Here is a 1,089,157-nt window from a genome sequence, read left to right as displayed (position 1 = left end):
AAACTGAGACCTGCATGGATCAATACAGGAAAATATTTTGGTCCTGAAGTTCTCATATCCTTTGAGGACTAAGGTTTGATTCTGCTACCACAGGAAAACAGACAACAGAGAAGGACAAAGTCAGAAAAACCTTCAGACAAATAGATATTCAGTCCTGCTACAGGGCAGTAAAAAATGAGTTCCAGCTCCCACCAGGAATGTGTTAGAGATGTTATAAGCATCTTTCACACCAAATACTGCTGCTCTTTGCTCTGTAGGGTGAGAATGGGACCTCTGGGGATCTCATAAGAGGGGTGTGATTTCAAGTTCTCCATTTTCAGCTGCTTTTCTCCCTCACACTGGGACCTTGAAGAGGGGCAGAGATGCCAATGCAAACAGCTCTGCTGCCAGACCAAGAGAGGAGCTTTAGGCAAATACTGCAGTATGCAGAAGGCTCCCTGAGCTCACAGATATGGTTACAAAACACTCCACAGCATGTTCCAGCCTCAGACATTAATGTGGTATTTATTTTAAGCTGATTGGTGACAGTTCACTGGCTGTGGTTACACTTCAGCTCCGTGTCCATTTCCTCTGTAACAACTAAAAAACCCAAGATTAATCTTGACACGAAAGTAACTGCTCATTTCCCCCCCAGGGCTCTATAGGCTCTGCCTCAGAGCCAGGATTAACCCCATAGGATCTATTTGGGTGGGTGGGAGCCCCCTCTTGCCTGCAGCCTAGGACAGTGACAGTGGATGCTCCCCCCATAGGGTTTTGTATCACACAGATGTGGCACTTGGGGACATGGTTTGGGGATGGGCTTGGCAGTCCTGGGTCAGTGGCTGGACTTGATTATCCAGAGGCATGTGTATTTCTAATTTAGCTGCCTCTAGCACATCAGCTAGAAGAAATCTGACCATAGGTGTTAAAAATATGCAGTGATCCACTACAGGATCCAAACCCAGGATGCTTTGTGTGAGATCTAAATTACCCTAACTGTTACACTTGGGTAGCATTTTCCAAGTCTGCATCTCCTTACCATCATCTCCATTACTAATTTTATGTGCTGACCATCAGAGACATTTAAACTTAGACCAAAACACATTTTTGAAAGCAAACTCTCACATCAAAACTGGGGGGTTTTGATTTTATTTTGATTTTGGTTTTTTTTGTTTCTGTTTACAGCCCAGTAAATATACATGACTCCTAATTATCCCCCCACCTCTCCTAGAGTTTTCTTGCTTTTGCTTCTGGAGTTTTCATCACCTTTGCAGGTGGTGACCAATACTGGGTACATGGGCCTGAAAATGTGTGATTCTGAAATTCTGAAACTGACTCTAGGCTGGGTCAGCTGCAGGTCCTGCTTGTGGGGGTCCCTGCAGCACACCAGGTCCCTTTGAGTCACCAGCTCCTCCACAAATGTCCCTGTAACTTTCAGATAGAATTATTAAATATCTTGTGCAGAAAAGATTCTCAAGCTTTATTGATTAGCAGGAGTTTGATTGTGTTAATCTAAGCAATGTGTTTGCAAAGGAGTCACCCCAGTTCTTGAGTTCTGCCTGAAAACTGGCATGTCCCTTGTCTGTACTTGCAGTGGTTGTTGTGGCTCTTGTGGAGCAGACACCCCAGTTTGCTCTGATCACCCTTAGAGATCACCCGTCAGTTAATGCTGAATTCTGCACCTCTGGTTTGTTCCAGATGGGCTTTGCTGAAAGGTGGAAACCACAGAAGAACTGATCCTATCTCAGAAGCATTCTAAGGTTATTTTAAATGTATTTGCTAAGTTTTATATAGCCTAGACAGTACTGTGGGCCAGCTGGTTGATCTGGGAGCATTTCCAAGGCCACTGAGGGTTGGGGCATGCCTGAGGCCTACCCTCAGCCTGCAGCCCCCTGCTGCTGAGGGCACATGGGGGCTGCACCTTGCACTGGCCCTGGGGAACCTCTTCCACCTCTGCACGGATGGTGCAGACATCCCTGCTCACTCATGATCCAGCAGCATGCTGGATTTCTTTTTGGGGCAGGCTGGGGCAGCCCTGCAGGCCGTGTGGGCACGAGTGGCCTGTGCTACTGCTCATGTTCCTGCTGGCAGCAAACCCTGCACAACCTCAGTGGAAACAGCTCCAGAAGAAACTCCTGGAAGGTGGATCTGGCTCAGAGATTACCTTCAACACCACATCTGCTCATGAGAGGCAAAGTTGGGATTCACACTTTGTGGGCTCTTGTGCCTAGGATATGCTGTTTAACCTAAAAAACATGTTACAATGAGATTTGATGGCTCAGCAAGGCTTGGGGTCACTCCTCACAATATTTAATTAAAATATCACTGGTCTCTAGTCACTGTAATTATCGGAACATATTTTTCCAAGTCAGAGTGTGTCAACAAAATAAACATCACACTTGGAGTCTCCTTCCCAGTTGCTGCAGCTCACACTGATGGCAAGTGTTGCTGGAGTAAAAAAAAAATATTCAGGCATTTTTAGAGAGATTTCCTAACAGCCCTTTCAACAGATACGAAACTAGACATGTTGAAATAACGCTTGTCACTTACATGTTTGTTTGAAATATGATTCTCATTTAGAGTATCATTCATGATTTCATTCAAATGCCTGTGTTCCCTGAAGAAATACGAGACTGCTGTCCTATCCTCTCCAGCTCCCACGCCTACAACAACAGTATTTTATTCAAAGGGAGTATCTCTTTCAGACTCTAACAATGTGCTGCTTGGCTCTTCATCCTCTGTCTTCAGAGACATGATCCTCTTGAGCTGCCAATTTTTAGCCTGGTATATGCTTATAAATGCATCATTCTGAGTCTCTGAACACTGAAGTGTGTTGGGGCTTTTTGCACAATATTTTCCTTTCAGAGGATTTCATGGGAAACTGAGTGCATCTTATTTTAAAAAGAAAATCACTCCTTCAGCTCTGGACTCTACCCTGCTATTTGGCTATGGATAATATTTGTGTAGATTAGCGGGAACACATGCCTTCATTCTTAAGATATTATTTTGCAACCCCTTTTTATTAAAAAGGTGCTGGGGGGGGTTTTGTCGGGTGACTCCCTCGCGCCTTCGTGGCACAGGGCACAGCCTCTCCCCAGAGTGTCACCAGCCATTCCTGAGGGCAGAGCTGCTGCTGTGGGGCTGGTGAAACACCACCTCTGTCCCGCTTTATCATCCCTGGCTGCGGCTGCTCCGGAGCCAGGAGCCTGCAGCCTGCAGCCCTGTGTTTTAGGGCAGGATATAGGTGCCATAGGCTGTGGAACTCAGTTCGGGCCCCTCTGGCCCCAGGGCCGCTCCCAGCGCCCTGCACGGCGCCGGCAGAGCCCGAGCCCAGACCGGGCTGGCACACAGGTGTTAGTGGGGCCAGCTGGTGCTGCTGGGACCTAACACCCCTGGGTGCCCCTGAGCTGGTCCGGCTGAGCTTCTGTCGCACACGCGGAATTCCCTGTGCCAGGTGCCGCTGAAGCTCTCGAGGGCCGGCCGGGGTGTGAGGGAGACGCGCTGGGCCAGGCGAGCCCGCGCACCTCCCCGCCTCACAAACCCTGCCCCCGACAGCGTGATGAAGTCAACCTGCTCAAACAAGTTTTCAATCTTCCTTAAACCTCTAAATCGTTGCCACCAACCCTGGTCCTTTTAAGTCGTCTATTGCCACCTTCAGCCCCGCTGCTGTCAGTGGTGTGGCCCTGCGTTCCCTCAGCAGAGCTAATACCTTTCCTTGTAGGGCAGCAGCTCCTGCTCACGGCCAGGGCTTCTGTTCTCACCCAGGAACTCCTCGTGGCAGAGCTGGAGGAAGTGCCTCCAGCTGGTGCTTACATTCAAATGTTTGCACTAGCATGTTCCCACTAGGCTGCCTCAACAGCAAAATATTGAGTTCAGTGCACTCTCACTACTTGATGTTTTTATCGTTTAAGGCTTGAGACAACTTGTAAATGCTTAAAATAGCATGAAAATCCCTGTGCTGGCACAGGCTCCCAGCCTTATTGGAAGGCTGTCTGCTGTTCTCCTGGTGTGGAAGTTTCATATGTTCCAGAGAACAATTATGGAAGAGCAAAATCTTAAATAACCGAGGCTATGTGGCAGTTATCATTTAAAAGGAAATCCATAGCTTAAGGGTGATTAAAGCCTTAATCCATAGCTTAACAAGCCAATTTAAAAATCAGAGAATTGATGAGCAACCAGGTGTCCATTAATGAGTACCTTGGCTGCAGAGTGTTCCATTATAGGATCACCATCGATTTCCACAAGTTTTAGAGGTATTAAATGACACTCTTTTTTTTTGTATGAACTACAAATAGTTGCGCAATTTCCAGGTTCTGCGTGTTCCTGGAATGTAATATGTAATGTAAACTTTCCTGAGTGAAGGAAGAAGTGGTACAGGAGCAGCTGAGCGCTTGCTCCCGGCAGCTGTGGGAGCTTGTCCTGGGGCAGGGTGATGAGCCTTGGCAAAGTCTTCTCACACAGACAGGGTGAGCCCAGCTCTCATTTTATCAGGCCTGGGCCTGTTCAGGGCTCTATTTTTCCAGCAGTTGCTGCCCCAGGCTATGTGTTCCTTAGGGCACAGCTAAAGCAGGTCCCTGCTGGGAGCTCGTCCCTGTGCAGGCACCAAACTGGGAGGGTTGTGAGCGCAGCCCTCGGTACCTTGGTTCTCACTCCCTGACCCTGCAGGTCTCTCACCCTTGCCAAGAAGGCTGTGTTAGCTTGGGAGGCAAGGGGAATGATGGCCTGTGTGGGAGCACTGCCTGTGTCTGCCCTGCCAGGCCTCTGTGCAAGGTACCACAGCTCCCACAGCCTCTCTGCTGCTGCCTGCAGCCCCTCTGCTCTGGCACACAGGACAGCCCATTGTGCTTTTGGGAAGCAATGAATCCAAAGCAGGGCACATGGAGCAGTCAGGTGGGTGCAACCCCCCAGCCCTGTCCCACCACCAGAGTCTGCCCCAAGGATGGGAGGTGGCAGTACCTGTGAGGCAGTGTGGGGCTGGTCCCTCTCAAGGGACAGAGGACTTGCCCAAGAAAATGACTGCCAATGTACCTGTCTGCAGTCACACAGTGCTGCTTGTCCTTGCACAAATAACCCTAAAATCTTGGTTGAAAGCTCCTTCGGAGTAGGGAAGAAGTGACCTCCATGTTGCTATTTGCAACAGAGGAATGTGGCTGGAGCTGAGAGACATGGGCTGCTTTTACCACTGTAGGGTTGTCATTGGTGTTTTGGACAGCAGATAACAGGTTTGCTCTGTGCTCTGAGAGTGGACATTAACAGGGGATATCTGACCGAGTCACAGCCTCCCTCTGCCAGGGAAACCTCTCCCTTGGTCTCTCCCAGGAAATGACAGCTTTAGCTGCTACACTAGAGGGGAAGGAAATATCTCATATTGGCTGAAATGGCCAAATTCTGCATGTAAAGAAAAATCAGAAATGCCTTTTCCTCAAGACTTTCAGCATGTTCTGATGCCCAGCCCTGCCATGGCAGAAGCACAGGACACCCCTGGGCTTGCTCAAACAGCGTGCTCTGAGTGCTGCCAGAGGCCTTTGGCTCACTGATAAGCTGCTTATCTTCAAACCATCCATTTTTTATTTTACTCTGAATAAATACTCCTCTGTACTGGCTAATAAAGTTGTCTTTTTGGGCAAAAGAACGACTCGAGTTCAACCTTAGCTGTTAAGGTTGTTCTTTATCTTTTTTTAACAGTATGCACATGATCATACACTCCTTTAAATCTTCGTGAGAGAGAGTGGCAGTATCCAAACACATGGTTACCAGCTGCAGCCAGCAGTTAAAACATCACACCCACTGCCTCTTCAGGTGCAGATGAAATCCAGATGCCCAAACACTTGAGTTCTCCACAAGGGAAATGCTAAATTGTGTATAAAAACAGTTGTATCATGGCCTTTAATGCTATGGACATATTTAGATTATTTTTGCAGGAACCCTAATGACTAGTTGCTAGCTTTTTTTTTTTTTCCAAGTATGTTGTTTTACCATTCTGGATAATTAAAAATGCTAACATTACTGAAACGTATCTGCTGAGGGAGGATGTTTGCTTCATCTTGAAATGGCCTGATGTTTCGGGAAATGTTTCGGGCCTCACAGGAGTCCCAAGGCGGAGATGTGAGTGTGAGAAGCTTCTAGGAATGTGGAGCTCTTTGCTGCTTTTTCCTAGCACAGCTTTATTTTTAGCATGCCTCATTTTTAAGGCCCATGTCTGGGAAACAACAGGAGGTACTTTAACTCCTTTCTATGAACAGCCTGGCTGTTCATTCTTGATTTTTTTTTCCTTATGAAACAGATTTTCTTCTTTACAGCTGTGATAGCTCCGTGAAATAGTGGGTGATGGCCACAGACTCACTGGGCTCATCAAGTTAAAAGTGAAATGAAGCAGGACAAATTTGTGCTCTGAGAGGCACCAGACCTGAAGCTCATCCTGCGCTTGCTGTCCCCACATGGAAGGTGCCAGCTGTCCACAGCAGATGTGTGTGGGACAGGCAGTAGCACGTGCCCAATGCCCAGCCCTGCCCCAGCACAGGGGAGAGCACAGGCTCGAGAAAAGCTGCCGTGGAGAAGGCAGCTCAGCCATGGCCACTGTGCCTCTGATGGCTCCTTCCTGCCCTCTTCAAACTCACACGACCTTTTCTCATCAGCAGAAGGGTAACTACACTTCCCTGGGATCAGGCTCGCAGCAGAGCTCTGCAGGAGGTACAGAACACATTTCACCGCTTTTAGAATCCAAATGCTCTGGGTTTTGTCAGCATAACTACAGTGGGAGGTGACACTGAAGGGAATAAGCATTTAGTGCCCCAAAATGAACTGAAATGAGCATAATACTGTTACTTTGTTGTCTCAGTCCCAGCTTCTCATGGCACTTTTCCCTTCCCTTGAGCAGCAGCCATGTCCAAAGGCTGTGAGATGTCTCCACCTGCTCCCTGCAAGGAGCTTTGCTTTGCCCTTACAGGGTTCAGCTTGTGCCTGTGTCCCTCAATGAGGCTCACTGGGCACTGGGGTGGAAAACAGCCTCTTCCACACCCGTGTCTGCCATTGGTGTTCAGGTGGCCATTTATGTAATTTTTTCAAACCTAAATGCCTTTGTCATGTTAAGTCTCATCCTTACGTGGAAGTGCAATCCCCTGTGATGTATCCTGGATGTGGCCATGGATGTGTCACCCTGTGCAGGACAAGCTTCCTGCCTTGAGCATTTCTCAGGGAACAAGTTAAGGAGGAGTGGGGAATGGCTGTTTTCATGGCCTGGATACTCCTGCAGTGATAGCTGGGGATTGCATTTGTCCAAACCCCAAGAACTTTTTATAAGCATATCCTTAATGCTTTCTCCTCATCTTGATACTAACTTCAGGTGTTACAGAAAAAACTGGTCCTGCATGTCAGTTGTATCAAACGCATTATGTGTGGCTGAGAGCTATCAGGTGTGCTCTGCAGGTCTCTGAGGGGTCCTGGACTCTGAGGAGGGGATGCTCAGTGCTGCAGCTCACAGCTCAGAGCAGCCACTGTGCCTGTCAGTCTTGGGTTTCCTTCCTCTGGGGAACATTAACTCAGTTGTCCTACTCAGGATGCAGGCTTGCAGCATCAGAAACAAGATAAGGAATCAGCTTTAGGGACTCCCAGGCTGCTCTCAGGCCTCTCCTGGAGGCAGGATGTGCTTGGTGAAGAGCATCCATGCTGCTGTGGGGGTTGGTGATGTCCCAGCTGAGGAAGTGGGGAGTGTGTCAGGGACATGAGTGTGGCAGTGACAGCTGTGTGGCAGTGATGTGTGTGCTGGAGCAGCTTGGGAAGTGTCCCGTGTGCCGAACTTCCCTCAGAAAACACCACTGGGACTCATTCCTGTGAGATACCGACCCAAACCTGCTGCCAGCTCTAGAAGTGGTGGATATGTGACACGTAATACCAGCTGCCACCAGCAACCTGCCATTCGAGTCACCTCCCCATCAATTTCTTTTCCAGGACTGATTTTGCCAAGGAGCTTCACCAGGGCCGATCTAGGAGTCAGATATTTACTTTTTCTACATACACACTTCCACTGTAAAGATGTTTCATTCTCACATCCCAGATGGGGAGGAAACCTAAATTTAATTGGTTGCATGTGCTTGGAAGAACATACTTGTGTGGGCACTGTTTCCAGGCATGTAACTGAACAGGTAAAGTGGCAGAGGGTTTTTTATATCCCCGTTGCTGCTTAGAGAGTGGACAGCACAGGAAAGGAGTGCCTTTGGAGTTTCTTTGGAGAATGTTTAATCCAAGTACTTTTCAAACAGAATGGTCTCTGCACAAAACCATCACTCAGGTAAATCCCCTAATGCAGGAGAAATATCCTATTTTGCTTCTAGACCGAGCTGCTCCATTCCAGATGAATCAGAATTAAAATCCCAAACCCTGGCAAATGCAGTCTGTCCAATTAAGAGCTGTGTGCAGACAGTTGACGCAGGGGTTGGGAATGCAGAGGTGCAGAGCTCCCGGGATGTGCGTGGCCTCGCTCCTTATTTATCCTCTCTGTCGGAGGAACAGCTGTGTTTACAGGAGGTGGGAGCCAAGCCTGGCTGGGCTGTGCTTTGTGCTGGGACCCTGCTGGGGGCTGCTGCCCAGGCTCCTCTTCCTGCTCCTGCCACAGCCATGCTCAGCAGTTATCTGCAGGCTTCTCCTGGGCAGAAGCTTTTCCAGTCCAGCTTAAGAGGCAGGAGCTGAGAGAATGGATTAGCTTTGGTCCTGGCCCGTGGCTCCTGTGCGAGGGTTGGGGTGTGGTGAGGATGAGGATGGCAGCGTGGGGGAGGCCCCACCTCAGGAGATGCCTCAGCGACCACCCCGGGGGCTCCACCAGCTGGGCCTGGGACGGCTTCTGGAGAACAGCCAGGGAAAAACGCCTTGCAGGTCAGTCCAAGGGCAGCTGTAATCCCACACTGGTGTGATTCAAGCATCAGGGCTACGTCCTTGATCAAGGAAGGAAAATACCTTTACTTTTTTTGGCGCTCCTTTAATGCTGCTGCATTTTCTGTTGCACCACAGAGCTGCTTTTTCCCAGGCTGCATTTTCACTGGTGGGACCATGTGGGTGTTTTGAGCTGATGATTTGTATGTAGAGCTGGAAATACTCAGATTTATATAGAATTAAGTGTTATATTTTTTGTTTAGCTGAAGTTTTGTAGACACTTTATAACATGACTGTCAGTCAGCCATGCAGTGCCCAACAGCCACAGTGCTGAAAAATGACCTGAGTCACTTCTAAGCCTTCATTTTCGGTGCTTACAGAAACTTGTGAACTTGAACCTGCATAGTTTTTCAGGAAGCCTTTCTAGGGTGTCAGAAATAACCTTTCTCTGTGTCCATCCACCTTTCCCCAAGCCTTGCACCCCGAGCTCTCCAGCTTTGCATTAGCATGTGCAGAGGTGGGCAGAGCAGACCCTGGGGCTGTATGAGGATGGTGATGGGCAGGGGGGTGGCAGGTGTGGGGCTGTGCAGGGACCCCATGGTGAGCACTGGCACAGGGCCTGAGCTGTTCCTCCTCTCAGGCACACGGTGCCCAGCAGGGATCTGGCAGCATCCCAGGGCAGGAGTAATAACAGCTCTAGTTACTGAAAATGGCTTTCTAGATTCTTTTTCTTTCAAGCAGCTCAGTGGGCTGTGCATAGACCTTTCCTCCTGGGGCTTGTGTTCATCTCACGGAGACAGGAGGTTTTGTAGTAGCATTTTGATTCTGGCCAGATGGGTGTCCCTGTCCACATCCCTGAGAGAGAGTTCAAAATGAGTAAAGGTATTTCTCTTTTCCCTGAGCCCACTTGTTATAAGCAGACCTTTCAGAGGTGCCAAGGGGCTGGATTGTTATTGTAAACATCCCTGTTGTTCTGTCAAAGCAAGAGCCAAGTTACCCTTTGGGCTGAGGTTGTCTTTCAGTTCACAACTGGGATGGAGCAAACAGGCTGTCAGATTAACTGGGGACTTTCAGCGGGGGAACAGGACGTTGGGAATTGCTTTTGTGTACAAGATCTATGATTTTTGTGCCTCCAAGGTCCACAAACCACTTTGAAAATCCTAGATTTAATTTGAGTGTGCTGGTCATGCCTCTGGGCTTTTGTGCTGGGCTGAAGAGCAGCACCAAACCCAGTCACTGCTGCATCTGTGGAGCCGTCCCACCAGACCAGCACTACAATGCACTGGAAACAGCGGGGAAACACTGGAAACATTCATCACAGGATGTGTTAGTCAGGAGGAATATTAGGCATGTGTATTACTGAGGAGCTCAGTGACACCAGTTCTGCCAGGTGGATGTGTCTTTCTTCTGCAAAACAACAGCCAAAACTCAAATTGCAGCTCTTCGCTCCAAATGGTGTGAAGAAGGCTCAGCACCATCAGGGAGCCTTTTGAGCTGGGCTGTGAGAAAGAAGCGTGGACATATTTTTATAAGCAGATACCAGAGCTGGTGGTATCTGCCACCCTGCACCAGGTTCAGGAGCTGTAATACGTCTGCTTCTCAGTTTGCTCCAGATTCTGTGAGGTGACAGGACACCCAAATGCTGATGTGATTTGTGTGCACCAACTCCAGGAGACTTCCTGGAGGAGCTGGCAAAGGTTGGCTACTTTTTTGGTAACAACTGATGCCATTGCTCCTGGACTGCTGTCCTCAGCTCAAACACCACAATTCAGGAAAGAAATTGGTACAGTGGATAATGCTTCCACTGGAGACTGCATAATAGATCCAGTTGGTGGATCCCTGTGATTCCTTCTGGCCACATGGTGTCCAGCAATGACAGAGGGGAGCAGCAGGAGCCTGTAGGGCTTCTGCACTGGCTTGCCACTTGGGTGGGTGCTGAAACTCTCAGCACTTGAAGGAGCACCAGAAGGGCTTTAAAATTTACTAATTTTTTATTAAAGGAAATTTATCAAATGCTTATTAAAGGAAGGGCAAAATGGTGATGTTTTCCTGGTGCTCATTCTTCTTCTCTTTCCATCTCTGAGGCCATCCTTTGCCCTGGCCACCCCCCTCCGCCAGCTGCCCCGCTGCCTGCATGGCTTGTGCTCCCTCGCTGCAAGCTGCACACAAATGTACTGCTCCGGCTTTGTAAACAGGCTAAAAATACCGTGGTGCTGCTCCTCTGAGGGCCCGGGAGTTCAGAGAGGCTGGGAAGGAAGCCGGGGTCAGGCGGCCTCGGGGGAGCGGGCGTCACACGAGGCACAGAGGCACGGGATGCTTCCCTGGGGCTGCCTACAGGAGACAGCACAGCAGCCACAGCTGTCCTGCTGCCCTGCCCTGCTGGGCCAGCGCTGCCAGCTCTCCTCACAGTACTCCTCATGGTGTGCAAGTGTGTGGCACACGACTTGCAATGCTCCAGGGCTTTGTGCTCCTCTTTTGAAGAGGAATTTTTTTTTCTTTTCTACTCAATTTCCGTGCTAGGGATTGTGATGCGGGGACCAGTGTCCTGCAGAGCCCTGGCTTCTCCAGGCACTGCCACGCCGGTCAGCTGGGGTGACACCGTGTGCTGGGCCCCTGTGCTGAGGGTGCCCTGCGTGGGGCTTGTGTCTCCATATCCTCTGGGAAAGGAAGTCAGAAAAGCCTATTCCTCCACACATCCTATTTCAGAAGGCATCAAAAGCTGATTTCTCTTCTCACCACACCCATGTACCCCGTTAAGGGATGTGACTATTCTAACCACACCCTGGTCAGAGTGACCAGGACCTGAATCTGAATGTCCCCCTCCAGTGACACAGAAGCCAGTTCCAACCAGAAACATCATCAGTGGTAGGAAATTTCAGTTTGAGTCATATGTGTCATAAGCATTAACACCTGGAATATTTTTATATTTTGCTTCATTAATACTTAACCTTGTTAGGTGGTGTGAGGCACAGAGTGAACCAACAAAGAGCACCAGTGCCCTGTCAGGCATCCTCTGTGTGCTGAGAGTGCTGCAAATACAGACCAGGGCTCAGCACTGCTGTCAGTGACAGCTGTCTCTCTGCTGTTGTACCCTATCTGCTTTCTCCATCTCCATCTCTCCACTGCAATGCCAATGTAAGTGTCCCCTGTGCGAGCTGTGGCAGTGGGACCCAGGCCTGGGCTGCGGGAGCTGCCTGCTGCTGGGCAGTTCAGTCACAGACAAAGAGGGAATTCATCCAGAGCTGAATCAATGCATGTGATGGGCAATAAACACCTTACAGCCCAAACACACCACTGCCATCCTCTACTGCCCACAACCCAGGGGAGCTCCAAGCCACGCAGCAGTCGGGTGAGCGGGCATGAAATGCTGCTGCCTTCCATGCACCCCCTGCCTGGTGTGGCAGGGCCCAGGGACTGTTCACTGAGAGGAAAATTCAAACCATGGTCATCTGCCTCTTCTCCAGACAGAATGAATTCCATAGAGACTTTGTTTTAAAGAAAATAACCTTTGCTGCCCAAAAGAATTTCAGACTAAAAGACTTCTGGTGCAAAAGCGCTGGATTGAACATGTTTTTCCCATCGCCTCTGGCAGAACTGGAGCAGTGTCAGGGTGGTGTCCACACTGTAGCACTCAGCAGTGTGCTTTGCACTGAGCTCACCCTGCTGGGCCGTGCTCCAGTTCCTCGAGGATTTCTCATTGATGTAACTGTAGTGCTTCGAGTACCTCTGTGCACTCCATTCCTCTCCATCCTGCAACAGATTTAAACGGTGTGTACCCCGTATTGATCCTGCCAGTATTCCTTGGTGGGACCCATGCCACCCACACCTTTGGCACTGCCAGGCACAGTCCCTGTGTCAGGCTCAGCTGCAGATGCTGGTGAGAGATGGCAGTCGGAGAGGCTGCTGCTGAATTCCGAGGGGGAGAGAAAGGAAGCAGCGTGTCAGAGCCCTGCCGGGATGCGCAGAGCGGCTGGAAGGAGCTGTGACCGAGCTGCTCTTTCCCAGGGAGGATTCTCCACCCCGTCCTGGGTGGGATCTCAGCCGTCCTGCTTAAAGCCGAGCAGATGGGGTTGGAGTTCAGTTGCCCCGGGCAGGACTTGCTCGCTTGCAGGGACCCAGGAGTAACTTCTGCACAGGACAGTGACCCGCTGCAGTTTCCTCTCCCCATGGAAGGTAGGAGGAGGTTTGTTTTCTTTCCTTGGTTACTCTATTTCTTTGAGGTTTTTAAACCAGCAACCAAACTATAATGCAATTAGCCAGAAAACAAGGCATGAACTCGAGAGTGGTGTGGGTCTGACTGTTCTGGGATGTGCTGCTCCTATTTGGGCTCATTTATCAGAAAAATGAGCCCAAAGGAAAAAAAAAAAAAAAAAAAAAAAAGCCCATCAGAAAACAGAAAGTTTTTCTGTGATATATTTTGTTTATATTTAGAAGAAAAAATTTAGTTAGTAGGAATTTTTAGATCTAGCACTTGAGCATCTGCAAGTCCCATGGTGGGCGTTCAGTGGTGCAGTGCAGCTGTCCCTGGAGAGAGGCAGTGGCAGAATGTCCCTGCCTGGCAAAGGTTTGTCCTCTCGAGGGGAACAGCCACCCATCCTGCTGCCACCTCACTGGTTCCAGCCCTGCTGCTCCCCAGGGAGCACCAGGACCCTCAGTGCTCCCTCAGGAGTCTCATCCCTGCTGTCTGAGCTTTCCCATAGGGACCAAGTGGGGTGGCAGAGCTGGGAAAACAGCAGCAGCAAGGACACTCTCTGTGGGGACAGCATATCCTCCATGAGGCCTCCAGCATCAGAGGAGGTCACCCTGAGCAATAATTCATTTTTCCTGAAATGCAATAGCAAAATTTCTGTTTTCAATCTGTTTTCTGGGAGGAAAGGCGGAGAGAGGGGAGCTTTGGGGCAGGTGTCTGAGCCTGCAGCAATATGTGGCTGTCACCCAGCACGAGCAGGGGCTGAGAGGAACACTGCTGCTGCTCCAGGCCTCCATGCTCAGCTGTGCTCCCACATCTTTCCCATCTACCCCAGGGTGGTTCCTGTTTCAGCTGGCTCAACCCCTCAGTTCCTCTCTTGCCTCAATCCTGCTGTTCCCAGATCCCTCTGCCCAGCCTGAAGCTCCCCAACAGCAGGAACTGGTGCCCCATGCTGGATCAGTCCTGGCATTTCTCTGGCCATCAGCTGGGCCAGCCCCAGCTCCTGCCTTTGCTAAAGGCTTGCTTTGTAATGCCAAAAAAATCCTACAGCAACTCTGACAGCTCTGTAGGAGGGCATTAAGCGTCTGTGTGTCAGAAGGTGGCCTTTATTTTATTGCTTCATGTAAAACACTTTGTATTCTCTGGGCAGGAGAGGCAAGGGTTGCAGAATGTTTTCAGAAAGGGGATTAGTGCCTTCCCAACTAGTGCCTTCCCAAGGGTGCCATGTCCCTTCCCAACGGTGCTCTCCTGTCAGACAGTCCCTGGGGCCGTGGCTGCCCAGCCTCACCAGCAGCTCCGCTCTCACATGGACCTTGGAGGACTGTTTGCCAGGACCACAGCTGGGAATAGTACTGCATTTCTTGTCCTTTGCCTCTCTATAAAATAAATCAAGCTGAGTTTTCAACCCTCTGTTTGCTGATGCTCTCTAGCCAAGTTTCGAGTCAATTTATTTCTCATTGCCCTGCGTCACCCTGGCGATGTGCCGAGCACGAGAACTGGGGAGAAACACAATTAGTTTGCTGCATTTCAGGCTAGGGCTGAACATCCATCTGTTGATACACACAGGTCTCCCAGGCAGTAGTAGAGGTGTGCTTTTTAAGGTAGAAAATTACATATGCTTTGGAAATGAATAAATTGTTGACATAAGCTAAGAGTCATGAGACAGCAGTGGGTTGTGTTGCCAGGTATTCACTGTAAGAGCATTCTGCCCTGGAGTGCTGATTCAGTGACCACTGTGGGAAGTGAGGGGCGCTGGCTGGGGGTCAGGAAGGGCCGAGCCACAGAACCCTCCTTTGCCATGACTGCTGTGCCACGGGGGCTCTGGGCAAGGAGAAGCCACCATCCACCTGCTCTCTGTGGGCTCATTCCCCGGTGGCAGCTGCTGGCAGAGCCAGTAGGAACACCAGGCATGAAGCCCAGGTGGCTGCTGAGGTGGGCAGCAGGGCCAGCCAGGTCCCAGCAGTACCCAGGGGGGCTGTGCAGTGCTGAGGATGCTGCTGGGGGGCTGCAGAGGGTCAGCTGGGGTGCTGGGGTCAGCACTGTCACCCCCCTCTCCCCAGCATTTGCCCTGATTTCAGAGAGCTATTTAGAAACAGGGAGGTGTTTCTGGGAGTGTTTTTGTGTGGATTGCTGTTCTTCTTGGTATAAATTCTCTGTTTCAGCTTCTGAAGTTTACCATCTCCAGGGTTCACACTTCCAGGGTTAACATTATCTGACACCTGCCAAAAATCTGTCTTTCCAAAAATTCTGACACCTGCCAAAAACTGGTCCAGCAAGACTTGTGCAGCAGGGGGCTGAGCACACACACTGCCTGCTGTTCCCATCCCTCCTCCACCTCATCCTGCTTCCCTCAGTGCTCCTGGGAAAAGGCAGGACCTGGAACTGTTGGAAGGAATGCTTGTGTGGGAAGGGAACTTGGCTTCTCTGGCGAATAAATCATATAGAATCCGTTTTGTGTGTCGAACAAAGCTTTATGAAAGGCAGATACAAAGGAGAGGCCCTGCTGGTGGCTCGGGAGGTTTTACTGTGGTGCCTGACATCCTCTGGCACTGGAGCCTGGGCACCATTCACAGGTCTCAGCCTGCTTCAGAGACCTGAAGCACCTGAAGCAGGATTGGTGCTGCCCACCCTGCTTTCAGCTTCCCAGGGTTCTGACACCACAGACTTTGCTGCTGTTTCCATCGTCCTCCTGGAGCAGGGAGTTTGTGGGGCAGGACTGTGGTGGGTGCACAGAGGGTGCTTGTGTGAAGAGGCTGGTGCTCATGTGCTGCATAGCAGCTTCCCACTTTCCTGCCCAGTTCTGAACTCTCACACAGGAATGAGGATCTTCTTGAAATGTGACCTTTTTTCTCAGTTTTATTCCCCATATTTGGTATCTGTTTGTCCCTTCTTTCACAAAGCAGCCCAGTAATCAGATGACATCCCTGACTCATGCAGCCCAGACGTGCATGATGGGGCCCTTCTACTTGTTAGTAAAAGCCTGTTGATTTAATTTCTGTATCATTATTCAGCTAATATGGAATATGTCGCTGATGGTGGTGCATGAAATCAGAGCCTGAAAAAAAGGGTGGAATATTAAATAAACCTTGCTGAAGGATGGGGAGGAGGTGGAGGTGAATGTGCAGGAAGGGCATGGGGTTCCCTGTCTGCTGCTCCACCTCTCTGATCTTAGTGCCCCTGGCTTCTGGGGAATGTTGGCAAGGCCACCTGAGCTGGTCAAGTACCAGCACTGGTCACTGCTGGGGACACTGGTTGAAAGCCATGTCACATATGGCCCAAGCTGCACACTAAATACAGTCCCTGTCACCTGCACACCTCAGCCTGAGCCATGAGCTGCCATACACAGTCTCACACCTGCTCACACCTGCATGCAACACTCCCTGCTACACCTGAATACAGGTTTAGGTGCACAGAGGCACCTCAAGAGTGTGTAACAAAGCAAACCTGTCTGGGCTGGCTGTCCAGGAGCTGTGGAAAAGGCCTGTCAGACACAGCTTTCCCTGGGCTCTGGGGTAACTTGCCACTAGATGTCACAGTGTGCTTGGGTTTGCAGGAACCAGGAGTGCTGATTGTGCTGAGGACCCCCAGCCAACCCACTCTGGGCAGAGCAAAACTGCTCCCTGAAGTCCCTTTGTTGGACCAAAGCACACAAATAGCATCTTTCCGTCTGTTCTTGTCTTCTAGAGCACTTTGAAAACATTTCTAGCTTTCATGTGCCACTCAGCCAAATCTGAGAGACCAACAGGTGGCTAGAGAGGCTCACATGGTGCCAGCCCAAGGGGGTGACCTTGGTGGGACCCTGCCTTGGGAGGTATCCAGTGGCCCTGCTCCCACTGCAGCAAATGTCAAACTCTGATTAACCTCAGGTGATGCAGCAGGAGCTCCCTGTCTGTGTCCCAAAGCTCTTGCTCCAAGGGGGGACAAGTTTTGCCACTCCAGCAGTGCGAGGCACAGGAGGCCAGCACTCGTGCAGCTGCCTGGGGCTGACCTCTGCCTAAACCATCCCAGTGGATATTTATAGGCACACAGGAAGCCATGCTGGACCCTGCACTTCCTCTCCCATCCAAGCTGAATCTTTAATCAGCTCGGTAGCAGAGGGAGCATTAATTGTGGGTGTTTTTCCATTGAGCATTGTGCTGAGCAGAGGTGGAATATGCACATGGTCAGCTTTGGGCAGGCTGGTGATGGGACAGGCAAGTCATCTTCTGAACTTGTTACAGCTCTGTAAAAAACCTGGTATATTATTAAAAGACTAGGAGTATATGAGTGTGAAGCATTTGCTGAGTAACTAAAGCAATGACAGCATTTAAAGCCTCCTTTTTGAAGTGGTTTGTGTACAGACCCAGACCCAGACTGTGAGGCTGCCCCACCCATTGCACCCAGGCAGCTCTTGGCTGAAGTGCAGCTGTTGAGTTAATGATGGCATCACTCTGTGGCTTTCATTTGCCACCAAAATCAAGCACAGCTTTCCCAGCTGTGCTGGGAACACAAACGACACAGCCAGGGATGTACAGTGGGATGCTTTCCTTTTGTTCTCTCTGATCTTGAGACCAGGCTCTTCTTAGCCTGAGCAGGGATATTGTGCCCTGGTGCTGATGCTGGCCCAGCCTGTAGAGCAGCTCTCCTGCTGCTCCTTGGAGGGATGTTGGTGGACACAGACGTACAGTGAGTGGGGGAAGCAGGGCTGTGCTCTGTGTGTGCAGAGGGGAGCCCCTGCTGTACCCCTGAACCTGGAGAGATGTACATAGCAGCTCGTGACCTGGCTGTCACACACCGTGCTGCCCAGGCACCCAGCAGTGTCTGCTCCCTGCCAGACAAGATGGATGGGCTTTCACTGCAAGCCACTCGCTGCTATTCATTTTCACCACATGAATCTTCCTCACCAATAACACATTATTGCTTTCCTTTGTCTGGGATTGCCTTTCCACCCTTTCTTGGCACCAGTCCAGAATATCTACAAATCTTACTTAGCCACAGTTAGTGACTGTGCCTTAGTATCAGGAGTCTCCCAAAATACTCCATGTGCTGCTCTTTCCTCATTCCCATCCCCCTGCAGCAGCCCACACAGCAGAAGGTGCTTGAGCAGAGCCGGGAGAAGAAGGATTTGCTGTGCTGGGAGGCTGGAGCCCAGTTCCAGTTCTGGGGAAGTGGTGTAGCCTCACAGCATTCCATGAAAACATGGCTACAACCTGGCTCCTGCTCCAAGCAGCCAGTGCCAGGTGAGGCCTCCTTCCCAAGCCCCAAAAACACTCCAGAGTGCTCCTTTCTGTGGCATAGGAGGGTGGCACTACAGATTCACTGCTGTAGGATAGAGCTGGGGCTTGGAACAGCAACTCTTTGAGAAAAAAACCCAACATTAAAAAAATTAACATAAATCTAATTTTCTGCAGTTATCACCAATCTCAGATTAATTCTGCAGCATGACTTGACTGCTGCAAGGCCCCACACTAGTATGTTAAATATGTCCCACTGCATGTATTGAATGTGATTTCCAGGCACTGAGGGCTTCTGGAGGAGAGTGCAGATAAGGACGTGCTGGGAGGCAGCTGCCCAAGAGCTCTGCAGGAGCAATCTGTGGGCACAGACACATGCACGACCCCAAGTTTCTTTTCACTTGCTGGGTTTTTTCACTCTTTTTCTGTCCTGTCACCCTCAGGTGTGTCAGCTCTTGATTTGCACCAGCCAAAGAGCTGGATCTGGAGCCTGGCCACTAAACCTCTGCCAGGAGAGCCCAGGGCAGCGTGGCTGTGAGCCCAGCTCTGGGGAAGTGGGGCTCTCTAGCAGTGGGGCTGCAGGGTAGTTCCCTCTCTGTCCCACAGCCAGAGGGTTTGACAGAGGCTTTGGCACCACTTCTCTCCTTCCCTGGGGCTATGTGGATACTCCAGGAAATGAAGTGTTTTAGCTTCTTGACCTCCTGAAGGCAGAACCAATTTTTTCCCATTTATCCCACTGCCCTGTTGGCTGGGAATGCAGCACAGGCTCCTGCTGTGCTCCCCATGGTTGAGTGCAGTGCCCCAGAGCTGGGATGTGCTGGTGCCAGGGAACTCTGCTCTGTCAGCAGTAAGGAAAGCACCTCCTCACTGCTTCTACCCAGCTCAACATCAGTCATCTGCAGGGAGTTTGTCTGCCTAAACCCCAAGTGTGTCATATCTGTTGAGGGCAGCACTGCTCTCCCAAGGAGAGGAGCTGGAGCCTGGCAGTGGGCAGTGCCCTTGGGACCCCATCCCAGCACCCCAAAAGTGTCCGTGGGTCTGCAGTGGGGCTGGGCTGGATGCACCTGCTGCATCCAGCATCTCAACAACAAGGGAGCTCAGGCACAGACCTGAATCCTGGGGTGCAGAGTTTGTACAGCTCAGGGAAAGAGAGATTCCTCCCTGGGGCCTTTGTGGAAGCAATTGAGGCAGGGATTGGGATGGCTCTGCCCCTGGGGCTGCAATTTCCCAGGTGAGGTGCAGTGATGATGGATGTCCCACAGCCTGCAGGTCTCCAGGTGGGAAAACCCCTCAAGCCATTCTGTTCCCAAGGACAGTGCCCAGCAGAGGAGCTGCCTGGTATCTGCTGCCTGAAGCATCTGGCTCAACATCAAACCATTTGAACCAATGGGCATTTCCCTTTTGGGGGATGACCAGCTGACCAGAACCTGGGATCCATCTGCACACTCAGGCAAGGCAGTGATCTGGGCTGGGGGCTCAGAAAGCAGAGTGTGAACAAGGAAGATTTGCCTGGGATCCCAAGCCTGCTGAGCCTTTCAAGGCAACCCATGAGTGCACACAAGCAGAGCCCACGTGCACCCCAAGGTATGGGATCCACCCTCAGCTTGTCCTGGAGTCGCCACAGCAGCTGGCACAGGAGTGATCTGCTGCTGCCAGGAGCAGGGAGCACAAGATGTTCAGGGAGGAGAGGTCAGGTCTCTTCCTGTTTAGATGTTTTCAAAAAATGCTTGAACATTTTAGTGGAAAAATGACTGAGGGAACCATCCAAATTAGGAAACAGGAAATACTGTGCTAGCATAAATATAATTTTGACAGCTGAAATGAGAGGCAAGTGGTTGCCAGGTAGGGCTGGTAAAGATGCTGCTGGGCCAGCAGCTCGTGGGGAAGCTCAGAAGCCAAGGGGCAGGTTCTCAGTGGGACACAGCTACCCAGCAGTGTCATGCCAGGTGCCAGAGCTGAGTCACTGCGTGCCTCTCACCTCAGGGTCTCCCAACACAGTGCAAACAGTCAGCAAGAGGTGGCCTTCAAGTGGAGGACTCCTCATGTCTCCAGCAGTGGATATACTGAAAACCAAGGCACTAAAATCAGAATTTTTGTGGACTATGAATAGCAGGCTTCCCCGTGCCAGGTTACCTGTGTGATATTAGCTGCTCAAATCTAATGTCAGCCCTGCTCTTGGCCCTCTCTCCCCTCCAGCAAATCACTGAATGTCCCCAAGCCCCTTTCTAGCTCTATGTGAAGTTGATGTAATGCTGCTTCTAAGTCTTTGCAGTTACTCAATTACTCCTCCATCTGATTGCAAGTAATGTGCCCTCAGGGTTTTGGTTCAGTTTTGTCCATTGATTTGCTGTGTGACCTTGAGCACCACATTAAATATACTTTCAATATTCAAGAGAATTTTTCTCATTTATGATCATGCTATCCAAACTCCTCCTCTGCTCCCAGCTTTCCAAGCAGTGTCTACTTGTTATTTATTGCAAAATTTAAAGGATAGAAGCTAACCTAAAATACAAAAGAGATCTGGGGGCCTATGCTCCATTCAAATTCACCTCAAGCAAGTTTCAATGGAGCTTGAAGAGCCTAAGAAACGTAGATACCTCTGAAAATGTCACCCTAGCTGTACCTGCAGGCTCTGACATTCCACAGACACCGGAATTACTCAGGCGAGTTCCCCTTGCTGATCCAACCTGATGGCTGCAGAGCTGGCAGAGCATTAAATATGCACATATTTAATGTCTGCTGTGCTGGAGAGGGAGGACACCTCAAAGTGAAAGCTGCTGTGCATTCAAATGTATTCTTCAAAGCTGAGACAGGTCTTCTCAAGCTGGAGCTGAGCAGTTACAGCTACCCCTGGCTGCTGGGGCGCAGTTTGGAGGGGCTGTGGGGTGCTGCTTTCTTCCTTGTTCTGTGCAGGGCAGGGGTGGGCTATGGGATCGAGGAGTGGTGCCTGTTTGCAGAGAGGTCTGCTGGAAAAATGAGCAGCCAAAGGAGAAGTGTGGGCAGAGCTTATCCTGTCAGCAGGGTTGACCTTTGCCTCTGAGGGTACAAGGTTTTCAGAGTTTTCTCTTGGGCATGTTTGTATAAGGAACAACTGTGGTTTTCCCTTTACCTTTGCTGGAAGATGGCTGTGAAATAGCATGGTGAAGAAGCAAAACTGCTTTCTGAATATTTTAAGAACTTTTGCCTCAGTTTTCTGTGAATGTTGATTAAGAGTAAATGAGACTTGGACAAACAGCCAGTATGGATTTACCCTGGGACCATTCTGGGAATAAGCACACAAAAATAACCCTTTCCTAAAAATGTTCTTTACAGCCCCACCCTTCAGGAATGATCTTCCCTGCAATGACCCCAGCCTGGACAGCACTGGCAGACCAGAGCTGAACTTCAGCTCTGGTTCACACTCAGCAGTTCCTTTTTACAGTTCAAACAGAGGTGATTTGTTGAGGAAACACGTACCAGAGTGAGTGAGGACTGCAGAGTCTGTCTGCTTGTCACCCCAGCCCAGCCATGGACTGGGGACAGGAGGAGGCTGCAGTGACAACAGCAGCAGGATTTGCTCCACACCTGCTGTTCCTCTCTACCTGCAGTGCAAAGAAGTTAAACTGCAACACGAGTTGCAGGTAATGTCAGCACACCTGTACACAGGAGCTCTGCTGTGCAAGTCAGGTCTTGGAATCTGTAAAGTGCTTCATGCTCCTTGCCTTGTGAAACAACACTGAAATAGAGTGATGTGTAATTCCTACAAGTGCTCCAGCTTCTATGCACAAGCCTCAAACCACTGAAACAGTCACCCAACATCAGTGAAGATGAGGGCAGTGATAGACTTGAATGCTTTAAACAAGTAAAGCTAAAGACCTCAGCTGTGCTCTGATTATTTTCTTTGAATTTGCTTCCTTTCCACTGCTTTTTTTATACTGAGACATAAATAATCTTAAATTCCAGATCACCCATGGGTCCAAAATTTAGCTGTAACAGGGACTTCTGCCAACTTTTACAAAAGGATTTCGCTAACATGAAAGAAAATAACTCATACATAATAAACACTCCTCCTGACCCACGTTATCCTTTTGCATTTAAGGTCAACCATCTCCGAAAGGAGGGAAAAAAAAAAAAAAAAGATAAAGGAGATGCAGAGAGTCAGCTGCAAAAACAAACTAAACCCCTGCATGAAGGTCCTCCTATCAGGGCTGTTCACAGCTGCCACTACATTTTTTCCTTGGCCTGAATAATGTGGATACTGGGCTGGGGAGTGCTTTCCTTTACACTGGTGTAAATCTGGGCTGGAGCTCCAGCCCTGACCTGGCCATGCACACACTTTATCCCTGGCAGCCCTGCTCTTGAGTAAGGGGACCTGCTTCCTCAGAGGAGCTCGCCATCCTTTGATGCTCGCTGCTGTGTTGAATAAAGGGCTAAATTCCTCTTGTTTCTTGAAATAAACTTGCAAACCCCTTGATCTTCCTGAGCTGGATGAATATGTTTACAGATTGTTTGATTCCATTTGTCTTCCTGAGCGTGTGAGAGGGACAGCAATGTGGTTAAGGGAAGGGGAGCTGTGCTGTGTGAGCAGCCTCTTTTGCTGTCAGAGACAAGACACTGATGAATCCCATCTACTTTGAAGGATACAGCCATTCCCATCACTTTTTGGAGGAGGAAGGAAAGGAATTATTTACTGGAATCCCCTGTAATTTTGCTTTATATTAAGGTCATGAGGCAGCAGTATAAACTTTCTGTGTTTTGTCATCTATTCTCAAGACATTTTCCACTACACCTGTGCTTGTGGACTTCTAGAAAAATACCAGGAGGTAATCCTGTAGCAGCAGCTCTTTTCTGGTGTTAAACCATCTAAACACATCTCCTTTACACTTTGACTGCTGCCTGAAGTCAGGGGAGCCAGGAGAAACAAAGTTTATCGGAGGGCAAGAGTCAAAGCACAAGAAGGGGAGGTTACTGACATATGTAATTTAAACTGTTGAGCTTTATTTAAAGTCTGTAGAAGCTGGAAAAAAAAAGCTCTTTAAGACAGAAACCATCTTTTCTCCGAGGCCTGGGAGGCACTGGGAAGCCTCATGGGTGTCATCACCAGGTACTTGTAATAATGTCACTATTTCCAGAAGTCTTGGCACTAGCAGCACGGCAGGAGAGGAATTGTGAAGGGTAGCTGACTGAGGATAATGGATAGGAGGATGAAATTGAGAGGAAAAACTTAATTGGAATTAACTAGCTGAGAAAAGCCTCTTGATCTGTCAGACAGTGAAATTGCCTCCCAGGAGCAATGGTATAGTCTCAACCACGTGGGCATTTAAAGCCAGTCTAATGTCTATGATTCCCTGAGTTAACTGGAGTATCTCAATAATTAGAACTGACACAAAGATTTATCTTCTTTGATTGACTAGCTTTCATAGAGGCTCATCTCTTTGTGGTGCTGCACAGAGCTTTCAGGGCAGCTGTTTGCACTTAAACTGCCAGGAGCTGACAGTGTGTATCCATTTCAGCTCTTCAAATGTGTTCTTTGAAAAAACACTTAAATCGCTGGAATAGACAGTCCTAATCAGTCTGCAGGAAAATGGAGCATCCTTACCTGGGGCTCAGTGCTATCAATCTCCCTGTGCCAGTGCTCGGCCATCCTGCAGCAGCAGCAGAGCCATTTAGGTGCATTACTGCCAAACGCCCAATCAGCCTGAAAAATTGGGCTGATTTGGTGGAGGCAATAAAAGGGAAAGGTGTTTTGCCAAATGTATAAAAACAAATGGTTGGTATTTCAGCTGTTGCAGCAGAGTAGGATTAATCACACTAAGATGATGGAAATGATCTCCCACGCTCATTTTTCTTGATTTCAGAAAAGACAATGTGTGGCTGGCCTGAAGGGTGAGGTCCTGTAAGGGCTTTTGGATCTGGATTTGCCCATTCATTCACCTGCTCTCTGTCCCTGTGCACATCTCCTCTCTCTCTTTGCCTTCTGTAGGGTTGCACCTACAGAAAAGGGCACATCCAAGCTCTGGCCTTGGCTGGGTGCTGGGTTCCTGGTTTGTAAGTAGTGGCAGCGTGTTGGGAAGGGTGTTTGGAATCCTTTCACTTCTGTGCCACTGACAGACATAGGGATGGTGTCTCCTCTGCAAAAGGGATTCAGATCTTCCTGAGCTAGTCTTGTAGTATGCAAAATATCAGGTCAAGATGTTTTGCAGAAAGTGAGAAATTGCTTTTCTGCAGGGCACAACTTACAGGTGTTTATGTGTGCTGGCATCCTAATATTGACAGGAAAATGTGCTTTTTTCTTGGTCCTTCTAAAGCCTTTTACATAGGGAAGGCATACTTGACTTGTTGACTTGTTAACTTGTTAACTTGCCTTCTCCCACTCAGCAGAGCTCTTCAGAGGAGCACCTTCCCCTGTGCTTTGGTCCTCTCTGGAGTGTGCAGGTAGAACCTGGGGCACCAAAATACCTCTTTTCCTATGGAGAAGTACAGCACATTGGAAATCAGAATTTATGGAAATATTAACTCCCAAGCTGATTAGTGTGTGGATTTACAAACTAAGGATAACCACATCAGGCTGGACACGAGAGAGGAATAAGCTGTTGCTGCCAGAGATGAAACACACTTGGCCTGTTTGCTGGTGGCAGCAGCAGAGCCAGCTTCAGGTCACAGCTTGTGGCTGCCACTCCACGGCTGTGAGTAGAGGTCTGACTCAGCTGGCTCCTCAGTTTGGAGCCACAGCCTGTGCCACACACCAGCCTGCAGGCCAGCATTTCTGAGAGTTGCACAACCCCTGTCTGCAGGCGGAGAAGCCTGAGCAGCGCTGTTGGCTCTCTTGCAGGTCAAAGACACAGCTTCACTCTCCCTCCAGTGCCTGCCCCACTTGGAAAAATGGAGCTCTGTGCTCTGAGTTTCTCTAATGCTTTGCACTGACTGAAGTCCTGCTCTGCCATTAAACCTTCCAGGTCACTAAACCTTTTGGGTTCTCAGTGCTCATCTGGCTCCTCCACTGGCCACAGCCACCACTGCCTAAACAACCTAGTTAGGGCAATTAATGTACATTAAATTATATTTTCCCTGGAATGCTGTCAGGTATATGAGGATAATATTCTGATTTACTTTTTAAGGGTAACTGGCTATAAAATGGGTTTTCATCCTGTTGGAACATTGTTTTTCAAACTACTCTTTCTTCTGCTATGAAAAGTTTAGATTGAATATCTCTATGCAAAGCCAGGGAGAAAAGAAACTGAAAATTTTAAGTGAAAATTAAGGAGACAGTTGATAATAAATGGTTAATTAAAGGTTGGGGGAGGAAGGGAAAAGGAAAAGAAACTGAAACAGAAAATTTTAAGCAAAAATTAAGGAGACAGTTGATAGTAAATGGTTATTTAAAGACGGGGGAGAAAAAGAGGAGAAAAGGAAAAGAGTAAAAGTGCACTTACAGAAGTGGGCTTTGTGTAACACATGTAAAGCTAAAACTGATTGGTACCACTTATTACACTCTCCTATGAAGTTTCTTCATTCACTCTCTTCTTTTTAGACTCTCCTCAGAAGATCATCTGTTCTGCTGAGCTGGACTGTATTTGCATGTGAGCTCTGGGGTTATCAAACAAAATGCTTTTCTCAGAGAGCAAACCCCTGCCAGCCCAGAAGGGCCCCCCTGGAGCAGCTGGGGCTGGGCAGGGTGTGACACAGAGCCCTTGAGCTGACCCACACTGACCAAACCCAGCCCTGGTGGCCACCAGAGTGTGCTGGGGAGGCCCTGCTGCTCAGACATGCCATGGTCGCAGCAATGAGCATCCTCTCTCCCTGCTGACCTCTCTGCTTCTGCCCCGCCATTCCCAGGCTGGTTTCCCACACCTGTTCTCCTTCAAAAAGTCCTTGAAGAGCGCTGGCCTGAAACTGCCAGCTTGTCCTACAAGCCACAAATCCTGCTGCCTTCTCATGTTGTGCAAGAGTGCAAACAAATATTAGTTGTAAAATGATTCAGTCTTTATGAAACCCTGCTAGACTATTGGCTTTTAATAGCATCAGACCTGAATTACACGTCTGGACTAGACACAAGTGCAGAGCTTAATTTCCTTTAATTTGTTCCAGAGTAACTCACAGTTTAATTTAACTGAGCAGTTCCTTGTTCTCTTATTCTGGAATGATGGATTGTGAAATGCACTCCTTTAAATTAATCCAGACACTTGATTTTTGTCAGCAGAGTAATCTTTCTCAGCGGTATGCTAAGTATGCTTTTAAAAGTTATGGTGAATATGAATGATATGCACTTGGTTGATGATTTAAGTGTTTACACTTTCCAAACCTTGCAGAAAAAACAAATATGGCTTAGCTGCATTTTTCATAACCTTTCAGAAGTGATCATTCAAATAACATCAAAAGGACTTAAATGGATTTCTAAATTTGATGGTACATGTGAAGGCAACTCCCTTCTCATCAGAGAACCATGATTTTGAAATGGGGCTGAGCAAAGCTTAGACTATTTCTGATTGCAGGGCTTCCACAGATCATCCAGAAAGATTTCTATTTGAGCCATTAATGGTAAAATATTTCATGTGGGTGCTGTCACTGCTTACGCTGGCTTGATGTTGCAACAGAGCAGTGTCCTTTCCTTTTTTTTTCTTTTTTTTTTCCTTTTTGCTGTTTTTACTTCTTAAAGATGAAATGGGGCATTTGTAGAGAGGAGCAAAGAGGCTGTATGAATATTGTTTTTTTATACTGCCTCCTTCAGAAGAACCACAAAAAGTTATAGTGAAGTTGAGTAAGTGATATTGATGCAAACCAAGCCATCAGGTCCTGTCAGCCCAGGCACTCCCTCACTCTCCATTATCAGAGGTAGGGACTCTCTGAATGCCACAGTAGAAACTGCACAGCATTCCTGTGTCCAGCTGGAACCTGACAACAATAGTTATTCTTAAATGTGGGGAGACAAGGCAAAGCCTCCTGTCACAGAAATATGTGGCAGTGCTTTGTAGGCAAAGGGAAATGTCCCTAAACTTAGCAGCACATGAACTGCAGTGCACACCTACCCATTCATTCCCAGAGGGTTTGCACCTACAGAAAAGGGCACATCCAAGCTCTGGCCTTGGCTGGGACCTGGGTTCCTGGTTTGTAGGTAGTGGCAGTGTGTTGGGAAGGGTGTTTGGAATCCTTTCACTTCTCTGCCACTGACAGACATAGGGATGGTGTCTCCTCTGCAAAAGGGATTCAGATCTTCCTGAGCTAGCCTTGTAGTATGCAAAATATCAGGTCAAGATGTTTTGCAGAAAGTGAGAAATTGCTTTTCTGCAGGGCACAACTTACAGGTGTTTACGTGTGCTGGCATCCTAATATTGACAGGAAAATGTGCTTTTTTCTTGTCTGACTTAGTCACCACTGCTTAAAGAAGATGAAGATTTTCAATGTGCTTCATACTCCTTGCCAGCCCTCTCTCAAGACAACGCTGTAATTACCTGTCAGCTCTGTGTCCTCTAATAACCTACACAGCCAAGGCATCCAAAGAAAAATGGTTTGGCTTAATAAAGGGGTTGTGTTGTGCCTGGACACACGTAAGAATGGATGCAGCCTCCCATCACAGGTAGACTGGCACCAAGCTCTACCCCAGTCTTAGGCAATGTCTGACTGCTGCTGAAATCCAAAATGAGCTAAAGCACATCAATGTCTTTTGATGTGAAGTTCTTTATGAACAGGTTTTATTAGTTTGGGTGTTTCAATGTCAATATTTCTATTTTGAACATCTTAGCAGCAATCTTCAAATTCCAAATGTGTGAAATACTCTTCTTTTGAGTTTTGAAAGTCTGTTATAGCCAAGTGGTAAAATAACCAATGCAAAGGCTTTTGGGTCTTAAAACCAAGCTTTACTGGCCTTGCTCCTTTTTCAAAGCAGAAATTGATTATTAATTCCCTGGATAGTGGATGCCTTTGCACCCACTACCTGATAGTGGAGATCTTGTGGAGATGTTATGGAAGATAGAGCCATGTATCCTAAATTTGCATCGAATTAGAACTAAAACCCAACTGGCTTTTGTCTTCACACTGCTGTGTGACAGAAGCACTGGCTAAGTTAGTCTCGAGACTTGGGCTCACAGCCTTTGTCAGAGCCAGCAAAGCTTTGCTATCCAGATTGGGTACTGTAAGCTCCTCCAGGAGAGGATCTGCGAGCGGCTGAGAGACGTCACAGCGATGAAACGACTAAAAACCGGATACTGATGTCTTCAGCAGTGACTTTGGGCTCTTTGTTATCCCCTAAAATGAAATGCCAAGTAAACCATAACCGAGGCTGGGTGTCTGAGACAGTCACACTGTGCACACCCAGCCTGTCTCACGAGAGCCCTCTCGCCGGGGTGCTGAAAGCTCTGTGCCTCTTGCCAGGGGCTGTGCATGAGCTGGTGTGAGCTGCAGGCCACTCGACAGCTCAGCACTGCTGCAGGGCTCTGCTCAATGTGGGCCAGCCAGCTCGGGTACTCTTGACATTCCTGGATGTCTTCTAAACATGTAATGCTGATAGAAATGTTGTTTAAATATTTGTGAGTTATTTAAAAATAGTGCGTCAAATAAGCAGCCTGGTGACGCCCGACAGATCTCTGGCTCGGACGAGCGCCTCGGTGGAGAAGGAAGAGGTCAGCACGAGTTATGTACACAACTCAGGCTCTGATGAGAGACACGCTGCATCCATAAAACACAGAGCCTGCTGGAAAGCCCCCTGTGTGGAGGGTCCTGGGCAGGCAGCGCAGTGGTGCTCAGTGGCTGCTGTCATCTCCATGCTTTGGCCTCCAGCAGGTCCATGGCTGGGGCTGGAGGTGCTGCCCCACCTCGGCTTTGGCCGTGCCCTGGTTCCCAGGAGCTGGCTTGGGTGTGGAAGCAGAAATGCTTTCTGGGACCTGGAGGACAGGAAAACTGTGCCAGCATCCCTATCCCATTCTGAGCTGGTTAGGCTCTCTTGATAGTTCCCCTGCTTGATGCCCATCTGTATGTTTAGAGAACTCAATTTTAGGAGGGGGGGATGAATTTTCCATCCAAATGTGATTGAACTCTTTCAGTATTATCTTCTCAGTATTAGCAGGCAGAACATTTTAGGTCAGTACAGGTGGGTGTGGGGCAGAGGGGAAATTGATTCCTGTGATAGACAAGAGAGCTGGACATTATCTATTTATTATGTTAAATATTTATTTCCAGAGCTCTAATATATTTCAAAATATTTTACAAGCTGATTTTTTATGTCAACTCTACTCTCTTCTTTCAGTAAACAATTATCATGCAGAGAATAAAACAGGCTCCCAGGCATTGCTGAGATACATTGTAGTCTATTAAGGAAGCTCAGCCTACTATGGCATATGAATCTGCTTTTATGTTGCCTTTAAATAGATTTGACATCAATTCCAGGACTATTGTAAAAATGAGATACATGATTAAAGCAACACTGTCATCTTTCTAAGGTATTTCCACTTTTTAGAGTTGCTGCAAAGGAAATTATCTTTAAAGCACTCAGAATATTGACCTGTTTTTTAGTTCTTGTCACAGTCCATGGGATGTTTGCAAGGGGAGCTCCTCTGTAGTTCCCTGACCAGACAGCACATCTTGTACATTCAGAAAATAGATTTGTAAGTTGCTACTGCAATTTTACACTTTGCCTTACAAATACTGATCTGTAGTTTCCTTTTTTTTTTTTTTTTCCTCCTCATTGGTTGCTTTATTCTTGTTCCCTTTGACACATTCCCATTTAAAGTGCCAGAGTGAAATGCCAAAATGAGTCTCCGTTTCTCTGAGGTCCAGAGATGAGCTGTTCTGCTTTTCAGATGAAAATGCTACATATACTTGTGGAATCTATTGAGGCTATTTATCAAAATATTTTGGCTGCCATTCCTCCCAAATAACAATTGCATTTTCAGAAGTTTACCACTGGCCTAATAATAGTGATTCAAATGAAAAGCTTAAGCATCTGTCATGGAAATGAATACATATAAAAAAACACAGAAATAGAGCAGTGGTTGTTTTCTGGGATTGCCTCAAAGATTTCAAAGAATTATTTGCTGATGATAAATTTGAGTCAGGAAAAGAGCAAAGGGCATAAATTTTATCATAAAATCAGTCCATAATCTATAATGATTGATTTGGCTAAAATTCACCACCATTACTTTTTCCTTTTCTGTTATTGTCACATTCCTGGAAACAGATTGGTTAATTCTTGACAAATACCTTTGGAAATAGTTTCAAATTATGGGGGGATGCAAATGGGTCAAGGTCACTGTGGCATTAGTTGCTCACAGCAAACAGCAGAACCATAGGTGAGATCTACTGGTCCCCAGTTATTCATCTGGACAAAATTATGACTTCACAAATGTTTGAAAATATTGAAGCAAGGATGTGACCATGGCCAAACTGTGGAGAATTCAAGCCAGTATTTGTTAAATCTATTTAATCATTATTCTATCAAAACACAATTACCTTTCAGATTTTACTATTAATATTCAATTTCACCAACAAATTGCCAAATTTTTCAAAGTTTATACTTTCTAGTGCTTCTTAAATATGTGAGTCACCATACCTTGCTCTTTTATAATAAAACCCTCCATGTTTCTTTGCATCCCATTGCTCACACCAATGGCAATACCACACCACTGGTAATAACTCAGGACCATCAGTTCCCAAGCTCTGACATTCAGATGTCTTTATTTCTCTGGCATCTGTTTAACTCAAAAGCAAGGAATTCTTGAAAACACCCACAAGCAAACCTGTTCTCAGGGGATTTCCAGATCTGATTGCAGGCACAGATAAACTCAGGACAGTCTTTGCTCTGATATTTGCTCTGTTATAGCTGATATTGCCTGTTGCTCTTTCCTGAGCTGTTAACACATATTGCTAGAAACAGAAACTGTCTTTTCATGCACAAAATCAATCTGCTAAAATTAGGGGGTACTAGCTTTGGCTAATTGGCAAAAAAATTGACCTGTCCAGCTGCTTTGATTTGCTGCTGGAAGGAGCATCCACTGGGCCCTTGAAGAATCCTCTGTCCTTTAGTACAACTACTCTAGTTCAACAGCTGAGATACAATGAAGATAGGAAGAAAGGAAAGCACAAAGTAGTATTTTGCTTTTCTGGTCAGGCAAGAAACTGCTGTTTTTCAAGAAGCACAACTGAAAGAGGATGCAGAGTTTGGATACAGATCCCATTTCATTCAGTCTTGGTTCACAGCAGTGTCACAACAACGTCTGATCTGCAGAGGGAAGGGCTGAGCTGTCTGTCAGTCTCTGTGTCACATCACCTCCTTAGCCAGGGATGGTGGCACACTGTGGTCTCTTGAGGAATTGTCCTCTGTGACACTGTTTCCCTGCAAACCAAACTCAAACCCTGGTGAAATGGTGGGGCTGCATTAGGGGAGGGTTCCTGTTTGTGCCAAGGCACTTGGCTCACACTGCACTGGCTGGAGAAAGGAACAGCTCAGTGCAGATTTGTGAACAACTTCACACCTGCTCACCTGTCAGAGGGACACAGCAGCACAGAGGTGACTCCTGTTGGTTATTTTATGCAAAGAGTTTTATTTCTCAAGCGTCAAAGTGTTGTTTCTAGAACAGATCACCCATCCATGGCACTGGTAAGACACAGAGTGGGTAGTCTGGGTTTATTGATTTGAACAGCTGAAAATGTCCTGGTGAGTTTGTTCCCTTTGTGCTGCTGAACTGACAGTCACTGCGAGCAGGAATGAGCTCCCCCGGGGGTGCCTGGCCTGCAGAACCCCTTCAGAAGCCAGAGGACATCACTGACTGTAGATTGTGTCTCAGTGTTGAGACAGAGGTGAGCTGTTTCTGTGCCCAACTTCTCCCTCCATGTCCAATAACCATGTTGAACAGCCCAGGCCACCACAGCAGGCAGTGGGCAGAGTGCTGTGAAACAAGGCTTTGGGAATCAAAACCAGATAAAATCTGTGGCTTCTTATGTGGGAGCAGTTAAAGAAGATTCTTTTCTTTTCCATACCATTCCACACATATTAGGTAGAGGACCTTCATATATGTCATGATGTTCTGTCTGCTCCCATGTGCTTGTCTGGCTCTCCCACATCATGTAATGTCTTTGGCAATGACCACCACTGTCCAAGGCAGGACACTGTGTTCACTAATGCCTGGGACACATGCTGGTTAGGCAGGGACTTACTTAGATTTGTTCCTCACATGAAAACCCTCAAGAGTTTCCTTAAAAGGAACATTAGTCTCAAAAATTTACTCTGGAGAGTAGCAGATTGTAGCTGGACTGCTTTGCTTGAAAACACATATTTTCTGAAATGATGAATGAACATTTCTGAAAAGATGTTACTTTGATTAAAAAACCAAGCATTACTGACAGTGCCTCTGTGTGGTGCAGAGGTAAGAGTCATCTATTCCCAAATATCTCAGGTCCAAATATAAGCAGGTGCAATCTAAAAGCTTCCTCAGGACCATTTTAGCAGCTTATTCATTCCACTATGAAGGGCCTGCTCTTGCTGGAGCATAAATAAACCAAGCCCAAGTTCTGTTATGATTCTAGAAATGCATTTTAATAACAGAGATGACAAAACCTTTTTGAGACAATACTGGGAGTGGGAAATGTAAGAGATTACAAGCAACTTTTTTTTTTCTGCAACCTATGCAGAACTGGTTTTTAAGCTTCAGCAGTTAGATGTTGACTTTCACCTGAACTTTTGTTGCAGTATTTTTTCAGTCCAGTTATATTTATCCAAAGCATTGACTATATTTTGGAAGAAAGAAATGAAACGAAGCCTCCAAGGCTGTGTTATTGATCAAGCACTTTCTGTCCTTGGGAAGGTCTGGTGGTGAGCACAGATTTTGCTCTGTTCCTCAAGAACACTGGCCAAGGCTCTGCAGGTCAAAGCTTTCCTGTAGAGACTTCAGAAGTGTGGTGGCTCTGCCTTCAATGTCACCTTTGCTTTTAAGTGGCTCTTGAGATAGGAGAAGGAGTTAAGTGATTGAGAAAATCAAAGTGCTTACTGTGCTCGTTTTTCCTGGCTGGCAGGGGCTCAGAGCTGTGATTTTGCTCTGGGTACCCTGTTCCCTGCACTAGTTAAACTCCTCCATGCTCTGTTCCCTGAACATTGGACATAGATTTCCAGCTCATGCTCCCACTACATTTCTCCTGAGCTTTTTCATGTTGAACAGTCTCTGTGAATCTATGAAACAAGAAGTTACAGGTTTTGTTGCTACATTCTCTCACCCACATTTTATGGATGTCAATAGTTCTGAAAGAATTCTTCAATTTGTTTAGTCTAACCCTAAAAGTTCCTGTGAAAATCCCTGGAATTCATCATGATAGCATAGTGTTTTCCTCTCTAAAAAAATACTTAACTTTCAACAACAGAAGACAAAAGCTAAATTCCAGCTTGAGATTTGACCCGCTCTAATGAGAATTTTTACACAATTTTAATGGAAATTGGGGCATCAGAATTTCAAGGAGGGAAGAACAAATCAATTGGCACCTGCTGGCTGAGGCAACATTGTGTTGTTTTCCTGGAGCAAAAATTCCACGATATTTTCATTCATAACAACATGGAGCAGTTGTGATTATCATGGGAGCAGGTAAACAGCCATATAAAGGGACTGACTTCTCAGGGGTACAGGACATTTTACATCCTCATTTTTAAAAAGGGTTTGTCTTTGAATCTCAGTTCTGTTATCTGGTGTTAGAAGGGGAATTCTCCCTGGGTTTTATTCTGCAGGGATTTCCAGCAGAGGTAAGGGATGGTAGGGTATGGGTAATTCTCTACTATTTTGTGTTGTTGTGACCTTTTAATTGAAGGCTCAGTTTGGAAAGGAAGATATAAAAATCAGAATTAATGATGACCTGATCCCGTTAGGGACCAAAATCCACAGCAGCATTTTCTAGAGTTCAGCTCTGTGAAAGTAAACTTGGAAATGGGATAATGCTTTATCTGCTGCAGGTTTCACTGGAATGTCCTAGTGAAAGTAGCCAAAGTTCATTGGGAGGTGGTGAAAATATGAAAACCATTTGAAAGTTTTTAATAGTGTTTTAATATTTTGATGGAGAAGCCTGGAATATCAGGTCTAAATGGTTTTGAATGACTACAGAGGGACAAACCAAGAGAATGGGCTTCCTGTAATCCAAGAGCTTTTTGAATGACTTGGACCCAAACCATTTTATTTTGACTTTCAGGGAAAAAACCCCTGCTATTAATTTCAGGGGGCCACTGAATGTGCTTATTTTCTCATTCTTCTGTTCTCACACAGCTGCTTTCTGACAGGAAGACCAGAGTGGTAACAAGATGCTACTTCTATAGTATGATGGGTTTATGTTTTGACTTCACCTCAAGAGCACTTCAGCATATCCAAGAGTTTATATTTAACAATATTATTTTCCTCTTTTTAAAAAAGGTTAAAGACTTAATTCAGCTTACTCTTGTCACAGGAGAGGAAAAACAGTGACACAGTGCATGTTTCTGCTCGTACATCTTTTTCCCTGCAATACATGTATGTGCACTTTGTCTAACTTCTGTTGTGTCATAGATTATAAAGTTTCAGTCTTTGCCCCTGGAAAAATGCTTTTCAACTAATAAATTTCCTTCTCAGGAATTTTTGGTTTTGTTAGCCTATCTATATTTCTCCTTAATTTCATCTAATTATTTTTAAGTCCTTTTCTAGTGAGCTTATTAATTTTCTTCTTTCTAACTGACAGTTATTCCTCACCACCTTTAACATCCCCCTCTTTTAACTATCTCAATGTATTGCTTGTATTTTGTTCTGCATTTTTCCTCCCAATTGATCTAACTTGTTAATTAATCATCTGGCTTCTCTCTGAACAACTTGTTTCCATAGAAATGTCTTTCTTGATGCCTCCTAGTATAGTCACAGATGAAGTTAGGTTCCTTGATCTCCTATGTTAACTCAAGATCATCAGAGAAGAAAATAGAAAACAATTACTTTGGGATCTTACCAAGAGAAAGTTAGAAATGAAATGTCACACAGCTTTGATTCATTAAAAGTGTTGAGGGAGGTGGTAAAAGGGAGAAAGGGGAAGAAAGAAGTGAGGTGATCTCTTGTAAATGTATGGGAAATATTCTAGTGACAGGAATTAAAATATGCAGGGAGCTTGGCTTTAATGGGAAGTGACTCCATTGCTTGGCACAGTGACTGTCTGAAACAACTCTGGTGACTTGGGTGTTCTGCAGTGTTTTTCTTAAGCATGAGTGAGGGATTTAGCAGCCACAGGTTCATTTCTAAAAACATTTAATTTTGGTCATGCAGTACTTTGTGAAGTTGTTTAAAATGACCCACTCTAGGATTGTTTTCACTGCATTTGAGTGAGGTGGGATGTGACTGTTTTGGAGCTGCTATGGGCAGAATCCCTGCATGTGCTGCCTACAGGCAGGGGTTTGGCCAGAGCTTGGAAGGAAGCCTGTCACAAAAGTTCTGGAGAGCCTTCAGCAAGGGTTCAAGAAAACAGGGAACCAAGCAACAAAGACCATTTGGGGAAAATGACCCTGTTTTCCAGGCATCAGTCCCAAACAGTGGCATAAGCTTTGGGGCTCTGGTAATGTTATTATGTGGTCCTTGGTGAGCTGCAGAGCTGGGAACTGAAAAGCCCAAGTGAGCAGGAAACATTTTCTTGTCTTTCCCTCTGTCTTGGGAACCTCCACCAGTAGCCCCACAAGCCACCAGCCAGGCAGGGATGTGGAGGGTTTGACATGTGAAAATACCCAAATGGCCCTTCTGAAGCAGAGACATCCTTATTGCACACACCCTTTACTCCAGCATGTAAGCTTCCTGTGTGTGGGCTGGACCTCCTCTAGTGAGAGGCAGATGCCAGGATTCCCTGGGTTCATTGTCCTATAGGATACACAAAATGATCAAAATGCAGGAATGTCATTCCTTCCTGGAAAGCCTTCAGAAATTCTTCACTGAATGCTGTGTTGTACTGAGGGAGTTCACCCCTAAGATGTTACGTGGGTCTTTTCATGACTGGTAACCCACACAACACTAGGGAGCTTGATGGTAGTTTGTTTTTAAGAGAAAAAAAATGAGCATTTTGGGATTATGCACTGCCAGCTCATGGGAAATGCCCAAAGGAAAATGGGTGGGAAAGAGAAACTGCATGCTCTGGTTGGAGCATTTGTATGGGATGGGAGCAGTCTAGTGATGTTATCCCGAGATTTAAATGATACATTCTGTCTCCTTAATCCAAGCACATAGCTGCAAATTTAATCAGAGCAGGGTGTGTACTTTTTATATGGCTTTGGGTGGGTCTGGCAAAAAGCATTTTCTTAGGTAATCATAGCTAATGCCATATATCACACTACCCTAATTTCTTTTGTATTGTGTCACCTACTGCAAATATCAAACATCTTTTTCATTGTGCCATACAATTTATCCATTTAGGAAGCAATTGCACAAAAATAAATCATAGGTCTGTGCAAATTTTGCATTTGGTTGTTATACAGAAAGCTAGTGATAATGAAATACACCCATAAATTATAATTCCATTAGGGTATAATGTTCCTAAATGAGATTAGGAAAAAGAAGATTTCTTCATCTACACTAATTCTTATTTTATTAAAGAAATTTTACTTATCCACTTCATTCAAGTTCTTATTTCTCCTGCTGCATTTTAGGCTCCGCACTCTAAGAGCCTAAGCACTACAAGAATTTGTTCTACAGAAATTTAGAGCCTGGTCTGGCTTCCTGGAGTGTTTCACAGAGTCTGAATTATCTTTCAACCTCTGTTAATTAACACAGCATCCATCTGCCCTTATTGAAATGTAATGCCTGACAGTCCAGAAGATGTAAAATTATTAGAGATTTAATGTCAACTTCTTAAGAAATAATTATAAACTTTTGATATGTTTTTCTGAGACCAGCCTACATGCTACTCTGTACCTGTTGATGATTGTTCAGGCTGCAAAGACTGGTCATAGTTTTCTACTGGATTTTGTACTGGATCATTAAAAGCAGAAAGTCAAAGCTGCAGCAAATGCAAAGAAGTCCAGTCTGTGGCAGAGGTTGAAAAACATGCTAATATGATTTTAGCACCCAGATTGATCGCTCAGCTGTGTGTGAGCTTTTCAGACCACAAACCCTTTTTAGTCTAGACTAAGTCCATATACACAAAGTGAAAGCCCAGGTTCTGTCTGACCCATGAAAACCACTGTGGCTGGGAACCTCACTGTGAAATAACACTGCAAAACACCGTGAGCCTGGGTCACAGTAGCCTGGGTCAGCAGTGGGGATGAGAGGTCAGTTTTAGGGATGAATCCCAGCTCTGCTCTGTTCCTCCTGTGCTTTGGGGCACGGCATCTCCTTTTCGAGATGCAGCATCAGTCCATATTTTATTTTATTTTATTTTATTTTATTTTATTTTATTTTATTTTATTTTATTTTAGTGCAGGGTAGAGGTAGCACAGTTCTGTGTATTTGAAAAAAAAAAAAAAAAAAAAAAGTAGCTGATTTTGTAAAACTTTGAGGAATGACATTGGCAGAGCTTTAAAACATGGAGGTAAGCCAGCAAGGGAACAGGGGGGGGCGATTTGCCTTCTGACATGTGAGCGAGTGCGGGGCACTGGGATAGCGGCTCTGAACAGCCGGGGACACACGGGGACACACAGGGACACACAGGGACACACGGGGACACACGGGGACACAGGGACACAGGGACACAGGGACACAGGGACACCCGGCAGGGACACACAGGGACACAGGGACACAGGGACACAGGGACACACAGGGACACACAGGGACACACAGGGACACACAGGGACACAGAGGCACAGGGACACCCGGCAGGGACACACATGGACACAGGGACACCCGGCAGGGACACACAGGGACACACAGGGACACAGAGGCACAGGGACACCCGGCAGGGACACACAGGGACACAGGGACACCCGGCAGGGACGGGCAGGTACCTGGGACACCCCTCCTGCGGCACGGCCGGCGCTACCCGGGGACACGGAGCGGGGCTGGGCTGGGCTGGGCTGAGCTGGGCTGGGCTGGGCTGGGCTGGGCTGGGCTGGGCTGGGCTGGGCTGGGCTGGGCTGAGCCCGGCCCGGGAAGGGCGGTCCCAGCGGAGCGGAGCGGCTGCAGCGGCCGGCGGGGCGCGGTGCTGGGGCAGATGACATCCCCAGGTGAGGATCCAGCGGGTGCTGGGGCAGATGACATCCCCAGGTGAGGATCCAGTGAGTTCTGTGGCAGATGACATCCCCAGGTGAGGATCCAGTGAGTTCTGTGGCAGATGACATCCCCAGGTGAGGATCCAGTGTGTGCTGCTGTTTCCTACCACTGCTTGGTCAGTGTGACAGCAGCTCTCCAGCTGTCACCAATTGGGATCATACTCTTCCAGAAGCTGCTGCTTTTGCTGCCTTGTTGGATGCACTTGGAAAGTTCCAGGTAGATTGTCTGACTTTGTTGCATATCTTTCAATATCAGCATGCTCCATCAGGGTTGAGTGACCCAGTACTGTCCACTGCCCTGGGCTCAGCAGGCTCTCAGCCTTGGCAAGGCCAATAATCCAGCTTGCTTTTAGTTACAGCAGCTTCCTGGGCAGTCTCTGGTGGGTTAAATAGTTCCTTACATGTAGATTGAACCTGTATTATACACTGCAGTGTCATTGGCATTTTGTATAATTTAAAGAAAACTTAGTGCCGCGCAATGAGAGAGCACGGACAGCTCACTGGTTTTGGGGTTTGTTACTTCTGTGCTATAGGTTTATTGATACTGGCTCTAGAGGCAGCAAGCAGTGCCCTCCCTGCTACAATTCCTCCCAGGAATCTTGCATCAAGTGTTTCTCAATCATGTACAAGGGTCCTGTGAAAAAACATCCATAAGGAGCTCCTGCGTCAGAGAAATGTGGAATCTGTTCTCACTTTGCAGCCAGCAGGGCTGCAGCACAGTGAAGCAACATATCTGGGATTAGATTGCAGGGAGATAAATCCCCTCTCTCACCCACTTATTTGGATAAGGATTTTCCAGTGTGGATTGGAAATTAGAGAGTTATACTCTTATTTCTCCTAAAGTTGATGTGAATTAACTGGTACCTACTTTCCTTGAGCCCTTTGAAATTCCTGTAGAGCAAGCACTACCTTCTCTAACGTATTTGGAAGCAATTAAAAGATCAGCCAGCACTGACAAGCCAGTTAACGTGGTCTGCAAAGAAAATGCCTTTAAACTTGTCTGGGTCCCAGGAGCCAACAGGGGAGGCAAATGACAAGGACCCCCGAGTAAAGACCTTACTATCAGCTTGGGAGTCCTGGTAATCAGCTTGGGAGCTGATGCCAAGGAGCTGGATAAAGATGCAATTGAGGTTGCCACAAAGTTCTGGGATACATTGCAGTTCCCAGCTGTGATAACTGAAGAGTTGGCTGCAGTTCCAAAACACCAGCATGATAGTAAAGTAGGAATGAAAGGACAAATATCTTGGCCTTTTCATTTTCCAGACATTTATGTTCACTATCTGCATGGAGCCTAAATTATCCTGGCTGAATTCCAAGCTATAATCTCTTGTTTTCCCCCCCTCTTACTTAAGTGGGTTAGTAAAGTACAATTAAGCTTTGATATTTTGCACTGCACGAGGGAAAACAGAATAAACATTTCCACTTATTTATGATCTGTCTTAGCTCTTGGAGAGTTTGATGGTTTTACAAGTCCCTGACTGCTTGTCTTGGTCAGTGCAAACACCCTACTTTGAAAACATCACATTTGAGCCTTCAGCTCAAAGAGTAGACATCACGTTCCAACTCCCTTTTCAAGCAAAAGGATGTAATGTAAATAAAAACAGTTATAAAAAATCCTGTCACAGGTAAAATGCAGTTCTGAACATCATCCAGAGATCTGTTCTAGTGCAGCAAATGCATTTTTCACAGGTATGTGTAAAGTGAAATGCCTCATTAGCAGCTATAAGACACAGGGAAATTACACCAATTCTTACAGCCCTAGGAAGATGCACAAACCAGAAAGATGTGATGGGAAACTCATCACTTGATGTCCAAATGGAACCTGAAAAACCCCTTGTCTCTTCCACCACTGCCAGCACAGCCGGGAATGACAGGATCCAAGTCAGGGTGAAGGACCTGCCAGCTCACAGCCCACGGCTCCTGAGCTGTAGGAGGAATGTGTGGCAGAGTTTGATGTGTGGCTGCCAAGCATTCATGGGATCTGGAGAGAGTTCTGGAGAGGCTGGGGGGTGTCAGTCTGGGGTGGCAGTGACAGGAGGAGGCAGCAGCATTCCCCTGTGGGGCACAGCTGGCCCTGCTGGGGCACATCAGGCAGGTTCTGAGGTGGGCACTGGGCACTGCTTGTCTGTGGCTGTTGAGGAGCATTACTGCCATTTAGAGGAAAAATAAAAATGGTCTTCCTGTATAATGACAGAGGTTGGGAAAGAGCAGAATCCTTTGGATTTTTTCCTGTTTCATTACAGAGTGGTGCAATGTGCAAAGTGAGGAGTCAGTCCTACCCTCTGTTCTGTTCTCCTGTCTGCTGGGCATGTCGAGAGATCCTTTCTTTGCCACAAGCACTGCACTTGCATCCTACAGAGAAGGGGACAAGGAGGATCCTGCAGTAACTAATGCAGGAGTGCTGCAAGCAGCAAGAAAACCTCTCCTTGTCTTCCTGCTGTGGTTTTGGAAGGCATTCAGGCTAAAATCCCTTTAATTAAGGAAGTCCTGATCACCATGTGATTTCTACCTGTTGAAACTGGAAAACTATTTTGGAGGAGATAAAGTAATGTATTTGTTTTAAAAATCTGTTAAAAAATTTGCTTTGAAATAGACCTAAAATGAGACACCTCAATGAAAATCAATACATTTAGGTAAAGGTTTCACAGTAGGCTGAGCTCCCTGTTCTGAGCAGGCAGCTGCATGTTCCCACAACCCTCCCTGCATGGACCCAGCACTGCCCTTGTACTATCACTGGAACTTATTAGAACGTGTGGTAGCAAATTCAGAAAGCTAAAACTTCATAAATCTCATCTTGCCAAACAAAAGTGACTCATTTCCTGCCAGTTTGGCTGACAGGACCTGCTGGCATCAGCTCAGGGTGTTGGTGAGGAGGGGTAGGAACTCACAGTTGGGGAATGGAAGAGGTCTCCTGCTTTGGCAGCAACTGCAACATTGCATCCTGGCAGCAAGGTTCACTGTGCTGGTGCTTTGAAATAGAAATTGATATTCTCACATTTTATTTAGAATATTTTAAAATTTAAATACAGTTTGATGTTCTTCTTTAGCTGAAGTTTGTGATCACCTCACAGTGAGGGTGATACACAGCTGTCACTGATCTTGGTTGCTGCCTCTGCCTTGTTAGGGGAGTGCTGCTTCTTGTGAGGAAAACATCTCAGAGACAATGCCCAAATCTCAGCACAGATGTCTTTCCCTTATTGCAAACAATCTGGTTACCGCTGCTGTTCATTCTGATAGAGATTTAACTCCCACTGTAGCAGCTGTTTCCAAGTACCTGAGGTGTGTGTGTCTGCAGGACAGTGCTCAGGTGGGCACACACGGCTTTCCAGCCCAGGGGCTGCAGGAGAGGGGTCCCAGCCCAGCTGATGGAGCTGCTGGGGCTCCAGGGAGGAGGCTGCAGTGGGGAAAGGGCAGCAGCTGAGGAGGGCAGGCGTGCTGGGCTGCTGGCACAGGCAGGACTCTGAATGCTCTTTGCAGGGGGACTGGGCTGGGGCTGCAGCACAGAACGTACCTGTGGGACACCCTACGGCCAAAGGGTGGCACGGGCTGTGTTCTCTGTGTTGTTTCTCATAAACATCTGGTAGTAACCTACCACCCATAGCCCATGGGGAAATAGCTGGCTTGGCATGGAAAAGTTGCAGGCAGCCTCTAAACTTGGAATACCAAGCTTTGCAGGAGTTTTTTTTTTATTTTTTTCATCTGCTTAATTATGAAATCAGCTCAGGAGAGGGAGGTGGCACATTTGGGTTGCTCTGCTCTTTCAGTTGTGCAGATAGCACCCAAAAGATGTTAAAAAGTTGTCATGCTCTTGTCTAGACCAGGTTGCTCCAAGCCCTGTCCAGCCTGGCCTTGAACATTTCCAGGGATGGAGCAGCCACAGCTTCTCAGGGCAACCTGTGTCAGGGCCTCACCACCCTCACAGGGAAGAATTTATTCCTAATATCTAATCCTAACATGCCCTGTGATTGTGCAAAGGTATGTTAAAAGGCTTGAAGATGTACATCAGCAAGGAAAATTCTCCCAGCTCCTCTGTCCTTGTTCTGTGGAAGAGGCCACTTGTGTGACAATGCTGTTACATTTTCAGTCATATTCATTGAAAATACCCTCAATGGGTACAAAATATTTTTCTGCTTTATTTTTCTGTTCTTTCTTGCATCACTTTTCATGGTTTGGTTTGGTCTAAAAATGGAGTTGTTCTTTTAATGTGTTAGGAACTGGGGAAGCTTCAGCCTCTACAAAGTCCCTGTCTGAGCTCAGGATTGCTGTGCACAGGCTCTGGCTGAGTAGGCTGAGGAATGAGGAGAGCTAAAGTTTCTCAGCAGCTGAAATGGCTGTGTGAATCTTTTGGGTTTTTCTAGATGAAAATCACTTTGTCCTTGTGAAGACTTTTGGTATTAGACTGGTTATCCTCCCGGCTCTTCTCCACAAATAGCTTTTCCTTGCCTTTTTTCTCTATAAATACAGTGCTTGTTTTTTATTGTCTCCAGTAAACGCTGTGTTGTGGTAAAGATTATGATAAATTGTGGCACTAAGTATAGCAATAAATATAGGCATAGTGTATATAGGCTGTTGTAGAAGAAATTAGTTTCTGTTCTGCAGTGTGAAAAAAGAAAGAGATTCATGCATCTGTTTTGTGTAAAAATATCCTGGTCTTCCTGTGGTATCACTTTATTCTCAGATGGAAAAAGCCATACAGTTTTGTGCAGGGAAGCCTCTGTTAGAATGGCATTGCCCAATTTGATTAAGTGATAACAGAAACAATTTTAAGTGTAAAATAAAATCGTGGAAGTTGTGTGATTTTTTTCATTAGTGTCTGATTGCACTGATGACTTAAAATTGAGAAGTCTGAGCAAAGCAAGCAAAAAGCAGAAGTGAATTTGGACAGGTATGTATGTGAAGTGCCTTGAAATCCTAATCTGGGAGTGTATGTGTAAAGAAAATAGTTTTAAGGAATAGCTCTGTTCCTCTGGCCTATCATGCCACACTTTAAGGTGCTTTTAAAACACTTCTCTCTACTGAGCATGCTGGATTTTAAGGTAGCTCAGAAATGTTCCTTTAAAGAAGTCTTTGCCTTTAGGTTGGTGTCTGGTGTAACACAAGCAGGAGTGCAGGCAGACCTAGAGAAAGTGTTTGGGAATCCTCTTCCACTGACCCAGCCATTCCCAGTGCTGGCAGAGAGTAGAGCCTGAGGGCAATGTGCTCATGCTGACCTGCTTGTGTTTTTGAGGAGCCTGGTGTGTGATTCTGGGAGGTTCTGTTCTGCTCAGCTTCTGTGGGAACGCTGCAGAACTGGCCACAGCCTTTCCCAGTTGTCACAGTGAGCAGCATTTGACATCTGTGCTGCAGTGGCTGCCAAGCCGCGTAGGTAGTTGGCAAGGAAATAAATATTGATAGACCCTAGCAACAGGTACTCCTGAGAACTCTTGTTCTGGGAATGCTTAGGCCATGTCCAGTGTTATTAAAGTAGTGAGAGAATTTTAAGTTTATTTATAGGATTTGTTTGTGTTTTATCACCGTGTCTCAGCGCTGGAATGCACGCGCGGGCCTTGCCGTGTGAGGGCACAGATGTGTGTCCCACACCCTGCTCTGGTGGCTCATCTTGACTTGCAGCACATGCTCCACTGCCCCCAGCTCAGGGACAGCTGATTTACCCCCATGTGTCACATCCCAAATATGTGCTGTTATCTGTTCTCTCCTGTGCTTGCTTATCTCTCCTGTGGTGGAATGACTATTGCAGAGTTATGTGCCTGTAAGTGCATTGGATACAAGGATTTATTCCTTTTTAGCAATAACAATTCCTTTCTAATATTAATTATTTGATATTAATTAATATCAATTCCTTTTTATCCTAACAAAACAGTAACATACAAGATTCTCAGGGAGTGTGCCAGGTGAAATTAGCTTATCACTGACTCTGGTGAGCACTGTCCATGAACAGTTGTGTGTTCTCATTGCAGAAATTGAAGCCAGAGAAGCCTGCGACTGGCTGAGAGCTGCTGGATTTCCCCAGTATGCTCAGCTGTTTGAAGGTATGATCACAAAGACTTGCCAAGCAGCTGACACTGAATTCGAGTGGAATTGTTTACATAAATAATATATTTCAGAACCTGACACTTTTGATGGAAGCACTTCCAAATTCTTTTATATCTTCATGCAAACCTGTAGAAAAGCAGTGGCCTGGTGTGTTTTCTTGCAGGAGGGAGATCTCAGCAGGGACTCAGTAGAATTCTATAAAGGGACAAATCTTCCCTGGTTTTCTTTTCCTGTTGTTAGACTGTAACTCAGTCAAATTTCTGCTTTTGTTATTTTTAGTTGCTTATAATTTTTTCAGGCTCTTTTTCTTGGAGTGCTGGAAGTGATGTTTCCAGCCACTGATTGCAACCAAACCTCCTCTGAGGCTCTCCAGCCTGTGGTCTGAGTGAGATTGCTTTATTGGTGTTTTGAAAAAGAATGTTGGAAAAAGTCATCTTGCAATCATAAGTGTTCAGAAGAAATACTCAGCAGCAGCCATCCAGTCAAAAATTAAATTTCAGCATGTTTTCATGTTGATAAATTTACAAAGAGTGCCTATTTCTTAGGAGGAGGCATGGATTTGTTGATAATTTGTATAATTTTTCAGGCCACACTTCTGCATATACCTTAAATCTGTTCTTCTCTAAAATATGGTTTTTATTACAAACATTGAAAGTAACAAAAGCTAATCTATTTTAAAGAAAGATTTTATCAAAGAACTACAGTTAAAAGAACATTAAGAGCTCTCATTCCCACCTCCTCCAGTCACTGAAAAATTGAAATCAAGCCCATAGAGCTGGGTTTGAAAGCTATATTCTATGAAACCTGGAAATGCTTCCTGTCTGCCTACAGCAGATTTTATTCTATAAGCTGTTTGTTGGAAATGTGCATTGCCATGGTTCTGGAAAATGAATCTTCTGCATTACCTTGCTGTTTATGTAGTGTCCTGAGCTGGCTAGGAAAATTAAGCTTATAAAATAAGCTAAGAAAATTTGGACCTCAGTGGTTCCCTCGTGTGTGAGGCTGAATCTCAGGAGCTGAAACACTGAACTCTTCAGCTTCCAGCCCAGCATGATGTGTCAGGTTCCCCAGAGCTCAGAGAGTGCATCTCATGTGCTGCATTGCACCTCACCATGGCAGAGGCTCCTGTAAAACAATCCCAGCTTTATTCTGTAGAAGGTGCAGAGAACCAAAGCAAATCTAAAAGTTATTTTGCTTTTCATGTCTATGGCACTTGGTGACTGCAAGCTCCTGGAAATGCAGAAGGGCTTGTCCACCTGCAATAACAGCAGCAAGCAGATCCCTACATTTGTTCTCCACTTGCCCTAAGGAACTGATCCTCACTTGCTGGGAGGATGCTGGCATGAATGTACAGCTATAGAAATAGGAGTAGTTTCATTTTGCCTGCCATAAATAAATTGCAAAATTGGAAGTCTTTGCAATTACAACTCAGATTTCAGATTCAACTTCTTTGTTCACAGATATGCAGTTTCCCATTGATGTAAAAGCTGTGAGGAGAGATCATGAATTTTTAGATGGAGATGCGATTGAATCACTGTTCAGGTAAACATTAATCATGAATCATCTTTGAAACCCCCAGGCCCCGCAGTTATTTGTTGCTCATCTTTTCACACCTCAGTTTTTGTCAGAGACTAACGAAGTCACCGAATCTGTGACTGAAGGAAACCCTTTAAACACATAGTTTAGTGCCACTGAAGTTGGTTGTTTAGGAATTAAAAGGTAAAGTAAGCACATGTTTGCACTTCCTCTTCAGCCAAGTTCTCAGGGATGTTACACTGGGCATCAAATATCTCTTTTGTAATGTGAAATGGCTGCAGGCTGATTAAAAATAACCAGTTCCTTGCAAATGTGGCAGGCTGCTCTCTAGGATCATGTATAATGGAGTGCAGGAATTTCCTCCAACTTCTGTTCCAGCAGATAGAAAAAAATTATCTGCATGAGATCTGTTCAGTTTTCCTGAATATTTCTTGGGTGAGAAGCAAAGGTATTGATTTGAAGTTACTGCTTGGCCACAGCTGTTCAGAGCACACAAGTGAACCTGCACTGTCAGTGCCAAGTCAGAATTGTGGAATTTCCCCATGGAAGAGTGCCAGGACAGTGTGAGGCTTCTGCTTCAGCTGGTACTGCAGTTACTGAAGAATTCTCATTATGAGATTGTTCAGCAGAGTTTCTTTAGCAAAAATTACGATTTCTAACAATTAGAAAGTTCCTCTCCTGGTGAAGTGGTCTGGTCCTTTTCTGTCCTGTCAGGTCACCTGAGTTCCAGCTCTGCCTGTTCCAGAGCACCAGGATGAGTTGTTCACACACACATCTCTAAAGGACAGCAAATATTAAAGATTTTTGTGTATATTTTATTTCTTGGTATCACTTCTGTCCTGAGAGCTCCTTGGTGACTCCCAGTGTGCCCCTGTTTGACAGCTTGACGAGTTGTTTGACAACTAAGTGATTGACTAGTTTGGGACCTTATTGATTACACAGGCTTTAATTAAAATGATAGATAATACAGTCCTTTCAGGGATACAGGTTAACATCTTGATTTTTAAACTTCTTTTTTATCAAGAAGCCCACACAGAGTTTCATCTATTTTCAAAATCTTAAATCAATATATAGAGTTTTTCACAATCATTAAGGCTAATAATATGATTTTTAAAAATTAAATTATTAATTATGGTTGTCTTCTCTAGTTTTAAGATGGCAGAACTAGAAGTGTGAACATCATGGTGTTGTTATTGGTGCTGGTTTTGGGGACCAGTGTATGGGAGCCTCTAACAGAATGTCAGTCTTTGACAATAATGAAGACTCTGTGGTAGGAGATCACAACTAGTTTGGTGCATGTTTGTTTTCAAGAAATAAAATAGTTGAAATTTAAAACTCCTGTGTTTTTTCTCAAACCCTAGAAGGTTGAACACATTGAACAAGTATGCATCAATGAAAGTGGAAATAAGCCGTGATAGGAAACGGGTATGTCTGTAACATACAGTTCCTGTTCTGATTAAAGATGTGTTTAGCTGTTGTATCAAACACCTGGGTTTAAAAGTGCATGAAGGATTAGCAATTTCTGAACTTTCCTTTCTATTCTATTCCATCCCACAAAGCTCTGCTATTTGCATTTTATCTTGGGAAAACACAGGGGTGGAGATTGCAACTACATAATATTTGAAACTTTGCAAGGAATGTTAGGGGTGACTTTTGAAACACTTTTGAAATTTGATTTGACACATGTTACTGTCCAATAGTTGCCCTAAAGCCCCATCTCAACATGGCTATCATTGCTTTCCTGACCTTATTTAAGTGCTGAAAGTGACTAAACAAAGAAATTAAAAGGGCAATCCAAGTATTCAGCCAGTACAAGCTGGGTAGGTTTTAGTTTGTGCTCTGCTGCTGCAGCTAAATCAGAGCAGTGGCCACAGCTGGGCAGCACCAGGTCTGCAAAACCTCTGAGCCACCGTGGATTAACTACAGAACCAGCCAGAAAATAATGCCATCTTCTGGAAAAATATCTGGGTTTGGAGAGTTCTGCTCTGTCAGGGCAGAATGGGGCAAGAGAGCCACAGAGAAGAGACAGGAGGCTCCCATCTCTAACGTTTCAGAATGGGGACAATCCAGCAAAGGGGGCACCTGGGGCAGGTGGCAAGGGAGGCTGAGGGCTGCAAAAGGGTACCACAGATACTGATGCTGCTGCAGTTCCACAGCCAAACACTTCTTTGCCTGAAGATGTTTTGGTCACAGAAGTGTGAGAGTGTGTGATTTGTTTGACTTTAGGAAAGGCGGTGTAAACCTATTATGATTATCTTTCAAAACCCTTGGATTATACCACAAAACAGGATTTTTCACCCTTAGATCAAATCTGTCACCTTTTCCTGCGGTAAACTTCCCAGATTTGTCAGCATGCTTGGGCATCATTTGTCAGCATGTTTTTCAACTAACTAAGGGCAGATCTTCAGTGACTGAATGGTCACTGTGTTGGTCTTGGGGGTTTTGGAGGTTGGCAGAAAATTTAAGTCTCCTTTTTATGTTAAACTGGTTTTTGTAATTTAAAATTTGCCAAACTTTGCCCTTGAACTGGTTTTGTTTTTTTTTTCTCCTTCTAAGAGTGACGACTCTGAAGATGATGAGCCTTGTGCAATAAGTGACAGATGGGCCTATGAGAGGTGCAGTCAGCGGTGGTCTCGCATCGAGAGCCTGGCAGCTTTTCCAGCAGAGGAAGGTGCTGCTGCCTCCACCCCAGGCAGTCCAATACTGAAGATCACCCACAGTGAGGACAGTGTCTTTCTGGATCATGGTGAGAAGCACGATGTGTCCTCACTTCACAGCACCAGCAGTACCGACAGTGACATTGTTAACTCCCAAAAACCTTTTGAAGATGTGGAAACCAGCACGAGTTCCTCAAGATGTTCCTCAGTTAAGGTACCTTCACTGGACTCTGCTTTTAGTTGCTCTCCTCCTCCCAGTGAATTTTTAAGTATCAGCAGTGAGGAGAAGCTTTTGGATAAATCACCATCTAAAAAGAGGAAGAGCCTCCTGAAGAAAATGGAGAAGCTGCACTTAAGGAGCTGCAATTTAAGGAGTGGTCAGTCAAAGGCCAAACCCATAATAAGTGAACCTGTTCTTCTGGAAGGACTTAATGAAGAAAAGATGAAGATGCTGAACTGTGTAAATATTTCTGACCTCTCTGGCATCCGAACAAAGAACAATTCTTCCTTTTCTCCCCGGAGCTGCAATAGCAGCAATCAGTCTGTAAATAGCAGCACAGGGAACACTCCAAGTCCTGTTACAAAACCAGGCAGCCCCTGTGAAGGAAGGGGGACGTATGCAGAGCACATGGACTCCAGCAAGATGTTGCTGGGGAGTGATCTATCCCAGCAGAACCTTAAAAATGAGGTGACATTACAAAAGAACCAGATGTTTCAAATACCACAAGGCCATAAACCTGGCACTTTCCCCACAGTACTTACAGATAGCTCCCTGTCTCCAGCAGACAGCTCTTCTGTCAACTGGAGAACTGGGAGTTTCCATGGCTGCAGGAGGAGCCGGAGCAGAAGCGGCTCCAAGGATCCCAAAGCCCCCAGGAGTCCCCTGTCGGGCAGAGATCACAGGCTGAGTGTGTATGACAACATGCCCAACACTGACCTGGAGAGCCTGGAGGCAGCACAAGTCGGTGATGATGATGTTTTTTCAGAACTGAACAGTGTCATAGCAGATGTCAATGGTCTCAAAAAGTTGGTTGATCAGTGGACAGAGAAGCTCTCAGATGATGGGGATTCTGACTTTGCCAGTGATTTGACCTCTTTGTATCCACCCTCCCCAAAAGAAAGCTCTCTTGACACAGAGGGCTCAGAAGATAAGACAGCAGGGGAGGCTGAGGGAGAGAGCAGCTGTGGCCTGGGCAAGGAGATTGGTTCTGCAGACCTGTCATACATCACAGACTCTAAAAACACCAACAGGTCAGCCATCCTTGGGTTTGCCTTTGATTCTGTCCACTCAAAATACAATTGATTTGCCAGAGCAAAGTGTTCTGAAGTCTGTGCTAGGTAGCAGGGTCTGCACTAGGGCAGGTACCACTCCCCAGGTACCCATATCTGACCTCTGCTGTAAGCAGGACACTCATAATGTGCATGAGCACTCAGGCATGGGAATCAGGGAAACAGCTGGAATTGCCAGGGGCCCTCCTGGATGGGAAGTACCTTGTCTAAGTGCAGCTAAACGCAGCTCATTTAGAGTCTTGGCTGTTTCACAGATGCACAGGGATGGTGTAAATGGTCCTAAGCTTAACCAATATTTATCCTGTAGGCCCGGGAAGCAGCACTGGTCTGTGGAAGAGAGTGTGAACCTGGAAAGTCTTTCCCTTCAGACTGATGGCCAGTCAGCTGCCCAGCTGGCCCGCACACAAAAGCTGGCACTGTTGAGACTCACAGCTTTAATGGACAGATACTCCCCTTCCAGTAAGCAGGGCTGGAACTGGTAAGTTGTCTGGTATTAAAGCAGCCTGAGCTGGAAAGTGAGGACTTGATGTAAGCATTTGAATTTCCTTGTCTGCCTACATTGCACATGTTCAAGATGAAGAATTTCATGCTATTAAAGTGCCAGCAGCTTCATGGTTATTTCCATGGCTCCAGGGTTTCCTCTGCTGTGGGCTGTACTTTGGCCCCTCACTGCTGGTAGTGCTGTTACTGATTTTAAGGCACATCATAGTTTCTCTTTAAATTTGCCCAATTTCAGGTCTTTGTCAGAGGACCATCCCAGGGACTGTGGGACCTGAGGTGAGAGAGGGCTGGGCTGAGAATCCAGCCCTGAGTGTCTGAACTAAACCAGTGACAAATTCAGACACTCAGAGGACTTCCATACATCAATCAGCATTTTGTGATAGGGGGCTGGTACTTGAATATAGAAAGAATGAAAAAACCCTACAGTGCCATAAAGGGATGGAATGCATTTCCCATGAGGATGCTTTATTAAAGTTAATTTCAGCAATGAAATGAGGAAGTCATCCCTGTAATTGCCTTTGCTGATTTTCTCTCCCTCCTGATGCTGTGTGTACAGGTGTGTGGCAGAATTTGGGGCAGTGACAAGGTACAGCTCAGCCCTTTCTGATGAGTGTAAAGCAGCAGCTGGAATGTGCTGGACACCTAGTAAGCTGCAGCTATTGTTTTTCATTTCCAGGACCATACCAAAGTTCATAAAAAAACCAAAAGCCTCAGACTACAAGGACAAAAATGTGTTTGGGGTTCCTTTACTTCTGAATGTGCAGCGAACAAGCCACCCCCTGCCCAATGGCATCCTGCAAGCCCTGGAGTATCTGAGAAGCCACTTTCTTGACCAGGTATGAGCTCGAGGCAGCCCAGAGAAGCTCTGGGCCATGGACAGGTCTGCTCCAGGGAACCAGGCTCTCTCACATGCTGTTGTGAAGGACTTTCTTGCCCCTTAAGGCTCTGAATAGGCAGAAGGGTGTAGATCTGAGCAGGTGACCTGGGAGGAAATACCAGTGCTGATTCCCTCTGGGAATACCTGTAGCCCTGTACTGTGTTTTTATGCCTTCCCTCACTGAAACCCTCTGCACTCGTGTCTCTTGGTGCCTGCAGTCAGGCTGGCTTTGCCTGGGGAGGTGTCATGTCTCTGCTCCCCAAGGAGGCAAATCTGCCAGACAATGTCATTGTTCCTTCCCTCTGTTCTGTGGCTGCTGGTAGTGCCAGAGCTAATGTGAAAATTAATCTTGTTCCAGCTGAAATGCAGAGAGAAACCGTTACAGCAGTGCCTGTAACAAATTTTTCTGCAGCTCAGCTTTGTATTTATCCCCTAAGTGGAGCTGGCAGAGGAAGTGTGTGCTGTATATGGTATTTCCATAGCACAGCTGCAGAAATGAAGACCTTCTGACATGAAACATATTAGTTAAAGAGAGGGCTTCTCTTCCTCTGCTTTGCCATTGTCTCAGTGTATAATATCACACCAAAGTGCAAAAGTGTGTGAGTTCTGTGAAGTGACAATGCAAGTGTTTTTCATTTTGAGCTTATGGTATGCATCCAGTTCATATAAATAAATCAGAGTGTAAATACTGTCTCATTGGTACAGAGCAAAACTGTCACCAGGAGCTTTGGTGGGGTCAAGCTCATGGGAAACTCCTAAATCTCACTCAGCTGACAATCACATTACAAAGAAAGTCTAAATTTCCCTCAAAATGGCATCTGCCCTTTGCCAACCTGTGGAAGGATTAGATGTATCAGATGTATGAGGATCCACATAGCAGCCTTGTGGATCTCAAAGTTGGTTTGTGTAAGCCAGCACTTGATGTGTGTTCGTGTTTGATGGACACACACTGGTGAATTTAAAACTTAGAGTTGCCATGTGTAAACACAGCCTGCCCAAGAAAACAGACATAGATCAATGGTAGTGATTTTAAAATGCAAAATGAGTACTTTTGTATTAAAGAAAAGCCAAACAAACATGAAAATTGGTATGTCACAGCTGATTCTGTGGGCATCAGGCATGGTTTGCCTCAGAGAAATGTCTGTGTGGCTTCTAAAGATACAAAAGTATTTTGGTGTTCAATCCCACTGCTGTAGGATATCTGTTATTACAAGAAAGGTGAAGGATCACTTACTTGTCAAAATTTTGATTCCCAGTGACTCCTCTCTTTGTCTTTAATAATTTCTTTTACTCACAGGTTGGTCTGTTCCGAAAATCCGGTGTTAAATCCAGGATTCTGTCCTTAAGAGAAATGAATGAAACCAACCCAAACAATGTCTGTTACGAAGGGCAGTCGGCATTTGACGTGGCAGATATGGTGAAGCAGTATTTCCGAGACCTTCCCGAGCCTATATTTACCAGCAGGCTCTGTGAATCCTTCCTCCACATCTACCAATGTAGGTACCAAAAGCTGTCATTTTCCAGTGCCTTCCTTGGATATCTTAATATCCAGCTGTACCAGGCAGTGGCCAGACTAGGACTAGTGCCAAGTGCCTCTGTAGTCAGAGGGGACAAGTCAGGCAGGACATTTCTGGGAACATGAGCTCATTGTGCCTCTGGACTTGGGAGATTCCCATCTGCATCCTATGAACCAGCTAATTCTCTTCCCTGAAGGATGAGAGTAATGAAACGCTGCAGCAGCCCCCTTAAACTGTGCTTTTAAACAGTCATTTCCCTATGCAAAATGAAGAAATAACCTGGTCCCCTTGTTCATGCCATGGCATAGCTCCTTGAGCGAGAAGAGCTGATATATGGATGACATTTCTTTATTAAGGTGCCCAAAACTGAAGCAGCTGGGAAATGCCAGCAGCTTTCTGCCTGTGCTCACACTGTTACTGTCCTTGAGACTCAACCCAAAACCCAAGAAAACACAAAGCTGAAGTATTGCATTTCATACAGTTTAAATGGGTTCTATTTCTAGTGCTTTGCCCTCAAGGAATTCACTTTCCAAAAGCAGATGAACTGGGGAAGGAACTTGAAGTTTATGTTGTTGGGACAGACAAGTTTCTCCTGCTTTTGAGAAAAGGTTTTGAAAATCAAAGTGTGAGCTTTCTGAGAGGACTGGTTGTGCAGCCTAACCCATGTGGCTTTTATTGACATAAGTCAATGAGCAGCTGCTGTTCTGTGTACAGTATAAGTTCATGGAAGTTTTGTTGGGTTTTGTCACCTGTCAGGGTTTTAAAATTTTCTCTGAAAATGATTTAATTTTTTAAAGTAAGTTTTCTTCTTGCATTCACAAATTCTCCTTTGTAAGAAGATCTACAATTCCCATACCCAAAGGATGTATAACTGTTTTTCTCAAATTATTGTAATATGGCCACTGTCTACCTCCTGTCTCTTGTTTTGGGAAAGAAACAGCAAATGCCCAAATTCTATTTAGGGAAAGAAACAGCAAATGTCCAAATTCTGTTCACTCCCCTTGCCCATCTTCTGCCAGATGTGACTGGAGCAAGTGCACAGATTAAATTACTGTTTTGGAGATAAGAATTGTGCTGCTTTGACCAAGAAGTGTGTTTTGTGTGTTCTATGTATGTGCTTCTACCTGGAGGGAAGGAGAAGTGATCTTCTACCCTTTGCAGTGGTGTAAATTGGAGAAATCTTTGTGCTGGGAATGCGTGGCAGGATGAAGCAGACCCACCCTCCTGCTGGAGCTGTTTGGGCAGACAGTCTCAGTGGGGGTTAGTGTGAATTAAAATCTGTTGGCAAAACACTGGTCCCTGAATTATCTGAGAGCATCTGTTCTCTTTGTGCTTGAAGCTGAAAGGAAAAGACAGAGTAGAGCTACCTGCTCCAAAGTATCACTGCAGAGTAATATTTTTTGGGGAGACAGGCCCACATTTGGATTGTAACTCAGTTCAGGATATGTTCATTAACATGGTGTTCAAGATAAATTGCAAGTCAGGCAGCAGCATCCCTGGGTGTGAACGTGCACTTGACAGGCAGTAGGAGGAATGGTTCATGTTTGATGGGAAAATGGTCTTTCCTTGTCTCCTGTGAGCTTGGGACAAGGAAGTTGAACCTACAAGCTCAGTGCCCTGCTTGGGACCTGCTCATGGATGCTTCTGCAAGTCACAATGTGTGATTTTTGTCATGGTTCATGTTTTCAGACGTGCCAAAGGACCAGCAGTTTCAGGCTGTCCAGGCTGCTATTCTCCTTCTCCCAAAGGAAAACCGAGAAGCTTTGAAAATCCTCCTGTTCTTCCTGCGAGATGTGGTGGCTTTTGTTGAGGAGAACCAGATGACCCCAACCAACATCGCTGTCTGTCTTGCGCCTTCTTTGTTTCACCTCAACACCCTGAGGAGGGACAGTTCCTCCTCCTCCTCAACCAGGTACTGGCACCTTGGCACTGCTGCTGCCCACAGTGTTCCTGCTGGAGTGATGCTTTCTGTAGCTGGCCTAGGCTCAGTGTCTGATTTTGAGGGGGAGATAGACTGTGTGTGCCCTGGGGTTTGCCTTAAATCTGTTTGCTCGGGTGCAGCAGGAGCTGCCCGCAGTGCATGGAGCGACACGGCCGCTCGCTGCCCAGTGCTGAGGGCTGTGGTAAGGCCCCATTGCCATGCTCCTGACCAGTCTGTGTGTGTCCCCCACCGCTGCTGCACTCCCCTGGTTGCCCAGGAGCCCAGCATGTGGCCCACTGCTAGCATTAAGTGGTGCTGGCCATTGGAAATGTGCTCCTGCACTGGCAACCTGAGCCTGGGTACGGCCTTAAGGCCCTGCAGGTACCTGGCAGATTGAGGCAGCTATTGGCACTGGTTCTGCTGGGTGATAAGGGGATCATTCCTGCCAAATCGAGCCACAGGGATTCTGTAAATTTATCTAAATAAGTAAAAGTATCTGGGTTGCATAACATCCCCTGTTTGTACGTGCAGGGAGGAAGGTGCCCTTGGGCCAAAGTAGACAAATAATCTCTGAGAGCATTCATGCCTTATCTGGCCTCCTGAGGCAGGGCTGTTTGCTCTGCTCGTGCTCCTGGGCTGTGGACAGACGGATCAGGGCAGGGGAGCACAGCTGGCTGTGCAGGGAGCATCGTGCTCCCGACAGCGGAGCGAGCTGAACGCCTCACTTGGGGATCTACAGGCAAGGGCTGGTCCCAAAGCAGAAGCTGTCAGATGTGCTGTTGGCATCTTTCAGGCTCTGGATAGCACAGGGGAAGGGAAATAAAACACTAAGGATTTTCTTTTGAATGTCACAAAACATCAGGAAATGCCTCAGGCATCCCTGTGCAGAGCTGGCACACCATGGGGCCACTGCGAGGGTACTGGGGATGCGATGGAATGTCGGCAGCAGCAGGTCCTGCAGGATTGCTGTGCTGTTTGAGCTCCTAGGAGTTACACTCTGGGAGTTGTTCCTCTTTGCTTTACATTAACACTGCTCTGAAATGTTAGGACCAAAGATAGCAATGGAGTTTTCTCTTTGTTGTCAGTGTTTAGGAGCCAGGATGCTTTGAAGCTTTAGCTCTGCTGTAACTGTGCATTAATGCCTTGGTGCAGGGTTCCCACTTCAAAGGGTTCAAGCTGACAGGTCTGACTCTGAGGAGCAGCACTGAGGACTATTATCTTCCACCCAATTTTCAAGCCATTTGGCAGGAATGCACATAAATAAAAGTTTCAGAAGCCAGGACTGATGATGTAATTCCAGTAGCATGAATTAAAAGAGGGGACTGTTTTTTAAATGTGCTGGGTGTGGTTTGGACCAAAGAATTTAGAAGGTTCTACGTGGGCTTTGCAGGTAGCAAAGGAGCTTGATATTGAAGATTATACACAAATAAGCTTGGGGTCATTGTTGTTCTTGGCCAAGTGTGTAATGATGTGTTTGGGGAATAAATTCCTTGACTTGCCTTTCTTGGGTGTCCATTACTACTGGTCTGTAGTGCCCTGGACACCTTTGGGACGTGCTGGGGGGAATTGACCTTCAGTGGTCACATTGCATGAGCTCTCCATGTGCAGGTCCTGCAGTGCAGTGTGTTTTGTGTGTGGTTCCCAGCACTCTTCTCGCTCAGCCTTCCTCTCACCTTCCCCTCTCCTAGATCCAGTCAGAGGAAGTGCAGCTTGGGGAAGCCAGACCAGAGGGAGCTGAACGAGAACCTGGCAGCAACGCAGGGCTTGGCCCACATGATAATGGAGTGCAACAGGCTCTTCCAGGTACATCACTCATTGTCACCAGGCAAGAGCTCTGGGCATCCTGGGGGAAGGGGGGTGGTAAGCTCGGAGCAGCAGATGGGCAATGTCCCTGCCAGCCCAGCTGCTGCTCTGCACTGGTGGCAGGTGGGAGTCCTGCTGCTGCCAAAGAGAAAACGAGTGTCACTGCGAGCACTGTTCTATTCCCCACTCCATCCCAGTGTGATGGGGCTTGACTCCATGGGGACAGCTTAGAGAGCACCTGTGGGGCAGTGGCTGCCATGTGCCCAGGCTGGGAGGCCCTGGCCATCCCTGCTGGAGAATGGGTTGAAGTTTTGCTGCTGGGGCCTGGCCAGAGCAACAGCCATGCCTGTGCCTGGCCATTGACCCCAGTAATCTGAACCTGGACCTTGGCCCACAGACTGACTTCCCAGCTTGACCGCGGCCTTTGCCCATCAATATGGACTTGCCTAGTGATCCTTAGACTGTGGCTAACCCTGGTTGCTGTCCCTGGACCTGATCCTGACCTCCCTTGCTGGCTCACCTTCCTGGCTCTACCTCGGACCTCATCGCCATGGATGTGTCTGATGATCTTTGCTCCTGGCTGACCCTGGCTGCCACCTCTGGCCCAGCTCCAGCAGTGTGGGATGGGGCAGCTGCCCTGCCAGCCCTGTTGTCCCACTTGACACCCTCAGGGGTTCTGTCCACACTCCAACATTCAGCTCAGACCTTCTCATGCTCTGCTCCAACTCCTGGTCTGGGCAGGGGACACTGCCCCATGGCTCCCCTGCACTGACACATGGCCCTTCCCCAGGGCTCCCCCAGCACTGATTCCAGTGCCTGGCTTCTGAGTGACACCCCACCCCAGGACAGCTGGGTTCCCAGGGCTCTGATCCCTGCAGGGCACCAGTCTCCAGCCCAGACAGGGCTCTTTAGTGCCCCCTCCACCCCCAGCCCATCCCTGGGTCCCTGTTTCTCCAGCAGTGGCCTGAACCCCTCTGCCCAGCTCTGAGGTTCCTTGGGATGCCCTGACACTGCTGCCTACCCTGCACCCTCTGGTCAATCCTGGCAGCAGGGAGCTGGCCCTGTTCCTGGCTGCATGTTCCCATGGAATAGCCCCATGGGGCCCCTGAGCTACCCTTACACAGACAGTCCACACACCCCTGCTATGGCCATTGCTGACTCCAGCCCTGAGCTGTGGGGCTGCCCCTCTCCCTGGGGTGCTGGGGTCCTGCTGGTGTGACCCCACTGTGGCAGGGTAGGCATTTGGTGCTGAGACTCAGGGATTGCCTGGAGAGGGCTGTCCCCCTTCTGCTGAGGTCACAGCTCAGCGTGGCAGCCTCTGCCGTGCCCGTGCCTGGAGGAACACGTGGGTCTGCTGCTCTGGACCCAGACCTGGACTGGTCACTGTGGCCATCACTGGACTGCGGCTGACGCTGCTTCTGCCACTGAACCTGAGCGTGCAGGACCCGGCTCGTCACCACTGCCACCCCCAGCCTGCCCGGCGTGGCCCCAGGTAGGGCGGGATGGGGCCCTGGCTGGTGAGGCACTGCCCAGCCCTGCCTGGCTCTGCCTCAGCCCCAGGAGCAGGGAGAGCACGGCCATGGCACGGGTGTGGGTGCAGCTGGGGGACAGGGAGCAGCAGGTGATGTGACACAGCTGTCACCCTGCTGTCACTGCAGGCACCAGGCCCTGCTGGGGTTGTGGGCAGTGCTCAGCCTGTTGGACAGGTCTGCACTTGGTGAAGTGCCAGCTGGTGTCCAGCACACGAGGCACTGGACACTGTCCAGCTGTGAGAGCTGAGCCCTCCCCAGCTCTCTGGACATGTAACAACCTGATACAGATCTCTTATATCTATATATACAGATCTACATATATACAAATATGTATGTACATAAATATGTCAGTGAGCACCTGCATCAATGCAACATCTTGTCTCCAGTGGTAGCACAGCAGCATTTCTGTGCTTCTTTAGGACTCAGTAATTTTTAGGAGGCTCACAGCAGAGCCTCCAACAACCCCAAAGCAAAGGCAGGAGCTGTGGCTCCTTGTAGTTGCCCAAGATCGATATGCACTGCAGAGAGATTTGCAACTCCATAGGGATTCAAACACTGCTGCTGAGGGAGAAAGGCATTTCCCTTGTGTTTTCCTCAGAGGAAATGTAGTTTAACTGATCTGCTCCTCCCCTGGGCTTCCTGCTCCTCCAGGTAAAACTGCTGCCTGCCTCCCCACGCCATCACAGATGACATCAAAGACTGGGTGACCTGCTCATACCTGGCACCTAAGGTAAAGTGGATGGAGGGAGTATGGATCAGAATATCATTGGATTTGGGAGTGTGGGTGGCTGGAGGCTTTCTGGAGGTACCCTTGGGTGTTCTGAGTTCATGGGCTTTGGCTCCTGCGCCAAGAATTGCTCTGAGCTATGCTCACAGCCACTTGTGTGCCTCTGTATCTGCAGCTGCTGAAGCCACACTCCTTTTCTCTTCTTTTCCCTCTCCCTCTACTTTTTTTCCCTTACCACAACCCCACTCCAACAGACAGAGACAACTCCAGTTTGTTTAGTCCCTTTATTGTCATTCCACAGGGAACCACTACATCCTCTCCACAGGCTTAATCCCCAGGATGTCGAATCCTTTGGCCATGACGGTGGCAGTGGCTTCGCACAGCAGCAGCCTCCACATATTCACCTTCACAATCTGGCCTGGAAAACACAGACAGAGGAGCTGGAGTAGCTGCTCAGAACAACAGTGCCTTCCCCAGGGGAAGCCCCTCCGCCCAAAACCAGGCCCTGGACTGGCACATGGAACCCTTCCTGCTCCCCCCAAGCCAGGCAGACTGACCACCCCTCCTGTTTCCAGGGGCCTGACTGCTCCCAACTCTACTCAGCCTTCCTGCTCAGTGACAACACAGGCTCTGCCAGTCTCTGTCAGTCTTCCTACATGGACACAGAAGTGTGACAACAGCCTTTCCAACAAAGAGTAACACCCTGGAGCTGGCTGTAACACCAAAGGACGTCACACAGGAACACGCAGCACCCCATGGCCAACACTCACCAGTGTGCCTGTCCTTCTCAACACAGTAGCAGCTGTCGTAGAACTCAGTGAAGGTGGTGGCCAGCTCATACAGGTAGTCACAGAGTGTGTGCAATAACAAGTCCTCCAGGATCTTCTGCAGGATCTCAGGAAACCTCAGGATGCACTTGCCCAGCTTCCACTCCTTCTCATGGTCAAGGACAAGCACCTCCTCTCTGGCTGCCTTCCGCAGCATCTGCTCATCAATATTGGCCAGGCGAGCAATTGCCCTGGAATGGTGCAAAACAGAGTCTGCTTGTGAGGGTCCCACTGTCCAGCCTGCCCAGGCCCAGCCTGGCCACCTGTCTGGCTTGGCTCAGGGCTGATGGCCTCCCTTGCCTAGTCCTGGGTGACCAGACCAAAGAGGACATGGCAGAGGAACAGGGAGGAATGGGCTCCAGGCACCCGCATCAGCAAGGACATCTGACACTGCCAGGCAAACTGGTACCAGAAAAACCGGTGTGACAATAGCTGAACTGACCAGCTGCTGGAACAGAGATGCATCCTTTTCCAACCACCTAAATCCTCTGCTTACCAGCAACTCCCACAGTGTCCTCCCTGGGCTGTCTCACACAGAGGAGCCGTTTCAGGTGGCACTGGACACATTGTGTGCAATGACAAAATCTAGTCTGTGGTGCATACCAGTGTGGCTGGCTTCTCTTACCAAACACCCCCAACAGCACTGACATGACTGTCACCCCTTTGTGACACAGATGCAGAGAGCACCAGCTCCTGCAGCTCCTGCACCCCACGCACCTGATCCGTGTGAAGGCATAGAGCAGATAGGCAGCTGTGTTCCCCCGGTCATCCAGCATCTTGTCAAAGGAGAACACATAATCATTGAGTCTGTTGTGGGACAGATCTGCATATTTAATGCATCCAAAAGCCACTGATGTCTGGGCAGCTTTCAGCTCTTCTGGCGTCAGGACCTGGTGCAATTTCGAAACAGGCAACAGTCAAGAGGAAGAATGAGCACAACACACAGCCCTGGGCTCTCAGCAGGGCTCAGAAGGAAAGCCCAGGCTGCTGAGGGGATTTACCCACCTGGTGCTCAGTTCACACACACCTCTCTGCTTCAAGGCGCCAGACAACCCCACACCCACCCCCCACTTTTCCTGCAATCCACTGGCACCACAGCCCTGCTAGGGTTAGGGCTGACTCCCTCTTCTGACAGCCCACAGGACCTCTGTGCCCCACAACCTGCCAGGTGTGATGTGCTCTGCTCCTGCTTCCTACAAACTGCAAGTACAGGGAACAAATGCTGGTCCTCCTACTCTTACATTTTGCATTTTGGTCAATCCAAACACTTGCAAACCCCTCTCTGCTGGAGTGGTGGTAGCAGGGCAAAGCAGCACTTTGTACCTAACTCCAATGAGCCATTGAGACATTTTCAAGGTGGATTTCTTTTTTCTTGCTTCCTTGTGTTCCTGTTTGAAAAGGGGCTTTTCACTTTCACCCTAACTACACTTCCCAATTACACTGCCTCACACTGTGCTTGGACAGAGTTTGGTCCTTCTGTTACGTTCCATGACCCACACTGTCCAGTTCTCTGCAGGCCATCAAGAAGCAAGACTGACAGAAATCTCATTAAACATTGCAGATGGTAAGTCTGTGAACACATCTGGGAAGTTCTCAGGAAAGAATAGCAATATATCACAACTACCTTGTCTCGTTCCTTGTCCTTCAGCTTGTCCATGGCTCGCTTCAGCCCTTCCTCCAACAGGTCTATGAGACGCACCGTGTCCCCTGAACGAGTCTTGAACTTCTTCCTGAAAACACACAGCCAAAATCACCACCTGCACAAGAGGCAAAACACTTCCACCCTCTGCCTACTGCCCAGCAAGCTTAGCAAAAAAGCACATGGCAAATCCTTTTGTACTGAAGGAATTCAACAGTCAGAACTGTACAGCTGCAGACATTAAGCAGCAACAATACCAGTACTAGACCTCCCAATTTTTGTTTCATCTACCATGAAGGAGGTGGAAAGTAATGAAAATCATGGTCTTTACCAGTGCCATCTCCCAGTACCTACATCAGCTTCCACCAGCCAATCCAAGTGCCCCTTGCCAAATGCCAGGCAGCAGAAGCCAGGCTCGAGAGGGAATGTGACCACAGCAGCAGTGACTGTGTGGATCAAGGACAATGACACAGAACACAATGACACAGTTATGGGTAATAGCATAGGATGCAGTGCTTTCTTTTGTTTTTTTTTGGTGTGCCACATATGTACTTGTCAATGAATGAGAGCACAGACAGAAGAAAAAGTACACCCAGACACTTACTTGTCTTCTCCCAGCACGACTCCAAAGGCAGCATGGGCCACTCTGGTGACTTTGGGATCATACCAGCCAATCATCTGTCCAGCTGCAAACACTGTTTGGAAATGCACAGACTGCAAGGAAATAAACACCAGTGGTTCTTAATCCATTCCTCCAGGTGCAGTTTCTTCACAGCTTTATCCTATTCACAACAATGCTCTCACAGTAAGACTTAAAATGTTTCCAGCTTTACAGAAGCAGCAACAGGCAAATTCCCATCACTGCTCAGATAAGGAGTAAATATACCAATCACATTAAAGACCCTGTGGTGTTCTACCTGTGTTACTGCTGCATCCATCACTTCACACACTCTGTGCTGACCAGCACCTTCAGTTACAGCAGAGGATGCTGAACTCACCTGGCCACTATCAACAACGTAGATAAGGATGTCACCCTTCTCTTCACACAGCCTGTGCTTCAGAGCAGCCAAGTCTGATGTGTCATACGTGTAACCTCCGTCGGATTTCATGATTGTCAGTGGGACGGGGAAACCCGGGACGAACACCACCTTCCGACCATCATCTACCTGGACAAATCCTGCATAAGCAATGAAAAACATTCTGTGTTGAATCACAACAGGGAGGTTCTGGGCCAGCAGCAACACTTCCCTTCCCTGCTGCTACCAGGAAGAAAAGGCCACACACTCACATAATCAAAAATATGAAAAGACCTCCATGAGAACTCCCGTGCCAACACAAGTCCCATTCTGTACAGCACTTCCAGAATGACACACAAGGAAGCAGATCTGTATAAATGTGGCCTTACCAGGAAAGACCTAATTCAAAAACTCCCATCACTTGCATCCAGATCTGCCTGTAAAGCCACAAACCCATCACAAAATATGGCATTAAAGGCAACAGAAATGCTACAGAGGTGTGATGAGGACTCTGTACAGGGTCCTTCTGAGGTGAGACAGTCAGAATGCTTCACATGGTGAGGCTCAAGAACTGCAAAATCCAGACAGGAACACATAAAACCAGAGACTTTTTATGCTGTATTTGGCTTCTTGTCAGTTTCAAAGACAACATGATCCAAAAATCCCACTGTCTTCACAGAGATTTCTCAGACAAAGTTCCCACACAGTCACAACTCTAAGACTGGGAAGTCTGTCTTATATTGCTCCTTGACTGTTTAATCAGAATACAATAAATTCCAGTAGTACTCTGTGCTACTGCCTACAAATATCACAGACAAACTGCTTTTGATGTCAGCAAGAAAGATTCAGGCTTTCTGGAATGAGGAAAAGCCTCCTAGGAAATGTGGCTGAGAAAAAAAGCAAAGGTGGGGAAGATGCAACTTGAAAAGCATCAGCCTTAAGCTCTGCTGAATAGGATTGAGGTTACCATGCTCATCCTCACAGCTGCTTCTGACCTGAGACCAAAAGCCTTACCTTTATCTTCAAATTCTTTCACAATGTCTTTCATCATCTCATGGTAGAAGGATTCCCCTCTCTCTATGATTGTGATGTCCAAACAGTTGTAGATTTTCTGGAATTCTTGAGAGAAACAGAAGGAAAAACTTACATTAAAAGCACACAGTGGGAACCAGTGGCATGTTTACCAGTGGGTATAGCAAGGCCCAAAAAGCATTATCCATCTCTTGGGCAAGCCATCAGACTACAACTCAGGAGACAAAAGATTTAGCTGAAAGTCTCCACATAACACAACCCAGTACTTTGGTTGTACTGCCTTTTTGCTTTCAGCTTCTTTTAGCAGTGTGGCAGTGATTTTCAAGAGTAAACAGAAGGGTGTGCTCAAAGTGAGGAAAGCCACACTGTTCTACTGCTGAGACATGATTCCAGATGTGGCAAAGTCACCTCTGCGTGACACGTCACAGATGAGATTCCAGGCTTTAATGAAGTCGGGGTTTTTGCTCTGCAGCAGCACCACACATTGGTAGGCTCGCTTCTTAAACTCCTCCTCTGTGTCAAACCTCCGCTTGGATTCCTGCAGGGAAACGTGTGGAAAAGCACTGCTTTCTCCCCTGAAACAAACCAGCACTCCTGACAGGCTCTCCAAGTATGCTCACCTCAGGATAGAAAGGCCATGTGCTTACAAAGGCCTTTGACTGTGCCCCATACAGACAGCTCAATACCAGATACCACACTTCACCCCACCATGGCTGGTTATTGCAATAATAACAGTGACTTGATACTTTCGTTTCTCCAAAACTATGCTGCAATTTGTGAAGCTCCTCAATCTGCTTTTCAGATGCTGACATAAACATCACACTTATCTGCTACACATACCTTGTAAAAAGCTTGGAGATCCCCAATGGGAGGAGAAACAGTTAAGTAATCTGGAAATTTGTCCTGGAGGTGAGCAATGAGCATTCCAAACTGGGTACCCCAATCCCCTAAATGGTTCAACCTTGGAGCAATTAAAGAGAACAATAATAATCATCTCTTAAACATATACTTTAAGATACACACATTGAAAAAATATATATTCTAAAAGAAACACACATAATACCAGAAACTCAACCAAGGCAAGCTCCCCAGTTTCACTGCACTGAAGCTGCTGCTGACCTTGATGCCTAACCCTGCTACACTTGCTCAGCTTAGTATCTATAAAGGGTTATTTGCTGTGTGGTTATAAACTAAGCCAATACAGAGCAGAGGAGAGAGACAGGGACTGCACAAACAGCCCAGCAAGCCCACTACAGCCAGCCCTGGAGTCTCACCTCAGAACATCATAACCCGCGAACTCGAAGAGCCGGCACATGCTCTCCCCGATGATGGTAGAGCGCAGGTGGCCAACGTGCATCTCCTTTGCAATGTTGGGGGAGGAAAAATCCACCACCACCTTGGACACAGAACCAAAGGAACACATGAATAAAAGGCCATTACCACACCTCGTGTGTTTGATCTGGGTTTTGTTAGGGGGAACAGGGGGAACAAGAATCATCTCCGCTGACCCTCGGCAAGGAACATCAGAGTGAGCTTTGCTGCAGCCCAGCCGAGGGTCAGGGATCACTCCCAGACTGACCTGGGCACAACCCCCACCCCCAAGGAGCCCTGTCCCTCAGCCACCAGAGACCACAGCAAGTACAGGTGACCTACCCCATGGTCCCCAGTTCCTATGCCACATCCCACATACTCTGCTCTAACAACCTGCTGATGTGGACATCTGCTCAGCACATCCCTTCAGGGGGGATTTCAATGCTATCTGCAGTCCAGAACATTTCCCCTGTAGCAAGATGGCTGTGTGCTTACTGCTGTACCTTTTTCCTTTTGCCAATAGCTGGTGGTTGAACTCCATTGATCAATAAACTGCTCAGCTGCTTCGACACAAAATCCTTCCTCAAGTGGACATTGATAAAACCTTTGCAGGAAAAAACCAGCAATGAGTGCTGGGGCTGCAGAAGCGCCTTGAAACACTTTGTTTCCTTCCCCCTGGATTTCTGTTTTCATGCATCAAGCACAAGAGCACATGAAGTCAGCTTGACAAAACATTTTTCAGTCACAGGACAACAAAGCTGTCACTTGAAGACAATTTTTGTTCCCAGATTAGAAGAGTCTGTTCACACCACTATAGCTGTTACTGCAGGAGTCACATGCTGCAAGCTACAGCACTGACCTAACTCCTTTTTGTACACTGTCACTCAAAGATGAATTTACAGAAGCAATTTTTTGTGAGAAAATAAATAATCTGGTTTCCAGAATGCAAAACCAAATCCTGCTTTATCTTTTTTAAAAATTAATATCCTAAAACATATAGTTTCATCTGGGATGATTTATGCTCATGCTATGACATTGTTTTACTTCTCTTATTTCACAGAGGCAGTGAACAAGCCCCAGCCCTGGAAGGGGGCACAGCCATGGGATTTTTGTGTTTATGCTGAAGCTCTAAGGAGTACGAGCCCTTGTATTTTGTCCTGGGTCACAGGGACAAAACAAATGCAGTAATTAATAAACTCCATGCTACTCCAGCCTCTCAGTTCTCAGAGGACAAGGTCTCCTCTCCATGCAAGCAACAGTGAAAAGGGCTGTTGATTTTTGCTGTGATTCCATGACTGTGGTTTGATTCCCATCACCAGTATTGAAAGAGGAAAAGCTGTCCCCTTAAGGATCAGTGGAAAAATTGCTAATTAAAGGGCTCATGATCATACCTGCCAATTCTAATGCAGAAGCAGATTTTCTGCTGCTGCACAAGTCTGAGTGCTACTAAGCTTACCAAGACAGAAGAAGTTAATTCACTGTGAAACTGGAGTTTTAAACCACAAAACAGTAGTACTCAACTCTGCTTCCTCTCACTATATAACTGCCCTTTTTGCTTTAAGATATACAAAGTGTGTAAAATGAAATTATCTTACCAGGACCAGCAATTTCAACCTTCTCAATGCATTCATTGGCAGGGATATTTTTTGCTATTTTCTCTGCTATTTCTCGTGGGATCACCTTCTGTTCCCTAGTTTTGAGCAGTATCTGGAACACAACAAAGATCAAGTAAAATTCAATCCTCTGAAACATTCTGTAGAGCAAAAGAGAGAGCACAGATACTGAGGCACTGAAACATCCTCATGGTCCTTTAGCTTCATAATACAGAGATACACACAAAGAGAAACATCTCCAGCAAATTTTACAGATTAGATCATAAACCTAACTGGACCAAACATGTTTACCTCCTTCTCCTCAGAGCAGTCCCTATGTCAGAAGAAAGTCTCCCAGGCTATTTTTCAAAATCTGCTAAGTGGTTTGGCAAATTTCTATTTCTTTAAGCTAGTAAAAGGGACAAACCCTCTAAAAATCAACATAGCTGGCAAAGTCCTTCAGTGCTACACAATCCTGTTGATCAGTCTCATGGGTGTCCTCAGCTATGCCAGCATTCACATTTGAAGTTCTGAACTGTGCCTCCAGCAGATGCTGAGTGTGGTTTCAGAGCAGGTCTGTTTATTTATGATTAAACACAACCAAAGCAAACTGCCTTCAGCCCTGTCTTAGTCTCGAGCTTAATAAATAAATAAGTGAATAGATTAATAAGTGAATAAATAAATAAAATCCAACAACCCAAGCAAGCAAAGTTAATCCCAGCACTACCCAATTTTCTTCAAAGAGCATCAGAGAAACTGCTGTTAAAGTAGCTCTCATTTTCCCTGGAGACATGAGCAGCCCACTGTGAGAAACTCAAAGAACAACAGGACACATCAGATAGCATCAGAGTGGTTTGAGCTGGAACACACCTTTGAAGATCACCTAGTCCAAGCACACAACTTCCCTGTCCGTTCCCAAAGCATCTTCTCACAAAGCTTTCTGCAAATCTTACAAAAACACCCTTTAGGAGGATTCTGTAAGCTAGCTCAACCCATCCCTTGCAAAACGCTACATTCACACTTGTATAAAATTACCACAAGTATCTGTTTCTGAGCACATGATTTTCCAGCATTACTGTGATGTGTTTAAAACAATCCCACTGAGGCCACGAAGACGATGTACCTCTTTGACAACTCAGAATTTACGCTCACTGCTTGTAATTGCTAATTTGCAGTCTGCTCTAAAATGTATTTCTACTATAGTTACAGTCTTCTGTTTAACCTGTCATACACAGGATCCTTACAAAATGGAAAAGGCTTAAAAAGGGCATGAAAAGCAAACCTCAGTAGCTTTAGAGCTACTCAAAGTGCAAACTACAGGAAAAATAAATGCAAACCCAGATTATGGGCACATTACACCAGATTACAGGCATGTTATCTGAACCATTCCAGAAATGGTTACCAGACTCCTGTTACTCTCAGGAGCAAGCAGAGCTCCTGGCTGAAACCCCAAGCATTAATATGCTAATGAGCTCCCAGGAAAACAACAGGCATTTGTGAGGGTCCCTTCCACATCAGCGCACCGGCAGGGAAAGGCTGCTGCCTGGCACGTACCAGTGCTGCCCCAGTCAGGGCACTTCCCGCTCTGCTGGCAGTCCCAGTGACCCTGACCCGTGTCAGCTCTGCCCAGGGAAGACCTGCACCACAGCCAAGCCCCTAAAACAGGCTGACAGAAATTTCCCAACCTGCCGCTGTCATCCCCTGGCTCTGCCATGCTGACACACTGCCTGTGTGAGCACAGCCAAGCCTGCCCAGGGAACAAACTCCACAGCCAAGCCCAGCACTAGGAACCCTTATTCACCACCACAGCTGACAACCTGGAACTGAAAGCTGGCTGGAAGGAGACCGTTCAGACACCGAGTTATGTGAACCACGTCGGCACTGGGAAGCCTGGACTGCTCGAGAATCCCAACCGCGACTTAATTGGGGTAACGCGGCGGTCAGAGAAGTGGCAGCGCCCTGAATCCCGTGTCAGTGCAGTCACCCAGGGCTGCAGCACAGTCACAATATGCTAATGAGACTGAGGGGAGACACGGGATGTGGGAGGGCTGTTTCCTCCTGGCACTGCAGCCCAGAGCCTGCTGCCTGGCACGTATCGTATCCGTGCTGCCCCAGTCACGCTCCTTGTACCGGGACAGCCTGGGACAGCAGAGCTCCCTGAGGGGCAGTGCAAGTTCAGTGTCAAAACTACCAGTCTAAATGGTTAATAAAGGTGAATTGACAACAGGACATGAAAAAGGAGTTGTTTCTGTTTAGATTGCCAAATATAAGATCTGTAATTACGAAGTGTCTACTTAGTCACCCAAAGACATCACTGCGCTAAAAGGTTGGCCGCTTCAGCACATAAGCTAGCACACACTACCTTCTTTCTCCCACACCTCCTGGATTTACTTCAGCACAGTCCCAGCCCACTGAGCAGGCTGAGCAACTGCTGAAGTCTCTCTGATTCCATTTGGGTCCTCTTTAGTCAGACTCCCTGTACCCAGGGACTTAATAAGAGATTTAAACGAAGGACTGAGCCAGAGGACTGGGAAGGGTAGTGCCCAAGCAGCAATCCACACCTGCCGGGGCTCTCAGAAGGTGCTTCCTGAGCACGCCTAGGACTGGCAATGCCCAGTTTCTTCTGGCTGGAGCTCAGGGAGGGCAGTTTGGGGCGTAAGACACAGGGATCCAAACTCAACAGAGCACACAGAGCAGCACCTGGGCCCCTTTGCTTTGCCATGTGTGTCTGTGAGCAGGAGGAAGCCATAGCACCCATAGCAACGTGAGGTGTGAGCCAAGAAGGGAAACTGGAGATGCCCCTTTGTCACCTGCCCTGTCAGAAGGGGGTATGTACACACAAATGTGGGGATATTACACCTTCCTGGCTCTAGAGAAGAGCGGTTAGAGATATGCAGGTGTTTCTCAACATTTTGCAATTCTCCAGAATCATGATTTATTGTTTTGCTGTTTTCAGTTCCAAACATACAACTCACTAATTGGTAGTTAATTGCACATCATTAGTAAATCGATGCAGCACTTAAACCCTGATTTGATTTAGATCCCACGAACCGAGCAGTTTTTCTGTGTCACACACGTTAACTCTCTCATACCAGGCACCTCAACAGAGGTTTAAAGGCCAGCTCTGTAAAGGCCAATGCTTCCCTTAAAATGCATTAAATACTCACTCAATTCTCAGCCCAGGCACCTGCAGCAAGCCCAGAACAAGTCTCACATTGCAACTCTCACTGTGTTGTCTATTCCGTACCTTCCAACAGACAACATCCCCATTTTTGTTTCTTTGCTGAGATTGCTTACATCATTTACCTGTGATATGCCCATGGCACTGTTACACTGGTAGTCCCCAAATTTGGGCTGCTGACTTGGTGTCACCACCAGAGGAGGGTTTTCTAAGTCTGGGTAGGCAGCCTGAATGGCAGCTCCAAAGATCTCCTGGAGACAGCTGTTGATATTAACCATGCTTTTGGTTGATTTATTTCTTTCCTCTTGAAGGCTCTGAAAAAGAAAACCACCAAAATCCAGAAGGCTAAATTCACAACATCTGAGGAGCTGTTACATCCCACTTTTCTTCTTGGCTGCCTGGCAAAGCACAGCTGACAGATTTGGCTGACACCTCCAGGCACAGGAGCAACATATACAACATAAAAATCACATGATTCTCCTGCTGAACCTCCCAGCACAAACCTTCCCCTGACTGCATGGCTGCATTACTTCTCACACCTGTGCTGGTGAGCCTGGGATAGACCTCAGCTGGGCCAACTGGTCAAGGACTGCCCAAGACATGACCATGTGGGCTTATAAACCTACTGACTTTTTCCATAAAACAGGTTTCTTTTTAAGGAACCAAGAAATATCTGATGTACCATCAATTAAGGTGTCAGAATGCAGAGCAAGCATGCTGCCACATGTCAGAGCTGTAACAAACTCCCACCATTTATTTAGCTTGTCCTAATGAGAACAAAAACCACACGGTACAAAAGTAACTCTTTATTCCCTTACCTTCTTAAGGAAGTTTAACCGGTACTTGAGTTTTGCGTTTTCGTCTCGCAACCCTTCCAAACTTGGGGAGACTCCCAAGCACCCAAAGTTCTTCAGACGCTCAATTTCTGCAGTTAACAACTTGATCTCGTTTTCCTGAAAAGCAAATTGAGTTGTCACACAATAATTCCTGGAGAGGGGACAGGAGGTGAGGAGCTGCAAGATCTTGGGCACATTGCTAGTTTGCCTTGTAAAGGTAACAGCAGCTACATGTAAACTGAATAATTCCAAACAATTAATATTTGAAGACTGTTTCTACTAGTGTGAAAAACAAGGATTCTGAAACACTCCTTCAAAAAGGCAGTGAGAAAAGACTCACTAATACCAAGACAAGAAAGACAACAGGACATACTAATGAGAAATTCCCTAAATAAGCACTTTTCCCAGGTTTTTTAACAAAGATATCAAATGATTTGTCTCAAAAATCCCTAAAGCCTCCTTCAGCCTGTTTCACCATCTCACAGGCCAATTTCAGAGAAGGAAACCACGACCATTCACACAACCCCAGCAAGCTCAAACCCCACCTACAGACAGGAATGCCAGAAGTAGTGTGCTGCTCCACAGGGGCATTTCTGCAGGGTGTACTCACTTCCACCTGGCCACACAACCTTTCCCGCCCTGTCTAGGAAGGAAATGTATGTCTTCTCTCTTAAAACTGACACAAGGCATTCAGGAGCACTTGGGAATCTGTTCCAAACTTCCCAGTGTCCCACTAGACTCACAGCCCTGACTCAGACAAATTTGCCAGCATCAAAATGATTTGAAGCTGCTGCAAGGAGCAGGAATCTTCCTCACCTCACACTCTAAAGAAACCAAATAGCTGTAGTTTCATCTCTGTTGTCCATCTTTTGTCCTCCCCCATAACGGGCTGTGTGCCCTGAGCCACAAAGCTGGCTCTGACACAGAATCCTGGAGGCTACTGAAGGTTTGAGAGACTTGGTGCTGCTATGGAGGGAGGCAGAGAGCACTGCCTACCCTGTCACCCCCTTGGCTCCCCCATCCAGGCTCTCCTCTGCCAGCACTTCCACAGCAGGATGCAGCTCAGGCTATTATTGTAGGCCACCAAACCTTATAAAAAAGGGTTCATTTACTTTGTTGCTCTTGAAACAATCAGACTATTTAATTAGGGAAAAAAATGGGCCATTGAATTTCTTGGTCTTGTTTGTCCACCTGAACAACAGCTTCCAGGAATGCTGCTGTAACTAACTGCACATGCTCACAAACCTGAGGCAAAACCATTTTAAGATTGGCCTATTTGTGGGCCAAGCTGAAAATCAGTACTTTTGAGGTCATTCTTCAGTTGTGCTTCAATTTATGGCCCACTTCTGTTACAGCTTCAAGGTTTCCTCTGCTACAGAGAACACAATGCTGCTTCCTGCAGTTTTGGATGTGAAGAAACAGGACTTTGAGAAAAAACCCCAAAGCTCTATCAAATCCTCTGGTTTGGCATCTACACAACTAAAATCATTGAACAGCACAGCTGTACCTTATAAGCAACTCACTTCAAATAGTCCAATTTCAGCTTTTCTTTTCAAAACCCAAGGCAGGTGTCCCAAAAATCAGTTTTTCTCTCATTTACATACATAGACAAACCTTCCCCCATAAAAGCAACAGCAAATAGATTTCTTTATTTTCAACTTTCCTTCCTGGCCTGATTTGGTAGCATTTCACATAATTTATAGACCCATTTGTAAAATCTTCTGTACTTCAAATTAAAAAATAGAGATTTCACTGTGTTTTCACAGCTGTGTTTCTGTAAGTTTCAGTGACCATTATTGCTACAAACATCAGAGCAGTGACACACATAACACATCCCCCCAAGCCTAGAACATGCTTTAAAGGTAAGTGCAAAGGTATCTTCTACACCTAATATCACATAATCTGTAAATTGTGTCCACACAGTACTATCTTCCCTCTAGTGAAGTCACCAGCTTCAGGACAGGCCTCAAAGACCCCAGGAAGAGTTCTGCATCAAAGGCAAACATTCTCCAGAACCAGAAAATCACGTTCTCCTTTTGAAAATAAAATCCTTGCATGTCCAAGACAACAAGCAGCTCACAAGTATTCCTCCTGCACTAAGATTCCCCCAAAGCTACGACAATTGGAATATTTCGGGACCACTGACAAGCTTTACTGAAGAGGAATCTGAGCTGGATTTTCCTACATAATCACAAATACCTCTGGCCACTCAAGGAAAGGGAAGACTCACAGGAGATGAGATGGCCAGTAACCTACTGGAGCTTCTTTCCACAGTGTTACAATACAAGTGAGGACAATGAAAGAGGTTTATCCATGTGCATGGTCAGAAACCAGAACCACAGTGCCCAGGAATCACTGACCCCTGGATAGACATCTGGCCCTGAAAGCTCTTTTACGGGGTGACAATTAGCACCATAATCACTTGGATTTGGCCAGGAGTAAAAAACTCTAAAATACTGCCACAGTTCAGCAAGTCTTATCTACCTTTTTCCTATGGCTGCATTAAACCAGCAAATTCACAGCACTGGCACCTGGAGGCATTTGGGATGGCACCATTTCAGTTGTGACCAAGCTCAACGTGTCACTCCAGACTGACACATTTGTCTCTCCTGTTTAGTGCTCCCCTTCTTCAGAAAGTTCCAGCAGAAGTCCCTTATTGTTGTTATTCAGGTGAGAACTGAGCACAAAAGGTTTCACCATGGTGGCCTAGCTGCCTACCCCAGTGCTGCTGCTGCCATTTCAGTTTCTGTTTTATTGTGCTCACCAACAGCTTATACAGATGACAAAATGAAGTTTTCATTCAAAATGACCCAGCAGAAAAGCCTGAATTCAGCAATGCTTACACTGGGTTCCAGAATTGATGGGGCTGAGATATCAAAATCTGGGCTGGGACAGCCACACAGCCGAGTACAGTTTTCATCTGCAAACTGGCAATGTGGTCACCCCTGTTCAGGGAACAGCACTCACCACTCTCCTCTCTCTGGTGATCAGTGACAGGAGACAGGGAATTGAAATGAAGCTGTGTCAGGGGAAGTTCATACTGGTTCAGGAAGGTTCTTCACTGGGAGGGTGCTGGTACACTGAAACAGGCTCTCCTGGCTGTGGCACCAAACCTGACAGTGTTCAAGGAGCATTTGGAATATGCTCTTAACAATATGTTTTAGTTTTAGGTAGTTCTGTGAGGAGTGGGGAGGTGGACTTGATGTCCATGGGTCCCTTCCAACTTGAGGTATGCTATGACTCTGTGAACCCCACACCCATAACCATGTTGCTGAGCCTGCCTGGAAAAAAAGGTCTTCAGATGTTTACATCAGAAATGCCTCTTATCACAGCACCCTGTGAAAAAGTTAATTCTCTAGCAAAGATCTGTGAATGCTAGATGCTATTGAGAGCATATTATGAATGCTACATTCTTTCTAAAAAACAAACTACTCTACAAAACTACAGAGGAGCCTTCTAACAACTCCTCTCTCACAGTACCATCCAAGTGAGGAAGGGAGACAATGCCAGTACAACTCTGATCTAAAAGACTGAGAAAAGGAAGGAAGAAGCTGCTGTTCAGCCCTGGTTTATTCTACCTGCACTGTCTAGTACAACTTGTCAGTAAAGGGTCATACCTGATGACCATGTCATGAGCTGTGGGAATTACATGAGGCCATGCTGACATCTCCAAGGGCTCTTTGCTCAGCTGAGTACTAGAAATCTTCCCCTCACCTGTGAATACAAAAAAACTACAGCTTTTTCAATAGGACCAAAATAATCCTTACATTTTCCCTTAGCACGTAAGACTGTCTTCCAGGAACCCTACTTGAGCAGGTGGGCAACATGAAACTTGTACAGGCATCTGTCTCTGGGCCTTAATATGACAGAGCTTTTCCCCATCATGTTAAAAAGAAAAATAAAAAATCATAAAGGAGAGAAAATGGCCAGAGAGAGCACAGCAAAGGGAGCAGAACACCTCCTTTCCCTCCCCTCCTTGCCTCCTGCTGTTTTATCTCTACTCCTACTCTGCCAAGCCCTGCTGAGCTGGCTAAGCACACACTGCTTGCTCTTTATTGGGTTATTTTCCTGCAGCCTGGCTCCCCACAGGCTCCAGGGCATGCTGCAGCTGGAAACAGGGAGCATGTGGCTGGGAGTGACAGGCAGAGTGAGGCACAGTAATTCTGCATGGCCTCCTGCAGCCTCCAAGAGTTAGAGCTGAACACTATCCCTCCTGCTCTGCTTCCAGTGCCTGGAATCTGCTTATGGACTAAAGACCAAACAGCAGTGACAGCAAAGTGAGAGCCACTTTGCCAGAACACCTGAGGTGGCCTTCCTCTCCTAGCAACAAAGGAGAAAGGGAAAATCAAACTCAAGAAGGAGCTGCAGAGATTCAACCGCCAGATTTATTATCTCAGTGCCTGTTATATGCTGTGAGCAGAAATCACACCCTAAAGTTGCTCAAGAGCACACAAGTGTGGCAGGCAAAAACCCAAAGGGTCTGGAACCTCTCAGCTGGATGCTCCTGAGGCAATGGGCAAGGTATGAAGTGAAGAGGAGTCAAAGCTTTCCTGAAGCTGCCTCTGCACTCTACTGTCAATACTGGTCATTGCCTCAGACAGACCTGGAGGTTTTATTTTCTATTATTAGCGTCACTGAAAGGCAGAGGGTTGTCACCATCTTTTCCCAAACCTAAGCACCTTATGGCTGCAGTAAAGCTGTCCGAGGAGGCCAGGGTGCCAGCAGCACAGGAGACACATCTCTCCCTGGCTGCCCAGGGCTCCGGGGGCCCGGAGCCGGCGCTGCTGCCGCCCCTGGGCCCACCGGGTGATCCCCGCCCGGCCAGAGCACGGCACAGCACCGGGAACCGAGCGGCGTCACCAGGCCGTGTGGGGCCGGGTCCCGCTGACTCTTCGGGAAGCTGTTTCGGAACGCTCTCACAAGCTCGCCCTCACGCCCAGGTGTGAGACAAGGCAGCGCTGCAGCCCTGCCCTCAGTCCCGGGAGAGACGGGAGCAGCCCTGGAAGCGCTTTCAGCCCTGCCCGCTCTCCGCCTTCCCTTCCCAGACAGACCCCGCGGGGCCCAGCGACCCGCCCGGAGCACCGGGCACCGCGCGGGCTTCGGTACCGGGGCAGGCTCTCGGGGCTCGCCCGCCACCTGCGCCCCGCGGAGCCCGGGGCTGTCCCGGTCGGGGCTGTCCCGGTCCGTGCGGTGCGGTGCCCCGCCGTCCCGCCCCGCCCGGCCCCGCACCTGCCGCGCCAGCCTTGCCGCGGACTGCGCCACGCGCGCCTCCATCCTCGGGCGGCCGGAACCGGGAGCGGAGCCGCGGGAAGCGGAAGGCGGGCGGAGCGGCGCGGCCGCGGCTGCAGCGCCCCCAGGCGGCGGGGAGGACCCGGCGGGACCGGGAATGCTGCCCTCGGAACCGGGCCGGCCATGGACACCTGCGGCCTGAGGGGAACTGGGAAAGAGCACCCCCGCCCCCTCCCACAGCCCCTCATTCCGTGTCACCACCCCGCACTTGGAAACGTGTCCCGTCCCCAGGAGGCGTCCACAAAATGGACACGGGGAATGTTCAGACAGGGAGGAAAGCCAGCAAGTGACAGGAGCCGAGGGAACAGCTGGAGCTGGGCCAGGGGAGGTTTAGGCTGGATCTCAGGAAAAGGTTTTTCCCCCAGAGGGTGGTAGGACACTGCTCAGGCTCCCCAGGGAATGGGCACAGCCCTGAGGCTGCCAGAGCCCCTGGAGCACTTGGACACTGCTCCAGGGATGCCCAGGGTGGGATTGCTGGTGCAGGGACAGGGGCTGGACTGGATGATCCTTGTGTCCCCCTTCCAGCTCAGGACATTCCATGATTATATGAAATGTGTCAATTACAGCATCTCATGTGACAAGACATGAGAAAAACTATATGCTTCCCACTGGAGACACAAAAGGACCCCAGTTTAGGTGCCAGGGGATGAGAAGATCCACTCAAGACAAAAAGCAAGAAGACATATTTGTCCAGAAAGGTCACTTTATTGGAAAAACCTAAAATGGACTTTAAACCTGCAGCCCTCCTCCCACAGCAGTGGTTTCAATGGGCTCCCCACGTTACCTTAACAGACCCATTACAGACATGAGCTGCAGTACAATTGTTAAAAGTGCAAGTATTCTGAACTTCACACCTACTTTTATGACCTGGCAGGAAACACAAATGCTTCATAGCTCACAGAGAATTCGTTCACAGCACTTGGGAGTCCCAGCCGGCTCCCAGCATTCCCCACAGGGTACAAAATACATCACTCAGAGGAGAGTCCGATGCAGAACATCATAGAAGGTAGGGGTGAGGTTCCTTCAAATTTATTTTATTGCAGTAAAACCTCTAAAAGGTAGAGCTGTACAAAAAGTCTAAACAGCATTATTTAAGAATAACAGCACCTTACGCTGCATTTGTTCTTATTTAAAATTCTATTTCCCAAAAATACATTCCTAAATATACAAACTATACAATCTTGTCACTTTAATGCTGGTTTCTGTGATGATATAACTTTAACCTAAAAATCTTCAAAACATCCACATACTGACAAAAGCTCTAATATACAAATGCCTTGGTACCTTCATAATTCCACATAAATAACTTCAAAACCCAATCTGCATTTGTAGAATTGTCCAGAAAGAAAATACTTTATGATGATCACACATCATCTGCAGAGAGCGTTGGGATGTTTATTCTTGGCCGTGTGAAAAACGCCATTTTCTCTCTGCAAAAAGATGATCAGTTGTAAATGCAACAGAAATCCTGCCAGAAATGTCCATCATCCACGTGAGAATTTATCCCACCAGCTGTCCCCACCAGGAGCAGATGTACATCCTCTCACATCCTACACCTTTTATTTACTTATCAGACGTGAGTTAAACCCACAACACTGACATTACCAAAAGCTATTTCAGAAAGGCTCAGGGCTTTTTGCTTTCTGGGTCTGTTAGGGAAGCAAAGGGCTGCTTGTGTGTTAAAGAATTTGTTGCCAGGTGGAGAATGACTCGGAGAATGCTTGTTGCTTTGATCATGTGCAGTGCTGCAACTAATTTCCCTGAGTCAGACCTTTGATAGGAAAATACAGAAGTTCTTATTTAAGCAGAACAGTTAACTACTTCTGCAGAGATCAGTCTTCTTCATCAGCATCTCAGTCATCCACAGAAAATCAGGGTAGTAGTCAATTTTTCCTCCCCTTTACCTATAATTACCTGAATGACTGCACTTCCAGAGGCTCCTTTCGACTCTGTCCTCGCAGCCTGTGGACGTCCTTGGCAGCAGCTCTCATCATTTTATCGGCCTTGAGCTCACACTTGTGTTCTGGATTTTGCACCTAAATGAATAATGAAGAAGAGCTGTCTGTGTTTCCAGGAGGAATTATCTTATCCTAACTGATCTCCAAACACAGCAGTATTTCAGCTGCAGGTCTGAGGGGTTTGGAAACTGTTGACTCTGGAAGTCACAAGCCACAGAAGCTAAACTGAAGCTTGTCAACTAATCATTCTAAGGGAGAGAACTTTTTGTAAGGTGTCCTTCAAGCCTGTGGTAAGAATAATTGTTTCTGTCAGTGCTCTCTTTGTATCTTCTTGATAGATCTTTTCGGACAGAAGATCAGCACACACAAGAAGACAGCACTCCAAAGAGCACCTCACACCAACTCCCTCCTACACCTGGTGCCAGCATAGCTTGGTCTTTGCCTGGTGCCAGCAGAGGTGCTGAGAAATCCCAGAAGCTGAGAAGGAGCCCTGTGCATGGGAGAGGGTGTGATATAAAGTAAGGTAAAGTAAGTGCCAACCACCACACACCACACCTCCTGCAGATTGGGGGAACACACTTGGCAGAACAGATGGCATTTGTGACTTCTTGTATTTGCACCTCTGCTAGGGTAGCAAATCTCTCTGCTGGCAAATGCAAGGGCTCAGGACTAACAGCTTGATGGAGCCATATGTGGCAGACAAGACTGACTAACAAGTGCTCAAACTTCATTTACTGACTGTCCAAAGTCCCCTATTCCCAAAATTTCTCCATTTCTCCACCAAGTGGAACGGAAACCCCAAGGCAGGTATGACTCACTCGTTTCTCCACAAGCCTCAGCAGCAGTCGAAACCTCTCATCATCCTTCACCCACTGTGGCAACTCTTTTTCACCCTGACTTTGAGCTTGTTCCAGCTGTTCCTTCAGTTCCCTCAGCACTGAGATCTCCTGAACCAGCTGGTCGTGCCAGGTTTTTGAAGCCTGCAGGTCCAGCTCCAGGTCCAGTGAGGTGCGGATCAGGCGCTCTGTACTGAAGGACTTGATTGAAGGCTGGAAGAGAAGGGGTGTGTGAACACAATGAGGAGAACTGTCCCAACCACTCCACCCAGAAAGTGCCAACACATCATGAGACCCATCTTTCTAATGCTTCTCTTTGCACAAACCATTTCTATTGATCCTGCTTTCCAGTCTGTCTTGAGACAGATACCGCAAACTCAAGGAAGTCTTATCTATAAGTGTTTTGATTTCTCTGCTTCTGCTCAAGTTCTTCCTTGGCAGCTTCTCCAAATCAAACAAGTCTTGCTTGCACACCTTCCTACTAAGTTTAATGTCTCGTCTTCAGATGAATCCACAGTGCTGCAGAAAAACCTGTGATGGCTTTTTCCAGTATTGCCTTCTGCTAGTTTCAAAAACAAACTGTCCCAAGAAAACACATCTCCTTAGGAGCTCAGTGTTAATATCCTGGGGAATTTCAGTGATTGCCATCACAATGGGCACAGGGGTTTACTGTGTGCCATGGCATCACTACAAAAGGGTCACCTGAGCATCTGAGACATTGTTCTCCTCATCTTCTTTTCCAGCTCCTCAAATTTATTATAAATACTTAAGAAGCTCACAACAATAAACACAGCAAAACTGTTTGTGCTACTTCTCTGACAAGATGGAAAATACCAGGAACCATTTTCCTAAATTAATTGTTTTAGGTGAGTTCCACCTTAAACTTTCCTGTCATAATCTGATAATTTCAAAGAATCCTTGAGAGACTTCATGCAATGAAAGGTTGTGAATGAAAGCATGTGGCAACTGATTTATAATTCCTAACTTTTCCTTTAAAACAATTATCTGGTTTTTGCATGAGTCTGTGTTAGAGGAAAAAAAAGTGGTGATGTTCTTACCCGTTTCACTCTGACACTTCGTCTCTCCATCGCATTCCGAACGAAGGGGGGCTTTTTGGATAGTGTGGAACTGTCACTATCACTGCGATTCAGCTGAAAAGGAAGACGAAACCCACAAATTTTTCATGAAAGAAATACAAGCAGTGCATAAACACACTATCAGTGAGACCAGAGGTTGTTGTAAGCAGAACTATGAAGTTTTGTGAAAGGCAGACAGCTGTCACCCCAGTCTGAGTATACAGCACACACTGGCACAGCCAGATCCTGCCACAAGCCTTGAACTCTGTCCCTTTTTGGGAATAGGCTGTGAGCAAAGAGAGACACTAAGTTAGGCTATGATATGGGCTTCTGCCCCACTGCTCTTCTCCTATGCAAGTAACTAGGCTGGGCAAAACAGCCCAGAAAAATAAGCTGTAAGTAGTAGCAGTAGTAGTAGTAGTAATAATAATAACAATAATATTAATCTTTCCTAGCATATGTAAAACACTGGACCATTTTATTAGAGATTTCTGTTTTCTGTAATCTGTATTCTTCTATAACCTGTATTTTAAGCTAGTGGTGGAAGAGGCAAGTTTATATGAAAGCTCTCCCCCTGGGTTTAATCAGCTGAAAAGTTGCCATTTTACACACAGCCTGCCTTGTTTTGTGGTTGTCTGTAGACCCTTACAAACAGCTCAGCTCAAGCAGGGTTTAATTTCGATTCTCTTCTCATATCCCTTCTCAAAGCTGGGGAGGAGGGGAACAGGCACTGGGATCTGTATGCACTGGGACACAACACCTGTACCATTCAAGCACAGGCCACTGCTGCAGAATGAGTAAGGTTTGTCCCTCTGGAAGCACCTGCTTCTGAACCAGGGAGACCCTACACAGCCAATCTGGCTCAGCTGTATTCAGGGCTTGTCCACTTGGGACAGGTCATATGTGGTGAAAGACAGTGCTTGCTTGCTTGTTTGCCAATTTCACTTAAAATATGAGATATTTATAGTTTATTCTGACCTTCAATTCAGGAAATAATTGTGAACAAACATTTCAAAGCAGGGAAGTGACATCTGACCCAACACATGGCATGTTCAGTTACCTTCACACAAAGCACACTGATGAATTTCAGGCTTCCACAGTTATTTTGCTGATATTATCAGGTACTTACCTTTCCATTTTTATCAAGATTTTATGTTCACCTCATCTGAAGTCAGGTGGACGGAGCTAACTGAGTTAGCACAGAACACTTCAAGCAGCAGGAAACTGTTTAATATGCAGCTTATTCATCACTGTCTTACAGCAGCCCTTCCAGGTCAGTTTGGGCATCTCAACAAGCTGCATGTGCCACAAATATATGTGCACATATCTATCTGATAAATTTGTGCTTAATGCTGTTAGTTTCAAGGTAAGATACTGTCCAGGAGGTGAGGACAGAGCAACTTCTGAAGTCAGAGGGGGAGAGAAGAAAGCACTGTTGAGTTTCTGTGAGAAATTCAGACTGAAAACAAGCACTTGGAAGCTCATTTCCTCATTTCATAAGGTTTCATTTTCCTTACCCGACACACATACTGACTCTGTGGTCCTGGGGAAAATGTTTTTGAGCGGATGATGGTGCTACCCCTGACAAACTGAGTTTGGGGTGGATTTGCTGCTCTTTTGTCTTTTGGACGAACTACAGTCGAGGACTGTGCGAGGCTCTCTGTGTTGGTCTCTTTATCCACCTGAAAGACACACAGTGCAGTGTAAATGCCAGCTTTCCATGTGCCCAGGACACACCCCCAGGGCTGTGTGACAGCCACCTGTGCCACATCTGTACTTGCTGCATTCAAACCCAGACATTCTTTAGCCCTTCTCATGCAGTGTGTCCTGACACTTCACTCCTGGAGTTCTGCTGCATTAACTGGATTGCTCCCTAAGGGCTCTGCATCCACTGATTGCTGTACACCACAATTGATTCCAATGGGCTTTGGCTGTGGATCCACACATCACTGTGACTTGGCAATCCCACAGAGAGCAGGTATGATTTGAAAGACCATTATCTTACTTGTTGTGCATCTGCAGCAAAGATCCAAATCGATGTCCAGAGAGAGCTGTGTACAGCACACTCCTGTTTGACTACAGCTACATTCAAAATTAAACAAGGTAAAAACCACTGTCCCATTAATGGAAACAGTTTCCATATGCAGAAAAAAGAAGGCATGAAATGGTGCTGTACTAACTGTGGGACAAAATGGTCACACAGAATTATTTACAAAGACTTCAGGTAGATAAAAATTTAATCATCAATGATGAACTTCCAAATAACTGCTGTAGCTTTGCTCAGCTCAGCAACAACCCAGTCAGCTGAGCAATGGGAATCTTAAATCATCTTTCTGTTCAAAAGGCTCTTGACTGTACCTTCACTGCTATCTCTGTGTGCAGCTGGGAATTCAGACTTTCTTCTGTTTCCCACAGCGATTTTCCAACACAGAATTCTTCTTCCTCCTCTGCTTCATTTTCACTGATCTCATCCTGTTCTTCCAGGTCAGGAACCTCTTCATCTTGCCTGGAAGGAACAGCTTTGTCATTGAACAGGCCTGTTGTGGACAATACTTTGGTGCTGGAGCAGGAGGTACCACCTCCTGTAAGCTGCTGGACAGAAACATGTCCCCAAGGCAGCCCGGTATACCTGACAGGCCCTGCAGCCACTGACATTACACAAACACAGGCTTAGAAAGGAGAGAAGCTGCATCAGAAGACTACATTACATAAAGCCAAAAACTTCATCCTGATCTGGCTTCAAAAGAAGATGAGGGTTCAGCCATGTGGTCTGAGTTTAAGGCAAATGCATCTTGAGGGGAGCTCTCAGGATGCCATAAATCTTAGTTAAAATGTGTTACTGGACAAAATTCAAGCATTGTTTTAACACCCTTTTCAGCTCCCTTGACCTCACAGCAGACTTCTCCATCAATCCCATTGGTCAGGCTTGCTTTCTAGTTCAAATGTTGGAGTTCTTTAAGGAAATCTGAATCTGAACCATATAAAGAACAGCCACATTAAAATTCAAGCAAAGCCTTGAACCACAGAGTGGAGTTTTCAGGGCATCCATAGAAGACTGTACAAATAACAAAATTAGCATAGTGCTACTGACAATTTTCAACATTTATCGGCTTTGTGCTCATTCTCTTAAGCACAACCTCCAGAAGAGAAGAAACAGGATTTTTCACCAAAACAGGGAAAGAAGAATACTCCCACAGCTCAGTATCATCTGCTTTTAACTCTGCACCCAAATGCTCTGATAACTCCACATGGTGATGTGGATGATGGTGGGATGGCACATACCAGCTCTCTCCACTAGTTAAAGTGCTTCTGCTTTCCTCCAGTTTCTTCTCCACAGCTTCCAGTTCAACAGCTGTCTGCTCTAGGAGTGCTGAGACAGAGTCCTGAGGAGAGAATGAGGCTTCTTGTGAAGAAATGACTCTGAGAGGCTGCAGAGTGGCCAGCCTGTGTGGTGAGAGCAGCCCCCAGCCCCACTGCACACACACAGCTCAGTGCAGCCCTGTGGGCACAGCTGGCACAGCTCCCCCAGCATGTGCAGGTGTGCAGCTCCAGGCTGAGCACCTTCTGTGCTCTGCATGTGCAAACTCTATCTTGACTTGCCCAGCAAGTCCATGGCAGCACTGTGAACTGCCTGGTGGGCAGGAAGGCTGGAGCTCACACTTCACTTACACCATGCCACGTACCACATCCCCCAGCTTCCTGAGCAGCAGATTTCAGTAAGTGTTTAGCACAGGACAAGGACATGTCTGGAATCAACAAATTAGTTATTTTGCTGCATGTAACGACATGTTCAAGTTTTAAATATAAACACGCCAGCCTTCATTTCTCTATAGTAACAGTCACACAAACACTCTTGCTTGTCCTGTTTAAAAGGGATTTGTTCAATTTAAGCAGTTCTTACTGTTTTTTCAGTGCAGGGTACTTCAGAGTGGCTGTTTCCTTGTTTACTTTTCCTGTTTTGCTTCTGCTGATATTTGTAACTAAGGAGGTTATACCAACGGGTTGATTTCTCTCCGGATCTACATATTTCAGCAAGGCTAATTTGTGCTCCACCCTATTGAGAGCAAAAACACAGTTTTAGTGTAATACTAAAATGAACAGCTACCATACCAGTCAGAAGAAATCAGAGTGAAAATCCAGGACTGTTTGATTTTGGCAAATTCAACAAAAAGAAAAACTGTCTGTTTATTCCATTTCAACAACCACTAGCAATGCTTTATATTTAATTATTTTTAGCATTGTCAAGGGCTTCCTATCTAAGTAGCAAGTGTTTCACTCCAGCTCCACTGTACAAGAATCCAGAAGTACAAACAGTGCTACTGCAGCAGGGAGAAATTACAGCCAGAGCATCAAAGAGAAAGAGAAAGGAGAGGATGACTCCCTTTCAAGAAATTTGCAAGGCTGACACAAATGACTGCCCAAACCCAGATGTTTTAGCTTTGTATATCTCATTTCTCTTCATCTGCCTGGTCATTTTTTAATACATTACATTTAGTACACAACCTGATGTATCCAAAACCAAAGTAATTTGTTCTCAATTGCAATACCATAAATGTTTCCAAAAGGAAGAAAAGTAGTTAGAGTTTGACACCAAATCATGAAGGAGAAATATCTAGTGGTCTGAGGAGGCAGTTCTGTAACAAAACATTTATCTCATAATTGTTTTTCCTGATGAGAATTGTCATTGCAAAGAATGCTGTGGGAGAGAGACCACATAGCTAAAGATTATCAGGAAGGCTTCCACAGAAATTGCCATACCTCAAGAGTGTAACATCGTGTCTAATTAAAAAGAGGAAACAAACACAAAGTTATTAAAATAGAGCTGGATACTCACCAAACATTCTTCAAGGTGAGACTTATCTACAGTGCAAACATCGACTCTTAAAGTCTTCTGGCGTAAAGCGGGGTAGGAGATGGAAACCCAAAATACTTCATTGTACACGAGATTGTCTGAAGCTTCCACCGGCCTGGTGCGGAACAAGCAGCTCGTGCTCTCCGAGCAGGGCAGGACAGCCACACGAATGTTCCTGTGGGAACAGCACAGCACTCAGCACTGCCCTACAGGTGTGCAGCTCCCCACACAAATCCCTCAGTGCAATTCAACCGAAGCACTGTGGACACCGCTGTCCTTTCCTGTTCTTTGGAGCTGCAGTCAACTGAGAAAAAAGGAGCATCTCGTCCCAGCATCAGAGATGTGAAGTGGCACGAGCTGCCACAGACTTCATCCTTCTGAACCTCATAATCAGACATCATGGGATCCTGTTTCACATGGCTGTTTGCATCTGTGCAACCTGTCACACTGCTCACACCCTTATGTAGGTAGGAACAGCAAAAATGAATCCAGTTTTTGTCAGCTTATTCAGCACACAGCTGAATTTAAAGACCTTGTGCTTGGAATGAGTCTAGCAGTAGCCACACATTTCCCAGCCCTGTGCAGTGTCCAAGGAGTTCTGCAGCATGACAAACTCCCCCTCTTCACTCAATGCAGGTGCTCAAGACTGCTACAATTAAGAACATCACCAGCCAGTGCTAATTCCAGCAAGTCCTTCCCTATCAAATACAGACCTTTGAGGAAGAAACTGTACTTTATTTCAGTTCACAGGTTTATTAGTTCATAATAACTATCACCACACAAAGTATAGAAATGTTTCAGGAAGGGCAAATTTTTAAGAGTGTGAAAAATCATAAGGCAATCTCACTTTCATTCTTATTGGGATCCAACACAATTCTATCAAGTGTGTTTATTTCATGCACTTACACTTTTTGATCTTGTTGTAACAGCAGTGCTGGAACATTACTCAGCTGGATGACCAGTATTGCAAATTGTTTATTTTTTTCATCATATCTGAATCAGAAAGACACAGAAAAGCATTACTATTAGAGAAGTCTGCCTTGGAATCTGTGACTGAATATGCCACACAAACAATACCAAAAATTTACAAACAAGACAACACTATAAATGGGACCACGACTTGCCCATAATTTAAAACAAAACCAGTTCCCTTTTTCATCAAGTTTTGCTACCAGAACATCCAGAATATAGAACAATCCAGAACATCCAGTACTTCAGGATTCAGATACAATGGACTGTAGACTTGACCTTCCACACACTGCTTTTCCTGGGGTCTAGTTAAATTGCTGCATTGTAGCTACAATTTTTTGAGAGCTTTTAATGGCTGCAATACAGGAAAGTTACAAGTAAAAATATTTGAGAATTTGTCATGAGTAACCTTTTGCTTTGGAGGGCCATGACAAATGAGTTTTGAACTGCTTCTTTTCCTCAAATCCCACATGACTTCCAAAAAGTGGAGGATTTAAGGAGGATGCCTCTGTGCCTGCCCTCCTATACCTTTCCCACTACTGTGGGTCCCACATGAGGTCAAGGATTGAGACTGCCACTTATTCTCAGGAGTTTTCCCCACCCAAGCTGCACCCTTAAGGATTCTGCAATCCAGCCAAGGGCTTTCTCCAGCCCAGCACTGCCAGTGCTCCTGCTGCTGGTTTGCACTCTCATACCCCAGTATCACCAGTTGATTTCCACTGACGTGAAAGAGGACATCTGGGCCAAGAACCTCCCGGAATCAAGTGTAATTCTTAATTATACTAAAAAAGGGCATTAGTTAGTTAATACTATTAGGACAGGAGAATAAAACAGCATAGAAAACACAATCTTTTAAATCCCATTTATCATTCTTTCCACTGGAAGGCAAATCCAGTAAAATACATTGCACATACCTCATTGCAATTTGCACTTTGGCTGTTCCAACTGCTTCTGTATCGTCACTGTCAAACACCATCACTTCTGACACACATGGTCTGAAAGGAATCAACAACAATTAAGGATTTGGTTTGTCTTTTATTGAAGTGTTTGCATTTAGGTGATACAAGATCTTTTTCTTTCCATTCAGGTGTTGGGTATATGGATTTTGTAAAATTAGCAGCTTAAAGAAAGCCTTTTTAAGAAGTAAGTGCAATCAGCCTTAGAGGTATGTATTGCAGTGCTTATCAGCAGAAAGTCATATGTCTTCCCTCCTCACCGCCAAAAGAAAAAAAGCCACACAAAAGACTGCAAAAATAAAGCAGTGGGAGATTTTTAAAGGGTTCCCTTGATTGGCTTTTAGTAAAAATGGTTGATTGGCCAGCAAGAGAAATACAACTTAACAACTGCAATCCCGTCCTGCATTGTGACAGAAAAAATTCTCAACTTTTATTAGATTTAAGTAATTCCTTTGTTTCTTTAAGAAATCAAACTTTCTTAAGCACATTAAAAGTGACAGAGTACACTGACTAGCTTTGCTAGAAAGAGCTATTCTGCATCATTTCCCTCCCAATGTATTCCTCCTCCCAAGTTTTATGCATTGAAAGTCCCCAAAACTACATTCATTGTCTAGTTGATTCAAGAGGCTATGCTGTAGCACATAAAAACAGGATTAGCATTCTTCTCTTCTAAGTGTTTTCCATATTACTGCTTAGCACTCTCTTGCATTTTGTTACATTTCAGCTGCAGAGGGTGGCTCATCCCACCCTCACTACTTGGACAGGCACCAAAAAGACACTGTAGGCACCACAGGGGTTGGCAATCCAATAACCCAAACAACACCATCAAAAATGTGAGTGTGCATTGGATGCCTTCTGTGATTGTCCCACTCCCCTCTCCAGAGCTCCCTACCCCACTGAAGGGACACAGGGGCCCTGGGACTCCCAGCTGACTGCCTGAGCCCAGGAGCTCGAGTTTTTAGAACCATTCCACTCCCTTGTCAAAGTGAACTGTGCTGTAAACATAAAAATTACTCATTTATCTAGTGAATTAATGAAGATAACTAGTGAATGAGGGGAATCTGAGTGATTTTTCACCTCTACAGTTGTGTTTTGCAACTAACAACCCTATAATTCACCTCAGTGCTAATAAAACAGTAGGAAAACCCAGGTTAGATGCAGCCAAAGCATGTACCACTAAGATCAGTACCTTCCAGTGAACTTTTTGACAAAGCTCCCACAGACAATCCAGAAAGCCAGCAAGAGCAGTGGCTCCCAGCTGTGCCCTTAGTGGGAGAACTCTTGCAGGCACCACATCCTGCTCTTGCTCCAAGCACTTGGGAACTGCATCACTGCATGTGTACATCCATCAGGCAGTTCAAGGTGCTTCTGCTTTCTTCCTTAAACACCCTTAAGTCCCCTCACACTGACTGAGGGCTGTCACTGGCTGAGGAGGGGATTTTTCCACCTGCCAGATGGCTCTGCTCCCCCCACCAAGGCAGCAGCCACAGCTTACCAGCACCTTCACAAACGGGCCAGCTGTTCAAGCAGCTCTCTGTGAGATTCCTTTCAGCTGCTTCTATTATGGGAAGCATAGGTCATTTTGATAATCAAATTCAACCTCCTCAGTTTTTTCAGGAGTATTAAGAAACCCGAGATTGAGAAGTTTAGCCACTGAATTACAAAAAAAGCTCATAACCAGCAGTATTCCAGCTGACTTTTGTGCAAAGCTGAGTCATTGGCTTCGTTCTGGAGAGAGATCTGATGTCTACCTTTGTACAGATGCCTCGTACACCCCGCTATCTCCAGCAACAGATTCATCAGACACTGCAGCTGACACGCCTGCCACCTTCAGCGCCGTCCCTCCAGCTGTGTTTATACCTGTCAGAAAAGCAGAGGAAAACCAAAAGCAGCTGTTAATGAAAACAAACTGGCTAACCAGCAGCTTTTCTTCTTATCCTACCCCTGAATTGCATTTTTTTCCCCCAGCCAGGTATTGTTAAGCAACAGCACATTTCTGAAGACAGAGAGGATAGAGGCAGGGCAGGCTGAGTTGAAAGATGGCCTTGAAGTGAGGGAATGTGCCAAACTGCCCTGGAGAACAAAAAGTGCATGGAAAATGGGAATAGACTGTGTGGTGGAGTTGAGAGAGGGTTTCATTGCACAGTGAGTGCCCATTTATTCCCTGTGCCCTGCAGCAGTGTGAGGGCTGAGGTTACACACAGGCTGGGCCCAGTGTGTTACAGCTGCCTGCCCTGGCACCTCCCTGGGCATGGGTCCTTGCAGGAGATGCCAGAAGAGGCTTCCAAAGCCCTGGAAAGGCAGGGCAGTACCCTTGACTTGATGAGCAATGCTCAGAAGCAGCAGGACTTCCAAATTCTAGTGAACTTATAAATATGAACCAATAAACGAGCTCCTACTGCAAGGTACCCTTAGACAGGCAGCAATCATCCTGCTCCAGCCACCCAGAGAACAATGGCTGGGCAAGCACTGCTGACCAGGCTCTGGCCAGGTACAGATCATGTGGAGCTGTGTATCCCACCTGGAGAGCTAATACCAAGTTTAGCTTCAAGATGGGAACAGCAAATAAACCACCCCCTAAATCTGAAATGTTTGTCTACACAGGACAAAAGGCAGGTCCAGAAAGACCAGGTTAACTAGCTGAATGTGGAGAGAAAGAGATAGGATTTAAAAGAGAAGTCATATGCAGGAATACAGGGAAAAGGAGATAGGGAAGAGAAATCAAAGAAGGTGAAGCAAATTTTGTACAGAGGTGTTATCTCACATAAATTCCTTGTGCTTCAAAACAGGGAAAGATTCTCCCTGGAAACCTGCATATTCTGCATCTTTCCACTTGAACATTTCAGTGGAGAGGAGCTGCAGCCAAGAGTCTGGAGAACTCCATCTGCCAACGTGGCTAATGAGTGCTGGGCCATACCCAGCTCCTGGCTCTCATCCTCAGGGATGTGGGAGACCTGCTCCAAGAGTGAGGAGGTGCCAAAGTGTCACCCTGGGAGCAGCTGGAGCCCCACAGTAGCAGAGCATTACACTCTGTTCCAACGGGCTTTTGTTTTTCACAAGTGGTCCTTCTTTCCCATAGAGTTAGACAAGCACATGCCCTCAAACCAATATATGGTTTCCAAAGCATATTTTCTTTACTACAAAGCAAATTTGGGTTTTGGTTGGTTTTCTGGGGTTTGAGTTTGTTTTTTCAGATTTCTCTTGGTGTTGTTTTCTTCACAGTCTCACAAAGCCACTTAAAAGAATTAAACCCAGCTTTGAATAAACTGGAGGAAAAATGTGCAAGGGTTATGGAATACCATAAGGACTCGTAAACCAACAGTAGAGGGTGCTACAAGTAACCCCAATGCTTTGAGACACCTGTGCCATTTTGGGCCCATTTATCCACGCATTTTTTGACACTACCACCAAATGGCATTTCTCATCTTGGTACTCCCATGGAACCACTGGACAGAAATAGTATGTCCAAGACCTTTTCCCCACAGGCCAATCCACATGAATAGAAGTTATCACCTGCAACACAAGTATCAGTCATTAACTGAAACAAATGGATCCATTTAACACTCCATTCCCACTTTAATCCATCCTCCCTCCTGCCATGTGCCAGGGCCAGGCTCCTGCAGTGCTGTGGATCACAGGCCGTGCTAGAGGTTCATGGGAAGGGTCAAAACTTCTTTCCTCAATGCTCCTTCAATACCTCCTCGTCCATGGTTTTAACAGGAAAATAACTTCTTCCCCAGTGGCTGGCTTCCTGAATATGATTCTTGGAATTTTACACACCAAATACTGCTCTGGGAATCCTTTTACATCACAGTGGCTCACTGGGAAAGGCACTGCAGGTTGGCCTCCACACACCAAACCTCTCTTTCTCCCTCAGTTCCCAAAGCCATGGAGTCTTTCCAATCCAGAAAGCCTCATTCTTGACCACCTGCCCCGAGCACCTCAGGGCCAGAGGGGTGAATACAGAAAGTGCGTAACAGTGAAGCTGTTGTGAAGTAACTTCTCTACAGCAGAGTGCTACAGTGTAAAGGTGAATAAAACCAATGGCTCTGTGACAACAATTCCAGACACCCTTTTCCTTATTGGTTTTGCAAAAGACTTGAAAAGTTCAGCCCTTTCCTGCAGCTAATTAACACAAAATTCAGACTTTCAGTCTTTAGCCTTAAGTGTCTGAAGAGATACCACACTAATAAAAAAGTTCAGAACTGACTCAACTCTCCTCCATTTTTCCAAGCAGATGGATGCTATTGGTGTTGTTTCACCTTTTTGTTTTCACTCACATGAAGAATTTGAAGTTTGCTCTGCTCTTCCTGCTACTTGCCCTTCCATGGGCCTTGAAGAGCCATGTCATGCACCGTCCTCACATCCAACCATTTAATCAGAGAATGCTGGACTCTGCCAGGCTCCAGGTTTTGCTATTCATTTCTCCTAAATCACTCAGGAGTTTCTCAGGTGAGAAAGGCAGCTTTTATTTCAGTTTCAAAGCTAGTGGAGATTCTGCTCTACCAGAAGGCAGCAGCAAAGCTCTCAGATACACTGTTCAGCTCTGCTTCCAGGACATGTGAGTGTGCTTTGCCCAGGACTGACCACCCCAGAGCCAGTCCCATGCATTTTGGGTGTTACACTGAACCCCCCACCCCCAAAATGCCTGAGGAGTAGAATCTCATCTCGTTATTGCCCTGAAATAAACTACTTATGGTGATTATTTTGTCTGCTGACTGGCTAACAGCAGTAATCACTTAATCTGCTTAACACCTGAGCTTTCACTTTAACAGCCTTGGCAAATCTTGAAGAGCTAAAAAGGTTAAAACTAATCAGCACCCAGTTCTAATAATTAGTGTTTCCTACTCAAATGCATAATACCTCTTGCTTGTAGGAAAATGGTAGCTCAAAGGGGAAGATTTGCACTTGTGTTTTTTATTGTGTTTTAAATAGTGTCAGCCTTCTTAATGCAGAAGGTGGTGGTAATATGGTACTGGTTCCTTTTATTCGCATGGGCTGTTCCATAATCCCACGAAAAACAGAAACAATCTGTACTGCTGGTTCACAGAACTGTATCTTGCAACTTTATATTGCCTTTAAAGCTCTTCCTCACTGCAGCTACAAATCCAGTCCTTTCACTCACTGGATTTAACCCAACTGCAGTCACAAGAACTTCAGACAGGCCCTAGCACTGTGCCCTGGTTGTGCCAACTGCTTTCCATCCACTTCAGCCCCTCCATTCCAAAAAAAGGATGAACCCTTCCCACCCACCAACAAGCCATATGCATATATATGAGAACATCCACTATCTCTAATGTCTTACTTTATCATGCTTACAATCTAAACACGTTTTTGTTGCTAAGAGACCAAAACAGCAGAATTTGAGCACAGCCTTGACATGTCTGCTCAGCTGAAATTAATAAATTCATTGCCACTGATTTACTGGGAACCAGAGCAGGATCTTATGCATACCAAGGTGGTGGGGAAGGATTATTACTACTATAATTTGTTAACTGTTAAGCTATATGAATTTTCCAGCCCTCCTCAAAAGCTTGGTCAAAAAACTTTGCATCAATATGGCACTGTGTCTCCCAGACCCAAAACAATAGATGATATTCTGAATAGTTTAGTGTCAAACCAAACCAGGAATCCCACCACGACCATTTACATTTGCACATGAAATCCCTGTGATTTGTGTCCACATGCATCTGTCTACAGTAAAAACACACATAAATCAGTCTCCTGCAAGACTCATTATATCAGTATTTTTGTGTACAAATTAAAATACCAACCCTCCCTCCCAAACAAGACAGAAAACAGAGTTGAAAACATTTTTCAACATAAAGACAACAAGATGACAGCTTCTGAAACACTTGCTTCGCAATGCTTTATGAATGACATTAAATATAAATGCATGCAGTGCGTGAAAATCTTTTCCTACCATACCTTGACCTAGATGTTTATCTCCTGCTCGAGGCTCTTCCAGTCTACAGTTGCCACTCCCAGTGTTTAGGGTGAGTTCTGACAGATTTGCACTTATCTCTGCATCATCAAAATCCATATGGCTTGAAAAGACGTCACCAGTCAGAAGTGGGTCTATCACCAGCGGAGAGCAAGGTGGAGATGGAGAAGAGAGAGATGACCTTGGGGACAGTGATGTCATGGATTTGGGAGTACCAGACAAGGACCTCAGAGCCTGCATGCGACTGGTGGTATCTGCTTTTTGAGTTTTTGCTACTTCATCCTCGTGAATGGTGGTGATACAGCCTGATGGCCTAAACCCAGTGGCTCCTTCTAAGAGCAAGTCAAGCTTGTTTTGATATTCCGAGTCCAACTGCTCCAGCTGCTCCAGGTGCTCATAGTAGAGATCAGTGAAACTGGCTGAGGTGGACGAATCCTGGCTGGAGGTGGCAAGAGATCCTCTGCTAGATGCAAGAGAACCAGGGCTGCTGCTTGAGGAGAGGGAAAGCATGCTGGTGGAGAGACTGAAGGAAACAAGTCAGAAAACCATGACACTGTACCTTCTGATTTCTCATGAAAACACTGCAATGTCACCACATCTCTAAGCCCACAGGGTGTTGCTTTGTTAGCTCAGGCCACACGCATTAGTCCCCAGAGCAATCCAGAACCACAGTCTACACAGCAGAAATTGTGGGTCACTGCTTGGTCAAATAGTATCAACCATATTCATTTTTTCTACTCACCATATCAGACTCCTAAGAGCCCTTGTTTAGCCAAAACAACTCCAATGAACAGTTTCAAACCAATTGAAATTTGTGCCATCCCCCTCCTCCCGCATCTCTCTGGAAAGTATCTATGGCTCCTGTTAATCTTCAAAGCAGACTGCAAAAACCAGCAAGGCCCATGCAAGAAGATGAAGTTATTGCAATGAACTGTCTGACCATATGGAAATTTTCTTCTATTTGCCTCAATCTTGGACCTGCAGCCAAAAGGCAGTATCACAGCTGCCTGGATCTGGCCCTCAGAGATCACAGCAGCCAGCAGTCCAGAAAGCTGGCAGGATTTATCCATGTAAAAGACTGCTACATGGAATCCAGGGCCAAGAGAGCAAGGGAAAAAGTAGGGGCTGGGCTGTGAAATCAATTCACACGCTTTATTTATCCCTAGAGTTCTACATTCAGAACATAACTGACAACAAAATTAATTTCAAGCAGGTGCTGAATAGAAGTCTGTTCAGATAAGGAAGTCCAGACACCACAGCACAGTTTTCTGCTCATGAGACCCAGCAAGTATTCCAGTAGTGACTACAACATGTACCAATGTACAATCTCTAGAAATTCCACTTAAACCAACACTCCTGCTCTGCATATTGAAGACTTTGGTCATTATTGACCCTCACTTCAAATAGGGATTAGATATTGAAAAATTTCTGAATATACATAAGTGGCTTAAGTTGCCCTGCTGAAAAACTGTGAGATACTAATAAGCCTAATAATCCCTTATTTATTATTTATAGAGTAAAAGCTGGAAACTATGTTTGTATAATTATTTCCATGACCTTAGGAGAAACAGGCAAGTATGCTGTATTTAGTATAATTTTGGCAGAAAATGTCTTCTGACAGATGTGCTGTGCATCACATTTGTTCAAAAAAGCTTCTGATAGATGTTTTTGCATATTGGCAGTATATACACATCTGTTGAAGCCTAATGAATTTACAGCTTTTCAGTGTACTTCACTATTAAAAGGGAGAGGTTTAAAATTAATCTTTTCCCTGTCAAAAAACTGGGCTCAACTTCTTTTTGTACATGCCTTTGAATGCCAGACATTTTGCATTATGGGGTTAATAACAAACACTTATTCTTATGAAGGAGCATGCCAAGAATGCTGGGCACACAGTTAGGAAGAAATTAGTTTCACATGCTTCTTGGTCACCTCAAAAGATCCCTAATCAGCTAGGTGAAATGAAAATATGATGCATTTCCACTGCATAAAAGCCTCACAGATAGCTATTCTCCATGCTGGCTTATTTACACGTCAGTCTTGCACTATGATTTCTTTCCAGTCTTTTCGGTGTCATCTTCACAAAATGAAACAGAATCCAAGTGGAGCAGAAGCTACAAACAGAGTAAATTCAGTACACACTGGTAGGAAAAAACCTCAACCAAACAAAAACCCCACCAAACTTTCTTGTTATCAGAATGATAAAAATATAGTTTTAGCAAAATGATTTGACCTTAGTGCCTGCAGTCATGCATGCTGGATACACCAATCCTGTGTTCTCCCAAAAATACAGCCTGAACTAAAAGCCATTCTTCACACCATATGAACCACAACAGATTCAGGGATATCTCTATATATTGTCTACATTGCAAGCAACAGCACACTTGGAATTAGAGAAATATGATCATTCACACATTAATGTGTAGTTGCATTAGTAAGATTCACTCCATTTGCTGTCTGTTAAGCTGTTTTTAACATACTTTATTAATGTAATACTCCAGTAACTCAAACTTTAGTGAATAAGTCTCAGCTATCCCTCATCACCTAAATATTGCTGAAATAGAAGGGACTGTGCAAACTCCTGCTGTGAGACAGAGTTGTTCAGCCCATTGAAAAGCACCATAAACTGACCTATGATCCCAAGGCTTCTCCTTACACTGACTATACAGGGGCCTTAGGTCAGTACTGGGACTGAAAGGCCTTTTAGCCCTCAGCTGGGAGCTGGAACTGTTAGCAGAGGAAGTCAGTGGCACAATGTGCAGCAAAAGCAACCACAGCTTCTGGAAAGGGTCACCTACCTCTTCAGCTGGGAGTGCAGCATGGCAACCAACCGTGTGGTTTCCTCCAGCTCTCGGACAAGCTGATTTCTTTTGCTGTTCAACTTCAGCCTAAGAGAAGATCAAAAAAGAGACAAGCTAAAGTAGCATTTACTATTTGAAATAAGGAGTAAAGGAAAAATCTACTTTTTTTTTTTCTGTGAAATCCTACAAAAGTTGATAGGAATACATGGGACTGAATTTGGTCCAGATATGTAGGTGTTTACCAACTTCATAAACTCTTAAAATGCAGAACTCAGTCCTGAAAACATTCACAAGAGAAAATAATTACAGCTGGTAACATAAAAGCTAATGTTTCTAGGATCAGGCCTCAAAAGAACTGGGCAGATTTTACTCACTAAACACTACTGCATTCCTAATGTGCTAATAAAACTATAAATGTCCTAATTCCTTCCACTAAAGCCTATGGATGATTAAGGGTTACTTGATTTAGTTATTAACCATTGCATTACTGCTTTCCATTATTGGCTTTAGCAGCATCTCAGCTTTATTTCCCACCTCAACTGGCTTGAGACAAACACATTGCTCACACCCTAACTGAACAGGCCTCTGGACACAAAATCCTTCCCCATAAATGTGTTATGTCTTTGTCACTCTAGAATGTGACCATATTCCCAAAAATCCCAAATGAAGGTCTTTACCTTATGGCAAGACCAGAACCATTTGTCAAACCACAGATACCTCAAGCAGGTGAAAGTGTAATGGCCAAGACATTTACATTTTTTCCAGCATGATAAAACCACAAAAAGCCTATGTAAAAAATTGGTGTCATTTGGACACTGCATTGAAGAAGTGAAAACATGGAGCCAAAGAGAGAGTGGATGCAGTGTGCCTACTCCATTTCAAGAGACTGCAGCTACCAGAAACACTGCTGAGCCACCCTCATTAATACATCCAGACTGTAAAACACCTGTAGGCAATGCCTAATGCAGTATTCATCCCCACTGTACATTCCCCTGAGGTCTCCTCCTGCAACACAGGTAAAATTAGGGAAGAAAGTTGGCATTTTTTTCAGCTAGTTTAGATTCACAGGATATTCCCTGCAAGCCCCACAGCCCTGTCAAATACCAGATCCTACAGGAATCACATACAAGGATGCTCAGAACAAACAGCAAATTTAAGAAATTTAAAATTCCATCTGCTGACATTTACCAAGGCCCAGACTGCACAGCAACTGCAGTAGAAGCTGCTGTGAGGTGCTGGCTGCATACAGAAATGTTACACTACATTAACACTACACTGGGCTATTTTGAGCATTCTTTACATTCCCATAAAGGATTCATTGTAGGAACAGCAACCTTTCCCCACTAGCACAGTAAAACTTGCACATGGGCTGTTTGGGAGATGAGTTCAGAAGCTTTCTGAGTAGTGTCCTGGGAATGTGAGGGCACTGCTGTGGGCAGTCAGCCAGGGGATGCTGGTGCTTGCTCCCAGTTACCTCTTGCCCAAAAAGGCACTGCTCTGTTCCCACTAACCCACCTCTCAGTGAGAGCTTTGCTCTGAGTGTCTCTAGCAGCCTGAAGGTCCTCCTCCAGGCGCCTCCTCTCTGTCTCCAGTCTCTCCACCTCTCCTCGAGTCCATTTTCTGGGGCTAATAAATCGCATTTCTTTTAAGAGCTCCTCCTTCTCATTAATCAGTATCAGACGATCCCGCTCAGAGTCCAGCACGCCAGGCCAGGCCTCACTGTCAAGTTTAGCCAGTTGGATTTTCAGGTTTGCTATTCTGCAGGGGAAAAAAAAAATGCAATTATTCCCTGAGGAGTGCCTGATCTCCTGCTCCAGATACGCAGAGGTGCACCATGACCAACCACATCTTCCAGAGCCCTGAGGAAGGCTCTGAGCTCCAGGACAACCACCCTCGTGTGTCCCCCTTACCAGAATGGTGCCAAGTGACAGCACCACTGGGATGTGGACATGCAGAATGGGATTTTAACTCAGGTTTGTTCACAATGGAAAAAGAAGTTTCTAGCTAATATGCAGAGTGTCCACCAGTCAGGGAATAATACAACAAAAATTCTGGATGTCAGAAAAGGCAATCACATATACTACAGGTGTTTCATATGCATTACAGAGTGATCTCAGAGTAGTTTGTGTGGAGGATATCATGTGATAATTACCTACTCTTTAATCACTTTCGTGGAAGTAACTGTGTACTCCCCATATACAATTCAGATAAAGATTAGTGTTTAGTCAAAAGCTTAGAAATTCTTTTTTTGTCTTTACAATGAGGAAGTTAATCATATTTCCATGCTGCTACTGCAAGAACCCACCTGTTGATTCAACAGTAAGCATTCTGGACACATTAAGGAGCTACACTACTCCTGGTGCAACCTGCACTTGAGGATGTGAGGAGTTGGAGAGGCAATGTGATCCTACCAAAATCCAGAGCTGCTTACTTGCATCAGAATCAAAGCCTATTTTCATTAGAGATATCATTCCAGATTTCAGTTGAAAGCCTGTGTCACCAGTCCTCCAGCACCACTCCACATCAGCTCAGGGAGGAAGACAAGCAGACTAAAAGCAACAGCAATACGGATGTAGAATTTTCCAAGAGCTTTGACTGGCAGAGGAGGAGAGCAGAGCTTGTGGTAGGGAAGGAGGCTGCTCACTCCAAGTGGCTGCCTGTTCCAAATTTCCCAAATATCTGACCTGCTCAGTTAGGTCCACAAATGGTTAGCTCTGCAATGCAAAAGACAGAGAGAAGCAGGATACAGAACCAAGGGCAGTAATGTTGGTCCTCCCAAAGAAAGCTGCTTCCTTTGCACTCACTAACCTACAAGTCTTCAAGACTGACAGTCTGATCATGGTAGTTTGAAGAGAAACAATAGTACAGATAAATCTGAATTAGAATTACCAAGGATCTGTGTTTCTGAACTCACACAATCCAAAATATCAAGTAGGAAGCAGGGAATGGGAAGGCCAGAACTGTCTGGGATGAAAAAAAATTGAAAAACTTAGAAGGCAAACAAGTAGAAGAAAGTATTTTGCAAGATATTTTCAAAAAAAATTCACCTGACTGAACATCAGAGAGGCAAGGCAAGGCCCCTTCACGTGATGAACTCGGGTTAATCCCACACTCGGGTTTAGCAAATACATAAGAAATGGAAGTGACATGTAAAATGAACGTCCAATATGTTTCTGTCTTTGAAAAGGGCTTTGTGATCTGGTGACAGACTTACTGGACTTAAATCTGTTACAGCAAATAGTTGCAGGTACTGATCTGGATTCATCTCTCTAGAATTTGGTTTATGCTGCAGAAACACAGAGGATGGTGTGTGCTTCCTCCAGCAAACCAGCGCACAGGCAGGCACAGAGCAAATTCAGTGCCAACCAGCAAAATCAAAGTGTGTGGAGTAAGCAGTAAGATGCAGATCTGGGCAGCAGCAGCTAGAAGGCTCCTGAATGGCCTTGAAGAATAAAGCTTTGTCTTCCAGGCTCCAGAGGCCAAGAGGAACTCGAGGCCTGAGAGAGCCTGTGAAGGATTAGGCTCACACACACTGACCTGCCTCCAGCATCATCAACAGGAGACAGACATGAAATCACCTTTCTGAAGGGAAGCATCACTTTCTGTAAACCCATTTCCCACAGCAGGTTGCTCACTCTAACGAAGTTCCATAATTGATAGATATTCAGCTCAACTATTTTTAGGTAGTCTTAAGAGCTGTTTTGTTTTTGAGTGCCTGATTAAGTGCAATACTGTGTTCCAATGAAGAATTAACAGTGGCATTAATTCATAATCCAAGAATTCCTCTGTGCATTTTGAAGGGATATGAGTCTAAGAGGATTGGCTAGCATAAATCTGATCACTTTTGGCATACATTTGCATGGATATGGCTTTTCCATTGGAATTTGTTCTCTATGCATTTCCGAGTCTAAAAGGTTTGTTAAGCTAACCTCCAGTTTTACCTTAGGTACATGATCGTTATTTTCCCCCTTTTCAGTTAAAGGGAGTTTTATTATTCTATTTTTGCAATAAAACAGCACTATCACAAAAGAAACATGTTGCAGAAGGTCTGCACTGTGCTGAACACTCCAGCCCTTCAGCATTCACTGCCTGAGTCTGAACTCCATCACTGCTGATGATCCAGGCTGGGCTTGCAGTGCCGGCCTCAGGTCACACCACGTCTCTGAATGGCCACCAGAATGAACAAATACAGAACAAGAAGCTCAAGTTTTATTTAGTTGTTCTCTTTCTACCTAGAAAAGGTAGTTAGATGATTTATTCATCATCATAACAAGATTCTTTTTAGTTAATTAGGGAAAGTTAGCACCTTCTATTATTATGCAACATAGGCATAGCACATACAATTTTTAGTCTCTGGAGATTGTCCAGAGCACATGCATCTCCACAGGAGCATGCACTAAGATGTGTATCTACACCCAGTAATTAACAATCCTGTATCAGATAAGTTTCTGTTCTTGAGCAAAAAAAGCCACAAGCTAAGTGGGAGGTGTGGTTTAAAAACTGACCAGTGAAATTCCCACCGTCATTGTAATGTTGCTTAATGTGACATTAAAATATTTCATTTCAGGAGATTAAAAAAACGTATTTCTAAAATCCCTGAGTTACCACCAGTCACACAGAACCCAAGCTTGAATTTTAACTGCTGAAGAAATTAGAACAATGCAGGGTACAAGTTGTGCTACACAACTGAGTTACTGCTACATGTCTGAAGTTGTACAACAGAATTTAGTTGCATCTCTGATTGCATTTATGCTGCAGCAGCTATCTCCTTGCTGAGAGGTAGCAGTGACAGCCTTTTTGACATGATACTCATTCTCAGTTTTGAATATAATTAAGCGAAAGGTTTGTCACTGTAGCTGCCCTGTGTCTTTTTTTGGGTCCTATATTATCTGCTCTGGGGATCTGTTGTTTGCCTGAGCTGTGACAGGAGAGGATGCAGTGATGGGGAAGGGAACTGGGTCCTGGCAGTTCTGGTGTGGTGAAGTTCAGTCAGATACTCACCCACATCTGAGCTTTTAGTCTGGTCCATAGCAATGGTACAAACAGTGTCTGCCAGAGCCTGCTTTCTAAAGCACCAGCCCTTTACAGATCTAGTAGTTCTAAACTAATTAATATGGGACCATCTTGATTTCAAACCTTAACTTTTACCTCTCCAGATACTGCAGAGCTAATATAACACATGTATTTCCATCACTCGCTTTCTTCACAGTTTGTGCGTGGGCAAAGTACTTAGCCTTCTATTGTGTTTTTGGAACATTTTAATGCTGCTGTGGGGACAGGAAACACTTCTAACATCACAAGGAAGAATTTTCACAGGAACAGAAGGTTCCTTGTGAGTCACTATATCCATAGTATTGTTCCAGCTTTAAACCAGTCAAGGTATTTGTTTCTGCAGCTCCTACTAAATACTGTGCCAAAACCATGGTGCTCTGATAGCTGGAGATCTTTTCATTTTAGCATCAACTATTCATATCCATTTAGATCCATCTTTCTTCATGGTAATGTTTTTTAAGCTTTGAGAAAAACCTATAGATAACCTAGGACAAACATGGGGTATGAGCAGCAAGTATTCTTTAACTGCAAAGTGTGTTGTATGCCACTCATCATCACTTCAACTACTGTGCTGTCTTCATAAGGTTCTCTCTCTTTATAAAGAGCATATTAAATAAGTTTTCAGGCTTGTCACTATTCACTTGCCCCTCCTTGGAAAAGGTACAGGATAAAGGAGGAATATTCCTCTTCAATCTGAATGTGTTCTATATATTATAAAGTCAGTGTGAATTAAATTGAAGCCTTCAGCAAAGCTTAAAAGTAAAAGGCAATTTTACTACTGCCTAATTAACCACTGCATTTGAAGCAGTGGTATTTTTAAAGTTGCTTTTAAAAGTCACTGAATGATTTGAATGTCAAGGTAGTTTGGCAAATCTTGGACTGACAAAACAAACAGTTCTGGTAAAATTGCTCCACCTAAGAAAAGAAGTATAAATTTGTGCCAAAAGCAGTTGGACACGCAGTTCTGCCACAGATCAAATTTTATGCCACTGAGAAACACGGCCTATTGGCCATGCCAGTACACCAAAATGAGAGCATTATTAGTAACCTCAGCCTTAAGGCTCTTATTTCTAACCAGAGGCTGGAGAAAAAACCTTCTCTTTGCATATATCCCAAGCACAGATTGTACAAACACATCTGAACTTTGTTATTCTGGAGTTGCAAAGTCCCTCTAGAGCAGTTAGAAGTGAAGAAAGTCACCCCCAGCAATGGTTACATCACTGAACAAAGACTAGGCCAGCCAAAGTCTAAGTAATAATTCTTGGTGGTTTTTCATTTAACTACACAGTTGAGTCAGCTACTATCTATTAAAAAGTAAATCTTGAAAGCTTTTGCTTAAATTGGCCTGTTAAGTAGATAGAATTTTTTTTTAATCTATTCTTAATTCATCTGAGATCAGAGGGCAAAGGTGAAAACTTACATTCTTATGGATAAGCTCTGGAATTGCAGCCATTTGACCGTATTTTGATGTAAGGTGTTAACACAATATACATTTCTCCTTATCACACTTAGGCATGCAAGCATTCATTCATTTCAAATAAGGTAAGGAGATGCCTTGCAGTACAGTCTCCTTATTAGGAATGGGGAAACACTGGCAACAGGTACCAGAACCACTTATGTCCCCATAGGTGTGGCCAGACTGAATTCTTTATGTATTAGTCACACCTCAGTAATTTCTAGGATGGTTATTCATTTCTTGAAAGATAACACTGGCCCAAAAAGCCTATTGTCTCAAAAATTACCACATTTACATAGCAGCAATGCTGGGTTTCAGTCTGGAGGTACTTCTTCTAGTGAAACTTATCCTCAGAATGAGCTCTGTGACAACCAAAAAGGGCAATGGGCCAAAGAATTACCTTCTCTTTGCCTCTTCATACTGCAGCCGTAATCGCACCTTCTCGGCCAGCTGGTTACTGCTGCTGGCAATAAACTGAGACAGAAACATCAAATCAGCAACTTAGGAACCACTCCTCTTTTGATATTTCCTTGACACTGTTACAAGTGACACTAGATCTTGTCAGTCATTTTCTAGTTAAACCAATCACAGAACACAAACATGCTGCATTTAAATAAACTTTTAGTGATTTCTTCAAATACTTAACCCCAACAAGATTCAAAGGCCTTTTCTGGCCTAGAAAGAAGAGAAAATCCACCACATCTGTCTTGGGCTTCTATTTCTGTGAACACACAAATACCTTAGCAATCCTTCTTCTTAAATGCTCTTTTGCATCCTTAACTGCTGCATTGTATTTTGGTTTAAATGACATCTTGCTTTGGCTGTTAAAGACAAGGGACATCATATCATGCCCAAATCTGCAGATCTTCACTAACATGTGTGGCCCTGACTGAAAGTGGCTGCAAACCTTTAAGTAAAGGTTCCCAGGAGAGGCGCTGTGCTGTCGTGTGAGAAATAAGATGTACCCTCAGCACCGACTGAGTCCTTACCAAGGCTGGGACCAACCTGACACTTCTGATCTCCTTGCACGTGTGGGACTGAGGGTTTATGAGCACTACAACTTTGGTGGCATCAAAATATCTACACATAAGCTGCTGTTCTCACTTGTAACCCAGTGAAACACTTGTAGGGGAAGAGTCCTCACTGGAGCTTAGCCCATACAGACCTGCTGAATGTTTCTTGTCTCGTAACTTATCACTGCTATAAAGAGCTAAGGGAATATTTATATAACAAAAAGCTACACCTACAGGCCAAATCAAACTTCCTTCCCTTTTATTCCTACCTGGGTTGCTCTGATAGAGACAGTGTGGGGAAACATCAGGTTGCCCTTAGAGATACATTAACACTGCACACAAAAACAAAGTCACTGCAGTTTAAACCAGGAGAAGCTGTGATTTCACAGAAACTTGTCCATGCTTGGAAACTCATGGTGAGGTAGTTCTACACACAGCTCAGAGGAATGTCTCCATGTGCACAAGGCTTCCCACACATTACTCACATTTCCTGAAACATCTGTCTGGGAGCTGACATCCAGGTACTGTCGCGGTAGCAGAGGGCTGGAGCTTTCCACAGACACACCGCTGGCCCACAGGTCTGACTGGGATCCTCTGTCATTCACAAAGCTGTCTTTTAACCTGGCTAAGCTCTAAAACCACAAAAAATCATGAGGTGAGCTCACTTCTGCCCAAAGTACCTCAGCAGCTACATAACTTTAGCCTAAACCCATGACTCAGATCTGACCATGTTTGCTATGCCCACTCAGACTCGGCAAACTCGAGGTCAGGCATGGCTGGACTGTGTTTTATACTTCTCATTTACAGCATCTGAAGAACTGCAGAGGCTGCAGTCCAACCACAACACAAAACTAGTTTATGTTATTAAAAACCTCAATTATGTATCTGAAATACAAAACACTTAAATTACTTCTCAGATATTCAATCTTCTAGCAATGGTGACGTAAAATACTACAAAAGTTATATTGTTTCAATACCTGAATGAGGTCTTGTTTTTCCTTCTCCCCTGATGTGATGGCCTTCTTGAGAGCTTTCATTTCACTTAAAATGGCTTGTGCCTCATCAAGTTTGTAGCCACCTTGAGTATCAGACATTTTCATGTCAATTCTGTACAGAAATTTTAAAAAACCCAGTGAGCTAACATTTAATAACATCCAGTTAATTGAATCATCCTAGATCCATGCATCTTGACATGAATTTTTTTAAAAAACACACTCCAAAGTATAATAAGGACAACAGAAGGAATAAAGGACCCCACTCCCCACTGCCTAAGTTACTCCACTCAGCAGTACATTACACTTCAGAACTCTAATTTCAGCAGTATCATCTCTTTGACTCCTTAGGGAGGGCAAAGGTGCATACAAACCCCCCAAAACAGTATGTTAAGGCAGACTGATGCTAGCTGCCTTTTTCCTAACCTAGAGAGGATCAGTTTAGCCATCTATGAGAATCACCTAATTTTCAGTCATGATTTCAAGAACAGGCACAGACTCACATGCACAGATGTATTTGCTTGCACAACCTAATTACAAGTCACCTCATCCTTCCCTTTCCTCAAAGGAATTCTACCATGGTTGACCCTTATAATAAACATTTATTGAAAAGATGCCTGATGTCTAGTCACACAAAGGCAAGTACCTGAAACTTTGCCTCCCATTCCACCTCTAGTTTTTCCTCAGTGCCCTAAACTGAAGGCTCTTATAATGAAGACAATGGGCTGTAGTGATATTCATACTGAACAATACTGAGTAAAACGGAATATCTGTTAACTGATGGGACCTTGGTTCAAAAGCTTTTTGCCATGAAATCAGTTCTAATGTGGTAAATCCCATACAGGCACTGATTTGAGAAAACTCCCCCATGGCTGTGTACTGCTTGCAGCCTAAAGATATCAGCAGCATATTTCAGCTTATGTTATTTAGGCAGCTATTTATAAATGTAGTGGAGGATGCATTGCAAGCCAGAGATGTTCTGAAAAAAAATATCTTGAGAACACACTTACTTCTTCAGTGTTTGAAATCCATGCTCTTTGTACTGGAGTTCCTGCTTCATGTGAGCAACTTCTCTCTTGAGTTTATTAACCTGCAGCAAGGTGTCACATTTTTAGAATGGTATTTTGTATGAGTATTTAGGTACAGTGCTATCCATTCAACTCAAAACTTATTCAGTGTAGACAGTGCTCTAAACAAAGTTTCCAGGCAATTAGCTCATCTCAAGAGCAGCAAACAAACCTGACTGCCTTCTCATCAGGAGTTTATCACTGGCTAGGGTTTTACCCAATAGCTGCTATTACATCTCTTAACAAGGGGCTCAAGGGAAGTTCCAGCTGTGCAAGTGGAAAAATTGAGAAAAATTCACAAAAGACAGCAGTGAAACACATGTCAACTCTGCTCAGAAATGTTTAAAACCTTCCCAGTTATTAAAAAAACCTGCAAAGCATCAGGACAGGAGTTACCCTGCAACATCTGAAGCCACCCTGCAATCTCCCCAATGAAAAGGCCCCATTGCACGAGTGGTGCATCATCAGCAGCAGGATGCTAATCCATATTGTAAATCCACTGACCCTACAGCTTGCTGTTTTATATTCCTCCACAGAGGCCACACTGACCTACTTTCCTTCAGTCCTTTCTTCCTCCCAAACTGTGCTCTGCAAGAGAGCACACCCTCCCCTGCTGACAGCCTGCACTAAGCCCTGCACAAAACAGCTGCCAGTCCCTGGGGAGGACCTGCAGCTCTCCAGCACTGGAGGAGCCAGCAGGCAGCTCCACATCCCACAGCCATCCTGCACTGCCACTGCCAAGCCAGGCTAAAGTCTAAGGGGAATAAAACCACCTGTTTCAAATTCCTAATACTGCAACATTAGAAAATTCTCATCAATGACCTAAATGGCAACATTAGCTCTTCCAACTGCTTTGTCATCTCCTTTCAGTATTTGCCATGAGGCCTGGAAATATCTGAAACCATTACTCATGGCAAGCAAAGGTCCATTTTTACTACTCACCCTGGATTTTGTAGTAGCAATCTCTGCTTTGAGGATCTCGGGGTCATACTTGGAACTTGACGAGGAGCCAGAAAGCACTGGAACAAATACAACAGCCAGTTTAGCAGCTCTGCCTTCCTCCCTACACTTTTACCAGTCCCACCACCAATACATATCTCCCATCACTCCTACACACCCAGACCTCCACACTTTGCTGGTGTAGGTCTGTTACCCACTTTCCTCATCTCGCTGCTCAAAGACAGGGAAAGGCAATAGTGCAGTCAAGTACTCCACAAAAAGTACAGACTGAAGGGGCCAAAGCATGTCCTGCATCTCCAAAGTCTGGATTTGTTCCAGGTTAACACACTTAACTCAAACTCCCAAACACATTCACTCCATTCAAAAGTGTGGCTTCCTGCATTTCCAAAGGCATTTAACAGAACTGAAGGGACAGGCATTGCATGAAGGTTTACTTAATTATTTTTTTCAGACTTCCTCATTGAGCAAACAATCCACTGGATGTTTAGAAACAAAGAAAAGCAAAGAATGAGAAGAAACTGAAAAATGTGATGCAAGACTTTTCACAGCCTTGAGGACACGACCAACCATACAATGTGTCACACCAGATCAAATCAATGTCCCATTAAGAGTAGAACTCTCTTCTCAGCAGTGGTTAAACCCTTCTGCCTCAAAAGGTACTGTATCTCCCCAACGTGCAATGTTGTTAAAGGTGGCTGTAGGCAAGTGAGATATTTTGATCCTTGTAGCCATCAGTTTATGCCCTATAAAACATGGGAAAGAATTTCTAGTTATTTCTGTTTGGCTGTATTTTTCAAGGCAGATCCCATCTCACCCATGTAACTCATGTTCTCAGTGTACTGCTCTGGAACACCAATACTTGGGCAGAATGCTCCTAAGAAAAGAGCAAACCCAGTCCTTTAGAGGTGCGGGACAACACCCTTGTCAAACAAGAACCCTTCAGCTGACAGAAAACTACTTAAAAAATTTTAACACCAGGCACAGGATTAGCCAGTGGAATTCTCCACCATCGCACATAACTCATAAGAGGGAAACAGGGGGAGGTTCTTGGCTGGCAAGAACACAGAAAATCTGCAATACTGAGGATTATAACAAAAATTCTGGAATACATGCAGGAAATAAATCCTGTTCTGGACATTTTCCAGCACCTAAATAGTACCAGTAAGAAGGAAATACAGCATTCTATAAACATTTCTGCACCAAACCTTGAAGAGGCATTGGTATTGATGTGTGTGTGACACAGAATATGGAGCACAAACCACTGTTCTTCACACACAGAGAGGCAATCCACCAGTGGTGACTTGGAACATGGCATAAAATACAGATCCTGAGCTCCAAGAGACCATCACTCAACTGCCTGGGATACAAAACTGAAAAAGGGCCTGGAATACTATCCAAGATGCCTTGTTTCTGTACTTTAAACAGGGGAATCGAGGAAAGTATTATTTAACTTTTTCACACTGAGCCAACCACCGCATTTTTTAGCATTTGTTGAAGCCCATGCAGAAAATCTGCACATTGACTCCAGTTACTGAGCCACACATGGGAGTGTTTCATAACAACCAGCCTTTACCAAACAGGTGCTGGGCAGATACCATTTCTGAAACAAACTGATCGAAGAGTGACATGGCATAACATCCCAGTGCTGTATCTAAGGGCCAGCTTCATGCCTTTTACTGTCCTACTGGGTCCACAGCTGAGGAAGTCACTGGTTAAGAGCTCACTAAACTACTCACAGCTGGTCTGAGAGCCCAGTTTGTGCTCCCAAACATCGTGCAGCTGCCGATACTCTTGCTGGGCCAGTTCAAGCCTCTGCTGCTTCACTTGATAGATCTCCTTCTGGGCAGCAATGGCCTCCTGGGCCAGGACAAGGTAATCCTTCAGCATGTGCTCCTGCTCCCGGCGCCATTGCACCCGAGGGTCTTCTATCTGAGTAGTTTCTTGGAGAGAAAACAGAAGAAGGCAAGATCAACAGAATGCAGGTTTTTTCTGCTGTCTAGAAAAGCTCCATTGTTTATGACATTTTAAAATAGTCTCTTGCCCCATCCCTGTAATAAAAAAGTTGAATAAAGATATTTTCCTTTTTTCTAAGGAAGTGACTGTTGATCCACAATGAATTCCAATGAGTTCTGCCATGCTGAATAGAATAATTCACAACAAAACTGTCATATAACTCTCCAACTCCTCTGCTGCTGCAGCTGCCCTGGTTCTGGCTCTTAAAAACATCCACCCAAGAATATACAAGCACAGCCCTAAGATACTGACATTGACTGTTAGACTTATCCTTATAGCAACTGCTTTATAATATTACTAATAAAATACCTCTACTATTTCACTGATAAAAAAACTCTCAGAAAACATCATTGCCACATGACTGCATTATACTGCACCAACAAGATGAAAGCAATTACAACTCTGCCCGCCCTCTTTGGCTGCCAAGTGGCCTTTATTGCTGAGGAGAAAGAAAACCTGCTCACTCAGATTCCAGAGTAAAAATAAAGTCTGATTAAATCACAGATTTGTGAAAGCATCTTAAACGACATTATATGAACAGAATCTCAGAGAGGAGTAAACAACTCCTTTAGGGAAAACAGGCACAGCAGTAAATGACTGAAGAATATGAAGGACACGAAGAACTCCACTGAATTTAGGGTAACACAGTGAATGCAGCAGTTACAACACTTCCATCTGCGTTACCCCAACACAGCCAATGCATTGCTTTTCAGGTTTCTAATAATGAAAAAGACCTAAGGTCACAGATAGGCAGCTAGTCCTAACACTAATGAGGTAAATTTATTGTCAGTGTTTGTCTTTGTTTTGTGAAGAAGTGCCCAAAATATTTTTCATTTCTATTTCAAGGCTATTACATGTTCTTGTTTGGAGCAGGTTCCAATATTTAGTTGACCAAGTGCTCTGAACTGTCTAAACTAACATGCTTGAATAAGGATGCCTAGTTACCACATAATGAATAATTAATAGAAAGGACTTGCTTGAAACTATCAGTGGGAATCTAATCTGCATATCTTAAGAGCCTCTTTAAATATTTAGTAAAAGCTGCCAGAGTGGAAGGTATGAGCAGCTCTTAAGCGAGTCAGGCGTAAGACTAACACTGCTGTACAGAGGATGTGGGGAAGTTAGACAACATTCTTAGCAGCAGACCTAGAAATAAAGGGGTTTACCCAAGGGATGGACACTCAATCCTCTTCACAAGCTGTCCATGGTCATGCTGAGAAGAAAATTAATTGGCTACTCCAGCAGTAAGTAGTTTTTAACAATGTCTCAAGACCCAAAAGAATACATGGCACTTCAAATTATATGGCAAAACTTGGAGAAGCCACAAATTGCAATCAAAAAACCTCAGTAAATTCTGTAGAAGCATTTCAACAAAGAGTCCTTTACAGGTCCTGCAAGCAGAAGCAGTATTTCAGCTGATACAATATTAAAGCTAGGCCTGGACCTGAAAAACTGCCTCAAAATATTATGAGGGAAAAGCAGCTTCTTGTGGCAGCTGTAGGTGCTGGTGCCCTCATAGATAGCACCATGACCTCAGAGGGAGCAAAAGAAAGATCAGGAGGACACAGAATCTGTAAGACTCTGAAATCCCCATGCTCCTGCTTCGATTTGTGCCTCCAAATCCCATTTTCCAGATAACCATTACCCAGATGAAGTAACTGCCTTCTCTCCACAGCTGAACCAGAAGGGGAAAGTCTGCTGTTACCCAGGGAGCTGCCCCCACATTCCCAGCTATGCAGCTTCCTTGGACATGACTGCACAGCCACCTACAACTGTGACTTAGAGCTCTCTAATTTCCAGCACAAAAAGTATGTTGGCAAAGTACCTGTGGCTCTTAAAGTCTGATGCAGGACACTGGATCATAAGTTTACCTCAACGTAAGTCTTCAAGCCTGGCTATTTCCAGTTTTTCCTCAGACTAGCAGCCCATTTTTCCTATAATCCCAAGAAGGGTGGTGGAAGCTGCTGAAGGAAAATTCCTCTATTACAAGCAATGAGTAGGAAGACTGGAAAAGCCTCCAATCCTGAACACCTCTGTGAGGTGGTGAAGCACTGCCAGTGCTCCATACACAATCTGACCCAGGGAATGGATGGACAACACACTGAGGTACTGAAATGCTTTGTGTCCAGATTTATTCTAAATATTCACCTCAACCTTTTCAGTAATCAAAGCACTAACTGTAACTCCTTGATCGCAGCTTTGAGCTTTGGCTTTCAAACATGTAAAACCAATCAATGAAAATGTTGGCCAAGGGCTCTCACTGAGCCCCAGCTACTGAGAAATGCAAAATACATTCAAAAAGAACTATAAAAGAATGATAGAAATGCAGGCTGTTACATCATTTGTTGTCTTGTGAATTTCTAATTTAATGTTGAGCTTGTCATAAATAAATCTGCTTGCTTCATGGTGGAGGAATGTAGGCTTACAATGCTTGCATCAGCGTAATTCCTTCGTGCAAATCACATTCCAAAGTTCTCCCAGAGAGACACACTCAAGGCTATGCATTAATACTGTATTAGGAATATTCTGGGTACTCAATTCAATTTAATTGTATTTATCTTCCCTCAGAGAGGTGGTTACAATTGTTCTCCATCTTGCTTCTTTTAATAGCTGCTGGCTTTAGATTTAAGCCTATCCTTGGGCTCATTTCTGATAATTAGTCTCGAGTACTTGTGCAGTATGAGCAAGACCCAACATGGCTCCATCCCCTTTCCACCCTCAGCAGCTCCTTCCTGCCAGGGAATCTGCCAGCGACCTTGGAGAGGAAGAAGGTTTTGGACACCCTCCAGAGGATACTTCAACATAAACCACAAAGATGAGCAGCTTGATTAAGTTAAGCTAAATGGATGTGTTCTGCTCTATTGTGATCTGGATTAGAGCTGGGATAAGAAATACGCAATGAGTTTGTTCCTCTTCTTTTTTTGTTGAAATTGCCATTTAAATATTGTGGCCTCTGGCATCCCATAGAAGTGGAACTTTTAAAATGGCACTGTTATTAAGCAGGTGTCAGCACAGTTGGAAGGCTTCTCTGCATGTCCCTGCATCCCATGGTGCCTGTGAGTGGCACAGAGCAGGGGTAACTGCCCCAGAACTGCAACCAGACCTTGCATGTTCACCCTGCACCAATTCAAATGTATAAACAAAACCATGTTTGGTTTGTCCCAACTGCATTCAACCATTTAGGCTGGAAAAGGCCTTTAGGATCACTGAGTCCAACTACAAATTTAACAATGCTGGATTTTCTGCCAACTGAAACACTCCAGGGGTCCAACAGGCTTCCATGTCCCACAGCTTCAGGTCAAGGCTATTTTCCCATTCCTAGACAGTGAAATGAACACCACACCTGGTCTTACAGACCCCTAGTTGACCTAAATTTGTGCCTTGCAACTTGGCACCTTCTAAAGTAAAGTTTGTCCACTCCTCTCCCCTGCAGATCTCCTTTGTGTTATTCTGTAGATTTGCCTACCCTTTCTGACTTCAAACAGAAAGAAAAATCAACGTCCCCTACCTCACAGAAAAATACTTACAGTGAAGCAATTTAAATCACAGGATCTACATGAGTTCTAAATAAAAATATTTGTGTCACCTTTACAGCTGGAAATGATCTTTGTATGATCTTTGTATATTGCATAGAGGATCTTTGTATTGCAGGGGTCAGGCTTTTTGGGAACAGGCTTTTTTCATTCTGCATTTTTAATACCCAAGAGATGTTGCTAAAGCTTGGAGGGTGCAGTCTCAGGCCAGGTGAAATTGTGGCAGTTTTGAGAAAGAGAAGGGTGTGAAGATGAAGATACCTAAGGGGGGGAAAAAAACTCCACCAAGGAAAAAATTGCACCAGACCTCCACGTTTTTATTTTTAAAAAATCTTTCAATTTTGAAAAAAAAAAAAAAAAAAAAAAGTTCCAAGTTCTCAGTTGAAGTCCTAGAAGTAGGTTTAAAAAAAAAAAAACAAAACACAATTTCAAGGTACTTCAATGTACTTTTATCTTTTAAAGGTTTCTCTCTTAGCACAAATTGCAAGCTCCCCTAAAAGAGCCTGGCCATGGTTCTGCTGTGAATTTTTGGGCTGCAGCTGTTCTATAAAGAGAATCAAAGTCACTGATTTGTTTTGCTTCTTACTTTTTCAGTGGATTTGTTCTAGCATAACCCATTACAGTTATTCTAGTAATGTCTGTAATGATATATAAACCAGTGTATTTTCTTATAATTCAAATGAGCTTACAGAATTAACTCTTTTGGTCTACCAAGCAATCTAGCAAAGGGTGTGAGCAGTGGCTTAGTTTGAGGACACAGGATAAAGACACCACAAGCCTGCGCCCTGACCAGGACATCCCAAGCTTATTTGAGGGTTTTGTCTCCGGCAAGGGCAGTGTGAGCTCCTGCAGCCAAGGGAGCTCATGCTCATTCAGTTCACCCCTGCCAGGGGAATCAACACAAGACCTTTGTACTGTTTCTGATGGTCTTGCCACAGGGACAAATTCCAGGCTAAGAACAAACTCCAGATCAGTGCTACCAGTTGGACTCTTCAGTAGAACCAAATCTGACAGAGGTGTGCCCACAGTATCGGCTTGAACGTGGCTGCCAACTTGAAGACTGCAACCCAGAAGGTCTCAAATTCCTGCTTAGAGAGGGAAGTACTTTGTGTGATGGAGAAGGACAGGATTGATTTCACAAGCTGCAGATCTCATCTACTCTAAAACACACTGTTAGCAACTCTGTGGTTTTTTGTTCAGTATATTTTAATACAGACTTAAATCGCTCTGCAGAAACACAGCAGCATGTCACTTACTGGTGTTGTGGTCTATGTAATAGACTCCAACCTGAGGGTCATAAGCTTCTTCCCATCCTAAGGGCAGCTCATCACTGATGCAGTCAGCAAAGGTCAGTGGTTTAGTATACCTGAAATGCAAAATAATATTTAGCATGAATAAAAGAACACTCCCGCATGCCTGTTCCAAACAACTGACCAGAAAACAAATGCCACAAGGGCTTCAGTATCAAAAACAAAGAGACTTGAAAACTATTTTAAAGCTTTTGTTCTTATCGAATAATATACCACCAACTCTTCTATTTCTCCATCTGAAGTTAGAGCAGGATGAATTCATTCTGACAGATTTCCAGAGCCTTGCCCGGCTCAGCCAGTACTCGCTTGACAAAGGAACGTTAAGAACTTTGCCAGAAACAATTCCTGTCTCTCCAGTGAAAGAACAAGACTGTTTGCAGGCAAGTCCTGTACCAAAAATATGTAGACAAGAAGGAGCAAGATGAGAAATGCAATTTGCATAGCATGAATAAGTAAGACTGAACAATCAATAGCAAGTGCTGAGGACTGTGGGACCACTTGCCATGCAACTTCTCTCATTTGCATTGCAATATGCTCTGTTTCATTAATGACAAACAAGATTAGTTTCTCAGTATCAGAAAACATGTAACCCACTCTGTCTGAACAAGGAAGTATTTCCACAGCTCTGCTCTGATGAGTTTTTCTATTACAGACCACATCCAGCAACACTCTGAAGGCTTGTATGGCTAAACACAAAGCTTAGAGTACCCACTCCTTGAGTGACCCCAGAGATTTTAATCACCGAAACCATGTCCCTTTCCTCCCTTTGACTCAGAGTTAATGAGGTTCAGCTTGCACCACCAAAACTACAAACCAAACAGCACTGCAGGGAGGCACAAGCCAGGAGGAATTAATCTTGCAGGTGCCTCACATCCCCAGCTGCCAAAAGCACAGTATGCCAGAGGCCCAGAGATCCATCACACAACCCCAGTGCTCTGCGTGGTGTATGTGGAAGGGGGCTGAGTCTGACTTCCAAGAGAAGCCCTCGTGGCAGAGCACAGGACACAGGGGACAACACCACAGTCCCTCTAGGCAGGACACATCGAGAGCAAAGGGCTGAGCAAGCACCCACAGAGCTGTACCCAGCTCTGCCACATGCAAGCAGCACATTGCAGGGAGGCAAAGGGGGACACACAGCAGGGCTGCAACCCACTGCAGGACACTGAACAGCTTCTAGCAAGTCTTCCCTAGCAAAAGGTCACTGAGGAGGGCTGACAGAGTTTTACTAAGTTCTGAGCAGACGTCATCTGGAGGCACTGAGAACCAGCTGGTACTCCCATATTAACATCTTACAGTCACTATTTGTTAAGAGTCTTAGGAAAAAAGCCTTCAACCAGAAGAGATTCAACATAAAATCAACATTTAACAGCTAACGTAATTCCCCCTAAATATGACCTGTAAGTCTGGTATGCAGTAAGAATGGGGTGGGAACACTTTTGTAAAAGCCATGTAAGCCACTAACACCTCTAATTTAACTGCTGTTGCATTTCCCTCTCAATGCACTGCCTTTGCCGTATGAAGCAGAGTTTGAATCACTATTCACTCACAAAATTTCAATTTAAAGCTCTGCAGTGCAAAAGAACTCACAGCTTCACAACATAGAACTGTGAAACTTTCCCGATAAAGTTACACTGAAGGGTTTATTTTTACAGTTCTTAATTTAGACTGTGTACCAAAAGTGTGTTTGTATAGAAAATAGAGATTACCTGAAAATAAAATAGAATCTCAATGCTTGTGATTGCTATCCCTTATCCCTTGTTCTTCCCTGTGGATCAAACTGTTTCCTCAGCCTGAGTACCCAATATGTGCTGCTCTGAGTTGATCAAATCAAAGATGCACAAGGGTAAAAATGCAGAGCAAGGTCAGATACAAGCCACTCTCTGGAGATATCAGAGATGAAAGTGCTGTAGCAAACGTGCTGGCAATGTTAAGTTAAACACCAGGGTTAACACTTTCCCCCATCTCTGAAAGTGGCATCTGCTTTTATTTAACGACAGTGGTTCATGTGGAACAGCACAGGTAGGGAAGAGGGAGGGCATGGTGCTAAATGCTGAAGTAGATGGACCTGCTCCCATCCCTGAGAGGGGCACAGTCATGCTGGGATCACAGAACCATGAAATGTGCTGAGCTGGAGGGGACCCACAGGGATGACTGAGTCCAGCCCCTGTCCCTGCACAGACACCCCAACAATCCCACCCTGGGCATCCCTGGAGCAGTGTCCAAGTGCTCCAGGAGCTCTTGCAGCCTCAGGGCTGTGCCCATTCCCAGGACACCAGGGGAGCCTGGGCAGCGTCCTACCACCCTCTGGCTGAAAAAACCTTTTCCTCTAGCCAACCTAAACCTCCAGGCTCAGCCTCGTGCTGTTTCCTCAAGTCCTGCAAGTGGTCAGGTACAGATCAGTACCTGCCCCTCTGCTTCCCCTCACGAGGAAGTTGTGGACCACAAGTTCTCCCCCCCTCAGTCTCGCCTTCTCCAGGCTGAGCAAACCAAGTGCTCTCAGCCACTCCTCATAAGGCTTGCCCTCCAAACCTTCACCATCCTCCTGGCTGTCCTCTGGACACTCTCTAATGGTTTAATGTCTTTGTTTTTACTGTGGTGCCCACAACTGCCCCCAGGAATCAAGGTGGGGCTGCAAGGCCACAGGAAGTCCAAGGGGTCTTCTCCCCTGCATCATTTAGTTAGTGACACTCTAAACACCTCTGTGAATTGGCAGCATGACTGCCATTCTGACACTTCTGTAGAGAGCTTTGTAAGAAGAGATGCAATTCCATCCTGGGTTTGCAGTCCCTGGCATTGCACATCCAGCCCAGCAGAGTGATTAAGAGGAGCCATGCATCTCCCATGTCCCAGCTACAGTGCTCAACATTTTTGGTGAGTGATCCAAGCAAGAATCCCTCAACGTGGAGCACTAATTAAACCCATACTTAAAGTACATTAGCTGAGGGCGTGCTGCAGACATAAAACACACCTCAGTAAATTGTGTTACACACTGAGTGGTTTCTTGCAGAATTCTGCTCAAGAATCACACCTAACATTAATATTAAACCCTGTCTTGGTAAAAAACAAAAACCAGCGTGGAGCTGCACTATCAGCTCTAGGCCTTTGGAATACTTTCATCAGGGAATGGAACTGTAGTGCCAACTTTGGTGCTCCAAAGTGTAGCACCAAACTTAGAAAGCTTCTGTTCAGCTTTTGTCTAGTCCTATTTTGTTAGAAGCAGCTGAATTCCTTACAAAACTGCTCAGAAACTGTCAGACTCAATAGGAAGCCAGGACCAAGCAACTGAAGGATGCTTATTCCTATTTTCCATATGAAATGCAATGTATGAACTACATCCAGCCAGTTCTTTCAGTTAAGAGTTTTGGAAAAAGGAAGAAAAAAGCAAGGCAGGATCAGTCTGCTATAGCAATGACACAAGCCAACTGGAGACTTGCCAGTTACTAGGGCTCAGAAACAGACAATTATTTCACTTTTGGGACTGATATTTTCAGTGTATCTCACAAGGAGCACCCATCACCAAGCACAGACTAATGCCCTCCTTTCCTGGCTGCCCAAAGCTTCCAACTATCCCATTTGTACAGTGGAGAAATCTGTCATTCAACTAGCAAATAGAATAATAATTAGTTTTATAACTAAGAGTGTAATTCCACTTGTTATAGACAAAATAGCTATTTCCCCAAGTAACTGCAGCTTCATAACCATATCACTTTCTTTTCTAAGCTCCTCTCCCTAGCTGTTGTGGGAAAAATTGGCACAAATCAAAGTAGCAATGGTTCAATTAGATGAAAGACATGTAATATGTTGTGTAGCAAGACTTTGAATACAGCATAAAAAGAAAAAAGGTATTATTTCCTTGTTTTAAGATATGATTTTAGGGGTTGTTATGAAGACTAAAATAAACCAATTTTCCAGAAGGGATCCAGTGTTTCCTCGAGCATACTCACAATGACGGATTAAAGAGCAAAGGGAGAAGCTTCTTTCTCACAGCAGGAAATGATTTAGTTAGTGCATTACTGCTGCATAAAACAGGACTGTTCCTCTGCATGTGGGAAGTTAAAGCTAGGACACATCTGCAGGACCATTCCTTTGAAACATCTCCTTTTCAATTCACAAAGCTTCCTAGCTGCCTTGAAAAAAAAAATCTCATCAGCTCAGTCAAACCACATTATCACACAATAGGTGCTCCCTGTAGCTGGACTCAAAGCAGCAATGCACAAAAATGGAGCCCTCTCACCACTGTGCCTGTAACTGAGGAAGGAGAAACCTGCAAAATGGTTTGTGCATTCCTTACCCTCCTTCCTTAGGGAAACCTTCAGATGCATTCACCCAGCTTTCACATGAAAGCAATGCACTCAAAAGTTCAGAAAATCCTGATCTATGACTTCTGATCTCCAGTCACAAAGAGGGAACCAAGGAGCTAAACTTAAGGTCTGTACATATAGCACTTTTTCTGAAATCCAAACTGGCCTAGTTAAACACTTAAGATGATACTTTGGGACAAGAGTTTGTTTGTATCTTCCAGCTGTGCTCCCTTTGCTCTGACACCCAGCAGACATCAGTTAGACCTGAACTACTCCTCAAGTGCTTCACCTGCTTCTAAGCTGGAGGCTGAGCTTGGTGTAGGAGCTCTACAAGAGAAACTCTAGCCTGAGCTAGAGAAGATATTTGTAAATCACAGCCTATCTCTGGCCTTCTAGCTCACCCAGAACTAACCCATATATTCACCTCATAGGAACTCACCTGTTTCTCACATTCATACCTGTGACTGCCATTCCCCCATAGGTATGTTTAAAGTGGAGTCATTATTAGGAATAATCAGTATTTTGAAAAAGACATACCAACCTACACTTATCCATTTCCATGACATTTTCTTAGCTTCTAGTATGTAATTTTTACATTTCATTTCATTCAAGAAATTCAAATTTACTTGAACAAGTGCAATTCCTCATTAGGACACATGGAAAAGACGTATCCACAGCAACCACCACACACAGCAGGTCAAGGTTGCTGTTTCAGAAACTAATCCTGGTAACTGGGGTTGAAGAACAGCATCACCCAACTTCCTAATCTGAGGAGCATCTGACACTCTTCAGGCAGAGGCAGGACGGAAAAGTAAAGCCACTGCTCACCACAGCCACGGTGAACATTCCGAGACACTTCCATCTTTGCAAAAAGTTTGCCCACAGTAGTTCAACTATTTGTACAGCAAATAATGTCCAAATCCCACTCCTACAGCAGGAAATAGAAAGTTAGCTTCCTACCTCTATTTTCTAAGTCACATTATTTTAAAATGAGAAGGGTTTCTGTATTTCTTATTTTTGATCACCTTCAGTTTCTATCACAGATAAAACTGGAAGCCAATTCTATCATGTGCAAACAGTATAAAATGGAAACTTGCTCATCTTAGATTCAGAAAGCCTTTCTGTATTCTTGAACTCCACTGTTGTCAATCAAAAACCTCATTACATGGGAAACTGAAGGCAAATAATCCTTGTATAACCAGTTTTTGATTGACAGAAGGTTTGTTAAACATGGCTGTACAGAGGTTTCTGGCGGGAGCTGGAGATGGGTGACCTGCACCACTTGCAAATCTGGAGGTAATGCTACAATGGTAACAGAAATCAATGCTGAACTTCCTAAACCAGGAAATGTTATTTTTGTAATTACTGCATTTTGGTATCAATTGGGGGCCCAAAGCACTAGACCACGAGCAGCTGCTGGTGAGGCTCACAGCCATGAGGACGTAAGTGCACATAGGTGGATGTGCACTTAGCAAACACTGCCTGGGTCACCGAGAGGAGAAGGTTTATAAACCAGAGTGCAGTGCCAAGCTTCTCCACCGTGCATAAACCCACCTAATCCCTGTGCTTGCAGGGCTCCTCAGACCCCCTAACAAAGTAAAGCCATTTAAACAGGAGAGCCTTATTTTAATCAGTTCAGGATAGATCACATGGCCTTGTATGAAATCCTTCATGACTCTAGAGGCGAGAGGACAGGGGATTTCCTGCAGTTTGCTGTACCCACAGCAGCAGCTCACTGCACCAGGAACAGAGGCAGCACCGGGACCATCATGTCAGCTCCTCTTACAGCTCCAGCATGAGCCACCAAACCCTGACAAAAGCCCTACCAGCCCTGCTGAGCTCTCCCCTTCCCTCCTGCACTCACAGGTACACAACAGCAAGAGTGTGAGGCAGACAAGCCTCATGGGCAAGAAGTCAAGCCAGCTGACACAATTATGAGTTGTGGCAGATACTTTCACTCATACCATTTCTCTTACAAAACCAAATTGCCTTTCAACCCAGCATTTTGCAGGAGAAGCTTGGAGACAGATTTTATTTTCAATGGCTTCTATTTACTCTTTTGATTTTATTTTTTTTAACACAGCATTTCTTCATTTCTTGTTTGAATAAAACTCACTGCTCATTATGTGCCAGGATATGCTACACAGACCAGGACAGAGAATGAGCTAAAGGCATCTCAATTCCAGCTGTGACATCGGGGTTGCTGTGCACACAGAGTTTTGAGGAACTCAAACTTCCAGCAGAGCTGCTACTGGAACTCAGAAGGCTGCTGCAAGAATCACTGCCAGGAGGCTCCACACGATGACATACAAGCTTCTTTGTTTTTAATGAGGTCATCTCATTCTCAAGACAGACGATGATTATTTTTAAACTTCAGCACAGAAAAACGTATCACTTTGCTGTAGTCCTAGAAAATTTGTCTGCAATCTCCTCCTCACAAAAGCCTTTAAAAATAGACACCTACACATTTATTACTCAACTTGGTGATCCAGCCCTCGAACACACCAGGGCCACTTGTCACTATAGGAACTGTTTTCCCTGAGAGCTTCTTCTCTCACTGCCTTTGGAGGAGGACTGCCTTTGGAGGCTGCAGGTGTGGCAGTGAATGTTTTATATCTTGCTGGCAAAGCTTTTCTCAGCCCATCTCAACACACCTGTGGCAGGCTGAAAAGCTCCCTTGGATTCCCATTCCAAGAGCACTTTAGGGAACAAGAATGGGAACAGCTCATCCCCAACAGCCAGCAGCCTCAGCAGTGACACAGCAGGCAGCTCCAGGACAAGTGACACCTCAGTGGCACCAAAACCTCACCAACTGCAGGGGAGTTGAGGGGGAAGACCTCTACACCCAGAGGAGTAGAAAGGCCCAATTCAGGACCACCATTAGCAGAGGGGAACCATGAACACAAATGTCCTTGCCAGGTAACAAGGGGAAGCTTTTAAGAAGTGATCAGAGATTTGAGAATTCTCTTAATTATACTCAAAGGAATCTAACGAGATCAAATACAACATTTCAAGGTTTTGGAAGGCAGACATTGTGCCAAAACCCACACAAAGGTCCAGTCCCCCTAAACTTCTGGTTACCTCAAGAGCATGTCATTTCAGTGACTGCCAGTGTGTGGTCCTGGTCTTGCTGTGATAAAGGATAACTGGGAACAGAATTACACTCTTACAGTAAAATGGGGTCAGCTCTGAGGAAAAAAGCATATTAGAAGCTGTTAGTGTAAACTAAACAAATCTGCTTAAACTACAACATATATATTACCAAGAGAAATGGCTTAAAATAAACAACACATCTCCTCAAGCAACTCAAACTGCAGAGCTGTTTGCTTTTCAGAAGTGGTTGCCTTCACTGCCGTGGTTATTGAGCATCTTCTCAGCCTCCTGAAGACCTTTTTTACCTTGTACTTCCTCCTGGCCCCCAATGCTTGATGCATTGGGCCACCTCTAGGATAAGCAAGTCCAACATCTATCCTCAGAGCTTGTTTTCGAAGCTATCATAATTTTACACATTTTTACTGACTCTCAAGAACTCAGTGATATTTTCTGGCCAGGCCATGAGGTTAAGCTCTGTACCTCGTTAAGGTGATCTTGAGTTGTGTGTAATCTGCCAGTTAGACCCTCTACTGCTTTCACATGTGCAGGTAACATCTGAGTTCTTCTTTTATACAGAAATTAGTCAGATATTGCCCAAGTAGATTCTCCACAAAAGATCAGGAGACACCAAAGACACCTGAAAGTCAGGCACCAGCAGGTATTCTCAACACAAATGCCTTTATACATGTCTATTAGTCAAACAGATTCACAGAAGCATTAATCTATATAATACATGGTTTATGACTCCACCAGGAACCAAAAAGTATGTCTAGAATACCAGTACAGTCAGCTGCTTGCTTGTTCTATCCACTTCTGAAAAGGCCTGCATGTTTACAAGCTCTGCTTAGCACACACTGGCAGTCAGTTTTTCTCTGTATGTCATTTCAGGGCAGATCACTTACCTCTGGAAGAAAAGAACAACTAAGCTATTTGCAAGGAGAAGGCTATCAAAAACCACTTGCAGATTTTAGATCATTCCCAGGGATTAACAAACCGGTTCTGTGAGCAGGAGGTCAGTCATACCTTCTTAATCACTCAAATGCAAAAATTCCTGGGATAGTTCAAGGTTAAAAAGTCAGGAAATGGGAGATGAGGCTTCTCACAACATTAACTTGCCTGCCAGCCTCTATATCCTGCATGCTTTCCTGAACCAATTAAGCAGAAAAGATATAAAAGTGTAAGGTACAACTTGATGAGAACAGTACAACACTACTGAATTAAAAGCATGCAAGAATTGGAATTTAACCATGCAAGTAATTCAAACATCTTTAATTTTAAATAGCTGAAATTGCTTTTTAAGTTTGCTTTCAGTTCCTCTAGGATGAAAAGCAGCCTTGCTACAAGCACAGCCTGAGTAGATTAACTAAGTCAGCTTTCTCTTCACTTGGAAATTCAAGTGTTCTTTAATAAAGGCACTGGTCACATCAGAGTATGGGGTGAATTGCCTACCAAGCATCCAGAGTAGTCAGACTAGCTCCCTGACATATTTGGGAGATTATGAACTGGAAGGCTCTATCCCTGCTCTTACAGCCTGCATTCCTACTTCCCAGAAAGGCTGCCTAGTGTGGGTGGCAGCAGTTTATATTGGCAAGATGCCTCAAGATAAGGAGGTGTATAGGACAAACTCCCCCCACAGTACAGCTCCTAGAGCAGAGAACCAATGGCTACTGTCAGAAAAAGATAAATATTTGAGATCTCAGCATGGAAGCAAGTATTAAATAATTGCCCTACCTCAGCATTCAGAAACAAGTGCAGTGCAGTGAGCTGACCATCCAGTCAGGGATGATGGGGAAGAGATTTGGGGTTCACTCCACAACTGGGCTTCATCAGACACTGAATTTACACTTCATGTACAGTGATTACAAACCTAAATTCTTTCAGAAGAAAAGCTGCTGTACTTCTCAACAGCATGTTCTGTGAACAGCAAATGCCTCCTGCAACCTGCCTTCTGTCAGCTCCTGTGCCCTTTATTCACATGACATTTGAAATGGGAAATACAGCCCTAGGGTGGTGGCATCACTGGACTCATCTAATCTCCCCAGTGTAGAAAACAAGCACTGCTAGTATGAAAACCTATTAGGAAAGGACAAGGGAAGCACAGGAGTTTGTTTTACATGCACATGGTTTGCATGCTGCTCCCTGGTTTGCCTCATGCTAGCACTGGGCTAACTGCTCATCCATACAGTAGCTTTGGTAGGGCTGCCTGCTTGCTATTTTTGCATTATAAATGTTCTGACTGAGTTATAGAGCTATCTGATGGTCCCAATCCCCAACAGCAACATTAGCAGGCTCTCTGGTCTGCCCCCCTTGCAGAACACAGCCTAGGCAAGCAGCAGGGCATCACCAAAGCATCTTTTTTGCTCCTTGCCCTAAGTCAGATCAGCTGCAGCCACTCAGCTCTTGTGCAGTGCTTAGTTCTGACACCATTACTGCAGGCTCTGATCTGACATCAGCCCGCCACCTTGGACATCTGGCCAGATGGAACAGAACCTTGCCACACAGAGGAAGCTACCAAGCCACATGAACCCCCAAGGGGTCTCAGGGCACTCAGAGGGCTCCTCCACTGCCATCGTAAAGTCAGCAGCACCCAGTACGAACAGGAGTATTTCTGGCTGCCTGCAAGAATCAGAGAAGATGCCTGGTCAAGATGATGTCAGAGCAGTGGAGAACACAGGAGAAGAAAAATCCTTTTGCTTGCAAAGCAGCTGTGAATTCAAGATGCAGAATAGTCACCCGAGCATAAGCATAGCCCTGCAGATTGCAATCCATGCCACTTCTTCAAGAGTGGCAAACCAAAACTATTTCAACAGATTCAGACTTGTGAGTTAGCACTGAGGACAGCCTTTGGAAACGAAAGCATGGCAACTCACTTCTGATCCAAAAAGGAGAAAGCTCAGGTTGCACAGCCCTCAGCTCATAAATGCAGCACTGCTGAAGCACAGAAGCACTTGAAATTCTTTATGAGAATGAAGAATGAGTTTTACGATCTACTACTGTTGCTGTAAACGTTGAGGCAATGTGTTCTCGGATCCTGAAAAGCCATACCGTATAAAAATGAACAGAAATGTCAGAATAAGAACACATTTCCAGAACAACTTTGTGGAGAGTAAAGCTTTAGGAGATGTAGGGTTAGAAGGTGAGAGTATAAAATTAATAAGTTTGGTATCTTTTTCTTCCAAATTAACAAAGCCTTGATTTACCAGGTAGTTAAGCCACAAAAAAAACCAACATGCCAAACTGTGTTTATAGGCAGAACTGTACAAAGCACTAAACATAGCTCAGTACTTCACACATTGCAAGGGAGTCGATAAAAATCAACAACTATTGAAGGCTGTTCACGCATCTGAGGACAGCAAAAGTGAGATCTGCATCACCAAGTGAGTTTGATTGATTTACTCTCACAAACATCGTTTATTTTTAATGATCCACTATGAATATATTTTGCCAACAGATCAAATTTGTGTTAACGTGGAAGTTCTAATGCCACTTGCTCTCTTTCATTCCCCTTTCCCATCTATCTTGGGTAGTTTAAAGCCCACTTAACAGTCCTGCCAGCTCAGAAATGGCACAAGCCAGGTGAGGATTTGGTTTTTCAGTTATTCCTTAGTTCAAAACAGACAACATTTCTTTCCACTAAGCAGAGACTCAGCATACATATCATTTTATCACTGCTGCTCACACTTCATGCTTCAGGTATGTGTCAGAGACACACCTTACATAGTCTCATTATTAATATTTAGCTACTATTCTACTTTAGTTTATGACCAAGAGCACAGGAACCTCTTTCCTTCCAAAGGAACAATCAATCCTCCCTTTTCCAGTGTACCCTGGTGAAGCTGGCTAAACCCACAGATTGTGTCTTTTTGCTGTCTCTGTATTCCCACTTCTCCCATACATATGCAGCAGGTCTGTACTTCAGTCAAGCTCCTGGCTTGCCTAGCAGCAGAGACACCAGCGGCACTACCACCATCCTAGCTATTCCATGATAAAAAATGAAGGAGGTGAATCCCAACAAACAGGTTCCATTTCATCCCAGCTTTACAAGCCAGATAACCACAAAGAAAAAGGCCAGAGATGCCAGATTGATCTTAAGTATTGTGGCAAACAAAAGCTGAAGGCCTGGCACGAAGCTCAGAGCAATGCAGAAGCTGGCCAGCAAGGCCACCAGCTTTGACAGAAAAGGTGTGTTCACACCATCCCGTGCTTGGTTCAGAAGCAGGCTCTGGACATGCAGCACATTCTTTGTAATCTCACTAGATATAGCACATGCCAGCCCATACCAACCCTGACAACTCTGCCACTCAACATGACCACATCCTTTTTCCACAGGAGCATCCGAGGTGGTGGCATGACTACTCATGTCACTCCTCAGCAAGCTGCTTCAGCTCATTCAGCAGCGAAACAAGTCTTCATGAACTACAGCAACATGAGTGCCCCCATCAGCAGGGGCAAGTTCCACCTTCCTTGGGCTGAGGCTGCTCCATTCCACAGGACCTAAAAACAAATGTCCCAGCCCAAGGTCATTAGTGCACATCCAAATTCCTAGATCCTGTAAAACCGAAAAAAATCTGAACTTGTTAAGTGAGATATGGTTTTATGGAAATGTTCTAAGCTAAGTATTTACAAAGGAATTATTGAAGACATCAGTACATGCCTGAATTCCTCCAACTAAAAGACACAGTACACAAGGGTATATTCCTATAGCCATGGAAAAAGACAGGTTTTATTCTATCCTTGTCAAGAGGAAAAAAATCCCACCACAAACCAATGAATTTTAAGTATCTGCTTCCAAAGCTGCAGTGCAGCATCAGCAACAGAAGTGCCACAGTCAAGCTGTAACAATACTTAGATTTCTTCAGGAATGCAGCATTTTTCATTTTACAGCACATATTCATAGTAATAAGTGTTGATTACTTTTTTGCACTGCAAGGGTTGCTTTATCTGTACAATGTCACTTTCCTGGGACATGCTTCAGGATTAGAAGCACCCAAAAAAACATCTTAGAAAAGGATCGATTTCTAGGAGATGCAGTTATTTAACCTGAATTAGCATGTGACTATACATGTGCTAGCACAGGGGAGAGAGGGGAATTGTGTTGCATCCACAGCACAAAGATATCAGCAACTGAGCCATGCTAAGGGTTTTTGTGGCTGTAAAAAGCATCTCTCCCACCTCTCCCTACACAGCTTTTCCTTGCTCCTCTTCCCAGACCAGCAGCTCTGCACCCTCCAAGCCCTCCCACAAACTGCTCCTGTTCAGCAACAGAGCAGAACAGCAGCCAGACCGCTCTGACCAGGGCATTCCCAGCTGGGTTACGGGGACTCAGCTGTCGATGGTGTACAGGGACAGAGGAGCGTCAGGAAAAGAAGCAGCACTGGGGAAAACCACAACCCCGCTTGGTGGCTGAGAGGAGCTGCCTGGCTGCTCACCAGATTTCTGGGCACCAGACTCACAGATGAGTTCACCTGCCACAGAATCATAATTAAACCTGCTCCCCTCAAGTGGCCCATCTTCTCCAGCTGCCAGAGCTCGCCTTGCTTCTGCCTCCAGGCTCATTATTACTTAGAGATGCATAGAAAGAGTCACCTGCAGAAGCCGATCCCACACGCCTGAGCCCAGAGCAGCCCTCGGGGGGCCGGCCGGGCTGTGGGAAGGCCCGGAGCCGTAGCTGTCAGCTCGGCCGGCGGGGCTGTGGGAAGGCCCGGAGCCGTGGCTGTCAGCTCGGCCGGCCGGGCTGTGGGAAGGCCCGGAGCCGTGGCTGTCAGCTCGGCCGGCCGGGCTGTGGGAAGGGCCGGAGCCGTGGCTGTCAGCCCGGCCGGCCGGGCTGTGGGAAGGCCCGGAGCCGTGGCTGTCGGCCCGGCCAGTCGGGCGCTGTGCGCGGAGGAAGGCGCTCCCTCGCTGCACCTTTTCATCTCGATAAGGATTTTCAAGGTCGTGTTCTCTCCCCTACCGGCTCCTCCCCGGCCCCAGTGAAATGCCAGGCACGCAGCGCTGGTGCCCGGTGCTGCTCCCACCCTCGGGTGTCCCGGACACCGGCACAAGCTGCGGCATTCCCCTGGGCAGCGCAGGCCAGCCTTCCCCCGCCGGCCTCGCTCCGCTCCCGGGCCGGCAGCGCCTCTGTGCCCGTGCTGCAGGCCTGGGACAGCTCTGCAGGCAGCCTTGTGTGCCCCGCCATTAACACTCCTGAGTTCAATATTGCAAATAAAACCGCGTTCCAGTCTGGGCCAATGCCTAATCGAACTCACGGGCTGCAGTGGTAGCTCAGGCTGTGCACACTGAAGCACTTGGCTGCACCATCTGCTGAGCCTGTCTTCAAGGGCACTGCATAGGGACCGCCTTGGGGACAGCCCCTGTCTCCCCAGAGCAGCGGCCAAACCAGCCCAGCATCAGCAGCCAAGGGGAAAACGAGCTGCTGCCAGCCCAGGGCTCAGGGACGGGCTGAGGTGGTGGCACTGGGCCTGGGAAGCCCTTCTCCTCCGGGCACAGGGGATGCAGCCCCCTCTCCTGTGCCCAGCAGTCATCACTACACAGATACAAGCAGCTTAAGGACCTGCGTGCACTCCCTACACCACACAGGATTTTTTAGGGAGCTACTGGAGAATCATACATGCTGCCAGCTTACAAAGCCAGCTAATTATACAATCTGTTAAGCATGTATGCGCACACAACAGTGCTTTGAGTCATTAGAGGACGGGATTTATACTTCACTGCACGCATCTTGCTCTTTGTCAGTGCGTGCCTGGATACAGCCAAAACGAACACAAGTATCTGGAATGTCTGCAGCTCGCAGGCCAGCGCATCTGAATACAAAGCTGAGCCCTGCGAGGCTCAGACTGGCTGCTGTGACCCTCAGTTGCACACAGCGCTTCCCCAAAGATGGTTAAAATCCTTACTCCCTTTCTGATCACTGAGCATCTGGAAGCAGACTGCAGCAGGTTTAAGCAATATTCCGAAGCTGTAAGAGGGATGTTAGGGATGGCAGCAGTGCAGGTGATGGGTTGTGAGGACAAAGAGCTCGACATGGGAGCCCACAGTGGGGCTGTACTGGGTTTAATCCTGGCTGCAGGGTTGGAGCCATCGTGGTTCCTATGGCAGCAGCCGCTCCTCAAGGGCCCAGCCCAGGCCAGATGGAGATCCCTGTCCTAGGTGTTTGCCAGACAGAGAATGCTGCAGCACACCAGAGATGTCTGTTCCCTTCAGTCATCTCCAGTTCATTTCCTGGTGCCCAGTAATGATCTGCAAGGCAGCAGCTCTCCCCAGAGCACCCCAGGTGAAGTGACAGCAGCCCCAGGTCTGCGGCTCACACCAGGGCTCCCTTCCACACTGCACGTGGCCAAATCATCCTGGTGCTTTCTGTGCAAAAACTGAGAGCAATAGCTATGCTTTCCAAGGATTATAAGACATTTCTGGCAAGTCTTAAATTTCTGTTAAGGATTTCAGTTCAGCTTCCCAAATGTCTAAATCCCCAGTATAACATGCTGATGAACTCTAACTGGCTTCCTCCACATAGCATGGCTACATCCTATGGCCAGCCCTATCCTAAGCAATCACATACCTACAGCTTTATGCTATACTTTCAAAAGGATGTCTTTGGCACTGAATTTTCCATTTATACTATCTATGTATTGCCATATTGCCTATTATTTAATGTGAACTCCAAAATGGGATTTTAAGCATTTGGTGCATAACGCACAGAATATTATTTTGAGGCTTTGTAACAAGTCAAGCCAAACCACCTCCGTTTTCACATGTTTTTCTTCCCTGCAAGTTGAGGGAAGCAGCAGAAGGCACAAATCCATAAGAGCTTCAGCTTTGTCTTGGAAAATACAAGTTGGTCAAAATAACCTCTTAAAATCTAATAGAGGCCACACAAACCCAGCACAGTAGGAAATAACATTTATTTGTGTTGTGCCATATCATACCCCAGCCCCTGTTCATCTGTAACAACGTATTTTCTTTCTCTCAGTTTTCAGTAAAGGGGATATAGTCAGGAAAAGAAGATAGTGAGCTACATCTATGCTCTCCTCACAAAAATAAGTCCTCTTTGTACAGGAACCTAGCAAACAAGTTGCAGGATCTATAGGTGCTTAAAGGCACCAGACATTTAATTCCTGAGATTTTCTTGTGAGGCCTGGAATACCCCAGGTTGCTAGTACCTTCTCCTGAAATTCAGAAAGCAAGGTTCTGGAAAACAACCTACTTCAAAGCCAGTCTTTATGCATAATCCAAATTTTTTATAGCTCACATTGTTAGAAAGACATTCCTGTTCAGCTTACCTCAGTTGTGCTTTCCCTTCTTCCATCCAAATAAAAAAGGAAAAAACTCAGAGGTTTTTTTTCAGACAGTGTAAAGTAGTATTTCTTGCCAAGATCCCCCAGTAACACTTTTTCTCCATCACTATCAGATTTTGTAGCCTTTATATATGCCAAGGGATAAGAAGCAGCTGAATGAGTCAGTCTCCCTCAGTCAAAACCAGAATTTGTTGCAAGACATTTGAGGTAAAACTAACGCAGCTGGGGAGATGGAAAGTGTTATTTGAACACCCACTCCTCTGTGGGTACAGAAAACGAGGAATTCAGGAGTACAGCCTGCACACACCATGTGTGCTGCTCTCCAGGCAAACCACACCAGGCACTGTGCAAATCATCAGTTGCTTGATCTGGCCTCAGCTGAAGCTTGTTTATAGCTCACTGAAGCTGCTCGAATACAACCATCACTGTTGCTCAAGGCAATTACCTAAAATATCTCAGCTATTCATTTTCATCCTTATGTCAAAACTGTGTTTAATGGATCTGACACTGTGCCTTACAGTACCGTATACCTGCTATTAAGCAAGCCACTGTGAGAATTTACAGGTTTGGAATTTGCTGCTTAATTCACTACTGCTTCACCATCAGCACCTGAATAAAATGCAACTCCCATTCCAGTATTTTTTTTTCAGTGAACAGTTGCACTGTGTTACTCTATTTATTTCTACCCAAATGCTGATTTACACCACCAGTGCAGAATTCACAACCTGCATGTTAACTTACTCCCACCAACTCAGCTAAATAAATCATTATCTACAGTTCAGCTCACCTGCAAAGATCAAGCTGAAGTTCTCTGACAAACAACGTACTTCTGCTGCCCTTGTCTAGTAACTTTAATCTAATCTACAGACTGATCCAGAGAGCCAACTTGCTATCAAGTTCCAAAATCAGTGATGAATCTGCAGAACTATTAAAAACACAGATCTCATGGGCAGAGGAGAGAACACTCCTGCTTTCCACTAATAATGTCCTTTGTTCAATGTCCTTCTAATAATTGCCAAATCAATGGCATAAACAGATGCTTCTACTGTTCCAAAGCAGTGAAGACAAAGGGCGGTGATACTGCAGAAACCGCAGTGGTCAGGATGAATGAAATACAACATTGAAATTCTAGCAGCACTTCAGAGAAATTATTGAGTGTTTTGCTAGGCTCCCAAGCAACCACACACTGAGCAAGGCCAACAAGCAGGTAAAATGGTGCCTCCAGTTCTGCATGCAGAAGGTACAGGGAGGACATCCAGAAAGCAGCACATACCTTTTCAGGTGTCACCTTCACCATGTCGCAGCAGATGGAATTACAGCCCACGGCGCAGCACTGAGAAAGCATCAATCTGATATTTAAGCTGTCTGCTTTGAAAGACAAACTACAAGTGACACAGCTGCCTGGCTGAACCCACACTCACCACCCGTGGTGCCAGGCAAGCACAGCACAACTGCACTGACAGCAGCTCAGGAGTGAGCCGTGACTTCCAGGGGAACCACGCTTGGCAGGAAGGTCACTCCCACCTCAACTTGTCACTGCTGCCAGACAGTCCTTGGGCTGTTCCAGCTTACTGCAGCAGCAGAAACTGTGCTCAAAAAGAGAGGGAGCAGTTTTCTGCATGCCAGCAAAATCAGTGAGGAGTCAGATGGGCACCTGGGCTAAAGGAATGGCCACCACCCACAGCAGGATGGCTCAGTCATTCCTCAGCTTGCTCCAGCCCAGCCAGTGGGGCTTGTGCCAGGCCCAAAGCCAGAATCAACCTCTAGGGCAAAGACTTTTACTTCTTCCACCAGCAGAATTGCAAGTGGTTACAATACTGTAAGCAATGGTACACTGCAGCCCTCTGAGATTGATCCAGAGGCAATCACTTATAGTTACTAAAACAGGAGGGAATTAAATTCACCTCCCATCCAACCTCTACCTGTACAGCACTCTTTTAAAACATGGGATTTGTTAATAACTTTACCTCTTCTAGCTTTCCTCATCAACACATCATAAAAAATACTGGCATAAAACCAGCTCATACATCTGGTCACGGTAATCAGAAACACCACACCTCACACCAGCCATTCCCCTGTGTGCATCTGAACTGCTTGATGGGTGAAGTGCCCACCCTATAAAGCCAAGAACTCACCAGCTCAGGACTCAGCTTAAGGAGAACTGGGTTTGTTCAGCTCAATTTTGTGCTTCTTCTAGAACTACACCAATTCACATTCTTCAAGTACTCAGTGCTGCATCTTCACAGCCTTATACGACCAGCCACCAGCTTAGACATGCTGCTGCTCTGACACGGCAGATGATACAAATTCTCAGTGCTCATTGTAAAAGCAACAGCTTTTCACAGTTACCTGGAAACATTATTTCAAACCAGCAGAAGCACAGCTTTGTACAGCAGAGCCACCAGGCACAGAAGGGACAGTGTCTCTGCCACATGCCCCCTGATCACAGCACAAGACAGCAGCAGGGGATCCAGGGCTCTTCTCTGATCACCAAGGAGCAGAAACTACCTGTGACTGAATGAGAAAAACAAGTAAACAGGACTAAAAGGGCACTTTGCTACACCTGTGCCAGCCAGAAAAATGCATATATAGTCCTTAGTGAGTTGAGTGCACTGCTCTGTCTTCTTGTTCTGCTCAATCAAAGCATCCCACAGGTGAGCTGTTACAGAACGGGAGCAGGAAAACTAAATCAGACAACACAACTTTCAAAGAGGGAATAACTTCAGTGGTGAAGAACATGAGAACTCTGCTGGCTTCTCCCATCCAGCATCGATGTACTTTATATTCTCCCAACACAAAACTATGCAAAAAGGATAAAGAGCTCATAAAGCCACAAAAAGAAGCAATTCCAAAATAAGCCAAAAAAGGAGCAATTCCAAAATGAGCCATCAGGAACACCAAGAGAGTGCAATAAGAAATATTTTGTGATGGTCCTGATACAAGAATAAACCACAGCTTTCCCAAAGGGTATACAGGGAATTTACCTAGATGGAACTGACCAGGCTTAGCCCCAGTTTTAAGAACAGAAGAGCTCTGGTTCATTGGTGATTGCTCACAGCAACACAGGAACACCAGCCACCACAGAGCCCCAGTGCCACACGGCCACCGCTGCTGCACGAGCACAGCAGCTGGTGGCTGCACAGGGACACGGGGCTGCCACTTCCAGCTGGGACAGGACGTGAGGAAGGTGAGGGCAGGCACAGAGCTCAGAATCACACAAATCCCAGCCTCATCATGGCGGTGTCAGAGGCACAGGCTGAGCTCTGTTTTCTCGGCAGGATGCCTGGCACTCGCTGTCCCATTTCAGAGTATCACCCAGTGCGATGGCTGACGGGCAAGATGAGCCAGCTGCATCACCTCACCCTAGCCAGGAACGGGCACTGCCACTGAGCACTACGGGCTGCAACTCCAGCTGCAGGCAGCAGTAACTCCACAGCAGCATTTTCCCCTCTTCAAGATGTTAGAAAGGATGTACTTTGTCTACAATACTTCAAGACTTTTGAAAACCTAAATCATTGTATTCATATCCAGTATGAATCATATTCATAAATCAGTGTATTCATATCCATCTCTTAGTGAAGAGCTGAGGCTGCATCCTTTAAAGGCAATTCCCTTCCACTTGCACAAAGGTACTTATTTAAGATAGCTGCACTCTGAACTGTTACTAGTTCAACTCTTTCCTTACCTGTGGGATATGAAAGTTTAGATTAAGGTATTTGACATTAAAATCAGTTGAGAAAAACATCCTAACAAGTTCCTAAGCCTATTTGCTTTTCTTAGCATGATAGGCTTTACAATATTTCTTGCAATTCTCTGCTTCATGCTTTGTTCAAAACTTCCTGATTATACTAATAAAATAATGCCCAAAGCACACCAAAAAATCTTTTAATAGAGTCAAAATTGATGTATTGAATCTATTACACCACCCAGCCTTTCCCCTCCACTGGAAAAGCATTAGAGCCTTTGGACATCTCATTTCAACAAGAAGGTTATTTAGTTCTTGAGTTTGGAGTAAAGTATTTAATCGCCAAAGGATTTGCAAATTACACATGAATATGCATGTAGCACTTCTCACCATGACATAAATCCTATTGTATATTTATGAATGGATTGCTTTGCCTCCAGCTTCTACATGTATATAAACACAGGTTTTAATCTTCAATTCCTTCCTCCCTCCCTTCTTTTTAAGAAGTTGCTTAAACGAATTTGCATTTTTGGAATATATTACCTACAGTGTATTTCTTGCCTTGTTTTTTTTAAAAAAAACCAAAAAACAAAACTCCATGAACCTCCTTCTCCCATTAGGCAAAGTGCTTATTTATGAAAGGCTTTAAAGACCCTGTAAACGTGGTCATAAGGGAAATAAGCAACAGTTTCATATGGTTTGGGAGAGAAAAAGTTGAGGCAACAATCACTGGAGAAAGGAGTGCACCAGAGCTGGGACACAAAGGTATAAAATGACAGGTCAACAGCTTGCCTTTGACTGCAAAGCCACTAGCTGGGGGGGACTAAACCCTCCATAAATACACAGAGTGCAACATAAATAATAAAACTGTTGTTGTGAAATCCCTATTTCATACTGACATAACCTCATTATTCCCTACACCTCTGAACAGGCATCTAGGCTGGTCAAAAAGCAGCTGCACCAAAGCAGCATTCCAGCCTGCCTTCAACAAAAACAGGTAAGAGGCAGTACTATCATTCAGAGTTGTTGCCACACAGCTGTCCATCTATTCCAGACAAATAATTCAAACAATAAAGCCTTTAAAGAGAATTGTTAAAATTATTAAACTTTGCTTATTTCATTGCAAATCTGTTCTGTATTAAATCTGACTGTGAAGGAGCACTTACCAACATGCCACACTCCATCAGAAGCAAGTGCCACAAGCAAACTTCCAAGCAGAAGTTTATGGGTATGAATACCACTTGGGCTGCTCTTATTTTTGTTACTACACACATCAAAACCCCAACACTCAGGAGCTAACTGCACCAAATGCCACCTTCTCTCAAGGACCTGGTGCCACTTGGCTCTGGTCAGGAAACCGGAGCAGGCTCCAGGCCCATCTTGGTGCTGGGGTGGCAGCAGCAGCCACACAGACACGATGGGACACGGTCTGACACGAGACCAAATCCTCCCAGCCCCACACAGGGGGGTCCAAAGCAGGCTGTGAACTGCAGCGTGCTCAGCTGCAGTCATGTGCTCCTCCACTCACCCAGGGATCTTTTCCTGATGGGAAGGAAGAACCAGCACAGCACCTGACCCAAACCCCGCGGTGACCGCACGGGAAGGGAGCCCCAGCACAGCCAAGATACTGAAGATGCAACACAACTTGTCAGAGCTACCATCCAAAACTGCAGGAGCCTCCGTCTGGGAAGCACGTAGGAAAGAAACCAGGAAGCACTCTGGGGTATTAACAACAGACTACTGGACAAACAGAGAATAAAGATGAGAAAATTCAACACAGAACATTTGCTTTAGGGATAAGAGTGTCATTTACAAAAGATGTGTGAAAACAAGCCTGAGTGGAAGACTGTGTGACCAGTTCAGTTGCAAATTTGTCTTTGCAAACTAAGATTTTTATCCATGCAACCCTTTTGCAAATGACCACACCAGGCTCCTGCCATGCACCTCTCCCCTGCCATCCACCCAATCTTCTCCTGAAAAGGAATCTTAAAAAGGAAGTGAAGAGTACTGCCTAATGAATATAAGAGAAGCAACTGAGATGTGCTTTAAAAAAGTATTCACATTCAGGTTCTGCTTACATTAGCATCAGCCAGATGAAGGCAGATACTTTCTAAACTGAATTATTAGTAAGCCAGTTGTATGAGAAACTCACCATGGCTGCCACACAGCAGTCAATTAGTAATTAACAGATGACAGATGACAATGTATCTACCTTTACTCATTATTTAGACTCTATTGTTTAGAATTATAGACCACCTCAGCTGAGCTTTCATATCCAAATTTAAAAAGAAAAACAGAAAAGTTAAGAAGTCCAAGATATCTTACAGAACTTCAGTGCCACAGAAAAGCATGGGACATGGCAGAAGCCATGACATTTGAATCTGTATGTGGAGGGAAGTGAAATGAGACAGAATAAGACTCACTGAGGGCTGCAAAGAGATCTCTGCCAGACAAATCTGCCCAAGTCTAGAATACTGGAAAACTTTTTGAGAGCTAGTTGTTAAACAGCCTAAAGCCTTCTATGTATGTGGCAGTCCCATCAAGGTCATAACTTGTGTTAACTCTGATGATTAGACCTTGTGGTGTCACATAAGTGACATAAGGAAAGACAAATAGCAAACCTGGCTTACTGCCTTGCTGGCTGACAAGCTATTTAGGTTAGCTGGAAGTGGAGATGACTTCAAGGAATTTCACAAAAATCTAAACAAGTGAGTCAACTGACAGCTGAAATGGAGAGAGACCAGATGTTGAGAAATGTTGACTAATATACTGAATGGGAGAATTTAACCTCCTTATTCTCTGCAAGGTTAACACACCACTAATCAAATACGCCTGAGCATCACCACATCCATGGTCCAACAAAAAACCCTGTTCAAAGTGATGATTTCATTTCAAGTTTAAACCATGCCAAAACTCTACAATACCAAATGTTATTAATGCTAAGAATATTTATTTTTTAAAAAAACAATTCAATATGAAAAGCTCACTTGGAATTAGATACAGTAGAGGTCATCAGGATTTAGGCAAGTCTTACTATTTTTTTAAAAAATACCCAGCACCACCCAAGGCAGGCCACCAGCCTGAGGTACCTCAGAAGAATCTGGAAACCTCACAGAAACCTGGGTAAGTCACAGAGCCACATCACACGTGACAGCCAAATACTTTCCATTATCATCCCCACCCAAATCTCCTTTGAGATGATTTGGATAAGCAGCTCAAATACACACTCAATGTTTCAAACAGTCCAACAATGGAGCCAGTGTCCAGGATGAAGATGTCAGGAGATGATGACTCCTCTTCACTCAGGGGCCAGGTGCCGTGGTGTGACAGGTTCCTGCTGCCAAGACACGGTGCCAACCTGCCTGAGCCCTCTGGAGGATGTCCCATGGGGTTGATGGAGCTGATGGCCTGCAGGCTGCATGGCCAAGGGGACAACCTGGGCAGCTGTGCCACCAGCATGGCTTCTAGTGGCTGCAGAGCCCCAGCTGGTTCATGACATCCAAAGCTGTGTCTAGCAAAATAAACCACCCAGTTATCCACAGTACATTTTCACAGAGCTCTTCAGGAGTTACCTACATTTTCCTGTGCTGCTTGGAAGGTCCAGAAGGTAATTTTACCCACTGCTGTTCCTCTGCAGGCCATCCTCCCTGTGGGGTAGGGTTGTGAAGGATGAAATAGCAGAGAGCCCTCTCCTTGGCAGGGGACTGCCCTTGATCTGAGTACAAGGCTATTAAGGCAGTTGAAAGTCACATATGAGAAATCTGCAAGCTGTTGCAGGGTCATTTAAGCAATAGTTTCACTTACATTTCGGTTCAAAGTAGCTGTGTGACCACCTTACATCTCAACTCAACAGAGCAGATATGAATGACTGCCTCTTGCAAATCAATACTGTTTATTGCGTGCTTTAAATCAATAAAGCTTTCCTCCGTGGAGTACATTCTTCTAAAATAGTAATTAGGCATTTGAGAAGAACCAAACAGTTTCACTAAACAATACCATTAGTCCTGAAACATCAGTTTGACATCTCAGCCAGAAAGCACTTTGTCAGAACTAATTAATCCCTACAGCACCTCCATGAATTGAGAAAGCAATTCATCTGTTTTTTAAATGTGTTGGGTACTTATGCTGCAGAACATCATGGCTGGGGTGGAATCCGTAAGTATCAGCATAAACTGAGAACAAACCAAGCCAGGAGAACCCATCCAAGAGCATGAAAAAACCAGAGAACACTGACAGCTGTAGGATTTGGCTTCTTTGCATCTTCCTGTTACACACCAAACCTCCTGTGACTATCTGGAGAGTCTTCCAGATGCCACTTCACAGAATGAGTGGCAGTGAAAAGCAGTTATTTTTCTGCAGGGAGCAGTTTTGCCCACTGTTTGTTCAGCCAATTATCTATGCATGTAGCTTTAAAGGGAGGAGGGAACAGTAACCTTAGGCTCTGTGAACAAGAACTGAGCTTAAACTGCTCAAATAAAGCCAAGTCCTCATTACCACAAGCAAAGCACGTAACCTTACTAAACAGGTCTCTAAATGGCAAGCAGCCAGCATGAACAGGTCTCTCCAAGGAAGTGGTCAATCTGCATAGCTCTCCTACAGGTTGCAGGCAGCAGCATTAGTCTACACACCTCCTCCTAACTCTGCCAAGCTGCTGCCACCGCTCTTTATTGATTAATTATTCCAGCTAACACATGTCCTGCTGCTGCAGCACTCAAGGCCATCAGGTGCAGCCAGCCATGGCACAGGGAGACCAGCAAGGCTTTCCCAAGCCAGCTGTATGGTCTGTCCCTCTCTCTGAGAAAGGCTTGAAGGTGTCCCATACGACACAAGTGATTGCCAAGCCCAGCCCAGGACATTTCCCTCCTGTCAGACGTGAGCTCAGCAGTGTCCGTGACGCGTGCAGGAACGCGCTCTGGGGCGGTGATGCTGCTCGGAATGCTGAGCACAGAGCAAGGACAGCCTTGGCAGCCTGCAGCCACCTCCAGGAGCACACAACAGGAACCATTTCCTAACAGACTCCTCCAGCAACTGAGATTAGAGCCAGTTCCAAAAGCTGGAGTGGTGGGTCAGTGACAGGACCCCCCAAGCCACCTTGCAAACATCACTTCTTTACGTACAAGTGATTTCATTAAACTCCTTCGGGCAAATCTTCCCATGTTTCCCAGTACATTTTCTGGCACAATCTAGAGGTATTTAAATCACATTCAGACATGGAAAATTTTGCTGCAAACTCATCTTCCAAAAACCATGCTAGCTATGAAGCTGCCCTGTGAAGAATATCTTTAGGAGATGCTCTGCCTCATTGTTGGTTTCACATGGGCTCCAGCAAGAGAAAATCCATTCTTCCTGTAAAACTTGATCAGAAATCATGGGGCAGAGCTAAGCACCTGGGAACACCTCCTCAGCTGGGCTGGCAGAGAGCCTGACCAGAAACTGGGGACAGTTTCACAAGTGCACCCTCAGCAGCATTCCTGGGTTGCCAGCCCCACTCCCACTCCTCCAAGCCTCCCAGCTCAGCCCCAGCCGTGCCACCACGAGTTTCTGCACAAGCACACACAGCCTGGATCAACTGTTTCTGTAAATGAACCCAGACAGCAAAATGGCATTTCTCAGCCAGACCAGCTTCTGGACCTCACTCCCTGCAATGATACAGAATTTTACCCTGGCAGAAGCAGCAGCTTAAGGTGCCCCAAACACAACAGCACTAAGCACCTGCCCCAGATGCCCAACACTGCAGCTACCTCTCCCCTGTCATACCCACATCTTCTGGAATTTACTAGCCAACTTCCTGCCATTCCACTGGATGGAGATCAAGATAACTATGCTGATATGAAAATATATGACCTACATAGGGAATGGAATTGCTGAGTCCGTTGCCAAGTAAGTTCCCAGTCAGTGGCAAGTTCTAACTTCATATGCTGTCAGTTTTTGAAGCAAAATTAAAGGAGTGAACTTGTGAGCAAGATGACCTTGCCAGAGCAGAAGATGAAGCTCAACCTACATATTTCTAAACAATGTGATATACAGACATTTCTTCAAAAGCATTTCTGATCCTTTAAGACTCGGAATTCCCCAAGATGCATTAAAAAGCTGCTGAGCTGAACAAAGCCTCACATTTTTTTTTTAATGTTCCATAGGGAAGCAAGATAAAATAATGTTTTTTGTCATTCTAAAGTCACTGCCAGCATCCTCTGTCTCTACACACGTGTGCATAGCACACCTTTAGCAGTGATGCCCTTGTTAAAAAGCATCACACCTGTTGTGATGTGAAAATGTTGTGTTCAGTTCCCTCCCCAGTGTGAGGTGAGCTTACACTACTGAGGATGCACACTGGCTCTGAAGGCAGTCCCTGCAGTCTTCAAAACATTCAGGCTTGTCTGTGGAGCCCAGGGGAAAAAAAAAAAACAACACAGAACTCCCCCAAAATAATAAAACCTGATCTTTTATAACTGGTGTGATGCATTCCAGCTCCAACCCACTTTTCCAATCTAGAGGTGCATCCTGAGCTAACTCATCTTGGAAGACCCTTGATATTAAAAAATTAAAATAATTTCAAGTGTCACAATAATCTTACTTGCTATCCTTGTCTCCTCATGTATTAGCACCTACATAAAACTATTACCATGGAAAAAAGTGAGAACAGCACAAATCCTACACATTAGGACACCTGTTCCAAGAGGTGGCATTTGGATGACTTTGAAGACTGCATTTCTGTCACTCCCTTCTGTACTCGTGGAAAATGGTCATCAGCAGTTTCTATGGGCACACACTGAGCTGCCTGCTCCTTATAAAGCTGTCAGCTATTTTGGGGAATGCAAACAGGAGAAAGCAGCAGATTCACATATATGTGACAGGGTGCTTAGCTAGGTATCAGCAAAGAAAGGCAACACCAGGCATCAAACTAGCAGCGTTCAGCTGCATGACCTATGCTGTTGGCACTGATGAAAGAGCATTTCTCTCCCCTGGTTCTTCTATCTTGGAGAATCTTTCTCTCTTCTCCTTATGCTTACTGATTTTCATCTACAGAAGAGCACAACGCCTTTTGTTCCTGCTGCCTTTCATTGCCCTCCCTTCTTCCAGCCCTTTTATTTTGAAGGATTCTCACATTTAAGTTAGCTATAGCAGCTTTATTCCAGTCATTAAAGTTATTCTACATTAAGCAAGTAATCCTAGGAGAAGACAGTTATGTACAAATTTTCAGCACAACTCTCACATTTTTAAATCTTTAATAAAGGCAGTTTGTGGACCAAGTGTGCAGAGCAGACTGGGGACAAAAAACAAAGATCAGAATAATGCAGAGGAGACAATACTCTGCAGTGTTTCTCATAAAGCCTAGAAAGGCAATTCTCAAGATCAGCAAAGCTGAATCTTTCTGAGTCAATAGGTGGCCCTAACTATTTCAAACACACAAGATCTTACATGTGACACCCCATGCACTGGCCCTCAACCTTGGTAAATCTCTTCACTGCTTTGGAGGCTCATACTGGAAAAACCTTCATGTGGAGGAGGAAGGGAATTTAGGCAGAAAATGCAGAACCTGGGCTTTTACTTAATGAACATCCTTTACATCCCAACCCTTTACAGCAACAAGAGCCTTCAAGAAATGATGGGCCATCAACCAAGGTACTTCTGCCTCCCAAAATTGAAAACATCTGATGCTGTTTAGCAATTTCATCAAATTTAAGCTACAATTGCTCCTATTTTAATAGCTTTCATTCTCAACAGGAGTCTAGTGATAGAAGTGAAATGAGAAGTTCAGTCAGCTCCATCTAAAATAACCCAGAAAAACCTGCTTACACCACCAGGCCAGTAGGAGAGTACACCATAAATATTCAAGAGTGGGGCAGGCTATCAGGCATGGCCAAATTTTCAGTGCATCCTGAAGCTTCTGTATTGAAAGACAAAGAGTAGTTAAAATATTTATCCTCTTACGAGACAGTGTGAAGGAGAGTAGAAGTTCCCCTAAACCTGTTGTAAAGAGCCCAAGGACAGCACAGCACTGGAACAGAGATTCCCATCTCTAATCCTCACTTCTGATGAAAACTGAAATCTCACTCAGGGCACTCTTGCTCAAGTGCTGCTTGTGCTGATGCTTAAGAACAAGCAGCAGCTGGTGCTAAAGTTTTGAGACATCACTGGTATTTTCTGTCTGGCCACCAGTACAGCAGCTTCCAGAGCAATGCACCCTCTGTGTTAAGAAAGCAACTGAGACAGCTCTCTGACATAGTTTGCCAACTGGTATGGACTGGTGCAGATCTGAAAGGTTGTGCTTAGTTTTAAAGCCAGGAATGACAAATTTTCTCCTCCAGCTCAATAAGGTTTGATCTCCTGTCACACTTTATTCAATTCCTGAATTTTCTAATTTCCAACAGATCTACCAAAAAAGGCAGCTGTGTGAGCTTCCTCTTACAAAAAGGAAAACACAGTAGGGTTTTGGTTTTTCCCCCTCATCTGCTCAGAAGAATTGCCTTAGAGCTCTTTAACCTGAAACTCCTGTAATGCAAAGTGCCTTTTGCATTACATTGATTCTTGATTCTTTTCCATTACACCATACCACAGGGACAGCAACAGCTAAATCATAAAATTCTTCAGGTTATTTAATCTCAGGTGACTTCCCAAAATGCTCCAATACCCACAGGTTTCTCAGAACCACCCTGAGTCTTAAAAGGTACAAGGTAAAAGTGCTTTGACATGCAGCTGCTTCAACCAGAGCATCACTCAGGCCAGCTCCACAGGACAGTGAGAAGCCACTGGGTACCAGGGACCTCCTCCTGGCAAAGTCTAACAGCCCCTCTCACCAACAGCCCATCAGCAGGACTGGAGTCATGTGTTAAACAAGAACTGGAAAAGCACCAGCCCAGCTTCTGATTTCACAGCCCAAGGCCAGCTGAGGTCCCACCTTTCACCCCTGCCTCCCCTTCCCTGCTGCAGACCCCTGTGTGCCCACAGTCAGGTCTGCTTCCCTGGCAGCCAACCTCAGCAGGACTGCAAACCTGCTTATCACAAAGCAGTGGGATGGCCCATGCCCTGAAGCTAGATGGTACCCCTGCTCATGTTTATTTCCACTAAATTAAGCTAGAATGAAAGATTTAGGGAAGGTTTAAAAACCTGTTTCTATCTCTCACTACCAGTTGCCACTCACTGATTAGGTTTACAAAGGTCCCCACTGCCACTGGGTTCAGAGTGAGCCCTAAAATACACATCTTCCTCCACATTCCTCAAACTTGCATTTCTACAGCCATGTTACCCACTGTCTATTGCTTTTTCCTGGTTTACAGACAGAAAGTGTAAGCACGGCACACAGAGCAATGGAGCAAATTCACAAACCAATGTCTCAGCTGCAGCAATTTTAAATATGACTTGTAAAAGGCTAACCTTGCAAACATTTAAACTTTAAAATACAGTAATAAAGTTTAGTGCTCAGTGTGTAAATCCAAGTTCACTCCACTGTAGGAAGCAGGCATCTTCTCACCTGAGCTGATGAAAAATCCCCCATCAACTGGTTTTCACAGGGAGCGGTAATTACTTGGAAGACAAGATTCTTTCCCATATGGCAGAGGAGAATTTCAGCTGATAAAAAGTCACAGTCCACCAGACTGTGATGGGTAAGTGTTGTGTCACATAGTTGTTCTACTGTGGACCACCAGACTCCTCAAACCCTTGCAGATTTTCAGGGGCAGTGTCCAATGCAGGTTGTTTCCTTGGTAGCACTACTGGAAGATGACTCAGATGCAAAGCTCGTCAGGGCCACGTGTATTCAGGTGTATTTCTATGTGCACAACAAGTGCCATGTGATAGGAGTTATCAGAATGTGTTTGATTATTCTCCTCTAGCAGTGGTGAGCAGGTAATGATTCTGCGACAGCTCAGTACACATGGCTAAGTAAGGCACCCATTTAGTCATTTCTGTCATTCCTGAATCACTAACCAAGGACACACAGGAATTTTTATAAGCCTGCATTAGGCCTATTAGATTTCTCACTAGTCTTCATTCTCTGAACAAAATAAGGATGCCAGGAAAGCATTCCTAATTTAAGCTTCCGTTGACTTTTATGAAGGTTAAAGAAAAAAACACCTTAGAACAACTCTGTTACTGGCCCTTCTCAAGCACGTTCCTAAAACTGAACCCCAAGATGAGTTCCAAAGCCCTGCCTGGCAGCAGGTTACATTTGTGTACAGTACACACAAGGATTATTCCTGGAATGCAGAACACTCTTTAAAATCTTGTAAAACTGGACAATCATTCACTTCCATGCTTAACAAAAAACCCATCTAAATAAACGGAGCAAAGGCAAAGTCCTGACACCCCACCAAGAATGGAAGCCCCTTCAAGGAACTGATCGCTGGAGCAAGGGGAAGAAAGGAACAGAAATTCAGAAATTGCACTTTCTGCCCCACCAGAAGGAAAACACTCACTGTCAGATAGGGAAGTGTGTGAAATTTATCAACGACAAACCGCATAGTTCAGATTGTTGGAATTTCCAACTCGCTAGGACGGATTTTTGAGTTCCTGTTTCTGGGAACTGTAGCTAAAAAAGCATTAAAAGAGAAATTTAAAGACTTGTAATTTCAATGGTGATCCAGCAGCTGAGCTTCCTGCACGTCCAGGCTCCCGTGCTCTGGCTCACCATGACTGCCTCAAGCATGGAAGTACAACATGCTAGGACAGAGTGTCGCCTGGAAATGACCTCGGTCTTGAGCAGCACCCTGGTGTCTGTTTATCTTACTTTTCCAAGTGAGCGATGCAGGGAAAGAACTACTCAGGGCAAGCAGGAGCAAGGGGATAGGGCAGGGAAGAAGGCGGCAGAGGGGCGATCAGAGACACACCCTGAGGTCGGTGACCTCCGCGATGGCCAAGCTCGCTAAGGCCGCGCAGCTGCCCGCAGAGGTGGGCCACGGTGCCGGACAGGGCCCACCGACACCTCCCGGCCGCACTTTGTCCCTCCCGAGCACCGAGCCACCGCCGCTCCCCCGGCGCGCCCCGCAAGGGCCGCATGGCCGCGCCGATCGCAGCTGCGGCTCCGCAGCGCGGCTGGGGCCGGCCGAGGAGGGACCGGAACGGCAGCCACGCAACTCGCCCTGCATCCCTCCCCTCCCGTGCAGCGGGGCAGGCGGCAGTGCCCGGCCGGGCCCGCAGGGAACGCCGCCAGCGTCCCGCCGTGCCGCGGAGCCCGAGCGGAGCCCGGGGACGGCAGCAGCAGGGACCGGCCGCGCTCTGCGCGCACACCGCCCCCGCGGGGTCCCGCCCGCCGCCGCCCACCTGTCGCGGGGGTCCACCCAGCTGGTGGTGCGGCTGCCGTGGTCGATGTAATACACCTTCCCGTCGTAGTCCCGCGCCTCCTCCCAGCCCTCGGGCAGCGGCAGCTCCTTCCGCGGCATGGTCCGCACCGCCGGCCGCGCCGCCCCATGCACCGCCGCGCCGCGCTCCGGGGGCCGCGCCGGGGCTCCCCTCCCGCGGGCGGCGCGCAGCGCTGCGGGGGCCGCGCCGGCCCAGCCGCGCAGGGAGGCGCCGCCGCCGGGCAGCCTCACATGCCGGCCCCGCGGCGGGGGCGGGCCGGGGCGGGGCGGGAGGGCGGCGGCGAGCCCGCGGTCAGCGCTGGGCGCGGAGCCCCGGCCGCTCCGCCCGCTCACGCCTCCATTTCCTGCTCCGCCGGCGGCCGCACCGCGAGTCCCGCCGCGGCACCGCCCCCGCCGCGGCACCGCCCCTGGACACGCCCCCGACACACCCACACCCGGCCACGCCCCCGACACACCCACACCCGGCCACGCCCCCGACACACCCACACCGGCCACGCCCCCGACACACCCACACCCGGCCACGCCCCCGACACACCCACACCCGGCCACGCCCCCGACACACCCACACCCGGCCACGCCCCCGACACACCCACACCCGGCCACGCCCCCGACACACCCACATCGGCCACGCCCTCGGACACACCCACATCGGCCACGCCCTCGGACACACCCACATCGGCCACGCCCTCGGACACACCCACATCGGCCACGCCCTCGGACACACCCACGGGCGCGCCCCCGAGCGCCCCGGGGCGGCGGGGCCGGGCAGGGTCCGGCCTGGGGGCTCGGGGGCACCGGGGCAGGGCCGGGAGCAGCCGCCAGAAGCGCTGCCCTGCTCGGCCCCTCCGAGGGGAAGCGCCGAGGGCACAGCGCGGGTGTCAGGGAGCGGATCGGGGCTGCTCGGTGCCCGGAGCACACGGCCGCGGCGAGCCGGTGCTGGCATCGCACCGACGGGCGGCCCTGGGCTCCGAGGTGGCCCTGGGCTCGGAGGTGGCCCTGGGCTCGGAGGTGGCCCTGGGCTCGGAGGTGGCCCTGGGCTCGGAGGTGGCGCTGGGCTCCGAGGTGCCCTGGGCTCGGAGGTGGCGCTGGGCTCGGAGGTGGCGCTGGGCTCCGAGGTGCCCTGGGCTCGGAGGTGGCCCTGGGCTCCGAGGTGGCGCTGGGCTCGGAGGTGGCCCTGGGCTCCGAGGTGGCCCTGGGCTCCGAGGTGGCGCTGGGCTCGGAGGTGGCGCTGGGCTCGGAGGTGGCCCTGGCCCGGGTGCGGTGCCCTCGGGTGGCCCGGCCCAGCCGTGGTGGGCTCCCCGCAGGGGCTGGCGGGGAGCCGGGAGCCATCGGGGCAGCCCATGGCAGTGACAGGGGTGACTCGCTGTGGGCTCCAGGGGGAAGCTCGTGGCAGCCGGGACGTGGACACACTTCGGGGCGCGGGGAAGCCACAAGGGTTCTGCAAGCTCGGGAGGCAGAGGCAGGCGGCGGTGCGGCCACACGGCGCAGGGAGGGTGGCGGTGGCACAGCTGCCGTGCAGTGCCGGACCAGCTGTCAGGACGTGCCCTCCGCAGCTTCTCTCCCCACATCTCGCTCATCTCGGCCAGCCCGTGACACGATGATGTCCCCAGAGGAGCTGGTGGCACCCGTGGGGCGGCTGGCGAGCCCGGCCTGGCGTGGGGCAGCTCCTGGGAGGTGCCCGGGGAGCACCGGCCACCGCCGGATTCCTGCTGCCCAACACCGGGAAAAACAAGAAGTGCTGTAGAGCTTCGGCTATTGAAACAGCAGAATGGAGCAGGGATCCCTGCCAAGCAAAGGGCTGCAAAAGGAAACTGCAGGATGGGAAGAGGGGAGCCTCGAAGGGCTGGAGAGGAAAAGTAAAAGTGAAAAAAGACAATCAGAAATAACATCTCACTTTTGTGCCAGATTTTGTGGGATTTTTTTCTCTCGGGCTTTCTGACAGCCTGCTGGGGGTCAGGGCTGCTAATTCTCTGGAGGCCACAGCAGAATGTGGTAGCAGTTGGCTGATGAAGTGGTTGAGCAGGGAAGAAAATGAAGACAAGTAAAACTGAAAGTGAGGCATTTGGAAAATAGCCCGGTTTAACCCCATTCTACCTGAAGCCAGACTTGGTGCGGACTGCTAAATAAATTGCTCTTATGAGCAGCGCTATACACAAGGCTTTTAAATTAATAAAAAAATGAAGAATAAAGGAATTAACACCGTTTCTGTCCACAGCTCTAAGCAGGGCTTGTGTTTTTCCCGGCAGGGAGGACCGGGAGCGCTGGGAGCGCCGGGAGCCCTGGGCCAGCGCCAGCCGAGGGCAAAGCATTTCTGCGGGGCACTGGGCTACTCACTGTGCCTCTTATTTTCTCTTTTCTGCTTTTGATTTCGTGGCTAATAGTGTTTCTCTCTTTGTAGAACGCTCAGCAAATGCTCAGGACATTTCAAAAGGGGAAATGTGGCAATGGGAAGAAAATCAGCAGCAACCGGTGCTTTCAAATATTACAGTAGAAGAAGTAAACAGCAAAGTGATAACAAATTATTGTGTATTTTCACGGTCTTGTATTTGTGGTCTTATGTTTCAGCACAGAGATATTTCCAAAAGGCATATTTATTTTAAAGCTTTTTTTAAAAAAAATAAAATTCAGCGCATATGTAGAGCATATAGGAAAAGGCTGTATGTAAAGAAGCTGACCGAATACCCTTTGTTTTCCAGAAGTCATCAACTCCATTTACAAAGAAAGTAATTGTGTAATTTTTTAAATGTGATTGGTTTTGAAATAAATACCTCAGAAAATATTTGCAGGTAGTTCTGACTCAAGTAAAAAAATTTATTTGTCCACTCCTCTTTATTTATTAACTCAGAAAAAACTCAACCTGTCATTGAACCTTATGAATTTATAAATGTAATCAGGAATGTGCATATGGTAACTTACTCCCTTTTACCACTTACACTCACAACAAAAGAATTCGGTGTTATCAGAGTCTGTTTGAACTGTAAAACAATAAACAAACAGGCGATTGTTTTCACATGAGCAAAGGAGAGGAAGGTTTGTAGGCAAGCTCTTACCTATGTGTAAAGGAAGAACAGAGCAGGGAACAAAGTCTGCAGAAAACTAATTTTTTTTTGCCCTGGGGTCAACATCTCCTGCATGACCTCATGTGCTGCACCCCCCAGTCCCACCAGGGTCCACAGCAGGCTGGTTACAAGCTGCTCAGTAACAGGAGCTGCCTTTATCTGCTGGTGGGCTCTGTTTTACAGGAGCTGGTTGCTTGATACTCGGGTTTCTTTTTTTCCTAATACATTCAAAAGTCTCTAATTTTGTACTCGACACTTGAAGCTCTATTCTTAAGTGAGTGCAAATAACAAAAACTCAAAGGTGAAAAGTGGCTGAGGCACAGTATTGGTCTCTTAACCAACACCTTCAGATATCTGAACTGAAATAGGACCAAAAAATGGGTTTAAATTCAATTACCAGGAAACAACTACATTTAGCCAAAATACTACATTTTATTTAAAACCTCCAGTATTTTTCAATTTGAAACACAGTATCATTTCTGTGGAGAGCTCCCTTACCATTCTAGAAAGCCTCTTCCCTATCCTGCCCGCCCCCAAACTACACATCGATATCTTTCCATTTCCAAATGTAATTTTATTTTTTAGAACAGTCAAAACTGGGTTTGGAGCACTGGAATGTTTCATTGTGGAAGTAACCTGAATCCTTCCTGCTTTCAGAAGCTGTTTCCAGCCCAGCAGGAAGAGCAGAGGTTCCCAGGAGGCAGGGAAGAGCACACAACCTTCTGTACTTTCCAGTGCCAACATGAAAGGGATTTTCTGTAAACACTGGCAAAGCCACTTCATTGTTTTCTTTCAAATTACTCCTTAAAAGACCCATTGCTGGTGGCCTTAAATAAAATAAAAAAATTTAAAAATTTGAAAAATAATAACAAGAAGCATCTGACGTGCGCACAGCCATCCTGTTGCTCTGGCAGGTGTTGGCTGCACCATGCCCAGTGCCCCGCTGGTCCAGGCCCCTCTCTCTCCCTGTGTTCAGGGCCCAGGGAATGTGTGCACAGGGCTGTCCCACACAGTGCAGCGTGGCTGAGGAGGGATGTGAGGGATGGGCAGGCACAGCGTCCTGTGACAGTGTGACCATTAAAGAGGACCTGTGCAGCAGCTGGCTTTCCCAGTACACCAGGAAACCTGCTGGCTGGACTCCTGGATGCTTTGTCTTCTTCAAAGTGGGTCATAAGAGGTCCCTGACTAGTTTATTCATGAAACAAGATGCAATAGAAATCACAGATTCATTGAGGCTGGAAAGGACCCTTAAGGTGGCCAAGTCCCCAGTGGTGGGGCCACTACCCAGGACCCAGGGTGGGGTGCTGCAGTCTGGGACAGTCTCCAGCCACTCCTGGGTCAGGGGTCTACCAAGCCACGGGTCAAAATTTACAATTTTGCAAATGGTCAGGCTATCCCCTGCCAGGGGCAAGGCTGGCTCTAACAGGGCAGCATCCTTGCCAGCATCACTACCAGGGCAGGAAACCCTCTGTCAGCTGAGCTCAGCCTCGGGAGAGCGGGATCCATGGCAGGACACCTCTGACAGCTCCTGTGATTCCTGCCACAAACACGTCACTTGGCCACCAGCTTACTCTGTGCTGCCTTCCCGATCCTTGGCACTTTGTACACCTGCATCAAAGATCTTTATCTTTCAGCAAACAAGCCTGCAGCGAGGGAATAAATTCCTGACTGTGACCTTTGGGCCCTCAGATATTTTTTCACCTATGAACAAAACAGGTTTGGGTGGATTTTACCTCAAAATAACTCTTATCTCTGTTGCTTTATTAAAGCCCTTTGGTGCCCACTGGAAGCATTGCCATCATCCCTGGGCACTGCTGGGAAGTTCAGGTGTCTGTTCTCTCGGAGTGTGTGGCTATGCCTTGTCACTTGCTCTAGGAGCCGAGTGTGGCTGTGAATCTTCTCTCTTGCAATAATTGTTTAACCCATCTGGGAGACCCCCCGAGTGAAACCGGAGCTGCTCATGCCCTCCTGTCCCCTTCGGCCATCAGCAGCCCTTGGCAGCTGCCAGCCAGGTGTCACCAGGAGCCGCCCAGCCCTCCCGAGTGCCCGTGGGGCCGGCACTGAGCTCCTCAGCAGAGGCAGAGGAAGGTCTGTCCTCGGCTGCAGCCCTGGCCCTGCCACTGAGGAACGGGGCCAGACTCCCAGTTAGGAAAGTTTAAAAATACTGGTAAATAAATTTCCATCAACCTGCCCTGGAGATCACATCTGGCAGAAAACCCGATTAGTTTGGTATATATTGCTTGTTTCACTGGCTCGTTATTCACTCAGAAGTCAGGGAGAAGCCCTCCCAGCAGCGGGATTGTCCCGGTCACATCATCTCCCGAGGGATGCAGCTCCATCCTCCTGCCCGAGGATGAGCGCGCCGGGATTCCTGCCAGAGCCAGAGTGCCCTGCCACCCGGGAGGGTGTCCTGCGGGCCGGACAGGGGGACAGGGGGACAGGGGGACAGGACAGGGGGACAGGGGGACAGGGGGACAGAGGGACAGAGGGACAGGGGGACAGGGGGACAGGACAGGGGGACAGGGGGACAGGGGGACAGGGGGACAGGAGGACAGAGGGACAGGACAGGGGGACAGGGGGACAGGGGGACAGGAGGACAGAGGGACAGGACAGGGGGACAGGGGGACAGGGGGACAGAGGGACAGGGGGACAGGACAGTTGGACAGTGGGACAGGGGGACAGGGGGACAGGACAGGGGGACAGTGGGACAGGACAGGGGGACAGGACAGTGGGACAGTGGGGCCGGAGCTCACCCACACAGAGTGTGACAAGTGTCCTCTGCTGTGCACAGGAAGGGAATTCCTGCCCGTGTGCAGCTTGTGACAGAAGCGCTCCCAGGGCATTCCCTGACCCTGCTGGGGCACCCTGGGCTGCACAGACCCCAGCGCCACCGCGGGCTGTCCCCAGCGCCACCGCGGGCTGTCCCCAGCGCCACCGCGAGCTGTCCCCAGCGCCACCGCGGGCTGTCCCCAGCGCCACCGCGGGCTGTCCCCAGCGCCACCGCGGGCTGTCCCCAGGGCCACCGCGGGCTGTCCCCAGGGCCAGCTGGGCGCTGCATCCGCGGAGCTGCTCCCCGACCTGTGCCTGAGCCAGGGCAGCAGCGAAAGGGAAGATCCGTGGCTCTGCCAGCTCGGTTTGTGTTTCGAAGCTGCCAGATGGGATTTTGAGGCTCCTCTTGCACGGCGCTGGCCACAGGGACACTGGTGGCAGGTGGGATTTGTGCGGGAGCGGCTCGGGCCGCAGCAGCAGCAGCAGCAGCAGCAGGTGACACCGAGGGGACAGGGCCCGGGCGAGGGACAGCGGGCTGGGACAGCAGCCAGGTGCCTGGGCAGTCTGTCCTGCCGCCTGGGCAGTCTGTCCTGGTGCCTGGGCAGTCTGTCCTGCTGCCTGGGCGGTCTGTCCTGGTGCCTGGGCGGTCTGTCCTGGTGCCTGGGCGGTCTGTCCTGGTGCCTGGGCAGTCTGTCCTGGTGCCTGGGCAGTCTGTCCTGGTGCCTGGGCAGTCTGTCCTGGTGCCTGGGCAGTCTGTCCTGGTGCCTGGGCAGTCTGTCCTGGTGCCTGGGCAGTCTGTCCTGGTGCCTCGGCAGTCTGTCCTGCTGCCTGGGCAGTCTGTCCTGGTGCCTGGGCAGTCTGTCCTGGTGCCTGGGCAGTCTGTCCTGGTGCCTGGGCAGTCAGTCCTGGTGCCTGGGCAGTCTGTCCTGGTGCCTGGGCAGTCTGTCCTGCCGCCTGGGCAGTCTGTCCTGGTGCCTGGGCAGTCTGTCCTGCCGCCTGGGCAGTCTGTCCTGGTGCCTGGGCAGTCTGTCCTGCCGCCTGGGCAGTCTGTCCTGGTGCCTGGGCGGTCTGTCGGGGGCACGGCTGGGGCTGCCTGGGGCAGGGCACACGGTCCTGCCCTCCGTGGCTGCCGTGGGTGGCCGCGGAGCAGGGTCAGCCCAGGGAGCCACAAAAGGAACACGGACATCGCTGTGACTTGTGACACAGGGACAGCCGAGGGAGTGGCTGATGGCGCTGCCAGCCTGCTCCTGATGGCAAACGGGGGAGGTTTGAGGCAGAGCAGCTGGTAAACCAAAAGGTCTTCTGCCATCCAGGGGCACAGGATGGAGAAAGGGGCTGATGGGAGGGTCAGCAAAGGGAAGTGCAGGGTCCTGCACCCGGGCAGGAACAGCCCCAAGCACCAGTATGAGCTGGAGGCCGCCCACGTGTAAAGGAACTTTCCAGAAAAGGAGCTGGGGCCCACGAGTCGGTGCCGAGCCAGCAATGTGTGTCTGTGGCAGAGCAAGCCGGCAACCCCTCGGGCTGGATTTGCCAGGCTGGGAACAAGGGCTGAGGAGGAGATGCCTCCCCTCTGCCCAGCAGCAGTGAGGTGTGCTTGGGGTGCTGGGTCTGGCTCTGAGTGACCCTGGACGTGACAAACACACACCTGCAGGAGAGAATAAAGGGCAGTGAAGGGACAGGGACACCTGAAATAGGGGGAGGCTGAGGGAGCTGAGGCTGCTCAGCCCGGAGAGGAGGTGGCTCAGGGATGCTCTAATGGCTGTGTACAAGCATCTGAAGAGAGGAGCAATGACTCTCTTATTCTGGAGAGCCAGGATTGTCTCAGTGGTGCCCAGTGACAGGGCAGAGGAAAAAGCCACAGGAAGAAATACAGAGAGTTCTGGTGAAACATTAGAAATACTAATTTTGCTGTGGGGCTGACTGAGCACTGAACAGCTTGCTGCTGCCAACCTGGAGGATATTCATATCTCAGTTGGACATGCTCTTAAAGTGGCATTATCCTCTCCTGTCCTGGGACACTCTGGAAGCAAAGAAAGAGCTGGACTCCAGGCCCTGCAGCAGCCTCCACCCACACCAGTCCCTGCTTTTCAATAAGGGCCCTGTGATAAATGTGAAAACTCTCCTCTCATGTGCTTTGTCCCAAGGTTTTTAATAACCTGCCTTCCCCACCTGGACAGAGACCAAGGCATTGAGGTGGGCATGCTTTCTGAAAGATCACTCAGCCTTCAGAGGCAAGCAGGAATCTGGTTTTTCTGTCTACTGAGAACTTCTGACAGATGAAAAAGTCTGATTTATCAAGTAGAGCCTATGGAGTCAGTGACTGTTGCTGACAACTAAAAATGAGATAGTTGAATTACTGATTCATAGCACTAATATTTCTTAATATTTCACTTTCATTTATGTGATGGTTGCAGCTAGTGGAGTTTGAGGATAGAGAGGTATTTGACACAGTCACAAGTCCTGGTTTTAGCAGAATAGTCAGTGGTACAGCCTGGAGTCCTGCTGGCCGATTTTCCTTTTGTATGCAACCACCAAATTAGACTAAAGCCTGCCAAAAGCTGTCATCTAAAGATGAAAAACTTCTGTAAATACAATTTCTCCAATAGCAATGCTGCTGAGCTGCAGCAGCAGAGCACGGACAGCATTACAGAGCACTGCCTGCCACCTTCTGTACTCATGATGGCTTAACTGCCACTTCCATTGTAAATCCTATTTGTTAAGGATTTATAAATTGGCTGCATTCATTTGCTTGTCTGAAAGTTGGCACACAGCTCTCTCCCGTGGTGTTTTTACCACATTTTGCTTTATTACTTGCTTTTTTTGTCCCCCTCCTTGGCTCAGAAGTAGCCTGACTGTAACCATTAAATCCTCCTAAGATGCTACAGAAGTGTTTTCACAAACAAGGAAATGAGGAGAAGACTAACCTGTGACGTTAGATGTGTGTTTTGAAGAGCAACACCCCATTCCTGCTGCAGGAGGTGTGGGAAGCCTGGGCAGGGCTGAACTGGAGCACATGGATGGGTGCAGGGCATCTTCTGGGCACTGCCTCCTGCCCCTGGTGCACATGCAGCAGGTTAGAACAGGCTGCTGGGGCTGGAGGTGGAGAAGGCTGGGCAGCCTGAAGGGTGCTGGCAGGCAGACCCTAAACTGTGTGGGAGAGGCTGGCAGGGTCCCTGCCTTCCCTGCCAAGCTGTTTTCTTGCTGGGGATCTGGCTGTAAGCCTGGCTTGGGTACCTGAGCACATCACACAGGTGCCTCCAGCTCTGTATTTTTGCTTATTTCTGGTGATTGTTGTGGGGAGGCTGAGCTGACACAGTGAGCTGTCAGTCAGCTAAGATTAAAATTAGCAATTTAACCCCTGAGTGTGATGGGGCCCCCACTGTGAGGGTGCTGCAAAGCAGTCTGTGATGAATTTTGTGTGACCCAGTCTGAGCTGTTTTTTAAATGCTGCTTGCTCTTCCCAGCAGCTCAGGTAATCACCTGCCAGGCATTGCTGCTGTAGACACACACAGCTCATGGCCACAGCTCCAGCTGTGCCCAGCACTGCTGTGCTGGGTTAGGCAGAAGCAGAAGAGGCTTTATCAATACAGGCGAGCTGGTGCTTTGACACTGGCAATGATATTTGCCTTCCTAAAGCTCTTAGTCATGCTCAAACGTTGCATACAACTGTGCTCATTAGGGAGATGACAGATAGCCAGGGAGTGGGAGACAGAATTGTTCTGATAGTATTGACCTCCCTAAGCAGTTACAGCATGCAATGTGTGTCTGTGTATTGGTACAAGCAGCAGCAGAGCCTTCAGAGACAGACCCTGCCCAGGGAGCCACCTGCCCACGCTCCTTCACTGTTTTCTGTGGGCTGGAAGTGGCTCTCAGGCTCTGAGATCTTGCTGCTAACTCAGAGATGTGCAGAGTAAAACATCTTTCCAGCTGTGTCAACATCTGTACTGTGGTGGATGCTGTCTCTCTTCTGCAGCACAGCTCTTGGAACTTGGTGCCACAGAGGTGGAGAAGTGAATTTGGTTCCAGAGGAGTCACAGGTTTCAAATGCAGTGAGAACTGTTTAAACTAAGTAATCCTTGTAAATAAGGAACTTTTATGCTGCAGGCTATACTGGAAGAGGCTGGGAAGGAACTTTTATTGTTGGCAGAAAAGTTCAGAGGTAGCTCAGAGGCAGAGAGGTCCTGGTACCTCTTCATTACACCTGCCTTAATTTGTAAGGTAAAATCTCCCCTTTGAACTGAGTCACGCTTCAAAGGTCACCCGAATTTATGATGCCCTTCACCTGGGGTTCTCATGCAAGATCACCAGATGAACACAGGACAGTACAATTCAGTGACTGAAACTTTACCTTTGGAGCTTCTTAGGGCTGTACCTTCAAGGCTGTGTATTGAACACTTTCCTGCATTTGATCATTATTAAGTGCTTGAGAACTGTTGTGAATCTGTTGTCAAAGGGGTGAAACTTACAGAAATTACAGCACAGTTAATGCAAATTATTCAATGGCATTTAATCCTGATGTGGTTTTCTTGGACTCTTACACAGGAAATGACCAACAAACATGAAGAGCCTTGGTAGGCAGTGTCATGGTCATGTTCAGGTCAGGTGAGGGGTATCTGGCTCTTCTGTTCTCACAGCAATGGACTATGTGAAGATCAGGGACTTGGCTTACAGAGGCAGAATGGTGTTGGCACAGTCCTTTCTATCAGGAAATTTCTGAGAGGCTGCATTTCCCAAGGGATGGGAGGTGAAAACTGGAAGTGCCAGAGCCAGGCTCCCATGCAGGTTTCAGTCTATTTCTGTGCACTCTCAGAGCCCAGTGTGTGCTCTTGTGTGGCCCAGCTTCAGGAGGAATGTCTGTGTGTGCCTTAATCTGAGACACAACCCCTGGGGAAGGCTGACAGGGCACTGCTGGGGACTGGTGTGGGCAAGGCTGGCAAAAGCTGGCACCTCTGGGTGTCTCGTGGGCAGAACTGCCATCCTGTGGCCAAAGTGCCACGGGTGCCACCTCCAGAGGCAAAACACCCACGGTGGTGAGGAGCAGGGTGTGCTGAGACATGTGCTACACCCACAGACAGTCCACTCTTTGGGATAAGGCAGGAAACAAACCAGGCTTTTTTTTCCAAGCTGAAATGCAAAGATACAAATACTAAATTCCTTCAGTTACAGCAATCCAATAGAAAAAAAAAAAAAAAAAAAAAAGGAAATGTACTCTAATGCTGATTTTCCATCTGGTTTTGGCATCAAACAGATGCCTATTCTTGGATTCCTGCTCTCTCTGCAAACAACTCAGCTTGCATTCAAGTGAGTTGGGAGGGCAAACCCATATTCATGGTACTTGGGCTGGCCTGAGCTCGTGCTCTGTGCCTTCCCACAGCCAGGACTGCTTTTCAGGCCAGGTCCTCTGATGGGTGCCCTTGCTCTGACCTGTTGACAGAGCTATTGGGGACACAGACACAATGTCACTCTTAAAGCCACCACTTAACTACTGCCTCATAAGAAGAATCCAGTTCATGCCTCCTTGGCATGCTTTAGGTTAAACATCTATTCCATATAGAAAAGTGTAGCAAGGAAAAGATAGGAAAACCAAGAGCTTTGAGAGAAACAGGAGATACCAGTTTGAGGTGAGGAAAGGGAAGGTTGTGAAAAGGAAAAGGGAGAAACAAATGCTTCAAGAAATGGGAGACCCAGATGGGACCACAAGACAGCTGGCCATGGCCACACCAGTCCAGTTTCTCCCTCATTTGTTAAGTGAAAACTCTTTAGAATGAGCTCTATCAGGCAGCTGTTTTTTCCAGACATGAGAGAATTTATCTCTTTTGCCAGAATTACAGAAAACACATCAATTTTTCCAATCTCTTTGGTGCACCACACAAGGATCTCTAAGTCACTGGACACAGTGCAGGTCACTTGCCAAAAGGAGAGGCTGGGCAGTCCATGCAGATGGGGATGAGGCTGGGGGTCTGTATGGGAACACAGGGAAAGGGAAGTAGCAGAGCTGGAGGCAGAGGGGCAGAGTTGTAATGACCTTGGTCAGGCCCAGCACAACGATAAGCTGGGCCTGAGAGCTCAAGGGTATTGCTGGGGCTTTCCACAGGGGCTGTGCTGAGCTGCACACTGCCTTTGGAAACTTCAGCCAGCTCTGGATCAATGATCTCTGGTGAGAATTTAGCACCATCTCCCAAAACTCTGTTTAAGAACATCCTGATGCTGTATGTTAGTTGAAAAGGAGATGAGTAGGGAGTGCATCCCCTGAAATTTGTTACATTTCCTCTGATAGTCATTAATATTCAAAGGATGCTTCCCTTTTAGCTTAACTGAGTTCCCTTTTGAAGTAAGAGAATCTCCAGTTCTGAAGAGTTTCAGCTTTAGGAGAATGGCAACAGAATGAAGGACACTGGGGACTGTGCAACAGGGTTTCATTTCAACCCTCTCAAATGGCAGAAAAATTCCATCCCAAAAAATGAGCTAAGCAGCTTATCAGGACAGGGCCAGGTAATCCAGACAAACTGCAATAATGCAAAGTGTCTCCACTTTGTGATTTCATGTTTTATTCCCCCATTAAAAAAACCCTCTTCCTTAAGAGATTTCACTTGTAAAGAACAAAAAAATAATGTAACACCACTCCAAGTCCTTCAGCAAAGAAAACACCTGCAGTGATGGACAATCAGGACTTCATCTGAAAATGCAGCCAGACTTCCTCTTCAGAGGATGAGTAACAGGGCTGGGGGTGCCCATGGGGTGCACACACAGATGTAACTCTGGGTCAGAGCGGGGTGGCTCTCATTTGCACAGAAAAATTAGATGTGCTTTTGAGTGCTCCAGGTGTTGCACCACACAGGCACTGAACTGTTCGGCTTTAAAAATGCCCTAGAGTGAATTTATGCCCATAATCAACTTGAGCATCTCTGTTGCTATCATGAATCATTAAAAACCTCATTTGCAACCCCAAAAGCAAAACTGTTCTCAAAATTAAGTAGAGCTCCCCAGCTACATAGTTAAATGAGATAAAAGCGGCAGGGCTCTGGGTGATGGATGGATTCCTTTTATCATCACCAGGAGTGACTGTTTGCTTAGGAGAGGGTCTTTGATCTTACCCCCCGTTTTTAAATGTGGTAGAAATAAGCAATCTCCCAAAGAAGACAGATTTCATGGAGACTTCCTGGCTCACAGCACAGCCTTGCATGTTCCATTTAATATTGTGGTACCACATTTTCAAACTGTTTAGAGGTTACTTCAGCACAATTAAACTAATTCCAGAACTGAAACACAGCAGTTTGAGGGCTGCTAGTCATGAGGTGCAGAGAGGACATTTCTAAAGCATTTACCAATTTTCTCCTGTGTCCTAAACAGATTTTTGGGTGATGTGTGTGAAGGACTTTGCTTGCCCAGAGATCAAAGGACCTCAGCTCTCTGCAGGATCCATGGAACCACAGGAAGTCATTTCCACATACAAAATGCTGTGTGCATTAGAAGCAGCCAGACAAGAATTGCTTTTACAAGACTTTGCAATGGAAGACAACTAATTCACAGGAGTTTTAGAGACTTTATTTATGTATAAACAATTTAAACACTTTGCCATAAATTATCTTTGCCTGTCTCTAGTCTTTGCTTAGCAGCAAATTAAAATTAATATAAAAACTCAATGAACAATTCATACATGTATATTACAAAAAAGTTCTTGTACCAAAGTTCTTATTAGACTTTTTTTTCCTTTTTTTTTTTTTTTTAATTTTTTTTATTTTTTGTGGTGACCGTAATGTGATTGTCTCAGTTTCTCGACCAAACAAACACACTAATAATTTTTAAATCTGAAACAGTGATTGTGCCTTCTGGCTGATGTATGTACAGGGTGATCTGACGTGGTGCCCATTTGCAATAGTGTAACACAATGCCCACAGCTCTACTGGAACTGATACCAACAAACTACTGAATCTAAACAGACTACACCCTGTAACTGTGTTATACTGTCCACAATGGAAATCTTCAAAGACAAACAGAGTATGAAATTTATCTGTAGTGATTTATAGCCACCATTTTGAATGTAACTTTACACTCTGCCCTCTTTGAATAAGTTAAGCTTCAGGCCAGACAAGTGGAGGGTCAGAGTGCAAGTGTGGTTTTGTTACTTTTAAATATATTTTCCTTTCCTATTTCCAGTGTGCTCTCACTTGCATTTCGTTTGTCCTCCAGTTGCTACACACAAATCACCCCAAAGTCATGTTTTAAATGCATCTGTATTTTGCTTTAAATGAAAACCTCTTGGATATTTATCAAACAAGCAGTCTGAATCATCTGTGTTTCATCAGCTGGTTAGTGAAAGTGGCCCACTTGGATTTCTTAGTTTGCTCACGTGTGAATGGAGTGAGGTAATACAATACGAGGCCTTCTTTTTGTTTTTCTTTAGACCCAGAACAAGTGGGTAATATTTCAGGGGTACTTTTTAATTTGTACGGTTAAGAGTTTTCAGTCTGGCTTTAGTCCACTTCAGGATGTGGTTTTTAATCACTTGAACAGTAGCATTTAACTCAAAAAATATGAGCTTTTTTGCCACTTACTATCCCAGAGTAGCTCAGCCTAGTGCCCCCATTTAGGTCTTCATCTCCTTAGGAGAGGAGATAACAGTTACGACTACTGATTCATCCAGCAAAGGATGACAGCAGGTTAATTTGTTACCTCTTTCCCATTTCATTCTGTCTTAAAAACTGGATGTTGCTGCTACTGTCTGCTAGCTCTGGGTACTGCTCCACGGGCAGGACATAATATCCCTCGTAACCTTGAACCCTTCCCGTGTTGAGGAGCTGCTGCCTCTCTCCGTCTGTCCATACGCGGCTGCCCTCGCGTCCGTCCCGCGCCTTCTGCTGCTCCTTGGCCCAGGCCGCGGCCAGGGCTCGCTGCCGAGCCTGGTCTAACACCCTGGCCTTCTCCTCGTCCAGCGTGTCGGCGGTCAGCCCGTAGCGGATGTTGATCAGCAGGGTGGAATACTGAAACTCAACATTGGTAAACCTTCGAGTCCTGCCGCTGACGAGGAGCGTGGGCTGCGAGACGGTGACGTTGATGCCGCTGTCCAGGACCTTCCTGCCGCTGGTCATGGCCAGGGTGACCAGGTCGCTGTCGGCTGAGCCCACCTTCACAAAGTAGTGGGTGTCCTTGCCCTCGATGCTGTAGTGCATCTTCTCCAGGTAGTGAGCGCCATTCAGGACAGAGGCGATTTTCCTGCTGTCGTCTGTGGCTATGCTGGAAACGCCAGTGGTCACCCGGCCTTCCTTCACGGCAAACATGATTCCTTTCCCCACAATGGGAGTGCTTGTGGCAAACCAGTGGCCTGCTTTTTCTCTAATTTTGGCATGTAATCTTTTAGATATGACCTGTCCCTCCAGAGCCATGAAAGCCTGGTTGTGTCGTTCTGTCGTCTGCTGCACTCCTGTAATTAGCTGGGGAAAGCAAAACAAAACGAAAAAAAACACCAAAGAAGATGCAGATCTGAACATTCTCATTTTAGAGACCAATAATGATCTTTGCTTTGCTTTTTTAAAGGAAAGACATACAGAGAAAAACTCTACACTACAGAAAACCACTCTCAGTTATCCATCCATCCATCCATCCATCCATCCATCCATCCATCCATCCATATCTTGTTCAGAATCAGGTAAATACTCATTCAGCAAATTATTTTGCCGTTTGTAAGACCAAATAAAATACTTCTCATCACCCTCTGTAGCATATATGCACCACTTTGGCCAATCATAATGCCCACTAGAAGAATAAGAAAGGCCCAAGTCTAGTATGATTTTAATCAGAGCTGAAAACAAACTGAATCAGTGTATTAAAAGGTGGCATTTAACTTGTGGATACTTTTACCCAGAGATTTCAACCAGTGTACACAATTAAAATGCTTCTGATTATAAACTTTTTTGAAAAAAGGTGAAATTTGGACCCCAAAGCATCAAAGCAAGAGGGGTTTTAGACTCTCACATGACTTAGAAGCCTGAGAAGGTGGTATGTTTAGGTTTATATGGTTATTTCTATCTACCACAAAGATGAAGTAAGCCTAGCAAAGAGTAGGTTTGGAATTGGCCTAGTACTCTTCTGAAGTTTATTTAATGGGTTGGAATTTATTGTAAATTTAAACCCATACACTGTTGTCCATCCTTAACCTGACAAGTATGAATGCTGTAACTGAAGTTAAATGGAGTAGCAAATCAAAGCCTCTAACTAGAAAAATGACAAATCATGGTAAGAAAATCTCTTACAGAGTGAGAAGTAGAACCCTTTTTTACCAGCAAAACAAGTAGCTAAGTCTATTTAAACACATTATTAGGATGGTTTTACCAAAGGTACAACAGATGATAAATTACCCTGACAAAGTCTCCCTTTGTCATTGCTAATCAAGTTAATCGAGTTACAACTTGTTAATCAAGGAATAACTCAATAAAAGACAAACTAATGACACTGTAATTATGATAACAACGAAAGCTGGCAAGAAAAGCATATGTTCATTAGTATAAAATGTAGCTATACTCACTTCACTTTACACTGAATTAAGTGCTTGGCCTTCTGCTGTAACTACAGAAGAGCCAGTGATTCTAACCATAGAGTGGGGAAAATTTGTCCAAAAAAGTAATTTAATCTTTCTGCCTACCTGTCCATTTTCACACGCTTGACTCTCAGACAGTTCGTATGGTGGTGACACAAAGTACATTTTTGCTCTAGGGAAACCAGGAATGATGTTGCTTAGCTGAAATCCAAACATCACCAACCAGCTCTTGACATCTAAAAATCAAAAGAAAGCAGCTAAGTGAGAAACACATGTGTTTAACAAATAGAGGAAATAAAAAATATTAGGAAATCTGTCTTTGACATCCTTAATTTCAAGTAGCAACTGAAGTCACAATTAATATTATTGTGTGAAACTTTACAGAACTGTAACAATTCACCATGAACAGGCACAGGAAACCCTGCATTAAATTTACTCTAAATAATTCATCAGGGATATACCAGCTCTTTCATTCTTTACCATTAGAGCACACAAATTATCTAAACATTTTACACTATGCAGTACATGTTCCATCTTTGACTCCTTCTTATGTGGCTACTATATGTAACCTATAAACTGTATTGTATAATGATATTTTATTAGGTTAACACTCTAAAAACATCTGCAAAGTCCTTTGGGGAAAGACATGGCTTCTCTTCTATGTCCTACTTCTATCAGCTGTCATCAGGTCTCAGGAGGCTCCATTAAAAGCAGTGAGAAGCTACATTTGTAAATCAGATGTCTAAATTTAGGCACCAAGAATATCCTCTCCATCCCTCCAGGGAAGGTAGGAGCTGTGTAGGAGCGTTTCAGCTCAGCTCTGAGGTGAGCCTCAGCAAGTTCCAGATGCGGGTTCAACCACGAAAACTGTCCTCAGAACTAGCTGCAAAAGCTAAGTAACTGAGTTAAATAACAGTAATTCTCACTCAGCAGATATTAAGAACTAATGATGTATTTTGGTTATCCAAATGATAACTCTTTTAACAAAAAAGTGCCCATGACTCCATTTTACATTTCCTGTTTCCTGAATTCATGATAATTTTTGCTTAAAGCTGTGTCCTGTCTTTCCCAGTGGCCATCTCTCCTTGCTGGCCTATACTGGCTCTATTGGCACTTCTGTGAGCTGAGCTGTTGCAGAGCCTGATTACCCCAAAATTTTATTCTTAGCCATTCTGACTTTAAAATAAGTAGTAAAATACTGTCTCTACAAGGTATCTGCATCCATCTCCCATGACACAGTGCCTACTGTATTTTTACTGAACCTTTGGACAGCACAGGGTTACTGCTCCTTAAAAGGTTTCAATTTGATTTTATGGTAAAATGGTATTTCCTGAACAATTCACTTCAGCTGCACTAATTCCACAGAAACCAGAGGAGGACCTATATACAAAACAGTTACTATTATGCTGAGCTAATGTACTCTGCAGCACTGCACTTGCTACAGGAATTTGTTTTCAGCAAAACCTGTGAATAAAGCATTGTCAGGGGTTAATAGTAAAGAATGGAGGGGGGGAGGGTTTTTGGTGGGTTTCTTTTGTTCTCAGGGTTTTTTTATTTTTTGAACTATGACAACAAAGGTGCCACCATAATCCCTTCTTGTTGAAGATAATATGTTCAGTCCTAGAGCAACAAATATTTGCATCGCCAATTAAGTATTTTTACAGATTACAAGGTGTGTGTTGTCCCTAAACACAATTTATCTTATTAGATTTCATCCAGTGGATGGATAAATTAAACAAATACAATTTCAGAATGTAGCAAAACACAATATGATGATGTTGAAAATCAAAAACAAAGGGTGGTGGATGAAAACAGGACTTTTGCTGAATTTAGGACCATGAGGTAATTTTAGTCAACAGTATTTTAACACTATCAGATACAAATCACATTATCTGCTAATTGCAAAGTTGTTCCACTAGAACCTGTGGTGTGTTACACCTGCTATTAGGTTTCAATGTACTAATGAAACGTGCTATGATTTTCTTTGAAGGAAATGCACACTTTTCTTCAAATTCAAATTACTGCTAAAATTAAGATTGTTCTTTTTTAAAAATGGTATCACTACTCTAATTATTGTATACTGCATATTCAATTCTGAAAAAAAGCTTTTCCTGAAGACATATTAATTACCTTTCCTTTTAGAAACCACCAGCAGCTAGTTCAAGTACTGTGTGATGTTACAAAGTGAAAAATTATTCCTAATTAAGAAAGGGTTACAAGTTTTACCCAATTCTAACATATGTGATCAAAACTACTTTTGTTTCTTGGCTCTACACAATCCATAGCATTTATTAGTCTTTCAGGATGAAATAATCCTAAAAAACATTAAGGATTTAATTTTAAAGACTAAAGACTGTGTGCATATTAAAAGTTATATGTGAAAAAGAGGTCTAATTAAATCCATTCTTGGTGCTAATTCATAATGTGCCCATGGGCTCTGTCAGTAGTTAAGTTAATTTTGAAAGTAGCCCTGATAGAAAGAGATCTGAGCAGTTCTGGTTTGTGATTCTGAGCCAACCTGCCAGTGATTCCTATACGTGACTTCACTTTTTTTTGATACAGAATTAGAATGAACACTTCTTTACATAGTACTAGTTCAATAGGAAGAGCACTGTGGCTGTGCTGAAATTTTATATTCGGGCAAAGTTATATTTATTTTTTTCCCTCCATAATTCATCATGGCTTTTCACTTAGAGCCCTTCAGTCAGGGAAGAGCAGTACCAAAGAATCAGAAATATCCAGTTCTTCTCATAGCCAAAAGAGGAAAATGGCCCAAACTTGATATGAGGATTGAGCAAAGGGCTCGTAAGGAGAAGCTGGATTTCTTTTCCAAATCAGCTTCCAAGCTGTAGTGTTATGTATTATAAATGTGAAGAAGTCTCACCTGTTACATAATTCTTCAGATCCAGTTCATTGCTGAGAGGGTTGTTACTCTTGAACATGTACAGATTGAAAGGAGCGGGTTCTTGGCCGATATTTTTCCACATGGTGTAATCAGGAGATGTCCAGCGCCCAGCCAGGACATCGTAGTCCCTTTGGGTAAAATGCACGAGTTTGGTTAAAGGATCATACAGTCCTCCATGGAACCCAATGACCAGCTGGAAATCTGGGTTAGAGTCGTAATAGATCTCCCCGTAGGCTGTGTACTGGAGCTGCTTGATCATGAGGCCGTTGATGCTGAACACGGCTAATGGAGTGCCTGTGTTATCAGAGGCCACGTAATACTCTTCCCCACTGCTGCTCTCCATTGCAAAGAGGTGGCCTTGCAGATCGTAGTACAGAGAGGTAATTTCGGAGTTGGAATGATTGTAGACGTGAGTTACCCTTGTTGGATTGTGAAGATCGGCATAAAAATACTGTAGATGATGCCCCAGGTTGGTCTTGCAGGAAGCCCTTCGGCCCAGTCCATCGTAGCGGTACTGAACGCTCCAACCATTTGCTTTGTTGTAAGCTCTTGTCAGGAGCCCTTTGGAGTTGTACTCGAACACATCCGCACCCCGCTGCCACAGGAACCCGTCGTCATCGATCTTGTACGGGATGTCACCCAGGCGCGTGATCCTGTCCCTGAGGTCGTAGCGCAGCGGCATCAGTCGGACGCTGTTTCCAGGATTCAGCAGGTGGAGGTTCCCGTTCAGGTCGTAGCTGTAGCGCCAGGTGGGCCTGTCATTGACTGCCACGCTCTGCAGTTGCCCATCTCCATCATAGTCGTAGGTGTACTTGGTCGTGTTGGCGTAGGGACCGAGTTTGAGCTCTCTCTTGGTCACCCTTCCCATGCTGTCATACTGCACGGTCATCCAGTACATCAGGGACCGGAACATCTCGTACTGCACTTCCTTAATGCGCCCGTGGGTGTCAAAGTGCTTGCTCAGAGTCATAACTGCCGTGGTGATAATTTGGTTTATATCATAATAAATAACTCCAAATTTGCCAAAATGCTCTACTTTGCCAGAAATCTCATCGTAACGGTAAAGGTCAACTGGAAGAGGCGTCTCACTTATGATGGGCTTGATGCTCGCGATTCGGAAGCTGTTGTCATGATATGTATAATCAAACCTTGCATTGACCATTCCTTCTTCAGAGAACCTGTAGATTTGTTTGTCAACAAGAGGACCAATTTTCCGATAGCGAATCGTACAAGAAAACCCTCCGCTTTGCAAATTCACCATTTTTAGGACACCCGTAGTTTCATCGTACCCAAAAGTAACCGCTGTGCTGTCATAAACTATTTCAGACAGCTTGGATAGCTTTCCATACTTGTAGAAGACTTGTCGGCCGGTACCTAAAAACAATGTTTTCAGGATCCTCCCGTCATCGCTGTAATCAAAAATGACGGAGGCGTTGCTTTCGGGGGGGTTGTAGATATTTCTGATGTAGCCCACGGAGGTGTGAGTGGACATGCTGTGCCGAGCCACGCTGGGCATGGTGACGGCGTGCAGGCGGTCCGAGGAGTCATACTCGAAGATGTACTGCCGCTGACTCTGCAGCAGCAGCACCATCGACTGCAGGGGAAACAACAACAAACGGTTACCAGGTATCAGCTTGTGGCCTGAGAGAGGGAGCTGAAGAAAAGTTTACTGGAGTGGCACTAATGTTAAATGAGTACAAAGAGAATCAGATACATTAGTCAGGGGCACAGAGCTGCTCAGGAATATTGTCAGATTGCCAGATGAGGGGATCTGCTTGCTGGAAATCAATACACTGACACTCCAGAGAAAGTGTAGGTTAGCAACCTGTGAGCTGTCCTCCCTGCAGGAGGACTTTTTTTTTATTTTCCTTTTTTTTTCCTGGGGGATGCAGAGGCGTTAGATAAATGACTTGATTTATCTTTCTGCCAGCAGTTGTAATTCACAACTGTTACTGTGAAATATGTGAGAAGCTAAGCAGAGAACATCAGCTCTGGTTTACTTAGAAAAACAAGAAGGGAAAGGGAAAACAATATGCAGTTTTGCAGTATTTAAGGTGCTTTTACGACTGAAGTGTGCTAATCAGGCGAAGTAAAAATGCACTACCATACTTTCATTTAATAAGTAACAATTAGAGATGAATTACCTGTTTCTGCATGAACCTTTTGTCAGGTTTAGTCACGCATGTTTGGGCTTAATTAAGCACAATTCATCGTGTTAATTTATTGTCATTCTATGGCAGAAAAATAGCAAAAGACAGAAACCATGAACAAAATATTTCCCACTAAGAATTAGTCATACTCAGTTGACTAATTGAAAAAAAAAAGGAATTTTGAAACCAGTGATGGTTAACAGCTGGGATATATCAAACCTTAGCCGGTTTGCGTGTGTGATTTACATGTCACAAAGCCACGTGTCCCTGCAGCTGATGCCAGGAGGTGACACGACACCACCTACATTTTCCAGGTATGTGTAGCTCCACACTTTGCCATCGGCGAACATGCGCGACACGATCCTGCCCTGCTTATCGATGTCCGTCCTCTCGCTCATGGCCCCGCGCTGCAGCCCTGCCAGGCGCCCGTTGAGGAAGTAGGACACGTTGACAGCGGCCAGGCCGCTGCTGGGCAGCCACAGGAAGGGCCGGCCCAGCTGGTCGTAGATGATGCGCAGCGTGAATTTCCGGTGGTCGTCGTAGATCTTCTCCGTGCGGATGTTGCGGTCGTAGTCGATGGACAGCAGGTTCCTGCCGTGCACCTGGGGAGGGAAGGAGCTGCACTCAGTGCGTGGTGGGCACGCCGTCCCTCTGTGTTTACATGGGGAAATGGGATGTCCAACAGGGAAATCCTTTGTGACAAGTGTAGGGCTCCTGTTAACTGGCTTTTGCTTTCTACTTGGTAGTATATTCAAAGAATTTTGAGTCTTACTGGGGTATTTCCCATCTCACTGCAATATGAGAGGTGATGTCCTACAGTAAAAATCTTTCATTATGGTCAGAACAGACAGACATTCTGCACACCTAGGTCTTAAAGTGCAGAGAAACAAATAATTTTGCATGAAATATTTTTCTACTTATTTTATTTTTCTACTTCCTACTATTTTTCCTTTATTTTTGTACTTCCACCATCAATTTTTTTGCCTTTTTCCCCACAATGACTCTAAGAACTACAGAATAAATTTTTATGCCTTTATTGAGGTTTAGCCACTTGGCTTCTATAATTGCAGCACCCTGTTTAGAATTCCTTCATTTACTGTTTTCTTCATTTATTTTCCAAATATTCAGTAGATCCTTCACTTGGGATGGGCTTAAAAATCCTGATTGTACAGGCTGGGAAAGATGGACTTCTGGTGTTGAAAGCAAAGGTGCTAAATAATTAGGTTAAATATTTTTCTTCCCCCCCCCCATTTTTTTGTCATAATTTTATTTCAAAGTACAGCATGAAGTGTTTAAGTGCCAGATTGATTGATTTATTTACTTTAAATAAAAGAGCAAAACAGAGGCAAAGGAGGATAAGAATGCCAAATGGGGAGGCTTCTAGTGAGAGTGCTATAATGAGAGATACATAAATATATTTATTGGGGGGTAAGCTATAGAATTCAGGCTAATGCTGTAATCTGATAAAGCTTCTTAAGTAATTTAATTGTAGATGAATCATTAATAAAGTAGAAGTTTTTAAATTGGATATAATTTCAGAGCAATAACTACTTAAAAAGTATTTATCAGTTCCTGGGAATTTGTTCTTTAGCTTATATTTTACAGTGGCTTTGATAATGCAACATTTCCTCTTATGCAAAATTAAACTGTACATCAAACAATATGTAAATTAACCCTGAGCCTTTCTTGAGGACATAAAAGTTATTCTGAGATATTTTCACTGGCAGGGGTAAACCCAATTCCCACCCCAACCAACTCAGTAGAAATTCAGTTATACAGACACATTTAAAATTAATAATAGTTTTGTGTTTGCAAAGAAATAATTATTTCAAATTATTGCTCATTATCCTAATTTTTTCCATTAATGAAATTAATCTCTTTAACAGTTTGCATTTCCTCAGTGGGCAATTACTAGGGAAAAAAAAGCTCTTTTCTGTAGGTTTTCCCAAAGGTTATCCCAGCAACAACTTGCCCTGTGATTCAGAGGAAAGACAGAGTATTTTTCTTAAAACACCTTGGGGCAAAACAAGTCATATTCTGCTTTCCCATTGCAATGAAAATAAAGCCAGGGAAGCTAAGCTCAACATCAGTAGTTTCTCAACTGGTTACTCTTGTTCTGTAGGCTCAACCCTGATGGCAGAGACATAAAAAAACCCATTTTCATCAACAGAAGAGAGCTTTGACCTCTCAAAAACATTCAGCTGTAGAATTAAAGGATTAGTATATGACTGAAATAGCCCAATTTCTTAAGGGTGAGCAGAGTTTCTAAAAAGAAAAAAAAAAAAAGTCTTTCAGAAAGATTATGAACTGAATTTTAGCTTTGGGGGTTTTGTTTGTTTTGGTTTTTTGTAACTTCTGAAGCTTCATGAATCAGTCAGGATTTCTGGGTTTTGTTCCCTCCATTACAGTAACTTCAATAGTAATCTGCACAAGGGAAAGTCTGACTCCAGGTATCCTCTCCTTTCTCAAAAACACTGTAACAGTTATTTGGTTTTGTCATAGAAAACAAAATTAGTAGGGTTTTACAAATGATTACACACACAAGAGCTGTGCACACACACAAACATCACTTGGAGATGCACACAAGAACATCACCTGCTTGGATAACTCAGTACCTTCATTTGCATTTGTAAAATAGGTAAAACCAGAGACTGTAATTGCAGTATCATATTAATTCTATAAAAACCCAAACAGGCTGACTAATTCCCACCCTTCCTGGGAGCACTAAGAGCAGTCACAAGTATCTCGAGTGCAGATCACTCAACAAGCTCCTTCTCTTGTTCACTACCCACGTGCACATCTGGTTTTCCCTTGGCTGCTACTGAAATGGCCACAGGGACGAGCCCTTTGTGCCTTGGAAAGGTCTGGCCACAGAAATCACTTACATGATGCTGCACCAGAATAAAAACTCTTCAGACAGGAATCTTATCAGGACTTTATCTGAAACTACAGAGAGACACTGAACGTGTGGAGCATTAAACAGCAGCAGAAGTGAGTGGGGTAAGATAAAGGTGAAGTGCAGCTCCTTTCTCAGGTTCATTAAATGTGCCCAGGCAGATGTGCAGATTCCAACATGTGTGGCTAGGATGTGCCTAAAGCATGGATGGGCAGAGCCTGGGCTCTGAGCCCAGCTGTGTGAGGGCTCATACAGTTAGCCAATTCTTTGGGTTGGAAGGGACCTGTGAATCACCCAGAACAACCTCACCCAGTACAAGCCCTCTGCCCTGAGCAGGGACATCTTCAACTGGAACAGGCTGTGCAGAGCCCTGCCAGCCTCACCTCCAATGCTTCCAGGAATGGGGCATCTACCACTGTTCTGGGCAACCTGTGCCAGTGCACACCACCACATCACCATAAAAAACTTCTGTATAACTACTTAAATCTACCCTCTTTTGGATAAAGCTGCCACACTTTGTCCTGCCACAACAGAACCCTAAAAAAAAAGTCTGTCCCCATCTTTTTTATAAGTCCCCTTTCACTACTGAAGCACGGGGCGTGGGCTTCAGCAAGCATTCCTCAGAGCACTGCCAGGTGAAGTACTCAGAGGTGAACTGCAAAGAATGCCCACCCCTCCAGTCACACTGATTGTGAACTGGGGTTCCAGGAGGTGGCCCTGGTGCCCTGGCAGCTCTGCAGCAGTGCCCTGCTCTGTGTCACCATGTGCCACAGCTGCCCCTGCCACCTGCTCCCACAGCGTTCCAACACACTCGCTCTGCTTTGTTCACTAAACAATTTATAAAGATGAGTTAGAATGAGATGCAAATAAATTCTATGCTTTCTCCCTCATTTCCAAATTTCATTTTCAGTCCACTCAACCTGTGATAATCTCATAGTGATTTTCATTTAAAAGAGCTAAATGGATATGTGATTATTGTTACAGGAACTAACACCAGACAATTAAATGTTGAGGTGTTACTAGATAAAGCATTGTTTTGATTTGCATAACATGATGCAAGAAAACCTATCTCAAGCAAGGTTTCAGCACTAGATGTGTTTAACTTCAGCTAATTACCACAAGTGCCTCTATTAAATTTTTAGTATTGAGAGTTAGGATTACTGCAATTTCATTTCAGCATCCTATTTATTTTTATTTTGAACAACACCTAGTCAAAATGCAGAGCTGATCTATTTTCCACTTCCAATCAACTGCTGCAGGTCAACACATCAAAAATCAATTACACAGCCATGAAATTTAGTCATTAAGGATTAGCTGCTAATCTCATTCAATTTTTCTTTCTAACCTTCCCCCTCTCCCCAATATGTACATTCTGAGTGTTTGTGAGAATAAGGAAAGTCTTGTTAACTCAGCACAGGGAATTAGATGCTAAGCAATAGGAAAATATAAAAAAATAACATCCAAGTAATTTTTTAGTTGTGGAAATCACTACATAATTGCATACATATATTACATTTGCTATATGATCTTGAACACACTGAACTGTATCTTGTGTTCAGTGATGTTGAAAGAATTGCTATAAGAATGAGGACTTGATCAGTACTACATTTGTTTTCTGCCCAGTACCTCAAATCCCTTCCAAAACTGCACAAACTGAAGTAGTCCAATCAAAATATCAGTGAAAATCAGACCAGCAAAGCACAGAATGGAATTAATCCAGCTGCAGCAGATCTTTAATTTGGCAGGGGATGGATTACATGACCTGACTGTCTTCCTTATCCTGTGCTTACAATTCTGTAATTATGGCAATTATTTTCCAATCGTGCCATTTGGGAAAGGGAATAAACACAACATGCCTGTCTCAGTGAGTCTGTAGGGGGATTTTACCATGGCAGAATGCTGTAGCTGTGTTTGCTCCCCAGCACCAGCTGGGGTAAGTCTGTCCTGGCAGTTTTACAAGTGGTGAGTGCTCAGATTCCAACCCCCTTGAGAGGCAGAGTGTTTTGCAGCAACAGAGCAGTGAAGCTGGGGGAGGCTCTAGAATACATCTTTTGAGGAGTGGCTGAGGGAACTGGGGGTGTTTAATCTGCAGAAAAGTTGGTTTGGGGAGACCTAATTACTGTCTATAAGTCCCTGAAAGGAGTTAGCAGTTTGGGGGTTGGTGTTTTCTGTCACATCTCAAATGAAAGGATGAAAGGAAATCACCTGAAGCTGCAGCAGGGGAGGTTCAGATTAGATATTTAAAAAACTTTTTTCGCTGCAAGAGTGTTCATGCATAGGATAGGTTGCCCAGGAAGGTGGTGGACTCGCCATCTGTGTTCAGGATGTGTTCAGGAGGCTTTGGGATACGGCATCTGAGGATATGGTTTGGGGCAATTACGGTGGGGTTGGGGTAATGATTGGAATAAATGATCCTGAAGGTCTCTCACAACATCGATGATTCTGTGATTCTGTAATAGTCTAGGTATTTTCACCAATCTTTTTTGGAATACTTTTGGTAACAAAGCTCTATAGCTGATTGCAGCAGATGATCCCACACAGCCGAGCTCTCAAACACAATTGTCACACCAAAGATAATCCCAGAGTTGTACATTTTTAACAAGTAAAAGTAATGTTCTTCAAAATAAAAAAATAAATCTCTGTCCAAAGAGGAAAAGATGACTTTCATAACACAACAGGTTCTACTTACCCTGAGCTTTCTTCCAAACACCGTCACTTTGCCTTTAATCTGCTCCTTCCTCAGGCGCCATTCAATTGAGTTTAAACCATTCTCCATGGGTAGAGAAATATTACATCGTCCTATGGTGGGAGTCACAGTCCCAGCCAGGACATGAGGTTCGCTGTGAAAGCTAATGCTCATGCCATTGGCATACATCACTCTCAAAGTACCATTATTACAGAGCTGGTAGCTGTTCCTCACTTGATCTACAGCAATAATGAAAAGAAAATAATTTAGCTACTCCAGTCATAAAGAAAACATATAGCTTAATTTGATTGGTTTTTTATTGCACTCCTGTTGATGTTAAATGAAGTCAGCCTGCAATTACCATTTACGTGGTACTATGGTGGAAATTACAGATGTTACTGATTCATGTAAAGAACAGTAGTGTAACAGTGAGCCTGCAGAGAGATACTGTGTTTATTTCATTATGTTTTCCCTTCAGTCTTAATTGTGAATCAAAATGCACAGTGATATGTGTTGAACCACGTAATTTATTTCTGATATGAACAAAAACTCCTGAAAGCTGAACTGCTGGATAAACAATAAAGCATTAAACTCCAGGACAAAAAGAAAAAGAAGATGATTGCTGGACTCTTTGTAAGTAGGAAGAAGTAAGTGCCTCTTCTTTTTGATTCCCTCTGTTTAAAAACTGTCTCCAAGCAGAGGCTTTGTACAGAATTACAGCGTGGCTTTGAATCCTCAAGGTGTGAGGCTCCAGCAGTGCAAGCTGGCAGCCACAGTGGTTCCCTCTCCTGCCTCCCTGCCTCCCAGCAGAACCACACTGGCCTGATGTGCACACCTGGCCTGTGCTGGAGAAGAGCTACAGAAACAATCCCGTGTTTCTCTGGCCATGCAGTTCTCCAGCTGTTTGACACAGCCAAGTGCCCTCACTCCAGGATGGAGTGCCAGAGTGTGCAGCTGTCAGCAACACATCAGTATCTGCCTGATGGAAGGACAGCATCTATGTAATTAATCATCTGGTATAAGAGAAATTAAGTCTTTGTGACCAGACCTGTCACGGTATAATAGTCTATAAACGTTGACATTTATGTCAGGAGGAGACTGTTGTTTGATGATGATATTCTCATTCCAGTGACGTTATGTCTTAATTAAAAAGCCCCATCACTCACCAAAACCCTTTCAGTCTGTCTTTGAAAACTGACTTCACTCCATCAGATCCATTGCCTGGGTGGTGCTGGAATGTTCTACACAAACTCTGAACCTTTGTTGCTGCTGCCTCCCACTACACTCAGGCTGTAACACTGTTCTTGGAAGGGCCACTGCTGGCACCACACAATCCACTGCTCTGATTGTTCTACACTGTAATTAATGGCAGTGCATAAATTTAGAAGATTTCTTCTACTAGAAGGCTTCCTGAGCCTCTCCAGAAGGATCTCCCCCAGCAGCCACATCCAGCAGTCAGGTTGCACCTCTGTGGCACAGAAGTCAGAACCAATTTTGCAGGGAAGTACAGAGAAATGTGCAAGTGGGTGAAGTGTCCCTGACCCAGGAGGCAGTGGCAGGACTCACTTTCCCCAGCAGACAGTGACCATATGTACTTGACACAAAGCAGGACTGCAAAATGGCTCTTACCTGTCCTGAAGACCTGTCACTTTAGGAATAAGCTTTATGGGAGTTTTTCTTGCAAACCTGACACGGTTTCCCCCTGCTCATAAGTGTACTAATGGCACAAATGGTTAGCCAATTCTTTCTCAGGGTGTGTGTGTGGTTAGGAGGTGTGCTGAGAAGTGTGCTTTGGTACCTTGAACAACTGTATAGGAAGCCTCCACAGAGGAGAGATTTGTGATGACCGTGACATCGTCATCCCGATTAGAATTCTCAATGTCGATGGTAATAGACTTTTCCATTTCTCGATGAAGGCTAGTTACCACTCCAGTGGGACGTGTTACATTGGTCAGACGCCCTTCATGATCATAGCTAATAGAAAAGTTAGTGAGAGCAAAAAAGCATGAGGATATATGTTCATTTCAATACCCAATGTATTAATAATGCACCACATTTGTGCAAAAAACCCAGACTGAAACAGATTTTCAAGAACATCCTGGCCATATCTATTTCTCTGTTCTTGAAAGAATCTATAATGATGAAATAAAATTTTTTAGATACTGATCTCAGCTACATGGGTGCAAATCCAGGCTAGCATATTTTAAGTTATTAAATTAATTAAATTGTTATGACTATATGGAGTGATATTTGGCTCAAACAATTACAAGTAGTAAATTAGTCTGCATTTTAATGGTTGCATTTCACTCTAAGGAAATGGACTTTGATGGACACTGCAATAAACAATTGAATAAACTGTATAAACTGCTTTTGAATACTTAGTGGAAACTAAGTATGGTCTTGAGTGACATATCAAGGAATAAACTTGCCATAAAGTATTAAAAAACACAGCAGCTTGACAACATAATAATTTCATTTAGATCTTATCTGTGGTATTCAAGTGCATTTTGGGGTCAGTATTTTGGCTCATAAAGATGAAAGATGAAAAGCACAGGATAGAGGTTGGAGTTGCACAAAGGGCAGCAGTCAGCACTCAGAATAGACCTTAGAAAATGAGTTAAATGCTCCAGAGGCATAAAGATTAAAAAAAAAAAGAAAAAAAAAAAGAAAAAAAGGCTTTCCGTGATTTTATTGAGTTAAATTTCTTTAGAGGTATAAAGCCTGAGGAGGGGGGAAAGAAGGAATGCTGCTGGAAATCAAATCATACCCTTTCCCCCTTTCCTGCAGTATGCTCTAGCTGTGTGCATACGTTTGCTAAAGAAGCAATGCCTTGGATCTTAGGGGCGAGAAATGGGGACCTGAAACAAAATCAGCATTCCAGTGTGACACTCTGCTTGCCGCCATTCTCTGCTTGTGCAAGAGTCTCTCCTCCAGCCGCTACCAAAGCACACGGGCTTCTAGAGAGCAGAAAGGCAAGAAAAAATGTCCTGTGTAGATAAAGGGAAAAGTTTAGGTAGAGATTGAAACCAACTGGTCATCCTTGGAATGTAGAGATGCAGGGAGCAGGAAGCCTGGAAGAGAACTGGTAATCCATTGCCTGAGAGTAACAGAAGAGAAGAGCAGCAAGTTTAGTATCATGGAGCTAGCTCAGTTCATTGTAGGTTATGGTTGGCTGCAAAGATGAAAAAAATCAGAGCTTTCAACATGGCTTTACAATTAAAACACTCAGAAACCTCAGACTAGGCCACCTGTACTGAAATGTACAGCATATCTAAAAAATTAAGACACAGATTGGCTCCTCAGTTAAAACGAACAAAACATATGACTTTCAAATCCATTGCAAATGGTTGCACCCATTCAACTGAATATTTGTGAGGAAGGAAAAAAATCACCTGTGGAGCAACAAGCCTTACCAGAACCAGTGGAAGTATTAGGCAAAGAAGAAATCAATAAAACAAAGCATCATGCGACCTAAAAGGGACCAATAATACATTGTGTTCATTTAAGTAGTTCAGGATTAAAGAAAGATTAAGTAACATGATTTTTCTCAGTATAGTCACAAGCTTCTCTCCACAGATAGGTATATATTTATATATAGATATGTTATCATATTAGCAAGATACTGAAAAAAAATAATATGTTGAGATAATCTATGAAAGTGGGTTAAGTCTTTATAAAGGTCTTCACAAAAAAAAATAAATTGAAAAACACTCCAAAATAATAGCTAAAGGAAGAACTTGATCCAGCCAAGCATCTCTCTTGCAGGGGAAAGGTACAAAAAATGGACAATTTCAAAAAACTGAAGGTTAATAAGACCCCTAAAGAGTCTGTATGTGGTGTGTTTCATGATGAGCAGAGTGATGAAGAGAACACTTGGATGTCAAATCTTACAGCACAATGTTATTTAGTACAGACTAGAAAAAAACTATGAGTGTCTCAAGTGTGACTCTGCAGCACTCAGTGAACTTCCAGAAAAAATGGTTGGTGAAATTCCCCATCAGCAAATATATTTTAGGCAATGCAAATGAGACATTAATTTAAACTCTTCATTCACATTGCTGGGTTTTTAATTAACCTAGGAAAAATTCCTGGGGATTGCTGTGGGCTACTCACTGGAAATCTCTATTCAACGTGTAAGGGCAGTCTAAAAAGTAAATATGGATGTGAATGTACAGAGATTGAAGCAGAAAAATGAAAATATTCCAGTGCTATTTCAAGAAATGATTTTTTTACCCCTGCTATGGGGCAGGTTCCCCAGTGCTGGTCACAGCTTTGAGAGCAGCAACAGTAGAGATTAAAAGGGTTTATAAGCAAGTGATGGATACACTTTACAAAATACATAAAAAAAGTACTCTCCTTGTAAACCATTTAGACTACTAGTTAAATATATAAAAAAATTTACTACTTAAATTATATATACACACTGTGATACCAATATATAAAGAAGGCATTTCTACTTTTTCCATTGTATCAAAATAAAATCTTATTTTAAAAAATACCTTAAAGGTAAAAAATTTAAAATGAATATAACAGAAACCTTTTATGTACCACAAAATTTAGGTGAAATATTCCTGAGGCTTTTTTTTTTTAATTTATGTATTGCATGAGAGCAAGTGCTCAGTATAATACAGCACACGGACATTTATCTGAATAATAAGAGTAAACCATATATGAATTAAATGATTATGTACTTCTCTTCTTCATGTCATGAACCTGGGTCTAATGAATAAAAAACCAAAATTTACAATGCAAAAAAATTGACCTGGTGGCTTCTTCAAAAGTAGTCTCTACCCATAGGAGTCTGTGATACCCTGTCAGCCTGGATGAATCAGGTCTGATAAGAAAACATTTTCAAATGGGTACACCAAATTCCTGAGCTTTTGTTACTGACTTCAGTTAGAGTAAGGCTTCATCCCAAGTTTTTCTACTAATAAAATTAAAAGGGCAAACAACCTTTATCCCAGTATCTTAAAAACCAACAAACAGCAGCATCTCCCCACTGCTACCTCACCAACTCTTTGCTAACTGTGACCAAGCCCCCGCTGCCAGCAGTCAGAGGTTCCCCAGGACAGCTCTGGGTGACACCAAAGCTGGTGGCTGCCTCTGCCAGCCTGGTGGCTCTCAGCTGCCCATGGCCACACCTACAGCTCAGCCTCCACCCTGGGAAACAGCTGAGCACTTGGACACCTTCTCAGGTAGCTACAAGCATCTGTGCATCTCTTCAGCAGGCTTGTGACAGTGCCCTGAGGGCTGCTGTCCCTTGGCTGCTGCTGTGGCACCTCTGTTCTTTTGGCAATTTTTATGACCAGCATCCCATGCTCCTGCATGAGTCCTGCTCCTGACAGCTCGTGGGGGGAGCAGGGAGAACAGGGCCATATCCAGCACTGCAGAGAGGAGGAACAGCAGCTTCTGACTTAACACAGAGCTGGGCAAGGCACAGATCCACACACATTTACATACATCCCTGTTTTCTCTCCCTTTTAAAACTGATTCAAGAAAAAAACCTGCAGCATTCTCTCAGGATGCTCCCTAGACCAAGAGGAATACCACTGGGAACTGCTTCAAAGATCTGTGCTTCATGCCCAAGCCAAGCTTAAATTACCCCTTGTGAGCCTGCTGGTAGCTGTTCTATTATTGAAGAGCCTTGGCTGTTCCTACTGCAAATGAGCTGCATGCACGTGCACAGATGCTATCTATAGAATTCACATATGGAGTGTGCACACACACAAACCAGCTTGTGTCTCTGTGTATGCAGATGCACACCTAGATTAACTGTACAAATTTAATTCTGAGAGCATTTTCAGGGTAAAGTTTCAGATAGATGAGAGGAATATGCCCAATAAGATAACGCGGCACTTCCGCGTCTGCTTGATATAAATGCACTGACATAAATTTTTCATAAGAACTTTAGCTCATGTAGAACTTTACCACTTAAAAGACCTCTGTTCTTTTCCAGTTCTGCTGATTATGTCTGTATGAATGCATGAATGTAACTGCACAGAAAACTATTTTATTTGCCTTATAAACTCTCATTGGCTGAATACTTCTTTCATCTTCAATTGATATTAAGTTATAGCTACCAAAAAAAAATTGCAGAATGATGAATACAGAATTTTCTCTTAGAAGCTGTTTCAAAGAACAAACAGAAACCAGAACTGTGACTGTGGACTGTGATTGTTTAGGTTTGTATATTTGATTTAAATAATATCTTTATGGTTCTCTCATCTATGGGCTCAATGCTTATGAGAATGTATGTACAAATCTGGGTGAAATAAGTTATTTCTGCTGCCTCATCAGAGTTATTAATTATCTAAGACAGTACCTCAGGCTGTAATATTTAGATCTAAAAATGGTATTTAACTTCACTGACCTGAGGCAAAAGTTGTGCATCTCTTCTTATTTGATCTTGGAAAAAAATCTGCAGCACTATGTACACATTAAATGAAACTTTCAGCTGATCTCAGTAAGACATCAAATCCCCTACCTTCTGTATTTCCTTAGGAATCATAATAACCATGTTAACCTAGCACTTGGTGTGACTCTCAGATACCAGTTATATCAATTTTGCAACCGGTAACTTTCTTATGACATTTTTTTAATGAATTGACATTTGACAATGTTTTATGGATTTTCACACAGAGTTTTAAATTCCTTCGCTGTTTAGTTTTCTATAATTAATTTCTGGTGTTTTGGGAAATAACTAATTTATGTGACTACATCTTGCCCTACCTATTGAGGAAAAAAAAAAAGAACAAAAAACCTTCCTAGAAGGGCATCCCCATCTCATCAACAATAATATGAAATTTCATTCCGTCTAGTCCAGTGAGCTTTTTACTTGAGTTTATAATCATGAGGCTACACCTTTGTGCAGTCACGTAACTGAACTATTTGTGTGACTAATCTGTGGTAAAGAAATAATTTTTGCAAAATATTAAATCCAAACAAGCCCTTCCCCAGGTGAAGTGCCTGGCTGGAGGAGAGGAGTGAGTGGTTGGGCATGCAGGGCCCCACGAGAGGGCACTGCTTTCCTTCCAACGGGGACCAGCTGCAGCATCCCTGCTGTAGGGAAGGCATTCCGAGCACACTGAGCACAGCTCCTTCTATTCCTGCATTTCTTACGTTTTCTCTAAACAGAGAAAACAGGTGGCCAAGCTGAATGCATCAATAAACTAAGAGGTGTGTGCCATTGATAGTCTGCGACCTTGAAAATAAACCTGCTGTTTAAAAAGAAATAGCCTTATTCTTATTTTCTACTCACTGATTTGGGGAGTGATATTTTTTAATCATTAACTAATTCAGATAAAATATATGGCATTGGACTTGCCATGCTTAAACATATTTTTCAATATGTCATTTAGCTTCTCTTTTTAAAATTGTTTTGATCAAAAAATGGCAATAAGACTACTAAGAATAGGATAAATATTAATAAAAACTGGACTAGTTTTTCTAGATTTTTAGTATACTTTTGAACCTCATCTCTTCAGATGAATTTAATTTAAAGAGGAAGTTCTGTCTATTTAATCTATATGCTCATGAACACCAGTGTGCTTTTGGGTTATCTACAAATTATGGAAGTTACACCAGGGGTCTGACAGATAGCTGGGGATCTAATTTCCTCACTTGTCTCAGGAATGAACAATCATTGAAGTTAATCAACATTTTAACAACCATGAGTAATATATGAGGCTGAACAGAAAGGGAGATAATTTGAGTTCCAAAAGAAGCTGCAGCATGAGGGTTCTCAGAGAGAGGCAGCTCTGGGGGAGCTGCAGGAGGAGCGCTGGGCTGCTCTGGCTGTGGGCTGTGGGCAGCCCTGCTGACCATCAACAGCAGCTCAACTAAGCAGGGGTTCTGGCCATGGCACACGGTCCCTTGTGCTGGGAGGGGATGAGCTGCCCCAAACTCAACCCCCAGGCAGGGATTTAGGGGGATCAGCACCCGCCCAAAGGACCCAGCACAACTGACGCCATCACAAAGCCGCTTCACCATTTCCAGCATCGCCCTGCACTGAGATGCAATGGCCTTACTCAGTACCAGTGAAAAACCTACAACAAATTGCAGCTGGGTCAGTCTAGGGCCTACTCACTACCATTTGAAAAATAAACTTATGCTTAATATATCCAAAAACATTCTTACTCATAAAATGTTGTCCATCCTGTTTCATCACTCTTCGTTGCTAAGAGACCACTGTTTCCATTATATGTCATTAATCCGAGCTCCAGGGTCTGTGTTGAGACCAGCTTGAGTCCACCATTAGTGCCGACAGCCAGCGTGACAATCTGATTATCCGGCATCAGTAAATGGCGGGGCATCCCACTGGCATCCCGGCGCACCTTCAAGGAGTTGCCATTGTTGTCCATCACCTCCGTGACATCGTTATCGCTGCTATAGGTGAAATTGTACAAGTATTCCCCGGTAACGAGGCTCAGAGTGTACTGGTGAATCCCATCAGCATTGAAGACATACAGCTCCTGTTCTCCTGGAGATGCAGCTTCATATTGGTTAAAGGAATTAAGAATGGGCCTGTTTTTACTGACAGCCCTAATGCGGATATTTCCGAGATCAGCTATGTAGATGGTACCATCTGGGGCCACAGCTAAGGAAGATGGTGAATTTAAGATGGCATCAGTGGCATACCCATCATCCCCAGCATAGCAATTACAGTTGACATCATTTTTGCAATCACAGTCTGAAGCTGCCCCTGCAAGAAGGCATATTTCTCCATTGGTAGTTACCTGGCGTAGCCGATTAATTTTTTTTTCGTCTGTCTCACTGATGTAAAGAACTCCTGTGTGTGAGATGGCAATGGCACTGGCTGATTCAAGTGCAGAATGAATAGCCAGTTTGCTAAGAGAGTAGTCTATACCAGGAACCTGGCAGTGCATGGGGCGTCCAGCAATAATGCTAACTTGATGGTTTTCTGTGATCCGTAAAATAACATTGTTCTCTAGGACATAAAGGGAGTTGTCCATGGGATTGACAGCGAGATCAGTAGGCCACTCCAGCCGTACCTATGAGTTGCACAAATTATTACTGTAAAACTCGAAACTGAAAAGTACACTCCTAGTGTTTAAAATTCCACGTGTAACAACAGCAAATTAGTGAGGGGTTTATCAGCGCAAATCATGAAACCAAGTCATGAACGGCAACTATTTCAAACAATGATTTTGTTTTTCGGAAATATTAAAGCTACGTGCAGTTGTAACTTTGGCTAATTGTGTTTCTGTGCAAGAATGAATGCTACATTGTGGAAGCTCTAAAATAATTACAGAAAAACAGGCAATTAAGACAATAACTCCCATTATCTCAACCTTATTTCTCTATAGTTGCATAAATAAACTGTGTTAGCCACAGTAAAAAGGATGGTTCACCCATTTCAGTAACAAATCAAATACGTTATCGTCTTGTGCTGCATAATGTATTTCTTAAGTGGCCAGGCAGTCATCCAAAATAGATGCCCATCTCTTCTAAGGCAGAGAGGAAAATAAATGCAGTAAGAATCTACCTGGGTGACATCCATGCTGGAATCACAGCTGAGAGGTCGAACAGCGGTTAGGTCATTGGAACCCAGCAGTGTTGATATAATTCCATTCTGATCCACTTTTCTAATCATAGTGGCATCAACAAAATACATGAGTCCATACTTATCCACTGCAATTCCTGCAAATATAAAATCCAGGCATCAGCACAGCAGCGAGGCTCCTGGCTTCAAGGCAGGCTTTGTCTTGTTTACAAGATGGTGAAATTTGCTCACTTCCCCTGTTCCTTCCTCCCTCCTAACCTGAGCACAGGTCCTGGAACCCTCCAACAACTCACAGTTCTGCTAAAGAAATGGCATCAAGCAGGTTTATCCTTCAGGTCTTTAAAGAAAACCGCAGAAGTCCCCAAACATGCCAAAGACCCAGCAGAATGCATCAGATTATTTCTAGATTCAAACTCTCTGATATATTACATAAGCTCAATTAAAAATCATCTCCTGATTTTACTCAGAAATTTGAGGCATTGCTTTCTTCATCTGAAGAATCTAATGAGGAAGAAGAATTTTTTTAGACATCTTTTAAAATACCTTCAAATTTTTTTGAAAACTAGGAAGACATTTTTTCTGGTTTTTTTTTTTTTTTAATTCTTTGACCTGTTGCAGTAAAAATACAGAAAGAACATCTGGTGTTTCCAGATGAAGACACAGGGGTTGCCAGCCTAAAAAAAAAAGGGAAAGTTCAACTCCTGTCACACCGAGTCCTTAAGAGAGGAAAGACACAGAATGGAAGGGTGCTCCCTCGAAGGAACAGACAGATGCTGCTGCCCGTTGGGAAGGAGGGCAGCCTTTCACTCACTTGCCTTTCCTGCTTTGATTTAGTGCACTGCCTTGTCCATTTCTCACACTGAAAATAAAATATTGATCTAAAATTTCTGTCTTCAAATGGTTGCAGTGCTCATCCCACTGGGTAGTGAGAGAAGATATAGCTTCATCTTTTTAATTTCTATGTGTTAACTGAAACTACTTCCTATACAAAGAAAGTGGACTTTCTGTTTTTGTGTACCTTTATGATTGTCTAGGTATTTTCAGTTACTGAAAAAACCCAAATATGTTTGAAACACATGGCAATGCATCTGATGAATTCATCCTTACAATTAAGATGAAACAACAGGGAAGAAAAAAAACCTTTAAAAGAAACATATCCCCAAATCTCGATATCATCTTGAAAACTTTTTGTCAAAAAATTAAAAACTGGAACGGGCAAAAATCCTTTTTTTTTCTCTGATGCTGAAGAAAAAGGAGATACATGGAGGAAAAACTCAGAGAAAAGCCACAGCAAGCAATTTCTATCCCCAAAGACTGCATCTCAGACAGTAATCAGTTTCCCAGTTTACATGCTTGCTTCTTGGAGTGAGCGGTACGCTGCTAATTTGTGTTCTGTTCTCCTTTAGCAGCACTCAGTGCCGGGGTAATAAAGTTTGCTTTAACTAAACAAAGCACGAACACTTGCCAATCCACTGTAATTAAAGCCCAGAATAAAAATCACCGAGCAAGGAGTGATTTAATTGCCAGATAATTATTTCCACATCCAGCCTAGCTGCACGCAGTCATTTTCTCCAGCTTCTTTTCCTCCTTTACCTCGAGGGCTCATTAGGGTTGCGTCCACTGCCTTCCCTCCATCCCCACATCTGGCTTCGTCAAAGGGCAGGCACTGCTCTCCTGTCCCTGCCACCACTTCAGAGTTACCAGCAAGGTCCTTCGTGCCCGTGAGGGACTTGACTTTGTAAATCCGTCGGCTATTGGTGTCCGACACGTAGAGGGAGCCTGAAACAGGGTCCACGGCCAGATAGTATTTATGAGCGGGATTGTTGCTTTAGAGAAAAAGAAAGCATAAAACAGAAACAGCTGAGCAGTCTAGAAACTTCACAGGCTTTCAGAGCTTGGATACTCATCAGGCACAGAAAGATCTGGAAAGAAAGTCTGACACCTTCGTACAGAGGTGAGGTCTGAAGGACCATCACCTGAGGACCTGTCTTGATTAGGGCCTGGTCAGTGTTCAGAGGGATTGTAATTTTAAATCTCACTCATCCTTCTACTCTGAACCTTGCACAGCAGAGCCCAATAAGCCAGAGCTGCACAGCAGTCCTTCCTCTTGATCTCTTTAGCCCTTTAGATCTGCTTCAGGTCAATTCTCTTCGGCTTATCTGTTTCCCCCCTCCCCGCTACCTTGTTTAACTTCCTTTGGAAGCAAAAGTCATAGGAGTAAGATCAAAGAACCAGCTTCTGAGTTACTTAGATTCCGCCACAAGATTTGTGAGGTCTTGTATAAATAGGAGGCAGTGGCATAACAAATTTATTTCTAAAGCAAATTTGTTCTCATTCATTCTTATCAAGAATTCCATTTGCAGCAGATGAAGTTGGTTATATAACTAAAACCAGAGACCCCCAAGTGTCTGACTTTAACTCCAAACCTTCTGTTATTGAAAAACTGGTCCTCAGTTTGTGACTGGAATGGGAGCTCATATGGAAAGCTACTTCTCTTCTGAAATATATGTTTTTTGACAGCTTGTCACATTTTGGAACTACTTTAGCAAATCATCTGCAAATTGAGAAATGTCAATCTTCACAATATATATATACATTCACACACACAAAACTGCAGTGCAGAAATATTTTCAAAATCTTGCCTGGCTAGTTTTACTCAGTTTATTTGGATTTTAAGCATGATGTGAATTATCCAGCCTTTGGAGCCTATGGGTGAGCGTAAATAAGGTCAATGGTGGTTTCAAAGCAGAGAAGACAAATGAAGACAGGAAGGAAAAAAAATGAAGGTTACTTACCAGTAACCAGAGATATTTGCCTCCAAATATCCACACTCCTAGTTTCATGTGGCAAAAGTGCCCATCTCCAAGAGTGAGGATACACAGAGGTAAGTTATGATGGACATAAGCCATTTCTTGATCAGAATCGCTGAAACTATAATAAAGCCACTTTCAGCAGATGGATCCATCGGCACACCAAGATAACTGTGGTCATGTGGTCATGACCAGATTTGAAGGAATGAGGAGGCCCCAAAATATCACTTTCTACAGTTATTTTCCTCTATGCCAGTCTTTGACATGCCATGGGTTTAGTTCAGTAATGGTTTGTTCTAAGACTGTAGAAAGTAGGAAGGAGATTGGTTGCATCGCAATTCAGTAGGCAGAGGCAATACCATCTGCTGAAGTCTAGGAGTGTAGAAATTAGAGATGAAGAAATACAATAAACAAAAAAATACTTGGCAGGTTTATTTCATGCATGGATCTCAGAGTACTTTAAAAAGATGGGTGTAGCACCCATTTTACAGAGGAGGAAACTGAGGCACAGAGAGGTTAAGTGGTGTAGACAAAGTTATGCAGGGAAACTAGTGACATGCTTGAGATTAGAGCACAATCTCACTATCCCCCAAGTTCCTCTCCTTATCTTCAGCAGCAGACTGCACCTCTTCACTATGCCCTTATCACATTCCTTCTCATCCCTCCAAAATAATGCTCAATCTTCTTTGCAACATTGCAAAAGAGTACTTTCCACTTTGAAGATTCCTCCAGTCTCTCGGGTATCTGAGCCATACAAACACCTGCATGTTTGTCATTGCTTCAAAACTCTGCTCTGTTCTCCCACCGTGCTTTCCCCTTACCCTGAAGAACACACTCTGCTGTGGTGCTGGCATTGTGCTGGACTTGACAAATACACCCAAACTTAGCTCAAGGCTGCCCTGCAGCTGGTGCCTTTTGCATGGTCCTTCTGAAACAAGGCACATTCCCCAGCCTGGCCAAACGGGGACCTGAGGGGGGCACAGACAGGAGCTGGCCACAAAGAGCTGGGCACAGACAGGAGCTGGGCACAGACACTGCTGCTCACACCTGGAAGCCAGGGTCCTGCTGGACTCAGTGGTGAAAGCTGCTCACACAGTGAGCCCAGGTGCTGCCCAGGGCAGCAGCCACCCTGCAGGAATGGAAGGGTCTCTCTTGTTTTCACACATGATTTTGCCAGCATGAGCCCACCCCTGCCTCCCCTCTGCCCTTGGTCAGCCCTAGGTGTGCCCTGCTGCTGCCAGGATGGGATAAGACATGAGTCAGGGTAAAGAGCAATGGCAGAACATGGGATATTGCCCTCTCCTCTCTGCAGTCTTGGTGCATCCATGGAGTTTACCCTGCCTTTCTCCTCTGGAATCTCTCCAGGGCAGTTGTGCCAGGGAGTCAGTCACAAGCTTCATTCCAGATCAGAGAGCAGCTCACTGGAGCTGCAGGCCTGTTCCATACTCCTTCCCTCTTTCCTCAGCTAGGGAAGGGAACTGATAGTGGAAGACTCTAAGCAAATTTTTGAGGGAATTTGGCAGAAAATGACTGCTGGAAGGTAACATGCACTCACTGTGCTCCCAAAGAATCGATGAGACTATTACCTCAAACAGGGATTTGTTTTATAAGTGAGTACTCAATATTTCTCAAACTGGCATCTGAGCAATTAAAGACCTCTGCCTCTCTTTTCTCCTCACAGTTGCAATCTTTCACTTGAATTATAGGAGACCAAGGATTGTACCTTGTTTTAAAAGATTTTCCATGGCATTCAGTGCTGCTCAGAGGCCTCTGCCAATAATGTCTGTGCCTCCAGCCCCCTGAGTGAATGTGTGGTCACCACCACCTGCAGCCTCTCTCTGCTCTCTGAGGGAGGCTGGGGCCTGGCAGCAAGTGCAGCTCATTCTCCCTGTTCTTCTCACAGCTGCAGCAAATTCTTTTTAACAGCAGCTTTTCTTTAAGCTTAACCAAAAGAGATTTGTCCAGAGCAAATCTCTAAGCAGATGAAAAACGAACTAGGCTTAGTTGAAGCAAATGAGGGGCCTCCAGCATCACCAATAATCATTAGCAAATTGTGAATGAACTCCTCCAGATAAGAATAGTTAGGGGTGTTACTATACCAAAATATATTAAGGGGAAATGATCCTGTTTAGCCCAGACCATCTATTACATCACAGAAATGGAAAGTATGGTTTTAGAAGGGTAATGCACAGGACACTATGAAACAGTTTACAAGAGCTCTTCTTGTTCTTGCCCTTGATTTTCTCCAGGGTGAACATCCTCCCTGTCCCAGGTGTGGCGTGAAAGGAGGCACAAGTGTTTCCTATGCTGCAGCCATCCAGAAGGCCTAGTGCTCTCCTCCTAACATCCAGGAGGGTTATGCCTCCCTCCTGAATCTCACAGGGCTTCTAGTGGTTGCACACAGCCAGCCCCACAGGTTGGCCATTAAACGTGTTTGACAAAAGAAATATAAACTAAATTACGGCAAAGGACAGCGGGTTGACCAGAAATGAGTTTTTGACCTATATGCAGTCATTAGTGCTTTTGTGAACCTTTCTGGCATTTGTGAAAATGCTGTTGTAGTTTACCTTGACCATTTTGACCAATTATAGACAGCAGGGAGAGGTGTTTATCTAGAAGTTAGCTTGGGGTTCATTATACTTGCATTCTACTAGAAATTTCTAATTACTGTCAGAACTTATTGGCTGCTTTTTGACTGCATTTTGTAATTGCTAATGCTTATCATATTCATAACACACAATTAGCACATAAAAATGTTTCTATATATGGTACATGAAGAACATAACATTACACAAGAAGCACAACACAAAAAGCAAACACAATGAAGCAAACAAACCATATCAAATTATATGGGAAAGAGCTCATGTCTTACCTATGTTTAAACTCTTTATTTCTTTATAGAAAGGGAACAGAAGAAAAAAGAACAAACAGTTAGCTGAAGAATAGATGGTAAAGCAAACATAGTATTTGTTTTATTTTACAAAAGGACACAGGAGAAGATATCTCTTTTCAGCACTAGCCTTAGCTTAGTTTACAGATGAAGAGTGACTGGGAGGGATAGAGCTGCAAGCTAATTCCCTATAGGATACCCCTGCCCCCACCCCCCTCCCATCATATTTAGGAAACTTTCTGGACCACTGAAAGAATATTCACATGGAATTACGTGTAGCTTGGGGGCTAGGAGTGAGAGAAACTGGCAGTTCTCTGGATACAGAACTGGGCAGAAGGAAACACTGGTTTTGGATATTGTCTGCCAGTTGGAGGCAACCTCTTTAATCAAAATAGGTTTCCAACAGGCTATTTCTAGACAAATTTTTACTATGCAGTTTGTTTTTCTCTCCTCCCAGTCTCTAAAATAATTGCTTAAAGCAAGTTTGGATGCTTCTTGGTATCTGTTTAAGCCTATCAAAGCCAATGTCAGGGTAAAAAAGCCCCTTCCATGCGAGCAGTAAGGTACTGTACAATGGGAGATAAACAGCATTAACTGATCCACAGCTTACTGCCCAGCCACAAAGCCAAAGGAAAAGTGCTCTCTACTTCCCACAAGAAAATGAACACATTCTCCACTCACACAGCATTTCACTGTGTTGATGTAATTTCCATTTAGGAATATGCACTGAGCAGAGCAAAGAGGTTTGTGACTCCTGAGCTGCAGCTCTGCAGGCACAGCCCCCAACTTGCAGCCCCAGCATGAAGCCTCACATGCAATGCTGGGGTCCAGATTCCTGCTGGCCATTCCAACCAGGCACCTTCACAAAGGACAGTGCGAAAGAAATATGCACACTGGGATATTCTGACATATAAAGGCACTCAAGATTTATAGGGGCTTATGTGAAACCAAAATTACATCAGCTGTGAAATCTAAACGAAGTGATGTATTTGGTTTGTAATACTTGTGAACATACTGGTTGCAACATAATCCAAACTACTTGATATGAGCTGAAGACTCTGCTCTCATTCACACTTAAATGGCTCAAATCTTCAAACTCTTACCCATGTAACTCATGCAAATTTCAAGATGAGCAATGAATCACAATTACTGCTATAGATTATGTTTGCTGGAATGGACCTTAATTCCCTTTAGAGGAACGGGGGGTAAAAGACATCAAAATGTAATCCTAAAGTCTGTAAATCCTAAAAATCTGTATGTCAAGTCCTTTACAGCTGTCCAACAGCACTCACAAAGCATCAGCTTCATTGTTAATTGCTTCTAGCTATAACAGAAGCTAAAGAAACCGTGCTATGGAAAACAGACTTTCATAAAGGAGGAAGTGGACAACAGCAGATAAAAATCTGTCTTCTATTTCTCTACTGATGTCCTTCCCAATTTTCCCTCACACATGATGAAAACCCTAGTTCCTTCTCAATGTCTCTCGCAGAGACAGAAAACAAAGTACTCACACTAATACTGTTGTAATTTTATGGCAACATTTTCAAACATAAGGTGGGCTAAGAAACTGTCACTGGCTAATATTGGTGAGGTGCATAAAAATACATTCTAAGAAGTATCCTAATCTGAACATGTTTCTCTTCACCTATAAAGCTGTATTCCTGTTTACTAGAAAGTTAAAAACATCTGAACAACTTAGAAAAAAATAATTAGCATATTCTATATAATGCAGAATTATAGTGCATATTGATATAAATATTTATAGCAGGTCACACTTCCATGCCAGCTACCTTCTGTGGTTTAAACTGAGCTGCTAGCAGAAAGCACTGGATGATCCATGACTTTTTTTTTAAAAAAAAAATATAATGAGGCAGCCTGATGGTGTATGAGGTAGGTGTCAGAGAGTGATTTCAGAGTTGAATTGGCCTGAATCAGATCTCTTTTATTTTCTACAGAATCAGAATTCACAATAGTGACATCAACAGAATGACATGAATGGAAGAGAGGTGTAAAATAGAGGTAGGCCTCCTATTCTTTAACAGTCCAATCATTTTGCGCTTTTTCCCACTAATTAAAAAACTAAATGTGGAAGCAGAGGAATTGGTTATTGTCATATGATTAAAAAAAAGACTTGTGACCTAAATTCTCTCAATGTACTTTGCTGCTATATCCAATTCCCAGGAGCACCAATGCTGTGGCCTGAGAGGGCTCCAGGAGGGGCAGCAGACAGCCAGGACATGCTGTTTTTCCTCATTTTTCTGCAAATACTCAGTACTGCTGTAAGCATAAGGTCAAGTTACATGCGTTAGGGTTTGAAGCAATAACTCTTGCCTCTCCTAGAAGAATGAAAAAAGGAGATGGAACAGAAATGGGTGAAGTGGTACATTCTACACTCATGCCTTCCCTATTAAGGGATCGTATCTTAAGGTTGGAGGGGGGCACAGGACAGGGGGAAAGAGTTACAGTCTTAAAAAGAGTTCTGATGATGCAAAATGACTCTGTATGTCAACCTGAACTGCACTTGTCAACCTACAGAAATAGACTCACAAGCATGGAGAAGAAATGTGAAAGTGGATCTCAAAACCACTGGCAGGAGAACCTTCCTTCTGACCTCTCAAGACTTACACCTTTGCCTGTCACTGTGGCTCAGCACCTAAGGGCAGACTTTTCAAACAAAACTAAAAGATGCACTGAGGGAGGACTGAGTCAGCGATCACTAACGAGACAGAGATGGTTTATACTTTCTGTACAAGTTAATTTGTACTCTTAATTCCTTCACTTTAGTCACTGCTCTGGTAAGTTACAGACTTTGAACTATGCATTTCTGTGCCCCATTTCTCCACTGGAATTTAAATAGGTTGAAAGTGACAATGTTTTTCAAAATTATAAAAAGTAATGGTAAAGGCTGATTTGAGCACAGGCTCCAGAAGCGAAGCGCTGAGGTTAAGCCTTACCTCAGCTCCAGTATGCTCGTGACATTCCTGGAGGGGAAGATACGCCGAATATAGTTAAAATCCCCAACAAAGAGACTTCCATCAATACCCACTGCCAGTGCTACAGGGGCCAAAAGCTTATTTCCTTCTGCCAGACCATTGCAGCTCGGACAGGATATGCTTCTGCGGCGCCCGTTCCCCATAATGCTGGTTATCACAGCTGGCTGCTGAGTGAGAAACTGATTTTCTCCGTTGCCTTTGTGCAATATACCTAAGGACAGAGAGGAGAAGTGGTTATTACCACTATTCATTGCAGGGGACTTCAGGCTGTTTTCTTTTCAACAGCTGCTTTTAAGGACTGTACATTGAAATGACTCCAGCGTTTGGTTTTTCAATGGTGCAAAAGAACAGAAGGATTTTGCGGTAGTAAAAATAAAGGTGCAATGAAGATTCAGTGTTAAAACCCACACACATACACAACCACAGACCCAAACCTACACTCAGAGTCCTTTGGTATTCATTATGAAAGAAAATCCTGCCACACAGCTCTGGCCTGGGACTGTGGTTTAGATGGTTTCTGTGTGGGTGAAGAAGAGCTTTTTTCTATTTGTGTCTCACTCCAGATTCCTGTATCATGTTTTGTTTGGAATTCTGAGCCAACCTTACTGTTCTCTTTCCACCTCTCAGTCTTTCACACTTTTTTAATGGAAAATGAAAAATGAGAAATGGAGGCACCAGAGATGATGATAGCTCAGAAAATGAAAAGATAGGAGAAAGATGAAACTCCCAGAAGGGCTGCTAAGGATCAATGATAAAAGGCAAGAGGGAAGCTGGTGGTACAGATCTCTATTAGACTTCAAGAAAATACCTTCAAGATAGGATTTATCTTCAAAATATTTGTTCAAAGAGCAGACCCCTGCTCCAAGAAGGGAGTGGGTTTTCTGACAGTGTTACCATATTCTGTGTCATCAAAAACTGTGGAAATCTGGCTGGAAACTTTCAGCCTCATGTTCTTGCAGGAATGAAGTTGTATAACCCTAACATAACTGGCTCCCCACTGGTGCCAACACTCTCTATTGGCATGTACTATCCAAATGTGGATCCACTGCCCGGCACTGGAAGTGAGCTCAAATATCCTGATCTTGCCAATTCTGAACAATACTTTAGATTTATTAAGCAGAAATACACTTTGTTATTTGGTAGTGATCAGCAGGAAGGCTGCAAACAACACTTTGCAGAAAACATCAAAATGTATGCTGAGCATTCAGCTCCCCAAGAGTTGTTGGTAAAATACAAAGATCACCAAGATTCAGCTTAGGATATGGAAAGACAAAAAAAAGTGAGGAAAAAACAAACAGGTGACTAATAAGAAAGACAAAGGAGACTCAGGACCCGGTCACAGACTCGTACTCCTCGTAAGCTCCATCTCAGGTTAGGGGAAAAAGGAGGTCAAGCAAAAGAAACCAGGAACAGATGTGGTTAACATAAGAAAAACGGGGAAGAGAGAAAGATATTACAGGGGAATAAATGAAAAACAGAATAGAGGATAAAGATTAGGACTTTAAGAAATTCAGGCTTTGGAGAACAGTAAAAAATGTGTTGAAATTCTACAAAAATTTTCTGACAACTGAAATATGCCTCATACCATACTGAGCTAAAGATGAAACAAGATGAGAGAAATCTCATTTTTGGAAGTATAATGCAAATACAAAACTCCATATAGGACAGCAAATACATGGAATGAACTAACTCACCACTCTTGACATTAAGTACATGATGTTTATCCAGAGACCATCCTCCCAAGTTTGAAGGATCCAGTTCAAATCCTTGCAGCAGAGCTGTCCTCTTCTCCCATAAAATGAGACTGGGGCAAGTCTCATATTCAAAACCCACAGACACTGAAATAAAAGAAAATCAAATATACTTGCTGAACAAACACGGAATTAAGTGTCCAAAGAACATTCAAGTCATCGAGTATTCCAGTCCCCCAGCCCCCTCAAGAAGATGATTATGTCCCTCACTTTTATTCTAGAATATTATATTCAGATCTTTGACTAGACACAAATTTGAAACTTCATTCACATGTACTCTGCAGGGATCTGATCACTTCTATTTTAATAGTTCACACTGGGAAGTGATGGGTTTGCTGAGAGGAGAGTGAGAAATAAAAATTTTAAAATATAGTAAAATTATATTAAATAATTAAAAATATCAGATAGCAGGACAAGATGAATTCTTAATTTGCCAGATGTTCACAGCATTTATTTAGTGTATTCATCTTACATATCATGTACCAAAGGGCAGTGAAAACTTTGTGTGCATTTAAGCACAATTGTACTGTAAGCATTATACAGGAAAGCAATATACCATGCAATAACAAGAAAGAAAAGCTATAGCAAAGAAAAATTTGGAAATCATAGAAAATAATTAAGATTTAAAAATAAAATCTGATCTTTCCACACTGGCACAGATCTGATGCTCATTTTTAACCCTGTTGTATCAAAATTATTCAGACAGTCAATGAAAACTGAAAAATATTATGATGATCACTCTTCTTCCCACCCACTAGAACTAAGCTAACTAAAAATAGCTGTAGAACTACAAGACTGAACAGCATTAGAGGAACCACATTTTCATTTCAAATGTGTTATACCACAAGAGACTGCAATAAGGGCATGTGTGAAAACCCAAATGCACTGCTGACTGCCAGCCAGTCCAGCATGAGGATCATTTTATAACTAAAGAAAATCAAATTGTAATGATGGATTAGGTTTCACCTAAGTTCCCATGGCCAGTTTTTCCTATTGCCTGGTCTAAACCTTCTAAGTCAGGCACTGAGCAGGAAACCCAGGCATGTTGATGGAGTATGATCTTTAATGTGTAAAAGAACCATAATACAGAGATAAATTGTGTCAGGGAGACAAGAACTGTTCAATCTACATTTGCTTCTCCATAAGGAAGTTTGCAGTTTTCTTATTTAGAATTATAGGTGTTACTTGGGAAGTTTTGGAGCTTGTATATGCTGACTTACCTACAGCATCTGACAACCCATAAACCTTCTGACCATAGGCATCAGTTTTGTCCCAGATAAATGTATATGCCAAGTTGGGAGATGCCTGAAATGATTTTTGGAACAAATGCCCTTCTACTGCTACCATCAAATGAACTTTGATCAGATTCAGTGGCACAAGTGTCTGAGTCATGATGATCTTCAGTAAGGATTTGTATCCAGCAGTGCGGGAACTCAGGTAGCTGAGCTTTATACTAGAGCCAGGGATCTCAATTTCTTCATGAAGAACCTGGGTAGGAAAGAGATCAAACACTTTACATTAATGATTTTTTTAAAAAAATGTATCACCTTGTGTATTCTTATGAACTTATGTCTTTCTCTTACTGGGAGTGGATGTCCTCAAAGCAACACAGTTCAGCTGACATTTCTGACAAATAATTATTTGGTGTCTGTACACATCTTTTTAAGAGCCCACTGCTGGCAAAAGGGCAAATAAGTACATGAATTTTTACTGCAAGTTATTATACTGCAAGAGAAACATAAGAAATATCATAGGAACTCACAACTTCCACTAGCAGCATAAAGCCTAACTGAATATAGCAGTGAAAAACCAGCACCAATGGAGTTTGCCTTTGTCCTAAGTAAAAAACAAGGAAACAGTTTGCAGTCAGCACCATATGCCAAGCCTCTGCAAAATTCTCTTGAAACACCTAAACTGGCAACTGAAATACACAGATATACTTGATATGTTGTATGATAATGGGAGTGTGCAAGGTAATCAAAGACAAATGTGTCTGGGTGACATCAACCTGGGATATCTCCTGCTGCCCTCATTAGAAAACCTGATACCTGTCAGAATGAATGCAGCTCTGCAGAGATATTGGCTGTAGCAATTGCAGGGGACACATGGTGGCCCTGTGCTCAGGTCAGAACTGTCACCTGAGCACTGATTTCTGTGCCCTTTTCACTCACACTGTGCTTACCTGGGTTTCTGGAACAATGGGATTGCGGCTGGGAGCGTCACTAAAGAAAGTTGAAAGTGGTGATGAAATGATGACTGGGTCAGGACGGACAAACCCACTGAGATCACAGCTGGGAATGGAGTTCTCCTCTGTCTTCATCACAAGGGTGTCCATGGCATAGAAGCTGTTCCATGGCAGCCACACTGTCCTTTCCTGGCTCATAAATGGGGCCCGTTCAAAGTGCAGCGTCAGGGATGCTCCACCATTTGCAACCAAGTCAAACCTAGAAAAGTGTGGCCTTTAGAAGACAAGACTGAGTAATTCCAATAATAACATTCCTGGCTAATGAGACAGCTATAGAGGCATACCAGCAGTGATGGGTACTTATCTGGATTTGACTGGGATAGAGTTAATTTTCTTCCTAGTAGCTGGAGGAATGCTGAGTTCTGGATTCAGGATGAGAATAATGCTGATAACACAGGGATGCTTTTATTATTATAGCAGAGCAGTGCATACACAGAGTCAGGGCCTTCTCTCCTCCTCATCCCATCCCATCAGGGAGCAGAATGGGGGCTGGGAGGGGACACAGCTGGGACAGCTGACCCCAGATGAACCAAGGGATATCCCAGATCATACAGTGCCATTCTCATTATATAAACTAGGGGGGAAGCTGCTCAGAATCTGGCTGGGAATTAATTTATCTTTCTGCTATTTTCCTTTTCACTACAGTTTTTATAATTATTATTCCAGTAATTAAACTGTTTTTATCTCAATGCAAGACTTTTATTACTTTTACCCTTGTGATTCTCTCCCCACACCACCAGAGGTGGGGAGAGTGAGCAGACCATGATCATGTTTTAAATGTCATGGTTCCAATGATCAATAATGGGATGTGAACATCTGGCAACTAAATAGCTGAAAACCAGCAAAGACAAGCAAAGATTTGAAGTCACCTGGACAAAGCTCATTCCGATAATATTATAAATTCTGCATTAAGCAATTAAAAAATTACCCAACAAACAAACCACCATGTTTATTATTACAAGTCAGCTTTATATAGAAACAGCAGATAAACCAAGTGCTTCTGAGCTGGATACTGAATTAACCCCTCCCTAAAAGATCCTGTCCATCAAACATAGAATGGGACACATGGCAGTAAGAGAATAGGAATGAGAAGTGTTCTACAATTAAGAATTCCTGTCCCCAAGGTAAATGATCTATCATTTTTCAGAGAAATTTGGTGTTTACTCCCTACCCCCTACACAATCACAGCAGTAATGTGGAGCTGCACAGGCATTTGAAACCTGGTCTAAATGGGGAATGCTTCCAGGTTTTTCTGACAACAGAAACAGGTATCAGTTGTTCTGTGTAAATGCTGGCAATGTAACAAATTACTCAATGACGTCAATAATCTATGCAGATTTAAATATAGTTCAGCTCACCATTTACTGCAATTTTAAACTACTGAAATCAACATTATACTTTTATTATAACAGATTAATATTCTGGAAAATATGGAATTTAAATACTCCCTATAGTTCAGTTGACTCCTATTAATTATATCTATTCCATTGTTTTTATGCAAGATCAAGATAAAATGGCAAATGTTTACAATGCTTGTGTCAGATACTCTGTTTTAGTTACCATAGCCAGTAAACCAGATACTCCATGACACATTGACTTTTGTTTATCTGAATTTGTGTGCATTTCAAATAAGCTGATACAAGGGGGAGAAAAGCACTTTTTTGCACAGCAGGAAATTGTCTAAATATATTCAATTAGAATCTTTTGATTACATTCTACCCTGAAGAAACTCAAAAGAGAGTGTATCTTCAAAAGCAAAGAGAAGCAGAAGGGAAATTTTAACAAAATATACTATTCTATAATAACGCTTTCTTTTTTTCCTAGAAGTGTTACCCTGCTCTGCATTTTAAAATAAAATATTTCTTGTCTCAGCTGGATATTGCTGTAGCCCACAAATGTTTTCAAAGATAAGAGCAATTTATTTGAAAGGAGTCTGCCTGCTAACACGTCATTATCAGAAGTCAGCCTGTTCGTATTTACATGCAGTTAGTATTCAAAATGCCGTGTGAAAAATTACTTTTGTGTTTACTTAATAGCTCTTTGCCCTGGGAGGAAGGCAATGCCTGGTACCACATGGTTCCATTAGATCACACCATCTGTTAATCAGCAAAGACACTCCACAGCAAGCAGGGGCTCAGTGAAGCAGGGACACTCACGTGCCATCCTGACGAGTGATGGTGTAGCCGTACTTTGGATACTTGACAAACGACACGTTGACCCCAACTAGAGGAGTCCCATCTGTAGTCACCACTTGGCCTCTTATGAGAGACACAAGACTGAAAAAGAAAGAGAATTAAAGGTATTAAAGCCAATTACAAAAGCGAAGTTATGACGTTTGTAAGTGAGGTAGTGGAACACTTGTACCTCATTTACTCTAAACACAGTTTATTCCTTAGGTTTTTAGAATACTGAGGGACCACAAAACTGCCCAGCTCCCTCTATACACCTAAATCAAGAAAGTGCTTGTGTATGCAGTATACACAGAATGGCAGCCAGTGATTTTCCTGCCTTACAAGGGTTTTCCTCATTGTCTAAAGAGGCTTTGCAGAGCACAGAGCTCCCTCCCATCCAGCCAGGCTGAAGCTGTGCCCCTGCAGGCACACTGAAACTCCAAAACCTCCCTACAGGGTACAATACCAGGGTGCCTCACACACCTGACAAGCAGGGTGCAACTCCACATCTCTGTTCTATACAACCAATTCTTCACATCAATGTTCAAGCTCCCTCATCTTAGGGAATGGCTGATTGTACACTGCATTCCAGCCTGATTTGGAACCCTTGCTTGCGCTCTGCCAAGAAGAGGATTTGGTTTAAAGTCCAGCTTTACACACAGGAAAGACAAAGCATTTCTTTGGCCAGCAGGATAAGCAGCTTTGTTTAACCTAAGGGAGATGAAGATGAGCTATTCCTCTAAGAGGCACAGTCAGTTTTTTCTCTTTGGCAAGCGCTTTGCTGCTGCTAAGTGCACAGCAGGCACAAAGTGCTGCTGCTCCCAGCTGGAGAGGAGTTTCCAGCCCCTGGCTCCTTTCCCTTCCATCTTCCCTGTACCCTGAGAGCAGCAGATTGGGGAGGGGGGAAGCTCTTTGGTAAAAGGGCAATGGAAAAGGAAAAGCTCTTTGTAGATGGCTTCCATTGTTACACTGGAAAGGTGAAAACTGGAGAAGCTGAAAACAGGGAGAGAGCGAAGTCCTCTTAACCCATAATCTCAGAGACTGTAAAATTGCACTTTCTGTAGTCATGGGTGAAAACATTTATATATTCATCAGTCTGTGCTTCCAGCATGAGCCACCAACTCTGCTCTGCTGAGAGAGGGAATGAGGAGCCCCTTCCCAGCAGGACCAGGGCTGCTCCCGGAGCTCAGCAGGGGGCTGCTCCCGGAGCTCAGCAGGCTCCAGGCACAGCACCCTGAACCAGCAGTGTCCGGCCCCAGGCTGAGCTGGACAGGAGGATTAACCTGGGCTGAGCTTTGCTGGACACTGACAAATGGAGCTGGGCTCTGGGAGGGCCCTGGGCAGAGAACAGCTCCTCTCATCAGTCACACCATTGTGTGCTGGTCTTTTCTGCCCACTCTGAGATGTTCAGGGGCTGTGACACACATTTCCAACTGTATTGCCTATTTAACAACTATTTCCTCATAGTTATTATTCCAAACAGGGTGCAGTATTTTCCTCAATATTACAAAAAAAAAAATAATCTAATTAATAAAAACGAGCCATTTCTGTTACTTTTCTTTTAGGACTTTCAAGTGCTTCTTGACCCTTCAGGTCAATTTTTAATTTGCAAGATCAACATTTTGTAACAGAATATGGAATTTAATAGAAATTGAAACCTGTTGAGAAAAATCTGCTTGGGAACACACTGGACCAAGATAATTGTCTTGGAATTATTCATTTTACTTGATTTATTTTATGTGACAAACACACAGAAATAGTTGCAGGAAAAAAATCGCTCAAGCTTCTCCAGGGAAACTGTGTAGCAAGTACATTCAGAAAGAAATTGTCAGATGGCAGAAGAAAACTAATAATGCCCATGACTTAAGTTTTTCTACCTTCAATTTTAATATTTCAGGAAATAATTTGAATAAAAATATTTTGGTCAATAATATTCCTTTTTATTTCTAAAATTCTAAATAAGGAACACAATGGATATTAAAATAAGCTAAAATGTAGCTGTAATATGGATTTATAGGAAGTAATGTTTTGACTAATAGTCACACATACAATCACCTTTCTTTGGTAATTTTTAAAAGTGTAACAGACAAATTGAACTTATATGAGAATTGTACTTTTTTTTTACCAAGGAATTTAAATATGTAAAAACATGTAGCTTTTCTTTTCCCTGAAAACTTCATTTCATCTTCTGAAACTTCATTTCTGTTTCTTCACAGAAAAAAATCATTGAGATTTACCTGTCTTTGCAATCAATACATTTTGTTATTTATTGCTTTATCAGAGTAGGAAATAACTTTTTTTCTTACACTAAGACTGGAAAAAGCTAAGCAAACAGCTTACAAACACAGGAACTACTTTTTGAGACTATGGCAGCTTCAGTATATGGAAAAGTTGGGAGTTGAACTTTGTGGCACTTTTAAAAGACAAACCCATTAGTTCTAAAACTTACAATTTGACACTATACATTAAATTTGCCTAAAATTGATACCAAAAATAACAGCTGAGCCATAGAATTATCAGAAGTACCTTTGAAACTTAGAGGTGAAGGCCAATTTTATCAATTTAAACATCATTAACAGGTCATTTGCAAAGATATATTAAAATCTGCAGTGTAGCTCAGATAAATAAAACAGAATTAAGACTCCTACCTTGAGGAACATAGAATAAAGTTTAAAAAAATCTAAAGTTTCCAATAAGGTTTTTTTTTAAAGGGGCCTCAGGATTGAAGTGCTCAGCTCCTGTTTAGTTAAGAGCATGAATTCATAGAATCATAGAATGGGTTTGAAGGGACCTTAAAGATCACTTTGTTCCAACCCTCTGCCATGGGCAGGGTCATTTTCCAGTAGATCAGGCTGCTCCAATCCCTGCCCAACCTGGCTTTAAACACTTCCAGGATTAAAAAAGAAAAATCACCATAAATTTAGGTGAAAACAGAACAATTTTTTTTTCTATTTTTTTTGGACAACTCCATGTGTGTATGTATGGAGTATTTTATAGAATAGCAGAAAATCTATATTACATAGAGTAGGATCCAAGAGGGGTTTCCTGATGCAATATGGAAATGATTGTGTGCAGCACAGGGGTGGGTACAGTGGGGGCCTGCCAGGTGTATCCAGAAACATTATGATCCTCTTTCCACAGACAAATATTTAGGGACATGCTCTACATCACCCACTAAGCCTGTAATGAGATCCTGACTGAGAAAACAGTTTCCTTTAATGAAGTGCAATCTTTTGGGTGTTATCTCAAATGAAGCTCTTTCTTCAGTTTTAACTTTGGTGAAATGAACATAATTATTATACTCATCAATTTCTAGCATCTTGCCATGGAGACTTATTTATACAATATTGATAAATACTGATCTTCTTGTAAGCATACAATGGCATCAAATATCAATTAATGATGTGCTGGTTTTTAGTTTCATTGCAAATTTATAATTAATAATCTTAGGAAACAATCATAGAAAAAGAAAAGAAAACAAGAAGAAAAAGAAAACCTAGTCAGGTGGATCAATGCTATAAGTAAAATAGTTTTATGTAAGGAATACATAATAAAACTCCATAAATCAATGGATCTGTAAAATTATTTGAAATGCTATGAAATTTGTTGTAATGGCACTACATTAAAAATTAACTGGAAACTTGTTTGTTTTCCTTTCTCTAGACTGCAGTCTTCATAAAATATAAACCTCAGAAGCTCCTACTCAATTGAAGAAGCCGCCTTCTGGGCGTTGCCAGAATGTTAAAATGCTAATAAAACTCAGTGTTATAAAACAGAGATCACATCATAAACTGCACCAGCGTGGCCTCAGTGTGATCAATGCCTGAGATGAAGCACCTGAAAGCAGCAGTTCCCGTTAAAACACGAATAGAATCGCTGGCAGAAATTTTTCCATACAGCAGCCACACAGCGTCATTCCCAGCCACTACCTGCTGTGGAAGGGGTTGGTTTTCTCACCTGCTGTGGAAGGGGTTGGTTTTCTCACCTGCTGTGGAAGGGGTTGGTTTTCTCACCTGCTGTTGAAGGGGTTTTCTCCAGGGATGATGTGTGTGCTGTCCTTCCCCACGAGCAGCTTGATGCGATCGTAGAAGGATTTGACGGCAGGAGCGCCGGCGTGGCTCTGCTGGATGATGTCCAGCGGGTCCCGCGAGCCCCGGCACAGCAGGCTGTTCTGGCAGGTGGCCTGCAGGCAGCAGTCAGGGTCCAGGCAGTCCACCAGGCCATCTGAAAGGTAACAGGCACTGAGATCCAGCACAGAGCTGTGGAGCAACAACACCCACGGGAAGCTTAAGGCACTGGGAAGAACTGTTAAAGTTCACTCTTCATAGCATCCCTATGCTCTAAACCTGGCAATTCAGTCAATAGTGCCATGAGAATGATGCTTTTGAGCACGCTGCCTAAAAATCACTACAGTTAATGTGAACCATGTAGATGAGAATAAATCCCAAAAAATCTGTCAAGGACTGAAATTAGGCAAAAGGAAGTGGAAGCAAGAAAGGATTTTTCTTTAGGTTATCTGCTCGTTTGGCTGGTTTTTGTTGTTTTTTTGTTTTTGTTTTTTTTTTGTTTTTTTTTTTTTGTCTTGAGAATTATGCTGTTTGATTTCATTTTTTCTGTTTAAGGAGCTGAAAGGAGATGGGGATGACAAAGCTGTCATTATCTAAATAAAATACAAATTACACTGTAGCCATTTTGGCAACTCCCAGGGAAGGGCTGCTGGAACTCCCACCTCCCATGGGTGCCTGGCTCACAACTTGTGTGCGTGCTTGGATAAGGAAGGATCAGCCACAAAGTTGGTGGCTTCAGTCATCATATTACAGATTAGTTTGTCCATCAAGAATATTTCTCAAGATGTATTTTTAGGAAAAAACAGAATTTTAACACTAGATATTAAAAGGGAATCAAGGGGGAGATAAATTTGTATACTTAGATAAACAATAATATTAGCGCCTACAGTAATGATTCTATCATCATCATCTCTTCATTTAGTATCATTATTTAACTGAAATATGTTCTCTCAATGGAGTTCTACTATGATTTAGAAATTAATAACCATTTGCTTTAAAATATTATCATCTCTAACAATTCATCTACTCTGGCAAGAATCAGGAGTTCAATCTGTAATCTAGTTATGTCTGTAAAACTTCCCAAGGTGTAGGAATCTGATTTTCGAATACAAATATGGCCTGAGCATACAATGAAAATCATACACAGGAGAGAGCATTCCAGTATGGAAGCAGACAAAAGTACCTCAGGTTAAGATCATGACTTGTGCATTTTTAGGGTTTTCAAGTGCCCAACAGACCAACACAGTGATTACTGGAAAAGCAACAACCTATAGGAAAAAAAAAATCTAAAATGATAAAAACTTTCTTAGTTCACTATTAGCCTTGTATTTCCAACACATTCAGTGTGTGCCTGACCTGATTTAAAAACAAAATTGCCAAGGTATGCTGACAATGTTTCATTCAGGCCTCTAAGGAGATTTAAGTCAGACAAACTACCTTGTTGTGAGAGCTATATGTTGCTTTAAGGTCACTCGCCTATTCACATTAAGAGCTCCATTTGTCTTGAAACCCTCTCCAATGAGGCTGCAGGAACTTTCTGTTTTGCTACAGTTCATTTTCTCCCCACTCTATATAATCGTTCTGAGGACATCATTAGCTTCAGGGTATAACTCAAGGCAGTTTTTCTATTAAGCTCTGAGAATTTCTCAGCTTCTTTCCCAGTCTGTGAGACCTCTACAACTATGACCTGAGCTTTGCCCACTGTTCAGTCCCCTCAATTCTGTTACTCAGATGACCACCAGGCAAGGAAATCTTATCAACACACTAGAAATAACAGAGGCAAACCACAGGATATAAATTACTCCCTCTGACAAATTTACATTTACCTATTCAAGCTGCATCATATTTTGGCTATGCCTGTTATCAGAGGTGAGCACAAGTTCTGCCTGAAATGACCTCATCATGCAGCCGATTACAGGATGCTGTAGCCAAACACTTGTGGTGACACCATGAACTTGGAATGGGCATATCAATCCCTCAGGCTCCTGTCAGTCATATGAATCACATCTTTATGCTCACGAGCCCCCTTGGATATTGTCTGACATTGCAATCTTCAGTAAATTACCCTGCCACTGCCAATCTCACCGTTATCTCACAAACAATCAAGCAGGCAATCAAACTGCTCTGAATTGCCAGTTCAGGACCTGGGAGGCTGGAAACACCTCCATTCAACAGCAGGGAAAAACCTGCCTGTGATTCCTTCCATGTAAGAAGATTTTGCTGCAGTTCTGTGAAATCATATTCAGATGCTTTCAGATGCTTAAAACAATATTTAGAAAAGACAGGCATAGAGCATAACACAATTTACTTTTTAGAACATTATTACTTCTATGGCTATATTCCCCATTAGTAATTTATTCTAGATGGCAAGATTCAGGATTTAGAATATTTTTACCTTATGTGAACTAGCTGATCCAGCTTGTTGCAACAGCAGCAGCGAGGTCTGGGTCTGTTTAGCACACACAGCCAGGCCCTGGGCACTGCTGCTCAGTCTCAAAGGCTTAGACACCTCTGTGCTGCTCACATCCACAGCTGCTGCTCTTATTGACTTTGCTGCTCTGAAATCTCTGACTCCATGCGTGAAAGAGTAGTGGTTACTGTCAGAATATATCTGGTTTTAGCTTAGTCCTGATTTCCTATCTGGATGGTTATCACAGAATGGCTGAGATTGCCAAGGGCCCCTGGAGGTGATCAGGTATAGCCCCCTGCTCCAGCAAGGCTACCAGATGCTGCTTGCCCAGGCTGCCCACACAGCTTTTGGAATGTCTCCAAGGATGGAAACCCCACAGCCTCACTGGGCACCCTGCTCCAGCGCTCAGTTGCTGGACCAAGAAGAGTCTCCCAGCATACATTTGTGTCTGGGGTTGTTCCTCCTCAGGTGCAGGACCTTGAACTCTCAGCTCATTTCCCCAGCCATATTGTAGTTATATATGAAGTAAATTTTACAGAATAATTTATTTGCATTAGACTCAGCTGATTAAAACCAGAGTTAGAAAAAAAGTACCAGAAAATTCTGCTAATAGCATAAATTTTAATTAGAATTCAGTAGTTTGGGTTTTAATATATATTTCAGAGCTTGTCATCCCCCAAATTTCCTCAGGTATGCTGAATTATTTATATGGTCAATTCATTGACAAATCCTCACCACTCACCTCACCAAAATACTGCTGCTTTTCATGGCACACACAGCTGAGTTTCAGTGGGCAATGACCTCCCTGATACTCTGCATGCTAAAGGGAGGAGAGGGAGCTAAGATGGTGCTGAACTTCCTCCAACAATTTGAGACTAACACAAGTCCTGACTTGGCCTTAACTGAGATAAAGGAAATAGGAAATTTTGATCTGATTTAAACTGGCAGCACAGGATTAGCTCTCCATTGCTGTTTGTGGTTTTTCTGAATTTCCAAATCTTTTCAGAAATGAAAAAAATGACACAGTATCCCTCTTGAAGAGTTCACTTGGCTAATGGAAACACACATTTCTCAACTTTCTGTGAACTGTTCCACAAGCTTTTTGGCAGACTTCACTACACAGAACAGAGAAAACGTCAAAGAAATACTTGAAAGTTTATTAACCTACTCATGCATGTCATATTTATGACTACCTTATTATTGTCTTCCTCTTGATCATCATTAGAAGGACTAAAAAAGCTCTCAGGAGGAATAGAACATTACTGTTCCAATGTATTTAGAACTTTTCAGCATCAGTGTTCCAGCATCACTGAATATATTTCTCATTATGTCCTGGTTATGAGATTGCAGAACCAGAAAGGTGCTACATCTTTCTGCAGAAAGCTGATGCTTGAGCTACTGGAGTTTCTAAATTCCAATGAGTAAATGATCTGCAGTTTCCACACTTCTTCAAATACCTGCAGGTTGGGCTTCAGGTTCAATTCACAATGCACATCAGAATGAGTGAACTTTGACATCAACTTGCTGAGCCAATGCTTTCCATACCCAGCAAGGGACAAATCTGTTTCCAGCCCACAACTCCTGAGCCCATGCTCAGCAGAGGGCATCCTTACACTTCACTAGCTGCAGGAGCTGGGGGCTTTCAGAGCCTAATTCCTGGAAATTTTTCTTTTTCCAATAAACATTTCACACTGATGATTAAAATGGAGGTGGGGAGGGGGGGAACAGCAGCTACTACGAACCCTGAGGGCAAAAGGGTCTTTGATCACTCTAAGGGCAAATTAGTTAATTTATCATGAACCGATTTTAATTATGTGCAGTATTAATATACCCAAGGTGAAAGAATTAGAGATGCTCTATCAGATTATCAAAAGAGTAGGCCTTCTCTGCCAACACAGAAATATATTAATTGAGCTCTAAAACTGCATGCAAAACTGTTTCCACAGGCAGGCTATGCCACAGCCCAGTATATCCTATTACCAGGAAGTTTATCTAATATTTAACCCAAATTTTCACACTTTTGTAGCTTGATCTAATTACTGTTATCTATATTGGCATGTATCATTCAAAATAATTCCTCAGAAGTTCCTGGTGTTAAAAAGAAAGGAAATGTATCTTTTCCTGCTCCAGCCCTGTAAAGACTCCCTGTAAGCTATCAGGATATTCATTACAACATTGGCTTTTGTATCTAACTGTGAGCAAACAGAGAATTTTTGTAACCCAAACTACCCTTCAAGACAAGCTGGATTCTAAATCCCAAGTTGTGGTAAAGTAGAATGAACTTGGAGATTGGTTGTGCCTTTGAAGAGCCAAAACCCTCCCCAATGAGGTTTTAAAGTCCCCTGGAAGATGAGAGTGGTGAAGCACCAGCCCCACTTCCCTGGCCCGCTCCAGATCCCTGAGCTGCCCGGAGCTCTGGCAGGCAGGAAAAGCCTCATTCCTGAGAGCATCAGCTGCAGGAACCTGCTGCAGGTGCAGCCTGGGGGGCCCTCAGAACCTGCAGATAATTGATGCTCCAACTCCAAACCACTCCTTGCTCAGGGCCAGGCTGACCTGAAGGGCTGCAAGTTGAGAACAACCTTGAAAAACAATGTTTGCCCAGCTCCAGTGTCCATGGGCACCTACAGGGATCCTGGTGCCTTTTCCAGCCATGGAATTTGCAGGCTCTGAGCTTCTTGCTTTTGCTTCTCCCCAGTTGTGAGAGTGAGTTATTGCAGAACCTCATCCCGTGAGGGACAGGGACGGATAAGCTGGCTAATGTGTGTAAAGGCGATTAGAGGCTGACATGGAGCTGTAACACAATCACATACGAGCACACTCATTAGCTCTTGTCAAACTTTGAGTGTCTACTTTTGGTACAGATTTTATAGCCGAGCCCACGTGACTCATTCTGGCCCCCATCCACTACAGATTTCAGCTCCTGATTGCATTTAATGCTCCTCAGCTGACTATTGTACAGGCTCGGGGAAGGTATTTTCTGTGCCAAGAGTATTCTGGGTATTTATATTGAGAACTTCATAAAATCTTTTGTCTGTGCTGAATTAGAGACCCCCGCTGAGGCAATGCTTGTTGAGGCAAGCTAAATTACATGATTTGCTTTTGTGCTGTGAAATACTTGTATTATCTTAAATGTCACGAGCCTGATGCAGTATCAAGTCACAGGATTTGTAATTTTCTAAAAGCAATTTTTTTCTAAATGTTTATTGCAGGAAGACACTTCTCTTTTCTTTCTATTTGCCTTCTGTCTAATTTCAGAGATGAGTTTTCTAAGACAACTCAAATAAACAGCCTTTCAATCAGTCAAGTGCACTGTCCTGACAATGAACTTCACTAGAAATGCATTTTTCTTGTGAACTGAAGAGATTTCATACTGGAGCAGATAGTTGGCTTTCTCTAATTCATTATCTTTAATGTATTGTGCCAAACAGAATTACCACCAACTGTACTTCCTGGTGGGGTTAAAGATATAGAGTAACAAACTGAAGGGCAGAATTTGCCTTCTAAGAAATGCACATCTCTCTTTGGAAAGCAAAGTGGAAAAGAAATTAAAATGTATTTTTAAAAGAATGTACCACTTTGCATAACAAATAAGAAATTCCTCATTTCTATTTGGCTTAGTATTCTATACTGCTATGGGTTGCTTCCTTTCCTTCTACCAATTTTAGTCCAGATAATTACATTGTGAGGAGAAATGTGATCTGGGAAGTGATAGAAGCAGTGATGCATTTAAGGTTTTTTTTATTTTTTTTAACCTGCCTGCACCTGTCATTCCTACCCGGGTCAAATACAAAACAAACAAATTTAGCAAAATTTTGCTTATTTCCTGTTTTTCTTTCTCTAAGATGACATAATTTAACTATCTTGCCAATAAAAATTATAAAAATGAGTAAATATGAGCAGATGCAAAAGGTGGGAGAAGAGAGAAAGAAGGAAAAGAAAAGCCTAGAAAGAACAACCCCAGTGGGCAATACAGGCTCTTGCCAAGGCTGCCTCTGCAGAGGACAGGATTCTTAAATCTCTCTCTCAAATTATCCCCAGACACTCAGAACAAAGATTCCTCAGATGTGATGGATTGCAACTGCAGGCAACATTTAGTGAAACTATACTTCAGGAAAGACATCTGAATTTTGCTGTGCATCCCATTGTCTCATGCAGCTGGAGGTGCTGCAAAGTCTAAGGTGAAGTTTAGTTAAACATACATCATTTAAAGAGACTGTTTTGAGATACTAAAAACATTTTTATATTTAGGAACAAGCAAATTATTATAAAATAGTTACTGCAAAATGATGGGTATAAACAGCCACAGTAGTGATTTCCTTATGCAATATGCCAAAAGAAATAGGAATGTAAAAAGTAGCATATCCTCTCCCATTCCTCAAAATACCATCAGTAATGCCTTAATTTCCTGAAATAAAGCCATGGTGAATTAAATGGGTTATACGTGTCTATTAGGGGGATTATATATTGTAATCACAATTACAGGTCTTAAAATAAAGCTATTTCTAATCCCTCCAAAAGATGTTTAATAATGATTAGATTACTGAGGGACTGATTAAGGGAAGATATTAGCTTTAGAAGCAGCCACAGTGAGCAAATTATGTAATCCAAACATGGTTTGGAAAACAGAAGCACTTTCCCACTTAGAGAGATCTTAAAAGTGAGTCAATGCCAGAATTCCCTTACTTTTCAGTTAGGCTTTGTCCTTACAGAGAGAAAAAGTAAACAAAACCAAAAAGAAAAAAAACAAAACCAAACAAAAAAACCCAAAACAACCCCCAAAAAAACCAAACCCAAAAAACCAAACACAAAAACCACACACAAACAAAAAAATCCCACAGAAAACCCAAACCAAGACAACAACAACCCCCCCAAACCACCACCACCATCAAAAAACCAAAACCAACCAACCAAACAGAAAAACCAACAAAAACCCCCAAAAATATAAATAAGAGACTTTCAAGTTTTTTTTCAGCAGAGTACCCTATGCACCACAGTAACCCTAAACAGGTTCATAATAGATAATTATTAATAATCATAATGTGGCTTATCATAGAACCACAGGTTGGTTTGTATTGGAAGGAACCTTAAAGCTCATCCAGTTCCACCCCCTGCCATGGGACACCTTCCACTATCCCAGGTTGCTCCAAGCCCTTCAACCTGGCCTTGGGCACTTCCAGGATAAAGACCTAGTGAAGCCCAAATCTTGATTTGACATGTGATGGTAAGGACAAAAGCAGGTGAATTTCCCAGTGTTACCTCAGATCATTCACCCTGAACAGCCCTAAGAGGAGAAAGCAGTTTTGGAGACTCTCTCCTCTCTCTGCTGTGGAATCACATTTTATTTAAGCCAGTAATCCACACTGACATCTCATTTAAAATGAAGATTTGTAAGTCTAAAAGAGAGGGGGACTCATCTGCCTCTTCTAGGAATAAACCAACTAAAGGACATTAATCTGGAATGGGAAGAAAATATTAAGTATAATCTTTCATTTTTATATTTTTGAACTATGGTATGGAGTTTGCATTCTGGCAATAATAAGACAAAGCAGGACAAATGGGAAACCCTCTGGAGTCAGTGGCAATACTCTCCTTGACATCCATAAAATGAAGACTTGGCCCAAGGCCTTTGAATCTGATTGTGAAATACAATTGCAATAAGAATGGCTGAACAGGGAAAAATCTCCAAAATATGTTAAACTGCTGCCACAGAAGACAAGAAATGATAGCTCCCTTTCAGCGACATGCTGAACGAATTGTATTTTAACAACAGGCAGTGATGGACAGAAAAGAAGGAGGCTCAACTGACCAGAGAAGACCTCATTTAGGAAAAAAAAAAAGGATTTTTAGCTACCCTACTACCTTCCAAAAGAACAGCTTGTGTGTTCTGTACTACCCCAGAACCACTTGCTGCTGCTAACAGAGCAATGTTGGTAATGGAGCAGCAAATGAGTTCAACACTTTGCTGCAAATAAACTCAGCTGAGTTGCAAACTAAAAGAGTGACTGGGAGGAGAGGCAATTTCTTTAACTTCCAATAAACTTCCATTTTATGTGAAACTTGGGGTTCTGGTAACTAGCTGGATCTTTAATATTGATTCCCATAGTACACTTTTCCATTTTGTCTAATGAGAAAACTTAATTTTATCTCTCCCTTTATATACAGAGTCACAATTACATAAAGGTGCAGCTTGAAACACAGAACACACATCCCTTCCTGCCTCCCCATTCCTGAAAACTCCACTATATACACAGAGGTCGAGGACAGATTTATATCTGAGACATTAATCATTAAGTGATTAAATTAGTTTTTGAATTTTGTTGTAGTTCCTGTGAATTTGACAAATTGGTGGTCAGGACAATGCCTCTGTCCTCACAGTGCACATGGGACAGGACCTCATGACATCTCAGAGAAATGTGAACCCCAGAATATAATCGAGCAAACTGCAGCAGCACAAATCACCAATGCAGGAGAGAGACTGAGAGCGCTGCAGTGGCACAGCCTGAGGGAGCTGTGCAGGAAACAGCGTGGCTCAAAGCATCTCTGGATTCTCAGGAATGCCTGGAAAGCTTGTGGAGGAAGGAACAGCAGCTGAACAGGTGCTGAACAGCTCCTGAGCTCCCTTATACAAACATTCTATGGGAATTAATAAGGATGAGACTATTAAGAGCAGGAATGATCATTCAATTAAAGTGCTGAGCAAGGTGTCAGAAGATGAGATGAATTTCTGCATTTATAAAAAAAAAGCCCATGTGAAAACATGGGGGTCAAAGGGTCTTCTCAGGTTGTTTGGATCTTGGATCAAGCTTACATTTTCAAACTATTTACACTCACAAGAACCAGTGACCAGTATCCTCTGTAGTCTCTGGAAAAAATTACTTAAAATGCAAACACTGAGAACATCTGAAGAGTTCTCCCCTAAATCTTTCCAGCCTTCAGCTAGACTAATTTTTTCAGGTGCTTTACTATGGTAAGCCAAAATCCATGCAACTTGCATGATAATGGAATATACATTTCTGAAGTAATTATTAATTCATAATATTACATATCTGTTATATCGCAGTTCTCTCTGTATTCTTTGCCTCCTGTTTGCCTTCCTTGAATAAGTTTTATAATGCTACAATTTTTTTCATTAGGATGAGCAGCTAAATAGTGTCAATGGTCATTTTTTCCCCTGCCTGTCTGTTTTACAAGTGCAAAATAATGTCCTGAATAGATAAATAAACCTCTTTCTACCAGTTTTTCTAATAACATTTCCAACCTTTTTCCTTTCTTTGAGGAAATTCTAATAGTACACTTGTTTTCAAATTTCCCTTTTTAGTCTTCAAAGCGAGTAAAAACTGCAAACCTAAGCATTTAACTTTTTAGTTTCTTACACTGAATATTAACACAAGTTCAGTGGGTTTTGTTGTATACTTAAATGGCAATTAATGTACTCTGGCAGTTAGAGTCTGCTCTTCACAATTCAGTAACAGCTATAAAGCAAGTTCTACTTCTCTGAAACTGAATTAGCTTTAGAACTTCTAAAATACTTTAGTAAGCACTGAGCATGTGAAATCAAAGAACTAACAGAGGATTTACAAATTAAAACTAGTTGATATTTGGATGTAGTTCATATCATGTAACCAAAACCAAATACACCTGTTTCTCAGTTTGGGACTTACAGTTTCTAAACCCTGAAATCTTACATAAAACTAAAGCACTCAAGCTAGTGATAGTTTTATCCTTGATACAGCCCAATGTTGCTTTGCAGTTTTAGGAAATACATTCATAAAATATTTATTAATCAGTAAACAGCGGATGTTTTCTTTAGCTTAATTATTGGCCAAAGGAAAGGGAAGAAGTCTCACGGAAGAAAGCTGTGTCGGATGTTTGGTTTATAACAGAGAGCAGAAGCACATGAAAAAGAATTGATGCGACTTACTAAAGACATCATATTGAAAGGAATAAGAAAGTTCCTTTAAATGAAGGAGCAAATTAACATATCTTGTTTAGAAAGCACAACACCTCAGAACTGCTTTCAGGCCACTATGGTAGGCTCTACGAAACCAGAAAAATATCTTTGAAGGCAAACACAGGTCACATCCTGTATTTAACAGGGACTTGCCTGATAAAGGGCAGGGAAAATAAGAGCAGGGATATCAGCCCCTAACCCTACATGTCCATTGAGCACACCTCACCCAGCCTGCAGAGCCTGGCACAGTGTGACAGCAGGGAACAGCCTGGCAGGGATGTGGGACAGAAGGGACAGCCAGGGACAGCCCTCAGGGCTGTGGGACAGAAGGGACAGCCTGCAGGGATGTGGGACAGCCAGGGACAGCCTGCAGGGCTGTGGGACAGCCTGGGACAGCCCTCAGGGCTGTGGGACAGCCAGGGACAGCCCTCAGGGCTGTGGGACAGAAGGGACAGCCTGCAGGGATGTGGGACAGAAGGGACAGCCTGCAGGGCTGTGGGACAGCCAGGGGCAGCCGGCAGGGCTGTGGGACAGCCAGGGACAGCCCTCAGGGCTGTGGGACAGAAGGGACAGCCCTCAGGGCTGTGGGACAGAAGGGACAGCCGGCAGGGCTGTGGGACAGCCAGGGACAGCCCTCAGGGCTGTGGGACAGAAGGGACAGCCTGCAGGGATGTGGGACAGCCAGGGACAGCCCTCAGGGCTGTGGGACAGAAGGGACAGCCCTCAGGGCTGTGGGACAGAAGGGACAGCCTGCAGGGATGTGGGACAGAAGGGACAGCCGGCAGGGCTGTGGGACAGCCAGGGAGAGCCCTCAGGGCTGTGCACAGGAGAGCACGGCGCTGGCCACGGCATGGCCGGGACGAGGCCGGCACGGAGGCTCCATCAGCTGCTCCGAGGGGCACACGGGCACAGGGAGCCCCTCCTCTGTGGCCTCGGTGCTCCGGGAGCCCGCAGGAGGCCGCTCTGCTCGGCCGGGCCCTGCTCCCCAGGCGGGCTCGCCGGGACCGAGCCTCAGCCGGGCCCAGCGTGTCCCTCACGGCCACAGCTCCCTGTCCTTCCCTGGAGAGAGAAGGGACACGGGCAGCAGTGCCCACAGCTCCCTGTCCTTCCCTGGAGAGAGAAGGGACACGGGCAGCAGTGCCCACAGCTCCCTGTCCTTCCCTGGAGAGAGAAGGGACACGGGCAGCAGTGCCTGCCGCAGCCCTGGTGCAGGACAGTGACTCCGTCCTTTCGGGGCTGCGATCGAAAGCCTTTGCTCACCTCCCTCGTTATCCTTGTTGTCGGCACAGGCGGTTTCCATGGCCACGCTGCATCCCGGCCCCCTCCAGCCGCTCTGGCAGACGCACTGCCAGCTGTTCTGGCCCAGCGTGCACCTCCCGTTGCCATTGCACAGGTCCGGACAGCCATCTGCGAGGACAAACGGACAAGGTGAGCCCAGGGCACCCCCACCCCGCTGCGCTCAGGCCGGGTTACTGTGCAGACAAAAAGGTTTCGTCCTGCCGCTGGCAGGAACACTCGGTAAAGGAAGGGGACACCCTGGAGAAACGGGGCTCTAACTCAAGCCGAACGGAGGAGGAGCCCTACCTGCTGTAACACGTTTTAAGAACCCTATAAAGTTCCAGATCTTGAGCTGACAGAAATGACAGTCTGCTAACAGAAGATCTGCCTCTTATTTTTCCCACTGTATGTGTGTACACATGAGGGAGAACATCATCTTCCAAGCTCGTCAGTGCTCAGAGGACTTTTTGTTCTGAGTGTTGCATCATTCTCCAGAACGTGTCTAAACACAATGTTGAAATAAATACTTTTGAAAATATTTTCCCTCGCTGCTGGTAATTTTAGAATACCTACTTATTTAACACTAAGTTTACCTATATTTTGGTGTCACATCTTACACTTTCTGAAAAACATATCAGAAGAGATGCCCCCAAAGATGGATGTTTCTAATTGACTATGAATATGACATGACATTGTCATGAGCCAAAATTGACAAGAGCTAAATTAGGAACAAAAATATTAATTAGCTAAGCTGCTTATATGTTCTAACAAATGTCCATAGGTGATAAAAGTACCTCAGCTCCTTTATCCTGGAAGCAAATGCGTCTCAGGAGACACTACTGTATCTTACTGAATATTCATTGTGAAAAAAAGGTAAGAAAACCAAACTGCAGCCTTGGTATGTACAACCAAATCAATCAACCCCAAATCCACACAAGCCTGAGTATTTGTCTGTGGGTGACAGAACATTTGAGGCCTGCAGCCAACCTCTCACTGAGTAAGTCTGAGCAGGAGGAGATGGCTGTGTTGCTTGACAATAAGTGTGTGCTTTTATAAACCTGTTCAGAAAGCCACAGCTCCGAGCTCGTCTCTTCCTGCTCCTCCCAGCTGCCTTGGCTGCAGCCAGGTGAAGTCAGAGAGCAGTTTCTCTGACCCCAGACTCATTCTCACAATGCTGCAGGAGTTTCCCATACAACAAAGTGATATCCCTGGAACTCAAACAGCTGGTATCACCTTAGGTCAAAGACTATTTTGTTCATGTTACACAGAAAGCTGTTGGCAGACAGAAACAAGTCCTACAGGTTTTATTTCAATGCTGTTGTGTATTAAATAATAAAATGCCCCTTTCACTTAAATTTAGGGTTATTTTTCCACTACATAGCTTAAAAAAATCAGTTATTTTTGCAGCAAAGGGAATACATTTTCAAGACATTTAGTTTATCTCTTTCATTTGTTAGGCTGTTTGAACGACCAAAATGATAATCTTTGAGGGGAGGTATCATGGTGTAGGACAAATTATTTGTTTTAAATGAAAAACAAATAGTAATTGTAAATATACCCACGCGGTTGGTTTCATAGCGAGGCACTGACGAGAATTAAACCACTGAAGCCGTTTGCCTTGCAGCGTATGAGCAAGATGAAAACACGAACAGTAGGGAGCTAGCAAAATCCCTGTAAAGTTTTAAGTGCAGCTGGGGATTAATGGACATGACTTTGCGTTTAGAGAAGAGAGGGAAGGCAGCATCACTGCCACAGACATGGTGTTGCTAGGAAACACGATGCTACCTCCACAGAGCTTATTTAACTGCAGCCTTCTAAAGACAGACCTGGCGTTTGAATAGCATAAATATCAGAATGAAGGGAATGAACAGCACTACACTACAATAAGATCCAAGTGCTTGGACAATAATGTCTTCCTTAAAAGATCTATTAAGTTAATGATGAATAAGCTTTGAAACAGCTTTAAGTAATGGACAACTAATTAGGTATTTTGCATGGTTATGTCTCTGTACATGCCTATGTGCATATATGGGTTTCTGATTTTGTCTTTCTTCAAGCAAGTATCTATATAGATTTCTAGTTGGTTAGATCAACCAGAAAACAGCTCCATTATGATGCACTGATAACTTTTTTTTTCTAAAAAAGGCTTATATTTAGGAATTGCAGTGGCTATCTCTATTTAAATCTTCCTACCGATGGATGTGAGCACTGATTATTAGTGATGGACATCTTCTGCACACACAGGATTTCCACATATCTCATGGGCTTGGTGGCCATCAAGAGGTTTGGAGAGTGGACAAGGAGACAAAGTGCCTGCCTGAGGAGCCTTCAGAGCCTCAGCCAAGGTTCAGTGGCCCAGCTGGACAGATGGCCCTTGCTGGACAGGCTCACTGCAGGAAGCACACCCAGTGCTCGGTGCTTTGGCGGAGCCTGCCTTCATCCTGCAGCCACACTCAGCAGTGTGCTGCCTCCTGGCTGGCTGGGGAATTCTCCCAGAGCCAGGCAGCCACAGGCACACAGGGAAGGGCTATCAGCATCTCATCTCAAGAAGCAATCCAGCGTGGGATGGAGCTCTCAGTCACCGCACAGAAAAGGGCCCTTCGCGCTAAGCAGACAGGTTGCTATTCCTGGTGTGTAGAGAAATTCTCCTCATCTTTTCCATTACAGTATGCTTAATGGAAAATGTCAAGAAGCAAGGTTAAAAAAGAAGAAAGTGCTTGTTTAAAGTGCTAGATTGACAACCTATTTATTCACAGAACAGGCAGAGTACAGGCAACAGTAGTTTGAGTGTCTCACACTTTTCTAGCTGCTGCTAAAGGTGAAACACTAATGCAGACTCCCTCCTCTCTATCTCCAGCTTGCCTGTGGAATTGGAGCTGGGAGCTTTGCTACAGGTACATACGAATTCACAATTAAAACAGAAAGAAAGCTTTCAGAACATTTTCCAGTGTTCCATCAAGAATGTGTGATGAGCATATGAGAGATATTAGAGTCAGAATTGCTATGAAAGCAAAAACCATAATATGGACTGCGTCTGGTTCAAAAATGGAGGGTGCTGGATGTATTTACAGGAGAATACTCCCAGGTTTCATTGACAGTGAAATTATTCTGAGATTAAATTGTAAGGTGATTCATTAATTTTTGAGCTTGGCAAATTAATTTCCAGTATCTAGGCAGTATATCAAGAATTCTAATCCAATTTTGGATAAATTCTTCAGAGATTTCCTTTTTACTCTGATATTCCCAAACTTCAGGTATACAAGTAAACATGTCCAGTTTCCCACACATATATAGATTCTCCATTGCATAAACTGCTTAAAAATCTAAAACAAATGTTTTAAGTAAACTATAAGTAAAAGTAGACATTATGTTTTAAGTAAAACATACCTAACCAATTTGTGGTTTCAGTCAGAATCATCAGAACTCCCACTTATGGTGGGACAAATCTTTCTGCAAGAAAAGGAAGGAAAAGGGCAGCCAGGGGAAGAGAAGATAGAGAAACCTTGCTCTTTTTAAAGTTTCCAAACTCTGATGGAAGAGGTAACCTCTTAGTATAATTAAAAGAAAAAAGAGAATAGGAGAGATGAAGGGGAAAGAAAAAATCATAAGTGGTATCTCAGAGCTACTTAGAGAAAAGCATTATGCTTTTAGCCTCTGCTCAGTTTGTAGAAAAAAAAATAGAAAGAAAAGAATAGAAGTAAGTCAAGAGCTTGTGTCTTTTGAGTCCTTCTGATCCTGCGCTGTCAGCCATTTATTCTACAAACAGCATCTTCCAGCAGAGTGGGCTCCCAGCAGCTCTCCCCATGTAGTGCACATGCACAGCTACAGTCTGGAATATGATAGCTCATGTTTATCTTTCCACATGACCTCATTCCACACATCCTAATCCAAAGCCTTCTGGCAGTCACTGGAGCCTTTCCAGTGACTTCAGCTGAGGCTGGACCAGGTGGTCCTGTGGGTGAAGAAGCCCTGCAGTGAAGAGTATGTTGTACAGCACAGTGTTTCCTCACTCACAGGATGCCCAGGAGTTTCAAGGGGAACATTTAAATTACATTTCAATCCTCCTCTTCTCATTACAGCTGTTAACTACAGAACTGCAGCAAATAAAAGTAGTCTGGGAGATGATGGTACCTAAAGAATTTAGAGAAATGACATAAAAGCAGTAATGACAATAGCCTGTTTAATTTGGATTTTAGAGGATAATCACTGTTTTCATATTTCCTGTTCATTCCTTCAGTGAGCTGCTGGTATGCCTACAGCTATCTAGCAAATAATAAATGAGGTACATAGAATGAGGTACCTAGCAACACTGAAAATAAAATTATGCTTTTTATTTGCTATTGTTATTTTTTAATCCTTCTCTTCCAAAGCCTGCAGGGCTTAGTTAAAGCCAAAGAAAGGGCATACAAATAAAAATGACAGAGTGTTATGGTAGGCACATGCACAAGTCATTTTCTACAGAGAAATACTTCAATACTTCAACTGAAATAAACCCAACCCCCAAACACAGAATTGAACACATGTCAATGAAATAGAGTGTTGGTTGAGTGAGAGGTGAGGCCCCTGTGAGTGAGTTTGGACAGTTCCAGAACAAGCTGGAGCCATGCAGAGGCACCAGCCCAGGGCTCTGAAGCAGGGTGGTGACATTGATTGACAAATTGCTGAGAATGAAGCCAGGCTCTCAGTGCAGCACAAAGCCCAGTGTCACTGCTCACGGAGCACAGCACAGCTGCTGCTTTCCAGAGAGAGCTCACAGGGAGCAGGAGCTTCTCCCTGGCTCCCAAGTGTTTGTCACCAGCGTGCTCTGACTATCTGCCTTGCTGCTTCTTTTTTCCTTTTTATTTGTTAGACAAACCATTTTGTTTAAAACTACTCAACACCCTAAATATTTCTTTAAGCTATGCATCAAACAAAGAAGTAAAGAATAAATATCTACTTGCAGATGTGCTGTGCAAATGGATATATGCCTGAGTTAGGACTACAGACTGTCCCAGTTACTATTGTATTTATTGAACAGGCTGAAAAAAAAAAGAAGGCCAAAATATATGTTTAAAGAGCCCTGAAATCCTCCACTCCAATACCTCCTGTGCAGTCAAACAATTAGGAATTTTAAGCATGGGCCATACTGGGCCATGTACACTATAACAGAATCTCCCCCTAAATTCTATCTACCATCTATCTTTGCAATTCCAATCTTTTACACATAAGGGCAGGAACTGAGGTAACATCTAACTCTCCAAACAAAACAGAAAAATAGGAGAAGAAACAAGTGACTGTTAAGAAGAGAAGATCACACAAAAGGGAACTGCTGGCATGAGAAAGTAAGTCTCAAGCAAAGTCACCTGCATCTTTCTGAAGTAAAAGAACAAAAAAAGAAAAGATAGAGACACACACAAACAAAAAGAGGGTGAAGCTCATGTTGCAATATAGGTCACAAAAGTTTGAGATTGAAGAAAACCCCAGGGGGGCAAGAGCTTCATGCCAAGTTAACAAGGGATTGCTCCCAGAACATTCCATGTTATCCAAATTCATGTGAAGTGACTCAGGCAGAGGGGCTCCTGTGACTCGAGGGGGACACACTTGAGGTCTCCCTCTTGAGCACAGCCAGCAGAGTTCTCTGTCACCAGCTTTTGGTGTGGCTCCCCCTCCAAGCTGTGAATAGCTGGGCAGGGAAAAGAGGGGGACAGTTAATGCTATACTGTCCTGAGACCTGAGGAAACCAAATAGATTGATAATCAAAATGTCCATGAGTGCTCAGAATGTTGAGCATACACACAGAGCTTCAGGTGAGCCCAGAATCTGGGCTCCTTCTACATAGGAAAGAGTTTCCAGAAGGAGGGGAGACTGCCTTATGGGTAGGTCAGTCATCAGAAAGAGAAGCCTCTGCAGTGCTGAAGTCCAAAAGCTCTGTGACAGGCAGGCAGGTTTCTCTCTGCACCCCAAAATTGTTAATGTGAGCACAAAGATACCTCGCCTCCTGCACAGAACCCAACACCACACCCCATGGCTCTGCCAGGATCAGGGGATGAGTTTTGATTGAGCACCAGCAGCAGCAAAGAAGTTATGTGAAATACAAGTTAAGAAACTGCTGCAGCCTAAAAGATGCAGCGGAGCCACACAGTTCCTTCCAGAGGCCAAGCAGGTTATTTGCTGAAATTTTGAGCAGGAGCTAAAATTTGACCCCACCAGCACATTTGAATTACACAATGTATTCTTTTCAAACAAGACTCATATCCAACTCCTATTCATATACCCAATAAAAAGATATATAAAAGATGCAGTAAAATTTGTATTTAAGATAGCTGGGTCTTTCAAATTAATCTTACTGTAACAAAATCCATTTAGAATATAATTCCAGGTGAAATTGCATTCATAAAACTACTTCCACAACCATAATCTTCTATTGTATTAATGTTTCTGATATCACATACAAGCACTGGCATCATCCTTCATAATATGTAATATCCTTTCTGAGAAAGAAGCCTTCTCAAGCTGAATTTATCTCTAAAATAACGTCCATTTAAATAGTTTTGTGGCAGCGTAATGATAAAGTGACCTATCAGACAGGATGTGTAAATTCAGTCAATTGAAGGGCAACAAGCAAAACACTGACTTCATGTTTGAAAGAATATCTAACCTAATTACAATGTAATCTAGACTTAATGCAATTTATGATTTTTGTAGGAAGGCATTCTCAGTTCAGTCATTAGTTTCAAAATACTTTTTTCACTTCACAAATCCTCCAGATATTGCATAGAGGAGGAATGAATTACTCTCCTGCTTAGATGAGAACCTCCACAAACATAAAAATCATGCATTACACACTTTTTCTCCAAATACTAATTGCATTTATTTGGCTGTGACTCTAATATACAAAAAAATATAGAAAATCAAGGAGTTTAAGTCAATCAGAATGCCCAGTGAGCCAAGTTAGCATTTAGAGTGACCAAACAGAACTGCTCCCCTTCTGTCAGTGCTACTTAATAGTAGTTTTCATCAGTATTTGAAATTCAGTGTGAATTCAGTAATGTGAGGGGATTTGTGCACACACACATGAATACTCAAGCAGGGAGCCACAGTGAGAACATGCAGATGTTATAAACTGCTTGAGCAGCTCAATTCACTGCAGAAGATGCACAGCAAGGACACTGAGAGGCAACAGCCTGGAGGGAATCTGCCCTAAAATCTATGGGCTTGAGTCTGGTGTCTGACCTCAAAAGCACCCTACTTTGAAGGGGAAGTTGGACCAGCTGACCTGCTGACATCCCTTCTACACTGAATTATCTATGATCCCTCTGGTTTTAGAGCTTTATATTTCATAATTCTCAGGACAGGGAATCCCAGTTTTCTCAGGCATTATTAAAATAGAATTGGTTGCTATTCATTAGGTATTAATGCCTGCATAGAATTTATAATTTAGCAATTAACTTTCAGGTATGCAAATGCTGATCCCGTGTAAGTGCACAGGTTATCTCTAACAGAAGAATAAATATGAGCCTTAACAGAAGTAGGCAGTTTCCTCTATTACTGTGTGGCAGATTAGTACATTTTGTCCCTTAAATTTGGTACAGAACTTTGGAATCCCTTCAGGATGAAAAGCACTATTTAGACATGTGCATTATATTTTGCAGCTGATCTTCTTAAAGTATTAATCACATCGATTCCATTAAATGGCTGCACACTACATGGGTTGGGACTGCAGAGTTCCAACATTCCAATTGTCCAAAAGAAAAACCCAAAGAAAGTGCCTGAGTAAAAAGCAGAAGTTTTTATGAAGAATTGTGGAACAGTTTGGAATGAAAAATAGTAGCAATGCATTAAATGCTTCTTATATGCCTTCTGGCTTGCAGCAATCCTAAATCTTGATGATATTAAAATATGATTACAAGTGACCAAAAAGAATGGGTATTTGAATATTAAAATAAATATATCTCGCACGTTTGTTAAGGCTAGAATTTATGGAGTTTCAATATACACAAATATAAAGTACAAATTAATGCTCATGACCTAGGAGCAGTATTCCACCACATGGGCAATGCATACAAAACAAATGAAAATAGATAAGCAATGTATTCTGAGTTATGTGAGCATTTGTGTATGCTGAGTTATTTGGCAGATATAGGATAGAGGATGAATATTTCAGTACATAAAATATACTTTATAAACATCCCTTTAATTTTAAAGTGCAAGGCACTGTTCTGCATCTCTTGTCAATATGTAACTGCCTCACTAATATCATACAATTTTCCAATTTTTATATCTACCAACTGTACAAATAACTAATAAAAGCTACAGAAATAAAAATGTAGTGTCCACAAATGAACAGGTTTAAATCCTGCATGCATAAAATAGTTCCCTTTTTGTTCCTTTTTTTATCTGTCTATGTGATGAAGGAAGAAACTTTATAATCCTTCAGATATAGCCAGTTGCTTTGATATTTATGTACTAAGTAAATCTGTGGAAGTGATTTTGATCTACAAGGGAGATCATCTTCTCCATCTCACCCCCAAGAAAGCCAAGAGTATTTAATCTGCACTTGGAAGAAATTTGAAAGAGAAACGAGCTCTTTAAGCTCTGCTTGCTTTACATTAAACATATTTACTACCAGGCAACTGATGGCTCTGCTCCTCCCCTCGCCTCACTAGAAGTGTCCTTAATTCTCTGGAACCAATACTTAAGTCTTTCTGCTGCTGGGCAGAGCATTTATTTTCCATTTCTCTGTAGAAACCATCAGAAGCACCAATGACACTTTTAACTTGATTGCCTTGCATCTATATTTGACAGTTTTCAAGCCATCCTGGGGCAGGCAGGTTGTCACTTCTTACACTGGGACTGTTTTCCAGGAGCACTGAGGAAGAGAAACACAAGGTAAGGGGGTGGGAGATGCAGCCAAGAAATCTGGAGACCACTCTGCCTCAGCTGCAATAGGATTGTGTGACCAGGCCCATCAGTATATTGAATTAATAAACTTCATTCAGTGATTAATGTTAAGCAAAAAAAGTGTAGAGCTATGTATTGTCAGGGTATTTGCTTTAATTTAAAAAACCCAAGAAAACAAGGAAAAACAGAAACAAAGTTTGGTTAAAAGGAATTTCAAATTATTATTATTATTATTATTATTATTATTATTATTAATAATAATAATAATAATAATTATTATTATTTTATGACCCATGCAAGGGACATCTAAAAGGCAATTTGCTATGGTTTTGTGTAATTAACTCTTCCTTTGCAATATTGAAAATATGAGTTGCTCATAGTATCTCTAAATGTAACAGATGTCAAAGAAATTTTTCTTTTCTATCCAGGTTATGACTTAGAAAAGCTTCAGGGGAAAGGTATCAGAATATGAGACTGCCCTGAAGGCCAGCATTATTGATCCTCAGCATTCTAATAAAATCATAATTTAGGTTACCCCACTCTGCCTGTTTCCCATAATTTCAATGGGGGATGGTGCCACTGTCCATTGCTTAAAGCTCAACTGTCACCACATTAGAAACATATTAATTAGGAAATAAACTAATTTCCTTTAGCTAATGCCCACTTGTTCAGAGCTGTGACCCTGAGCAGTGTGCAGCCCTTTCCCACTGCTCACCCCAAGACATCCCTGCCTGCACTGGAGCTGCAGAGCTTTTCCAGCAGGTTCCACTCGAGTGCCACGAGCCTCTGACGAGGGGTAACACCTTGCAACACCACAATTTCCTCCAGGTTTGATGCAGTTTGACTCTGGAAGATCCCACAGATCACACTCAAGCAAAGAGAACTTGGGGACAGCTCTGGCTTTCACGATAAACACATATGTGGGAATATGCTTTATCAGGCACAGTGCATATCCAAGCTACTCTAATAACTGCTGTAAGCACTCAGGAAGTTCCTGCAAAAATCCTTTTTAACGGTGTCACTCACTGGAAAAGCTCTCCTGCAGTTTAGTGACACAGCCTTGCTCCTCAAGGTACAAATCTGTCAACACCAGACTTTTTTGTGGGCTCTCCAGCATGCTCACCTGCTTCTCTGAAGGAAACCACTTGCTAATTGGAATTATTTCCTAGGCTGGGGTGAAGTTACCTAATTCAAGTAAGGGATCAGTAGCAGTAGCACTGTGGAAGTTCATCTTTAATACACCTAAAATCTTTAGTCACAGGACAAAAATTCAGAAGTAATACTGATGAGAAGTGACATTTTCCTTTTGACTTCACTGTCATTCCTTCACTTTTGAGTGACATCCCTGCTCACATTTCATTACATTTTTATCTCAAGCACTAAATGACATAAAATAAATAATTAAGATCTGAGGACATATTCTGAAAATAATTTTATTAATTCTCCCATTTAGTATCAATAGGAATGCTCAGTTCAGAAATCAGAAACATTATATACATCTTGCTAGGAATTTTTAAAACTGCAGTGCTTAATCTCAGAAATTCTGACAGAAATCCTTTATAAGTAGGGGAAACTGTAACTATAAAAGTTGAATAAATAGATGAAGTCTTCAGTGGAAGGCACACATGTTAAATCCTCCCATTTCTGCTGAATAAATATTTCCCTTTACAAAGCATCTCATACTTTAAAATTTCCATGCAGTAAACATTTTAAATAGTTAAAAAAGATCTTAGGAATTTCATGGTAACTAGAAACACAAATACTGGTCAAAGATGACAGATTTTACTTAGCATATTCCTTGTGTATGGAAGATTGAAAGATTAAAAGGAATGGGGATATAATTAGATTGTAATAAGCATTGTCTTAATTGTATTTAAAAAAAACCAACTTTCATGTGGAATGGAAATATCAAAAATTTTAGGAGACATTTCAGTGTATCCAAAAAGTCTTCTGAGTGATATTTCATTGCAAATTAACCCTTTTGATTAAGTATATGAACTGTTATGTTAAAAGTTATGTTTGTAATTAAGGGTGGGTCTGAGCGATTTTAATTCAATTCTAATTCACCAAAGCAATAAAAATTGTTATGGAATATAGAATAAAAGATTCCAATGAAAAATCAGCCAACGTCCATTCAGCCTTCACAAACAGCGTGACCTTGACTTTGATACCCTGTTCTCTAAATATGGCAGGTTTTCTCCATTCTAAATCAATATTTCTGACTTTTTTTGGAGGAAAAAAAATGTTTCAAACATTCACAATGAACATATCTATGGACTGATTTCATGATAAAGAATCAATTAATAATGATCCAAGGGAGACAGTAACAAAAAAGCAGTTTTATCCTATTCCAAAGCCAATAAAAAGATGAATTGCATCTAAATTCTGTGTCACTCTACTCCCCTCACCCTGATTCAGCTATTAGCAACGCCACATGACAACAGTCTTAACCTTCATTTCAGAATCCTAACAAACTCTTATGCAGGGATTTTCTGTCTTAAATCTAAAACACCTTTTCAATTGTTTTTGAAACAAGAAAAGGCTTTTGCATTTAGGTTTGCTACTGCTTTTCATGCTATAAAATTACTCTTAAAAAAAAAAAGGATTAATCAAAATCTGAAAACATTTTAAAAAAATCATTCACTTTTCAACAACAAATAATGGTCCATGGCTTCCTGTTTACCACTATAACTTTATGATCCAAATGGATGGGATTCTACAATTTAAAAATAAAATACAGAAGGGGAAGTGAAACACCGTTTTTTTTATAGATGTACTTAACTCTGAGAACACTATTACCCATTGTAGGATTGAATGCTGTAAAGCTAATTCCTCTTAGTTTGAGAGGTAAGTCATTTGTAACCCAGTGCACACACACCTCTCCTTGCTTGATGAAATGGAAAGCAGTCAGATCAGTTTATATTCAAACTGTGCTGGCAGGTGGATGGCAACATGCTGCATTAGGGACTGAGTTCTACTCTCTGGAATTCCCAGTGCTTAAAACAAAAAGTCAGTTCTCTCATCTGTACTAATGTGCCTCTGTTTTTAGGAGAATCAGCATCTTCTGGGACATTTAAGGGTTTGTGCTTGTACATGCTGAATTTACAAAAATAGCTTCAGTGCTATTCTTGAGGAGCTCCTTCCACAAGAAACTCAGCAATGCCTTTTGATTCCCAACAATTGGAAAATCACAGTATCTGAAGCAGCACTACTTTCAAATCAATAAGCCACCATAATCCAGGCAAAAAATGCTATTCCTAAACAGATTTTTTTTGTTAATTTGTACTTTTGGATAATTGTCCTCTTTGTATTGCTTCTAACTTAAAATCACAACCTATCAACTTAGTAATATTTTTCACTACAAGCTGATTTAGTTTTTTAATTAAAAATAATGGTTTTAATCACAATTACACCATTATATTTACTTCTTAGATACCAAAGTTATTATCCCTACTAATTCTCTTCAGAACAGGGACTGCACCTTTAACCTTGTGGTTCTTTAGCTCAGTTATTCAATGCTATGAAGAACTGTTTGAAGGAAAATTAAAACATATATGGTCTAGATGAATTATGAATCTTATTTTTCAAACTCTTGACTAACTTTAGTCTTCCAACATCTACCTAAAAAAATACTCATCTGAAATTCTATAGACAGAGAAGAAATTCATCTTTATTTGGGTTCATGTAAAAACATACAGAAATATTAGAAGTGTTTATACTTTTTAAATATATAAACAATTAACTATTACCTCATGTAGTTCAATTTACCCTAATCAAGCCAGAATATTTAAAAAGAAATATCTAAACCTTTTCTCACAGCTATTTTGATGGTATCTTGTTTTACAGCATTTTAAAAGCATTTTTATCGATGCTGAGTTTGATCAAGCTGCTTTGCACTGGACTGTTAAAAACTGCGAGCAGAAACTAAAAATACAGTGGGATTAGGAAAAAAGCAATAAACCTAGATGGTTTTTTGTGAAAATGATGGCTCCCTAGTTCCAGAATGCAGGACACCCATGGCCTTGGAAGGGGCGTTGTGGAATAGAAGAAGTGCAAGTGAGAACTTGGGACTTTGCTTTGCAAACCACGTTTGAGAACCCAGGAACTGTTTGACACTTGAACATCTGGGACTCGTTGCCCAGCTTCCAAAACCCACAGAGCCACCACAAGAAAATCCATCCCAGATGTCAGACACCACTCATGGGCCACACAAATGGCTGATCACAGTAAGGCAGGACTAAAAATATTTTTAAGTGTAGTAGAGCGAGAGGGAAAAAGGCTTTACATGGATAAGCAGACAGCCATGTCTCCCCTGCCTAAATTTTCATTAAGGATAATGTTTTGATCCTTGCCACAGCAAAGCCTTCGTGAAAGCAAACTTGCTACTTTTCCATGAAAACTGCTAAACTGTTTAAGTGAGGTACTTTTTTGGAGTGAAATATTTAAGTGTGCAGTGCTCAGGGTCAGCTCTCAGAGATGAAAATCCTCAGGGAACAGCTGGGCCATGATAATCCTGTTAGTGAATGAAGAGGGGATGATGACAAACACAGCAACCTTAATATATCACATCCTGCTTTTCCTTTGGTTTTCAGCAGCATGGCTCTGAACTGCTGATTAATGAGACCCCAGAACTGCTTTGTCTCCATCTAGCTCAGCATGGATGTGTTTGGAAGACAACTGACAGCCTGAGATGGACAGCAATATGTCAATCAACACTACATCACTGAAAACACGGCAGTAGAAAGTGCTGGAAATTGTAGAAATCTACTCAGTTACAATTTCTTGGAAGCAATGAATCAGATAATAGTGACCTCAGGACCAATTATTTTCATTTTCAACATGAAGAGATGAACATGGACTAAAACATCATACCCAAATGCCTTTAAGAGTCCTCAAGTTTGTATTCAGCTCTTACATTTCAGTAAGCCAAATTATGTTTGTAATTTCTTTGGGCAAATGAGATATATCTTATGATGATTTCAGTTGGACAGCAAACTTTGCTTCTTTTTATATGTATAGAAAAGCTGTATGTAAAATGAAATAGGCTGAGGCTACACACAGGAATAATCTCCAGAAGCATCGTTACCCTACTGAGCGTTTCATAAGCAGGTCAGAACAGGGATGGAAAGAAAGAAGGAACAAGAGAAAAGAGCTGGATAACATAAATTTTGTAAAAACTTTCTTCAATAAGAATGGCTCATGATACCTCGTAACTTGTGCTCTGAACAAGTCCCCATATTCATTCCTTAAGATCTGTTAAAAAACTGTCTAAGTAAGGGTTTTTAGTGAAAGAAGGATGTATCAATATTCAGCATCAGTGTGAATTCATCCTCAGTGAGTAGTTACTGCACAAGAGAGAACTGACAGCTTAAAGAGAAGGTTTTCAATAGTTTCATTTTTCCCTGAAGCCCTAAATAGATCACACAGCAAAATCCTGAACTGACACCTCAGAGGTGCTACAGAGACCATTTTTTCCTTTTTATTTCTGACATTAATATTTTTAATACAACATTAAACTAAGAAAATATTGAGTAGAGAATTTCAAAAGCATCAAATATCTTAGGAAGACAAGTCTCTAACTTCTAATGCATCCTACTGTTAATTTGATACTAAATTGGCAAGAAGCTGCAATAAAAAACAAAAAACCCTTTACAAAGCTTTGCATCTGAAATATTATTCCACAGAGTTTGCAGCAGTCGGGCAAAACACATTTGCCTTTATTTGCATCTTCATGCATGAAAGATTATGTGAAACTGATACTGAAGATGCAAGGATGATACCTTAAGAATTTATAGGCAAGAATGCAAGTGATCAAGAAAAAAGAATATGAACAGCAAGTCTCCAAAGGATGGATGGTATTGTTCTCTTTTGTTTTTCTTTTTTAATAAGCATACTATATATATATATATGTACATACACATTATTTTCTCAAGATCCAGTTCTACCTTTCTATCTCTATACAATCCACACCACTGACCTTTCACAAGCATTCCTGTATCTTTGTTGTTTTGTTTCCAGCAACACCGTGTAATTCACTCACTTGCTGAAGCTCTGCTTGACACCACAGGGTACAAAATAATACAGAAAATATTATCTGCAGGAGAAGATTGGCTCTGGGAATACTGCTATGAACAGCATAATCGGCTCTGCCCTTTCAAAAGTTAGATCAGCTCCCTGATTGATTACCCTCCCTCCCTTTTTGTGGTCTTTTAAGAGTTCAAGAATTGGCCAGAAAATCAATATAACTCATGTAGAAGCTCCTCCAAAAGGAGAAAAAAGAAATGTGGTTTTAGTTTGGGAAACTATTCACCAGTATCTTCTGGGTGCACTTTTGAAGTACCAGACAAAATGCAGGAAGTTTAGCTGAAAACATGCTCATTAAATTTTTTGGGCTAGAAAGGAAAGAAATAAGGTCATGTTCCACAAATATCCTGTAAAAAGAGAAAGAATAAAGCTACTCAAGTGTTCTGACACTGAGCTGTGACATGTTTCAATCATTTACAGGAAGCCCTCAGCAAAGAATGCAAACAGGAAAGTTCTTCCTCATGAATAAGCTTGCCTTTCAGCCAAAAAAGATCCCCAGCTGCCCCCTGTAAATTCTGCAAACAAAAAGGAATTCTGTTTCCAAACTCCTTGAAAGGCAAACCACTCTCACTATACATAAAACTACACAGAATGCTTCCTTCCAAGTCTTCATGATCAGCTACCTTGCTTGGCTACAATAAAATTAAGTGGATGCCTATTGCAGTTCTGGATTCCTTCATGCTACAGAAATGATATAGAAAGTTTACTCATCCCTGATCCACAAAAGTAGCTGGGATATTTCAGTTTTCAGCATAGGAATTTGCAAAGTTACAAACCAGAACCAGAAATCCCAAGCAAGAGCCTCCTACCTAGTACAGAATCTGGGGACTCTACAGCCAAGAGATTTTATTCAGAAGTCTTGGAGGTGAAATAAAAGATGACAAAGATGAAGCAACCAACAAAGCACCTCAATAGCAAATGTAGCTAGGATAGATAAGAAGCTTCAGGTTTCCAGGAAGAAATTTATTTATCAGGTATTTACCAAGACCTCACTCCTTTACTGAAGCACAGAGATGTTTGACTAGGTGAGCATTTATTTATCTAAGTGATGAGTACATTTCCTTGGCTTTGATTATAAAATGTACCATGATGTAACATATGTTTCCAAAATTCCACCCTATAAGGAAGATTTCTACCTTTTGAGTCTTTCTGTGTTTGAATGATGGAAGTGGAAATGTGAATGATGTGCAGTGAGTGACAGAAATAATTGAGAATCTCTCAGGTTGCCTCACAAGACACCTGCTGCTCCTCTGCTTTGCTGAAGAGGCAGAGGAGGAACAACTCAAACTCCAGTGAATGCTTGGCACCATGTACCCAAAAGGCTCCATCAGGTGAAATTCCCTTCCAGGTGTAAAAACAGTGGGATAACTGTGTGATACAGGTGATGGACTGGAATCTGCACATTCAGGAACAGCCAACATCTCGAACATTTTTGGTCATGTCATCATATATATATTACCAACATATTTCTATATCAGCAGTAATGAAAAGTGGTCATGACCTAAATGTTCTATGCATTTTTCAAATAAAATGAAAAAAATGTGTTCCTCCCTCCTCAGAGAGTGCAATCTAAATTCCTGTCATCATTGTTAGAGGGTTTTTTATGCCTTGATAGGTTATAAACTGTTACAGATTAATTTTAAGTTAGAAATCCATTGGAGAAGTCTAACATATCTAGCTCCTTCTAAATTGCTCTTTGTCAGATACGATGACTTTCCACTGCCTCCTCCCACACACTTTCCATCTCTCCTGAAAATTGCCTCATCTTTGAATCATTACTGTTGTAATTACAAGTGAAATCAGTAGTCTAGGAAAAAAAAAAAAATCTTTGACACAAAGAGCATTATCATGGGACAAAAATATCTTGCTATATCCAAAGATAACACAATGCCACATTATAAATGTTTCTATTGATTATTGAGTCCATGCTAAGGTAAAGAATCTAATCTTTACACTTTACTTGAGGTATTCCACCCAGCTGATAGAAAATATGAACCTGTCTAAAAGATGGAAAGGTCATCCCACAGAACCTGGGGGGAAAAATATTTAGTAAACAATTTTTTATTAAAATCAGAGGTGGAATATGGTCCACATAGTGTTCACCTTTAAAGGGAGAGTATTTAAAGTATTTACCTAGTGATTGTGAGTTTGTTTGGATGTTTCAGAGTGGCTCAATACCCACATTGACAGCCCATTGTTCTGAAAATACAGAACACATAGATTTGTCTCCCTGGTTGGATAAATTATCAATTCTACTTCCAGCAGTGCCATTGGATTCTTAAAGGGAATGACAGTCCAACTCTTAAGGTAGGCCATTAAAAATAAAGTCATTAGAAGGACTGCTTCCTCTTAAGCTCATTTAAAAGGAGACTGGAAGAGAGCTCAGAGAGTTCAATGATTTCTGGTGAGCCTGCTGCCCCAGGACAGGATGAATCTCTGTTATCCCTGACAAGTGTTTTCTAAAGGGTCACTAAAAACTCCATTGATGAGGAATTCACAATTTGCTTGGACAACCTCCTTCTGTTTTTCATTTACTGGTAACATGTTTTTCCTAATACAAATATCTTGTACTGTAACTTAAACTTCTTAATTGTCCTGGACACAGAGTTCTTTCCTTTTCCTGTACATTTTTATGCATCTGAAAATATTGGGTTAGTTTCCACCACATAGGGGACTGAATCCTAGCTTTTTAAAAATCTTTTTCCTTTATTCAAGGAAAACAGAAGACAAGATACAGAGCTAATACAGATTTCCAAACTCCTTTACTAAGGAACTTTTGAAATTTTGGCAGTTTTAGTACAAAAGCCAAGGATTCAGTGGGGGGAAGTTGCTGATCCCCAACTCTGGAGTTAGATTTCAGAGAGCAGTACCAAGGCCAGAACAGTGTGAGGTTTATGGCTGGACTCAAACTCTCAAGATCTTAAGGGTCTTTTTTAAGCTGAATGAACCTAAGCAGAGCCTGAAGAGATGGACTCATCACCTGTTTATGTTTTGCCAGGCAGGTGGAGGTTCAGCTTTAATGCACCAGGGGCTCATTTGCATCAAAAAATAATAATAAAAAAAATTGTAAAATATAAGAACTGTCTGCAACAGGGTACCCATATTACCAAACAGCCTAGAGTGCATTCTTTTCCCACTTTCTGTCTGAAAAGGAGTGCTTAACCTGCATCTAATGGAGGACATGAGCAGACAAGAGCAAGGCTTGGGAGTACGACAGGCAGCCACAAAGAAAAAACCTCATACATCACCTTCTGGTCAGAGCTCACCTTAGAAGATCCATTTGCAGACATTTAAATTATACTTGTAAATATTTAGGATTAAATCCTGCTTTCACTTGTCTCCCACTGAGTTTTTACCAATAACTTCATAAGAGTCCATGCTCCAGGGATATGAATTACAGATGGAATTACACTTCTGAAATGGTATTTCTGACTGTTTCATAAGATCTCCATATATATCACACTGTCCTTGGAATACTATCTTAACAGTTTATATGCAGAACATCCTCTGCAAGCATTTAAAAACAACAGTTTTAAACATCCAGATATTATTTTCAGTGAAAGTAACAGATCTGTTTTATAACAGCATGCTTTAACAACATTCAGATGATTCAAGGAAAAGCTAAATCCTCCATCGTAAATTTCTGTCATGAAGTGGGTTCAAGATTAACAACTTCTATACCTTTCTTTCACTGTTATTAGTTTTCCAATATTTTTTTCATCTAGATTACCCTCTATTATTTAGTTATAACTTCCTCCATAATTGCAATCAATGAATAGTAATCACTTAATAAACATATCCTGACAGGTCTATTTTTGCACTGGGAAAAGATTAATTTTCCTTATCACCACTCCAGTAAGCAATTTCTTTTCTTACCTGAAGTAGCAAAGTGAACTGAAGTTCTGCTCTGCTTCAAACAGCAGCTGAGCAAGACCAGACACCCACTCCTTTCTCTTTTATATTATTTGGATGTAGATTTATCAAAATCTGTGTAACTTGGAACATGCATGCATTTGTATTTGCATTGATTCTTACACATAATTCTATTGCACACAAGGAAAATCTGATTTGCACAAACACTGTGCTAACACTGAGCTCACATTGCTGTTCTGGGAGGATTTTCTGAGTGCTTTTCTTAAACCAGGTAATGCAGAGAGGAAAAATGCAGTTCTAGTGAAACTTTTGAGCTTAGATACTCAACAATGAAATGACAAGGAGTGTGCATTCTGTCAAGCATCTATAAAAGCCTAATTTGATATTAAATAGAATAAAATATCCTGAATGAACTTGGATACCTGCAGGTTGCTATGATGATTTCTTTTCCACTGCCATGTAAATATAGCACAAAGAAACTGGTAAAGAAACACAAACAAAAGAAAATGGTTTGTATATAGAAATCTCCTTTTCTTTCTCACAGATCAATTTGTTCTAAGTGGACTTGGACTAAAGTCACTGGAATCAAAGCAAGTTTTTCTGCTGACTTCACTTCAGACTAGCTGCAGCAAAAATGGAAATTCAGAGTAAATAACCTCTCCTACAGGATTTGCATTTTCTGCCTTAGGACAAAAATCTCTTTAGGCAGACACACCTCAGTAACTCTGACATTAAATGGTGTGACAAACTTTCAGCTGAAAATGAAACCATAAAGGCAGTACTCTAAATGACAGTGAGTTTCTGTAAAATTTAAGTGCACTTTAGTTCTTCACAGCAACGTTTAAAACATCTTGAGCAACTCATCATTGTATCAAAGTATCAATTCACTCTGAGCACAGATTTTCCAGTGGCAACCTCTAGAAATTTTGTACCAATACTGACAAAAATCCCTTTTACCTTCCTTTTCCTCTGAACTCTGTGTTTCAGCTCCATGTAACACGAACCACTGGGATCACACTGAGTTGTCCCTCTGAACTCAATCCCATTCCAGGCATCAGCCTTTGTGCTTTTGTAAATGGCCTCAGGACACGACCATGTGAAAATTCCTACCAATACAGGCCTGTCACAAGAATATCTGTCTGCATGCAACAGACGACTTCTGACTGCACAAATTTCATCCGTGATAACTAGAAGGGCATACCTGAATTTTCTGCACTAGTCTCATCTTTGCCACAGGCAGGACCACATTAAGTTTCAAGAAAATCTGTGTAACACACACCAAATAATAAAAGCTTATGCATATTTTAATCACTTTAGAAGTATCACCCTTCCTCTGGAAAGAATTGATTATATACATCAATAATAAGGAAGATATCTAGTTCAAGGCTCTGGAAATTAGACTTAAGATCTCACTTCAGAGTTCACTAGTTCAGTTTGCAATTTTCAGGATACTTTTGAGATCTTGGTAAAAGGCATCTTTTTGTCTGCACAGTAATGAAGACTTTACATACACTAATTACTTCTAAACATTGGCACATTACTAAGAGATTATAAAGCAAAACAAATTTTGTGCGAAGCATCAACTTCTGAAATAAGCAATTATTACAGAATTTAATGAAAAAATTACATACTAGGCATTTTGTAAAGATCTGGGAAGAACTTTGAAAACAAAATGCCTGGATTAATCTAGCAGAGGTATGTTGATATGATGGAAGTCTGAAAGCAATTATGAAAAAACACTCTGCATCTCTGCTGGTCACAAAGTGTTCAGTCATAAAAGCTTTGATTTAAATCATATTAGCACAGTGTGGTGGAAGCATGCAGCACCACAACATCAAAGGAAATGCCCTGAAAATATGTATCAATTTTTCTTTTTTTTTTTTTTTAAATCTCTCCAATAGGAGTATACTTTTAGTTTCCAACTCATGTGTGTATTGGAAATGCTTTGTATATCCAAAGAGAAATCAGAGGGGAATGAAAAAGAAAAATAGCTTGAGGGATGCAAGAATCTCACCATACGTTTAAGTAAAGAAATAACAATTCACTTGTAATAGGACTGTCCCATTAGGGTCCCTGACTGCCATGAAAATCTCAAGTGACCTACTCTTTTCTTTCTTAAATTCACCACCTTGAGATAATGAAAACAACGTGGCTTTGGATTTGGGTTCACCAGATTTCTTCAAAGGCATACTTCACAGCTCTCCAAAAATTCTCTGGAGAAAAGCACACTTGCCTGAACCTCACAGTCTCAGTAGAGGGGATACTCCTGTTTCAGATAAATCTGCTTAGACTTCTCAGAAGGGATGTGATCACTGAGAATTTCCCATTTTTGATTATAGCTCAGAGAAAATAGTTTTCTTCTTTGTTTTGAGTAACTTTTCAAAACAATCCAAATAGACTGCCTGACTGCTTGTAGAGACAAAATAAAGAACTTCACTTAGGAACAATTAATTCCTCTTTAGAGTAAATTTTCAGGCATGGTAATTAAGAGGATAGAACATCATTGCTTTGTGTAAGGATGACCTTTTTGAACTTCCCAGTCTGACAGAGCCCAACTGGGACTGGACTGATATCATCCATAGTACCATGTATTGTATTTGTTGATATCACACATGGTACCATTTGTTACATCTTTACTTACTAACGTGGAATTAGTTGTTGTGTTGTTTTTGTTTTTGTTTTTTTTCTCCATAAACCAGTTTGTTACTGATTTGAAATGATTCCAAGGGCCTATCTGCATTTCCCCCAACAGAGTTTGAGTCAGGGTTAATATCTGAGAGCACCTGGGTCCTTAAGGGAACAGCCCATTACAGCCCACGACAGCAACTATGTCTCTACGATTTATGAAAAGAAAGCAATATGTGCCTGTTTCGGTGCCTGTCGTTTGCCTACCAATGGTGCAGTGCTCCCCATTCCAGCCCTCTCTGCATTCACACTTCCCATCTTTACAAGTCCCGTGCTCCGTGCAGCGGGGGTGGCACACGCGCTGGTCACAGCCCGCTCCTGTCCAGCCCTCCTCGCAGCGACAGGCCCCGCCGATGCACACGCCGTGGGTGCCACAGTCCACCGAGCACACTTCTAGGAGAGAGAACAGCAGTCACAGCCAGTTCTAGGAGAGAGAACAGCAGTCACAGCCAGCCTCGAGGGAAGGGGAGCGCTCAAAACACCTCTGCTCAAAACGGCAGCCTCTCAAAGGCTGGCCTCTCATGTTCCGATGAAAACCGGCGTTTAGATTTTGTTTAAAAGCAAGCTAAATTAAAAGTAGTTTTGATGGCTTAAGGTTTTAGGCTTTATATTTTTCAAATCCTGTATGCATTAGTACATAATTCTAAATTCCATATAAAGTGGAATGTCTACTGTCTACACATGTTGGTCAGACAAAACAATTCCTCTAGACCTGAAACTCAAGGACACCCTACAGCCTCAGGCCCTGAAGAGTATTATCAAAAGTGAATCTGGGGGGAGCAAACTGGGGGTAAATGACTTCATTACCTGAAGGTGTAATTGTAGAATTAACCCCTTATATGTAAATGAACCAAACTTAAAATTGTCTGAAAAACTCGTGCCCATCTTCCAGCTTGGGTGTAGCCCCTCAGAGGCTTCTGAGTGCCCAAGGTGTATCTATAGAAGCTCTTTAATAAATACAAACTTTATTCTCTTAACCTTGTCTAGCCTCTGCTCTAGGTAGCCACTCCAAGGCATCAGTTTCTGAAAGTCTGCTGATGTGCACTGGGCAGAGCTGCATCCTCCAGGCCGACACAAACGTGTCAGAGGTGCTGTCCCCAACAGCAGGGGAGGGGAGCAGGCGGCTCTGCTTCACTCCAACCTGCACCTCGCTGATCTTGACAGATATTGATCTGCTAAGAATTGAGACTGAAACTCACCTAAAACTCATTTGGCAGAGAATGGCAGCAATTCGTGGTCATTTAGAATGATGGGTAAAAGTCACTTTCAAAGGAGAGATTTTGGATTCCTATTACTAACATGGTCAGTTATCCGGTGTCTCACTCCAAATATTCTACTACTCTCTGCCAGCTGAAGTTGCAGATAAGCAGAAGGATCTTTTGCCCCATGCATCGCCAAAGAAAGTGGCAGCCAAACTCTCATTCTTGAATTTTTTTAGACTGCTTATTCATAAAGCAGAAAACACATCTTGATATTCATGTCACTGGTAGGGTATTCCAGCTGATTAATCTTTGGAAATAACTGAATAACTGTGAGAAATGTAAATATTGTTTTGAGAGACTTAGTTTTGACCTACGGGACCATCTCAAGGTTCAACTGGCAATGTAAAAGCAAAATTCCCTGTATATTTTTTCCCATAAATGATGGATGTTTTCATTTACAGCTGGGAAACAGAAGTACACTTATGTAACTTTTTCAGTCTAAAAGAGAATCAGTGTTAGAACAAAACACAAACTCCTAACTTGCACCCACCTCACAGCCCTAAATTAAGGATGCAATGAAAATATATATATAGACGTATATACACACTTCTTCCCAACAAAATTAAAAAAAGTTACAATCATGTAACATTTAAATTAAATTAAATGTGTACCAATTACACAATTAAACTGTAACAAAGTCAACTTTCCAAATTTTTCTTGCATTTCAAACTTGGTAGTAAAATATTAACAAAACATTAACAAGATATTATTTGCAAGGTGATGGCAAAATGAGGAAAAACTCTTTTTCTTACCAACGGAGCAGTCGGGGCCCATCCAGTTGGGGTCACAGCTGCAGAGCCCCGTGTCAGGCAGGTAGGAGCCGTGCCCGCTGCACTGGTCGGGGCACTGGGCTCTGGGCAGCTCGCAGTTCACTCCTCCCCAGCCTGGGCTGCACAGACATTCCCCGTTCACACACACCCCGTGGTTGGAGCACGTCGGGTCCAAGCAATCCACTGCGGGAGAGAACAAAAACCACGTACACAGGCGTCACTCCACGCAAGGGGATGCTTGGGAACCTGCTCTGAAAAGGCTGTACCGCGGGGAGAAACAAAGCAAATCGAGCTGGCTCTCCAACTCATATTAATACCTGGTGTGAGAATGGGAAAGTCAAGGAATTTGCATTTTACATTAAATAAATCAAACAGGGTTTGACTGTGCAGTGACAGTTTACTGCAGGAGTGCTGTGATGGAGAAGCATGAAGGCTTAAAAATAGCACTTAAATATCTATATATACTCAGAGTTCCACACATAAACCTGCAGACATTTCTTCTGAAATACACTGAAGCTCCAATGACCCATGAACTGCATTTCAATTACGAAATAAGTTTATAATTTGCAGTTTTAAAGGATTTTTTACTTGGAGTATCTTTATAAAAAACTGCTATTATTACTACTGAAATGTTAGAGCGTTGTTTGAACATTAGGGCAGCCACTTCAAGTACACAGAAGTCAAAATGTCAGTGGCTTTCAGCTTCATTTAGACTCCTAATCATTCAGGCACTTCTGAATGTTTGATCCATGCTCCATTAGCAGCTGAGCTGTGCAACTGAGAGCCCTGGTTCTAAACCAGCAGATTGTTTCTCTTAAAAAAGTAAAACCAGATAGAGATATGGATTTCAACCCAGAAACAACAAATGAAAATAGTTATGATGGAAAATGATGCAATGGCATCTCAGTTGCTATTTCAGTCCTATAAAGGAATGTTACAAGCTGTCTTTCAAATAAACTTTATCAGTAACATTATGAGTTTCCAAATTTTCATCTTATATCAAGAATCTGCATAACAATACTATGCTTTATTGCCAATATCCACATGGAGGCTTTACCAAGTGCCTTTTGCTGTGGAATTGAAGGCCAAGGTCAAATTCATGTCTTAAATAACTTGAATTCATCTCATGACTGGTATATATTAGCTCACAACAGCAGGACCAAGAATGATTTGCATTCTCTCTTGCTGCTCCAGGAAGATCTGAGTTTATAATGAAAGTGATTTATCTCTCATCTCTTCCAAACTGATCCTTCTAAATTAAGGCAGAGACATTTTCACTCCACCTGATGTGAACAATACTTGATCTTTCAAATCTCAACTTTTCTATAAAAACATAGAGCCTTGTCAAGCTATTTTATTTAGTTGCAGAACATTTAAAGCAAGTATATAGGCAGAGGATTGAGACAGGGATATTTAGAGATGCAATAAAATGAGTTACCAGAATACAGTAGTACAGAATTCAGAATACAGTAGTACAGGAATAAATTAATTGTAACATTTCTTACAAGATTTTCATTTTAATGATGACATTGGCTATAGTTTTGAGTTTGCTTTTTCTTTTTTTTTTAAGATTTAAAGCTGAGTTAATTGGACATGAAAAAATTATAATGCATTTTTGTATTTATAGGTAAACCAAGATTGGTTTGTGGTTCACCTCAAAGTTGATAAATTCATTAACTGTTTTAAATTATACAGAGTGCTTGTCCTGTATTGTTACTGCTTCTTTGTGATTAGACAAATTATAACTTGTCTGAAGTTTCTAATTCATCTTTTATACAATTTCTGTTGAACTCAACAGACACAGAGCTGTCATCAAACAGACTGATTGAATGAAGAGGTACAGTACACAAAAACTTAAGTCAATCTATTTTAAGGATGAAGGTTACTTCCCCCCTACATTTGCTCTATTCTAGTTTTCTTTAGAATATGTATTTTAACAGAAAATGTAGAAGGATAATACGTGTATAACATTGTTATAGGACAGCTAACTTTAGGAGATAATGATAAGTCATAATGTACTCTCCTTGTCAGGAATGTATCATCTTCCTTCTCAAATGAAAGCACTAATGAAAGGAATGTGGAGCATATGAAAAACACCACCTTCTGCTACACAAATTAACTGTCTTCCCTCTATCCCGAATTACAGTGCTCATGCAGCTTTGATTTATTTCTGCAGAATGAGCCTATCAATGCCTCTGAGCTCCCAATCTTCCTTGTTTTACAGGATAACACACTAAACACCTTTGTCCTTTGTTCTAGACAAATGTGCTTTACAGCTGTTTTGTTCTATCATCTGGGTAAGTAGTAGCTTTCAAAGTTTAAACTGAGGAGAGTTTTTCCTCTGAGCTCCAGTCTGGTTCTATTTTAATACATGCTCAGAGTTATCATCTCGGGCCAGATCCTCGCTGTTGAAATTAGCATAATGTGATTACCTGCAATAGAACTGCACTGACTTGTGTTGCAGAGGTTCTGGCCCTGAGGTGTAGCAGGGTTTACAATGGTATTTAATCAGGATTTATAAATGGACCGTCTTTGGTGTTTAAACAAAGGAGAATGAGCCTTAGCAAGTACCTCAGGCTCGGAACTCACAGCCCCCTGGCAGCTCAGATCATTAGAGCTCATTTAGTGTTGGGCCCTCTGTAGATTTGACAAAAAAAGGTACTGAAAGCAATTTATATCCTTAAGGACAAAAAAGGAGGTCAAGGAGTTTTCTGAACAATATGTACCATGAAGTCCCCAAAGAGCCATGAATTACACTTACAAAGTTAAATGTCATTGAAAAATGACTCGACCAGGAAAGTGACAAGAAAACCAGCCTTAACTTAACCTAATTTGGCAATTTCACTTGTGTCCCCCCAAAGCAGACTGAATGAAGCCTGACAAATACCCCACTTCATCTTCTGTGCAAATTTGTTAATAGAAAAACAGTGTTTATGCTGCAAAAATTGTGCATCAAAAATATTGATTTTGGTGTCACTTACATTTCAGGTAAATTGTTTGAACAATATAACCATGATGAATATCAGAAATAAAAAGCTATTGGGAAAAAAAAAATAAAAATTGCTGACCCACTTATTCTAATTCAATATCCTAGTTGGAAAATGGCAAATGAATCAACCTTTGCCATTTCTTTTGGAAGTTCAAATCAATAGAGGAGATTTCATATATTATATCTAAATACAGAAATATTATTTCTATCATTCTACCATTAAAAGTGTAAATTTTCTATTCATGCAAAAACTTTAACTAAGACTAGATGATTTATTAGAGAGACACCACTTCATGGTGTACCCTTTCTCTCATAACACTTGAATGAATGTGAGAAATATGTGCAAAAGAAATGGAATTTTAGAATAGAAACATGGTGGTTGATTTTTATTTATTTGCAAATTAATTCATTGACTTATTTATTGCCCAATCATATATGCAAAAGGTTGAAGTAACCTTTCTTGTCATGGTATTGGCCCCTTCCAAGTTTGCAATCGATACCTCCTGCCTTTGTAATACATTTATCTTTTTGGGAAGAGACGTTTCCTTCCCAGCACAGTGTTGATTAAATGATGTATGTCCTTTCATCTCACACAGCCATTCACCTCCCAAAAAGCTCTGTGGACTTGACTGGTTTTGTTGTGCTCCCAATTTTGGCTGGAGTTACCACAGCACCTTTGCAAACAAGGCCTGCATTGGCTTTTTCTAGAAACTTCTCTGGAGCTGCTGATGTGTTTGCTTCACCGTTCCAAACATTCACCTGAGGATAAAATGGATTAAGCACTACAGGAGCCCATTTGTCTTACAGGAGTTTGGGGATCCAAGGCAGATAGATCCATGGGGATCCATGGCCCAGACAGACCACAGCCATTCTAGAGAACTGAAAGCAGAGAGAGAATTCCATGCAAGTACAATCAAGGAAATTACAATCACAGTGAGGGAGGAATGGCTTGCAAGGTAAAATTTCCTGAATTAAATAAAACAAAGATCATTTTAGGCTATCTACCACAATCTCTCTCATAACACAAGCGTTTATACAACAACAGAAAATACGATGAAATGTATAAAACTCAATGAGACCAAGCAAACAATTGCAGTTAGTACCAGAAAGAGAGGTTCTGCATTCCTGGAGAATAGATTGGGTGCTGTAGAACATGTTAAAGACAGTCTTTTCCATCTATGATTTTGATGAGAATGATATTTAAAGCAAAGCATTTTGGATAATTTTTGAGTATCTCCTAGTATCATGCACTCAGGGTGAACTGAGAACTATCAGGTCTAAGAGAGGAAAAAAGGACAGTACAGCCTTTTCTGGATATAGTTTAAAATGTAATACATTAAAAACAATGCAAAACTTCTTGGCTTCAACTGAATTCTGGAGAAAAGCTCTAATAACAAGTGTTAGATTTAGTGGAAGAAGGTGACAGGAGTGAACTGAACAAACAATTGCCATGCCACCAGTGAAGATCCTTGGTTTGTTTTTTTTTTACTTTTGAACTTTTACCACAAGTTCACTCAGGCTAATGCAAGATCTTGTCCTAAAGGTGATAACTGAGGTCCTAAAAATAAAACCCATGGTTTGTTTATTCACAGTTTTCTTCCCTTTGTTTTCTGATGGGAGAGACAGTTGTAAGGGTAGGATAAAAATCGATATGCACAGTATCAATGCAGCTCTGCAACCCATTCAGAATAATCCAGAGAGACTCCTCAGTCCTAACAACATGACATCCCAGCCCTATCACTTTAGCACTCGAGCTGCTTCTCTCTTTGGAGGATTGATAAACTCTGGAGCGCAGTAATTAATAAAGAAAAGCATTCCAATTTACATTGTGCATTCTAACAGAAAACTCTGTGAATGCATCTAGTGTTGAGCTTAATCTATGAACATATTTTGCATGGGTTATTTTTAAAAATTTGTTCATTCTACATACTCAAGGAATTGGACACTTCCAACCTGAAAAGCTTTTCTGCATTTAAAGGACAGTTATTGGTGGTGTGTGCCATCCACCTTCCCTTAATCCCATATGATAGAAGCCAACAGGAGTAATTTGCCCCACATTAAGTCTGTAAGTAACATGGATATCCAAGTCTTTTGAATATTTTTCATCAGTTTCTGTCTTAATAGTGATTGATATGTGCTTTGTGTGAAGTTGAAGATGTACAATTTTGTCTACCTTTTTCCTCTGCATTTTCCCTCCTTTTTCCTCTGCATTTCACATCTAAATTGTTCAGTAAACACAATCCATAAGAAAAGACTTTTCTTAGCTCTTCACAAAGGAATTATTCAGGTTTACTTGTGGCAGACACTCTTAATACTGCAAAGCAATGTATACAGAAGGCCTGAATTCTGATACATCAGTAAAATTGTGTTAGACTACATTTTTACCCTCTTTTACCTGCTGCAGCAATTTTATGCTTGGATTTTTATTCTATTCTTTCCATTTTTCCTGACCAATAAATAACTCCCAGATCCAGAAAACAAACTAACAACAGAGAAAATAATTATCCTACCTTCCTCACAGTTTTCTCCTTTATAGCCCACAGAACAGACACAGTTCCCTTCGATGCAGGAACCATGACCTCCACATGAGGGGTCAATGCACTGGCTGATGGGCACATCACATTCTGGACCTTTCCAGCCACTGTAGCACAAGCAGGTGCCTTTGGAGTACTGACCATTGCCACTGCACAGAACCGGGCAGGCAGCTGGAAAATGGAATGAAAACAAAAACAACACACAGGGTCATGCATGTAGTTGTGTAAAAGTGCACTAAAAATCCACTATCAAACATTTATATAAAAATAAAAAAAAAATCTGAGATAATTCGTAGTGGTTCAGTTCTTCGTTTCCCAAACAAATAATTTGATTGTTACTTAATAAAGCACATATGTGTTGGGCATTCTGAGAATACAACTGCTATTCTTTGGAGAATGCTGATAATGTTTGGGATAATTAATGAGGTAACGTGGACAGATTTGAGTTTGACATTACTCTGCTTTGTTTCCTCTAGGTAACATCCAATTTTCAGATAGAACACAAAACATTCAGCCCCCACAATAGCTTTTTATATGGCATCTTTCTTCTACCATAACACTTCTTACAAGTAATGTCCCCAGTCTTTTTTAGACCCTTTGGTTTTCAGAGCAAGAATCTTGAGCACAAGAATGACACAAGCTTTCAGTGACTACAAATGCATCTTGCCACCACTATCCCTGCTAAAACTTGTTTCCCTGAATCCCAGTGACAGCTTTTGCCCTGTGTGTACTGGCGAGAAAGCACCATTAACCATCACCCCTCACCATTGCACTGTTCAAGGGAGTAATACGTTCTGAGCAAATATTCATTTATGCAAATGAAGAGAAGCCTAGGAATAATAAAAGTAGTCAGTAGGTCTTGGGTGCCAGGAATCAGATGTTGTACATATGCAGAGCAATGGAAAGAAACAAGTAGTTGATTAAAACCCAGGTGCATATAAATGTTTCACTAAGTCATCCTCACTCCTATGTGCTCATGTCGCCCTTGGCAACACGGCACTCTGTGAACTTCTGTGCCTGTCAAAGACTGGCTGTGTGGTCACTGGCCAGAGAAATAGCAAAAATAACAGAGAAATAACAGAAAATGGGAGTAATGAAGTGAGTCTTTGAGAAAAGCTCGGAGCACTTTTGTGCTCTACTCTCTGATGCAGTTTGATAAAGACAGAAAAGTATTTCCCTGTCTTTTCCCTTTTCAAAGTAATTAGAAATGAACACCCGGTTTTACAGTGCCAGAAATATACTCAAAAGCTACTATTAATCATTAAAAGGTCCTAATGTCTTCTTGGCTTCTATTATCCCTTTAACCCGAATGATCAAGAAGAACCCAAGTAATTGATTTCCTACAAAGAAATGTGCAATGGTCCAGTTATTCAACTTCTCCATTGTTCAGTCCTGCAATCCTTATTAATCTTAGCTGTCCAATTGATTTGCTGCAAAAACACATTTCAGAATAGATTTTTTATGCATTTTCTTATTTGATATCTGAAAAAAAGTTGATCAGAAAAAATGAAATTCAGATTTCTAACCTGAAATGTTAGCTAAAATTTAGAGTGCTGAGAATGATTTCAATTAAGACTAAAGATACATGGCTGCATGTCATATAATATGTATAATATTTTTTGGCCTATTTTTCTTCTACAGGAGAACAATATCAAAGTCAGTATGCTGAAGTTTGGGGTTTGTTACTGCTCCTATGTCTTAGATCCATATTATCCATCCTTTGGTAGCAAGAGGACTTCATTCTACTGCATTCCTGGTGTTCTCTCTTACTATAAGTTTTGTCCAGTTGCTTTCATATGCACTGCAAAATGAACAGAAATTTGAATAAAATACAATTTCCATCAGCAACATTTTCATTTCAGATGTGATATATGTTCTATATGTTCAGTATTTTCTGTCCTGCTCTCTCTGCACAGTGTAGAGGATTTTGGGCCAGTGATCAGAAGGCAGCCTGTCCAGAAGACCTGGAGTGATTGTGAGTGGCAAATTTCTTGGTGTCATCTTGCACACCCTGAAACATTGTACAGACCCTGGTCTTTTATTTGGAACTCACTTTAACACAAAAACTCTCTCTCTAGGAGAAGGCACACCTCAGCTCCTTTAGGTGGTGGTTAAGCCTTTTTGCAGTCCCTTTGGTCAAGTCCACCACAGAAGGAATTAAATATTGCTGGATGCAAATGTTTCTCTATGATCTCTACATGTTTCCATGCCACTGCTGAGACTCAGAGCTGTCATTACTGATGGTTTCTCAGTGTGGATTCCCCAGCTGCACTAGGACACTCTTGTGCTGCCCACCCAACTCCTAACCATGCTGTGATGAAGCTGCATGGAGGGAACAGGTCTCAGGAAGGCTAAATGGATCTGTGGGCATTAGGCAGTTTTCCTTGGACAAACCACACTCATTCAAGTCATAAGGACAAAAACTTCAAGCTGACTCACAAGATGGATACAAGTGAGGAACAGCTCTTCTGTTTTGTTGTTTTACAGATCAGCATGCTACTCAATCCTGAAAGGATTTCTGTTCTGTAAACCTCTCCTCTGGCATGAAACCTCAAATAAACACAATAACTCTATTTAAATAGCACACTCCATTGAAAGAGGGACTGAGCAGAAATAAACCATTCTTAAAATAAATAAAAAGAGAAAACCAAAACAACCAAGACACCCAAGGCACTTAACTGTGACCAGTCTAGACCTAGCTAGAGTGGTGTGGACCTGTAATTCTGTGCCAGACACCTGCTGTAAGATCACTTCTCTGCTTGCTTTGCCCCTAAGTCTCATTAAGCAATGGGTAACTGCAGTCCAGCTAAAGGTGATGTGCATCTGCAGTTTGGAACTTGTCTGTGGGCAAATCATTCTTAGCTCCTGCTTTTGACCTGGATTTGCAGGGTTCAACTTCTGGGATACCAGAGCCTGGCATGGCAGAAGAAAGGTTACTGGGTGGTGCTGGGTCTTGGGCTAAAATGCTCCCACAGCAGTTTTTTAGTGCTCCCTGACTCTGCTATGGTGCTTCAGGAATTTAAGAAAAGCTGAAAGCCATGTCACAGCTTTTCATTCCTCTCTTCATGTTTCTATCAGGTCACAGGTCTTGCTGTGGTTCATGGATCTGTTCAGTCCTTGTGAAGCTTGTCTGTAAATTGAACAGCAATCTGCCTGCAGGGGTTTGCCAGGGCGGTCACGATGCCAGTGACACCAGAACTGACTTTGGACAAACAAGAGAATCTGTCACTTAACCTTAGGGATGGAGTGGATATAGTTAAGACACTTGCAACTTAAAGCCACAATTGAATCTACAACCCTCTGCTAGAGTTATTTTGCAAACTATAGGAATATCGCTTTGAGAATAAGAAAAATGACAGAGATTCTGGGATGAATTTTAGCATTTCCAAGACTTCCATGCCACTAAGATTGCAGGAGAAACATGTAAGCAAGAATGCAAGAAGGTCCAGGTTATTATGAGAAGCTGGCTTGCCACTGCTGTAATAAGTAGTTCTTCATGACTGTTTTTGCTATGAGTTTATAGTCTGTCCTGTGTGAGGAAGAGAAACAATCAAGCTGCTCTTCTATAGAGAACAGGAACAGGTAGCCTAAAATGAATTCTGCTGTGCCTGTCTCCTAGATCATATTGCTGCAGGATGACACCCAAACAGTCCACCTTCATTTCACATCCTGACAGCTTCAGCTGATGTGCAAACTCCTCAAGAATATTCTGGATCTCTTGTTATCTAGGACTGCTTTTGTTCCCCATGTCAAGTGGACAGCCCCTGGTCCAGGACAGCACCGATTGCTCAGAATTTGTTGAAGCAATGTGAATAAAGGTTTATGTAATTTATGTAATTTATGTAATAAATTTATGTAATGGGACAACCAAGTTCTATCTCATTTCTGTTGAGAGCTCGATTGCATATCTCACAGCAGCACTGGCAAAAAGTGCACAGAGGTCTTCAGGAGTAGTTATGGCAACACTCAGGCAACTTAGGGTATATATCCTCTGAGTGAGGTCTGGGTAAGCACAACAGCTATTAACCCTAAACTTTCTTTGGTTTTGGGATTATGCCCTTTACTGGTATTTGAACAAAATAAGACTAAGCTTTTAACATGGGACACAGCTGATGAACTACACATCTCTGAGTCCTGCAGGCTGCACATATTTCAGAACATCAACCGAGCAGGAAAGACAAGCCAAACATCCATCCAAAAGTTCTCTCACTAAAGGATGTTTTGGAGTTATGTTCATATTCCCTGATGCATGAGGAAAGGTGATTTGGTAACAGCCTATCACACAGGGATGAGGAGAGGAGATGGCCAGGGATAATGCCCAAAGAGTCTGGCATCAAAAGCCACCATTCTGTCCAGAGACAAGCCATGGGTGTCCCAGCTGCAGTCTGTGTACACACTCCTCACATCCCCTTCCAGTGCTCACACACATCCTCACAGAGCAGCTCTTCTGGAGCATGGCAAGAAGCCAGCACAGGACATGTGAGGTGACAAGCTCTTGGAGGCTGTTGAAGAACTTGGATTAGTTACACAGCTGCTGGGTTGAGAGCCCTTCCCCTGCTACCTGCAGCTCCAAACAGGATGCGAAGGCAGAGCTCTGGCTTGGTTTCTCTTGCTGTAGAGCAAACATTACCCTGGTGCAGAGAAAGTCCACCAGGATTAAGGCTGTCAGTTCTCTACTGTAGAGTTTTTTCAGTTCTTCCTCATAAAACAGACTCATTGGCATATTTCTCTTCAAAGTTATTTCAGTCTCTGGGCACAAATACATGCAGACTGGAAAGGTTTTTGAGTTTGCATCTACAATGCTTGCCTGTCCTGGACCAGGTCAAAAGACATGTCCTTATATTATTCTTATTTTGCAAGCAGCTCAGCTTTACATTCAAATGTAAATTTTCAAACATGGCAGAGGAAGAATATAATTTTGGGTCCCATCTCATTTTTTAATATGTGTACCACAGAATTTTGTGGTGAGATGCCCATGACAAAACTGCAGGGGTGGTATTTGGGTAAGGGCCAAAATGGCTGTATCCATAATGATTGCAATCATTACCCAATCCTGCAAAGAAGCCACATTCTTCTTACCACAAGATGGTGTGCAAAAGAGATGAGCTTGGCTATCTGTTCGCCATGTAAATAGTGTGGAAAATCAGGACTGAGTGTTCAAATGTGAGCTTAAGACTGAACTAAAAGAAAATGGAAATCATCTAAGTGTCTGAGGTCTGCTGACTGTTCCATCAATTTTAACAAGATTAATTGACAAATTGAAACTCATGGAAGAATATTCTGTGATGGATCATAGAATTTCAACAAATTCATGGAATGAAAATCTGCAAAGGCTACTGAACACAAAGAGCCTTCATCTGTTGTAGAAAGTCCTAGCACATATATCTCTGCAAATAGAAGAATTTAATGGAGAAGCAACACAGACAAATAAAAATTTTATCCTCAGCCATCTGCAGTATGTCACCATCATAGCTGAAACCCTGGGTGAAATGGAGTTTTGGTCTCAGCCATTACAGCTTTACTTCCCTCTAAACAAATAAACACATTCTGGACAAAAAACATTCTGAAGAGACACTGTTTATACTCCTATGTAAGACACGTTCAGCCCTTGTTGAACTGTACGGAATTTTGCCACACCTAAGAAAAATATTTATTTTTATATGTAGGTGCTCCTGTTTAGGAGGAGGAAGTAATTTTCAGTCACAAAAAATCACTGAAGTCATTTGGGCAGTCTTGCTATGCTCTTTGGACATGGAATTGCACAAATTCCTTGTTATATAAAAGGGTGAAATCCACACTTGCCTATTGAAACTAAAGTAGGTTTTTTTCCACTGACCACCAGGAATTGAACTGAAGACAGATGTAGGTCAAACTTCTTAGCACTGAGCCCTACCAGCCACCCTTCTGGGTGCAGTTCCTCCAGTGGATAATTAATTCAGACTCTGTAATACCTCATGCTTGGACTTCCTTTTAGCAGAGATTAGGCTGCTACTGCCGGGAGATTATGCACGATTTTGCCAACATATAAAGAAGAAGGATTCCAGTTTTTGACAGTCTAATCTGAAGCCTATAAATGCACTCCAAGCCAGCTCCAAATTGGAGCAGAAAAAGAGGAAAGAGCCAAGACAAATGTTGTGTACAACCACCTGGTTCCTAACGTGATAGATGACAGCAGAGGCACACTCTACTGGCATTTTTCTTATTGTGGTCTTTATGTTGGTGATGCATATGCAGCATTTAGACTACACATATTAATTTCTCTACCATGGAAAAATTAGATTAATAATTAATCAGGTGAAGATGTGTTTTCCTGATGCATGAGTTGAATGCTACAACTGTCTACCAAAGCCCCCAATAATTTTAGATTCACTGCAAAAGCTACAATCAAGTTCCTGCTCTCCTAAAATGAAGTCATACCTATTTATGTATGAACAATCTTAATCTAAATGGCTTAACAACAACAAAATCACTATACTCAGAGGAATCTAAAGCATTTGCATTTTAGAAAATCAGCCCAGTTATTAAAAAAATTAATTGCTGTCAACCTTTTTCAAAATGTTGGCTCTAGACTTTACATTAATATTATAAACAAAAAAGTACTGAGACATCCCCTGTCATATTACACACCAAATATTTGCCCTTAATTATTGTATCCCTTGTTGCACCAAGTATTTGCCCACAGATATTTCTAAAAAATTAGAAGACATAGAAATCTAGTTGCAGCCTGAAAATACAATGGTTTTGTTTGACAACACTTCCCTTCATATTTTCTATTTAAATCTATTTCAATCTGTTGGCTGCACATTTCACTACTTGTCTGCAAACCTATTTGTTTTTACTGAAGTTCATTTGTGGATATGAAAATCTGAAGTAACTTCTAAGACCATGATTTACCTTGTTTCTCTTTTACTAGCTTATGGTAATTTTATACTACTTTCCTTGTGAGAAGCTGCTCCATCCCTAGAAAAATCAGACCCAAGAAGATCATTCTGGAATGGGAGACTGAATGAATCCAAGAGTGTTTGCTCTCACCTGCTTTTTGTGCCTCACAAACCTACTTTTTGCACAGCCAGGAATAATGGTGTTTGGCTAGTCTGGCAGCTCTTCAGAGATCAGTAAATTCACTAACTCCAATCAAGCTGAAACATTCTTAAGAACAATTAGATGTTAAGAACAAATGACAATTCTCTACAAAGTCTTTTTAGGTTGCTCTAAGAGCTCGTGTTCTTCCAAGCAGAAGTTATCTTCTAGAAATTCACCCAGAAGCAGGAGAATGAACAACTATGAAAAAACTGGCACTGACATGAGGTGGTTTAGTAGTTTCTTCATGAAATGCTTTGGCTAGAGAACACAGAGCTGATATAAATGGTTTAACACTAGTGCTGCTGTGCCCTGGCAGGCTCCAGCTCAGCACCCAGAGTGATTGTGTCTCCCAGCAGCCAAGCTCTGCTCTCCCCATTTCAGTTGCCCAAACCCAGCCCTACCAAGCTCCCAAACTCTGCACATTAGCAAGCGAGGAGGAAACCCACAGAAGAATTTCCAGAAGGACAAAAAACCCATCAGGTGTGTCAAATCTCTGACATTCAGAAACCATTTGGGGAAAGCAGCACACGCTGACTTAAGCACTAAAGTATGGATGCTTTAATTAATCCGGGGTGAATTTAATTGCTTTAGTTAAGTGGAAATCGGGTTAAAAATGATGCAGAGCATGCTGGGGTGTGTTAAAAACATGACATATGAGTTGGATGAATCGATAAATTAAAACTGCACAGATGTTTTAATTAAACCCAGGAAACTTAACAAAGATCACTAGAGACTTTTAAGCCTATGATTAATTCAATTCATTTAAAATACCTGTAGAGATATGGGGATGCCTCCATTTTGGGAGTTATAGAAGTTCTCAATCGATAAGTACTTAAGCTGTTCTACAAAAAAAATGGCATGATTTTTATAGAAGTGACTGGACAGCATTAACTGCACAATTAATATTTACATTCTTCCAAATGCAGCAAACTTTTGCTTTGGCCCAAATTTATCACAGCGGTCATGCTTCTTCTCATGCCTTCAGAGGGAGCCTATCCCTCAAAAAGAAAACACTTTATGTTCCCTCCTCTACCATTGTACAAAGTATCTATTTCCATTAGATAATTGCTTTGTTTAACAACTGTTACAAAAAATCTATGTAAGAAATACAAATGTGTCTTCCCATACTAGCACCAATTTCCAGAAACACCATTTCTTAAAATGATCTCTTTGAGGTTGCTCAGCTGGTACAAGTAAATTTTGCTGGATTATTTAACCCCTATAATATTTTCAGTAACAATAACAATGCAGTCCATAAGAATAAGTAAATCAAAACTAAGCCAATATCAAATGCCAGAGAACTATTTTCATATTGGATTGAGAGGACTGAAGCCCCATCACTGCTTTTGTGAAGATGAGCTTAGACAATCTCACTAAGCACCAACAAAGATCTTAGACAAAGATATTGGTGGAGGGAAAGACACCAGTGTTCTGTCTCACTGGAGAGGTGAGCTGCACATAAAAAAAAAAGAATTTCAAGTGGAATTAAACAAACTACAAATTGGAGATGGAGACAAAAGAGAACATTTGAGTGCACTGACACTTGATAGATCAGCTGGCTGTGCCAGGAATCAAATGTCTTGAGGGCTTTGTCCCGTCAGTACATTCTGGATTCAGCTCTTGGTCAGCCTGGTTGTTTCCTTCTCCACCGTGGCAGAAGCTTTGCCATTGTCACTGCCTGTGCTAAGGGAAGACTGCAGAACCCACACAGCACGTGAACATGATTTGCAACCAGTCCAGATAAAGTCCTCCCTCTCTGCTGCATTGGTAAGGAGCAGCACAGTTCAATCTCTTTTTCATGTGCATCAATGCATTCAAGGAAAGGAAAGTTCCCTTGCTCTGGTTCTGATTTACTGCAGAAGAATCAGACTGATTTGCCACTTATTATATGCCTTTGAAAAGGAAGGAAAAAATCCAAAGCAACCAAACCAACTCCTTTTTCTGTGAGTAACACAGAATCAGAGCTGTGAAATTCCTGTTTTGGATATAAGCAGTGAAGTAGATACAAGACCACGCAGAGAAACAAGTTTTACTTCCTACCAACAGATGGAAACCAACAGATGTTGAAATCAGCTACTGTCATAGACAAGCATGCAGATATTCATTCTTATGTTTTGATAACTTTATCACTAGGAAAACTGCGGAGGAAGGCAAAACTAAACTATCTCAGAGGTTTCAGTTGCTATCTCAGTGGAAAGAGTCAGCGAGGAATCAAAGAGATGATGCTTCAAGCTCACAAAAAGCAGCAGTAAGGACAAACACCAAATACCAGAATTCCAAACATAAGTGTTGTTATCCATAACAGAAAAGCACTAGCAGCACAAAGTCACTTATGCTTCTAGAAGAAGGAGCAAAAAAAAAAAAAAGTGAAATATTTCTTAAAATATTTTTGGTAAGTTTTACACCATTCCAAGTGAATGCTGTAAAAACTATTGCTCCTCTGGTAGTGGCTTAGCTCTGGCTGAACAGCAGTGCAGTTGATGCACCCACAGGCTGCAGCATTCAGGGTATTTAAAATGCAGGCTGCTTTGGTCTCCTTTTAGTTACTATTATTTGCCATGTTAAATTTACCAGAAAAGCTAAATCATAACATGTTTAACTGCACAGTTCCACATTAGCTGCAGATATTTAAACATTTTTCTACATTTGAATTAGAGATTTTTTTGTTTGTTTGAGAAAGTGAAGGGGGATGACAGTAACTGAATTTAATCTTACTGAAGTAAGGACTAAATATAGAAAAATATCTAAATTACAGTTTCAAATCCAGATATAGTGTAGGTGTGAAAAAAGTCGTGCATGCTGAAATCTGAAGCTATGATTCAGGGCTGTTTCTGTTATTCAGGGATGGCAAATGTCTAAGCATGTCTGACAACAGCTGTATTTCTAGAACGTGATTTAAAATACTACTTAATCATAGTCACTTCAATGACATTTACCATCATCACAAGAACTCCAAGATGATCCCAACACAACTGCCAAGATGAACCCTTAGAACTTAATGAAATAAACAAACACCACTACAATTCCAGGGAGACTAAGCAAAGTAAAACCAAAATTTAGATTGCAACACAATTAGATAAGCTAACCAATTAAGCACAAAAACAAATTACAAGACATTCAGCACAGCGAGCACAATTCAGCTCAGTAGAGCAGAGTGGGAGCAGAGAAATTCTTGGCCACCAGTGAAAGTATTATGAAGGAAAAAAGGTTTTTGGCTTGCCAGAACTAAGCTGCACAATGATTTTTGTCCTGCATGTATTTATATGGATGTCCACTTCCTTGCTGTATTCAGAACCTTTTCTGATATTCTGCTTATTGGAACTCCATTGAAACAGGAAATATTTGTGCAAATAGACATGTTTGTGCTGCACATGTATAAGAAGGGAAGAAAGAGAAGTAACTGATAATACAGCAGTTTTCAAAGGCAGCCATGAGAGATCAAATGAGTGCACCCAGTTTTTATCAAGTGGGAAAATATTACATAATGCTGTTGAAGAAAAATCCATTAATAAGATTTTACTGTGTTTCCATGTGCTTTCCATCTTGGACATAAGCAAAGCAAACTTTCTTATAATACTAAGCCAATAAAATTTGGTTCCAGCTCAGCTACAGTACTTACTGCCTGTGGTTCTCTTTGGTCTCTGAGTTTCTTCAGGTGGGGTAGGGAATGATCACATAAAAATACCTGAGTGTTTGCTGAAATCAGAGACTTATAATTCTTTACATGTCCACTTTTTACCTATTATGTTTTGTCCATCACTGGCATCAGTGACTTCAGTCAATTTCTTTCTTCTTCATTACTGAATTCCTCAGTATTCCCCAATTTTATTTTTCTTAATCCTTTTAGCTTTGTCTGAAATTTTCTCCTGCAGAATAAATCTGACTTCTTAGCTGCAGCACTATACTACAAGCTCTTTGGAAAAAGGAATCATACATAATTTCAAGTTCATAGGGTGCATTGTGAATTCAGAAACATTTGAAATGACAATGTAATTCACATGCACAAATTTGCCTGTATGTTTACTGGTGGTTTAATACAGAAAACATGCTAATAAATTACTACATGAGATGCAATTATTAGGTGTATTTAACAACATTAAATACATTTCTTTAAAAAAATTAAAGCATTTTTACTGCCCTGCAGAGGGCAAACCATAACAAAAAAAACCAAAGGATGTGCTTCTAAACAAAAGGAGAATCCCCACTTAAAATAATTCAAGACAAGACCTTTTGCAGATAAATTCTATATAACCCTAAATTCAATGCTGGAATCAGTAGAAGCCATAGAAACTTCAAGAACAATGCAATTTTTGCATATCGAAACCTATATTCTTGAAGTAGTTCTCTCAAGTATTCCCAATGCTACAAGCAGCTCCTGGCCTCTATCTCATCTTTGCAAATATTCTCTTACAAAGAATGAAGTGTATGAGCACCAGTTCCAGGCTGGTGCAGAAAAGGGAGCAACGTGAGTGCTGCTAATCCTCCTGTTCAATCCACACCAGAGATGGTGCATCATACCAGAGGGACAGGTACATATCCCTAAGCAGCAGTGAAATGTTATGATGTTAAATGTCTTGTGTTGTAACACAAATTTAACAAGGTATCCCTTGTAGAATTCCAGAGTCCAGAGCCTCCAGCCCCCTGTTCTTCCTTCTAATCTCCAAGAGCATCCATGAGGATTGATGAGGGAAGCTGCAGACCCGACACAACAGCTCCTTCTGCAGCCATGACCACTGACAACCTGCAAGAACTCAGCCTGTGACCCCTTCAGCCCTTGGCTCCTCTCTAAATTGCCAATTAGAAAAAGTTGCAGTGATGGATTTGCGTTGGCTCTTCTTGTGTACCTGACACTGGATCAAAGCTACTGTCTCATTTCATGCAGGCAAGCTAACAGCTGATAGACAGCCATGGCTGTCAGTCATCTTCAAAATAGGTTACATGTCTATTTATTTATTCTGTAATTAATTTTTGGCAGAGTTGATGGCACAAGCCCCTTTTTAGAGTGTAATGCAGTTCTGGAAAACTAAGAAAAAATAAGGCAGGCAGGCAATCACTGTCCTGTACATAAAAATCACTGGAAGGCAACTGAGGACATGACCAGTTTGCAAGAAAGGAAAATAGCCTGCTAATGAAATATGAGACTGGGAAAATGAGAAGAAAATTTATAACAAAGGCATTTTAAGGTACTGAGTCAGAGAGGTGGGAACTGCTGGAGGGGAACACTGCCAAAGACAGCCTTGTCTGTTCAAGAATCAAAATGATGCTTCCACCCACTGTGAGAGAAGATTTGAGTGACAAGCCAGGGCTGTGCTGCTGCTGCAGCACGCTCAGAAGTTGGCACACACACACACATAAACACACAAAACCCAAAAACAAACCCACCCAGAAAGAGATACAAAGAGAGAAGCTGAACATGCTGAATTCTGTCAACTGCAAGAAAGGATGTGAGATATGTGTGGGTGACAAGTCAGGAATGCAGCATTTCCAGAGAAAAGCACATTTTTTTTTTTCTTCCTTCAATAGAACAGTGTAAGTTTGAGATGATACACGCTATGATTATGAACATCTAAAATACTTACCAATAGTTATTTCTTCTTTGATTTACCTTATTTTCTCTATCTCACTTCTTCTCAGCCCTACCCTGCATTTTTGCTCTATCAAAGTGGAAAAGACCATCATTCTACCTTTCATTAAGGTTTATAGTCTGACTTGTTTCCTTGCCTCACATTCAGGCTTTGAGTTTTTAGACTTTTTACTGCATTGCATCTCTAGGTTGAATTCTGCCCTGGTTTCTAGTAAATAAAATCTAAATTAAATAAACACCTTTTTCTCTACATTGATAAATTGTCTTCTTCAGTCATGTTTATGTGCAACATTGCTTCAATCATCATATTGTTAATTTATTAATCTAACCTTCAGCTGTGTGGATCTTCTTTCTCAGTCTTGTTTCAGGTCTTTCATCTTATGGAACATAAGCTTTATGCTGTAACTTCATTTACAGATCTCTTTCACCACACCACTCCCTGCTTGAATTCTGACTTCAACCTTTCTAGGACGTAGGATAGGATGCCTTTGAAAGTCAAATTTTAGAACTTCCTTTTGTTTGAGCTATTTCCTCTGCTCAGTCTCCCCTCTGAAGGCTCCACTTGCCCTCCATTACCCAAAGGATGTTATCTGCCCCATCACCTCTCTTTAAAACTGCCTTTACCAGTGTTCCCCCAAGCTGACAACAGTCACACTGCTGGTGTATTTAAAACACTGCATTATTACCATTTTTTCCAGTATCTGAATATCTGTCAATTGGTACCCATTCATTCCCTTTAAACTTATACTGAGGTGGTAAATCCCTGGTGTCAGGTGCTGCTTTTATTTATTTGCTTTGCATGTAAGCTTTTAACCCAAACAGGTCACCCTTAACTTATATTATTGATCAGGACAGTATCTTAATAATGCCACAAACCTGGAATTTTTCTTACACTGCTGCTCCTCTCCGGCTCTTTGCTCTGCAAACCCATCTGGTGATGGCATCACCAGGTTTGATCCACCCTCCCTCCCTTGTCTGATCCATAACCTGTTAGAACACTTGCAGAGTCACTTGAATGGCTCAAGACCCACTCCCCAGTTTGGCTGTGCCCAAAGGAGGGCACAAAGTGCTCCCATCTCTTCTGTGAGGCCATGGCCATGTGCAGGACAGGCAGTGGAAAAACAGGATTCAATATCCCTCACCTTTTCCTTCAGAGTCCTTCTGTCTGTTTAACCTATTTCCAGTTCCTAAAATTTCCAGCCAAGTTATGATGACAAATAACATTTCCCTGACTCACACAGGGAGGAAATACACACTCCTATACATTACATCATTCATTCCTGTGGGCCATGAGCTCTACAGCAACGAACCAGGTACTGTGTTATTCTGCAGGATGCACTCTAAAATTTTGTGTTGTCCCCATAGCAATCACTCCCAGAACATTGTATGCAACTGGGAGCATTCTGGACATGGCACAAAGGGAGCAGTTTCAAGCAGTGTATTCAATTGATGAAAAAACATGACTTTATGCACCATTGTCCAAGCAAGGCTCTGAAAAGCCTCAGAGCAAGATGAGTCTCAATCAACCAAAATTAGATCACAACTGAAAAAATACAAGAGTTGCTACTTCTATCAATTATTCCTTACTTACCTAATAATTGACAACCTTTTACATTTTTTATACAGAGATTAATAGCCCACACACAACAAAGAAAATGGCAATGGTAGGAATTCTTACTGTGGTGCAAACAGCAAACCCATCAGAATAAATTTAAAGAGAGAGTGACTACACTTCACAGCTTTGTAACTATTTCAAACTAAATAGATGTTGCAAAAGAAATAAAAAGAAATTTAAAAAAACCTACCCTTCTTTTTATACTTATTAAAGTGGCGCCGTCCTTTGCCAGTAAGCCAAAAACAAACAGAATGAAAATAAAATAATGAAAAACCCACACAAGGAGAACAGGAAAAGAAATTGCGAATAACATAAATCTGAATAATTAGAGTTCTTAAAATCAGATTAAAAAGTCAACTGATCAAACATCGCACAAATTCCTGGTTTTAAAAAAGACAAAAGCCTTCATTTCATTTAGATTAAAATATTAAACATGTTTCTTATTACATTGCATAATCAGCTAGAAGTATCTGCTAAATGGCAACTCCATGGGAGTTGACATAAGCTACTTTCTCCATTTTTGTACTTCTTTCACAAATTGGACACCATCTCTTAGCAGGCCATGCTCATCATGTCAATGTAAAAATTCTAAGTGATGGTGCATTGTTCACCTCTAGCTAAAGATGCTTATGATGCAAATCCAAGTATTTTAAAATGCAAAATTAAAGGAGGCTCTGCTCACAGTTGCAAAACAGTATTTGACAGTGTCTTTGGAAGTGTTTTTGTTAAAGAAGTGGAAGAGTTGCATGCCCTTCAATGAGATGAAATGAAATTATAGCCAAGTCTGAGGCACTTCTAGGAACTCAACTCATTGTAACATGAACTCTGTTCCCAGGTGGTGAAAGGCAGGACATGATGAAGGATGCCTGCCTGCAAATTCACCACAGACCTTGAAAATCCAAACTATGATCAGACACAAACAGCAAGAATTCTGAGCAAGAAGGACTTCTTGCTATACTTCAGTGGTTATATCACAGAGGTTACAGAAAAATAGAGAAGAATAGAAAAAGGTGGCAACACACCAAAAAATAAGATAGTCATAGTTGCATGTCTGATTCTTTAATTGATCCTTGGCCAGAGCATCACTTTTCGCCAATAACTCCTACACATAATTGTGGAGAAGAGGTTACTCACAGTGCAGTTCAATTCACAGCAAATCTTCCACTGGCTTTAACTGTACACACTTGCTTTAACAGGACACATCTCCACATGGAATTATCCTTTGATTATCATATTTTCTTTTCCTTCGTATGCCATATCTTATCCACATGAGATCAAAATGTATCATTACCTTTTTTGTATGTCAGATGAAATTCTTTAATAAGGTTAAACTCCAAAGGGAATCTTGCCTAGGCAAGAATGGAGTAAATCTGCTGATACTGAATACCTGATAATAAGCTATTTTCATGGAATGAGAGTGAGAAATACCCCACACAGTGTTTGGCACAAGTGTTTGAGAGGGTGAAGTTTTTTCTGTTTCAATCAGGGTATGAAAGTGTGTTACAGCCTGTGGGTTGGGCCAAAAGTTCATCTCATTCCAGTAATTTTCACAGTATTTTCTTGAAGCTAATGGATCTGAACTCAAATCTGTGCTGTCTCTCACAGCTTTCCTTCCTTTTAGAACCATGTGGATGGAAGGGTGCACTGCCTGCAAATGGTTTGCAGAGACTCCTCTGATGTCCCACTGCCTCTGATGGCCTCAGGGTCAGCCCTGGAGCAGGGTATTTGTGGGATAAAGGATTGTGGTTCCTATCTATCAGACTTGGGGTTCACACAAAGGGAAGCTCTCTGACTGCTGTTACTGCATGGACCAAGTTCTAAAAGCCATCTGAGGAGCTTGTTCACATTTTCTCCACATTCCTCTATTTGAATCTCGCCTCAAGTTATTTTATGCTGGAGAAATGAGATATTGAAAGATGCATTGCTAGGGAAATAACTGAAAAAAAACCATTATCCTTCCATACTTGTGAGAGTTCAAATACAAATTTAACATTATGGTAGATGTACATTACACATGCATCCATACATGTAATATGATGTAAAAGATGTAAATCTCTATCTCATTTTACTATGCTTTACCCTGCATAGAATCCCAGTTTTGATTTCTGTGTTCTGAAACTGCTCTCACATTGAAGGGCATTCAAGTAAGTAGAAAAACCTGTGGCTGTGAGAACAGGCATGAAACAAATGAGGCAAAAAGCTCTTAGACCCAACTCTCAGGGTAAGGCTGTGCAGCTGCTCCCACACAGAAACACGAGTTCTGTCAACACACCCATGTTCTCATTTTGTGTAGTTTTTCAAGCTTCTTTATTCTTTAGAAATACCATGATGTCTGACAAGAAAACAGTGCAAGAGTTGAAGGAAGCTTCCATGAAGCCATTTCTGCTTTTGAGGGGATCGAGACAACACAGAAAGGACAAAGCAGGAAGCAGAGGGAATGCACTGAGGGGCAGAAGCCTGACAAATACAGCTTGACAAGCACCCTATAAAAAAGCTATTTATCTGTCACAGCCTGAACGAAGTATTTTCTAGCACTAACACAGCATACAGTGCTACACAGAGGTTCAGTAGACAATGAGGATTGCTCCACAACTCAAAATGCAAAAGAGTTGATATAATGGCCACGTATGTGTGAAGGGTGGCAGTGAAGCACACAGTCACTGCATGCACACTTTCACAGGTTAACACCACAGAGATGCACAGAGCTGTCAGTCTGTATTTATAGCTACATTATCACACCATTTACTTTGTGCAATATAGATATCTCCTCTCAAGATTTACCAGCTGTCTTAATTTCTCAGGTAATCAAACAACTATTTGAAGTATTCTGTCAAATGAGCAGGGCTAGCTCTGAAATATCAGCCTTAGCTTTCCAAGGCCCTTGGGGTCTCTATTTTTCTTTTCTTTTCTTTTCTTTTTTTTTTTTTTTTTTGTACTGGGGCAACTTCAAGAGCCAAATGTGGAGACAAACCCCTGAAATTACTCACTCCAGTACAACTATAGCAGCTACTCAAGGAGAATTTCATAGAAACACAAATATGCTGCAGCAGTGACAGGGGTGAGGCACAATGAACTCTCCTCATCAGGAGACATCCCCTGCATCAGGAGTCTAAGAAGAAATGAACAAACTTCTAAGGCCCTTTGAGTTATTTCAAACACCAGGATTTCCCCCTTGGAACACTAACAGCCTCTGGGAAATTGTGAGCACGATATTGTGCCTAAATCTCACACAAACTAAGAAGGAAGCAAACTGTAAAATGTTCTGAGTGTGCTCAGGAGCAGAGGGGAATACAACAAACCACTGAATTTAGACAACATATCTGCTACTGCCTGTACAATTTAACAGGTCCTCCTTTAGGTATCCTTTCCCTAAGACTGCCATCCAAAACTCTCAGGAAAACTTAACAAACACATCCTGCAAATCCATAGATGTCATTTAGATTTCTACTTAATCCTTGATAGCAAAGTATTTCCCAGTTTTAGTTGTTAAAATTTACAACTGACATTTCAGAAAATGTTTATTTTATCACGTCCTACCTATTTTTCTACTAAAGGCAAAGTTCCTTTGGTCAAAGAGTACTTTTATATGCAAGAAAGATGCTTTGTACTAGAAGTAAGGCTCGGGCAGGCCAGAATATGTACTCCATCAACGGAGACAATCAGTCTTTTCTTGCAGACCAGCTAATGATTATGAGAAAGCATTGATAATTCATCCACTTTTCCAGAAAATAAATATTTTCTGCCATTTCTGCCTACAGCCTTTGCCACAAAAAAAAAGCTGTAGCTATGCAAGCTCGTTGGAAATGTGGCAATACTTCCTCTTGATCATATTTAACTCGAGATCTAAGAATAAAAAATGCAAATTATTCTATTTGAATCTAGCTCGGACCCATGCTAGCTAGCAGGCTCTGGAGAACAACAGATCACAAACACACACTGTGGTTATTTGTAAATACAGGGAAAACATTACCTTTAGCACAATCTGCTCCATGAAATCCTGGAAAACAGTGGCAGACACCTGACACACACTCGCCATTCCCATGGCAGTGACGTGGGCAGTCTTGCACCGAGTCTGAAATTAAAGCATCACAGGCACATTAATTGGTTGGTTCCTATTTAGGCTAGAGATTTTTTTGTTTAGTTTTTCTGCATTTTAATTTGTTCTCAACACTTAGAAGCACAACTCCTAATGCTATTAACACCACAAGGTTCAGGTGAAGCAGCGAGTTTGTGACAGCATGAGTACATGTAGAGATCAGTGACACACTAAAGTCACATATAAAGTTCTGGGCTGTATTAGAACCTGAAGTCTACTGACAGTGCTCAAATCCACTCTTCCAAAAATAGTCAGGGGCTCTTAAAACCTCTAGAGCCATGTTTGAGTTTATACTGGGTAGCAAACACAATGCTCAGGAAAATCAACGCTCTCCCTTTTGCAATGAGACTTTGTTCTTGTTCAACCACTCCACCATGGGAAACTGATTATCCCAAGGACTGTGCCTTCCTTTCCTTCTACAGGCATTTGAAGCCTCCTTAATTATGCTGACAAAAATATCTGCTGAACATGACAAAGAGGAGCTCTTTTGCTCTGGCAAATCTACTCATTCCTTAAAAAAACTGAATGAAAAAGGTGCAGCTGGCTGTGCAAGAGGATGAAGAAGAGTTGTGTAAAAAACAGAGGACAAAGTTTAATATCAGAGTTTGAGTGACTGACTGAAATGTTGATGAGTTCAATAACATGAGAAGAGTAGACACATCAGCCTGATAACATTTCAGCTGTACCAAAATGCTTATTTTCCACTATTTCTGTTATCATTTCAATAAAGCAAACACTACTTTTCATTATAACAATCTAAAAATAAAATTCCATTTTTGAAATGAATTCTTAAAATTGTTTTAGTTTGAAAGCTGTTGGATTTCAGTGGAACATATTTTCAACAGTGAATGATTGGAATAAAAATATAATTGGAATATTACTCTTCACTATCACTCCCTGTTTTTGTGGGACTGGTGGTTCCAAACTAAATGATTCTGTCAGCCCAGGCACCAAACCAGGCACCAAACAGAAAAACAAATAATTTTGGAATAAAGGTTTGGAACTAGCAGAACTATAAAGAGTATTTTTATTTGTCAAATTAAACTGTAAAGAAGAAAAGGATTCAAGTAGAACTTTAAATCTAATTTCACAGTTTCAGGACACCAAATACAAAATGTTTAAAGCAAATTTTCAAAGAGATGTCATTAGCTTGGCTTCTTGAAATGATTCATGTAAACAATGAAAAGAAAAATTGAAATGCAATGCTCAAAGATATCAATTTGTCTCATGAAGAAGCTTGTTTATAGATTTATTCATTATTTTGCTTCATGGCACACAAAAGCCTTTTCTATGTATTCAAAATCGTGGTAAATTTAGTATTGTCTGTGAGTTAACATAATTTCTGTTATTCTTCCTCCTCTTCTGCACCAGAGAGATGTTCAGCTGCTGCAGAGCCTTTCATCATGAAGCATCTGATACAAGGTGTGTGTAGAACCAGATAAAACACTGTATTTTTCTCTAGATTTCATTTCAATTACTATCATTGCTCTATCAAGTAGCCTACCTGGCTATTACACCTTTGATGCTCTTGAAAGCTATAGCCCTGACCAGGCAACTCTTTAAAGGGCAGCTTATAATATCCTAAGGTTTTCTAAGCACAACAGGGGCATAACAAGATAGAAGGACAAATGTTCTTGTTTTTAGAGAAGTGGAAAAAGCCTTCTATGGGAAAACATGCAAAAAAAAAAATTTGTTTGTTTGTTTGTTTTTCAACATTTGTAGGAAAGTGTTTATTTCATCTGAATTCAGGGTAACAAACTATTATGTTTGCACTTAATGACAGTATTGATTTTCCACCTACACCCTTTGGGACTTAAGCCAACAAACTGAATGTTATACTAATGTAAAATGAAAAACATCTAAGCTGCATATGATTAATAAGGCAGGCCTAGAAAACACCTATGACTACATTTCATCAAATCTAAAACCTCATTTTTACTTTTTACATTTTCCCTGAACTAAGAGGAATTACATATTTATACAACATAGAGCTATTTAAGACTTCACCAGCCAGGACAGAATATCACATAGGATACCTCAGAATTTGTTATACCACTGTGAAAAGATACTCAGCAAAATTCATTAAGAGCTTCAAAGGTCAACAAATCTAATAAGGTTGGAGAATTTAGACTCAGTTTGATTTTCAACTGAATGTAATCCTATTCTAACAAAACTGCAGCTGGATGTTCTTCAGCCACGTTGAGGAGATGACTCACTATTAGATGAGTGGTAAGCTGTAAAACAACATACAGCTAATTAACTGCCTCAATTAATCTCTAGGGTGGCTGCAAACAATAATCTCATTTGCAGGTATCAGTTTCTTGAGCTGTCTTTCCACCAAGATTAAACAGCTCTCCTGTTGGATACTATTCCACCTGAGTGTAAAGAAGCTTCTTCAGAGAAGCAAATAAAAAATATCAAAATGACAGAGATAAGGGAGAGGGATATTAGCTGGGGAATGCTTCAAACCATGCTGAACTTTTCTGAGTCTTGTTTTCCAAAACTAAACTCAAGATCTATGGGAATGCTAAAATATTAAGAGAAAAATGAGTGATTTGAAGTCAGCACACCCCATTACTGACTCTTTGCCAGAGCAGTGTTGAGAAAAAAAATGCACAGCATAACGTAAGGGCAAACAGGCCAAATACTGAGGACTACAGGAAAATATTACAACTTTGGGTAAGGGAGGATATAAACAGAGAGGAAAAACGGCCAGCTTATGGAAATACCTACCCAAAATGACTGTACTGAAGGAGACCACCTCTTTGTCCTTGCCATCATTGTAGAAGGCCAGGTGCCACAAACCCACATCCAGGTACTGAACGAACACGGCCTCGTTCTGAACCAGGGTCTGGATGCTCCGCCGCTCCCGAGGAGACTCCACCACACTCCACTTCTCTTTGCCATCCAAACGTTCCATGAAATCATACTGCAGGGAGGAAAAAAAACCAAAAACAAGGGAAAAAAAAAAAGAGAACACAAACAAACAAAACCCCAAAGAAACAGACCTGAATACAGAATGTTTTGGCTCAAGATCTGACTCTCTGTTTTCTCCTCTACCTTGTTATAAAATGGTATTTCTGGGAGAAATGTGAAACTAACATTTACTAGCTGACCATGGAACATAAAGAGGTTCTGTGACTTTTATTCTTTCTTGAATAGTTCCCTAGAATTATGCATCTTCCTTCTGCATAGGGGATCATATAATGTACAAACTGAAAGGATGGGTTTTGAGAAAAAATTTGGGATCTATTATTTGACCCATGAATTGTAGGTTCTTACACAGCTTTCAGAGACCCAGGAGACCCACAGCCTTTTCAAAGCAATCACCTGTAAAAAATTCATCCTGCAACAGGAACTGACATCTGAGCTGTAACTCCAGACACATCAATGAATGGAAGCCCCCAGAATGTGAAACAGGAATAGAACTGACAGGAAATGTGTTTGTCTAATGTAACTCATCATCAGATAAAAATACACTGCACAAGCTTTACATCACAGAGTAAAAGTTGCTTACCTGAGGTTTTATGAGGAACAATCAGGGCAAGTGTGATACAAAAACCAGAGGGAGCATGGAAAGGAATAACACAAATAAAGGAATTGAACTTACATTAAGGAAAACAGAGAATTTCTGTTTGTATGGCTTCCAAATAAGGTAGAACATTGCATTAATCTTTGGAAAAGGGATCAAACAGAGCAAGTGATTATTTAGAGCATAAGAGCGATGGCACCATTAATGGCATGAAACTAAAAAAAGAAAGAAAGAAATTTAAGATGAATGTCAGATAAGCTTCCCATCTATTAAGCTCAGTAAATAGCCTCCCAATGGAGATGCCACAATTAAACAGGACTGGAAGAAATATTGGTTAGTCTACAACAGGGAATAACTCTGCATAACAAAGCAGCTGGGCTGGCTGTTCTAATAGGCTTTTTTTCTCTCTTTAATGTCTGTGATTCTGGAGCTCTCAAGCTCAACTGAGTAGATCTCATAGTCCCTATCTAAGGGAAGTCCTTAAGAAACACCAAAAACAATATATCTAATCTTTTGATAGCTGTATAACAAGTCCCCTATGAAAACACATCTTGTTTTAGACACATTTATCTGTGTAGGAGTAGATAGAGATAGATAGACATGTCTAAAGAAAGATGTATGTGTTCAATAAAATACAGTAATAGTATGTGCTTGCTTGCCAGTAGCTTCATTACATTTCCCTCTGTTATCTCTAACACTTCCAGGCTGTGTCCACAACAGCTACGAGGAAACATCCACCTTCCCTTGCTTTCAGTGTAAACAGACAATGGTAACCTTGCCTCCTAAAGGCAATAAACAGCCAGAGAAGGCTGTTCTGCACACTGCATTCCACTCATTAACTGTGAGCCCTAGTAAATTATTCACAATCTGTGATAAAATAATGAAGATTCTCCCTTCTAGTGGAAGAGACAGACAAATTTAGCACTCTAGTGCAATCACATCTATCCTAAACTGGGGTATAAAACCTCACCTTTCTAGCTGAAAACCTCTCATGTACCAGCATTATAAAGCCCTGGTATGCTCAGGCTTACAACAAAGGGAAATGTCTGGAAGATCTGTTGTCCTCCTGGTAAACATGTGGAACTGAGACCAACCTGCAGCCTTTCCACAAAGGAAATCCATGGCAGTGAAGATTTTGAGCCCAAATCTACTAATGTTAAGAGCTATCATCACAGTGAATGTGTTATCCACTCTATCTTTTATTCTATGCTTTCAAATGAGGGACAGGGTAAGAGAAGTGGAATAAAAAGTTCCACTCAATATCAGATTGCCATCCACTTGAGCCTTTTTCCACATATAATTTTTACAGGGAAAGGTAAATCAGATAAACTAGTAAAGTTCAGGCAAAGCATGCCAGGGATGTAGAGAATTGTGGCATGCCAGTAACTTTCAGCATATGTGAGGTACTAAACACACATATATCCATCTCTGAAATCAATGGCATTTGGAAAGATTGCTAAAGCCCATTGTCTAACAGTCAGAGGTTAAGGACAGACTCATCACCTCCTTGGGAAATGTTATTACTTGGGCAACATCTTGGGAAAAAGAAATTGTGCTCTTCGGAACAATTGTTCACAAAGGGTCAACTAAGGAAGCAGCAATAAAAGCTGACATTTCTCACTGGCAACATGCTGTTCGTCTCTGCTTGTGCTGGCAGGTTCCTCTGCCTCCCTCTGTTTGATGCTGATTCTACCTCATATAGTAGAGAAAGCTCAGCAGTTGGCCAGATCGAAGGGGAAGAGTTTTCAGCCTGAAACTGCTTGAAGTAGTTTTAGCTGCAGAATCTCTTTTCACGATGATGACCTAGTGAGAGCAGGTCCCTTGGCACAACGATTTTAACTTTGGTACAATTAAGACTGGTATTACCCCTCTTTAACTGAACTATGACAAATAATTTAATGCCCAGGCAAAAGCAAAATGATCAAATCTGGATAACTCTGCCAATGCTGAAGTACCGGTGCAAAGTGATACAAAAAACAAGAATATATTTTTATCCCTCTTTGGATTTCTCAGAATAGAGGGAGAAAAAATAAAAAATAGGAAGTTAATGTATCTGCTGGTGGTTCCCTGGGTGCATTAATCTTAATATGTCAGGAAGGACCAGATATATGTGCCCCAAAATAAAAAATCCCTGACTGAAGGGTCACCAGGATGACACTGTGAACTCATAAGCAGATAAGATTTCTTCACATGCTTGGCTGAATCATCATTTTGCTTTTCATGGCCTGGTTGATTTTCTGATTTTCCACCCTTGCATGATTAATTACTTTTACATAATGTTGTGCTGGAGGTATCACTCTTGCTTTAAAGCTGCTTATTGGCATACATGAATAGATTAGAAGACCCATCTAGGAAAAGGAGGCAAGTAATTTCATGATCATTAAAAAGCAACTGTGGAATTCTTAATCTAACACACACACACAACTGCTAAGGAAGAGGCCACTAAATCACATGAATTAGGGAATGGACATGTCAAACCAAATTAAATCTCTGAAGTAATTTGAAAGTTTCACTGACTTTTGGCTTTTTTTGTTTTCTTTTTTTATGATCCTTTATATTTCATGGCTTCATACTGAAAACCACATAAAAATGGCTGAAACAGCTCAGGAATAACATGCAGCAGAAATCCCAAATGACTATATCATCAGAGTTCAATTTTGCAGCAGGGAGTACTTACTATGATTAAAGCTCAATATAAGCAAGTGACTTGCCAGCCTACATCACTAAACAAATTCCAAATTCACTCTCTCGGTGAGTTTGTTTATTTTTACTACCCAGCATACTGAAATCCTACTGCTTGCTTTTATTTACAAACCTAAAATCTCATGCTAAGTTCTTTCTGGGCAATTTATTTTTTATAATTTCTCCGTACAGGGCTTTCTACCTTCTGATGCATTTTATTCACAGGCTAATAAAGACTTGATTTTTCTGGTAACCATGGGGAGTCAGAAAAATGGTTTGGGAACTTTACACCAATGGTTGTGACTCCACCACTGCCCAGAGCCACCCAGCCCAGCCACACACAGGGGATGGAAGCCACTTGTGACCACTGCGAAGCAGAGAGAGCTCGCAGGGCTCTCTTAATGCAGAGAGCCACCATAATCTTCAGGGATTTTCATGGATTTGAAACAATTTTCATGCCTCCACAATGTGCCTAGGAGTTTTTGCAATTAGGAATTGAAAGGAAAGATCTCTTAGAGATCTTTTCTCAATAAGGGATGCATATTCAACAGGAGAGGGGGAGCACGCTTGGCTTGGTGGTGAGCATCTGCCTTTATGCCAAAGCCCTGTAGGATCTAAGCAGCCAGGGAAACATATGGCAGGGAAACTTGTTTGCAAAGTGCTCTAAAATTAGTTCTTCATAAAATCCAGTTGGTAATTATTCATTAAAACACAGCCACAGAACATCTGACACCCGTGGTGGCAGCCAACCAACCGGTTTGTTCCCACTCTTGGATGTGCCACAAGCCAGCCAGTCCAGGCCAGCCCCGTGGCCATCAGGCAACTCTGAGGTGCTCACAGCTCCTAAAAGTGTTTGACCACCTGCTAAAAACCAAGGGAACACTGATGCTCCCCTGCTCTCCAAGTTGTTTTTATTCAAATAAAGCCGTTTCCTGTCCTGAATGAAAAGAGCTTTCATTTTGACATGAAAAATTTATTAAGTATAAACCACGCTGCTGGAGATGAAAACAATCCAGCTCCATGCACTGTCCTCTCCAGACGTTCCAGTGAAGTTCCTCTCAGGTTACCTCATTTCATGCATCATTTGGAACGTGCTACCAGCATGTAGCAACACCATAATTGCTGTAAGCTCTGCAGAGTCACTTCATGCATTATTTCACATTTACAGTTTGTTTTCTGTACATTATCAATTCTATTAACAGACTCTCTTCTGCTAAATTCCTATTGATCATTCAAGCCTGCACTGTGCATTTTGTTATTTCTGCATAGCACTACACAGGTTGGAGGGATTTTGTCCAAAAGCACTGCATTCCTGTTTCTACTCTGCTTGCCACTCAAAACTGCATTTTTTGCTTCTCCTCCAGAGCTTCGCTCCCCATGCTCACGGCACACAGGCTGCATCCAGACAAGTTTACAGCTACATCAGTTTGACTGACTAAACCAGGCATTTGGAATATTTGCTAAACAGTAATACTGAGAAGGTTAAATCTCAGCAGGGCTCTCAGACAGGAACTGCATCTTGTTGTCTCAGGTTAATCATGTACCTAATTTGCTGATTATTGACTTGTTCCCACAAAGGATTTTACTCGGCTTGACATGTGAGCACTGATCAGTGATGAACTGTCAAGCTGTTCACTGCTTTAGAGCTCATGTCCCTACCCTACAGAAACAAGGATTTTAAATTTCAATTTTAAAATATCGTCTGGTGTCAACTTCAGACTGTTTTCATTCATACAAAAGTATTGTGCTCCTTTCTGTCAGAACAAGGCTTCTTTTCACTAACTCAGGTCTGTAACAGCTTGCCTTTCTTATTCTAAAACAATTTCTCTTGGTAGCAGCTTGACTGAATTTTGATTGCTGGGTAAAAATGCCGTGGAATCTCCTGCTGTAGCACCCTATTAACAAGCACCAGGACCCTGCCTGATTGTGGGAAAGTTTATGCTGGTTTATATTGCAGATTCAGACCAGATCTATACTAGTTCATATAGAGCAGATTTCATAAACTCCACTTAGGAAGAGGTTTAGAACTGCTTCCTCTGAAGACTGGAAAACAAGTTCCCTGGGGAGGAATCCAGGTCAAGAAGAAACACAGATGATATTTCTCATTATTTAATTTACCAGAAAGGTCACAAAATTTCTATTCTATCCATGTGGAGTGAAAGAAAAAACCCTGCCTGATCACAGCCTTCTCAGATGAGAACATCATAATGAAACCTAGAACAAATACATCTGATCATACTGCAATATAAAGTTAATCCTGAATTTAAAAAAATGTATTTTGTACTACCAGGTACTTCCAACCGGATTTCTTGTAAAAGATACAGTCATATCTCTCTCTTTGTCATCTGCAAAAAATTAAAATTAACCTGTATTTATAGCAAACTTTGATGATTGCTTCAGAGCTTTGGTAGCCCTAAGTAATTTTCACTTCATGATTTATACTTTTGTTTGTTCTCCTCAACTAAATTGCCATTTTATTCTTGATAGAATAGGGAAAGGGAGCACTAAAATTCTGAATTAAATGAGACATGTGCAATGAATGATGCCATTACCTCACTGGAACAGCTGAAGATCCACAGACATAATTTCACCCTCAAGACAGCATATTGAATGAAGCCTTACGGACAAAATCAAAACATTCTTAAGAAAGGCTCCCACCCTGGAACATTTTCTCTGAAGATATATTTTTGTGTTGCCTGGATGGCTGGAAATGACTGAAAATCAGTCAACAGCCTTCTGCAATTTCCCATTTTTTAGTCTTTGTATCAAATTTCAGGACACCATATGCTAACATGGAAAACTGACCACATGTCCTCCCCTCCTTGGGCTGTGCACTGCTGATCCTGGTTTCTTACCAGTCAAACACACCCACTCAGTAACTCACAGAACACTGGAAAACAGCTTACCACAGTAAACTGATGAGTTTTTCACAGCCAAAGCTCCTTCTGCACAAATTCTTAGAAGCAGAGGTAATAAACCCATATCAACCTCCTCACTCCTTTACTCCTGAGTCTAATCAAAGGTTTTGGTCCTCAACTCATCCTTTTTGACTCATAGATAACTGGACAGTTCTATCCCAACTTGTGCCAAGATTATACCAGAGATTTAAAACCCCCTTTGAATGGCAGAGACATAATTACTTCTTTTATAAATGTATTGTTGAAGTATGTAACAACCTGAAATTGTTCAGATGAAGGTGGTTCAGTCAAATATCACAAATGAAGGAATTCAGGAAATCCCTCCATTTGAATTCTGTAAACTCCAAAATAAACCTAATGAAGATGACCTAGATTTTGCATTCTGACATTCAAAGCCAACAAACACATTGATAAAGTACCTGGGCATGTGATGGTGGAAGTCCTCTTCTTATATAAACACCAAAAAGAGCATCCTTCCCTAAGGATATGTTGAACTTCAGGAACTGTGGCTGGCTGATATGGATCTGAGACCTCCAAAAAACTCCGGGGGGCACCTCCTGGGTGACCCTGTGGCCAACTTCTGTTTCTCCACTATCTATGCTGCTATTCCTAGTGACCCATGGTCCTATAAAACAAAAGCAAATATAAATCAAATGAGATAACTGGCTTTAATACAGGTAGTTTTATTCATTCAAGATGAACATCTGTGGCAGTGACACCTCTTAAATCAAACTGTAACTTTTTTATTCTAATGCAATCTGCCTGCTGTTTCAATCAGCATGTAAGAATTTGGCCCTTATATTTGAAACAAAACCTGTGCAAACCTTTTCTTCTGTGGAGCATCAGCAATCTTCTCATCCCTCAAACACTTTAATTCTGTGATTGCTCCTCACTGATCAAACAGCAACAGCAGAGAGTCAATTAAGCACATGTGAATCCCCCTGTGCTCTTTTCAGTTGCATCTTCTACACAACCAGGGTATAAAAATTGCCAGAAAGGTGAACTGAAGGGTAACTTCAATCTAAATGAACTGATTACAAGTTTTTATTACCACTGTTTTCTTTACTAAAGTAGTCCAATAAACTTTAGGTCACAGACAAGAGAGTTGACAGAAGAAATGAAATGCCCACAAAAGGGTTTAGAGGACAATTTCTGTACTCTAACGTACTTCTTCTCCTTGAAACAGAGTTAGCACAGCTCAGTGCAGTGCCTTTTAAGTTCCCTCTGCCTGAAGCAGGGTCTATCTATGAGTCTTTTTCCCTTGTGCTGTGGTTAGTTAAAATCCATCATTTGATGGTTTTTCAGCATGCATTATTGAAGACAAGATACAAGACCTTTCTGGTTGAGTGCTCTGGCTTTCAGCCCATGAAATACTCAACCCTTAAAATATGGTGCAAATCCCTTCTGTTCTCAACTGAACAGGTTCTGAGGCTACACATATTTTAAACATGGAGTGCAGAACACGGAGTTAACAGTGTTTTTAAGCTACAATATGCAGCAACGTTTGATTCTGTGTTTGTATTCCCAAACAACATGGTGAGAAATCCATTTAAAAAGTCTTACAACAGGCACTATAACAAACCAGTAACCCACAGAAAATATCTGTTAGCATTCACAGAAATTTAAAGGTATCACTAATACCACTATTACCACAGACTGGATGGTAGTGATACCTCTGATACAACCTGACAGCATTTGTAAAAAGGTCAGTGTTTACTTCAGGGGGGGTTTTCTGCTGTGGTGGAATGCTGTTTTCAATAAATGGCAAGTTACTTTTGAAATATATTCCAGCACTGTATGAATGTAATGGGATGGCACAGAACAACATATAATTCCAGCAGGTAAGTACATAACAGCTTTTCTGTCTTGACTATCTTTAATTGAGAGAACTGCAAAAGCACGGTTTCAATTATAGATTCTAAATTATCTGTGTTAGCAGCACTTACACTTGTACATAATGAAACAGATACTATGTTGGCAGTGTTTTGAAATGGTAAAAGAATGCTCTGAATACCAACTGCTATACAGTTTCTGGCAACTTTTCATTTCCTATGTTAATGGGTCTACAATAACATCACAGCACTAACAAAGAAAGCAGAAGAAGCTGCAACAAGAGGCTGCAAAGAAAGGAAAAATGGCTGAGAGTGTCAAGCAATGTGCCCTTAGAGCCTCCAGAAGTGTGGAGAGCAACCAGATCAAAACACGTCCTGCTTCATGGGAACGACAGGAATTCATTTCTAGTGGATTACTGCAGCAGAGGATATCTCAAGGTTCCTATCTCAATGAAGGCAGGCATCATCTCACCAGAATTTAAATTAGTTCTTACCCACCCATACAGAGAGGAAAACCAGGGACAGAGAAGACACCAAAAATCACCCTTGGCATGTTATGCTGGAAGCACTGGCAGAGCTGGGAAATCAGCAAAAGACTGCAGGCACCTTCACCTCCTTTAAGAACATTCCATTTACTGCACAATTGCAACATATGGTAGTAAATGATGAATATTTTTTCAGTATTCTTAGAATAATTTTTTTTGGAAGAAGACTAAGCATTCTTTAATGAAGATCAACTGTATCTAAGATGCAAAAAGCTCCTTGACACACACTAAAGAACCTTGTTCTTCAGGAGCAATATATCCATAGCCAACCAGTCAAAGAAAAAATCATTTCCAGGAACTATTATTATTCAGTGTACCAATTGTCTGTAGCATGTGCATGATAAGACCACAGTAGTCTCTGCTGGTAGTTATAGTTTCACAGGCTATTAAAGCAACTCCAAAAGTGTCAATGGCTTTTTGCTAATTATGTATATATTCTCTAGAATTGTAACCTTGTAAATAAATTTAATTCTAATGGAGGATCAAGTTTTAGCATTTCTGGATAAATTTTGCCTCAGCTTCCTTTGGATATCCAGAGTTCTGCTCTGTATTTCTCTCTGGAAAAAGGCATTTTTCAGAACTCAAGGATCCTCAAATACATCAATTAAGCTAAAATAATAAAATTTCAGCCATCAGGCAAACCAGAGTTACATTCATACTATTTCAGCATGCAAAGGTGAAAAAATATATATTATTTTAGCTTAATTGATGCATTTGAGAATGTCACCCTTTCCCCAAAAATACTACTGGAAGACCACTCCTTTGTATTTCTCATCAAAATGTTGAAGTTATCATGGTGAAATAAAAATTGGTGAAAACTGCAGAGAAGACAATTGAATTTGTAGTTATTACTGAGCCTAGAGACATGATTCAGGTTCCTAACACTGAAATGATTCTGTTCACTTTGATGCTATCCTTGGAAGCATCTCCCCACAGATGCTCTGCTTTATTTTGTTCTACAACACAAATGACCTGGTTTCCAGTTCTCCAAACCATCCCTCCTGGAACATCTTAGGAAAATCTCCCCTAGAAGAGAATTGTGACAGGGGGCCACCACAGCAGGGGATTTTAAGAGCAGGTTAGATGATCACAAGTGATGGAGATCAGGTTATTTAACCTGAAGCAAAGAATGGGGCAGATGGGTGACTTTTCAGTCTGTATTTCTGTAGTGCAGCTCCATACCCAGCCTGTGTCACAGCTGCAAGGAACAGCTGCTGCCTCACCTCTGGCATGCTGAAAGGATCCCTTCCTTTTGCTTTTAAGAATTTAATTCATGATATCCTGTTTTTATGGAGCTACATTACAATGCTGTAATAACAAAATTTAGAAATGCTTGAAGTTAAACTAAAATCTAAGTTTTGCAAGCTTAGCTAACAACTTATAAAGTTTTAAATCCAACAAGATATCAATAAACTCTAGATTATGCATTATTGAATCATGCTCTCATAAATTCCTGTTGAGTTACCCTTGTTGGTATGAGGCACAAAACTAGAGACAGCATCCTTGTTCTGCTCCTTGCTCTGATACTGCCAGTGCACCATGATCTTGCTGCTCTCAGATGCCTACTTGTAAAACAGAATTATTAACAATGACAGAATTATTAACCATTCTCACCTTGAAGATGAGGAAGGCAGAGCAGTAAATATAAATATTACAGGAAGTGTATCAACACTGGCCTCTTCCCATTCCTTCCTCCCCAGGAAATAAATACAGAGTAGATACAAATGCAAAGTAGATATGGCCACTGAATCTGTCTTAGTTAATAGGCTAAAATTTATCTTTCTTCGACCTGAAAAGCAGACCATCATCCTAGCTTTGGTATCTGCAATGCATTTTTCTGCACTAACAGCTTCACTGGCAAACCCTGTCACTAGAGACTCAAACTTTTATTGTAGCTCCCTTCACTCCTCACCTCCTAATGCAGAGAATGTATCTTGCCACCTGACTCACTCCCCCTCAGCTATTTTTAGAAGCTTTTCCATGTGATGGACCACTGCAGATCACATTCAAAGAGCATCAACTACATTTAAGTGAAGTTACAGATGTGACAAACTGACAAATCTGTGAAGAAAGACTAACCCAAACTACTCATACTGCTGTGAACAAATGAATCCCAAGATCATTCTCTCTGTTGTGGGTGACTGTTGTAAAGTTCCATGTTTATCTCATAACCCCATAGATACTTGATTTTTTTTTTCCCCTGTCATTTTCTCTCTATAAACATCTACAAAAGAGTTTTAAAAGCATACTTCTTCATCTTACCCAGGGGAGCCATTTCAATCACTCAGTCAAACATATATTCATCAACTAAATAACACTTACTCATTTAAACTGCTGTTTTATTTACCCAGCTGAATTACTATTTTGGCATATACATTTGAAAAGACTGTTTTAGCATTCAAGAGTATTTGCCTTTGAAGCTATCAGACAGGCAATCCATGACAACAGCAATGCAAACTCCCCCTGCTAAGTTGTCAGCAGGTCTCATCTGTGAGCTGGAGGTCAGATTCAAGGTGGCAGTGGATGGGACATGCCCAGTCAGCCTTTAATTTAACTGATGTCAAGCAGTGTCAGCTATGCAGGCAGAGCTGTATTTACACTGAAACCAGATATACTTGATTATTTATAACTACAGTATCCTACACTGTAGCTAAAATTAAAAATAAAAATGAAATCTGGCTACCAGCAGTGTCACACTACAGACATCACATTTAAACAGCAATTAACTCCAGTCCTGTGACTGTGTGCCTCTATCATGGGGATGACTGCAAATTGCATCTTGATAGCACTCTTGAAAAATATCTAGCAGAATAACCATTCCAATGGATCAGAAATGAACTACCAAGATAAAGTGGACAACCTCAAATTAAATACAGGGAATGAATTCCACCAGGGTTGGTTAAATTTTCTTTAACTTCTTTTCCTATAATTCTATATTTCTTATAAATCACTGCTAAAAACATAGCTTACCTTTTTTTATCTAGCTTATTTTTCTGTTGTTCTTTTTATATAGCCAGGGATTTTCACAGATGACTTGGAATTCTAAAGAAATTTATGGTACAGCTGTGTAAAGGAAACCATTCAATATAAAAATAGACTGCACTGACTTTTTGCCAAAAAAGATCTTGTGAGAATTACTATGGTTCTTCAAAATAATTTAACTTTTTTCCTTAGGTAAATTTGCTACTTATATGACCAGACATATCTTATTGTTCCAGAAAGGCAAATAAAATAAAGTAGAAAATGTCTTTTCTATACAAATTTCTTCAGTGGAAAAATCAGTGCTATGCACTGTTACCATACTGACAACTCCCTATATGAACTTACACTTCAAATTATCTAATATCACCTAAGTGCCCTAGGACTCAGGTGAGAACAGATTATTTCTGGAATGTGTACAATAGATTGACTGCTACTGCAAAACAAATTCCCTCAGCTGCAATGAGCTAAAAAGCCAGGCAATGACAATTTGTCAGGAGGAGCTGCTGTGGCACATTTGAACTTCAGTTCTGCTGCGGATGCTGAGGTACCAATGAGCTCTGTTTTAGGAAGAGAGGAGGAAGGAAGCTTCTGACTGCATGAGCTTTCAGAAATCCAGGAAAACAGCTTCTGGTACAAAAACAAAACCTCAGGTTGTCTGGTCAGAAGCCTAAATTTCTATTGTGGCAAGAGGGAATAAAAAGAGGAAATCCCTTTGAAGAAGGGAATGTCTGTAAGAATGTCTGTAAGAGCCTGGCTCTGGGTCAGCTGCAGCCAGTCAGCGTGGCAGTGAAATGAAGTCTTTTGCTTTTAGTAAAATATGACAAATCTGATACACCTAAAAATTCAGGCACATCTTCACATTCATGTGGGCTTCACGAGAGTCATTGCTTTCAGTATCAAAAGCAAACTATAACTGAAATAAAATTAAGATCTGTTGGTTCATTGCATTTCACAAAGAGCAAATACATACTGGGATGGATTTCTAAATCAGGATAACAATCATCTCTGATGGCATATACCAAACTTCATCACCTGACTTTGAATAGAGCAACTCACACTATCACCATTAACAAACCCACAAATCTAAAATTCCTCTTCTGTTGAATTTAGCCAAATCCTTTGCTTTTCTGAGACAACCCTTGAGTCTGGGGTATTTTCAGAAGACCACATCTGCAAGCCTTCACAGCCTCCATCTTAACAGTTCTGCTTGCTAAGTTGTTAATTAAGACCTACATTACATTAGCCACATAACTACTTAATAAGATTAATCCACCTGGAAAACGATGGCTCGTCTTGATTAAACTGGATGAAGGTAGCAGAAGTGACATTTAAAACACATTGGCTGTTATTCCATTCTGATCGTCTGTCTGGCAGGAAACAGTGGAAAGCGAGAGATTCATGTTGTTTACATTGTTAATGAGGGATGAGTTTATCTCTTACAAGACAAGGAGCTGCCTGCAGCTGCTGCCGAGCCCTTCCAGCGTGCGCAGGGTCGCTTTCAGCGGGAGCGCGGCCGGGGGCAGCAGCGGTGCCTCAGGCAGAGTCAGGAGCTGCTCTCTTGGCATCTGAAGCCCAGCTCATCCTTCTGTCAGGATGGCACATCCTCCCCTTTCAGAATCTTGTTACTCCTTCAGCACTGCCCGTGAGCTGCATTGCTAATAAAATCTCGGAACTATTAGAAAACAAGTTGTGTGCGAACCGAAACGTGACTCGCAGCTGCAGCATCTGGCAGAGCTCTCAACATGGTTTGGAGAGAGCTGGAGACAACCTGTACAGCTCCACAATGACTGCTGAGCTCAGCTTCCCACACCCATCCAAGGCACATTGCTGCTACATCAGTACAAATCTGCTTTTCCTCTCTCTCATCTCCAGCGAGTGAGATGGTGCCAAATTTAACAGCTAATTAAACTTTCTTCCTTTCGTTATTGACATTATATTTGCAATACTGAATTTGATATCTGGAAACAAGCATTTTATATGACACTTCTAATATTTAATAACTCTAATATTTTTGAAAAAGCCTTTCTGAAATCCACACACACTGTGGTAGACTTTGTGAAGTACCTCAAAGTGAGCATTAACTTGGATCAGGTTGGTTCATCCAAAGACAAGCAAACCTTGGATTATGTGAGTAGCAAAATACAAATTCATATCAACTTTTTCCAAATAGTCAGTGCATTTATTGTACTTAAAGTGATCTTTCCACAACTGTCCACAATTATTTTTGGTGTCTTTTAAAATAGGAGGTTCTAGAATCAGAGATCACAATCTCTTCCTGTGTTTTTCAGCTCTCTAGAACATTACTATAGCAAATAATCAACATAAAAAATACTAAGTCAATATTTAATTACTAGAAAATTCGCTAAATCAAAGACAATATACCCTAAACAAAAAAGTTGATACTAAAGCATTCTTTATATGGGTTTTCAGCAGGGGTTAGTTTGGATATTTCCATATAAATTGAAGGAGATCTTAGGTGTCCTCTGAAATTATTAAAGTTGAATTTACAGCATTTTCTGTCAATTAGAAAGGAAACATAGTCATAGATTTTATGGAAATGTGTATCTAGCCCACCACATAATTTTAAATGTAGAAAACTTTTGGCATAGATTCACGGAATTCAGGCACAGATAAATCCCATAAGATCATCTATTTCACTTCTTTTTGAAGAAGCAATTATTCCCAAACATGCCTCTTTTCTTTTTCCCCCACTTTCCCCTTAATTTAGATTTATTACACCCAAATTCTAACATTATCCTTACACAACCTAAGACATACATAAGAGATAAATGGGCTTCACTCTCAGAAGGATTTTTTAATGTCATTACAATCTATCTCATCCCTGTAGAAATTCCAAGGCAGTATCAGGTTTTGGGGTTTTATACACTATGAAGGGATGCTGCCTTATGATCTCTATTAAGAAAGAAATTTTTGTCTCCTAATTTAAATCCCTAGTTGAACATAACTTTCACAGCATGGTGGACTTCACTTGCAGTTTTAAAGCAGCACTGAGGATTGTTCTGCCCATTGCTCTTGCCTCCTCCTTTCAGACATACCCACTATTAGTGAGATGTAGTGTGTAATTACAAAAAACCTGAAACTGTGTTATCTTAATAGTGAATTTTGTTTTCATTCAGATAGGAAAATGCAGTAATAAAGTAATTTACATTCCTCTTAAATTGCAGTTTTATTATTTCCTACCAGAATTTAGTCTCTTAATAAGGAACAGGCAGATCAAATTGAATACCTGCTTTTTTTTTTCTCTTTTTTTTTTTTTTTTTTTTTTTCTCCTTTCAAATTACTCTACTTTAAAATGCTTTGCTTGCTGAGTAGGCACAGCTTGTGTTTAAGTGGCCCTTCTCAGACTAGGGGTTAAAGGTTTCTTTGGGAGACCCTTGTTTTGAAAAGAATGGCTTCATCCTGAGTTGTGTCAATTATAGAAAGGTCACTCTCCACAGCCAGAGCCCTGAAATGGTTGTTGTGTTAAAAGCTGTCAGAGGCTTTCCTAAAAACTGCTGGGATAGCAATATTAACTTGGACATAATAAAAAGAAAGGTGAGGTAGAAAAACTTTTCTCCCTTCCCTGCTCTAAGAATTTGTCTTTTCGATATTCCTTGTGTTCATCCAAACTGTCATTCATTTTATTCCACTGTGGAAGATTACTTGCCTAAATATTGTTCTTCCTCCTTCCCCCACGTTATCAGCATTTCAGCAACCTTCTACAAAATGTCAGAAGAACAAGTAAACTTTTCCAGCATGCTCTGAGGAAAGCTAACTGCAGCAATTTAAGACACAACCAGCAGTTCTTTCTCCTTGTCTCCTCTACAGGAGGTTACCACTCCCAAAACAGCATCTCAGCCTCTTCAAATGTGCAAAGCTAATTAGAGTGGGGCTGGGATGAACTGCCAGAATTTGCACTGAAGTGCCCCAGGCTGATGAGCACATTCCAGTCCTGCTGCCCTATATTTGCACAGAGATTGCAACAAAAAGCTGCAGGGAGGGAATTGGGAAAGGTGTTAAAGCCCTGCAGTTGTCTGCTAAATGACCATAATTACCGACCTGAGCTCTTCAGGTTCCTGCCCAAAACCACAGGGTCTCTCACCTGTGCACAACCTGCAGGCAGTTCAGCAGCAATGCAAACATTCTGCACTTAGGGATGTGCTGTTCATGCACTTCGACCTACAGCCAGCCAGAGATGAAAGCCAAACCAATGAACACTTCTCTAACAAGGTTCAGGTTCTTGGCACCATCAGGATGTAGGATTTCAAGACAAGGAGGAAGTCAATACTGGACCCTCCGTAGAAAACATGGAGAAGCTGAGGTGCAGCAGCGTCACCATTTATTGAAAACAGAAGCAAATCCATGAAATGATCAAGCTCATAAAAGAACAACTCAGTTTCCTTTCCCAGCTCTATTTTAAGTGATTGTTTTCCCAATACAAGTATCCTGTGTCAGCATTTGCTTCTAACACTTGCTTTGGCAATTACCAAGCTTAACATGAGCCTGAGTGCAAGACAGTGCTCAGCCTCTGAGCAGAACTTTTCAGGTGACAAAAATCAAGTGCTCAGACTTCTCCTGTTACAGTCACGCCATCCACCATCCCAGCACACTAAAGTGTGGGAGGTGCTTTGTTTAACTGTAACATTCTGTTCTGCCTTCCCATAATTTTTGTAATAACCAGAGAAGACCTTACTGCGATGTAGCAAAGAAAACCCTTGAACCTCACCAGTAAAAAGCATTCAATTTAAATGATTAAAATAACTTTTGTGACATGTAACGTCTCTGTGTTTTTAACATGTACTCTCAGTTTAAGAAAGTATTTCTGGTTCTAGGTTTTACTTATTTTTTCTTTCCACTGCCATGTCTTTGTCATCTTCCTCAGTTTTTCTTTAAGAGAAAAAGAAACCATTTGTTGTCTAATTTCTCACATTAATATCACAGGACAGACTGTTTACCATGGGTCAAATTCTGCTGTCCTTGGTGTTTGCTATTAGAATTCATCTGAGAAAGAAGAACCAGGGATGTGGTCCTGGCTGCAAGCCAGTTCTCGACTTCTCTCAAGCACTAAACCAAGCTTTTCACAGAATCCCAGAGCGGGTCAGGTAGGATCACAGTGAGTCATGCTCACCCCCTGCTCCAGCAGGGTCATCCCAGAGCACAGGGAACAAGATTGTGTCCTGAAGGTTCTGGAATATCCCCAGTGAGGGAGATGGGGACAATATGATCCAGTGCTTGGTCACTGCACAGGAGTTCTGCCTCACGCTCAGGTGGAGCCTCCCGGGCACCAGCTCCTGCCTGTTGCCTCCTGTTGGAAGCACTGTGAAGAGCCTGCTCCATGCTCTGAGATATTTACACAAACAGTGAGGTCCCCTCTCCGTCACCTCTGGAAGCTGAACAGCCCCAGCTCCCTCAATCTCCTCTTTCTCTGAGATCTCTAAGCTATACCTGGAGAAAGAACACGTAGCCAATAAAGCCATGTCCATGGCAGCGCAGCTTCACAAGCGATAACGCACAGGAGATAACGCACGGGATGGAGCGCGAGCGCCCGAGCACGCGGCCAGCGCGCAGGGGAACGCTGAGAGCCACGGGGGAGAGCATGGGCGGCCTTCTGGGGCTGTGGGCAGCGTTTTGGGGCGGTTTTTAGGGGTCTGATGGCATTTTGGGGAGATTTGTGGGGGTTCGGTGATGTTTTGGGGTGATTTGCAGTGGTTCAGCAGTGTTTTGGGACGGTGTGGCAGTTTTGGGGCAGCTCACTAGTATTTAGGGCAGTTTGTACGGTTTCAGGGCTGTTTTGGGGTGATTTAGTGGTGTTTTGGGGTGTTTTGTGGTGGCTTGGCAGAGTTTGGGGGCGGTTTGGGGCGGTTCAGGTGGTGTTTAGGGTGTTGTGTAGTGGTACGGGTCATGTTTAGGGACGGTTTCTGGCTGTTCGGGTGGTGTTAAGGGTGGGTCCGGGTGATGTTTAGGGCGGTTCGTATGGTGTTCAGGGAGATTCGGGCGGTGTTTAGGGCGGTTCGGGGTGTTTCTGGTTGTTTGGGTGGTGTTTAGGGCGGTTCGGGCGGTGTTTAGGACGGTTCGGGGCGTTTCTGGTTGTTCGGGTGGTGTTTAGGGCGGTTCTGGCGGTGTTTAGGGCGGTTCGGGTGATGTTAAGGGCGGTTCGGGCGGTGTTTAGGGTCGGTTCGGGCGGTGTTTAGGGTGGTTCAGGGCGGTTCTGGCGGTTCGGGCGGTGTTTAGGGTGGTTCGGGTGATGTTTAGGGCGGTTCGGGGCGGTTCGGGCGGTGTTTGTTTAGGGCGGTTCGGGGCGGTTCGGGCGGTGTTTGTTTAGGGCGGTTCGGGGCGGTTCGGGCGGTGTTTGTTTAGGGCGGTTCGGGCGGTTCTGGAGGTTCGGGCGGTGTTTAGGGCAGTTCGGGCGGTGTTTAGGGCAGTTCGGGCGGTGTTTAGGGCGGTTCGGGCGGTGTTTAGGGCGGTTCGGGCGGTGTTTAGGGCGGTTCGGGCGGTGTTTAGGGCGGTTCGGGCGGTGTTTAGGGCGGTTCGGGGCGGTTCGGGCGGTGTTTAGGGGCGGTTCGGGCGGTGTTTAGGGCAGTTCGGGCGGTGTTTAGGGCAGTTCGGGCGGTGTTTAGGGTGGTTCGGGCGGTGTTTAGGGGCGGTTCGGGCGGTGTTTAGGGCGGTTCGGGGCGGTTCGGGCGGTGTTTAGGGGCGGTTCGGGCGGTGTTTAGGGCGGTTCGGGGCGGTTCGGGCGGTGTTTAGGGGCGGTTCGGGCGGTGTTTAGGGCGGTTCGGGGCGGTTCGGGCGGTGTTTGTTTAGGGGCGGTTCGGGCGGTGTTTAGGGCGGTTCGGGGCGGTTCGGGTGATGTTTAGGGCGGTTCGGGCGGTGTTTAGGGCGGTTCGGGCGGTGTTTAGGGCGGTTCGGGCGGTGTTTAGGGGCGGTTCGGGTGATGTTAAGGGCGGTTCGGGGCGGTTCTGGCGGTTCAGGCGGTGTTTAGGGCGGTTCGGGCGGTTCTGGCGGTTCGGCAGGGTCGCTCGGGGCGCGGCGCGGACCCACCTCTGCCGGCAGGCGGCGCGGGCGGGCCGTCCTCGCCGGGCGGGCGCAGCCCGTTGTTGAAGGTCGGAGCCTCGGCCGGCTGCAGCTGCCAGTTCAGCCCCAGGAGATGCATGGCTGCGGACACAGGGGACACAGACAGCGGTCAGCGCGGCTGCGGACACCCGAGCTACGCCCCAGAGCCACTCGGCTCGCAAGGATGGGGATGTGCTAAAAGAACCGGCACGAAACGCCCCGCACACCCCAGCCCATCCCCCCAAAATCCGAGTGAACAAAAGCGAGCCCCGGTGGCTCACACGCATCCATCGTGTGGCACTGAAATACAAAAGGCAAAATGCTCACAAGCCTGGGCAGAGCCGGCACCAAGCGACACTTTCCCGACTCACAAAGTGCGGGGGACGCATCGGGAAACAAAGCACTTGGTGCAAGTACCAGCTCCGAGTTTAAATTATAGGTGGTAATTTATATGTTGATTATAAAATTGGCTTTAGCCCTATGTAAAGTAGTGACTTGGTAATGCAATTGTTTTGTGTTAGTATAACTTACTTAAATCAATATATTAGAATAATAGACTCACAGAATGGTTTGGGCTGAAAGCAACCTGAAAGAGCATCCAGCTCCAATCTCCTGCCATGGGCAGGGACATCTTCCACTAGACCAGGTTGCTCCAAGCCTTGCCCAACCTCACCGTGAACACTTCCAGGGCTGGGCCATCCCCAGTTCATCTGGGCAACCTGTGCCAGGGCCTCGCCACTGTCAGAGGCATTAATTTCTTCCCCATACCCAAACTACCCCCACTCTCGGTGTGAAGCCATTACAGAGCCTCTATCTTCATTTCGGAGACTGAGCCTCCCTGACCAGCCCTGTGCTGTGCCAATCCTTTCACCTCCCCGTTTTTTGAGCCCACAGCCCCAAGCCCTGGCCAGCCCCGGGCAGGGAAGGTTGGCTTGCTCACAGCCACCTGTGGCTCCATCCCTGGGGCAGGGACCGGTCTGAGTGGCCACGTCAGAGGCTGTGCAGCCGCCCCTGGAACACGAGCTGAGCAGTGGGAGCGAGGCCAAGCACGCACAGCACAAGTGCCTGAGTTATAGGCACTGTGGCAGGGCTAATTGAATAAGTCCTGTGCATAATGCATGAGACTTGACAGGTCTGAATCATTCAGCCCGTGGATTTATGTGCATCTTCACCTTGTATAAACACAGCTACCTGCACACTCTCATCACATTATCCCCATGGCACTCTCAGTACAGAGCAGCCCACCAAGCCGCTTCTCTCCCTTTCTTTGCATCTTTCTGCTTACACAGGATGTATGTAAACCTCTACACCACTGAGAGCAGCGTTTCCAGTTATGTCAAAAGGTGTTTGAGAGGATTCACTGGTAATTTGTGAGCAGGAAAAAAAATTATGATTATGGGCACCCTTAGAATTGTTCTCTTCTGCAGTGTCAGATCCACATGAGATTATCAGATATTTTCCATCCAATTCAAAGTGTTTATAGTGGTGACAAATGGCCCAGCAATGGCCACACACTAAGTGTTCAAAGAGTAGATGCTGGGGTAGGAAAGGTAAAACACTTTTCACAGAAGCTGCCATTTAGTGCTGGAGCTCCCACTCAGACAATCTCAGAATGCAGGGAGTCAGTTTAGATGTGACTGATTCATATGTGCATTCCTATGCTCCAGGAAAACAAAAAGCATCTCCCACCCCCAGAATCCATCTACCCCAACCCCTGGAAATCTCTCAGCATGCAATTTATGCTGAGTTTAACCTCTGTATTTTTGACAAAAGCAGCAGGGGAGCAAGACATGTTTCCTAACACCATCTTCCCCTGGACATCCTATGGACAAAGCAGATGCCTAAGAATAGTAACTAAAATCAGGAGATATTTTCTGAGAAGAGGGCAGTTGCCAGATTTCACATTTATGCTGAATTTTCACATTTTGTTTCTTTTAGGTCAAAGTACCTCACAAAAATAAACCAAAAAAATGCCTTAAAGCCTCTGGTATGTAATATGAACTTAAAAAGGATGTTTTGCCAAGAAACTACTCAAAATTTATTTCTGCATGTACGTAGAAATGTTTAAGAATCCTTGGAAAATACACAACAAATTTATGTGGGATCAAATGATTTATTCAATTACAACTTACTTGTCTTGCCAAAACAAACATTTTAAAAAGCTTTTTTAGTCTAATCTCAGACAACCAATTTTTTTCTTTTATTTTTTTCAAAGTACAGCAAATGAAACTGAAAAGTCATTCCCAAAGCTCAAAGCTCACCAAACTGCAGCTTATCCAGACTGCCCCACTGAGCAGAGACAGCTGTGCTGGGGCTGGGACAGCAGAGGAGCAGCTCGGGGTGGGTTTGTGCTCTCAGCAATTCCCACACCCTGCACAGGCACCACATTCAGCTGCACCAGCCCCAAAAGCCAAAAGTGCATAAAGATTAAGTGAATTTCAAAGCCCTGCAATGCAAACAAGTCACAGAGGAGGATTAGACTTTTGTGTTTTAGACTCTCAGTATGTCTATTCAAAGTTGCCATTTTTTTAAATTTTATTTTATTGGGAGCATAACCATAAATGTAGGTCACTTGCAGAGATGAAAGCCTGCTGCTTCAAGTGTGAACCAGTCCTTACAACAGAGAGATAAAGAAATTCTAATAGTCTGTCCAAGAAAATTATAGTTGCTACCTTATAATTACCAGGTAAATTCAGACAAGGAATTATAAAAGATCTTATTAACATGGTATTAAAAAACCCCTGTGATCCATCTGCTTCCAAGCACACCATGGTTTCATTAATAACTGTGTTTTAATCATGGATGCACGTTAGGTAGGAGCAATTAGAGCTCCTTCCTAACGGGGCAGGGATTTGCATGTCTGCTCCATCCCTCCGGGAGACTGAGCATCTCCTGCACATCTCACACATCCATGAGGTGATCTACCAACTTCCACAAAGACAGCTGCAGTCACAAACACGGGGAACCTTCCCCTTCCACCGAGGATGAGAGGAGGAAAGTGTGTCACAGGGGCCAGAGGGGAAAGCTCTGTGTCTGCATCGCACCGAGCAGAGCCACCGGCAGCCGAGCAGGGGAGCAGGGAGATTCCTCCTCTCCCTGCTTCACAACGCTGAGAGATGGCAAATTTATATGATTAACCTTTCGTTCTGTTAATCAAACAAAATGCCTCCAGCAAAGGAATAAGTAGAAGCCCGTTTAATTAGAAATGTGGGGATACATGCAGAAGTTGAGTGCATATGTCTCGGAGGAGGAATTTGGGCTAGTCAATTTATGCCTGTTTGCTGATTTTTCTGCTTTTCTTTTCTAGTTTGGAACTGCCTTTGTTTTTTTTTTTCTGGGCAACAATTTGTGTATCCACAAATTATATTTTGCAGAGCACTTACAGGTATTATTTTTGCATGTTTGCTTTCCCCCACCCCTCAACATTTAAGCATATTTTCAAAGTTCTCTCTGATACTTGATTTTCAAACACCGAGCTTGTCAGAATTTATAGGGTTCATTTATCACTAATATATAGTAATTCAGCATATTTATATTCTCTAAACCATGAGAATTCAGAAACAATAAATTTTGAAGTAAAACTTTTGAGGTTTAGGTTAAAAATAATAATCAAACTCTCACTCCCACTCTAGCACCATTCACATACAGAAAGCAAAAGCACCTGGAAGCTAAACCTGCTTGCCCAGCAAGAACAAAAGCAGAGACCTGGTTCATCACTCCAGGTGGCAGAGCTGCCAAGGATCAGTCTAAGACTTACATAAGATAGAGGTTGCTAGAGTGAATCACATATTATTTTAAGAAGTCCCAAAAGGTACACAAATCCACAGGAAATTGATAAAATTTACATGCAAATTATCTTGAAATTCTCTAAACTCAGTAGTGTTCTTTCATTCCCGCATTCCTCTCTCATTGGTCTTCTCTCATTCTGGCCATGAACCCAGTGCCCACTCCAGCCAGAGTTTTGTCTGAAGGACAATGGTTTCCAAGCTCAGCTCTCTGTCTTTGTGCTCTTGTCACTCTTGACCTTGTACTTTCAAAGGGAGAGACCTCTGGTGTCTTTGTGAGCTGGAGACCTCCCTTAGAGCTCAGTGTCTGCCAATAGGCAGAGCAGAATGAGGACTTTCACTAATCCCTTTACTTGATGATATTCTTTCTTAAAGGGAGGAATATTCAGACTAATGATCCATCATTTCACCCATTCCTTCTGCATCTTTCCAGTCAGGGAACACTGCTTGCTCCTTGGAAAATTCAGTATTCCCTGAGCAGCTCAAAAAGATGGGAAGAGTATACAACTGAACAGAATTAAGAATGTTTCAATAGTTTAATTTCCAACTAGTCATGCTTATTAGCCCTTGAATTATCATCATTCCACAAGGAACCCATCAAACTATGACTTCACTTTGTAGGGATACATCCAGCGTTTGTCTGGAGCAGGGCAACATTTTTTCATATGAATAAGAAATCACTCCATTATATCCTGAACAACATGAACAAACACACACTAAAAGCACGTTTGCTGTTCGAAGGCCATTGTGTTATAGGAGCAGAAATGTTCAAAGTTTCCTTTCCATCCACTCATGAGGTGAACAATGATGCAAATCTTGTTATTTATTATGTAGTTTTCAGCAGCATCAAATTAATTTCCAAGCCAGGTCTAATGAATCACAGACATGATGAAACAAAAGGTACCTAATAAATCTTAAATAATGTTAATTTCATAGCCTCTATATTCAAAGACATAGCTGCACATCTATTTCTAATTTCATACGGTCTGAACGTTGTTTTAACACACAACAATGTTTGTAGGAAGCAAAAGATATTATTATTATTATTATTATTATTATTAGTGTTTTGCACTTCTAGGGGCATATAGATGGGCACCCAAACAACCTGAAAAGAATAAATGTATTTCCCAAAAATTAAAAAGCAATTAAACATTATTGCATGCTTACTTGTATTAAATCTTACTGAGCTGAGACTCATGGTCCTTTATTAATTACTATTTCTTGATTGTGCAGCAGAACTTGAGGAACACCAGAAATTGATCTTACCGATCTCAATTATTATTCATAAAATAACAGTTACTTAAAAGATTAGAAACACAGTCATTTAAAGTTTTATTATTCCTCTGGAGAAAGAGGTTCAAGTTCAACCCAAGTCACAAGTGAAACGAGTGCATTAGGCCTATTCCCCAGCGATTACTTGCCCCCATTACAGAATGAATGCACAATCCATCACAGCTGACAACCTCTCCTCAAGAGATGCCCGAGACAGGAATAGCAGGGGGCTGAAAGTCAGGAAAGAGCAATGGGGGAGCTGCATGGGAAAAACTTGCACAGTGCTGCAAGCACTCCACTCCATTCTAAGCACTGCTTTCAGAATCTGCTGAGTGCAGATTCTCGGTCGCTGTAACAAGGGAAGTAAGAAACCTTTCCCAGCTCCTCTCGTATCTGAAGAGGTTGAAAGACAGTTCACAAACACACAAATGATCAGAATTTGCTGAACTAAGTCTCAGTTGAGATCCATACTTTGCTAATGTGCCTTACAATTAGCAGGCACTGAACAGGGGACAGGGAGGCTTTGTCGGGTGGGCAGTGCTGCACGTGTCCCTTTATTAGAAGGTATGTCACCACTGGGGACAATCTGTAAAAGTCCTCTCCCACAAAAACTGGACTTGGCAATGCATATGCCAGACAAAGATTTCAATAAATCACAGATGATTTACAGAGGCTGGCACCACCCTCTGCTCAATAATTTTGTTGGCCAGCCTTCAGCCACATTTGCAGCAGGAGCAGTACAAGCGCTGCCAGGATGAAGCTGGGATGAGATAGGAGTCCTTGACAAGGGCTGAGGAAGGTGTGTCAAAGAAAGCTCACAATTATATTTGTGCCCTCTCATATTCTGCTATTGGCAGAAAGGGACAGGGTCTCCAGGACCTCTAACCTGCAATCCACCCATTAAACATATATGAAAGTGCTTGAAATATCATTATCAAAGAATATGAGTCTTGCTACTTAAAAGGAGCAGTCTTAAAATAAACGTGAGCAAGTAGCACCTTTCCTTACTAGAGAAACAATGACGTCTCTCCTAAAATTCAGAAGTGTCAGAACTTTCTATTCTTCCTTGAATACCTCGTGTGACTGTGACAAGGATGCCAGAGTTCTCCTGAGGGTATCCAAGAGATGTCACAAAAATTGATCACATTCCCACGCCTTTTTCTAAAACAAAACAAAAGCCACATGGCTTGCTGGGTGGACATCTGCCACTTTTGATATATTATCTACAGGAAAGTCTAAAGTACTATTTTAAAAAGTCCAAATTCTATCATAGAAAACAGGCCATGCAGGGAAAGGGGCACAGTCTGCTGCTGATAATGCATTATTCAAGAAGAGACCTGACCGAGAACTGCACAAGGACATGAAATAACTGAGCAGCTGGGCCAGAAATTGGCAGATGAAGTTCAAACCTGTAAAATAACGTATGCTGGAGAGGAGTAATTTTAACTCCACATGTAAAATAATGACTTCTGAGCTGACTAATATCAAACAGAAGGAACATTTTGGGCTAGATGATAATCTCGAGTAAGTCAAACACTGAATCATTATGGGAAGGGTAAACAAAGCAAGGAATATTGTTATGAATATAGAATGACCAGAGGCTGGAAAACAAGTAGGGCAAAGTACAAAGATGATTTGTCCTTCTTACAAGATAACCACTTTTGGGTGCTGGAGACAAATCAATGAGTAACTTGACCTGTATCTAACCCAACACAGCTGCTGCTACACACACACATTGCCAGCACTCCTGGGTGTATCCCCCACTCCCAGTGTTTCCTGAAGTGTTTGATACAAGGACCTGCAGCATGGCCCTGCCTGTCCACCAGGCCCTGCAATCTAGATGTTTAAAATGACTTGTCACAGGCAAACCCTGGGATTTTTGTGCCATAAAGCATTTCCTAGAAGCAGCATGATTTTAGGCAGAGAATGCAGTACATAAATGGCAATTGCTGACATGCCACAACTTTTGTGCAGGTGTCACAACCCAGTGCAGCTATTCATCACTACAATGGTAAATACTCTAATTAATAGCACAGCAGAGTCAGATATAATTATGAGAGAAGCATTTTCAAAATATTTTGTTGGAGATCTCAGGGACACAGCAGATAAGGATTTAACTTTTACAGGGTTGATAGCAGAGATCAAAGATCAGCTAAAAAAAATGCATCATTCTCTGGACTACCAGTACTTAGGGTATTTATGAACCTGTTTTTAATATTAATGATTTAGAATCCTACAGAGCTCATATAAAACATTTGGATGAATTCTTGATTATATTTCCTCTTCTACTTGTGACCATTCAATTGTTTGTAGGCAAGGTTAAAGTAGCATTTCAAAAATAGATCATTTGATGTAAATGTAATCCTTATTTTGTGGAATATATGCAAAACGTCCTGCTTATTGACTGTGACCATTGAAGCTCAACAACAAATAAATGGCTTACTTTCAAGGTCATTCATTCTCAGCAATTCATCTTAATCATCAGTATGCTCTTTGCTATGCACAACATTTTTGTAATAAATTTAAATTATAAGTTCATTTGGGAACTCCATATGAAGCATTATCAAAAGCCAAAACTTCAAGAGTATACAGATACCACTCTTTTCAATAAAACAATAGGCTCACCTGTATTACACCTAGAGAGCACAATAAAGAACCATTCTGCTGTCTTATTTATCCTGCCCATAACACTGAACAAGACCTTTCAATTCTCAGGGTCACCTTTTGCAGTTTACAGTGCTGAAAATGGAAAATTCCTCTAACTACAATGACGCTGCTGCATATTTTTATATCTTTTTTATATTTTTTTTCCCACTTTTCTATCAATTGAATTAATTGATACAATACAATAATATTGTTACCCACATACAAATTTCTATATGTTACCCAGCCACAGGTTTATACTCTTGTTAATTGTGCCTGACATCTGCAATAGTTTTAACCTTAAAAACAATAGCAACATTTTGTAACTTTTGAAAGAGACAGTATTTTCTGGCTTCAGGAGGAAAGCTGTGAGGAGTGTTTATAAAAAAGCAGTGTAAGGAATCTCAGGCTGGCATTCCCACTGGCCTCCTCGCTGCTGCAGAGAGACTCCAGCTCTGGGCTTCTCTCAGCCAGAGAGTTCCTATGAACAGACATGGGAAATGGGAATTCCAGCACCTCAGTTTCTGGGGCAGGAGCCGAGGGAAAGGAGGCAGACCCTGAGCTTTGGACAGTTCTTGCTGAGGAAGAGGGATGAGCTCAGCATCAGCCATGCTCCTTCTGCTCACCAGGGACACGCAGGAACCATTGCAAAACACAAAGGAATGGAGAGCTGACTTCACACTATCTTAAACATAAGAAACAATTCCTTAGGCATCATTTCACCCTCAGCATGTAAACTCTTTCAGACAATAAACTGTTTACAACAAGATGTTTGCTTTAAAGCATCCAGCCCAAGAAATGTTTTAGAGAAATACCATAAAGGATCTCTGAGTGAGTGTATTGTTGTCAGCAGCAGAAAAACTTCTGTTAGGAATTAATTGCTTTCTTTTGAATAAATGTTTTTAAAGATTGAAAAGGAGATGGAAGAGGGGCTATAAGATGCTTCATTGTCACTGTGTTCACACAGAAGAAATAGGGGCACCCAAAAAAAAGTTTGTCTTTTTTTTTTTTTTCAAATTGATCACCCCCCTCCAAGCTGACTGATTTATTTCCCTGTGTACGTCAATAAACTGAATGGAATGGATTTTCAAAGCACAGCATGAAAGATATACCCACAAATCCCATTAGGAGTAATGTGATTTGTGTGCTTATCTGCCATGCAATGCTTTGAAAGTTCATTCCTCTATTTCCATCTTCAGTTTTTCTACTTCCAAAAATAGTTGAAAAGCTTACACACACACTTGCAGCTCCTTTGGGGGTAGGCAGAAGTGAAGGATGTGAAGAGACAATTCCCAGGATAAAGCCAGGAACACGAGCTGTACCTTGGGTGGGTGTTTGTTCCCCAGTCCCCACCGTGATGGGATAGAAAGGATCCCTGGCTCAGGCCTCGACTTTGCTCCTCTCACTGCTCTTTACTGAAATGTTTTGATTTTGTGCCACTTTGAGCAATCTTTTTGTCACGAGAAGGGTAACAGCATTGCGTGCTGCCTTCAGAATCTGGAATCTCATGACAAAGACCTTAAAAGAGAAGCAGAATACAGTGCACTGCTCATTTATTCTCATGACAGGCCTTAGATTGTACAGAGCGTAGAGAACTGGCACACGATTAATCAGTTCCTGAGACTGGGTAACGTGAACTCACTTCTTATGGCAATTTCAAGAGTCAAGGCTGCAATCATTTTGGTCTTGCATCTGAACTAGATAACTGTTACTAATAAGAAAAGTGTATATATTTTTATTTACCCAATACAGCATCTTTCAGCCTGGAGGATCCCAGATCACATTATACAATATCCACTTTACCAGCCTTGCCAAAATACTGCCACTTTTGTAACAGGCTTAGAAGAGCAGAAAGGCATGCTCTTAACTCAATTTTGCTCTATTTTTGAGCAATTGTGAGCATTCAATGTTAATACAAAGCAAATTGAATCCAATTTTAATTTCACACCTAAAAGACACCATTATCATGAATAAAGTACCCAGCTTGTCTTTATTCTGTTTCCAAGAGGAGGAAGAACCTAGATGAGACTTGGAACTGGTGTTTCAAGGAATATAGACACAAATATGCTCTTGAAAATCGCTGAGGCCTGAACTTACAAGAATGAAAATAACTGCTTTACTTTTAATACTGATCATAAACCTAAGGGATATCATGTCAAACATTTATTCAACTACGTTCATCTTCTGAAACTGCAACTGCCCTAATTTCTACAAACATGTTGAACAAGATTTTCATAATCTCACTGTTCCAAAGCATTCAGACCTTGACTCAACCTCTGTTAGCCACACTGCTAAGAAAATAGTTTTTACCTTTATTACTCCTTTGCATACACTGAATGAAGTGAAACTGCATTATTATGAATGGCCAAATTTCTATCCACAGTACAAAAAAAGTGTAATTTCTAATCATAAAGTATATTCTTCCCTTAATAGAAATGATACAGAATAGCTTAATTTAATCACCTGATAAAATCACAATTTAAAACACTGCGTGAATGATAAAGTTTAAGGTTTTGCTCTCTACACAAAGTAATTATTGGACTTAAAAGTTCATTACAAAGAGGAAATAAATCCAAAGATGAAAAGCAAATATGATTTATTCTCCCAAAATCTCTAATTCATTTTCAACACTATAAGCTGTTTATTTCTTTTACAATGTGCTTCAAAAGGTGTATATATAAACCCAGCCTAAATCATATCTTGATACTGACATGAAGGTACAGATTGTATTTAGCATCTGTGTAGATTGAGACTTTCCATAAGCCTTGAAAGGCTGACATTATTAATGTATTGTGATTTAGATATCCTACTGAGCCAGAATAGAAACCTATGAAAATAAAACGTACAGATTTGATAAGTATCTTACATAGTCAATCAGTTACAGCCTTGTAAGTCATATTCCTTTGTGTGTGTTGTTTTTTAAGTGGTAATTTTGAAAGAAATAAGCATTTATCAACTTGGACTTTAGTTACATTTTAGAGATTTTTTTTCCATTGTCCTTACATGATTCCTGCTAATCATTTCCTATAATGGGTTTACTATAACTATTTCCAGTCTTTTACCTGTCTTATTCTGAAGTTTGCTCATGTTGCCTTCAAAGGGAAAACAAGTTTTATAGCAAAATTTTATAGCTTTCAGAGACTAAAAGCTTGCCCTCCTGCATCTGTGTCTCCTCCTCTAGAACTGTGGAGCTGGAAAGGGAACACAAACTGCAAGTGAGGACAGGATTTCTGTGTGATCACACCAATATGGAAGAGAAATATTTCACTGAGGAATCAGTGAAGGGTTTCATGGTGCCAGGATTTTAATTTCAGATCACTGCTTTATTCTGAAGTGCCAGTGTTGCAAGTTTTCAGACTGCAGCAATAGATATTTCACAAGGAATTCCTCTGTGTGCGTGTGTTCATATATCATTATGAGTTGCATCACCAAAACATCTGTCACATAATTTCATCAGCCAATACAGGAACAAGAGCTTGCTGGTGTAGCTCAAGTCCCAGGAGACACCATGGACACCATGACAGCACACCAGAGTCTAAGTCCAAGCACTCTGCACCATGAATAATTGAAAACATTTTTATTTAATTTGGACACCTACATCCTGATTAATCTAAGGAACATCTTGATATGCACTTAAAATTAATATTTATCTTAATTTTCTTTATCTCTTATGTCTCAAATTGCCTTTTAGAAGATGGGGTTTTAAGACTAACTCAATTTGATCTTCTTGGTACAACAAAACTAATCACTGCAGAGATTGCAGAAATCACTGCTACAGATGGAGCTGCTGTCCACAACAGAAAAATGATGCCAGTTTAATGTAGAGAGCATCTGATACCTGATCACTTTAATGAAGCTTTCTGTCTTGCATACGAAATGCTGCAGGAGCCTGTGCACTGTCTGAGGTCAGCAATGCAGAATGCTCCTCATCAGCCCATTCAGGGCTGGTTAAAATCAAATCCCATGGTAACCAAGGTCAAAATTGTCACTGACTTCAGTGGAGACAGCTTCACTTCAGAACTCCTCTATTTAAAATATTTGTGACTGCGAGATTCATAACAATGCCTGAAAAACCAGAGTTTTCTACAGGAAACAGCAACACAACCCATCAAAAACTCAATGGTTTAAACTTCAGGGTGAGTTGGACAGGAGCTGAAATGCATTAGTATATGCATCACTCTATACAACTAATTAAAGTATCATAGAATAAAATACAAGCTAGATGACACACCCTCAGAAACCTTTGCCTTCGATTACTTGCACTTTGCGAGGCACAAATGAGTTATGTTAAATGATTAATACAATCATAATATATGAAACAACTTTACTTAGTGATACCAATAAAATAACCGGGAATTATCCTTCAAAGAGAAGATAATTCACACTACAAGGGGCAAGAAATAATATATATTTATGATAGCTAGAACTACACACCAGTACTTCATTGCTAACACTCAAGTTCTACTTCTTCATGTCTGTTACACCCAGTTGGCTGGCAATCAAACCAGGATAATATATCTTTTTTTCTTTGATGGATGAAACAGTAAATACTATATTTTAAAGAAACCCCAAAACCTAAACTATATTGAAAATCTATCTAGCATTTCAGCTTCACTCTTCAGGATGAAATTTATTTTCCCTTTTTTTTTTTTCCTTTCAGGAATTTGCTTCAGCTTGAAAGCAGGTATCAAAGCAGCTCCTCAGCATCTTAAAAGAAAAATGACTAGGAGCTCCTCAGTGTCACTGTATCTGACAAATTTCTACAATGTATTTACCTTCTTCTTTCACAACACTACAAACATTAAGAACACAAAAAGTATCACAGCTGAGATTTTTTTTTTTTCCCCTCATCCATCCTGATTTGAAAAAGATGCATTTGATTTTGTGGTCTAATAAGGAAAATCTGCTTCTGAAACTGGCTGTCTGTACTAATTAGTGAATAATAAAATACACACAACTACTATTTTGCTAGGATATAAACCAAAATGAAAATAAAGATACTACCAAACCTATTAATAAATCTTTAAAAATCTCACCTTATAGGACAGATTTAATAAAACACAAACAAAACCAACACTGAGGTAACATCTACATAATTTTTCCCATTTAAATGTAATTTTAAAAATAATGTAATGACTGCATCCTTTTAAAAATAACAATGGCATTATATGATTGGCATATAAAGACTGAGTGACTGTAACTCAGGATTGCTATCAGTTCAAAAAACTATTTCAGAAATCTGTTCACATCCCATGGCTTTGCAGAGTTTACATGAACTGGACTTCTCACTTTGTTCTCAAGAACTACTTTAACATTTGCATTCATGTCCTCACAGGTAAGTTTTGAGCCCTGTGAAAAACAAGCTTCACATACTTTTATATAGAATTTAAAAGTTTAATAGAAAGACAATTAGGAGATAAAGTAAAATATACAGGTATATATAATATGGCCAGGTGTGTCTGTATTCAGCCAAGAGAGCACACCTCACTAACAAAGGATTGTCCCTTAAAAACAGAACCCTACTACATATCCATAAATTCTCATACATATTCATATTTTCTTCTTAAGTTTTTTGATGTTCCTTTGTTTAGTTTTTACCTTGCCCCCTTCCCAGTAGATCAGTCTTCTTGGTGCCACTGGATTTTATATCCTCTGATAACGGATGCAATAAATTCTTCTCTTGGAGGGCTTGGAGGACAAGATAATCTTAAGAATGCAGGAGGGTCTCTGACTGTCTTTTCAGTCTCTGAGTTACATAAACAAAAGTAGTTTGTGCTTTAATATCATGTTATAGCCTAACATATATATGTATTATACCACTAAGTTTCATCACTAACAGAAATAAAAGAAACTACATTAATACAACAAAGTTTTCTAACCTTATACATACACCATTCATTATAATATTTGTGAAAAGCCAATAATATAATATGCACTTATAACAGCCCAGATGCAGGATTACCAAATTTCCATGCCTGTCCTGTATGGTGGAATTTTACACAAAGGCAGCTCTTTTCTCCTGGAGGCCCCCAGGCCTTTGGGACGCTGCATTGTTCAGAGTGGGCTGCAGAAATGCCATGGAAAAGCAGGAAAAGCTGCTCTCCCAGCGTGCTGGCTGGAAGGCAGCACTGGCCAGTGCAGCAGGAATGGATGTGGAAGGATCAGCCACAGCTCGGAACAATGGCACTGACTGCACACTGCCACGGAGCTCTGAGCGCTCCGTGCTGCTGCACGCTTCCCAGACACACCTCTGAAGTTCTCTGAACCTCTGCTGAACCAATTTTGCATTTGAAATATTGTCAGAAGTTATCTTCGCCATTTTAGCAAGCTAGACACAACACACTCCCCGGCTCCTGGCAGGGAACAATAGAGGGACGGAGAGCGCAGTGGCTAAGCACTCTCATTGAAAAAACCAGGGGATGCTGCAGTAATTGTCCTGAGAGGCTAGAAAGGAAACAAGCCTCTATGCTGACAGCTTAGCTCAGCGTGAACTCTCATTTTTCACATGGAGCTAATTAAAAACTGAAATTAGTTAAATATGGAAATGACACTTGCAAGCACTTTAGCTGAATCCTGGCGAAATCCCTCTAGAGCGCTGAGACACTACCTGCTGCTTCAAAACTCCCCAACTGAATTTCACAGTTAAAAGGCTGAGCAAAGGGAAAGTTATTACAGAGATTTCCAATTCAAAATGTGTCTGTAAAATCCTAAATTAAATTTCATGGTAGCCCTTTCAATAACGAGGGACATACTGTGCAGCCCAATGGAATGGCACTCCAATAAGGTCCCTGTGTGTATTCTGTGATTATCTCACCTTTAGGCACTGTGCTGGTTGTGCCAGCACTGTGATGCTCACAAGGATAGCAGCATTACAATGCTACAAAGATAAGCCATGTACTGCTACTGAAGGAGTCATTTGGAAAGCGTGGATGCACGGCACATAAAGGAATTACTTCCACTGTCTAGCAGCAGAAATCTGAGAAAATCAGAACCCACCGACCAAAATGTTTTATGCCTAGGATTTTAATTTATGTGATGAATACATATGCAGAGAAGAGTCTACACTGCAATAAATTACATGGCCTATATATCTATATCTCCATACTTTACAGGCAGTGTAATAATAAAAAGCACTTCTGCATATTTAAATGGGCATAAAGAACCAAGGGACTGCATATGCATAAAAGGTATGATGACTGACATTAGCTTTTGACTGAAGCACCATGTGAATTCCATTTTAGTGCATGTGACTTGCCTAGTGTGCATAAAAGCAAGGGTATCTGCCCAAGGGCAAATATGATTTCTGAATGCAATTTAACGAAACCCGCCCACAGAACAGTTCATTTTGGAGCCAAACCAAGGCATTCAGGATAGCCAGTAGCTTTCAAAACAACTGGAGCTTTTTGGGTTTATTGTTTTTCCTACATTCCATCCCTTTACCCTTGAGGCAATCCCCTCCCTCTGGCCTGCTGCCACTATTGCACCAACAAATTTCTGTCTAGGAAAGCCAGCAAAAGATGCCACATAGCACGAAAGCCACTGTTACTCACTCCCAAGTCTTCTGGCAGGGGGTATTGCTGTACCCAGCCTGCCAAAACCTCTTCCCTGGCAGCTATCTGTATAATCTGTACATCACACCCAGGCTTTGCTAGTCCAGGGCCTTGAAACATCTCAGCTAACCCAGCTGGAGGGGATCTGCTGCAGCTGCACCATCAGACCCTCTTATTTTATTGAATTTTGAATATGCAGTTTCAAAGCAATTCAAATGAATTTGCCCAAGGCCTCAGATCAGTAAAACTACTGATACCACCTGCAGCAGGCTTCCTACATTTGAACCATTTAAAAACAGGTGACAGGATAGGAGCTTTCAGTGTAAGGACTGACTCTCATGAAAAGCCTGCTAAACAAACTTGGTTATGCCCCATTTTGGCAAGGAGGGAACTGTATGGCTTTCAGCCCAATTCTCACAATAGCACTGGGAATAATGGGAAGCTCCATTTAAAATTATTTTTTAAATCATGTATATTTTTTTCAGGTTAAAACAAAGTGATTTGATCACTGGGTTTCATTTATTTTTAAGCATCTATATGAGTGGAGATAAAAATCAGACTTTGATGAACATGAACTCATTAATAAGAGGGTATATTAGGAAACCCAGAAACAAACATCTAGCAGTTTGAAGCCTCTTAATGCCATCCAATTCTTCTTCCAGCAGAGGCAAAAGAGCAAATTCCCCATCCAGCAGTTTGCCACAGCCATGGACCATCTAAATATGCCTGATGGACAGGTACAAGATGGAAAACTTCTGGGAAAAATACCTGTCTGGGTAAGAAACCAGGAACCAGAGCCTCAGGCAGAGGAAGCAGAGCCTGACAGCCAAAGCCCTCCAGAAGCAAGAGCTCTGTGGAAGTGGTTGTGGTCCTGCTGTCCTTTCCTTGTCCTGTAGAAACAACCCTGCCTGGAGCAATGACAGAGCAGATAACCAGTGCCTGCTTCTCCTGCCCATGGCTTTTAATAGCACCCATGTTATTTATACAAGGAACTACTCTTCTTGGGGGTCAGTATTCTTAAAGAGATAAATTATTTTTGTCTCCTTCTCTTCATTCTGTTGTCCTACCTGAGAACATTCACAGGAACACACAGCTTGGTGAGGGAGCTGGAGACAGAAAAGGGGAATTTGGGGAAGGGCACTGTCAGATACAGACAGGCAGCTCACTCTGAATAGCAATCATAAGGCAGTGATTTGAGCCTTTAAAAAGATCCCTAAAGAATAAACTGTAAAGAACTGGCTGGAAAGAACAACATACATTCCAATCAACTTGTGATTGTACTTCAGCCGTGCAGTGAGCAGTCCCTCTCCCGAGACAGCATGTGAGCCACATCTGGGGAAGCACCACTGGCATGAGACCCCAGGAACACGAGGGGACATCCACACATGCAGCTGCTTTTGTCACTAAAGCTTCTGGGAAAATATTGACTCAAGAAGCAAATGAATAGTGGCTTAAAGGTGAGAAATTAAGACTGAGGATTTTCATCTTCAGGCCCTTAAATGTATGTAATCATTCTCTCATTCTTTTCCCTCTTGCATTCAGAAACATCCAATGAAGTTTAAAAACTTGAATCAAGGAGAAAATCTAAGCCTGCAGCCTCCCTTCAGGGAGAAAGAAGACAGGAGGGAGCAAAGGGGACTGACAGGCAGAAATACATTATTTATTCTTTCCAAGGCGGCTCAGTGGTGTGAGCCAGGGAATTCTGTGCTCCAGCCATCTCTGCCCTTGTAGGGACTATTTCAGTGCTTGGAAGATGCAGCATCCACAAACCCAGAAATGTCATCCTCATGACATAAACCAGTCTCCATGTGCAGAAAGCAGTGGAGAGAAGATTATTCCCAAAGATATGGCCAATAAAGGGCTACTGGTTCCAGAATATTGGCGAGCCAGGTACCCCCAGAGAGTTTACAAGCTGGTTCTTTGTGCCACAGGCGCAAACAAGACTTCTAAGATCAATCAGCCTCTCTCTGAACTGCTTTCCTGTACTGACTTTCTCTGTAAACAGAGTCTAACATCATCTTGTGAGAGGCAGAAAGAGTCATTTTCTCAAATACAGGGTTCTCTCTAGGAGCTACACAGGTTTTGCCCTATGAAGGGATTCTGAAATTCCAGACAGTCCAAGTCATTGCATGAATTCTTTGAATTGCAAAACTTTAGTCAAGGTCATTTGCAAATGCAAACCTTGAGTTAAATTATGTTTTAGCAGAAGATGACACAATTACAATAGAAAGAAAAACCCTGTTTTTATAACTCAACAGCTTTTCCCCTCGGTTATCAATTTTTAAATACAGGGCAAGGATAAAAAGTGTGCATTTGAGAAAATTCTGAACACATAAATGTTTCAGGTCTGTTCTGCTGCACAGAACAAGAAAACGCTTCCTTTAATAGCGTGATTTGATGTAATTTACCTTATGATTTTTCTTAAGGTACAGCAAATGGCATACAGAAAATGGCACATATTTAATTTTGAGAAACAGAGCCAAATTCATCCCTGCATCTTTTCCATGCCCCATTGGTTTAAGTCAATTATTTTCAATGTAGCTATATCAGTGTGGAAGAGGAATAATGCAATCATGAATCAAGTCCATACTATTTTTCATGACAATTCCACTTGAGCAAAGCCTCAGATATAACCTAGTGAACCACAGATCACAGTCATATTTTATAAAATTTATTCAACAAAATGTATTAAATAAACTCACCTTTCTGCCTGTATCTTAGCAACTTAGCAATCCTTACAATATGAGAATGCTGGAAACAAGCCTCTGAAGTCTACAAATGCAGACTTGACTTTTAAGAATAGGTGTGCCAGCATTGAGGGCCATAATTGCAAGAATAAATTTTGCTGAATGCTTCCATAATGCACATTTTCCTGTATCTGCACCCAGTCATTACGGGATTCCTTTATTAATGGCAGCATTTTCTAGGCTATTTGCTAGATCTGTCATGTAAATTCAATGGCAAGGATATTAAGGTTTCATTACAGGAGATACCAAAATAAAAGATACCTCAATAGCTGAAGTTTTCCATGGCCACCTGTCACATGTTCCATGGTTTCCAGTGATTTCACCAAAGGGAGTTGCAGGAAAGGACGTGCCCTGTGGCACTGCCTCCTCCCTTCACAGCACCAGCCTCCTGCTCTGGGAGCAGCCCTGCCCAGCACAGTCCTGCACACACACCACACTTCCATAGGAAACCATCCCACCTTCTGGACAACACAAGTGTGGATGTGGCACTTGGGGACCTGGTTTAGTGGGGACATGGCAGTGCTGGGCTTGGACCCAATGATTTTAGAGACCTCTTCCAACCTTAATGATCCTGTGATTGTGTGAGCCAGGAATGGTGCTGCACTGCAGGGTGGGGAAAGGAAACTTAAATCCCCATGGAAAAATGGGCAGGGGCTGTGAGGAAACCACAGGAGCTGGTCTGCAGCAGCCCTAGCCATGTGTTAGATAGATGGTGATCAATCTGGTTTACAGCAAGGCAGCTGCAGTTTTCCCAGGAGAGAGCCAAGCAGCAGCTCAGCTCTGCCCAGGAAGGCACAGCCACTGCCAGCTGTGGGACACCAGGAGAGCACAGAGCCACCAGGGCTGTGTCCAATTGATACTTGACTGAAGTAAGAAATCTGGGGTGAACCCCTGCAGCTGTAACTCAAGATTGCTCCCTTGCTGCTCAGCCCCTGCCTGGCAAGGCACTGGCACGGTGTGGGTTTGTCTGCACTGCCTGAAACCCTTTCAAAGGCTGCCAATTCCCCAGAAAAAAGGGAGGGTCAGGGGCCCTGCTGCTCCAGAAACGTAACCAAACCCCATAAAATAACCTTGGGAAGGAGCGCAAATGTTCAGCAAATGTAAATATCAATGCAGCAGATGTGCAAAGCACGATTTTAGCAATGGCTCCTGTTTAAATGTCCTCCTGTTGGGTTCATCAGAAACACTGACAAATGCCACAACCAAAAATCTGAACAGTTCTCAGCAGCCCCAGCAGCACTTCCCAGGTGCACTGGCACCCTGGAGACCGAGGTGGCAGAAAGTTATATGGTAAAGCATGAAACCCCCATTTTTCTAGAAGAATAATATGAATTTGCCATTGGTAAGAAGTTTTCTTGACACAAGCACTGTGAAGGAAAGTGTCTGTGGCAGAGGTGCAAACCCAATGTGCTGGGGAGGGCAGGGATGGCTGAATGTGGTCCTGCCCCCAGACCCTGGGATTGCTCAGGCACAGAAACCGGCTCTGCTTCATCACCCTCCTCTGCCAGCTCCCAGCTGCAAGCCACAGCGTGCTGCTTACCTCAGTTTGCCTTAAATTTTCCTTGTGGATGGCTGTACTACACTTTTGTGCAGGCTGATGATTTAGTGGTTGCATGCTGGTATCAGAGAGAGAAGCATTTTTCCCTTCAGCGCCCGCTTTGTAAATCAATCATTAAATTATGTGCTACTTCATTCACATTTTTGGGACTATATCTGCCATGAGACACCTGCTGTGGTGACAACTGACACAATATATGGAACCTGGGGAGAGGATGAGGAAAGAGACGAAGGAGGAGGGCTCTGACTATCTTTGCACATGCGACCTAGTGGCAGAAAGGCCCAGGCAGAGGCACACAGACGCTGAAGATTGAAGCTATTGAATTTTTCAGTAGCACAATACGCTGCATAACTCTGCTGTGGCACCAGAACGTGAGCACTTAAAGAGCAATCTTCAAAGCACTAGAATAAGACATATCCAGCTGTGTTTCCATTCATATGCATCAACAAGGAAACATGTAATTTTTACACTAATTCTGCAGAGAAATCAAATAATAAAAAGCTATCAAAAAACCTGAATAAAATTCTACAAACATTAGCGATCAAGAAAAAGAAATCTAGTTTTACTGACCGGTAATACACAAACACAAGTGATTTAAAGCACCTTTGCAACATCTCTCCAATTTAACCTGTATCAGGTTTGGAGGAAATCGCAATTGTATTATCAAGATCAAAATATTCACTGTCTTTGCCACAAAGCAACTATTAAAGTTTTTAAAAGCAATTTGGGAGTGTTGACAGAGTTGTCAATATCACACTTAAACAGGTACTGCTAACACTCACATCTCATTATATTTTATCTTTCTTTCTCGAGGCCTAATATTATTTTCTTTCCAGTAGTAATGTACAAATTGCTTTCCTTGGAATCAGAATGAAGATTCCTGCAGATTCTTAAATGAGAAATTGCTTATTTGCTAACAGCAACACAAACCCAAAGCACGACTACTCCTACACCTGACAGCACTGAAAGGAGGAGTGTGGAGCACCAGCATTAGAAGATGGATGAGTAAACCAAAGGTGGGAAAAATCAGATTACTGTTCAAGCAGAGTAATTTTGAAAGCTTTACTAGGGGTTTGGGATCCGTTGCTTCCAAAAGAAAACCAGAGAACTGAAATAACACTCTGTCCTTGTTCTGGGAAGTTCTTTTCATCAGCTTGTATGGAAAACAATAAAGCTTGTCTTCTTCCTTTCAGATCATACCATTGAAGTAAAATATTATTTTTACAGCTTCTAGATTTACATTAGATTGCACTTTAACTATTTTTACTTTTTTTAAGTTGACTGTTCTGCTAATAAAAGACACTGGCTGATGGCCCCAGAACCTGATATCTGCCATTTATTCTCAGAATAGGAACAGCACTGAAGGGTTCCTCAAGAGGTCCAGCTTCACTCCTACTCTGAAGACATTTCTCCTTTCTACTTATAAGGGATATATCTCAGCTAAAACAATAGTAAAACGTGACTTAACCCTGAGTGTGGGCCAGTGGTGTCACACCTGATATGCTGGCAGCAACAAGAACTCAGTGAAAGCCACGGGCTTTGTTCCCTCCAACAGAACCAGCTCAGAGCTGGGCAGTGCTGATTTCTGCTTCCCCTCTGCTCAGCTTCCAGAAAGAAAATGATGCACTAACAGCTGCACTTCCACAAGAAGCAGAGTTTGCCAGAAAATGGCCTGAAGAGCAACACCTTGCCCCCCCAGGACAGTAACTTGGGGTCCTGAAATAAAACTGGACAGGTAAAGCTGTGTTTGGAGAGCAAGTCCTGCATCCTGAGAGACCAGAGGAGGATTTTCATTGATTTGGTAACACCCAAGGCTACAGCCCTCTCTTTCCAGAGTTACCTGGGAAAATCATATGAGCTGAGAACAAGAGGTTAGACAGTGGGAAAAGAACTCTGACACACAGATCCCCAAACTTCTGCTGACACTCATCTTAAGTTTTAATAGAATACCAGAACTCAGAAAGTATATACTGATGTTCTTCAATAAAATAACTACAAAATGTTAATTATTCACAAGAAAAGGTGTTGAGATGTTAGCCAGAACAAATGATTTTGCCTACTATAAGAGAATACACCATGGAATGCTGCTCCAAATGTGCTGTGAACATGGAGGATTCTTTGGAAAGTGAATGTAGAGCAGCTCACGTTATCATTCCAGCATTTGGTGAAGTCTCTTCGTTACCCACACACACACACACACACAAAGATCTCTCTTCCTGAAATACCTGGAACAGGCATGAATTGCCTGTCATGCTTTGCTGTCTCAACAGGCATGAATTGTCTATCACACTTGACCACCTTGTGCTGGGATTTCTTTCTGAAACCCAGCGCTCTTCATTACATTTAGTTCTTATGATACTTTTAAATACCAGAATATAGAGGCTGATACTACTCAAAAGATGCACAAAACCAGCAGACCTAAGGTCCATTTTTTACAATAATGTAAAATATATGCATTACTGAAACTCAGTTTAGCCATCTGGAGTGCAGGAATAATAACATTTACTTTCCCCACAGTAAAATGCTTCTAAGCTAAATTAGCATTAACTATTATTCATCTCAGTTCTGCAAAACAGTGAATCATAACCTTTACTTCAAGTGTTATTTTTCAAAAAATGACTAAGTAATTTCATTGAGCAGAAAATAAAACTTTTGTCTTTCTTTTCAATTCCTCCAACTATCATTATTTACCAGATGCTAATTTAGCCTATTTACAGAAAAATCAAGTTATTTTTTGGCTCCTCTGTGCTAGAATTAATCAGAAGCAGCATGATACCATGTTTAATTTCAATCACAGCAGCTATCGCTTTACAAATAAATAAAACTTACAAAATTTTTTGCTGCTCTTAAATCAGATGCTATTTTTTTTTCTTTCTTAAGGAAAATAAAATTTACAATAGTGGCTTCTACACAAACTTTTGTTTAATTATGAGAGCACCACAGAATGTGGGCTTTTGCTCAATGGAATCAAATGAAACTGCATTTTCTTAAAAGGAGCAGCAATAGCTGGGTCATCAAGATGTCCAGACTGTTAGGAATTAAAACACCCATAAGGAAATACAATCTGGGGGGTAAAGGAAGAAAAAAAATATATATATATTAAAAGAAATCTATCAACCTTAAGGCAAGTGCTATGGAGCGGTACATGGAATTCCTTTTGTAAATCTGGGACTTGCTTATTTCAGTTTATGTTGGAAAAGCTGGTTATCAATTTTCTAGCTAGATTTTGCGAGAGGACAGCAGAATTCTCCCCATCTGTTAGTCCTTGGCTGGGACAGCAGTGCTATTTGTTTTCCTAGCATGGCATCCCAGCCCATACAACAGATTGATGGTGCCAGGGAGACACCGTGAAGCGGCGCCGGCTCCGCTGCCAAGGGCAGGCAGGAACGGATGGTCACATCCAGATGATCTTGCATTAAGGGATGAGGAAGTGAAAAATCTGCGCTGCCTCCTGCCTTCCCCCACCCCTGGCTCACGGGAGGCTGATCTGACCTTCAGCCAGGGAACAGAGAGCAAACTTCAAAGCTTCAGAGGTGTCCAAGAACAGCTCCAGCTCAAGTTTTACCCAGCCACGGGCTGGTTTTAAACCCATTCTGTCAAGGTGAGAGTCAGTGGGACAAACTGCTCTGTCCTAAATATCCTGTGCTTAAAGACCTTCCCTGGTGCCCTCTTTCACACCAGCCTGCACAGGGAAGGGTGGCTTTGTGCAGACCCAGCTGATCTGCACATCCCTTGGGAGAGCCTGGATTTAGTGTTCAGTGAGCCTCAAGCCACGCTTAAACTCATCCACTGCATGGAGCCTGCAGCAACAAAGGGTCTGTGGAACATTCCTCCTCGTAAAAGAGCGAATTTTATTATTCATTTCAAGTATTGGTGGCAATAAGCACAAGATTCCTCCAAAATACCGAATGCTTCAAGATGCTGTAAATTTCACAAAAGAAAATAAAACTCTTTCCAGTTACTGTCACAGCAACTTTTGTAAACTTCTCCCTGCTGCAGAAAAGTTTAGACAAACTATGATAAATTTTCCCCTTCCTGACTTTACTGATATGTGCATTTCTAACAAACTTTGGAACAATACACATGGACAGTTTTCAAGGATGGGCCTGTAAAACTCTGAAGAAATACGTGAAATAAGTGAGCTAAAAAGTAGGGGAAATATTGTCATAGCTTCTGTCAGCTCATTGTAATATTATTTATTTTTAGTACATCCCAAAGTGTTATCTGGATATGGCTTAAGAGCATCTAGTAGCACATAACAAAAAGCAGATGAAAGAAATCAGTAACATCTATAGAGAAATCAGTTCAATTTGTACATATCAATATACATAAACACAATAAGCAAGCTAGAGACATGTAAAATGTAATTCTGTCTACTACAAATTTGGCCTTTTCATAATCTGCAGCCCAAACTCTATTATGATCTTGCCATTTCAATCCAGACCTTTGACTTCCACAAAAAAGGCTTTAGGGGAAAAAACTGTTTATATTTAGAAAAAGCTTTGAAAGGTAAAACTACCACAGAATAACATTATCTTTATTTTAGCAGACTAGTCAGAGAGTTCAAACTGAAATGGCATTTCATGCTCAGCAATAATGTCTCTATTCCTAAATGGCACGTGGGGCATTTATAGTGCTGGAAAGCAGGGATTAATGATTGCAGGATTTCCAGTTCTCGAGATGATGAAGGGGATATTTTCATGGAGGTGACATGCACGGGTTTCAGAGGCTTCCCCCAGCCCAGAGCTGGCACTGATAAACCCCCTGACTTACTAAAGACTGAGTGCACATTGAGCACTGACAAAATCATACCTAACAAAGGATACCCCAGCAGAGGAGGCTGGGAAGAAGCCCCACAGTCCTACAGGCCCTGAAGGTGAGGAGGAAGCATCTAGGATTGGTGTTTTCCTTCAGCCAAGAGAGGACATGACTGGATTTAAATTTCCAGCCACAGGAAATAAAGATTCACTGTTACCTTCTGCACAATTGCAAACCTTCCCCTTTACCTACAGTACAGTGTGCCTGAGCACTGGAATTGAGACCAGCTGAAGAGTGAGAGTTGAAAAGAACCAAACTGCTTTAAAAATCATTCTCCTGCTCTCTGATGAGTAACTCATCAGAAGAGTTTCATGAGTAACATTACTAAGCAAAGTGAAAGACTGAATTTCTGCCACCTCCAAACCCCCAAATCTTAACATTTGGTGTTTGAGGCCTGTTTTGCCTTGCAAGAAATTATAAAAATCTTTTGTCTCTGAAAACAGAAAGATTTGGGATCACACAGTAAAACGGAATTTAAAAGAATTCACGAATTTTGGCTAACAACATTCACACACACACTTACTGGAGATCTGCTGCATTCAGTAATTTACCCACGTGTCAAACCCCTGAACACTGAACTAAGGAAACTGCTTTTTACAGCTATAAAAAATATTGACGATTCCAGAGTCACCACTATACTCAAGAAAAAGCAAGGTGTGCAGTACATGCAGCCATTACCTCTTCTGCTAACTGCTCTGGGATTGTCAGAGTATGCAAGTTGTAGCACTCAGCAGAAACTCCTAATGGAGAGCATTTAGAACAAAATCTGCTGAAAGTATGTAAAGGATAGCTTACAGCTGAAGAATGGAAATATGTTAAGAGAACTGGAATTCCTTAGCTTGGGGCCCTGAGCTTTGGTTTGGGCATTTCTATTAGCAAAAACAAAGATCTGTGCTCAGAATAAGGCAACAAGTAAGATGGATTTTAGGAAGGCAACCCAAGGCCTTGTGCTGCCCCATCCCTGGGAAATGATTCATCATCAGTGACCCACCCTGGCCCCAGGTCCCAGGCAAAGGCACCCACTGTGCAAACTGGAAATCCAAGCTGCCAGCAGCAGAGCTGCCAGAGCAGGATTTGCAGCACAATCCACAACCTGTAGTTCATCCTTTTCCCGTGACTCTGAGGCCCTGGACAGAGAGTTCCAGAATGGAACTAGGGCCTGCATGGATTGTTCTAGCAGGCTGCACCGACCTGAACCCCTAAGTGCACTGCACTGGGCACTACTCACCCCAGAACTCCACCACTCTGCTAACCCTAGCTGCTGAAAGGTCTCCTCCTCCAGACCTGAGCTGAAATGCAGGCTGCCATGCTGACAGCTTTGAAATGGTATCCAGGAATTCCAAATTCATTGAAAGAGTGAATTCTGTGCTAAATATTGGCTTCTCAAATCATGGGCAACACAGGAAGACTGTACATTCTGAAAGGCACACACAGCCAAAGCAAGGAAAACTGCCACTGCTACAGTACATGCTGTATATTTGGTACTCCAGGACTGCCAAAGCAGTGTTAAGCAAATTGCACTGTGTTTAAAAGCCTTTTTCTGTTTTAGCTGTTTACAGTTTTCTAATGGTAAATATGGGAAAAAATGATGAATGATTTATGAATTCTCACTGTAAAAAGTCAAGCAACATATTGAAACAATGCTTCATAGCATGGGGAAATGGAGTTAAGCAGACCACTTTCATGGTGATGTTTATAGAAAGGAAATGCATAGATTTTTGACAGGGAAAAAAAATCTAAAGATGAGGAGAACGGTGTTAAATGTTGTTAAACCTTTATTTGGCCTAAAGCAAAAAGATAAAACTCATTCTGCCAGAGATCTAAAAGAAAAAAATCTAAAGAGATGAAAACTACAGATTTTAACTTAAGTAATTCTCCTTTACAAATATTCTCAGACGAGATTGAGTGAAACCCTCCATTGAGCTACATCCTGAAAACAAAACTATTTCCAGCCTCTCTGTTAATATGACAGTGGGCAGTGCTGATCAAGTGACAGAAAAACAAGCGAGGAGTGGGATGCATCCTGCTGTTTTCCTGAGCATCTCTGAATCCCCTGCTCCCAGGGACAACAAGCCCTTTCCTTGCTGCAGGTCTAATGGATGGTGCTTGCCCACAGCAGCTCAGGCAATTGCCCTGACCCAGCTGTGCAAGGAAATAACGAGGCCCTGAACTGACTAAGGAGTGTCACAAGGACAGAATTAAAAATTGGCTAACGGAACACATCAGCAGCTGGAGGAGCAACCTCAGGTGGTGCTCAAGGAGAATGTATATTTTAATTTGTAGCCCATTTACTGCAATAGGACAGAAGTTTAAGGCATGCCATGGAGGACAAGATGGCAATCCAAGCAAAGACAGGGAAAACAACTTTTTTGTTTTTCTGAGAACAAATAGCTGTCTCTACCACCACATCATTGTTTTACTATTACCAGCTAATACAACAGCAGACTGAAAGTGCAGCTGCGGTCCACAGAATATTTGGCATTTCTGGCCCAAGCATAATCCCTCAAGTAATGAAAAACCTATTTCTATTTCTGCATCCTCGCTACTCTTCATACTGAAGAGGCTGCGTCTGTCTCCCATTTATTGAAGCTTATTCTTCATCTAGACAGCCAGAGCTGGTTTGTATTAGAAATTAGGTTTTAAATCACTATTTTTCTATTATTTGTTTTAGGATTTTCAGGAAGCCTCCAGAGGTGCAGAAAAATTCTTCTGGTTGGAAAAGACTAATGCTCTTCATGAACCAAGCACCAAATCTCTAAATGCTTCTATAAGAACTCTGATGTTTTTAAGGTTCAGATTCTGGCCATGAAGACAACATGGTAAGAGCTAAAATTACATTAAAATGTTTTTTAAAAAGGGTCAAACTCTCCCTGCAAGAGTAAGACTAATCAGATATCCGAGCTTTTCTTAATGAGCAGACTCCATTGTGGTCTTTCCTCTCTCATGTGGTTGGAGTTTTACATTTCAGTGATTAATGGTGTCTCATGATGTAAAAAGAGGATATATAGGAAGAAAGAAACAACAGGTAAAATAAATTTTTGGCTCAATAAATCATACAAGCCTAAATTGCACTTCCTTTCTCTTGCTGCTCCCTGCTACGTTGTGGCCAGTTTTAACAAGATTCTCTATTTTCAGCTCCCATCTCTGCACCACATTCTTACCAACATGCACAGTTGTCTCTTTGGAAAAGGCCTCGGATGCTAAAGGCACAGTAACCCATCCCCATGAGGAATGTGGGGCTTTGGTGTTGCATTTCCCAGCTCTGGAAATTGTTAGTGTGCCTGCTGTGAAACTGCTTCACTCTTTCAGTCTAAGGTTCTTCTGCATTTTCCGAAGACCAGCAAAGATGTCACAAGTTCATATCTACTCTTTTATTACCTTGGGATACTTGCTATGTACTCCTGACATTTTTCTAGCATTCATTAATTTTCTCAGCATATCAAGCACTATTTACCTCTCTTTTAAAGCCTTTAATAACTGAAAGCAGAAATCCTCTAGTGACAGTCCAGTCTGACAGAAGGAGTATCTTCCTTCTGCAAAAGAAAATATTACCCTTGCAACTCCAATTCCAACTGTCAGGAGCAAAACTTGAGTTTGCTGACAACCCACCTTCCTTGGATTGAACCAGCTCCCCTGGAATTACAGAGGGCTTTTGTGGCTTACATATTTAGGAGACAAAGCTGTAGCAAAAATTGAAAACACTAATTGTGAAAAAATAACCCCACTAACTGAAAAATGAAATCTCTTGACTATAGCAGGATGGCTTTGCATTTGCTGTGAGTACAGCTGCAGTTAAGCAAGTTCCTGTGAAGTTGGGATCCTGAGCAGCAGCAGTGGATGCCTGGCCTGCTGAAATCATCAGGGACTGCTCTGAGCAGCTCCTGCACCCCCAGCTCATTCTGACCCCTACATTAGAGATTTGCAGCTGCCTGAGCCTCACAGAATGTCAGGAAGCCTCTTGCAGGAGAAATAAGTGAATTGAAAGATACAGAACATACAAGAGAGAACTGCAGGAATAGTGCACTACACCCAAGTTTAAACAAAACATCTGTTAACATGCAGGGATGAGCAGCACATAGGGAATAGACTGTCTGACCTTTCCAAGAGTCTTGTCTACTCCAGGCTGGTTCCTGCAAGGCAAGTAAGGTGTTACAGACACACCTTTTCATCCAGCACGTGGAGAACACATCTTCTATTCTATGGCTTTTCTCAGAAAGTATTTAGTGAGAAAAATGTTGGAGGAAATCAGCTGATCAACCAACCAGCAAATTAAAATAAAGCTTGAAATTCAATTAACTGCATTACTGTTATGCATTATGTATAATAACTTTTAAAAATTAAATATGACACAGAGGGATAAATCTGGACACCCCAGAGAAGAAAACAAACTAAACCTAGAGCGTATTTACAGTTTTAGGTAAGGTTCTGTAAGATCAACATTAGAGAATGAAATTCCTTTTCCATTCAGGAACTGCATTAATACAAATGCCTGCCTGTTCTAGTAATTATTTAGTAATAGCCAAGATAAAGACATTAAGAGTGTTTCATAATCACACAGTAGGGTTCAATACTGATTGTCTCATTATCAAATCTGCTCAACATACAAGTCAAAACAGGATTTTTCCAACCAACTACATTCTTCATTTTGGCATTGTAATCCAAGCTTCTGATGTCAGAAGCAATTATGAGAAATGAAGAGAGAGTTTGCTGACTATGAAGTATACATGCACCAGTCCAAAAGGGAGCCTCTCCTTCCTATGCACATGGCTCTAATAAATAAAATAATCTTTGGCCTGCCTCTACCCATTTAAAGCAACCTATTGGAACCTACAGGTGATGAAGAAGATAAAGCCACACGTAATCTCTGTCCTTGGAGGTCTTCAAGAGCAGAGTAGACATAAGAGATGACCCATTTGGAGCAGAAGATTCATCCAGAGGTCCATTCCAACACAAATCATTCTATAACCTTGCAAACCCAAAACTGGAGCGCAAAATTTGTCCCAGGGGTCAGACAGGTTGTCAGGGAAGATGTCATTTTTCCTGTTTATAGCTACAAGGCTATCTTGTAAGGAATTAATAACAAGGCACAACATCACACAAATATGGTGTATTAGGTGTTCAAACTCTCTGACCTTGGCAAGGCAATGACTTTACTGCTGGACATACAGAATATATATGATGGCTGGGATCTGAGCAGTAACAGGAGGCACGTCAAAGTGTGATGCAACAAGACTACATAAAATTAAACCCTGAATAAGCAAAAGCTGAAATTAACCTGAAAACTGTATTTTAAACATCTTTTCAATCACTGAGATAAATTCATCCCACTTTATTATATAGTGAGTAAAGTAATATGTCATTTCCAATTTGTTCAACTTCTTTTGCTCCATAAGTTCCCTTCTCTGTTACCCTGTCTTATCATTTTCACAAATTGAATTCCAATTTTTTTATTTTGTCTTCCTTCAAGTTCCTTGAATAGTCCTTGGATATTCTCTTGTCTTTGTAGTACACTGAAGTATTTTTTATTTGTGTTTTTTTTCATGGCATTCATAATGCTGCTTTAAGAACTACATTAGCCACACTTACAAAATCCATGTCAAATCTTTCAATATTGCTCTGTGAACCCATAGAGCAATAATTCTATTCCTAAAGGCAAATATGTACTGTTATACTTAAAGAAATAAAATCCGTAAACACACTAAGTGCAACACAACACAGTGAGTCAACAGGGAAACACAGCAACAAATAATCAATGTAAGTGAATCTATGATCAACTGGTGATCTCAATCTAAATAACTGCTAAGAGAGCAATGTTTCCCTAGGAAGAAATGAGACATTTAACACTGATATTGAACATTGACTTTTTGGAGAGAATGACCACAGGTTTATTTGATAGGTATCTCTTACTTGGCATTATGTTAGCAAAATTTAATCTTCAATATCCCTTATGCTTACCCTGAAAAATGGCCTGATCTCAGTTTGTTGGGCTGGGTCATAAAGCATGTCTCACTAAAATATCTCAATGCTTTTTCATCATTTTTCCCCCTGAATTCCTGCAAGTCTCATTTTGCATCTACTTATCTCTGCTGTCTCTTTGCCCTGACAAGACTTCATGGCTGTGATTCTGGGATTTAATCCTAGACCACTAAAAAATTCATAATATTAGGTATTTGCACTGATGAAACTGAGAATAGGCTGTGACACATAGCCATCTTGAAATCCAGTATATTTTCTAGTTTCTGCATGGGAGGATGGCAAGGGCACGTGAAGTACAACCTGTACTTCACAGCTGAGAGAAAAAAGAGAAAACACCTCTGAGGAAGCCATTTCTGTAGCTATGACTATAAACCACCAAAGTTTCTGTTATATAACTAATGAGCGTACTAATAAATTATTAATTGTAAACAGCATCTCTCTCTAATATCTGGGTTGGCCATTTCTGTCCTGTCACACCACACTGCTCATTTCTGTGGCACTAACCTTGGCCAAACAGGTGTTTTGAGCTGTGCAGCCACAGCCAGGACAGCAAGCACTGGCCAGGCACTTGTGTTTCTTTACTCAAGTTCAAAGCAATATATTTTAACAGCTCCTGGGGAGCACTAGCAGCATGTGTGAAAAACATTTCCTCAGACCCATCCTAGATTGTGCCGTGTGATTTGCATTAACAACCCCAAACGTGCCCTGAAAACACACGAAAGAAAACATTCTGTGATCCTCTCTGTCTCCTGTCCCCTGCCAAGGTTCCAGAGAATGCTCAGCCTGGTAGCTGAGCAAGAAAGGATTTCAATTGCAAGAGCTAAGCACATGATAGCACTTTTGAGAGTTATGGGAACGTTGGTTTTGCTCTGGTTTCAAGTGCTGAGTGTCATGGTATGAAAATGTCCCACAGAGGAAGAACTGCCCAGGCTGTGAGACCCCACACTGAAATCCTCCTCTCCTCCCCAAGATCTCTGCTAGGTGAAACTGTAGTACATTGGCTTTTCCTGGAACAAATCTGCAGATCAAGATTTTGCTTTGGACTCAGGGAAAGCCCAGGAAAACTACACCCAAGTAATTCCATCTCAAAGTCCCCTTGTTCTTTGTGGCATTAGGCATGCAGTGCAGCTGGAGCAGCTCATCTCCAGGAGAGCTGTCTCGGTAAAATAATGAACCTCTCACACCTCTGGACTGTGGAATAGGGAAGGGACACTTGCTAGGCTAAAAAGCCACATCTGAATTTCCTGGGCACAGACACCAAAATTCACAGTACTAGCACCTAGTTTTTCACCTGGAATGAAGCCAGATGCTTTTTTCCTAAAAGTTCTCAGAGGTAATATCAGACAAGCTTATTGAGCTACTACCACACTTTTCTCACTCAGATTGACTGATAGCAGTCAATAAGAATCACTGAATGTGTGACATTTAAAATATGACAAGCATATTCTAAAATTTAATTATTGCCCCTAACTGACACCTATTTTCAATGCAAATTTAAGAACAGAACCTTCTGTCATCAGCTAATCTTGCAAGATGCAGTGTTCCCTCGGTTTACATTGATTTCAAGTGAATCTGATCGCAGTGATTGGCAGCCAGATGCCCTCTGCCTCTCAGAGGTTCCAGCTTTGCATCATTTTCCTTTTTCAGTCTTGCTTTCCTAAATGTCTAGCATACTTGAGTCCACTGAAGCCTGGACAAGACAAAGGCTGTGGTTTTCTGACTCCACAAGTAATAAACAAATGCAACATAAAAAAAAAAAAATCAAATGAAATGGAAGTTCCTGTTTGTAAAGTACAAGTCAGAGAGAGAAAAAAAAAATCATTGGGTACATAAGACAGGCACTTCAGCAGCCTGTTTTGATGAATCCTCATCTATGGAATCAGAGTCAAAAAGACAACTTGACTCAGGAGTGGAAGAGCCTACAAACAACAAATTTCATCCAAGCACTTACATTAGCAAAAACCTGACTTATTTGTTGGAAGAAAACAAGTTACTATCAACACCTGTAGGATGAAATTTTATGCAAACTGTACCATGTACAGATATTTGATGCAGAGTTAAGATGAGACTTCTGCTTCCAAGTCAGAAACCCTTACAGAGTTTTTGGTCTCACTCTCACACAAAGAAAGGAATATTTCTGTGGTACAACAAAAAAAAGCTACATAAATGAACCATTTATTTCCCTCAATTTTATGTTCTGTGGATAGCAATTTTTCAGGTTCTAATTTCAAATTTTAAAAGAAAGACATTTTCATTTGCTTAATTAACTGCTAGACACTTTGGCAGTTCACTCCTTTCTGTAGCACTGCAGTGGATATATAATTTCAAGTTTATGCAGAAACCTGAAATTATCTTAAACCTCATGTGTCTTTAAGATCAAATAACACTGAGGAATAAATGACTAATAATACTTTCATGTGCAACATAGGTACTAAAGTTGTGGTGCAAGCATGCTGTTGATGTCATTTTTCTTTAATATTTCTTGTATCTTCTTGCATATAATAGTAGATAAAAATAGCATCAATATCTAAAATTTTCAGTGTGAGTATCAAGATATTTTCAAGTGAAATATCCTTAAACTTATCACAGCTTTTAATTTCTACAGGAAATAACAGTTCAGGGTTTTTTTTCCCCACAGGAAAGTCTAAATATTTAAATTACCATATTTTTAATGTTCTGACATGTTGATGGTCAGATGTTCTTTGATGCTCGAAGATAGATTGGCAGAAATCAGAGCAGCATAGGGACTTACAAAAACATGGTATTTATGTTTGGCAGCAATTACTTTGTGAAAAATACAAGGTGACTCTTTTTACGCTCCTTCTTTCTTTTATATTTTTCTCCTCCAAGTTTGGCATGAATCAAAAGAGCTAAAAACTAATTTAACATGACAAATGCTTTCATCACTCCCTTAACCTCTGAAGTGAACACTCTGACAAAGACAATATGTGTGGTATATGCTTTCCTTTTGACACTTTATAAATGACTTTCTTGTAACTGGGTTTTACCACCAGCCCAGGATCTTCAGGATGTCCTCATTTGAATGGCTAGTTCTACTCTTCATATGTCACCCCTGGATAATAGGGAGAACTCCTGGGCTTTGTGAAATGGCACAAGTCTCAGAGAGGACTGTGGGACAATTTTATTTCCATCCTGCATGCTGGAATTTACCAAAGAAGTTGTGCAGTACTAGCAGCTAATACTCTGCATTTCATTCACATCTGGCTATTGAGGAAACAGGGAGAAGTGACAAACCTGGCTTTAAGTGTGCAGACAGCCTTGTGTATGCCATGTAATGGAAAAGTTAATTGAAGTGATTATTTTCCTATTCTCTACTATTAAAAATAATATAACAATCGGTCATAGAAGCATTTTAAAGCGCTCTTTCATACACACCATCTGCACTCTTTTCCTCTGTCTAGTCCTGTAACAATAAGACCAAAAGTCACCTGATTTATTTTCAACCTGGTGAATTTGATCTGGGCTCAAGTTTCTGCAGAAACCCTGCCAGTGTAAAGGAATTCAGACATAGACCAGAATGTCTAAGATGGGAAAATGTCTTGACACAGAACCAAGCCTATTCTGCACAAACAGGTGCCCTGTCAAGCTGGACCAGTGCAATGCACACCTGCAGATTTTTTCCCCAGACATCAGTCAGGGTGGTTTGCAGAGGAAGATTTAGAAAATTTCAGATAACAGTGGTACTGACTGGTCTATAAAAGAAGAGTCTATCTAAATAGCCAGACTTTGATGACATATTATGATATAAACCATCAATCTATATGTATCTTAAAAAAGAAAATAAAACCCAAAGTTACCTTCTAACAAGGCATATTGCCATTACTTTGACAAATGTTTAACTTAAAATCTCAGAAGTATCTTTATTTAACATCAATTATGTAGTGTGGCAAAAAGTTCCAAAGGTTATTTATGCACTATGAATTTATTTTTAAAGTGTTAAACATACTGCCTTTTCATTTCATTCATTGTATTTTAGATGTGTGTTGAAGGAAATGCAATAGGAATGCCTAATAATTTTTAATTTATTTTTTTTCTTTTCTATGAGATTTCTACGAGATTTTTTTTTGGCTTCTTTCTTTAAATCACCCTCATTATAATTTTTTTCATGCCAGCCATAATCTTTTGCAGTCTCACAGTCCCAGGGTTAAACCTGCAGACATCATGTTTTCAATGAACCACCCATATCAATTCTCCCATCTCTTTTATGATAGGACAATTCATTTAGAAATCCTGAAGAGTATGAGAACTTCAAAGTACTCTTTCAATATAATTTACTTCATATTTGCCATCACTGCCTTTTGCATTTGGTCCTGCAAGAATCTTGATCAGCATTGATACCATCACAGCCCAGACACCCTGACAAACCTCAGGAGCAGAACCATTTGCTGCAAATTTTGATGATTTTTTCAATAACTCTTACTTTTACCTAATGTAACCCCAGTGATGGAACCTCTGCTATGGTAGAGAGCAAGAAATTTTCTTTGTGGACATGTAAGGCTGAAATACAATAGCAGCACCTTCAAAGCCTTTCCCTTTTTCAAATCAGGAGATGATTTAGCACCTTAAGTCACACTGTTGGAGGACAGCAAGGGTTAGTTTATAGCTGATGGTCTTACACCTACTCTTTGTCATGTGCAATGAATTGTATGATTTTTTGCTGAGAGTGAGGGAATTAATTTAATAAATGGTCTACCTAAAGCACTGTGCTTTTACCTTTCTGTTGTTCTCAATGCATCTAAGGCTACACCACTGCTTTTTTTTTTTGTTTTTTTTCTCTTTCCTTCACTCTAAATTATGATCACAGTGGATCTATCAAATTTATTCATAGGATTAATTTCAGCTATTTTCTGGTTTTGACATATACTTATTCTTTCCTGTGTATGGCATGAAGCTTGTCAGGTAACTTCTCATTATTTAAACCTTGAGCTAACACTCTCTCCTAAACCCTGCTTTGTTGTGTTCACTACCAACTCTATTGTGCTCATCATTCTTTCAACAGGAAAGACCTCAAATCTTCTGTCAAAATGGATCAGTTATGTTGTTACTTGAAATGATAGATCATTCATCAATTATTGAGTCAATACATTGCCTTACATTCTCTCTTGTCTAATATATGAAAGTGCAAAAAGCAATAACCACGTTGCAAAGCTTTGCTTAAGATTACAGTAACCTAAATAGCAAGGAAAAAAACCCACATTTCATAATCCATCACTTCAAAGTTATGCACATGATTAAAATGTTCAGCTTGCAGTATATCATTTCCCATGTGCATAATCACTCTAACAGGGAGCTGCTGTATGATAACTGTCAACTTCAATGAATTATGTGCTTTCCAATCTTTTCATTTATATACCAAACTAAGCTTGTTATTCTTCTGAGGCTTTCTATGGGGGAAATACAGAAAGATGGTTAGATCTGTAGTACTCAGTGTGCTGGACTAAACAGACAGCAGGAATAGTCAGCCAGTTCTCTCCTACTACTGTATATATTAATCACATATGGAAGCTCATTAGTATGAAAAATGGGGTTTTCTTAGAAAAAGGGGCCTATCCTGAAGAGTCAGGTTATATAGGATCAAAAAAAAAGAGAAAATTCAGCACATCTTTATAGATCTTTTGAGTGCTATATGTGAGAATAGTTTCAGAGAGAAAATAAATCCCACAAAGAATAGGTCTGGAAAGTATTAACAGAAAATATTGTCCAGCTACCATAATTCTGCCATTTATTCAGAGAACCTAAAAGGTGTGAAGCACTTCACTGTCATCAGTGTCATATTGTTAAAGGCACAATTGTAAAAGGCACAAAATACACTGGTAGTTTGTGCAAACACCTAAAACAACCTCTACAACAGAGAATGAGAGGGGACCAGGGGAGGGGGAGGAAGTCAGAAATTAATTAAAATAATAAAATTAAGAAAGACAAAATCTTAGCAGCATGTTAAAAAACATCTCAAAAAACCACAGAAAGGTTTAGAACACAGTGTGGTCACTATCAACATACGAATCATGGGAAATAAACACAACATTCAGAGTTTCTATATTTTTCCTTACAAAATGCTAAGGATGAGTGGAACATGGAAAATGACTCCATGCAAAATGGAACCATCTAATGATTCAAATTTAACACCACCAGAATTTAGGCATACAGACCAATATAGACTGAGAACTAGTAATCAAAATGATTTTGGCTTTTTTATCTAAAGGCAGCATGTGATGGTACTATTTGAATTCAAATGCCACTAGCTTCTGTTACTTATGTGAATTCACCACCTATCACAATTTTTTATAAATACTTTTTAAACATATGGCACTACATCAAAAAGTCATTGAATCCCTCTGTTTGGACCATCTCTGAGATGTGCATATCTGACACCTAAAGTTAACACTGCACATTAAGAATCCTGAATCAATTTCTTGCTTCCACTGCTCTTACGACAGCAAACGTGACTTGAACATTTTATTTTTTCTCATTAATCACTATGAGGAATAATAACATTCTTTGCTCACTGAGAACACATTCAACATTTGTGAAACACATCCTTTCATCTGCTGAACTTTCATTTTCTGACACAGCCATGTGATTTGAGAGAGAAAACACAGCCTTACCTATGAAATATGCTAGCAAGATGGCAAGCAGGACTGCAGCAGCAATTGCAGATAAAGCAGCACATTTCCAGCTACAGTACTTGGAGGGTTTTTTCAGCTTGAATGCATTCCTGGAGAATGTATTTCTAGGTAACAGTCTGGGAGGTGGAGTATAAACCGTTCCTGAGGTCAATGGGTAACCAGGGGAAGAGCTACTGAACAGCGGAGTAGTTCCAGAAGATGTCTTAAACAAGAAATGCCTGAAAAACATAAAATGGAACAGAGTTGAAAATGGCAAGTCCTGTAGTTAAGACAGAACATCTCCTACTCCTATACCATTCCAGCTGCCACAACCTGCTAAATTCAACCAAAAAGAAAAAGGATTTTGTAGGAAGAAAGAGGGAAATGAAAATTCTCCCTTTTTTTGCTACCTGATCCTAACAACTGGCACTAAAATGCAGTGTCAGGATGTCTTTCTTAATCTTTTCTGTAATTAGATGCAGCTTGACCACATACTAGCTAAAACACCAGCATGACCCATGAAGTGTCTGGGAGTTCCCTGTGGAATCCACTCAAAAAATGTTCTAAGAAAACCACTCTGAGTCTCGTTTACACTCTTGGCAAAAGCTCCCAGCAAAACCACTAAGAACATACTGAGCAAAACCCATAGTCCTGTAGGAAAAGGTCTTGCCAGAATTAGAATTAACAATGATTTTGTGGTTTAACAGTACACAGGTTTGGTTTGAACAGCTAAGACAATTACCAACAGCACATGACTCAGCAGATAAAACCAGGATTTCAGCTGCCCATACATTTGTTAGGAAGAAAATAAGGGATAGAATACACTCTAATGAATCTCAGGAAATGCTGTCAACACATTCCAGACAGAGCAAATGGAGAAAGCAAACTGGAAGACTGGTTTCTTTACTTCTCAGAGTCAGGAAGAAATGACTACAAACATGTTCCCAGTAAACAATAAAAAGAGAAGCACAGGACAAAGGCTGTGCTCTTACAGAAAGTCACTGGGTTTAAGACAGAGAGCTCTGAAGACTTGCTCCATACCCTCTCCCTTCACAGCTCTGAAAAACAAGTGCTTCTTGGAATCAAACAGAACCAAGACACTCAGTAATCTCCAAAATCAAAATCACAGCCTAAAATAACCCAGGTCTTCCTTCCAATGTAAAATATGTTTAACATTTTTATTCAGATACAATCCAGTATGTCACTCTCAAACCACCTGTTAGAGCTTTAAAATCCATGTCACTCACTGACAATGAGAATTTGGAGGCTAAGTTGTGTTTCCCAAGTATTTCCAGCCCACCATCATGAATGTGCCTACTGTCAAGCATAGATTTTTGTATATCTACAGAATACCAGAAGTGATTTTGAAGGCATTTTTTAAACATTTGTTTTGAAATAAAGCCCAGAGCACAAGAGATTGTACAGAACTCACATGCAGGTAAAAGACAGTAAAAGGAAAGCTGTCTGGGCTCCCCAGATTTCTGATTAAACATTTCCATTTGAAGACAGCCTCTGAAAATCTGTTGGGTTTTTTTTAATGAATCAATCATAAACTCTATTAATCAATATGAAAAAACACTTTGACATTGCCTTTGTTATTGACTTTTAAACACCAAGTGGCCTTGTACATCCCTCTCAACAGTGACCAAAATCTACTTTGTTGTAGAAAATAGCTGAAGACAGTGGCAATATCCACTGTCATAACCTTTTCTTTGTGCTTTGGGAACCTCAGATGCACAATAAAACTCAGATTAATTCTAACCAGTTATTTAATATAAACACTGGGTTTTGTTTTTTTTTAACAAATAAAGCCACTCTTCTTTTTTTTTTTTTTATCAGTGAGGGACTGATAGTTAGAGATCAGAGTTAGAGGTTAGAATTGCTTTGTTTCTGCATATCATAGGTGATCTATGAGAAAAAGCAATAAAGGCAAATGCTGAGACTTCCTCTTTAAATTACAAGCCTCTTAAATTATGAAAAACATCTTTCAGCTAAAAGAAATCAAGAAATAATGAAAGTCTGTGGTCTTAAATGCTCAATTTTAAATATTTCTTTATTTTGCAACAGTTCAATTAAAGTAACTGATGGGAAAAGGATGTGATGGGGCTAGTTGTGTCACACGAGATCTATTGACCCTTCTGCTCCATCTGTCTGGGTAGAACCTGATTAATCTGCCAGCAGAAGCAGGTTTAGTCCTTTCTGGTTGCTCTCCAGTGTTGGGAGCACAAGATCATGTCCATGATTGGATCCAGGGATTGAAATGACACAGAGCATGAGGAACAAGGGAAAGCCAAAGGAAGACAGAGCCAGTGAGATAAAGGCAGGCAGGAAACTCCTGTCTCATCCAGAGTAATTCTGCATCTGCCTCAGCCCAGGACCCCTTCTCCTTCTGAATCCTCATGGCAGGAATGACCCTCTCAGCTTTGGACAGAAGGGTCTATAACAGGCAGTTCTTACCCTTTCCCTGCCCAAAAGCAGATCTTTCAGAACCAAACTGGAAATTACAGTCCTTGGAGCTGTCTTTATCTGAAATGCCTTTAAACCCAGGAATTTTATGTCCTCTTTAGCTGAGAAGGCAGCTACATCACCAACAGAAATTTTAATATAAAGCATTGTTAAAGTAAACTCAGATATATAATGAAACTCTGCTCCCATTAAAACTGAATTAATGAATATCTAGATATGCTTTAATAGAACATGTCAATCATATCCTGTTGCATGTGAGAAGACAAAAAAAAGTAGAACAAAAAAGCGGCTCCGCTGTGATCCACTTTGAGATACATAAAGTACATAAAGAAAACCAAAACATTTATCCATGCAAACAGGATCTCTATGATATTGTTAAAACTAATCAGAACTTGGTAGGAGCAAAAAAAGCTGACTGAAAAGGATATGTGAGAAGATGTCATTCTCAAAGCCAAAAAAAGAAAGGAAGAATGTCATTGGATAAAGCCTGAATTTTGTCACATTTTGGGCTACCCAAGCATTTCTAAAGCTGAAAGTTCATTGTCTCAATATGAGGACCCCTGACAAAGTAGCAGCTATCAGAAGACATCACACCACCTGAAAGCACACAAGTTCTGCCTTCAAAAGTCAAAAAAGACATTTAACTAAAGATGTGTTAAATATCCCCCAAGACACTTTGGAAAATTGACACTCCATTCCAAAGCTGGGGGCCAGATTAGCAGATATACCTTAAATCACAGCAAAGCACACCAGAAAAATTTGGAACATAATGGACAAAACACTTGGACCCCCAGAGTTTTAAATCTAGACTCAGCTACTAATGGAAATAAATTGACTTGTCTCAACTCTATCCCTAAACCCAATGATCTATAGCCATATTTTTATGTGAGATTTGACATGCTCTGGTACAACCAATTGTCTGTGGGCTGAAGCTGCACAGAGAGAACATGAGCATTTATCAACATTAATTACAGCCTCACAGTGGTAAGGCTGGGAGCACTGTACAATGCCTGCCTATGAAAAGAAATGATCTGATTTGTAGCAGTTCACTTAATTTCAAATACACTCCATATAAGAATTAAAAAATTGTATTCTCTGTTTTACCTGTTCACCTATCAAACATGATTAAGAAAAACACATTTTCTACGTCTCAATTAAGCATCAGCAATTTGAATTAGACTAGGACCAACTTCCTATTTTGAAAACATTGGGAAAAAATTTCCTAAGTCTCAGCCCAGTCTCCCTAATTCCTGTGGATCAATAAGACAATTCCATACTGAGAAATTCACAAAATATGGTTGCCAGCCTACGATGATTCTGTAATTTCAGCTCCTTGAAAAGCTGTGGAAGGAACAGAAGTTAACCCTGGCGCTCACTCCGTGCTCTCCTCTCCCACTCCCAGGCTCTGGATTCTGGATTCTCCCACTCTGCTTTCAGCTCTGCAGCTCTGTGGGGTCACAGCCGGCACCTCAGCGCTGCCACCACCCCAAAGGTGACATCTGTGAAAGCTGAGCTTGAGAGGGGACATTTAACCACTGTTCTGTGCACTAATGGCAAATGGAAAAAGCTATATTTTGCTTTCTTCATTAATTCAGAGCTCTTCCTAGCATGTGCTTTCCCACAGGTCAAAAGGACCTCTTGTGTTCAGGGAATAGTGGTCTGACTGAGACTGTATTAACTTCCATATTCTTTGAGAGAACAATCAGCTTTTCCCCCCCTCCCTTCTGGACAGATTGTCATGGCAGCACACTGCAAGAATGAGTGGAGAAAAAAAAAAATTGGCTTTGCGATGAAAAACTGTAATAGAAAGGAAGAAAAAGACATTTTCTAACATAAATTGCTTCTTTCCCTCCTCACACTGTCCTAAACTTATTCTGTATGAAAAAAAAAAAGGCATACAGAGAATTGTAATGCTTAAATTGTCTTTTTTATATTTTATAGGGTTTTTACTAGTAATTAATAAATAGAAAAGCTACATGCCAAGAGACTAGTAACAGCTCAATTTAGTTGTTCTAAGACCTAAAAATATCTTCAAGCTGTGGTAAAATTGCGTCTGTCTATAATTTTATTGGACATTTATTCTTAGCAGAAAACAATGGAATATAGAACATAATATGCTGGCTTTCATTGTGATAAAAAAAAAAAAAACCTGCTGCAGTTTTCAAAGTCTTCCAAAAAAGTAGCCATGAGTCATTTTATGTCAGTGGAAGCCTCAAAGTGGCTGCCAAATTCAGACAGTGAGTGAAGTTTTATGGAAGATTTCTAACTTCCAAACAAAAAGAAACCAAGTCTGAAGAAAATCATGAGCTGTTCTTATGCCTGTTATGAAAGAATGAACTCTGAGTGGTAGAGTTGTGCAAGCTTTGGTTACCTGTGTCTCAGTCTTTCCCCAAAAGAGATTTAATTGTACATTCCCTGAGGTTCCTGCAGAAAACATGGGACCACCAGCCATGTTCCCACAGCTGAGGGCTCTCTGATGTGGTAAAACTGCAGGGTAAAAGGTAAAAAAACCTGCAAGGTAAAACTTTCTACCCTTTTAGAGTGCCTAGAACTCTAAAGCCAGCAAGAAAGCTTAGCAAGTGCTATCTATATGTGTTTAAATTATCTCAATCATGTCAATTCTACAGACTAAACTCAGTAAGCAGATTTTTCAGTGGGAAGCTATTTCAAATCCAGATGTATACAAACCCACTGGCCATTTTACACACCTATGTGTTGTGTACCCCCACACCCACATGCCTGTGGAAACAGAGGGCAGTCCCCACGACACCATTTCAGTGATTTTCAGCCTGCTGCAGAAACTGATGCAGGAGCTAGGGACACCCTGTTAGGCATGGGGACAGTAATTCAGGGTGAACACATCAGTATCAACGCCACACTTGTGCCCACTGTCACCTCCTGATCCTTGCAGCAGCCCCCAGCACCCAGAGCAGCTCCAAGTCCAGCTCCTCAGCTCTTGAAAGCTGATGATTCCTTGAAGGCTGGGTTCTTCACATCCCCAGGCAAAGTGTTCTAAAGCCTGTGGAGTGTAAAGCAGTGTCACGGCGGCTGCTGTGAGCACCGGGCTGCCTTGTCACCGCACTGCCACCCTCTAACAAAGACACAGCTGGACATGTGAAGCTCAGTAATTGAACACTGCCTGACAGCCGGGCAGGGTGGTGTACAGAAAGGCAGGTGCCAACCTTTGGGCACCTTGATCTGTCATTTTATTAAATAAAACCAAGCAGGCATTGCTCACAAAGCCACAAAGGCAAAACACCTGCACTGCGTGACAGCGGCAGCGACGGCTCTGTGCTGGGCACCTCTCCACAGGACACCTGCTCTTCATCTGCAAGACTGAGATCCTCTTGGATACACTTCTATAACCTTCTCTCTCCCTAATCCACTGTAAGCTGACCCCTGGAGTGTCCTCTGGGGCTCTCACCACGTGCTCCCAGCTCTGGTTTGTCCCCATAGCACTGCCCTGTCTCAGGCTGCTCAGAGGCTGAGCTGTGACACTGCAGAGCTGTCAGAGGCTGGAGAAAGGTAAGGTGGAAAATATAGAGAGGGGAAGGACTGCTGAAATGGGGATCAAGAGCAGCTTGAGAGTTTGAGACAGAGAACAACTTGGAAAGGTATAAAATCTAGAAGGGGAACATGGAGATGGCAGCTCAGCAGCTCCAGGGAGCTCCAGGGGCCACCCATCACCTTCCTGACTGGTGGTCAAAAAGATTCCAGGTACTCTGCAAGAGGTGTGAGCCCAGTCACTCAGCCTGTCTGCTTGAATCCTAGCTCATTTTTGTGGGAGTTAGCCAGACAATAGCCAGCTTTGCCCTTTAAATTTATGAATCTCCTTCTTGCCACTACTGTTTATTTTCCAGGAATGCAGAAATCAAACTGCTGGTTAATGCCTAAAAAAGTAAAGAGTAACAGGCACAGCTACAGACACAAACACAAAAAAAATGGGGTCTTTGCACTTGCACTTACATGAAAGTGTAGCAGGATCAATCAGCAGATCCAGGAACATTTAAGCAGCTCTGAACTGACTCAACTACAAGAACTTTCTCTTCTTAGGCAGAAAACCTTGTGTCTTTTTTGCCACAGGGTTCTGAGCAGTTGTTGCATAGTGCCAAGTGATGAAGTGCAATAATGCCTCCATTTGTTATTCCAGTGGTGAAGATTATGATAACAGTGTTTTTGCATTTCAATGGGTGCATGCAGTTTTAACTTTCTACATCAATTAATGAACATAATTTCAAAACACTTCCATTTTAAAAGGCATACATGTAAGCTCTCCACTATCTCTTAATTCAACTACTCACTTAACAAGAAAAAAAGGAAAAGGAACTAACAGTGTTATTTCAAGTCTATAAGTCATAGAACAGAATAATAAAACTCAGAACTCGGAGAAATTTATCAGTCGACACGTAAACTTACGTAGAGGAACCAAAATCACAGAATTCTAGACTTTTTTAATAAACACCCTAAACGTGCCTGTCTCCTCCTCTGTCACTCATGCTGCCTGTTCACTCTGCACAACCCAGAAGTTAAAAATGCAAATGAACAAGATCATGAAAACATGCAATTATCTGCAATCAGTAAAAACTTCTTTGAGCTTATGTGTACGTGAGTGGGAGTACATCTAGATCGATTTTCTGAATCATCATTATGTACCCTGCTTTTGTAGTGTTTCCCTTCACCCTTTTCTCTCTCCTATTCATGCCTATATTTGTTATGAAAATGATACTCCAGTAGCCTGCTAAAAATGACCTTTCTACAGTGCTTTTGGAATTCCTCCAAGTACATGGCCCAAATGTATTTAAAGTCCTTGGGGATGATTTTGACTGTGATTTCCTTGACTCTTTTAAATGCTTTTGATTTTTAGACGGGTCCAGAATCTATCTATGCAGATTCCAATTATTTAGAAAGTCCCCACAACCTTTCTGCAACCTTCCCATGCAGGAGCAAGAGAATGAAGGAGTCAGTTCTTGCTTCAGACTCAGAGGAATAACCTGCTCTAGCACATGTACCTGTAGCTGCAAGTAAATGGTAAGAGAAAGCCACAAAAGACAAAGCAAAATTAGAGTGAGGACTCGTTTCACTGTTCCAAGTAGCTGTTTGCTATGCCCAATATATCCTAGGAATTTGCATTAACAAAAGGAAAGGAAATTTTGTTTCACTGCTCTGTTCCAGAACGTTTTGCATCATGTACAAAGATATCAAAATATTGAGACACCATTGAAAATAGGCAGACAATTGTAGAGAGCAGCTGTAGCTTGGAACTTCAACACGTTCAGAAACTTCAAGTTTACATATTCAGTTCAGGAGTTCTGCAGCTGATCTTGACACCCGAGCATGATGCAAAATGTGAACACGGTGATAACAACATTTCAGATAGTTAATTTCTTTCTTAAAAAAAATAATAATGTTGCTTTCCCCCACTGTTAAATCCCTCTCCTCATGTGCCCTATTCTTGTTTTTTTTGCCTGGACTGTGCACAGGCTCGGTGTACTGTGCTCATCTCTGCACTGAAATGAACTGGAGCACTGGGTGCAGATGTTTCCCAGCTGTGAAACCCCACGATTTTGAGTTCAAGCACTGCATGGTGCACACTGGGATACAGCTCACATTGCTGCTCCATCCTTTCATCTCTCACTGCTGTCCTCAGGCTCACCCAGAGTGACTGTGCTGGAATCAGACTGGCAAAGTAACAAATACAGCTTGAACCCCAGGAAAAGGCAAATATTTTGAAGAGTTCTTTCAAGGTCCATAGGAATTCTTTTCAGGTTAAATTTTCAGATTTCTCAATCTTTAAACTGCACTTTGCACAAATGACCTGAGATTTGGACATTGGACCATTGGTCTTGTACTACAGGTCACGAGATCTAAAGAAACATATTTCATAATCACCAGAAAGGTGGCCATCATCCTTTCTCCTGAAACACAGAAGAAACATGATTATGTTACAGGCTTCCTTGAAGCCTAGCATCACATCCTCGTGAGCAAGCACAAAGAAATTATAGACATAGATTATTAGACAAAATTATCTTTGCAACTGAAAGGTTTGGACTGGAAATATTTCAAATTATGAGACTAATTATGAGAACTGAAGAATAAGAGTAATTTCTATTTAATTCTAGCCTTTTTTTCCTCCTGAATTAAGTATTATTAGTTATAATGGTAACAATTAATTTTACATCAATAAAAAGTACCGAAAGTGGCATTAGTAAATCAGGCAATCTTAGTGAAACATCCATCCACGGAAGCTGCTCTGTTCTCCTCCCTCACCAGTCATCCCAGTGCCAGTGTGGGGTTTTCATCCCAGAGAATTCCTGCTGTGTGAGGAGCCATGGGAACCTCCCCTGCAAAGCCATTCCTTTCTCCCTGTGCCCTCAAAGCATTCCCAGCTTTAAAGCAGAGCTGCCTCTCTGGCTGTCAGGAAGGAGCGAGACCCACCCTGGGATGTTCAAGGGCAGTATTTTCATCACACATCCCCTTGGAAAGCAATGATTAAAGCAGCAATAAAGGAGCACCTCTCAACTGGAGAAGGTAGAAATCGGAACTTTGTTAGGAGGAGGAGGAGGAGATGCTTTGAAAGACACTGCAAGAGGACAATAAAAGTTAAAGAGCATTAAACAGCAGCTCCGAGCCTAAAGGTAAAGCAGCTAAATACTGCAGAAATGAACCATAAAAATAGCACCATAAAAATGCTACAGCCATGCATTACTGTGTCCTTACTTAGAGATATTTCAACCCTTCCATTACAGGCCCTTATTTCAAAGAAAACAGAACAATTATGTAGCTCTGTAGCTCCCAGCCTGGGAGGCTGATGCAGCCATAAAGCAGCAGCACAGCAGGGAAGGCACAGCCCCTGGTTGTCCGCCTTGAACCAGGAACAAGCACACCAAAATCAAGCACTCATCACTGGAAGTGTTCCAGGTCAGGCCACTCAGGGCTTTGAGCAACCTGACCTAGTGAAGGTATCCCTGACCATGATGACCTTTAAGCTCTTTCCAACTCAAACCCTTCTATGACTCAAAATAAATACAACTGGAACTCTACACAGGCATGTTGCAAACTCATAACTCCACCAGAAGCAATGAGCTGCTGCAATACAAATAAACACAATTACGTAACAAATACAGCACCACAAAGGATACACAAAGATTTGGGTAAAGTTGCCTGAAAAGGCCAAATGAAAACATGTGCAAACAGTAAAAGCTTCCTTTACATCACAAAGAAAATAAACCAAATGTGATTAACAACCCCCAATCAATATTGAAACAAGAGATAGAGAAAGGATATATTTGGAAAATGCAATGTCTCCAAACAGTCTGAATTTAGCCCAAACTGCCTAAGACAGCAAAGGAACAAAGGGAAGGTTAAAATATTCTAACCAGAAAAAAAAAAAAAAAAAAAAAGCAAAAAAAAAAGCAACATGCAGACGTGTATTGTATTATTCAATGATTTCAGAACTTGGTACTGTTAGATAAAGAGACATCTGGAATCTAAATTGTGATCTGAGTTTTGTAGTGCTAACACAAAGCATTCCCTTCAGACAGCTCAGGTGCCTCTTTTTGTTTCATAATCAGTAACGTGACCCCTTGCACATCATTTTTGTTGAGAGCAGAATCTACTGAAGGTAACTGAAAGAAGAAAACAAAGAGTTATGAAACCCTGTCTTGATACAGCAGGTGCTGTCAGTGCTGGCTTTGCCTCCTGAGCACTCCTCTAATGAGATTAATAAACATCTAAGAAGATAAAAAAAATTAAGAGTAGTGCACTGTGAAGAGGCAGCGTGAGAGGGGTCAATGTTTTGCAACAAGCTCAGGCTTTAACGTGAAGGCTGAAGTAAAAATTAACAAAAAGATGCTTTTTATTTTTTTTTTTGTGGCTATTGGTATGAATGTAGATGAAACACCGGTTTTAAAGTGAAAGAACTACAGGCTAATTCTGAAAGTCTCAATGATTTCACAAGCATCAATTTCAGTCATCTTCTGAGTTAATATTCTTGTGATGAAACTTGTCATCAAGTCCTGTCAGGTGTGTAATTTCAGAAAAGAACTAAAATCGATCCTGAAGCAGCTTTGGAATAGTCGTGGAACACAGCAATTCTGCCAGGACATTTTCTAATAGCTTAATGCTTGCCTGTGACAGACCTGTCTTCCAAAAAGCTCCAATTAATTGTCGGGCATCCTGCAAGCTCCAAAAATAACAGTATTCACAAAGTAACCTTTTGTCATTAACATGTCCATACACACTCCCAGAGGTTGCAGGAAAAGAAATAAGAGAAGAACCAAAGTCAGTAGTGGCACTCACAGTCATCTCTGGCTGGGAAAAGGTACAAAAGCAGACAGTAAAAAGCCCAGCCAGACAAATGCCCACTGCTGTGGCTCAGGGATGCCAGCATTATGGCAAAGAATCCTTTTGTGAGTATCCCACGGAATTCCCTCCAGGTTAAAGTGATTGGTGAATTGAGACAGTCTTGGGCCTTCAGAAATGACACATTTCAGGTATTGTTGTACCCAATTCCATACAGGAAGAGGCAGACCAGGCACACCAGAAGTAAAGGTAGGTACTAATCCTGAGCAATGAACCACACAGCAGAACCAATCTGGGCTGAACGGGACCAACACTCCTATTTCATAATTCTTAGCAATAAATAACAAATTCAAGATGCCCAAATTAAGTTCTATAAAATAGCTGGGTTTATTTTGTTTGTTTGTTTTTGTTTTGTGTTTGTTTTTTTTATTATTTTGTTGTTGTTGTTTTGGGGTTTTTTTTGCAAAGTTAGCTCCAAACCTTCAGTAGGCAAGAATTCATTTTGTTTTCCTTTTTGGCCATCTTGGCATTGTAAACCGAAATTTGCTTTCCAGTTCTTCGTGGCACCCATGTTCCCATTTTAGCAGAGCAGGACAAAGTGAGGGCAGCCCCCTGTGCACATCCCAGCCCAGCCCAGCCTCCCTGCCCTTTCCAGGCTCATTTGCTGGAACCCACCACTGATTAACAACAGCCTCGGTGGTGTCAGCTCCAGCCCAGCCACAGCAGCTCCTGCCAGAGCTCCAAACCAGACCTGCAGTCTTTAATCAAATACTGGAGGGGCAGGGCTGATGCTGCATGGGTGTGTAACGACCCCAGAGGTGGCTCCTCGGGGTGTAACCCAGCAAAGCCGCATTAAAGTCCTTGGGAGGCTGCAAACCAAACCAAACATCCCAGGAGCTGTGGCAAGCAAGCACTGAAACCCTGGCACGAGCCAGGGCTCCCAGCAGCCCAGCTCCTCCACCTGCTCGCTGTGTTTATCACTCTCTGGGCAAGCAACACCACCCTGCTATTCCAAGCGCTTTATTCAGCACCGCAACGGCTAATTTTAAATTCTGAGAGATCAGCTCTGCCAACTCTGCTATTTAAAGTGCAAGTTAAATATGTTTGACATTCCATACCCCAAATGACAACAAACCAGAATATTTAGACCAGCAGCATGTCAGCCATTTATTTATTTATTTATTTCTCTGTCAGGCCTAAGTGCTGCACCTTTTCATTTATATGCTGCTGTTTGCCCCACAGGCATCAAGCTGTTAACATGTACAGAAGAGATTAAAATGAACTTGCATGCTGGATGAGGTATAAATTAAAATTATAGTACTGTCAGTCATGAATCTCGGATTGTTTCTCAAAGTCTCCCAAAATGCATAATGTCAAGTGAGCCCTTGTTTGTTGCTTCAGGAAAGGCAAAATGTATAATTTTTCAGCAGCACAGTCAATATGAATTCTAAGTAAGTCGTCCTTGAGCCTGTGATATAAATATGCTGTACTAATCGCATGAGTTGTGTATGCAAGGAAGGTTCAAGTGAAAACAGGCTTTAAAATGGGATGTGAGCAGAGTTATTCACTGTGCACCTTCCGTGCAAAGCAGGTTTGGGCTGCTGGGTGTTCTGATGCCACTCAACCCACGTGCTGTGTCAGGAAAACCACCCCAACACAAAGGATGCCAAAGCCCATCTCCCAGCAAACCAAGGGTCATCTCAGTGCACTCGGGAGGAGCATCAGCAGCATCCCCCAGGGTGTCCATCCACACCACCCACCTGGTCTCCAGGGGGACGTTGCTGTTGAGCACCCAGCTGTCCTGGAGCTGCACGGACTCGGGGGTGGTGGCCAGGTCGTTGGGCGCCGGAGCGGGCGCGTGGATCTGGTTCCGGCGATTGGTGAGCGAGTTCCTGTTGAGGGAGTTGGCAGAGGAATGATGATGGGACAGGGAATGGTTGTGAGGAGGAGGGAGAGGTGGCCTCAGCGTTGACTGGCTGTGATGATTTGAAGGGCCTAAAACAGAAAAGAGAAACAAATCACAAATGTGTGTGGTGACACTGCTCTCCTCGGCATTTTCAAGGGGCCACTGCCTGGGAAAAGAGACTGTGCCTCTCGGACCTGTGGGCATCAAAGCATGGGCAAACCAGATCAGTGATAGTTTGAGATCAGCAACACAAAACAGTGCTTCCAGCCTGCACAGCTGGCATCTTGACAAAGACTGCATTTAAATTTTAAAATATTTCTTTCTGGACTCTCCCTGGAGAAAGTCTCCTCAGTGGAGCAGCCAGGACAGCAGCCTAGCTTGACCAGCCCCTACATCTACCAAGAGGAAATTTACCCACCCTGTTTCTATCAGGGACTTTGAGCAGATGAATTGTAATGGATTAAAAATAGCTTCTGAAAATATGGTCTTTAGGCCCCTATAAAACTTAATCAGAGAAATCAATCTTCTTTCATTCACTGTATTTTACCAATCAGCTTCAAATGAACAGGATTTGTGCCAGCACAAGAAGATTAAACTCCAAATATGAAAAGAGAGAAACAAGGCAGTGATGGTATCTTTCATGTTATTCCATGTGATCAGGATTTGGCCTGTATTTTTCTATTTAGCAATGCCACAAACACAGAGCAAGATCTGGAAATTATGCAATTCCTTCAATCTCTTTCGTTGAAAAACGACAGATGATATTTTTTAGTGATAAAGAAGGATATAAACTTTTCTCATTCTTTGAGTACTGACATGTTTGCATTGGTAATGAAAAATATTTTTTTTCTAATCGTTAAGGCAAATGGATTAAAATAACGGCACATGAATAGAAAATCTGATAAGCAGGTGTCATTCTAACATTGTCACTTTTCTAAAAATAAATGTAGACTGGTAAATAAGTTCATGTGCAATTCCACACATTGCAATAATTTATGTTTAATAAAAACAACAAAAGAGAATAAAGAAAACAAACACTATTATGAACTGTGTGCTTTAGACATTGTATCAAGTTGTTTTCTAGTGAACATTAATCAGTAATACTAGGGAAATGATAATTCTAATGATGCGTGTTTGTTTTTAGAAATGGAAGCAAATTCTATACTTAATGAATCAAATAATAAAAAGAAAACATCACAGAACATCATTTGCAGCAGGACTGATCTTTGTCATATGAAACAAAGAAGTCTGGAAAAGCTGCTGAACTGAGTAATTACTGTAAATTAATTAAGGCAAATATTTATAAAAAACCCCAAATAAACAAAAAAATCCAGGACACGAAATAACATCCTGAACCCAAACCCCAGAGCAGCAGGAGGAAATTCCAGTGGCATGGAGCCCTGAGCTGCAGCAGGGTCAGGGACATGGTTAGGGGTGACCTGCCAGGGCTGGGTTAAGGGACAGCCCTGAGGATCTAAAGGGCTTTTCCAACCTGACTCTGGTTCTGTGCAACAGCCCGGGGGCAGCTCTGTCCTGGCACTGCTCTGCAGACTGCCTGCCCCAGGGAGAGCAACACAACCAGGGAACAGAGGGACAACAGCAGGTTTGGAGAGAGCCTGCTCATTTTCTTCAGTTTGTGAGGGCTTGGGGAAGCACAGGCTGGTGAGGAACACACCCAGGTTTACTGGGACTCACACAAGGCAAGTACAGCTTGTCCTCTGACAAGAAACTTTAAGAAATGAATTATAATAAATTCTGCATCCTCCACACGTTGCCTCAAATCTACACAGTGGTTTCTTTATCTTTTTTGAATGTCTGTTGCCCGAACGTGCATCCTGTGGGAATGTCAACTGCTTTAAATACAAAGTCACCTTTCATGAACATATCCTAAACTTTAAGGCCATCATATATGCAGCTCTCCTCACTATCCTTGGCTATGTCTTATCTAAGCATAAAAGAGACTGTTTAGCCAATAAAGTTTGATGTTTAAAACCCCCATTTGGACCTCCAAGAACATCAAATCTCTAATCTATACCAGGTCCTGTGCCATTCCACAACAGCATGCAGAGAAAGACACAGCAGGAAGAAAATGTGTTTGGACAATATCCACATGCACAGAAGCTTAAGTGGAATTACTCTCCTAGTCAGTTCTGACTTTAAACAAAGCATGCTTGGATTTCAATAAGTGAATATTTATGAGTGATAAAATACAAATATGTGCCCTTGTGTTAATAGTTACTTCAAAAGATTCATGTGCTTCATGTTTTCTCAACTTAATTTAGATGCAGCTTTTCCTTCTCAAGGATAAGCATGAAAAAGTCATACCTACATAAACAAAACAGTTTTGCTCTGAGAGCCACAGTAGCACCAGGTAAATAAAGACTCTGAATCTTGTCACCACAATATCATGGAGGCTGCTCTTAAAAGTGAACCAAGTGCACATCAACAACAATGAACAGCATTTCTGTAAAATTAAGGAATCAAGGGCTGAAATCAAATTACCACAAATTAATTAATCTGCCTCAAAATTCAGTTCCCACACAGGTGTAAGATACTTTGCAAAATGAGCTGTGCAGAGGTAACTGAAGTGCACTGCAGTGCAAAAACTCTGAAATCTGGAGCAAGACAAATGTAGCATTTAATACAGAAAAATAAACAAACACCAATATTAACATCATATAGATATTATATAGCTCCTATTAGAATGTATAAAAGCTTATATATATAAAAAGTACTAACTAGGGAGTGTGCACACCCTTGTGTATATATGAGAGAGATAAAAGCTTAATATGCTGCTTCTTCATAAACCTGTTCAAATGAATCAAAAGCAGGAGCCGAGCACTATTGAACTTGCCAGGGATATAAAATTGGATTCATATCTGAACATCTGAGCACTTCTTTACGAGCATCTTTGCCTAGATTAGAACTTCACCAGCAAATGTGAGGCTCTGAAGTTGAGAGGAGTAAATCACTTGTCCCGTAAGAAAGGATCCCAAGGGATTGGCCTGGTGGATCCTACGGCACAAGATGCTCTGGCCCCCTGGAAATTGCCTTTGGTTTGGAATCTTAAACACAATGAGTGTCTCGATGGAGTACATCTGGCTTTTTACATCAGGAAATAGATTTTATTTTTGATATAGCAGTAGCCAGTGTTGGTCTGGGGGAGAATACTGAGGAAATTATGTCTTCTCTCAATTAGCAGCTGAATTAGTCATTTTACCAGGATACACCATACCAGCTCAAACATTTAGGATTTAAGGAAAAGTCATTTAAAACCATAGTGAAAATCAGAGACCTGGAAATCTGAAATACTGGTACCCTCCACACTTTGGATTTTTAAGGTTTTTTTTTTAAATTTCTCATTTAAATTCACAAACAGACAACATATCAAATTCCAATCAATTTTAGTACACATTGATTGTGGTGAGAATTTTCAAATAATCATGGCCTGGTGTCCACATAATCAACATGTGATTCTTCAAGAGATCTTACTGCAGTCAAGAATATCAGCAGCACTCGTTTCAAATTAGAAGCTGAGTTAGGGTAAATTGTGTTGTAATTAAGTAATTTGAGAGTACAAAGTCTGATGTGTGTAGCTTTGAAGCAATCATAAGTTATCCAATTGACTTATTTGGGTTTAATCAGAACCAAAATACTAAAAAGTAAAAAAAAAAAATTATTTTGCTCAGTTCATTCTTTTATCTGGTGAAACATTGAAACAAAGCAGGCTAGCCCAGAGCACATCCTTGAGGAGCTGTGCATGGTAACAGTGCTGCTGTGGCACAGCCTGGGGTCTGAGAGAGCCCCTGGATCTCCCAGAGCTACAGCTACATCAGTGATGGCTGAGTGCTCCTGAGCTCCCAAACATCACTGCTCCGCTTCCTTACAGCTCAAACCTTCCCTAAAATACAACAGAAAATTCAGATCTGCTCTAACATGGTCAAATGGTTTTTGGTAGCTCCTCCCAGGCTTTGGGGCACTCAACTCATGCACTAAATCCAAGCAACACAATGATCTGAGGAGAACAATTCCATCTCAGAGATGAAATACAAAGCAGAAAAGGCAGCATCCCTAATCTAAGCAGAACTATTGCTTCCCTGCATCCCAGTTCTTTGTCAATACTACTTCAAGTAAGTAATAGAGATTGTATCTTAGTTGTGCTGAATTATCCTCCGTGGCATTATTAAATGCTAAAAAGACATTTATACCTCCTCATCATTCCTTTTCACAAAAGAACTAAAAGAAGAAACCCAAACATGTATTATTTTTCTTAAACGAACAATGACACAACTATTTCCTTATGCTTTAAACAATGCAAATACTGAACAAAAAAAATCCCCAAAACTGAAGCTGATGAATTGAAAGCAAATAATAATAACTAAAAAGCCCACAGACAATCCTTGTCAGCCAGCATTAGAAACCTCATCTGCAGCACTCCTGGTTCTATATTCAAATCCCTCTGCCACACTGTTTTCTCAAGGAAACCACATCATCTGCCATCACAATGAGTAACGGGTGTTTCACAGAACCACAGGGCCACCTTCCAAGCTAAATTCATCTTCCAAGGCAGCTCACATTACTCTGAGTCAGGGAGAACAGAGAGCACTGAACGCCCAGGGATGTGACAGTGTCACAGGAGCTGCTGTCTCCAGCCCCAGCCTGGCAGGGTGGGACCAGGGCTCCTGCCCAGCAAGGCAGACTGGGCTTTATGCTGTCTCTGCTTCAGTTCTCCTGTTTGTTTGCTTAATTCTCTACTTTATTTTGTGCAAGGCTGTGACTAAATGGCATCTCAATGTTCTGAAAATGCTTTCAACACAAGCTGTAAAGAAGAAAGTTATCTCACTCCTAACCATGGATACCATTACCTCTCTCTTGTTTTAAACCCAAGACATTTGCCAGGTGTTCCTTCTTTTGTCTGCCTGGTTTTTTTTTTACACTCTTTGAGGCAAGAATAGGTTGAATGACTGGCTGTCATCCCAGACTGTACATTTCAAACTGGAAATTCAGTAAATGTGTGATATGAAACAGTAAGTCACTTATCAGTGTCTGCCAGTGCATTGCAGCCATGTCCCCAGCACGACATTACAGCAGAAAATTAAATGTTGCTCTGACAAAAAAATAAAACCAAACAAAAAACCCAAAACCAAATTAAACCAAGCAAACCAAAATAAAAATACCCCACTGCTTTCCCACAATATCCAGTCATACAAGCAAAGGCAAACCTGGACCCCTCACCAGGAGTCAAACCTAAGGGGTTACAGTCACATAACCACTTCTCTCAAGTGAGAGTCTCCTGCAAAAAGGTTAAAACTCACTGCCCTACAAAACAGGATTGTCTGAGACACCATGTACTAATTATATTTGTTGAAATACATCACTTAAATATTCATTATCACACTGCATGAGGTACACGGGCTGCATGAAATAATGTCTGGTCAGTGGCAAATCACTTCAATAATAATGCTTTATGCAGACTCAGTGTCCTGTGGTACTTAGATATGTATGTGTGTATGTTGCACATACATGAAGAAGTAGGCACACTGTTTCAAATTTTGCTTATTGTAAAAATGAGTGACAGAGAATCTGGAGTTTTCTTCTTTCTAACTGAAAAATAATCATCTCACATCCTTTTTAACCAATCTTTAAATTTAGTTTCCCAATACTGATATAAATATAAAACATGTTTCAGGGAGTTTAAGGATGTATTTATCTTCAGCTCAGGTGCATGAGCACTATCCACACTATTGTTTGAAGAAGGTACTGGTGTAAGAAGAACTAAAAAGAAAAATTTCTATTTCTAAGCAATGATGTTCATTATTACTGTCATCATTACCACGGAACATTTTAGTGCAAAAATGTAAATGTTGTTCTCTAGACTTGGCTCTGCAGAATGGGAAAGAGCTGGACCCTGTCTAAAGGATCACACAAATTCTTGCCTGAGCTCACACAATTTGAAGCACTGGGAATCACACCAAAGTGAAAATGAAGACACAGATTTTTCTGAACAACAGGCAGAAATTCCTGAACAGAAATATTTAGGCCAGCAGTGGAACCTGATGACATTTTCCTGATAGGATTATGGCCTGAAAAATTTTGCTTCTCTGGCTGGTCTACGGGGAACCCTGAAAATTGTCATGGTGACATAAGAATAACTGTGCCATAATTTCCAATGCATTGCGAGTCTTGAGTCAGGTGCAATAGAAAATCATCCCTGAAGCTGTTACAGCAGCACTCAGGATCTTGCATCACCCAGTCAGCTGGAACACATTTAGTTTCCAAGGGGCAAAAGAAATGCCAGTCATGGGTGGTTTAATGCAATGCACTACCTTGATTATTTCAAAAGCATCACAGAAAGAATTACATGTTGTCCAAAACACTCCTTTTGTTAAACCCAACCTCCTAAAAAATGTATACCAGAGAGAGTATCTCAAAATAAATCTCTAAAGTAATTATGTAAGAAAAAAGATCTAATAGGAAACTGAGGTTTTTAATCAGTCAGCCTCCCAGGTGCTGCAGATCTTTAAGAGAAGGAATGGTCAGGTCATTAGAATCAGCAGAGTAATGATCTGGAATCAGCAGAGTAATGATTTGGAATCAGCAGAGTAATGATTTGGAATCTTTCTGTTGTTTAAGGAGTCTGTAAGGCCAAGTTGCACCACTGAGAAGTTTGGCAGCTGAGGTACAAATGAAACTAAATATATTGAATAAGGCTTTCAGCATCACGTAATTTCTCTGTTTCTGAGGCAGTGTTATCATCTCTTCCCAGCAGCACTAACTTTTTTCAACATCTGAATTTTTTCCTTATTATTTCCTTATTCCATCTTATACTACTTAGGACAACCCATCATAATGCACAGTGAACACCAATCTAGATTTTTTTTTTCAGTTCAACAGCAGGGTCAACAAAAATATAATATTTTTCCTGTCTAAAAGGAAAAAAAAAAAAGTTCTATCTTACTAAAATGTTCTTCAATGGGTTTTCTGGGTTTGACCATTTTTTCCCCAAAAATACTTACAATATAATCTTTTTGGCCCTCAAAAAGCATGAACATAATAATTAAAACCAAACAGTTTTACTTTGAGTCTGAACCAACTGATAATCAAATGATGGAAATAAACACTGATATACAAGCATCATTAACATGAAGGCTCACTGACATATACCAGCAAACACAAGATTCCTGGAGGAGCTACCTGGGAGAATTAAATTTCATAGCTCCTGGGAAGCCAGTTATTTACTACCTGGACCATCTGTTTCCCAACATGTACCACAGGTAAAAATAATTTGTGTGTAATATATGTGGAAAAAAATAAGAGGAATGTTGCATAATTCTAGGGTAAAGAAAAGCAAATATAATACAATGTACATGTTGCACTGGATCAGGCTTTTCAATGGGTTATTTCTCTTTTTAAAAGCAGGCAAGATACAAGGAAGTACAAGACAGAAACAAGGATTTGTCTGCCTCCAGGGTACTGCAAGCTGCAATACTACATGACTGGCATTTCTTTCACAGGCAGTGAGATTTCATTTGAATTCTTTATTGGTTGTTATTAGACTAAGAAAGGAAAGTCAAAAAGCATTCAGATAAGAAGTCCTGTTTAAGTTTCCTGACTTTTCAAGGTACCAGAGACCTTACCTTCAGCTACTTCAAGTAGAAGATTGTTACTCAGGTGAAACCATGGGTTAACGAAGCAAATACAGATTATCATAAAGCGCTGTATGAAAGCCCTCACAGTTTATCACTCAGAACATGAGCCAACATTAACCCAGCAAATCTTAAACAATACTTTAAATAAAGTTTTTTTTGTGTGTGAAGGGAGAAAAAAAAAATAAAATACAACAAACAACTAAAACCCAACTGCAACCCCCCAGTCACACATGGTAAAACAGAAAAATGAACATGAGATGATTTCAGCTGTGAGAATGATGGGTCTCTCTCCCTGGGAACATCTCGAGGTACAATTCCTGATGTTCCTGTCTGCAGGGGCTGGTCCCAGAGGCTCAGCCCTCCCTGGCCCTGGCTGGCAGAGCTCAGCACCAGCCCCAGGGGCGGCTCTCGGGCACTGCCCAGGGATGAAGGGCTCAGTGCAGGGCACAGCAGCTGCAGCCCGGCCTGGGGAAGGTCAGGGCTGCTCTGGGAGCTGCTGGAACAGCCTCACAACAGCTCCATGCCAAACAGCCCTGCCTGCAGCTGGCTCCCAGTCTGCTTGGAGACGGAAAATTAACTGAGCAGCACCGGCGTGATGAGGCACCCTTGTGCTGGCCAGCAATTCTCTCGGTAGCACTGCAGCAAATACCTCTACTGAATTTACCACGGAAAAATCTCCTACAAGCTACAAACTCACTCTGCAGCACAGCAGAAATGAAACAGCCTATTGAAAACTTTGTCTGGGTGGAAAAGATCACGTGTTGACTTCTCTAAATAGCATTATTAAGATCTTGCATAGACTTCAAGGCATCAAACCTCCATGCAATTCTCTATTACGTGAGCTTGAGGAGACTCTCAGAACAAGGATATGGATCTTTTCTTTTCCACTGTTTTTTAAAAATAAAGACACACCTGTTTAACCAGACTCAGTGAAGCAGGGAGCACCATCACTGCTCCTCTCCTGGGGCAGTGCTGCTTGCCTGCCCTCCACCCTCTGCCCAGCCTGTCTCCCACAGCCCCATCCCACTGCAGCCGTGCCCTGGCTGCCACCTCAAATCTGCCCTGCTCCAGCATGGGGAAGGCAATCCAATTCCCAGCCTGAAGAGGCTGTGTAATCATCCTGGCAGATACCAACCACTGGAGTGTTCCCACATTACCAGAACAAACAGAAAGCAGGGAACTGAAATGCCTTTCAGCAATGCTGCTTGTTCCCAGTGTCAAGGGGAGAGGGAGCAGCACAACCCTACTCATCACCTGCACTGAATACATTTCTGAAAGCACAGCCTCACCCCAGCCACTCACACCAGCACCAGCTTTACAGGCATGCTTTATCTCAAGGCCATGGTTTTATTTTTCTGAGTCCAGCAAAGCAAAGTAAAAGCCACTCAGATAAAAAGCCACAGAAATATGGTATTAATTGAGAAAGGAGAGAACAGATTCCATCCTACTTAAGGTACAAAAAAGAACTATAGCAATTGCATTATATACTGCTTCTTCCTTCAGAATGTTGCTGCCACAGAACTGTGGTGATAAGTGGTGTTTAATACTGTGAAAAGAAAGTGAAAAAACCAACACCTCTCAAGTGCCATGTTGTATTGATAATCATGACAGTGGCAATACTACAGACAAATTAAAAAATACGAAAAGAGGATGACTACAATATTTTATTCAACTAAATACATAGGAGACTATAGAGTAGTTAAATATCAAGATTGGAATTCAGATAAAACTTCTTTCACTCTGCAAAAATTGCTAGCAGTTTTTTAAAATGATGTGAAACAATCAAAACCTGTGCCTGAAATCTCTGCTTTACCCTAAGTGTGGATTGTTGGAGTCCCTTGGTCAGAAAAGGTCCAGGGCAGGGAAAGCCATAATATGATAGATGAATTTCAGCAAACCCACAGACCAAGAAAAGTTTTTGACACTGAAGTTGGCTTATGAAATCATGGCAGAGGAGAAAAGATGAGCATTCTGCAATCTGTCAGACAATTTGACTTCTTTGAGACATGGGGCAAGGGAAGAGGCAGGAAAAAAGACACAACATAAATGTGTCCTAAGAGCTCTTACAGAAGCTTTTTCCACAGAGAAAAGGGAGATTTTGACAGTCATGTGTGATACATGTACAGGCCATGTGCAGATCAGCAAGGAATTGTCAGCAGGTGAGAGCAGAAGCTCATTGGCACCCTGGTCTGTGCCATACAATGTTTGGACAGTGTGGGGCAGTAAATTTGGGTCAGATTTAGTCTGACTCACCTGGATCAAGGCTCTCACCCTCCAGGGGCCCATTGTTGTTTCCACCTCTCATGAGCCCACTAGAAGAACCAGCCCATTTGCATTAATTTGTCAACATTTCTAATAGAGCAGCTATTAAACTGCAATTCTATATTTGAAAAATTCAGTAAGATTATTTTAATTTGATATCAAAACTAGGATACAGAATGACAGCACACAATCTTCCTGTTTTTAATTTAATATGCAAGAAAAATCTGTGTTAAGTCTTCCACAGAGATATTTAGTACATCAAGACTTTTCTTCATGGACTTTCTATGAACCACATTTTCAGAGGAACATTCAGGAACAGACGTGCTGTCAAGCTGAAGAAATTGCAAAGCAAAGGAAACATGTTTCCCCTACACATGTGCAGTGTTTAAAGTGAAAGTTATTTTTGTTATATTGTTACCAGTAAATTACAGATATTTGTAGTTTTAGGTAGTGGGATTCCTACTAGGTGTTTGTACATATAATGGAATGAAGGAAAATCAAATTACTCTAAAAAATAAAGTTATCTGATTAAATTATTGCTGTTGGGTAGCTGTGACTCTCCACAGCAATAACAGTTACGTTACAAATAATAATAATAATAATAATAATAAAATAATCTAAGATATTCATCCATTTTTAGTAATTTTCTTGTGTCTGTTATGTGTGAAAGATTTTAATTTACACTCATTTATCAACTCAGACAATGTCACTAATGGAGGAATTTATTCTGGTAACAAAAAAATCAGACTACACTTTCAGAAGGTTATCAGAAGGTAGGTACATGCACATGGCACCTGGATCAGGAATAATCATTTTTTAACACAATTCTTAAAATTAGGGTTTTCTTATACAGAGTTCTAAAGGAATATGATGCCCACATAGAAAAGATTTTATTTCAAATGAATGAATCTGAAAGAAATATTCACAAACATGGGAAGGCAGAGGAGACATTAAACTGGACAGCTACACATGGTAGAGAAAGGGACGTTAAACCAAATAATGTTGTACTCTGGCAACATTGACTATGGAGTTTTTATCTCTCAAAAGTGATTCAACGTCACATACACAGAAATGATCAATACCAACAACCACAAAGCAACAACAGTGATAACACTTAGTGTTCTCTACAGTATCTGCTGTGTGTTCTTCTCATGTGCTTCACAAACAAATAAGGAAAGGATGTTATCAGAATTTTATGTGACAAACTGAAACAGAGAGCAGAGAACTCATAGGGAATCGTGTGAACAAACCCTGGTCCACCAGTTTCACCCAGATCTTTTTCTTCTTCCAACAGGCCTTCCACATCTGACACATTTCTCCAGCCACAGCAAACTAAATCCCATGAAAATTAATTCCAGTGGGTGCTAACATAAAGTGTCCAATGGTTAACTATTGTTTCAGACAGGTTTGGTTTGGGTGTTTTATTGTTTTAAAGCAGAACATTTCAATAACACCTCTCAGTAAGCAGAAACAAATGAGCAAACTTCAACACTGGATGAAGATCCAGAAATGCAGTATTGCTCTACCAGACCTCTTACATCTGTTAAAAAACAACATAACCTCCAACCAAACCTCACACAGCTGATCAGAAATTTTTCTCATGATAAATAACACAAACCCTACCCATTGGGGTGGTTTAGATTTTTAAGCTAATGCCCAATTAGCATATCTTAAGAGAAATACAACAACAAAAACTACCCTCTACAGGGCATGCAAGCCAGTCATCCTTAAAGCTTGAAGACTGATCTATGCAGATTTTCTGCATCATAAAATAGTCTGGAATAAAACCCAAACTGCACATTAGTGTAGGATGCTGACAGACATCTTGATCCAGTTTCACTGTTTCAATTTAGCTGCATATTGTTTGACACCGCTCAGGGAAACATGACAAGCTGTGCCACGAATGGAAGGGAAGAGAACCAACTCTCTGTTGCTATACATTATATTTTTATTAACTGAGACTCCACAAAACTCTAAATTTATGAAATACTGAAGAAGAATTATTAAATTATTCATCAGTGATAAGACAATTAAGAAGCAAACTAAGGAGCAAGTGGAAGCTTGGTCCTGAGGGAGAACAGCTGGTCTTCTCATTAAAAGTATGTTTTGGCAGCAAAATACCCTCTGAACAGAGGGAACCTCCTGCTAAAGCAGCCTCAGAGTCAGATTTGGGAGCAAGTGACAAAGGCTGATGTGAAGAGCAAGGTGCTGCACTCTGGGCAGCAGCGCGTGGCCGGTGCAAGGCGCGCACCCTGCCCCTGGCAGAGAGAGAGGTGAGGCGACTTCATTGGACTCTGGAGCCACAACATGACGTGGAAGCTGCCTCAGCCACTTTGTGCTGATGCACCAGAATACAAAGAAATTAACTTAAAACTCAAGGATGCTATTTGTACCAAATGAGCCAACAGCTGAGCACAGAGTCCAGTGGTGAGGATGGTGTCGGGTCACCCTGAGCTCCTGCCTCAGATCCCTCGCTCACCAAACAGCAAAGCTGCAGACCAAAGGGACACTGGGCCAGTACATCCTGGGAATTTCCCCAGCAGGAGCAGGTCCTGTGCAGGATGTGCTGAACATGAGCACTGTCCATCTGCACACTGGGCAACAGCTACCCCTGGGCAGGAAGGGATGTTCCACCTCGGAGGCTGTGGTGGTGCAGGTGCTAAAAAAGGAACTGTATGATGTTAGAGATGTACAAAGTCATTCAGAGGTCGAGAAGGGAAGGAAAGGGAATGAGAAAGGGAAGAGAGAGACAGAACTTTGGTGCATTTTTTTTTTTATGAAGTTGAAGCAGCACACACAGGAAAGTAGACCCTGCTCCAATGGGCTGGAGCAGGCCCAGAGCTCTGAGGGGGTCTGGAAAACTCCTCATGAAATATCATTGCTCCTTTCCTTCTCATCCCTCTACTACTCATACCTACTATTTTTAGGATTGTGGGGTTTTTTTTCAGCTTGTGGTTTTCCTTATACTTTCATTTTGTGGTTTTTAATTCTTTCCCTGTCCTGCCATCAGTATTCAGGAGATTTTCTCCTTGGCTCCTCACCTCTTACAATCCATCCTCCAAGATCACCCACCTTAAACACTCAGTCAAACAAAAAAACACTGATAAACTAGCCCTCACCCACAGAAACATAAAGGACCTCCTATGATTTCACTGCTGAAATACACAGTGACTCGTATGATCTGTGTTCTTTAAAGATAGTATCCCTAAAATACATCTGCAGCAAAAAAATCCCCAAAACATTTCTGTAGCATCTGCTGAAATATGAAATCCCCTCCAGAGGTTTGAGAATTTTTTTTCAAATAACATCAGCTCTATAATTTTTTTTTGTGACATAGAAACAGAAAATCAGATGCTCCATCTTAATTTTGCACAAACTTATTTCTTAGTTATATAAAAAATTGGTTGGAGCTTTCCTCCCTTAATGCCATCCTCTTTCCTGTATTTCCCCACTTGTGTGTGAAGTATCTTTACAGCTGAAAGCAGAAAGACACAACAGGTTGTTTCCTAATCAAATAATTCTGCTTAAAATTATTACTCCAATTCTTCCAAAGACTTGAACATCTTGCATAACTGGCAGGAATTCTGACATCCCTGCACAACACCAAATTACTCTCAGCCTGCTTCAAAACCTGATTGATCACATAAAATATAACAATTCCCACTCCAATCTTTCTGTACCTATTTGTTCACTTAGGTTAGCTGGCAAAATAAGCATGTTAGCCTTTTCTCTGCTCCAGATATGTCATACCAAAGTGGGTTTTGCATAAAGAGAAATGGCATGCTACTATCTTTGTAACATTTTTAGAGCCTTGGTTATAAATACTTCAGATGATGCTCAGACAGAAACTCAAGTGATGCAGATTTCAGCTCTTCACATGAACAGCAGGGAGAGTTACAGATTCAGTTTGATTTGGAGCTACACTAATTTACCCCGGATGATCAACAAAAAGGAGAGCATAGCTAAAATAGAATTTCTGAAGTGCTGGGATTTATACATATCACATTAAAATGCATTAGGTACACAGAGGTGTCTGGACATTCACAGGTACTGAGCACACAGCTGCAGGACAACGCTGATGTACAAAAATAGGAACAAATGGTGAGCAGGTGAAGTAAATAATCCTGCATGGGGCTCTAGGTGGGGCCAGAGCGGGCTCCTGGGGCAGGGACAGCCCTGTCCTGGGACAGCCCTCTCAGCCCAGAGCCAGAGGAGTGGGGTGGCCAAGGCAGTGCAGGATCCACTGACTGCACCTTCCTCAGGTGACAGGGAGCTACAGAGGGACACAACCAGGAGAGCACACCAGGAGAGTGGGAAAAGAAGGAAATACAACAGTGCAGAGCTCCAAGACAGTTGCATTTGCTCTTAAGCAAGATTTGGAGTTTAAAAAAAAGAGGGGGAAACAGCCTGTGAAGGACAGGACAAGGGAAGTGCGTGGGCAGGAGGAATGCAATATTGAACAGAATAAACTCTGCATCCCACTTTAGGCAAACCAAGGGAGCAGTGTCACACAGAGCCAGCTCAAATATTGTAGATATATCTATATCTGTAATTACTTACAGATACAAATCCAGTCTGATTAGTGACACAGATGTGAGCAGTTTGTGTTTTGCAAACCTTCCCCTCAGTCCAGTGATAGCATCTTGTTTCTTAGTTCAGACACATTACTGCAAGCTCCTAAGACATATCCTTCTTAAACCCCAGAACTGTTGCAGAGGGTTTAGAAAACAGGGAGTCCACAGCTATGCACCTGTAAACCAGCAAATGAAAAAGATACTTCCATGGAGACATCCTTATTCTTTCACCACTACAGCTCTTGTAAAAGTAAATTATTTTTCTTTCTGTTAAGGGAAAAAAAAACCAAACCCACGATCTTAAGCCATGTTAAAGAAATTCTTTAAATTCTTCTACTTAACATTTTCTGTTTGGAGGGCCAGCCTCACCCAAAGGAGTTAAGGCTAATAAAGGAATTATTTTAACCCCAAATACTCCAAGATACTTCTTTTTTTAGTCAATCCTACTCAAAGAACCAATGAAAAGACAAAATTAGTATTTCTATATGTAATTCTATACTTGTAAAAACCCAGACTGTTATTTGCTAAGCCAACAAACTGAGCTGTCTATTTTTTATGCATTAACAATTAATATGGATTTCGCTTATAGACATCTGTAATGCTCTGGGCTCTATTTATGGTGTGATAATTGTCATTTTGAGACGCAGAACACCAAGATGATAGAAAGACATAGCTGAACTGTTCACTATCTAAGGGACAACACTGCAATTGTGCTCAAAATACTGCCCCAAGCAATGAAAAGTTTCATAAATCTTTTTTTTTTCTACCACTGTTGTCAGCTTCTATTTCTGCCTGTGGCTGAATGTGATTATAATCTGTTTCCAGCGTACAAGAAAACAAAGTGATCTAGAATATAATGAGTGGGGAACATTTTGGAGCCCTCCTGAGCTGCAGGATATTTCCAGCTGCTAGCAGAGCTGATAACGGACTTAATAGAGCTAATGATTTCTAATACCACTAACACAAGGCTATTTTCACAGTGGGTAAATAATGACTCTTTTGTTTTGGAAATAGTTAAGGAGTCATGTAGATGTTTGATAAGTACATGATACAGTATAAATGCAGCAATATTTGGGTAACTAATGGTGGATTACACCATGGCTAGAAGATAATATACTTTTGTATTTCCTTCTAAGAACTTAAAAGTTTATAACCCTGTTAAGACCAGTGTGACAGCAAGGAGATTTCACTGTAAACAATTACAAGTAATGTTTTAATCTAAACATAAAAAAGCATCCATTTGTTTCAGTGCGCTGCATCTTTGTTTTTATGTTGGTAATTAATATTACAAATCTTCACTAGAAATAAAATAAAAACTAATTGGGTAGTAAAATAAATTTTCTTGAGAATTCAAAGCAAAAACCGTATCAATGGGGCAAACTGTGAATATCACATATGCCTTCAGTGTTTTACTTGATCATGACTGCATGTTCCTAATGAGGATTAACAATATTTACTTGGTTTCCTCCTTTCCCAGTGTGCAATCTGTGCTCCCCATTCAAGGGCCTGTGCTCCCATCAAAGAGAATTCCACCCTGTAGGCTGCAAGATTCCTTGCAGGGCTTTTTTTGTATGGCATTGTAGAGAAAAGATTCCCTATGGCAGACTCACATTTCTTCTTCCCTCTTCTCTCCAGAAGTTACCTTCCCTCTCCTGTAGGAGATCTACATGTGGATCTCCTATTTTTCCTTTAAGACATTTCAACATTATTTCACATTAAGTTCATGACAGCTGTAAAAAGTGTTTGGGACTTCCATCCTACTCTCCATGCCCCACAGTTTTCCTGCTTTTTGAGCTTTCTCAGCTGTATCCAATCCCAAACAGGATTCCCTGGATGGGACTGTGTTTGCACATGTCTCTGTGTCACCCAAAATGGGTGGTGTCAATCAAGACAAACTTCTTAATGGGAACAAAAGAAGAATAACTCTGATGAAGGCAAAAATGTAAGGTTTAAATAAAATAATTCAAGCTAGGCAGAGCTTTTCAAGTCAAAATGAAAGAAATAAAAGGACTTACGGTGTGAACGGAGGGTAATAAATTGTGTAATGCAATAAAGCAATATCTCCCCATTATAAACTTTATAGATTTTAGGAAAGCAGATGATAACCCCCATTGTGATTCATTTTCCCATATCTTGAAATATTACAGGAAGCAGGCAAAAATAATTAAATTTACCTAACTGTATTTCAAGGTATGGCTTCACTGGTTAAAGAAAATGCAAACTTAAGCAAAGAGTGTGATACAGCTGCTGGTGTCAAACTGAGAATGCAATCGCTTCTCTGCTTTGTTACTGCCATTGCTTCATTATGAGAAGAAACTGGAGATTGGAACAACAAAAATATTTCATGGTCTAAGAGTTAATATCAGATTTTGTTTATGCTGGTGATACAGCAGTTCTAAATGACAGGTCAAACATGCAAGGAACAGCACGAGATGGTTCCACATCACAAATAAATCAGGTTAAATATTGTGAAAAATACATCAAGTAGGGACTCCAGATTCCAAATCAGGTTTTGTATCAGAAGGCCAAGAAACACAGGGTTTGTAAATTCATATATTTGGCAGGCATGAGCAAGTCAATGAATTTAATCATAAGGAAACAATACCATGATCAAGCAATGTGACAACTGCAATCACTAACTTCAATGACCTGTTCAAATGTTTCTTCTCCCTTAGCAGAGAGACAGAGAAAAAGGAAAGCCATCAGATTCTAAAACTTTCAGAAGACATTAGGTATCATATTAATTGAATGCCTAAACACTAATACTCAGAAATCCACCTTTTTTTTTTTTTTATAGTAGCAGAAATAAAGATAAATTCAAGAAACATCAAAAACTAAGCTAGAGCAGAGAACACAGCAGGTAGAGCACTGCCAATTTGAGAAGGATGTCAAAGGCCAACACAACGTAAGAACCAAGAATATTGAGCAAGTTTGAGAACAAGATGGCTAAGCTAATCAAAGATTTAGAATTAAGGATTGCTTAATTAAAAACCACCACAGAATCACAGGATAGAGCTATATTACATGCATTAGCACATAAAAAATGAAAAAGTAGGTATTTTGGAGATCAAGGAGCTCTGCTGTAATGATACATGAGTAGTAATGCCAAACAAAATTAGATTCAAACATGTAGATCAGGAATTTATAATAGGAATAGATAGCTGTTAAAGAAAAAGGTAAGAACCAGGCAATGAATTCAACATTTTTATATGGAAAATGTCTGAGGAATAGAAAAAGTCTAGTAGAGAATACTTAACAAAAGGTCTTGAAAACTGAGAAATATAAACAAATCTTGCTAAGTCTAAAAGCAACCAGATTTTCTTAAAAATACTTAAAATACAATGCACCAGGCAGTCCTTCAAAGGGAAGCAGAGCTGTGTAACAGGTGGTGGGACAGAAGATGAAATTCAGTGTTGACAAATGCAAAAGCAACTTAAAAGTCTTCTACTAAATGCTGATTACTGAAGTGAACACCAAGAAGAAAAAGGTGTGGAAGGACGAATTTTTGTGAGCAGACCAAGGAAAAAAGCATAATATAGTGAATATTCCAGGATAACATTCTAGATGTGTAACAATGGAGGGAAATAAAAATGCAGTGTACCTGCTATGCCATGACATGAAGTGCTGCATCCTGTTACAGAAGAGAAAGACAGCCAGGGACTCACAACATGCCCTGTGCAAACATCAGAAATGAGCCAAGCTGGGAAACACAGTTACTCACTCACACTGGCCAAAAGGTGATGTGTGTTATCCCACATCCATCCTGCCTCATTGCTGCCTAGCCTTGAGAAACAAGCAAAATGTCTATTTAACACAAGTGCTGTCTGTAAAGCCAGATCAGCACTGAGCCTGGGAGCCTGCCAGTGCTCTCCCTGCAGACAGAGCTGAGCTGGGAGCAGAGCAAACACAGAATATCCCAGGACCCTAACACACACCCTGCTGGGATCCAGGGACACAAATGGGTTCCCCAAAACTCTGGGAGCTCTGCATTTGCTATTGGGCCTCACAGAACACAATCCCAATATTTCTTTATTGACTATACCCCTGAAAAGTTTGCCCTCTGTCTCAGTGTATACTCAGATAAGAAATCTTATTCTGTTAGAAAACTAAGAATTGAAAAAACTCCAAGGTATGCAGACACATTTTTCTTTCTCAAGTCTCAGCTGAGTGAAGTCGGTGTTTCAGAATCAGTCAATAATCTCTCCAGTGAATTCTTCCACTGGTGTTTTAGCAAGACACACATACATATCTGACTAAGGCAGCAGGGAGCAGGCACCCACTGTAATGTCAGCATCAGATGACAAGCACAGAATTTGGCCATATTTTGATATACCTTGGACTAATAAAGAAAAGGAACCTGCCCAAAGGGTCAGGTAGCCAAAAGGTGGCTTGTGACAGACTCCCCAGACACAGTCAGTGGTTTCAGACCTGACAGTCAGGGTCACTGCTCCTGCTCAGGACAGGTATTCTTCCAGCAATCACAGCCCAGCATTTATTTCTCTTGGGAGATCACCTATGCTGCCAAAACACACAGAAACACACTTCTCTACTGGCACATACCCACAATTGTGTGGGAAATCCAAACACCAGGTTCCAACAACCTGTTGATCAAGCCCAATGTGCAATTTCCTAGATGTGAAGAGCTGATTCAAAAGGGCTGTGTGCACACGTACTGTGCAGGATCAGATTCCTGCCCGGATGCTTTCCAGCTGTCTGGAAACATTTCCTGGGAGCTGTGTCTGACAGCACCTCCCACTCCCATGGCCTTTCCCATGTGGGCACTATGGTCAAGCTGCAGTGCCCAGGGAGAGGGCAGAGGCCAGCTTGGGACACTCTGAGCTCTACAGGGAGTGCAGGTGACTCAATTTCCCTCTGGTTCACCCCGAAGGATCCCTAAGTTGTCCATGGGAATGAGGTATCTCCATAGGTCCTGTGTGCACCTTCTAAGCACAATTTATAGCTGGACATAAACTGCACTGAAAGAAGGTGCAGCTTCCTCTTCAATCCAGCTATTGTGCATTATATAAATTATTCTTTTCACTTGTGAGTCAAGCCAGTTATTGCTGAATGTTGCTCATATGAACTGTAGCATCATCAGAGCAAAATAATAACAAAGGCATCAATTAGGAACAGTCTAAGTACTGATATTTCTGTCATAAATGATGAACAATAATACATTGTCTTCAATTTTTTAACATTTTGTAACTTTTCAATGAAAGAGACAATACTCTTCTGTTCTCATTTCTTGCTAATTCACAAGGCTCCTACTAACCAGTTCACAATTAGAACACACTTGTTCCTCAGATATGATTTGTTTACACATCTGATTTTTTTAACTCCAAGCAATTACAAGCCCAGTGCACTGCTAACAAACATGCTGGTCAAGGAGACAGCGTAGTAAAAACAGAATAAAGCTTCTCAAGATCAAAAATTAGAGGTACATTGTTACAGGCATTGTTTATTCACATTTGAGAAGGCTAGAAGAGACAGGCATGCTGTCTGCCTGTTTTCATGAGAGATGTGGGAAAGAAGAAAGAATCTCATGATTTGTAAGAGCTAGAAATAGCTTATCATTTATTTGTGGTCCCTGAATTATGTGTCTGCTGTCAGGCCTGCACAGGCACACAGCTGGGCTGCCTTCGCTCCCACCCCGCAGAGCAGGACACCTCTGAAAAAGGACAATCTATTTCCTTCCTGATATTCTTTCTAAACATGTACTCCCACAACTGTATTTACTTTCTTGAAGTAAAACCAACAATAATGTTTACATGAGAAAAGAAAAAAAATAAGGGAAGGAGATGGAAGTGGGAAAGACTGCCACTGAGGCACAGTGCTGAAAGAAACACACAAAATGTATTTGCTTGCTTTGATGTTTCACACTGGTAGAGCTTCCAGACCTGAACAAAGCATGTGATTATTATCTTTGTTTGTCTTTATACACACACACACACACACACACATATATATATATATATACATAGCACTGCCGTCATCAGCAACTCAATAAAGAATTTAAACGCACACAGCACTTCCTTATGACATTTCTCCAATTACTCCTTCAAATTTTGACACAGGTTTCTTCCTTCCTAAACATATCCTTCTGTACTGTTTCCTCCCAAGCTGGTGACTGTCACCTTCTAATCAGTTGGCATTTATCCTGGGATATACAGGAATGCAAACAGCTTTTTCCTCCCACATCAAGCTCTTCTGCAAGGTGCAGCTTGTTTTCCTCCCGAGAAGGCAGAGTTTGTAACAAATGGTGAAGCTGTGGTGCATGGAGTTCACCCCAAGCAGGGCAGAAGGGTCAGGGGGCACTGGAGGGAGGACTGGAAGGATCCTCTGCATGGGGTCACAGGCACTGGTCTGTGGACAGCAACAGAGAGCAGGCAGGTGCCCCAGCTATCTCATTTCAATGTCCCTGCTCACCTCTGATTATTTTATCAGGTTCCCATTATCAGCCTCCACACCTGAACTGATCTATCGAGAAATGCAGAGCCTGTTTCCACGCCTGCTCTCTGCCAGCCTGTTCTGATTGCCCTCATTATTCCTCTTTCCAACGGAGAGATTCATTACTCCTCACCTAAAACTGACTCGCTCCAGCCCTTTGCTTATAGCTCCAGATCTGTCACCACATACAGATTATGCCACTATTTCTTCTCTCCTAAACTGTTTGACATCACAGCTTTTAAATGAAAAGGGGAAGGAATAGAGGGAAGGAACGGAAGGCAAAATGTTAAAATGATTATTAGAAAGCAAAGAATCCGCAGGAAGCGTAAGAGCTTCCTCAGGCCACTGGAAATTTAAACATTTCTTGTTTAATTCCCATTTATACCCAGAAGTTTTCAAGCCTGTCAACTGGGAAAATTAAAACAAAAACAACAAAAACCGTTGTTTACAAAGAGAGCACCTGTAGAGCAGCCCACGCTCTGCGGCTCTCCGGACTTCACTCGGCTCCCTGCTAAGAATAAGGAATAATGTTTTTAAACCATCATTAGCTTTCATTCTGTGACTTCCCTTCTGCTGCCACAGTATTCCTCTATGTAAATGGCATTTATTTATTCATAGGCACTGGCATACCATTACTTTTGTCAAAGCTGGTGTCTCACATAGCGCTGTCTCTGCTCTCTCATAAAGGAATGGAAAAGCAATTAATATTGTCTGGATTTTGGGGCGGGGGCAGCGCCGTGCCGAACACAATCTCCGTGGGCGGGAGCGCAGCCACCGCAGCTCTGGGCACGGGCAGATAAGGGAACTGACACAGATTAAAACAAATTGTTGATCCCTACCAGAGAGGAGCTAGGCAAACAATAGCAGTAAAAGCATAAATGTCAATTTGGAATGATAAAGGATACAATCTAAATGTAATACGAGAGGCCCCCAGACAAAAGGGAGAAATAGAAATTACGCATTACCCAAGTACCAGATGCAATAAACAAACAAATATGTAAACACACGCATGAATATGCATATATGAAAAAAATTCAGATCGCTGGATTGATGCCTGAAGTAGCTAGATTTTAAACCATTGTAAAAAAGTTTGACTGCTAGATTTGAAGGAAAAGAAAGATCTTATTTATACCACTGGTAATTTTATTTTAATTTTGAATAATCTGTAAGTGTCTCAACACTCAACACATGCTTTTCTCTACATTCTACATTTGCATATTAATGACACAACTGTCCATAAGACACAAACCAGTGCCAGGAGATACTTTCCTTTCTCACAAGAAGCTGGCTTTTTATCTGCTGAAAGAGCTGTCAAAAGGGTTCTCTAATTGCTTTCAGAATTTCCTCTGTCTTTTCCCTTCACGTTTTCTAGTCCCCTACAGCAGTTTGCCCGATGAACTATGAGGTTTTAAAGCTCATTTAAATAATCTTATGCTTATTCTAGCCCTGGTAAAAAACTCAAATAGTTTCATCCAAACTGTGACTTAATAACCAGTCACACTTTTAACAGATTTGTTAAAAGACCTGCCCAAGATTTACTTATCACAGTCTACCTGATACTGTTGATCAGCCAAATATTTATTTGGTTATGGGAAGAAGTTTAAATTTAACTTAATGAAGAAGGATCACAAACATGAAGGAAATTATCAAGAGCTACACATAGGAAGCAGTTTGTAAAGCACAGCACTGTACACAAAAAGATTTTCACAGTGCCACTAAACTGGGAGAAAACCCATTTAAGATTTTGACCTCTATCTGGGGCTGTCTCACCCACTTGTCAACAGCAATTTTTGATGTGAACAAAAACCATCACAAAACCAAATTAGCCAAAAAATGCTCATAACCAGACACCCAGGGCTCCACACAAACACCTTCACTGGTGTAGCTGCACATCAGCTGTGGCACAAGTGGTGCTGCATCACTCTGTGCATTTAAATAATGACCCATCCAGGTCAGCCTGGAGGTAGTGTCACGCTCCAGACTGCAATAATATATGACAACATATATTATATATTATATATAATATATGACAACAGTGGCCATCAGCACAAGTCCCTGCCAACTCAACTCTCTCCTCAGTTTAACATTTCAAACTCCTGCCATCAAACATTTAGAGATGAGAGAAAGTGGGGGAAAATGAGAATGCGCATTTTATTCCATCAAGTCTGAAATGCAATTCCTATTTGAAATACAGTCCCCAAACATTAGGAGAATAATTTTAGATTAATAAAATATGGCATTACTGCTGCTGTGTTTGAGTCCTTCAGGAGGCTCTCCATAACTAGGGGAAGTTACTGTTCAAAACTCTGTTATGAGGCAATTATACTGCCTGACATCTAACATCTTGCAAGGCAATCTCACTTTTGGGCATTAAGAATTAGCTGTGTAAATCTCATTTTATGAAAGACATAATATTTTCCTTTCAAGTATTCTTTGTAGAAACATGAACTGCCAAATCTCCCTTATAATCTAAGGTTTCCATTCACAACTATTCTTTATTTTAATAATGTCAACTTGGTTTTTATTTACAAACAAACAACACTGATTCTTTGTATTTTCAGTGTTTTAATTTTTGCTTCTATCCTAGAAATATATTAAAAGGAGATTTAAATATGCAATAGAGCTGTTTGAAATACTGCATCTGTTCATCATTATTCCAAGCAAAAATGTATATTTATTTTTTCAGTGTTCTATTATTTTCTGCATAGGGATTTTTTAATACTTGTCTTACTTTTAAAGATGTAAATAAAGATTAATTTCAGTGTAGCTGCTCCTCTGACATTTTTCTAAAGATAAATAAGACTGGCAAAATAATTTGAATGACAAAGGAATATATGAATTTACATGTCTACCATTTTTTGGTGCAATTTTCTAAAATCTGTACGTACACCCCATACACTAGAAATTCCACCATTTACTAATATTTTCTGTGTTGCCTACTTGAATATTGTGTTTTTCTTCCTTTTCTTTCCCTAATTACTTGGCCATCATTCTACAAAAACTGTCCTACTCTTGCTTTGGGAAGTGTCAGGCAAAGGGCTTTTCCTGGGAGAGAGGCAGGAGGAATGTTCTGCTTTGCCTGTGTTCAGGAGAAGAGAGGAATATTCTGTTTGAGCAGCACAGACAAGGCCTGTGGAGCTGCAGTGACCACTGGTGAAATGCTTCCTGCCATCCCTGTGTCCATGGGCACCACAGCTTCATTTCACTCCCCAAATTTCCCATTTCCAAGCCAGGATCCAAGTCAGGCTTTCCTCTCTCTGCAGTGGGGGCTCCTGCTCTAAACCCTGCCTATGACAGGCAATAAAACAAACCCACACACACATCACATTGTCCAAGGCACGTGAGAACAAATCCAACCACAATAATGAGAAGAGGCAGCAGCATCCCCCTGTCTGCTACAGGACTGGCGGTGGCATCACCAGCAAAGACCTGCAGCGGTGATGGAATCACCAGGAAAGCCTGGAAATGGTTAATATTGTGCTGCAGTCCTCCTTCAGCATCTCCTGCTGCAGGGAGAAGCGCCTGAACGTGTGGCATCCACAGGCTGAGGATCTGGGGCTGGCTGATGCTGTTATTTATTAGCCATGAAAGTAGGAAGGCAAGGACTGAGAGCTAAAAAAGATTGAGGCAGGATGAGGAGCTGGGAAATGGAAAGCTGTCAGTCAGGGGATAGACACAACGAGAGAACACATCAAAGCTCTGAGAGAAACAAGACAGAAAGCAAAAAAGAGATCTTTGGAGTTCCCACTAGAGGAAAGAAGGACTAAAAACTATTGAGAAAGGTGAGACAAAAACCAAAACAGAAAAAACCTGACACAGAGCCAAACAAATTAAAGGGTGGAAGTTGGTTTATAAGTATCACTAGGAAATGAGCAAGGGAAATGAGGATTAGGATTAGGCAGACAAGCAGAATGTGCACTGGATATCTAGGAGAGCTGGGAAATGGTGGGAGAGGTGCCCTGCTAGCCAGGCTGGCCAAAAAGCTGCTGGGGCTGGGGGGCAAAGCAGTGCTCCAGCTTCTGGCACAGTGCACCACAGAGGAAAAGCCTGGGCACACTCAGCCTTATTTCTGAAAATCAGAGGCTTCTCCAGGCTTGAGTCTGCAACTTAGGCTTCAGATCTTTTAAAGTTCTGTGTGGTTTATTTCCTTTGGCTGTTTTGTTGTAAAATAGAAAATTACTTTCAGTGAACAGAGTGACAGCTTCCGCTGGTGAGCAGGAGCTGTGGCCGCTACCAAACAACATACAGCTATTAATTTATTTGAGGGTTATTCTTATTATTTCTCATCACAATAACATTAAATGAGCTATGTACATACACTGATGGAAAACAGACTTCACAGTTTCTGTCAACAGTGCTGTATGTGTTACAAGTTTGAATTTTTATTTGAAATTTCCAGAGCTGCTTTGTTAGCTAGAGAGTTGATCTCAATTTTGTGTTGACACCAAAGCAGAGCAGATTAACTTGGAAATTATGCCCAAAGCTTGAAGTGCTGTTGGATCATTTGTCCTTATTGAATGAAGGCAGATTTCTGCATTATATTACACACTGCTAGTGGTGCCACCGTTTTAAATATTGTTGTTTTCATCACTCTTTGTCAGTTATCCTACATTCAGAGTACTTTTTAACTAAATAAATATTCGTGCATGGTGACTGTCAGCATTAGCAGAAAAGTCCTGAAAAGCCAGCTCATAAATGAAATTCTGATTTCAGCAAATTCATTCTTCTCAGGTTGCTACATTTCCAGAATAAATGATCATCTCTAATATCATTACCTGAACATAGCAAACCTGGATTGTAAAGGGTCTTGGCAGGGAATGATGATAGGCATCAGAGGCTTAATGTTTAATTACTGAACAGAGTTTTCTGGAGAGTTAAGAGCTAATATCATTCACTTGCTGCTGTTGGCTGTGTGGCAGAATATTGTGGTTGTTGCGATCTGTCAGGGAGAAGTGATTCATAAACTTTGCTGCCTGCTCCTCAAATGCACAGCTGGTGGGAATAAAAAATGGACAGCTATTTATGGCTGAAAATCCCAACAGGAAATGTCCTGAAAACCACATGAAAATAAGTAGAAAATCTTAATGAGAAGAGGACGGTGTGTTCCTATCCACTGCGAAGCACAGAACACAAATTAGTTACTGATATTGCCTTGGACCTGTATGTTTTAGGAGTTAAGGGAAATAAATAAACAAATTCTCATGATAATTAACAAAGGCATCCCCCCTGCTCAACGGAGTGAAGCAAGCTGGGTTTGGCTTCTTAATACTCTCTCAATGTTTCTCTGTGTTGGAAAGGGACAAAGGAAAGGGAAGATTGAAGAGGATTCAAATGCCTAATTTTTCTTTTGCTACAAACAGCAGGGACACATCATGAGCTCTAAAGGAACTGCACAACATCCCCAGTGACCCAGTGGGAAAGGTTTTATGGGGAATGGCAGGTGTAGGTGCCTGGCTCACACACCTAAAGTTGCTTTTTTCTTTACATCAGTCCGCTCTCTTTTGTTCCAAACCATCAAGAAAGCTGAAATATAGTGAGTTAAAGACCTGCCACCCACCCCAAATATCTTGAGAACAAAATTTTTCTCACTTAATCCAAAAATGCTCCAATAGAAATTGAAGGAATATTCAGAAGTGCTGTGAATGTTCCTACAGGCACAGCAGCTCCCTGGGCTGAGGCTCCCACCAAGTCCTTCCAAATAAAAACAATCTTTAAGCACCACAATTCAGAATGTTCACTTCCAGACACAATTTCAACAGGCAAGAAGGTGCATCTCACATCTAGATATGCTGAGCAGTAGTAAGAAAAAATATTTGTTGTGGTGGTGAGGCTCCTTTTCTATTAAAATCCTTCTCTATTTAAAAATAAAAATTCTGCACTTTTCAGTATTCACATGTTGCTTTGTATGCCTGAATAGTTGCATACATGTTTAAGAGTGAAGGCAAATAGAAGGAGCTTAAATGGAGATTAATTCATGAAAATCTAAAGCTTGATTTTAGATATTGAATACTCATTTAAATTTGTCTGACAGCGCTCTGTTCTCCACTCTCATCTGTTTCAATCTAGTTAATGAAATAATGTTTTATATAATAAATAACAGGGGAATTAAGCCAAGGAGTTAACAGTAAGCACTAAATAATGAATCAATGCTAGTCTGGCACATAGCTTAAAGTTGTTTGCAAAAGAAATACATCAGATTTGATCCTTAGAAGGAAGCAGAGCCCTGAGTTACTTGGGAAGGGTGACCTCTCCTATTCTTTACCTGCTGGCAGAAGGCCCTGTGATTCTGCCCTGGCTGCAGAAAGAACTGAAACCATTTACTGATAACTGGGAGAAGGAAGAATAATAGGAGGTCAGAAGAAAGAAAAAACAAAACCACTAGAGAAAGGCAAAAAGTTGAAGAGATGGAGCAAAGTAGAGAGTTCCTCATCAGAGAAAGGAGCAGCAAGAGGCACAGAGAGGCACGTGCCCCAGAGAGGTCAGCAAGGAGAATCAGTTTAGATATACATGAAAAGACAAGGCAGGAGCAGCACCTCAGCACAGCAGGGCATCCTCCAGAGGAGCCACTGACTGTGCATCCCAAGCAGAGCTAATTAGAACCTCATCTTTGCACAAATATCTTGAAGAGTGCAGCTTTCCAGCTGTTTTTGAGCAAGTCCAGAATGCTGCCAAAAGCAGCAGTTCAGCCCTCGTGCCCCAGCCCTTCCTGTGCTGTCAGCAGGTGCCACCAGCAGAGTGACCTGAGTGACACCAGCCCAACCAAACCTGATCCTGGGCTGGCTGAGCCTTGAGTGACACCAGCCCAACCAAACCTGATCCTGGGCTGGCTGAGCCCTGAGTGACACCAGCCCAACCAAACCTGATCCTGGGCTGGCTGAGCCCTGAGTGACACCAGCCCAACCAAACCTGACCCTGGGCTGGCTGAGCCCTGAGTGACACCAGCCCAACCAAACCTGATCCTGGGCTGGCTGAGCCCTGAGTGACACCAGCCCAACCAAACCTGACCCTGGGCTGGCTGAGCCCTGAGTGACACCAGCCCAACCAAACCTGATCCTGGGCTGGCTGAGCTGCCAGCAGGTGCTTTGAGCATCCAGGGACACAGAGCTTCTGGAGCTGGCACAAAGGGAGGGAGAGCAGCAGCAGCTGGAGCCAGGGGCAGGGAGGGCAGCTCAGTGTTGGGCTGATGGCAACCAGCAATGAAAATTAGACACCAAACTAAGACTGTCACAGCTTTTGAACATGAATGAACTCTTTCACAGCTGCCTGCAGCACTCTCTGAGGAATCACAAAGACTCTCTTCACCAAACATCATTTTTGGCCAAGCCTGTCCTGCATTTTGGCAGGTGACACACGCAGGCTGCACTTACAGGTATAACCCCATGAAGCTGTGCATCACTTTGATGAGAACGAGGTGCTTTATAAACATTAATGCATTTTAAGTCAGAGCTGTCAGTCTTCTGTGGAAGTGACATCAGTCAGCTCCTTTCTGGAAGGACAGGGTGGTTCAGCCGTGGCTGCTCACAACAATGAGCTCAGTTTGAGCTAAAGCAGGGCTGACTTGTGCTGCCAAATGAAGGCAATGTTTTGCCCATAAGTCTCAGCTCTGGTGAATAATCAAAAGAAAAAGCTCTCAATGCAGGCATCATTACTGAGACACTTGGAAAAGGGGGCCTTTTGGAAAAGCCTGGATCTGAGGCTTGCTGCTTGTCAGCACCACTGATTATCCCTGGTGCATCTCCACGCTGAGCCATCCCAGCCTCTGGGGCTGAGCAGGGTGGGGAGCAACTCCTGAATCTCAGCTGTATATTTCTGCATGCTGAGGCAAATAGTTTAAAGGTGATGGAAATAAAATAAAATAAAACAAAATGGGGTAATATCCAGTGAAATGAAGGGATAAAGTTATTCCAGCCCTACACATTCCAGGCCATGTTTGTCCTTTTAGAAAATGGAAGCTCTTCTGTAGCTCAGGTAGGCTTATTGCTGCCTTTTACTGTAAGTTACAAATTTTGACTAACTTGCTTTAAGCAAAATACTGAACAGTCTGCAATCTGCTCCATTAAAATTAATTTAATGGATATAAGTGAGAACACAGCACACTTCCTAATATTACCTCACTGAATTTTCCTGTGGGCTGGCCATCAGTTGTGAGTGTCACATCACACACTCCCACTTCCCACTCGGATCCTGCCCCCCTGCTTTGATGGCTCTGCAGTGCTCTTTCCCAGCTGGAAGAATTCTAGTCACACTTTCTAACCTCCTGAGCTCATATGGCTATTCAGAAATACCTGCAGACTTCCATGTCCACAGTTTAACAGAATTTTAAAAAAAACCCACCTCACCCTTGTAGAAAGGAAAATGATAGAAAATGGGGTTAGGCTGAGTAAATGAGTCAGTTTAACTTCTGAAAGAAAAAAAAAACCAGGTTTCTATTCTCCCTGCTTGCTTTCAGATGGCTGACTAGCATAATGCTCTCCACAGACATCATTTGGATTTCCACACCTTTTCCCAGTTTTAAACTTTCCATTACTTCCACAGAAACAAGCTCTGTTCAAGGCTTAAATTAAATAAGAATTGCTTTTGAGGGAAAAAAACCAAAACCCCAAGAACCTTTCTTACAAGTTTTCATAAGATCTTAAATGCTCTAGAAGCAATGTTAGAGCACTTGATGTTGATTGACACTGAAGAGATTAAAAGTCACTTGAGTTAAACTGAAAACAAAACTTTTTCATAAATTACACTTCCAAAAATTAGCATCAGATGCCAAGATACTAGAGAATATTGTAGGGAAAAATTATTTGCACTATCCAATCCAAAACTTTATCTCAGATATGACTTAATTTTCTTCTAATAAGAAATCTGTTACATATCTGCAATAACCATAAATAAAGATGATAAAAAGTAGCCTCAGTGATTAATAGTAATTTAAGAACAATCAACCAAAGTGTTTCTTAAAACAATATCCACTAAAAGTAATGGTGTTTCTCTGTATATTTCTCTTTGTATCTAGCTTATTCCCAAAGCAGTTTCAATCATTTTGAAACACAGCAAAACTAGAAAAACACTGAGTTTCTACTTGCAAAATGTTACCAAAAAACCACAGGAAAATCCCTGAGATGTTTCTCAGAGGAAATTTCATCTTGCAGAAAGCCAGCACTGCTTCTTATGGTTTGGATCTTCTCCCCTCCTATTTAGGCACAACAACGTTTCTACACAGGTGGTGTGATATATTGTTTTTCTTTACTTCAAAAAATAAATTCTAATTATATGAGTGAACATTCATCCTCTTTGTAAAAACATGTAGTTATTCTGTAGAGGAAACAGATAAGTGATATACTTTGTATCTTTCAGAACACGTTTTTGATGTGTAATCAATGTTTTGTTTAAAGTGCTTGGTAACAGCATTTTTATGAGTCTTTTGCAGGAAATTTCCTTAAACACAGTGAAATTTGAGCAGTGGAGCTGACTGTGTATAAGAAAAAAACAAATCTGACACACACCCCCACAGCCAACCCCCCCCTAAATCTTAGCCAGAGCTGTCTCCCAGGAAATTGTGACAGATTCTATGAGAAACCTGGGTCCCGTGCACATTAGAAATTCCTTCCTGCAGGGTTAGCAGGTGTGGGCTATGTCAAACAAATTTATTGCAGTCTGTGCTAATAACCAAAATTATAGAAAACCTAGATGAAAGTGCTCTGCATCCAGCTAATTTGAAGCTACCTTATGAGACAATAACAAGCTTCTAACAGTTTTCCCCTTTTTTAAAATACACTAATTATGCTTAATGTTCCCTGTCGCATTAGCTTTCATGGTAATTATATTTCAAAACTTTTGCAATTAGGGTACAGTTAATATTGTGGAATATTGCAATTATTTTTCATTGTGACACCTCTATTGAAAACTGGTGGCATAATGATCACATTGTTCAACTAAATCAGAACTGCAGAAATATGGCAAATGAACCAATTATAGATTATTATTTCTAATTACAGATAATGCCCTTTTCCTTGCTTTGTCCAGAACAATTTCCCAAATAACCAGACTCTTCCTAATTTAAAAAAAAAAAAAAGCCCAACAAGCTGATTTCTTCACCTTTATTTTTCTAACACACATTCTAGCATATATATATATGTCTGTAGTATGTAAATATATACTATACATTATATACTTTCAATGTGTGAGCATGGACAGATGTGGACAGACACATCAGCACATACAGAGATATTTTACAGTTGATACAGATTCAGTCAAATGCAGCTATAAATGTAAATATCACTAAGTGCTCACTCTGAGCAAGGATTTTACTCAGTGGTTGAACCTTGGAGGAAACTTCAAATGCATTACAAATTCACTCTGCACCGTTTCTAATTCAGCCCCACATTGCCCCAAAGAACATTTCCCTATTTCTGCTTGCCCTCCCTCTTTAATAAACTCAAGGGCTTTGTCTCTCTAGTCTTAGTCACATTTCCATCATTAAACCTAAATATCAACCTCCCCCCATTTACAGACTGGGTTCTGTTTATTGGTGCTGAATGAGATCAAGTCCTTGATAAATGACAACAGCAGAAATGCTCAAGAACTAATATATATATAATTGTGACAATTTGAGGTTCACTCTGTGGTTTTGAAGAGCTGCTTGTAATTAAACCAGTCTATAATTTGGTAGGACAGAACACTATTACATAAAAATACTTTCTGAGAAAACACAGCAGGGGAGTTGGAGAGATACTACTAAAAAAAAGCACCAGACAGGTAATGGAAGACATTCTGTTATTTTCAATACTTTAGCAATTCTGAGATTAATTATCATTTACCATTTATATTCTTCATATGGAATTTTAATCAAAGCTCTCTTAATTAAGTTTTCATTTAAATTACACTAAAGCAGTGATAAATAAATCAACTATCAAATCACTGACTTCAAACAGAGAAGACCTTTACCAAATTCCCTGTCTTGCCAAAACCTGCCATCTGTACATTTCCCAGCTACCAGACTAATGAATTTCAAGGTTATATTATCAAGTGTAAGACAGAATTTCTGGCCAACATCAGTGGAAATAAAGCGTGTATGAAATAATTTCAAATCATTTCTGTCGTGAAAAGGTCTGGGAACAACTTTACATGACTCCTTATTCCCTTCAATAAAGAGCAACATAAGACTTAAGTAAAACTCCTCCAAAGACGATTTCAGGCAGAAATCTGAAAATTGCAAATCTCAGCTTATTCAATACTGTGGAGTAAGGTTTTTTTAAAGAGCAATTGCCTGAACAATGAGCACATTTTCAAAATGAACTATAACTCTCTCTCCTCTGACCCTCTGAAACTCTAAAAGCTGATTTGAGTGATTAAATGACAGCTGCAAGTCATGAGAAATCTGGCACAGAATATAATTTTTAAGAGTGCCTCAAAGTCCTGCCATCACTAATGTCTGTCATCACCCACCTTTCCATCATTTCTTGGCTCGTATTAATTGATTTTTTTTTTTTTAGTTTTACGTGACTTATTTCTCTGGACATAGAATTTTCATGCAATTTTTGTTTCCTTTAGCTTCAGACACAATATCCACCATCTGCTGGGCACTGACAAAATACAGGACACATAAACTGTGCAGTGGAATGTGTTCCTCCCACTCTGGGTAAAATCATTTTTGTACCTGTATGGATGGGAAGGAGAACATGACCATGGGGATTATGTTTATGTATATTTCTATATGTACATGCTCTATATGAAAATCACCTATAGACTATACAGGTTTCCAGGATATTGATAGAGACAATAACCAAACACATCTAGCCATATAAATATCTATTTAATAATATCTGATGGAATATTACTGAAAACAAATGTTATAGTAGTCTTGAAATAGTTCAACAAAGGGGTTAAAAATAGTCTTTAGTGGTTTAAAAAAGGGATTGGCTTATTTACCTCATGAGAAAAAATGTGTTCAGATTAAAGAAATAAAGAGGTGTTTATTCTCATCCTAAACTATTGGCTATATATAAGACCAGTGCCCTAAAATTCATCATATTTGAAAATAAACTCAAATAAAGACTCCTCATAAAAAGATCAAAATCAACCACTTCAATAAAATAAATCTACAGATCAGCTTTTGTCTGTTTTGTTTTTCGTTTTGTATTTATTTTTTGTTTCTTTTTGTTTTTTTTTTTCTATGGTGTAATTCTTCCCCATTCTTTCAAAATTTTCCTATCACGTTACAGATAAAAGTTTTAAGAAAATGATCACTTTAAAAAATAATGACTTCAAGATTTAGAAGATTTAATAAACAAAACCAATCTTGATGTGCACCTGTTTATCTGCACATCATCTCTGCTGGACTCATTTGCTGGAGCAGTGAAAGATGCAAGCACAGGTGTTAATTGCCCTGCTCTTCCTAATGATCATCCTTTTCTATTGGACAACAATATTTGCTTTACTGACAGCTATCAAAATGTTCCACTAATATCTGCAGAGGATAAAAAAAGGTACATTTCATCATATGACATGCTAGGTGATGTCATATTTGATGTCCACACGAAATATGCCAGTAAATTTCACTTGGGAAATTCCATTTCTAAAAGGAAGGAACATGGATATTCCAAGTTCAATTAGAGATCCACTGCTGTTTTAATTTGTTTCATTACACAAAATGTTTTCCCTCATATATGTTGTGTTTATAAGTGGAGACACAAATTTTATTGTCAGAAACCTTTGTGATGGAGTTTTAATTATATGCAAATTCCTGTTTAATTGATTAGTACAGTAATGCCTATGTGAGGCATAACAATCCTCTATAATGACAGAGCAGAACTCTGTGTTGCTCAGGGCCACTGATATTTAAGTATTCCCAGGGAAAGTGCCATTGGCTTTTTTGGAACTCATCCAATATTCTAAAAAGGGACCTAATTTTGCTGTCATTAAAAACAACAGCATTATATTTATTTTTTGGTCTTATCTTTGAGAAAATGAAACTTTTTTTTTCCCCTGGTGATTTAATATTAATCCATATTGAATCTCTAATGTTTCATGAGAAGGATTCAACCAAGCTCAGTGGAAGTACAGAAACCTGAAATTTGTTTCTAAATTCAAAAACTTCTTCATAACACTGTCTCTGTCTTGACTAATATATAATGTTTGCAGTGGGCCAGTCAGTAAATCTGCTATTTCAAGCTTGCTTATCTATTCATTTTAAGGTCCTGTAATAAGCTTTTAACACTTTCAGCTGAAAAAAGTTGACACAAAAATTTCTTGAAAAAAAATCTCAAGGTTTGCATTAAGACAACACAAAAACTATCCATATCCTGATATTCATCACCTGTGAATATGAGTGGGTTTAATACCCTTATGTCACCTTGCTTAGCAGTGAGAATTCAGCTATGGAGAATCCTTTCACTGGTTTACATTTTGTAATTGTGAAACAGAGATTGCCACATGAAAAAGTGCCAAAAGTAGCACTAGGCACCGAGTTACAGCCTCAAACAAGATTTAAGAACAAATAAAAGCAGGCAAGCAGCTTCATTATGTGAATTTTGATGAATAGGGCGCAAACAAGAAATCATTAGAGAGCCTTTAACCATCATCTAATAATGCAGATTAATAAAAGCAGCTGGGAGAGCTGTAAGAAAATCAGTTCCCTTTCATTTCATGGAGCCTGCCAGAGCCCAGCCACAGCTCCTTCCCCATCTGAACAATTTACCCTGAACATTCTCCATCCCTGGGAGCTTCACTCAAGGGAATATTCAGCACCATTCACATATTGTTGTGATACTCTTAAATTAACCGTGTCTCATACCTTCAACAGGTCCCAAAGTGCAAATCAAAAGTGGAAGAAGGCATTAAATCTTATGAAAATATGAAGTGGGCAGTTTCTACAGGAGAGCTGCTCTCATGGCTGGGCTGCTGTGGGAAGCTCCCACTGCTCCCAGCCACTGATGCCCTGGAGTGGCCACCTGGAACAGAGGCTGGAGAGAGTTAAAAGAGTAAAGTGTGTGTTTATTAAAGGCCCTAACAGATACACCTTGGGCAGTGCAAAAGCCTGGCAGAGGCTACACCCAAGATGGACAATGGCTATGAGTTTCTCAGGCAGGTATCAGTGTGGTCTGTGTGCATATCAGAGGTTAATTGTCCAATTACACCTTCAGGTAATGAAGTCACATTCCCCCAGTTTGCTTCCACCCCAATTTACTTTTGTTTCACTTCTCAGGGCTGGGGCTGTGCTGGTGACCTTGGATCTCAGGCTGGAAGGATTGTTTTGCCTGAGCAGAATGTGCAGAGAGCTTGCTGGCACTGTGTGGAGTTCAGAGCTACCCACTAATGCAGCACAGGGGCTGAAAAACAGAAAAAATAAAACTTAAGGAAGCACCAGGACATTTGTTCTGCCCTGCAGTGAGAAAACAAAAGCTTAGGCCTGGAAAGAGGAGCATAAATCTAACAGTGGCTGAGACTGGTGACTAACAGGGAGATACTTAGAAAAACTAGAGGGAGAAGTTCTCCTTTTTATGTTTTCTTTACCTATTATTTTTCTGGTTTTGATAATGCTACATTGAAACTACAATGTGAAATAATACAATTTCAGTACAGTTTTCTCAAACATTTTAGGTACTTTCTCATAAAATCACCTGAGATTTTTTTTGTGGAAATAAGAAGTAAGTGAGCAGCAAAATTTTTACACAGATTTAAACCTAGCAGTCATATTTCTGTAGATCCTCTCAGTATAAGCCTATAATGACAGAGTTTTTTGTTACTCAAATGAACCTAACAGATCGGTTATTAAAAACCTGTTCAAAATCTAAGATTCTCAGAAGAAAGGGAAAGTATTTAAGGTGAATATTCAAATATCCCCCAAGAACCCAACACAAACTCCCAGGTATCCTACCCTTCTCCCCAAACCAAACAAACATCAAACCAGCCATCCAGATTTTGAATTTGTGCCTCTATATCCCTTAGGAATTTGGAAATTCAAATTGAATTTGCCTGTTCTATAAAGAAAATACCAGTCTATAATCCAATTGCTGTGAAGAAACCACTGGATGCAGAGGCTGTTGATCCAGCAGGATCCACCAGTAGTAATTTGCTCAAAGACATGTAAATGTTAAACATGAAGCAGTTGGCATCAGCTGAACCCAACAGGACTGCTGGGTGTTCCCAGAAGAGTCAGCTGCCCTGGGGGGCTCCTGCTCTCAATGAGCAATTGCTGCAGCTCCCCAGAATAAAACTGCCTTGATAAAGAGCTGAGAAACAGCACCAGTTGCTTTGTGACAGCAGGATATTAATGGAAATTGTTCCAAAAAAAGAAATTGAAACAAGAGTCTCCTAATGCATTTGCATTTCTGGCATGGTCTCAGAGGAACTGAGGAATCAAGGCTGTGGAATCCTTCCAGCTGTCAACAATAGAAACTAAAGAGAAGGAAAAAGATATTTAGAACTGGCCTGTAGTTGCAAAGAAAGTTTTGTGGCCATCTATGTACATCTGGATGACAACAGCTAATGATTTGTATCATCTCCAGGCAGCCACTGACAGAATGAGAGGACACAGCCTTAAGCCACACCAAGGGAAATTGAGGCTGGATGTCAGGAGAAAGGGTGATAAAATACTGGAATGTTCTGCCTGGGGAGGTGGTGGAGTCACCATCCCTGGATGTGTTTAAAAACAGACTGGATGTGGCACTGGGTGCCAGGGTTTCGTTGAGATGTTGGGGCATGGGTTGGACTCGATGGTCATGAAGGTCTCTTCCAGCTCAGTGATTCTGTGATTCTGTGATTCCTTTCTCCTGTAAGTCATTGGGAAGGATGGCTGTGCCACCTGGGAGATGGGCTGGCCTGCAGCTGCTGGCAAGGTGAGCTTCCAGCCAGTCTCCAGCCTTTTCCTTAGATCAGCTCTGTAAGGACAGTCCCTCACCAGCCTTTCTGCAGTACCAGAACCACCAGTTCCCAGCCTGTCCATGCACCTCACTCTCCACAACCTCTGAATCCCATCATGAGTTCAAGTCAGTCTCAAACTGGAAATTTAAGTATTGGAAATTCCTCAGTTACTTCAAAGGCACCCTGTTTTTCTCCTTGCCATCTTCTCCAGAAGTAGACAGCACTCACAAGTAAAACTGACTGACCTTAACATGTCCACTAAGTTAATGGATTTTAGAATAAAAGCTGTATTCTAACAGGTTTCTGCCTAGTGCCTGCTTCAGACCACAAGGAGACAACCCATTCACAAATATCTAACTAAATTTTGCTATATTTTCAGCTGAAAAAAGAATGAAGAGACAGAGTTGGAAAATGCAGAAACAATAAGGATTTAGTTTTTGAAATTCAGAACCATTTCATTTTTAACACTTTTAAGCAAAGATTTTCACCTTTCATTTTGACAATTTAAGTGTTTTCCTATTTTTTCACCCACATTGAAAGTAAAACAGAAAGGCTGAAACAGAGTGAGAGAAAAACTAACCCACATTCTCCTGTAGATTGAAGTGTCTCATATTGCTCTTCCTAACCAAATTTGCTGATTGGAAAAGTCCAAATTTCTTCTTTTATCCCTCCCAAGTCTTACCAACCACTGGCATTTTAATTTGTTTGGCCTCCATGTTACTCCTTCATGGTTTTGCAGCAAGTTTTTTCAGGTAAGCTGGAAATGCAGGTGCCAGGAGCTGATGAAACCTTCCTGGCAGGGTCACAAAGGTTTCATTTGCCCAGTCCCTGTTCTCAGCCTCAGCCCCAGAGAGAATCACTCAGAGCCATCTTCTGCCTCTTCAGCTCCAACTCCCCAAACTTCCTTCTCTCAACTTTTGTAAATTATTATAATTATTTTACTTTTTAAAACCATGTTTTCAGAAACCTGAAGCTCACAAGCTAAGAAAGATTTTACACCTTTCCATATTTGCTGGTCCCTATAATTGACAGGTTTCTGTCAAGTGAAACAATTATCCACCTGTTTGCAGGATAAAAGTATGAACAAACATGCTCAACACTGCTTTGTCAGGCAGAACATTTCACACCTCATTACTTAACTGAGGAGTTAGCCTGGTGTTCAGTGTACAGAATTCCTGCTGATTCCAGTAGAATAAGCTATTTGTATACCCCCAAATAATTACCATGTTGTATACATTACAGATTTAATTAATTCACTATACAATATTAAAGTCCAGATTTTTGAGTTCTTTCTGAATCATGAGAATCAAAGTTGAGAGTTTGCATTTAATTCCATACTAACAACTGTTCTCCAGATCTGAAGACCAAGAGGGACCTTTCAAAATAATAGGGTGAGAATTTTTTTATTAGGGAGTATTAAGACAATACTGAATTTTTCTGTTATTACAAATGGAGTTTTTGGGACATGGAAGTTCACAGCAAATCAATCCCTCTTTTTCAGATTTTGAGAGATCCAACAGCACAGTAAGAGTCACAACTTTTAGGGGTTTGGGGTATATAGGCTTCTATGCCCACACATTGTATTTTATCATTTATAAAAAGTCATTCTCATTTTCTACAGTATTCTAGTGTTTGCTCCTAAATTAGCAGAGCATCAGGTACAAGGAGTCATCCCAAAACAACCCAGTTTCCATACCAAGTTTCCAATTTTCCTTCCTTTTGATTTACTAGGTTGTTTTATTTCAGATCCAAACTATGCAAGATAAGCACCAGTTATCACTACAGTTGTAGGGATGCTGTTATGGCTCTGCTTGTAGGTGTGCATTCATTTATTTATTTCACAAATCATTACCCCTGACATGAATAAAAGGAGAGAAAAGCTCAGTTTCTGAAGATCCCACTGTTCCAGCCCCATGACACCCAGCACAAGTGCATTAGACAGAGAGGAGCCATTGTACGGGGGCGATGCGTGAGGCAGTGCCTTGGTGGGGCCAGGCAGGGATCCAAGGAGAGGGGAATGACAAATAGCATCCTACATGGATAGAAAAGGTCACTGCAATAAAAGCAACCTGGGGAACTGGGAGCAAGTGAAGCATTGCTACAGACTGGAAGAAAACACAAAATCCAAACAAATGGAACAGAGCAAGAGACAAAATCTCCGTCACCTGTGAATGTGACAGACTGAGCTGCGGAATCATTCTGGGAGATGCCAAAATGGAACAAGATTCCCTCTCTGCCTTGATGTCAATCGATCTGAAAATTAAGCATTTGCTCAGGCCAGTAATTAACTTCTACAAACATTCAAAGTCCTCAACTTTCTATGTAATGATCTGTCAGAAACATAAATTATGCATATTTGCAATGTAATAAAAAAGGCAATGCTTGGTTGATTTGCTTCCATGAGAAAAAAATAAACCCTCATCTGTAGTTTTAGTCTGCAATTGTTTCAAACACTGTGGGAATTACACAGGAGCTGGATCAGTTCAAGACTTGCAGTGGAGTTCCTGAGTCCTTGGAGCAGTGTCAGCTCCACACCAGGGCACACGCGGTGTGAGCAGCAGCAGCACCAGAGCACCACGCTCAGCTCTGACTGCTCAACATCTCAACATCTGCTTCTTCTCCCAGGAGAAATTTGTGTAACCCTGCACCAAAATAAAGCAGCTGCTTAGTGGAGGAACCACAGATTTTTATTACATTCCCACTGCAGCAGTGCCACAAGCTACCCACAAGGCAGCTGAAGTTGAGACTGTAAGAAAGACAAAATCCTGGCTTACAAAAGCATTCAGCAGCAGAAGATGCAGTGATGCAGGCACAGGAGTCCTCCTTACAATATATTCTTCTGCATTTGAAGAGCTGCATCAGGAAGTAACAGGAAAGGATATTTTGCTTGGCTGAGCTCTGTTTTCAGCAGAAGTTTCATCAATAAATCTGTATGTACAGACCCTTTCAGGGCACGTGCTCCCAGAGGGCAACAGGGCTGTGGCAGGGAAACACAAAGGGAAAAATACTCAGAGTAAAATGACAGAGTCCAAATCTCTTTCTGTTAATGCTGAAGGGACGTGGCAGACATGCATGGGAGAACTGCCAGGCAAAGAGTCAGGCATTAGTAGGGCAAGAAAAAAAATAATACTGAGAATAATTAGTAACCACTGATATGTTTCTCCAGTGATGCACTGAAGTTTCCCATCTCCTGCACTTTTAAAAATAAGACTGAGTATCTTCTGAAGGAAAAAAGCCCTAATTTTGATTGATTTCATCATGCTTTATATGAAGACAAACTCAGTTTCTAGGGATGTTAATGTGATAAATAGGTGACATATATTTACAGTTTGCCTGATAGGATGCTAATATTTATAATCATATTAGAAACAGGTATCAAAACTGTAAATCCATTAATGTAATTTTATAACTAGGAGTAATAATTAAGCACTAGATAAACACACAATTTATCATTTAAATAAACCAGAAGTGTATGGCATATCAAAATCAGAAAATCCATAAGACAAGATATTGACTCTTGGAAAGTGTCTCCTTGCTTTCAAGTGTTTGTAAAGGCACTTATTTGGATTTATAGGGAGAAAGAAGGAAGTTATTAAACTTTATGCTATTACAAAACCAACCAACCCACCCACAGAACCTTCTACATGCAAATATTGCAAAATATTTTGAAAAAATGATACCCTAAATTTTAGATTCTCTACTTTGTAGCACATGAAACACAATTTGCATTTGCTCAGCTCTTCACTTTCAGTCAGCTACCAAATTGTGTTGGTAGGCAGCTAAAAACATGAAATGTTTTCTAAATGTTGCCTTTCCACACAAACAGCAGCACTACCCACGATGGAAGTTGTCAGGACTGCACCACTGCCCATGAAAGGGAGATGCAGTTCGGAAGATTAAAAACTCTGTATCAAAACACAAAATTATTAGAAAGCCTGCAAAGTTCTTCCCACACAGCATGACTTACAGCACAGACAGTTAGCAAGAACAGTTTTAGCTTTTTCTACACACAAAAGAAAAACACACAAGCAGCATCTGGACTCAGCATACGAAAGGAAGGAAAAAAATAATAATTTTCTGCTTATAATTGCAGTATCCTCAGTGCCTTTCAGTTCTCAAGCAAGGTACCAAGTCTAGGCACTGATTTTCTTGGTGCAATGACACAGAGCAACAATACTGAGCCTTTAAGTTTGAAAGGCTTCAAAAGCCCAGATATTGGTGATCTCTAAGTATAGAATGCAGAATAAGCATTGGTAATAAGAAACTGGCCCAGCCATCAGGGGAGCTGCCAGAAAACATCAATACACAGGGAAAAGGAAACTTGGGAAGTCTGTGCTGCAGCTGCTTTGCTGGGAGGCTTTTATTGCTACAGGGGTTCCCATTTCAACACGTTTACAAACCTTCAAATTACAATTAAAAGCAGCTAAGAAGAAAAATCTCCCCAACTCTGAAAACCATGGTGAGCTTAAAAAACCTGTAAACAACAGAATTCAAGTCTGTTCTCAATTCTATAGCTTTTTGAAATTCATTATCATTTTTATTACCATAGAACCTTCTGTTTGAGATTTGATTGTTATTATGAATTCATAAATTAATAAACAGAATGTTTCTACAATATCTTAATATCTAGAATCACGTCTTCTGGCTGAAATTCAGACATCTGCAGGCATCAACAACACAGGGTACAGAGATTAGCAGCAGCAATAATATCAGTAATAGTTGCAGCAACATGGAGCTGATACTTTTTCTAAAGTACACCCTTTGGTTCCAGTGGGAAAACATTGTTCATGCTGTTCCCTCCATTTCTAACTCCAGTTCTAAGCTCTAAAATTAGACTCAGTGCTCAAGAGATGCAACAGAATGAGAATGTAACTGGTCATTAATGATTTGGAGAATTTAAGTATTAGAAACAAATTTGGAAAAAATGTATTTATTTAAAGGCCTTGCTGCTACATCCACACACTGCTTAAACAATATGTGTACAGAGACACTCTGGCTTACAACCTCAAAGCTAGGCCAGGCTCCACAGCAAAATCAACCACATAAATTATTTTAATTTGGAAACAGAAGTGAAAATGATCAATCTACCAGCTTTTTTCTGCATTGCTGTATAACAGCAGCAGAAGAAAGCTCCTTATGGCATTTCCTTGTGAATATATTGAGTAAGAAGCACCCCTTCTCAGGAGAATTGTGTACACAGCTGTAATTCAGGGCTGCCCTTTGGAGAAAGTTATAGGAAAGTAGAGGAAATAATTTAGAAACCTCAAACCTGGAACCTTAACTGATTTTAACTGCTGCTGCTTTAAGCATAACTTGACAAATTCTACAGCACAATATTCTGAAAGAGGTTCAGAAAGATGCTGCTGAAATCTTAATCACATACAGCAGTTAGGACAGGAAAGTGATGGCCTCCTTTAAAGGAGGATTTTCTTCAAAATTTTCTTTCTGATTTCTTTCTGATTACTGATCCCCCCTACCTGATCTCAGAAGTGATGCACAGAGATCAAACACAACAAAACCAAAAGTAAACAAACACAAGAAAACACAGCATGCAGCAGAGTAAAACAACACCCTCTTTCCTGGCCCCAGCTGCAATGCTGACACAGGGAGGAAGATTCCAGCTCCTTTCCTCATTACCTACTGAGCCAGCCAAATTTCTTTATTTAGACTCTGAAGTAAGCCCAAGACAATCATTCATAAGGATTAAAAAAAAAAAAAAAAAAAAAGAAAAAAAAAAGAAGCTATGGATTCTCAAATTTTGTGGCTGCCAATGTATTTTCTGTCCTGTAAGTTGATAGGTCCAGGAAATTGAGGTCTCCATTCAGTAGGGGGTGATGCTTAATCACCTGATGGGATGTAACTATTTCTTAAAGATGACAATACTTCTGCATTTTGGTTTGCATTATAGAGTAGAACTGGAAATACTTCTTTATTTGATGCCAGATTGTAAGAGGGCTATAAAACACACACTTCCAAGCACTCCCAGCAGAGGATCTGAAATAAGTCCTTCAGCAACAGTGCATTAATGAAAAATTCTGGCTTCTTTCAGAAAAGATTTTTACAAACTAGATCAAACTGCATGGAGGTGGTGGCAATTACACATTAATAATAATGAAATTCTATAGACAGGTAGTATCTGTGGAACACAGGATATCCATCTAGATATTTATACTGAATATAATGAATATTGATATTTTACATGATATTTCCACACAATAGGCTTATAAGCAGTCTTATTCTTTATTTCAACTCTAACTAACAGACAACATTAAAGAACAACAATTGTTTCCTTCAAGCCAACCTGTTTCTCTTCTCTCCTTGCTGACAAAAACTGCTTGTGAAAAAAATCAAATCAAACCCTGTCCTCTAAGCAGCATCCAAACCACTCTGTGGGCAGATATTGTTACATTGAGCAAGGGGTTTGTGCCATTGTTTCTGAGCCAAAAAGACACCTTAACACCAAAAAAATGGGTACTATCCCCCTTCAGCAAGTTCTTGGGAATCATGACAATATCTAAACCACAGCCTGGAATTTTCCCCCAAATCAAAATACTCCAGAGATCAATGTGCTTCTGCTTTCTCACAGCCAGAGTGGCTGAAGCTGATGAATGTGTCCAATTATGGATCCATTATGTGAAAACCTGATGTGTGAGTAGGTCTATCCTGTGTCTTTTACTCAGACTGACAAATGAACAAACAAATTGTTGTGAGTTCAAAATTTGGTTTAATAGCAATAAATCCACTCTAGTAAAGGCAAAGGTGCATAGAACGAAAACCCTTTTCTTTTTTTCACATTAGGTTGAAAACCAGCCTGTTTGTTATATTGTATTTTGACTGAAGCCATTAAAATGGCATTTCAACAAGCTGAGTCACCTTATATTAGCAGAAAAAAATAGATAAAACGCATACATGAAGAAGAAATAAACCTATTCCTACTGTAAGAAACCATCTCAGGAAATGGTATGGCAGGAACTGACCTTCTTTTAAAAGGAAAAAAACAAAATCCACTAACTTTTCACAGGTAAAAGGTCTCATTTCCTTCTACAATGTTTGTGTTTTTCAAAATACTATCAGCAGGTGCACCAGATTTCAAAAACCTCTTGTCCTTCATCACATATAATTGTGCTGCATATTATATTAAGAAATACAAGCAGAGGAATGTAAGTGATGGGAGTTCAATTAAAACCAGCATAATATCTTGTTGCATAGAAAATGATTCTGCAACTGAAACAGGTTCTAATGAGAGAAAAAAGGAATACATTTTCACATATTTTTAATTACATAGAACTACCTCAAACATGATTTTTAATAATATACTCCATTAGGTTAACATCATATTTAAAGAAAGTGCATTTTCTGATTTCATTTCAAGTCTGATTTTGAGCAATTATTGTGTCATTGTTCTGCAGTAGAAAGGTTGAATTCATTTACTGTGTGGTTATGCTAGTTATGATTGATGTCGCTTCTCCAAATGATAAACCAATCACCCCGATGATGTAATGTCATTTTAAGAGTGCTATAATCACATTTCTCTCAAACTGGGAGTTCTGATGAGTTCTAACAAAGATTTATTGTAGATTAAAGGCCTTCATAATATCAACAATAGGTTGCTCATTTGATAGAATATTTGATTAGGTAATTTTTTCAGGCAAATGATTTTTTCCATATATATTAAGCGTGGCTCTTGTGAAGGGCACAGGGCAGCACACATGGATGAGTGGCTCCTCATATCCAAAAAGGTTAATCTTAAACCTGTTGAGGAGCCACCCTGTAATTACAGAGCTTGAAGCAAGAGAAGTATCCAATCAGACAAACAAGAGGAAACTTCTATAGCGTAATTAGTAGAAGACATTGCCAAATATTTAATATGCAGCATGTGCTTTGAAGACTAGGATTGGAAAATTTAAAGAAGAAGCTAGAAAATGCTTGCAAAAATTTATGAAAGATTATCTTGGATCTAAGCCTTACATATAAGCATCTACAAATCTTCCTTTTTAACCCAAGCCCAAATTTAAGCAAAATATTTACATTTAATTACTGTCTCTCAAATGTCTATGTTGCTAAGTTTCCAAAGGAACTTAAAAAACAAAAACAAAAACCACAAAACCAAAACCACAACCAGAGCATGATTAACCTCTTCTTATCATGTAGATGGCAAAAGCCACTCTGAAAATCTTTCAAGGATAATGATAATCCACAAAAAGTAATAACTTTCTCCAATTTAATGTATAAGTCATAATCTGTTGTATTTTCTTATAAATTCTATAAAGAAACATTGTGATAACTAAAGAGAAAAAGTGACACCCCTAGGAAATGCTCATTAATTTCCAGAGGATGCATCAAGTCCAGAAGAACTCATGCTAGAGAACACTCTGCAGTGATCAAGCAATTTTGCATGTGTGTATGGGAAAAAATATAAAAAAAGGACATCTGTATCTTATACCCTGAAAATTAAAAGTCATTACATATTATATGGCTGTTTATTAAAGAAGCAAATGGGATATGTGGGGAAAAAAGTGTTAAAATGTAGCACGAACAAAGCAAAGCCAATCAGAGGATGCTGAAAATGTTCCTTGGGTCAGCTCACAGTAACAATTATCAAACACAAAGCTTTTAAGGATACAAAGAAACAGTGATTATGATTTAAAATGAAACATAAAGAGCTCTTCCATCAAATTTTCTGATGTTTTACTGCCACTTCCTTCATTTGGCTTTCTAAGAAAAGCCATGCTGGTTCCCTCAGTCCCAGCAGTGGCTGTAATTACCAAGTACTCAAGAATCCACCAGGTCTCCTTTTAGCTCTCATTCCCTGACCTTGATTTTCTTCTCCTTATTTCATTCCTCTCCCATTTACTTTTCCCACTCCCCTTTAAAATCTCATCAACTGCTTGATCCACCACTCCCTTTAGATGAATTCTCTCACTCTTTATTCCTTTCTTCAGCTGTGAACTTTCCCTGTTCCTGAGCTCTGAGACAAGCAAGCATTCCTCCCTGCACAGGTAAGGATCCATCACCAACCCAGGAACCAGAGCAGCTTTTTCCACGATATCCCTTTACATTTCTCTGCCTTAAGGGCCCCTGTCATTTTATTGCCCCCTTACTTGGACTCACAGGTGCTTTTGTGATTTTCCACAAGCTGATCTCGTTCTTAGCACCCTGCCATCACCTATTTTCCTACCCCATCATCTTCTCTGAGTATTTTAATGTCCTGTGAAAATTCATTGGGAAGCTCCAGCTTCTGCACACCGTCTTTCAGATAACTGCTCACCATGCAGGAACCTTCCCTCTTACCCCATGTTAGGTGAAATGCTTCCTTGAAAGCATTTGCTGACAAATTGTGCTGAGACCTTTTGAAAACACGAAGACTTCAATCAGCTGGATCACCCTTATTCAGAAATGGCTGAGCCCTGCAAAGGCCTGGAGTGTTTCTAAGGCATGAAACTACACTGACTCAAAGGTAAATCCCTTCCTGACCCCCTCCCCACTTCCACAGCCTCTGCAGAGTTGCCCATTACAGATTTTGAGACCTTCAGCTCCCAGATCACTCCCAATCTCTTGAAAGCCCCTCAAAAGTGCCATCGTATTTTCCATAACAATACACTCGAGGAGCAAGGAAGCACACTCAATTTCTGAATTATTATTTCTTTGTGCAATTACATTTTAACATTCCTGACCTGGGTTAAAGGATAATTCAGGATGGAAGGAGCCCCAGGAGGTGCCCAGTCCAGCACCCTGCCAAGCAAAGGCAGCTCTGAGGTCCGAGCAAGGAGCTCAGACTTTCAGCCAACGTGTTCTTGAAAAGCTCCAAGGACAGAGACTGGACAGGCTCCCAGGGACACCTCTTCTAACCAAAGCCTAGGGGAAAATTTATCCCTAATATCCACTTGGAATGTTGTGTCTCAAATTCAGCTCCCTGCTCACCCCCCAGCCCCCAGCCCCTGTTAAAGGGGGGTGTTCAGGTGTGCTGTGTGCACCCCACAGTCCCAACCTCACAACCCCCAGTGCTGCTCAGAGCTGCCTCCTCACAGCACAGACCAGAAACTGCACAGAAAACCTATTGTGTTCAGTTAAATAACATACAACATATCTATGTTAAAAAAAAAAAAAGGTGCTAGAGTAGCTTCTTTTGATTTTTTGGTATTTCTGATAAGGGATTGCATCTTCACTCCTCAGTTTGTGGCTGTCAAAATGAAAAGTGAGCACCTACTAATAAAAATTAAAATAAAAAAAATGAAAAGAGGAAAAAAAGAAGAAAGAAAACCCTAGGCACTACAGATTCCGTGACTGATAGAGCTGCAAATGTTTTAAAACAGTGGCCTGAAAGACAAGAATTAATTTGCTGAAAAATAGCAGATCTTAGTTAAATGTGACATTGTAAGTATAGAATCAGACAGATTCAGAAACAAGAACAGACACAGACTGGCAGAAGCCACATGCATTTTAAGATACAAAACCTCATCACCAAATGATATATTAGATTAGCCCATGCAGAACAAAGAACCATTGTGTGTACATTTCTCTCCTACCAGATGCAAGAAGGAGCAGGAAACTTACTTTGAAAAATAAATCCCTCTGATGACAAGAATTCAATAATATTTTTTACACAGATTCTACCATACTTCAAACTAAAAATCTCTCTATAGTAAAATGAAGGAAAACCATATATGATGAATTGTGTTTCCAGGAATTTTCCATTAAATAAACCAGTAAGATTTTCATTGCCCCATTTCCATAGATGCTCTCAATTTTCTGCTGATGCAAGAACACATTTGCACATTAAAAAAGAATGCATAAAACTGGCACAAACATGTCACAAACAAACTCCATATGTTTGCAATTTTCTTACCACTGCTGGAAGCCTGCTGTGGCCCTGAACACGCTCTCAGCAGATATGAATTAGGAGAGAACTCCTCATCAGGGTTGGTGTCCATGATTTGATGGGACGTGTTGCTGTCTAGCAATGGCATCTGGCAGCTAACTGGTGGAGGATTATGAGAACTGGGCAGCTGAGCAGATGGGAGAAGGCTAGACGAGGATGTAGGTGGAATGGGACGACCTGGGAAAGAGGACAGAGGGATCAAAGATCAGCCATGAATGTAATGAGAAACCCCCCAGCCAAGTAATTGCACTGTAACTGTCCATGGTTACACTCAATTACTGCCATGAACAGCCCCTCAATCTCCCCACTGGTACCAACCTGTCTCTTTCTATCACAGCTCTTGAAATTGCATCACATCTGTAAATCTCTTAAAATAATAGTACAGGGCTGATTGGTTTTTTAAAATTTTTTAACCAGGAAAATTGCTTTAGCACAGAAATCTCTCAGAAACATGAAACAACCATACAAGGGCTTTCTTCAAGCCAAGGTTCTTCCTGTAATGCTGTGGATCTTCCCAGATCCCAGTGAGAGATGTGAGGGGACAGCAGGACTGAAAGGCAATTATTCCACTTTAGAGATGGGCTAAAGCTGGAATCTGGGCTGGCAGCTCTCAGCTCTGCTGTCCTTCCTCTCCCATTGCTTTCTTCACCAGAGCTGTAGGAGCAGAATTTCCTGCTCAGCCAGGTTAATTCCAACCCTGAAGCCCAGTCCTTAATGGGTATGAAATATCTCAGCCCACAGCAACAATATGGTCTTGGTCACCTAAAGCAGTGATCAAGTCAACAACAAAAATGTTCATACTTATGTATCTTATTCTTTTGTGGACTCTCATAACTTTACATTAATCCATTCCATCAAATGCACACAGATGAAGACAGGTTTTTTTTTTAATTTTTTTTCTTTCTTTTTTCTTTTTTTTTTTTTTTTTGTTTGCTTTTTTTTTTTTTTTTTTTTTGGCATTGCAAGTTTATCTAGTGCATTGAAGAAACTCTTCATGAATAATTTAAATGTAAGAAAATATGACCTTTGTGATACTGCCAAAGTCTGTAAGGCAGAGATCTGCTACAAATGTTAAAACACAGTAAAACTACATCAAAATGGTGTATCTTTATTCCCATTATTCTTAAAGAAACAGTACCAGACAAAATACACACTGATTTTTCTCACTGGTTATACCTCCATTTCATTAAATGAAGGACCCCACACTTTATATGAATTACCCTAAGGTTTCTACCATTAGGTAAAAATACAGAATCACACGTGAAATTCCAAATGAGGGGGGGAAAAAAGCAGCAAAAAGAAAAGTTCCAGCTCCCACATATAAATTATATTTGGAATGCAGCAATCAGCCAAAGGCACATGTAGATACTGAAAATCATCAACTTTGCACTGCCTGGTACCAGTAAATAGCATGAAGTATTTTCTTCCCTTCAAAAACTTCTGAAATAAAATAAATATCATAACACAGGCAAGTGATGTTTATGATTATTTGTTATTACATCTTTAGCACTAGATAAATTGATAAGACTGAATGACCAAGTTATTATATGACAGAAATGGATTTAAGCCACTCCAGAGTAACTCCCATCTGCAATCTTTTATGCTACAGAAAATTCAATATGCATTGAGTATTTTCATTGTGGACTTCCATTTGTGAGGAAATAATTCTAATATTGATGATAGGAATAATTACTGTTATTATTCATGATTATGCTATTCTTATGAAATACTACCATGAATATCCTAAACATTCCAGGGAAGTGATTGAGCAAGACCAGCTTCTAATTATTTCTTTGCAATGTGTTGGAAAGAAGCAGAGAGGCTGAGGTTTGACACACCTCTGACAGGAACGTGACACTCGTGCCCACTGTGTGCATTTCATTTTCACATATTCTGGCTCTGCTTCAACGCTGTGAAGTTGAAAGAAGCAGCTTTATAAATTCTAAATCTGCATTGACTGCATGTATCATATGGAAATATGTTACTATACCATAAAACTGTTGGATGTGTGAGAGTATGAGAGGAAGGAAAAGATTTTTTTACTTTTGTGGAAACTACATATGGTATTTCAGGGCAATTTAGGTACATTTTTGCAGAATAAATCGAGAAATGAAAAAACTCCTCAAACCTTAAGAATTCTTTTGTCGGGAATGCTAATGACATTGTTACCATCATGAAATAATACAGCCCAAATCCCTGAAGAAAAGGCAAAATGTCTAATTACTACAGCTGTGTTTGTAATTGAGAGGAAACAATAGGTATGAAGCTGTTAAAATGTTAAAATGTTGCATCATTCTGGTGAGAAGTTGGCTCCTGAGGAAGGCTTGCCCACAATCACATGCTAATGGCAAAACAGAGACATCTATGAGCCACAGAACCTACTGCCAATCCATCCTCTGGTTAGACTGCCTAATAAACAACCAAATTTAATTCAAACTTTTCTTTTGGTTGGGACATTCTTGGGCTATCAAGTTGATTTTTTTGTATCTACTAAACATCAAACTCCCACTATAGCCTTACCCTCGTTGGGGGATTCTTTAAAAACATCTCTCTCTCCATTCCCAGCCCCTGAGAAACACACAGGTTCTCTCAAGACACCCAGCCTTTTGTAAAATTTGGTAGCAAATGAATAAAAAAATTACTGAACAGGAACAGAAATACATCATTAAGCTTTTTTTTGCCTTAAGAAAATAATCTAAGGGGTAACTATCTGCAGTACCACAGTCAGGTGGGCTTGTGAAAGTCCCAAAGAGTGGGAATGCAGTTAGGCTATAAAGAACATTTATTTGTTACTATACACTTGTAAGTAAGGAAAAAAGGGGTTTGATTCATACTTACATGAATATCTTGGTCAAATAAGTTCAATGTAACATTTAAAAGAACAGAATAAGCTTTGTAGGTTCTATAAACCTGAGCTCCTTGTCAGACCCATTCATGTGTCTACAGATATCTCAACAGACATATTTTGAAACTTGCCAGCTCTTTAAAATATTCTAAATTTCCCATTGCTTCTCAATGGGATTTGCAATACCCTAGTCTGTAAAAATACTGTGACATATGATAACATCATATTCTATTACACTGCTGTTTTCAAAAGTTAAATCATAACAGAAGTTCCTAAAATTTGTCTTCATATAGTAATACATTTAAGTTTTTCTGAATAAGTATTTATCTAGGTAAGCATTGACAGAATCCTATGTAATGGATATTTACAGTGACAGCAATAATGTAATTGTGTAACATAGTCAAAGAAACATAAACCAGATACAAATGCTAGAAAGGGAACCAGGCTTAAAGCTGATATATTACATTTTCAGTAGGGAATTATATCAGTTCTTTTCCCAATATCTGTTCATATGCACGTTCATACTGCACATACTCATGCATGACAAAGACTTGTACAGATACTGAATACAGCATTTGTAAGGCATTTTTCAAAAAAGCAAGCAGCCAAGAAGAAAATACAAATTTCCTCTCCTCCCACCCCTTTCTCTTGTCATTTATCTTATCTTCCTTTTTAGAGGGAAAGAAGAAATGTGGTTACTCTTCATTCAGATTTGGGCTTCCACACTACACAGCACCTCAGTCTGCAAGGGCCTTCTTTACCCTCTTATCACTTCCATTTTCCATTTTCCTTTTAAATCAGTCTCATGTTTCTTCACCAGCCCAGGAATTTTTATGAAACCATTCCTCAATTACTGCTACACTTTAAATCCTTAAGGCTTAAAATCTGCTGTAGAACCTACATTCAGAAATCAGGCCATGCTCACAGCTGGTAATGTCTCAAGCCCAGACAGGGAAGAAGAGTCCTGTTCATCTCAATCACAATAACACATCGGGAAAAAAGATACTGCAGTTGCTATGAGCCTGAAAGACCACACCATCCCCAGAAGGACAAAAAAAAAAATACAAAGGAAAAAAGACTGCCTGCAATCACTCCCAGCATGAATATATATAAACAGGAGACACAATCAAAGAAGAGATGCAAGCTGCTCATCCAGTTACTGAAGGATATTTGAGATGCACTTTTCATACTCTCTGTTCTTCCTCCTCCTTTAAAAGACCTATAGAGTTTTGTGGATAAATAAAGCCCATGTGTGTGTAAAACCCTGGCCTCTATATTACACCATGGTGCATGACAGGAAACAGGAAACCAAAAAATCTCCCTGGATAACAGTTTTGAGCAGTAATCATGGATATATGCATTCCAAAATGTGTGTGCATATATTCAGATACTTTTTTTTGTATACTGAAGTATATTTACCTGCACAACTCTAGATAGACATGCACAATATCCAGAAACATACATTATTTTAACAGGCCTAAAGATGAATCCAGACTCCTTAAACAGTAATTTTGCCATTAATTTGGACAGGAGGGAAGATCACAACCTGTGTGTTGCCATCTCACACTCTTAAGCTGCTTATTTCAGTAAGTCCTGTCATTAGAAAGCATCTGAGTCCCAGGGGTGGTAAATACTGATCTCAATGCTTATTGTAGCTGTAATGGAATTCTCAAACTTTTTCCATTAGCAGAATCTCTCTTCTAAGATTAGACATGTGTAGCAAACATCTGTGTAGAATGTTCAACCCCGTGCATTTTCATCATGAATGTCATATACCTAAGCAGCATATATTCACTGATAACTTCCATTTATGACAGAAAATCTTCCCATATGTACAGTCTTTTATAAGCAAGACCAGCTTTCAAAACTTTAAACAGCTGTTAATCTTCACAATCGAGGGGTTATGATGTAACTGTTCTATTCTTCTCTAAGGATACCTGCCAGTCAAGCAGCCAATAAACATAAATGACCTGTAATAGCTAAATTAGTCAAATATATATTGCTATCAATAAAACCCCTTTGTTCTACAGCTTTGGTCATAAGGACCAGGGCTCAGATAGAAAAGACACCCACAAGCCAAAGTCTCCCTGTGCAATCCTTGGCAGGTTAGATTGCAGAAAGAAGGGAAACTTTAAGATGACTGTTTTAAAAAACAGCTCTTGGGAAGATGTAGCAGCATTCAATTATTAATGCAGGAAGCTAAGGAAGCAAAGAGTGAAAGCAGGAGACTTGTTTCTCCATAACTGATGGCATCAGAAACACTGTGTAAAACACTTAATTGGCAATTAAGATTTTGACATTTACTGATTGAAGCTGCTGATGTTCATGTTGCACCAATACAAAGTATAGGACCCTGCGCAACGTGAACCCATAAAATTATGTTAGTGACTTACATGATGGACAGGATCATTGACTGCAGTTACTGCACTGCTCATTTATACCAAAATTATACACAGAAGGCTGTCTAGCAATGGAATTGGGGTGGTATTAACTAAAGGTGATAAAAGAGAAGGATGAGATCTTCGCTCCCTCCCATCAGGAAAGCTGGACAGAATCAGAACAAGGACCACAGGCAGGACCCTGGAACAGCTCACAGCCCTCCTCCACTTAACACATTCACACTGCGTTTTCAAGTCAGCCTAAACTGAAGCACCTACATTGTCAGCATTGCTAAATTCACTTTAAAGAGTGAGAAAAGCTGCTAAATGTGTCAGGAAACAATTAGATAAGTAAGATGCACGTTTTGCAGTGCAAAGCACTATAAATTAAGCAGGCAGATGATGCAGGTGAAACTTTCCTGAGGTACAACACATTCAGCAGACTCTCCCTTTCCTCTTCAGAAAAATTGCCTTCTGCAAGAGAAAAAAAAAATCTCCTCCTAATATGTATGCATGGCACTGCTCACCACTGGCCTGGGCACTCTCAAGCCGAGTTACATTTAATAAATTAAATACATATTATCCTAACTGGCACAGGGAACATAAATATTTCGTACTCAGTGAATTACTGCAGTTAACTGGCACGGGTGGGGAGCAGCACATGTGATTTTTGTAGCTAAACTGGCATTTGTGACTCCACTCACCAGAGCCCCAGCAGGCAGAGCTGTGCTCAGGGGAGCAAGTTCTTCCCCTGGGGCCGAGCATCCTGCTCTGCCAGCTCCGGGAGAGGCAGGACAGCCCCCAGGACAGCTGCAATGCTCAGCCAGATGTGCAGAACACTCCCTGAACCCCGACTGCAGACCATGCTTCAAGGCAGAGACACAAAACCAAAGCCACAAATGAAATATGTGAGAAAAAGAGGGAAAGGAATCTATCCGTGATCATTTTCTTCAGCACCAAGTTGTTTCCTCTTGCCTAAACTCTGCACTTCATCTCTAAGGCAAACAGGATTCAAAAGAGCAAAAGATGAAGATATAAATCAGGATTTGGATGACAGAGTTATCACTGAAGAAAGGTACTTCCAGCCCTCCTGAAGCTCCAATCTCCCAAAGCAAACAGGCACAAAACCAGCCAAGCTAAGGAAAAGATTTTCACAGAGTCTATTTCACAGAACTCAGAGGAAACGAGGTCTTTCTAAAAGCACAAACCTGTTTTCTGATGTGTTTAGGTATTTTTGTGCATCTCAGCAGATAGTAAGGGTCAGAAAGGATTCAGCTGATACCATCACATCATACCAGGGAAAGAGAGAATAGCTCTGAGACAATTAAAAGAGAGATTTAGACACAGTATGTCATCACCTGTGGTTTATACAGCAAATCAGTAAAGGCAATTCAGTACCACAGGTTTGTGTTTTCCCCATTTAACAAAATTAGAAACTTCCTGCATCTTGCTTAGTGTTCTCAACACTTGTTATGAAAAAAAATTAAGTTATATATTTTACAAAAAATGAAACAACAAACCATTAAAATATATTCATATTTAATATATTTCTTCTCCCTCTCCTTTGAAGTAAAACCACCTACTGCACAACCAGGGATACAGTCTGAGAACTGTAGGTAATATAAAAGAGAAGGATGAAGAACCACCAGCAAGTCCTGATCTCTGTTTTTTTTTATTACAGATCCATTCTAGAAGCTTGTTTAAGCTTTGTTATCTTCCTTAAACCATTTGACCTCTGTACATGATTAATATTTTCTGCACTACTGCGCATGTGTAATCTTTGAATATGGAAATCGCTGTACCAACGCAAGATATTATCATTGCAAAAACTCTGCAGGAGAATGAGACTAACTTGGAAATCAATCACTTCTGACTTCCAGTGTTAAAGTTAAATTAATTTTTCTAAGCAATCCATCTACAAAATGTATCAGTTTTATGAAATTTGGATATTAAAAATAAGGAGACAGTCATGACTTCAGAATTATCTAAACCAATTCAGTATGTAAAGGAATAATTTGCTACTGTCAAAAGCTAATGTCACTTAATTCTTGTCTTGTTAAATCATCTGATGTCCCTTTCTTTTTTAGTTAAACAAAGATAAATAATAAAAGCAATTTACAGCTAGAAGATGTTAGGGTTCTGCAGCTGTTCAATGTCTTCTGGGCAGATTAGATTCTGTAATGAGAAGTTACAAGCCTCATTTTACAAAAGCTGTTGCTGTCTCGGGAAAAACATCAGTGAATAAGATTAGAAAACCCTTTTCCTTCATGAACCTATTACACTTGCAAGCTGATTACTTGGCATATGTTTGATACCTTCATAGCTGGAAAACAGTAATTTGTTTCAATGATTTTTTCCCATCACTCATAAATTCAAAATGTCTCCTCTAATATTACCCTACCTCTGATTCAGACAGGAAAAACAGAGACAAATCCATGGGAGCAAAACTCACACCAAGCAGCATTAATTTAACTTCCCTAAAAAAAAGTTCTACTGAACTAACTATAACTAACATTAAATTGTAACAACTTATCAACTGCCTGCTCCTTGTGGGACAAAAATAACATTCTAAGATTAGGAACGTATTTAGAAGAAACTTATTGGAAGATCCACAACCATATGTGAATGAACTTTATGGTAACTTAACAATATGTGCAGCTTTTAAAAATTGGGAAGAAAGAAAATTCCCTGTTTATCAATCTTATCAGCTAAACATTCATTTCAGGGAATTCCACTAACAAAGGGGTAGTAATTAGCCCCTGGGTAGGTAATTAGCAGGCACCCTGTGAAATCTTCCCTCTCAGATCACTCTAGAAGTACTTGATTTGATCTTTATTTGGGGACACCAGGAATTCAGACTAAACTGGGCTACAAACCTGTTTCCACTATCCAAACACCTTCTGTTTACCTGCACCTTATTTTAGTGAAATTCTAAGCACTGTTAAACAACCACTCACACCATCTCCACTGCATATCCCCCTGAATGCTGCCTTTATGTCTATTAGAGAAATTTATTTCCAGGAACATTGCAACACTTAGCAATTCAAGTGCCTGGAGTCACTAATAGGTGGGATAAATAACACTGTCTTGAACAAACATGAGAAAACTCCAACCTGTAATTATTTAACAAACTCTGTGAGAGTGGTACATAGTTAGTACTAACTGGTGGGAGTTGGATAGTGATTCTGGGATTTGTGTTAACTCTTCACAGCCTGCTAAAAAAAAGCATCTCCATTTTCTGGAGGAAAAATGAGAAATGAAAACAAGGCTTCACATGACCCACATTATGTAAATGGCCAAATAATTTAAATATGCTTAAAATCTGTTCTATCATGCGCCAGTGCTATATTCTGGCTAATTCTGCTTCAGGCTATTAAAGTCTACTTTTCTTAGTTCCACCTACAGTTAAGATATGGTGCTGCTATTTGCTTTCTAAATGTGTGGTGAACACACTTCTGAATTAGTGCTATCCCACTGCTGGGACACACTCTAGAGGTGTTTGTATTTTGGTGCTGGCAGATAGGGAGGCGCAGTCAGAACAGCATCAGGACGATGGGAATTATTCTTCCATTATTCTTGATATTTAAATGACATAATCTTGAGATTTACATTTTCCTTGGTTTCATCTGGTTTCTTCTCTCAACATCCAGCTTTGCATTTCTTACACACCGATATTTACTTAGCGGGAGTTTTGGGTGCACAAGGAAAGCAAAAGTTTGACTTTTCAGTGCTCTCTGTCACTGGTGGGATTTTCCAAAGCACAAAAACATATCTTACTGTCTTACTGCACTTCAGGTAGCTATCCTTTTTTTCCTTAAACATTTAACAGGTGCTGCAGGTGTTTAAGACTGTTGTGATATTTTACACTGAATTTGTGTGTCCCTACAGAAGTTACCACATTCTCCTTCCAGACTGAACAACCATCCCAGCATTTAACAGCAATGCACAGGGAAACCTCCACGTCACTCAATGCAAACTCAATTTTTGCCCTCAGCACAGCCAGGGTTTCTGCAGTTTTCTGAAGTCCTGAAAAGCTTGTGAACAGGGAGAAGCTCCTGCAGCCACAGTGCATTCCTGACTGGAATACCAGGCTGCTGTCTTCATTCAGTGCAGGATAATCCTCTGTGCTCAGGTCTAGGAATACAGCCTGGACCCAAACTGCAGTTTAAAATCTAAGGGGAAGTGAAATACCATCACATATGATGAGCTAGGCCTAACTAACCCTTTAAAATCCCTGTACAGAAAAGTCTTCTGGTAGAGCTAGCTCCACCCTGAAGATGGTAAGGAATACACAAAGTACCCTAGCACAGGACTATGGACAGCCTCCCAAATCACTTACAAATAAGCAGATAAAATTTTGCTCTTACCTAGTATTGAATAAGGTTTGGAATATTTTCATCTTCATAAAATGATTTCTAGATCAGACTTTGGGAAGTAGACTCAAAGAAGCAGAATATAAACTACAGTTTGTAGGCCACACCTGAGTTGAACACTGGAATCTTCTCACTTTGCTTACATGAAAACTGAAAAATAGTTATTCTTAAGTGAGAGGGTTTATGTCAAATTTCTCGTTATGTGAAAAGATTTAGCCAAAATAAAACCTGAGTGGCAGACTGCAACACAACAGCGGTCAGACCATTAATTATTTTACCACTGCTGTGTATTGCCATAATTAATGGCACTCTGTGAGACCAATACAGGAAATTAAAATTTCCTTTTAATGAAAAGAAATTGCAGACATGAAAGGCCACTACATGAAAAATGGATCTTGATTCTGCAGTACTAAAATAACCTGTAACCTGATTAAAAGGCATTTGGAAGCACAAAACTAGATGTGCTAAAAAGGTAAGAAATCTTTTCATTATAGTTACAGTTAAAGTTGCCAGAATGAAGGAATAAAGATACATGTCCTTCCCCTGCAACAAATGGGCTCTGTTCCATGCTTTTTGGTAAAGCAAAAACCCCACTGAAAATCAAACAGGCTACAGAATAGCTTGAATGTACCATTCTGTATTTCAGCACAAGCTGTATCTTTAAAGTAATGACAGTTTCTCTCATCTTTTCAATCTTAAAGCATTTTAAAACTACAGCCCAGAAATACATGGACTGAGAGAAATTAAAGCAACTGAAGCTGAAATATGCTACTTAGGAATCCAAAGTTTGTTTACACCATTAGAAGGCACTCAAATATATATCCCCATAAATGACAAGGTCCCAGCAGCAAATTAACAGGAACAATTTTCCCATCTCAGGAGCTGTCAAGATGGGCTCTGTTAGCCAATTTATCTTATTCTAGCACATCTCTGGTGCTTGTCAATCAATATGTGAAACATTTGGTGTTGATTGCCATTTTTCTATCCACTTCCTTTTGCCTCTCGTACCAGGCAATTTACTGCAAGTCAATCAAGGTTGAAGCAGACCTTGTTTAAATAAAACACTGTTGAGTTCTTTTCACACCAACAATTTCAAAAACAGAATGAGCTGTAGCTCTTCACATTTACATTTATACTACTTTTTCTGTTTTTCCCAAATGCCATGCTCAAGCTATAAGTCATAACTAAACTCAGCCGAAGGCTTATGGAGAAATCAGTCAAGGAAGATGAACTGCATAGAACTGTATATGCTTTTGCTGTCAAAAATTCAGGCTATCAATGGAAACAGAGAACATTAAAAAATAGTTAAATAATCTGGGATTGTTTCTTTTTTACCCTTGCTTGAAGTCAGGTCTCCACATCAGAAAAACAACTTCTAGCTTGTCTGAATTTCTTAACTCTGGATAAATATTTCAAACAGTCATTTATGCTGGTATTTGAAGGTAAGAGGGAGCTCAACTACTGTTTTTATAGCTGCAAGTTACAAATAAATATATGAAGAAATTCTCCCAGCTTAGAACTTGGTTCCATGCTAAACACACCAACAGCTTCCCTCTCACACTGAGATGAAACAATCGCAGAACAATCCCAGGTCACATCACATCTAATTTTGGCACCACCTTGGCATCACCTGTAAGCAGTGAGGCAGAGAAATAGGGCAGAAAGAACATCCTTTGCACTGTATAATTTTATAGCTGTACAACTGAAACAATATGCACTCACAGTATGCAACACCTGACATTTTTACAGCTTTGAATTTGCTTCTGCACTATAGCTTGGTTTTACAAACAACACCCACAAAACCTTTGCACTGTTCTCTCTGCTGTTCCAGTTTTTAGGTTCACCATGGACTGCAGAATTAACCCCACAACAATTCACACCAGTGGCACACAGAACTACTGTCCTCTGAGTTAGAGCAGCCATTAAACACCCACTAGGTGCTAAACTACATTTGGGTGCTTTAATTACAGAGACCAGCATTGATTTATTAAGTTTAACACCATTATTTATTATATCCCATATGCTAAATCCAGCAATGTACAAGAGCACCAAAATGCATGTCAGACCAAGCCCTAAGGTCCCCAAAGTAATTTCTCTTTAAAAATAAAGAGAAAGTGACTATGTTGCTGTTATTAGTGGGATCATCCACTCCTGCCTTTAATTCTAAAAGATAGAAAAGTGCAAACTTCAAAGCCCAACAAGCTCAATCACATATACATATGTTAGCATGCATAGAATACATATTACTTTATAGATATTATATATATATATATATATATATATATGCATGTAAGAGAGTAAATACATCACTTCTTTATGTTATAAAATGAATGGCCATTGAAAGAGAAAAAAAATCTTCAATTTCTTCTCTGGTCAGCAACTTAAAAATTTGCAATATCTCCCAAAATTGCCTGTAATTAACATCTTGTAAAGAAGATCCCTGGTCATTTGCTTGTACTTTTGTATGAGACCTAATATATTCTTGATCTATAGCCCACAGAAGGAAATAGATAAAATACCTGAAACAGAGTTAGAGACTGAGTGAAAAATAAAACAAGTGTATTACAAGGCATATACAATCACCACTACCATCTTGAGCAACACAACACTATGCCAGAATAACTAATGCTACAACTCAAATGGGATGCATTTCACTGTCTTTTGAGTAAAGAATGCTCCATATCTCCATATTAATTATAAAATAATAAATGTTACACAGTATAGAGTACTAGGCTCTTGGGAAGAAAAAAATCTCTGCTGTTTATCCTCCCCAAGGGGCCCTTCCCAGGCAGGGCCCAATTTAAGGATCTTCCTTTACTCTGCTGCAAGTAACAGGTGAAAAACAAACAAACAAATATCCTCAAGTTCATTTAATATATGAGTTAGGGGTACATACTTATATGGGTGTTATATAAACACATACAAATATAGACATACAGACACAAGTATATGTGAATTGGGATATATATGGGGTCCTAACACTACCAAGAGCCAGTCTTTGAGTTATTTCCAGAAAAAATTCTCATTATTCATGAGAAGGTAGTTATATGATTTACTTGGCATTGATATTTAATGTCTAAAGCAGGCAAACAGAAAATACCAAAGCAAAGGAACAAAAAAACCCCAAACCCAACAAACCAGCAAGTTGGAGGTATTAAAAAGGAAGTTCAGCAAAGCAAAACAAGTTAGCCTGATTTATACCAATATGATGTAAAATCTGCTTCAGTAACAACAGCCAGGAGCCCAGAGTAAAAACTATCATAAAAGTAATATAACAATTCCAGATTCCCAGTTTTAATTGAGGGTGATTTTCCTGCTCTCTTCCAAAAGATGCCTCCTACACTAAAGCACGAAGAACCACAATTACATAACATTTATTTTAAAATTTTCAATGATAGGAGATCACTTACATATCACGAAATTTCCCTTTAATTCCACTGCACCTATCTAAAACATACCTAAGCTCTGGGTGTCTTTAAATCTAAATTTTGTCACAGGCCAAGGCATGCATGAGATTTTTACAGTTCTCTCAGCTACATGGATGCTACTCAGATAAAAAGCTCATGTCTGGAATTCAGGTTTACAGCTGGGCTTGGTCAAGTTAGAAAAGTTATTTATTTCCTTCAAAATAACTCAAACACAACAAACAACCCCCTACACACAGAAAGTGTTTCTCTTGGCTCACAGCAAAGCCTGTCTTTTCATCAGTAGGATTTTTCCCCAACAAGTTGTACCAATTTTCTGGTATGTGCTTTCTGACTTTGAATATAAAAGGCAATATGAGATGTTTCTGCCACAGAAGGAAGCAAAACGTGATGAGTGGAGTTATTTATTAACTGAATGCTCTGAATAAGCAGCTGGCTCAGGCCAGAGTAATTCACAGCCTGTCCCCTCCCTGCCCATCCCCTTGTCCTCTATCCTCCAAATCTTCCCAGACTTTCCACTGGGGCCCTACAAGGGCTGAACACGAGGTCTGATGGATTTTAGGGAATGTAGATGAAGTTAATAAGACAGAGAGGCTCAATATAGAGACAGTGTTCACTGCCAGAGGGTTTCAGAGTTAGTTATGATTCTCTCTGAAAAGGTGATCACATATCTCACTATCCTTGCCATTAGACAAAAGTCCAGGACTTTCATCTGTTCCTACCCTCTTTCCCCCCCCACCAGTACCAGATTGCTTAAAACCTTGATTTTAACAAGAACCTGCAATTTTAGCTGCTAAGAGAACTTCACTTTCCTGTCTCTTTAGAGCCCCAGGGACTAATTGAGAAGATTACCTGAAGGCTTGAGGTCTAAATGCTCAAGAAAGAAAAACCTGCTTAAAAAGATTTCTACAAAGAACGCTGACAGAAATAGGAACAACTCGATCTTCCTGTCAGTGCAGGTTTTTACAATCACAAATGAGAGCATGCTGTATGTTTTCATGTGTTGGGAACACCAGTAATAACACAGCAGGTTTCAATGATTTATTTTATTGCAGTACATAGAAGGGTGATAGATAAGGAGTTTGTTTTCACTACAAATCTCAGACCTGAAAAAAAGTCTTGATCTAAAACTGTTATGAACTAAGAAGAGGCCAAGTTTCTTTTGTCCTTGCTAACTTGCTGTGGCAAACAGATGAAATTTGTTAAGTGTGTAAGGCTAAAATTATGCTTCTCTCAGCTTCAGGGAGATCATATAAAAATGGGATAGAGGACTAAATGGAGTAGATGTGTAAGAAAGAGTCAAAGACAATTTTAAAAGATGCTGTTTTACCTACACTTAGTGAAATGAAAACTGGATAATCTGCCCTCCTCTTCTATCAGAAGTCATGACCCCATCAAAAACTGATGTACAAAACGGTTCCAGCAAGGTTGGTTAATAGAAATAATACATCACAATCCAGCCCATTTGGGGCTTTTGTTCTTAAACACTTCAGTAAATGGGTCTGTTTTTTAACTCCAACAGATAATTATGAAGTGCAATAAAAAATTCAAATTATGTTAATAGGCCAGAGAACAACGGCTGTTTCTGAAATCACTGGCAATTACTAGACATAATGGTTCTCAATTAAGCTGGAGGGTATTTTCAATCGTTCATAATTCACTATTTTAAAAGTATCATAAAAATACATAAATGTGAGTTGTTAATAAAACTTTCAGACCAACCATGTAGCTGTGTGTCACAGAAAGTAATACTTATTTTATTTTGATGGTGCTGTTTCCCTTGTGAATGATATGTGAGCTGTGAGTGAAGGGAAGGTAACTACATGGGATTTGTTTTTCTCAGTGCTCCTAAATGGAAAAGGAGTGATATTTCTTTCTTAAGCAACTTCAGTTTCCCTTAGGAATACACTCAGCAATCATACATGTCTTTACCAATCCTATTTTTAGATCCTGCTGCTCATTATAGAAACTTTAATGCAGTCATGGATGTGAACCAGAGGTATCACTGCTTGCCCACTTTCAGATTGCTATTTCACATATTTTTCAAGACAATAAAATGGACCAAAATGGAAAAACTAAGGCCTAAAATAAGAAATCTTGAGGACCATGAAATGGTAAATCCTAAGCATCATCTTTCAATTATTAGCTTGATTCACAATAGCTTTCTACCAAATCAAATAAAACAAATAAAAAATGAAGCCATTAAGGAAAGATCAATTGGTGATAATTACTATCCACACTTCACTAAAACTAGCACTTACTGATCCACCACATGTTTAACCTTGCATTAGGGAAATAGCACAGCTGCAAATTGCTAAGTTCTCATTGTAACTTTACTGGATATGATTAATGATCAGTTTTCTGGAGACATGCCTGAACTACCTGAGTAAATGTATTTGAACACACATGTGCATATGTTTCATTTATTTATTTCCAAATCAACAACACCTTAAAAACATTTTCTCTAATCCAGCCACTTTTACCTTCCTCCTGCCAAGAAGAAAAAAATTCTTTGATTTTTACACAAATACATTTGCACACATATTTCTGAGAAAGAGTAAATCATGTGAGAATAGTTCCTAACTGTAGAAATTCATGTTTTCACATTTAAACAGCAACTCAAAGATTGAAGCACGACACCATGATTCATCAGTGGAAGAGAGACATTCATCATCCCGACCTCAGGATCTGTTGAGAGTCTTTATTGCTTTGGCCTCATTAAAACAGTGCAAACCATGAGCTAACATAAATCTGTCTCTCTAAATATTCTCTCCCTTAATTTTTTAATAGCTCCACACAAAGGGAAAGGTTAAAACCAATTAAAAGAGATACAAATACTAGTAAAATTGTCCTAATGAACTGTTAGTTATTGGTTTTAGCCATTTCACTTAAAAAAAAAGTGACTTCAATTTCTCAATGAATTAGTAATTACACTCTTTATTGACCTGCCTTGATTTTCCTTTTGTTGTGTGTGTTGGATGTGGTGTGTTGGTATTTTTTAATCCCTTCATTTTTATTCTCTTTTCTCTTTCACTTCTTTCACTTTTAGTCTCAAACTTTCATCTAAAGTCAATCTCAAGTGTTACAGCTGGACAAAGATATCTACATAAGGACTATATTGTAATTCAAACTTCATTCCAAATGGGACAAAAATATTCTGAACTCATTCCTATGCAGAAAACACTTGTTTTTCTATCTCATTAAGATCATCATACAATATCAACAGATGCTTAAAAGCCTCTAGTGCTGAAGGAAATGTTGAGAAAATTGAAACAGAAGTACTTATGAATGATAATCTAATGATACTGCAAAGATTTTCCTTTTCTGTACTACATTTAGCAAAACACACATATCCCAACACTCCCTCCACCAAAAGCCAAAACCTGTCATTAAACAGCTACCATTTTTATGCTGGCACTGTCAACAGGAGTTCATAATTTCACTTCAGAAAAAGTAAAATAAAAAGAAAAAAGGCCAGGGTTGAAGTGTCCCTGAATTCCCCATGCCCTCAGTGGCTGCCATGCCCACAGAACAGGATATTACCATTACATTATAATCACAGTAAACAAGCATCTGGCTGTCATTTAAAATACAGCTTTTCTCTACTGGTAATAAGAAGCATTTTCTGCTTATTTCTGTTATCTGTAAATCTCTCTTGGCATTCCAGCTCTGCACTTAATGTGCTGTACATGCTCCACTTTATGCACAATGAACACTGCCATCAAATGTCAGCATGTCTTCTTGTTATCTTAAAGATAGGCAGGGATTCACTCAATGAAATATCTGGAGAGTAAGACACAGAAATAAGGAGATATTTACTTATTATACCACAAATATTTAACAGAAACACACACACATATACATATTTATTTTTTTTCTTTTCCACCAGGGAAATAATCATAGTCTTTTGCAAATAAAAACACAAACCACTATTATTCTTTGCTAGCTCTGTTAATTTAACTGCAGAATGGGAGCTGAAGTCAAGTTTAGATCAAGTTACTCATGCATCCATCTACCACATCTCTACAGGACATCAGCCCCAGGCTAATTGTACCTGCTCATTTTCAGGTACCACTGTTTGCTCCCTGCTACTCCAACAGGAGAAACCAGAAGCTGAGTATCAAGCAGCTACTCTATTATTTTCTTTTCAAACATCCAGTTCTTTTAGACTGCTGGAAAATTAATCTGCAAATGACCCTTAAAAAAAACCCACAAGCACGCTGCACAGGTGAGAAGCAGCAGCCTTGAAAAATTAAACCTGTGTAATAGATTTTCCTCCTTGATTTAATGGTGAAAATCACAAGAAACCCAGTTGACTGAATTCACTAGTTTGAAGTTAGTACAAGGAATGTCACAATTCTGCCATAGGTTTCAAACTTTAAAATGGACTAAGTGTTTCACATGCATCAGGAGTAGCAATATTTTGGTTAAATAAAAGAGTTTTTTTTTAAAGTCTTGACCTCTAATTGAGTGTCTGTATTTTCAATTTTTATTAAACTCTGTGTCTTATTCTCCCCTCATTTAGATGCTTGCAAAATAAATATAATTATATCCAACTTAAATAACTTTGGAACCTTGAGCTGCAGGTGCTGGTATGCTGTATCTATTACCATATTTTAAACCCTTTTAAGAAGATTGCATTAATTTCTATGATAATTTAGAGCCCATAATGCATTCCAAAATGTGAATAGATGTTAATCACCAAGGAATGATTTTCCTGTATACTAACGAAGTCATGCTGCAACCAGTAACTACTACTTTTAAAATTCAATATTGCCACTGAAAGACTTCATTAAGATTTGTTAAAGTAACTATACCCCTGATATGGGTTTAAAACCCACAAAAGTAATTAACAACTACATCAATAGCTATGGCCTTCCTAAATACAAAAATTATTAGCACAGAAAATGTTTATAGTATCCAGCTCATTCCTTGCCCAGTATTTATTAAAACTTAGCCATACATATTTAACTTCTGCCACCACCACAGACCAGGACAGCAGCCAGCTCAAAGGCAGCAGGCAGAAAAGAGATTTTGTGATTATTGTGTTTAATGGTACAGGGACATCGCTGAGGAAAAGCTGGCAGCTGTGACTGCAGAACTATTCTGATATTTGGGTTGGTAACATTCAGCCAGAGTTTGCCTCTCACCTAAATCAAAGCTGAGTTTGTTCCATCAGCCTCAACAACCTCTAACAGAGCAGTGTTCACACTGAAGTATCTACACAAACAGGCTGGCCACCTTTTCCTGGAACAAGCCCATCCACAGCTTTTCCCCAGCCTAAAAGTAACTAAGGAAGCCTTCCTGCATTAACCTGCTCATTCCTGTTGCGTCTGGACAGCAATTAAAACCAGGCTGCAGCACAGGTCAGACACTGCCTTGTCACTGTGAGCAAGGAGACCCAAGGAGAAGGAACCTCTGATGGATGGGGCTGTTCCATGGGAAGGGACCCTCAGTGCCCGGGGGACGTGGGGCTGCCAGAGTCACAGCCCTTGCTGAGGGCACTGTGCCACTGTCCCCTGCCCTGGGCACTGTGCCATTATCCCCAGCCTCAGGCACTGTGCCACTGTCCCCTGCCCCAGGCACTGTGCCACTGTCCCCTGCCCCGGGCACTGTGTCACTGTCCCCTGCCCTGGGCACTGTGTCACTGTCCCCTGCCCCAGGCACTGTGCCATTGTCCCCAGCCTCAGGCACTGTGCCACTGTCCCCAGCCTCAGGCACTGTGTCGCTGTCCCCGCCCCAGGCACTGTGTCACTGTCCCCTGCCCCGGGCACTGTGTCACTGTCCCCTGCCCCGGGCACTGTGTCACTGTCCCCATCCTCTGGCACTGTGCCACTGTCCCCTGCCCTGGGCACTGTGCCATTGTCCCCATCCTCAGGCACTGTGTCACTGTCCCCAGCCTCAGGCACTGTGTCGCTGTCCCCGCCCCAGGCACTGTGTCACTGTCCCCTGCCCCGGGCACTGTGTCACTGTCCCCAGCCTCAGGCACTGTGTCGCTGTCCCCGCCCCAGGCACTGTGCCATTGTCCCCAGGCACTGTGTCACTGTCCCCAGCCTCAGGCACTGTGTCACTGTCCCCTGCCCCAGGCACTGTGTCACTGTCCCCTGCCCCGGGCACTGTGTCGCTGTCCCCGCCCCAGGCACTGTGCCATTGTCCCCAGGCACTGTGTCACTGTCCCCAGCCTCAGGCACTGTGTCACTGTCCCCTTCCTCAGGCACTGTGTCATTCTCCCTGCCCCAGGCACTGTGTCACTGTCCCCAGGCACTGTGTCATTGTCCCTGGGCAGTGCCAGGCTTGCCCCCCTCCAGGAGGATGTTCCAGGCACCCCAAGGAGAGCAGGCACACCCAGGGTAACTCTCCCCTCTCTGTGTCTGCTCTGTCCCCACCGAGCAGAACAACAGAATCAAATCAACATTGCAAACCTTCCATGTGGTCAAAATTTTATACATTGACATCTTACAGAGGAAAATTGATGCTTTAACTTTTATTTCTGCCTGCAGACAACAAGCAGGTTCAGATGAGCAGCTGAAAGCCTTTGTGACATTGTGGTAACTCCAGCTGCTGCTGCCTCTGCCCACGATCACCCCCTTCAGTGAACTGAGTGCTGGGATTCAGCAGCGTGGGGAGGACTGCAGGCACTGCTTTCTCACAGAATAAGGATTTCCCCCAAAATCTCCTCTTCTTCAAATATTTTAAAACCAGCAATAACTTCATTCCATGCTCTAAGGTGGGCTTCAGTTTCTGGGGTCTCTGTGATGGTGTCAGAATAATCCCTGGAATACATGTGCTAGAAGAAAATCAGCTCCTATGTGAAATTTGTGTAAAAAAAAATTCAGAAAACTTTGGGGGGACTTCTACATCAACTTTTGTTATGATCACTTAAAAGATTTTGCACTCTTTCTGGCATCATGCTTGACACTGCTGAACACTCATATTCTTCTGCCTTCAACAGAAGTTCATTATGCCTTTCCAAAATGTGTCAAAAAGGAGCAGAGAAAATTTAAGACAGCTTAAAAGGTCCCAAATCCTCTGAAACCCAGAAATACAACATTAGCAATGCAGAACAAATTTGACTTTTGAGATACATTGAAGGATTTTGTAGAAGAATAATTTATTTACTCTTCTTTTACATTTAAACAGTTCACTTTACAAGATATATATCTAATTGAGAAATTAAGTATTTGGATCTTTAGTTTTTTTTAAAAACAACAATCTGGGATAATGTGATGGTTGTGTACTTTTGTAGCAGCAGTCAATGCCATTTGAGCAGTGACAGGATTTAAACTGCCACCAATACAAATTAAATCATTAGCTGCTAGATGTAGAAAAGTTCAGAATCGTGAATTTCAGTCTCAAGAGACAAGCAGAGAAAGAATTTATTCTCACACGTTTTATATAAATAATCACTTAAATCTGTACTTGTTAAGTACAAAATATGTGTTAGCATAACAAAGTATCTGGTTCATATAAATGTGATTCTTGCCTTCCTCACTGAAAGAGAAGAAACTATTAAAAAAAATTGTAAAACAAAGCCATGGCTTGAGGAATTGAATAGCTAAACAAGCAAAAGCAGTATATTTACTGAGAAGGAAATTAGAATGGCTACAGCATCTTATACCCACGAGTCAGGCAGAATTTTAGTAACTGGAGTTGAACAAGGTGAATGAGGACTGAAGCAAAGGACTCATCTGGAGAGCAGTCAGTGAAAGAAGGTGCAGGGAGTGCAGCTCCAAGTCCCTTGCAGTGGCTGCAGGGAATGTCAGGCCCCCATGGGCTCCCATCCCTGAGCTCCTGCTCCCTTTTCCCCATCGGGTACCAGCCCTTCCTCCTGCAGCTGGGGCCAGTCTGACCCTGAGGGGTCTGAGGGGGGCAGAAGGTGATGGAGCTCCAAAGGGATCCCCCTTTCCTGGCCCTCAGTCAGAAATGTTCCTTGGGGCAGGGCTGAAGGATGCAAAGGGGGAAAGGTTGTGTGGGGGAAAGACTTGCAGAGCACAGTGGGAAAGGTGAAAAGGACAAAACAAAAGTGTGGAGGTATAAAATCAGCCCAAATCCATGACTTTCTGCTATAGTAGACCCCAGACTTTCTAACAGCCGAGTCCTACAACACAACCTGCTCCTAAAGCAACTTAATAAAAAACTTGGCATTTCATTTACTGCAGCTCTACTGATTAGACTCAATATACAGAACTGAAATGAGGAGGAAAATCAGGCCTGCCCACATACTGGAAAACATACAGAGAAAACCAGCAGAAACCAATGTAGAGTACCCTCACTATAGGAAAAACACATGATACACTTGGTCAGGAATCTTTTCTTTATAAATTAATGCTTTACACAGCTGGAAAAAACAAAAGGGCACCAAGATTTATGGACATCCCTGGGAACTCTGAGATCTCCAAAAGACCAAGGGGTCACACTGAATTAATACCAGTTACAGCCACTGAGGAGAGGAGCAGGCAGGGCAGGAAACAGAAGTTATCTGTAATAACTCAGTACATGCTGAGACTCTTCTATTTTGGCTCAAATTCTTGGCCCTGATGTCAAGTGGCTACTTGGGTAGCTCAAAGAACAAGATAACCAACAAAATGCAAACTGAAATTATTAGAAGTATCAACAGTTGAATAATGATGATTTGCTTATTTTCTTTTTTAAATAGGAAATATAATATCAGTTACAATAAATTTATAAGGGCTTCACAACCAGACATTTAAAAAATGTTGAGTCTTTGACTAAAAGATATGCACTTCAGCCCTCAAAAAAATAATTGTAATACGTAGAGTTCATGACAACATTTTTAAAAAAATATTTTCCTTTAATTGCAAAGTTCAAAAGGAATTTTCTGTCATATAATTTTCACAAATTAAAATTTCACATATAATTCTCATAAAACACCTTAGCTAGCATTAGGAAGAATTTTCCTGTTTACAGCAGCACATTATAATATGTGTACTTTATAGATTTTTTTATGACTTATAATGAAGCATTTGCCCTTTGTGACTGTCAAAAATAAGACAATTACTGCAGCTACCAATTCAGCCTGTTGTGATGTACAGTTGTCTGGTATATCTCAGAAAACAAACTTTTTAAAAAATATTTTTAACTTGAACTGCCCAATGGATGCAATTAAAAAACACTACTTTGTAGACATCTGTAAAAATGTATTCCCAAATTCCAGGTATATAAAAATAAAGAAGATTTAGAAAAGTTGAAAGCCGAAGACCTGTTTAAAAATTAAAACCAGTGGTGATGCACAGAACACGCCAACCAAACACCTGATCAGCATTATTCTTTAGGACATCTCACTCCCTTTTTAGGGAACAGCTTTGAGCCAAGTTTCTTTCTCAAAGCAGCCATTTCCTAGACCCTCTTTCCCCATTTAAGCTGTACTACCTAAGAAACAACTCCAATATCCTTTTTCTCCCTTGAACAGCCATGCACATTTTGCCAGAAAGAGAAAAAGCCGCAATGCATTTGTGCTGATGCTAAATGTTAATAGATTTGCCTAAATGTCTGCTAATAGCACTGCTAGAATTAGCTAGACTAGTAGTGCATGCCTAATGTGTTGTTTTTGCTGTTGCTGCCTTAGCTGTTTTCCCCTTTTTTTTTTCCCCTCAGAAACAAAAATAAAGGCATTTTTAGTAACAGGTTTCTTTACATCTGCAGCCCGAACAGCAGCGGTGCCACCACCGAGCAGCTCTGACTTAGCATCACTGGGATTATAAATCCCAACATTCTACTGTTCCTTTCAATTAAACATGAAAAGTTGGATGTTTTTGTAAATTAAACATGAAGCCTTGACTTTGCCAGCCAAAATATGTCCTTCTATCACCTCTTCTAATTCCTCCAGGTCACTTCTTTTCTTAGCTTCACACAGTCAGAGGCTGATGCTCTTTTTATTGGCGTGTACTTTCAGAATGTTGTGGGAGAACAAGGCCTTTGAAAACATTTTCTACAGGCCAAAACGTTTAATAAATATGCATTACATTCCCAGAGCTCTAATTTGCTTAGAATCACAAAGCCATTTACTCATGTAAAAGATTTTCAAAATAAACAGTTCTAAGTGGCTTAATTGAACACTTGTATTCTTAAAACTAAATAATCTGTGAAAATCAGATAATACTGTACTATGAAAAAAATCTGATTTACCAACTTGTTTTTGCAGCCAGTGTACAAATGCACCATTTCATCCAAGTCTTCTACTGTTTCACAATATCATTTATGTAAAAATATCTTAGAATACACCCCCTTCCATTTTTATAAAGGACTGCTAATTTCCAATTGTCAGTAGACTGAGCCACTTTGAAATATTTTATTTTTATACTTCCTACTGTCTGTGGTGCAGAACAGATACCCGTTCCTTCTATTTCTGTTCAAAGTATGTTAAAAGGCTGTATTCTGACTTTAGGCTGCAGACAGAACATTTACTACTCATTCAAAACACACACTGGAGAGCAAAAAAAGCCAATAGTTCCTCCGGGTCCAAGAAACTTTCAGATCTTTAATTAGAAATTCTGATCCAGTCTAACTATGATATTATTAAGAAAAAAACTCAAACCCAAACGTACAAGTCTTTTAATCTACGCCAACGGAAACACACGACTGTAAAGGAAAAATAGGAATCAAGTCTGTGATTATATTACCTTTCGGAAAATTTGTTAGCATGTTATTAGCAAAATGTTTATTTGTTAATTATAGTTTTAATTAAGATACAACAATAAATTATCTTTGCCACATTTCTGCAGATATTTACCACCCCTGAGACTTAGATATCTCATTCTGTATCTGTAAAGCTGACTGAAGTAAATTAAAGTCATACCATGTGAGCGCTTTGCTCACACAAAATCCTCTGAAACCTGAAAAGGAGGAACGTGGTGTTCCTCCAGATGCCTCTGCAAAGCACCACTGAATAATTTAACCATTCCCATTCCTGTAAAGAATGTCTCAAACCTGATTTTCAAGAAGGAAATTGCTGATTTATCATTATTTTTATTATTTTAGAACTAACTGCTACACTGTTTGCATAATCTAGATTCTTGCTAATGCTGGTCAAAATTAAAGAGAGAGGGCATGACTGGGAAAAGCCTGTACATACCAGATCCATCTGCTGTCTGTCTTTGGTGTCACCTGTTTTCCTCAGCTTTCCTGGCTTTTTCAGTAACCTGGAATCCTCCTTTATAATAAGTTTCTGTTAGAGGATATCATGTGCAGCTTTCCTGCAAAATACAGCATGTTCTGCCATGCCAGTAAGGCATGTGAAAAATCTAGATGTAAGAAGATGCTTCCAAAACAAGCTGCAATGGCTTATCATGAGTTTATGGCACAACTTCTGATTTAAGTTTGGTAGCTCTGCTTTCATGACCTCTCACAGATAAACACCCCCAGGACAGGCTGCATGGAAACCTCTCTGTATCCCAGCTTTCCATCCCACTTCTTTTCCATGAGGGAGAAAGCTCAAAGTAATGCAGACTAAAAGATGAATATCTGAAAGGCAATTATTGGTTGGATGATGAAAGCTGTGAGTCAATCCAATGTCAGATTTACTAAACCTGTTTTCTGTGGGTGAAGGACACGATACAACATCACTCACAGAACCATGTTACAACAGTTGTTTTCTGTGTGTGTGCTGGGGGTTCATAACATTTGTAGTTTTCTCATTACCTAACAATTATCTGGGGTTTCATGGTCAAAGCATAACAAGGCCAATACATATCTGCCAGAAAACCTGCAAACAGAAACACATTCTATAAACAAGCCAACAATTACTCAGTTTCACACCAGTGATGAGGTCGCTGCTCTGCTGACACACACAGAACTCGCACCAAAAGCCTTAAAAACACCACGAAGGGATAGATGTGTGCAAAATGAAAAATAAGCTATTTAGGCTGGATTTAATTAGTATTTTCACACAATTATTAACAAGTTAATGCTAGATAGAGGTATTGATTTTGCCCTTTAGTTGCAGCTCTTGCAAATGCACAGGAATAAAGAAATTGTACAGTATTACTCAAAAGCATAAAGTGCATCCAACTGATGAGGTTTCATAGCTTTCCAACCAACTCTGCCCAGAAAAGAAAATTGTTCTTCTTTTCCCATTTAAAAAAGAAAACTGTTTTTCTTCTCTTCAGCTGAAGATTTCCAGCAGAATGGTACTTTAGTTTAAAAGGTACTGAGGCTGTTCCTGCCTTAAAAAGTCTTTTGAGTGCTGCTATTTCTGTATCCCTCTAATATGTATAGTTTGCTACTCTAGTTTTGTATAAGAAAGAAAAAAGACTAGGTCAAGGATGCAAAACCACCCCATGGCAGGACAAAGAGATCTGACCACTCCTATCCTTTTAGTGCTGTGTTGCTTATCAACTTCATCATTTATCCTAATAGTAGTTTGACACTAATATCACACTATTCCATAATAACATACTTTTACTTCATAAATATACACACACACACACACACACATACATGTGCTCAGACTAAAAAAAATAAATAAAAATAGCCAAACAATATTCTGGAAGAAATGTGACTTCCTACAACAATAGCAATTGAAAGCAAATAACTTTTTACATCAAATTTTCAAAGGATGCACATCATATCATTATTTCTGCAGCCATGTTATTTGATTTCATCACATAATAGAGCAAAAACTCACATTTAGAATGTCTTACACTCCAAAGGGGACTCTTAGCTGGCCAGATGTATTATTAAACATGTTCAAAGCTATAAACTAGGGGAAGACACAAGCCCAGCTGCACAATGCTTACATTGGGGAGGCAACATGGAGCACCAGATATTTCACTGGATCTGCTCTGAAGTTCTGCTGCCTTTTTGTGGCTCCTCCTTGTTTTTCCCAAATTAAGGAGTAGCACAAGAGGTAAGACTACTTGATTTTAATCTCATGTCTATTAACATAGTTAGCATGGCAGGGATTTGTTAGGAGCATAATAAAAAAGCATGTGAATTGATAATGGAAAGGCTCCCCCAGGAGGAAATTCCCTTTGTAAACACTAAATCTAATCCTTTCATTAGGAGAAATATTAATGACAGAATGTTAGTAGTGTCACAACTAGAAAAAACCATGAAAAATTGGTATTATTTTATTTCACCCTGTATTCTAGGAGAAGCAAACAGCTTTGGATTTTGATTAGATGATTTTAGTCATCGAAGTTCAACCTTTGACAGTGAGCTGTTTGAGAAGCCCTACTTTGTCAATTGAAGCCTGGATTACATAAGAGACATTTCTAGTAGAAAGACAGGAAGGAAACAGAAAGCAGACTTACCAATTTCTTCAAAGATACTGGCATAATGTCCTAAAAAATCTACAGGACATACTTTTCTCTCCAAGACTTTATTCTGCAATGTGATCATGAGAAATATGCACATATTTCACCCTGCTCACCTCCACAGAGGTGCTCACAGCCACAGCCAGTTTCTGTAGTGGTGCTGTCAGCACAGCTGTGTGGAAGTATAAAACACCTTCTGCACTTAGAAGGCATCACCTTGAGTTCTTCAGTTCCAATTCCATCAGCTCATGGAGCAGATGGTGATAGAAAAGTGAACTACAGCTGGCCATCACATATCATCCAGCCCTCCCTGTCCAACCTCTGCTCCTAACCCCTTCTTTGCCTTCCCTTTCCCCATCAATCAGCAAATGATTCTCCAAACTGAGACCCTTAAACCTGTGTGAAGCTGTTAAAGTATTCTGGGCACATGTAAAACCATTCTGAAATAAAGACAGCTTAAGCAAGGTACAGTCACCATTACCAAAAGCATCCCCATCCTAAAGCAGCTCAAACACAACCCAAAGTAAACCAAAAGCTTCAGTGGATTCAGTGGATTCAAGCAGCAGTAATATGGGGCATCTACAAATGCCCAGGCTTTGTATTATTTGGGACTTAACCTATAGAGCATAGTATAGCCCACCATCACAGTGTTTTTCACCTGCACCAGAGCCTCAGATCTTCCTTGACATTTAGCAGCCAGTCTCATCCTGGTCAGAGGGCAGAAGCACAGCCTCCTGTGTGCTTAGGGCATGAGCAAGGAATTTCAAGTCTGGATACGATGACACAAACTGGACCCAGTGCTGGACTTTGTCTTACAGCGCTTTACAGAGCTGCTCCTCCTTTCAGATGATTGATACTTGTTACCCTGTTTATCCCCTTACATCCTCCTACTCAATGAGTAAGTTCTATTCTCACTCTACTAGAATGCTTCTTGTTTTCTGCTCCAAACTTGTATTCCACTGACCCCGCTGTTCGCTGACACTGCAGAAGATTTGCACAGATAAATATAACATTTCTCCACCTCCCTCAAGGTGAAACCATGATAAAGAGTAGGAGAAACTCCTGGCTGTCACAGCCCCATCACGACCTGAAACTCAGAAGAGCCAGGTTCTGTATCTGTTTACAGAGAGGCTGATAAATATTTCTAAATGCTCTCACTGGAGCCCCCTGAGCTGATACAGAAATACTGCCACACCTCTTCTCAATCTCATTATTGATGTAGATGTACCTTTGTAATTCTGGCTTCATTTGTTGTGCTTACCCATGCCATTTCCTGTCTTCATGTTGTCAGCTTATGCTTCATTCTTTTAATAGAAAATAGTTTATGAGTGAACGCCTGGAGGAACGAATCCTGAATGATGTGTGCTTTTGCACTTGTCAATCTTCTCCAGTCTTTAGCTTGAGATCTTTTGATAATCTTTATATTTGAAATGCCGGCAGGCTGTAGTTTAGCACCATTTTAGTTTAGATGAACAATAGCGTTTAGAAAAGAGTGACAGAGAGGATTACTGGTTCCTGAGAGCTGCTGTCTGCCAGAGATCTGACCTGCATCCTACATCCACCGCTCACAGATGGAGAGGAACTTGTAAACATGGCACTTGGATAACGCAGAAATTCCCAACCTTCTCAAATCTGCATTTTATTTTGCTTCCAGGGATTTATTCTCTTTTTTTTGCATCTTTCTCAGTCTATGTCTCAGAATGTTTACTGCCTCCATAATGCAACCTCCCTCTACCAACTCAAAATTTAATCTCAAAATTCTCCTTACATATTTGGTGTCATATGCACTACAAGCTTCCAGCTCAAGTACAACTCTCTTGCTTTAATCATAATTTTGTACTTCTCAGTAGGAGCAGCACTGCTCCCCTAAACAGGTCACAGCTCAGGGTACACCTTGATAATAATATCCCAGTCGGTGTGAACCTGTGTGACTGAGATATATTAACCCATGCTAGCACCTTGCAGCCCCAGCAAGGCACAGACCAATTACTGGTATGTTTCTAGCTGGATATAGACCCATTTTATAAATATGGAGATTAATTTAATTTCTGAATTGACTGTTAATCATATGAAAGTTTACTGTTCTAGGCTTAAAATAAATCACTAGGATTTTCTTTTAGAACAAATAAAATCTTTGGAACTTACAGAAAGTAGCAAATGCTAAGCTAAATTAACCTGCTTCTCTCAAAACCCTGAAAACATAAACCCTTATGACAACCTTGAATCAATCCAACTCAAGAAATTTAATATTAAAGTGTTAGAACTAGTGTAATATTCATAAGAATGTTTCAAATGAGGAACACGACTCTGTGTTCTTTGTCAACACTGTAACTGCAGTTTATATTTTAAAAAAATGTTATTATTCTGCTTCACAGAAAGTAACTCACATTCTGGCAGAAAAGTGAATAGTCATTTCTTCCACTGGATCTTAATCATTTGCCACAATGGCTGTGTTTTTTTAAAAATAATTCTGTTCTTTAATTTGTCTTTTCACAACTGTTTACAAAACACAGCCATCAAAAGCAAAGAGATGGAGAATCAAATCAATCAACTTGGTGAAACCTTCAGCTATGAAAGTCAATTACAGATGTTCCTGGGAAGCTCTTGTAGTTTCTGTGTCTGATGTATCCAACAAGCCCACCAGGGCAGGGATCAGCCACTGAAAAGCTCTTAGTACAGGATGAAGGAAAAATACAAGGTCATGAGGTGAAAACAAGACACAGCTGAGGAACGTTCACAGGAGTTTGTATCTTAGCTACCTTCGTGAAGCAGAGATGATGAAAAAACAGCAAGACAAGATGGAAGCTGTGTGAACATCACACATTTCAGGAGTAATGGTTTAAAAACAAATAATAAATCAATATTCACACTGATTCCCATCCCTTAGCTCTTAAATGAGAAGTTGTAGTAGTTTCATGATTCACTCAGGCCTTGGTGAGGTGCTTCACAAGTACATCTTGTTGCCCTCTTTCCTCCAGGACTCTGTCCTCTGTCCTCTCCGCGTGTTTCTCCACACGAGGCGTGCAGCAGTGCTGCCCTTCACAACAGCCACCAGCACTGCACTGGATCAGCAAGTGAAGCACCACACTGTTCACACATCATTGCTCCAGGGAGGATGAAGATGCTCTTCTGCACCTCTTCTGCATGTGCCATCACTTGTAGGGTGACATGTACTCGAGGAAGTGGGAAATTTCCATTAGCATTCTGACATTTGGGAGGCCAGTTGTGTGAAGATGTAAGAAAAATAAGCAGCGAGGAAACAGCTGACTTCATGAACTGACATTCAGTATCCAAACTAAGCCAAAGTTCTAAATATAGAGTGACAAAGTGTTACAATAAATATTAATCCATTCTAATCCATTAGCCATTACTCCGAAAGGCTCCTAATTTTCACTTTTAGAACTGAAGAAAAGAATGCTTATCATGTCAGACATTATCAGACAGCTAACTGTTCTCATGCCTGAGAACACAGGTGGCAGAACCTCACAGAATCTGAATATGCCGAGTTTAAAGGACCCATCAGGAGCCCAGCTCCTGCTTTCCATACCCCAGGCTGTGCTGGAACACTCCACATGCATCACTCCATTAGTGATCCTTACATGTGGGCAGAAAATATTTTTACACTCCCAGACAAGCATCTTAATTTTGGACATCACAACCTCTTCATTGTACTCTATTAGAAAGAAATCAAACAAGAAAACAAAGGATTTAAACAGAAAAGTAAATGACCACTATCAGGCTTAATCTCTGTTACTTTCAAAACTTTATTTTTAATTGGGGGTGGGGGAAGGACCTATAATATTGCACCCCCAAACCCCAAAAAACCAACAAAACAAAAAGCAAAACAAAATATCAAGGCCAAGAAACAGAGTTCTTGGCAATTCAGGATGAGGTTTTTTTAAGTAATAAATTAACAAGGAAGTGTAGCTTTCAGTCATATTCAGCAAGTATATAAGCACTTATTAAACTTTTGGAATATTTATGATGTTTAAATAGTTCAGTGAATGAGGGCAATAGCAACACTGATCAAACTATGAAAAACTATAGATGATTTCAAAAATACATTTTATAAACACTGAGATGAAAACTTCTGTTGAGAATGGAACCAAGAAATTGATTTTTTATTGAGGATGGAGAGCAGCAGCTTCACAGCAAAAGTATTCTATGGAAAGCTGAAAAATTGGCCTATGAGTATAGATAAAGATCACAAAATTAGTTTTATCATTTTAACTTTTTGACCTACAGAGTTCATCATTAAATCATTTCTTTCTCTTTAAGTCATCAGAGAGTCAAGGCCTACCATATAATGATGATACCAACTAAACCAAAACTTACAGCAGGAACAACCCACTGAAATCTTTCACCTTGTTTCAGGTATGAAATAGAGTGCACAGGACAGAATATTTTTTGTCCAGCTGTCTTCTATCATTTCTGATATCACTTCAACAAGCCCTGGTTTTTTCTGCTCCTTTTCTAGGCACGGTCCATTTCAACAAGGCATCAGTTCTAATTTACTAGAACAAGATCAAAAGGCAATAACATCAAGGTAATCAGAATCATTTCATGTTCAGCCTGAGACTAAATAATTTCAAATTAACATGTTCATGCTAAAGGAATATCCATACATTTAAAAAAACAAAACAACAACTTTTGTTTTTTGTTTTCTGGGTTTTTTTTTAAACCCAACTACTACCAAAGTACTTTAAATTATCCTAGGGCATCAACAATTTGAGATTATCTGCTGGCTTCCAGCTATTACATAATGGGTAATTAGATGCTGAAAATTCCAGTGACTTAGAAAAATAGTCTACATGTTAATTGCTTTTATGAGTCCTTTAATGCAATCTGGGGACAGAAAGAATTTTGGACTGTCTCTGAATAATAACATTACTGGCAGCAAGCCTAATTTCTTTTCCTTTTTTTCCCCCTAGACATTTCTTAGAGGTTTTGGTAATTTCCTTCCCTCTCCCTGTACACTAGATATATGTACATTTTTACTACCACATTATTACATTTTCTATTTAATTGCAACCAATGGTCACTGACCATTCTCGATGCAGTGTCACAGCTACCACTAGATTGCTACACCCCCATGAAGAGAGACAACTGCATTTTCAATTAGTGAAATTTGTTTCTAGTATCTTGCTTCACACCCTTATTTTGTGAAATTATAATTGAAAAAAAACACATTTGCTTTCCTTTCTCCTTCCAAATCCTGCTGGTGATCTTTGGCATTTGACTTTCCCACAGACAGGGAACCATGAGCAATCTCATTTTGCTCTCGACAGGCTGACAGTGGTGAATTTTTTGGCAACAAAACTACTACTGCCACAACACAGGCTGCTAGAAGCTTGGCATGGAGTGTTGCCTATAAACACCTCAAGAAATGAGGTGAATGTCTAGTGCTGAACTGTCAAAAGCAGAATGTTTGTGTGATTTCGTTGAGAAAACATTGAGTGAATTTGGGAAAACAGAGAACAAAACAAAAAACCTGAAAAGACTGAACACCCCCTCCCCCCGAATATTCAAAATTAGTATGGAAATACAGTAACACAGGAACTTCCAGAACATCACATTGACATCATCCAGTGAAAACTTTTTCTTTCAGTCATTTATATGTATTAGCTAGAGAGTAACCCAGAAAGTTCACAAGTTTCCGTAAATTTCTGGTGTCCCTTCACCACATGCTGTAATAATGATGCCAGTCAATGGCAAGAGAGCAAGGTTCAAGAGACACAGGTTTCAGAGCAGATCAGCCTAAACACTCAAACTTGCCAGCACAAAACAGATGAAAAATTCTAATTAAAAAGGAATCATGTGTGATTACATTTACTGAGAAAGAGTGGGGTTTTTTAACCTGTTTTGCCACACTTTTGGGGGATGTAGCCTGTAGGCATGCAGCAAATGACACAATTTTTCTGAAAACTGCATGGGTCCCCTCTTTGAAAGCCCAGTGCAAATCTGAGCCTAGTTATAATGACCATACTTACCAAGTCTTCCTAAAGAATTGATTATCTTTAATCACAGAATTCTTGAAGAAAAGCTGTCATGGAGCAGTCTGTGCTACTGTGAACAATGGGCTTCTGGGCTGTTAAAGCCTTAACTCTCAGAGAAATCTATAAAACCAAACTGCTTCCAGAATGAGGTGGGTGGGAAATAGTACCTGGATTCTCTTCAGAGGAAGTTTAGAAGAGAACAGAAAAAACCCAACTGTTGATGCACAATTCCTGCCTCAAGTCTGGCAATGACAATTCAGTGTTACCAGTGTTTATTCCATCTTCAGTCCAAACGGTTTCTGTAAAGGACAGACTGACCTCTACCAAATTCTGTCATAATGGGCAGAATTACTGGCCTTGAGGCTGTGCACAAACCTGTGGAAATGAGAGTTTTGCTTGGGAAGTGCGAGGGCAGAGATTGACCAAAGAGCTCTCCTACACAGGAGGAGAGGCAGGAAGGCAGAACTGGCTGGCAGGAGGAAGGAGAACACTTTTGTCCCCAAGAACTCTGTAAACAGAGGAAGCACTCAGGAATCTGATTCGACATGATCAGGACTGCAGATGATACAGGCCCTTTGCTTTTTGCCTTTCAAATTCAATTTAGTCTCATTTTCTCAAGATTTCCTGCTCATGGTTCTACTATCACTTAGGTACACTTCTGATCTAGTAAAAATTCCTTGTTATCACAGAGCTAAGTAACAAAAAGAAAACCAGAAAGAACAGATTACCAACATGTGCAATTGTCCAAAGGAGGCAGACAGGTCTTTTTGCAAAAAACCTCTGGTATATGACCAGGTTATCAGAATTTAGAGTACAATAAATCACTGTGTTACACACACTAGTGGTGAGCTGCAATCAGCCTGTGTGCAAGTAAGTAAAAATCAGAACAAGATTTATAATTAAACTAATCAAAATCTTACAGGTGGTATAATAAGTGCTTCTGAATTTTCCATGTGGCATGCTGATTGTTAAATCTTGATAAGGGCTGCTCTACGTGATACAAGCACCCCATTGGGCTCCATCAAATAAAAGTCTACATCTTAGAAATCTCAATTCCTTACACAAATCAGACCACAGAGACTGATGTGCAGTGCTGAATGAATAGCTGACCTTTGGGGAAAGAACTTCAGGGTTTGAAGGATGCATTATGGTGAGCAGGGTCATTTGGAACTACAATAATCCATGTGCTTACCCTCCAGTGCTTAGGAACACCTTTTTCCTGAACATACAAAAATCCTACACCACAAAACAGTTTCCCACAATATTTTTTAAATTTCTTAAGCAATCAAACAAAAAAAACCCAAAAACAACCAAACTTTTATTTTTGTAGCTTTGTAACTGGATGTCACTACAGTCTCTGCTTACTCTAATAGGGTTAAACATGTATTCTATAAACTACTAACACAAACGAAATTGTTTGATATTGTTATGGTTTTAGCTCTGCAATTTTGACTTAATTTAGTGGAATTAAGATGTTCTATCTACTTTAATGTGTACCTGACCTCAGATTCTGACATGTCAATTACTTAGAAGATGTTACTGTCTTCTAAGAAAGACAGTGATTCAAACAAGTCACGATGCATTCTTCTGGCAAAAACAGAATTCAAAACACACAAAAATTAATCTTTCTATAAATACTCCTCGGGTATTTTTAATGACCTTAGATCTAAAAGCTACACTCCTCCTCTCACAGAATCACTGCTTTTGTTTTACCAAACAAGCCTGGGAAGGGAGTGAGAAGGAAGGCTGTGCCAGCTCTATTGCGGTCAAGTGGATGGAAGTCTGCTTGTGCTATCTGAATCACACATTGGCAGATGAAAAGACATGCCTTTTACCATCTGTAAATTTTAATGTACCAGATTTTGGCTGCCATGCAACCTAAAGCATTTACTTCACGGAGGTACACAGAAGGAAAAAAAGGACATAAGAAGTTTTTATCTAGATTTAAGTGACAGCACTAGATAAAATCAGTTTATGCTACAGTTTCACCATTTAAACTTAAGCACTGAAGTAAATTTCTCATCTATATAAAGAAGTTCTGATGAAAGACCCCAAACCCTGATTGTCTCTTGATATCTCCATAACTTCCTTTCTTCATTTTAGAGGAAAACAAGCATGTGGATTTTTATACAAAGGTTTGAAAATGCCATTTCACTAAAACTGAAGATACATACAAATGCCTGATCCTTTCAGGGCTTGTAGTCTCAAAAGACCATTGCAAATGCAAATAGCTATAGTTGTTACTGAGGAAACAGAAACAATGAGAAGAATAAGAATGGCAGTGATGGTGACAGAAATTATCTTCCCTGCAGCAGGAAGGCTGGAACCAGCTCTGTTTTGCAATAGTAAGCCATGTAACACTGAGGGTAACTTCAATCAGTTCTCTGAACCTCACAGTCAATTTTAAATAACCATGATTTATGCTTTGTCCAAAGTAGTGCACAGTGGTGCAGCAAAATACCTTTGTCATATGAATACATTTGCCCCATTGCTCCCCCCATCAGTCTTTGATCTCCTTCATATTAACCCCTTATTTCTCAAAACTCTGTACTGAATAAACTGATAATAAGCTTTCCCTACATCTGGTAATTACTGTTAGGAAAAATGATTGTTTGTATCCCTAAAGCCAGAAATGTGCAACAGAAGTTACAGTTTTGCATTGTTGCTTTTCTCTTGGCACTAGCACAAATGAGAAGAAGGTAGTTTAAAAATTAAGGATGAAACACCTTCCCCCACAGTTTGGGGGGGGGGAAAAAGTACACAAAAGGCAGATGTGAATAAGGCATGTTGTCTCTCCTACTGGTTTCATTTTGACAGTTCCTTTGCAATTTTTTCCTTGTTTTCACATGTTTAGCTTCAAGAGCCATAAACTTCTATGTGAAGAATTTACATTAAGTAGCATGAATAATGTCGAATTTATGCAAAATGTAAGAGAATTGCTACAGATTAGCTGTAATTTTGATCAGTTGTACTCTAAAATGGAGGAAAACCCTTTACAGATATGTGAAGCAAAATCCACTATTTCTGGAACAGAAGGAGGGAAAGCAACAAAGCCACAGAGGTACTGCACATATTGTAGAAAAGTCTTTAAGCAAATGTGAACTGGCAGAATGAAACTATCTGAATATAGGGAAGAAAGAGCAAAATGAGAAAGATCAGATGAAAATTGTGCTGTTCATCTAGCTAAGGTCACTTCTACACCTACTGAAAACAAGCGAGACATTCCAGGCTGCAAGGGGTTGTGTTCATTCTGATCTCTCACCATCTGATACTGAAAGTAGCACCAGAAATAGAGAACATCTTTTAAAAAATTCTAAAATTTTAAAAAAATTAAAAAAAAAAAAATTAAAAAATTTAAAAAATTCTATCACGGTACCAAACTAGAGATGTTGTGAGCACTGTGGCTGCTAAAGCACGTGAAACCCCATCCAGGAGCCAATCCCCACTGAGTGACAGGAACATTTCTGTTCCAAAAAGTGTTTTGGTGTTGGAATTTATCTTTACCCTGGTGAAAGTGAAAACACAGGTACAACCTCAGCCTTCAAAGCTGCAGCTCTCCTGGACCACCACTGACCACTTTCCCCACCCAGACCCGTTCCCTTTTGCTGTTACCAGAGACAGCGACAAAAAGGCAGAATTTTCACACGTGCACAGAGCACAGGAATGTGCACATGACTTCCACAAGTCAGAGATGAAAATATTTTCCAGGACACACACACACACAGGCAGTGTGCAGCACACAACTGACTCTGTTTGCAAACCCTCCCTGCTGGTGCCCATCAGACGAGTCCTCACAGACACCACACGTCCCCCGTGGTACGAATGGACTAAACATCTCAGCTCTGATTTCTATGATTTTCAATTAAACTTCCTTTTCTGCTGGAACATGGATCACCTGCTCCACCACGCATACTTCTGTATTATTAATTTGTTAGCTTGCTGGAATCACAGTTGAAAACCTTTCAGCCTTGGTTTGCGGCAATAAATTCAACTGACAGCTGAAATTTGGAACGCTCACTTAATATTGATTCTGAATGTAATAACAAGCGACATGACCTTTTGGAGGGTGTAAAATATGGCTGCCACAACATCTGTGCCACATTTCTTGCTGTGTAGTAATATGCTGTAACAGCACGGAGTTGGCACTAAAGTTAAGCTTTATTATCAAGCAGAACTCTCCATCTCTCTGGCTTCATTAAAAAAACCCCACAGAACTTTACTCCTCACCCCACTTCCAAAATGCTTCCCACATCCAGAACTCATGAATACGTCACTGTTTCTGAGACCTAATTCATCCTGCAGTAAGGAAAGAGATTTTGGATGGCTAAAAGAGACCCCCTGTGTCAAACACAGCAGCTCCAGCAGGCTGAGGATCAGCACATCTTCAGTCAGACAGGAATCTTACACCATCTCCATCAAACATCTATCGAGTTAGACTGCCTGTTATCTTCCTACCTAAAGGGAAACACCTTTACATCTTTCCTAAAAGAAAGAATGCAATAGGAACTATTTTTTGTGAGCTCTGACACTACAAATACCATTTTCATTTAGCATTACCCCAGGATACCTTGAACTAATTTTACTAGGATGGATACAAGTTGGTACCTTACAGTAATTTCCTTTGAAGTGCTGGTATCTTTAAAATATAGTCCATATAGGCATAATATAAATTTCTGTATTTTTTAAAATCCAATTTCAGTAACTTCAAATTATGCAAGAAGCCTAACCAAGTCTGAAAACCCAAATTCTACTACAAAAAACACACATCCCTCTTCAAGTATTATAAAGAATGCTTTAAATATCTGCTGAATTTTTTTTGGCTAGCATAACAAGTAAACTGAAACAATGAATTCCTTTATCCTTATGAACAAGACCTATTTTATCTCTTAATGAACATGAAATATAATGAAGCAGATATATACCATGACATTTTAATTTTGCATTTTGTGATTTTAGTTTCTACACTGCCAAACACTTGGAAACAGCTAAAATTTTACATGTCTTAAAACTCATTGTTCAAGAAAAATTAAAAACTTTCATATTGAATCTTAAGGTGCTCTAACAAATAGTTATGTGAAGATTTTTGCTTTTCAAAAATCTTAATAGACCCTCTACTGCATCCTTTTCTAGGACATGTACCTGTACTGGCCTTGGGGACTGGGGTAACCTGCCCCAACCACATTATCACACTTCACACTCTGAGATCCAGGAGAGCTCTTCTTTTACTAAAAATTTCATAGAAACTAACAAACAATGGAAATTTATAAAAATACACCATTCATACATACATTCCTTCAGATGTAATCCTGAGGTAAGGGGAACACATTGCCCAATATGTAAATTTCAAAAGGCATTAAACATCACTGTACACATGTACTGATGCATATGGATTCACACATATTACATTTAATAAATATATGTACATTTGATTATTAATGAAGGCAGATTGAATCATTAATGAGGACTAGATATTTACAGTTTGAATTTCATTTAAATCTATTCTATATATCTGCTAGCATAACAAAATGGCTATTTCCTGTCTGCCCTTCTACTGCTGCAATCCTAATTTCACTTAATTATAAGATCAGCACCTGAACCAATCAAGGTTGTGCTACAATAGGTGAAATTGAGTCTATAACAAAACATGAAGCCTGGGCAAGATGCAAGAGAATTACTAAAAAAATTCTTAAATTCTTTTATATGCAATGAAGTCTAGGACTTCTTTGAAGGAGTTGGAGAAGAAAATGGAATACTATAAAAGCTACAGCTGACATTTGAGTTCCCCTCAATCTCCTAATTATTACCATAAAGGCATAAATCCCAGGAAAGCAGTAAAAGTGCTACTGAAAAACCCAAAGTTGCCATGGATTTGGTCTACTCAACTTTCCATGTACACACAGAGTGTCCAAAACCTCCAGCAGTTTAATCCCTGCTGGGGCATGTTGCAAACCCACACATTGGACATGTTGCCTCGAGCAGCAGCATTTGTAAGTCCTCCTGATGGACCCATGGGATCAGAGACACATTTCCAGCTTTGGGAAGGGTTTTTCACTGCAGCTGTGAGAGACCTGAGAGCTGAACTGCCCAGCCAGGCCTGGGAGTTCTGAGAGAGACACCAAATTCTCTGGGGTTGGTGCCACATCCCCCCACCCCAGAGGGATGTCACTGCTGCCCCAGCCAGGCCTAAAGTTTTATTTTTTCTGTTTTTCAGCCCCTGTGCTGCATTAGTGGGTAGCTCTGAACTCCACACAGTGCCAGCAAGCTCTCTGCACATTCTGCTCAGGCAAAACAATCCTTCCAGCCTGAGATCCAAGGTCACCAGCACAGCCCCAGCCCTGAGAAGTGAAACAAAAGTAAATTGGGGGGGAAGCAAACTGGGGGAATGTGACTTCATTACCTGAAGCTGTAATTGGACAATTAACCTCTGATACGCACACAGACCAAACTGATACCTGCCTGAGAAACTCCTTGCCCATCTTGGGTGTAGCCTCTGCCATGCCCAAGGCCTTAAGATTAAAGCCTTTAATAAATAAATAAAGGTTAAAGCCTTTAATAAACACACACTTTTCTCTTTTAACTCTCTCTAGCCTCTCTATTCCAGGTCTCCACTCCAAGGCATCAGCACAGCCCCTGCTGCCCTCCCTCCCAGGCTGTGCACCCTTGGAGCAGCAGAAAAAGCAGAGCTAAACAAGCACCAATTGGATTACTCCTACAGCCTCAGCTGAGACAGAATTCAACAGTAATCTGATTATATGTATATTACCAGCCACTAAGAATCTTTTGGCAATAATTACCAAGCTTCCACACATAAAAAATGGGCATTTTATTTAGCACTGGGATAATCTATCAAGTGGTAAGCTTCAAAGGAACGTTGGGGTGGGAAAAAAAAAAAACCCACAAAAAAACCAAACCCTGAAGTAGGTTTATAAAGCAGAGATATTTAATTTTTATTGAACAGCAAAAAATTATTCCAGACTCTTAAATGCACTAAAAGACTTTCAAGTAAAATACAGTTTCTTCTCCCAGAGCTTAATTTCCAGTGATAAAACTTCTCCAAGTTCTAAAAAGCTCCACAGAAGCATTTGGAAATTCTGCCACTGTTTCTGATACACATTTCCAACCCAAGAACTATGGCTGGTTTGGGTGGAGGGAAGGAATGCAAACTAGCAGTGCCTGACACCTGCCTTAAAAATTCATAGCCAAGATTATATGACAATTACATTTATGCTTTATAATTGTAACTAAAATTTGTCAAGCAACTAAGTACGAGCTGTGTGTTTGTTTGTAGATAATACAAGGCTGAAAATGAAAAACTGAAGTAATAGAGTACAATGTTATACGTGCATATGTGCTCATGCACATCTGTAAAACTCCATTTTTACCATAGCTGTCAGTAAATATAATAACATAGCCCCGGGGGTACAAGCACACAACACAGACTGAAACAAATGTAAAGGAGGAGGAGCTGCAGGTGGAGGAGTCATACACAAGGTAAAACAAGAGGCACTTTGCACATTCCTGCTCTTAAGGAAGCGTGGTGTGACACCTTCCTCAGGTGTCTGTCTATAACTGTGCAGAGTTTGGGCAATAATCAGGAAGAAATTCAAGTAAATTCAGTAATCTGTGACATGACCATGATCAGAAGGATATGTATGACAGGAAAAAAGGGCCACAGATTTACGGATAATAAAGAGTGAGGACAAGAAAGGGAGGGAATTCCACTTGACTGCACAAAGTATCAGCTTGAAGAGATCCTGAAATGACTGAGTTTGGGATCCTGAGAAAGCCTGGGAAAGCAGCTGGCAAAGATTTGGGACTCCTGAGTGCAGGCTTTGGTGTAGACAGGGAATTGTTACACAGAATGTCCCTGGGCAGAGCCATGCAGTGATGCCCAGCAGCTGTGGCACACGGGAGGGGACAGCGAGGCAGGGATGGATGTGCAGTGTTGGGTGGAGATTGCCAAGACAGCTGGAAAACATATGGATATTGGGAGAAATCACTGCCAGGCACAACATGGGAAGGGAACAGCTGAGTGGCAGCCCTACTAAAGCCTACTTTCTTTAGTTCTATGAAATTCTTAGAGCTCTGTTCTGTGACCTGAGCCTTTGCAGCCAGTGCGAGCCCATAACTACAATCTGAGTCCCCAGTTTAAACACCTGAAAGACAAAGCAGCCCCAGACCACCATGAAAAACATTTCTTCAAAGAATTCCCAGCTAAAGTTCAGGACACAGACCATCAGATAAACTCAAGAATGATTATGTGTGTCTATGTTGTCTTCAAGCCTCAAAAGATTTCTTCAGAAGAACTCTCCTGCATTAGCCTGAGTGCTCTTTTGAGATGTACAGCTGTGGATACTGTGCCTCAGCACAGGACTTCTAGAAGTTCTACCAAGATACTATTCCTGTGGTCAAGATTTGCTTCAAAAAATCTTTACATGACAACCACAATTAATGCTGTTGTCCAAAAATATTTTAATTCTTCACTTTAAGAAATCCATTTCTAGGTTAGCAGTGCTTTGAAAATTGTTTGCAAATGTTAAATTTATTTACCATAAAAGCTAACTCAAAAGAAGATTACAAGCAGGCTTACTCTTTCTTATCCACTTTCCTGAGAATATCTGCAAAGTGAGATGAGTCTTGGGAATTTCCCAATTTAGGCTGTGCATCCAAAGAGCCTTCAAGTGACAGCAGTGAAAAATTAGCACCTCTGGTCTCCCAGTGCCCTCCATGGAGAAGCAAGGTGACAAGAAGACAACTGCTGCCAAAGGACAGAGAGAGCAATTAACTTGTGAGAGAATTCCAAACAGAATAGTGTGTTCACTTTTCTGTCTTAACTCGGATGTTTAGGATGAGTTTCAACTAATTCTACTGATCCAAGTAACTTAAAAACAGTTACCTAATCCTAACTAGTCCAGTAGTTACCTCTGCAGTTAATGGACAGAGATGCACACCAAAGCAGGGGCACTCCTCCCATGCCACCCCAAGATGAAGCATGCAGGATGGATCACTCTGGAAGTGCTTGTCTTGTTTTACTGATGATTAACTTTGATTAATAGCATAACATTTATATTAGTGCAAATTAAGACAAGATTAATTCTATCTTTATTTCCTTATTTTCAAGTAATAAGAATCTTAAGCCCTCAGGGCAGAGGTTCTTTGGAGCCTATAGAATGGCAGAACAAAGTAATTTGCCTTAGCATGTCACTTGTGCCACCTCCTTTAATCTCTAAAACATTAACATATGCCAGTCCTTATTACCCTGTTGGATCTGGTGCTATTTGCATCTACTGAGTCACGTATGTTCTGTTCTCTTAGTATGACTAACCCCCTTATTTGGTATTTTGCTTCAAGCTCCCACTCCTAGAAGGGGCTGATTATTTGAAAGCCTCAGTGTTACAATCCCCCAAACTCCACAAAAAGGCTTTATAAGAAAGGATGCGGGTGTAGCCTAAGGATGTAAAATTAAAAGGCCTCTAAAAATAATCCATTTATAGAAAATAAGCTCATTGATATTGTCAGACTTAGTCCATAACCTGCATTTCAAAATTCTTCTTATTTTTAGATCTGTTATTTAACTGTACATATATTTTAACCTTGTTGATGGAAAGAAATATGACAGCCACAGAATGATCTAGACAAAACACCAACATCTAATTTGCATGCTTACTAGCATTATACATTGAAACATGAGGGTTTCTTCTCCCCAGTAACCTCCCTGGCAGTGCCAGAGCATATTAGTGACTGCTCTAGGTATTTTTAGGCCATTCTTTCATTCCATTGTTTTCCTGTGTGGGGAAGCTTCTAACAGGCACAGTTCCACCCACTTGCCAAACTCTGCTGAGCACTGAAGGCATGTTGGCTGCTCACAAAGGCTGTTCTGCTACACCAGTAAACACAAACCCAGCTCCTTTCACCACCACCTTTGGAATTTGGGAATACACATGGCACCCCTCAAGTGCCAAGATGGTAATCTCAGGCTGTGGGTGAAATTCCTCTGCCAAAGCTTTATCATTCTATGCCTGTAGTAGATAAAGCTCGCTGTGGATGTTTACTGTGGAGCTGAAGAATTCATCTACATATCTATTTGCATGCACATTTCACTCAGTTGAGGAAAAAATAGCACAGCATTGGTAGACCTCTCCATTGACACACCGAGCATGAACATTTATCCAGCAATCATAAATATGTATTACTCCCTCCCAGTATGCAAGTGGAGACCAGAATAGCAAAGAGTAGTGAAACAGACCCTCAGAAACCACAGTTTCCAAGTATTTTCCAGGAATATGAAATCACTAAGAGCAAACACACACAGGACATACTCTGAAGCCTCTGTAACAATGCCTTTTTTTGTACAGGTGAAAACTCACACAGTCAAGTGGAAAAATATTCCAAGCAGCTTATTAATCACAAATACAGAACAAACGTATCAGTGCGACTGAAAATCACCAATGCTAATGCAGAAGGCATCTCTGATTAAAAAATGCTCAAAAATGATTACACAGACGAGTAAGCCTGATTTTTGGGATCATCATCTTTCTACATCTGACATGCAAATGTAACTATTCTGATAAATCAGAGTGGGAAGCAGCATCAAAATACAAAAAGTTGTCTTTCAGCTTAAATTGATTTGACCATTTTTTTAGTAAGGAATCTGTGATGGACTGTGTGGTTATCTGCTATCTACAGGTTACAAAGTGGAGATGCAAAACATAAAAGCCGTATTTTGCACAGAGGATCAAAATTTTTTCTTTTTAAATTGAAACTTCCTGGGACCAATTTTTTTTATAATCTTGGGAAAAGCAAAATTATATGCACAGTTCTGAAGAGAAAAAAGAATAGAGAGAGCCAACAGAGGAGTTACAGCTTGAAAGGACTCGAAAAAACCACAGAAGCCGTTTGCCATCACTTCAAAGGACACTGTATGTGAAGAATAGTAAATACCACCCCTTTCTTGCCCCTGTTTCTCTGCTGAGCCATAATTATGTCACATTCTGCAGGAGGGCAGTGGGCTGACTCACAGCACACATCTCCTGGCTGGGCAGTGCTGCTGGGGCTGCACTTGGCACCCAGGGGCTGGAACACAGCAATCTCATCAGCACATTCCAGAGTGCTCTGCTGACAGCTGGCCTACTGAAAAACACTTCCAGGTTGGCAAGGAGAAGAAAACATGGCCCATGCAGCACATGCAATCCTTCTCATCCCAGCAGATGAGCACAGAGGAAGCTGCCATGGCTGGGATGAAGGGGGAATGCAGGAGAGGGAAGAGCAGGAACACCACTGACACCTTATGCTGGTAGCTCTGAGCCTGCAGCATGCTGTTGCTGAAGGATGGGTGCTGCTCAGATAAATGTCTTCCCCTCTCAGTTTTAGGGAATGTTCTCCTGAATTGTCTTCCCAGATTTGAGATAAGGTAATTCCCCACAAAATTAAAGCTTTATTACAATGTTAAGCACTTCTTAGGGTGGTTATATATTTGAGCATAAGCAGATGCTCACATCTGCTCAAGGTAAGGAGACATGGATAAGTACATGGGGAAGAAAAGCTGGACTGCTGGGACCTGTTTCCATGAATCCCTGATGCTCCTGCATTGGCACTTTCTATTTTGACCTCTCAGGAATCAATTAGAAACAGTCACATTCAGAATGCAGCACTTCAATAGCTCTGCTGGCAGCAACGCTTTATTTGTTTGACATTTGCTGATCATCTGGTAACCTCAACACTGAAAATTCTAAATTGCAGAAAGACAAAACCAAGGAAGGAAAAAAAGCACATACCAGCACCATGAGGCTGGAGGAACAAAGCAGCCATTCCAGCACTCTGTTAAATAACTAGATACATAAACAAGAACAAGTGAAGGATCAAGCACTAGGGTTAAGTTGTGCTCACTGAATTTCTTTTTCTTTTTCTCATACCAAATGTCTTAAATGGTAATGTCTCCCACTAAAAAAAAGACAACCCCCCATGAAATCCTCAGTGCAAACAATATTTTTCTTTTTTTTTTTTAATTAGGCCCCTCTTCCTGCAACACTTAAGAGTAACTTATCAGGCTTTTAACACAATGCCATTAATAAAACATTGTCTGAAAATGAGGATTGAAATAATTAGAGCACCATGAAATCGCATCTTCAAATCCCATTAACGCTGACTCAGACCATCATTCAGAAAAGTTACAGAATGCTTCATGAAAATGACACTACTTTTAAACATTAAAGCATTCAAAACACTTTTCCATTTATTCCTTCTCTTCACTGGTGTTCAGTGTCCATTACCAGCATACATTATATATATACAGGTATATATATAAATATATATATATATATATATATATATTTACAGTATATATATATACAGGTGCATTTCTCTGCTGATGTATCAATATAGGAGTACCAGTTGTTTTTCTCAAAAATAAGAAACAAAAAGAAACCTAAAACCAACTGCTGAAAAAGTCCAGCCCCATACACTACCATTTATTTCTTAATATTACTCTAAGCATATTTGCACATTGTAACAAATATTAAGATTCCAATGAAAAATTTCACCACCCAGATAAAGAATTTGCAAGGATCTGGAGGTGTCACTGAAATTCTCTGGAAGCATCCCAAAAATGATCAAATCCTCTTCCTTTCTTTATGACACCAAAGAATAAAGACTTTTCTCTACCCAGAATTTTAAATGGTAAAAATTGCTTTAATTTTTGAACCCAACAGACAGAGTGGGAATCAAAGTATGGCTCAAAGGAACAGTCAGGTCCTCAGGCTAGCCCCAAGCACACTGAAGAACTACAGCTGGTGAATTTTTTTCCTCAATAAGTGCATTACTTAGAATTGTGCTTAGGTTCCATTTGGGAAAGACTATAAACCAAACTAAAATTATGCAGCTTAAAATTAAAAAAAAAAATATAATGTGTTTCCATGGAATGACAATTTCATCTATAAAATATAATCACCAAATCTTCTCCCCACCTTCTCTTATGTATCATTGCATGTTCTCTGCTCATAGGACAAAGTTTGGGCAGAATCATCCACTTCATGTTTTACATCCTCACGTGACATAAAAATGAAAAGTATTAATAATTGCTAGTGTTTTCCATTTAAGAAAACTTAAAACTAATCCCAAGAATATTAATCCAATTCTACTCCACAGTAAGGATACAAATAATTACTGCATTACACAGTAACTATGTGTGGTCCTGTTTCACCACCCTGCACTTCTCTTTGCTCAGGTGTTTGGAGATCTATGACTGTAACACTGGATAAAAATTCAGTATATCTTTACATTTGAGGCACCTTTTCTGTAGAAGGCACAGTTCCTCTGCAGCCCTTGCTGCACACAGTGATAGCAAGAACACCAAGGTACAAACATGGGAAGAGGGGCAGCCCAGATGAAGCCCAGAGACATCCTGGAGGAGACACCTGGAGTGGGAACGCTGACCTGGCACTCACCAGTCCCCAGGGATGCTCAGGGGAATGACAGAAGGAGCTTGGCAAGGAGGAGCTGACACAGCAGCCCCATAAACCATCCCAATCCCTGCTATTTTCCACACACACTGGTGTAGCAGGGATGGGATCAGGAATGTGGGTGTGCAGGGACCAGAGAACAGAACATCAGTGCTTGACAATGCACTGGTGACTTTACAAAGAATGTCAAACATTTTTACTAACATGGACCAGTAAGGCTGTCTCAAGAGAAGCACAGGGATAATTCACTTTTTCTATCTCCTTTGACAATGATGTGCAGCCCAGTAAGTTACAAATGTTTACAAGCATCTGAAGTTACACATGTTTACAAGCATCTGCTTAAAAGTTCTTTAAAAACCTCTGCAAGAAAAATTTTTTCCTCCATCTACTAATGAACTACTTTACAAGATTAAAAAAAATTCCACTGTCTCCTACTTGTATTTTCCCTATGTAATTAACTATAAATACAGCAAAACCAGTCCTGCTGCAGAACATGAAAAGTCAAATTATGATTACTGCTGGTGTAAATGTGGTTCAGTATTTGCATCTATTTGATGTCAGTGATGCTGCAATGCACAGTAATCAGAATTTTGGCCTAATCCTGGAGGAAAAAAAAAAAAAAAGAGATAAACAAAAAGGGATTTTTTTTCCTTTCTGTTTCTGCTGTCTCTGGATTCATAACAAGAAGATGCACTCAATTCCTGCAGTTTATTCACATAAGAAAAACACTGTCTTAATGATAGCAAAATAGTAATAAAACATCTCTCAAACTTGAAAAAGACATTTTTTTTCAGCTTTCAAGTCTATATAATTTTTGCTCATGCACTTTAAAATCACATGTACCTGAACCAAAGGAGTATTCAAAATGCCATATCTAATTTTTTGTTACAATAAACTTTTTCACTGCATTCTGACCATGTCACAAAAAACCCATCTACTGGTGGCAACTGTGACTGTATGAAATAACCATAATAAACATTAAAATTTTGAAATAAAAAATGCAATAAGGAAAGGAAACTATTTCATATGAATCTGAATTTTCAGTCACAGTTGGTTCTTTATTTAATACTGCCGATAAATTTGGACACTATTGATTCCATCATTTAGATTTTACAGCCTAAAAGAGGATAAAAATCATAACTGTTTGCATTCTTGGTGTATTTATAAAGGTCTCTATGGGAAACAGTGTATAAAAATATTGTAAGCACCCCCTATATTCTGTGTATTCATCAGTTTCATGTGATACTGTCCTGCAGGAAATTTGGTTTGGAGTTGACAGCGATATTTAAATCGCATTTCCCTCACCATGCTCTTAAGGCTATGTGCTGTACCAGCTGTGTCAAATTAAACATCCACAGCTGGAACCAACAATGGGAGAATCTTCAATAGCCCTGCTGGGCCAGAACGTGTTCTGGGGGCCAACAGTGGCTGCTCACATCAATAGTGCAGCAAACAGGGGGTATTGCTTGGCAGAACTGAGGGGAGGGGAGAGGAGAGACGGTAACTAAAATGGCAAAACCATTTTAGTTTACAGAGAATCAGTCCCTGTACCCCTCCCTGATGTCTGAGAGGACCCCAATAAAACACTGCCATACAGCCTCCCCTGCTGAAGCCACTAACTCATCGGCAGATAATATTTATTAAACATGTGTGAATTGCAAGATAGGATTTTTAATCAATTTTACATGCAGTGTACTAGAAAGTGCCCATTTGTACCTGTACTAGTGAGCTGCACAGCTTGACTCATGTTTTGCATAAAATATGGAATTTATTCCAACTCCAGAAAATTATCATACGGCGTGACTGACATAACTCATGGTCTTCTCTTAAAGAGAAAAAAAATCCTGTTAATACACCTCCACAAAATAAACAATATATGCTTCTACCCCTAGCCCTCCTTCCTCCCTGCAGACAGACTCAGCATGAGGTTCCTGAGGAATTAGTTGTAGAAGAACTCCCCTGCTGACAGCAAAATGCCAAATGCACGTCCTGCACATGTAATGTGTCTGACATTTCCACATCTCACCAGGTTCATGTTTCTGACAAGTGCTTAAAAATACATGTCTTTTTAAAAGTGTTTTTATTGCTACCTTCCTATCTCCACTTTATAATGTTTTAAAATGCTATTTTTCTCATGGAAACACCTCCACATTTGTCTTTTGATTTGAGTAGAAGTAATTGGTTTTTCAGGGTCAAATACCCTTTTGGAATCGATGGGTACATTTCAGTTGATGGATGGTATAAAAAGTGCAAATTTGATCTTCTTCAAACAAACAGAACTGTGAAAAACTGAGAAGACTCAACATGATTGACACATTTAACATGGGTAGCACTGAAAATATTTTAACACCCTACCTTCTTTAATGTTGTTATTCTTTGCAATAGGAGACCTTGGGAAAACCAGCAAAACTTTCAAATGTTAAAATATTTCTCCCCTACTTCTATTTTTTCCCCATGCCAGTATGAATTCCCAGTTGGGAATTTTAAAACCCAAAGGGGGATCTGGCACAGACACAGAACTGGTGCATCAGCTGCTGTAGTTGAGTCACCACAACAACTTTTCTTAAGAGCAGCAAACAGAATTTGCAGGAGTGCAGCACTAACACCTGCTGAACAGATTTTTTGTGCACACCTTCCAGAAGTCTTTGGGCATTACACACAATGGGCATTGTATTAATTTATCTCAGAACTTCTAAAGTGCTTCTGGAGAATAGGTCGGTGCTCAGCTTCAAAATGTGAATCACACAAAGGGATTTTATCTGAGTCATCCAGAGACACCCTTGTTCTGCACCTGGCTTCATGTAAAATAATTCTAATATGTATACAGACATCTATACACATTTACATATATGGTTTATATATGCTTTTGAATTCAAGTTTGAAGTAATATCTTCTCATTAAATATATATTTTTCACCCAATAGTTATGATATTGTCAATGACAGTCACTGATGTTATTGAAATTCTATAATTTTGCAGTGGGTTTCATTAATTACTATAATTTCTTTTAGTCATTCAATTGAATAAATAAAGAATCCTCAGAAACCTGCTGTACACATTAAAAGGGACAAAGCCCAGAAAACCGGAAGAATTTTCAACTTTGCTATAGAATACCTGCACGATTCACTAAGGACATTTTTTCCTTTCTGAACTGTCAGTCTTGTACTTTTTAACTTTGCCTGTCCCTGATCATGATAAAAATAGATTTCAAGGAAAATTAGGGGGTTTTGAACTTCCTTGGTATTCAGTCAGAGAGGTCACCCCTGTTTCAAAGGAAGACAGACCTTGTTGGATGCAGCACAGAACAGCGAGTTCTCTGTGAATTCCTGCTACCTGACCCAGCCACAACTACTCATTTTTCCTTCTAGCCCACAATAGACACTGACAGAGTTATAAGGAGGATGGCAAACACTGTCATCAAAATACTTCTCGCTTGAACTGAAATCACAATATTTCAAAATATTTCTCATGAATCAATAAAAGAAATGAAGTTTGTAATTCCACTTAACAGAAGATAACCCAGCTCAATGCCCTTGAAAGAAAAGCAAATGTGAGAAAGGACAGGGTCAGACTGGCCTCAGGTTCAAAACCAAGACAGCATCACATTGAAGACATGCTCTTCAAGAGGTGAATTCCTTTTTTCCCCTCTAAGGATCCGATGTTTGGTACCCTGTTCTGAAGTGCCCACCTTCCAGACTACCAGTCTGACTCACAGCTAGACTCAGCTTCTGATTGTTCCTGGATACAGATACCAGGACTTAGCCTTCATTGTGGATTTTTTTTATTCCTGCTTTCTATCCTGAGAAATACCTTCTGGATTAACCTGCTTTAGAAGTTTACCAAAAGTTTTAATTTTTAATAAAATTTTCGTAACTGACAGATTCCAGGCTCTCTGTCACTCCTGGCACTGTGAATACCCTAACACTGACAGGAGGTTAGTAAAGTTTATTTATCTGATCTGTCTCATCAATCTGTTTGTGTGCTGGAGACAGTGTAACCATGCCTTCAACTAATTCTGAAACTACCAAAATGATCAAATGTTCACCTCATAATACACAGGACATTCAAACACCATCACATGTGAACTGTATCACATAATTGCAGAAGATAAAAAGTGAAGTTATTTCAGAGACTTTTTCTGATAAATTTTGACTTCATTAGTCTGCTTCTGTGCTTACTGCATCCCAAAAAACATCTTACTGTCCTCTGTAAATACATAAACAGATAAATCAGTTTTATTTTTCCTAAATGGCCACAGTCTCAGGCCAGGTAGTAGATCCCACACTAGCACTGCACTGGTGCACAGGTGTCATTTCTGCCTTATTTTGCACGGTCCAGTCCTGCTGCATGATATTGGAACACTTGAATTATAGTATTACATCATGTATCCCAGCTACAGGAAAGACATTTTGCACATCACAGGACTCTCAGGAACTAAAGGAGTTAATTTCTCTTCCTCCATTCCCCTCTTTTCTTTTGAATATTAAAGGCATATATTTCTTATAATGTTTAGATATAACTGATTTGGTTTTAATTTTTAAGTTATATCGTTGATACCTTTAAATTATTATCTCATTTTGAGCAATATCTTTACATTACTGTAAATATTATACTTTATGGCTAACTGCATATTAAACTCCTTCATTTTGTTACAAAGTTCTCAAAGCCTAAAAAAATTTCTTAAACTCTTATCTAGCTAACAGATTGAATCGTGATTGTGGAACAGATTGAAATCTCCATAATGGGAGATCATGTTAAAATTCCTCCGTAAGTCTGCTACTCCTTAAATGAACTATTTAAGATGCAGGGGAATACAACCGTGGGGGAGCAGGAGAGAAAGGAGTGAACTGGAGAGTTCAGCAAAAGAAAGGAACACGGCACATAAGATACCCAGACTTGTTGACAAGGGAGCTGAAAAACACAGTGAAGGAAAAGCTGAGACTAATTTATTTGTTTTAACCAGAGGATGATAAAGAGCACCTGTCTGCTTGACTGAGGGATCAATGTGAAAAACACTACCTGGCTGAGAAATTCTAACATCAGACACAGCAAACCTGTCTTGCTGTGCCCCTAAAGTACCTAACAGCACCCACAGACTTGCTGAAGGGAAGGAGACAAAGCCAACACAGGAACTTCTTTTATATTTTCATTTTATTACTTCTCTTCCCCGTTTTATTCACTAAAATAAATAACCAAGTCACACAGAATTAATACCAGTGGAAATTCAGATGGCAAATGCTTTTTTTTGTGCTCCATGTTAAACATGCCACTTAAAGACTGCTCCAGGCAGATCTCTGGGCAGTGTGTGCACGCTGCAGGGATGTGCCTTCAGCCCACACATTCCAGCACACAGCTTACCAACAGCCCCAAGCCACTGGGACTGAAAAACACAGCCAGGAAAAACACCTGAGGTCCACCAAAAGAAAAGCCCAGGCATTCAGCTCCAAGAATCAGGAGCACCAAAGGCTTTGACAACCAACATGTTTGAAAAGAAAAACAAAATTGTGAGAGGAGCAGGAGAATCATTACACTCAATGCTCAGGACTTCTTCTGGATATTCTGTGAAACAGCCTTGAGTGCCCAAACTGCACAGAATGACAGCACCAAGCAAAGTGGAAAAAGCTTTCTGCAAACCAACCAACCAAAACTTTATTGTGCCTGAAACACTTAATCCTTGCTTTTTCCACACAGAGTGAGACTGTTGTATTATGTCTTTGTCCGAACTCCACCAGTGTGATAATGTGATGTTGCTCTAATTTAATCTCATTATTCTTTTGTTCTTCCCAAAGTGAAATGCCACTTCTCTTCTTCCCTTTGAGGCTTATCTCAAACAAATGTCTTTGTTCTTAATGAGGCCAATCCATATGTTTGCTCCTGCATATTGTGTTCAGTTAATGGGAAGATTTTTCTAACACCATAAAAACTCTTATTTGTCCCAGGCAGCTTTGTGTTCAGTAACTGCTGTAACTGTTACCTTTGACAAAATGTCCCACATCCAATATGTTCTGCTTCTGAATTGTCACCCCTCCCTTGAACTCAAGTTTATTTATGTCCCTTCAGCATATGTGTATCTCCTTTCCTCAATTTCTTACCTTATCATCATCTATGTTTAAAAACTAAATGTGAACACATTGATCAGGCAGCCTGCAGCAAAACACTACACATCAGTTGCTGCATTAAAACTATAATATAGGTTATTCATCAACAATTAAACTTCTAATTATTTGCTTTGCTAATTGCCAATAAATCAAAAGATAGTCATTAGGAGAAATCTCATTGTTTGCTTTTGCTGTTTTCTAGCTAGTAATCAATGAACAAGAATGTAATTATGTATACTAACTACTCAGGATTTTTTTTTTCAATAAAAGTCAGAGATATGTGTAAAAACAACATAAAAGCAACCAGATAGATTATTGTGAGTTTTGTATAATTATACATGCACACATGTAAAAACACAAAATTCACTGAAATTATTTGCTGATCTTCTGGTGTTTCATAGCTTAATGACTTCCTAGATTTAAATGCAGACCCCTGCAGCTCCAACAAAGTGCTCTGGCAGCGAGACAACACCATGGTCTCACCAAGCCTGTCTCCATCTCATGCCACTTGCAGCAGAAGGCACAGAACCGTGTGCCACAGAACGGCAGCCTCGCGCTCCCCGTGGCAGAACACGATTAATCCTGGAAAATATCTGGTGTTATCAGGCACCCCATGTGGATGCTGATGTTTGTTGCTGCTTTGCTTACAAAGGAATGCAGAGGAACCCTGGTGGTTTACATAATATTCCTGATTTTCCTTTTACGTCTATCTCCTGGCTCTGTAGGCAAAATATAAGAGAGAACACAGGGGCTCACAGGATTGATTCCAAACCCTTTGCTTACAGGATGTGTAACAGCTGGTTTGCTTTAGATTATGGTGAACATGGGCCTAACAATTTAAATTCAATTTTATCTTTTAAGCTTAAAAGCAGTGAGAAATTTCTCACGGCCACTGTTAATTCAGTTTTCTCTCAAGTCCTTTCACCATCAGACAAATATGAATTCTCTCAAACACTGTGGTCTAACCACTACTGCATTTATTTTGAGCAAGTTTTCAATTTCTCATGGTAACCTGCAACTGTGACAGGGTTTACTAAAACAACTTCCTTTTGTCAAGGGAATGAAATATGGAAAGAGTATACATGCTTCTTCATAAAGGGCTTAGCATCATTACTAAAACACCAACTTTTACCAAATTCCCTTGTTTCAGGCAGGTTTATAGAAGATGTACAATCAAATTTTATATTCCCAAGAAGTAAGAGCTCAGACTAGAAGCTGGAGAATTCTTACTACAGTTTGAAAACATACATCATACAACAATTAACCCCTCTCACAGCTTCCCTGCATGGGGCTGCAGAAGCCATCCAGTAACCATAGCTACTCGTTTCAATGGAAAGAAATTGCTATGAATAACAATGAAACCATAAAATATGTTCTGAAGAGCCAAAGCAAATCCTGAAAGCTAGGAAAACCTTCCTAATGCATGGGAAAAGAACATAGGCAAAACATTTTGGCTTGATTTCCCACAGACCTACTTATCTTTTCAGTAACACATCCCAAAAATACACATGGCCATCCATGTCAGATGGGACACCAACAGGAGGATTCACCAGCTGTGTATTGTTATTGTCTGAGAAATAACAAGAAATTAGCAATCTTGGCCATAATCCCCTTACATCAGGTATGTAAAGTAACATTTCTGACACAGAAGGTGAAGAGGATAAACAGTGTGTTAGTGTCTTGTGGAACACAGCACAGCACCGAGCTCTCCATTGCAAACACACACAGAACATTCCGAGGGTAAAATTTTGATCCGGAGCTGGCAGGCTGCCAGTTTGTAAAGCAATTATCACTGCTGACCTTCCCTCGCACCTTGCACGTGTATTAACATCAGCTGACTCCCCCAGTACAACGTGGGAGGGACGGGAGCATTTACAGCTTGTTAATTACTTACTTACAGGGTGAATTCTAGTATTTTTAATCCTGTTTATGTATGGAACTGCCATCACTTTCTGAGGCAGTGAACCTTTTGTTACAAATAGCAACAGGCTCCCTGACAGTGCTGCCTTCAGGACATGTGGATCTAGGAAAAACCAGCAGTTTATCCTCTGGCATCCTCACACAGTTCAATCTTTGACCAATACAAAAGTTGCAGTGCTGCTGTCTCATGTGCAGCACAGCACTCAGTGACCAGATGAGAGGCTTTGATGGATTCTAAAGATCAGTGCTGGGAAACACTCTAAATTTGGGGTTTATTTCAGAATGCTGGGTCTGTTGCTCTTTGCTACTCCCACTGCTGGAACAACCTGCAGCAAGCACAATGGACCAGGCAATGATCTGGGTTCTGAGGAGAAGTTCCAAAACTGGTATCTAAAAGCTCAGTAACAGAAGTGCCCACACTTAGGTCAAGATTATTAGGATTTCAGGAAACAAATTACAGGTCTCACACCAATTAATTATCTCCTTTCCATGTCACAGGGAGATGATTAATACAGACTTGTAGAACAATTAAGTTTGAAAGGGACCTCTTGAGGTCATCCAGTGCAGTGCTCTGACCTCAAAAACCAATCTTGAAGTTCCGTAAGGTTAACCCTTAACTCAGTTCATTCTTGAATAACCCACATTTTGCAACTTCTGATACTTATTTTTGGTGCCTCAAATAGGAGCAGAAAAAGGAAGACATGAGCTGAGAGCCCCCACCTTTTCTACTGATGACATAAGGAGTGTAAATTTTGCTGGCACAAGCACATGGGGTCCTCTAACATATGCAGAATTCAGCAATAATCGGTCTTCTACTCTTTGTACGTTACATTTCTATGTTCAGACAAATTGTGAATTGTGCTTTTATGTGAATAATAGAGATTATTTCTAAAATTTGTTATTTACCAAAATCTATCTGAAATGGCTGACAGCAAGGCACAATGTTCAAGTGACTCCAGCCTCAGAGCTTCAGGCATTGGAATAAACGTTTCTCTTTGTCAAATCTGGCGTGATCACGACTTACTTGTAAATCAGGAACACTGTTGCAAAGCTTGTTTACTGGATGATGAAATTACATCTTCCTGGTAACCCCAAGCATGTCATTTATGTATTTATCTCCATCAGAAGAAAGCCTTTAATGAACATAAAGGAAGTATCACCACTTATCACTAACAAGAAATCTGCTGCCAATCCTGACTCTCCCAATCTGTGTGTGACATGGAGGGGAAGGAAGGGAAATGTGAGCATATATGTACATGAGCATATATAAAAGCAATAGTTGCCATTTTCACATAATAAAATATCTTTGAAAAGTGTGACTTACAAATAAGGATCTGCCTTCTCCATTTATTATGTTTTTAGCAACTCTTGCATGTGAACTAATATTCTGTCTTCAATTTTCTATTGGTATCTAAATACAAATCTTGCATTTTTTTCAAAATGAACTGTTACATTTACAAGGAATTGTAAATTGTAATACTGACATTTCTTTGAGGTCAGATTTTTTTTCTTCAGAAAGAACTGAAGCAATAATAATTTGTCACATGACTTGACTGAAATATGTGCTGCTTACACCAACACAGATCAGCAGATGCACTGTGCCTGAAGTACTCCCTCCTGCTATTATTTGCCAGGTAAAATTTATAATACATCAAGATGAAAATTAAAAATGAGATTCAACAACCTCACCAAGCTATGGAACACCAGGGTTACAGATGTTAAAGTACAGACAAATTTGGAAGAATGATAATTACACTTCTACAAAACATATTAAAGTGTCAAAAGCCAACCCAAGCAACTTCATAGGAATATTGTAAATAGCAACATGCTAGGAAAAAAAATCTGCTGAGGATATTTGAAAGCTCAAAGTGTAGTACACAGTCAACAACATAACTGAGTGTATGAACACCTCAGTACAACATAGAAAATAAAATAAAAAATAATAATAACAAAACCCTAAAACCCACAAAAATTTCTGCCAAGAAAACCCCATATCCTGACCCAGCTGCAGGAATAAAACATCCTGGATTAATTTAACATCTGGCAGGCAGTTAAGACTCATGAGGATCAAATATCCTACGCTTCCAGGGCTTTTGGAGGGTCAAAAAACCAGCACAGACAGAGCTAATTTAGGCAGCACTATCCAGGAAGGGCCAATGCTGTCCTTAAGAGCATCCAGGAGAATTATCTGTGTGCTTTGCTTGTGCACTAAACTAAAATAACCATATATATGATATTCCCAGGGAAAAAAACCCAAACAACAAAAAACCCCAAACTAAACCAAACAACAACAAAAAAAACCCCCAAAAACCCCAACCCCTCAATACTCTTTCCATCAATATATAAACTGTTTTCCTTCAACATAGTTCTGTTCACTTTTGATTAGTTTTCAGCTCTAGAGTATTAATTGTTGAGTGCCTCAACTGGCTGATTAGAATCCAATACAAAGTGTATGCTGAACTCCTTTTCAACAAATTCTTCAGTTTTTTGAAGAAGGAATTACACTGAGAGAGCTGCTGGAGTACATTGAGCACCGAGTTTGTGTCTTGGGTATGTTTATCACAGGTTACTTGCACACTGTGGCTCTTGGCATGGTCACTCAGCAGAGCAGAACTTGTTCTGGAGAGATTCAGAGCCCTTTGCCTGCCCTTCCTCGGGCATTTGGGAGCCCTCAACATCTCCCCCTACACCAGCCTTTGATCAGATGAACCACACTGAGCAATGAAAAGCACTGCTAAGGCAGTGGATTTGCTGAGATGGGCATAAACAATTCATAAAGAACATGCACATCTCATATTTAACAACACAGGTTCACTAAAACCACAACTTAGCTCTTTTTCGATGGAATTTGTTTTGGCAGCTTTTTGGATACCACACTGATGCCAGCCAGCAAAGAATTCCCACAGAGTTTATTCCTATCCAACCTTCAACACAGCACCTGCTAAAGAGCCTAACTTATTTGAATTCTACATTTTAATAATAGTCATCAAAGAACTGAAAGAACACATCAGAAATGTTAAGAGCTTGGAAAAACTATCATTGTCAACTACCTTGCTCTCTTTGGGAAGCACATTCAGCATAATACACTTCAGAGTAGTTCTGGACATGTAACCTTTTCCCATCACAGAGGAAAAACTAAAAACTTTGTGTTTGCATCCTTCAGTGATGTAAAATCAACAGTTTAAACCCAATCTAATTTTACTGCCTCTTTAATTGCACCTTCTGGTGCCTCACGCCTGAGAAGTGATTTACGTTTAAGATTATAGGTTCAACCACTGCTTCAACAAATTAATGACTGAGAATTACCCCTGCACTGAACCTCAGCCAGGGTTTGCTGACACTCACAGCCTGAGAGGCACTGACTGCTCAGGACCAGCACCCAGCCCTGAGATCGCACTGGGGAGCTGGAAAATGCAAGGTGAAATAGAAAAAAAAATAACCCCCTGTTTTGATGGCTGGAGCTTATCAAGATGCAAAATAAATCAAATTGTTTAATTATTTTTAGCCAATATCCCTCAATATGAAATTCAACTTAATTACCTTATGTCTCTGACAGTAATAATTGCCACATACAAAATACAGAGGAAACGGAGACATGCAGTTACTATGGAGTAAAGAGAAAAGCTGACAGAGATCAGGTTCAAAAGTTGAAATCTTTCTGGGAATTCAGAAAGTTACATTCTGTACATTTTTCTATCAGAAATAACACAAGAATAGAACTCTTTGCATATATATCTGAAAAACAAAACTGAAATTCTGTTACACGTTGCCCTCCAATTAAAATAAGTGTTCCTCTGTCATTATTAAGTGAAACCACTTCAAGAGTAGTGCCTGTGCTCCTCTGCTCTAAACATGTAAGGAAAGGAGGGTTTCTCTCAGCACAAGCTCACACAGCACAGCTGAACACCAGCTTCAGGTTAGAAAGTAGCAAGAACTAAAGAAGAATTAAAGCAGGTATTTCTATATTGAGAACAATGAAGGAAAAGGAATTTCTAAATGCTAATTTGATTGTCATGTAAAACAATGGTCATAAGCATAAAAATGGACAGGGAACCAAATTTAGAACTTCATTTAAATTAATTAAAAGCTGAACAAGGAATTCAATCACATGCACATATTCAGCATGCAAAACCATGTTTTTCTGTATTAATTTGATGAGGAAAACAGAGCTAGAAAGATTGTGTAACAGCAGCAGCTGTTTTTATATAACATTTCTTGATTCATATGAAGCAGCTCAGGTGCTTAGATTTCTAGTGATTTCAAATATTGTCTACACAGATCTCTATAAGTATTTGTGTATCTGTGTACCCACACTAAGAGATATTTCTATCCTTCCCCCTTACTTCACATTTAACTTTGAGACAATTTGAATTCTTTTATCACCACAGATTTGGAAGGACAGTAGAGCACAGTAAAGGATGGCAAATATAATTTACATTTTTTCTAATTGTTAACATCTGCAGTGCTTTTCACATGATTACTGCTTCATTACCTAAGCAGCAGCATTGCATTAACCACTCTGAGAAGTACACAGCCCTGACACGACTTTGCTTCCTAAGGCTACATACTCTGAGTCACCTGAAATGGAATGCCAATAATGCACATCACACAAGTGACTCAGAAAATGAAGAAATCGATACAAAACACATCAGATCCTATCTATCTTCTTTATCTAAATCTATCCTTATCTATCTTACTCCTAAATCTGCCTAAATATCTCAATTCTACCTGGGCAGGATTTGCATCCTAGAGCCTTTATTGCATGCAGCAGCACTGCACAGCCATGGCACTGACAGCCTTGATTTCCTGCTTTAGCCTCAATTTCCTCCTGAACTCAAGGGACTGGTGGTACAAACCCTAACTTCAACCTGCAAAAACGCTGATATCAGCCTGTAAGACACGGAGCTCACATGTTTTTAACAAAATTTAAATCAGAAAATGTTCAGAAACCAAGCTAGAATGAAGTCAGATCCAAAAGGGAAGAATTAGGAGACAAGAGGTTTGACTGCAAGTGCAGTGCTGTTATTTTGCTATGCTGCCTGTGAGAATGAGGAGTGATGGTGACTAAAGGAAGAGATGCCTTTTATTACTCTGAAAACGTCAATTCCAGAGACTAAAGCAGGCACTTGCTCAATCTCAGCACGTGGCTGCTGAGCCTGTGCTGTGTCAGAAGCTGTCAGGGAGGCTGCACAAGCTGTTTTTACTGCTGAAAAAAGAACCAATAGATGTTCACCTAAATGCTGATCTCATCACAGGATAAACAAAGTCAAATTCAGAATCCAAACTCAGAGGCCACATCTCCAAACAATCCTAAGAATCACCAACTATCCTTTGAGTGGAAAGAGAAGGGAGGGCAGTAGTACAGTTTTGCCCCAAAAATGAATATTCTACAGTGCTCGAAGGCTGAAGATTTTTTAGGCTGGATAGGTAAGAGATGAAGGTTTTTGGTTTGTAATGAGAAACAAGGCACCTGATTTTTTCTGCCTCATTGCAGATCATTTACTTTTCTAAAATGCACTCAATTTCCTTTCCACATGCTATTTAATCATATCAAAATCATGCTTTATTTTAGGAAAGGATTATGTCAGTAATTTTCAGTAAGTCCTTTCAGGGCCCTCCTGGCATTAACACCAGTTAAATTCAATGAAAATTCAATATTTTCATTAATTGGGACCAGGTAGTTCAGGCCATGTGGGATTTGAGGCACAGTACTTCCCTACCCCAGACTTTACCTGAGAAAGCAAAGCTTTGATTCTAAATAAAAAAGGAACCAAGTACAATCAAGCAGGGGCAGATTCTGATCATAAGCACTACAGAAAACCCCATCTCTGAAGCACATTCATGCTGCTGGACCATCACTCAAAATCTAAACTATTATGCAAGATCAAATCCTAACTCTTAACAATGATGTTTAAAGACATAAATTTTGAAGAAGCATGAAAATCTTTTATCAGTTGTGTCTGTAAGTCTTAACAACAGGAGAAATGCTTTGAATTGGGTTGCAAACACTGAGCTCACTTATCCCAGTAAAGAAATGGATATCAAGACATGGCCTGTGTGAGTCAGCTTTTCCCCTCTGTTATTATCCCAAACAGATTTCAGATGCAATCAGAACATCCACCACACTTCTATCAAATTGCTTGGCCTTTCACTGACAACTTCTCAGTGCAGTTTTGCATTATCAAAGTAAAATTCTTTAATAAGCAGAAGGGTTTGCAGGTAACATGATCTAAAATCATGTACAGTCATCATTTCCTCATTGCTTCTCCATATTTAAAATACCTTGTAATATCACATGTAATCTGTCAGACTATTAAAGTTTTGCCACAGATACAAACCCAATTTGGAGTAAAGCACCTTCACTTCCAGTTCCTAATCTAAAGAAAAGAGTTTTTATAGAAAGCAGGCTATGGGTATTGATCAAAAAGCTCTGCTCTGACTTGCCACACATTTACCTTTAACACTGGATTTAGGTGAACCTAAACTATCAAAATATGGCATAAGCATAAAAAAGACGTATATAATTTATATTTTAAATCAGTCCTTTTTGTCTCCCTCCTTATTCAAGTTTCACAGCATACATATGGGTATGAATAAGCAAGGGATTTTTCACCCTTACTTCATGCACAGCAGCTTGAAAAATGTTTCCGATTACCATAAATGATAATACACGTACATAAGGCTGTCTTTCAAAGAGGTTTGATAATTCATAAATGAGATGTTTACACAGATGAGGTCAAGCCAAGAGGTTTGTAATATAAGTATTTAACGGATGTAAATCTGTTCATCACTGTTAAGGAACATGGGATGACTTCAAATATTCACTATTGAATTTACTTGGTACACATTTAAAGCAACTTGCATGAATTCTCATTCCAATTTTTAATTACTATGCAGTCTGTAAAGACAAAAAATCAAGAGTCAGATTGCTCTTTTTTTTCTTTTATCAGAACAATTAACATTAATGACATATTACTTCACAGGCACTTCTACACATTCATTATTAAAATAATAAATTGAATGAAGTTTGAACAAAAGTATAACAATACCTACAGGTACAGATGTTCAGCCTTATGTATATTTCTATCAATATTTCCTTAGCCAGTGTTCATCAGGAGCTAAAGCAAGGCTTAACAAAACAAAAAACAAAAAACAAAAAATCTCAGCAATTCCTTTAAAAAATATTTATAGCATGTTGTTATTTGTTTGTTTTTCCCAGCCATAATTTTCCTCTTGGACTGCATACAGCTTTACTTACATATTTAGTTTTTGTGGTTTTATGAAACCATAAAATGAGAACAAGGATTTCATACCATTAAACAGACCTTGGTGGCAGGAAGGAAAGACAATTAATTTTTTTTCACTTGAAACTTTTAGACAGAGTCAGAATTCACATCTCTTGCAGTCTATCCTGGCTTTTCACCCACCAGAGAACAACATAACCAAATGTGGGTTTTTTTTCTCCCTAGGGTTTCCATGGCTTTAATTTCTATCTCAATCTTTACATTCAATATTAAATATTAAAAATAAATATCCACCTATCCACATGGAGATGCAGACATTTAGTTTTCTGGATTTATTAAAATCTACTCACACTGATAACAGCGTAGGGACGTTCGATTTGGCACAGTAAACACAGGTTTAACAGCCTAATTGCTTGGATTTTTTCTGGATCATTATGCTAATGCCTCTGCAGCAAAGTGCTAAATAGGAATTCCCATCAGAAAGAATTCTCCTTGCTGACTGAGGAGGGAGAAGTGGGACATCCTGGGGTGATGGGAGAGATTCCTCTTCAGGGACACACAAAAGGGATTTTCACCCACAGGACTACCCTGCCCTGCCAAAGGGAAGAAAGCAGAGTCTGACACAAAGCAGCAGGAATTCCAACTTTGGGAATTCCCAAAATAAACCAGGGAGTCCCAGTGACACTGTGCCCTGCAGTGGGGCTTGGGAGGAGGATGGATTCCCAAGGATAAAGGAGGATGGAGCTCCACAGGATAAAGACAAACTCCACACAAGCAAACAACCCTGCATGGATGGACGGTTTTGTATTGTCCACAATTCAACTGGACCTTGAGATAAACCTGATTATTTTGTTCTCCAGGTCCCATTGTACATTATGCTCCCTTAAATATATTCTCCTATGTAGACAAATCTCACCCTGATCCCCCAGGACACCCAAACCTGCTCTGACTTCACATTCCCAGACTCACAGATGTGCTACAAAACCAGGCTTGCTTGGAGGACCACGAATGTCATAGTGGCAAAAATTTTGCTTTGGTAAAATCAAGGCCAAATGAGAAGTTTTCCATGATAAATATGTATTTTGAAAGAACAAGTATAATTTGAAAATTTTGATCAAACAATAAAACAAGTGAAAATAATAATAAAAAAAAAGGTATCAACAGTTTGTTTGTTAGCTCCTTGTGGCATTAATATTTTCTTCAGTTTCCTGGAAAAGTTTTGTTACTGTTTTCTCTGATCCTGTGTCCACATTTAATTACCAAAAATGCACCTCCACCACACAGCAGATGTGTCATTAACTATTTCTGAAAAAAGGTGAAATAAAATCACCCAGCATGAGAAGACTATGGAATAAGCCAACACTAGCAGATGGTGTTTATTTTGTCACCGCTTGTGTTAAAAATTGTCACCTATTTCATCAGTATCTTTAAGGTAGAAGCTTCATGCAAAAAGAGGAAAAGCTATTTTTGATAAGCTGTCACAGAACCTCTTATAATAAAATGTCTTCTGTTTGTAGCTTCCAGTTTTTAGGACAATGGTGCATTACACAGGAGATTGATTCGTATAAATCCCAGGTGATGGAGTCTTTTGCCAGCAGCTCAGCCTTTCATCACACAACCTCTTTTGTTTCTTCAGCAAATTTCAAATCCTTTATTTCAATACTGGTGCTGTTCAGACAAATTCTGGAACACTGCTCCTAGCAAAGGCACCTGGTAGAACTGTCAGCTTGTTTCCTTCTAGGACCCACTATGCAAGAGAGTTTTACTTCTCCCTCAGCATTTCCTACATTGTCGCTATTTTACTTTATCACACACTTTTGGCTCTGTGGTTTCCTTTCTCTGGCTGACAGTTTCTTAACAAAACAATTGCATGAAGAGTAATTGCATAACCCAAACTTTTTCTTAAAGAAATCACTGCTAAAATCCCATGATAAACCCAGGTCTTGGCAGTGTAGTTTTGAAAGAGCATCCTCTAGAATTTGTACCTAAAACTCCCCTGTTAGTGCACTGCAATATGGTTTGATGGACTCAGTCCTGTCAAGTCCTCTCCTGCACTCCTGTTCAGGTTGGCTTGCACACATTATACCAGGAGTACATATATATATATAAAATATATATATATACACACCAGTTACCCTTTTGCCTTTGCCATTTAATGAGGCCTCTCAGTGTCCTATTCACATCATACCTTAAGCAGCACACTTTTACTTTTCTTTATATATATATATACTCAACATCATACTTCTGCAATGCTTAAAAAGCATTAATTATTTTGATAAATCACTCAAATTTTGCTACATTGTTTTACAGCTCTGAAAAGAAACCAGGGCTGGTCTAGTTATTTTGTTTGTTGGATTTTGTTTTTAATTCTAAATTCTTATTTTGACATAGATTTGAGACTTTTTTTTGGGGGGTGGGGTGGGGTTGGGGTAGGTAGCTAGTTGCAATTTTTTAAATCTACTAAAAATTCTCCTTCCAGACAAGGAATACTCAGAAATGGTGAGGTTTAGGACTGCTCCAAATACTATTAAGACATTTTTATTTACTTTCCTTCCAGAGTCAGCACACGGATCTGACAACAATCCTTCTGAACCGCTGACCATTCTAACACCCATGTTCAGCACTTCACCTCCTTTTTTGTGGCTGCATCTTTGACCTTTGCAAAGCAAAGGCAGAGCAGATCAAGAAACCTATCAATTTATTACAGCCCTGCAAGCAATCCGTGCTCTAGATGAGCACAGATGACAACTGGGTACCTTTGAAATGCAAAGTCTGAGGGCTCTGCTTACACTGGTACAAAGAGTCCTCTTCTGGTGACACAACATGCACATTGCAAGCTTTGCAACACTATTTGGATGCATTCTCAGCCAGCTGAGGCTTTAAACCAAGGTTAGTGCCATCTGTCTGGTTTTGGCAGCATCCAGATTGATGTAAAAAATCCTATGGCACTGTTTAAAAGGAGCGGAGATAAAGCTTGTTTTTGGTCAAGTCCCTGGAATTATTAACATCAAAGATTTGGCTGATATGGCCAGGCAGAACATCTGGGTCAACAAGATCACTGCACCTTTCTCACCATATTTAGAGCATTCAACAAACTATGGCACTGCTCAGATCAGATTTACCATGTCCAAGAAATTAGACTCATAAAAGTTATAAAAGGTACAAAGATTTTCTGTTGTCTCAGTTCAATTATTTTCTTAAATGCATGTTAAATCAAGCCAGTAGCAAGCATTAATGCTATCAAGTATTTTTGTGATATAGTTATTAATACATTCTCACATTCTTCTTAATTTCTAGAGCCCTGAACAAACACAGTACCAGAAATTGAAAGCAATATATCATTAAAATTTGTTTGAATTGGGAAGAGTATCAGGTTGCAAGGAAAAAAAGTAAACCAAAGAGAAACAGTATTTTTTTTCTATAAGAGCCTCAAAGCTTCAAATGAGGAAAGACATTGTTCAGTTGGATGCAATTTGTTAGGAAAAAAAACATTCTGTGATCCTGGGAAATGCATGCAAGCATTATTCTTTGAGATTTAGTACAGCCTAAATAGCATAACCCACTCATTTCACCTGTGCCAAAATCCTCCTGCAACAGCAATAATCATGAATGCTTCAGAAATGCAAAGATATGTACAGGATCATTTCTGTTCTTTATTAATTCCATCATTATTACCAACCATACACAAACCACCTTGGTCAGGTTTTAGCACTGTACATCAGCACTGTGGAAACTGAATTACTCTACCAATAGCTCCGGCTGCCACTCTTGTAAGAAGCATGGAAACACAACAAACAGTCCTTATCTCCAGTTTGAAAACACACTGAACATCACAGGCTGCATTAACCAGGAAATGGTCACAGATGCTCAGTGCTTTCCAGAATCTGATTTAAGAAACTGTTTCAGCATTTGCCCAGACACTGGTTGAGAGTCAAAGAATAATGCCATTCACTAGTTTCTACCAAAAATCAGGCAATTAATGAAAGAAGTACATCAGAAAATGAGGGTGATGAGACCTAAACCTCGCTTTAGGTCCCACTTGAATAGAAGCAAGCAGAGTATTATTCCTGGTTAGGGCCTCATCTTGGAAGCATTTGCTTAAGTGCTTTAAAAAAATGCCCAAACAGAAAGTTATCTTTCATGTATGTACTAGGTCAGAGGTGCAGTGGAAGAAAAGAGCAGAATAACAAAATCCATCTCTCATCTCATTAGGCAATCAAATACAAGGTAAAATCTGCCAAGTCGAGGACAAAAGGCTTTATCAAAAACAGCCCTTGCTAATTTAGCAAGGGCACATGCTGACACTGTAGTGAGTGTACATATCCAGTGAATGAAAATAATTTTTGAATTCAAGAATTATCAAGAGGAAGATGTCACTGGATCGTTATTTTTGTACTAAAATTCCTTGAGATGTCTTTTGATTTATATTACTACAGCCTGGCTAAAAATGTTTTCATTTGCTAAAAAAGTGCTTTTCAGGCTTTTTTTTCTCCCAAACATCATCTTCCTCCCATAGGAGTTTTACTCTCAGGGGAGCAAAAGTGTGAATGTGTGTGGGGAGCAGTGGTGCTTCAAAAACCCCTGTCTAGCAATGCACAATTCCCTACAAACCCACAAAAACCAACAAACTCCCAGATTGTTTTGCACAGCCCCTAATATACAAAACTTCAGGGGCACATCAAGTGTGACTGTCTAAATCTCATACTTTTGATCTCATCAGATCAAAAAAATTCAAATCAAGACTGAAGATGAACAGAGTTATCACTGACTCTTACATTTATAAGTCTGATCGAAGAAACTCTCAAGAAACTTGTGTCTCCTGCAAACCTTTACCACTGGAATAGAACATGTGCAATTGCCTTTGTGAAAATGCAGCTGCAGCTACCATTTTCTTTTAAAGTTGTGCCTGTGAGTACCCAGATCTGGTGTCTCTTCCATGTCTTAGCTCTCCTCCTCTCATGGGATGAACTCCACACCATGAAACAAGATCAGCTCAGGGAAAGCAGCTCCTTCACTACCCAGCCAAGTCTTGCAGTGAAAAACCCCTAAATTAGTTCAATCCAACCAGGAAGGTAATACTCAACAATGAGATAGAAATGAGTAGTAGAAATCAGGTTTATTCAACAGAATATGAGTACCCAGGAAGAAAAAAAAACAACCAACCAAAATCCCACAAGACATAATAAGCAGAACACACACAGAACAAGATTAAGCACAACACACAAGTTCTAAACTAGGTTCTAAGTTTACAAGGAATACAGTTGAAGCAAAATAAAAACCTTACGTATTAGAGAGTTCTTTGTCTCAGCCAGCTGCTGCCAGCTTGTCTGTCTGTCTTTCAATTTCTCAGAAAGGTGTGTGTGAAAATCTAAATGAAATAAAACAAATAACATTTTAGAGATGGCTCTTCTTCTTTTCTCCCATTCCATTCACCTTTGGTGCAATACAGCCAATAGAATGTTTCACCACCTCCCACCCAAAGCATTCCTCAATAGCAAGTAAAATACATTACTCATTATTATCTAGAGATTCTTTTATCTTGTTATCAATGACATAAAAAAGCAGATTGAGTAGCAGTAGTTTGGTGCAATCTTGCTTTGCAGGCAGTCCACATACCCACTGTCAGCATCATTAACCACACAAAGGCCTGAGTGCATAAAAATCTCTCTAAAAATCTCTTTGGGAAGGACTTCACCCAAAGCCCAGCAGAGTTTCCATACAGGAGATGCTTAAGCTCATACCAACTTATTTTCAGTGTACTATTTATTACTCCTAATAAAAACATATCATTACATTCTTCTAAAAGATATTTTTGTTCCTTAAAAACCGACTCCTAAGATACATTTGAAAAAATGGACACTTTCAGCTATAATAAATAATTTCTTACAAGTTTATTGCAGCAGTATTGTGACTTTTCTATTGACTCTCAACATAATCAAGCTCATTCTACTTCATCTCAACTAGACAGGAACCAGGGAAACTCTGCTGTTTGAAGAAGATTTTTCTTTTTTGTCTCATAAAAAAGCTCCAGCTTTAGGAAAACAGATTTTAATACATACATGCAAAAAGCCCCTTTACTTTTGAATTTACTCTCTCTTAGACTAAATAAAAAAGAACGAAAGTAATCCTGGATTTTGAAAACATGACATAATCAGGGAGTACTCTTACATTTGAAAAGTTCAGAATCAATTGAAAATTATTACTGAATTTCATAATAACATCAGGAAACTTTTCAGATGTAGTAAACAGGAAACATAAAACCTATTTTTATTTGTTTACATGACTTTCCTTGCAAAAGCCAGCAAGACAAGAAGCCTAGTAATTAATGTATGGTCACTCTAATTATTGTTTTTCACTGTCTGTAAGTTTTCACTGGAAAATAATTTTACTTAGTGCATCTCACGTTCAAATCCTTCATAATATTTATGAGATATTAATTTAATCTTTCACCCAAGACTCAAAAAAATCAGCAGTGAAAATGTGTTCTGTAAACACAGCAATTTATTATATGCAAAGAAAAAAGGCAACAAACATTGACACAAATGAAAAAAGGGCTGACCAAGACAATAGAAAATAAACCACTTTGCATGCTAGGCAACAAATTAGCTGTTTGTTAGGAGCAAAAATACTTTGCTTCAAGTGGAATAATGTGAAAGAATGACAGCTCCTGAGTCTTACATCTCTGGCTTTGGGGGGAAAGGAATTGCAAGGGACAAGTTACAAACAATAAAAGCCAGGTAGAATTTACTGAACTGGCTCAATATCTCCCTGCCACACATGAGGTTAAATTTTGATAAGGTACAACTATAAGACATTTTTGGGTGCTTTGGCTCACATCTAATTAGTTGAGCTTTATTATGATAGTACAGACTTTTGATTTAAAAACAAGAAAGGAAAAAAAATAAAATTTCAGGGACACTTATCAAGAAAGATAATTCAAACAACAACATACAAATCAAGAAAAGAAATGTGAAGAGTAGAACATTTTGGATATCAATGTAAAAATGCTGGTAAAAAAAAAATACTGCAAATTTCTTCAGTATTATCAGCAATTTCTCCCTGAAACAAAATACTAGATGCTGATATTATTTTAATATTTTGAAAATGGGAGAAATTAAATATAACTAAACACACGCATATGCAGGAATATAGCAAAGAAGTAGTCATGGAATTGTTTTGCTAAGCTTTTTTCCCTTTTCTTTTTCTATGTGAAAATGAAACCAAACTCTTAAACACAGTGCAAGTCTTCTGCAGTACTCAGAGCTAAATTAAACCATTTTAGTAGTTTGCAATTATACTATTTCTGTTATATCCCATCCTATAATATGCAAAGTTTTGAAATCCTTAATGTCTATATTTCAGTTTTAACACAGACATAGAAAACGTTAGCTTTCATTTCTCTTTTGTGAGGAAACCCAGAATTAATCCATCAACAATTCATCTATTTTCATTTTACCACAGTACCCTTTAAGCTTGTGTATGTAACTGAATCTGCCATTTTCTCTTTCAGCTGTCTGTGGCCACCTTGGGATATTTGATCTTTATAAAGGACACAGATGAGGACAACAAACTGTTCACCCAAGGAAGCTGAACCATCCCTCTTTTTATAGGAAACACCTTGAACTAATGGCTAAAGCCCAAGGTGCCAAGCAGTGTTTCCCCAACAACTGAAAAAAAAAAAAAAGAAAAAAGAAAAAAGAAAAGAAATTTGTCAGCAATGCCCAAAGGAAAGAATATTTGAATGTTAAGACACTTTAAAATAGTGTCATCTGAAGGGAAGTCTCCGTGGGTATTACCTTCCTTTGACACTCACAGGGAGTTAAACCTAATTGCATTTAGGGTTATCTCTAGCAGCTACACTTGGAATCAACCATCCTCAGGAGGACTATTGTTCTAACTAATCTACTTATTAGGCTTTTATTCAGATTTAGTGCAGCCTTTGATAAAAAAAAAGCATCTCGAAGGGATAGTAATGGATTTTGCAATTATCAGACAGGAGAGAGCAGACTATGACCTACAATCTTTGGCCTTACCAAAATATAGGAAAAGAAAATCTTTTGTAAGTAAATCTTTAGAACTTTAAGTTAATTTTAGTCCCTATCAGACACCACAGTTATATCTGGAAAGGTAAAACCTGTGTGAATTTCCTGTGCTCTTCCTATGCATTTCCTTAAAATACAATCCTCCCACAGTAGCTGGCAGGGAGAAAGAAACCTGTTTTCTGTCCTTGCCTTTCAAAGGTGAGTGAGTAGCAGTTTTTGGTTTGCTGTCTCAAGCCCCGGTTTAAGCCAAAAGCCAGTGATGATACAGGTGATTTTAGATACCAGTGCAAATCCTGGCAGCACCTTTTGAAAACTGAGAAAACAGCCACTGCAATTCCTGACCCGCTCTCCCATGAGGAGTACACAGTTCAGAGCAGCTCCTTGCCTTCTGCATATTTTAAATATTTCTCTAAATTCCCTCCCAGCCCAACAGCCCCTTGGGGAACCTGCCCTGAGGAGATCCCTTCCCTGCCACAGCTGGGAGGCACCTCTGCACAGAGCAGCCAGAGGTTCTGCTCCTCAGGATCCCAGAGCAGAGCACACCTGGCCCCACAGGACAGGTCTTTGTCCCTGGAAAGAGCCTGTCCACCAAATATCCTCCTCTTCTCAGTCCTAGTCCCTCTTTTGGGCTGTCCTAAAACTGCTCACAGCCACCAGCAATCCAGGAACTATGGATGCTAGCTTTGGAACAGGCTGCAGGGAGCTGCAGAAACTGCAGGCCCGTGGCCTCTCAGTCCTGCCTGAGAAGCTAGCCTGAGAAATTCAAAGGAGGATTTCAAAACAATCCTCAGGGACACTAAACAGCCTTGCAGGTGCTGTTTTGCAGTCTTGTTTTCTCTTGCAGGAGAGGCCAGGGGGGTGATGAGTGCCCCTGACCAATGATGGTAATGTAGCACTTTGCTAACCAATAAGAATTTCCTTTCTGTACTTTCCACGTATCTGTCTATAAGACAAGCCTAGAGCAATAAACCAGAGAATTCTCATGTTGAAACTCCCTTGAGAGTTTTGTCATTCTTTATAGCCGTTCCCAATCGGAACGACAAGGAACAAGCATCACTCCTCTTCTTTCTCTCTTCCCTCATCTCCAGTTGTTTTCTTCTTTTAAAATTCTCCCCTTCGTAGTTTAAATAGATGCTTCCCAATCTTATTAGTTCACAGGTATTCTGGCATTTTGCTGTTTAGCATTTTCCAGTCAGCATCACAAGAAGTTTGGCAACCAACCATGTAAGATGTGCTCCACCCTTTAAGTGACAGCACCTTGTTTATGGTTGGGTTTTTTGGGAGTTTTTGTACATATGAAAACTTCCTTATGTTTTATAAGAGTTGCTTCCTCCACCCATAAGTCTTATGTCTCTCAGTCAACATTGATCTAGAAAATAACTGTGGAACATTAAATACGACCAGAGCCTAAATATCCTCCTAAAAGTCTGTTCTCATTTTTCCTCTTCTATTTATCAAAGTGGCATAACCCAATTTTCACTATTAGTATACAATAAAAAGCCATTTTATTTTTATAAAGTAGCACTTCAGGAACCTTGAAAATAAACCTTACAAATAAACAGCCTGAATTTCTCAAGCTACTTTCCCTCTCTATATTTACACAAAAACATCTGATAATAAACCCATGCTCCTTTCTTGTCACACCTGGCTGAGACCCGTCCCAAATATCTGATTTCCTCTTTACTGACCACTTTTTGTGAGCAAAAGTTTTTCCTCTGTTGGTTTCTCAGGATATTTTCACTGTCATTTTCTCAATGATTATTGCCGTTGTTATGATTAGTGAGGAGCAGGACAAACCCCGCAGCAACCGGCAGCAGACTCTCAGTACCAGACTTGTCCTGGTCTACAATGCTCTACTTTGCCCTCAAAAACCAGGTTTTTTCCCCCATCACATTCTACCCTAATACCTCAGACCATGCCTGGTGGGCAGATGTAACAAGTGCAGTACTCAATCTCTATGCACACATCCTCCAGTTAGAAAAAAAAATCAGTAATACAAAAGTCGTGCACAAAGGTATGGGAATAAGAACTGTTCTGCAACAAAAAGGCCATACAATTTTTCTTTTCCCATATTGTCTTGACAGAATTACTCTCTGCTGTATTACTCTATTATGTTCTATTGCACATTTTACATCCAATGTTTTGTTTGATCTTTTGTGAAAGTTGTGTTCGGTTTTCTCTCCTCCAAAGCGCATTCAACAACTCAATTAGGCTTAAAAAGCTTTACCTTCAGAGAGTACTGGCAGCTCTCAAGCACAATTATTCTCCATTGCAAAACACCCACAAGACATATTTAAGAGTATACTTCCACAAAATAATATGTTAACACACCACCCAGCATTCCTGCAGAATTGACAAACACCACAAAGGAAAATGCTCTAACGCGCTTCAAGGACAGCTGAAAGTATATTTTAGTTCAGTGAACTACACAGCAAATACACCATTTTTCCTTTCCTCAGCCTAAAGGTTAAAAAGTGGGAGTCAGAAGAAGTTTTAACTTGCATTGCAATTTAAAACTTCCTAAATGTTACCAGTGTACCAGGAGCTGGGTGTTCCAAGCACTATCCATGCCTTTTATAGAGAATAATGCAAGTATTTAGCTACACTAGAGACAACACAGAAAGTAAAATGAAAAATACTGATATTTTTTGTCTACATTTCCTATGGAGTACTAAAAGCATTGGGATGTCTTTCTACCATAAGAATCACAGGGACATGCAGAATTCAGATAGCGCTCAGTGTGCAGAGATGTGCCTATTTCTTTGTGTAGAAGTCTATTATATCTATGAAGTCAAAGTTAACTGAACCTAAATTCTTTAAGTCAAATGAAATTATTTCTATTAGTCTTATCTCCCAAAAGAATTAAATAAGTCCTATTAAGTGCAAATGATTATGTACACATAGGAGTGTCAATCAATTTCACAATATCACATCAAGATCGTGCCACTACGTATCTGGTAATTTTGTTAAATCTTCCCAAATTCCCCTGAACAGCCAAACCCTAACATCTAAAATATTTATAACTGCTTCTTAATTTAACATGGTTATTGACTCATACAAAAAGTAAAACTCTAATTGAAACTTCCCAACCTTTTTTCCTTCCGGTTTCACTTTGCCTTTTGAAGTAAAGGTCAACTCAACAACGATTGCTTCATGCAGTTAAGAATGCTTCAGTAGCCCCATACAGACCAATGACTCAGCTGTGATAATAATTATGGAGATATAAATCACAATTCTCATGGGAATAATTTATTAAAAATAAAGCAAAGCTTCAAGTAGCAACAGAAGGTTCTCTATGGTTGCTTTATCTTTTTTTAATACCTTTTCCATGCAAGCCTCTCACAAGTAACACTTTACTCTGTGCCAATGACTGTTTTTAGATAAAAAACTTAACACCTGGAAAGACCAGTAACTGTACTGTTAAAAACAAAATGAAATCTCTAAATCAGTTATCCTTACATAAATATAGTGACAAAATTCACACAAATAAAATTTACAACAGAAGCTGTCAGGTACAAAGTTTAAAATCTAGAGCAGACCACTGTACTAAAACCAGTCAACACTTCAATTAAGGCACCCATGGCTTTTTCTACTCACTTTTGGCACCCCACAAAACTGCATAAATAAGAACTTTATGGAGAAGACTAAAACCAGTTTATATCCTACAAGTATTTCCATAAAAATAATTTTTCTCCTTATTGTGGGATATTTGTTTTTTCAGTTTGAGAGTGTAAAGAAGGGATAAGTCAACCAGTAAAAGTTTTCTGACCATATTAATTTCCTACTTCTTTTGTAGAAGGTAAAAACTAGTAGGAAAAACTAAAGGTAGCTGCTCTTGATTTTTTCCAATGACCTGAATATTCCACAGACACTACAACATCCTGTCTGCCTCTAACACTGTAGCTCATTGCTCATTTAAAACCAAGGAAGCCCCTGAAAATACAAAGTGATTGAGATCAGTGTTCTAGCAATAGCAGTGCCTCACAAAACAAAACAAAGCTCTTGAAGTAATAACTTCAGCATCTGTCTTCCTCATTATTCATTTATGTTCCTCACTGTTAAGAATTATTGTTTGTTTTTAAATTGCTATGGCAAGTTAATTAATTGATGAGCCTCAACCACTTTTAAACCTACTTTTACTTACTGATCTCTCTTGTCTTTCTACAGCAAGTTCTACTAGTGAAAAAAAAAATCAAATTACAGTTTTCAAGTAATTTAGTTGGTAAGATCTTATTTGTCATCTGTGCCTGTAAACAATTTTGAAGAACTGACACATAACTAACAAGAAAAGCTTACTGCTACTCTGTGGTTTTTGCTGTGGAAAAAGATATGAAGAACAAGATTTCTATCTCAAACTTTACCAAATATCTGTTCAGCCTCTATAATGAGATCACCTATAGCTTTGAAACAAAACTATTCTCAGGACTCTTTGATAAAGAATGTAAGTACAACCTGTAGTGAATCATATCAAAGATATTTTATCACTTTTCTAGCCCAGGGAAAAGCATAAAACTAGAATAAATACATGAAAGTAATACTTGAGAATATCCTCTGTAACTCGAGGAGCTTCCCTCTCCAATTTCCTAAAAATTTTATTCAACAGCTCTGGTTGGATTTTTCTTCCATCAGTTCAAGTCTGAACCAGTGTAAATTTTAAGTATTTACAAAGTCCAGGGACAAGAAGTCCTGAATGTACATGAGGTGGATTTTTGCTCATTTTGTATTTGCCATTTGCTGATTTCATGCTGTAGTTTCCACACAGGTAAAAGGCAGTGAGCAATCATTCCTTTTTCCCATTTGTTATGTCAATCACTGCAGCAGAAGCTCCAGTCATGTCACCAGTTGTTTTTACACTAAAGAATATTGAAGTTCTGTTTCAGAAATAAACTATGCCATACTTTGGGTATATCTCAATGGCTTCTCCCATTTGCAGTTCACTCATATAATTCTTTAAATGAAAGAATGACAATTCAACATATTGTTCTATGTTTATGGACCTTCTGCACCTTTTTGCAGTGGCAGTGAAAATATTTTCTGGTTTCTTCTTTAAATAAACTTCCCACTGCTTCCTAGTTTTATTAGAAGAGGTTTTCTTGCATTATATATTGCATGGATACCCTTTCACAGGATTGTCCACTGCTGTAGTAACCTGAACTGAACCTGAGCCTTCCTGAATCTTAACAGACAGTTCAAAGCCCATCATAATTCCTCAATATTTATCCATTCCACCTACTGTTTACACCTACCATTCACATTGTGAGATTATTCAGGAAAATTTTCAACATCTTTGTCTTCCCTACACTGCTGTACAGAAATCAATCACTTCAGTACATTTCTGTTCCTCCAGCTCATTTTAAAAACCACCAAAATTAAGTTTGCACCATGACCAGAACAACAAAGTGCAGGAAGAGGTTGTAAAGCTTAGGAAAAACCTCACATAAATCCAGCTCTTTTCTGTAACAACATATGTTACCTCACACGTGATGGCAGCTGCTTCCCTCTGCACACAACACGGGCTGACAACAAACACACTCATCTGTTTCCTGATGGAATGGAGCCCTCAGTGCCCAGTTTGTACAGAAAAACTGCCCTGGACAAGACAAACACACCCAAACATATCACAGCTTCAAGCTGTGCAGGGTTACAGAGAAAGCATTACACTGCCTGACTCAAAAGGGATAGGAAATAAACATAGACAATCCTTTCTCTTGTACCAGAAGGATATTTATGATGTGAAAAACATTGCAATGTATTTTATCCAAGCTACAAATACTGAGTCATGTGCTGATTGACCTAGTTTCCTGTTAACTTTATTTTTAGTTACTTGCTCTTGATTTATGTTTTCATTAAAACCTGAGGGATGCATCTTTTGAAGTCTGCTGGAGAATGAATGGAATTGTGTGACTTTGCAGAGGATGCCGAGGCAATTTTTCCCAATGTTTTCTCTCTCTAAGTCACATGTCTAGTAGGAGCTCAACTGAAGAGCAAATAACTATCATTTGTTTACCTCTATCTTATCTTTCCTTCACAGGAATTTAAATGCAAATGAAAAATAGAACAAACACCAACAAATGCATCAAGTGGTAGTGCAGTTTAATGACTACAACCAACAGAGTCTGTGCCCTGCTCACTGCCACGGTACACACTCACTCACTGGCACTCACCTTTTCCTCTGTTTGGAACTGAATATACACACAAGTACTCACACACTCACTTACTGGCACTCACCTTTTCCTCTGTTTGGAACTGAATATGCACACAAGTACTCTGAAAATCATCCCAGTATTTATACACAAGTGATGTAATTAATTTTCAGAGTTTTGTGGAAGGACATATAACATTTTATATAGACTATTAGGGAGTTTACACTGATTTGAAATAAAGCAGAAAACCCACCTAAGAAAAGAGCCTTCTGAGTGCTTCCAATCATGGAGAAGATGCATTAAAATAATTTTCTTTTTTGGAAATTATGAGCTTAATTTGCAGTAAGTGGAAACTAATTTTCTCAGACCACAAATGTAAACTCCAGGAAATCAGGTTCACTGCTGCCAATTCTTTCTTCAGTATGAAAATGGACCATAAAACTTCAAAATTTATGTATGTACTCCAAAGGTTCACAGCAATCCATAGCTGATTTTCTTTTTTGCTTATTTTGCCCCTTGTCTACCACTGAATTAAATTACAGCATTAGATTTTGTGTAGTAAACGAGCACAAAATACTGCATAAGGACCTCGTTTCAGATGAAGGCTCAATTTCAGTAATGATCTTGATAATTATATTAGGACAGTCTAGGTTTCCCTACAGCTTTCTATTTTTCAAATTTAAAGAGAGTTATGTGTGTGATGACAGCTCTGTATGCTCACAAGACTATTCTTACTTTATCCTGTCTACTTTCACACTCTCCAGAAATTCACTTTTAAGCCGCAGTTTTCAAGTATTTTGTCAATCACAGTTTATCAAATGCATTCTGCTAAGGCAGCTGTCAGGACAAGATTCAGCAGTGACAAGCTGTCTCGGCTCCTGTTCATTCTATCCTTTTTATCTCTGAGGAGGAGAAATACTCTGGCTAGAAAAGGCTCTACCTGTTCCCTACACGGGCAGAGGAGTCGCTGTATTGACAGAGCCCTGATCAACACAACCAGCACTCCCAATAAATTCTCAGCAGCCCATTTATGCCGACTTTTTCCCTTATCATAAGTGCTGCTCTGAAAACACTACTGGCACTCTGCACACAGAGGTGATTGAGTAAAAAGACACAGTGTAGGCTGTCAATTTATCCTGAAATAGCTTCTAGTGGATAGATAAAAGCCATCTAAACCATAGCACAAGACAGTGCTATTACACAGAACCTCCAGACTTCCCACAAGATATTCCAGGAAAACACTGTCCTCTGTTACACACACACCAAAATTATGGCATCATACACAACTATTTGTGTACATACCGAAATACCAGTGCATACTGAACTGTTTGCTTATAAATCCTGGCAATTAAGAACTTCATGTAATCTCACTCTGTATAAATGGTGTTTCAGAAAGGCTAAAACTGGGATTATGCCAAACTTGCCTTTTAGCTTTAATTGTGTTGACTACATTACCTAAAGGAATCTTCACTTATAATGATAAATCATGACTGGGAAAACATGTATAAGTCAGATTTTCTCCTCCTCCACATACATTACCATGGAAATGCCAAAAGCTTAAGACAGTTCACAGACAGCTTATCTCCAAATATTTTAGTTGATCAAAATGATGCCATTTGATCCCATACAAGGTCTGTGGGATGAAGAATGGTGTCTGAAAAATAGTCAGCGTTCATCTACATAAAATGCTTCTGCTTTTGGGAACAGAATAAAGAAATTTCTGTCTACATTAAAGAGGAAGCAAGAAAAGGCCAATTAATGACTTGAACTTTAGAAGTGTTAAATAGTATTTGAAACAGGCTGACATTTGAAAATTTTCAATTGTTGTCCATTTTTAAAGTGTCCGTCATTGTCCATAAATGTCATATAGAGAAGAACAAAGCAATAAATGGGTCAGAGTAATCTCAAAAATAAGAGGGAAATCATTAGGACATGAACAGGAGCCATCAAAATGCCTTAGCACAGTGTCTCATTGCCAATCCCAGCAGGAGAGGTGAGAAGCAGAGCTGGAGGCAAGAGCAGGAGCACAGGAAGAAGTCAGAGATAAAAAATACAAATAACACAAGAATGACCTGAGGTGTAAACAGAAATCCAGGTCTCAAGTTTAGATGTTCCTACAAAAACTACCTCATGTTCACAGTAGTTTTCCACGGAGCAACAAACCACAAAACCTTCAGGAAAAGCTGGAGTAAGAGACTTGAAAAGACAGCCAAGGAGGTGAGAAAACAAACATAACTGGTTACAATTCTGTTAGACCTGGGAAAAAAAGCAGCTCAAAAGCTCCAAGGACCAAGAATCAGAGGACTATCCTGTAGAAATACATTCAGACTGTAATAGGTGCAGCTGAGCATTTTATTCCTCCAAGGTAAATAAACTGGACACATCACACAGCCTTTCAGATGAAGGATTAGATATTGTCCAAACACTAAGGCTCTGTTTAGGATGTGGGAGCAGAGGGGGCTGGCCCTGTCCAGAAGTCGTATTTCCTTTCCTTGCACTCCATGGCAGTGTCTGTACAAGCTCCTTCTCTCTGTGCAGGACACAAATCCTGAACAATCCCTGTTGAGTGCATTAGGGTGGAAGGAAACAGAATACTGCACGCAGCTTCTGCTTTGCCAGCTGATGTAAAAACATGACAAGAGATAAACTTAAGAACATAATAAGAATTTTCACATGCCAGTAGTTTTTTTTTTTTTAGACTTTCTTTTTTAGTACTAGCCATAGGACCAAGTTACATCAGTCAGAAAAAATAACTTTCTGCTTCCACTTTGTGTAATAATATCTGCCAAATAAGAGAAGAAGACACAAAGGGAGAGGGAGAGGAGTCAAGTGAAGGGTCACCAGAAATTTGTTTTCTCAAAGTGGACAGACTGTGCCTCAGCCCACCAGTGATCCCTGGGTCATTAACTTGGGACACTAAACATGCCACCAGTCACCCGTGGCCAAGAGCTGTATTCAGTCACCTGGGAGAAAAGGCACATTTTAGAAAATAGAATTTAAACCCAGATCTTTCCTAGACGTGATTATGTTTATCACTGAGAAAATCCATAGAGCTGCTGACCCTGTTCCAACACAGAGAAACACTGAGCTGTGAAACCAGCACTCTTCTGAAGGAGACAGCAAACAGAGCTTGGAATTATGACAAAGCAGAACCTCTGTGCTATAGAGGAAGCTGCAAATTCATTAGTTCACCTCAGGATGTAAGAATTTCACCAGGAATTTCACAAATGGGGTATCATGATCATACAAACCTTGATGAAGCAACCAAGGGCACTCTGACATCTCAGCTAGTCCCTCCCAGTTACTTGCTGGTCTTACTTATCACGAGCATCTGGAACTATTCAAATGCCCACATATCAAATCCTCTTTGTCAGTCATGACAAACCCTAGATATCACCTGGCACACAGAAGCCATCAGGCAAATCCCACCAATAGCAGTACTTCAGAAAGGGACAGCTACAAGGTGAAACATCACTTCTGGAAGGTCCAAGTGAGCAACGTCTCAGCTGAAGCAGCCCTTTCACGAACAAGCATCTCAAAGTTCATCTTTATGGCCTTTCTTTCATCATCTAGCACTGAGAAAACCCTTTTAAGTTGTTACTTACTGGTCAACATGTTCAACATGCATTAAAAACTCCCATATAGGTAGGATTTTCTTTACCTAAATTAGGCACTAAGACCATGACCAGATTCTCTACAGAGAAGCCAAACCTATTTCTCTGCAGTCAGGGGAGAGAAATAAACACTCCTGAGATGTGTTCAGAGGGAGGTCTTGCCCACCTAACTTTAATGAGTGAATTCATGACAGAATGGTCTTCCTCTAGAAAATATCTAAAAGCATCCACCGCTCTCTACTGACCTCAGGAGGAAAATCAAGCACTTCAGTTGCAAAATGGCTTCATTAAGCACAAGATGGGCACAGAATTGAGTGGATTAAAGCTGCGGGTTGGACCCTTTGCTCTTTTAATCTTCAGAACAGAGTGCAAAAACAACCTCCCTAAAAAAATAAGTTCTTGCATGACTGGGTAATATAAATTGATAAAGCAAGGAAAAATGTTAAATTTAAATGTCACTAAGCATGAGCAAACCTTGCTGTGTTAAGGTGTGAGTAGTGCAGCCCAGGCAGTAATTCACTCTGAGGAGAACTCGGGGTCTGTGATTGAGCTTCCATTACTTTTCACCTGATTCCTCTGGCATTGTTCCTGGATTTGGAATGTCCAGGCAGTCCATTCCTTGCACAGGTATTCAGATTCCATTACACATCACTGGCTTGAGGTAAGCAGATAGGGACAGAAAGTTTTAATTTGATACTCTAAAGACTTTAAATGGAGAACTATAATCATCTCAATATTGAAATAACTTCCACTGTAAATGTTACAACTTAGAGGATTTGCCAGATATCCCATCACAAAGAGAACATACTGAAAGAACACCTACAACAATTCCAGTAAATATAGTAATTAACAGAACATTCCTGCATTAGATACCTTATGTACAGATTCAATGCAGAATTATATATTACCATACCAGTTCTATTTATTTGACAACTAATTTAGACTCTCCAATCTTATCTCAAGGCAGGCACAGCAAGTTTTTTTAAAATAAATTTTGTTGACATAAATTGTGGGTTGTTTCAAAACATCTATGGTGTTCCATGAGCCTTCACCTAAAATTATGAGATCAATGCATCTAAGTGGGAAATTTAGGACAGTAAGTACATTGCATATAGCAAAAACAACATGCAAATATTGCCACAATTTCCCTTACATGAAATTAGGGTACAAAGGAAGATTATATCAACAGAACTATGATACATTGAATTAATTTACCTTCAAATATTAGAAGCAGTAAATTTTCTGCTTTTTTCCAGTTTTCTAAGAAATCTCTTAATACTAAATACACAATGTATCTGTACTAGTTAATGCACTTTTATACTACACTGTTCTTCACAGAACCTCATGATTAATAAACATTATGGATGCTATGTTTATTCAGTTTTAAATTTTAATTATCTTGGCTTTCATGGAAAGTAAATATCCCCATTGAATGTCAGTAAAACTGGTACAAGTGAAGAATGGTAAAGCAGCATTGTTATAAAAACTGTTCTTGTTTTCTTCTTGTTTGGTTCATCTAAGACAGCCAGATATAGAAACCCAAAGTGGTTAAAAGGAGTATTTAGGACTGGCTATTTAAAAGGACCTGCCAGAGCTGCTTAATCAAGATGGATAACATCTGTGCTACAGCAGAAACATTTCTCCCTTTTACAATCATCCTTATAAATTAACTAGCCTGAAGATTTTGGTGAACTGCAAGAACTAAAGATGATTTTGATGCTATTGTGAGTAAACTAATTTCTGGTTGTACTTTTCATCAGCAAAAAAACTCTATCTAAAGCCTCCTTGCCCCTTTCCACCCTCCCAATTCTCACTTTTGCTGCCTACCCACATAAACCAAAAGCTGCAAGAGAACTGTGTCCGTGGCTATGGCAGCACCATTTTCACTGAAGTGTCACTTCACTATTGCCAGAATAAATAAATTATTCTTCTACATTAGGTTGATTCATCTCTCACATCTCCACAGTGCTACTTTAGACTTGGGTTGTAGATCAAAATCAATTCATCTGTTGTCATATCATGAAACTTAGGTAAACATCTTTTTACATCCCATTTTCCTCAGTACTTCTCCTGTATAGACCCAAACCACTACAAAAACCAATCATTTGTGCTTTTTTCCTTTATGTTTGTGTCAGAACATAATGTTCTTCAATTAGATGCAGATATGAGCTCTGAGGACAGCAAAGTAAGGTCACACCAGTGGGAAATTACAAGTTACCAACCACCCCACTACCTTACAGCTCCACAGGAATTTTAGTGCTCCAGCCAGTTAATAACTTGCCTTGCTTTGCTTATTTTATAACCAGAGAATTTTCCCCCACTATTGAGAGCACCTTCTCTAATATCAATACTATCTAACCATTTATGCAATGTTCACTCTTCCATAGATCTAACATTTAATTGCTTTATAATGTCCCTGACCTCACTATTTTGGGGGACAGAAATGCAGCAAGAAAGGACAAACTGAGGTGATTGGGTAAATGAGTTTCATAAATCATTAACACCACGAAGAGCAAGGATTCGGTGCGTTACTTCAGCTTCATAGGATATAATTACATGTTTTGATTAGCAGATATATTTTCCCAGCCTCAGGTGTCAACAAGGGTTCAAGTGTATAACATGTATAAATGGGTGCTAATTTTACTAGTCATGAAAATGTGTTTTGCTAATTACATTTATATCCTCTTAGCCCATTTCCATTTGATATTGCTTCTCTGTAGTACCTGTTTATTTCCTTACAGTAACGTTTGAGCTCTTCCAAATGACACAATGATTCTAAAATTCACTAGGCATGGCAAGTTGTTTCCCCACTAAATACCTGTTGTGGCCTTGAAAGAGGAACAAGATTTACAGATGTGTATACAGCTTTGTGGCCATTTCTGTACTTCTGTGAACTGTATCCTGTTTAAGGTGTTATCATCTGGGATGAAAATCTTACAGTGAAAATGATGCTTTTCTTTCTTCCACTTGATTCTTGTTAGGTGTGCAAGAATTTCTGATTGTTGACACCAAAAAATAAGGGAGCAAGCCTGTTTTATGAGAGTGAAGCCCTTTATCCTTGCCCTGCACCTTCCTGACAGTCCTACATGCTTTGCTCACAGAAATGAGATCAGGATGAAAAACTGAAATAACCTCTTTTCACACAACTAGCCACAGAATGGTTGGGGCTGGAAGGGACTCACAGATCATCTACTTCCATGCCCTAATCGAAACCATGATGGAAAATGTTTATTCTTTTGGATAAAAATATGGGATAAAGCTATTAACCACAAGCTGCTGGATATTGGAATACCTAAATAAGGACATACTTCTACAATTCAGTTTGCAAAACAAGAAAAAGACCCAAAAGGTTTCCAAGTGTGACTCTAGCAGCACAAGGAAAGTAAGCACCAACAGAACCACAGTTTTACTGTCTATGCACCTTCATTGCATATTTAAAATTAGGGCTTGTCTTCCTTAAAAAGAATAGCCATGAAGCAACTTTTAAAATGACATTAACATTTTCAAGCTAATGATCTGTAATCCACACACATAATTAATTGACTGGCTAATAGGAAACCACAACTTACTAGAAATTACTTGATTTTAGCAAACAGCCAAAGACCTGACCAGCTCAGTCCTTTAGCTCACAGAGTGGCATCAGACAGAGTTACTGGCTTAGCTGGGGCAAAACTTTAGAGCACATAATAAAAAGAACAATTGAACAAAGGCAGAAAATGCCACTGTTTATAGCCACATGATAAAATGCTGGTATAATCTCCTCAGAGCCTTCTCTTGCCACTGACACTTCAAGACTTACACTAAATATTTCAAACACAATTAACTCAAAATAATAATTAAGGGAAAAATCACATGGAAATTACCAGCATATCCGTACATATTATGTTATTGCAGGAGAGTGCAGGTGTAGAGACTGGATTTATAAGCTTTGACATGGATTGATATACTTACATAATAATTACTAACAACTGACAGACCTGAAAAAAACACATTTAGAATTCAGTGTACAGATTTCAAAAAAGTCTAACCATGCCACCAATACCAAGAAGAGATTATTTACATTTCCCTTGTAAATATTCTGGAAGATTATGTATAGAATCAATACTACATCTTATTCTGATAGGATGTGATGACAACTTATGCTGATTCAGTATATACATATACATATACATACACATACATACATACATATATATATATATATATATGTTATATATATATATATGTTATATATATATATAACAAAAATACTGTCTCAAAGCCTGTCTGGAACTCAGCAAGTACACAGTGGCAATACATTTACAAAAAAAACCAAACTAAAGAAGGATTAAAAACTTCAAGTTGTAATAGGCACAATATGGCAGGTAACCTAGCCTTGCAACACCTCACTGAAGCTGAATGAAAACCTTATTACAAATGTAAGGTTTAAAAAAACAACAAGTAGACGTGGATAAAATACAACCTTAAAACTACTACGGTGTGGCTGGCACAGCAGACCAAGTGTGATTTCCTTTTTCACTCCTCTCCTTTGAATGAGTTAAGAGTTTCAGAATTACTCAGCTGGGTGGAAAAATGCAATTGAAGTAATGATATTTATGATGAGAGGCTTCTTTTCTTTTGTTGTACTCTAAAGGCTGCAGATAGCTTTGCCTTCCTTTTAATATTTCAAATTTGAAAAATGGGAGCAATAAGGGCATAAATTCAAAGATATTGTACGCACGTTCATTTTAATGGAGTCATCAGTACTATTTAGTTAATAATGCACAAAACCTGTTCTTTCATATGGCCTTGCTACAGGTTTTAAGCATAAGCAGCCTAATTTCAGAGAATAGGAATACTCACACAGGAAGGTAAGTGCACCTTTAAGTGTTTTAATCACAAGGGGATTAAATGCGCACGTTCGGCACTTGGCTAAAAAAAAAAAATTACAATTTTCTGCATTTTATTTCTTTCCATTAAAGTTCTTTTGCTATATATGAGAGCTTTTTAGCAAGTCCAAACAAAAGCACTGTGGAGGGTAAAGTATTTCATATATGTGAAGAATGTTTAAAAATTAGTTCTTCAAGGTTTTAATTGTATATACATCAAATCGAGGCAGCTGCCATAACAGAACAATTGCTACATTCATGCTGTGTGTTATGAACTCTAATTGTTAGAAACACTTTTCGTTTCAATCTTGACATCTATATTAATTTTTTCGTGATTTCTTTGTGGGTTTTTTTATGCTAATTCTGTTAATAACAGAATAAGATTATACATTGTACTTTTATTCCTGATCATTAGAAATGTAAAGCACAACATGAGTCAGAAACTGTAAGGAAGAGGAAAAATAAAAAAAAAACAACCTTAAGTATAAGGGAGAAAAAAAAAGAAGCAAAGCTGTGCTAAACCAGGATGAATTCTTAACAGAGATTTTGCTTTTATCTTCAAAAAGGCACTGTATTATAACTAGAGCTTACAATTAAAAATAAACTGTGTAACATTTTTTTTTAAAATTAACAAATAAAGAATATTTAGGCATTACAGGTATCTTCACATCAATAATATCAAAAGCTGAGCCTACAATTTTTGAGAAAATATTTGAGAAAACAATGAAAAAAACCCCCAATCTCTAACCAGTTTGTGATCATCTCAGAATAACTGGAGAGGATGAAGCATCCCAGAGGAACATGAAGCAATACCTGCCTTGCAAAGTGAGGAAAAAGGAAGGAAAAAGAAATTAATAGACCTGTCAGCTTAACTCTGATATCAAATGACATGGAACCAATTGCCAAACATGAGTTTTGTGAAGTTAAGAAATGAAGATAAGGAACAGTCAACATAAATTTGTAATGAGTGAATTAAGAACAAATTCAAATTTGTTTCTTTAGCTGAAAGGGATTTGGCACTCTAGGAAAGGAGTTCAGCATGGTGTATCAGATGAAGTGTTTTACAGCAATTTAATCTTCACCTGAAAAGACAATGGAAAGGTGCCTGGCTTGATGGAGGACAAACAAGTCACTCCTGAAAGCTACTGGAGAGGGTTTTTATCCCTTAGGACCATAATCTTGAGAGCTTTTTATCCTAAGAGACAGTGCTATGTAGTTTTATTTCGTAAGTTTTTAAGAACTGTCACTAAGTCTTTCAGAAATCACCAGTAAATCAACAAGTAAACGTCTGACCTAACTCAAAGGAGATAAAATTCAGCTGTATGTTTCAATCATTTAGACCACAAAGCTACACTACATTTAAAAAAGTACTCTATCAATACTAGATTATGATATAAATATTATTTATGACAGTTCTTACAGTGATTTCCAGCTGAAAAGCATAAAAGAGTGTTTCAGAAACTCGAGACTTGCTCGAGGAGCCATAGTCTTAATAAATACATGTGATAAGAAAGGAAGCAATCCCTGCTCTCCTGCACCTCAAACTTATTTTGAAGTGACAGGAAAACAGATGATGTGCCAGATTTGTAAACCTGTTTGCAAACAGACCAAGTGAAGAGGAATGAATCCTTCCAAAAGCCACAGACAGCATCATTCCAGGAATATCAGTTACAAATCTTCCTTCCACACCTGTAGCTACACTTGGAGAACAGTATTCAGGGGTTCTTAATTTGCATTATACTGTTTGTCACAAATTTAGGAAGTCCTTGGGATAGCCAAATAGTAACCTGGGCCTGGATGTGAAATCCCAGAAACTGAACTTCAGGTGTGGAAGGGAACAGAGACAATTCCAACATTTCACATGCACGACCTTCTCCGGTTTCTCAGAGAGCGAAAAAGGGACTGACTGAGAAGGGAAATAAATTCTTAATGTACAAATAAGAGATATAATGCATGTTATCCCAAGGCTCTAAACTGTCAGTGCTGTTTGCCATATATTCTACCTTGGCTCCTGGTTAACATCATCTGGACACAGAAAAAAACCCGTCAATCTCCATTTGCACTTAGCACTGTGCAAATAACGCTCTCCGCCTTCAGAACACGCACACACAGAATCAGGCACTCAATTATATTTATTTTTCACTAGAGAAGCCTAATTTGAGAGCTACTTTCAAAGTTTAAGACCTGACACTTCCTCTGAAAGATGAGAGCCCCATTTCTTACTGCGCTGAGAAGGCAGCAGCAGATGTAAAGCTCCTACTGTGCTCTACACCCAGTCTGCCCATTCCAAACTCACATAACTCCTGCTATAAAACATCCCAGCTGCTATTTATGTGCTTAATTCACAAATCAAAACTTTTCAAGTAAAATACAAAGACACCATTACCTTGCTAACCCTAAGCTCACCTTGGATGTACTATCAGGCTATTATTGGTTCATCTAGTTATTCAGACACAAGAAGACATAAAAAGCTAATTTCTAGGTTAGCACAGCATGCCTTTGGGTAGTGTTATAAAGCCTGAGAACTGAAATAAGCATCATAAAAATATATGGCCTGCCCTGCAGATGCTACTTTAGAAAATGAACTCAGTATCTAAAAATCAGTAAAAAAAACCCCCAAACCACAAAAACCAAACAGTATTTCAGCACACATGGAATTATGTCCCTATCACAGCTTTAATAGCCCTCTAATCTCAATTTTATTTTATAATTCATAATTATTTATAGTTCATAATTATATTTTAACGCTAAATTAGCAAATAAGTAATTCCTATTTTCTCACCATGAAAATAATTTCTGATTTTTGTCATGAATCATGCTTATTTGTAGGACTTGTCAGGTATACCATTATTTACAAACACCTTTGTACAATTTAGCACACCTAAAGTAAAAACAACCTCCCCCCAAAAATCCAAAACAAAACAAACCCAAAGCAATCAAACAAAAACCCACAAATCCTTCAAAACATAGAGACTCGATACATGGAACAACCACATGTGGTGCACACATTTGAAAAGCAAGGAGCCTCAAGCTGATTTTCTCCTCTTCATAGAGAAAGAAAAATTATCAAGGAGAGAAAGAAAAGGAGCAGCAATTTTACTGTGCCCTTGTGACACACCTGTATTTCACAGCAATGTTAAACACAACACAGAGCTGCCTGTGCTGCTGCTAGCGGCGCTCACACAGCGAGCGTGTGGCAGAACAACAAATATTCCCCACAATTAATTCAGTGTTACATGGGAGTTGTTGCTTAGATGTTGATGAAAACATTTAATTTAATAAAATTCAGCCTTTTCCTCTGTATTCCTGCTCCACATCCTATTGTCTGTAATTGCAGCACCTTCTCTCTCTCTCACACAGGGAAAGCTGCCAAGCAGCTCCCGCTGGAGCCAATGTCAGGGCTACTTTTCAGATTACTAGGGGGGAATATGTAAACTGCACTGTCAAGTATCTTATCCATAGGGATTAAGTGTCATTTCAGAATCCCCAGTCTCAGATGAGTCAATCTGAAGTCCTCTTGCTCCACTCTGGTCTCCCAGTGAAGTCATTCCTGCTGGCAGCAAGTCACCTTAGACTTGGCTCTTACCAAAGGCAAACTCAACCCTTATGTTTAAATTCTGTATCAAAAGATTTTAGTACCAAAGCTCCCCATTCATAACCAATGTATTGTCCAATTAATATTTAACTTGGCTACTGAGGTTTTCAATGGTACAGAAAAGCTGATTTTTTTAGATGGCTACACAGATGTTTGCAAACCAATAAAATACAACACATCTGCAAAAACTTCCATCCTTTTGTTAATGCTCATGTAGGGAGAGGCCTGTGCTGAACTCTCTTATTTATTATTCCTTACTTCTCCTTAGTGTATCAAATGTTGAACAAACCAAAGCCAAACAACCCTTTCAATTTCACATTTGAAACATCTGTCATTTCTTGAGATGTAAATCTGTGAAATTAAAAAACAAAAAAGAGGCATCTAGTCTGTGTTCTTTGGTCACAGTTTGCTCATCCAGACAGAAATGACTCCTTCAACTCCCTGCATACACTGACAAACAGGGATGGGTCTCCTGGGCCACAAGGACATGCAGCTGGCACAGGGACATGGCTGTTCCATCATTCCATTGCAGAGGAATGATGAGTAAAATATTTAAAAGCCACTATTCAAGCAAAATTTAATTTCACTTTGTCCAGAATATTCTCTTTTATTTCACAGGGAAAAAAAATCCCCAAAACCACCAAACCAGTAAAAAGTTCCACATTATCTCATTTAAATAAACAAAGTAAAACCCAAAGATACTGGCAAGTTAGCAGCAGTTCTGGAAGACAGACGGAGATAAATAAAAGACAAAACAAACATCAACAAAAGTGATGATTCCCAACTCAAGCTCCTCTACAGCTGTTCAGATGTGTACATACAGAAAATAAAATAACTGTAAGGTTGTTTTTCCTTCCTAGGGGAACTGCTGTCTTTTCCATCACTGCAAACACCACTTCAAGCAATTGTCATGTCTGAAGATCTCTTTGCCTCCTCTGGCTGTTTTTTTAACAAAATGCACTATAGAGGTTGAACTAGAATGGTATGGAGCAAAATTGTCACTCAGCTTGAAGTTTATTGAGAGAATTCTTTCATACTACACATTTTAAAACACAGGTAAATAAAGTATTCATTTCTATATCCCCTTGAAGCAATAGCTTACTGTTATCTGATCAGGGAGGTCAACCTGTACAAGGCAAAGCAATCATTAACAACTTCCTTAATTCATCATGTTCATAAAGTATAAACTTACACTGCTGAGAGAAATGGCAAAATAATACAGTGTGACTAAGGATAAGCATGCAAATGGTTTAGAGAATATTCTTGATGGTTGGAATGTCTCATGAATTTTCTCTCTGCCTGGTTTAATAGATCTTTATTGAATATTTTGAGCACAGCATGAAATTCTGAAGATATGCAAGCAGTATTTCTCACCAAAACCAGAAGAGGACTTGGACAGTGACAATGGCCATTGTATCACTACTTTCTGGCAGCCTCTACAAAAACATGAAATGAACTGGCAGGGTAAACAACCAGTGAATTTTCCAAACAAAACAATGAGACCTGCAAGAAAAGGACATTCTTTTCAAAGAAACAACAAAGTTATGTACAAATGTAAGTGTGTAAACTTTATGATTCTACTAGTATTTGTTCAAAATAGAGTATATTGAAAAAAGGGCTTGTACCCTACAACATATTGATTTTGAGCAGTGAACTCTGACACATTCAGTATTACCCTGTCTCCTTGCAATTTTAATATAAATAGGAAAGCCTGAAAAAGCAGACAACATATAGATTCAGAGTATGAAAGATCAGGTGAGCCTAAACTTCCATTTTTGACATTTGAATGAAGGCAGTCTCTCACTTTTTAGCACACTATTGGTGGTTATACCAGAGAGATAATTTAATGAAAATATTTATCCATATAAACCATGTGCAAATGGATGATCTTATTTGCATTCTATGATGAGTATGCAAATCCATCAAGCACATGCAAAGTGGATGAAGTATGCAAGCAACAATAACTACATATAAATAAAATAATCATTAATAAGACAAAGTGCAACTTCATTAACGCAAAGGATTGTAGGTGAAGATCCTTTCCACTGCAGTAGCAGAAAAGGTCTGCCATATAATATTTTATAGGGATATTTATAATATTTTATACTTTATGCTGTTTTTTGGCCTTGGTTGTATGTGGACTCTTAGTAAATCTGTAGACAAGGTTTGAACTTATTGTTATGGGTGTTTTTTGACAGATTTTATTAATTTGGGTTTTAAGGGTTCTGTTCCTATGTTTAATTTTGCCACTTGCCTGGGGCCTGTATGATGTATGAATGTCCCAGATAAGTCTTAGAACTTTGTTAATTTCTCTGATTACTGTCACAATAAAACGTGGTTTCTTATTTAATGATATACTCAAAGGAACTTCAAATCTTGGAATTATTGATTGAGCAAAGTTTTCACTACTTTTTTGGTTGTGTTGGTGTTACAGGGGTGAGTTTCAGGCTATTCACTGAAGGCGTCAACCAATATTAATATATATTTGCATTTTTCTGTGAGTGGTATTTCAGTGAAGATCTATTTGCTAATCATTTCCTGGGAGATTGCTCGTTTTTGTTACTTCTATAATTTTCTTGTTTGTGTCAGGGTTGTTTTTATAACAGGTTTTATATAAGTTTGCTATAGATTGTACAATATCAGTTATTTATTTCTTTATTACTACTTTTTTCAAATGTTTTAGAAGATTTTCTGTTCTTTAATGAGTATTTTTATGCTTTTGTTGAGCTATTTTTCACAGGAGCAAAGGAAGAATTATAAATTGTCTTGCTAAGGTAATAATTTATTCACTTTTTTTTTAATTTCAGTTTTAAGAAACTTAATTTGTGGGTTTTTTTGATAGTATTTTGGGGTGAATAGGTGAAGATCTCCCCCATTGCTGTAGCAGAAAATTTCTGAGTGTCCTCTATTTTGGGATCATTCCTTTATGAGCTTTACATGGCTTTGCCAGAGAAGGAGTTGTCACACCCCAAATCCCAGGTGCAGACTGACATCCTGCTCTGGTGCTGCACTACTGAATTTACCTCAAAAACCCTGAAATGCTCTATTGATCACACCCCTCTCCTATTAACTCCTGAGCCATAATGATGCTCTAATCTATAAACCTCAGGCCCTGCTGCACAGCACACAGAGCAATCATTAAGTTAGCCATTCCTCACAGATCCCTGCCATTGTATTCCAATCTGCGCCGGAATTCAGGGAAAATATTGTTAGGGGAGTTCACTGGAGAAGATCAGAGCTGGAAAACCCAGCTGTCACAGCTCATTATTGCCAACAGATTGCACCAGAGCCTGCCAGAATTTGCCTTACAAATTGTTCCATGCTGCCTTAACAGGAAAAACTCCAGAAGATGCCCACAGGTTGCAAACTCTGCCTCCCTTCCTAAGGCACTGGCGTCCCTGAAAACCTGAGGGATTGCTCAAGGGTCATGCTGAGGAGCCATGGAACTCTTGGGGATTTCATTCCTTACCCAATCTGGTATGATTTGGGAAGACAATGTAACAAATTGCCATTTTCCAGAAAACTTAAAAACAGCCTGGCTTTTCTGTCTGGTTTGGAGGAAGATCAAATTTGAAGAGCTGACTGAAAATCTGGATTTTGGATGTTCTCAGTTGTGTGCAAATTTCAATAATAAATAACAGAGGCAGTCTTTAGCAAGCTTGGTGAACTATGCATGGCCTACAGCCATCCATGCAAACACAGATACAACTGATTGTGCTTATTGAGCAGGAAAAAGAAGTGCATGGCAAAGCAGTAAAGCCATAATGATGGAAGGAAGGTTTATCTCCTCAAGTTTCTTCAATACAAAAGCACTGAAACCAGTATTTTCATGCATAGCAAGATATTATGTCTAGATAATCTTTCATTTAATTTCTCAGGTTAAAAGTAATCTTCAGTAACCAATTTTAACTGAAATTTGATTTTAATGGGACTTTTCTAGTAACACACACAGAAGGAGGATCAGAATGGAATTGCTGCCACACATCTGCAGATGTTACAACAGAGCCTGAATGAAATCCCAGTTTCCAAGAACAGAGTGTTACATTTTGAAGCACAACGCAATTACCCTTTTAAGGAAAAGTAGTCCATTCTTAATTTCATTGAAACAGTGAGAATAAACATACTAATACTTCCCAAAGCATAAAAAAATGTAAAGAAATGAAGCAACGAAGTGCCCAGGTAGCAGCTGAGACATTTCTTGATAATGCAGGAGGTGATCAGAGATCCCAAAGAAGAACACCCATGTTTCAAACCCATCTCCCTAACGTTTCAACTTGGTACCAAATGCTGCACTCAATCAAATGATCTAAAATGTAATGTAAATGTAGATGTAAATGTAAAGTGCTGGAGGAAGGACAAGAAAACTCCCAGTTTTTTAAGCAGTGTAAGAAGTAATACTTCTTTAATAATTTCTATTTAGCAGGAGAGAGGTTTACTCAAAACATCAAAAGATCTGTATACTGATTTTTGCATATAAAACTCTAACACACTAGAAAAGTCAGAAGTATCTCAGAAAGCCAAAGAAATACTCCTATTTCTACCACTGCAGATGAACTTTTCTCTTTACTGGTGAATCCAAGTTTAATCATCCCCTAAAAAAAAAAATAATAACTAAAATGTTTCCCACCCTAATACTTAAGTTCAACTGAAAAACCAAATGCAGCATTCCCTCAGGCCATCTTCTTTTCAGCATTTACAGGGTTTGGCAAAAGGCTTTGGTTTATACCTTGTTATTAATTAGAGTAGCACAACTGTGAGGGGAAACTGCTGAAAAAAAGACGGATCACAAAACGTCCACATGGGCAAAAACAAAGAGCAATTGATGGTTTTTAAGTTTTCTCAATTGCAACATTATTTTTTTCATTCTCTATCACATATTTTGCATTCTTTTTCAAGCTGAAACAAAAGACCTGAAATAAGAAATAGAAATTCTTCCACAGAAAACTGTGCTGAAAACAGTTATTGGCATTAATGAAAGTACTGATTCCCTCCAAAAAAAACCCAAAACAAATCAAATGTAAACACATTTGAACTTAAATGAGTCATTATTTCTGGAATAATTATCTGAAGGTTTTTAACATCTATTATCCACTTAATACTGACTAATCAGTGAGCAAAAAAGAGAACAATTTTGTTTCTAACAAGCTGTTAGGAATATCACTTTTACAATACAGCAGTCACACTAGAGTAACGCTATTTCTTTATGGGATAGTCCTACTCTCTTCAATAAAAATAAAATCAGCTTTTCTATATACAGACCACTATTTACAGTGGTTTCTTTTACTCTAAATGATGATCTTCCTGTAGGATTCCTCAGTTACACACATATACAACCCCTATGAAAGATGGGTGAAAGATGCACAAGTAGTTATGACTGAAAATATCAATCTATATCCAATTCTGCAATTACTTCTATTTCTGACTGAATTCCTATTGTATAGTTTCTTCACTAGCATTAGGAAAAAACAAAGCTGAACTCATCTGAATTAGGTATTTGAAGGAATTTTAACAGAATGCATTTTGATTCCCTGCTGCATTAATCATTCTATAGAACACATTCCTCCGGATACTCTTCAGGTAGCCTTGAGCACTCAAGAAACTTTCCAGTTATCCCTATGTAAAGTTTCTAACACTGCCTGTTTAATTGTAAATTACAATTTACAATTGTAAAGTACAGTGTAAATAAAGCCTTTTCTCCAAGTCCTGCTCAGATTTGCCATTTGCAAATTCCTGCTCGTCACGGCGGCGAGCCTCAGTCCATTACCGTGACAGGGAGCGCTCCTACTAACAACTGCTTTTTACTCCCCCTGACAAATGTGCTCTGTGCCAGGGCTGACGTTTGTGTAGTAATCAGGACTGATGGATTGGGACGCTGGTGCTGCCGAAAGTGCCCCCCATTTTAATGTGAGCGATTTGTCAAGCGTGCCGCTATCGCGCTGCTGTCAGGCGCGGCCAGCCAAGCACTCTGTCATCTTTCCACCCACCAAGGTCACTTTGGCAGCGACAGGAGAACTCCAGAACGGAATTTTCATCCTTGCTGGTAGCATGAATGGCCTGGTCTTCAAGGCATTTAGTTTATTTCAAGCAGTCTTTAAAAGTTCTTGCAAAATGTCCGTGTTACCAAAGGCTAAATTAAAAGATGGAAGTAAAAGCGTGTGGAAGCAGAAGTTGAGCAGCTGGCTGTCAGCACAAACTGGGAATTTCAGAGATGCAGGTTTACTGTAAACCCCTTCTTGTAAGGTTCTCACAAGACATACTTAATTTAAGAATTATTTAACATTCCAAGGATTTTTGTCACCAGAAAAATATATAGACAGAACAAAACTGAACAATGATTCAAAGATCAAAGTGACATATCTATGAGATATATCTGTGTATCATCATGAAATTTTGAATAAACTAGAACTTCCAAAAAAAAAACCATAAAGAAAATCAGGGAAAAGTAGGACCCTTACTCTCTACCATTTAAAATGTAGAAAATGAGTAACTTTTTTTGCACCAGTTGCATCTAAAAGCATATAAAGCATATTAAAAAACTTTTTTTTTTGTATAGGAGCCTTAGCAGGCTCCATTTTCTTTATTATTTTCCTTTTTTTTTCAGCAGCACTCAAAATATAATCACACCAGTTAGATTTAGACGCTTACACATTTTTTGAAAGTAAGTTCTCTATGTTCAGTCACTTACACAAATGCACAGTCTTCATTGAGTAAAAAATTTAAAGGAATTAGCTGAGGAGTTTAATGCACTGTGTGAAAGGAAGGTTATACCAAAGGCATTTGTGCAGTAACAAATAACAGCTTCCTGAATTACAGTCTGGTACAGACCAAGGCACAATGCAGTACGCAAGTCACTCTTTCCCTTAAAGAAACATGAGTTAGTCCATGAGGCAGAATACAAATCAGCACACGCACACTTGCTCACATCTCCTTCCTAGATCTTCAGTATCTGCTGCCAAAACCCAAAACCTGACAGAAAATACCGTTCAGATAAAAACCCCCTAAGATACACAGGGAGAAAGCAGCTGTAATAACTGGAAAAGAGAGAAATCAAACCACACTCATCTTCTGCCTACTACAAAACCCTGAGCGAGGTGGGCAGCCCTGCCCCGAGTTACTCTCACAGCTGCATCCACCCCAATCCTATTGGCAAATTCTTCTGTTTTCAAGGACTGCAAAGATGAAAGCCAGAATCTAATTTACAAATGTAGAAGCTACATGGCTTTTTTGCTGTGCATTTCCCCAGAGCTCCGTAAGAACTGACAACAGCTGAGAAAGCCTCCACTACTGCAAAGTCACATCCTAAACTGCAGAGAGCCCTGAGGTGTTTGACAAAGCCTTCACCCACTGTAAATGTACTGTCCCTGGCCTGAGTGGACATTCACTCTATGACTGGAAAATAAATACATGTCTACTGCGTTAGTCACTACAGAAAAACTGCCCTCTCCCTTTTTCTATAGCATATTATCACATCACATCATGAGATACTCAAGGATTAAGGAAAAGGGGTATTGGAAAGCCAGAAAACCATAAAAGGTTAAAGACATTTATATCTTTAGTTAAACCAATTTCTAACCTAAGGTAAACTGTGAACCCTTACATTTAAATTGGGCACCAAAACATTTCAGTTTACCTTTAGTCAGAAATTGGTCCAGCTCAAGAGTGTCTGTCTGATATAGAGCATGTTAAAAACCCACCAGGACTTTTGACCACTTTCTCCTAAAAGATCTGCTTTCCTTCTGACAATTTCTTAAACAAACATTTGGATCAGGTGGTGACCTCAACTTGCTGTCAAAATGTAAACATGAATTCTGTGCCAGAAGGCCTGGGCTTGGCTGCAAAACGTGGTTTTGCATGACTATATGCATAAAAATGAATAATGACTAAATAACTATACAATTAAGCTTGTGAAAAAAATCTATTCTAGGTCAAATTTATGTGAAGCTTTAGGAAACTGTGACAGCAGAGTGTAGGATTACAGTTAAGGGAAAAGACAGCTTCTTGTGAAGGAAAAACTTGTGTTGTTTCATATGTTGAAATCTTGAATACCTCCACATTATATAAAAGTTAAACTGCAATCGTTAGTGAAACTTCTGCTGTCATAAAAGTTTATACCAAAACATTCAGTGTATGACACTCCAAAAATTACCACTTCTACAGGTACAGTAGAAATGAACAAAAGAATAACAGAAAGATACCCCCAGCCCCTTCATTCCTTAGAAATTGGTATTGCCATGTAAAAGTCAAATAAACCTTTGTGAAGTTACAGTAACAGCAGACATTTCTAGAAATATTCATTTACACAGACAACACATGTAATAAAAATTCTACAAGTTTATCAATCACTGAAATAAAATTTTTGCCAATCTCAGTTTAATTTGTCCAGAGCTATCTTCACATGAAAAGAAGGGTATCATGACCAGTTCTCAAACATAAGCACTTGCACAGATTATGTTTGGACAATTGCACGTAAATATACACATACACATTACTAACACATAAATAAAAGCATATGGAAAAAACATACAGCTAAGAAACCTTTGGGGAAAGGAGGACTTTGGACACGGCCTTGATGGAAATATTATCACCCTACAAACAAAAATCATCATCATCAAAACAAACAAAATAAAAAGAGCAATTTCTAATCTGCTCTGACAGTGATATCAAGCAAACTCAGCACCCCTCAAATAGTAAATATTCATAGTCCCATTTTCATTAGTTCCTTGCCAACGCTGTTCCCTGTTATTTGAAAAACTTTGAGCTGAAAAGACCCAGATTTTTCCAAAAGAGTAAAGGAAGCATAAACCAAACCCCAAACTATTACATTATAACTTTGTGCAAGATGAAGATTTTAGATAAACTTGTATCACGGTGTCTTTTAGAAGGAACTAGAAAATTACTCAACAAAGAGTTATTAAGCATGCTAAATAATGGCAAAATGATAATTACACTGGAGATTTGTGTTAATAAATGAGATGTGAAGGGGTCTTTATTATCCACTCATGTGCATGTAGAATTTAATTAGTTATCACCTATAAATGTTAATGGCAGAGCTGCCAATCAATCAATCTCCTAAACTGGAACTGAAAAAACCCCAAAATATGTGAAGTGAATGCTGAGGAACACTTTGGATAGAAAACAGTTAACCCAACAGCAGTATGGAGAGAAGGAATTCCTCAGAGAGCCTAAAGAAAGATGTTTTCATCTCATTACATCTACCTTCGTAATTATAACAAACTCATCAGCCTCTAGATGAATACCACGTATAATCATTTTCCTGCATATTTTCCAAAGCAGGAAACTTAACAAGATATAAATGCTACAGACTAATTTAGGCTATTTGCAGTTCTCATCTCATCTTGAACTGAAATAAGAAGAAAAGTAGTACAGTTAAGCTAAAAATAACTAGATAGAGACTTGGGCTTGTTTATTTCCTGTAATCCTTGCTCAGAGCCAGGCAAGTAATAGATTTATCCTTTTTAAAGGAAGGTAAATTTAGAGCATAGTTAGACTATAGTTTTTAAATAATAAAAACCCAATGCAAATAAGTAAAAAAGCTGGTAAGCTTCTAATTTACCTAAACTGATGCTTCCATTAAAATATCTGAAAATACATAAACCCACCAGAAAACTGAAATCCCACCAAAAAAAAACAAACCCTGTAGAGATTACCCCATCAAAGATTAAATTTACATATGCTGATATGACAAAACAAACAAACCAGGGGATTACATTCAGTTGAACAAAATCAATCACATACAGAGTACAGCAATAAAAATCAGCAAAATCCTGACCCGCTCATGGAAGTGGAGCTCTGCCAGAAATACATTTCTTGGCAAGGCTCTGTGCCCACTAATTAGAGACTGAACCATTTGGGGAAAGTTACTGTGTGTCCTCAGGAATGGATACAGAGCTGTCCAAATCCACCTACCTCTTGAGCAGAGGAGCTGTGGTGTTGCACAGCTTGGCACAGACGGGCAGAGGCAGCAGCATCCACTGCGGATCGGGAGGCTCCGGGTGACCTGGGGGACCGGCCTGGGGTCTGTGCACAAGCACAACACCTGCTTTCCACTGCCCCCAAAATGCCACTATTGCTTTTTCATTAGCTGCCTGTGCTGGAGACTGGGCAAAGCTGCCAAAGCTCTACAGCAGCAACTGGAGAGCGCTGGAGGAACGAAGAGTCTGTCACATGGATACAGATAATTTTGAGGGCACATCCAAATAAGAGAAACAGTAAATATGCATGTGTACTTTGGACACCAAATACAGATTTCCTGTTTAATCCCAAATCTTTCAAATAAGTTTTCTTCACAATCTCACAGTATCAACATGGAACTGCACACTGATTCTGTTTTGCAAGAATCACATTTATACATTTCTGAAGTCACCAGGGCAGCTTCCTTCAGCAAGCCTGAAAATCTGGATTGATAAGGAAATTGGTTTTTAACATATAAAATGGACTGAAATCCTTTTAACACTAAATAATAATAATGGGTAGCTTTCAGGTGTGCCATGACCAAACTACACTGAAGGAGAATATAGCTTGCTTTTTTTACTTTGCAACTTAACAAACTTTAATATCAGGTATTATGGAAAAAGTATTTAAGAATGTCCCCTGCACCAAATCACAAGCAGTAGTAAGAGATAACAATGGGTAAAATCATATGGATGGAGTGAGTTACAAAGAATTGACACAATAATTTGTATCTCTGTAAAAACTATCAAAATTTAACACCAAAAAAAATGCTTCATTTAAAATGCTTATTTTCTTGCCAAAAGTATATTTTGGAAAAGTGTTAAGGCAATACACAACTTTACAAAAACAGCTATGGTGGCTGAAGGGCTAAATTTTGACTTGAAATAAAGGGTTGAAATTGTGGTAGTACAGAGATACAAGATTTTGCCCCCAGAGTATCGGCCTAACAGGTGTCTCAGCATCCCTCCTGTCTGCATGCTTCACACTGCCTCTGTGCACTGATTGGTGAGCTTGAAAGGGTCATTAAAGAGAAAGGGAAAAACAAAAAAAATGGAGGGAATATCAGAGCATCATAAACCAATCCCTAATGCTGAGTCAAGCTCTAGCCAGAGAGAAATGAAAACTGGGCCATGACGGAGAAATGATGGAGAGCCTGAAAAATTCACTGCCATCAGTAAAGTGTAAAACTGGCATTTAACAAAACAGCCTTCAAAGGAGGAGTCCAGGTTCCAAGCAAGAGCCTTAATGTGAAAATGTGGAAGGAATTGCTGCCCCCAGTTCCCAGTGCAGACGAGGGAGGAGGACACGAAGGGCAGCGCTGTTCCCGCGCAGGCACGGCCGCTGCTCGGGGCAGTCGCTCCAGATCCCAGCTCCATCCTCAACAATGAGGCACACTGGACATCCCTCCTGCCCCACTCCGACCCTCAGAGCCTTTTCAGTTGACTAATACTCTGTACTAATCAAGTAAAGCAGACTAATAACTTCCCTATTCAGACATAATTCATTATCCTTATTTACCCAAGCTGGCAAAATTTAGAGAGATCCTTCCTTCCAGCCTTTTTAATTACCAAAATTCTACTTGCTTTAAAATACCATAGTCTCCCTTGAGTATTCAGCAGAGCTGAAGATCACCATGGCAATAAGAAAATGGTGCCAATGTTATCTTGGCACTGACTGTCTACAGATCTCAGGAGACTTAGCACAGGAGAAAATTGAGCTCACGTAAAAGCAGGAACTCACTCTCTCTAATGATTTTAATATACCTTTTATTTTTGCTAATTTGATGTTAAAGACCTTGGAAAAAGCTCCCAAAACCTTAGAAGCATACAGTTTCCTAAAAAGACAAACAGTTCCTAATGTGTTTATTATTTCAAGGTGAAATCCACTTTATTCACACAAAAAAAGCAAGGTCCTACAGTTTGCTGGATGGGATGGGAAAATGTTGTCAGTGGACTGGAGCATGAAAAACAACCTCCATGAAAACAAAGTCTGAACAAAAAGACCCCCTTAGATCTTAGTTTCAGGCATGAGATGAAGATTTTTCCCTACAACCACAGCATGCCAAATTCTGCAGTTCTGCTGCACAGCACAATGCCTGTATTTGGTGTTTGTTGGCTTTTTCCCCATTTCTTTTCCCTCACCCTAAACTGTGTCACAGAGACAAGGGATGTATCTTTTATCAGGATCATATCTGTAAGCTAATACACAAAATATCACACAAAAACTGGTAGCAGAACAAATGTGCAGCAGTGACTTCAGCACTGCTCCCAACTTTAAAGCTGGACTTGGGGAAAAAGCCAGGGCAGCACGGGAGCATTTCCTGGAGGCAAAGTCCTACACAGCCAACAATGCCAACAGGTACCAGAGCACACCTCTGCTACAGAAAGAGCACCTTCCCTTCCAATTTACTGTAGTGCCAGTAGAGCTGCAGCTTTTCCTTTTTGTGCTATCAAACCAGCCACTGGTACATTCCATCTTTTGCAGTCAGCAAATGGGACAGTGGGAAAATAAGACTATATATCATCCCAATGCCCACACACACAACAGAACAAATTAATTCTCTACTAGTTGAAAGGTGCATTCAAAATTGCCATGAAGAATAAAAATGCAAACATCCAGGGAGGGATTTAACTCCATATAGTGCTGATCAGAATAATCACTCTGAATTAGCAGATTCAGACTGAAAAGGAATTGCCAATTCCCCCAGTACTCATTTTATAAACGTGGTTTCTAACTTCTATGTACTGCCTTCTCCACATACACACAGAGGGGATTTGTAAGTGGTTTAATACCAACTCATGCTGACAATTTTGTTAAGGAAGTAAAAGGAACATATTAGAACATTTCTTTACAATTATGTACTAGGAACAGTAGTATTTGTACTTAAGATTGAGGGAGTGAATAGAAGGATTGTAGTGGGGAAGCCAGCAGTGGCTCTTCCACTTTCTGATGGTCAGAACGTTGGTGTTGTGTAAAAGTCTATGTGATGTCTGGCTTTCACACAGTCAGAACCCTCTGGAATAGTCAAACCTTCTCTCTGAATGCAATACTTTGCTTCAGTCAGTGTCACTTTTGTCTCTCAAATGCCAGAGTTACCAGAATACAAATTCATTCACAAATTCAGCTCAGTGTTTTCATTAAAAAAGCAGAACTTCTGATGCAGAGAGGCTTATTGTTAATGTAGTTGAAAGGTTGTTTTTTTTTTTTTTCATCAGAAGGCAGAAAAGGAATAAATATTAAAACACTCTACATGTGCCACCACACAGAATTATTGATATCTGGAGAGCTCTAGTTTAATATACAGATATTGCAAACACATTGTACAAAACCTGCAGCTGAGCATGGGTTTGGAACACAATGCTGAGATTGCACAGAAAAAACTTCTGCTTTACAAAAAAGGATATTGCATTACACAACTGAGAATGAATTCAGAGTACCATGAATGATATAAAAATAATGAAAATTCCACTCTGAGGCCAGAAAGGCTCCCTGCTTACACAAGCTCATGAAAAAAATTAAGCAAGAAATCAAACAAGTTGCCCTTGGGATAATATGGCTGGTAAACAGCACTAAAGCTCCCATAAGGAGAAAAGGGATATCCTGTATAAAATCATTGGAGGTTGACAAGGAAAAACATAAACAGAGACTATTCTTTGCCAAAATATCTGAAAGACCCATTCCCACTGGGCAGTTAACACGAGCTCCTAAGGACTCCAATTTGCACATTTCTGTGAAAAAGATTGGTAGCTGGTCACCAGCACACAAAAAATCTCAAGAACTAATCACCATTTGTTATTTATACACAGAATTGTAGGTGGGCAGGTGATTTATCTGCCCTCGAAATATCCATTTCAAATAAACATCCCTGGGAAAAGATCTCTCAAACTTTTCAGACTGGACTTCTCAACTGATCAATGTGAAACTGCAGCTCCTGCTGCTCCAAACTGCGGGGGGTGGGAGGCAGGAGCAGGATGACACCTTTAGTCCTGGGCCTCCTGATGTTACCTTAGCAGACCTTATCAGGAAAGTAACAGAAATTTCTGCTGGTTTAAAGCTAGAAAAAAGATAATCCTGACTCAATTAGCTTATTGGCTTTTCCCCCATGTGGTATGCAGGATAAAAAAATTGAAAGCAAGAATTAATTTACAGGGGGTTCCTTACATAATAAGCTCAACCTTTCATGTTACCTGCCTTTGCAGAACAAGGCTCTATCCTTCCCATATTAGTTCTTGTAAAGAAGTTTATTTCCAATGTGACCAAGAGCAGAGCTGTGATCCAAACAACAGATCTTGCTCAGCTCACATGGCCATTGCAGACCAAATGACTCAGCCAAGTGCAGAAGAGCACAGTCCAGCTCCTGAAATGCACCTGGAGCCCATGCACTGCCCACAGCAGCCATGCATTTTGGGCCTCCATTCAAACCCATGCAGCTGAAAACACATCTGGAAAGACTCCTCATCTGCCACTGAAATAAAGAACTGTTTGGTAACAGAAGTATACAGAAAAATCACGTCGCCTGCAGAAAGGTCCTCCCAGCAATCAATTTTTTTTCAGGGGGTTTGAAAGGACTAGCCTACTTGTTTAGATTTCCTTTTGAGCCAGTTTAAAGTAGAATAAAATGTTACTGAGCCCAGAGAGAAACAAATTTGGATTCAAAAGAACAATTACTAATTAGATCAATGATCTTCCACAGTCAGGTACACTCTTTCATTACATTGCAGAAACTAGATTGCAACCTTTCACTTAAATTATTAGTCCAGGGTTTAACAACTGACCACTAAACCTGCATCAAATTTATTTCTTTCCTGACAAAGCAGTTCTTAACCTCTCTGTTTGGCTACTTCCACCTTTGCTGGGTGTTTTCCCATTTTTATTTTACAGATTGAAATTAAAATACTGCATGCTTTATTAGATTCTGCTCTCTTATTTGAGATGAGACACCATTGTTGTTTGCTAATTTAAAAAGCAGCTCTTTGGCACAAATATTTTATTTGCTTGTTGTTTCCCCTCTCCACCTCTCTGGCATATGTCAAATGTTTAAACAATATGATTTTGATGGCAGATTAATTTTGGTACGTACTGTACAAGATCAGCTTTCAGATGCAAAAAGCAAACTAAAATAAACTTAATTGTTTTAAAGTTTGGGTTTCTTTATATAGTTTTGGTTTAATCACAACATATTTAAAGCAAAATAAAACTTGTAGTTGAAAAACAACCCAAACCCCATAAATCCATGCCAGCATTTCCCAGTATACAATGCATTCTAAGTCTTTCAAAGCACAAGCACTTTAAAGGAATAGAAACAAAACATAACAGTGTAGGTTAGAAACAAAAGTTGCAATGAGAGGCCTTCTGTGAAAAAAAGCCTTCTACTAACTATGTTCCTAACAAGCTGTAGAACTACAAAACATAATTTAATATAAAATAAGGGTTTCAAATGAAAACTTGGTTGTTTAGGAAGCGAACCACACAAGCTGACTGCCCCACCTCAGTGATGACAGCGGTGCAGCATCCTGCTGGATACACAAACCAGCATTAACCAAATGGAGCAAGGCTGAAGGTGCCAGCACTGAGATAATTCACATTTCTACTGGATGATACATCCCTGAAAAAAATGAGGTTTTCAGATGGTCCTGGTTCACTTCAGCACACACTGTGCTTTGCTCTTTCACAAGGCAGTCAAACTCTCCTACTCCTCTGGTCAGGACACACATTGCCTCGTCCACACAAAAGTGTGAGCAGAAGTACTGCAACACTGCCCTTGGTTACAATTTTGTGATTAAAATGATTTTTTTTAGAGCACCTTTATTGTCAAACTATGTTTATTGATTCCCGTAATTTTTATACATCAGAGACTGCAAATTAATTAGGATTCATATCAGTATAGCTACTTTGTGATTTTTTGGTTTATGATGTTCTGAAAGGCTTCACCCTGTCAATTTAGAAATGGAAACAAAACCTTAATAAAAAAAATGCAATATATCCTGCCTCATGTTATCATTATCACCTAGGCCCTACTGATTAGAACAAAGATTCATTCTGAGATTTTGCAGAACAAAGCTGTTTTATAAAGTAAGCACATTCTTCTAGTAGAATCTTGTTTGTTCATAAGCAAGAAGAAAACCCTTAAAATATTTAGATACTATAGCTTTCTGTAAGTAGGCTATAATTAGATTATTAACTCAAGGAAGCAGATCATACCTTCCCACAGACTTGTTCAGCACTTAACAGAGCTAGACTGACCTACATGGACTCTACCCAATGCAGGGTCAAGAAAAGGGTGCTTTCAGGAGGGAAAATAGCTTTCTGACAAATCAGTTGACTTGGTTCCAGCTATAACACTGACCTACTTGCACAGCATACTGCAAGGCATTTAAATTTCACTGCCTGTAAAAGAGACCCTATCTATTCCACAGGAAAGAAACTGGGTTACTGGTCCCTGATTTTATAGTTTGAGAGAGCAGATTATCTATGTGCAACTCCCACAGCAGATGAATCCAGGCTCTCTCTTTCCAGCACACATGGAAAGGGGGAGGAATTGTGATGTTCCATTTTGGGAAGGAATGAATGCAGAAGGACCAGGAGGTAACCAGTTAATTCTACCCAAGACCCAGATCTGGCCAGACATGAGCAAGTGTGTGTGTGCAACAACTGCAAGGGGCCCACAAACTTAATGAGATAAGACTGCAAAGATGAATTGATCAGTTTTTATACAGCACTTGACCACAAATATGTCTCTCTTTTGCTTTCTTAGACTCTGTTGCCAAACAGGCAAAAGGCATAAATACAGGTGGTAGGACATAAAAAGCTTCTCACATGACCTTTACTCATCATGCTTCAAGCAGTAGTCACCCTACTTCTCTTGTGGAGTGGAGTAGTACACCACTCTCTTCTATCAGATTCTGCTCTAGCCTTTCTCACTGTTTGCACACAAGGTCCTGGTTATTCATAATAAAGCCAAGTGTCATAGTTATAGGCAACAATATTGTTGAACTAAATACAAACACTGGAAAACAAAGAAAAACTAGTTATGAAGTCTCCAACCCATATAAACATCTTCTAATTTCTTAAACAAATAAATAATATAAAGTAACTGTTCTGACTAGCTAATCCATAACCAATATAATCTATTGTAAACTAACTAATCCATTTTATCTCTATTTGAAAAGAAAATTATTAGCTAGAAGCATCTCATGAATCAAACTAACCCCAACTCAATAGGGTATGGACGTCAGTGTATCAGATGTTGTTTATCTGAAAGGTTACCCTGACAAGACCCTCCCAGCTGATCCTTCAGTATCTGTTTGAGATCTTCCCCTTTTTGATCCTGTTCTGAAATCAGAAGCAAGTTGCCTCTAGCATTTGGAATTTAGCTGTCAAATCAATCTCAATGGAACACCTGGGGGAAAAAAAAAAATCATACCTGGAGCAGAAAAAGTTACATATTGGGCTCGTGCTCAACTGAAGGCAGACAAATCCTCTGTACCTGACTTCTACTTTCTCTTAATAACTACTTATGCTCCACGTTCCTTTCTAGTGTAAACTTTAAAGAAATTATTCCTCTAGTAAGAATTACTATCATTGGAGGTAGCTTACACAGATCAAAATAAGCAACCATCATTTCATGTACAAAACTTTCACTCTTACTGCTTACAGCACTTTTTTTCTCTTTGTTTGCTTTACATTTTGGTTTACACTTTTCACACCAAATTTATGGGGAAAGGAATAAGGTTCATATTTTTGAGAACCACTCAGAATATTACGGCATTGGTGCAATTAAATAAATAAAAATATAATGATCTTGTCTGAAGAGGTTTTTCAACATACCTCTTGGCAATATATCCTGACAATAGCAATTGAAAACTCTCCTAGACCATAGCCTACTTGGCACTTATTTATCAACTTCTATTGTGTTTACAAAGTGGTGCTAATGAAAGAAATCTCAAGGGGTTTTGGTGGGTTTTTTGGGAATGGGGAACTAGCTCTGGTTGCAGACACTCTCCCAGCAGGAAGAAAAAGACTCCCATGGAATGATAAAGGACTCACTGTTACACTATTACAGGAGATGAATTGCATTAACCCCTGCCCTTTCCCATTGTACTTGCTGCCCACTGAAAACAACAACAGAATTACTAAAATCCCACACTCTCTAATGGGATGGTAATAGGATTCAGAGGCCATTAGGGTAAAGGCAATCCATATTTTACAGTTTAATAAGCTCTTGCTGAAGATGCTGGATCCCTCTTCAAAGCCAACAATTACTGATTTAGTATTAACAAATCCTCAACTGTCAAGACTGCAGAATGCATTCAAGACGAAGTCAACAGCTTATGGTGACAGACTTTAAAAATGTGTGTAGAAAAATGAAATCACTTAAATTGAAATAATTTGTAATTTTACAGTGATAGTGGTTATTACTGTCATTTCACATTTCTCTATATCCAGATCTCATGGTTACTCAAGTTTGCACATAATTCAGAGTTCTGTGGTGTTTGTTGTAGAAGCCAAGAACTTTTGTTCTGTTTCCTAAGCATACACCTCTTCTCACAAAGAAATAAAACACTCAACAAAGAACTATGGGACCAACTGAATAATGAAATCAAGTTCTCCACAATCACAGATAATTACATAGATGATTCTTTAATATTATGATTACCTACAACTGGATTGCCTACTAGGCTGTAGACTCAAAAGAATCCACCATTTTCTAATAGCATGCCTTGAAACATAGGGTGTACAATACAAACTAACTCTGCCTGCTGTTTATTATTCTTTAAAAACACTGGTTTATACATTTTTGAAAGGCAAATGTCCTTTTAAAGAAGAATCATCTTATCTCTATTTTTGCTGTATCCAGTCAGTCCCCATTCCCTTATGTAACTGACTGGGGATACAAAGATCAGTCCACTCCTTACATTTCCTGAAACCAAAAATACACCTCCATCATTAGTGCTGTTGGATCTAATCCCCACCTTTTCACCATTCTTTTGCTCACACTTCTTAAAGGGGGGAAAAAAATCCCAATGAAAACAGATGTTTTTTTAGAAATTAGAATTCTGAAGCTCAGTTTTTTCCCCACAAACATTAATACAGTTCTCTCAGGTAGGAGTCACTGCATCTAAAAATATGGACCATTGCTGTTATAATATAATTATTTTGTGCCTAATCACAAAAACAACAGGAAAGCAAAATAAAATATGTCATCATAAACCAACTAAACCCAAAGTCCTGCCATCATTTCAAATTGAGGAACCAGTTCTCCACCATCTACAGAGGTGATGTTTTCATATAATCAGATATTGCAACTTCACACACCAGAACCAGTCTGATCTTCAAAGTTTTATGTGATGTTTATGTGGAGAGCTATTAGACTTCATGAACATCAATGCATATTCACTATTTATCATGATGTATTAATAATGAATCCAAGTACATATTTTATTACCACCACAGTGTTATGTTAAAAACATAAATTTAATACAAACAGAGCTGGAAGTTTTCTTGTTTCTCCAAAAGTAGATACACTGAAGTTTGAGAACAACTTCCACAACTTCATTTTGTCCCATCTAATGCTTAAAGAAAGTCTTCAATACACTCAAAGAACAAACTCAAAACCCAATGAACAGTGGGAAAAGGAAACCAGAGCGACTTCTGCAATAATTGACTCTGTTTAGCTCACTATTAAAACAAGTTTTGTAAACTACTTGGAAAGATGCCTTCCAGAATATCTACGGAGATCACAGAGATTTTTGAAGCATAGCTTCCAGGCAAACTAACAAAAATAACCAGAAGGCAAGTAAAAAGGGAATTGACGATCTAACTAATTCCATGACAGGAATTTTCCTATCAATATTTTATAATGCAAAGCAGAACTACAACATGAGCAGAAGAAAGATGTCAAACACCACCCAAAAAGCCTCTTTAGGGACAGGAATGGAGAGCATATGAACCATTAATTTCTAAGGATCTTCACACACATACTCATATATATATATCTATAAATTTAATGTCTAACTCCACTTAAATCCAACCACATTGTTTAAAATACAACAATACATGTATGTCATTGTGACTCAGCCTGATTGTGACTCCTGATTCTGGAGTCAGGATTTCCTTCAAGCCTACATAAGGCAGTGCTGGAGAATGTCCACAGAAGGAAATAGAGTTGCAGAAGGTTCTGGAAAGTCAGTCATGTGAAGGAGCTGGGGGTGTTTATCCTGGAGAAAAGGAGGCTCAGGGGAACCTTCTGGCTCTGCACAATTCCCTGATAGGAGGGGACAGCCAGGTGGCAGTCAGGCATCGTTCCCTGGGCAAGGAGACAAGGAGAAACGGTCTCAAGCTGCAACAGGGGAGGTTTAGGTTGGACATCAAGAAGAATTTCTTCACAAAAAGGGTGGTCAGGCTTTGGAAGGGGCTGCCCAGGGAGGTGCTGCAGTCCTCATCCCTGGAGGTGTTCAGGAAACAACTGGGTGTGGCACTCGGTGCTCTGGGCTGCTTGACAGCATGGGGAGCAGTCATGGGTTGGACTGAACAATCTTAGAGGTCCCTTGCAGCCTAAATGATTATGTGATTGTGTGAAAACAGTTTTTAAAAAGAAAACAGAACCTTCAACCACAAGTGATCAGTCAACTCAGAAGATTTCATTTTAGAAGGTGGTGAATGAGGATGAAACAATTAATCTCTTAAGGCTGGCCATGGCTAACAGGGTAAACATGAAGAGAAAATACACTGCCCACACTGAAGCCCTGATTTGCTTTGCATTTGACACGTGCTATCTCAAAACAGCATTTTAAATTTTATTTCAGTCATTCTACAAGATCCTCTCAGAAAAGGTAGAAAAGGAGATGCACTATAATGAGCTATAATACAATAATCATGGTTTGGATCTCTGTCAAGTTTCTCAGAACGCAAATGAGCATTTATCAGGAATTTGCCCAAAACAAATAATTTACACTCATTTCCGCAACACGACAGACACGATTCTCCTCCATTCAGCTCTTTGTTAACTCTGATTAATTACTTCAGTTCCAAATTTCATTAGAAACATATTCATCTTTTCTAGGTTGCAACAAATGATATGCTGCATCTCAAAGTCTCATATTAGAAAACTGAACATCTGTCCATTCCTTACATTCTACTGACCTCTAGAGACTGCATGTATATATGTATAGCACATATACATTATTTATGTCCATCCACACATACCACAGCAATACTACAATAAGTTGACTTTAAGAGGAATCTGCATTCAGTATCTGATGTTACAGTTTTGGCTTTAAGCCCACACTGTTCTCAGAAACGTTTTCTTTCCTGCAGAAATCTTTTGCTATTTTTTCCCCCTCTTCTCTTTGTGTCCTTCCAACACAAACACACCACGCCTTATCCCCTTATGTACAGAATTAGGCTACAACTACGAACATCAATATAAATACTGAGATAAACCAGCTTTCATCTGGCATTCATATCTGCTGGGGAGGGAGTGCTACAGGTCAGGCAGACTGAGTTAGTGAAAAGTAGAGATTATTGTATGTGGGGAGAGGAGACCAGTCTCTCCCAGCTCTGTACAGCCCTTGTTCTTGCAGCAGATTCCTTGTCTCCATTCTGCTGCCAGCAGAAAAAAAAAACCTCCACAAAAGCTTGTGTTGGGTTGACATTTAGACCAAACAGAAAGGATTGAAGGAGCTGAATTTGTCAACTAAAATCTATTCAAAATAGACATTAATCCATTAACAAAGAGAAATGAGGAGCACAGAAGCACTATGTTCTTCCCTAACAATGTTAGAATAACTGACATCCTTAAGAGACATTACTTGGTGGTGCTGTGTGGTCAAGTACAACAAAATATATACAAAATTAACAGGTGACATTTCAAAGGCACATTCTCCAGCTGAAAATACTCAGTATTCAGTTCCATTAAAAAATTCCTGGAAAACATATATTGGGTTTTCTAACACTTCCAATGTTTTACGGAGAAGGTCCACATATGAGAAACTTTCATATGATTTTACTCCTGAAACCTCACAGAAAATGGTAAGTTTAGGAGATGATCTGAAAACAACGTCCTGCTTCAAAAAAGATTTCTCTAAAAAGCTTTTCTGCTTTTTAAAAGTAATTTATTTTTGAGGGCAGGGGCCCTCTAATGCAGTGTTTTACCATGCTATAATCATATTTCATAACAGAATACAAATTTTATTTGATTTGGAATCAGCTATGAACTACAGGTTGAATTTTATTAAGTCAATATAAGCTATAGATAGCAACTGAGCTCCGTATCTTCAGAAATTGCATGCATAGAGTAAGAACTGTGCTAGCTAAATATATTCTATACAATACAGCTAAAAGAACTTACATCCCTTGCTTTGAGTTACTGCATCATTAATGAGGAAAATATATACAACCATGTCCTCCTTTAGAAGATTTTTAAGATAACTTCATTGCCAAATCCTATTTCTAGTTTTTAAAATTACTTTTTTCACATTTTTATTTACCTATTTTAACAGTACTATCACAGTCTCTGGTATAGATGCAAGCCTCCCAAATAAATCATTAAATTAGTATTATCTGCAGTACATTTTCCTATGTACACATCCCAGCTTTATATTTCAATAACTTACTGCAGACTCCTAGATTCCTCCTCAGTTCCAAAAATGTGAGACTGAGTATTTTTAAATTTCTAATGGGCTTCAATTAAAATACACAGATTCAGATTTTTGTCATTTTTTCTACATAAATAAGCATCCAGAGACAAACCTAGAAATACACTCTTGCTGCTACTGAGAAATATGGCACTGAACTCAATTGTGGCCAGAATTATTGACCCTGTGCAGCTATTCTGAGCCTTCAGGACTGTTCTCCTAAATAAAATTCCAGTATACAAGTATGCTTGCTTTTCTCTTCATGACTTTGAGAACTGAGAAATACAAAGATAAAAGTTTATTCCTCAGGGCTATATTGTGTCATAAGCCTTTAAAGTGAATTTGCCAATGTTTTCAATAGGGAATTCTCTTTAGAAACTGGTGACATATTACAATCTTTTAAACTAAATTATGTACCATTTCATTGAATTGACAAGTCTGAGAGAGAGGAAGGTATGAGAACATAATTCTGGTGATGTTCTCACTGGAAACAGCAAAGCCTATTTTTCTGAATGACATGGAATTTTAAAAATGTGAAAGTGCTCATGAACTTTTGGCCATGGCCAACTGAGACACAACATTCAGTGGCCACGGCTAATGGCCTCTAAAACAGAACTACTAAGTTTGAAAACAAAATCCACATGCCCATTCAATAAATACATATAGAGTTACATTTCCTAAAATATGCTTAGGAAATGCTGATTTTACTTCCTCTGCATATCAAGTACTTGGACAGCTTTCTGGAGGTTAAGGAATTACCTTAGCATGTACACACAGTTGTGTGCATGCACAAATAAATTAAAGGAGGATTAATTAAGGAAATCTCTACTAGCAGTAGCAAACCTATATGAGGAAAAAAAAAACCCAAACCAAATAAACAAAAACAACAAAAAAAACCTCAACCAACCTCAATCTTGTCAGATTAAAGACATTTTGGCACACGCAAAAACCCATAAAAATACTAAATCTGAGCCACAATAAATCAATAGCCTACAATGCTAATTACATGAGAGATGACTGTAGAGATCTGGCACACATTTTCCTATCTCCATTGTTTTTCTCCAATTATAAGCAGAAGTTGAATTTTTCTTACACATTAAGTAGCAAACAAAATAAAGGCAAGCTCCTATATATTATAAAATTCAGTCAAACATAGTAATTTTAATTCTAAAAACTGAATTCTCTCAAAGGTCTTCAAATAATTCTTGTTTGTCTTTTTATATTTAAGGTACAAACCAGTTGCACACAGGGAGAGCACATTTTTAGCATGACTAGCCTAAGTTTTGCATGTTTATTATCCTGCTTTACGTGAAAAGCTAGGATTAAAGAAACACAACACACATTAGGGTTTTGAATTTGAAATCAGTTACGGTTGGTGATCATCTCCAAAAATAAATATTCCCACAGATAGAGGTCAGTGGTTGCCTGAAATTGCATCAGTTAGTGCCTGTATACTAAAATCCTCCTCTCCTTTGGGACTGCTTTATCATTTTATCAGATTAATTAAAACAGTAGTTTTAGCATAGAACATCACAGTTTTCTATTCACACATTTGCCATTAGGTGCTTACAATTTATTGATCTGAGACTCATCATAGGGCTTCTCTCAGAACTGAATCACATAAAAAGATGGTAACTCACAATTGTTAATAGATAAAAAAAAGTACACATAAAATACAAATTAAGAGGAATTTTTTGTCTTTTATGTGTTGATCTGGTAAGCTCTTGCTGTTCTCATAGGAAAGCAACTTCAGTGTACTAGAACTCTAATTTTGAGGTGCCATGCATTTATTTTCTTAATTTGTAATTAAAAATCTGTATTTTGTGTCTCTATTTAAAAAAACAAAAAAACAAACCCCTAACTTTTAGGGATATTCATTCAGCCCTTCCTCTAAGTAAACACAGCTCAAACAATGTCAATAACAGTGATAAAATTTGAAGAGGTAAGTAAAAACCTTAAAAAAATACATGGTTGTATCTACATGTGCCTCATTCCAGCACATGTGGCTCTTCAGGTTTTCAGATGGAATAGCACCTACAATAATGATGTAAAAATTATTAATCTCATAATATGGAACTACCAACAGCCTTGAAGTTTTCCTTTGGTTTTTGTAATCTCCCTGCATTTCTTTCTCTAGATGAAGTAATCTTAACTTTGCTCTCCAGCATCATCTACTGGAACATCAGTAAAATGCTGCTATTTCTATTAATCACCCATTTAACATCTAGTAGGGCAGAGTTAGGCAATGCCAAAAGCAGAGATAAATGCTCTGCAATTCAGATCCTGCATTCTGGGCTCAAGCACATCAAGGTGGCTCAGCTTCAACCTTCCACTTTTCTGCCATTTCATAAGGACTAAAGTCTTCATGACTAATTCCTACCAGAATTCATCTACCATTTAAATTCCTACCTTTTTATACTCAGATATGTTTCATTTAAATCACAAAATATCATTTAAAGTACCACATTACATCCAGGACTTCCATTTTTGTCAGAGAAGTTACTCCTAATTTCGGTTTGATCCAACATGAGCTGAAGCATAAAAAGAACTTGGAAGAACATATAGAAAGGTTTTGAAAGGTGAAAAAGAGCTGGAGTGGCAATTCCAATGCCCAAAAAAATAAACAAGTTCAGCAAAACCATAGTTAGAAAGTAAAAATATCCACAGCAAAACAGTGAAACATTTACAAGTTCTGACTTATAATCTTCAGGAAAAAAAAAAAAAAAAAAAATAATAATAAAAAAAAATTAAAAATCTGTCCTTTTGTATGAGGATGAAAGTGTACAGTTAACTAGCACTGCAGGAAGGGCTGGAAGTGCCCCTTCAGCCTCCCTGGGGCTCGGTCCCTCTCAGCTGGGGCGCCTGGTCCCTGCCCTTCTTGTCCGAGCATCCCCTGCGCACACGGCGCTGCCTGGAACGCCAGAGCTTCGGGGGGCTGCAGCAGGACCCAGCCTTTCGGGGAAACTCACACTGAGACCAAAGTCCTCAAGGAAACAGATTCATTTCACTCTGCAGGGAGCTCATCTGTAGGTCTGCACCACGAAATGCTGCCTATCAGACGGTGTTTGCAGCTTACCAAGTTAGCTTTTCCCAGCTCTGCTCAGAGCCAGCCAGCAAGTGCTCCACTTTACAAATAACTCTGATCACTACAACACTATTTGCTTTCTTCCAAAACCCTAATAATGGTCTGACTACCCTTGACTGCTTGTTCACTCTTCAGTGTGACAATAAAATTCAGAGTATCACGGATGCTCAGAATCCCTTCCTCCTATTTTGAGTCAGTTTGCTGATACAGAGAGCAACTGTAAAATGTAGGGAGAGAAAAAAAAGCACTAAATCCAGTGACAGACAGAAACAGGCGTCCCAATAGTTAAATATTCCAGTTGTGAACAAAAAAGACTCACTAAAATTATTTTTGCCTTTGGAATCCCTATAAAACCTTAATGTATTTTTATAGAGAATAAAAGGGCACGTTTCCCAAAATCAAAAACCCTCTAGGCTATAGAATTTTATATTATCACACGACTTTAAGTTCCTAGGCTTTGCCTGATAAATTAGCTCCTCTCAATAACTGTTAAACAGAAAGCCCTTTATTGTAATCCAAGTGCACTTGTGGACAGCACTTTCAGAGTTAACTCCATTTGACAACTGACATAAATCCATTATTCTAATTTGGTGATTGCTTTACTAAACACAGATGCATTTTATGAGTTTTAGTCACGTATTTCATTCAGGGTACTACTTAATCTCAATTTACAAAACATAAACATGAAATAGGTTTTACAGTATGTCTAAAATGATACAGCTATTCATCTGATAAAATGCCAGGCAAACATGCCATATTCACCTAGACCTAAATTCAATGCTAGATTTTACCTTACACAATAAATAGTAAATAAATATTTTTTTTTAATTGAGCTGTTGCAATCAAATTGCAGAATGCAAGCTCCCTGAGGGCTGTAAGACTCTAAAGCTTTCCTTACACTGAGATTTCAGCACTGAATTTAACCTTAAGCAAAGTCCAGCTTTCACAAAAGCTGGCTCTGTGATTTATTTTGATACACAGAGAAAACGGAGGAAGAAAACAAGCACTCATTGTGAATCCAGCATCCTCAGAACCCCATCTCTAATTCGATTTATAGCACAGACTTTACATCTTAAACAAAAGGAATCTGATCCAACCCCACTGCTGCCTCTTGCTGCAGTTGCCTGCCTCAGTTAGAGAAGGCTGAAAATCCACCGCTCCGACCAAGCACTCCATCAAACATTGGGATCCAGACTCTTCTTACCTGCCTCAGCTGAAGGCTTCCTTCCCTTGTTAGCAGTATGAAGCATCCTCCAGCCTTCCCAATCCTTAGCACCGGCCTCGAATTGCACAGCCAAGTCCCTTTTTCGCAAGAAAACGCTTATTGAAAGTGATTAGTTTTTGTTGTCCCTTTTAAGTCCGTCCTGCGGGAGAAAGCCGGGGAGCGATGTGACGCCACCTTTTAATCTTTTGCGAGAGTGAAAAGGCAGAAAAGGAGCGCTCGATCAAACTGAGCTTCACACATGACTAAAACTCGGCAGAGAGGCTGCGAGCTCTGGCTGAAGCACCACTAGGCGTGAGTGTAAGAACAGAGAAGAGGGGAGAGTCAATGAAATGTGACAACGTATGTGCATCAAAGACGGGGAAAAGGGAGAGAACAATGAGAGAGAGATCGCGACAGCAGCGAAGGAAGGAGGAAGAATGGGAATGGGAGGCAGAATAAGCCGGAGGAAAAGAGGAGAGTTTTCGCAGAATAAAGCCAAAGTGTCTGGCAGCTTCTGTTTTTATCTCAGTGAGCATGACATACTGCCTCTCTCATTTAGCAACACACTCTTGTCTCTTCCAGGTTTGAAAACTGAGATAATCACAGTGTGTGCCTGTTTGCGCCTGACTGGCACACTTGTGTGCACTATACCTGAGATGCCCCCCAACCATCTTCTGCAGATGCATTTATCTGCAATTAAGTTCATATATTCATTAGGAGAGACACCTCCCCCCACCCCCAACAAACAGGAGCTGCTGATTTCTGCATTAATTTACAATATAGTTTAACTGGCAGATGGAATTCTACTTATAACTACTAACAAACTGCCACTGGTAAACAAATGACTGAACAAATGTTTAATGTTGATAACTGAGTTATCATAGCAACAAAACATATTAGCGTTGATAAATCTGTTTTTAAGAAAGGGTATTACAGACACTTTATTTTATTTAGCCTGGAATTTCTAGATGAAGTTGCTCTAAGTGGTAGGAGAAGCAGAAACTTGACCCAGAACTAACATTTTTAAAGGAATGCATCAGAAATACGTTTGTATTTCCAATGTTTTTAAAAAGCAATTACAAGCTAAAACCCAAATTTAAAATTTCAAATCTAGTCTTGAATTCCTACCCATGTAGAAAAGAAGTCCTCATGGAAGTAGGGTTCATTTTTGTGTAAGATGGGGATGGCATGTGTGTGGATTGTTTGAGACTATGGTTGGTTGGAGGTTTTTTTTCCTAACTACAACAGGTAACATGATTTGCTTTGTTCATACCTTCTGCTTTTACATGGTCAAGGCAAATGGGCTTTTTGCCAGCTGGAAACTGGTCAGCTGGCCCAAAGCACACAAGGTCTGCAGAACTGACACTACCCCACAACCACACCTGGATTTACATGGAGCCAACATGCAACAGGAACAAACCTTAAAAAAGATATATTTTCTTTGCAGCAGCACCCTATTTGTGCTATTGGATCCTTCCACCTCAACTGCACTAGGGAAAAGACAATGTCAATAGTTTGAGATGCTGGAAATCTGAATCTGGCCCTGGACTGTGCAGAATCGTCTGAAGGTACTCAGGTAGCCTACAAGAATATTTCAACAGCTTTACATAACTTGGTATCCTCTTTTATAAGGGTTTTCCAGTTCCAGAAAGGAGGTTATAAAAATGAGTTCACAAATGGTTATCAGGGAATCTGGGGTCAGTTTCAACCCCAGGTAATTCTTCATCATTTCTATACCATAAAACTTGTAAGAACTGATATTTTTCTGTGAATGTTTGCCTCCAGAATCTCACTAAAAACCATCACAGTAAGCTCTGGTCAGGTGGAATCCAGTTTTCATATCTGTATAGCAACACTTGCAAAACAACCCTTTGTTTGCAAAGCAAAACAAGTTGCAACACAAACAAGTGCAAGATTGCAAACCCCAATCTATTGATAAATCTGTGATTGCTTCAGCATTTCACCTCTTATTTTTTGTCTCCTGGGGACTGGGAATCCACTGACTTAAATACAGATCCATTACAATCAGATTCTCACTAACCTTCTTAAGCAGCCTTCATCATGTGAATTTGAAGTTACCATAAGGACAAAAATATTAATGAGAGCACTGGGTTTTATATCTCTCTGTATGTGTATCAATGCACCACCAGCTGACCTGGCACAGGAGCAGTTTGTGTGAGGGATCAAGAATTCCTTCCTTCAGGTTCTGCTGCTGTAAGGAGCCCAGTGGATTCCTTATACAGTTTTAAGCCTTCTGTTTTATGGAAATTAACACCAAATTTCAGGAAATTTCAGGGGGACAGAAAGATGAGAAATAGAGAATTAGAGAAAACAGAGATGAGGAATAGACATCCATGAGTTTAGTTATTGCATTTTTTTTCCCAGAGTATTAGTAAATACTGTAAAGGAACTGCCTCACTACCTTTTGAAAAGAAAACAAGCAAAAGTAAGTGCCAAGTGCTGTTAGAAGCTCCTCTGGCAATGCAGTGAGTGCACAGGCCTGTGTACACTTAAAATGAGCAACAGGAACAATTAGGGGAGAGATCTTTCCTGTTTCCCGTTCATCTTTCTCACCCTTACTGGTAAATTGCTTTTCTCGTGCAAGTCTTGATAAGAAGTTTCCACGTCTCTTACAATGTACTAGATTGTATTCATGACAACTCTCAGGAAATGCAAACACACACATACTTCCAGAAGTATTTATTCATTCTCACAGGCCTATCTTCAAATTCACAATGGAATCAAATGGCAGCATTTGCATCCAAGGTCAACAAAACACTTGAAAACATGCATGCATCTTGTTTGTTTTCACGAAAGGCATAGGACTGTGTGGCTAAAAACAAACATGAGCTTATACATTGAAGAAAATAAATTGTTTTCTACAAGAACTGACCTTGTGTTGGAACTAAAGTGTTTGGACACTGAACTGCTTGACTCCTTACAGCTCCAGAGAGCAAGGCAAGTCATTCTCCTATGGAAGTCACTCTACAATCAGCCACACTTCCATAAGACAGGCGAGGCTTTGATGAACATGAATGAGAAAACTGTATTTTACTGCTGTTAAATGTTCTTCCACTTAAGCTTCCTCAAGCAGTACTCCAGGAGCACACCAGCACCACACCAGTGAACATTACAAAATAACCACACACAGAAACCTACTAGCAATGCCATTTTGTGCAGAGATAGAAATAGCTGATTTCCAGCCCTTTTCTTGCACTTTCTCCATTACAGAGAAAATAACTAAACCACAGCTTTCTCCTCAATCTTACATGAAGAAGCCAAGTTGAAGTTTAATCACAAAAAACCTCTTGGTACCATACTTGTCTACTCTGCTAGAAATCCGGATTGTTCTCCTGTGGGTTTTAGTCCACATGCAAACACATCCTCAGTGACCTCAGACTTCTGGAGCAACAGAACAGTTTTAGAACATTCAGCACTCTCTCTTGTTTCAGTGATGCTGAATCCAGCCCCATCCATCCCCTCCAAGCCTCTCAGGAAAACACAGGGTCTTCCAGGACATGGAGCATCAAGTGACAGAGGTAAAGTGAAAATGACAATGAAAGCACTCACACCTATCACAGGTGGTTACTGGCCAGAAACACTCATTGCCTTTGGAGTTGAAGGAAAAGCTCTGGTTATTCAGAAGGGCCAATGACCACTTTCTCTCAGCCATATCCTTCTGAATTTTACATCTAGCAAAGACTTCCTTTGTCAATTATCTAGTTGGGTGACACAAACACAAAATTATTTTTTCCAGCTGTTTGGTTTTGTTTCTTCTGTTTCAGACCTGAAGACAGACTGTCTCTGAGAGCATCTATTATTTTTTTTTTTTTTCCAGTTACATCTGTGGGTTTAATAAAACATACCACCTTCTTCTCCCAAAACCCTGTTTCAATAATACCTTTGGTTCTCTAACACCACAAGCACTATAAAATTATAAGGGCACAGTGTGGCCCTTCATCTCTTCCCAGGCTCCATTCCCTAGAATGGATCTGTTCCCTGCTCAGAGGGAATACAGGAGGAACACAAGGGCTAGAAGAGAGGCAGAGCATACATGAAAATCCCTTTTGTCTTATATTGCCTATTCTTAACTTCCCAGCACCCAATTTACAATGAGAAATGAAATTGGTGTGGTAAAAGAAGCATCAGGATCAGACATAATTTTACTGGTACAAGAGAGGCACAAAATAAAGACCTTACACAAGCCTAAGCTACAACATCCTGGCAGGGTGAAGAAAAACTGTGATGCTATTGCTGGTATGAATAATATAACCACTTAAACACTGCTTTTTGAGCATAACTGAATACATGTGATAGCATCATTATAAATTAAAACTGTTTATGACCTCCATTTGGTCCAAACAGTACAACCTTACTCACTACATGCATGGTTGAACAAATTGATCTACAACTGCCCGTGTTACATGATGGAAGGGATAGCCAAGTGTTCTGAAAAGGAAACAAAAAGAAAACCCCAGAAAAAGCAGCTTATAATGACTCATGCAGATTTCTTAATGGCTACTGAAAATAATCTTTGATTCCTATCATTGTCAACTCAGTAAGTGATAATAACTAATACCTAAGTTATTATTTTATTTACATAGTTAATTTCTAGTTTTCTCTATTCCATGAAAATAAGTGTTAATGTTTTGAAACCAATCATTTCATGAATGAATGGAAATCAGTACTTCTATAAATTCTGTTAAAGTACTATAATAGGAGATAATCAGTATGTTGTTGACTATTTGGGTACAAAATTTTTAAAGGACATGTAAATCCACCCCACCCTCATATTTATTTGTAAAACCACATACGCATTAAAACATTTCAAGAGTCAGACTTCCGTGGCACCAACTTGTTGTCTGCTTCATACATTTCCATTTAGAATCTTTTCTCCAATTACAGTCACATGCTAAGGCCTTTCAAGTCTCCTCAGTACCTCAAACAATTCCTGAAGTATCTCCCACAGAAGATTTACATTTTTTAAACCAGCAGTAAACCGATTACTTTCATCCGCGCCTAAACGGCAGCCAGTTCACGTGAACCTCCTGTGCCTCAATTAACATTAGGGATGGAAAGAATAATTTACCTACAAGGTTCAGATGTGCCTGATTTCTTCCTGCCACGGGCTGAGAGCTCCTCCACGCTCTGCAGGCACGTTCTGCTTGCAAAGACAAAGGCTGGCTTCCAGGAGAGCGCTGCGAGGCTCCTGAAGCATTTTCTTCACAACTAGGTAATTTAAGTTCTCTACATGAAATACAAATCTACGCTGAGACAACAGAGCTCACAGCTTCACTGTGCACAATTTATGTCAGAGTACAGGGCAACACACTTAGAAACTGAACAAAGCCTAGTTTTACTGCCCAGTCCCCTGAATTAATATGCAACATTCATGCCTTAAGTATACCCTTAGGCATTCTCTGAGCCACAGCTTTGAAGATGTGTTGGTTTCCTATGCACTAACTTGACCTATATTCAGGCTGACTTCTATTCTGAGATTATTTCTGCTGTGAATTCAGTTCCAGCCTCTATAGACACTGCTTTGCTACACCTATGATATAGATGGCAAAAAACAGAAGGATGTCAACAAATTAAAAGGCCACCGCTGTCATTGACTAATAACCAGGGTAATCAAAAAACTCGTCTTTTTTTGTGAGCTGATCTTGACACAAGCACATTTCCTTGATAATGTGGAAGCAGAGAACCAAATCTATAAACCTTTTAAAATTATTTGCTTCTATGTCAGGATCCAAAGACCTGCTGCCCTGTTGGAGCCAAGTTTTATCTGTGCCATGAGCCAAGGATGCCAAAAATCTGCAAGAGATGACCAAAACATGGAGGCAGGGAAATTATTAACTTTCTATTTTCAGAGTAAAGTTACAAGATAAAAGCAGAAAATTGTCTCTCTAATAAAGACCACCACAAAGGAAGTGAAAAACAGCAACAAAGGTGTTACTTTTTTAAAACTTGCTCCTGTTTACTTGTGTTCTGATCCACAATTTTTGTACCAGAACCCCATTTTTCCACTACATTTAGCACAGAGGTCTTACAGGATTAGGTCTACACCTTACTAATAACACCTGACAATTTATTAACTGCTTTGGGCTGTTTCATGTAATGCTCAAGAGGTATGATACAAGCATATACAAGATATGCTTGTATACCATAACAGAACCCCCAAAATTCCACTTATAAATCAAGATTTTCAAGCCCTCTGAGTTTACAGCTCAAAGACCTCTTGAGAACTTGGCAGACTTCACTCCTTCTCAGGTATCCCAGAGCTGTGATGAGCAGGAACACTGCAGGGATGCCATAACAACAGGGTACCAAACCCACAGCAGTCCTACTCACCACATGAGTCAAGAGCTTCTTTTATTAAACACTTTCTTGCTGCCTCTAGACTATGACTCAAGCCAATGAGTTGATAAGAAAAAGGTTCAGGAAAGTTTGGTTTACTCCCCATCTGTTTTGGTACAGCACATGGAGGAAAATTCCACCAAAAGGGTTGGCGTGGCATAAAAAGCACCCTTAATTTGGCATTTCCTCAGCTCTCATCAGACAGAGGATACTGGTTTTGGTGAACCTGTGATAAGAACCACAACAACTGCTCCTGCCTTTATCCCTGTCATAACACTAAGAAAGTGCACCCTGAAGCAAAAGGAAAAAAAAGATAAAATTGGTAAATGTGAAGTGCTGATTAGAATGTTGAGAACAGCAAGAGCTTGACATGATTGACTCTTAAGAACTTTAACTTATAGTATTTTAAGTAAACTGTTAAAAAGTGACAGAAATTTCAAAAAAACATATGCCTATTAAAAATGCTATAAAAAGTGAGTATGACATTACATTACAGATGATTAAAATGTAAAAAAAAATATATTTAAATGCACATTTTAGGTCTGGTTTTATGATAACTGTTTCACAGTTTTGAAATGCTACCAGACCAGATATAAATAGCAAGATATGGCTTTTTAGATCTATTCAGTCTCTTAAAATTATCAATAATAAGTAATATTCTGTATTTAAGAATGATCCCAATTTAATAATAACATTCTTCTTTTTTTCCCCTAGATGTTTTTTTTCTTTAGAATATACAGACTTTGATTCCATGGAAACTCAATTGAGACTGTGCCACATCTTTCATACAGCTGACTAAGAGCATGAGTGAACTATCTGGCTGTTACTTGAAATGTTCTTCAACTTTATGAAGACAGACTCATTAAAGCAAAATCCTTCCCACAAACAGTTTCCGACAAAGTGAAAAAGTAATTAACACAAAAAGAAGAGAGAACTATTTTTACTTTTACTATTTTTCACCCAGCCAGTTTAATACAGGCATTGTCATTTTTGACGTGCTCTCTCCTGTGACAAACACGAACGCAATTCAAAACTTTACTTATCAGCCAACGCTCTTTTACAATTACCTCATCCTTACTTATGAAATCTGGGATAAAATGGTACAATTTCAGGTACTGAATACCTAAAAAAACCCTCTGGAAGTTGCCAGGAATAGATATTAACTACGCTATACAACGTGATAGAGTCACCACATACACTTCCCAGAAAGTTCTCATCTTAATGCACACCAAAAGCACAACCATTAAGGGCAAGAATTTTGTAAAAAAATCCAAACCAAACAAAAAAACCCACAACAATCCCAAACACACAACAACAACAAACCCAAACAACAAAGCAGACAGACAACCTTATAGTGTTCAAATTGTCTAATAACCTTCATTTCCTCTTTCCCTGAGCCTCCTGTTTGTTTTTTTCCTCTCCATTTTTCTCCATTTAAAGTGTGCCTGTTGGACTCAATGGAGAAACACTTGGATCCCTGATGAAATTTTATATAACCTCATTCATTATAGATTTTTCTGCTGATTAAGGTTTCAAAGTAACTATAATAATATAAAGCAATACCATGCTGCTGCTGTTTTGGGGGTTTTTAGCATAAAGGAAATGAGTGAAGCCAGACAAAGCATAAATCATAAAGCATAATATCAGCATTCTGTTGTCCTTATCTCTACTGTTGCACCTAGTTTATGTTTCAACTAACAGGTTTGCTGTCAGCCAAATTCACAGACTATTAATTGTCATCAACCAATACATGTTCATGACAAAGAAACAAAATGTGTGAAGAAGCACATAGTACTGTGAATTTCATTTTCAAAATGATTCTCAGTGTGTTAAGAATTAGCAAAACCCATCAGAACATCATAAGTAATGTCTGACCCAACACCTAAGTAGTTCCAACACATCTGCTGTTCATCAGAATGGAAATATTTCTTTATGCTTATCAAGAGGTCCTTTAAAAACAATGAAAGGATGTTATTTAAATACTTTCAACACCCGCTGATGCTTAAAGACCACAAGATAAAACAAATGTTTACTATAAAGACAGCAGGAAGAAAGTTTAAGTCCTGGATAAGCCACCCAACACAAAAGACACAAGCATTTTTCTTACAGTTTTGAAATGACATCCATGGAACAACAGCAGAGAGCCTTGCATTTCTGGAGCCTCACACCACCCTCGTGTAAGTCTGGCTGTGGTGGTGACCCAGGTGTGTTTGGGCTGCACAGAGCAGCTCTGGGGAGCCCCAGGGTCCAGGGGTGGAGAGCAGGAAAGTGACAGTGCCTGTTCCCCAGCTCAGCTGACACAGAGAACACAACCACCGCTCTCCACTGCAGGGACACCTGGGCAGGGAAGGCACGGCCATCAGGAGGCTGCAGGCAGCCCCTGCCTCCCCTCAGACCTTGCCCAGCCACACAGCCATGGTACCTGTAGGTACACCTGTAGGTACACCTGTAGGTACACCTGCAGTACCACTTGCAGGGCTTCACCTCGTCTGAAGGTCTCATGGAAGAGCCAAACACCCACGTGCTCTGCTCTCCCATGCTCTGAGAAACCTTTTCTTACCGAGATGGCTGCTCAGAGGTACCCCAGTGACCCACCTCTGCCAGCAGGGTCAGCAGGGAGGCTGAGCCTGCCAAACCAGAGCTGTGCCACTCACTGACCCGGTAACACAGCTCCAAGGTTTGTTACGAACACCAGGTGCTGACTGAACAGTAAGGAGGATGCCACTGCTGGAGCTGCTGAGCGACCAGCACAGTGCACTGTCCCCAGAGGCATGGACATGAGCTCAGCACGCAGCTGGACAGCTGGCACCCACCCCGAGGGGTGGATGGGAGCTGGGGCTGTCACTCCGGGGACGTTTCTCTCTAATGCAGCACTTGCTGGGGCTCTTTGGAGCCTCTCTCCACACAAAGGTGTGCGGGACACAGGACCCAGTGCTCCCTCTCCTGCCGCCCGGCCCAGCCGCAGCCGGCTGCTGGCGAGAAAAGCGACGAGGAGACAGAAATTCCGAGTTTTGCTCTGCCTGTGGGTTTTTCCATATAATCACAGAGTTGTTTGGGTCGGAGGGGACCTTAAAGATCATCCGGTTTCAATCCCCCTCCTGTGGGCAGGCGCGCACCTCCCAATTGAGGAGGTTTTTTGTCGGTTCTTTTGGCCTGATGTTTTTTTGGGGAAAGGGAAGGAGCGTCGTTGCTGTATTTGCTTTTCCCCTGGAGCTTGCCCGAGCAGCCCGGTTCCCGAGGCCATGCCCCATCCCCTCCCGGCAGCGGGAGCCCGCGGGTCCCGGCACAGCCCGGCCGGGAAATGGCCCCGGGGGAGCGGGGGATGGCCCGGCACGGGGCTGCGGACGGGCCGGGACACACCGCGCTGAGCCGGACCGGGACGGGATGGCACAGATCCGGACGGGATGGGATGGGATGGGGGGGACGGGATGGGGGAGCCCAGATCCGGACGGGACGGGATGGGATGGGAGGGACGGGATGGGATGGGACAGATCCGGACGGGACGGGATGGGATGGGAGGGACGGGATGGGACAGCCCAGATCCGCGGGACGGGATGGGAGGGACGGGATGGGGGGGACGGGATGGGACAGCCCAGATCCGGACGGGATGGGATGGGGGGGACGGGATGGGATAGCCCAGATCCGCCCCACGGCATGGGAGGGACGGGATGGGAGGGACGGGAGATGCGCGGAATGGGAGATGCACGGGACGGAGATGCACGGGACGGGGATGCACAGGACGGGGATGCACAGGAGGGGGATGCACAGGAGGGGGATGCACAGGAGGGGGATGCACAGGACGGGAGATGTGCAGGACGGGAGATGTGCAGGACGGGAGATGTGCAGGACGGGGATGCACAGGACGGGAGATGTGCAGGACGGGGATGCACAGGACGGGGATGCACAGGAGGGGGATGCACAGGACGGGAGATGTGCAGGACGGGAGATGTGCAGGACGGGGATGCACAGGACGGGAGATGTGCAGGACGGGGATGCACAGGAGGGGGATGCACAGGACGGGGATGCACAGGACGGGGATGCACAGGACGGGGGTGCACAGGAGGGGGATCACAGGAGGGGGATGCACAGGAGGGGGATGCACAGGAGGGGATGCACAGGAGGGGGATCACAGGAGGGGGATGCACAGGAGGGGGATGCACAGGACGGGGATGCACAGGACTGGGATGCACAGTACGGGGATGCACAGGACGGGGATGCACAGGACGGGGATGCACAGGACGGGGATGCACAGGACGGAGATGAGCGGGCGCTGCCCCCGCACGGACGAAGCGCACCTGGGGCTCTCGGGTCGGTGCCTGCACGGGGGGCACGGCCAGGGAAGCAGAGATGCCCACCCTGGCCGGGGCAGGGGCACTGCAGGGCAGCCAGGGCAGCCCCGGTCCCGGCAGCCGCGGGCAGCAGCGGCCGGCCCCGAGCAGGGAAGGTCAGGGGACAGAGGAGCGGGCTGTGACACAAAGCAGAAGTGACAGCGGCTGAGCACAGGCACAGCTCCAGCCAGGGGAGAGCAGAGACCCTCGGATTGCGGTTGCGGCTGGGATGTGCAGTGAATACCTGAGCAGCCCGGCTGGGCTCGCCGATCAAAAAGAGATGCCAAAGGGCCAACACTAATGGCAAGTCTGTCTCGCCAGCCATCAGCGTGACAAGGCTGATGCCGTAGGTGCCTGGAGAAACAGATCTTGTATTTTCTGAGACCCAGGTATAAACTAGGGGCTTAGCTCATGCATAAAACCCAAAATGAGCACAGCTGATGGCTGCTAGTAATGTGAACAATTAAGGACTATAGTTTTCACTTTAGATTAACAATTTCAAACACAGCATCCCAGTGAATTTTTAGCTGCACCGCTGCTGAATGAAAAAACAAATAAAAACATCTTTTACATGAGTCTGAGCTGAACACTTTAAATTAAGTTATAATCAAAGAAAAACTTATTAAAATTTATTTGCCCCATTAGCAATTCAGGAAGACTGAAAACATCCGTGAGAAAGCACACAAAAAAGAGTAGGAAATTGAACAACAGAGGGAGACAGGGACATGCAGAATCAGTACATATTCCAAAGAACAATATGCAAACATGGAAATACTTTTGCTCTGGCTACAAAGACCAAACTCCAGATGTGAATGCTTCAGCCCAAAAGCAAATCACTTCCTTGGAATCTGAACTCAGCCAGTTCCTCTGTGGCCTCAAAGTACATCGAACTCATCTCCCCAGCTGCATCTTTCATACTTTGGCACACAAATTTCCCAGAACCCAAACGTGCCCTACTGTCCCTGGCACATTGCTGGGCCACAAAGGGCAGGAAGGAGTGAGCTTTGTACCAGGGCAAAGAGATATTCCCATAACATCTTCCTACCAAATTTATATTCCAGGTAGAAAAACAATAAAATAAAACAATAATATTAATAATAAAAAAAATACTAACAGAAAAACTCACAAGCCAAGAACTCTTCTTGGAAAAGGCAGAGATGAGAGCCCTGAGTGACCCTGCCCCTCTCAGTCTGCCTGCACAGGTGACAGATGCTGCCTCCTCCCATCCCCACGCTCACCAGGGGGAAGGGAGGTTGCATCTATTTTGGTTATTAAGTGGATAATGACTCCATATGCTGTCCTGCAGCCAAGCAACAAATAAAAATCATAATGTACAGGCCAAATAACTTCCTTGGAATCTAGACACATTACTGTGCATAATTCCCCTTAATGGTTATAAACAGACCAGAGCAATAGACAAAAATAACATTCTACACAGAAGCATGATTATAATCAGCTATGTATGACATTTCTGTGCCATTTGGGTTAACTTTCAATAGCATTCTAACAGAGCTTGTCATTTTTCAGGTAATATCTTGCTTCAGTAATTCTATTTCAAAGGAGAAAACAACACCTAGGGTTACAACTACTAATAGAGTTATATAGAAGCCATCCTGTATCCCCCAGAAATATTTTTTTTTTATTTGCAGTAGGAATCCCCGAAAAAACACAGGGCTAGTACTGACAACTTATTTCTTCTATGATGACTAAAAAATATAATGTGAACAATATTTTTTTATAAAACGATATTATTGTTCCTGTGAGTTGATGTTTTACAGCATGCAAAATCCATGGGTGAAACAGAGCCTTGGAGATCAAATCACCTCTCAGTTTGAGATTCATTGCTGGGTCTTGGGAAAGACAATTATCTTTGATGTGGTCAATTTTTTCAGTTTATATAATGGTGGTAATGATACCTCACAGGACTCATTTAAGGGTTTAATAACTAATACTTGCACAAAATTTTCAAGTTGCTAATTATGATTATTTAGCTAAGTGTTAACCTAATGCATATGTAAGAAAACCACATTAATGTATTCCCAAAGATGATTATGATCATAATTATTATTAATGCCACATGGACAAGTGCAGTTGTTCCTCACCCGCCCAGGTGAGGTTTGTGTGATACACCTGGCACCTGGCAGGAAAGGCAGGGCACCTCAGAAGTCATAACACATGGAAAATAGGCTAGAACAGGAAATGCTGGAAGGAAAATTTGCTCCCAAGCCCAAGTTTAGAGGCAATCTCAGTCATTGAGAGCTCACTGTGAGTGTCTGGCTCGGCTCTCAGGCAGGGCAGAGCTGGAGGTCCAGGGGAAAGCAGCAGCAGCAGCCCCAGCAGAGCTGCCCAAGGAAGTGGCTGCAGCAGTCCTGACACAGAGGAAGGAGAGAAAGCAGCAGGAGTCGTGGTGAGAATGGGAGGACACAGAGAGATCTGGGGAAAGAATGTCATTGCCAATCTTCTCAGCTAATGTTTCACCCAGAAAACACTGGGAACAACTGCACTTGGTGCAGTCCTCCTCAAAATAGAGCAAGTTTTATTCCAGCAAATATGAATACATTAGGGAAGAGAATAATTGAGAAGACTTTAGAAGGCTTCAGGAAAAGAAAAATCCTGTAAACAAGACTGAGCAACAAGTCTTTGAAAGAATCCTTTTGTTCCCGGCACAATGCTCCCAAAATCTGCTTCTTCAGAACAGAATTCATTTAAGAAAAAGAAAAAAGAAGAGAGAGATAAAGGAAAAGCCAAGAACGCATTTTAAGGCAAAAGCACTTAAAAACCATTTTCTTACTCTTCAGATTTTTTGTACCTAAGCCTGGAGGTTGATTGTCCACACTCTGTTACACTGGAGGTTCTCAGGCTCTGCTGCCTGCATGGCTTTTACTGGGCCAGCACAAACAGGGTCAGCAAAGCCCCTCCACTGCCTGGCCTGCCAGCTGGGAATGACATGGGAATTCCAAACTGGGAAAAGCCCCACACCACTCATTTCCCAGAGGAGGTTTTAGAAAAGCAAAAATTCCTCCTGCAGAGGAGGGAGGAATGGGCAGAGGAAGGCACTGAGTGAGGTTTCTGAGGAGGATGAGAGAAAAGCAGGATGACAGCAGCAGCCCAGGGTGGAGCAGGGACAGCTGGAGACTCGAGTGACCCTTCTCTCTCAGTGGAATGACTGGCATGGTGGGATATTTAGGATCAACTTCCATTGGTTAGATTAGGGCGTGTCAGATCAGAAGGAAGCTGCAGCATACTAAGGATTTCCCTAACAAACAAAAGGGACTGCTATTAGCATATCAAACAAAAGCACAGGTTTTATTTTATTAATCAGTATAGGAAAAACCAACTTGCTAATGCCTGCACTTCCTGCTCCTTGCAGTACAGCCCTGAGGCTGTAATGATTATATTGTCACCTTTACTAAAGATTATTGCCAATCTACCTCTGCCCAGAAAAGCCAAGGCTCACGCTTCAGATTGTCACAAATCAACTAAAAATATCAACACTTTCAAGTTCTTGTCTATTCAGAGTATCTCATGACTCGTAAATAATAGACAGAATAGCAACAATGAAGAGGAAAAACGAAGTTCTAGTTTCTAGACCACTCTAGACTTCTAGGCTCTAGAAGTCAAATATTAACTAACATTGGTACATTCTTCCTGTCTCTGAGCAAATCTGCCTCTCTGTCAATCCTTCCTTGAAATACTCAGCTGGGTACACACAAACTTGTGTGAGTCTCAAAGCTCTGAAATGCCTACAATTTCACAAACTCCCTCCAATGAGTAGAGAACAAAGCCCTGCAGGCAGAAGGGCTCTGACACAAGGCAGGAATTGCCTGTCCCTGCAGAGCTGGGGCAGGAGAACAGAGGGCAAAGGAGGAAACTCTCTGCAGGTGTGGGAGAACAGAGGGAATTGCTGCCTGGAGATGCTCCGTGGGTTGGATGGGGTTTTTTATTCCCATGTGCCAAAATCCTAAAAGGTTACTACCTCAACTGAAGTCCACAGGGCTCTAGCAGTGTACAATAGCTTACAATGTAATCTTTAAAATTTGCATTTTTCTCTGATATTAGAACCATTTATCTCACTGTAATCAAGTCTTTACTAGAGTAAACTTGTTTCTAAAATCCCCCAAAAACCCTAAAACAGTTTCTGCACCTGTAAGACACACAGCATTTTTGTCAAATAAAAAAAATAAAATAACTAGCTTTTAAAAATCTCCAATATTTATAATTAACATGGATGTATTTACACTGCAGTCAGTGGTAAGAAATACAACTCACTGTAAAGCGAACTACAATTAAACATATTCATGGCATTCAACATATTAAAATTAGATGACAAATCTAAGACAGAAGTGACATTTAAGTGAATGATTTCCATAGTCTATGCCCCCATATGTTCTCCACGTTCAAATGCTGCCTCTCTGAACACACCAGTGACACCAGAGGCCACAGGGTTCCTTCCAGGGGAATGGACAGTTTTGTGTTAATAACTAATGAAATACAGTGACTTATTGCAATATTTTTATACAATTCTCTTGCTGCCTCGAACCTAAATCCAAACTAAACCATGAATGAACAACACAAGATGCTCCCTGAAGGGCTGTAGTGGTGTGGGTGACACATTTCTCATCTCCCTAGGGGTGAGGGAGAACACATCCTCAGAACTTCCAATCTTACCCCCCTGCAAAGCTGCTGACTATTCCCAGAGCAAAATATCTCATATTCACACAAGCTTTACGTGCCGTGGGACCGAGAAAAGCAAAGCAAATTCCCATTTTTTCAAGCATACACAAATCAAAACCTGAGTAAAAGACATGTATACAAATAAATTCTGAAAAAAATACTTTAAACAGCTTTAACATTGGACTTCAAGTGTGTCTATCTCCCAGAAAATACTGATGCAACAGTCAGTTTAGGTTTCACTGACTTGGAGGTAGCAGACCCACTGACTTCAAAGAGGGCAGGATTTCATTGTGAATTAAATCTGTATCTCAGTGCTATTCTTGCAGGATAGGGCAGGGCACATGGCTACATGACTGAAAGGGGCACATAAAAGCAGCCCCAGAATGTCACCAGCACACACAAGCCATGGTTTGATGAATGAGAACCCTGTACAATGCAGCACTATATGTTGCATTAAAGGCTTTTTGGTTCTGGTCATTATTAGGACCTGTTATTACAGGTTTTTATTAAAATTATGCATAATTGTAATTGCTAATGCATTATTATATCCTCCTCTACGTGAGAAGTAATGAATAGCTTAAATTAAGGGAAGAAACAAACCTGTAGGTGAATGCAGGCTTGTTCCCACTGTGATTTATTGCAGGATGTACTCATCATCCTAAGGACTGCTCTAAGACAAAAAGGCAGGGCAGCATTTTCTAAGGTTTTTTTACCGAAATTAGTTTAATTTTTTTTATTTAAAACATAAATTACAAAACGATCCAATAGGTTAGGAAGCATAAAGTTCTACTTTTTTAATTTCAATTTTAAAAATTAATCACTTAAGCCTGTGCATCTTCCAGTAGTTCACAGGTAGTGCAGAGCTGGGGAAGCTGCAGCATAGGTGCAGCTTACTCAACCATATGCTGCTTTCCTTAAGTAACCCATTATAAAAAAATAAAAAAATAAAAAAAAAAATCTTGTGACAGATTGTTTTGACAGCTAAAAAACATTTAAATTTTTTGAATGCATTTGACTGAAAGGCAAAAATGCTAGATAGATGTTAATTTAACAGATGTCTAGTTTTGCATCATCAGCCTGAAACAGGCAATTTCTAGCAAGTCTCCTTGCTTCATCACAACATGAAATCCTATGAATTCCATACGGATATGCCTTTCACAAACTTCAAACGAGCCACGCTCATTGAAAGGGAAGTAAAATTGTTGTAAGAAGATGGAACCACCTGGTTGTACTTCTGATCAAGCAAGTAAACACATCCAGGGATAACCAAATCAATATATTGTCATTACACTGCAGTCTGGAGTAAGGGGCTTTATTTGGGGCTGGATGTTAAAAGCACTCATTTACATGAGAGAAATAAATAAAGTGGTCTCCTAAAACCCAAATAAATTCCTGCAAATCTAATTATCCTATGGATAAATATGAACCAAGGATATTTTATTTTGCTCTGCATGTCTTAAATACAAATCTTTGTATGCTGAGTGCACTGTCATCCTCCATATGTACTTTAATTCTGGTTCTGTATTGATTGTAAGAAGCTGAAATAACTATAGATTAACTAAAGCTGGTGCTGCTAGTACAGTCACCTACAATCTTAGAAAGCTTTGGGATTCTCTCACCACCAAAGCCATTTTGGTGCTTTCACGGTTTCAGTGGGTTACATGCAGAAGTTTTACACAGGGAGAATTTCTCCTCAAAACAGTCCCACACAGCTGGCTATATCCATTTGGGATCTCAAAAGCAGAAAAAAACTGTTCTGTAAATTTCTGTATTGAATTTGCACATAGTATTACTGTTCTCACTTTACAGAAAAGGAGATAGAAAATAAAGAGATTTAATTACATGTGAGATTGTGAACTCCTTGCAACCGATTTCAAAATGATCCTTACTGATGAGCTGGAAACTCTTGCTGAAATATAATGTGTGTTTGCTAATGCCACCTGGTCTCTAAATAATGAGGATCAGTGATATTTACCTGTTTAATAGGAATATTATGAGAAAAATCTAATTCATTTAAGGGTACTTAAAATCACACTCTCTGATTCATATGCTTATACAAATTGCATTTACCTGTTCAAGTTGTGATCTACATATCATGGCAAGCCAAGGCATTTCTGTGATTGGTTCCAGACTTAAAATCTGTGCTTTTGAAAAGGGCAAACATGCTTCTCCAGTGACAACATTCATCTGCTCCAGTTTTCTTATCATGTTTATCACCTTCAATAAGTAGACACCTGTTATTTCGTGATCCCAACTCAGTTTTAACTCTTTTTCAAAGAAGCATTTGGGTTGGATCAAAAGATCCAGTTTTTTCTTAATTTGGAATATATCCCATTTTTCTTTTTTCTTTCTTTCTTTATATTTTTTAGTAAGACATAACATTGCAACACATAATTTCCACAAGCTGAATAACCTTAATGACACCTCCATGAATTTTGGAAGACAAAATATTTTACTTTGAAGATTTATTTATTTATTTATTTTTTAACATACATAGAGTACAAAAGGTCTAAGGACATTCAGATTATTCAAAACCAACTGTCTCAAGAATCAAACTTAAAAATTTGATTTAAGGAATGATGAAATGCTTCCACAGGGTAATTTTTTTGTATCAGAGAAAGGTTAAACCCACAAGGTTAACATAATGTAAATATAATAAATACAATAAATAAAGAACCCCAAAGGAATGGTTTTGCTTTAACTGCCTTAACTATGTCACTACATCAAGCACAAAGCATTATTTTTAGTATATCTTTACAATAAGAGAAATATTAAATAAAATGAGACTTTTCCACAAGCAGTAAATCATTGTGGGATATCAAGAATGTGCTTATGATTCATATTTATGATCTGATGACTGTTGCTTTATAAATATATCTTTAATTTTTTGACCCTGCTAATTAGGCTGTGTGGAAATACTATCAACTGTTCGAGACAGATGTTAAGCACCTGCAGAATATTCCATAAATTGATGTTTACAAGCCTGATTCCACCTGCTTGACTTAACAGAAATCTTTCAAATACTGAAAAGCATTACTAATGAAGCTATTCTTTATCATTATATTTGTTTTTCCCAGTGTACCAATTCCAGAATTTTCACTATTTTCATTTTGCTTCTTATTCTGCTACATACAGTCCATACAGAGCAATAACTCTGGATAAATGGACACCTCATGCTGATATAAAAATATAAAATAAAAGGGTTTAAAATGAAATGAGACCCCCTTTCTCTGGACTGACACAAACTGAAAGATGGCACAAAGGAATGGATGCACTGAAGGCCTTTCTGGAGCTCCTTTGAAGAGAGGGTACCAGCAGTGCCTCAGTATCCCTGGTACCCATGGAGGGGCTGCTCCTGCATTTTCCTGGATGGTTCAGTTCCTTGGAAGGGGAGCAGGAACAAAGCCTGCAGGTGTTGAGTTATAAATTAGGACACTCAAATTGACAGAGGGATGATTAGCTCAGTCTTTGAGGAAAGAAGAGTCCTGCAGCATTCCTGCTATCAGCTGGTTCTTCTTTCATGTCTCAATGGAATTTTATCACAGACATTCTTCAAAAGTTACACAGCAAAATTCTTGTCCTGACAAAATCTGCCCTTCTCTGACAAAGGCGAGGAATTCAAAAGAAATAAAAGACTCCTCCCATGTTTAAAGAAACATAAGAAAAAACCCCACAACCTAACAAGAAAATTACTATTCAACAGAAAAAAAACCTTTCCTGCGTTGAATTTTTCCAGAATCTAATAAATTTCAACTAAATTGGTATAAAATAAATAAATAAAAACACTAAAAGCATTATGTATTCTGTTGTATAGCAATTCCTCACCAAACACAAACTTAAAACAATCTTACTCTAAAGTGAGATTTTTATTTTTTACCTAAACCCAGCAGAATATGCTTTAATATTTTAGTAAGACTCTCATGTCTGGTACAGATTATATGGTGTTGACAAGTGAACAGAGAAGCACACTGGGGTTTGGAAAAGAAGGTTGTATTCTCGAATTTGCTTCAAGTAATTTGCCTGCCTCTTCTTTAATGTTCTCATCTGTAACTGAGGCTGGTGGCAGCTCCTTTCCCAGGGAAACACTTTGCAATTCCCAGCTGCGTCTCAGGGCTGAGCATCATCACCGTGAACAGGGGTCAGAATCAGAAAAGTCACAATGTATGGAAAACTGCCATTAGGAAAACTATTTGAGCAGCATTCTGATGATAAAAAAAAAATGTGCTGATATGCCCCCTTAAGTTCCAAAGAACATCAGCAGACCATACCAGTGTAAATCAGTCTATTTCCAATGATGCTGTTAAGCCACGCATGGGAGCTTCTGTAAAACACACTCATTTTTCCATTTTCACAGATTCAGTGCACAGGAATAGCACCTCCTTCATTTTCCAGGGGTCTCTTTCAAAACTTTATTTTTTTTCTCCCCCCAACATTTCTATTAAATTCTCACACAGAGAGCACTGCTTGCCACACTTCTCTTTCATTCACAGGTTTAAAAATTTCAGCTGTACTCAGTAACCCAAGCTTAGGAATTCACAGTGGCTTTAAAAGAAGCTAAGACAGAAACCAACAAAAGGTAAAAAACCCTGAAATTAAGAGTCAACTGAGACTGAGTCTGAGGAATAAATACTTTGCTCAGCAATATGATGGGTAAGATTTTAAAAAGCTGACACTTGATCAAACAGTTGATAGTCACTTCAACCAACTGGTGGCTTTATCAATAAATTTGGGATATAGGTGTTAACCCCATGCAGATCTGGCTGCCTGAACAGGAGAAAAATTAAGTACATCCAGCCTTTATGCTGTTTATTTACATCTGTTTTCCATTTGGCTCCTTCAATAAAATAAACTATTCCATTTCTCTGATATTTAGGAAGCAGATTCTGGAGAGTATGACAATCTGATACTGTGCAAATATTGCATCATTAGGAGGAAACAGTCTGCTGAGGACAGTTGAAACTTCAGGACAAGCCATTTCCACTGAAATGGAAATCAATTTCGTGGAGATCACAGATGAATTGCTTTTCTCCATCTAAAAGCTACAGTCTGAACCCACATTATCTTTAAAATTAAACTGATAGTAAACAGCTATTGAAAAATGTTTATGAATATGAATTAGAACGCACCCAGTTTCGATAGACAGACATTTCATTTTCAGGAAGTTGAGCAAAAAGGGTTGTGCTATCAAATTTGGCAGAATCAAAAAAGACTAATTCTTCAGTCCTCCAGCATTTTCCAATATTTTGCTGCATATTTAAACAGTATCTAAACATTTAATCATTAATATTATTTTCATACATTTCCTACAGTCTGTCTACTTTCAAAATCAGGCTCCTGCTTGTATTATTTTAGAGTGAACTTAGAAGTGTTGCTAAAACCAGATGTGCAAAATTGTTGGTTTTATTTCCTCCTTCACATTTATAATTTTGATGCTGACAGAAGCACAATGCTCTGTACTGAACACCCTGATTCTAGCTAAGAGGTATTTATCTGCTCTCTGACAAAATAACTACTAAGGTAGATTCTGTTCATATAGAATTTATGTCTCTCATAAAAGAAAATGCAAAATAAAACCCACATAACTTAATAATTAATATTCATAACAAGAAACTTATCACCATGACACACTTGAATTATAAAATTTAAAAACGGTAGAATTCCGATTGCATTTTGATCAGTTCATCCTTGGCTGCGTCGTGTGCTCCACTCATTTGGGGTACATACAGTTATCTGTTTTGGAAAGAGGAACACTACAGATAGTCTTTCACCTGGAAAGCAGAACCAAATCGAGTTAATATTATATTCTGTTTGGTCTAGTGAATTTACCAGCAGCTGCAGAAGTTTCAAAATACCTAAATTTTAATTTTTTCTGGATCTTGCTTCACTCTTTATGAATGCATTCATTTTCCCACCCCCAATTATTGGAGCTTAATTTTGCTTTTTATTTTAATTCACGCAGTTCAGAGAAAAATAAAAGTTAAAGTTACTGTACCTCAACAAATGTACCTAAAGTGGCACTATTTTTGCATGCATGAAAGCTCAAAGCCTCAACAACTCCCATGAGCGATTACTCTTCTAACACTAATTAGATATTTGCTAATTAGTGTCTGATGTGTGAAATGAAAAACATTTTGAAGCTGAAATGGATAGGGTCTATAAAGATAGCAGCGCTATCCCAATTCCCTTTTTTCTGTTATCATATTTCATAAATATTAATAAGATCACATGATACTACCCCTTCTATAAAATTATCTTTCTGAAAGCAGTCTATTGTTTGGTATAATAGGGTTGTGTCAATATTTTGCATTAGCTGTAAAGCACTCAATGGAGGGAAGTGTTTTCTCTCAATGTTAAAGAGATGTCACATTTCATGCATCATCTTTATGCTGCTTTAACTGGGCCCTCTTTTTAACAGTTTATTTTTAATGCACTGAAACTAAGAATGCAAAACTTTATTGAGTAATCCTTTACGTTTCTGAATAATTTACTAAACATCTCATTTCAAATGTATCCCAAATAAAATACAAATGATGAAATAGCTTTTTTTCTTAAGCAGATACTGAGAACATCAAATTAGTGTCAGTGATGATCATTTCCAGGAAAGGTTTTGGAATGCTAGAATAGTTAAAATAGAAAAAATGTCTTGAAAAGTAACTTCTAAATTCATATTAGAGATGTTTGAACAATATCTGCCTGTGATCATGCACAGAAAATTGTTCCAAACTGCCAGGGAGAATTACCTGTGTCATTTAATGACACAAAACTGTTTATCTATCAGAATATTAAGATCTAAGAAAAAAATTCAAAGGGAAAAAAATCACTAAGATGAATAATTCCGGATGAGGAAGCCAATTCCAAACAGGAATAGTGAAGCACTGCTCACCTGTAAATACTGGCCACATCACACCTGGTGTCTAATCACAGGATTGACACTGAAATTTTAAACAGTATCTAAGCATGAATTGACAAAGGTGACATTGAAACAAAATAATGACGAGATTATCACTTTCCCCAGGCTGACATTTTGTGATTCTAATAACACCCATCAAGGTGATTAAAACGATAATAAAAGGCAAGTTCTGAGAAAAAGAATAAAACAGACACAGGCAAGATAATACATGACAAGTGAAGCTACAATTTTACATTTCACTTTTTTTCAATGAAATTTCTTCATTTCAGATTGAAGTTAGGCAGTTCATCAATCCCAAAGGTGCTTCTGAAATAGAAACCGCCTTTTCTACCAATACACTGCTTTTCATTTTCCATGTATTCAACAGAAGAATAAGCTCTTCAATATCTATTTATCCTGAGACAGTAATTTACACTTCACATTAGCTTGATACTTTTATCTAACTTCAGATAATTAAAGCATCACAATATGATTCACACTGATGTTCAGGGGCAAATTCTGATTTTCATTTGTTTGTTTGCTGATGTAAACATACCAACATCAGCCACAGCGGCTATACCTTCTACCTTTGATTACTGTTCCCTCCTTGACAAACATGATGGGTTAACTTCTAGCACATATTTGGCCTTTTAGAACCCTAAAGATCCCTGTGGTAACAGACTAAAGGGATCCAAAGCTCTGGTTAAAGCTGTATCCAAGTGGTGTGTGGACAGAAGGGACAGACAGTGGCTGCTTTCCTGGGGCTAGAGAGAGCAGCAAGCAGCAGCCAGGACAGATGTGCACATGACACAGCACATCCATATGTCAGTGGGGCTTTTTGCTACACCGAGGTTTCAGGGTTCCTATTACACACTCCCTTACACGTGGCAAACCTTCCCCAGCTTTGCCTCAGGAATCATTCTCCTTCCCAGTCCATGACAGAAGAAGTGACAGCAGCCACCAAAAGCAGCTCCACTGTAAAGAGCACTGAGTTCTGTCCTTGGATGATAAGTGCAGTCACTGCTCATGTAGAGTCAAGGCTTGTTTGGCTGGGCAACAAAGGGTTTGCACTCAGCTGCCAATTAACATGAGCTAAAATGCTTGTAAATAATTAAACTTTACATTTCTGAGTTCTGTACATATTAATCTATTCATGCTCTGCTGACACTGTGAAGTAAAAAAGAATCACAACATATTTGCTTCTTTGATCTGTAAAATAAATGACTGCTTAGAGTCAAATGTCTCACAAATACAGTATTTATGGTGCATCTACTAGGGGGAAAAAAAAATCAAGAAGGTTTAGGTTCTTGGATAAATGGATAAGTTATTAGGAACAAAAAGACTGTAATGGTTGCTCAACTTGAACAAGCTGCTGTGTTCAGGGATGTACAACTGCTACTGAGAACAGATATAATCCAGTTTTTCACTGCTTTGGATACACTGAATGTCTTTCCAACAAAATACAAAACCTGACTCTGGTTCAAACACATCACTTCTAAAACTGAAATGAATCACTGGGCTTTTTGAAACAGTACAAAATAACCAAAAATGTCCGTGCTAGCATATTTCTGATGAAAGTTTTGCCAGTACTTCCAGAGTTCAGTCAGCAGCCTCAGTGAGAAGTCGTGTCAAACACATGGTGCAGGCTGAGGTAAGCACAGGTTGCTATTTCTTGCAAAAATCATTATGGTCCTAAAAGAATTGATCCTATCTCCTCACTGAAATGTACCCACTGCATCATCAATGGAGCAGGAGCAGCTGCTGTCCTAAAGCTGTCCTTAAGAAACATTTTTACCAGAGATGATCAAGGGACAAACCAGAATTTCCTTCAATCTACTTTCACTTATGCAAAAATAGGAGAAGTCTTGGAAGGGCAGGAATGTATCTATTTTCAGAGAACATGTAGCTCAAGCAACAAACCCTGTGTTTTTTTAATAGGCAACTTCAAAGAAAACCTACATCATTCATGTGTGGCATACTAATAATCTGCACCTTTATATTCCTCTGTTTTACATCAGTCTTACAACCTGTTAAGGATATTTCATTACTATATTAAAAATATTTAATATTCAGTATCTAATTCTTTTAATTTCAACTGCTTTCTCAACACTCTTAAAGCACAAATGTAGTGTAGGGCTAATCAGCCTCACTGTACAGCTTAAAAAAAAATCCACTAATTAAAATGAATCTTTCATAAGAGTCCTTTCCTGAGCCATCATCTCTATGCTTAGGAAAAAGGCTTATCTGGTAACTCAGCAGCTCACCACTTTCTGTGCTATTGCTGCTGTTTCCTTGCAAAATACTGAGTTAACTGAATCTCTAGAAATGCAAACTTCTTATGCTTCACCTATTTAGTGGGGAAGTTGTTCCTGAAGAACACAGAGAAAATCAGAGAAGAAAAAAAATGCCTTTCTTAAAATAAAAACAAAATTTTAAAACAGTTTCTGTTATGACTAAACAGTTCTTCATTTAAATGTCTAGGGAAAGAGTAATAGCTTAAGTAAGATAATGAAACTCACTTTCTATGAAAATGAAATGGCATTATATTGTGTAATAAATGATTGTTTCTGCATTTTCTCTTTCACTAACTGAAATTTGACATTCATTGGGAAAGTTTAATTACTGAACTTTTTATCAAAATAAAAAATGGAGAAGAATTTGTCAGAAGACTGATTTTATACACCTGTCAAAGAATAACAGTAGGAATTAAAAGTATTTAATAGCCTGGATTCATGTAGCTACAGATCTTTCCACACCTTGGTGAAAAGCCTGAAAACCCAATTGCATTTGCCTGCTCTCCTAATGTTTCCTGGCACATGGAACCTGCTATTTTTTATCAAATGAATTTTAGTCTTTCACACAATTCCATTGTACCTTGGAACGGCTCAAGTTTCTACATTCTCTTTTTTTTTTTCAAATATTTCCAAGTGCATAAGCTTTTATTCCGAGAATGAAAGTCTTGCATGACTGAAACTTAATGAGCTGAACATTCTGCTTTAATGTTCCTCCTAATGGATCAAATGGAGGATGTGTTAAAAAACAAACAAGCAAAAAAAAAAAAAAAAAAAAAATCAGAAAGTTTGTGCTCAGGAAATTAAGCAAATACGTGTGCCCCCATTATGGTGCAGCTGTTTCTAAGTCTCACCTCACAGAGTTTAACTCTGTGGAGCTGTGAGTCTGTCCTATCCTGTCACATTCACATGAAGGTCAGTGGTAGGACAAAAAACCAAAATTATTTGAGTCACATACATTCACATCATGGAATTGCAGCATGACCTGGGCTGGAAGGGTCCTTAAAGCCCATCCCATTCCACCCCATGCACAGGCAGGGACACCTTCCTATCCCAGGCTGCTCCAAGCCCCATCCAGCCTGGCCCTGGACACTTCCAGGGATCCAGGGGCAGCCACAGCTTCTCTGGGCACCCTGTGCCAGGGCCTGACCCCCCTCACATAGAGGAATTCCTTTCTAAAATCTAATATAAATAAAAATGGTAAACTTTATAAATCCTCATGCTGCCAATAACAGCTCTCCAAGGTTTCAATTTTTCCTCTTAATAATTTACTTATTATATATACCTTTGTATTTTTTTAAAAATAACTGTTACCAAGTCCAATGGCTTAGGACTAAGAAAGAGAAGCTTGACTGGTCAAATTGAACTCCTAACCCAGCAGTAAAGTTCCCATGGAAATTAGTTGGATGCCAAAGATTGGCCCCTAAAGCAGCAGTACCAGTATGGCTCTAGATACTGCTACCACTGGTGCAAGGCAGTTCTGGCAGCACCAGGATTCTGAAATACTGTATTATATATGTATGTAATATAGCTGTATTGACAGACTGCTTCTCCTAACATGACTGATTTTCCTTTTGTAACTTCAATGTGACAGATTTTGAAAGAGTCACTCTGGTGATCAGTAGCGATTTTTCATGGTATTTTTACTATTTCAGACTTCCTTTTCCTTTACTATTTTTACATTTGGTGCACCCAAAGGATTAATGTCAGTCTCCATTCAGAAATTATTTGAGTTTAAGAAAACATATGCATTCACTTTCCATCTCATTCAAAAATCTCACACAGTTGAATCCCATGGAGCTGTGAGACTGTTCTGTCCTATCATGCTCAGGTGAAGCAGCATGAGCCCCTCACCAGTAGAAATAAGTGCACACAGGGAAGACAGAAGCAATGGACAATTCTGAGGGAAGCAGACAGCAGAACTCTTGCTGACCTATTTGGGTAGAAGAGGCTCTGTCAGTGTTGGTGGTGTAGCAGGCTCCCAACAACCTGTGCCTCTGGCCATGCCAGCCTTGTCCTGTCTCACTGGAACTTTGTTTTTAGCTCTGATGAAGATGTTGTTTCATAGCCAAGTCTTATTCTAAGTCTAATTTGTGTTACTGGTCTTCAGCTTTGTATAGTCACATGAAATAACCATACTTTTAAAAGAAGATGCAATGCTGAGTGGTCAGTCTGGGCAGAATTCCAGTTTCTGACCCTCCTGTGACGCTGCAGCCAGTGCTGGTCTGACTGCAGGGAGAGGGCACAGGGTGGGAAACACCAGCACTGAGAAGCTGCCACGGGTCCAGGCCTGGGAGGGGCAGAACAGTTTTTAAGGGTAAGGAAGGAAACAGTGCACAGTCTGTGACACACACGAGACTGCCCAGACAGAAAATGCAGATGTTGGAGCGCGTACACAGAGCTGCAGATCTCTGCAGAAGGAGCAAGGTGCAAGAACACATCAGAAACTTTGTGGGAGCCCCAAACCTTCCCGAGTGAGGAGGATGAAACCCCCCAACAGCAGCACTGTGCTTTTCCCAGGCAAAGAGAAAGATGACCCCTTGCCAGCAGTGCCATATCCCTCCTGCAACAGGAATGGCTCACCAAAGGCTTCCTCCAGGCTGAAATCCACAGCCCTCAGACTCAGGGGCAGTGGGAGTGCAGCAGAACGTGAGAAAGGAAGGGGTAGGTGCTCAGCAGTGTATGCAACAACTTCCAGTTTCTTACTTGTGTTACCTTTTTATTTATTGACACTTTTTTGTGTAATGGCTTTCTCCCCTCTCCCTTTCCTCCTCTTTCTGTAGCAGCTGTATGTGGCCTGACAGTAGTTTTTTGATTAGCCTGCTACGTTTCATTTACAATAAATTCTTGACTTTATGTATGGTAGTCTTTCTCTTTTGCTCATAACTAAGACTTGCTAACCTGGAGTTAACAGATCCCCTGTTCCCCAGTGAAACAGCGAGCTTTAACAAAAAACAATGATCCAAATCATCTCATGCTTCTGTAAGACAAGGAGATGAAAGCAGAATGTATTCTTTTAATTACTCATATTCAAAATCCATATAGATTTTGTTTTGAAAGGCTAACTGTGATTAAAGAACAGAAGGAAAACATATGTCTAAAGAAGCACAGTTAAAAAAATCCTTCAGTAAAGGCTTTCATTGCATAAATCCCCCTCCAACTTCAGGAGCTATTTAGCTGGATATTTGCGCACAACCAAGAAGAAAAAATGCCTGAGTCACTCCAAATGAGTGCGAGTTGGCAGGTCTGCAGAGCTCAGCACTGTCTCTCTTGCCAAGTGTCATGCTTCATACAGAAGACTCACGCATCAGGTGTCCATGTCACACTTTTATTTCACTCTGCATAAATCTCACACAGAGAAAGCTTGACAAGGTTTGTTTTATGCCAACACAGTACTCCATAAGCATTTCTCTGATAGGAACTGGAAAGACCAAGAGCTGGCTGCTGGATCAGCTTAGGTGAAGTTTTGATTCCTGCATCAGAAGTTATCCAGCAAACTGTTGTGCCAGCGACTGCTGGAGCCTGAGCACTCACCCAGGAGCGTGTGTGTGCCATCCTCAGAGCTTCCCCAGCCCCAGCAGTCACAGCCATGCTCTGCTGCACTGGCAAACCTAATAAACACTGACCTTGCTTATACTCCTGCTTTTGGGCTCTGGAGAGAACTTCTTTGTTTTTGTCAAATGAATGATATAATGAAACCTGTCATGTGGCAAACCACATTCAAACACATTTTAGTGTGTCATGTAACTAGCATTTTATGTTTTATTCTGTTTAGTGGTTTAAGTTCACTCTTTTATACAGCACTCACATGTTTTGTTTAATTCTGTCTATATTTTATTCTATTTTGTCACATCTGATTAAGCTCTATTTGAAACTCTTACTTTGCATTAGCACACTGGCTCTGTTCCTATCTGTTTTGAGCTACGTGGATAAATCATGTGCTTGGAGCAGTGCCTCAGTAATCAAATTGTCTGCTGAGAGTGCAGTTCCATGCTGTAATTTTTGCTAGTGCTGAACCCAGTGTAAACAGATCCTGCCCTCCTCCTCTCACACCCACTCATGCCTGCCCAGCCTGCCATCTCTGCCCTGCTCACACACAACTGCAAACACAGGGGCTGAGGAGCTGACAGGGGAACTGCTCCGGCCTGAAAAAAAACCCAAAATAAACAAACAAAACACCCCCAAACAAACCAAACAAAGAAACCCCCAAACCGTGTCATTTATCAACTGATGTGGAAACCCCACCTGTGCAATTTCACCTGCACAACTGCAGGACCTGTCACGGGAGGCAGGAGGGAGAAGAGGGGTGGGAGAGCTGAGCAGGGAGGTCTTGCACCAGCCTTGCTGGAATTGATCATCACACAGACCCTGCTGGCAGGAAAGGGAGGTGATGGGGTCCAACAAGCACCTTAGAAGGGAAAGGTCATGATCCTGTACCTTCCACAAAGAAAAGAATTTGCTCAAGATTTTTTCCTCTATAGAGACACAATTTTGAGCTCAGTTGCCTTTGTATACTTTATTCACTATGTATCAAGACATCCATCCTTTATTTTGCACTGTTTGAAGAAATAAAGGTGTACAGTCTGCGGGTTATGGAATCTTGGCACTACTCCCCAGCAATTTTGCGTTCTGTTGCCTTTTTTCCTCCTCTATGTATTGTCCATGAAAATTACCCATTTATTTTTAAAATATCTTTCTGATATATAAGCCATATAGGGAAGAAATCAATTCTAAAAATTACTGGAAGCTAACAACTCCATAGTCCTCTAAGAGAGGGGTCCTTCATTTATAAAATCCCTGCAGTGATTCAGACCAGAGCTACGCTGAAACCTGCTTTACAAGGTTCAGGAACCCTCTGCTAGAGGCACCTCCAGGTCTTTTCCTTTCATGTGATACTGGTTCTCCCTTTGCTTTTGCTGCCACCCTTGATCCTCCCAGTGCTCTGATGCCACACACAATTTGGCTGCTGGCTTACCAAGAACAGCTCCTCTACTGAAATGTACCCTTGTCGTGGTTTTAAACCAGTAACTAAAAAACTACTTATTTTTTTGTTGTGAGATATGGATTAAAACAAGAGCAAAACAGGCTTAAGACTTAAAGGAATAAAGACAGTTTATTAACAAACTACAAGAATGAGAATACCAGAATAAACTTTCAGAAAACCTCCTTATCTTCTACATCTTAACTATTTCTCTGTACACATGACAACATAGAGACAAATAACTTTAGGACTTTGGTGGTTAAAAACAGTCTTAATTCTTGCTACAGTCTTTCATCAGTCTTTGTAGAGAAACAGAAGTCTCTTTCTGTTAGCTTACGGAGTTTCTCACGAGAAAACTATTTTTCATCATAGTTTTCTATTTTTCTAATGCCAGCTGCCCGGAAATCTGTCATTAGATCTTCTCCTCCCATTTCACATCTCTAAGGTGTGTATGGGTCACAGAGTTTAGGAATCTTATTTTAAGGATAAGTTATTCAAAGGCAGAAGTCTTCTTCATTTGTCTCTGTGAGCCTTCCTGGAAAACAGTTTTCTCTTTGCCCTCAAAGCTTCAAAATCTTCACTCAACTCAATTCCAGCAACTCACAGTATCACAAGCACTCTCTCTGTCTCTCTTCTGCTCAAAAGTTACACTTTGAATATCTCACTCCTCTTAATACTCTTATCATGAATTAAAGGAGTCTTTTTATACTATTATTGTCCATCTCCATAGCTTTAACAGAAAGATATTTCAGCTGTAAAGCATCTCCTTATTCTCTCTTTCTTATTTAAACTTAACTCTTTTCTTCACTGTTTTTGGTGGTTCTGTGATGTCTCCTCTATGTTGATTGTCTCTCTCTCTCTGTCTTTCTGAGAAAAGGAGTAATCTGTATGTTTATCCAGGTAGTAAAAGAATTAAAAGCTTTAGGAAAACTGCAAGAGTTCATGGTGTTAAGTTTCAGTCTAGCAGCAAAAACTGAAAACCAAGCTCGGCTGGCCAGCGCTGCTTCTCTTCTCCCTCCCCCCCCCCTCCACCCCGCGGCCTTGTAGGCCTGGAGAGGGGGGGAGGAGGCCAAGACAGAGCCTGCTACCTTGTCCGAAGCCGGAAACCAAAGAGAGCAAGAGAATTCTGTCTGTACTTCTTAAGGGGGTGTTTACAAGTTGAATTCACTTTTTAATGGTCAGATCTGCTGTCAATTCTTGAAAATGACCGATAATTGGTCAGGAGGGAAAAACTCCCATCAGCCACCAGCAGCTTCAACTTCCTCTCCCTCCAAGCTGTCTTAAAGGTAAAGCTACCCCATGACATTCCACCCCTTCAACTTGTAAACACCTACTCAAAAATTATCAATTATATTCAATATACAACTTAAAAACTAATAAATTGACAGAAAAGAAGAAACAAATATTTACTACTTTCCACCCCTAGATTTTACTATCACTGCTATATAAACTTAAGACAATCATGCTTTGCTCTTACTTAATCTTTTATCTCACAGTAACACTATTAATATACTAGTTTAGATTTGCTAATTTTCGTTTTCCCGGCCAACGCACCAATTAAATGTCGTGGTTTTAAACCAGTAACTAAAAAACTACTTATTTTTTTGTTGTGAGATATGGATTAAAACAAGAGCAAAACAGGCTTAAGACTTAAAGGAATAAAGACAGTTTATTAACAAACTACAAGAATGAGAATACCAGAATAAACTTTCAGAAAACCTCCTTATCTTCTACATCTTAACTATTTCTCTGTACACATGACAACATAGAGACAAATAACTTTAGGACTTTGGTGGTTAAAAACAGTCTTAATTCTTGCTACAGTCTTTCATCAGTCTTTGTAGAGAAACAGAAGTCTCTTTCTGTTAGCTTACGGAGTTTCTCACGAGAAAACTATTTTTCATCATAGTTTTCTATTTTTCTAATGCCAGCTGCCCGGAAATCTGTCATTAGATCTTCTCCTCCCATTTCACATCTCTAAGGTGTGTATGGGTCACAGAGTTTAGGAATCTTATTTTAAGGATAAGTTATTCAAAGGCAGAAGTCTTCTTCATTTGTCTCTGTGAGCCTTCCTGGAAAACAGTTTTCTCTTTGCCCTCAAAGCTTCAAAATCTTCACTCAACTCAATTCCAGCAACTCACAGTATCACAAGCACTCTCTCTGTCTCTCTTCTGCTCAAAAGTTACACTTTGAATATCTCACTCCTCTTAATACTCTTATCATGAATTAAAGGAGTCTTTTTATACTATTATTGTCCATCTCCATAGCTTTAACAGAAAGATATTTCAGCTGTAAAGCATCTCCTTATTCTCTCTTTCTTATTTAAACTTAACTCTTTTCTTCACTGTTTTTGGTGGTTCTGTGATGTCTCCTCTATGTTGATTGTCTCTCTCTCTCTGTCTTTCTGAGAAAAGGAGTAATCTGTATGTTTATCCAGGTAGTAAAAGAATTAAAAGCTTTAGGAAAACTGCAAGAGTTCATGGTGTTAAGTTTCAGTCTAGCAGCAAAAACTGAAAACCAAGCTCGGCTGGCCAGCGCTGCTTCTCTTCTCCCTCCCCCCCCCCTCCACCCCGCGGCCTTGTAGGCCTGGAGAGGGGGGGAGGAGGCCAAGACAGAGCCTGCTACCTTGTCCGAAGCCGGAAACCAAAGAGAGCAAGAGAATTCTGTCTGTACTTCTTAAGGGGGTGTTTACAAGTTGAATTCACTTTTTAATGGTCAGATCTGCTGTCAATTCTTGAAAATGACCGATAATTGGTCAGGAGGGAAAAACTCCCATCAGCCACCAGCAGCTTCAACTTCCTCTCCCTCCAAGCTGTCTTAAAGGTAAAGCTACCCCATGACAACCCTGCGATTGTTTTGTTCAGAGAAGGAGGTTTCATCCTGGGCGCAGCAGTTTTCAAAAAGAACAATATATCAGGAAAAGGAAAATCACTACTCCTTATGGTGTTTTACAAAAAATTCCCTGGAAGAGTATATGGGATAAACAACTTATGAATAATGCCTTCTTAAGCACAGGATTCCTTGGAAACTTTGTTCTCCAGCAGGCAGGACGTTAAATCTGCCTGTAACACTTATCTCCTCCACCTGCACATTTATTTCCCTATCTTTTAAACTCATTCCTTTAGAATACTTTAGAAACCCTTGATTCTTGGAGCACCTGAGCCACTTTTCCCCTAAAAATGACATGGAATATCCCACACCTGAAACTTTACTAACCCAAACCAAGGTGAGATAATTTATTAAAGAGGAATACAACTTTCTACATTAAGTATGACAATACATTTTCCCCTGCTAGTGACCATTTCTTGACTTCACTGTCATCATCCATTCTATTCCACATGACAGTGGAAAGCTGGAAGAAGAATCACTGATACATTACTGCACTTCAGTTTACCATGTGTGGCAAAACGTTCTTAGATAACACCTCTATTTGTCTGTGACACAGCAGGGAGTAAATGAAAATGTTTATTCTGACCCCTCAGCAGAAAGAACTCCCTTAATCCACTCACTGATGAGATAACACTGTAGGATTACAATAATCAACTTGCAGTATGTCCTCTATTAGAGCACTAAAGATAGAGAATTTCATATCCACCGGGAAATGATTCTTCACTTATGTAACACTGACAGGCTTTTGCCCTTTGAGATCATATTTTTCACCCCATGCTGAGACCTCAAATGGCTTCTGTATCAAATGGCTAATATTAAGCTAAATACTACAATTCTAAAGGCCTGTAACTGCAGAAAAATTGTTTGCAATGCCCACTACTGATTTAAGAAATGCAATGATAAAGAGACAGATGTTAACAATATACTTAAGCTTCTAAGCATCCTCATAGGGGTAGAGTTACAATGTACTGCTTGTGAAGGGCTCTTATTTAAATGTAGATACAAATCTCAATCGCTTCCTGCCCTCAGAAATTTAAAACCTGTTGATACTGTAGGGAAAGAGATTGCTCCGTAGATTCCACCTCAGTTCCTCATGACCACTGCCTAATGTCATGCAGGAGTTCTCCATCTGCCACAGAATTACTGAGTTTCCTCAAAATTCAAATAACGAAACATGGGGAGGAAGGGAGGGAGGATGAGAAAACTCAGATAATTCATTCTAACCAGAATTTTTTCCATACACTTTTCTAAAGGAAATTTTAAGTGTCAAAAAATACATATCTTGTGCTCATTATTAAATGCTAAATGCCACAGTGTTTTGAGCTGCCTTGTGGCCATTGTAAAGAAAACAGGTGTTCTGATAGATTATAAAGTGTGAGTCAGAGGACGTGCAGAACAGAATTTTAATGAGGCTGCGAGCACACAAGTCTGACTAGCCTTTTGAACATGATGCTAAAACACTGAAAGTAGTCTTAAAAGAAACAAAAAGCAGGAACACAACTAAAAAAATGCTCATTAATGTACAGCAAGTGAATGTGGTGCAGAAAGTCATTAAGTCAGGTTTTGTAAGGCACCGGTGACCTCGAGGTCTGCGGGAGAGGAGCGGGAGGCTCCGGACAAGCCCTCAGAGGTGGGGTTGGCTGCTTCAAAGGGGCATTCATCATCCTCGCCTTCGGTCTGTCCGGCTCCTGCTGCTAAAACATGCAAATTTCTTAATGATGTGCTCGGCTGTGTGAAGGGCCACCCTGGCGTTCCAGTACCTACAGCAGAAAAATCTCCAGTGAGCACCCAGAGCAGCCCCAGTCCCCATCTCCTCCGGTGTGAGCAGCAGATGGCACACAGCTCTGTGTGGGCTTGTGACGAGTGCTCAGAGACCTTCCCAAAACACAGCTAAAAGCATCCTCAGCACGGCACACAGCCACCCAAATCACTCCCCTCATGGCATCGCACTGAGCCTCTCCAGCAGTCTTAAAAGATAATAAATAAAGACATTCTGTCGCTGCATTTGGGAATAAAGTCATTTTGAAAAAAATGAAAATAATTCTTGCGAGCCCCGTATCTCAGCCAAGTTTTCCCTGTCTGATAACAAAATTGCTGGCTTAAAACTAAATCTGGGCATCACTAAAAGGAGAACATCTGAGGGGCTGGGGGGAAGGAAAAGGAGTGAAAGTCGTCTCCCAAACTGACACCACATCAATTGCTCTTCAGTTTTCCTCACATGATTAAACCAAAGGAGAAGGTGAGGAAAAGAAATAACAAATCACCTCTGATAGCCAGTATAAATGAGCACTTGAACCTACACCCGGTTTTGAGACGTTTGTTTTGATATCTGTGAGCTTCAAGTTAAGCCTGAATGTAAATACAGGAGTGGATCTTCAGTGGGAGGACTGCATCAGATACAAACCAGTGCAAAAAATACAGAAAATATACAATTGCAAAACTGTGAAAAATATACAGAGAAATATTTTTGGGGAAAAAATACATTTGCTTTATGTGAATTAACTATTTCATTATAATTCCATTAGACTGTTAATGATTGCCCCACTTTATTTAAGGCTATTCTCTTTCTGTCAAGCACATGCTATCAGGAGCAGCACTGTGTTCTGCAGCTAGCTGGTCCATGCTTTGTGAAGCACACAAGTTGTTAAACGTATGCATTTTTCGCCTCCCACACACTTTTGGACATATGCTGTTTACTTTTTAAACTCCAAAAAGTGAGCATAGAAAATTACTTCTACGCAGAGGATTTCTTTAGCTCAGCCTTAGAAGCAACATCCACTTGGGTTTCTGGCATTGGGAGCTGATGAGAAATGACAGGGCATTAACAAAGGGAAGGAGCTACACCACTCCACAAGGGCTCCTTTAAAAATACCAGGTATAGGAATCAGAACAACAAACAGAGCATCAGTCTCCCTTCATAAAATCCATTGTAGAGCCAACAGGGAACATCTTCTGACAACACCAGATACAGGATTTCTAACACAGAATGAGGACCTACAGTCTTGAATAAGAATGCAGAACAGCCTGATCAACTGGGGTCTCTACTAATTTTCAGTAGAGAGGGACAAGGTTTTAATTATTTTCCTGAAGGAGAGAAGGTAAAATGGCCCAACAATGAGGGAATTCCAGAAACTATATGAAAAGGCCAGGTGGGAACTTCCAGGAGGTCTGAATAAGAGACATCCCTGGGAAAGGCAGACTGGCAGTGTTGCTGGCTTGGCTGGCTGGGGTCCTCAAGGGACCTAGGAAGCGTAGGAATCCAGAATGTGAGGTATGAAACCCAAAGTGTCTAAAGTTCCTTGAAAAATCTAGTCACACTATTTGTGGGGGAAACTGTGATCTTCTGATGCTCATGTGGACATGGAATACGTAAAAGAATGTGTGTGTGATATATTTGTATGTACGTGGGAATATACATCCTGTGAACATATAAATGAAAGCATCAGCTTCAACACAAAGTATTTCCTTGCAGGGGTAAACCTGGAGTGCACTTCTCAAGAGCAGAACTCATAAACATAGGACAGGTACCTACAAAATACCCCTAGGAGAACTTTAATCCGTTCATTAAGCCTTTAACCTTGATACTGTGTACTTCATACTATTGTCTGGTGCAGTTTTGTGGTTCTGTATTTTGTAATTCTGGATGGATTTACACATTTTCAGAACTATGTCAAATTAAATTTCTCCATATTTAGATAATCTTATAAAAAACTTTAGGGATGTTTCCTGTGCATTTTTACTCTTCTCCCTGCTACTAAAACTTTAAAAGTTAGATGGAACTTGGCAAAGCCTAATTAAGAAAATCAGGAAGTTCAAGAATTGTATTAAAAGAAGGGAACAAGCAATTGAAAGAAAAAAGTGTGTTGAAATTCCAGTTTGCATCCCTACAACCAGAGAAAGGATCTAAACTCCAATGTGTGCACCAACGCCTTAGTAAGTACAAATATAATGAAACCACCCTGACTTACAGTGAAGTACCAGCCCACACAGAAAACGCCTCTATTATTATAGCTTAAAGCATACATGTAGGTGGTGGGAAAGGTGACTAGAGTTTCATTTTCTTTGCCCATATACTCTGGTCTTTCTTTAGAAGAAAAAAAACCCACAGCCATAAGAAACTGGAAAAACCAGAGTACATCGGGATGAATACCTCTAAATTATTCCACACACCCACCTCTCCCAATCACAATCAAAATAATTAATGATGCAGAAAACCTGTGACCTGCACACACTTCCTGCACTAAAAGTATGATTTATATGACTTATTTGCAATGCTCATGAACAATAGAACACAGGCAGCGGGTACATCTGTATCACAAGCATTCAATCTATAACCTGCAGAGCACCTTTAGCTAATTATTTAGCGCTCCTGATTTCCTCTTTCAGTGAACTGAAGATCACTGGTGCCAAGGATATTCATTCAGCCATGAACACAAGATCATCTCCGAGCACTTTCAAAATTTTTCTCTTATTAAGCTTTTTAATGTATAATTAGGGATTTCTATACCAAGTGGATACTTGTCAGCTGTTTACAACCTAGTGCAAAACATATGTTCTAAAAAGATATTAAAGAATAGCTTGAATGGGTGTTTTGGTTCCTGTATGGATATTCCTGCAGATACTGGACATTTTCAAGGCATGTATTTATACACACTCAGCTGGAAAACATGAGCCATTAGAACTGTATCTTTCTTTGATGAAGCTTCAAAGATATCTTTCTAATATGGGCTCTATTTTCATTGGGATTTGTATTTCAATGTGTAAAAAAATGAATTTAAAAAACTGATATTTTACAAGCTTGCTTTGGTTGGATAAATGTCCCTGCTTCTAAACCTGTTTCACCTACCTGCCTGTTCTCTCCAAATCTCTATTAGTATAATCCAGCTGAAGTGTTAAGAACAGTTATTACTGTTTCAATTATCGACAGATGGCTTTCATGCATACTTTTTTCCAGTCTTGCAATCAAATGAAACCTGCTCTAACAACAACTTCTTCCAAGTTTCTGTTTTTCAGAGTCAAGGTGAAGTAAAGGAAAGGAAGCTCTTAATGGAAAATGTGTTGAATGGGTTCTTACTGACTTCGGCAAGAGAAGTTTCCAGGAGTGAAGCCTGGGCTCAGTGCATGTAAACACTGAAGTTTCTGTGTTAGTTCGCTCTAGGTACCATTTAAGTTACATTTTAAAATAGCTCTATTGTAAACGTTGCATATTTATCACTTGCCTACAGAGAGTAGGTAGGAGTTTGACAGTGTTGCCAAAGAAATGTCAGTAAATGAAAAACCAGTGCCTAAATTTTCAGTTGGAGAACAATGAAACTTCTAATTATTGCACATAAGTTACAGCCTTTGTGTAGTAAACACCAAATAATCAGGAGCTGAAAGTTAACCCTGTAGGTTTGGAAACAAAATTTTTTAAATATTTAAATTACAATAGTAGTGCAACGGCTCTTTAAAATGAAAATACATGACATTTAATAGTTTACACCCTACCAATTCCCCAGTTAAGTCCAGAATGCTCAGGTCTTCAAGGAAATAATCTTAATGTCTTCTATAGCACGTAAAAGACGAACCAGAGGAAAAAAGGACCATATACATTTTTCTTTTCTTTTTTCAAATTGATTGCTTGGCAATACTAGTGAATAAGCGTGTCTATAAATCAATTCCTTCAAAGACTCAATCCAAGCAACTAACTAACTAATGAGAAATGTTTAATTGTCTCAAGGGGATCTTTAGCTTTTCTTCCCTTGCTCACTGCAATAAAATGGAAAATGGCACAAACACACATCTTCTTTCCAAACACAAATTTATCAGATGCTGACCTTGTAAAAAAGCAGTGCGCCCCAGGCCAGAGAGATGAATTTACAATTGATATCAGAACTCTATTGTCTTTCCTTCAGCCACACAAAACAACTTTGTGCTGTGCCTCAGAGGTCCAGGTGGGAGCTGCACAGCTCAGCTGGGAAACAGGGACCCCATAAAGTCCCCCTGGACCAGAGAGAGCCCCAGCACAGCATCCCCTGGCCATGCAGGGCCTCTTGTCTGGCTTTCAGTGACTCGGGGAAAGAGGCAGAGGTAACAAATTGACATTGGTGGAAGAATGCCAACAGACTAGCAAGGCTACAAAGTTCCCTGTTCCAGTTACTACTGTACTAAATGGTCCACCAAAGTTTGCCCTTAAATAAAGGAAAACATACAACAAGATGCAAAAAACACCCCTTTCGTTTTGTGCACATATTACATTCACAAGAACAAATAGCATCCAGAGGATTTCCATATTTGAAGTGCAGCCAAAACGGTGCAGTAGGAAACAGCTGTAACACAGCCTGGTGGATGTATTCATTTTTGTTTTCTGAGCATCATTCCAGTGGCACAAATGATATTTCCCACATGCCCTCAGTCTGCAAAAATGATGATGAAGGCTTCATAAATTACTGATGCATTGCTTAGACATACTTTATAAAATTAATAAATTCTTCATGAAGCAATGGAATGATGGGAAAGCTTCCAATAGAGATGTATGTAGGTCTTCCTTGGGTAGCAGCTATTTACAAAAGGCGTTTTAGAATGGAGATTAAGATGAACCAGCTTCATGATTAGATAGAGCACTCACACAGCAACAAAATCAGAGCAACTTCATTATCTTCTAGCACTCTAAAGAAGAAGTGTGCACAAAAGACTAATAAAAGTTACATGGCAAGAATGTAAAGAAAGAGATTCAGCACTGTATTGGGTAGAGATGGGGCTTGGCTGGGAATGCTGGTGTACTGCAGCACAGACAGCTGGCTACAGCTAACACCAAGGAAAACCAGCCCTCTCTACCTTCTACCCTCTCTCCTGGAAAACTGTCAGTTGAGAGAGTAACTGACTTTACAGCACATTAATTAGTGCATTTTGTGTATTTAGTGACAATTTCAAGCTCTCAGTTGGGTTGCAGGAGCTCCACAAGACCTGTAAAGCCTATACTAATGTGCTCTACTTCCATTGAAGGGACAATTTCTTACCCCTGGAAAACTCAGAAAAGTAAGACAGGAGAACAAACTCAGAGAGATACATATGAAAAAAAATACTAAAATACTTTAAAATTTAAAGAAAGATGAGCTCTGCTTTCTCTCAGTGGAAGGCAGGAATTCAGAGGTTCATATTGTCTTTTTTTCTCCTAAATGTCAGATGTTTCCTGCTTCTTATTTTCACAGCTGAATATGCAGGACAAACCTAAACCTAAACCTGCTGCTCAGCTAATCCTGCATGGCTCATACACACAGTCTGAAAACAGAACAGCTCTTCTGCAGTGGGTTTAGCAACCAGACACAGGTCACACACCTTTCTTATGGCAAGGAGGCAGCTGCCAAGGTAATTCTATCCCAATGGCCACTGCCCATGTCAGGAAAGCTGCTGTCCCTCAGCGTTAGCACTGGGCAGTGCAGAGTGACCACTGCAGTCACACCCTCACTGGGGTCACACTGACCACTGCAGAGTGACCACTGCAGTCACACCCTCACTGGGGTCACACTGACCACTGCAGTCACACCCTCACTGGGGTCACACTGACCACTGCAGTCACACCCTCACTGGGGTCACACTGGGCACTGCAGTCACACCCTCACTGGGGTCACACTGACCACTGCAGTCACACCCTCACCTGGGGTCACACTGACCACTGCAGTCACACCCTCACCTGGGGTCACACTGACCACTGCAGTCACACCCTCACTGGGGTCACACTGACCACTGCAGTCACACCCTCACTGGGGTCACACTGGGCAGTGCAGTCACACCCTCACTGGGGTCACACTGACCACTGCAGTCACACCCTCACTGGGGTCACACTGACCACTGCAGTCACACCCTCACTGGGGTCACACTGACCACTGCAGTCACACCCTCACCTGGGGTCACACTGACCACTGCAGTCACACCCTCACTGGGGTCACACTGGGCAGTGCAGTCACACCCTCACTGGGGTCACACTGGGCAGTGCAGTCACACCCTCACTGGGGTCACACTGACCACTGCAGTCACACCCTCACTGGGGTCACACTGACCACTGCAGTCACACCCTCACCTGGGGTCACACTGACCACTGCAGTCACACCCTCACTGGGGTCACACTGGGCACTGCAGAGTGACCACTGCAGTCACACCCTCACTGGGGTCACACTGACCACTGCAGTCACACCCTCACTGGGGTCACACTGACCACTGCAGTCACACCCTCACTGGGGTCACACTGACCACTGCAGTCACACCCTCACTGGGGTCACACTGACCACTGCAGTCACACCCTCACTGGGGTCACACTGGGCACTGCAGAGTGACCACTGCAGTCACACCCTCACTGGGGTCACACTGACCACTGCAGTCACACTCTCACTGGGGTCACACTGACCACTGCAGTCACACCCTCACTGGGGCCACACTGACCACTGCAGTCACACCCTCACTGGGGTCACACTGGGCACTGCAGAGTGACCACTGCAGTCACACCCTCACTGGGGTCACACTGGGCACTGCAGAGTGACCACTGCAGTCACACCCTCACTGGGGTCACACTGACCACTGCAGTCACACCCTCACTGGGGTCACACTGGGCACTGCAGTCACACCCTCACTGGGGTCACACTGGGCACTGCAGTCACACCCTCACTGGGGTCACACTGACCACTGCAGTCACACCCTCACTGGGGTCACACTGGGCACTGCAGTCACACCCTCACCTGGACACACGCCCAGCACTCACAGGGATGGAGAATCCTTTGGGAGAGGGGGCCCACAGTGAGTGAGAAGGAGCCAGCACGGTGGCCCAGCGTGTGCTGACCCTGCAGCGTGCACAGGGCACTGCAGAGGCTCTGGGGAGATTTTGGATGTGATGTATGGCTCGGGGCCTGACCATGAAAGCATCTGGCAACCCTGACTGCCCTCCGTGGGGCTCAGCACGGAGGCTGAGGAATGCAAATGCTCTCAGGGTAAGGGCCTCTGTTGTTTGTCACAGTCCTTTTCTTTCCACTTGCTTACATTAGCGTCAGTCAGAAAAGCTTAAAACCCAGAGAGAACACGGTGCTTTGTTTCCAAAAGTATCATCGTGCACTTAGGGCCACGGCTCGTCCTGCAGCTGCCTCAGAGCCATGACAGGCTCCATTACTGCATTTAGCTGCAATTATTGCCATCACTCCTGCAATGCCATAAACAGGCCTGGCACTTAAAATATTCGTTTATTTGTCAGGTTTCTTGGATGTACAATTGCAATATTGAGCTGCTTACTGTTACTAGATGCTATAAATTCTGTTGTCATTTCTAGGAACCATTTCTTTTAAATACATATCCAAATGTATCTTAAAATAAACAAATCCATATAGAAGAATTTAGTTTATTAAAATATGCAGTGGGTAACAGAGACTGTTTAGAATACAAGGAAGATCATCTTTGTAAACCCGTCCATAAGCTTGGGATAAATGCATATTTTAAAAGACTACTTAAATGGATATACTTTACATTATGGGATTGAGGATTGAATCTATTGAGTAAACTGAGATAGTCATGATTAGAAGAAAAATAAATGAAGTTGCTTGAAAGTTTACAGACTGGAAAGAAGCAATAAAATGCAGCTTTTCATAAATGACTGTGCTAGTTTTGGCTGGTGTAGAGCTCATTTTCTGTTCTCATTTTCATGGGCTGTGTTTTGGGTTGTGCTGGAAATGGTTTGCTGACACAGGGATGTTTTCCTTACTGCTGAGCAGGGCTCACACAGAGTCAAGGCCCTTCCTGCTCCTCACCCACCCCAGCAATGAGGAGCCTGGGGGTGCCCATGGAGCTGGGAGGGGACACAGCTGGGACAGCTGACCCTGAGTGAGCACAGGGATAGCCCAGAGTGGAGGGAATCGTGCTCAGTGCATAAACCTTTCCCAAAGAAGGAAGTGGGGATGTTTGCAGTGATGGTGTTTGTTTTCCCAAGACACCATTGTGTTGTGGGGCTCTGCTGTCCTGGGGAAGTGATGAATTAATTCTTTGCCTGCCCATAGGAAGTGGTGAATGAATTCCCCGTTTTGCTTTGCTCCCATGCAGGTTTTGCCTTTGCCATGAAACTGTTTTCATCTCAAACCACAAGTTTTCTTTCTTTTACCCCTTCCATCCTCTCCCCCATCTCACTGGTGGGTAGAGAGCTGTGTGAGGTTCAGTTTTTAATTGGGATTAAACTATGACAGTCATTTTTGTGCTCAGTGTGGTGCTCGAAGGATTTGAGACAATGACAGAATTGAATTTCTAGCTGTCATTGCAGCCTGGCTGTTCATCAGCAGGCTCCCATGCTTGCCATGGGGCTCTCTTGCCCAGCTGTTAGAGTCCAGAGCTTGCTGGTGGCTGCATTTTGCTCTCACTGCTGTGCCTGGGAACGTTTTGATAACAGCAAAGGCCACACACCTGGGCTGGCAGGTGGCCAGGGCACCTCTGCTGTGCCTGTGCTGGCCAGGCTGGAGCTCCTCTGTGAACCCCTGTCCAAGGCATTGTGACCAGCTGGTGGATCCAGGAGGGAGCGGGGCACCCTGAAGTGCCTGTGGCCATAGCCAAGCCCAGACCAGAGCAGGTACAGCTCAGAGGATCCATGGCTGTGGAGCAGCAGGGCAACATCCCAAAGGACTCATTTTCTGTGTCACTTTGAGAAGATCATAGGCACTCATAAGAAAACATGTAGCAGAATTCCATGCAGACAGAAAAAATGGGACAGTACTTCATGAAGGCTTCAGTAGATCCCATCCCATGCAACACAGAATTCTTTTTTTTTCCTGCTGCAGAGTTCAATCCATTAGCTTGTTTTGGGTTAGAGACTAGAAAGCACAGCCAACAAGATCATCTTGAACTGTTTGACAGGGTTCTTTCCCTTCCAAGAGCCACAGATTGTGAGCATCTATCAAACCATCCTTTCTAATTTAATTGGGTTGTAGTTTACACTCACAACAAACAATAAAGTTAGAGTAATGAGTTTCAGTCACAGGACTCTAGCAAAGAGTTTAATTTATACACATAATTAAAGTTACCATCTTACTGTCCTTTCCTTGCTCTTGGTACTGTACTAGAAACTTTATCACCAGTGATTTTCTCAGAGTATCAGAAACTTCTTCAGACATGGGAGGCAATGTTTCCACCTGAAACCAGTATCAGGCTTCACTGCACCGAAATGAAGTGAGCAGGATGCAATCCCAACTTCTTTTACTTAACCCCATATTTTTTAAATATTTTGAAATATTTAAAATACCTTTTGAATATCACACCTTTTTAATATCATACCTTTTGAAAGGCTTCTAGCAATTCGCTATGTTTTAATAGCATTTTAATAGTATTAATAATTAAGTAGTGATTTTAAATGCAGTAAAACCCATGTACATCTTCTGATGGAATGATTAAACAGGTGCAGGCCCAAACTTCAGCAAATTTAACTCGGCATTCATTTTTTAAGTTCATTTAGAATCAAGAGCATGTATAGTGTTCAAAATGCTAATTAGCAATGTGAAAATAAAATCCTAAAATGGTTTCAAAGAGTAACTTTTGCACGATTTCTGAATTAACCTAAGCCAATCACTTCTTCATCCTAAGAATTAAACAAGAATTCAATTAGACAAAACCATTAAACCGGCAGCTTTAAGAGCAACTCTTCTTTCTGCATTTGAATATAAACACTTATCTTAATACCAAGCCAGACATCGTTAAAGTCCCTTGTATTCAAGAGAATCCTTGACTCTTGTTATAGGAAGCAATTTTGATATCAGGAAATCAGTTGCTTGATTATTTTTTGTTTATTTATTTATTTTTCAAACTAAATTAGTGTTTGCCAAAACACTTCAGAATAGAAAGCAGCCTTATTATGAAATTACAGCTGGTTGGTTCATACTTCCTACAATCCCCAGTTCATGCAGAATATCAGGTATTTTGATACATACTCCGAAGTAATCTGAGCAACCAGTACCAGAAGAACCTGGACACAGTATCCACATTTATTTCCATGGATCAGTATGAACTTTTCAAAATGAAACACTTGCAAAAACTACATTCAAATGAGGATTGAGAAACACTGACTGCCCCTATTATTCTGGGATCCCCTGAAGGAAAACCTTTTCAACACTCTCACAAAGCACTGCTTGTATTTCACACTTCCATGTGTATGAGAGCTGGACTGGAAAAATGGTAACTGAAATCTGCTGCTATGTGCAGGTGAGAGGAACTACAGGCACTGTTCTGCTTTGCACATCAATAAAAATACCAGATAAATAGGACATTAATGGTTGCTTCGACTGCTGTGCATGTTGATCACAGTATTTTCTTAGCACTAAGCAGTATTAGAAGCCAGTCACCAAATAAAGGAGTTTCCCTTGAAAGAAGAGGCACAGAACCACCTGCTGCCCCTCTTTTGCTAGGGGATACTCCCCTCAGAGAAACAGCCAGCATCTGTATGTACAGAAAATGAAATCAAAGGGCAGCACAACCACAACAGCTCTGTACTTGCCTGTGCCAGGACTGCTCATGGCCATCACAGCACTGCTGGAGTCACGGTGCTGCTGGGGAACAGCACAGGACACAAGAGAAGGAAGGGCAGGACACAGCACTGCTGACCATGCTCCTCTCTGATCTGCTCTGAGCAACAGCACAAATTTATGCAAGAGGGATAGAGCCATGAAAAGTCAAAGGAGGAAACCCTGGAAAGTAGCAGCAATAACAGGCCAAGGGAAGGCTAAAAGTTCATGAGGGCAGGAAAGGAGCAGCCAGAACTGACAATTAGCTGCAGGGCAGAGAAAGCCGTGTCAGAATCTCAGACTCCCCTTCAGTGATGGAAACTCCCTCTTCTGCCTGTGTTTCCAGCTGCTCCAAAGGGGCTTCCTCTTGCTGTATGAGAAAGGGAAGCAGGAATGAGTCACATTGGACTGGCAATTCCTCCTTCTAGGGAGAATCTTTGCACATTATCAGGTAATTAACACCAGGAGCTTATTTCTCTTCAGGTAAGGGAAAGCAGAACCTTGCAGGTGATGGTGCCCAGTGCTCTTCTCTTCCCTCTGCACCTGCAGCTCTGGAATGTGACCTCTGGTACCAATCACCAATTCCATAAAGGAAAGGAAAATAGCTCTGCTGCTCTTCTGGATATACAAGGCTTTGTTTTTCTCTCTTGTGTTGTTTTGCATTAGAGTATTTTGCTTTTTGTAATGCTACATTCTAGCATTGTTTCAGCAGGTTAATTATATTCTATTTTAATAAGCATCTTGGTTTAACCTCTGCTTGTATGATATTAAACTCTCAACCTCACCCCGGCATTCTTTTCCAACAGGGAAATACCAGACAACTTGTGGTGGTTATGAATTTTTCTTAACTTCTGTGATGGTTTTCCCAATACATCTTAATTTATTATTAACTACTAATGCAAGTGTTCTGAATTCAGTACCTGCAATGGTCTTGGTGATTGTACTCTATAACTCTGTAACTCTCAGTGATCATCCCAGCCCTCACAGAGGAAAATGACTGCTTCTCCTCTTCAACCTCACATTTTTGTACCAGATCAAGGGCTTTCCCCTGTGCAAACTACTGGTCAAATGACAGAGACATGCTCATGTTCAAAATATTCTCTTCAGTTGGTGATTTCTTAGGATTTTCTGCCCAGCCATTGTATCCCTACCAGCTACAGGGTTTTGGTTACTGGGGGAACCACAATCACCAAAGTGACCAAATCACACTCAGCCTCCTACTTTGGTACACGCTTGTGCTCCAATCCCCACAGTCGTGGTGAGAGATAAGGAAGTGAAATTCAGTTTAACAAAACAACCAAGGGAGAAATGAAACCCAAAAGCAATTCCTTCTGATCAAAAGCATGGACATGGAAAAAAACCCCAAAATCTCAATTTCAACCAGAGATTGTGCTTGGGGGTGTTTCTCAGATTTGTCTAACTTCAGGATTTCTACAGTCCTGTGCTGCATTGGAGCCTTTAGTCACTGCTGCTCACTGCCAGGCCAAAGAAATATTTTTTTCCTTCAGAACACACATGAGTTTTCATCCTATGGCTTTATGACATATCCAGGAAACATAACAAAAAGAAAAATCAATGTGTAGTATTTAGATTCTACATATCTAAGTAGCCATGATGAATTAATCACAGCAACAATGATCTGCAGGGAAAAAAGTCAAAAAAATACATTGAACTTTAAAATTTTATATTGAAGTAGAATAACTCCCTGAAGTTATAGAGTACAATTACCACAACACTATTTTGGCTGTGCACAGCCAGTTAAACAGGATTCATTTAGCAACTCCTAAATACCAGCAAAAGGCAAACATCTTCATGTATAGGCCACGCTCGCTCGTTCCTGAGCTCCAGAGTGTATTCAGAAATGATTTCTTCAATTAGCCAGACACAGCGTCTAACGAAGGACCTACTTCTCATTAAGGATTATTTAATCATGTGGAGATTGGAAGGCATTTTCTCCAGCTATTTTTGAGTTCCTGATTAATTAAGAAATGCTTAAAATGTTTTTCAAATGTATTTTCTCCCCATAATAATCCCAAAGAATTTTCCCGATCCCGATTAATTTCTCTACCACTATCAAGCATCAGAAACAACCAAAAGTTGTCAGAGATGTGCCACCAGACCTCCACCTACCATATTCACTGGTCTGAAGCCTGCAACAGGAAAAGGGGAAAAAATAAAAGTCCTTGAAAAATTGCAGAATAGAAAAGCAAGAGACAATACTGCTTCACAATTCCACCTGGCCTTATGACTGGTTTGGCTTTGCTTTTTAAAATCTATAAAACTCTAGTAGTATTGTACTTTATTAGCATTTTGCAACTGAAGTCAACATCTTGAAAAGCTACAACAGTAGCAGTATATTCAATTTTTACCTTATTATTACCTTGGTTCCCATCTATGAAAGTTTCTATTAGACTATGCAAGCAGATACTTTTTCAGTCATATGACCTGAAATCCATACAGAAATTCATTACACAAAAAAAGGTTTCCCATAAAATACTGTTTTTTTCTCTAGACAACTCAGACAATGAAGGAGAGATGAAATTTGTAGCATAAATACTAGAGTGAAATAAATAAAGCAGTAGCTGTCAACATATTAACAACAACTTAATCTCTTGAAAATGAGAAGCAGAAATGAAATCAGAAAGAATATTCCCGACAGTTACAGTTACAAGTGACACACACAAATCCTGTTTATTGTTCTCTTCCCATGTGAGCTGGTATCTTACATATCCCACTGCTTGGGAGTTGATTATGAAAGCAATGCTGGGGTCTAAGATTCTCTTACAAGAATTCCTCTGAATTCCCATAAGAAATGCAGAAATAGGTCACACCAGTTCTCATACTGCTCTGCCTCACTAATTTGGCAGAGTAACTTCTATTAGCAGCACACTAAACTTGTCTGTAATACATCACAAGCTGCTGACACTTTCATACATACAAATAATTGCTTGTAGAGAAAGAATTACTGCATCAGTACTAAGTTATGGAGTACTAAGTAATTCGTAAGAAGCTCATCTGAGAAGTCTACCACATGGCAGGGTTTCCCATTCATTTAAATAAACACAGCTGAAAGGAAAAGTCTCACACTCTAAGTGTTCCTCTTCCCTGTACTATTATTTCCATAAATCATCACGAATACTGAATGAGCTTTAGCAAATACAGAGACAGACAAACTGTATTCCTTTTGGTGAGATAAATCCTCCCTTCAACAGCCTCACGACCACGTTCCTTTCCTGCCTTATCTCCTACTCTATTCTGTGCCTGTTCAGAGCGATACTTTCTCTGCCAATCCTCAATATCCTTTGCCTTTCTGTTCTTCACTTTCTCCTTGCTTCCATCACCACTCCTGTTTGTCCATATTTCAGTTTTTTTCCTAGGTACAACCTGTAGGAACAGGGTAACTCATGAACAAATGCTAGAAGCCAGAGCTCCATTCCTGATGCTCCATTCCTGATGTATCTGTCATGCACACATCATCCCAGAGCTGGACACAAGACATTACAGTAAAATCACCAATATCAGTCATTTTCCCAGTTCCTATAACTAGACAGGAATGTCATTAACAACAGCACATTTTCTGTGACATTTTTGCCTGAGTCCTTTTTTTTTCCCCTGAACTGATAACAAGAATAGAAAACAAATTACATGGTCTATACACTTAAGTGATTTGTAATGGATTCATTTCACACCAAGACGTGGTAAGTAACACCATTCAGCACACCATGTCAGTATCACAGAGTTTGTGATTAAATGTGAACAATAACTGTGTAAAATGCAGGTAAGAGATCCCAGAAAACTGCCAGAGCTCTCCCAGAGCCCCTCAATGCCAGCCCACACCAGGCACCTCCCTGAAGGGCCAGAGTGGCAGAAGTTCAAGGGCATTTACTTTCAAAGGCATGGCTGTGAGAGGGGTAATCTTGATTCCTTCTGGGGAGGAAAGAATCCATCTTCAAAAGCATCTGGACTGGCCAGAGGGACTGGGAAAGCTTGTGGGATAGTTGCAACAGCTGTAATATACCAGTGTGCTCAGAATTAAGAAAACCCTGACAATCCAAAGAAACCTCACCAGCTGTTTGTGAGGGGGGATCTTACTCCATTTTGAAATGTGTTTCTTTGATTTCTCTTAGTAAAGGAAATGAAATTGTCTCAAATAGGAGGGTACAGGGTTAACTTCTGTGAAAATCTATTTTCTTTGCCTCTGAAACCTTTTGGAGCCTAAAGAGAGAGAAGACACTTCAGGATGCCAAGAGATTCCCCAGAACAGTCTTTACAGATGACCAAAATGCCCAGTGTTGCTAGTTTTGTATGATGTTATAGACTTTTAAAAGATAAAATTGAGACACATGACTAGGAACTGCAAAGCAGTATTATTCATTCAAAAAAGCCCTACAGCATGCCAGAAAAAGAAAAGTACACACCAAGGAAAGTATGTGCAAGTGCAACAAATATCTGAACTAAAGAAATACAGATTAGTAGAAAAGTAGAGGCCACCAATTCCACAGAAGAATTTTGTTCACCAAGATGAAAGAGAAGCACCTAGAAAAGGAAAAAAACTTCAAACTGAAGTTGGTAGAACAGGGAAGATCTCACCAGGTACACAACAATTAATTAACACAAGAGTACTGTAAAAGAAAGGAAATACTTCCAGTTGACTTGGGTTCTGATTTATTTTATTGTTGATACTTAATCCTCCTTTTTAGTTCCTTTTGCACTGACTGAGCTGAGATAAGAGGACTGCAGGACCACTCAGGTTAGCAGGGCCCTCCAGAGATAACCTCCCAGGAGCTGCTGCTGCTGGGGTCAGCACAGACCTGCCCAGGGCTCCACACGGTGCCTGCAGGGACTGAGATTTCCCCAGCCTCATTTGGGCAACATAGTCAACAAAATCCCAACCAAATCTAGAGAAAAAAAGTGGTATTAATGTTCACAGATTATGAAGAGCTTGAACAGAAGTTGTGAGGCATAAAAATGTATTTTCAATCTGGTTTATATAAAGCTACCTACATACAGCGAGTGAGTGTGCCAATGTTTGCGGCCTCGTGTCTCCTGCCTAAAAAGCTCCCTGAGAGAAGGAAAGCATTCTGCAGTCAGGATTTCTCAGTGGGAGGTTTTACTTTATTTAGAAGGAAAAAGTGAGCAAACGAAATTTTAGGGGGAAAAAAACTGCATAATTTCTAGTTTTCCCTTGTCTAAACTTCTTCATTCTCCATGATGATGCCTGATAGAAATGGTACATGCATGAAACTGATACCATTCCTTAAAATGGATCAGGATAACTCCCTCAGCATATTTCTGTGACAACCGTGCATAACCCTTGGCCCAAATAATATACAGTCCCAAATCAAAACCATAACACTGAAATCAAAGGACTTGGCTTGCTTGTGACCAGCCTCAGAAGTTAAGACAAACATTACAAAGATTTCATAGTTACTGTAACATTCAGAAGGAAGCAAAATAAATGTTTCAAGCATCTTAAATGTTGACACTTGAGAAACACATCGTATAGGTACACAAGACATGCTGTGCCTCTGTGAAAGGCTGGATGTGTTAGCTTAGATCTCTCCAACACTGCGCTGTTTGATTTCTCAGCCCTAAAACTGCACCAATTTTATGGTGGCTTTTGCCCTAGTATTTTGTAAAGCTGTGTATCCCAAAGGAAGACAAAGCACCCAGAGCACTCCTGACAGTAGTTGAATACTCAATCAAGATTTGAAATAGGAAATTTTTTAGGGACAGGATTGATACCCCAGCCCCCCATGTTAAAAAATAAACATTCCTTTTCAGAAGAAAGGAGAATAATGGCTACATAAATCTACATAATCTTCAAATCAACATGAAAAAACACAGCAAGATTCAGGTTGACAGATCACAGTCACTGCTATGTTGACTAGAAATTTTACCAGATGGTTACCTTTGATTTGTTTTCGAAAATGCACTGCTTGAGGAATCTAGCAATGTTTAATCCTGGTATTATGTGTGTTATTAAAATCCTAGCTGGTTCTACACTTGTGGATTACTAAGAATTTGAGAAGTGCAACCACACTGTAGAAGAAACTTCAGGAATTCTTCAGCAGACAAATCCCTACTTCTAAATATTATACAAAGTCCTGCTCAGGAAATTTTATCCCACTGAACCCTCTTTTATTAGAAACTTTATGATTATAAACGTCAGCACAGTTTAAACTGTTGGAATACTTTTCTCACAGAAATATATTAGCTATATTTTACTGTAGCATTCTGCATGGGCTCAGCTTCAAATCCTACTCATAACAGTTATATTAGCAATAACACAAATTACACATAATTGGATTTTTTCGACTGCTAGTCTCCCCCACTCCGCCAGCAGAGCCCATAGAAACCACTTCATTATAAAAACCTCTCTTTTTTTTTCCACTTTTGTTTTTTTTTCCTCTTATGAAATTCCAATAGAGAAAGGATGTTATATAGCACATTTACTATGTAGCAAATTAGGGAATCTATACCAATTGCTAGTAAGTCTAAAAAGAAATGGTGTAAATCCACTGTAATTGAGAATAAGTTATAAAAGAATGATGTACTGGCTATGTAATTACATTATTTCCCTTTGAATGGTGGTACTAACAAAAGGATACTGTAGATAATTAATGCATGAAATTCCTTTTAAGCATGATTTATGATAAAAAGTTTAAATTTCAGGTTTTCTGCATAGATTGAAACATAACATCTTTTCCCAAAGATATTACAATTTTTTCCTAAAAATATTTACTTTGAATAACTGCAATTATTTATCATGTACTATCTACTCCTCTATTTGTGAGTAAAGCTACACTATAAAATGCATATTGAAATGAGAAACTCAAAAATATAATATATTCTCTCCCACCCACCAGGAAAAAAAACAAAACCAAAAAAACCAAACCATGGCACGAGGTGCTTTAGGAGCATCAGCATTGTTAAAACTAAGGTAATTTGCTCCACTTGTATAAGCTGAGGGGTTTTTGCTCTGCTCCATTAACAGTATAATTACAAGTGGAAATCAAGCATTAACTTTGTGGATTCACAGCAAGAATCTGAGTCCATTATTTTTAAGGGGTGGGGTTTTTTTTGAAAGCTCCCTGTGATTTTTGACCCTTTGGACTGAAACTGATGCCTTTTCCTGGTCTGAAAAAATTGAGAGGCAGATATGGTTAAGGGATAAGGAGTTTTTATCTTGGTATTTACTAAGGACCTTTATGGTGCAGTGCTTGGCCAAGGTGGAACTCACTGCAATGCTCACACTCGATAGATCACCTGTGCAATTTACAAATTACAAATTACAAATTACAAATTACAAATTACAAATTACAAATTACAAATTACAAATTACAAATTACAAATGGACCTTACAAATTAGCATATCTAACAAGGATGCCCCAGTGTCTTATTCTCCCATTTGAGGAATTCCCCCCTGGATGGGCTGAATCTCTTTTTCCAGGATATGCTCTAGGGGATTTTGGTTTCCCAAGACAGTGTAGGGTTTTTCGGCCTCCTACTTCGAGGACTTTAGGATGTTTGGTCTCCTGGCCTAACAAAATATTAGGGTTATGTTATCAGAGTTTAGGAATTACAAGTATGCATGCTAAGAATACTGAGGACACATGAAAGTTATATAAAAGGAATAGAAAAGAAAAGGCAGAAAATCATCTTGGCATCAAAATGAGTGAGTGGGAGGGTTAATGTGCACCTGGAGCAGCTGCAGCAGCTTTGCTGAGAGCTTTGCAGTGCCCAGGGAACCACAGCAGCCACACCTGGAAAGGAGCCCAAACACCTGAACTGGCCAAAGGCTACCAGAATTCAATAAAAAAATAAAATCTTTAAAATAAAAGAATTTTAAATATCTTCCCAAAAAAAGCAGCTCAAGTTTTCAGCACAGAAAGGGATCCAATCTTTATCTACTTTTAGAATTTTGGGCATTCCCTTTGTGTTTCTGTGATGACAGACCTAGTGCAGCACCAAGGAGTTAAAGCAAACCCAAGGACAGCACATGAACATCTATGAGAAGTAAGAATTTAGAAAAGTTAAATAAAGAAAAAAAAAATCTACTGATTAATGCAGTATTGTAAAATGTACATATGTAGCTTCATACAAAATCAATGGGGCATTCATTACCTTGGCAATTTCCAAAGTTCATTTCATCTGGTTCCTTTGCCATTATTTACATTTAAGAAACCCACAGGAGTATTTGTAAGACAAGACAAATGCCACAAAAACACCCTCAAAATTCCTCTTTGAGAAGAAACTGCAGAAACTGGGAGAAAACACCTTAGTAAACATGTAGCATATTTAAAACATAATGTAAGATCTTTATGTTAAAGATACATGGGAAAGTTGCAAAATACACTAAATGAAAGCAAAATAACTGTGATTTTTTACCACAGCTACAGTTTCACTGAAACTAAATTCTGATATGTTTTTATAAATCAGGGTTGGTTTTGACATGCCAAATATAATAGATAATTTCTAAATTGTCATGGAAGCGAAAGAATATTTAATGTTTGTGCTAAAAAAGACAAGAGCTACAAGAATGAATCACTTGTTCACAAACAGGAGTTGCTAAATAGAACAGTCTGTGAGATATTTGATAAGAGATTCACACATGCCTGTTTGCCAGAGCCAAAAGAAACACTTGTTATAGTTTTTCTGTCTTCATTTGTATGTGTAATTTATGCAAGAGACAAGTAGGTAATAAATGATCCACAAACTTAATTTTAGCAGCAGAGCAGAGTGCTTTGTGGATCACCTGTGGGCGGTCTGCTGCTCTCACAGGCACTGCAGGCACCTTCCCTTGGGGAGCAGTGTCAGAGAGGAGCCCCTGAGCCCCAGCAGCTCAGAGGAGCAAACCCTCTGTGCCACCCTGCTCTCTCCACTGAAATGGAGAAAAAGGCTGGATACCACGAGAGCTGGGACACAGCTGGTGCCACATCCGTGCTAGGGAAGTGCCTGACTTCTCTTTTCATCACCTGCCACTTCAGAGAACTCTTTTCCTTTGCATCTTTAAGAAAGACTAGTCAAAGGTATGCTGATGAATACTATCACAATCAGAGTATGAGTGTTATAGAAAGTGAGAACTAAAGGAGAACTTTCAGTGAGTTGCTGGAATGATGCAGTTACCACTTCACCCCCGAGATCCTGATGCTGCGTGGGAACAACACCTGGTCCTGCTGCCCTCAGCAGGAGACTCTCAAATCCCAACTGCTGCCAAACATGCTTTCAGCACATCCCCATTTCCTGTGACTCTACCTACAGCAAGTCTCTAGAAATTATTTGCTACTTTTGCAGCTCTGATCATCAAGCAGATTTCCAGCTTTGTGGCTGTGTCTGAGTAAAACTGCTGCTCCAACAGGGTTCCTGCCATACCTGCCTCTTGTCATTCCTGAATAGTTCAAAAATGCCCAAACCCCACGAATTCTTTACAAAAGAATTTTACTGTAGCTGATGACTTGTATCATCAAAACAGTTTTCTTACATAGAATTTTTTCAAAATAAGGCAATACGTATTGTGAAATAAAAGAGAAAGTAAGTTCACTCAAAGAACGAGAGCAATTCAAAGCTGTTGCTTGCTTGTCACTTAGGAATGTGATTTTCAATGGTATGTACACTGAAGTACTTACAAAAATATATTTTTTTCCTGCCATTGTCCCCATACTCAGAAGCACACAGAGTTTCACTGACTGAAAAAATAAAAAAAACCAGCCCTCTCAGGGTGACTGATACCGTTTTTGTAGCTGTGCACATCTATTTCAATACTGCACTTTACATTAGTAGTTTCACAAACATTTTCTCTGCCTATAGCACTGATAGGTATCATCAAAGAGCTCCAGTGGATTAGCCTTACAAACCAGAACTTTCACCACAATAGGATGAAGGACTGGTACAGGAATTGAAATGGACCAACTCCACAGCTGGAACTGAGCAAAACAATTGCTTTGCAAAACCTCAGGTTTTACTGCTGGAGCTTAGACTTCATTCCCTGACTTCAGTTTACACAGGCAAAGGAGATGCATCACAATTAAAAATGTGGTTTAAATAATTTAAATAAATCCTCCATTTACCTTTGAATGCCCTGGTATTGCTGTTCTTGCCTGACTCTGGATTATGCATTTTTAAGGAAGCTTTCCTAGCACTTAACTTGAGTTAGGCATAAATAGAACTTATTTTACGAATAAAGTTTACTCTTGCCCCAACAGCCTGTCTGGTATTTCTTCGTCATGAATAGCAGCATTCAGGTAGGTGGGACATCTTCTGGGAATAAGGTCTGAAACCCTCAGCTTAATTTCTCAAGATTGCTGTATTCACTTGATGGCAATTGAATAAAAATAGTGCTCTGCAAACCTCACACAGCTGCCTGGAAACACACTGTTCCTGCAAGGCTGACAGATTTGGTTAATTGTGAGGAACTCCTTCACTCATAAAATGAAATGGTTTCATGTCAGTTCAACAAGTGTGTACCTGGGAACTACTATATGAATTACTCTTAATTTATCTGCAGTGCTGCCTGCATGCTTTATGAAAAGTATATGTATATATATAAACAGGGTAGAAATTAACTTGTGCCTAAGGCTACCACCAAATGTCAATTAAGCTGCCAGACTTTCAGGGGCTGGTATTCTGTCTCTCTGCCTGGGGGAAGATTTGTATTCAATTTATTGTTGAATAAGACAACCAGTTTGGCAGGGAAAGGAGATTAACAAATTACAGACTATTTTTTTAAAAGGTGAACATAACTTACTGAAAACAAATTTTAAGAAGCTTTCTTATTATTCTTGAAACTATTTTTCAATGTATAAAGCTGGAGAGGGAAAAAAAAACATTAACTGTCTGTAAGCAGGATCTAATACAAGCAATATAAGTTAAAAATGCATCCTTGTCTTTGTTTTATTCTTTCACTATTTTATTAACATATAAATATCATTGGGAGAAGCTGCTGCCATGCCCAGGCAGAGGATGTAAAAAATAATTGTGCTTCTAAACAAGGCAGTAATTCACTAGCTGTTAAAAATGCTTTGTTTTCTCTATTAAACAAACACATAAATTATCTCTGAGTCTGTCTCAGTCTTTACAAAGAAACACTTCTTACCATTTCAAGCTTAGGTCTGTCTCAATATTGCCATATCTTTAGAACAGCTCAAATAGTTAGGTACCAATTGATACCCCAGTTCTTCCCAGCCACAGCTATTCAAGCCCAAAGTCTTTAATTACATTAATATTCAGAGTGCTGATGTGGACAGAAAGGGTCTGAGGCTTGGGTTCACCCCACATAACACTCACTGGGGATTTCCTTATGTGGACTCTGTGGTTTGAAGGTTCTTCCCCACCCCTCAACCCTCAGAACTGCCAAAGTTTCCATGTCAATGGCAATGTAAAATTTCCAGCATTCCTCTGTGCCAGGTTCTCCACACATGGCTGCTTTTCCTCAAGTTGGGAGCTCCAAGTTAAAACAGCCAAATTTTGTCATTGACTGCTGAATCAAGACCCAGTTCATATACTATCATTACATGTATGATCCAATTCCTCTTCTAGAATGCAAACTCAAGACATTCTGAGGCAAAACATCCACATGCAGCCAAATCTTTGGAGGAAACCCACACTCAGTTAGGTGTTTCTTATCAATCTGTTATTGACAAATATGGCTGGGTATTGGAAAGGGAATGTTATCTCCACTGGGGTATCTTCCTGAACTTTCAGTTTCTTTTATCTTGTAATCTGAAGAAAATCCGTTTTTACAGAATTTATTTGTGATTGTAGGGCCAGTCTATATAGTCCCACCATACACTCTATAAACTACCACTACATACACATATATATATATATATATATACACATGTATGTATGTGCTGGTGTGTACACTCACTGTCTGACACACACTTATCTCCCAGACAATAATGTGATGAATCTGGATTGATCTCACGTTCAGGTACCAGAGCTGCTCACACAATATCCTGCACCAGACTGGCAAGCAGGGCAGTGGGGTAGGGGGACCCCTTTGCCCAAGCTGTGAGAGAGCTGAGCTGAGTTTCTCCTGCTCACTCCCCAGAAGAGCTCTGCATTCAACTCCCCCTGCAAGAACAGCACAGGGAGCAGGAAATGCCATCACTGCAGGCATCCTGCATCAGCTGTCACACATTCCCACCAAACCCCAAGCACACAGCAGTGCCTTTGCCACTCACTGCACTCCCACTTCCTGCATCTCCAGGAGCCACCAAAGGTCACCAACATGTTCACCATCAGCTCTCGCTGTTTGGAAACAAATATTGGCTAAAGGGTTCTTTGTTCCATCTGAATGATTTGCAGAAAGTTACCAGTTTACAAACACAGAACATCAGAAATCAAAAGGCCTGACAGAGCGCTGTGGCAAACAAGAAAATCCTCCCAGATGGAGCATCTATTCTCTCATTTTCTCTCCAGGAGCATTCTCTGCCACTTAGAGTCTTCCCACATTTAGTTGTACAGTAAAAATATCTTTTGGTATCTTTCCTCAACACATCATCTAGTAGAGCATGAAAAAGAATTGAAACAAAAGTGAAAAAATTACTAAAAAAATAAATAAATGTGCAGGACTACTGTATTTTTATTTTTTTTTTTAATATTTTGCCTACTTTGTCTATACTAATTTTTAGTCTCTTTTTCTACAGGGCCAGATGGGCTTTAACCTCTGCAGTGCTCAGGGCCTTCTTTCTGCTGGTCCACAGCTTATGCTGTCAAAGATTAATGCAATGTCAACAAGAAACTGAGCTGTCACATTAGCAAGTCTTCTGAATCACTATCACCTTAAAACATAGGGACAAACAGGGATGCCAGCAAAATAATCAAATTTCAAAGGGGAAAAGAAGAATCTATCAAGGCAACTGTACTTGCTATAAAAAATGCATTTTTGATTCTATTTTTGACTAGAATGCTAAATATTCTCAGGGCAGTTGTTTTTTGGGTGGTTTTTCTTTTTGCAATTATGTACAAGTAGACCGTTTAGCATGGCAGCTGTGCTCAAATCTCATTTATTGAATGGACATCATTAGAGCCAGCAGAGCTCAGGAAGGTTATTAGAGCCTCATCTGAACTATGAAAATGTCAAGTCAAGTGGGAATGGTGAACGGTGATATGAAACTTATTCCACTTATCTCATGTTAACAAGAAGAAACAATGCTGAGTTTTCAACAAAACAAAACCAAGAAAGAAAAACAGCAACACGAGATGCATTTGTGACCAGAGCTGTTGAGATACCCAGTTTTATATACTCCACACTTTTAACACCATTAAAACATGTTCCTCCTGCCATTAGTTGATTATTGCTTCTACCTCCAGTCACCAATCAGCTTTAGCATGCTGGAGGCTGCTGGTTACAGCACTGACAAGGAACAGATGTGACGTTTAATAAATCCAAGTGCTGGGTTCTGCATTTTGGCACAATAACCCCCTGCAGTATTGTAGGCTGGGGATGGTGTGGCTGGACAGTGCCCAGAAAGGGACCTGGGGGTGCTGGTGACAGCAGCTGAACATGAGCCAGCCCTGTGCCCTGGTGGCCAAGAATGCCAATGGCCCCTGGCCTGGATCAGGAATGGTGTGGCCAGAGGAGCAGGGAGGTCATTCTCCCCCTGTACTCAGCACTGGTGAGGCCACACCTTGAGTGCTGTGTCCAGTTCTGGCCCCTCAGTTTAGGAAGGACCTTGAGACTCTTGAGAGTGTCCAGAGGAGGCAACGAGGCTGGTGAGGGGCTGGGAACACAAACCCTGTGAGGAACGGCTGAGGGAGCTGGGGTTGTTTAGCCTGGAGAAAAGGAGACTCAGAGGTGACCTCATCACTCTCTACAACCTCCTGAAAGGTGGCTGTGGGCAGGTGGGGTCAGTCTCTTTCTCCAGGCAGCACTGACAGAACAGGCAACACAGTGTCAAGCTACACCAAGGGAAATATAGGTTGGATATCAGGAATAAGTTTTTTACAGAAAGGATGATAAAGTACTGGAGCTGTCTGCTGGGGGAGGTGGTGGAGTCACCATCCCTGGATGTGTTTAAAAAAAGACTGGATGTGGCACTCGGTGCCAGGGTTTCGTTGAGGTGTTGGGGCATGGGTTGGACTTGATGATCTTGAAAGTCTCTTCCAACCCAGTGATTCTGTGATTCTGTGATACAGGGGGGTGAAAAACAGCAAAAAGCCTCAGTGGAAACGGTGACTTAGAATTGCTCTCCTCCCACTACTAAAACTCATGTGTCACATCACTTACATCACTTCTTTTTTCATAAGCTTTTTTTTTTTTTTTTTCCCCTCAATTTATCTGATGAAGTCAGAGAGGTCTGAGAAGGTTTTAGAAAAAAACAAGTACATAATAATTCTACAAATTAAAAAAAAAACTTTCAAAATCCCTATTTTTCCTTGACACACCTGTATCATTTCAAGGAGAAGATGTCTTAGAGCTGTAAGATAAATATGTGACTAAGAAGATGCATTTCTTATAAAAATTTTGGAATAAAATGTTGCAAACCAAAGGAAATTAACTTCTTTTTTCTTTTTTTAGATATATCCTTCCTGATTTGTAGATTGAGCTTCTACAGGTGTAGCAAACACACAAACTGAGAGGTGTTACATGTGAAATACTTACTGTAAAACCCAAGGCAGAGCCTTCTGAACATGCCCTGCCTTCCAAAGGAGCTCACGTGCACAGCACACACGGGGTGTGCTGAGGTTAATGTGCACAAAAAAGAGCTCTCTCAAGCCCAGTAGAAAGTGTTGGCTATGATCTTTTTTCTTCTTTAGTGTACCTCGAAGTGTTATTTTTCTTTCACATTCTGTTCTACAAAAGATCTTTAGCACCTATTTTGGCAGAAAGCTTAAAATACCAGGGCAATCAGAAAAGAAGTGCAACAGTGACTTCACAGAAAATTGAAGCTGAGCAACAGAGAGGAAAAAGGATCTTCAGTGATCTGTGTAGAGCATCTGTTTGTTGTTTCCCTCAGACCTGTTTGCTATAAATTAACACCTAAATTTTGGACAGGGTTTTTTTTTTTTTTTTTTTAATTTTAAAAAGACCTGTTCATTTTTTCAGGACTACGTTTACCTGCAGTCCCATTAGTTATTGTCCAGATACATCAAAATCAGAGCAAACAAGACCTGAATCAGAAGACTTCATATTTGGTGAGAAAAAAAAATAAAAAAATCAAGCATTATTAAAAAATAGTAATTAACAAGTCACACTGCAGTCCTCCTCTACATTTCACAGGAAAAATGCTATGATAAAATAACATGACAATGACTTCAGGTAACATCTTCAGAAATTAATAGGCAAGAAAAGGTACATTATTTCAAAGGTTTCACTTCTTTATTTTCCTTATTGCTGCTGATTGAAGACCCTGTGACATTGATTTGTTCAGGAGAAGGATTCCAGTGTCGCTGTCTTTCAAGGAACTGAATAAACCTGTCTCTGCAGAGCAAATGTCCAACCATAAACCTGTGCATACTTATACATGTTTTGCAGTAAAGTCAGTTTACTGAACTTAAATTTGAAAATAAAAGTTTCTGGAGGCCTGATATGGCCATCAAAACACTGTAACATAAAACATCAGTACTGAGACTTTAAACTCAGGCCTAAATACAGCGACCCCAGAGCCAGTATAGCAGTTCAGAATAAATGGAATCAAAGCAGAAAGGGCACAGGCAGCACATGAGGGCAGAGGAAAAGCCAGAACGAACGAAGAAGGAATAGAACTTGTGCTCCAGCTCTCCCAAAGCCATGGCTGCAACAGTTCACAAGGTCTGGAATTTGAAAGGCTATGTTGCCTTATTAAGAAATGTTATCTTGATCTATAATTACATCTAGACTATATAAAATAAGCAATTAATTTTTATCAATACAGATTAATACAATTTCTGTATTTAAGATCCAAGGAACTGATCTCTGTGTTTGCAATCTTTGCTCATTTCATTTTGTGAGGCTGCCTGTTACTGGCTTATTAAAGTCTCATTATATCATCAAGCCCAAATGTCAATCCTGGTCCCTGTCCAGGCTCTTCTCTCTGGATTTAGTCATTTCCCACAGAAGTAATTTCCAATAGAAATGAGTCTGACACTTGCAACACTCCCAGCCTTCACGTGTTGAGCTAAAATGATGTAGCAAGACTCAGAACACGCAGTACTGTGGAGCAAATCTTTAGATCATCTGTCTGTATAGGAAATAATATATATGCAGGCATTTTCCATGGGGAGAGCTCCCAGCAGAGATGCCCAGTTCACCCAGCCTCCCCAATGCCAGAAGCAGCACATTTCCCAGCAGACTATCACACATTTATGGGACATGGGCAGAGGATCTGCTCCAGCTCAAGTCTCCAGCTTTGATGCCACCTAGAAGACAGAAGCAATCATTTGCTTTCAAGCCCAAGCTAAGGTTGTCTTATTTCATATTATTTTGCATATTCAAGAAAAGTCACCTCAGTAGCTATGACCAGGATCAGCTCATTCCTCCAACACAAAGCATTTTGGTTTTGTTCTGAAGGGATTACAGTGTGAAATTAGAATTAAAAGAGTAAAATAAGTAAGAATTGTCCTTTAGAACTTCAGAAATTATTGCAATAATGGCTTCATGTTGCAGTTAGGAGGAATATGGACGAGATCTCCAAGTAAATAATTAGATGCATCATTATAAGCCCAAGCAGCATTTAATCATTATCCCAAAATACACTGAATTAGGAATTTTAAAACTATTTTCCATATTAGAACAAGGTGACCTAATCTCCCAGGATCAGCTTCCAGGATTCTGTCGGATGCGTTGTCAGTATATTTCAAGTTCAGAAATTTGATTTTAAAAAGCAACAGATTTTTCAAAGATTATTCTCACGCTGGCTAAATATGATACCCATCTGTGAATTAAAATAAATACATGTAGGAAACTATCATAGGAAACTATTAAAATGTTCCTTAAAATCAAACATATGGTAAGTGTTTACTATGTCAGGCTCGAGCTGGGCCTCTCCAAAGCTGACCAATCTCATGGTTTGGGTTCTGATTTTTTTATTTTTTTTTCCATAATGTCAATTTGTTGAAAAGGTTTAACAAGATCATCACATGAATATGTGTAAGACCTGAAAGAACAGTTCAAATGCAGATCAGAAAAGTATGGTTTTCTTTTTATTTTTAGTTTAGAAAAATAAGCGCCATACTGATAATAGGTTGCCTATTGCAAGGAAAAAAATGATGTTTTAATGTTTTTTTGGAAGACCAGCCAAACTAAAGAGAAAGGCCCAGCTACTCAGCCTAGTCACTAATATTTTACTGTGTTATGATGTGAACCAATTCCAAACAACAGCACCAGCATAAAGTATCTTCCCTCTAAACAGACAGGCACCCACCTGGGAAAGGGCATTTTGTGTTGGGATGAGGAGCTTTAATAATTCTAAATATTAAAAAAATAGAAAGGTTTTAAAAATGAAAACCCTTTCATTCAAGCTTTAAAGAAGGGGAAAAATATTATGAGTAAACCATTTCAGCAGGTCAATAGAAGACACAAGGAACAGAAAAGGAAAGCAAGAAAAAATAGTTGACTAAAATGATAACAATTGAAAAATGCAATTTTTAAACTTAGAAGCCTTCTTGAACTTGGGCCAGAAACTCCAACCATCATTTCCCTTTCTTGGTTTATATATCTAATTATTAAATTTACTTCCATTTCAGTACAGTATTTAAGAACTCAAACCTGGACTGTTTGAGGACACCTGTTTCTCTTTGAAACACTGCTGGCAGACAGATTCTAGGGGACAGTTGATTTATTCCAGTTGTCAGGCTTAGAACGAGGGATCCAAACATGAGTTTTTCAGTTTCTCTATTAGTTTTTGCTGGTTTTACAGAAAGGACAAGAGCCTTATTAATAGTTCCAGCACACACGATGGGTGCAGGGCAGGCTCAGGCAGGCTGTGGAAGCCTTGCCCCTGCTGCAGGAGCAGAGGTGAGCACAGATCCACAGCTGGAGAGGGGCTCAGACTCAGAGCATGGGGACTGCTGCCATCTGGACACCTCAAAGGCTAAAACTCCCCTCCACTGGGCCACTCAAATTAGGGGTTTGTGTTCCTAAACCTTTCAGCCCACCTTGGAAAATTTATTAAAAAAAAAAAATCGAGTTGAAGCTCATCCAGTCCATTATTTTTAGGCCACTGCCTTTGGAGGCAGTAGATGACAATGGAATGGAAAATTCCTTTCCTTCTGCAGCTCCACAGGTGCACTTGCATCATGAAGGAGCTTCTGAATAAAGCAAACTGTACATATTAGTACTGCCTTCAAAACAGCTTATGAACTTTTCAGTCCATTGTGATCACAGTTCCCTGTATTAGAAGGAAGCCTATGCCCTTAAATCTTAACTCTGTGAACCCTTCCCTTTAAAGTACCCAACATGAGAACTTTTTCAGGAACAGGAAAGTCTGAGCTCTAATGAGATCCTCTCTGACAATTGCAGAATAAAACCTTCTATTATATATACTACAGAGATTGGAAACACATTTGCTATACCTCTCATTTTTCTTTATGATCCTCTCAGTCCCTTAACTAGAGTACAATGTCCCTGACTTGAATTTATATCACGCTTTTGAGGATGCAATAAGCAGCAGATTGCAGAACCTGATCGCTTAAGGAAAGATAACTTCATGGAGAGGCAGGCTGGTGTGAACTAAACTACACAAAGCAGGAGATTCATGCCTGCAATAATAAATACATACATATGGACAAAGCCACACTCCCCCATATTGTCTTTGAAAAGCCACCAAGCAACAAACCAAAAAATATAATAAAACAAAATAAAAGAACAAAAATAATTCTGTAGTATCCAGAGTAAAGCAGATTTTTCTGCCCTGCAGCAAATGACAGAAGGTTGCACTTACTCCAGGAGGTTGGATCCAGGTATCTGAGCCTCAGTGGGCAGGAGAGGGAGGGAAGGAGACAATGCACAACAACCTGACACAGTTCCTGGTAACCTGACTGTATAACCTCTGCTATCCTGCACAACAAATATAAGTGGGAGGTACAGGGAATAAAACATGCAGCTTCAACTCTGAAGGCCATCTGAGGAGATCAGCATAATGGGGTTCACCACTCAAGAGTCCTTTAAAGCTCCCATAAAGGCAGAAGTAAGATTTCCATTCCCAAATGAATGGGATATCAGCTGCTGTTATTTCAGAGCCAAGGAAATAGCTTTATTGATTTCAATTTTAAAGTTTAGAAACTGTGGCCTCCATAAACACACACATGCAGCTGAACAGAAGAGCTATCAAGATTGTAAGGCAGAGTGCAAGCTTCAAAGAATTCTCTTCATATATGCTGTCAATTGTGGCCAGAAATAAAGGCCAAACTTTAAAAACAAGACAGTGCCAATGTTATGGGGGGTGGTTGTTTGGTTTGGTGGGGGTTGTTGATTTTGTTGTTTTAGGGTTGTTTTTCCCTCCAGGAGGACTAGCTGCTAAAAGATTCTCAGCTATGTGTGCCATCCTTCCACTACTTCTCTTCCTGACAGTATCATGTCTATCTCTCTTTACACCAAACTATCTGCCCAAGCAACATGGAGCCTCAATAAAACTCAATTTCTTCTGAAAACAGAGCACAGGTAACTTTACTGGTATGTTATCAGATATCTCCCCATCTGTATTTGGATAGTGCCACCAATGTTTGAACTGAAGGTGAAGCACTCTTACCTCGTGCCAGAGGTGAGCTGAAGAGGCATTGCACTCTCACAGAGAGCCCCTGTGAGAGGAACCAGCACTTCAGCACCCTTGGCAGACTTGTTTGAGGCCCTTTAACTGAGGCCTTAAGTTTTATTTTTTCTGTTTTTCAGCCCCTGTGCTGCATTAGTGGGTAGCTCTGAACTCCACACAGTGTCAGCAAGCTCTCTGCACATTCTGCTCAGGCAAAACAATCCTTCCAGCCTGAGATCCAAGGTCACCAGCACAGCCCCAGCCCTGAGAAGTGAAACAAAAGTAAATTGGGGTGGAAGCAAACTGGGGGAATGTGACTTCATTACCTGAAGCTGTAATTGGACAATTAACCTCTGATATGCACACAGACCACACTGATACCTGCTTGAGAAACTCATAGCCATTGTCCATCTTGGGTGTAGCCTCTGCCAGGCTTTTGCACTGCCCAAGCTGTATCTGTTAGGGCCTTTAATAAACACACACTTTACTCTTTTAACTGTCTAGCCTCTCTGTTCCAGGTGGCCATTCTTGGCACCATAACCACGGCCAACACCAGCACTGTGCAGATGGACAGGCCACTGAAGGGCCCTGAACAAATTTACACACTGATATCTTACAGCCCAACACATTCTTGTGGACAGCAGATATCACTGCTGGTCCTGCTACCCTACAGCTCAGACAAGGGGCAAAAGGAAATAAAAAGACTAAACAATATCCCTGAATCACAAGAGCCACAAAAGACGGAACAGCACACAAGTCCTCCTCTTCTTCTTTGGTCATTATCATCCCTTGCAACAGCAGTGAGACAACACTGCCTTCTATCCTGCTGCACACAGCACCTCCAAAGGTTCTTTCCAGAAGAAACAATTCTGGTCTCATCACAATTTTTTGCTTTGCAATATCGGTAATACTCAGAAATCCTGGGAATATTCTCTGAAAGAACTGAGTCTTCAGTGTATCCACAGCACTGCATGCTCTACATGAGGATTTCCAGAATGGCAAGAGAATTCACTACTAGATTTTTAATTTTTAATTTTGTGGGGTCTTTTAGTATAACATGTCCTTCTAAGCTCATTGTTTACTTTCATCATATTCCACCCATGAGCTGATTACAAAAGCAGAATGTCACCAAGAAGTATATTCTCTTAAAATGCTCCTTTAGAAGATCACAGTAATTTTGGTTTGGTTTTTTTTAGTTCATTTTTTAATAATTATTCTCCCCCTGTTTTATTTTTTTTTTTTTTTGTAGGAAATCCATTTGATGAAAACACTTCATGTGTCATACCATATCTCCTAAAACTAAAATTTAATGACTGTATTAAATAGTGGCTACAGGCCAACAGGAAAACGGCTTGCATGGCAGTTTAATTGACAGAGCATCTGAAGTGTCCTTGAAAATTATTTAAAAGTTTATTACAGTCCTGGAGGTCAAGAATGAAAGGCTTCAAACAGCAGTTCCGTGGAGGTTCTTCTCTGACCCAGATGCTGGAGCTTTGATGTTCCTATTAATTCAAAAATTTAACTTAACACACAGACACCTTCAAAAACTCTTCCTCTTTTGAAAATTTGCAATCATTCATACACCATAGAGCTCAACAGTGTTTGAATCTCTGACTGGAACATAAATCTGTGATGAAGCATAATTACTTTAAACCAAATAACCTACATGATGCCATGAGCAATTGGAGAACACATTTAAAAGTCACTAATTTATTATGCAAGTTGTAAAGAAGTGAAATATGTTGAAAACAAGTACAAAGTGACACAAGTATTTTATATATTTATGAAATACCTCACAATATACTTACAGCACTCACAGTTTCTTTTTCTCATTAGTATTTTCACAGAAATGAAATTTGCATGATAGTATCTGCTAAATAATTAGTTATTGCTGTGCTTACCAATAAAGTTTGCAAAATTTACATCACTCATGAGGAAGGGAGAATGTTTTCTCTGCCTCCATCGGACAGCTTATGATACAGTTTATATATTAGAATTAGATTAGCATACAGATTTTGCATATAAAATAAAAAAGTCTTCATACTGAATGGGAAACCTAAATTTTAATTCTGCCAGAGGACAGTGAATACCTTAATGACTGTGCCACATATACAAAATTATCAGCATGGCAGGCTGACAAAAAAGAGGTTAACTGACAGATACAATAGCTTCACCTTAACCCAGATGTCAGGAAACTTGTCATTATTGATATTCAAAGCTGGAACAGAACAGTTAAGTGACTCACAGAAAGCTGAATAGGCAGGCATTTAAAATATCATGTGTGTAAGAATAAATTCATAGCTCACTTCACCTTAGAAAAAAATGAGGTATTTTCTGCTTTGTTTTTATTTCAGAACTTATTATTTTGTTAATTATCTTCTCTACATTGATTTGGATGATTCTACAACATCCACATGTGGTCTAAGATAAAGTGACCATTTTTTCCTTTGAGTTTTCTGCATTAAATCAACAGAATTATCCAAAAGTTTAAGAAAATTTGAGCTCAGAATACAGCCTAACTGATCTCAGTGTTATGCATGAATATACTCTCTAATTCAATCCAACATGAAGCACAGTTTAAATGTGTTGATGACAGTTGGTCAGAAAATGTACATGGTGAGAAACAAATCTGCATGCTTCGCTTGTTTGATTTTTAAGAATGCAGAGCATTTAACTCATGTTTAAATTATGACAAAATAGGATAAACGTTTCAGGGGAAATGAAGGAAAACAGACACAAACTGTGGCTTGAATTAATTTCTCCTGTTCCACACACATATCAGGTATTTTTAAAAGTACGTATGAACTGTCAAAATAAGACTCATCTTCTTATTACTTTCCCAACACGTATTTTTTGTATCTACCACAAAGCCCAGAAAGGTTCCTGATCATCGTCACATACGAGAACCACAGGGATCCCCATTCCAGAGGATCCTGCTCTGGATCACAGCACATGCTCCTATCCACACTGGTTCCCTTATTAAATTTAACTAGTCTGTCCATATTTCCAGCAAAAATAGAATTAGACATTACAGGGTTGTTTACTTTGAAAGAAATCAGCCTCTTGCTAATATCAGTGAAAGGAATGGGAATGGTGAAAGGATATCTAGCCTTAGCCTGGAAACTGCTATTGGCTGTCAACTCCACATACTGAAATTATGATATGAATTAGTATCTTCTAGACATGTTAGCAACATTTCTTCACTTTCCTTTGAACAGATTTATGAATCTGGTCTCTTCAGTGGAGGTGAATAATTTACAGTTCCCCACCCCTAACTTGATAATGAAAATGAGTCCAATTTGAACTTTTAGCTCTTTGACACTGGAGAATATATAATGCAGAATTAGACTGTAATATGAATGCAGCCTGGATCAAACTATTAATCATTTTGTGATCTTTGAAAAAAAAAAAAAAAAAAAACGACAAAAAACCCAACCAAAAAAAATTAAGAAAATTGGTCATTCAAATGAATCATTACATTTCAACAAATGTTAGCTTTTATACTCCCCATCTAAGAGAAATCCCTACTTTTACCAGAAGTGTTTCTCCAGAGTCATCTTTTTTTCTAAGAGTAGACTAGAGTTGTTTGCCAAAACAAATTTGCACTCTCAAACTTAAAATAAAAATGTCATTTTTAACACAGAAAGAAAAGTCTTAATCATTTATTTGAAAAAAAAACCAAAACAAACCATCAAAATTATTATTTACTTTTGTGTCCATTTTTGTAACTGCATTCACCTTTATTACAACAGCATTTAAAATGTTATAGAAGGACAACAGTGCAGTAACAGCAAACATATCATAGCTAACACTCAGGTAGCCAGATGACTTGACACATTGACTAAAATCACAAATTATGATGCTTTCATCCCTTGGTAAAGACATGGAATTATTTCTACTGGCAAGATCATGAAATTAGTCACAATCTTCTCTATAGTTCTTATCCCAGTAGAATTTGAATTCGTAACAAAAGGAAAAAAGGAGGTCAATGCACCAAGCTAGACAAAAAAGAAGGCACCTGAAAAGCCAATGAATATTCTATTTCAAGCATCCATCCTTGACAAGCAAGCTGCAATTAAGATAAGATTTACTTTTATGCATGAAGCCCTTCAGTTGGATCTCTGAGACTGCACACATCTTCCCCTGTTGTTAGAAGCTTCAGTTCAAAATGTTCAGCACAACAGTACATAAAACACTATCAGAAAGTACAATTTTTTCCTTCTGTCACCGAGCTGGTCTGATGCAAAGACAGAAGATGCTCTGAGCAGCAGCACACTGCCAGAATTCAAGACCAACTCCCAGCCTCCTTTCCCAACTCACTGCCAGCCTAAGGCAGCCTGGACAAAACTCTTCCCAGATCTCTGCCGCCCTCTCCAGTCTGAAACACAAGGGTTCATCAAAATGGATCCAAGTGATACTGCAGCAAGAAAGTTCAGTCATCTCTTTGGATGCTATTTAACCACCACATCACAGGGACCACTGTCACCCAGTGTATGGACATTTCTTTTTATGCAAATCCCAGCATTCCAGTGGAGCTACTTCCTCAGCCAGGGCCCCATCTTCTTGCTTCTAATCCTATGGAGAAACCAATGAATTTGTATTTTATCTGCCCAGAGAGCTTCCCTGGGTCATTGCAAGGAAAGAAAATCTCACAGCATGAGTTCAAATATGGACTTAAAAACACTAACTTCGAATATCCAATAGGTGGATGACAGTAACTCAACGTGGTGCCAAGATATAAACTGAGAAAAAGACAAATTTGGAGGAGATGGAAGACTAGAAACAGTTCATGTGCTGTACCACATAATAACTGGGTAGAAAATAAGGTTCTAAGCCATTATTTGTTCAACTTCTGTAACACAGGAGTGTGACTCAAGGAACCTCATGAGGCAGAGATAAACATCAAGGTAACATAACACTGGTACCACTGTCCAGCATTGTGCACATGACTGATCATTTATCTCTTGAAAAACTTTAATTTCCCTCTTGAAAAATATTACCAGGACTGGAAATCCCTTCCTCCTCCTCCTCCTCATTATCTGAATGCTGTGCCATCAGCTCAGTAACAGTAAACATTTATTCTTTATATTTAATAGGCCAGGAAGGAGAGCAATGAATTCCTCAAAGGGTTCACAGAAAACCAACCTAAGAACCACATAAATAATTAAGGGAAGTGAAATGAAAACCACCACCTAAAAATAAGAAGTTTGTGATGCCTGGCAAGTGGTAAGAGCAAATGATGTCCTTTTGGTATGATGTGAAACAATACCAAATGAATGTCTAAAATGAGCACCCCACTAAATCTCAGCCTTTTAAAGAGGATAAAACCAAGAACTCAAAGAACTAGATAATAACGTGTATGGTTTTAAATACATATTTTATTATTTGTGATCTGCACAGCCACTACTCCTATTGAAGGGATGTTCTTTTTGTTTTGCTATGGGGGCTTGTTCTGGTTTTGGATTGTTCTTTTCCCCGCAGTTTCAACTTTAGAAATGCTTTAGTCCATTGCTGCTGAAGTTGGGTAAGAGCAGGAGATAGTAATCAGATCAACATCTAGCACTCAGACTTTTAACAGCCTTAAAATGGTCAGAGATGCTGGATATTTTTACACAGACCCATTCTGTCTTGTATATTACAACTGAGAGACCATGAAGGAGAGAGACCATTTAGGTCATTACAGAAACATTTTCTTCTCACCTAACTGTCTCCAGAGCCTGAGTCCATTGATTTTCCCTGGGTCTTATCTTCCTCAGTCACTCCAGGGCTTTTGAAGATGTCATCATTAAGCAGTAATCTAATCTGTTGCTCATCAATTGCTACCAGCCCTGACTAGTGGAAGTCAGAACCAACCCACTTGCTAGCTTTAAAACAAATACTTTAAACCACACAGCAAAATTTTGATTTGCTATAAATAGTATTGACTGAAGACCACAAAAACACACACACTTTGGAGAGCTGATGGGTGTTGCTCAGTGAAGAGAAACAGATTAAAATAGAAAGGTGAACCCCATTAGTCATCCAGCCTGTGAACAACACACAAAGCTCCATTTTGCCATATTTTTTTTTTCCTTTAATAAACTACTATATTTAAGTATGAAGGTGGTTCAGGACAATTAAACTGCCATCTCAGACAGGCTAACCTGGCACAAAATCTTAGTCATGCAGCTAGATCTGATCTATTCTGATCTATTGCAGTGTGATGAACCATGTGTAGTATGACAGTGAGTAAAAACCCCTTACTATGCTGCTAGAAATACCAGCACCATGCTAGAGATAAGCATTTAAGCCACAAAAAGTGCTTAAAAAAAGGAGAGAAATCTAATTAAATGTATATTTCTCTATTTCTGTGTTTAGAGGAAAATTTGCAGGAGCTCAAATTCTTTTTTTGTGCATGTCATACATGATTGTTATTGCAAGATGTTCCCTACGCTTAAATATAACCAGAAGACAAAAATGACTAACAACTTCCTCCCAATATAATCAGTAAGACACAGAAATCAGGATAAGTCCCAAAATGCTTCAATACTCAATTCTAATTTTCATGCAATCAACTCCTTGCTCTCCCTTGGGTTATTTTACATTTGATTCTTCCAAGGCCAGCCCTGCCCCAGCTACGCCTCTCCTGTCATTATTGGGAAACTGGAGGTGTAAAGCACATACCAGTCATATGTTCATCAGGAATTTTGAAGGATTTTTTTTCCTGAAGAACGTTTTTTAGCCCTGTCCATGCTCTTGCATTTTATCAAATCATTTTATATTTTATATAAATGTCAATCTTAAAAACCAAAACCGCTATTTTTTTAGAAGTCGACTCGAATGTATCAGCAGGACAGAATTAACTGCAGTGATTATTCCTTGAATATCATGTTTAAGGTCATTCTATCCCCCCAAAAAGGCAGAAGGATACGACAACACAGCATAAATGTTGCAATTTCTTAGAGACCTCCACTTGCAAGATAAGCTTATACCCCTTATATTTGTGCAACATACTGCTGTCTTGTAGGTCAGTAGAAGGGGATAGGGAGGTAATTATCCTGCATCCTTCTCACACTTGGTAATAATTTCTTCCCTTTATCCCCTTCCTACACTTGTCAGCATATCTAGCAATAGACAAATGCTACTTCCTTGTGAATACACAAGATTATTCCTACCTATTTTACAAAAGCACAACAGCAATATTGTGAGGGACATTACGAGGAAAATTATTAGTTAGCTTAAAACCTCCAGTTTGGCCAGATTTCAGCTATGAAATGAATTAAGAGTGTCCATTTGACATTTATACATACAGCAGCTTTTGCACTGAGTCTGTCTCAGAAAATAGTGCATGTAGAATTACTCATTCAAATTTTCTTTTACAAGAAAGTTGTTTGATATGTATTTCAAGCTGATGAGACCCAAAACCAATTGCTAGTTGATTTTTGGAGCTTCATTTTAACTGTGTTAGCTCCTGTTTATTAAATTTAAGATATGTATTTTTTATTTTTAAACAGCACTTTGTAGTTCTTTTCCATTGCTGGCAATTAATTTGTTCAGTGAAGAAAAAAAGAATACTTTCATGTATTGCTATGTTTTTTAATTCTGTGCTGATGTGTGATTAAGTATTCTCTTTCACACAGAACAAAGAGACTTGTTTCTCTGTTATTTCCCTCTCTTGTTTTAGGGAGTACAGAAGAATCCATTTTATCTTAATTTGATATTTTTAGTAAAAATTAAACTGATGTTTTACTTTTTAAAGTAAAAGTAATTTTTCCCCCAAAGTTAAGATAAACTGAGAATTATGTGTTTTATGCAGAACTTTTTTGCCTGTGATAAATACTGTGAAAAGCAGGCTACTGCAGAAAGTTTAGACATAAGTTTGATATGAAGGTGTAAGCCTTAATTCCAAACACATTTCACATTCCACGAGGACCTCCACAACTCAGTTCACTTATATATTTTCACTCTGAACCTTTTGCAGAAGTCAAAATTATTACATGGAAAAAAAGAACCACATATTCAAATGACTTGTTTTATTTATTACATTTTATGTATCAGAAGAAGACAAAAGTTATTGGATCTAGTTTAAATTATCAAGGATGAACCAGAGTTCTCATCCTGATTCTCCATTTCAAGCTATGAAAATTCATATCAAATTGAAGTTACAGTACTTAACAATGATATATGTCAATTTAGAAAACAGAGACAATATGCTCAAGGAAGCAACCACCATGATTTGAATAAATAATTGTGATAACTAGAGAACAAGAAATCAAGACTGAAAAAATTTAAGTGTTGGGTTATGGTCTAGTCTTATCAAAAAAAGGAAGAAAGAAAAGAACAGCAATATTAAAGACAAGGCACACTGTTGCAAGGTTAATAAAATGGAAATCAGATATTAAAAAGATTATGTTATTTTTGGCAGCATTAGCATTTACAATAGACTGCATCCCCAAACCCATATTTATCCAGGCATTTATGACATTTTACTGCTGTTGTGGGAGAGAGGGAAGAAGTATTTTAAAAAACAAATACTTTCTGGCAGCAAGAACCATTTTATATGGAGTTAAGATGCATCCTAGCCAAGAAGTCTGGCTCAAGAATGTCAAGTAGTTATGTGAGATAGGTCATGTGTGGCAGGCAAATCTTCCCGGATGAGAAGACAAACCGTGCAGCAGCGATAACAGAGTGCATGTTGGAGTGGCAAAAAGGAGTGGCTCCTAGAAAATCCTGAAAAAGTCCTTTACAATGGTGGCAGTTAAACAGAAAGAACTCTGAGTGACTGACAAAATTACTGAGATGGAAGACAATCTAACTTTTTAAAGCAAATGTATATCACAATAATATATATATTTTTACATTATTAAGCATCAACATAGTTTATTTTATAAAGCAAGTGGTGTTGTAAAATGCTAATACAGGTAGACAAATAGATAATTACCTTTCCAATATATTTTTATTAATTTGCTTTAACTGTACAAAGCAAATAAGCTTTACCAACTACCAACTTATACATCAAGGCAAACCTTCTGCTCACAGCTACGTGCCTTCAGTTACATTGAGTGATTTCACTGGAAGAAAAGTACTAGATACTCTACAATTCCTACTTTGCTTAATCATTACAATAATAATTCAGCGTAGTGGCAATTGGAAACCTGACTATATTATTCTTCCATTTTATTAAGTTTTACAACTGAAAATCTATTATGCCTAAACAGCCTGTTTAAAAAAAAAAAAAAAGAAAAATAAAAATGGAAAGCCTTGCTTCCATTAAAAGTATGCTCAAATCCTTAGAAAACATCTCAAAGCGCTTAATAAAGTGATTAATTCTCTTGCCATTCCTGAGCCATTGGCTGTGTAATAGAGATGAGGAGAGCAGAGGTCCACAGGACAGAGCTGCACGCTGGAATGCCACCACGTCCCTCTCTGCTGGTGTCCAGGTGGCCCTGCACAGTCTCCTCCATGAAGTGCTTGGCACTGCCACAAAACACTTACTGCATCCTCAGTGTCCCGACGCCCACGGAGGCAGAAGCCAGCAAAAGCTGATGGTTCATGGCCCAGACCTTACTGTTCTGATTGGACATTTGTGGTTGGGTTCTTTTCCCCCTTGGACTGAAGATTGATGAGAGAGAGGCAGTTTCTCTTGTTCAAACTAGGTTGTTTATTCTTTTATCTACATTACATGCATACAAGGTGCAAGGAGCTACGTACACTAAGACAGAAAGGTGCAAAATGGCTAACAAAGAACTTCTTCAAGGTCTTTTATATGTCTATTTACCCAATTAACAAATGCCAAGTAAATCATTTTTCTTAGTAACCCAATGACCCAACACCTGTGTGCTGCACTGCAGCATTTTTTATTTAATCACCTACTACTACCCAAAAACCCCTAGAAGAAGATGAAGAAGAAGAAGGAAAAGAGACAACGCATTAATTATTTCATCTTGCCTCTTATTTCTTAAACCTTAAAGTTTAACTTTCTCACCCAGTGACTTAAGCAAACTCTCTAATTTACACACTTGCACTCTTAGTTTTTCCATTTAACTTTAACAGTTGTTTTCATGATGTTATATGAAATTGAGTGCTTTCCTGGATGTCAGGGCCAGGTATCAGAGATAAGGGCACACTCTCTGTGCCTGTGGCTCCACCACTCCCAAGAGCAGGCTCTCCCAGCAGCCGTCCCCGGTGCGCTGCGGTCAGCGGCTCCGCTCTGCTGGCCTGAGCCCGGCCAAGCCGCCAGGGCAGCGGGCAGGGCTGCACGGAGCGCCTCTGGCCACGGAACACCGACTGCCCCTCTTGCTCAGAGAGCATCGGCCACTGAGACACCTCCAGCAAGAGCAACGGACACTGCAGTTTCCTGCAGACACAAGGACTTGCCTCCCTCCCTCCCTCAGGTTGTGGAGGTGGCGAAGAGATGACACTGCTGGAGGTGGAAGTGATTTAACTGCTAAGTAATTATATGAAGAGGGGACTACGACCTTTATTTTGCTAACTGTCTATTAGAAGAACTTCTCTAATTTTGACTGGGACAAATTAGCAATTTCTAGATATAGTTCTTGACCTTGAGCACATAAACCTTGAAGGCAACTATCACACAGCAAATAATTAACTAAGTGATATATTACCAGATCATACTACAGCGTCCTTTTACAAGATGACATTCTACATATTCGAGCAGTGAATTCCTATTTTCCAAGCCTGAGTTCTGCACAGATAAAAGTGAACATTAATAAGGGAACAGAAACCAGAGGCTCAAGTATCTGAACCATGAAGAGAAGCATTTAAATTGTTTCAATCTTTTGTTTCTGGCACCATGCCGTCTACTCACATAAAGCTGTAATTGAAACCACTCCATGTGTGTAGTGGGTTCATTACTGGCTCTGACTGAACTGTCTCATGTGCTAACCATGGACTGATTTTTTGCATCCTTAGCGTCAAGGACTCTTCACCTATGTATTTGTTAGCACATATGGGTTCTTATTCCTTCTAGGAAATTAAAATTATCTAATATTTAAGAGCCACAAATTGATTTCCAAGTCCAGCTCCCATGGGATAGTGAATGGCATGTCGAAGCATCTGCAAAATAAATCACCTGGGAAGATACTATTTTCATAGAATTAAATTATAACAATCGTTTAAATAATTGATTTGTAATTATTTGCTATATGATAAATACTCAGTTTACTGGAAGTCTTTATTTGCTGAGTACCAGCTTTCCGCTGCTAAAAATATGAATGTATTTTAGAAGTACCTTGCCTAGAAATAATTAATATACCATTTTAATATTAAGTATAATTTTAATTACTTCTGGGGCAGAGACCATCTAAGTATCTCCTCTAATGTGCCCTGAAATGAAACCCATATACTTGATGCAACATATAAAATTAAAGCCTGATAATGACACTTTTATAGAGTTTAACACAATCAAATCTATTTCATTAAACTTTGTAACAGTTCTAAGACAATGAGGAAACTCATTCAGAAAACACAGGTGAAAATTCTGTGACTGTTCAAGGTACTCCTTGTCCTCTAAAGTAAGGCACTGCAAAATAAGCTGAGGCAACAGAAAAATACAAAGACACAAGTCTCTGCAGTGCAAGAGAGCTGTAAATTTTGACTGGAGAACAGCAAGAGGTTTTCAGAACAAGTATTATACTTTCAGGCTCTAATGTTACTTTTTTTCAGAAATATAAACAGCAAAAGTACTTCACACATTTGATGCATTTACTGCTACTCTAAAACACTGACACTTGTTTACTATCATATGACAAGTTCTGCTCTCTTTGGTAAGACTCTGTAATGCTTTCATAAAGAGTTCAAAACATGAGGATTAAGGAAAAACAGAAACATCAAAGGTCTGTCTTTACTCCCTCCCTAAAACATTTTCAATCTTCAGCATCAAATGATCATGCAAATCAACTACATTTATGGTCAATGCAAGAAGAAAAAAAACAAAAATCAAGCTCCCCTTTTTAGTTTTACTAAAGTAACAAAAGATATGCCAAGATGGGAGAGTAGGGGAGAGAGATGCAGAGGAAAAGAAGCATTCATAGATTGCTTCTATTCCATCCTGAGGTCAAGATTTCACCTTTCTTCTTTTGGCTGTTCCATCAGCCCATGAAACCATAAGCACTCACCTTCTAGATTTCAAGCTCTAATAATCCATGTCTGCCCTGGGAATTCATGAGGGGAAGTTAAGTTAAACACTTCATCTTTGACAGCAATACTATTAACCTGATTTTAATCTCAGTTGTATTTATTTGGGGGTTTGAAGCCGGGCTGTGTTGTCTGCGAAATTCCTTTATTTAGCTATAAAAGAAAGCTTGTGCAAGTCTTAAATAAAAATGTATTGTTCTTTGGCACTGTAGAGGAGTTGATCATATTCAGGCCTGTACATGTCTGACCAAGAACTCCTCTGATGAAGCAGCAGATCTAAGCAAAGCTGTTTTGCTATTTATAGGTACTAGAATTCTCATAACAAGTGAAGACAGGAATATTTTAAAACTAAGATGGTGGCTTTTCATAAAGTACCCATTTTATTTACACTAAATAAAAGCTAAGCTATAGCACAGGATTAGTGTAATATTTAAAAGATTCTGTGCAAACAGCCAGCAACTTGTAGACTTCCTCAGCATGATCCATTTCTTTCTGTAGCTTAGCAACATTTAGACTATAACAAACAAAAATTAATAGTGCCAACGCTAATTTCCATATGTGATGCTCGTCCAAGTTGACTGGAACCATTTGCAGTTTAACCTGCAGCGTGCCATACCTCACACACAAACAATAAATCACTGCAGCACAGCTCAGGGGGTGTGCTGGTGTGAGCAGCAGCTTCCCCGTGTCGCTGCTCGGTGTCAGTGGGAGCTGCTACTGCTGAAGCAGATGTTTCACGTTGATAAGCAGAGACTGGAAAAGAAATTTAGAAGCTACTTTTTCTTTTCTTTTTTTTTTTTTTTTTATTTTCTCTCCCACACTTGGCAATAACTGGTCTAGTATATTTGCCATGTGAAGCTCCTCTACTTAGAGTAACTTCCTCTTTTCCTAAATCCAAAAAATCATTAGTTGTGCTAAATCACAAACCTCCTCCTTTCAAGCTTCCTTCTCACTCCTCCAGTTGGGAGCTGTCTCTTGCTGTCAGATTTAACTTTTGGCTATCCTTTCTTAGGGAAAGACACAGCCTATGTCAATACTATTAATCAACACAGCTATAAAAATTCCCATAGAGGAGGAATCTACAATCTAAGGCATATGCTATATTATTGCTAAAACATCTGAATTACAAAATGCAAATTTCAGTACAATTCTATAAAATTGTCATTATATCCTGTGGTATCCACAGCATTTCTAAATTCAACCACAGCTTAAATCATCCAAACTGAAAATGAGCATTATGAGACAGAACTAAGGCAACTGAAACTTCACTATGACCCTAAGGAAAACAGGTAGGTGGGTACAAAAGCAGCCAAGAGGTACAGAATGATGGAATGAGCTTGGATATCCACACCACTTACATTCTCCTGGGTAGTGTAGTTCCAACACTTGCCTCCACTTTTCTCTGTCCATCTTTAGATTTGGGAATAAACTCCTTCTTGTAGGTTACATCCCTAACAACCTAAAGGACAAATTATTTTTTTCAGGTATTCTGAAGTTTTTCTCTCCTTCTCTGCAAGGCAAGGCCACATCAGCTCTGCACCCCAAATGTTTGAGCAATAAGGAACTTCAGGAACTGTGTATCCACCTGAATTTCCCTTAAAATATTAGTTTATAAATCAGGTAACAGTTTACAAATAGAGAACTACACTGGAAAGCAGAATGGAAAATGTGAGCACACCACTCCATCTCAAGGCAACCTAAGTTGCAATAAATAAAAAATGCATGGGAATCTAACAATGAGATAAATTATACTTTCCTCAGTGGTTAAAGTATTTGGAGTAGAAAAAATACTAAAAAAAAATCTATAAAACATAGTCTAGAATTTATTGTCCTTTAAAAGCCCTGTAATATTAGTTGAAATCACATCCCTACAAATTAAATATATATTAGGCTACGGAAATCAATGTAGTTAGAGAAAGTAAATCAAAGGCAGAATGAAGCTTACCGATTATAGTGAAAAGAGCTTGCTAAAAATATAAGGACTCCTAAATACTGTGAGGCTTTTCAAGATACTTGCTTATCATTAGGCTTCTAGTTTTGTGAAGTCAGAAGATATTTAATGTTTATTAAAATTTAGTTGCAGAGGACTGTTAATCTGTAGAAGTCTATTTTAAGAAGTACAGTTTATTTAATTAATTGAATTACTTGAATAAAAATGGCAGAAGTAAGAGGACATCAGGGACAAATTTTTAACTCTAGGCTAGACCCTAGGAAAAAAAATGACTACAAGCCATTACCTAATCACATAATCTACATTGCCAAAATCTTCACATGGAATGCAGGTAAATGGAAGCTGCTGTTTTAAATTTATGTCGTCTTCATCACTCTCACTTGCAGTGTGCAGCCTTTTGCCAGGCACTGGGCAGTGTAACATCTGCACAACTTAAAAAGCCTGAGGGTAAAGACATTCCTGCCAGCCTGTGCCTCCCCCTCCCACGAGGTTTGCCATAAGGGCTGGCAGGCAGCATCTCCTGCTCTTCCACCCTGGGCAAACCCAGCCTGTGTGAGCCCCCAGCCCAGGGCAGATCCCCCCCTGTGATGCTTCAGGGGCTGCCTGGAGGCAGGGATCAGCACCAGTTCAGCCTGCACTGGTCAGAGGGAGGGAGCTGAGTCCCAGGGCACAGAGGAGAAAAAAGGGGGACTGCTGGCTTTGCCCCATTTGAGAGATTTGGATTAAAAAAGGGAGAGCTTACACAGCAAAGAAGGGCTGCTTGGATAGATCCAAAGTGCTTTGGAGACATGGTTTTGGGGAGGTATTCCCCACTTAGGTTATGTAGGGAAGAGAGAAGACAATCTGGGATCATGCTAAGGGACAACAGAGAGAGACCTCCGACAGACATCTTTCTGGAAAAAAGACAAAATCACAAAAACAAATTTATTCAACCAAGTCACTGCACACAAACAATGAAATATGGAAGGAACGGGGTAAAATGCTCTGAAGCACCTACATGATTTGGCAATGTTCATTCTGGAAACAGATCAATTTTAGTGGGAGTCTGAAATTCCTGTCTGCATCTGATGGCATGTAAAAAATCTCACTTAAGTACTGTGAAAATTTTACCTTGACGTAAACCATTAAATCTGAACCAGAAGGTGAGCTTGATTTCCTATCTGCTGGTACAGTACATTTAAATATATGTATATACATAGTAAGTGTTCTAGATAAGCAACAGAAAGAACTTGCCTGGATTTCTTAATTCTTGGATGAAAAAATGTAGCATGATGAAGACACCCTAGTAACTGATAAAATCATTATTATTAGTAGTAGTATTCTAAGTGAGAAAATACAAAACCCAAACAGACCCCTAGCAATTACAAACCCCACAAACCTGGTGCTACCTATCACACCTGTGCCTTCAGGCATAAATTGGTATGTCACAGTAACTTTCTGTATTAAAAAAAACCCCTATCTTTCCATGTGGATGTAAAGTAATCATTTGAATACCATTACAAGTCTAAACTTGGTGATTTCTATATATACATAAAGCTTCTAATCTCTTTCCTTTTCACCCATTCAACCTCTGTGGTATTTGTGAGTGCTCAAATATTTAGTTTGTTTGAATTAACTAATGGCAGAGGGTTTTGTGAAGGTCATCATGCTGGTTTACACACATGGCTGATTAACACACATCCAGAGCTAAAAGCATCAGATATTAAATTTTGAGTTAAGCATCTTTTCTAGCAAGGATTGCAATCACCACCTGCAGCACTGCCTGCCTTCAACCTTGACACTGCCCTAAATGTCAGGCACCCCCAGCCAGCCATCAAACCCCTGTCCCCTCCTGAAGGTCACAGGCTCCACATGGTCCATGCTGGGCTCAGGCACTCAGCTCAGCATCCCCTGGCCCCCCAGCATCGTGCAGGGAGCTGGGCTCCACCTGCAGCCCTCCAGCACAGCCACACTCGCTCCTGACTCCTTCTCCTTGCAGGGAATGTGGCATCCTGTGAGGAAAGGAACCTGCCAAACACACTGATCTGACAGGTCCCACCGTTCTGCATCCACCATATGGCCCCATGTCCTGCCTCCAGAAAACAGGGTATGAGAAACACCCTCAGCATCCGTTCAAACCACAAATATTTCTAAAACTGCAGAGCAGATTTAACATCTGAAATGCTCCCTCCTGTCAGAAAAAGTCCATCAGTATTAACTATGTAACTCAGTAATGGCAGCTTCTGCCTTTTCCCCTGTAGCAAATTTGCTGAAGCTTGCTCCCACAGCACACTGCCAACATACAAGAGAGGAGAGAATGACAAGAAAAGAGAAAGAAGAAAGAAGAGCAAAAACTTAGCCAAAACTTGCTTGGCTTTGACACTTACAAGCGGAAGCAGCCATCTCCCATAACTACACTTGACTGCAACCCATCACAGAAGGAAAACACAACAGGCAAAGAAGCTGCAGCTGTTACTGGAAAAGATGTACGAAGAAATGCTGCCAAATTTATTTCCAAAAGTATCACAAACCTGAACATCCCAGGAACACTGAGTGTCTGCAATACGGCACTAAGTAAAGGAGATAAGAAATGCCATTCTGCATGTTTATCTGCCTGCATGAAAGAAAGGAAATGTAAATATTCATTCCCTCATAAAAATGAAAAAAAACCCTGCAAATTTTTATTAATGACTGTGAAGCCAAAGGGATAAGGAGCAGCTGACCCTGATTGGGAAGAGTGGCTCTCTTTAGGGTGCTGGAAGTTATGGTAATCTTTTATTTTAGAGCTCTTTACAACACATCATTTAGGTGTAAGGTATTACATGGAAAATAGAAAGGCAGAATCACATAAACATAGGCAAAAAAGCAACAAAAAATGCATAGGTATAAGATGTATAAGCTAATACTTTTTGAATTGCTGATACTTTAATTATATCTATTAAAATTATACAGCTAGGAGTTTCTCACAGCATGAGGTCACCAACATACTGTGGGCAGAAGCAGATACACTTTACACATATCTGAACATTTTTTAAAACCTTCCTGCATAACTGTACTAAAAAGTGGATGTTTCAAACCCTCTCTGTGATCACAACCAGAAGGGCAACCTTAACTTGCACATATTATCCAGAGCCAAGAGAATTTTGTTGAATAGACAGTCACACAGAATGACAGCACTTAAAGGTGTCAAACACTGCTGTTCACCAGAGCCCAGCACTAAAGCTGAACCTTTCAAGCATGACTTTAGCTCTGGGCTTTGTCAGCTGCCTCGTCCACCTTCTGAGCCAGCCCAGTGAGGGGATGTGGGTACCACTGACCACCTATCCATGCCCAGTCACCATTTCAGGGGAATTTCAGGGAAATTTTTTGTGGGAAAAAGGAACAAAACTTATGTCACAGTGCCCATTTAGGAGTTATTTTACCTGTACCACAAGCCTTAACCACCCTCCAATATGAAAAGTGTATCTTGGAGTCTGAACACCTGAAGAAAAAAAAAAATCCCATTATGCTGAATGCTCAAGGAATAAACAGCAACATTCATTCTGAGTCATTATTAACCTAACAGACCGTCAAATGCAAATACTCTTAACTGTGATTTAATTAATGTTTTAATAATTACAGCTTTTCTTAATAAATACTTCCATGCCTTCTACAGATGATTAGAAAAAGAAGAAAAAAAATTCAGTTCCATCGTAATTTAGCCAAAGCAGTGTTTGAAATGAGGCTGCATTTGCACAAGGAAAGCTTGAGGAAGCAGACACACCCCCTGTGAACCTGGATGGTTCCCCAGCCTCACCAAACCCCTCTGAGCTCTACCTCAATCTCATTTCTCATACACCTCACTAAGAGCAGCCCCATCACTGCTTTCCTTGCCTGGACCTCCCCAGGAGCTCTCCAGCTCCTGCAGGCTGTGCTGCCTGGCTCTGCAGAGGGGACCACATCTCTCCTTTTGGGCACTGCAGACATTACTGCTCCAGGAGATAGCAGTGCAAAGCCAAATTTCAAGTTTTCTAATTGCTACAACTTACCTGAGGCTGACAGGTGTGCACCTTTGGGGATGTATAACATATGTATACACCTTCTCTTTTCTCTCTTCATTCCCAGAGAGTGACTAAAAGTGGTCTGGAAATTCACTAAATAATCTGAGAATTAAAATAAAATTTATTTCTGATATTTCTGATGAATTAGTTGCACACAGACAGGTGATGCCAGCAACACAGGCCATACAGAGAGGGGAAAAAACCCCAGGAAGCAGCAGTGTCTGGAACATCCCACCTCTGCCACTCAGGAGGGCAGCACATGAACTGATGATAAATCAACTCCACAACATTCCAGTTTATGGAAGGCCAATAAAATCCTGAAATGTAAAACAGTTAATAGTCCTGAGAAAATTAAACTTTGCTTGGTCTCAAAGGACTTGGCTTTGAGAGCAGCAAATGATAGCATGGTAAATGTAAAAACATGGGATTGTTTTGAGTGAAGCAGCTTCCAGAAGAGGGAACCTTTGAAGAATTGCTCTCTCTGGTTGGAAGGCACAAGCCATGGGTTAAGAAGGGAACAGTATTTCACAAGGAATAAAGGAAAGTCATTGCAAACAGACTGGCTTTTCTCACTGAACCTATCTTATCCTAAACAAGACTTCTAAAATTAATTGAATCCAGTTACCCAGGTTTTCATATGAGGCGAAAAAAAAGCAAGAGGGAAGGAGTAAAAAAAAAGCTAGCAGATGTGTTGAAATGAAGTTGTAATATTTAATCAGTATTAAAACTGAGTTGGGAGCCAATCAATACCCAATAAATTCATTTTGGTGGAAAACTATTTAAATTACAGGCTATTAAAGGATTTCTCCCCTCTAGTGAATTGATGTCTCACTTCCATAGAGATCTTCTGCAGTGTTTTATTTAAAAATTCAATTAACCCTTTGATTAATGAAACAGTAATTTGTTGTACTGTTCTGACAGGCAAAGATGGTATGGACTTAACCAACATTTATTTTTAAATTGTGAAGAACTGTCCTTTTAATTTTATTTTGAGAGCCAATCACTTTTCCCCAGTTCTAGCAGAGCAGTGGTGCTGATGGGGTGACATTCACTTCAGCTGAAGTGAATTAATTCATTCAGGTGAATGAACACCCCTGAGATCTGGGTAAGTTCAGCCTCCCCAGCCCCAGCTCCAGAGCCCCAGCTCCCCATCCCTGCTTTGTGAACACAATCCCACGGACACACATCCCAGCTGGAATTCAGATTGCTCTTCTGATCCGGGCTATAAAAACAATTGCTGTTCTCCAAAAGACACTGATACAATTGGTGTTAGATCTACAGCAAAAGATAAAGTTTCATACAGTCATTGATCATTCCCATCTTTTAATTGCTTTTAATTGCTGCTAAAACCTTGTGAGCTTTGCTGAATTTTGCATTCAGTAGTGACTCCTTACCCTGTACCACTGCATTTTTGTTATGATAATTTAAAATTGACAACATTATTTTTCATGACAGAAACAGTTCATGATATTACATGAATATTAATAGTTCGATAATTATTTAAATTATTAAAATAATCTGAGTCACATTTTTTTTTTTTTCTTAAATTCTTAAGTTCCCAGCATAAGATGTTATTTCAAAATGCATGTAAGTTCCTTATCCTTCCTTTTACCACATCACAAAAATCAGAATCCCTGCATGTTGGGCTGTGAATGAACATTTTAAGACTTACCAGAATCAGAGAGAAGAATGTTTGTCACATATGAAAAGCAGCACCAATAATTATTCAATGAATTTAGAAATCAGCTCCAGCAGGGAAGTGTATGAGATTCCTGCTGATATTGGTCATCTGAGAAATAATGATTTATTGCTGTTCAGTGCATGCTCACTTACGTGGATACAATTTCCTGCTATGAAATCAAAACAAACTAAGAAGTCCAAACATTAGCATGGTTCCTTCAAGACACTGGGGAATAAATTGAATACTAATAAGTATGTTTACCACAGCTGATTTGGTCCATGTTCAAGAAGTGTAAAACATGTAAAACTCCCAATGTTGTCAAGTTAACTCTGTATTTTTTTTTTATTAATGTCTTAAGAGCTAAGTACTTCTCTAAACAAAATTAGAGGGAGATTCTGTAACATTCATTTTTTCAGAACATTCTTTATGTTTCTCTATTATTTATCTTAATTTCCATTCACAACTTGGCTCATTTGAACATAGCTATTTTTGATTTACAGCAAGGAATTCAGATTCTGCATGTGAAATTTTAAATTAACTCTGATGGTTTAACAGGAGGAAAAAAACCAAACAAAACAACAAATTTCAAATTTGGCCTTTCAATTTTTCCCTTGAACTAAAATACACACATTTGATGGCTGCATGTGAAATGGGAATTAGCATATACATGAAAAGCTGCCAGGTACCACAGTAACATAGAACTTAAGAATATGAAGCACTAGATCCCAGAGACTCATCATAAACAAAACTGGAGACTAGATCACTCAAAAGACAAGTGGAATGCCCCAAAAAAGTATTATTTAGTTCTTTTTTTAGTGAAGTACTAGAAAGCCTACCCAGCCATAGACTGAATTCCAGTCTATTGTGCATTACACACAGATCTTAATCGTTGGTAGGGTCAGAAACCTCTGAAATCAGCACCCTAAAATCCAAACACACCCCAAACCTCACAGTCATGAGAATTGAAAGATGCTTTCAAGATGCTCAGAGAACACTGAACCAGCTCAAGCTGAAGGAGTTCCTGTTGTGAGCAGGGGTTCTGTGAGCGAAGGGCAAAGCGCTGCCACCGATCCTGCAGCGGCTCCTCGGGGCTGCAGCCACAAGGGACGAGAGCAAACACAGAATTCCTGCTGCCTATTTCCACACAAGCAATGCTATCACCATATCTGGCTCCTTCAGCTGCTCCAAAGCATTTTATCAGTAACTCTAAGGCTCCTGTTTTAACTACAAAATGCACATTTGGAATCAATAAAACAAGTTTTCAAGAAAAACTAAAAGCAAAGAGAAACTGTGTTGTTTTCAGTCTGTAATGCTATTCCAACCTACAGTTGGTAGAATTAACAATTCTAAAACTCTACAGTAATGCCAGATGCCGCAGCCAGTTGTTGTTGACTATTTAAAAAAAAAAAAAAGTCATTTTGAACACATCCTGACAGTATGATGCTCTTACAACTCTTTTGTTTCTTAGACTTCCAGCTGGGAAATGATAACTGGAAGACATCTGTCCCTATATTCCAAAAATCTGTAAAGGACAAGCTTTTTATCAGACTGGTGACAGCTTTTTGTCAAAAATATAATTTCTCAGTTAATCAATTATCTATCCAATTAGATAGCTTTTTGAATAAATCCATCTTTTCAGAAAAGGGAGTGACAACTCCTCAGCCTCCTACTAATATCCTACAAATATCCTAATCAGCTTCCTACAGTCATCCATGCTCTGTGAAGCAAAAGCCTGATTGGGTCTCCTCGTAATTGTGAGCCTAACTTCATCTAATAGCTCTTGCTAAGTAATAAGCTTACCAGATATCACACGAAAATTATGGCACCAAGTTGAATGCATACTTTGTACTGCTCCTGAATGAATATGAATGCCTGTTTAACTTTACTTAGCTCTTGATCCTGATTCCATTCAGCTCACAGAAGAAAAACAGTCCTTGATATTAATGCAGCAGAATCAAGTCAGCAGGCACATAACCCACTCAATTTCTGCAGAATACTCAGTTAAGAGTATTTAACTCTAGTTAAATTAATGCCTATGCACTCCTAAGACTGGGCTCAAATATTTGGAATTCAAGAGCCAAATATTACACGCTGGAAGATGACTGCATTCTGATCCAGCTGTCCTACAGCTGCTGGCAGGTTTGAGTCAAGGTGACCAGATCATTCTGTCTCCGAGGTGCCGAGGCCCTTCCAGGGCACTCACCCTGCTGGAGGCTCAGACAGTCTGTCCAGTGCTGGGGGACACGTGGCAGGAGGAAAAAAGAACTTTCTGAAGAAGACAGTGACCTCCAGATGATCTCCAGCCCTTCCTCCCAACTAAAATGCTCCGTGGTTCCCTAACACAGACTGAAGCCCAGGACACCAACTGCCTTTTTAAAGCATAACTAAATAAAAGGATCTACATAGCTCCAGTATGAGCCCACAAATAGAACTGGCTGCTCAAAAGGACCTTTCAAAGATGGAATAGAACTGTGCCTCTTGAAATCTGATTTATTTATGCAGTTCCCCATAAAACATAATTGTCTGTGAAGTGCCAAGTGCCTAAAATTTTTACACTTCCACTTGAGAACAATCAGGCATGGACTTAATTCCACTCACAAGTGAATCCTGGGTTACCTACCTTTTCCCCTCCTCAGTTATGATTACACATGTACTTAAGAGAAACTCATAAATGAGGAATCTTTTGATCATTTTAGCTTTAAAATTCACCAGAGAAGTAGTTGTTGTTTTTTTCTTTCTCTATGTGACTCCCTTTAAAATCTTCCAGTGTTTTTTATTAAATAGAAATCTTGCCAAACATCACAGTCAGATGTTGGATATTTGTACTCCATCAGTAATTTCACTTTCACCGGTCAAACAGCAAAGTCAACCAATTGCTACTTTGTTCCACTTCCTCAAAACAGATGAAAAAAAAAATGCACTAGTAAGCACAAACCAGAAGCATTTGAATTTTAACTGGAACTAGTAAGGTCAAAATTATTTGTGCTTCCACAGCCAAGTGGAGTAACACAGGGGATGAAATGACATTGGGTGAGTATTCCAAGAGTTAATGGATACCAAGGGGAACACAAATAAATTTATGTTGATATTTTGATGGAAAATTTGAAAGAGATTAGGTTTATGGTATGCTCCTGAGGGAGCCCTGACCAAGATAAGGAGTATGAGCTAGGAGAATTCATTTCTGAGAATTAGGAGGGGAAAAAAACCCAAAAAACAGCCAGAGAAGTTTTGATGACTGGTATACAGAGACTTATACCTGGCTTGCAGTCCTTGGGGAAGAGTTAAAAAGAGTCCAAGAAATAATAGATTTTCAAGAAAAGAAGTGATATATTGAAAACAAGTGAATAGGAAATACAAAGGCAGTGGTGGAAATGAAAGCAGGATGATTCTGGTGAACCCAGAAATCCAGCAAATTGTAAATAAGACATTTAAACCAGCAGGAAGACAGATTCATTGAAGTCCTTGGGATCTAAATGTCATTGTTCTATTTTTAGATGCCTGGTATTTAACAGAAAATATGACCTGTAATAATTGATATTTAACTACTATATTCAATTTGTAAACATGATAAAAAGGAAACGACAAGATGAATGTTTTATAGCTGTTATGAAGCTTTGCAAGGACAGTGATGAAAATGAGAAGGGTTTAGTTTACCTCCTCTGAGATAGCATACTGTACACATCAGCCCCTCACTGTCTGTTCCACTAATTTGCATGAGCACTATAATTGACAGCTTGTTAACAGCTTATTAGGGCCTCAGAAACCCTGTAACAAACACCACACGAAAAACAAGAGTGGACAGAGGCTCGAGCCATAAGTGCTATTTTAATGATCCCAAGTGAAACCTGCAGATCAAGCAGTGTCTCTTGATTGCAGGAGGAATAATGATGACTGGGGTGGGGCTGGAAAATCAGCAGATCCAGGAGTGAGGATACACAAACAGCCCCACCAGGTCAGACAAATGGTCCACCCTGCCCAGTTCCTCATCTCCAGCCCCAGCAAGCACAGGGATAGCTCCCACACACTCTCCAGCCTCAAGCAACCTGCAGCTCTGGGACTGCCTAAGCCAGGAGTGGTGTTTCATGTCTAATAGCCAGCGATGGATTTTCTTTTGATACGAATCTCTCTAAACGCGTTTTGAACCTCTGTAAAGTTTGAGCACAATTAAATGGCTTAAAATACCTTGCTACTGCAAATCCTTCTGTAGATACTATCCTAGCACTCATTTCTGGGGGGTAAAATAAGCAAACCAATTAATATGTAAGCTGCAACTCTTATTTTTTTGAACTTCTAAACGTTCTGTAGTTACAACATGGCGTTACCGCAGCCCACGATGGAAAATGTCTATTAGCATGAATTGCAACATATCACATGAAAGACAATAACAGCATCATAACACATAGAGAAAGCTATTTGTATTTTCTGGTGAGGGAGTACAGAGCTACTGAATGTTGTCCTTACTTATCTTAGGATGAAAGCCTTATTATAAGCTCATTTCAGTTGAACAAATCTCTCTGGGCTCCCTGCTGAGCGAGGCATTTAAACTTTAAAGCTAAAGGCGTTCATTTTGCTTTGCTGACAGTGAAAACCTTCCTGCACAAGCTCCACAATGCACATGGAAGCTTTTAGATCGCTCGGTGGCAGAATGCATTAAGGCATTTAGCTGCTTACTGCGTTTCTCTGCAGTGCACGGACATCAAAGGCATTCATTTCCACGGGCAGCTGGAGTGGACTCTTCAGAGCAACTATCATCAGCTTTAAGTGCTCTTTACATTCCAAATACAGAACACGGTGACAAAATATCCCGGGCGATATTTTTTTTCAGAGCATCCTGAGCTGGCTGTTATTTCCGAGGAGTGTTCAGCACAGTGGTCCAGGCGCTGGAGAGCCGGGGCTCTTTGCTGGGTCGTGGCACCTGATATCCATCAGTGGGAGCAGGTGCCTGTCACAGCAGCACAGCTTCCCCATTTGCACTGCCCGTGCTCCAAACAGCTTCTTCTAGCAAGGCTCTTCTTTGTTTCCTTCTTAAACAAAATCATGGTTTGCTCTTTCCTAGATGGTGATCTCTGCCTACGAAAAGTTACTGCCGAACACAAATACTCTGTGTCTGACTACACACTACAAAAGGGACCAAGCGCTTCTGTGTGCACGCTCAGCAGCAAGATGTAAAAAGCTTATCTGCCTCTATATTGGGTGAATCAGTCAGGAGAACCAAAGTTTAATCAGCTCACCTGAGTGTAACATGACCCCCAAATCAAACACCCTAGCTGTAAAAATTCCCTGCCATAAAAAGCAGGGCAAATAAAAAATAAAATTATTTTCATCACGGGCCTCTCTTCAATTTTACTTAGCTTAAATTTTGGCTCCAGCCTTATGCTCACTAACACCCACAGAAACCAACAGCAGCCTGCAAGGGTAACTTTTGATCATCTATTCCCAGAAGCTGCTTCTATAGTAACACCAAGAAAAGTATTTTAAAATAATGATGCTGTAAATGTGGTAAAAAGAACAACGCAAAAGAAATACTACCTTGTCTGTCATACTGTGGTACGGGGGAAAGGGATTTTTTTAATTTTGTTTTGGTTTGTTTGTTGGCTGGTTAGGGTTTTTTTTCCAGAGCTTACCGTTGCAAATAAGCATGAGAGTGACTTAGTACTAATTGTTGTGAATACATAGATCAGGAAGATTAGGAAATGACTATGTGACTGCAGGGCTTATTACAGAGGCTGTATGCAGGTAACAGTACAGAGCTCACAAATGCAAAGAATAAAGCAGGAGACCAAGCCAAAATCTCACTGAAACATGAGCTGATCAATATCTGAAGAGTTAAATACAGTAATTATGGAAATATTACCTTACCAGACTGTGGGTTTAAATAGATCCATGATAAAGGTAAAGGCAAAACACAAAACAAAACCCCAGCAAACACCATTATCAGTATTAGGTTACAACTTCAAGGCAGATTCTATTCAGGTCAGTCCACAAAAATACAGAGAGCTAACAACACATTTTGTTACTTGAAACATGCCTTTATCTAGGTCTACAAAAATAAGTATTTAAGCTACTAACATTTAATTTTTGGAGTATTTGAGATATTTTACTTTGAAGTCAAGGGAGTATTTGCTTAAAATGAGGAACTGTAGAAATGGTTTTCTTACTTAACACCAGCATTAACAGCAGTATTTAACTCTTCATTAGTAGTAAGACTTCTACCAGTAAAATAACAAAACTGCTGCAGGTTCTTGTTACTGAAAACAGCAGTGAAGCCATTATTTTTCTGAATGTATTAATGCTACATGTTTTGCTTAGTGTATGAACTCTGAAAAATTAATATAACTCAAACACAAGATTATAAATTAATCTAATTTAATTTAAACAGAAGGAAACCAGAAGGAAACCAGAAGGAAGCATCCTTTTTTAAAGAGAAGGAAAAATCTATTCTTCATTAAAAACCAATAATAAAAGTGGGCTTCAACTGTGATGGAAAGGACTCAAACACTAAGAGAAACTTCCTAATGACAAAGAAAGCAAAGCAGAGGAAGGGAGGAGTGGAATTGATCAGATTATGTGTATAAACTGATATTGCACACTCATGGACCATGTAACCTTCAGAGGTCAGCCCCAGGCTGCAGCTAGGAAAATGTTTCTCTAATTAAAATTCAAAAGTGAAATTATTTTATGAAAATGAGAAATTTTATTTCCTCCCAAAGCTTAAAGCAACGTGTGCTAAGGAGAATCTGCCTGAGCAGACACAAGGGCAGAAGCAGCTCTGCTCTCAGGGCAGCAAACAGAGCAGTCTGAAGGATCATCTCCAGCAACAACACACCAGGAAGAGGTCACAGGAGGGATCAACACTTGTGTAGTGGCTTCCTGTAAGATTAAGAATTCCTCTTACATCTTATCATTTAACTACTAAAAACCTATTTCATATTTTCCTATTCTTTACAAAAGTTTGAACTGACATGCCCAATATTAAGAAAAATGACTTAACACTCCATAAAGTTCAACAAGAATTTTAGTTTGATGTTCAGCAAAGATTAGAGATCCATAGTACTACTGATACACCATTTATTAGGCTCACGAAAAAGAACGAGTTAACTGCACAATCTGCTCTCTTTTGTCTTAGTCCACTTGCTTTTATATTCAAGCTCTGCCTGTTACTACTTTGAAAATATATTTGTGTCATTTGCTTTAATGATTAAGAATATTGCAGAGAGAGCCAACTCACAATATGGTAAATATGAGAATGGCAAGATTTTAAATTTAAATTCCAAGTGTCCAGCAACTAAGCAGGGCAAGCTGAAAAGCCTGGGAATTGCTACAGCACTGGCCATGAGTCAACTCTTACATGTTGATTGCCTACTGTAACTACCAGTAATTTTTGATGGTGTTTGGCAATCTTTATTTTACTTACAAATACTTGCATAAAGGCAAAACAAGGCATTTTAAATAGCCTCAAATCAGTTGCAAGAATAAAACCCAGCTGTATTTACTGTCCTCCTAAAAAGGCCCTATTGCTGCTGTACCAAAATTTGTGGTGCTCCATAACTACTGAAATTGTGATACAAGATTGCATTCACTTTTACCTTACCCTAAGCAATACTATTTTCTACAACTGTAAAGGAACCACACTATTACATACTATGCACTATCATATTATAATCTATTTAAAAGAACTGGCACAGCTACAATAAAAATCATCTTTTTTTGAAGCTTGTTCTTTGTAAATTACCCAAATGCTAGCAGTTGAGGAGAGCCTTTGGTTTCTTTTCACATTGGCACTGTAAACCCCCTCTTGTTCGAGACACACATATCCCTCAACTTCTGTCAAAAGCAAGAAGAAATTTCCTAACCAAAACTGAAAAGTCCTTGGCTTTTCAAATGACTATAAATTGCATGGCTAAGTGCATATGGCCACAGGGCTGTCACAGTTACTTTTCCTGACAATTCATCATAGCATACTAATTCTGTAATATCATTACTGTGTCTCTTCTCACTGTACTGATCCAGCCAGTTAATTTAATCAACTAATAATAGATTCAGAAATGGATGCAAAGGGCCCTAGCACTTCAAATTATATTACTAGAGATGCACAGCAGTGAAAACAATGTATTCTATACTTGCCATTAAATATAACCCCAGTAAGTTATATTCTTTAAGTATGTTGGAGATTTTACTTTAAAAGGGAAAGAAAAAATATTTGTACAGATTTAGAAAAGGTTCTTTCAACAAGATTAAAAAAGCAGTTTATTTCACACTAAGCATAACTTAAAATTACATTCCATTAATTCGAAGAAAAATTATAACCAACATCTTAATCAATTATCATAATTACAGGTGAGTTTCAAGGTAAAAAAAAAAAACTGCAGGAAAGAAATACCCATCTGCAGTGGAAGCTAAAGGTGTGTGATTAACTGCAAAGTCAGCTATTCAAAAATGGACAATTAATTTTATTAAATTTTAATCTTCTCTGAAAATGTCAATGATGATTAAAACATTATTCTCCAATACCTCAGACCATTTTGCATGTCATGAAGACTAATACTTAAACTTTGCAGGATAAAAAAAAAAGAAAAAGTAACCCAAAATGTAAGCAAGACTAGGACGCAACTGCATCCAATTTGTCTTTTGAAACATTCACAATCAACACAGCACCATGAAAATGCTGTGAACGAGCAGCACAGACTCGGAGCTGCTGTCTGCTCACTTCAGCTGTGAAATGCACACACCCCAAAGGGCACATCCTGCCAGAGGCCACACACTGAACATGGGAGTAGCCAAACTTGGTACAACCAGTCCAAGACACACAAATGTGTGTGTGTGTTCACATCTGGAGCTGACAGACAGATCTGTATGTTTAAATAGCTGAAGTCCTTCAAGAGCAAGGTTTTTTTTGGTGTTCTGTTCTCACAGGCTGATGAGCAGCACTCTCTCACATGAGGCACCACGGGCAGAACTCACTGCAGCTCCTGGCTGTTCCTACTCACCTGAAGCTTCTGCCTGAGCTGCTTCAAGTCCCCTTTGCACTACCGAAGCATTAAAAAGGACAAGGATGCCACTCTGGATATAGTGCATGGTGAGGAAATCATGTTCAAAAGACCCAGTTTCAACCCCTACACAGAATTTTCTACTTCAGACTAAATCTAGAGGAAATGGCAATGTCAATTCAGTGTATGTTTTGGGGACCTTAGACTAAAGTCAATGAAACTCTTCACTTGCTGAGACAGTTTGTGTATTGAGGGCTAAAATATGGCAAAAGGTGTGTTTCCTGATGTAAATACATTTAATTTTGGCAAAACTCAGTGAGGAAGGGCAATAGAGATTTATAGACTTACTCTCTGGCCGTGATTCAGGAAGGCAAATGTTTAACATTCTAAAGGCAATTAGAGGCCTCCAAAATGCAATTAATCTTCTGTACCTGCCAAAGTACCCTCCCTGAAATGAGGGTGCCTGAATTCAGACTTACATTAAGTCCAGACTAAATACATATTTCTTAAAACACATTATGCAGAGTGTACCCTCCCTTTCAGGTGTCCAACGTCATTTGTTACTAAGAGCGATTCCAATTATGCCAGCCCAGTCTAAAAGCAAGGCATCTGCTTGAGTACCATAATTTAACAAAACAAATAATTTTCCTTTCATCAATATACAACAGCTTTGTTCATTACTGGGAAACGTTAGGTGGTGAAGTATTGAGTGCTATGCATTTTACGCTTAAATCAATGTACTGTCTTGCAGTTATGCCACCTAATGTGTTTTTAAGCCATGCGCTACAGAAATCAATGTGGTTCTTATTTGATATTCAGTGTTAAGTTCAGCCTCATAAATTTAGAATTGCACTCTGTTATTTTGATGGTTATGTATTAACCATGTCCTGCAAGTTTTATGATTTTATATTCAGCCGTGCAGTAAATCACACCAGTTATACACAAATGGCATGTGCTGAATTTACTTTTACTGTCCATTCTAAAAGAGAAAGTAAAAGATGATTCATTTGACCTATTGGGGAGGAAAAACACAGTGTATCAGATAAAATTCAGAAGGTGTATCAGTAGAAAAATTAGGCTCCATATAATTTAACTGAGTCTTTTCTGAGACAAACTGATTTGCAGCAGATAAATGTGTTTGATATACTTCATCTTACCAATATTTTACACAGAAATGAGCACACAACAGTTGATCATTCTCTGGAACACATCTAGCAGGTGCTATGATATTGTATAGAAATCTAATGCTACACTGGAATGATTTTATTTTTTTTTTAAAAATGGATATGGATATACAGAACAAAACTGAAGTCCTTTCCCAGCAGCTTCTAAAATGTTTTAATAATGGAAAAACATTTCTTAATTTGTTGGTTTTTTTAAGTGTACAATTTTTTTTTCTTGTATAAGACATCAGAAAACGAGTGTTCTGCAAGACATGCTTTTTTTTAAGAGGAAATTTTGTTTTTATTTCTATTTGCAATTTAATGTCTTGCCATGGGACAAACCACAGGTTCCTAGATCAGGTGGAAATATAAAGATAGTTTGCTCATTTCATTAAATACAGTGAGACAGTGCAATGCCCCAAATGATAGAGAAGACTACTGATGCACCAAAGTTCCTCTGCTGTCTTCCACTTTCTCAGGTCAAATCCTGAAACTAAAATCCTTTCATGTTCCAAAATCTGCTAAAGACTGGAACAACCATTTAAAATCACGGTGTTCAGCACTGTAATTTTAATTTTTTCTAAAGCCACCAGAGTATAAAAACTAAATCTTTAAGAGCCACAGGATGGATTGTGTGCTTCTCCTGACAGCAATTGAAATGACATAAAATAATGTGATAGTATCTACAGTGTAGTCTAGAAATAAAACAAGAAAGCTTTCCTTTAAAACTAGTGATGTGTACACTGGACATTCACATGGATTTCTGTCAGGTCAGACCTCAACAGTGCATTGCTAAATCAGAATAAAAACATGTTAATTTATGTCCACCCACTAGGCTGGAGTGCCCTGACTCTAGGGAAGGAGGAGCTGAGGTCTGCCCACAGTTTGTTTACCTTGTCTAAGCTTCTTGGAGCCAAGTCCTGCACTTTGCAAAGGAGGACATTCAGAACACCTCATTCCATGTATTCTCTTACCATTTTCTCTGCAGAAGGAAAGAAAAACACCTTGACTAGCAGCACAGCTGTCTTAGTGCCAGCAGCACAGCCCAGAGCAGCCCTGCCCCAGGCACTGCCCCTGTCCCTAGCACAGGGGGCCACTTCAGGGCCTGGACATCGCTCCACAATGTTCATTTATGGATTCAAGGTCATTAAAACTCGCTTCTACCACACACAGCAATACATTATATCCATCTTTTTTAAATCTTTGCTTCTCACTGGGAGAGCTCTGTGCTTTAAAATCTGCAATGCCTTTTTTTTTCCTCCTTCCTACCATGGGAAAAGATTTCCAGCAGCCATTAGCTACAGCCATTTTCACATCTCATTTTAACAAGCTATAAAAGCAGAACAACATGCCAATTACATGAAATAAATAAAATGAGTGGGTACAAGATGGCTAAGAAAACCTCTTGCACTGCATATATTTGCTAGAGAATGTATTAGGGTTTCACTAATGCATTTATAATCCTGCAGAACAGTCTGGCACATCTGCATCTTCAGTACAACAGAACGGCAAAGATGATAGAATCCTCTGAGAATTTCTATTTGAAATAATTTTAGATCTGTTTTATGTATACCAAGGAAGCTGCCAGTCAATCTGATCTTCAAACACGCTGAACTCCACAGAGGGAATTCTAGTAAACTGCAGAATGTTCACCTAAATGCATTTATTTCAACAACATGAAAACTAGTATCTGTGTTTGGCTAATAATATGTTGCACATTTGGAACTTTGTTAAATACCTTAATTGTGTAGCATAGACCAAGGCAGTTAATTTACACAAAAGGACACAGAGGTGAATTCTATGTCTACATCTTTGAACAAAATAAGTAAATTCACTGAACATATGGCTTATTAAATTTAATAGTTCCTCTCCAAGATGATTCTGATTGCCATGTTTTGAAAGATAGGATTTTTAAAAAAAATTTCTTTTGGATATTTGCCGTTAAGCAGATATGCCATCTGTCTCTCCAAATGAAAAGAAACTCAAGACTTTGATTACTATTTTCCTAACCAAGATTTAGGGTAATGTATTTCTAGTACACTGATTAACTAGATCTGACATCACATCTTGGACCTGTTTATTATTCTTTTTCAAAGAACTACTCACAGACGTGCCCAAATGTACTACATGATGTGTGATGAGAGAAGCATAAGGAAGCACCATCACCTCTCGCATCACTCTCAAGCTCTGTTGGTGACACCTTATTATTCAAATAGGCATCTTGTATTTTCACTCAGGTTTTAAGGACACAGATGTCTAAAGCATAAAATAACGCTCCAAACTGGACCTGGAATTTCTGTGAGAAAATGCTCACACTAAAAAAAAGAGAAAATGAAAAGGAAGCCACTTGCAAATTTCATTGTAAAAAATCTATTGCAAAGAGGATGCTTGACTGAGCAGGTCACACAAATTCTGTATATCAAGGGAAAAAGTCAAAGTCTGACAGTATGCCAAATTCTTGTAATTTGCATATTTTATACTTCAGATCCTCAGAAGCCCAGCTCATTTTTCCTGTCTAGTTATTTTCTAGGGAAATCTTTTTCACCAGTAGCCTTCAAGCCCACACAAGTAGTAACTCACCTGTGTCTGAACAAAAACGATTCTTTCATTCCCACTGATAAATGTACAGATTGTGCATCTACTTCCTAAGTCACTGAGTATCTGTTTCAAGCCCAGCATGAAGCGGGAGAGCAGCCAGGAGCAGCAATCAATGGACTAATGGTCCCTGCTCAGCCAGGGGAGCAGTGGGATAACTGTGCAGGAGCAGCACACGGGGCACTGCTGGCTCCCAGCTCAGCACCACTGCCCACTGACATCACAGGGAGCCTCAGCTGTGGCTCTGGGGCAGAATGGGCACTTTAGAACAGAGCTGAACAAAAATAAACCAGATATATGGTGATGGGCATGGCAGAAATCCACAAGTGGTAAAACTAAAAAAAAACAAAACAAAACAAAATCTAAAAAAAAACCCCAAAACACCAAACCAGGTTTCAGCACCCAATTCCTACACATATTACCAAAGTCCTATGATTTATTGTTAGAACACTTACCTACTGTACCAATCACAGTATTAATTAAAGCACTTCTGAATGAGAGCTGGATTTGTAACCCAATCCTTCCTAAGCCAGCCCTGGCTCCAAACCCAACCTGTGTGGCCCTGGCCACCATCCCTGTGCCTTTTCTGGGCACCACAGACAGAAATTTGTTATACAAAGGTTGTAAAGATTTAACAGAAATGCTTTTAAAAACTGTATTTTAAGTTATGTTTTGTGTCCTGGGACAGCCCAGCCAAAGCAGAAGCTGCTGCATCCCTCGGGCAGGCTGCCTGCTTTCTGCCAGAGGAGCTCTGGCTAACACCAGCACAATGTGCCAGCTGCACAGGAACACTTTTTCTCATTTAACTTTGCAAGAAGCACAAACAACAATAAGGCTGAAGCATTTTGTAACGCAGTTTAATTAAGTATGTAAATAATATATGACCCCATAGGGGCCAAAGCAGAGTTGTGATACAGTTGGACAAATGGGAAAATGTGTGAGAAGCAAAATCTGACAGGTAAGAGTTGCAAAAGAGGCAGCGAAGATGTCCAGAGAACGTGGCTGAAAGGAAGATGTGAGATCCATGCTTTTGGGGGAGGAGGAGAAGACAGGAGAACACTGAGGAGGAGTGAGGTCAAACAGGGAAGGCACAGCTCCCCACTGGCAGCAGGAGTGCTCAGAGCTCCTGAGACACCACCTTAGGTGTGATTCAAGCAGGTGTTGGGAGGGCAGTTCAGGCACTGCCTGTTACAGCCCCATGGGAGAGTACACCTGGGTGACCAATAATCCTTAGGTAACAAAATTACCATTTGAAAATTACAATCAAAATTACAATTACAAAAAGAATTTTTTTTAAAAATTACAATTTTTCTTCCAAATGTTTGATTCAGATTATGAAGCAGAACTCAAGCACTTGTTCAACAAACATGAATTTAGCTGTTTAAGCTAAGTTCATGTAAAATTAACTGTTTTAGCTGCTGCTAAAGGAAAAGGGCTCTGCTACTGGAAAGGCTCTGTATTAGCAGCTCAGTAACAGCAGCTAAAACACATTTACCTAATGGGGTGGAGCTTTTATAGAAGCTCCTGTACAAAATTATCACAATTCACTTACTGGACTTTATGCTTCAATTAGAAAAAGTCAATAGAAGGAGTCTATAAAAAATATTGCCTCTGACATTTTAATGCCCCAGACTTCTGAAACTCTTTAAAAGATGAGTCAGTATTTTCAGACCATCAGGACACAGCACAAACTACTTCAGGTTTGCAGCCATTTCCCAGACTGGTGAATGTTTTATTTGGCACAAATAAATGGAGTTGGGACCCCACTCTGGTACACTGAGCACTGCTAGAGCTGTGCAGGCTGATTCCAGGTTCCATCAGATACAACCATCAGATTTTTTGTAGCAATGCCATAAATTCACAGTTTCTATGCAGGCAAACCAGAACTTTCCTTCATTATTATTGATCAATCATAATAATGAAATTGTTCTCTAACTATTTCTCAAAATCCTTTTTGAAATACCATTAGTATTGTTTCATTAAAGCTTACATGGACTTGCAGAACCAAGATTTTAGTATCTAATTCTTGAAGAATTCCTTTGAATGTTGAGATTTACTAAACTTCATTACAACCTATCGTGTTTCCAACACAAGCATCATAACAGCTCACAGAGTTGTGGAATTTAGCCTTTCACAAATAAGTGAAATAGATCTTGAAAAATTAGATAGAGTGTAATAAAGATTATAAATTTAATTACTGTGTATCTTTGTTTTGGGGGTATAAGCACAGATTATCTATGAATCTGATGTCAGAATCTCCAGTACACTCTCCTTTCCTGCTGCTGGCTTTTATTGCCACTGATCTGTTAGAACAGGTTCCACTATGTTTATATTCTAATGCAAAAAACATTAACTAACCAAATGATAAATGCATTCACAACTGCATTTAAAGCATGAATGAATCATATACATACTCATGTATGAAATCTGAAACAGAAATTATCATAGTGTGAGGTGTTTTGGTCCAGCATTTCTTTTAGATACATATGTCTAGTTGCTCTGAAAATCTGTTGGGCTTTTATTAAATAGCATTTTTTTTCACAGTTATAGAGTCAAGTCTGTTAGAATTCCTGTCAGAAATACACAACTTTGGTTCATAGTGGTGTATGTATGTTAGCTGATTACTTTCAGCTTTAAGGATCATTTTGGGTTTGTGTTTTTAGGGGAATCAGAGGAAGGTAGAACCATTCCCCTGCTCAGCCTGCAGTGCCCAGGAGGGCCTGAGAGGCACCAAAGGTTCTGAGCAGCCCCTGCACCACTCCTGGGAACTTCATGTCACAGATTCCCTCTGCAAATACAATACAGTAGCTGATAAAATGAGCTTTTGGAGCTCATACCAATTTTCTCTTCAAGCTCACTCTGACACAGCTCAGCTTTCTAACAAGTGTGCATGTTACAGTTCTGTCTGTTGGTTTATAACCAGCTTCTGACAGTGTCTTCAGCTCTGTGTCTACATTAATTCCAAATTCACTGTCTTCCTTCTCTTCTCTCCCCTTGTGCAAGTTTGTACATCTTTATAATACCTTCTGATTAATTTATCACATAGTAAAGATTTTAAAAAATCATTATCCTTTTGATCTAAAAATCCTTATATTTCATCTTTAATATGTTCTTTTGAGAGGTTCTTTCTGGAGAACTTGCCACATATGTTCTACTCCTCTGAGACGTAACAACGAAACTCAAGAAATACTTCAAATCACATTTAAAATGGTTTGAAAAGATTTTGTTTGCAGGAAAAAAAAAACAACATTTCTTTCAAGCTGAGAAAAAAATGAAAGTATATTGCAGTACATATGGCACAAGAAGACTAACAAAAAGGAAATATATGAAACCAATATTTGAAAGAGTTATCACCGCAGAAGTGATCTGAAACATTTTTAACATTTCATTACTTCATGAACTAGACTCAGATAAGGGGGGAAAAAGTCAGGAAAAGAAAAATATTGATTTCTTCAGATATTTTTTCTAAGATTATCATTATTTCTGTAAGACGATCTGTTCCTCCATTTGTTTTAATCCATACAAAGAATTCATCAGATGTAGAGAAAGAGAATAACCCTCACTTTGCACATTAATACTGTAATATTCTGCTTTATAAAGAGTGCTTTTAAGCCATCACGTGTCAAACAAGACTAGGAGATTATCTGGAACCATATTAATGTCTTAAGCTCAAGGCACTATGTTACATTAGAAAAAATGTAGGAAAGTGGAATAAATTATCTTTCAGACAAAGACAGGAAAATGCCATAATATTTTTACCAGGATTGAAAATTATGGGGAAAAAAGATGGTGAAAAGTATCAATTAAAAAAAAAAAAAAAAAAAAAAGAGCTAGAAAAAAAGACTTTAATATAAAATATCAGGGAACTGACCAAAGCCAGAAGAAGCATAGTGATGCCTGCTCTACCTCCTTTACTCCTCACCAGGTAGAATTGTTTCTCTTCATGATGCTGACTTTGAAGTCCTCAGAATTCTGTTCAAATCCTCCCCCTCAGCTCCAGTCCTCAAGCTGAAGCACTGCAGTACTGGCTGTTCTGTTTTCTCAGGATCTTTAGCAAAACAGCTGGACTGATGATAATACAGAAAACACTGATTATTAAAGCCTGCCTGCTGTGCATATAGGTCAGTCTCCTAACATTTATCACCGGCCTCTTTCTCTTTTTTTCCTTAAAACACCCCAAAAATCCCACATAATTGTAATCACACTAGACTCTCTTCATCTGTCCTGCTACCTAGAAAAGTAAAATGTAATTAATTAATTCAAACCACACACACAAAAAGTGAAAACATATGAGAAATTCTGCTTTAAATTAATAGAAACCTTCATTTGGAAAAATTAGATGGCACTCTGTCACCCACAAGAGCTGATACTGGGCTCCATTATATACAGAGTGTCCTTATTCCTGTGAAAGGACATTTAGTCCACAAATAGAGAGTCTTCAGGGGACAGGACAGGGAGTCCTGATTGAGACAGAGGACATGCTTGGAGCATGATTCAATCCCAAAATTTAGGACTAAACTGAATATGCATACCCATCTTCAAATACTCTAAGGGAAGTCAAATTATAGGTTAAGAAATAAAGTATTTGAAAGAATTAAATCTGGCTAAGTATCACAACAGAAGTGGTCTTGAAATATGCAGTAATTATCCAGAAAATTAGAACTGGCAAATGAATATAGATGATTGAGACTCAAGGAGTCTTTGAGAAGCTGTCCAGGGATATATTGACGGGACTGGGCACATAAGGATTATTATTTCACTATTTAATACTGAAAATGTAGAGAACTCAGTGAAAGAAGAAAATGAACTGATTTACATACATTATTAGCTTCAGAAATACAGCTTGGAAAGTTTGCTGTACTAAAAGAGGCTTTAAAGTGAACACCAGCATTTCTATACAGATCAACTTTCCGAACTTTTTCTCTGAATTGCTCTGGGTTGCTTTAGAAGAGCTGCACACCCAGCAGACATGGTGAGCAGAGTTCCTACTTCCCTCACAGATGTGCTGTTCACTGGCTGCCCCAAATGTGGAACCTCCTTGGACTCTTTCCTTTACCCCTCTGGTCAGAGTCCAAACCTGGACCTAATCCTTCCCACCCCAAACTTTCTGTGCACTGAACAAAACTCCTCAGAAACAACTTTTTAACATGAGAGTCATTGATGGCCTGTTTCACTGAGGAAAAGAACTTTAAATAGGAAATAAAAAAAAAAAAGCACTACAAAAGACAAACTCCAGTCAGTTAAGCAATTACAGCCATTCCCTTGTTTTGTCCTTATCCACACTGTGGAATATAGCTTGAGGGCACAGCATTATGTGGGAGATATAAATAGCACACGCCTCCTTAAAATAATTCCCCTCTTAAAGAAAACTGGAAAGAAGAGTAACTTCACTGTAATTCATCTCATTTCAAGTTTACTAAATATAAGTGTTCTGTGGAAAACTGATAAACCTATTTATCTAGTGCCACTCAAGTTAAAGAACAAAATAAATTCCCCCAGGAATCACTATTACTCATTCTTACAACTCAGCATCTGAGGAAACAGAAGCTATATATTTTCACTCTTGAAAGCTAATTTGATGTTAGGAAAAGTCCCTTAACCATTTGTGTGAAAAAATCCAACTGCTGCCTTTCAATATTTCTGAATGACAGTCATGGCTCCGAGCAAACAAATGATGCTCACATATTGTGCCTTGCCTACAGGCATGTTGCTGTTCTGGAATGACATTATGCCTTTTTACAAGATGGTACCTCAGATTCAATAGGGCAAACATGGCAAGGAAGTTTTGGTTTCCATGGGCTCCTTGGACTTTCAGGCAAATACAATTTCACCCACTCAGTGATCATCTTCTCCCTATCAGCAACGTGCTACTGAAAAGCCTGAATGACTTGAACAGTCAGCAATTCCTGAGATATTTATAACTTCAGAAACCACAAAAGTCATCCTTCCTACTGAATAGCTGCTCAGCTGCAAGATCTGACCCGAAGAGATGCTGCTATTTGAGGGTCCTCAATAATACTAGCATGCTTCTTAATAAAATGAAGGCTAAAAAACTACCAAAGCATCTTCTTCCATCTCAGCCTATAGGGAATCAAGCTTGATATAGTTCATAGTTTTATTTCATTTACCTAGATTGATGCATTACATATTTGGGAACCCAAAGAAAATATCAAAGGACAGAAGGCATAAATATGAGCTCGTATTGCATCGAAATACAGTCTGATATGCTCTGGGGATGAATTGTACTTGTGATACATTCCAGCACTCAGATATGTTTCTTAAGAGTCCAGGTTGTGTAAATCTCTCTATCAGACCTGAGCACAGATGGACAATCACTGTATAAGCACAGACTAATGGACATATAGTACATGCAAGCCTCAGGATCTTAAATGTGCTCAAAATTAGGGCAGGTGCCTCCAGGAATACACTAGCAACTTATTTTGTAGTAGCTACCCCTTCTGGGACTTTATTCACAAATAAAACTGCCTCTTCCTCTGACACCTGTGCTGTTCTGCTGCACAGTACTAAGCATCCAGAAACTTGTGGTTATTTTCATGCTAAGAAATGAGTTTGTACACTACTACAGTGTAAGTGGTGCTGATGAAATGTAAGAAACCCAAATGGACACCAAGAAAACAGCCCCAGTTGGGACAGCACTGCATTGTTCCAACTACTCTTTCAATCTACACATAGCTCTTTTGCCAGTTTTCTCCATAAGGCCACTTTTCTTGTCATTTCTTTACACAACTGAAAGCAGTGGTACCATACAGAAGCAGTGCCTCTTCCAAAAGTCAGTAGGTTTAGCTCAAGAAAGCGGAAGATCACAGCAGTCACTCCCCCTGGTGACAAAAGGAACCACATAATGGGGTAAATTATTTGGGCTGGGAAAAACATTTAAAGCTACTTCTTCACATAAATCTGTTACATGGACAGGATTCCTACTGCAAGCTGAAAAATCAGGGAGTTAGCTTTAAGAACAATGATAACAAGCCTTTGAGAGCAGGTAACTTTAGGAAAAGACAAGTTCTTCAAGGTACTTCCATCTCCTCAGTATCATCACATCTTTCTTTTATGGGTTTAGCCTAATCTGATGTTCTTTAACCATGAGATAGACAAAATATAAATTGAAAAAATGATCCTCTGCATTTACCAGAGTTACTGTTTCTTGTTCACAGATGGTTAAGATTTCAGCATGGTCTCTGTGGTGCTACTAACAGCTTTTGAGGTGTTGAAGAACTTTGATGAGAGGTCTGTGAGCCAAAGACTAAACAGGCAAGTGGACAAACAGCTGCTCATGAGAAATCTCTCACTTGATTTGAGAGGCAGAACTTCAGCCTTCCTGAATCATTGCCAATCATCCCCTGAGCTTCTTACAGGAAGAGTGTAGAGAAGAGAGTCAGCGATTTCAAATGCTACAGAGAGGCTGAATAAATAGATAGAAGTACTTCCCTTATCACTGCCAAGGAAAGAGAGTGTCATAGAACTTGTAAAAGCTTAAATTAAGCAGAAAGTTGTCTTTAACCTGTGTGAAATACAAGGAAATTAAAAGTAAAGAAAAAAGTTATTTTTCAGGTTGCTTCTATAGTTTCTAACAGAAGCCATTTAATTCTGCCAGGAGCGTCTGTAAAAGTCACCAAAAAAAATATGGATAAAAACCACCCAAAAAAAGCCCCCAAACACCACCAAAAACAAAATCTGGCTTATTAATTAGATTTTCTCTCCTTTGAGCTAAGGAATGGAACTGAGGAAGCATCTTTTATAACTTGCTATTTGAGAACTAAGTGAAAAAAGTATTATAAAAGAGAGTGAAAAATGAATAATCTCTTTTGAAACTCATTAGTTAGGGGAAAATTCAGTTTTCAAAAAGCTCTGTTTATTCTAATATGCACACATGAAACCTTTGGCACTAACAGAGCTAAGGCACCATTTCCTATCCATTTTCCATCTGAAGAGGAATTCTATCCTACCTGAGCAGAACCCTTCAACATCACATTAGCAATCAATTCAAATCCGTTGCCTTCGACAAGCTGACAGATTCCTTGAAAAGAACAGCGTGCAGAGCGTAAACACAAGGAACATCCCAGGAAATATTTAGAGAATGTAATGACACTTCAACAGCCAGCTACACATCACTTTACTCATGTGACAGTAGGCACTCCCTGCACCACCTGAGATGATTGGCCAGGCTCAGGTTGAGCTTTATAAATGAAGTATTGACTAGAAAAAAAAGTGTGTTACCTTGGCATAATTATGCACTAATCGGTGAAGTATGCAAGTCTTTGTAATGAAGGGGATTATTAATAGTGGGATGACATACATGAGGAAAGGTGCCAGTCTCTGGTGTGACAAATTTAGAGGAAGCTTTTGGTAAAATTTCTCATTTTGGAAGGTGAGACAAAATAAATTCAGAGTACGGATTCCTGTGATCCGTGCTTCAGTTTCCAAGGGAAATGTAAAATATATAGGTTTTGTTTCACCTTAATAAATTTAGTTAAACACCGAGTACAGACAAACCAGCAAACCTTCCTGCAAAGGTTTTATCATTCATCAGCCACACACAATGCATTTAGCACCAAGCTGGATTGACTTTATCAGACACACATCTCTTTTATAGAAAAGAATAAAAAGGCATTATTCTAACTCAGTTATGGTTTGAACAAAGGCGCTGCTGCTTGCTTACCTGGGTGACCTATATCATCTAAGTTTTCTTTTATAAAACTAATAACTGACAAACTGAATAATGTGCTGTAATGGAGTTCCTGTTAAACATAGTTTAATCATTTCTCTCTACTAGATGGAAAGGCTCATGATTAAATAATAATTGAAAAATCTTGTGGTTATTTTGAGAGGTTTTTTAAAAGCTCTCCATGTTGTGACCTTCACACAGTGATGTAGATACAGCTGCAGGCAAAAGCTCTTTCCTTAGAATTCAGGAAAAAGGAAGATCCCAGCTAGCCTCAGCAGTTTATGAACCCAGCTGCTGCAGTATTTTCCTGATAGCCTTAATTAATCAGCCCATATTTCTGTTTTCCTCAGTTTCCTGGCTAAATGTCGGACTTCAATTCCTCAGTCTCAATTTCTGATTGCCTTAATCCATTCAATTATGAGGGTGGAATTCACATTATCCAAAAAAAAAACACACCAGGAAGAGAGAGAGACTACAAACAGGATACAGCTTCAGCAGTGTCTCGTACAGGATATGGACAAAAAGCCCAATGATGCTGTGCCAGAGCAGGGCACAGAATGTGGGACTGCAGTCACCTCAGAGACAATGGAAAATTATAAATGTCCTGAAGCCCTGACTGATATGAATGGGGGACAACATGTATGGACATTCATGGTGTAACACCTCACCCCACCATATACAAGAGGATTTTTTCGTTTGGTTTGGGATTTCTGTGGGCTTGTGTTGGATTTTCTGCTTGTTTGTTTTAGCATTCCATCCATTCCTCCTATAGTCATGAGTGCTAGAAACACCTGTATCTCTGAGAGGATGAAACCCAAGATCCTGGTACCATGTCTCAGGTCAGCACTGATCTGAATGGAAAATCTAACAGCTGCCCAAAGGCTGAATGTCAGCTACGAGCAACTGAATGTCAAGATGGCATTTGGGCTTACCCTTTTAGGCCACCAAAGCAGAGCTGTCTTGCCACATCTCCATCCTTAATCTCTGGAATATCACCAAGCACTCTGTACCAGATAGTATTTATTAAGCTCTTTCAATATATACCAGACAGTGTAGCAGTAATTCATCACATCATCCTGCCAACCTACACTACAGTCTTGCTGGGTTCTATTAAAATTGCAACAAATGTTTAAGCTTTTTAATACTGTCATTTCATATTCCTGTCTTACACAAGGTTTTAACTTTACCAGTACTACATATCCATTTTTTGTCCTTAACCCCATCATCTACACTCCCTCTGCACTGAATACATAAGCCATTTACCTGGACCAAATTGAGTTTATGTGTAGTTAAGTCTTTAAAAGTCATCCCTGCTAGTCAATTCCCTCATTAGGAAACTGCTTCCTATCAGAAGTGCCCTCAGGTTTTGAGAGCACATCAAAATTGGATCCACTTAAGCAACCGAGCTTTGATACTGAGCTTAATGACTTTCTAAATGTGTCATTTACAAAGTACTTTACAAGCCTTCCTGAAGAAGAGCTGAAGTCTGCCCATGCAGGAGCTAACCTCCCCAGCTCTCCTCCTTCAGGAGCCCCGGTGATGTATGACGTGTGCGATGCCATTTTCTGAGTCTATGACATTTCATTTAAATCCCATCATTTCCTTGGGACCATCTGGCCACTTTCTCTACAAACAGATCTCACAACAGTGTCAGCTCTTCCTCTCTCCTCTTTCAGATCGGTTCCTCCTGGTGTTCCCAAGCTACCTGGGTCGCTGTGGGAGAGAAACAGGCACAACATTCCCTGCAGAAACCAGCACTCCCCTATGACATACAGAGCAAGTCTGCATCTTCCCTGCTGCTCCTTGTACCCAAAATACCGATATTCTATCCCAAAATTATGAGGGCATATAATATTTCCCACACACACACAGTTGAAGATGCAGATCTGCTCCAACTGCATTACCACACTTTAAACATCCCCTTTTAACAAGGTGAAAGTGAGTATTTCTTGGTGGGGAAATTTAAGAAGTGAGCTTAATCTCCCACTTGTTTAAGCCAAACAGAATTCTGTGATCAACAACATAAAAAGGCTTCTACTTTCTACTCCCTTACAACTCAGAGACATTAGCATGGATACAACAAACCAAAATAGTCTCAAGAGTAGAGCCACAGTGTTGCTATAATCTTTCCTGCAAATTATGAAGTGTGAAATAGAAAGCTGAAAAAAAAAAAAAAAGGAAATATTGATAACAACATGTCAAAATTACAACAGTAAAAGTAAGAAAACAAACTCCTTGGCTGTCATCTGTCTGGTGCCTCTCTGAAGCTCCTTGGATGTAATAACAGCTTTTCTTTTCTATTGTACTTCTAAGTTTGTTATTTAACAACATCCCATGAAAAGATCAGATTATACTGCTCATAAAATTTTGAAATAATGATAAACTGTGAGGTCAGTTTGAATTATGGGGTGGGGTTATGTATTGATTTTAAGATTTACATATGCATTTGGGAAGTTATTATAGGAAATCACCACTGGAAACTTCATAGCAGGGAAAAAAAGAAAGAAAAATATAATTTATTTAATTTTTCATAAGATTCAACCAAAAGTTCAACAGAAATACAGGTTTTCATATTTTACTTTATAAATTTTCCAACTTTATTTTCTTTATTTATGGCACTCTTCTGCTTAGTAAGTAATATGCACACAAGGTATTGTTTGATATTCAACTTTTAATTACTTCAATAAAAAGCAACACTAAAGCAACATGGCAAAAAATAATAAAAGTCATTGTCTTATCACCAATGTGTCTAAAATAGCAGACACAGATGGATATTGAACCTGACACTATCAGTGCAGCTTCCTACAGCACCCTTCCACCTGACTGGAATTGTCACACCTGATGCTGGAGTCAGTGAAGAACGGAATATTTTCTCCAGGAAGAAAAGGTGAAGTGAAGAAAGGGAGACCCTGCCAGGACTCCACAGGTTCATTCCAAAAAAGCCCCAATTTCCCCCACCTCCCAAGCTGGGCTATCAACACAGAAATGGTTCTTAGGAGAAAATTATTTGCTTCTCATAGGCAGTATCTACAAAGAGCTGCCACAACCACAGTGTTTTGTGGTGCATTTCTTTAAAATGTGCCCAGATTACCACAGCACGACCTTGAACTCTCCCTTGTTCTGCTAAAGTTTGGGATTGCTTTATTCCTCCCCATTCATTCTTGTCTGGCTGTTCAGTTCAGAATTTCAGCTACTAAGATAAAAGCATGCCTTGATAATATTTTTTTTTTGGTCTGACATTATTTTAATAACATGGCTTCAGTCCTGGAAATTCTCTTCCTCCCTCAAGACACTCTTTTTTTTCCTTTTCTGAAACACAAACTTAAAACAGGAAAATCTCAAGTGTGTGCTATTATAATATCAGAATATAAATCTCATGATAAACATTTTATGTTATGTCCCATTCTACCAGTGACATTATCTGTCCATTATATACAATAAAGGTACCAGCAGAAAAAGTGTCAAGGGAACAATCTTCTACCAAAAAACAGAGTCACCAACACCATTTCTAAATTTTCTCTTTCACAACAGGAAAATTACCAGGATCTAGAGTCACAGTAAACTGAAAATTCTCCTTTTGGGTTCACTTTGAGCCAACGAGTTCATTCCAGCACTCAAACCAAGATCTGCCCTGAGTTTACATCCTACTTTTCTCCTTTCCTCTACCAAAAATTATCTTTTCTCTGTTATTGGTCAGCTTTTCACTCCCATGTACCTTATGTCACTTGAATTTCACTGCTTTCCTAACAGCCTGTAACTGGTCATTCAAGAAGAGTGAAGCCAGGAAAAGAGAAAATTGCAGATCTTTTGCAAAAAGATTCTGCACATAAATGCTCCTTAATTATGATCATTCTGTTTTCATGGATTTTTAAACTGAAAGTTACCTTATTTTACAGTGTTTTGTACTTTTCAGAAGAACATAACTTTCAGTTCAACATAAAAAAACCCAACAACACCCCCCCCAAAAAAGCCCAACAAAACAAAAAGAAACAAACAAAAAAACCAGAAGAAACCAATCCTGAAAGAGTTGTTGCTTCAAAGTCACTAACTAAACATGACCAGCCCCTACAGCCCCTAAGCTTTACTCTGGAAATAGAAATACTGTAGGCTTAGAAAAGCACATAGCAATTGATAAAAAAAAAAATCATTTTGAGAAATTTGCCATGATGTTTTGAAATAAATAGATACAATATTTAATCAAAGAAAAAATAAGCATTCGGGAATAGCACTGCATCCCCTATTTGAATCCCCACAGGTGATTCCCTCTCTGAAGCTGGCACATTACATCAGAGGTGATCTGTATTTCTAAATGGCCTTTTACATTTGTATGCATAAAAAAAAATTAATTTACTTCAATCTCACAACCCAGTACACCACGTTGAGTAACAATCTGATGACAGATTTATGTTACAGATTCAGAACTGATCTGTCTAAAGAAGATGGCCATATCTAGACAGCAGCAAAAACTACAATTTACAAGTAAGAATTTAGAGCCTAATCAGACTTCTGAAAATAGAAATGTTTTTAAAATATCAGTAAGGTATTTTGTTAGGAAGAATTTCTGTATACTAAGTAAAACATGGAACTTAATGAGTTTCCATTATTTCAATTTCTCTATAAGCAGTGCAAGCCTGCTAATATTTCAAGGTTCACAGCATTCTGGTTTATGAAAAAATTAAATCATACTAAATCTACAGGTGCAGAAAACGGTCACAAGCTTTGTGAATGGATTTGAATAGGAGCAATTTTTAGAAATTAAGCTTCCTCTGTGCTACTTGGAGATGACAAAATGACAAAATAGATTTATTGATACAAAGAAAATTGTGACAGGTATGGTTTGTTTATTTGGGTTTTTTTTAAGTTTAAATTGTGATAGCATCTCAATATTCTAAAAAATAATCATCTTTTAGAGTTGAACTATTCCTTCATAACACTTGAGCTGTATCAGGGAAAATGCTTTAACAGTACTCTCAATAAATTCAGAGCTGTAAGCATCATGAGCTCCCTCTAATATTGCTAGGCATAAATGGGTAAAGTCTCAAACCAAGTAACATCCTGCTTTATGCTGGTATCCTGCAAATGTGAAACCGTATCAGAGTACAAATTTCTCTTGAAATATAGATTCTTGTTACTTCCTCTCAAGATGAACACCTAGCAGGTTATTGATCTGCTTCTGAAGGACACAGTGTTTATTATGTAGGAAACCACTGCTGGGCACAAGTGTGAGAAATTAATGATGGTTTTGTAAGTGTCCACACTGTGGTGCTGAACCAGTGGGGCAACTGTCAATCTATATGATAATGTATCCCAAAACTTCATAAAATCAGTGATGTGAAGAAGCATTGATTTTTGAGCTAACCAGGATTTGTGAGAGAGCAAGGCTAAAAAGTTTACTCAACTTAGCACCTCTGTGTACACAACAGTTGCTTCGTACCACGATGTTTTTTTTTAAAACAACCAAACACAAAGAAACTCTTCTCACAGAAACCCAAAATGAATTCCACATGCTGGTTTATTACTTGCTTGCTGCTTGATCATGTTGTTCGTTCTCCTATTAATATCATTTTTCGAAACATGAAAAATGGATTCACTGCACTGTATTTCCAATTACATAATAATTCACTTATTATGGGGAGGAAAATGAAAAACAAGTGAACAGACTCATTCTTTTATCAGTCTGTGACAGTGTGTATAAAAGTGGCTTCTGAGATTATTTTTTCTTAGACAAAAGGTGTGACACACTGCTGCCACTGAAATGGAGACAACCACCTGCACAGAAGTGAATTCCTGCCACAGCACTGAAGCCAAATCATTCCATAATGCCAGAATTCTATTAGTCAGGGTTTTTTTTTTGAAATCATGCTCAGAAGCCTTAACAAAATTGTACTAAAATCAATGGAAGCTGTCATATATTCTGCGAATGGTATTATTAAAAGGAAAAATCAATTAGCCAGTCACTGATTCTTTTTAAAACATGGGCTTCCTTGTACAAACCATTATTAATAAATGCACATTCCCTCCTTAGTTCTGATGAAGAAATGTATTCTGTTATGCCTATGGAGAGGATATATTACTTGAAGATTCAATTTAAATCAACAAAAAAAGACTGCTGTTACAAACAAAATCAATTGCACTTTGCTGAACTTCTTTCTATCAACATATAAACTGTAATTTTGCTGTTTGCTTTGACAAGCACTTGCTTGTGTTTGCAGAGCCTGGCACACCCGCTTTGCTGAAACCAAGACAACTGTCAGTGAGCACAGGGAGGAGCCCAAAAGAAACACCTACAAAAATCCTCTCCTGAGAGGCAGCCAACAGTATCAAACAGCATTTTATCCCAATATGCCCAGCAGAGAGCTGGTGCCAGCTGCTGGAATGGTTGCTCTGAGGGTTGATGATGTTAGGGAGGCTCCTCTTCACCTCCTCAGAATGACAAGATCTGAACATCTTTGTTTCTATTTTAAATAAGCTTAGTTTGCACTTTTATCACCATATAGGATGGAGGACAAATTCATGCAAATCCTTTTTTACTATTTTCCCTCTTGAGTTCTGTTCAAACCAATGCGAGCCCAGAAAATTCCCCAGGTAAGAACTTCAGGGTGATGCATAAGAAGAGCCTGAATTTGGATATGTGCACCTGAGAGGACAGTGCTGAACACAGGACACTCAGACACTGCCAGGCTGTTTGGTCACAAGTGGTTGGTGCTGTACCCAAAGTCTCATTTCTGTGACTTCAAACTATGCTAAACACAAGTTGTCTGCCTCAACCTGGTGCAGAGATTTGCTTTCCAAAAGCCACCCAATAAAAAAGCAAAAGAATTGTTTTCACAACTTCAAAACCACGGAAAAAAATGCATAAAATTAAATCTGATTGTTATGAATTAGCATCATTGTTACAGCTACTAGCACATTGTGGATTATTAATATTACTTCATGCTGTGTAGAAAAATCACATATAAAAACTATTTCTCTTTGGAAATTTCTTTCTGCTTCTCATCATTAAGTTTAATTTAAGATTCTCGGAGCACAAACTTCTGTGACAGATTATGGCATGGAAAGTAAATTGCAAGATCAAACATAATATCGATCATATGATGCACATATAATAGTTTCCTGATAGTGATGCTAAAAAAACCCAAAACACGCTAAAAACCAGCTTTAATCAAACTGAGAAAGTGCAAACTTCACCTTTGAAAGCAGACTGGTACATTTTTAAGTATGCCCACGCTCTCACACGTGTAGGTTAGGAATATACTGAAGGAAAAGGCCTACCATTTTCCTCATCTGACTTATTCTCGTTGTCGGAGTCGGTGAGCGTGAGAGCCGAGTTCTCGCGGCTCGACAGGCCAGAACTTCTCCTGGATTTGATGCCTCTGCCCCAGAGCCTGATGGCATGCTCCGGGGACATCCCTCCCTCCGTGTCCGAGTCGGCATCCGAGCCCGTGCTCAGGGAGTAGCCCTGGTGCAGAATCCCTATGTCCGAGCAGTACCCGCTCCGGTGGGGAGAGGGCTCGCAGATCCCCAGCTCTGCGAGGGTGAAGTTTGTTCCTAGAAAAACAAGAAAAAAGAAATTAAAATTAAGTCATTTAAAAAGCTAGGGGATTTATTTTCAGCTTGCAAATATCAGTCCTTTTTTAGTTTTGCTCAGTTCTGCTGTATACCAATGAATTACTTAGAGAAATCTCTGGTGCACTGGTCTAGCAAGACTTAGCCTTGAAAATATCGACTGTATCTAAAATGGATGAAATATACAAAACAAAGGTAGGAAAGGTCTCTAAATTTCAGGCTACTCTTTTGGCCCCAAATAATTAATCACTTAGGTGTGTGATTAACATAAAACCCTCATGACAACTACTAATGACATGACCTGTTTTAGTGTGTATGTAACCTCATATTTGTAGGACAGAGCATGAGCTTTGAAGTTATGAAACTGATTACTCAAAAAGAGAATTTTTTTTTTAAATTGAGCTCATTTTCACATACACAAGTCTTTCACAGAGATAGTGAAAGAATGCAAATCCATCAGTGAGGTAACATGGAACTTTGTCACCAATTTAATATTTACATTTGGTACAACCAGTAATTTAATATCTGCTAAAGAAACTAAGACAGACATTACATTGAAACTATTTTCTTTTTCCCCCATATTCCAGAAGAAAGCATAAATCGATACAAAAATCAGGAGGTCATTTGGTTTAAAGGCAAAACTTCCTGAGACAATGTCAAAACACGTGACCTTTAGCAGTTAATAACGACTCAGTGGACAAAATCTTATACATTTTTAAAGCACACAGAGTCCCTCAGGGTTCTCAGAAAGTCCAGAGTTGCTGCCCGATTTCTGCTTATGTACTTGTTTCCTACAGTAATGAACAGGGCAGTAAAAATATAAAGGGAAATATTCACTGGTCTCTAAGGCTTTCAAAGATTTTGAAAAGCAAAGTAATTTGAGCTTCATTACACTGGGCTAAAAACAAAAACCAGACTCAAGTTGCTGGCAATATAACTGCCAATTATTTAACTAATTTCTTAATTCACAGGGAAACCACATCTGTGGTCTGTGTTTTTAAATCAGTAGTTTTATTTCATCCAAAATCTGTTTGTATTTTCTCCTCTTCCTCTAGATATTTGTCAGAATGAAGCTAAACAATGGAAGTTCACACACTTAATAAAACACACAAATAATCATCTTCTATTAATAAAGAAGGTAACTGGATTTTCTTTTTTTAAGTACTAGAACTTCTTTCTCAGATTAGCCAGGAAAGTTTATAGAGTTTTAAATCTATCTGACCCCTCCGTGTATCAGCTCTCCCCAGTCCCATATCTAACTGCCAAAGCACATTTTGGATAAGGGGTGTACACACACGTGTAAAGTGCAAAACTGGGGCCCAGTTTGAATTTATTCCTGAAGCTCATCAGTTAAAGGAAGGGATTAGATTTCTTCTGGAAGCCTGAGCTATGTCCTCAGCCAGCAGTGACCGGGCTCGTGTGTGGCTCTGTCACCCTGAGCTCCAAGAGCCTCGCAGCGAGAGCGTGGCCACGGTGAAGAATTCTCACCAGACAATTCCTTCTCAAGGAATGGAGCATTTCGTGGCTATGTGTGAAATGGATATAAAAAGGCTGACATTAAAAAAGCAGCCTTGCTTTCATCAACACCAAATTAATCCGAACCCTACTAGTTAGGAGCGTATTTTACCTGCCTTCTAATATTTAATGTAGTAATCAGAAATTCAGTGGTTTAGTCAAAATCAGGGGACTCAACAGTCCTAAAAATGAGCTTCTCAAGTGCACTTCAGTCTAGAGATTTTTTTGCCTTTTTTTCTTTTTTCTTTTTTCTTTTTGTAATTAGAGTTGTAGCATGAGAGATAAAGCTACTTTTAAAGAAAATGTAAACTTTAATCATGTGCAATTTCAGTAAAAGACATTTAACAAAAACAGTTTGATTGATTAGAGTTTTGCTTTAGCCATATTAGTAAACTAACCTTCTACTTACTAATAAAAAGGTCAAAATCAAACCAAAATGAATATAAAAAATGGACTGAACTGAATCATAGTAGCTCACTCCAGACAGGGTACGTGATGACATTAGACACATGTTAAAATTACTAAACTCATCATGAAAATGAAGTTTTTCAGATTTTTTTGTTTGCTGGTGACATGTCTACAAATACACACAAATTATGACTATATTAGCTTAATTAAGCTGTTGTACATACACACTAAAACATGTTGATGATATTTTGTGGATTTTAACAGCCCTTACAAGCCCAGATGATTTCACTTTGATTAGCATCCTGTTCTTACTTTGTCTGAGGAAAATGGTATAGGCACTGAAACACATTATTCACAAAATTCATTCACCCATTTGAGTTTTATTATCTGGGAACTTGGCATTTTCCAGTAACTGACCAAATTTTTAAAAATTGAGAAGTGGATCATATCAAGAGCACAAATGGAATCAGCCCCTGAACCTCTGGGAAAGGATTTTCTATGCTGCCTCTCAGAAATCCCTTTATAGTCTTATGACCTTATGGTAGACATGAAATATTCTAGAAATTTCCCTGTCTAGTAAAGACATGTTCTTTGCTGGTAGATTTTAAATTAGTTTTATATACTAACTTTTGGCATTTGCTTTTGCAAAATACTATTTGAGACTTTTCTGTAAGGCAGCATATAATGGCAGATTATATCGAATTGATTATATAGAATAACCTGTCCTTGGATAATATTTTTTTCACATTTACATATATACATATATAAAAGAGGTTTATCAGATATGCATTTTACATCCAAAAATACAGAAAGTTATCTCTATAATTCCTGATACCTTCATAGGCCTTAATTTACTGTAAAATCTGAGGAAAGAAATACAGTAATATTCTCTAGACCTTTTCTTATTCTGGACCATGTTCTCCTACATGCCTTGTTTTCCTAAAATGAAACTGCCCACATGTCCTGAATGACATATGAGCTGCTTCCACTAACATAGTTTTCTCTCATTTACTCAGCCATTATTGCACATTAAGGTGCTAATGCCATCAGTAGACCACCCTCGTATAGTCACAGAGAGGATAAATAAAATCTGGACACACAGAAATAATTTGTCCAGTAATTCACAGAATAAGCTGAGTTGGAAGGGGATCATCGAGTCCAGCTCCTGGCCCTGCACAGGACAGCCCAACCATCACACCCTGTGCCTCAAAGCATTATCCAAACACCTCTGTCAGGCTGGTGCTGCCACCTCTTCCCTGGGGACCCTGTTCCTGTGCTCAGCCATCCCCTGGGTGAAGAATTTTTTTTCTAATATCCAAGCTAAACTGCCCCTGACACAACTTCAGGCCATTCCCTCTGGTCCTGTCACTGGTCACCATAGAGAACAGATCAGTGTCTGCCTCTCCTCTTCCCCTGACAAGAAAGGGGACCTTCTGTACTCTGCTGTATGTGGAATGAGGTCTCTCCTCATTCTCCTCCAGTTGTGCAGACTGAGTGCCCTCAGCAGCTCCTCACATGGCTTCCCCTCAAAGCCCTTCCCCATCCTGGCTGTCCTCCTTTGGGCACCCCACTATTACTTTGCAGATGAAGTACAGTCTCACAAAAGATGAAAAAGTACCTGAGTCACTTCATACCCACCCAGCCCACCAGAATACCCCATGTGGAATCCTGATGACAAAGTTCAGCAAGAACAACTCAGCCCTCCTTGCTTCAGTGCCAGCACAAACTACAGCACTTATGGACTGGAAATTCAGAGGAAACACAGGCACAGCCTGGTCTGGGGTTAATGTTTAGTGTCTCCCTCAAGCAGTATCATCCTTACTAAGTGATATTGGGATCTCAGGCACAGCAAGACCTCACAGGGGTCAGTGAAGGCAGCAGGGCAGCAGTCCCACCGTGCCACTCACACTGCCCTGCTGTGGGTCCCCAGACAGAGCCAAACTGCACTGCCAGCACCAGCAGGCAGGCAAGGGTGCCTTCTAACAGCACCCACAACACCTGGGGCTTGCAGGGAGCTGAGAGCAGCTGAACTGCCCCTCCCTGAAATGTCACTCCCAAAGCAGCACTGAAATGTGCAGAGAATCCATTCTTGCACACTTCAAGGTTTTTTTCAGATTCTGTAGCATCTGCTACCTTGCTGGTGACACCAAGAGAAAAGAGATATATAAAATCACATCCTTATTGGTGGAAAAGAAAGAAACTTCTTTCTCTTGAAGAACACAGCACCCAAAACAGAAAGTCACAAGGTTTTTGCCTTTTCATGTGAAACAGAGCTTAGTGGTCTCCATCCTCAGTCCCTTCATCCCCTCCTGCAGAAACCACTGGATGATTTTCATTAAAGGAAGGCAGTTAAACCCAGCTGCTCCCTTAAGGTGTACATAATCCCTCATACAAAAACAGATCAGCAGTATTCTAGTTTAGCAGTGTAATATAATGTTATGTACTTGATCATCATTGCCCATAATCTACATGCTGTGAATAGTCTCTCAATAGAATAGATGTTTTCCTTTAAATGAGGACATTACTTCTATTATCTCTTTATGCACTTTCTTGTACAGAAATTTACTGTTTCAGTTATTTAGGATATAAACACTTACTAACAGTGTGTTGAATTCAATGATGTACTACTATACTCATTATCACTGCTAAGCCTAGAAAGCATCACCATTTTAGCAAGGGTCACTTTCACCTAACTCCTAGGCAGAGGTATCATTTGGGTGGTCACAAACTGCATAAATTGCCCTTCTGAAGATTAATCTAATCCAGCTGTTGATCACTACAAGATGCCTCAGAGGAAGACCTCTGAAACCAGTAATGCACAAATAAGATAAATGTGCCTTCAACACAACATCGAGTTCAAGACTGGGTTAAGTCTAAAATCAAAAGGATAAATATCACTCACAGTCTTTGCTACTACAGTCAATTACAGAAAGTAAGAATAACAAAAATATATCTAAGACATTCCATCCTTTCTTGAGTTTTTGTTCAGGGCTATAACGATTTTGCTGGCAAGAGAACCACAATTTAGGTCCAACTCTAGAAGAGGTCTCTCTTTTTAAAAATCTCTGATGCACACTTAATTTTGCTCAACTCTTTATAAATTCAGTCTGCTTTGGTCCCTTCTGCAGCAAACTGACTAGAAGCGGCAAACAGAAATGTTTGTGCACGTTGCCACGTGTGGTTTGAATGCAAAGTTCATTTCCTAGCTTCTCCCAACGACAGATGAATTCTTTAACAGTCTTTTATAATCTGCCTTGCTCCTTTCTGATGCTGAGATGCCCATGCTGGGCTGCTTTTGGCTGGGATGGAGTTGATTCTCTTCAATGCAGCTGGTGTGGGGCTGTGAGGGCCCAGCTATTGCTGAGCAGCTCTTACACTCAGGGCCTTTCCCACTCTATCCCCTCAGCTCTATTTATGGCATCACCTTATGGTAATCAACTTGATTTTGATGATATGCTGGCTAAGAGAAAAGTATACATTTTTGGCTTTCTCCTCAAGTGCTGATGTTGATTAAAGACAAAATCAGATTTGAGAAGACAGGAGGATGCAGCTAGACATCAAACTTGACTATTTATTATCTACCCCACACAGCCCACATTGAAATGCAACTCTTCAGGCTTTACTTTCTTAGCCAATCTGTCCAACTTTTCCAAGCTCTGAGGAATGGTAAGAGGAGAACAGCTTCATTTTTTATAAAGGCATGTGTTATTCCTACCGACTGTCCATTCTCAAACCTGAAGGAGACAGATGTATGCAATTCTGTAAGCAATTGCTCTGCTCTCCTCTGTGCTTCACCCTTCTGTGCTCTCCCTGGGGGCTCTCCTCCTTCTCCTCCTCCTCCTCCTCCTTGCTGATTAAGTGCCAGCAGAAAGAAAATTCCAGGCTGAGCCTCCCCTCTTATTCTCTGTCTGGCAGCAGAAGGCTGGGAAAGCCCTGCTCAGAGCTGACCTTGTGGGCAGGCAGCAGCTCTGGGCACACCTGAGAGCTTCCAGCACCTCTGCACACAGCCTCAGTAAATCTGCTGTATTTCAGCAGAGATGCACACACAGAGGGGAAACATTCCCAGACTTGGAATCTCCCATTCAAAGCATGGAGATGTTTAACCACCACAGAGATTTTCTCCAGCATCCATCTTAGAACCAGTCAGACATTCCCTGTCCAGTTTCTAAACAAGCCAACCCCAAGACACTAAAATTCAGTTCCTGTTACTTTTTCCTTTACAAGCAGCAGAGAAAGAACAGAATGTGAAGTCTCATGGCAAATCATGAAGTTCCTGTAAACTCCCCAGGTCTGGTCCAAAGGCTATCAAAGTAACAGTGGGTTTTGGAGGTGGTGGCTGGGTTTTTTGTTTGTTTATTTGTGTTTTCATAGTAGAATTTTATGAAAAAGCGTTAGAGTGCATATTTTCTATTTCCCAAAATGGATCAAACTGTGCAATAATTTTGTTAAATGCCTGTTTCCTTTTAAGAAATAGTGAATTTCTAATAAATCACAGAAACACACACACACTCAAAAAAAAAAAGAGTATCTGTGTACTTAAAGTGATAGCTTAAAGAAAACAGAAAGAATTATTTTCAATTTGCTTTTTTATGTTAAGCAACCTGCTCAACATCTGATACTCTCTCCTATCACACAAGCATAGTATTTTCCTATGAAGGAATAACAACTGCAGCACCATGGACAATGCAAACCTGGAAGAGTAATCAGTTTTAAAGAAAATATAAGGAAAGAATGAAGTGCAATCCCAATAGAGGAGATCTACCATTTAATATCTGTATTGACTGTACATGTTTGCAATGCACACTTAGGCTCATTTGGCACAAAGCAGTTCAATAATTACATCTTGGTCCCACAGAATTTAAAGTCAGTTTTCACCAGTAAAAAAATGTCATTTTCATTCTAGTCTAGCTCAGAAGATTTAGGTCTCCTGTTGTTAAGTAATTTCAATTATGTCAGAAAAGGACAGTGAGTTCTCCTTGCTTTCCAGTTGACTATATATACACACACACACGTATAAAGTACTTTTTTGATAAAATCACTGTATGGCTGTTTATCTTCACTGATGCACTAAACTGAGTTCAATTATTAAGAAAAAGCTCTACAAAAATCTCTAGTAAACAACCAGTGGATAAATGAGCTGTTGATACTTTGCTGAATTAATGAAAAGCCTTTTTCTTATTTTTATACTCTTAAATCAAGATTTAAAAAGTGACAAAAAAATAAACTGCTCTTCATGACTTGATAAATAAATTGTGCTCTCAAGAAACAGCAGAAGTCACTGGTAATAAGCTTTCATACTTCCATAACTGTTTAATTGGGAGCTCTCAAAAAACCTGAATCAGCTGTCAACATAGACAAAACCTTAATTGTTTCTCTATACCTTGCTTCACAAGCTAGGAACACGGATACTCTGTATTTTATGATGGTCCCCAAGCACATATAAAGATTTTTGAGCAGCAGCAGCTGTCAGCTCTTTAGTCACAAGGTGCTTCGTCACTGTAAATACCATGTCACTTAGAAATAATGGTAATGTAAATTTTAGCCTGTACAGTAGAATAAAAAGTTTAAATCATTATTTGGTTGAGAACTTGTGTTTATATTCTGGATGATGTTGCTCCTAACAGGTTTTAGAAATGATGGAGATGCCAGCCTTTAGCTCTGAATTTCTAATCTTACTAGGAGCACCATCAACAGACCAATATGAATGACTTTGAGGACTAAGAAAAGAATTCACTAAAATGTAGAGGTTCCCCAACAAATCAAACATTTTAAACTGAGAACCGCATCAACTGAAAAAGTAACACAAAAAATCCACATAAACTTCATGCCAGACTTGGATAATAATGAAATTAAAATCATTTCAGCATCTAATTTTGGAGTAAAAGATAAATATCTTATAATCAGGTATCAAGTGAAGCAGATTAAGCACTTTGAAAAGTTTACCTACAAACAACCCTACCAACAGGTAGGAAGTTTACCTACTAACAACAACATTTGCTTTTATTCACCTTCATTATATGAGAAGATCAGGAAACATATATATTTATTTCACAATTATAAACTGCTTTCAGCTTTTCACTTTTAATCCTAGCTAAATAATTAGTTATTTTCATCACCCAGTCAGTTGTGGTAATCTGAATGCATCAATTGGCACCAATCCAGATGACTGCAGATCCTGAACTTGGCTACAGATGAAATACACACTCTGAACACAGGATTTCTTTCATTCTATTGATGACTATTGTTTGCACACACAGTCCTGGGCAGACACACAGAGTGATCTGCCTTGCTGCACACCCAGCCTTTGCAGGGCTCCAGCAGCAGCACTGCAGAGCCACCAGCTCCACTGCTGGAGCTCACTGCTCATGCCAGGCATCTGAGGATCTGTGGAGGAGAAATTCCACCTCCTCCCATGCACCTCCTTTCCTTCCCTACCTTGTGGTGTTTTCCACACAGTCACTGCTATTTGATTTTGTTTTCCTGGTCCCTGTGTACCCAGGATTTCAGCCTGTTGCACTCAGGTGCTTGCAGGAACGGGCTGTTCCAAGGCGCTCCTCCTACCTCCACAACACCCCTCTGGTAATGTAAACTGCTTCTCTATTTCATCTACACTTCTCTCTGTTCCAGTGGTTTAGAATTTCAGTAGCAGTGTTTCAATTTAGACTATTTTTCCCTTCTTCAACAAACAGAGAAGATTTGTGTTAAGTGCCAATAAACAGGTTATAGATTCTGCTTATTCCAACTTTCTGCTGTTTGAAACTACATCTTTGTTCTATAAAACTCCACTGGAACAAGAGGGCCGGTTGTTGCACTTCTGTTGTCCCTTCCCTCTCACTTTTGTCTCAGATTTGAAGGACTGCCAGCACTGACTTTATTGGTTAATAATAGAGGGACATGCAAGTGTGCCAAAGAGTGAGTCAAGTCCCTACCATCACTTTGCATTAACTTTAACAGGTGGCAGTGTGTGATGCCCTGAAGAGAAATAATCAAGATATCTCAATTAGAACAACAATTTTGTCAAATAATCTTTTGTGTATGGGAAAATGTTAACCCTAGTTTTCACAAACTGACTTTAAAAAGAACTATTTTCCCCCTCTAGATCAAATATTCTACACAAGAACCAGCTGTAATGAAAAAAATACTGCACTTGTCTGTCACTTAGTTCTGCATCAAAAAAATTTCAGCCTACCCCCAAAATCTTTATGAGACATTATTTCTAAGAGATAATACAGTAAAAGAGTACAAAATCAGACCAAAATTCAGTCAGTTTGAAAGAGAGTTACTGTGCAGGCTGTGTTATCTGACTATTTTTAACACACACGTCATCTCAATTGCTAAGTGCCTTTACTTGCTTCATAAGTGCCTTGCAGATCAGGTGAAATGATAAATTCACATCTCACTGATAAAGGTCAAGTATGCCTAGGCATCATATGATTACATTATTTTTTTTTATTTATCATATCATCATTATTATTTTTGAGTTTGCACACTCCAATTCTAGAACTCTTTGGATTTAGCAAGAGAGAGATTAGATTGGATTATTCATTAATCCTCCCACTAGTTCACACTTTTCAGCCTACCAACATTTTGCAAAGAAGCATTATAGGCTAGTTCACTTAATTCCCTTTTGGTTAGATGGGATTCACAAGCAGTTCTGAACCTAAAATCTTTGGAAGGGAGTATGGAGTATGTGAGGACAGCAGCAGAGAATAGGGATGGGAAAAAAACCCTCTTCTCTCTGCTGCTTCCAGGATGAGAGCTCGTTCTGCTCGCAGACTCTCCAGCCATGAGGTGAATACTGACAGCAGCACAGCCTGCTGCTGGTGGATGTCTCTTGCCTGTGGCCTTGCAGTCACTGTCTTACGGGAAAAATTCCCTTCTTAATTACCGCTGTGATAGGGCACATGAGCTAAGCTGGCCGGTGGCTTCAGGTGGCTTAAGCCACTGTGACAGGCTCTGGATACTCAGATTTATCCATCACTTTCAGGCTGATAAACTCTGATTTGGCTGAGCATATTAAAGCTTGCCAGCACCTCTATTTAAATTTCAGATTTGTGGTTCTCAAAGGCATTTGCTTGTTCTGTTTTCTTTTTTGTTATCTCTTTAAAGACTTCAGAACAGAGAACAGGCATACATGTCACAAAACTACCCTTGGATCTTCTACAACTTACTTTTGTTATGGAAACTGAACACAGAATAAGTTTTATAGGGCTTTGGGGTCTCTTTTTGCACAGTTTTTTTTTTTTTTTTGTTTGTTTGTTTGTTTGTTCATTTTAGACTGGGAATTTGGTGAACAGTGTGCATGGATATAGAATCAATGAGAGAACTATTTCATCCTTGAACAGGAAAGACTAAGGAGAGAACCCTCCATCCAAAAAAAGCGAACAATTCAAAACTTTCCAAGGATTTCTGACCTGGAAAGTCACAGCAGAAATCTGTTGCTAGAATAATCAGAAGTGTACAGTACAGATTAGCTGTGGTTGACTAAATTATTTTAGGGATAACTTTAAGAATTCCAAAGCAGGAACCCACAAATCAAGTCATTCAAATTCAATTCTCTGTAGGGGGAAAAGTTACTTGTTTCGTTTAAAGAATTTTTGGTAAAAATCAAGCACTGAACTAGTGATATTCCTGTTGATCCTTTTAATATGATTATATGTAAGAATATGTTTGCAAATGAGCTTGGAAGTGAAGTTGTTTTCCAAATTCAATGCAGGATGACATGCCCAGAAAGCAGGGAGCCCAGGCTCACCCAGGTGAACACTGCCCTGCCCATGTCAGAACTGCCAGTGGGGTTTGCAGAACTGGGGTTGCAGTGGCTGTGCCTCCACCTCACATGGTTCCCTGGACTGGTGACACACAGCCAGAATTTGTAAAGCCTGACTTGAGAGGAATGGTAGCAGAAAATTTGTGAACAGGAAATTTGAACTACCACGAGGCATGTGGGCTCTTCAGACTGACCCACCGGAGCTAAAGGAAAAGGAGAGAAACATTCCATTTGGTTTCCATTTTACCTAAAATTATGGGGTTTCATTTTGACCTATTTGACAATATCTTCCTCTTCAGAGTCCAACTGCAGGCACAGCACACAGCAAATGGGTAATACTGTTCAAAATTCTTCCCCATTGAGGACTAATGCCACTGCTTTTTTTAATCAGCTTCTAACATTCCTGTTATCAGGAAATGCCCTTTTTAGAGGGGGAAAAGAAACCTACACCAGCCTGTTCTTATGAATGCCTCAAGCCTTCAAAATTAGCAGTGAGAATCCTGTGGATACTGTATACTCCCATCTTAAGAGCAGATGTGGCACTGTATAGTTTTGGTATTAAGTACTGTCAAGGTTTCTTTCAAGCAAAGAACTATTTATCTACTTAACACAGAACATAACCAACTTTTGTAAGTTTCATATATTACATTTATTTCAAAATGCTTGGCATTATTAATCCTTTTTATATTGCTAATATAAAGATTCTTCTTCAAAACCCCAGAAAGTTTATTTTTTTTCCTCTCTTTTTTGCATTGCATGCACTGATGAACTAGCCTGCTCAGCAAGCATTTAACAGATTAGACACTTGAACATGGTTTCAGGCAATGCTCTCTCATGTTTCTGCGTATTGCCTGATAAACACTTCAAAGTAAACCGCTCATAAATATGAAATGAAAAGCCAAGAAGTCGTTATGCACAGCTTTGAGATACAAATCTCTTTATTCCCCTCTGAAGTGGAATTTGATTGACATAATGAGTCATAGATCCTGTCCAGGGACACACTGCCTTATCCCCTTTTCTCAGGAGACAGGGAGTCTTTAAAGAAATCCACTTCAGAACTTTCTGATAGACAGCTCCAGGAAAGTTGAACACTACACAAATGTATTATTTTGTATTAATACCTACCTTAACAACTGTGACACGTGTCAAAGATTGACTCCAAAGCCCCAGCATCTAACCCTGTTAAAGGAGGCCAAATCCAAGATGTCCATTTTCTCTCATTATCATGAGCACAGTGACACAGGGCCACAGAGGAGAGTTCCCAGAGCCACAAGGGCTCGTGCTGAGCTGGCCCCTGTCCTGTGCTCATCCCCAGGGCCCCCCTGTGAGCGTGGGCAGCAGCAGCTCCATCCCCACCAGGCAGGAACAACTGGTTCTTCACCAGGAACAGGTGAGCCCTTGTGCCTTGGGCTGCTCCAGCTCAGAGCCTGGCACCTTCCTTTCTTTCCCTGTTGGCACCAGGAGCTGCAGCAGAACTGGCACAGCCCCTCCTGCCCAGCCCTGCCCTCCAGACACACCTGGGGCCAGAGCAGAGGGGCTGCCAGGGATGCTCCCACCCCAGGAGTCCCACGGTGCTGTGACCCTCATTAGAAGGCAGATTTATCAGGTGCAGACCCCCACAGTCATTCCCTACAGTTCCCAGGTCCGTGCTGAGAAGGAAATTAAGACTTTCATGTGAGAAGGAGCAGTTAAAACCATCTAGCCTGAACAACGTCTGAAATGCTAATTTGGATATTGCTGTTAATAAATGATACCCATATGAAAATGACAAAAGCTATGTAATTGTTGGTCATTGCTATTCCACAAAATGTCTATTCCAATAAAAGTCAAGCTTTAAGCCACCACAGGGAAACTGCTGATCAGTAGTGCCATAAACAAAATTATAGTGCAATAAATTGCTACCCTACAATGTTATATTCACAACCTGCATTTCTAGTATTTGTGAAGGTCTTTAGAAGGAATCCAGAAAATATCAGCCTAAATTAAGATGCAACTTCTGGCATTTGATTTGCTAGCCGTGCTGTATGCATTAAATTATCCATCGTTACTGGCTTTTGTCAGTCTCTAGTCCCTGTGCAATAATCATACACAAAGTATGCAAGATCCACCACTCACAACTTGGCTTTCTTTTGTTAGTGGTAGTGCTATTATTAGTGTTACACATAAGCCATTCACATGATTTATACAATACTACATACATCATTAAGATTTAAAAGGCAACAGTAAAAAATTAGCTTAATTTGTGGTGTTCAAAATGCACTCAATTTTTTTTTATTATTTTGCCAATAAAAATGAAAGGCTAATATCTAGAAAAAGCATCCAGTAAAACAATGAAATGGAGAAAAGACTAACTATTAAGAGGACTGAATTCATATTACATGTAAATAATGAAACATTAAAGTCTAATTTTGCAGCAAAAGGCTGGAAGGGAGATTTAGAAGCTTAAGAGGATGAAAAAAACACAATGTGGTATCACCCTCCATCTACAGAGAACATCACTGCCTCTTCTCAGTCCTCAGTCACTGAGATTACCCAGACATTGTTTTTCCCTCTGAAATGTTTCTTGTTCAAAACTTTTACTGTTATTGTTTGCAAACTGCAAACACATTTTGACCCTGCTATATTGTGAGCACTCTTCCTTCCCAGACACCTTAATGACCTGCACTGGCTTCTCTAATCATTGGGAAGCCATAAAGATTTACATCAAAATACAATACATGAATTGCAACAAATATTGAGCAAAATGGGAAAGAGCTTGAGAAACCCCAGAACTGAATCAAAGCTTATGACTATAAACATTTATATAAACTATAAAATGGCATTCTCCCATTTTGCAATTTTTGGTTATGGATTGCCCTACATAAATTACAAAGTTTTGCACAAATTGCAACTTGTTTGTAACTATTTTGAATATTTGTGGAGAACCATTGCCATACACAGAACTAGGGAATTATGGCCATGTACCTTGGCACATATCTGAAAAAACTGTGACACCCAAGTTTTCATTTTAACCCATGTACTATTCCAGTGTAGTGCTGATGGACTGCCAAATGAAAGGCAAATAAGGCATCTAAAATATTCTGAATTCCTCAGTCTTCACAAGATCTTCTGCAGCCCTCACAATTCCCACACAATCAATATTACACATACCAGTAAAATTACTTCAAAAATGAACTAGAGCCTAAAATAAATATCTTTTTTTTTATGATAACTATCTTAGAATAAAGCATGTTTCTATAAACTAATGTTATTTTAAGAGATTACACCACAGTTACTGAGCTTTCATTACAAGATGTGAAATGTTTGGATAGGGCTTCAGGCAGCATTAGGTATTCTGATGAGGTGAAGAAGCACAGCTGCCACTCACACCCGTGCCTCTGTCAGTCACTCGAGCACACTGAAACCAAGGTGTCTCTGGGAAAGGAGCTCCTCAGAGATCTGCAATTGCTGCTTGACCTGCAGCTGAAAATGAAAAGCAAGTGCTTTGCTCACTAGATCTATTAGCCCTTTGACTTCATTCATTCACTGACTAATGTAAATACATTGCTAAAGTGAGTCATTAATTCAGTTTCTTTGGCGAGCATGCTAAATTCTTGAAGCCTCTAGAACAACTACCCATGGAGGTTCCAAAACATAACTGGTTATCTATCATTTGTAGTTAGAAATTTGGCAAGGACCACTAAGTTGTTGTTTCTTTTTCCCACTTCAGCTTCCCTCCAAGAATAACCTTCTCTTGCTGCACCATAGCTTCATGTAACACAGACACTAAACCAGTCATCATCTCTATCAATTTTCATTCAGTCATCTTTGTGCTGGAAGTCTGTTCAACAAAACATCTTTCCATTTCTTTTCTGTGCTTCTCAGGTTTGCCATCAACACAAGAGCTGAATCAACAGCTTACTGTTCTCCTTAAGGAGCAAGGCTTCCCTTAAACACTGCAGGGGTCAGACAACCTCAAAGAGAGAAAAAAAACCCAGAATACTTTTGCACACACTGCTGAATTCTCCCCTCCATTGCTGGACAGAACCAACAGATTTTTTAAATTGTCTAGGATGTCAGTGTGTGACAAGGAGTCTGGAAAGCACTCTGACAAAAACAATGGGAATCTGACCCGACAGTCCATTGCTTTTACATGAAAAATGCCACCTTTTTTTCATCTGTATTTCTGATCAATTACATCTTGGCATCTCTGATCCAAGTATGGCACTGTGATGAAAACACTGTACAAAGCAAGTGACCAGACTAGAGCCAAAAGTTTCCCTCTAATCATGACAATTTTCTTCATTTGTAACCAGACAGAGAGTATATACAGCCAGTTTTGTAAATTAGGATTGTGTTAATCAAATAAGGACCCCGTAGCTGGACATAATGGGGTAAATGAACCCAAATTTTGGGAAGATCTATAAAGGCTTCCTTCCCTGCTTAATTTCTTGTTCTGAGAAAAGAAGGAATACCTTTACATGTATTATAATCAATTCTAACTTTGCATGCTGGAACAGTTGTAAGTGTAAGAGATAGGCCATATCTGCTGGTTCACTCATCTCAGCTGCCTTCAGCTGTGGTTCCAAACACCAAAAATATACACAGAATTGCCACTAAACCCCACAGAACTCTCCAAAATATGCAAAGGGGATTATTTCACTTTTGAAGGTGCTGGTAATGCTGATATTCTTTTTCAGTGCACACAGAACAGTTGCAGCTTAGTCCTAAAAAATGAGCAACAGCATTTTCAAATCATGCATATGCTTATATTTACAAACAAATTTTTCCAATTTATGCCAATTGCTAAAAATTATTAACTTAGCTAAAAATTTCTGATAAAAAGTCAAACATTCAACAATGTTGTAAGTCCAAGCTTATTTGAAAGCTGGCAGCCAAATGGAAGGATACATTTTTGAAGTAAAAATAAAATTTAAAAAAAGAGTAAAAAATAGGTAACTATATTTATTTTTTTGATTGCCATTTTCAACAGTGACACACATTTTCTAGCACCCTCAGCTCAGGAAACAATTAGTTGTGGACAGAATCTTCCTTGGAGGAGCTGCACTGCACAGCTGTCTGAGCAATGGCCAACAACAACCTGAGCTCCCCATCACTTGAAGGCTGCCTTCTGACAGCCTGCATTTCAGTGATGGAAAGCATGATCCTTCCTACACAGTATGCACTGCACTATGCATTTAGTCCTTGGAGAGCTTTCAGAATGAAAAGACCATAATTATTACTACCATCATTATTATTAATGAAAAATACACATGTAAAATTAGGTTTCGAACACAGTGTTTTATAGCCCCTATTTGTCTCTGTGGACACACGCCATAATGGCTTTAACAGACCTTTAACACTCACTGACTAATTAATCTTTACACTCAGGACCCAGCAGTGAGTTTTATTCAGTAAGGAGCAGAAAATAGCATCTGTGGATTGGGCTTGCAAGGTCCACTGCATGAATAAATTGACAGGCTACAGGAAGAGTTGGCATTAAACAGCTCCTCTCCTCCCCTCAGTACTCCTGGAAGAGCCTTCACCAGCCACTGAAGCTTCTCTTCACAAACTCCTCACATACCATTTATTTTTATTTCCTGAAGTGACTCTTTTCAACCTTACAGGGACTCAGTCTTCCAAATACGTTGACACTGATAGAAAAAAATATTACAGGGACTAGATATCACTTTAAAATAAAACTGCATTTCCTACACAGCCAAAGTATGCACCAGAAAATTCAGTTTGACTATGGAGAGCACAAACGAACCATACAAATTAATAGACCTCAGCAATTTGTCAGAAAAACCTTTAGGCTTCCATTTCCAACTCAGACAGGTTCTAAATATGAAAAACCACAGGGAAAATATTCTGCAAAAATAAAGCACAAAGAGAAAATACAGCACGCAATTTCTTAATAGAATAAATTCAATCTCTGCTCCTCTTAAAAGAATTTTGAAGGTATTGTAAAAGAATAAGCATGTGGGGATAAAGTTCCCTCAGCTCATTTGCATGATACAGTTATAGTCAATATAGCCTACCCAGAGTTCTGCCTCACTTTAGCTGCAAACACCAACTTCAGTTACAAAAAATAAAGTGTTATGTGTTTACTAGTCAAGCCTCAGTGGCAGAGATTTAATCGAGATGAAATTACCAAGTATTCTGATGATTTTTTTTTCCCAGTATAGGTAAATCCTGGTAACACTATGAAATTCCAGATCATGGTATCTGTTCCATTCTATGAAGCTAACTTCAAGAATAGTTTAATCCATTTATTCTATAGGTAAAATGACATTAGGAACCAAGCCCTGTGAGCTGCAGCACAGTAATGATAGCACAGCACTCATTTTGAGAGTCAAAAATAACCTCCCTAGGCTGTTGCTTTAGCCAGGGAGGTCACAGATCAGTTATGGTGTATTTCTTACAACAAAGCATTTATTTCTCTGTATGCCTGTAGAGATAATACTTGTCAGATTAGCTCTTTTCTTTGGAATTCCTCACCACTGCTTTAGTGAGGCTGTGTTTCCCAGCAGAGGGCTATTAATTAAAGTCCAGTAGGACTCAAATCTGAGCTTATTAACGGTTGGATGGACCCAAGTAAAAACACATCTGCTCCCACACCTCAGTCTCCTCTCTTTACTCCCCTTGTTCTTCCTCACTTGTTTAAGCACACTTTCAGTTTCCCACCATAAATTCCACGAAATCCTCCCTATCAATGAGCCATATTCTGCTCTCAAGAGAGTATCACCTCTAAGTGATTTCTCAAGCTTAAAAAAAGGACAGGGAGGTGAATCAACTAGGAACCAAAATCCTCATCTGCAAGCATTTGATGAGTTACAGCTTATGGTTTTATCTCCCCAAACATTTTCCCTGTATAAAAAAACGAAGGCTTCCAGTGTTCTGTGCATCAGTACATTTAAAAAAAAAGACTTTGGAATTTAATAGGATTTTATAGGGACTCAGCTTTGTGAATTACACATATAAGAAAAAACTAAAGTAATTTCTATTTGATTTGAATCCATTTACGTATGACAATATCTGCTATAGCCTGACAGGAACAGTCCAGCTGAAATTGCAAGGATGTGAAACTGGGAGTTGGCTCCCTTCCCACTCAACCTGCAATCTTCTCAAGCGGGGCAGGAAAGTTACAAAGCACTGTGTTAACCTTCCCTCCTGCTTTAGAATTAAAAGGAACCCTGGTATGAAAAAATATCCATTAGATTAATTTTTACTCAGCTTAACCATTTACTCAAAGGTCACATTTAGGCTGAGTTCTGAACCAGCAGCACGTTGTGCATCCGTTTTAAAGCAGCATGGTGTAGAAACACCATGTGAACACAGCTATGTCAGGACTGAAACAGCCCTTGCCCTGTGCATCAGAAAACTGTAAACACAAGGAAAACACAATTCCAGCATAAGAAATGCCAGAAAAAAAAGCAGATTCCAGTTTTTTGGTCCAGGTCAGCAGAAACATAAAAAATGAGCCACAATATAGCACTTATACCACATACCTTGAAGGGGGTGGTTCAAGACAGAAAAGGGAGGGAGGTCTGTATTAAACCATAAACTTGACTTCTGCACCCTCCTACCACAGCCTGACCTTTCCTGGGACACGATTTCCTGGCTGGGGAAGAACAAGCTAATGGCTGCTGTGAACCTACAACTGCATTATACACAGTCCCAAGTGTTGTAGGATTGCATCAGATGCACCTTGATTCCTTCATGTACAGGAACTGAAAAGAGGCAGCGATGCTTGGACATAAATTTGTTAACAGCACCTCCAAACTGAAAGAGTAACAAGGTTTTTTTTAGGCTAGAAGAGAAATTAATGGAAAACTACAATGCAATGGGTATGACAAAGAAGTTGGCTTAGACTTTTTGGTTTTGTTAGATATGTTCTGATTAGAAAAAACAATCATCAAATGTCACATAAAATGTGTCAGGACATGTACCCTTCATAGAGAACTGTCATTATGGTGATTACATACTGGACATTTAGTTACTCAGAATATATTTCATTGTAATTTGCAAACACCAAAACAAGTATTTGCCCCATCCTGTGACACCAAAGTCTGAAGCTGAACATCATTTGCAGCCATTCCTGTGACTGGGAGTGGGAGCCTGACTTCTGCTGGGACTTGTGCATGGAATCACTGCCTTGTAATGCCTGACAGCTGGGATCTTTATAAATCTGAATTATCTGTGTTTGTGTCTGGGTCAGAATTTACCTTCACAAACTCCAAAAAGTTAAAAAGTGAAGATTAAACTATATATACCTACACAAATACTGATTTTTAGGATTGTAATAGCTTTTACTTTGATGTAATGGCAAATTAATGTGAATTAATGCAGTTTAACTACTATTTCAAACTCATACTGTTGGGAAAGATGAAAGTTTGGCAAGAAAGTTTCACAGATATGAATGCTTGGCAGAAAGCTCTCTGAAAGTAGGACCTGAAAGCAGAATAGAAATGAAAGTAAGTTTTGATATAGAAGAATAATAGATGTCTAAATTAGGAATTGCTGAGCCAGCTGTTACTGGACAACTAAGAAAGCAAAGGTTAAGTTGAGCTGGAAGGAGGTTTTATGGCTAGAGCAAAGAATATGTTGACCACAAACAAAAAAGATATTTTTACCAAGCAGAAATAGGTCTTAGGAAAAAGCAGAAGATACCACAGGCGAACAAAAATGCCGATGTAGCAAGTAGAAAAAAGGTCTAAGAATTTTCCACTGCAAGAAAACAGAAAAACCAAAAAAACTTTAAGCTTAAACTTAACATACTAACTCATGTGGCTGGATAGTAGTGACCACAATGTGGTAATGATAGTAGTTATGATAGGCTGTAGGTAATAGTAAAGGGATGGTGTATGATGCTGATTGGTTGTTACGTATTAAGATGCTCAGCAAAGAATAATATTAATGTATTGTAACCAGAACTAAGGGGGTTTCAGGTTTGCCTATAAGCTGGAGCTGGCAGCTTTAGGCATGGCTCTGTTACAACCAATTAATGCTGTAAAATCACCCAGACGATAAACAGCATTTTGAAAAGCTGCCTGATGTCCCACATCTTTCTTCTCAGGTTCTTACACCATATGATTTTTTTTTCTCAGTGTCTTGATTTAGGTACACCTATACTTTAATTTTCTTGGTGGCACTGATAATTACAAGCACTGTCCCAGTGTAAAATATTTTGACTCTTACAAACTTTTTTTTTTTTTAAATTAATGGGAGTATGTATGAATGAGGTTGTTTAGTTTAACCGTGAACATTTCAAATTACCTGGATTTTAAAATACTTCTTGCATGCATTTTTTTTCTAAAGTTCCATGAATTCTCAAGACTTTATCCTGTGCTGCAAAGTTACCTGAGGATAACTCATATCTTCTTACATTCTCAATATAAATGGATGGATAAGGAAACTCCTCCACAGACAGAGCAGCTGGCCACCAAACACATAATCCATACATGCATATTTAGCCCATATTTAAACAAAATCATGCTTTGTGAATATACTGAAGAGAGAGAAGAGATTCCTACCATTATACTTTGTTACAGATCAGAAGAGAGAAGAAAAACTAACCAAAGGACAACAACAAACACTGTATTTTCACTTTATGTTTCAAATCAAGGTTGGATCCATAATTTTCTAAAAGGAATGTTTATTTTTGACTGGGAGATGTACCCTGAATTTCAGAAAACCAGAAATTCATCTTGTTGCAGTTTTTAAATGAATGCAATAAAAGATTTACAGTGCTTAGAAGGATATTATAATCTGAATAAACCCATCTAGACAACAGATACTTATTTTTTCTTGCTAAACACTATATAAAAATTGCTCATGGGACTGTAAATTATACTGGTACAAGCAATCAAGTTTTTATCAATAACAGTATTAGAAAGAATCAAGTGACCACAACAGCACACTCCAAACACAATTTTTTTCTTGTGCACTTGAACCATGAAGGAACTCATTGATTATTATGGAAATATTCCTCTGATGCAGGCCAGGAGTGGCTGACAATCTTGTGCTAGACCTTGCCATGGTGAACATGGTCTGTTTTCTTGCCTCCTGAAACAAGGAAATCCATGTGCTGCCAGGGGCTGCACTTCACCTGTGGCCTTTTCCCAATGGAAACTGATTTATAATGAGATTTCCAGCACCATGGGACACTCCACGTGTACCACTGTCATGAAGCCTGTGGTCAATTTGCAGAGAAACAGTTCAAGGAGCAATAAAAAATTCTGTCTCTGGAAAAGATCCTCCATAGTGAACCCTGGGTTTAGCCAACAAGGCAAATTCTCCAAACATGCTCAGTCAAATACTAATGCCACTTTCCTAGGAGTCACCATAGAGAGACAATAAACCCGTGTTCACAATGAAAGATGGTTATCACTGACTTTCTGATATGTTATTCACACTTATAGTTAGATGACTCACTCCTAAAAATTTGTGCAAATTCAGCTCATTTTTCCTGTTCTCCCCTTCTCCTGTTTATTTCACAACTCATACCTAAGGTGTGAGAGCCCTCACTGAGGCTCCACTACTGTCTCTCTTGATGCTACCTTTTCTATTTCATTGACTGTCTTTTGTTCTCCCCAATCCAGCAGTTTCAGACATCTTTATTAAATAAATTATATTAATAAAGCTGCATGAACAAGAGCAATTCCTATGTTAATAAAACCCAGCAAAAGCATGTTCTTGACTTCATTTTCGTATTTCTAAATTCTATTTTGTAACAGCGAATAAAGCACTCTAATCTTTATTTTTCTGAGTTATTTTTACAGTTTTTGTGATGGATAAAAGCAGTATGTATTTTTCAGAAACACCAGAAAATTAGATGAAAACAATACACATGGAATTAATTGAAGTGGAACTCTCCCTTTTGATTGATGGCTTGAAGTTTCACTAATCAGAGAAGTTTGCAAAATAATTTCTGATTAGTTCAGAATACATGCTACACAGACAACAGAAAGGGAAGGAAAAAACCAACAGTGGAAATATTAGCTAATATAAATAAAAATGGATTACTAATCTAAGTGCAAAGATTTTTTTTTCCCTTTTCAGCTCACAATGTTATTCATGCCCCTAAGCAACTCACTTAATCTTTTTTCTCATGCACTTTGTCTGTAAAATGGGAATGAACCAACATCATTTATCCCACTGGCATAATATGTGAGCTAGAATAAGACAAAAAAATAACAAAATCCAAACATCTCAATTATTTAAATAGGATTTGGTACATCAGAATGACATATATAATCTTAGCTTTTGTTCTCTTCAGGAAAAAACCCTATTAATTACCTAAAATCTATACATTTTTTTCATTCTTAAGCATTTCACCTCTGTCTTCTTCCATTTTATATCATTTTTAGCTACATAAAAGATGAAGTAAAGGCATTTCAAGTTGTTTTTCTTAGACTTTAAATCTTAGGTAACTTCTCATTTACCACCTTTCACCACAAATTAACATGCACATCAAGACAAGTTCATTATCATTTCGAGGCCTGTTAAATAGATGAAAAAAAGAATTGCATCTTAAAGTGCCCTGGATTATCTGGTATTCAGCACTGAATAATTTTATAGTTCATAATAATCAGTTTGCTTTTCTTCCTTTCTAATCAAAAAGCTCTGAAAGTAAAATTTATTTTCTCAGTAAATAAATGCTCATTGTCAGAACCTACAATAACATTTGCTTTCTGAAGGTAAGAACAATGTCTATATAAAGTAAATAGAAAATGCAATTATATATATAAAACTATGAGATGCATATGTATGACACTATCCAGAAGAATAAAATATTACATTCTTATGGAAGAAATAAAGCCAGGCTCAGCACATGCTCGTCCTGCTGATGTGAAATTTCACTTCCCATTATGAAAATAATATTTGCTTTAACACAGCCCCAACATAAGAGAACTGTAAAGTGAGAAGAGAATTCAAATCCATTCAAACAGACCTAAAATCATTGTAATAAAGTATTATTGATGTCATAACGAAAATGCTGAAAAATAAAGTGGCTGCTTTAGACTGAGACCTCAGATACACCATGGCAATTAATTATTTACTTGATTATTAGAAGGAAAAAGAATTAAAATAGACACTATGCCCTGCATCAGCACAGCATTTCAAGCTCCAGTCTCTTGGAGTTCAGTCACACACGACAAATACAGACTGGGGAAAAAAAGGAAATTTAGGTGGGGAAAGATGAAACCATAAGCACAATTTCAAATTCATCCAGGCTGTGCAAACCTTGCCCGGTGTGTTCAGGACAGCCTGAGTCAAGAGGAGCAGTGAATAAAGCACCTCTGCTTCCAATAAACTCAGGTACCTTGGTACCCCTTTTTTTCATATCTCAGTATTAATTTAGATAAAAGCTCGTTTCAAAAGTTCTGCTAATGCTTTCTCTTGCTGCTTCTGCCTAGTTAGCACCCTAAAACCCACACTGATATCTTTTTTCCTTTAGTCTCCTTCAGAATTTTTCCTGACCAGCCTTTTTCATCTTCTCTTTATCTTGGTAACTCTATTCCACATCAATCCTCATATCTGAAAATTTACAACACTGAAGATACTGTCATATATATTAAATTCACTAGATGTTATTTATTTTTCTGTGATTTTACAAGTCTTTATTTAGCAGTATCATTCTGCACAGGTTCAAAATCTTTAAGAAAGGACCACTGAGATAAAAAAAAAATCAGAAAAAATTATATAATTGAATAGTGAATATAGAGAAAAAAAACCAAAAAAACTCAGATGCATTCAAAATATTTTGCCAAGATTCTTGCACAGAATTCATTGAGAGAAAAAAAAAATTAGAAAATTTGACAGACACACTTTACCACCTGCATATCCAAAAATATCTATGGATTTCAGCAGAAATATAAAACTTCAAGCATAACAGTCTCCTTGACAGTAAGACAAGAAGCCACTTTCCACAAGTGCCCTCTCTCCCCTCATCTGCATTTCAGATTATGCCATATGTTAATTTACAACCTGGAGTCATAAGAAATTTAAGATAGTCCGTACGAAAATGTTTTTAAGTGGAACAGGAGGAAGTTAAATGATAAGAAATCACAGTTTGCCCTCTCATGCAACAGGGTCTACAGCATCCTTTAGCTGCTCACTCTGCTAAAAGATTTCCTTTGGTTCTTTCCTGGGGAGGTTTGTGGCTGCCAAAGACCAAGTGCAGAACCAAACCACAGAACTCTCTTTTTGGAGCTGCTGACTACAGAAAAATCCCTTTCAGTAAAAAGGCTGCAGAAAGGTAAAGACTGTGCAGAGATTTAGCCCAGCTTCACCTTCATCTCTGTCTTGAAAGCTGAAGTGATAAAGGCCTTTGAGAGCCATCATCTCTGTAAGACGTTCTCTTACAAGAACAAACAATAAATTACTTTAGTCATCCTCTTGCATATGAACAAGATGAATTTAAGCCAAACAATTTGGCTTTATTTTTTTTTTTTTCCCAGGAATATTGCAGAGCATTAAGTAAATTATTCTGCTGGACTAAATGTAGTAAACATATGAGGTACAATACATCTTGTTTTTAAAAAAGGTATATTTGCTATTCACTGATGCTACCAATAACTTTGAGTCTGTTTCCTTGCTAAGTAGTCTTATGACCTCCAGAGACATAGATTTTAATTCCTGTTTTGAAAACAGTACCATAAATGTGTCCAGGAGCTTAATTTATTTAATCGTTTGTGGAAATTTACTGTGCATTTCTGTAACAGCATTTTTTGATATGCGACCATAACTCCTCTCTTGCAGCACATTATTTCCATCACCTGAGGAGGATCTAAGGTAAATCTTTATCATTTTGAGCCATTTATTTGTTTGCAGATCCCTGGTGCAAACACAAGTAAACAAGCCTTTCCCATGCCTGACAAATATACTAAGAACTGCATTTTCTCTGCTATAGGAAATGGCCACTCCCTCTTTTTATTTCAATAAAATGCCCAGTTACCCAGAGAAGCTGTGGTTCTCTCCATGGAAATTTCCAAGGCCAGGCTTGATGGAGTCTGAGCAACCTGGATGGTGGGAGGTGTCCCTGCCCATGGCAGGGGGCTTGGAACAAGATGGTTTTGATGTCTCCTCCAACCCAAACCATTCTATGAAAAGGATTATCAACTTCACCTGCTCCAACTATAGCTTAAAAAATGAGGATTAAAAAAACATGATGCTGGAATAATTAAAATAATTAAAATTAAATTAAATTAGAATTCAAAACAATGATATAATAAGAAAAATCATAATTTTCAGGTAGAAATTGAATCTAAATTAAATCCTTTCTCCACTACTCCACAGGTGAGCAAATGGATACTTTAAATTCAATAACTGAATCAATACTATTAAACAATAAAACATTTGTATATTTGTATATGTTAAAACACAATGTTACATCTGTAATAAATTAATTCATAATTCTAGGTTTCTTTATTCTGTCAAGTCATTCTGTTTACTCCAAGTTCTTCCTTTGCCTTTTTATTTTACAGATCATGATCACATCTTAAAATGCCAAAGTTTCTGTTTTATAAATATCACATTTGTATGGTTAAGAGGATAAGTTGCCACACTTCTGAAATAGTTTTAAAGATATACTTTAATAAAGTGGATACTAAGATCCTCAGGAATGAAAGAGATACTGGAGAAAAAACCAGGTAAATTCTATTCCATTATGCTTTTGCAAGCTGTATACATGAGAAAGAGAGAGATCAACACAAATTCACTCTAAACCAATAATTTAGAGGAATTTTGTTGACAAGGACTGTTCTGCTCATGTAGTGATGGCCACAAAAAACACCACAGCAAACCCTGTGTGGGATAGATACACTGTAATATTGATATGCTGTTAAAAAAATGGAGGAAGAAGATGGATTTAAGAGACTGAAATGAAAATGATGGAGGAGTCTGTCATGCAATAACAGCTTATAAGAGTTACAAACCCAACATATAAACAATAAAAAGCAAAGCTGACATATTTGATAACCACAAAGACAGCTTATTCCAAATATACTCCCAATTACAGTCATTCTGCATTACACAAAACACAAAACAAGTTCAGGGAAGCACAGTATTGCACCATCATCTCAGTTTTTGTGTTGCCTGGGTGAACACCTTTGGGAAGAGAAGGAGATTTGTCCTCTCCCAGCAGTGCCACCCACTCCCCACTGCCGCGACACGGGAACATGGAACACGGCACAGCAGCTTCTTGTGCTCTGAGGAGCACTGTGCAAGCTCAAGGTTTTCTCTGAGGGAGAATCCTACAAATCCAGCTGAATCTCAGCTGTGTGGCATCTCTCAAAAGCGGGCAGCTGTGGGCAGTGGCCTCTTTCAAACAGACCTTGCCATGTTAGAGCAGCACCTGCTTTGCGCGGTGTGTGCAGCTGCCCCAGAACCGCCACGGCGCCGTAACAAAAGCGTCATTACGCTTTGCTAATAGGAAAAACAAGCACAAAGGTTCATTTTACTTCAGAAATGGTCAAGAAACGGGCAAACACGGATGAGAGATTGTTGCACTGAGTCAACAAGAGAGACTCACATAACTGAAGTACTGAAGACATCTAAACCCACAATCTGTTGTGTACACAGTGATTTCAGAGAGCAAATAACATTTCATTTTTCTGTGCTTTGTTCTGGTTGAATTGTCCACATTTGAGCAATCCTAAATACATGCAAAGGATTTTAGTCCATATATATATAACACTAGGTAATATATATTTCCAAGTCCATCAAACTTAATGTTCTTTCTTCTAATTAGACTTCTGCTGGATCTGTAGGCAGTCTTATAAACCACTTTAACCTTATTTTAATTTTTCATTATGAAATTGTAAGTATTCATTAACTTTGGAAGACATGGCATTACAGCTGTGATATATCATTCCTCATATTATTAACAGCCTACTTTATAACTTCAGTGCTTGAAGCACAGACTGGTAATAATGCCTTATGAGCTTTATTTTTGTAAGAATTTAGAACAAACTTAATGGAAGCACACACAGTTGCCCAGTCATACACAAAATTTTATTTGCTGTAATGACTTTAATATTAGTGTCAAAATATATTTGCAGCAAGTTTAGCAGACATGCTAGGTACTAAACCCTAACCCCCCAAGAGAAACTATGTGACTAATACTACTTTTTCTACCTCTCTAACTCTTTGGTAAAATTACTTAAGCAAGAATAAAGTCCAGGTTATCACTTTTTGTGTAGTAAGCTTTTAGCATATTGTAAATAATTTTAGTCAAAATTAATAATTTCCCCACAGAGACTAAGTACCATTTTTTTAGCTTTTTTTCAATATCATTCAAACACTTATCTCAGGGACAGAAAAACTTCAAAAGAAAATCAGATTCCTCTATGAAGTCAAATTAACTACCATCTATAAAAAATGTTTAAAAATATTATTATATTTATAATATTTAATATATCATAATAAACTGCCATCCTTAAAACACAGTACTCTACTGGAAGTAATTTTAAAATGTGAATATACAGTTCCAGGCAAGCTACCACAGAGTGGCCATTTGCTTGAAGGAATAACATTTATGCAATTTGTTCTACGTGATGGTCTTTTTCTTTTTTTCAGTTATCTAACATTTTGCTTCTGGTCTAAGTAGCAAAACCTAAAATACTGATAATTTTTACTTCACTATTTAAACAAACAGAGTTGATTAATGTATTTGAGAAGACAAAGTTGTACTGAACTGAGTCATCTGCAACTGAGTCTTTACCACTTCACATAATGAAATATGATTATGAATATCAATTTCATAATCAAAATTTCCACTTGTTTCCACAGACAGCAGACAACTTGCTCACTTCTAGGTAAAAAATGACCATGGGCTATTCTTTGGTTTTCACATGGAATAGTGCAAAAATACAGCTGATGTTAGGCAGCTGCTCAAATTTCCTTAGCATTAGGCATTTTGTTATATTCTACCAGTGCTGGTGGAACTGCAAATCAAAACCTCTCAGCTGCAGTGCTCGGTGCCATCCCCTTGTGCAACAAAATTTCTAAAGGTTTAGGTGAGCCATTAATACTTTGGGAAAAGAAGAAGAAACATGGCAAACTACCAAGATTCCAAACTTAAGAGGGGATAAACGAGGCAATAAGGAAAGAAGGAATATCAGACTGATGGATAGGTAGCTAAAAGATGACTAACAATACAAGGATTGGCAAGGCATACCTGGGCTCAGAACATGGACAGAAGGAGCAATGCTAGGACTAAAGCTGATAGTTTTATACTGGTAAATTCTTCCAAGCAAATTGGCTTTTTTAAGAATCTTGTGTGGCAATCAACAAAAGATCAAGACTCAACATTCAGAATTACACTGGACAAACTACACTGAAGAGACATTTCAGCACCGATGATCAAACTGTTCTCCTCTTGCAATCTTCTTCAAACACCTCCCTTACTTTGTGAAAGTAGTGATTGTCATAAGGAACACACTTGGCTGTCTTAAGGAAAACAGAGCCCAGCAGCAGCATCAAAAGCAATTGTAGCTACACATAAGCAAGAAAACAGGAACTGCCTTCACTGCTCTGTCAAGAACAGTTTTAAGTGTAAATTCAGTTTGTAACATCCAGGTTTTGACTAAAATTTAGGGAAAAAGTATAGGTTGTAACTACAATATTTTCCATAACATTTCTTTAGGTGAGTGTTTATTTCTCCATTTTCTGGACTTGCTCCAGAAATTCAGCTAAATTCAGCTAAAATGAGATTACTTTTCACTGCATTATGAAATAGACACTGCTTTTTTGAGCTTTTTGCATCCATTTTAACAAGGTTCTACCACACACACAAACATCTGAGCCCCACTCCACCTCCCATATTAGCAGCAGCATTCCTCAGAGAGGCTTTGCTCAAAACAGTTTTAAAAAGATATCCTTTCATTCTGAACTAAACAGGATGTAGAGATTGTCACCAGTGGAGGAGCAGGAATCACAAACAGCTATAACCCAACTATTCTAAGAAAATGTAAGCAAGTAATTACAAATAAAACTGCTTACATCCATGCAACTTGTTTGGCAACAGCAGCATAGCATAAGGAAAGCTGCTACAATTCATAACAGCATCTTGTAATAAAACAGCTTTATGTATCCCTCTCAAACTGTTTAGTGCTCAAATCTCATCAGATGGCTGAGTAAGCATTACACTTTGGGACAGTAAATCTCTGTTTCCAATATGGTCTACATTCACAGACATGTACTTTTGCATTCACTGTAGTCACTTCCAGCTAAGAACTCATATGGGGGGGAAAAAAAAAAAAAGGCAATATATAAATATATCTGCATGCTATTTTGTCTAATCAGCTATCTAGTCTCTGAAACCATTTTGGAATCTTAAAAGATCAGCACCTCAATAGGAACTGACTGCTACCACCAAAAGTTAATTTGAAGTTGGATTTACAAACATGAAGACAGTCAAAGAGCCACCTTTATACAAGACACTGTCTCTTCATCCTCTCTTTATCCACATCACTGAGGCATACAGGGCATTGCCATGGCATGTTTAGCTTCCATTAGAGACAAACTAAAAGGTAGGAAAGGGTTTAGAAACCACCACCGAGTCAAAATTCATGCAGAAGATGACATTACACAGGCAGATACTTGAAGAGCTCTATTTAGACTGACAGTTCACAGAACACACAACTGACTTAAGTGCAGCACCTAATTAAATCTGTACAGAAAAACACTGGCTACTATGGGTGTTCCAAAACACAGAAAAGAACATCACCAGACTAATGGCTAAAACTGAATCCAGCTTCCAAAACCCAGAAAAAGCTGGCATCTGCTTTTAACATGGAGACTGCATGCCCACAGTCACAACCCATCAGTGGAAATCATGGATTTTCGGTTTACTGATGTTTCCAGAACTACAGAATGTACTTAATTCATGGAAAGATTACTGGGATCAATGTAGAAATAATCTGATGAAAGTTAATGAGCAACCCAATAGCAGGCCAAGGAAGATAACTGCAGATCCTCTGACCTGGAACTCTGAATCCAGAGACAAATAATATAAAACAAAGAGAACAAATTCTGGGCCCTGCTTACCCAATTATACTTCCTTATCATTTTGTTTTTCTACTGATTTATAGGTTTTAAATGAAATGGTCATCTGCACTCGGACTCGACTCCAAAACCCCCAAGGTTCTGTAAGGAAGACAATGAGCTTTGGGTGCTGTTTTTATTTGTTTGAAACATTCCTTATGTTTTTCTTACTGTGTGACATGTGTGCATTTGGGTCCAGCCAAAATATTTTAAAAGCATCTATAAACCACATAATACGTTGGAGGTATTAGGAGAACGAACAGGGAGGACAGAGGAAATATAAACAGAGCAATCATCACCACGGATCAAGCAGTTGTTCACAGACTCTAGAATTTAGTCCCCAGTAGTAAGACATTTCAAAAGAACATGGGGGAAAAAAAATAAAGCAGAAAAGACAATTACAGAGTAAACAAAAACACACAAAAACCTGGTCCCAATGCATCTGAGCTGAAAACTGACTCATGCATTGGAGCAGTGAATACCCTCTGGTGCTTAACCTATCTTCCACACATTCCACTAAGATAAAAATATCTAATCCCTATTTTTCCTGAAGATGTAATCCTTAAAAACATGTGGCATTGGAGAGTTCAACAACATATATTCCAAAATAATTGCTGTTTAAGTATGTTAAATATTTGCTGAACTCCCTTTTATTTAAATAATTCTTTCTTCCTGTATTATGAGAAAAGAGGAAGAGAAGGAAAATGGCCCAATTGTTCTTTACCAGGAAACAAGCTTTAGAGCGCGTCCCAAGCTCACAGAAACAAAACAATATTCACTAAAGCAAATTCAGGACTACGTGTAAAAACTCATTTTCTGGAACTGCCTAGGATGCAAGGACAGAGATGCTTAATTCAAATCCAGATAAAATGTAAAAGCTTTTAAAATCTGGCATTTCAGTGTTAATAGGTGTATTAGAGAAGAATCTAAGTACCTCCATCAGTTTAACACTCAAAAGCAATCAGTCTCCTTTCCAGACACTTCTTGCTGAAAAACCAGATCTTAAAAATTATGAGTTGAACTGTAGATCCTTTGGGAGACAAGAAGAATTAGAAGGTGGAACAAATTTGCAAGATCTGTTCAATGTTAGCCATTTTCATTCTTAGAATTAATCAAAAATTATTTTAATTTAAAGTATCTTTTTTAATAAATAAAACTATTATTTCATCCCCATGGAGTGTATTATTTTTGTTTACAGTAGATTTTAATATGAAATAGAGCATCCACAGATGTGTGTAAACAAACTTCTTAGAAGAGTGTGTGCTCACATGTGTGTGAGAAAATGAAGAAGGGTTTATAGGATCAAAAATTATTATTTTCAGTATCCAAAGTCTTAAAAGTCTATTATTACATAGCAGAGTAAAGGGATGAGAGGGAAAAAACCACAAAGGAAAGGTTTTGTTCAACACTCAGCCAGACCCCAGCACTACAAGATGAGCAAACACAGCTTTGGCTGAAGCACAAGGTCTTTTTGCTTGATAGAAACCTGAAACTATAAAATACAGAAAGCATATTTCCTATTAATTTTGAAGCTCTTCTGAAAAGGTATTTGCATGAAAATGGTTACTAAGCCTATTTTAGGGTACACCTGAGGTTTCTAATTTTTTTCTTTTATTCAGTGTGTGCTTACTACATGGTGATAACATCTAGTTTTTTGTAAGATATCCTTTTATATGTGGTTTACACAATGTGCATGTACCTTTGCAAATGGTTTAAAAAAATAGAACCTAGTTTAACTTAATCATCAAGTAGTAAGGAGTCCAGTAGAGAAGCAGTAAAAATAGAAGTTCTTTTTGAAAGCTAAATAAAGGAGTAAAAAAGGGGAAAAAAAGGAGCATAAGTCTATATATACTTATATGTTTGCATCAGAAATTCCTGAATTCTGAGTCTCTAATTTAAACTGTAAACAAATGCTGATTTTTAATAATGAACAGTTGTGGGAAACTGCCAATAACAAAAAGTTATTCCCTGAGACAAAGTGCGTGTACAGAGAATTCTCATATTATGTCTAGCTGTTGTTTATTCTACAAATAGATATTAATATTAGAATAGTTCTGTGTTTGCCAGCACTGGTGTTATTAGTTATTACTGGAGTTCTCATCAGCACCACAGCTGCTCAACTGGTCCAGCAGGTGAGGAGAGATGAAGATGAATCTTTGTTCAGCAGGTCCAGCTCAGACTCTCAGTGGTCAGTCAGGAGCTCTGAGCACACAACCACAACCCTCACAAGGGATGAAGATAAAAAATGGTGAAATGCTAAGAAAATAGGAGGGATGGGGAACATACAGGAAGTGAAAAAGAAGAGATTATCACATTAAACTACCATTTGCAAACCAGGGAGTTTGCTGCTCAGAAAGAAAAAAAAATTAAAACAAAAAAGCACACAAAAACCTAAACCCCCAAACATTACAAACCAAAACAAAACCAAAACAAAAAAAAATTTCACAAAATATGGAGAGAAAACAATTCGTGCATATTTAAAAGAAAGTACCCTAAAGACTGAAAGTCAATCCCATGATGTCTGCCTGAAAATCCACTTCTAAATACATTTTCTTCTGGTTTTTATTGTGACTCAGATGTAATATACACAAAGTTTTGGTTTAATTCCTGTTTATCAGATCATCTTGCTATTACAGCTCAAAAGAGCACTTGACTGACACTAGAGTATAAATCAGAGGAGGAATGTTAGGTTTGGGCTCAACTTTCTTACCTTTTCTTTTCTTAAAAGCATACTGACAGAAGGGTGCTCTAAAGGTTTGTACTTTTATTTATTCCTAGTCTAGCAATGCTGCTACATTGCTCCATTATTAACAACTTCAACGTAGATGAAAGCACAGATGAAAAGTGCTTTCATGTTTTTAAATCACTTAAAGAACCTTATCATCTTTTATGATTTGGGGAGGGAAAGGGTAAGGGAGGGAGGTTTCAGCATCTTTCCTTTATTAAATAAGGTACACAGATTATAATGTTTTTTGTTTCTCAATAAGACCATGCTTTCTAGACAGGAGAAACGGAGGCAGTTGTTCCACCCTAATAAGTATTTTACACTGGGATTGTGTTTCCTTCAGGTCACCATTAAAAATAAGTAAGCCTTGATTCAGGAGAAGTGAAAGTTCCACATGTACTGGCTAGAAGAGAAAAGTTGCCTTGAGGCCTTTTCCCACACAATCCACTCTACATCTGATTCCATGTTGAGGAATCTGCCACCTTGCCTCTACCTCAAATTTCCTTTAATTATGTAACTTTACAGATGTAACAAAAACCAGCAGAATGCAGAATGCCACTCAAAAACCATGCATGACAAAGGAAAACCAAGAATGTCCTCTCACTCTAGACAGAATACAAGAAAAAAGTTTTATTTAATGTCTTTAATCCAAATCTATGTACCAAAACATTTCATTTTCAAAAGGTAAGAGGTCCTGGAGAGAAATATTAAAACTGTAATTGCCAAAACCCAGTTGGATTTGGACGGGATACATTAATTTTAACAGAAGAGTTGAGGATGACTCAGGTTTGATGACAAGATGATCAAAGATCTCATCTTGTTACTATTGGGAATATGAGCAGTGAGAGAAAGTCTGGTCAGCCCGAGCACCTGGAAGTGCAGCTGTGGCCTCTAAGCAGCAGCCCATCAGTCACTGTGAACAGTTAAAACATTCTTGCAAGTCTGAACAACCTCCACCCCTCTCAGGAAAACACTAAAACAACCCAGCAAGAACTATTTCAGACTTCTGAGCTCTGAATATAGTTTTTGTTATTAGCATTTCACTGACAAACCATGATAAACAAAACCAGAATGAGTTCAACTTTGTCTTAAAAGATTTTCCAAACCCAGTAATGTACAACAGGCAGCAGCTCAAAACAGCTGTGAGCAGTTCCAGTGCCATGGTCAAACCAAATATTTTACAGTAAGTCAAAAATATTTCACTTTTCTAATAGAAGAGACAAAATACTGAAGAAAATATCTGCAATTCCTTAAAAAAAAAAGTCTAGTTTTTTTCTAATAGAAGAACAAAAAAATCTTTAAAGACTATTTATTTTAAGCATGTTTATTTCCCACCGAATTTAATCCCATCATAACACCCAAAGTTAGAAGAAATTTAAATGTATAAATTCCTGGATGTCTGCAGCTGGAAACTGAATGCACAAGATGTAATGAATGTGATTTCCTACTATATGAACCACATTTTTATCCATCTAATGTTAATACAGAAAGTGAGAACATCTACCAAATCTTAATCTAGATCTGCCTGTCACATTATCTCAAATTTCATGTCAGTAAAACTGTTCAATCAGAAAGATGTCCAGCTTTCAAATGCAAAGAATCATCATACAGACCTATTTTTCTAAAAAAATTGCTTTCTAAACTTAACAAAAGCAGGAAAATAAGGAGTTGCTGCTCATTATCTTACAAAAAATTTACTTTGGCTCTCTAAAATAAGCACTGTTTATTAGACACAACAACAGACTAGTAAGGGAAAAAATAACAATAAAAAATATCTGAGTGATTCAATTCAGTCATCAACAGTTTGTACTCCCCTTTGTAAAGAGGGCAGAGAAGAACACATTAAGAGCAGGGATAGGATGAACAGTTGTCAAATCAGTAATCAAGAGAAAAAAAACAAGATTAAAAAAAAAAGAAAAAAGAAAAAGATTATGGAATGCTGAATAATGACCTGCAAACTAAAATGAGGCACTTGAGCTGAAGCATCAATCATCCTGATAGGGAAAAGTAATATTTAGATGACTCCTGTACAGTAAAGTAGAACAAACTGCAGTGAAAATGGCTCCAGCAGCTCAGACTTTCAAGGTGCACTTTGATTCTTTATCTTAGGTAAACACCTCTAAGCAATGAAAGACTCTCCAAGAACAGAGATTACTCCAGAAAACAGAACTGGGTGTTTGACAGACCAAGAACAATGCAAACACTCCTTCATGTCTGTAGACAAAAATGAGAGAAAAAAGGGATTAGAAGAGGGATCAATTATTGACACTAATTATTAGATAGTTTGATTTAAAGGTGAAGATGGACACTGACTGCTGTCAGAATGGCTCAAAGAAGATGTGGGACATGGTGTCAGGTGTAAGAAATGACATTCCACTGAAGGATTTCCACAGGTGTGAAAACTTCCCATTCCCCAAGCCACAGCATTAGAAATGTGTAGCAGAGAACTATCACACCCTGCTAACAAGCACATCTACAAACCAGCAGAGTTTCTGCATTTAAATTCTGGTACATTTAGATTATGTACTAGATGATTTACCTTCCATTGAGAGGGGCACAAAACCTATACATTTATCCATCAAACCTGCCTGGATCTTAGTTGGTATGAATCATATCTGTCTCCTCAACTGACAGTAAACCAGGGTTTTTAATTCATATACCATATCTAATGGTTGATTGAATGCCAATTTAACTTGGCTATTTGGATAAGTAAACCAGATGATTAAACACAGTTCCTATGAAGAAATGTTTACTAATGGTTTCAGCACAAGGTTTAGAAGTTCTTGAGGGAAGCAAATGCCCAAATGAGAAAAAACTCAGTCTGTACAGTAGGTTACAGGTTTTTCATGTAAAAATATTTACATTTTGAATTCATTAATCCATTGGACATAGCAATGACCACTTGATAAAATAAGAGATTAATTCCCCTAGCTTACAAGTTCATAGAGGCAGGTTATTTCAAATATTAGTTGCAGGCTGTAATGCTCAATTACAGACAATTACAAAAGAAATTAGATGTGTTTCCTCCTTTCAGTTTTTATGAGGTCAGGGTTCAGCAATATGGGTGAGCAGTGACAAAATGCAGTAGAGGAACCAGCACTCCCATTCTCACACTTCAGCAATGCAGCATTTAAGAACAGGAAAGGAATTCCAAGGCAACTGATGAACAATGAGTGTATGTTGGCCATGTGGGTTTTTACCATAACAGTGTTTTAGTTGTCTTTTCAGTACAGATTCTGTTAAAGAGAGACACATTTAGGTGAAAATGTTATCATTTCCAAAATTAACCTAGGTAATAGGATACCAAGTTAGCTCATTGGCTAAGCCCAAGATCTGTGCAAAAGATATCCTCTGGTTAAGGGTCATGGCATCTGTGCCCACCAGATGTTTTGATCAGTGAATCTTGGTTTGCCTCATTTACAAACTGTGGATTTCAAAAGTAAAAGAACTCTGAGAAAAAAACATTCTAATTTAGCACAAAGCAGTGGAAATAATGGGAAGATAATATCCATTTTCCTAGAGCTCTTTCATTAAAACTTCTTCTAGCACTGAGATGCTGTAACAAGGAACAGACTGTCCACCGAGGATTATGGTAAAAGAAACCATTTCTGACTTTAAACATACCTTGTCTGGGAAACTCATCCGACTCCCTGTGCACCAGGTCAGACACTCGATTCCCATAGTGCATCCTGGTGTCGTGATCATACGCCTTCAGTGTCTCACTGGAGCTGTAGGACTTCTGTGTGGGCACCCTGCAGTCCTCACTGTCCAGCGAGGAGCTCGTGTAGCGGCACTGCTTCCCACAGCGGCCCCGCGTCAGCGAGCGGTGCCTCCTGTCCTTTATGTCCATTGTTCTCAGCCAGGCACGCTGCTTCCACAAGAGCCTCTCTTCTATTTGGGGTCAGTCACTGTCACCTAACAACATGAAAGGATGACAAAAGAGTAAGTAATGCTGCCACTGCATTTTGTTTTATTCTACTTTCCCTGACTTGTCCTTGAAGAACAATGTGGCACGGATCGAGAAGAAAGGGAAGGCCCACATGATGCATCTTCTAAAAATTGAAATAATTGACCTGAATGGGTGGGGAGAAAAAAATTAAATGCTGTAAGATAATTGCATTCTATCTAAATTATCGTATCATTAAAGAGTTTAAAAAAAAGGATAAAACCACTGTCATCTTTTGATTTTTGAATGAACTCTGGTAACAACGCAGAACTGACAGAACAGAATTTGTTTCTGTTATGTAACAGAAGAAAAGTAGACTCAAACCAGCTTTAATTATTTCCATTCTTCCTGCAGGAGGGCTTCCAATTAAGACTGAAGCATGCAGGAGAGTTCCAAAGAGGAGATTATTTCTATTCAGCGTTAATGCATTACCGACCTTTGACGTGTTTGCCAGCAGCAGCAACTGATTTCCTTGTCCCTGGTTAACTTTAGTCCAAGGCCCTGCTCTGAAGGTGGACAAGGTCTGTCCAGAGGTCCATCCCACCTCTGACATTCCTGTGTGGCTGTGTCTGAGCACACTTTGGGGACTGGCTGCTCTGGTGCACCCCAGAATGGGACTGGATGAGCTCCTTCACCACCCCTCAAGATGACCAGTTTATCCAACTCAGCACTTGGAGCTCTTGAAAACTGTCTAAATCTCTTCTTGTTCAGTGGACCATAGAGTTTCTTACAGTGGGCTTAATTAGGCCACCCTTACTGTGGCATATAGACTTTAATATATGCATCATTAGCATACAAAAACTGCAAAATGAAAGCTACTGGAGAAAGGAAGAAATACAGTAAAAGCACAAACACCCTACCCACTGGGGTACTAATTATTTTCAGTTGGTATTAGTATGTATGTCTTTCTCTCATGGCATGCTATGCCCAGGTCTGTGCTAGTCCTGAGAAATCCTCATGACATTTTTTTTTTTTTTTTCTGGAAATTAAATCTTCCCACATAAAAAAATACTCAGATTTGCTAATAAGCAAAAATTGGAAAAAAACATCTTGCTCTTCTCTACATGGCTAAAGAGGTGAAGGACTGGTTTGGGTGAATTTAGCTGGGACAGTTGAAGAGCTTTTCCTTGCCCCTGTCCCCTCTCAGACCAGGTTCCCTCTGCCAAGCCCACCCAGCAGAATGTGCCCAGGCCAGAAGCTTAAACCAGCAAAGCATTTCAGCAGTGATTCCTTGTGCCACCTCTGCCACCAAAGGAACAAACTGCAACAGAAGATGCTAAGACATGCTGCAGAAGGCAGCCAAGCCTCTCATTGTGGGAGTTGTTTGCACCTGCAGAAGAGGTCACAGCACTGGCACAAGTATTGGCTAAATCATTGCCTTTTGAAACAGATTTTGGCTGAGAAAGAGAATAAATGTACTTGGCTGAGAAGCTGGTGACCTAGAGAAAAGGTTTCTTGCCTTCATTTAGATTTGACATTTAGCCTTGTTGTGGTTTTTGGGTTTTTGGTTTGTTTTTTTTTTCTTTCTTTATTTTAAAGAGGAAAGTTAGGTAACCACAAGAAACAGCTGCTTTAAGCCACCCACAGGTATTCTGCAATCTGTGAGGAATAAGAACTGTAAACATGCTTACTTTTTTTCTTCTTTTTCATTTATTTTTAACATTTCAGAGGGGAGAAAAAGTCACAAAACAACACATACAGAAAAGCCAAAACAAAAGCAGAGACATTTGGCACTTGAAACTGTCAAGGTTCGTTTTATAACTTCAGATTAAAGAGAAAGAAAGATTCAATACACATTCCTGTTTCTCAGCTCTCTGAACATATAGTGGCTGACTCCTCCATGTCTGAATTTTTTAGTTCATTTTTTTAGTCCTGTAATATTGATTAAACTGGAAAGCACATTAACTGTAAAGCATATCAACACTGGAGGCACAAACAGTTTCTTGAAGTTTCAGAAGATATATGATCATTTAGATTAACAATGCCTGGCTCTTTGATCCCATTTTAATACTCTCTCATCAAATTCAGATATCAATACATCACAATTATAAACACAGAAACAGACATTGACACTCCAGCATTGAGCAAAATCTGCCAGTTGCTCTCTGGGAGTCCTCATGCTGCTACTCAACACAAAAGCCTGTCATTCCATATGAATTCTATATTGTCTGTCAGTTCAGACAAACAAACAGCTTTTTGTTTTTATGACTGCTAAACTTAAAACTGTCTGGCCTGATTTCTATTGTTTCTGAAAGAACATTTAATTCCTTGTTACTGTAGTTAAAAGAAGGATTTACTGTGACTGAGATAAAACCTCTGAGTATTTCCAGGACATTAGCTTATTAAAGCATCTTCTCAGGCAGACAAGACTTTTTGAAATTGTTCCCTCAATAACCATTCTTTTGTAGAGTTTTGTGCAATTCCCCTACAAATACAAAAATAAAAGGAAATGGTAAGACAGAGTTCCACTGCTGACTGTGCCTGGAAATATTCCTCAGTCATTGGCACATGCAGAACGTGAGGCACAATGTCTGCACTAGAGAAACTCCAACTAGCTAACACAAGAAAATAAATGTAGAAATGTCCCAAGATCTTTACTTTGATCTTACCTAAGGAAAATCTTTTTACAAGAATCAGATATCAGAATAGTCTGGTGAATAACCTGGTTTTTATGATACCAGACTATTAAAAATTTCTTGAACTTTATTAATTTTAGTAGGTCTTTCAAATTCTAATGATAAAATAACATTTTAACTGGATTTTTTGTTCAATGTCATTTTCATATTTATTATTTTTAATTTTCATTTTCCTTATTTTTTTCATTATTTGAGGACAAATCCCAAGTATTTGAGACTAAATATATCTACCTGAACACAAAAAAAAGTTCTCAGAGATACTTCTCTCCTCCTCACCTGTGCTTTGGGGATTTCTTTGAACTTAAAGCAGCCAGGCAAAAACCAGTTCCAGAGCATCATGCTCAAGCATTCTCAAAAATTAGACATCACCATACATTGCTTAAAACCCAGTGAATTAAGTTGTGAAACATTCCTAGAAAATATGTTTCACTTTCTTTTTTTCATGCTTAAGATAAATAGATGAAATTCTGCTTGAATTCAGTGCTGAACACTTTTCCTGTTAGTGAAATCTTTATGTACTGTATTCCTGGAAAGGTGTGATAGCTTTGCTTAGAGAATAATGGTGAGATGCAATTTGAGTTCAGAACTCCTGATACTCTTTGACTTGCCTGTCTCAAGGGCACTCTCTGAATGGTTTATTTTGAGTAATTGACCTAAATTGTAACTGATTTAATAATTTCTTTTGTTTCAAAGGATTTAACTAATACAGCTCATTCTGACCCACTTACACTACACAGCAGTACAACCACTAACAAGTGAGTTCAACTGTTTTTCCCATCTAGTTTTGGTTTTATTATTTCAGAAACACAGGAGCTCTGCCTAGCTCTATGAGAAAGGTGTTTATTCAGAAAATATTTATTATTTATAGTGGCCTGCTAAAGGGCTGGTCTAGTTTCACAGGAATACAGTCTCAGCTGATCTGGACCTAGCATAGATCTAAAGCAATCAACAGCTCAGGCTGTATTTGCTGCTGATGTACACATGTGCCCCAAGTTACACATGTGTGATACACTTCTGACTCTCTATTCACCCAATATAAGATTTATTGTGGTTCTATAAAGCAGCTGTGTACCTGAACATGACTTAGGCAGTGGTAATGGGCAGCACGAGGGCATTCAACCACTGCACGTCCTACAGGGACAACAGACACAAGGGGCAAAAAAGAAGAGATAGGATAAAAGAAAAAAAAGCTGAGGAGAAATGAAAAATAGGCTTTTGTTTAGAGGGTTTAAAAAAATTAAATTTTTGTGTTAGCACAGCCAAATCAATAGGAGGCATGGAGGGAGGGCTCAAAATGAATTTTAACAGCTTAGCAAAGCTTATGCTAAAACTCTCTGTAAATTTAAAGTTGATTCATACATACATTTATCTAACTCAGGTCATGGGCTTGTTTGCTGCATTTTGTAATGATCCTGACATGATTACAGTGTACAAGGCCATTAGCACTGCCACTCACACCTCACAGAGCCCAGGAATCACTTGGAAGTTCAGGGAAAACAAAGAACTTCACATTTATATTGTGACCCCAAATCACCTGGCACAACCAAATCAAAACATTATAGTAGTGCAGACAGTGCTGGAAACAGCCTTTTTTCTTTTTGCCCCCTCTTTTTTTTTTTTTTAATTTAAAAGAAGTAGCACACCATGTACCAATATGTTCATTAAAAAAAAAAAAAAAAAAAAGGTCTCTTGAAAGCCTGGACTACTTTTCAGGAACAGCAATTGGAAATAAGCTTGTGATTCAGTGATTCAGAGATTCAAATGCTGTTCATTATTTTAAGGAAAGACTATTTGTGATATGAGAAAATGCAACAATTCAGCTTTGGTGCTGGACAAATTTCCAGGCAAAGCATTAAAATGGTTATTTGACTATTATATTTATTTCTGATTTTAATTTCAGTGAAAAAGAATATCTCTACTTCTGGATCCCCTCTGTCTATTAAAAAAAAAAAAAAAAAAAAGGCAATAAATAAAATGAAATTTTAACCAAAATACTACACCTAACTACACTACAATATGTGCACTTTGTTAGATGAAGTAATATTAATGACAAGTATGCTGGTTTGATTTGCCCCAAAAATCAAAGCATATTTGGACAGTCTGTTTGGTGTAGCCTCATTTTTCACTGATAAATTGCTCTTCTGAATGTTTTAATTCCTACTTTTTTTTTTTTCTCTGTCCAAATACTGAATTTCTGTTTTAGGGAGCCACTCTAAATGAAGTTGGAAATAAGATATATTTAGTATGACAAGCAGCTATGTCAGAATAGTAGTGATGAATGATTCAAGTTAAGTAATATAAGACGCAATGCTTATAGGCACTCTGTGTTCTGTTTTACTGCAGACAAAAGCTGGTTTATTTTTTTTCCTTTTAATAAATAAAAGCTTTAAGAAGTATTTTAAGGCTATGGGCAGTCAAAATGGTACACACAACAACAAAATCAAGCACTGAGCCAAATGTTTATCACATATATGTATTTTTATCTGTGTTTATCACGTGTTTTTATTTCTAGACTATCTTCAGAGATTTCTGTACTCCAGGACCTTCTTCTAAATCCCAGAACTGTTTAAATCTATTATGAAAATAGCATTCCATTAAATAAATAACATGCCAACCAGAACTGATGGAAAGCCCAGGAGCTAGGAGACAGTTTTTGAACAGCATCCCATCATTCACTGACTGCTATGGATTAACCCCTTCTTCTCCCCCGAATTTATTCCCCTTTCCACTGGGCAGAGAAGGTTGGTGGATGTGAGCCCAGCCTCCTCCCTGCCCCGAGGGGGCTCAGAACCACAGCTCTGAGGCCGAATGGAGGGCTTCTTTCTTGGAGGGCAGCTGAAAAAGCTGCTAGACAAATTCATGTACAAAATCATAAATGTCCTTAAATGTGGCTTCTAGTTTATGCACTAGAAGCCACATTTAAAATCACGGATTTGGGGAGCACCACGGATTTGGAAATCACACCAGTAAAATTTCACTCTCAGCAAAGCATCTGCAGCATTCCAGGTCTGAGGCAGAGCATGGCATGCACGAACCACCCAAGTCTTTGTGTTCAGCTGCTACAAACCAAGTGCTTTTCCCTCTCCAAGAGCATGAGAAATAGTAAACTTCACAAACAATATCTACTTAGTCATTCAATAAACCACAGAGTATATTTAGTTGATTTTTCTTGAAAATTATTTGAAATTCACTAAATATTGTTGGGATAGTACACAATTCAGTAGCTGATCATCAAGAGAGATCATCAACTATTCTGCTGATTCCCATCCCAGAAGCTGCAGCAGCCATGAGGAGATTGTGTCACAGTCACTCAGAGGTGAGGATTTTTCAGAGTAAGGCTTATAAACCCCCCAAAGTGGTACCAAGCAGAAATTTTCTAATTATTCAAAGAAGGCTGAAATCACATATTTTCTTCCTAAATACGCAGAGGCAAAACTGTGCAAAGTTTTCAAGTTTTTCCTATTGGAGAGTGCTCTTCCTTCTTTTCTGGGTGAGGCCTTAACTATCCACCATTCCAGAAAAAGGAAAAAAAGAGATTTTACCCAGGGATAACATATATCCACTACAGACTCAAAGCTGTTTACAGATATTTATTAGGCTTTTGAACAGCCATGGAAGTTAAATCTGTATTATTCTTATTCTACAGCAAAGGCAAAACACCATGAAGATAAGAGTCCCACCTGAGGTCAGAAAGTGAGTTTGCTGCACATTTGAAACCCCAAGTTCCAGTGCTTGGTTTCCTGCTCTCAGTATATTTATTATTTACATACTTCCACCACTCTACGCAGCCAGGTTTAAAAATTAATAAATAAATAAATAAATAAAATCAAGCCACTATAAAAACAACACAAAAAGCTAATGTTTCAATTAATATAATCACTTAAAATTAGTATAGCTGAACAAGTTCGCAAAAACAATTTAAAGATCAAATACAAACCGGCCACTTCAAAAGACTAAGTTTGCTAGAACTAATTGCCTAAAGAACACTGTTACTCTTCTACTGCCTAGGAAGAATAAACAATAATATTATCTACTGCTAAACTGCCATTAATGAAGAAAGGTAGACTAATTTATCATTGTATAATTAAGACGATGCCGTTAAGCATGCTTTAACGATTCTGTGTAATAGTTTCCTATCACTAGAGAATACTTTTGAAACAGAGAGTAATTGTCTAAATAATTTTTGATTAAGTCCTTGATCAAACTGATCCACATTTATAGAAGTGAGACAGATCTAAATGCCCATACAAGGAGTGACAACTTGCTTTATTTAATTGTCCATGGGTGATGCACTTTTTTCATTCTAATCCTAAGTAAAATGCTGTATTTAATTAACTTAATGGAATTTTCAATCTTACCAGCAATGGAGCCAAGACATCAAGCTGGTTGGAGTGTAAGTTGTGCTCCAATCATTCCCCCCTCTGTTTTGCTTTCACCAACACTTGGTCATTAGTTCATTTCATTATTCAGCAGCATTTTCCAGTGTACTGTCCTCTTGTCAGGCTTCTTTATCTTTTCATTTTCTCAAAAACCTTATTTATGCCCGGAGTTTCTGTTATGGATTTGAATACTGTCCATACCCACAAGCCTTTTCCTTCACACCCACGCTAATCCATCAGCTGTCTCTGGGAGCTCCTGGGCACAGTGCTTCCATATTAGACCCAAGGATTTTGATTTTAAATATATGACTGTGCTATCAAGTTGGAGAAATGTAATATCAAAGGACTTGTACTTCTCTTGCACCCAAACAGGTCCAATGCCAAGAATTTTAAGACTTTTCCTTCCTAATTATTTTTCACTTCCTTATGCTAAAACATTCTGTAATTCTACACCCATTGGCCTCCTTCACTCCTGCTGGCAGCAACAAAACCTGTACCACTGGGTACAAGATCAGCCAAGAGAGAAACACCAGAAATGTGCCTTTCATTCCTTGTTTACAGATGAATACACTGTGCAGGGGAACTCTGCCAGAATCTGAGATCAGCAAAGCTCCTGTGCACACCTCATCCTACTGTGAGATGATCATGTTGCTGAAGAAGTTTCTCAGCTATTTTCAAACCCCTACAAGACTATTCTTAAAACTCATGAAATGCAATCATGCAAGCAGCTCTGGGTTTAGGTACTTAACACTTCAGTCAAGAACACCACCTGCTTTTCACTCTACACTTACATCATTTTCTCTCATTCTGTCTAAGAAGCAGTCCCTTTCTTTAAAGCTTCCACAGAACCTCTCTTGCCTCAATTTGATACTAACAATTTTCATTATTAACAGGAGCCTTTAATACACTTTCTCCCTGCTAGCAGTGTCAATCTATAAAAATATTTTTTGCAGAAGGCTTTACTAGAGACCACACTTAAGGATATATAAACTTATATGGTAGGAAAAATCAACATTTTAAAATGTCTAACAGTATTTATTAGAATTTCAATAAAGCTATTCCAAATTACACATGTGAATAGCCCACTCAGTTAAACTCTAATACTCTATTAGAGAAAAAAAACAAAACAAAAAAAAATAGGAAAAAAGTGAGTGTGTTTCTATTTGTGTAAACTGGTAGTTCTTCACCTTTGTAAACACACAGATTTTATCAGAAATAACAGCTTCCTGAAGTGATTCTTTGTTTTAAAAGGTTCAAGGTAAGGGAAGAAAACATTAAAAGAAAAAAAGAAATAGGAATGAAAACAACAGAACATTGTGATAAGGCACACAAAATGGATGACATTACATCCCAACAGTCTTCATACAAGTATTTGCTGAAACATTTTAAATTCTAGATTGCCTCATCCAGCAGTGAAACTTTGCATAATGAAGTAAGAAAGCTACACTGGAAGATTCTCAGTTAACAAGCATTGTTCCATCTTTCAATGAAGGAAAATTAATTGCTTTATAGGAATTAATTAAACCTTACAGTGATGGATACAACGAACACAACCATGATAAAAAATGATCATCTGTAACTCAATGTGTCTGAAGTGAATTTCCAGAGTCCACATATCAAGGGGTCATCAGGGATGGAACTGAGACCTTGTCACCATGAAAGCTGGTCCATCCAAACCTGCAGTGCAAGGTTTACTCACATATTATCATAGCAGAAGAAGACACAGAGGGTTATCTTGACTAATGGAAATTTTTAAATAACCTCAGTTAAGAAAAATACACTTCTAGAAAATCAATTAATCCAAGATCACAAAAAGCAGCAAATACCTCCCAGTATTGTACAGTCACTGCACAGACATCACTACATCCTCTGTTCCATCTCAAATCATGAAGAAAAAGGCCCAAATCCCTCCGGGGGAAAATCTCTCTGGAGAAAAGGCCACATGCTTCAGCAGACATTATCTTCTGTTATCTACCTAATCATTCAGGACAGAACATGTACTCTAATATTCACTCTCACACTGTAACTTCCTCCTGCAGATTTCTTACACAGGACCATGGTTCTGCTTACTGTCCTCTAGCTGTGGGTGTCTCCATGGAAAGGCTGGCATTTGCTGGTGGATAAGGGGTTTCCTCCGTGTCACTGTGCCAGCAGTCACTGCTCATGGGGCTGAGTTGTCACAGAGAAACCCACCCTGGCTCCTCAGCCCCGTGTGAGATCCTCATCCAACACCCCACAGGGGGTGCCTGAAGGCAGCTGGGGACAGCAAGGGCTGAAGCTGCACCAGCCCAGAACAGGGGAGCTCACATGGGGATACCTCAGATAACCTACCATGTGAGAAATACAAACAACCATCTCCTATTCACCATCTGTGCCAGTTTCACCAAGCAAGAACAGTCAGAAAGGAGAAACAAGTTAAAAAACGCTCTCAAAAGTGCATGCAATCTCTGCAAAATCCATTTGGTCCTTTCTTGCCGTTGCCCTTTCACAGATTGAACAATAACCAAGCTGCAGTGTCTAATTTCTTCACGAGTCTGAGCTCCCTGCATTAAAGCCAGCCCCCACAATTTTGCCATCTGCTGCCTGGATTGCCGTGCATCCAGCACAGAGATCCCGACATTCTTCAATGCCATGGTCCAACTTCCCAGGCAAAAGCAGCAGCACTCTGTGACAAGGACAGAGATCAAACCTAAGGGAACTTGGCAAGAAGCATTTAAAGCAAATTCTGTTTCACCTACCACATTCAGTTGCATCATTGACTCTAGCAAAATAAAATTTATCACTTCATTGAAGACACTCGATTTAAACTAAGTATTTATTGAATCTGTACAGCCATACAGACATCCTGATCTCCATCCACAGTGTATGAAATTGATAGTGTTTTAAAATTGACTATTCTCCAAAGATATTGGACAGTTGCACAAGTTTATAGCTTTGTTTTTCAAAACAGAAAATTAACCAGGGGTCCAAAACTTAGTTGGTTCTTTTTCTAAGGATTAGATGTTAAGTACAGTGAACAAAATTAATAACACAGTTTAACAAAATTTACCTTGTGAAACCAGAATTCTCTATGGTCATAACCAACCAACAAGTTAAACACAAGCCTTAAAATGCTCTCTTTGTTCCAATTCTGTTTTACCTGCCAAGGTAAATGATTTCTTAGTACCATTATTTTTAGCAGTACTTTACAGATGGCAATAATACTGCACGGAGTTCTCCTCCCACAAAACAAGAAAGATGTTTGTGAATTGGAGCAAGTCCAGGGAAGGATGCCAGAGTCTCAAGGGACTGGAACATGGGATCTATGTGGAGAGATGAAGGAACTGGATTAGTTAATTGCAGAAATGGCCAGGGCTTTACTGGGAGCAACCAAAGGGGAGTGAGAAACCACCAGTGCAAACTGAGCTACAGGAAGTTCTGAACAGAAATGAAATGAGTAAAAATCCCTCTGGGGACAAATATGCACTGAAGAGGCTGCTGCAGGAGCTGGGGAATTTTGCTCATTTTCAAGACTCACAAAGCCCTTAGCAACCCAGTCTCACTTCAACACTAACACTTGGATTAGGTGAGCTCCAGAGGTTCTTTCCAGCCTCAGTGGTCTGTGACTATGATGTTCTTAATTTAGGAAAAGTTCCATAACCATTAAAAAGTAGGAAGAACCAAAAGATCTGTTTTTGAAGCAAGCCGGTAAAGTAAACACACAAGGCAAGCTTTGTAAGCTGGGCACGCAGGCTTAAAGTCAGAGGTTTTTAAAGTAAAAAGTCATCTAAGCTTGCAGGTTTAAAGCTGAATTCCAAGCTTGAAGAGCACAATAAGGCAGAGGCCGCACCCTGCACACACGTGCAGCCTGCAGAGGAGCAGACACCACTGCAGGGGGGTCCTGCTGCAGTCACACTGATGACACACCACTGTGGGGGGGGAATTTCAGGGAAAAATGAATGGGATTTGTTCCTTCTTCAGTTTCACAATACAGACCTTTGAGGGAATACAGTTCTAGAGGAAAGAAAATGCACAGGAACTAAAAGCACAATTTAACAAAAGTAAGAAGCACAAGCTCTATCACAATTCCCATGACACTAGTGCAAGCTCATACGTTTCCAAACATGTCATTTGACAATGTTGCCTTTGAAACAGTCCCTTAAAAATGTGAAAACAAACCCAAAAGAAAACAACTCTGCCATATGTTGTGATGACACTACCATAAATCTAAAGAAAACAACACATGAGAAGGAACTGCAACCTCTAACACTCATCTCTCCAGAAGTCAGAGCCACATTCCTGTGTCATGTAAATCAATACAAGGCCTATTCTCTTTTCACTGAAGATTTTGTCTTTTGTTTGGAGGCCCAGAAAGCATAGCATTCATCTGGGCCTATCCTATATGGCCAATGACCAACTTGAGATCTGTGTGTGATACACAAGCATATGGTACATTATTCTGTCTGGAAATCTAAAGATTATTGTAAAACATAATTAAAAAAAAAAAAAGAAATCAAAACTTAAATTGTTATAGAGATTTACCAACAAAATCCTTCCATTTCTATTTCCATTGCTGAGTATGACACAGAGAGTAGGTGTGAACCCACAACCCCACAAAAGTCAGTGGTGTTTTCTCTTCCTGTACAATCTCGTCTGCCAAATTTCAAAAGGCTCACTGATTTTAGCCAGCATGGGCTAAAATCAACTGGTGTCTTGTCTCAGCTGGGCTGGTGGGTGCAGGTGAGTTTCCTTTCTGCTGTATTTAAGTCAAAGCAGGGGTGTGGAGTACATGAGCTACCAGGCCTGGGACTAGTTGGCCAGCAGAATCTGAGAAGGAAGGAATGCTTTACTCGTATCCATTATATGAATTAGTGTTGGTAGCTGTTGAGATGTGCAGAGTCAATAAAGTGTCCTAATTAACCATCTTCTTTGTAACTTCCCCATTTGTGACCCAGGTAAGCTCCTGTCCATGCTGGGCTATCCAGAATTTCACACTGTGTTTCCAAGCTCATGAACTTACCCCCATCCCCATCTGGCTCTGGCAGCAGCCACAGCTGCACCTCAGTCCCCTGGACAAAGTGACATCCTACTGCACCTTCCACCAGAGATTTTACTAATGCTCCACCCTTTAAAGAGCTGCTTCTTTTCCCCAAGACCAGCACTGCAATCCCCTATTTTAATATAAAACTTCCTGATGCAGAGGAGAGCAAAGTGCAGCAGCCCTGCTGTTTAAAGCCTCCCCTGGTGCAATAGGTCATTCTCCCATACAGGCAGTGGGAAAGAGTCTCCTATATCTGTGCCTCTCAGAGCAGGAAGGAAACTGGAAATAAACACTATAAATGCTTTATTATCCTGAACTGAAATCAATAAACTATGAACAGCTGTAACCTAATTTACTAGCAAACAGAACTGAAAAGATATCTGACAAAGCTTTTCATATACATTAAGAGCCATCAGATTGTAATTTTAGGTCAATATCAAGACACACAATGACCTAGAGTAAAATGATCTATATACCATTACCTATTTACTCAGTTGCCCAAATTATCTCAGTAAATTCTAACTTGCATGAAAACTTTCATGAATTATTAAAATAAAAAATAAAAGGTAAAGGAGAGGAGAGAAAAGCAATCTCTTCCTTGATGCCACTGTCACTGATATGCACATGATGCTGTACAAAAGCCAGTTCTGCACAAACAGTGGTGGAGACTGTGACAAGCAGCTCCCAGAAAGATGCACCTGAGAGCTCAGTCCATAGCAGGGGGAGGTGGTGGTCCCTCATGCTTCCCAAAAAGTGTCTCCTGTCCAAAAAAAAGCAGCACTGATATGTGTGTATATGGGTGTTTGGCCAGTGGCATAGCCAAAGCCACTTGAAGTGACACCTCCAGCAATCCCATGGAGAGTCCATGTGGGACAGCAAGCCCTTGACAAGGCTCCTTCCTCTTTGTGCTAACACAGAATAACAGCTGATAATAATAAATAATAAAAGACACGCAGTGCAGTGCATTAGGCAGCAGGAGGGAACATCCCCTCCACCCGTAATTCCTACTCCTCCAGGAAAAAGCATTCCCTGAACCAGACAGCTTCCTACAGACAGGAGTTCTGTGCTTTGAGAAGCAGCTGGAATTTCAGCCAGAAAAAGAAAACAAGTATTTGTTCAATTAGAGTGAGGAAAAACACAACTGAACAACCAACACCAAACTGAGCCTGTGTTTAAACCACTAATATTGATTTCAATTCTAACACCATTAAAGATACATGATTCATTATTTTTTATTTCAGCTACCCTAAGAACAAAGGGTTTCCATTTACATCACTCAGCTGTCCAGTTTCATTCCCATTTCCTGAGAGGCAAGATAAAAATAAAAGACTAAAAAAATAAAAATCCCCAGACTGAGCAAGCACACTAAGAGTTAACTACTGGGAACAGAAATCAAGCTTCAGCAATTTAACAAGACTGTCCAGCTTCACAATTTTGATTGAAAAGTAAGTTTTAGTTAAGGTCTGTTACACATAAACAACTTACAAATTCCTTTGCTTGAACTTCTGCAGTTGGTATTCTTGTAAATAAATGAACATGCTATTTATTTAGTTTGGCATTAAGTCTCTTTTATCATTCTCATAAAAATATTGTCAAGGACAAAGCAGTTGCATGAACCCTTGTTCATGTAATATATATTTTTTGAATTATTTAGTTTTAATTTTCAACTTCTGGTCAACTTTCAGTTTCAATTTTCAATACTTTTTTTTTTAAGTAGCCTGATAGCATAGTCCTGAACTAAAATGATAATATTACAAAAAGACTAAAAGGAAAAGAAATAAATTTCTTAAGAATAGCTTACAGATTGAGTTTATCTCTGCAGTTTTGAACTGATGGTAACATTTATATATTAGAAGATCTGCAAAGGAGAGATTCTACAGCACACAGATCTCAATGTTTGGGGCAACTCATCAAGAGAAAGACCTGTAATAACCGTAATAAACTCAATTGCAACTGAATTTATGGAAGTGGAACACCCTTTAACTGAAAAGAGTGATTCTTAAACATAAAATAAACTAGTTATATCTCATTTCCTAGAAACATGTTCAGGGAAGTCTATATACTTCCATAATATCTTGAAGGAATCCTCAGTTTTACAGGTGGGCTGGCTTAAATTTTGAAAGCAACTTAGAAATTCTATCCTGAACAAGCAATGTTTTTCCTCTCTTTTGCACAGCTGAGAAATCATAGATATATGATTTAAGTCATTTATCCATTTGAATTTTTATTTTTTTTTTAATAGTCAGTATAAAAAACTTACATGAGGCTGCTGGAATATTTTCCAATAATCAAGGCTACAGAATTAGGAAATGTCCCATTTAGAAATTGAGTTTTGAGTGATAAGAAGGAAATACAAACTGGTCCATAGTGCCATGCCTCCATTTAGACTGCACTAATGTTAGTTTTGATACAGTGCAAGTGCATCACCAGACAGATGGTAAGATCAGGGTTTCAAATATATGTGACTTAAAAATTGTAATTCAACATGAAATTGTGACATATCAGTTAATTAGATTTTGTTTAATGAAGAATCAGGATGCTTTTAAAAGTTATTTCTTTCTATAGAGAGATTTGTTCATACTTCCTAAGAATTCCAGAAATTAGATAAATCTAAGGAAAAGTCTACTTATCTATGTAGAAGCAGGCTAATCCTCACTTTGCTAAATAGCATCATTTATCAGAGGGACCAAAAGCAGATTTCCTTATCATTCCCACGAGGAATTTAACTAGGAAAAGTGTCATATCATGAAAAACTCCTAAAATTTCTACTAAAACACACACACACATGAGATTACAAATGCTTTGCTCAGCCTCCGTGGTTAAAGCAAGCCATGAGAACCTGGTACAGTAAAAACAGACAAAATAAAAACAATGGGAAAGTATTTGGGGCAGCAGAGTTTTGCAGGAGATCAGGGTGTGTGTAACAAAACCAGCAACACAGGAGGTGCCCAAAACAGATTCAATGAGCAGCTAGGTACAAAATCTGTACTGCAGCAGGTAAAACAAAAAGATTTAAAATTAATGAAATAATTGATTATAGAAACCCACAACAAATAAAGACTGGAATATGATGTACACATTTCACAGCAGGGAACTGACAAGATCACAAGACTTTCTTTTTCCCTGTTAGTAATCAGAACTTCATTAACATTTGGGGGTTTCAGATACTTGAAATTCATGTATTTTTGTTAAATGAGCTTTGATAAGCTTCTTAATTTTAAGCGTTCCCCAAACCCATCTGCACTTCTAGAAACTGTTCTCCCTTTTTCTGTTGATTTCACAAAATTCTAGGTGCAGTTCATTTTCAATGATCTACAATTCTCCTTATAAATGAGTCCAGCATAGGGCACAGATTTTCAAAATTCATCTGTTCCTCATGTACATTTCCAAAATTACTGAAAATTTATGAGTTTCTACTGTGTGCATTTTTATCTACCTCTTTGAAGTAATCATTACTAGCCAGGAGAAGTCAACTGAAGAAATGGATTGATGAAAGAAAAATAACTAATACACTATCCCTGTACTTGCAATACTTTTCAATACCTGTAACTGCAATCCTGGATCCAAAATGTACTAAAATAGAGTAAATTGCATATCCAACGAGTAATGCTGACCAAAATGATGGATTTCTAAGTTTGCTGAACATGCCTTAAAAAGTGGAGTCTAAGGACTTTTCTTCTCTGGAAGGTAGGTTGTTTTTTTTTCCTATCAAAACCCAATTCCCTTTTGTCCCCAAATAAATAAGATTTTACACACAACTGAGTTTATCTGCCTCAAATCGATTAAAACATTAAAATCAATCTTAAAAATAAGGTATAGTTAACCAATCTGATTATTACTGCAAGTCTTGTAGGAACACAGATGTGCTGAATATGAATTTCACTGCTTGAGAGGTATTTTGGAAGGTGTTAGGCATTACCAGAATGCTTTCAGAACATGTGCAGACACTTAGTAAAAGTGTTCAGAAGCTTTACCCTGTTTGAAAAGAAGAGCTTTTTCACAGCATTAGTTTTATAGTAAGTATTTTTAGGCAAATTTCAAAGAATGTATAGTTCACACAATTTAAACTGAATTCACCTATAATTCGGTATTTGACAGAGCTAATGCTTAATTGTTTCTAAGGAGCCTGCAAACAAAAATATTTCTTCTTTTATTCCCCAAACATTTCACTGAAATTATATTTTGCTTTGTTTTCACACTGAGGATTGAATTTGACACTTTAATGGAGAAAAGCAGCTTGTGCTGGTTACTATGCTTCTAATTATTGTACTCACAATTTTCTTTGTTTTATATCAGAAAGAATTTAATGAGACTTACATTTTGAAATATAGCACTGCTGCTGCAGAAGAGGCTTTCTTCCAACAAATTCTAGTTCACCATCTGAGCAACTTCAAAGAGTTTTTGACCAGTGAATTCACCCCTGCAGCAAGTAGATTTGAATCCAGATGTGGACAAAATGAATGTTCTCCAAAGCCCACCATGGGCATGGCTGTTTATTGTTTCCCTCTCAAGTGTTTTAAATCTTACCTCCTCTGATATCAGATACCAGAAGCTATTTTCTGTTTAACAGTGCAAGGTTAACAAACACTTTTCAAATAATGTCATAATCTACTGTGTAGATCTTCAGAACCAGTTTTATCTTCTTCACACAAAGATAATGATGATTATCTCTGCTGCTCCCATAAATCTCTTCACCTCCAGTGAGTTGATGGAGATATGTTGATTTGCATCAGCTGGGGATTCTGCCAGTTTCTGCCCCAAGCAGTGGTAAAATCATGATTTTCAAAGCTCTTTCTGTGTGAAAACACAAAGCTGCATACCAGTAAAACTCTTGGTTTTGTCAAAAATTTGTTTGCATTAAAATTTAAATACACCATTAAAATTTCAGTCAACTCATCAGAGTAAACACTATGAATCAGTTGATTCTAAATTTCTGAGCAACGGTGAATAATAAAATCTCCGTGTCCCTGAACACGTATGCCACTGTCCCTCAATATCTGTGATTCCATGTTTTTTCATCCCCAATGTTCTTTTAAAAGACTTTTATGTGGGATTGTCAGCAATTCCAACTGCATACAGATGATGAAGTAGAAAAGAAAAATAAGATAGAAGATTTGGACCCAGAACTTGTAGTGCTTCATCACAAAACTTGAAATGAATTGCTTTAAGACACTTCCAAAGAGACAAGGACCAACACCCTGGCAAGTCAGTGAATATTTGCATGCAAACATCAGCTTAGTTTCGATTTGAATCCAAAGGTATTGCTCCTCATTTCCCCTTGCACATGACATACACTAACATTCAAATGAAAAGCACTGTTTTTTTCCATTATGAACATAAGAAAATGGGAGAATAAATTCTGCAGACAGGGCAGATAGAATGGGAAAACATACAGTAATTTATAATGGACTGATCAAACCGCATGTATCATGTTTTTATAACCTCCCATAGACCTCCAAAGGCAATTATAGCACAGGAGTTTTCAGAGTTACACCTGACTGAGAAGGAAAGATCTGTGTACATCAAATATTAAAAACAAAATCACTATAAATAACCTCTAACTGAAGCACAGCCCCAGTGACAACTAACATTCTTTTTTTCTTTTTCTCTCATTTCTGCCCCTTGACATTGCAGTGTGAAGACTGTAAAAGAAAAGATGGAATATATATCTATAGAATGACCTAAAATTTTCCAATTCTTCTGACATTGCCAGTGAGGGAAATGTACAGCCATGTATGTGGCCATTATCTTCACATTCCAGTTTCTTTACTGCATCAACAAATATAATTGACCAGAAAACAGAGGAGTGTTAACTACAATATGATCCTGCTACATAATTTGTAATAACATATTTGATTTTTTAATACAATAAAAGAAAGACTATTCCATATCTCTCATAAAATATTTGTAAATTACATCACAGATTAAGAGGTGGCCTTAACTATCTGAGCACCACTTGATACTTGTTTTATGTTAATAGACACTCTCTTGAGTAGCTGTGCTTGAATATGTTATAAAGAATAAAAGGAAACACCGTTTAGCAGTGTTTTTAAAACCGTGAGCAATTTCCATAATTTGTGACAGTTGGCAGATTTTGATAGTATCTCACATTGATTTTTATGTTTCCAGATGACAATCATTACACTATTATTTGCAGTTTTAGTAGTGGAACCTAACCTCCTAATTAGGATGAAAAACTGTTCCAGTTGCAACCCCAGTAAGTCACAACAAGTCAATAATTTTAATAAGAATTTATTTTAAAAACTCTACAAGGTTGTATTGGAAGCTATTCTGGCATGTCTATTGATTAACACTTGGTAATACATCCTATAAAGGACTCATTAAATACAAAATCAATCTAAATGCAATATTTTGGTATTTCTAAGATTTTTCTTTTTAATATTTTACTTACTATAAAGTGTGAGGAAATAGAACAAAGCACTAACAGATCATTCAGGTAAAGCAGCTTTTTGATTGGGGTCCTGGCTTCACACTGCACTTGAGAGAAATATGAAGGATTCTCTCTGTGCTATACTCAGACTAAAAGGATATATGACTGAGAGCTGGCATTTCCCTTATTTGTCAGCATCAAATGTCCTGCCAAATCTCACAAATTTCCAAACATAAAATATCTAGTTGCTACCATGTACAGAATCAGTCATGTCTTGATTACTGTGGCTCTCTTTATCATGATCCCACATGTAGTCTTCCTTTTAGGAATATTTATATCTGGGGCATGTGCACCAATGCCATGAAGAGATTTCTTTGTTTTCCAGTTTATGCTTGAATTTGAAAGAACAGTAACAATACTAAATGCAAAATTTGATTTTGAGAGCTGCTGAAATACTAACACTTATTAACATGGCGTCTACCTAGACAAACTGGGAAACCATTAATATTAACTATAATATAATTATATCTATTTAACAAAAAAGCTTTTACTAGTCCTGTTTCCATTTGTCTGAATTAAAAAGCTTTTTATGTTAATATCAGAGGTTTACCACGTAAGAACTGCCTTTTTTTAGCATAGACATTTATACTCCAATAACAAGGTTGGAAAGAAAAAAATGAATTGCAGTGAAAACCTGGGAGTGATGCTGCTGTAAGTCTGACACTGCTCAGAGTGTGAGCTGATGCTAGGTGGCAGTCCTGTGTAATTAAACACCAAACACTTCTCTGCATCTCATCCACATCTCAAACAACCAAGTCAAAATTTTGAATAATAATTTAAACAACAAATACTTTGCTTTTCCTCTTTACTTTCACCTCTCCAGAACTTTATTCCTTATACACAAAAGGTCTCAAAATTAAATTTCCTATTCATAAACCTGTGTTCTAGCACAGCAGCATTATGTGAAACAGCTCACAGAACAGGAGGCAGGCTGCAGTACTACACCCCATGCTCTGCTATTGCACAATTCCTAACTTCTGTGTAGGTTCTGACCTTGCTTTTCTCTGCATCTCAAAACAGAATTACCTCGTGTTTGAGGTATGTACTTCCAAAGTCTGTTTTAGTCTCCAGATGAATTTGACTGAAGAGCTCACTTTAATCATTTGCTCCCTTTAAATACCACTGCATTTAACAAGTCACATCTTCATCATGGAGTAGTTACAATCATTTGTAACTACCACGCATAAACAAAGGTTACAGCTATTTTCCTAGACAGAATTTTGGGAATGTGTCTTACTTTGTACAATGTTTATTTCTAGAAGGAGAACTTGTGTGGTTCTCACAGTCACTTGAACTACAATTCCAAAAGTTTTCCCAGGTAAGGCAAGTCAGCCTCCTGCAAAAGCATTGATGACACAGAGCTGGCAGGGAAAGTTTCAGCACAGTGATCACTAAATAAATAAAAGAACACACCATGCCAGTTACAGTCAACTTATTCCACAGGGAGAGCTACTTATATATTATACAATGTATGTAGATAATACTGTGATGTTTCTTTCACATTTAAACACACCCCCAAACAGGGAGGCAGAAGAGATCTTACTGTAATATTAATACAAGAACAACATATTTGTTTTTTACTGTGAAACAGACAATTAAGGACCCAAGACTCACTGATAATGTATGAGGAGGATTCAGATCTCTTTTTCCAGGTTTTACTAATGAAGCACAAAAATTTACTGTATTCATTACAGAGTACTGGCTGAGATGTAGAGTCCCAACTCAATAAAAAAGCAGAGCAGTTGAATAGGAGGCTTCACAATCACAGTACAGAGACTTGTACATGAAAGTAGGAACATGTGGCTGCTCCCTCACTATAATGAATAAACTTGTTCAAAACTTCTTGAGTCTGGTTGCAAACACATCTGATATCAGTGAAGGCCCTCAAAACCAGTTTTTGTATCTAACTGACCTTACCCTTCCTTTCTAGGAGGTTGATTTGATGCTCTAGGATGTGTATCACATGCACCTTCTTTCCAGATAGTAGAGACATAACATTTTAATATTTAAACATTCTATTTATTCTGGGAATTTCTAGTGCAGAATGGGGACACTATGGTGCCCAACTGTATCTAGAGAATTCTCAACAATGCCAGAGCCTGAGAGTTTCCAATACACACATTGGTTGCACCTAATTCTACAACACAGTGGGAAAAATCCAATTGTGTCACTGGAACACAGGAAGAACTACTTAAAACAATAATTTAATCTTCAGAAATGTTAAGTAATAGGATGGTTCTATTTTAGTGTATCATATCAGCTGTTGCATAGAAGAGTACTAATTTCTGAAACTGGTCCATCACTCAGTAACATGACTGCCTGGAATTCTTCTAAGGCATGTGAAGAAAGTCACTAGGAACAACAAAAAGAGGTTTGTACACAATCCACATCTGCTGTACAGCTGTGTCAGTCCTGCAGTCCTGGTGTTGTGCCACCCTGCTGAACGAAGGCTTGAGGAACTCAACTGCAGCTGGGAACATTTTTCTCAAAAAACTCATTTCCTCTCACTGCTCAAACAGTAATTGTGGCCCCCACAGCCCTGCAAAGACCAAGGCTCTGCATTTCAATCCAGCATCTCAATCCAAATCATCACAAACAGAACTCAGCTAAGAAACAACAGAGTTCCTAAATCCTATGGAAGGGATCCTATACAACACCACTTTCTTCCAACAACTCTTCTAGATCCTTCCTACTGAATCATAATTACTTATTTATTTTTTAGTAAAAGGTTAAAGCCTTCCTGGAAATGACAGCAAACCAATGCACTGTGGTTTTTTTTTCCACAATGCAACAGTTTATAATTGACTCCTTATGTAGTAATTGCTCTATTTTTAGAGATTATTTGCAAGACAAAAGTGATTGACATCACCTAGTATTAATGATAGAGGGTTTATTTCACATTTATGACCTAAAGCTTTTACATAAATTGTTTTTCCTTCCTAAGATGCTCATGTTCCACATGAGTCTAGGTAATATACATATGAAATTACTTGCCAGCCTTATCTTTTGTACATTACCTAATAAATATTACTATTCTTCCTAAATTATTTTTACAGACTTTTTGTAACTGCCTGAGAAAGACTCTTCCTCATCACTTAGTACAGCAACACGTAGTAGTTTTGATCTCAGCCTTTTGTTGGCAGTGCTGTTTCTCCTGTAAGTATTCCAGTACAGTACAAATTGCACACCCTTTAATTTTGATGGATGAAAGCTCTGATGTGCAATCAAGCAATAGCATTTGTATATGACAGAAAATAAGTAAGACAATTGGCAGAGAAATTAGGGATGGAGAGGAGATCTGAGAAGATCCTCCTATAAGTTCTGGCTCTCCAGTGGAAGATGAAAAATGCAGCAAGGAAGAAAACAGTAAAAAACCTTATAAAAGCATTATAGCCTTATATTCTCCAGCAAGATGGATTTGAACAACAGCAAAAGTAAAGTGACAACACTGATCAAAAAGTAGTTCAGATTGTAACTAACAATTACATTTACTTCTCATATAATTTCATTGAAGTAAAAATAAACAGTCATTGTATAAGAAAAAAAATATTCACAGAAGGCTTATAAAATTGCAGTGTAATTCATCTATTCATTAAAAGGACAAAAAAGACCATGGCCTTTGAATTATTGTGAACTTATATTTATTTTCCATGCTTTTGTTCTGGAACTGTAGTTTACTGGCATTTTCAATGCAACACAAAGCCACATATTGTAGAAATGATTGAAAATATTTTCTGTGCTTCATTCATTTGCTGAATTACCTTTTAAGATATGAGAGATGGAATTTGATTACACTTAATCCCTGGCAAGACCTTCTTCCTAGAGCCCAAACCTATAAATGAAAGAAAATTCTCTGCTTTTATACAACACAGTTGTTCTTCCACACGAATATGGCACTTATCTTACTAAATAAATTATCAAAATAGAAATCAAAGACAGGGATTTGTACTTGTGTGGCACTATCTTCTTAATGCCATCACAACCCAAAACTTTCCATTTTGGGAAGTTATTCTGGGATGCTACAGCATGGATTGATAAAATGAGTTGTACAAAACTTTACAACTTAATTCAAGGCTTAGCTTCATATTTTACAAGATACTTAGGAAGTACTAACACCTCTGTCACAGCAAACCTTTGACATTTATCAAGGACATAGCCCAAAGGTTAAAGAAAACATGCCTTTGCTCCTGACAAGAGTTTATGGAGTTTCAGCAGGGTTTTAGTGCTGAATTTTGCCTCCCCTGTGCATCCTGAGCCTTGGCTGGCACAGATGATGTCAGCACTGCTGCAAGAATGGTCATTTGAAATGAACTTTCTTGACACAGGACCCCTCTCTGCTGCCCCAGCCAAGGCCCTGGGAATGCAGAGAGGGTACAAAGAGATGGAAGCAGCTGGAAAACGCACAGCTGCTGCCTTCTCCTCCCCAAATGTGAGAATTGAACCCCCAGCATTGCAGAAGCAGCTGGAGCAGCTGTCCTTCCTCTTCCTGCTCCAGACAACACACAGAGAACTGGGAGCTGGAGGGACCCTGCAGATTCCCCCTGAGCTGGCACCTGCACCCCAGCCCATCCCCTTCCTGCCACGCCAGCCTCACGCCAGCTCTGCCACATGGACATTCAAGGCTTTGGCACAGAAACTTCTGACAGGGTCTGGTACAAATGTGTACCTTACACTGGGCTGTGTTTGTGGGACTTTCCTTGAAACCAACTTCCAAACACATCCACAAATTGGTTCTTATTTACACACAAACATAATGAATCCTAATGTACCAAAGAAACTCCTCATGATTTTTTATTTTGTGGTTTTAAACCAACTGTTAGTATCTTTCAAGACTACACCATAACATTAAAAACCTCTAGTTAGCTGAAATTTATCTTCAAAAAAATAAGAAATATGACTAGGTCTAAAGCAAAACATCTAAAGATGTTCTTTAAAAAATTAAATATACTTCATTACTCTAAGTCAGCTATTAATTCCATAAAATTAAAAGCAGACAAAAGAATTGTTAAATCAAGCTTGTGAGTATTGGAAAGCCATGGAGGAAAACCTTTGCCTTCATCTCTTTCTACACATTTTTTTTTCCTTTCCTTTTTTTTTTTTTTTTTCCTAGAGGCAATTTTCACCCATTACTCTGCATGGAACCAACATCCATTATATGAAGACAGTGTCTTAATCAAAATGACTTCTTATACAAGTCTATTTAATAAAAATTCATTGTTTTAATCTAGTAAGTGTAATATTAATGAAAACTAAATTATGTCTCTTTATTAGTCAGTCACTGATGCTTCTCTGCAGCTTATAAAACTAGTTCTCTTAAAGCTGAATATATTTTAAAGCATCATAAAAAACTCAGTGACATTTGCTAACAGAACAAAAACCAGTTAGGCCAATACCATGGACTGGCACCTACTGCAATGTGACTGATGTGCCACCACCACATTTTCTTATGCAAAAACGACTCTCACACAACTAGGAGGTTTAACAGATTTAACAATAGCTTAAGAGGTATAACAATAATATTACTGTTTAATAAAAATCCATATAACTTGGAGTGAGGAAGCAACTTGTAGTCCTATGTTGGAAGGATATGCTTTACCTGAAACAGCTTAAAAAAAAAGTTCTCTGCAGCATACACTCATCTTTTGAAAATTTAAGTTTTTAATAAATAAAGAGCTGGATGCTCGCAGTTGTTAAGAAAAGACTGGAAATGCAGTCCAGATTTTCCACAGATCAGTGGAAAACTTCACCTTCGATGACACCAATTGGAAAAAAAAAAATTAAAAATCTCTGTGAGACCTCTAAGCTTCTTCCCCCCTCATGCAGAATTCTTGTTCAGATGGACAGCAGCATGCAGTTGTAGAGACATTATTTCTTTAATCTCCCATCTGAACTCTGTTCTTCAGATGAAACCAATTTCTTGGATTTCTTCCAGAACACAATCCTACAGATCTCCTAAGGCTTCTCAGACTCTCAGCCCCACTACTTACAAATGCATTGAAGCAACAGACCAAACTCTAATTTGCACCTTTAAGAGCTTCCCCATTGGAAGCCTGTGTCCAGCAGCGTATCCAAGGAACTCAAAGCACATTTTTCCTCACAAATTTATTTATTCAAGCAATCAAAACCACAAGGGTCTGCCTTCATTCCCACCAATATAGCCCAGAATTCTTCTAAAGTTGCTGCCTCAGAAACACACCACACAGGCTTGTCCTCAGTCTGCCCACCCTCCTAACTAGACCACGCTCCCTATTTAGGGAAAAGTTGGTTGCTGCTTAACATTTATCTTTATCTCTTGCCCTCAACCTTTGTGTACAATGTGTGCATGGCACTGGGACACAGAGAAGAAAAGAAAAAACGCACTAATTAGTGATCTAGTCATGGCCCTGGATTGTCTCTTGAAACTATTTATCCTGAGACATTTTATCTCTGGACATTGTTTAATTCATTAAGAGGCTGAAAAATTAAAGCAATTTATTATAAAGCAAAGTCACACACAAAGAAACATGCTTGATAAAAATAGAAGTGTAGACCTCTCCCACATCTGTCAGAATAAGCAAAGCAAATAAAGACCAAAGTCATGAGACAAAAAGCAACATGTCTGAGACAAAGAGCACTGTGCACATCTCAGGCCTACAAAATCCACTAGCACTTCTTCTGTGTTGATGCTCCCCATCCATACCAGCAAATGCTTTACCTGCTCATGTAAACTGGAGGTGGCTGAAGTCCCTTTCAAACGTGCTTTTTTATTGAGTCTTCTCATCCCTGTCACCTTTCCCCAACAAGTCTCCTTATTGCCAAGGACAGCTGAACCTGGAGAGCTGGTGAGATCTTTTGGGAGATGATGCCACCCTACACCAATATCTGTCAGCAACCATCTAAATCTGCTGTCTCAGAAAAACACCACACAGCCTTGTTCTCAGCCTGCTCGTCCTCCTGAGCAGGCTATGCTCCCCATTTATGGAAAACTTGGTTGCTGCTTAACAAATTTTTGCACCTTTAAGAGCTTCCCCATTGGAATCATGTATCCAGCAATGTATTTAACTCAAAGAACATTTTTCCTAACAAATGTATTTATTCAAGCAATCAAAATCATAAAGGTCTGCCTCCATTCCTACCAATATCTCTCAGCAACCATCTAATGATGGTTTGGTTTGGTCTGGTTATGTCAGGGTATGAACAGCATTTTAACACATTTGTTTAGAAGTCTTTCCTTCCCTAACTGCTTTATTTTTTTTCAGTACCACCTCCAATTGTCCATTGCCTACAAAGCCTCCACTAGATTAGGGCATCACTCTCAAACTTCTTATGGTTAGTTTTAGATTTCCTAAATTTGCAAGAATCAAATGAAGCCACACTCTTCTGTTGGTATTGAATGCAACAGGGAGAGGCAATTTTGATTCCTTTCACTGGACTCCAAGGGAGAGGAAAGGAGAATTTACTTTCCCTCTGCAGGGAACTGCTGTGTTTAATGGCTGGCAGAAGTGTCTCAGACCCCCTCCCTCGCTGTGCTAAATTGTGGTAGATAGCTGTGGTGGAACTGTTGTCATCTAAGGACATAAGCAAGACAAGGAACAGTAAAGGCTATGATCAGCCCAAACTGCAAGTTTAATAAAACAAACAAACAAATACTACCCAACTTGGGCAAATAAACTGTGATTTTCAATGTCTTTCTCATTTCTCTTGCAACTAAGAAGCTGTCACTGAAATTTCAGCCCCGTGTCCAATAATGTTTAATGCTCTTTCACTTTCCACTACCAACTTATAAAAATGCATATTTTTTTTTCATACACAGGCTAAACCTTGACATTTATAAGCACTCAGAATCAGGATCTTCTCAAAATCCAATATGAAAAGCATTTGTGCCCCTCCAGACACATTGCTGGCAGTCAAATCTGTGGCTACTGACAGCAGTGCTCTGTGACAGTAATAACTACGGTGTATGACTACATACATTATTCACACTAAAGTAATATTATCAATTACAATCAGAATTCATGAAGCTCTACAAAATGGCAGGTCAAGACAATTTAAGTGTCATTTTACATCCTAATATTTACAAGCTAATGCTTCACAAAATGAGTGGGATATAGTCAGTAGAATCACATCCACTTCCTGTGGAGGCACCAGCTGAAAGCACTCCTAACTTTTATGTTAAGATAATAGTTGAAGGGTGTTGACAGTTTTAACCTACATCCTTTTATTCAGAAAGACTTCTAATCCTGAATCTTGGCTCTTTGTTTTAAATCAGGGATGTATTGATTAACTGTGAGACTGAACGTATCTCAGCGGTGGCTGAGTTGGGTATCCACGATGGAATTAGGACAGTTAAACACTGGAATCGATCCTCTCATTGTAAAGCCACAGCTGCTGTGGCAAGCAGTTTCTCTAAGCTATTAATTTTATTATTAGCACACCTGGAGACACTGTTTCCCTGAGGGAAAAGCAATTCAATTGTGTGTGCTGCAACAACTAGTGGCATATGATCAATGACACAGCTGGGACCATGGGCTTTCTCCTGGAGCTCAGGGTAGCTATGACAAAGTAGTTTGTAAAGCAGTGACAATACAAACTAATATTGCTTTGTTTTATGCATCTCATTGTAATCACATGCTTACAGTTCCCAATGTCCACCACTTTTAGGCCTTTTTGGAGTTGTTCACCAGCCTCAGTCCTCCAAAGGTCTTTCCCTGTGACATCTGGTATCAACTGACCACCAGCCTTTGCCTGACCTTCCATCCTTCCCCTGTGCCACCAAGGCAGCAATAACCTACACTTCTTTAAAAGGCAACAGCAACACTTGTTTAAGTAGAGGAGAAAGACTAATTACAACTTTCCACACGTTTGGTTTTATTTCATAAGCATGTTAATGAAAAGACACAAAGCCCCACAGGCCTGGCAGCAAAGCACCAGCTATAACTGACTTTCTAATCCCAAAATAACTGATACATCTCAAAAAATCTGATCCAGCAATACTTGAAACTTAGTCAATATTTAAATGTAAGTCAGTAGAAATTAGCAGGAAAGGAAGATAACACATGGTATTACACTCAGGTATTGCAGGCATATAAATGAAGCTCCAGCAGCTCCACACACCAAAAAAAAACCCCCAAATTCACACTGGAAGGACAAATCAACCAAACCCCTCATGAAAAGAAGACGAATGCTGCATCTGGTGGATATCATGATGCTCCAGTACCTTCTGCAAAACTTTCAGGAGCTTTGGATCCATACTCTGTTTCCTTCTTAAATGCCACAGCAGAGAAAACAAGTTTTGTGTTGTGAAACCTTGTAAGAGACAACACACCTGTTGTGAAGGCTTCATATTAACAGACATACTTAGCATTTGACACTTCCTAGAAATTTTATGTCAGTTGGCTTTAAAACCTTTGAATGTAGGGTTTTGCAACCCAGCCATGTTCAAGCCCTTCTTGGTCCATCCATTCACAGTCCACAAACATCTACTCTCCTACAGACTGGCTATCAAGAACACCACCACTCTATCCCGTGTAATTTCAATTTTCAATTTTTTATGAGAAAACACTGATTGTGAGTAAGATGAAAATTTCAGCTTTTAATGATGATTTAAATGTGTTTAAAATTAACCTATAATTTTTGCCACTTCTGCAGTAAAATCATTGTCAGCCTGCTGTACCCATGTCTAATATGTGCAATCAAGAAATGAAGAGACTTGGGATACACTACTTTGATGCTGACAAGCTATTTCACAGAATTTTTGAGCCATATTTCCCAAATCAGTCAAAGGATCTCAATGACTAACCATGGAAAAGAGGCATCTTAGTCAGCAGATGCTGTAACAGAACCAAGACATAACCTTTATTCTTCAGCTTCCACTATTTTTAAAAGTGAAATAAAGTAACACCTTTGTCAATCACTATGCAAACGTAAAAAATTGAGGGTAGGGTGGAGTGTGGGTGTTTGTGTTTAGAGGAACTTTCTAGTTAACTTTAGTTACTTGAACTTTGGGATCTCTGCCTCAAGGAGAATTTTTCTGCACAGAAAAGCTAAGAGATGCCTTCATTTCAGTAGATTTGAGGCTGCACAATGCTACAGCCAAAAAGAAATCTTTTACCAACAAGCTTGAGCAGCAGAGTCTACAGCCTACACAGATACTACCCCTCTATCTGGCCACTCAAACCAGGATTAAAGGCAGAACAGTTTTACAGCTGTGTTTCATGGGACTCACTTTTCCCCATGCCTAGGAAAAAATAGAAAAAAAATTAGAAAATTTCTCTTCTATTTTGCTTTCTAGCCACCACTTCTGCCAGCTTTGCCCCTACATGAATATCCCCAGGAAGGCTGGCCTCTGCTCTCACTTCTCCTCGTGACTTAGTCTTAGGTTTTCACACATTTGTTTAGTTATCCAATACCTACAGCAGGTATTGAATGTATGCTTTAATGTGTACAACTTATTGCCAAATTATTTTAGCAGTGGTGCCATCATGTGCACATTTAACTATTTCTTGAAATCTAAATCAGTTAATAGCCCTAATTTAGCTAGCAGGGCTATTAACTACTTTAAAGAATATGGCAAATTATTTACTGAACTCTGAATATTAAATTAATTAAAATTTAACAAATAAAAAAAATACATCTATTTGCACTGGAAATATCATTTCTAAATTGTAACATTATCATTTATTATCCACATATTATCTTACATGATGAAAAAATAGTGAATAGTTAGTGTATTGGGGAGTATTTTGACTTTAAACCCATCTTACCTTAAACATCTAACATATGTCCCTGCTTTTAGAGATGCTGGCCATTCCTATGTGAAAATCTGTCTAAAGCAGGATTTAATGCAGAAAATGAGGAAAGACAATATGATTTCAACTTGGAGCTAGTAGAATAGCTGGATTGCAGCATAAATAACATTGTTTTGCTCAACAAAGAAAATGCTGGATACAGTTTCAAATTTTAAATGAAAAAAAAATTATTTCTTCTTGCAGCAGAGAACTGGAAAACATATATCAGCAGGCAGTTATTAAAAACCAATCACATTATATATATATATATATAAAATACACGTGTGTGAGCGTGTATGTGTGTGTAAAAGGTCTAGTTTCTGAAGAAGTACCTGAAAAATATCTGTGAGCATTTTCATTTGCCTGGCTTAGACACCATGATTTAGATCAGTGGTAGCACAACAGTTCCTGGAGGCACAGAGCCAAACCTCCTCTGATAAATTTTATGCTTTTTGAGTTGCAGACTGAAGCCCAGCACAGTTGGTCATGGCTGTCATGAATGAACAGAAAGCTGAGCAAGACAAATTTTGGCTGCTTTAAGCATCACACAACTTCCTAAATCTTACACTATATTTTCTATTTTTCTTATCAAATAGGAAAAGGAATGACTAAGAAAATGTTTTTTTTTAAAACCAGTTAGAACAGGAGTAGTATTGAATCTACCAAGATATGGACATAATGTCCAACTTATCCTATGAGAGGGGAATACAGTTCTCCTCGAGATCTGTCACAATGAACTCCTAATGAGGCAGAGGTTCAGGGGTGTATCTGTCACCCCTCAAAAAAGTGAAATTCTCATTGTATTTAGTGAGAGCTGACTGCTGCCTTCCCTACTTATGTCTCTTTGGGATGTATGCCAAGTACCTAAGTGGCTGTACAATAAAATGCAGCAATTACTTCTCACTTGTTCTGGAGAACCAGCTCAGGACCTCTCATGACAAGCAGTGTTCACCCTTGCCAAGCAAAAAAGCAAATATTGACTTTTTTCCTTCCCGTGCTTCAAACCCCCAACCACTTCATTCTCCCCTGCTTTTTCAAACATTAAATTTAGCATTAAATTAAACAATTATAATTGTATATTTGAACACTTTCAAATCAACTTAAAAATTCATAAAATCCTCCACCCCATGTTTTTACAGCTCTCACAATATTGGCTTACTTTTCACCTGCTTTACCAAGACATTACATAAAAAGAGGTAGGGAGAACAATAATGTATTAAAGAAACTGTATGTTCTCTATAAGGTATGTTTGGAAAAGTATTTAAACATTAAAGAAATATTAAGAAGGAAATGCATGAAATTTTGTAAACATGTGAGGAACAACAGTTTAGATTCCTTGGAGTATTACAAAATGACTACTATTAACAACAGATGCTCATATATAATTTGTTACTTATCTATGTGTATGCTGCCTGGTTCTATAGCATATTCTCACTGGATTTCAAAGCAGACTCTAATGTAGCAGAAATATGTCTTTGAGGAAAAGACTTAGAGAAGTAATTTCTACTGAAATGTTCCAAGAGCTGCCTCAAGTATGCATAATTCAAAGGCAAAAACATCCTGAACTAAGAAGTACTTTGGACAGATGTAGAGAACAGGCAGCATATGAAAAATTAGGATGTTACTTAAAAAAAAAATTAAAAAAATCAAATAATCCCATATAACTTACTGAAAGGTACATTTAAACTAAGGAAAGTAAAATCTGGTGTAAATATGCTGCATCAAAAGCCTGATATTACTGTGTGATTGCTTGTATTCCATGAAGATATACAATAGTTTGTCCATAAATGACAAAAAAAAACCCCTAATGTAAGAACATGATTAGTAAGCCAGGACAGAGCAGGTGACCTGTGGAAACAGCCTGACTTACCCTGCAATAACCTGCTACAGGTGCCCATGTCTGAAGTGCAAGGAGATGCTCAATCACATAGGTTTGGTACATTTCTAAATGCTTGAAATGAGACAGCTCTCCCTTGTACCCATCAGGAACACAGTTACACCAATGTCGTGGTCCTGACTGCAGTGATTCTGCTCTTTCACTTAAACCTCAGTTTCATTACATGTTTCTGCTGCTTTTTCCTATAGATCCAACTTACCTGAGCTACAGAAAAAGGAAACTGAAATTGAGGTACCTTTATTCATTTTTGGCAATATATGACCAAACTGGTGCATAGTAAAGCTCTGACACTGTGGTTTCCACTTAAGGTTGTTGTAAATTTTTGTTTATATTACTCCATTAAGGTCTAACATACTCTGTCATGACAGTTTTCCTGTCACTGAAAAGCAGACAAGCACATGTGAGGATCCATTTAATAACTCAAAGCACTATTACATTTTAGTTAAGAACAAGAAGGAAACTACTAAACTGGCAGGGAATTTAGGCCAGATCTAATTTCACAAGTTGGAATTTGTCCAAGACACTGTATTTAACACCTTTACTCCTGTGAGCAGTGAGAGAATTCTTTAATGACAAGTGGCTAAGACCTTGGTTTTAGATCTCACCTGACAGAAAGGCTAATGAGATTTCAATTTTGCTCAGATTGACAGCAACTACTCCATAATATTTCCATGGATCCAATCCCTAATGGAACCAAATAGCAAAGCTGTGGAGAAATGATAATATGAACCCTTTTTTCCCTCCTCCAAATCTCAAAAGAGATTTGACTCAGGGTCAGGGCAAGCTTAAGTCTATGCATGCATCAGTTCTTTTATCTGATCTGTTTTGCAATCCTTGACAGGCAAACACATAAAGGCATCTCTCTGAAAGCCACCACATCAGAAAACCCAAAGCATTCTCTTAATATATCGTGACTCCACAATATTATTTACCCACATTTAAAGGATTATTATACTCCTGCATAAAAGAATAATTCATACACAACAGACTGGAATGTCTCAAAAGGATGTGCCTTGTTCTACCTATAAATAATCCAGATGGAAAAATCCCAATTTGAATTAACCAGATTGTTAATGAATGGAATGGAATAATTATTCAGAATGCTTCCCTGAAACACAAGTATGCCATTGATACAGTGATTACCACCTCTCCATTGATTAGAAAATCATTAATACTTTTGCATGGAATGAGTATTAATTAAAAATCAAGCATCAAACCCTAAATAGTTCCATGGGAACTATTAACCCTTTCTTAATACACAGCTGAAAGCAGTGTCAGCGGAGGAACTGTTCTACAGAAGTGCTTAACCTGTAGGACACAGTGTTGCCTCCAGTCTGCTTGAATTACTTGTCTTGGCCTATGCTCTTCACTTGGAAAGATTTTTTTAGGACAAAGAAGGTCAGAAGTACAGATTACTGGACTGGCACCAGTGCCTGCCCATTCACAAGTGGCATTGTTCACTGCAGCATCTCCCTTACAAACCTGGGAGGGGACAGTGTGGGAAACTGGAAATAGGATGGATGGAATTCCTGGTGTCACCTCCTTACTCCCAGCTACTGCCTTTCACAGAGCAACCCCAGGGCACGAGATGTGACTGCAGCACACGTACAACACAGCAAGTTCTGGAAGGGGAATAATTTCCAGCCATGGATTATCAGAACTACTTGTGTGTGGCTTTTCTCTATCAATATGAAAAACTAATGGCTTGGTGAAAGGTTCTAGGGGATCAGGAAAGTACTGCACATTACTGTGCATTACCAAATGCAGGCATAATAACACAGTACATTTTTTCCTAAAGCCTGAATTCCTGTATTTCAGCAACTGTACCATATTTTGACTATTCTGTACTTGTTTTAATGTGGTAGCATCAATTTAACAATTTTTGTTAAAATTATCACATAATGTGTTTTTATCCAAAGTTTCAATACAGTTTAGTAACTTTGAAAAGTGTTGGGGGTTCTCATTTATTTAGTTTTACTTTTCCAGCACAGTCCTTTTCTTACCCACAACCTGTTGATGAAACAGCAGCAACAACAGCAACTGTCCTGGTTGCAATTTGCCAATCCAAACATCTTATCCCCCTTTTTTTCCTCTCTGGAAACATTGCAGAGTAAGAGAAACAAACCTGAAAAGACACAACAGTCATCCATGGCTTATAAACACTGGTAAAAATGAGAACATTTTCAGGAACATTTCTCACCTAAGTACTCATACTTGACAGCTGCCTGTTTGAAGGCAGGTTTTGATGTTTCCTACCAACTGCCCTTTAAAAAAGTTCCAACTAATTAAATTAACAAGGAACTTATCTGTCAGCTACATGTTGCATTTTACGACAGTATCTCTCCAGTCCACCCGTCCAGGTCTGAGTTCATTCTCAGACTTTAATTAATTCTGCTAGAATTTATCAGACCTGCAATCTGGATCATAAACAAAAAGGAGAGCTTTATTAAGGTTTTCTTTTTCCTTTACTTAAACATAGAAATAAAATATTTTAATGTTATTATGTTCATACTATACAACAATATTATAATAATAGATACTACTGATTTAATGTGTCATTAGCATTAGAAGATCAAAAGTCTTAAAACAATGAAACACTTCTCTCAATTGCTTCAGAATTGCGTTAAAATTATTTAAGAAAATAGGGAATGCTGGTCTTATTTATCAATTACTTTGTAACACTGTATTTTCTAAGTTCTGTGCATTCCATTCATGTGGCATGTACATACCAGGGATTTTTATTTTTAATCTATTCATGGTCAAAATAATAGAATCAAATAGTGCTACCTGGTGGTTTTGCCCTCAAAATTGATCTTTTAACAACTCATTTAATCTAGAATTTTTTTTTTTCTAAAAATATATCTGTATCATATGAAACAAAAAGAACAGTGTGGTCCTAAGCCTGACTTCAGTGACAGCCAATCACCTGTTTGCAATTTATTGCTTCACTAGTAAATAGTAATCCATGTAGACAATGTGGTCAGAGGATCACTGCCCTACAATCAATGTACTGCACCACTTTCATTATGTCTATAACTGAATATCTGAAATTTTTGCATTTATTCCTGTTATTCATTGTAACAAATTTCAGGCAGAAGGTTCTAAGAAGGAGCCATGCTGAGGGAGTAGGAGGGGGTGAGACAGGGTTTCCTGACAGGTATTTGCTCTTACTCCTGACTGAAGTTTGCTTCCAAATTCTTCCTAATTCATTGCTGAGTTCCTCATCTGGATAAATCCTCTATGTGACAAGCAGTGTTAATCACAAGAGACAACTGAGATCACCTGAGTTTTATTTGAACTTTTGAATTTCCCAGCAGCCTTTGTAATTTTGGTTCCATAACATGAACAGAGAAAATCCATAACTTTTTTATAATACCAGTCACATATTTCTTGTTTGCACCTCACTGGAAATCACAAGTGGTAACATAACTGACTCCAGTTACAGAGCTGCAAAGTGAAGCCTAGCACTATGTTCAAGGGCCTTTGGTTCCAGGGACAGGCACCAGGGCTGGGCTGGAGACAACAAAATTCCACTACTGCAACATAAACAGATCAATCTCCCTATTTCATTTGGTTTTTTTTAATGGCCCAGCTCTGCCTCAGTCATCTGAAGATAACATGCAGTCCAGTAAGACACAGAGTCACAGGCTGATCTACAGCACTCAATGTTTTACTGGTAAATTTCAATTTATATCACGTTAATATATTTCTTTCTAAGTACAGGCCAACACTGGAAGCAAGAATCTGCACTGCAGTACTGAAAGCCCTCCAGCACTCTTCTGAAAGCCTGGGGTTAGAGCTAATGCTCTAAACAAGCTCTAGTGAAAAATGTTATCAACATCTTTGGCAACTGCTGCAGCAATGAAATCGAGACAGCAAAGAAGTTGCAGTAACACAAAAATATTTTAAGAAAAATATGTGATGGTCTTTGTTTAATTTTAGACAGTATTTTTTCACTCCTAGAGTATAAGTAACAAAATTATGACTATGTACTATATTGCAGAATATGAGGAGAAATGGGAATTTGAATTCTCTAGGAAAGCTGTCTGGTCAAAGTTAAAAATAGTTTTCCTTTTCTAAGTTATACTTTATATAAAGTTAAGTTGGCCCTATCACTTGCATTCAGAGATGTAGGGCTCAAAAAAAAAGCATTATTCCAATGCATGCAAATTTCCACTCTGGATTTTTTATCATGTATACACTAAAATGCCAACAATATGTCATACCTAAGAAACATCCTTTTATCCTATTTTAAAGCCAGTATTCAACTTAAATGCTAAGGCCTATCTCTTGATCTTGTTTCGTAACGGTTGCACTTGCTACAGGCTTAACACAAGTGTGGGAGCCGGTATGGAAAGGATCGATAAAGCAGAATTACCCTTTGTGATAGCGAATCTCTGCAGGACATTCCAGCTTAACTCTGTTGCCTGCACTTACACTTCACACTTTCCCACTGGGAGAATAGGCTAAAACACAGTGATGGACTTACAAGGCAAGGAGAGGTGTGTAAAAATCCCCCTCCTATTACTGCCCTATAGTTGCTACCTTGCTGTAAATATCATAAAACAAAACAACACAAAACAAATTTGTTAAATTACAAGGTTTGTTTATTCCCAAAATTTTCCCAAGCCCTGCTGAACACAGGCCTTTGCTTCATCACACAGTGCAGATGCAATAGGTTATAATTTTCAATTTAACAGCATCACATACACACACACACAAATAAAACGTAACAAAAAAAAAACCAAAAAAAAATTTAAAAAAAAAGGCAGCAGAAGCACACCATGAATATCACCAAATGAAAAATCTCTTTGGAACTACAGAGGCAGAAAACATGAAAGAATTTGTGTTTCAGCACAAACTGGGCTGTTGGAAATCACGTGCGGGTGATTTCAGCGCGGCCACTGGGCTGTGGCAATGACAAGTTCTCTGTGGGAGAATCTGACTTACAAGTAAAGAGGGTTCTTGCTGTCTGAAAAGAGATCTGAAGAGACAGGGGTATTTTGGGCACAAAGCAAAGTAAACAGCTTCAATTATAGGCAGTAGAATGGGAAAGTCACAGGCACTTAAGTGGGTCAGACATAAGATGAAGACTGGAACAAAGTCAGCAAAGAAGAAAAGAGGAGGATGTTAAAAACAGAAAGTTTTAAATACAGTTTAGAAGAAAAGTTTCAGAAATTAGGACAAGTGTTTTAAACTTGAGTCAGACATGAAGAGTCTGTCAGGTAGAGGATACAAAGGTGGAGATGACTTAGCTATCATAGTAGAAAGGGAACCTGCTTTTAAAACACCTAGAGATTGCTACATAATCACATTGCAAAGCATTAAAAAACATTGGTACAAAGCCTTACACCAGAGCCAAGAGGCGGTTGTGTAATGGTACTTTATCAAATGCGCTAAAAATATAAATAGTCACACACAGAAACAAAATCAGCTATTAAAATCTTGTGCCTTTTAAAATTTAAGCATCCTAGAACAGATTACAGCAAGCCACTCGTACAGTGTGTCCTTGAAAAGTGACACATAATGTGTATTTTATATTCTCACAGACTATTTAGAGTTTGAGATCAGAAACTTCTTTTGAGTTTCTCTAAAATGGTGCAAACTAATAAAGAATTAAAAGTGGAAGTGATGTAGGCATGAAACTGGAAGCAGAAGAGTTAAACAGGTGATAGCAGCAGGTGGAAAAAGTAAATGATTCATTTGGAGACTGAGACAGACAAATGCCAAAGCAGTTTACATAAAAAGAGGCACGGAAATAACACCAATTAACTCCAGAGGCCCTAAACTAACCAATTTGGTTGGAAAGATACCATGTAAATTTGCATCTCTGCTCTCACCACTTACAGGATCTGTCGTTTCCCCTTTGAATCTTCTTTTTTCCTCCCACATCCCCAAACCTGTAATCTGCATCTCGTCACCCTTCCCTTTTCCAGCTCTGCCCACTACCACACCTAAATCCTGTGAGGTTACATTTGAAGCTGGCTCTGAGGATGCAATAGGTTTCAGGTTTTTCACCTGCAACCAGTTCTTCTGTCCAGGCTAAAGAACAGACACATTCTTATCTCCAGACAGAAGAACAGATGGTGAGCTCTTCAAAGACTCAGGAGGCCAAGGGGCCTGGCTGCTCCTAAGCTTGGGCGATGTCTGAGCCCATCCCTGTCCCCCTGCCTGATCCAAACCCCGCAGGAGCCTGCCCTTGGCACAGCCAGGCTGTGAATCAGCCTGCAGGGCTTGGCTGGGAGAGCAGGAACTGCTCCAAGTCCCAGGTGTAGCAGCCAGGTACAAGCACAGAGCTGAATGGTTTCCCACTGCACTGAAGGCTTTCCCAAGCTCAGCTCTCCCCACTGTACCAGAGCTCCTGCCAACCACTCTATCATGCCATGAACAAAGCTTCCTGTAAGATAAAGAAACTAACACCTTGTTTGACACTCAACAATCCTGTAAGACATCTTCATTATCAGGTGTTTCTACCATCAGCATATTCAGAATTCAGTCTTACCAACATAATTTTTTTTTCTCGTTACTCAGCGCAATTGGTGAGTGAAGTAATGTGGAAAACTAAGTGCAACTACATGTAAAAATATTGCAAAATGGTAATGATATAATTATTGCATGGGGGTAATAAAGAATAAGCTCAGATGATTTCTTTCATGCTCATAGCCAGTATTTTTAATACATACATCACATTTACTCACTTTCAGGACAAAGACCCCCTTGCAACACGATGGGGAACAAAGTGGAAATTATTTTTCATGCCAACTCTTTGGCAAAGTGCTGTATAAAACAGCCACTGTCTTTCTTCTCTTCCTGGATTTAGCTCTGGGAAATGTATTTTGATATTGTACACATGAAACAGTTCCGTCCTTTTTAACCTGTCTTATATTTCTTATGTGTGCTTTCAGAGCTTTAGAGAATATTTTATCATTCACTCATATGCAGAACTCTTTATGAGGAAATTATTAAACAGCCCATCCAAGTCAGGGCAGGTGGCATGAGCAGCTTTCTTTGGATTTTCTTTGGGTTTTTTCTTTCTACTGCAAAACCACGTGTGTCACACAGTTTACATGTGGGATTGGGTGTCATGGTCTTGCTGAGGATGAACTGTGCTGCAGGTAAAGCTAAGCCAGTAAAATTCTATCCATCTTCTAAAGTGGAACCAATTAAAATAACAAAATTATCTAAAAACGTTTTGACATAAATAATTGTATACTAATGTTAGTTAGCAAGCAATTCAGAATTAATCTCAAGATCTCCTTATGCTAAACAATGCAGAATTTTGTATAAAACTATATATATTGCTGTATATGTACCAATATGCATGCAAATATATCTGTATGTAAAAGATATTTATAGAGAGATTTTTTTTTTAAATAAGGCAAATAAATTAGATAATTTGTACCTTTGCTTGAAAAAAGAGATTCTGATAAAGTAATCTTGTCAGTCCCTAATCACTGAAGGTTTAAATGAATAATTTCTCCTTTCCTAATAAGTCCAGATTGACTGATGAAATTTCAGCGAAAAGTGGTTAAAATTCATCTTAGCTTTTCCATGCAAAATTGGATTCCACTTTATCAGAAAACTTTCAAATGCAATACTACTCGTTGTTACATATACAGCCAGCAACTTATGTAGGGCACTATTTATCATTCAGACAACTTAAGTACAACACAAAAAATCACCTTGAGACAAATGAGAAATTCTCTCTTGGGAAACCCCAAACTGTATTAATATGATAAGAAGTAGAGCTTCACTTTTCCTTCATTAAGTCTAGAAGGCATTTCTTATACATGTAAGAAGTTAGGAAAAAAAATAAAAAATAACACTAAAAACCCCTCCAAGGTTCAGACATCTTTTTAGTCATATCAATCATTTTCAGTACAACCAACTTTTTTCATTGTTACAAAAGCATTAAAACCCAGATGGAAATGAGCTGAAAAATTCAATGCTCACAGGGATCCCAGTGCTTAGATAATCTAATCCATTTGGGAAACAAAAAGTTCATGTCAGGTATTTAGTAACCAAAGCAATTACCAGAAGCTGACTACTGAAATTGGGCTGAGTAATATTTCATCAGATTTCATCAATCCTACTAGAACAAAGAAAATTGTGGGGGATAACAACCTATTCAGTGTTAGTTGAGATAAATAAACTGAAGAAAAATAAAGCAATGATTGCAGTTATCTGTTATTGTTTCCTAAATACATTGCTCCATATATAATAAAGACAGTATTTCCAAACCACTGAAATGTGGGTAGCAGAGAGGCCATTTTGATTTCTGTATTTGCAGTTTTGTTATCTATGCTGTCCAAATCTTTATTTGCACTGAAATTCAGCCTGCACATCTTTCCCTCTTCACAATCTCCTCCTAAAAGCAGGAGTAAGGTCTCCCCCTGAATAAGCAAGAAGTGCAACACTGGGGGATTAATAATATTAAAACCATTAATGTGATGTGTGTAGGAAAGTGTCTGTTCCATATAACCAGGGAGGTCCAAAGCACATGAGCACCCACAGCACCTCCCGCGTGCTAGAAATGTTAAAAAAGTACTTTCACCGAAGATTCTTTAAGTTAGGATTTCTTTAAGTTAGGATTCTGGAAATAGTTAACATTCACAGAGAGAAATTGTCAAAAAATACATTTTTTTTTTAAAAAAAAACTTCCCTGAAAAAAAACACAGCCATCTTTTCAAGCAAACAGCATTAAGTTTAAATAAATTTCCACCTGTGAACATAAACCAGCATCCATGCAAATGTGTCTTATGCCTGCAGAATCTATCACACCAGGCATTTCAGTTTGATTAAATATTTTATGCTCATAGTTCAAAGTGGCTTTATATTTAGTTTAAAATAAAACCCCTCATCATCTTAAAAGATCATCAAGCAGGCCTTGAACGTGCAGACGTTATGCAAATGCTGGTTACAGATAGGGCTGTATGGGTGAGTACCAGGCACATCTGCTTTGGAAATTTACTGAGTCATACTTGAAAAACCAGAACAATTTCAACTCAAAAGAAAAAATTCTTTGGTATGCTAAGAGCCCAGCAGCAGAATGAGATTTTTCACAGGGAGCTGTGTGCTGAGGACCAGCACTGACTCATTTTGCTCCAGCTACCTCACATCTCTGCCTAATTAATGTGAATAGGAAATTCAGAGTCAGAAGGCTCTGCCACTGTTACCATGGCCCACCAACAAGCTGAGGATCTCAGATATCTCAACAAACCCCTGGGGCACCATTGCAGCTTTTCCTACCCAACTGATATTTAAGGTAATACATGGGAGAATCAAAGAGATTGCTTAGCAAATAGCGTGACTAGCTAGTTATCAAGATCCAGGAAGAAATGGTAAATAAAAGCAAATATTCTTGGAGAGGTATTAATTTGGAACAGATGCTGCTTATTGAACAGTTAGTGTCCTAGGTGTTGGAAGTACCTTAGAGAAATGCTAAAGAAAAATACAATGCAAAATCATAAAAGCCTCTCCTGAGAAAGAAATTAGGAACATGACTTTTACTGTTCAGTTTGTAAGACAAATTTGTATATGTTAACTGTGGTTGTGTTTAATAGAAAAACACTTTGTCCCTGAGATGCATCTATTTCACGGTGTTCCCAGTAATACCAGTTCTGTTCCTGCAATCACTAACATAGACAAAATAGTGGCATCCTGTGAAATCCTCTGCCTTTTGCACCTTTCCAAAGGATTCTGATTCTCAAAGATCTCACAAGGTTAACAACTCTCTAACATTTCATTTTTTTAAACCAGTTGTGAAATGCAGAATTTATTCTAAGGCAAATTAATTATATCACTGATCTGCACATGGGACAGTTTTGCAAAGAGTTTTTAGCATAGAACTGCCACACTTCAGCTCACTAACCCACCTTTCCACTAACCTTCAGGGCTAGTTTATGGGATATTTCAAAGGAGAAAGATAATCACCTTCAACATATCAAAAACCTTCTTATAGGCTAATTTTTAGCCCATGAGTCACAAGAAGAAAATACTGAAATATAGCAAATAATAAAAGGGGGAAATAATCAAGATATTCATGACTTGCTAACAAGCCTAGCAGGATGGACAGAAGTAATTTAACTCTGCCCTGCTGAGTCACTTGGGCTGTCCATCTATCCAGAATGAACCTAATTAGCTGGTATCAAAAATGCCACAGCTTGAGCAATGGCCAAAATATATGAGCAAAATAAAATCAATCAGCATGAGACACCTTCATTTCCATATACTAAATATTAAGTGCAGTAGTTTGCCCCAAATTAACTCACAGCTAATGAAAGCCTTATTTAACAGTATTTGTGTCAAAAACAGAATGGAAGAAAGATTATTTCCAAGTACCCAAGTTTATCCAACCATTTCATATTCTTCCAGAGCACACTGTATCACAGCGTATTTCAACTTGCATTTGTACCAGAACATTCAACCATGGAACACTTTATAGAAATAACATTAGTGGTCTGTCTTAAACAGATAAAAGTAGGGACAAAAATTCATTCTGACACTTTATTATGGTCTTCTATTGTTCTGCAACATACACACCCCCTGCCTCTACCAGACACAAAGCTTAGATGAAAATAGGAGTATCTGTCCAGCTTTCCCCAAAATGGTCCTGCTGCAGTGCATGTACACAAACAGCTACCACCTCAAGAGTTTTGATAGCTGCCTGTCTTGAAGCAGCTTATCTGGATTTAAAGATGAGATGCACAACTTTGCCTTTTCAGCTGTTATCAACCATCACTTTCACAAGAGCCAGTAAAAATAGAGCTCCATTTTAGTTCACATGTACATTCCCATTGATTAATGCATTCATTCTATCAACATGAGCACACGACATGCACTAAGAGGTTCTATTTAGCATGCATTTCATTTCACTCTCTTCTCCAGCTTTTACACAGGTTGTAGCTGACATTTCCACCCAGTCCACATGGCAGCATTTTGACCTTGCTTTTAGAGGCTCTTTAGCATAAAATAATCTTTGTGGTTAGAGCCTGCTACTTATGCTGAATTATGGGTACTTTACAGTAAGGAAATAAAACAGCATAGTCAAATGCTGACAGTACTCCAATGCTTTTCCCACAAGTCCTCTGAAGAACCAGCCAATTACCCTGCAATTGACACAAGTGACTGAAAAAAGCATCCTCATTTCTAGCAGTCGTAAATTCATTTGCAAGTAGCTCATCAAAATTAAATGTATACTTATTACAGACACAAAGACGTGCTTAAATCACATTAAAGGGATAATTTTATGATACTTGTAATTATTTAAAAAAAAAAAAGATTTTTCTATGCTGTATGTAGTAATCCTTTGCAAGCTTTAAACTTAAATCTGTTTCTTTACTAAAATGTTTCCTCGCAGTGTGTGTGAATACTGGTTTGCTATAATAGGATTGCTTGTGAGCATCAGGCTTCTGGCACTGATCTTTGTAGCAGAAAAGGGAACACAGCTCTGGGGGTGAAAAAATACACAGAAAGGACTGCATGGTGCTTTAGGAAAAAATTACAGAAAGGGAAGCTGATCAAAATTGTGACTAATCAGAGACGGTTGCATTCCTTTTGCAGTCCTGACAAATACTGAGAGCATTAAAGAGTTTTATCAAATAATAAATGATTAAGATCTGGTACTGGATATGAAACATTTCTAGCACATGATGTGAAAAGGAAGATAAAAGGTAAAGGAAATAATGGTAGCACTTATGACTGTTTCATTTAAGGTTTAACTTAGAAGTTTATTCACAAGGTTTGTCACTGGCTTATCTGAGTCTGCTACACACGTGTGTATTTATGGACACATTGACACACCTTTCTCGTCCTTTTCCCAGCAAATGTGAGAACTCTTTTATCGCTCTAGATAACAGTACAAATGAACAAAGACAGAAATTTGTGGCAGAAAACACCCTGCATAGAACCATTTCCATGAATCTTACTCCTCTAGTCGGTGTTATTACTTTACTTATGAGGATATTATATTTTTTTAATGACAGAGTGCACCTTACTGTCCAACAAATGAAACTGCATTAGGGACTGAAATATACTTTTAAAAGAAAGCATATAACTAACAATAAAGAAAACTATAAAATAAAGAATTAACATCTAAGCTACAATGCGAAATAGACTCCAATATCCTTCAAAGATAAGTTTATATTTAAAGCCAGTAAACAAACAACATAGTGAAGGATGACATTTGAATATTCTCCAACAGTCTCATAAGACACTTGCAATAATTTTATAAAACCTGGCTTTACTCTTCCTTAGTAGCAACAAACAGATCACAGGTATCAAAACTCTTAATTTCTAATCAAACAATAGCAAATTTCAAGCTTTACCAACCAAACCCAAACCCAACCCTGTGCCTGGGTTTTTTGCTTTTATAGCAGTAGCAGCTACTCAGAGCTTAGGATAATACTCAACTTCTAGTTCTCTTTCCAGTCCTCTTCCAGAGAGTGGACACCTCTTCCTGATTATGGCAACCTTTCATCACAATTGTCCTGAGCACCAATTCAGACTGCACTACATTCTAAGCCCTTAAAATGATCTTTATGTAATGCTTTCCAGAAGTGGTTAATTACACTGATCTGCTACAGGAAGCTGCTTCAAGGCTCCTCATTCAGAAATCTCTGTGTTTGAAAATCCAGATGTGAACTGTTCCAAGTGTCCCTTAGAGTAGGGAACAGAAGAAAATGCTGTCTTCACAGTTCTTGTTCCCAGGAGTGAGAAGGTTCTAGTCCTAATGCAGTAGGCTCAGTCTTGAACATTTTTCTGTCCTCCATGTTTAGATAAGCATGTATTTATTTTTGTATTTCTACGGTACAAGAAAAATAATGTGTTGATGTTTCATGGTTAAGTACAGAGTAATTGTAATCAAGCTCCCAAGCTGTGACATGGATAAAATAACTCCTGACTGTTGTGGTTTTCTATATATAAACCATCTGAATTTAATTCTGATCAATTCTTTCGTAATAAATGATGTCTGCCTCCTTTCCAAAACAAGACCTCTGGAAGAGGGAGAAGCAGCCACTGTTTCACATGAGGTGCCACTGGGGCCAGCGCAGAAAATTTTCTCCTGCACTAAAGTTTGTAAAATTATCACATTGAAGTAATGATTCTGCATTTGACTAAATATCTCTGCAACGGAGCCCCACAGACATTTGCTGCAAGGGCAGTGACTTTAACTGGAATAGGGGGAAGCACTCTGAGAAAAAAGTTGTAAATTATTGACTAATGCAGAGCTGTGGGGAATGAGAACAGGTGACACAGGATCCAAAGCCAGTGTGAGGTGGAAAACAACCCTGCATGTGTCCTGTGGGGGAAAAGCCACATCTCTGCTTTTACTCACCATTTCAATCCCAGAGGAATTCCAATACTACTTAGCAGTCCACCTTAATGAAAAGTGAAAAGATAAATACTGATTCTACAAATCTGGTCTAATTCCTCACCCAAAGACTGATTACTCAAGATCTGCACAGAAAAGGGTAAATTTAATCTTTCATTCAAGTTGTAGCAGCTAGATAAATTACAGAAGCCCACATAAAATTGACCTTCAACCACCACTTTCTGATAACACAGTTTCTCACCTTTTCTTTTATCAGATCTGTCTCAAAATTTCCTGCAGCAAGATTTCCCTATATTTAGAAACCAATCAGTGCCAGCAGCTGCAAGAATTGCCCTCCAAGCAATCAAGGGTGGGAAATATGTAAGTCAAAAATCCAGTGAGGCAGAAATTTCTGATGAGACTTGAAAGGAAGCTCTTAGGAAACCACATTCATCTAGAAATTGAGAGGCAAAACCTTGACTCCTTCAAAGCACGGCATTTTCAGGCACAGTTCTGAGGTTGGGAGTTTTCAGGCTAAATTTCAGAAAGACAGGACTGTCAAAAACTGCTAATCAGATAAAAAGAAATGCACAGTCACTATGATTGAAGAAACTCCAAACCCTTTTTTATTTTGAAGGCTCCAGAACACAAATTTTACCATGCACATGATGCAGAATGGGATGCTGCTGAAAGAAGATGAAGGATTTTTTTATCCAGCATGATTATATAATCTCATGCTTTTCCTCAGACTGAAACAGGGTACAACAGGAAACATTTCTCAAAAAACAGGTATGGTATTGCCACAGGAGTTCAGAATTACCTGATCTGTCTTAGGCAAAACTATTGGATTTCAGAACTGCACTCAGGCCAGAGGAAGGATTACCTCACAGCAGCCAAGCTAAAAGATTGAGTACATGCTATGGACACTTCCTTATCAGTACAAAGGCACAGATTTATCTTGTATTTTTCAGTGACAGCACAATATAAACTAAGGGCACGTCTATCTCTCCTCTCTCCGTGGCACTGAGCACTTCAGCTGCATCAGGAGCAAGGCACAACACACAGCCCCAAACAAGGACAACCTGCAGCTGCACTTGCACTAAGGAAGCCCTTAAGAAGTAGCAAATCTTTCTCAAGACAGATGCAATCATCATACTGTTAAAATGTATGCTCTGATTTATATAAATTATGATTCTCAGGGTCCTCTGGGTTAAACACAAGTAGAAGTGAAGGTAAAAGAAATCCTGTAATGTATTTCAGAAGAGAACTGTCTTTGAACTAGATGACTTAGAAAGTATGCTTCAAGACAGAGAGGTGTTATCAAAGATAAGAGTATGCTACAGTTCCACAAACTCCACCTGAAATGCTGTCTGACAAGACCGCTGCTCTGCTAAATAAGATATTGTTAACATTTTCACAAATTATTTCAATACGTGGCACAGTTATTAGTTGCAGCATATGGCCTACTCTTGCCTTTTTCAAATTTTATAATTTTTAATTTCTGATTTTTTATTTTTTTTTTCAAAACAGTACATTACACAACCATTTTATCTGCAAATAGATTTAGTTTATGAAAACCAGGCTAATCCTGGTTCTACAAAACATTTACTAACATGAACCTACACTTTCCTCTCATCTACTACCACTTCCAATCACTATTTTAACACTGGCAAACTGCATCTATGTTAGAATGAAATTTAAACAACCCTAAGAAGAACCAATCACTCACTGCTCATTCTCACTTGGAGAGCAAGAAATTATAACAGTTGCTTTCTACTGATTCCATGTTGCAACAAATCTAAATTTCTGCATTTCTGTTAGAAATGTATTTGCCAGTCAGAAACATCTGCTCAAAAATTAACAACAGCTTTTCAATAGAAACACCTGATGAGTCTGTTCACACCTTCTCTGATGCAAATTTCAGACTGTGGAGTAGAAACTCGAAATAGTTTAAATAGTGTTTCACCATAACAAAACAAAACAAAGGAGAACACACAGAAAGAAGGTATCATTTCAATTAAGGTCATAAATGTCAGAAGACCAAAAGTACACCAATCTGTAACTAAGCCTTAAAAAGTTTTCAATATCTCTCTAATATCACTCCTACAACCAAAAAGAAGGGAAATCTTCAGCTCATGAACAGTTCTCCCTGAGTTATTGTGGACAGTTGATATTTTTTTCTGTTTAATGAAAAAAGAAAAAGAAATCCTGATCATAGCTATCTATGTCTATGCAAAAGCACTTTATTTTTACAACTCTGCTGCTGTGATTATATTGCAGATTCTGTTTACCCCTAGCAATAAAAATGTGTCCCGTTAAGACATATGATAGCATTAAAGTAATGCAGTGATAAAGTTCTTCCAACTTCAGTAATGTCTTTCCATATGAAGCATAAGTCTGATTTCCTCTGATGTTCTGGAGATAAAACCTTGAAACTCGCTCAGTAACTTCAAAAATGCAGCTCAGTGTGGAATTGCACTTTTCTAGGAAAGAGCCAGAACATTCTGTGATTCTTCTTTTCTGACACATTAATTGTTCTTCCATACACAAGGAGAACAGAAGCAGCAGCATGCCATATTTATTCAATGAGAGTTGAGCCACAGGGGTGACGGTACATTCCTTCTCCAACATCAGCCAAATTATCTCAGTGCCCAACTTTAAGAGGGTGCAATAATACTCCATCATTTGAGAATGTTGGGAGGCTTATGAATCATTTTAACAGCATGAAGGCAGATTGAGATCATCTCCCTGTTATAGGAACCTGGAGACAAGCGGCAGCCCTGGTGAATCATTTTCATACGTCCTTACTCCTCACAATAACCTTAAAGAGACACCACCACACATCTCAATCTTCATTCAGCATGCACAGGAACTTTCCAGGACTGAAAAAGAGTTTATGTTGTGGATGCAATGATACCCACTATTTTTGTTACATGTACATATTTATATAATTATATAATTATATATTTATATATTTATATGTATTTATAAGGCTCCAAATTGGGTCATTGTGTCTACCAAGAAAACCCACACTCCCTGAAATCCATTTTGGGGGAAAAAAAAAAAAAAAATGTACATATAACCTTTGTAGTTATGGAGAATATATGACAGACACATAGTAACTTGAGCACATTTGATTTCAACACTCCAGAAAGAATGAAGAATATTCTGTTAAACATTTCCATGAAAGGTCATTTTTAACAGAATTAGGTACCTACACATGGAAATTCAGCATACAAACCTTCACATACATGCAGACATTTCTTCAATAAAATGAGAAAGCCTTAGACACAAAAGTGGTGAATGATGAAATAAAGGCGATAAATTAATTTTTAATGAGAAAACTCATGACCCTTGGAAAATCAGTGTATTTGAATACAAGATGTTGGCCTATGTTCCTCCCAGAAATTCAATACTTTGAATTAGTTTTATTTTTTCTTTTTTTAACTATTTTTTTATCAGAAAGAATGGATCAAACCCTCCCTTTTGAAGAAAAAACTACTTATCTAAAGCTGAGACCACTAAAATTCAGCTGAAATTTCATCTTTTCATTAGTAAAGTTTGAATGTTTTTAGGAAACTACCTCAATTTTACTTTCAGTTTGACTCAAAGTAAAACAGCCTGAAAATACAGCAACAGAAGGGCTGCCAATTTCCATTAGGTAAGCAATGCTTACTACTCCTTCCAAAGTCACAACAGGAAGTGTAACTGTGTTTCTAATTATGCCACAGAGATTTCTTGCATTAAGAAAAAATGAAATACAATGCATATCTCATTAAAGTACTTGGTGAAGGTAAGCAGGTCTATCCAAATGGCAGTTCAGGGAAGAGAAGTACCCTCACTTTTAAAATCTAATGTTTCCCCAGAGCATGAGCAATCCACAGTACCTTAACTTCTGCCCTCTTTGGGTTCACCCATGAAAGGAAGGAAGGTTGAAGAGAGAAAATGTGCTTTGAACACAGCACCTGCATGAGCAGTGTTTTGGAGAGCCCCCAGTCACTGGTGCTTTAAAAATGCTGCTCATTCTTGTTTGGCTGTGCCAAGCACAGCAGCCTGTGCCAGATTCCAGGGACTCCTGTCCAGTGCAGGTATTGGTGAAAGGCAGCTGGGGCAGGAACAGGAGCAAAGAGCTGCCCTCATTCTGCCCCAGCACAGCCCAGCCAGCACCTGGAGGGGCACAAAACTCGTGTGGCAGATCCTGAGCCGGGACACCAACACCTCACAGACGTGAGAATGGAGAGATGGTGTCACGGAGCGCATCGGGGAAAGGAGAACACAATCGTAAAGGAGGATTGGCAATTCAGACACTAAATCTCCAATGATGTCTTGATGCTTTGGTACAGGTTCATATTTTAAAAGTACAGAGTAATTCAGGCCATTCTGAAATCTACAGGCACATGATAAAAACTTATTTTTTCATCCAAGTGAGAGACCTGCCTCAATAAAGACACTGAGGCACAAGATATCCCCCAGTCCAGACCACAGGATGCCACCAATACACCGTGTTTGAACAAACTCCCATGACTTTGGCCCCTCTTGCCATGCAGCCATTCCCAGGCTGCAGGGCACAGACTCCTAAACTCTGTTTTATCACAGAAAACAGCAGGAGTGGCACTCAAAGTAATATTACAACAATACTCTGTTTGCTGGTAAGGGAGCTGGCAAACTGTCAGTCTCTCCAAAGTCTTCAGGATTGGAAGAGATGCAACAAAAAGTTCATTAATAAAAATATCCAGCAAAAGAACCTGTACAATCACTAACTTCAGACTCGAGCTAAACAGCAAGCAAAGCACCCTTCACTTTCTCTCAGGATAACAGAAATGCTCTTTGGTTCCCGAGTCATGAGGCAAAAGGAGCTTCAAAAGTCATGTTCAAACAACCTGAGACATTCAGAGCAACTGCCCCAGGTAAATTTTTAATGCTAGCAGGAGGCACTGCTGCCAGGGAAGAAGCGTGTGGCTGTGTGAGAGTGACTAGCACCGGGAGGGAGCAGGTGTGGGATTCTGTTCCTGGCCCACTGTAAAGGGATGTCAGTGTGCTCTCGGATTGTGACAGACAGTGGCATCAAAGGTTTGGCAGGATGTGCCGGAGGGCTTCTACTTGATCCTTCTTTTAAAGAAGTGCCAACAAGCTCTGAATCATGGAAGGAAGCAGGCCTCACAAAATACACATCCTTATCAGAATTCTTCTCCAATCTTGGAACAAATATAGTTGGGAGAGTTTCAGAAAAGGTAGGTTAATTTATGGAGTGACAAGCATTGGTGTAGTAGGGTACAAGAGGAAAACAGTCAGCTATTCAGTGAGCCAGATGGTCAATGAAGACTCTGTGCTTCCCTGGCCACGATATAATGTCTGGGTTTTGTGCCTACTGCTGAAAAACAGCAGAGCAGAATATCTGTTGTGCTTTCAGAGGTCAGAGGCAGGAATCTGGCACTCCTGAGTTCCTGGGAATCCATAGCCATGCACACCCAGCATTGGAAACTGGGAAATTAATGTGTTCCTGTAAAGTACAAGAATGTTTCCATGAGAAAAAATTAAAATAAATATTATTTCAAATGCAGGACTTCATGCCATTTTGTTTAGCAATTCCTACAGTCATTTTGCATTTGTAAATGGCACAAATACCTAATGAGAAGATGAGGGTGAATTCATTCTAGATACTGCTCAAATAGAGAAGCTATTTTATTTCATGTAGTCTTTACTCCCTTCTTGAACCTTTTTGGGCAAGTTCCTTTGTCTCAGCATGTTTCTAAAGTTTAGCAAGATATATGGATTGGCCAGTTTGTAAAATGTAACAGAAATAAAGAAGATTTGCTCACTTAACTCACAAACCGGTTTCTAATCATGGCAAGAGAGTCAGTTTTACGGATAGTTTTCAGGTTCAATGTCACCACGGCTTGATTCTTGCAGCATGAGGATTTGTTTGACTTCCTCAACAGAGATGTGTCAAAAACCAGATTCCCCTAATTAAAAAATCAGCAGCTGCTACTTGATTCAGGCCTGCTACCTAGATGCCCCTTTTCCTTTATTTAACCATTCCTTCCATTTGAACTTGGTGCCTTCTTTGTTGCAGAATTCCATTTATAAGAAGTCCGTAATGAGGATATATGAGCATATTCTAATTCAAATTCACCAAGTAGCAGAAAGAAGACAGAAGCCAATTCTGTATTAATCAGTGATGTCAGGACTTGCTACAGCAAATCAGCAATGGCAGAGGTGTTCCAAACAATGCATTCTTCTGATCTTGTTTCCATTAAGATACTCAGAGCTAGGAAATTTGAAATTGTTACTCCTTAGCTGCGAGGCAACAACCTAAGGACTACTTAAAAGCCAGCTGACCATGTCTGAGAATACATATATAAAAGCCTGAGGTTCATATGTCCACACATATGCATTATTTGTGTGATGAAATGGCTCTACAAATGAACCCAGTCATATCAAAGCAAAATCAAACACACAATTATAGTCACAAGATTTATTAAGTATGTCAATAATATGGTACTTAAACAAGAGTACAAACAATACATCCATTAATTCAGTTTATTATTAAGTTGGGTATCTACTAATAAAGTAAGGATTGATTATGTGGCTGGATTCAACAGCAGGTTCTGAACACTGCCCCTTGGACATGTCACACTTGGTGACATTTAACATCTAACTGCAAAAGGCTGAGCACAATCCACTGCATCCACGCCCAGAAGTGATGCTAAACTGGATAGAGGGGAAAATAGCAATCACAGGAGCAGCTACCCATTAGCACAGTGTCTGGGGAACAGAAGAGCACAGACTTCTTCAGGCACAATTTCCCTCCTTCCATTCTACTTGCACTGAGTGATTTCTGGCATTGCCCAAGACTTGGATCATAGGGTTGAAATGTCAAACTAAGAACTAGAATATAATTTACAGTGCAAAATGCATTTTAAAAAAAAGTTGAGAGCTGCCTTTATAGATGCAAATTCTTTGAGGTATATAGCTTCCTTTAAACCCTGCACTACAGACAAGCAAATCCTGCAGTGAATACGTAATGGATATTTACAGCCTTCATTCTCTGCCTGCTTAGCTGCACAAGAAGGCTTAGAAAAATTAAGAAAGTATTAATGCCATGAATCAAACCTCCAAAATACTTAACTTTAAGCCAAATCTAGACTATCTATTAAGATTATCTATTTAGATATTTATATATAATATAATATATTATATATATAATATATAATATATAATATATATAATGTATAATGTATAATATATATTATATATAATATAATATATATAATATATTATATTCTATATATATAATATATATCTAATATAATATATTAGATATTATATATCTATTAAGACTATCTATTTAAGATTATCTATTTTGTTGTAGCACATGAGGAATGAACTACTTCCAAACTGCAAAACAATGCATACAAAATGAATCCCTCTCAACACCATGGCAGGGACCATGTGTGCTACTGAAGAAATAATTATTTATAATAAAGGTGTAAGAGCATCACGAACAAAAGGAAAAAGTTTATTTTGGTTTTGCTAATTTACCTGCACTGTTTGTATTTTGGCCAATAAAGGACTCAGATGTGGGTGTCACAGTTCAAGGTTTTTCAGTGGTTATTATCAGCACAGGGAAAGGTAACACTTTGCCAAGAATGTCCTTTCTAAAGTTCTCACAAAATAAATGATTTCCTTTTGGTTCTTTTAACTATGACAGTAACTGCCTCCATTGAAGTGAGGCTGTATTTTTTCTCAATTTGTTTGCATTATTACTTTCCCATACAGCACCAGCCCACTGAAAATCATTGATCCATTCATTACAACCACAATTACTGCCAGTCTGGATATCAAACTCTATTCAGTATCTGAACAACAGTTAACTGATGAACAGAGCAGCCTCCTGCAGGAAGCAAACTTAAGACCATGTTCCAGGGTTTTGCAGAATACAGGCATCTCCACCAGGTTTGAAGAACTTTCTTGAATGTTTGGTTAAATTCTGGCTACAGCTAAACCAAAGCCCAGAGTATTTCATGGATCACTGAAATATGATAGCAAGAGATAAACTTCAAATTAAAGAACCATTTCTTTCATTTCTCATCTCTGTGCACTTGGCAACTGAAGGTGAAAACACATCCCCTGGAAAAGGGAAGTCACATGATGAACCTGCTAAGAGCCCTGATAAAAAGCTTAAAAATGTCATAGATTGTTTGTTTTAAAAAAAACCACAACCACACAAACACAGGAATCTGAGAAAGCACATAAATTACTTAAAGGCTATACCATAAAATTGTATATACACCAAATATATACATTCTATTTTGTATACACTATATATATATATTATATACAATATATTTGGTATACCAAATATACCAAAAAATACCATAAAATTGAGGGGGTTTTCAGCTGAACTGCATGTGCCCCTTGATAGAGTGACTTCATAATTTGATAATTTGTTCAATTCAGCTTGATTACAAGTCTGATTCTTTGACATTATCTACTTAGAAGGTACTGAACTAGTATTCAAATGATTGATATTAGAGCAGCAAATCACTTGACAGACAGACCCTGACCAAAAACATAATTAAATCATTATATAGATATGTATTGCTACAAAAACAACCCTAGGAGATATCATTAGTGGTCAAATGAGATGTCAGTGCTGAGTCACCTATATTAGTGATGGCCATTAATCAATGAGATACAAGAGCAACCTGCAACAGCTGCAGATTGCACCCATCCTTCTTATACAGAGAGCAACCACCCAGACAATCAAACTGCTCCTGAGGAAGGAAGGAGGACTAAAATACAAAGACTAAATTAGCCACCAGACTGAAACAAAGCATGTGAGTTAAAAAATACATACAATCGAAGGCAGATACTGACACTAAACGAGATCTTAAAAAGGAAAAAGCACAGGCGTAACAGACGCTGAAGAAATCCATTCCTCTCTCTCACTGTTCCACAGTCCAGCTGGAACAAGCCAACAGCTTAACAAAACAAACAAAAAAAAAACCCTAACTCAAAACCAAGAAGCTTTATCTCAGGTTTTTCTCATCTTCTATCTTCTGACATTTTATTTCAAATGCTAAAATTTCTATCAAAAAGTGTAGCTTTAACGAGCTAGTTACATTATAGCTGAATTCTCTTCTGTATGAGACAAATTACAGTATAGTTTGATTTCTTTGACACTTATGCACACTCATGAAGGCAACTTTTTGTTATTTTTATAATTTATTTTTTTTACAAGAAAATCTCTAAGAGAACCAGACCATTAAGCACAAATGGTACTTAAGACTTTTACAAACACAGATATTCCTAGGATAATAACATTAGACTCGATTCTTCTTCTCCAGTTATGAAAAATCAGGCATTTCCTTTGAGGGAAACTTAATAAATACTCCAACCACAAAGGAAACAAGAAAAAGGAGAAAAAAAAAAGTAAAATAAAGAGCTTGTAATCCAGGAAAGCAGGCTTCATTCCAGGGATCCTGTGGCTGAGTGAGCCTTTCTACCGTGGAATCATTCAAAAGACATACACTGCATGGATAGGATGGCGTTAAGTCTCACGATTTTTCAATTTATTTTTTTTTTTGCTGTTGGTACACACATTTCCAACAGCTTAGATTTGCTCTTGGTCTGCAGGACTCTTCAGGGAGGTTCTGAAGTGGCTGTGCCTGCCTGCACACTGCAGGATGCTGACCCAGGGCGATCGTGAGCTCAGCACTGCCGCATGTCTGGACTCTCTGCCACAGACAGGATGCCTTATGAGATCCAACCAAAGAACACCCAGATGAGGAAACAGAGAGAATCTGCACAAAATTCCAACCAATTTTCCACTTTCCATCAAGGTTGTAGCATGTCTGTCCTATAGACTGGCAGAATTCATCTGTCTTTAGGATTTTATCAGATGAAGAGGAAGCCAGTGTAAAATTTCTAAGTGAGGAGAGGAAGGCTGAGGCAGAAGCAAGGAAAACAGCATAAACCAAGAGCTTCACACATTAAGACCCAAGGACAAACATCCTTAAATAAACATCCCTTATCCTCTGCTCTTGAAAGTGCCCCAGCTACAAGGTTAAACAGAATGAATATTACATTTTCCTAACTGGAAATGTCATGGTCTTTTCAAGTCCATGTCAAATCTGCCTCCTTAACTAATCTGCCTGTAGTGTTTTTCCCATATTCAGAAAATTTTGTAATTTGTTGGGGTACATGTTTTGTATTTTCTTTTCTTCCTGTTCTTGCAGTCTTGCAAGATGTCTTTTTATTTACAGCCTGAATTTTCTCACCTCTAGTTCTAAAATTTCGTGTTCCAACAGGACGTTCTAAATGTAAAAACCAAACCAGTCTGTTTTTGCTATGCCACTTCTGTGCACCCCTCATTTTCACATGCTCTAAAAGCTCAACATGCCACAAAGGATGCAGACATGGGCCATGCTGATCTTTCACTGGGTCAAAGTGCTTTGCTGAGCAGGGACTGCAGCCCTGGCAGTGCTGCTGTGAGGGATGAGCTCAGAGATGATAAGTGCTGCTGTCCTTTACCAGGCCTGTCACAGATTAATTCACTTGATCTGATCTGATGGTTCCACAGGGTGCTAACAGGAGCTAAGTGCCACTGGCAATAGGAACTGATTGGTTCAGGAGATGTCATTATCTCTGAAAAAATGCATTGATAAAAGAAAATCATTTCAGACCAAGAGATGATGGAAGCAACTCATATATCACCATAATTTTTTCCTCATTCATGTAATTCCCAATAATGTGCATATTTGAGCATATCCCTCCTCACTTGAGTTGGTTCACTTTCATTAGAACATCCTCTTTTTCTCTTACAAGAGGATTTCTATTAAAGTTCACATATGATGCCTTGTTCTACAATTGCACTTACTGGGCTCAGTTAAAGAAGCAATAAAAAGCCCAAGTCCTCTTACACACAAATGTCTATATGAAATTCCCCAAAAATAGTAATAATTATAATAGTAATAATAATAATAGTAATAATTTGTAGTCCAAATTATTAAGTTCTGTGGCACACAAAGATCTTGAGTAACCTTGCCATCAGAGCATATTTTCATGATTATCAAATAATTTTTCAATATACTATTGATACATGCTGCTTTAATGGTATTTGTTCTTCCTACTATGAATTGTGCCTAACTACTTTATTTTTAGCATCCTCTGCATCCAGAATTGCCACTATTAAAATTGAGTGTGATCTGTATCACAGTGATGTTTCCTAATTGCATTAAGCCCCAGTGGAGCACCATATAAAAACCACTCAAAATCCTCATTTTTCCAAAGCAATAGTTACCAAAAAATGTAGTGTGATAACATGTTAAATACTCGATCTTAGAAAAACACAGTTTAGCTTTGGTTAATTTTAGAAACACACAAAACTTTCGTTTCAAGCAACTGGAATTTACATTGGGGTCAAAAAAATAAAAAATTTCTAACCACAAGAGATATAAGATCTTCCTAATTACAACTGCTGCTCTTTTTCTTTTTGCTATCTATGCACAAATTCTAATGTAGCACAGGCTCTTTGGTCTTAAAGTTATGCAATTGAATACATTTTTATAATAATAATTCAAATTATATTTGATTTTAACTCAAAATTTAAATTATTTAAATTATTTTCATTAAGAAATCCAGAAAATAAAAGCTTGGTACAGTAGGTTAATTTTGTGAACATTTTTAGAATGCATCTTCAATAGCTGTTAATAACTAACATGATCAATAAAAGGTTCTTAGAAACCCAAGCACAATGGTTATCACAATTATTACAAGCCAGAACCTTATTTCCCTATATTTAGAGGCTAGTGCACATCATCTGGTCCTTCAGTGAAATCTTTCTGATCTTTTCTCTTAGAATTCTGGGAATAAACTACATCTTTAATTACCCTGGAGAGCAGGCTACCAAATTACAAGCATATATTAGACAACAGGAAGAAGCAGTAACTTTTGCCTTCTTTTCTGTGGCATTTTGACAGTTCACCAACAATAATTTAAGCAAAAAGAAATAATCTGTGAATTCAGGCTATTGTTGTTTTTATGCTCTTTCACATACACAGTTCTAAGAACTTACCTAGAAGTAAGTTACCTAGAAGAGTAAATTACACTAACATTTTAAAAGCAGTAAACCTATTAATTAGTTGAAAATCCTATGTATCTGATGTGAGAAAAAACACACAAAAACCATACACAATAAAGAAAATCAGAACCCAGATGCTTAAGCTCACCATGAAGTTTAGGAATGACATAATGCTTTTATAGAGCTCATTTAAAATAATTAGGATGTAATAACAATGTAGGGCACATGCAGACTCTCTGCAAATACAGCATAATGCCATGTTTTCCTAGTTTCAGTAATTTCCCTCATTTTTCTCCATTGTACATGCTGGACACAATGCCTACAGTCTAAAAAACAACTAGAAAATTGTACCTTTAATCGTGTCCCATTGTTTCCCAGTCATTCCACACTGCATTTGTTTATCACAGCCACTCTCACACCAGACTCACAGCACTCTCACCTTTCTTCCATCTCCTTTCTACCTCATTAGAGGATATTTAACAATATCAACCATCAATTTCCTTGTCAGGTTTAAATTAGGATAGTTATTACCTGATCAATCAATTACTCATTCACGTCAATATCTATTTCACGTCTCTGCTGCTTTTAAGACTTCAAACTACCTTCCCTTCTATTGCACAAGGCAGATGTTATTCCACTGCTTCCCACTCCTGTGGCAATAGTTCAGACATGAAACCTCTTGGTTTGGATGAGCATCTGTCATTTGCAGACAGGAACTTAATTGCCCATACTAGAAGGAATTTTATTTTGAGTTGGAAATATTTCTTTTTGAACAAGGGATGCAAACTGAGATGTTGCACCTGAAATGGCTTCACTTGGACTCTCCCAACACAAACCAAACATCTTTTAAAAAAAATGGATCAGAACAGCAAGCATTAGTATATATTTATGTTCTTTGGTAGGTTTTGATAATAAAACATTTAGAAGATACAAGTCTTGCTTGCTCTAACAGATTGCTTTCTCAAGGATTTAACTGCAGGCTTGCATTGTACTGCTTCTGCAATCTCACATTTAAAAGAATACAACATGCAACATCTCAGTACATAAAATCAATGCAACTCCTTCAGAACAAATGTATTAAAAAAAGAAGTTAATGTACACATCAGTAAGTAATAATATCATATTAATATAAAACTCATATAGTAAGCAACCTAATGTGAGATAATTTCCATTCCTATATATTTAAGCTCATCTCTTCTGCTAATCCATTTATATTCTGGTCGTTTAAGTTTTCTTGTAAGCTCCCTGCCTTAATTTGAAGGCTGTGTTTTGGTCTTTCTGCACTTACACTGTTGAAAATTGCATGGAGACAACTGGTCCTTTTTCCAGGTGATATATTAAACTCCTCGATGAAGGCATGCATATCACTCCATTCAAAAAAGCATTCATAATGCTCACTTCAATAATTTGCCAAAACACATGTTTGCACAAAGCTATTTCATTCTGATAAATTGTACACATTGCTTTTTGAAGGCTCCTCAGACAGTTGCTTTTGTTGAACTTATCAATACAGCAATTCTCATTTAGAACTTAATTTAAAATTATGCTTCTTTTAATGTCAATGTTTCTTGCTGTATTTTTTTTTCCTGCGCAAAACTAATTAAATGAACGTTTTTTATGACTTTCTTTTCCAAATGATTCATCTTTCTAAGTTATGGATTAAGACTGCACTTACCCTTCCCAAGAAATGAATCTTCCCAGTGCTATCAAGAATAATTTTATTTTCAAAAATATTATACATTTTTTTCAACCTTTAAGCAAACATTTTTCATAAAGGATCTCGAAAAGAAGCAAACCAAAATATCTCAAAATTCTACTTCTAACGTTCTATCTTCAACATACACTACAAGGTTTATATTAAGAAAATAATCATAAAGTTTTACTCCAGTGTAGCCAGAGCTCCCATGACTGGCAGGGAAAGATTGAAAATGGAACTCTCGTGATTGTGATGTCTGTAATTCCTGGTTTTGGTGACTCTTTCCAAATCAGCAGTGACAATTAATGTTGAGAAACAAGGGAAGTCAGGGGGATTATGCAATCGCTCCCTGGGCCCCCTTCCTAAACAGTCAGTCACACAGAAGGGAAATTAAAAACCAGCCCTTTGAAAACATCAGCATGGAAGTACACTCCAGCATTGAAAAAAAACCAAACCCAAACCTGCAGCAACAGAAGCATGGCAGGCACACTGCAGAAAGACAGAAATTCTAAAGGTGTGTGATATCACTGTTTGATGGGACATAATTTCAATATCCACAATGGATACTAGGAGCCTACTCAGAGAGTAAACCAGAGCACCAAGCTTCATCACGTAGAGAACCACAGGTCTCTGACAAATTTTGTGACAATAAATGTCAGAGTCAAAGGAAAGATGAAAATTCCAAGTGCACACCCAAAACTACAGTTTAAGGCACTTTCCATGTTATGCAATAATTTCCTCACTCCTGAGGAGGAAAACAGGCTCGTTCCAAAAAAGCAGCTCATCTGTGTCAACAGTTCATGGCTGGAGAAGCTGCAAAGCCACCCCAGTGAAAAGCTCAGATTGACAGAGCTAGCTACCAGCTTTAGGGAACAGGCTGTGTCATAAAGCACAGAGAAACTGCACTGAAAACCAAACTGACAGAAATCACTCTGGCCCATCAATAAAAAATGCACTAAAAGCCCAACAGAAATAAGTACAGACTACCTTTGAATGCCAAAATCCTTGCAGGATACAAGTCTTTGAGGACAGGTCCTCAGCAAGTTACCTGCAGAGTTTTATACAAGTCCATCTAAAAATGTTATTAACCTTATAGCAATATAAACAAATTCAGTAATTTACTAATTTTTAGTGGCAAATAAGATCCTGGTTCACTTGGCAAGCAAGATTTCTAAGTCAGCTTATCCTCCCGTTAGCGAGGGGCGGCGTGACGAGGTTTGGTGCTGGTGATGATGGGTGGAGAGAGCAGGTGACACAAAGCAGGAGCCCAAGGCTGAACACCACCCTGCCCTCACTGCTTTTTTGTGCTCTGCAGCAGCCATGCTCAGGGCCAGCAGCTCTCAGTGCTGCTCCTCATGCAGCTGTTATCAGAGATCAACAGATGATATCGCTGGCTATCACTGAGAAATAGGCTGCTTCATTTCCTTCAAAGGACATAACCTACGTGTAAGGAACTGCTGCAAGAGGGAATCGAGTGACACTCCAAGCCTTGGGACAGCACATTAACACAGAATGACACAGGACCAGAAAAAATAAGAATAAAAATATTGGTTGCTATCACTTTAGCCAGCTGCTGTGAAACACTAACAGAGTGTGTATAAAGCTGCTTTAATATTTTTCATTTCAAGATTTTAGAAACATACTTTAAAAATTTATGCAGGACATTTTATTCCTGAAGTGCATCTATTTTTCTGTCTGTAATACCATGAATAAATCCAAATGAACAGGGACATTTCCTTTCTCTTTGTGAAACAACTAGAATGCTTAAATACAATGTTAATGCTGGAGAAAATTCCAGCATTTTCTATATACTTTGAACACTGCAATTGAAATAGCAGTCATTTTTGCTTTCCAATTATTAGGCTTCCTTTAAACTAATTAAACTCAAATATTGTTCATCTCTAATCAATTTCAATATAATGGGAAAGAATTTGATACTTTATTTCTTCATCCAAGGACAAATATGCAGCAGTCTTCAAGAGACTACCTCAGAGACTGCATATGGAATTATCTACAGTTACACTACAACCTCACCAAATTTTATCAGGTCCATACACATTTCCATTTAATTTTCCCCACTATTTATTTTAATTTTTAATGGAGATTCCACATAGTCATTTAAAGTGAGATATTGCTAGAAAATTTATTAAAAAGAAAGATGTGCAAACTACAAAAAAACCCACAATACCCAAACACATACATATATAATTTTTAAGCCCCCTGTGATGAAACCATGTATTGCTAATTTCTCAAGACAAGTTATTAATTCTGTGAGCAGTGGAAGTGGTGAAATTCAGTTGCTGATCAGAAATAAGGTGTTTGACTGTGTTTGTTTGATTGACTTTGGTGCCCTCCCAGCTGCATTCATCAATGGACACTTTCTAGAGCTGAGGCATTTTGAAATCTGCTCTCTCTTCTGACAGATAATATAAACATTTAAAAGCATCACAATTGCAACAAATACAAGCATTTAAAATTCTCTGCCATCTTCCAGGGAATTAGTTATCTCTGAGAACTCTTAGCCTTTCATCCAAGTCAGCAGATATAGTGAAAAAGTTCAAAGACTAGGCTAAGAGATGCAGAAAATACCCATTCATAAACCTTGCTACCTCACACACAGAAGCTAAAAATGCCTCAAAACCAACTTTGCAGTCCTAATCTCTGCCAGTACACCCCTGTCTCCCAAACTCACATAAAACTATGTTATTCAGAGTATTTAAACTGTGAACTATATTGGGGGGAAGTGTTACTGTAATTTAATCACTGGTGCACTAAGAAGCTGAAGCAAAAATAATGGATTGATGTTCAATAGCTACATTTTTAAAAATAACTACTTTTTTTAATTGGGATTTCATTAGTTGTGCTATCTACAATTATGTAATAAAATATTAAATGATACATAATTCAAAACCATAATTTAAAGCTCTATTACGTAGTTTCTTCTACAACAGCTATTAATTTTCTGACAGCTCCCATAAAGATTTACTGCTTTAAATCACATGAGGAAAGAGTGAGAAATCCTGATTTACACTAAAACATAGAAAAATGCAACAGCTTTGACATTTACCCAAGTACCCAAGTTATCCTCAGGTACTTGGGCTCATCTCTCATTTCAGTGATTAAGTTGTTCCAGGAAAAACAGCTCCTATATGTCACATATAGAGATTGGTCTGCTGCTCGCCCAGTGAGCTTTCTGTCAAATCCTCCTGATGTCCCGTGCTCATGTGGATTTTATAAATGTTTTATCATTCTGCTAACTTAGAAACATGGAGCTGAAGGGACAGGAATAATAATACCCTCCAAATTAATGCAATAATAATGCAATATTAATGTAATGCTGTGATATCTAATATCTCAACAATTATTACATTATTATTTCATTCAGGCAGTCATGCTCCATTCCAATGTTCTCTAAAGGAGCATCCTGGTTGGAAGGAGAAAGGAAGGAGGCAAACACATCCTGGAACACTGCATAATGTCCAGGTATTAGCAGTGGCCCAATTCACCCATTTCTATATAAACATGCATTGCATAGTTATAGAGCTCTTAATTCATTCTACATGAAATAACATTTTAAAAGTAATTTCTACTTGATTACATATGATAAAAATAAACACATTTCTATCTATGTTTCTTCCTGACAGATCTGGGAAAATATTTGTACTTAAGGTGAAGGAACCACACCTGAAATGTATTTCCCAGTTGTGGCACTGTCTGGTTTTGTTTCTATGAGATGCAAAATCTTAGCAATAAATTTCTGTTTAGCCAAACACATTCATTTTTAACAGATCCTAAATTCTTTAAATTTATAATTGCCTCCATTCATATGTCTACATGTATGTACATACATATAGCTGTCCTATCTAATGTCTACCTACAAATTAAATGTATTTTATCTATAGGTAATTAAAAAAAGATTGATATACACTGTCTGAAAAAATAAAAGACACAAGACACTATCTACAGATTCTGATAGACAGCAAATCAAAATAATTGAAGCAACCAAATGCACTTTGTGGAAGTGGCTTATTTCACTGTGTAGGCTAAACATATTTTGAGGAAGGATTACATTTTGTTTGGCAATTTATTTTATTGACAAAGCATATTTCATCAAATATTGCTTCACATTTTGTAGACAAATGCATGTTGTCAAATTTCCTATTTCCTCTGGTGGATGAAAAGCATTTTTCCACAGATTCTACACTTCTCTAGAGAGCACAATGAATTCCACACAACAGTAGGTCCTACAGAGGTGTTTATATCAAGTTTATTTAAAATAGTAATATTTTTAGGAGTATACCTGGAATATATAATGAAAAATTGTCTTCACTTTTGAAGGTCTGTCACCATAATTAATAACCATAACAGTAAAAGTAAAATAATGAATATCAGTACCAATTTTTGGGTTCTGTGATTCTAATGTATGCAGTATTTTTACTGAAAACTTAACCTTAATTTAGAGTAATTATGAAGTCTTAGAGTGGTTGTTGCCAAACATTTGAAGACAATTACTCTTCATTGTTTTCTGATACATTTTCTTTTATTCCAAGAGTACAGTGTCACCACACTCTATACAGTGTCATCAAAGAGCCTGCTCCAACTTAGTGACACAAGCAACCTAAGGCAATTAATTCAGACTGTTTGTAAAAACAGACTAAGAACAAACAAACTAACCAAAACAAACCTCTCCCAGCCCCTGACAGACCACACACAAACCACAGATGAAACAGTCCTGTCAAGAATATTGATTCAACAAATTACCTCCACTTATTTTTCATGCAGAAAAAAAATCCTCAGCAGATATTATGAATATTCAGTCCAGTTAAAGTGCATATTTAAGCCCTATATTCTCACATATAATTCAAAATACTGACTTTACGTGTAGGCTCATTAGCATTAAACTGAGAGGAATTAATTCTTTCATTATCAAAGAAGTATTCTTCATGACAAGTCTGTCTTTAAATTAACTTGTGGACAGACATGAAGAGCTGCAGAATTATCAGCTATTTTATCTTAAGGGATGATTCATCAGGAAGATTAAAAAGGCCCCCATTTGCTACGGGAGCATTTGAAGAGCTGTGTCCATGAAACTGTGTTGGCATTGAGAGCACTTTCTTTTTTAGCCAGTGTTATTTTTTTATCCCACTTTAATGATGAAAAAATTAGTCATTTTCTTCCAAATTCTCTTTTATGCAATAAGCAAATCTATGGACAGTAACACACAGCTTACACATGAAACAAACAAGGACAAAAGAAAATCTGCCATTTCTTCCAAAATGCCCTGTAGGAATGATCCACATTTATTAAAATAGAGCACCAATATGTAAGCAATGATTTTCCAAAATCCAGGAAACACCAAGACAATTGGTACCTTGGTCAGCTAAGGAGACACCAGGGAAGGGAAATTTCTGCTCTTATCACAAACCAGCTTTTCCACTCTGTAGTCACCAACTTTCAGGCACTGCTACAGAACAGGGCACCTTGAACAGAGCCACACTGATGACTATTATTTCTCCAAGCACCAAAGGGCATCCTCACCACCTTATCTGCAGATATCATGACAGAATTTGCACCATCTGCACCTGCTCCCCAAAAAAGGCCTCCTACTCCAAGAATTCAGCTAGGAGAGAGTCAGCAGTAAGCCAATAAACCAAAGGCTGGCATGGAATGCATGAATAAAGAGTTCATCTACCTGTTTGAATTTCACTTACACAAAATGACACTGGCAGTAAGATTTCATTTAGTTACTCTTATTTTATAGTGCCAATATTTGTTTCACCTGCAATAAACTGAGTAAACTCAACACTGAGTAGGAATAACACCTAACTAACTTTAGCAGTCAGGACCAGGCAAGGGCTGCCTCCAGACAAGCAGACACCCATTGCAGGCTGCCTCCCCACCAAGGTTTTGTTCTTTTCTAAGGCTCTTTCCTGCAACAAAAACTCCTGTAATTTTTGGAATGCTATTCATGGCCACAGCTGATGACAGCCTTCCCTTCTGAGGTCCTCCCACAAGACACCTTTAGTCCTCACCCATATACAGAAATTCCACTGGGGTGAACAGACCCCAGTGCCCATCTTCCCTGACACAGCCCTGCCCAAATCCCGCTGCTCTGCTTCCTGCAGCACTCTCATCCCTGAGGAGCTGTGCTAACCAGCCCCACCTCCAGCACACAGCAGATACAAACATTCTGAACTTACTGAGGAATCAGGGACGGTTTCATATTTGTAGTTTTGATTACTCTGCACATCTAACTGGAATGCAGATGGTTCTGTTACTGCTTTAGCAAAACCTGAGGGGGAGTATGGCCAGCTCCCTAGAACTCTCAGGGAAACAGCATTTGGGCAGCCTGCCTATCTGTCTGATGTGCCAGCCAGGTAAAAGGATTACAGCCAGGGTTTGCTGCTCACTGCTCCTCCCAGCTCATCAGCTCTGCCATGGAGGAAGTTCTCAGTGTTCTTGGCCCTCATACATGCTCCACATGGTTCTTTGGAAAAGCTTTTCAAAACCATTTTTGCCACTGACATGTGGCAAAAGGAGTCCCACTCAGAATTATTATTTTCAGGGTTGGAGGGAGACAAAGAAAAAGGAAAGCATCGGGGAGATGCTTTAACCAAATGTGGTTAAAGGTTGTGGAATAACATCAATCTTCTTCACCTTTTCCTTCTCTGAGTTTTGCTGGTTCTTGGAGTAAATTCATGTCAAAGGCTTTGTTTTCTTTTTCCTGCTGTGGATCTGCATGCTGCAGGAGAATGTGCTTGTAAAAAAAGAACAGCCAGTTTAGCACCAGTTGAGATTAAGGCTTCCCAATTTCACCCATCTGAACAATTGGTTTTCTCCCTCAACACTGCTACTAAATCTCCATGTGATGAACTAAATAGATTAACACTATAAGGAAAGAAGGTTCATTTTTTTGCACTGGTTTTCAGGCACATTTGTGGGTCCATACACATGCAGTTATCTTAAATGACAATCTCTCAGGACTAGGTGAGAAACAAAAGTCCTTCTCTCCAAACTGCAGAGGTAACAGCTTCTCTTGGCTTGACCAGTCCATGCCCTGATCCTGCAGTCATAACTCCTTTCTCTCTAAATCTCATCTACATGTACCAATTTCTTGTGAATCAGGAAGGCACTTGTTCCAATACAGATGAAGAACATGGATCAGTAAACCCTTCTGAAACCCAAGTAAAGCTTAAAATTGTACAATCAAAATCCAAAGAAAGGCAGTAATTTGAAAAAGAGCATCACTGTAAAACAAAGTCCATGTTTTAATTAATTATACCATTTCATATTGTAAGTTGACATGCAAAAATATATATTTGTAAGGCCATGCATATTTAGTTGTCTTAAAGGGAAACTCTTCACTGCCTTGCTTTGAATTCATAAATTCATAAAACATTTGGTGCACATTGATACTATGTATCTCCTCAATAAACCAGAAATATTCAAGCTCACTCTTGTCTTTATCACACAACTGCACTATAAGAGCAGATAGATTATAGCTCACCTAACCAGCACAGGTTAACTAGATAGCTATATTTCAATTAAAGAAAAAAGCCAATTATTGCATGTCTTTTTATCATCCTAAAACATCTTGGCAATAATTAATAGCTACCCAATTCATAGAAATTGCTTTCCTTATTTTTGAAGCAGCTACTTTCTTTGAATGTAATGACTAAGAGAAAAGAAACATCTGTTTCTGTTGCTAAGGCGATCGATAAAAAAAAAAAAGAGATAAGACAAATATTTAGAATTTTTTTTTAAAAAGAAAAATTCCTTCCACTTGGGTTTAACTACATAGCTTTATAGTCAGTGGCATAGCCAGCTATCACATAACAAAACACCAGTGTGTTTCTTTTTTTGCACTGTGACTGCTCAACTCCCAGATATTCTGCATATTTATTCAGGGACAACACAGCACAACAAATGAAGATTTGCCTAGACACAATCACCAGCATCTCTGTGTCTTGAGTAGCTGCAGATGCTCATCCTCAAAATTTGGTATCTGCATAATAAGCTGGATTTCTGCTAAAGTGAGGGAAACTTCAACTGTCCGTGAAATGTGCCACATGACAGTTATGACAAAGCTAATATTAAAAAATAAGAAGATGCAGTCTTGTAAAGCAAAAGAACAAAATATCTCTCTACCAGTAGCCAGATTGTTTTAATGCACATGTTCACAGGGCTGTAATTAACCTGGTGTTGTACAAGCACAGAGCAGATTGCCAGGGGGTATAAAAAGCTGGGTCAGTAAGGATCTGCATGAAGCAAAGCTGCTTCTGCTGTACATGCTCAAAAAGGTAAGTTTAGACCCATCTGCCAGTAAAATAGGTGGGCAGGTGCAAGGTAAAATCATAAAAATCCACTCACATTGAGTTTATAATTCTCAATTAATTTGATGAAATTTTTCCTTAGGTATATTTTTGTTTTCTATAATAGACCACATAAGACAATACAAATCACGCTGTTTTCCCATTTCAGGTGACTGTAAAGGTGCCAACATTGTGAGACATATTTATGTAAATGCAAACTTGTAGAAGGCCCAGTAGCACCAAGAAAATAACAGCTTAAAGACAATTAGCAAAGCACAACCTTCCCTGAGCACAGCTTCAAGTTCAAAGGCAGAATAACAGTGTAGAACAAAAACAATGTTATGGATCATCTTGGCTCCCAGACGTGCTGGGATGGCACAGGGCTGCAGTGCAGCACAGCCCTGTGGCTCTCCCAAGCCCTACTGCCAGTTCCCCTAGGGCATTGTTAGCACCCTCTGAGGCCTCCCTGATGTGCAAAAGTGATTTACTCCTGGCAGGTCCTGCTCCCTCTGTCTCTCCCTCCCTGCAGTCAGCACCAGCCATCTCCAGGATGACACCTGAGCCTTTCTTCAGGCTCACTGTCCCTGATTCACGGCCCAGCTTCAGCACCAAGCTCATGCAGCTGCCAGTACTGATGGGGTGCTGCTTCCCCAGACAACAGTGTCTGGAAACACTGAACATTTTGATTCTCACTGTGATGGTAGTTTAGCTTTTATCTACTTCTGTTTTCTTTCTACTGCATCTGATTTTTGAAGATCCTATCCAAGCAGATAGAGGTTGCTGACTAGAAGTTAACTTGTGATTTAGTTTAAGGCTGATTCACAATTGGACTGTATTTTGTAACTGTGTTTTTTATTTGTACCTGCTACTTCTAGAATCACAAACAGTGCAATAAAAAGCGAAGGGAAAACCTGAAAGAAAGCATCTATTTACCAATATGCCCTTCTCATGAAGATTTCTTTTTTTTCTTTTTTGTTAAATACACAAAAATAAGTTGTTCATGAAGGCAAATGCACCAGCTTTGTCTGGACTGAATGGAGCTGAAATGCAGCTTTATCCACTCATTCTTCATTTGTGTGCTCTATTCCACCAAAAACATTTATCAGACACCTACACAGTCACAGCACCTCAAACTCCAGTCACGAAGTAATTACAGGCAGAGGGTTTCTTCCAGGACAGATGCTGACTGAGAACCTTTCCCTTTTCACAAGGTAGCTCTGAAATAGTTCAGCCCAGGATTCATCATCAAACTGGAAGGGCTACATCATTCTCAAACACACAGAACTTCTTTTGAAACCCCACCAAGTTTTCAGGAAGACTTCCAAGACTCGAGCTGCCAGTGGTGAGTTTTCAGCACAGGCAGGAAGGGACAAAATAAATAAAACATAAGGGGCAGATTACTGCACAGCAGAGAGGAATTCACATTTTCCTTCACATCAGATACCCCTATTCAGTGCTAGTAGCAGGTTACACAGACATTTCACAGAGAGCAATCTGTCATGAGCTGTAACTGTTACCTTTGGGCTCTCCAAGGACAGCCCCAGAATGCACAGAATGGCATTTCTGGAGTTTCTAGGCAAGACCTGTCCCTTCAGTGGCACTTTAAGAAGCATTCAGATAGTTATCCTAACATTTCCCTCAAGCTGCCACTCCAGGCCAGCCTCAATATCTGCAGCATTTCCCCCCACCCTTTCACCCACAGTCCCTTATTCCCACAGAAGGCAATAGATGAGCTTTCTTCTTAAAACTATGACATATATTAAAACAAGTCCTTATTTAGAAAATTCAAAGGTCAAAGCTCAAATCTATTTTCCCCACAGAGCCTTTTTCACACAGAGGTTCATATCCCACTCAAGTTCATGAAAAATATATGAATTATACAATGTCCTTTTTCACACAAAATCTCATATCCCACTGAAGTATTTTAAGAATATATGAATTATACAATGTTGTGGCACAGAATGCAGATTATTATTAATAAAATTTGTACCTGACTCCAAGAGAATTCTCATAAAATAGAAAATATTATCAGCATCTATTTATCAAATCTCAACTTTGTATGCTACATAGTAGTCAGTCAAAAAAACCCAAAAACTAAACAACAGGATTACAAACATTCAGTTATCTTTTCCAGTACATTTTTATTTAACCTTTAGTGATCATTTGGTATTTTTATATAGTTAGTTTTCCTCACTACGTTCTTCTCAGTCTGAGCACTCATATCTAGAGTCCACTAAAATGTTTTAAGATACAGTCATTTATTTTTTTAATTATCCTAGACTTCCTGTTCTGCTTGAATTATTCCCATCTTCCATACATCTGCCATAGGTTTGAATTTATCCAGAGTAATATTCAATTTCTTCATTTGCTCATGCAGTGCTTGAGAAATGGCAGTGCTTCATCTCCTCATATCAAATCTTGTGTCTTAAAGAATGCTGCCAAATAAATTTCTCTCCCAACAAATACACTTGCAGTGCTAAGGCAAATGTGTGGGCATAGGTCCTGATAAATTTAAAACCACTCCTAAAAGTGGCCAGGGTCATTAATATCTTACTGAATTTAATAACAAAAACAAAAATGTAAAAAAAACCCTGGTACTTGATAATAAGGCATAATTTACAAAAGCATGGGAAACACCTTCATTTTACTTCTGTAATTACACTTTACAATGGCCTACTTTAATTTCATGTATGTCCCTTCTCCTTCATCAGGCTTAATTATTGCTGGTAATTCCAGGACAGAATCCATTTTTCTGTATTTATTTTAAAATAAAATTAATTTCTGATGCATTGTTTCATATTTGGGATACGCACTTCAGGTATGGGGTGGGGAATGGGAGGACAACACTGTAGCAATGCTGGTTTATTGGTCAGTTTGTAATTTAGAGTCATTTACTCTAAGTAAGTTTGATGCTAACACAGGATGGTAATCTGTCTTTGCTGCCAGAAGAGTTACTCATAGGAAAAAAAAATCAATGGCAGAAGTTGCACTGCTTTTGTGGCTCCATTTCTGAGTGCTAACATTTAACTTATTGAGCCCTGATTTTGAGTTTGCTGCCTAAGAAATAAAACAAACAAATACTTGAGGACACATTATTTGTTAACTTTTGTTCCCTTTCAAAATCATTGCAAACTAATAAACCCAACACGACAGAGGCATCCAAGTCTGACAGTGAAAAGAGAGTTTCTTCAGCAATTTGCTCAACTACTTTTGACTATTCATAACAAAGGGAGTTTACAGAAGGTTTTCAAACCACACAGAATACTCTTTTTTTTCAGAGTGGCAGCACTAAAAATGCCAAAAAATTTCCAGACTCGGAACTAAGAAGAGCTCGGAAGCTGGCAGTGATGAAGAGGCTGTTTTTTCCCAACTCCCTCAGAAGACACGAATTTCCTGTCAAGATACATAAAGCTAAGAAACTGAGTCCTCCCTTGAGGATAAGTCCAGAAGGGCTTTGTTCAAGAAGTTAAACTTATTTTTCCTCTAAGGTAGTTACTTTCTAAAGGCTTTGATCCACCATGATTCGATGATAGCAGCCTTTGTTGAAAAGAAAGCAAATTAAAACAAAAAAAAAGCAGCAAACCTAACAAATATGCTGAAATATTGATGTCACAGCCTCTGAAGAACAGAGAGGATGCTGGAGAAGGGCACAATGGAGGGAAATGAGTCTCGATGGCTGTTTGGGAACTGACAGTGAGTTTGTGACAGATGCATAAAGAACAAAAGGCAGAAACAGGCAGTGCTGAAGGGCTGGGCAGACCACACAAAAGGTTTGGGAATTGGAAGTTACCAGCACTTCCTCATCACACCGTGAAATCCACAGGAACACAGGTTTAGGAGTGAAAGAAAGAACAACTCAAAAATGCAAAGTTGACAACAAAACCTATAGTAGGCTGAAAACAATTGATGTCACCAGCACCTGGGACAGAACCCAGGGCAAATTCCCAACCCCAAACCTGCAGCTAAGGAAAAGTCCCATGACATGTAAAGACAGAACATCTCCCAAAACCCTAAAGCCCCAAAATGAAACCCCAGATCAGCTGATGTACCATGCTGTGTGTGATCTAGTGAGGCTCGTGTTCTTCCCCTGTCCTGGGGCTCTGTGAGAAGCCCTCTCTCAGCTGGAGGAACTGCTGGAGATCCTCTAAAGCAAATATTTCATTGCCCAGGAGGGAAAGCTCCGCTCCTCACAAACAGCACAGAGCTCTTTGTCCCAGACTGTGTCATGACTCAAATCAAACCCAGAGCAAACTCCCCCAGACACATGATGGAGAGCAACAAGAAAAGTTTTTCTTCAGTACCTGAAAATCCTTCCTGGCCTCAATATTTTCCAGAGCAATGAAAATAAGTAATGCACAGGATCTAACCCACCATTTTGAAAGTTTAAGCAGGCACATTCTCAACCCCAATTACTGCAGGAAATTATGAATTTGGTTTGATGTTCAGCTTTGCTACTGACTTACTGTCTGACCCTGGGAGATCACTTGGTGTTATTTCAAAAAACAGGCAGCATAAACAAACAAACCCAGACTACAGCAGGGGATTTTGAGATTGAGCTATCAGGTTTTTTGAAATTTTCACCGAGGACCTCATTCTGCAACCTTTCTCTGACAAACTGCTGTTGAGATTCAGAGCAAAAGTGAGAGATTCTGGACCAGTATATTTTATCACTTAATGTTTATTCTCCTGGAATTTGATGTGGGAAGTACTTGTCAATCAGTACTTTAACTACTTAAAGATGGGTTATGAAGATCCCTTAAATACAGGAACATATACACAGAGCATATACAAACAGCTTATACATAGACTAGATAGATACATTTATAATAGTAAAGACAGATTTCAGGAATCCCCTGATTTATATTTCTAACTATACAGAATGGGCAGAAAACTGGCATGAAACCTAGACTCATAATATAATAAATTTAAAAACCATCACAGTCCCACTAGATTTTCTTTCTCAGTATAAAGCATTCCTTATACTGAAGCATCTCATTTTTCTCATTTTAATTTTCTTACGCTACATAAAATTTGAAAATTTAAAGATCAGGCCCTTGGAGCAATTTACTTAAGTATGGAGCACAGATCTTAATCTTAATATTGAAAAAGTACAGTCCTGGAGTCAGAAATTAACCTTCCAGTAGAAAATAAGTAATGACAACCAATTGACCCATTGAGAACAATGCAGAAGAATGTGTTGATTTTTTTCAGTGTGAATTAAAGACTTTCCTCAGAATTTGGTGCTTGCCATACCTAAACCCCACTATTTTGCCATGCTTTTCAAGACGAGTGGAACAATTTAAAATGTTGTATTAAACAACTCCAAATGAGAGATTTATTTTACAAAAGGCTCAATCTGGAAGCAGCTTCCTATGAAATACTGCCACTGAATTAAATTACTCAAGTAAGAATTCTCAGGTGTCTCACTGGAAAGTATACTCAGTAAAATTAAAATCCATAAGAGAAGACAGATTTTTTCTTTTTTTAAACATAAGTTTGGTCTCATTTTGATTTTATTCTGGTGGGAATCTATCAACTGAAGGTTATGTTCCCTTTATTTTTCAGCTACTCCTAAGCAGGACAGCGCATTTCCACTGCTGGACACACTGGGATAAGTGTGGCAGTTTGTGTAATTACCTGAATTCCCAGAGCATGTGTACAAGAGTAATTAAATTGTAAGATGTCTTGTGAGCATTCTGACCAGCAGTTAGAGACACCTCAAAAAAACAGATAATGGGAAAGTTTCTTCTCTTCGTCTCTTCTCTGCATGGCATATATTGTCTATACACAGATAAAGAACTGTATGCAGCGTCATACAGACTAAATAGTTTTTGTTCAGAATATGAACAAAAGGCTCATTTGAGTGAAGAAAAAATTATTTTGATGCCAGGACAAATAAATTCCTAACACCCCTATTTGATCCTGAATTTGTCAGGATGAGCAATGCCTGCAAATGAACATGCAGGTAGACAGGAAAAAAGCATATTTCTTTTAGTGGGGCCTTCTGAAGTAATTCAGTTGGGCTGGAAAAGACTGAAGTAGGTTCTTTAAAGGAAAGTGCTGAGACAAATTGCTTTCCTCTACAAAAACACTTTCCTGCAGAGATCTTCCCAGGCACTTTTCAAGGATAGATGGAACCACTTTGGCCAACAATATAAACACATCTGTGAGCAAAACAGCACACAAAACTCAAGTTGTGAGTACTCACTGACCGGGAGGTCGGCAGTGCTCAGTCTCGCGGTCCTGGGGGGTCGTGTCTTTAGCTCATCAGGTGAGAGGGAATTCTTACTGTGGTGGGCAGTGAAAAACAGGATGGATCTGTCAGAAAGAAATAAGTATAAGTTATAGAAAAAAAAAAAAAAAAGAAAAAAGCCTGTAAAATCCTAACAGTAAGCAAAGGCTTTGATAGCGTTTTGGTATTTATCTCTCACAGTTTTTAACTGCCAAAAGGACCCCACAATCTAACCACACCAGATGTTAGAAATAAACCTTCTAGATTCTCTTTCCAAATGTCTCCTATTTTCCCTCCTCCCTGTCTCAAATGCAGATACTCAAGCACAGAGATTGCTTAGTAATTTAATTTTTACACTATTAAACTGGTAAATGAGAAGGGACCACATCTACCCTACTCAGTTCAAAAGAACAAAAAGACATGATGATGTTAAGCATTTCTCAAAACTTTAGCATCATGACACTTCTTCCACTGAGCATTTTTACTACAAAAAAGTTTAAATAAATATAGTCTTAGATGTCACCACTTCACAGACTGTTCATTGCTTTCTCTGTCAATGTATTATTTTCTTTCTCCGTATGCAATACCTTCTAATACTTGTTGATTCCCACCTTTTCTTCAGAATTTCTATTATCCACAGAAGTATTTTTGGAAAAAACAAGAATTACCTAATATGTCCATAGCCTCAGCAATTTCCACCTGGTCAATTAAATGATCCAGGCAGAGCCAACACCATATGTAAGATGACTTTGAAAGAAACATGTTTCACTTTGCATTATGAAACTGAACAATAAGAAATAATGATGAAGTGAATGGTTGTTCTGCCAAAGAAATTCAAATAGTTGATGGCAGCCCACACAAAAAAATACAAAACCCTCACAGGCTGGAGGGGGGAACAGACATGTTAACCATCAATATTATAGCCAAATATTTCATCATAAGTGTGTACAAAAGCCTATAAAGACAAGCTAATGCTTTTCACTCTTATGCATGAAACTTTCAAGGTACTTTCTTTTAACACTGCTTTATCCATGGCTTTCACTGAATTTAAATTAATGGTACTTATTTTTGGTTAAAAAAGAAGCTTGATGTACTAGCACTGCTTAACTGCTGAGGTTTATCTCCCTGGAAATGAATAGGCATAATTATGTTTCAGGCCAACAGCTTTCCATAAAGCATCAATTTTTAAAATAAGACAAAGAATTGGATACACATTGTACATTAGTATCATGTAAAATCTTTATGGCCAAAATCCTGGCATAAGATTTCCTAAGAATATGAATCAAGGTGAAAAAAAAACCCCAGTGCTTTTAATGAGCAAATGTGAAAGCTGAAATGCAGATAACCTCACTAATTAGGGTTTGGGATGCAGTCTTTACTTTCATAATCTCCTTATTTTCACTATTATGCTTACTTTCTTTTGTTCAATCCTATCAACCTATGCCTAAGTGAAAATTACACTTCTAATACCTACCTCCTGCTTTGGTAATTCTGTGCCATTTACAGTATTTGCTTATAGTTGTCAATTCTTTTACACCTTCTCTGTTTGTGTATCACTATTTCAGGAGCTGCTGGATATGGAACAGCAAGATCCATAAAAACAGTGTTGGGTTACACTGATAAGCTATCAAGAAAAATAATACATAATTTGTGAGATCTAAAATCTACCTCATAAGAAAACATCTTTAAACCTCAGCAAAGCCCATCTCACCCAGGCTTTTCAAACTGCTCACAGGGAGCTGCTGGCTGACAGGACACGTGTGCAGTTTGTGAGTATGGCTGAGAAGATTTTTGGCTGTGGAGCCCACAGTGCCCAGGCTCAGGGCTCTGCTGGGGCACAGTCCCTGCCCACAGCTCCAGCCCAGCCCCTGTCACCCTCCCTGGCCACCGTGCCAGCCCTCACTGTGCTGCTGGAGTCACTTCCAAGATCATGCAAAAATGACTTCAAAAATCAGACTAAAATAGAGAGCTTTTCAAAGTCACAGGAGATATAAAAGCACATAACACTGTAAAAAAAGTGCAGTAGAGCTACAATTCCATACTCATTTTTTCCTTTGGCCTTTTTACACGTGGAAGGTCCAAAGAAAGATGAAACTGTCTAGCTGTAACAGAATTAAAAAAATAAAAAAAACACAAAACACAATCAAGCCAAACAAATAAACATCATATATCCATGTAGTAAATTAACAAAAATCAAAACAGGTTTTATGTTTCATTACAGAATTCTCAGTAAAGCACTTGTTACCAAGACTAAAAATACAGTCTGACAAGTTCTAATATTTCTTTGCCTTGAAGTAGCTTTCTGTAAGAGAGCAGGGGAGAAGTGTGTGTAAACATCGACCACTATTTACAAACAAGCCAAACCGAGCAAGAAAAGAAGCAAAGCCAAAGGGAATGAAGTTGTTCCTTTCAGACATCTCTTAGAATAATACCGGATCCTTTAAAAATAATTTTGGCAGGTACTACACAACCAGCATAAAAATGGAGTGCACTGTTTCTCAGAAGAGAAGTCACAGTGGCCACACCACTGCAGCAGAGTTTGCCCATTTCCACAATGCCTCCACCTCAATGCCAATGAGGCACGATGAGCAATGCAACATGAGCATTGAAAACTCCAGGGCTGCTCATCTGCACCAGTGCCACCCTCCAGTCCCTGCTGCCATCCCAGCTATCCCAGAAGGGCTGGGAACCACAGCAGCAGGGCTCACAGCAGCAGCATGAGGAGGGTTAAATAAATGGAAGGCAGAGTTGCAAATTACTTGGAGTGCTACTGGAAGAGCTGATATAAAAACCCATAAATTTAGTACATGCTGCAAGACCTGGTCCTTTAGAGCAATCTGCCAGGACTGCTGAGATGCTATCTACGAGCAATCAGACACAAAAACTTTGAGAGAGGATTTGGCACACTTGATGCTGTTGCATGTCTTGCCCTTGGTAATGATTAATTAATGAGTCATGTTTCTTCGATGAAGGTTATAGATTACACACACAGTAATGATAGAAATGAAATATCACAGCTGCAAGCATCTAAAAGCCAGGGAACAGCAAAATCTACATAACACAGACAATTTGTCCTGGTTGGTACATACTCTATGTTGTGCTTTATTATTAGTGTTTTTAATTTTAATTTCTTTTTTATTTTTTAGTCAAGAGATCATTTAGCACAAGGTATTCAGAGCTTCACCGAATCAATTTCCTGTTCATTTTTGACACTGCTGGCCCCAGGCCAGGCAAACTCCCCACTCACCCTGCTGCTGCTCAGCACCAACCCCTCCGTGCTCACTGCTCCCCAGAGGACACTGCTCCACTTTAATTGGCTGAGATCTTGGCAGGAGAAGATGGAAGAAGCGTCTGTGAATACCACGTGCCCAATTTTCCTTGCATTTGGCATTACACAGCACTTTACATGCTGCAGGACAGGTCTGGGTACCTTCAGCTGTAAGCTCAGAGTGATCAGCACTTTTACATGTCTAGTAAATAAGGAACAAGTACACATTTACTGGCCATGCCAATGCAGAAATCTGGCCCCATGCAGGCAGCTGTGGGACACAGCAATGCCAGTTCCCCTCTCTCCTCAAGGCTGCAGCCACAGGAACACAGCAGCAGCAGTCACCAGTTTTGTGTTTGGGCTGGAGAGGCAGCACTGCTCCCAGCAGCAACTCACTCCTTACCTCAGCAACCAGCTGTGCAACACCTGGCTCCTCTGAGCCAGCACAGGAGCTCATGGGTTATTCAATGGCCCTGACTGGGCACCTCACCAAAACATTCCTGTTTCTTTTGTCTCCTCCTGCCACAGTTTTAGTCTGCATCAGTTGCCCACTCTGGCTCAGGGTATTACCACAGGAGGAGGCAGTGCCAGCGCCTGGGCAGGAGTGGGAACACACAGGAATGTCCTGAGCAGGTGCTGACAGCCGATGGCACAGCTGTAACGTAAGACAACACAAACCATTTGCATTATACTGTATCCCCCTCCTGAACAACCTGTGTCATGGACTTCACCTCAGCAGGAAAATCACCCAAACCAAATCCACAGCACTGATCTTACAAACATCACCCTACATGGCTTCACAAGACTGATTTGTTCTGAGACTGCACCTGATCAAAGCAGTGCACCAATGGTTCTGAAAAATAGATATCATCATGCAACTTCACCCAAAGGCCAGGACAAATTCAAATTAAAGATCAGTGGTTTGGCTATTAAGTACTTGACTTTTCTCACTGAACCACCCCCATACACCCCTCTTTTTCTTGGACAACTTGAATAATTGCCTTACAATGTAGCCACTGTTTCAAGACAGAGATACTTGCAGAGAGATGACTTGCAAGAAAAACTGGCACAGAGTATTCAAAACCCAAATCTAGTGCTTTTATTTCAACTCACTTTGTATGCACAGGTCATACTTCACATACAATGTGTAGCGTTATCAACCTCGTATAAACTAATGATTTATAAAATTCTGGCCATTCCAATAAATCAGGGAATATCTAGAATTTCTATTCAGTTGATATTTAACATAAATGCCAATTACTTAAAGTGATATTGATCATAACATAGCACCCTTGACAAATAGGAGTAAAACTTTCAAAATATGTTTTTTTGCAATTTGACATCAATACATATAATGGAAGTTGGGTTTATGTAAGCCAAACTGGAAAGAAAAAATACTTCTTCCCATTAGCCAGAAAAAGATACGAGAGTGGTAGATTAGTAAATGGAAATTGACTGAAGTCTGGATAGTGAAAACTAATAATAATAAAGCTTTTAACAGCCATGAAATCATAAACACAAGTTTTTTCAATATATTACTGATGTAGAACAACAAAAAAAAAAAAAAAAAGAAAACATTATAGATTTCTCCAGTATGTAAGTTTTGTACTTCATAACAGACATATTTCTGAATGTCTAGCTTAAAAACAGCATCAGTTTTTTCTAATGAATATTAGTAACAGTTGAAGACAACACTTCATATTTTCAAGAGAAATTCTGGATAAAATGAGCAAGAATAGGAATGATAGAAACAGAAAAAAAAAGATCATGGCAAACATCTAATAGCACTGCTTCCAAGAGGCAGAGAGCAGAAATCGCAGCTCAATCACAGCTGAATAAAAAACCCAATACACCACTGAAGTAACTTTGTAACATCTTCAGAGACACAGCAACCTTAATCCAAATAAAAAGAAAAGCAGTAAAAATGAAAAACATACCAGTGTGACATGTCTACTGAAATATGTATCCCTAGGACCAGGAGGAAAGACTGCAGAAGCTGAAGAGAAGTACCACGGGCATCCAAACGTGAAGAAGACGACCATGAAAGATGGCCAATGAAAGATGATACAATGGAGTAACAGTAGAAGTTGGTGTTTAACAAGCAGCAGCTGTAGGAAGAAGCCTTTGCACCAACAAATCAGGATAGCTGACACCAACAAAGCAAAATAGTGCTCACTGAAAAAATGCATCATTCACCAGCACTGCTGGGTGGTTCATCCATGGCCTACATCCAGTCACAAAGCAGAGATTTGGATAGATAACAACCCCAGATAACGAACTTCAAAGACTCTGTCCTGTTCAAGGGTATCAGGAGTTCCTAAAACTGCAAGAGAAAAAGGCACAAAATACTCCAGATGACAAATGACTAAAATATGATGTTGATGTGTGAAGTATTTTCCTGTGTATTTTAAAAATGTATTTATCTGAAAGGAAATCTGTTTTCTTGGGTTTTATTTCCTAGAACAGGTATAGTGTGTATTTAACACCTACAAATAATACCTCTTGTTTACTAACAAAACAAAGGACTGAAAAATCAAAGTAAACAGAAAACATCAATAATTTGGAGAGTAAAAAAAGAGGCAAACAATGAAGAATTCATTCATTTCTCAAGAGATAAAAAAAGGTGTTGGAAGGAGGAAGGAAAGTGCCTGAGTGAGATGCATGAAAGGCACCCTGGTATTGGGCAGGAGAGAGCACAGAACTTCCTGGGCTGTGCCCACCACAGCTGGTGACCCAGTAAGGCCTCAAGCCATACAAACAAGGAGAAAACCACTCTTTCTTGATACTGAGTTTTGGTTTAGATTTTCTTTGTAAGTAGCTCAGCTAACCAAAACATTAATCAATGTCTCGGCAGAGTAAAGACCACAGCATAAACCTCAGCAATTACTGAAAGCTGCAAAGTCTTTGTATCCATGCACACATCAACATCACAACTCAGAGCCTCCACTGAGTCCAGGGGATTCAAAGAAATGAACAAACAAAGAAACAAGCAGCCAAGAAGATAATAACCAGAAGAAATTAATCAGGAGCTCCACTTGTAAGCATGAAAATAAATATAACTGTATTTACCATTACTTTACACTGAGAGTTTCCAATTAAGAAGGATAAAATAAAAGAGAGAAAACAATAAAACTTACAGTGAAAATGCCAGAGTATCATGAACTTCCTGAACTACTGCAAAGCTTCAAAGATGGGCATCATGGTAACCAGAACCAAACAGCAAGAGACAGTCACTTAGGGTGAAAATGGAAACATCAGGAGAGGAGGAGAGGGAACAGACAAGGTGGATGATCTCATTAAGCCAAAGACAGCTCACCAGAGGATGAAAGGAACTGGGGCTACCAGAAAGTGAAGTGAGTATCAGCAGGGCAGGGAGAAGAGCTGTCTCCATCAGTCCTTTAGTGCTGCTGGGAGCAGCAGCTGGGCAACACCCGAGATGGATCTGCAGCCCTGAATCATAAAGCACCTGCAAATCAAGTCCTGGTCTTCCCTTCCTTACACTACACCAGACACTACGGTGGAAGCACCTGAGGCAGCTTCAAGCATTGGGAAGCATTCTTCAGGAGGGATAAAGGGAACTCTGCACCCATTCACAGCACCATCACCAGACACCACTGAAGTACAAGTGTAATTGGGGCTGGATATAAGCAAAGCTTAACATTCCACTAAATTAAGAACCATTCCAATACTATTTTATGAAAAATCAATAGTAATTGCAATTCTAACCACTGTCTGTGGATAAGCATTATTATTTACAGGCTTACTGAGATAAGCAGTATATTGTCTCTTTAAAAGGGATGAATAAAGTTACATCAGGAGAGTCTCTCTCTCATTCAGAGACACAACTGCGTTTACAGATAAATACACGTTCCTTTCTATATTCGAAGGGCAGCTAAGCCGAGTTGCTGCAGATATGTGCATTTGAAAGCATGGGTAAGATGCCTCTGGCTTTATGCAGTCTTGCACAGGAGTGTATTCTTCAAACTGTCCAGACCAGCACACCACCACCACCGTGGCTCAGCCCTTCACAAAGCCCTGGTGTGCTTGGATTAGATGAGAAGAGAAGCAGCAATACAGCAGCCACCACCTTCCCCTCCCCTGCCTGGGCACTTGGAGGAAGGATTCTGCCCCAGGGCAGCACCCAGGAGAGCTCTGGAAACAGCAAACAGCACAATGCACTGCATTTACTTCCCTTTGAGCACATCCCACCACTCACACCACAGAGAAAGACATAAGGCATGTTAGCCTGACCTTCCTGACTCTTTTCATACTAGAACCAGGAAACATAAACAGAACTAGCAGTCCTTTGGTTCAAAATTCCTTTTTTTTTTTCCGTTTTTCTCCCCCCTTAAAAGAGACAATACTTTACACAGCAAATGCACATTTGTTAGGGAATGCTGTGGAGACCACAGGTTTACAAGGATTTAAGCAATGGCAAGAAAGCTCCTCAGAGAGCCCCGCTGAGCCACCAAGCAGCCAAGGCCACGTCCAGCTCCAAAAGTCCCCAGACAAAAGGGCTGCAAGCCTGGGAAAGCCTAAGTGGCATTCCAATTATGAGTGCCTCTTGTCCTGTCCCCAGGCATCCACTTAGGGCCATCGATCTGAGCCAGTGCAGCCCACCTCATATTTCTTGTCCCTTCTGGCATCTCTCTAAATCTAGACAGAGACAGACAGGAATGATTTGGCTGATAAATAAAACCTCGTTTTGATAATGCCTTCTGCACTGGCAAATGAAGACAAGAAATATTTTCACCTTTCCCCAAGCTGTTAATCCAACCCCAGTACATTGTTGGTACATCAAGCACTATGTATTACCTAATTTATTTAGACTCACAAGACAGTGTGATTCAAAGACACAGAATTAAGCCACAGCACTGAAAATGAAGCATTACAAGATGTTAATCCCCTTCAGTAAACAGCAAATTAAAAAAAAGAAACAAAACCAAAAAACAAACATACAAACAAAAATCCCCACCAATAAAAGGCCCTGCAGTTTTTGCCCTTTCATGTTTTTTTGTGGATCCCCTTCAACTACAGGCTGCGGACATTCTGCAAACACCACACAATTTCAAGAACTGTTTCACTGTGAATGTATTCCATGCCTCATCCAGGACTGGCCACCCATTAACAAAAACAAGAGCTGCAAGAGCAGCACAGCCCCTTGGTGCTGATACATTGCTGCTGACGAGCATCAACTGCACTTTGCACTCCCTGTATTGTTAGGAAGTGTGGAAAACTAAAAGAAATTCTACATTCCTCTACATTTATCTATATTTGAAATATCTAAACATGGTCTGAAACTGCTTTTATTCCCTCTACTATAACTTATGTTCTAACATAACTACTGTAATGAAATTTTCCCATCTTTAAGTGTAGCTCTAATAAAACAGTGGCATAAGAACACACGGTTGGTTAATTCGTGACACAAAATAAAAGGCCAACTGCATGGCAAGCCAGAGCTGTCATTTGAAATTAGGGCATATGACAACCCTAATGTGATCTGAAATTCAGATTTCTATTAGGCCTCATTAGGCAATTTAGAGAAATTCTTACTTATTTTTATTGGGTCTTTTTATCTAATTACTTTTACAGAATGATGTGCATAAATACATAAAGCCTTTTGAAATCATAAAATATTTTAGTATTACGTTTTTCAAGTTCTATGCCCTCTCAGCTATGCAAGAGAAAAGGCAAGAGTCTTCACAGTTAACTAAAAATTAAACTCCCCTCAAAATTATGAGAAAAAAACCCTGACCTATATATTGGATAATCCTTCCAAAATGATCTCAAAGTAAGCAGTGCCCAATATTAAGAGAATTAAGGACCCCTTTGCCAGTTGTTTTTCAGCTAAGGGTTATTTATCATAAGACTAAAGTTAACATATTTTAATAAATTTTAGTTTAAAGATAGATTTACTTTGCCTACTGTTTACTGTTGTCCTCATCTCTTAAAATATCTGTCAACTCCTCAGCTTAGGGTCTTGATACAACACTGCAATAAAACATGCCATGTGTAAATGCTCATGGCTTATCAACAGTCCCTCAATTACCAAAATAATGATATTAATTCATTAATCCCTGAAGAGCCACATGCACCCTCTTTGCCAGCATACAACTACTGACTGTAGTTTGTCTGCAAAACGTTTATATTCAGTATGTTTATATAGTGACAAATATAGTTTTGCAATCTAAAACCAGTTTTAAATAGTTTTCATTTTAAAAAAATATTTCTCAAGATACTTTAGTTTGGTTGTTCTGTTTGTTTTTGGGTTTGTTTTGGTTTTTTTTGGCTGGTAAGTTTCTTAGTTTGTTTTTTTAATAAGCCTTTGGGAAAGTTACCCAAAGAGAAAATTTGATATTCACCAGGAGATTTGGTGTAATTCTTCTGCTCCCAGCCATCTCTATCACTCTGCACTGAGCAAACAGGACAATTTTAAAACCTGCAGGTGTTTTCATTAAACACATATTATAAAAAATACTGCATGTGTTTTCATTTCTGCAAAACTTTGAGTTTTTGACTTTCATTGAGAAAAGACTCAATACAGTAAACAAACTTAAAGGCCTCACTTAAGAGTATTGGTATTTGAATACTGGATAGAACCAAGTGAGCATAAATACACCCAGGTAGGATTTTTAAGTATTAAAAGCTAAGACAGTGAATCTATACATAGCCACTGAATAAAGCAGAGCTTAAAAGGACAGCGATTGCTCCTGGCTTTGCTAACTTAATAGCAGGCAAGAAATTGGAATGGTTTCCCCTTTACAATGAAAAATTTTAAATGCCCATACATACAAGGGAAGCTCAACTTTTAGGTAATAAACCCCTGGAAAATGTAATTAGGACCTAAATTTCAATATACAGAATTTGAAATAGCCTTTTGAAAAATACTTGATTTAGAAAAGAATACCACGAGTTGCACCTAGATGTTCAGAAATCCAAACAAATATTGCTGATGAGAAAAAAAAAAGATAAAATTACAAGACTTTATAACCAGAGTGGCTGACCATTTCTAACATGATAAAAAAAAAAAATTAAATAAATTTAAATAAGGCACCAACATGGTGTATGTTATGTAGTACTGGCTACCAAAATCTGCCAGCAGGAGGGTGGAGGGAGGGTGGATCTGGAGCTCGCTGGCAGGACAAGGAACAATGGGCACAGAGGCACCACCTAAATGCTGCTTTCCAGCACAGGTGTCCCAACACTGGACCTGGTCACTCAGAGGCTGTGGTGTCTCCAGCTGTGGACATACTCCAAACCCAGCTGGATGTGTCCTGAGCAACCTGCTCTGGTGGGCTCTGCTTGAGCAGGGAGCCAGATGAGAACTCCAGAGGGGATTCTGGAAGTACAAGCTTCCAGCTAAAATTTTCAGTGTTCATCTTCCACTTTTCTTTTTGCTACACCTAAATGCGATCATTTCACACTGTCCTCAAGTGCAGGAGCTACAAGATATTAAGTTGCATACATGCCCAGAAAAAATAATAAGGGGCTAAAATCTCCTTTCCTGGTGTGTGCTTGCTTTCTATCCAGTTAACAACATCACTGGTAGCCACTACACTTGATTTGCAAAACAAGACAGAACAACAGAAAAAGAGCAACAGTTTAACAAAACCAAAATTAGTCTCACAAAGACCAATCACCAGAACAAGGAATAGGGACTAAAGACACTTTTAATATCTGCTGGACCATTTCTATGAAATTTAACAGAGAGCAATCACTTTGAGGATATTAAATTCCCCTGAGTGCTGGGAAAATCTGTCAGGTAGTAAGAACAAGAGACTTGAATTATCCTCCCCCTGAGATATGTGAGACTATAACCTGACTACCTGAGCAGCTCCCACCCAGCACCCCAGGCACTGGGACAGGGCAGAAGGAACCTGAGGAAGGTACTGCAGGAGGGTTCACAGGATGGAGGGAAACAGGAACTGGTGTTACTGCAGGGCAAAAAGGATGAAGGGAAGATACCATGAAATGTGAGCAATGATAAACTAGTAAAGCCTTCTGGTGGGAGGCTTGCTGAGAGGATCAGGGATAAAGGAAAGAAACTTGCAGGCAGTGAAGCTTCATAAGTTCCACTAATCACAGAATAATTTGTTTTTAGGAAAGTATTTTGGTTTGTTTGTTGTTTCCCTTACAAGAATGAACAGGTGTCTTAATATACTCTGCATGTGGAGTAAGAGAGGAACAGCCAATACCAAAAGCGCTCTGTTCAGGCTCAATTTATAAATGGAGAAGTGATTCTGCATTCAACAGGAAGGATAAAAACGGTATCCTGCTGTTCACAGTGGGAGACAGAATTTAAATATCCTGTAATATAATTTGGTACATCACCACATGTCAGGCTTGACTATCCTCATTTACACCAGTAAGCTCTTACACAAGAAGAAATCCTTTCAACCCAAGGCAGTAACTTCCGATTTACACCGGGACAAATGAAAGAACGTGAGGTGCTTCTTATCATAATAAAATTTGTCATCTCCTGTTAAATGCATTAATGGCAGATATAATCATCTGTTAGTATTGTATTACTAGATAACAATATGGGCACTGGATTGGAAGGGGAAATAGATTGTGATTTGTGGTTAAGTAACTTACACCATCATCCAAAAAAACAGTTAGTCAGTTGTAGTGTTCTCCAATTTCAGCTGCTTTTTAATTAAAAGAATAAATCAAATCACAAGTAAAAAGAAATTAGAAGCTTCACACTGAGGAAAAAAGTTTTTCAAGGATGGTTTTAACTTCCACCATTATGTTTGGTTTCAGATGATACAAGGTCACAACAAAGGTGTCATTTCTTTCAGTAAAGTCACACCTTAAACTAAATGGGGAACATTTTTTCTCCTCTAGTTTCCAAATTCTTCCTCTATACAACAGTTAGGCCACAGACAGTTTGCAGAAGACAGTACCAACAAAGCACCAATCAGGACAGAAATACCCCTTGCCTAAACAGTTCTAATTAACATTTAAAAGAAAAAAGAAAAATCCCATTTCTAATCCAAACCAGCCAATTCCACAGGATTTGGCCGCCAGCTCTGAGCACATTCCCATTCCCAGGCTGAAGAGCCCTCTGCTGGCCCCACTCTCGCCTGGACACACATCCAGCTGCCTCTGCTCCCACACTCTGTCACTTCTGAAACTGGAAACTTTATTACAAGACACAACACAGACTCCTCCAAAGACACCCAGTTTAATGCTGAAAGTTCTTTTCCTTTAAACGTCTACAGAATCTGCATAAGGGAAAGTTATAAAGGGGGTTTAAGCTTTGCAGCAAGAACTGAAGGTCTGTTGGCTTGGCTCAGATGCTCTGATTCTGTGGGTGAGGGAGAGGCAGATGAATGAACAAGAGAAGGACCAAACAGGTGGGCTGATGCTAAAGAACACCAGGAGAGCAGGTAGCTACAACGATGAAGCAGAAGGTTAAATGTATAGGAACAGACTTCAGAGGAGATTCAGCAAGGAGGTCCAAGAAGAGAGAGTATGCAAAAATTCATCCATTAAATAAGGAAGACATTTTCACTTTGGCTAAATTAGATTTCAGCCCTGAACTTAACTAGGATGATGAAGTCCACACCATTTTTCTATGGTCAGGAGGTGGGTAGGTGATACTTTATTTTTTCCTTCTAAACCTTCTCCAAATCTACAGATGCCTATTATACTTGAGAGCTGCTTCCTTTGATTCCCTTAAGCTTTGCAGGAATCCAGTTCTTCAGAAGCTCAGCAGAAGACTGGTCTATCTTTAAGGAAGGAGGACAGCTTCAGCCAAAGAATATTAGTTATGTGAAGCAGCAATAACCTCCTCAGAGATACCTGACTGGACCTGAGGAAGAGCAAATTGCTCCCAAGCTGCTCCATCTTTTCCAGCTCTTACCTTGCCATTTAGATCCATCAAGAAAAAGACAACACAGAGGACTTTTTTTTTTTGCTTTCCATTAAAGATTACAAGCCAAAAATGGGGAGGAGGTTTAGGGTTGGGTGTCTCTCTAACAGAGATGAGCAACAGGACTAAGGAAGTAAGAAGAATCAGTAATAAAAAGCACAATTAAAACTTAAAATAGATCTCAGGCTGCCCCCATAAATCTTTCATTATTCCTACCATTAGCAGTTAGACTTCTGTAACAAAACAAATCCCATCCTTGAAAGGGCAGGTAGAGAAATCAGCTTTCGTGCTTGCTAACTGAAAGACCTGATAAAGGATACGAAGCATTAAGATGCATCCAGATCATTAAGTCGTTGTCTTCAAAGACTTTTCATCATTAGCCAGTTACTTTCCACAGAAATTTCTGAAAAATGTTAAAAAAACATTTTATTCTCTTCACATTAACATAAACTCCAACCACTGGAAAAAAACTAACTTCCTGTGTTGTGCTAAATCTAAATCTAAAGCATTTTGTAGATTTTTAGGGTCAATCTTCTGTCATCAATTAAAGGAACAATCAGGCTTAATAGATTTAGGCAAAATACAGTCACTAGCATTCCACCACATGCCAATAAGTGGCAAGGTTTCTGGAATAGAAAGTTATTTCACCATCTAATGCAACTGTATGATAAATCCAGTTTTTAAAACTGCAATCCATTTCATAAACATAAAGACAAAGGCAAGCTTATATCTACATTGCAAAATGACCTTGAAATAATTAAAGATTATTTTTTCTGCTTAATTTAGGCATGCTCATAACAAAAATACTCATTTCAGTTCTGCTTTTCTAGCAATAGGTGGCACTGTCAAATATCACTTGCATAAGCATGTCTTGTGCACCATATCATTCAATAGTCAAGTAGAACATCTGCAGGAGAATGTGGCTAATGTTATTTTCCTTTCTGCTTCCTCTAAACAGGACAGAGATTACATCTTGCAGTTGTTTCATTCCCTGTTTTAAACTGCTCAAAAACATTTTTAAAAACTCGAGAGAAATATGCTGTTAATGTTTTGAAGAGTATGCTGCTTTAGACAAGTGGCAAGCAAACAAACATGCCACATGCTCCAGCAATCTGTACGAGAATACTAATATTTACAAAAACTATACCAAAATGCAGTTTTAAATAGGGATTACCTCAGCACTTTCATCTCACTTTTTGTGACTTGTTAAAATCCTTCAATTTCCATATCTCCCCAGATTTGTAGATAATACTCATGGTTGGCAAATGGCACATCTCTTAGCTTGCAAAATAAGCAGCTGGCTACTCTGCCCCTTCAGCTTATTCACCACCTTTCCCTTTCTTCCAAACTCACCAGATTCATGCTGTCTGCAGCATTCCCTCTACGTGCTGATGTCTTTTCTTCTCCACTAGTGCTACACTGGCTCTGCAGCCCTGATTTGTCAGAGATGCTTAACTGCAACACCGAGCCAGAATCCTGAGCTCGCTATTTACCAGGCTGATCATGTACATAATATTGTTTTTGAGACTTGCCACTTCTCCAGTGTCATTTTTGAAGTCCCAACTCCAATATAACATGTTCCTCACCTAAGCTGTTTACATAAGGGATATGCTTCATAGGAAAGAAAAGTATACCAGACTAAATCTCTTTAGGAATTTAATTTCTTTTGTTTCAAAGTAAAATATGTTGGAAGCCCCAAAACAACAAGCAGTTGTCTCAAAGCAAAGAAGGAAATAAACATCAAAGCTGTTTGATTAAGTCTTTTGGTTATTATAACAAAAGCATTAAATAAGTATTAAAAGCACGACATGTCATTAGGCAACTTTCTACTCTTTGTGCACAGTGCAGCCACATCCCTGCTATTTCAGAGCACTTTCTGATGTGGAGCATGCCCAGACTCCACTGGCAGTGCACTGACAGGATGTGTTTCACCCTGGACTGCCCCCTGTCCCCAGCCATTCATCACCTCAGCTGCTGTCCCTGCACAGTGAGGACACCCTCAGCCTCCACCACTAACCCACTTCGCTGCAGGGTTTGTAGCTGACACACACTGCACGTGCCTTCTGCTTTGGAGCAACAGCCAGACACCTGCTAAACTTGTTTCCTTCCCCAACTGGTTGAAGGCAGAAAGTGAATATGTTTTTAAGCAAGGGGCAAGCAGCCCAAATGAAATAGCACCTCCCTTGCCATGCCAAACTCACTGTGATCTCAGAAACACTGACTCCAAGTTCTGCTACGCTGAAAAATTCCTTCTACCAAGAAATCCCCCAAATATATACAGTTCCAGCAATAGGAAAACATATCTGAAATTGCTAGAAAGTTTTTTCTCACCTTTTAAAAAGATCTCTGCTACTTGGTGATGCTCTAAGGGCTTCTCTTCTATAACTCAGAAATGGATTCTTTCAACTAGAGAATGATTTACAGCTGAGGTAGCCAAAAGCCAGCAATCAGCTCAGAACTACAGCAGATGTTTCCCCAGCTGAAGTCATTCAGTCTAATTCTCTTGCCCAGTGACAAGAAACAGGACATCTAGGACTCAGGAACTGTCATTTTAGGTTCTCAGTGAAAAGAAATTAGTGCTAGGAAAGTTATCAGGTGTGAAACTGTCACACGTTTAAATGAAATTATAGCTTTGAATGAAAAACTTACCCCCAAAAATGGCAGCACATTTTGTTTTAAAGGCTTCATTAGAAAAAGTCTGAAGAAACAGTTCTGTCAAGTTTAGTTGAACAAAGCAAACAGTCAAGACATCTCACTACCCGAGCAACAGAGTAGCAGCAGTAAAAAACTCAAAACCCCGGTATAGTATCTTGATGCACTGAGCAGAAATTGACAGTTGTAATTAAGATAAAATTACTAGCTGATATTAATTACATTAACTTATGTTTCACTGAGTTCTCAGTTACACTGCCTCTGTCATCACTAAATCCTACTAAGACATCCCACATCAGCATTCCAGCTTGTATTTTCACATGACTGTCCTGTGTAAATTCAATCTGTGTATTGTAGCATATTGGAAGCCATTCAGTTTGCCCTGGACCCAGACACACCTCCAGACAGTCTCATTTAGTGCCACAAGTAAACCCACCTCAGTGGAGGTGTATAAACACAGGAAATACATAGCAGAACTATCCAGCCTACAACCCTCTAAAGGCCTGACCTGAGCCAGCCTCAGGCTGCAGCTGGGTGGGACTGAGCTGCAGCCAGAACTGCGGTGCCACAGCAGCCGGACTGACCCACACAGAGAGAGGAGCTGGGCCTGAGCAGCACAGCCTGAGCAGCACAGCTGGAATGGCACAGCCTGAGCAGCACAGCCGGAACAGCACAGCCTGAGCTGCACAGCTGGAATGGCACAGCCTGAGCAGCACAGCTGGAATGGCACAGCTGGAATGGCACAGCCTGAGCAGCACAGCTAAAATGGGACAGCTGGAATGGCACAGCCGGAATGGCACAGCCTGAGCAGCACAGCTGGAATGGCACTGCCTGAGCAGCACAGCCTGAGCAGCACAGCCAGAACAGCACAGCCTGAGCCGCACAGCTGGAATGGCACAGCCTGAGCAGCACAGCCAGAACAGCACAGCCTGAGCAACACAGCTGGAATGGCACAGCCTGAGCAGCACAGCCAGAACAGCACAGCCTGAGCAACACAGCTGGAATGGCACAGCCTGAGCCGCACAGCTGGAATGGCACTGCCTGAGCAGCACAGCCAGAACAGCACAGCCTGAGCTGCACAGCTGGAATGGCACAGCCTGAGCAGCACAGCCGGAACAGCACAGCCTGAGCTGCACAGCTGGAATGGCACAGCCTGAGCAGCACAGCCGGAATGGCACAGCTGGAATGGCACAGCCTGAGCAGCACAGCTAAAATGGGACAGCTGGAATGGCACAGCCGGAATGGCACAGCCTGAGCAGCACAGCTGGAATGGCACAGCCTGAGTGGCACAACCTGAATGGCACAGCTGGAATGGCACAGCCTGAGTGGCACAACCTGAATGGCACAGCCAAAATGGCACAGCTGTATCTGCAGTGCCAGAACAGACAGACTCTGACCCACACCCAGAGAGAAGCTGGACCCAAGTGGCACAGCCCGAGCGGCACAGCCCAAGCGGCACAGCCGTGTCTGCAGTGACACCACCAGCCCCTGCTCCATTGCACACTGAACCCTCCAGCATGGGCACTTCACACAGAAACCCTCACAGCCAGCCCGGGCTTGATCAACTAATATTCCTAACTACTGATTGGCTTTCACTATAATTGGAAAAATCTAGTAGTTGTACATAAACAAATGCTTGTTTGACTTTCCTGGAGTCTCAGTCTCTCAGAAATGTCCCATCACTGTGCCACTCCCCTCCACGCTGCTCGCACAGACTCGGAACAGAAGGTGCCGTGACTCAAAGCTGAGAAATGATGCCTCACAGTCGTGTGCTCTTACTAGAAAGAACACGGTAAACTGAGATTGAAAAGGCAGATTTCTGCTGTGTGAGAGGAACTGTTACAGAGAAACCAACAGGTGTGCTCTGCAATAATTTTCAAATTGTCACCTTGATTTATATATTAGATGAGCACGTACAGCACTACTTGTCCTGAATGATTACATTTGTTTAGGTGTAAATCATCAAGGTTTAGATGCTAAGGGCAGCAAATGTTGCATTGATCATTGCAGCATAGCCAGCTAATCCAGATATCTCCTCAAAACCCCATAATCTAAAAAGACATACATTATCTTCATTGAGCAATTAAAATGAAATTTTATTTATGAAAGTTTGGGTTATTTTAATCTGCTTTAAAAAACAAGAGTAGACTACATAAGCATTAGTCTTTTAGAGGACTTTTGAAAATAAGCTACTAGTAAATCTTCCCTGCATGTGGAACAGTATTAAATTTCAGCTCTGCCTCTAGCATAATTAAGTACCCACCAACAGCATAATACCTTCATTAAATTAAGGTGTTTGGAGTGAAATGTAAATTTGTCTTCAGATATGAGGCTGATATTTCAACCCCTCCACAGCCTGAATATCATTATGGAGGACAGAGAGGGGGAAGCACAGAATAAGCAGAGTTACTGAGCACTCCTCTTCTCTGGGTACTGCATAACCAGTAAATAGAATAATTAAATGCCCATGTCTGTGCTATCTCCCACCAGGGGAGAAAAGAAAAAAAAAGAAAAATAAAACAAAAAACAATGACAACAACAACAAAAAAGCTAAGGGCATTTTTAACTGCTGCCTTACTAGAAACAATTACTGCTTCACTAAATCTTATGACATGCAGGTAAAAGTTATTTTTTTTCATCACCAACAGCCTTCCTCATGGGAAAAAATCACCAACAAACAAGCACGCAAACAAAAAGCAACAAAGTAAGAAAAGCTATTTCCAAAATAAAAAAGCAAGACAAAGACTCAATTATGCACCCACTCAAAATCTATAGCACTTGGGTCCCTGTTTGCAAGAGCATGGACTGGCTGCTGAGAGAGCCAACAACAACCCTGGCTGCACTTGGCCAACGGGAACTGTTCCTGTTCTCGGGAACCATCCCTGTCCTTGGGAACCATCCCTGTCCTTGGGAACCATTCCTGTCCTTGGGAACCATCCCTGTCCTTGGGAACCATCCCTGTCCTTGGGAACCATTCCTGCCCTTGGGAACCATCCCTCTTCTCGGGAACCATCCCTGTCCTTGGGAACCATCCCTGTCCTTGGGAACCATCCCTGTCCTTGGGAACCATTCCTGCCCTTGGGAACCATCCCTCTTCTCGGGAACCATCCCTGTCCTTGGGAACCATCCCTGTCCTTGGGAACCATCCCTGTCCTCGGGAACCATCCCTGTCCTTGGGAACCATTCCTGTCCTTGGGAACAATCCCTGTCCTTGGGAACCATCCCTGTCCTTGGGAACCATCCCTGTCTTTGGGAACCATCCCTGTCCTTGGGAACAATCCCTGTTCTCTCCTCACTCCAGCGCCCAGGGGGACCCTCAGGGGCTCTCTGAAGATGCTCATCTGTTCAAGGGGCCTTCAGAGAGCCTCATCTCTGCAGCCCTGCACACCCTGGGGCAGAGATGGACTGGCACAGGGCTGGATTGAGCCCTGGCTGATCATGGCCAGCATGTGCCAGTGTCCGAGGCAATGAATCCACTTCTGCACCAGGCCCTGAGCATGATGTTGTGTCCTGACCCAAAATGTCCAACTTTCTACGTGGAACACAAACTTGCTGACCTGAATATCTTGTGCTCACACTGGAGATCTGCTTGAATATCTGTAACTGCCTAAGTATGACGTGAAGCTACAGGAAACTCAAAATATACTGTGAGTGACCAAACAATTTCAGTTCATTTTTGGTCAGTCAAAACTAGCCTTAAAATTAAGCTGGTTTTATCTTGATCTACAGTTTAAATAAGTTAGTAAAGGTGATACTGACTCAGGTTTATGCTGAAATTTGCCCTGCTCGAGTTACATTTTAATAACAGGCAGAACATAGAAAATATCTGATACTCAACTTCAGGGTTTTTTTGAAGGCCAAGTACAGAAAAGAGGCACCAACAATCACATTTTAAACATATACTTGGGAGGGAAATAAAAAAAGGGCAGAGCTATGAACAATGTAAATTCTTAAATTTTTCCATTTTCAAGCATTTTACCTATTACTGTATTTGTAGAAATACAAGAACCTGAAATTATTTGTCAGTATTCCAGTTCTGCCAAAACATTAAGATTGAACAAAGTACTTCTGGAATACACATAATTCAGTATGTTAATACAACAAAAACACTGTCCTTTTAAATATTTCTGCATCTATGTATATTTCAGAGAAAACACTTTCATAGGGGCAGCAAAATATTACTGCTTGGGGATTTTTTTAAGGAAAACAAACAAGACAAAACCTAAGAGTATCATAGCAGTAAAAAAATTTAGCAATTTATCATGATTTCTCGATCACCCGCACACTTTCTTTGCTCAGGCTCTTCAGAATTGTAACTCAAGTATCAAATTCTCCTTTGGTTTTAAAGTCCAGAAAGGGACCTCAGGAATTTTCCAGGCTATTAAGAAAAAATTCATTAGAATTTACATTTAGAATTTTCTCCTACAGCACAACTGGATGTCTGAATATACAGATATGGGGTAATAAAACACTGACAGGGTTTCATATATTGTAGGAGCTTAGAAAGATAAAAATTATCTGTGAATCTACCTTATCTCTTCTGTTACTTGCAGTGTAAGTTAGAACACTATTAAGTGTCTTCTGCTTTGTCTATGTATCATATACAATGTTTGAAGCCTCAAAATCTGATTTATAGCAATCAGAATTCTAAAATACAGATTGTAATCTACTGCAATCTAGGAAGTATGTACATTAAAAACAAGCTTGTGTTATTAAGTGGGAATAATAATTACTTTTCTGTATTTATCTTCCAATGCTACCAACAGCCAAATGAGAAAAATAGCAAACATTCAAGCACTCATTTACAGACATTCTCTTTATAATGAGAACAACAATAAAAGCTATTAGATGGCACGTAGCTAAAGGGAAAAGCTTTTCCACAGGTCAAATATATCAGTATTAGTTTGTAATAATCAAAACAGAAAGATAATTCCTTTAAAATCCTTTAATTTTGATATCCACAGTTTTAATCCTCAAGTCATTGTTAAAGGCCACTTTAATGTTTGTGCTACACTGTTTAAATTCTGGTGTCAAGACTTTTTTTCCCAGTACTAAACCACTCATGCTTCACTTCTGTAATTTATGTCATTTTAGAAGCCCTTAATTTAATTAAAATCTTGTAAAACTAAAGAGGTTTGACTTCATTTTCTATATGCAAAGGAAGAGAAGCACATTACTTGGATATTTTGTTTGAACAGCTCATTTCAAAATTTATTATAGGTTGCTATCACACTGAGAAATAATAAAGATATATTTTTAATTACTTTTGCTCACAAGAACAGGCTAATACATATTCCATCAATATTATGATCCCCTTGGATGGAGAGAAGCTAAATGCTAACCCAAACAGATTTTAAAGCTATAATTACTTGGTAAACAAGGGAATCATACTAAATAATTATACATTGAGATCAAATTAAACCAAAAGAAGTTTTGAAGATGCTCTGTATTGTTGCTTTTCTCTTTTGCTGCTGTGTGCTGCCGTGTCCCCGAGCATGTCACTGTCCCCCAGAGTGTGACACCGAGCAGGAGTCAAAGGCACAGTGCCACCCCACACACCCCGTGTGCAGCAGCAAAACACTGATTTCGTGATGCACAGCCCAACTAGAAAGCAACAAACCAGGAGGTCACTGAGCCAAGGTCATGCAGGAAGATTATTTCTAATCTGCTTTAAAAATATTATTAGGGCTTTTTGTTAGGATGTCTGTAGAAAGGCTCTCTGGTTGGCTGAATGATAAACGCTGCTATCCTGTAACCAGATTTAAAAAAAAAAAAAAATCCAGCTCTTTTGCCCATTCAGGTATTTTAAAAAAAATCTTTTCATCTACAAGGACTGATGTTCTTCTCTGCCCATTTTTTTTTAATTTTAGTATTAGCAAAAGACCATTCTGGAACAGAACACCACATACACCACAGCTAAGTTTATCAGAACGGTCTTTTAGAGAAAGATACAGGCTGTAAAGACCAGTAATTTCCCTAGGACATTTTTGCTTTTCTCTCCTCACCATTTCTCCCCCCTCCCAAAGCACATCAATAGCTTTAGCTTTGTTAAATCTGCAGATATTACTGTTAAAGGTCTTGATACTCCTGTCTTCTGTTTCCCAGTGAAATCACCAGGTAACAAGGCAGTATTTATCACCTCACATCGGCAGCAATGTACCAGCTTTCCAGAAAAGCAAAACATCCATTTTTTTTCTGAGCTCACAAGAACATACATGAAAAAGGGCTGTGCTTTTCCTGATGCCAAACTTCCCAAGTTACTGAAAATCTTTTCTATCAGGTCTAGACTTCCACATAAGCAGCATTACCAGGAATTTGACCTGAGCAAAGTATGAGGACTCCAGGCTGTAATGTGAGGCAGTACAGGATATTACTCAAGCTCATCCAAATACTTTACCTGTAGTGTAGGAACTAGAAACGATGCTTTTTAAGTGCTACAAAATTATGCAACTGTAGAACGATGTTACAATTTTGTATTCTGTGGTGGAGTTTTAATCTTTAATTAGACTAGAGAATAGCAAAGATGAATCACACCTTATTAAAAAGTGTTTTTTTAAAAAATCAAACCTTGCCATTAAGCTCCTTTTGCATGCTTAGCACACAGAACATTTTGTACCAAAAAAAGTACAGCAGTAGACATTAGTTTAATCCATTAAGTAGCTCTAACTTGGTCTTTGTTAAAGAAATCTGTAATTCTGATTTTAAATGCGTTTGCTTATCCAGCCAAATGTCACCATCAGAACCCATCCCACAGTCTCTCACAGCCCCAGGAGCAAATCCTCACCCAGGCCTGACCCAGCCCATCACAGCACACGTGGCCAAGGCTCTTCTCCATCCATTCCGGTCACTGGCTGTATTTGAACATCATTCCTGCAGGATACAGCTGCATAAGCTCTCCTTGCACATCTCGGCTCTGCCTCCCTCTCCCTTTGACACACCTCCCACAGAACTCAGCACCTCTGAGCCCAAATTCAGCTGCTCATCAGGCAGCTTGATTGACCTCAAACCGATGGGCATTTGATCAAAACAAGGGATTTATAGCAACAACTATTACCAATACTACATTTTTTTCCAAATGCCCCTTCTTCCCATAATGTCAAAGCCTGGCAGTCTGAAGGGAGCTGACTTCTCCCAGCAGCTGGGATTACTTTATGTTCTAAATAGTAAAGCCTGACAATATGCAACTCACAACCAGGTACTGCTTCAAGGAAAAGCCAGATTAAAAACCCCCAGGTTTTTAAAGCTCACACTTACATGAACTACCTAAAGCTTTTGTTTAACCCTGAAATAAAGCTGTACCGAGAAATGAAATTCTTTTTCCTCTGAAAATCTCAGTTTGACCTCCTAACTGACAACAGAAGGGACAAATTGATCAAGCTGGTGAAGCACAGTTGAGTTAGACAAGGACAGGGAAAAGGGAAAAGCTATTTCCAGAATACTCCAAGGGGTCACAGTCCAAATACAATGCACTGTGTCGAGATCTGTAGGGATGTGTGCTGGATCTAGTGCAACAAACACCTTCACTGCGCAGCTGCAGCAAGGGCTTACACAGCCTTCTGAACCAAACTGTTCTAGTATTATACAGAATAAAATGGAGTGTTTAAATCTAGAAGAAACATAAAGATGAGATGGTGCACTACCGGACAGGTTCCAAATTAAAATTCATCTTGACATATGGTCAAAATGTTTCAGAAGAAAAGAACCCACGACATTGAAAAATGGGCAAGATTTTTCCTTTATGCAAAAATACTCAACTGCACACAAACAGATGAGAAACAAGTAATTCTGCAGTAAAAAAAAAAAGCTGTTGGCTGTGGCAGATCACAAGCTGCACATGAATCAACAATATCATGCTGTTCCTCGCTCTAGAAATATATACTATGTTTATATTTATATAGGGCTGTATAAACAAGAAAACAGACTGAAATAATCCTTCCAACTCTGCTCAGTCACAGTTCTGCATAGTTTGCAGCTTTGCACTTCAAGAACGAGGAAAGCCAGACAAGGTCCAGAAGAATGCCACAAAGATAATCTGACAAAACATGACCTACATAAAACCAGACTGAAAAAATCTCGATTGTTTAGTCTAAAGAGGAGTTGATGTGGTAGAAGAAAGGAATAGGATAAGATAAAACACTTTCAACTGCAGATAATGCAAAAGTAAAAAGAAAATGAAGAGGTTTATTCATATTCATGAAGCCAGCAACAGCATGCAAATTGCACAAACCAAAGAAAAGGTTGAGGTTATAAAATAACTTTTGAATAATACAGAATGATAGGTGGTATGGAGGTTTCATAAACTGACCATCACTTGAGGCCATTAAAAATGGCCAAATACCTGATGCCAATGCCATTAAGAGGAGACTGTAGCTCATCCTCTGGCAAGAAACGAACCAGAGTCCCTCTTGGAGTCACCTCCAGTCCTGTTTTTGTATGATGCTATCATTTCTGCTTGGCTGGAGTTGGCCATCTTATCTAACAGTGTATGACTGGTATAACTGCAACTATTACTTGATTTTGCTTGCATTCCTTGCCCTTAAAACCCTCCCCTCCAAGAGCAAGTGTCCAGCCATCAATGTCATTCAAGCACGCCCCAAGTTCCAGTAAACCGGTGGCATTCCTTATACAGAGAGAGGTTAATGGGTAAAGTCCAGTGCAAAACCCACTCATGTCACATCCTGAAACTCAGAGAATGGTGCAGGCTGGTAAAATGCTCTGTCATGCATTTTAGGATCAGCCCTGATTTTGTGGGATAGTCAAATGGCCATATTCAGCACGAGGATTTTATACCACCTCAAAGCATTGCTCAGGCATGTGTGTGGCAGGGGGTTGAAGTTTTATCACACATCTCTCAGTTATGAAGGGAATCATGCAAAGACTGAATCTTTCATAGTCTTAAAAAAAATTTCCAAAAATCTGAATATTATCCTTTTCCCCTTGACAAAAGCAATGACTTGCATTAAAATGATGAGGTTTTGGGTTTTGACAAGATTCACTGTTCAGAACGGCAAGCTGGAGCTCGTGCTGCAGCAGCACAGCTCTTCTCTGTGAGCTCATTTGCCTTCTTCATCTGGGGTCACCACGTGTGAAATAAAGAACTTCCTCTTTCCTCATACTCATGCTGTGTGCTTTATTTTCAGCTGTTCAGGTGTACTTGGCCTTCAAAACCCTACTTTGGGTGTGAATTTTACAAATTTTTCAGACTACAGTCCAAGCACCTCAATGCTGCTATGGTTGACACACACACTCCAAGCAAGATTTACTTCATGCTCTTTACTGGAATACCATAAAAAAACCTCTTCTCAAAGACATACTTCCCAGTGTCCTATTTCCAAGATTTTTCTTTTTGCCCTAACTCATAGAAGAGAACCAAGAATATTCTTCTGACCTTTGCCACCCAATCCTATGCCTTCTTTCTACCGTTGGTGCTTTGTTGTTATCAAATTCTTTGTCCCAAGTCCCCCCTTACCTTAAAGAAGAGCTCGAGTGTTTTCACAAGTCTGGGTTCATGTTAACAGGCCTCACATCATACGACTACCAAGTGAGTCAGCATAATAACCATATGTCTGAGCCTGAATCAAGATAAAAGATCTGTAGAGCCTTATTCAATGCGAGCAGAAAATTCCTACTTGGCTCTGCTCTTTCATGGCTGTATTACAATCTCACACTATGCAACTCCAATTTTCCTGAGGGAATGTAGTTCTTTTACTGTTCTTCTGAACATAATACTAATCTCATCATGCGTTTTCCCTGTCACTCCTATGGATTCCAATAGTTTTTTTGTGTGGTCTATAGAAAACAAAGCACATCTTATTACCGTGTACTTCATTTAAAGGCTATCAAGGTAATGACCTTGTAATATTCCACCTGTAGTTTTCAGCAGTAGGACACCTTCATTGCTGTCTTGCAATACATGAACACCTTTTTTTTTTTTTTTTTTTTTTTTTTGCTACAGCAGCTTAAATCATCACATTTAATGGAAATATACCAAAGATTAAAATTAATTCACAAGAAAAACAGAAAGCATCTCTCCCATCCTGACATTCCCTCCTGCTACAAACACCACTGCCACACGCAGGTGCTCTCTGGATAGCTGCTTTCTGACTAAACCTTCTTTTGGAAGGTGATTTGAAAGAACATTGCAATTTAACTTAAAAAGCAAATTAAAATTTTGTCATGACTGGGAAACAAAAAATCCAGGCCACACTTCAAAAAAGATCACAACAAAACAAAACATGCAGAAAGGTGAATAAAACAGCCTTGATAAAATAAATTTGCTTTATTCAATGACTACAAAAAAATTTCAAGTCAGAGATGAGATCAGTTCATCTTTATATCTAAAAATACTTTATAGAAAACTCTTTATAGTGGATGGAATGGTAACACAAGTGTTAGGAGTTTAAAGGCAGACAAGCCATAGGCACTTATACTCCCTGTAAAACTTCTAAAGAATATTTCCTTAACCTACATCCAAGCCTGAATCATTTCACTGACTATTGGAGAAAATGTAACCTCTTAGCAAGCGAAGCTGGCAGTTTCTTATTTCTGGCACACGAATGCCCCCCAGTTCTGAGCAGCACGAGGGACCATCAGCCTGAAGGACACCGAGGAAAGCTGCTGTGAGAAGAGGGAAAGCACACAGATTGTGCTCTGCACTCCTCAGCAGGCAGTTCTCATTTACAGACAGTGAGTGCTGCTGAGGCTGAGCCCCACCTGGGAGGGATTTGTCCTGTCCCCAATGCTGGGAAGGCTCCATGAAAGGGGCTGAGGCACAGAAAGCGGAAGGTAACGATAAAACACTGAGACAGCAGGGACTGTGCAGCGTGCCACCACAAAATGTGCTGGAAAAGAGTGGTAAGAACCTCCACATTTTCAGTACTGCCACAACAGAATTTCAGTCCCTGTGAAGACCCTTAAGAACGTGAGCACCACAACACAGCACTCTGTCACCCTACTTAAAAGTTCACAGGTGATTAGTATAAGCCTGACAACAGGTGTTCAGGTTTCAACTCTAAATCTGCTCTTAAAACATTTTGAAATAAATATTCCTACTTTCCATGTCTTGAAAGAAGTTTACTCTCTGTGCCAAAAATAAGTTTTATTCTTAGGCCAAAATGTCTTCTTATCGCAAGTCACAAAAATATATGAAAAACATATCTCATTCTGGGAAGACTTTAATTTGTATACACATTTTGCCTCAAACCTAAAAGGAAAAACAAACAACAACAACAACAAAAAAGCCCAGCATTCTAGACCAGCATGTTATTGTGCCAGAAAAAAAAATGACAATTTAATTTGTCTATATTTAGTATGTAGGCACATTTTAGTGGAGCCTAAAAATAAAGCTTCAACCTTAAATTAAAGGGACAAGTAATCTCCCATTAGATACAACAGCTTCTCAAGAGAAGTCTGTCAATTTTGTGAGTGAACATAGCACTTTTTCTAGCTCCAGTTCAAGGTCAAGGGGAAATTCTAGTTGATAGCCTGACCTCCTGCACATCAACATGCTGTGGGCGTTGCATTTGATGACTCCTGGTTTGAAGCCAAGAATCCATGTTAAGCAATGGCATAAACCCTACTCTAAATGTAAACATTCAGAGAGATGGATGAACCATTTCCTTTGGTACTTGATCCTAATGCTTACAGGTCAGTCCAGCACACTCCATTTCTCTGTCCACCCAGGCAAGGATGGTTTGGGCCCTTTCTTGCAGGTGGATAAAACTTCTGCTGATTTGTCATTCCTGAGTTCTGAAGTTTCTCATAAGTTCATTCCTTATTAGCATCACTTAAAATGCCTTTTTCTTCCTAGCTGTAAAGCTTAGCATCTGACTGAATCAGAATTATGACTGCATACAGGCAGGATCAGCACAGATAATTCTGTATTACTCCCTGCCCTCATTATTTACCGCTTTGGTAATCTTTGAGTCATTTGCAAATTTTACCACAGTTCCATGTACTCCAGATCAATGCTGAAACTGTTAAATGGTGTCAGGCACAGTGCTGATCCCTATGGAGCTGCACTCTATTATTATGACTAATTTTTTAGGTTTGTCAGTTGGCCAGTTCTTAATCCTTTTAACTTGTGCTTCACTGATACAGGGCAGTGCTATTTTTCAAACTGGAATGTCATGCAATGCAAAGAACTGTCTTTCTAAAAGGGCTGTTATAGCTACACCTTCACCTTTGTCAGCCAAACCTTTGAACTTCTTTAAATACTGAAATTAAGCTTCCTCATGATTCATTTCCTGTAAAGCTGCACATACTGAGAATTACATCCCTATTGCTTATTCCTTTGTAAATGAGTCTTTTAAAAGATTCACAGTATCCTTCCCAGCACCGATGTTCAACCTGCAGTTATTCCAAGTCTGTCTCCAGAGCAGATTTCTCTACAGAAACAGATATGGAGAGTCTTGGAATTAATTATGGGTCGAATATCTGATGTTACCATGTCCTTGACATTAACCATGTCCTTACCCCATGAACATGCCATGTCCTCTACAGAACTGAAATAGACACAGTAAGTAGAGTTCATGGTGTAAGTGCTGATGCATTAGCATACTTAATGATCTTTTTATTTTAAAATTCTTAGGATATTAACACACAGAAAAATGCATTTCAAATTTAAATCCACTGTAGAAAACCGGGGTTCTTTTCTGCTTCTGATCAAACTTTTTGGATTCTGCCTATAGGCAACTATAGGATTTTAACATCCTTAGTTATCTTTAGAGATAGTGGTTAACTCAGCAACAATTTCTGTAAGAGTCTGAATGTTCCTCATTTCTCTGACTTTCAGATGCTGAAAAACATTCAAATACTGCTTTTCAGTGCCATTCACACATTTCCTACCACTGTATTTCATTCTGTGCTGATGTGACAATCCTGGTGAAGAGAACACCAAAGTGAACACCTGAACCTCTGCCAAAGTCCAGAACTGATAGAAGGCATGGAGATGTTCAGACAGCTGCCATGGATCAAACAACTTGGCTGTAGGTACCCACTGTCCAAAGGGTTGTGCATCTGCCAAAACCTCAGCAACACATCTCAGGTGACATTCCACCTGAAAACAAGGACACAAACCCAGCCACCCCAGCCATTTAGCCCTGCTCTGTATCTCTGACCACACATGAAAACATTACCTGGCTATTGACATCCCCAGTCTACAAATCCAACTGCTCTGTGACACAGCCAAAGCTGCTGTTTTCCACCTCCACAGAGAACTGTAACATATCTCCAGCTCAGCAAAAGAACAGCATAAAGAATTTTATGTGAAAACATTATTAAGTATTAAAAGAAAAAATACCATGGAGCTATCCATATTTGATTATTTGATTGATTCTAATAGTTACAAACAAGTTTTCATTACCCAGTGCTGTAGATTTTTGAAACAAAGACCCCAAAACATGCCAACTCTCTTAGTGCTGCATTTCACTTCCCTCCCCTATAATCAATCCTAGTGTAGACTGCAACTCAACATGAGTGAAGGCAGCAGACTGAGCTGTGTGTAATTACTCATTTGATCTTATTAAGACACCAAATTCTAAAATTACATGGCTGAGGGCTGTGCATTGGTTCTCTGCTGTAGACATAGGTACTCAGCAAATTCAGCCTCAAAAGCTACCTACAGGTAGTAGTTCAAGTTCTCTGAGGCAGACATGTAATACTTAATAACAGAATTTCAGTGTGATAATAGAATTTTTATGCACAAGTTCAGTGCTTTTAACAAGGTTAATGTAGAGAACAACACAAAGCAAAACTCTAGAAATGTAAAATATCCAAATATAAAATTTATTTTTGATGTCATTAATGAGCACATTAATGTATAGGTATTAATTTGACAGGAAAGTATAGGTATTTATTTAACAGGAATATATAAAAGACATGTAAATTAAACCTATATTCTGTGGATATGCAAGAACTTGATTTTTCATTAGTGAATATCAGCAGCTCTACATAATCATTTATAATGAAAATTAAACAGCACAACCCATGTTCCAAGGCTGAAGCTCAGAGAAAAATATTCAGCATAACAGAAGTGCATGATACACTATCATAACAGAACTGGGCACACTGTGTTTACAGAAATAGTGAGATACGTAATTTAAATCCCAAAGAAATCTGGTTATCCATCTTAGCTCCTCAGGAAAAAAAGCTTCATTCTTAAAAAAGTCTGTTCATGTTACCACAACTTCCAGATAAGCATCACTATTAATCCTGTTATGCTCATTTATAATTTTTTTCTTTGCTACCTCACTAAGAGATGTCAATATTCTTCTACTATTTACATACAGGGCAGAATTACTAATCATAAATAATCTATTTACTTTTTAACCTTTCTTTTTGAGCTAACTTCAAAATATTTGTGTGAACAGAGTATTATATTACGCATAAAAGACAATATCCCAGGGTCACCTGAGAGATAGAAAACATTTTACTCCCCATCTGCAAAATGTGACTCTCCTCCCCAAGGGCCAGACAGCTCCCTCCATAAGGGGGAAAAAAAGAGCTTTGCAACACACTCTAAACTTTGGGCTCTCTTGATCAAAGGACTTTTAATGAAGTAAAACATGGGGAGAAGTAGGAGAGGTGAAGGTATTCAGCTGCCACCAGCTGGAAGTTCTATAAAGATTAAGCTCCAGGGCTGCAGAAACACACAAAGATGAAGCAATGACCTAGGCAAGAGCCTCAGTGGTAGCTTAGAGCTACTCCAACATCGAATTCTAGATCACCTCAAATGCAAGCCTTGGAAAAACACCCTCCAGTAGTTGTTGCCTGCAATGGAAAAATGACCAAGCAATAAAGAATTTATTTTTTTTTTAGTAAATTGAAAATCAGACTTTCTTGGCAATCACAACTACCTGATCATCCAGACAGAGCCCAAGAACTGATACCACTGCTCTGTCTGTGAGTAGATCTAAGAAAAACACCTTAATGAGGAGTCAGGATAGTGGGACCAGTGTCTGAATCATGTGGGAAGAAGTTAATCTTGACTTTAACTGTAATTAAGTATTTTAATTTTTTTTGCACAAAAGGAAAAAGAAAAAAATTCATAACAGTGTGAATGGAATTGAATATTAACTTCAAATTACGGGTTTTTTCCTTCATTTGGAGATCTCCCCATCCCTTTTAATCTCAAGAGGAAAACGACATTTGGAATCAAATAATAAAATACTTTAATTATGAAGAAATTATTGTCCACAGAAATAATATTAAAAATCCAATTCTTTCCTCAGAAAGCACTATCCAAACTAATTCAGGAAGACCTCTCAGTGGAGGAAAGAAGAGTGCAAATAAACCTGTGTTTTTAAAATAGCCCTAGAGGCACCTTCTGTTTCAGGGGTGAGAAATAACTTCCATGGGTCTTACTGCACTGTGCTAACCTAACAAGTTTATATATATAAATACATATATTTAGGGTTTTTTTTAATATAACTTTGTATATAATGTTGCAGTGCTGCTGAAGCAAAGAAAGGATTTGTTTAAAATAAATATCAAAAACTGAGTAAGGTGTAAAGTAAAAACAACATTAAAATACAAACCTATCATTTTAGTTATCAGAAAGGTTAACAGAACAAGACATCATCACCAACATTTAAATACAAATATGTAAATATCAGCTAACATGGATCACTACCAATATTTAGTGAGAGAATACCTAAATTGTCTCATATGACTCTATGCTATATATGCAGCCTTGGCAAAAACAAAGTCAGAGTTAAGGAGGAGTACCTTGCTGGAATTTAAATGCTTTGATCTGACAAGTAGGTCTGATTTCCAGAAACTGCAACAGGATTTGTGACCCATATAAGACTTCAGCTCTTTTTGTAACAAGAATAATATTCATTTCTCTGTTAATGAAAGAGCAGCACAGTACAATTGACAAGCATAAAATTTTTCAGGGAAGTATTACCGAGACTGCTGAAAGAAGGAAGGAACTGAGAAAAATAAAGCTTTTTGTATGATCCTAAACAAGTCCACTGTCGTAGAAAGATACAGCCAGTAAATGACTTCCTGTTCCAACTTCTCTCAGTTCTGTCCTTTCTTCATGGTGGACAGGCAGAGATTTGCAATGGAGATTTTTCTGGGACCAGGAATGCAGAAAATGACTTCATCAGCATTTGCTCGCAGTTTGCTGGTACCAACTTGAAGTTACTCAAATCCAGTATTGTTTGCTTTGGAGACACCACCACAGCACCCTCCTCAAAGAAATAACAGAAAGTAATCCTCAGGGAGCTCCATAGTGCCAAAGCACTGCCTCCCCAGCCCCTGGAGCTCCTACCACAGCAGCACAGGTAAGGTGACCCCAGCTCAGGATGCTGCAGCCCAGAGCAGCTGGCTCAGGGAAGGTGGCACAGCCCCATCCCCTCAAGCCTAAGAAAGTCAAGTGCCACTGACTGTCACATCTGTGGCACTGTTACACCTGAGCTCGCACTTCCACGGCACAGTTTTTTTTTGAGCATTTATTAATACTCCCAAGAGACAGATTTTAGATGACCAGAGGTGTATTCCTAACTTAACCACCAAGTCTGCCAGTCAAGCACCAAACAAAAAGTCCTTTTCATAGGAAACCCTCCAGCTCCCCAGAGCAAGTTCACTCTGCAGCCTTTGTAGTCACTGAGCAGTCTGGTTCTCCAAAGGGCAGGATCCTTAAAGATGGGCCTCCACCAGAACCCAGAACCCGTGCAGGATTCTCTCCTGTCCGAGTGCCCTTGCCAAGGGCTCGCCTTCCCTCCTGCCCAGCAGCCCCGAGCTGGGCACAGCAGGGATGAGGGAGAAATAAAATGGCTCAGGCAAGGCACACACCACGGACAGCACTGCAGCTTCAGCAGGTAAGCCCAGAGCATATGGATTTCAGGGGTAAATTGAGTATCTAGCTGTGATTTACACAGATCTCCCTGCTTTAATAAAGGAAAATAGTTACAGAATTGTTAAATTGAGTACAGAATTCTAGCCTGATTGAATGCTGAAAGCTTATTCTATAAAAATATCTTTAAAATACTAATGTACTCACACTTTTTACTTACTAATTCAGACATGTAAACAGAGAATTAAAAATTTGGGCATATACAAATTTGAAATTCTCTTTATAACACCATACACAGACCAGTAGGCAAAACACATTTGTCCCTATCTTTGACAGATACTCTAACAGATAATAGTTCATTTATTGAGCCAAATATTACTTCACATTGTAATAATAATGTACATTAACGCTATTCTTCATTTTATTTAACAATTTATGATGTGTAAGCCAGAAGAGCCTGGGATGACAATTTTAAAATTATTAAAAATAGAGGAGAGAATAAAGCAATGTCTTACTAGTTAATTTTATCTTCCCATTTTTGTTATGCATGGCAGATGATGGGTATATACTTCCTCACGTCACAAAATCCTGTTACAGGAATTTCTCCAGTAACCCATGATGTCTCTTCCTTAACATTTCTCATACTGCCTACCTAAAAGTCAAAGCAGGAAAAAAATAAAAATTGTGTTCTCCTTGTCCTGTAGAACTCCCATCCTGTTACACCGTTAGAGCTGAGACCAGTGGGCTGGGATGAGTGGTGCTCTCACTACCTAGGTGGAAAAGAGATGCTTTTCAGTGTCTGCGCTCATGACAGTTTTATTCTGGGCCAACAAATGGGCTTTTTGAAAGGCAAAATTAAGTTACAACACAGTGATAGACTGAAGAACAGACACTTTGTTCAAAACCATCATCTAATAGTATCTTTGTTTATCATAAATCAATGTAGGTGGTTGTGATAGAAGTGGCATAACAAGCACAAAAAGGACCCCAGGTGACCACATGGGAACATAAGTATGGCTAAAGCATATCTTCTGCAAGAAAGTTAATTAAAAAATAAGGTATTTTCACTTACATTGATAAATACAGACATACAGTTAAGTGAAAGGGAGGAAACCATAAAGTTATTTATCAGATCTTTGAGCTAAAGGATAATGTTTTTCTCCAAAATGTGACCTTAAGTTCCATCTAGAACTATCCTGAATATTTATCTATTTTGCAGAACATTTTTTTTCAAATGTATTTTTCTATATATTAACAGATTAATTTTGCAGTTTTCTAATGATGGGAATTGTGATAATTTCCATTTTCAACCAGCACCAAATAAACCTCTCACTGCTGTGTCTCTGTCTCCATAGCCTGGATAACCCAAAACTATTCACAGAAATTCTGTATTAAATTCTGTATTGTAGGAAAGCTGTATTAAATCCTTAGAGAAGAAGAATTTTAAACAATAGACACATATTTCCAAACAATGTATTTGAAATATTCTTTTTACTTCTATGTTCAGACCTCAGCTTAGAGCATTCTGTCTGTCTAGCAGGAAGAAAGATTATCACTATCACTTAAATCACAACTAGAAATAGTGTTCCAATTGTCCTGAGGTGTTATGTGATGTTATCAGCTCCTACAAGAGAAAGAAAATTCAGGGGTGGAGTTTGGCAAGCTTCAAAATAAAGGTTTCTCCACTTAAATCTTAGTATAAAGCTAACAGAGTTGATTCAGTGCTGATTAATGGAAACAATTGTGCTTCACCTCTCTGCTAAATCACAGTTAAAAGGCAGATGAGAAGATGCAGCTATGCTGATGTTTCAGAAGTAGAAGAATTTCTGTCCAATGTATACCTATCAAACATTTCATTTGAGTTTATCTACCAGATACAGGAAATACTTATGTGAAAGTGAACAAAAAATACACAGTAGGAAGAAAAGTAAATTGAAGGATAAAATGTTACACTTCTCTAACATATGATTGTGTATGACTCTCTTCCAGTAGTCTCACATCATTAACACAATCTATTTTTCATCAGAATATTAATTTTTATTATGAAAATCTTTATGTAACACTAATCTTTCTATTATGACCTGTGGGAATATGCTGAATAATACTTGAAATCTTCACATTTTTCTTCATTCAAGATGATGTCCAGGTTTGAACAAAATTAAATGACTAAAAAATTATGGGCATTATGCCATGGCCTTTTAACTCCCCCCACATAAACCAATAGCATACCTCACTCTCTGGAGCAGACTATGGCAGTATTGTAATCATTTCCCTGTTTTTCCAAGGTCCCAGCAGATGTGTTGCATCACAGAACAGGAAGGTGGTGGGAGCCCCAGCACCTGAGGGCGTGCTGCTTCTTAAATGCTGGAGAGCTGCTAAAAGACTCAAGAGGCAACAGAACTCCTGTACCAGAAACATCAGATGAAGAATCTCGAATCAGCCTAAAAATCTGCTAAATACTAGGAGCCATAGCAAGGGCAGATTTGCCACACTGTAATAGCCAAATCTTGCCGTGTCAGCACAATTCCTTCCACTCCCTTCAAATGAAACACAAAAGAATCAAAAAGGACATGGACAGATTACTTTCAGAGCTAGGGTGAAACCCATGGCACTGCTTAGGGACCTTATTAAAATTCAAGGGACAAAGAGCATGAATGTCCCTCCCAGTCCTTGATAAAACAGGGAGGAGGGGGCAAGATGATGTGCCCACACCTTCCCCTCTCAACACTGAGCATTACCTTGGTCTCTTCGAGTTTCCACTAACCCCACCTGCCACCTTTTGAGCAGTTTTTCAAGCAGTCTGATAAACACTGACTGTATTATAAATTAGCAAATCAATCTGGCCCTTAAAAGATGTGTATGTGCAAGGGTTAAAAGAATGTTAAGATTTTAAGTCATACTTTCCATTGACTAATCATTACTCAGCTTGAACTTCTGATGGTGAACTCCTTGACACTAATGAGCCTACATCTGCTCCTCTAACTCAAAATTGCTTTGCTCTATGAGATACTTTTATTAGCAGGCCAATGATCATAATGAATTTTTGACAACGGACAGCACAAATCAACTTAAGCAATTCTTCCATCAAGTTTAACTGTGTTGTGTTAGAGGAAGCAATTGATTGCTACTGTAAACCTGTGTCTCTCAGGCAAGCTGATTTCCTATCATACACTATGTAAGTAACCAAGAAGCAAACAAACCCCCACATGCTGTGTGAACAGCCAGATCTATCTGTTATCAAGTAAGCTGAAAAAACCTTGTGTTTCACTGGAAGTCACAAGGTCAAGTTAGAAAGCAGACTAATTAAATGAAACAAAACTATAAACACTAGAAGCAACTGTGAACTGCCTAATCTAAATGACCTGCAGACACAAAGATACTAATTGGTCCCAACTCAAATTTGCTCTATGTAAAAGTGCTTGAGGAAGTCCATGTGTTGGATTTTCCCCTGAAGTGCTGAAATGATCTGGCAGCTGTCTGTAGAGGATCTACTTCTTCTGTGTGCAGCTTTAACAGGAGCAAAAGCCACATTAACAAAACAGGGAGAGTGGAGCAAAGTATCATGTGCTTAAAGATGTTCAGTCAGGACTAGAGAAAGCTGGTGAACTTTATGACCACTGACAAAGCTCCAAAGCTAATATTTTCTTGCAGTTGTTGGGTTCCAGTGACCACAAATGAGGTTGTAACATGTTGTTCCTATCAGATTCAAGGTGGTTTTAACCACTGAAGTTTACAGATTGACTTCTTATGTTTTCTACACTTAGTGGCAAGTGGAGTAACACACAGGTGCAAGATAAAAACAAGCTGTATGTCTTGTTTTGTTTGAAATATGGTGTGCAGTATGCCCTAACTTCCAAGGAGAGAAAAAAAAAAAAAAAGCCTTTTTAAATCTCAATCTCAAAATAAAACTATATCCTGCCCCTCTTAATAATTCCAGACTCCTCTTTACACCCCACCTGTAATGCACAGGATGGTGATGACACTTCAGCTCCAGGGTACACACAAACTCAGAAGCAGAACACCAGGTGATATTTATGGGTCAGATATGTCAAAATGTCTTATGAAAAACTGTTTCATCCTGCTAATAATCTCTGTAAGCTCATAGATGTCACATCTTCTCTAAATTCAAACCACGATGCTGATCTGAATATTTATTTACATATACATACATATATACTGCATATTATATGTGCAGATGCTGAAAATTGTTTGCATAAAATGCAACTTGTAAACCTCCAAGACTCAAATACTGCTGATGTCTGACACTTGACAAGGTCTAAACCAGTAAGAATAAAGGATTTCAAAATTTATTTCAAGAGCATTTCACAAGATGCCTGAATTTTAAAAGTCTTGGTTACCAAATAGGCAGCTGACAGTTCTTTCTTGTGTAATGTATTTCAGAAATAACCTAACACGATCACAGTATCTCCAAACCTCACATCCTCATTAAGAAGTGAACAGGTGGGTTTCAGAGTACATGAAAGCATCATGCTCCTAGTAGAGGTAACCTTTTTTGTCCTCATTAGGATGAGTGATGACAGCAGTGAAAAAAAATGAAGCATTTTCTCTTTTCTTTTTCCTTCCTTTCCCCAGTATAGTAACAATAACCAGCAGAGAAGATTCTTTGCAGCAGATGAATAGATCTGCAGTGGTTTCACAGTTTAGTTTATTAGACAAGAACTATCCCAGGTATTTCTACCTTGTGTTTGACTTAGGATGACATAAAAAGAAAATGCTGCTTGCTATTGCAGCATTTGATCCAAGACTCTTCTTTCATCTTGTTCTTCTAACTTTGCATTTTGTCTTTCCTTCTGCTGTTCTTTCCAAAATCCTGCAGGATACAAATCAAACAGCATTCCACCAGAAGGGCAATGACTGCAAGATTAATAGAACACACCAACAGTCGTGTGGCAAAAGACAGCAGCTAAAAGTTAGGAGAGACCACCCATATGTAACATCAGCTGGACACTTCAAAGTGAAATTGTCCCAAAACCAGAAAAACACGGTAATTAAACCAAAACCCCCCAGAATTTATTGTACCTTTTCCATGATAACTCATGTTATCAGAAATAAATACATGGACACACACACAAATGCACCCTCCTAACCTCTCTGTCCTTCCACACTAATCACTGCACACAGCTTCACCAACACTCCCACCTTCCCACAGGAGGCCACTGTCAGCCCTGCTGGGTCATCCTGCTCTGTTAGAAACCAAGAATAGGAGCTAAAAGTCTGCACAAGAAAAAAAGGAAATAATTCCATACCTCTTTACAGGGTAGGAAAACAAAAGTCCTTCTGAATTTCACTTCAATTTATTTTCTGTTCTGATCAGTTCCCTGTACAAGTCCTGTGCCTGCCTGTGTGTTTCAGACAAATGGCAGGAGACAGAGGGTGTGCATGGACCTGGGCCTTTCATCACTCAGGAGCCATCCCTCCCTAGCCCAGGGGAGCAAATTCCAGGGTTCTCTACTTTGATCCAGCCAAGGGTGCAGCACTGGCAAGAAGGAGGAGGAGTAGAGAAGAGCTGATTCAGGTTCACAAATCTTCCAACTAAGAACAAAGAGGAACAGCCCGCTGCATTTTCATTCATCATTATTAAATTCAGTCTTCCCTCTACCAGTTTTTGCTGCAAGCAGCAGGCTGAAAGATCATGTAGGAATATGTATGTGGTGCTGCAAAGCTTGCAGAAATAAAGGATAGCCAGAATCAAAACAGATGAGCCCCAAAATCAGTGAAAGCCCAGCTTTGATAGCGTACAATTGCTCCTGATATATAAAGTTAAAATTTGTTTAGAAACACCTTTGATTCAAAGACTGACAAATACCACTGCACCTTGAAGAGCTCAAAAGGTATGATGAGAACAAGTGGTCTAAGACATGCCCAAAAACTGAGGCTGCAGGTACCACCATAGTAAAAGACAACCAACACAGTTCAATGTCTTGAAAAAAATGTGTCTGACATTAACTATGCTGCAGCATATTACAAGCAAGGAAAATAAAAATTAGTTCTTCAGTGCTGAAATATAGTTTAAATACTCTCATTAGACTTACTTTAGTTTTGAAAAACACAAGCTTTTTTTTCCATTTTAAATAAAAGGCTTCCATTTTGTTTACAAACAGCAGCAAAAAGAAATCTTTGCAAAGTAACAGCACAAAAAACAAAATAGGTACTAACATTAATTCCTACTAATACAGAATGCTAAGTAGGTTGCTTTAAATTAATTTAGAAGTATTAATTACATTCAGTCACAGGACCATAAAATTAAGCAGTCTAATGTATCAACACTTGAAAAATACACTTGAACATGCTTCCCTAGTGAGCAGTGGTCTAAGCTATCAGCTTCTGTAAAATTCATATACCAATATTTCCATCCACAGAGCTTCAATGACACCACTTAGTTACGAGTTCAGGGAGTTAACAGCTACAGCATTCCTGTCCTCAGTCTATGGGCAGTTCCAGAGTGTCTCCTTTAGCTCAGGATATTGATGAGTATTAGAATGAAACAACTGGCAAAGACAAGTTTCACAGTGCTTCTTCAGAAACATGTGGGAAGTTTTGCAATTTATTTTTTATGCTGCAGCTATGGCTTCAGAAAGTCATAGGGCTGAACTCCAATATTTCCTTGAGGGAAGCAGAGAGTGTGAAGAACAGAGAGAATAGGATATCTATTGCTGCCCTCACCTACAGGGAGGAGGCTTTGAAGACAGGGTGAAGACATGACAGTAGTTGTGCATCCTCACAGATTTTGAGTCCAAGTAAGAGAGGCCATTTCCTTGAACCACCGCATTTCTTGATCACCCACCTGCCTGGGGTGGCTACACAGCATAATATATGTTCAAGGGTGTGGTATGGCAGAAACATCACAGTGCTCTCCCTTCTGATGGAAGAGGTAAAAGTCTTTATAAAGAACTGCTGCTGAACTTATCTGCCATCCACTTTCACCTTTTTTCTGACTTTCATCTATTTTTGGCTGAGAATGTCAATTTTCTCTCCTAATAAATAAGAGCATTTCATGAGTTACACAGTTACCAGAATTCAGGGTTTAACTAAAAATACTTTGGGTTTGCAAAAGCCAGTCAGGCTGCTGGCAACCCTTCCTTTTATATTCATCACATTATACAAATTTCCAAACATTTAAGCCAAAGCTTGAAGTTCAAGGTTGCAACCCATCTTTAATCATCTATTAATATTACCAGAGAGCAGTTCTGGAATATTATGGTCATTTAATTATGAAAAATTACAAATTATAAGCATGGCCATATTTTACAAATAACACTGTGCTTTTACTTCAGCAAGCAGAATCAATGGTATACTGGTAAAACTTGGTTTGCTAAATCCACTGGAGTGGAGGTACTGGACAACTCCCTCTCAAACCAACTTTAGAGTTTCCCACCTGTCTAGTTCTCTACATTTGTCATGACAGACAAAGTTAAATTAAAATTTCTAAACCATCACCCTAGGGCAAAACTTGATAGAAAAGCATGGAACAATCCCCTTTAAAACCAGCATCAAAATATATCCTAACATTATAAAGAAAACACACTGTAATTTTTGTGTGCATTTACTCCCCTACTCCTTTTTAATAGATGCAATTTTCATGAAGTCTAATCACAAAGCACTACTCAAATGGGTGTCTCACTATTCTTTTTTTGAGAAGTCTAATTCAATGGATCACAGCAATGAAATCTTGTATTCATCAAGGCATGTGTTTAGGCACAGAGGTTAGATGTCACATGTGTGATTGATAATGTTTGTTTTGTGCTCTGCTTTTCAATAACTCTTCACTTTAAGCAGCATTTTGCTTCTAAACAGGAGTGGGTGTAAGGACACTCAGCATAATGGAATGGGCCAGGTTTAATTCCCTTAATCACTTGGTCAGGGCAACGGAATTAACTGTCCACATCTGTTCCCTCCGAGCACACATGCTTAGTTTTCCCTCTTATGCAATAAAGGAGTGTGGGGTCATGATGCCACATCTAGCCTGTCTTTTCCTCCAAATCTGAATCCACAGGGAAAACCAACAAGCTGACTATGGATCAACACAGCCTCATTTTAGACCACAAAATACTTGTGATATGGCAAAACCAACTCCATCTCGAGCTTCAGGAGTAACTTCTTATATGACATGCCACATATGGCCAAAGAAAAAAGCAGAGCTGTTATGCCAGTTGTAAATAGATGGGCAAAGAGAAAACCACATTAAAACCTCGATATAAAATGGTTTCTTAATGAAGATGCTCTTGACAGACCACTGAAAATGGAGTGTAACTGCACTCATGGTAAGGGTGATCTGTTCAAGACCATGTGATCTGATAAAGATGATGTTCAGCGTCCTTAGTCACACTGATAGAGAGCTCTGGAGAGCTGCTCAACAAAGGCCAGGGAGTCAAAAGAAAATTTGGAAAGGTGTGATTAAAAATGGCAATTAATTTAGACCTACTGTTTTGTGCTTCTGCCTTGCCTCTGAAACCCTGTGTTTCTGTACTCTGAAGTCGTGATGATGGAGGTCAATTGCTCCAAGCCCCTGGTGTTCACAGAATGGTCATTACCATGGTGCTCTGCTCAATCTGGAGCCACCTACACTCACCTCATTTTGACATTTATATCAACTATGCTTGTTTAAGGATGAAGACAGAGAAATCCAAAGTTCAGGGAAAAAAAACCAACAACAGATTTCATGCTGGGAAACAAACGCTGAATCACCAAAAGGGGACAGGAGGAGTCACCAACAGGCAGGTAAGTACAGGGAACACAACATGAGTAACAGGGAGCTTCTAGAAAGTGACAAAACCCATTAATTTACAGGAATAGCTGCACTGTTTGCTGGTATAAGAAATAAACTAGTTTTGGAGAGAAGGAAAACAACTTTCTCCTTTAAGGCCAAGGACAAACAGGAAAGGTAGAAAATGTTATGTTTTACCAAGAAGTTGTTCTCTGCAGCAGCTGTCATAAGAGATACTAGATGCAAAAGGAAAGACGACCAGGAAAATCTACAGGTCAGATGACAGCTGGAAGGTGGGGGAAAACTTCCTGAAATCATTTAATTAAAAACTGATTAAGAATCTTCTCATTTACACCCTTTGTAGCAACATTGCTGCTGTTTCATTTGGACACTGACTGCTTTCAGTCAGCATTTTGTCCCTTGCCTGACCTGAGCTAAGGGTGATTTGAAGATAGCAGGTTAAACACAAAATAATCCCCTCTCAAGGCCATGGCAGTCTGTGAAATGAGGCAGGAGGTAAGACACCTCTTAACTCTCCAGTACGTGATATTGTACAGGGTAAGGCAGGAAAGCAGAGGCTGACCGTGTGTGAGCAGGGGACCTGGGGGTGCTGGCATCCCAGGGGACAGGGGGCAGCCAGTGCTGCTGGAGAGAGCAGGAGGGAAGCACAGCAGCACTGGGGCATGAGCTGGGGGCACACCTGAGCCCCAGCATCCCTCGGGATTCTGTTTACATCATCCCTCATCCTCCTGGGCAACCGCTGCCAATTCCTGCACACGCACAACCCGGGACAGCGGCGCTTCAAACCCATCTGTGAACCTCTGATTTTATCACCACAGCAAATAATAAAGAACTGCAAATGAGGATGATAATATTGCTTGTTTTACATGCAGAAGGTCAGAGAGCACGAATTAGTCACTCTCCTGTGTAGGCCAGTGCTGGCTGGCTGGCGGGGAAGAAGAGCCTACAAAGGGCACAATTCCCTCTCTCTCAGTTAAGCAGAGCATGTGGTGCTGTGATTCTGCCTCATCTCGTCCCTGAGCCCACTAACAGCCAGGCAGCGTGTAGGAGAAAATAATCAACTACTGTCTGGAGATAAGCAACATTTTATTTCTCCTGGGAGCAAGTGGGGGAACCAGGATGCAACAGCTGTTTTCAGTCACACTATTTCTGCCTTGGACTTCTCCCACTACACACACTGCCTTACTACGGCTTGAAAGGAGTTGCCTATATTTATAAATACAGAGAGATAAATAGCTGTGTCTGAGTGTGTGTGTGCATCTGGTTGTAATGCAAAAGTAAGGAGAAAATATCCTTCCCACGCACATTAATGCAAATGCAAAGAGAAAATATCCTTCCTACAGACATTTATTTTAAACTGTGTGTGCTAGCATTTTTTTATTTTAGAAAACTGATTACTTCATCAATGGATTGTGTCCTCACTGCACTTAGCAGTTTGGAAAAAAAAAAAAAAAAAGAATTCAAATGTAACTCACAGGACAAACAAGTATTTATTTGAATTTTTAAACAGCTTGGAGATTTTTCTTCTCCATTTCCTACAATAATATAAAGCATGTTAAATGGAAAAACGTGTTACAAATGCAAATCCTCTGTAAGTGAAAGCGTATAGAAAAAGAATAAAGCTATTGAGCAAATGGCAAAACATTTTTTCTCCCAGCACAACTGGAAAGCAATGCTGCCAAACAGTAGACACACCTGCAAAACCAGATTTAGGGAATAACTTAAATCCTCTGACCTGTACATTTTTGCAAATTGATCTAGAATTAATCCAGTGAACATTTAAAGATGGTGCTAACAACAACATTTTTTTGTAACTGGAAGTTTTAGGAACACTTGCTATGATATCATGACGTGTACCTAAAAGAGAGATAGGTTTAATAGCATTCAGTCATCCTATAATTACACAGCCTGTATACAACAACCATTGAACGATACAGCTAAGCCAATTTAGGACAATATGCTCATCCACTAAGCTATTACAGCTTAGAATGACGTTCTTATCCACTTTAAAGTTCAACTTACCATTAACTGTTTAACACTAATAGAGTTCTGAATAAATAAAGTCAACAAATTAGAATGCTATAGGTTAATTGTAATTTATGTGGCTGTGTATAAAATCCTGCTTCCATAAAGACGAAGACGGCAAAGAAGATAGCTTTGTGTTCTCGTAATGTGGTTTGAATTCTTCTACTGCAAAACAGCTTCTTACCACTACCATCTTCACCCAAATAAAAAATGGTTAGATAAAAACTAACAATTAACAAAGAAGATTTTGTAGAAAAAAAAAATATTCTTAAATCACAGCAAAGGCATCTACATTGTAAGCTTTTCCACATATGTGTGTAGGCACATGCAAATACGTATATATATATATTTATATATATAGTAAAGGCAATGCACCTTCTCAAAGCTCCTGATTTATATGATTTCCAACTGCAATTTACTGTCTTCCTTTCCCTAGTCTGTGTTCTAGTTCTTTCTCTCAAGTTCCTACATTCAACTCCAATCTGTGAGGGAAAAGCTAAACAAAACAACCCACAACAAAACAAAATCAAAGCCAAATAATACAAAGGATTTTCATCTTTATCTATCTGCCTGCATCTCTTGGTTATATAATCACAACTGTAATCTCTGGTAAATGCAGACTCAATCAGACAGCACAATAATGCTGGGGAAGATGTCTCCAAGCTGTGAAATGTCATCGAATCTAAACAGACTGTTAAAGCTTCAGAGTGTTCCCATCAAATGACCAGATGGGGATGCAATCATTCAAATCTCCTGCAACAGAAAGTGCAGCGAGACCATGAAATGTTACCTTCTCCATCATCTGTCTCAAATACTGGGAAGGAAATACGAAAGAGAAGCTTCTTCTCATGTGTCTCAACAATTCTGCAGAAGAGACCATACCAAAAAATAGGTTCTTTGGTCAAATAATGAGCACTTGTCTGAGGCAGAGCTATTTGCCATGCATTTCGATATAACACCAGGTGTTTGACCGGCACTTGTGAAGCATTCTGAAGACTCCACATCAGACCGCTCATTTCTATTCAGCAGGGCAGGAATCAAAGCTGACTTAAAAATCCAATATAGCTATCGCAGCTTTTTTTTTTTTTTTTTTTTAGTATTATAAAATATAGTCTCTTTGAGAATATATTTTCTGTGAACTGTGAAAGAATGAAAGAAATCCATAGTACTTGCAGTCTGAATCACACACAGAATTCCTATTTCTTGTGCTTCTTGTTTCTGAACTGTATCACCTTTAACCAAGGTGATAAACCACACACTTTTTATTACCAAGCTCCCCAAAATGATGTATTTACTATGCAAATTTTAGATTATATACATGAGACTTTCAAGTGGCCAGGATAAAGGAATACCTTCTTTCCTTCAGATCTATCAAAAGAGTCAGCTGCAGGTGAGATGAAATTTTTAAGTTCATTCATGGCATTTGGTACCCTTACCACATCCTTTGTGAGAAATCATGGCTAAGGGGGAGCCTGCATTTTCAGCTGTGGGAAGGGGTCAGGGTACAACTATCTGGGCTTCAATATTCCACTTCCAAGCACACACAATAAATGAAAAGTCCGCTAACAGAGAACGTGGCAATGAGAATAGTAGAATAAATCTTGCTTCACCATTCCATACCGCTTGGACAAGCCCAGAATTCAAAGTGCCAGTAGACTGAGATCAAGTATGAAAGTTCATAAAATATGCAGGAAAGACCTGTGAAAACACACATGGGTTTAAAATGCTCACCCACAATAGCTCGTATATCTAATTTGGAGAGGCCCAGGCATATTCCTGTGTATCCAATCATCACATGTACTTTATCTTCACAGGCTGTGTATTCACCCCCAGACAGATAGATATGTCTGAGGGAGAAAGGCCATCATGTTTTCTCATGTTCTGGCAGCTTGTCACATTCATTTCACAGAAGGAAAACTCTGTTCTTAAGAATCGGCATCCACTCTTTTAGTTTTGTTTCTCACACTGGGTACCATGCCAATAAAACAATAAAACAGCATCACTGCTTCAAGTGAGAGGAGAAAACAACTGACCCTGATACCAAATCTAAGAATTCCTACCCTTCTGAATCAGCATAATCCATTCATTAGTACTTCTGCTTTAGTGATTAAATACATGAGGAGCAGCTGAAGGAGCTGTGGGAGCTCAGCCTAGAGAAGAGGAGGCTCAGGGAGAACCTTCTCATTTTGCTCCCAAGGAACCATCAGCAGGACACGGAGAAATGGCTTCAAGCTGTGCCAGAGGAAGTTCAGGTTGGACAATAGAAAGAATTTCTTCACTGAAAGGGTGGTCAGGCCTTGGAATGGGCTGCCCAGGGAGGCAGGGAAGTCCCTGTCCCAGGAGATGTTCAAGGAAAAACCAGATGTGGCACTCAGTGCTTTGGTCCGGTCGACAGGGTGGGGATCAGTCAAAGGTTGGACTCAATGACCTTGGAGGTCTCTTCCAACCTTGATGATTCTGTGATTCCCAACACAGACCCAGCAAGGGCTACATCCCCCTCTGCAGGATAGAAGCCATTTCTCTTATCAAGGGCATTAAAAAGGCAACAGAGACTAAACTGAAGGGAATCCTACTGTTGAACAGCACTGACCCACAAGCAGTGCTGCCAACACCCAGGCCTGGCTCATGCTGCAAAAGGTAAATATTAGATAACAAAACTATGTTATGCAATTGGTTTTGACATGCCTTGGTCATCAGGCAGCAGCCTGAACTGCTCAACAGACAAAACACGTTCTCTAGTTTTCTGCATCACAGACAAGAAAAATCACAGAGATTAGGGCCATAACCAATTCAGAGCCAGCAGGACCATTAACTCTGTGCCCTCTAACCTGCATTCCTGTCACTCTGCATAGCTGCAACAAGCAAACAAATTTGTAACCTTCAGTGCAGCAGCTAAACAATATATAAATTTCCTGCTTTACATCTCACCTCGGAAAGCTCCATAGGTGCCACACCAAACTTATTAAGGACACAACAGCTATTCCTTCTCAGAAAAGGAGTTGGTAACTTTATTACATTTTTCCCACAGCATAATCAAGGATTTAACAGTCACTGCGTAGAAATAATCGATATGCCGAAGATGTATGAGAAATCTCTTCAGATGGGTTTTGCCCCAAAAATGCATATTGTGAAAGTGTAACAGAGAAGCAAATTAAAGGGAGAAACGTTTTAGAAAATGAGCAACTAAATTAATAAAGCTTTATGAGGTTTTTTTCTAAATTCTCTAACATGGTAAAATGATTTAAGACTTGCAGACTGCATGTACTCATTTGCTTAGTTTTACTACAGCAAAATGAAACATATTGCTAAATGAAACATAATGAAGCACACAGTTATTTTTTCTGCAGTAGTTCTAACCTGATTTATTTTTAATTTGAAAAAAACTAATCTTAAAACAATATTTTGCACATGCAGTACAATCAAGTACTATACTGTACTTTATACTATATTGTGATTTTGTTTTGTATCTGGAAGTAAGGCATAACCCCCTTTTCCAATACATTGAATAAAAAAGATTTTTTTTTTCAAATTAACCATTAGAAGTTTCTTAGTATCTGATGAAGACTTAGAGCCTTTTTAAAATAAGAAAGCATCTGTATTCCTTTCCAGTTTTCAGATACCAATCTCAAACTAGGCAACAATATTTTAGTACTAAAAAGCTCAATAGACATGATAGGAGTTATTTAATTCAATAATAATCTTATAGCTAATACCTCCTCTTAACACAAATTTGTGACTCTCTCTTCCATCTTCACAGAATCAATAATCTGTCCCACACCTGCTTATTTCTGAAGGAAATCAAATGTATACATGCATAGCCTTCCAAAAGCCAAGCAAATTTATCTCAACACGAGAACAAAGCAACAGCCTACATGGTGTTGTGCTTCTCCAAAACACATTCTGAGAAGCAAGGGTTTTATGCAGGATTGCTGACCAAATCTTCACTTGAAATATACTTTTGTAGTATTACCTTCACTTTAAACTACTGATTCACAGGGAAAAAGGCAGTTTCATCATGAGTTTTCTAATGCAAACTTACTACAGAGATACCACTAGCTGATGATAAACAGATGAATGATTCACAAATGCTAATGAGGAAAAAATATTCTACAATAACACATTTGATTTTAGCCACAATTTAGAAATGCATTTCCATGATTGTTTACAAGACATGACACATTCCTTCCAATGTCCTTGTAAAAATCCTCTACCTGAACATGAAAAGCCTCATCCATTAATCCAAATCAACACTACCACTACCCCCTGCAGAATCCCACTGCTGTAACAGCTCACAATACTGCAAACAAAAAAACCCCTACCAACTAGGAAGGCCAAAAGTGTCTAAGAGGCAGGTATTGTTGCATCACTAAGTTGCTGATTTAGTTATCTCCATGAAGGCATGTAGTGGGAAACATTTGTCTTTCCACAGTGATCTATTCCCTTGCATCAGGCCATCGGGCTGTCCAGGATGGCTGTTCAGCCAGCAGGTAAAGCAGCACAATGAGCCTTCACAGCTCTGGCTGCACTGGCAGGTTCAAAAATGCCTCTCCCCTAACAAGTCTGAAAACCCAGCTGGACTTCAACATCATGCATCAAGCTAAGCAGCATTAATTCCCTTCTTCAAGAGTCTGACAGAATAGGTCTGGTTTCCCACAAAATCACTGAAATACCTTTAATGATCACAGCTCTGTCACCAGGGGTGAAAAACCCTTCCTAACAAAACCTGAAGAAATTATTACACATTCTGACAGATTTTTTTAAAAATAACAATTCAGTAGCCATTTGCTATCTGACCTTCATTAGAATTTCCTTCGTTATCATGTTGCAAAAATCTATTACATTACTGACTGAGGCAATTAGTCACTAGAAAGCCACTACCATGTACTCCAAACTGGGGAATCATCATTACCATTAATTTCAAAGGACAGCTTTAAAAGAGACAATATCCAATATTTTACTTGCTAATTCCACTGTAATTTATATTTGAAAAGTACGTGGGAAGGTTATGCCAGCCTGGATAATCGGTCATTTTTCCTGAGCCATTTTGTTTTCTAGGGAAAGCCTCAGCACTATCTAGGGCATCCGGGGATACCTCAGTGGAATTCAGAGTTCAAGGAGCCGTTCTGCAGCACTGATACAGTGGTAGTCACAGAGGGCACCTATTTCCACTTTTAGAAAGATCACTACAGATGCAATACAGGGAAACAAGGATAGAGGCAGGGCATTCCCTCACAAAGCTATTATAGCTCAAATCTTTCATCTTCATTTCATGTGCAGGGACTACCATGAAGACTTTGCTCCTATTATCCTGTCCTCACAGTGTCCCTGTATGATGTAAATCGTGATCTACTTGTCTGTGCTTTTGTTTCTCACATCAGGTCTGTCACCAAATAAGGACACTGTCATTGTCTTTACATGGCACTTAGTGAAGTCTCAGCAGCTGTTGGATGCTGTTCTTAGGATACATGATGCCAAATGAATTGCCTGGAATATACAGATTCTTATTAGTGCAAAATTTCAGCTATGTTGTTAGAAGGCTGCTGCAGCACAAACAGAACAGCTCAGTAAAACAGCTATCTTACAATCTTAGCTTCCTTTCATACAGTAAGGGCTTGCTTAGATAGGAAGCCTGAAAAGGAAAAAAACAGTGTAATGGAAACAACACAATATCCTACCTTGACATTGCAAGGATTTTTGTATCCAGGTACAAAATTTTTACTCTTCTCTAACTATCCATGTTTTCAGCTGTCCTAACTCAACATTCCAGCTCAGCCACATGAAAAATACTTTTGATTTCTAAGAAACATACCTTGAAAAAAGTTGGAATGTTCTTTGTAGAAATCTGATTAAATATACCTATTTCTATTATGAAGTGCAGTCCAGTACATTGCAGAAAAATACAGCTGGGAGAGATCCCCACTGCAAAGTTGTCTAATCTGTCCCCTTTGTGCAGGACAGTATCAATGGTAATGCTATCATCCCAGATGGATGGCTGGCTCCTCTGTACTGTAATATCAGTAATGGTGAGGATTTCACAGCCACTGCAGATATACTGTGCTTTACTATTGTTATCATTTAAAAGGGGATTTGGGGTTTATTTGTTTTCTCTAATTTTTAACCTCAGTCTCACATGGTGAAAGCTTCAAGAAAGTCCCTCGGAGAGCAGGGTTGTTCAAAGGGTACACAAACTGAAATACTGTGCCAACTGGAGTAAAGAACAAATGAACTTTCTGGGCTGGAATTCCTGCAAGAAAGTGGGAAAAGAAGAAGGATAAGAAGGTCTGAGGAGAAGTCCTGTGGAACTCTGTGGTGAACAGAACACAAAAGCTGTGAAATGGTAGCTGGGGGAATTGAGCAGCCTGGTTAAGCATTCCTGCTCTGGCTATGTTTCCATACAGGGATAATGTCTCTGCCATTGTAAGTCATGACACTCAGAAGAGAAGATAACTGTTCTGAAAATGAGTCTTAACTGTAACACACAGACACAAGAAAGAGGAGGGGGGAAAAGTCTGTCTCATGGTAAAAGAAGCTACTCTCTGCAATGAAACTGCAAATTCATCTTGCAAAGTCTTTGATAACTCACAGGCAACAGACTTAGGGACAGCTATAAATAAACCACTTAAGAAAAGCAGGCAGCTCCAAGATCTAACTTAGTTTTCCAAAAAACATGTTTCCCATTGAGACACCATATTCCACTGTGAGCCACTGTTTCCATTATTCAGGGGGATAATGGATTAAGTCAGAGGAGGAGACTGAAATACTCCTTGTCAGGTGTGTCCCAGGAGTTAAGAGAAGCTCAGCTCTTGTATTCCAGAATTTCAGCTTTTAGTCAACACAAGACTTCAGAGATGACGAGGACATGGGAAACAAGGTGACAATGGAATTTTTAATCCACCAGTTTTAATTTGGGGGAGGCACAGATGCTTCTGGCACCTGTATGGCACAGCCCTGGTCAGCCCAGAGGTACATCCAACCTTGCCCACCAAAGGATTTCAGCTTGGAGAATTTTACAGAGAAAGGCTAAACTGGTTAAATATTATTCAAACAAACCTGAGCCTTGGTAATTGAAAGAAGAATCTAGTTCCATAATGTGCTAAAAGCAATCAGTTCATGGGCCACCTTGCTGCCACATACTTCCAAAATAATACAGCCAGCTTAGTTTGTCTTTTTTTCAAAATACTCTTGTCCATGTTCAGACTAATCACAAAGAGAGAAGATAGCCTCTATAATAAAGCTATCTGAAATTAAAAATTGGATTAATTTTTTTCCCTCCTACACTACTAGAACATCATCCAACTTCTACCATCTTTCAAAACACTTTCTAATTGAAACATTCGCAATTAAAAACAAAACAAAAAAAAAATCACAATTGCAAAAGGTGTGTAATTAGCAAACACAAAGGCACATATCTTTCCACAGAACTGATACATTTCAGGCAGAAAATCCAGTTCCCAAATGCACCTCCTACGGTGGGGCTGGAAGGACAGTGCAGTTTGTGAGATGAACCGACCGGCAGAATTTTGTCGGCTGTTCAGAGACAACAGATGCAGACCCTTATCTGCAGGACTGCAATAGCCCTTTTTCTAAGTGGAGAATAAACTTATTTTTCAATGCATTAGCTTATCCTGCAGCACTGTTTCCTTAGTCAAGGAAGGATTGTTTTCCATAATACAAAAAGCTATTACAGATTTACTATGTGAGCAAACTGGGATGTTAAATAATTGCTAAGTAGAGAAGACGAATAAACAGCTCTATGGACCTCCAAGCAATCAAAGTGGGAATAAACATCAATTCCTAACATTCAGCATTTAGCTGTAATCTGCTGGTAATGGACACAAATAAGAGCTCATGCACAACAGAAGAAATAGCACCAAGCACACACATAAGATATTTAGTCTACTCCAAACTTTATACTTGTAAAACCTTCCCCAGCAACATCATGGCTGAGGGAAGCAGGGTAGGGAAGAGGGAGAAAGGAAGGTGGAAGGGAGAAAAAGTACCACCTAAAAGAGATTCCTTTTAGGGTCATGGCACAAATGACCACAATAAATGGCATAATGGCATAAATGACCTGACACAAAAAATAAGTAACCCAACCACCTGACACAGAAAGCATTATGTTAAAATGCACATGAATATGCTTACCACAATTTCTGACACAGACAGACACATTCATTAATAAATCTGGGGAATTACACTCCAAAATATTTATGAACTGACTGAACTAAGTCAGCTAACCCTTGGTTATGGAGCTTAGATCCTGGGGCTTTACATCCAGCTATGCCAGACTCAAGCGTAGAGTAGATAAGTGATATAAGAAGGAAGACAGCAAGACATTTTTCAAGCACATTTTTGCTAGTTTACTATCTGGACCCAGCACACCAGCCACAGTGCTTCCATCTGCCTTGCCTGCCAAGAACCTTTTCTGCAAACAAGGCAAGACACAGATGGAGTAGCACATAGCTGCTCTTGAACTACCATGAGAGCCCCTGGTTTCACTTCTGCTCACACTGCCTAAATGGAAAACAATCTCAAACTAAATATTGAGCACCTTTTCTTTAACCTCAGCAATTCTTTATGCAATGTGTGGTGCCAAGCCTCATTTGTTTTTCTTTTTCTTTAAAGGAAAAACACCTAGAAACAAGAAGCAAGCCTCCCTACCCAGCTAAAACTGGATGGATAAGCAAGGTTTGATCCCAAGTCACTGCAATCACTGCAAGGCATAAATTAACTTCAACTACCACAAGTTCAAGTTCATATATATGTTTCTGCTTAGTCTGAAATCTATCTAGCTATAAATGATAGGCTTTGCTGTGCCAATATTATGGTCTACTAAGTGCAAAACAGCATTTCATTAACAAAATTGAAGTGGCATCTAACCATCTTCTAAGTATCCTTCTTTCAAACATATCAATTAAACTAAACTGCAAATGGACAACAATAGCAAAAACGTGTTCTAGTAGAGGCTGCCCTAAGCAGGTGATCCTTTCTCATGCATGGTCATTTGAACAACAGCAGGGCAATAATGACTATTCTCAGGATCAGACCCTAATAGTCAAACATACCTAATTCAGGCTTAACTGTCATTTTATGAAAGTGTTTTAATATTGCAAATTTAAAGACTCACCTATTCTGTAATACACAGGATGAATTACTTGTTTTCATAAAAGCTGCTTAAATACTTTTTGAATATCAACCAGGTTTCATCTGATAAGGACTAACCCAGTCTGACTATACATCAGACTTCTAACATTTTGTTCTAGGGGCCAGGAAATTTTCAATAATCAGAGACTCTTTTGTATCCAGGACTAGATGGAAAACCTTTGGCAAATGGAGGCAGAACAAAGCAGCAATCATAGCAGCTTTACAAAGGCTCTAAACCCCACACTTCACAGTGTTTCTCTTCTGCAAGAGCACAGGAATGAGAAAGGCTGTCTCCTTTGCAAGGAACCACCAGGCAAGTAGGGAATGACCATCGATGTGGGGTCTATCAACAGAATCCAAATTCTGACTTTTCCTAAGAAGACTGCTGAGAGGAAGAGAATGACACAGATCTCTCTATCCCAGTATCCTTGTGTGGGAAAAAGTCATCTGGAAGCTGGCCTTAAGGTAACTGGGGTACAACTGTAAATCTTAATCTTGTAACACAAAATCTACAGAATTGACAATGTATAAACTCTAGTGTTCACAGTCAGTGAAGGTTATGGGGAGAGTGACAGGCATGGAGGTAATGCATAAGCTGCTCTGTAAAAGAGAAATCCATTAAGAGCTTATATTTTGGACTAAGAAACACAGAGGGAAGTGATCACTGCTCCTTTAAAGGAAAAAGAAAGGCAATTTAATTCTGGAGGTAGCTGATACAGAATGCCAGCTGAACTAGAGGAACTTACGGAGCCCCTGGGATTACTGGAGAGATGGAAGAAGAGTTGCAGTAAGGTAATTAGAGCTTCAGTAGAAGAATAAATACTCCACAGGCAATCCACAGGTTCTCCTCACCTCTCACCACTTCTTTTCTCCAGCAGTGACATCTGCTTGTGAAAGCCAAGGGAAAGGTCTCTCTCATTCAAGTCATTAGTTACTAATCCTTGCTGGAAACACAACAAGGGACACACTACCAGGAGGAGCTGCCAGCTCTTCCCTCCACTGCTCCAAGGCAAGCACAGGGCACAGGGTTTTGTAGGTGCTCACCCAGCAACAGCAATGCACTGATGGAGCCACAGGCCCTGAGTACACTTTGAGAGAGGAAAACACACCCCAGGGCAGCTGAGGCATTATTCAGGTTACTTTTTTCCCTCTATTTTTCTCCTTCTCCCCTTCTTCATGCCCCAGAAGGAAAGCAACTGCCTTTTATAGACAGACTGCTGAGGCAAGGGGTAGCACCTTGCTGGGGAATGATCTGAAGGAAGCAGGAGGAAGAGAGTGTTGACAGCAATCCATTGAGGATTCACTATCTCAGTTTTTTTTTTCCTGTGCAAGGCATTTTGGTTATACACATCATGATTTCAAAAAGACTGTCTCTCCTGTGCCCTGCAATGGTGAAACAAAGTACCATGATGATATTTCCACCTTTCAGAGGGCCTGTTTTATAAGGAATACCAATATAATTGTGACTTTGATAGCCTAGAAAAATGCTGCAGCAAATTGTGCCTCAGCACTGGTCCTGACCACTGCCATGATTCTGAAGTATGTTATGTGCAGCTCCACTCTCGTGTCATCTCTCAGCCTCAGGTATATTGCACAAAGGAAAGAAGGTGACAATGTTCTGGATTTCAGTCAGCATTCCTTAGCAGGTAGAAAAGCTGAAAGAAAAGACAGCTGCACAGCTTATTCTTTACTCCACAGCTGAGGCCATTGGTGTCAGCTAGGATTTGCACTGCAATACCACATACTTCAGAATTGGTTAATAAAGCTGTGACCTCAAAATTTAGCACTGCACTAAGAGACTTTTTCTCAGGCTGCTCTGTGCCTACAACAAGAAGCTGGAGAGACAGGGAAAAAGAGAAGAGTTAGGTTAGTCTCTGTGCAGGGAGAGAAGTAAAGTCAGCTGACTTCTCTGCAAAAACAAAAAAGGTTTTGTTCCTTTTGCAGCCAAGGCTATACACAAATCTTTATTACTATCCTTGCTTTTTAGATTATTAATAATCTACCTGACAGTCCACTTCTCATAAATCTTTCCCGAAAAGACTCAACTACCAAACATATACATTTATTTCAGGTGACTTAACAGAAATACTTTTATTTGTTTGGGTTTTTTTCTCAAGGATTTTCCACAGCCAGAGATCCAATAATAATGTCCAGAAGGACATTAAGGACATTAAGAACTGAACTTAGGAGTACACCTAACAGGATATTTTTCATCATCTTATAGACACCCACTCATCTCTAAACAGTAAACTTTCTTTAAAAACCTGTTCTGTATTGCCTCACTCTCAATAACAATTTACAGTTCCCTGCAACAATGCTTTTGTGTGTTCTTTAGCTGATATTTAGGCCACAGGTTCACAAAACAGAAGGAACTAATCAAAACCATTCACTATGGGAATTTTCTGTATCTTCATTGCTAGCTAGCCTTCCATGTGTCACATGTATGTTTACATAAACTCAGTCATGTTTTAGGTAACTGTATACATTACAGAAACACCATAAACAAGATTATTACAATTAAAATTGCTAATCTGCTTCCATGGTACTTCTGTGTTTACTCAAATCTGTAGTTAAATGTATCAAGTTTCAACTCATTCAACTTCTATAAAATAAGATCTTCCTAAAACTTTACCCCAGTTGGAAGGGGTCTGACAAAAAATCTTTTTTGTGAGACCCAATAATAATGTTTTTCATTTTAATGCTCAGTTAGATTTGCTGAAGTAGGAGAGAAAAGTATTTCCCTATCCTTTCAAGGATTAGTTTTGTGGATGCTCACATTTGTATGTTCTCATGGAAAACTAGTACACCAACCAGAGCTCGCTCTTCCAAAAACCATAGACAATGTGAAAATATTTTCTCTGTGTCTAAAGTATATGGAGAAAAGTCAGGAGAAATGCCCACCCCAGAAAACATTCCATAAGAGAAAGTCTGTGTTCCAGCCTATGCTCCTGTCACCTCCTGAAGGACCATGACTTTCTGGATGTCCCTGAGCACAGACCCAAAGCCAAATGCACCAAGAACCTGCACGTGCACATCCAACCCTGCAGCATCTAGACTTAGGAACTAGGATGAAAAGTATATATTTTTTTCCTTTTCCTTTTTTTTATTAATGGCTAATGCTCTAGTAATGGACAATTAGGTATCTACACAGTGACAGCAGAACTGTGTATCACTTGCTTTATTTGGTTCAGAAAATTCATTTAATGTGGCAAGCATGAAGTGTACAACACTTCTCCCTAGGGAATGTGTTTTTATATACTAGCATGGATTTAATATTTACTTTATTTCAATTGACTCATTTTTCCTCCAGAATCTGAATCAAACACAGTATTTCCTGAAACACTAACAAGTGAAGTGAATCTTATTTTGAAGACCAGAGAGCTGCTCTCTAGTGTCATTGTTATATTTCAATGTCTGGTATTCTGTCTTTTTAAATATCTTTTTTTTTTTTTTCTTGCCATTGTTGGAAAAGGTGCTTGCCATTGGTTTAGCATGTGGTACAATTTTGGGGCACACTATTATGATAATTTATTCTCCTTTTTTTTAGAGAGATTAGAAAAGTCACTAGGCAATTATACTCAGAAAAATTTGGAAAAATCTCTTATTTATATTTACTAGGACTTCCTGTATTTTGCTGTTTTACATCTAAACCCTACACTCCTACACAATGGCTACATAAAAGAATTTTTATAATTTCCACTTACATACAGTCATCCACACCTCTTAATACAAGAAAGTTTTCTACAACACAGCTAACAACACTGTACAGAGCCACTCAAAACCACAGCAGAACCAACACTCCTAACAATTGTTCAGGAAACTGACTTTCCTAAAAATTATCCCCAAAAAATAAAAATAAGTAAAAAAGAAGCAGCAACCCTGTTCAGAGTGAAGGAAACACACCTATAAGTTCCCAGGAGGCACTGGAGACAGGTTCTTCTTTTGTACATGTGCACATTGATGGAAAAAAACTTCTCTGGGTCTTTCAAGCTGTGGTTCAAAAACTTTACACTGGCTGCTATTCCTGTGCCCTGACACAGGCCAGGAAAAGCAGCAGAAGAGTTTTTATTGTGTCACTTTCACTGCTCTCCACAAACAGCACCTGAAACAAAGCTGCTCCCCCCAGACAGCACCTGAGATTAAACCTCTTCCAGCAGAGGTCCAGGCCTGGCCTCCAAGCTGCCTCTCCACATTCTTCATGTGCCATCTCCCACAAAGACTGTACCTAGAAGCTGTTTCTATCCTCCTCAAGTGTTCCACTGATATGCTCATTAAGGATTTTAGATAGCCTCTTTAGATAACCACCCCTCTGAATAAACCCTGGTGTTTTCCTTGCCTGTGTGGGTTGGGAAACAACATAAATCTGGAGAACTGAGACCAATTCAAAGCTTTATAGGCTGCTACTAAAGGCAAAGGCAGGGTGCCCTAAACTACTAAGAAAATCCTTCAAGAGCATTCACATATGTATTTTATACTATTTTAACACATATTTGTAGTCCTAAATAGTTACAGTTAATATTTTGCCTAAGTGTGCTTTGACTAAGAAGTCTCTTCAGAATAAAACTAGAATGAAGACCCTATTATCCAAAACCAAAAAGGGTGATGCTGTTCTTAATTTTGCCATATTGAGTTGCATAATAATTAAGAACAAAACCAACCAAAACAGCTCAAAGTAAAAAAAAGACAAAACTAAAAAATCACCAAAACCAAACCACCCAGCCTCAGTGAAACCTTATTTCCATTCATCAGAGAATAAAATGTATCTACTACAAAACCTGTTCTCGAGGGAAAGAAAAAGGCATGATTAAACATAAAAAGGCAACTTAATTTCAGTTGTTTCCCTAACTATTGCCCAGAATGAGTCTGAATACAGCCACTAGTGTAACGCAGTGTGTGCACCATGTATCCATTCACAACCTGCTCAGCTAAACACAGAAGTTTGTAATCCAGTGTTGTGCAGCTTGTCACTAAAAATCTTATAATTACATCCCTGTTTGGATGACTACTGGGTTATTATTGCTCAGCAATAAAGATGAAAGTAGACAATTTATTACTATTTGGCACTGAATGTCAGTCATTTCATCTAAAAAGAACCTATTTAAAAAAGAATAAAAAATGAATAATATCTAAGCTTAGCACGCTTCCTGCTTATCTGAAAAGTCTATCTGATTATATTGAGTTAGTCGGCAAGGTGGATTTAAAACAATGTATTTGGACTTCACCAGAATTACGGGATCCCAAAGCAGACCAACAGTTGTGAGACAAAACTGAGCTACCAGAGAACAGCCCAAAGTCTCTTCTCAGTGAGAGTGTGGATTAGGGGAGGCTGTACAGCAGGGAACACGCTCCACGCCGCTGCAGCCGCTCAGCTCAGCCACGCTCAGGGAGGAGAGGGACAAGTGGGGGCTCTTCGAGGCTGCAGACACAAGCAGGACACAGAGCTGGTCCTGTGGCTGGAGCGCTGTGACACAGCCAGAGTCATTTCATACAGCACTAAAAGCACTCTGTGCAGGAGCTGCTTTGGGCAGGAAGAAATTAGAGAGATGAGTCACCATCAGTTGGCATGAAGGCTCTGGGATGTGACACCTCCGGCCACAAAGTGGGGACCAGTTGTACTGAGTATCAGCAAAATCTTCTTTTCTGTTGTGGCACAGTAATTATTACATAAAACTGTGCATCCTGATAAGGATCTTCTGAATTTGTAAGTAAAGCATAGTTTAAAAATAAATAAATAAATAAAAAGCCTGGGAAAAAAACTTGCCATTTCCATTAAATATTAACCTTCTGAAAGAGCAAGTCAGGACTAAAACATCTCTTATCTTAATTAGTTTAGTAGAAATGAATTTAATTTATATTGTAAAGTTGTATTTTCTATTACAGATCCAGGGCAGGAAAGGGCAAACTTTTTAGAACTATCCATTTATATAAAAGAATATTATTGTTTAAAGGATCAGTCCAATAATTTTTTGGTCTTATCTTTAAGCATGGACTTCATTGGTGCTCCTATGTGCATCTTTTACCAAAAACATTAAGGACTGAGGGATTAAATTCACAGTAAACTGCAAACAAACACAAAACAGCTTTTCAAACATTGGTATATTGACTTGAGTAGTCTAATAGTGGCTGGAGCTTTGTCTCCATCTAATTTGACCTTCAGTTTAGTTTGACCTCTCAGGCAAGAAAGTCTAGACATTGACCTGGATTGAACTCAACATTTTTCCTTTTCTAGGTTGTTCTAAATAATTTTAAGCACACAATCAGCTAATACAGCTAACACCATGACTTTCTTTAACAGTAAAACTGTTCACAGGAAATTTTCTTTGACAGCAGAAACAAAAATGTCAGTATTTGACAGGAAAATGCCAAAAACATGTCCATGTATGAAAAGTTGATGTGTATATATATAAAAGAAATAAAACTGTTCTTTAAAAAGGCAAAGAAATGCAACTATTAGTCCCCTCAAATCAATAACCACTGGTAATCTCTGTGACCTAACAAGAGGAAAGCGCCTCTTCAATTCTTTCCTGCAGCTTGGACTTTTAGTGTGAAATATTAAAAGTGAAAATACAGTTCAGTTTAATCACAGGAAAACATTACTAGTGGTGTTCATGTGTTAATTCTCCCCATGCTACACAAGCAGTTGAAATCTAATGACACAGAAAGACCATTATTTTAATTATCCCTATAAAAAGTAAGCATGTAGAGGACTAAAATGTTATTGTTTCCTATGAGCACTGTCTTAGTATAAATGGTTTCTTTAAAAAGCAGAATAAAAATTCAAACATTATCTGGACCAAAACTTTTTCTTTAAAAAACGTGCATGTTAATAATTGGATTAAAAATTACTTCTTTCAGTTCTCAGGTGTTGCCAGGACAGTAAGAAACCACAGCTAGAAAAGTTTTTCTCTCAAAATGAATTAAAGCTCAGGCCTCACAGCTGGCTTTTTGAATATCATGCAATCTATATGGGTATTTTAATGTAAAACTAGTTTTTATTTATTACTCAGCAACTAGAAACCTCAGCGTGTGGGCCAAGCCAAATTAATCATCAGCCTGGTGACTGACTTGCCAAGGCACAGGAAAATGAGGCTCAAATACATTGTTTGGATATATTTTAAATCTTGACAAAGCAAGATATGTTCCTTATCATTAAGCTGTCATGCCCTTGTAAAAACTGATTTTACCTAGCACTTATATAAACCCCTTAGAAAAGTACCAATCATTATTCTGTACAGTGGTTCTGTACCAGCTGAATGACAAATACACATCTTAAAGAAAGAGCCACCTTTCTCAATTGCTCTGAAGTCTGAAAAACTTTTGAGTCTGTACAACTACTGTAAACTATTACACTTACCTAAAGTAACCATACTAACAGGTGATGCTACTCTTTCATTAACTCTGCCCTTAATACAGACTGTGGTTTAATTACAACAGATTTAAGCAGATTTTCCATAAAGCGCCCTGTGAGGATGTTGGATGGCTACAGAGACTTAATGACAGCTTTCATTCTGTATTGTTATAGCAAAGGTTTATATTGTTAAATTGCTAGAAGGCTGCTACTACTAGACTTTACTTCTCTAGGACACATGTATTTTGAATGTCTTTGATCTTACATAATCTTCTAACTACACAACTAAACCTTACAAACAAAGTCTCCTTTAATTCTGTGTTCCTGAATTTTAATTCTGTTATAATACCTGTTTCCTCCACATAATACAAGATTCAGTAAATTTAAACAAGTACAAGCCAAACATTATATATAAATATTTAAATATTTATGCACTCACATACACATACACACAGACAGTACTTGCCATTACATTCTGAGCATTTTAGAAGGACACAACGCTTAAGCACGAAGTAAAAAAAAAGCCATAAAAGCACATATTAAGACATCATTACTATTAAATATCCCGAAACTGCTACAAAGAAATGTTTACACGAGCAACCTAACAAGAAGTGCTGAAAAAGGAGTCTGGTTCAAAGGCAGAGAGTTAAGAGCTCAATTCGCACCCATTAGGCATCTTATTTCAATTTCAGTGTGGGTGTAGGCAGGAGACAAACCAGTCTCTTGTCCAAGTGGCACTCCAGGGCAGGTGTAGCAGGGACGCGCTCCGCTGTCAGCACCCGCTGCTACATTGTCTGAGCGCTGGATGTGAGACATGCCAGCAATCCCTGCCTCCACAGCCAGCAATTTATTATCCACAGCAATTCCCAAACAGCTCAATCGCAGAGCAACGCGTCAAACACCGAAGCGCTTCTGTGTTTATTACCTTCGCAAACAACAAAATATCACCGTCCCTCAGTGCTTCCCGCAAATCTGCAGCAATGATGCAAAGCAGCATTTCTTTTTAATTCCCTTTCGGAATACAAATGCCTGCCTTCTCCTATTGCTGCCTCTTCCTGACCGAGACGCACTGTGGACAATAGTTTCTGAATCAGCGATACCTTCCCACACTGTTGCCAAAACACTGAAGAAATAAATAATAACATTGCACTACAATCTCGGAAGAAAGGGGAGGAAATAAAGTAAACAAAAAAAAAATTAAACCAGCAGTTTAAAAAAAAAGAAAACAAAGACAACATTAAAACCCCGTGAAAATATAAGAAATACCGGTGGTTAAGGACGAGCACTAATGGGCAGAAAGGCGGCAGATATTGCAGAGGCACCGAGAATCCTCCTTCCCTGAACTCATGCAACTAATGACCTCTCCAAGTGCTGAATTGCGCGGCTCGGCACCGCCGGCTCTAACACACACACACACACACAGACACACACACACACAGACACAGAGACAGACAGACACACACATCCCAACTTGGCAACTCCGCGAAGGCGATTACAGCGGGGGATCCGAGCCGCGGGGCCCGAGCGCTGCGGCTGTGCCGGGCGCGGCGGAGCGGGGAGGAGAGCCCCGGGCATGTCGGCAAGTAAGAAGTGAGGAGCGTTTACCAGCAGCGGCGGCAGCAGCAGGTTGAGCAGCCCGAGCGCCTCTCACCGTCTCTGGGCGATAACTTCGCACCGGTGCGGATTCCTTCAGTGAGGAGGGGACACCCCTTCCTTCCCTGCCCTTCCCCGCCTTCGCTCTGTTCTCGCTGCGCGTCCCGTCCCTCCCGCCGCGAGCGGAGCGCCGGGAAGCGGCAGCACCGGGAAGCGGCAGCACCGGGAAGCGGCAGCTCGGGGAAGGAGCTCGGGGAAGGAGCTCCGGGAAGCAGCAGCGCCGCAGCCTCGCGCCGCCGCCGGGGAGCGCGGGAGCCGCGGCCGCGGGGGGAGCGCGCGCCGGGCTGAGGGACAGAGCGCGCGCCGGGCTGAGGGACAGAGCGCGCGCCGGGCTGAGGGACAGAGCGCGCGCCGGGCTGAGGGACAGAGCGCGCGCCGGGCGGGAAGGGGCAGCGCTCGCGCGCTCCGCGGCCCCGACGCGCGCGCCCCTCCCCGCGGGTGCCGCGCGCGCCGCAGCCAATCGCCGCGCTCGGCGCGCGGGCGCGCGCTGCGGGGAGCGCGCGGAGCGGGAACGGGAACGGGGACAGCAACGGGGACGGGGATGGGAGCGGGGCCGGGAGCGGCAGCAGCGCCACCGCCGCCGCCAGCGTGTCCTTGTTCCCTTGACCGTCCCTGCGCACAGCGGGCGGCTGCCCCGGCCGGGCGCTGCCGCAGAGGCGCGGGAGGCGGGGACGCCCCAGGTCCCGGCGCCCCGTGGAGGCGGTGCGGGCCGGGAGCGGTGCGGGCCGGGAGCGGTGCGGGCCGGGAGCGGATCGGGCGGGAGGGGATCGGGCTGGGAGAGGATCGGATCAGGAGCGGATCGGGTCAGGAGCGGATCGGATCGGGTCAGGAGCGGATCGGATCGGGAGCGGATCGGGTCAGGAGCGGATCGGGTCGGGCCGGGAGCGGATCGGGTCAGGAGCGGATCGGGTCAGGAGCGGATCCGGTCCCTTCCCGCCGCAGCCGCCGCGCAGCCCGAGGAGCGCGCGGAGACAACAACAAAATCTGGGCAAGGGAGATAAAAAAAAAAAAAAAAAAAAAAAAAAGAATTGTTAAAAAATCGCTTCCATCTTTTTGCCACGAGTTAAAACCGTTCCAGCTGTTGTCACTCCTGCAGAACAGAATTGCTTTAGCCTCAAACATCACGTTGTATGTAATGCTACTTCCAAAGTGGGAGCAGAATACTTTTCTATCTCTTCTCTGAAATAATTAAACCTTGACTAATACTGAATCTTTAATTTCTCCCTCCACATTTCCACACATCTGTCAGATCACCAATGACACTAAAAACAGGCGTGTTAAAGCAAAGTAGATCAGGAGACAAGAAAGTGACAAAGTACAAGGCACAAGCTGTAAAACTTTGTACATATTCTTGGCAAGGCCAGGAGGAAAGTAGCAGCTGAAATTAGCCAGGAATCAGAAAGAGCGGTGAAAAGGAGCCTTGCACGTGGGCAATGCACAGCAGCAGGGCTAAGAGTGCCACAGAACAATTTCATGACTATATTCCATATCATAAAAAAATCCAAATCATAGAGAAATGCAGTAAACTGGAGCACATTGGATTCACTGTAGCTGGGGAAAGTGCACTGTAAATTTCTGATTAGAGAGAAACTACAGCAGAGTTAATTTTCCAACTGCATCTGTAGTTTAGTAACTGTCAACAAAGAGCAAGAGTTTTAAGGGCCAATCCAGAAACCAGCAGGGCAGCATCTCTCAGCTTTTCAAGGTTAATTGAGAAAAGGGGAGAACAGAGCATCCTGGTAGAGCTTGGTAAATTGCATGCAATGCTGTCGCTTGAGGACTACATCTATTTATTTACAGGAGTGAAGATCCTCAGAACCACAACTTCTCCCTGGCCTCATCTCTTTCCATGGCATTTCAGACATTTCAAGATGTGTCCTTGTCTCTAAAGATGTGGTCAAGATTTTAATGTATGTGTGGTGATGTGTTGATTCTGCAGAGAAACTTCTGTACAGATGCACTGTGACAGTCATTTTACTGGAAATAATATTTCTGCTTGAAAATAAACTAGATTGCAAAAATGAATGCTAGAGAAGTGTTAAAAAGACTGTTGCAGTTAAGTAATGAGTTGTCCCTGTCAGGAAAGAAAGACAGAATTACACTGAGCTTGGAAGCAAATCTTGTCAAACTACATTTTGATGGATGCAAGTGTCAGTGAAAAAGGTAATGGAAAGCCTGTAATAGCAGTCCATAAAGCATTTAACTTGATGCTTATGATGATTAAGCAAATTAACAAAATTCAGAATTCATTGAGCTCATACTATCTAAAGATATTTGGAAATCTTCACCTCATCGGAGTGGCATACAGAATATTACAAAGCTGCTTAAACAGACCAGTGATTTGAGAGAGATCAAGCAAATGGTTTATTAAATGCCATGCAGCAAGGGTTTGTTGCTGGTCAATTATGATGGATATGGGTTAATGGCACAGACCAATCCAGTTGCCTTGGTAAGGTGGCCTCATTTGTTCAACAGAGCTGGTGAAGTCAAGGTCAGGCATCTAGTGAAAAAGAACACGGGTGACATTTCAGGTTGGGAGATTGTTTTCTGGAAGGCAGCTTACAATAAACAGCATTAGTTTGTCCTGGTGAATAACTGAGTACATGCTCCCACTGTTATGGGTTAGTGAAGATGACGGCTGGGAGTGGATGGCAAGAGTATCAAAACAAAAATAACCAGAGTATCAAAACAAAAATAACCAGAAGTTACATGTCGAGGCAGTATCAGCAAGACCAATGTGGGAATACTGGCTTTGTGTCCACATTCAGGATTAATGTTAACTATATAAATCCAGAATGTCTGAGAGACAGTTAATTTAGGTTTCAGAAGGATACTGTGTCTTCTCCCTAAAGTGAGTGTCCTAAGAGAAGACAGGGCACCGTGCTCTCTCTTCCTCTTGTTCTCTGTTTAAATTGATCTTAGATTCCTTTAGATGTGGTGGTACAGCTTCAGTGGAAGACAGGTTTGTTCCCATCCCTTTAATCTGCAGGTAAGGGTATTCTCCTGGGAGTGAATATGCATGAGGCTGCAGAGAATAACCCAAACACCTAATTTCCTGAGCTAGGTCTCTAACTACCAGATCAGTTAGTAAATGGTGACCACAGGCTACTCTTCCTTTTGCACATTTTAAATACATTAGCTCTGTTTAGTTCTTTGGAGGAAAGAATGTGCATGCCTACCTTCAAGAACAAGTCCCAAGCAGTGAATCTGAAGTGAATATAAGTGCATTCATCAGCTTTTATGAAGGTGCCTGAGGAATGGGACTGCAGCTGTGTCAGTGTCCCGTTGGCTGCATCAGCCACTGCTCCATGGCTGAGCTGCTGCAGCGGCACAGCCTGGAGCCTGCGTGTGACCAGCTCCAGTCCTCAATGCCTTCGGGGGCTCTCTCAGAATTGCCTTGTCACTTACAGAGCCTGCTGACATGAGAGCATCTTGTCCACTTTCAGAAGGGCCATGGCTCTCTCTTTTCCCACGTCTTTGAAAAATTGACCTTCAATGTGATTTGAAAGGAAAGAAGAAAGGAGGCAACAAGAAAGATTAGCAGTTTACCAGTGGTAACTGCTGAATGCTTGTCCCCTTGCCTTTTAAGCACACGTTTGAATTTTCTAACCTGGAACTGCTGTTTTTTCACTGTGTTCCTATACATCATTATTTCTCTATTAGTATGTAGGTGCTCCACCACACACACTGCTCTAGCTTGATCAAAACAGGCATGATAAAAGGATTTCTGGAAGCTGATGCTATATACATTATACAATGAAGGTGAAATTTTAGGAGTGCAGCTTGTTAGTAATAGGAATATTTTACCTATGAGATGTACATTCTGGTCTTGCTTAGACTCAAAATAGGATCTTTCTGAAAGTTACATTGCATCTCAAATGTAAGTTATGGGATCAATGGAGTGGTTACCTGGGGGAAGTTCACTGGCTGGCATCACACAAGAGGTCACTTCAGCTGATAACCATAATTTTTTCCAACTCTGTAAACTGGAAATTGTGAAATGCAATGATCCATTTTAACAACACAGGACTCTTCAGAATAAAGAGAGAGCTTATCTTCCTGAACAATGCCTCTCAAATGTTTTAATGTGTTGTAAAGAGGATTATTTTAATTAATTGGTACAATTTCCTACATTTATTATATATACTGCAATATCATTAGTCAGGCATGGAACTGCTCCTGATTTAAATGTCCAATTTTGGTTCTTAATCCTATGTCTGCAATTACATAATAAGAAATAATGGGGAAAAAAATACACATGTGAATATCTCTGTGTTCCAAGGAAGTAACCACAGCATAGTATGGGAGAAGTAGCTGTGTATCATGCAGTGAACACCTAGCAGAGAAGGAGTGGCATGATACAGACTTTTAACACACTGGAACTAGCATCTTTGGTAATTAAGTGTGGTGTATGTTTGACATTGCAATGAGGGAGTCTGTGTCACGTCCTAAATATTGCCAGAAGCTGTGTGTAATGAAACAAACAAATAGCAAATAAAGGTGTTGGAATTGTACTAATATTTTCAGGTAGTTTCCAGTCTCTTTAATCTCTTTAGCCTTTTTTTTTTTCCCACTCTCCTTCCCTTTTTCCATTACAAGAACGATATCCTGTCTTTGAAGTGGTTCAAATGGAAGCACCTAGCAGGTAGAAAGCCACTTGCAATGTGCTTGAACAGCTCTCAACAATGCAAAGCCATCAACAAGGTTGCAGTTTTGGAAGAAGAAGAGGAAATAAAACTATGGAAAGTCTTTCCACCTGCTCAGTGGAAAGTTAAGAAAATGTGAAGACTTTCACAGATGTGAAACACTGTTGTACTTTGAGGAATTGCTGTCTGCAAATGAGCACGTTCAGTATGTGCAGCCATCCCCAGTGGATGCAAAGCTCACCAGAACGTCACCTGTGTGCAGTGATGTGTGTTCTGTGTACAAGAAACTCTGAATTTACACACCTGACCTCTTTTTTCCCTATACCTGACCACATATAGTTGAAAGGAATTTGGAAGAATATGGCTGTTAACCAAGTGTAAAGTGGATTAGTACCAGCTGGAAACAAATGATGAGTCTTTGTTCATCTGGCTGACCAAGAGGAGAATTCACTGGTCACTGAAAAGAATTTTTGTGTTTAAATTGTCCAGGAAAAAACACATTGTGGGTGTTAAAATTAGGTGTCACTGTTGAAGAGTTGGAAGGATGCACTGCTTCCACAGTAGTTACTGTGCTAAGAATGCTTATGTGATAATCCTGAACCACTAATACAAATGTTAAACTAAACAAATAAATATCAGGGCCATTCTTACTCTGTGCAGCAGAACCCAGGTCTCTTACCTTCTTCTGGCCCACCCAAGTACTGGAGTCATACTGGTTTCTAATGACCTTTTAGATACCAGTTCCCAAATGCTGAAATCTATATTGTTGTTGCTGTTATAACATACATGGGAGACACAGTTGTTAACTAGTCCTCAGTTTGGTTTTGCAAGCTCCTGTCTGAGCATAATTGCAATGTTAATTCTCAGCCATTTTAATGACTCTGACACCACAGAGGATGAACAGTTTCACTTGTATTCCTGATGTAATTACTGAGATGTTGTAGCCATTACATAAAGAAAAACTATTTGCTTTATGCACTTGTCTGTATATAGAAATGCCTTTGTTTTTTGAGAGTGGGAGAAAATACCATCAGGTGATTATGATAAAAACCATGGAGGTCAGGGGGTGTTCTGGATGGTAACAATGCACTCACTGGCAGAGTGAGCCAAGGATAAAATCAACATTTAATTCTGATGTCAGGAGTGGTTTTAGCTCAGCTCTGCAGGAAGTGGTATTGGTGTGGATGAGGTACCCCACAGGCACACGCTCTGCTTGAGATGGAATGAGGCTGATTTTAGGTAAATGGCACCACACACAGACAGTTCTAGTACCTAGTCTAAGTGAGAGATCACTTAAATTGGTTTAGCCATGAGAAGAAATAGAATAATATATCTGGAACAATATACAAAGAAAGAAAAAAAGGCAAGTAGGAAGGTGTAAAGGATGAAGTAGATATTTTACATAAGATTGAAATTACTTCAGTCAGTCCAAGATTTGAAGACTGCCCCAAAAGCTTAAGTTTGCAATCTGCTTCAGCAGTGAGCCTGTGAACTGGTACATTCAAATCATCTGCTGGGAAGTGCATGTGAAAATGCAAGGAATGATTTGGGACACAATGATGAGAACAAAAAAAAAGCAAAACAAAATAAAACAAAATCCCAAAACAAAACAAAAAACCCCACAAACAAGCAAAAACAAACAAACAAACAAAAAAAAACCCACAAGCAAAACCAGAAGTGGGCAATACATAAAACAGGATGTGAAGTTTGTGACAGTTTGCCTCCTGAGTGATGCACATCTACCCCTATATGAACTGCCAGTGCAAGATTCACCAAGAGACTGAGGAAGGAATTGAGGGGGAGGGCAGTGAGAAGTGGAATTACTTGTCTAAAAATACTTTCACAGATCATTGAATATTTTAGCTTTCATAGGCTCACCATTATAAAATAGAAAAATCTTTTTTTTTTTTTCATTTCCTTAGTACACAAGAACTATCAAGAGAATGAAATAAATCAGTTAATAATAAACTAACATACTTATTCAGAATTGGGATAACTTTTTTTTTCCAACAGGTTGCATGAGTTTTGTTGCAAAAAGACTGCCCAGCATTTTTAATAAAATAATTAAATATTAGAGATGGGTCTTTAAGGAAGCTGTTAGCTAAATTTCCTTTTGCTCTGTTCAACCTTAATTCTGCCCTATCTTTCATTGCTCACTTTTATGTTCTGTGCCTTCTTATGCCTTCTTTTCTTTTAATGCAAAGTATTTCCTTGAAAAGAAGTTCCATACAAGCACACAAAAGTATTCAGCTGCTTAATTTATCTTCTGTCAAAATCCAACAACTCCATTCAGGATCAGAGCCCTTTTTTTGCTACTGACTAAAGAGGATGACACAGTCCTCTCTCTGTGAAGGTCGTGGTTTAAGTGTCTGATTTCCTGAATACTGTATGAAAGAAGGATGATGAACTTAGCTGTTATCAGCTACTTTGTGTGACGAAAGGTGCAAGATAAAGAGGAACTTTTCATGCCTGATCTCCTTTCATTATCGGTTGTGTTAAACTGCACTGAGCACTCCCTGAGAAGCCCAATATTTAATGCATTGGCTAGAGCAGCACTGGGCAATAGATTTATAAAGTGATATGGTAGACACAGTTTACTTGCTGTAAATATGTATAATGCAAAGAAACATGTCCATTTATCACTTCTACCAGTATGAACTCCTGCAGTGCAAAAAGAAATTAAGGCAGCCATAGAAGAATGGGAAGTTTGGGGAGGAAATATGTTTTCAGGGATGTATAAACTACAGTGTCTGTTTTAAGGTTACAAAAAGACCAGTAATCACAAATGAAATGCCTAAATGCTAAAATATGTTTTTTAAACTGTAGATAAATAGGAAAGAATAAAACAAAGCTGCAATGAAGGTTTTATTTTGTCTGTTGTCTGGATGTTTTATAAAATTGAAATTTAAAGTGCTGAAAAAGGGAAGAGAATGCAAGTTATCCAAGGAATAAAGAGAATATTTACTCAACAAGATTAGTTTAATGTGTGTTTTCTTTTCTGGTGTTTTCATATTTTAATACATATATCTCATTTTAAATGTGTCATGTTTGCCATATAAAATCTGCCAACTTAGTGATCTACAATTTCCTTCTAGATTTAATGTCACTTCACTGTAATTTTGCTGTATTTTCAAACAGTTTCGTTTTCTGTGCTCATTAAAGCCATCATTTCTTTGCCCCAAAGGAATTTGCAAATGCTGATTAACACACTCTAACACCAGGACTTGCTAAGCAAGTTATTTTATTCTTCCCATTCTCTTCCAAAAGCATGTAGGTATACCTCAGTTATTTAAAATACTCGTCTCAGTGCTCTCACATTATTCAGTGTAAAATGTGAGAATGGCAGAAGTTTCACACTGATACACTTTTGCAGAACTGACATTTGTGAAACTGTATTATTATATGTTCTCTGCATTCTCCTGTCCTATTAGTGTTAAAAAGGTGCAGGGAACCCTTTGTACTATTCCTGTCATAAGCTATTCCCAGGCTAATTTCTGATTTCAGGAAAAAAAAGAAGGTGTAAGCTGAGACTGTCAGATCCTCAATGAGAGCATATACATGGGATATAAAGGTACCTCAAAAAGAGAACTTAAAATTCTTTCACTGTTTCCTGAGGAACCTGAAACTTATTTTACTAATACCAATATTACATTTTTCCTAATTATCACTATTGAAATAGTAAACTGAAATAGAAACTCCGAAATATAATATATTCAGTAAAAAAAAACATGTACAAAATAAAATTAAATATAGAAAATCAAATGCAGTCTTTACATTGTTAATAAGATTCTGGAACTGGAATTCACTCATCCTTGAGTTCATTATACACAATTTATCCTGAGAATGCTGCAGTCTCTCAGGTCTGATGACCTGCTTCACTTACAGAAAAACTGACTTTTCCAGTGTTCCAAATAAATATGACTCTAAATATAATTAAGAATATGTGGCTGTTATGTAAGAAGACACAATCCATACTAATTCATTCATGTTCAAATTCAAACACATGTCTGACAATGGGCCACACAAAACTCGGTGTCTTTCCGTGACACCGATTGTTACTCCTGGCATAATTAAGCTTGCCTCTGGCAATTAATCACCTTGACTGCCAACAAATAGTGTATTTATCTTCATTAGCTTCCTGCATGGGAGCCTTTCCTTTATGCCGTGGAACAGGAGCTCCAAACAGCCCTTTGGCTGCTGAAGGGACATGGATTTCATGGAAGGGACATGGATTTCCTGCAGGGACCTGTATTTCATGGCAGGGATGTGTATTCCATGGCAGGGATGTGTATTCCATGGCAGAGGTGTGTATTCCATGGCAGGGATGTGTATTCCATGGAAGGGATGTGTATTCCATGGCAGGGATGTGTATTCCATGGCTGGGATGTGTATTCCATGGAAGGGATGTGTATTCCATGGCAGAGGTGTGTATTCCATGGAAGGGATGTGTATTCCATGGCAGGGATGTGTATTCCATGGAAGGGATGTGTATTTCATGGCAGGGATGTGTATTCCATGGCAGGGATGTGTATTCCATGGCAGAGGTGTGTATTTCATGGAAAGGATGTGTATTCCATGGCAGAGGTGTGTATTTCATGGCAGGGATGTGTATTCCATGGCAGGGATGTGTATTCCATGGCAGAGGTGTGTATTTCATGGCAGGGATGTGTATTCCATGGCAGGGATGTGTATTCTATGGAAGGGATGTGTATTCCATGGCTGGGATGTGTATTCCATGGCAGGGATGTGTATTCCATGGCAGGGATGTGTATTCCATGGCAGAGGTGTGTATTCCATGGCAGAGGTGTGTATTTCATGGCAGGGATGTGTATTCCATGGCAGGGATGTGTATTCCATGGCAGAGGTGTGTATTTCATGGAAAGGATGTGTATTCCATGGAAGGGATGTGTATTTCATGGAAGGGATGCAGGTTTGGAGCAGGACTCTCCCTTGGGGAGGGGGCCAAAGGCAGCCCCAGCTCTGCAGGGCTGGGCTGGCACTCTGTGCATTATGTGTGACTCCACAGCCATAGGAAACCCAAGTCTGTTTAAGACTATGATTTTGCATTTTCAGCCTCCTCATATATTTTAATGAAAGACAAACAGAATCATGGACAGTGCAAATTATTTTTCTCAAGTGAGAAAGAAAAGAAAGGATGCCAGACTAATTTATTTGCTTTTGTTTGCATCTCCTTTTCCATGATTATCTTAACAAATGAGTTTACTAGCAGGAATGTTTGGTAAAATAATGAAGCAAATATTGTTAAATATTGTGATTATTCATAGCAGAACCTATAAGTCATGTTTCTCCAATTGGAAAAGAGAAATGTGTTGCACAACCTACATACCCATTCAAAAAGAGCTTGAATATTCAAAAAGCTCTGCTTATGAATGAATTACATAAAAAATTATGCATAGATATTATTCAGCAAACAGTTTGAACATATACATCAGAAAAACTAGTTTGTTTGGAAAACTTGCAAACACATAATGGAGCAATGAAATTATTCATTATGAATTATTTGCACAGCATCTGTCTTACTTTTTCATGTTAATTGCCTCTGCTAAACCACATTTTCACCCCCTCAGTATGTAAATTTAAATGATTTTGCATATTTTCTGAATATCCAGTAAATGCAAGTTTCATTACCTTTCCGCTAACATTTTTTCTCTCTAATTGTACTGGCATTTATATAATTTTAAAATTTGACCTATCAGCTTCCTGTAGATTGCAACCTTTTCCTCTGGATTCTGAGTATTGCCTAAAAAGAAAAAAAACACATCTAAAAAAATTAAACCCATGCACATTGATTGCATTTGTGAAAGATCTCATAAGGTATGTGTTAATTCCCACTGTATTTATAAAAGCTAGGGCTTGTTTTTAATCACAATGCTTTAAATGTAATTATTATAAATCTAGAACATGACCCACAATTGACTGGAATTAACAGAGAGAATTTTACTGACCTCTCAGAGCCTCCAGCAGACCCTCTGCAGGAACTGGGAGATGTATCACCATAGCTTTTTGTGCTTCCTAAGAGGTACCTCTCATGCAGAATTATTCATTCTACAAATACAAACTTATACATCAGGCAGTCTGACTTCCTGTAAAAATATCTTTTTTTTCCCCTGAATTTTGTGAAATTTTGATTCTTAGACCACTGACTTATGTTGTCTCTCTGAGAAACGCCATGGGAAGAAAACATACACATGGTATCCTGTCTTTTCTTTGCTGTCACTTCATACCACCAGCAGAAATAAGTGTCTTGTCCAGAGCTGTCTGTTCTTCAAAAATAAATGCAAGTTTAACCCCTCAGGCCTGTTAACAGAAACGACCCCCTGGCAAAATCTGTCCCCCTGGGTCACTGAGAATGGGCCAGCCAAGAGAAGCCTCAGGACTGTCTCTCATCATTGTCTCAGCAGCACACACTTTGTTAGAGACCTGCAGAGAGCTCAGTGCTGTGCTTAGAAGCCAAGCTCTATGGGAAGTACAAATACACACTTTCCTAATGGCATTAAACCTGTGTAGGAGTCCATGCTCGCTGTACCACAAAACACGTAACCCCTGAAATTATTCTTCGTTTCTATTTTATATTGAGGTTACAAAACACTGTGTTAACATGGGTAGAACTAAACAACCTTATTCATTTATTTGCTGCAGGCAAAAACCTGGCTGAATGCTTACAGGAAGTGTTTTGCAACAGCCATTAGTCCTTTGCCAGGGCACAGGAAGCAGATGTTATTGCCTGCACATTGCTACTAAAAACTCAAGTTTTCTAGCATCCTAGTGGATTACAACAGAGGAAAATAAATCATTATATAGTGTTATGATACAGTGTTTTTGCATCAATATGAAATTTCACTGACTTGTACAGGTATTTGTGGGTCATACCAGAATTTCTGTCATGAGAAGTTCCCAGGGTATCACAGAGACCTCAGCAGTATTTTCTGCTGCTGATCCATCCACCCTTCTGTGCTGTAATGCACCAGGCCTGGCTGTCAGATCACATCTGAAATGAGCAGCACCAAAATAAAATTTTGGGCCTAATCTTCAGCAGCTCTTTTTTTTTTTTTGTAGTATACCTTTAGGCTACTAAACACATCTATAGGTTTCTCCTCAGGACAGGATGTGTTGTCCTGTATGCTTTAGCAGTTCAGTGAGCTGAGCTGATTCAAATGAGCCTTGAAATGTTAAATACAACTTGTAATATCAAACGCTCTCATATCAAATAATTTTCTTCCTGTGGATCCTAGGGAGATTAAGGACTCATGCAGTGACTGAAATGTCCACTACTTACATCAAATATCTCAGCACTGGCTGTATCATTATCTGCTCACCGGATGGAGGAACAGCTGGAAAATACAACAGCAGCACTTCTGAATTTATTTGTAAATCAAGCATAAGGAGCATCCTTCAGGCCCATACGGCAACAAGTGAATGTGAAATGTTGAGTAACTGTGTCACAGTGTGACCAAAGCCTTCCATGCACAACCTTGAGGTGATGTTTTCTTGTAACTGGTGTAGAAATTAATTTTTGGGGGAGAGCAAACTAAATGCAGTATGGCTGCAGTTCAGATTTTCCTTCTGTCTGCTTATCTCAAAGCCCAGAGAAAGAAGTTGTCTCTGTTGTTTTTCTGGTTTTGCTTTCATATCTTGCAGCAGTGTCTGTTTCCAGCTTTGTTACCTTCCTTTCCTTCTCACCTGAATTAAGTCAGGTTTGAATCATCCAAAATGCCTTCACCCAAACCACTCCTGTGTGTTCAGATTGAAGAGTGGGAACTATCTGTAACTTCTCTTATTCTTTTTCTTCTCTCACTTCTTCTATGCTTCTGTATTTTTCTTTCCTCCTGGATTTCTCAGTCCCCTTTGGGCTGAGCTCCTTTGGGATCCTCCCTCACGGGGAGTCCTGCTTATCTCAGTTCTCTGGGTTTGAAGAAAACTCCCAAGCTCGTTAGAATCTTGTGTCTCACGTTTATTAGAAGGTTATTACAAAACTTGGCAGGTCTCTCCAGACTATCTGCACAAGTTCAATTCACCACAACCTGGATCATTTTGCTCTGATGGTACAAAATAGCCCTGAACCACATGGCTGCTTCCTCTTTATATCTATTTTTACCCTATTAATTACTGACATGTGTAATTATTTTTATTTTTTAACAAATAAGTTTTCTATATCTACTTATGTAACTAAAACTGCGACTACCTCTAAACCAATCATTCTTTGTGCTCCCAAAAACCGCAGAATCATGGAGAAGAAGGAAGAAGAAGAGCTAAAAACCACACCTTTTTTTCCTCCATCTTTACTCCATGTATTAAACCCCTCTAAAATCTATATTTTTCACCTCAGTGGCATACTAAACATTCCACTACCTTCTACTTAATTTTTTATAAATCCTGGTTTACCCAGGGATATTTGGAAGCCTTTCTGTCAATGGCAAATAGGACTGATACTTTTTTGGAGAACAGGACAAACAGAGAAATGTCTCTCCATTTCTGGATTCCTACACTATCAAGACATTTGCTGCCTCTTTCCCCCCACCCTTGCAGAAGCAGAAGAGGCACAGAGAAGGGTGCTGGTTCTCCTTGAGCTGCAGGCTTGCTCTGTTTGCCAGTGCAGCCCTCGTGTCCCTGTGCAGGACAGCTGGGCTGAGCTGGGTCTCGTGCCCAAAGTCTGGCACGTTCTTACTGACACACATTTTTGTGCTATAATTAACTTAATTATCATATCAGAAAGCAGCAGGACGATTTCGATCTATGCGCTTCACGGTACCCTTATAAAAACCAAATATTTAGAAAGGTAATTAGTAAGTAACTCAGTGTGAAAACTGGGAGGTTGTGTTTTCCAGGACTGGATTTCTCATTGTAAATACAGTCACACGTAGGATCAAATGGTTCTGGAGATGCTGTTTGAAAAACTCTAAGAATGGCAGTAGACTGTAAGTGGGCAGACCTCAGTGTTGCCAAAAATTAAAGGAATTATATTAGCATGTAGAAAATAATCTTTTCTAAATAAAATTTATTTAAGGATCCTGGTTTCAGGAGAAAATGTTGATACAGCTCTGGAATAATTGTTAACTGCATAATGACAGTCACAGCATACAGAAATGAGTAGGGAGTACTTTCATGGAAAGCATATTGTCATTTTCCTTGCATTGAAAGTCAAAGGCAATTAAAACATAATTTAATTAGAGAATATCTTATCAGCTGTAAAAAGTAAAATTGATTGATATGCAGTGTAAGGATAACTTGGCTGCTGCTATTTGTAAAGTGATGCTGAGGCTGACAAATTAGTCACTTGGTTTTTTTATTTGATAATTTCATGTATTTTTATATTTTCCTTAACCACTGAAAGCATTTAATTAGCTAATGTTTGATTGCTCATTGTTTGGAAATGGAAAATGTTACAACTGTATTGTGATTTGAAGAGTTGTTGGCCTTGAGATTAAGCATCTTGCATGACTACATCCTGCTCTCTCATTACTAAAAATATTTATCTGATAATAGGATTTTTCCTATGATTATTTTTGTCTGTGTTACCATCCAGTGAGATGTTTTAGTCTCCAGCTCAAACATCACATGAAGCTGGAAACAGGTCAGCATAGCTCAGAGCAGCTCCAAATCACTGAGCAATCTCCTCACTTGGAAGAATCTGTATCACTTACCCAAGGGCTGAATTTGGCCATGCAAGGAGGAGCCAGTAAGGAGGGATGAACACTGACACACCAGTAAACCTATTTCTATTTTTAAAAAGCCACAAAACAAAAGAGATAGCAAATTTATCTATTTTTTCCTCTTACTTTCATTAAACCAGAAATTTGTTCTCAATCATTACTTCAGTAAAAATTTGTAGGGTGGTTTGAGTTAATAAATATTAACAAAATATCCAGGTGTCTGTTCTTTTCTGTTCGTTTTATTCTTTAGAAAAGGGAGAGTTGATGACATGGCTTCATGGTTTTTTGGCTATTCCAATATTTTTGTTCTGCTAAGAAAATATAAGCAGACTAATGTCCATATGGATTCCGAATTAATGCATTACTTCCCTCAGAATTAGTGCTTTTACAGGAAAATCCTAGGAAACTTTCAAAGGACTGGTAAATAAATCCATTAAATAAATAATTTAAATTAAAGTGGTCTCCAGCACTTTACTAAAACCAGATGCCAGTGCTTTAGGGGTGGGACTCCTGAACTTTGTAATGTCTCTGTCCATAAAACTTCTACTGCATTTGTAGATATTAATTAGGTGAAGTAAGACATTAATGTTTGCTTAACTAAAATAATATCTTCAAGGTGGATTTTTTGGTTTTGTCTTTTGTTTTTTGTTTTTTTTTTTTTGCTTGTGTGTGGTTTGTTTTTCTTTAAAGGTTGCAGGTCAGTTTGGTTTCTTTTTCAAATACAAATCCATTCTTCGTGGGTCTACCAAAATCTTTCTGGAGTGTGGCAGCTGTGGCTTTTCCCTGCCAGGCATTTATTCCTGTGAAGCCAAATTCTTCTGGGAACTTCTTTCAAAGTGGAGACCCATAGCAATTGAATATGATTAATAAGGTAATTTCTGCTTTGCTCAAGGAAAGGATACCAGTGCACATGTACACCTTTTTGTACTAGAGTCAATTTCAGAGGATAGTTTTTCATATTAAATAGGTTATGAACAAGAATGGTCTCATTTAGATGCAAGAAAATATACAGAATTCTATATAAATATTCTAACGCTCTGAGAAAGGAAAATAATTTGAAGAATTAACTCATTAGGTCTAACTTCACAGTGATACATTTAATTAAAAAAAAAAAAAGATAACCAAATCAATTAGCTGTTTCTCAGATTGTTGGAGATGACTGTTCCAGGTATATCAGGTGTTATATATATATGTATAAAAGATATATAATATATATAATAATAACTCAATTGCTTCTATGTGAACTGGTTGAAAAATATTATTTCATTTGAAAAAAAATCACACAAAAATCTGTAAAAAAACAGCACCATGTTACTGGAGATTCATAAGAACACTGCCAGGGATGTATATTAACTACACAGTCTCTTGTAGTTGAAGATGTCCCTGCTCAGGGCAAGGGGTTGGCTCAGATGACCTTTAAAGGTCTCTTCCCACCCAAACTATGTGATGATTCAATGATTCTCTGAACTAATACCAGAGATTAATTTAAAAGTGTGTGAACAAAACCACTGAAAAAGTCTTTAGCTGCAAACAAAAGGGATGTTTCATAAAAGCCATACAGTTATTATGTCAAAATATTAAAGAATTAAACCAATATTTTTTTTATTTCACCAATTAACAGTAATCAGCAAGTAATAGTTACACAGCCTAATAAAATACTTCTCACTTTTGCTGCTCAATATAAACATCTCTGTACTTCACATACTTTGTACCATGAAGTTATTAAAAGTACCTGAAAGCAGTAGGTTTGTCAAAAAGGCATGATAGCCTTTAAATAAGTAACAAAACAACTTCTCAGAAGTGATGGCAGGCATCAGCAGTGCTCACAAACTGTTAGCTCCCCTCCAATTAATTTTACAAGGTACATAAAGCTCTCCTGATCATCTGTGGAAATAAAACCTTCCCCAGTCTGTGCATGAAGGTGCCGTTGTTTTCCTTATTGCTGTTAAAAATAGTGTACCACTGTTGAATGAGGGTGTCAAGAATTCAAGAAAAAATGCCAGTTTTTGGAATGAATTTTGTGCTTTCAGTGTGTTTCACACAACTGGGGCTGGGTTCTGCCAGTGCATCCACAAACAGCCTCCCCACAGGTGCTCACACCAGCAGGCTCCAGAACACAAACTCTACTGTGAGGGAGAGAGTGAGACTCCTAATTTAAAAGATCCAGCCATATTTTTGAGTCTTCATTACCTTTACAGGGAGTAAAGAGCAGCTCTAAGCCAGCCAGCGAGATAAAAGCCTCCTCTCTTCAGTTACAAGGAGATCTATAAGAGGGATATCTGCTCTTTGCTTTATTATTCTGCGGGCTTTTTTTATGGGGAAGATAAGGAGTACCTTAAGGAACATATTGCAGGAATCAAATTTACTGAAATAGTTTAACTTTATATATAGATGATCAAAAATATTTTTGTTTAGCCTAAAATTTCCTCTGGGGGGAAAAAAAGAAGAAGAATATATGATGCATGTGATGTAAAGACATTTCCCCTAAATACATATTAAAAAAATGTTCACTACAGACAAACAATAAATTCTGGGAATGCAGTTCTCTAACAGCCTAGAGGAGATGGTTGTTTTAAACAAAACAGTGATTTAATGAGCAAATGTACATCTGGGGGGCTGAAGAATGCTGGCAATGTCCACCTCGGTAGAAACAACCACACAGTCCAAACCTGTGTTTGTCCAAATCTCCCTTTCCTGTTTAAAAATCCTTCTCAAATCATCTGATGCTAGCAGGAGCCTGTCAGATGTTGTTGTGATAAAAGATTGGGATGAAGGCTCTGCATGGTGGCAGAATGTGTTTTGAGTTTGTTTGTTTTGAAAATTGCAGAACCATTGGGTTTTTACTGATGTGGCCAGTTTCTTAAAAAATGGTTAATACTTCCTAAGAAAACCCTGCAAATAAGAAACTAGGGCAGGCAGGAATACATTTTGATGCATATTTCACCCAGAAGAATCCCAAAGCCCAGCACAAACACTGCTGATCATGGCCTGCTGTGGACTCGAGGATAATCACTGCTACTAAAAGGAACTCGGCCCCACGTTCCCCCAATGGCAGGTTTCTAATAGAGTACAAGAAATCCTCAAAAGTTCTTTTAGGTGATGGCAAACCTGACTGAAATGGTAATGGATTTTTGGCCAAGAAACTCAATATAAAGGCAAATAGAGAAGAGCTGTGTTAGTCAAACATAAGTTATTGGGCTGAGTACAGAGTAAATGGATGAAATGACAGGATGTGCTGGAGAGAAGGTCAGGTTACACAGTGTAATGATCCCCTTTGGCCCCCAGCAGGTGATTCTGTGAAACCCTGCTGCAAGTCTGTAATTCCTGTACCACTATTGATTTATTTGTAAGAGGCCATGCACAGTAATGATACCTGTGCATGATTACTGACAGCAATTGGCCATGAACGATGTCAGTAAAAATGTGTTTAAGTAGAATTATGCCTTGCATGTTTTTAATTTCATGGTGAGATCAAGGCCTAAGGAGGAGAACAGGCCTATTAATTTCCTAATGGGAAAGAATAAAGTGCATTTTTGTTCACTGTTTCCCACCATTGGTAGTACCAGTGCAGCTTCTCTGTGGCAATAAAAGAGCTGGAACAGAAAAGTCCCAGGAGCTGTAACATCAAAAATCTGTGGGTTTTTTCAGAGACCTGGAACTTGCACTGTGCTGTTTGCTAACATTCCCACCAGAGCTCTCAGCAAGGAGGAACTGCTGATGCCACTGGGAATTTCGACAGGGAGAAGTCCATTAATGTGTTGACTCATGATGATTTACAGATGAGCTCCATGCAAGTCAAATTTCTACAAAGAAATCAAGAAGTGTCATAAAGTAAAATCACAGTTCAGAGCTCACCTATTTCTGATTCTGATTCCTGATTCTGTAAAATTGACATTTATTGTGTACTTCATAAAATGATGCAGTTGGCTTTTTGCTTTCAAGCAACATTAAGAAAAAATGAAAACTAGTAAATTACAGCATAAGTAGCCTGGAGACCTAACTATAAAATATTGCAGCCTAGCTGAGCCTGCTCTTCCACATACATACATTTTATTTTATATGCACATTACAAAATTGGTGTTTAAAGAAATCCATGTCATACAAATTTGTAATATCAAATATTAATTTCTGACAATAGCACAACTAAAAATCCATCTGAATATACTCTAGGAAAAATCTTGCATTTATATTACGTATATCCTTCTGCTCTTAGAAATATTTTGGGTGTTGAGTTTTGACAGCTTTTCCTCATTATCCAATTTTCAAAATAAAATCCTGAAAGATACCTGAAGCTGTTCACCAGTATACAATAGTTATGACATTTCCTACTTTTTTCTATAATTTAACACAGTATAATGATATTTGGGGGGGGAAAAAAGCCCTCAAATATATACCAGAAAGCATACCAGCCCCTTACTAAAAAAAAAATCAGGAAAACTGGTTTTACTTTCTAAAGAACTTATGGTTTCATATCACAGATATCTATGTTCAATTGTATTAATATCATTATTTGAGCCATAAATATTGCTTTAGCAGGCAATCTGTCCAATAACATTTGCAATCATCCCATAAAGGGGATTTTGGTCAAAAGAAAGTGTTTGCTATACATATTTTATTGCTACTCCCAGTTTCTGGTTTGTTATTCTTAAAAAGGTATTTGCTTTGCTTAGTCTTCACTTATTTTCTTTTCATTAGCAAACAAATTGGAGTCATGTGATAATGTCAAAGCTGGCTGACAGGATAAGTAAAATTATATAAATGACCACTGAGGCATGAATTGTAAATAGCTATCAAACATAAATACAGAGTTAACATATGAATATAGGTTGCATTTGTGTCAAAATGCACCAAAAGACTCACACAAAAGACTTAATGAAACTAGGATTTTTAGAAGTTTACCAATATGCTGCCCCAACAAAAAGTACAATTTTAAAAATAGTTATTTTCTGTTGGCATATTCTAAATAACGCCATGTTACAGTAAAAAAAACTCAAATATTCTAACGTTTAGTAAATGGACTAAAGAGTGTTTCCAAATGACTGGTCAATAGCCTGTCATTCTGTTTACTTGGTGTTTCCAAAGGATTGCTCAGATATTTTATTCATATATTGAAAGTTGCAAGCGGTAACCCTTTGACTGGATAAAATCCTACAGATTAAAAAACATACAGATTAGGCATTTACAGGTTGAGTTTCCCAGTTTAATAAGTCTTCACAATTATACTGATAATGAAAATAGGCAAGGTAAGGCTTGCTTCTGAAACAGCAGCTTCAGTTACACCAGCAAACATTTGTTTAAGAAGTTGAGTGTGCCAGAGGCTTTAGAGAAGTCCAGATAAATATCATCTGCAGCCCTTCCCTTGTCCACTGATGTACTCACTCTATCAGAGGAGCTCAGGACAATTCTCCTGAACTTTATGAAGGGATAATTAATTTTGAATTCTGACATCTTACCATGTATTTCTGCCTCTCAGTAGGTAGATGAAAGGACAGGCAATTCCAGGAGGAAAGTAAGAAATATCTCAGCCCCACTGAGCCCAGTGCCTGCACAGACCTGTCCTGCTCTCACTTCAGGGGTGCTCACAAAACACCATTCTGCCCTCTCTGGGGTTCTGTATGTGCTGTGGGTTTCTAAAACAGGAATCTTGGTCCTGATTTGGATTTCTGCTTTCTTCCAGCACATTCAGCTGGGGCTGTAATACTTTGTGGCTGGAATATGTGAAAGCACAGGAGGATAACTAGAGGGGAGGGCAGAAATGAAAAGCATGTCTGATACCCTGAGGCATCCTTTGCCAAGACACACAGTGGCTCTTGGTCATCTCCATAGGCTATTTCTTGTTGAAGTCTAGCACCAGGAGGATTTTCATTGCAAGTTTTTCCAGGAATGTTATTCAGAGATAGTAGATACTTCACTGAGTTTTATATTAACAAGCTATGATGTTAAAAAAGTACTGAAAATCTTAATCAAAGTTATGAGTATCAACAAGAAGCAAAGTAGCTGATAGATTAGCTGCTGAACAAAAGTTTTCTATGATTAATTATATCATAGTGCACTAATTTAATTTCCTTGATCTGTAACTTTAAATATCTATACTAATTAGTTGCCAACCTACAATATAATAAATGAGATAATGAAATAAAGATGTTTTAAATATCCATTTCTATTACATGCACAATTTGAAGCATGTTAACAGACAAGATGAATTCTGATTATTTTTTCTTAAGGATATATTAGCATATCATTACGTACATGAATGCCAAATAATCACTTTCCCACAAGAATAACGTTCAATTACTAAATCCACAGGAATTTGAAAATAAAACAAAATACTGCACATTAGATGAAGTCCGGAATGGGTTAAGTTTACAGAGACATCACACCTTTCTCCATCACATTTTCACCTGCTCATGTGATGCGCAGTTTTGCTTTGATGGAAAATTCCTTTGGGTCTTCTTGGTGTAAAGCTGTTGGTGCTCGCAGCAAAATTTGCAGAGGAAGTGGTGAACAGAGAATGTTTTCACTTGGTTGTTAAACCAGAGAAATATCCACAGCATTTTTCACAGTTCATCAAAGGGACCATCAATTTCTGTTAGCTTTGTTCAATTTGGGAGCAAGTTATATGAGCTTGTTTTCTTCTATGAATTTGGTTGGAGAGAAAAAAAAAAAAAGTTATTTTCTGAATTTGTTTTAGAAAACTGAGCTCTTAGGTTCCAAATTTAGACTGAAGGAATTGTAATATTCCCCATGGAAGCTGAAGAAACTCTAAAGGAGCCTTAGACTGAGGCAGTATTATTTATTTTCCTGAAAGCAGTGATGACAGTCAAAGCACGAGCAGTGTGGCTTGTTTTATATATCAACATTGCATGTTTTCCTGTCAGCTTTGTAGCTTGTCATCCACAGCTTTGCCTCCAAATAGCATGAACTTTGAGGACAGCAAGCTGAAATGAAAGACTCACTGCCTCCTATAGAGAAGAAACAAGGCCACCAAGGAATAGCAGAATATCTGTTTATTCCACTTTATGTTGCCTACACTGTGGAAAAATATTTCATTACTAGTAGAAACATAATACAACTCTGTTAATGGTAGTATAATTTGTTGTTACTATTTGGAGTGAATCTGTGAGTAATCTAGCTCCTATAAGAGATGAAATCATAAAAGAAAATACTAAATGCAAAATCTGATATACAAAAGCAAAAAATGAGCTGGAACAGCTGCAAAAGCATATTATACAAACTTGTCAGAATTGTTCAGCTCGAGCAGTGCTTGCCAGCTGGAGTGCAGTTGTTCTGAGAGGGAGGTGAGCTGTCCCTCTCTACGTGGAGAAACAACGCAGCTAAGTGAGCAGAAATGCACAAAATGCCCTGGTGTTTCACTGCAGTGTTTTACTGCTGGGATGATTCTCAGAGACAGAAACATTCCACCACTTCAGGCAGCGCTGCCAGAGCAGCGCCCAGCCAGGCTGGAGCACACAGGTTTCAGGTTTCTATCACTGCAATCCTTCCAGAAACTTTATAGAATGTGATATAGATGTGTGCTCAGTGCTACTCTCTGGGTACAACCTGCAGAATTTTCTCCTCGTTCTGCCAGGGAATTGTCCCTGCCCTGAGCAGCAGCACTGGTGACAAGACACATCCCATTACATCCCATTTACAACTTTCCCTGTCAGGTTAGCATGGAGAACATTAGTTCACAAAGTGATAAAGATTCGTATCATGTGAATTGGAAAGGAGATCCAAATATCCACCAATGTTTAAAATAAGTGTAAAAGGGCTTTTTCATTAATTAAAACTGACATACACTGAGTTTATTAGTCTGAAGTTCTACAGCATGTCAGCATTACGTTAGAATCATTTTAAATATGCTGGAAACACAGCATGAGACTAGGTTCACACAGACTTGCAGTTATACTGGTCAAACAGCACTAATCAAACTGTTTTATTTGATGTTTGATCTAAAGCCCATGAGAGTCTGGCTATTGCATTCAGTGGGCATGGAGTTCAACACTTGATGAAACAGTACTTGATCCTTGTATAATTCCATTACTTCTGTTACTTGCTGAATATATTATTTCTTAGATAATTCTTTACAAGTAACTACCAGTAGGTAGGACATTTAAAAAACTCAGACCACTTATTCTTGTAGTTTTCCTTTTCCACTCTTTAAAAATCCTGTTTATTAATGCCTCTCCATTTCCCTAGTATCAGGGGAAGAAAGGGGCTTTTTCAGTAACAAGAAACATTTAGGTACATCTCTTATGTTCATTTTAGAAATGCTATTTTAGCCACTGGTATTTTATTACATTGACTATGTATTTATTACAGTGTGCCATATTTTACTGGGAGTTGCAGGCAGCCAACCCAGCCGTGCACATCAGCACAAAGGTGGCATCTGCTCTTCTCACTACATTTGCCCATGTCTGGTCAGTTTGTGGGCATCACACACAATCAGAGAATGGCTGAGGTTGGCAGGAACCTCTGGGGATCATCTTGTCCCTGCTCAACCTCAGAGCTGTTTCCCACACTCAGACAAGTCCTGAGTGTCTCCAGGAGTGGATCCCCAGCCCCTGCAGGGACCCTGAGAGGAGAGCACGGAGCCTGTTGTGTTCCCCTTTGTGCCACTGCCTCTGCGCCTGCCGCTGGAGATCCCCGAAGGGAGCCTGGCTCCACCTTCATCACACCCTCCTTGTGGAGTGCACACACACTCCTGAGACCCCCAGGCACTCCCTGTGCTGGGCTGGAGAGGCTGAGCAGCCCCAGCTCTCCTCTGGGGAAGATCCAGTACCTCTGTGGCCCTTTGCTGGACTCTCCAGTACCTCCAGATCTCTTTTGTACTGCATAGCCCAGAACTGGATGCAGTGCTCCAGGTACCACAAGATAACATTTACTCACAATAATACATAAACTAAAGCATATTGTTACTGAATTGTGAAAACTTATAGCTAAAAAAACTTAGGAAAATTGGAGTCAAATGCTTGATAATTTGGAAAGGAAATGAGATTTCAGGTGCAAAATGGAGATGAATACAGAGAACTTTTTGCCTGCTAAACAATAGAATATTGCCTGTGGTGGAGAGGATGAAACATGGCAAACCATCCATTAATAAGTTTCTATTTTCCTTGAAAATGCCTAATTTTTCAGCAGAGTAATTTAATGCTCTGTATTAAGCTAAGAGGCACACAAATTAAAATACCTACATCAATGGGTTCTGCTCAGTATTCCCTGCTCACTCCCACCAAAACATTCACAAACCTCAGCAGAGAATTTTCCTGAGATTGTTGATTTTTTCCCTGAGAATTCCTGAGTAGTCGATTTTTCTACCAAACCACAAAACTGTCTTTCTATCCTTCTGTTAAGAACCCTCTCTGTCCATGTCCTTTACCTCTTACATACCCCAAGATGTAACTCAGTTAAAGTTAAATAATGAAAATGTTGCAGTTTAGGGCATAGTAAATTTTTTTTTTTTCATTAAGTCTTCATTAAAAACACCCAAATAAAGCCAATGAGAAGGGTATATATTCCAGGTGAAATAGGAGGATTGAATTGGAAGCCCATGGAAACACTTGAAAAGCAGCTGATCACAGCCATGAAACCAGAAAAAAACACTTTCTGGCAAAGCAGCAAGCCTGAAAGAGAGAGAGGGGATCTACTGAATGAACAGCAATTGAAAGGAACCACTGTGTAGAAAAGTGGCATTGCAGAATAGTTAAATGACAAGTCTGTAAAGCTTGACCCAATATATATATTAAAAAATTAAAACCCCAAACCTCAAAATCTAATGGTCCATAATGCTTGATGCCAACAGGATGAAATCAAGTAAAGGACAGGGACGAAACAAGGGTCAATGACAAATTATGGTATGGTATTAATTTCAGGAAAATAAAGACAAGGAGGATTTAGCAACACTAGAAGATTGCCTACTGATTAACAGTAAATTGGTAACTGCAGTAGCTGGGAAGTTAACAGCACTGAATAATAATGAACTTAAAAAGTAAGTAGCTGAAATTCTCACAAGGTATGCTATTTATTTTTATATCAGGGCAAAATGGAGAGGGTAAAAATGTTGCTGTCTTAAAGAATAAGACAAGCAAAGTCTGCATCAATATCAGATAACCAACCAACAGAGCACTTGAAGGACATATATTCATTAAACACCAAAAAAACACTATGAGAGGGTCAAACATCTTTTATCTCCAATTTACTGTATGAAATGAAGAAGCATTGAATTGGAACATGCAGAGATCACATTCCACATTCCCTAACACATTACGTGCCAGTGGGATTAGCTATGAATTTGCCCTAGAAAAATATGTGTGTTTTAAAGTGAATATCTACATTTACATCCTAATCCTTTTTTTTTTCCCTCACCCAAGATCAGCTTCTGCTTGAGTACTCTAGAAAATGGTTCTTAATTTGATTTTGACCAGATCTGAGATGATTTGGCACACCACCCATCATGGGACAAAGAGAAGTGAGGGTTATTAGAAGGCACACTTGAATCTTAAGCTTTTTCTGCTGTTTATGTGTGTCTATAGCAATGTTTTCATATGTTTGTCAAATCAAGGCAGCAACAACACCTTTCAGCACTTCCTTTCATTGTGGAATCTGATAATACTTCGCATGCTTTGAGTCTCCCATCTGGAGCACTGTGTGCTGTGGGGCTTTCTTCCTTAAGGCTGGATTCAGGAAAGGGCTTGCACCTGATTTGTAAGGGTTTCACTAGGCAGGAGGGCAGAGGTTACACTTGGGCCAGGTTTGGACATGAGAATGTTTAACTTGATGCTCAGGGTGCCTTTGGCCCAGGTCAGCACCTGGCAGGGGAGGTGACAGCCCTGGGCAGAGCCAGCTCCCAGCCTGCCTGCCTTGGCTCTAAGGAGATGGATCCACGTGCCTGAGAATGGGGCTGTGCCAGGCTCATCCCTTCCTCCAGCACACAGATCCCCCTCCATCCCCCTCCTCACCTGCTGCATTTTAACCCAGTGACCATTTAACACAAAGCAGCCAGTGCAGAGACATGAAAGCTGAAAGGAAAGGCTTCCTGTGCTACAGACCGAGATACTTCTGGTGCCCTTTCTCACCTGTGGAATAAGGCCTGAATCCTCTTCTGCATAATGGCAGAACTTCAGCTGGAGTGTGAGAGTAACTTGAGTGAAAAGACCATGATCTCAACCTCTCTATTTCCTGGGAGAAAGCTCTGGCTTTAGCAGATGAAGGTGGTGCTGTAGTCATGGTAAATTAAGGGCACAAGCAAAACTCACAGGAAAAGTTGTTATCTTTCTAAGGCTGACTGAGGTTTGTCTGACACCACACAACCCCCTGCTTTCAGGTCTGGAGATTTGCTGGTAGGAAGGCTGGCCACTGGTAGTGACACCCCTGCCTTCCAGTGGGCTCCAAACTGATATGGGCTGTCAGAGCATCCACCAAGGGCAGGCCTAGGAAGGGAAACAGATCAGCCCCAAATCATAATTCCATTCCCCCTTCCAAATCATTGTACACCATCATCTCTAATCACCTCCAGGCCAGTGATGAGCATGCATTAAGCCCACTCATTCAGACTGTGTTAATTAGTATTGCACATCACACTGCAAGGTTACATGAGATATATGGATTCACATATGGCAAAGCTCCACGTCAAGGCACAAACATTCATTTGACAGTTGCAAGGTTTTGGGTTTGTTTCTTTTTTTACTTTTTAAATGTTTGAGGTAAGGGTAGTTTAAATACAAGTTTTTAACACCACAACATGCTATCCTAACAAGCCTGGGGAAATACAGCACCGTCCAAGGGACTCTCTCCAGCCCATCATAAGGGTAACATGTTTCACTTGGAGCTGGGAAGATGCAGAAAGGGAGGGAAGTGCACACTCAGCCTTGCCCAGGAAGGTTCTGTGTGTGGAGAACTGCCCTGAGCTCCCAGGGAGTTCAGCACCTGTCACTGCTGCCTTTGGGACAGTTTGCTCTTGTCACTCAGGTACCCAGAGGAGCAGAACCCACCCTCCTGTAGAAAGGAGGAGAGAGGCAGAAACAACTGACACAACCTGAAAAGTTTTGCACAGCCTGAGCAGGGGTTTTCAGGAAAGCATTTTCTGATTTCTATTGCTTTACTTCTTACAAGTTCATTACTGAATGTAACACTTAGATTCTATTTTTTGATATGAACAATAACTTATTTCTTAGCCAGTCTCTCTTGCAGCCAATAACTATTGTTTCTTTTGTAAACTGCAGCCCCTCTTGTTGCCAGTAATATGTGATTTGGGGGAATGATTTAAATGACAAAATGCTAACTTGCAACAACAAAAGAAATGACACAATACAAACTAAGCTTTAATAACTAAAAAGATCTTTAATTAAAATTGCTTTCTATTCAGGGGCTACAGTTTTCTTTAACCAGCTGCCCTATGAAAGTTATTACCTAAAGTTTTCATTTTCCCAGTTCACAGCTGCAGAAAAGATTTTATTCTGGTGAATGAAGGGCTGAACAACAGCAAGGACAAAGCTCACTTAAACTAACAATGGAGCCATGGCAAAAGTCATAACCTTCTGCTGTCTTAGGGGAAGCACACTTTCTGAATATAATCTCTCTGATTATGCCTAGTATGCAAAATACAGTTTTATAGCTGCAGCTCAAATAGATTTCAGTATTGCCACTGAATACTAATCACTGATGCAAAAAACGTACAGCTCCCTCAAGGCATTTCAAAAATCTTGATTATTTAATCAGTGCTCTTGATTTATAAGGCGAGCTGGTTGATGACTACCAAAATGTGACACATTGGACACTATCCAGATGGAATGCCAGTTTTCATTTGAGGTTAAAGAGGTAAAACTCTACAAGAGAGGTTTTCCAGTACCCTGGACCAGAGCTGGAGTTATATCAGATGATAAATAAAACCTGGCAGTTTGGCTGGCACATAATATTAAAACAGAAACTTCACTGAATTGTCAGTTGTAAAATGAAGTAATCAACTTTCTTTCTGATTATTCTCCATTTCCACTATGGACTTTTTATTTATTTATTTATTTATTTATTTCATATCTTCCATTTTTATGTTCTCTTACATTTTTAAACAGCACTACTTTACCTTTTTGCAAATATGTAAGTGGTAAGTGCTGCTTTTTCATAAGCACTGATTTCCCAACCAGCTGGATGCAAAATTTGAACAGTTCAGTTTCTTTTCCCTATAGCCACATATATAAATATATGAATTTGAAAATATTTTTGTATCTGCATCTCTATAGGGAAACATAGGCTTGGGTATATCTAACAATAATTTAAACTCCTGCCTTAAACAGAAATAAAATTGCCAAATTTTTCAAGAAATGGATGCATAAGTTATATTAATTTCTAAACAGGTTTACTTCTGAGTTTCTTGGGCTTTTACAGTCCCATGCCCATCTTTAATTGTCATCAATGACTTTCTGTTATAGAAGGATTCCATATAAAATTTCCAACATTTTTTCTTCTAAGATTTCAAGGAACAAAATGACTTCAGATTGTGGCTGCAAAGAACCAAATTCTTCTTCAGAACTTCATGCCAGGCCTGGCCCCTAGAAGCAAGCATCAGTTTGGGGACATATGAGGATATAGAGGCCAAATGTTTCAAACTCATCTTGAAAGTGTGGCTGTTGCTAGAAGGAGTGACCAACACTTGGATTCAAAGGAAAGTCACAATTACAGAGAATTATTTTACCCAAATCCCTGTTGGTACTACAGGTGGGCAGCAGCAGTGGAGCACCCAGAGGTGGCAGTGGGTACCCAGAGGTGGCAGTGGGTACCCAGAGGTGGCAGTGGAGCACCCAGAGGTGGCAATGGAGCACCCAGAGGTGGCAGTGGAGCACTCAGAGGTGGCACTGGAGCACCCAGAGGTGGCAATGGAGCACCCAGAGGTGGCAGTGGAGCACTCAGAGATGGCACTGGAGCACCCAGAGGTGGCAGTGGAGCACCCAGAGGTGGCAATGGAGCACCCAGAGGTGGCAGTGGGTACCCAGAGGTGGCACTGGAGCACAGAGAGGTGGCACTGGAGCACCCAGAGGTGGCAGTGGAGCACCCAGAGGTGGCAGTGGAGCACAGAGAGGTGGTAGTGGAGCACCCAGAGGTGGCAGTGGAGCACCCAGAGGTGGCAGTGGAGCACCCAGAGGTGGCAATGGAGCACCCAGAGGTGGCACTGGAGCACCCAGAGGTGGCACTGGAGCACAGAGAGGTGGCACTGGAGCACAGAGAGGTGGCAGTGGAGCACTCAGAGGTGGCAGTGGAGCACCCAGAGGTGACAGCACGGGTGACAGAATCCCCAGCCTGTACCAGCACAGCTGGTCAGGGAACCAGCCCATGCTCTGCCCCAGCCTGTGCTTTGTGTCCTGGCTGCTGTTTCCATCTGAGCTATCAGTGATAAAGCTATCAGTAATGACCACAGATAACCACTGCCATGGTGTGTGGGCAACCTAAACCCACCAACTCGGCAGCACTGGACAGGCACTGACCTACAGGGATAACCCCAGGGAAGGCTGACTTGGAGGTTAAAAGCATCCTCACATCCCACACCTCCAGCCTTCTTAAAGCCAAAATGATGAAAATTGTAATCCAAACAAGGGAATTTGGTGGAAAGTCTAATGGAAAGAAATAAGCATTAAAATTATGAAAAGTCATTATACTGACACACTGAAAAGCTACTAATGCTCATAAAACATTGTTTCCATTTCTCATTTTAAAGTTTGCTAGAAAATCCATCAGTCTGGGTTCCAACAGCACAGCAAAAGGAGTCACAGGAGCGTGTGTGGCTCCTGTGCCCAGCACAGCCCCCAGAGCAGACAGACGTGTGAGGCAGCTCTGCCCACGTCAGCAGCCCCCTGTGCCAAACTGCTCCCCACTCTAACAGTGACACTGTCACCTCCACACAGCCCTCACATCCAGCTCTTGGCAAAACTGCAGATTTGTATCCTGTTACCAAGCCAAAACATTTCAAAAACTGCGAGAGTTCACTTTTAAAATCTGTGTAGTTTGGGTTTGTGCCCTTCATAATTCTTTCTCTGTGCATGTAGGTTTTTTATCATCTGAAGCTTTTTGAAAGAATATCTCACTTGACTGGACTTGTGGGTAAGACAATCGTGGGGAAGTTCAAATAGCTGCATTATTCCATTTTTTGTCAGGAATCCAAAAAATCTGCTTGAAACACAGATGGCTATTTCCCTGTCATCATCCACCTCCTCTGCTGATCTCCTCACCATTTCAACCACATTTCTCCGTGTCAGTATCCCCGAGCAGGGAAGTTTTGCACCTTCTATTTTCAGGGAAGAGCTACAAGCTGCTCTGTGAGGGTGTTTTGGTGGTGGATGAGACAGTCCTGCTGCAGACAGCACTGCTGGGAGACTGCCTCAGGCTCAGGGTACTGCAGGCACAATGTCAGAAACACGTCACAGGTCCTCTCAGGCCTTGTGCCATGAGGACAGCGTGACAAAAATAGCTTGCAGGGATTATGTCCCCACCTTCCAGTCTTGCATGGCAGCAGCCACACAGCAGGAAAGACACTGGAGCCAGAGCTTGCCTATGCAGGTTAGTGGCTGCACTGCAGGGGAGGTTGCTGGGCGAAGCATAACCCCAAAAGGGATGGGGATCTCTGTTTACACAAAACAAGAGGCACCATTGCTCCTCCAGCCTTGTCCTTGTAGCCTCACTATATGCACGTGTTAAGGGATCAAAAAGTCCTTTCATAAAGGCCTCCATAGGTTTGAACCTAGAAATGGGCATCAAGAATATTCTGCCACTACCATGCCTTTCTGTTTCTGTTATTTAAATTGGGACAAACTTTCAATTCTCCTTTGCTGGCTCTAGATAAGCAAAGTTAAAACCAGTTCTGGATGCATCTGGACCGTGAATGGGAAATCCCTCTGTGACACCTGTGGTACAAAGCCACCAGGACAGTGACTGCCAGCAACTTCTCTACATCCTGGCAGTCACGTGTTGTGTAACCAGCTATTTGCTCTTAACCCTTCTACTTCCCTCTTCATTCCTATATCTACCTCTCCACCTTCTCAAAGTACATTTTTTAAAATAAAAAAACCCTAAAACAATCTTGGTAAAGCATCTCATAAGAATTACCCACTGGATGGGGCCTGTGGCTAACAGAACACCACAGAAAATGATCTGAATAATTGCATGCACCTGACACCAGCAGAAGGCTATAGATCCATTAGGTCAGGACACAGAGATGATGTATTTCAAGAAATTTTGGACTGCTATTTTTAATGTGTGGGTAAATGTCCATGAAAGCTGAACACAACATTATTCTTAAATGTTGTTAAACCAAAAACAGCACAAAAATCTATGTTTAAAGAACTTTTCTGGTTTTTTGCTGCACCCTACACTGTTTCACCTGAAACAAGAACTTGGGTTTTTTTTCTCCAGTTGACAATGCAGCTGTGGGAGGAAAGCTCGCACAAACTTTCTGTTCTTCAGAGAAACTGTGTTTAAATACATGCTCAGCATTTCTGACTCTGAAATAAGATCTTGTTACAGAAGTAAAAAGCAATGTCCTAATATTGCCTCACAAAATTCTGCTTCACAAAAATTACCAGCAGTAACATCAATACAAATAAAAGTTGTACCTGAAAACATTATACACATGTAGGATTTTAGTGCAAACACTAATAAATTCCTATTTTCAGCAGTTATGGTGATTCCAATCTGGGTCCCACTTGTGAAGGTATCCTATTTGAACACAGGTAGCAGGAAGAAAGACTACTCCTTTCCAGAATTTATACATGTATCATTAAAATAGAAAGTAGCAATAAATTGACTTTATTAGTGGGAAACCTATAATTTTTTTAAGGATAACAAAAGCGTGATAACATTTCAATCATTGGGAAATTTGAATGTTTCTGAAAATAAACTCAATATATGTATTAAAAATAGGGAGAGGTAATCTATCTCCTTCCAGACAGATTATTCTGATTTTCAAGAACAGAGAACTGAGAACTATTCCTTCAGTTCACACACACAACTTTGTCAGAAATAATAACCCACTTCAAGGCAAGAAGTTTCATAGTACTTAATTATGTGGCCTCTAACATGTCATGCTGATTGAATTAATATGATCTTATATATTTGGGCATCAGAAGCCCTTTATTTTTTTTAATTAGAAACATAGATTCAATGCAACTTACCAAGAAAATAAATTAAATCCATATACATCACCTCTGAGCAGCAGCCCTGATTGAACAGGGCTGTTTAAATCTCTGTGGTTGGCAGTGTTCATCAGTGAATTTGTTTACAAAGTGGAAAGAATGAGAGGCTGTCAAAGAATGAAAAATAAAAGCTAGATTTCTGGGGAAGGAGACATCCGTCTTTTTCTATTTGTAAATGCTGATGAGCAGGGTTTAAGGAGGGCTAATGTCATCCATTCATCTTAATTAAAGAGTTAATTGCTCGTGCATCCTGATTTGGTTAACTGATCTTAGTAACATGAAAATCGTTTGCTTCCATGTATTTTATTGACCGCTGTAATGACATCATCAGCACAACCCAGGATTTATTCCTGCCTCAGCCCAAACTCGTAACTTTAATAGCCTCCTACATGATAAAACTTTCCAGAGCAAAGGAGTTCTTTAGCACGGTACAGAATACCGAGAGGTCTGTTCAGACCCTGTTAAAATGTCTGAGTTCAGCTGTCATTGAAGTATTACTTCAAAGTCTAGAGTCATGAAGATAAGTAAAAAGTAATTTTAAAGACTAGTTCTCGGCAAATGTATATATGGAAATAGCATAAATCATCGAAAAATCGCATATCGAATGGAAGCAAGAGACTTATTGCTATTCAATTTTCCCCATCTGCAGTCATAGTCAAGTAAGCACTGACACAAAAACAGACAGGTGAGGTTCACAGCATATTCTAGGGATTAAGCACTAAATTGGTTTAGTCCTGTGTTTTACAACACAAAGAGGGGAAGCTCAGATGTAAAGAAAGAGCAGTTAACTAACTACAAAGTCTCTGAGGTTTTCTCTACAATATATTTAACATTTACTGCAATTCCTGATGTTATTTCTTAAAGATTCTTCATGAATATTAAATTAAATTTTACACAAGAGGAAAATGGACAGCACCAGTGCTTTTTGAGTGATCAACTGTGTGGTACTTAAAAATTAAATAAGAGAAGCCATTACAAAACATAATACATTGTATTCGTTTATCCTGGTAATGAGTCTTCAGAACTGATCTATTCGTGTTCTGCTGCTTTCAGGGGATCAATTTCTGTTGCTAATAACACCCATAACTTACACAAAGGGTGGAACCAGCTTCTAAGAAGCACCACACACCAAACATAACTCACTGTAACACAGGCACACTTGCTTTGAGCACACACTCATTTTGGGAACAGTCCTGGGGCAGCTCCTGTGCACTCTCCTGAAATATCTAGAATACTAGGAATACTGTGATAAGGTGCTACAGCTCATCTAGTTTTATGTACTTCACAGTGAACTTCATGTTGAGGGGTTTTTTAATGCAGTTTAGGCTTTTCAGATGGCTGGTTCAGAGGCCAATACTGGCTCCTGTGCTTTGTCTGACACACAGAACTTTAATACTGGGGCTTCCATGTTTTCACAGAAGTCTTTATGTAAAATATAATTTAAAAATATCTATTAACCTCTGTATTGTAGGAACACAAAAACAGATTCCTCTCATGGAATGGCATCAGGCAGTCCAGGACACAGAACTGACTGTGGTGCAGTGGGCTCGACACAGCAGAACACGGTGGCCAGCCCAGAAGAGGAGCCAGTGTGCCTGTGGCAGCCTGATGCTGCCCCCAAACCAATCAGCCCTGCTGAGAAGCCACAGGGTCATGCTTCAGGAGCTGCTCTCCTTTTGGGTCTCCAGCACGATGCCTTGTGGCTCAGGGACACTCAGTCACCCAGGAGTGTGTCATGGATAAAGGGAGCAGCAGATTTGTTGGCTGACACCAACTCTACCACTGCCTGCAAGGGTGACCTTTAATACTGCTTTCAGATCATCCCACTGCAGTTTTACCCCAAAGCACCTGCATCTCCTCTCAGAGGTACTTGGAGATTCATTCATGGGAAGATGCTGGCTGTGAGTTAAGCAGTGCTGTTATTTCTGAACAATTCCCTGCTGGAAAAGGCAGCACGAGCAATGTGTGGGGTTACAAACAGAGGAGACAACAACAACTGAGGCTGGATGAGACCAAGGGAGTCCTAATCCAGAGCTCAACACAGGGATCATTCCAGTCTTGAAGGCAGGGAGGGACATTGCACAACCTCCCTGGGAAACCTGATCCTGTACAGGACAACCCCCAGAGCAAGGGCTTTTTCCCTCATGTCAAGGCTCATGGACAGGGAGAAGCTGGCCATGACAGCAGAATTTCTCGCTAGAGTTTAGATGTTACTCATCATCTTTCACAGGTCAACTCCAATTAAAAAAAGCCCCTTTTTAAATTAAAAAAAAAATTCCAGTTTTATTTACACTCTAAGAAAACCACCTATTCAACCTTTCTTCATCTACTTCAGTCTGTTTAGTGCAGAACCCCTAAGAAGAATGACAAGAATAAAACCAATAAACCACTCTGCCCCTCGGGACCCTGTGGAACAGCATTACAGAATCCCTTTTCCAGCCACCAGGCCCAGGGGCAGCCTGATAGTGCTGTGCACAGGCAACTGCCAGGAATCCTGAGCTCCTGAAGCACGGACACCCATGAGGAATCCTGAGCTCCTGAAGCACGGACACCCATGAGGAATCCTGAGCTCCTGAAGCATGGACACCCATGAGGAATCCTGAGCTCCTGAAGCATTCCTGAGCTCAGAGATCCCAGTGCCACACTGCTCCCACGGCTCACTCTGTGGGGTGCTGCAGTAACCACACCATGTCAGAGCCTCCCAGCCATCCCAGGTGTCTTCCAAGATATTAAACATACAGGTCAGTGGCCTTGGAAACACTCTCAAATAACTCTAACTTTTGTATTAATTTGAAGTCTCTTCAGTTACCTCCAGTTTGTTTTCTCATGCCTATGTATAAACTACAAAGCTATTTCATAAACACTTGGAAAAGCTAAAAATGTCCTTGGACATAGACTGTGGACTAGGAGTAGTGAGTGTCCCTTTTGAAAAATACTTTACATAACAATATAATAGAATGTCACTAAAGAGAAAAGTGCCACGTTTTATTGTTCAGTGGAAACACTTTGGATAATGCTGAAATAAAATCTCTAGTGGCTTGTGAAGTAGTTGGTTCAGTTGTTTAGCAATAACACCTTTTGATTTGTAAAGCTTCTACAGTGCCTAAAATCAGCTAAGAGAAGAAAGTTTAAAAAGTTTTCTCTAACTAGCTAAAACCACCTGCTGTAGCTTGAATCAAGTAAAAGTTTCTAAGAACAACCTTATTTTGAGATAACACATTTTTGAATTACTTCACTGTAATTTTTGCACACTGCATCGGGGAATGGCCACTGCAACTTCTTACAACATTACCAGCTTCCTAATAAACATGTGCATGAAGCGGAACAGAGCATACAAGTTATAATTCTTTGGCTGTGCCTGGTAACAGAAACAGGTCTGATACCATCAGAGGAAGAATTGAGGAATTAAACCTTCCAAAAGACTGATGTAAAGGATTGGACATGCTAAAAGAGATGGTGAAAAGAGGCTGCTAAGAAATGGAACATTCACTAGAGAAGCAATAGATCCACAAATGGAAATAAACATAACCATGAGAAAATTCTTTATCAACATAAGAGCCACAACAGAGCTGTGAATTTCAAAATAAGCAAAGACTGTTTTTGAAGAAAAAAACAGCATGGCAGGTAGGACTTCAAAGACTTTTCTATAATGGACAGAAATGAAGAATACAAAAAATACAAAAGAAGGGAGACAAAAAAATTCCTACTAAGACCAAGATCAATTTACTCTATGTCCCTGTTAACCCTTTGATGCCAATGCTCCGGAACAATTTTAGTGATTACAGACAACAAATACTTCAGCACCACAGCAGTTGCTGCCTCCACTCAGCTCCCAACCCTGCAGCCCTCTCTGGATCTGTGGCAGTGCCTGCATTTCCCTCCCTGGCTGGAAGACACAGCAGCTCCCCTGCTCAGCCCTTCTTCATCCTGCTCCCAGCCCCAGCCAGAGAATGCACAACTGACGTGTCAGAGAGAAGCCACACTCAATATTGGATTTCTAATTGCAGACAAAAGTGGGGCAGGCAATAGGTAATTAAATGTCATAGTGGTTCAAGGGAAGAAGATGGAGCTGTTACATGAAATACCAGTTTTCCAAGCTACAAAATAAAAATGTAACTGGATTAAAGGGAAACAGCAGGTAAAGCTATGGTTTCATGCAAAATACACTGCAACATTCTTGTATCTTGGTTCATGAGGAAGATTTCTGCCACTGGCTTTTTGCCACTGGCTTTAGCAGAACAGAACTATCTAGTAATGCACTAAAAGTTTTCTTCTTAGAAATTCCAAAATAATTTTGAAACCTGAGAGAATACATAGTGTAATTGGTCTGCAGTAAGATAGGGTGGAGAAATGGATTTTAAATAGTGCTGGGGAAGCTGAAAACAAACCAGCTAACATGAAAAGCTATACAAGGAAAAAGAGATATAGGCAGAAAAAGGACTGAATTGTGCTCATATAATGCTATATCAAAACAGAAATGAAATTTTTATTGAATTTAGTTTTTTTTTTGTCTTTGCACATGGATTTCTTTTCTTTTGTTGGCTGTTTTGCCAGCCAACAAAAGAAAAGACAGAAGACTCCAGAAACTTTTCACTGAGGAAATATTTATCATGATTCATACACTTCTAAATGCCTATTTCAATTCTTTTTCAAATAATTTTGGTAGCCATTGAAAAAGCATGTATTGTTTTGCTTCAGTATATAGCAAGCTGTAAAAATCAAATTCTTTACAGCACTACCAGATTTTCTATTATTTTAGACAGTCATTTTCACAGAAAAACCTTTGCATGTCTTTACTAATGACATTACAACCCTCCCCAGCTGCCCCCAAGACCTAGCTGTTTTGTAGCAGACAATATTTGACATCTTAGTTTGCAATCTCAGAAAAAGAGAAGAGAAACGGTCCTGTCTGGAAAAAAAGGGCTTCAGAAGCTGGTAAATATATCACATTTCTATGGCGACGTGATCAAAATCGGAATGTTTGAATCAAGAGTTGCCTGCTTAGTGATTAATTGCAGATGTCAATACCAAGAGGTACCTGCAAGGCAATTAGCACTGTACTTGCCTAAATGTCACTGCACTGTAAATACAGAATGGGAATAAATAGACAGATTGGCCTGGTGCATGTTGTTTGGATTTGGAAACGGAATCTTAGAAATGTGGTTCCTAACTGAGCCAATTTTTTATTCTTTGCTGCTGATATGCTACAAAAGACTTGTCTCTCTCTTTTTTCCTTAGTGCCACCCAACTCTCAAAATGCTGCATGGAGATCCTTACTAACCAAAGCCATCATCACACTGATGAATCCCAGCAAAATGGAAAACAAACAAGAAGGAACCTATACAAATTTTGCAGGTAAGGCTGCAAATCCTGAGACCAAGAAAGAATTTTTTTTGCCATTCTAACTCAAATTGATACATTTCATGATGTGCTTTACAATGGCTGTTTACTTTTACAGCACTTTTCTGTCCTGAATGCCCCAATTTAGAGTCATGTGAATGACTGAGAAGGGAACCACAGCTCCAGGTTGAGAGAGGAGCAAACAGAGGCTGATGTCACTGCTGTGCAAGACTAAATATATAGTACCATTGTATCTGTCAGATTGACATTTCATAGCTTAACTTCTTTAAAAAGCAAACAATAACATTGACCACCCTCCTCCACCCCTTTTGGGGATTCAGTCATGTTTCTTCAGTAGATTAAAATCTGGAAAGTAATTGTTTCTAAAGATTGGGAGGAGGGCTTTTCTTCTCATCTCATAGCCAAGATTTTAATTTTTTTCCAGCATTTTTCTCCTTTAAACTATAACATATTAACTGCTGGTGGCCTTTGAAAACTAGAGGATCAGATAATGCTGGCTCTCCCTCTTTCCATCTGCTAGCCTGCATAATAAGAAAACTAATATATCTATTAAATTCTTTTTTTAAAAAAACGAATTAGTACAGATGCAAGAATCTCATGGCCATGAAGGATTTTGTGACAGAACTTCTCTGTTAAAGTAAAGCTCATCTATAAATTTGGAAATCTTTGCCTATAAAGGTCTTTCATTAGTAGCACATGCTAAACAATGATCACTGCTGTACGATGAGAGACAAATTAATGAATCAAACATTACAGATTTCATCACATTCGCTCATTTGCATTTAAGCTGGTTTCCAGCTCTGTCATGCATTTGCTTTTAAACGAGCCCCTGTGGATAGTGCTGCAATGTTTGATTCATTAATTTGTTTCTCAGTGTACAGCAGTGCTCACTGTTCAGTATACAGTGAAATACTTTGAAAATATTTGTTTTAACAACCTATCCCTTATTTTAACAAAGAAATAATAATCCTGAAGAAGGAAATGCTGGCCATTTTGCATTGCAGCCCCTGCCAAATCTCCCAGTTGCTACCCCAGCCCATCGTTATACCACTGTGATATTATCTGGATTAAATCTTCACAGCTTGCTTTCACATATTCTACAATTTCATAAAGCTTTGAGCCAGCTCTTTGGGTTGGAATTATGATGCCAAATTCAACTCCTGGGAAGTTGAAGGTGGCTTTAAGCCTTTGCTCTCCAATCCTTGGATTAGTCCCAAGCAGTGACTTAGATCGGCCTCCCGGACGCTCGGTGACATTCGGCCACCGCTGTGCCCCGTGCACCAGCTCCTCCACATTACAGCAGAGTGGGCTGCTTGGCAAAGCCATCTCTGTGAGAGCTGCAGAACTCTGGAACTGGTTTTTGGTTTGTAACAGCTTGAATTTGGTGACCTTACAGCACGCTGAAAGCACCATCTGTTTTAGAAGAAAAGACAGGCGTGTTCCCTGGCTGGTCAGTGCACAGGGACGGGTGTTTTGGTAATTAGATGAGTGGCTGAGTTCTCAAGTTCTTGTCTGAACCTCAAATTTTATCTATTTGACTGCAGCATTGTTGTAGCAATCATTGCTCATGTTTAATTCTATAGAAATAAATACTTATAGGCAAAAGGGCACGATGCAGCCAGGCTTTTGGCCACTTACAGAAGATGGCTCTTCTTATTTTCAGGTGGATTCAACAACACTCTGATCTCCACTTGCTGGAAGACAAATCCAGTGATTCAGCTGTGTTTTAGATGGCAAACTTAGGCAAAATTAGATCCAGCCTAAGGAAATCACGTAAGGTTTATTCAAACACAACAGATTGCTTATGGTGCCTATGAATTTCCATCACTTGTTTCTTATTCCACACCACAAGCTAATCTGTCAGAGAAAACTCTGAGGTAGAGCTTCCTTTGAGGAGGTGCTATGAAAATCAGCATAATTCTAGTTAACTCTGCCTCAGCTCTTCCCAATACTTCTATTTTCAGTTTTATTTATTCACTAAAGAAAACATTCATCAATGTGCAAACAAACTAATGATTTTAAACTGCGAGCATGAAAAAGTCCTGCCATACTTCTCATTGATATCCTTTCCATTTAAAGAAAACTCACATATCAATTTAACTCACCTGTTAATTAAAAGCTTGTCTGGAAAATTCCTTGCTATTTGGAAGCAAAAGAAAGTGTAAAAACTATCTGAATGCTGAAGCTTTGAATTTTAATTACTTACTCCAAGGTTTGTTCGTGATCCCTCAGGTGTTGGCTGGGCAACAGCAAAGAAGTGGAAAAAAGAAACAAAATTATTTTGTAATTCCTGCTGTGGGGAAGAAAATGTACTGAGAAGGCTTCTAATTTTCTCTTCTTATCTTGTTTAGATTAACTCTTTATTAATGTACTTATAAGGGAGTATCTGCACAAAAAGAAAAAGATTCTGGAAGATTACAGGTAACTGCAGTGAATAATTGTTCTCTAGATTTGATTTTTTTTTTTTAATAATATGAGAATTCCTATTATGTTTTCCCCACAATGGAGAATACAATTATAAATGAGAATAATGCTTATAAATTTGGAATAAAGGCTACAGTTTATCTCAGATCATCGATTATATATATGTATTAAATTTGATGTGCTGTTTATTCTATGTGCATCTAAATAGAAATGACATTAGCAGTTTTAATAAAAACTTGGGCACTCAGAGGAATTTGATTCCTCTCTCTAGCTATTCATATAATAAATAATAGCTGGGGTTTTGGCCATTTTCTTTCCTTCCTACATTTTTTAGAAAAATGATATTTTTAAACAGAGCAGAATACTTCATCTAAAGAATGAGAGTCTGTAAACTAAACATGGAGGGAGGGTATAGTTTTTCTGCTTTTCCTCATTAAATTAATCGCCCCTACCAAAGTCACAATATTTTAATAACGTGAATTTTTTTGTGTCCCTTTATTAAAGATAAATATCTGAGGTTTTCATTTGGATCAGCAATTTTTTCGGTAGGAAAAATCATTTTGACATTTTACAGAGGAACTTAGAGATTTTATGAGGTTTCTTATGAATCTTTACATGTGAAAAATTAGGCCATCTGAGTCAGATGAAGACTTACACAAGTTCTCCAAGAACTGGGAAGATGAGTTTCATTTTTTTCTCAACACACACACACTATGTATATATCTGTTTAAAAGGTTCAGGTCACAGTTAAACTACTGCTCTTGCAAATGGACTTGCAGGCAACTAGATGACAATAGAAAATTAAATTGAAGTAATTCTGCTCATGTTAAGTATGTTTTTCTTCCTCAACACTCTTAAGAATTTAAAACTGAAAAAAAAAAAAGGTCCAAAAGAACATAAATGGTAAATATTTAATGTACTATGTATATAAAATCCATTTTTATTGAGTGAAAATACTAAGCAGAAACTGAACACATGTGAGTGCAACAATTTGAGTCTGGTACAGGTTGTAAGAGAGTTAAAGAATCAGAGGCTGCTTCAAAGTGCATTTAAGGGACTCATAACATTAAACAGCCCAGATTTCTCTTGCATTAAGTTCATGATGAAGGTTTCCTCATCAAATGAACAAGACTTCATGAACTGTGACTGCACAAGTCGTTTCTGGCTATTACACTCAGCTGAGTGCTGCTGGTTTAGCAGTATATGTTCAGTTATGTATTCAAGCAGAGACTTTTGCTCACTGCGTTCAGCTAAAAATTCTGAATATTGTGCAAGTCAGTAATTTTAGTAGGCTTAAAATGAATTAAAATATGGAAGTGCACTAGGGGTGGATGAGGAATAAACCATGAGAAATTCAGTCAGTTTAAGGAAGACATGAAGAGAGCAAAAATTATAAAAAAAAACAAAAATGAAAAGCAAGCAGATCTCTGTCATCCATTTTTTTATTTTTATTGCTAAATATCTTTCAAATGGAGACATTCCACTGTTTACTGCAGTTTTCTGGGAGACAGGCCTTGTAAGCAGAATCTTGTTTACAGCAGAAAATACACTGCACTAGGAGTAGCCATGATACATTCAGAAACCCAACCTACAATTAGTGAGACATTTTACGAATCTGTAAATTTGTAAAAGAATGCCCCATAAAAATTCAAACACCAGCGGGTCTTGTGTTGGTGTGGTGGTGCATCCCCACACCCCCTTTTGAGTGACATTCAAACTCTCATTTCTGAGAGCAGGCAACTTGTAAATATGACTCAAAATAATATATATTCTTTCTGGAGAAATGAGAATCTGAAAAAAAAGGACAATTCTATGTGCAGCCAGAATTCTCCAAAAGGGGACAGAGCTACCAAAGTGACTCCAAGATGATGAAAATACTTTTTAGAATATTTTACATCCAAACAGCACATCTATTATTCTCTACATTTCCAGTGTCTCTAGAAGTTGGGTTATTTTAAAAGAGCAATAAGAAGCTTTTATTCATACATTCAGCTTGTTTGTTGTTCCTACTTGTTGACATCCAAAATGAATTCTGATATTTTTTGCACACTGCTGTTAATTTCTGCTGCTTGGGGAATGACTCTTCCTTTCTGGCAGCTATCAACAACTACTTCTCAATAGTAATGAAACAGAATCCTATAGAAAAATGGCAAACCATATTAAACTTCTGTATGATCCTTGATGATCTGCCAGCGTGTCTGATCCATTTCCATTTCCAGCTATGTGCCCTGGTTAATAAATAAAGAGTTCCTGTAAAACTTCTCTTTTCTCCTGCTGTTTTAACCCTCTATGTTGTTTGAAGAAATCCATATTCTCTTTCAGTCAGGATCTCTTTCCTTAAGAGAACATTAGTAGTGTCTTAGGTCTGAAATTTATAAATGCAGCAAAACTTTTTGCTAGAGAAGCTTTTGGCAAAATATTTTTCCATGTATTGCACAGTCTGTTATCATCATGATCAGCACAGATTTTTTAAGTCCCAACAGCCTGGTCTCTTATGAGTGAGAAATTTCACTTCTCCAAATGAAGTGAAGGATAATGCATGGGATTTAGCATGGAAATAATTCACTCACTGTTGAGCATTTTTCTGGTTCTCTCCTTGGCAAATATGAAAAAAATACATCTGTCATTATGCTTGGTACTACAGACATGTATCAGCTGAGGGATGGACTACAGATCCCAAAACATTTTCAAAAGTTGCCACTAAACTTTATGAGTGCTGAAACTAAAAAAATTAGCCACTGCCACATTGCTCTGCATCTGTACAATTTCTGCAAGATATCATTAACCAATTCCTTATAAATTAAAAACTGATTTGGGATTTACTCTTATGTTTAATATTATTCAATATTATCTATAAAATCATATTTAATATATTTTAGACAGATAAACTGCTTGTTTAATTTGTACATGATCTGCTTTTCTGCATTTCCGTATGGTGCAGAGGAGGGAAGTACAGGGCTCCTCCCTCAGGACAGACCTGCCTAAGCTTGGTTTAGTGGCAGTACAGCACAGGAGACTCCCCAGCTGATCACAGGTAGTGTGGGATAATTTCCCAGCATATTTCACACCCAAAAGAGTGTGGGATGACATCAAAACCTGCACTCCCCAGCACTATGCAAGGCAGCTCTCTGTCAAATCTGACATTTTTTCCAACCCTGCTAATGGGAGGGGTAAGCAAATTCAGAACATGAGCCCACACTTTAGGCTTGCATGGGAAGTGCCTCTCCTTTTGGATGAACTCTGCCAGGATTGGCAGCCAGAGCACATTTTTTCCTGCAGGCATCACCTGTAAGTGACCTTTCAGCAATTTTTAAATCCCCAGTTTAAACCAAAATGTTAGGGTGATGCCTTTTGCTAATTTCAAGGATTTATAAATGAGGATGGAATACCTTGTTAGCAGAAAAGAAAGCACAGATCAATATATCAGGGAAGGATCTGAGCAGAGCAACAATCATACCACAAATGTCAGAGCTGAGCGATTTCCACACAAATAAAACGAAGCTGCCACTGGCAAACAGCTCCAGACTCACAGAGGGAGCTGTGGGCACTGCTCCAGCCCCACAGCCACCCCATGGGGAGCAGGGTCACAACTCTGGCACGTCCTGGGACACTCAGGACGATATCCCAGCTCTGCCTTTACAAACAGGGACTCCTCAGGAACACTAAACACTCCAAAGAGACCCATGTGCCCCTTTCACAAACTAAACAGCTCAAGTTAGGAACTTTTACTTCACAAGGAAGTGCAGAAGATCTTCCTTCCTCTTTAGTTTGCAACTTCCTAGAAGAGAAAGAGGAAAGAGGGAAGATGAAATGTTTGTATCTTGCAATTTGCAGAGCCTGTGGTTTCACATTATCTGACCAGAACATGACAGGGGTCTGACAGCTGACCACAGCTTGCCTTGTGATGCACACAACTGATGCATCGGCTTGGATCGTGCATGAGAAAGGAGAAATGCGACTCTCACTCTTGCAATTTGAGTGTTGTGCCACAGATGAAAAGAAACCTAAGGTAGGAGAGCCAGCTATTGCAGCAAGGCTGGCTTCCAGATTTCACACCAAAGCTTACTTCTTGAAACCAACTCATTAGTAAAACACTTCTGCATCTCATCGACAACTCAAGACTGACAATTCCAAATCTAATTAACCTCAGATATGTTTGTAGTTCAGTTATCATCTTATTTACCCAGAGTTTGTCCAGTCTAGCCTTCTGTCCTCCTGTTCTGACCATCTATTCATGTTATGTCAAATTAAACATCCCATTTTAGAGGGATTCCACTATTCAGTTAGAGTGACTGGAATCTAAAATATTAACTGGCATTTTTGAAATAGTATAGCATATACTTGATTTTAAAAGCAGTGAGACGGCTAAATAATGAATCTGAGTAACAGAATTGCTTGAGATTTTTGAAGTTTGGTAAGAGTAAATGGGAGATTTTCAGAAGGACTAAGCATTCAAGGTGTTTCCCTTCTGGAATTTCTCAGCAGACATTCAAAAGTGGTCAATAATGGGAATATTTGAAAGTGTGGTCATTCACTATTTAAATAATGAAGAAACTTTTCGAAACATTGCCCTGCTGTCTCTAGTCACAATCTGCTGGTGTCTTAGGTTAACAATAATTAGAGAAGAAGCCCCTGAAATGATTACTGAACACCTTTAATGAGCCCTAAATTCATAAACACAACAACCTCTCCTCCTCAATGTTTTCCCTATTTTCAGTGTGAAATATTGCTATTGTTTCAGCTGCTCTGTAATCTCTTTCTGAACTATGATGCCATGCAAGGACTGTAATCCTCTGCTGTTTTACAGGGTAACCAGAGTTTTTTGACATTTAAAATATCTAGCGGCATGACAAGACGTTGTATTTGCATATACATAAATTGTGCCAGGGAAACTCGATGAGTGACAAACCATCAACAGCAAGCTGCAGCATTGCCTGTGGCTTTCACATCAAGCATGGCTGTGTATAAAAATGTTACAGTGCTGAAGAAAAGCAGCCTGACCGCCACAGCATCTGTTTTATAGCTGCTCCTCTGAAAAAGAGAATTCATCCTTTAAAAACTGCTGCAAAGGAGAAAAATACTTATTGTATTTATTTGAAAGCTCCTTGTATTGGCAATCCATTGAGGGAGAAGAAAGTTTCCTTTCCAATATGATATTTGACATCAACTTCTGTGTGAGAATTTTCCTCCTCATCCATCCCTGACTATCTGCAGTGGTATCTCCTGAGGTTAAAGCAGGCTGTGATGCCTGTGATAGGTTTGTTATAGCTTCCTATGGCATCCCACCGGTGCCTCTCCCCTCACCTGAAGAAGCAGCTGAACTGTACAACCAAACCTTTGGCTAGTGAGGATTAATGTCACAGAAAAGTAAAACATGGATTGGTTTTCATGTGACTGATAGTGCATATATTCCTCAGAATCACAGCAGAGTCCAGAGGGACATTTCATGCAGTTCAAACAAGCAACTCATGCAAACCATCTGCAGCTTAACCACATGACAGACCCATTGGTGATTTCAGAGTTGCCAGTGAAACAAACTCTGATTCCTCCCAGAGAGACAAATACAGCTGCAAAACAATGTTGAGCGTTTCACACCTTGGCGTGAGCCTTGTGAGAGCTGACCAAAAGAAAAGGAGAATAAAGTAACAAAGAAAATAAGAGCTAAAAAAGAAACTAAATTAAACTTTAAAAATCCCCTGAAGCTGGAAGATAATGCACAAAGTAAAATCACTCTTTGTTGCATAACACCCTGCTTTCTCTCCAGCTAGTAGGGTTATGCACTGTACAAGCACCAAATTTAGCATTTTTTACCTTTGGCTAAGGCAGCTGTACAATGCAAGATGAAAACTGAATGTGGAATTAGGTATAAAACTCCTATGCTGAAGGTTTGTGGGGTGTTTTTCCTATGATGTCAATTTTTAAAAAAAAATTGCTGATTGATCCAAACTGGTATAACAGGGAATAATCCTAGTACCCCATAGGTTGGAAAAGACCTTTAAGATCACCAAGTCCAAATGTTAAGCCAGCACTGCCAAGGCCATCACTAAACCACATCCCTGTTTGGTTGACATGACCTGATATGATGCACCACAAGATGACTTCTGAGTTTAAAGAAAGAAAAGATCCCCCAACAGGCTTTATCAGTTTCAGTGACTCATATACTACACTGCCTTGCTTCTGAACCTCCTTTTAGGAATTACTACATTTTCTCTATCTGTAAATTCTGATATAGTGAATGGTAGCAGGCCTGGAAAGTGCCTTTTAATAGTGAACACCTCATCCAATTGCTTTTACTATGTGAAGATAATTTTTTAGCAAAGCAGTACAATATATTTCCTTCCTTCTTGGAAGTCTCTGTGTTCTCAGTTGCTATTTCAAATTAACCTAGATATGGAGATTAAACAACCATTTGGGAAAAAGTGCTAATCAGAGGGAAATAACACTGTCTAGTGTTTCTCAGCCAGAGTGGCTTTGGTGGGGATTAAGTCTGTAGCACAGAAAACAGAGATGACTCTCAGAAATAAGAAATGAAACCATCTATTTTCTGTGACCTCCTACAATAAACAAGGCTTGAGCACAGCAGCTGTGAGAATCCCCTGCATATGCTGGCTGATGGCAATCCAGGGTGAGTTGATTTCAGGCCGTATCCCCTGTGAATGACTGCAAAGCTGGCTTATTCATTTTGTGGCCGCATTCCAGTGCCAAGGTTTATCTCCCCAGTCTCACAATCCTCTGTGCACACAGCTCTCCATAGGAAGTCCCAAATAAAATTCTCTTCATCACTACCAAACTGAGTGCTGGCTTTTGCATCCAGCATCCTTTTCCCACCCCTTGCTGAGCCTGGGGCCCTCACAGAGGGGGACCCTTGGTGTTCAAGGAGCTCCTGAAGACGGACAAATCAGACTGCAAATCTGAGGACAAGTCTGTGCTGTTAAATTTGTCTTTATAGCCAAAGGAAATAGACTTCACAGTCAAATAGAAAGAGAAGGAAAAACAAAAAAATCATCTGAGCCTCTAGAAGCTGTCACCAATTTTAGGAAACAACAGTGATCCTAAATGTCAGGAAGTTGTTTGAATCTGCGATCTCACACCATCAGAGGCAGCAGAGGGTCAGGCAACACCTTCTCCAAATTTCAGCCATCAGCAGATAATGCAGAGAGGCCTCTCAGTCTCCCTGCCATGGCTGATGGGGTCTTACCAAAAAAAGATTCCTGCCCCACTTTAAATTTTTGGTAAGTCCTCGTGTGCCTCAGCCACACTTGGATTGATGCCACTGGTCAAAGAGAGCTCAGCTTTCCTGAAAAATAACAACTCCCATATTCAATAAGCCAAATGTCTCCTTCCGTGGCTCCCTTGAATCCTATGTTACTGACAAGAAAGGCTCATAGCAATATTGTCAGTTTACAGTTTTTCAGCTTTTATTTTGTAAAACTGTCTTTTTCAAAAGAGTATATGAATAATCAAAGTAGAAATAATGAGACAAATCAGCAAACGCAGTAATTTCTATGTGTAAAATAGTTTCAAATGAGAAATTGGAGTTATATTTGTACTAATGACTACCCTAACATCCTAACAGGCTCCAATTTTTGCATAAAAATGATACATTTTAAATATCTAAAACCTTGATGGGGGTTTTATACTTTGTTTATGTTAAACCAAAAAAAAGTGAACTTAAAGTAATCATGTAAATTGAATGATAATAAGAGTTCTTTTATATTTTTAGACTACTTCAAATGAATAATTTAAAAGGCATCAAGCAAAATATTTTATTAACATAAAGCTAATGGTATATTTTTATAGTATCTGATTTTCAAAAATTTGTACTAAGGCATTATCATAATCAGCTCATGTCAGTAGCATGCCATTTCACATGCTTTTATTTTTCACTAATGTACTCCCTGGCACAGACACTAAGTCTAAACCTTATTCTTGAGCTATCACTACTGCCTTTATGAAAATACTTGTAATTTGTTTGCTTCTACACAAATCTAAAATAAAGAGGACTGTGCTCTTTGAACTGAAATTTCTGTTAAGATGTATTCCAGTGACAAATTCCAGGGCCCAACAGTGGCATGTTCCAGAACTCTCAAAGAGAAAGAAAATAAAAAGCATCACCCAGGGTGCATGACACAAAACTGGTATTATGTTGTGAAGACAATTACAGAATGTTAGAGAATTCCTTGCCATTCCCTGGCTAGAAAAAGGAAAAAAACACCTTACTCTGTGCCAGCTTAAAGACAAGGAAAATGATCTCACAAGCATAACATTTGAGTTCTAATTCCAAGTATAATTTCTTTCAAAACAACCACTGACTATGTGGCAGGTATGAGTTTGTAAAACCTCACAAAACCTACATTTAAACTTTGTTAAAATGCAGAAAGTCTATACTACATTTAATTTCTTTTTAAAGAACCAGTTCACGTTCAAAATATTTTTTTCCAGATAAATAGGGATGCTCTTTTTATTTCTTCCATCATCTCAAGTAAAGGACAAATAACACTCTTGTTCTAATCAGACAGCTCTCATCAATAATCAATGTAGACATTCTTATCTGTGATTGCATTTTCTAATGTGCATTGCTTTATCATCTATTCCAAAATAATTCTTTGTCATAAATTCTGATATAAATATATCCCCATTTAGTGGGATGGAGCATTGCCATTGGCTTTGCTGGGAATAACCAGAGAGAGCTGAAGTCAGTCGTGAACAGAACGAAAGGCAAAGCAATTGCAGACTTTGGACTATGGAAACAAACTTGGCATGTTTAATTACCCTTATCAAAGGACTCGATACTTTGATAATATGCTGTGTAAAAATGCTGTAACATTTGAGAATAGTTTGAATTAAAAATTCCAATTGATGGTTTGTCAAAATAAAATATAAAAAGGCTATGAGGGTAAATATGCAGCCTCATGAGTCTTCTTCAGTACTTCAGTGTCTTAATAACCACCAGTAAACATTTGAAGCCCCCAAAATGTTCAAATGATTAATTTAAAAAAGAAACAAAGCAGGGAGATTTTTGAATGTGGAGTCCTATGACAGACTTCAAAGATTCCTTGAAAAGAGAGCACTTTGTGATGGAAATATTTTTCCTTGGGGGTTTTCTACCAGCATTTGAAATTTTAGATGCTCTTCCCAGAATGTTGTGCCCATTCTATTACCATCTTCTCTACAGCAGCAAGAAAATTATTAAAATATGAGATGATGAAGAAAATCCACAAAGTTGCTTGGTCTCACAAGTTTTGAATTAGGTGAATAGAAGATTTTTTTCCTCTCTAATGAAAAAAAAAATCAACAGTTTGTAAAGAAAATGTCATAAAATTTAAGGCAGTAAACTTTTCTGATACTATGGGTTGTTTTTGATTTTCTTTAAATTGTGGATGACACAATAAAGATTATTTTAAAATCTTATTTATTAAACACACCTACATGTACACTGGAGTTCTTCTTGGAGTCCACATTCCTGGCAGTGAAATTCATCCTGTGCAGTCTTAGTTCAAAACCTAAATATTACTTGAAACAGCCTATTTAGATTTTGAAATCTCAGAGGACTCTGCTCTGCAGTAACTGCTGTTTCCTAAATATACATCTTGTGTTGGTTTATATGTGCACTCTTTTACTAAAAAACATGTCTACAAGACTGAAAAATTTTTTTAAAAAAAACCCACTGTGGATATCACTTAGTTTTATCACTTCCTTTACAGAGAACAAAAATGAAAAAAAACAACCCTGAACTCTAAAATAATATACAAAAAAAACCCCTGAAAACAAATAAACAGAATCTTGTTCTGATGTTTCTTAGATAGTAAGCAGAATAGTTAATGGAATTTATTACTAGAACCTAATCCAATTCTGATTCAGATTATCAAAAAATTTCCAGTAACTCATAAATAAAAGGAAAATTAAACACAATGAAATAGCTCTTATTTCTAAAGCTGGGAATTTTCCTGCTATAGTAATGTCAGAATCTTTTTTTCTTTTCTTGCTCCAATGACACGTTACATTAACATCAATTAATCACTGGAGAAAATGACCAAGTGAATTTTTACATTCTCATTCCCTAAAATCTTTAAACCCAGACTGAATGGGTTTCCAAAATATACTATTCATAAAGACAAGTCATTCCTCTTATACAGGAATAATTAGATAAAGACCTACTCTGTGCAAAGATGCAGAAATCAGATTACATGACCTTTCTGACATAAAATCACATCTCTAGCTCCATCAGACTGATGAACAAAGCATCCAGAAAAGTGGAACCCAGAGAGAGCCTCATCCACCAGCCTCCTCTGCCCTGTGGAGCTTCTGCTGTTAATCTGTGACACACAGACCAGAGAATGTGCTGTGAGAGGACTCTGTCAGCTGGGCTAAGGCTGCTGAGTAAATAAACTGCCAGGAAAAGCTGGTATTCAGCTGTGCAAATACATATCTTTAATATGTTGCAGAGATGACTAACTGGGAACATTTAAAAATCATGCAGGCAGAAAAAAACCAAATGATGTCACACATTTTTTTTTTTTTAGATATTAAGATGTAAATTTCACAAATCAAGCTTGTACTCAAAACTGGGCTACAGTGATGATCAACATCCATGCCGAGGGAAAAATTTCATCCATTAGTAGGAAATTGCTGAAAATCCAACTCCTTAGAGAAATATAACACTTTGAATTTCCTGCTTCAAAATGTCAATATATTAAATTTTTTCAAAGAGATAGGTTTGCTGTAAGAGTTTCTTGAATGGCCAACCCTCCCCCAACCCCATACCCACTTACTATGTCTCTACTTTGTAAAACCATTAATTACTGGGAGCATGGCAACATCTTCCTGCAGTTTTGTTCTCCTTACATTTGTTATATTGACAGCACCTTTACAATAAATATTTAGGGCTAATTCCATTAAAGTGTACCCAAATCACCTAATGGGAAACAAAAATCACTAAAGCTATATCTAACTGTTGATGCACTGTCCTGTTGTTTCACCCCTTTTAATAGAACTGTTTTATTTATAACAACCCCTCTCTGGAAATGAAGGATGTGGGATGTCTCAGCTAAGAAATTTTCAGCTAAGAGATTCTCTAACGTTGCCCCTTCTTGCTTAACCAGCAAAAGACAATCTAGGAATTCTAATTCCTGAAGGAAAAAGAAAAGAAGTTCCAATAAATAAGCTCTTGGCAGTTTGCTGTACCGTCCCCTTTGTCCCCTTCTCCATGAATGGAGAACAATCAGGATTAGTATCTCCTCTGGAAGTTCTGGGAACTGACAAAACCAGACATGGCTGAGTCTTCCTGAAAATGTTTTTTTAAGACTGCTTCAAAGTTCCCCAGCCATAACTGGAAGTAAAACCTTGATAAACTAGAAGAAAATTATATTTAAATTATTATGCCCTCTCGTTTAGGTCAGGGATTTAAAGCCAGAACTGCAGCTTTCCTTTTTTTCTTTCATCTTGGCAAGACAAACTCTCACTGGAAGTGATTGTGAAAGACATGGAGTCCGGAGTTTTCTAAATAATCAGACAAAATGTTGTTTTGGAGTGTGGAGACCAGATTTTGTAAATCAACTGGAAGAGTTTATTAGAGACAGAAAGCTCCATGTCAGGTCTCAGGAGGAGAGATGCACAGAGGTAGATGGAAATGGTCTGGTGGCCTTCATTCTCTACTGTTTAATGCAGGCAGGAAACAGGATCCACAGTTTTCTGTGGCCTCCATGCTGTGGTTATTTTCTGCTGAATAGCACAGAAATAAAAGCTTTTATATGTATTTTTGGAAGTAGAATTCTTACAGGGGTGAAATAACTGTAATCAAGAGCAAGCTGAATATGGAGTGTAGGAGGATAAGAAAGCTTTTCAGGGCTAGAGGGTCCTGCAGAAGACAAGAAAGTCTGAAGTAAAGATAATATTTTAAACAGAGCTTCACAAGAAACTTTCAGATTTATAAAAGTGCCTTTGGGGTCAATGTGAGAACACTTCTTGTGGGATGTTTACATGGATATTTCAGGGGTGTTCTCAGCTGTTAGTGGATTTGTACAACCTTCTGTGATTGTCTCATTTGAATTAGAAAGCCATGAGCACTCAGGATAATTCCACATTGCACCTGCACCTACACAGAGAAATAATTCCTTATCTCTTTGTGCCAAGATGGAAAAATGTTGGTGGTCCAGATCAAGAATGTGTCATGTACTTGAGGAAGTGATTAAAACCATAAAAAATAGCCAGCAGAGAGCCAGTCAGATAGCTAGGACATATCTGAATACTAAAATTCACATCTGTTTCCTCCTCTCATCCAAATATGATGATCAGATTCAGAATTTTGGCTTGGTCTCATAAATAAAAATTAATTAAAAAGTAAAAATGATGAAGAAATGGTGAATATACACATTTATATACTATAGTAGGTTTTGTACTATTCCTCTACTCCAGCAAACTGTAAACAACTCTTCAAAAATTCTTTGTCCACATTGTCAATACGATTTCTCCTTTTGTTATAAGTGCAGACATAAATACTCTTTATCTAGTGTGTACTTACAGCAGTGAGGATGCACCATCCGTGCTGAGGAGACTCGACATAACCACACTCAAACAACCTGCTAAGGATTTCATTCTTTGTGTTTACAATGTTCTGTCATGACTCAAATTCCTGCCTCTACATTGTTTTTTAAACAATGCCTTTTCTTTTTTCCCAGATTGAAATACAATGCTTCAGTTTTATAACAAGAATTAGCTGGGGAATAATAGCATCGCTACACAAAAGGAGAACAAAGTACTCAGATATTTCCCTGTATGTTTTGTTTTCATCCATCCACACAATCCAGGAAAACACAACTCTATGCACACACACACAAAAATGCTCTCCAGAGGAAATTAGTACAGAATACAAATTTACTGCATTAATATGTGAGTTTTGATCACAGTGTCAGCTGTATCCTTTTCTCCTTAGTACTTTTCTTAACTTTTAAAGTTGAGAATTGCCATTGAGTGATATTTTATCTGGACATCAACAGCAATTTCTCTGTCTTGCCTTATGTTATTATTCCACTCAACAACTATAATCTATACAAAAATAATATTTCATCTGTTGATTACAGTCTCAGGATGAATTTCAAGGAAAAAAGAACAAGTGGAAACTGTTAAAAGTTTAGCAAAAAAACAACTGGTAGGATATTGGAATTAAAGCAGCCACATCCACCCATTGCAGGGATGAGGATAACTGTGCATTTCAACTGCAGCAACGTGTGCATGGGATGAGAGATGCACAGCTTGACATGGAATCCAAAAGAGCTAGTGCTTTGTTTCTTTTCAATCTTATCTTAAACTTTTGCCTTTTAAACAAAACAAAAAAAAAAACCCAAAACACAAAAAACCCCAAAACAATGACGACAAAATTTTACAAAGGAAGAGATTAACACTGGTTAAATCCTTAGTTATGCTGAAACAATCCTGATGAATCTTGTACTCTTTACTTCTTTTCCCATAAAGAGTCTTATAGGTAACTGTAAGATCTCTGGGACATGAACAATCTTTTGTTCTTTGCCTGTATGTACTGAATAATGCAGTGTCCTGATTTGTGACTGGGCTCCCAAGTGTTATGATGTAATACAAATAATGAATGAAAGCACTTAATTTTTAATTTAAAATAAAATTGACAAAAGTGATTACTAATTTTAGACTTATCAACCAGAAACAGCTGGGATCTCATTTTAGGAGATCCCAAGCATCTATGCTCTCAGATAATTCAAGTGCAGCTGGAGTGCTCAGATTGAGCACCCAATATCCTCAGCCCCAAAATTAATTGAGGATTTTGAAAGTGCTGGCTCAAACATTAGCACACTCCACTGATTATCCTTTTGAGGGGCCTGTTCTTTCTGCATTTGCCATGCAGGGCAAAGGGGCTCTCTGCTCTTGTCTTGTGTTTCAATAATCCCTTTCTCTTTGAAAGGACAGGTGCAAGTTAAGTCTCACTTGAGGATGCCCAAAGAATCAAACAACCTATACTTGAAAATATAAATGCATTTCCACCCCTGCCTTATTTCCACCCATGCCATTCTCTGCTCACTTACTGGGCGTCTTCCAGTAATTTCCTCCAGCAAAGAGAGCTGGGACAGAGCTGCCTTGGATGCTGCCGATGTTCTTGGATGGTCAACAAAGGGTGCTAATGGACATGGCAGCTGGCTTTCTCCCTCTTGAGGCTAAACATTTTCCCTGCACTAACTCCACACTTGACTGATCCAAAAGCTGACAGCTGTGAGTTTGTCCTGAAACCATGCTGCAGTAACTGCTGCCATTTCACAATATAACTCTACTTTCTCATGTGGATTTAGTGCCAAGTACACAGCAGTTTGTGAGCCACGCAGTACAGAAAAAAGCTGAGAGAAACAAACACTTTTCATTTCTGTCTACATTACCAGCGCTTTTCCTTCTTTATTCTGAGGCTATGAGCTAAAGAAGATCGTGAAACAAACCTGAGGCATTTTAAAAGCTATCCCTGAAAAATCTGCTTTTGCATGACTTACAAATGGGCAGAATTACAGACTCTGATGGAGAATTAACTGGATTAGCTCTTAATACTATATTTTATATTATTATTCATGAGTATACCTTTAGTCACTTCCATTTGGAATGAGTTGAGAAGTGTTCAGAGAACAAAAACCTGGGGGATGCCTCTGAAATTATGTGTGTATATTTGACACCTAGCAGTGACTCAATGTAGTGTTTTGCAACTTATGATTATTGTTCCCACTATGTAAAGGTGGAAGTTTTACTTCTCTTTTTTCAGATGAATGAACTAAGAAAAGCAAAATAATTGAAATATATATGGAACTTGCCAGGAAGTTCAGAGGCAGCAAACTCAACATATGCTGTGTATGTGTGTAATATAGTGTAGCAACAGTTGTTAACTTCACAGCATTCCCTTGTATTTCTGTTTCCATTTAACTCTCACCGCCTGACATATGACCAAATACTTAGCAGAAAAATTAGCAAATCATTAGTGATTATATTCCCTTAAACCTTTAGAAAACTGGACATTCCACCTGATTTTTGGCAAGCATATAAATGTTTCAGAAGGTATGGAGCTACTAGAGAATGTTTCATTTGTCTGAGTATTTTGGAAATGCTTAGAGAAATCAAACAAACAGCCAAGTTACACTGTATTTGCAGCAATTAAATGGCATATAATATATTTTCAGAAGCTAAAGATTCAGTCCCAAAATAACCACCAGAAATAAATCAGAAATGCTAAGAACTCTCAGGAATTCCAGCAAGCTCTTTCTCACTTCTGTGCCTGCACGTGACCCTGAAAGTCCAAGGTGACTGCAGGTGCGACACCTGACATTTCCAGCTCCTGATCTCAGCAGCCAATTCATTTTGAAAGCTAAAATTATTTTCTCTCTCAGAAGTTTTTATAATAGCTTATTTGTGAAAAATACCAGCGTGAATCGATTCCTTGAAGCCAAAACTCAGGGCTGAAGAAAACACGCATGCATTTATCACAACAATATAGTGCTGGAAAAAGCAATATTACTGTAACAAATCTGGAAAAAAACAATGAGTACTGGGAGAGGTGGAACACAGCCTGCTTCACCAATGCCAGAAAGATTTCACGCTGCAAGACAGTAGCGTTTCAAATTTTTCTGACTTTTTTTTTTTTTTTCCTTTTAGGAGGATCAAAACTAATTTAAATAACTGTGAGGGTTCTCATGCATTTCACACTTATATGCCACATTTTTATTATTCTAATAATTTACTTAATATTAGGGAAAAAGGTGTTTTTTAAGCTAGTGGTAGTCCCAGTCCCCAGTATCCTGACTATTGGTGGAAGAGCTAAAGCAGCAGTGTTGACTTCTCGACTCTCTCAGCAAAGTTCCTCAGCCTTGAAGACCTCAGCTGCAACAGAAACTGGGATTTTCAGCCTCACCAGCTCAGATGGTCTTTGTACTCCCTTCTGAGACTGTCAAAGGGTGTTAATTATATCTCAAGGTAGCCTGAAGCTTGGGACTCAAGCCCTTGCCTATTAGCAATGAACTTTCCCATTGCTGCACACCTGTGCCAGCTTTAAAACAATGCTGACTAAGAAACGCTCACATTTCTACCTGCCACTGTCACTGAGGCCCCTGAGCATTCCTCCTGTGAGTGCATTTTCTCCTCAGGCTGGGAGAGGCGTGGGGAGCATTGCTGTGTCTGTGGGGAGGATGAAGTGACCCACACCGAGCTGTGAACGTGGGGCAGCAGAGGCTGGTGCTGTCCAGCACAAAAACGACATCTCCAAATGCTCACAGCCCTTTTCTGATTCTGTGAAATTCTGACACTGCAAAAATTGCTCTGAATATGAACAAAGAAGGATGAAAGGAGCTTAAAATGTTTTAGGCAATTTCTGTGAAAAGAGATGTGTATTGATCACCCAACTGCAGTGCCAGGGGAACCAAGTATTGATACTCCCAGTGACCTCTGGGTGAACCTTCTTCATTCCACGGGTTCCTGAGCAGCCTCTGAGGACCAGCAGCCAAGTCCCTCACTGTTGGCTGCTGTCAACAATCCCCAAAAGAACACCCCCACCTCCCAAGAAGCTCCCCATATTCTGACACTATGGAAAAAGGCACAGGAGGCAAGAAGGGAGGTGGAATTCAGGATGTTCTCATTCTCCCACAAGAGAATCCCAGAATCCCCATCTGGAAGGTCCTTGGAAGGGAATCCTGGGCCCTTGGCCATCAGCTTTTTGTTCCTTGCTTTCTAAAACCCATCCTCCTTCTCAATAACTTTTCCATCTCTTCTCCTCTCTATGTATTTAGCAAGCTGCTCAGGTTCCATCCCTTAATAATGCATCTTCTAAAAAAGTTATTCCTTAAGTAACCATTCTTTCTTACTTGCACTGATTTAAAAGAAAAAAACCCACAACCATTTTATCTCCTATTAAATTATCAATATATCCATTCTATACCCAGTTTTGAGTGTAGAATCACAATTTGAAAATAAAAATGAAAATGCAACATGATGCAATGGTTATTCATCATTCATAACCACAGATTTTTCTGAGAATTGCCAGTTGCTTATTACATAAAATTATATATTTCAAGGACGTGAAAAGGGCTAAAGGGAACATAACATTTTTTTCTCTTCTTCCTCCCTTCAGCAACTCAGAGAAAGGAAGAACAACCACAGTAAATATCTAGACCTTCTGATACATTTTCATGAAGTAGTTTTGCTTATGTGCTTAAAAAGCAACCAACATTGGGATTTGCTGTAAAGCTGAATTGGGAAATGGATGGTTCTTAAATGCTGAATAAGAAAAAAAATTAATTCTATCATTTCACATCAAAATAGGGCAAAATAGGAACAGAATAAGGACAAGATTTTGAATTTAAATAAAAAGTTGTGACTGAAGCTGGTAAAATTATTGAATATACTGTTTCAGATTGTATTCCCTTTTCTGTTCACAACACCTTTATAAGAAAACTACTTTATATGAATCAGATGACAATTAGTGGACCCTGGGTGAGAACATAGCATCAGAGCTCCCTATGAGTTATTCATTTCACTCTGCATTATTCATGATGTGCAATTGGTCAGCTAAAATCACTGTATCACTTTTATTCCTGGTGTAGACAAAACACTTCTAAAATGAAGAATACAAAATATGCCTACTCATGTCAGAATATCTTTGCTTCTAAGTGGTTAAGGCCACTTTTATACAAAGAACAGTCATTCCACAAATAAACCCAGCTTAAAAATAGCCAATAAGACAAAGAACAGAAGAGACCTTTAAATTCAAATAGTTTTTGGACCCAGGCTGTGGATCAGAGAAACAAATCAGATAGACTTCTCTAGAAAATAAGAATAATTCTGCTCCATAGGAAAGTAATGGGGGGAGAATCACACATAAAAATCTCAAACTGAGAAGCAGAGATCAAAAGGAGAATCAAGAGGTTTAGATGTCAATCTCCTGGTAGTATGGGATGATAAAAGATGCAGATTACTAAATGTATGTAACTAACACATCCTTCTTAATTGGCCCTTCCTCACATCCAGGCAAACACAGATGTGGAACTCAGTGTTCTGCTGCTGCAGTTCAGCCCTCCTTAGTGAGGATGTGTGGGCAGACACAGACTCCTGCTACATTTTTGTGGTATTTATTTGTACCATCACAAAAATAACTTGTATTTTGTGATTTACCAGTGGAAAATGCCAGTTTAATACTGAAAAATGAGCCAACATTTAAGGAGATCCATTTCTTCAGCAGTCACTTGAAAATGGACATTTTTTCACTGTATTGTTAAAACCAGCCTTGGTCAATCAAAAACAGTTTCCTTGTTGCTGAGTCTTGATTGCTTCCATGACAACAATGCTATTTTATAGCAAGAGTATCCTCATATATAATTAAGCACACTATATTCTTGTTTATATTGAATTTAAAAGATAACTTGAAGAACTCATCATGTTTCTTCAGTTGTAGTCTCTGAACAGTACTATTAAATCATAAATATTCAAAATTAAAATAACTTCATGCTCTGTTCTGTAATGGAGCTGTTTACAGGACTGCTGTTAAAGCTATACTTTTCCATTTAGAAAGCATTTAAATGATTGCCATGTTATCTGGAACCCACAAGTCATGAAAATAAAAAAAAAAAAACAAACCCTAAACAAAATCAAAACAATAATCCTAAAATAAATAAACAAAACCAACAATTAAAAAAAAAAAAAGACAAAAAACCCCTAATCCACACATGAAAATAAAAATACAAAATACATGCAAAACCCCATTTTCTCTGCCATGGAATGCACCTGGCACCTCCTAAAGCCTTGCAGAACACGTTTCTCATGGGCACAAGGCATTCTGCACTTGCTGCTTGCAGGAAGGATCTGTACCAGGATGTGGCTCCTTCTTTGCTTTTGAGATTTCAGCTCAAACTCAGAGGAACAATTTTTTTTTTGTACTTCAATACTGATGTGACAGTATCAAGGACTTTGACACAGAAGAAGCTGAAGTTCAAAAGTAAAATAATTTAATGAATGCATAGCACATCCCTTCTTCATTATGCTGAATCCAGCCCTGGAGTTGGGCAATGCATACACTAATTCTCTATTAGAAATGTTATTCTACATTCCTCATTTGTAAAATAGCATTTAAAAAAAGTCAAGATGTTTGGCTAAAAAAGCTTTCATACCATTTTGAACTTTCCTAGTGTATTTTTAAAAGCAGGAGATAATCCTTTTTCGCAGCTATTGTGTTTTATTCTGTTGAAGGTTGTTGGCTGTAAAACATTGTACCTCCCTTTAAACTTTTCCATATAACTTGATTAGACAGCAGTAATCTCTAATGCTTTCATGTGCAAATTTAGGAGTGACCCGGAACAAGAGCTTCCTTCATCCCCATAGCAACCAGGAGGATGGAAGAATGCCACTCACCAGGCAATGCAAGGCAAATTTCATCCCTTTGATGTTAATTAACAAATTGCTTTCAGAAAAGTCAATGCATTTTTCTCCTTTAAATGTTTGTGATAAATTTTTAATATATCTGAAAATGAAAGAAATGCAGAAGCAGTGGCTGCTGAGACAGGAGTGTGGACGACTGCCTTGGTGCTACAGCAGTGATGACCCCCAGGAAGTGTTTGCAGCAACTGTTCATAAATCACCTTGAGTGAATTTTGGGATTTGGAATTAAGGACTGATACCTCTCACCAGTTTTATTTCTAGTGCAGACTCTGATGTTGGCCCTGCTATAAAGAAAGTCATCCATTTTTAGTTGTGAGAACAAAAAGAATAATAATAGGATAATGCACAAAAAATTTTGTAAGATGAGATTATAACCATATTCTAAACAATTTTAATATACTTAGCATGAAAATCACTTCTCACTTTTAAATTTTGTTTGCATAGTTCTTAGACTGCTTGTTGCTCTTCTTCCTCTTTCCCCAGTTGTCCGAATGCTTTACAAAAGTTATCAGTTCTTAGCACAAATTCTTTTAGGGACTACTGAGCTGTTCCTAATGTTGCTGATAAGGCTTGAAAGTTGCCAGTCGCTCAAAACCCACCAAGAAACCCCATCAGGGTCCCTGCTATGCAGGAATATGCTGATTCACTGGCTAAGATGCTTAGTTCAGAGAATGTGTTTTCCCTTCTGCCCATTTTTTAGATTTTCCAGCACTAGTCACCTGGGTGAAACTTCATTACAGAGAGCATCTGAATAACCCCAGGTGATCTGAGGAACTCCAGCAGAATTAAGCTCAAGTGAAACAACCACCCTGTAAATGAGCTCCTCACAGACACTGACTTTATTGTTATGTGGTATGTTCTTACCTGTTACTTTCACCTCGCTCTTCTCTTTCCTGGCACAAATCCTTTCCTAAATAATGTTTGAGATCTTGGAGGTGACACTGTAACTCAAGCTACCTTCAGCACAGTTCAGACTGTGCTCTGTTCCCACCTGGGCACTGTGGAGAGCAGAAGCTGGTGGGGTCACAGGATGTTCAGGCACTGAGCAAGATGTGCAGTCCCTGTCCTTGGAGGTTCTCAAGGTCAGAGCCTGGGCTGACCTTAGAGGTGCCCCTGCTCCAACCTGGCAGTTTGGACTTGCAACCTCCTCAGCTCCCTGCCAGCCCAAAATATTGTATGGTGTTATTATCAGATACAATGATGGATTAAAAAAAAATAAATCCTACAAGATGTCACATATTCTAGCAAAAGGTAAATGAATGAAGCAAGCTTAAGCAACCCAAGGTTTTGATGACACTCACTGCCCCAAATTACATTTAACTTCAGCTGAACTGGAAACAAGGCTCTGATTGGAGACAACAATACAAGTTTCTAATCTCCAGCATTGATACACTAACCCCAGAAACCTTTCCTTCCCTGAGTTTTACAGAATCCCCTGCTGCAGTGCTGTTTTGCACCTCCCCATCAGTTAAGAACTGTGTGAAACTCCACAATGCTTTTCTAACGCACACTACAGAAGAAGATTCTCCCTACCTATCACTTAAAAAATTACAGAATAAATTCCACTCGTCCTGTATTTGTGTGTAATCTTATTTAACAAGCTTGCTATTCAGCACAGCAGGAAAAATCCATTAGAAGAATGATATGCAAGAACCCCTCCAGAGTGTAATGAGAGGCTTCTCGGAAGGTAAGAAGTCACCTCCTTACTGCTCTTTGCCTTAGCCACCAAAACTAAAACACTAAACATAAATCTGCATGGCTGTAATCCCAGAGGAGGAAAGTTGATGTGCTGGTGGTGATTTATCTCTCACCCTAATTCACCCTCACATGAGTGACGCTCACCACACAGAACAGAATTTAACAGTGCAAGTCTTTATCTGGGGAATTGCCAGATTCTGGCCCATACCTCTCAGGGCAGGTGGTGGCAGAGGATGATGATGAGTATCCCACCCTCCACAGGAGAGTGGACAAAAACCTGCATATTTGAAGATGTTTGTGAACCCTTTGTGCTCCATTCAATGGAAAGAGGAACATCCAAAAGTTATTCTAAATCTACAATAATTTGCTAAATCAGAAATCGTAAGATATAGGAAAGAGTTGAAAGAGATTCCTTGTAATCCTGTACCCTGCAAAACATTTAGATTTTAATCCAGTATCCGAAATCAAAATCCCCTTTTTATACAGTGATATGAAAAGCACTCCTTTCAACAAGATTTAAATTATTTCCTGAAGAAAACAGGGCAGTTTCCAAGGCTCCAAATGTGCTGGTATCCTGTGTTTGAATTTCTCTCTTAACGTTTCCCTTTTTTGCAAGTAACTTTTTTATTTATTTTTTTTTCTTTAAATGGAAAAATGACTACAGAACAATTATATTTTGACCAGACCTTCTGGTCAAAGAGCTTTAACTGTTTTCTACCAGGCAGGTTTTCAGCATTACCTTTCCATTCTTATTTACATAGAGGGACCTCTTTCTAAAAGAGATGCAGTTTCTGAAAAATATGACTCCACTGGAGAAAGTTGTTTTTCAGCTATCTGGGAAGGTGCCACTCCTATCTTCCAATTAGAGTGGTACAGGCAGGGGAAGTAATCATGTTTACTTGGAAAAACATGAAAATATGCATATGCAATACAGTAAATAAAATTAAAATAAACATGAGATTTTGAATTCTATTTACTGGAAGTGGCTGGCTTAACTGCAACTGCTCAGCCTTGTATGTGAGTCATGCTAATGTATGTATTCATTCAATACAGTATGATTATTTTGCCAAGCAATATATTAGAAAACTCTTACCAGAACTTCCAAGAGCAGCCAGTCATATAAATTCATATTTTATAATGAAAACAGAAATCTTAAAGTAGTCTAATATGGAGCTACATAAGGATTGTTCCCAGTACCCTAAATATAAAATAATATCTATAAGCTTTGTATGAATGCCTTCTAAATTAACATACTAAACAAAATTATTATCAGAATTACTGGGAAAATAACTTCAATTTGAGAAAAATGGCACTACATGATTGCCTGAGACAATCTATATATTTCTTATGTTTTTCCTAGATACTTCTGCTACAGGTGCTACAAAAAAAAAGTTCAATTTTACCTGCATACTGTACAATATATTATATTTATTAAAGAAGTCCAAGTTTGAGAATGTTTTGACAAACATTAAGATGTAATAGTTTCTAAAGGGTCTGCCAGCAATGGAGGCTGTGCCCAGCTTACACATTTAAGGAGACATAGAAGTGGATATTTGGTAAAATACTTGGAAACTCTCCATAAACAGCACTGTTGAAACATTGTATGATTTTCTACATCTACAATTTTCTATCTATAAGAAAAAAATTAACCTCAAAATACTTGGAAAATAAGCAAGTGCCTGAAATACAAAATTCTTTTGAAGGACTGAGTACTTTGAAGATGAAGTCCATTTAAAGGAAAGAATATATACAGATACATATATATAAAATATATTTGCAGCACAGTGCAGTTCACTTCTGTAAGCAGTAAAAGTATCACTGAGATGAGCACAAAGGATGAGAGCAAAACTGTCCAAAATAATGAGAAGGCTTCATATTTATTTCAATTTTCATTCTTTGTTATTATAAACAAACAAAAAAAACCCCACCCCCCCAAAAAAGCCAAACTAAAAAACAAACAAACAAAAAAACCCCAAAAACTAAAAACACACACACAAAAAGCAAGCAAAACCACAAACAACAAAACAAACAAACCACAAAACACAAAATAAACCCCAAACCCAAGAAACCACCAAAACAAAAAAACCACCAAAACACAAAAACCACACCCCCTTCCAGAACAGAAAATCATTAATATTTATGTCTACTGATGGTATTTCTCTTGCTGTTTTATTGTGACTACTGGCATACAAAAAAAGATTAGGATAGTAACAGTAGTTTAGTAGTGGTTTAGTGTCATGCAAGGAACTGAGCCAAATTGATGCTGGCAGACAGAATAAGCTAGTAGACCCAAAGATTAGTAAAGATATTTCAAGCCTAAAGAAGGAGGAATTTCCATAAATATTTTGCCATGATCTGGATTCTGTCATCTTGAAAGGGATGAAAGAAAAAAAAAATAACCAAAAAAGGGGAGGACAAATTCTCTTTCTCTCAATGAGCAGAAACTCACAGTGTAAGTAGTGAGAAGGAGAGGATGGCAACACTAAAATCAGGCAAATCTGACTTTCAGGTAGAGTTTCATTCATACACACTGTATGAATTAGTTATTCCACACTGCAGAGCAGTGCCCTGCACTCCCACAGCTCTGAGGTGGGAGCTGGCACAGCAAAACAACCCTGCAAAAAAGACCAAAGGGACATCCAGGTTACACATGTACAACTCAATAATAAATCTTACTACAGAGCGTTTGAAGAAAGAGATGTATCCCAAATATATAAACAGGCCTCTGAACATCAGGGAAACAATTCTGGCTGACAAAGGAACCCACATGCAGCCAAGAGAAGAAGAGCCTTCATTTGTGACTAGCAACTGAGCTGGGCAATTTCCTATTTCCCCATTATGTCTCCTATTGAGACTCTCCATAGGCTCTCTAGTTTACAGCAGAAGGCAGAGGGAAGGAGACTGTGTTGACAAAAGAGCAAAAACAGAAGAAAAGGAGTTGTGATTTTTTCCTGCTGGATGGCTGAGCAATCACCAGGACACCTTTCCCTTATTAAACAACAAAAGGGAAATGTGAATATGTAATGTTTGTTGGTATTTTCTGTGCTTGGCAAGAAGCACTTTGCTTCTGCAACTGTGATGTGAGGAATCTCTTCATGCTGGATGGCTTTAGTCTGTGGGCACCCTGATGAGCATGAAGAAAGAATCACAGAAAGACCTGCCATCAAACTGGCTGCCAACAGCACCCTCACTTTACACCAGCATACAAAAAAGTGGAAAACAAGGATATGCATGAACAGTATGGGTTTCTTTTTCTGTGCATGCTATCAAGTCAATTGCTAATATGCTTGGGATATGAAAACATTTCACGTGTCCATCAGTGCTTGCAGGCACCCAGTTGAGACCATAGCAACAACAGATTTTACTGTACTGCTGCAAGAAAAGACTTTCCTCCTTTGCTTGATCCAAGTCCTTTCTAAAGCAAAACCAGTGACCACTTATCTATCTATACATCAGCATTCTTGTCTTCTCTCCATGCACACCCTCAGCATACTTGAAAAATACAGCAGGACTTGCCTGCTTGTGGCTACATCAGAGAGAGCAGGAGGTGCAAGATCCTTTACTGAATTTACTAACAATGCAAACACTTTGTTATCTTAATTTCATACCCTTTAATGGATATTTTTCTTCCTGTCATAATGCACAGCATTGTGTCTAAGTCACAGCATAGAATAACACAAAATAAATGTTCTGATGATGAGATGGTGAGATAAAGGCAGCTGATTCCCATAAAAAAACAAACCCAAAACCGAGAGCATAAATATTATTACTTTTGTGCAATGCCTTATTTCTCTACAGAATTCCCTATCAGTTCTGCCAGGGGTGTACACTCTGTGCCACCTTCACTGCACAAGCTCTAAATGATTCAACAGATAATTACTTATCACAACAGTGCTAGAGATGTTCTCATGCATCCAGAGACAAAGCAGTTGAGAAAAAAAACAAACTCAGTTATTGATATGAGTTGTGCTGACTTATGTTCAAGCTGACTTATGCAGGCTATTTACATTATTATTTAAAGGGCTGATATTTTTCTGTGAAGTTTTGACTTCACATTCCATACACAGCAAACTGTGCTGCATTTAAAAGAAACTTCTGTTTAAGTCATTAATAAATACTTGTTTAATAAAAAACATGAGGAGTCTGCAGAAATAAAATATAATCATCTAATAATCATAAAATCATAATGCTGGTCATACTATTTTCATCAATATATTCTGTCCAATATTTCATAAATACATTATGTCTATAAATACAGACTTTAGCTCAAAGACATACTGTCAGTGAGACTGACAGTAAACTGATTTCTTAAATGTTAAAAAAGTCAAAACACTAGGACTACAATAATCTTAAAATTGTGGGGGTTTTCCTTAGAAGCAATTATTTTGGTTTCATTTACAGCCTTGCCCATCAGCCTAAACAGCACAGCATCATGAAATGCTTTGGAAAATACCCCAATATGCTCTAGGTTTTCTTTCTTTCATGCTTCTAATTTTTTCTTTTTCAGTATTTTACTCTTAGTAATTTGACACTTTTAAAATGTAACATGGAGACTGTTTGTCAGTGTCACACTGGGAATAAAGAATTTTGTGTAATTGTCTATTGAATAATCACAACAACATATATTTAAGCACAATAAGTCAAATATTTTAACATTTAGCAAAGAACTCTTGTCCTCAGGCAGCCTAATACAAAATTTGTGATAATCTTCCAGAAACAGAGACATTATGATGTTTACTGCACAAAGCACTTCTCAGTTTTCCTGGGTGTGTAAATGTCTGCCTTCCATGAACTCCAGGTCAAACACAGGTATTTCCCAGGCTCTAAATAACTCCATCATCCTATAGTGATAACATGATTTTAATAACTTTTTTCCAGCTTTTAAGGACCTGTATTTTTCAGTAATAATAACATTAGCTTGCTGAAGCTGAATTTACAATAGCAAAGAAGAGGATTTTAACTTTTTTTTGTCATTAAAGAGAATTTTTCAACAACAGCTGAATTTATTTGATATACCCTATAAGCTTGTGTTTTCTCATGTTCCAATGTGTTACCAGGATCAAATGCTAATTATTTGCTGTAAGCTGGTATAATAAATCAATTTTAGTGGCCAGCAAGGAAACTTCAGCTCATTGGGCCCTGTATGTGACTCACACAGGCACTCCCTTATGTCCTTTGGTAGATTGGATTCTGTTATTAAAGAAAAAGCATGGATACAGATGTTTTTTTACACCTCTGCCACTTATAGGTCGTATATGTTGTAAAATGACCTTAGGATATCCTCTTTTTACTGTCCTAGATAAATTAAAAATAAAAAAAAAAAAAAAGAAAAAGAAGAGAGAAAAAAGAGAAAAAAAGATTAAACAAGAGTGATGTCAATGCATTACAATGTCAAAGTCCTGTTTCATGTTGGTCAAGATGGCTCATCTCTCAGTCTATCCTCACTTTGATGTTGGGGAAGTATGATTGTGCTGCGGTCTGTGCAGTCCTTTTCCTCGTCAAGTGTTTTGAATTTTATGATAACAAAGTGAGGAGGGGCACTGAGGTTCAAAGAGCCAAAGAGCAAACAGGAATTCTGCTGTACAGCTGAACAGGCTAAGCCTAAAGACTGCAGGCAGAGCGCTACACAAGGAATCAGATGGTTGATTTAATTTTAAATACTAAGTGAAAATCCTCCATTTGAACACTTGGACTTCTAAACAAGTTATCTTAAAAGAGAAACAACAACCCAAGCCAAAAACCCATATCTGACTACATTACATAACCAGGGTTTATAATTATGGTTTCTTATTCTGCTCTTTCTTTAAGGCATCTTCTTAAAATAATCTGTCCTCAGTGATGTGGTTCACCATCTAGAAAACCTGTATAAAGTGCAAGCATTGACAGGGTTACTTATTTGTTTTAATGCAACAGAACCCATTTAATTCTGCTTTTGAAATAAAGTACAGAAACAAAACCACATTGAATGTTTGCTACTAAGATTTCATGCCAAGATAGTAGACAGTCCTTATCTTCAGGCTGCCCTGCCCTCACTGTCACCCATTGTGTCTCCAGGGAAATTGCTATCATGCTACATGTTACTCACAGATCTAATATCCCATATCTATTGCAGATATATGAGCCCTCTTGCTTTTATCTCCTTAAAAAAAAGGTGAACAGTACTCCCAAATATTCTGTAATACTAGTCCAAAGTGACTTAGTGCTGGCAGAGATTTCAGTACACATTAAACAGACCAAACTCCAATGTCTCCTGGACTCCAGCTCCCCTGACATGACACAAATGCCAGCTGAAGGAGCAGTGGAAGTGCCAAATGGCTACAGCCACATTTATGGTATTGGCAAACAGGAATAAGAGATGAATCCAGCCAGAGCAGCTCCTGAGCTCCCTGCTGTGTCTCCCAGTCCCCTTGCAGGGAGCAGTTTCTCCATGCACAGGTGACAGAAAATGCCATGGGCTTTTTCAGCACCTTCAGCACAGCCAGGCCACAGGCAGCCTCCTGATGCCATCTCCACTGACCCCAGAGCCCTTCTGGCAGCAAGGAACAAATCCAGTGACCTCCCAGCACCTGGTGCATGCACAGCTCTGGGAGTGCTCCTGCACAGGGAGATAAAGATGGGTGAATTTGTGAGGCCAGAGCTGGCCATCCTATTCCAACCCAAGTCAGAAAAATAAAAAATCACAGATAAGTTAAGGTTAGAAGGTCACCTTGACACCATCTAACAAATCTTCACTTTCAAAGGAGGGCTAAGTTGTCTTATAGTCAATTTTTTTTCCACCAAGACACCCAGATTCCCCTTGGGGACCCTCCTTGCCTTTGCCCTATAAATCAGCTGTAACATTTGCTTTTTCCTGCAATTAAGAACTCTTCACATTCACCACAACTTTTTGAGGATGGCAAACAGCAGTGTGGCAATGGCACAGCTTCCATACCATGACTGCACCCCACCCGTTCCCGAGGCGCTGCTCTGCAGCTGAAGATCTGCTGTAACATTTACAGAGAAATTGGAAAGGCTTTGGCAGACATATAACTGTGTGTTAACGCCTAATCCCAGGTGGGCTCACAAACAGAATGAGAGGCTCTCAGAAATGATTGCTGAGAAGAGACTGAGGAGTCATCAGAGACAGCCTAGAAGAGAGTTTTGCCTCTGTTGTTTGGACAGGATGCATCAACTCTCCCATCTACAAGCAGAATCCCAGCTCAGGGATGTGACAATACAGGGCCTCAAAAGGTGGGTGAGATGAAAATAAAGAGTCTTGGCCAGCAGCTTGGAGGGTGGGAAGGAAGGGCAAGAGCCAAGTGTGATGCAGGTTCTTCCAGCTCAAATGATAAAGGCCTGCAGTTATTTGCTCTGTACAAATACATATATACACCCATCCACACCATTACATATATGGCAATTGTGTATGCTATGTGTATTCTATAAACCCAGGATTATTTACATCATCTTTCACAGAAAGAGGGTGCAGCAAATCGCACTTCATTCCTCTTGTGCTTTGCTGATCAACCCGGTGATTTGCCCACGGAGTGAGAGCCGCTCCTGCACGGCAGACTTCCCACTGGGGCCCCAGGGGAGAGGAGAGCCCGGAGAAATTCATCATTCTCCTTTTATTGAACACGCTCTTTTATTCTGAGGAGGGCCAGCAACATTTTTGAGCTGCTGCTATGCTCCTGCCATGCTTGATATGCAGCTGTTTTCAGCTTTGATGGAACATTTTAACAGCGACAGCCTAAAGGGCCAGAGGAATCATGTGCTCGGTTGCGTAAGCTGCCCCCAAAGAAAGGACAGATTTTGATAACCTCCTTCACATCACCAAAACTGGAAAGGGTGTAAACAGGTGACTGAGCTACCTGAACAAATTTTCCCAGAGGAAATGACCCATGTGTTGTTCTGAAAACAAAACTGTAACTTCCCACTGCTGCTGTTTGATTTCTCGGCCTGAAATGGGAACCTGACCTATCTGAGGAGGACTGTTTAACAAAGAAAATGAAAAATATTCTGGTTTCAAAAATATCCTGTTTGCAGAAACAAAAAAGGAAAAAAAGGAAGGAAAACAATAAAAATATGCAGTTATAGAAGTCCATAGAGATTTCTGCTTTATCTGTTCTCATTTGAAAAAACCCCAACATTGTGTATTCCCAGCCATAATTTTTTCATGTTTCCCAATAGAAAGGATTATATAATTGTGTACATGTTATTATCAATGACACCACTATGCTATGGAACCACTGACATTTTAAACTTAATTGCAGATGGCAGCTCATGAAATAATTATAAAGAAAAGTTTGGACAGCAACCACAGTGATTTCATGCTTCCTCTTCATGTGTGTTTAGCACAACATTGTCGAGTCCCTCAACTTTAAAAAATAATGTGAATTATCAACCAGATCATACTGCTGGTGACTGGGAGATTGACTCAGTGTTGGAGGAAATGATAGCATGTCACATTTGGCACTCCAAGGCCAGGTCTCTGCAGAGGGGTGCCCACAAGGCTGGCTGGTGGCCATGCAGTGACCATGGCCAAAGGAAGCACTGAGCAGCACGCCAGGGTCACAGGCTGCTCAGGCAGGGCCATACACACACTGAACAATGGATTTGCAGAGCACAGAGTATTCCTTTGGGTCTACAGATCTGAACTGAAAAAGTATGAGGATCTTATACCTGCCTGATTTCGTTCTCTGGCATTCATTTCCAGCCCCTGTGAAATCCCGTCCCCTCCATGAATCCACTAATTAAATTGCCAGTGGCTTTGATACTGATGCTACCTCACTCCTGGGAGAATTTTGTCTGGCTCTCCAGAGATTATTTTAATGTGTTCCATGTTAAATTGGTAGGCACTTTTTAACCTGTTCCTTCCTGATTCCATCTCACCCCTGTTATTACTAATAGCACATTAAGCCTTTAACTACTATCATTTTAGTGAAGGGCTAACGCAAAACAGCTATTAAGCTTTTCAGCTCTCTACATACCTTTTTTCTTCTACTTACATTTCTCTTAAGCAGAGGACTGACAATTCCTTTGCTTATTCCCTGGCCTCTTTCACATTTTAAAAGCATGTCCTTCCTGCCTTTTACATGGTTTACTAATGGTACCTCATTTAGAGCCTTTACCTTTCTGACTCTTCCTTCAGATTCATCCCCTACACCCAGTCCTCCCTCCTGAAATTTTACTCTCTTTTAATGCAGCTCCAGCTTTATTACTCCAAAGATGTCCAAGCATTTTCTCGGGATTTCTTATTTGTGGGGTTGTGTAGTTTTTTGTTTCTGTGGTTTTTGTGGGTTTTTTTGGTGGAGAGAAGAAAAAGGAAGATGGTTTAGGAGGACTTAAGGAGAGGACACTGATTCTGTGCACTCTTACCCTAAACATGACTTCTTTCCTTTTCTTCCCTGTAGCTGCTGAAGCTCTGTGGTGAAAAAGCATTAATTACAAATGTATCCTTTTGTCATTCTCATAAATTGCTTATGATTTTACAAACTATGGATGCTTGCTTTTCAATTGCCAGTCACTGCTGTTATATGATTTTTTTTTTTTAAAAACAGGATTAAATAATAAATAACCTAAGGTCAAGGCTGCTGTACACTTTTAGTTTAGTAACTATGCTAAAACTTAGGGTGTTTTTAGGATCAGGAGACCTTTTTCAGCAAACATGAGAAGTATTTGGGAAAATCTATACGTTAAAAAGCACACAGCAACATTGCAATTTGTATCTCAGACAGAATTTGTGAATTAATCACTAGTTTTTCATTATGTACTCAGCTCTTCAGTGAGATGTTGCACCTTAATAATTATGTTGCCTGCAGAAATGGGCAACAGAGGCTGATTAACAAGCCTCTGCATCATATTATCATATAGAATAATTCAGGCTACAAAGAACCTCTGGAAATCATCTGGTTGAGACCTTCAGTGAAAGCAGGGCCAGCCTCAAGGGTAAATTCAAGTTCACCACAAGGTAACCTGATCCTTCAGGACATCAAGGTCATGTGTGAATGCAGCACCAATATAAAACCTGCTCTGCTGCTGAAAAAGGTGAGCTGAATAAAGGACCAGCTGATGCTGCCTAACCAGCACTGACCTGCTCCCACCAGTCCAACTCTTTGATAAGCTGGACAGGTATTAATGTGTACACTGAGGCTTTGGGCTTTCTCTCCAGGACAATCTATCAGGGATTCAGAAGGACAATTTTTGAACACTCTTTCCACGTGCCTGCTATTTCTCAGGCTTTCTGCCACAGCTATAGGTCACATCCACCCCTCCATCTATAAATATTTTTGTTTCTTCTTAAGGAAAAATATGCAATAGATTTTAATTATTTATCCACAAATGTAATTTTTACATTTTGCATTAACTTCAGAATCTTAAGAAAATTGTACAGAGCTGTCTTTCTAATCTGTCCATGTTGAGAAATCATTCTTTCAGAAAAGTACAACACTGTTTTCATTTAAATACATTTGTATTAAATTCTATCTTTTCCAACATATTAGAACACACCTTTGCAAGTCCCCAACTCTACTCTCATCAATAAGAATGCCTGGTGTATATTAAGGACAAAATTCTTTGCTCAAGGAATTTTAGAAATCTCTCTATATCTCTATATCTATCTATCTATCTATCTATCTATCTATCTATCTATCTATCTATTTAAAATCTCAAGTCTTACAGGAAACAGAAAGGATGAAGACCAAATCATATCATGAAGAACCCTACAGAATAAAAACTAATCTGTTATAACAGGCAATATTTTAATTTAAATATGTGATTATTATTTCAATGATATATAGATCAATATTAAAAATACTACATATACATTTTAGGCTGATAAAACACAAGATGAATCACATACAATGGTACAGTTTAAGAAAATTATTTTTCCCTACATTACACTGGTATAAATGAAGAGCTACTCTGTGAAACCAGTGGAGATATGGTGCATGAGAAATTAATGAAGTCCAACATTTCTTTAATCTAGTCAGCATTTCTTTCCCCATTACCAGACTTACCCTGCATTACCCAAACAGAAGGGATAAAGGAGAAAATTATCACCTGTTGGTGATAATGGTGTCTAACAGCAGCCCCATCATAGCAATTATTTTAAATGTTTTAATGTAATCCTTCATAAGTCACTACATATAATTAATAGATGAAATGAAAAAAAACCTGCAGGCAAAATGTTGAGAAGAAATACCTACACAGAGCTACTGGTGAACGTGTGTGACCCAGTATGACATTTCTTGTTAAAACAACAAAATAATCCCAGAAAGACTTGGTAAAGAATCTTCCATGAATCCAGGCAAAGGATCATGCAAGAATATAACAAAAAGAAGAAGAAAACAATAGAAAAGCAGAGGTATTTAGAATAAAGCAAGGCTGGATCCAAGTGATGCCTTTTGACTGAGTCATGTCCTTGTTCCCTGTTCTGGGAGCTTTGCTGGGTCCTTGGCTTACTCACAGCCTCCTTAGCTGAGCTCAAGAAAAATACAGCTACAGCTGGCCATAAACCATTTAGCAGATAAAAAACTCACACATCTTTTGCAATAAGAAAACTGGAAGATTTATCTTTTTCTGTGCTTTTTTGTCCGCAACATGCAAAACTAGCACAAAAGATTGTGCTTACAGGGCTGTTAAAGAACTGGAATCTTTGGGTTTAAAATATGGAGACAAATCATGCAATTGTCCCACAGGCCACTGATGAGAGCTGTGCTGGTGTGTTGTGTCAGTTCCTTTCCTGTACAGACCCAGTTACTGCTATGGCTCACCAGAAAAATCAGATTTTTCTTGCCTCAGTTTTTATTTTAACCAAAATAACTGTTCTGAGAAGTTGCTACATAAATTCAGAGAATAGCATCTTTCTGGAAACAACACTGAACTAATGTCCTCAGAGAATTAGAGGTATCTGCCATTACAGATTACATCTTGTGTAGGTGTTGCACAAAGTGCCCATGCTCACACTGCCATAATTAACAAAACACAGCCTCATCTCCTTTGTTTTGCTGCAGAAAAGCTCACCTGCTACTCATGCCATCCAGTTAAATCCTGCTGACATATCCTCCACTCTTTTTTCCTTTTAAAGTGCCATTTTACTGCTGCTAAAAAGAGTACAACTTGCCCTCTGGCTTTATTTCAATATTCCACAGAAGAAAATGGAAAATAGTAAAATATTAAAGCTCTAGACATTATTTTTCCTAAAGCTTTAATAAATTGATTTAATAATATTACAGAAATACTTATTGTGGTTTAAAATGTTAAAAATTATTCTATTGCTTTCTACAGGAGTTACAAACATTTCTAGAAAACTCTCAAATGCATTTTGTCATATTCTATTTGAACAAGAAATGTTAATTTCCATTGGATTGGAAGAAGCAGTTTCTCTGTTTAATCAGGCCCTTCCAGTGGCACCTTAACTTATCCTCCTGCTGCAAACCCAACTCCAGCACGAGTTCAGCTCCTGGGCTGCTGCCAAGCCCCAGACCTTGTGCTCGGGGTTGTGACATCCTCTGAACCAAGAACTGGGACAGAGCAGCTTGAAGCACCTCACTGCTGACAGCTGTACATACCAAGCACACATGCAAAAAGTCCTTTTTTTGTCTCCTTGGATTGGCTTGAACTCTGCTCTCAGTAGTGAGAGAAAATGAATTAATCTCTCTCTCTCTCCCTGTTTGGCTTTGTGCCCATTCCTACACGGGCAGCTTTAATAGAAACCAATTCACTGGGCCTTTTAAAGGCATATTCCCACTGTCAGGAAAATTGATCCACAAACACCAGAGGTTTATGTCCAAAGAGGAGACAGAGGAGTCCTGTAATTGTATTAAAATAAAGGGAGAGGCCATGGGGCATTCCCCTGGGGTGTCTCAAATTTTTGGAGGACTTAGAGTCTTATTCCAATTTCCTGGCTGCATTTCCCTCTCTCTTTTCTCGTTGGCTGAGCTACTTGAGAGGTACAGACTTCATGAAATGCCTAATACCCCCTTCTAACACCCTCCACACCTTTTCTTTGCCCTGTGTCAATCAGTGGAATTCCTATGGAATTTATGGTTCTTCCCATTATTTCTTTCATCTCTCAGTATCCAATTTTATTTATCAGCAGATCTACAGTTTGTAAAGACAAATCTCTCTCATTCCATTTATCAATCAGTGGAATCTTTCCCATTGTTTCTTTTGTCTCTCTCTCAGTGCTGGTTTCATCTAGGAGCAGACCCAGTTTGTTTGTAAAGACAAGTCCCTCATTACTTTCAGTATTCTCTCTTCATTTTAGTTACCCCACTTGTGAAAGTGGATTATAAAGAGGAGTAAGAGTGGAAATGAAAACCAAAAGGAGATTAATGCAGTGCCTGTCTCTACAGGAGCAGAGCCTTGAAGATTGCATATCCCCATTCCTTGATGTAATGTTATAAGATGCTTTGACCTAACACACCACATTATTTATAAATTATACTGAATATGCACTATGATATATTTGAAAAGATGCCATTAAAGGAACTTCACACGTGGGAAGGGCATATAGGCTTTTTGATCAGAAAGAGAGGGCATTTGCATTAAAATAAAAAAGTCTCAAATCTTAGTAGGAGATGTAAAAATATTACTTTGCTTATTAATAAGAGAAGTTGCATTTTCATAAGGTTTTTCTTCCATGATGAGAATTTTAAAGGAGGCCTGCACCACATGTTCATATTTCTGATTAGGTACCCATACTTTTGACAAGGCAGTTTTCCTTGTGGTCTCTCTGAACTTTTGAATTTTCCACATTAGAAAGTCCAATACAAATACAGTAGAACCTCGGTATTATCAATTTTACTTCTTAGTGATTCTGAAAACACTTTGTTGGTTTTTTTTTAATTTGGTAAATAATTTTAGTTCCATGAATGAGAAGTATCATTATTAAAATGAATAAAGCAATAAATGTAAGCTTTAGGAGGTTAATGGTGTAATAGCAAAGGGAGAGGGAATTCAGAGGAAAAATAATTAAAGCAGTTCTACAAAAATAATACAAATACAAAGCTTCCAGGAGCTTTGCAATATACTGGGTGAGGAAGGAAATACAGCACTGCCAACAAGTCTCAGGTAAACAGCTTGACAGAGAGTGAAAATGTTGCCAAGAGGAAGTGATAATGGTTTTGTATCCATAATTCATTCATCTCGAGGGATGCAGGATTACGTAATGTAGTGGCACTGCCGTATCCTGACTCATTAGTGAGTCCTGCAGAGCATTTTCTGCATTCATAAGTTGGGGAAGTGCCTGAGACATATGCACTTTGTAAATTACTGCCTCCCATGCTCCTGACAGTGCTGGATGCTCTCAGGGTTTGAAGTTCAGTCCCATACCAGTGGTAAGACAGGGTGAAAGTCTGAGCTCAATCATCATTGCACAGGCCAATCAGAAAGAGAAGGATTCATCACACTGGTGCTGAAAGAAGGAAAAATGAAAGAGCAAGTACACTTCCCACCTGATCATTAGTTTGCAGTAACACAAAGGGTGATGGAAGCTTGAAGGAGACACAGATAAAAGTGGCAGTAATAAAAATTGGCACAGATGAAATATGGGACTCAGAATAGGGAGGTGAAAATTGGAAGAGCTCGGAAGGAATAGCAATTAAACAAGGTGTGTTAACATTGGGCATCGACATGTCAAGTGAAGGAAAAAAGGATAGTGAGAAACTAAAAATAAGGTCAACAAAGTAACAGTGTTGCACTGTAATGAAAGAAGAAGAAAGAAAAATCAATTTGGAAAATTATTGGATGGGGATGTAGTACTGTAGAATAGAGAATGAATCCTAAAATTTTAAACAGGGAAGTTTAACATGAGTGAGAAAGAAGTAAATGAAGTATGAAGTGGCCAAGAGAAATTATACATAATCCAAATTAAAACTCACCTTCGATTTCAAAGCCTTAGAAGTTTGTTTTTTTCCTATGGCTAGTCTCACATTTTCCAATTAGAGAAGTGCAAATGTAACTCATCATGGAAACCACCTTGATTTCCCTTCTTCCCAAGCATCAGAAAATATGTGGGGAACCCCGAAATTTATGAGATGTATCAATATAACTTTTATCACCACCACCAACTCTAGATGTGTGATCCCTGTCTGTGAGAGCTGGGCTGGGTCCAGGCTGTGCAGTCAGGAACCCTTCCTGGAGCAGCCCTCCTCAGAGCCTTGGGGTGGGGCTGCAGGGAGAAGATATTTGTGTTGTCCCTGGCTTTCCTGCCTTCCAGGATAAACACAGCAGGTCACAGAGGGCACAATGGACACTTCCTCAGTCTGGCATCGTGACTTGGCTTCTCACCCAGACCCACAGATGCAGCGGTGAGGCTCCAGGAGGGCACTCAAGGAAGGCCAGGGCAGGAGGGCTGATGGCCTGAGGAAGCCTTGGGGCCAGCAGGGAGCCCAGAGGGGCTCAGCACAGCTCTGCTGGGTACCATGGCTCTGGGAAGGTGCTGAGCTGAAACTCCGAGTGCCAGTCTCTACAGCACTGTACAAGACAGTCAGCAGACAGCACACATTTCACATTCATATATTTGGAAATTACCAAAATCGAAGCAAGGCTAATATTTTGATAAGCTAAACCAAATATGTGTAGATGCTTGAAAGCCTTTATTTTTATTCATTTTATTTTTAACAGTGCCAAGAAAAGGGACTTCCTTCAAGTTCCATGTACTTTCTAGTAACAAATACTACTGAAGGGAGTCTGTGCCTCCCACACAAAAAAGCAGTTAGTGGCTCTCCAAAGTCTGGGGTAATAAGAATTACTCAGACATCAGGTAAAAAAAGAATCTATTCAGTGCTTTGAAAACAATTAAAACTGGGAATAATTCATTCCAAATACTCTGTATCTGCATGTATGGCAAACTATGTGCATGTACTCTATAATATAGAATTGGGAAAAATCAACAATGTATCAGGTGCTCATGAGATGGAGGATCAGATACCAGGTAAGGAGCACCCCAAAGAAGCACAGAAAGAAAATGCATTCTAAAACACAAAGATGCTTGCACTGTGTTAAGATTTCATGGCCATACAAAGGTCTGGGAAAGCTCCTTTGCCCATCAATCTGAGTCTGCCTTCAAACTGCTTCCAGTTTTGCTTAATTGCTCTCTTCCTGTAAATGCTTGACAGTTTGACAGAGATTGCATTCCTGAGTAATCTGGGCTTCTTGTTTGGTTAGAATAAAATTTAGGGTGTGGTTAATAATGGCAAATTGGGAAACAATATTTTGCATTGAAATACTGGCACACAATGACACAGAAAGGAATTATTAATTAGTACAAGAAACCAACACAAATTTTTAGTGGCAGCACTTTATAGCTGTGTCCATGAAATTGAAATCCTGAAATTTCACCTCACAGTAAAATAACCTGTTTTTCACAGTGGCCTTGAACCTAATGGAAAGGAAAAAAAATATTTTGGTATCATCATGTATCATGGACAAAAGAGGAGATAGCAAAGACTGAAGCCTAAAGACAAAGCACTTGGCTCCCATTAATTCACTTTTGTTTAACTGTGGGCATCTGCTTGCTGTCTCTCTGAGCCACTGAAATGCCTGGTAAGATCTGGTGTGTGCCTGTCACTGCTCTGGCCAGTCCCACCAAAGACACACCAGTGCACCCAGATGTCCCTGTTGCACTCCTCATCTGACTCAGGAACACGTGGCCCAAAAAGTCCTGCAGAAATATTTTACTTAAAGCACATGAGGCTTAGCAGGTGTCACCACCAGGAGTGAGACACTGCTAATTGAGCACTTCCAATAACTTCCTGATGTTAATCAAGTCTCCCTGAAGAAGGATGTCAGCAGCAGCACTGACAGCTCTGTACACAAGAAACAACAAGAGGTAACAGAGCAGCAGGGTTGGGACCAATATTAATGACACTGCTTTTCACTGAACTGCTCTGAACACAAACCATGCACAGCATTTGTCCAAATACACAGATGACAAGACACCTTAAATTACAAGAAGGACAATCAGATTTTTCAAATTGCTATGATTTGAAGTTTCTGGTTCTATTTAATATAAGCAAAGCTCAAGGGAAACCCATTACTAAATGTCCATGTATTGGGGTCAGTTATAAGCTCTCATAGGAAATCTAAGCTATCAGTCTCCCTTTAGACAGAGGGTGTTAGCATTAGAATGCTTAAAGAGTTTTTTGATCAAATATATCCCCTCAGATAAGGGAAAGCTTCACAGTGCTACACATTCTCTTCATTGACATGATAAGATAATATGCAATGGTCAGAGATGCACACTTTCAGAAAGTCCTGTTTTATACAGAAATAGATCATTATGGCAAGTTTTGGCTGTTGAACTGCTAGTAATTTTGAATTAATCTTTGACAACTGTGAGAGTATTTTCCTGCGTATTTCCAGCATGTGATGGATGCAGTTTGGGTACATGATAAGTGGTGGCATAAAAACAAAGACACTGTATGCAAGACCCTCTAAGAGCACAGTGCTGAAATATAACACTGGGTTTTAGAGCTGACACTCTTTTCAGTTTGTACCTGGATTTGGGGTGATGGTGTGTTCAAATATGCTCTTTTATCTCAGAGCAAATGATCTAAATGCTTTAACAGAGTTACTGGAGAAATTGTTGCTGCCATCCTGGGAATTTTGCACATCTTGGAATGAAGGACAGTTTTTTAAAACCACTGCCATCTTGACTGGTGGGTTCAATTGTTGTTTCCTGGAAATCCTTATGGATTTGTTTGGTTATTGTAATTCTTGACTGTAGTTCTTTCTTTTAGAGCGTGACAATTTATTGTTTGCCTAGGAAAACTGGGAAATGCCCCAAAACTCCACAGATGCCACCATGAATCTATTGCATGCAAATCCTATGGTTTTATAAAACTTCTTTAAGAGTTAATGGATAGAAATGGATAGAATAATCCAAATATAAGAAATGTCAAAGAAATCTTTTTAGCATCTTAATCAGTAGTAGTGACTACACTGTTTTTAAGTGGAATGACTCAGTCTTGCATTCTATTTTGGGATCACAGCACTGCCCAAGTCTTTCCAGAAGTCACTTGTTGCTTTCCATCCTGGCTGTCTTTACTCAAGCAGCAAATCAAAATAACTTTGCAATGCAATACAGAGGCACAGGTACCCTCTCAGTGACTGCTGGAGCCCGTGTGTCCTCCAGCTGCAGCCCAGAAGCTGCTCCCCATGCCTGCTCCTGCAGCAAGCCTGTGTTCTAAGCTGCTCCATTATGCATTCACTGCAAAACATGTCATGGTTATCCTGACCACACATTTGGATTACAAAGATGTTCTCTTGCCATGCTTGGATTACTTCAATTTACCAGTGAATTTACCCAACTCAGGCTTTTGAATGTGTAACCTACAAGCACACAGCCTGGAGCTGGTCAAGAGGACCACATTTCAACATTTCCAAGTTGCTAGTGCACAGAATCTCGTACTCTTTTACGAGCAGATGCTCAGCACCCCGAAATGCATGTGCCAGGGCAAAGGCACAGCCGAGGCTCACGGAGGGGCTGGAGCTGAGCAGCTGCTCCAGGCTCCCACTGCAGCCAGGGGATGAGGCTGATCCACTTCCCATCCTACTTGTGTGTAAGGCAGCATTTCTCACACCTGCTAAATGTCCTTAGCAGCACACTGCATGTTTGGGAAGGAAAGCCATGCTCTGGCACCGCTCTTGGGTGGCTGGAAACCCCAGCTGGCTGCATGCAGCACCTGCCAGGGGCTCCTCAGTGATCCAGGCAGAGAGATGACAGCCCTGAGGACTCTGTTTACCAGCTCTCCTACCCACTGTGGATAGCCAGAAAGGAACATAAAGTTGTTCCCTGCCTGGTAAATAGTCTGAGATCTTCCAGTTTTGTCACAAAATCTCTCCACTTAGGTACTGGGGACTAACAAGAAAAAGATTTTAACCATCAATACTTACTACATTATTTATTTATTTTTTTTCTGATGATAAATTAGCCCTTAATTAAATATTTAAATAAATAAATAATTGAATTAACCATGTCATCACTTTAATAAAGCATTAGTGCTGTTGCTGTATGGGCTCTTTCATTGCTGCTTCAGATTTAGTTGTAATTCTGAACTAAATGTTAAAAGCCTTCCATCTGCTAAGAAAACCTGGCATGGGGGTACATCTCATGGCACTCTCGCCTACCTCTCTGTTCCCCAAAATTATCATCATCTATAAATTCTCTCAGGCCTTCACTCCTTGCATTTACTGTCAGACTACAGAAGTGAAGAAGTGTGAGCACACAGGGTTTAGCCATCATTTCCTGAGTCAGTAGCCCTGAAGAACATTTTCTCACATGGAGGCCATGCTGATTTGTGTCTTCAGCCCCTCACCTCTCATTTCACCACCCAAGGGCCACATTTAGAAAAGTGAAGCAAGCTGGAGCTGCAAAGATCAGTGTCAAGCAAAGTGTGTGGCTTATCACATCCACTCATGCCAGCCAGCAAAAGCAGCAGCAGCAGTGCAGGCTATAATTGATTCATGAGGCTCAGTCTACACAGCAAGGAGGTGTTGCCTGAGCAAACACCAGTCCTGCACTCACCAAATGCACTTTTTTCCCAGATACAGGAAAACACAGACTGTAAGTGAGGCAGTACTAGGGAAAGAAAAACATTAAATAAGACAGTAAGCCTGAAAGAGATTTAGGAAGAACTGTAAAGAACACTTGGGAATTCTTTCTTCCACAAAAAACCCCCGTGTTTATGTCATCTAGACACTAAGTAGATTTCTTTGAGGAAAAACTGTTACTTTATCTGAGTAAACATGTCAGTCAAAAACAACAACCAGCAATTTACAAAAATGATGCTCAATTATTTAACGCTGAAAGGGGAACATTCCACAGGGAGAAGTGTTTTTATTTACACACCACATCTAGAACAGCTTTAGGCTGAGATGGAGTAACCATAACAAATACTCCACATTCTGCTAATTCAGCAAAACTCCCCGGGCCTGGGACTGCCTTTTAAAGTAAATTTGGCTGTAGTTTCACTGCGTGGCTCATTGCCACATCCAGCTCCTCACTCCGTGTATCTTCCAAGACATCTTCTAAAGAGCAAGAGGTTTCCTCAAAGGAAAAGACAGATTCCCTCTTTTTTAGTGGAATAAGGAAAATCCTTTGAGTAAGCTAGGCTTTAGCTTTACAGATCCTTGAGAACTCCTACTTATTTCACTGTGCTCAGCACATCACCTGATTAGACTTCAAATCATTAAAAATAGCTGCACACAAAAGGAAATGATGGAATTACACATTGCTCCCCTGTTATTGAGGTTTTGATTACTGCAGGCTAATTTTCTCATTGTACTTTCGTGGGGTTTCTCCTAACTTAACATTCTTTTAAGGTAGCCTGTGTTGAGGGAATTATCTTGTTTTTCAAAGCAAATTTCAGCTGATTACTAAGTATTTACATACTGTAATTTGAATGTCTAATTATACCATTAGTGTAAATACATGTAATATGGTTTATTTTTCACAAAAGCTGATAAGGTACATTGCTTTTTGCATTCCAGTGTTACGAGATTTTCATTGCTTGTAATACACAATCCAAAAATTGACATGAAAAGCTTCCAGTGAAAGCTTTTTATCAGTTAACAGCTCCAAGTGGTTTGAAACACACTTCATACCACAAACCAAGAAAAGACATCTGCTTTCTTCCTGCAGACTAGGGCTCACGACAACACCTTCCATTCCTAAATGTAAGAGTTGCCCTAAGTCTCTCTTGTTTTCTTTGCAGGATTTCAGGGAACATTTCTGCCCACCCTAAAGTGCCCAGCACTCTGGGAGAATTCACCTTTTAAGTGCAGTACTACAGCCCTGCTGGCCCAGCACACACTTCTCTGCAACTTGTACTGGCATTTATGATGATACCTTCGATGAAATAAAGAAAAGTGCTCTTGGGAAGATGGGTGGAGACAATGCCCCTCCAGTCCTAGAGCTGTTCCTCTTTTAAGCAGCTACAGATAATAACTTCCTAATGAGAGGGCAGCAAAGTGCTGCTTTACTCTCAGCTGTTGAAGCAGCACCAGCACTGAGCTGCAGAAAGCTGCCAGCCTCCCTTGCTCCTAATCAGGAATCTCAAACATTTTTCCTCAATCAAAGTTTACTAAATCCAGGCTCCAAATGTAATGTTATTTCCTTAAGTTTTGTAGAATATAATCTATTAGCAGAGAAAAAATTAAGTCGGTGTGTGTGTGAGCAGACATTTGTACTCCACTGACACATCCATTCCCTGGGTCTGAGCAGGACACTCTTCCAAACTTTTTTTCAGATTTTGACTGAAGAATTTTAATTAGCATATAGAGATCCTATTTAAACAATGTGGCAAGATCAAGAATGTAAGAAATACTTTAGTACTACATGTTATAAAATGATTTCTTTGTCTATATTTCCTTAACCTACTATCCACCTCATTGTGGAAAATGACTTCGAAAGGAGTATTTTGTATATATTGGATTTTACAGCACCTTAGAAAATAGCATCAAGATTTCATGAGACTAAATCTCATGTTGTTAATGTGAAGCTTCAGCTTTAGCAGCCACTCTCATTCCCCCCATGTCTTTTATGGAAACTTCCTTTACAGGAATTAATTTTAAATGCAAATTAAACCCAAGGAGTTGGGCACTGACCTCACTGAGAGCCGTGAGCCCTGTCCTGATATGAGCACTGGAGCAGCCAGTTCCTAAGGCACCGTGGCTAAAACTCTGCAAACACACAGTATTTTCCTGATCTATACACCAGAGTTTGCTATCCTTGATTACACCAGAAAATGTCTTATCCTGAAAGTAAGATAAAAGACTGGACTACTTTACATTTACTTTCTATTCTTTTTAAAAACCAGGATGCCATTAAACCACAGTAAAAAACTTAGTCTTTCAGACTGCTAAATCTAACCTGTGAAATCAGCACATCGTGACAAAAAACCCAAACAAATAGACAGGAAAAAAAAGAAAAAGAAAGGATATTTATTTCATAAATACACTGCACCACATCTGAATAATTTAAAAAAATACATTTCCTAAAATTCTGGGCCCAGCAATACAATATAGTCAAGTTATTAAAGATGCTGAACATATACTTAATTTTAAGCTTATTTTTATGCTTCCCTGGCCTCAGTGAGATTTAAGGACGTGTATAAATTTTCTTTTTAATCAAGACCTCATTTATGAGGATAATAATGCCTTTACAGTGTGTATTTTTCTACTGTAAGATGCAACACATAAACCAAATGTGAGGAATATCATCTTTGGCAGCATTCCCTAAGGGAGTCTGGATCTATAAACACATGGATGTAATGCGTTTGTTAAGGCAATTCTTCTTCCATTCTCTGACAGTTATAATATAAATAACATTTTCTCCTTAGGAAGCAATCCAAATACAATCAAACTACTGTATTAATATCCCTTAAAGTAATTTTCAACTTTGCAACTGGTTTAGGAGTCTGTTTTGTGAGAGGCTGTGAGAGGCTGGACACAGATATGAGGTAGGAGCCACACCCCATCCCATCGACAGCTCTGTTGTATCTCAACTTCCACTGCCATGGAAGGCAGAGATATCCCTCTGCCAGCCTAAGACAGATGCTTACACATTATCCTTTAGCTCTAACCTCCTCTCTGCCCTTTCAGTTTACTCTCAAACAGCCCCCACAAGTCAGGATCAGGCTCAGGATCTGATCCAGAGCCTGGCCAGAGGGGGAGGCAGGATGTCCTCACTCAGCCGTTCTCCAGGAGAACGCTTTGCTGAGAGCGTGGACGAGGAGCCACGTCCAGCTCAGGTTTGAAAGTCACCCTTGAAAGCACTTCAATCCCTCAGAAAAGCTAAGTCAGGCTCTCAGGTCTGGTTAAATGAGGCTGGAAAAAGCTCCTGTGTATCAGCAAGAATGAATTGATGCAGTTTGTACCAAAATAACTCACAAATCAACATGGTCATACCAGTCACTCATTTCTGTGTGCTGGACTGAGGAGCAGATATGCAAAAGAGCATGGCAAAAGAGCCAGAAATCGGCCTGGGTTCAGAGGAACACAAGGAATCCCTAAGATGGCTTTTTATCAAAAACTTGCCAGTTAATCAGGAAATACGCAGAAGCACCAAATCAACAGATTGGAAAATTCAGCAAAAGATCCAGAAGTTGCAAAAAATGTGGGTTGTGAATATTTTGTTCAAATTAATATTCTGGCAGCTACATTTTGAACAAGATGTAATTTGTATAAGGCACCTTCTGTTAAATTTGTGGCACAGAATTACAAGGACCAATCCAACTTGAAATCAAACCATGGATTTGCATCAGTACATCTACTTACCCAGGCCTAAACTACTGAGAATGAGATTTTCAAAATTAGAGAATGCAGATAAACACTTAAAAATATATTTCTTTCAAAAATGAAAGATTTATTTTATCTCTCCAATGAAAGTAAAAGGACCTGCTGAAGCCTTGAACCATGCTCTGACAGCTATTGTTCTACATATTAATTCTGTACAACACATAAATTCATAGCTAGCAATGAGATTTTAGGAGTAGACTTAAGAAAAGGGCTAATCTATCAGGTATGTTGTCAACTTTATATTTAGAGAGATGAAGGCAGAGGTATTAATCTGTCAAAATCAAAGCCAAGGATGATGCTCACTTCTGTAGAATGGCTGAATCAAAATTTTTCAGCCATGCATATTATTTTTGAGTACTTACTACATAGTTAAATCACTTGAAGAAGGGTATGTAGCATGGCAGTAACAAAATAACCTGGTGGTGAAATACAGCTGGCAAACTATAACTTAAAGGAAAATGAATCACTGACTCTTCTTGATACAATAAGAAAACTAATGGGAAAACAAGACACATTAATTTTTAAAACAAAAAAACCCCAGCAAAATTATTGTCACTTTATTGCAACACTTATGCAGGCTGCAAACGTTATTTCAGCTCTGATCAATGTTTTAAATATCTCAATATTTGCTCCTGTTGTTCTTTTTAACCATACCAGCCATGCTGGTTATGCTCAATACAAATGGCCAATACCTGGGAATTTAAGCAGCTTTTCCCTTTCCCACCAGTGATGCTGATTTTTTTCAGAGCTATCCTCAGATGTTCTGTGGCACAAACATTATTTTCCAAGCACCACAAACCAGAATGGTTATTAGAAGGGGTGATTTAGACAACAACCTTTTTGATGTCAGGCGGGCCAGCCGGCATTAGCTGGAGTGCAGGAGCTCTCGAGAGTGACACCTCCAATTCCAGCCACACCACTCGGCACTTCACAGCTTAATCATCAGCACAGTTTGCCCAAACTCATATTTTATGTATTCACTGAGGTCATACCTTGGCAGCTGGATGACACTTAGTGGGCACACACCTGCTCTATAATTCAAAACAGCACATTTCAGCTTTGATGGAACGAGTGCTGTAGATCTGGTATTTGCTTCTTTTCCCTCAATATAAACAGCTTTGTTTGCCAGTGCCACAATATCATGATCCAAGCAGCTTTTATATCTTACTATCATATAGTCTGGTTATTAGAATAAGTTTGGAGAGATAATGTTTCCAGGTCACTGCAGCAGATGAATTTGGATAATCCTAAAGACACACCTGAAAGTTATGCCAAAAAGATCAACAGGTCTGTAAGACTCGCGAAGAGTGTGTTGGAAACCAAGCCTGGCAAGAACCCTATTCCTCCTCCTCCTTTGTTTAATAGAAATTTAATCATTCTACAAGCAGTAGGAATTATCCAGTCACTTTAAGTGACTTTAAGTAGGGAGAGGGTGCCCAGATCAAATTGATTTTAACTAACTTTATCTAAAATACTCCTGTTAGACTCATTGAATCTGTCCCTCAGTCAAACAAAATGTTCTATTTTCCAAGCATGTGATTCCCTTCTACTACACATGAAATCTTTTATCTCATCAAGGAGCATAAAGGAAAAAGAACACTTGTGGAAGATAAATTGTGAAGGCTATGGAGTTGCATAAATGACTTTATAAAGCATTGCATTATATTGTTCTGTTTGACATATAATTCTTTTTCCTCTTCATGCGTAAATTGTAAAAGTATTTCTAAACAAAGTTTTATCATGAGCTCATCAGTATGCATATTCTGTGCTCACATTTAGTATCTATTTATAAAATCAATTCTGTTCTGGGCTTTGACAAACAAAACTGAAATGCAGCTGTGCGACATGTTGATAATTTTCATTAGCTCTAAAAAGCCTCAACAGAAATTACAGTCTTACTTGTTATGACCAAATAACCCTGGGGAACCCACAGGAAAGGTGACTTTTCTATATGATCTTATTTATTAATGGAGAAAAAGAAGGGGGAGGAAAGAAGTGGATAAAAATTGAAAGTAAAATGATGAAAACTTAAAAATCACAGATGTACACACTTGAGGCTGTGCTGACTACAGAGCCTTCAGTATCGCTGTCAGAGACAAATATATATTGAATTACCCTTGCATTATTTGCACATCATTTATTACACTGGAGAAGTATTTGCTCAAATTCTGAATAAGCTTGTTGCTTGAAAATCAGAAAACCTCATGGTATTTAATATAAAGAGCCAAAATTCAGCAGCTACATTTCTGAACACAAGTATCCATATCTGGTGTGCAAAAAAATGAAAATGAAAAAGAGTTTACAATGATTCCTCTTTGAGAATTATATCACAGTAAAGAAAATCACAAATGCTTGAAAACTAAGTCTTCAGAGAAAAATGAGACAAATTGATGTCATCATTAAATTGTCTTTAAACAACAGTCTATGAAGTAATAGAATGAAATCAATGTTTATATCCCCTTTTCCTATGTTTGATGGCTGTTCTACTTTTCCCTAATATTTGAAGGTAGGGGTGGTAATTTTGTTTCCTTGGAAATACAATGCTTTTAAATTCTGCTGAAGAACTTCTGGCATTTCTTGTTTTCCTAGGCAAATGTGTTGATCAAAAGAAGAACAGTTTGAAGTATTTCTAGGCATCACAATTACAGAAGAGCTGCCAAAAAATCAGTATTAAAAATGTCCTAATTAAACAATCCTTCTAATTTAAATTATTACATTTTCAGTCTTTTGGGTTTTTTTTTCCTAGAGTTTAATTTCCTTAATTCCCATGGTTTGACATAGTCCCAGGGCAGGAAAACATCAAATCTCTGAGTGTAAAACAGAAGCAGGACATGCACAGACCAGTTGTTTTTCAAGCCAGTTCTGAAAAGCAGACAGGCAGCAGTGATCACAATTTCCAGGGTGCACTGCTTTCAAAACACGAGAACTCTGAGAATCCACCAAACAATCCTTTACACAGCATAGATATTTGTTTCTAAAAGTCACTTTTGAAAATGAAACACAGTTTCATAAAAGTAAATAAATATTTTTTTCATTTTCTTAAATTTCTAAATATAGCAATGTACAGGAAGTTGTTTGGCTTCTCCCTTTTTGATCCATTTTAAATTTGTACGTTTCTGTGAAGGCTGCTATTTCTTTAATTTCCTAAGAGAGATAATGAGGACTGGTTTCTCTGTAATTCTAGTGTGATATTTTTCTGGGTGGTTTTCAAAGTACACAGTATGTAATTAGGGATAATGCAGACAGTTCCTTTGTTTTCTGGAGAATACTCAATTTTTAATTTTTTTTTTTATTAAGGCCTTGGTGTTTTTTTTGTTTTTGTTTTTGTTTTTTTCCCCTAAGTAAATGCTGTGTGATTGGACATGAGGCAGAGAGTGAATTGATGCTTTTTCACCTGAGGGCATTTACACTTTTAACAGCTCTGACAATATCTGATTTTAAACCGAGTCCTGCAGAATATTTAGAAAGAGAAAAGATTTCTTCTACCCAGATGCAAATAATTTAGAAAAAAAAATCCATTAGGAAACTGATCACTGCTCAAATCTTCCTCCAGGAAAACTGGCATAAGTTAGCAAGAGCCACTTCTGAACTGCAAAAAGCAAAATCTGAGTAAAAAGCTCACTCTTGTACTGTAGGATCACTCCACTGTGCCTATCTGGCCATACTTTTGAAGATAATGAAAACAGATCATTTTCTTCAGTTTCAGTGAAAAAATGACTGTGTTCAGCAGCTCTGAAAATCAGGCTACCACTAAATGAATGCTTTTGACATAATTATTGGGTATAAAAAGCCTAGACTGAATAGAAAAATATGCTTTTGTGAAAAAAATATCACAACACCATGCTCATGTGATTTCTCTTTGCACAACAGAACAGCAACAAGTGCCTGTGAGCAACTCTGTGAAGTGTGGACCCAAGTATTGTGCTGATTTCAATGCATTCCTACCAAACAGGTACAGTCCCTGAATGTTTGCACTCAGAGAGAAGAAGAAAGACGAACACATGATCTGTGGAATAATAACATATTGATTTACAATCTTCTTCTAACTGCAGCTGTACTTAGAGATGTACTGTGGAGAAAAAGTACTAGAAAATTCCAACCCTCCTCATTTTGTGCAAATCATTACACGAACATTTAATCAGAAAACGTGGGAGAAGACTATAAAAAACTGCTCCTGTTACTCCATAAAATTAACTCAGTGCACTCAGTTATTTGGGAAACATCCCCCAGGTCACTCCTCACAAGGACCAATGGTCCCCTCATTTCACTCTGTTCTCCTCCCTTTGCCTCAGTTTGCTTTGTGTTTGTTGGGATGTTTTATTTTAACTGAGAAGATGAAAGCCCTGCTATCAATGTTCTCCAGAGATGCAGAATCCTATTGCTGAGCATCCCTTTCCAGTCCTGAGACAAGTTACAGAGCAGTGAGATCTGCAACACACCCCTTGGATGCATTTAGCACAACCATATTTTCCCCATGACATTTACTCATTTTAATTTTTTTTGATATCAGAAAAAGAAATATCTAAACACTGCTCTCATTGAAGCTTGCATATACACTGGAATAGAAAAAAATATTATTATCCTCAGGAATAAATATCATTTTAGCTTGCAGGTGATACCAATGTAAGTAATGTTCAAATTCTTTAACTGTAAGTATTAATAATATAATGCACAGCACATATTAAAAATAGATTGTTTAATTCTTTTGTTGAAATTTAAAAATAACTCTTTTGAATTGCTTGTTCATTGTTGTTTTGATTTTAAAAAGTCAATAAAAAGGTTTTGCTTCCTGTATGTCCTATATTATGAATATTTTTAGTGGAAAATTTTTAAAAATATTAATAAAGCCCCAAGGTTTCATTCTAAAGTCATTATGAATGGGATTTAGGCTACTAAAGGACTAGACCTTTTTTCAAAACTTTTATACTGAGTATTTTTGCCTTAATCAAATGAAAAAAGACTCAATTTACCAAATTATTTTAATGCAAACAATACTGAATGCCACCACCTGTAAAAGTATTGTAAAGTCAGTATCATTGCTACATTTACCAAGTTACCAGTAAAAAAATGTAATACTAGGACTTAATGCTTTAAAAAGACCTTGCAGAATTTCAGATTTCCCTTAAAACATCTAGTAGTATAAATACTCCTTGAACCTTTTTTTTAATGTTTTACTACAAACTGAAATCCTGTCCCTGTCACTGAGAGAAAAAAAAAAAACAACAAACCTCTCCAAAGCCTGGAATACTTGTTTTCCATGAATTTTACAGCATTTGAAATTCCAAAGACCTGCCAAACCATGTCTGTACAAAAGGTAGGCATAACCTAATGTCAAATCTGTTTCAAAAGGGCAAAAACACAACTTATTTTTCTGCCAGAAATCTGTGTTGAGTTACTATCCAAGCACACATTAAAGGAACTTCTCTGGTTAGGAAATGAAGAGTCAAGAACCATCTGAGAGCAGTCTTCTATAGACTTCCTGCACATTATCTGTGAGTCTGCAAATGCTGACATTTTAGCCCACATATTTCTCAGTTTAAACCTCCAGATAAAAAAAGGACCTTTCATAGTTGGACCAGTGACTCATCCTCTTAAATGAAGTGTAATCAAATCAAATCAAATTTTCACCATTCATCCACCATCTAGATTAAAAGATTCACTTGCACAATCTTAAACTGCTGCCATGGATCAGATCACTGGGAAAAAAAAAAACAAACATACACTTTTAACCACTGCTGATTTTTATTTCTAAAAAGTTTGCCAAAGTCTTTTTTTTCCATTTTCCAGTAGTCCCACAGAACCATGGATTCTCATCCCCTCATTTAATATCAGCACATTTTCCCTCAATACTAAATCTGCCTCTTTAAAAAGGTTTACCACCTATTTGGGTGCAGCTTATATAGTTCAACACTCATTCAGAGGAAAGGAGTTGAGATTCCATATTTTACACAAACAGTTGTTGGTTCCAAATTCTAATGAGAGGCTGTGAAAGTCAGAGCTGGACTCCAGATTAGAACAGGGCCAGGTGCTGCCTGAGACCAGGGAGGCAATTCCACAAAATATATCAAAGGCTGAACAGCTGATACAGAAAGTGAAATTAATGAAATACTGTTTAAACTTGCTTGAATAAAAATGCAAAGAACCTAAAAGGGGAGAAATGGCTGGTGATCAGGAATGGGGGCACTGGTACCCACAGTTTATTTCTCTGAACAAGAAGCACACTGTACATAAGGGGCCTGGCAAAAGCAGGGCTGCAGACATGGAACAGGGTTTTACATAAAGTAAAGTTTGTAGCAAGCACATTGAGTTGAATTAAATTCTTCTTATAGTTAAGATGGGAACAAATAGACAACTTGGCCATTAAAGAAGTCATGAAGCCCTGTGATATTTCCCATTCAAATCTCCTGTTTGTCATCACAATATTAACAATTTGGCACATGCAGTTTGTATTTATAGTACCTTTTAAATGGGATGTCACTATCTCAACATGAGATAAGAAATTAAAACAATGACCATGGTATGCACTTTCACCACATGGCCCACAGCTGATAAATCCAAAGCTAAAACCAAACACCCAAAAACTTGCTAAGTTCTTCAGGCTTACAGGAAACCAGCCCTGGAAATGCAGCAAGAGAGACCTTTCTTGCAATTGAGATATTCATGCAGGATGAAATACAGATTTTGGAAGGAGTTTGACAGATCTGGCTATGAGCAGAACACGTGCATTTAACAGAGCAACAATCAAAATGTTGTGTGCCTGAATTAATTGCTTTGGGGCCAGGACATCACCCACAAGTTGAAACAAGAGTCAGATAATGCATTGAGAATATCATCAATGGAGAACAGACTCAAATCCCTCAGGAATTTATTCAGTGAAATACATGGTTTTCTATTCCAAAATTCAAGCTAACTTCAACTCAGTTATTAAGAGAGTACTAAAAAAACAAAACAAAAAAACCACCACCAACAAAAAACCCCTAAGGTTTGCTTCATTATAAAGAAAGTTGTTTAACATTTCCACTCAGTTCACAGTAAAGGTTTCTGTTCTCTGATCCCCCTCGTCATACTGACAATGACATGTGTCAGAAATTCAAAGGACAGTATTTCTGGAAAAGCAGAAACTAAATAGTAAAAAGAGGAAAAGAAAAGGGGGGTGAGAGTAAAAGGGCATATGGAAAGGGAAAAAAGGAAAAGAAATAAAGAGAGAAATATCATGATATAATAAAATCTTAAAAGCTTGCTTCAATGTTAATGCCCTCAACAAATTCACAATCCTCTCAGAAGTTTGTCTTGAAGATATCTTGCACACAAGAGCCAGGGAGCTCACAGGGAAACAAATCAGACAAGCAGCAAAGGGCAGAAGTGTGCAGTTGTCTCAGCTGCTGAGAAGCAGAGGGACTGGCCATTAGCACGAATATTTGGGTGAAAAAAGTAGATATGCATGCAGATACTGTGAGCAGAGCAATTAGATAAGGCTCCTACTGATATGAGAGCTGTAAACCACTAGGAAAACACTTTGCTGAGATGAAGTGTCATCGCCACACACAGCTCCATGGCTGGCTGATTTTGGAGAGCTGAGTCTTGTTGAGCTGCTGTCTGTCCATTCTATGCCACACAGTGCTCAGGGCTCTGAAATTTGCTCACCTCAGGGGAAGCAGCAGAGCCAGTCATATCAGGAGATGGAAGAATACAGAGGTGGGAAGCCAAATTGAAGTCATGAATGCCAAATGTGAAGTGAATGATAATATATTTACACCAAGATGTGGATAAACTTCTTTCACTTGTGCTCATTTGGTGCCATTAGAGAGTTGAGATTCAATTACAGGTGTGGTAGAGGCCACGTAAGGGATACAGAATAAAACAGAAATAGAAGAAAGTACCTGAAACTACTTTCCAGCACTGGTTTGACTGACATTTTTTGTAACTTGGAGAAACATAAATATTGATTTCTTCCCCAATATTATTTGATTTGCAAACTCCAAAGACTTTGTTTGTGTTTTAAGAGATCAGCGGGTTTCAGTACTATCTGTATGAAAAGACAGCAAACAGAAAGAGCAAATGGGAAAAAATGTACCACCTGAAATATAAACCAGATTTAAAAAGGCTTACAAAGAGGCTTAATGGGTGTGTATATATAAATCCAGTGAACAATTTCTGTTTTGGGAAACCATGTAAACTCTCTAAGAAGACACCAGACCTTCTCAGAGAGAGCTGCAAACTGACCCTGCCAGCTCCTGCTGCAGATGCCACAGTGACTCAAGAGCCTCACCACCTGCTCCCTCTGCAAATACCCAGAGATCTCAGAGCTGGGTTAACCAGCCAGAGGTGAATGCCTGCACATTCCCCCTGATTTTGCAAAGGAGCACAGTCAACTCCTTTTAACACTCCTTGAAGCCAACAGTGCACTGGGTAGCCCTGCACAGAGCACTGGAGCATCTGTGGGCTCACTCAGCATCATTGAAATGTAAATAAAATATATTACTTTAAAGCATCCAACACAAAGGTGTGATAGGTGAGGCAGCAAAATAACCTGAAGCGGCTTCCCAAAATGGTAACAATATTAATGAAAAGAAAAATCTCTTTCCTCAATATTAAATAAAAAGAACATTTGATATTAATAAAACAAAAAGTATCTTGGGATTTGGACTACATTCCTAAACTCTTCCAGAGTAAGAATACCATAAGGAGAAAAAAAAGTTAAAATCTTATGTTTATTCATCGTTAGGAGATGCCAATATATTGACAAAAATATGCATAATCACAAAACTCACCATCCAGTATCAGAATTAGACTACCCTGTACTGCTGATGGATTAATTATGTTTTTTCCAAGCTATTCAGATAATTAGACATACTAAGTTCAGAGCTATTTTTGCAATGATAATGGACTTGTTTTGTTGTGGTCTATTTAACAAACTGTTGGATGCTTTTTCTAAAGCTTGTTTACATTCCTGTACATCCTAGCTTGATTGATATTCTGTCCTTTGGATTGTAGTGTCATGCCAGCAACACCATTGAAATAGCTCAGGACAATATAAACCTCGTTTTTCAGAGTCTCTACAATAAATCAGACTACAGTAACTCTTTAGATCCGTGCTAAATTGAAATGCAGCACACTGTGCCAAATAATTCTTTTTAATTTTATACACACACACCCCCTCGTGTGTGAGAGAAGCCCAGACACAAAGGATTCCATTCAGCAAAGTGTTTCAGAGCTACTCCTTCAGAGCAGTTAGAGTTGTTCAAAACTGTATGGAGAGCACTCACCAAATGCACCAAGAAACAGAACAAAATTAAGATTTCTCAGTCTCAATGCTTGTAAGAAACACATTTGAACTTAGGCACAGACGTGCAGGAAGAGCCCATTCTGGGCAAGTTCTTACCCTTTTACAGAGTCAGCTTTTTCAGCTGCAGTGTTAACTGGACTGAAGTCCCACCAATCTCAGCAATCTGCCCTGGAGCACATCAGTCACATCAGTCTCTGCACTGATGCTGCCAAGGAAGGAGCACCAGGGGCCCCAGACACGCTCAGCCCCATGGCTGAGCACCATCCTGCACCTCGTGCTGTCAATACTGCAGTGGAGAGACTCAAACAGCACTGCCTGCTCTGAAACAGGGCAAGCTTTCAGGGGAAACATTCATGCAGCTTTAAACTTTCTCGTGCTTGTTCAAAATCTGATTAAACCAAAGATCTACCACATCTGTACCAAGAAATCTTGCCTGCCACAGAGATCTCATGTACAACAAATACCCATTTGCAGGCACAATTTTGTTTAAAACACACACATGTATATTTGTTGTTATTTGTGCTATCTGGCTGCAACAAAAATAAACAAAAATTGCACAGCATTTTTGAAAGGCCACAAACACTTAACAGCAATATTCTTCAAAGTGAAAGTGCCTATTAGTCAACACATATCTCAAAACATGGCTTTGTTGTTAACATGCTACAAATGAATAGAATCAAAATATTAAAGTTAGCAGAAAGAATTCTAGAATTATATAATTAAACACTGCTTCTTTCCTTCTGGGTACCATGACTCACAATGTGCAAATATATTATGCAAAATAAGATTAAAACAGAATCTGCATTTACCCTTGGGTTCATTCAATAGTCAAGAGGAGTTAGAGAAGAAGAAATTAATTTAGGACGAAAATAAAGCATTAAAAAATAAAATTTTTCATATTGTCCTTCAAAGATCAATCCACACAGAGACTTGAAAAGATCAGTATGTCTCTTGTAGTGGAGGGACATTCAAATCTACACTTTCATTCATATCACACGTCCCTAGAGTCCTGCAAAGACTGTTTTCTTGCTTTGTTAAAAAAAAATAAAAAAGAAAAGGAGGAGGAAAAGAAAAATAAAAGAGGACTTTACCATCCTCTCAATTAAATGCATTATTTGAACATATATCAGGGATCTGAATACCAACCTGCATACCTCATCCCTGTCAGTATGGTACTTTCAAAGTTCTGATTATGTGGGTTGGAAGAGACTACACGGCACCAAATCACCTTATGCAAGCAAAATTTTAGATGAATATCCATTGTCTATTTTATTTTATTTTATTTTATAATCCCAAGATTTAAAATTGCATTTATTATTTTTTAAGTTGTTTTGGGGCTTTTTTGTTTGTTTGTTTTTTAATTAATCCCTCATGCAAATTAGAAATTAAGATTGATTGATTTATTTATAACATTCACCCAAAGCTTTGTTGGTTTACTCTTGTAGCTTACATTTAGCTGGAGATTCATTTTCTCAGGGGATTCATGTTCTCTGTCCATAGCAGCTTTTCTTCTCTAAGCAATGCACTCACTATGAACAAGATGGGGATTGCAGCTCATTCCTGGGCTCTTTATTGGAAAATGTTCATCTGCAGGTGGTAATTAAACACTGGATAGTGTGAAATGATATTCAGCTCCTTAAGGGGCAAACCTCAGCTCTGTCCTTGCATTACCCTTGAGTCTCCAAGAAACAATTGTGCTGATGCATATGAGGACTGACATGCAGAGCATGAGATTGCACAGCGGTTTTGGTCAATTTAAGCCAGGATTCCACCAGAACACCCTCCCTGACTGCTTGTGCCCTTCCCTTGGGCTACTTCTGTGCTCTTACAAACACACAGTGATCTACATCATCATCCTCATCACACAGCCTCTCTACCCAGCAATTCTTTGATTATATCCATGCCCTAAATTATCTCCACATCCAGGCACTAGATTGTCACTATAGAGAAAAGGTTAAAACACAGTTTAAGGGCAGAAAAAAGTAAGACTGGAGAGTTCCAGGCCTGAGCACCCCAAGAATCTCTTAGAACAAGCTGGTGTGTGCTGGGAGCCAACATTTGAGACAGTCCCTGTGCTGACAGGGGAGCCCTGGCTCTGGCAGCAGTGGCAGGGACCTGCAGGGAACACCAGGGACAGGTCACAGCCCCAGGGGCTCCATCGAGCACAGAAAGAAAAGGCTGTACCTGATGGTACTAAAGGCATGAATGAATCTTCAGAAAACGTCTCAAACCACAGCCCAGTGATAGGCCCTGTTAAAAACAGTTTGTGTATCCAGGTTCCTTCGTTGTTTCCCATTTTGGTTTGTCCTTGTGTGAATCCAGTTCCTCCAGTGCCAGGCAGCAAAACATGGCCCTGTCAGTCAACTCATGTTTATACTGCTCCATCTACAAGTAACTCAGCTGCAGAGAGCAATTAAAAATAGTAAATATTTCCAGTGCTTTTCTCTCCCCTCCTTAGAGGAATTAAACCACTGCTGACACAGGAGGAAATGAATTGCTCTTGACTGCAGCTAACACTTCATAAGTGCTTGGAACACTTCTGGTGATCATGACCCTCAGATAAAATGTCCAGTGTGAATAGGCATCTACTGCTCTGTAAACAAGCCACAAAAATATCTTCATTATTTATTAGGGTAGAATGCTTCATCACCCTTGGCATATGGATTTCTCACCTCAAAGGACTCTAAAAAACTCAGATCTCCAGTCAAAAATAATACATATAAAAAAATGGTGTAAATGGAGAGCAACAACATATACATTTGTTCAAAGTTTATCAGAAGTCACTGATGATAGAATATGAAGTAATCCTTATGTTCTAGGTCCCCATATCTCTAGCTAAAACACATTAAAGGAAAAAAAAAAATCAATCAAGTTTATTACACCTATGTAGAACTTGTGGTGTGGTATTTCCTATACAGCATTTTAAATCTTCCACCTCCCCAGAACAATGAACTTCAGAAAATAATATGAGAGGAAAAATTTCTCTTGCTTTCAAGAACATAATTTCAGAAGTGATTTCAGAAGTGATTCATTGAAATTAGTGCAGAACGGAAAAGAGCTGGGATAAAAGATGAAAATGGCCATTCTATTTGCTTTGTATTGATTCTGCTTTAATCTCTGTGTAGAGACTGCATTTCTAGGTGTGGGGCATGACAAGTAGGTGGAATGAATGGGACATCAAAACTACATAACAGTACTTAAAATCTACTGTTCCTTGTTCCACAGACTGCTGTGTATATATATATATATATACATATATCTCATATATATATATATATACATATATGTGAGATGTTCACCTGCTTGCACATCTAATTCCAGGAAAAGGAAACACCACACTGCTGCTGTTACTCCTTTTTTTTTTTCCCTCACAGTTCTCAGAAATTGTTTTAATGAGGCAGCTGATTTTTTCACAATTTCACAAAATCAAATTCAGATGAATTTTCTATTCTTATAAATATCTAACAGAGAAGAAACTTAACTATCTGGAGTCTTCTCTGTTCCTGTATTCAGGCAGAAACTACCTAACTTGAACTGGTCTGCTGACAGCCATTGGAAACTCGAGGGTTTTTCCCCACTTATGAGAAAAGAGAAATAAATCAAAATTCAGATGCTTATCTCTCAAGACCAGAATGAAGCACTGACCTCAACATCAATGCTGGGGTGAATGCCTTCGGAGCAGGGGGGCTAACAGACTGCACAATTACTCCACTGAGCCAACATGCTATGCCCATAAGTGGATTATTAAAAGGTTTCAAAATGAGCCTGACAAGTTACTTTTTAAGTAAACTGTGCTTCTTCTCCTTTTCCCTCTTCTTGCCTCCTCCATTTAATAATGATATAATTCATAAAATGCTCAAGGATCAAAAAGACAACAGACATCCTACTCAACTATAATACAAACTATAATAAAAATGCAGGGACACGAATAAAAGCCAAATAGTTTTTTAAAGGCAGACAAAGTGCATGGTAACAATCACATACAGAACTCAACACATCATATTCTGAATCAAAAGCCCCAGTGAGCCAACACCTCAAACCAGGCTCGTGGTCACTGCCCAGATCAGCACAAAGCCACCACTGCTGCAGCTGGACCCCAGGAGGAACCTAATGCTGCCACCCAGCACCTTGCAGCTGAGCTTCTACAGACACTCTGAACCTCAGGTGTGGCTCTGGATGTTCACATCAGAGTTCTCCCAGCTTTGTAATTCCTGTTTCCCATCCTCAGCACACAGGGGGCTGGCAGAGGAGGCTGGACCGTGGGCTGTGCAGGGTCTGGGGAGGACTGAGACCCAGCCCAGGGTCTGATGGCTGCAAGGGCCCTCTCTGCCTCTGGGATTACTGACAGGGCAGTGCCACCATCACTCTTCTGCTGCCTGAAGAATGTTTTCTGCTCCAGTTCTGCACAGAACTTTCACAACAAAAAACCCTTCAATTGCTCAACATCCAATAACCTGGTTTTTGTGTCACTGGGGCAGTGCACTGCACACAGCAGGGTAAAACTGGGCTCTATGTGTATTCTTGTAATGCATACACATAAAACAGATAACCTCTCTTTAGTCAGTGTCGTCATGTAGGTAGCTTAAGTTATGTTAGTTCTTCAAATATTTAAAAAGTCAAATGTGTTCATTTGTACTTTTAAACTTCAGTCCTCCTGATAAATCATATTTAGTGGGAAGAGCTGCTTCCTTTCTACTGAGCAAAATGACAGTTAGAAAGATTTAAATATCAAAATCTTTATTTGTTAAAAATTCAGTCTTCAAGACTTTACTTCTGCACATTGCCTTTGAAATTAATGCAGATTGTTACTTGAAAAAGGACCAATACTTAGCATCAACTCCTACCTTCTTAATTGCATTCAAAGGATGCAGGCAGCTTTTTCTTTGCTTTTCATGAAAACTCTCAAACACAGATTTAGGGTGGTTGCTCCTAAAGCTTCATATGAAGCTTCAAAACAGCCACCATCTGCTGGAGTGGAGGGAAGAAGTCAGTTACTCTTCTGAAGTCGCTATCACAGCACCTGACAAACAACCAGACAGAAAAGAACAGCAACAGTTCTTGCTAACTTTTGTTTTGCTGTAAAGCACAAGAAGTGAAAACACTTTTCAATCTTTACTGGCTTTGTGATTCATTTTATATTAAAGGGAAGACTGAGGCCTGCTTCAGTAGATAAAACATTAATCCTTTCACCTCTAGGACAGATGTTCTGTCTAACACAAGCCCCTAAACAAACAGAATTTGGCATTCTGCTTTGAGATAGCAGTTCATATCAGCGACCCAATCACCACACACAGCCAGAGCAATCAGCAGGCTTTGGAAGAGCCTCAGCCTGAAGCTCTGTCAGGCTGTGAATCCTCTCTCAGCCTGGGAAGGGCGTCCAGCAGAAGGGCACAGGTTAACCACAGTGCAACCTGATGGCAGAGCACGTTTTTGACCAAATGCACAGGGCTTGCTTATAAGCAAAAAGAGTCACAACTTTTTGTTTTCACCATTACTCTGACCTGCACTGTCCCACTTACTCTAGGAATGGGAGGAGTAAATGAAGAAAAAAAAGAAAATTAAAATGTTGAAGCAACTACAGCCCCATAAATGGCCTTTAGAAATTTAGATTTCAAGCACTGAGGCTGAATGCATAAAGGCCTCACAGTTGTAAAGACAAACACTTTATATATATCAAAACTGTAATATACTCGTGGAAAGCTTTCCAATGAAATCTTAACCACAAGCAGCCTCTGCACGTTCTGAACTGTCTGTCAGCAAGAGAAAATTCAGAATTTTGATCAGTGCTTAGCTTTTTGAAGACATTCACTCTGAACCATTCTCGATTCCATAAGCTAGATGCCTTGTTTGTCAATGAGTCAGCTCCTGTTAATAAGTCATGCAAAATGATGCAGATTGAAGTTATGCAAAGAAAATTATCTTTCTTAAAACTACTGTGTTAGCTGATTTGCCTACTTAACATGTTATGACAGCTTCAAGATCTTGAAACTGTCTAGAGATATATACAAACCATTAAAAACTCCAAGAAAAGCTGCATTTGAAATAATAGCAAGTGTCAAAATATCTTGGAAAATGTAGGGCAATAAAATATTAATAACAAAACAGCTGTTTAAGAGCAGCCTACCAAACACTTACAACATGATGATTTTATTTAGAATTGAGGGTATGTCATATTTGGAAAACGATGTCCTGTGGCTCTCCAGGACGCTTTAAGCACATATTTGAGAAAAAAAAAAATAAATTAAACAACAGCAACAACCACCAAAAAACCCAACCAAACAAAAAAAACAAAAATCCCCAAACCAACCAAACTAAAAACAAGGGGAACCCCCCCTCATTTAGCTATATTTAAGTTTAACCAGTGTAGAAGTAAAAATAACAACTTAGCTACAAAGCTTTCTTTGTACATGGACTCTTGATAGCCTTCAAGACAATAAGAAAAAATAATGTATTATTCTGATGCCAACATCTTTGTTACCTGTCAGTGATTTTTGTTTATTGGTTGGTTCTTTTAAAATACCAAACAGAGAACAACAAGCAGAGGAGACTCTTATTACCCACATGGGTTGAATGAGCTCAAGTAGGTATCTGTGACCTTCAGGTCAGTGACACAGAAAGGAAATAGAAACTTTGGATGATACCCTGAATATCTAGATTACATTGCAGGTTTAAGGGTCATCAGAATAAATAGATTTTTTTTTAATGGTCTCTGAGTTTGGAAATATTGTAAATATGTAAAAGCTTTTTAATAAACTACGTGACAGGTTTGAGCACTACAGACTGAGCTGTAGTTGCAAAACTTAGAGGGCATAGAGTATTTCCATTTCTGAAACAGGTTACCTCATCCTGGGTTTTACAGTTTGGTTTTCTGGACATTAAAAGAAAAAAAAAAAATAGACAAAAAAAAAAAGGACAAAGCTATAGCCCTTTTTTTTTTTTTAGTGCCATTTTCTTAATGAGAAATTGATGAATGATGACATCTGGCAAGAGAAAAAAGGCATATGGTCTAACTAGCTGTTTCTAGAGAGGTTAAAATCAGCTTTGCAATTTTCTGTGGTTGCCATTATGATTGACAGATCATCAAATAAATCACTCTTCTCCCCCTCTGTGCTGGTCCTCTGTACCATCAAAGACACCAGGGGGTAAATTTGCACTGTGCTATATGAGGAATTAGACACGCAAGATCCATTAACATAAATGGGATTTTTGCACCTAATTCCCCACACATCATGCTGAAAAATGTTGCCGTAGGATATAATATTCATGTTTTCTTCTTTATTCTATTTATAATTTTTAATTATTAATTTCCAGCATAATTGGGTTCTTCTAAAGAAAATTAAATGCTTAGCATGTTACCTAAAATATTGTTTAAGACCCCATGGGCTTGGTGCAGAAGATGACAGGGAGTGTGTACGCATGTGAATCCGAACCTCAGAGAAAGGAGGGTGGAAAGATTTGTTGATGCCACATTCAAATTTGCTCCTCAACAGCCATAACCTAAACCTTACGTGTTTCAGCCCACCCATCTTATCCTTACCTCTTCCAAAAAGTAATCAAAATGGATATAATAGCTGAAAACTATAAGAAAGTGAAGCTAACTAGAGCATCTCTGGGTCAGTGGAATGGGACAAAAGGGTGGTAAACTTGTGACTTTTGCCTGCATAATCCCTCAAACTTCTAGATAAAGGCAGGCTTCCTGGATGACTTCATGCAGTCTGCTGCCAATCCTTTGCTTTCACTGGAAATACTGAAACTGATTTATACAATTTTAATCTTCATAAATTTTAGATAAATATGCAAATTATCAATTTAGGTTGCTCTACTTTTTTTTTTTTTTCCCCCCAAGGGGTTTAATGGCTACACTGAAAAATGTTAAAGTCCACTGCAGTGCCATAGAAATATGAAAAGTTGGTACTCAGGACATGATTTGCCATCCCAAAACACTTCAGTGCAGAACAGACAACTTTTCTGTAAGGAGACAAGGTCCTTTTTTAAAATTCTATCTTAAACTGGCAAAAGCACCAGAGCTGTTGAGACTGGAACTGATACTCAACATTTCGTCTACATTAAATCTGGGTGGTATTCTCCAAAGATTCAGAAAGAAGTGGTCCTTTATACTGAGGGGCTCAATAGGAGAAGATAATGGACAAAACTTCAGGAACAAATAAAACTAACTAAAAAAGATTCATGAAAGAACCTGGGGCAGGTTCAAGGGAAAAAAATAAATTACATGAACAGCATAGAATTGAGGCTGGGTTTGCTATCACACAGTTTAAGATCAGAATAACTGAGATAGTATTAACAAATTGCCAGGTCAGACAAGTAATTTGTTGCCTTTATTAGAGACTGAAGAGAAACCAAGGCAAAGAATGGTGTATCAGTACAGATGATGTCAATGAAGATGAAGCAAATCATGTAGACATTCTATTGAGGGATATACTGAGAGATTTTAACATAATAGGCAAGAGGACAAGTCCCAAACTGGCTTGCAGATCTGAACAATAATTGATTTTTTGAGAGAGGTGAGGAAGAAGAGGGCGAAGTGCTGAGATATTAACTGCTTTATTTGTTTTGGCTATGATTAATATTGAAAAAAAGTCAATAAAACACACCAGAGACAGAAAAACTAGGTGAAAGAAGAAAGGTCAGAATGGGAGTGTTAGTTTTACAACCTATTCAACACATTTCAGTGTGAAAGAAACAATTTAAAATGATAGGATAATATTTAGATCTTTATTTCCAGGGCCTCCTACCACCTTTTCTTCTATAGTTTCAGAATTCACATTTTTAAAAATTGTAAATTCAAACTGTAGACAAAGCATGTTCCTGCAAGACTGCTCTGAACATAGAGCTTGTTTGCTATCTTGGTCCTTTTCTGACAAAGCCTGACAAACAGCCAGTCTGTTTTATATAACAAGCTTGTTTTGAACAAGTATTTTTGTAAGAAACACCTCTGGCTGTAATGATTTCTATAAACTGTTCTGCTTACTGGTTAATCTAACAGCTTTGCACATCACTTCAGCAAACAGAGAAAGGAAACCTGTACCTTTTTCCTTTTGGTATGACAAGCTTTTATACAAGAATATATTTTCATATAATATAATGGGGCTTTTCTTGCTTTCATTTTCTTAAGATTTTCATTTCCTTTTACTTTTCAGGAGCATTGATTGCGAAAAAAATTCAAAGGTATAGTTCATGCTTACAGCCTCTTCTATATCCAGTTCCCTCATAGCTGACATAACCAATTATACAAACAATGCTACCACCACCTTCATTTCTGCTGAACTACACATACTTCTTTCAATCACTCCTGAAATTACCGAGTGGGAGCTTTTCTGGATGACTTCTAAAATGGATTTGCTCGTATTCGTCATCATTTCTCTGTTTCATTAGTCTGCATTTTTCTGTGATGAACAGGCCTTGAATTGACAGCTACATTTTTAATGTTTCCTGAGCTCTGTTATTTTCATTTACCTAGCAGCTTATGGTACTGCAGCTGAAGCTGAATTCCCTGTGAATATGCTTTCTGTGTGCTGCTGCTGGATTACAATGAACATAATTAATAAAACAGCACTAGGCAACTCAAACAGTGTCAAACATGAGATATGACAAACTGAGTCAAATAGATTCACTTTTCTATTTATTGCTTGATGAAACGCCCAACAAGTTACCAGAGATGGTGCCAAGAGATTAAATCTTGTTAATAGCATAGAAAAATCAATGTTACCTTCAAGAGATTGCTGATAAAAGATTATAAAAATATTTTCTTTTCTGGGTAAGAACTATTCCTGTTGACCTTATATTTTAAATTCTTTATTAAGAGATTCCAAATTATGTCACTGATGAAATGACTGTAATTTTGTTATTTTTATGGACTCAAGTTTAAGAGTTTGTTTGTGCCTGTTCCTCAGGGGGATATACTTCCCTGGCACTTTGAAAACTTTAATTTCTAACAAGGGTACGAAATACATATCACATGTAGGAAGAATGTACCATTAGTTTAATTTGCATGTAGGTATATAAAATATGTGTGTGATCTAAGTTGCCTTTTTGCTGTTTCCATTTAATTTCTTCTGAATAAAACCAGGTAAGTCACCTGGATAGTCAACATTAAATGAACATTTAATCCCTTCCAAAACACCAAAGGAAAACTATGAAGATACTTGTGCATGTGGCTGCACTCTGAGGGCACTGTATGAAAATGGAATATATCATGCAGCTCATCTAATACCCCTCAAAGAAACTGCCTGGAAAGTTTAGAAAATTTTGGCCTTCAGCATCTTCATGCTGTAATAACAAAGCTTGTCGCTTTATTGCAGGGTAGTTGGGTAGAGGAACAATGCATCCCTTAAAATGTCAAATGAAGCTGCTATTTCCCAGGCATTGTTGTGCTCTAAATCTGATTCTAGCTCCCTTATCTACCCTGCTTTTCTCTAAGCAGATTATAATTGATCAGACTTATCAGTAATGTGCTATCTTGAGTTTATTATTTCATGAGCTCATGCTGAAAGGGTTTTTCCCCTGCCCCGAACTGAGAACATTTTATATGTGCTGCTGACCACTTCTCAGCTATCTCAGTGCAGATTAACATCTCATTTGTTCTCCCACTTTTGCCTAAAGGTCTCAGTGCTGTTACTCCACACTCATTTCCTCTCCGTTGTATGAGTTTCCATTTTCCTCTGATGAACTTTCCTATGTTCATTATGAAATTTCACTAAGATAATCTTTTGACAAGATAAACAAAGCAATACATAATCTTTTTTTTTATTATTATTATTATTTCTATTTTTTTTATTTTAAATTCCTGAACAGGGATGCTGAAAAAGAAGAGCCTAAAAATCACCATGTGAACTCTGCAATGGCATTTTTTTCTCTTTATCAGAGGAGGCACATTTTTGACAAGCTGCTTAAGTAGTTTCATAAATATTTTTGTCATAATTTATATTGGTAAAACACCCAAAACAATTTTCTTCAAATGAATTGCAGCCAATGCTGTAATTACAGCCAGTCAGAAGGGGCAAGTAGAATTTATTGTTGCTTTCATTACAGTGACATGAGAGATACTATTCCTCATTGTTCAGCATAATTGTGTCTCCATATTTAGATTTACACTGCAGAATATTCCTACCTCAAAAAAATACCTAAACAAAACTAATCCATTGAAAGATATTAAAAAAAAGTCAGCAGTAATCAGCATGATTACAGCTGATTTTGTGAATACCATGTATTTGTTTCCTTATAAGACTGAAGAAAAAGCTTGATTTATCTGATATAGATACCTAAAGATTCAAAATCTGTTAATTGCTAATGGACATTAATTCACCAATTTCCTACAAATTGTGTACTGACTAATGAATGAAGGAACCTTCCCACATCATATGAGCAATGACCACACTGCAAATACTCATATCCTTGCTTTGATAAACTGTAATCTGAAACTGCAAGGCTTGCATAGAAAAAGACCATTTTGTGGCTCTAAGGACTTGAGCTATGATGACTTTTTGCAGGAAAACTGTGGAAGAAAACTACCATGAAGTTAAAATTATTGTAGAAATGCAGCTTCTCTTTTGTGGTCAGTTGTTTTGTTCCACAATAGAATACACAGAAAACAGAATCATATGCAGATCTGTACATAAAATTTCACAAGTTAAAATGGGCAGACTTATTTTGAATAGTTTTCAAGGATGCTGAAATCCAACCAATCCTTGAATCCAACAGCAAACAGTAGCAATTGACTCTGAACTGATTTTTAAAGGTGAGATATTTAAATTAAGTACTTCACTTAATTATAGATTATTTCTTTTTAGGCCAATAAACAGAAGAAATATGGCTAAATTATTTTAAATATCCAGGTTTTACATACATGTGTGACACAAATAAGAATAATGTTGTGTTTAAGCTGTTATAGTAAATATAATTTCTCTTCATTTCATTCCTAATATTATTTGCATTTCTGAGCTGAATATAAACCCCATAGATAATAAAAGAAGTAGATCTGTGCTTAATTTTTGAGCAAAAAATAATAATAAAAAAATTAAAAATCAAGAAGCTCAAATGCGGTAGTGACCTAAACAAGAGGCAAGTTTAGAAAGAATGTACAAATTTACTCAAGACACAAATCTGCCCATGTTGTTAATTTTGTAAAACAAACAAAATCCACAACCTAATGCAGGACAGAACCTGCTTCCTCTTCCCCATAAAGGTATTGCAAATTCACAAAATGGATGGTTTTATTTCTCAGACTCTCCTACACAACAGCTGCGCAGGATGGAAACTTGCATGATAGAAACAGAAGTTGTTTTGTTATCATGGTTGTGAAGAATGAATTGGAAATGTGAACACCTATGTCTCAAACTACTAAAAGGAAATAAATCCATAGTATTCAAATCATGATTCCATACCTCTTAAAGTTCACAGTCATTTGTTTCCTCTTTGAGTACACAGGATTATCTTTGCAAAGACAGTATCTGATTTCGTCTCACTAAATCCTGTGCTTAAAAAAGAGGAAAGAAGGAAAGATTCTGACCCAAAAATATGGAGAATATTACCTTAAATGTGTTAGTAGTCCCTGACCTTTCAGACTTGGTTAAGGAATGGACAAAATGTCAAGCAACATTTAAAGGAAGCTGAGAACTCCAGACAGGGCAGCTGGCAAGGATAAATCCAACATCAATGATAAAGACAAAGGTCAGGGGGCAAACATATGAAAATTACTTTGTACAAGTGAGGACAGCAATACTGCCACATCTGTCAGTTCTTCAGAGCATTGGAATAATAATTTCCCTTGGATCAGGACCCAAATGAGCCTTATAATATGAGACTGTAATTCCCCTTTGGGTAAAAACCTCTTTAAACACAATGATAGCCCAAAGATTACTGGAACTGGAATAAACAACATCACTTTTCCACAGAGGAACTGCTCTGCAGGCACTCACAGTGATGATTCCTTGATACCAGAATGCCCTCAAAATGAGATAGGCAATACAGGACAGACAGACACAAAGAGCTTCAGCAAATAAATGATTCAAAGTCATCAGAGCTGGAAGAACAAAGTGTTTCCTTTCTGAGTTTGGGTAATATGTCCAAACATACAAACATACATATACAGACAGGCGAAAAAGATCTTTGCTGTGACAGCTTTTGGCTCATGACTAGTGGAAGTGTGCATCCCCCTTCTCTGCAGCAGACTGTAAGCACAAGAGAAGGGAGAGATGTGTAATCTGCATCTGTACTCAAAAGATAAAAAAAAGCAGGAGTCTAGAAAGCTTAAAGTATTACAGTGGTGCAGCTAAAGCGAAATCGATGGCAGCAGAGCCTCCCAGAGCTCGCGGTGACGCAGGAGCCGGCTGAGGGAGAGGCACCACAAGCTGTGAAAGGGAAACAACTTCTGATGTGAGACCTCTCCCCGTGAAAACAGCCCAGAACCTCTCCATCCTTCAGAACATTGTGGGGTCTTCACAAAAGGAGATGAGCATCCAGCTTTAAATACATGTCATTTAGAAAACTGCACACATTCGGTGCTTGGATCATAAAATTGGCCACTGACCAAAGTAGAAATATATCAAAATAAGGACATGAATTACAATAATTTATTTTTTTTTCTGAACTCCTTAGCAAGATAAAAGCTTTATGTCTGATACATTTGCCCTTCTACATTTGTTTTTGTATTTCCCATATCTGATGGCAAAGCATGCACACATTTTGCAGCAAAACAATCCATATTAATATCTGAGAGTGCATTATGTAATTCTGTCTTCAGATAATACAACTGTAACATGAAGTGAAAAGTGCTGAATAAATTATCCTGATAAGTGTTTCTGTGTAAATGAAAGTCTAAAGGCACTGCAGCAGTGTGGGTAACATCCAGCCTAACATTCAGGAACTGGAATTGTACAGAGTATTTCCACTCTCCTGAGGGCATCAAATGGGACTGGTCAATGTATAACACATCCTTGCTTTCCAAAAGGAAAAAAACCTCATAATCTAAGATTCCTGTGTGAGTGTGTTGTATTGAGGCAGGATTTGTCATGGCCATAATGGATGGTAACATACTCACTATGATTCTGTTATGGAACTCTAACTTCAGAGCCATAACACTTCCCATGCAGTAGCAGTGCAATTCATGAATTAGGGGAAAGCATTTGACATTCATTTGTTAAATAACCTGTTTCTGAAATGGAACAATGGGTCAAGATGAGTCAATTACTATTTACACATTTACCCAGCTGTGTGACAGCTGCAGCCACAGGTAGAGCACACACTTGTGTACGGGAAAAGGCTGCTGAGAGTGGAAAAACAACCCAGGAACTGCCACAGCCATCTCCCTTCCCAGCTTTACTCTGTGCCATCCTCCATCCTGCTCCCCACAGCCTTCTCCCCAAAGCCAAGGAGCTTGAGCAGCGTGGCAAAGTGTTATTATTTCACTGAGTAAAGCAGTGTAGGGCCAAAATTACCCTCCCCAGAGGAGTGCCATGGAAGAGGTTTGAATTTAATCTGACTGCAACATGCTGCCCTTGGCTCAGGTTGTAATGAGCTTTCCCTCTGGAGAGGGGCAAATCCCCAGGGCTTGGGGCAGAAAAATGAATAGAGAGGAACATTCATAATCATATTGCTACAGGGGTGTGTTTTGAGGAGGGGCTGTAAAATTAAAGAGAAATTGAGAGGAAAAAAGGGAAAACTAAAAGAAGAGGGAAAAGAGAAGACAAACTGTAGATCTGTGAGAAACAATAGGAAAGTGAGAAACAATAGGAAAAAAAAACCACCAAGGAATGAAATGCTTGCAGCAGCAAGGAAACAACAGGATAAGGAAGTTACTCTTCAGTTGCTGTTTTACATGGCTCTGTTTACCCAAAGCACGGAGATGAAACATGAAATTATTAACAGCCAACAGAGTAAAGAATATTTATAGCCATCTATCAATGTGGAAAGTAAATTGAAGTTCATGTAGAAAGAAACATCAAACTTTCTAGCATTAAAAAGTCAAGGTTAGATTATTTTAAATTAAATTTTAAATTCAGGCAAAATTTATAATTTGTTGAACAGCTGCTGACATTTTTGTTTTTCCCCAGACTCCCAGGGAGGCTAGAAGGCTTTATCTCAAAGAAGAGAGGGAGGACAGGAATCAAATTCTTCCTGAAAAGATGAATACATAAAAACATTCAACCTGTGATGTCTCTTGGTTCTGATCTCAATCTTAGCCTTTAAATCAGCACAACTCATTGTCACTGAGGAGAAGATATGGAATAGGAAGACAAATCACACAGGTGTGTGTAGGGAAGCAACAAACCTAGCAAAGAACATTTCCAGATGAACTAACAACCCTTCATGAATAATAAACACCAGGTTGCAGCCATACAGGTTATTTCTGTCACCAGTTCCTCTGTGTAGTGCTTTATATCAACTGAAAGTTATTTTTAAATACTTGCACAGTGTTTCTTCTTTGGTGATGTTTTACACACACTTTGCACTGATGTAGGATTAAACAAATCAGATATGGAAAAGGACAGGAGCTCACTGGTTTGAGGTCTGGTGGTTTTAAATAGCATTGTAAGTTGAATTATAGAAGATTAAGAGTGGGATTCTGAACAGTTCATGATAAACAACTGTTACAGCGATCATTCCATCTTAATGTCAGGGAGATTTCATCCTAATGATTCAAATTTATTTTTGCTTTAGCACCTGTGTGTTTCCTTAAGTCAAAGCATTGCTCTTAAAACAGACCTCTGACACCAGGGGTGAAGCTCTGAAAAGTTACCTCAAGATCACAGCAGACAAGACTTACATGAGCATTGTGTTGGAATGCATGAAAAAAATCCATATTACAAATAATCAAAGATAGGATAAAAATCAGTACCTGTGGGCAAGTTTGTCACTCAATGTCAAAGTTGCCCATTCTTCTTGTGCACCAAGTCAGAGCTGTAACTGCAGCAAAGAGTTCATTGTTTATTGACATTTCCTTTCCTCTACTTACCCAACAGAACAAGTGACTGCCTCAGAAAAATCTTATTTAATAAAGATCCCTGGTCTTAGATTTTGCAATAATACCCACAGAATGCCAATGGGTCAAACACCACCAATAATTTAGCACAATCTACTGATTAAACATGAACCCTACACAAGTATTACACCTGAAGCCAGGTTATTTTTATTTTTTTGTTTGTTTGTTTCTTCATTCTTCCACCAGTCCTAAAGATGAAGATCTGCTTAGGGCAAGCTGTTTCAGGCACCAACCCCATGTGAAATGCTGGCAGTCCCTGTTAATCACTCTAAGTGCATCCCTGATTTGTTTACCAGGGAAGCTGCCACTTGTCAAACAGCTCTCGGTGCTGCTGTTCACACGCTGCAGATGTAAATCATGATGCGACCATGGCAATGTGACAGCAGCAAAATGTCCGAGCCCCTTTGAGGAGACAAGATGACAGGGAACAGAACAGACCTGCTCAGTTGATAATTCCTGACACCAAACATAGGTTGCTGATTTTAGCCATTATTTTTTTCAGTTTTACATAAAATTGCTTCAGCGATTTACAAATACAATCAAAGAGGAGAAGGCACCTCCCTTCACAGAGCTGTGTGTCACACAAAAGCTGTCAAAGGAGAGGCAAAGAGAGAGGGTCTTTGGACATGACATTTTGTCCTGCCTGCTGAATTCATGGGTCCACCGTGCCCTTTGGCAGGGTAAAGATGCATTGCTATTAAAATAGGGACTAGAAAAGAGGACAAAGATATCTCTTATTTCCCTTCACCTAATCTTCATTAAGGAAAAATTAATTTAATTTAAAAGCAAACATACTAACTTAGATACTTCTCAAACTGGCATGCCACAAGCCCTTCAAAATTTTGCAAGAACAAAGACTCCTACCTGAACCAGGAAAAGGAGAGAAATGCAGAAGACATCATAAAATTGGTACAATAATTTTGTCAGGACTACACAATAAATTGAAAAAAAACTAGGAACTAACATTAATTTTCACTCTGTAAAATTACCTTCTGTTACCACTTAAAGAGCTTGTTAATATGATATAATACTTATTGCTAATACTTATTGTGACAGTGGTTTGATCCAAACCTATTGCTGCAATTCAGAATATGCTGTAATAGGAATTCCCTTCTGAGGTGTGGGGGCACAGCTGGTTCTGAAACCCAGCTCTGCTCCAGGGACCCCTCTGGGCTCCAGCTTCACAGAAAATGCACAGCTGGGGAAAAGGAGGAGTGGGAGGTGATGACCTTTGAGTCCCCATTTTGAACCACATCTAACCTGCAGAGATCAAGGAAAGGCTTTCTGATATTTTGTATTCTCCAGTTCTATTTCAAAGCATGTTGAGGTTTTTTTTTCACTTTTTATGGAGAATTTGCACACATGATAAATTCAGCATGCAAGCAAGAATGTGAGGAATAAGCTTAATGGCTTTTCCCCTGGCTGCCCACAGTTTTCCATTACTGATTACTAGCCTAACTTCTAGTGGAAGGTGTTCCAGCCCATGGTAGAGGGGTTGGAAATAGACAATTGTTAAGGTCTTTTCCAACCCAAACCATTCTATGACTTTAATCCACGATTGCAACTTCAATTAAACAAAAACCAAAAAAGTATATGCTTTTAAAATAGTTTAAAATTTGCCACTAGTGTCCATCCAGAAATTTGACATCCACATATCTATAGAAAACAGAGCCATGAAACCACACTATTAATTCATTTTATTTCCTTCAGTCCTCTTAACACGAGGTCATCAGCAGAAGTAGGTTTAATGTAGATGCTTAAACTGTACCTAGATTGGATAGAAGGTTACAGAAACCTCCACCTCATCCTAAATTTTCCACTGCTGAGAAGGTCACAAAAGATAAGAAAGTTTGAGAAGTCACCTGAAGTACCAGAGCAAGTCTAAAGCAGTGTTAACAGGAGGTTTTTGTTGAGTGCTGTCCCAGCCCCTCAATCCCACTAGCTGCAGGTGTATTCTGATTTCATTGGCACAGATATGGGTTCCTCCACTCTGAGGAACATTTTGTGTATGGATTCTGTGGTTATATCCAGGGAACACAGAAGGAAATTGGACACGTTTGGTTCGGTGTTCTCTGCTGCTTAAGCCCATCACCACCAAGCAGATCTGATCAGAGATGCTGCTGCCAGTGTCACTGTCTGGACAGGCAGACATCCCCCATGTCACTGCCTGTCCCAGGACAAAGTCAAACAGGAGGGCTGCTTCTCCCACTTCTGGCACTGCTGAGGTCACCAACTGAGCTGCTGGGGTAAGTGTTTGAATTGGAAATAGATGTCACAGCCTACATTGTCTCACCAAGTCTCTCAGGGAGGAATGGTTGCCTGCAGAACGTTTCCTTCCACAAAAAGTATGAGTAATGCAGCAGGGAGGAAAAACAAAGAACAGACGGCAACCTCTCACTCCCTAAACGGGGGCACTGTGTTGTCATTAATGACTAACACCAGAAAGTGTCTAGAAAAGCTGCAACAATAAGCATAAGGGAAAACGAAGCAAAAACATCACACTTTCACAGTTATAAAATCTCTCTGACATGCTTGGCAAGGAAGTTTAGTGTGAAGGGACTAGTATATGCAGGATGTAGTAGCAGCAGAAAAAGAATGAAAAAAAGCCTCTGCATTTGTTGATTAATCACAAGCGTGTCCTTGAGTTCCCTTCAAACTTTTAACCATGACAAAAAACAACAACAAAAATAATTATCCAAGGAAAGAGAATGACACCATGTTTTGAGAGCAAAACATCAACAAGGCACCATCAAATTTGACAAATCTAAAACAATATAGTGTGTGTTGCCATACATGATTGGATGAAATTAGAGGCTGTCAAAGTCAGTAGAAGTCCAGTAGTAATTTGAGACATGAATCTTGGGGAGAAAATTTTGAGCATCCTCAAAATACTCTCCTTTATCCATGAGTATCTTCCAGCAGATAGGTTTCTGTAACTAGAAACAGAGCTTAAAAATGGAAGAAACTTTCATTTGAGGAAGCTGGAAGTCTTAACTAAAAGTCTGGAATCTCAAATGCAACATTTATTTGCTATAAACACGTAAAAATTTTGGCAGCTATGGATAAAGCCTGGTTTTTCCCATAAGCATTGCACCACTTTTGTATGGTGTGTCAATAATTTTCAGCTTTGGAATTCTGATTCTCCACCTAAAACTATATTTTGTAAAGAGTGTACTTATGGGCCATGAACTATCCCTTGTTTGCAGCTGGAAAAATTTCCATGAAGAAAATAGCCATTTTTGGGTAACTGCACTGAAAGAAATGCCAGGGCAGAAACTCACTGTACATTAATAGGGTGCATCAGGCAGGACAACACCTTGCTTGTGTTTGTTTTGGTCCTCACACAAGCAACTTGGGCAAAATTATCAAGAAATTAAATGGTTTTTTCTCCATTTCTATTTTTTTTTTTTTTTCTGTACTGCAGTTAGTTTAGAAAAAACATTTTCTAAGGTATGCCCTAAAATTTCTCAGAGCTACCAGGGAGTAATTTCCTCAGCCTAATCTCCTCCACAAGATTGTAAAAACTGTAGGATAAAAGGGGAACTGTGGCAATTTACCTACTAATTAGTTGCTCTTATTAAGAGGAGCGAGATAATTGATTTTAGGATGCACTACCCCTTATTAAGACCTAATTTAACTGTATATCAAAGACTAATTAAATGGCATTACTCCATCTTACTGATGAGTTTTGATGCTTGGTGAATAGATTTGGGTGAAAAATGAACACTCAGTAATAGATTTCTAATGCACACAGATAACTATGAACTAAGAAGCTGAGCAAAGGGAATTCTGGATTATCTAAAACTAACACATTTTTGGTATTTTTTTATACTGCTAGTCTGAAGCTAAAAAAAAAATAAAACATTTAAACACCTGCTGAGAACTACAGGGAAAGGGAAAGACAATGAAAAGGCTCTCTGTGTAAAGTGGTTATTTAAACATTTAGGTAATTTTCTTACAGTGAGGAATTAAATTTGTGAAAAGGCTATGTGCTTTCACATGTATTCATCTGTTTATTCTGCAGAGCTGGGTAGCTACTTAAAGGGATGACAAATAATATATACTATCTATTTGTGCCATTTTCAAAAGCATTTAAAGAAAACAGGCCTAAGAATTATTTGAATTTCTGATTATTCCAGTACCTTTCAGCATTCCAAGTTTATTTAGTGCTAAAACGAATGAAGAGACAGAATTACATGACTCCAATTCTTTGAAATAGTCCAAAAGTTAAAATAAATATGAAATAAGAAAAGATTAAGTTGCTTTTGTGCAAAGGAATGGCAGGGACTTAGTTTACTAATAAATTCTTAGGGTTTTGATCCTTCGATATTCATTTAAATGAAATCATCTGTCCTAAAATAATTCCTTCAGCAATCCAGTGTCTGGTTTAATAAAAAACAACTTACAGTAAATTTGAGTGTGTAAAGGAAATAAATGCAAAGCTTTAATCCCATCAATCTACCCTCTAAATAAAATGTTTTGTCCTCTAAACAGAATTGCTCTGGCAATACAAACTCATCACTCTATTTAATCTGTTAGGTCATGGCCCCAGAGATTACGATGAGCTGTCTCTCAAAGCCACACTGTGCTGCATACAACATCTCTTGGATAAATCACAGGATTCTCACCCAAAAAAACCCAATGACTTCAGCTCTGGGGTGTATTTCCTTGTTTCTATTGGTTTCTTTCACTGGCAAGAACATAATTGCATATGGGAGCATCAGTCATGTGTCACTTTTCCATTCATTTTTGGCCAAGGTGTAACCATACAGAAGCAACAATCTATAGCTTATAGATATTTAAAGAAACAGTACTGACTGAAGGTTATTCATTTGAAACTAAAATTTGAAGGTATAAAGTTATGCTGTATTAGCTGAAGGATATTTGCACATTAATTATTCTTCTAATTTAAATAGAAATAGTAATACTGTAAGGGAAAACAAATATTTATTTCAACATTTGCACAAATCATATTTATAAATAGATATGTGAGCAAACTATTCATGTAAACATTCCCTAAAGAACCCTGGGTATGACCAGCCTTGCAGCCAAGCTACATAGAAGATTTTTGAGCAAATAATTACTAGAGTTTATTCCTCAGTTTATAGAAAGTGAGGAGGATTTTATATATTAAGACATTTATATTCAAATACGTAAATGCTGCTGGAGAAAACTTGCAGCTTTCTAAAAAAAGAATTAAAATGTAAATAACCTCAAGTATTACATTAAGAATATAATGCCTTTCCTTCTTATTTAAAATGTGTCCTTTCTAAGCATGTGAAAGTTTCTGGCTGGATTTAGAAATACACATCTGCACCTTCATGAATGCAGATGCACATTGGATGCAAAAATACTCACACTGAAGTTGCTGTGCAACTAACCATCATTTTATCCATGCTTTTGCCTAGCACTCAATCTTACTATCACAGATATTTGCTAGATCAGCCTGTGGAGAACGGGTGTGTTCAGGAACTTGGGCTGTGAATGGAGATGTGCAGCTACTGATCCAACATAACAGGCAAAGCAATGTTGCTCTAAGACCTTTTCCCAAAAATCTACCCTGAGATTAGAATAGGAACATAAAATATCCTACAACCCTCTGGTACTTTTACACAACTCTCTCTTTCTTTATTTGCATTTTGCTCTTTCAAGATTTCTGTTGGCACTTTCTGATTAACACCTTGAGAGATTACAGTATCATGGTACTTTCATATCTACTTCAGGTCTCTTTATACTTGAGACAGAGACTAATATTAAGTGAATGCAACCCTTGAGTTCCTATTCTCCTGACACAAAAAAAGATACCTCACTATTCCATAAGAAAACTCCAGGAAGAAAAGTGAACAGTCTGGAGACTCCACTTTAATGTGAGAACGTTGTCTCCTAATCGAGTACCTGCTGTGAAAATCACTTGAGGTTTGCTACGGGAGTCAGAGAAATCCTATTCCTCAACAATATTTTTAAGATGTCCATTGGCTTAATGGAAAAAAATAGTATCAGTGCTCAATATTCTGCTACAAAGACAGCCCCCTTTTCTCTTTTGCTAGACATTGGCACAAGGATGTATTTGGCATTAAAATACAGGATGTAATTCTGGAGAGAACAACTATTTCAATTAATTTCCCTGCTCTGATGAAAAGGTTAAAATAGGGGAAGTTAAAACATCAAGATGGATTTTTTGTTGTTTATTCAGTGAGCAAGAGGAACACCAGGCAGCAAAATAAAAAAACCCAAAATTATTACTGCTTTACCCTCTCTAATTAACATTAAAGGAAAATCTGACAGCATTCAATAGCTAAATCTTAGCAATTATTAAAAAGCACAACTCAAGTAATTGAGCAAGTCATATATTGCTAAAGAAAGAACCAACACTAGAACATGCTAAATGGCCAGACAAGTTCTAGATAAACAAGTACTGTAGAATGCCAGCAACAATGTATGCTAATGAATTAGCTATAATTAGTACCACAGGCCTTAAAATAACTCCATCCTCCCAAGTTTGCTGTATCCTGGATATGATAAAAATCTTTTTTTTTTTTTTTTTCCCCAAGCATAACTAAAATGGTAATTGAAAGCTGATTTAGGATCAAAGGCAACCTCAAGTTTATAAATAGTTGTAGCTGGCTGTGAAGTATTCTCATCAAAATTTCTTGAAAGTGCTACAATGGTAGTACACTTGCAGGAACTAAAGTGAAATAAGATATTTTCTGAAAGACTTATAGAGAGGAAAATAGCTCAGAGGATGAAAAAAACCCACAAATGCTTTATCATAGAATCTACACCACTAAGCACTGTTAGATGAAAGTTGTTATAAAGCAGTTTATTTGATGCATCTGAAAAAAACAAAAACAAAAAGCCAAATCCCACCACAAAATAAAAAAACCAGCCCAAATACAACTAGTGAGTAAATATTAATTACCACTGAGAAACCCAAATTACTTGTGTAATTCTTTATTCTTTCCTTCCAGTGTTTTCACAGGACACCAGCAATTATAGGAGCTTTGGTTTTTATTCATGATTGGCAAAATCCTAGTTTATAATCCCTCTAGGTACCAACTTCAATATTTGCATTTGTATTTAAATTCTTTTCTGCTATTTTACCATAGTTTCTGAACAATGTACTTTAAGTTTCTAAAGCAGTTCCACAAATATGCACTTTTGGAAGTGTTCTTTTCTGCATTACATGAGGCAGCAAAGCAAGACAGAAGCAGTGGAAACTTTTATAGACAAAAGAAACTGGTTACCCAATATCCCTTCCTCAGCTGGCCTCCAAGGTTGTTTGTGGACCTAAACAACCCAAATAACTCTGGGATTGAAACTAAAGCATCAGTTCCAAGCGGATTTGATCACATTTAATGATATTTAAGATGCAGAGAAAGAATTCCTAAGCAGAAAAAAGGTGTGAAGTAACAAATTCGCATAAACCATGAGCTTTTCTATTAACTGAATCTCAACAAAAAACCCACAGAGAACGTGACCTTCAACTGTTGAAATTTATGTTCCATTTTCATTAAGAGTAATTACCATCTCATAAGAAACAGGATTAACACACCCCATTGATACAGAGTGTGTAAAAATATCCCATAAATTGCTACTGTATATTCTAATCCAGTTGTTTGGGGAACATCTGGATTGCATTAACTTCCTTTTAATACATTTATTATTAAAAAAACTACTAGCAGAACTCTTTATTCCAAATTTTTGTCCTTTTGAGCAATCTGACCAAGTCATTTAGGGATCTGAAAGAATAAATATAATTAATACAATTGAAGGGATGACCTATGATACAAACATCAATTTCTCAAGTTGTTTTTCTCCTCTTCTTATCACTGCTGAATAATTAACGCATGCACAAGACCGGAGTTCACAGCTGAACAGCACACTTGAATATTTGAGACCTGCTTAGAGACTGATGACCTTTCAGGTAAGAAAGTGAGAGATCAGATCCAACAGCTTGCTTACCATGGTGCATTAGCATCACAAATGCCAGAGCCTTTGGGACCAGAGTCACTGGGATAAGGCAACAGGACAACAATGACCAAATGAAACATGCCAAGTGAAAGGATTGGGAATTTCCATTGTCAATTTGTGTAAGTCTCATGTTTCCCTAAGTTTCTGACCATAAACCCCTGACAAGTGGGTTAATTTTCTCTAATTTGATTACTACTTTCCCAGAATAATCAGTCTATTTTTCAGTCTTCTGACACAACATTTTGCCTGTCTGTGCCACGGATGTGCTACAGATTTTTCTTCCAGCAGTTCTGTGTAACCTGCACATATGGGCAGCCCTGTGATCATCTTTAACTATCCAAACAGTGAAACCATGGAAGTAGCATCCTTGAGCGTTGCTATGTTGACTCTCAAAATTCAGAAATAGGTCTTTCAGTACATCTCTGACTCGCAAATGGAAAGGGAAGCTGCAGACAGACACAACCTCATGCCACCAGTTTACATGTGCCACATCTTCTGCTGACAAGATCTTTCTGCTGTGAGAAGGAACAGTATTGTAAAACAGGCCTCCAAACACCTTGAGAGATAAATAATTAAGAAGTGCTAGGGTAGCCACAGGAAGAGGGAAGCCTCTCCTCAGTCATCCTTAGAGCAGCAGAGACAGGGTGAGCAGTTGGCCACCTTGCTGCACCCAGACCTAAGCAAGACAGTAGCAGCAATCAAGGCAAGCACTTGAAAAGACTCCTGATTACATCCTAGGTCTTGAATTTTCACCAGGGAGCCAAAACACTGGGAATAGCACATACATTTTTATTTTCCCAGATAGTAGGACCTCCTGACAAAAGCCCAAGACGAGGCAAGCAGACTGCTGCCAGTGTCGGTAGGAACCTCAAAGGCCCACGACTGCAGCCTGTAATACAGCGGATATTGTTCATTCTGCAGAGCACAAAACTATCACCACAGCTCAGGAAGCAGATCAATAGATTATAATGAACCTTACAGTCATCACAATGTCCTCTCTTCTCAAAAGAGAGCCTCACTCAGTGATATAGGCAAATATATATGGTTTGTTTTCACTGCAGCAGTGAAAGTTGTGGGTGTATATATACAAGTATGTATACATACAAATACATTTTTATATATATGTACAGAAATGAGTATTCAGATGCATTCACATGAATGTACACAGACACAATCTTAAAGATTTGAACATATAACCCTTCCACAAAAGAATTCAAAGGGAACCATTACACTGGAAATCCTTTAGAAGCCCACACAATGAGTTTATATAAAAACCACACTGGAACTAGATTGAGACCTGTTTCAGAAATAAAGTGCACAAGCTCATGACAATGAACACCAAATGTTTTCTAAGAGACAAATAGATTAAATACTTGAGCAGAAGTGGCAAAAAATTAAGAGCAGTTAAAGGCAATAATCAAGGTGACTTCTCAGAGAGAAGAGAGAGAAAAAAATCAAGCAGGATATAGAGACAGGGTGACTGCAAAAGAGGAAAAGATAGCACAGAGATATGAAACTGCAAAACTTGCACAACAGCATGGAAAGAGAAAGTGTATTAAAAATTTACCCAAAATGATCAGAACAAGGACAATTATGGATATTTAAACAGCAAGACTGATGCTGATACTGAGAGGAATAATGCAGACTATAGAATTCAGAAGCTCTTTGGATGAGCAAGAAATATTCTTCAACAATTTAGCTTACAATACGCCTGCTGTCATTCACAACCATTACCTTGAGGAGACTTTCAGCAGGGGATAAACTCTGGAAACACTTCACAGAGAGGTGTTTGGATTTCTGCGTCGAATCTGAAAAACAGAAAATCACTGGTTAAAGCCATCAGCTTATGACACAGAGGTAGTACTGGCAAAAGTGACAGAAAATATCCATATAAGAAATCTGCCCACTGAACAGAGAATGTGTCAAGGAGAGAGGTGGATTAGTGGCTTTATCTCAGAAGTGACAGATTTCTGCATTTCAGAAGTGCTGTGCTGGAGTGGGTGATGGAAGGACTTACACGATCAAGGAGAACCTGTGGTTCACCAATAGCCGAGGGTTTTGATTTGATCTAAACTCTTCTGTAAAATTTCAAGATTAACCCCATACAGCCACTTTTCCCCTTTGAATTTCAGAGAGATGTATTTCAGGGAGATTGAGCAACGCTGGAAATATATCCCAATAATATAACCTGAGAACAAGTTAAGAAAAAGTCTGGTTTCCTTCTACACCTCCCCACCCACCCAAGGAATAAAAAGCAATTTTGGGTGGCAATAAACTTTGTTGCATATGCAGCTAGAAGGCAGCATATTCTTTTCATTTATCACTTAAAGACAGATTATCAGGAAGTCATTACATTGTGAAGATTGGATCTCTGCACTGTTGTGGTGTAGTTGAGCACTGCTGTACACAAATATCGCAGGTAATAAAACATAAAAGAGTTTGCAGTATTGGACTTGTCCCTTTTCCTACATTATGGTTTTAGGTTTAATTCAGCCAGCAAAAATAAAGAAAGGAATATGTTCTCAAAATTTAAACAGAATTTTCTGGATTTGAATCTATTTTCTTAACTATTGTTAACTGTTTAAAAATTAATTAACCTAGTTAAGATCTTTTGTGGCTATGATCCACTTCTGACTGAGGGTTACAAACAGGACAGGGGACTGATACCAGCACATAAAGAAGCAGTAGGGAAGGAGGAAAAGCAGGCAGCCTATTTTAATGGACATGTCTCAATTCACAGGTCAGTAGTGCCTACACTGCTTTTAAGTCAGCATCAATGCCCTGATGATATTTTTAAGCTGCTTCTTGCAACATCAGGATCACCGTGGATGACAGACTTGCTGCAGGCTAAATTCAAGGAATATGCAGAGATCCTGTAACGGTTACAGATACTTCAATATATCATGTCTGTTTTGGCAGGGGATAATATTAGTGCTATTGAGATAAGGGTGCAGTAGTGCTGTTTGGAAATATCTGTACCCTGCCTGCTGGGCTGTGATAAACAGCCGTGTGTTTCACACATTGGGTGGAAGCAGTGACAGTCCCCGTGCAGGCACTCGAGAGCAGCAGGGAGACACAAATAACTTCGTGGTGTGCTGGGAGTAGGAGCAATTCTGCATAAGTGAACTTGTATTGCACAACTTCTATCTCATTGCAGCATCTCATAAGCTCAACTCAGCTGTTACACGGTTCAGGTTCCGATCAGAAAATAGGATAAAGACTTGAAGAGAAGGGGCAGAGAACAAAAATTCAACACAGAAGAATGGAGCCAAGTGAAGACCACACAGCTACATTTACTCTGTGACAGAGGAGGGCCAGACAGAATTGCTCCATAAAGGTGTGAATACCACATTTTCATTCTACCTACGGCAACAAATGACACACCATGACTTTGAAGTGTGTTGTTTTTTAATAGACAGCAAAGAATTCTCTTCTCCCACAAAAGGCAGTTTTGTTTCAGTGACTTTTTAAAGAAAGGAGAATACTCAGCAATTGCTTAAGATTTAAAAAAAAAGCTAAAAAAAAAAGAAAACTGCATTCAGAATATGTTTTTTATGCACACAACTAATCAGCTTTACAAAATTCCACTCACCTCTTTTTTTCCCCTGCTTCTCCTTACTACATTTGTTCAACTTATCCTTGTAAATTAAATACTACCTCCAAACTTTCCAGGCATTCTTCTCTGCCTTTTGAAAGGACAGCTGTTCATCCATAAGTGACTTTGTCAATCTGAGTGCGTGGGACAAATGCAAATGCACGGGTAAGATCCTAATGCAGTTCTGAGCCATTAGGATTTGTTTCAGACATAGAAAGAAAAACTGTGAAATTTCCAAAATTAATTAAAGTTCTGGCAATCTTACTCCCCAGTAATTTGGGGGTAAAGAGTTTCAGCTCTGGCAACTTTAGAATTATTCTTTAAGAAAGTTAAGTCACAAGAGAGACTTATAGATTTGTAGTCATGGAGAGTTGCTCCTGTAACTTCAGTTCAGCAGAACTGCTTAAGAATTATTGGAAGAAGATAAAAAGAATATTTCCTTCACAATACTCTCTCTACAAACAATAGAAGTAACTACCTGGAAGCAATTTTCTCTCCTACACTATGTCTTAATATTAACATAATCATAAACACTTAAGACAGCATTCCCCTCACATCTCCATTATTAATCTCTTAAAGCTGAGTTATGAACAACATAAAACATTAATGCATCATGCCCTAATAATTGCTGTCTTATTAGAACATTTGCCCCATATGGCTTGTTAGATGGTTTGTGTTCATAAGGAAGATAAGTTTCCATTTACCAGAAGATATTAAAAAAACCCAGCATCCAAAACAAAAAAACACATCCTGTCAATATTACTTCCATCAACAGCATTTTCATAAATTAATAAAAAATTAATGAAGCAGACAAAATGTAGTAATCTGGTTAAATATTAATTTAAGAGCACGTCTGCTGAACTTTGAGCAGTATTTACTGACAGCACCTGAGCCCCCACCCTGGGCTGCTCAGAGCATCTCTCTTTGCTCCCACAGAAGCAGAGTGATCCCCTCGCCCTGCTGAGGAGCAGCTCCAGCCCCAGCAGGGGCAACCAGAGCCAGCTGAAGCCTGGCACCAACAACTTGTGCTCACCAGCCCCTGTGCTTGCTCCACACCCAAGGAACTGCTCTGGCAAACAGCTCCTCAAAAGGCAAGGGCTGCCACTGACACCACAGAAATGCAGCTCACCAGCCTCTGAGATGGTTAAAAAACACACCCCTAAAGGAGATGGGAGAGTTCTCAGCCACACCTGAAACTTCTGGCTGTTCTCTGGACTTTTAAAACTTAAGCCTTCTACTGTGTAGATTATTTCATTAAAGCAACACTGTAAAATGGCATGCTTTTATGTTCAATTGTATGATACCAAGTACTTTGATAAACAAGACACTAAATTCACACTAGAGGAATGAGGATTGTTTTCCAATTTCTGCTTCCTGCCTAAACACCACAATTGCTTGCTCTTTAATTTTGGAGTTTGCAGTCAGCAGAGAGCGATCCTACAGGAGAGATTTACCTTTCAACAAACTTGGACCAGTCAGAAAACATTGCAGAAGAGGGATTCAAAAAGATAATTATCTGACTATAAATAAATTTCCCATCAAAGCCATTTCTAACAAGGTTTTATTAACAGAAACTGTATAACCAATACCTATAGGTACATTTCTCAAGAGAGGAGTGGTGGGGCAGTTCAGCCAGAGAACCTGGACAAACAGGTCTGTGCATTCTAATTCCAGCTCTGTCACCAACTGTCTTGGGGCTCAGGCGCTGCTCACAAAGTGTTTGCTTCAATTCCTCCATCTGTATAATGGCAATGATATCTAATTCAGAGGGATGCTGTGAGGATTAATTAGTTAATGTTGGTAAGTGCTTTGAAGATGAAAAGAGCTACAGAAGAGATAATCAGTTTTACAGTCTCTAAAAGCTTTTACCATGTCTGCAGAATTATTTTGGAGTACCACAGGAATATCATCAGGGAGAATCTGTCAGTTATCACGTACATCCAGGAAAGGGGAGGGGGCTGGGGGGTTGAAGGAGCAGGTATGAAAATACTTCATGTTAAATCACGTATCCTGTTCTGAAATCTGCAGACAAACAGCACAAAGCTCAGACTTCCTTCGTACAATCTACCTGTACATTGCTACCAGTTTCTTAAGAAAACAAACACCAAATGGCTTTGTTGATTTAACTCTTCCCTTCTTCCTAATTTGAAATTCAGAAACTACAGTGACTTTTAGTGTTCTTTTCTGTGTATTTGAATATCCTGGCTTTTTCTCAGTAAACATACTGTAAGGGACTGCAAGATGACATCCCATTGTCTGAAAAAAATGTCATTAAGATAAGCTACATATATTTAGCTTTGGAAAAATTACTTCTGGTTTCCTAGAAAGTCTTCAATGTATATAGCCCAGCTGCATTTCCTGCCTTAATTTGTTTTCATTACCAATAATCAAAATAGAAGTTGTAATGAAATAGCCAGACCTTGCTAAGTCAGACAGGATACACAAGAATACATGGTTAAAAAATTCAGAATTAAAAAATAAAAGTCAGTAGTAACTCTATGTTACTCAGATACTTTCATATCCCACATAAGAATAACCATATCTTCTCTTTGATTTTTAAGTAGAGCATTTTTCATTGATGATTTGAAGCACATTAAAAGAATGTCAACTGCTGATGCAACTGTTTCACAGCTCATGTGTCTTCCTGGACAAATTGCTTCCAAGTATAATTATTATATACAGCACTGTGATCAAGCTGTATTCTTGAATACATGTTTTTCAAATGACCATCAGAAAAAAGAAAAATAATTTGATTTGATCTGACAGATGCTGTCTATGTAGAGCACAAGCAGATGAGTACAGGTAAGTGATGTGTTTGTGTGCAAAGGGGGCAAGGTGTAAAACTGTGTTTACTGCAGGGTAAATCCAATGCTGACTTGCACTGGCTTCAGATAAAATTTCTACAATAATCAAACACAAAACTTCATTAAGCCATACTTTCCTCTTTAAAAAACAGTGTCTAGTGGCTGTCCTACTTAATCTCAGAAGTCAGGGTACCATTAACACATGGTGAGACAGTCAACATTCAGCATTGTTGTGCAATGAAATATATTTTGCTGCTGCTTATAATCATTATGTTTTGATCACAGCCCTTCCCCTACCTTATGTCAAATGTCAGCATTGACAGGGCTGAAGGAAAAAAGCAAATATTTCAGCTCACTCTTCTCTCTTAAGTCCTTTGAGCTTCACAAGGCTGTAATGATTATTTATAGCCCTTCTCTGCTCCCAAAGATGCCACCCACTACTCTCCCACCACTTTTAATTCTGCAAAGCTACACTTCTGTTTTGTCGAAGGAGGTAGAATGTCTTGACTTAGATCCATCCTTTTATGAGGGAAAAAAAATCTGGAAAAGATTCTGGGTGACTGGACAATCCTTTGCTATTGCAATTACCCCCATTCTTACAGTCTTTTCCAAGACTTGAAATAAGTCAGCTCTGCTAACCCTATGGAACTTTTCAAAGGTGAATCTCAATCCCTGGTAAGCTGGACAGAGCCACTTTGATCATGGTCAGATGGTACTTTCCAGGCTTTTTTTATTCACATTTTCCTTCAGGTTAAATAGTCCTTTTCCTTTTCCCAGTATTTATTCTTAATGCATTTATAACAAGTAGTTATAAATTCAGATCCTTTATCCTGTGGGCCCAATGATTAAAGGCCTTTTAGTCTCATTTGCATGACAGGTTACCCATTATCCTAATTGTCATTGTACAGCATCTGACCCATCCTTCCCCCCTCCCCCCTGCATTTATTTAAGATGAAAGAGCAGATTTCAAGCAGTACTCCAGTGCAAGGTCATTTTAACACTTTCCTGTGTGCAGCACCTCCCCTGCCAGCTGCACACCGTGGGCAGGTTGCTGTGGAGGGGAGCAGCCCCCCGAGCAGCCCCACTGCTCCGTGTCCAGCTGATGAGCTTCAGCCTCACCGTGCAATCTCATGTCCTCACACCCCACAGCTCACATCACCGGACTGGAGCTTCATGTTGGTTGCTGCTGCCCTCCTGCAGCCATTCTGTACCCCAGAATGACAGCACCAGCAAGTGTCCCCATGCTGGTGTGTGTGCTCTTTCACTGAACACAGGAGGAACCACCCCTGAGCCTGCCCCACATGCCAGGGGAGAGGAGACACGTTTGGTTTCATTTTAAAAACAAACCTGTGCATACATCAAGACTCAGAGACATCCCCAGTATTTTTTTTTCCCTTTCTTAAGAATAAATTCCTCAAAACCTTCTCACTATTCCATATACTGCACTGCCTCCTGTGCCTCCTGCTTACCAACACATGATCTCCAATGAGTATCCAAAACCTGCTTCTGAATGCCGAGGACTTGGTGGACCAACCACAGGAACACTAATCAATAATTTCCTGTTGTTGCAGAGTAACCAATACTAAGAAGAAGAAAAAAAAAAAGCAACCAACAAATATGAAAAATTAAACAACTGCTAATTGCTGGGAAAACTGCTGCAGGCCAGTATGGAGCCTTGGAGGAGCACTGCTGTGAGCTTGCAGGACTCCTGCTCCTGCCTGAATTTCCCATGGAGTAATTGAACCTGACAGGAAACAATCTTGATACAATTAGAAATGCACAACTTGCCAACACAGCTCTATTAGCCATTATGCCACGTACCCCAGCGATATCCCTGCCTCTTCCACACAGGCACAACCCTAAGTTTTATATTTAATTTAACTCATCTGAATTCAGAGAGTCAATAAAAGACTCTTAAAAGAACCATCATCTCTGACCTCTCACTGTTGATAATCAAGGAGCAGCACACCTTCATTCTAGGGAATTAGCAACAGATCTTCTTTCCCTATTACTGATGTTTCCATTCTTTCTGTCTGCACCAACTCTGCTTCTTGTGCAATCAAGCTTCAAAAATGAAAAATTTATCTCAAGTTGCCCATCTCATTAGTATCATCAGAGTACGCACTAATTTATTACAGGTTCAGGAAAAGTTTTCTGGTTTTGTGTTTATACTGGTCTTGATGAACTGTTTGCATGCCACCTTCACTCAGCCTTTCTAGGGCCCAATAAGATGTTACACAACTAGGAAGGACAATAAGACCATGCTGGTCTAGCTGAGATTTTCATACTGCAGAACTGGGGAAGAGAGTCTCTTAGGGGTATTTCTGTTGCCACCTTTCATCCTTCCTTCTATTTTATGTTCTACTTTAGCTCCAAAACTGAACATTTTATAAAACAACTCATATTGCCTGAATTCAGAGGAGAAAGTTTTAATTTATCTAGATTTGCTTCTTTAAGAATTAACCAGCAATACTTGTGCATGAGGTTACCTGGTTAAACAAGGGGAGGAATGAAAGCAAAAGAGGGAAAACAGTATAACAACACAAACCATGGCAAAGTATATTGGCACTTTCTTCCCACAGCAACTTTTGAAGAGAGACAGAATGCATTTTAGATTGTTTTCCTACTCTCCTCATCTGTTTAATAAACAAAATTTTCAGAATCGTATTTATAGTTTTTCTTGCTCAAAGTGTTTACAAGAGATGAACTAAGAAACATGTGAATTAACTTTCTCTCTTAACTTTGCATAATTTAGTTTTTTCAAAATGTATTTCTTTCATCTTTACTGAATTTGAGACAATTAGCTAAAGTGTGCCTGTATTAGTATGACATACAGACATCACTTCTGAGTAAGCAGCTCAAGCACTGCTGAACTGAACACAGCAGCTACATAAAACTGTAGAAAAGGACAGAAAATAACTACAACAAAAACCCAAATAACCAGGGCAAACACTCAGGTAATTGATTGTACTGAGGGGCAGAGTTAGGAGCAGTGAACTAGTCTGCCTGCATTGTACCTAAGAATTGTCACTGCGGCAGTATAGACACACTCTATAATTACCTCAGTTTGGCATAATAACAATTAGTGCAGAAAGACCACAAAAGATAAATTAGAAGAAAATAAAAAGAAAAGAGACAATTTAATTTAATTTTATTTGTTGCATGTATAAATACTACTTGATCAAAACCCAGAAATATTCCCCACGTCGCTTCGGATCTACTGAGGAAATAACAACGCTCACAGCAGCGATTCATTAGCTGCAGCCAGCTCTGCTGTAGCTAATTTAAAGAATCACAAGCACAGCAGTACAAAATCAAGTGAACTTGGGCAGCTGAAAGTACTTTAACTGTGCAAGAGCTGGGGTAGCCCTTAGTTTCACCTGTGTTGTATATTCCAGCTGTGAAGTAGTAGCTAGAAGGACTCATAATGTAGCCCCAAGAAGTTTAATTAGAAACCCCACGTATTTCCAGAATCCAGGAATAGTTATTTCATTTCAAAACAAATGTTATTTTATACCTATTATAAAATCACTTTAGTCCCTTTCAGCTCACAGGAGAAAATGTTACAAGTGTTCTGATCTCCTGAATCACAACCTACTAAGCCACAAGCTTTGTTTTCAAACCTTAAATAGTTTTCTTTAGGTAATTCGATTCTCATATTTGGTAAAACATTTTACCAGTCCCTAGAAATGGAACATGGACAGTAACTGGGTAAAAATTACAGGAATAGAGCTGAGTCTAAAGCTGAATTAACATTGCACACTCTAGAAGGGTTGTATAGCACAGGAAGGCGGTTCAGCTACATCAAGTGAAGCTGAGCTGGACTATCATCTCTTATTGACAGGCTGCTGACTTGATGAAGTTGTTGCCAACATCCACAGACTCTCTGACTGTCCATATTCTTCTGCCTCACTCTGGCTCTCACACTGTGGACGTGGTCCCTAAGCTCTTCCCTCCCAGAACACATTCTTTCTCGAGTCACTGCTCCTCCCATGACACAAAGACGCAATAGTGCAAGAACTACGTTACAATATTTTAAAGCACGCAACATCACCTACTGAAATGCAAACTGGCAGCTCTTGGGGTGGCAATATAAACATCCAGCAGGTATTTGAGAAGTGGATCTGCTGGTTTGCACAGATATTCTTCTGGTCAGCCTGACTGGTCATGCCTGGCACCTGGGAGTGAAATCCCAGCAGGTGAGCGGGATGTGCAGCCTCCTCTGTCACCTGCTCTGCCACAGAGGCACACGGTGTGTCTCAACACACAGCCACGACTGGATCATCATCAATCTCTCCATGACACAACAGGGATTAGTTCTGAGGGAAAGGGCTGTTCCCAAAATGCTGACTTATGAAGAGGGGCTGTTTCTCTCAAACATTTCAATCACTAGAGCATTTTCAAGAATTAAGTGGCCCTTGAGATCCTCTTCCCAGACATGATCTGCCTAATAAGAATAATAATGGTAAAATTATTATACTGAAAAGACAGTTTGCTGCAGCCAAGTTGGAGAATTTTACATGGCTGATGCATCTTCACATTAGGCTGAAAATCAGAAAGAATACAAATTCAGGAGCTGATCTTAGGGATGGATTGCTCAGAATGGGGTCAAAGTGCATCTTTCATTGAAGAGCTGGCCCTGGGCTCCAGTCTTTATTCAATTAACAAGGTTCAAAATGAGCTGAACTTCACACAAATATTCATTTTATCTATTACATCACATGATATTCCTAGTGCTATAGAAGTCCCAAGTATCAGACTCTGTTCAAAAATCAGAGGCTGCTTTATATTGAGTCTTTGTATCAGGGCAACTTTGCAAATGTCTTTGACATAATCAGTCATATCTAAAACTAATCTGAAGTGTTTCAGAAAGCTGCCCATCATGGGCTGTTGGCTAAAGAGGCTGAAGAACCTCCCCAACAAGCCTTTGATTTCAGCATAATAAATGTGTGCTGTCCCAGTGAGGTGGTAGAGGTTTATTTGATTTCAAAGGCTGTGTTGGTTGCTTAGTACTAATACCACAGACTGGAAATGAAAACCACCTAGCACTATTGCCTCTAAATAATTTATGCAGACCTTAATGTTGTCTATACAACATTACTTGAAGCAGACTTGTTGCAGTGCCAGCAGGTATTGAAATATTCCCAATAGGAACTGATCATATCAATCTGACCTTGCTCTTTATAACAAGTCAATGTAAAGAGAGGAAGGAGAACAATCTAAACGACATTTAGCACCTTCAGCATCTGTTTGAAATCAGAAAGACCAATATTTTCCTAGAAAACTCATTCCCTGTTTATCTTAATGAAGGCAAAATAAGCAACAGAACAACTTGTTGAATGGAATTGCAATAAAATAGAATTATTTTTTTTCAGACAAAAGGGCACAAAATCAGTTTTCATTTGGCTCAGTGACTATCCTGTGTTTGAAAAGAATGTTACATATTCATTTCATTTATCATTTAAAGTCAGATAATCAGGAAGTCATTATGTGGCCTACACTGGGCAGCTATTCGATTAGAGCATAATTGAACACTCTGTAAGGCAGCCAAAGCTGACAGGTTGGGAATGCATAATATCCTTCCCATGGTATTTTGAAGCAGGGGATAACTGTAGGAAAATCATTGTCAATCAAAACCTGACAACCAAGTGAGGGAGGCTGGGATCCCTGCTACTTTGAAAACAGAAACCCAGCTTTATTTCTTAAGCTCTTGAGGCATGTCATGCTTTGTGTTTTTATCAAATTATGAAGCATTGTTTTAAAAGAGCATAACTGAAACCAGAAAACTTTATTTTTCTCTTAGTTTCAAGTTGCCCTCTTGTCTTTGTCATTTATCTGCAGGGAAGCAGTGATTAAATAGGAAAATGAGAGGAAAGGTTGGATTCGCTTGCCCAGTGTTTTAAACCAGGCTCTGAAATGTGCTGATTGCTCAGAACAACTATTAATGACAGACACTCACACAAACCCCACATGCCTTGCAAAAGCATTGGGCTTCCAGTTGTTTTTTAAACTCTGGGCTTCCAGAGTATTTAAATTACTGCTTGATACTGAGAGAGGCTTGAGAATAAATGTTATTTTTACTAAGAGTCTTGAAACTCTATTTCCAGTTAGTAGCAAAACACATTTTCCAACTAAAAGCCTGTTTGTTTCCCAGCATTATCAGCTTACAACTCCTTTGGAAAGCACCTCTGCTTTTTTCTGGGTTTCTCAAATGTGTGCACACACATAGATCAGGAATGAGCACATCACTATTCTATCAAAGATCAGAGATAAGCCTTACAGTTGTAGTTTTTACTTGTGTAAATATTTTTTATCACTAGCAAGCAGAATAAAAGGGCTAGCAGATGATGTCCAGTACCACTGGAAATGCATCAACACTATATTCCAGCTACTCATGGGGGACTAAAAGCACTTTTCAGACTCTTTCAGCATCTTTGAGCAGCTGTTGTTGATATCATGAAAAGCAGTCTTAAACTTTTCAGAGCATCCTTGAAGGCTGTGCTTCTAAGCCTCACTACCTGCTGAAACAGACATGCCAAAAGATGTCAGAAGGTGGTAATCAGCTGTTTAAATACATACATACATACATACATACTTACATACAAACATATATATATACATATATACACACCAGCGGTATATTTCTATATGGGCCTGATTAAACAAAACGGACACAAATAACTGACCACTGAAAGATTACTCTCATTTCCACCAGGTTGCCACAATGGATTTCCTCTCTTTCTTTCCTGAAAGCTCAGTCTATATGCCCTGCAGATAAAAGGTTGAGAAAACTACATGAGTGGGAAACACAAGCAGAAATCTCCTCACGTTATCCAGACAACACAATAACCTCTGATAGCCTCCATCCTAAATCATCCAGCCCAGCCACTAACAAAGCCTGGGAATATAATGGAGCCTTTCAGCACGAGCTGTAAATCACTTGAGGTAATTCCAAGCCCAAGGGGAGTTGTATGCCAGGCCAGGATAAATCCAAGCATTGGTTGGATTCCTTTAAAGCAAAGGCGACATCTTGAGCTCTTTTGTGGGTACAGTGGCAGGAAAGTCCTGCTTCAGTCTGCACTCCCATCACTCCAAAGCCCTTGGGCTTGACAGTGAAATTCCCCCATATGTGAAATTTCCTCAGCTCACTGCAGGAATTTCTCCATCCAGCACCGCCCTGGCTGGACAGAGGCACTGCAGCCAGACAGGTTGGCATCCTGGGAGAGCCCCTGGGCCCAGTGAGGAAAAACTCCAGTGTGAAGTGGAAAACAAGAAAGAAAAATGTGAGGAAAAAAATTGCCAGGAATGACAAAATTCTGATCTGTGTTCTAATTGGCTAATATTAAAATATTAGCAAATACTAAATATATGTTCATGAGATTTCACTAGAGTTATTTACAGAAGATCAGCACCTGATTTACAGAAGAAAGAGATACTGTAATTAGCCTTCAATATAATTATAACTCATAACTAATTTAGCATGTGTATTTATGCCAATTAATTTGTAAACTTGCAGATTTTCTAATCTAAGACAAAGGTCGTAAAATTACTACAATCTTCCTAAGCATTTACCTTTATTTGACTTTCCTCACAATTTTTTTTTTTTCTCCTTGCTGTCTGGCTTTTTGCCTTCTAATGCTAACAAGCACAAACAGGAGTAAATCCAGTGGAGCAGCACTAAATTGCATTATTCTTCCAGAGGTCATCTCTATCCTCTTTTTAAGGAACAGCCTAGGGTTTGCGCTCTGCTGCATTATCCCAGCTTTGTTACCTGATACTACAAATCTCCAGAGCTGCTGGGGATTATATCCAATGAGGAAAGAGTAGAGAAAATTAAATGAAGGAAACAAGAATTACTTTTCAGACATTTCAGCCTTTCATACTTTTTTGGTTCTACAACCAATTAAAATTAGCAAATCATGGGAATTTTTATTATTTTTTGTTTTAATGCAGAGATAGGACTGTACTATAAATTTGAATAAATTTTATTCAAAATAAAAATTTGCATGCAGACAACTCTTTTGTCATCTGACAAAGTATTATTCAACTGAAAGAATTTACTGGCTTCTAAAAAAATCAGACCTTGGCTTCTTACAAGCTAAAATAAAAGAGGTGTAGGATTGTCCTATGATGGTGATTAAAATAGTGTGAACAGGATGAAAAATAGCAATATGTTTGTTAAAGTTATTTCACCACAGGTCTCCTCTTTCTATTTAATAGATTCCACAATTTCCTTTCACGAGGTTGTATTATCCATCTGGATTCCTGAGACCAGCCCAGAGCAACTCTGTCCCTTGGTTTAGATTAAACTGATGTATTTGTAAGGGATGAATGTCTCTTGTTTTGTTGACACCATCTCTCTACCTCATGTTATCTTGGCATATTTCTCTGTATTTTATCAGAAAACTTATTATTGAATATCTACTCAAAGTGAGACCCTGGGGGGAAAGAGAAGGTTCCAAGTTCTTAAGGGGCCACAAATATTTTCAATGCTTCTGCTTCTGGAATGGGCTGACTGGATCCCAAATATACACCTGAGTGCAATGAAATCTTTGGGTACTTTTTCAGTTAGTGATGCCACTTTCAACCCAAATTCGTTTTTATCTGGAATTTAATCATAAATTTGTCAAAAATCATGAAGAACCAGTGAGTTACACACCGTATCTTTTGATTCCTTCCCTCAAGCTCCCCAAACAGGACAATATTTCTAAACCCAAATTTATTTCAGCTGCTCTACACAGCACAGGTTTTATAACTGAACTGGACATTGTTTCCAGTTCCAGAGGGTTGCCACTGCCTTTCTTTGTTTTTGTACAGCATAAACTTGTGTATTGCAATTGTATTTATTGCTCACTCAGTGTATACTTAGAATGTGCACACAAGATTTACAAGGAGCAAAATCAATTTGTCCACAGTGTATAGCAGGTGACAATAATTTAGTATTAAAAATATTTCTAGAATAGAGATATCATGGTAAACATATATAAACATGCTGATAAACATATATAAACAGCTGATAAACATATCTGGATGCACTTGAAAAGTCTTAAACAAGCTTCATGGTATTCTGGCAAAAAATTAACCCTTCCACTGGTCACATTGTGGTTGAAAAAACAGAGCTACATTTCCCATCAAACTTGCACACCACTTAAAAATGTGAAGTATTCAACTGAAGGATGTAAAATGGGAAAGCTCAGATTTAAGCAAGAGTCAAAGAGCACTCCAACATGTGGCTTTATGGGATTTTCAATTATAACCAAAATTAGTGAAGATGTAAACAGAGACACAAACAACTGTACCATCAAACATCTGCTTCATAATTGTTTGAACAGCAGATTGCTTACAAATCTCCCATCTAGTTATAATCCTGGAATATCCTGATACCTCTCATTTTGTTCTAGTTTACTTAGAGGTATTCTGTCCAGTTAAAATATTATTTCCCCCACTGATATGTGGTGTTAATGGGACAACAGTCTCTTTGAGACTTGATTAGAGGCTGTTTGAAGTTGGGATTTTTGGAAATTATGTAAGAAACCACATCTGGCAGTGATCTACATTATTGGTTATCTCAGGTTTTACAGCACTGCACAGCAATACAGATGTTCATCATAAAAGAAATTCTTTTATTTTGTTGCCTAAAGATAAAATGGAGGCCAGGTCTGCTGCTCCTAAGCTTGTCTTTAAGAATAAGCTATGAAATTCTGAATTCCATGTAGAAATGTATTTTACAGTGCAACAGTGCAGAGCATTTTTTCCCCATAACTCATAAAATTAAAAAGTAAGTTGGAAGTGACTCCTTCTGCTGGTCTTCATTATAATAAACTTCAGTCTAAGGAAATTTTCTTATGCACAGAGTTAACCTCAGCACTTAAATCATTCCAAGAAAAAAGGAAAATATGAAATTGAAAAAAATTTATTGAAATTTAAATCCTTCCAATGAATTACTGTGAGACTGAAAACATCTGAGATGGTCAGAAAATACATGGGCACAGGACCACAGTGCCATTTCAGCAGATAGTTTTATGGTGGCTTAAGAAAAGATTTCTACCTTTTATTTTTGAATGTGAGACAAACCCTTGCCCTCTCACCTCATCCCTCTTTCCATAAAGCCTGTATGTAAAATTTTCATTTAGCATCTTTAGCAATCTTCCATTGGGTTTGAATAGTACATTTTCATTTCATTCATCATTTAAAGACAGATAATCAGAAAGTCATTACATGGGCTGACACCGGGCCCTGCGCTCGATTGTATTGTAATTGAGCACTGCAGAGCGTGTGCCAGATCTAATGGATAATGAATATATTATGTCAGCAGAACCGCCTCAGCAAAGCTCCTGGGGAATCACGGGGGGACTGCAGTGACATGGAGGGTCACAGATGTTGTGCTGATTTACTGATGGAGTGATTGTGTAATTAGGTAATCAATGGTGGGTAGAGGACTACATGTGGACAGCTAATTTTATACAAATAAAGACCATACAAGTAGGAGGCTCGTATTTAGGACGGTGTAAGATGATATTTTGGTTTGGCTTCATTATTCATAAATTCTTAATGATATATTCCAAACATCTGATGGTGGAAGGCAAGCAACAGAGGTCTGACTCCAATTCCAACACTAGAGCAGCCTACTTTCACAAACTGTTTACAATATTATCCCTGTAATTTAGAAAGCTCAAATTTTCTACCTTGATTAAAATAAAACTCACCTTCCTTTGTGTTAGAGATTTACCATAACTTTTAACATTTCATACAGAGGTAAAAAGCAGGCTTCATAAAGACATGAAACATCTCTAAACATTTGCCCTACGTTTACTCTGCTCTCACTAGGAGCACTTAGTAATATTTACTTTGTTCTGAGTGACAGCATGTTTAAACAAAAAATGTAGAGGCAGAAGGTTCACATGCTAAATTTTTGTTATAAACATTATGCACGTTGTAATAGAAATGGATTTTAATAGAAAAACATGTTACTTTTTTAAAAGTCAGATAATTGAACTCTTTACTTAAGATGATGAGCAGTAATTCATATTTATGTCCTTTTCCTAATTATGACTGGCTGTATAACAGCAGCTTCTCTCTCCTCTGCCCCTCTCTCCCTGGTTCTATTTTAGTGTAATTCTGACACTTGGTTTCACATCCTGTGCTCAGCAAAGATCTGTCTGCTCCAAGCCCTCTCTGAGGCAGGAACACACCTGTCTGGTTTCCAGCCATGTCAGTGACAGTGTCTCAGCTGGGGTTTTGGCATCCATAGGATCTTCCCCACGGTGTCTGTGACAACAGCTTCCAGCAGGGGTTTGCCATCCATGGGAGTTTCCTCCCAGGAGCCTCTGGTGGGTTTGCAGAGACACAAATCTTTGGAGAAAAATGTAATTTACTCATTACTCAAAAATATAAATGTAAATAAGGGAGACAAAAGATATGAGCAGGCAAAGGCCAGCAAGGATGGTTATCACTTATACCAGCTTGTTTCATCCATGGCAAAGAGCAGCAGATGGCTTCTGTTCATTTTCTGCCTTTCCCCCTCTCTAAGCCTTTGCCAAACTGTCAGATTTCTGCTGACACCCTGGGCAGTCATTTACTCAATTCACTCAGCTCCTCTGTCTTTACTATGGACACAGGCTCTTCTTTGAGCCTGGAAAAAATAATCCATTCTAGCCGGAGGGAATCCAAAGATCCAAAGAGATTGCCTTAACAAAGCAGGGCAAATCCTTCTTTTCCTCTCACCTATTACATTCTGTGAATATTTCTTTTGGGACAACTCTGCAATATGTAGGGCACAATAAAGAAGCAAATGGAAAAGAAAGACATTTTCATAACAAGTGACAGATTTTTCTTAGTTTACCACAATCAGAAATTTCAGGAAGAATAATATCATTTTGATTCTAACAGGCTTTTTCCTGTAATCTCTTTGGAGATATACAAATTTCTGGACAATGCTATAGCTTGCAATTGTGCACTGCTGCATAGAAATATTTCTCTCCTGTTTAAGGATGCATGTATAGAGCATGCTGGGTTTAGATCAACCTGTGTAATTTAGATAAACCTTCAGTATTAGATCCCTTAACACCTCCTCCCTCTCTTCCAGCTCTGGCTCTGAGCACCCATCACTAGCAGCTGTACTTTAGTACATGGAATAAAACCAGGCCACCACTTTTCATTATGCTTTTCTATCTATTTGTTCATTTTTCTACACCCTACAATGACATAAATATTGTTAGACCCAAATGCTACAACTCCTTAGCTGCTAGGAATTTTGGCAAGTGTAAAGTATTTCAAAGCTTTTTTTCTTGGTCGTTGATTACTTTTCCCTTAGTTTGATTACTTAAGGTTTTACTGGGCTTTCTGGATGCAGAGTTTATCTTTCTTCAGCTCCTATTTAACAGAAAGGTATCCCCTCCTCCCAAATAATCTCTCCTTTCCCTGAGTCCTGAGCAGTAGAACAGGTACATCTGCTACTTGGCAGGACCAGAGCAAGAGTTGCTGCACCAGGCTCCCAGCACAGCAATTCCTCAGCCTGGGCAATTCCTATCAAATCTGCATCAGCTTAGAGTTTTTTCCCTGACTGAATTTCACAGTCCACAGACTCCAGAGAGCCAGCATTGACAAACTTTCCGAAATTAGGATCTTTCTGTTACATGCTACTGTATTCTTGACAGAGTTTCTACTGTAATTTTAGAGAAAAACTAAAGGAAAGCTTGAGTTTCAAAGTAAACCTCCTATTTTTATTCACAAACATGACTAGGAGATATCAACCATTTTTGTTTAAAAAGCCCTTAAATCTCTTTAGGAGTCTCCAAGTATTGAACATGGACACCTTAAAGAAAACAATTCAAAAGTCACCCTGTACAAGGAGGATTTGCTGCAAACACAGACCAAAGTAAAGCTTTCCTTAGAATTCCAGCACATTCTGGCTGCAGGGAACTCCTCAGGCTATCCTCAAAAGTGGTGATGCCATTATCAAGGGGAGGTAATGTTTCTGAATGGTGCTTGGTAATACTGCAGTGTATTTATGATGACAATGAGATAAAACACTAATTTCTAAAAGATACCAGGAAATAAATATATGTATTTATTTAAGTAATAAAAACAAGCAGGCTCTAAGTGCCTCCCAAACCTGCCTATCTCAAGTACTTATATAATGAAATTCTGAATAATGGTTTTACTGATCTTTAATGTTCTTGCAGTGTTTAGCCCTTTTAAAAGTACATAAGAGCAAGAGGATGAAAATTCTTGGGAGATATAAAGAGGTGTGGCTGGAGCAAAGTGTGCTCTGAAGCTTTAAAAAATCTAGAGAAAGGTGGTGAAAGATGTTCAGTCCTGCCAGAGGAGGAGGAGCAGGAGGATTGGGTAAGCAAAAGAAATGCTTGGATGAAAGAGAGGAACCTGTCATAAGAGTTCCTCAATTTTTAACCAAGAACAGAGAGAACTGTCTTCATACACAAGAATCTGTTCGAAGCACAGAGAAGGGAAGAGAGGAAAAAAAAGAACACACTAAGTAGATAAAAATGAAAGGAAAATGAAACTGAGGAGGATGTGGATAGAATGAGTATGAAAATGTTAATTAATCCTTGCAGTTATTATTTCTAGTGAAGTTTATTGTTTTTAAAGTACAGACCTTGCAATGCCTTAACTTCAATGATGTGCAATGTTCTTGGGCAGATCTTTATTACTCTGTTACTTTATTGTTTGTAAATTACTGCTCAGCATGGATTTTATGATTAAATCATTGGAAGTATTTTTGCAAACACCAAAGAGAATCAGGTTGAAATCAACATCATCAAAGGACTTAAATGCTGAGCAGGAATAACTTGAAAGTATTATAAAATAGGACATGTAATACTAAATAAACAATTATATTAACAAGTAAACCACAATATATCAAAAATTTTACAGTAAAATATATTTAATACTGAAATGAACAGATTATTATTATCTAAATTATTCAGATTAACTCTTCCATTTAAAAATGTCACAAAAAAGTTACTCATTAGAAAACAGTGAGTTTTCTCAAAAACAGCAATTTAAAAGAACGTAAAGATTCCTTGAGTTCAATGTAATTGAAAAACTTCTTATGCTTCAATTCCTTTGTATAACCACAGGGCTCCTACACTTTTAATCATCTCCATTGCTCAATATAAATCTTACTCTCTGTCCACAAAAATAAGAAGCCTTGCTCATTCTTAAATTCACAGACCTTTTTACAGGCAGAAGAGGACATAGCATTTTACTTCTGAAAGAAATACATATTTTTTGTGAGGCCTTTCTAAGTTTTACTGGAAGTATCAACACCTGAGGTGTGGAGGCTCACTTCAGTTTCTGTGGTTTCATGGTGGATCATTGCTGATGCTGAAGCTTGCTGCTGTTCAGCAGGAACTCCAATCATAATTTCTGCTCAGTGTTGATGCCCTTCATTTCAAATGAAAATGGATTACTTTATCTCCTACTCATGTCTGAACTTCCTCTGAAAAACAGAGGACATTAATCCTAAAGGATTAACCAGAGGAGAGGAATGGATGTTCCACACCTTCTCCCTCAGTTTAGTATCTCTGCTAAGCAACTGCAAGCACTGTACATATAAAATTTTTCCTTCAACTCCTGTACACTAAAGAGTTCTGTCCTTGCCAGTGAGGAAGAAGTTATGACAAAGTGTGTGATAGAGATTATTTTAATGGAATTTTTCATTGCTAAAGAAGTAATGATACAGCAGCCTTGGAGCACAATGTCTTATTCTAGAGATGAACTGTCATTTCATTCATGTCATTCAAACAGCAAACTTCCCTTCTCTATAAAACCAAACATTCAGCATTTTGATCCTTTGAGAAGTGTAACATCTCCAGAGAGGCCTAAGAAAGCATTATTGCATGCCACAAATCAGTCTTGCAAGTTAAAATGATCAAATGCCAAGTATTAAACATTCGCTTTTGCTTGTCAAATTGATATTCTTCTACTGTATGTTTAACGTACAACTTATATAATTTCCATTAACTTGCTGGATTTCTTGGGGGCAAAAAGGAGTTACTGTTGGGCAGTTTTTAAATGCCAAAGAAAAAAGTTCTGGAGAATTTTCTTCTGCAAATCCTCCCAGTATAGATTTTGAAAGACAAGCCACCACACAACAGTGCCCACAGTCTCTCCCTCCTATAAGGCTCACAACTGTAAATGGTTTGGAATATTTTTTTTTAAATTTATGAACTTTTTTGTTTTAAAAATCAACTTGGAAAAATCCCTCATCTTTATCCATTAAAAATCTCATGGCACTCTTGATGGGGTGGTAAGTTGTATTTCATACAGCTGAAGCATAGCAGGGGTAAATAACTTGTGTTATTCAAGGCTCCAACTGCATTGAGGATTTCATGTACTATTTCCATTAAACTGTTAAAATAGAGAACACAAACAGCCAAGGCACTATCACCAGAGATTTTCAACCTACAATTCCAACAAGAATGTGTATACAGAACACTACATGGTTATAAATAAAATTAATGTTAAGTCATTTGCAGGATCTTTGCAATGAGATTCTACTGCTATTTTTAAGCCCTGAAGAAGCCAAAGCACTCCAGAACACATCTGATTTAAGTGAGTACAGCCCTTTACAGGTGAAGTTAAGACAGATCATAATTGCTGAGTTACAACATAATCCTTAAAAACAGACTTATGAATTGAAACCATTTATAATTCAACATCAAACGAGCCTCTGCTCCTTAGGCTCGTATATTAACTGATCTACAAAGACCATATCCAGAAATTTGTCTCTTTAGCTTTTTGTTGGTATGAATATATAGAATGGTTTGTAGTCTTCTTTATTTCTGTCTTAGAGATTGTGATAATACTTAAGAAAATCCATTTTTTCTCCCTAACCTCCATTAGAACATACATGCTAGATTTGTGCATTATTTCTTCCTTAATTTCTGTTTTACATGGTGGGCTAAAAGCATTTCACAGGTGTTTGCTGGAACTCATTAGACTATTTGGAACTCCTTCATGCTCTCTAAAAGGCAATTAAAATGTGTCTGCAAATTACCTCATGTGGTCTGAAGCACAGCTGCCTCTTATCCCCCTGTTACTACGCGGTGTGTCCAAACAGAATAGAAAAACTGCTTTGATACCTGCAGCTTACAAAGGCAAATCATGCCTTCATGAGTGACAAAAACCCTCTGCTTGCCTCTTAAGTCTTCAATGCAATTGCCTTTGTTGCCACACAAAAAAAAAAAAAAAAATTAAAAAAAAATTATAATGAGCTAAGAGGCACAACTAGTTAATTAAGTGGATAACAGAAGTAATGAGAAACCAGCAAGTACTCACATAATTCAAAGAGTAGTTGCTGCATACATAGAAAATCTAGGTATGTGCAGGTAAAACATCTCTGATTCTAAATGGCTAAGATGCCTGGGCTAGTATTTCTATTTCTTGTTTCTGCACAAAAAGGAGGGGTGAAAGGATCCATTATCCCAGTAGATGTACTTACAGAATTTATCCTTGTTCTGCAATATCTGGCAATTAAATACTGGTTTGAGTTTATATTTTAACTGCTTCTCAGAACTTACTGAAGTAAAGACATTTTTACTGCTCTCTCAATCCTTACTGAATTCCCTTCTTCATTGGATATTCTGCTTGAGTAAAGACTGAATGAATTTTAAACTTTTGTGTTTTAGCTGTTTTATCCAGTCTACTTTATTATTAAAAATGAGTTGTTTGTGACTCTGAACATTTATTTTTTGCCATCAGATGCTGACAAATTAAAGAAAAATTCAGCAAGGTTTTTAATAATTTTATTTAATGTATGTATTTGGCAGTTCCAGGGTAGCGGGGTGCTGTGTCTAGGGCAGAAAGGCCCAGCTCCAGCATTTCCTTGCTAGCCAGCAGCAGAAAGGAAAAGACATGTCTGGCCTTTTACATGCTCTGGGTGATGCAGAATCTAGAGCAGCTTCCAGCTTGTAGCCCCATCCTTTTATCTTCCCTCTGTTCCAAAATCAATATAAATGGCAGCAAGAAGAGTTGCAAACCCTTTAACCCTCCCTGTATCTTCAGCACCCATCAGTTGAAATTTCCTTTGAGCTCTAATGATTGCCTTGGCCCTTTCCAGCTGGAGCTGTTCCCCCATCCCATCCCATCCATGATATTTTTCTCTTGTCCCACTCAGCCACGATCTCCATGGAGGCCTCTGTGGTCACAACACTCCATTACAGCCAGCTGAAAGAATCCTGAACAGCACACCTGTATTTATTCCAAACAAACTTTCATCTCTCCCCTTTCTCAGCTTACTCTCTCTCTTTCCTTTTGCTCTTCTCTTAGTCCTTAATTCCATTTTTTGTTACTTTCTTCTAGTAAGCCATAAATGGTGAATACTTCATTTCCACACATTTTAAACAAAGCAGTGCCTGGTAGTTACAAACAACTTGGTGATGCTAAACAGTGATGGGAACTTTTCATTGTGGTCTCAGGAAGACTTCTGTGAAAGCAGCAGCTGTGGGTCTGAAGGCAACCCTAAATATATTCCACTTTTTAAAGTGCAGTCACATACCAGTAACGGGGAGTGCAGCTCCTGGGTCACACTGCAGTTGCTAACATGTGCAGGAGAATTGCAGGTCACAGCAAGAGCCATCTGAAGATATGGAGAAATGAAGTGCAGCCTGGAATTTAACATCCATAGCAACTGCACAAAACAGCAAAGTTCCTTAGCTGTGATCCCACAAACTGTTCTGTGAAGCATTTGAGTAGAGTCAGTAGGTCTGTATAGCCAAATATGAAAAAACCCCAAACAATAAAAATGGAACCCCAAAGAACATCATATTTCTGGCCCCTGAGTCTTTACAGCACAATTGTGAATAAATGGCACACTTTTCTCAAAATAGCCTGAGGGATAACCTTGTCTTTCTTTTATATGAGTACAAAGTTATTAGCTTTGTCAGCATCTTACAAGACATCAAAGTAATTGTTTTGGTTCCTGATTTCACATCTGTTTACAATGATCAGAAAAAAATAAAATTATCATATAATATCCAACCTCCAGATATACTCAGTGAAACCTCCAGTAAGCTAACCAATGCACTTAGTTAAAAATTCCTAGAGATGCTGTCTTCTGAATTCCTACATCACCTTGTCTAACCTGTACCCATCCTAGCTGCTTACAAAATGTATTGTTGTAGCTTATAATGTGATTATGAGAAGTGATTATCATAGCTTTATTCAGCTTTCAGAATCACAAGAGAATTTAAAAATTGTATTTCAGTTTTAGAAGGCTGAACACTTCTTCCTAGTATAGGAAAAGAATTAAAATTCTACCAATAGATAAATTATTTTCCTACATGACTGTTAAGTACAAATACCTTCCAAAAGCTTTGGAATATTTCTAAGGAAAGTTCCCTTAAAATAAAAATATCCTGAAACAGTTGAATATCCTTCTGATCTCAGCTGAAATACAGTCAGGTCCAGGCCAAGATAGATAGACACACACTGTTCATTGGGTTATCTAAATTTATTTGTAATTTGGTAACTAAAACATCCCCCCAATAAAATGCATGAAGTAGTGATATGATGCAGTAATTACACTCTTTTCAGAACTGCAGAAATTTTGGGCTGTCATCTTGTAAATTCTTACATGACTTACTCCAGTGGTGATGTCAGTGACTATTCTGAATTCTATTGCTTTGAATGCAATTTAAATCCTATTTTTATACAAATGGGAATTTTTTAGTTTAATGGCCAGACATGTTGTGTCACAGCAATCAATGCAGCATATTTAGTACTGCCAGTACTCTAAACCATGACTTGCTGAACTTGTAGCAAAGTCCTGTGGAAGTTTTACTGACTAAATCTAAACATTCTCTACATATGACTCACTTAATTATCAGCATCATCTGTAGAAGAATGATTCATGTAAACGTCTTGCAGGATGTAATGCTCCATATGGAAAAATTTCCATTTATTTTAGAAACCGAGGCTTAAAAAATGGACAAGAATTCAGGAAAATAGTGTCCATTTTCATTCCAATTTATTTTGCTAAAATTTTCAGCAGTGTACAGTGCATATGTTTTAGACTTAAAGGAAATGTGTAAAAGAAAACTTTTGATGTTCTTAATGAGTAAGGAAAAGAAAAAGTTATACCTTTATTATATTCATACCTGTCTAGTTTCTATTTTAACCTTAACTCCTCTGGGTTCTGTTTGCACTATTCTTCTCACCTTAACTGAACTTTTTGGGAAGTGTGCCATCTTTTATGTGTTTGTGTAGCTGTAGCAGGAGGAACTGTAGCTCCTACGTACCACAAACTCCAGTGAGGCTGCTCATCTGCTTTCAATTATGTATTAAGTGTGTGCTGAATCATGTTAAAAAGATCTTTCTCTTAATGTTGAATTAAATACATTTATTCCTCTTCATCCTACAGATGTACCACTTTCATTTCACTGGGGACCATTCCACATATCTCAGATACTGTTCTCTTCTGCCCTCCCAAATTGGCACCACCTGTCAAACTGACAGACATCATTTAAATAACCTTATCAAATACAAATTCATAGTGGAAATACTGAAAGACTTACACAGAAAAGTTCCAGGTAAAAAAAAAAAACCCAACCTGATTGCTTCTCCTACAGGGGTCCTTTTTGGAATAAAAGAGTATATAAACCAAACGTCTGCCGCCAATTTTGTACTTTTTACAGGCACTAACATTTTAACAGCAGAAATGTTAAATATCAAAGTAATAGATGAGCATTCCACTAGAAGGCAATTTCACTAAATACCACAGGTATTAATCTTTCTGAATCTTAATTACACCCTTCTGACATATTATCCTTATCTGACCTTTCTTCCAGAGCTGCATGAGTAGATGTGAGGTTGGCAGGCAAGCTCAGTCCTGCTTGCCACCCAACATGCATCAGTTTAATGCAAAGATGAATGGACATAAAGATGCAGCTCATGTGCAGCACAGGAAGTCATTAAACCACTATTTTCTGAAAGTCATCTTCTGAGACCCAGCTCTTGTTCCAGGATTTTCCATCACCCTCCCTTTCCTCGCTTTGGGTATGCCTCAGAACATAGAGTTTTAATGAATTACTAGGAGTGTAGAACTATAAGATATTGCTGAAAAACTAAACTTTTTGAACTGGAACCATCCAAGCAACATTTAAAAACAATTAGTAATGGCAGGCCTTAATCGAAGAAACTGAATTTCAGTTTAGATTAGTAAGGGCTGGCAGTTCCAAGATTAAAAAAGTAATGATTCTGCCACTAAGCCACACTTTCACCAATCAATACTGAAAAGTATCCAGATTTTATTAGATCAACCAAATAAGCAAAAGTGGGTAACTTGGGCATATAAGATTTAGGAATTGTTGTGTGAGAGGTGGAGCATGGGAGAGCCAAGTCCTACTCTGACCTTAAGGAAGTTCCTTCTTGTTCCTTGGTTGCAGATTTCACAGTCACAGACATGTTTGAGACATTCTTTCCCAAAGTAATCCACTCTGTCTGATGCTCAAATGGTTCTTGTCACAAATCTAGGGCAACTTTTAATCCTGTTCTCCCATTTGGTGCTCAGGATGGGGTTTTGCACTGTACATTCTCAGCTGGAAGGACGTGCAGCACTAAACTCTGGGTATCTTACACCAACTTTATAGCAACCCATGTTGTCCACATGGTTCCTGTGAGGCAGCATCAGTCCCTGCCTGGGCCTCTCAAGGCCTTTCAGAAAACCTCTAAGATACCTCTAAAGTAAGTGAAGGGAGGATGGCACTTTGTAAACCAAACCAAATTATGATACTGCATTAAAGCTGAAAGTCCAATATGAATTGTTGCTTCAAACTAGAGGAAAAGAAGAAAAGCCCAGGCAAATTTTTTGAGTCAAAATGCTTGCCAAGTCAGCCTGAGACTTATAGTTGATTTTTTTAGAATTTTTACTTTATTAATTACTTTGTCAGCAATTTTGGAGATACATAACCACCCCCATGTGCATTATTAAGCTGAATATAGCCTGAAGATGAATTCTTACAATTTTTTTCTGCACAATTCTACTTGATTAGAAACAAATTGAACAAATAATATTTGATAAATATTTACTCTGTAAACCTGCACTGGTTGATTTTTCTTAATATTCTGTTTAAATTTATATTGCATTAAGAATTGCCATTTTTTTTCTGGTGTTTTGTTCATTCAAAAAGGTTAAATGATTATTACTTCTGAGTAGCAGGGTAAGTGTCCTTGAAATCTGTGATAGTTTGATTGGGGCTGTTGTTTCACTTGGTTGTATTCTTCACTTCCTCTCATGTTCCACTATCAAAGTGACTTTCATAGTTTATATCCATGCACTGGACAGAATTAAGCAGAGAGCTCTGATTTTGTGCAAATCCTAAACAGCTTTAATAAGAGAATACAAAATTGCATCCCTATAATCACAAAAGTATTCATAAATGGCATCTTTTTTTCAGGATTAAACCTGTTGGATTACATATAATCAGTGCATATGGTGATCCAGGATTTTTTTTTTCTGAGAAATGTGTGTTTAGATATCTAATCGTGCACTTCTGGGAATGGGGCTGGCTCTTAAAATTCCAACCCTGGACTTTCAAGTCTGTGGGAAAGGTGAGAAACAGGACAAGGTGACTTTTTGGCACAGACATAAGAGAATGATGGGGAGGAAAGATACTCAAGGATGGCCCAATTTCCTCAGCTCTAACGGAAAGTATGGTTATGAAAATGTCTCCCATTATTAACACCAAATACACACACACGTTATTAAAAATGTAATTCTCTTAATTAGTTTAATGTGGATGGTGTCTGTACAAGTTGGATTTTATTGATTGTGGAGGTAAGAGAAGATTTTCAGTATTGATGTAGAGCAATATTTATTATTGCTCCATGGATTAACTATCTCTCACATTACTGGTGTCTTACCCAAAGGTGTCGTACCTAGTGGATTAGGACTTCAAATACTTTGAGGACACAAAAGCTCTTTAAGTAAAATCCAAGACTCTAGTAACTATTATCCAAGTCTTTCAATGATTTTTTGATGTTTGGGCTGAGCTTTCGGCAAGAAGATTAGAAAAGAGAGGGAAAAAAAGGCAAAAAATATTTTCAGTTGATATAAGAGTCTTCAATGTCTCATCTATTGATTTTCTTCAGATCTTTAAATTCACAGTGTGACTTATATTCCATGAAATAGGGTCACTGACATCTGAAAACATACTACAAAAAATATATACTTCATATCCCATGGACTGAAACACATAATTGTCTAATGAAAAGGTTATCCAGTGTGTTAAATCCATCACTTACAGAAATTCTTTACTTGCTTCTAAATGAATAGATTTTGCTGCATTTTAAGAGAGGAAAAGCTTCATGGTGACTGAAAAAGTCCGTGAGCACTGTACTGTTTGACTGTGAGCTTAGAGCCTTGGTTCTAATTTTATTTAATGTAAGATTTTGTACAGTGATATTCCTGAATTAGCCACCACGTGAAAACACTCCCTGACCTGAAAACTTATTTTTGTACTACTTACTTTCCTATTGCCTACATTTGTCAAAATAGAAAATAAAAAGTTCTAAGATTTAAAGAAAACCTTGAATTATCTACTGATGAACAAAAGCAGTCAAAACCATTAGCAAGCTGTTTGACAACATTAAAATGTCTTTACAAAGTTCAACCTCTAAACAAGCCCTTTTTGTAATCTTATTTATTCCCCCCCATAGAATATTTTTAGTTCATTTTCAAACTTTTCTCTTTATGCACGTGAAAGCTTTGATGCTCAATAATCAAATAATTTCCACAGCAGAGATTTTAAGAAAACCATCTCATAATGTATGATTAACATTTCTCTTCCCAGTTGTATTGCTACTGCAGAGTAAATAAAAACCTGCACTTTTCTATACAACAAAATTGCAAATAATAGAATATGGAAGGCATTTTGTAAACTATTAAAGTAACTAGTTTATGCTTTAAAGCAATGAACAATTTTACACATATTTAACCTTTCATTAATCCCAATGAAGTCAAATAAGTTACTAACATTACTGTAATTTAATCACACCTGTATTTATCCAATTAGACTTTAAAGTTTTGTTTTTTGAAGCAGACTAATTACTAGAAGAGTTTTTTATTTTTCCAATGAATCTTACCTCTTCCTTATTTACATTTAATTAACTAAAGATGCACAATGGTTTCTTCTTAGAAAGAGGAAGAACGGTTTTCTTCTTCTTTCTAAGAAGAAACCATTGCGCATCTTTAGTTAATTAAAATCAACCTAATTTAATCCTTCTAGATTGACTTTAATTTAACTTAATCCTTCTAGAGGCCTCTAGAAGGAAAGATTGCCCCAGCAGTTCCTGGGAGTGCCAATCAGTGAAACTGCCTGAAAAGAGTCACTGCTATTAAACACCATGAGGCAAAATACAAACAGACATAGAAACAAACAGAAAAACCCAATAACTGCCATCCCAAACACCTTTCCTAAACCTTGTGGTCACCATGAATCACATGCACCTAAGAAACCACACTCTGGATTGCACAAATCCTAGAATCTCTCTTCCACTTATAGAAAAATTCAACTTTGTTCTTTGAGGGGATTTACTACTTTAGAAACTGTTGCTTTTTGTGGCCTGACTGATAAAATACAGTAGTAAAGAAGCTAAAATTACCACTGTAGTCCCAACTTCAATATAGATTGCTGCTACAGATAGACATTTTTCATTTTTTCATAGGCTTGTAAGGCTCTGACTTTGAGAAAAGGAATGAGATTGCTCTACACAAGGGCAAACCTTGCTGGAACCATTCCCACTCTTGGATCTGGTCATGTTTATACCTCCTGCTGGACATGGACTTCATGTTTCATGAAGTCTGTGGAAGAGTTTTGACTGATTTCAAATGATTTTAGATTATACATTCATAGACATGATGACAGTATCTCACTTCTGTGTGCTCATGTGTTTATCTCTGTCACACAAAGCGTCCAGACCAAAGAGAATCAGCATCTACTGGGGAAAGCAGTAGTGGAGTCAGTTCTAGGGAAGGGATGTTAAATCACAAAAAACTATCTAGAGATGACAGAGTTTAAATGTTTTCAGTTTAGAAAATGATCAATTCATTTAATGGTTCTTTAGCATTAACATTCTGAAGGATCAAATCCTGATATCTCTAAATAATTAGGCATTCTGTAAAGGGGAGCTGGAATCAGAGTTTTACAGATTCCCTGGACTCCTGCCCTATAAAATAAAGATAGACCTAGAGTTATTCTCTTAAGCAAGACTAACAACATTCTCTGAGTTAAGACAGAAATTGACCTTTGTTTTGATTTGATCATTTAAAGGGCTTATTGGGAGCCACAACCACACAAAATTAAAGAAAGCTTAAATTAACCAAAGAGAACTCCCCCTGTACTGGAAGATGGGCCCTTGTGTGGGAGATGTGGAGCCAGCTCACAGATGGTTTTCCCAACACCTCGTGAACAAAGTCTCCTGACACCACTCCGTGAGTAACCAGCTTTTCCCAGCTGGCAGCAGGTGAGCCTTAAGGACATTTGTAACCAGGTACAAACAAGTCAAGAAATAACTGATGGGACAGTGGGAAATATCCTTTACTGGTTTGGGGTAACAATTCCTCAGTTTATTGACAGTGTTCAAATTAGCATGAGAAGAAAAGCGCTGCAGGAATTTATTAAAAATAGATTTATCAGTGAATGAGAATTCATGATGTTTAACCCTAAGGCAAAAGCAACCAGGGAAGTTTGAGTAACAGCTTCAAGTGGATGATTAGCTAATGGGATTCAACACTTAATAGCCAAAATAAATTAGTATAATTATTTTATTACCTATGCTAACTGATTTCATTGTTTTTATAGAAATAACAGCTCCCTAAGGAATGGAATGCTGCTTCAAAGAATCCCAGCTGTAAGCTTCTGTGTTCTCTTGAGGCAATCAAAAACAACAACAAAAATAGCTGTCATTAATAATGGTATTAGTAAATGTGCTACCACCACATCTTAGAGATGCATTCTGGATTTGCCTGCACACCTGGACTTGAATATGAAGTTTTCGAGCCACTGGAGGGTTTTATATACAATTGGAATAAACCTGTAAAGCACTTATTAAAATAAACATTAATATTTATAGAGAACAATGGAATGTTTTAAATAGATTTTTAATAAATGAGTGTATGATTAGTTGAGGAGATTGAGAAATCTTTTAATTTGACCTCAGAAGAATTATTTAAAAGTCTATTTTTTTCTGCTTTTGCTCCCACTGTGAAATGTTAACAATATATCCTCTACACAAGAATAAGTTTCACAGAACCTTACTGAAACATAAAGTGAATTTTTATAGAGTTCATCTCTATCACTTTCAAGCTTCTACCAAGGTCTAACTTTGAGCTGATCTGTATTCCTACCAGTCTGTGTTGCTGCTCAATACCTGCTGTACCCACCCTTTCCCCTTCTGCAGGACCTTACAACCCACTACAAATTAGAACCTACTGGAAAAACTGCTGCCAGGACCCACACATGGGCTGTGCTCCCATCGTCTCACAGCCTTATAAAAGCAGTGGTAGTCACAAACCAGATCCTGATGGCTTCATTTGCAGGCAGTGTCTCGGTGCCCTGCGCCAGCTGTGCCCCAGTCAGACACCCTGGGATGCTCCTGCAGTGGGAGCCCAGCCACAGCTGTGATGCTGAAAGGCAGCAGGACAGAGAAATAAGTTCTCTACAATATACAAAACAGAGCCAAAGAATTCTGGGACTGAATCCAGTAGTAAAAATGCACATCCTAGGGACACTGATCAACAGCAGATTTTGACTGACTGTGTCTATGTTCCCCTGCTTTTTAATGCCTTAACAAATGCCCAATCCCCCTGCACAGCTGGGGAAACTAATTATCATTCTAATTGGTGGTGGTGGGGTTTTTTTGTTATTTTGTAAAATATAATATACTAGTACACACAAATTGGACATGGAGATTTCCTCATTCTTACTTGTTGAGGCTTCACCATGTAATTCTGGACATAACAGATGTTACCCTGAACAAACAACTACCTACAGTACAGCTCATCATCCCTGTCACAGGAGCTGGGACTGGAAATCAAAACAAGGAATGAAGGAGTCACAGCAGGAACAAGAACTATAGAGGGGCTCACTGAGCCACAGCCTTTGGCACCACGGAAATCATCTGGTGACCTTCACAGGAACATCAGGTCTGGAATCTGGCCTAAACTCCATTTGGAGAAACAGTTCTCAGAGTGCTGACAAGGCTTCAACATTGTATCATGAGCCCAATTAACTGATTGTAAAATTCAGTACATATCTCCTTAGTGGTGTAGAATCAAAAGACAACAGCTTGATGAACTTCCAGCTAGTGTGTAAAATTCTGGAGAATTTCCTCACGCTCTTTATTAGTGGTCCTAAAAACTGTCCAAAAAGGCTTAGCATGATTCCATCTCTTTGGTTTGGCTTGGGGTTTTTTGCTTTGTTTTCCATGGAAATCAACCTTCTTGAAAGGAAAAGTAAAATAATGAATGTAAAAAGAAACTTTAAAAATTAAAAGTCACTGTCATTTGACAACAATGATGGCAAAATTTCAGGCAATGCTGTTAAAAAAAAATTAGTGCACATTCAATAAGAGCTGGCATTAATTAAACCAAAGTTTTAACCTTCAAAATATGTTATGGCTTCTCAGGATCATTAAATCATAGTCACCATGTGTATCTTCTGACATTTTCAAAGTTAATATTTGGACATCTAACACTGATAATATAATTCTCACAGGGTTCTGAAAAGGTAATATTTGCATTAGTAGTCACATTATAGCTGGGAATGGAATGGTATGGTTATGATGGAACTCAACAAGCACCTGCACCAACCCAGTGGGGAGGTGGACAAGGATTAGCAGGGAGGGACCTCTGAAACCACCACGTGGTTTTGAGACATGTGCTATGATTTCTTACATGTTAACTCTTGGATTTGTGTTTGCATTTCCTCCGCACTGAAATTCCATCTCTTTGCATATATCTATAAGTCAACAAAATATTCTGTAGTGAAATTGTCAACTAATTCAAGTTGGGTATAAATACTCTAAATCCTACTTCATCTCTTTAGGACAAATATATCCTAGGTGCACAAATTGCCTTTTATCTTTCATATAACATCACATTTGAATAATTTTTTTCAGTCATTGCCTTTCAATTGCCTCTTTGAACAATTCTATTTAAAATTATTTATTTTTGTCTATTCTCTTTGTTGTTCAATTCTGATGTCTGGGTTCTCACCTGTGCCTGTGCATCACAGAACCAACTTCCCTCCTAATCAGTCTGTTCCTTCTCAGCTACAGGCAGAGGAAGAAAACAATGATTCTGTGACATCAACCCCACTTATGCAGTAACAAACCATGATGCTACAAATTCTTGATTGCGGTAACCTGGAATGAATCACAGATAGGAAAGGATGATGAGCACAGAAATGCTTTTTTAAATGCACATTTTGGTAATTAGCTGCAGCAGCCAAAGGCATGAAGCAGCAAACACTGTGCTTCTTGAAAGTGCTTCTGGATTCAAACAACTTCATGAATTAAAAACTGTCTGAAAAAGCAAACAATCACTAACACTGTGGTCATTTGCTTGGACATAAATGAAAACTTTACCCCAAAATCAGGACCAAAGGAGACTGTTAATTCATAATATTGGTTATGTAAAGCAGTGTGAAATGGTTGCAACCTAAATTCTTTGGTTTTTAAATTTTAAGCCTGGAGGCAAACCTGAATCATGAAGGATGTAAATCAGTCAAACACTGAAGACTGATTTATGGCAGCTGAAGACCTGCCTCCATTTATTAAATCAGTCTTTGCACAGAGTGATCTCACAGTGGTCATGAAATCACAGGAAAGAGAGAAACAAGCCCAAGTTAAAGGAAAACAAACCAAGAATAGTACAGGCACGTTCAAAAACTGTTTAATAGATCTCACAAGAAAGAGGCAATGGGGAATGTCTTGCCCCTACTGCCACTCGTCTTGCAGTAACTAACACTCAAACAGTGTAAAACAGGAAGGCAACAAAACCCTTCTATTTGTAGTTTCCATTCAGTGCTCTCAGTGACTGCCCAAAGGACATCTCCCACTGCCAGCTCGGGTCTGCCCTTCCCAGGCAGAGCCCTTTGCTTTCAAGTTCCTCACATCCCCGCTGTACGGAGAACAGAAGCACACAGGGGAAAGCTTCACACCGGGCTCCTGGCAAACACTTTGTTTAATGTAGCTAAACAGTGTCTACTTCAAGGCACAGAGAAATTCCAGTCTTGATTTTATGTAGAGATCCAAACCTCAGAAGAAATGCAGGTGCTCTTTATGTAAACGTTTGCCTAACTGATTGCTAAATCCAGGGAGGAGCAGCTATTTCTGTTATCTGTATCAGTTTTACATCTCCTGCTGCTCAGCAACTGAAAAGTATACAGCAAGAAATAATCCAAACATGTCATAAACCAGGATATAAATTACGAATCAGCTGAAAAAGGAGAGATGGAACTGAAGTACTAAAAACAAACAAACAAAGAAACAAAAAAAGATTAAATTAATAAACCAAACATACAGTTAAGAATTTCTGTAATGTTTTTCTTACCCTTTAGTCTTGCCACTTTGTGCATTTTTATGGTTTTACAGCCTTTCTCTGGCTCTGCCTGAATGTGATAACGAAAGCAATTGCTGTTGTGGCCATGAGAAAATTACTTCTAACAGTGAAAGTTCCCCTCCCTCCCACCCACAGCAGGACAACTGTCCACTCCCCAGATTTAAATGCAGACACTCAAGTAGTCTCCCTTTTGAGTAACCCTGGATGAATTTCAAAACAGAGGTATGGAAGATGTCACAGCATCACATTCCCCCCAAGCAACAGCAGGTGAAAATGTGGACAGTCAGTTTATTCTGCTGCTGCCATCAGTGACTCCTTCTCTAACCCCCTCTCTAAATCAAACTTGCAGGACTAAAAATCTCAGAAGATATAAACCATTTCAATCATTCAGACCTGTTTCTACTAGACCTCTGCTACTGCCCTTTAAATGATTTTAAATTCACCAAAGAGCTGGTGTCAGACTATTTATATTTACATGTCATTTCCAAAGACACGCTCCTACCCAGGTTTCATTGTTTAGATCACTGCTGGCTTTAGACACAGCACACACCTCTGGGAATTACACAAACCATATTGGCATACTTAAAATTTCATGTGATACCAACGTGACTGCATTTATGTCCAAAAGCAAATGTTTTCAGACAGAGGAACAGAGAAAAAAAGAAGAATGCCAAACCCAGTAAGTGGGAACGCTGCTATCTGCTAGCATAACACTAAAGATCCTGCAGTACAATACTTTCTGCCTTTCTATAATTTAACAGTGGTTTAAAAATACAAGAAAGAAAAGCAGAAAGGAAGCATGAAGAGGCCAAAGTTTACACTAGAAAAGAAAAATTCTAGTTTTACATCTAGCAGTAAAAAAGGATGTACACACAGGTACACGCTGCAATACAGGTATTCTACTGTTTCTTTAATTCAGCTCATGCACTAAAACTTCGTGTGACACTTCTTCTAACTGCTCCAGAAGTACAGCCTGGCAGAGCTGTCAGGTACTTTGCCAGTGTCTCCTAGGTTATAACCAGAAGGAATTTAAATGTTTAAGTCTGTAGACCAGAGTATTCTGTGACATCCAGAGGAACTAAGCTATGGCAGGATATAGTTCTTATAGCAGAACACTTAATCTCTCTTTCCTGCTGATGATCATGATGTATTTCAGGGATACATAACAAAGCTCATGTACTCATGTGGCAGAGGGCTGTGGATAACTTTTTAGGAAGGAGGTCTGCAAGGAACCACTGCAAAAGAAAAAATTGTAATTCCTAGTAAAAACCTATCAAATTCTTTTATGATGTGACCCCTGCAACTTTAATAGGGGTACTTAGCTCTTGGGAAAAAAAAGAAAGGGAGCACTAGTAATGGATGCTGCACTTAGAGCAAGGATGTTGATATCAGGAATCAAAATCTAGTTTGATAACAGCACTGTTTATGTGAGCCTGGTCCCAAAAGACACAGTTTTGCACATCTTCACCTCTTAAGATGAGACCTGGTTATAGAATTATTCTGGGAAGGATATCCAGACTGTGGCAGTCAAAGAACAAAGAATGGTACCTTGTTGTGAACAGTTTCAAACATGTAAAGCAAAGTAATGTTTATTTCTTCTAATGAGAAAATGACAGCATACAGAGAGAAACCAAATAAATTATCATATCCTATTTTTAATAATGTGGCTACAATTCTCTCTGATTAGCACTGAGCAGGATTTACTTCAACAGCACAAAATATTACAATTCCACCCAAGCCTAGTCTTCAAAGACCTTTTAATCTTCAGTGATCTTGCTTTTCCTAAGGCTGTGGCCTACTTGGGATTACTTCTTTGCCTGCCCAGAGATGATGTGAACATGCCACGGTATATTCAAGCTACAAAATTGTCTTCAACAACACAATACAAGAATGCATTTGGCCCTGCACACCCGTGTGCTATAATCAAATATCATTTAAGCTACACTAGACAGGAAGCTGTGGGAGCATCCAAGTACTTTTTACTTTCCTTTTATCTCTTACAAGAGATGAAGAGAAATAAAGACTGAACTCTTATTTACCGATTAATTACTCCAAATGTATTTGTTTGGTATTTTGTTTTATGCTGGACCATGTTCCCAAGAAGTGTTCAGTGCAATCTACAAAAGCCCTACCACTCACATTCTCTCCAGGGGTCTCACAGCCACCAGGCTCAGAGAGAGGGATGCTGTGAGTGACACAGCAATGCAACCAAGGATCAAATGTTGAAGAGGTTCCTCTAATAGTTTCTAAAATAGTAGTGGAAGGGATAAGATCTCGTCAGAGAAAATATATGGCAGTTACAGTAAGAAGGCATTTACATTTGTTATGGAACATAAAAGGAAAGCAGTATTTGTGGGGAGAAGGAAGCACACAGCACTGTGCACATCCATCCTCGGTACCCTCAGCGGCAGCCTTGATGAGTGGATCAGAATTCTCCATCTCACAGATTGCAAACGGGCACAATTCCAGAAAATCTTATAAGAACTACAGAATACAAAGTTTCCTCATCTGAATGGTAACTGACCAACAAGTAACTGAGGAAGGGTGAAAGCAAATCATTTGTTACAATTTTAATGAACATCTACTTTGATCAAATTACAGTAAGAACTCAGTGCCTTCCAGACAGCTCTGAGTGAATCAGGGCCTGAATCTGTTCATGCATTATTTTAAAACACTGGTATCAGCATTCCAAGGTCTAGCCCTGCTTTTAAAACTTTGTTTTTGCACACATATCTATTTCAAATTTAATACCAATAAGATGATACATGGACAGTGTTCTAAAACTGACATGGCATAGTAACATGAAGAATAACAAAATAAAAAAAAATTAAAAAATATCATAAAAGGATGGCCCTCTGGAAATGTACTTATCAATTTTACAGGAAATGCATCAAAAGTCACTAAGCTAAGAAGTGTGATGCAATACCTGTACACCTGCTAGTTATAACAGTGTAACATTTTTTCAGTGTTGCCATCCCAGGTTATCAGATGGTTGTCTGCTCCTGCACAGCCTGGCAGGGTATAGCTCCACTATAACCAGTAAAATAACATTTTACAGCCAGCTTAAAAAAAAGAAAAAAAAAATTCTATCTGCCTCCCAAGTGCGATTAGAATGTCAGTTCCAGCTGCTGCCTTGTTCTAACACCCCCACACTTCTCAGTGCACAAGGACATGTTCAATGAGAGAATGGCCTGCATTCATTGTGTAATTATCAACCTCACACACCTTGGAAACAGAGAAAGCTCCAACACGTGTATGACTAAAAACACTACCGTGAGATTATGGGCTGCAACAATAAAACTATTTCCTACTGTACTTAATAGACTATTATAACGGGAAAATAATGGGAATATAAAACCTTTTCATTATCTTGACTTTTTATAGAACGATTTATCATTGGAAAATTGTATGATTCAGATAAGAGGAAAAAAACAAAAAGGAGTCAAATGCTGGAAGAGGAGGTCCAAGAACTCGCTCATGGGTTGGCAGGCTGCCGAAAGCACCTCTGTTGGGGAATATGCAACTTTAATCTTTATTATGGAATGATCACAAATGGACTGTTTCAGAATACCATCTGTTCTCACTGAAGCATTGGATCAGCAGGCTGCATGCTTCAGTCTGTCCTTCACCTTGTATCTGGGTTTTCAGCAAAGCTCCCATTTTGGAAAGGGTTTGCAAAAAGAAGCCTTTTGGAAAGGCTGGCATAGTATCTAATTTAAATTTAATTCATTTTTATTTTTATTTTTATTTTTACAGTGTCTCTATTTTGACTTTCCACATCTCTCTGAGGTAAGCTCTAAATGAAATACTCATTGAAAGAAAGCACTTATGATTTCTATTTTCCCTTTGTGAAAAACTAAGTGTTTTTACCAGCTGTAGTGTCCAAACAAGCTCTTAACAGTCTCACATTCCTCCCAGCCCTCATTCCAGAGTATCAGAGCACTTAAATGTCTGTATCTCTGCATCTACAGGCCATGTTTATGAGCAGACCTGAACTTACTACTAATTCCAAATGCTAATATCTAAAACATGGTAAAGAAATGACAAATGTAAAGGGACTTAGTTCAGCACTCCCCATCCCTGTGTAGAGGGCACTCTGCTGCACAGCTGGCTAAGCCACTGCAAAGCCATCAGCCCATCAGCAATTAATCACTGATCCTGTTCCACATCTGCCTAGAGATGCAATATTGCAACTGAACCTGCTCCTGAGCTTTGAGCACTCCCAGGAGGAGTCAGAGGAAAAAGGGACAAACCTTTTTAACTGAAATAAAGATTCAGAAAATCTTTGAAGGATTAAAAAAATGGGAGAAAGGAGAAAAGATTTATCAGCAAAGTGAAATGTAACAAAGGCACGTTAGAAATACAGAGGATGTGAAGTTTAGCACAGCGTGGCTAAGGTGTCATTTTCTCCTCTGAACACAGCTGGGCTGTAAGGTGTGTGTGTACTGTGACAAAGCCTCACCAGAGGGGGGATGTGTTTGTCTGTAAGGTCCAAACTCAATCAAGATAGAGAGAGGCCTCTTAAATCCAAGTTTTGAATAAACATAGTTTATCTGCATGTTTTGCAAGTCCTAGACAGATGCTCTTTCAAAGATTCAGTTTCCAATTTTATGAATAATTACCTCAGTCTGTAGTAATGGTGATTTACCAGTAGAAGCAAACAGAAAATGAGACATGCTACATAAGCAGCAACCTTTAAGCACTGGGTTCCCAAGCACTTCTAAGGAGTATTTGAGGAAACTCAGCATTACCAAAGTATCCTCAGAGCAATGGGATGCTCTCCCCATTTACCTCCACAAGCTACAATGCAGAGAGCAAGACTGGAGATTTGGGAAGAAGCACTTTCTGACAATCACTGCTAAATTATCACCCCAGAAGATGGAAGTTATTAGAAAAAGTGCTTAACTCACAGCAGGTTTGTGAGAAGCCTGGTGATGTCCAGCACATGTTTCATTTTCACCCCTTTCACTGCACTTTATGCAGCTGGAAAACATCTCTGTGGTGTTAAGGTCTAGTCCTGTCAACTTTGATCCACACAAACATGAAGAAAACTATTGCTCTGGAGAATGATACCAATTAAAACTGTCAGCTGATAAATCCTCTTACCTTGCTTAAGGAACCAGATCTGGCTGTGCAAACAGACAGGCAGTTTTCTGAGAAACTTTCATATTGGAAAGGGGAGAAGAAAAAGAACCTAAAAAAATAAGCATTTGGGGCATCAAGGTGTTTTTGTATGTAATTTTCAATGTCTGGCAAATGAAGAAGACAAAATTACTAGTTACTTCTGAAAATCTTAGCTAAGTTCTCATATCCTACTAGGGCCTTCTGGGCACCCAAAGGAAGCACAGACAAACAGAGGGAATTTTTCTTTAAAAATACAAATTTTCTGTAAAAAATACAAACCTAGTTTTGCTCCATCTAAAGTAAATGTGTTTTCATTCTTTTTTTCTTTTATTAGAATAACCCCTGAAAAAAAATTGTGACAGTTTTATATAAATTATATATTTCAGAAAAATTAAAGCATGAAGATTCTCTGTTATATTTCCATTTTCAAAATTTTATTGAATATTCAAAGATTGTTAGTCTATCAACAGGCAGAAAAAATTACTATTTTACTGTTTTGTAGTGATGAAAAAGTGACATTTTTTCTGTTCCCTGTCTTTCTTCTTCTTCTCCTGTCATCTTCCCTCCAAATCAACATCAAAGTAAAAAAAAAAAATTGGAAATAATTTCCTGAATGGATTATTGACCCAGTTGATAAGCAAAATTACAGCCTACCTTCACATTTCTTAAATGAAAAAATCTTTAGAAAGATCATTCTCTACAGAATCACATTTTTTTACTTTTTTTTTTTTTTTCTCGGTTCCTCACCAGCTACAGTTCACCTGTGTTAAAATATTATTGTCAAATGCATACTTACTGCTGAGTGTAATCAATATCTTCTGACAACATTTCTAGCATGTTCTCCTACTGAGATTGGAGTGTTCATTAAAACAAGCTTTGGAAGAAATTAAAAGCGTGCTAACGAAATCTTAATTTGCCAAGGTGAAAAGAAGGGACTGTAGTCTCTTGTTAATGTGATTATGAAGGATCATGTTCTATGTATGTTTTTTCCCCAAAGAGGACTTTTAAGCAGAGTCTTGTTTAAAGCTGGGAATATTTCTTGTCTGAAGCTGTCCTTGTGCAATGCTCACAATGACAAAGAGAAGGCAGCCTGGGAGAGAGGTGAAAATATTAAATACACAGAGTGAAAAAAATTTCAATTTTTTTTTTTTTTAAGAGAAAGGTTTTAATTTATAATACCCATTAAAGGATGCAAGTCAAGCAATAACTCAGATCCAAGCAATTATTTTGTTTTTAAACTAAAAGAAACATGTAAGTCATGTTTCTCATTAGTACACCACTAAGAGTTCATCTTAATTTAGTACATGGACTGCAAGATTAGAGAAAAGATTTTGTCCTTATTGGTGTAAATGGCCATGTTTCTGTGGCTTTTGTCAGCCGGGGTTACACCTCATGTTGGTGATTTACATAAGATCAGAGTGAATTTTTTCCCTTGATTGCCATAGCAATTCTGCTGTTAGAGGCTGTGCAGTTTAGGGCAGGCAGATCCCCAAACCTCCACTCAGCTCCTGGGGCTCAGTGAGGCCTCACCTCTGCTGTGCCCATCACAAGGACCATGGCACTGACACTCAGGGACACTGCCAGGACCCTGCAGGGCAGACACTGAGTTGTGCTGGGCACTCCCCTGGCTGGAGCTGGTACAGAACCTCCCGAATTTACAGCATCCTTCTGGAGCACTGCTTGCAGCTGCAGACTTAGGGCTCCAGCCCTGCCCCGAGCGGCGTCACCCTGCCTCGTGTTCTGGCTGAAGCTATGCTAAGTGAGCTGAGTGAACTGAGAATGAATATGAATTAAACCCAGAATAATTCCACAGAAAATGCCATGGGATTATCAGATTTGAGGTGAACAGTAAGGGAGAGCCCAGCTGCTGTGAAGTCATCCCTGCCCTGGCCAGGCACCCAGCACAGGGACCCCGAGCTGGGCTCCACAAAACCCAACCTGGAGCACCTGCCAGTGCTGCTGTGTTTTATTTTATTAGAAACCATCATGGGAGAAAAGCCAACTCCTGACAAACTAACATGATGTGAACTAGGATGAGAAGCCAAGTGATGATGTAAACAATAGGTTTTCTAATATAATGTCATACAAATGCCCTAGAACACAGAACAGAATCTGCTTTGTGTGTAGGAAGAGCCAAAATCCAATGCCTTTGCTATAAGAACATTTATATCTACACTTGGGAGAAGAACATTGCTGCACTTGACAATGTTTTTTTAAGGTCTTGCTACTATTAAAAAGGATAAATTAATAAAAGAAAACTTTCTGAAATTGGATGATACTAGATTATTTTTTTATCTAGATTAGCTCCCTTATCCCTTTCATGGTACAGCTGCACAAATGCTTGTAATGTCTGAGAGCAAGAGTCTGGAATGAATGGACAGTCTGGAAAACACAGGAGAGGACAGACAGGTTTTTTCCATAGCAATGCTGGGTGACTTAAGTTATCATGCTATTGAAAACATCAAGCCTTTTTATTCTGCTGCAACATATTTGCAATCAGCCAGAGGTAATGATGACTATCTTTGAATTCATCCAGTATTTTGCTTATGGAAGGTTAATTAAATTAAATGTTTAGTGTGCACATGCTCATTACAACTTACTGTGTGCTCTGTATCTAAAAAACAAAAAGAGTAATTTTCCTTTGGAAATACAATTCATCAGCTGCACAGGTGATCTTCAGAATAAAGGAATTGTTGGCAGATTACTGACTATGGTTTTCTAAGTCAGTTGTATAATTTAGAACTCCAGCAACTCCAGTGCCTTTAAATTAATCCCATGGGTCACAGCTGTCCATGCACATTCCCTCCTTGCTGATAAATGCTTCTGAACCTCCATCCCATAAGAGAAGGATGCTTTCCAACACCATATAATAAATACCATGCATTGCCATAATATCAAATCCAAATTCCAAGTTTGTTAAATATGCTTCATTAAAAATTATTCAAACTCTTCATTATTACCCTTAATCACTGTTCATCTCAAATGATGAATACAACTTCCAGCTTGTGCTAGTCTGGAAATAATACTGGACAAGCTTCTAAGGAGTTAGCTGGGGAGTAAACTTTCCATCAGCAATATTAATAAGGAAAAAAAAAAATCCTGCAATGCTTGTCTCTATTTACATTTCAGGCCTTTTTCTTACTGTGATATTGGAAAAGAATGGAAAATTTGTGGTGAGTGTTTGAATGTGATTTGGAATTAAAAAGTGAAACAAAACCAGATAATTAGTTTTTATTCTCATTATATTTTATGTGATTTATCACTATATGTCTCCATGGCACACCTAAGTAACACAAAATATGTAGAAATATGACTGAGCAATAGAAAGGGTCAGGAATTGGCAGAAATGTCCTATGCCCCAGTATACTCCATTGCTTATGGATCCTTCAGTTCTTCAGGTCAAAGATTGCCAGGTCCCTGTAAATTACACTTTTTCTAGGTAGTGCAGATTTCTCAGTGAGCACACAGGTCCATCCCTGCCTGCACTCCCTGCTCCAGCTGGTGCTACCCCACAGCCTGGCAAGAGAGGCAAACAGCTCTGTAAAACCTGCAGCTTGCCAAAACCTGTTTGCAGGTGACCCACAAATATCTGCTCCCCACAGACACAGCAGAACACTCCTTGATTGATAATTACTGATGATGTAATTTTTGAAAAGACTGCAAACTGCTGAAATAGAAGGAAAGGTGCTGAATTTCCCCTTCTTTCCTGGTGGTTTGCAGGGAGCCCAGCACAGAGTACTGAGTGCTGAACACAAAACCTTCTGTGTGATGCTGGAGTTGCTGTCTGTACATGAGCTCTGGTCTCTGTCACGAGAATATCAATGGCAAGACAAATTGTTCTAACCAGCTGAAATAATCTAGGCTTTAATCAACACTGCTGAAGGACAGTTAGATGTTTTGCTTATCCTGTACATAGTTTCAGGCAGTTTGGAAATAAATGCTTAATAATAAAGAATTCATTTCTCTAAATCTGTCATGCAAGAGAGATTCCCAGAGTCTTATAACTTGAACTTCCAGGCAATATTGATGAGGTAAAACACTTTACTCAACCCTGTGGAGTAACAGATAAGGACAGATGCTGAAAACTCATCAAGAGAAGCTTTGCCTACCCTGTTTTGAATCACATAAAATACCTGCTGCTGCAAAAGAGCTCCCAAGACATCTCAGTCGGCTTTGCTTCCCCACTGACACAGCAGATCCTCCTGGTTTCCATAAGGACTGGACACTGTCTCCTGTCACTAGGCAGCAGTGGCTCTGGTTGATTATAAATGAATGGTGCTGATGGGCTCTGAAGGAAGTTTCATTAAGCCTGTCCATACCAGAGGAAAGTTTAATTCTATCTGAAAAGTGTTTTCTAACATAGCTGAACTGTGTTAGCAAAACAAATTAGCTTGTCCTGGGCACTCCACTAACTGCTTTCAGGGGCACATTCTCTTCCCACTGAAGTGAAAAACAAAACTCTACTGCATTCCAGGGATCAAGGTTGAACTCTAAGTGTTTTCGACAGTGTTGTCAAGGAGAAGCATCCAAGAAATGCTTCTCTCCACAACGCCTACCCTGACACCTAAAGAGCCAATGCACCTCTTGATGTATTCACTGGGCAGCTGCCAACGCACCACAAGTGCATAAACTTGGTCTCAAACTTAATTTGTAGCATAAATCAAGATCTTTTGTATACCACAATAGCAGCAAAGTAGAAATTCAATCCTTGGAGTAGAGGTGGCTTTGTATTTCTCTGTCACTGAAGCTGGAGTTTACAGGCGGTAAAAAATAAGGGAATTTTGTGAGCAAAGGGGTTTGAACCATAATAAGTAATTCAGCAATCAGCTTATTCCTTACCACAGTAGTCCTATTTCCAGTGCATTCCATTTTCTTGGAATGTTCCTAGAATGACTCAAAAGGCTCAGAGGAATAAACATAGGACAATTCTCAATAAGACTTTTTCTTTTAAACTGACCATCAGTTTGAGTGCAGTGACATTCCAGAAACATTGATTATTTTCTATCCAATTTTCAGTGATATATGTCTATAAGTAGTATGTAATTCTGGGAGTTTTAAATAGTAAATACACTTTAAAAATAGGGGTTTTAAATAAAATACACAAGTTTTTTTTCACTGACATATAATAATTGACTTTAGCTATAACTATTGAAACAAAATAGTGTTGACAAGATTGTATGTACAGGTTATGTATATTATAATGACAATTTCAATTCAGAACTGCTTGTTTATTGACTACTGCAGAACCTCTGCTGGAGAAGCAAATCTGCCTCACAATGGGGTTTAGCAGGAAGGTGATTTAGAAGGACACAGTTAGTTTTTCAACCCTTTTCTTTTCCAAAACTTAGAGAGAGAAGCCCTGTGGGATATAAGGTTATAATTTAAAGCTGTTAAGGTTTATGCTGACCAGAAGGCCCTGTGGGAAGGCCCAGCTGGAGCTGGGGGGCTGGAAGTGGCTTGGGGGGTGAGAGGTAGCTAAGACTTGTGGACAGCAGCACTGCAGCTGAGCCAGGCAATGGGTGCCCTTCTTCTGTTAAGTTCTGGTTATGTCCAGTGGAAATCTGAGGCATAAAAGGGAGGAGATTTCTACAATAAAGTGATCTCTTTTGGATGCATAGGGTAGTCTGTGTCTCTTTGTTCCCCATTGCTAGAAAACCCTGCAAGTAAAAAGCACTTGTGCTATCATTCCTGTGATGGGAGACTATTTCATCTTCACCTTGATAAGACTGAGAGCTATTAGTGAGCAATTCCATTCTCCATAATTCAAGAAACACTTCAATTTTTTTTCTGCAAGACTTGTTTTGTTTCGAGTACAAGGACAAAGTCCTGGTGCTGAGGATTTACACAGAGTATTCAGCTAACACAACAAGCAGCTGGCAAAAGATGGGGTCCTGTTTTGTGTGTGCACCTGTCAAAGGACACTTACTCCACTGCTAGGTGAAGTTCTTTCAAATCCAAACATCATATTTACTGACACATAGAAGAAATGTCTGAAGCAGTATGCTGGTCTTTCTGGGATGATTCACAGACTGGACTGCCTTGATTGGCCAGAAGCAATGAATGTTTCTGGTAAGCATCCACAAAATCACCAAAAGGTACAAATCCACAGAACATTTTATGACTGACAAAGGGCTAAAACTCAGAATCTAGACTCTAAAATAAATAACAAATCTAATTCCTTCAGCAGGGCTAAGATTTCAGTCTAAAGACTGACTTGAAGATCATCTCTATTCAGTGAGATGAAAGGTTTTGTGAGGAGAAGAAAAAAGATGAAAAGAAAGAATAGGACACCACCTAAAAACTTTAAGGCCATCTGTGATTTCACAGTAACATAAGGAGGAATGCAAATATTCTCCCTGAAAGAAGAATAAAGACAGTTAAATCACAACTCAGACCTTGTAGGTTATTGCTATTTTAGCTTGAACTCTTTGTGCAGGGGGATGAAAGAAAAATTCAGGTAACTCACTCTCTTCATTTTGTGGATTCACATCTTCCCAATCAAGGCAGAGCTCAAACAAAAGGTTCCCAATATTGTGAAAAGGGGAGTTTTTCACAATAAAAAGGCATAGTTAACAGAAAGTAGGAACTGTCATTACACAATCTTGACTGGTAAGCTATCCAATCCAGATTTTGGAAATAAAAGGCATAATGATTTCTTTCAGAACTTTGATCATAAGTGACTTCAGATTATTTGTAAACCAACTGTCTGTGGATAACATGGCTTAAAACAAAGCTTTTGGAAAAGCATCAATCTGTTCTACTTGAAAGGGTAACAGAAAACAGAAAGAATTAAAACAGCTTTAATGACTGGTTCTTAACTAGGTGGGTACCAATAAATAAGGCATTTTTATGAACATATGTACACAATATAAATAAACCCAGACAATTATATATGGAACTTAAGTATAATTGCATAAATATGTATACTCCCAGAGGAGCTACCACTGACTCTTTCTGTAATGATACTCAGTCTCTCATACTGCTGGCACCAGTATTACAAAACATTCAGAATTCATGCTAGGACAAAAAAATAAGGTTTAAAAATGAAAGTTCCTATTAAGTCATTTGGTTAAAACTTTATAACAATATGACATTTGTATACAGCAGTGGGCAACAAAATCTAGACTAACTCACAGCACCTGAGGGAACTGGACCAAATTTTACTGAATTTGGTGAATGCTGAACTTCAGTGCAGAGTTACCCATTCATTTTGGTTAGACAACATCATTAAAAAGTAAAATAACAAAGTTGAAGCCCTATGAGAATACTGCATGCATTTAAATGCAAAATAAAAATGCAAGTTCGACTCCATTCAGATTCACAGGAGTGACAAATTGTCCTAATAAATCAGTATTTCAATTCAAAATATGTAAAGCTGTACCTGTGATAAGGAAATAGGCATTTTTTAGCTGTGAGAAATGTCCAGCTACGTGTCTAGCTTCAGTAAACTTTTAACACCCTTCTGCATCTCAATGAGGGATATAGATTACCAGATTTTCATTTGCCAGTTTACTGCAAAGCAGACATATGATTCAATCTTTAAAAGGTGGCTCACTTTAAAATCTAATCTCACATTCATACAGCAACTCCTAATGAGCCCTCTAGGAGTAAACAAATTAGTCTCCAGGATGTATTATGCATTAATTAATCAGACTAATACTATTATGAAATGTGTAATAAATGAAAATTAGTTCCAAGTATAGTACTTGCACTGAAGAATGAACATAGAAGAATTAGAACATAATAAAAGTTTTCTCAAATTTCTACCAGTGTCACCTAAATCAACTATACTTCATTAATGACATATTTCTTGCCCATTTAAACTGCATGTTTTGGTGAGACAAATTACAATATTGCATGCTATTTTGTTTTTGACCACCACGGTAAATTCATTCTTTGAAAAATCATGTTGGTAATCACGGTGAGATATCTAACCTTGCACTGACCCAGCCACAACAGCCCACATGCAGCATACAGAGTCACTTCAGGCCAGAAGGGTGGAACAAGGGAACACCACTTACTGCAGTTCTTACACAGAAGAGCTTATTTGGCCCAGAGCAGAAAATCTGAAAGTGCACTTATCCCTTCACAAAATGGATCCAGCACAGAGAGACCTGGAGTTTCGAATAGAAACAGGGAGCTGGGCAAGTCTGGGCACTGAACAGAGAGATGCACTGTGTTTGTTCCTCTGTTTCCCCCCTTGAATGATCAAACTTTTTAAAAGATATTGGGAAAGATCCCCCAGGAGAGATAAGATCATTAAACAGATGTATTGCATACACCTGCAGCTATTCCCTATTTCCACTGAAGTGCTGCCACCATCCCTCCTCAGCATGATGCTCATGCCTGACCCCGAGCCTGCGAGGGCCACGCCGTGTCAGGGGTGTCCAAATGCAATCCATACTCGGCTGAGCACAACACCAGGAGCACACAGCTGAGAGCAGAGCAGTGCACAGACACACACAGCACTTTTACTGATGTGACATGTTGGGGGAAAAGCCAGGGAGCTCTAAAACCTGCATACTAAAAGAGACAGGCACGTTATGTGAACGATACACTGAATAATCTGATTTATGTGCCAGACAAAATCAGCCAGGATGAATATGGTAGAGAACCCAGGGCAGAGGCAATGTCCATCTCTAAGACAACAGACATCTCTGTATGCATCAGGTAACTATTTTAAATTGTGATCAGTCTGTTTTGAAATACTTCTGCTGATTTCAGGTTTAACCACCTCTGAAGAATCTCGTTAACCAGAATTTTCTTTCTTTCATAGCATGAGCTAATGCCAGGAGACTGGATCGAAGGAAAAAAAATTTCCAATCGCTGATTTTGTCCAGAACTCTCAACATGTAAGTTCACCTAACTACCCACCCACCCTAGACTTCTCACTTCAATAGAACTTGCTTATAGCTACACCTAAATATGGCTTAACATTACAAATCAAAAAAATAAATGAATAAAACACCAGCTCCTGTTCTAAGCCACTTCAAAATTATCACTGGCTGCAGAAAGAGATAATTTAAAGCAAAACCCTTAGCTGTGGTTTTTTTTTTAGGATAACTTGGGAGTAATACACAGACTGGCTCTCTTACCCCAGCCTCCTGAGGTGCTTTCAAGATCCAGTCAGTATTTTCCCTGCAGGTAGCAGAACTCCAGCTGAATTCAGTTTGCCTACAACCATCACCTCTGTTCAAAGCACAGAGTAATAAGCCTTTAGGAAAGATGTGTTTGTCCAGCTACAGTCTTTCTTAAGGATAGGAGAGATGTGCAAACCAGTCAGAGTCCCAGGATCTCTTCATACGTGCCATATTTTCTCAAATACACAACTAAATTGGATTTTCCCCAGGATTTCCTTCCAGATTTAGTTCCCAGCAGTACTCCAGCATTAAAAACAGCTGAAGTGAACCACACAGCCACCTTGGCAGAGCAGAGGTGGGACACCACTGTCCTTCCCCATTTTCCCCCCTGCACACCATCACACAGGCACAGTGGGATACAGGAGGAGCAGCACATGTTCACTTTCAGTAAAGAAATGTGGCCTCTAAATTGTTAAAGCCACCAATATGCATGGGCAGTATTCAGAAACAAGATTAAACACTTTTTATTTTTGAGCCACAGCTCAACTCAAAGTTCTAGAAACAGCTTTAGTATTCCAGTGTTACATAGTCAACATATAAGCTTAAGCTAAGCTTTAGGGAACAAAACCCTATTAAGTTAAATTGTATCTCTTATTGACTTTGGAGAGATGTACATCAGTGGAAGAGAGAACTCTTAGTGCAGACTGAAAGAAGCAGAATAACTCTTCCATTAAATCACCCTGTTATTTTAAGAAAAGGTTAATTTGTAAAACAAATTGAGCTTCACTAGGGGCTAATTGACTGGAAAATTTTCTTTTAAAATGTCTTCTAATTATACAGGTGAAAAAAAAAATCTTTTCAAAGCACTTTTATAATTAAAAATCATCCTTGATACATTTCTTTTAACATTTATTCAAGAAAAAAATAGTACAGGAAGGCTTAGCCAAGAGAAAAGCATCACAGTCCACACCAGTGCAATAAATCCAAACAGGATAAATATATGAGAAAGACAATGTCTGTGATTGCTGGGAACAATCTAGAAAGAAATCCATAAGGAAGTTTGAACCATTGAAGGAAAACATGAGATTTTCTGCTGGAGTGCTTCAGCAGAGACTGAGTTCTCTTTTCACAACTGTAAAATGAACACCAAACACAAGAAGACTTATCTCACTAGGAAATATCCTTCTCCAAAAGGTGTGTTAGACACCTCTTCTTCACCATGTTGCTTGAAATACAATGGCAGGTGTCACTCATAGGAACAGTTATCTTTGTTATCCATTTATATTTAAAAACTGAGCATCAGGACATCCTAACACCAGATTCTGAGTTTCCAAACCTGGTTGTCAGAGTATCCAAAAAGTGCACTTAAAGATGCCTAATGGAGAATCAGACAATAAAATCTATAGGAGCATCCTAAAGAACAGGCTAAGACAAAGATCAGGACCAAGAGAATTGTCTCCAGCTGTCAAGCTGTATTAAAAGAAAGATTTCTCGTGGCAGAATACTGCAGGGAATGTTTGAACATCAAGGGCATTTGGGAGCATGTAAGACTTGATTTCTGGTCTTTATGCATGTAACCTAATGAATGGTTTAGCCAAAAGAACACTAATACAAGGGGACATTGGTTTACAGAACTAGAAGGGCATAAACTCGCAGAAAAAAAACTGGTGCTTAGCAAAGATGGGCACAGTAAAGGACTCTTACCTAAATAAAAGGTGAAATTGCATGAACTGAGAAATGTCACTGTGTGAAAGACAGCTAAAGCTAGTTTAGCTGGACTTAAAAGATATCTGGAATTCAATCAAGTTGCCTATAACCAGCAGAATGCTCCAAAAAGGCTAGAAGGCATTTAAAATTATGCTAGTTGAGCTCTTGGGAAAGCCTTTGTCCCTGAAAGAATGGCCTCAGGTTGGGATAATCAGGAATGGTATAAATTAGCCCATGATATGGAAACCTGGTAGTCTTGGAAGCTGACTAACCCAGAGGCAAAGCAACTCATCCAAGAGACTGCATGTTTTTGTCAGACTCTATTCACAGAGCAACAAAGGATTATATAAGTGAGGAATAAAAGAAGTTTATTTGAAGAATAAAATAATAGTAGATGATCAGAGGTCTTCTTTTAAATTTGAAAGAGAAATTCTGTTTGCAGCCTCTCATGCTCAGGGACTACATTAGCTTTGCCACCTGCTTAAAAAGGATATATTAAGAAAGAGCAGAATATCCCAGAGCTGTACTCTCAGAAACTCCAGAACTTCAAGAAACAGGATAGGTTAATTTCAGTATATTATATCCCTTTTATATATTGGCAGAAATAATGAAGAAATTGATTCATAGTCAGAAAAATAAGATACAGGACCAACATTTTATGTCTCTGGAACTCTTTATGTACACCCAAAGAATGACATGCATCCTTTTTCCTGGGACACTGCACACAGCTGAGATTCACCTAGTTCTTCACTGTAATTCCCAAATATTGGACTGTTATAGATGAGGAATGCGATGGTTGGCTCTGGCCATTAAGGGATGACTATTATGTGTATGTTCAGTTTTATTGATGCACAGTTATGTTGTGATTTGTTATTTGGATGCCCTCTGTTCCCCCCACAGTCCCCTTTCCCCCTGTATTGTTGCCCCTGGACAGCCTTGGTGGTCAGGACATGTGGAGGGGTTCACGAGCCCCTTGCATGGGCAGCTGGCAATGGGGAAGGTTTGTTGTGGGGAGGAGCAGCATGACAACCCCTCACTCCCAGACTGCAGGAAGGTCTCCAGCAGTGGAAGGTGAAGAAGAGTTGACTGTCAGACTTTGGGAGGGCTGATGCAACACCAGGGGTGTAAAAGGTGGAGCAGCCATTCTGTCAACGAGCACGTGGTGGCTGGCCACATGCTGCCAGCACCCTGCCCTTTTTCCTTATTCAGTCTTTTGTTGTATTTTGTTAAGGTTTATAAACCTTTAAAGTTTTAAAAGTGAGGGTTGTTTCCCACAGGACTGTTGCTATGAGTATACTCACCTTTAGAGGTGGCTTACACTGAGTGGGCCATGGGCTACAGATATGGCCATCTCAGCAAGTTTCAGAAATTTCTTATTTCATTTTCTACTACATTTATCTCTGAAAGTTGGCTGATATTCAAAAAGGTAGTATTTTAAGTGCATGACTTTTTAATAGAACTGGTGAAAAGAACTTAGAAAAATTATTGTGATGTCAGTGAACACATTTCAGTACTGTAAAGGCAAAGCTCCTTTTCTCATTTCTTCTTTACAAATATAATTTCCAAGTGATTAAAGGGAAACTCAGCTTGTTGAGCCAACAGTTCAACTGGAATGAAAGGAACAGGTTTGTCAGAAGCCCTTGTGTGGAAAGTGCTCTGAATAGTGTCTGCTCCCTTCTGATCCCCGCTGCAACTCCACACTTGGCATTTTACTCCACACTTGAAACACAGAATGAGGCTCACAGGAAAACAAAAATGAAACCTGTTGAACTTCTGTGGTAATCTCTAAGTTTTCACCTTCTTTGTCCACAGATTCGCTCCATGGCAGATGGACAGCTGCCAAATGGACATCCTTCTTCTGAACTCACATTTCCTTTCCTTAAGTGAGCACAAGGTGGTTGCACACCCTTGGGCATTGAGACAATGATAACTATTCCCAACACAAAACAGGAAGATGTTATATATCAACTGCACAAGACTTATTTTTAGTAAATAGAAAATGATGAAGCTAAATTTGGCTAGATAAATAGTGATTATGTAGAATATAAGCCCTTTTTAGATGAATACGTGCAAGCTTCATTAATATTAATGAGCCACATATGCCCTGAGAAGACACAATCATTGTTCACGGAATGAAATGTTCTACCTAGTGCTCAAATATACAGATACAAAGACAGTAATCACTTATTAGCTCATTGCATATGGGCTGGTGGTGGAAATAAAACACTCTGATGGAATGCCCTGATTGTAATCTCCCAAAACAGTGTCCCTTGCAACCATTTCAAAGCAGTTAAAATCTTACTGGCATATTCCAAGTACCTACTGCTGTCAGGGCTTGCTGTCACTAAGAAACCAATGAAGTGATTTGCATTTGGAGTGTGATTGTAAAGCAGCAACATAATACACTGTGATTAGGAGACTGAGTGAACCACTTCTAAAAGGAAGGAGCACAGGATTAAAACTTAATATGACTTATATGTTGGTTCCATTTTCCTCTGCTACAAATCCTATTGTTCCAAAAAGGCTGTGAGTCTACTAATATATGTCCAGTTCCAATAATACCCAGCTAAGCTGATGGGAATCTAAACCCTCTGCTGAGCTTTGTAGATGTACAGTGATTTCCAATTCAATTACAATCTGGATCAAGATTCACAGTTACTGTGTGTTGTGAGTTAAACAACATGGAAGTTACTTCTTGACTGTAGGATTCAGTTTTGGAAAGAATTATTTAGTTTTTGGTGCTGATAAGAGCCATGTCCACCAAATGTTTGAGCCAGAGCTCAGGGCTGAAACACCAGTCTGTCACCTCCTGTGTCAGTGTGTTCTTGTCTGTGTCCTCACAGCCCACTGTCCCTCCTTCCTCTCCACACCAAGTCCCCAAGTGCAAATAGTTTCACACTAAAGACAGCGCTGGAAAGTGGTGCAGGACCCCAGACTGCAGAGCAGTGCTCTCCAAGGACCAAAATTCAAGTATTTCATTGTGTTTTCAGGCTTTGAAATCAGAGTACAAAGCAGTTTGAAATGTATTTTGGAGTGGTAGGTTTTGCCCTTGAGTTTTCATACTCCCGAATATGCTTAAATTCTAAATCCCCTCTGTAAGGCCAGAATTATGCACATATATAAATTAAATGTTTTTTCCCCTGTTTACTTTTGCTATTTCAAATGTTTGACAGCAACAAAGGCTAGGAAATGCTAAAAGTGTTCACTAGAATGGGTGCCCTTCTCTCTCAACAGCATTTCCCAAAGATTAAGAAATGTTTCTTCACCAATATGGCAAGAGCAATAGTTTGGGATAATGCTTTTCAACCTCAGCTTTACTTTGAATAAGCTGCATAGGTAATTTATAAACATCATGAATTCTCAGAAAATAACCAAAATTGTCAAAAGTTACCTGTGTAACCAATGCTGGTTTGTAAAGAAGCCACATGAGTCAGAAGATGTGAATTCCCCACTGAGAACAGTAGGTGCTAATTCACATGACAATGATGTAATGATGTCCTCTGGGAATAGTAATGACATTTCTTTTGGGAAAGTCATCAGACAAAATTTCCACCCCCATGTTTTTCAACAACTTTTTCTCACAACTAGGCCAATTTGCTCATCTTCAGCTATTTGAGGGGCTGTTTTAGAAACAGTATAACAGAAATAAACATAGAAAACGCCAAAGAAGGCAGAAGGGAAAAAGAAAAGGTAGTGAACTGGACTTAATGAAAGACAGCAGCAAGAAAGCTTTATGTATTGCTGGGCCACAGTGGGAGTCGGCTGGTTCCAGGGATGACAACTGCAGAATCCTTTCTGACTGCACATTTACATTCCTTTCTGTTTGTTTTTTTTTTTTTCATTTTGTTTGTTTTTGTTGTGGTTTAACCCCAGCTGGCACAGTGTACCCCAGCCAAAACCATCACAGCTTTTTAAACAGAACTGAAAACCAGTTCTTCATTTTCAGCTTTGCTCATATATTGGAGCTTAGGCTTGGGGAGCTGATGATGGAATGTGGTGATATTTACCTTGTAATGCCACTCATGGTCCTACTTTATAACAAGATGATTCTGAGGAGACAAGGGAGAGATTTAAATGGCATTATACTGTATTTGCCAAACCATATTGCTAAATCCTAATTCTATAGGATTTACTAAATCGTGCATTGCTGCAGTGACTGCCATGAAAAATATAACTGGGTTCATTACATTTGCTTGTTGAGTTGGTTTTTTTAAAAATTTTTGTTGAGTTTTGGGTTTTTTTTTTGTTGTTGTTGTTTTTTTTTTAACTAAACATCTGATGTTTTATCCACATGTAACAATTCAGGGGTTGAAAGCTTGGATTGGTCAGACTGGATCAGGAGAACATCCCATGAGACCAATTTCCTATTTGCTTCCGTGTTATGGAAACTCTTGCATTACTCTTCTCTATTTACTATGATATTATTAGAATTTCCTGGTAGTCTGGAAGGTAGGGAATATGTAAGTGCTTATTTAGTGACAAGCATAATCCCACTTGTGTAATTCCAGGAGAAGGGAAGGTGACATACTTTTTTTGGAGCTGTCAGAGTATTACTGCATATCAACTTCTATCGAAACCAGAAGAGTGTATTTCCAAAACACATGGACTAAAGCTTTTGTCTTTATTCCTTGAATAGAAGTGGGTAGCTCAACATCTCCAGCCAGTTACCTGTCACCACTCTTCAGAAAGTCCTAAAAGTTGTAATACCAGTGTTGATGAAAAACGTAATTGCATTTGATTTTAAAAATGTAATTCCTTACTGCATAACTACAATATGCTGAATCCCACAGCGGAGGAATATAAATTCTTTTGTGACCAAATTAATACCTCAGAGTCAACAATTCAGTAAATCACTATTTTCTCTCAATACAATGCAGTACCCATTTAAAAAAAAACCCAAAAACCAGTGCAAATATGGCATTAGTTGTGGAGTTAAGATGAAGGTCCTCACCACACAAAAAAAGTATCAGTTTAAGGTCCAAGCTACAAGATGAGTTAGAGAATTATGTTCCCTAAATAAAGTGCTGGACATTCCATGCAAAAAATAATAGCCAAAAAAATCCATGAAACTTTAAAAACTTTTTCATAGATAATGAGGAAGAAGAAATAATAAAAAACAAACAAACAAACAAACAAAAAACCAACAAAACAATGCCCCACTGCCAAGCCACACAGTAATGCTCTGGATGGATAATGTTTCTGCCCCTTAAAAAGTTTGAAGATACCATCGAGATTGTTATGGGCAGTGGAGACCTGAAAAATCTGGTAAAAATTTTTAGAAATGGAACTGTAACTCAGAAAATTCCCCCCCCAAAAGCCACCAGGAATATATCTAGGTTTCAATTGTTTTATACATGCAGAAAAGAACTGTATGTACATATATAACTATCCTCATCTATATAAAAAGAAAAATAACAATAATGGTGGAAAAGAGTTTGAATAAAATTGACTTTTAATTTAAAATTCAATGTTCTTTGAGATGTAAAAGTATATGAAGTGGGCATCAAAATTTCAAGACTGTTCTTTCAAATGTAAATGCTTTTAGAGGAGTATTATTGTTATTCAACTTCCAGGAGAAATGAAATACAAAGTTCTTATAATTATATATTTTAAGGAGGGGTAAGTCTTTCACTCAAGTTTGTTTTATGACTTTCCCATACAAAAGTAAAACCACAGATAAATTAAATACCAATTTGAGATTTTAGAAAATAGTTCAATTTCACAGTTCAACAGAGAATAAGCCCATTGCTCAGAAAGGCAAAGGACAGAAATGAGGGAATCAACATTTTAAAAACAGCTGGTAACTCCAAATTAGCCTGTAGTATTCTTTAATGTGCCCTTCTATTTATTGTATAAATCTCCACTTAAAGCCTGCTAGCACCATCACTCGTGGTTTAGATGGCAGCTCCCTCTAAAGTGAGATGGAAAAAGGGAGAGGTTTTTGCTGTTTTGACACAAAATGAAACATCTCTCACCTGACTGGAAGTTCCCAGCTCAGTTCTCAGTGTGTTTCCAAATGGCATTTGAGTGCTTCAGCAATGTCCTCATGGCACAATCTCCTGAAGAACTCATTTCTCCAACTCCTCCTCCCTTTCCACCAGTTGTATGGAAATCATCCTTCCGGAATTTAAAAGTACACTGACAGCCACACTGACTACTTCTGTACCTCTTGCCTCCTTTTCATAACCTCCTAATACCAACCACAGTCTGCTCTTTTCCATTCAGACAGGAAAAGAAAAGGAATAGTTCCCTGCTCTGTTTTGTGTTCATGCTAGTTTTGGGGCTGCTCATCCTGGAGTAGGGTGGGCTTGTGCATGGACAAGGGTCTCAGGAGACTGAACTAGAAAAGCTGCAGTAGAGATCTACAAGAGTATGAGCTGCTTGAGTGCCTGGTTATTGAAATCACTGGCCTGGGAGAATCTGTGCCCTGAACAACCCACTCCATCCCACAGGATTTGCACTGCAAAGGAAGAATTCCTGTAAATACAGATTGCTTCAAACCCCTCACACCACCTTGTCATTCCTCTTTGCAATTCCTTTCAAAGCTCCCTTGACTTAAATACACAGAAACTCCTTCCCAATAACTACTGACTGGTTTTGATTACAGATACTCTCACAGAAACTTAAATAAATACATCTTTGAGGTTACTTGATAAAAAAAGCCTTTGTTCTTTCAAATTGATAGACTTGAAAACATATCAATTATGAGGAAATTTCACTGAAGGGATGTATCAGACTGGACATTCTGCCCCCAGATCATGGATGGTCCAGTGGAATTTTTCAGGTCCCTTTCAAATCTGTGCACTGATTGCAGTCATTCTGATCAGAAGAAAATGTTTTCATTCTGGTTCATGTCTAATGTGATAGTAAATAAGTAATTTAATGCAGATAAAACTGTATATCAACGTTTACTTTTATCTTCTTACCACTACATCGCATGATGATTCTTAAAAAGCCCTGTAACAGTTTTTACTTGTTTCTCTTATATCAGCATTGTTGATACTGAAATTTGAATTATACAGTTCTGCATTTTGAACAGAGTAGGAGATTTAGCTATTCATTGCTCCTAATGATACAGAATAGAATTTGATTAATTCTTCTATTTAATTTATTTAAAGATGTTAGAAGCTTTGGTGGTATAGAGGAAATTCTATTGGCAAAAAACTGCATGGAAAAGAGAATGATAGCAGAATATTATTGATTCCTGTGAGTTTTGGATTAAATGTGGGATTTTTCTCTGGAATACCTGAGCAAGGAAACAGTACCAGGATTTCCTAGAATTATGCTAAAAATGATTGAGAAATGAAAGATAAGGGTAAGGAAGCAGCACTGGCCTGGGATGCAGTAACACCACAGTTGTCTGAAACACTATCAAAACTATAAATACATAAACCACATAAAATTAGAAGTTATTTTTTTGTGAAGTATCTAAATTGATGCTACTTGATATTCCTTGGCTATGCCAGCTACTACATTCAATCTTGTACTTCAATGCTGGACTGAATATTTTGTTAGTGTTTGCACAGACATCTGTAAAATATGCCAATTAGGCAAATTAAGTATGGATTATGAAATAAGAAATTACTCTGAATTAAGCCCCCTCCTATCAAATATTCAAAGACCAACAAAATGGATCATTTTGACAGATGTGAGGCTTCTTCAAACCATTTGTACAATACCTTCTAGCAATTGACAATATTTCCAAACTTAGGTTTGAGACAGTCTTTTTCATTTACTCCTTTCTCCTTCAGACTGTCACTTTTTATAAGGAAATATTTTCCCACAGAAAAATATTCTCCAGAATATCCCAGTCTACCTCTGCTTGCCAATCTGGTGAGCAGGTGCAGAAATCCAAATCTGAGCCTGCTTCACTCAGAATTTTAATGTTCCAAGCAGGCAGAGCATTCCCAGTGATCTGAAATTCAGCTCCATCGCAGGAGCCCTATTAGGGTGAAATGCTCTGCAAGGCTGGATGGAAATCCTGACTCACAGACACCCCATTAGTGAAACTCTCCCAGATGCATTTGCCCTGTGTGAAATGCAGCCTCTTGCTCTGGAAACAGTTGGCTTTCTGAAAATGCCCAGCCTCCAATTGTGTTTAGCAGGTGACAACTGTTTTAATTCTGAATGTGACCTGAACTATTCTCTCTACAAACCCTTCTGCAGTTGCTAACAGTATTTAGGAAGCACTGCACTAACCAATCATTTTCAAAAGGTTTAAGATGAGGCAGCCCAGTGCCCGTGCAGCTCTGACCACAGACATGTCTTCAGCCTTTTGATCTCACAACTTTGTTCTGCAAGATGCAGGAGGGTCTGGCTCTGATCCAGCAACACCCATGAACCCAGCTTAACTTCTGACAGAAGAGTAAATCTGTGAAAGCTGAAGATATTTATATGTTCCTGGTTAGGCAGAATACAAGCTTTTAAAGGATTCAAAGGCTCTTAATTGAATAGCTGTACTGCATCACATAATACCTTTGAAAAAGGAGTATTCATTTTCGAGAGGACTCTCCAAAGAACTTGAAGTTTACAGAAATAGGGTGTTTGTTCTCAAGAATTTTCTGTACTGTGGATAATGTCTATTAATATTATATTCTGCTTAGTGTGGCTGATACAGAAATAAAATCTTCCTATACAAATCAAAGATCACAGAATCAGGTTCTTCCTTTTTTGTGTTTTACTGGCAGTCAAACAAGAGAGTAAGAAATAAGTTGTTTCCTAAAGCAGTGGGGAATGAGATAGCCTTTCATTTTAACCTCAGATTTACTCACTTTGATGTTGAGGGTATATAAGATTAAGAAATGCTCCATTTCTTGACTGTTAAACTCTGCCTACTTGTAGCTGATGATTCATGGCTTATTGTTTCTCTAATAGTTTGCAGTTAATTGGTATGGTGAAGAATTAAAGATTAATTGTTGAAATGTAAAAGTGTCAGGACTTTTATTTAAGAGAAAGAACAGAAAATATCTGCAGATGAAGAACTACTATCTAAATAATGTCACACAATATCTACACAGCTACAAAATCAACCTTTATTCCATTGCTCAAGAGAGGATGTTTTTAAATAAGGCAGTTTCAATTTTATAGCATCCTATAACTTGCAATCAGCAACTCTTTAATAAAACTGAAATAAGCACCTCATAGTCAATGGGTACTACTTATATATTTTTTTGCACAATCAAAAATAGGATTCACATTAAACTGAAAATTGGGTCATGCTTCAGCACACAGTAATTTGACCTAAAGATAACATTCCTATTCCACAGTTACAAGATGTGCCTTTCAGACAATGAAAATGTTTAAGAACTACAATTTTAGGTATTTGTATAATGTAAAAATGTCTGTCATGCCCTGGAATCTAAAATATAATGAAACCTTTCATTCTTGGCTGCATATAGCACTGTAGTATTGTATGGTGGCATAATGTTGGCACAAGAAATGGAACACAACAGGAAAAATGACAGTCTGATTTCATCTGATGGTTTATTTCATACTAATAATCTGCAGCAAAGCTGAACTTACAATTTGTAGGAGGTAAGACAAGTGTTTATTGGTGCCTGGGTACACCATGAGAAAAGCCCTCAGTTCTTTGATCATGGCAAACTTTGTAGCACCCTGGAGGCATGTTTCACTCAGCTCAGGTAGATCAGGCAGGATTCAGATCAAGAAACAAAACACAGGTCATTTACTAGCTACCAATTATACTGGGTTGCAAGCCAGTCACTGACATATTTAGAGACTCAAAATCTTCAGGCAAGAGAAAAAGAAGAAAAGAAGAAGAAAAAAATAAATCTAAGAACAATTATGCATCTAGAAATAAGAAAGCAAAGCATATATTACAGATATTGTTTGGGTATCATTTACTGTTACCTTCAGACTGCAATTTTCAGCATTTAAATCAAATACCTTGCAATGAGCTCTTCCCATTGCCAAATTCATTAAAGCACAGACCACGCTGCACATAAACACACAGAGCTGTATGTTATGGAAATGGAAATGTGTGCTATGGAAACTCCCTGGCAGCACAGCCTCCCTCTGCTGCCTAGTAATGAGTGACTTGGACACCACCTGACAGTTCAACCTCACAGAAATATTTCAAACATATCATGCAAGAGATTCTCAGATCAGTCCCCACCCCCAGGAAACCAGTGGAGTGAGACACAAAGCCATTTTGAACTGGTGCACCAGAGCAGAACACAAACAGCAGCTTTCCTTGTTTTTTGGGGGAGGAAGGCTTTGTTTCCTTTTAGCCTGTGCCACAGTACAGTGATTAAAGGTAAGACACTGATGTGTGCATTTAACACCTCAACACTAGAGCAGCACCAGGAATTTGGACAAATATGCACAGTGAACTCCTGTTACATTCCTCATGTAATAATCTGACATGGAATTAACAGAGCCTACAATGCCTACAAAATCATTCTCACATGGCTTCATCAAAAGTTTCTGACCCAGAAAAATGCCAGTCTTCTGGATCTGTGAATCTTCCTTCCATATACAAAATGGGCACATGCTGAAAAACAGCAAACAGACTAAAATATCCTGCTTATATCACATTAGGTTTGAAGTCCATGAGATAAGCAAGTGAATTGTATTTGCAACACCTGTCTGAGAAAGGGAATTTATTTACAGCTATGGAAAGTGGGTAAATCCTTAGTTAAATAATTTGAACCAGTCAATAATAACTCTGCCAACAGAGAGAGAATTAAAACCACCAGAATATTTTCCAGATATGGCGGAATACACTTTGACCAACATTTACCTTGGACCAATGCCTCTTTGGAGCTGCATGATCAGAGCAAAACTATGTTCAATAAGGCTCAAAATCAAGCTTTCATCCATGATGATAGAAAAAAATGGCTCAGCCATTTTTTCATCATGAGTTATTTGGCCAGCTCCATAGCTAAACTCATATGCTGATTTAGCAGAATACACCATCTTTTAAGACAGCAAAGAATCACAAACTAAAATAAATCTGTAAGCCAAACCATGATGGATAATCAGATTCTGAACCCCACGGGTCATCACACCATTTTCAGACATTTGAAATAATGGTACCCATCCTGCTGGCTGTGGCCAGGGTCACTGCTCCCCCTGATTTCCTTCCCCCTCTGCTTACAGCACATCCCTGAGAGCTGTGCCACGGAGCAGAGCACAGCACAGGGAATTCATCCTGCTGAACATGCAGCAAAGCTGGAGCCCAGCAGCAGCACATCCTTTGGGCAGGTCCTGTGAGCACACACCTCTTCCCACCTTGTCCAGGCTGCTCCTGAGCCAGGATCTCAGCAGGATATTAACATGTCAGCAAGCTTGCAGCTCCACTAGGCATCTCTGCACTTCACTCCACTGCACTGCATAGAGAGATGTGAAGGAATTTTCTACTCCCTATTAAAATCCTCCTAAAAACATGCATCAACTTATATTCCAAAATAAAAATTAGACGTGGTCATTTATATTGCATAAATCAGGAACAGGGCACTGTGCTGGCATTTAAACAAATATTTATAATCAATGAATAGGGCAAGAAAGGGGAAAGTATACCCACTCAAACCAAAATCATGAGGATGAAAGTAAAAAAAAAAAAAAAAAGAAAAAAAGGGAGAGAACTGAGACTAATTATCTGTATTTAAACATGTGAAGATCTTACTGAGTCTACAAGGTTGAGATCTTGTTCCCTAATCAAGTGCATCAAAGGCATTCCCCAAGGCTCACAGAAAAACTGCAGAACATCCATACAAATCATTTTTATTCAAGAAAGGCCCTGAAGTGGAGTGAGTTTTCCTCCCCTCTCTGTCACACTGCTGCACAGCGCTGAGTTCCCAGAGGTGCACACTCCTGTATCACACGGCTTTGCAGATTCACTGACATTCCAAATGAGCTCTTTACTTTTGTTCTACTTTATTAATTATTAAGAGGGCCAGACTCTGCCCTCTTACTCTGACCACAACCTCCTGAAAGTCACTGACTCCATACTGTAAATTAAGTCAGATTTTGGCCATCATTTAGCAAGCACTATATAATTGAATGTTCTTCAACATTCAGAATGATTGAAGGACTTAATTTACTAATAATTAACTGCATGAAGGTGTGGTACTGAGTTTAGTTCTATTTTAAGGGGCTAATATGTAATGCAGAAGTAGTTGTGTATAAGCTGTACATTTTCAAACCTTTGTTCTGAATGTAAAATGTCAATTGGACTCATTCTGGTTTCTTGCTGCCTCAAAAGTCATGCTGTGAATTTGTAGCTGCCATAAATGCTTAATGTAAGACCTAACTGTGCAATGCTGTGGGAATTCTGGTTTTTAAACTTATGAAAGCAACATTTTACTTACATTTTTCCTCTCATGTCAAAAGAGAGTATAGACTTCAGTGTTAAAGTCATAATAAATACATAGTAACTTGCAGAAAATCATATGGAGTTGTTGTAACCTTCTACTTTTTTCTTCAAAAAAAGAAACATGCATAACATGATTCCCAGTGGGGGAAAAATGTCACTGTGAGTAGCATTTGTGACTTATTAGAAGTTTTGCTCAAAATCTTCAAGCTCTACACTTGTATACTTTTTGCCAAGAGAAAGTCAAATAAACAGATAAATAAAATTACCCACATTTTCCTTCAGTTATGGAATAATCACTTAATAAACATAGATTGTACTTCTAACACAATAATCAGCTGGCACAGTCAGTGCTTGATTTTTTTCTTTTTAGTTTCTAATTTAATAAGCACAATTGTGCTGTGCCCAATTCTAGAACAATTAATAGTATTCAGATGCATCTAGCAAAATACAGAGCTGGCACCTAATGCAGCAATGTGCCCCCAATTTCACACAAAGCTCAAAACTTGCAGACAACTGCCAAAAAATTACACCTAACAAATAGTTATCTAAAACACAGCCTCTGCAGGCCTGGATTCAAAGTTTCTGTAATTTCTTGATTTGCTTGTTTTAATTTCTTCATGTAAAAGCTACTTTTACTTCTCAGGAATGTAAAACAAGCCTCAGAGTTCTTTCTCAAACCAGAGAACATAAAACCTGCCGTGACTAGAAATCTTGGTATGATATTATGCTTTTCTAAGAACAGCACTGGAAAAGAAAGCAGGCATTTGTAAGCTGGTCCAACACTGAAGTGTGAGGAGTCTGAGTTATGGTACAGAATAAAGCACAGCTAAAACATTCCTTTGATCTGGGTTATTCTTCACACAGAATAAAGTAACAGGGATTGTGGACTGGAGTTAACTTTTGTCCCAGCAGCTCGTGTGTGGCTGTGTCTGGGGCCTCTTGGTGACACAGTGTTGGTGACACAGTGTTGGTGACACAGGGAGGTTTCAGCTTTTGCAGTGACACAGAGTGAGCACGAGGAGCTGGGAGGGGACAGCAGAGTGACCCCAGGAACAGCTCATCCTTTGTGTCTGTGTTGGGGACAGCAGAGTGACCCCAGGGACAGCTCATCCTTTGTGTCTGTGTTGGGGACAGCAGAGTGACCCCAGGGACAGCTCATCCTTTGTGTCTGTGTTGGGGACAGCAGAGTGACCCCAGGGACAGCTCATCCTTTGTGTCTGTGTTGGGGACAGCAGAGTGACCCCAGGGACAGCTCATCCTTTGTGTCTGTGTTGGGGACAGCAGAGTGACCCCAGGGACAGCACATCCTTTGTGTCTGTGTCCAGTGATGAAAGCAGTGCAAATAGGAGTGGGAGGGCCCTGTCATGGCATTTGTCTTCCAGGTAAATTACTGGAAGAGATTTTCTGTCATTGGGCAGTCACAGGGAGTCTGTGAGGGCCTGGAGAGATGGAGTTAGGAGGATGCTAGACTTGGCTAAGGAATCTTTCTGCCCATGAAGGATGAAAGGAATGCTTCTGCATTATCAAAATACACCAGTTTTCCAATAACACCTGCATTATCCAAAAGGAGTGGCCATTTGATCTCCAAGTGACACTCCAATCTTCATCACTAAGTGAAATCCCTCTGGGCTTACCTCTCAGAGAGGTAAGAGAGTGGGACTGGGGAAATGGGCAAGACAGACAGAAGCTACAAAATACCTCAAATATCATTAATTCCTTGTCTAAAATTATCCTGGGTTTCCCTTGACCAAAGTTTGGAAGAGCAGGAGTTGTTTGAAGTTTTAGCTGTTCTCATCATTGCTGATAGAGTGCTTTTTAGAAACCTGAAATCTGAGGTTAATATAGTCATGCCTTAGGGAGCTTTAACAGAGGAGGATTGACATCTTTTCAAGCAAGAGTCAACTCAGTTCTTAATTCACCTGTATTTTGAAGACACTCAAATTAATTAGATTATTAATTTCCATTTCTCTGTCTCTAAGCATCTAGCTAACAACCAGACTGAATCTCCCAATTTATTTCCCTATGTCATGCAGAGAGATGTGAAATGTACTGCTTCTTTGTTTGACTGCTTCAATGACATGAACATGGATCAGTGGGAAATGCACTCCTTGATTCCAAGGTAATTTGGCCTGGTTGTACCTGATGGAAGCCTGCTCCACCAATGGCATTTCAATATCCTACACTTGTTCTCTGTGAAACAAACTGGCAGACCACTCTTGCATCCCTGAACCCGCAAAATCCTTGAAGTAATTTGATGGTGAAAGCAAATTCAAGATTTCACACACATACAAACATATATGAATATGTTTATAAATATATATATACACATACACACATACATACATCCACCTTGTGGGTCCCTTCCAGCTCAGGATATTTTGTGATTGTATATGCTGCTTTATATATCGCTATGTATTTTGTATATATATGTATGTACACATATTATGTTAGGGGTTGTGGGTTGGAGACAGAAATGAACTCACTGAGAGTCATCAGCAAGCAGGGTTTTATTGTTCAGAACCTTCTTACACAGTGTGTTCAAAACCCCTGGGTCTAAACAAAGGATTGGTGGAGGTTTCAGCACCGCCAGCTCTTTGACCTGTGCTGTGTCTGCTTTCTGCACTGAGCACGACTGGCTGAGGGCCCTGCTTGGGTTTGAATCCAACCCACCCCTGCCCCATTCAGGACTTGGTTTAATTCTGGGCTGGCTGAGTCTGGGGGGCTGATATGGCAGCTACAGGCTAGCTGCCACTGTGACATAACACACACACACCCCCCTATGAATATATGTATGTGAGTATATATATATATATATATATATATATATATGTGTGTGTGTGTGTGTGTGTATATATATGTATATATATGTATATATATGTATATGTATATATATGTGTATATATATATATATATATATGTTTTATATCCTATAAAATAATTACGATTGCATCCTTGCTTATTTTCTTTTTTCTAATTCACATGGAATTTTTTATGCATTATCTTAGAGGTGGTTGCTACCCTCTGCCAACCCCAAAGGAATTACACAGACACACTGTCTCCCCCATCCTGCTGATGGGCATGTCCAAGAGAATTCCTGAATACCAGTATATCAGGCAAGTGGCTGTGCTCTTAATTAAGGAAAGAGATACTTCCCCAGGGAGATAAGATCATTTAGATCAGTCAGTCTCACACAACTGTGACCAAAGAAGTAGGTTTTTTTTTGGTGTGGGAAGTATTTTTTCCTTTCCTTTTAATTTCTAGCTTTTGGAGCTCATTGAGGAAGAAGCTATAGCTGAAGCTTCGCATAAAAATTTTGGGCAAGTGTAAGTTTGGGAACAGAATTACCATAGCTTCAATGAATTCTGGCCTGCCTTACTCTCTGCTCATTTACACCATCCAGTAAAAAACCAGTGTATGGCATTTGCTGCATCATGTAGTATGTGACAACACAGAAGACAGCTGGCAACAGAGCTTTACCCTAATTGTGGGGTTTCCTGATTGCTGCTGCAAATCCTCAGTGTTTTGCTGAAAGGTTTAGCCAGCACACATTAAACTGAAGATATCAGGATTCTCAGCTCTACAGAGATGAAAAAGACCTAGGCCAATATAGCTGTTGAGATTTCCAAGCAGTGTAATTCCATTGATTTTAGTGCTGTTTTACTGCTAGCTATACCTAATGTGAGCACAGAAGAGAAATACTCAGACCACTGGAATTTGAAACCACATGATTACAACATGGTTGTGGTTACTTTGATTCATTTAGTTTATTATAGGATAAGATATTCAGTAATATTTGAATTATTTTCCAGCTCAGGCTTGATCTTGGTTGACACGGCAGGAAGGTAAATTGTGGAAGAGCAAAGATCTTCCCTCTCCCTTTCAGATCTGTTACCATTAATCATGGGCAATTTCCTTTTATGTCAGAAAATGAAGTGATACTGTTATTTTTAAATAAATGGGGTAAAAATCATACTAAGGATATGATATACTGTCCAAATTTCAAATTTACTTTGACACTTCAAGATTGATTTTACCATAAACATATAATGATCTGATCATCTGTGTTTGTGCAATAGGCAGGGTTAGAAACCTTACAGCCTTAATATCAGGAATAACTAAAAATATCTTCCCCCCTTTCTATCTCCACTGCCTAATCCTACATCAGAATTTCTACAAGAATAGGTGTCCCTGAGGGTCCTATAGTCCTAGAACTTTGTCTGGATTGGAAGGGACCCTAAAGCCCATCCAGTCCCACCCCTGCCATGGCAGGGACACCTTCCACTATTCCAGGCTGCTCCAAGCCCTGTCCAGCCTGGCCTTGGACACTTCCAGGGATCCACAGCTGCTCTGGGCACCCTGTGCCAGGGCCTGCCCACCCTCACAGGGAAGAATTTCTTCCTCACATCCTTGGTTTCAGATTAAAGCCATTCCCCCTTTTCCTGTCGCTACACATCCTTGTAAAAAGTCCCTCTCCAGCTCTCTTGGAGCCCCTTTAGGCACTGGAAGAGGCTCTAAGGTCTCTCCAGAGCCTTTTCTTCTCCAAACTGAGCAATCTCAGCCTGTATCCAGAGCAGGAGGGCTCCAGCCCTCTGGGCATCTTCTTCTTCTTTAATATGTTAAATAGAATAAAACCATAGAACCAACTCTGATAAATGCTGAACTATCCTTGATTTCATGTCAAAAGAGAAGAACCAAGTGACTAACTCTAGTGTGTCTGCACAACCAAAGAATAGTGTATAATAGTTCATCTTAAAAATGGATGTTCTTATTCACAGAATAGTTACAATTAAACTTAAAAATTTATAATCGAATTAACATTTCAATTGAACCTGGCATTTTCCCAAGCAATACAGTGTCACCAAAGGACACAAAATGATTCACATGGCTACTCTGTGTCAGAACAAAACTCCATCCCTTTATTCTCTGACTCCAGTATTTATGGATTCTCGACAATGACCAGAGATTGGATAATTAAGTTACCACTTTCCCAAGCACACTGATCATGCAAAACGCCCATCAAAAGATGTTTCTTAGAAGGAATGTGATAAACAACTTATGTTTACAGGAATTTCAAAGTAACAAAAATATGAAAACATTATCAGAAGGCTTAATTTTCAGGGTGACAATACAGAAAATTCCCACCCCCCCCAGAATAATTCAATTTAAATATTGGTTTGATTATAGAGACAAACAGTAAAAACTGTGTTGAACTGGACTGTGGAGCTGATGAAAATGGAAGTCATTAAATAGCACAAAGACAAAAAGAAAGTCAGTCTCAGGAGAGAAAGATAAAGCTGTTAAGGCTGATTTTAAGAGTCTTTCATTTGTAATAAGATGTTATTTGTCTCTTAGGCTAAACAATTTCAAAAACATGATTTTTCACTGTGAAATATCACTTGCTGTGTATATGTAGGAAATATTCTCCAGACTTGCTCATCCTGTGTGATGTGGGAACAAATAAATACATCATGTTGTACAGGCTGAGACAGTGTCTGTCTGTCTGTCCTCCTACCACAGAATTCATGTATTGCTTATTCAATATAAAGTGGGCTTTGATGATTTGGCACGTCTTTATTCAGAAAGATGGGCTGATTGCTGACAACTTTGATGCAATAAAGACTGCTGCAGCATTACTGGAAGAAAGTCATTTGATAAATGTATATTTTCCATTTTTCTTTAAAGGAATCTATTATAAGTGCAGCTGCTTTCCGAATGAAATTAATGCCAAAGTGAAGCTCTGTATTACAAAGTAAAATGGGACTCGCTCTCTAATATTAGACTGAAAGGCATTGTAATGCAGCAGGAGGATTGAACTTTGACTCCTTCAAGAACACTGATTCATATAATAAAAAGGAGAAAAAAGGCTTTAAAAAATGCTAACATCCTCTTTTCAGAGCTCAGTAAAGCTGCTGTCCAGAAAACAGAATAGCAAATACAGGTTGCGTGCATCTCCAAAGAAGATGTACCCTAAGGAATACAGCAAGGAATCCACATAACAAAATTCTGAAAATTGTTTTGAAGTTTTTGAAAGATACTGAAACACACAATTGGGAGGACAATCTCTCATCCTTTTTCCCATCAGCAGTGATACACCTTGCTTATTTAAATGGGTTTTAACCAAGCTATATACTGTTGGATTACAGCTAAGCTTTACCAATCCTTTATGATTACAACTTCACATCTGAGAAATTCTCCCATCCTTTTCAAGATTAGAAAAATGTTCCTGTTCAGTACTGGCTATGAATTAAGGGGTTTTGCTTTTTATTAAAGGTGGTGTTTTTTTTCCTTTTCTGGTGGAAGGCAAGAAGGCAGGCAGGAAGACCTATCTCCTTTTTGTATATACTTCTGAATGATGGTTGCAGACTTGGCTTTCCTGTTTCTGCTAAAGAAACAAACTCTGAAACTCAAGCTGTTAGCTGGATTTGGACACAGGCAGAAATGAGAGATATTGTTTCAGTGGTGAACTATGAACAAGTGTCAGGGTTTTGCCAGTTCTTGCAAGCTCCTCAACCTGATCTCATTATTCCTTTAGAGATATTAAGGCAAGATAATTTTGATAATTTTATCTTTCTCAATACTAAAATATACTCTAAGTCTTATATTCCAACCCTTTTTTTCTACTTTCTGTTCTCTCAATATTTCCTTCTTCAGACTTCAGAAATAGAAGCAGCACAAATTATCCTTAGTTACTTCTACAAAACATTCCCATTATCTACATTTTAAACTTTTGAGCAATCTCGACATGATTTTGTTTCTGTACATTCTTGCTTTTTGCGTCTGTAAAATATTTTGCAAGCAGAGAGAAGACTTTCTAAAGGAATACTGAATATTGTCTCCTCATTTTGCCAAAGAAAAGCTGTCTTATATAGCATCAAACAGTCCCTCCTCCTTAGCAGACTTGGTGGAAAGATCACAAGTCTCAGTGCAGACACCTCTTTCCAAATGTTATCTTTTGTTTCCCTGCTTTCTTTGTGTTTGGCTTGCAATAGTCTGTACTTTCCTGCTGGATAGCTGGCTATCGTTTCTAATATTTAAACGTTTAAGGTTTGCTCTCATCATGACCCTAATACAGTGCATTTACACTACACTCAAAGGAGATGAATAGCAAGCCTACCAGATAAATGGCCACAGACTCACAGCCTTCAAGAGACTTATTCACTGGTGTAACAGTATTAGCCCACAAGGGCACTTTCAAAAGCTTTTCATGCCTTTCTATTCTCTTGCTTCCAATCTCTGTCATTACTGGATGATGTTGCTTTCAGACAGTTTGGGCTTTTGGTCACTGCCAGCTTGGGAAAGATTCATATTTATGACCTTGAACTAAAAAGCTTCTCATTTCACCTCAGTCACTTGTGCCATTCCTTCCATCTTGCCACTCTCCTTACATTCAAACTCATTTCCTTTCCTCTTCAGTTTAATCACTCTGTGATCCTGCATATTGGTCCTTGTGGCAAGAGAGCCATCAGGACTGCAGAAAATATAAAGCTTCTGTTGAATCCTGCATTATTCATGGCACATATCCCATGCTGTACAAAGCAAGGAAGAGAACCCTCCATCCCACAGACAGCTCCAAGCCCTGGGCTCTGTGGAGCAGGAACTCACACTCCTGCCTGATGCTCCTCCTGACCTCAGTCCAGTGGTACACAAAAACCCATTTGAAATCTGAGCATTTCTCTGTTTCATCCTGCTTTATTCCTTCCTCACCAGATGTACACGTCAGGCTCACAGTGACACGTGGGGGGGAAATAAGGTGCCTGGTGAAATTAATACTGAGTCTGTGCTATTACACAAGGCTAATTTATATCAGAAACAGACATACACATCTCTGTCATTTTGGCCAGGGTTCATTTGGATTTATGATTTCCCCTTGGCTTTGTTTTGGCTTTTAAAGAACAGATTAAATGTGAATTGATACTAAATTGCTGCTGCAACAAGAAAACCTGGCAAGTAAAGACATTGGGCTTGACTGGGTACCTGGTTAAAGGCAATTCAGCATAAAAGCAACGACAAGAGACAGAAAAGAAGCAATAAATCACAATCAGAAACACAAACTCTAACAGAAAGGAGATAGGGAAGACAATACCAAAGACAGAACTCAGGTTCCTGAATGATGGGCAGTTGAAGGAACCTTCCAAGTCCTGAAGAACCGATAGGAAGGGGTGAATTAGTGTGTCATAGAAATGAGTGATTTTAGTGCAGGGGTGGCTGTGGGACCCTGCAGTTTATGGGGTGTTTTAAGCAGCTCTTGGGAACATGAGAAGGAATCAAGTTGACTGGGGAGAAACAAGCACACAAAGTGGAGAGGAGGGTTAACAGAAAAAGAAAAAAGAAAGGATGACTGCAAACAAAAAAGCTGCTGCACAGTAGAGTTCTCTAGCAAGCCCTGTCCCTAATAACTGCAGTCATATGAAAATCCATCCACCTGTTTTCTGTGTGAATTTTCTCTCTGCTTATGTGTGATTCACAAGCAAACTTGAGGTTTCATTCAGCAGTAAGTCCTGGAAAGATGTGGGACTGGAGACAGGATAAACAGGGCTTAGGTTCTGGGTTTGGATTCTGTGAGGACTTAAGGTCCAGTGCAGGGCTTAAGACACATGAGAAATCAGAACTTCAAACAAGCTGCAGTAGCTGGCAAGCTGGAATAAACCAGAAACTGGGAAAAAACAACCCAGGCTGGAGATAGGGAGGGTAATAATCAGGGCAACAGTTCTGTGTGGATTTGTAGCCAAGGTTTGAGAGCTTTGCAAGTATAAGAGTGGCTGTGCATCAAGATAGAGAGAATTTGGAGGCAAGGAACAGGCCTGGGCCATGTTTTTCATGTTCCTGTAATTGCTCTAGGTGGCAACAAAGGCAATGAATGCTCTGTGTTGATCTGTGTATCCAAGCATGTGAACGAGCTGTGTGTATGTTCATGCACACCTGCATTTTTGGGAACACAGACTGGCCTTGCTGTTGGTATGACCTGCAAATGGCAAGAGCAGGAAACAGACTAGGAAAGAGAAATCCAGGCTCCCCCAACAGCCTCAGCCTGTTTTGGACCTTTGTTCCAGCAACACACACACAGACCATACTCTGTGGTTTTCTGTGGAAAAGCTGTCTTGTAGCCAGCCCCAGAATTTTTTCTCATCTTCAACTTTTTTTCTAACTACACAACTATGAAATTTTAAGTTCTACTTTTCTTTTTTGTTGATTTGTTCTACATCTTCTATGTTCAGCAGCCCTAACATGATGAAGGGGAAATAAAACAATCACACTACAAAATGAATCCCTTTGTTCCAAAGATAGTGATCAAAACACACTCAATTGATAAGGCTGTGAACATGGAATTGGAATTACCAACCCTTGGAGGCTGTACCAGGCATAACATAATAAAAAACTGTAGCAATATTACCAATAATTTTTAAAAGACATTGTAATATAAGAACAAAATGAGAGTGATTAAGATCTCAGACGCAGCTCTTCCAGTTCCACCTCTGTCTTCAGACTAGAGTTATACTGCAACCAGGAAGAGCAGTATAACTCTAAGTGTAAAAGTAACCTTTCACAGCTTGCAAAATGTATCAGAGATTAATTCCCAAACACGATTATTCTGTTCTGTGCAAGACACAAATTTAAGGGAAAAAAGTGAAGGAAAGAGCAGCAGCAGTGATGAAAATGAGAACGCCCTGCAGGAGCTGATATGATTTCTGCCAGAGCGCTTCACTGTTTCCTCACAGCCTTTTTGGGAGTGATAATATCTGACTTCATCACTTCCTGTATTTTACCTTCCACACAATAGCATCTTTTGGGAATACACATAAATAGCTATTAGATTCAAATATAAATCCTTAACTGAGTATATTTAGAATTGCCTTTTTTCCCCTGTGCTTAGAAGGATGGAGACTCTCAAAAAAGATTCAATCAAAGTATAGAGTGAAGTGATAAAAAAATGACAACGCAGCAGCTGTACTGTCTTTCTGGCAGAAGGAAAACAGCATCTGTAAGGGGAAAAGCTGTGTGCACACATGCTCACACACAGTTCCAGGGCTCAGTGAAGTAGTTGGTTTGGCAGCTTTGTAAGTTCAGTAAAAACATATGTAATAAGAGTGAAAGTATCTTTGCAATTCCCCTGTGTGACAGGCTCTTCTCTAAAACTGCAGTGATGACACAAGCCACCAAAACTAATCCTTTTTGGCTTTTCTTTCTGGAACTGGCAGGTGTGAGGAGGGTATGGCAGTGGAGCCCACCAAGGTGGGCCTCCCCCACACTTTGGAATCAGTTTATGACTCTCCTCATCCATCCCAACTCTGCAGGTGAGAGCCTGCCCCTTTCACTCCTGATCCTTTAAGTCACATTACATGGCTACGAGACTCTATTTTTTTCTTAAGACATAAATATTCTCAGAAATTGAGTGTAAAGTTTCTTGTTCCTCTGTTTGGTTTTAAGATAAATCATGTCTACAAGGATTTTAAGTGTAATACAGCTTTTGTTGGAAGTTCTGATAAAGGTGCTTGAAAGAAAATAAATATCTTTCATTACCACCAAAAAGCTTTGCCTTCTTCAATGCAGTCAAACTAATGCAATGAAATTACCTGTCCCAATATCAGTAATACATGTTCAAAGCAAACATGGAATTTTGTATTCCGAATTTTACTAAAATACATAAATAAATATGATCATATCCTTAGGTACAAAACAACTATTTAATATCCTATCTCAGAACTGATCTTTGGAGCTATTAATCACTGGATGAAATTTTTCTCTGCCTGCTCCTAGTACGTACCTTCTCCTTCCATTAATGTATCAAGGAAATTTATTATTAATCCAATCAGTCAGATGATCCTCTCCTTCACACTTGAGAAAAACATTATGAAGAAGAGTGGCTAAGACAGGAATCCCCATACACTGGGAGACTTTGGTTTCATTAGTTTTTTTTTTTCCTTTGGTAAGGATTACTGTTCTATTTATTTATTTACTTAACATAAATTCACAAATTAATTTAGTCACTGTGTTATCAGCACTATGTATTAATGACTTGAGTTTCAATTTCTAGAACAGCTCCAGAGACCAAATCTAAATCTGGATTAGTCAGAGCACAGTTCTGCACACGTACAGATTTTTAATAGCTTTTATAGCTAGATGGCCCCTGGCTCCTGAGGAGACTGTGATGGTTTGGGCATCTCTGCTCTGTGGCACTGCCTGGGGGCTGAGCACAGGCACACCCCACAACAGCCTCGGGTCATGCAAAAGAAATGAGAATAAATGAGAAATGCCTTCGTTTTAGCTCAGCTGTGTTACAGCTCTTTGCTTTATGTTGCCTCCCCTGTGAGCAGCCCGCGTTGGGAGGTGCCCAGAGGAGAGACCCTGAGGATGCTGCGCTCGCCTTGGTGAGGATGTCAGACTGAGCAGCCTCCACTGGGGACTCTCACATCACCCAGAGCTGTACGAGCACATTTGCAGTGGGGAATGGATGCTGTGGTGCCACATTCCCCACTCTGCTCTGTCTCCCATACGCTGAAGTTAGGGAACAACAAACAGAATTAGCAAATCCTACAGTATTTGCTTACTCACAGCTTCTTGCTTCTAATTATTAATGAATATGCTTTTATTAATCATCTGTATTTGATGCTGAGTGTGCTGAAGAGTAACCAAGGGACAGCAGAAGGAATGAGCACACTTGGGAGACACACAGTTACATATTAAAATAGTTTTAGACACTTATATTGTGGAGCTCTTTTCAGAAAAGGAATGAGCCTCCTCCAGTGCTTTCTGAAACCCAGTGCAGAGTGGGAGATGTGTACCAGCTACTTCTGTGATAATCATGGCTTGAATGTGCACAGTCAATTAGCTAACAGAACAAAATCTTTTGTGAGAGCCTTAAGAAAACATTAGATTATACTATCAAATATACCTGGCTAAGTAATTACAGTGTTGTGCAGTAGCTTTAGAATTTAGAGACACTAAATCAGCTGCTAACGCACACAGTTAGTTCCCTTTGGTACTGCAGGGCATTTTGTCTGACTGCAGCACGAGGCAGAGCTGGATTGCCCAAGGACTGGCTGTGTCTGTGACAAGATGCAACTAAAGCTGAGAACCTTCTCGTGCTGGGACAGAAGAGTCTGAAGAAGCTGCAAGGCCAGTCTGAGGTGCATGGTGGATCGGCTACATAGCTTTACTTCCATTTATTTATTTCAGCTGCTAAGCTTCTCAATCTGCATTTTCATGAGCTTTCAGCAGAATCATTGAATCCAAATGGAAATAATCTATCTGGCTAACAAGGGTGCACCAACCAGCTAATTGTATCATCTAATGGAAATTCAAATGAACAGGAAACAGCTTGGAGCCACAGCACAATTCCAGGTGCAACAGTGAAGGCAGGAAAAGCAGAGAATCTGCTGCAGGAGTGTGTGGGCAGTCAGAACCAACAGCAGCAGGCAACACACCAATCCCCCAGAATAACTCCTGGCAGGTTAGCTTCCCTGTAATATTTTGTTAACAAATAACAAAGTTGTCGATAATATTGTGGGGAAAATAAAGCACGTGAAGATAATGCAATGTAGTTAAATAATCTTCTTTTCACAATGGTAATTAAAGGGTGATATTCCCATTTACAACAAACACATTCTATAAATAGATCTATTCTACAATAATTCAGTTTTTTCTTCTCCAGAGAAATGATTTTCAGCTGTAAAAAAAATTAAGCATATTCATGGAGTCTGAAAAGGTCAAAGAGACCTGAATCTGAATGCTCTTATTTTTCATACTGTTGACCTACAGGGTTAAGATAAAAGTCAGTCACCATGATGATATTCATAGATGACTTTTTAAAGGTAACTTTGTTCATAGTGACAGAAAGATACAGTAGTTTGAATGCAAACTCCAGGATTGAAGAATAAGGACAAATACCTCCCTGAGGAAAGTAGGCCTCATCCAAGGTCCATTGAATTAATTAGCATCAACATCAGCTTTGCCTAAGGGGCTAAAGCCTCTCCTTTTTTAATCTCTATTTTTGTTGTTGTTGTTGTTGCTGTTATTGTTGTTGACTGAGCTGCATATCACAATATGTAGACTGGCATCCAAAACCACACTTAATCATCTTTGTTAGCTAATCCATTTATGTATCCAGCACTTAGAAAGAAATTACATTCATAATGGTGTATTTCCGCATTTGAACTCCCTGACTTCAGCTGTTACCACTCCTAAGGCAAAATAATAAAAACTGCCTTGCAGCAATCTGAATTAGGGAGATACTCATAGATTTATTTTTCTATCAGAAGAAAGGTTGTCCTTTCATCAATTTAAATGTAGCAAATTTAACCCGTGCTTGAATGTAAATGTATTATCACTGATCCATGGGTGTGTAGCCAACTATATGGTAGTACATGGGCATAAATATTTAGCAGTTGCAACATGCTCTGTTGAATTTGAGAATTGCAGCCCTTTTTTTCCAAGAAGACCACCAATAGTGGCAAGCAATAGTGGCAATAATTCAGGAACAATAAGACTCTGTTCTTCTACTCCAAATGTGAAATTCTTTGCTAAGGCTTGAAATGGTGTCACTTACAAGGCCAAGGGCTTTGTTGTAGGAGAAACATTTCTTCATTCAGTGACTAAGATATATCAGTATTTTGCAGATCACCAGGCAAGCCAAGAGCTCCTGCACAGAAAGGACTCTGCCATTTTAACCCCCCATGCTGGTCAGTTCTGTTCTCTTGTGTGTCTTTGTTGGATGGCTGGTTTGCAAAACAGGGATTCATTTGAACAGAAGATTGTACAAATTTAGAAACTTTACCATAATCTGATTATTGAGCATCACTTCTTTGACTGCTCTAGTCAAGAGGTAGAAGAAACTACACGCACAGCATCTGGTACCTGGAAGTCCCTCTACGGCTCTTGCTACAACAGCTTACAACTCTATAGAAGTTTCTTTAATCCCCTACAGGAAAAAGTATTGTCCTCCTTTTAATGAAAAAAACCCTAGAACTGAATAAGCTACATCTTTTACTTCAAACAAGAAAATCTAAATTAAGACTGAAACTTCTAACTCTGCATTAACCATAGATCATTAGCTTTCTTATCTTTAATTTTGGGAGGAAAATGGGATTGTTACAGTATTGCTGCAGTCCACTTCTGAGATTTAATGTTTTAATTTTTTCTATGTTTAACATGTCAAGTATTTTGCACAACTGCAAGAATAAAAACAATTTGCTGGCCACAACCTCCTACAGACCATGACTTCTGTGAAATTCCTGTGTGATCGTGACAGGTTATAGCATAGATACAACATCAGGGGACACAAGAAATGAAATTTTGCGCTGTCTCAATGCTGGAGTGCCTGTCTGAAATTTTTAAAGGCAGTAATACCTCAGTAAAGGGAAGGAGACCACCAAGACTATGCTTTGTATAAGCAGGATCAGCTGACTGGAGCCTCAGGGAAATCACATGCATCCTTCTCATAGCTTCGAAAAAGGCTGCTTACACAGGGAGCACTTTTCTTTCTGGACTCAAATATTCTCACTTAACTGTTTCTTAGAGGCAAAGGGAAAGTGAATAAGGAGCACCTTGAAGGGATTGATGACAGTGTTCAGTGCATTTGTGGGACAGCTCATTAGGTACCATAAAAAGGGCCCTTCACAAAGTACATTAAAGAATCCGAGGGAAGCACATTCTTGATAAGTTTTAGATCCCAACTCAAAGACACCATGCCAGCTTTATAACAATGGGGTGAAGCCAGTGTGGAACACTTCAGAAGGATTTACAGGAATAAGGTGTTCAGGGATGATCAATGAGGAAGAAGAGAGATACTTCTACACTGATGTTACAGACCAGATAGACAAGACTGAACAATAATGTAAAATAAAATCAACCTTCTAAGTCAGAAGGTGATAACTTTTGTAACAGGCACCCCCGCCATCACTGCCTCTTTTTTCATGATTTTTCTTTTGATACCCAATAATCTTCTGTACCATCTGAAAAATAAGTCTGGGTCTGGATACTAGATCTAGTTCAACAAACGACCCAGTTTCTCCACTTGACATTTCCAATGAGGAATCTTTTTTTTTTTTTTTTTTTCTCTTGTCATTAGTAGTCCACAAGAAGAATTCAGTTACTCTTCAGAATTTTATTCCTGTCAGAATTTATTGGTACATAGACACTGAGAACAAGACCACATTAAGCATAATTCTTACTAGGGGATGGAAAAGTACCTAATCTTTGTGGTTGTACTCTGTCTCTACCTTTAGCACCTTCACATAGCTGAAATCAGAGCACTGAAAACTTGAATGACACACTGCATGCAGTGTGAAAAGATGTTAAACAGAGAGCAGCTCTGAAATCCAAATAGACATTTTTCATTATGAGGTAGTTACTCGTAGCTAAACTTGAGATGCTGACACTAAGTCCTGCCTAATCATTTCCATTTATATGTCTTAGTAAAATGAGAGGCACCAGGAAAACAGCAATCTGGGGTGCTCCTGCTCTGCAGTAGGGTTTCCTGACAGAAGGCACTTCCATCTCTCAGGTCTATTCTGTCAAACTATTTGTCTATTACAGTCTATTCTGTTACAACTCCTATTTCTTCCAAGATATTTACATTCCCATCAGCCCTCATTTCTCTGTCAAGAACAGTAAAATGTCATACCTGGAGACAGTTCAATGGAGCTGAAGTAAAGCAGGCCTGCAAGCTCTACAAATCAATCTCCATGTTTAAGTTGCTTCATGCTTTTAAGAAACCTTTCCCCCAGAATTAATTTCTCCCTAGTCTGATAGGCCTGACAATTCTGAAGTATCTGTTACCTCCTCTATGTAAAAAAAAATCTATCAAAACCAACCAGGAATTGCATATTGTACTGTTTTAAATCCTTTTCCGATTTGGTGCTGCCAAAAGTAAGTGCTTTTAAGAGAATTGAAATACAGGGTTTTAGGTCTGCAGGGTGCATTAGGAACAAACAACAGGGCCTGGTATTATACTGCAGCAACTGTGATTAATATGACTTAGTTTGTTGCACCCAAAGGCAGTGGCTTACAAGGTACAAGAATATCTGATCTAGAATTTTCCTGTGAGTATCACAAAAGAAATAACAGTGAGCTTCAAAGTCAGAGGCTCCAGACAGGTGGAAGTTTATCTACGATTAATCCACTCACTAAAACTTAGTACTAGTGAGAATCACAAATGAATTTATCCCTCAAGGTTGTTGTTTCCTTCTGAAACAGGGTTGAACATCATCACCGCTATTTTCGTGTGTTATGGACAGAAATTTCAGCAGTGACAATGCTTTAGGTTTTATGTGCCAATCTTGAACTAACTCAAAAAAGTGGACAGAGAAAAAGTACTCAGCACTTCATAAAAATTGGCTTCCTCATATTGTTTCAATTGCCAGCTCCAAGTCTCCAGCCTCTCTTGAGTATGGCAAATACAAACTTTATGCAGTCTACAATTTAGCTGCAATATCACTTTGAGGTTTGATTATACTTTTGATGCAAATAATGGTGGAATGCAATGGGAAGGTTTCATCCTCCCTCCCCCACCACTGAGCTCCTTTAAGGCAAAAGATACTTTTAACATTGCAAGACAAGAGACATTTTACATTAGAAAATAGTGCAGTGATTATCAGCATAACTTGATGGCTTCATCTGAAAATGTTTTTTTTCATAACTGATTTTATCCACCTGCAGTTAACTTAACATTGCACAATAACCAACATATAGAGAGCTGAGAGTCATCACAAGTGGGTTTGGTACAAAATTAACAGAGGGAAAAGCATGCTTTAATATTACCCAAAATTGTGTTGTTTTACTGCCATACACTACACTGATTAAAACTATTATAAACTCTTTTGTTGACTTTGTGAAACATTATGTTCCAAGGACTTTTATGTACTTTGTACACATTTGTTTACAAATTATCTTGAAATGAAATCCATATTGTATGTTTACAAGCCTCAGGATGATTACAACCTACTTAGTGCTTAAATACAGAAATGCACAGGCATAAAAAGGATAGGCCCACTGAACTAATGCAGATAAAATGGAATGTAAAAATAAATAATGATATTTGGGACTGTAAGCTCTTTGTCACCAGCATTTTTTTACTATAGGTTAAAAATATTTGATGTAAAGCCTTGCAACAGGCTTATGAAAAAAATAAACTATATATCCAAACCCTGTTCCACTGATGATTTTTGATACTGCTACCAATGAAACCCCCAGACCCCCAGCAATAGACAGGGTGAAATAAGACTGGAAAGTCAGAATTCTTAACTTTGAAGGAAAGTCAATATAAAAAGCACCAAAAAACATACAATTCTGTTTTACTCATTATTATGGAATGATTTTCAACTCCAAAGAGTGGTGACAGTACTGACAAAGAAGAACTAACCATATATATATATATATATATATATATATATATATATATATTTATATATTTATTTATTTATTTATTTATTTATTTATATAATTTATATTCTATGAAGACCTGACCCAAAATTCCAATAGAACTAACAAATTCTGACACCCTTACTCAGTTTTTCACCTAAGGTGTAGCAAAATAAACCTACTGATCCTTTTTCCTCTGTTTGTCTCTGCCTTCTGAGCACTGGTCAGTGTGAAAGTGGAGGGATCACAAGTTTAACAGCCCATACCCTGCTGTTCTTGACAGAACACCAAGCAAGGACATTAATGCTAATTAATCACTGTTACAAGTGGACCATGTGTCAGGATGTCCTATTTAAGGTCAGAAAATGAAGTCAGTAATTCCAAATGTTAGAGAAGACATGCAAAATGTGATTTTTTGTTTGAGGATTAGATGGTGCTGCTCCTATTTCAGAAGTTTCTGTAATACATTTGCATGTACTGACTGGTTTCAAACATCTGCTGCTACATGGCAGTCCTTTGCAGTAACAACAGATCTGTAAAATATTTTTATCAATGTACAGAGCATTAGTTTACTTCTTTCTCTGCCTTTTTAATTCTTTTTTTGCTTAACTTTCTGATTAACATTACTATGGTGCAAATTGTGAAAGAGAAAATCAAAATTGTTTTAAAGCATGACTCAATTTTAGAGCAAAATATCAAAATGAACAGATATCTAGGATCATATAAAGCACAGAATTCTCAGACTTCTAAGATTGGATGCTGACCAAAGGTAACTTGCTGACCTAAGGCTTAACCAAGCATTGCAGATAGTTCATATTCATCTGAATCATCAGCCACCAGTCCATTTAGGAAGAAATAGGCAGAGTTAATGGAATTTGTAGCTTGATCTGTTTCAGTAAATCACATGTTTTAGATAATGTAAAGTTAACTTCCTCTGCTTTGACAGCATGCAATGGTAAAGGAAAAAATATTCTGAAATCCAAAGTCACGGCTATCTTTGGAAGAAACTTAAATATTTTAACATCACAGAATGGCTTGGGACGGACCTTAGAGATCATCTAATGCCATGGGCAGGAACACCTTCCACTAGACCAGCTTGGTCAGAGTCACATCCAGCCTGGCCATGGACACTTCCAGGGCTAGGGCAGCCACAGGTGTTATAAAATCATAAGTATTGATAAGAGTCACATAGGTGTGTGTGTGTGTGCATGAAGCAGGATCTGAATGATACAGCAGAATTCTAAAATAAGTTTTTCTGTTGTCATTGTCAGTTAAGTTGGTATGGGTTTGATCAGCTTCCAAGAGCACAGTTTGCTTCTGTATCTCAGGTTATTGGATATGAAATCAAAGAGTAGACTCCTTTAGAGGCTCAAAACCTGTAAGGTTCCTCCTGTTTCTCAGTCATAAGAAAACAGCATAATTCTGTTTTCATCTGTGTAATTATTCAGAATCCCCTTTTGCCCTTTCTGAATGAGTTTTTACATGGCTGTAACTCAACTTTCTGATGTTTAATGAAAGACAAATTTTGGCCTTGAAGTTCTTCAAGAATATTCAGCTGCATCCACCTCCCTGTCTGTCTACTGGTCTTAACAACTGAGTCAACTCAAACAACCTTCAACTCAGTCTTATTCTCCTGGGCTTTGACATCAGTTCTAGCTCTACATTTCCTCTTATTTGCAGGAAGCAGAAGCAGTATTACACATTATTCAAAAGATGGGAAGTCAAAATAAAAAAGCTACAGAGAGGAACATAGAAAAACTTCACATGAAAATGTAATAAATATGCAAGAGGTCAGTTGTCAGAAAGATACTTTCCTGAATTTGGAAAACATATCCCAAGCATTTCAGATGAAGATTACACATATATCTATCCCATGAGAACTTTCTTCAACATTCCTACATATTTGGGATTGATAAAATCAAGTGTCTTCTTCAGTTTTGAAATTATTTTGCCAGGAAGTGAGTGAAAACTTGGCTAAATCTCGTTTGGTCTGGAAAGCTCTCTCATGTACAGCATACCACCTCAGAAAATGCCTGAGCTGTGCTGCAAAACTGAATAGGAGCAAGCATCCTTATATTTGCATACAGATGGCAGTTTTTCAAAGATAAAATTATAAGCTGCTAGTACACTGTCAAAGTTCAAGCAATCTGTGTTTAGTGCAAACATTTCTAATAGAGTTACACTGCTGTATTGAAAATAATTAAGTAGACAATGGACCATTTCTCATCCATTTAATAATGCTGTACAAGTATTGGGAGGGGTATTTCACAGCTTGAGCACTTTATTTTTTGGGTTTTGTTTTGGTGGTTTCTCCATGCACATCACTGTTTCCATGGAACTGCTCATGGAGCATGGATGCCCACAGAGAAACCATACAAAAAATTCCTTTTCAAACAGAATGTCATTCTTCTCTCAAATTTAAAGCAGAATTAAATTGTTGTGCAAATTCACAAAGTTGCTTTTCCTATGATTTTTAGCTATCAATAACAGCCTGAAGCCCACAAAACTATTTCACTTACTGTTGCAATCAAGCAATCTGCACTTGTTCTAACAGGTACAGGAGACTTTTGTGCCTGATTTCTGCAGTCTCTGTGTCATCTCCCACGTGTTCAGGTTTTTGAGAAAGAAAATGTAACAAGAAATTTGTTCTTAGGAGATTTGCTAGAAGAGTTTCAAATAATCAGGTTTTTTTCTTAGGTTGTCAGAACAGTCCCTGCATCTGCTGCATAAAGCAGCAAAAGCCTTATGGCAGTTATTGAGATCTGCACTGATCCATGCAGAAATCATTTCTCCATTCATCCTAGAAAGTATAAACCCATCTCTTAAGAGATCATGATCGATGCTATAATGACGTGTGTAGGTATAGCTGGACTAGCTACAATGCATAATCTAAAGACTTCTTTGCAGATCATATTGACTGAAAAGTTACAAGGAAAATATGTATAATGAAAAGTATTTTCAGAAACTACCCAAATTTCGCCTTTCTGCATCTCACCAACAATTCAGTTCAATTTGATGTGAAATTTGTAACTAAATTAACTCTATGCTTGAAAAGACTCTATCACAATGTATTCTGTTTCAGAATACAGGTCTTGAGAAACATTCTTTTGTTTTTGTTGAAAAGAAAAATGGCCATGAGTACAGATTTTAAAAAATTTAAAAGTTATTCCAGGGCACTGATGGCTTACAGTATTTAATCTAATTTTTTTTTTGTCTCACACTGATCATGTTTTTCAGTTTCTGAACACTGTGTCTCAAGACAAGGTCTGAGGGAGGGACATTCAACATTAGATGTAGGAATCTTTAATGATCTTTGTAAACTTAGGTGTCTTTAATGAGCTCAACAAGGTCCTGTTTATCTTGCAAAATCCACAAGATGGCTTTGAAGCCCTGCCCAGCATTTTTTGCAGCAGCTCAGCCAAAGTACAAGTTGATCAAATCTGCTGATGGCTGGAGAACTTCCTCTGCAAATACATCTGTTGCTGTGCCTGGCACTGCCTGAAAATTCCAAAAGGACTCTGGTAAAAGGAGCTTCTAGGAGACATTTCATAGAATCATTTAGGTTGGAAAAAATCATTGGGTCCAGCCATTAACCCAGCACTGCCAAGCTGACCATTAAAGTCCACTCAAGGCATCCTGGGCATCCTGATCCACACTGGTGGAGTCTGCAATCCTGAGGGATGCAGGGCAGATAAAGCCAGGACCTTGAATTTCAGGGAAGCAAACTTCCAGCTCCTGGATGAGCAAAGTCAAGAGAAGGCCTTGGGAGACTTCCTTCAGGGAGAAGGAGCAGAACTGAGCTGGCAGATCTTTAATGATACTTTCCATAGAGAACAAGAAATTGTGCAAGGAGGGCAACAAACAAAAGGGCAAGAAGCAAATTCACAGGCAGTGGAAGGGGGAACAGGGATCCTGGAAAGAGCAGAGGGATGTGTTTGGTTGTGTAGGGATGGGGTGAGGAAGGCCAAGGCACAGCTGGAGCTGTTGGTCAGTGGCTCAATGTCCAGATGGGGATCAGTGACAAGTGGTGACCTTCAGGGCTCTGCACTGGCATCAGTGCTGTTTAATGTCTTCATCAATGACATGGGCAAGGGGACTGAGTGCAGTTCAGAAAGTTGGGCACTGTCCCAGTCCCTCTCTGGTCACAGTCAGGCAGAGCACAGGCAGGAAACTCTCAGCTCACTTAGAAATTCTGAGCCACCATGAGCCTACAGGAGTGTCTCCCTTTTGCTAGTCCAGGTACCAACTGCACTGCCTGGCTTTCCTTCTGTGTGGGCACTGGACAGACAAAATGCTAACTGACATGTTATCATGATTAAGATGCAAGACTTCTGATTCTATGATTTTGCTTTCCAGGATGGATTTTTATATAGAAATCTATTATTTATCTTTTTGGAACAGTATTTCCCATCAACTGATCTTTTCCATGTAAATAGAAACTCGCCTTTAGATTATCCATTTGAAAACCCTGTTCACTGTGACAAGAGTTTGAATTGACCCTGCTGCTGCTGTAAGAGAGAGGTTATATGCAGCTAATAGCACAGCACAGCCAAGATATTAATTTAGGATTTGCTGTAGATATTTGGTTTTAAAATTAAAATTATAAATGCATATTCATACAGTCTGATCTTTCAAATATATATATTAATGTAACCTTGTTTACAAGGAAATGTGAGAACATTTATGATGGATTTAGAAAACTAAGCAAATGCTTAAATTATTTCAAATCAAAGGGATATGAAAAGCATATTTTAACACTGAATTGAATATCAAATGGACATGATGGAAGTCAGAATTCATAGCTAGACTATCCATGCATTCCTGTTTCAGACTTACAGGGTAAACATTGGTACTTGCACTCCCTTCCCCAAAGTAAAAACCCTGCTTTACTGTTTCTGTATAACCCTTGGCTATATTTCTGACTACCATGCTATCATTATAATAAATAACACCAAAACAGAGAGGAAGTAATGAGAACAACAACAAAAAAAATGTCTCCTAATAGAACCATTTATTGACTTCATTAATAGCCTAAACGCTTAAAGGTTTTATATTACAAACTGTGCAGCACTGAGACATCTACACATATTCTAATTAACAGCAATCACACACACTAATAGTATAACCTACTGCTTAAGTAAATGAACATCCTTGCCCCCTGCTGCCGTGAACGGGCTGATAGGCATGCGCTTTATTGACAAAGTAAGCTAATTTACAGAGTGATTGTCCAAGAGGGAGCTGATGTTTATTTGTAGAGTTTTTCCCACTGAACTTGCAGGGCAAACAACATGCTTAAATTGTTAATTAAAATATCAACAGCTAAATGTAAATACTATGGTCTCTGCGAGTACACTGACACATGTTTACTTGTTTAGAAAGAAATAGTCCCAGCAATTTTCTGTTTTAAAGAAAAGCTGTAAATCAAAATACTACTGCAGGGAAAGGAAGGGACCCTTCTCTGTTTCTCCAGTAATCACTGTCAGTGGTTACACATCTCAGGAGCCCACAGACATACAGACCCATACAGGGTTTAATACCACTTCACAGCTTGTTTGGAGATACCTTTCTGAAAAAATAATGAGCCAGGCTGCTCCTGGCAGAAGAGAAATCTGAATCTGGAGACATGATGGTATCAAGTCTTGTGGAGTTTTCAACACACAAGCCAAAGGCCCTCTTGAGCCTGCATTCTCTGAGTACTGACCTTTTCCTCCTAGGCTTAACATTGAAAAAGAAATATAAAATAATATTTTAATGGTCAAAACATCAAAAACTTCAACTTCATTCTGCCAAGTACATGAGGCTGTGTTTTGGGAATCGTATTTGAGGAAAGAAACTGGTTTGAAGAAGAAAAAAAATCTCACAGCCAAATATTAGAAATTTATTGATGAAATACAAGCAGACACACATTACCCTCAAATGTTTTTGCTGAAGCTCATATTTAGTTTAAAATCTACATACTGGAATACTGACTCAGACTTGTGTCCTTCCCTTTTTTCTGATGGGATTTTCCAATTACAGACTGCTATTCACTTCCCCAGAGAGACAGTGAACTGAACCAGCAGGGATCACCAAGAACAGCTCCAGCCTCCTCTTCCTAGGGCTCACTTCCTCAATTTAATAATTTCACACTTCTGAAATTATAAAAAAATTAAACAAAATGTTGTGTCTTCCTGTTAACCTGCCTTGTCCTACCAAAGGTGATTATTGCTGGTCAAAAATAATTTGAAGAAACTTTTTAGGGCAACCAAAACATAGCTGTGAACAAATAAAACAAATATTATTCCAAAAACCATTACCTAAAATTAGCAATTACATTGCCATCACTCAGGAAGAAAATGTTTTTTTTTCTCCCATATTACATTAATCCCTATAAAGGAATAAAATTTGGTAGCTTTCATACAAATTTTTCAACAACACTTACTTTGTCACTTTAGAGCAAGTGTTGTTTTCTCTGTGCACTTTAATCTGTAAGAGCATAAAAGACAAATCTCACTTCATGTTGCTGCAACAAATTATAATAAACTGAGGTGGTATTTCAAGAAAAAGGCCTTTAATATTGCTTTTGTGCCAATCCATCAGTCCAACCTTATTATACTTCTAGAAAAGTGTAAAGCCTGTAAATCTGCAGCTCTAAATTGCAGATTACACAAGCCAAAGGGGGCACTGTGAGGAGCCTTAGATTAAATTTTCGTTTTCCTGATAAGCAGTGTATATCTGTAGAGAAGGAAAATAAGTATGCTATCCATAAATGAGGATGCATAAAATTATAACCCCCATTTTACTGACTTTTGTGTAAAATACTAGAAGATGAAAATGCTGAAAATTATTATGTAAGTATAAACCATTAAAAAAACCCAAAAAACCCCAATAAGACAATCCTCTAAAATTTTCTATACTAGCTATTACTGCTAAAGAAAGTAATTTGCAGTCTTTGCACATGATTCTTCGAAAATGCCTCATGTTCTGGGCTCAGGGGCAGCCAAACAGAATGTCTGGAATTATTAAGAAACAAATTTGGAATGAACCCTAAAAGCATCATTACACTGCAGTGTAAATCCATGATGGATCTATCTCAGATACTGATCCCTATCTTAAATAAGATACTTAGAATGTGTGGCACAGATTTCATGGGAGAAAAGATGAAGTGACTAAAAGTTTTCATCTTGAAATAGATGACCTAAGGGAAATATGAAAGAGGTCTACAAAATCATGCACAGTAAACAGAACATAAAAAAAGGTTATTCACCATTCCTCATGAAATAGGAACTAGGAGAACGGCAAAGAAATGCTCACACAGCAAATTTAAAATGGTGAAACATGCAATTCATATTTGAAATTGTAAAGGGAACTGCCACAGAATGTCATGGGGGACAAAATAAAAGTGGGTTTAAAGAAGTGCTTATGTGACTTCATGATATAGTGATAGCTATCAAACTTGATGGTGTAAATTCAAATTCCAGCTCTGGAAGCTGCAGATTACCAGAAACCAGGGAAGTATAACACACAAAGCATCATTTCCTCCTCAATCTTGTTTCCCCAGGCATCTGCTCCCATCCACCCACTGCTGCGAGAGTGGCTGCAGAGCAAACTGAACCTTTAGTCTGAATCACTGCTGCTGTCCTTACCTTCCTGTATAATTACATCTCAGCACACCCATTTAATTATTCTGTGACAGTTTGAACAGTCTAGGGCCTGGTATGTGATGCATTTGCAAATGAGCTCTGAAAGACGTCATTTAGCAGGCAGTGTTGTAAACAAATTTTTGCAAATTTTCATCTAATACTGTTAACTTTTGGAGAAGGGAAAGTATGGATTTAATAAGCAGCACTTGGTTGAAGCTGTCACATTTGCAACTCTGAATTATTTCCATTCAGATTATGTACCTCTTCATAGCATGATCTAACTTCTGGGAAAGAAAAAAATGAAACCTCAGCTGTATCTGGATAGGTTTGAGATTTAATGCAAGTTATTGCCCTAACTATGAAATACAGATTCAATTCAAGACCTTCAATTTGCATCTAGTAACTAGTTTGTACAGTAATAGAATACTGGTTTTACATGTCATAAATTCCATGTTGATAGGTTACAGGAAGCAACTACTGCATCTCAGACATTTTTTTTTTTCCCTGTAGGCTGGAAAGTCTTTTGGGGACATGCTCAATTTCCCAGTTCTTCAGTACTTAACAGATCCAGTGAAGTCTATTTTGAAGACTTTTGCATGAGTAATGGAGAGTGACATCTGAATTACAAATAGGTCTGCATTGTAATTGAACCACTGTGCAGACAGAAGTGGAGTTCCAAGATTTGCACACTTAAGGAAAAGAAAAGAAAGTACTTTTTTTAATCACAAACTTTATTAATCACTTGTCACACACGCAACCATTGCAGCTATTAATCACTCACATACAAGAGCACTCCTGTTGGTTTGCTAGCCCAAGTATAAATTATCATGTCAAAGATTAACCCATTTCCTTTCATTAATACTTTGTTCTATTTCCTTCCACTCCCCACTTTCTCTTGAAGAAAAGGCTTGAATTTGGACAACTGGACTCTGAATGATTAATCATAGTGACAGAGGCTTTACCACAGGGTCAACAAACAATGAATAAAAACATAAGACACGGGTTCATTCCAGGTTAAACTCATGTTTCATTTCAGAAGTGAGAGAAAAGCAGGCTCTTTTCTTCAGAAATTACTGTCTAATAGTCAGAAGGCAACCTTAGCACAATGCCCGTGCTGTTACTTCCTCACCAAAAACCCAGAGCCATTTGTTATTAGAGTTGCTGTGTTGGCCACCCAGTCTGGTGGAACAACACACTTCAGCAATTTCAGAGCACAGCTAAATGCTGACGTCTCTGGGGCTTTGACTACTGCAAACAAAGCCAGCAATCAAGGCACAGAAGCTTTCCCTGAAGTGCCATATAGGATCATAAATATAGCGTGATGGCTATTAAGCTCATAAGTTGTAGTCAGAAGATCTTATAATCAAAAGTCCTCAGGGTTGTACTGCTAAAAATACTGTGAAAGAAAACAAAATGTATGGAATTGGACATTATTGGTTGAGGAACTGAGAGTCTTATGATGACTTCTTAACAGTTCTTAGGGAAAAATAATGGATGTATGCTACATTGCAATTGTGAAATGAATTTTTTCATAATATTTAAGTGAAAGCCTTTTTTAATACAGTAGCTACTGAGACCAATCCAAGGCAGAATAGAGTCTAGTTATTGCAAGAACAAGCAAACAACAAAAATGTAATGAAACTATTCCCTCACTGAAGTTTACAAGGAAGTCTTAATTTTGGTAATCATGAGAAATATTTTTTTCTCTTGAAACAAGAATCTAACAACAGTGATATTTTCAACCCAGTGGAACATTTCCATCAAATGACTCAAAATCCCAGCAACATTTCAAGGTCTATTTTGTTATAGTAAAGGTTCAAAGATCCTCAATAAAAACTCTCCAAGAGATGAAACTCTGTAAAAAGCTCTTTAACAGCTTTTATAAAAATGTGTGGTGACATCTTACATTTTAATTTTTTTTATGCTTGCAGAAGCTGAACCTGAAGAATCAACAGAAAGAGAAAATCAGGTGAAAGCAAAAATAGTGGGCAAACACTCAGAAAGATGACACAGACTGCTTTGCTGTGGCTTTCATGTATAATCTCCTTTGTGATGGACAAAATAGCTCCTTGTGACAGGACTGCAGGGATCCTTTCTCCAAATAATTATTTTTTCAAAAGTCTTAACTCATTTGCATATCTAAGTTTCCAGAGCTCTCTTTAAAAAAGTGAGGAAATGTTTACTCATACAGCTGTCATTTTTAAAATTTAAACTGATCTTCATAGTAAATTTTTTAAAATTTTTAAAATTATGTGACTGGAAGCTTCAGCATACAATATTTTTATGTCTTTTTTTTTTCTTGATATTTGAGTAGGCTCAAGATGTTGATATAAAAAGATGCAAGGAGATAAACATCTCTATTTATCAAACCCTTTTAGAAATAAACACATTGTAAATTTGTAAATCAGCTAAATCCTTAATGCAACATTATGCTAAGCAGATTGTTGGTACTTTCTGGTTACTTTGATTTCATTTCTCTAATGCCACCATGCATGTCCAGCTCTGCAGTGAAGATCAAAACTACATAACAAGTCTGTCAGTCTTTGAATGATACCTTCCTCCTGGGTAGCATTTTCCAGCTCTAAATCAAAAAGGACATGACAAATGTCAGCATTCCTATGGTAGAACATGCAAACCCAGGAGAAGAGGGTGCCCAAATAACAAAGTTAGGAACCAAATCAAAGAGATCTGAATGCTCAGCTGTATTTTATCCAGCACAGACCCTTTTCCCAGTGGTACCAACCACAGACACCCTTGAACTGCAATTGGATTCACTTGTCAGCATTCCCAGCAGAGGCTGATGTGCAGGAGTCCAATGGCATTGTTTACCCTGGGTCCACTGCTGACCATCAGACCAAACTACCAGCATTCTCCATGTGCTTGAAGCAGTACGTGGATTTCTTGGAATACATAGGTTTATAAAGCTTGTTCCTTTACATACCCACTGAAAACAGCAGGATTTCTTTAGGAGTTCCTGGTCATGTCAATATTTCCATTAAATAAACCCAAACAAAGAAGTGATAATACTGACACAACTCTACCAATAGAAGTCAGTTGTAATACAAAATATTAATTTAAATATATTTGATTACATAACAATTCAACACACACAACTATCTTACTGTGAATATTTGTGAGACTGAACTTCAGTCATCATCTTATTCTGGAGTGTTTTTCTAATCACTTCATTTTGCTTTGTTTCAGAACTCCTACAATTACCAGGAGTCATTCCAAGAAGGCAATTTTTGCCAAGCAGTTAAATGCAGGACTCAGGGAAGATCTCTGTATACAATCTGTCTGATCTACCTCGTCACCTGAGAGGATAAACAGGATTTACCTTGGTCTGTAGGCATTAACTCTGTGAGCTTTAAAATCCAACCTGTTCTCAGAGTGATTGCCTGCCCAACTGCAGTGCATTACACTGAGTTCCTCTGAAATGCTGAGACTCCTCATCCCCCTGAGAGATGTGCAAATAGGACTTTTTCAGGCTTCTGTAAAAGGTAGGGGTTTTTTTGTTTGTTTGTTTGTTTGTTTGTTTATTTGGGGTTTTATCATGGATAAAATAAAAATAATTTCCCCAAAATTTCTGCTCAGCAAAATTGTCATGAAAGTATTTTGCCTTGGTAAGAGGTGGCTGCTTCCAGATAAAATGCTTTTATTTTCAAAGCTTTCCTTCTTTAGAAAGTTAAATTTATAATTTATTAATTTATAATTTAAGGAGAAAAAAAAAAAAAGGACTTGTAATTAAAACCTGCAAGTTTTAATCTAGAAAATATTTCATTTATCAGAGAGTTTTGTCTTACATTTTTCCAGCAAAAAAATGTAGTACAGTATATGAAACCTAACTTTTTTAGTCATGGAAAACTCAAAACTTTACCTTTTGGGCAAGTAGCACACTCCTAGGAAAAATTAACTCAGTTTTAATTAATTTTTTTACGTAACAAAGAATTTCTCAGGATTTTACTTTTACTACTTTTCTCAAACAATTGTCTACTTTAAAATTCATTCCATGAAATGCAAGGCTTTGATCTGCTGCATGATTGCTCTGAGTTAATATTTAGTGTATTTGGTAACTTATTGAGATGAATATTTTTGTGAAAAGCTGCAGTTCTTAAGCACACATTCAATGTGTTTGTGTGTCACTGTTCAGCTTTTCCCTGGATTGAAACAGAACTGTGCAATGTTTAAGTGAAACATTTTTAGACATTTGCTTAAACTGTTTTGCACACCAGTTGATTGGTGCACTTCTTATATTTTTTGACATATATAGTTTGGACCCCAGATGAAGAAATGGTGTTTTTAAGAAAATATCAGTATGGCCTCTGAATAGTTCCAAATAAGTTCTATATAAACATACTAATTGTGGTGAGATGAAATACATCAGATGAAAAATACATCTTCAGCCTTTAAAAAGCTCTCACAACTATTTTACCAAATCATTCATTGTAATATTCCTATATTGTAATATTCCTATATTGTAATATTCCTATATTGTAATATTCTTATATTCCATTGAGCTCTATGTGATATGGAACTTATTCTAGCAAGAGAGGAGATAGATAACTCTACATCAAACCACTTGTGAACACTGGAGCAGTCACACAAGCTGAAGAAAATTAAACCAATTTTAGTTGTCTTCTGTGAGGTTACAAGGTGTAGAGTATGAGCTATAAAACAAAAGCTGCTCCCAGTGAGAGCTCATACCTGCACATCAAAATGTGTTCAAGCCTGTTCAAATTAAAAACTAGAAGACCTGGAGGTATATCTAGAAACACTAAAATAATTTTCAAGCCTTTTCTTGAAAATCAGCAGGGTTCCACTGGGAGCATCAGTCTTTGGAAGACCTTCTGTCCTATATTAAAGCACAGGTGTAAGCAAAATTGAAGAGGTTGCCTCAGGAGAGGCAGAAACATTATATTACACAAGATGACATTAGTAATTCAGATGACAGCAGAAAAATCCTAATTTATTCAGGAAATGACATTTTATTTACCATGGCTCTGCAATTTGAAAATTTACAGAAGACACATCAATACAGATTTCTTGCTAAGAGAAGGTATAAGCATCTGACATGGCTGGCTGCTGCCAACAAACCACTTTCAGCATTCACACAGGGTTCTGCAAGCAGCAACGTGTTTGAAAACAAGAGGGAAGTCCTCTATAATGAAATGCCCATTCATTTTTCATGTTACACTGTTCTGCCCATTCTTTCCTTCTCTCATATATCATGCTTTTAACAACTCAAGTTTTTTGCCACTGCTCCATTAGCTTGGTATTCTTTTTCAAACTATTGTCAACTTGTTATTTTTCAGCAGTTGACAACCTGCCTATAAAGTGCTGTACCTGGAGGAATATTGCTTGCCTGATTCCTACAGAGATTACATGGTAATAATTTTGCAATATATTATGGAACTATTAGAAATTCAGTATGAAATACATTGAAAACAATAGACTTGTATTGTAATTGTTCTCCTGAATCAAGCCTGTCAGGAAAAGACAACATATTTTCACTGAAAAATCTGGCTACATCAAAATAAAGACATATTGTGAGATCATTTCAATTCATCATAAAAAGCTTGAAAAATGAAAAAGAGTCTTCTAATGCCTTCAAAGATATTGAATGATTTTTGTTTGTTTTTTTTTTTAAATTTTTGATTCCACCGTTATTTAACTGTTTTGTTTTAAAATAAAATTTAGAGAGGACAGAATGCTCTTTTATAGAAATAAAGACCTAAAGTCTCTAAAATACCTTTCCCCCCGCAAGAGCTTTCTTTTTTTTAAATTTCAATATTTTTACATATTTTTCCTGTCCTATACCTATCCCTTTCCTAGCCTACATGGATGAAAATGAAGTCTTTATTCTCTGCAGCAAGGAAGACGCAGATGTTCAGGAGTGAGCAGCAGGTCCTTCAGAGCAGAGGCAAGGCCAGGCTCCAGGACCTGACCCAAACCTCCCAAGCCCCTGATGAGCAGTGCATACACCTGCCTCTGCTCCTTAAACCTTTCTTCTCTTGCCCAGCCCAGAGCTCTGTTTCCTTTGTTCCATTCTCTGCTGAATGGCAAAAGGAAAAGGGTTTTTAAAGCTCTGTCAGAGTCCTCCATCAGCCCTGGATAGCTGGCACTGCACTTCCAGGGACACGAGGCAGAGGAGAGGCAGCTGTACCCCTGCCTGAGCTTTCTGCTCCACTTCTGCTATTTTAATACCACAACTCATATCACACTCTGGCAGGGTGACCCAGCTGGGAGATTTCAAGTGACTTACAAGGAAAAGATCATCTTTATTTTGTGTAGCTTCTTTCTGAACTACACTGATTATGAGCCTTCTGGAAAAAGAGCTGATGGCAGTTTTTGCAATTTAGAAACTAACTAAAATAATAATAAGGCTAAAAATAATCTCTTCACTTTTTTGAGAGAGTAGGAATACATGACCTAGACTGAGGCTGAGGGAAGAGGGCTGGTTTAGCCAGGAAAAGAGAAGGCTTTGGGAACACTGGAGAGCCATCTGCCATCCCCTTGAGGAGGTCAGAGTGGAGCCTGAGCCAGGCTCTGTACAGAGCTGCCCCATGAGACAATGGCTACAACACAAATCAGGGGAGATTCCAGCAGGACACAATAACAGTGCCCTCTGTGAGGGTAAGAAAGCACTTGGGCAGGATGGCAAGGCTGTGGAATCCCTGTCCCTGAAGGTATTGTCAGCCTGACAGAGCCCCAGACAACCCAGTCTGAATTCAGCACTGACTTTGCTTTGAGCAGAACATGGGACTTGACACCCCATGGACTTTCCAGCCTGGGGGAATCCATGGTCCTGTGAGTTCTGGTATAATAGGAAACAACATCTCCATACCTCAGAAAAACAAAACATGAAGAATTTTTGGTTTGCTTCTTAACCTATCAAAAATAGGTTAAGAATAGAAATAGTCACCTCACCCTGATCAAGAAGCAGCTGACATGACACAAATCGTTTGAAAATTTCTACTTTTTGAATATAATATTTTGAAATGTCCTGAATTCTGAAGGAGGCAAGGCTTAAGACCAGATTTGGATGGAGTAGCTTGCCTGACTGTTATCAGAACCTACCCCTTAGTTTTGAGCATCTTGGATTTCATTTTTCCTTGAGAAATAATTCTTCACCCATCTAATTGTATGAAAAAAACTTGGGAAAGTAAAACTAATGGAATGACCTCTGCTGACTCCCACTTGTGGTTGGAGCCCTAATTAAGGGAACAGTACACAGGAACACACTATTCCCTTCTCTCCCTATTTGAGCTCTGTTCATTTATAAGAAAAAAACACTTTATTGTCTTGCCTACACACATTGTAAAATATGGTTCCAAAGATCTTACAAGCCCAACATAAGGAAGTCAACTGCTCTTACACTGCAGGAAATGAACAGACATCCTACATTATAACGTGAAAAGAGAGCAGGGTTTCAGCTTCAAATGAAAGGAATCAAACCCATGATTGCTGGTGAGGTGTGCATGTCTGCAGGCACGACTATGCTATTCTTGTCTCTAAATAATAGCTAAAGAAATACAAAAAAGTGTTGTGCTAAAGTCACAGTTTCTGCTACTTCATCACAAGAGTGCTCTTTTAGTGAACATCTTCTGTTCTTCAGAACCACAGAATATAGCTATATGACCCTGTCCTAGACTGAAGTGAAATATACACAAAGATGGTTGGTGTTACAAGATTTATTTTTTTTTTTTCTATGAAAAATCCTCTGTGAAAAAAGTTATTCTACAGCAGGAGCATTGAGAAAAAGAAGATGAGAAAATACAGAAATGTATGAAGAAACTAGGCAGTGCTTCTCTTAAAAATAACCAATAAGTAATTTGTTTGAAGAAAAAAGAAACAAAAAGCAGTGTTGCTCAAAACTCTGTGTGTTAGAAGACTGCAGGAAGTCTGCTGGAGGTGAGAACTGACTGGTAGATGGGGCTGCAAGTTTAAGCACATTAATACTGAGTTATCAGAGGTGGAAAAGAAAGTATTATGTCACAATTTTCAGAAGGCTAAATTTAGACAGCTTTTCAAGCTGTCAGTTATCACCCTGTTTTTTGATGCAGTACGCTGAATTCTGGGTTCTCAAATGTATCTCTACCAGTTTTACATAAATGCTTTTAAAATAGAAGTTATCAGTGCATGAAGGACAGTGAATCCCACTGACTTCTACTTACCTGGAAGTACAAGGCTGGGTAAGAATATATTTGGCACTTTCTCAAAATTCAGGAAGCAAGGAAGGAAGATGTAAGTGAAGGACATTTGTGTCCTCAAAGACATCCACTGAGTCTTCCAGAGCAGAGAATTTCCCTCTTGTAAATGCACTGCCCAACACTCCTGGATGAGAGCACAGCCTCTGATGTCACCAGTAATGTAAGCCAAGCTTTCAGACAGCTCTGCTAACAAGCACATTAAAAAATAATTTCCCAGATTTCTCACTGAAACACGTGAGTCCCAAGAAGTAAAAATGATGCAATTTGTAATGCAGACCAGTAATTACAACTCCAGTGGTTTACCACTCTAATAAATACAAAGTGCTAAGCAGTGCTAATCTGGACTTACTCATTCAATTTCTCCCTTCACCCCAATCCGCTGCAAACAAGTCTGAGATCAATACTAACAAAACTGTCTTTGTGGTATCAGGTTCAGTTCTGCTGACATACTATTATATCTTAATTTTCTTAGACATAAAATCCAACATAATTAGACATACTCTGGAGAAATTGTTTCATTTATGCCCTTACTGTCATTAGTATTGAGATTATGGAGGGAGGAAAAGGAACAGTAACCTGCATAGCAATGCAGCAAACAATTTACCATGGTTGCCTTCTAGCAATGTCATTTATTATTGTTTGAGACAGCTCAAGCCAGTTCATACCAGTTAAAATACTTCAGCCAACCTAAAAATTGTACTCTTTCAGGGCTTTCACTAGAAAAAAAACCCAAACAAAAATCAAAACCTCTTTCAATTCAATAATTACTTTGTGTATTTTCCATACTGAAATAACAGACCTATGTATTCTTTCACAGAAATTACCTTAGTAAGCATTTATTATATAACACTAATCAGTAACCCTATTTTCTATTAATAACTCAAAAATAAAAAAAAAATTGGGAATACAAAACCCACCAGTTGATATTATCCTTTTAGTTTCTTGTGCTTATCATTGTAAATAACATGATTCACATTGTCTGAAATGCTTTGTATTATATCAGAGAATTTGAAATAATCCATTTGGAAAGCAGTAGCAAAAAGATTTTGATTTATGTCAGAGTGGCTGCCCATTTTTCAGAGAAAAAATTATAGAACTCTTCTAGTAAACCTAATAAAAGGCTATTATGAATGACTGGTAGAACAAAAAGCTTGTTTTTCATGTTACAGTCAAAAGGCATTATTAACCTGACAGTAAAACATTTTAGTTCCTAATTTTTTTTATTATTTCTGACCACCAGAAGAAGTGCGCCTTTGGTGGGGACAGCTGAAAAGCCTGAAGGGAAAATCATCTTTCTTTAAAATATATACATATATATTTTCAGTTTTTCTCTATTCCCTGTTCCTCCAAACACAAACACAGGAAATACCACCAAGAATTTACTCTTGATGAACTCTGGTATGTTTTGTGCACACGCAACCTGTAATAGATAGGTAATTCTTATCCTGGGTCAATCATCTTTCCATTTTATGGAAACAAGAAGTTTCCAGCACAGGTTCAGGCTCAGAGAGAGAGAGAGGGGGAGGGAGGCAGTGAGGTTAGAGATGTAAATAGCTTGCCTTTCTCAATCACCTCCTGTAAATTCCCTAGTGGCTCACAAGACTCCCCCAGGCCAACAGACCAGAGAATTTTATGTTCTTGCTTCATTTTTTCTATTAAATGCAAATAAAACTATTGAACTTTCTTTGTATAAAGAAATCTAAGTGTGTAAATATTTGAAGGAACACGGAAACAAAACTCTCATGGTTACCAGTAAAATAGACTTTAAAATACATCACATTGTGCCAGCTGGGACAATAACGAGTCTACCATTGTGACCAGACTTTAAACAGGGCTGAGGAGGGACTGTGTACTCTACACTGTGACCATGTGAAGGCAAAATAAAGCTAAATGCTAAGCACAGCCCACAGACTCAACAGACAAGACACAGAATCCTTGACTGCCCCACACTGTACAGGTGGGATGTGAGCAGCAGGTACAGGGAGCTGCTGGGCTGCAGAGACCATCCTGGGCTTATCCACACCTGGCACACTTCAGCTCTCAGTGCTGCACAGCAGGGTGAGGGCTGGGACCTGCTCAGTCATTAACACCCAAGTCCAGAAACATTCCTTGGATGCTTTATTTTATCAAAGTCAACAGACTTTGGAGTGCCTCAGGACCAGAGGACTTTGAGCAGCACACACAGATGCAAAGCCCCATTTTTTCTAACAGCTTCCCTCAGTTAATAAAATCACAGTATTTTGTCACTGAAAGAATTCTGGAAATGATCAAGCAACTCTTGCAGGCCTGTATTAGACTTAATGTCATGCTCAACCTTTCCCCTATATTTTGAAATAATCTAAATTTATCTAAACATAGTGGCATTAGATGTGGTGACCTAAATCATCTGCATCATCTTACCTCTCAAATGACAATGGCAGTTTTCAGAGTGAGTACACACTTGGAAGAACACGGTCTATCAATTACTGATTTTTAAAACATCAATTAAGATAAGAACAACAATTAGAACAACATTGTGATATTTGGAGCTACAGTATGGTTTTTTTTCCTTCAAAACAGAGAACTGCTACCAGCAACCTTTTGTCTTTGGTCTATCAAAGTAAATAAACTCAGAATCAAGAAAATTCATGATTTGCATGACAGTGGACTAAGCAAGGAAAAAACCCCAATCAATCACTCCCATGAGATTAAGTAGAGCTTCAAGTTGACCAAGGATGCTTATCTTTGAGAACAAACTATTTTCTAACAGAGTAAATCTCAAAGACTTTGAACAAGCAAGCTGCTTTTAACTTAATGAAAGCAAGGTTTACATTTTATTGGATTTGTGTTTGCTGTCTAATGGGGTAACAATGAAGCATAGCTAAACATTTGAATGAAATTAAACAGAAGGCATCTTTGATTTGCAGAAAGTCAACTCAAGCGCAATTTTACTTTGAGGCAGAGGTATAATATGGAGTGGATGCCCTCAGAAAGGTTCTTTAAAAGTTCCATATTAGGTTGGCTTTTGTTAAGTGTAAGCTTCTATTTTTCTGGGTTATTCTTTTTTGAATGTATGACACAGAAATCACTGGGAGCGACAGCATTTCCCCACTGCCAGAATTCTTCCAAATGTTTGGAACACTAGAAATACTTCTGCTGAAAACAGCAAATGCCAAGTGTCAGTGGTACTAAAAGTACATCAAATATATCATATCATGTATCATATCATATTCCCATGATATTTTAAATCTAAACATGGATATTTACCTGGGCTTGCTAATATGCACCCATGTGTGACAGCCACAGCTGGTCTGAGGCTGCACAGATAAATTTGGCCATGACAGAATCTCAATTTGGCTAGCCCAGTTCATTATAGAATAGGAGCAAACAAGTCCCTGGGTGAGGCAATGATAGGTTGGATTTGAACCCAAACAGGGGACCCTGCCAATCCCATTCAGTCCTGGATGCAGAGCAGTGGTTGGCAGTGAGCTGGGCACTGCTGAGACCCCAACCAATCCAATGTTCCAGCGTGGGAATTTTGAGCCCCCTATAAATGGGGGTGCCCAGCAATAAACCTCAGCTGTGTCACACCACCTTCAGTGTGTTCTGTTGTGAGCCTGTCCAAAACTGAGACCCAACATAACACCCATGTACATTAAAAATCTGCAAGAAGTATTCCCTAAACCATTCATTTCATGGCTGACAAAATTTCAGTGTGTAAAACTGTTTTTTTTAATCTATCTGCAAACTTGAAGTCACATTACAGGATCTTCCTTCCTCACTTGAACCTTCTGCAGGTGACAGTACAAACACAGAATATTCCATCTATTTTTTTCACCAGACATCATGCACTGCTGTGTATCCAATGCTAAAACAAGCATTTTAGAGTAGATATAAACTGGACCTTTTCCCCAATTTTAAAACAAGCCATAAACATTTACTTGGAAAATTCAACCAAATCAGCTTGCACACAATTCACACAGTAGCTCTAATGTCAGTGAAGCAACCTTCTCCTACATAAAATGTTTTTTGAGCTTATATAACACATAAGACATCCAAATTCCTCTTGAAAACTAAGTTGAGCAAACCAGCAGACAATTTACGTTGGTAAACACAGCCTGCATAGCACATAGGCATTGCACATGGTCTCACATTGCACACAGACTGCCGACCTCCTGTCTCAAACAGGGAGGCTCAGGGTATTTGATTTTGTTAGGATGCTGTAGGGTGATGCCAGCAGGAAACTGATAAAGAGCCTTTAACTTGAAGAAGAACAAGTAAATAGCCCAATAATGATTCCATATTTATTTAACAGCATAGGTACTTTTACTAGCCAAACACTCTCTTCAGAGAAATCCTTAGAGGGTTTCTAAACCTTCCTCAATTCATCAGTCTTTATCATCCTAACAAAACCATATTTGATTCATCTCAGATGTTAACCAGGCCAAATCTGATTCATTCACAAACAGCTGGTGCTTCCATGCTTTTCCATTTTCTTTCAATGATCATATGTCCTGGTGGGAATAATGTCTTAGCCAGATTTCTGGAATAAGTAAAATCTTTCTCTTGCATATGCATATTCAAAATTTGTATTTCTGTCTGAAAGTAGAGCTTGGATTCATGCACATCAATTTTCTCAGACTCAGACTTTGAACTGAGCTCTTCTCTAAAATTTATGCTAATGGTCTGTAGATGCTGGCAAAGCTTCATTGCTGTCCAGCCCATCTCCAGCCTCACTCTAGTAAAAATCCAAACAATGTACTCTGCCCACTTGTTACAAGGATACAAGGATGGAACAAGGAATTAGAAAATGGGAACAGACTTTAATCTCTGGGGTGGAAAAACAACCATCCTCTTATGTGTTTATACAACAGATTGACCAAGGATGAGCAAAAGCCTTTATATTGTAAAATAGTACAAATAATAAAAGTGATCTCTAGCTTTCAGTTTAGAATTATTGTAATTATGGAATCTAGAAGAGCAGAAAAATCTTTTGTTTTTGAGGAAGCCATGACTTGTTCCACAACAGAGCAGTGAAAAGGCATTACAGCCAGCCAGACTCTACCTTCTCTAGTGCTGTAATTGAGTGCTAGCATCCTTAACCCAGGTCTACAAGGCAAATGGTCCTTAGTCATCAATGTGATTTGGAATGATGGATTTTTAAATATCCACCATTGTGAGCAACTAAGGCTTTAATCCACATTAACAACATTGACATTTGGTGCAATCAATTATTGCAGCAGCCAGTAGCTGAGGATCCTGCATGAGCACTCTATGTACTTCCCATGTCTTATTCTGGGATGCCTTCAGCCCTGTACCCTGCTAAAATCCCTAAATAAACATCTGAGAAGCACACAAGGGGCCAGTTATTTGTTTGAACTTTTATAGGCTGGGATGCATTTTGTGCCCCCATGGAAGGAATTTTCAGAATTTGTTTTCTTTGAAAAAAGTCTACTTTACACTTCTAAACACCTTCTGGATGTGGAGCAGTGAGTGAGGTCAAGGTGGCACAAGTGAGAGCAGTCAGGGAAAAACCTGCTGCGTTCTGAGCTAACATTGGTGAAGATGAAGACAACTTCTATCCAAGTAAATAGCAGCTGAAAACAGGCAGGAAATATATGTGGATTTGTCGATACAAAAAGAGAAGCTGGCAAAGGAGGTCCAGCCATGGGGACACAGCCTCAGCACAGATGCAAGGAGACAGGAGAGAATGAGAGGGAGCAGAACAGAGAAGAGGTTCAGCACCTGGGTATGAAATGGGCTGCTCCTTTAACAACTGGTTCCACATTGAACTACACTGAAGCAGCTCCAGATGCATCATGGAACTTATTGCATCAAATATAACTATATAACTATATATAAATATAACATATAACTATATGAAACTGCAATTCTCTAATGTACATTTTTGAAAATACCTTCTGAAAATAAGGTTCCAATATAATGTCTCTAAATGGATGAATGAATTTTAAAAAACCTGAAGAAAACCTTCAGTATCAGCCAAATCACTGTTGTTTCAAAGTCTTCCTTTGTATATTTAAGGTTGAAATCACAACTTGAAAATTATTTAAAATCCATTGAAAAGAGTGTTGCTCCTAATTCCAATCATCTGTGTTCAGGCTTATGAACATAAATCAGGACTAGGAGAACAAACAGTAGCTCAGTTGTTGAAACTTTTTTCACCCTTGATGAACCAATGATCTTTAATAGGCTATTATCTATTTAAATGTTACTCTGTATCTACAGGCAGGTATTTGTCTTCACTTTTTTTTTCTTTTTGAACTAACTAAATCATGTGAATGAACACATTTTTAACATGTCTAAGGATAAATTAACACAAAGGTTTTGAGACCTGTGACAGTGATCCCACATAAGAAAATTGAGAAGAACTAAAACATACTGTTTCAAAAGAGAGATTCATTTCTTTACAAGAAATTTCCAAAAGCAAATCCTCCCTCAGCTGCTTTCCAACATGATGGAGTAGATGCCAATTCCAACTTCATCAGCATTGTACCCTGTAAACTCCATCATTATGCAGAGCAGCTGTGCTGCAGTTCTCCTCTGTCTTTATTTCCATGTATAATAAAGACAGGTATGCAGAGAAGGAGCTCTGGAAATACCCTCCAAAGTTTCTGATCATCTTTGAGGTATTATTTTACAGAAAGTACCTGAACTAAATTGATGGTAGTGAACAGGGACAATTCAAATATACAAGTTTTCACGTGGTTGCATGACACTGTGCTGGCTGGTTTCCTGCAGAACAGCGTGGTGCTGTGTTCTGACCCTGCACAACAGCAAGGCAGGACCTCCTTGAGAGAAACAGAAAACTCACAACAAATGCAAGGGCTGGAGCAGAAAATATTGCTATAAATTCTGAATATCATTATGCATGAGACACACAGAAATCCTGGCTCAGAAAGGGATATATAGGGGCATTTAGAAAATTTAAATGCAATAATGAGACTGCACTCCTTTAAATTTAATTCCTTTATGTTTCAAGGGCTGACAACTCTGGAGGTTTTTCTTTTTTTCTCCTTTCTCTGGTAGTGCTTACAGTTGTTACTAGGCTTTGTACATAAGAATAAATTAAAAACTGCAGCAGGTCAATGCATCCAGATGGAAAAGCAATAAATTTATGCTACAATCCCAAACAAGGGATAGGAATCCCTGTCTTCCAGGCAGTGATAAACTTCCCTTAGGAAAGCATTACTATATTTCACATCTACAAAGGCCTGTTCAGTCCAGACTGAGAATTTGTCTCTATTTTCACATGCCCTGCTCATAAGGAACAGCTGCCAGGATGTAATTTGCATGAGGTTAATGGATCAGACTTTGACTTTACATTTTTGTGTCCAAGAGTAAGTAAATAAAGCAGCAGGTCATTCAGCTTTCAAAGATGGTAGCCAAATATGACTCGAATGCACTACCAGTGTTCACTCAAAATCACATTTCATTTTTGCTCAAATGTTGCTATACCAGCTTGCATAAAGTGACCAAATCAACATCTTTCATGCCCATCCATCTGGATCCATTTCCAAAGGCTCCATAAGGTGAAAAATCATGACAGAGCTTCTTGTTATGATCAGTCAAGACACTTTTTCAGGAAAGAGCTCTGTGATGATTTAAAATGTTTTTCAGAGTTTTACTGTAAAGCAATGACTATAACTCACTTGTTTGCAAATGCCTTCTCTGTTGCTAATCAGTTTAGTCATTAACCTTCCTAATTTCAAGTGTTGTCACCATGAATTCCAAACATTTGAGCAAGCAGTATAATAGTGCTTATGCTGCAAGATCATGCTGCACTGTTCTCTATATGTACAATGACCCCACATGGACTGGATTCTTACTATTATTTTATTTGCAGTATTCCACTGTTGTGTTACTCAACTTTATATTTTATTTTGATAATTGGCAGTGCAAAAGCTGAAGGGCAAATCTGATTTCAGCACAGAACAGAAATAGAAGTGTGGTAATTACACCAGACATTAGGCATATTTATAATGTTTAGTGGTGGTAGTTCAGACTAAGATCACTTCTGTCCTTTGGAATGACCCACACAACATAATTCAGAGTTCATGTGCAAGATGAAATTATGTTTATTTTATACTATTATTTCAAAATATAATAAATTAATAGTGCACAAGTTAATGCATCCTGATACTCATCTGGGCACATCTGTAGCGTGTGCTGTTCCCCGCAGTCCTCACAGTGCTTTGTGTCTCTCTAGAGCAAATATGTTCACATTCATGTGCTTCCCTCTTCTGCTCTAAGGTCACATTGGCAGGGCACTGCTTCTTTCTGGCACTTATCCCCTTGCTCAGTAGGTGGTACTCTTGGTAGAAATAATTACAAATTGAATATGATATTTATTTTAGTCAGACAAGAAGGTGGATGCCATTGGTCTGAGCAGATGTAAGATTTTGAGCCCTCTGTTTTCCATCCCAGCTACCAATTCTGGCCTGGAATCATGGCTGCCTGTCCTTTTTTGTGTGCTCAGAAAGCATTCTAGCTGAAAACAATATCCTGGCAATGAAAATTCAATACTTGCCTGCACTTGAAGGCAGACACCTTAGGAGAGTGGTTGGTCGTTCTGGCTTCACGTGCCAGTGACACATTTTCCTCTGGCAGCTCCTAGAGAGGCTGGGTTTGACACCACAGGGTCTCCATGGCTGGTTCATCAGTGATTTCCCTTTTCTAAGGTTACCTCACACCTCTGTTTTTTGAGAGGGATGAGGGGAGTGTCGTGTTCAGGACTGTGTCACTCCCTGAGGAGCTGAGCCCTCGGACACCATCCATGGGCACCTCCTGCACCATGGACCTGCCCAGCACCAGGAGCTGCAGTCAGGGACAAACTCAGTGTGAAGGCAGCAGAAAGGCAGCATTACATATGAAGAACTTAGTGAAAAAAACATCCCATGAAATTCCTTTCCTTATTTCTTTCTTTGGTCTAATGCAAATTACCCAGCCAGCTCCAGGGCAGGCCAAGAGAACTAATTCCCTGAACTTGGCTAATGTATTGTTGGAAAGGACTCAAATTATGTCTTTTTTCACTGTTAAAAAAGCTGGTTTTGAGAGGAACATTAAAATGGCAGGTATTAACAGGAACAACTTCTACGACTGTCAGAACTCCTCCTTTCTCCTAGGGAATTTGAGAGTAAAATCCTGAAGTTTCCTGGAAGATCATTATTTAGAATTAGGTGCTAAGAGGGGCAGCCTGTTCCAGCTGCCATAAAATATTGATTCTCCCCACTCTTAGGTATAACACTGCAGTCCTAAACTCTGCCCTCTGTTTTCCTCAATTATGAAAAATGTGCAGCTTTATACAGTTGTATCTACTAGATGAAAAAAAAAAAATTATTTTAAATATTAAAACTGGTTGGACTTCCTTACTTTGCATCAAACCTAGAGAATACCAGTTACTGTGAAAAACATTTTAAAGACTGAATCAGAAACTGTATTGTATCAGAAGAGTCTCAGTTTACAAGGCTTACCTAAGTTTGTAGCTTGGCAGGTAACACACACACTTTGCTGTTCACTGGGGAAATGTGTCCCCTGAGAATGGGGACATATCCATTGCTTAGTCCAATGCTCCTTACTGAACCCTATTTCTTTGGAAAGTGACTACAATGGGAAGCTTGGGAGAGTCTGCAAAAGGGAAAATCTCTGCAGAATTGCAATTAGAACAAGGAATTAACTGTCCATTTCCTGTAACTCTGACTTACTTGAACTGTATGTTAAAGTAACAACTTAAAAAAAGTTAAAACTGTATGTATGTCCATTTTAATAACTTATACACACTGAAAATTCAGTTTAAGGTGATTCCTTGCTTCAGCCCCATCTCTTTTTCCCTCTCCCACACTAATGATATGAAGGCAGAAGAAAGGGCCCTGCCCTGTGTGCTACCTGACTTCACCTGTGATGAGAGAGCACACAGAGGTGTACTGTGCCAGGGAAATTCATACTCTACACATTATCAAGACCTACAGGCTGCAGAAAGTGCAATTCCTTTGCTTTCTAGTGCTAAGTGTACTTGTGACAGGCAAAACTCCCCAGAAACTGGGCACAGACATAATCCACAACAATCTGAAAGCTAACTTGACAGGGCCATCCAGTTTTCTAGAATAGAAAATCCAAACAAAAGTAGTACTAAGGCACACATCAAATCACACTGCTAAAGGAGACACAGTGGGAGGCTGATATGCCTTAGATGAAGTTTTTTATTTCATTTCATTTTATATCATCCTGTCTCAGGTTTACACAATCAAGCAAACTCACTTCATTGAATTCATTAATGACAAAGGTGACAGATAAAGTTGTCTTGATCAGCTACTGATTTTATTTCTTTCTGTTAACACTATTGTTTGGGTAAAACAAACCAACAAAAGACCTCTACATGTGATCAAATGTTTTTGTGTGAGCTAAGCAATAACATAGATTAGAACAAACTGAAGGCAGGAATTGATTGCCTTTAACAGCTTAGCCAGTTAAAAAAAGATAGAATGCCTTCAGCTGTAATCTTCTGATTTACAGTTACAAGTACCACCTGAAATATCCATGTGTTCACTAAAACACACAGAAAAAGATAATTCAACAAGCCATTGTGTAAAGTCTGCCTGTCCTGATATTTTTGAAAATCCATAAAACACAACTGTGAAGCTACCAATGCTAATTACCTTCCTTCCCACAACCCACCCCCCCCCAAAAAAAAAACAAAAAGAAAAAAAAAAGAAAAAAAAAGAAAGGGAAAAAAGTGGATTTAGTCCTGGCAAAGATGCCAAATTGACAAGCAATCACTCTCCTGGCAGCCAGAGCACAAACAGGTGGATGTAGCTGGAACACACTTGCCCAGTGACAGCTCAGAGTGAACCTGGCACCTCACCAGTTATAAGGGTTGGCAAATCATAGAAGTAAAAACCATCATCTTAAGTCTCTTGACTCTGACCAAGTAATCCAATGGAATAAGAAAGGTTAACAAAGTAAAATATGTTGCAATCCCTCAGAATGATGCCAGTGCTAAAATAATCACTCATCCTTCCTAAGGCAAGTCAGGAAAGGGGCAATCAACTCTCCAGCATCCACAAAATGTTTGTGTTATTAAGACCCTCTGTCTGAAAACACCCTCTCTATTGCCTCAGGGAAAGGCCAACACAAATGAATCCACAGAGATTTTATCAAACCAAGATAGGATTTTTTGGGCATCTCCTTCCCTGCTTGTTTTAAATATGAGCTGTCTGTGCTTGATACTGTACAGAACTGACCCAAGATTAAACTTTTCCTTTAATTCTAAGCTACACATGGTGGCCTCAAAATGTGATTCACCTAGAAATCATATCTGTGCAAGGAAATACAAATCTACATGTGGAAGGAATTTCTTACATGAAATAAAATACTTGCCAACTAGATAGTTATTTAAATGCCTTAGGGAGGAAAAAGAGGAGTCAAAATAGTTTCATAATGATTTGGAAAAAAAATAAGCTGGTCAAAGTTTTCCTTTCCTGTTTACCTTCAAGGCATGCTGCAAGGTAGATGTGTTTGGTCTGGCTGCAGCACAGGTTGCTTTGAGATAATGAATTAGTTGAGGATGTTGAAGTTAATATCTATCTGGGCACTCTGTTTCCTGGACAAGTGCCTAAATGTCAAGTTCCATGCAGTTAAACTTTTGATATTTTATGTTAGCTAAAAATGTATAACTAGCACATAATTTGCAAAGTGACGTTTAAGAGAGGCTTTAAAAATTATTTTTGTACCATAATTCCTTCTCTGGTCTTCTTTTTAAAGCAGACATTGGATTTATTATATATACACAGGAAAGGGGCCACACTCAGGCCCAATGTACAGGAGTAACATGGTCTCAGCAGATGTGAGTTGCTAGGCAGAGTAGAGATTGGGGAAATCTAGGGAAACATGGAGGCAGCACAGTAAATACAAGAATGAGTAGAGCAGATGCACAAATGCCCCAAAACTGTGAACACCACGGGTGAGGTCAGATGCTGTTACATACTCAAGGGCTTGGCTGAAGGAGCAGCCTGCTCTTGTACAGGAGTCCCAGCAAGGGAAGAGTTAAAAATACAAAAAAATCTATGGAAGATAGAAAAGCACATTTGTACCTCTCAGGAATGGATGGCCATTAGCAAAATACTTTGCTGTGTTTGCCCCCTCTGCTGCTGAATCTCTGACAAGGTGGTGCAGAAATAGGTTCCTGCACAATCCCTAAACTCCAGACACCACAAGTTTAGATCTGAACCAAGTCTTCCATTCCAAACCAAGTCTTCAAGAGCAGAACATCTGCATTCTCTTTCCCAATATACAACTGAGAGATGAGCTCTGTGTATGTGTGCATATACAGAATTTTGTTTATATGTAAATGCCTGAAAAAATTTGGAACTACAACTAGTGACATGTAGAACCCTGATGAAAAAGTAGCTGCTTCTGAAAAGTGGGTTTTGATGAATTTTGTATGATCTCTTTAAAGATTCTCTAATGCATATTTCAAAAGATGTTTCAATACTGTAAGTTTTAGATCAGCTCGTAACTGATAATTTAGATTTTTCCAAGACTATTCTCCTGTGGTATCTACTTTCCAAACTGAGATTTAAATGTATAGTAGTTCTGAATGAAATCACAGGCTGAATATTAGATTACAGCATATAAAGCATCACAAAATCCTTTGTTAATGCTAAATTAAAACCTCAGCTAAGCCAAACTTACTAAAAGTGTCTGGGAATACCAGAATTAGAGGCCTTTTGTGCTTAACAGTTTTCTTGTATGACTTGTTTCTAGGTCCTCTGTATAAAGAATGATCAAACATTACCAATGACTTTAGTTCCTGAGATAGGCCCAAACTGCAAAGAAACACATTATTTTTAAAATAAGATTATTTCTTATGAAAATAATCTCAGACAATAAATAACATACAATAGCTATTGTATGGGTGTGTAGACTTTAATCTCAAAATAGTGACTGGATATTCTAGATAATTTAATATTGTTATATAAGCTCTAGGCATTTTACAGATGTTCAACTCTGTGCTCACAGTCCAGTTTTTCCCATCCTCAGCCCCCAGTGCTGTGTGTTCCCTGTTGTTCCACAAGCTGGAGTCATCTCACTTCTCCCTGATATCAAAAGGGCAATTTCACAGAACTCACAGAACTCACAGAACTCACAGAACTCACAGAATCACCAGGTTGGAAGGGACCTTCACGATCATCAAGTCACAACACCTCAACTAGACCCTGGCACCGCGTGCCACATCCAGTCTATTTTAAACACACCCAGGGATGGTGACTCCACCACCTCCCCGGGCAGACCATTCCAGTACTTTAATTTCCTGCTCCTTCTGCCCTCCCTGGCACAAGGGAAGGGCTGGAAGGCTGGCTCAGCTGCCTGCAGAATCAGAGGTTCTGCTTGTTCCCTCGGGATGGGGATGTGATCCCCCTTGTGAGGCACTTGGAGGAATCCAGGTGGATATTCCAGGATAAAAGCACAGCTTTGCCTCTGCCTGCCCACACCAGGACACAGAGCAACTGCTTGCTGCACAAAACTCGGGTTCCAGTTTCCAGAAGTCCTTAGTTCTCACTCAGGCACCAAAACAAATTGTTTCAGAGAGAGCTGAACTCCCTGGAAAATAGAAGCAAATGGAAAAACCTTCCTGGGCATGTTAAAAGGTGTTGCACCACCTGAGTAACTGAAATGAAAGGGAGGTTATCAGCACCACTGCCTTTTATCCAAGTCTTGATTTGCCATGTTTCAACATGACAACAGACTGAACAAATATGAACAAAAAGTTCTGGCTAATGTAAAAAACACAGATGAGTTTCACATTCTCCTCAGCCCATGTTTATTCACATCACGCTTTATTTCACTGTGCCCAAAGCCTTTATTCTCCAAAAGGCTGAAACATATAAGCAGCAAAAATGGCACATGGATGAAGGCACCAGGGTGAGCCTTTCCCAGTGTCTGTGTGCACCCACCAGAGAGCAGATCTGCAGCAGAGCTCTTGGCTGTGGCACCCACACCTATTGCTCACTCCGCACACATCAGATCCATTAGCTCCATTTGCTGGGTACCAGGATGAGAGCAGAATATCCAATGGAGTGCTGCAGTGCAGAAAGAAGCTCAGGTCCAAGAGGATGTGTCTGCTCTAGAGCACAATCAAAGTCTCTCAGCTGCCTAAGAATCATGTCAGTAACTGCAATTACAAATTTTAAAAATAAGTGATAATGCTATTTTCTCCTCTTTTAGAAAACTGATGCTATTTGTCAACTATTTTAATTCATGCTTTAATACGCATAAAATCAAGATCTCAAGTAAATCATAAATGAATGCAGAAATGTGTTTGTAAACCTTAGTTCCCCTGCTATGATAATTGCTTAATATCTGGCATTCCTGAGGTTTTTTTCTAATGCCAGATAACTGACATTTAAATGCATTTAAACATTAACATGCAAGCATTCATGCAGACACAGGGAATTATTGAAACAGGAAGGAATACAGTTTTAAAGACAAATAAAATATTTGCTGTCCCCCTGCAAAGGAGAATCTGACTTAATCAAGGTTACATATGTAATACATTTTCATACTAGGTTTTTATAGCTGTAGTATATGTATATTCAAACAGTGAATAATTTTCAATTTAACATTGCAAATTTAATCTGCCCATAGCAGAGCACCTTTAAAACTCCTGTAGAAAATCTAATACAGTTAATTTTAAATTACATTTGTTTAGTTTGCCTTAGCTTGTAGGACATGAGTAAGAAAGGACTTGTTCTTTCAAGATACAAGTGTGTAAAATTAAAAATAAAATGCTGTACCTACTTATATTGGGCCTTAATATATTTTCTTAACCCCTGATCGACTTATGCCAATATTAAAAAAGTCATTCTCAAACTTTCCTTGTAACTAATAATCAATCTTTTCTGTTGAAATGACAAGCTATTTTCTCATACAGTGCCTAAGTCTGCCTGTCTGCTGCGTGGCAATGCATCGCTTTGAGGCAACATTAATAAAGAGCAAAAGGGATGTGCACAGGGCATTTCAAAGGGCTCAGAACAAAGACATTCTTAGCTGGGGCTCCCAGACAAAGGAAAATCATGACCTTCACAATTAGTCTCACAAAAATCATAGTCACAATAATTGAATTTAATCTCACGCTCTCTAGGTCCATTTATTGCAGCAGACACCGTGGCTCGTATCACAGGTGTTACATGCAACAAATATAGGAGAGAAGCAGAAAAAGATTAATCAATGGTGTTGGATTTTACTAAAGAAGAAAAAAAACAACAAATAAGGTGAATCACTGTAATTTTATTCTGAATTTACCCTATTTCAAGCAATCCAAAACATTTTTATAAAAATATATAATGAAGTTGTAATAGTTGAAACCTTTTGACTTAATCATAGGGCAAAATTGCTAAGGGATTAGCACTGGGGTCTGTGAGAGAAACAGAAAAATCCCTGAAATAGAAGCAACAGAATGATCAAGCACAGATGGAATCAACAGGCATTTTTATCTTTATTTGGTTTAGACATGGACTTGGCTTTTAGTGCACAATATTTCAAAGAAAAGTCTCTAATGTTTCTGCAATAGTCTGGGGACTCGATTTGCCACAGAGCTAAGAGAAATACCTCATCAGAGCGAGGGAGCTGATTGTGTCAGAGATGTGGCACCGGCGCTCCTCAGCCAGGCCACAGAGCCCCAGCGACCTCCATCTCCCAGCAATAATGAGGAACCAGGCATCACAGTCACTGCACATTGTTTGGAGCTAATTCCACTGGAAGATAAGCTACTCTTAAGACTCAAAGCGTTTTTTTTCTTGCCACAAGATGAACATTTAATATTTGAAACAATTATTTCTTGTGAAACCATAATACCCAATTGTTACAGTTCTGGGAGTGATTAATTTAAATTTCTTAATTATTGCAAGCAACTTTGTCAATGAAAAAACATTTTTGAAGAGATTAACTTTTTTTTTTTAAACAATAAAAGCTTTTTGTGTCAGCCAGCAACTCCTTAAAGAGTTTCATCTGTTTTGCATTACTAAAATGCCAGAGCAACTCAATACTCACAGACAAAAATAAAATTTTTAAATAATGTGATGATTGTGAGACTGACTCAAATTCCACATTTGCTGTTGAAATGACAATGGCAAGATCTGTGCATTCTGTGAAGTGTCTACTGGACTTTTTGATTTTTACTGACTGCATGCACTAACTGGTCAGTGAAAAGCAATAAATTTATATTTAACTGTGGTAGCTCCTTTTGCACACTGATAAGCTACAAAGCATTATGTTCTTCTGAAGGACTTTAACAACAAATAAAAATGGGAAATCTAATGTCTTTAATATTACCTCAATCACCATGTTTTCTATATGTAGTTCATATATTCAAGAAAGATAAATGGCTCATGGCTGGTACATGTTGCCCTGAGAATTGAAGCCTTCTGATAATGTTTTCATAGTTTTAGTTACTTTCCCATGGAAGTTCTATAAACATAAGTTGTTTATCACATTCCTTCTAAGAAACATCTTTTGATGGATGTTTCGTATGACCAGTTGGGAAGGTGGTAACTTAATTATCCAACCCCTGGTCATTGTTGAGGATCTATAAATACCAGAGTCAGAGAATAAAGGTTGGGTTTTTCTGTTCTGACATGGAGAGGTGTTCCTGTGAATCATTTTGTGTCCTTTAGCAACAGGTACAGAGAGAACTTTATTTTAGTTAACAAAGATATAAATTTTCTGTTTTCAGAAAACAGAATTAAGTTTCATCTCTTTCATCCCTTCTCTAAGGAAGCCAGGGTTTCTCACCATGGGGGTTTGTTTGTTTGTTTTCTTCTCTTTTGAGATATTCAAAGAGCTGAGCAGCATCCAGGACCTGCACTCTGCAGGCAGCCAGGGCTGGGGACCTGCCCAGGGACCTGCCACTTCTGCCACTGGGTCCAGACACCCACCCTGCAGCCACTGGTGCCTCTCCCAATAAAATTCTCTTTATCTGAGACAAAGATTTATCAGTTGTGGACTGTCTGGCAGCTCCTTGCTTCTGGATACATAAGTGATTTGATATTTTCTAGGAAAGAGCAGAACTATGCATGGTGCTCACATGTTTTCAAATGCACCTGTGCATTCACTGAGCACACATGATTGAAAGTATCAAAATTACTCATTTCTGAAGAGAAAAGCAGCAGATTATGACTGCTCTTGAAAAATAAAACCATCTCTGATGGATGAGAGTGATTTTGTATTACTGTCACAAAAAAACAAAATACCGAAAGAAACCAAACCTTCAGTTTTTGGAAGTTTAAAGTACTGAGGATAGACTTGACAGACTGTCATCAATTTGCTCCAGACATGAAGGAAGAATGCCATAACTATGTCATTATGTTTCTGAAAGCATATCCAAAAAAGTACATTCATGTAACAGAGGAAGAAACAAGGAAAAACTCATCTTTTTTTTTTCCCTACCCTCACAGCAGGCTCAAATTGTAACCAACACAGGCACACTTGTTCTAAGATAAAATATCTTCATATACCTGTTTGGTATTTCATTACACATGTATGAAATACCTGGATATTTGCATATCAATTTCATATAAATACACAGATACACAGAAAAATGCACACATCCTTGCTGAATAGCAAGAAGATCAAGACATGATTTAAAAGTAATTTTTAAAGCACAGAAATTCAAGGTTCTTAACAATATAAAGCAATAAATAAGAACAAGTTCATAGGATGTGAAAAAAATTCATACCATTGTGCAGAGACATAAATAGCATTCTCCTTGCTTTTGACACATTCAGAAATCCATAACTCTACACCAGAAAATTCCAGGCAAATAACCTAACAGATCTGTATCACAGCTGCAGAAAAATCTATTGGTAAATGTTCACATTTGAACTGGTTACAACAGTTTAACAAGTGACATTAAATTTTTATTACTGTTCATCATTCAATGCCATTCTAGATGAACTGTTTGCTTTGACCAAATACCTCACTCTTATGGTAATTCTCCAGCTAATTACACATGTTTACCATATGGACTGGTGCTGTACAACTCCTTCTACCCCAACTGGAATATTTTGTTAATTGTAATAATATAAAGCCACTGTATTTAAACTGAGACTCACCTGTGCAGTGGAGACTAGAAAAATTCACAGAACAAATGTCCACAAGTAGCAAGTTTGTGGAAAAGGAAACAACAGATCCCTTCCTCTCTTCCAAACAAACAGGTCCAATCTCAGAAATAACATTTCAAGCTGCTGCTTGAAATGATGCCACCATGACAGTTGGTCATTATGATTAATCTTGTGAGAAATACTGATTATTATTAAATACATGTACATATCCATGCATTCACACAACAGCAAGAGTGCCCAACAAAACCTGGCAGCACCATTATAAGAGTTTGCATCAATTCTCATCTCTATTCCACTCTCCCTTTACTCAGAAATGGCACCACAGTTAGGGGAATGATACTTTAAATTGTTAGAAAATTTCCTGGATCCCTTACTGAGGCATGTTCTCTGGGGAAAAAAAAAATTAAATACATTATTCATTGCCAAAATACTAAAATCCACCAGTGACTTAAATATAACTCAGGCGCCCTACTGTGTTTAAAGGCCTGTTTATTACTGTCATTAAGTCCTGAAAATTGCCACCTTATTTACTGGACTCAGTGGTCTGGCAACCACAAGGTTTCAGTTCAGGCCATGTACATTCTGCAAGGAGAATGGTTGTCCCTAGGGATTAAATTTCTATTCATTGCCACAGAAATACAAGGAAAAAAAGGTCAAAGACACATTTCCCTATTAAAGTGACTTCCAAATTTTTCTGTTTTTATGGATCCTCATTTAAAAGGAAACCTGTTCAGGCTACTGAGCTATGAATTCCTTTTCAGCTGATTGGTATGTTTTGAAACAACTGTGAATGTGTGGACAATTATTTTGTGTGATGATCTTCAGTAGTCTCTGACTCTCCTGCTTGGGTAGGATTTATATCTTATAGACAAAAATAAAATAAGTCTAGCTTGCAGATGGTTAAATAACTGAATTTATAAAGCTGACTGAGCAAAATGCCTCTCTTCTGAGTTTTTACTTTTAAATCTAGTTACTGCTCATTGGTGAAGATTTGCAAACACTGTGCCTGTCAGGCTTCCTGATCAGTGATAACTTTGAAACTGAGCTAAAGCAGCATGGAGAAAAAGCCAAAAGTGGATTTAGTCTCATTTCAACAACCGTTTTAAACCTGTTCTCACTCAAAGAAATAAAAGTTATTATATTTTCATGCTTTTAGTTTGCTGCATATCTTTAGCAACAACCTCTGCCTGAAAAATAAAAATCTCCAAAGTGAGTACAGAAGGGAAATGTCCTGATTTTTTCCCTTTTAATTTCCAGGGATTGTTTTGGGACCACGTTTTCACTGCCAATCAAGAGTGCTGAATCACACAACTGATTTTGGGGAATCATTACATGCATGATTTTCTACAACATGGACAGCCCTAAAATTTGCTGGTTTAACAGCAAACTGTTTAGACAGGCATTACAATTTGATTCACCTCTCTCTCTTCACATTGCCAGAATTACTGAACATGTCCCTTACACAATAGTTAATAGAAAGTGACTTTACAGAATTAAATCTAGCACCATCAACTCCAAGATAAAAAGTATGGGAGGATGTGAGTGAGCAAATATACATGTTCAGCTGTGAGCAATCAGCACATTTTGCAGAAGTGATAATAGGATGAAGAACATGACCTCAGAAAACACCATCTTATCCTTACAATTGAGAGATAAAGAAAATAAAGTTTTTGAGTGAAGAGCTGGGCTTTAAGGGTACAGCATTACTTCCACACCTTAATAGAACAGGAGGATTCTTGAGTACAATAAATGTCTTATGATACAACCACTGCAGTGAAAGAAATACTATAAAGCTGTTTATTTTTCTGTGCAAAATTTTACTTCTATTTCCCCTGTACTCTCAAAGAAGTGATGGAGACTTATCTTCAACTATAGGCTCATCCTCCTTCGGGGGTACTGGCGGAAGGGTGAGCATTTTGCTTTTCTTTGAAGTGCAAGCACACACTGGAGATGAAAGCAGCTGCATTATTGTCTTTGATGTTTTTGATACTGAATTTCTCGTTTGATTTTTCTTTGTAGGCATTTGGAAAGTAGATTTACTTCCTCAATCAACCTTACCCTATATCCTCAATAGGTACTTATCCCCTTAAATATCTGAAATTGATATCACTATATTTAAAAGTTGGAGTTTGGCATACTTTATTAAATGCAATAAATTCTAAAACATGCCACAACCTCTTTATTTGTACTGAGTCCTTAATGGCACTATGTTCTATATAAAGAAAAGAAGCAAAGGAAATCCTTACAAATTACTCCAGAAAGGCAATATGCTTGAAGTAAAAAAGCCTTATGCAGAGGAACCCTTTATATTATATTATCTTAATATTATCAATAGTGTGCTCATTAGACAAATTTCTTTTAAAACAAAAACAAACAAGCACAAAAACAAAAGAAAAAAACAAAACAAAACAAAACACCAAAAACCTGTTTTCTCCCAGAAGTCAAGATTTAAAAGCTAAATCTTTCAAAAATATATCTAAACCTCCAAGTGGATTACTCAGATGAGTAAGGACTGTGTGAACGCTGGGCTGTCCAGGACTGTGTGACAGGAATAGCAGGAAACAAAGGAGAGCTGTGGGGAAACAGACAGCAGATGGGATAAGGATTCACATGATATCATCATTTACAGAGAAGTTGCCTGTCTTGCATGTATATCTGGTTAGCTCATTTAAAAATCAAAATGTTACACTTTGAGAGCCAGGTACAAAAAGCCATGGGAGGAGTTGGTGGTATAATAATCAAGCACACTAGTTTCAGCTTTGTTCCCCATAGGTATATTCTGTTTTACATACATTTGGAAAGGTAATTGAATTTGAAAACAGAGTAGTTATTATTTCTTTCAAAAGGTATTTAATTTTCATCTTGCAGCACGTGATTGTAACATAACAGAAGTGACTGAAATGTTCCATATGATTTAGTATCTCCTAATTCAATTTAATATTGGGGAGAAACATTCTTCCAGACAGAAAATGTACATCCACCTGTAATCACACCTGGCTGAGAAAGGCCTGCCAAGACAGTTGGCAACATCTCTTTTGCTCTTCCTTCAGAACAGAGTAGACTCAGTAAGCAGGAGAACAGTTAAACTCCAGTGTGCTTTACCTTACTGACTTAAATCTGAAGGTGCAGAGAGGCACATCACTGAAAGAGCAGTGAGAAAAAGAAAAAAAAATATATTATAGCAAGGTGAAAATAAAAACAGAGCCATGGCAAGAGCTGGCAAACAGATTTTTTTGTTATGAAATACCCTACAGAATTGTTTAGTTACTTCTAAGTATCAAGGCCAGGGCTACATGACTTTTACAAGCTCTTAGGATAACTAGGAAGCAACATGAAATTGAGGATGTTTTCATCTTTTATGATAGGGTGTCTTCAAATTACAGTTCAAGACAAACTCTGCCTCTCTGGTCTGAGGCAGGGGCACTTGGCTAGATAAAGAAACTGATACCTCATCTTTAAAATGAAAAACATTACCACAGGGAACTACCAAATCCCCTGTTATTTTGTTGAAAAATACTGTCCCTTCCTTTCCAAACTGCATGGGCCTTCTTCAGGAGCTCTTAAACCTCACTAACAGCTATGTCAGCTCCTTACAAAGAAAGTTAATTTTGTCTGACTGTATTTGCAGGCAGTTCTTACATCTGTATTGTGCTTAGTTTGGTTATGGCACATAAAGATTTTTTTGTCTATTTGCACACCTTGCTCCTCTCAAGTAGGTGTGATTCAAGATGGGTTAACATCAAAATCTCAACATTAAAATCTGCCTACAGAAATTCTCTCCCACTGGTTCCATGTATTTCAGTCAGCAGGGGTCTCAGTCTGGCTGGATCAGACACATTTGAGATTCACCACCAGTAAAAATGCCAGTGATCATCATCCCAAAAGCTTCTATCACCTCTGGGAGCTGACTTGCCCAAAGCCTAACTCACTTCCCTGGCAGGGCAGCAGGGAATAAACAGCTCCATCAGGGAGCTGCAGCTTCTTTCCACAGCAGCACAGCCTTTCTCAGTCAGCTCATCAGACACAGAATAGCTGGGCAATCTCTTCAAATAATTTTGGATATAATGGAAGAATTGTTGGTAATCCCAGAGTATCTGCACACAGAAAACTCTGTGATCCCTTCCACACTGCAGGAATTCTGTGCCAGAGTGCATGAGGAGCTAGCAGCAATTTCTTTGTACCAAATAGCAGCTTACCCAGTGAATTAATAGTTTGTCATCCTGGACCAAATGGAGATAAAGTAGAAGATAGTTCTTAAACACAACTAGATAGATGTGTAGAGAGGAAAATACTGCCAAAGGAATTGAGACAAGACAAGCAGTCTACAGCTGATCGAGTGGCTCCCAGTTAGAACAGAATTACTGAATTTGCTTTGCTGTAGCACCAGAAGCAAACATGAAGCACATCTGCTGCTCCAGCCCATGGACACTCCTGGAGGACTCATGTACAGCAGGACATTCAGCACTGCCACTGAGGTGCTGCACTCTACAGCTGAGCCTGGAGATGGCACAGAGCTTTCTCTGACAGGTGTTGGGTTCTCAGGAATCACAGGTTTGGGTCAGCAAGAGGGAAGGGCAAACTGCTGCTGCTACTACATATAGCCTTCCTACCTCTTCTGGCATGTAAACCAGTTATCCAGCCTGCAATACAGTTCTAAGTCCATTTAGCAGCTAGAACTAAGGAGAAATGTTGGTTTCATGTGACATCTTGAAATCCTCTTCCCTGGATGAGTCCGTAGGACAAAAATATTATAAACCTTATTGCCATAATTCACTACCTTTCCAGGGCCAAATGTAAAATGATGTGGCTTTACTGAGGAGCTGTCCCTTGAATATTCTCATATAAAACACATATGAAAGAGTCCTAAAAAAACCAGTGTAAGATATGTGGTTTACAGGACAATTTTTTTCCCTGCTTATTTATAGAAAATAAGTGCAGTTTGTTTCTTTATCTTTTTATTCTTAAAAGCTGCAGCATTTCAGATTGCATTTGGACACACCTAAGACAACAGATATGCAATTATTGACCCTTACAAGAACCAAAATGGGATAAATTAACAGATACTTTTCTGGAGACAAAATTTCCTCTTTTACCTTGAATCTACCCATATAAATATAGACCTGCCATTTCTGGACCTATTTCTAAACCACCAGGTTGCAAACACACAGCCATATGAATATTTTTCCAGCTTTCCCTGCCTATACAAATTAGAGGGATGGCTCCTACCATTTCTCATTACACATTCAGTAACCAGCTTTATTAATTCTCAGTACTTCACCCTGCATTCTACTCTAAACTGGGGGAACCTTTAAACTCTGTAATTAATATTACTCATATTTGCTAAGAAATTATTTGATCTCTGACTGCAAGTCACAACAGTGTTAGTTAACTCTCTGACTTCACATGAAGTCTGATCCTTTTAAAGTAAAAAAATGTAGGATAAAACTTTTAAATCCTACAGAACACGGACATTTCCTATCTGGGAAAAAACCCAAAAAATCACATCCTGAATTTGTGTATTTTCAATGGTGATGACAGAGTATGCAGGTGACATTGGGTCTGTAAACTATATTTAGCACATTTCTTTTTTTCACATTTCTTTATATTTAGCACATTTGTGTTCTTGGTTGGAGTCAGGACAAAGATATCATCCATTCAACACAAGCACCACTGGCTAAGCTGGAGCAGGGGAAGGAAACATTCTATTTCCACTGTCAGGAGGGGCTGAAGATGTTGCAGCAAGCATTGTCCTTGCTATCTCACTCCTGCCAATCATTAGAGCTGCTGTCCAGCAGAGCCCAAGATGTGAGTGCAATGCCTCTTCATCAGGAAAACGACAGAATTCAGCTTCAAATGATGAGGAAGCTGTTCCAGCTCCCTGTGCTGACACTGCGCTGCAAAGGCTGGAGAACTCCTCCATCAGTGCAGCCCTCAGATGGGCCATGGGAGAGATTTTGTTATGCTGGTGGGAACGAATATATTGGACAGATGCAGAAGAAAGTGTTATATTTGCAAACAAAGGTTTCCATTCTTTTTGTAATGAATGAGCAGGCAACTCCCTCTTTCTAAATTAAACATGCACCACAATGGCAGGACACCCGATGTCCACACTGATTTAAAATGGTAACCCACCATGTTTAAAAACAGACTTAAAAAATGCAAAACAAACCCACAAGGAATATCAGTACACTGCAAAAATCACATCACACTAATTTTTATTCTTTATTATAGATACTATGCTTTAAAAGCTGAGCAGCAATTAATTAAGAAAACTGCAACCTAAACCTCTAAGACATATGGACCACTCCAGTATTCAGCTCAGCCTCCCAATGAGGACTGATTACAAACTCATTTCAGCTTCTATTTTCTGACAGCTACTGAAGAAAATAGAACTGCATGACAATTTTTTTCCTAAGACATGAAATAGTAAACAAAGTATGTTACAGACATAGTAAATTAATGTTATTAGTGAAGGCAATCTGCCAAAATCTGGGCAGAAATAGTTGACAAAGCAGATCACAAAACAGTTGGGGTTGCAAGGGACCTCTGAAGATCATCTGGAGTCCAACTGACCTGCTAAACACACATGTGAAAACACAACTGAATAAACTGTGATAGTAAAAAAAAAATAAAAGGCAACCAAAGGAGAATAAAAGAAGTTCCTTTTATTCGTAATTCATACAAGAAAATATTTTTAATGTAGGAACAATTAGTTAATGCCCTGGGGAGCAGTATATGTATGCTATTTGACAAATGGATTAATGGTATTCCCCTAGCTGACAAAAAACTGCCTTCTATGTGTCTGACTACTCGCCTGCCTTTCCCTTGCCCCTCTTTAATCCTGGTAGAGCATGTCAAGTTCTTGATTCTTTCTGGACTAATTAAAACTCTTGGTTTGGTGCAGACCTGAAAATAGCTGTCTGGCTCAGACCTTCTTCCTAATTAAAATCTGTGTTTAGGAAAAAAGTATTTTTCCATACTTTGTTCTTATATTCAGGCCAAATTGATTTGCTATGCAGCTTGTAGAGATTTAAATTTCTTTATGGATTTTCTATTATTTTTGTAAAAAAGAAAAATATGTAAAAAAGGTAAGAGAATTTCACATCTCACTTTTTTCTTCTCCAAATTTGTTCAACCTTGAGACAATACAAGAGCTGCCTTGGTTTCTTTGAAAAATGATGACTTGAATGTAAGAGAGCTCTCAAATGTCCTTAGTTTGAAAATGAAGATCCCTAATTGAAAAGAAGCTGAATACACATTATTGATATGTAGTATTTATTTCCTTAGTTTAGTTTTTTTTCCTTTGTCAAAACATAAATGTGTTTTCCACAATAAAGCTATCAGAGGGCATGAACAAACTTCTAAAAGCTTTTTGAAGCAACAAGCCAATCTGATGAGGCAAAACTATTTAAGCCATTTTACTAAGAGAAAGAAACCTCAATAAACAAAAGAATTCTTATAGAGCTGCCTGTCTGCAGATTTGTTAAGCTCTGTGAGTTTTCTGTTCAAACCTCTAGCCAAACAAAATAGTTTCTGGTCCTGGTTTTCCCAGCTTACCCCAGAAAAGTCTCTTGTCTTTTAAAAGCAGTAGAGACTGGAAGCAGAAGGAACTATGGCTTGTGGCAGGAGCCTGAAAAACTCCTGAGGTGGAGGAAGGACCTCAAAGAGTTTGAGTGATAGAGAGGCAAAATGGGAGAGCTACATCTGGGGGAGAGGTAAGAGAACCAGCACCACCAAGCCCCACAAGCACACAGGGAAAAGAGTCTCAGTGTTTCCATGCCTGGAAAAGAAGGCTGGATCACTCTCCTCGTTCCCTGCTGTTTGCCAAAGGAAGAACCCAACACTCACTAAACCACAGCAGGGCACCAGCACCACTTGGACACACCACCTTGATTCCAAATTCAGGAATGCTGCTGGTGCCAGCAGCTGCCACTTAGCATTTCCATGATCCCCCTCCGTGCAGGAGCTACCCAGTAACTCAGCCATTCCCTCTGAACAAAGTGCCCAGCCCCATTCACAACTCTCCCTCCAGGGTCTGTACATCCTGGCCAGCCCCAGGGACTCACAGTTGTCACTTTAAGGCAGGGCACCATTTTACTACTTACAGTAGTTACTCTCTTACTACTTACAGTAGTTACTCTTTGGCACATTACTGAGTACACCAAACATTTCCATGGGATATAGAGATATTTGTGGAATGATGACTACACGTAAAGGGACAGAAATAATCTTTCTTCTTCAAACAGACACCACTTGTGCTTAACATCAAATAATAAATAGAGAGCTGAACAAGTCCTCTAAATAGGTAATGAGTAACTCATACTGGCTTTAGTAAGCTGGCATTAAACACTATAATTATAATTGGAATTGAATAAAAGCAATTAGTAGAATTTATTTGTTTGTGTTCTTTTTTTTAGAGATATGAAAATTCGAAGTTAACACAATTGTTCATTATGAAGAAATCACAAACTATCATGCATTAATACATTACAGCTAAAACCAAGAAACTTAACATTAAGCAACACTTCTACAATGAAGTATTTATTTTTAATCCATTAAACCACGCTATTTATTTTTAACATTTGGATACCCTAACAATATCCACACTTGTATTTTGCAGAAACTTCCTCTCTAGCATATCTAAATAGATTTCATTTCTTCACCTGCTAGACAGTTATAAGATCCTTTTTCACCACACTAAACAAACAAACAAACAAACAAACAAGCAAACAATCTCTTCCCCCAGTAAGTCCTGGATAATTGCCAGCAGAGGTGTTAACAGGTGAGCAGCCATGCAAGTGGCTTTTCCAGTGGGACAGACACTTGTCTTGCCACTCCAGACCAGAGCAACACTCCTTTGCCTTTGCCAGAGAACTGCTCCTCTCTGTGTTCCATAACCTCTTAACCTGGAACATGCAGGTTATTTTAAGCAGTTTAAAAAGGCTCCCTTGCACTAAACCAGATCTTTGTACTCAAATAGATTAGGGAGGACAAACATGAAAAGCTCTGCTGTCAACTGTCAGAGAGTGATAACGTGTGCCATGTGGGAAAGGTGGCTTCAGCCTATCCTGCTAGAGGAGACCTGTCCACAGGGTGAAGTGTTCAGAATGGAACACAGTTCTCTGAGGAAATTATTCATTTTCTGGGAGAATGCTGAATGTGTACGAAGATATTTTAGGAGTTAATACAAGCAGACCTAACTGCACCAGGTAGATGATTATGAGGAGTTAGTTAATATGGGGTTTTTATTTGTTTCTTTTTTAAATTGTTTTTCTTGGCAAGAGATTTCTTAAATAGCTTATTTTTAGCATTTATAAAACAATAATCTTTATATAATTTTTTTTTAAAAGTAAGCATGGTTTTAGCTGAACAAAATATTTCTTAAAAAATAATTTCTGGCTCGATTATTGCTCAAATATTTTCTGCTTTTCTAGACTCCCTATCCCTGCCTGTGCTGCAGAGTGACAGTGTGGGAACCAGCTTCATCTCAGCTCCATGGAGGGGAAGCAAAGTGTGTTTGGAAATAAATGAAATTTCTAGCTCTGCAAGAGGTGGGCTGGCCTACTCATGTTTATCATACAAATAAAATTTTGCTTGGACTAAAAGACAGACTGCAAAGACAAAAGTAGAGCAATTAAAAAAAAATAGTCCTTTAAGAGGAATGTGCTGAGATACTGGGCATGGAGCCAAACCCAAAGCATCCTGCAGCACAGAAACCCAGCTCACCTAGGAACAGTGAGAAAGAGAATAATCTCCACAAATGCAGTGACTGGCAAAAGATCAAACTTCTCTGTGAAGAAACTCTGCCTTCAAGGTACATAACAGGAATGGGGTAAGAAACCAAAACTACAGGTCATCTGAAATATCATAGGAGCTCTTCCCAAGAATAATGACAGGATGATTTTCCATGCATCTCACAGGAGCTCAGCTTGCACTGAATGAACTGTCATAGCCAAATATCATCATTTCAGTTGCAGTTTCATGTCTAAAAATGGTATTTGTACAACCTTTGTGGAAGCTCTGAGCCTCCACAAATGACAGAGGGGAAAGGACATCCAGCTCCTTTCTTCTGCCTGATTCACAAGAAGGATGGATCCTTCTCCTCCCCTGCTGACCTCCTTACTGAAGGGGATCCCTGAGAGCAGAGAGGAACAGGTCCCCTGGGTCAGGAACAGCCTCTGCTTGCCCACAGCACCCACACAGCCTGACCTAATCCCCCCTATTAGCACATGACTGCCTCACTGCTCTGCACATTCAAGTTGGCACCCAAATCACTTGAAAACGTTGTTAAAAGCATAAGGTATTAGAGAAAAGAGAGGCTAAGTCCTGCATTTTAGTCCCAGAGAATGTACTCATCCTAACCATCAAACCATCCAGCTTCACTTGAGTGTCCCAACAATTTAATCTTCCTATGTATGTCAAGGTATGAGCTAGAAATAAATATTTTTTCTCCACACCACTGATTTGACTCTTGGAAAATCAGCTCCTACTAAAAGGACATAAACCTGATTCATTAAACATTTTACCAGTGAATTTCAAGAATCTCTTTTCAAGTGGTTTGAAAGTAAAGAAACTTTTCTTTGGCAGGGTTTGTTTCAATAAGTCCAAAACACACACACATGCACACACACAAAAAAATAAAGAAATAAATAATTTGTGTTCAGAGACCTTAAGAAGAGTTTTCCAACTGTGAAGTCAAGTACTTTTGATTAAAATGGTATCTGGAGCAAAGTTAAATAATACTTCTGGGGTTAAATGCTGCAGTTACTGAGCAGAGCGACCAGGAAAAAAGCCAAGTTTGGCTGATTTCCCCAAATGCATCACTCTGACCATCTGTGAGAGAGGTAATGTTCTCTTAAGAGAAGAAACAATTATCAAAAAATAGGTTGTGGGATTGTCTTGATACTTATTTTGTTGTTGTTCAATTAACTCTTCATTTGTAGTCTTCCCAAAGCACAAAACCCCCTGGTGAACCTGAACACTGTTGGTTCTGTTAATCCGTGAAGATTTTTTTTCTGATGTGAGCACACACACAGTGCAATAGGTGAAGCTCCTCTAAGAGATCATGGTCAAATGTTGCACATCTTTTTACCCCACAGTGTTTTGTCAGCTTTGTAAGGAGAGGCCTGGTTGCAGGTTTTTTACAAGCAGAGAAGTGCACACCCATTGACATTATCCATGTCTTTGTGCATAGCCATGCTTGCCAGCAGCTGCCTCATTTGTGCAAACTGAAAAAGGAAATTCTCCTTCAGAAAAAAAAAACAAAACCCTCATAACCCAAGAGGCTGCTGATTGTCTGTCTGAAAACCTGGGCTTGCATCTCCTGGAAGCTGTTGCAGAAAGCAGAAGCACACCTAGTGATACCAAGCAAAGTGTCCATTGTGTTATTATGGTGTCTAGAAAGGCAGATTTCAGTCACTCTTTGCATTATTTCTGGGGTCATAAATCACTGATCCTGAATAGCAGAGGCTTATTACTTCCCAACTGCTCTCATCTGCTGGGGTGCCCACGGGGACACGTCACATCCCTAAAGCAGTCTTAATTTGCAAGGATCACTGAGTAGACTTCTAGCTGGCCTTGCTATTTAGCACAGCGCTGTAGAAGTACACCACTGAGGCTCCATTCTCTCACAAGTCATTCAATCATTAACACAAAAAAGATGTCAGAAGAATTTTGAGTAAATCGTGCCATCTCTTTGCTTCTCAGATCAAGATCTGAGCTTTCTGCTGCATGTGATCTCATTAATGCAGCATTTTCAGGGCCAAGCCAGAAATATTTTTCTAACATTTTTTAAAAATCAGTCAAAAACATGGTGGCTTTAAAAATTCTCAAAGCTGCACAAGCTTATCTGTCTCCACTCAGGCACGCTTCTGTTGCCCTTTAGCACCACACACAATGTTATGATTAGTTTATCTCTCTACACATACTACACCATAGTTACTCTAAAATAACTTTAAAAAAAAAGAGAACATACTTATTCAAATATATTTTTGCTATGATGCAGAATGTTACAAAGAGAGCAAGGACTAGAGAATGAAGCACATGAATCTAAGCATTATTTCCAATGCAGACAGAAGAAGATACAATTGCACGGCCTGAGGCTCAAATATTATTATCCTCTGAGATATAGACATTAAAAGTAATTGCCAGGAAAATTGTTCTTCATCAATTACTTAAAATACATTGGAGTTGAACACTCCTTGCTATTTCTTCTAGGGAAACTACAAATGGAAAGATATTTGTAAAGCATCTTTGCTTTCTCCTGCTCTTGTTCAGGGTTTGGGGTTTTTGTGGATACTCATTGCAAAATTACAATTTGACTTCTTATTAGATTATTTTCAAATACATTCTTCATTTTCCCTTTATCTGTAGCTCCGTGTTGCACTACAAATGATCAGAAAAAAACAGCCCTATTCACAGATTAGATGTAAAAATATAATTTAAATGATAGTCCATAGTTACAAAACAATTGCTATGTGTTGAGGTTTTGACACTTATCATATTTGAATTCCACCAGGTGAATTCTGAACCATGAATTCCCAAAATTTACATTAATGTGCATGGGAAGGCTTGTCAGCTATGATGTAGTCACTAATCACTGAATTCATTGATAGAAGTTAGTTATAATGACTGCAGGGAAATAAGATTAACTTGTTGGATGTATATAAAAGTACTCTAAAAACTGGTTAAGTATCTTTATGATACATTCCCTGAATGAAATGGGAAGATATTTAATTCCCTTTACCCACTGCAATCTTTTCCTTTTATTACCAATTATTTACACATATCCCTAGCTGCCAAGAAATCTGAGAAAATCATTTGGACATTTAGAACCAACAGAGAGTTTGGGAATAACAAATAACTTTCAACTAGGGATAGGTCAATTAATTTGTTTTGAAGAAAAAAACAACCTCCCACTGAAATTTGAAATTGAATCATGTAATGTCCTGGATTTGGAGTTTATATTAAGTCAGGCAACAATAAAGAAAAAAAGGGTTTTCACTCATATTAAAAAACCCACTTTTTTTCTTTTTTTGGCCACACTTGAACCACAGTCTCTTGGGACGCCTGCCTGACCCAAAGCCGAACAACTGCCAAGATAGTGACACAGAACAGCGTGGATAAAAGGGATTGAACATAAAAAGACTGACTCAAAACAACCATGAAATGGAAGCATTTTTGCTTTTACTGTCATAAAATAACTCTTATTTCATAAAGCACCTCAAGAGATGGTGACAGGAAAGGGAAGCAGGGCAGCAGCTTACACGGATTTGTGCCCCCACCTCCCCAGCAGTGGAGACAAGCACAGGCAGTGGATGCTGCCCGACACAGCAGTGACTTGAGGAGTCACAAATGCCAAGGCTTCAACAAAACCAAAGTGAAAGCGATTAAGTGAAACTTCCAGGTTCAAAAAAAAACCCTGGACCTCCCCTTTCCCTCCTCTGGCAGGTTCCTGTAGAATTAAAGTGTTGGGGTTTTTCCTGCCTTCCTTCCCTCCTCTGAAATTCAGGGTAGTCTGCAGGTACAAAACTAATATTCATTATACTTTTAATTTACTGTCATACAAATTTTGGGGAAGCTGTTAGAGAAAGGCTTTCTGTAACTCAAAATACATTGTTCCAGAAAGCTTTGCTCACACATACAGATTCCTTTATTATTTCCAGTTTGTGCTGCCTCTGATTTTGCCTACTGCATCTAAATTCCTTTCCTATTCTACTAGAGTATGTTATCTTCCACACATTGCACCCATAATGAGGCTAGGTGGGACTGTAAAAAGCTCTTTTGATGAGAACTGGTTTATAAGCAATGCAACAGATTACTTGATCTTCTCACAGTTTCTACCCATTTCTTTATTTGCATAGTTTTACACAGTAAATTTCAGCTGTTATCCATACATTTACTATGAACTTATAATAATAAAAATCTGTTAGACTCCTTGAACACATTTGATAATATTTTCATCTTGTACTTATTCTGCAAATTCATAAGCTGTGTGTTTCCCTCTGCAGTGGCATGAAGCTGGCATTTTTAACCAGAGTGGGATTAAACTTTCTGTGTGATCATAAGGCATGAAAGCTTTACCACACAAGACAGTCCCCTGTGACCTCAGCTACAGAAATGGAATAACTTTAAGCATGCTCTTCCCAAGAATCCTCTCTCTGCTCCCCTTCAGGTCCCTTCTCTTTTAGTTTTATTAATAATGCCAACTACTTTACACCTTGCTGGATCATTATTTGGTTCTTTGAATGTTGATGATGTTGCAAAGGTAACAGAAAAGAATCAAAGCAATCCTAAAAATTCAGAAGTTTGATTTGAACCACTGTAGGCATAACAAAAGCAGCTTTAAAGTCAAATCACAGTGATGAGGAGTTTCTTTAGAAGAAGAGAAACATTAACCTTTTATTATTTCTCACAGCACTCAGCTCATACAAAAAGTATGCAAAAGTCTAAGTATTTTCCCATCTACATTTCTATCACTGTTTCTTCATACCTATTATTTCAGTTTTATCTTTTAAATCAGATGTACTAAGCCACTTTTGCCTTCTGAATCCCAGACCTAGAATTTATGCCCCAATTTACCATCTCATTTCATTTATTACAAGCTAAACTAACTATGGTCCTGATGCTCTTGCAAAACCCACTGTGCTCCAAACTTTCCAGTTCTCCTGGAACTCTCCCACCTTCCCTAATTATTTTGTTCCCATGATGCTGAGTGCAGGTAAAATTCTGTTTCTCAAACTCTAACATGATAATCTCAGAGGAGAGTATACAGCCCAGCATTAGAGGAGGATCACCAGAAAAAAAGAGTAGATAATTAAGAGGCTGATATCTTTTTTTGCAAAAACCTGGAATTCCATTTGCTGTAAAGTAATAATTCTGGTTTGTAAGGAAAAAGAAATACAAGCAGCATATCCTTCCTGCACCTCTTTTGGCCTCACCAGTCTAAAATGTTACAGAATCCCAGCATGTGGTGTGGGCATAAAAATATGACTACAAAACAGCAAAGTCCTGCCTTTTCCACAGCCACCCTCCTGTTCCACAGTCATCTGTCTCCTACTCCCATGATTAAATTCTTAGATAAGAACCAGAAGTGGATGGGATTGCACACCACAGTCTTGATGTGCTGCACTGAACACTTACTACTGAAAACGTAGCTGAGCAGCACGAAGGGCAACAACTTCTTTTTTGGTGAAACACCACAAATATTTAATTCTTACAAGTGGAGGGAAAGAAGGAGGGATAGGAAATGCTATTGAGTGTTTTTGTGGTTCTTCAACAATTGAAAACTTTCCGTGGAAACTTGCACAAGTGTTAGTAATAATAGATTAAGCATGTCCAATATTCTCAGAAGAGCAGATTTTGATCATATGCAAAACTTGGAGAAAATGTGTTATGAACACATGACTCCTTCCATGTAGTTTGTGTGGATTCCTGGGTTATTTTTACTTCTTATCTTCTCCATGTGAGAAAGGGTTATTTTAAATTACTATCTGCATGTATGGAGTTCATATCAAATTTAGCTCTACAACAGAAAAAAAAATTAAAAAAAATAGAAATAAATTAGACCCCAATTGTTGGTAAGGATCTCATTGCCAATCAAACCAGGTAACAGAAGTTTTAGGGGTGATAATTAAGCATGAGAGTGCAATATTTTTTTCCTGTTTCTAATATCCCAGGTGTGCTCTCTGGGTGCCTGCAGAACTTCCAGCAGTGTTCTCTGGAAGCAGCAGGGTTCCACTGATGCAGGCACAGTTTCAGGTGCCCACCTGCCCCCTCCTTCCCCAGTGCTGCAGTGGGACAGGCACTGCCCCACTAGAATCGAGTAGGCAGGCACAGACTGTCACAAAACAGCACAAGAGAAGTTAAAGGAGAGAGCTATTGAAAGATAAACACATGATAATTATTTTACTGCCTCCATCCTGTCAGAACATATTTGGTTTTATATATCCATAAAGCAGACTTCTGCCCTCAGAACAGCTCTGTTGTGAGAGATTAGTATCTGTCAACTAAATTTGAAAGTGTGCTGTGGTTTAAGCTGGCAGGCAGACAGAGCACCACAGAGCCATTCACTCCCTCCCACAGTGAGGAGGGGGAGAGAACCAGAAACAAGGCAAAACTTGTGGGTCAAGGCACAGACAGCTTAATGGGACAAAAGAGGAAAGGAAAACAGTAATGTTGAAAGAATATACAAACCAAATGATGCACAATGGGATTGCTCTGAGCAGTGGCCTGACCAGTGGGTCACCATCCCCTGGCCAGCTCTCCCCGGTTTTATTGCTCAGCAGGACAGTGTGGAGGATGTCTGGAACATCCCTGGGTGAGCTGAGGACAGCTGTGCCAGCTGTGTCCCCTCCCAGCTCCCTGAGCTGCTCCTGGGCAGGGCAGCAGGAGCAGAGCAGTCCCTGATTGCAAGCACTGCTCAGCAGAGACTCCAACACCCCTGAGGTACCAACATGATGCTCACAGGAAAGCCAAAGCACAGCACCAGCTACCAGGAAGGAAATCTGAGCTGAACAGACCAGACAATGAATAGCCAATAAATCTTGTTTTGAAAGAATCACAAATCAATTACTATCATTTTTTAAAAGACCAGATACAAACAATGGTAAGCCCAAAGGCTTTAAGCAACTTGTTTACCACAGTCAAAAAATCTCAGAGAAGCAAGTCCAACATCTCTGTAAGAACATGACAACAGATAAGAACATGCATTCTGGATTCCTTTTCCCCTTGTTTTAATTGTCACTTTTATGCAAATACTCCACAAATCAACCAGTGTACTGAATTATCGGTGTGATAATATATTCAAATATTTGACATTTACATTAATTGGAGATAATGAAGAAAATATTTTTGTTGTTCATTGGATGAGACTAAATGGGCTGGAAATTCAAATGAATAAAACATCATCACAACATCCACTGTACACCTGTTCACAGCTCTATTAACAGCTTGATATTTTTATTAGGTGCATGCACAGCGATACAAGGACAAATGACCATTTAACACTCCCAGGATAGAAGTAAGCACCCAGAGCTCAGTGTGTGGGGTCATTTAAGCCACAGAGCTTTGACAAGTGCTTAACTAGACCCAAAATGCCTCCACTTAGTCTTGACTTCTAATTTTATAAATTATTTACAGTTTAGTAGGTGCAAAGCTAGTGGAAAATGCCTTTTCTGGCAGCTTGATTGACAGGATAATTATACTGTGGTTTTGTTTTTAGCACTGTTATGCAGAATCATAATGCTATAAAAAAAATATGAATGTTATGAGCTTTTAACTTTGACAAGGTCATTCTGAAGCCTACCAAACCGATGTCATGAAAAGCCACTGCTGTCATTAGCCAGGTCCTGTAAGTACTGCTGCACCTTTCCAGTTGTATTTTAGTATGAATAAATTTTTTTATTTTAGGTATAAATTTTAAGATGGAACTGTTAAAATCAAAACAATCAGAAGAAGCAATACAGATATTTATTTTTTCTCATTAGTATTATTTGTTTTGAGAAAGTGCCTAGAAACACTAGCAACATGTCACATTCCTCTGTGTGAGGCTCTGTATTTCAACTAGTTAATGCCTTGCAGGAATTTCTACAGACTTTCAGCTGCAAAACAGCACAATTAAATAGAAATGAGACAGCCCTACAGAATTTACCTTTTAAAATACATTTGATCTATGCTTTATGAGGATTCCCGATTATTACAGACTTTAGTGAGAGAGATGAATGAGTACATTTGGATGAGTTAAATCACACTGCAGCTTTGTGTCCAAGTCTTTATTCATCTCTGTTGCTATTCACCCCTGCCAGATACAACCTTGATTAGCATTTAAACATTCAGAAGATTGGTTAAGATATTGAATAAGAAGTTGTAACAGATCTGGCAGAAATTACTGTCACCTGAGGCCCAAACCACCCTTAGCTGTGAAGCAATAGTGTATACATAACACTCTGGGAGCCAACAAATCTTTTGAGGAACAGGCTGAACTTACTCTTTAGACTACTAAGAAGTGAATAGATTTAAGTTGCATGTGTATAAAGACAGGGTTCCAATAATGGAATGAAGATACTATAAAAGCATAAAGAACAAGGGCAAGGTCTCAGGGAATGGTAAAGAACAATGTCTGCAGGTATTAGGTGACCATACATAATGCATTTCCCTGCATATTTGATATTGCAACTTCTACTCATGCAGCAGTTCAGGAGAGGACAGCAGTGAAGTCCATCCACTGCTGCCCTTTTTGCACGATTTGGATCTACGCCCACAAACATAACTGCAGCAACACCTGAGTAAAAACAAACACTCTGCACAGAAACTTACTGCTCTAATGAATGACCAAAAAAAGCAGGAGCCTCACAAAGATACACCACCAAACTGTGCTGGAGCAACCAGGATCACTCTTCATTTGTCCATGGGCATCCATGTTCAGATTTTTCTCTGTGTTATGAAAGATTATCATTTCCTATCTCGACTGATGCTTTCACAGAAGCTTGGTATCTACTCTGAGGCTGTTAGTTTCCTTCTCTTTTTTTATTCCTTCCTTTCTCATGCTCCTTTACATATCTGCCCACACACATTATAGATAAAACTATGCTCATAATAAAGCCTCTGAAAGAATATCGTGTCGGGAGCGTTAGTGAAAAAGAGAAACAAATAGATTCTACTTTAAGATATCTTATTTCTCATTATGTCCAAACAGTTCTTCCTATCCTCTTCTTCTCATCAGCCTAAGCACTATTTTATCTTTCAGGAACACTGCAGGCAAAGTACATGAAGGAATGAATACACAAGTGATATGGGTAGAGCTCAGTTATCAGTTTGGGCTCCCCTCTTGTCTTGTTACAGACCAGGAGCTGTCTGCAGCAGGCTGGAATGAATGATGGCTCACCAGTGCTTCTCTTAAACCATTGACTATAAAGTAAGGTGCTCTAAAAAGTGACCTCTTCTATTATCAGGTATGCAGAAGAACCCTATTTCTACTCTGCTGTGACAGGAGATAGTCTGTCTCATACTCTTTCAGTCTCATACTGCAGTTGTTGAAGGTAAATATGACAGATCCCATGGAGGTCTCCAAAACTGTTCCATGACTGTCTGGCTCCGTCTGCTTTGACAGAGAAGCCAACTCTAGTAGTAAACACATGAGAATTTTCAGACAGCAGATACACTGTGCCTGTGCACAGTATTTTCAGGTAGAAAATATTTTTGAAAATAGTTGTGATAAATTCAGAAGGAACAATATATTGTTTCAGAAATATTATTTCTCATCTTGAAAGCAAACATGGAAGACAATGTGCCTAATACCAATACATTGGAATAAATGCTATTAGCTATAGTAAATACATGATTGTAAATATTTTGAGAATAACCACAAAGAAGAAAGGTACATCCTATGTTGTTGTTATTAAATACTTTATTTATGGCTGTCTTGAATAAAACCCCTGCTCAGCTCTTTGTCTTCACTAATTCTCAAAAGCAGATCAAAATAAGGCAGTCACCTTTACTTTACACCTTCCTTCATTAGGAATACACAGTTTAGTGTTAAATTTAGTGCAGCTATGGAAGGATAAGTTTTCTCCCAACATGGTGCATTCTTTAGAAGTCTTTCCAGAAAATGCCAGAATAATGCAAAACTGCAATGATTTTATTTCTGACCCCAGGTTTAACCTCAAAGAGAATTTGCACAAGCTACTCTTACTTTATTGGTGCACCTACATTACCCTACTAATAGTACACCCATGAACTAAACCTGACTGAAAATAAAGGATGCTTTTGCTTTCTTGTGTAGGCAGATACTGTACAGAAGCCAGGTGTGGCCTACAGGCTTTACAAAGAATGTATACAAGTCAGTTTAAGGGGCTCTGTTCCACAGCTGAAGACATTATATCACTCAAACCACATTTATATATGCCCATAAGCTATGCATCAGTTCCTGCTTGAATTAGCTATATCCCAAAATCTCTCCCTTGCTAAAACCAGGGAAGCATATAGTCAAAACTTATGTCTTGACAGTACTTATCCTGGTAACTTAAATAACTGCAATTACAATGATAAATTCAGGATTTTGTAAATCAATATATTTTCATTTGCGTCTATGACCTACCTGCTCCTACCAACAGTGATGATTATAATGGAGTTTTTCTCTCAAACTAATTAGATCACCCCTCATCTGAACACAAAGCTGCTTTGCCAAGGCACACTCAGACAAACATAAACCAGTCTGAAGCTGGAAAGACTTTCACCAAACGGCTTCAGTCTATGCAACAAACTCCAGACCCAATGCAAGATAAGCTTTGCATTAAGATACAAATGTAATACTCATGGACAGAGAAAATAACTCCTGCCTATCATTGCAATAATGACTGATGGATTCTAAAACTGTTTTATATGTTATTTAAAACTGAAAGAATTGGGGATAAATGTTCAGACTCATAAGTGTTGCTCTGATGCCCATATGTAGACCGTGATTTGTTGACAGAGGCTTTAAGCAGAATGGGGATACAGCAAAGACAAATGCAGAAAACTTAAAATTCTTAAATATTTTTACTTCATTATTTCTCATATAATAACCTTTTTCTGCATGGGAGATGTAGGTCAATATAAGGGAATAATAAAAAAAAAAAGAACTTTTAAATTTACCATATTTTATACAGTAGAAAAACCCCTACCATTTCCATCTGCCTGACTGCTGATGTGATGCCTTAAATCTTGTCCAAACTGAGAAGCAGGCCTTATTTTCCCCTCAGTATAAGTTGCTTTTAGCTGAGAGAAAATGAACCCTGTGTATCACAATAGAACTGAAGGTCATGAGGTTATTCAGCTTGCTGTGGCAAGAAGTGTTGATCTAAATCACAACTGCCTGCTCAGCACTGCTCACACAACAGGAAGAAGTGGAAGGGAGGTTGCACAAAGCCAGAATCAGGTTACTTCTCTCTCAGTCTTTGAAATAATTTTCCTACCGCTGGAGCTTTGTTTCCTTTATGATTTTAATGAACTGAACTACCAAGGGAAAATAAAAAATAAAGAATGCTAAGGAAGGGCTTAGGCCTGCCAGTAGGTGTATGGAAGACATCACCTTATTCCAAATAATAGTCTAATTGAAAATGGCTTCCTGAGGCATTCTGATTTTCTAGCTAACATAACATCTTAGTCCCCAGTCAATTTAATCTGGTAAACATCATTAGGGAGGGGACTGTGTTCTTCTCCTCACACAAAGCCACTTGGTTCTGTTCTCCCTTGTGGTGGAAGTGCTCTTGTAGCCACACAGCGAGGTAGGAAACATTTCCAGCCAAAAATCACAGCAGCAGCAAGCAGTTCTGTTTGGGCTGGATCAGTTCACAGACTTGGGTTGTCATGTGGCTGAGTGTGAATTTCTGTAGCACAAACACAGGGTGGGAACATATGGCCTGCAGTGGATCCTGCTGAACTGAGCTGATAATGGAATGGTGTGAGGTACCTCTCCTGAGACAGGCACAGGTTACAAACTGAGCATCCTTTCACAAGGAGTGCAGGCATTGAGGAAGGGGCAACAGAATCTCTCTTCTAGTAAACTCATTTTAACACAATAAAACATTCCCATCCACTTCTCAAGTTGTCAAACAAATAAGTATGACTACATTAAAAAGGTAAATAGGAGTGGTGAGGATTGCTCTGATTTGAGAAGCGACAGGGCAAGCCTGCACTGAGGGACAGCAGCGTGTCCTAGTGCTGCTCCCAAAGGCACAGCACCAGCCACCCAGCAGGAAAAGGGGTTTTTACAGCACAATTTGCTGCAATGGCTGCTCTGAAGTTTCACCTCTGAAGTAAGATGGTATAATTTACATGTGGAGTAGCAGACAGATCCAGAGCCATCTATTTGCAGTATTTTACAGAGCAATGGTAGAACAATTTTGAATGAACTATGGCCTAAATTGAGAAAGGAGGGAAAAGGTCAATAAACAGAATGAAAATCTCCTAATTTGATCCATTTGCTGACAACAAACACAGATTGGGCAAAGTACCAGACAACTCTAACAGAACTAGCAAGGTTAATGGAGCTGCTGCTGTAACATATTGTAGAACTCGTAGTGTCAGTGGCGATAGTGGTAATGGTGTAAACACAGTTTGTTTTCCATCTGGTGCGTGGTATATGCCCTTGATAAAAGGGTGCTGCATTATGCATTTCTGTTCTCCTAAATTTATTTACTCCTAAAAATGTATAATGATTTTAATAGCCATATACAAAGACAGAACTTGTGCTTTAAAAAAAAAAAAAAAATGGTTATAAAAAGTTTCCTTAATGAGGTTAAGGACAACATTAAATCAAAAAAATATTGTCATAATAAGTATGGGATTTTTTCCCACTTCAAAAGAAAACAGTTAAAGTATTTCTTCAGTTGAATACCTTCAAAGTAGCTGATATGGATGCTGCACAAAACTGGAATGGAATAATATAATAATAATAATAATAATAATAATAATAATAATAATAATAATAATAATAATAAATTTGAATTCACCCTGAGGACTTTACAGTTTACACAATTTTGAAGCTATTAATTAAAACTATAAAAGATCTTTGTTCCAAAGCAAATTAAAATCAATGGAAAGGCTTTTCTTCACTGCACTGACTTTGGATCAAGCCTTGAGAGATCACTAATATGAAAAGAAAGTACCTTGCAGTAGCACTTCATGCTAACATGCAACAGTTGTGAATCTGATTCAACTTCATCCTGTACTCTTAGGGATACATACTGCTGAGCACATTCTTTTATTTCTCCTAATCAATGTTTTTAACTAATATTCTTGTTGAAGCCTTGATCTGAAATATAATCACTCTTTTCATCAAAATATTTACAAGAGCAAAAGTGGAGCCTTGAAGGCTCGTGTTTGAATTGTGCAGGGTATCTATGGTTACAATGTATTATGGATGGTGAGGACCAGGAACATGCTGTGTGCAGCAGAGAGAAGTGCAATCAGACAGAATGCAAGGCAGCCTGGAGGAGGTAATATATTGTCTGGAGAAATTCTGTGTATTGCTGTGTGTTATGCAATATAACACAAGTAAGTAATATAATACAAGTAAGCTGATTAGAGGGAATAAACCAAAAGAGGGAAATCCCATGCAAGTGGTCCTATGCTGGCTTTAAATAAATATCAAACAGAACTTGGGGGATTGTGAACTGGCCAAGGAGAGATGCCCAGCCGAGGGTGATGGGCTGCTTGGCAAGGCAGGGCAGGGTGGGTTGCCATTGCCATGATCCAGTGTGTGACCCTGGATGTCTGAGATGACACCTTGTGCCCAGCCCCTGGTGCCAGCACAGGCACTGGCTAGGCTGCTGTTGCAGAGGAATATTTCTCTTTGTCACTGAGGGACAGCTCAGGGAGTTACTCGTGGCTGCTGCGCACTTGAATCCACCAGCAGCAGCAGCTGGGAACCAAAAGGGCTGAAATTTGCTGTACAACTGTTTGCTTGAAGTTTACCCTCTACAGAAGCATTGAGTACACAACTCCTGTGAACATCTGTTCAGTCACCAAGCCCCAGGAACTGGTTTGGATCTCACTTTTCAGAGCAAACAATTAGAACAACAGTGTGAAGATTAATTCCATTCACTATAAACTAGTTTTTATAAACTAGCAGCCTATGTTACTTCAAAGGTTGCAGTACATAATTGTAATGGATGTATCTAAAATACAGAGGTATAAATTGAATTTTAAGAGCTGATTTTTTACACTAAAAGAATCACAACATGAGTACATCCACTTTCTACACACTGACATCACGGAGACAAACAATTTGTATTATTCTCTTCTAAGAAAAAGATAATTGTTTGGTTTTTTTGGTTTTTTTTTCCAAAATAGAGATTTGCTTTTTTCAGAAAAATGGAACCCGGATTTCCCCATGCCATCCAAACATTTTTTATTTAGTAGTAGTAAAAATCCTAAATTTTCCAATTTAGCATTTCACATTTCCGTTCTTTTAGCTCCCTTAGGGAAACAGAACTGAGAGAAAAACAAGTTTCAGAAAGTGAACATCACTCTTACTAGCCTACTTTTCCCAGTGGAGTAGGTGAAAAAATACAAGTGTGAAATGACATATATATAAAATAAGTGAGCACAGTTGGAAAGAAAGGGAGAGTTAAAAAAGAGAGAACTGACGTTAAATCCTCAAATACCCATATTGAATTGTCAAAAAAGTGAAAACAGATTGAATGAAACTGGAGATGAAACATGTTTGTATTCTCTCAGACTTTCTGAGATTGCACTAACAGAACAAGAAAAAAGTTTTTAAAAATTCAGTTCCATTTGACTATATTTCCTTTGTTTTATTCAGGTTTGGAGGAGAAAATTTCAAATACAGACTAGTTGGCTGTTCACTACATTTCTTGCCAGACAAAAAATATTTGCACTGTTTTGAAAAAGCTCGTGAGAGAAGAATTCTTTTGAGAGAAGCCATGTCCTTAACGGGAGAATCTGAATCTCAAGTCCAAACTCTAAAGTAGCATTTACATTTTAGGCCTATTTAGCTGACAAACTGAGTTTGCTGGTATTTGTGCCTCATTTTTAAAAAATATATTTTGAAAATATTCAATTTTGACTGTTAGACCAAACTTAAAAAAGTGATTTTCTACTGAGAGGCTGGAATAAGAAGAGAATTTCTCAACAATATGCTACTCAATGTTGCTGAAAACAAGCACCCCACACCCCCTTCCTAGAAAAATTATTTAGATTATAGAAAATAACATGGATGCAAACATAGTGTCCAAATGCTAGCATAGTTTCAGCCAAACTATCTCCAAGGAAATCACACTATCAATCCCAGAGAGCTTTCAGATGTACAGAAGACATGGCTGCATGATATGTGCAATGCTCTGTGGCTGTTGTTATGCAGTGGCTGCAGCACAAGTGCCAGGAGTCAGCAGTGATGATTAGGAGGATGTGGCACCAGGGCTATTTAAGCAACTAAGATAAATACACTCATTGGAATAGGTTACTGCTCACACACACAATATGCATTAGCTTTTGACCTGATGAGTGTGTAGCTTCAAATAGTTAAGACAGAAAGCACAAAGGAGAAGATGTATTATTATCACATAGCAAAATGACACTTACTCAGTTACAGGACCCTGACAAGCACAGGAGACAAACCCATGTTACCTGAATTCATTAGTCCTTTTACTTATTATGTTTCTCTAAACATATGATTACACTAAATTACCCCACTTTTCTCTAACTCCTTGTCATGATGAGCTATCCTGCCCTTGTCATGCATGATGTGGTTGGCTAGGATACCATCCTTTCTCCTTAAAGCCAATTTTCCTCTCTGGTCTCCATTCCCCACTCTGGCTTTGACACAGAAAAACTGACTTCTTGTAGTTTGTGCAAATATAGGTATTGGGAAAAAAATCCCTATGTGACAGAATTCTTATTTTTAAGTTGAGAATGAATAGCAAGTTGTTTCAATTACAACTGTCAAATATTCCTGTGTATTTAAAGAAGTTTATAAGCTTGACCATCATTTTCAGACTGGAAGTGATTTTTCCATGCATTTATTAATGCAATGCAGGACATCACACAATGTAACCACTCTACCCATTCATCACAAGGGTTACCTGGGTTATGGGTTGCACATTTAATTTCAATTTAAGTTTTATTTTAGGTTTAATTTTATACTTTGTTCAGGTTACTCTAATACATATTTTAAGCTGAAATATTCTTTTTTTTCTGTATACAATTTTATCAAAACATGATTGATCTATAATGTGAATGATTCAGCTGTAAACACCTGTAGATCTTGTATTTAAAAAATCTTGATGACAGAACTCCTCAGGAGTTTGGTGGATCTTACCAAGTAATTATTAAAATAAATAAATTGTAGAGTAGTTATATATGTATTTTGCCATTGACTATACTGGAAAAAATCCCCAACACAATAAGAGCTGTTTACAAAATAAGATTTATATTTAAAAGTTATTGTATTTCTTTTTTCTTCCTCAATTTTAAATTAAGTTTTTGACTACTCCTTTAGAATACAGTAACTCGTAAGGCAAGTAATTGTTAGCAACTTTATCTTTAATAATTCCCAAATTATTTCTTTTTTAGGTTTCCACTTTTCATGAAATGAAGTGATGGCAAGTATTTTGCAATTTACATGTATATACATTTCTTTTTCCCATGTTAATCTTTGATTCACGGATCAACAGGAGAGTTATTTAATGAAAAAACTATTTTAAAGAAGAGCTGTCACAAAGCTGTTTAACTCATATTTAACCATATTTATTGCTTACGTAGATAATGTCAGGGCTCGATTTTCCAGCAGTTCTAATAATCTTAAAGATAACTCTGAAATTCACTTGTTATCTTTCCTGTGATGACCTTGAATAACATAAATGGTTCTGCACTTTTTCTGGATTACAAACTTTTCCCTGCTAGGCACCAATGGGTACTCTGTAACCATTGCCTCGTGTATTTATTTTTAGGTACACAGCTCTTGATGCTTTGTGCTGCTCATGGATTTCTTCAGACAAAGCATTTGTAGCAACATCAAAGACAATAATAAATCTCCTTCTATGCAAATGTATTAAAACATAAGTATCAGACATGCAAATGTATTTAAACACAAATATCAGACATACAAATGTATTTAAACATAAATATCAGACATACAAATGTCCAAAGTGCAAGTAAAATTCAAAGTGCTAATAAAATATCTGAACTATACCATTTTATTTCTGCTTACAAACAGTAAATGTGAGCATTCCTAGAAACCTCAAGCCACCTTTATGACACTGACTTGCTTTAAGAAATGACTGATTGGGTGAAATTGCACCTAATGGATATCTGCAGCACTTAGTGCCACTCACCAAAGGGAGATCACTGCTCATAACCCTGTGTACTGCTGGTTAAAGATAAAACTCAAATTTTGTCTTATAGGAAGCTGAATCAGAGAAGCTTGTGAACTAACATTTATACCATAATTTTAAATTTATTCTAAGTCATGGATAGCAGTCCTCTGGATTTTGCTGCCTTGAGCATTTTCAGAAGCAGCTCCCCCGCAGGCTTAAAAAAGTACCCCAAAAGTACCCAAAAAAGTACCTAAAGCTGCTGTTCCTGTGCTGCTCCCCCTTGCACTGACAATTCCAACTGCAGAACTGCACAGCAGCATCACACTCAAACCTACTCCTCCAGCAAAAATGTTCTCATGCTCTCTGAAGGACAGGGCAGCCTTGGGAAGAGGAGGGGGAGCCATTTGGGGGTTTTAGTGGTGTTTTGTTTTCTTCCTCTGGCTGGGTTACTGCACCCTTGCAATTGCCAGTGTAAGTAGGAAGGGGGAATATGGGGTCAGAGGTGAGGGAATCAAAGCTGCCACTTGACTGCAGCACAGACCCAGAATGGTCCATGCTGACCTTGATACTGCACCTTAAACCATCTTGGATAAGTTGTTCAGGCATTCCTTTCCATAGACATTTGTGTAGCTTTTCCTCTTTCCTATTAATTGCTATTATTGTGCTTTCAAGAGTTACCCACACTACCATATAAAATTTTAGAATCATTAGAAAAAAAAATTAAAAAATAACAAAAATATGAATGTCAAAGATTAGGCATAGAATAATAAACGTGGGGAATGACAGTCCTACACACCTTGGAGTTTTAAACAAGCTGTTTTCCAAAGGTAAAGAAAAGTCATCATGTTTTGACTTCAATGGTTATTCATCTGTTTCCTTGCATTCCAGAAGTTTATGTTCTAACCATCAGAGTGTAAAGTGTCCCATTAATTTACTCTTTTCTTATTAGCAAATATTACATGTTTTGTACAAACAGCAATCTATCAAACACTGGGGTGCACCCATCTCACCTTGTAACACTAAGGGTCAAAAATCTGCTTTTAGGTGGTTGGAGAATAACTTTTTTTAAGCTTATCCTGCCTACCTGAAAGTAGGGATTTAAAGCCAAATCTGTCATAACTCAACATTCCCAGAATATTCTGCAATAGAACTGCTTCTTCCATCTGTTGTGGGAATTCAGAGCGGCTGCATCTGCTCTACTTTGTCCAAAGCACTTCATTTGGAACAGAAATGAGCAGCACTCCTGCAATCTGTGTGCTGACTACAAAGCAATTAGGCAGAACCTAAGGGAAGGTGCAAGAGGTAGGGATTTGTCTGGGAGCCTGGATGTCCACTCTCAAGTCCTGTTATTGGGAAATACTCTTAATGGGTGACATTTACAAACAAGAAGCTACTGGATCTCTTGGCTGGCAAGGATGTCTTTTGTGCCAGAAGAACATTCATAGTCACATCCAATAAATTTAAACTGAAAGTGTCCTTAAATTCCTTTTTTTTTTTTTTTTTAAATTAAGTTTCATCCAATAGTTTGGAAAAAAATCAATAGTGCTACATCTTTATACTTGATGATCCCCTTCTAAACCCATGTGTCAGACTGTTATTACTGAATGCAAGTGTCTCCTTCTGCAAAGGTTGAACCTCATAATCCATTTTGCATCTAAACTCAATCTCCACACAAAAAAAAAAAATTCCCAACAACATACAGCAAGAATCCTCATGTCTGCATGGGCACTGAGTGTATCCCAGAGGTTTTATGCTAAGCAGCTGAAATAACTTTTGTGGAACTGTTTAGACCATCAAACCACGGAAGTAAAACCATTCCAAACATGTTTTCATTCTGTACTCTGGATTGAAAAGTATCTTACTACTTACCAGTGTCTTTATCTGCTGTTTTCAAGACTGGTGACTATTCACTCATTCAGTAATCCTAAAAAGAAGAAAGCAGGAATGCTTATTTTAGGTTCCACCATCAGGTTTAAGTTGATGGATCCCAAATTCATCATTTTTCATAAGCATTTAAATATGACATGGTAAAAAAAAAAAAAAAAAAAAAAAAGATTTAACAAGGTTCTACAACCTGATAAAAGTTTTCCCATAATCAAAATCATGGCAATAGATCTGAACATGTCTGTGTAAGACAGCATCTGTTTCTCCCATCCTCTTCATTGTCTCTTCACTGCCCAAGCACAGATTGACCTGGATGCCTTTTCCTCTGGTGCCAATGCAGGTAGGATTTACCAATTACAAACATTTACAGCTTTTTATTTCCAAAACTCCCAACAATGGAAATGAGAGTTCTGGGAATTCAAAGATCAAAGGATCATGTCTGCATGGAGTCAAAATATTCTTATCCTGGTTTTCTCTAGTGTTTTCTTCAGCAATCTAGAAGATGCAGCTCCTGCTTATGTCAGAGTCATTGACAGTTACAGCCAAAAAAAGTTAATTTTAAGATTAAATTAAGAAAAAAATGTTATCTCAGAATACATCCTACAATGAAAAAAGAAGTATTTACACATCTTTATAGGACAGTCCAAAACACTTAGTGCCAAAATCTTAAATATACAAATATCTTGTTCTTAAAGACTGGGTTCTTTGCATCATGCAGAGCTTAATCTAGTTTGGATTTACATTGCACTGAGAGCTGTCTCTTCTAGCTATCATGAGAGAATGTTTTGGGTGAATTTTTAACCTCAGTGATCCACACAACTGGAAAACTGACAGGAACTTATTTCAGTATAACAAGGAGCTTGACAAAGCTACTTTTACTTCCTACAAAAATGTCAAATTGCAACAATAAAGACCAGCACTTAAAGAGTAACATGAATTTGTATACAATACTATGTTCAGAGGCAATTAAGAGTTTCATTTACAGCAGCTTGTTACCAAAGTAGTGCCAGCAGTATTTATTAATTAAAGGTGTTTTTTCATCTTTAGCTCCTTTGTTAAGAAACTGAGAATTAATCTACTGTTTCTGGGGAATTACAGTTTCCTAATCACTTAAAAAATGAGGATGACTAGTTCTGCCACCTATATGCCCTGCAAACATTCTGTCTCTTATACATGCCAGGAATTATGACAACTCTGTTTCAGACTGCCTTTACATTATTTTAAATATTGCTGTACAGAATCAAAATTATTTTCGATCAACCAAAATCTGTGCTGGTGTTCTTTCAAAAAAGCTCTGCTCTTGGCTTTCAGAAGAACATGTTGTTTCATTCCCCTAAAGAAGCTCAGAACATCAAGGAAAATAACATCAAGTGATAGTGGGTTCAAACGTATTTCTAATCTTTACAACCCTTCAGTAGTTACATTAAAAAAAGTGAGGCATAATTTATTTCTGATGAAACAGAGTTGCTCTGCTTTCTGCTAATAGGATCCTCAGGGCAAAAGGGGTAGGGAAAGCACTGATAAAAGTAGAGAGCTTCATTTTACTGTTTTTTTTTTTTCTAGTCTGGAAACAATAAATTAATAATAGTGTTTACTCTGATTATCGTTGATTTAGGATAAATTGTTCTCATTTAGCAAATGGGGAAATGAAAATCAGTGCCCAAGGGACTGAGAATGTAAATCTATGCCAAAGGCTACAATTGAAGACACATTTACAGATCCACTCTGAGTTCCTGGATTAATTCCAATCATTGCTGATAGTAGAGAGGCTGATATTCTACTGCTGTTTACCAGTTTAATGATGCAAGTTGCCACTCCTTTCTCCTCCTCTCTTTTTCTTCCCCTTCTGCTCTCCTCATGTCTCTCAAAAAACTTACTTTTTTTTAATTAATCCTTGAAGGGCCACTAGCTTTCAGGGTTTTTCTTTTGGAAAAGCCAGTACAATTTTTCTCAGAGGTACATGCCTATGTTTTAATACTTTTAATTCATCCAAAATTATTCTTCAGCCAGTCAACCCTTATTCAATGTAGGAATTGAGCAGGAAAACATCAGAACCTTGAAATGGCATACTGTACTACTAAAAATGAAGTACTTGTCAGAAAAAGCATCATGAAAGCAACAGAAACCACTATTCAGCCAAAAAGACAGCTTGGACAAAGTGTATTTTTAAAGGTATTTTCATTTCCTGTGCTGTAGTATCATTGTACTTCCCATTCTTGAGAACGAGGAAAGAGGATACATAACACAGTATTGTAGCTGATGACAGACAGCAAAAGCTTCAGGCTACTGTTGCATTTCCTCCTATGGAAAGTGTTACTGTTTATTACCACTGATTAAAATTTAATGTTATAGAGCATTTTTAAAACAGGAGTATTATAGCTATTATTACTGACTAGTTAGAACTTTCAGAACACAAATCCTTAGTCTTGTTGCTTTCAATTATTAAAGATAAGGCATAAATATGATTAATTCAGCTCTTTCTGATAAAAAGTTTTTTACTGTTTTTCTATGTATCTAGCCCAGTCATTTGCTTTGTTTTGATTTCTCCTGATAAATACCTTGATCTTGAAAATGACATTTCATTACTACCCTGATGTTCAGTGATGTATTCATTCCCTCCTATTGCATTTACCATATTCTGAAGATGGCATGTTCCTTAATGTTTCAGTCTCAGCAAAGATGCTGCAGTTAACATTTACACAGCACGTTTGGAAGCTGCAATATCTGTAAATACCAAAACAAAAAAACATATACCTACAGTAGCACCCAAAGTGTTCAGCAGGCATATCCCAATAGAATATTCATTATTCTCATCTTAATATTCAGTGCAATTTGATGCTGCTTCGAAATCCATCCTGGCAAATCTCGGTGCCAAGGTGGGCTTGGCATAAGTGTGCAGGCTACCACTGCTTCTTCACAGGCTGTCAGTGGAGCTTGGTAACACAGCAGATCCATTTCTTTCAAGGAAAACTGAATTAAAAGTGCATAGATGATCAGCTGATCATCTACAATGATCATAAATCATAGATGATCCTAAGATAAAACCAGGAGTTTAAACATGGAACTCAATTTCTGTGTTGCTGGTTTAAAGACACACGTGTCACCTGTTTGACAACTTCTTGTTGGCACAAAGACTTTGCTGACTTTGAATGTTAGCAGTGGTTTTTTGGTGTCCTTGATAAGGGGTTTCAAATGATCAAATAATGGCATGGGGATGAACTTGATGTATTTTTTTAATGGTTATGTTTTTATTCATAGCACCGCTCTTTTGAAGGATTTTTGTTTTCACACTTGGATGTAACAGAATGACACAATTGCATGGAACAGCAAGATTCTTCTCATCTACTCTGCTGCCATGAGAGGAAGAGTGAGGTCCTGGCTGCCACCTCAGCCCAACCAGTTCTTGTGGCTGTGCTGCTGGACTGGAGAGTGGCAGCTTTCTTTTTGCAATGGGAAAAAGGAAAAAAGCCGGAGCAAGCAAGACATACCAGTGTCAAAGACAACCCCAAAGATCTGTAGATCCTAACCTATACCTCCTATTTCTTGTCCCCTCAGTTGCACACACTCCCACAGGAATGTTTTTTTATATATTTAAAAATCAGTTTCTTAAAATTTCTGGATGAATTTGCTAATACAAATAAGTTTACTCTTTAGAGTCTTATTGGTACTAGATCTCATCAAATAGATTGAAGATCACTTTCTAAAACTGAGTAAATGTCTTAAGATGTGATGTCATCTCTTTCTTAGCCTCACCATAATGTAAATTTCAGAAGAAAATGGTAATATTACAAAGATTAAAAGAAAAATAAATAAAACTGCAAAGAGACAAGCCCTGCTATCAAATGAAGACTTCTTTCTAGGATATTTAAGTCTGACATTTACAAGGAAATAAATAATAAATCAACACCACACATGGAAACTAAAGAATGTAAGGATTGCAGGGTATGATTTTATCTTCTCTTTACTATTATGAATATATTTACAGAATACTGTTTAATCACATCTCAAAGCAGAGAATCTGTAACAGATGTGTGTTCCCAGATATCAGTCTTAGAAAGACCTGCTTACTCTCACCTCCATCCATCCTTTATTTTCAAGCTTTCCCAAAGTTTTAGACACAAACTTCTCCATCACTCATTCTCGAGCTTTAGGCAAGACCTCAGGGTTTCAAGTCTTGCACAGGTCTAAATCCAGCAGAAATTAAGAATTCATCTATCCAAGACTTCTTGGAATATCAATCCAATAGATCCCTTCCACATGGGCTCAGTCAGAGCCCACACAAAGTGTTTTAAGAGTCAACTCTTTTTTAATGCACAACCAGAGAATATTAGAGCCTAGTTAGCAATTGGCACATGCACACAGGGCACAGGATGCCTGGATTAAATGGTTTGTTTAGATGGACCAGGTTTCAAGCTCCAGATGTCAAGCTGCACTCAGAGAATGAGCTTATAGATGATGATAGTGAGCACCTTCAATCCTTGATTAGAAAGGTTTTCCAGACTGCTATATATAATGCAAGATTCAGTAAGATGTGTGATTTCACTTCTGCTCCTTGGACTGCTTCTGTCTTTGATACTGAAATTACAATGGGCTTGTTCTGAAGGGGCTGCTTGAATCAGTCATATCAAATAGCCACCTGCTACTATGAAATAGCATTTGTAATTTGCCCACTGAGATATCATCTTGTAAGTAAAGTTCAAAACCTGCGAGAAAACCTCCTCTAAGAAGAAATCCACTTCAACAGAAACACCAGATTTTTTTATATATTAAAAAAAAGGATTTGTTTCTTAATACCTTTTTAAGTAGCTTTGGTGAAACTGTAGGTAAATATCCACATACCTTTAGCTATCAAACTGCACCAGAAAAAGAGTAAGCTGTAAAAATCATAAACATTTTCCAGTACACTTAATTGAATTTTGTCATTCTGGTAACAAGCAACAGTTTTCATGTAATCCATCACCAAAATGATAAATGACCCCTAAAATTTACAGTAGAAACAGATATAAACCTTAATTCTGGGAACAACTGAGAATCAACACTCTCCCTAAAGCATCCTGATTTTTAGTCTGTCATTCTAAACAAAAATCAGGAGGAGTGTAATTCAAAGAATCACCTGTTCAGGTGTTTTTGAATTTTCTCCAGAGCAAGATCTTTATCTGCACACTGCCATCATCAGCACATTCACACAGCAGTATGATCAATGCATTTGACTCTAAACCCATGGCCTCTCTAAGGCCTCCAAAGCTCTTTAATGGCACTTGCTTTCTATTGGTAATAATTCCTTGACAGGATCAGCCTCATAGTAAGATGTGCAAAGCCTCAAAAGGCTCTGAAAAAACAATTTCCACAATAGCCTCTCTACACAAGAAGGAAATAGCAAAGCTGCCTGCAGACTGACATTCCTGGAGTTTGAGTTCACACCATTTTCTGATGACCTTAACTATTATTTTTGTAAAATCTTTTACATAAGTATTTTAAAAGGACTTTTTTTAACCAGGGCAGCTGGTTATGGAGGGCACAGGAATAGGAAGCAATAACATAACAGGAAACAAAATGTGCTTTCAAATGCAGTTTGCAAACTCACCCTTGTTTGCTATATACTGCCTATTTTTTAAATAATGCACAAATCATCTCCAGTACCATGGAAATAATCAACAGAGAATCAAAACCTGGAGCTTCTAGTAGAGCACAAATCAAAAGCTGTTGGAATCCAACAGCTGGAGCCTGTCTCATTATTTCACTGCACTTTGATGTGCTTTTCAGCCAAGTATCTTAGAGATTTACTTACAGATATGTCTATCTACAAATTCTACATTGCTTACACATTATAGTTTCCAACAGAGATAAATACACTAAGTTCTCATTAAAAAAAAAAAAAGAATAAAAAAAAATTAAGTCTTCTATTAAGCACAAAATCCTGTAAATAGAGAAATTGAAAGTCAGCTGCATCTAATAAAAGAATCAAGTTTGTTATTGACTTTGAGCTGGTAGTTTCCATTAGATTATCCATCATACTTTTATTATGTGATCAACTGCCTAATTAATTTCATACTCATGCATTTAGGCAGGAAGCTGTATGTTTCAATGGGCTTTGCTATAATCCTGCACCTGCGGCCTCAGAGATTCAGACAGCTCTCTATCATAAGTTTACACTGTGCCTATAATCATGTCAGCTGGAGTATGGTTCCAACTATCCAGGCTGTTGAAATATAACAGTATTTAATTTCTGAGGCACTAGAAAATTTGTCTGTGGTTATGTATCTTTGGACTTTAATCAGATGAAAGTCACTGAGAGATATTAAGAGAGTTAGATACAATATTTTGCTCAGACAGTTTTAGTGGATGTATCAGACAGTGTTTTGATTTTCTTTGCTTATCTAGTAATATGAACAGATGCAATCATGCTATTGTATAATGAATGTTGATTGCCAACAGTATTTGATTTTGCAACCATTCTGTAGTGATAATTAAAGATAACTTGATATCCTATACAGTGATAGTTAAAGATTGCTTTGTATGCATTATTGCATAAATAAATGCCAAAGAGAGAATGAACGTATTCTCTACAACTTTTTATCTGGAATATATTTCAGGGCAAAAAAAAACTCATAAGGCATAAAAACACAGCAGTCTTCATTGCAAAAATTCTGTTATTTATCCTTTATTTTCTTCTAGTTTACAGAATTTACACTATGCAAAATTTTAGTAATTTAGGATGCATTAGCTGTACCTTCCTCAAAAATGACAAGAAATGCAGTCTGATGGAAGCTCTGCTATCACCCACTGATGACATCAGGTCTGCTGGAGCCCATGGTGGTATCTTCTGTGATTACAGAGTGCTTCTGATAAGACTCACATGTAATTGAGATTTAGATGTTCATTGCACCATTTGGAAACCTGGGGAAGCAAACATTAACTGTTTTCCACTAATAAACTTCACCAAAATTCAGATACTCATACTGTTATGGTTTTGGCCAAAACTGCATGGACTTGATGTTCAAACTAAACAATAAACAAAACGTGATATAAGAGCCAGGTTGGAATTGTCATTTTCACATCAGTAGCCCAAGGAAAGCATGGATAGGCCCAGCCCAAGAGACTAGTAATTTTATTTACATTTATTTTCAGATTAGGCATAGTGACTCTACAGTTCTCCTGGGTAGTGGAAGAAATCTGCCCAAGCCCTGCAAGCACTGCTCTGCTCATATCTAGCACATTCCCTGGTTGGAGTGTGTTGGGAAGACACAGAAATGCATCTTTATGTGCTCAGGTGTGCAAAGCACTGGCATTGCATCCTCTGCAATCCCTGTGTCCCCAGGAAGGCAGAGGAGCAGAATCACCTTCTTTTGTGCTGCCACAACCAAGCCCTTTGCTGATTATTTTGAGCTTTTACAGCCTGTTTCAGTAGCAGACACAGCCTCAGCCCCATGGCCATCAAAATTACGCCTCCAACTCTGCAAAATGTGATGCCAATTTGGGTAAGTTTGCTTTGGAACAATGCAGATCTGTGTATGAAAGCAGAGTTTGTCTGCCATGGGTGCTGCATCCAGCACTAAATAACTGATGTGCATCTCCAGTGTCAATATTACATGATGATTTTTATCTGGGGAGTTTGATGTTTCTCTTTTAACCATAATTCAACAAAGAAGCCAGCAAGCTCCTCAGTCACTGGTCAATATAGTTAGCAGGTGAACTCCCTATAAATGACAGATGCGCTTTCACTGCAGCAATTCTTCCTGGTTTAGAAAGGATGTGTCAGGTGTTGAAACTTGCCAATTAAATGATCTTCATTCTTGATGTGAGCTTTAGTCATTGAGTCCTTGTGAGCTGAAATCTCCCTCCTCTCCTGCTCAGTAAGAACAGCTAGACTAACACCTATACATTCCCATCTGGATCACTGATAATTTGAAGCTGATAATTATTTCTGTTTTTTGCTAAGAAACTGAAGGATACCTGTGCCTCTGATGTATTTCCAGTGTGTGTCTTTGTGTATGTCAGAAAGCTATCAGCTCCCTGCGATCTAAGAAAGCATTTCTGCTGACATTTTTCTTACGACTTTTCGTTCCAATTTATAAAGTTACCTGTTGAGGAATTTTTATGATACCACCTACTTCCCATAGAGGCTACCACCTAAGCCTTGATTAGTTCACAGGAGATCAAACTCCCTAACAAGTTACTGACAGTTGCAGTTTTTAAGACTAGAACTAGGTCAGGTTTATTACCTACATCAATTCTTTCATGTAGCACAGGTAAGACAAAAAAAAAAGGATTTTAGAACAAAAAAAAATAAAGGAAAACAGGACTGAAAGTCTAACTAACAGATATAAAAATGCTTTTCATCTCAAAAGTGAAATGCCACAAATGATTTTTAAATTACCAAACCCCCAGGGTTGAAGCCATATAATCTCCAGCTTTGACTAAGGGACCTTACAATAGTACAGGAGGTTTTGTTACACACATAGCATATGAGCAGAATCATTTGTAATATGGGATCCCTTAGATATTCATTCAGCAAAGGCTGTGAAAATGATTTCTGTTCTGATGAGGATAGAAATAGTTTTATACAATATTGATCTTCTCCAAGTCTTGGGATTGCTCTGTGTAGTTTTGGAAGAGCTACACTACAATAGAAACAATAGTCAAAGCTTTATAAAAAGCTGTTTTGTATCCTATTTAATTACATTTTCTTTCTCTTTACACCTCATGATAACCCATCTCTCTCCATGGAATCCCAGGCACCTTCCTACAACTAACATCCATTTAGTGTTAAATCTTTATTGTGATATTTTGGTGTTTCAGGTTCTGATTCAAGAAATGCAAATAAATTGTGAGGGATCACAGTACCTGTGAAAAATTCAAGGGCTTGTTATTAACTTCCAAGGGGTTTTGTGGTTTTTTTATTTGTACTGACCAGCCAGCCTATATTTGACCTCTAAGTCCATGGCTAGGCATAGAAGCAATCAAACACAGAGAATCATACTTACTTTTTTGTTAGTTTTAAATTTTGTTTCTTTTGGTGGCAGCATCAGTGGTGGCCATGTTTTCAGTCCATCAGCTACTCAGTGCTTAAGCAGAGAGCAGCTGACAGCAGATAGAGCAAACCTGCTTTTCCAAAAGCACTGGCAAAATGATGTCTACGGCTACAGCATTCATGGTTGTAAGGGAGAATTCTGACAGACCAAACAGATACTAAAATACAAAGTTTAAAGCAGTTAATAAAGAACATTAAAGCTCTTAGGTAACAAGAAATTCCTATTGTGGTGGTGTAATAATCATTATTAATGCTCTTGCTTGAGCCCACTGACTTTGGGGATAAGCCACGGAACTAGACGCAGATGGCTTTAAGATATACTCTGCAAGAACAGGCATCCCAGGAGAGAACATGACTTAAACACATTTTAGGGTCATGTCTCCTCTCCTGTACACTCCTCATTCCTGCCAGTACTAATTAATGTACAAGATCAGACAAACATTGCCAGCAAGTGTGTGACAAGCAGCCTAAACGGGAAGCTTTCCTAACAGGAATGAAACACATGGGAAGTGGGATGAGGTGCAGACAAAATACCATTATATGATTTTACCATCTATATAATGTCAAGAGAAAGAGCTACCAAAAGCGAGGAAGAACCTTGTGGGTCAGAAGGTTCAGCTCAAACACAGAATGCACTTGCAAAGCAAGTTTGGAGAACTAAAGATGTCCAACTGCACACATGCCAACAAAACCAGGCAAACAAGCCCATAGGAAAATTCTTCCCATGGATCCTTTTTTTCAGCAGCTCCAGGCCTCCTTCAATCACCATCTCCTTTCTCTTGTGAAACAGAGCAATACAAAAAGGAACAAAGCTCACCAATAGCTTTACTTACCAACATTTGAGAACAGAACCTGGTATTTTTCCATCTGAAATCTATTCTTAAAATAGCTACCTGATTATATTTCAACCCTTTCCATCTCTTTCTGTAAGTTCATCACTTCAAGAGGATGTGTAATAACACATCTGATCTTCCAGTGAAACCTGTCTGAGGTTATACACAATGAGGTTAACCACAATTAGGCAAGAGCCACATTCTCAAGGATTGAATGCTCTCTTCTTGTTTTAGAAAAAATAAAAGCAAAACAAAATGCAGAGATGCAATATATTGAAGACAGCAGCTGGTGTGATGAGGATGTTTGGTTCCTTCACTGAGGAGGGAATCCCACATTTAAGAATCCCAATGGAATAAGGAAATGGGGTGCTCTAACCCACAAAGGAGAGTGTCAGATGAGGGGGAGATCTCCTAACATTCCCATTCCCATAGCAGATTAAGACTGCATCTCACAAGAATAAGGTTTTGGGATTACTATCTGAGGATAGGAAGCAGTGGGGCCTAACCAGTGCATCCTGGACAGTCATGACAGAAACCAGACCTAGTTGAAAGATACTGTGGTGATAAATGGCTGGAAACAAAAAAAAAAAAAAAAAAAAAAAACTACCAAAAAAAATCAACAAGCCCAGGTAGACAGGAGGTCACCTACTTCTAATCACAGCACCCCAAGCAGAAGAAAAGCTCTAACTTCTTTTGTGCAAATTCCACTTTACCAACATGGAGCCAAAGCTCTTGCTTAGGAAAAAAAAATCAATCAATACTCTTAAGTGTGGCAGGATTAAAGACAAGAGCAGAAAGCAGATGTTTAAATAAAACCAATTGCCCCCAAAGGAGAATTAGTTGAAAAAAGCAAATAAATATGCCCATCCTACTCCTGTTCCAAAGGGGATAAAAGAACTATAAAAATCTTTTAGAAGTCCAAAGAAGTTTCTGAACCCACAGATCCTTTGCCCTCAGACTCCTTGCTTTGTGAAGTATCTCTACTATACATTTTATACACTGCATCTATTCAGAGGGACACATTGTTGTACACACATAGTTCCCAAACCTCCCCAGCTCCTATTTTTCACTGAAACATTGGGATCCAGCCTTGCATGAGCCTGCAGCACTCCAGATGGGTCACAGAGCCTTGCCAGCAGCCCTGCTCAACATGGCAAGATAATTTTACATTCTTCTGTTTAAACATTGTGCAGTGAATATGATTTCTGATTCAAAATAATAATGGCATATGGCACAGCTTTAATAGCACTGCCATTTTGGATGGAATGGAAGGGTTTTTTTTCTTTTTAATTTGCTTTATTAAAACACAATATCTGCATTAGCTACTGCAAACAGACAGCCAAGAGTAACGAGGATGACCTATTCAACATGGAAATTTTGTGCTAAGGCCTTCTGTGCAAGTTGGCTAAATGATGTAACAGGCACAGGAGTTCAAAGGTCTGATGAAATGGCAAAACATTAACAACCCAGTATCTCTTTAAATTTAAGAACTATGGTCCCAGGGGTTGCCTGACTCACTTTCACTCTCTCCTTTTTTTCTTTTCTTCTTTTATTTTTTTTTTCCCTACCAGAATACCTGATTGGGAATTAATCCTTGACAACCTTTGAAACCATTAAAATATTCAAGTTAATTTTCCTCCATCCTCCAAAATCTAGCTGTACTTTGGGCAGGTAGCATGCATTTGATTTGTATTCCCTTTACACAAACTTAATTATTGCACAAGTGCTTTTATCATTTAAACAAGGGAAGGAATTCAAGAGCTTGAAAGAGCTGTAACACAGCAGATCAACACACTGGCAGCAAGTGACAGTTTGAGACCCTCAATCCCACAGCTGAAATATGAAAATTATTTTTCAAATAGCTTAACTGCATAACACAGAAATATCACTCCATTCCTACTCTGAGTGCCTTCTCCAGCTGCACAACTTTGAACTTCACACATACACTTTAAATTAGCTCAAGCTTCTTCTACTCCTATCATTAACCTCCTAGCATTCAAATTCTTTGCCTGTACTTTGTCCAAGTCTTCCAAAATGGAGATTGTTCTAATGCAGCTTTACCTAAAAACACAGAAAACCAAAAAACCCCTCAAACACCCTGACAGTAGTATGTAATCAGGATGTTAATTGGAATTTAATTTTAAAAAAACTCAGAAAAAATATTGGAAGACTGATGGTTAGTGTTTAGAAAAAAATAGTCAAAAGTATTTTATGTAAGTTTTGCCTCTTTTTATTTACCTTTGCATAATTCCTCTATGTCCCAGCTACAGACCCTCAATCAGCCACCAGATATCTGGGTGCAATTGAACAGTGGAATCATATCTCAGCACTATGTTTAGAGAATTACCAACAGCCAGCAATGTAGTTACAGCCATTACAGCATACAATAACAGGTATTTTAATTAGAAACAAGGGGTATATGCAAGTGGTGTAAAGGCTCCTTCAACAGAATCTGTTACTGCAGTGTGGGAACTAATGGAAATAGTGGGTTTTTTTTAATATTGCATTTTTAAAAGAAATATAAAATCCTGTAGTTTAGATTATAAAAGCATTAGGAAAAGCAAAGGTGTTTTCTTTAAACAAATATCAAAAAATATAGTCCATGTTGCTGTCCCTCTCTTTCGCTGTGAGAAAGACTGCTCACAATTTTCAGTGTGCCTTAAGCCAGTCCTGGAATCCACAATGCAGGAGAGAAAAAGGAGAGAGTGTTCTGCAATTCTCTCAGTCACTCTGAGCTCCACACTGCAAACACCACACATCAGTAAGCCTTGCTCAGGTGCAGATGAATGAAGCCTTGCACTCTTAAGAGCCTGAGACAGAACACCAGAGATTCAGAGCTCTACCTCTTTCAAGCCCACTCCATCACCTTCCTCATTAGAAACAGAACCGGGAGAAAAGAAATGAGACAAACCCCCTCCATGGTTTGCAGTCTGCATGAACCTGTCTCACCTGAAAGCCTTCGTTTCCTAATAAAAGACTTCTTGGATTTAAACTTCCTACCGGATCCGTACATCTGACCTCCATACCTCCTTAAAAACATCTCTCCAAGATTCAACTTATCTTTTAAAATCTGTGGGCTCTCTCCTATCTTGATTCTTTCTCTCTCTCCAGCTCTGAATGGTTGTAGAAAAGCAGCTTCTCATAAATCCCCTGCTTTCTTTCCTGTCCAGTGCTGCATCAGTAATCTTTAACAAAGCAGCTTATGGAATATCATCCACAAAGTGTGGAACAATTTTCAATTCCTGCACAGTGCTATGAATAATCTTAAAAATAAGAAGAGATGGTGACCTATGAAGTAGAAATCTTTTGAAAATTGTGTTTTCCTGTTTTCCTTCCTTGCAACTTTACACTTGAATGGATTAGTCATTTAGCAGCATAACTACAGTGTAAATCTGAATATTTTAAAACTTTGTTCTTGAGAATTGATTTAATATATATTCTGGAAAATAGATATGTCTCCTGTGACTTGTCTGTGCAGAGTACTGTCCACTGAGCAATGTTTATAGAAAGGGAAATCCTTGGAAACTGTTTTGCTTTGTTTCCAGCCTGTAGCATGCCTTGCTTCTCAATTCTTCAGAGGGATGAGATACAGCTGTAGTCTGGTGTTATTCTTCAAAAGCATTAAAGCATAAAATTACCATTCATTGTGAGGTGCAAGACAAATTAAATAAGAGACAAAATGTATCTAAGTAAAACTTCTTTTTCCTTTTAGTATAACTTTATTTCTTTCAAGAAACTATATTCTGTTTGGTGATGACTTTGGGAAAGAATAAAACAGAACACCTAGGATAGTTTGCATCTACTTCTAACAGCTATTGTCAATCAGAAAATTGATATTATATGCCTTTTAAAATTAATGCAAAATTACTGGAATAATTCCAACATCAAGATGAAACCTTAAACTGTACATTTACAATGGAGAAATTAATTAATTGATCAATTTTACTACTGGGTTAAAAGTAGTCTTTTGCTCTGTTTAAAGGAAGAATGGGAGAATAGACCAAAAAGAAAGGACATGTTCTATAGGGAGTTTGGCACAGAAGCTGTGTTCATAACACAAAGTCAGAAAGAAGGATTAAACTACAGTAGTCACTGGTAATAGACAGTGATGAATAGAGACTGAAAGGCAGCCTTATATATTTACTGTACCTTTAACAATGCATACCAGCAAGATTATAGAGACAGAAACCTGTATTTTCCCTAGGAAAAAAACCTAATTTTCATTTTAAAAACCCATTTCTTGGTCCCCTTTTTTGTGTAAAACTCAAATTCCATTGTTTGTCCACATAACTTCTGGAAAGCAAGCCTAATGTTCTACTTGCCCTTGAGCATCTCTCTTTCCCATTTTGAGAAGCATTTGAGGAATATGCTTCAGAGCTCTTCTTATAATGACCTGAAGGACAATCTAAATGCTACCAGGTCAAGGCACTGTGACCTGCACTCCATGGTTTTGACAAAACAAAGGAGACACTTTTAAGATACAAACTCTACAGTCAAACATCGAAAGGAGTTTAAAGGTGTTCCTGCAATCTTAATCTGGTAATACTGGAAAAATAAATTAGAAATAGTCTGACACCCACTTCATCCTGTGAAAGAGGATAAGAGCAAAAATATTGAAGAAGAACTGCTTTGTAATGCACAGCTGTAAGAAACAATCCTCAGGATATCTGACACTGGAATAGTAGGGATCTGTATTTTCTTTTAAATCTGTCTTTTTTTAATATACCCCTTCTTCCCACAGCATTCAATTCAAGCACATCTCCAAATAAAATAATTCTCAGCAGAATGACATTGATAATTACTTAGTTCATCAGCAAGGACTGAACAAATCAGCCTGAGAAAAAAACATTTGAACCATCTGCTTTCTTCCCTCTTGGCGTGAAATAAGGGTGGAATCAATAAGGGTGGTACAAAATGCACTGCTCACATGAAATTACTGGTTTAGAAACACAAAAATATTCCTAGTAAATGAGCAGGTAGTGTAAGAACCCCAAAGCCCAACAAGCAGGTCAGTCTGCTTTTCCATCTCTAGTCCTCTTTGCAATTACCCCTCATTCCTCTCCTCTCCACCTGCCCCTCTTCCCTCAGCACACATCCCTCATTCAATATCCTGCTCCTCTCAGCTCCTCTCCTTGTCTGCATTTGAATTAAACTGTTCCACCAGTTTTCTATTCTGCTGAACCTCTGGGTGGACAAAATAACAGCTGAAGGAGACGTTTTTTCATTAGCTTAAGTGCTCATCAAACAGAAGCCTTGAATAGCCAAGGGGAACAAACAAACACAGTCACAACTGTGTTAAGGTTTAATTTACAAACCCAAAGCAACAAACAACACACACACAATCCCCTCCTTAACCAGTAAATTTAAGCTCTCTCAAATCCAGGTTCCTGTCTAAATTGTGTCTAAGATAATTTGGAAGCTCTAAGGCCCAGGATCACACTGAGTACTGTTGCAAGTCATATTAAGTGGTTAAGGTTTTTTTCTGCATAACCCGAGAAAAAGCAACATGGGACCATTGTCCCTGGTGCAATATTCCTGGATTAATAAAACAGCAGGACTCACATGGTTTGCACACAAACAGTAGGACAAACTTATTCCATAAACATTTCTAATCATGTAATAGAGTAGTAGCTATGTCTACTCACTCTCACTTTTCAACTTCTTTACCAGCTAATAATTCTGTTTCAAATGCAAAGTGGAGATCTTCCATTCAAAATTCTTAGTTAGTTTTTCCATAAGCTTTTCCACAAGCATTGCCTCCAATGTGAAATTCCTCTACCTAAGCAGAAAGCTTCAGGAAAATCTTCAATGTCCTTATTCTAAATTCCAAAAGCACGAATTAAATCACCTAATCTGCCATTTTTACCTACTGGATAAAAAAGGAGAACATTTTAAAATCCTTATGTGGTTTATCATGCACTGAAAGGTTAGCAACAGTTTTGGCATGCATCAGTAATTTATTTCTGAAAGTCTGAAGGACTTCCCTGTACATTTGCAGTACTGAACACACGTGGCTTCTGGCAAGTGGAGAGCAGCTGGACATGAAAACCACGTCTCTCTCACAGCTACTGCAAGACAATTTCATTTCCACTGACCAGTGTGAAGAGGATGAAAACTGCAGAGAATCCATACCAGGCACAACCACATTCAGCCAGCAGCAGACACTGTGTCATGCCAAATCCCCTTGGTAAATAAACCTCCTTACAGGAAACTGGATATTAATTAGTTCAAACAATGATATAATCAGTGGTTAAGTTTTATATTTCAAAGGGTGTAGCTACTGTCTGGAAGTCAACACAACAACAGATATCCACTGGTTTACCTAACACACAATTTTACAAGAGTCAGTTTTTTGTATGATTTTTTTAAAAATTCTTCATTTTCAGATGCTTGATTTCAGTCCAGGTGTCCTGTATGAATACACAGGCAGAGATTGCATAAAAGGTCTTTCAGGTTCTTTTACCTTATGTTATTATTCCATTCTAATCTCTTTACTATAGTCACAGCCAGGTATTGCACTAAATTTTACCTCTCAAAGTAACACAAAACTCGCTGACATCAGTGTTTATTTTGCTACTGCATGAGTGACAAACTTCTGTCTACTTCTGTGGACAAAAATTTTGCAACCAAAAGTCTTCTGCACTATTAAACTGAGACTTAGCTAATGAAATGCTATGACTCGTTCATTGCTTTTGCTACTGAACATCTAACACTGCAGTACAAGCTTGCAACCAAGAGACCAGGGATCAATTTAACTAATCACAAATTTAAGCACTTGCATTATGGACCATCAGCACTGAAATGAACAGAACTTGTCTATAAATCTCCACAGGCACAAAATTAATCTACCAGTTACCCCATTTCTTTGAGAAGGATGACAATCCACAGGTTAACACGCCACAAAATGCCACAGTCCTCAACTCAGTTGCTTCTTCAACAGAGTTTTCCCACACAAATTGGACAAATCAGAAATCATAATTCTGATTTTCAAGGATTTGTTTTCTGAAAGACATGAAGGCGCTTCACAGCCATGTCTGATGCAAAATCCAAACATACACAAATTAGTTTTATGCACAAAATTCAGGCTTCTAATCTTTATTTGTACTGCCTATGGTGATTAAGAATGAGAATCTCTTTGGTTTCAGCCAGCAAACTGCACAGCACAGAGGACTCTGGCAACTGTCCAGTACTCCACTCCATTCAAGTAAGCATTTACATGGAACAATGTCCCTTAAGAATAACTTAAGAAAGATGACACTAGTCATTATAGCACTTGCTAAAAAGAAAATTTAAAATAGATCTAAATCTCTAATGTACTTGTTCTCTTGGAACAGCAGCTATGCTTTTAATACATGACCATTTTCCATTACCACTGAATTTCCACTGTATTAACCCATAATTAAATACCAACATACATGTGCACACAGGCATTAAAGAATTCCTGAAATTATCATGTAGCACATTTATGTGTTTTCTCTGAACTAAGTTAAATACCTCAGTTTATGTGTATTCACCAGAAAAGCATTTAAAAATATAAGCCTGAGGATAAATAGGAGAAAGAATAAAGACAAAGTAAATTAAGGTGTATATAATGATCTGTGATTTGAACAAAACGTCCAACTGCAATGCTAAATCTCAATTAGTTTTGTGTGATGAGGAACAGTAAAGAGGGAGATAATGGCCTGAAGCAATTTTTATACTCTACAGATAAGACTGATACTATGTCAGGGCCTAGACTGTCAAACATCACCTGCTCATGGTGTTTAACAGAAAGAGTTCTGTCACGTGCAAGCCCCACACAATACATTAATAATCATATATGTCAATCTAGGAATAGAAAGAAGGAATATTTATGCACAGTAATTGTTGTATTTTCTCTCTGATCACGTTCCATGGATGTATCACATCACCTCACCCAACAACTGGTGCCTTTACTATGACTCAGGTGGCCTGGTCTTAACAGAACTCTTTAGACAGCTGCTCTTCTTTTCCCAGTGTGTGACAGTGCACTCACTTGCCATATCTAATTTATCCTGCCTATGGGTGTCTATGCATTAATTTTAGAACAGAATAAACCAGACTATTTTAATTGGAACAATGATCATCTCCAACTGCCTGAGCTACTCAGGGCTGACCAAGCTAAGGGCATTGTCCAAATGCCTCTTCAACAATGGCAGGCCTGGTTCTCTGAGCTGTTGAGATCCCTCTACAAGGCAATTCTTCCCTCAAGAGTCAACAGCACCTCATTGTTTGCATATCAGCAAACTTTAATGGTGCATTCAACTCCTTCATGGAGCACTGACCAATGTCCTCCAGGGCACTGCCCTAGAACTGAGCCCTGGGGGACAATCCTGTTCTGGATGCAGCTCCATCCTCTGCAGCTCCTCCAGCCCTGCCCTACAGCCAGCTCCTCGCTCAACGCTCCCTGAACAGGCTCATCTCAACTTGTTCAAAAGGAAGCTCTGAAGAGCACAAGCATCACTAAAATCCAGAAAAATTACATGCACCACCATCCCCTCATCTGCTAGGCAGGTGACCTTAGCATTGAAGAATATCAAATTAATTAAACAGAACTTTCCCTTTGTGAGCCCCTGTTAATTTTCCTGTTGATAGCATTACTCTTTAAATGCCTTCCAACAGTGCCTAGTATAAAATTCCCCATAATTTTTTCAGGAACTGAAGTTAGACTAACAAGTCTGCAGTTCCCTGAGGTCTTCCCTCATACCCTTTTTGTAAATTTGGATTACATTAGCAAGCTTTATTGCAAATTGAGATGATATTGGATAGCTAACTTTTATGAAACTTTAACAATATCTGTGTACCACACAGGATTTAAATATAAATAAATATCATTTTGAGATAGGGCTACTACATATTACATAATGTATACAGTAGCATGTATATAAAGTTACTACATATTAAAAAAAAATAGTTGGAGAAACAAAGAAATTAACCTATTTGTATTTTCTTAGAAGTGATCCTTCCTTTCCCCTAACCTTTCTTCAAAGTTTTCAGTGTTTGATCCTCACTGAAAGGCTGTGTAATAGCCATGGGTAGGCAAATAAACACCTACTTGAGGCAGAAAATCAGATGAATGGTCACCTATTTGTACAGAGCATGGGACTAAAGAAAGAAAATTAAACCTGCATCTGATAGTTCATTTATTTCATATTGCCATATTCCATTAACTCAGCAGATAAGTGTGGTTTTTTCATGGCAAATGCTGGGGGAGGGGGGAGGGAAGAATGCATTTTACTCAGAAAACAACACAGCTTTTTCAAATGTCAAGACACCTGCCATTCTTTTGCTTTACCTAAACTATTAAAACTAACTTTTGAGAGACCTATAAAATTGCAAAGTACATTTAAAGATTTCAGAAGACCCAGCCCCTCCCCAGACTCTCCATTTTCTCTCCTGTATCAGCAGTTTCACTGCCATGTCTGAGTGCTTGCTGACATGCCACCAGGCATCTCTTCCTGTTGACGATTCTGACCTTTATTAATTCAAGTCTGTGCAATCTTCACCACTGATCTGTCAAAACTGACACCTTGTCACATTAAGATTTTGCAGGGAGCATTCTGAAATAGTTCACAGAGCATTACATTGAATCTACCTGATACCCAGAGAGGAAATTTACATCTTTTAGCTATTTCTTTTATATTTCTGTGGAAGGATGGCCATATATGTTGCAATTAATTTGCAAAAGAGCTCAATACTCAAAAAAACTATGACTCTTAAGTGAATAACTGAATTATATTAATTTGTTTTTTTATAAAATACTTTTCCATAGCAGATTTTGTTTTTCTTCTCGAAATGTATCCCCAAGGGCAATAATGATAAACAAATTTTAACATCTTGAAGTTGAACCAGGTACAATTTGAGGCCCTTACTCATAAGTTCAGTGTAGAAATATACTTCACAGGAGATAAAACAGCAGGCAAACAGTATAACTCTTTCAGCATCATCATTTGGAAAAGAACCATGATTTGGACAAATCACTGCATAAAATATTCCACCTCCTGAACTATTTTATAAGCAACAGTAACAATGGTCAGTTGTGGCTGCATTAGGCAACTTCAAGACTGGCATTTCATCAGGTCTTTGCACTAATTCCCATAACACAGCAAACTGCTGTCAGAAATATTCTTGCCTAGTTATAACACGGGGGTGGTATTTATTTTATAACCACCTAAAGCCAGCTTAACACAAAAGGATAATATTTCTGAGCATGAACTACACAAGCAATATTCCAAAACAGTATTATTTACAGTATTTAAGTCTCTTAAAAGTTATTACTCTTATATTTTACATCTTGTATGGTGTGGAATAACCTCTGAAGGATGAAAGTGTATGAATACCTCACTGTAACTAAGGCAGACTGACTTTATCTGCTGTAACTACACCAAAACCAAGCGAAGGAAAGGAGGTACTAAGCTTACTTGAGCTGAGGCTGTGTCAGTGCTTTATTGACAAGACAATTCCCTGGAACATCACAGCTGTACAGAGTAATTCTTCTCAGTGTGGGTGCACTCCCATAAATAAAAACATTTCGGGGAGTCACCTAAGAGCTGCAGAAATGTGCAGATTGGATTTTCTGCAATGACCTAGAACTTCTCCTCAGCATCATACAGTCTTTAACATCCTCTTGAGGAAAACATACCTTTTATTGCATGATGCATTCAGAAATAACCCTTCTGTGCCAATACACAAGGATGTCTGCAGTGCCAAGTGCAACTGGGAAACTAATGCTGCTGGTGTTTATGTTTGTTCAGAGGACATCCTCTCACAGTTTTACTCCTCACAGAAATCATACAGCTATTGTGTTCTTATGGGCCTTCTCTAAAACCACCATTTTGTTTAAGACAAGGTTTTTATTTCCTGTCTCTAAAGAGATTAGGGCAAAGGAAAACAAAGACAAGTCAGAATTACAGACCAATTACAGACCACTCAGCTGTGCTTCAGCCTTGGGCAAACTGATCGAACACATACATTAAACTGGCTATTTATAAGCACTGGCAGATTAACCATGAGATGAATAGCCACCAACCCAATTTTCTTGAGAGCAAATCAGTTGTTTGACAGCTCAGTCTAACTTCCTTCAATGCAAACCTGGTAGCTAAAAGGAAAGCAGGAAATGTCACATCTTGATTTTAGTAAACCTCTCAGCAATATCTAGCCAGATTGTCTTGCAGCAGCTGAACAGACAGTTATGTGACAACCCTGTAAGAGTGGTGAAAAGCCCATTTGATAACCATTAAGCACATTTATGCATGTCCTAGTAATTATGGCCTGTCCTCAGTTGCAGCAGAAAGATTCCAGTTAAAAGCTCTTAAGTGGTTTCAAATCCAAGAGACAATAAAACAAAACTAAATTGCATAACGAGGTCACGGTGAAATGCCACTAACAGCAGATGTGAAGTGGGACAGAATATTTCTTTTTCAGGATATCTGACTTGATTTCTAAAATAGAAAATTAAAGAGGAGTGGTGATTTCCTAAATGATACATTTAGATTATTTACTCCAGCTTCTTCACTATCTTCTCAATCCTGTTTTGTATCTTAGAAAACATTGGTAGAAGTCTGGAAAAAACTAAAGTGAGATGCAAACTAAATCCTGTAAGTGGTTACAAATTGCAGGCCCCTTTTAAAGTTATTGCATATTTGATGATAAAATGAAAATGCACATAAAGCACCAATTTTCTAAAATCACAATTTCCAATGAGACTAAAGAGTGTTTGCCACTTGCAAGGTATATTAATCAGCTAAGGTAACCTCCAAATTAAACACCATAGTTTGTCCTAAATGCCAATAAATACAGTAATCTCAGGAAACATGACAACATGCTGTGAACATTTACCATGAATTGATATAATTTTTAATTCTGTTATCCAAGTAAAAGTCAATCTTAGCAATGGCAGTTAATTATCAAATTTTCTCGAACTGTGATTCTAGCACTTGATACTAGCAGGACCAGATTGATAGCATGACACTACACAGCATGAGAAGTCTGTAAATAAGCTGATTTATCCCCAAAAACAGCTTGGACTATACAGGAAGCAGAAAATTCTCTTTCATAAATCTTAAAAATATGGGAAAATGCACTACAAATAACCAAAAAGATGGTTTGCTAACTGAGCCATTAGGTAAACAGGATTATGCTAAATCTGCTGGGACAAAAAAAGTAACAAATAAACAACAAACTTGTAGTATCAGCATTGCAGTACCACAGAACATGATCTAGATTTCAACTACAATCAGTATAGGAAGTGATTATTTATTGTCATGAGGAAGTGGAGATACATTTAAGGCTATGTCAATCAATGCATCTGCACTGACACCTGCATGAAAACACAGTACATGTCCCATACACAATTCACTTTATGGATTATTCATCAACAGTTTGGTTCCTGACTCAAGATCCAGCTGCAGAAAAGAAGCCTCCTGGGCCAAAGAGGGCACTTTATGAAGTGCTGCACACAGAATCAGGTCTGATTTATCACAGTGAGAAAATGGCAAATCATGAGCCTCAACTCTTCTGAGCTTGGCATAAAACACAGCAGTTCTATCAAGTGCAGTTCACAGCCTGGGAAGTCTGAAGTTAAGCACAGTTAAACACCTTCCCCAGTCTCTAGGATGAAGTCTTTTCCTTGATAATGTTTTGTTTTTAGACAAAGAATTTGCCTAGAGAACTGATCAAAGAAATTATCTGTTGGACAAGAAGATGAAACTGCATATCTTCTTTTCTGATATATTATTAAAAAGTACCACCATACCACACATTTCATGTCTCTACTAAAGAATCTAACTACTCAACCAGAGATTGTTGTTGGGCTTTTTCCTCCCTTTTTAGAACAGAAATGGGTGTTAGAGGGTCTTTCCTACCTGCCTTTTTGTTAAATGTGGCTAGCTTTGAAGCAAGTATCTCTGAAATGAGGCAGATGGTGCATCCTTTGAAGTACCAGCTTATTCAAAGCAGAAGCAAAAAAGGAGAAACAGCTCTATTGCTGTTACTTTATTATGCAATGCCCTTTTAATCTCATAGGGATGACCACAGAGAATCAGAAGATGAAATCATGATTCCTCCTGCCACTGCTTTGCAAAAAGAGAAATAGAACTACAAGGAATGAGTTCAGGCTTCTCAATTATAGCTTATGGAAGAAAATCCCCATTGTAATGATTCACTGTCTCACAGTGACAGAGTATGATTGCCATAATCATTTTTAAATCATCAGAACTACACAAGTTCCTGCATTCCAGCCTAAAGAAAGATTGAACACTAGAAGCTATTCAAAGGATCAATCTAAAGAGACCAGAATCTGTCTTCTATCATCAGGACTGGGCCAGCAATATCATGTATTTGACAGGTTAGTATAACCAGATCCAAAAGAAAATAAGTGACAGGACAAGAGGAAATGGCCTCTAGTTGTACCAGGGGAGGTTTAGGTTGGATATTAGGAAAAACTTCTCAAACAGGGTGGTCAGGCATTGGAACAGGCTGCACAGCAAAGTGGTGGAGTCAGCACCCCTCAATGTGTTTAAAAGATGTGCAGATGTGGCACTTGGGGATGTGGTGACTTGGCAATGCTGAGTCAGCAGCTGGCCTAAATGATCTCGAATTTTTCTTCCACACAAACAGTTCCAGGTTACTGTGACTGTAAGATGCCAGTCCAAGCAAAAATGTGCACAGTGAATATCAGAATGGATTTTTCAGAAAGACAAAAAAAAAGTGGGATTCTCCTAAGGACCTGTCTCTTCAGATGCTGCAATAAAAAGGAAAGACACCTGAGGAAAAATCTCTTTTGGTGACAGCAGGTTCCCATGAACCGAAAGTGGTGCCTGCTGGCAAAAAAGTGTTAGCATGGGATCCCAGCAGGGAACACTGAAAAACTTGCAGTGCCTAAAAGCTTCTGGTTTTGTAAACAAAAAGATATTTTGCCAGCCAAATGGGGTTTTGTGAGTGCTCACAGTTCTAATATAAAAAATACTCTAAAAAGAGTAAACAGTGGATACATGCAAGTAACAAACTCTTTTTTGTCACTTAAATAATTAAATTGAATCTTATTGACTAATGAAGTTATTTAAAAAACATCAGAGTAACATTCCAGCCTGCATAAGCAACTGTTTTTGCCTCGAGTGACATGTTCAGAGCAGTAGATTTTATTTCCTCAGAAAATTTATTCTGTCATTTCTGCAAGAGAGTTATTTTTAGCTGACACATGAGATAGTAAAAAATATATAAATGCAAAGCTTCAAACAAGATGAATAGTGACTCATCAGTCTGAAACTACTCTTATAACAAAAAGAGTCAATGGAATAGGAATGGGCCAATGGTGCCTTTCCTTAGCAATAAAAATTGCTCCAGAGTTCTCAAGTTGTATGCAAAACTGGCAAAAGTAGTGCAGTGTGTCACCTACATGTCAGACTGGAACTGCCTGGTGGATGGGAAAATTATTTCCTAAAAAGTGTCACAGGCATCATTTGCATATCACCCAAAAATAGTCAAACCACTGATAATCTGAAAGAGCTCTGCTTTTCTTACCAAAATAAGCACATGGAAAGCTACTTTTAGCTGTGCACCTCAATTAGGAAATTGGCCACTCTGTCTTCCAGTAAGGGACAGACAACACACAGGCCACAGGAGAGGGGAAAACATCATACTAATTCTATCCACATAACTCATTTCTTTACTACAGTATTTCACATATTATCACCACCTATAGTTATTTTATTATGGTGCCTTCCTGAAAAAATTAGGATGACTGATATTCTGTCCCAGCTTTCATCAGGAAGCAACATTACAACACAAGGAAGAATTAATTACAGAAAGGATGACACTGAACTTTATTCTTGACAGTCATCTTTCTGAAAGGTGTTGGGCCATTTATCTTTGTATTTGCTGTGAGCCCTGAGAAACCTACAGGGTGAATTTGTTTGGTTTTTTAAGGGACATGGAATTCACTCTTGCAGTTTGTATTTTTGCATAGATGTCGACTTCACAAAAAATGGTGAAGTCACTGGACACAGTCAAGGACCCCTATTTCATTTTCTTGCAAAAAAATAAAATAAAAAAAATAATTATAATATATATATATATATATTTATATTTATATATTTATATTTATATATATTATATATATATATATATATATATATATATATATATATATATTTATATATTTATATATATATATCCCATGACCAAAACCAAATAATCCACCAAACAAAAAAATTCTCAATCAAGGCACTCAATTCTGGAAAAGTTACCCATCAGTTTAATTCAGATTTAATTTCAAAATCTAGCTAATTCACAGAGATTAAGTGACTAAAAGAATGTTATATGCCATAAAATCCCCTGACTGCAATGTAAGCACAAAGAGATTCAATATGTTATCATAGCAATGAAGCTTGTTTTAAAGGTCGCCTTTCCCATCTGTAAGGAAAGAACTGCTCTAGTTTAAAAAGACCCAAATTACTTTAGAAACTTTTGTAATGGACATACTTTCCTCTGTAAGTATTCCAAGTCTTTATTCTTGAGACTGAGGGTTTGGACATGTTTGGGGAGGGGTACAAAGCATGTTTTCTTTTGGAGGAGATTTTGTGTGGGATTTTTTTTCCTGTTTGGTTAATTGTGGGAGTGTGTGGGGCTTTTTTATTCCTGTGAGGTTTTGGTTTTTTTGGTTGAATTGTTTGTTTGAAGTTTTTGAGTGAGAGGGCTCTCCTCACATCTCTGTAAATCAGTGCACTGAATGCACAGCCATTCCTAGTAAGTGATTTGCTCCAGCCCACATTCAAGTGGCTCTCAGGCCTCTGCCAGACTTCCACCTCTACTCCCATTTCCCTCTTGTACAGGGAAAGCCCAAACAGGACACCTGATGGCTCCAGATGTGCTCCCAGGTCTCTTTGGCAGCCCTGCTGCTCACACTGCTGTGAGTACAGCCCAGCACACAGCTGGCCTTTGCACAAAGGCAGAATGTTGAGTCTTACTCAATTCACTGTCCAGCAGGACACCCAAAATGTCCTGCAAAGCTGCTTTGGGGCCTGCTGGCCCCAGCTCCTGTGTGGTGTCACCCCACCCCACATGCATTGGCTGTTTCTGAATTTCACAAGGCTTCTTTCACACACAAAATTCCATCTTAAGGAAACAAATCTATTTGCATAACTCCACAACCTACAATCTCAGAACCCAGTTAGTAGACTCTCAGGTTCAAAAAGCATATATTCTTAATTTTCCCCAGTTTTTCTTCGGTCAATCTGCTTCTCAGTTGTCAGTGATGCATTTTTTTTATGCTCTCTCTCCTTTTTCTTCTTTTACTAAAAACTTGGTAAGCAGACAAAAACACCAATTCAAGTCCTTTCCATGTCCAGAGCAAATAATTATGTATGCAATGAAGTTTCTGCAGGGTTTTCTGTCCAACAACAGTTTTAAAGAGCTACAAACTTCACTCTAAAATATTTCTAATCGTTGTTTCTTCTTATATAAACACCTGATACTGAAGACATGCTTTAGGAGTATTTTACCAGGGAGGCAAAAACATTCAACTGAAAAAGTGCAAAGTATTTTTCAGTCCTCAACTGTTGCTCATTTAGTAACCTCAGCGGTTCTGAACTGCTGGCATTCCCTTTAGTAAGACAAACAGAAAATAATAAATTTTAAACTAACAATCTAAACCACCTGCTTGATACCTGTTGGCGAACAGTATTTATTTGTATTTATTTGTATTTATTTGTATTTATTTGTATTTATTTGTATTTGTATTTGCTTCTTCGACCCTCTCCCACCCAGCAGCACTTCTATCACTTGCAGTCCTTTGCACACCAAGTGCCTGAAGAGATGAATCCACACCCAGTGTCACACCTCTTACAAACAGGAAGAGAAGCAGTCTATCAGACACTCCTGCATGGCTTTATGAATCAAACATGTGTGGCTTTATGAATCAAAGCTGACACCTGAAATTGCACCTAGAATTACAGAGAAAGACAACACAGTTGTCAGGCAAATGATTTAATACATTAACTGTAGCTCTCCCCATTCGATAGGCAGGCAAGCAGTTCCAGTGTGCAGATGGAACATTAAACAGCAACTTAACCACCTGCTTGAGGATGTTTAATCTAGAGCACAGATTACTCCATCATAATCAAAAATAAGTCCTAAACCCACATTGTCTTAATAGGTAAAGTAAATATAGCCAGGTTGCACCATGCTGCACCTTACTGACTATTCTAAACAAGCAAAGCATTTAGCTTCAGTTAACAGCTATGTGAAACACTGTGAAACACTGGACAAAGTCAGTTAAAGTTATATCCAGTTCATTTCAGACACAGAACTGCACCTTAAGAATGATCTTCAGTGTCTCTGTGCCAACTTGATTAAGGTAACAGAAGAGCAACACACTGTGTTGCTGAGATGTGCCCACTGTGAATTGCTACAGTGAGTTCTACACTGCTTTTTGGAGACAGGGAAGAAGATAAAACACCTCTGCATACAAATCATATTTAAAAGCCCCCATAAAATACTCATTGACCTTCAGCACTATACAGATACTTAGGCAAAATATCAGCAGGCCAATTATACAGTACAGTGTATCAATTGTATTAATACAGCAAGATTACAGATGACTTCAGTAAATCACTGGAAGGATGGCACTGCCTTCCTTCTCCCATATGTTATTATCTACAACAATGTGATCAATTCAGACTGAAAAGTAAAAAAAATCCCTTCACCTCTTTTTCAGTGAAAATGGGCTTTGTCAAAGATGATTAACAACATGCACCTCATTTCTTATTAACAACACGTTTGTAATGTGAATTTAGGAAGTTGTGATATCTGTGACCTCCCACAGGTCATTTGTAACTATGTCTCCTATGAGTTATGAGCTCTTGCCATCCATGGACTAACTTCAATCTGGTGACAGTAATGAGACAAATATGTATTAGCTTCATGTCTCTGAAATTGTAATGCCCCGAGTGAATCCTTGACATTTACTATTTGCAATTTCCCCTCATGTAAAATGCAGTGTAAAAAACAACTGAAATGCATGAATGTGTTGGCAAGTAATTTCAACTTCATAGCGACTCATTAAAGTTAAAACATAGTCTTTTCCAAATCACTCAACGAATAAAATTACCACATATAAAAGGGGATGCCATATCCAGTAATATCATGTTCTATGACCTAGACACCAATCTTTTGTCACTTATTCCTAGATTTGCTGGAAACACTTGAAAAACTTTTTCACTTCATGTTAATTTTGATAATTTTCCTGATCTTTTGTTGGACTTTACTGGGCCCACTTCACTTCCAGGATGACTCATTTCACTGCATTTAGTGAAATTTTCCCATGCATATGGCTGCAGGTGCTGTGTATAATAACTTAGAGATAAAAATTATGATAAATCCTCTATTAACTGAACTTTCCCCACCCCAAAGACATTGCATTTTTGTTGCATAGAAATGTTGCACTGCAACACCCACTGTACTATCTCAGAATTCCCTAACGAGGAGCAAAACATCTATTTACAGTGACTCTAAAAATCTTCACAGTCTATTGGATAAACAATCCTTATTTTAGAAATCCTTATATTATAATATATGGTTTGAAAACCAGAACTGATATTTTGTCTGATGGACTGTAATGGATTCTGAAGAAATAACAGGTATCTTGTAAAGTATCTTTATATATAATTATGTGATGGCTTGATGCTAAAATCAAAATGGATACACATAATATATCATCAATCTACAATTACATAGGAAATTTCAGTGTCTTATTCTAGGCCACCTGTCAGTAATTATGGAGTATTTCTCAGCTCACACTAAATAATATGAAGTTGTTAATATCTGCAAACATTTCCCAGTGCATTCCGTTTGGTCCAGACTTTCCATTCATAATTCAGGCATAATTTTGTACCTCCCTGCAGGGAGTACAAGATCATGACTTCCTTATGTACTTCATGAAGTACAAGACCTTTCCCCTAGTCTTCTTTCCATATGAAAAGCTACATAGCTGGGATGTTTATTGTGTAAAATCACTGTATGATGCTTTCACACTGGATAATTTTGAACATATGAAGGGTCTGTACTTTTTAGATCAGTGCAGAGTGAATAAGGCCAGTGAACACTCCAGACAACCAAGCCCTTTCCTATCCATCCCTCCTGCACACCAGTCTCTCCTTCCAGGCAATAAACACAAGCCTAGAAGGAAAGTAGTAGTCTGAAAATTATGGGCTTTGGAATTTGGAAAGATTAGTCATAGATTTCTGTACTCTGTTCTCCAAATAAACATTACAAAAGATTGCAAGATGACATAGTAAAGGCAAGTGGCACTTAAGGCTAAAGTTAACAGGTCTGCCTTAACACAGTCATCACATATCAAAGTACACACACGTCACAGAGAACAATTGATGATAAATCAGGTGTCAAATCAGATGCCAAAAGAAATTAAAGGTTGAAATATGAAGAACAGGTTGACATGAATGATCTGCAATTAACAACTAAATGATGCTTGGCACACTTCTGCAGGTAGAATTTTACAAGGCACTATTACCTGACATATATGACAATTAAGGGACTATTTGAGCCCTATTTAGGATCTTCCTTAACATTTCAATCAGAATCTGAAGATTTTCTTACAGAATGCTGAGAATAATAGAGCAAGGGAAGTGCTTTGTAAACAAGCCTGTAGATCTCACTGCAGCAAACTGATAGAGGAGATCACTAACCATCCCAACCAACAAACACAAACTGGAGGCTCACTGGAGTTTCCTGCACTTTTTCCCCACAGTAGAAGAATCATGCAGTTACAGTCTTCAAATTGAAATTTTGTGAAATTAGCTAAAACACCAATTCAGCAACTTTCAAAATATTTCTCTGGAATTTAATATAAACGACTCACAACTAAGTTGAGAAGTCCAGCCTGTCTTGTTCACCTCCCCACAAAATGTACCTTTTCAGAATGCTTATCTTAAAAGTGGTAACTGGAAATTCTACTCATTCAAACAAGAGAAAAGGTTTTTCTCCCTAGTTAATTTGAATGACCAAATAGTGTTTACTAAAATAAATGTACACATAGTCCACTGTATTAAAGTTTGTAACATTTTGGTTCATACAGGTATTTATTAATATTTTGCAAACAGTACTTTGATCCAGAAGTATTTAATTGCTGGAGCTTTCAAAGACAATTACTTCAAAAGACTCTCCACTTACTTTCAATGGGTTATTTTAAAAGCTATTCTTAAATTTGGAATGCAGTTTCTTCCTAGCACACAAATCAGTTTAACTATGCTGCAGCTGTTTTCTTTTTCACACTACCTTTTTATATTGCCCAGTAAGAGAGGTAAACCTGATACAAAATGTCTCAATAAATAGAAGAAGAAATTCCTGTTAGCTTTGATATTGATGGAGACAATTCCTGTTATCACAGGTTTAACTATTGCTGGCCATGGTCTCCTGGGCTCCCATATGGAAATAGCAGTGCCATGAACAATAATAGAACAATTATACAAAGAGGCAAGTCTATCAAATATAAGAAGAGCCATTAGGATTTGCAATTGTAAAACATTTTGTGATGACATTGAAATCCCAGTCAGGGCACTGACTAGCTCTAAATGTTTCAGCCACACAGGACATCAAAACAAGGTACAGGGTAGCTAAGAAAAAGCAACTTGGTAGCTACAGCTAAGGTGATAATAACCAACATAACCAGGATTTTTTCCTTAATGCTTTTATATAAATAAATCTACTTGATATAATCATATATTTTGGGACAAGGAGCTAAAACACGACTTGAATATTTAAGAGAAAACTGACATGCCATTTTTAGAAGGCAACCTGACTCAAGGTACATAAGCCATATTAATTTCAGTATTTATAGTCTTCTAGCAGATTTTTGCAATTTTGCTCCCTCTTATATTACTTCATCTCTAATTCTTGTATTCTTTACAGTCAGTGAGAATACCCTTCCAGTAGAAAACATGGCTGTATCTTTCAAGTTTGCCTCAAATTCTTCTGCTTATTCTGCAGATGCAATAATCACAGCTTCTTGCTAGATATATTACAGCACTATTTTAATGGGAAGAACCAAAAGATTAATATTTGGGTACTGTACAAATACCCATATAGGTTTTACTTAAGTTTATTCTTATTGAACAAAAATCCCATTTCAAGCATGAATTAAGAAAATAATAGAAGATCTGGGAAATTCACAAAAGAAAAAAAACCCAGCTTTTATAATGACTAGAGTGCTCATATACATACACAGATATTGTAAGTTATTATTTTCTGTAATTCTTAACAGAAAAAAATAATCCAATGACATATTAAAAGGGATAAGTAGATATTTTCAGACTCAGAAGAAAAAACTTCTATAGAGTGATAAAAGATCAAAAGCTTCTGAGTCACAGTGCCTGGTAGCTAGGTAACCACAGATCCTGGCAACTATCTTTCTTTATTTATTTGTCTGATTAACAAATAGATAACTGAGTGCCTTAATCCCTGAGACATCTCCCCACCTACCACTCCTAATTGACTGATTTGCTGCAGCCCACACTGGATATGAATCTGAGGATAAACAGTAGTAACAAATGCACTTAGAGAACGTAGAAAATATTCAATGCATTACATAACCTGGTTTATGGGCTGGAAACTCATTCACTTATGATCATTTGAATACTTCAGTCAAACTAATGCTTCTTCTGATTTGATTCAGGTTGTATTTGGCTATTACTCTAAAACTAGCATTTACTTTCTCTGAAGGACACTCACATCAGATCTGAAAATTCCTATTTTCACAGCATTCTAAAATACTTATCTACTCATGCCTAGCAAATTTTATCATTTTCAATTCCCTTTAGACTTTAAATTTGAAACCCTATCAGTACTTAACACAGCTTCTCAGGTGCTTTAAGCACATAAACCTGCAAAACAAAATGGTCTGCATATTGTCTCAGATGTGGAGTTTTTCAAATTTCTGGCAGTACCCTCTTACTAATATTTTAACATCAGCACTAAATGTTCATATAGAGTAAGGCTGCACTTTTCTCTTTTTTCCTTTTTAATAACATTTTTCTTAAATAATTTAGTGATTTCTACCTAGAGTATGTTACTGAGAAGGTCTCAGAGCATGTGTGCCCTGTCTTTTTTTAAGTGATTTTAGTTCCATCTTAAATTAGCCCTTAATTTGCTTTCATTCACTTCAGAGGAAAAAAACACACAAAAACAAACACCATGTGACAGTCTATTTTAGTAGTTTTAATTTATCTGCTTTTCCTGTGAGTACAACTATTTATACAATTACATGGGGTTTTTTCCCTATAATATGCCATAAAAAACTCCAGCAAGAGACTGCTCTTTTTCTCCAAAGACTTGAGAACAAGAAACTATTTTACTTCAGTATGTAATCTCCAGTGTAAAGGGCTGCTTGTCCTTGCTGCATGAAGGAAAACTGCATGAGAGAAATTTCATATATACAATATACCTTATAGATTTTGTTAGCTTTCAGATCTCATGTATTATCACCTATTGCCTGTAATAGTAACCTTCAGCCAATTTTACAGGGAAAGCTGGAAGCAGCTAAATTTAGGGAGGCAGTGCCCAGCCAGGTTAATGAAGTTAGGACTGAGCATTGCTCTGATTTCTTGGCCAAATTTCTCACTTAGCCTAGATACAAAATGAGGCCACCAGCAGTATTTTTTTTTTTTATTCTTGTATTTAAATCAAACTTACAGATTCAATTCCAAGTTTAACAAGCTCATAATTGCCTACAAAAGGTTTGAATCTAGCCCTCCCTCTCAAAAGACCACCCCTTCCTGCCTTCATTACCATTATACACCCACTTAACGAGATCGCTTATCCATGCTTCCTTGCTTTAACTTCCATATCAATCATACTCAATTTCCCTTACCTATTAAAAATGCAATTAACATCTTAAATAACTCATATATATGTATCTGTTGCTCTGCTTTCTCCTCTGCACTTCTGTACAATTGCAGGTTTTCCCCAGTGAGTCCTAGCCCCACCTCGCACCGTTACTGCTTTATTCAGCATGAAGTGCTGTGTGATCTAACTTGTTCCAACTATTTCCTCATGGGTATATAACTTCATATAATACCACCCTGGTGTTATTTTGGCAATCTCAGAAACTTGCATTCAGCATGCTGATCAGCTCTTTGAGCTATGAACTCATTGTCTTCGAGGTGACAATACCTCCCTGGACATTAAATCCTCAAAGTTACAAAGTTACTCAGAGAGTACTAATCACACCTCCAGTTTTTAATCCATGTTAAAGATAGCAATGTCTCTCTGACCTGTTTCTGCTCCTTCCAGCCCCTCAGTATTGGATTTCCTGTGTGGATTAACATAGATTTCTTTCCTGAGAAAGTAGCTGTAATCCTGTAAGGGCTGGTTTAGCACTTGTGCGCTGCCCTGGAATATCTCATCCTCAACTTTCTCATCTTTGATTCTTGTTTCCTGAAGGAAGAGACTGAAATCATGTGTTGAGTCCATTAGGAAAAAGAAAAAAATTTTAGATTCTCCTCCAGGTTCTATGTAATCAACACACCCAGTGCAAGTCTTCAAGGCCTCTTAATCAGAGTAATATTTATATGCTTCAGATAGACAACAAGAAGATAAAACTGGAAACAAATTCTAGGTTCAGCAGCATTTGGGCACCACAGTATCAATTGTTCAAAGGCAAGATAGAGTTGTACACCACTTTTCTGTGGGACATTTAGTTAGGATCTCTGAAAAACTTCTCTTTTCCCTTTTCAGAGCATTGGCAGATGAAGATTTTACCTTGTGTATTCCAGATGGGTTTGGGAGAAAGAGCAATGGACAACTTCCTTTTACTATGCCTGCTGCCATAGCAAGATAAGCTCCAGGTAAGGTGTAGCTGAGAAAATGAATCACTCAGCTTTAAGAAAACACTATGAAATATCAGAGATGCTCAGGTAAAACACAAAAAAACCCAAAAGATCCAAAACAAAACCACCAAAAAACCAAAACCAAAAAAACCCAAAACATCCCAACAAAACCACCTCCACACACAGAAGACACATTCAAATGCAGTTTTTTCAAATAATTTTTCCATGGACAAAAGACAAGTGTGGATTTTCAGGACAGTTCAGAACACTGGGTATATACTGATGTGTAACCAAAGGTTATCCCTCAGGGTAAACACTAAAGTAAATTTTAGAACCAAACCAGGATTTCTTTCAAACCCTTCAGACTTCAACATTATCAAATGGTCTTATAAAAGCACTCAGAACCAGCAAATTGAGCCCCTTTGCAAAGTAAAAAATCCCAAGCCATCATTTCAACTTCAGGAAGACCACATTTGGGCTGCCTTGACTAATTTTTAAAACAACACCATAAAATATTCCAAATCATCATTAGATGTGGTCTTGTAAACTGCACACAGAGACAATAGTGCTGAGGAGCAAATCTGGATGGCAATCACAGAGTGCAGGAGTAAACCTGTGCACTAATTTCATTCCTATCATAAGGTTTTTACATGAGATACTATTTCATGTGGGGTTTTTTTTGTTTTCATTTATTTGTATTTTTTTCCCCTCTCATGCTTTCATTCATCAGTTCTGATGGGACTTTCTGCCACTTCTGATGTCACCATCAAACTCCACAGAAGTTTCAACAGACCAGGTGGATTCAGTGGATCCCACAGAACTTACAGAGTAGGTCCAAGGTAGAAAAATCTGAAATAAATCCATGTGAATTTGCAACAACACCAATAAAAACTAAAAAGTGCAAAATGAGAAACTGATAGGAATCATTTACTGCCACTCAGATATTGAAAAGGATTAGTCATCACTTCATTATTTAATAGTCTAAAGAAAATTCCTCCTTTCTGTGAACTGCTCCTAATGTAACATTCTCACTCTACCTCAGGCAACACTAGGCTTGATTTTATTATGCAGTGTTTTAGGGATGTGCTTTATTTCTGTTATACAAGTTGCCCAGCTGACAGCTACAGCTCCAACAGCCCTTGGAAAATAAGAAATCAGGAGTGTACTACAGGATGTACTGCACTTTAAGGGCTAGACACAAATTTGAAAAGGGTGCTCCATGACCCAACAGATGTGGCAGAATTTTCTGCATAACTTTTAAGTCAGTTCCATTGCCTCTACTCACATCCCCATCTATTACAGAGCCCACTTCCCATTTCTTCTGTTTAAAATGCTTTTTGTATTTAACAAGAAAAATCACGTTACCTATTGCCTAGCCTAAAATGTTACCATTTCCCTTTGGCATAACTAACTGTGCTGTATTTTACTTTTTATTTTACACAGCAGCAATTGATTCAACTTCTCATCCTCTATTTTGTTTCTGACCATAACAGCATAATAAAGTTAAAAAAAAAAAAAATATGCCTCACTATAGTCTGATTGTTATTTGACATGAAGGAAGGGGAGAGCAAAAGAGGGCAGATTCGTCACTTTTTAAAAATTATATAATGATTATTAATGTGACAACTTCCCTCTATGCTATGTTCTCTTTGCTAGTTAAACCAGCCACAAACTCCTACATAATCTTTTAAATTCATGTCAATTAGATAGTAATTAAGTAGAAGGATAGTTCAGCACTTTCAAAAGTTTCTCTGCAGATAAAATGACAAAAGTGAGTGAATCTCCATGGACAGTAGTCAGGATTTATGCCAAACCATTGTCCCTGATATGTAGTGCAAATTTAGTTCATTTCTTGTGTTTTGGACCCTTGTGATTTATTATGTCAGAGGTCTCACACCCAATTATGAACATTTTCATTCCTTGATTAAATCTCAGTTTTGCTATTTAAACTCACACAGCAGTATATAAATGTCTTGGAAATACTTTTATTGAAAACAAAAACAAAAACAAAACAAAACAAACCCAGCAGCCCAACAAAAAGCCAAACTTAAAATCAGAACTTAAAATAGCACATTTCTTACTGGATTTTAAGAGAAGTTAAAAATTAATTCAATTTAAAGTAAAATACAATAAAACTCATCATAGTGTATTTAAAGCTATTAAACATAGATTTACATTTATATATTCTTGAATATTAGCAAACTACTCAGTGACTGGTATTAACTACTTGGTGACCAGTATTTTATGCCTTTTGAATTCACTGAAATAACTAATATTAGCAAGCCATGAATTGAATTTATTTTAGCACTGGCAAACAGGAGAGCTAATTAATGGCAACAATTTACTTCAGAACAGGATTTTTATGATTTGCTGGGTTATGACCTATAATTAAATGCATTTTATGTGTTTCTTCCACCAAGATAATTGATATAATGCATAAGGCTGGATGCTTTAGGGCCATTTCTTTCTTAAAATGCAATTTAAAATAAAGCACACTGTCAAAGATAGAATGTGTTGGACATTTTGAGGCTCAAAATCTTTATATCAGTGTTATGTGGTTAATAAAAACAAAAGAGATAAGAATGAGGCAATTTATTTAAAAAGGCATTGAGGGAATCACACATTTCCATAGAATCCCATGTGCTTGTAATGGAACCCAAATAAGCCTAAGAACATGAAGAATAATCAGCTTGCATAACAGCACTTTTAAAACCCACTCATCAACTTAGTGTTTTCAGAAATACCTGAGCACACCACTTGAAAAAATTGCACCATTCCAAGGGATTTTCATTCAGTCTTAAGAAATGTTCTGTTTCCACTGAAGATGTCTTGGGAACAGACAGAAAGTCTATAGAATATTAAATCGTCAAAAAAACCCCATTTAAAATGATTCAACCTGAAGGCTTAATTACATAATTGAGAGCAATAAAAAAATTAGGCCTTTTTTAAACTTGTGTGCTAACAGCATACAAAGATTTTATTTTTTTTTAAAAAAACCAGCAAAGAAAGGTCATACATTTAGTAAAGCTATCACTGTGGTAGCTCAAAAACGTGTCTCAAATATGTGTTATTCCTGCCTTTAGAATCAGTACAAGCTGGTTTAGGCTCTCTTCAACAAGATTTGTTTAAAATACTAGTTCATGCTCTGATAACATTCAGCAGGTAATATTTCCACTACTTTCAGGAACAACTACTGTGCTACTGAAAATAACTGCAGCTGACAGCCCAACATGTGAGACTTAACTGAACTTGAAATAAAACAGGAAATGAAAGGAAAAGTGGGACTCATGGGTTGAAAGGCAACAAAATGGATACAAACGTGAAGAACAAATATTTAAGTAGGAATGTGGCATAAAAAATGATAAATGTTTTCATTTTATGCCCATGTGCTCTTCAAAGTTTTGAAGTGTTTCAGAACAGTAAAACACTAAGCACTTACAGAATCATATCTTCTAAATTTCCATTTTCAAGTCACCCATTATTTTCTTGGGATAGACTAGGTTTTCAAAGTCAAGTTAAGATTGGTATTAACTAGCTCAAAACAGGTTTTATATAAAACAGACAAAGAGAAAAGACTGACTTTAAACTGCTCACCAAAAGAAGATTTCCTGCACAACTGATGCAGGTGCATTAAGAACAGCAGCATGAAATTCAGAGCTGTAAAGTACCATGAAGATGGGTAACACCAAAATTATTTGAAGACTACATCCTGAGAGAAAAACAGCCCTCAAGTCAGCAAAAAAAGTCAATGTTATCAGGCTTTATCATAAGCATAAAAATAGATTCAATATGAAACTAATTTCAGAAGAGCATTTATTTGCATTAGGGGAATATTGAAAAACTGATGTATCACACATGTTAAAAAGACATTGGCTTTTTTTCCTGAAACCTCTTCATTAGTGGCAAAAGGACACAAAGTGGTGCTGCAGCTGCAGTGGGTGAAGGGTCCTTGTAACTTATCCTTGTCCTGTGACCAGCACTGCAGTGTTCACACTGGAGCAGAGGTGAGCACTGCCCTGGGCTGGGTGCACCTGATCCAGAAGTGCTGCTGAAAGAAAAATTGCCAAGGGTGGTTTGGAGTGAGCCAAATTGCCAAGGGTGGTTTGGAGTGAGCCAACCCATTGCAGACAGAACCTGAGAAGTGTTCTCGGCTCCTGGAGCCCAGCAATAACTGAAGCTGCAGCCTCCCAAACACATAAATCCTTGCATTCTGGCAGGAAGAGAGAACAACCATGGACATTAGGGACAAATGCAAATACAATCTTGCCTCAGTGGAATCCAGCTGCAAAGACAAAAGAGAAGGGACATTCTCATGAATGTCCATGCAGAAGATCCAGGTACAGACAAATCACCAGCAATCAGCAACATCCATCCATAACAACCTACCTGCCTTTTGATCACATAAACCACTTATCTTCTCACTTATTAAACAGTTTTTCCTGATGAGTAATTAACTGCCAACTGACTGAGCTCAGGAAGGGCTTTGTTTGGGTTTTCATTGTTTGGTTGTTTTGGTCTCCCCTCCTTCCCCAAAGACTGAAGTCAATATTACCAGTTAATACTATTGTTCTCATAGATACAACATCACAGCATTGTCCACTCAATTTCTAACAGTGCCTTGAATTTATTACAGAGATTTTGACTAATAAAACCATTATTTTATAGTGGGAAAGTGTCCATAGCATTTAAAATGAAACCAGCAAATTACCTGAGTTACTGTAAACTGTATAAAACTCTCAAACTCATCTTGATTTAAATTTTGAAACAAAATAAAAATATACAAAAAAAAAACCCCAAATAAACACATTCTATGCTAATTATTTCTTGAGAAAAATAATTAACAGATGAGTTGTCAGAGGGTACTGCAATACTCTTTACATGTAAATTCTCTTTATACATCAAACCACTCATCACCTCACTGAAAAAGAAATATTTGTTACACTTACTGCAAAAATTTTTGTCGTGAGGACCCTGATAATAAGTTAAGTGATAATTTTTTTCTATAAGCAACACATAAATAAAATGATATTTTAACATGTAGCTATCACATCTTTTTTTTTTTTCATTATGCTGGAAGGATGAACTAAATGAATGCTTTTATTTTGACACAGAACCTCTTCATCCTCTCTCAGCTTTCTTCTCACTTGTGAAGACATCTTAGCCCCCTCTGTCAACTTGAAAGCTCTTACTGTCACCAGGCGGAAAGAAAACACCTCGCTGTGCACGAGGACTGTCGCCAATGGATTTGGCTGTCAAGCACTGAAAAGTACTGTCACTCAGTGTCAGAGGACTAACAAAGCAATTATCAAAAAACCCACATTCGTGGAGCTGAATGCATGCAGATTTAAATGAGACTCAGAGAAATCTAGTTAGAAATCTCTCTCCAGACTAAAAAGGTGTGATTTTCATGCAGGTTCCTGTAAGATGTGTTTTCTTTATTATCCCCTACATGAACAAAAGAACCCACAATCCCCCTGTTCATTATTTAAGACGTGGTAAGTATTTGAAATGCTGCTTCATGGGAAATCCTATGAAACCAGCAATGAAAAACATCAACCCTATTGCCAGCTATATGGACTAGAAAAGTTATCACTTTGAAAGCTGGTCATGGGAAAAACATCTGGTCTAAAGAAGCCAAATGCATGGAGGATGGTAAATTTAGAAAAGTTAGAATTGTGTATGAAACAAACTCCAGACAGACAAGCAGTTGTGTCAAATGCAAGATCAGACCACTAAAACCACACAGAAAATTGCAGCTACTGAGAATACAGTATTTTGTTGCTCAAGTGTTCCTAAGGAAGAGAATAAAACTAACAAAGAAAAGCAGAGAGCTGGAAAAAAGCAACTGAACAACATTGACATTCATCTGCTCTAAGGAGCAGTAAAGGACAATCCCTTCACACGTGTGATGGTACAAATTCTCAGCTTACCAGCTTTGCCAACACGACATATTCTTATGACATATTTTAGATTAAATAACCATTTCATACTCCAAAATACCTTTCTTAACTGGTCTCTCTGCACACTTTAAAACCTGCCTAATCAAATTGACTCACAGAGAGGAGGTTACTTTCTGACAGGTAAGTCAGGAAGTTCTTAGCCTAAAAATACAAACTTCTCCTTAGTTTTATAATTCATTAAAAAGAACAAACAAACCTTTCACAACTTTAACATTTTTAGTTTTGACGTAACTCTAAAAAACCCTGGAAGTATTTGCACAACAATGAATAGTTCTCACTTTTTAGATCTGCGCTTATTTAATGTTGCAAGGTAGAAATGACAGAAGGGATGATTTTCTGGATGCTGAGAGGATAACTGCTCTGCTGAGTTCATGAAGATAACTCGTGTACTAGAGTCATCCTTTTAAAAGCACATTTTTCTTTCCTTGCTTGTATTTCCCTGTATCCTATCCTACACATAGTCAGATTCCTTAGACTTTTTGAAATGCATTTAGGATTGTCTGCTCCCACCTTCTTATCACTATTTTATTGAAGACTCTTGTTATCATTTTTGGATTGTTTGGAAGTCATCAGATATGTATCCAATACATTTAAGAGAAACTTCTAAAGCTTAAGTTGCTGCCAGGTGCTCAGTAAAGTTTTAAAATTTCACAAGCTCCACCATAACACATCAGGCTTTTACATGAACCTTGAATGTAGTAATGCATCACGACAGGAAAATAGGTCCAGAGCCTGGACACTGTGCAGTCTTAGTCATGCCAAACCCTAAAATAGGAGAAACACACAGGTGGAAAAAGTGGTGTAAAATGTATTGTATGATGTTGATAAATGATACATTGCACTATCATTGGAATGACTACAAATCACCAGTCTGCAGATACATTTAGGTGAGCAGTCTGTAGGATTTATGAGAAAAGCCTAAAAAAGATACAAAAATAGCTTCAATTTTTTTTCCTTTTCCTGTACTTAAAAACCCCCACTACTCTGCCTTTTAAGATATATAATTGCATTTTTAGACTCAGAATTATATATAAAAAATCCAATCTCTGTGTTCTGCCTCTTGTAAGTTATGCTATGTTTGCAACATTTACTGGCTGAAGGGTTGCAGGAGAGAAGGTTGTGAATTTATGACATCTTCCAAAATAGTGCTTTCTTTATTGTCCATATCTTTTTTCTTTAACTCACTTTTCACTTGCTGGGTTCTAAGTTAGAGTGGTTTGGCTTCAGGAAAAAACACCATGTGAGACACTTCTGTCCAATGTCTCACATATTGGCACAGGCACTAAGAACAGCAGAAGTGGTCAGAAAAAGCAGAGGGAAACTCAATTGGGGAAAAGCTAATTTCAAAAAACAAACAAACAAACAAACCCCCAAAAAAACCCAACCAACCAAAAAAAACACGAACCCAAAAAACCAAATACAAACAAAAAATCCCAAACCAACAAATCAAGAAGAAAATTTAGCTTTTAGCTGAGCTCAGTTTACAAACCAACACTATCCAGAACTGGACACATACACTGTTTTTCCAGAGCTTTGCTGAAATCCTGCCCAAGATGGGGTTTGCCCAGCTTGTGTAATTTCCCAGCAGGCTGCATTTAAAAGTTATGTCACCCTCCAAGTCGTCTCTGGTGACAAATGTTTCCATAAATGCTAACAGACTTCAGTGCTACTTCTTGTTTTGCCTGTGTGTGCAAGAAGAAAACGTTCAGGCCATGAAAGTGGTTGCTCAGGGCTCTGTTGCAGGTGGAGGGACAGCAGTGGCAAGCAAAGCAGAACTGTGTTTCAAAGGGAATCCAAAAATTAAGTCTTCTACAGATGCTTGATTCCATGAAAGCGATTAGAGGAAAAAATGGTTACAACCATACACATTCAGATTTGTCTTTTTCTTGAGTATGAAGGCCATTTACACACTGGGGGTTGAATTATTACACTCAAAAGAATCACTTCATTATTTTAGTTTAATATTTCAGGAATGTCATTTTTTAAAAAAAAAAAAATTAAAAATTGCTTTGCATTTTAACAGCCATAATTATATTTGGCAAAAGGTCCACAGGAAAGGTGTGTGCCCTTTTTAAGAAAAGCAATTACTCTGCTCTGGGTTAAATCATTTCACTTGCTGTGAAACATTCAAAATCTCTTTTGCTGTTGAACACAGGTAGTTGCTAAATAGAAGGGTCATGCAGGCATTCATAAAACACTACTTGCAAAACAGTCAAAAGTCTGCCAATAGTAGGTGCATTCAAAAAAACTTTTTGTATAATTTTAATTGCCAGTAGACTTGCAAATCTTTTGTAGTGATGAAAGTTGAGGGACATTCAGAGCTGGGCGAAAGTTCTGCAAAACCAATTTGTCTTACAGGTCTTTAAAGAAATCATTCGTGCTATTGTTAACAGACTGATGAAAAAACCTCCAAGCACACAACTCTACCAGATGTAAATATACCTCCTTTATGATTAGTGATACCATTGCTACAGCACACACCTCATTTCTCTGCCTGTACCAGAAAATGTGTGATTGCAGAGCACTCTCCATGGTTTTCCCTCACCCAGATTTGCATCTCAGACCTGCCTTTCAAGGAAACTGAAAATTACGGAAACCTGCACTCAAACACACAAATTCCTCTGCCAGGATGAATTCCCTGTTTGACACTGCATAGATGGGAAATGTTTAGCCCTGATCTGCCTGCAAGCAAACACATCTCAGGAGCAGGTCTGACAGCTAGGACAGTGACCTAACACTTGGCAAAACATAAAGGTGTCCAAGTGGGCCCATTTCAGCCAGTTGAGCCAGACAGACTCAGCTCTGGCTGAGAAACCTCACCAATAATCAGCTGAAGCTTGACAAAAGGGGTTTAGGAGTAACAAAGACAAGACTAAAAGAGAATATTCAACATATGTAACAGCAACTGAAACAACACACGGGGATGGACAGTAAAAGATACAATTCCATCACCTTCATGCACGGTTTGGATCTGTCACTTGCTGTACCCAGCACGTTTTAAGTGCTAGGTCTGACACCTATTTCATCAGTTTTGGTAAGTGAGAGCTCAGCGTGCAGCAGGGGCTCAATGAGCAGTTTGTTTGATGCAGCTACTCTGAAGATCTGGGCTTGTTCACAGATCCTTCAGGTCTGGCTAAATGACATTGCTGCAGCTTTCACTAACACAGCACAGCTCTCTTGCTCTCTGGAAATGTTCTTATTTACTACAATAAACACAAATTCTTCCTTGTTACAAAACACCAGCTTGTCACACAGCAAAATTATACTTGTAGAACTGTTAGTAGAACTTACAATATTTATATTTTATCATCATGATAATGAAAATCATTGCTTAATTATATAATTAAATCAAAATCAGGAAGTGCTTGAAGAAAGTAGCATGATACACCAACTGGTTCATTTCATTCATTTAGTTTAGTCACTTAAAGACTGAACTAAAATGAATCGATAGGAACTATTTTAACTCCTCTGCTGAGTAATTAGCTAGTTTGCACCAAAAAAAAAGGTGTAAAAGTTAGCATTACATTAGCTTGGATAGTTGAAACTACTGTTTAGTCTACAAAACAATTTCAGAGAAAAAAGACATAGGACCTAATAAGGCATTTCAAGGCCTTTTTAGGCAGCTTCACAGCCTTTTCATTAAGTCAGATGTTTTCTGTGTGTTTTAACCCAAGTGAATACATGGTTGTCTACAGGAATGCGTATTTTCCCATCCTGGTAATAATAGAGGAAAAATGATAATTTATGCTTTGTTATTTGTATATAATAAACACACACATTTACCCAATAAAAGGAATCCAATCACCATATTTCACATTCAAAAGTGTGGTCTTATTTGGGTGCAAGGGGGCATACCTCATACAAATGGCAGGTTATCATAAAGACAGTACCAGCAGTGGATACAGCTGCATTTACATCCCACTAAACTCTGCAGGAAAACACTGTTATCAACAAGGAAAGATAGCAGCATTGAGCAGGCCATCACCTTAACAAAAGCAACAAAGAGGAAAAATCAACACAGTTTTGGGGAGTGAACAACTGCATGATGAACGTGTTACAGCTACAGAGAGCGCTTTAATAAAAGCCTTGTGGTGGCATTTATTTATTTAACAGGTATGAAATAAACTTTTTTGTTTTTCAGAAACTTTCCAAAGTTGTTATTTTATTTTTCATTTTGGAAAGCACCTATGGGTACTCCTTCTCTCAGGGAAAAAAAAAATAATTAGGGATATTGAAACCAATAGAAGAATAAAAAAAAAAAATAATCCCAAACTTAATTTACAGAGGCTCTGAAAAAGGACAATCTCCAGTAGCACTGAGCTGGTTTTCACTATAATTAATCTAAGTGACAGATATTAAAATTAATGTTAAACTGGTCTGGTCCTGTTTAAAAAGACTGTAAGAGTGTTAGAAGACATGCAGGATTTACTACATGAGGTCAAATGATGCTACTTCTAGCTCAAAAGTCCACAGCTAAAGGCATTGACATGGACCAGAAGAGAAAGAATTATAAAATTTTACAAACTAATTATCATCTAACTCTATCTGATTCACAATTTAAAAAATTTAAATAGCTACATATCCTGCAAAATCAAAACAGAATAAATTTCAAGTTTTATTTCCTGAAAGTCTGTGTACTTCTTTCTCTGTATCTGTTTCAAGCAAGGGACTAAAATACTGACATAAATAATTTCAACATCTTTATCTGAGAGCATATTCTTCTCCAGGTCATACATCTCTAGATATTGGAGGGGTTTTTGCAAGTACTGAAATGAAAATGGCAGACATTTACCACCATAATCATTAATTGTCCCTCTCCATTCATATGTAATCTGTCCTGAATGCGTAATTAATTCCCAATTCTGGAATTTATATGTATGAACCAACAAACAAACAAATGCAAGAGGTACCTGGCAAGTGAAAACAGACCTTCTGTGGCCAGTGGGATTGGTCTACACTGTAAATCCATTCAGGGAAAGTGATGATTTCCAGAGGCTTTTAGGAAAATCTGCCTGAAATGTAGGAAAATACAAAGTATTCCAGAGAGATCCTTCCTTTTTTTGTTCATATGAAAAACAAAAGGTTGTATTAGATAACAGCATTTCCAACCAAGGGTATGAACCACAAAGACAGAGAGATGCTGTGCATCCAGAAGACCCACAAAGTAAATCCTTTCTCAAAAGTATGGCCAAAAACCCTTCAAAGATGGGGAAAATAACTTGAAAGTTGTGACAGAATGTGCTCCAGCTATCCCAAAAGCTATGCCTTTGGGATCTACCTGCAAAAGGTTCGGATTAAAGCAGTTGATAGGATAACCCACCTAAAGAACAACCAAAAAGTAAAATCAAACAAAGAAAAAAACAACAAAAACCCTCACACAAAACACCAAACAAACAAAACCCAACAACTGGAGAGGCAGCAAATTTGATCTAAGGATTATGAGGTATTTGCCTGAGTAATACCTCTTTTAGTTGCAATCCAGAGAAGGGAGGCACAGCTGGGCAGATGATTAGCTTCCTCACTCATCTCTGCCCCAAAATGCATTATAAAAGAAAAAAATAAAATAAATGGGAAGAAGACAGGGGTGATGAAGCAACAAAGAACATCCAGACACTAGCAGATATTGACATCAGAGGAGTAACACCATTCATGACAAATTTCTGGGTATCAGTTTCTCAAGTGCTACCAGCAGCCATGCTGAGCACTTGAAAACTTTCATTCTTTCTGAAGCAGATAAATAATACACAATAAAACACAGTCCTATTTCAAACATCTAAGCAAAAAACACCCTAGGAGCAAAAATGTCCATTAGACAATCTCAATGACACCGATTTGGCAAAAATTCAATTAAAGAGAAAAGCTGTTAGCAGAGGATGGCTTGCGCTCACCAATTAACATGATTTTTGACAGTGTTACAGGATGATAATCAGTCTAATGGCTTTTATGGATTTCAGTCTTCCAGACTGGCTTAAAGTAATAATTCTGCCTTTAATTACAAGGGTCTGCAAGAGTCTTGTTACACAGGCATACAGAACAACACTCCAATTCTCATTCAGAGTTGTAGAATGGGTAATATAGACAAATATTCCATATGCAACACAGAAAACTCACATCACATCCATGTGCTAGCTTGAATTTCAAGAGCTGCTCAGGGTAACTACATTAATTACAGAGTCTCCTCCATGAGTGTTATCAAAACACCTAAGTTTTTTTTACTCATTTCAAACACTTGAGCTACTCTACATTTTAGTTTCAGAATCTGCAATTCATTCAGCTCTCACTATTTCATTTGGCATTTTTCTCACTTGATGAGTGTCAGAATCCCTTTCCCCTGGTTTTATCCTCAGCTGCCTGGCACCTGACAAACAGTTTGGTGGCTTTCAGCACACTCTTCCTAAACAGTTGCAAACTGGGCACAGATATTACCCCATCAGATTTTACAGATGTCATCTGCTAATGGCTAAATTTATCAAGGACGTACTCTACAGCAGTTTCAGGAATAAAATCCTGTTGATTTACTCCATCACTTACCAGCATTTCTCACAGCACCAGACACTGCCTGAAGGAGTGTTTTCTGCAGCTTCTGCAGTATCACAGTTCCTGCAGTAAGCAGCAATTCACTGTTTGGGGTATGCAGAGCTCGGAGAGCAGAACTGGAACCACCCATTCCCTTTCTCTGCTAATTGTCCCCAGTCTGAGCTCTTTAGCACTTTCTATGGACCCTGCCACTTGTGAGAACGTCTGTGGTAAGAATACTTGGTATTTATTATATTTATTGTATTTATGTAGAGAAAGAGAAGCACAGCTCAATCAGATTTTATGCCCAGGGGATATTGTAGCAGCTGCACAGGTATAATTGCTTGTCAATGACAGGGCACAAGCAGGAGGCCAAGCAAGTGCAGATTCAAGCATATTCTTTACACTATTCCTTCCTATTACAAGGTGTGTCTGACAGGTGTTGGGAGTGTGAAAAGACAGTGAACATCAGATAATGAAACACCCATAAAGCATCAGGAGGTGAATGTGCCTGCCTACATAGACAGCAAGAGAGAATGCTCACCACAGAAACACGAAAAACCCACCCAGGCCCTAAATGACCCAGGAAGCAAGATGGAAAACAAAGTACACCACAACAATCTCCATTAACTACAGCAGTCACAGGAATGTGTACAACCCAAAACTCTCAGTTTACACTCATGTATTTTTTGTGCCCTAATGGACAGGAGTAGCCAATTATGACAATGAGAAATTGCTTCTTGCACTGGCTGAGAGAACCTCTTCTGATCAGTGTTTTCAGGTGCAATAAGGATCAATGTCCCTTTACAATATGACCAAGAACCTCAAATACTCTGCAGGTCTTCCTAAAACAAGCCAGATATTAACAAGCCCCAAAACTCCCATCTGATAGCATGATCTGAATATGACATAAAGCTGGTTTACAAATAGTTCACCTAGATTCAAGCACAGCACTGTTTTCAACACAAATGACTTATTTACATTTTAGGAGTTATGCATCAATTATTTTACATGGTGACTTCAGTCAGGTAATTTTCCTGCAGTGGTAGTTACACTTAAGAAATGCAAGCTATGAGGCAACTTCTATTTTTTGTTTTAGTACCTGACAATCTTGGTGGAAACCATCTTGTTTGGTTTTCTTAGCCTACAAATAAATCCAAATTACTTCTGTCTTGATGAGCAATATTCCTGAAAATTGTTTGCAAGTAAAAAGCAAAAAAAGTAGCAATTTTAACCACTCATTTCTACTCTGATATTTCAGCCAGAAGCACCTGTTCCCTTCAGGGAAGAGAACAGTCAGTAAAACAGGACAACCACTAATATTATCCATGCTTTTATCCCTCTGTGACCAGCTGACTGGAAACACCAATATCATTCGATCCTGTTTTAGGGGAGAGAAAAATTAACTTCTCAAGTATGTACATTTTCTGTAGGTGCAATATAATTTGAGCAGAAAATAACAAATGTTATCGCATTTGTGCTAAGCCCACTTTTAGCAACATAAAATCTTAAAAGCATCAAAACAATAAGTGTGTATTAGTTATAATTTGGCCTTATGTTCAGAACTTAATAAACAAAAATCCCTGAACTCTGATTGACATCAAATCCATATAACTCCAATCTATGTCTCTTACCAGGCTTCTCTTTTGATTTAAAGTACAAACTTCACACCTGATAGGAAAACAAACAAACCAACCATACAACAACAACAGTTCTGCTCAATTTAGAGCTTGTTTCACATTGTGGGGTGAGACTACAATGTCCAAAAAACCCCAGCTTATTTACTGGGTATTAGAATGACACATTTTGAAAAATGTACAAGCACTGACTTCTTTTGATGTTTTTAACTCTGGCTTTGCTTTATAGAATATATCTCACACTTAAGAAGAGACAGTCTCAGTCACAGAAGTGCTATATTTTATTCACAGATTTGGTATTTGTGGAACTGGGATAACGTATTACCAAGTCCCAGTCTCCATTTTTCTCCATTTTTCTCCATTTTTCTCCATTTTTCAGAGGTCATGGAAAAGACAAAAACATTTTATCAAGAAATGGTGAAGTGAAGCAGAAAAGTAAAAACTAAACTCAGCCTGTGCACTTATAATCATTTTTTAATCTTAAATATCTGTTTAGGTTTTTTTTAAATTACATTTGACTGGCCTTGTGGCTGTAAGAATGGAAATTATTACTAGGAGAAAAGACAGAGCAGGAAGGTAATGAGAAAGCCTCTGTAAATTGACATTTTTGGATCAGAACAAATTAGCAGAGATCTGTCCATTTGTCTGTTTTCCCACTCTGACTGAGTTCTGGAAAAAGACCACACCTCAATACACCCAAACCATGGATCTGCCAGGAGACAGATCCCAAGTTTCCCTTTCTTAGTGACACAAGAAATGTTCTGAAAAAAGAGATCATCAGAAGTGAAACTACATGCAAAGCTGGATATACTACAGCACAATCATTAAATTTATGTCACAGATTGATGGGAGGAGTGAACAGGAAACTCACTTGAGCTTTATAGAAGTGTAGCATAGGCAAATACCTACAGGGGATTAAAAACAAAACCAATCCACAACAGAACAAGGACAGCAAAAAATGACAAGCAGCAAACTCAGATGACTTAAATGTGTCTTTGATAAACTAGGAATATTAGGGCCCTTCACCTTTTTCTGTCTCCCCATCACCACATAAGTCATCTTTGGGCAAATGATTTTAATATTCAGTTTTCACCTGATAGATCTTTTTGCTTGTACAATCCATTTTGGAAGCATAACTTGTTTTCTTTGCTAAGATTTCATTTCCTCCCATCTCAGAACTTGATGAAATCTATTTTTTAGTTCCTCATCTCCCAGTGAAAGCTGACAACAAGCATCAGACAAAATGTAGCTGTCCCATATGAGGTAATTCATTTCTGTCAAAGATTAGACATTTTTTTCCTTTAACATGAGATGACTGATACTGTTCTGCAAGATCCAAAGGGACAATTTAACCACTTAAATGCCAAGGGATCCTGAGGATTGGCTTTTCTCCTCAAAGCACACAGCCCAATGGTGAAAGCAGATGGAAGTCTCTAGAAGGTCTGGTAATTTTATTCCTTTTGATTAGAGGCTTTGCCTCATTAAATTTAGGCCTAATCAAGTATTTTTCACTTGATAAGTTCTGCAAAACAGCAATATTTTGAAATTACATATTAGAACACTTCTAACTTGTTCAAACTTATTTTCTCCTCTATACAACACAGGGAGAAAACCTGAGTTGTGTTAAACTCACTTATGACTATTCACAACCTTAATGGTAACAAGTTCTTTTTAATTGAAATGCAGCTCTCATCTGACTTCCCATCTATGTTAAATAATAATCATCCATCAAAACTCAGGGAAACCCAGACCATGAGAGCTCATCATCCAACTCCCTAACATGGAAAGTGGGGAGAGACAAAAAATGAGGTTCAACCCCTGTGCAGCACGGGCGGGTCGGTCCCGCTCAGCTCCGGTGCTTCTCCCTTCCCTGGGGACTGGGGACACACGGAAATCTGGGATCTGTGGGACCAGGGCTGCTGGCAGTGGCCTGGCTCAGCTGCTGCAGTTTAGGGATGCTCCAAAGAAAAGCAAACAGCAGATGAAGAAACAGATACAACCCAGCCCACCCCTCTCTTTTAAATGGCTAAAGGCCTTCGGGACTCTTTGGCAAAGGTCTGGCAAGAAAATTTGCTGGATCAAGCCACAGCCACAAGCTCAGCATATAATTTAATTTCTGACACTTAATTGAAGCTTTTCCAGAGAGATAGATGAAATAAATAGAGAATAAAACGTTTTGGTGCTGGCATCTGATGTTTTCCTCAAGAAATAGCTCTTGATGCCAAAAATACTCGGGAATCAGCGTTTGAAAGGTTAATTAGATTCTCCATAAGCATTTCAATTACAGGAATGAGAAATTAGCCTATTTAATACATATTTAATATGTACCCCGACACATCCTATTTGTTTCAGATTTTCTCTGCCACAAGATTTTTCTTTTGCAGCGTTATTCATCACAACATCCTCTGACAATGTCATGTTTATAACTTCCATCACCTCTGGAGGCCAAGGGCTACTAATCAAGATCTTTAGTTACAGTTGTTTACTTCTTCCACCAGCAACATGAAACCAGCTCTATTCACAGCACCACAGCAGCCCAGAAGTGAACTGAGAGCTGTGTTTCCCACACCAAACCCTAAATCTGAATTCTGCACGATGAAGCTGTACTTGAAGACCCAAGATACCCTCAGAGTAGCCATGAATTATACACAGAGCTGCCCAAGCTTGTTAACTGCGCAGGAGTAGTCATGCAGAAATTCTGGTACCTACTGCACCCTCTGGATTTCATTCTAGTTTCAAATTACATGGAACCAGATGTAGTTAAATAAGCATTTGTGAGCTGAGCACAGTTTCATGTTTTGAAAGAACAGTTTTCTTTCTGAAAATGTGGTTTCATCAAGTTCAGAATATTTTGCAAGAATATACTAATTGTTTCTTACTCTTATTTAAAAAGTGTAACTAACAATGGTTCAGCAAGCTATAAATATTTACTTTGATTTTCACTAATTCAATTTCAGTTAAACTTCTATAAACAAAAAAATATTAGGAGTAGTTAGAGTGTTAGAGCAAGTTATACTTCAAGTCAAATAAACAAGCCTGAAACATTAAAAATTGGTGACAGATGAATAAAAGAGAAGAGAAATAATTTTGAGAATAAATGGTGATACTGTGTGACTGAACAGTCTGTGCCAGGGTGTGAGGTTTGTTTTTTTCCTATATCCATAAGATTAATTTATAATTTTGCCCCTGAACTCAATAAGGGAAGAAATCCAGACAATGTCAACTGTTGCATGGGGAATAACATGGGAGAAAAACTGATTTGTACCATGCCTTGTACAATATCTGTGTTCTCACTTTGTGTCTTCTGGGGTGGGTTTTTTATGTATATGTAATTCTGAAAACATTGGATTAACACAGGATGAATTTCCCTCAGACTGTTTTAAATTAAATCCAAACAATTTGCCAGTAGTGAGCAGACTGACAGTGTCTGTGTGTTCCAGGGATCTATAGCAGTGAGCCTAAATTAGGACTCATTCACAGAAACAGTCAGAGTCCTCGAGCTTTCAGCAGAAGTAGGATTAGATCTCTGCTAACAGAACCCAAGGAAATGTTTAAAAACAAAAAAATAAAAGCTGCTACTTTTGCAGCATTTTTATTTTTCAAAAGTGATCAGAAGCAGACATAATTTTTTTTTATGATGAAAATAAGATTTTTGCTTCCCCTTAACTAGGAATTAAGTCCACATAAATGTAGTCTTAATAAATGGACAAGCAACAGGCTCAGTAAATACCTCAGCAGGCACACAGAAGGTGCTCAAATAAGAGCCTCAAAAATCTACTGTGACACCCAAGGTTCCACTAGTTGACCATTTATAAATGATCAAAGTACTTCTCAGAAATTGCAGTCTTTGAAAAGGAAATAATAGTTTTTATCTTAAATTTTACCTTTACACAGGTTTGGAAAGTTTAGTTTTCTTTCTTGAAATAGGTGATATGTCATAATTGTAAATCAATCTAAAACTGCTCTCTTCTCTTTGTTCCCCCATCTAGTGGAGTTAATCCTAATCAAAGCCACCAGTCCCATTCCTCTGGGCATTAAAAGGAAATGTTTCTTAGTTTTCAGGATTTGTAACTTCAATTATTTTTTGCAATTATTTGCTAAATTTAATTTCTGATCTTGTTCTATAATCCCAGTTACAATTTCTGATCAATTATTTGATGCAACTTCAAAACAACAAATCTTAAATTGTGCCTCATGCAAGATTCTGATTTATGAGTGCTGTAAGCATCAGCTATTGGTAGAATTAGCTCAGAAAAAAACCAGCAAATCTTCCCTTGGGATTTAAATCACTTGGCAATTTTTGCACAATTTAATTAGGAAAATTAGCAAGGGAATACTTTGGAGTACAGCAATATTTTGCAAGTTTTCAGTTTTCTACCAGTAATGCTTCCCCCTCTAGTCCTGAATGACAGATCTGATTAAGTTGTTGAGAGGAACAGTGGATCATCTTTTATGGGACCAAAATGAAGTTGCAGTTACTTCACAGTTTGCAGATTGAAGAAGGCACCTAAAATGCATAAAGGTCATTCAAATTAATCAAATATTAGCTACTTAATTAGACTGGATTTGATGGAGGAGGGTTGTGTGTGCACCCATTCCAGCTGAAGTTGCAGTAAAGCTGATTTTTAGTTCTATGTTCTTTTCTGGTCATTTTGCAATCTAAGCATATCAAATATTTTGATTCAATTTTGGCTCCTGTAGCAGATTTGAGAAATCACTTAACCACTCAGAGGGGTAGTGGCTCACATCCAAACAGGCTTGAGAATAAGAAAATCTTGTTGCACAATGAGGTGCCTTTGTTTCTTGGCTTACTCTCCTTGTCCTAAAGGAGACCTTTAAGGTGAATTTTGAGCGAGCAGCAGAGCTGATAGAAACAGCAATCAGGAGTCAATGATACGAGGTGCAAGAGGCACAGGGCTTTTGAGGCCAAATCTGTGTTAGAACCTCTCATTCACAAAGAGCTTGACTGCAATTGCCACCTGCAAAAAAGCAATTTGGAAAAGACATTGCAAAGATAAGGTTAATGGAATTTTCCTAAAAGCAACTCCTAAGGGATTCTCTGTTAAAAGAACCACTTTCCACTTTGGATCTTGGTTTATTTCAGTTATCAGTCTTACAAATTAAGGCAAGCTTCTGACAATATAAAGTATATAAATAATATGCAGTCCTCCTTGAACTCTTACAAATTAGCCAGCAGTGAGATTCAAGTGAAAGACCTCAAAATAGCATCATCCAAATGGGCAGAATTTTTCTTCCCACAGGGAAAATCAAAAGTGAATAGCAACAGACTATTTACAATAAAGTCAGAACAGAAGCTCTGTTGACTTTCCCACTTTATTCAACTTGAGAACTCAGTCTGATAAGGGAGGTACCAGCAGAAAAGCCATAGAGACCACAGAGCTAAAAATAACTGCACAAAAGTAAGAAATAGTATGGAAACTAATGCAACTGCAGTGAAAAAGTTAGAAATGAATATATTTGAAGGCAAACTAAGAAACAACAAATTACCCAAGTCACTCAGATGCTCATAGATAAGAAATTTTCTGATTTTTTTTTTCCTTTTGTCCTTTTATTTTCTTACAGGACTTACAGAATTCTTTTGTTAAGGGGAAAACCAAAAATACTTTAAACAAATAATTTGTTAAAAAAACCTCCATGGAGAAGTGTGATGAAATTACTTTATTCTCTTGAACAGAATGCTCAAGGGAGATGAAATTTTCTAATTTTAAGACCTAAAATAGAAAACAGGATGTAGTAGATGTGATTTAAGTTAGAGACAGCTGTGTTGAAGTTGTACAGTAGGAAATGCAATGGTTTTGCAGAAAGAATAAATTTAGACTTGTGGACTGAGGGTAAAAGCTTTTTGTACCAAGCAGCACTTTTTGTTTCTGATCCAAATAACAGAACACAAGCCACTGATTCTGAAGTGCTCTCATAATCACATAGTACTGTGAGTATTTCAGCCCTCCCATCAGAATCAGTCTGCAGACCTTAGTGACAATCCTTGTTTTTAGCTCTACATTAAATGGGTTCATTTGCACAAAAACAAGGCACTCATAATTCACCTGCAAGTCAGACACAAACCACAAAGCTGCTTTTCAATCATACCACAGACAGGCTATTGTGCTTTTTGTTCCCATCAGTTTGTAAAGAAACAGTTTTGTCTTTGAGATATTCCTCCAAACCATTTTCATACAGGGGCATTCCTGCATTGTTGGGGAAATGTTAGAGGAGCACTGCTGTGTCATTTCATCCTTGGCCTGAATGGGGTCAGTACCTGGCTGGCACCAATGTATGGAAAATGTGTTAAGTCTGACAGCCATTGGAGTTTTGACAAGTCTCCCTCTTGGGATAAAAGAAAGTGTGAAAGGAAAGTGTAAGAAAGGAAATAATCCTAAAAGTTTTGCTCATGATGGCTATCCATGTAAAACTCCTGTTTTACACAGTTTCTGCTATAGGATTGGATCCTTTTTAAAGGGTATGATGTAGAAGGATATGGGCAAGCCCAGCTCTAAACAGCTTGTCCCTCCCTCTATATTTCATGTATCTGCAGCCTCACACAGAGTGTTATAGAATAGGTTA

The 1,089,157-nt window shown here is 39.8% G+C and overlaps 5 protein-coding genes and 2 long non-coding RNA genes across 61 annotated transcripts; 4 read left to right on the top strand and 3 right to left on the bottom strand.

Annotated features, from left to right (window-relative positions):
- Positions 1-8,495: 8,495 nt before the first annotated feature.
- On the top strand, positions 8,496-65,564 carry LOC111935738 (rho GTPase-activating protein 7-like). Of its 19 annotated transcripts, none has more exons than XR_015276605.1 (13): positions 8,556-8,847; positions 44,347-44,418; positions 45,883-45,964; positions 47,320-47,383; positions 48,515-49,866; positions 50,213-50,383; positions 51,083-51,242; positions 52,581-52,779; positions 54,490-54,712; positions 56,410-56,524; positions 56,922-58,016; positions 58,708-58,786; positions 59,085-65,564. XR_015276605.1 is itself a non-coding variant. In XM_023936257.2 (12 exons), exons 1-11 carry the CDS (start codon positions 8,727-8,729, stop codon positions 58,744-58,746), a joined length of 2,598 nt encoding a protein of 865 aa, XP_023792025.2. In that variant the 5' UTR covers positions 8,496-8,726; the 3' UTR covers positions 58,747-58,786; positions 59,085-65,564. The 19 variants fall into 19 exon arrangements, 13 of the variants coding, with proteins under 13 accessions (XP_023792025.2, XP_023792026.2, XP_086707439.1 ...); XR_015276608.1 differs by lacking the exon at positions 8,556-8,847 and adding an exon at positions 12,447-13,017; XR_015276607.1 differs by lacking the exon at positions 8,556-8,847 and adding an exon at positions 38,253-38,344.
- RARS1 (arginyl-tRNA synthetase 1) lies at positions 59,054-75,635 on the bottom strand. 3 transcript variants are annotated; one of them, XM_086851324.1, is made up of 16 exons: positions 75,447-75,635; positions 73,835-73,931; positions 70,200-70,334; positions 69,507-69,695; positions 66,204-66,315; positions 65,112-65,212; positions 64,572-64,693; positions 64,138-64,258; positions 63,706-63,835; positions 63,280-63,384; positions 62,248-62,426; positions 61,854-61,963; positions 61,235-61,340; positions 60,328-60,500; positions 59,554-59,801; positions 59,054-59,201 (listed from the first exon to the last, which is right to left on the bottom strand). In XM_086851324.1, exons 4-16 carry the CDS (start codon positions 69,657-69,659, stop codon positions 59,092-59,094), a joined length of 1,770 nt encoding a protein of 589 aa, XP_086707450.1. In that variant the 5' UTR covers positions 69,660-69,695; positions 70,200-70,334; positions 73,835-73,931; positions 75,447-75,635; the 3' UTR covers positions 59,054-59,091. The 3 variants fall into 3 exon arrangements, with proteins under 3 accessions (XP_086707450.1, XP_086707451.1, XP_086707449.1); XM_086851325.1 differs by lacking the exon at positions 75,447-75,635 and adding an exon at positions 74,897-75,362; XM_086851323.1 differs by lacking the exon at positions 73,835-73,931 and having other exon boundaries at positions 75,447-75,619.
- Positions 75,636-76,191: 556 nt separating this feature from the next.
- Positions 76,192-143,112, bottom strand: WWC1 (WW and C2 domain containing 1). Of its 16 annotated transcripts, none has more exons than XM_086851304.1 (24): positions 125,639-125,790; positions 119,677-119,783; positions 112,241-112,350; positions 107,175-107,378; positions 105,421-105,497; positions 104,422-104,501; positions 103,397-103,526; positions 102,905-103,051; positions 101,807-101,880; positions 96,414-96,656; positions 94,896-94,985; positions 92,082-92,620; positions 87,905-88,013; positions 86,112-86,192; positions 85,135-85,221; positions 84,211-84,403; positions 83,278-83,430; positions 82,659-82,759; positions 81,735-81,882; positions 80,894-81,058; positions 79,359-79,451; positions 78,283-78,513; positions 77,421-77,542; positions 76,192-76,936 (listed from the first exon to the last, which is right to left on the bottom strand). In XM_086851304.1, exons 2-24 carry the CDS (start codon positions 119,685-119,687, stop codon positions 76,870-76,872), a joined length of 3,255 nt encoding a protein of 1,084 aa, XP_086707430.1. In that variant the 5' UTR covers positions 119,688-119,783; positions 125,639-125,790; the 3' UTR covers positions 76,192-76,869. The 16 variants fall into 16 exon arrangements, with proteins under 16 accessions (XP_086707430.1, XP_086707432.1, XP_086707434.1 ...); XM_086851306.1 differs by having other exon boundaries at positions 125,703-125,790; XM_086851308.1 differs by having other exon boundaries at positions 92,082-92,584; positions 125,639-125,784.
- A 13,200-nt stretch (positions 143,113-156,312) lies between these two features.
- Positions 156,313-775,002, bottom strand: TENM2 (teneurin transmembrane protein 2). 20 transcript variants are annotated; one of them, XM_086851649.1, is made up of 33 exons: positions 774,531-775,002; positions 713,045-713,150; positions 639,957-640,247; positions 603,592-603,867; positions 442,653-442,736; positions 376,327-376,536; positions 328,548-328,782; positions 316,021-316,259; positions 279,034-279,147; positions 267,056-267,261; positions 260,238-260,433; positions 257,379-257,480; positions 253,599-253,631; positions 239,103-239,297; positions 233,586-233,786; positions 231,779-231,964; positions 210,032-210,178; positions 198,357-198,567; positions 194,329-194,448; positions 192,110-192,371; positions 191,148-191,415; positions 189,871-190,014; positions 188,138-188,387; positions 185,166-185,186; positions 181,077-181,309; positions 179,466-179,620; positions 178,097-178,971; positions 171,759-171,934; positions 169,964-170,199; positions 164,684-164,980; positions 162,208-163,822; positions 159,429-159,559; positions 156,313-158,220 (listed from the first exon to the last, which is right to left on the bottom strand). In XM_086851649.1, exons 3-33 carry the CDS (start codon positions 640,180-640,182, stop codon positions 157,459-157,461), a joined length of 8,406 nt encoding a protein of 2,801 aa, XP_086707775.1. In that variant the 5' UTR covers positions 640,183-640,247; positions 713,045-713,150; positions 774,531-775,002; the 3' UTR covers positions 156,313-157,458. The 20 variants fall into 20 exon arrangements, with proteins under 20 accessions (XP_086707775.1, XP_086707774.1, XP_086707777.1 ...); XM_086851648.1 differs by lacking the exon at positions 185,166-185,186 and having other exon boundaries at positions 231,752-231,964; XM_086851651.1 differs by lacking the exon at positions 185,166-185,186.
- On the top strand, positions 210,132-225,241 carry LOC111935742 (uncharacterized). The gene is made up of 5 exons (XM_086851668.1): positions 210,132-210,199; positions 210,831-210,922; positions 212,294-212,679; positions 218,834-218,917; positions 222,776-225,241. Exons 2-5 carry the CDS (start codon positions 210,869-210,871, stop codon positions 222,855-222,857), a joined length of 606 nt encoding a protein of 201 aa, XP_086707794.1. The 5' UTR covers positions 210,132-210,199; positions 210,831-210,868; the 3' UTR covers positions 222,858-225,241.
- Positions 775,003-775,109: 107 nt separating the features above from the next.
- On the top strand, positions 775,110-779,098 carry LOC147650392 (uncharacterized). The gene is made up of 2 exons (XR_015276697.1): positions 775,110-775,280; positions 776,379-779,098. It is a non-coding gene; the product is annotated as an uncharacterized LOC147650392 (long non-coding RNA).
- A 204,018-nt stretch (positions 779,099-983,116) lies between these two features.
- LOC147650391 (uncharacterized) lies at positions 983,117-986,916 on the top strand. Its single transcript, XR_015276750.1, has 3 exons — positions 983,117-983,220; positions 985,033-985,105; positions 985,553-986,916. It is a non-coding gene; the product is annotated as an uncharacterized LOC147650391 (long non-coding RNA).
- Positions 986,917-1,089,157: the final 102,241 nt, after the last annotated feature.

This window comes from Cyanistes caeruleus, chromosome 15, assembly GCF_971803275.1.
Source record: "Cyanistes caeruleus chromosome 15, bCyaCae1.hap1.1, whole genome shotgun sequence".
NCBI classification, from domain to species: Eukaryota; Metazoa; Chordata; class Aves; order Passeriformes; family Paridae; genus Cyanistes; species Cyanistes caeruleus.
This window is presented reverse-complemented; position numbering and strand designations above follow the sequence as displayed.

Bases quoted from the DNA above. Each gene is read 5' to 3' on its own strand.
- LOC111935738 (XM_023936257.2), top strand. From the start codon at position 8,727: ATGAGGATGGCAGCGTGGGGGAGGCCCCACCTCAGGAGATGCCTCAGC. The intron at 8,848-44,346 runs GTCAGTCCAAGG...TTCTCATTGCAG, and splicing joins CAGGGAAAAACGCCTTGCAG to AAATTGAAGCCAGAGAAGCC. The intron at 56,525-58,707 runs GTACATCACTCA...CTGCTCCTCCAG, and splicing joins AGTGCAACAGGCTCTTCCAG to GTAAAACTGCTGCCTGCCTC.
- RARS1 (XM_086851323.1), bottom strand. From the start codon at position 75,491: ATGGAGGCGCGCGTGGCGCAGTCCGCGGCAAGGCTGGCGCGGCAG. The intron at 65,213-66,203 runs GTAAGATAATTT...TTTCCTGCAAAG, and splicing joins GGTTGAAATTGCTGGTCCTG to GTTTTATCAATGTCCACTTG. The intron at 64,259-64,571 runs GTGAGACTCCAG...AATTGCTCCAAG, and splicing joins GCGGGTTATGATGTTCTGAG to GTTGAACCATTTAGGGGATT.
- WWC1 (XM_086851303.1), bottom strand. From the start codon at position 125,600: ATGAAAAGGTGCAGCGAGGGAGCGCCTTCCTCCGCGCACAGCGCCCGA. The intron at 112,351-125,274 runs GTGACTCTTTCT...TTTGCATTTCAG, and splicing joins TGTGGGATCGGCTTCTGCAG to GTATACTAAACCACTGACCT. The intron at 86,193-87,904 runs GTAGACATCAGA...GATTCCTTTCAG, and splicing joins TACGAGGCATCTGTACAAAG to ACCATGTGTGTCAGAAGTGA.
- LOC111935742 (XM_086851668.1), top strand. From the start codon at position 210,869: ATGCGTCTCAGGAGACACTACTGTATCTTACTGAATATTCATTGTGAA. The intron at 210,923-212,293 runs GTAAGAAAACCA...CTGCACACACAG, and splicing joins ATATTCATTGTGAAAAAAAG to GATTTCCACATATCTCATGG. The intron at 212,680-218,833 runs GTGTGTAGAGAA...TATATTTGACAG, and splicing joins CAGACAGGTTGCTATTCCTG to TTTTCAAGCCATCCTGGGGC.
- TENM2 (XM_086851648.1), bottom strand. From the start codon at position 640,182: ATGGACATAAAGGACAGGAGGCACCGCTCGCTGACGCGGGGCCGCTGT. The intron at 210,179-231,751 runs GCACATATTGCT...TTGTCCTCGCAG, and splicing joins AACGACAGGCACCGAAACAG to ATGGCTGTCCGGACCTGTGC. The intron at 159,560-162,207 runs GTGAGACTTCTT...TTTGATTTTTAG, and splicing joins TCTGAAGAATTATGTAACAG to ATGTCAAGAGCTGGTTGGTG.